The sequence below is a fragment of the Bufo gargarizans genome, chromosome 7 (assembly GCF_014858855.1).
Source record: "Bufo gargarizans isolate SCDJY-AF-19 chromosome 7, ASM1485885v1, whole genome shotgun sequence".
In the NCBI taxonomy this organism is placed as follows: domain Eukaryota; kingdom Metazoa; phylum Chordata; class Amphibia; order Anura; family Bufonidae; genus Bufo; species Bufo gargarizans.
Genome location: NC_058086.1, coordinates 79,779,753 through 80,933,185, shown reverse-complemented (window position 1 = coordinate 80,933,185; position 1,153,433 = coordinate 79,779,753). Strand labels below are relative to the sequence as shown.

The window sequence follows — 1,153,433 nt, the reverse complement described above, 5'->3', positions numbered from 1 at the left end:
ACTTAGGGTATCAATACCTGTGACCACAGACAGGGACACTATTGCTCCTGAATGAAGGGACGTGCCAGTCCCGAAACGCGTTGAGCCGGATTTATATGTACATGCAATAAAGACCTTTGAAGAGAAGCACCCGTGTGATTGGCTGCCTTTATCCGTTAAAACTCTAGAAGCGATCCAGGCTGAGGGGGTGTTCGGTTTACAGGTGTATTATGCTTTTCCTGGTAAACCGCCCCCCTTGTGAAGTGAGTAAATGAACCCACGATACCACATTATTTTAATATATGTACTGGTATCCTTTTAAACAGATTTTACCTATTGATTTGCCCAACTGTACCGCACTATATCATGAACGATACTGCAGAACACGGTCTCTCAGGCACTTGAGACGGTATGCAGTGATCCTATGTATGTGTACAATCTTTTAATATTTTGTGCAGATTTTATATATATGTATATATATGTTTTTATCCTATACATCGATATCTCTTTATACATCCCTACATCCTTTAATCCACTTCTTTGCAAATGTTACGCTGATGTAAAACCTATTACACACCTAAGTAGCTTGACACCGACCCACCACTATCGACCGACCTCTATTGTCGCCCACAAGGGTTTATTCAAGAATAGGTGAGACCTGGACGGTACTACCACCTACCAGTCCCCCTATTTTGGCATACTACCATATCCTTTACAGGCAGACACCCTTGTCGACCTGACTAAACCCGGAGCAGCCTCTAGTATCTAGCACCCAACTCCGACAAACCTGAGGCGCCTCAAGTTTTTCAGATCTAGTGGAATCCTTTCCAATAGATCCGTCTGACCCTCATACTTTCTCTATCTCTCTTATACCCACCGGTGATTTAGGCAGGGGTTTAGGTCAGTTTGTGGGGAAACTGGTGGGTCGGTTAGCGAGTCTTGGGCTGACTGGGGGGGGTCGCCATTGTCAGCATGGGGGCTGGGTCAGGGGACAGGGTCAATAGTGGGTGCAGTTTCGCCGGTATCGGTGGAAACGCAGGTCAGGGGAAGAATAGGATGGTCCCAGGCTAGACGATGGGGCAAAGTGTATGTGTGCTATGAAGACCCCTTAGGGGCCCATTTGAAGATGGAGGTAAAATAAAAAATTTGGAAAGGGGAATATGGGGAAATATTTTCATTGCTCCCCTTGGAACGTTTTAATTTAGATAGAAGTAAGAGGGATGATGGTAAAAAAGATGAGAATGAAAAGTTGCGCTATCTGTTAATTCCACGCACATTTACCAATTGGCTGCAGGCTTCCGCTATACTGGCGAGCGTCATTGGGGAAAAGATCTCCGGAATGCTGTTCCACGTTATTCTGTTATCATGATGCTATAGGTGAGGCATATCGGGTTTACGGTGGGGTTAGGTGGGTCCGCTATGAGGAACAGTTCCGACAACGCGAGGCAGTGAGGCCGGATATTAGGTGGGATCACAAGGATATTGGGCTTTGGTTAAAAGTGATGGCGCCGACTAGTATGGGGCAGCCCTTTCGTGGGAAGCTTGGGGGGTCTACACCAGGAACGTTGGCGGCAGCATCAGTGAAGGGCTTATGTTTACTTTTCAATGAGGGAAACTGCAGATTTGGGGCTAAGTGCAAGTTTAAACACGAATGTACTTAGTAATTTTGGGGGGGAGACATAAAGGCAGGGACGCAGCTGGAAAGGTTCGGACGGCACTGCGGGTGGAAAGGAAGCAAGAGTTTCGGCTGCTGCCAACTTGTTAACTAACTGTTTTAAGTGCGGTTTCCGGATTCCTTCAGTTATGCCGGCGGGGCCTCTGGTCCATAAGAATTTAAGGTCTGCACATGATCTCCCTGAAGTGGTTGCTGAAAAATTGAAGAAGGAGGTGGCGTTGGGGCGGATGGCGGGACTGTTCAGGGCGCCTCCGTTGGTCTATTTAAAAGTGTTGCCATTGGGGGTGGTGCCTAAGAAGGAGCCGAACAAGTTTCGACTCATTCACCATTTGTCGTATCCAAAAGGGACGTCGGTCAATGACTGTATAGATCCTGAGTTGTGTTCGGTGGTCTATACGTCATTTGATGCGGCTGTGAAGTGGGTAAGGCAGTGGGGCAGGGGGACAGTGTTGGCCAAGGATGACATTGAAGCGGCTTTCCACTTGCTACCGGTTCACGGGGAAAGCATGCATTTGTTGGGTTGTTTTTGGGATGGGGGTTATTATGTGGATAGGTGTCTACCTATGGGGTGTTCCCTTTCTTGCGCATATTTTGAGATGTTTAGTTTATTTCTGGAATGGGTGGTGGTTGATGTTTCGGGTTGTTCGTCGGTCATTCACTATCTGGATGATTTTTTGTCTTTAGGCCCGGCGGATTCTCGGGTTTGTTCTTTGTTACTTTATGCATTGCAGTCGTTTTTTGCGCGGTTTAGGGTGCCTCTGGCGAGTGAGAAGACGGTCGGACTGGTGACAGAGTTGTGTTTTCTAGGTATTATCATAGACACGGTAAAGATGGAGTGTAGACTTCCAGAGGACAAACAGTTGAAGGTTTGAGGTACCCGTAAATCCTCTTTTAACTCTTTCCGTAGACGTATAAAGTAATACGGCGCGGAAACACCCACCGTAGCCGCGGCCAAGCGTCTGTTAAAAATTTGACCCATCGGCATAATCTGACATGCAAAATTAAGTTTCCCCAACAAGGACTGCAAATCCCGCAACCTAATCTTTTTTTTTACTTTATAGCCGTAGAAACCTCGTTGGGGAAACTTAATTTTGCATGTCAGATTATGCCGATGGGTCAAATTTTTAACAGACGCTTGGCCGCGGCTACGGTGGGTGTTTCCGCGCCGTATTACTTTATACGTCTACGGAAAGAGTTAAAAGAGGATTTACGAGTATGGGCGGAGTTTTTACAGCAGTACAATGGTTGGATGTTGCTTATGGGTAACGTTTGTGACAATGTTGATTTTGAATTATATACTGACGCGTCGGGGGAGTTGGTTTTGGGGCTTATTTCCAGGGTCAATGGTGTGCGGGTACATGGCTGGAGACAAGGGTTGCGCAGGGTTGGATTAAGAACCTGGCTCTTTTAGAACTTTTTCCCATTGTCATGGCGGTGGTGTTGTGGGGGGAGAGAGTCGCAAAGGTGCGTTTCCATTGTGATAATCTGGGGGTGGTGCAGGCCATCAACAGCTTATTGGCATCTTCCCCTCCAGTGGTTAGGCTCTTGCAATTTTTTGTCTTGCGGTGTTTGTCGATTAATACTTGGGTGGTTGCGGAGAATGTTGCTGGGGTGTCTAGCTCTGTGGCGGATGCTCTCTTGTTCACAGTGGGAGTGGTTCCGGCTTCTAGTTCCAGAAGCGGAGGAAGAGGGGCTGGAGTTTCCGAATTGGCTTTGGGAGATCCTAGAGGAGCAGTAATGGGCTTGTTTAACCCCTTCCCGACCGCAATCCATATATATACGTGATAGCTGCACATACCCCGTGCAGCTACCACGTATATAAACGTTCTGGCAGCTCTTTAATCCAAGCACTGCAAAGCGCTTGGATTAAACCTTCTGCCCCTGCCCTGTATGCTGTCACTGTAATGCTGGCAAGGGACCAATCAGAGTGGCCCCTTGCCAGCAATCGATCCAATTGGTTAGTCTGTGCAGACTAACCAATCGGATCGCGGCAGTGAAAAAATGCCGGTTTCAGGCTCTGATCTGCGCTCTGCAGATCAGAGCCTGAAATCACAGTGTCCTCGTGCCCCCCCCCCCGATCCGTGCAGCCCCCCCGATCTGTGCAGCCCCCCCCGATCTGTGCAGCCCCCCGATCTGTGCAGAACCCCCGATCTGTGCAGCCTCAATCTGCGCCCCACCTTGTGTCCACAGTGCCCCTCCTTGAGTCCGCCCCCTCTCCGCCCCATACATTCATTCCTCCTGCTGCCCACCTCCCTCAATGCTGGCCCCCCCCCTTCCAGCGCTGCCCCCCCCCCGCTCGGTCCCCCTGCTGTGTGTGATGGCGGCGGCTCCATTCCTGAGCCGCCGCCATCAGCAGAGTGTCAGCTCTATGCTGACACTCTGCTGTAACCCCATACATGCAGCGGCATCCATGGGGTTAATAGAGGGAGGGCGCTCCCTCTCTCCACCATCGGGTCTGCTGCGCTGTTGCCACCTACAGCGTCCGCTGTTGCCACCTACAGGGCATCTGATTGTATTACACTTTGCAATGCAAGAGCATTGCGAAGTATAGTACAGCCATCAGCCCCACTGGATCTTCAAGATCCAAGATGGACTTGATAAAAAAATAAAAAATAAAATAAAAGTAAAAATAAATAAAAATGTAAAATTAAAAAAATAAATTGCCTTTTCCTATTAAAAAAAAAAATACACATATTAAGTATCACCACGTCCATAACGACAGTCTCTATAAAGATAGCGCATAGCAGACCCCGTCTGATAAACACCATAAAAAAATAAAATAAAAACTGTAAAAAAAAGCCATTTTTGTCACCTTACATCACAAAAAGTGCAACAGCAAGCGATCAAAAAAGCGTATGACCCCCAAAGTAGTACCAATCAAACCGTCACCTCGTCCCGCAAAAAATGGTACCCTATTTAAGACAATCGCCCAATAAATAAAAAAGCTATGGCTCTCAGACTATAGAGACACTAAAACATAATTTTTTTGGTTTCAGAAATGCTATTATTGTGTAAAACTTAAATAAATAAGAAAAAGTATACATATTAGGTATTGCCACGTCCGTAACGATCTTCTTTATAAAACTATCACAGGACCTAACTCCTCAGATGAACTCTGTAAAAATAAATAAATTAAAACTGTTCCAAAACAGCCAATTTTTTGGTCACCTTGCCCCATAAAGTGTAATAATGAATGATCAAAAAATCATATGTACCCAAAAATGGTACCAATAAAAACCTCAACACTTTCTGCAAAAAATGAGCCCCTGCACAAGACGATCGGCAGAAAAATAAAAAACATATGGCGTTCAGAAAACCAATCCAGCACAATCTGCCTTCCAAAAACCGTATGGCATTACTTTCCTTCTGCGCCCTGCCGTGTGCCCGTACAGCAGTTTACGACCACATGTGGGGTGTTTATGTAAACCGCGGAATCAGGGTAATAAATATTGAGTTTTGTTTGGCTGTTAACCCTCAATGTGTTAAAGAAAAAGAAATTATAAAATGGAAAATCTGCCCAAAAAGTGAAATTTAGAAATTTCATCTCCATTTTCCTTTAATTCTTGTGGAACGCCTAAAGGGTTAACAAAGTTAGTAAAATCAGTTTTGAGTAACTTGAGGGGTGTAGTTTCTACAATGGGGTCATTTATGGGGGTTTACACTATGTAAGCCCCACAAAGTGACTTCAGACCTGAACTGGTCCTTAAAAAGTGGGTTTTGGAAATTTTCTTAAAAATTGTAAGAATTGCTTCTAAACTTCTAAGGCTACTTTCACACTAGCGTTCGATCGGATCCGTTCTGAACGGATCCGCTCATATTAATGCAGACGGAGGCTCCGTTCAGAACGGATCCGTCTGCATTATATTGGCAAAAAAAAGCTAAGTGTGAAATTAGCCTGAGCGGATCCGTCCAGACTTTTACATTGAAAGTCAATGGGGGACGGATCCGTTTGAAGATTGAGCCATATTGTGGCATCTTCAAACGGATCCGTTCCCATTGACTTACATTGTAAGTCTGGACGGATCCGCACGCCTCCGCACGGCCAGGCGGACACCCGAACGCTGCAAGCAGCGTTCAGGTGTCCGCCTGCTGAGCGGAGCGGAGGCTGAACGCCGCCAGACTGATGCAATCTGAGAGGATCCACATCCATTCAGACTGCATCAGGGCTGGACGGAAGCGTTCGGGTCCGCTCGTGAGCCCCTTCAAACGGAGCTCACGAGCGGACAGCCGAACGCTAGTGTGAAACTAGCCTAAGCCTTCTAACGTCCAAAAAAATAAAATTACATTTCCAAAATTATGCCAACATAAAGTAGACACATGGGGAATGTTAAGTAATACATTTTTTATTAGGTATGACTTTGTTTTAGAAGCAGAGAAATTGAAATTTGGAAAATTGTGAACTTTTCTAAATTTTTGATAAATTTGGGATTTTTTCATAAATAAAGGTGAAATATATTGACTCAAATATATGACTATCATGAAGTACAATGTGTCACGAGAAAACAATCTCAGAATGGCGTGGATAAGTAAAAGTGTTCCAAAGCTATTACCACGTAAAGTGACGCATGTCAGATTTGTAAATTTTGACCTGGACACTGGGGCATCAATGACCCTTGGTCATGAAAGGGTTAAGGACTAGCTGAGTCCCGGTACCTGGAGGGCATATGGTAAGGCATGGGAGACTTGGGTGAGGTGGATCGATAGGTTGGAGGCAGACGGTGAAGACGGGGAGATGACATTGGTGCTTTTACTGGGGCATTTGAAGGAAGAGGGTTGGTCTGTTCCTCAGGTAAATTGTTTCATTTCAGGTTTAGCGTTTGGTTTCAAGTTGCGGGGCTTAGTTGACCAGACTACAGCCTTTTTGGTCCTTCAGGTTTTAAATGGTTGGCGTAGAGTAGGTAAGGTGGAAGATCAGAGGAGGCCTGTTTCTTTAAGTTGCTTTTGGGGATGGGAAAAAAGTTGGGCGTTGTTTGTAGTTTCGGATGGGAAGTGGTTTTATTTAGGGCTGCGTTTGCGTTAGCCTTATTTTGGTGCATTTCGATTAGGGGAATTGGTGAGTGTCAGTGTCAGCAGAGTGGGGGGGGGGGGGGGTTGAGGTGTTAAGATGTGGATTTATATGGGGACAGGGTTGTTGTTCGGATCCAGAAGTCACAAATGGATCAGGAGGGCAAGGAGCATCAGTTAGCGTTATTGTCTGTCCCTGGTTGTTTTATGTGCCCAGTTTGGTGCGTGGAGGGTTATTTAACGGGCTTAGGGAGGGATTCTGCTCCATATTTGCGGCATGAGGACGGTTCGTTTTTGTCCCGTCTTTCAATTTCTGGCAGTGTTTATAAAATGTTTAAAAGCTTTGGGGGTTGAGGGAATCGGGTATTCTGGGCACTCGTTTAGTATTGGAGCGACGCCGGAGGCTGCCAGACTGGGGGTCAGTGAGGATGTAATTGGGAGAATTGGCCGCTGGGAATCGGTTCATTTCAGGTCTTACATTAGACTTGGTCTATTATAGATATTATACATTTATTTGTTTGTGTTAGTGGTTAATACTTTTCTTTTGTTGTTTCCAGGTTCGAAAGCAGCCTTCGTGTGGATCTTGGGTCACTCCTATGTTTTTTGGGGGGCGGTTAGAGCGGATGTGCGGCCGAATGGGCGTCAGCTTGGTTTTGGTAGCGAGGTGGCTAGGGTCAGGTGGCTGGGGGTTAGAGGGATGTTGTGGGGGTCCTGCGGGAGGTGCATCGGTTTGTGCGATTGGATCGCCCTCCGGATATTTTAGTGCTTCATGTTGGGGGCAATGACCTGGGTGTGCGACCATTTAGGGAGTTGATAAGGGATGTAAAGTTTGACCTGCTTCGGGTTTGGGCGTTAATCCCAGGTCTGATAACGATATGGTCGGACATCGACCCACGCAAGGTTTGGGGGGGGGGGGGGCAAGGTCGGTTGAAGGACTCATCAAGGCTCGGGTAAAGGTAAATAAGGCGGTGGGCCAATTTATGGCTAAGAACGGGGCAATTGCGGTTCGGCATGAGGAGTTGGAAAAAGGTCTTGGTAGTTTTTGGAGAGCGGATGGGGTACATCTTAACGCTGTCGGAATTGATTTGTAGTCTCTGGGGATACAGGGCGGGATAGAAACAGCATTACGGATGTGGAGGGACACGCAGGCTTAACACCTTAAGGACCCGGCTCATTTTCACCTTAAGGACCAGGCCATTTTTGCAAATCTGACCAGTGTCACTTTAAGTGGTGATAAATTTAAAATGCTTTAACTTATCCAGGCCATTCTGAGATTGTTTTTTCGGCACATATTGTACTTCATGACACTGGTAAAATGAAGTAAAATAAATAAATTTTTATTTATAAAAAAATACCAAATTTACCAGAAATTTGTAAAAAATAGCAAATTTCCAAGTTTCTATTTCTCTACTTCTATAATACATAGTAATACCTCCAAACATATTTATTACTTTACATTCCCCATATGTCTACTTCATGTTTGTATCATTTTGGGAATAATATTTTATATTTTGGGGATGTTACAAGGCTTAGAAGTTTGGAAGCAAATCTTGAAATTGTTCTGAACTTTTCAAAAACCCAATTTTTAGGGACCAGTTCAGGTCTGAAGTCACTTTGTGAGGCTTATATAATAGAAACCACCCCTCTAGGTATTAAAAACAGATTTTACAAACTTTGTTAACCCTTTAGGTGTCCCACAAGAATTAATGGAATTTCACTTTTTTGGCATATTTTCCATTTTAATAATTTTTTTTCCAGTTACAAAGCAAGGGTTAACAGCCAAACAAGACTCAATATTTATGGCTCTGATTTTGTAGTTTACAGAAACACCCCATATGTGGTCATAAACCACTGTACGGGCACACGGCAGGGCGCAGAAGGAAAGGAATGCCATACAGTTTTTGAAAGGCAGATTTTGCTAGACAGTTTTTTTGGACACCATGTCCCATTTGAAGCCCCCCTGATGCACCCCTAGAGAAGAAACTCCACAAAAGTGACTCCATCTAAGAAACTACCCCCGTCAAGGTATTCAAAACTGATTTTACAAACGTTGTTAACCCTTTAGGTGTTCCACAACAGTTATTGGCAAATAGAGATGACATTTCAGAATTTCAATTTTTGGGCAAATTTTCCATTTTACTATTTTTTTTCCAGAAACAAAGCAAGGGTTAACAGCCAAACAAAACTCATTATTTATGGCCCTGATTCTGTAGTTTACAGAAACACCCCATATGTGGTCGTAAACCACTGTACGGGCACACGGCAGGGCGCAGAAGGAAAGGAATGCCATACGGTTTTTGGAAGGCAGATTTTGCTAGACTGTTTTTTTGGACACCATGTCCCATTTGAAGCCCCCCGATGCACCCCTAGATTAAAAACTCAAAAAAATTACCCCATTTTAGAAACTACGGGATAGGGTGGAAGTTTTGTTGGTACTAGTTTAGGGTACATATGATTTTTGGTTGCTGTATATTACACTTTTTGTGAGGCAAGGTAACAAGAAATAGCTGTTTTGGCACAGTTTTTTCTTTTTTGTTATTTACAACATTCATGTGACAGGTTAGATCATGTGGTATTTTATAGAGCAGGTTGTTACAGATGCGGCGATACCTAATATGTATACAATTTTTTTATTTATGTAAGTTTTACACAATGATTTAATTTTTGAAACAAAAAAAATATGTTTTAGTGTCTCCATAGTCTGAGAGCCATAGTTTTTTAAGTTTTTGGGCGAATATCTAAAGTACGGTCTCAATTTTTTGTGGGATGAGATGACGGATTTTTTTGGCACTATTTTGGGGTGCATATGACTTTTTGATCGCTTGCTATTACACTTTTTGTGACATAAGATGACAAAAAATGCCTTTTTTTACACTGTTTTTATTTTTATTTTTTTACGCTGTTCACCTGAGGGGTTAGGTCATGTGATATTTTTATAGAGCCGGTCGATATGGACGCGGCGATACCTAATATGTATACTTTTTATTTATGTTTTACACAATGATTTCATTTTTGAAACAAAAAAAATCATTTTTTTGTGTTTCCATAGTCTAAGAGCCATATTTTTTTCAGTTTTTGGTCGATTATCTTGGGTAGGGTATGATTTTTGTGGGATGAGATGATGGTTTGATTGGCGCTATTTTGGGGTGCATATGACTTTTTGATCGCTTGCTATTACACTTTTTGTGATGTAAGGTGACAAAAAATTGTTTATTTAGCACAGTTTTTATTTTTTATTTTTTACGGTGTTCATCTGAGGGGTTAGCTCATGTGATATTATTATAGATCTGGTCGATACGGACGCGGCGATACCCAATATGTATACCTTTTTTTTATTTATGTAAGTTTTACACAATAATATCATTTTGGAAACAAAGAAAATCATGTTATAGTGTCCCCATAGTTTTTTTATTTTTTGGGCCATTGACTCATGTAGGGGCTCATTTTTTGCAGGATGAGGTGATGGTTTGATTGGTACTATTTCGGCGTACATGCGACTCTTTTGATCACCTTTTTGGGAAGTAAGGTGGGCAAAATTTCAATTTCCTGATAGTTTTTATTTTTTTATTTTTATGGCGTTCACCATGCGGGGAAAGTAACATGACCGTTTTATAGATCAGGTGGTTACGGACGCGGTGATACCTAATATGTGTAGTGTCTTTTATTTTTTTTATTTTTATTCAGTGATAAATGTGTTTTTATTATCTTTACATTTTTTCACTTTTCAAAAGAAAAAATTGGACCCAGACCCAGTTGGTTCTTGAAGATCCAGTGGGTCTGATGTCTGTATAATACAGTACAGTACAATATATATTGTACTGTACTGTATTTTACTTACACTGAACAGATCTATGCTTTTAGGATGGGAGGGCCCCGCGGGAGGGGCTGGACTCTCATGGAGGATCTGGAATCTATGCCTGAGATGGCGTCCTGTTGCCATGGGAACCTTCCTTGTCTGCCACATCTGAGCAGACGGGGAAGGGGAAGGAGGGGAGCTCCCTCCCTCTGTCCCCCCATCTATCTGGGGGCTGCAAAGGCACAGCAGCCCCCCGATGGCAGAGGGGGGGGGGGCTCCCTGACTTAACCCTTTCCATACCGCGGTCCGTACGGCTGCAGGGATGTCAGCAGAGTGTCAGCAATGTGCTGACACTCTGGTACCACTGACCACCAATGAAAATTTAGCGGGATCGCGATACCGCCTGCCGCACCGCCCACCTCCCGCAACTGCCGCACAAACCGCCCCCCTGCACCCCGCCGTCATAAATGCATTCAGGGGTGCAGGGGGGGGTTAAAAAAAATTGACTATGGCCATTTTTCAGATACCGCAGGGATAAGAAACTACAAAAAGAACTGCAAACCGCAGGTCTGAATTGACCTGCGGTTTGCAGCGATCGCCGATATGGAGGGGGGTCACAGGACCCCCCTCGGCATTGACCCTGGGTGCCTGGCTGTGTGTAACAGCCGGCACTTAGTGCTGTCACCATGTCTGCAGATATGGTGACAGTTTAATGCCAGGACGAGTATACTCTAAGTATACGCTAAGTACCCTCCAAGGTCCTGAAGGGGTTAAGTAGGCCAAGCTGCGCATTATTGGAGGAGGGGGAGGTTCTCGAAGTTGGTAAATATTGTGGTACTTGAGGATGGCAGGGCCCCGCGGGAGGGGCTGGACTCTCATGGAGGATCTGGAATTAACGAATTAGGCGTCCATCAGTTGCTGCCTCCGAGCTGGGTTCAACGGCTGGGTGCAAGATGGAGTTGCCTGTTTTTATGTGGTTATTGGGGCTTCTAGGACCTCCCTCGTCATTGGTTAATATATGTTTTGGTTGTTATGGTATTTATGTTATGTATTTATTTAATAAAACTGCTGCTGTGGCCGATTATATCCAAACCGTGGTTGTTTGTGTTGTTTATCAACGGGGTTATGGGTTAAAAAAGACCGAAAGAGTAGCCAATACATTAGTCATGTGACATACAGTGTCCTTTTTCTGTAGAGGGTGTCTGCTGCGGACAGCGACATTACCAGCACCACATCTGCAGCATAAAGTGTGCCCTTCTAAAATTTATCTGCGACACACAGTGTAATTTTTCTCATAGACGGTGTCTACTGAGGACAGCGACATTACCAGTGCCACATATGCAGGGTTACATGTGCGCTTTATCTGTGAAATACAGGATTCTAAAATGTATCTGTGACATACAGTGTACTTTTTCCGTAGACAGTGTCTGCTGCGGACAGTTACATTACCAGCACCACATCGTCAAGTTAACATGTGCACTTTGTAAGGGTTCACTGTACTTGGGGGGGGGGGGTCATTCTCACAAGAATCGTCATCCACCGCAGCTTTCGGGGCCAAACATTGCATTTATTGGGACATTTTTCATACACGGAACAGTTCAGTTAATAATCACTGGGTGTGGTGAGGTTCCCACATACATCAAAACAAAAGCATGCTCGGCTGGGCTCTCACTACACCTGTTAGGGCTCATGCACACAACGGTATGGCTTTTTCAGTGTTTTGCGGTCCGTTTTTACGGATCCGTTGTTCCGTTTTTTGTTTCCGTTTCCTTTCCGTTTTTCCATATGCCATATACAGTATACAGTCAGGGCCGGTGCAAGGAATTTTGCCGCCCCCCCGCCCCTTATCAGATGATCTGCCCATATCATGTTCCACCCCTTTCTCAGCATTTAAATTAATAGAACTGCTATGTTTCCCTTAGGGTTAATCAAGATTCTTGTAGCTGTCTCCCTGACAGCTGCCACTGGAGAAAAGTAAGTGGCTGAAGGGGTTTTAACCCCTTCAGCCCAGTGGGAGGGGGACACGAGGGTGCCCCACTCCTAACAACTATATAGTGCCAGGAAAATGAGTTTGTTTTCTTGGCACTATAGTGCTCCTTTAACACCAGTACTGCACAGTGTCTTTTCTCTGCAGGAACAGGCTATAGACACCAGAAACACTACATTAAACTGTACTGGTTCTGGGACTATAGTGTCCTTTTAGGCTCCATTCACATATCCACACTTCCATTCCGCAAAAAAATAGAACATGTCCTATTCTTGTCCGCAATTGCGGACAAGAACAGGCATATTCTATTAGTGCTGGCAATGTGCGGTCCGCAAAATGCGGCTCCGTGTATCCGCAAAACACATTGAGGACGTGTGAATGGACCCTAAATGTGAGGTAAATTAGTTTCCAATGTAGTATTCATAACTAAATAATTAAATAATATACATATTGCATTGTCTACTTACCACCAGGACAATAAGATGATCTGGTCTCTGGCTGCAGTTTGGTTCTTGGTCTGGTTCTGGGGACTCCCTTGTCACTCTCTTCTCTCCCCCTCCCTTGTCACTTTCTTCTCCCCCCCTCCGTCCCTTGTCACTCTCTTCCCCCCCTTGTCACTCTCATTCCCCCCTCCCTTGTCACTCTCATTCTTCCCCCAACTCCCTTGTCACTCTCATCATTCCACCCCCAACTCCGTTGTCACTCTCATCATTTCCTACTCCCCTCCCTTGTCACTCTCATTCTTCCCCCCACTCCCTTGTCACTCTCATTCTTCCCCCCACTCCCTTGTCACTCTCATTCTTCCCCCCACTCCCTTGTCACTCTCATTCTTCCCCCACTCCCTTGTCACTCTCATTCTTCCCCCCACTCCCTTGTCAATCTCATCATTTCCTCCCCCCCTCCCTTGTCACTCTCTTCCCCCCCTCCCTTGTCACTCCCCCCTCCCTTGTCACTCCCCCCCTCCCTTGTCACTCTCATTCTTCCCCCCACTCTCTTGTCACTCTCATTCTTCCCCCCTCTCCCTTGTCACTCTCATTCTTCCCCCCACTCCCTTGTCACGCTCATCATTCCCCCCCCTTTCACTCTAATCCCCCCCACTCTCTTGTCACTCTAATCCCCCCCCACTCCCTTGTCACTCTCATTCCCCCCCACCCCCTTGTCAATCAGTCTCATCATTTCCTCCCCCCACTCCCTTGTCACTCTCATTCCATCCCCCCCCACCTCTAGTGTAGCGTGGCCAAGCTCTGTTCGGTCCGCGGTACGAGCATTTGTTTCCTGTACCTGGCCAGACTGAAAGGAAGTGTACATTAAGTGAGCACTTCCTGTCAGTCCGGCCGGGTACAGAAAACAAATGTTCCTGTACCGCGGACCGAACAGAGCTCGGCCACGCTACATTAGAGGCGCTTCCCTCCTGTCAGTCTCTCTCTCTGGGCAGTGCGGCAGCCGCCCGGTGCGGGAGGGGGGGGGGGGGCCGCCGTACTTTAAAAAAAACAACTTTCGGCAACGCTTTTTTTTTTTTTAAACGCACGGGGCCACCCCCTCTGCTAAATTGCGCCCTAGGCGGCTGCCTAGGTCGCCTTACAGGTGGCGCCGGCCCTGTATACAGTAATTACATAGAAAAAATTGGTCTGGGCATAACATTTTCAATAGATGGTTAAGCAAAAACGGAACGGATACAGAAGACATACGGAAGCATTTTTTGCGGACCCATTAACTTGAATGGAGCCAAGCACCGTGATTTGCAGACAAGAATAGGACATGTTTTATCTTTTCACGGTACAGAAATACTGAAACGAAATGCATACGGAGACACTTCAGTTTTTTTTGCTGAACCATTGAAATTAATGGTTCAATATATGTACCGCATACTGAACTAAAAAAACGGCCAGTATACTGAACGCAAAATACTGTCGTGTGCATGAGCCCTTAACGTGGTCCTGACTCAGCTACAGAACCCCGTTCACACAGGGAACTCATATGTGGCTTTTTCTCAGCCCATAGCTCCCCAGCCTCTCCGGCTGTAATCAGTCCCGTACCTGTATGGCGAAGTGTGGCCCAACAGTCCTCCCGACTCCGGCCTCTGCTCTGGGTCTCTGTATCTCACAGCATATCACTCCTCTGACTAACCTACTCTGAGGCACTTTATGCCAGCCTGATTACAGCAGGCCTCACCTGCGATCACCTCAGGTAGAAAGGAAAACCCATACTGGAAAGATGTAGACTGGCAACTCCCTCTACCAAGCCTAGCTACCAGTCCAAGTAAAACCCAGCCCAGAAAATGTATACAAAAATGTCTCAGCAAAGTATGCTTTGCTGAGACTACTGCCACTCTCTGGATTTTATCTGTCTCACCCATCTGAGGTACCTGAAGTGGGACAACACACCTTCCAGCACTGCTCACATTACCACAACTTCTAAAATTTGTCTATGAAATGCAGTGTACTTTTTCCGTAGATGTCGTCTGCTGCGGATAGTGACATTACCAGCGCCACATCAGCAGTGTAACGTGCACTTCTAAAATGTATCTTTTACATACAGTGTACTTTTTCCGTAGACGGTGTCTGCTGCGGACAGTGACATTACCAGCGTTACATCTGCAGTGTGACATGTGAGCTTCTAAAATGTATCTGTGACATACAGTGTACTTTTTCTGAGGACAGTGTCTGCTGCGGACGATGACATTACCAGCATCACATCTGCAGTGTAACGTGTGCGCTTCTAAAATTAATCTGTTACAGTGTACTTTTTCCATAGACGGTATCTGCTTCAGACAGTGACATTACCAGCGCCACATCTGCAGTGTAACGTGTGCACTTCTAAAATGTATCTGTGTGATACAGTGTACTTTTTCCGTAGACGGTGTCTGCTTCAGACATTGACATTACCAGCGCTACATCTGCAGTGTAAAGTATGAAATTCTAAAATTTATCTGTGACATAGTGTACTTTTTCCATAGGCAGTGTCTGCTATGGACAGTGCCATTAACAGCGCCACATCTGCAGTGTAACGTGTGCACTTCTAAAATTTATCTGTGACATACAGTGTATTTTTTCCATAGACGATGTCTGCTGCGGACAGTGACATTACCAGCGACACATCAGCAGTGTAACGTATGCAATTCTAAAATGTATCTTTGATATACAGTGTACTTTTTATGTAGACAGTGTCTGTTGTGGACAATTACATTACCAGCGCCACATCTGCAGTGTAACGTGTGCACTTCTAAAATTTATCTGTGACATACAGTGTACTTTTTCTGTAGATGGTGTCTGCTTCGCACAGTGACATTACCAGCGCCACATCAGCAGTGTAACGTGTGCTATTCTAAAATTTATCTGTGGCATGCAGTGTACTTTTTCCATAGACAGTGTCTGCTGCAGACAGTGACATTACCAGCACCACATCTGCAGTGTAATGTGTGCCCTTCTAGAATTTATCTGTGACATACAGTGTATTTTTTCTGTAGACGGTGTCTGCTGCGGACAGTGGCATTACCAGCGCTACATCTGCAGTGTAACATGTGTACTTCTAAAATGTATCTGTGACATACAGTGTACTTTTTCCATAGACAGTGTCTGCTGCGGACAGTGACATTACAAGCACCACATCTGCAGTGTAACATGTGCGATTCAAAAAAAAAAAAATCTGTGACATATAGTGTACCTTTTCCATAGACAGTGTCTGCTGCGGACAGTGACATTACCAGCGCCACATTTGCAGTGTAACGTGTGCACTTCTAAAATTTATCTGTGACATACAGTGTACTTTTTCGGTAGACAGTGTCTGCTGTGGACAGGGACATTACCAGCGCCACATCTGCAGTGTAACGTGTGTGATTCTAAAATTTATCTGTGACATACAGTGCACTTTTTCCGTAGACGGTGTGGTGCTGGTATTGTGAATTCTAAAATGTATCTGTGACATAGTGTACTTTTTCCGTAGACAGTGTCTGCTGCGGACAGTGACATTACAAGCGCCACATCTGCAGTGTAACGTGTCTACGTCTAAAATTTATCAGTGACATACAGTGTACTTTTTCCATAGACATTGTCTGGTGCGGACAGTCCCATTACCAGCGCCACATCTGCAGTGTAACATGTTCAATTCTAAAATGTATCTGTGACATACAGTGTACTTTTTCCATAGACAGTATCACAAACGTACCTACACGCCTATGGATACTGCACGTGACAAGGAGTGGTTAACTTCCGGTTAACCCTTTATAGATACAATTCGGTATACTGCCACCAGGTGTTTTAACGGCACACGAACAGACTACCGGTCACCTACCCTCATGCAGAGCAGGGAATGAACCAGGTACCGCTTGCTGACCGATTGCAATCGTTCAGCCAAGCAACAATCAAAATTAACTTTCTCACACAAAATGGTAACTTTACTCTCTTCAAGAGAGGATTCGTTAATTCCTTTGCTTAGAACACGGAAGACTTAGCTGTCAGAACTATTGGGTATGAATAAAGTCCATAATTATAAGGCCTATATAATAGTATGGACATGAGCCTAAGGGACAACCATTTTTGTCTTATTTTAAAAGACAGAGGGATTTTTTTTTCCTTTACTCTGAAATTGCTAACCTAAGGTTTACGATATATACCAAAGTGTTTACCTAGGTCTGTTTTGTGAGAAGGAGATATCCCAAGGTCTAATGAAATGTGATGGCCTAGATAAGACAATGTATTTGAATTCTGATGATTTTAGTAAATAGAAAGACTTTAATCTTTCTTTGTGATTTTTATATTAATCAATATAGGAGTAGATTGATTTTATATAATCAATTTTAATAGGTGTGCTGAATATATAGTATATATATAAGAGTATAGTCCTCATAGATATATTCAATTGTAAGATTAGAAATGAGGTATAAACTCCTCTGTCATGTTTAGAATCTGTCTCAGTGGAACACACAAATTAATTATTTCTTTCCTGGAATGGGAAAATGTGGACACAGGTGATCATGAACAAACCCTGTCTCATCCAAGAACAATGAATTGAGATAGCCATATTTATTTTGATTTAATCAAGTCTGGTCAAAAGACTTAAGGATACACAAGTTAGTTGACCAAGTATAAAACTCATTGTCTCTTTAAGATCTTCTCAAGGTTTGTCTGAAACCTTAGATTACATGTTAGTGCTATTATATGAATAAGAGAAATAAATGAATGCTTCGATTTTTTTTGTATGGAATACTAGTGCCATCTAGTGTTAGGGTAACAAAGATCTAGGGTATATTTTTCCCTAGAGGATGGTTCTATTAATTATAAAGTGAGGTCACTAGTTAATGATAAAACTTGGCCAAGCCCTTTCTAAGATAGGATAAAAAGATGGTATGGGCTGACAGAAGGGATCGATCTGACTCTCTCTCTGAACATCATCTTGACCATCTTGCCAGTCATTGGAGGCAGCCATCTTAGAACCATTGAAACTGATTTCTGCTAGCTGACATTTTGGTATAGTATAACCTTACCTATATTTTATAGGATAATTAATTAATATAATACATATCTATATATTCAATTAACCATACTTGGTATATAGTATCTGTTTTGGAATAAGATTGGGGTGTACCTGCAGCATCATCCTGAAAATTAATCCAATACAGGGAGATTAAAAATATACTAGTGAAAGCACAGTATTATCTCCAAGGAACTGAATTCAGTTCTAGACCAGTATGGTTGAAAATATATATATATATATTTATATAGATAAAAGATAAACCAGATTTGGGTTTAATCGGACGTTTGTCGGCTGAGAGAAATCAAGTATTAAATTGACTTTTAATATAAGTGAGGAGTATTATTATAAGAAGGCATAATTGTGTATATATAGATATATGTTCTCAATTATTTTTGTCTATACCACTATTTTGCATATCATTGATTGAATTTTATTACCGCCAATTTTGTTATATATATTATTTTGCACTATAAATTGTATTAATAAATTACATATATATTTTGTCTGTAACTGGGTTTTGTCTTCAATTCAACGCAGATCACGAGCTTGTTTTAGCTTGATATTTATGATAATAAGTTAGAATCTCCTTTATTACCGATTTTAATTTATTCACATAAATCATATAGACTGTCAATCGGAGACAGCATAAATATTCCGACATTAAATTGGAGGTCCCTACCGAGATCTGCTTGTAATAGAAACAAAATTTTGGGGTGCAAAATATATATTTGATAAAGTTATTGTGGTACTTGTAGTGCAACAAGTAAAAAAATGTCTGATAACAATGGCGAGGCTAGCCAAGGCATGCAGGCTGCTGCTGCAGTGGTAAAGACTGATATGCATGATAGAAAGACTCAAGAATTAATTGAATATATTGTGTTGGGTCATATGCATGACAGGTTGGATATTAAGAGAGAGTTAAAGGATTGGAGGTTTGAATTGGAAAAGAGAGCTGTAGAATATGCAGATGATATCTGGTCTGATAAATCCCGGTTTGCTGATTATCTCTGTCACATTTCCCAAGCTAAACATAAGAAAGATAAGGATTCATTAATCCTTCAATCTTGGCCTGAATTTGTATATTTAGTTATTGAAATAGCAAAGCAATTAGAAAAAGCAAAATATAAAAATGTTGAACAGGCATATGAAATTGATAAATTTCAAAAAGATTTATCTGAAATGGAAAATAAGGCGGCCATGGTTTCTGGTGAATTAGCACAATGGTCTGCTAAATTATCAGAATATAATGACAGAGACAGTCAACAGCAAGAAGTTATTAGGACTCTGGAATGGAAATTAAGTCAGGCTACTAATGAATTGTCTAAATGTCAATTGTCTATGGTGGATCTAGATGAGGAATGTAAAAAGTTGTATAAGGACAATAGAAATTTACAAACAGAGTTAGATAACCGGGATCTTGACCCTCTTCAATTCAGACAGCCTAAGGATTCTAATAGAGTGCAGGTAAAATATTCCAGGGGGGAATTAGATGCAGAAAGTAAATATGACAACCCCTTTAATGGGGAAGAATTAATGGCTCTAAGAGAACATTCTCTTCCTAAATTAAGACCGATTTCACCTCCTAGGTCCTCTAAAAGTTCAGTACAGAGATCTTATCAACCCATGATAGACACTACTAAAGTGATCAAATTTCTCAAGGAAACTGTGGGTCAATTTGCAAAAAAGGGTTCACCCTCCATAATAAGTCATTTGGAAATATATGAGGAGGCCATGAAAACTTTACATTTAGAAAAGGACATACAGAAACTTGAATTTATTACCTGGGTATTCGAACCAAAACACCGGTATTTCTTTAATTCCCTTAGAGATATGGGTAGGGATTCTTGGTCAGATGTGGTTGCAGAAATAAAAACTGAATTTGGTCCCTATAAGTCCGCTACTGCTGCAAGGAGGGCCTTATTTACCCTGAAATGTAGACATAATCAAAGTCCCAGGGAATTTTTGTCAGTCCTCAAAAATGCCTATAGTTTATCTGAAAAAGATCCCAATTTTGAAGGTAGTGAATTTATCCAGTTATTTTATGACTCTTTGCCCAATAAAATAAAATTTATTTTGGCCAGGGATTACCATCCCAGAAAGACTCTGGATTGGTTACTCACTGAGAGTACAACTCTGTACGCTGCAATACAAAATTGTGATGAGTCTCCTGACAGAAAATTTAAAAGAGCGAGTGAGGAAATAGCAGAAACTCACATAAAAAGAGATCAGGGAAAATTTGAAAGCCCTAAAAGAAGTTATGCTGATGTGTTAAAAACTCCTAGACCTTCCGAGCCAAATAAAATTCAGCCTAGGCCAGATGGGAATAAGGGTCCAAATGTTGCTGAAAAGAACCCAAACCACCAGAAGGAGTTTAGAAATAGACGGTTCCCTCCTTTTCAAAGATATCAGAATAATTATTATAGGGGATATCAACGTAGGCCAGAAAGGGCTCAAAGTGGTTCTGAGTCAGATGGTTCTGGGAGATCACAATCATATCGGTACCAAAATCAATCTCCCAAAGATTATGGGAGAAAGAGAAGTAACCTATATGATCGAATGGATCAAATCCAAGATCAGTTTGGTATGTTAATGCAACGGATGGAGGAATTGTCTAAAACAATCACTGCTAACCCTAAAAATCCTTTTTTAGGGGTAACCCCTCCTGTAGAGAATCCTCCCCAAATATAAAGGGGGAGAAGCAGGTAAGTATGTCAAATGTTGCAGAGGTTGATGACTTAAATGTATGTAAAGTGGAGCAATCTAACATAATTGTCTTTCCCTTTAAAAGGAATTTAACCCTTACAAAGCCACATGGCAAGGGGGAGGGGAAACCTGTTTGTTCTGTCTTACAGCACACAAAGTCTTCAGCTGCACAGAAGAAGACATGCGATCCTGCTCATAAAAGGAAGGAGGAGGAGTTGAGGACAAGTCTAAATGCTGAGCAGGAAAAACATTTCAATAATCATTCCAAATATCTTTGTTCCATACAAGAAATAGATAATAGATATTATATGGAAGTTGAATTATTTGATAATTTCTCGCCAATAATAGCCTTGATAGATACAGGTAGCCAAGCAACTTTATTATCTGTAAAATACTTCCAACAATTGCAGGATGTATCTTCTAACAGGTATAAGTTAAAAAGTTTTAATGCTAACCTGGTAAGTGTCTCAGGCAATGCCCTCAAGGTTTTAGGTAAAGCTTGGCTGGATTTTAAAGTAGGAAACAAAATAATTAGCCATCCTACATTGATCGTGGATATGCCCATTGATAGATTAATTATTAGCATCGATTTCCTGAAAAGATTAAGTCCAGTTATTGATTTTGTTAATAAGGTGATATGGTCTCAAGTGAGGATGCCCATTAATTATGAACAATCACAATCCTATCACAATAGGCGTAACTGCCATGTGATAGAGGAAAGGCCGGATTCCATTGAGGTACATTTCCGAAATAGCCAAGTCCCTGATGTCTCTTTCCTGCAAATCACTCCAAATTCCACTATAGGTGAACTGGAAGATAACATCATATGTGTGTCTCCTGAACGAGTAAAAGATGTATGTTTGGAAGGGGATGTTCTTACAATCCACCTACACCCAGAAACTACTGACCCTATTGGGTTTAATGGTCACGAACAATTCCTAGTGGGAATGGAAAAGGTGGATGATGAGATGTTCTTCCCAGTACAGGTGAATGACTTAGGAAGAACTAAGAGGGCTAAATTGGATTTGCGCCATGAAAACAGTTATATTAGTAGGGATCTACTAAATCAAGTGGCCAATTCTAAAGTGATTCGATATCCAAATCCACAAGATAATTGGATACATGACTTAGATAATGATTCTGATGATCATAATATAATTGCAAAATGTATATTAACCATTTCTATTGCAGGAAAATCGTCTACTCATTTATTCCTGGTGCTTGATGAACCCAGATATCCTATGTACATTGGCAACGATATTTTACATCGTTTTGCTATCCATGTGGATATAGTGAATTCCACATTGTGGACAAGATTAAAAGGGAATCCTGAAGGTTTTATGGATGAACATGAAGCACTCAAGTCATCCCAGATACTGCCTTATGCAGTCAGTGTATTAGTTCCACGAGATATAATCATCCCTCCAGGTACTAATAATTTCCTGTTACCCATTCAGGTGTCAAAAGGCCAAAAATTAAAGAATGGTGATGCATTGATATGCCTATCAAACAGAATGCAACTATTAGGTATTTCAGTAAATCATACCCCTATGGTGAATTTACAAACCTTTAAAACCCAAATAATTGTGAATAATGGTATGCCAAATGAAGTGCATTTGTCTAAAGACACTATCATTGGTATGGCATTAGATTCAGATTATTATACTTTTGGGTTTCAGAATATAATTATCGGCCTAATACCTGAATCGTATCTAACAGAAGAACAATTGGTTGAACAAACATTTTATTCTTCTCCTGAAGGATTGTTCACCATTAGTTCAGTATATCCTTTTAATCTTGAAGAAGGTACCTGTAAGGTAGAGGAATCCTCTCTTACCTTTGATCATACAATCAATGAGCAGGAAGCCCAGGAATATCATGAGTTTGCTGAAAAAGCAGGTAAGTCAAATCATGACCTCACTGACAGGTTGGAGGAAACCTATGAAATAGGTCAACCAGAAGTTTTTCCAGGGTTTATGGAAATGGTCCAGCAACAAATTTCATTAGCTGATGGATGCTCCAATGACCCAGAGCGACAACAACTAAAGGAAGTTCTCTTAGAATTCAAGGATATCTTTGCTAAAGATTCCTTTGATTGTGGTCTGACTGACATACACATTGCCAGGATCCAGACTGATCCTGAGGCACCTCCCGTTTATATCAAGCAATATCGTCTTCCACTAGCTTGTTACGACTCGCTAGCGGAAATAATCCAAAATCTCAAGGAGAGAGGTATTATAAGACCAGTGCACAGTTCTTATAACAATCCGATTCTTGGAATTCTTAAACCGAATGGTCAATGGCGTTTATGTGCTGATCTTCGTCAGCTAAATAAACGTGTATATATGTCCGGCTGGCCCGTGCCGTATATAGACCAATGCTTGGTACAAATGCAAGGCGCTAGGATCTTTACCACCTTAGATTGCGCTCAGGGATATTGGACCATCAAAGTAAGCCCTGAAGATCAATACAAATTAGCCTTTACTTTTGGTAAAGAACAGTTTGCCTGGACTAGACTACCGTTTGGGTACATAAATTCAGGTCATGAATTTGCTGTATTTTTACATAAGGCTATGCCTGATGCCACAGAAAGAGGAAATTTAACTTATGTAGATGACATTTTGATGAAAAGTACTTCATTTGACCAGCATATTCAAGAAATTAGGCATGTACGGAATCAGTTGAAAGAGGCAGGTGTGAAAAATTCTTTACAGAAAGCCCAGTGGTGTCGAACTAAGGTAAATTTCCTTGGACATGAGGTTACCTGTGAAGGCCTGAATCCCCAGAAGAAAAAGGTGGAGGCAGTTATGAAATCTAAAACGCCTACCAACATTAGTGAATTAAGATCATTTCTGGGTATGATGAATTACTCCCGTAAATTCATTGATAACTATGCTGAGATTAGTAAACCATTGCTGACATTGTTAAAGAAAGGTGTACCCTGGACATGGGGGGAGGATCAGGAACAAGCTATGTCTGAGCTTAAAAGGAGACTCACCCAAGCCCCATGTCTAGCGTATCCCGAGGGGGGTAAACCCTTTTATCTGGAAACTGGTTTTACAAATCTTAGTATTAGTGCTGTCCTATGCCAGAAACAAGATAAATTGCATAAAGTTATAGCTTATGCAAGTAAATCACTATCACCAGTAGAAATAAAGTTTAGCAACTGTGAAAAAGCTTTACTAGCCACAGTCTGGGCGCTTCAAAACTTTAGAAGTTTTGTACAGGGTGAGAAAATTATTGTTGAAACGGCCCATCAACCCCTACAATATCTACAGAGTGATAAAATTAGGGATGATAACTTGTCTAACAGCAGGATCACTGCTTGGACCTTGTCTTTACAAGGATGGCCGTGGGAAGTTCAGTATAAGCAAAATAGAAAGTGTCCAGTAGCCCAAGGACTTGCTGAACTGCATAATTGCGCTGCTAATTCTCAAACGGAAGAGCTGGTAGATGATTTTCTAGAGGAACAAAAATCTTCCCCTTACAAAGCGTATGAAGACTACTATTGCTCTCTACTCCCTTGTGCGTACATAGATGGTTGTGCTTACCACACCATTGTAGGGGACGAAAGAAAACTAGTGGCAGGAATTGGTATCACGTGAATAGATGGGTGCCCGAGTATTTCGATAGGTTATAGTATTGGTGCTAAGAGTAGCCAGGTAGCCGAATTAGCCGCTGTCTACCAAACCGTTAAAATTGCTATAGAGCACAATATAAAGGAATTCGTCATTGTTACTGATTCAAATTATGTGCGGAACAGCTTTGTAGAATATATGCCCACATGGAAGAGGAGTCATATGTTACGGTCCAATAACAAACCAGTGAAACACGCCAAGTTGTTTTGTGCCATAGATGAGCTAGTCCGACATAATGATCTAACCATTTATTGGAAAAAGACTAAAGGTCATTCCAAAACCCAAAATAAAGATAAAGAGGGTAATGACCTAGCTGATAAACTAGCTAAACAAGGAGCCATAAGTGGTGATCATGTGAATATAGATCATCTACTAGAGATGATTCCCATTGACGCTATCACTAGACAATAGGCTAAGGCCCAAACTGAAAATAGTATCGTTCAATGGAGCCAAGAATCTTCTAGTGAGGATCTGATCAAAAGCCAGAAGGAAGATGTTATATTGGGAATCTTCTATAAATATATTGAGGATCCTAATAATAATCCCATATCGGAGGATAATTTTACCCAAAAAGAAGACCTCCGATTACTTATGAAATCCAAATCCCAATTTAGTATTCAGGATGGGTTATTAATGAGAACCTCTAAAAATGGTATTCAGCAGTGGGTAGTTCCTACTACATTTAGAGGTTTAATGTTACAGCATGCCCATGATGCACCTCCAGCTGGTCATCGTGGAGAAAAGATTACATATGAGTCACTACGTGATTATGCCTACTGGCCTCATATGTTAAAGGATGTCCAAAGTTATTGTCAAGGTTGTTTGGTATGTGCGCAATTTCAACCGCAAGGTCCTAAACATCGGGCTCCACTCCAGAAGAAAGGTTTTTCATTACCATGGTCTGACATCCAAATCGATTTTATTGGTCCTGTTACCCGGTCATCCCGAGGAAATAAATACATGTTAACCGTCACTTGTGTGTTTACAAAATGGGTAGAGTGTTTACTGGCCCGCAATAACACAGCCGAGACCTGTGCATTTTTGTTGATTAACCATGTATTTTCCAGATTTGGGTTACCGTTAAGGATTGATTCAGACCGTGGATCACACTTTGTAAGTGAGGTAAAGGCGAAAATGTGGAAAATGTTGGGTGTGAAGAGAAAATTACACATTGCCTATCGTCCAGCATCTAGCGGATCCGTTGAGCGCTATAACCAGTCTATTGTCAACATCCTTAAGAAATATGTTAAGGAGTCGGGTAAAGAATGGGATATAAGGTTACCATTAGTACTCATGGCCATTAGAGATACTCCAAGTACGGCTACCCAGATGTCACCTTTTGAGCTGATGACAGGGAGAAGAATGGTACTTCCTCAACATCTGTTGTATCGCACATCAGATCATAACCTGATCAATGCAGCCACGACACATCAGTATGTGGAAGACCTTCGTAAGTATCTTCAACACGCGTTTGCTTTCGCGCAGAAGAATCTTGAGAAAGCCGCCGTAAGTAACAAAACTTATTATGATTTGAAAACTACCAAAAAGGAATATGAGGTAGGAGATAGAGTGTATCTCTATAACTTTGCCCGGGATCGGGTAAAAGAAAGAAAATTTCTCCCATCATGGAAAGGTCCGTATGATGTAATTGATAAAATATCACCTGTAGTTTATAAGGTGAAAATTAATACCAAAGATGGTTTCATCGAGAAATGGGTCCATGTAAATCAATTGCGAGTATGTCATCCAAGATCAGAACTGAGAATCATAGAAGATGACTCTGAATAAGAGAATGAATAAGGATGCGTTAATCTAATTTCTCTCAGTTCACAGATGTTCCAATTCTGGGGTTTCCATATAAAGCATTTTACATAGCAACGCTAGGGAAACTGTATATCAAAAGAAAAAATAAATAAATATATATATATACTGTATTCATACTTTCATTTTCCTTTATAGAAAAAGGACAGGCGGAACCAGACGTGATTCCTGGCGATGATGATGACAACAAAGATACAGATATCGTGCAGATGGTGTTGATTCAAGAAGGTCCAATTAAAGACGGAACTAATCATCAACCCGAATTTAAAGTCGTGTTTCAGATGTCCCGGGATTGTGAATGATGGCTAAGAAGATTATATTTCAAGAATCTTTGCGAAACTGGATCCAAGGACATTCATTGGATGAAGATACCGGATATCACCATTTTAGCTTGGGAAAGGAACCAAATTGGTACATTATGCATGAGAACAAAGTCACAGCAATAATGGCATGATTGGTGCCAAGTTTTGCATTTTTCTCACATGCTAAAACCATTGGACACAGGATCTCTGTGATAATATACTTTTCCAGGATTGACGTTATGATGCAATAAAAGACTCAGATACAATATTGATGAACATGAAAATTCTTCCGACCTTCTCCCAGTTAGGTCTTAAGGGGATCCTTGACTAACGTGGGAAGAAGGGGGGGGATTTGTCAGAACTATTGGGTATGAATAAAGTCCATAATTATAAGGCCTATATAATAGTATGGACATGAGCCTAAGGGACAACCATTTTTGTCTTATTTTAAAAGACAGAGGGATTTTTTTTTCCTTTACTCTGAAATTGCTAACCTAAGGTTTACGATATATACCAAAGTGTTTACCTAGGTCTGTTTTGTGAGAAGGAGATATCCCAAGGTCTAATGAAATGTGATGGCCTAGATAAGACAATGTATTTGAATTCTGATGATTTTAGTAAATAGAAAGACTTTAATCTTTCTTTGTGATTTTTATATTAATCAATATAGGAGTAGATTGATTTTATATAATCAATTTTAATAGGTGTGCTGAATATATAGTATATATATAAGAGTATAGTCCTCATAGATATATTCAATTGTAAGATTAGAAATGAGGTATAAACTCCTCTGTCATGTTTAGAATCTGTCTCAGTGGAACACACAAATTAATTATTTCTTTCCTGGAATGGGAAAATGTGGACACAGGTGATCATGAACAAACCCTGTCTCATCCAAGAACAATGAATTGAGATAGCCATATTTATTTTGATTTAATCAAGTCTGGTCAAAAGACTTAAGGATACACAAGTTAGTTGACCAAGTATAAAACTCATTGTCTCTTTAAGATCTTCTCAAGGTTTGTCTGAAACCTTAGATTACATGTTAGTGCTATTATATGAATAAGAGAAATAAATGAATGCTTCGATTTTTTTTGTATGGAATACTAGTGCCATCTAGTGTTAGGGTAACAAAGATCTAGGGTATATTTTTCCCTAGAGGATGGTTCTATTAATTATAAAGTGAGGTCACTAGTTAATGATAAAACTTGGCCAAGCCCTTTCTAAGATAGGATAAAAAGATGGTATGGGCTGACAGAAGGGATCGATCTGACTCTCTCTCTGAACATCATCTTGACCATCTTGCCAGTCATTGGAGGCAGCCATCTTAGAACCATTGAAACTGATTTCTGCTAGCTGACATTTTGGTATAGTATAACCTTACCTATATTTTATAGGATAATTAATTAATATAATACATATCTATATATTCAATTAACCATACTTGGTATATAGTATCTGTTTTGGAATAAGATTGGGGTGTACCTGCAGCATCATCCTGAAAATTAATCCAATACAGGGAGATTAAAAATATACTAGTGAAAGCACAGTATTATCTCCAAGGAACTGAATTCAGTTCTAGACCAGTATGGTTGAAAATATATATATATATATATATTTATATAGATAAAAGATAAACCAGATTTGGGTTTAATCGGACATTTGTCGGCTGAGAGAAATCAAGTATTAAATTGACTTTTAATATAAGTGAGGAGTATTATTATAAGAAGGCATAATTGTGTATATATAGATATATGTTCTCAATTATTTTTGTCTATACCACTATTTTGCATATCATTGATTGAATTTTATTACCGCCAATTTTGTTATATATATTATTTTGCACTATAAATTGTATTAATAAATTACATATATATTTTGTCTGTAACTGGGTTTTGTCTTCAATTCAACGCAGATCACGAGCTTGTTTTAGCTTGATATTTATGATAATAAGTTAGAATCTCCTTTATTACCGATTTTAATTTATTCACATAAATCATATAGACTGTCAATCGGAGACAGCATAAATATTCCGACATAGCAAATAAGATTTTTCAATCTTTTAATAAAAGTTAAACAGAAAAACAGTGCATATATACATTTACAGAAAAACTGACTATTAGTAATTCACAACAGTTAAAATAAAATGGATAATGGATGAAAAGTATACTTAGGTTCCTCTTTTTCAGTCCTTGAAGCCGTTATACAATCCGGTATAATATCTGGACCCTGAGTACTGACATTCAGAATGCGATACAAATCCAGGTGTTAAGGCAAGGCAGGGTTGCCATACAATACCCTGACAGCATCTAATAACAGTTCTAAAACAGGAGGTGCCAGCAATTCTGCCCACCAATGGTACGATCGAGAAGGTGTCAGCAAGGTTTATGACCTAGCTAAGGTCAGACCAGAATGTCCTTATTCTGGCTGAGTCCACAGTTATGTGGAACCACTAAATACAGCTATGACATCTAGGTATTAATGACCCTTATGATTTCACAAGTCTAACAAGACCAAACTTGACTCTGCTGGGACTGCTTAAAGCTGGCTTTTCAGCCTTCCAAGGGCACAAAAACATACTGTTTGATATCTCCGTGATCTCACTGGTCCACGGAGGTTGAATCCGGCCTTAGCCAGTGCAGAATATGCCTGCAACCAGAGATATGAAAAATGACTACCTTTGAGTCCCTCAACGGTTCAATAGGTTGCTTTCCCAGCTCTCTCTGGTTCCCTGCTGTGATTGTAGTCAAAATGTCTGGCTAATGTTATCCCAGGATCCAGTATTTTATGATGAGCCTCAGCAGGGGTGCTTTTGAAGCTCCCATCCTTATCTTTATGATGGGGAAGTGTCATTTTAAATTACTAGGAAACAGCTCCAAGCAAGGGAATATTTATTTTTTAACTCAGAATAAAGGGGGCCTCTAGGCCTGTGAGTGTGTGTGTATTTTAAAAGGAGACTCTACTTGGGGTACCCCCTTTAAGAGGTCACATGGGGAAAAGGCCACACGCGTTTTCCACTGCTACCTAACCCATCTCTTCTGCGGACTCCCCCTGTCGAGACAACCCATTAGCATTGCCGTGCTCACTTCCTTTCTTGTGTTGCAAGGTGAAGTTGTACTGCTGCAAAATTAAGCGCCACCTCAGCAGTTTTGGATTGTCACCTGCGAGACGATTTAACCAACTGAGAGGATTATGATCTGTGATCACAGTGAAACTGCGGCCATACAGATAGTGTTGTAGCTTCTGTAGTGACCATACAATTGCTAAACACTCCTTCTCTATGGTGGAATAACTTGTCTTTCTGGGAAGCAGCTTTCTGCTCAGGTACAGGATAGGATGCTCCTCTCCTACCTGGCTTATCTGACTCAGAACTGCACCCAGGCCAAAGGTAGAAGCGTCTGTCTGCACCATAAGCTTCTGGGGCCTGTAGCACAGGAGCACTGCCTAGTGCATCCTTCAAGGCCTGGAAACCTTGCTCACATTCAGGCGTCCATGACACCATTCTGGGCAGCTTCTTCTTGGTCAAGTCTGTCAGAGGCTTCGCCATGGCACTATAGTTCTGGATAAACTTTCTATAGTACCCGGCTGTTCCCAAGAAAGACATAACCTGCATCTTGGTGAGAGGGGTGGGCCATTTCAAGATGCCTTCCACCTTCTCTGTCTCAGGTCTCAGCGTGCCTCCCCCTAGGCCTTCTCCCTGCTACTCTGTGTCCTAAGTAGTGTACTTCATTCATACCCAGCTGGCACTTTCTAGGCTTTACCGTCAGTCCAGCCGCTGCAAGTTTGTCCAGCACTTGTGACAGGTGCACTAGGTGCTCCTCCCACATAGGGCTGAACACTGCGATGTCGTCTAAGTAGGCGACAGCACATCCTACTAGTCCTTCCAGCAAGTCATTCACAAGCCTCTGAAAGGTGGTATCACGCTGGACAGGATACAAGATACACAGAATACCACCAAACAAGTGTCTAGGCAAGAAACTGGGGATAAAGGTCACCTCCTGACAAATCACTACCAGCTCTCCCTAGACTTCTATGCCCACGTTCAGACCCTTAAGGTGGGAATTAACGTGTCCCCGTGCCTAGGCTGAAGATTCCCTAAAATCCCTAATATGGTGAAAAGGGGAAAGAGGCAGCCTGCTCCCTCAGGACCTGGAGGGGGCAGGCGTCTCTCTAACAGCCTAGACAGACAACCACAAGAAAAACAAAAAACAACTTATCTTGTTTCTGAGCAGGAACAGCAAATCCTTCCTTCCTTCCTCTGAGCAAGACAGAAGCTATAACCCGCACAGGACACTGGGAGTGGGCGTAATTTAAACTTATACCAACGACCCCACGCAGTGCACCTGAAGGGAGGCGGATACAGCTCAACTCCAAAACAAAAACAAAAGGCTACACACGTGCTGCTAACCTGGCAGACCTCCGCACATAACCTGAGCAGGGCATGACAGGTGGCTGGCGCATTCTTCATCCCAAACGGCATTACCGTATATTCGTATAAGCCGAAAGGGGTGATGAAGGCCGACTTCTCCTGAGCCTCCAAGGTCAGGGTAATCTTCCAATACCTCCTGCTGGTGCACTGCAAGGTGTGTCCTCCCAGATTTTCCTGTAAAAGTGTCGTGGTGAGAGGTCAGCACTTACAAAAGCTGGGATTTCTGTTGGGGCGAGACTTGTGGGTTGATGTTTAAGTCAGCTCCCAACTCTCGAGTGTCGGCCAGGAAGTCTAGCAGGGGGTCAGCCTCCTCCCTCTCAGGCAGGCTGCAGACTGGCACGACATGTGGGGCTCTCTCATGATGCTCCTTGAGCATGTTTACATGAAACGTTTTCAGTCATCTATCGCCTTCTCCAAGGCTCACAACATAATTCACCTTGTTCAGACACTTTACAATTGGGTATTGCCCCTCCCATGCTGCCTGCAGTTTGTTCTGTTGCATAGGAAACAGAACATATACCATTTGACCCTCCTGGTATATCCGCTCTCTAGCAGTGCGGTCATACCACTGTTTCTGCTTACTCTGGGCCTGCGCCATATTCTCTTTGACCATACCAACAAGTGTCTCCATTTTGTCTCGGAACCTGAGTACATAGTCTACCACAGAGAACTCAGTTCCGGTAACCTTACCGTCCCAAGACTCTCAGATAAGGTCTAGGGGGCCTCTTACTCGTCTACCATACAGGAGTTCGAAAGGCGAAAACCCGGTTGACTCCTGGGGGACTTCTCTGTAGGCAAATAGTAAGTGAGGCAGTTACCTCTCCCAGTCCTGGCCTTACGACCCCACAAACATATTTAGCATCTGTTTCAACGTCCCGTTGAAGCGCTCCCGTTTGTGGGTGGTAAGGGCTGGCCATGATATGATTCAGCTGTATTTTCCTGCAGAGTCCCTGCATCAGCTCAGACATAAACTGCAGTCCTTGGTCGCTGAGAAGTTCCGCTGGGAACCCCACTCTTGTGAAGATCCCAAGCAGGGCGTCTGCAACTTTGTCCACTCTAATGGAAGACAATGCCACTGCTTCGGGTTAGTGAGTGGCGTAATCCACCACGGTCAAGATGAATTGTTTGCCTGAACTGCTGGGGATGGCCAATGGACCAATAATGTCCACCGCCACTCTCCGGAAAGGTTCATCAATTGCAGACAAGGGATTCAGCGGAGTGCTGTGACCATCTCCAGCTTTGCCAACTCCCTGGCAGACGTCACAGGACCTACAGTAATTTGGTATGTCAGTTCCGATGCCAGGGCAGAAAAAATTCTGCATCACCCGGGATTTTGTCTTTGTTATTTCCAGGTGACTAGCTAAGGGGATCTCATGAGCCACTTGCAGTAATTGTCCCCTGAACTGCACAGGTACAATGAGCTGCCTTTTGAGTGGCCCCACCCTACTCTAACATTATTTATATTTGACCCTATAACACGTGTTGAGACGTGAAAAATCCAATTATTTACAATTGGTCAATGGACCACCAATGTCTCTCAGTTGACACGTGTCACTTTATACTAAAATTTAACGTTTATTACTTATCCATAAAATTAAGTAGAACTAGTTGGTAAGGCTGATTAGTCAGCCTGCATTTGTGGGAGGGGCGGAGGCTCTTCATATACGAGCCACAGCCTCACTCACAGGCGTGTGTTCTCAGGTGCACAGGCCGCATGTTACCTTGTCCGTCCAGGTTCAGCCACGGCTGATACTATATGTTTTTGTCTTGTTACCTGGATCGCTCAGGTGTCACGGACGGTGTACAGGAAACAAGACAAAGCAACATGCATATATGACTGAGTGAATCCAAAGCTAAGGAACCAAAAGGGAGACCCCTGCACAAGACCTGAGACTTTCCCTGGCTGCTCAGCCTATGCAAAGATCCCAGAGGTGGAAGGTTGCATATCCACGTACCTCGACTATATAACCCCTGAACACCCTACAATAGTGAGGGGACATGACCACCGGCTCCCTACACCAGACACGGAGGGAGTCAGGGTCACCTGGGATCCAGCAAACAGAAAATAACAGATAAATGTTCAGCACTTAACTTTGTAGCAGACTGGAAAACAAGATCAGCATGCACACACACTCCAGGAAGAAGTATAAGCCGCCCAGTAATGCACCATGGGGAGGAATTTAAAGGGAAGCAATCAGTCCAACTCCATGACAGCTGAGAGAGGCTAACGAGATGAGGAACTGAACAGCACAACAAAGAGAACTCAGCCACTGCAGATCACAGCTATGTCATTTGTCTTGTTACCTGGATCGCCCAGGCCGAGTTACATGTTATGTTTTACCTGGATCGCCCAGGCAGAGTTAAATGTTGTATGTCACCTGGATCGTCCAGGCCGCGTTAAATGTTGTATTTCACCTGAATCGCCCAGGCCGCGTTAAATGTTGTATGTCACCTGGATCGTCCAGGCCGCGTTAAATGTTGTATGTCACCTGGATCGTCCAGGCCACGTTAAATGTTGTATGTCACCTGGATCGTCCGGGCCGCGTTAAATGTTGTATGTCACCTGGATCGTCCGGGCCGCATTAAATGTTGTATGTCACCTGGATTGTCCGGGCCGCGTTAAATGTTGTATGTCACCTGGATCGTCCAGGCCGCGTTAAATGTTGTATGTCACCTGGATCGTCCAGGCCGCGTTAAATGTTGTATGTCACCTGGATCGTCCAGGCTGCGTTAAATGTTGTATGTCACCTGGATCGTCCAGGCCGCGTTAAATGTTGTCACCTGGATCGCCCAGGCCACGTTAAATGTTGTCACTTGGATTGTCGAGGCCACGTTAAATGTTGTATGTCACCTGGATCGCCCAGGCCACGTTAAATGTTGTATGTCACATGTAATTCTGTGGACTTTATCCTCATAGAATCCTACATAGACGATCAGGGCAGATTCATCTTTCTGCATGGTAAGCTGCATGGTCATAGCTATATTCTTGCCTTTTTTTATATACCTCCGCCTTTTTCAATGTACCCATTAACTCAGCTGATGTTTTTTTTTGAAAGGAGACCAGAATGTCGGTTAATCCTGATGGGGGACTTCAATGCGGTTATGGACCCCAACAGAGACAGATTCACACTAGATGTAGATCGAGGGAAGAATTTATGCAACTCACCGCTGCCACAGTTTTGCTCGGAGGTTGGAGTGGTGGATATATGGGAACATCTTGGCAGAGGAAAGAGAGTATACTCTTGTGTTAGCCGGGGTGGTAGAGCAATGTCTAGGATTGATTTAGCATTTACCAACGAGAGTAATTTGAGCAATATCCGGAAGATACGATATGGGGTAAGAACAGTCTCGGACCACTCACCCGTACTGGTTGAGGTTTGCACTGGGGAGAATAAGGATAACAGGGGGCTAGGATTTAAGCTGAATCCATACTGGCTTACCATTATGGATAACCCTCAGTCTATTAAACTATTAATATCCTCCTTTTGGGAGGTGAATCTCCCCTCTGCTGACATCAATATAGTATGGGATGCCCTGAAAGCATATCTGAGGGGGGTCTTTATAAGTGAGATTTCTGCAGCAAAGAGAACATTTAAGAAAAAAGAGGAGGAACTGGCCAAGGCTGCTGCAGACACAACTGAACGATTTACCAGTCAACCTTCCGAGCATAACAGGGAAGAGATGCAGAAGGCCAGCTGCTCTTTGGAGAAATATATGATAGAGAAAGCAAACCATAGAGTATTCTTTAAGGGTTTAAAATATTTTTCGGAGTCCGGACGCCCTGGTAAGCTTTTAGCCAGGATAATTACACAACAAGATAAGAAAAATCAATCTATAGTCTCGATCCGTAATACAGTGGGGGAAATTATAACAGACCCAGAAGGAATTAGGGATGCTTTTTTAAAATATTTCTCTCATATATATAGCTCCTCCCTTGGGTTGTCACCCGACCTGGCGACGAAGTTCTTGGAGAGGATTCCACTTTCTACTTTAAGTGAAGCTCAAATAGAGTATCTGGAAGAGGAGTTGTCTCTTTCGGAGCTCCAGGAGGCCCTGGGGTCTATCTCGGGGAACTCGTCGCCGGGGATGGATGGCCTTCCATACGAGGTTTACCGCAAATACAGCGATGTGATTCTTCCCCAGCTATTAGAAGTTTTTTCTCAAGCAATACAGGGAGGGGGTCTACCTTGCTCTATGATGGAAGCTCTTATCGTTCTAATTCCCAAAAAGGATAAAGACCCGATAGAAATGAGCTCCTATAGACCAATTTCCTTATTAAATACTGACGCTAAGTTACTATCAAAAGTTTTGGCTAGGAGGCTTTCGCGGGTTATATCCACCATTATCCACCCAGATCAAAATGGCTTTATGCCAAAGAGAGGCACCCACCATAATTTGCACAGGTTATTTATGAATATTCAGTCCCCGGGGTGCGGCTCCCGCTCCATCCTGTCGTTGGATGCTACTAAAGCCTTCGACAGGGTGGAGTGGATTTTTCTCTGGGAGGTGATGAAAAAAATGGGATTTGGTCCGAGATTTATGTCGATGGTGCAGTTATTATATAGCTCTCCAGCTGCTAGGATCAGGATTAATGATACGATCACTGAGAGTTTCTCCCTAGGAAGAGGCACCCGTCAAGGATGTCCTCTTTCCCCCCTTTTGTTTAACATTTATATTGAACCCCTAGCAGTTAGTATTAGGCAAGATTTGCAGGTGTCCGGCTTTGGTGTAATGGGGAAGCATGATCGTGTATCCCTCTATGCAGATGACATCTTGGTTTTTGTCCATCAAACAGAAACCACTCTTCCTCGAATAATGGATTTGGTGGGTTCCTTTTCTGCTCCATCTGGTTTGCAGATTAATTGGGAGAAGACTGTTCTCCTCCCTATAGACGAGTTGCGAGGCGACTGGGATAACCAGCTAATTATCTCCGATTTAATAAAATACCTGGGGATCTCAGTCTCTGCAAAACCTCAGGAATATCTACAACTCAATTTGATTCCCCTGCTGAAAAAGCTGAGGGCCAAAATTAAGATATGGCAAAAAATCCTGCCCGCAAGAGCGGATAGAATCTCTCTAATAAAAATGGTAGTGTTGCCCCAGGTTCTTTATGTCCTGCGCAACTCGCCTGTATGGATTACGGACAAGTATTTTAGGCTGATAGAGCGGATGCTTAATGATCTATTATGGGGGAGGAAGCGCGTGAGACTGAAGGCACTCTACTTTTCTATGCCCTATAATCAGGGAGGCCTTAACCTCCCTTATTTTAAGGGCTATTTTGTGGCCTCGCAACTTTGTTTTTTTAACGATTGGGAAAGTAGCCATTTCTGCAACAGAGTGGTGAAAGATTCAGGTTTTTCGGATTTTTTTACCATTCTGGAGTCCGATTACTTATCAAATCCACAGATTGGGTATACACCCTTTTGCAGAATGGCTATAAAGACGTGGCTGGTTATAAGGAGCTGGTGTAGAGTCAAGGCATCACTTATTTGTACTCCACTATGGCATAACTCAAAGCTCTTGGAGCTAGGGGACCCGAGTTGTTGCCAGTACTGGAGGACTAGGAACGTTCAGTACTTATATCAGGTGGTCAGTGGCGGACAAATTCTGTCCCTGACGGAGCTAAGGCAAAGAACAAACCTGGGAGAGGTGGCTTGGTATGCATATTTCCAATTGAGGTCAGCACTTTCTAGTACTTTGAATAGTCACCTTTTTTCTATAGATACTCCGCAATTTCTACATGATTTATTCTGTAAAAAAGCTGTCACGAGAATTAAAATATCACAATGTTATAGACACTTAATGAAAGAATTTTTTTTGGGTGTTCTTTCTCCAGGACAAAGATCCTGGTCTTCTTTACTTTTAGAGATAGGTCCTCCAGATTGGGAGAATATAGGGGAAAGTTTAAAATTCGTTTCACATAATTTTAATCACACTGTTGTACAATTTAATATTTTGCACAAAATATATGTGACACCTATGTGGTTATATAGGAGAGGACTTAGAGCCTCCTCTGACTGCCCACGCTGTGGCGAGCCCGAGGCAGATCATCTACATTTGTTTTGGGACTGCCCAATGGTGAGCAGCTATTGGAGATCGGTCCAAATTACCTTGGCTCGTAAACTTAATATCGTTGTCCCTCTGCTCCCCAGGATATGGGTCCTGGGAGATTTATCAGAGGTTAACTACCAGCCTATAAAACGCCAACTATTGATCAAGGTAATGTTCTTGGCCAGGCTTCTCATCTCTAGATTATGGTTTTGCTCTTCCGCTCCAGACTGCAACCACTGGTTGGGTTTGGTTGAGAAAGTGAAAAGTTATGAGAGGATTTTGTATAAACAAAGAGGATCCTATCTAAAGTGGGGCAAATTGTGGGCAGACTGGGACAGTCTAAATAATTAATCTGGGTTAATAATTTTTTTTTTTTTTTTTTTTTTTTTTTTTTTTTTATTTATTTATTTATTTTTTTTTTTTTTTTTTTCTACTGCAAGGTGGGGGGGGGGGGGTTTGGTGGGGTGGGAATGGGGATGATCCTACTAGTCCGGCTTTTTCTATATGAATTCTAAGTAGTAAAGGAGGTGATTTACATTTGGGTACTGGAGTATCTCTAGGAATGCTGGGGGATGGCGGGACCCTCCGGCATTAAATAATGGTTAAAATCTTTAATTAAACCATAGTACCGGGTCGGGTGTGGGTGGGGACCCGGGGCCCGGGATATCGGGCGGCCCGGCGACTGGGTGTGCCCTAGGACGCGTCTCTCTCTGTCAGACATGTGGCTCGACTGCAGGCAGTGATATGACATACGCTATATGGGTACCAAGAGGTGTTCTCTCAGCGGGACAGAGCCGGTTTTTGGGTAGTGTTCATGTTTACATTTTCCCTAAACACCGGTGATCACCGAGTGATACTCGAGTTGTGTCCCTTTATATATGAGACACTAAGGTGGATACATGTGAGGTACGGTTAAGTCGGGCATTAAACTCTTAATTTAACTATATGGGGACGAGGCAGTAAAATATGTAAGAGGTTCTTTTTTCATTGCGATAGAAGACTGCTGGACCCCCCATACTTGTTTTATGGAATGCTTGCAATCAAAGATTGCAGTAGGCCCGCTACGTACGGTTAATGTGAGCTCGTATGAATGGTTACATGGCTGTCAATCCTGTCAATTTTCCTACCCATGTTCGGGGGAGAGTGCGCGGGGTGCGCGCTCGCTCCCCGGTGGCCGCCCGGGCTGCGGGCCCCGGACTTTTTCCCCTGTATAGACAGCAATATGCCAAGAGGGATGCTTTATGTGTTTGCTTTGCCTTATTAGGCTGTGGATGGCGGACGTATCCCGCTTTTCCCCCAGCAAGTGAGATCTCCATTTGTATTCTTGCTGTTTCTATAAGCTTGGATACTTGTATGAAATTATTTTTGATGATGTTGTAGATCACAAATGTACGGACTGAAGGATTTTATAATATTATAATTGTAATATGGATATGATTTTTTGTATTATAAATTAATAAAATATGGAAAAAAAAAAAAAAAAATGTTGTATGTCACTTGGATCGCCCAGGCCACGTTAAATGTTGTATGTCACCTGGATCGCCCAGGCCACGTTAAATGTTGTATGTCACCTGGATCGCCCAGGCCACGTTAAATGTTGTATGTCACCTGGATCGCCCAGGCCACGTTAAATGTTGTATGTCACCTGGATCGCCCAGGCCACGTTAAATGTTGTATGTCACCTGGATCGCCCAGGTTCAGCTACTGCAGATACCATGCTATGTCATTTGTCTTGCTACCTGGATCGCCCAGGGCAAGCTAAATGTTGGGTGACAATTGGACCGTCAGGTTCAGCCGCTGCTTATACTACACTATATGTCATGTTTTGTTGTTAGAATAAGTCTCTGCCATACCCCACTCTATCGGTATATCGGGTTTACTCTACTCGCACCCAGAGCTGCGTTCACACGTCCTATACTACTACAGGTTCTTTCCAGGCCCATTTCAAGAACTGCATTCATGTCGCTGTTACATCTATGTTATGCTCTGTTCACAACCAGAGCTGCTGTTATACCAAATTTCCTGCTCAGCTTATACCCAGAGTTGTGTTCACACTTATACTGCTACACCAGGCCGTATACCCCACTCACCAAAGCCGCTTTCCATGTCTGCTGTCACATCAAGTTAATATTCCGTTCACATCCAAAGCTGCGTCCACATGTCTGCTTTTACATATTGTCCTATACTCCACTCACTACTAGAGCTGCGTTCACGTGTCTGCTTTCGCATCACGTCAATACTCGGCTCACTTTCAAATTGCATTCATACGTCTGCTTATACCATGCTTTTCATGCGCTAGCCATACTCGGAGCTGCGCCCATTCCATGTTTTTTAGGTACCACTCACATCCAAAGCTCCATTCACCCATTTGTTGTTACATCATGTTGTACTCTGCTTCCACTCAAAGCTGCATTCTCCTGTTCATTGCCACGTCATGGTTTTACTCAATAGTCTCACCGGGGCAGTCTGCACCCACCGCTCTAGTTCTTTAATCCTGGTTCATATTCACTCAGACTGGTCTCCTGTTACTTCTGGTTTGTATTCACTCAGATTGTTCTCCTGCCCCAGTTCACCAAACAGCTCCTCAGCGGAGGTCAGTCGGCCAATAGGAGTAAGTTTCCTGCTATGTTTTCACAAGCTGTTCATTTGTTTGTCACGATAAGAGACTTCTCTTAGCGAACTTGCAATGCCTCAGGTTCTTGTTTTTCTCCCATCTCTGTTTCAATTTCATGTTTACGTTTTATGGTTCGCAGTGGTTAGTGTTTTATGTATGCACGTGCTTCGGATTTCTAATGTCTATATTTTCAACGCCTGTTGGCAGTTATGTTCCGTAGGCCACCTTCTAGCCAATCCAATCATTCAAGCCTCTGCATATCCTATCAGGTCCGGCTTACGTTTTAATTACTTATCGTCACCACAACCCTCTGGCTTCGGGGGCCTCTGGTCGGGGGCCCTATGATTGACTGTTTTTCATGTTTTGTTTTGTTTTTTAGGGGTACGACATGGTTGTAGGCTGGTTAGTGTTTCAGGTTTGCTGTTGGAGGGGGTCATGGTTATGAGAGTCCCCAAGGCATTCTGGTACTGAATAGCAGATAGCTGTTGTCTGGTGAACTATTCAAGGATTTTCTTCCTATCTACATAGTTCTTTTGGCCCTCATCCCTGCATAGTCTAGGCAGTTAGGTTTCGGTCCCACGATCTCCTGAGGCTGGGGCATTGCCAGTACTCGCACTAGAACCAAAACTTTACAAGGTTCAGTTGGTTTTCATGATCCATTTCACAATGTATTCCCGGTCCTCCATTCCGCTTTGGGGCAGTATCCGCAATATTGAGCATCATGTCTCTGGCCTTGTCATCCACAAGATGGGTTGTAGGTCTCCTTCTGGCCTTGCCTCATACACCCCAAATTTTTCGCTCTAGATCCCTGACACCTTGCAGTTGGCTTGGGGATTAGTTTACACATGCCATTAGAGTTCCTTTTCTACCCTACTTGGCTTGGTTTTTGCCCACTTACAGGCCTACCCACGATCATGGCGTAGGGCACACAACAAGCCATTTATTCAGGTCAGCTAAGACACGCCTAGTTGGGTTAGGTTGTTCCCGTTGTTTCTCTCTTTATGGTTCTTCGGATATCTCTTGGCCGTAGCTATGACCACAAGTTGGTAACGCTGATTAGTCAGCCTGCATTTGTGGGAGGGGCGGAGGCTCTTCATATATGAGCCACAGCCTCACTCACAGGCGTGTGTTCTCAGGTGCCCCACCCTCCCTCCCTTATCTTCTCATTTCCACAGGGTATGCCCACTTACAGGCCTACCCACGATCATGGCTTAGGGCACACAACAAGCCATTTAGTCAGGTCAGCTAAGACACGCCTAGCTGGGTTAGGTTGTTCCCGTTGTTTCTCCTTAGGGTTCTTCGGATATCTCTTGGCCGTAGCCATGACCACAAATATAGTTAAAATTTTCAGCTATGCCTGCTCTGTCACTGGCTATCTTCCATCTGTAATTATGATCCTGTATTACAGTGAATCCACAAGAGGACAACCTTATCTTGTACTGTGTGTCTATGTATACTATTGCCACATGCATCTTCCGTATTCCATCTAGTGCACACTGTTAATTTCACAGCACGCTATCTCCTAACAGTGGCTGCACCTCTGGCGTTCACTTTATTCATATACATTAGGTTTCTTTGCTAAGCATGGCTCTCGCTGGCTAAAACACGATTTACTCTCTGCCCCCCGACATGTTTCGCCAAGTCCCTTGACGTCTTCAGGGGTATGGGCAGTGAATGTGTTGGGGGCGGGAACGGGCTTTTAAAACCTCCCTGCACGCGTCACTATTGCACTGGCTACTATGTATCTCTTTTACTTTTAAGTCCGGTTCGACAGCCAATCCCTATCCACTTCTCATCGGGCACTTCACGATTAAACCCTCCCACTTTATTCGTAACCAATACCATTCTGCTGCGCCTTACCTGCTTGCGCGCAGACTTTGTACTAATCGCATACATGATCTATCATTGCGCATGTCTGGACACATAACCTCCGGTTGCGCTCTCTCCTGCATTCAGTGCGCATGTGTCAGGTTTAGAATTTACTCATCGTCTTAGCGCATACCGGTACTTTATATTTATATATACACTTACTGCGTATTTCTCATCAACGCACCTATCTCGATGTTTAATGTTTTTTCTTCCAGATATTGTAATTTACTGCGCATACTCCATGTATCCCGATGATCCAATCCATTCTCTTTTGCACATGTCCTAGGCTACGTTGTTGAGAGATTTATTTTGAGGATTTACCTTGGTTACTTCTGTATATGACAGGACTATCACTTGAGAGATAGTTACTTATAGGACTATGCCTGCCTTCCTATAATTACCTATTTCATGGTCATTATTATGCACATTCAGATTTTACTATTTTCATAAGGATGATCATCGAGTATTTGATATGTTAGGGTCCAGTAAATTACAATATCTGGAAGAAAAAACATTAAACATCGAGATAGGTGCGTTGATGAGAAATACGCAGTAAGTGTATATATAAATATAAAGTGCCGGTATGCACTATGAAGACGATGAGTAAATTCGAAACCTGACACATGCGTACTGGCAGCAGGAGAGAGCGCAACCGGAGGTTATGTGTCCAGACATGCGCAATGATAGATCATGTATGCGATTAGTACAAAGTCTGCGCGCAAGCAGGTAAGGTGCAGCAGAATGGTATTGGTTACTAATAGAGTGGGAGGGTTTAATCGTCAAGTGCTGATGAGGAGTGGATAGGGATTGGCTGTCGAACCGGACTTAAAAGTAAAAGAGATACATAGTAGCCAGTGCAATAGTGACTCGTGCAGGGAGGTTTTAAAAGCCCGTTCCCGCCCATACCCCTGAAGACGCCAAGGGACTTAGCGAAACATGTCGGTGGGCAGAGAGTAAATCGTGTTTTAGCCAGCGAGAGCCATGCTTAGCAAAGAAACCTAATGTATGAATAAAGTGAACGCCAGAGGTGCAGCCACTGTTAGGAGATAGTGTGCTGTGAAATTAACAGTGTGCACTAGATGGAATACGGAAGAAGTATGTGGCAACAGTCAGGGGAGCACCCAGGAATTTTGTCTAGGGGGGGTCCGAAAGGCAAAAAAATGTGGCATGTGTAGTGCGCTGTGCTAATTCAATTTTTCAAAGCCCCCTTTATATTTAAAACTGCAGGGACGGGGTGTAGCGTGTTGCACTGATTCTTTTACTTAGCGATTCTAAAAGCTCTGTAGGAAAATAACAATGCGGCGCGCGAAGCCCATTATTAAAAGCCCCTCCTACATATAATAGGCCACTCCCAACAAACACTCTACAGCTGAGATTCTATAGTTGCGGCCTGTCTCTACACATCATACGGAGAAAGGGCCTGTCCTGGCTGCACTGCCTGCTTCACATTATACAATAGACAGCCGGCTGCAGCCAGGAAGCTCCTCCACTCTCCTCCATCCCCAGATCCTGCTCAAGGCCTGTGGTTCCCCCCCACCATCTGCCTGCTGCCCCCTTTGGCTGTCCTCACCCAGCTCTGAATCCTCCTTCTGCAAATGGCAGGAGGAGGACCCGGAGCATCTCCTCTCCTACATAGCGCCCCCTACCTCTTACATCCAGTGATGTCACCTTTGTTGGAGACGTTCTCTTTCCTCATCTTCTCCATTCAGACCAGACCGCCATGATGATTTTTCAGCCATCTCCCATCTCTGCAGAGATTAACAAACAGACATTAGTTTCCCACATTTCCATCATCTTCACATCTTCTGAACACCCTTTCCTGCCTCCCCCAATACTGTGCCCCCAATACTATACTGCAGAAACAGTCCCCCTGGAAATACTCCTACCACACAGATAGTGCCCCAATACTGTGCCCGCTGTGCCCCCAATACTATACTGCAGAAACAGTCCCCCTGGAAATACTGCTACCACACAGATAGTGCCTCCTTCAACAATTATTGGCACACAGTGCTCTAAAAAAATAACTGCGCCCAGACACTACTAGTATAAAGATAATGTCCCCCAAAAATTATTGTACCCCCGCTTAGTACCCGCTGTTGAGCTAATGTCCCCATAATGTATGCCAGTATAAAATACCCCTATATAGTGCCCCAGTAAATGCCCTCATAGTGCTCCTCTCCCCTTCCCCATAGTGTCGCCCATAATATGCCAGTAAAAAATGCCCCTTCTAAGTGCCACCATATGCCCCAATAGTGCTCCTTTCCCCCATAGTGTCTACCATAATGTGCCAGTAAAAAAATGCCCCCTTAGTGCCACCAGATGCAATAATGCCCCCATAATGTGCCAATAAGAATAAAGGCCCCTTTAGAGCCTCCACTTCCCCTTAGTGCCCCCAAATAATGCCCCTATAGTGCCACCAGATGCCCCATAGTGCCGTTCTCCCCTATAGTGCCCCCCATAATGTGAAAAAAAAGCCCCATAGTGTTCCTCTCCCCCATGGTGCCCCCCCAAATAATGCCCCCATAGTGCCGTTCTCCCCTTTACTGCCCCCATAGTGCCATTCTCCCCTTTAGTGCCCCCCATAGTGCCGTTCTCCCCTTTACTGCCCCCATAGTGCAGTTCTCCCCTTTACTGCCCCCCATAGTGCCGTTCTCCCCCCCATAGTGCTGTTCTCCCCTTTACTGCCCCCCATAGTGCCGTTCCCCCCTTTACTGCCCCCCATAGTGCCGTTCTCCCCTTTACTGCCCCCCCATAGTGCCGTTCTCCCCTTTACTGCCCCCCATAGTGCCGTTCTCCCCTTTACTGCCCCCCATAGTGCCGTTCTCCCCTTTACTGCCCCCCATAGTGCCATTCTCTCCTTTACTGCCCCCCATAGTGCCGTTCTCCCCTTTAGTGCCCCCATAGTGCCGTTCTCCCCTTTAGTGCCCCCATAGTGCCGTTCTCCCTTTTAGTGCCCCCATAGTTCAGTTCTCCCCTTTAGTGCCCCCATAGTGCAGTTCTCCCCTTTAGTGCCCCCATAGTACAGTTCTCCCCTTTAGTGCCCCCATAGTGCCAGCTCCCCCCTAAAAAAAACCTAAAAAATAAATAAAATACACCTATACTTACCAGCAGCGATGCGATGCAGCCTCTTCCGGCCGGTGTCCCTGCTGTGTTCTGCCCGACTCAGGCGGCGCGATGATGATGTCATCGCGCCGCCAGAGCCGGCCTCTGATAGGCTGCAGGCATAAGTGTCTGCTGCCTATCAGAAGAACAGGGGAGGGACACACCTCTCCCTCCCCTGCCACAGCACTACTACCCCCCCGGCCCCCCAACCACCACCGCTGCAGCCGCAATTGCATCCAGGGCCGCGCCGCCTGTGGTGATCGGCGGTGTGGCCCTGAAGGATTAAAAAAAAATTTGGGGACTGGTTGTCTAGGGGGGGTCCAGACCAGCTGGACCCCCCCTGTAGGTGCGCCACTGTCAACAGTATACATAGACACACAGTACAAGATAAGGTTGCCCTCTTGTGGATTCACTGTAATACACGATCATAATTACAGATGGAAGATAGCCAGTGACAGAGCAGGCATAGCTGAAAATGTTGACTATATTAGTTCTACTTAATTTTATGGATAAGTAATAAACGTTAAATTTTAGTATAAAGTGTCACGTGTCAACTGAGAGACATTGGTGGTCCATTGATCAATTATAAATAATTAGCCCCACCCTACTGTCACTGTGGAAGTGTCCTCTTTATACAGCTTCCCATTGTCCCAATACACCTTCTATTTATTTCCCTCTGCGGGAGCGTTGGCAGCTAAGCTTCTCAGCTGCTCCAAACTAGGGTCATCCTGCAGGGCCTGCCCAAAGGCGGCACTGCAAGTCTCAGCCAGCTTTCCTATGGCAAACAATGACAGCTGCTGAGGCTCTGAAGCGACTGAGGCAGAACAGGTGGACATGGACACTTCCACCTGCTCTCCCCCGATGGACTGATCCACTGCGGCCTTTGCAGCACTGTGAGTGACAGGCAAAACAGGTACAACAGTATTATCACATTCAACATTTCCATCACTTGAATTGGATAAATATACATCTGTTACCTGCAATCCCTTCCACATCTCCTGTCTTAGGAGAACTGCTCCTCCACACCCCACTTCCCACCTCTCTCTGTCCATCCCCAAGGTGATCTGGTGGTATACAACCATCCTCATACAGTACCTCAGTATGTCTAGGGGGTTCTGTTAGGATGGGTGAGTCCTGTGTGCTTTCAGGGGGCACATAGCACAAGACCAATCGTCCCAAGTTAGTGCCTAACAAAACGTTGGTAGGGCTCTCCGCAGAGACCCCAACTTCTCTTACCCCACTTCCAGCTCCCCAATCAAGAAAGACACAAGCAAGGGGAACATTGGGACTCGTCCCCCCAACTCCAGTGATTGTAAAACTTTTGCCTGAATAAGATCCTTGTTGTTCACTAGTTTGGGCCGGACTAGTGTGACCTCTGCGCCGGTTTCGCGGAAGACCGTGGTGCACAGGTTGCCCACAGTAACAGCCTGTAGGTTGTGTTGCTCTTAGCACTCCCACTCACCAACAGCATGGCTGATATGTTGCTGGCAGGCTTGCCAGGTGGTACTGACTTTTTTCTTCTCAGGACAGGCGTTGTTAAGGTGTCCTGGCTTGCAGCACGCATAGCATGTGCAGACGTCTGTAGGTGCTGGCTTGAGTCCGGCAGCTCCAGGTGCTGGTCGGTGAAAGCGTTGCTTTGCTGGGGATGAATATTTCTCTCTTCTCAAACGGGAGAAGGAATAGCGAATAAGATTTTTCTATCTTTTAATAAAAGTTAAACGGAAAAACAGTGCATATATACATTTACAGAAGAACGGACTATTCAAGATAATAATAATTCAAGGTGATAGTAATTCACGACGGTTAAAATAAAAGGGATAATGGATGAAAAGTATACTTAGGTTCCTCTGTTTCAGTCCTTGAAGCCGTTGTGCAATCCAATTGGTATAATATCAGTGGACCCTGAGCACTGACATTTAGAATACAATACAAATCCAGGTGTTAAGGCAAGGCAGGGTTGCCATACAATGCCCTGACAGCATCTTATAACAGTTCTAAAACAGGAGGTGCCAGCAATTCTGCCCACCAATGGTATGAACATGTGTGCTGGATCGAGAAAGTGTCAGCAATGTCCTTATTCTGGCTGAGCCCACAGTTCTGTGGAACCACTAAATACAGCTATGACATCTAGGTATTAATGACCCTTATGATTTTACAAGTCTAACAAGACCAAACTTGACTCTGCTGGGGCTTCTGGTTCTCCAGGACTGCTTAAAGCTGGCTTTTCAGCCTTCCAAGGACACAAGAACATACTGTTTGATATATCTGTGATCGCAATGGCACGGAGGTTGAATCCGGCCTTAGCCAGTGCAGAATATGCCTACGACCAGAGATATGAAAAATGACTACCTTTGAGTCCCTCAACGGTTCAATAGGTTGCTTTCCCAACTCTCTCTGGTTCCCTGATGTGATTGTAGTCAAAATGTCTGGCTAATGTTATCCCAGGATCCAGTATTTTATGATGAGCCTCAGCAGGGGTGCTTTTGAAGCTCCCATCCTTATCTTTATGATGGGGAAGTGTCATTTTAAATTACTAGGACACAGCTCCAAGCAAGGGAATATTTCTCTTTTAACTCAGAATAAAGAGAGCCTCTAGGCCTGTGAGTGTGTGTATTTAAAAATGGGACTCTACTTGGGGTACCCTCGTCACAGACAGTGTCTGCTGCGGACAGTGACATTACCAGCGCCACATCTACAGTGTAATGTGTGTGATTCTAAAATGTATCTGTGACATACAGTGTACTTTTTTCCGTAGACGGAGTCTGCTGCGGACAGTGACATTACCAGCGCTACGTCTGCAGTGTAACTTGTGCGCTTCAAAAATGTATCTGTGACATACAGTGTACTTTTTCTGTAGATGTTGTCTGCTGCGGACAGTGAGATTACCAGCGCCACATCAGCAGTGTAACATGTGCGCTTCTAAAATTTATCTGTGACATACAGTGTACTTTTTCCGTAGACGGTGTCTGCTGCGGACAGTGACATTACCAGCTCCACATCTGTAGTGTAACGTGTGCGATTCTAAAATTTATCTGTGACATACAGTGTACTTTTTCCGTAGACAGTGTCTGCTGCGGACAGGGACATAACAGTGCCACATCTGCAGTACGCTTTAAGAGGGACAGATCTTGTGCCCTGATTCCCAAACTCTTGAGCATCCAAAATCACAAGAAGATGACGGTGGGGAACGGCAATTACTGTTTAATGAGGTGGATGATGATGAGACACAGTTGTCAATAACTCAACAGCAGTTACTGTCTCAAGAGGTTGATGAAGAGGATGAGACACAGTTGTCAATCACTGAGGTAGTGGTTAGGTCAAAAAGTCAGTAGGATGAGCAGAGTGAAGAAGTGGAAGAGGAGGTGGTGGACGATGAAGTCACTTAGCCAACCTGGGAAGGTGGAAAGCCGATCGAGGACAGCATTACAGAGGGGAAGGGATCTGCTGCACCGCAACAGGCTGGAAAAGGCAGTGGGGTGGCAAAAGGGAGAAGGTGGGCCACACCAAACAGGCCTGCAACTGTTCCACGGAGCACCCCCTTGGGGAAATCTCCCTTGCCAAGGGGTAGCTGTTCTGCAGTATGGCGCTTTTTTGAGGAAAGTGCAGAAGACAAAAAAAATTGTAGTTTGAAACCTGTGCCATACCAAAATGAGTCGGGGCGTGAACACTAGCAACCTCACCACCACCAGCATGATCCGCCACATGGCATCCAAGCAATGTATTAAGTGGGACGAAACGCCTGGGTCCACAATCTGTGTCTGCGGGTCACACCACTGTCTCCTCTTCCCATGTGTTACGCGCTGGCCAATCCCCTGTTGAAGGAGCAGGCCAGGATGTCTCCCGCCCTGCAGCTGGACCTTCGCAAGCACCATCAGCGACCACATCCACTTCCGTGTCCCAGCACAGCCACCCACCCACAGGCCATAGCACTAAATTCACAGCTTTCCAAATTATCGGCCCTGGAAATGTTGCCCTTTAGGCTTGTGGACACTGAGGCCTTCCGCAGCCTGATGTCGGCGGCCACCCCTCGTTACACAGTCCCCAGACGCCACTATTTTTCAAGGTGCGCCATATCCGCCTTACACCAGCATGTGTCCTGTAACATCACATGTGCCCTGACCAACGCAGTTACTGGGAAGGTCCACTTAACCACGGACACATGGACAAATGCATTCGGCCAGGGACGCTACATTTCCCTGACGGCACACTGGGTGAATGTTGTGGAGGCCGGGAGTGAGTCGTACCCTGGGATGGCACAAGTGCTACCGACGCAATGGATTGAGGGCCCTAATTTTATCAGGGTGTTCGCTGCCACCTACGTTAGTGGCTCCAACCCCCACTTCTCCTCATCCGCCTCCTCCTCCACTTCCACCTCTGAATTATCCGCCTGCAGCACCAGTCAGCCATCAGTCGATAGCTGAAAGAAATGTAGCACTGCAGTGGGTAAGCAGCAACAGGCCGCGCTGAAGCTGATATGCTTAGAGGACAAACAGCACACCGCTGCAAAGCTGTGGCAGGGGATAAGAGACCAGACTGAGCTGTGGCTCTCTCCACTCAACCTAGAACCAGGCATGGGTGTGTCTGATAATGGCCATAACTTGGTGGTGGATTTGAAGCTCGGCAAGCTCACACACATCCCATGCCTAGCCCATATCTTAAACTTAGTGGTTCACAGGTTTCTCAAAGTCTACCCCAATTTGCCTGAGCTACTGGTGAAGGTGCGCCGCCTGTGTGCACATTTCCGCAAGTCATCAACAGCTTCAGCCGGTCTGTCAACACTGCAGCAGTGCTTGAAATTGCCAGCTCACCGGCTGTTGTACGACGTGAGCACACGCTGGAACTCGACGTTCCACATGTTGGCCAGACTTTGTGAGCAGTAGTGGAATACCAGCTGCAACATGGTCATCGCCTTTCCAGTCATCTTCCGCTAATCAGAAACGAGGAGTGGGCATGGATGTCTGACCTCTGTGAGGTTTTAAGAAACTTTGAGGAAGTAACACAGATGCTGAGCGGCAATAATGCTATTATCAGCTTAACCATCCCACTTCTGTGTCTACTCAAACGCTCGCTGCTCACAATTAAGGACGATGCTTTGCATGTGGAAGAGGTGGAAATGTGGGAAGACATTACACAGGGTGATAGCCAGACCACCCTCAGTTTGTTTTTTCAATGCAAATTGGACGATGAAGAGGAGGAGGAGCAGGAGATGGTTGCCTCTGCTACAGAGGGTAGTACCCATGGAAGTTTAATTCCACCTGTTCAGTGTGGGTGGGCAGAAGAAAAGGATGAGGAGATTGAGAGTGATCATGTTGTTACTCTGGCACACATGGCTGACTTCATGTTAGGCTGCCTTTCCCACGACCCGCGCGTTATACGCATTTTAGACAACAGGGATTACTGTATTCCTCTGGTGACAAGCAAAACGGTGCAATACCAGAAGATCCTTGTTGAGAAATTGGCCAACCAAGGAGGGGAGACAAGGGGAAGACACAGCAGTTCCAACAGAGGCAGAGCAACACTCTCCAAAGCCTGCGACAGTTTCATGACACCACCGTCAGCACCCACACCCTGATGCGCGGCCTAGTGTCACAAAGAGAGAAAAAAATTTGGAAGATGGTCAAGGAGTACATAGCAGGCCGTGTCAGCGTCCTCAATGATCCCTCAGTGCCTTACAACTACTGGGGGTCCAAGCTGGACATGTGGCACAAACTGACGCTCTACACCTTGGAGGTGCTGGCCTGCCCTGCCGCCAGCGTTTTGTCTGAGCAGGTATTTAGTGCTGCTGATGGCATTATAATAGATAAGCGTATCCGCCTGTCAACTGAAAATGCTCACAGGTTGATTCACCATGACTTTTCGACTCCACCAGAGGAAAGCTGATGAATATAAAGGCACTTAAAATGGGTTGTTTATAATGTACTGAATACACTGTATTCCCATGCACCCTTCCACCACAAACAGGGTATATGGTTGAATCTTCCTTTTCTCATCCTCCTTCTCCTCTTCCATGATATCAACATGCTTATTCATTGCATATAATACCCTCGCAGATATGCCCTGCGCATACAATGTTTTACAGGGTCGGCTCACCTGCAGGCACACGTATATAGGTTTTTAGAGGGTCAGCTAACCAGCAGGCCCTCACCTACAATGTTTTACAGGGTCATCTCACCAGGAGGCCCTCGTATATATTTTTTAGAAGGTCAGCTCACCAGCAAGCCCTCACCTACAATGTTTTACAGGGTCAGCTCACCAGCAGGCCCTTGCATATAACTTTTTAGAGGGTCAGCTCACCAGCAGGTCCTAGCATATAATTTTTCAGAGGGTCAATTCACCAGTAGGCCCTTGCATATAATGTTTTACAGGGTCAGCTCACCAGCAGGCCCTCACCTACAATGTTTTATAGGGTCAGCTCACCTGCAGGCCCTAACCTACAACCTTTTAGAGGGTCAGCTCACCAGAAGGCCCTCACATATAATTTTTTTTACAGGGTCAGCTCACCAGCTGGCCCTTACCTACAATCTTCGTTGGCCCTCACCTACAATCTTTTACAGGGTCAGCTCACCAGCAGGCCCACACCTAAAATCTTTTGCAGATGTGTAACAACAGGTGTATTGGAGTGTCGGTTCCTTGTAGTTTTTGGAAGCCCTTTCACTTAGTGCATAGGCTTTATGAGTGTAGGAGTCCCACTACATGGACAATTATACCACAATGTGAATGATGATCACCTTTATGTGATATACAGATTGTATCGGAGTGCCTCTTCCTTGGAATTTTTGTCAGCACTTGTACCTTATATACAAGTAAATATACAGGAAAGGCCAATGTGAGTGATTGCTGACGTCTGCCCCGGGGAGTGGCATAGTTTGAGTGCTCCTACCTCTGGAGCAGAGCCAACATATTGGTCAGGCTTGCGCTGATGGGCGGAGTAAATCTATACGGTTGTGTTCAAAATAATAGCAGTCAGACATCACTGTTTTTGGTAGAAATGATATTTCTACATGGCAAATAATTTACTATCAGGTGTAGTAGAGTAATAGAAATCCAACAGACCCAACAGTCATGCCATGCATGCTGCTGATTCTCTTTAATTCAATCACTTATTGAAAGGGACATGTTCAAAATAATAGCAGTGTGGAGTTCAATTAGTAAGGTCATACATTCTTTGAAAAACAGGTGGCAATTATTGCCCTTATTTAACCTCCCTGGCGGTATTCCCGAGCGTGACTCTGGGTTAATTTTTGCTGCCAGGAGCGGTAACCCTGAGTCAGAGTCCCCTCACCTTCTGCCGGCGATCCGGCGATGTCCTTCGCTGTGATCGCCGGCGAGAGCGCATTTTACTTCCTGGTTACGTTCCCTGCGAGCAGCAGCTGCGCATGGGAGCTGAACTGGGCGGGAAATTCTAATAAATATTAAACACAAAAAGTGACACACACACATAAAATAGGTTATACATTGTAATCTGAGAGGATTACACTGTATAACCTCAGATCTGACATTTGATGACTGTACAGTGCCCCTTGCCTGCCATTGTACTGTCATTTGTGCCTATAAAATAAAGTTATAACATGGCATCAAAAAAGCGCAACTTTACTACAAAAGCACTTTTGGACCAGTTGAGTGACAGCGACAGTGACACGGAGGTGCTCGCAGAACTGAGCGATAGGGAGTTGTGGGGAGATTTGTCGTCTGACACTGATCTGGCAAGTGACAACGGCGATGATCCTGCACCTGATCTCAGCCATGTGCGCACTTGGTGCCCTATTGACTACGGACCAGGTAGCGCCCCCAAGATTCCTGTTCACTGGATCACCTGGGATGAAGGTAGATATTGAGCGTGACAACCCTCTGGCATACCTGCAATTATTCCTCACTGAGGAGGTAATTGAAAAAATTGTCACAGAGACAAATCGCTACCAAGAGCAGCAATCCGCTACGCTGCATGCCACATTTTCCAGAAGCAGAAAGTGGAAACCTGTGACCCAAGAGGACATGTGGCAGTTTCTGGGACTCATCATTCTTCAGGGGGTGATGGGGAAACCGCTTCAGAAATGGTACTGGTGTACTGTCTTCTCTGCATAGTTTGTTAATGTGAGTGCTCATGTGTGTGCCTTCAGCACCATCTAGTGACCTTTAGCTGTAAGTGCATCTTCTGCCTTTTTAAGTTATGCATATTAATTAGGTCACCTGACTTCCTGCTCACAGTGCTTTCTGGGAAAGAGACAAGCTCCTGCTTCCTTTTTCTCCTCACCTCATGGAAGGAGCAGCTGCACATTGTGTGTCTCTTACTAAAGCATCGTCGGTAAGGGATTTATTTATGTTTTTGTATTGGTTTTGTGTACATTGTGCTGTATACTCAGTTATTGTATGTTCATTTTCCTAGTTTACCTTATCTACTGCCGGTTAATAAAAACCACAGACTACAGAAACAAGTCTCATATTATTAACTAGTAGAATGGTGATATCTGCCTGTTGAACTGCATACAGACCCCGGGGGTACATGTTGTGAGAACAGGACAGTAAACGACGACTTCTAGCGAGAGAAGCACACCTGACTACACAGAAGTCAGTTACGGTCCACGCAATATCTGCAAACGGACACCACAGCGACTTCTATACAGTCCAGTGCTGCAAGGAGATAGCCGCTTCAAGCAATGTAGACACATTTAATTGCATACTGTGACTGCTCTCTAAGCACAGCGACCGGCATTCCACAGCACAGTAGTCTCCACGCAGTTAAGTGTCTTCACCAACACCATGTCGCGTAGCACAGTATCAAGCTACAAGACAAGATCAGGGAAGGATGGTTCCACCAAATCATCTTCCGTTAGCAATGCAGCCGCCATTGCCCGCGCAAAGGCAGAAGCCGCGAAGGTCAAAGCAGCCTTTGCCGAACAAGAAATGAAGATGAAAGAAGAAAGGGCTGAGAAAGCAAAGCAACAGGTCCTCTTAGATGTAAAGCTAGAGAAACTCGCCGTAGAGAAAGAAACGGCAGCCGCCATAGCTGAAGCAGAGTTCTTGGAAGCAATGGAATACCCGAAAACCGGAAGTCACCGCAGTGTGCTTAGTCCAGAACTCGGCCAGCAAGATCCTGTACAACGCACTTCAGGGAACGTCCGTCAACACTCCAGACCAAACAGCAATGCCGATCCATTCCCTGGAACCGAAGATGTCACCTATGCCACAGAGCAATCATACCGTCTAAAAGAAAGAGTAACGCTCGGAACCCAGTCCTACAAACAAGAGAGCCCAGAGCCACGTGACAAAACTCCAGCTAACTTCCCTGCACACCAAGGAAGCCAGCTTCCAGTCCAGCCTGCAGAGCCACCTTATCCCACAAGACGGTATGACATGGGCTGGCCTAAGTCAGAGACTCCATACAGGTATGATCGCACACCACACTCTCACTGTGACCTTCCACCTCCAACCAACCTTAGTAGTAACCAAAGCACAATAGACTTTGCCAGGTTCTTTACTAAACGTGAGCTAGTTACAAAGGGACTGGCGAAGTTCAGTGATCGCCCTGAAAACTATAGAGCATGGCGGGCCTCCTTTTATAACATTACAAAAGACTTGGGTCTGTCATACAGTGAGGAGATAGACTTCCTTGTAGATCGGCTTGGAAAAGACTCTGTAGAACATGCCAAGAGAATCAGGGATATTAATATAAACTACCCAGAGATTGGCCTAAAAATGATCTGGGATAGACTTGATGAATGTTATGGTTCTGCAGAGGTCATAGAGGATGCATTGTTTAAAATAATTGACGAATTTCCTAAAATATCTAGCAAAGGATTCCAGAAACTTAGGGATTTAAGTGATCTACTGATGGAATTACAGGTTGCCAAAGCCGAAGGGGATTTACCGGGGCTTGCTTTCCTCGACACTGCCAGAGGTGTCAAGCCTATTGTATTAAAGCTTCCCCACAACCTACAGGAGAAATGGGTCTCCCACAGGTCAAGGTACAAACATACCTACAATGTGCCATTCCCTCCCTTCAGTGTGTTTGTTGACTTTGTAAGGCTAGAAGCTAATATTCGTAATGACCCTAGCTTTGATCTATCACAGTCTTGTGCCACTCCCTATGACCACAGACCACATAAAGGATCAGTGGCAGTGCACAAAACTAACATTTCACCTGCAGATTCTTACAGGCATTACAGCTCCCCCAGCTGCGAAACAGTCAAAGATCCTGCTAAGCAGTGCCCTCTACACAAGAAGCCACACCCTCTTCTGAAATGCAGAGCCTTTAGAGAAATGTCCATAGGAGATCGCAAAGCCTTCCTCAAAGAGAACCGCATTTGCTACAAGTGCTGCTCATCTACATCACATATTGCCAAAGACTGTCAGGTTAGTGTAAAATGCACAGAATGCAACAACTCAGATCACAACACGGCCCTACATCCTGGGCCTTCCCCATGGACCTCATCACAGAGTAACAGTGCCAGAGAGTATGGCGGGGAGGAAAGTACCTCTGAAGCTAACCCACCAGCAGTTACTTCACAATGCACTGAAGTCTGTAAAGGTCTTATAGGCGGCAGGTCCTGCTCAAAAATCTGCCTAACAAAAGTATACCCAAAGGGCTGCAGAGACAAAGCCATCAATGTTTACGCCATCCTAGATGACCAAAGTAATGCGTCCCTAGCCAAATCTACTTTCTTTGACATTTTCAACATCAAAGGGCCCAACAATCCTTACTCTCTAAAGACCTGTGCAGGTACTGTAGAAACAGCGGGGAGGAGAGCTAGTGGTTACCTAATTGAGTCCATAGATGGTAAAACGTGTCTTTCCTTACCAACTATTACTGAATGTAACCAAATCCCTGATAATAGACACGAGATCCCTACACCAGAGGTAGCCATACATCACCCCCATTTACAGCGTATAGCCCATCTCTTACCAAAATTCGATCCTAACGCTCAGATAATCCTACTCCTGGGAGAGATATCTTACAAGTTCATAAAACTAGAGAGCAGATTAATGGCCCACATCATGCTCCTTATGCCCAAAGGCATGACCTAGGATGGGTCATAGTAGGAGATGTCTGCTTAGGAAGCATACACAAACCAACTTCGATTAATAGCATGCTTACAAGCACATTAGATAATGGACGTCCCTCTATCTTCCAACCATGTAAAAACAACTTCCTCATAAAGGAATTGCCACATAGTACTCAACTACCTTGTTCTTTCATAGACTCTGTAGACCACGACATAGCTTGTGACAGTGACAAAGACCACTTAGGTTGCTCAGTGTTCCAAAGGACCAAGGAGGACAATCAGGTAGCAATGTCCCACGAAGACAGATTGTTTTTAGAAACCATGCAAAAGGAAATCACTAAGGATGAAACAAATAGTTGGGTAGCACCCCTTCCCTTCAGGCCTCAAAGGCAACGTTTGCCTAACAACAGAAAGCAAGTCTACAGACGTTTTGTCTCTCTAAGGCGTAGCTTCCACAAGAAACCAGAAATGAAAGACCACTTCTTTAATTTCATGAGGAAAATATTTGAGAATGGTCATGCTGAGGTAGCTCCTACCCTTAAAAACTCAGAAGAATGTTGGTATTTACCCATATTCAGGGTTTACCACCCAAAGAAACCGGGCCAAATTAGAGTAGTGTTTGACTCTAGTGCAAAATATGAAGGCGTCTCCTTAAACGACGTCCTGCTCTCAGGTCCAGATCTTAACAACAAGCTCCTAGGAGTACTGCTTCGTTTTCGCAAAGACTCTGTTGCCTTCATGGCGGACATTCAGCAGATGTTTCATTGCTTTCTCGTTAAAGAGGAACACAGAAACTTCTTAAGATTTCTTTGGTTTGTTGACAATGACCCCATAAAAGATATTGCAGAGTACCGCATGCGGGTACATATCTTTGGTAACAGCCCCTCCCCTGCAGTTGCAACTTATGGTCTTAGAGACTCTGCTCAGGAAGGCGAACTAGAATATGGGTCAGATGTCAGACAATTCGTAGAAAGAGACTTTTATGTAGATGACTGTCTAAAATCACTACCCACTGTTGAGGGTGCAATAAGTCTCCTTAAGAGAGCTCAAGAATCCAGGGCAAATCACTACTCAGAGATTTAACTCAGGAAACATTGGATTGGGATCACCCACTATCCCCTGAAAAAAGAAACCTATGGATAGAGTGGAGAAATTCCCTAAAGACTTTATCTAGCCTGAATGTTCCACGTTCTTACTCTCCTGTGCCATCCACAGAAGTAAAAACACAAAGACTTTATGTATTCTCTGATGCGTCCGTCAAAGCAATTGCCGCTGTAGCGTATCTTAAAACTATAGACAACAAAGGTCAGTGCCACACAGGGTTTGTCATGGGCAAAGCAAAACTCGCACCACTTCTCGAACATACAATACCCAGGCTAGAGCTCTGTGCCGCTGTACTAGCCGTTGAACTAGCGGAATTAATTACATCAGAGATAAACCTAGAGATTCGAGACACCGAGTTTTATACAGACAGTAAAGTGGTCCTGGGCTACATTTACAACCAATCTAGGCGTTTTTATGTTTACGTTAACAACCGAGTGTTAAGAATCAGGAGGTCCACTATCCCAAAGCAATGGCACTTTGTACCTACTGACCATAACCCAGCAGACTTAGCAACCAGGTCAGTTGCTGCCAGTCACCTTAAGGACACAGTTTGGTTCACGGGTCCTGCTTTTCTATACAACTCAGAACATTCTTCTGCCTGTGACTCATATGAGCTGTTAGATGCAGATTCTGACAAAGAAATCCGCCCCCAGGTATCTGTACTACTCACTGTAAATTCATACAATCAGCTCGGTAGCCACCGTTTCATCAGGTTTTCCACCTGGAAGTCACTTGTGCGAGCTATCACCTGCTTAGCACACGTAGCCCGTTCCTTTAAGCATGCCCCATTTGTTATGGAATGTAACTGCAAAGGTTGGCACCATTGTAAGAACGGATACTCAGTAAGTGAGCTAGAACAATCGAAAAATCTAATTATTTGTTCCATGCAACAAGAGACATTCGCTAAGGAACTCTACTGCATCAACAACAAAAAACCTGTGTCAAAAGACAGTGTGTTAGTGAAGCTCAATCCAGTCCTTGATGAGAATGGTCTGCTAAGAGTGGGAGGGCGGCTTAAAGAGGCCAAATTAGGGTTTAATGAGAAACGTCCTATCATAATACCTGGTCATCATCATTTAGCTTCCTTGCTTGTAGAGCACTACCACAGTAAGATAAAACACCAGGGCCGACTATTCACCGAAGGGGCGTTACATGCTGCTGGGCTGTGGGTCGTTGGTGTAAAAAGGTGTATTAACAAATGTATATTCAAATGTATCACTTGCCGCAAGCTACGTGGGGGTTTACAAACGCAAAAAATGGCCAATCTCCCACCCAACAGGGTTAACATGGACCCTCCATTTACAAATGTGGGCCTTGACGTGTTTGGTCCCTGGTCCGTTATCACACGTCAAACTAGAAGTAGCCACGCTAGCTCCAAGCGATGGGCGGTCATTTTCAGTTGTATGTCAATTCGAGCTGTCCACATTGAAGTTATTGAGTCTATGGACACTTCTAGCTTCATAAATGCCCTCAGGCGCTTTATTGCAATCAGAGGTCCTGTAAAACAAATCCGTTCTGACAGAGGCACAAACTTCGTTGGAGCTGCTAATGAGCTAAAGATTCTCTCCAACTTGGATAATAGCAGTGTAAAAAGATTCCTTAGTGAGCAAGGATGCACTTGGATTTTCAATTCCCCTCATTCTTCTCACATGGGAGGAGCCTGGGAAAGAATGATTGGCATAGCCCGCAGAATCTTGAACTCTATTTTCCTACAAGTGGGTAATGCTAGACTCTCTCATGAATGCCTTACAACCTTTATGGCCGAAGTCTCAGCCATTATCAATGCCAGACCCTTGGCTCCGATATCAAATGACCCAGGAGAACCAATACTGCTTACGCCTGCCTCTCTACTTACCCAAAAGACTGGTATAGTGAGTGCTGCTTCTGGAGAGTTTGGCACCAAAGATCTCTACAAACGCCAATGGAGACAAGTGCAAGGCCTTGCCGATACCTTCTGGAATAGGTGGAAGAAGCAATATCTTCCCACCTTACAGACAAGAACCAAATGGCACACAGTTAAGCCCAACCTAAAACCTGATGACATTGTTCTTGTTAAAGACTCTCAGGCTCAAAGAAATCATTGGCCTTTGGGCCTCATTACTAAGGTGTTCCCAAGTGAAGACGGACATGTCCGTAAAGTTGAGGTCAAGATTTTCAAACAAAATGAGACCAAACTGTTTATCAGACCTACTTCCGAACTAATCCTACTGTTATCTGTTGAGGACTCTAGTAGTGACATCGGCTGATGTCAAGCGGGGAGTGTACTGTCTTCTCTGCATAGTTTGTTAATGTGAGTGCTCATGTGTGTGCCTTCAGCACCATCTAGTGACCTTTAGCTGTAAGTGCATCTTCTGCCTTTTTAAGTTATGCATATTCATTAGGTCACCTGACTTCCTGCTCACAGTGCTTTCTGGGAAAGAGACAAGCTCCTGCTTCCTTTTTCTCCTCACCTCATGGAAGGAGCAGCTGCACATTGTGTGTCTCTTACTAAAGCATCGTCGGTAAGGGATTTATTTATGTTTTTGTATTGGTTTTGTGTACATTGTGCTGTATACTCAGTTATTGTACGTTCATTTTCCTAGTTTACCTTATCTACTGCCGGTTAATAAAAACCACAGACTACAGAAACAAGTCTCATATTATTAACTAGTAGAATGGTGATATCTGCCTGTTGAACTGCATACAGACCCCGGGGGTACATGTTGTGAGAACAGGACAACTGGCCATAAGTTACTGGCCACTCCATTTTTTGGCACCGTGATGTCAGAATACTGGTTTTCCCTCATCATGAAGTATTTCCACTTCACGAACAATGAAGAATTTGATGAGGCCACGCATCCTGCGCCCAAACTAAAAAAATCACCTACGTGCCAGAAAGGGACGTCAGCGTAGATGAAAGTTTGATGGCCTACAAGGGAACAAGGGACGCCTAATCTGGATACAGTACATTGCATCCAAAAGAGCGCTGTTTGGCATCAAATCCTACATGCTCTGCGAGTCATCCACTGGGTACATCTGGAATTCGGTCATTTAACCCGGTAAAGGCATGAAATTCAACCCCAGGTACAGCGGCTATGGGATGGCCACATCAATTGTCCTTACACTGCTGGAGCCATTGCTGAACCAAGAATATTGTGACCACGGACAATTTCTACACGTGTCCGGAACTGTATGAGGTTTTGCTACAAAACAAGACTGATGCATATGGTACCGTTAGGCCTAACCAACGTGACATGCCATCTATGTTTGCCAAGAAAAAACTCAAAACCGGAGAAATGGTTGCCTGGCAGAAGGGTAAGATGATGGCAATGCGATCGCGAGACAAAAAGGACGTGTGTCTCATGAGTACTGTGCACAATACGTCTACTGCCATGGTCCACACAAAAGGTGGGTAAGATGTGCTAAAGCCTCAAGTCGTTATAGACTATAATAACACCATGGGAGATGTCTACAGAGCCGATCAGGCAATGACATTTTATCCGGCTATGCGCAAACAGCAATATTAAAAGAAGATCTTCAGGCATCTTATGGAATGCATATATCCTGCACAGAGCAAAGCGTGACAAGCCTCTTGTTCATTCTGAGTTTATATGGAAGGTGGTTGAGCGGATTTTTGTCAACCACCAGACGCCATCAGTAGCTGTGAACAGACCTGGACATCGTGCTGTTGACGTTGTCAACCCAGAACGCCTGACTGGTCGTCACTTTATCGACTACATCCCGCCAACCGCAAAAAGGGCAGCACCTGTGCGTGGTTTGCTGCTTAAAGAGAGATGGCAATGGAAAGAAAGTCCAAAAAGAAACCAGGTTCCATTGTCCTGATTGTGACGTCCACCCCCTCTCTTAATTTAGCTGTCACCGATTCCTCCCCTAGTTACACTTCCCACCACTTGAACATAGATTCTGTCAAAGGGGTCGATTGAATACCTTGGATCTTCCTATATGAGTCGGATAGGGAGGACTGTGGAGATCCCACCAAGGCCTCAAACCAGGACAATCTCTCCGGTTCTCCTAGTGTCATGGCTTGTGCCAAACAATAAGATTTTATTTGACAGTACGGGAGAAAATGAGGGCCAGGTAACCCAAATTTGGCCTGAGTGTCAGGCCATGACAGGAGTTCAGTCCCCATGGACGATAGTAGGTGTTTCACAAAGGTGATCCCTTTATTCTTCCACAGAGCAAACATCTGGGAATGTGGTGTAATATACATTGGCAACTTGTATAATTTCCGGATTCCCCTCCACGCCGCCATAGTGTCTCTAATTACGGTATAATGCTTGATAGTCAGGGGGGCGTCCCGCAATCTAGTATGCATAATCGCCACCAGGTCCCAAGGGGCCACAAGTTCCTTCTCTAGTGGGGTGTTTGAAAAATGTGATGTTCCTTTGATCCAGTTCCTCAAATGCCTAAATAGTAGTGGGACATCACCTCAACTTTATTAGAATCCGAAGGCGCTATCGGTTCCTGGGGTGGGCCGCGAAGATACAGAAGCTGACTCTTATTCTCATTTACCCGGTAGCCCGTAGCCTCTCCATAATATGTCATAGTATCAAGGACCCTTCGGAGATATCTAGCTGGGGAATCCATGAATATCAATATGTCATCTGCAAAGCAGATAAGCTTAATTTCCTTCTTACCTACTGTTATTCCTTGATACGTATCTGATTGAATCAAAAAATGAACAAGTGGCTCCAATGCCAAGTTGAAGAGGAGGGGAGATAAAGGGCATCCATGCCTCGTGCCTCTACCAAGACCAAAGGTCTCTGACAAAAAACCTGGTGTGCTCACCCTCGCGTGGGGATTTCTATATAGACTATTCAAGAAGGATCTGAACGATCCTGTGAGACCAAAGGCATCAAGAGCTCGCTGAAGCCACTGCCAGTTCACATTATCGAATGCCTTCTCACCATCGACGGACAAAAAGGCAGTGCAGCCTCGGTGGTGTTGGTTATGGAATAAATAATCTTGGACTGCTAGCACCGTCCAGATATTCATCACCGAGGCACGTCCCTTTGTGAACCCTACCTGGGGTGGGCCAGTTAAATCAGGCATATAGTTCGCAAGTCGGTTCATCATCAATTTGGTCAGTATTTTTAAATCTTGGTTGATCAACGAAATCGGCCTATATGAACTAGGCGAGGGTAAATCTTTGCCCTGTTTGGGAATAAGTTTAATGTACGCCATGTTCCCAGAAGGTAATATGTCCCCGCCATTTAAACAGGAATTGAAGATGGCCACTAAGGTCGGGGTGATCTTCTTATGGAGAGCCTTAAAAAATTCTGAAGAGTAGTCACCTGGGCCTGGCACCTTCACCGTTTTGAGGGATTTGATGGTGAGTTGGACTTCCTCTTCTGTAATCCGTTTATTGAGATGTGACGGCATTTCTTCCGTAAACCTCGGAAGAGTGACTTTGGAGAGAAGATCCTCCACTCTAGAAGAATCATATTGATCCTGCATATACAGTCGTGGCCAAAAGTTTTGAGAATGACACAAATATTAGTTTTCACAAAGTTTGCTGCTAAACTGCTTTTTGATCTTTGTTTCAGTTGTTTCTGTGATGTAGTGAAATATAATTACATGCACTTCATACGTTTCAAAGGCTTTTATCGACAATTACATGACATTTATGCAAAGATTCAGTATTTGCAGTGTTGGCCCTTCTATTTCAGGACCTCTGCAATTCGAATGGGCATGCTCTCAATCAACTTCTGGGCAACTTCCTGACTGATAGCAACCCATTCTTTCATAATCACTTCTTGGAGTTTGTCAGAATTAGTGGGTTTTTGTATGTCCACCCGCCTCTTGAGGATTGACCACAAGTTCTCAATGGGATTAAGATCTGGGGAGTTTCCAGGCCATGGACCCAAAATGTCAACGTTTTGGTCCCCGAGCCACTTAGTTATCACTTTTGCCTTATGGCACGGTGCTCCATCGTGCTGGAAAATGCATTGTTCTTCACCAAACTGTTGTTGGATTGTTGGAAGAAGTTGCTGTTGGAGGGTGTTTTGGTACCATTCTTTATTCATGGCTGTGTTTTTGGGCAAAATTGTGAGTGAGCCCACTCCCTTGGATGAGAAGCAACCACACACATGAATGGTCTCAGGATGCTTTACTGTTGGCATGACACAGGACTGATGGTAGCGCTCACCTTTTCTTCTCCGGACAAGCTTTTTTCCTGATGCCCCAAACAATCGAAAAGAGGCTTCATTGGAGAATATGACTTTGGCCCAGTCCTTAGCAGTCCATTCACCATATTTTCTGCAGAAGATCTGTCCCTGATGTTTTTTCAGAGAAGTGGCTTCTTTGCTGCACTTCTTGACACCAGGCCATCTTCCAAAAGTCTTTGCCTCACTGTGCGTGCAGATGCACTCACACCTGCCTGCTGCCATTCCTGAGCAAGCTCTGCACTGGTGGCACTCCGATCCCGCAGCTGAATCCTCTTTAGGAGACGATCCTGGCGCTTGCTGGACTTTCTTGGACGCCCTGAAGCCTTCTTAACAAGAATTTAACCTCTTTCCTTGAAGTTCTTGATGATCCTATAAATTGTTGATTGAGGTGCAATCTTAGTAGCCACAATATCCTTGCCTGTGAAGCCATTTTTATGCAACGCAATGATGGCTGCACGCGTTTCTTTGCAGGTCACCATGGTTAACAATGGAAGAACAATGATTTCAAGCATCACCCTCCTTTTAACAGGTCAAGTCTGGCATTTTAACCCAATCAGCCTGACATAATGATCTCCAGCCTTGTGCTCGTCAACATTCTCACCTGAGTTAACAAGATGATTGCTGAAATGATCTCAGCAGGTACTTTAATGACAGCAATGAAATGCAGTGGAAAAGTTTTTGTGGGATTAAGCAAATTTTCATGGCAAAGAAGGATTATGCAATTCATCTGATCACTCTTCATAACATTCTGGAGTATATGCAAATTGCTATTATAAAAACTTAAGCAGCAACTTTTCCAATTTCCAATATTTATGTAATTCTCAAAACTTTTGGCCACGACTGTACAACTGAGCAAAGAATTTACTGAAACACTCCGTAATACTTTTAGGATCCATGAGTTTTTTCCCCGACTCGTCTATATTACTTTTAAAGCCTGGGCCCGGGTCATGTGATTTTGTTAGGTTAGCTAGCATCTTTCCCGCCTTGGTACCAAATTTAAATAGGTTTGACGATTTGTAATCTAGGGACAATTTAGTTTTTTGCTCCAAATAGTGAGAGTAATTATGCTGCGCCGCTACCCACCGCACCTTATTGAGGTCTGTAGGGTTCGCTAGAAAGAACGTATAGGCGCTACGAACCTCCTCCGTCGCTTGTTGAAGCTGAAGTTGTGCCTTTTTCCTTTTTGCCGTGGTGTAAGAAATTATCTGACCTCTAATGACAGCTTGTCTGTCTCCCATAATAGCGTATGGTTGTCCCTGTGATCCTTATTATTGTCTTAAAACTCCCACCACCAGCCTTTCAATCTATCGATAAAATCTTCAATGGCGATCAAATAGTGGGGGAGTCGTCATAATTAATCTGTACCCCTCGGGACACTTTCTGATACCGTTAGGGACACCGGGGCATGGTCAGAAATCACCATGTCCGAGATCTCTGTTGCCCGAACTCTCTCCATAAGTCCAGAAGAGACCAGAACGTAGTCTAATCTGGACCACGACTGATGAGCATGCGAGAAGTGAGTGAATTCCCTTTCGGTTGGATTAAAACATCTCCATACATCTACCAAGTTAGTGGCAGCTAGAAAAGGTTTAAAGGCATATCGCCCGGACACACTGGCTCGTTTTTTTTTGGTGGCCTGCCTAGTCTGCCGACTGTCTTCCTCTATATCATGGACTGCATTAAAATCTCCGGCTACCAGAATCTGGGACTTGTCCTCTTGTAAGATCGCTAACTCCAGGTCCTGAAAGAAAGAGCCCTGCGCTGAGTTAGGACCATACACATTTAGTATGGTTAACTGGCCCGCGTCGGTGTCCAGTTTTACTGTCAAGAGTCTCCCCTTCTCATCCCTAAGTAAACAGGACTTCACAATGTACCCTTTTGTGTATGAGTAAAAGCACTCCCGCCTTTCTACCGTCTCAGGGAGAACCCAATACCCGCCCCACCCAGAGGCGTTTCATACGCCAGAAATCCGCCTCATTCAGGTGCGTTTCCTGCAACAGAGCTATGTCTGCATTCATTCTTTTGAGATGTTTAAGAATCATAAGCCTTTTCTGGGGGGACCATAGTCCCTTTACGTTCCATGTGTCTAACTGCAAAACTTTAGGGGCATACAAATTGAACAGCAGTTGCATCCTGGAGGAGGCTGGTCACCTTCTAGCATCCAGTATCCCATCCCAGGGTTACATCCCAGTACTAAGGCAAGGTTCCAAAATAACAATTCCCTCCCAAACCCCCAAACATTAACATGAACATAATCCTTCGTCTCCTTAGACTGTGTCCACCAGCTTAAAGTCTGTCTGGACTTCTCTTTTCTCTTACCAAACTGGTCAGGAGAGCTGGATCTCCTAAACGAGAATCTACCATCATAAATCTCTCTCTGCACATGTTCCGTCCACAACAGATTAATTAGCGACTTTTATCCCCTCCCCGCCCAAACCACAAAAACCAGCAACACAACAATCACATCAACGGTCGGTGTTCTCGTTCCCTTCCCACCCTCCACCTTTAAAAACAACATTTCTCACCCCCTCCTTAGGTTGATTCCACAAACAAGTGGCAAAGAATCTCCACAAGAGTGGTAACCAGCCACCAGCAGAACAAAGTTTACTCCCACTCCGGGCTTGTAGCAGACGGTCGTTCTCTTCCTGGTAAACGTGGAGAGCCCCCCACAAATCTTGCATAGGACCGCTCGCCCTGATGGCTCCCGCGCGGAGAAGGGCGGCCTCGGAGCGGCGTTCTACCACCAGGACTTCCTGAGATATCTGCTTCATCTAACGCTGCATGAGCATCACTGGGTGACAGGTAAGTATCCAGTCTGCCGTCTCATCTGAAGACTCTCAAGATAGCCCGATAGATGAGGGCGAACTTGATCTTCTTATGCACCAGCTGTGTGCAGACGCTGGAAAATGCTCTCCTCTTCTTGGCCACTTCTATGGAATAGTCCCCAAAAAGTAAGACTCTGTGACCTCTCACCTTGAGCGGTTGGTTAAGTCGCCGATACTTGAGCAGGAGGGATTCCTTGTCGGCGTAGTTAAGGAATTACTATTGCCGGTCGGAGTCTCGACCTGGGGTCGTCTGTATCTGCATCTCTCACCGGGCCGATCCTGTGGGCCCTCTCCACCGCCACTGGGTCTTGAATCCCCAATGCTTGTGGCAACTCCACTGAAAAGACATGTGCTAGCTGGTGCACCGGGATGCAATTTCGGGGAGGCCAATAATCCGCAGATTGCTCCTGCGGGAGCGATTCTCCAAATCCTCCACCTTATCCCTCAGAGCCTGGTTAGAGCGCAGCACATCTCTGATCTGTGTGTGGGCCTTTTCCAGCTCATCTTCAATGACACTCACTCTTTGCTCCAATTCTTGTATGTGCGCTGAATTTTGGGCCACCTCATTCTGAAGCTGTTTCAGAGTATTGGCTATTGTTGCTTCTAATATGGCTTTTATATATGGAGCCAGTAGCTGTGCGACCGCAACGGCCATTTCTTTGCAGGGCATCTCCAGACCCTTGGAGATTGATGAGGAAAATCTGGCCGTGCGCTTCTGGGGTCATCCACATCTGGTGGGTGAGGGGGCTGGGATGAGGAGCGGGTTGCTCTCCGTCTTGCGTTGGCCATCTTGCCATTCTGTAGTGCTGCAGGCTCTCGCGGCTGAAGAGGAGATTCTGTGTGCGGGGAGCCGCTGCGCACCAGGAATCGTTCTATGAACCTCCCGGCAGCCCCAAGAGGTAAGATGTCGGGGTATTAGCATCCCGCGTCACGGCAAATCCCTGCTATATGTAGCCGGGTGGACGGAGCGCTGTCTATGTGCATCCCTACTTGTGCGCACCGGAACCGGAAGTCAGCTGTAAGACTGTTCTTTTTGGGTCTAGTGGCCGGAGACAGTTTGTCAAATGACCCTCAAACGCTGAATTCAAGCCACAGAACACTATGAAGACAGTGAAGCATGGTGGTGCAAGTGCAGTGTCCCACTACCCATGTGGGTACTGCAAAGTCGTAGTGTCATGCTTTGTATGCTTTATATAACCTGTTTTATGCTGCATTGCATCTTTATGCATAATCCCTGCCTACAGATGTGTTAGATTGCATTACACTGAGCCTACCACTAGGGGGAGACAACACATCCTATATAAATTATATATATATATATATATAGCTCAGCTCAGGCCTAGTTAGTTAGTTGACCTCAGTCTTTAGCCCTGAAGGATTTACCGGCCTCCGGCAGCCTCACTAACATGCACTGGGATAACAGGGACTAGAGTAGAAGTCCTCTACCAGTAACATAGTAACATAGTACATAAGGCCGAAACAAGACATTTGTCCATCCAGTTCGGCCTGTTATCCTAGGCAGTGGAGTTGCCACAAGCATAAAACTTATATAATTAATAGCCTGAGAGACAGACATCACACCTGTAAGCAGTGGATCTCTTGCAGTTTTACCTCTGTCCATCTTAAAGAGACTGTATTTCATGTCTGGATGTACTAGAGACTATTTAATACTTGGATGTTACCGTTACCAGGAGCAACGTTTAGTAAAAGTTATAAGTTGGATTGCACCATCCTTGTCTCAGTCTCCAATTCCTCAGTTAACACTACAGTAAATGGTTGTACCACCATAAAAGGTACTGGCGTCACAACTTCAAGGGACCTAGCCATAGGAATATTAATACAGACCATCAAGGGTACCTCAAACCACCATCTGGCCTGTGTCCCTTACACCAGAGTGTGCCCCAGAGAATTCCTGTGCCGTTCTTCTCTTCACTTACGCAGGCCTGCCCACGGACGACATAGCCGCGAGTAACCAGAACTGTCTTTACCTCGGCCCACCTAATGCTCCCACCATGACCTCACGTATAATTTCCCTGTCGGTCTGGCATACTGCACAAGCATCATGATTTGGTGATGTTTCTCATACTACGGTGTTGGGCCTATTTATCGCATACCAGGGATCATGGATCCGTTTGAATACATCAGAATACTTGAAGAGGTCATGCTGCTTTATGCTGAAGAGGAAATGCCCTTGAAATGGGTGTTCCAACAAGACGACCCCAAACACACTAGTAAACGTGCAACATCTTGGTTCCAGACCAACAAGATTGACATTATGGAGTGGCCAGCCCAATCCCCGGATCTTAATCCAAACTTGTGGAATGACATAGAAAATGCAGTTTCTGAGGCAAAACCAAGAAATAGAGAAGAACTGTGGAATGTAGTCCAATCATCCTGGGATGGAATACCTGTTCACAGGGGCCAGAAGTTGGTTGACTCCATGCAACTATCACGATCGGCGTGACTATCACATACGTGACACAGAGGGAGGGAAAGAGGAAGGCCCTGCCCAAGTGAGAGGGAAGGTGGTGACCCCTGACTCACCTTGCGGCTGGCACCTGGCTGCCCTGACGTCCCTAGACGGGTTCCTCACCCGTACGCCGATCACGTGCCTAAAACCCTGGCTTTCCCTAAGATGAGCCCTAGATAGTGAACAGGGCGGTGGGAACACTAGTCCGCACCACTAGCTCTAAAGGAAAACACCAAGGGGAGGACAGACAATACAGACTCAACATATAATCCCAGGTGGGCGACAACAGGAGACAACAAAAAGCCCAACAGGGATCCGGAGGGTAGCACTCTGGAACAACAACCAGGATTCACAGCTCCAGTGGGTCAGTATAGAAGTCCAGGCAGGAAGCTCTATAACTGGCAACTAGAGAAGTGTGAGAGGAGAATATAAGGAGGTTGGGAGTGGCAGACAAGAAACAGCTGAGGAGGAGAAGCTACGGATCCCTGAGTGAGACAAAAAGGATTGCAAGGCAAACACAGAAAACAATCACTAAGAAACAACGTGATCTTTAGACATAGAGCGCGCAGCCACCCGCTGCGACTTCCTGACCCCGGGTATAACGGAGTCAGACGTGGCTCTTGACACCCTCGTGACAGCAACACAGATGTACAGCAGTTCTCAGAAACAGTGGTTATACAACTAAATATTAGTTAAGGCCTCTTTCACACTACCGTATGGCTATTTCATTTTTTTGCGGTCCGTTTTTGTAAAGGGGGGAATATTAATCACCAATATTATGCGAATATCGATAATTAATATTCCTAAATAGGAGGAGCCGTCTAGTGATGACTCCGCCTATTTATACCTTTATATAATAATAACAATACTTTCGCTATGCTTTACACTAATCACTATACTAACTGCATGCGCCTTACTCACTACCGCTAACAAGTATACACTACACAAAGGATACAAATATAACGGTATTTAATACACCAAGCACGCAATACAGTAATTACACAACACTAAATACACAGTACTCCACTACACTACACGTTCCCAAATTCCACCCACAAACTAACTATACAATACACACATACAAGTATATTAACAATAACCCACCCGTCTGCACTGTCCCTACAGGGTATAAGGGGTTTAAACACAACAATGGCTCTGCAGGGGTTAATACCTGCAGGCCATGAAATACAGGGTTATCATTGTTTGCAGAGCATAGGCATGCTCTCCAGAACCAGGGGATGCAGGGGTTAACCAGCAGGGTTAAATGGTAGGGGGGGGTCAGGGATGTCAAGGGTTAACCAGGGGTACAGCAAGGGTTAACCAGGGGACTGGGGGTCACTCAGGGGAATCAGGGAGGGTAAAGGGTCCAAGGCAGGGAACCAGGGTTATATGCCTGGCCTGGTAGGGGTTAAGGGGTATGGTAAGGCCTGGCAGGGAAAGGGTTAATCAGGGGAGGTGGTGTGTTGGTGGGATAGGGGTGGTACAGGGATCAGGGGCACAGGCACAGACAAGGGTTAAGGCGTTGGTGGGATAGTGGGGGGGTGCTACGGGGGTGATACTTAATGTTTATGCTCGTCGTCCAGGGTGATTCTACGCTCCTCCTGAGCGCCGATTGCGCTCTCTCATGGTGGGGTAGGGGCGGCAGGGGCCCGGCCAGGATGTCCTGAGTGCAGGATGTGCTCTCAAGGTGGGGGGGTCCCGATTCTCTCCGTCTCTGTGGGAGAATATCAGGCAGGGGGGGGTCCGGTCGGCCGCCTTTTGCTGAGCGCCGGACGCGCTCTCCTCCACGTGGGGGGCCCAGACCCTCTCTGCCCCATCATCCACGTGGGCCGGCGCAGTGATATGACATCACTGCGCCGGCCCGCACATCGGGGACGCGCTGCAGACAGGCGGGAGATCCTTTGATCTCCCGCCTGTAGCTCTCGGCATTCCGGACATCGCAATGGTAATTGCGATGCCGGAATGCACATAATAGAGGGAGCGGAGGTGTCTCCTCTCTCTCTCTATTATGTTTAATTATCTCCAGCAGGGCTGCAGATAATTAGAACAAAAGGATTCAAATTCATTAGAATTTGAATCCTTTGAGGTCACCAGAATGATCGAACCTTGTCCGGTCATCCTGGCGCCTTCACTCAGATTACATCAATGTGAATGCTTGGGGCACATTCACATTGATGCATCTGGGTCCACGTAGGGGGGGGATTTATATATATATATATATATATATATATATATTATACATGTGTATGGATGCTTGGGGCACATCCATACACATGTATACATTAATCATACATCGGGGGCACATAGGTTATGAAGGGGGCACAGCCCCCTGTCATGGAACCATGAACCAGACGTACAACAAGTGATGAGTGGAAATAAGAAGGCTTTATTGAAAATAAAGCTGTAAGGCAAAAGTCCAAACGGATGGCTAAACCGAAGCAGGGTCTTGCGAAACCAGAGATCAGGAACCAGAAGGGTAGTCAGATGAAGCCAGGATCAGGAATCAGCAGGGTAGTCAGACGAAGCCAGGATCAGGAATCAGCAGGGTAGTCAGACGAAGCCAGGATCAGGAACCAGAAGCAGCAGCAGTCTTAGAAGCATGTGAGCACAGGAGGACCAAGCAAGGAACTGAAGCCACAGACCTCCTATATATATGAGCTAGGCATCCAGCTCCTCCCAGTGGGAAGGAGGAGCCGCAGGGTGGGAGGCTACAAGAAAACCCAGAAACCAAGATGGCCGCCAGCACATGTCAAACGAAGGAGAACAGCAAGGAGGTAAGACCATGACAGTACCTCCCCCTCAAGGGCCCCTCCTCCGCGGAGTAAGGAACGGTTTCTGAGGGAAGCGTGCGCGGAAGGCTCGGAGCAAGGCAGGAGCATGGACATCTGCGGAGGGAACCCAGGAACGCTCCTCTGGACCATAACCATGCCAATGGACCAAAAACTGCACCCGGCCGCGGACCAGGCGTGAGTCCAGGATATTGCTCACCTCATACTCCTCACGATTGCCCACTTGGACCGGACGAGGCCGAGGAATCGAGGAAGTGAAACGATTACACACCAGTGGCTTCAACAGGGAGACATGAAACACGTTGGAGATCCGCATGCCAGGAGGAAGCGCAAGGGCATAGGCTACCGGGTTTACCCTGCGAAGCACTCGGAAGGGACCAACAAAGCGAGGCGCCAGCTTGGGAGTGGGCACTCGAAGGTTGAGGTTGCGGGTGGACAACCATACGCGGTCTCCGACCTGGTAGGAAGGAGCGGGCGCTCGTCTGCGATCAGCCTGGAGTCTCTGGCGCTGCGCAGAGACCTCAAGGGACCTCTGGATCTGTACCCAAGAAGCACGTAGGACGGAAAGGTGATCCTCCACAGCCGGAATATCCTGGGGAGAGAATACCTCCGGTAACACGGCAGGTTGGAACCCATAATTGGCCATGAAGGGAGACGTCCCAGAGGAAGAGTTCACCGCCGTGTTCCTGGCAAACTCAGCCCAAGGCAGGAGGTCAACCCAATTGTCTTGGTGATCGGAGACATAGCAACGAAGGAATTGCTCCAAGGCCTGATTGGATCGTTCTGCGGCCCCATTGGACTGAGGGTGGTAGGCCGAGGAGAAAGAGAGATGAATCCCCAACTGGGAGCAAAAGGCGCGCCAGAACCTGGACACAAACTGACTCCCCCGATCCGACACAATCTCCTTGGGCAAACCGTGCAACCGGAAGACCTCCCTGGCAAAAATCGAGGCCAACTCTTGTGCAGAGGGTAACTTCTTGAGAGGAACACAGTGGCACATTTTGGAAAACCGATCCACTATCATGAGAATGACCGTATGGCCTCGGGATGCAGGGAGGTCCACAATGAAATCCATCCCCAGGTGTGACCATGGACGCTCCCCGGTGGCTATGGGTTGCAAAAGGCCCAACGGAAGGTGCCGAGGGGACTTACTCTGGGCACAAACGGAGCATGCCGCTACATATGCGGCGATGTCGGAACGTAGAGAAGGCCACCAGAACAGACGTGAAACAGCCCAGGACAGCTGATTCTTTCCAGGATGCCCCGCGGCCTTGGAGTTATGGTAGGTTCGCAACAACCGAGTGCGCAACTCCTCAGGCACAAAACACCTGCCGTTGGGTCTCCCAGAGGGAGCACCAGATTGAGCCGCCAAAATCTGCTCACCCAGGGGAGAGGTCAGGCTGGTGCGAATGGCGGCCAGGATCTGATTCGGAGGTATGACCGAAGTCGGAATCGACTCCTCCCCGGACAGCTCGGAGTACTGCCGTGATAAGGCATCCGCTCTGATGTTCTTGGAACCGGGTAGGTAGGAGACCACGTAATTAAAACGTGACAAGAACAGAGCCCATCTGGCCTGACGTGGTGTCAATCTCTTGGCCTCAGAGAGGTAGGTCAGATTCTTGTGGTCCGTCAGGATGAGAACCGGAACCACCGAGCCCTCGAGCAAGTGCCTCCATTCTTTAAGGGCCTGCACGATGGCCAATAACTCCCTGTCACCAATCTGATAGTTGCACTCCGCGGAAGACAGTTTCCGGGAGTAAAACCCACAAGGAAGCAGAGGACCCTCCGGTGTTCTACGCTGAGACAGGAGGGCGCCTACTCCCGTCTCAGACGCGTCCACCTCGAGGACAAACGGCAACCCAGGGTTGGGATGCGACAGAATCGGAGCCGACACAAAGGCGGACTTTAGAGCCTCAAAAGCTCGGATGGCCTCGGGCGGCCAGACCTGGGGATTACTGCCCTTCCTGGTCAGATCCGTGAGAGGCTTGGCTAGCATGGAAAAGTCCCTGATGAACTTCCGATAATAATTGGCGAAGCCCAAAAAGCGCTGCAGGGCACGAAGACCACTGGGCTGGGGCCACTGTAAGACAGCCGAAACCTTCTCAGGATCCATGGAGAACCCCTCAGCGGAAATGATGTAACCTAAGAAGGTTACCTGGGATCGGTGAAATTCGCATTTCTCAAGCTTACCGAACAGCTTGTTCTCTCGTAACCGTTGCAACACTCGTCTGACATCCAGAATGTGGGCCTCCATGGATTCAGAATATACCAAGATGTCATCCAAATAGACCACCACACACTGCTGCAACAGGTCACGGAAAACATCGTTGATGAATTCCTGGAAGACTGCGGGCGCATTGCACAACCCAAAGGGCATAACCAAGGATTCATAATGACCGGTCCTGGTGTTAAACGCGGTCTTCCACTCATCGCCCGCCTTGATCCTTACCAGGTTATATGCCGCCCTCAGGTCGAGTTTGGTAAAGACCGTGGCCCCTTTGAGGCGATCGAACAGCTCGGAAATCAAGGGTATCGGGTAAGCGTTCTTGATCGTGATGCGATTGAGACCCCTGTAATCGATGCAAGGCCTCAATTCACCGCCCTTCTTTTTCACAAAGAAAAATCCAGCCCCTGCCGGGGACGAGGATTTGCGAATGTGTCCGCGTGAAAGCGCCTCCCTCACGTACTCCTCCATGGCCTCATTCTCCGCTACCGACAGTGGATAGACTTTGCCACGAGGAGGAACGGCACCAGATTGTAACTCTATGGCACAATCGTATGGGCGGTGCGGAGGTAGGGCAACCGCACGCACCTTATCGAATACATCCCGGTACTCATCGTATTCAGGAGGCAACAGAGAGTCCGAGGAAGTACTCAGCAACTTGACAGGCCCATGGATGCAACCAGCCCCACACTGCGGTGACCACGAGAGGATCTCGGCCGATTTCCAATCGAAAGTCGGATTATGCTTCTGGAGCCAGGGGTACCCCAAGACCACCGAGTAGTGTGGAGACGAAATAACCTGGAGACAGACTGACTCTCTGTGAACGGCACCAATGGCCATCCCCACTGGAAGGGTCTCATGAGTCACGTGTGGCGGCAGAAGGGGTCTGCCGTCTATCGCCTCAAGAGCCAGTGGGGAACCTCGAGGCTGCAGAGGAATGGAATTGGCGGCAGCGAACACACTATCAATGAACAAACTACCAGCACCAGAGTCCACCAACGCCTGGGTCGTCACCGAGCCCCCGACCCAGGAGAGGACAACAGTAATCAGTGGTTTGTCAACACGGGAAACCGGGGACGAGGAGACTCCACCCAAGATCTGCCCCCGACAGGATCTCAGGTGCGAGCGTTTCCCGGACGGTTCGGGCATGCCAACCGAAAATGCCCACCGAGACCACAGTACATGCATCGGCCCTCGCGTCTCCGGAGTACCCTCTCCCCCTCGGACAGGCGAGCAAACCCCAGCTGCATGGGTTCACCCCCAGACAAGTCATCCCCAGGAGGCGTGGGAGGAGAAGGAGGCACGGGTGGGACAGCAAACGTAGGCGCCAATCTGTTAGAAGGCCTCCGCAGGCTCTCCTTAAAGGAAGGTCTCTCCCTGAGTCTGGTGTCAATCAAAATCAGGAAAGAAATAAGAGACTCGAGCTCCACTGGTAGGTCCTTAGCTGCAACCTCATCCTTCAAGGCATCCGAGAGACCATGAGAGAAAGCAGCGACCAGAGCCTCATTATTCCAGCCCACCTCTGCTGCCAGGGTACGAAACTCAATGGCGTATTCAGCTACGGATCGTGAACCCTGTCTGATGGACATAAGGAGCTTCGCAGCAGAGGCAGCACGAGCCGGCACATCAAATACCTTCCGAAGAGAAGCAACAAAACCGGAAAACTCGGCAACCACCGGATTGTTGTTCTCCCATAAAGGGCTGGCCCAGGCCAAGGCCTTGTCCGAGAGCAGCGAGATCAAAAAGCCCACCTTTGATCTCTCAGTAGGAAAGGCATGTGGCAGCAACTCGAAGTAAATGCCCACCTGGTTAAGGAAACCTCGGCACTGAGTTGGCTCTCCCCCAAAGCGCTGTGGAAGGGGGGCAGAACCGGTCATACCCCGAAACACCGCAGGCGCAGCAACAGGTGTCGGGGTAGACTCTGGCGCAACAACCGGAGCGGCAGTAGGAGCGGGCCCAGGAGCGACAACCGACCCATCGGCAACGGAAGCTAAATGAGCCGTGCGTTCAAGCAGGGTTTGCAACGCCACAGCGAACCGACCCAACAGGTGATCCTGCTGATCAAGTCTGGCAACCAGCGTAGGTAGCGAGGATGGCCCTGTACCGTCAGAATTCATGGCTTGGTCCTAATGTCATGGAACCATGAACCAGACGTACAACAAGTGATGAGTGGAAATAAGAAGGCTTTATTGAAAATAAAGCTGTAAGGCAAAAGTCCAAACGGATGGCTAAACCGAAGCAGGGTCTTGCGAAACCAGAGATCAGGAACCAGAAGGGTAGTCAGATGAAGCCAGGATCAGGAATCAGCAGGGTAGTCAGACGAAGCCAGGATCAGGAATCAGCAGGGTAGTCAGACGAAGCCAGGATCAGGAACCAGAAGCAGCAGCAGTCTTAGAAGCATGTGAGCACAGGAGGACCAAGCAAGGAACTGAAGCCACAGACCTCCTATATACAGACGTGGACAAAATTGTTGGTACCCTTTGGTCAATGAAAGAAAAAGTCACAATGGTCACAGAAATAACTTTAATCTGACAAAAGTAATAATAAATTAAAATTCTATAAATGTTAACCAATGAAAGTCAGACATTGTTTTTCAACCATGCTTCAACAGAATTATGTAAAAAAATAAACTCATGAAACAGGCATGGACAAAAATGATGGTACCCCTAGAAAACACAGAACATAATGTGACCAAAGGGACATGTTAATTCAAGGTGTGTCCACTAATTAGCATCACAGGTGTCTACAACCTTGTAATCAGCCATTGGGCCTATATATATGGCTCCAGGTAATCACTGTGTTGTTTGGTGATATGGTGTGTACCACACTCGACATGGACCAGAGGAAGCAAAGGAAAGAGCTGTCTCAAGAGATCAGAAAGAAAATTATAGACAAGCATGTTAAAGGTAAAGGCTATAAGACCATCTCCAAGCAACTAGATGTTCCTGTGAGTACAGTTGCACATATTATTCATAAGTTTAAGATCCATGGGACTGTAGCCAACCTCCCTGGACGTGGCCGCAGGAGGAAAATTGATGACAAATCTAAGAGACGGATAATCCGAATGGTAACAAAAGAGCCTAGAAAGACTTCTAAAGAGATTCAAGGTGAACTTCATGCTCAAGGAACATCAGTGTCAGATCGCACCATCCGTCGTTGTTTGAGCCAAAGTGGACTACATGGGAGACGACCAAGGAGGACACCATTGTTGAAAACGAATCATAAAAAAGCAAGACTGGAATATGCCAAACTACATGTTGACAAGCCACAAAGCTTCTGGGAGAATGTCCTGTGGACAGATGAGACAAAAATCGAAGTTTTTGCCAAGGCACATCAGCTGTATGTTCACAGACGAAAAAATGAAGCATATCAAGAAAAGAACACTGTCCCTACTGTGAAACATGGAGGAGGCTCTGTTATGTTCTGGGGCTGCTTTGCTGCGTCTGGCACAGGGTGTCTTGAATCTGTGCAGGGTACAATGAAATCTCAAGACTATCAAGGAATTCTAGAGAGAAATGTACTAGCCAGTGTCAGAAAGCTTGGTCTCAGTCGCAGGTCATGGGTCTTGCAACAGGACAATGACCCAAAACACACCGCTAAAAACACCCAAGAATGGCTAAGAGGAAAAAATTGGACTATTCTAAAGTGGCCTTCTATGAGCCCTGACCTCAATCCTATTGAGCATCTTTGGAAGGAGCTGAAACATGCAGTCTGGAAAAGGCACCCTTCAAACCGGACACAACTGGAGCAGTTTGCTCATGAGGAGTGGGCCAAAATACCTGCTGAGAGGTGCAGATGTCTCATTGACAGTTACAGGAAGCGTTTGATTGCAGTGATTGCCTCAAAAGGTTGCGCAACAAAATATTAAGTTAGGGGTACCATCATTTTTGTCCATGCCTGTTTCATGAGTTTATTTTTTTACATAATTCTGTTGAAGCATGGTTGAAAAACAATGTCTGACTTTCATTGGTTAACATTTATAGAATTTTAATTTATTATTACTTTTGTCAGATTAAAGTTATTTCTGTGACCATTGTGACTTTTTCTTTCATTGACCAAAGGGTACCAACAATTTTGTCCACGTCTGTATATGAGCTAGGCATCCAGCTCCTCCCAGTGGGAAGGAGGAGCCGCAGGGTGGGAGGCTACAAGAAAACCCAGAAACCAAGATGGCCGCCAGCACATGTCAAACGAAGGAGAACAGCAAGGAGGTAAGACCATGACACCCCCATACTATAAGAGGGCACAGATATAAGGGGGCACAAGCCCCTACATACTATAAGGGGGCACAAGCCCCTACATATATCTCACGGGGGCCACTTGTATCCCACAGGGGCCACCATGAGCCCCTGGGGATCACCATGGGCAGAAGTGCGCAGATGCTGGGCACATCTGCGCACATCATCCCATGGTGCATTGGTTAATGTATGCATATATACCATACATGCCCGCACGTGTTTGCGGGCATGCATAGATATACATGCATACGTCTCAACCCTTCCTCAACAATCCCCCTGTTGTCGGACTATACAATACGACAATATATTGGGGGAACGGGTTGAGATATTTGCCCCCCCTCAACCCCATCCTTGGTGGAAGTTCAGGAAGAACTGTAGTGCACACTGATCTTTAGGTACTTAGACATCCCTAATCCAGTTTCCTCCGACCTGCCCTTCACCGTAACCTACTCCTCCGTCCACAGGATACACAGTCTTCTTCTTGACATTCTCTCGGTTAACTGGCCTTTCTTTATCAGTCTCTTGGTGTCGGCCACCCCCACTTTGGAGTGACCACACCCCCACAGTCTCTCGGTAATTCTGCCGATCTTCAGGTATGGCCCGTCTCCAAGGAATCTGGAGTGGGTTCACCCTCGCAGTCTTTAACTGGCCTTTCTTTCGCAGTCTTTTAGTGTCGGCCAACCCCACTTTGGAGTGGCCACACCCCCACAGTCTCTCGGTCGTTCTGCCGATCTTCAGGTATGGCCCGCCTCCAAGGCATCTGGAGCGGGTTCACCCTCACAGTCTCAGTCCCAACTTTCTTCTATCCAACGTCTGTTTCCATCTTGCGGTTCTCCCGTGGACAGATTAATAGGTCTTTACAAGGCAGGTCAGAACTTAAGCGGCGATGTCACAGTATCTAAATTCTACTGCGGAGAACACCTCCGCCACACTACACCTCCAGCCCTTCCCTTAAGAACCTTACCGTTCCAGGGTTCAAGGTGGCAAATGAATGAGGCCTGTCCCTATCGTGACCTAACCTTAGCCCCATTCACACAAAATACATGTTACATCCCTCCCAACACCACCAAATCCCATTACATGTTTGTACCCATAGAGACTCATGCAACCTGGCACTCCTCTCTACCTCCAAAGACACAGGTAGGTCGTAGACCCCTGTGTCAATGGGAAACGACTATAGGATACAAATGTGTACAGTCAAATGATAGCTCACCGCAGTGCGTTGGGCGAGTTTTGGGCTGTCACACATTTGTACCTAGAGTGTCTATGGGTACACCATCGACCGACAAACAAAATCAATAAATACAATGTGCTATGGGGTTTCAGGGTAGTACAAGTTATACATCCCGAACCCTCATAGAAAACAATGTGTGTCCATACAATAATATTTGGCTACAGGAACAATGTTTGGTTATGTCCTGAGCCTCCTCCTCCGGATAGTTCTGTACAGTTCTGTCTGGTTCTGGTGTATTTTGGTCAATAAGTCCCTTGACCCTCCGACTGTAGATGACGATCACCAGAACCAGAAGAAGTTTCACTGGGTGAAACAAGTGATATGCTCTTCCACCCGAACGTCTCCAAATCTTCCTCCAGAGCCTTAAATAATGCTCCCGCTGGATTGTGGCACAGTCTTCCATCTCTAGAACACCTCTAGGCAGAGGTCGCTTGGTTGCCAAAATCCAGTGGGATTCTCTGGAGCCTCCCAAGAGTGTCAGGGGGAATAGCTGGCCTCTTCCGTGGCCTCTCCTGGGTTTTTCTTCCGCTCCATATAAAACCTATGGCAGAAGAAAATACCAGGCGCTCCCAGGGGAATTTCTCCCCTAACGGTGCAGTTAAATGTACAAAAATTCCCAGCACCAATACCTTTGACCCATGGGTAGAGAAAGGTATTGGGCTTCCCTTTGTCTCACAGGACTCCTCATTATCCCAACACTGGTGTTTGAACACCCTACCTTCAGAGGATCACATCCTCTGCTACACATCCCTCTGCACCAACAGATAAGGATGGCCACCCTACTAGGTTAGGATAACTGGAGTTCTGTGGACAAAGCACCATCTTGTTATTGATGGCACCGCATCCCTGTCCACTCATGTGTACCCAGGCTGACCTCCCCCTGTGATCCCATCTTGTGGAGGCCCGCAGAACCAACGGCATAGGCATGCCCCGGCTGCCCAGGACCCCACAACACAAGAACACAGTCCACACTCTGCTGCCAAACACTCTGCGTCCAATCCCTATCAGAGCTGTGCTACCTGCTCGGACTAGAATTAAGTGCGCAGCACAACATTACATCAATGTTGTCTGTCCGCCCCAGTCCCCAGCGCAACACAGCCCTACCGAAAACCTTGAGCACAACAGTGTTATCTGTATCGATCCGAGACCCTGGTTGCCCAGAATAATATCACATCATCCTTTGTGTGCTGCATGAAGAAGGTCCTTATGCCTTCTCCCGACCAGCAGGATTTCCCGTGTGATATTATCTGCTCGCGACCCTATACGTTCTCGATCCACAGTATAACACTGCTCCACTCCAAGGGGACACAGAATGAAACAAGACAGCAGACGGGACATTACAACACTACATAAATCACTCATAGACAAGGACCACCATCAACATCAAGAAGAACGTTACAATGGACAACAAAAACACACAACATGGATATGTACAGGGAACAAACAGTGTAACAAATAGTACAGGGGGTGTCAAATGTTGCCTAGCCTAGCTTGGCCACTCTGGCCCCTCAGCAGCTGATGATGCTGCCGAGAGGTAACCCCTTTATGGCCAAACTGACTAGACCCCGCTGCACGATTTGTTACCTGAATCCCATCACTGGACACATTGCAATTACTTGCACAAGGGCAATTCCTTGCAATGTGTCCTTTGTTCCCACACCTGAAGCACCTGATTGGGCTTTCTGTCCTGTGTGTTTTGCAGTGCTTCGCTATATGACCCAAGCCACCACACGCAAAACATTTGATGTTTGCCCGGCGTGGCTTAGGTCCGTCCACACTGCAACCGCGCTCCCTGAATTGTTCCATCTTCAGGGAGGCACTCTTCACGATATTTCTTTTCCCCAAAGTCAGGGAAAAATCTCTGTTAGTCTGGACAGGCTTGGTCTGGTGATTTGGCCTGTCACAGACTACTCTCCCCCCTTTTTGCCCTGTATAGGGCAAAGTTTTGGGCGTTTCCGACCCTGACTTTACAGGAAAAGAAAGGGCCGGCATCAACTTGGTGATGACCTGTTGCATGCCAGTCATTATCTGGGAGCTTACAGCAACCTGAGCCTTCAATTTGGCTACCGTCACATTAGTAGAGGCAGTCTGCTCCTTGAAGGCCTTGACCTCAGTATAAGACTGGGTCAACTTAGCCTCAATTTCCTCCTTCTGCTTCTGCAGCTCTACTAACTGTGACTGTATCCTAGCCACCTGCGCATCTCGGTCAACAGAAGACTGCACATTCTCCGCCAGCTGTGCCCGCAATGCCGAAACCTGGTCCGAATTACTGGCACAGCACTGGCAGTGAATGGCCGGAGGAAATGTCTCCGTTGACTGAGACACCAGCGCCACTTCCTTTGGCTTACAGATGCTAGCCTCAAACGTATGAACGAGTTTGGCTAGCATCTGAAGCCGTTTAGTGGCCTTGTTCAATACCATCCGTTTGTTCACACAAAGCTTGTCATAACTACAAGCCTGTGCCAACAAATCGGACCACAGCATTTCTGCTGACTTGTATGTGGTGGGGAGGATGGGATTGAATGTGCTGTGTCTGCTCAAGTGTTGCAGTGTGGGGAAGTCCATACTCACCGTTTGATGAGCGTCCATCTTCTCCTTGGGGCCGTACCTCTTTGTCCTAGCAGCTGCTTGGAAGAAGTCCATTTTCCCGGATCGCTTCTTCCCGACCAGCCTGACTTTGTACGCTGCTCCCACGAAGATGGCTCTCCTTCAGTGACGTATCCTCTTCTCCCTCGCAATCACTCAAGCGATGTAGTGACCGTGCAAAGCAAATAGCAAAATATTAATTCACAGAACAATTATAGATTCTCTGCAAAAGATTTTGTTTTATTTCTGGTACTGTAAGGGAAGTATCGCTTCTCCTGTCCGAATTATCGGGTCCTAGACGCTCAGACACTCCGCTGACCGCGTCTCTCCTGCCCGCTAATTCACAGTACTAGCGACCCTCAGCCTTAAGACCAAAAACAAACGCAAAATCCACGCAGTGGGCCTGGCTTGCCAATGTAAAGGGGGGAATATTAATCACCAATATTATGCGAATATCGATAATTAATATTCCTAAATAGGAGGAGCCGTCTAGTGATGACTCCGCCTATTTATACCTTTATATAATAATAACAATACTTTCGCTATGCTTTACACTAATCGCTATACTAACTGCATGCGCCTTACTCACTACCGCTAACAAGTATACACTACACAAAGGGTACAAATATAACGGTATTTAATACACCAAGCACACAATACAGTAATTACACAACACTAAATACACAGTACTCCACTACACTATACGTTCCCAAATTCCACCCACAAACTAACTATACAATACACACATACAAGTATATTAACAATAACCCACCCGTCTGCACTGTCCCTACGGGGTATAAGGGGTTTAAACACAACAATGGCTCTGCAGGGGTTAATACCTGCAGGCCATGAAATACAGGGTTATCATTGTTTGCAGAGCATAGACATGCTCTCCAGAACCAGGGGATGCAGGGGTTAACCAGCAGGGTTAAATGGTAGGGGGGTCAGGGATGTCAAGGGTTAACCAGGGGTACAGCAAGGGTTAACCAGGGGACTGGGGGTCACTCAGGGGAATCAGGGAGGGTAAAGGGTCCAAGGCAGGGAACCAGGGTTATATGCCTGGCCTGGTAGGGGTTAAGGGGTATGGTAAGGCCTGGCAGGGAAAGGGTTAATCAGGGGAGGTGGTGTGTTGGTGGGATAGGGGTGGTACAGGGATCAGGGGCACAGGCACAGACAAGGGTTAAGGCGTTGGTGGGATAGTGGGGGGGTGCTACGGGGGTGATACTTAATGTTTATGCTCGTCATCCAGGGTGATTCTACGCTCCTCCTGAGCGCCGATTGCGCTCTCTCATGGTGGGGTAGGGGCGGCAGGGGCCCGGCCATGATGTCCTGAGCGCAGGATGCGCTCTCAAGGTGGGGGGGTCCCGATTCTCTCCGTCTCTGTGGGAGAATATCAGGCAGGGGGGGGTCCGGTCGGCCGTCTTTTGCTGAGCGCCGGACGCGCTCTCCTCCACATGGGGGGCCCAGACCCTCTCTGCCCCATCATCCACGTGGGCTGCAGATAATTAGAACAAAAGGATTCAAATTCGTTAGAATTTGAATCCTTTGAGGTCACCAGAATGATCGAACCTTGTCCGGTCATCCTGGCGCCTTCACTCAGATTACATCAATGTGAATGCTTGGGGCACATTCACATTGATGCATCTGGGTCCACGTAGGGAGGGGGGGGGGGGATTTATATATATATATATATATATATATATATATATTATACATGTGTATGGATGCTTGGGGCACATCCATACACATGTATACATTAATCATACATCAGGGGGCACATAGGTTATGAAGGGGTCACAGCCCCCATACTATAAGAGGGCACAGATATAAGGGGGCACAAGCCCCTACATACTATAAGGGGGCACAAGCCCCTACATATATCTCACAGGGGCCACTTGTATCCCACAGGGGCCACCATGAGCCCCTGGGGATCACCATGGGCAGACGTGCGCAGATGCTGGGCACATCTGCGCACATCATCCCATGGTGCGTTGGTTAATGTATGCATATATACCATACATGCCCGCACGTGTTTGCGGGCATGCATGGATATACATGCATATGTCTCAACCCTTCCTTAACAGTTTTTCACTGATCTGTTGTTCAGTGTTTTTGTTTCCGTTGTGTTTCTGTTCCGTTTTTTCATATGGCATATACAGTATACAGTAATTACATAGAAAAAATTGGGTTGGGCATAATATTTTCAATAGATGGTTCCGCAAAAACGAAACGGATACGGAAGACATACGGATGCATTTCCGTATGTGTTCTTTTTTTGCGGACCCATTGACTTGAATGGAACCACGGAATGTGATTTGTGGGCAATAATAGGACATGTTCTATCTTTCAACGAAATGGAAAAACAGAATGCATACGGAGTACATTACGTCTTTTTTTGCGGAACCATTGAAATGAATGGTTCCGTATACGGAATGCAAAAAAAGGCCCGCAAAATGGAAATAAAAAATGGTAGTGTGAAAGATGCCTAAGTGATTTAAAGAAAAGCTAAATCTTCAGACATTTTTCAGTTTATATAGTGAAAGTTTGAGTTTGTAAAGAACATGTTTTTTGAACATTCAAACATTAATATTCACTTTTCTTAAAAAAAAAATTTGGAGGAAAAACACAAATTTGATATATTTTTCTTCATGTTTTGATTTGGAATAAAATGTGTAGTGTTCCCAATGCATTTGTGTGTATGAAAATAGAAGCTATTAGAAGGATTTTGAGCTTTATTCACTTTTTTAAACACACTGCTATTATTTTGAAAACAACTGTATAAATCAATGTGTGCCGATAGTGCTGCCACATGCAGAGGCAGTGTGTGCTGTTATGTTTTTGTCTGTCTGTTACTTTGTAAATAGTGTTAGCTGACAAAAGTACAGGGCTCCTGATGAGGGCCAGCAACGCGTAAACCCAGAGTCAGCAGTTTATTCAGCGAGAGGGGTGGAAACCAGTGAGGCAACAAATACCCCCACCTGTACCCTCACTATTACACAAGAGCAGCAGTGTGTATATAATTATTTAGGCATCAAACCAGTGAATTAGGGTGCCTCTCTGACTGCTCTAGTATATGGGATTGTATATGAATAGAGTAGTAATGTGATTGTCCTCACAGATTTTAATCAATTAGTTTAATAAAGTTTGCTTGTTATTTCATTTTAGCGCCAATTCAAATAACTGTGAGCTTAGATAGTAACACCTCCAAAAATAATTCTTACTTTACATCCCCCATATGTCTACTTCATGTTTGGATCATTTTGAAAATTACATTTTATTTTTTGGGACATTAGAAGGCTTAGAAGTTTAGAAGCAAATCTTAAAATTTTTAAGAAAATGTTCAAAACCCAATTTTTTCAGGCCCAGCTTAGTTATGAAGTTACTTTCTGGGTCTTACCTATTAGAAACCACCCATGAATCACCCCATTTTAGAAACTACACCCTCAAGCTATTCAATACTGACTTTACAAACGTTATTAACCATTTAGGTGCCCCACGAGAATGAAATGAAAATGGGAATGAAATTTCAAAATTTCACTTTTTTTTTGCAGGTTTTAAATTGCAATCTATTTTTTCTGCAACACACCAAGGGTTAGCAGTCAAATAAAACTCAATCTATTACACTAAATCTGGAGTTTACAGAAACACCCCATGTGTGCTCAAAAAATGATGTATGGGGGCTTCAGAGTGGAAGATACTTGGCTTTGGCTTTTGGAGAGCGGATTTAGCTGGAATGGTAATTGGGAGCTATGTCGCATATGAAGACACCCTGAGGTGGCCCTACAGTGGAAACCCCCAAAAAGTGACCCCATTCCGGAAACTACACCCCTCAATGAATATTTCAAAGTGTGTAGTAAGCACTTTGGCCCATCATTCGTTTACAGAGTTAGGAAACTCTAACGGTCACGTACACACACACACAGGGGGAGGATAGTGACCAGTAGAATGGGAGCACTATTGAATGCCTTTTCTAATTTTTCAAATGAAGAAATGGCCTCAGTAGACCAATTCTCCAAATCCGCCCCTTTCTTAGTAAGGTCGGTCAATGGTTTAGCAATTACAGAAAAATCCATAATAAATTTACGATAGTAATTGGCGAAACCTAAGAACCATTGTAAGGCCTTTAAGGATGAAGGTCTTACCCATTCCTTAATTGCTAGTACCTTACCAGGATCCATATTGAAGGTGTGAGGAGTCAGAACATGCCCTAGAAACATAATCTCCTGTACACCAAAGACACATTTCTCTTGCTTAGCGGATAGCTGATTCCCCCTCAAGACCTCTAATGCTTGTTTAACACGAGACACATGGGATTCAAAGTCAGGAGAGAATATGAAAATGTCGTCAAGATAGACAATAACAAATTCACCTAAGAACTCCCTAAGAATGTCATTCATAAAGTTTTGGAACACAGCTGGGGCATTGCTGAGTCCAAAAGGCATCACCTGATATTCAAAGTGTCCTGCCGGAGTATTGAACACCGTCTTCCATTTGTCTCCCTCCTTGATTCGGATTAGATTGTATGCCCCTTTCAGGTCAATCTTGGAAAACCAGGTTGCCCCCAGAACCTGGTTAAATAAATCCGGAATTAATGGGAGGGAGTATCTATTCTGGACAGTGATTTTATTTAATCTCCAGTAATCGATACATGGCCTAAGACCACCATCTTTTTACTTAACAAAGAAAACCCCCGCCCCTATAGGAGAGACAGGTCTAATATGCCCTTTACCAAGGCTCTCCTTAATATAATCTTCCATGGCCTTGCATTCAGGCTTAGAAAGATTATAAATTCGCCCCTTAGGAAACTTGGCCCCCTCTACTAGCTCTATATTACAATCATAAGGTCTATGGGGGGGTAGAACCTCCGGGGTTGGTGATGAGAATACATCAGAATATTGCCTAACAACAGTGGGTAAAGTATCAGACTTTACTGAGACCCCAGCCTGTACCACGGACAAGCACGAGTCACACTTAGGCCCCCATCTCACCAACTCCCCTTTGGACCAATCTATAGTGGGGTTATGTAGTCGGAGCCAAGGCAACCCTGGTACCACCTCAACTGGTAGGTTCTCCAGGACTATAAAGGAACATCTCTCTGAGTGGCACCCACCCACGGTTAGAGAAATCTCTGAGGTACATGAGCTCACCGTACCACCAATAAAAGGAGTAGCATCAATAGCCATGACATGGATAGGAGTTGGCAAAGCAAACATTTGAATACCCAATCTTACAGCGTACTCAGAGTCAATAAAGCTGGCCGCTGAGCCAAAATCAATAAAGGCCTTACCCGGCCATTTATCTACCCCCAGATGAAATCGGAATGGGTACCAAAAGCTTACATTTAGAAAAATCAGGGTGCACCTGGTCTTTAGGTTGCCTTGCCTTAGGAGACTTGACAGAGAGGACCTTCTTAGGGGACACTGGTTGATCCAATGGTCAGGATCTCCACAGTAAAAGCATTCTCCACGTCTGCGGCGAAGATTCCCTCGGGTCATGCCAACGCCTCGGTGGAGACCTCAGCGTTGTCTCTGGGATAGGCCTCTGGCTGGACCACCATCTGGGAAGAGAACTGTCCTTCCTGTTGTCTCTCTCTAACCCGTCGATCAAGTCGGACAACAAGGGTCATCGTATCCTCTAAGGTCTCTGCAAGTTGATAACTGACCAGAAGATCCTTTCAATTATCAGACAGACCTGACCTGAACTGACTATTCAGGGCTGGTTTGTTCCATCCTGAGGGGACACACCATCTTCTGAATTGGGTGTAATAATCCTCCGCAGGTAGATTGCCCTGAACCAGTGCCTATAGAGCCGTCTCGGCTACCAGAGCCCTGTCTGGTTCATCATAGAGGGTACCCAGGGGGAAAGAATCCCTCCACAGAAGTTAAATAACTGTTGCCAGCAGGTAAAGAGAACGCCCAGTCCTGGGGACCACCCTGTAGTCGGGAAATGATATGATATGCCCACGCGGGGCGCAAACAGAAGTAAAGTCTGCAACTCTCCTTAAGGACGAATGCACACAGCCGTTGTTCACGGCCATGAGCGGTCCGTGGAACCGCGGCCTGGATTCCTGCTGAGAGCAGGAGCGCACGGCGTTATTGGTTGCACAACGGCTGTGTGCATTCGGCCTAATAGAGAGAAACTTCTTCTGGTCTCCAGAAAAGGGTTCTGGGAGCTTATTCTGGGGCTCAAAATGCAGACTGGAGGCCTGAGGAGTGGAAGAACCTTGCCCTAACTCAAAAGAACTGAGTTTTTCCCTAGCTCCTGCACCATCTGCGTCAGGTTAGAGACATGGTCAGTCAGGGTCACCAGAGGATTCATTATACAGTGGTTATTGGGCCTGTTAATCTGTAACAGTCATGTACACACACACACACATGGGGGAGGATAGTGACCACTGAACCCCATCCTAACCCCTGGCCCTGCCTACTTACCTCACGAGTCCAGATAATAGGGGACAACTGGACGGCAGTTCCTAACTTAGGATACGTGTGGGAAGGACAGACAAGACAAATAACGGATAGTGAAGGGACCGGGTCAAAACCAAGAGGACAACGCAATACAGAGGGATAAGCAAACAATGGTCAGGAGAAGCCGGGGTCATAAATACTAGGAGAGTCGAGAAGTACCAAAGGAGTCCACAAAGAATAGTCAGGTGGAAGCCGAGGTCAAAATACCAGGAGGGATGCGCTGTAGATGCGGAGCAGGCAAAGGATCGTCAGGGAACAGGATCAGGTAAGTATACAAGTTATTTTTTTTTTTCCGAAAGCCCAAGGTCGTGCTCTCACCCCGTGCAACAAAATCGTGCAGCATGCCACACAAAAATCGTGCACTAGGTCACGGTATATCGCAGGCCCTCTCCGAAGAAAAGGGCCCCCCAAACCCAGCCTCATGGCTTCGATCCAGCAGAGCTCAAAGGTAACTTCGCACAGGTATTCAGTACAGTCATGGCCAAAAGTTTTGAGAATGACACAAATATTAGTTTTCACAAAGTTTGCTGCAAAACTGCTTTTAGATCTTTGTTTCGGTTGTTTCTGTGATGTAGTAAAATATAATTACACGCACTTCATACGTTTCAAAGGCTTTTATCGACAATTACATGACATTTAGGTCTCATGCACACGACAGTATTTTTTCACGGTCAGCAAAAACGGGGTCCGTAGGTCCGTGATCCGTGACCGTTTTTTCGTCCGTGGGTCTTCCTTGATTTTTGGAGGATCCACGGACATGAAAAAAAAGTCGTTTCAGTGTCCGCCTGGCTGTGCGGAGCCAAACGGATCCATCCTGAATTACAATGCAAGTCAATGGGGACGGATCCGTTTGACGTTGACAGAATATGGTGCAATTGCAAACGGATCCGTCCCCCATTGACTTTTAATTTAAAGTCAGGAGTCCCTTTATACCAGGGGTGCACAACCTGCGGCCCGCGGGCCGCATGCGGCCCCAAGAGCCATGGTTTGCGGCCCACACCCTGCTTGGCAGAAACCAGCTGATCCTGCAATCAGCTGTGTTTCTGCACAGAGCGCCGCACAGCAGATGGATCACAGGTTTTGCTCCTGCACTATAGCAGGAGCAGAAAGGGTCCCCGACTATTAGTTAAAGCGGGAAAGCCGAGGAGAAGACAGAAGCGCTTTATTAGCACTTCTGCCTTCTCCTCTATGAGCGCTCTGCAGTGTAGACCCAGGAACAGAGGAGCGCTGCCCTGGTACAAAGCCTCCGCAGCAGGCTGGCTTCCCTGTAACTGGGGCTCCTTTGGATGCTCCAGTTACAGTGGAAATAGTACAAAAAAAAGTCACTTATTGTCTCCCAAAGGTCTTTCAGTGACCTCTTGGGGACAAATTATGTGGTAAAAATATATTTAAAAAAAAAAGTTACAAAATGATTTAAAAAATTTGAAAACAAAATAAATTAAAAAATAAAATAAAAAGGAAAAAGTGCTTAATAAAAGAGAGTGTTCACTGTCCCACCACAGTTTTTTTATGAAAAAGTGCAAAATTTAAAAAAGTGAGTGTCCCCCAAGGTCTTTTTATGACCTCTTGGGAGACATATTATGTAGCAGAAATTTATTAAGTTATAAAAAAAAATTATACATAAAAGAAAAAACACCCACACCAATCAAAACCGTCACCATTACCGCCCCATTCATGTGAAACTTTTTATATTATATAGCAAAATACAGAGAACTAATTATAATAATTTATTTTGGTGTCAGTTTGCATATTTAAAGAATAAGGAGCTATAGTTTGAAAAAATATATACTTTTAAAAAACGTTTTGTATAGAGTTGAGCGGACACCTGGATGTTCGGGTTCGAGAAGTTCGGCCGAACTTCCCGGAAATGTTCGGGATCCGAACCCGATCCGAACTTCGTCCCGAACCCGAACCCCATTGAAGTCAATGGGGACCCGAACTAAAACGGCTGTAAAACAGCCCAGGAAAGGGCTAGAGGGCTGCAAAAGGCAGCAACATGTAGGTAAATCCCCTGCAAACAAATGTGGATAGGGAAATGAATTAAAATAAAAATTAAATAAATAAAAATTAACCAAAATCAATTGGAGAGAGGTCCCATAGCAGAGAATCTGGCTTCCCGTCACCCACCACTGGAACAGTCCATTCTCAGATATTTAGGCCCCGGCACCCAGGCAGAGGAGAGAGGTCCCGTAACAGACAATCTGGCTTCATGTCAGCAGAGAATCAGTCTTCATGTCATAGCAGAGAATCAGGCTTCACGTCACCCACCACTGCAACAGTCCATTTTCATAAATTTAGGCCCAGCACCCAGGCAGAGGAGAGAGGTCCCGTAACAGAGGATCTGGCTTCATGTCAGCAGAGAATCAGTCTGCATGTCATAGCAGAGAATCAGGCTTCACGTCACCCACCACTGCAACAGTCCATTGTCATATATTTAGGCCCAGCACCCAGGCAGAGGAGAGAGGTCCCGTAACAGAGAATCTGGCTTCATGTCAGCAGAGAATTAGTCTGCATGTCATAGCAGAGAATCAGGCTTCATGTCAGCCACCACTGCAACAGTCCATTGGCATATATTTAGGCCCAGCACCAAGGCAGAGGAGAGAGGTCCCGTAACAGAGAATCTGGCTTCATGTCAGCAGAGAATCAGTCTGCATGTCATAGCAGAGAATCAGGCTTCACGTCAGCCACCACTGCAACAGTCCATTGTCATATATTTAGGCCCAGCAAACAGGCAGAGGAGAGAGGTCCCGTAACAGACAATCTGGCTTCATGTCAGCAGAGAATTAGTCTGCATGTCATAGCAGAGAATCAGGCTTTATGTCAGCCACCACTGCAACAGTCCATTGGCATATATTTAGGCCCAGCACCAAGGCAGAGGAGAGAGGTCCCGTAACAGAGAATCTGGCTTCATGTCAGCAGAGAATCAGTCTGCATGTCATAGCAGAGAATCAGGCTTCACGTCAGCCACCACTGCAACAGTCCATTGGCATATATTTAGGCCCAGCACACAGGCAGAGGAGAGAGGTCCCGTAACAGACAATCTGGCTTCACGTCAGCAGAGAATTAGTCTGCATGTCATAGCAGAGAATGAGGCTTCACGTCAGCCACCACTGCAACAGTCCATTGGCATATATTTAGGCCCAGCACACAGGCAGAGGAGAGAGGTCCCGTAACAGACAATCTGGCTTCACGTCAGCAGAGAATTAGTCTGCATGTCATAGCAGAGAATGAGGCTTCACGTCAGCCACCACTGCAACAGTCCATTGGCATATATTTAGGCCCAGCACACAGGCAGAGGAGAGAGGTCCCGTAACAGACAATCTGGCTTCATGTCAGCAGAGAATCAGTCTGCATGTCATAGCAGAAAATCAGGCTTCACGTCAGCCACCACTGCAACAGTCCATTTTCATAAATTTAGGCCCAGCACCCAGGCAGAGGAGAGAGGTCCCATAACAGACAATCTGGCTTCATGTCAGCAGAGAATTAGTCTGCATGTCATAGCAGAGAATGAGGCTTCACGTCAGCCACCACTGCAACAGTCCATTGGCATATATTTAGGCCCAGCACACAGGCAGAGGAGAGAGGTCCCGTAACAGACAATCTGGCTTCATGTCAGCAGAGAATCAGTCTGCATGTCATAGCAGAAAATCAGGCTTCACGTCAGCCACCACTGCAACAGTCCATTTTCATAAATTTAGGCCCAGCACCCAGGCAGAGGAGAGAGGTCCCATAACAGACAATCTGGCTTCATGTCAGCAGAGAATTAGTCTGCATGTCATAGCAGAGAATGAGGCTTCACATCAGCCACCACTGCAACAGTCCATTGGCATATATTTAGGCCCAGCACACAGGCAGAGGAGAGAGGTCCCGAAACAGAGGATCTGGCTTCATGTCAGCAGAGAATCAGTCTTCATATCATAGCAGAGAATCAGGCTTCACGTCACCCACCACTGCAACAGTCCATTTTCATAAATTTAGGCCCAGCACCCAGGCAGAGGAGAGAGGTCCCGTAACAGACAATCTGGCTTCATGTCAGCAGAGAATTAGTCTGCATGTCATAGCAGAGAATGAGGCTTCACGTCAGCCACCACTGCAACAGTCCATTGGCATTTATTTAGGCCCAGCACACAGGCAGAGGAGAGAGGTCCCGTAACAGACAATCTGGCTTCATGTCAGCAGAGAATCAGTCTGCATGTCATAGCAGAGAATCAGGCTTCACGTCACCCAACATTGGAACAGTCCATTGGCATATATTTAGGCCCCGGCACCCAGACAGAGGAGAGGTTCATTCAACTTTGGGTAGCCTCGCAATATAATGGGAAAATGAAAATAAAAATAGGATTGAATGAGGAAGTGCCCTGGAGTCCAATAATATATGGTTAAGGGGAGGTAGTTAATGTCTAATCTGGACAAGGGACGGACAGGTCCTGTGGGATCCATGCCTGGTTCATTTTTATGAACGTCAGCTTGTCCACATTGGCTGTAGACAGGCGGCTGCGTTTGTCTGTAATGACGCCCCCTGCCGTGCTGAATACACGTTCAGACAAAACGCTGGCCGCCGGGCAGGCCAGCACCTCCAAGGCATAAAAGGCTAGCTCTGGCCACGTGGACAATTTAGAGACCCAGAAGTTGAATGGGGCCGAACCATCAGTCAGTACGTGGAGGGGTGTGCACACGTACTGTTCCACCATGTTAGTGAAATGTTGCCTCCTGCTAACACGTTGCGTATCAGGTGGTGGTGCAGTTAGCTGTGGCTTGTTGACAAAAGTTTTCCACATCTCTGCCATGCTAACCCTGCCCTCAGAGGAGCTGGCCGTGACACAGCTGCCTTGGCGACCTCTTGCTCCTCCTCTGCCTTGGCCTTGGGCTTCCACGTGTTCCCCTGTGACATTTGGGAATGCTCTCAGTAGCGCGTCTACCAACGTGCGCTTGTACTCGCACATCTTCCTATCACGCTCCAGTGCAGGAAGTAAGGTGGGCACATTGTCTTTGTAGCGTGGATCCAGCAGGGTGGCAACCCAGTAGTCCGCACAGGTTAAAATGTGGGCAACTCTGCTGTCGTTGCGCAGGCACTGCAGCATGTAGTCGCTCATGTGTGCCAGGCTGCCCAGGGGTAAGGACAAGCTGTCCTCTGTGGGAGGCGTATCGTCATTGTCCTGCCTTTCCCCCCAGCCACGCACCAGTGATGGACCCGAGCTGCGTTGGGTGCCACCCCGCTGTGACCATGCTTCATCCTCATCCTCCTCCACCTCCTCCTCATCCTCGTCCTCCTCGTCCTCCAGTAGTGGGCCCTGTCTCGCCACATTTGTACCTGGCCTCTGCTGTTGCCAAAAACCTCCCTCTGAGTCACTTCGAAGAGACTGGCCTGAAAGTGCTAAAAATGACCCCTCTTCCTCCCCCTCCTCCTCCTCCTCCTCCTCCTCCTCCTGGGCCACCTCCTCTTCCATCATCGCCCTAAGTGTTTTCTCAAGGAGACATAGAAGTGGTATTGTAACGCTGATAACGGCGTCATCGCCACTGGCCATGTTGGTGGAGTACTCGAAACAACGCAACAGGGCACACAGGTCTCGCATGGAGGCCCAGTCATTGGTGGTGAAGTGGTGCTGTTCTGTAGTGCGACTGACCCGTGCGTGCTGCAGCTGAAACTCCACTATGGCCTGCTGCTGCTCGCACAGTCTGTCCAGCATGTGCAAGGTGGAGTTCCACCTGGTGGGCACGTCGCATATGAGGCGGTGAGCGGGAAGGCCGAAGTTACGCTGTAGCGCAGACAGGCGAGCAGCAGCAGGATGTGAACGCCGGAAGCGCGAACAGACGGCCCGCACTTTATGCAGCAGCTCTGACATGTCGGGGTAGTTGTGAATGAACTTCTGCACCACCAAATTCAGCACATGCGCCAAGCAAGGGATGTGCGTCAAATTGGCTAGTCCCAGAGCTGCAACGAGATTTCGCCCATTATCACACACCACCAGGCCGGGCTTGAGGCTCACCGGCAGCAACCACTCATCGGTCTGTTGTTCTATACCCCGCCACAACTCCTGTGCGGTGTGGGGCCTGTCCCCCAAACATATGAGTTTCAGAATGGCCTGCTGACGTTTACCCCGGGCTGTGCTGAAGTTGGTGGTGAAGGTGTGTGGCTGACTGGATGAGCAGGTGGAAGAAGAGGAGGAGGAAGCCGAGAAGGAGGAGGTGGCAACAGGAGGCAAAGAATGTTGCCCTGCGATCCTTGGTGGCGGAAGGACGTGCGCTAAACAGCTCTCCGCCTGGGGCCCAGCTGCCACTACATTTACCCAGTGTGCAGTTAGGGAGATATAGCGTCCCTGGCCGTGCTTACTGGTCCACGTATCTGTGGTTAGGTGGACCTTGCTACAGATGGCGTTGCGCAGTGCACACTTGATTTTATCGGATACTTGGTTGTGCAGGGAAGGCACGGCTCTCTTGGAGAAGTAGTGGCGGCTGGGAACAACATACTGTGGGACAGCAAGCGACATGAGCTGTTTGAAGCTGTCTGTGTCCACCAGCCTAAATGACAGCATTTCATAGGCCAGTAGTTTAGAAATGCTGGCATTCAGGGCCAGGGATCGAGGGTGGCTAGGTGGGAATTTACGCTTTCTCTCAAATGTTTGTGAGATGGAGAGCTGAACGCTGCCATGTGACATGGTTGAGACGCTTGGTGACGGAGGTGGTGGTGGTGTTGGTGGTACATCCCCTGTTTGCTGGGCGGCAGGTGCCAACGTTCCTCCAGAGGCAGAGGAAGAGGCCGAGGCGGCAGCAGCAGAAGAGGTAGCAGGGGGAGCCTGAGTGACTTCCTTGGATTTAAGGTGTTTACTCCACTGCAGTTCATGCTTTGCATGCAGGTGCCTGGTCATGCAGGTTGTGCTCAGGTTCAGAACGTTAATGCCTCGCTTCAGGCTCTGATGGCACAGCGTGCAAACCACTCGGGTCTTGTCGTCAGCACATTGTTTGAAGAAGTGCCATGCCAGGGAACTCCTTGAAGCTGCCTTTGGGGTGCTCGGTCCCAGATGGCGGCGGTCAGTAGCAGGCGGAGTCTCTTGGCGGCGGGTGTTCTGCTTTTGCCCACTGCTCCCTCTTTTGCTACGCTGTTGGCTCGGTCTCACCACTGCCTCTTCCTCCGAACTGTGAAAGTCAGTGGCACGACCTTCATTCCATGTGGGGTCTAGGACCTCATCATCCCCTGCATCGTCTTCCACCCAGTCTTGATCCCTGACCTCCTGTTCAGTCTGCACACTGCAGAAAGACGCAGCAGTTGGCACCTGTGTTTCGTCATCATCAGAGACATGCTGAGGTGGTATTCCCATGTCCTCATCATCAGGAAACATAAGTGGTTGTGCGTCAGTGCATTCTAGGTCTTTCACCGCTGGGGAAGGGCTAGGTGGATGCCCTTGGGAAACCCTGCCAGCGGAGTCTTCAAACAGCATAAGAGACTGCTGCATAACTTGAGGCTGAGACAGTTTCCCTGGTATGCATGGGGGTGATGTGACAGACTGATGGGGTTGGTTTTCAGGCGCCATCTGTGCGCTTTCTGCAGAAGACTGGGTGGGAGATAATGTGAACGTGCTGGATCCACTGTCGGCCACCCAATTGACTAATGCCTGTACCTGCTCAGGCCTTACCATCCTTAGAACGGCATTGGGCCCCACCATATATTGCTGTAAATTCTGGCGGCTACTGGGACCTGAGGTAGTTGGTACACTAGAACGTGGGGATGTGGCAGAACGGCCACGTCCTCTCCCAGCACCAGAGGGTCCACTAACACCACCACGACCATGTCCACGTCCGCGTCCCTTACTAGATGTTTTCCTCGTTGTTATGGTTCACCACAACAACAAAAATATTATTTGGCCCAATGTATTGTATTCAAATTCAGCGGGATATAAATTTGAGGCCTAGTATTTAGGCGCTGGGTGACCGGTATGGATTTAGTGACAGAATTAGACTTGGAAAAGCACAGTAGCGTGTGTGTGAAGTTATTCTGAATGACCCTATGTGCACCTTGAATATTATATACCCTTTTAGGGATAGATTTCAAATAGCTCTGATATAGCAGAAACCACTAAATTATGAAATTGCTAAATTGGGAATTGTATTTCAACCCAGAACAAAATATGTGCTTTGACGGACACTAAATAACTTGCCCAGCCACAACAGGACAGCGGTAACGACAGATTTGGCGGGATATAAATTTGAGGCCTAGTATTTAGGCGCTGGGTGACCGGTATGGATTTAGTGACAGAATTAGACTTGGAAAAGCACAGTAGCGTGTGTGTGAAGTTATTCTGAATGACCCTATGTGCACCTTGAATATTATATACCCTTTTAGGGATAGATTTCAAATAGCTCTGATATAGCAGAAACCACTAAATTATGAAATTGCTAAATTGGGAATTGTATTTCAACCCAGAACAAAAAATGTGCTTTGACGGACACTAAATAACTTGCCCAGCCACAACAGGACAGCGGTAACGACAGATTTGGCGGGATATAAATTTGAGGCCTAGTATTTAGGCGCTGGGTGACCGGTATGGATTTAGTGACAGAATTAGACTTGGAAATGCACAGTAGCGTGTGTGTGAAGTTATTCTGAATGACCCTATGTGCACCTTGAATATTATATACCCTTTTAGGGATAGATTTCAAATAGCTCTGATATAGCAGAAACCACTAAATTATGAAATTGCTAAATTGGGAATTGTATTTCAACCCAGAACAAAAAATGTGCTTTGACGGACACTAAATAACTTGCCCATCCACAACAGGACAGCGGTAACGACAGATTTGGCGGGATATAAATTTGAGGCCTAGTATTTAGGCGCTGGGTGACCGGTATGGATTTAGTGACAGAATTAGACTTGGAAATGCACAGTAGCGTGTGTGTGAAGTTATTCTGAATAACCCTATGTGCACCTTGAATATTATATACCCTTTTAGGGATAGATTTCAAATAGCTCTGATATAGCAGAAACCACTAAATTATGAAATTGCTAAATTGGGAATTGTATTTCAACCCAGAACAAAAAATGTGCTTTGACGGACACTAAATAACTTGCCCATCCACAACAGGACAGCGGTAACGACAGATTTGGCGGGATATAAATTTGAGGCCTAGTATTTAGGCGCTGGGTGACCGGTATGGATTTAGTGACAGAATTAGACTTGGAAATGCACAGTAGCGTGTGTGTGAAGTTATTCTGAATAACCCTATGTGCACCTTGAATATTATATACCCTTTTAGGGATAGATTTCAAATAGCTCTGATATAGCAGAAACCACTAAATTATGAAATTGCTAAATTGGGAATTGTATTTCAACCCAGAACAAAAAATGTGCTTTGACGGACACTAAATAACTTGCCCATCCACAACAGGACAGCGGTAACGACAGATTTGGCGGGATATAAATTTGAGGCCTAGTATTTAGGCGCTGGGTGACCGGTATGGATTTAGTGACAGAATTAGACTTGGAAATGCACAGTAGCGTGTGTGTGAAGTTATTCTGAATAACCCTATGTGCACCTTGAATATTATATACCCTTTTAGGGATAGATTTCAAATAGCTCTGATATAGCAGAAACCACTAAATTATGAAATTGCTAAATTGGGAATTGTATTTCAACCCAGAACAAAAAATGTGCTTTGACGGACACTAAATAACTTGCCCAGCCACAACAGTACAGCGTTAAACGACAGATGTAGCGGGATATAAATTTGAGGCCTAGTATTTAGGCGCTGGGTGACCGGTATGGATTTAGTGACAGAATTAGACTTGGAAATGCACAGTAGCGTGTGTGTGAAGTTATTCTGAATGACCCTATGTGCACCTTGAATATTATATACCCTTTTAGGGATAGATTTCAAATAGCTCTGATATAGCAGAAACCACTAAATTATGAAATTGCTAAATTGGGAATTGTATTTCAACCCTGAACAAAAAATGTGCTTTGACGGACACTAAATAACTTGCCCATCCACAACAGGACAGCGGTAACGACAGATTTGGCGGGATATAAATTTGAGGCCTAGTATTTAGGCGCTGGGTGACCGGTATGGATTTAGTGACAGAATTAGACTGGGATATGGCCAAAAAATAACCACACTATTGCTGGTTAAATGCACTTGGTGTGACAGCTTGACCAACCACACTACTGAGGGTTAAATGAACTTGGTGACGGGCGCAGCTTGCCCCTGATGTAGTATATGGCCAAAAAATGAACAGACTATTGCTGGTTAAATGCACTTGGTGTGACAGCTTCACCCTGATGTAGGCTTTAGCCAAAAAACAACCACACCATTGAGGGTTAAATGCACTTGGTGACAGGCGCAGCTTGCCCCTGATGTAGTATATGGCCAAAAAATGAACAGACTATTGCTGGTTAAATGCACTTGGTGTGACAGCTTGACCAACCACACTACTGAGGGTTAAATGCACTTGGTGACGGGCGCAGCTTGCCCCTGATGTAGTATATGGCCAAAAAATTAACAGACTATTGCTGGTTAAATGCACTTGGTGTGACAGCTTCACCCTGATGTAGGCTTTAGCCAAAAAACAACCACACCATTGAGGGTTAAATGCACTTGGTCGCAGCTTGGATGCACTTGGTCGCAGCACCGCACAAGACACAAAATGGCCGCCGATCACCCCAGAAAAAAGTGACTGACAAACGGTCTGGGCAGCCTAAAAACAGTGAGCATTTGAATTTCAGCAGCTCAATGATGCACAGCTGCAGATCGATCGATTAATCAAGTCCTTTGGAGGAGTTAATCTGCCTAATCTCGCCCTACTGTCGCAGCCGCAACCTCTCCCTACGCTAATCAGAGCAGAGTGACGGGCGGCGCTATGTGACTCCAGCTTAAATAGAGGCTGGGTCACATGGTGCTCTGGCCAATCACAGCCATGCCAATAGTAGGCATGGCTGTGACGGCCTCTTGGGGCAAGTAGTATGACGCTTGTTGATTGGCTGCTTTGCAGCCTTTCAAAAAGCGCCAAGAAAGCGTCACAAAAGCGCCAAGAAAGCGACGAACACCGAACCAGAACCCGGACTTTTACGAAAATGTCCGGGTTCGGGTCCGTGTCACGGACACCCCAAAATTCGGTACGAGCCCGAACTATACAGTTCGAGTTCGCTCATCCCTAGTTTTGTACAGTTTCCCCCAAATAAAAATTGTTGCAAAAATGATCTTGGCAGTCCAACAAATAAGATAGTTAAAACCATTTGAACCACCACGCGCACTAAATCACAAAAAAGTGTCTGGTCATTAAGACCTTTTCGGGCCTAGTCATTCAAGCGTTAACCAATAGGCGCCTTCCCCACTAGCAAGGTAATGTGCTTACTGGTTACTGCAGGACGCCTATAACTGGATTGGCAGGAGATGATGATAACCAGTGACCTCCGTCCTCTGCAGTGAAGGAAAACGCTGATTTATAAATAGGAGGCAGGATGGAAGGAAATGTCACCACTTTTCTGGTAAAAATGATTTTTAACAAGTTCCAGCAGCATGGCCTCTGAAATAGAAAATTCACAATTACCTGCTCCACTCCGCTCTGCCTCCATCTTCCGGTTCCTGCTCTGTTTACACCTGACAGTGCATGGTCATGGTCACTTGCACGGCTCCAGTCAATGACTGGCTTCAGCAGTGACATGCTGCTTGTGACCACATCACTGCCTAAGCCAGTCATTGGCTGGAGTGGTGTATGACCATGTCCATGCACTGCCAGGTGTAAACAGTGGGGGCAGTTCGAAGGACCAGAGCGGTGGGGAGCAGGTAAGTATAACTCTTCGGTTCCAGGGGCTATGCTGCAGCACGATATTTGGGACAATTACTGGGAACAAGTGTTCATAAGGAGCGCTCATATCTTATATCTGGCCGGTATAATCGTGCAGCTGATCAGTCGATAAACAAGGAATTGCTCATTTGTCGGCTGATTTGCATATTTTATTAGGATGAAAGATGTCCGATTATCTGCAGCACGACTGTGATTTTTTTATTTGCGGCCCCTTGAAATAGAGCGATGTGACAATGCGGCCCCCAGACCAAAAAAGGTTGTGCACCCCTGCTTTATACCATCGGATCGGAGTTTTCTCCAATCCGATGGTATATTTTAACTTGAAGGGTCCCCATCACCATGGGAACGCCTCTATGTTAGAATATACTGTCGGATCTGAGTTACATTGTGAAACTCAGATCCGACAGTATATTCTAACACAGAGGCGTTCCCATCTCGTTGGTAGCCAGCCCCCCTCCCTCCCCTGTAGTTAACTCGTTGGTAGCCAGTGGGCCCCCTCCCTCCCCTGTAGTTAACTCATTTGTAGCAATTGGGCCCCCCCTCCCTCCCCTGTAGTTAACTCGTTGGTGGCCAGCCCCCCCTCCCTCCCCTGTAGTTAACTCATTGGTGGCCAGTGGGCCCCCCCTCCCTCCCCTGTAGTTAACTCGTTGGTGGCCAGTAGGCCCTCTCCCCTCCCTCCCCCTCCTAATTAAAATATCCCCCCCTATCATTGGTGGCAGTGGAGAGTACCGATCGGAGTCCCAATTTAATCGCTGGGGCTCCGATCGGTAACCATGGCAACCGGGACGCTACTGCAGTCCCGGTTGCCATGGTTACTTAGCAATTTGTAGAAGCATCATACTTACCTGCGAGCTGCGATGTCTGTGTCCAGCCGGGAGCTCCTCCTACTGGTAAGTGACAGATCATTAGGCAATGTACCGCACAGACCTGTCACTTACCAGTAGTAGGAGCTCCCGGCCGGACACAGACATCGCAGCTCGCAGGTAAGTATGATGCTTCTACAAATTGCTAAGTAACCATGGCAACCGGGACTGCAGTAGCGTCCCGGTTGCCATGGTTACGATCGGAGCCCCAGCGATTAAACTGGGACTCCGATCGGTACTCTCCACTGCCACCAATGATAGGGGGTGAGATTTTAATTAGGAGGAGGAGGGAGGGGAGAGGGCCCACTGGCTACCAACGAGTTAACTACAGGGGAGGGGGGGCCCACTGGCCACCAATGCGTTAAACAACAGGGGAGGGAGGGGGGGCTGGCCACCAACGAGTTAACTACAGGGGAGAGAGGGGGGCCCACTGGCTACAAATGAGTTAACTACAGGGGAGGGAGGGGGGGGGGGCTGGCTACCAACGAGTTAACTACAGGGGAGGGAGGGGGGGCTGGCTACCAATGAGTTAACTACAGGGGAGGGAGGGGGGGCCCACTGGCCACTAATGAGTTAACTACAGGGGAGGGGGGGGGCGGCCGCACTGGCCACCAATGAGTTAAAAACAGGGAGGGAGGGTCTGCCCCTGCTGCCTGGCAGCACCTGCCAGGCAGCAGGGGGCAGTCATGTACACAGTTCTTTTAGTATATTCTAACCTGAAGCATCCCCATCACTCTGAAAAAGCTTTTATGCAGACGGATCTTCGGATCCGTCTGTATGAAAGTAACCTACGGCCACGGATCACGGACACGGATGCCAATCTTGTGTGCATCCGTGTTCTTTCACGGACCCATTGACTTGAATGGGTCCGTGAACTGTTGTCCGTCCAAAAAATAGGACTGGTCCTATTTTTTTGACGGACAGGATACACGGATCACGGTCTCGGCTGCAAAATGGTGCATTCTCCGATTTTTCCACAGACCCATTGAAAGTCAATGGGTCCGCGAAAAAAAAAGGAAAACGGCACAACGGCCACGGATGCACACAACGGTCGTGTGCATGAGGCCTTATGCAGAGTCCGTATTTGCAGTGTTGGCCCTTCTTTTTCAGGACCTCTGCAATTCGAATGGGCATGCTCTCAACTTCTGGGCCAATTCCTGACTGATAGCAACCCGTTCTTTCATAATCACTTCTTGGAGTTTGTCAGAATTAGTGGGTTTTTCTTTGTCCACCCGCCTCTTGAGGATTGACCACAAGTTCTCAATGGGATTAAGATCTGGGGAGTTTCCAGGCCATGGACCCAAAATACCAACGTTTTGGTCCCCGAGCCACTTAGTTATCACTTTTGCCTTATGGCACGGTGCTCCATCGTGCTGGAAAATGAATTGTTCTTCACCAAACTGTTGTTGGATTGTTGGAAGAAGTTGCTGTTGGAGGGTGTTTTGGTACCATTCTTTATTCATGGCTGTATTTTTGGGAAAATTTTGAGTGAGCCCACTCCCTTGGATGAGAAGCAACCCCACACATGAATGGTCTCAGGATGCTTTACTGTTGGCATGACACAGGACTGATGGTAGCGCTCACCTTTTCTTCTCCGGACAAGCCTTTTTCCTGATGCCCCAAACAATCGGAAAGAGGCTTCATCAGAGAATATGACTTTGCCCCAGTCCTCAGCAGTCCATTCACCATATTTTTTGCAGAAGATCAATCTGTCCCTGATGTTTTTTTTTTTTTTTGAGAAGTGGCTTCTTTGCTGCCCTTCTTGACACCAGGCCATCTTCCAAAAGTCTTCGCCTCACTGTGCGTGCAGATGCGCTCACACCTGCCTGCAGCCGTTCCTGAGCAAGCTCTGCACTGGTGGCACTCCGATCCCGCAGATAAATCCTCTTTAGGAGATGATCCTGGCGCTTGCTGGACTTTCTTGGACGCCCTGAAGCCTTCTTAACAAGATTTGAACCTCTTTCCTTGAAGTTCTTGATGATCCTATAAATTGTTGATTGAGGTGCAATCTTAGTAGCCACAATATCCTTGCCTGTGAAGCCATTTTTATGCAACGCAATGATGGCTGCACGCGTTTCTTTGCAGGTCACCATGGTTAACAATGGAAGAACAATGATTTCAAGCATCACCCTCCTTTTAACAGGTCAAGTCTGCCATTTTAACCCAATCAGCCTGACATAATGATCTCCAGCCTTGTGCTCGTCAACATTCTCACCTGAGTTAACAAGACGATTACTGAAATGATCTCAGCAGGTCCTCTAATGACAGCAATGAAATGCAGTGGAAAGTTTTTTTGGGGATTAAGTTAATTTTCATTGCAAAAAAGGACTATGTAATTCATCTGATCACTCTTCATAACATTCTGGAGTATATGCAAATTGCTATTATAAAAACTTAAGCCGCAACTTTTCCAATTTCCAATATTTATGTAATTCTAAAAACTTTTGGCCACGACTGTACACCACCCATGCTCCGCTACCCAGGGTTGCTGTGTGGTTCTCCGTTCCGCTCAACAACCATGGCAAGCCACGGTTGGAGTACAGCCTGGAGCGTAGCTCTACAGGAACTGAAGAACAGATTTTTATTTATTTTATTTATTATAAAAATACTTACATTACAACTTTAAATCAAAAAGCTTAATAGCAATTCAAAACATGCATTTCATTCATTCTAAATTAAAGTATTCCACATATGAATATTCCAGATAGTACTAGCTTTCTTACCTATTCTATTTGTCACGGCCATGGTTATGGTCGTGACTCCTTGAGACCCGCATGCATTTGCCCGCGGTCTTTTCCTTGTCAATCACAGGTGAGGGCCAGTATCTTGCCTCACGTGTGGTTGCCGCTGGCAACTTGTGGTTGTTGGGCAGTGGAGCAGCCGGAGCTGGTGGCTGGGCGGCTCGCTGTCCATGCGTGCGGTGGTCTTTGGTAATGTGTGTATGTTATGCACTTTTGTATGTCTGGTGTGCACGAGGTCTTATGTTAGGTGTGCACTGTGACATTTTTCCATTCACTACCCTGCCTTGTGTCTGAAGGGTTAATTCCCTTCTGTGTGTTTGAACACTGGGCGTGTCTGTGTGGGTGTGACTACTTGGGCCTATAAAGTCTCATTGTTATCTCCAGTCTAAGGGGTACTTCAGCCATGGCTAGCTGGAGTAGCCTCCTGTGTTATATCACCTGCCAGTGGGGGCCACCCTTGTGGTCATAAGTTTTAGTTTATGTGTGAGGTTTAAGTTGATGTTTTCCTTTATTATTCTGTGCAGCTATGGATCTGAATCCCTGTGTGTGGATGTGTGTGTGCTGAGTTCTGTTTGTATTGTTGTGGACTTCAGCTTGCCTACACACGGATCCAGTCAGCAAGGCTGTGGCAGGTGGCTGGAACTAGTGCAGTTCACCTGCCATATCCATAGGCCTGTTTCTGTTCCCCTTTTTCCTGCAGCTTGGCCAGTGAGACTCCTGTTCCTCCGTGTCCAGAAGGAACAGGTCATCTTACCCTTCACTCCTAGTTCAGGGACCGGCGGAGGGTGAGTAGGGATCCGAGGTTCCTGAGCATGGGCCCTCCTACCTTCAAGGTCGGCCCATGCAGCTAGGAGTTAGGGACGGATTAGGGATGCGTTAGGAGGTGACCTGCTCCCTAATTCTCTCGTCCTGGCCGAGCAGGGGTTAACATCTTCTGGCATCGCACGGCTGAGGATTTTCCCCATCCTCAGCCGTGACACTATTTTTATCTTGCATATAAAAGAAAAACATCTCACTAAGTGCTAACAACACATTCTTTAACTTCAATGTTATAATTTTTGAAAACCAGAATGTTCCTACAATTCCATAATGCGCTTTTAATACAGTTCAGCATTATCCATAAAATCTTCTTTTTTTCCGAGTTGTTCAGATTGCACATTCCATATAATACTAGTAGTTTAGACTTTCCAGATCAAACGCATACTTGAGGATGGTTCCTATACTTTTTGTGCGTACTCACAGTTCCAGAATACGTAGAGTGTAGACTCGTCACCTGCACACTCTCTCCTAGGACATTTTCATGTTGCACATAGTCCTCGTCTGCATTGAAATTCTCTAGTAGGAACATAAGCGTGCATGCACATCCAGGCTAAGTCCTTCAACTCATTGGATAAGTAAGGCATATTACAAAGTTTCCAACATTCTAAGGATTTGTTTGATGTGAAGTTCCATATATCCACCAATTTGTTATCTATTTTCCATCAGATTTTTTTAAGGTTTTCAAGTATGTTTTTTGGGTAATCTTCCAGAGAAAATAGTTTAATAGTACTCTCAATCACTATATAGTGTTTCGGTGGGATTATCAGTACTGGTGAAGTCAGGGTTAATTTTATTCAATTTCTTCTCCGGAAGCAATGTCCAATTGTGTATCTCAGGAAAAAGGACCATGTACTTTCAGTTTTAATGGTTTTGACACATGACGAGAAGAATTGTAAATATAGAAATCTCTTGAAGTTTGGTATCCCTTTACCTCCTAACTTTTTTAAATTGTACATAGTTTCTCTTTTGACTTTTTCCATTTTAGAGTTCCATATAAAATGAAAGCACATTTTTTGTAAGTATTTCACACATTGATCTTTTGGCACAAATACTTGGCTCAGATACAGCATAATTGGGATAATCAAGGCTTTAGGAAGTTTTTTCCTTCTATGGTTAGTTTTCTTAATTCCCAGAAGTCAATTTTCTTTTGTACTTTCTCCTTTACAATTTCCCAACTTTTGGAGCCATCATTTGTTTTGTCAAATATAACCCCCAACACTTTATTTTGATTTCGGGCAAGTTCAGATCTTTCCATTCTCCCAAAACAAAGCAATCACATTTTTTCCTGTTCAACTTGAACCCAGAGGCCTGGCAGAAGAATTCAGTATTTTGCAATGCTCTCCTTATAGACGTTGTAGTAGTGCAAAATATCGTCACATCATCCATATAAGCGTTCGTTTTAACTGTTATTCCACTACCACCTGGGATTGGTACTCCTTTTATAATTTTATCTTTCCTCAAAGCAGCAAGAAGAGGCTCCAGTACACACACGAATAAGATTGGCGATAAGGGGAAACCTTGTTTTACTCCAGCATGTAGAAACACCTTGTCGGATAGAAAACCATTGATGACAATTTGACTGAAGGCTTTGTTGTAGAGTAAATTAATCTGCTTAATGGTATTATTTGGGAAGTTCATCTGTTTTAAGACAAGCCAAAGGAATTCATTCGATACGCGATCTTAAGCTTTCATGAAGTCTAACGAGAGGATCGCTAGGTCTTGTTTTCTTGTATCCTGGTATCAAATGCAGTCTTTTATTATATTTAAGTTCTCACAGACGCTTCGCCCCGGGATTCCACATGACTGGTCTTTGTGAACAACCTTGCCAATTACCTGTTTTACACGGTTAACAATGATTTTTGCTAATATTTTGTACTCGACGTTTAATAACGTTATAGGCCTCCAGTTCTCAAGGTTATCTTTCTCCCCTTTTTTATATAGTAGGATTGCTCTTCCTTTTCTTCAGGATTCTGGAAGGATATCTCCTTTCATAGCTTCTCTAAATATCTGCAAAAGGTCCTTTAACAAACCCCAGAAAGTCTCATAAAACTCTATTGGGAGTCCGTCTGACCCCAGAGATTTCCCTTTTGCGAAGCTCTTAATTGCTGTATGCATTTCCTCAGATGTTAGTTCTATCTCCAGTATTTCTTGATCCCTTTTCTCCAACTTGTTCTGCAATCCATTTAACATATCAGAGACAAAAGCGTTATCAATCTTCTTTTTACTGAAAAGTTCATGATAGAATTTTTACTGAAAAGTTCATGATAGAATTTTTGAGCTTCACACAGCATCTCCTTTTGTCCTGTTTTCCCGGCAATACTTGTCATGATGCTCTTTCGTTCCATTATTTTTTTGAAAAAGAAACGAGAACATTGTTTTCTTCCATATATTTTACCTTTGCATTGCATGGCATTTTTTATATTTTCTTTGATTTTCACTATTAGGTCATCGATTTATATTTCAGCAGTCTTTAATTTCAGATAGGTTTGTAATTTTGTATTCAGATCTTTTAACCATCTCTGTTTTTCCCTTGCTTTCTTTATGCCGACTGCTAGGAAATATTTTTTTATTTTAGTTTTAACAAACTCCCACCACAACAATATTGATGGAAATGTTGTTTTGCTCTTAGTCCATTGCTTATAGTTTTCCATGAAACTCTTCTTTACTTCTTCATCTTCTAATAGACTAATGTTTAGTCTCCACATGTCTTTCCCTTTTTCTCCTCCCGTTATTTTGACACTTGTCCAAAGCATTTTATGGTCTGAATATATGTTTGCTTCCAAGGATATTGTTGATGGTTGCAGATCACCGGAAACAAAAACATAATCTATTCTGGATTGGACAGCAGCATTCCCCCACGTATAGCCTGGGTCATCTCTGTTGATGGTTCTCCAAATGTTTATTAAATTGAAGTCAGCAATTATATCATTAAGTTGTTTTGATGTTTTATCAATTTTTCTAACAGTTGCCCCAGTCCTTTCACTTTCTTTTCTTATGCAGTTAAGATCTCCTGCAAAGATGACTGGCGTGGATCCTATAAGGAAGGCTTGTATATTTTCCAGTAGTTCTGATCTTTCCTGAACATCTGGTGATGCATAAATATTCAGAAGTTTTATTTCATTTTCATTTATTTTGACTTTGGTCATTAGCGCTCTTCCTGGTAGTATCTGTGTAAATTAAACAACTTGGCACTTCCTTCCTCTGAGCAGGATACCGACCCCAGCTGCTTTGTTTTCATTATTCCCGGACCACACAGATGGTCCAAGGGTCCAGTCTTTCCTTAATTCCTTATAATCCTGGGAATATTCTATCCCACATTCTTGTAGAAAAAAGATATCAGCCTTGATAGTCTCTAAATATGTAAATAAGGTGGCCCTCCTGGTAGGCCCCTTCAGATTTCTCACATTGAGTGAGGCAATTGAGATTGTATTCGTCATCCAATACTGCTATCAGAGTCCGATACAGCTCCCAGAAGACACGTTGTAACACTTTCTGAGTCCGAAAACTCGATGTTTGCAGGGTCTGACAGTGTAATCTCTGGCTGTATTGTTAGCTCTGAGTGGAAACCTAGTTGCACCGGTTGTCTTTTAACCGCCATTTCTTGGTCATCTTTTTCCTATTTACGTTTTTTTTGTTTGTCTGTGTCCATTAATTAAAATTCTCCAATTCTATCTTCAGCCTCCTTGATTGGAACAGAGGATCCCTCCTCCACTCCAACCATCGGCTTTGTTGAAGTCGATTCTCTTGGAGCCTCTACATGGACAATCGGTCTTTCAACTAACGCAGGTTGTTGCATCGATGGAGGGGCTTCCCCCTGCACCGCATCAGTGGTTTCCTGGGTTTCCACTACTTCCATTTTGGACCGTAAGTTGACGTTCATTTCTTCACGCTTTTGTGCTGGCGTAGCTTTTCCTGGTCCTAGAGGAGGTTGGACTCTCACTACATCTGCCCAAGTCCGGGTGACGCTCTTTAGAAGACACTTTTTATAAGAGTGACCAATTAATCCGCACAGGCTGCAGACGATGTCTTCGTCGCAATTTTTAGTCTCATGATCTTTCTTGAAACATCTTTTGCAGGTTGCGTTCGCCTGTTCACACTTTTCCGCAGTGTGCCCAAACTCCAGACACTTCCGACAAAAAACGGGCATCCCTGGGTAATAGAGTCTACCTCCAATCCAATAAGGAAGTTTGATGGGAGGTGTGAATACGCTCCTATTCCAGTTTCATCTTGTTTTAGTTTGATGAAAATTTTTTATTTTCCAGTCCATAGTTTCTCACTGTTTGTAACTTTATGTGAGTAACGTATCTGTTTGCATTGTCGCTGTAGAAAGTGGGCGATGTCATCCAGCGGTATATGAGCATTATTCATATGAATCACTAAAGGCAGTTCTTCACTTGGAAAAAGCACCACGAAGGATAATCCTTTTAGATCCTCATGCTGTAGATTGCTCTTTATTCTGTCGTAGAAATTGTAGCAGGCGAATTGTGAATCCAAGGTAAGGATGTAGCGTCCATAGGAATCTTGTAGAGCTAGAATCTCTTCCCTTTTCACCTTCAAGATCTCAATCAGTATGTGTCGGACAAAGTAGCTCAACTGGAATTTTCTCCGCAGCTCCTCATCATCCTCGATGTCTATCCAGACAGTATTTTTGATAAATTGTTCTCCAGACACAGTGTAGCGCACAGTGGCCGCATACACCATCTTGTCTCTGGGACGTCTCCTTCCAAAGCGATTCTCTGCTCGTTGTTACCGGGCTAATCCTTCCCCCTATAGCAGCAGGGGGGTGAAGCCCAGGCTATGAAACTGGGCGATCTCCCCAGGCCGAGGGCTAGGGTACCAGTGAACACCTAATGGCAGATCTCCTGTTATACAACACTTGTATAAAAGGCCGAGAAGTGAAATTAACAGGCAACCTGTGGCCAGCAGGCTGCCTGTATTTATAGTGGGGAGTGCGGGTCATGTGACGTGGCCAGCATCACATGACCGACCAGTCGAGCACCGAGTGATCAGTTCGGCGCTCAAGGCAGACCTAGGAGCAGGGAGCCTCCCAGCTAGCAGAGCCGCCCTGGGAACAAGGTCAAACACAGATCCTCTCTCCCGAAGCTAAGCAGCAGGTCTGCGGCTGATGGGAGACAGAGTGCGCCTTCGGCACCCCGTTACAGAAACACTTGGATGTAAAAAGGAAAAATAAAAAAAAAATGTCCAGAAAAAGTTGTTTTACACCAAAATTTTTCACTTTCACAAGGGGTAACAGGACAAAATGCACCACACATTTTTTTCCCATTTCCCCCCGAATACGGCAACACCTCATATATGCTCAAAAAAGGATGTATGGGCGCACAGCAGGGCTCTAGATTTAAACAGCAAAATATGGATTTTGCTGACCTGAATTGGCAGACATTGATTTTAGGAGCATTAAAAAAATTCCTGAGGTCCCCAGAAATGAATAACCCCAAGAAGTGACCCCATTTTTGAAAGAACACACCTGTACCAACATTTTAAGGGGTGGAAAGGGTACTTTTCACTAAACAGGTGTCTTACAGAAGGCAGAAACCCTTGTTAAAGCATTTCAAAGCACACATTTGTAAAAATAAAAAATTATAAGCAGACCCCAATTTTTCACTTTCACAAGGGGTTAGGGAGAAAATGCAACTCAGTATATGTTCCCCATTTTCTCCCCATTCAGAAAACACCTCATATGTGCTTGTGACCTTCACAGAAATGAATATGTACTGGTTAGTGAAAAGTGGATATGGAAGCTATGCGGACTAAATCAGAAATATAAGGTGGTAAAGTACAGGGTACATCATGGATGAAATTAAATTAATACTCCATGGATGAGTGGTAGATTTTAAAACACTTCTGCATGCACAGACCAGGTTTTTCAGGGCAGGTTTCGCAGTGGTAGATGGTGTCTTACCTTAGCCTAATTTTGTAACACACCCTGCATCTTTTATGGGTCCTTCTCTTCCTTGCTGTCTGGGGGACTTGATCTAGAAAATGTTGCCCTGGTACAACTGAAATACTGGGACCCTCCCCGGCCTGGTTTTGAAAAATTAGGGCCTTGATAACCACCTCTTGGAACTGAAGGAAAGTTCCTGTGTGGCCTGCAGATTGAAATAGCAGGTACGCATTGCATATTGCCATCTGGGCAATATGTACTGCCAGCTTTTTGTACCACACTTTCGTTTTTAGTGTGGCATTGTAGGGCTTTAGAAGTTGATCTAAAAGATCCACCCCTCCCATGTACCTGTTGTAGTACAGGATACAAACTGGTTTGGGGGTAGTGGTTGCGGTACCTCGTACAAAAGCATGGGAGCTGGCGTTAGTGTGAATGGTGGTCAGTACAAGGACGTCCCTCTTCTCCTTGTACTTAACCACCAGCATGTTCTCATGGAGGAAAGCCCTACTTTCACCCTTTCTCAGTGGTTACCCTACCAGGGATCTAGGGAGGCCTCTCTGATTTTTGCGTACTGTGCTGCAAGCCACAGTACCTCTGGCAGTTAGGGACATGAATAGGGGTATGCTGGTATAATAGTTATCCACACAGAGGTAGTAACTCTTATCCAGCAGTGTGTGCAGTAAGTCCCACACAATCTTCCCACTAACTCCTAGGATGGGGGGGATTCTGGGGGTTCTATCCGGGAATCTTTCCCTTTGTAAATTCGGAACTTGTGGGTGTACCCGGAGCTACTCTCACAAAGTTTGTATATTTTTATGCAATACATTGCCCATTTGTTAGGCAGGTACTGGTGGAATCTAATCCTCCCTTTGAAGAGTAATAGGGACTCATCTAACTTTGAACAGACGGTCAAATGTTGGGTCGTTTTGGAGTAGGCATTCTGCATTATCGTTGTAGTGTAGTAATTTCCTAATTTACTCAAATCGCTTTCGGGTCATGGTCTTACTGTAAATTGGAGTCTGGTAGAAAACGTCCGAAGTCCAATATTGTCTAACTTTATTTCACGCCCAGCACGAGTGATCATACGAGTGTATTACTGTAGTGCAGCGGCACCATGAAGCGCACGGCGTCATAGCAACCAATGACGCCGTGCGCTCCTGCTCTCAGCAGGATGCCAGGCCGGGATACCACGGACTGCTCACGGCCGTGTGCATGAGGCCTGAAATAAATATATATATATATATATATATATATACACACTCACAAATACCGCAGCAGCACAGTCAGACCACGTGTACTGGGTGCAATTCCTCACAGAGGTCGGCTTCTCCTCCACAATACGTACTTTCCAAATAACGAGGCAGCACTTCCAGCTTTCGCTGACAGGGTGAAGACCCCAAAACGTTATTCCCAGCAACGTTTCGGCCTACTCAATGAGGCCTTTGTCAAGCTTGACAATGCATGACAATATCCTGGTGGCCTTAGAAGCAGCTGATTGACATTGTATACTATAATTTAATCTACCATCCACAAGGACACCAAAATCCTTCTCTATAAGTGACTGTCCCAGTGCTACATCCCCTAGGACATATGAAGCACAGAGATTATTACTACCAAGATGCATAACTTTACATTTGTCCACATTGAACCTCATTTGCCAAGTTGATGCCCAATAGATATGTTGCTATTAATCCCGTCCTCAATATCATTAATAAATACATTTAATAATAATGGTGCCAGCACTGAACCTTGGGGTACACCACTCATAACCTGGGATCATTCTGAATAGGAATCATTGACCACAACTCTCTGGACACGGTCCTTCAGCCAGTTTTCAATCCAATTACAAACTATACTGTCCAAGCCAATAGATCCTAATTTACTTATTAAGCGTCTATGAGGGACAGTATCAAAAGCCTTTGCAAAATCCAGAAACACTGTATCCACAGCCACCCCTCTGTCCAGGCTACTACTCACTCATAAAACAAATCAAGTTAGTCTGACAACTTCTGTCCTTGGTAAACCCATGCTGGTTATCACTTATAATATTATTTATAGTCACATACTTCTGTATATAGTCCCTTAAGATTCCTTCAAACTTTTTTCCCGCAACAGAAGTTAAACTAACTGGTCTATAATTACCTGTGGAAGACCTATTTTTTTTACATGTGCACCATGTTTGCCTTGCGCCAATCACTTGGCACTGTACCAGTCCCTAGAGAATCCTTAAAAATTATAAACAGAGGCACAGCAATGACTGAACAGAGCTCTTTAAGCACTCTTGGTTGTAATCCATCTGGACCCGGAGTTTTGTTCACATTTACCTTATTTAACTTCTCTTGGACCATATCTACAGTTAGCCAATTGAGTATATCACTGGATGTACTAACAACCCCGGCGCCACAGATATCAGCTCCTTTCTCTTCTTCTGTATATACAGAGCTAAAAAACCTATTTAGGAACTCTGCCTTTTCCTTATCTTCACTGACTATCCCCCTTAACCATTATTTAGGGGACCTACCTGATCAGACCTAGGTTTTTTAGCATTTATATATTTAAAAAACTTTTGAGGATTTGTTTTGCTTTCTCTTGTTTGTTTTGTATCTTTGCTAATTTTATCTACCTTTTGCAGATTTTATTAAGCCCTTTGTAATCTTCAATTACAGCTGACCCCTCAGATTTGTATTTTTTAAATGCCCTCTTTTTTTTCTTTTATTGCTCTTATTACAGTAGCTGTAAGCCATTGGGGGTTTAATTTTAGCCATTTATACTTGTTACCTAAAGGAATACATTTTTAGTGCAATTACTCAATTTTTCACAAAAAAAGTAAATTAAAAAAACCCGCAAAAATATGCAGATATAAATAAGCACACTACTGGTCGGTGCTCTACAGCATGCACGCACACAGATTGTGCATGCATGCAAAAACTGTAGCATAAAAATTCACTACAGTGTTAAAAAAGTGAACACTGGCTAAAAATGTAACTTATATCTATTAACTAGCTTCGCTCGGGTATATTTAATCTATTTCATTTAATGTTTGTGTGTGTCGTTAAAAGATATCAACACTATCCACTATAACAGTGACATCTACAGCACCCCGCCCCTTGACAGTGACCTCTACAAGGGCCCGCCCCTTTAACAGTGGCCTTTACAGCTATCTTGCCCTTAACACTAACCTCTATAGCGGACCATCCCCCTAACTGTGACCTAGGGTGGCCAGAGATCCAGTTTTAGGCCAGACAGTCCAGCTTTCATACTCTCTGTCCTCCGTCTGGCGTAGGGCCTGGAAGGACACAAGGATGTCCTTTTGAACAGCTCACTCTCAGACAGCAGCGCTGTTCTGTCTGAGTGTGAGCTGCAGGAAGAAAGTCACCGTCCCTCCCACCCCTGCAGCTGACAGAAGTTGATTCTTAACTTTATTTTTTCAATCCCTGTTCACTAAGAAGTAGTCGAGGGGCATGGCCTAACTGGATAGGGGGCGTGGCTTAGTGTGACCTAGAAGTTAATTTTTTACTTCATTTTTTTCAATCTCTGTCGCTGAGAAGTGGGAGGGGCGTGGCCTAACTAGATCGGGGGCGTGGCCGCTTGAATAGCTCACTCTAAGACAGCAGCACTATGCTGTCTGAGTGTGAGTTGCAGGGAGAAAGTCTTCTATTGGCTGATAAGGGACATGTGACCAAGCTTCTATTGGCTAATGCATTTTTTGTGAATTTCTCAGGAATGGTATGTCCTAGAGAGCTGGTCTAAAACCTTCCAGGACACCTGATGTATCTGTGTGCCAAATTTCGTGATTGTAAATGCGACTGTGTGGATTCCTTCAGCGGACATACATACACTCTTCATATGTTAGATATATATATATATATATATTTTTTTTTATATAATGCCCTAACTACAATTTCTTCTTTTTGAACCCAAAAAAGGAAAAAATTGGCAAAAAAAATCAACACAGATGTGAAAAAAACAAAACGCTAAGAATAATCCCCAGGTGCTGATCAGGCAGGTATACACTGAACAGCACTTGACGGTCACAGCTCGCACGCGAAAAAGTGGTGCAGAGCTGGAAAAAAGTAAAAAAAAAAAGACCAAAAAAAACGCATAGACCAAATGGTATCCGTAAAAAACGGATGGGAGGGAGTGTGGGCGGTAAGGTACTGCAGGGACGGAGGGTGGTTTAGGGATCTGGAACAGCTGCAAATGAAAAAAATATAATCTGTGCAGCTATTTCAGATGTTTTTTTTTTTCTTCTTTGAGCAGGGAAGGTTTAAAATCACAGTGGTGGTGCACCACAAGTCCAAGCAAGCCACAAACAGCATAGAAAGCCACAGAACCTCTCTGCATGCAGTCACCAGCTAGAATGGCTGCATGCAGGATAGTTCAGCCCTTTCCTTTGCAGCTAATAGCACTGCCATTGGCTGGAGCATTGTTCCAGCCAAACACAGCGCTGGCAGGGGGCGCCAAACACTGGTGTCCCCTGCCTCACCTTGGAGGAGACCAGTGCTGACCAGTTCCGAGCTCAGGCAAACTAGTGGTTAATACTTTTTAATCCAGTTGTGTATTGCCTGTTAACCAAGTATGTTAAAGTGCCCTGCATTTAAAGAGTAACTAAACTTATAATGAATGTCCTAATACTTTTTGTAATATACTTTATTAATGGATTTTATAAGAGTTTTCCCTCCCTAATGCACACTTTTCCCTGCGTGCTTTAAATTCCCTTTTTTGTACACTGCTGGAGTCTCAGCGGAGTACAGAGTGTACAGTTTATGCCTCGTAAATGGGGCCGCAGCGCATGGAGTACGGACAGGAGCACACATTGCTGTTCCTGCCTGTGCTCCCCAGAGGTTTACTATATCCTAGCATAGCACATGGGTACACTGTAACCATGTGCTATGCCAGGATTAGCTGAGCAGATCGGCTCCTGCTTCACTAAACTAAGAGTACTGCAAGTCAACTTTTAGCTTAGCGAAGTGGGTACAGGCAGGAGCCCGCTCAGCTAATTCTGGCATAGCATATGGTTACAGTGTACCCATCAAAATAGGAAAACATAGTGCCAAGAACAAACAGGACCTGGTGAGATGTGAGCGGGGCACCTTGGAAATGGATAAATAAGGCTGTTACCTCTTCAGAAGGTTCTGACAAGATGGTGTCCGAAGACCACGTAGAGCGGGAAGCACCTCTTGACTCAGATGCAGACAGCTGCTCTGACTCTGCTATGGTTGCTGCCTCAGACGACTTGGCTTGTTTCTCACCTATTCCTGAAAACCCCCTCTCAGGCATTGGCTCCAGTCATGCAGGAGCTGGCAGAAATTGAGAGACATCAGGCACATTGGGCACAGGGTGGAAACCCTGGAGAGCAATCAAGCTGCCATTCTTTCCTACAATGTGGTGCTGGGAAATAACCTAGCCGAGCTGAACTCCATTAATAGTAGATAGATAGAAGACCAGGAGAACCGTAGGCGGCGGAAGAATGACTGCGAGGCATTCTGGAATCCACGCCTCATGACCATCTTGGGTGAGGAGAGTGCCTGCGGTTGTGGTCGAACGCATCCATAGAGCCCTGAGCCCTGAGGTCTGTGCCTAAACCGAATGAGCCACCTGTCACGGATGTAGTAGGGGGAGAACATTAAAAGACAACAAGAAGGAAGGGGAAAGACACTAGGCCTTACCGCTAGGGTCACACCTATAAAACCCTGCTCCTCTCGGTGGTAGAGATACCCATACACAGGAACCTAGAAAACCCTGGTGACCATCAGATGCCCTAAAGATAATGACAGGGCAGAGACCACCCATTCCTTCACTGGTGAAGGAACTAGCGTCTCAATGAGGCCTAGTAAACAACTGGGGGGGGGGGGGATATAAAACACAACAAGCGGAACACTTAACTTCAGAAAATGATGGATGAACAGGACTTCAACACGAACCACACTCCAGCTCTTCCAAGACCAAATGAAGCTATGCCAAGCAAGGAGTGATGGGAAAAGTCAGACTAAATAGGGCGAGGTAAAGGTCACATGATCCACACCTGAACAGGAGGTGTCGACATACCAGCAACACATAGACAAAGTGAAACCGAAAGAGGCTGTCAGATCACTAATGCGTAGATAATCTTTCAGACCTTCTGAGACCTGTCACAGATGTGACACCACCAAGAAATGTGTGTGGTTTGCTTAGTTACCTGGACACAGCAGCGAGAGAGCAGAGGGAGGGTCTCTTTGAAGGCAAGAGTTCTTCTGTTTCAGGACTTGGCTCCATCACCCTTAACCCCTTCATGACATATCACGTAATAGTACTATTAATAGGTGACCTGCCTCAATTAGACGTACTGTTATGTCATGTTGATCGGACGGGCACCTCAGGGGCCTGGCAGTCACTGATAGCCGTGCCCCTGCTGTATCACCTGGCATCGCTGTAAAAGCCGATTGCAGGTGGATTAACCCCTTCTATTCTGTGGTTGAGAGGACTGCCCTGCATAACGGAAAAGGGACGGATCAGTTTTGCAGCCCATAGACTTCTATTATGACGGAATGAATAATGGAATGCCTCTAAAAGCATTCCATTATGCATTCCGTCATAGAATTGCCTTATGGTCTGTGGTAACGGAATCCATAACACAATTCACCTTTAACCAACAAAGTGTGAACAAATTTCATAACCAGAAATTTGCCCATCTCTACTGTTAGCGTATTACAGTAATACACTAACAAGCAATGCATTATAATACAGATGCGTTGTAATGCATTGCAGACGGGATCAAGCCCCCAAAAGTTGAAGTCCCAGAGTCGGACAGAAATAAAGTAAAAAAAATAAAATAAATCAGTTCACAGTGGATGTGATCAGACGCTAAAACAAAAAATCTTTATTTGTTGTCATACCTTAACCCCTTAAGGACCTGCGCTGTACATGTACAGTGGGCTGCCCGATCAGCGACACTGACATCGACAGCCGGGCCCCTGCTGCATACGCTGGAATCGGTGTTTTCAGCGATGCCGGTTTATTAACACCTTGTATGCTTCGGTCAAAGCTGACAGAGGGTTTGCGAAGGGTACAGGTGCCCTCCGCATCTCCATTGGTTCCCTGTGCTGCAGTGGCGGGGACCCGATAGCAGAGAAGGCAAGCCCGATGCCTTCCATAGGCATCGGGGCTTGCCTTTTACAGAAGCCTGTGAGATCCACCCCCTAGGCTGGGTCTCACAAGCAGGCTGTCAGCATAAAAGCTGGCAGCCAATGCATTACAATACAGGTTGTGGGTGCTTCCAGTTCCAGCACTGGGACGTGAGGCGGCTGAGTGAGAAGCTCCGCTGCACCCTCTCCTCAGATCTGCATTTTAAAAGCGCACGGAGCCACCAGCAACTCCTAAACACTGTGGCTCTTTATCCCTCACCTACCTCTCCTGTATCACATGGAGAGATACTTAATGAGGAGCAGCGGGAAACCGGCAGGCGAGCAGGATAGGGCGGACAGCAGGGAAGGAAAGATGGCGCCGGAAGATAGAGCAGTCACACGTGAGTCCACAGTTCGCTCCCTGGACTTGTTCATGGGAGAAATGGAGCAGACACTTCCTGAAAACCTGGGAGCCCTGCTAAACTATAAGAGACTGGCCATTGAGGTGGCTAAGCACCTCGCCCCTGACATCAAGGATTCCCTCATTACAGTGGTCGCGGCCTTGCTCCAGGAGATACGAACTGAGGTAAAACTACACTCCTCTAAAATAGAGGAGATGGAGCAAAGAATATTAACTCTAGAAGATGAGGCTACAGGGGCCTTTAATAAGCTAAGGGAGCTAACACGGGAAAACATCATGTTGCGTGACCGCATGGAAGACCAGGAAAACAGGTGGCGTAGGAATAACTTGCGCATTTTTGGGGTTCCTGAAGCCATAAAACCTGGACGAGATCCTCAAAGCTTTAGGCTTGACAGGCCTTAAAAGAGTGGAAAGAGACCATTGTGTAGGGCCTGTTCGGGTTATAACATCAAGTCGAGCGAAATTTTGAGGGCATTCAGCACAAGGACATCTCCTCTAAAGCTACAGGGTGAAAAGCTGCTGAAATTTGTAGGCTACTTTGCAGAAGTGGCAAAGAGAAGAAGGGAATACAGCATAATATGTTCCACATTATATGCCAAAAAGATAAAGTTTCAATTGCAGTACCCAGCGACATTAAAGATACAACTGGCGGGTGAGGCGCCCTGTGTCAAATCACCAATAGAGGCGCTGAAGTTTGCAGCTGGACAAGACAAGCAATCAAGGCAAGGGACACTCGCCATCTCAGCGTCAAGAACATGACGAGATCAATATACATCGCACCGCCCAGGCGAACATGGATGAATGGAGGAGAGTTCCTGGGAAAGTACCACAAGTGGCAGATACCAAATCATCTCCGAAGAAACAAAGATCCAACCGATATGCAACGCTAGCAGTGGACTGATATGTATTGAGATTATACTATGAGGGTTGTAGTAAGAAAGTTTGCCTTGTATGCTCACCGAAATCGTAGTTGTTGGGTGAACACAATTATCCAGAAGGTTGAATAGGTTCTGTTTCAGTATAGTTAGGAAAGACACAAGAGTGGAAAGTGTAGGTTGGTTGAGCCTTAAGTCTAGAGATAGTCAGATGATGAGGAGGAGTGGAGTGTGAGAAGAGGTGTCAATCACCAAGAATCTTCTCAACATGAGAATAATGCTTACGTTTATGTTTTTGTTATTGTTTAGATTTAAAGTTCTTGAGAATAATCATTTATATAACAGCTCTCTTAGTTACAATAACCACCCCAAAAACTTAAAAGGGGTGAATGGCTTCGCCCCGCAGAAGTATAAACAGATGATCACAGCACTCTCTCGTATCCTGGCTGGTGTGGGTGCTCGTCAAGGTTTTGTTCTTTGCTCCCCACAAGAACCATACACGTCATATAAATTTAGACAGCACTCCAGTTGGTTATGATGCTCACCCGGTCATAGTGGTACACTAGAAGCAACCTTCTGGGCAGAATTAAATGCCCTTCATCAGGCTGTGAGGTGACCAAATGGGAGGCAAATGGCCGGCACGCAGAAGGCAGGTTGCGCCATATTGAATATATAATATTTTTGATTCTGCATATCACACATAATGTTTAATGCGTATAGTAATCTGGAATGCTAAGGGACTCAGTTCCCCAGAAAAACAGATGATGGTCCTTCGCCATTTGAAAAGATTGAAAGCAGACATAGTAATGCTACAGGAGACACATTTGGGAAAGAGGGAATTAAGAAGAATGCGTAAACTTTGGGTGGGCGCAGTTCATAGCTCTCCAGCCCAGGGTAGGTCTGCAGGGGTCCTCACTCTAATCATTCATAAGTCCTTCCCACATAAAGTGTTGTCCGAAGTGCCAGACGAGGAGGGCCGCTTGCTGCATTTAACCATGGACACTCCATGTGGCCTTTTGGAGGGGTTTAATATTTATGGTCCAAATAGTGACAATTTTTTATTTAGAATTGTAGACCAATACATTGATAGGAGCTGTGGTTCATTGTTGCAAAAGCAACCCTGTAAAACAAATCAGGATAATACTCTCACCCCAATAATTGAAACCACTAGATTAGTTGACACATGAAGCTACCTTCACCCAGAGGGGAGAGAATACTCCTTTCATTCACAGGCACATTCCTCGTGGTCTAGAATAGACTACATATTTGAACAACACTCCCTACTGCACAGGGTCATCTCATCTGAACTGAAAGACGTAGTTATAGCAGATAACACCCCATTGGTGCTAACGATGGCGGAATCCCATAAAAAGGGCAGTAACATTTTGTGGAGGTTCCCAGCTCACTTGGCTAAAGACGATAACTTTGCTTAACTCCTTAGAGGCTGGTGGGGGGAATATGACATGGACAACATGGGTCATAGAGAGAATATCAATTTGATCTGGGATACTGCAAAAGCTGTCTTGAGAGGTCGGATTATATCTTATGTAGCGAGGGAAGGGGGGGAGAAATGTGAAACAAATATATGCAGGCCAGTCGGGCGTTGGGAGATGCCTACGCTGAATATGTGAAGTCCCCCTCATCTATCCACCTTCAGGCGTGGAAGGAATCTCAACAAGCTTTTAACAAATGGGCGGCGGAGAAAGAGAGTTTTTTTTTAGGAAAGAGTGGGAAGCCACCCTATTCAGATATGGCAATAAATCTGGGAAATTACTGGCAGGTGTATCTAAAGAAAGACCTCTAGCCACTCATATTGGGGCTCTGGCAGATGATATAGGGAAAGTAACTACAGACCCCAGGTTATAAATATGATCTTGAGAGATTTCTACAAACAGCTATATGCAGACACCTCTGATCCTATACCACAGACCACGATACTGGATCAAATATCTCTCCCTAGGGTTTCTACCGAACAACTGGCCTATTTAAATGCTCAATTAACAGAGAGAGAAGTTTTGGAAACAATAAGGTCATTGAAAACATGTAATGCGCCAAGCCCGAATGGGCTAACAGGGGAATTTTATAAAATATTAAAGGATCAGCTGTGTTTAACTCTGCTTTGGGGGAAGGAGGACTACCACAGTCCTTCTCTCTAGCATATATCAAACTCTTGCTTAAATCGGGCAAAAACTAGCTGCACCCAGGCTCTTACAAGCCTATTTAATTGATCAATGTAGATGCAAAGCTACTGTTGAAGATTATGGCTGACAGATTGGTAACTTTTATGCCTTCCCTAATAAGTCCTGTACAGGTGAATTTTACTAAAGGCAGAGCGGCGGTGACCAATATTCGCACCGTTTTGGCAGTTCTAGATAGGGTCCAGCACTGGCCCCTTAAGGGTGAACTGCCAGCCTTCCTTACGTTGGACGCAGAAAAAGCTTTTGACAATGTTCGATGTAACTGGCTGGGGTCAGTGCTGGAGAAGATGGACGTTGAGGGCCCGTTCCGGAAATTGCTGAGTCATATCTACAATCACCCTCAGGCGAGGGTTCATGCAGGAGGTTTTCTGTCGTCCCCGTTTGAATTGCAAAAAGGTACCAGACAGGACTGCCCTCTGTCACCCCTGCTATTTAATATCGCTATAGAGCCATTATCAAGGTATCTTCATACATCTGAGATATTTAGAGGCATTAAGGTGGGGAAACAGGAAGTCAAGGTCAAGATAGTACTATTTGCAGATGATGTCATTTTATTTCTAGACGACCCGTCAGCACATATACCCAAAATATTATCTGCATTGTCAGAATTTGGATCTTACTCAGGGTATAAAGTAAACCTATCTAAATGGGAATTACTAGACCTGGGTGGCAACACCGGTAGAGGTAATTTGATACATAAGGCCAATGGCATAGCTTCCCCAAGTACATATATTAAGTATCAAGGAATCAAGATAGTTCGGTCTCCTGCTTCTTTATACAACCTGAACTATAAACCCCTATTAGAGAATATATTTTCAGACCTGAAGAGGTGGGCACAGCTCCCACTCAATCTAGTGGGAAGATGTCACCTAGTAAAAATGTCATGCTTTGCTATCCTTCTGTATCTTCTACAAACAATCCCAGTATTAGTAGTAAGCAAAGAACTTTGCTGTATTTGTGGGAGGGGAGGCTGATTACACGGCTACTTACTTGCACCTGTGAGCCCAGGCTGGCTGGTTACTAGGCTATTTATAGGCTCCTGTGGGCCTAGGCTGACGACGATTCAGCTGATTTCACTACCTGTGAGTCAGCTCTAGGATACAGCAGCATGCAGTGGAGGTTTCTTATGGCTGGGCGATGGCAGAATGTCTTAGGAGGGCGCTGGTATTCATGGTAGGATCGGAGTGGTTTGCACGGGACCAACGCTGCGGTCCATTACAATTAGCGCTCTGAGATGTAGCAGAGTCGGGCGCTAAATGGTTGAGCGATGGTTGTTAGTTGGTTCAAGCTATGCACGCTGTGTTTTGCGTATCCATGGAAAAAAAAATGTAGTATTGCACTTGATGGCACGGTGCCCACAGTGCGGTATGCGATTCGCAGTACTCTGGTTCAAAGCAGAGTTGGGTGCTATTGGTCTAGTGAATGTCCGGCTGTTTAGGGGCTCGTTGGGGGCTATTGCATATAGTTATTGGTGTAGCATGCGCCTAGAGTAAAAAAAAAAAAAAGTGTGTTTTCTGTTGCCTGTTTTACATGTGGGGGCACATCCGCAGTTAACGCCAAACATGCAAGGTGTTGGGGAATCTATATCGGTGGTCTGTATATGGGGATTCATGCAGATCAGTCTAAGCGCCCGTAATTGAGTTCTGATGCTCTTGTAGGTAAGTGTGTTTAATCTATAAACTGTATGTTATGGGCACGCATGTGTCAGCGGTTCTGTGCTAGGTTATAGGTGCACTATATGTTGATTAATTGGCGTTGCATCAGGGTTTATGTTTGTTTTCTTAGGTGGTGCTGTGGTGACCATCTAAAAAAAAAAAAAAAAAGCCTGCAGCATTATGTGGAGGTTCGTTCGCACCTGGGTAATGGCAGAAGGTGCCAGGCGAGTACTGGCATTCACGGTAGGATCGGACTTGGTTACACCATTGGTGACTTGTAGCGCTCTGGGGCGAGGGGGGTGGGGTGCTAATGGTTGAATGATCATGGTTAGGTTCATTCCCTTCAAAGCTACGTCCATGTGTCTGCATTTACAATTTTATACTCTATTTACTACTAAAGCTGTGTTCATGTGTTGCTGTTGCATCACAGTAATACCCTGTCACTTCAGATTGCATTCATACAGCTGCGTTATACCTTGCTCTTCATGCTCAGAGCTGGGCCCATACCATGTTTTAGGCACTACTCACATCCAGAGCTGCGTTCACCCACCTGTTCTTTCATCAGTTGTTCCATATTCGGCTTCCACTTAAGGCTGCATTTTCCTTTTCATTGCTACATCATGGTTACTCAGTATTTTCTCTAGGGCAGTCAGTGCACCGCTCTGATACCGTTCTCCTGATGAACATAGCTGCTTTCTTTCAGGTTTACGTTTCTTCCCTCGCTGGCGCCTGGCCCCGCCATTAGTGTCTCTTGCGCCTGGCAAAGTCCTGTCACGACTACAGGCGATTGCGAAGTCCTGTCACGTTTACTGACACGATAAGTCCTAGCACGACTACAGGCGCAGCATACGTAGCCTATCGTGACCTTAAGCTCGTCTTGTCATAGCGGTAGGCATTGTGTGTACATTATGTCTTCATTATAGGCATGCTTACTTCATCTTCAAACTCGGGCTGAGGGTGTTGGTGTCGCACCTTGTTCCGGGTACCGGTCCATCTTCCAGTGGGAGGTACAATAATAAGGCACAATACATGTAGTCTGTCACGTCTATGGACACGACAAGTCCTATCACTATTACAGGCGCAGCATACATAGTTTATCACGACCTTAAGCTTATTTCCTGTCACAACTGCTAGTATAGTGGGTACGTTTTTTGTCCTCATTGCAGGCAACATTAGCTTGTTAATTTCAACCAGCCATGTATTCGTGCTTATGGTTCCCCAGGTCTGGTGAGTCTACACATTTCACTTGATCCATTACTAGAGTTAAGCGGCATACGCCATCTTCTAACTTTTTGGGTCCTTTATAAAATAATAATAATTAAAGCGGTGGCCTGGGGAATAAGTATAGGTGAAGTATTTTGCCACCAGTAACAGTTGGTGTCCAAGCAGGGCCCTTAGCGAATGGTTGGACTTCATTTAAGCCCTTCCATCACATTCACCATTGTTGTTTCAGTCTGCAGCTCTCGGGATTCAGACCTTCTCGTAATATGTTCATATGTTGGTCAACATAGGAGTAAATCGTTTCTGATTACCGACCACTCTTTCAAAAGCATCAACTTCAGCTACCTCCAAGAACAATGTGCCATCGCACGTGACAAAGAGGTAAGGTATATTTTCACCTAGCAGAAGGTATACCTTGTCAGGTGACAATCCTGACAGGGCAATTCAAGCCATACACAAAGGCCAGTGATTACTGGGAGTTTTAATGATTTAGTTATTTACACCAGTCATATTAGCAATCATTAATAAAAGTTAAGTCTTAGTTAATTAGGTATAACAAACTGATAGCAAAGACAGGTGCACTCTGCAGTCTTACTAAACCCTCAAACTGATTTTAAAATTGAGAGATTAGTCAACATGTCCTAGGGTGTAGGACATGTCTAAGCCCGGGCACCACGCCAAGGTTTCTCAAGTAGTTGTTTGTGAGTCGGCCTCATGCTCCTGTAATTTGCCCACTGGCTCCTGGTATTGCCCATATGGCACAGGTAGGAGAGTGTTAGGTCCCGGGCTACTTGAGAAAACTTGGCGTGGTGCCCGGGCTTAGACATGTCCTACACCTAGCTAGGACATGTTGACTAATCTCTCAATTTTAAAATCAGTTTGAGGGTTTAGTAAGACCGCAGAGTGCACCTGTCTTTGCTATCATTTTGTTATATTGTTATATTGTTATATTGATTATCACATCCACATAATTGCTACCTTGTGTAGGATGTCTATTGTGGTACTTGTGGTTCGCTGCGGGCATCCTCCACCGTATGCATTTTTGCTGGGGATCGCCATTAGCAATGGCCCACAAGTGCAGGATTTGCTCATATATATATACGACTGCATGTGGGTTTGAGCACCTCCTGCTAATACCACGCCATTCTTTTGAGTTTGTATATATAGAGATTCTTGGAGGTGTATAAACTCCAATTTAAATGTGCCTGTTTTCCATCTACAGGCCACATTTAGGTGCACCTGTGAGGCCTGGGCCATATCAGCCAGTCTTGAGTGGGACTCGCAGACTCCTCCCTCCTCCCATTGCAAGCATGGTTACATGCTGGAGGTAACTGGTGAGTTGTTTGTGAGTCGGCCTCATGCTCCTGTAATTTGCCCACTGGCTCCTGGTATTGTCCATTCGGCACAGGTAGGAGAGTGTTAGGTCCCGGGCTACTTGAGAAACCTTGGCGTGGTGCCCGGGCTTAGACATGTCCTACACCCTAGGACATGTTGACTAATCTCTCAATTTTAAAATCAGTTTGAGGGTTTAGTAAGACCGCAGAGTGCACCTGCCTTTGCTATCATTTTGTTATATTGTTATATTGATTATCACATCCACATAATTGCTACCTTGTGTAGGATGTCTATTGTGGTACTTGTGGTTCGCTGCGGGCATCCTCCACTGTATGCATTTTTGCTTCGGGATGGCCATTAGCAATGGGCCACAAGTGCAGGATTTGCTCCCATATATATATATATATATATATATATATATATATATGACTGCATGTGGGTTTGAGCACCTCCTGCTAATACCACGCCATTCTTTTCAGTTTGTATATTTAGTTAATTAGGTAGGTGCAGGATTAATAGGTGTAATCTAGTCCTAATGGACATCAGTAGTAATCACATTTGCAAGCCCGTATGTGTCAGGCTGTCAGAACTATTGAGTATGAATAAAGTCCATAATTATAAGGCCTATATAAGTGTATGGACATGAGCCTAAGGGACAACCATTTTGTCTTATTTTAAGGCAGAGTGAATTCAGGATTTTTTTTTTTACTCTGAAATTGCTAACCTAAGGTTTACGATATATACCAAAGTGTTTACCTAAGTCTGTTTTGTGAGAAGATGTCGCAAGGCCTAGATAAGACAATGTATTTGAATTCTGATGATTTTAGTAAATAGAAAGACTCTAATCTTTCTTTGTGGTTTTTATATTAATCAATATAGGAGTAGATTGATTTTATATAATCAATTTTAATAGGTGTGCTGAATATATAGTATATATATATAAGAGTATAGTCCTCATAGATATATTCAATTGTAAGATTAGAAATGAGGTATAAACTCCTCTGTCATGTTTAGAATCTGTCTCAGTGGAACACACAAATTAATTATTTCTTTCCTGGAATGGAAAGATGTGGACACAGGTGATCATGAACAAACCCTGTCTCATCCAAGAACAATGAATTGAGATAGCCCTATTTATCTTGATTTAATCAAGTCTGGTCAAAAGACTTAAGGATACACAAGTTAGTTGACCAAGTATAAAACTCATTGTCTCTTCAAGATCTTCTCAAGGTTTGTCTGAAACCTTAGATTACATTTTATTGCTATTATATGAATAAGAGAAATAAATTAATGCTTCGATTTTTGTATGGAATACTAGTGCCATCTAGTGTTAGGGTAACAAAGATCTAGGGTATATTTTTTCCCTAGAGGGAGGTTCTATTAATTATAAAGTGAGGTCACTAGTTAATGATAAAACTTGGCCAAGCCCTTTCTAAGATAGGATAAAAAGATGGTATGGGCTGAGAGAAGGGGGCGATCTCTAGAGCTATCTGTCTCTCTCTCTCTCTGAACATCATCTTGACCATCTTGCCAGTCATTGGAGGCAGCCATCTTAGAACCATTGAAACTGATTTCTGCTAGCTGACATTTTGGTATAGTATAACCTTACCTATATTTTATAGGATAATTAATTAATATAATACATATCTATAGATATATTCAATTAACCATACTTTGTGTATAGTATCTGTTTTGGAATAAGATTGGGGTGTACCTGCAGCATCATCCTGAAAATTAATCCAATACAGGGAGATTAAAAATATACTAGTGAAAACACGGTATTATCTCCAAGGAACTGAATTCAGTTCTAGACCAGTATGGTTGATAATATATATATATTTATATAGATAAAAGATAAACCAGATTTCTGTTTAATCGGACATTTGTCGGCTGAGAGAAATCAAGTATTAAATTGACTTTTAATATAAGTGAGGGGTATTATTATAAGAAGGCATAATTGTGTATATATAGATATATGTTCTCAATTATTTTTGTCTTACCACTATTTTGCATATCATTGATTGAATTTTATTACCGCCAATTTTGTTATATATATTATTTTGCACTATAAATTGTATTAATAAATTACATATATATTTTGTCTGTAACTGGGTTTTGTCTTCAATTCAACGCAGATCACGAGCTTGTTTTAGCTTGATATTTATGATAATAAGTTAGAATCTCCTTTATTACCGATTTTAATTTATTCACATAAATCATATAGATTGTCAATCGGAGACAGCATAAATATTCTGACAAGGCCCCCACACATACTGTATTGTGTCCACTGGCTAGTGGCTGGTTCGGCCTGCACTCATACCGTTACAGAGTGTCATTCGCCCATATACCTTTCAGAAATAAAAATTCTATTTAAAATTTAACTGTGATCTAATCACATTAGCAAGCCCGTGTGTGTCAGCCAGGCCCACACAGACCTTACTGTGCCCACTGTCCACCACTTATATAGAGTGGCACAGTACCTTGCACGCATAATAACACTTATCTAATAAAAAATGACAGGCAGAGGCAGGCCACGCCGCAGGGGCTGTCGTGTTCGTGGTGCTGTGATTTCCACTGGCCCTGGAATTAATGCTCAGTGTTCAGAGGCCACGTACCCTGAACCCAAAAAATAGTTGACTGGCTTACACAGGACACCCAATCTTCAACAGCTTCCACTAAGAACCTTGACGCACCATCCTCCTCCAGCTCAGCTTTGGTCACCACTCTCCCGCCCGCCACCACCACCACTACCACCACAGCCACCACAGCCGCTTCACTTGATCCCTCAGAGGAGTTATTTACACATCAGTTGGATGAAATTAGTGATGCGCAACCATTATTGCCAGGGGATGTAGATAACAGAGATATGTCTCAGTCAGGCAGCATTACACACATGGACGTACAGTGTGATAATGATGATGATGATGTTGTACCCGCTGCTGCTTCCTTTGCTGAGGTGTCAGATACAAGTGAAGCGGTTAATGATGACGATGTGTCCGTGGATGCCACGTGGGTGCCTGCTCAAATCGAAGGAGGAGAAAGAAGGAGGAGACGAGTTGGAAGCAGGGGGAGGTCGTCGCAAGGAGCTAGTGGCACAGTCGGACAGCATATATCGGCACCCGGGGTCAGCCAGACAGCACGCCAATCAACACATGCTGTTGCCACCACCAGAATGCCATCATTGCAAAGCTCAGCAGTGTGGCATTTTTTGTGTGTGTCTGCCTCTGACAACAGCGATGCCATTTGTAACCTGTGCCAAAAGAAACTGAGTCGTGGGAAATCCAACACCCACCTAGGTACAACTGCTTTGCGAAGGCACATGATCGCACATCACAAACGCCTATGGGATCAACACATGATGACGAGTAGAAGCAGCACACGAGCTCAAAGCCACCATCCTCCTCCTGGTCCAGCATCTTCAGCCACTTCAACCACTGCTGTCCCCCTTGCCCCCTCTCAACCACCTGTCACTCCACCTCTCACTTTGAGCAGTTCCATCTCATCTGCCCACAGTCAGGTGTCTGTTAAGGAAATGTTTGAGCGTAAGAAGCCAATGTCACAGAGTCTCCCCCTTGCCCGGCGTCTGACAGCTGGCTTGACGGAACTCTTAGCCCGCCAGCTTTTAACATACCAGCTGGTGGAGTCTGAGGCCTTCAAAAAAATTTTGCTATTGGGACACCACAGTGGAAGGTACCCGGACAAATTTTTTTTTCTAATAAGGCAATCCCAAACCTCTACTCGGTGATTGAAAAGGAAGTCATGGCATCTCTGGCATACAGTGTTGGGGCAAGGGTCGATCTGACCACTGATGCACGATCAGGGCAGGTATATCACCTACACTGCGCATTGGGTCAACCTGCTGACGGCTGCCAAGCATGGAATGCGTGGCTCTGCAGCGGAGTTGGTGACACCACCACGACTTGCAGGCAGGCCTACTGCCACCTCCTCTACTCCTCCTACTCCATCCTCTTCCATAACCTCCTCGGCTGAGTCCTCATCTGCTGCGGTGTCTGGCTGCACATCAACTGAACCCCCCCAGCTCCCCAGGGGCTATTCCACATCCCGGATACGACAGTGTCACGCTATCTTGGGGTTGACTTGCCTGAAAGCAGAGAGCCACACCGGACAAGCACTCCTGTCCGCCCTGAATGCACAGGTGGATCAGTGGCTGACCCCGCACCAACTGGAGATCGGCAAAGTGGTGTGTGACAATGGAAGCAATTTGTTGGCGGCATTGAATTTTGGCAAGTTGTCACATGTGCCGTGCATGGCACATGTGTTAAATCTCATCGTACAACACTTTGTGTCTAAGTACCCAGGCTTACAGGACTCAAGCAGGCCAGGAAGGTGTGTGGCCATTTCAGGCGTTTCTACACGGCCATGGTGCACTTTTCAGACATTCAGCGCCGAAACAACATGCCAGTGAGGCGCTTGATTTGCGACAGCCCGACACGTTGGAATTCAACACTCCTAATGTTCGACCGCCTGCTCCAACAAGAAAAATCCGTTAACGAGTATTTGTATGACCGGGGTGCTAGGACAGCCTCTGCGGAGCTGGGAATTTTTTTGCCACGCTACTGGACGCTCATGCGCAATGCCTGTAGGCTCATGCGTCCTTTTGGAGGGGGTGACAAACCTAGTCAGTCGCACCAAAGGCACCATCAGCGACCTCATTCCATTTGTTTTCTTCCTGGAGCGTGCCCTGCAAAGAGTGCTGGATCAGGCTGTAGATGAGCGGGAAGAGGAAGAGGAAGAGTTGTGGTCACCACCAGAAACAGCCTTGTCATCATCGCTTGCCGGACCTGCGGCAACGCTGCAAGAGGAGTATGAGGAAGAGGAGTCAGAGGAGGAATGTGGCTTTGAGGAGGAGGAAGACCAACCACAGCAGGCATCCCAGGGTGCTCGTTGTTGTCACCTATCTGGGACCCATGGTCTTGTACGTGGCTGGGGGGAAGAACAGACCGTCAATGACATCAGTGAGGAGGAGGAACGGGAAATGAGTAGCTTGGCAACCAACCTTGTGCAAATGGGGTCTTTCATGCTGTCATGTCTGTTGAGGGACCCTCGTATAACAAGGATGAAGGAGAACGACCTGTACTGGGTGGCCACGCTACTAGACCCCCGGTATAAGCAGAAAGTGGCGGAAATGTTACCAAATTACCAGAAGTCAGAAAGGATGCTGCAGTTCAAAACCAAACTAAAAAATATGCTTTACACAGCTTATAAGGGGGATGTCACAGCACAACGGGAATATAACTGGGGAAGAGGTGAAAGTAATCCTCCTCCTACCACGACCACGGCGGCAAGGACAGGACGCTTTACAGATGTGTTGTTGATGGAGGACATGCAGAACTTTTTCAGTCCTACACATCGCCACAGCCCTTCGGGATCCAGCCTTAGAGAACGACTCGACCGACAGGTGGCAGACTACCTAGACTTAACTGCAGATATCGACACTCTGAGGAGCGATGAACACCTTGACTACTGGGTGTGCAGGCTTGACCTGTGGCCTGAGCTATCCCAGTTTGAGATAGAACTTCTGGCCTGCCCCGCTTCAAGTGTCCTGTCAGAAAGGACCTTCAGTGCAGCAGGAGGCATTGTCACTGACAAAAGAAGTCTCCTCGGTCAAAAAAAGTGTTGATTACCTCACCTTCATTAAGATGAATGAGGCATGGACCCCGAAGGGACTGACAGTAGGGGATACGTTTAACTAACAAAAGGCCTGATGACATGCCTTGGCCTCAAAATGGTCCCCACGCTGCTGTATTTAATGTCTGCATACCTGATGACTTTCGTGAATTCTCCGCCACCAACTAGGGTTCAAGCCGCAATATTTTAGTCACCTTTCTGCCTTGAAAACATCAATTTTTCCGGCCGCTGCTACAACAGCGGCTGCAACAATAACATTGTTTTTCAGGCAGGTGTACATGCTTCATTTTTCTGGCCTCTGGTGCTGCACTGTGGCTGCAAAAACAAAACAAAAAAATGGCACATACAAGTGTCAATTCCCCTTTCGTGATCGTTACCTTGTTGTGGTGAAGGGTCTTGCGTATCACAATGAAGCGATCATCACCTCTATGAGTGTGTTGGCAATGTTGCCACACCCCAGATGATAAGGCCGTTGCTTCATTATGATCAGACCAAAAGCGATCGGGACGGCTGGATGTTTTTTCATAGAATAAAGTCTCTTAATAGTTTATTAGAAATAATGCAGACAATGAAAAAAATCCCCAACAAATCAAGTACAAAGCTCAGAACTAAATTATTCCAGGATGTCGTAATGGTTCGTTAATTCAACAATGGTTAATCAATTCGACACACGTCCCCGGATAGGGGACGTAACAGGGATTAAACTGATAGGAATAGGACTAGTTAAGACACCACTCATATACGGTGTCACAGCACATTGCTCCGTGCACACGCAGTGCCCCAACTTGGGAGTAAGAGGACCGACCAAGCTGCTTTTTCCATCTCCCGGTTCCTAAAACCAATTCAGTTTAGTGTATCAGAGTTTGGTCTGTCACCGTGAAGGCAGTTGAAGATACCCGGTCTAAATTTATTTTTTTCCCAAAAGGCAATCCCACCCTGATATGGGATGTAACAGGGATTAAACTGATGAGAATAGTACTACAGAAAATAGCACTCATATCGGGTGTGACAGTAAATTGCACGGCGCAGACGCAGTGACTGTGGCGTGGATTCAAACAAAGTGGAGGGAGCCAGCATTTTTTTAACCATCTCCCCGTTCGAAAAATCAATTTAATAAATGGACCCCAGATTGGGGACGTAACAGGGATTAAACTGATGAGAAGAGAGAACTACAGGAAATACCACTTATATCGGGTGGGACAGTAAATTGCACGGCACAAATGCAGTGACAATGGATTCAAACAAAGGGGAGGGAGCCAGCGTTTTTTTAACCATCTCCCCATTCAAAAAATCAATTCACCTTTCCGGGACCCTTGGTGTTGTACGTGGCTGGGTGGTGGAAGAAACCCTCAATGACATCAACGGGACATGGCTAGCTTGGTATCCAACCTTGTGCAAATGGGAAGTTTGCAGTTGGGCAAATGGACTGTTTGCGGTTGTTTGCGATGCATTAAAAGTCTACTTTGGTCTGTCAATGTCTGTGAAGCGGGCGTAACCCTTACACTACCTGATCGATACAACATCATACCTGATCGTATACACACACTGGATGTTTTAAACCACGTTGTTCAAAAAAAAATTGGATTGTTAGGTGATTTATGCCCTTTATGGATTAAAATCCAACTCTGCGTCAACTATGTAATTCTCCATAGGAGTTTTGCCATGGATCCCCCTCCGGCATGCCACAGTCCAGGTGTTAGTCCCCTTGAAACAACTTTTCCATCACTATTGTGGCCAGAAAGAGTCCCTGTGGGTTTTAAAATTCGCCTGCCCATTGAAGTCTATGGCGGTTCACCAAGTTCGCCCGTTCGCGAACATTTGCGAAAATTTGTGTTTGCTGCTCGCAAATGGAAAATTTTGTGTTTGCGACATCTCTATATGGCGGCAAAAAAATGCATACTGGCATACTCCCGCAGATCCCAAACATTGATCAAGTAATTTCGACCACAAAAAAATCCTATGGATAGAGCAGTTGATAGCTTCCAAAGATAAAGAGACCCAGTCAAAAAGGTTTTTTAAGAAATGGAAGTCCTTTATTATATGATGATGTGATGACAAGGAAAGAGAACAGGTGGTCAATCCCTTTAGATATACGAGATGGTACCTAATGGAAGAGATTAGCGGTACTCTAGGGGGACTAAGGGGGGACAACACCTATGCAGACAATACTCAAAATGTTATAAGGATCTTAGTGTATGGGAGTATGTTTTCCTTTTCTTCCCCTAATGGATTGGAACTAACTCAGAGAATACAATACTATACTATATTGTGTTTGTTTCGGTTATATTACTGTATTCGAGTATCATGATATTGTGTATTGTTGCATAACCTACATCGCTTTGTAAGAAGCCATGATTGTCAGTTAATGTACTCAAGCATGTACTCTATTATTATTGTTTTGTAAGATTCATTTGGAAAAACATTTTTTGAATAAAATATCTTTGAAGAAAAAAATAAAATAAAAATACAGGTTGTATTGTAATGCATTGCAGAAGGGATCAGACCCCAGAAGTTGAAGTCCCAGAGTGGGATAAAAAAAATAAAGTGTTTTTCATAATACATTTTTTTAAAGTTTCAAGTAAAAGTAAAAACAGAAAAAAAAGAAAAACAGACATATTGGGTATTGCCGTGTGTAACGACCACCTCTATAAAAATATCACATGATTCACCCCCTCATCTGAACGCTGTAGAAAAAATGAAATTAAAACTGTGCTAAAACAAAAATAAAATTGTCACCTCATCATCATTTGTCATCATAAAAAGTGCAACACCAAGTGATCAAAAAGGCGTATGCCTCCCAAAATAGTACCGTCACCTCATCTCGCAAAATATAGGCCAGTACAGTGCCTTGCAAAACTATTCACCCCTTTACTTTTTTCGTGTTTTGGTGCCTCACAACCTGGAATTTTAACAATAAGACTCCTGCACTCCCCTTAATTGCTTCAAGTGTAGTATTTTATTGCATAGGCGGTTTTCCGTTAACATTTGAAATGTTTTTCGGCTTATAGCCTTCTTCAGAACACTGGATGAGCCGCACTGCTTACGTGCTAGTGTTTAAATAGGGACTGCTGTGGACTGAAGGATGGGGGCTCAGTGGCCCAGACAGCGCTTGGTGGATGCAGGCTGTAGCCCTGTTTTTTCGGCGCCGTCCTAGCCTCAAATCATGCAAGAGTGGCACAGGTTTTGCTCAAGAATATCCCTGTATTTAGCACCATCCATCTTTCCCTCAACTCTGACCAGTTTCCCAGTCCCGGCTGCTGAAAAATTCCCCACAGCATGTTGCTGCCACCAACATGTTTCACTGTGGGGATGGTGTTCTTTGGGTGATGTGTTGGGTTTGCGCCAGACATAGCATTTTCTTTGGCTGAAAAGTAGAGCTGTCCCGAACAATTTCCGGCGAATATCGCATGTTCGCTTTCGCCGCGGCGGGCGAACATATGTGATGTTCTGTCCGCCTCCTATACGTCATCATTGAGCAAACTTTGACCCTGTACCTCACAGTCAGCAGACACATTCCAGCCAATCAGCATACCCTCCCACCGCCCATCAAAAAGCATCCATCTTAGATTAATTCTGAAGCTGCAGTGTCACAAAGTTGTAATCGCAATGCGATTAATACAGGTTATATTAATCGCATTGCGATTACAACTTAGAGCTGGGTTCCTAATGGTTATATTGATAGAATATAATGAAGATTGAGAATATAGTGCTATATTCGTTGTCAATTCTAGCAATACAACCATTAAGAACTCAGATCTAAGTTGTAATCGCAATGCGAATAATGCAGGTTATATTAATCGCATTGCGAATTCAACTTAGAGCTAAGTTCCTAATGGTTGTATTGCTAGAATTGACAAATATAACGAATATAGCACTATATTCTCAATCTTTGTTATATACTAGCAATACAACCATTAGAAACCCAGCAGTTCTAAGGTGAATTTGCAATTCGATTAATATAACCTGCATTAATCGCATTGCGATTACAACTTTCTCAAATCCAACAGTACATTCTAGCATGGAGCCGTTCCCATGGTGATAGGGACGCTCCATGAGCACGGAAGTCGGCAGAAGCTCTAAGTTGAAATCGCAATGCGATTAATTCAAGTTCTATAAATCGCATTGCGATTTCAACTTAGAACTTCTGCCGACTTGCGTGCTCATGGAGTGTCCCCATCACCATGGGAACGACTCCATGCTAGAATGTACTGTCGGATTTGAGAAAGTTGAAATCGCAATGCGATTAATTCAAGGTCTATAAATCGCATTGCGATTTCAACTTACCACACTCTGCGTCAACGACGTAATTTTCCATGGGAGTTTTGCCATGGATCCCCCTCCGGCATGCCACAGTCCAGGTGTTAGTCCCCTTGAAACAACTTTTCCATCACTATTGTGGCCACAAAGAGTCCCTGTGGGTTTTCAAATTCGCCTTCCTATTGAAGTCTATTGCGGTTCGCCCGGTTCGCACGTTCGCGAACATTTGCAGAAATTTGCGATCGGAAAATTTTATGTTCGCAACATCACTACTGAAAAGTTCAATTTTAGTCTCATCAGACCAGAGCACCTTCCTCCATACATTTTGGAATTCTCCCACATGCCTTTTTTGCATACTCACAACGTGCCTTTTAGTTTTTTGCTCAAAGTAATGGCTTTCTTCTGGCCACTCTGCCATAAAGTCAAACTCTATGGAGCGTACGGCTTATTGTCATCCTATGTTACAGATACTACAGTGTCTGCTGTGGAACTCTGCAGCTCCTCCAGGGTTACCTTAGGTCTCTGTGCTGCCTTGCTGATTAATGCATTTCTTGACCGGTCCGTGAGTTTTGGCAGTTAAGATCTGTCAATCAACATCTTGACTATTTCAGCTTCCGGTTTTTGATGTCATCCATTGCTGCCTATTACCCCTGAGGAAGCCAGAGTACTGGCGAAACATGTCGGGGGGCAGTGTTAGGTTTTAATGTGCGGTCACCTTCCCACTGTGTGGTTGTCTCATGAGTAGTCCGGATGGATTACAGCTTCATTACTGACAGTAGTTGGCGATTATAGGAGAATTTTAAGTGTTATCCACGTCTGCACTAATAGGCAGGAGATAGGTAGCATCTATATTTGCCTGGGTGTTCTGATGACACAAATCGTACACCAGTATACATGCAATAGATGTGAAAGTAATACAATTAGTTGTCCCTGTAGCCATTAAGTGCAGACGAGGTAGGGTAATCAAATTTCCCTTTCACAATTAGGGGCAGGGATAGTGAATGTTCCCCCCCCCCCTCCCTCTTTCCCTCGTGTTTTTCCCTTTGTCCTCTTGTTTTCTCCTATGTCATTAAGCCAATGTCAACAGCAGAGGTGTGGTGGCTGTGTTTTTAATATCCTATATACTTTTCTGTTTCAATGGTCAGTACCATTGTGTTCTATGCATCCATTCAGGTTTTAATGTATATTGAATAAAAGTGATATATTAATTTGACTTGGGCCAAGGTAGTTTTTTTTTGCCTGTTTAGGCATCTGTAAATAAAGTGTATAATTAACCTTGCCCTAGTCTGGTCCTATAGGTATTTATGTTCTTTCCATTTGGTTATGATAGATTTGATTGTGCTCCTGGGGATCATCAAAGATTTGGATATTTTTATAACCTAACCCTGACTTGTACTTTTCAACAACATTGTCCCTTACTTGTTTGGAGAGTTCCTTGGTCTTCCTGGCAGGGTTTGGTTAGAGATGCCCCTTGCTTATGTGTTGCAGCCTCTGGGGATTTTCAAAAAAGGTGTGTATATGTAATGACAGATCATGTGACACTTAGATTGCACATAGGTGGACATTATTTCACTAATTATGTGACTTCTGAAGGTAATTGTTTGCACCAGAGCTTTTTATGGACGAATAAACAAAGGGGGTGAATACATATGCACATGACAATTTTCTGTTTTCTATTTCTAAACAATAGTTTTATTTATATATTTTTCTCATTTCACTTGACTAACTTAGACTATTGTGTTCTGATCATCACATAAAATTCAGATTAGCAAAACATTACTTAAGGCTGTAATGTGAAAACACAAAAAAAAAAGACAAGGGGGTGAATACTTTTGCAAGGCACTGTACATAAAACAATCGGGCAAAAAATAAAAAAAAACGATGGCTCTCAGAATATGGAGACACTAAAAGATTATTTTTTTTGTTTAAAAAATGCTTGTATTGTGTTAAAAGCAAAAAAAAAAAAAGTAGACATATAAGGTATCGCCGTGTCCGTAACAACCAGGTCTAGTAAAATATCACGTATATAAAACAAGAAAAGGGGGAGGCAGCGCCACATATGCAGTGTCACTTTGTATAGAGTGGTTTGATAAAGGTTAGGGTATGCTTACCATCTGTGGTTGTGAGGAGTCACAACCACTGTAGAGAGCCTTTCTGGTAATTTATAGTTTGCCAACCAGCACACTGGCTTGTTCCAGGCTGCAGCCACGGTCACTCTGTGGTGCCCCAGTAGATGAGGTGTACACAGTGGAAGTATCAAAAGGAAAACTGGTAAAAACCACGTGATCAAAAAGTCATATGCACTCCAAAATCTTACCAATCAAACCACCATTTCATCCCACAAAAAATGAGACCCTACCTAAGATAATCGCCCAAAAAAATAAAATAAAATTTGGCTCTCAGAATATGGAGACACTAAAACATGATTTTTTTTGTTTTAAAAATGCATGTATCGTGTCTGGAACAACCTGCTGTATAAAAATATCACATGACCTAACCCCTCAGGTAAACGCTATTTTTTGTCACCTTACATCACAAAAAGTGTAATACCAAGCGATCAAAAAGTCATATGCATCCTAAAATAGTACCAATCAAACCATCCTCTTATACTGAAAAAAATAAATGAGCTTCAACAGTCGCCCCCCCAAAAAAAACAATGGCTTTCAAAAATGCTTTATTATGTAAAACTGAAACAAACAACCAAAAACATTAGTCATATTTGGTATTGTCGCATCTGTAACAACCTGCTCTATAAAAATACCACATGATTCAACCTGTCAGATGAACATTGTAAATAATAAAAAATAAAAATGGTGCCGAAACTGCTGTTTTGCTTCACAAAAAGTGTAATATAGAGTAACCAAAAATCATATGTACCCTAAAATAGTACCAACAAAACTGCTACCTTATCCCATAGTTTCCAAAATGGGGTCTTTTTTTGGAGTTTCTACTCTAGGGGTGCATCAGGGATCCTTTAAATGTGACATGGCAGCTTAAAATTATCCCAGTGAAATCTGCCTTCCAAAAACCATATGGCGTTTCTTTCCTTCTGCGCAATGCTGTGTGCCCGTACAGAAGTTTACGACCACATATGGGGTGTTTCTGTAAATTACAGAATCAGGGCAATAAATATTGAGGTTTGTTTGGATGTTAACCTTTGCTTTGTTACTGGAAAAAATTTATTAAAATGGAAAATCTACAAAAAAAAGTGAAATTCCGAAATCTCATCTACATTTTCCTTTAATTCTTGTCGAACACCTAAAGGGTTACCAAGTTTGTAATACCTTGAGGGGGTAGTTTCTAAAATGGGGAAATTTTTTTTGGTGGTTTCTATTATGTAAGCCCCACAAAGTGACTTCAGACCTGAACTGGTCTTTAACCTCTACAGGACCGCCGCACGCAGGGATGTGTCTTTGTGGCGTCCCTGTAATTCCTCCTGGACGTGCAGGCGCGCCATCTAGCGAGACGCAAGATTTCGGTCAGAGCCAGCCCGCACATGCGCATTGCGGGCCGGCAAAAGTTAAAGAAGTATTTCGGAAGACTTCCGGTTTCAGCGCTGAGATGGAGGACGCGGAGTAAGTGAGCTCCAACCATCCCTCACCTATAAAGAGCTCCGGACGCAGCATACCGGCGTAGCAAGGGACGGGACAGTGACCCTGACCTCCCCAGAACATCCTGGCACGAGGCCCATGGATAGATACCTGCTCTGGAGCGGCAGAAAACGGGTACGGAGCGGCGCTGCACTAACAGACACCAGCGTGCCAGACAGATGGAGGGCTCGGAACCTGCGTCCCCTTGCGCGGTGGAGAGTGTCATAGATGCCCTACCAGGCACGCAGCCCGAAGACTCATCGGACTTGACCAAAATAAATTGCAAATCGCTGGCCATAGACGTAGCCATACACCTGGCGCCAGATATCAAGGAGACACTTTCTAAAACACTGGCGATGTCCCTACAGCAGCTGCATGAAACCGTGGCGCAACATGACACGTGCCTAGTGGACCTAGAGCAGCGGTGTACCTCTTTAGAAGAGGGGAACTCCAAATCCAACCTGGCCATCCAGGAGCTACAGAAACATAACATCATCTTGAGAGATCGTCTTGAGGACTTAGAGAACCGTTCCAGGCGGAATAATTTGAGACTTCTAGGCCTACCCGAGGGGGTTAAAGCGTAGGCCCTTAAAGAGATATGTCAAATCGACCTACCACGGGCCCTGGGGCTAGATGGAAAACATAAAGTGGAGCGGGCACATCGGGTCGGACCGCCGCCAGACCCACATAGTTCGCCTAACCAAGACGGCAATAACTCACTGCAGAGACCCCGTCCAGTCATCATGCGGTACCTGGACTATTGCGACAAGGAGGCGATCCTCAGAGCCTATAGAACCAGGAGAGGTACCTTGAAGATTAGGGGACAGGTCATACTGCTATTTGCGGATTATTCCGCTCAAGTTGCAAAACAAAGGAGGGAGTTCAGTGGCTTATGCTCGGCCTTGTTCCGTCGACAAGTCAAGTTTCAGTTACAGTATCCGGCCACACTGAGAGTGGCCATGCTAGATGGAACTACCGCCGTATTCTGCGACCCTTCCGCAGCGGCAGAGTCGCTGCAGGATCTATTGACCGCTGAAGACGTGCAGGATTTGGCAGACTGGGACAGTACTAAATCCAAGCGGTGGGAGAGACCAAGCAGCCCGGATGGGAAACACCTTCCCCAAAGGGAAAGGGATCGCAGAGGCAGAGAGCAGCCTCCTGGAAGGGGTCAAATGTCCCGCGTCAGTTAAGGAAATCTTGCCTGTTGTGGTTGATTGCATTGTAATGCTCTCCCATGGAAAAAGGAGGTTCTTATGATAGGCATCGTGGATAAGGGCGAAGTTATCATTACTGGTGCTAATATGTTTTAATATGTTTTGGTTATTTGCATTTAAATGATGTTAAGCAGGCCGCTAGCTTCACCCAGTAGGTGACGTACTATGATGTAATAGCACGGCAGGACATAGGAGGTGAGGGGTGGGAAGATCTTGGCAGCTCAGAAAAAAGGGAGTCCCAACAACAAAGAAAATAGTATTGAAGAGTAGGGGATTACTAACCGTTGCTGTTGACGGTCAACGTCCCAAAGTTATTATAATTGCTGGGGATTTGTTGTCATATTTTCCAGGAAGATATAGTCTAATTGAGAGTGTGAAGAGGCATAGAGCTTTTTCAATTTATATTGTACATCACCAAGGGAAACAGATACATATTCTGGAATGTGAAGGGCCTAAGGTCACCTCACAAGAGGTGAATGGTGCTGCGTCACTTGAAGAGGGCTAATCCGGATATAGCGCTACTTCAGGAGACACAACTTGCAGAGGGTGATTTTACAAGAATTAATAAATTGTGGGTAGGTAAAGTATACGGGTCGGCCTCGGTTGCCAAGAAGGCTGGGGTATTGATCCTCATTAACAAAAATTTAAATTGCCAGGTCCTGGGATCATCTTCTGATGGAGGAGGACAGTTTATCCATATCCAGATTGTAGCTCAAGATGCCCATTACAGTGTTTACAATGTATATGGCCCCAACAAAAATAACGAAAGTTTTTTAAAGACCTAGAAACCAAATTATTATCTGACCCTTGCACGAATAAAATAGTGGGGGGAGATTTCAATTCGGTGGTGAAAGATGAGGAAGATAGGCAGCGAGGTAACTCCCCAAGGGCAGCGGCAAGCAAACATGACAGAGCACTAGGTAGGCTGATGGAGGGGGAGGTCTTGGTGGATCCATGGCGCCAATTGCATCCTGACGAAAAATCCTACTCCGATTCTCACCCACAGGATTCCTGGTCGCGTGTCTATTATATATTGACCAGCTCCAATTTGATGAGAAGGGTGGAAAAGGCTGATATTGGAGACTTGGTGATATCAGATCACTCCCCAGTTTGGATACAGATAAGGGATACATACCCTAAGGGTCCCGATTATCTGTGGAGATTCCCTTCACATTTGACAGCGAGTGAAGACTTTGTCAACAAATTAATTGCATGGTGGGAGGAGTACATGGGAGACAATCAGGAGCATGCAGACTCGCCGGAGCTGTTGTGGAATGCCTCTAAAGTGGTCATACGGGGGAGGATTATGAGTTATGTTTTTGGGCTACGAAAGCAAACTCAAACACGATTTGAGCAAACTAGCCTGTTAGTAAGGAGCTCCTGCCAGGAATATAGGAAGAACCCTACCGCTGTGAATAAGCAGAAGTGGATAGATGCCAGGGGTGCTTTTGAGGCCAATGAGAAGGATCGGGAGCTGCTAAACAACGCAAATCTTTCAGAAACGTTACACAAATTTGGAAATAAATCCGGACGCCTGCTGGCCAATCTTGCAAAAGGCAGACGAGCCCCTCAGTTCATAGCTGGACTTAAGGAAGGAAAAGGGCGAAGTCACTACAGACCCTTCTAAGATAAACTCAATGCTAGGTGATTATTATGAGAAATTATACCAGGATGTCACTAGGCCTGACCTTACAGATTCCCTCTTGGAAAAGGTCAAATTACCCTGTCTCAACACAGAACAATTACAATATCTTAATGGGGAGGTTAGTCTAGAAGAACTTCAGTCAGTCATTAAAAAGTTAGGGAATGCTAAAGCGCCCGGCCCGGATGGGTATCCCGGGGAATATTATAAGGCATTGGTCAGGTATCCCCGGTCCTATTAAAATGGTATAATGATGTACTAATTGGCAAAGTGTCCCCAGATAAGGAGAATGTCTCCTATATCAAATTACTCCCCAAGCCGGGAAAAGACCCCTTATTACCAGGGTCGTATAGACCAATCTCACTTATTAATGTGGACACCAAAATACTTTCAAAGATCATTGCAGATCGTTTGGCGACCATATTACCATCACTTATTGGTAAAGAGCAGGTGGGGTTTGTGCAGGGCCGTTCAGCGGTAACCAACATCCGTACTGTATTAACGGTGCTGGTTAGGGTCTGTCACCTGGACGCTGAGAAAGCTTTTGACAATGTGAGGTGGGCATGGCTGGAGGCAGTGTTGGATAGGATGGGATTCACAGGGACTTTCAGGGTTTTCCTTTCACAATTGTACAGGCTCCCTAGAGCACGGATATATACCCGGGGTTTTTTATCCAAACCATTTCACCTCCAAAAGGGGACACGTCAGGGTTGCCCCCTATCACCCCTTTTGTTTAATCTTTCTATAGAGCCATTAGCTAGGTTTTTATGTCATTCTGATTTATATGAAGGGATAGGGATAGGCACTAGGCAACTAAAGACTGCGCTGTTCGCAGACGATATAATACTATTTATAGCTAACCCTAAAAAGCATGTTGAGCAGATTTTTCTTGCACTGAACCACTTCAGATCCTATTCAGGGTATAGATTGAATGTGTCAAAGTGCGAGTTGTTGGCCCTATCCCAGAAAGATACAGGGGGATACCAGTTGCCTAAGCATTTGAGCATAGCAAAAGCGCAAGGGAGCATCAAGTATCTGGGCATAAACATTGGCAGAGACCCGCACTCATTATATTCCCTGAACTTTTCCCCTCTTATTGCCAAGATCGTGCAAGAGCTAGATAGATGGCAGGGGCTACCTCTAAACCTGGTGGGTAGGTGTCATCTCATTAGAATGATGAGTATGTCCAAACTTCTTTATCCACTCCAGACTATCCCACTTCTCCTACGCCATGCGGATGTCCAACTGCTGGAAAGCAGGTTCATTCGCTTCATCTGGCAAGAAAAAAGGCCCAGAATATCACTGGACAAACTAAAACTTAGAAAGGAGGAGGGAGGCCTGAACTTTCCAGATATTAGAGGTTACAACCTGACGTGCATAAGTAGGCACATCTTAGACTGGGTCAATGGGACGACTCATTACTCAAACCTGGCCTTAGAGAGGGAGTTAGTATGGCCCTGGGACCTGGTGGCTTTGCTCCATGCTAAAAGACCCACTTTACCTGTGCACATCAAATCTTCTCTCGTAGTGAGGGACACGACGGTAGTATGGAAAAATCTTAGAATTCACTTTCATCTCCCGTACCAGATTTCCAAACACCTCCCTTTAAGGGGGAACCCTTCCTTTGTACCAGGCAGGGACAGCGTATTCTTTAAAGATTGGGCCCTCAAGGGGATAAATAAAGTAGGAGACTTGTTCCATGAAATTGAAGGGAGGTGGGCAACTTTGCAGGAATTAAAAGGCAAATTGGCATTGGGAAGTTCCTCATTCATGCAATATACTCAAGTAAGAAATTACTGTAGAAGCTTATCTAGTGACTTGTCAAAGGAGTGGAAACCAAATTATTTTGACTCATTCCTAAGCGTCAAGGCAAAGAGATCACTGTCAATGTCACACCAGGCGCTGAGAGACAGGTGGAGAGCTATAGACCCTAAGGGAATATTTAAGAAATGGGCCCGAAAATTGGAGGTGGCGGAGATTCACGAAATGGTCTGGTCGGGAATCGTAGCATTGCGTAAGGCCATAATAAATGAAACATGGAGGGAAACTCACGTGAAAATTTTGCACCATGCTATATATGGATTCGATCTACCTAGTTCCCCAGCCAATCCAGGGAGAATAACAGCTCGCCCCAAATGTGACACCCCCAAGTCATATTTGTATCATGGTTTATGGGCATGCTCGAAAATGAGCAAGTACTGGGAAGAGATCAGTCAGATGTTGAGCAAGATTAGCAGAATACGCACTACAGTCACGCCATCGTTGGCAATATTACACTGTGATGCTGCAAACCAAGCAGTTAACCAGGGTTCAGTGGAAAAGGGAGATGATCTATCTAACATACCATTGGTGGGCCACAGACTGATTATGGTTGCTAAAAGGTGTCTGCTTCGGCTATGGCGATCAACTGAGGTCCCTACTCGGGAAATGGTGGTAGTACAAATGCGCAACTTATTTCATTTGGAATGGTTAAAGCGCTAAATTGTAAAGAGGTGCTAGGACAGATTTTTTCAAACATGGAAACTGTTTGCTCTGACGTACAGGTCCTTCTCCAAAAATTAGCATATTGTGATAAAGTTCATTATTTTCTGTAATGTACTGATAAACATTAGACTTTCATATATTTTAGATTCATTACACACAACTGAAGTAGTTCAAGCCTTTTATTTTTTTAATATTGATGATTTTGGCATACAGCTCATGAAAACCCAAAATTCCTATGTAAAAAAATTAGCATATTTCATCCGACCAATAAAAGAAAAGTGTTTTTTAATACAAAAAAAGTCAACCTTCAAATAATTATGTTCAGTTATGCACTCAATACTTGGTCGGGAATCCTTTTGCAGAAATGACTGCTTCAATGCGGCGTGGCATGGAGGCAATCAGCCTGTGGCACTGCTGAGGTGTTATGGAGGCCCAGGATGCTTCGATAGCGGCCTTAAGCTCATCCAGAGTGTTGGGTCTTGCGTCTCTCAACTTTCTCTTCCCAATATCCCACAGATTCTCTATGGGGTTCAGGTCAGGAGAGTTGGCAGGCCAATTGAGCACAGTACTACCATGGTCAGTAAACCATTTACCAGTGGTTTTGGCACTGTGAGCAGGTGCCAGGTCGTGCTGAAAAATGAAATCTTCATCTCCATAAAGCTTTTCAGCAGATGGAAGCATGAAGTGCTCCGAAATCTCCTGATAGCTAGCTGCATTGACCCTGCCCTTGATAAAACACAGTGGACCAACACCAGCAGCTGACATGGCACCCCAGACCATCACTGACTGTGGGTACTTGACACTGGACTTCAGGCATTTTGGCATTTCCCTCTCCCCAGTCTTCCTCCAGATTTGCTTTCATCCGGAAAAAGTACTTTGGACCACTGAGCAACAGTCCAGTGCTGCTTCTCTGTAGCCCAGGTCAGACGCTTCTGCCGCTGTTTCTGGTTCAAAAGTGGCTTGACCTGGGGAATGTGGCACCTGTAGCCCATTTCCTGCACACGCCGGTGGCTCTGGATTTTTCTACTCCAGACTCAGTCCACTGCTTCCGCAGGTCCCCCAAGGTCTGGAATCTGTCCTTCTCCACAATCTTCCTCAGGGTCTGGTCACCTCTTCTCGTTGTGCAGCGTTTTCTGCCACACTTTTTCCTTCCCACAGACTTCCCACTGAGGTGCCTTGATACAGCACTCTGGGAACAGCCTATTCGTTCAGAAATATCTTTCTGTGTCTTACCCTCTTGCTTGAGGGTGTCAATGATGGCCTTCTGGACAGCAGTCAGGTTGGCAGTCTTACCCATGATTGCGGTTTTGAGTAATGAACCAGGCTGGGAGTTTTTAAAAGCCTCAGGAATCTTTTGCAGGTGTTTAGAGTTAATTAGTTGATTCAGATGATTAGGTTAATAGCTCGTTTAGAAAACCTTTTCATGATATGTGTTACGCTGAGCGCTCCGGGTCCCCTGCTGGCCGCGGAGCGCTCACAGCGTATGCCCCCAGGCAGCACTCCAGTGTCTCGGCGTGTGCGTCCTCGCTCTCTAGGGCGCGCGTGCGCCGGGACTCTTAGATTCAAAGGGCCAGTGCACCAGTGATTGGTGCCTGGTCCAAAAGGGATATTAAGGGTTAAGGTTTGTGAGAGGCAGTGCTGACTTAATTAGGCTGCACCTGTGCACTGCCCATTTATACCTTCTCCTCCCACAGCTTCCTGCCGGATCTTTGTGCCTTGTGCCTCAGAGAAAGCGTTCCACAGTGTTTGTTTGCCTTGCCTGTTGCCGAACCCGTTGCTACCGTCTACTCGCCTTAGAACCTTTGCCGCCGACTACGTCCGACTACGCTCTTGCCTTCTCCCTGTGTACCACGCCTTATCAGCTGCCAGAGAGGTCGAGTTGTTACTAGGGGACACGACCTGGTAATTACCGCCGCAGCAAATCCATCCCGCCTCGCGGCGGGGTCTGGTGAAGACCAGTAACTGCTTAGAATCGGTCCTTTAGTACAACCCGCGCCATCGCCTCTCTGGTCCAGAGGATCCACTACCTGTCCTGCCGGTACGTGACAGTAAGATCCAGCCATGGATCCCGCTGATGACAAATATGATGGAGATCCTAAGCAGTGCCGTGGGTTCTTGTCGCAGTGCTCTCTCCACCTCGAGCTTCTGTCCGACCAGTTTCCTTCTGAGCGAGCCAAGGTAGCCTTTATTCTCAGTTTGCTGTCCGGGAAGGCCCTGGCCTAGGCTACACCACTATGGGACCGCGCAGATCCTGCCACCGCTTCCGTCCAGAGCTTCTGCCTAGAGTTCCGGAATGTTTTTGAGGAGCCTGCCCGGGTTACCTCCGCAGAGACTGCCTTACTAAATTTGACCCAAGGAGGTTCTTCCGTGGGTGACTATGCCATTCAGTTCCGCACCCTGGCCTCTGAGCTGAACTGGAACAATGAAGCCCTTTGCGCCACCTTCAAGAAGGGACTTAATAGTGAAGTAAAGGACGTTCTGGCTGCACGTGAGCTTCCTTCCACTCTTAGTGACCTCATCTTGCTGGCCACTAGGATAGACAAACGTTTCGCCGAAAGACAAGAACTCCTCCTTGAAAAGGAAAAAGCTCGTCCTAGACGCTTTCCTTGTCTGGCTCCCGTTTTTCTGCGTCCACCTCAACCCGCTACTGGGCTTTCCGCCGTGGAAGCCATGCAGGTGGATCGGTCACGCCTGACTCCGCAAGAACGAAGCCGCTGCAGAAACGAGAACCTGTGTCTGTACTGTGCCAGTACCGAGCACTTCCTTAGAGATTGTCCTCTCCGTCCACCGCGTTCGGGAAACGCTCGCACCTAGTAAACGTGGGAGAGGCGTTGCTAGGTGTGGATTCTTCCTCTCCATGTCTCATCATACCCGTGCAGTTGATCATCTCTTCCAAGTCCTCTTTCTCCGCAGCCGCCTTCTTGGATTCCGGTTCAGCTGGCAACTTCATTCACGCCTCCTTGGTTGATAAGTACCGTATTCCAGTGATCCGTCTACCCAAACCGTTTTTCATCTCTACTGTTAACGGTGAGAGACTCTCTGCCACCGTACAGTTCCGTACCCAGCCTCTGCAGATGGACATCGGAATATTTCATACCGAGACTATAGAGTTCTTTGTCCTTCCCTTCTGTTCCTCCGAACTCCTCCTGGGTCTGCCGTGGCTTCAACGTCATAGTCCTGTCCTGAATTGGTCCACCGGTGAGATCCTGCGTTGGGGTTCCTCCTGTTCGGACCGCTGTCTCAAGCCTGCTCTGGTCAAACAGAATCCGCAAGTTTCTCCGCCTTCTGGGCTGCCCAAGCCATACCATTCCTTCGCGGATGTCTTCTGCAAGAAACAAGCTGAGGTCCTTCCTCATCACCGATCCTATGATTGCCCGATCGACCTGATACCCGGTTCTACTCCACCTCGGGGCAGAATTTATCCTCTCTCACCTCCTGAGACTCTTGCCATGTCCGACTATATACGTGAGAACCTACAGAGAGGATTCATAAGAAAATCTTCTTCTCCTGCTGGGGCCGGTTTTTTCTTCGTGACAAAAAAAGACGGCTCCCTCCGCCCCTGCATTGACTACAGAGGTCTTAATAAAATTACCATCAAGAACCGTTACCCTCTGCCTCTAATCTCTGAGCTATTTGATCGTCTCCGAGGGGCTAAGATCTTCACAAAATTGGACCTTCGAGGGGCCTATAATCTGATCCGTATCCGGGAAGGAGACGAATGGAAGACCGCCTTTAACACAAGGGATGGCCATTTTGAGTATTTGGTAATGCCCTTCGGCCTCTGCAACGCACCTGCTGTCTTCCAGGAATTCGTCAATGATATTTTCAGGGACTTACTTTACACCTGCGTGGTCGTATACCTGGATGATATCCTGATCTTTTCCTCCAATTTGGATCAACACAGGGTCCATGTGCAACAAGTTCTTACTCGTCTTAGGAGAAATCGCCTGTACGCTAAACTTGAAAAATGTCTTTTTGAACGGACCTCCCTGCCTTTCCTGGGATACATTATCTCAGCCCAAGGACTTCAAATGGACCCAGCCAAGCTCTCGGCGGTTCTGGATTGGCCACGCCCCTCTGGTCTCCGAGCCATACAAAGATTTCTGGGCTTTGTGAATTACTACAGGCAATTCATCCCTCACTATTCCACTCTGGTAGCTCCTATCGTGGCCCTCACAAGAAAAGGAGCTAACCCCAAATCCTGGCCTTCCCAAGCCGAGGAAGCCTTCCAGTCCCTGAAATACGCCTTTGCCTCTGCACCCGTTCTCTCTAGACCAGATTCCACCAAGCCTTTCTCTCTTGAAGTGGATGCCTCCTCAGTGGGAGCCGGAGCTGTCCTCACCCAGAAGTCTTCCCGGGGCAAGACTTCTACTTGTGGCTTCTTTTCTAAAACATTCTCTTCCGCAGAAAGAAATTACTCCATTGGGGACAGGGAACTGCTGGCTATTAAATTGGCACTGGAGGAATGGAGACATTTACTCGAGGGCGCCACACATCCTGTGTACATCTTCACGGACCACAAGAACCTGGCTTATCTCCAGTCTGCTCAGAGATTAAATCCCCGTCAGGCTCGTTGGTCTCTGTTCTTCGCCCGCTTTAATTTTGAGATCCATTTCCGTCCAGCTTGTAAGAACATTAGGGCAGATGCTCTGTCTCGCTCCTCTGATGTGGTGGGCGACGAGTTAACACCTCGATATATTATCCCTCCAGAACGCCTTATAACAGTCGCTCCCGTGGACCTGCGCCTTCTTCCTCCTGGCAAATCCTACGTACCCCCACGTCAGCGGCTGCGAATTCTCAAGTGGGGCCACGCCTCCCCTTTTGCCGGTCATTCAGGGGTGCAAAAGTCTCTCCAACTAATCTCCCAAAGGTACTGGTGGTCTTCTCTAGAGAAAGATGTCTCGGACTTCGTCCAGGCCTGTATGATTTGCGCCCGGGATAAATCGCCTCGCCAGAAACCAGCGGGTCTCCTCTTGCCTCTACCCATTCCTGAAGTTCCCTGGTCTCACATCGCCATGGACTTTATTACAGATCTTCCCTCCTCCCATGGCAAGTCCGTTATTTGGGTCGTGGTGGATCGCTTTTCCAAGATGGCTCACTTTGTACCCCTGCCCGGTCTACCCTCTGCACCCATGTTGGCCAAACAATTTTTCCAACATATCTTCCATCTCCATGGCCTTCCCAAACATATTGTCTCAGATCGTGGGGTACAATTTGTCTCCAAATTCTGGAGGGCTCTATGTGCTCAGCTCGGGATCAAATTGGACTTTTCTTCTTCGTACCATCCTCAGTCTAACGGCCAAGTAGAACGGGTGAACCAAATTTTGGGTGACTATCTGCGTCACTTTGTATCCTCACGCCATGACGACTGGGCTGATCTACTTCCCTGGGCGGAGTTCTCCTACAACTACAAACAATCCTCTGCCTCTAACAAGTCTCCTTTCTTTGTCGTTTTTGGCCGTCATCCTCTTCCACCTCTGCCGCAGTCTACCACTCCTTCTTCTGTACCTGCTGTGGACAGTCTTGTACAGGATTTTTCCTCCATCTGGCGAGAAACCCACGCTGCTCTCCTCAAGGCTTCCGCCCGTATGAAGGTTCAAGCTGACAAGAGACGCAGATCTCCTCCGGAATTTCGCCCGGGTGACAAGGTGTGGCTCTCCTCTAGGTACATCCGATTTAGGGTCCCAAGTTACAAGTTGGGCCCTCGTTTCTTGGGACCCTATAAAATCAAGAGTCGTATCAATCAAGTTTCTTATCAGCTCCATCTTCCTCCCTCCCTCCGAATCCATAACTCCTTCCATGTCTCCCTTCTTAAACCTGCTGTCTTTAACCGTTTGTCTCCCAAGCTTGTTTCTCCCACCCCTGTCGCCGGTACCTCCGATATATTCTCTGTCAAGGAGATCTTTGCGACCAAGATCTCCCGGGGAAAAAGATTTTTTTTGGTCGACTGGGAGGGCTGCGGTCCTGAGGAGAGGTCATGGGAGCCGGAGGAGAACATCCTGGACCGCAGTCTCATCCGCAAGTTCTTCGGTACCAAAAAGAGAGAGAGACCAAAGGGGGGGGGGGGGGGTACTGTTACGCTGAGCGCTCCGGGTCCCCTGCTGGCCGCGGAGCGCTCACAGCGTATGCCCCCAGGCAGCACTCCAGTGTCTCGGCGTGTGCGTCCTCGCTCTCTAGGGCGCGCGTGCGCCGGGACTCTTAGATTCAAAGGGCCAGTGCACCAGTGATTGGTGCCTGGTCCAAAAGGGATATTAAGGGTTAAGGTTTGTGAGAGGCAGTGCTGACTTAATTAGGCTGCACCTGTGCACTGCCCATTTATACCTTCTCCTCCCACAGCTTCCTGCCGGATCTTTGTGCCTTGTGCCTCAGAGAAAGCGTTCCACAGTGTTTGTTTGCCTTGCCTGTTGCCGAACCCGTTGCTACCGTCTACTCGCCTTAGAACCTTTGCCGCCTGCCCTGACCTCTGCTACGTCCGACTACGCTCTTGCCTTCTCCCTGTGTACCACGCCTTATCAGCTGCCAGAGAGGTCGAGTTGTTACTAGGGGACACGACCTGGTAGTTACCGCCGCAGCAAATCCATCCCGCCTTGCGGCGGGCTCTGGTGAAGACCAGTAACTGCTTAGAACCGGTCCTTTAGTACAACCCGCGCCATCGCCTCTCTGGTCCAGAGGATCCACTACCTGTCCTGCCGGTACGTGACAATATGCTAATTTTTTTTGATAGGAATTTGGGGTTTTCATGAGCTGTATGCCAAAATCATCAATATTAAAACAATAAAAGGCTTGAACTACTTCAGTTGTGTGTAATGAATCTAAAATATATGAAAGTCTAATGTTTATCAGTACATTACAGAAAATAATGAACTTTATCACAATATGCAAATTTTTTTTAGAAGGACCTGTATGTTCCATGCACAGAATACATAAAAATAATGAGCCCATTCAGGCTGACAGGATGGTATCTAAAGGAGGACCTGAAAGGAGATTTGTGACCATTCAAAGTATCCGGATGATGCTCAGCAGTTACTTTCAGAATCACTCGGGGACCGGTACACTGACAAGGTGTAAATACTTTCGAAGGGGGGAGGATACCCTAGTTTATATGGAGTCCTTAGAGGCGAATGGTACAATTTCTTCTCTTCCTTTTCTCTCACCATCTGCCTATGTGAAGGCACCTCTATTGGGATTATAGTTTTCCTGGAATCCTCTTAGGGCAACAAATTGCATCAGTTGGGGGAGGGAACCGGGAAGTATGCCAGTTTATGGTAAAGGACGACTAAAAGGAGGGGGGGGGGGGGGAATGAAAACGAGATTCCAAATGTGATATTTGAATTGTTCTTTCTTTCCTTTGTTTGATGTACTGCAATGCTGAATGGAAGAGAATGTAATGCTTCCTAATTGCTTGATTTATGCTATTTAATTGACATTGTATGGAATCTCACAAAACGTAATAAAAATATATTTAAAAAAAAATTAAGTATTTCGTCACCATCCTGCCAGCCAATGATAGTCGCTGGCAGGCTGGTGATTTTCAAAAAAACGAATCACAAGCCCTATAAACAGCTTATATTTATAAATATAAGGTGTTAAATGGCTGCTGGGTTTTTTCGTCGGTTGGTTCCAGCAGAGGAGCACAGTTCACAGTGAGTACACCAAACAGCACACTTAGCCCCCAGATCACCCCAATTAACCCCTTGATCGCCCCTGTCAATCACCTAGTGAAAGGGAAAAAAGTGATCAGTGAAACGTTTTTCACTAGTATTGACAGTTAGGTTTAGGATAGTTCAGGCCCCTTTGTTAGACAGTTAGCGTCAGTTAGCGCCCAGCCCACCGCAGTCACTGATTAGCGTATCGCTAATCAGCATTTGTACTTTTATAGTATCTGTAAGTGATCAGAACTGATCACAGTCAGATCTATAATAGTATTAGTGTCACCTTAGCTCGCCCTCCACCCAAAACACAGTGTTTGCCCAATCAGCGCTGCGGCGATAAAAAAATCTGTTTTGATATTTTTTATCAATCGCAGCGGCCAACGGTACTTCGCTAGCCTCCCATTTGTAAGACAGGCTTGCTTTTTTTCTTGGGTAGTCTCAGGGAATACCCCCTAAATTTAGTAGTCCAAATGGCAAATAAGGGGTATTCTTCTGAAGAGGCCTACAGGCTTCTGACCCAGTCAGATGAGGAATGGGAACCCTCATCTGACGAATCCAGCGGGTCAGAATGCGAACCTGTAGAAAGCAGTGGCAGTCTGACCCAAAGTTCGGACGAGGAGGTTGAGGTCCCTGATACCACCAGGCGTACCCGGCCCGTGTTTCTAGACCACAGGTTGCACAGGATCCGCTTCAAGGGCAGCAGAGTGGGGCTGGCGCTGTCGGATTACGTGGTGAGGCATACATCAGAAGCGCAGCCCATCCTGGACCTAGTACCAGCACTGCCGTACAACATGGTGAAGTGGCGAGCACCAGAAAGGCAGTTGAAGCTGGTACGGTGGCACGTGCAGTTGTTCCCCCGTCTGTAATTACTGGCGTCACGCAAAGGGAGGGAAAAGGGAAGGCCCTGCCCAAGGGAGAGGGAAAGGTGGTGACCCCTGACCCACCTTGCAGCTGGCACCTGACTGCCCTGACGTCCCTAGACGGGTTACTCACCCGTACGCCGATCACGTGCCTAAACCCTGGCTTTCCCTAAGATGAGCCCTAGGTAGTGAACGGGGCAGTGGGATCACTAGTCCGCACCACTGACACTAAGAGGAAAACACCAAAGAGAGGACAGACAATACAGACAAACATATAATCCCATGTGGGCGACAACAGCAGACCAAAAAGGCCCAACAGGGATCCGGAGGGTAACGTTCTGGAACAACAACCAGGGAACGCAGCAACACAGCTCCAGTGGGTCAGTATAGAAGTCCAGGCAGGAAGCTCTATATCTGGCAACCAGAGAAGTGGGAGAGGGGAATATAAGGAGGTTTGGAGTGCTGGACAAGGAACAGCTGAGGAGAAGGAGCTACGGATCCCTGAGTGAGCCAAAAAGGGTTGCAAAGCAAACCCAGAAAGCTACCATAAAGAAACAGCCCTATCTTTCTACATAGAGCGCGCAGCCAACCGCTGCGACTTCCTGACCCCGGGTATAACGGAGTCAGGCGTGGTTCTTGACACCCTCGTGACAGTACCCCCCTCTCTACGAGGTGCCTCCGGACACTCAGGACCAGGTCTCTCAGGATGAGAGGCATGAAAAGCCCGAACTAGCCTGTCGGCGTTTACCTCGGATGCAGGAACCCACATTCTTTCCTTGGGACCGTAACCTCTCTAGTGCACCAGATATTGAAGAGAGCGGCGGACCCGACGAGAATTAACAATTTTGGATATCTGAAATTCTAGCTTACCATCCACAACAACAGGAGGGGGTGGTAGCGGTGACGGTTCTAGAGGTGGAACATATTTCTTGAGTAACGACTTATGAAAGACGTTATGGATTTTAAAAGTCTGAGGTAGCTCCAGGCGAAAAGCCACGGGGTTAATGATGGCTACAATTTTGTAAGGACCAATGAACCTAGGACCCAGTTTCCAAGAGGGAACCTTTAATTTAATATTCCTAGTAGACAACCACACATAGTCATTCACTCCTAGGTCCGGACCTGGCGACCGTCTCTTATCAGCCATGCATTTGTATTTACCTCCCATATTTTTCAAGTTAGCTTGCACCTTCTGCCATACCGATGAAATAGATGACAAAAACCGTTCCTCTTCGGGAACCCCAGAAGACCCCCCCTCTTTAAAAGTACAGAATTGGGGATGAAAACTATATGCACCAAGAAATGGTGACTTGCCAGTGGATTCCTGACGACGATTATTTATGGCAAACTCAGCTAACAGTAAATATGATGACCACAACTCTTGGTTTTCAGACACAAAACATCTTAGATATGTCGCAAGGTTTTGGTTGGTACGCTCAGTCTGTTCATTCGACTGAGGATGGAAAGCAGAGGAAAATGACAAGTGTACCCCCAAACGGGAACAAAAAGCTTTCCAAAATTTAGAAATAAACTGGGTACCCCGATCCGAAACAACATCGGAAGGGACCCCGTGAAGCTTCACGATTTCACTGAATGCCTGAGCAAGTCTTAGCATTAGGTAGTGCGGGTAACGCAATGAAGTGTACCATTTTGCTAAACCTGTCCACTACTACCAAAATAACTGTTTTACCTTCAGACAAAGGTAAGTCAGTGATAAAATCCATTGACAGATGTGTCCATGGCCTATTGGTAATGACAAGTGGTAATAAAGACCCTGCAGGACGTGTGAGACTTTCGCGCGCGCACAAGTAGAACAAGAAGACACAAAATACATTACATCCTGACGCAACCTTGGCCACCAAAAACGACGAGACAATAGCTCCAAGGTTGCTTTACTACCCGGGTGCCCAGCAAGTGCCGAATTATGATGTTCCTTTAATAATTCGAAACGCAGGTTAAACGGTACAAACAATTTCTCTGAGGGGCAAGAGACCGGAGCGTCCCCCTGGGCCTCTAACACCTTCCCCTCCAGAGCAGAGTGTACCGCAGAGACAACCACTCCTCTTTGTAGAATGGGTACCGGATCACTCACATTACCCCCTCCAGGGAAACAACGAGATAATGCATCAGCCTTGGTATTTTTTGCCCCAGGACGATAGGTAATAGCAAAGTTAAACCTGGTAAAAAATAGCGACCACCTAGCTTGTCTAGGGGTGAGACGCTTAGCTGATTTGAGGTACAGAAGGTTTTTGTGGTCCGTAATCACAGTGACGGGGTGGATTGCCCCCTCTAAAAAGTGACGCCATTCATCAAACGCTAGTTTAATAGCTAATAGTTCCCTATTGCCAATATCATAGTTCTTTTCTGCTGCAGATAGTTTTTTAGAAAAGAAAGCACAAGGATGCCATTTGCCAGGAGATGGACCCTGAGACAGCACAGCCCCCACTCCCACCTCTGACGCATTGACTTCAACAATAAAAGGCTGGGAGACATCAGGTTGGACTAGTACAGGTGCCGAGGTAAACCTCTCTTTTAGAGAGGAAAAAGCTATTTTAGCAGCGTAAGACCATTTAGAAAAATCAGTCCCCTTCCTAGTCATGTCAGTAAGGGGTTTTACAATAACTGAATAATTTTTAATGAATTTCCTATAGAAATTTGCGAAGCCCAAGAACCGTTGCAGTGCTTTGAGGTTCTCAGGAAGATCCCAATCTAAAATTGCCTGGACCTTCCTAGGATCCATACGGAAACCTGAAGCAGATAATAAATAACCTAGGAATTGTATCTCCTGAACGGCGAAGACACACTTTTCAATTTTAGCATATAATTTATTCGTCCGTAGGACCTGCAGTACTTGTCTGACATGCACCTCATGTGTTTTCAGATCAGACAAATAAATTAAAATATCATCTAGGTATATTACCACAAACCTGCCGATAAGATGACTAAAAATGTCATTAACGAAATGTTGGAAGACAGCAGGAGCATTGGTCAGACCGAAAGGCATGACTAGATTTTCATAATGCCCCTCAGGGGTGTTAAAAGCTGTCTTCCACTCATCCCCCTCCTTGATACGAATCAGATTGTAGGCCCCCCTAAGATCAAGTTTGGAGAACCACCTAGTACCCGCAATCTGATTAAACAGGTCAGGAATGAGAGGAAGAGGGTATGGGTCTCGGATGGTTATCCGGTTTAATTCGTGAAAATCTAGGCAAGGATGCAGGCCTCCATCTTTCTTTTTAATGAAGAAAAACCCTGCAGCCATGGGTGAAGAAGAGGGTCTGATGTGTCCCTTAGCCAAGCTCTCGGAGATATAATCTTTCATGGCTTGTCTCTCCGGACCCGAAAGATTATATAACCTGGTCTTGGGTAATTTTGCACCGGGAATAAGGTTAACCGGGCAATCATAAGGACGGTGAGGTGGTAACTTCTGACAACCCTTTTCAGAAAAAAACGTCCTCAAAGTCCGAAACAAATGTAGGTAGAGTAGCTATGGAGGCGACTAAGCAATTGCTATTTAAGCAATTTTCTCTGCAATGCTCACTCCACTCCAATATCTCCCTGGCCTGCCAATCCACCACTGGATTGTGCGCTACCAACCAGGGAAGGCCCAGCACCACCGGAGTGGGAAGCCCCTCCAGAACATAACATGAAAGCATCTCGTTATGGTGGTCCCCTACCCGAAGGTGTAATTTATGGACAATGTGGGTGAGGTTTCTCTGAGACAGAGGAGCAGTGTTTATCCCAGCCCTAACTCATCTCTTCAATCTATCACTAAACTCTGGTGTCTTCCCCTCTGCTTTTAAACATGCTACCATTACACCCATCCTCAAAAAGGCTTCACTTGACCAATCTTCCTTGTCCAGTTATCGCCCCATATCACTTCTTCCGTATGCCTCAAAGCGACTTGAACAACATGTCCATTCAGAACTGTCCTCCCACCTCTCCTCCTGCTCCCTCTTTGACTGCCTACAATCCGGCTTCCGAACCCACCACTCGACCGAGACTGCCCTTACCAAAGTCACCAATGACCTACTGACAGCTAAAACCAAGAAACAATACTCTGTCCTCCTTCTCCTTGACCTGTCCTCTGCCTTCGACACTGTTGACCACTCCCTTCTATTGCAAACTCTCTCATCTCTTGGCATCACTGACCTGGCTCTCTCCTGGATCACATCATACCTCACAGACCGGATGTTTAGCGTCTCCCACTCCCACACCACCTCCTCGTCTCATGCCCTCTCTGTTGGTGTCCCGCAAGGCTCTGTCATAGGACCCCTGCTATTCTCAATCTACACTTTTGGCCTGGGACAGCTCATGGAGTCCCATGGCTTTCAGTATCACTCCTATACTGATGACACACAAATCTACCTCTCTGGTCCAGACATCACCACCTTACTATCAAGAATCCCACAATGTCTATCTTCTATATCATCCTTCTTCGCCTCTCGCTTTCTTAAACTTAACATGGATAAGACAGAATTCATAATCTTTCCCCCATCTTGTTCAACCCCCCCAACAGACCTATCTATCACGATCAATGGCTGCACATTATCCCCAGTCAACAAAGCCCGCTGCCTTGGAGTGACCTTAGATTCTGCCCTTTCCTTCCGACTGCACACCCAAGCCCTTTCCACCACCTGCTGCCTCCAACTCAAAAACATCTCCCGCATCCGTGCTTGCCTCTTGCAACTTTGAATCTGCGAAAATGCTCGTACATGCCCTCATTATCTCCCGCCTAGACTACTGCAACATTCTCCTCTGTGGCCTTCCATCTAGCACCCTCTCACCCCTCCAATCTATCCTCAACTCTGCTGCCCGACTAATCCACCTCTCACCTTATTACTCCTCTACCTCTCCCCTCTGCCAATCCCTTCACTGGCTCCCCATTGCCCAACGAATCCACTTCAAAGTACTAACAAACACATACAAGGCTGTCCATAACCTGTCCCCTCCCTACATCTCTGAGCTACTTTCCCGATACATCCCCACACGCACTCTCCGATCCTCACAAGACCTTCTTATTTCCTCTTATCGCCTCTTCCCACAATCGACTCCAAGATTTCTCCCGTGCATCCCCCATACTCTGGAACTCGCTACCCCAACATATCAGACTCTCACCTACAGTGGAATCCTTCAAAAGAAACCTGAAAACCCACCTCTTCAGACAAGCCTACAACTAGTTACCCTGCTGCCTCTATACCAGCATGACCAACTTAACCCGCACCTACTGTGTCCTTCTCCCATACCATGTAGATTGTAAGCCCTCACGGGCAGGGCCCTCTCTCCTTCTGTACCAGTTTGTAACTCATCTTGTTTATGATTAGTGCAATTGTCTGTGTTATGTATGTGCACCGCTTATCATATGTACAGCGCTATGGAATGAATGGTGCTTAAATAATAAATAATAATAAATAATAATTAATAGCAAAAATGGGACTAGGTCTCTGTAGCGTACAGAGAGACAATATGGGCATCTATCAAATTTACTCCTGCTCCACTGCGCCAAAAACAACAACCGCTGGCAACACAAATTGCGATGTTCGTATGGAGGAAACATATACAGTGGAGGAAATAATTATTTGACCCCTCACTGATTTTGTAAGTTTGTCCAATGACAAAGAAATGAAAAGTCTCAGAACAGTATCATTTCAATGGTAGGTTTATTGTAACAGTGGCAGATAGCACATCAAAAGGAAAATCGAAAAAATAACTTTAAATAAAAGATAGCAACTGATTTGCATTTCATTGAGTGAAATAAGTATTTGAACCCCTCCCAACCATTAAGAGTTCTGGCTCCCACAGAGTGGTTAGACACTTCTACTCAATTAGTCACCCTCATTAAGGACACCTGTCTTAACTAGTCACCTGTATAAAAGACACCTGTCCACAGAATCAATCAATCAAGCAGACTCCAAACTCTCCAACATGGGAAAGACCAAAGAGCTGTCCAAGGATGTCAGAGACAAAATTGTAGACCTGCACAAGGCTGGAATGGGCTACAAAACCATTAGCAAGAAGCTGGGAGAGAAGGTGACAACTGTTGGTGCGATTGTTCGAAAATGGAAGGAGCACAAAATGACCATCAATCGACCTCGCTCTGGGGCTCCACGCAAGATCTCACCTCGTGGGGTGTCAATGGTTCTGAGAAAGGTGAAAAAGCATCCTAGAACTACACGGGAGGAGTTAGTTAATGACCTCAAATTAGCAGGGACCACAGTCACCAAGAAAACCATTGGAAACACATTACACCGCAATGGATTAAAATCCTGCAGGGCTCGCAAGGTCCCCCTGCTCAGGAAGGCACATGTGCAGGCCCGTCTGAAGTTTGCCAATGAACACCTGAATGATTCAGAGAGTGACTGGGAGAAGGTGCTGTGGTCTGATGAGACCAAAATAGAGCTCTTTGGCATTAACTCAACTCGCTGTGTTTGGAGGAAGAAAAATGCTGCCTATGACCCCCAAAACACCGTCCCCACCGTCAAGCATGGGGGTGGAAACATTTTGCTTTGGGGGTGTTTTTCTGCTAAGGGCACAGGACAACTTATTCGCATAAACGGGAAAATGGACGGAGCCATGTATCGTGAAATCCTGAGCGACAACCTCCTTCCCTCTGCCAGGAAACTGAAAATGGGTCGTGGATGGGTGTTCCAGCACGACAATGACCCAAAACATACAGCAAAGGCAACAAAGGAGTGGCTCAAGAAGAAGCACATTAAGGTCATGGAGTGGCCTAGTCAGTCTCCGGACCTTAATCCAATCGAAAACCTATGGAGGGAGCTCAAGCTCAGAGTTGCACAGAGACAGCCTCGAAACCTTAGGGATTTAGAGATGATCTGCAAAGAGGAGTGGACCAACATTCCTCCTAAAATGTGCGCAAACTTGGTCATCAATTACAAGAAACGTTTGACCTCTGTGCTTGCAAACAAGGGTTTTTCCACCAAGTATTAAGTCTTTTTTTGTTAGAGGGTTCAAATACTTATTTCACTCAATGAAATGCAAATCAGTTGCTATCTTTTATTTAAAGTTATTTTTTCGATTTTCCTTTTGATGTGCTATCTGCCACTGTTACAATAAACCTACCATTGAAATGATACTGTTCTGAGACTTTTCATTTCTTTGTCATTGGACAAACTTACAAAATCAGTGAGGGGTCAAATAATTATTTCCTCCACTGTACCCCCGGCTGACATCCTCCACACAGCCTGGGGTTAGTAGTTTTCCGACGGTCTTTTGTTTTTGAGGAAAGAAGGACAGACATTAATGAAATGACCCCTCTCACCACAGAAAAAACAAACTCCATGCCTACCGCAAACCTCCGGAGGATGGACCTGACGAGTAGTTTCTCCTAGCTGCATAGGCTCATCTAAGTCCGTACAAACTAACTGCTGCTTGGGAGGGGTTACCAATTGCTCCGGGTCTTTCAATCTGTCCCTAAGACGTCTATCTATTCGGATAGAAAGGGACATAACCGCATCAAGGGAAAAGGGGGTCTCATACAGCGCAAGCGCATCCTTAACCCTTTCGGATAACCGAGAGCAGAACTGACTCCTGAGAGCCGGGTTGTTCCACTGGGTATCCGTAGCCCACCTACAGAACTCAGAGCAATACTCCTCTACTGGCCGCTCTCCCTGTAGGAGTCTCCGTAATTTTTATTCAGCCAGTGCGACTCGGTCAGGGTCGTTATATATGAGACCCAAGGCCCCAAAAAATTCATCCACTGACCGGAGAGCCTGGGAATCAGTGGGTAAAGAGAACGCCCAGGATTGTGGGTCCCCCTGCAGCAGGGAAATAACAACCCCCACCCGCTGTTCTTCATTACCAGAGGAGTAAGGGCGCAGCTTAAAATATAATTTACAGGCCTCACGGAATGTCACAAACTTGTCCCTTCCCCCAGAAAATCTGTCAGGGAGAGCAACCTTGGGTTCCGCAACAACCTGGTTACCTGTAGCAACCGCTGGGCTTGCGGTCAGTTGTAATTGCTGCTGTTGCTGGAGGACCGATGCCTTCAATCCTGCCACCTCCAAAGACAGGCCATGAAATTGCTTTGACAAAGCAGCAATTGGATCCATACTGGATTCTAAGTAGGTAAAAAATAATAATTTTTTTTTACCTACACAAAATAAAGGCCAGATATAATGTAATGACGAGACGTCACGCAAAGGGAGGGAAAAGGGAAGGCCCTGCCCAAGGTAGAGGGAAAGGTGGTGACCCCTGACTCACCTTGCGGCTGGCACCTGACTGCCCTGACGTCCCTAGACGGGTTCCTCACCCGTACGCCGATCACGTGCCTAAACCCTGGCTTTCCCTAAGATGAGTCCAAGGTAGTGAACGGGGCCGTGGGATCACTAGTCTGCACCACTGACACTAAGAGGAAAATACCAAGGAGAGGACAGACAATACAGACAAACATCTAATCCCAGGTGGGCGACAAAAGCAGACCAAAAAGGCCCAACAGGGATCCGGAGGGTAACGTTCTGGAACAACAACCAGGGAATGCAGCAACACAGCTCCAGTGGGTCAGTATAGAAGTCCAGGCAGGAAGCTCTATATCTGGCAACCAGAGAAGTGGGAGAGGGGAATATAAGGAGGTTTGGAGTGCTGGACAAGGAACAGCTGAGGAGAAGGAGCTACGAATCCCTGAGTGAGCCAAAAAGGGTTGCAAAGCAAACCCAGAAAGCTATCATAAAGAAACAGCCCTATCTTTCTACATAGAGCGCGCAGCCAACCGCTGCGACTTCCTGACGTTCTTGACACCCTTGTGACACCGTCGCAGCCACCGCACAGAGTAGAGCCCCTAGAGTCCCTGAGGTGCTGGCAAACCCTGATTGGCAGCCCCCAACTTCAGCCGCACCAGTAGTTCCTCCTTTCACCGCCCAATCTGGAGTTTGGGTTGGGACAGCTCAGATCGGTTCGGCACTGGGGTTTTTTGAGCTGTTCTTGGCTGCGGAGCTGTTGGACTTAGTTGTGGCAGAAACAAATCGATATGCCACTTAATTTATACCCGCCAACCCGGGAAGCTTTTATGCCCAGTCTTTCCGGTGGAAACCCGTCCAAGTTTCCAAAATTAAAACTTTTCTAGGCCTTCTCCTCAACATGGGCCTAACAAAAAAGCATTAATTGCGGTCATATTAGTCCACAAAACCAATTCATCACATGCCCATGTTCTCTGCTGCCATGTCCAGGACACGTTTTGAGACCATCCTGCATTTCCTGCACTTTAGCGACAACAGCACCTCCCGTGCCACAGGCCACCCAGCTTGACCGGCTCCACAAAATACGGCCCCTCATAGACCACTTTAACACCAAATTTGCAGATTTGTATACCCCTGAGCAAAACATCTGCGTAGACGAGTCCCTTATACATTTTACCAGGCGCCATGCCTTCATACAATACATCCCAAGCAAGCGCGCCCGGTATGGGGTCAAATTGTATAAGCTCTGTGAAAGGGCCACAGGCTATACCCACAAATTTTGGATCTATGAGGGTAAAGATCAGACCCTGGAGCCGGTCGGTTGCCCTGACTACCTGGGGAGCAGTGGGACTTGGTGTCACCCTTATTTGGCAAGGGGTACCATCTTTATGTGGACAATTTTTACACAAGTGTGCCCCTCTTCAGGCATTTGTTCCTAGAACAGATTGGCTGCTGTGGCACTGCGCAACCTAGTCACCAGAGCTTCCCCCAACGGCTTATTACCACCCGTCTTGCAAGGGGGGAGAGGGCTGCCTTGTGTAACGAAGAACTGCTTGCGGTGAAATGGAGAGACAAGCATGACGTTTACATGCTCTCCTCCATTCACGCAGACACGACAATCCAAATTGAACGAGCAACCAGTGTCATTGAAAAGCCTCTCTGTGTCCACGACTATAATTCGCTCATGGGAGGGGTGGACTTCAATGACCAGATGTTGGCTCCCCATTTACTTTCCCGCAGAACCAGACGCGGGTATAAGAAGGTGTCTGTATATTTGATTCAATTGGCTGTATATAATAGTTTTGTTCTCTACAGTAAGGCTGGGAGAACAAGATCCTTCCTCAAATTTCAGGAAGAGATCATCGAGAACCTCCTGTATCCAGGAGGTTCCGTGGCCCCAACCAACAGTGTAGTGAGCCGTCTACACGAGCGACATTTCCCCAGTGTCGTTGCCAGTACCTCAAACCAACCTCCACCCCGAAAAAAATGTCGTGTCTGTAGCAGGAGTGGAATAAGGCGTAAAACACGCTATTTCTGTCCTGACTGCCCTGACCACAATGCCCTATGCTTAGGGGAGTGTTTCCGGAAGTACCACACACAGGTACACTTAGCATAGGGATTGCATCTCACAGGACAGGTACACAGGGCTATTAGGGCCCATTCACACAGAGCTGCTGCAAACCTGGGACAAAGTGCATAATGTACTTTGCCATATCTCTGGGCGATTTGCGCTTTGCACATTGTCCCATGGGGAAGGAGAGGTTTGTCCTATAAAAGGTAAAAAAAAGCAAAACAAAAAAAAAATCACCGGTAAGCAAAAAAGTTAATGTTCTGTTTCCAAAGTTCATAAAAGTCAATGTTCTGTTCAAATGTTATTATAAAGTTAATGTTAATAAATTTATTGCGTTTCGGCCTGTTTTTTTCTTTTTTGTTTTGTTTTTTTTACCTTCTAGGTGGACCAACCGATCGACCAGCTGCAGAACTGATGTGAATTCTGACAGAAGCATTGCGCTGCTGTCAGATTACACAAAAGTCGGTGTATGCGGCGCTGCAAGACGAGATTTCTCCTCTTCAGTAAAAAATATATGTTTGCCGAGGCTTATGAGTTGAGGGGGCGGTGGTGTTCATATGCTTTGGCAAACACTTTGTATATAAAAAAAAAAAAAAAAACGGCAATGATTTATTCATCCACATCGATTGATGTGAATGGAGAAATCGGGTTTGCCAGGGCATACGAGCTAAGTGGGTATGGAAGTTGGGCGGAGCTCCTATGTCCTGGCAGATGCCTTTCCCCTCCTTTTTTTTTTTTGGCAGAGATTTTTTCAATCACATTGATCGATGCGAATGAAGAAATCTGTGCCGTTCAGTTTTTCTTTCAGCCCAGAGGCTGAACGGAAAAAAAACATCTCATTAGCTGTATGCTCAATATAAGGAGAATAGCAGAAACTCCTAATGCTGGCCATACATGTAATGATTGCGGAGACCCTCAAATGCCAGGGCAGTACGAAAAACCCCACAAATGATCCCATTTTGGAAAGACACCCTAAGGTCTTCGCTGATTGGCATAGTGAGTTCATAGAAGTTTTTATTTTTTGTCACAAGTTAGCGGAAAATGATGTTTGTTTGTTTTTTGTATTTTTTTTCTTACAAAGTCTCATATTCCACTAACTTGAGACAAAAAATAAAAACTTCCACAAACTCACAATGCCCATCACGAAATACCTTGGGGTGTCTTATTTCCAAAATGGGGTCACATGTGGGGTATTTATACTGCCCTGGCATTTTAGGGGCCCTAAAGCGTGAGAAGAAGTCTGGAATCCAAATGTCTAAAAATGCCCTCCTAAAAGGAAATTGTGCCCCTTTGCACACCTAGGCTGCAAAAAGGTGTCACAAATGTGGTATCGCCGTACTCAGGAGAAGTTGGGCAATGTGTTTTGGGGTGTCTTTTTACATATACCCATGCTGGGTGAGAGAAATATCTCTCTAAAATGACAACTTTGTATAAAAAAATTAAAAAGTTGACTTTCTCTCACCCATACTCTCACCCGTACTTCTCCTGAGTACGGCGATACCACATGTGTGACACTTTTTTGCAGCCAAGATGCGCAAAGGGGCCCAATTTCCAATGAGTACTTTCAGGATTTCACAGAGCATTTTTACGAATTTGGATTCCAAACTACTTCTCACGCATTAGGACCCCTAAAATACAAGGGCAGTATAACTACCCCACAAGTGACCCCATTTTGGAAAGAAGACACCCCAAGGTATTTTGTGATGGGCATAGTGAGTTCATGGAAGTTTTAATTTTTTGTCACAAGTTAGTGGAATATAAGACTTTGTAAGAAAAAAAAAATAATCATCATTTTCCGCTAACTTGCGACAAAAAATAAAAACTTCTATGAACTCACTATGCCCATCAGCGTATACCTTAGGGTGTCTTCTTTCCAAAATGGGGTCACTTGTGAGGTAGTTATACTGCCTTGGCATTTTAGGGGCCCTAATGCGTGAGAAGTAGTTTAAAATACAAATGTGTAAAAAATGCCCTGTGAAATCGTAAAGGTACTCTTTAGAATTTGTGTCCCTTTGCCCACCTAGGCTGCTGAAAAATGTGTCACACATGTGGTATCGCCGTACTCAGAAGAAGTAGGGCAACATGTTTTGGGGTGTATTTTTACATAAACCCATGCTGGGTGAGAGAAATATCTCTCTAAATGTCAACTTTTCCATTTTTTTTATACAAAGTTTTCATTTTAGAGAGATATTTCTCTCACCCAGCATTGGTATATGTAGAGAGACACCCCAAAACACATTGCCCAATTTCTCCTGAGTACGGCGATACCACATGTGTGAGGGCAAAATGGCACAAATTCTAAAGAGCACCTTTAGGATTTCACAGGACATTTTTTACACATTTGAATTTCAAACTACTTCTCACGCATTAGGGCCCCTAAAAAGCCAAGGCAGTATAACTACCCCACAAGTGACCCCATTTTGGAAAGAAGACACCCCAAGGTATTTCTCAAAGATGTTTATTTGTATTGCATCATGATCTTGATAAAAGACAATACAGCATCATCCAAAATACAATAAAGATCATATTACCATAAGCAACCGTTGCATACAAAGTAGTTGACACAGCCCTGTTCAGATCCATCAACATAATGCAATACCTTTTTTCCAATTTTTTCTCCCCCCCACCCCCCACCCCCCACATAAAGAATAACAATTCAAATGCGATTACCAAGGGTATACAAACATTTCTCTCTGGGCCCCCCCTGTTTTGCCACCAACGTCAACCAAATATCCTGACTCCACTATACGCCCTCCTGCACCTCCCGTCCCGTACCATCAAAGACTCAAACCTTAAGCCTCCCCAATCGTCCCCTGAGGTCCTCCTGCAAATACCAAGCAGTCAGGGTGAACGGCTTCATGATCCTCACTGTTTCAGCCCTCTCCATAAAATTAATCATGAACTTTTTCCATGTTTTGTATAGCTTTTTGCCGGCCGTTTCCTTTTTACCTGCTGCTTCCAGCCACTCCAAGTGTAGCATGTTACACAGGCGTCTAAGAAGTTCATCCTTAGATGGGACTTTGGAATCCAACCAGTTGGACAACAGACATCTTTTAGCCTCAAGCACTATCCTATGTCCCATTGCTGTGAAACCTCCATCCTGCCTATCTCCCCCCTCATTCGACTCCTCCTGTTGTCTCGCATGCAGTATTGCCCTTTGTACATCCAGTTCCCCTTGAAAATTACTGCCCTCTCTAAGAAATAATCCCACCATCTTCCAATACTCCACTAATTTTGTGCAGCTCTACAGTCCATGCAGAAGATCAGTTTTAGGCGTTGAACACCTGGGACAAGTTACCATCCTATTGGGTTTCGCACTCGTCACTGGCAAATCAAATCCATACAGGGCATGATGGACACTTTTAAAGTGGGTTTCTCTCATCGTCTCATTCCCCACTGCCTTGTGTAAGGCCGCTATACCAACTCTTACAATTGGACCAACTTCAGCCAAATCCAATTTGTTCCCCCATTTTCCAAACAATCCCTGAGAGGTTGAGTTCTCCCAAAGGCACCTCAAACTGCCATACAGGTGCGATATGGATTGTCTGTTACCAGAAATAATGAACGAATCAAATTTATTCTGATTCCACTCACCAGTCATATTGATAGCCAGACTAGCGCAATAGTGCCTAACCTGTAAATATGGGAACAAATTGGATCCTGTCAGTCCCCACCTATCTTCCAATTCACGTAAAGTCGCCCATCTATTCTCCTGAGTATGGAACAGATCCCTTACTGTCCTAATGCCCTTGATCCTCCATTCCCTAAACGACCGCTCCATCTGCCCTGGTGCAAAGGCTGGGTTGTCATGCAAAGGGAGGTGTTTCGAAATCCGATACGGAAGTTTGTATGATTTTCTAAGGTTTTTCCACGTTATTATGGAGTCTCGCAAGATTATCGAGCGCCTAGCTAAGCGGGGCAATTGAGATAACTTGGTATGCACCAAGGCCTTTAAATCCCAGGGTGCCGCTAGCTGCCTTTCCAACCTCAGATTCGAGTAGTGGGAAGTCCCATTAAACCAATCCAGGAGATGTCTACTCAGACACGCCAAATTGTAACCCCTGACATCGGGCACATTTAACCCTCAAATCTCCCTCCGTAGTTTCAACTTCCTCAGTGAGACTCTCGATTTCTTGCCATTCCAAATGAATTTCGTGAAACATCTCTCCACATTCCTCACATCCACATGCCTTTAGAGCACCGGTATGGTCTGGAGTGGATACATCAGCTTGGACATTGCTAACATTTTAATTACATGGCACCTGCCCATTAAAGATAATGGTAGTGCCTGCCATCTGGCCAGATCCTCTTTAATTTTGTGAAATAAAGGTGGATAGTTAAGCTGATAGATAGAATGCGGTGTCCGCCCAATCTTTATGCCCAAATACCTAATTTGGGATTTTATCAAGGATCCCATAACACCCCTATTTCCGCCCCCCTCAAACTTAGTCCTCTGGCTTATCGGCAGAAGTTCACCCTTTGACATATTCACTCTATACCCGGAATACTTCCCGAAACTCTCCAATGCCCTAAAAACGGTATCGATCTGCCCCTGCGGTTTGGACATAAATAATATAATGTCATCGGCGAATAAAGCCGCCTTCACTTGCGACTTCCCTACCCTTATCCCCTCAAATAGGTTAGACTTGCATAGCTCTCTAGCCAGTGGCTCCAGTGCCAGATTAAATAGCAAAGGGGATAGGGGGCATCCCTGACGAGTCCCTTTTTGTAAATTAAATGGTTTGGATAAGTGCCCCTGCGTAAAGACCCTCGCCTGTGGCCTATGGTACATCTGCGACAAGACTGTCCTAAAGGCACCTGTGATCTCCATTTTATCCAGGACCGCCTCCAGCCATGCCCACCTGACATTATCAAACGCTTTTTCGGCGTCCAATGTGAGCATGGCTGGTGACTCACCCTCCTCCGGATCATGTTGCACCCTATCCAAGACAGCCAGTACTGTTCTAATATTCGTCACCGCGGCGCGACCCCGGACGAAACCCACCTGCTCCTGTCCCACCAAAAATGGCATCACTTTGGCCAATCGGTCTGCAATGAGTTTTGACAGTATTTTTGCATCTACATTTATCAGGGAAATAGGCCTGTATGAACCCGGTAACAATGGATCCTTTTCCGGCTTGGGTAACAGTTTAATATAGGAGAGGCTAGTTCCGTCCAGGGTCGGTCCACCCGCAAACATGCTGTTATAAACCTTCACCAACACTGGCGAGACCTGGGTACATAATGCCTTATAGTATTCTCCAGTATAACTGTCCGATCCTGGAGCCTTAGAGTTACCCAACCCCTTTATCACTCCCTGTAACTCCGTCTCCGTAATTTCTGCATTTAAAGCACTCCGCTGTTCCTCGGTCATCTTAGGTAGGCCAACTTTGTCAAGGAGGGTGTCACTCAAATCCACTTTCCCCCCGTCTTTGTATAAATGCTCATAATATTCCCCTAAAATGGAGTTAATCCGAGCCGGATCATGTACGATTTTCCCTGCAGAGTTTTTCAAGCTGTTAATATACTGCGGCTGTCTCTGACCCTTCGCTAAATTGGCTAGAAGCCTCCCTGACTTATTTCCAAACTTGAATAGCTTAGCCTCAAACTCAGAGCTCCTCAATAATTCTCTCTCTTTAGCACAGTGTTCAAAGACCTGGCGTTCCTCTATCCACTTTTTCCTATTAACCTCTGTGGGGTCCTGCTTAAACGCTAAGTAGGTCAACCTAACCTTTTGGCTCGCCTGATCAAACTGCAAATGGACCTTCTTTTTAAGACCTGCCAGATACCCCATGATTCTGCCTCTCAGCACTGCCTTGGAAGCACTCCAGAAAAGGTTTGGTGTTTCCAGGTGATCCGCATTATCTGATTTATATTCCTCCCACCAAATAATCAGCTTTTCTATGAACTCCTCCCTAGCGCAGAGCTGAGAGGGGAAACGCCATATGAAATCAGGTCCCCTAGGGAAGTCATCCCTAACCAGTAATGTCACCGGCGCGTGGTCCGAGATCACAATGTCCCCTATGTCCGATAGTAGCACCCTGTGCAATAGATTGTGAGTCACCAGCAGGTAATCTATTCGCGACCAGGAATTTTGGGAGTGTGAATAGAAGGTATAACTGCTATCATCAGGATGAGTTCGTCGCCAGTCATCCACTAGTCCCCCACCAACCAATAACTGCTGCAATGCTTTGTCTTGGGAGGTCTCCCCCCCACCTTTCCGTCCACCCTCTTCCGATCTGCCGCACCATGCAGAACCGCGTTGAAATCCCCTCCTACAATTTTATTCACACACTAGCAGCCTCAATTCCAGATCCTTTAGAAAGGACGAGTTCCCCGTATTGGGACAATATACGTTGTGTATGCTATACTGCATGTTCTGCACCTGTAGTAAAATATGAGCCCATCTTCCCTGGGAGTCACTGGACTGTGCTAAAACCTGGCAATTCAACTGTTTACTAATAAGTGTCAGTACCCCTGCCTTTCGGTCGAGTGACGGGGACCCAAACACTTTGCCCACCCATAGCTTTTTCATTCTATCAAAATCCTGCTCTTCAAGATGGGTCTCTTGCAGAAGGACCACATCTGGTTTGAGTTTTTTAAGATGTCGCAAAATCATCCACCTTTTGTGAGGTGACTTCAAACCCTTAACGTTCCACGTTATTACCTTCATTTCGGTCGCGTCTTCCCTTTTACCCTTTTTTTAATTTATTTTTTTGTTTGTTTGTTTTTTTGTTTTTATACTTTTCTTTTTCCCACCCTTGTTTTCTGCTTTAATGAATCCCAATCTACCTACCGAGTCAGGGGTCCACGTCACTCACCGAGAAGGCCCAGAGAAATCCCTTGCAGACAAACAAACAAATAAACACCTGTCAGGTAACCCACAATTCTTCGTTCCTTAGAAAACGCACTCTTGACGTCACTACCTCCACACACTGTTACACTCCCCCTGTAACCACCACTAAAACTACTGCAGTAACTTCCCTTTTTTTCTGGGTTGCAGCTCCCTCCCACCATGTTAACTAAGAAAGCAATTCCAATTTCCCCGCTAGAGGCCTCCCTCCCAAAAATGCCGAACCTTCGCCCATGACTATTTATGCTATAACTAGTATCATCTACTTCAAGTATAGCAATCCACCGGTACTACTCCAACATAGACATAATACCCGATCTATACTACCAACACAACTCAGTAGACGGAACAGTCCCACCATGGCCGAGTAGTAACTCATACGTCCTCTAACAGCAAGACGGGTAACAGAAGTCATCTCCTAGGGTACGAGTCCGCTCTTCTACCCGAAAGTCTTCGCCCCCTTGCTCCGGGCTCAACACTCTCCCTTTCTCCCCCTCTTCTCCGCTCCAAGTCACTTGGATTCTCTGCACTGTAGGGACCTCTTCCTCTCCTCTGGTCTTCATCCATGGACTCCTCTGGGTTCTGTATGGAGTTAATCCACTCTTCCACTGCAATCGGGTCATGGTAGACTGTGCTGGAACCATTAGAGTGTAGTACCCTCAGCTTGGCGGGATATTGTAATTGAAACCTGCGGCCCTTCTGATGTAGTAGAGTGCATACGCGGCTAAATTCTCTCCTCTTTTTGGCGACGGCCGCAGAGTAGTCTCCAAACAGTAGTACAGCATGGCCCAGCAACTTTAATGGGCCTTTCTTAGCCCTATACGCTCTCAACAGGGCCTCCTTGTCACAATAGTCCAGGTACTTCATAATGACCTGGCGCGGTTTAGGACCCAGGCCTCTTGCCGCACCAGCCCGCTCCTGCTGCTCCTCCAATACCGGGCCTATTCTGTGTGCCCTTTCCACCTTGCAGCGCCCCTCTACTCCCAGCGCCTTCGGCAGGTCAAACTCACAAATGTCCATCAAGGCCTGCGGCTTATACTTCTCAGGTAGTCCCACCAGACGCAGGTTACTTCTTCTGGACCGGTTTTCCAGGTCCTCTACCCGGTCATATAGAACCATATTCTGTTTAGAGAGCTCGTTCAGTTTCTGGCTGCACGTTGCCGCTTCGTTTTCAGCCCTCACTACCCTCTGCTCCAGCTGCTCCAGCCTCATGTCATGCTGGGAGACCGCCTCATGAAGCTGCTGCAGGGACGCTGACAGAGTCGCGGTAAGTGTGTCCCTGATGTCTGGGGCCAAATGTCGGGCCACCTCTATGGCCAGCCGCTTATAGTCAATGTCCACGGAGGAAGTCTGTTGGACAACCTGCTCCTCCATCGTACCGCCTTCTAGCAGCACTTGTTTCAGCGGAGAGGGGGTGGCAGGGCGCGAGTCCGCCATCTTGCTGAGCGCGCCGTCTATCACTCTGCCCCGTCCTCTGGAGATCCTCCTTTTGCCGCTCCGTAGTAAGTAACGGTCCATATACTCATGGACTCTAGATGTTCAGGGACCGGGATGCGCCTGTCGCAGCCCCCTAATGCCGGTATAGTATGAGCAGGGTGTAGTATATGGTGAGAGGTCACCGGAGCTCCTTCACGCTGCCTCCTGCATCCCCAGCGCCGGAACCGGAAGTCCTCCCAAGGTATTTCATGATGGGCATAGTGAGTTCATGGAAGTTTTAATTTTTGTCATAAGTTAGTGGAATATGAGACTTTGTAAGAAAAAAAAAAAAAAAAAAAGCATAATTTTCCACTAACTTGTGACAAAAAATAAAAAGTTCTATGAACTTATCAGTGAATACCTTAGGGTGTCTACCTTCCGAAATGGGGTCATTTGTGGGGATTTTCTACTGTCTGGGCATTGTAGAACCTCAGGAAACATGACAGGTGCTCAGAAAGTCAGAGCTGCTTCAAAATGCGGAAATTCTAATTTTTGTACCATAGTTTGTAAACACTATAACTTTTACCCAAACCATTTTTTTTACCCAAACATTTTTTTTTTTATCAAAGACATGTAGAACAGTAAATTTAGAGAAAAATGTATATAGAAATATATATTTTAAAAAAAAATTACAACTGAAAGTGAAAAATGTCCTTTTTTTGGCAAAAAAATAGGTAAATTTCGATTAATAACAAAAAAAGTAAAAATGTCAGCAGCAATGAAATACGACCAAATGAAAGCTCTGTTAGTGAGAAGAAAAGGAGGTAAAATTCATTTGGGTGGTAAGTTGCATGACCGAGCAATAAACGGTGAAAGTAATGTAGTGCAGAATTGTAAAAAGTGGTCTGGTCATTAAGGGTTTTAAGCTAGGGGAGCTGAGGTGGTTAAAGATTGGGTTTTCGGAAATTTTCTTAAAAATTTTAAGATTTGCTTCTAAAGTTCTAAGCCTTCTAACGTCCCAAGAAAAGTAAATCTCATTTACAAAATGATCCAAACATGAAGTAGACATATGGAAAATGTAAAGTAATAACTAGTTTTGGTAAATTTGGTATTTTTTTATAAATAAAAATGAAATATTTTGACTCAAATTTACCACTATCATGAAGTACAATATGTGACAAGAAAACAGTCTCAGAATTGCTTGGATAAGTAAAAGCGTTTTAAAGTGACACATGTCATATTTGCAAAAAATGGCCTGGTCCTTAAGGTGAAAAATGGAAGGGTCCTGAATGGGTTAAAAGACTGGCTGGGATAGGAAGGCCCAATGAAAAAAACTACCAAAAAAGAGGGACTAGTAGAACTCAAAACCACTATTAGTGTACTCTGTTTAACTCACACTCATTCACATGAACTGGTGGAGTATAGAGAATACTCTATCATAAAGTTGAAAGTGGTATAGTTCATCCCTATTAAAACTCAGATATACCTAAATTGCATGGCTCTCTACATGGCTCTCTACATAGTACCAAAGAGAAGCTCAATATGTAAAGAGACTGCTAGAAACACTGTAGCAGTTTGCTCATTTGTTATGTTACGGCATAGGCGTGCGCACGGGATGTATCCGATGTGCCTGGGCACACCCTAATAGTCACCTCCGTGCTCACTGCCCGCCGCTGATTCCCCTGTCTGTTATGCTGCCGCCGCCCGCCACACTGTAAATTAATTTACAATACCTGGCTGTGGGTGGGCGGCGGGCGGTGGCTAGTATTCACGTAGGGGGTGGAGTCCTGGACCCACCGGAGGCAGAGAGGGAGCTGTACAGTGCATGCTCTGCGGGCCTTGCGGGGCAGGCTGAGTTGACGTGACGTGACGTAACGTCACGTCACACTGCATCTGTGTGTACCTAGCGTGCCTGCAAGGAGGTGAGGGCTAAGGGCTGAGGGCTGATAAAAAAAGAAGTATGTACCTTTGTAACCCCCTTTCCTACAGTGCTACGCCTCCTCTGTTGTCCCATGTATTACCCTGATACCCCTCAGTTATATAAAATTTCTGAGGGGTATCGGGGTACATGAGGGGTAATATAACTGAGGAGGGCTAGGCTACTATCAGACATTATACAGGGGTAATATAACTTTTCTTACCCCTCACCCCTGTATTATGTCCCTGATAGCCCTCCTCAGTTATATTACCCCTGTATAATGTACCCAGATACACCTCAGTTATATAATATAACTGAGGGGTATCAGGTTAAATTATACAGGGCAGGGTAATATGACTAAGGGGTATCAGTGTACATTATTATACAGGGTAATATAACTAAGGGGTATCAGGGGACATTATTATACAGCGGTAACATAACTGAGGAGGGCTATCAGGGGACATTATACAGGGGTAATATAACTTATATTACCCCTGTATAATGTCCTTGATAGCCCTCCTCAGTTATATTACCCCATGTATAATTTACCCTGATACCCCTCAGTTATATTACCCCCTGTATAATATCCCCCTGTATGATATCCTCCTAAGTCATATGTAATCCACAGGTCCCCCATAACAGTGTCTCATCCACAGATGCCCCCATAAGTGTGTCATCCACAGATGCCCCCATAAGTGTGTCATCCACAGATGCCCCCATAAGTGTGTCATCCACAGATGCCCCCATAAGTGTGTCATCCACAGATGCCCCCATAAGTGTGTCATCCACAGATGCCCCATAACAGTGTGTCATCCACAGATCCCCATAACAGTGTGTCATCCACAGATGCCCCATAACAGTGTGTCATCCACAGATGCCCCATAACAGTGTGTCATCCACAGATCCCCCATAACAGTGTGTCATCCACAGATCCCCCATAAGTGTGTTATCCACAGATGCCCCCATAAGTGTGTCATCCACAGATGCCCCCATAAGTGTGTCATCCACAGATGCCCCCATAAGTGTGTCATCCACAGATGCCCCCATAAGTGTGTCATCCACAGATGCCCCCATAAGTGTGTCATCCACAGATGCCCCCATAAGTGTGTCATCCACAGATCCCCCATAACAGTGTGTCATCCACAGATGCCCCATAACAGTGTGTCATCCACAGATCCCCATAACAGTGTGTCATCCACAGATGCCCCATAACAGTGTGTCATCCACAGATCCCCCATAACAGTGTGTCATCCACAGATCCCCCATAAGTGTGTTATCCACAGATGCCCCCATAAGTGTGTTATCCACAGATGCCCCCATAAGTGTGTCATCCACAGATGCCCCCATAAGTGTGTCATCCACAGATGCCCCCATAACAGTGTGTCATCCACAGATGCCCCCATAACAGTGTGTCATCCACAGATGCCCCTATAACAGTGTGTCATCCACAGATGCCCCCATAACAGTGTGTCATCCACAGATGCCCCCATAACAGTGTGTCATCCACAGATCCCCCATAACAGTGTGTCATCCACAGATCCCCCATAACAGTGTGTCATCCAAAGATCCCCCATAACAGTGTGTCATCCAAAGATCCCCCATAACAGTGTGTCATCCATAGATCCCCCATAACAGTGTGTCATCCACAGATGCCCCCATAACAGTGTGTCATCCACAGATCCCCCATAACAGTGTGTCATCCACAGATCCCCCATAACAGTCTGTCATCCACAGATCCCCCATAACACTGTGTCATCCACAGATCCCCCATAACACTGTGTCATCCACAGATCCCCCATAACACTGTGTCATCCACAGATCCCCCATAACACTGTGTCATCCACAGATCCCCCATAACAGTTCACCCGCGCACTGAGGAGAGACTGAAAGCAGGGGAAGATCCGCAGAAGCAAGCAGAGGACGGCACAGCTTCTTTTGTAAGTAAATTATTTTATTATAGTGCTGAAACTGCTTTAAACTCTAAAGAAAAGTTTTGGAGAGTGTTTCTCTCTTTCTCAGGTCTGAAGCAAAACCGAGGAAGAAAATAAAACTCTTGAAAGCTTGTCTTTTAAGTATTAGGATAGTACAATAAAAAGATATTGTGGTATTGTATGTGCCCCCCTATATATTGTTCCTAGGCGCAGAGTCAGAGCCACGACAACGCTAGGGTGAGGCCCGGCCTGTGTGTGTATGTATATAATACATATATATATATATATATATACATACACACGTGCGCGGGCGTGTGTGTTTGTGCTTTAGGGTGCACACCCTAATGCAATAGGCTGCGCACGCCTATGTGCTACGGTACTACAAGTTCTTTCCTCACACGTGCTACCTTCTTGTAGCGGAGGACATAAATCAGCCACCTATCTCTGTATCTAACTGGCTTCTAAAACAAGGTTGCTACAATTTGTTCCTGCTCTGCTATCAATCTAGGTCCTATGCTGAGGCTTGACGCGTTTCTAAAATGTCATCAGGAGCCCTCATAGACAGAACTTTAAAGAATTGTGTATAGACCAGCAGGGTAACGCCGTGTATCCGGCACTGGAGCAGCCATTTAACAGCTGCCGCAACCCAAGGTATTTTATAAATTTACAGGTCCCGCCTGTGTGCTGGCTGACCAATAGAGCGGCGGATGCCACAGGAGAGCGGAGAGCCGTCATGGCTCCTCCCCTGGCACTCACGTTGCTGTATCCCTAACAAGATCACCTGGACAAGTTAGGTAAGTCTTAATATTGTACATCAAGAAAGGATAAAAAGCAGACCTTTCAGTGTTGGCATAAAGGAGACCCAAACATTACTTGGCTATGGCATAGTTGAATGGCTAAGTAATTAATAAAGAACAACACCATAAAGAAAAACCAGGCGCGTTAGCGTCCTATTCTCTTATAACTTTGTCATGTCCAGTTGGCAGAACCTATTCTCTTATAGATTTATCATGTCCAGTTGACATGACCCTATGATAAAATATAATGTTTGATATGATAACAACATTAATCTTTAGCAAAGAATCGGCAAGACGAAAGATGTATCGCCTTGGCAAACATACAACCATGGAAATCACCAATAGCGTGGTTAATTGCCCCTGGCAGTAGCTGACTTAAGAACTGCGGTCAGCAATGGATCTCCACTGTGAACTGAACAATTAGGGTTACGCAAACTCATTTAATGTTCTGGACTGTGAAATATCTGCAACTTTGTTATCCTATTGGTAAAGGGAAGGCAGGATTTGTGGCATGGGGCCTTCGCACAGATGGTTGGGGCAATGAGGCTAAGTTAGTTTTTTCTCATGCGCAATTACCAACTGAACCACGAGCCCCAAGTATCCCCAGTTATTTCAAGTCACTCACCAATTGTTACCATATCAGAGAGTGGTGGGAAATACAAACCCTGGAAACGTATCTTAAATTGATAGGATACGCTCACCGGAATTCTTGGCTAAATGGGAAAAGGAATACATAGATTTATCTCTTCGCTTAATGACACTGCTTCTAGAAGAAGAGCGCAGTGTTTATGAGAAAAACCCCACAGCACTGCGTGATTTGATCAAGGCAGTGAACAAATTTTCCTCCAACCCTGACTTCTCCCATAAAGGCCAGTTACTCCAACAAACACTTGAACGGTTTACAGCCCAACTGAAGGAGCGTAAGCACTTTCAATTAGAGATACTGGAGATTTCAGGGAAGGACGCATATTTGATTACAGCACCAAGCAGAATAAAGCCTTGGAGTTAGAGACTGAGCCATCCTCCTTGAAAGCAGAATCAGAAACTGATTTGAGCAGTAAAAAGTTCCCCACGCAATCGATTTACCCCAACAGAGGGAGGTCGAGAGGTAGGGGCAGAGGAGCAAGAGGATCTAGATCTAGAGGCAATTTTCTAGGAACAGGCCCCCCTGTATACGACTATAGAGACAGAAAGTAATTAGACTAGCGTCAATGTGTAAATCAACACCAGACAAGACTCAAATTTTTAATTTACAGTTGCAAGAAAAAGTATGTGAACCCTTTGGAATGATATGGATTTCTGCACAAAATTGGTCATTAAATGTGATCTGATCTTCATCTAAGTCACAACAATAGACAATCACAGTCTGCTTAAACTAATAACACTCAAAGAATTAAATGTTACCATGTTTTTATTGAACACACCATGTGAACATTCACAGTGCAGGTGGAAAAAGTATGTGAACCAGACGTGCACAACGGTCAGGAATAATTCTTGACCATTCCTCTTTACAGAACTGTTTCAGTTCAGCAATATTCTTGGGATGTCTGGTGTGAATCGCTTTCTTCAGTAGAGATGTCCCAAATAGTTCGCCAGCGAACAGTTCCCCGCGAACATTGCTTGTTCATGTTCGCCGCCGCGTGCGAACATATGCGATGTTCGGTCTGCCCCCTATACATCATCATTGAGTAAACTTTGACCCTGTACCTCACAGTCAGCAGACACATTCCAGACAGTCAGCAGCAGACCCTCCCTCCCAGACGCTCACACCTCCTGGACATCATCCATTTTAGATTCATTCGGAAGCTGCATTCTCAGTGAGAGGAGGGACAGTACTGCTGCTGCTGATTCAGTAGGGAAAGCGTTAGCTAGGGCATTGTTCTGTGTCCACAGGTTCATCTGCTGTAAGGACAGCGTCCTGACAGCACCCCATAAGTCTGCTTTATTTTTTATTTATATATATATATATATATATTGCAGTTGCCTGCCCGTGTGTGAGAGGCTGCAGGCTCAGTCACAGACAGCACTGTGTGCATACCATTCATACAGGGTGTCACAGACAATACCTTGCAGTCAAAAGAAAAATTATATTTAATATTTTTCTGTGATATAATCCCAGTTGCAAGCCCGTATGTGTCAGGCCCACACAGACTGTATTGTGGCCACTGGCTAGGCCTCCACTCATACCGTTACAGGGTGTCACTCACTCAAATACCTTGCAGATAAAAAAAATTATATTTAATATTTTCAGTGATATAATCACAGTTGCAAGCCAGTGTGTGTCAGGCCCACACAGTATGTATTGTGGCCACTGGCTAGGCCTCCACTCATACCGTTACAGGGTGTCACTCACTTAAATACCTTGCAAATAAAAAAAATTCCATTTAATATTTTTCAGTGATATAATCACAGTTGCAAGCCCGTGTGTGTCAGGCCCACACAGACAGTATTGTGGCCACTGGCTAGGCCTCCACTCATACTGTTACAGGGTGTCACTCACTCAAATACCTTTCAAATAAAAAAAATTATATTTAATATTTTTCTGTGATATAATCACACTTGCAAGCCAGTGTGTGTCAGGCCCACACAGACTGTACTGTGGCCACTGGCTAGTGGCTAGGCCTGCACTCATACCGTTACAGGGTGTCACTCACTCAAATACCTTGCAAATAAAAAAAATTATATTTAATATTTTTTAGTGATATAATCACAGTTGCAAGCCAGTGTGTGTCAGGCCCACACAGACTGTATTGTGGCTAGTGGCTAGGCCACCACTCATACCGTTACAGGGTGTCACTCACTCAAATACCTTGCAAATAAAAAAAATTCCATTTAATATTTTTTTGTGATATGATCACAGTTGCAAGCCAGTGTGTGTCAGGCCCACACAGACTGTATTGTGGCCACTGGCTAGTGGCTAGGCCTCCACTCATACCGTTACAGGGTGTCACTCACTCAAATACCTTGCAAATAAAAAAATTCTATTTAATATTTTTCTGTGATATAATCACACTTGCAAGCCAGTGTGTGTCAGGCCCACACAGACTGTAATGTGGCCACTGGCTAGTCCTCCACTCATACCGTTACAGGGTGTCACTCACTCAAATACCGTGCAAATAAAAAAAAATTATATTTAATATTTTTTAGTGATATAATCACAGTTGCAAGCCAGTGTGTGTCAGGCCCACACAGACTGTATTGTGGCTAGTGGCTAGGCCACCACTCATACCGTTACAGGGTGTCACTCACTCAAATACCTTGCAAATAAAAAAAATTCCATTTAATATTTTTCTGTGATATAATCACAGTTGCAAGCCAGTGTGTGTCAGGCCCACACAGACTGCATTGTGGCCACTGGCTAGTGGCTAGGCCTCCACTCATACCGTTACAGGGTGTCACTCACTCAAATACCTTGCAAATAAAAAAAATTATATTTAATATTTTTCTGTGATATAATCACAGTTGCAAGCCAGTGTGTGTCAGGCCCACACAGACTGTACTGTGCCCACTGCCCACCACTTATATAGGGTGGCACAGTACCTTGCACGCATAGTACCACTGATCTAAAAAAATATGACAGGCAGACGCAGGCTACCCCGCAGGGGCCGTTGTGGTGCTGTGATTTTCACTGGCCTTGGAATAGTGCCCAGTGTTCAGAGGCCACGTACCCTGAACCCCAAAAATTCAGAGAAAATAGTTGACTGGCTTACACAGGACACCCAATCTTCAACAGCTTCCGCTAAGAACCTTGACGAACCATCCTCCTCCAGCTCAGCTTTGGTCACCTGCTCTCAAGTTACCACTCTCCTGCTCGCCGCCACCACCACCACTGCCACCACAGCCGCTTCACTTGATCCCTCAGAGGAGTTATTTACACATCAGTTGGATGAAATTAGTGATGCACAACCATTATTGCCAGAGGATGTAGATAACAGGGATATGTCTCAGTCAGGCAGCATTACACACATGGACGTACAGTGTGATGATGATGATGTTGTACCCGCTGCTGCTTCCTTTGCTGAGGTGTCAGATACAAGTGAAGTGGTTGATAATGACGATGTGTCCGTGGATGCCACGTGGGTGCCTGCTCGAAGAGAAGAAGAGGTTCAGAAGGGGGAGACAGAGAGAAGGGGAGTTCAGAAGGGGAGACAAGTTCAGAAGAGGAGACAGAGAGAAGGAGGAGACGAGTTGGAAGCAGGGGGAGGTCATCGCAAGGAGCTAGTGGCACAGTCAGACAGCATGTATCGGCACCCGGGGTCAGCCAGACACCACGCCAATTAACGCATGCTGTTGCCACCACCAGAATGCCGTCATTGCAAAGCTCAGCAGTGTGGCATTTTTTGTGTGTATCTGCCTCTGACAACAGCAATGCCATTTGCAACCTGTGCCAAAAAAAAAACGTGGGAAATACAACACCCACCTAGGTACAACTGCTTTAAGAAGGCACATGATCGCACATCACAAACGCCTATGGGATCAACACATGATGATGAGTAGAAGCAGCACACAAGCTCAAAGCCACCATCCTTCTCCTGGTCCAGCATCTTCAGCCACGTCAACCACTGCTGTCCCCCTTGCCCCCTCTCAACCACCCGCCACTCTGCCTCTCTCACCTTCAGCAGTTCCATCTCATCTTCCCACAGTCAGGTGTCTGTAAAGGAAATGTTTGAGCGTAAGAAGCCAATGTCACAGAGTCACCCCCTTGCCCGGCGTCTGACAGCTGGCTTGACGGAACTTTTAGCCCGCCAGCTTTTGCCATACCAGCTGGTGGAGTCTGAGGCCTTCAAAAAATTTGTCGCTATTGGGACACCACAGTGGAAGGTAACCGGACGATTTTTTTTTTTCAAAAAAGGCAATCCCAAACCTCTACTCAGTGATTGAAAAGGAAGTCATGGCATCTCTGGCATACAGTGTTGGGGCAAGGGTCGATCTGACCACTGATACCTGGTCTGCAAAGCACGGTCAGGGCAGGTATATCACCTACACTGCGCATTGGGTCAACCTGCTGACGGCTGCCAAGCATGGAATGCGTGGCTCTGCAGCGGAGTTGGTGACACCGCCACGACTTGCAGGCAGGCTTACTGCCACCTCCTCTACTCCTCCTACTCCATCCTCTTCGATAACCTCCTCGGCTGAGTCCTCATCTGCTGCGGCGTCTGGCTGCACATCAACTGAATCCCCCCAGCTCCCCAGGGGCTATTCCACATCCCGGATACGACAGTGTCACGCTGTCTTGGGTTTGACTTGCCTGAAAGCAGAGAGCCGGACCAGCACTCCTGTCCGCCCTGAATGAACAGGTGGATCAGTGTCTGACCCCGCACCAACTGGAGATCGGCAAAGTGGTGTGTGACAATGGAAGCAATTTGTTGGCAGCATTGAATTTGGGCAAGTTATTACATGTGCCGTGCATGGCACATGTGTTGAATCTCATCGTACAACGCTTTGTGTCTAAGTACCCAGGCTTACAGGACGTCCTCAAGCAGGCCAGGAAGGTGTGTCGGCATTTAAGGCGTTCCTACACGGCCATGGTGCACTTTTCAGACATTCAGCGCCGAAACATGCCAGTGAGGCGCTTGATTTGCGACAGCCCGACACGTTGGAATTCAACACTCCTAATGTTCGACCGCCTGCTCCAACAACAAAAAGCAGTCAACGAGTATTTGTATGACCGGGGTGCTAGTACAGCCTCTGCGGAGCTGAGAACTTTTTTTGCCACGTTACTGGACGCTCATGCGCAATGCCTGTAGGCTCATGCGTCCTTTTGAGGAGGTGACAAACCTAGTCAGTCGCACCGAAGGTACCATCAGCGACCTCATCCCATTTGTTTTCTTCCTGGCGCGTACCCTGCGAAGAGTGCTGGATCAGGCTGTAGATGAGCGTGAAGAGGAAGAGTTGTGGTCACCATCACCACCAGAAACAGCCTTGTCATCATCGCTTGCCAGACCTGCGGCAACTCTGGAAGAGGAGTGTGAGGAAGAGGAGTCAGAGGAGGAATGTGGCTTTGAGGAGGAGGAAGACCAACCACAGCAGGCATCCCAGGGTGCTCGTTGTTGTCACCTATCTGGGACCCGTGGTGTTGTACGTGGCTGGGGGGAAGAACAGACCGTCAATGACATCAGTGAGGATGAGGAACGGAAAATGAGTAGCTCGGCATCCAACCTTGTGCAAATGGGGTCTTTCATGCTGTCATGTCTGTTGAGGGACCCTTGTATAAAAAGGAAAAGTGAGTAAAAAGAAAGTGGAGGAAATGTTACCAAATTACCGAAAGTCAGAAAGGATGCAGCAGTTCAAAACCAAAGAAAAAAATATGCTTTACACAGCTTATAAGGGGGGAAGAGGTAAAAGTACTGTTTTAGTCACCTTTCTGCCTTGAAAACATAAATTTTTCCGGGCGCTGCTACAACAGCGGCTGCAGCAATAACATTATTTTTCAGGCATGTGTACATGCCTATTTTTTCTGGCCTCTGGTGCTGCACTGTGGCTGCAAAAAAATAAAAGAGGCACATACAAGTGTCAATTCCCCTTCGTGATCGTTACCTTGTTGTGGTGAAGGGGCTTGCGTATCACAATGAAGCGATCATCACCTCTATGAGTGTGTTGGCAATGTTGCCACACCCCAGATGATAAGGCCGTTGCTTTATTATGATCAGACCAAAAGCGATCGGCTGGATAATTTTTCACAGAAAAAACATACATTTTCTTTATTTATTTATTTTTTAAAGTTGTATGGGTTTTTAATACATAAAATAAAGAAATCATAATAAAGTTTATTAGAAATAATCCAGACAATTAAAAAAATCACCATCAATTCCAATACAAAGCAAGTACAGAGCTCAGAACTAAATTATTTCAGGATGTCGTAATGGTTCGTTAATTCGACAATGGTTAATCAATTTGACACACGTCCCCGGATAAGGGATGTAACAGGGATTAAACTGATAGGAATAGTACTAGTTAAGACACCACTCATATAGGGTGTCACAGCACATTGCTCCATGCACACGCAGTGCCCCAACTTGGGAGTAAGAGGACCGGCCAAGCTGCTTTTTCCATCTCCCGATTCCTAAAATCAATTCAGTTTGGTGTTTCAGAGTTTGGTCTGTCACTGTGAAGGCAGTCGAAGGTACCCGGCCTAAATTTTTTTTCACAAAAGGCAATCCCTGATATGGGACGTAACAGGGATTAAACTGATGAGAATAGTACTACAGAAAATACCACTCATATCGGGTGTGACAGTAAATTGCACGGCACAGAGGCAGTGACCGTCGCGTGGATTCAAACAAAGGGGAGGGAGCCAGCGTTTTTTTAACCATTTCCCCGTTCGAAAAATCACTTTAATAAATGGATCCCAGATTGGGGACCATACAGGGATTAAACTGATGAGAATAGTACTACATAAAATACCACTCATATCGGGTGTGACAGTAAATTGCACGGCACAGAGGCAGTGACCGTCGCGTGGATTCAAACAAAGGGGAGGGAGCCAGCGTTTTTTTAACCATTTCCCCGTTCGAAAAATCACTTTAATAAATGGATCCCAGATTGGGGACCATACAGGGATTAAACTGATGAGAATAGTACTACATAAAATACCACTCATATCGGGTGTGACAGTAAATTGCACGGCGCAGACGCAGTGACCGTGGCGTGAATTCAAACAAAGGGGAGGGAGCCAGCGTTTTTTTTTTAACCATCTTCCAGTTCGAAAAATCTATTTAATAAATGGATCCCAGATTGGGGACCATACAGGGATTAAACTGATGAGAAAAGTACTACAGAAAATCACTCATATCGGGTGTGACAGCAAATTGCACGGCGCAGGCGCAGTGACCGTGGCGTGGATTCAAACAAAGGGGAGGGAACCAGCGTTTTTTTTTTAACCATCTCCCCGTTCGAAAAATCAATTCAATTCACCTTTCGGGGACCCTTGGTGTTGTACGTGGCTGGGTGGAGGAAGAAACCTTCAATGACATCACCGGGACATGGCTAGCTTGGTATCCAACTTTGTGCAAATGGGAAGTTTGCGGTTGGGCAAATGGACTGTTTGCGGTTGTTTGCGCTGCATTAAAAGGGGAGTTTGGTCTGTCAATGTCTGTGAAACGGGCGTAACCCTTACACTACCTGATCGATACAACATCATACCTGGATACACACACTGGATTTTTTTAACCCCTTAAGGACACAGGGTAGGCACGGGGACAGGGTGATCCCACCATCAGGGTTCATCCCTGGGAAAAGGGCTAACTTAGGGCGGGCACAGGGAGAGAACCATCCCCAATACCCACAATAAGGTGCCCTAACCTCTGTCCATTCCCCACACCTCCCATCAATGTCATTAGTGCCCCTGGAATTTACACAATCTTATTTATTAAAAAAATTTGCACCAATTCACGGTGGTAGCTGGGCGATATCCTGTCCTGTTATATGTTATTTGGTCACCCAGTTATCATGGGGTGTTATATATTTTTGCTTTTTTAATTGAACTAATAAAAGCTACATTTTAAAAGGGTCAGTGGATATTTTTTCGGAGAAGGAGATTCCGGGCCTCTCTTCCTCTGTTACCTGTAAACTAGCCTTCAATGACTTATACACAGGCTTTAAAGACAATATAAAGTCGTGGTGGGAGATTAGGTCCCTCGAGAGCTATCTGTCACACAAGATAGTCCCCAGGGGCCTACGCATAACTATCACCCCAGCTGAACACATATCTTCCCCCAGCTTAAAAACACGCTGGGAAGAAGAACTAACCGAGAGCTCACTCAATCTTATGAAAATTCTTTTAGTGGAAGAAAAAGGCCTTTTTGACAGAACCTCTGAAAAACGTAATAATCTTAAGGAATCGACACTTAGGTTCGAAACAGACCCTGACTTTAAAAGAAGAGAAGCTTCTCTCCAAACCTCTGTGGAATGGTTCCAAAATCTCATTAAGGAACGTAAACACAGACAGTTTGTAAAAGATTTGAGTGATTTCCGAGAAAATGGGGCATACCAACTTGTAAAGAAGGGAGCCTATCCGTCTGCATCTGAGATCTGCTCCTCGGATATCGAATTCTCACAAAACGAGTCCACTGGGAAAGGAGATAAGGGTGGCAATAAAAAGGGCCCTGCATCCCTAAATAAAAAATAAAGGAATAAATGGAGGAGATGGGGAAGGGAAACAAACAACCCACGAGGTGGTGGCTGTCGGGAGACTACTATGTCCTCAGCAGCATCATCCTCATCTGGGGCATCATCTCTGTTGACGACTGCACCTACGCATCTCCCTCCCCCTATCGCCCCTACAACATCTACATTGTCTCCTTTTTTAGGACAGGGACAACCACCCTACCAACTACGGGACAGAACCAAGTAAATATTATGACCCAAAAAAGTGAAGACCTACAGATTATAAACCTCTCCATGCGGAACCTAAATCTCAGTATTGAAAAAAGGACTTTCATTTGTCCCCACAACCGAGTTCAGGATCTTCACCTGGATCAAAGATCTTGATCTATTCTGTAGGAAACTCAGAAATATTTTGATATCTCAAATCAACAATTGCATGATCGATTAGGGATACAGGACTGCGACTTAGCAGATCTTGCGATCCTAATGGACCTATGGCAGGAGGGCTCTAGAAAACCAGGAAAAGGCCCCTTCACAAAACTTTGCCCTAAAAGTACTAAAATGCCCCCACTACTTAATTATGAACACATCGATATTTTTCAACAACTGGTTACCACGGAATTAGAAAAAATAAAAATGTCCCCCTCACATCGTAGAAATCTAACTAGAGGAGAATCTGAGGCCTTGAGGACACTGGAAAAAGACGACTCCATTGTCATCAAGCCCTCTGACAAAGGGGGAAACCTGGTAATCATGAACCACGATATGTACAAAAAAATGTGTATGGATCTTTTGAGGGACAAAAGTGGATATCGAATTTTATCTGGTGACCCCACGGATCTTTATCTAACAGAACTCCAACAAATCCTAGAGACAGGATTGGAGCACAGGGTCATCGGTAAATCAGAATATCACTTTTTATTATCAAGTACACCGCAGATTGCAACCTTTTATGGACTTCCCAAGGTCCATAAAGGGACTAGTCCCTTAAAAGATCGACCCATAGTATCCAGTGTGAATTCTATCACACAAAACTGTGGACTTTATCTTGACCAGGTACTAAAAGAATTTGTGGTGTCGCTAGCGTCATACATACTGGACACCATGGACTTTCTGAAAAAAACTGAGTCCTTGGGTATTGAATCTTCCTGTTTACTAGCTAGCATTGATGTTGAGTCCCTGTATAGCAGTATCCCTCATGATAAGGGCCTTCTTGCGGTTTCATACTATCTAGGTACAAGAGGGAATCACTTTCAGGACCATAACCACTTCATCTTGACCCTACTTGACTACATTCTAAGGCCCAATTTTTTCCTGTTCAGTGGGCGGTCCTACCACCAGCTCAGGGGGATGGCCATGGGGTGCCCCTGTGCCCCCACATACGCCAATCTCTTCCTGGGTTGGTGGGAGGACAATATCGTCTTTCCGGTGGAGCGAGAAGGTAGCCTTCTGGACGAGGTACATTGACGACATCTTTGTGCTTTGGAATGGTAGTAGGTGGGAATTCACTGATTTTATAAGTGTTCTGAACATCAATGACATAGGTTTCAAATTCACGTCTGAAATACAGGAAGACTGTATCAATTTCCTTGATGTGACAATACGATGTGACAAACAGGGTGAAAAACTGGTCAGTACAATTTTCAGAAAATCAACAGCAACAAATTCAATTCTGCATTGGGGAAGCCATCACTCCATCCCACAAAAAAGAGGTATTCCCAGGGGACAATACCTGAGGATACGCAGGAACTGTTCGGGTCTAACCGACTTCCACTGGGAATCTAGAAAACTTTATAAAAGAATGACAGATAGAGGGTACCGAAAGACCACACTAAGAAATGCATTTCAGCAGGCCCTAGCAACGGACAGGGAAACGTTACTTACCCCCAAAAAACATGGGGAGGACAGTGGGGCAGAGACCCGCCTCATCTCCACATTTGACATGGCCAACACAGAAGTAAGAGCCATCTTAAATAAATATTGGCCAATCCTACAGATGGACACTAGAGTCGCCAAGAGCATTTCACCCTACTCGAGTATAACTTACCGAAGAGGCCAGAGCCTCAGAGATAGACTGGTACACAGTCATTACCTTCCCCCAGCCTTACCAGGAACATGGCTTGATCGTCGTCCCCTCGGCATGTTTAAATGCGGGACCTGTAAAATATGCCCGTTCATCTCCACAGGCAAGACCATAACATGCTCAGCCACCCAAAAGGTGTTCACCATTCGGGACTTCATAAATTGTAAAAGCAAAGGGGTAATTTATATATGTCATTGCCCCTGCCCCAAGGACTATATTGGAAAGACCTTATTTATTAATATTTTTTTCACCAATTCACGGTGGTAGCTGGGCGATATCCTGTCCTGTTATATGTTATTTGGTCACACAGTTATCATGGGGTGTTATATATTTTTGCTTTTTTAATTGAACTAATTAAAGCTACATTTTAAAAGGGTCCAACCTCTAGGCTAATACTCACTTATACGGACACTTATACTATTATATATATCTAAATCTTTTTCTCGGAACTTAAGGACACAGCCCTATTTCACCTTAAGGACGAGGCCATTTTTTGCAAATCTTACCCCGACCGTTCTGAGATTGTTTTTTCGTCACATATTGTACTTCATCACACTGCTAAAATTGGGTAAAAAAAGAAAAATTTTTTTCATAACAAAATGCCATATTTACCAAAAAATTTGATGAATTAGCAAATTTCTAAGTTTCAGTTTCTCTACTTCTGTAATACATAGTAATACCCCCAAAAATTGTGATGACTTTACATTCCCCATATGTCTACTTCATGTTTGTAGCATTTTGGGAATGATATTAATTTTTTGGAGGATGTTACAAGGCTTAGAAGTTTAAAAGCAAATTTTGAAATTTTTCTGAAATCTTCAAAATCCCACTTTTTATAGACCAGTTCAGGTTTGAAGTCACTTTGTGAGGCTTAGATAATAGAAACCTCCCAAAAATGACAGCATTCTAGAAACTACAATACCCTCAAGGTATTCAAAACTGTTTTTACAAACTTTGTTAACCCTTTAGGTCTTCCACAAGACTTCATGGCAAATTGACATAAATTTTAAGAATTTTGTTTTTTTTTGAAAATTTTCCAATATAATCAATTTTTTCCTGGAACAAAACAAGGGTTGACTGCCAAACAAAACTCAAAATGGGTTGCCCTGATTCTGTAGTTTGCAGAAACACCCCATATGTGGTCGTAAACTACTGTTTGGCCAAACGGGAGGACATAGGAGGGGAACACCATATGGGTTTTGCAAGGCAGATTTTGCAGGACTGGTTTTGTTTATGCCATGTCCCATTTCAAGCCCCCCCTTGCACCCCTAGAAAAGAAATTGCAAAAAAGTGACTCTATCTAAGAAAGTACACCCCTCAAGGTATTCAAAACTGGGTTTACAAACTTTGTTAACCCTTTAAGTGTTCCACAAGAGTTAATGGCAGATGGAGAACCAATTTAGAAATTTCAATTTTTTGGAAAATTTTCCATTTTAACCAATTTCTTCCAGCAATAAAATAAGGGTTAACAGCCAAACAAAACTCAATATGGGTTGCCGTGATTCTGTCGTTTGCAAAAACACCTCATATGTGGTTGTAAACTACTGTTGGGCCAAACGGGAGCACATAGAAAGAGGGGAACGCCATATGGGTTTGGAAGGCAGATTTTGCAGGACTGGTTTTGTTTATACCATGTCCCATTTCAAGCCCCCCCCCCCTTGCACCCCTAGAATAGAAATTCAAAAAAAGTGACTCCATCTAAGAAAGTACACCCCTCAAGGTATTCAAAACTGGGTTTACAAACTTTATTAACCCTTTAGGGACATGGTATAAACATAAGAGTTAATGGCAGATGGAGAAACAATTTAGAAATTTCTATTTTTTGGAAAATTTTCCATTTTAACCAATTTTTTCCAGCAATAAAGTAAGGGTTAACAGCCAAACAAAAATCAATACGGGTTGCCCTGATTCTGTCATTTGCAAAAAAACACCATATGTGGTCGTAAACTACTGTTTCGCCAAACGGGAGCACATAGAAAGAAGGGAATGCCATATGGGGTTTGGAAGGCAGATTTTGCAGGACTGGTTTTGTTTATACCATGTCCCGTTTCAAGCCTCCCCCTTGCACCCCTAGAATAGAAATTCCAAAAAAGTGACTCCATCTAGGAAAGTACACCCCTCAGGGTATTTAAAACTGGGTTTACAAACTTTGTTAACCCTTTAGGTGTTCCACAAGAGTTAATGGCAGATGGAAAAACAATTTTGAAATTTCTATTTTTTGGAAAATTTTCCATTTTAACCAATTTTTTCCAGCAATAAAGTAAGGGTTAACAGCCAAACAAAAATCAATATGGGTTGCCCTGATTCTGTCGTTTGCAAAAACACACCATATGTGGTCGTAAACTACTGTTTCGCCAAACGGGAGCACATAGAAAGAGGGGAACGCCATATGGGTTTTGGAAGGCAGATTTTGCAGGACTGGTTTTGTTTATACCATGTCCCATTTCAACCCCCCCCCACTTGCACCCCTAGAATAGAAATTCCAAAAAAATGACTCCATCTAAGAAAGTACACCCCTCAAGGTATTCAAAACTGGGTTTACAAACTTTGTTAACCCTTTAGGTGTTCCACAAGAGTTAATGGCAGATGGAGAACCAATTTAGGAATTTCTATTTTTTTAAAAATTTTCCATTTTAACCCTTACTTTATTACTGGAAAAAATTGGTTAACAGCCAAACAAAACTCAATATGGGTTGCCCTGATTCTGTAGTTTGCAGAAACACCCCATATGTGGTCGTAAACTACTATTTGGCTAAACGACAGGACATAGAAGAAGTGGATACCATTTGGTTTTTGGAAGGCAGATTTTGCTAGACTGGTTTATTTACACCATGTACCCTTTCAAGCCCCCTGATGCACCCCTAGAGTAGAAACTCCATAAAAGTGACCCCATCTAGGAAACTACGGGATAAGGTGGTTGTTGTTTTGGAACTATTTTAGGGGTAAATATGATTTTTGGTTGCTCTATATTACACTTTTTTGAGGCAAGGCAACAAAAAATTTAAATTCAAAAATTGTTTCTACATTAGCTATTTAGTTTTGTGGAACACCTAAAGGGTTAACAAAGTTTGTAAAGTAACTTTTGAATACCTTGAGGGGTGTAGTTTCTTAGATGGGGTCACTTTTTTTGGAGTTTCTAGTCTAGGCTACATCAGGGGGGCTTCTAATGGGACATGGTGTCAGAAAAAACTGTCCATCAAAATCTGCCTTCCAGAAACCATGTGGAATTCCCTTCGTTCTATGCCCTGCCGTGTGGCTATATAGCCATTTACGACCACATATGGGGTGTTTCTGCAAACTAAAGAATCAAGGCCATGAATATTGAGTTTTGTTTGGCTGTTAACCCTTGCTTTATTACCGGAAAAAAAAGATTCAAATGGAAATTTTGCCCAAAAGTGGGTGTTTTGGCACCGTTTTTATTTTATATTTTTAACGCTGTTCATCCGAGGGGTTCGGTCAAATGTTATTTTTATAGGGCAGATTCTTACGAATGCGGCGATACCTAATATGTCTACACTACATTATCATTTTAGGAACAAAAAATATATATTTTACTATCTCCATAGCCTGGGAGCTAAATATTTTATTTTTTTAATGGGTGACTATCAAATGTAGGGGCTAATTTTTTGCGGGATGATATGGCGGTTTTATTGGCACTTATTGGGGGGGCATATTTTCATCCGGGGGGGGGGGGGGGGGGGGTTGGGTTACATGTTACTTTTATAGAGATGATTTTTAGTCACGCGACGATGCCCAATATGTATGGCTCTCAGACTTTGGAAACAATAAGCAGGCATCCTAAAACTGAGGCCCTCCAGATGTTGTAAAACTACAATTCCCACTATGCCCTGTTGATAGCTGTAGGTTGTCTGGGCATGCTGGAAGTTATAGTTTTACAACATCTGGAGTGCCGCAGTTTGAGGATGCCTGCACTAAAACTAATATCTTTTGGGGAAAAAAAATTGTTTCTGTGTCTCCAAAGTCTGAGAGATATAGTTTTTTATGTTCTCTAGGGGACTGTTGGGGATTATAAAAATTTAGTACTCCATGGAAGTGTGATACTCCCTGAAGAAATCGATAACGCAGAGGCCCAGATGATCGGGGCAAGTGTCACATTGAGTGGTGGTGTCCTTCCGTATCCCCCTCTTGTGACACACTCTGCATCTTTTTTGGGTTCGTCCCTTCTGAAAGCTGAAACAAAAAAGTTTAGAATAAAAGTACTGCTTTTTTTTGTTTTTTTTCCCTAACTTTTCACTTCTATCCCTGCCTAACGGTGCCTCTCCCTCACTGACCCTAACCTACCTGGAGGGCGATGGGTGCAGGAGGGTGATGGATGGCGATTAGGGGGACTCAGGAGCTGGTGCTGGACGGTGCTGCAGTGTGCTTGTGCAGAACAGGAAGGGGAGGGGAGAGAGGAGCGCAGGAAGTTTGAATCTCACGCCTCTCTCCCCTGCACCAATCAGCACCCTGGACAGCAGCATTCAGCACCAGGGCCAGCACCGCCTCTCCAAATCTTCGGACTGTGATTGGTGGTGTGTAATCACGCCACCGATCGCAGTCTTTTTCCGGTTCATCGGGTACCTGGAGACCCGAATGGACCGGAAACGCAGCAAACCGCAGGTCTGAATTTTCTGTGCTCGCCGATACGGGGGGTCAAATGACCCCCCCTGGCGTTGTTACAGGATGCCGGCTGAATGATTTCAGCCAGCATCCTGTTCCGATTAACCCCCGCGGTGCCGGAATCACGATTTAAAGCCATGATGTACCGGTACGTCATGTGTCCTTAAGGACTCGGGAAACATGCCGTACCGGTACGTCATGTGTCCTTAAGGGGTTAAACAACGTTGATTTATGCCCTTTATGAATTAAAATCCAACTCTGCGTCAACTATGTAATTTTCCATGGGAGTTTTGCCATGGATCCCCCTCCGGCATGCCACAGTCCAGGTGTTAGTCCCCTTGAAACAACCTTTCCATCACTACTGTGGCTAGAAAGAGTCCCTGTGGGTTTTAAAATTCGCCTGCCTATTGAAGTCTATGGCGGTTCGTCCGGTTCGCGAACATTTGCAGAAATTCCAGTTCGCGAGTGGAAAATGTTATGTTCATGACATCTCTATTCTTCAGGTCATGCCACAGCATCTCAATCGGGTTGAGGTCAGGACTCTGATTGGGCCACTCCAGAAGGTGTATTTTTTTCTGTTTAGGCCATTCTGTTGTTGATTTACTTCTATGCTTTGGGTCATTGTCCTTTTGCAATACCCATCTTCTGTGCTTCAGCTGGTAGACAGATGGCCTTAAGTTCTCCTTCAAAATATCTTGATGAATGAATTTTTCCTTCGATGATAGCAATCCGTCCAGGCCGTGACGCAGCAAAGCAGCCCCAAACCATGATGCCCCCACCACCATACTTCACAGTTGGGATGAGGTTTTGATGTTGGTGGGCTGTGCCTCTTTTTCTCCACACATAGTGTTGTGTGTTTCTTCCAAACAACTCAACTTTGGTTTTATCTGTCCCCATAATATGTTGCCAGTACTGCTGTGGAACATCGAGGTGCTCTTGTGCAAACTGTAAACTTGCAGCAATGTTATTTTTGGACAGCAGTGGCTTCCTCTGTGGTATCCTCCCATTAAATCCATTCTTGTTTAGTGTTTTACGAATCGTAGATTCGCTAACAGGGATGTTTGCATATGCCAGAGACTTTTGTAAGTCTTTAGCTGACACTCTAGGATTCTTTTTCACCTCATTGAGCAGTCTGCGCTGTGCTCACACAGTCATCTTTACAGGACGGCCACTCCTAGGGAGAGTAGCAGCAGTGCTGAACTTTCTCCATTTATAGACAATTTGTCTTACCGTGGACTGATGAACAGCAAGGCTTTTGGAGATACTTTTATAACCCTTTCCAGCTTTATGCAAGTCAAGAATTCTTAATCGTAGGTCTTCTGAGAGCTCTTTTGTGCGAAGCATCATTCACATCAGGCAATGCTTCTTGTGAAAAGCAAACCCAGAACTGGTGTGTGTTTTTTATAAGGCAGGGCAGCTGTAACTAACACCTCCAATCTCATCTCATTGATTGGACTCCAGTTGGCTGACACCTCACTCCAATTAGCTCTCGGAGATGTAATTAGTCTAGGGGTTTACATACTTTTTCCACCTGCACTGTGAATGTTTACATGGTGTGTTCAATAAAAACATGGTAACATTTAATTCTTTGTGTGTTATTAGTCAGACAAACAAAAATGACCCAGGGTATCCCCAAGGCGGGTAAGAGACAGTGCCCACCCTGAATAGCCACAGGGGATACACCTAAAGTGTAACTCGGTAAAAGCTCCCGAGTGAAATAGCAGAAACAAATGAAAAGAGAGCTCATATTACCAAAAATATATAAATTTTATTACAATAAGTTAAAAATAACAGAAAAAAGAGAAGGGTAAATTAGTACATAAGATGCCGTGAAACAAGGTGATGGAAGCGGAGAAAAAACAGCACCACCCTGGGAGGAAGGAGCACACGGTTGTAACAAATAGAAAGATGTAATATACATGATATCTAACATGGGAGTAAGCGATCTTGGGTACAGTGCCCAGCCCATGCAAAAAGTGAATGGAGAAATGGAACCATACAGTATCAGGTAAAGCACGGTCGGCTCATGCACCCCCACTAGAAGTAGATACAAACATATAAGGATGGAAATGTGTATCATAAAGGGCAAAGTGCCGGTGGACAACAATTGACCACACAATCAGCGGGGGGCAATGGGAGACCAGAGCTTACCTGAATGAACCGTGTGCAGAGAAACCCAGGGTGGCGCTACCCTGGGTTTCTCTGCACACGGTTCATTCAGGTAAGCTCTGGTCTCCCATTGCCCCCCGCTGATTGTGTGGTCAATTGTTGTCCACCGGCACTTTGCCCTTTATGATACACATTTCCATCCTTATATGTTTGTATCTACTTCTAGTGGGGGTGCATGAGCCGACCGTGCTTTACCTGATACTGTATGGTTCCATTTCTCCATTCACTTTTTGCATGGGCTGGGCACTGTACCCAAGATCGCTTACTCCCATGTTAGATATCATGTATATTACATCTTTCTATTTGTTACAACCGTGTGCTCCTTCCTCCCAGGGTGGTGCTGTTTTTTCTCCGCTCCCATCACCTTGTTTCACGGCATCTTATGTACTAATTTACCCTTCTCTTTTTTCTGTTATTTTTAACTTATTGTAATAAAATTTATATATTTTTGGTAATATGAGCTCTCTTTTCATTTGTTTTTGTGTGTTATTAGTTTAAGCAGACTGTGATCGTCTATTGTTGTGACTTAGATGAAGATCAGATCACATTTTATGACCAATTTGTGTAGAAATCCATATCATTCCAAAGGGTTCACATACTTTTTCTTGCAACTGTATCTAAGAGACCTCTGAGCTCAGGGGAACTGGGGGTACTAAGGAAAGGTTTATCTTTTGTCCCTGTCAATACATTCAAACTCTTTGAATGGATCAAAGATCTCCATCTGTTTATGCGTAAGCTCAAAAGAAATTCTTTGCAATGCACAACAGACTTCAATGTGCTGAATTAGGCATTGATTAAGGAGATCTGGCGGATGTTCAATTACTAGATGATCTATGGGAGGAGCGGAATAGGACCCTGGGAGAGGGACCATTTACTAATCTTAGGCTCTCTTCCACTAAAAATCCACCAATAGGGGACAACACCCCCATGGACATTTTTATTAAAGTGGTCACTGATCAACTGAGATCTCTAGAGAGATACAGGTCCAGGAGGAGAAATGTTACACATGCAGTAATGGAGAGACTCATGGCTTTAGAGACTGATTCATCAATCATAATAAAACCCTCCGAAAAAGGGTGAATGTGGTCATCCTAGACCAGGCAAAATCTGAAGAAATGCGTCTCACAATTCTAAATGACCAATCCTGCTATGAACTCCTCCCAGCCAGTCTGCTTCCAACATATTGTCACATATGGGAACCGCCTTGTCACGTGACCCGGGTGCAACTGCTAAGGGTCGATCTATTTTGCACACTCAATCTCTCGCGCCCCTACACACAGGCCTCAGATTGAGCCTCAATTACACCCTGCCACAGCCTCTCATGCACCTCAACACGATGCCACCATATATGACATGATATCCCGTGCATGCTTAGTGCACCTCTGGCGCGGGCATGCTCACTGTGATGCCCATTGTGGGCATGGCATCGCTACATGTAGTGTGCATGCGCCAGCACCGGCATAAAACCAGTGACCAGGGGGCAGACCAGAAGCAAACATGCGCACTACATGTAGCGATATTATGCCCACAATGGGCATCACAGTGCACATGCCAGCAATGGCGATGCACTGCGCACACGCAGGATATCAGCCGGTCCTGGGGATGGCACAAGAGACTTGCAGGGCAGGCCAAGGAAGAGGCTGGGGAGGAGTATTGTAAAAAGAAGGCAGAGCAGTCTGAGCTCCTACACACCGAACGCCGCCCCTGGGCACTTTCGAGCCCTCATTTGAATATGGATTAAACAGCGATTTTCCTGCTGGTGAAAGTCAGAAGAAAATTACAAAGGTACCATTTGAATCATGGATAGATGTGCTAGAGAGATGTGCTAGATAGACTCTAATATTGTTATCATATCAAACATTATATTCTATCATAGGATTTTGTCAACTGGACATGATAAATCTATAAGAGAATACGACACCAACGCGCCTTTTTTCTTTATGGTTTTGTTCTTTATTAATTACTTGGTCATTCAACTATGCCATAGCAAAGTAGTGTTTGGGTCTCCTTTATGCCAACACTGAAAGGTCTGCTTTTTATCTCTTCTTGATGTACAATTTGAAGACTTACCTAACTTGTCCAGGTGATCTCGTTAGGGATACAGCGACGCGAGTTCCAGGGGAGGAGTCATGACGGCACTATTGTCAGCCGGGACCTGTAAATGTTCAAATACCTTTGGTTGCGGTGGCTGTTAAATAACTGCTCCAGTGCAGGATACGTCCCATACACGGCGTTACCCTGCTGATCTATACACAATTCTTTAAAGTTCTAACTATGAGGGCTCCTGATGAGGTTTTAGAAACGTGTCAAGCCTCAGCATAGGAACTAGATTGATTAGAAGAGCAGGAACAAATTGTAGCAACCTTGTTTTAGAAGCCAGTTAGATACAAACAGAGATATGTGGCTGATTTATGTCCTCCGCTACAACACATGTGAGGATAGAACTTGTAGTAGCATAACAAATGAGCAAACTGCTACAGTTTTCCAGCAGTCTCTTTCCTAATTGAGCTTCTCTTTGGTACTCAATCATATTGCTGCCTATCTAGAGAGCCATGCAATTTAGGTATATCTGAGTTTTAATAGGGATGAACTATACCACTTTGATCATTATCATAAATGGTTCTCTATACTTCACCAGTTCACGTGAATGAGTGGGAGTTAAACAGAGTACTTTTGGTAGTTTTTGTTATTGGGCCTTCCTATCCCAGCCCGTCTTTTAGGTCTCTTTCACACGACCGTTTTTTTTTTCCGTTTTGCGGGCCGTTTTTTGTGGTCCGTATACGGAACCGTTCATTTCAATGGTTCCGCAAAAAAAACGGAATGCACTCCGTGTGAATTCCGTTTCCGTATTTCCGTTCCGTTGAATGATAGAACAGGTCCTATTATTGGCCGCAAATCACGTTCCGTGGCTCCATTCAAGTCAATGGATCCGCAAAAAAACGGAACACATACAGAAATGCATCCGTATGCCTTCCGTATCCGTTCCGTTTTTTGCGGACCCATCTATTGAAAATGTTATGCCCAGCCCAATTTTTTCTATGAAATTACTGTATACTGTGTAAGGGATTAGGTAGCGGGGCTGTCGTCTCCTGGGTAGACAGGCACAGTTTAGCAGGCACACCGAAGAAGTTACAGTCCACACGGCAGGAACTTCGTTTAACTGACCTCAGCCAGTTTTATTGTCAGGTTGAGGTACAGAACATAAAACATAGCAAACAAAAATCCTAAGCCTGTCCGGCTCTAACTATACAGCATGAACCCTCCCTGACCAAGTGCCGGCCTAATACCAAGCACCTACACAAAATAGCAAAGTCCGTACCTCTTGAAGTGCTCTCACAGGCTCCATGCAGGTAACCTGTTCCCAGGCTGAGAGAGCTGTGTCTGCATTCTCAGCCTTATATCAGGCCAGCACACCTGAGGAGTAATTACCTGACAGCACAAAAGCCGGACTGTCCGGATGGAGTGGGGCCCACCCTTCTCTCCCCACTCCAGCAACACAGGCCCTAAGAACAGGTTTTATGCAAACCCGAATTGCACAGACCTCTCCTGAACATTTCCCTGGTTGCTTTTAAATGACAGAAGTGAGAAATCTTGGGCACACATAGACCCCATCCACTACTTCTCCAGACACTCTGTCACATATCCTCCCCCCCCCTGTTTCAGACCCGGGGCTGGAACACATCTGGACATCAGACAATGTACACGGGACAAGGCATCTGCATTTCCCATTTGGGTCCCTGGCCTGTGCTTTACGGTAAACTGGTACTCTTGCAGGGCTAAGAACCATCTTGTTACCCTCCTATTTTTTTCCTTATTCTCACACATCCATTTTAAGGGAGCATGATCCGTGACCAATTCAAAGTGACGGCCAAGCAAATAGTAGCGGAGTGCTTCCAGGGCCCATTTAATAGCGAGGCACTCTTTTTCCACAATTGCATATTTTTGCTCATGGTCATTAAGTTTCCTGCTCAGATACAGTACAGGGTGTTCCTCTCCATCCCTTACCTGGGACAGTACTGCCCCCAGTCCCACCTCAGACGCATCAGTCTGTAGGACAAACCCTTTCTTAAAATCTGGGGTTATCAGCACTGGCTGAGCGCACAGGAGGGTTTTTAAAGTCTGAAATGATTTTTCAGCCTCTTGTGACCACTTGACCATGACAGAGTCTTTCCCTTTTGTCAGGTCCGTTAATGGGGCTGCAAGGGAAGCAAAATTAGGTATAAATCGCCGGTAATAGCCTGTAATCCCCAAGAAGGCACGGACTTGCTTCTTGTTTACCGGTTGAGGCCACCTTTGTATGGCCTCGATTTTGTTTAACTGGGGCTTTACTAGGCCTCGGCCTATGATGTAACCTAGATACTTAGCATCTTCAAGACCAATGGCACATTTTTTGGGATTAGCTGTGAAGCCTGCCTCACACAGGGAATTGATAACCGCCTGCACCCTAGCTAGATGGGATTCCCAGTCTGGACTTTGGATGATGATGTCATCCAGATATGTGGCTGCGTACTGTCTGTGGGGTCTTAAAATCTTATCCATCGCCCTCTGGAAGGTTGCAGGGGCTCCATGCAAACCAAACGGCAAGACCACATAATGAAACAACCCATCAGGAGTGGCAAAGGCAGTTTTCTCTTTGGCCTCATTTGTCAGGGGAATTTGCCAGTATCCCTTGGTTAGGTCTAGAGTGGTTATATACCTGGCATTTCCGAGCCTGTCAATGAGCTCATCAACACGGGGCATTGGGTAAGCATCAAACTTAGATATGGTGTTCAACTTTCGGAAGTCATTGCAAAACCTCCAGCTGCCATCTGGTTTGGGGATCAGAACTATAGGACTGGACCACTGGCTATGGGACTCTTCAATTACCCCAAGTTCCAACATCTTCCTCACCTCTTCAGAGATAAGCCCTCTCCTGGCCTCTGGTATTCTGTAGGGCCGCAGCTTAACCCTTTTCCCTGGTTCTGTAATGATGTCATGTTTTATGACAGAGGTGCGACCTGGGATCTCTGAGAAAAAAATCCCTATTCTTAAAGAGGAATCCCTGCACTTCTACCTTTTGTGTCTTGGCCAGGGAGTCGGGAACTGTTACCTCTGGCAACAGGGGCTTCCCAGAGCACCGCTGCTCTGGTGGGAAGGAGGTGTCAGCTGCAAGTGATAGTCGATCTTTCCACAGTTTTATAAGATTAACGTGGTATATTTGCTCAGGCTTCCTCTTACCTGGTTGACGTATTTTATAGTTTACCTCATTTACTTTCTCTATCACCTCAAAGGGGCCTTGCCACTTAGCCAGGAACTTACTCTCTACTGTAGGGATCAGTACCAGAACCCGGTCACCTGGTGCAAAGGTACGTACTCTGGCACTGCGGTTATACACCCTTTGTTGTGCCCCCTGAGCCTGGGCCATATGTTCTCGCACAATAGGCATCACCGCAGATATACGGTCTTGCATTTGTACCACATGTTCTAGGACACTTCTATAGGGGGTAACTTCTTCTTCCCAAGTTTCTTTTGCTATATCTAGCAGACCCCTAGGGTGGCGACCATATAGCAACTCAAATGGGGAGTAGCCTGTAGAGGACTGAGGCACCTCACGGATGGCAAACATGAGATAAGGGAGAAGGAAATCCCAGTTTTTCCCATCTTTGTCTACCACTTTTTTAAGCATGGCTTTTAGAGTTTTATTAAATCTCTCTACCAGTCCATCAGTCTGTGGATGGTAGACAGAGGTACGCAGCTGTTTAACTTTGAACAGTTTACATAACTCCTTCATGATGCGTGACATAAAAGGGGGTACCCTGATCTGTTAGGATCTCTTTTGGTAGTCCCACGCGACTGAACATATGACGTATTACGTAAGGGTATAGCTTCCGGGTAACAAGAAGCGTAGTCCATGATTACGAGAATATGTTGGTGGGCTCGAGCAGATCTTACAAGGGGCCCCACCAGATCCATGGCTATTCTCTCAAATGGTATTTCAATGATTGGTAGAGGTACCAGGGGACTACGATAGTGTGGCCTAGGAGCCGAAATTTGGCACTCGGGGCAGGTGTCACAATAGTCTTTAACATCATTATGGACCCCAGGCCAAAAGAACCTTTGAAGGACTCTGTCTGTAGTCTTTTCAGCTCCCAAATGCCCCCCCCATAAGGTGACCATGAGCAATATCTAGTACCGTGCGTCGGTACACTTTAGGAACCACCAGTTGTTCCACCAGATCCTCTCCCCTTTTTACCACCTGGTACAACAAGTCATGTTTCACAGCCATATGCGGGAAACAAAGTCTGCCGTCCGGTTCCACCAGTTTACCATCAATAGACTTCACATTTTCCCTGGCTCTAGTAAGGGTGTGATCTTTTAATTGCTCAGCACCAAATTGCTCTTTCCGTACTGCCAGGTCTGGCAAATTGTCATTAAGTGAGTCTTCCCTCTCTAAACTGCTCTGACCCTCTTCTAACCTATCACTATGGTCAGAGACCTCAGGCTCCCCTACCATGACAGACAAGGGAAACGATTCACCATCAACAGAAGTCTCTCTTAAATACCCACACCTTTCAGTACCCGGTGGTAGGTCATCTCCTTCCTGACAGGCATTTGAAAGTTTATGTTCCCATAGCTGCCAGAAATGTGGAAAATCCCGCCCCATGATGACATCATGCATTAACTTAGGCACTAAACCAACCATAAATTTTTCTGCCCCGAATCGGGTATTTACATCTACCACAGCAGTGTGATAATTACGGGTGTCTCCATGTATGCAGGTTACCGCCATGGTTTTCGTTTGCCATTTCCTGGGGTTTACCAAATCCGTTTTTACAAGGGTGACCAGACTGCCTGAGTCCAACAAGGCACTCACATCTTTACCTTTGACCGTAATAACACACATTTGTTTCTCCCCCGCAGTATTTAGTAATGCTACACACGCAGGCTGGGCATACAGTGATAAACGGCGGTTTATATATGAGGCATCACATTGCATTGGTTCACCATACATTGGGCAATTGGCAACAACATGACCTGGCATTTGACATCTGAAACATTTTATTAAGTCCCTATTAAGTCTCTTATAGGCCACAGATCTCCCTGGCATGGCTTGCCAGCTTCTAGAGCCTGGGCCTCCAGTCTCTCCACTTGCACCCACAGATACATCGCTTCTGCCAGCCCCCTTTTCCCTTAGAACAGTCTTACCAGGTAGTCCCGGAGATCTCCGCTGCAGGGCTGGAGGGCGCTGCGGCAGACTCAGTAGCTCCTCTGCGGATGTGTACCTCTCCACCATCTCCACCATCTGGTCAGCATTCTTGGGGTCACCGTGGCTCACCCACTTGCGCAAGGTAACGGGGAGGGCCCTTAAGTACCGGTCCATCACAACCTGTTCCACCATCTGAGGGCCTGTCAGGAACTCCGGCTGCAACCACTTCTTGGTCAGGTGTATGAGGTTGTGCATTTGGGAACGTGGAGGTTTATCCATACTGTAGTCCCAGTTGTGCACACGCTGAGCACGGACCGAAAGAGTAACCCCAAGGCGTGTAAGGATCTCCTTTTTTAGCATAACATAGTCCATAGCATCCTGATTCTCCAGGTCAAAATATGCCTTTTGGGGTTCTCCTGAAAGGAAGGGGGCCAACAGTCCGGCCCACTGTGCCTTTGGCCAACCTTCTCGCTCGGCAGTCCTTTCGAAGGTGGTAAGGTAGGCCTCCACGTCATCTGCGGTTGTCATCTTTTGCAGAAAGTGACTAGCCCTTATGGAGGCATGAGGGGCCTCTGCCATCCCTGGGACCCGTCCAGCGACACTGGTCAGTTGCTGCACCACAACTGCTAAGGTCTCCCGATCTTTTCTTTGCGCCTCTTGTGCAGCCTACAGTTGGGCCGTCAGCCTGCGGCTGGTTTCCTCAAGCGCCTTTTGCTGTACTCGGGTAGCCTCCTGCTGCACTCGGGTAGCCTCCTGTTGAGATGCAACAGCTTGCAACATAGCTTTAACCACATCCTCCATTTTCCAAGAGGCAGAAAACAGTCTTTGGTGCACCGCACAAAAATGGACTCTGTCTCTTTAAATGTTCATTTTTTTTTTCTTTTTTTTTTTCTTATGCCAGAATTTGGTGTGCCCGCATCCTCCACCACATGTAAGGGATTAGGTAGCGGGGCTGTCGTCTCCTGCGTAGACAGGCACAGTTTAGCAGGCACACCGAAGAAGTTACAGTCCACACGGCAGGAACTTCGTTTAACCCCTTAGTGACCAAGCCTGTTTGGGCCTTTATGACCAAGCGTTTTTCTTCCTTTTTTCATCGTCACGTTCCAAGAGCTATAACTTTTTTATTTTTTCGTCTATATAGCTTTATGAGGGCTTGTTTTTTACGGGACAAGTTGTAGTTTTTAATGGAACCATTTTTGGGTACACATAACTTTCTGATTAACTTTTATTAACTCTTTCTGGGAGGGAGATGGGGGAAAATAGCAATACTGCCACTGCGTTTTTACATTATAAATTTTACGGCGTTCATTTTTCGGTACAAATAACATAATATCTTTATTCTCTGGGTCAGTACGATTACAGTGATACTAAATACTTACGTTTTACTACTTTCTTTCCCAATAAAACCCCTTTTATTAACCAAAAAAATGATTTTGCATTGCCACTTCACAAGACCCATAACTTTTTTTTTTCTTTTTCTATGGAGTTGTGTGAGGGCTTGATTTTTGAGGGACAACTTGTATTTTTCATTGGTATCATTTTGGAGTAAATGGCGCTTTTTGATCGCTTGTTATTACGTTTTTTTTCGGTGGAAACTAAGAATAAATTAGAAATTCTCTCTTTTTTTTTTTTTTTTTTTTTACGGCGTTCACCATAGGGGATAATTTATGTAATATTTATGTAGTCCGGGTCGTTACGGACGCGGCAATACCAAACATATGGGGGATATTTTCTTTTTGCAATTTTTTTCATTGAAAAGCGTATTTTCAATGGAAAAAAAAGCATATTTTTTTATTTTATGGAATTTTTTTTATTTAATAAATGTGTATTTATTAATTTTTTTACTACTTAAAAGTCCCACAAGGGGACTATAATATACAGTATTTTGATTGCTTTTAAAATGTAATGCATTATCTCTATAAGGCATTACATTTCAATAGCATTTCAATAGCGATGCTATTCAAACCTTGACCAGCAGGTGGCGCCAGAGAGGTACGGCCTGCTGGAAATAACTGAAGACAGGCTCGGGGCCCTCATCGGAAGTGAGGTAAGCTTCCGAACACATCAGAACCCCGCGATCTTATTTTCGGGGTGCTGATGGGAGACAGAGGGAGTCCGCTCCCTCTGTCACCACTTTACATGCAGCGGGCGCCATTGCGCCCGGCATGTAAAGGGTTAAACAGCCCGGATCGGCACTCCTGCCGGTCCGGGCTGTTAGAGCAGGGTCCCGGCTCTCATGTGAGAGCCGGGTCCGTGCTCCCCGCTGCGGCAGCCCAGCCTAAGGCTCCTTAGTGACCGCCGTAAAAACACGTATGGGTGGTCACTAAGGGGTTAACTGACCTCAGCCAGTTTTATTGTCAGGTTGAGGTACAGAACATAAAACATAGCAAACAAAAATCCTAAGCCTGTCCGGCTCTAACTATACAACATGAACCCTCCCTGACCAAGTGCCGGCCTAATACCAAGCACCTACACAAAATAGCAAAGTCCGTACCTCTTGAAGTGCTCTCACAGGCTCCATGCAGGTAACCTGTTCCCAGGCTGAGAGAGCTGTGTCTGCATTCTCAGCCTTATATCAGGCCAGCACACCTGAGGAGTAATTACCTGACAGCACAAAAGCCGGACTGTCCGGATGGAGTGGGGCCCACCCTTCTCTCCCCACTCCAGCAACACAGGCCCTAAGAACAGGTTTTATGCAAACCCGAATTGCACAGACCTCTCCTGAACATTTCCCTGGTTGCTTTTAAATGACAGAAGTGAGAAATCTTGGGCACACATAGACCCCATCCACTACTTCTCCAGACACTCTGTCACAACTGTATATGCCATACGGAAAAACGGAACGGAAAAACGGAACGGAAACACAACGGAAACGAAAAACGGAACAATGGATCCGTTTAAAACGGACCACAAAACACTGAAAAAGCCATATGGTCGTGTGAAAGAGGCCTTAATGTATGACAGCAAATAAAAGATTTTTTGTTTTTGTTTTAGCGTCCGATCACATCCACTGTAAACTGAATCAATTAGTGTGACACAAACTCATTTACTGTTCTGAAATATAAAAAAAAAAACTCCCCTGATTTATAATTTAAAAAAAAACACACATTTTAAGTATCGCTGTGTCCGTAACGACCGGCTATATAAATATATTGCATAATATACCCTGTCAGTAGGGATCAGTGAATCGACTTTGGATGAAACATCCAAAGCCCTCCGTACAGTATTAGAATGTGTTTACTCCTATGAGCCGAAGTTATTACTTTGCGAAGTCTCGTGAGACTTCGCATAATAACTTCATAAATTAATTTCTACTGTAAAAAAACATTTCCCGAACTTGGGTTCGGTTCCAAACTTGTCATATTCTTGTCTGATTTGCGGACAAGGATAGGCATTGTTACAATGGATCCGCAAGAAAAAAAAAAAAAAAACGGATACCATACGGACATCATCCACTTTTTTTTGCGGATCCACAATTTGCAGACCTCAAAACACACACGGTCATGTGAATGTGGCCTTAGGGTGCAAAATTAAGAAAGAAAGACAGAAACTGCTGCTTCTTTCACATTCGCATTTTGGCTTTCCGTTTGTAATATCCGTTCAAGGCTCTCACAAGTGGTCCAAAATAGATCAGTTTGCATTCTAATGCATTCTGAATAGAAAATAATCCACTCAGAATGCATCAGTTCAGTCTCCATTCCGCTTTGGAGACGGCCACCAAAATGCTGCTTGCAGCATTTTGGTGGCCGTCTGATGAAACTGAGCCAAACGGATCCGTCCCCATTGACACATTGTGTGCCAGGATGGATCCGTTTGGCTCAGTTTCAGTTTTCTCTAACACAATAGAAAACTGATCCGTCCTCTATTGACTTTCAATGGTGTTCAAGACAGATCCGTCTTGGCTATGTTAAAGATAATACAAATGGATCCGTTCAGAACGGATGCGGACAGTTGCATTATCTGAACAGATCCGTCCATGGCGGATCTGCACAAAACGCGAGTGTGAAAGTAGCCTTAATTTCCCAAATAGTGGCCATAGAGTCTCTTGACAAGCAATCAAAAGCATTGCATGCCCACCAAGAGCGGCTGCAGCTGAGACAGTGGTTGAAGGACCATCTTAATGTATGTCATGCTAAAGCTTACCAATATTCTAAATATCGCTTTTATGTACATGGCAATAAGGGTACTAAACTCATATCTTGACTAATCAAACAAAAGCGAGATAGCACAAATATTACCTCTATTAAACAAGCAAGCGGAAGCTCGGTTTCAAAGGCTAGAGATCTTGCTGTACCGATTCAGCATTTTTACCAGGATCTATATAACCTGAGGGAACAGGGGGCAGTCTAACGAGTCTGGATTCTTGTGCGCGAATGGATGACTTCCTCCATAAACTAAGTTTGCCGAGCCTATTTCCTGATAAGGCAGAAGTCCTCCTCATAAGACAGAGGAAGTAACCAGTATTATCAAGTCTATGCCACGCAGGAGTCCGGGCCCCGATGGCTTTCCTGTGGACTATTATAGGATATTCCTGCCCACATTGATACCTTAGCTCACAAACTGGTGTACAGTAGAGGCCTCTTTTCTGGTGCCTTTCTCATAAGCTGTCCCTATTGGATATTGTAACTATCCTGCCTACGGAGGGGAAGGATTTGGAGTACTGTGGTAGTTACAGTCCCATTTCCCTCTTAAATGTAGATGTGAAGATTTAGGCGAAGCTGTTGGCCAAGAGGCTCAGTGCTTTCCTCCCAAAGCTTGTTCTGTCAGAGTTTAGGAAGGGGAACCAGAATTCTTGTAAAATTGGTCCTTCTCGGTGTAGATGCTGATGCATTGTGGTATACCTGAACGATTCTTTCAGGCGATCATGACTCTATATACAGTGACCTGATGTAAGGGTCAGAGTTAATGGTACCCTGTCCCCTTCTTCCCTGTGAGAAATGGCACTAGGCAGGGGGGCCTTCTTTCCCCTACCCTCTTCATTCTTGTGATGGAAACACTCATAAAAGCCATCAGAAACCACCCACAGATTCAAGGATTATGTATAAATGATAAGACTTTTTACTATACTGCAGCATTCACAGATGACCTGCTCATACTGCTCACTAACCCTTCCCATGCTTTTCCCCATCTGCTGGAGCTATTTTAGCAGTTTGGAGCCCACTCTAACTTCAAAGTTACTCATACAAAGTCGGAGGACCTCAATATTTCAGATTCTCTGTGGTAGCAGGCAGCGCTACAAGCCTCCACTCCGTTCAAATTGCAGCCCTCTCACATCACCTATCTGGGGGTTAAGATCTCATCCCAAATTGGGCTAAACATATCAGAATACCTTATGTCTACTAGATGGAGAATAAAATGTATTAAAAACCTTTATCATGCCCAAGCTCTTATATGTTTTACAGATACTTCTTATTTTTATCCTCTCCTCATTTTTGTCTCACATGAGGTGCATTTTTTACATGCTTTCTTCCTCAAGAAGATGTTGAGATTAGCCTACCGCAGATTAGTATTATTGAAAGTGCATGGAGGTTTTGGTCTCCAGATCTGGTAACCTATTACAGGGCAGTTCACATTGAAAGATGCCCTTAGTAGAAAGCCACCTTCTTAGAGGAACGATCTCTGTTCTCTGCACTTTTAATAAGGAATGTGACTTGCTCGGTAACCCATCTCCTGTGATGCCAGCACACCTGATTCCCTTCCATTTGAGACCGAACGTGGTGTGCCCTGCACTAATATGGATTAGATTTCAGAGCCACACACTAGAGACCTTCCTTAGTGAGATGCCCAATCCTGATCCACAATCCCTGTTATTCACTGCCACTCGGGGCACCTTTCTGGACTCTTCTGAACTCATATCTTCTTGTAGATCACTGATAGAAATATACTGTTAACAATGTTTAACTTCACAAAACTACATAAGTAAAGCTCGGATTTGATTATTTTACATTTAAAGTACTTAGCAATGTATATATGTTTCATGTTCAGAGAAAGGCATACCTAATCAAAGAAATTCAGTCTAAGTGTTAACATGATGTTGAGCGCGCTGAAACAGGGCAAAATGACACACGTGCTGTGCATGGCACACGTCCTTAACTAAGTCATGCACTGATTCGTTGCCAAATACCCCGGGTCCAGGACGTCTTGCGGCAGGCCAGGAAAATCTCTGGCCATTTTAGAAGATCTTACACGGCCATGGCTCGCCTTGCTGACGTTCAGCGGCTACACCATTTGCCTGTCAGATGTCTAATTTGTGACTGCCTGACGCCCAGGAACTCCACCTTGTATATGCTTGATAGGCTGCTCCAGCAAAAACGTGCTGTTAACGACTAGCTGTATAAACTCTGCAGCAGGACAGCTTCTGGGGAGATTGTTTTTTTTTTCACTGCGCCAGTGGCTGCTTATACGCGACGCATGCAGACCTCTGCAGCCATTTGATGAGCTCACCAAACTGGTCAGTCGCAGCCAGGGCACCAACAGTGACATCATACCTTATGCCTTCTTTCTGGAGAGTGCATTGCGTTGTGTCATTGATCAAGCCGTCAAGGAGCATGAGCTGGAAGATGAGGGGGTCGCAATGCTGAATGAATTCCCAGGGGGGGCTACTCCATCTGAGACAAGTCAGCAGGAGTCTGAAGAGGAGTCAGAGGAGGATGATGCCTGGGGGGAGGAGGAGGAGCAAGAAGAGCAGGCTTTAAACTTTTCGGGGAATCCCTGGTGTTGTCCGTGGAGGGGGGAGGAGACCAAGGACGACATTCTCCTTGGCGATGAGCAGGAGCCAGGCCGCTCCACCGCTTCCCATTTAGTGCAAATAGGGGCCTTCATTCTCCAGTGTTTGAAGAGGGACCCCCGTATAAAAAGCATAAAGGTCAAGGACCAGTACTGGGTGGCAACGTACTTAAACCCCTGGTACAAACACAAAATGGCGGACATGTTACCAGCATCACAGAGGGTTGTCAGAATGCAGCATTTCCAGGCCTCTCTTCGAGAGATGCTGCATTCTGCTGTTGCGGGCGCTGGCAGAGGAATTTCCACCCACAGAGAAACAGTTGCGAGTAACAATCCTACAGCGCATGCAAGAAGAGGCTGGTTTGAAGATGTGTTGGTCACTTCGGATATGAGATCATTCTTGCAGACAACCCATCGACAGCAGCCCTCCGGGTCCAGCCTCAGGGAATGCCTAGACCAACAGGTGTTTGACTATATCGGGTTAATGGCCGATGTAGACGCTCTGAGAAGCGAGCAACCCCTTTACTATGGGTGTGCAGGCTTGACCTGTGGCCGGAGCTGGTACAATTTGCCATGGAACTCTTGGCTTACCCCTCGTCGAGTGTCCTGTCCGAAAGGACATTCAGCGCAGCAGGGGGGATCGTGACTGATAAGCGCACTCGCCTAGCTCACGAATAAATGAGGCATGGATCTCGGAGGAATTCAACATGCCAGCCCACACATATCTGCCACACCCAGAACAAATAATGTTCCCTGTCTTATGTAAATACAGTGGCATAAAAGGCCTTTTCTGTCCAGTGAATGCCTAATGTTTGGGAACTCGGAGGAATTCAACACTATAAGAACTATGTGTTATCTAATTTCAACTATTATCATTTGGTTTTTTTTCAAGAGGGGGGATTTTGTTAGCCATGCTTTTAATTTAATATTATATTTTTTGTTCTTTTAAACATATGTATTTGACATGTATTTGTACTGGCCTGCAGTAAAATTGATATCCAATGACCGTCTAATAAACCTCCAGCCACATAATCACTTGATATTTTCTGTACGGTGAATGAATACATTTTGGGGCCTATACTTCCGTGGCCTAAAATAAAAAATTTCTAAGCTCCAGCAGGGCACATTTTTGAAAAATTGGCCCCCGATTAAAATACATATTTGTTGTGGGAATTTTAGCCATTGATCCCCCTCTGGTATGTCACTGTCCATGTTGTGGGACGATTTGTGCACTTTTAGTAAGTATTTGGTGGCTGCAAATATGACCTGAAGGTTTTTTAGGTTCTCCTGCCATTAAAGTGAATGGGACCCGCCGCGAACTTGCGGTTCGTGAACCATCCCGGCCGATGTTCCGTCCACCACTAATGCTCAGTTGCTTGCATAGTGACAGCCAAATTGTCACTATTCGGCAGAGGGATGACTACTGGCTCTCCACCATGTTAGACCCTCTCTGCTGGTCCAAAATGGGGGCTTCTTTTACACCCGCTGAGAGGGAGGGCAAACTGAAATACTATTGAGACATACTACCATGTTTCCCCGAAAATAAGACATCCCCAAAAATAAGACTTACTTCCAGTTTTGCCTCTCGCTGTAATATAAGGCATCCCACCAAAAATAAGACCTACCCGATAATAAGCCCCCTTCGGAATATAAGGCCCGAAGCTACTGTAAGGCGTCTGACTCCTCTGGACCGTAGCGGCGGGTGCCGCCGCGCAGCTCACTGATTGGCTGCAGCGCATCCAGAGCTGTTCAGGCAGTGCAATGTCTTCTTAAATCAGAGCGCTCGCGCCGCCGCCATGACAAGCTGCCGCCTGCTGCTCGCTCTGCCCTGACGGAGTCTGGCTAACTCACAATTAGACAGTGAGTGAGTCGCACAGGGCAGGAGCCGGGCACATTGTGTGGAATCCGGCCGGCACGGACACACAGGGGTGACTGAGTTGGGGGGGGGGGGGTCTGATAAAGTGGTGTGGGATGTCTGGTGAAGGTGGGAGAGACTAAATAATCCACTGTCTGCTGGCACAGGGGAGGGGGATCACTTAAAATGACCCAGGGGGATCGGAGGGGGGAATCAAAATGGCACAGGAGGATCATCAGAAGGGGGTACTAAAATGGTAATCCCTCTCCTCTGATTCTCCTGTGCCATTTTGATTCCCCCCTCTGATCCCCCTGTGTCATGGAAAAAATAAGACATCCCTGAAAATAAGACCTAGCACATCTTTGGGAGCAAAAATTAATATGACACTGTCTTATTTTCGGGGAAACACGGTATGTAGTCAGTTGACTGCCTATTTGCGCCATGGCCCATCCTCATGCAGGTCTGACTGCGCTCATGTTCCACTGTCATGGCTGCTGCGGTGTGGGGGGTGGGGGGGGGGGCAGGAGCAGTACCAGCTCCATCAGCAGCAAAAGTCTAGAGTTGCTGAGGAGCAGTTTTTTTCACCCGCCTACTAAAGAAACTACTCACCAGCAGCAGCTAAACATAGAGCAGAACCTGTGGCATACTTGAAGTGCACCCTGCCACCCCACATCGAAGATCCCCTGGACTACTGGCTAGCCAAATTGGATTTGTGGCCGCAACTGGCCGAGTTTGCCCTGGACAAGCTTTCTTGCCCTGCCAGCAGTGTGGCATCAGAGCGGTTGTTTAGTGCAGTGGGGGCCATAGTTACCCCAAGGAGAACTCGCCTGTCCACCCAAAATGTGGATAAACTGACCTTTGTGAAGATTAATCAGGCGTGGATGAGCCAGGATTTTCAAACACCAGTGCCTGATGCATCAGACCAGATCATCCATGGTATCACACCTAAACTTTGCCAAAAGAGACCATTTTTTTTCTGACTACCTGCTTCAGCTACTATTCTGCTGCTGCCACCCTGCTGCCAGATGCTCCTACTGCCACTTACCATCTTCAGCTGGTACTGGTTTTGCCCCCCCCCCCCCCCACTCTGTCACTGGGCCACTCTGTCACTGGGCCACTCTGTGTTCTCATCATGCTGCTGCTACCTCACCACTCTGTGGTCTCCTCATGCTGCTGCCACCTCACCACTATATCATAGGGCCACTCTGTGGTCTTTTCATGCTGCTGCCACCTCACCACTCTGTTACTTGGCCACTCTGTGGTCTCCTCATGCTGCTGCCACCTCATCACTATGTCACTAGGCCAATCTGTGGTCTCCTCATGCTGCTGCCACCTCACCACTCTGTCACTGGGCCACTCTGTGGTCTCCTCATGCTGCTGCCACCTCACCACTAAGTCACTTGGCCACTCTGTGGTCTCCTCAGGCTGCTGCCACCTCAACACTCTGTGGTCTCCTCATGCTGCTGCCACCTCACGACTATGTCACTAGGCCACTCTGTGGTCTTCTCATGCTGCTGCCACCTCACCACTATGTCACTAGGTCACTCTGTTGTCTCCTCATGCTGCTGCCAGCTCACCACTATGTCACTGTTCCACTCTGTGGTCTCCTCATACTGCTGCCACCTTACCACTTTGTCGCTGTGCCACTCTGTGGACTTCTCATGCTGTTCCCACCTTCCCTACTCCAAGACTGGGTCACTATTTTGCCTTTTTGACATCATTATTTATTTGACCCTTCTTCTAAACTGTCAGAAGGCATGAAAAATGAGACTCATAATGGATCCTGTCTATGTAGAAGCTGTAAGGCCTATATGACTTGGTTCCTATTTTGCATCAGAATTGGCCTAATATCTGGTAGCCAAAAGCAGGAGTGGGTACAAAACACAGAAGACATGCAAATATTCCATTCACGTGTCATCTCTGTTTTGGATCCACTCCTGTTTTTTCTTTTTAAATAAAGATTTGTTTAAGGATTTATTTTTTTGCTAAAGTGTAGGGCAAGTGATAGGTCACAATTTTGCAATAGACTTTATTTAGCCAAAACGTTTATTTTTGACAGAAAACTGGGGCTGAAATGGCCCTTAGCAGCACTCTTCAAAAGAGCGTTGCTAAGGGCCACCCGCCTCCGATTAGAAAAGACGGGCTGTGCAGCCAGACGCTATGCTTCTGCCTCCCGTGCTTCCCTGGGAAACAGAAGGCTGGGCACAGGAGTCTTAGGCTCACTGCGCACAGTCCTTCTACTTCCAGTGGCTGATTCATGAATTATTATCACAGGGATCGCAGGTCAGTGAATGTCCAAAAGAAAAAAAAAAACACGGTGTCTGGGGGGTAGTTCCCTGCTTTTGAGGGAGTGGGAACTTTATTATTGGTTCTTGGGCTCATTAAAAATTCCGCCGGTCCTACCAGTCCACAGGGGGCAGTTAACCCCATCTGTGCTGCTGTTAGGACTAAGGGAAAACAAATTATTGTTAGAAATTAACGATTAGGAACCTGTGAGATCAGTTCTTCCCTACATCATTTTAAAAGGCATCTGTCAGCAGATTTGTACCCATGACTTTGGCTGACCTGTTACATGTACACTTGGCAGCTAAAGGCATCTGTGTTAGTCCCATATTCTCACATTGTTGAGAAAAATGTTTTTATATATGTAAATGAGCCTCTAGGAGCAACGGGGGCATTGCCATTACACCTAGAGGCCCTGCCAATCAAAGTGCAGAGGGTGCGACAGTTGCAGAGAGAGCTAAGCCTCTAGGTTTGTGGCAGTTACATTTAATTTAATAGAATATGTGCAAACACAGCACTATCACTATTTTTTATATGCTGGTTGGTCTTGTGTGTATATATATATATATATATATATATATATATGAGACTAACTTCTGTTGCTTTATGTAAAAGCTTGGTTTTGTTACTGCATTGAAGCACATAACTTGATTCCATTACTTTATGCATGCGGAGCTTGGTTCTGTTACTGTATGCATGCAGAGCCTGTTTCTGTTACCATATGCATTCATGGAGCTTGGTTCTGTTACAATATGCATGCACGTAGCTTGGTTCTGTTATGGTATCTATGCAGAGAGCTTGGTTCTGTTGACTTATGCAAATACAGAGCTTGGTATTGATTCTATCTGTTATTGTATGATGGTTCTGAGCATGGTTTTATTAGCATTTCTTAGTGCTCAGCTAGGTTCAGATATTGTATGTTAGTACTGAGCTTGGTTTTATTACTGGGTCTAAGTACTTTGGGGGTAATTTATTAAACAGAAATATGCCTATATTAGGCGTATTTCTGACACAGATTGTGGCGCAAAAATCCTTTGCAACGTAATCTGCGACTTTTCCCCACTCACACGAGATCTAAAAAAGTGGGCGGGGAAGGGGACGGGCCAGGAGGCCCGTATCATTTACCATTTCCTACACCTGGTTTAGGCGTAGAAAATGGTCTAAATGTAAGACAGCAAGGGAGCCATGTTACATTTGGAAGTGGCGTTGGACCTGCCGAAGTTTTGTAGAGGCTAGTGCCTCTTCGTAATTTTGCCGGATCCAATGCCAGCGCAGGGCTTTAAGACCATCGTCTAAAACGCCGGTCTTAATAAATGTGCCCCTTGGTTCTTCTGCCATTACTATGTTTAAAGCTTACTTCGGTTACCATATCTTACCGTATGTTATTGCTAAGCTTAGTTCTGTTAGCCTAAGTAGAAGCTTGAGATAATACACATAATGTAGTGTATACATCATATGGATATGTTGCATGGCATTACAAATTATGGTGGATTTACTTTTTTAGCAATATTACCCTAATAAAAGACTATCAATAACGTATATGCACCTCAAAATGGTGGTAACAAAAACTGACAAATTCTCATGTCATGGATGTTCCCACAATAGGTGGCAGGAGATTTGTGAGACTGGGAACACCTGGTTTGATCTAACATGTTTTCCTTTTGGATCAAATGATGTATGTGTTGTTTCTGGTGCTTGCCACAACTTCTTTCCCCAGGTGTGGCTATTGCAGTCATTTAACCTTCTCTATTTATTGTTGTTTCTCCCACTATGCTATGCGGTTTATAGCTTCTGTTAGACTTGTGGTTAGCTTGTGTTTGGTTCTCAGCTGAGTTCCTGGTTCTACCAAAGCTTAATTGAAGATTAGTGTTTCCTTTCCCTTTTGTATTTTGTTATATATATATACACAGTACAGACCAAAAGTTTGGATACACCTTCTCATTTAGACCAGTAGAATTGACTTTTGGGGGCCCACCCTACAATTGCATGCAAATATTGTTAGTTCATTGTTAGGTCTTTATGGCACAGCAATTTTTTTCACAGCATTCTAAGACACACAAGTGTAGCTGATCGAGGTGTTACTCTCATGTGTGGGAGGAAAACACCACACCGAACATAGGAGGGAAAGGGGATACCGAACACTAGGAAGATGGACACCTCCTATAGAAAACCCTAACTCCAGTCCTCACAGACTACTAGTATGAACAGGCCCTAAAGGTATGAAAGTTCATAGACCGGATACCTAGAATCTTATCTCACCCCATAGGACCCTGGAACTAATGTCAGGATTGAGTCTACCTGTTCCTCCAAAGGGAAGGACGAACAGTCTCCCTCAGGCCTAATGACAAAGGCAACACACACATACAGTACAGACCAAAAGTTTGGACACACCTTCTCATTCAAAGAGTTTTCTTTATTTTCATGACTATGAAAATTTTAGATTCACACTGAAGGCATCAAAACTATGAATTAACACATGTGGAATTATATACATAACAAAAAAGTGTGAAACAACTGAAAATATGTAATATTCTAGGTTCTTTAAAGTAGCCACCTTTTGCTTTGATTACTGCTTTGCACACTCTTGGCATTCTCTTGATAAGCTTCAAGAGGTAGTCACCTGAAATGGTCTTCCAACAGTCTTGAAGGAGTTCCCAGAGATGCTTAGCACTTGTTGGCCCTTTTGCCTTCACTCTGCGGTCCAGCTCACACCACACCATCTCGATTGGGTTCAGGTCCGGTGACTGTGGAGGCCAGGTCATCTGGCGCAGCACCCCATCACTCTCCTTCATGGTCAAATAGCCCTTACACAGCCTGGAGGTGTGTTTGGGGTCATTGTCCTGTTGAAAAATAAATGATGGTCCAACTAAATGCAAACCGGATGGAATAGCATGCCGCTGCAAGATGCTGTGATAGCCATGCTGGTTCAGTATGCCTTCAATTTTGAATAAATCCCCAACAGTGTCACCAGCAAAGCACCCCCACACAATTACACCTCCTCCTCCATGCTTCACGGTGGGAACAAGGCATGTAGAGTTCATCCGTTCACCTTTTCTTCGTCGCACAAAGACACGGTGGTTGGAACCAAAGATCTCAAATTTGGACTCATCAGACCAAAGCACAGATTTCCACTGGTCTAATGTCCATTCCTTGTGTTCTTTAGCCCAAACAAGTCTCTTCTGCTTGTTGCCTGTCCTTAGCAGTGGTTTCCTAGCAGATATTCTACCATGAAGGCCTGATTCACACAGTCTCCTCTTAACAGTTGTTCTAGAGATGTGTCTGCTGCTAGAACTCTGTGTGGCATTGACCTGGTCTCTAATCTGAGCTGCTGTTAACCTGCGATTTCTGAGGCTGGTGACTCGGATGAACTTATCCTCTGCAGCAGAGGTGACTCTTGGTCTTCCTTTCCTGGGGCGGTCCGCATATGAGCCAGTTTCTTTGTAGCGCTTGATGGTTTTTGTGACTGCACTTGGGGACACTTTCATAGTTTTCCCAATTTTTCAGACTGACTGACCTTCATTTCTTAAAGTAATGATGGCCACTCGTTTTTCTTTACTTAGAATTTGTATTATTGCAAGAAAAAAGCAGCTAACAGTCTATTCAGTAGGACTATCAGCTGTGTATCCCCCTGACTTCTCCACAGCGCAACTGATGGTTCCAACCCCATTTATAAGGCAAGAAATCCCACTTATTAAGCCTGACAGGGTACACCTGTGAAGTGAAAACCATTTCAGGCGACCACCTCTGGAAGCTCATCAAGAGAATGCCAAGAGTGTGCAAAGCAGTAATCAAAGCAAAAGGTGGCTACTTTGAAGAACCTAGAATATTTGACATACTATAGACATATTTTCAGTTGTTTCACACTTTTTTGTTATGTATATAATTCCACATGTGTTAATTCATAGTTTTGATGCCTTCAGTGTGAATCTACAATTTTGACATAACTATAGACATATTTTCAGTTATTTCCCACTTTTTTGTTATGTATATAATTCCACATGTGTTAATTCATAGTTTTGATGCCTTCAGTGTGAATCTACAATTTTCATAGTCATGAAAATAAAGAAAACTCTTTGAATGAGAAGGTGTGTCCAAACTTTTGGTCTGTACTGTATGTGTGTGTTGCCTTTGTCATTAGGCCTGAGGGAGACTGTTCGTCCTTCCCTTTGGAGGAACAGGTAGACTCAATCCTGACATTAGTTCCAGGGTCCTATGGGGTGAGATAGGATTCTAGGTATCCGGTGTATGAACTTTCATACCTTTAGGGCCTGTTCATACTGGTAGTCTGTGAGGACTGGAGTTAGGGTTTTCTATAGGAGGTGTCCATCTTCCTAGTGTTCAGTGTCCCCTTTCCCTCCTATGTTCGGTGTGGTGTTTTCCTCCCACACATGAGATTAACACCTCGATCAGCTACACTTGTGTGTCTTAGAATGCTGTGAAAAAAAGTTGCTGTGCCATAAAGACCTAACAATGAACTAACAATATTTGCATGCAATTGTAGGGTGGGCCCCCAAAAGTCAATTCTACTGGTGTGCCCCAGGGACCACAATCCGACACTGTGTGTGAATGCCTCCTTGCTAATTCCAACCTGACAGAGTCTAATAACCCAAACAGATAGCAAAAACTTCTTTACTGTAAGAACTGTGAATCTGTGGAATAGACTTCCTTGGGACGTGGTCACAGAAGGAACAGTGGACAGTTCTAAAAAGGGTTTAGAGGAATTCTTAAAAGTAAACAAGATTAATGATTATGAAAATGTATAGAAATATAAGTCTCATTTCCTTCTGAGATTCGCGTCTCCACCTATCCCTTGGTTAAACTTGATGGACTTATTTCTTTTTTCAACCATATTAACTATGTAACTATAGGGATCTGTGTCACTGCCTGCCCTGTGAGAGATCTGAGAAGATCGGATAGACTTGCAGCACGTGAGTCTATCTGACAGGTCTTTCTGTGTTTCCTTTCTGTTTGTTGTTGTGGGCTGGATCCCACCTCTCCACAGGTTCTGCTCGTTAGCTGTTTAAGCAGCTCTATTTAACCCTGCCTCTTACTGCTGACTTTGCGGTTGATATATACTTCTGGAGTTCTATACTGGTTGTTTGTGGATCCTCTACTTTCCACTCGTCTCAAGCTAAGTCCTCCTGTTTTCTACTTTGTGCGTGTGTTGCTGCTAGGTCTAAAGGAGACGCTGGTCCCTTAATGGTGGAAGATATCGGCTGTCTCATTCCCCTCTCCCTAAGTTAGGGTTTGCTAGTGTCAGCAGGGCTTAGGTTCCAGCGTATGAGTTCGCTGCTTATACTGTCAGCAGTCAGGGAGAGGCTCAGGGATTGTTAGGAGGTTACCATTCCCTCCTCCCTAGCTTTGGGGCCTAGTCTGTTTACCGGTTGTTGTTTGTTTACTTGGTGTTCCTCTTATCCCCACTTGCCGTGACACTATGTTGCTGTAACTTCAAATTATTAAGCTCACAGTTGGACCGGGATTTGAAGCTGTAATATGGAAGCTACAATGTGCCCACATTATAGCCACCTAAATTAGGCAAAAGCCAATAATCTTCAGCCTGCTTCAAATATAGCTGCAACTGCAAGTCAGTGGGTACAGTCAATGACAGAGACAAATTAGAGTTTTATTTGGTTTGAATTCATCTTATCCATTTAAAAGGGACAATAAATGTTTATTGAATGACCTATGTCTTGTACAACTTACTATTTGCATGTATTATTTACTAGCAAGCGGAAATGTAACGTCTTAAATGAGGCACTTCTGCATTAAGAAAATTCATACAAATTTTATACAGTATACGCTACATCAGTGACCTTGCAAACACACTTGGTGTATCTCATATACTTCTTTGGGACATTCAGCTGACAAAATGAAGGGAGACTGTTCTGTGATCACAACATCATCTTCAATGCGGATTCCTATGCCTCTGTATTTTTCAGGAGCTTCAGTGTCATACTCAGGAATGTAAATGCCTAATGTAAAAATAAGTAACATTATTAATTCAACATTCATTATTTAAAAGGTAAAGTTTTAAAGGGTTTCCGTCACCTGAAAAATAGGTATTAAGCTGGCTGACGTTAGCAATTGGGCTAATGCCAGCTGAACATAACTATATTAGTGCCATCTCACTGACTAAAGCCTTTATTGAGAAAAACAAACTTTGCTAATCAGCCTCTAGGAGCCGGGGGTGGGGTGTTGAACCTGCTCCTAAAGTCTCCGTTTGCCCACCTCTATTCACACCCTTCTCCTGATTGACAGGGCCAGGGCAGCGCTGCTCTCCTCCCTGCTGGCCGTGTCTGCAGTGTAAATCTCGCACTGTTCAATATTTGGCGCAGGCAGGAAGCCAGCAGCCGCCGAGCGTGCTTCCCTCACTGCGCCTGCCCGGAAAACTGAACAGCGCAGGATTTACACTGCAGACACGGCCGGCGGGAGGAGAGCAGCGCTGCCTGGCCCTGTCAATTAAGAGAAGAAGGGCGTGAAAAGAGGTAGGCAAACAGAGCCTCTAGGAGCAGGTTCAACGCCCCCCCCCCCCCCCTGCTAATTAGCATATTATAAAAGTTTGTTTTTTTCTCTCAATAAAGGCTTTAGGCAGTGAGATGGCACTAATATAGTTATGTTCAGCTGACATTAGCACATCGCTAATGTCAGCCAGCTTAATACCCATTTTTCAGGTGACAAAAACCCTTTAAAGCCCATAAATTTTGTGCATAACTAAAATACATAAGAAAAACTAACTTTGCCATCTTTGTACATACTGTAGTTCTTCCGTTTGAATCCTGATCACATCTGTACTTGATATAAATATTTAAAACAAAATAATTTAATTTCATCTAAATATACAACTATTAAATCAATACCTTTAATCGTTGGCATCCTAATAGTCATGCATACACCGAAGTTTGCTTAGGTAATGGACATATCCTCAAAAGGAAGCAAAGAGGTAGATTGCTTTAACCCCTTATGGATCGGGCTCATTCTCACTTTAAGGACCAGGCCATTTTTTTGAAAATCTGACCAGTGTGAATAACTTTAAAACACTTTTACTTATCCAGGCCATTTTGAGATAGTTTTTTTTTGTCACATATTGTACTTCATAAAAAAAAAAAAATTAAATACCAAATTTACCAAAAATTTAGAAAAATTTGCAAATTTCCAAGTTTCAATTTCTCCACTTCTATAATACATACTAAAACCTCAAAAAATAGTTATTACTTTACATCCCCCATATGTCTATTTCATGGTTCGATCATTTTGGGAATGCCATTTTATTTTTTGGGGATGTTACAAGGCTTAGAATTTTTTAAGCAAATCTTGAAATTTTTCAGAAAAAAAAAAAACAACAACACTTTTTAACCACTTCAACCCTGCTAGTTGAAACCCCCTTAATGACCAGGCCACTTTTTACACTTCTGCACTACACTACTTTCACTGTTTATTGCTCGGTCATGCAACTTACCACCCAAATGAATTTTACCTCCTTTTCTTCTCACGAATAGAGCTTTCATTTGGTGGTATTTCATTGCTGCTGACATTTTAACTTTTTTGTTATTAATCGAAATCTACATGTCTTTGATAAAAAAAAATGTTTGGGTAAAAAAAAAAATGGGTTGGGTAAAAGTTATAGCATTTACAAACTATGGTACAAAAATGTGAATTTCCGCTTTTTGAAGCAGCTCTGACTTTCTGAGCACCTGTCATGTTTCCTGAGGTTCTACAATGCCCAGATAGTACAAACACCCCACAAATGACCCCATTTCGGAAAGTAGACACCCTAAGGTATTTACTGATGGGCATAGTGAGTTCATAGAACTTTTTATTTTTTGTCACAAGTTAGCGGAAAATTATGATTATTATTTTTTTTCTTACAAAGTCTCATATTCCACTAACTTGTGACAAAAAATAAAAACTTCCATGAACTCACTATGCCCATCACAAAATACCTTGGGGTGTCTTCTTTCCAAAATGGGGTCATTTGTGGGGTAGTTATACTGCCCTGGCATTCTAGGGGCCCAGATGTGTGAGAAGAAGTTTGCAATCAAAATCTGTAAAAAATGACCGGTGAAATCCGAAAGGTGCACTTTGGAATGTGTGCCCCTTTGCCCACCTAGGCTGCAAAAAAGTGTCACACATCTGGTATCGCCGTACTCAGGAGAAGTTGGGGAATGTGTTTTGGGGTGTCATTTTACATATACCCATGCTGGGTGAGAGAAATATCTTGGCAAAAGACAACTTTTCCCATTTTTTTATACAAAGTTGGCATTTGACCAAGATATTTATCTCACCCAGCATGGGTATATGTAAAATGACACCCCAAAACACATTGCCCAACTTCTCCTGAGTACGGCAATACCAGATGTGTGACACTTTTCTGCAGCCTAGGTGGGCAAAGGGGCACACATTCCAAAGAGCACCTTTAGGATTTCACCGGCCATTTTTTACAGATTTTGATTGCAAACTACTTCGCACACATTAGGGCCTCTAAATTGCCAGGGCAGTATAACTACCCCACAAGTGACCCCATTTTGGAAAGAAGACACCCCCAGGTATTCCATGAGGGGCATGGCGAGTTCCTAGAATTTTAAATTTTTGTCACAAGTTAGTGGAATATGAGACTTTGTTAGAAAAAAAAATAATAAAAAAAAAAAATCATCATTTTCCGCTAACTTGTGACCAAAAAAAAATTCTAGGAACTCGCCATGCCCCTCACGGAATACCTTGGGGTGTCTTCTTTCCAAAATGGGGTCACTTGTGGGGTAGTTAGCCCTGGCAATTTAGGGACCCTAATGTGTGCGAAGTAGTTTGAAATCAAAATCTGTAAAAAATGGCCGGTGAAATCCTAAAGGTGCTCTTTGGAATGTGTGCCCCTTTGCCCACCTAGGCGGCAAAAAAGTGTCACACATGTGGTATCGCCGTACTCAGGAGAAGTTGGGAAATGTATTTTGGGGTGTCATTTTACATATACCCATGCTGGGTGAGAGAAATATCTTGGCAAAAGACAACTTTTCCCATTTTTTTATACAAAGTTGGCATTTGACCAAGATATTTCTCACCCAGCATGGGTATATGTAAAATGACACCACAAAACACATTTCCCAACTTCTCCTGAGTACGGCGATACCACATGTGTGACACTTTTTTGCAGCCTAGATGCGCAAAGCGGCCCAAATTCCTTTTAGGAGGGCATTTTTAGACATTTGGATCCCAGACTTCTTCTCACGCTTTCGGGCCCCTAAAATGCCAGGGCAGTATAAATACCCCACATGTGACCCCATTTTGGAAAGAAGACACCCCAAGGTATTCCGTGAGGGGCATGGCGAGTTCCTAGATTTTTTTTTTTTTTGCCCCAAGTTAGCGGAAATAGATTTTTTTTGTATTTTCTCACAAAGTCTCCCTTTCCGCTAACTTGGGACAAAAATTTCAATCTTTCATGGACTCAATATGCCCCTCACGGAATACATTGGGGTGTCTTCTTTCCGAAATGGGGTCACATGTGGGGTATTTATACTGCCCTGGCATTTTAGGGGCCCTAAAGCGTGAGAAGAAGTCAGGAATATAAATGTCAAAAAAAAATTACGCATTTGGATTCCGTAAGGGGTATGGTGAGTTAATGTGAGATTTTATTTTTTGACACAAGTTAGTGGAATATGAGACTTAGTAAGAAAAAAACAAAACAAAACAAAAAAACAATTTCCACTAACTTGGGCCAAAAAAAATGTCTGAATGGAGCCTTACAGGGGGTGATCAATGACAGGGGGGTGATCACCCCCCTGTAAGGCTCCATTCAGACGCCCGTATGTGTTTTGTGGATCCGATCCATGTATCCGTGGATTCGTAAAAATCATACGGACGTCTGAATGGAGCCTTACAGAGGGGTGATCAATGACAGGGGGGTGATCAGGAAGTCTATATGGGTGATCACCCCCTTGTCATTGATCACCCACCTGTAAGGCTCCATTCAGATGTCCGTATGTGTTTTGCGGATCCGATCCATGTATCCGTGGATCCATAAAAATCATACGGACGTCCGAATGGAGCCTTACAGGGGGGTGATCAATGACAGGGGGTGATCAATGACAGGGGGGTGATCAGGGAATCTATATGGGTGATCACCCCCCTGTCATTGATCACCCCCCTGTAAGGCTCCATTCAGACGTCCGTATGTGTTTTGCGGATCCGATCCATGTATCCGTGGATTCTTAAAAATCATACGGATGTCTGAATGGAGCCTTACAGGGGGGTGATCAATGACAGGGGGGTGATCAATGACAGGGAAGTGATCAGGAAGTCTATATGCGTGATCACCCCCTTGTCATTGATCACCCCCCCTGTAAGGCTCCATTCAGACGTCCGTATGTGTTTTGCGGATTCGATCCATGTATCCGTGGATCCGTAAAAATCATACGGACGTCTGAATGGAGCCTTACAGGGGGGTGATCAATGACAGGGGGGTGATCAATGACAGGGGGGTTATCAGGAAGTCTATATGCGTGATCACCCCCTTGTCATTGATCACCCCCCTGTAAGGCTCCATTCAGACGTCCGTATGTGTTTTGCGGATCCGATCCATGTATCCGTAAAAATCATACGGACGTCTGAATGGAGCCTTACAGGAGGGTGATCAATGACAGGGATGTGATCAGGAAGTCTATATGCGTGATCACCCCCTTGTCATTGATCACCCCCCTGTAAGGCTCCATTCAGACGTCCGTATGTGTTTTGCGGATCCGATCCATGTATCCGTAAAAATCATACCGACGTCTGAATGGAGCCTTACAGGGGGGTGATTAATGACAGGGGGGAGATCAATGACGGGGGTGATCAGGGAGTCTATATGGGGTGATCATGGGTGATCAGGGGTTCATAAGGGGTTAATAAGTGACGGGGGGGGGGGGTGTAGTGTAGTGTAGTGGTGTTTTGTGGTACTTTACACAGCTACCTGTGTCCTCTGGTGGTCGATCCAAACAAAAGAGACCACCAGAGGACCAGGCAGTAGGTATATTAGACACTGTTATCAAAGCGTCTAATATACCTGTTAGGGGTTAAAAAAATCACATCTCCAGCCTGCCAGCGAATGATCGCCGCTGGCAGGCTGGAGATCCACTCGCTTACCTTCCGATCCTGTGAACGCGTGCGCCTGTGTGCGCGCGTTCACAGGAAATCACGGCTCTTGCAAGATGACGCATATATGCGTGACTCTGCGCAGAGCTGCCACCTCCGGAACGCGAATCTGCGTTAGGCGGTCCGGAGGTGGTTAAGGACCAGTTCAGGTCTGAAGTCACTTTGTGAGGCTTACATAATAGAAACCACCCACCAGAAACTACACCCCTCAAGGTATTCAAAACTGATTTGACAAATGTCGTTAACCCTGTGTCGTCTATGTGGTCATAAACTACTGTACGGGCACACAGTAGGGCGTAGAGGGAAAGGAGCGCCGTGTGTTTTTTGGAAGGCAGATTTTGCTGGACTGGTTTATTTAAACCATGTCCCATTTGAAGCCTCCCTGATGCATCCATACCATATGGCGTTCCTTTCCATCTGCGCCTTGCCGTTTGGTCATACAGCAGTTTACGACCACATATGGGGTGTTTCTGTAAACTGCAGAATCAGGGTACTAAATATTAAGTTTTGTTTGGCTGTTAACTTTGCCCTTGCTTTGGTACTGGAAAAAATGGATAAAAATTGAAAATTTACCAAAAAATAGCTGTTTTGGCACGTTTTTTTTTTTGGACTGTGTTCATCTGGGGGGTTAGGTCATAGGGTATTTTTATACAGCAGATTCTTACAGATGCGGCAATACCAAATATGTCTACTTTTTAAAAATTTATTTCGATTTTACACTATATTATCCTATTTTAAACAAAAAAATAAACATTTTAGTATCATCATAGTCTAAAAGTTATTTTTGTTTTTAGCCGATTATCTTAGGTAGGGGCTCATTTTTTGTGGGATAAGAGGACGGTTTTATTGCCATTTTTTGGGGGGCATATGACTTTTTGATCACTTGCTATTACACTTTTTATTACACTACATGTCTACTTTTCTATTTCTTTTAGTTTTACAAAATAATATTTTTGAAAAATTTTTGTTTTGCTTTAGTGTCTCAAGTCTGAGAACCATAGTTTTTTTTCGATTGTCAGTGGCTAAATGGAATTAAAATTGGGGAAGGGGATTATAAATGTAGTACAATGCAGAGGCCCGGATGATCAGGGCATGTGTCACACTGAGTGGTGGTGTCCTTTTGTATGCCCCTCCTGTGACACACACTGAACTTTTTTTTGGACCGTCCCATCTTTCCAGTATGGGGGACCACGCCTGGAAAGTGTTGGCCAGGGACGATCTGGGCGTCTCCAGTTCCCGAGGTACTCCGGTCTGCTCTTTCCAGGTCAGAAAAGATCAGGTCCTTGAGAACTGCCACATAAAACTGCAGGAATTTCCCTGTGTTGCCAGCGCTCCGGGACATCACAAAAGAGTTGTACAAGGCAACCTGTACCAAGTAGACCGCAACTTTTTTGTACCATGCCCAGGTTTTGCGCATGGCGTTATATGGCTTGAGGACTTGATCAGAGAGATCAACTCCTCCCATATACTGATTGTAGTTGACTATACAATTGGGCTTGATGACAGTTGCCGTGGTACCTCACACAGGGACAGGGGTGATGCCGTTACCGTGAATTGTGGACAGTACAAGGACATCCCTCTTGTCATTATATCTGACCAGCAACAGGTTTCCACTGGTAAGGGCACAGGTCTCACCTGGAGGGGGTGGGGAGGGAGGCAGCATTGATTTTTCGCTCGGTCCCACAAGCGGACATGGATCTGGCGGTGAGGGACTGGAACAAGGGGATACTAGTATAAAAGTTATCCATGTACAGATGGTAAACCTTATCTAGCAGTGGGTGCATAAGGTCCCACACAAGTTTCCCACTAACACCCAGAGTGGGGGGACATTCTGGGGGTTCAATACGGGGATCTCGCCCCTCATACACACGAAGTGTACAAACACTCTCACAAAGTTTGTACAGCTTCACGCCATACCTCACCCGCTTAGAGGGAACATACTGGCAGAAAATTAGTCTCCCCTTGAAAGAAATGAGAGACTCATCAACCGCGACCTCCCTTCCAGGTACATACAAGTACAGACCAAAAGTTTGGACACACGGAATGGACATTAGACTAGTGGAAATCTGTGCTTTGGTTTGATGAGTCCAAATTTTAGATCTTTGGTTCCAACCACCGTGTCTTTGTGCGACGAAGAAAAGGTGAACGGATGAACTCTACATGCCTGGTTCCCACTGCGAAGCATGGAGGAGGAGGTGTGATGGTATGGGGGTGCTTTGCTGGTGACACTGTTGGGGATTTATTCAAAATTGAAGGCATACTGAAACAGCATGGCGACCACAGCATCTTGCAGCGGCATGCTATTCCATCCGGTTCGCGTTTAGTTGGACCATCATTTATTTTTCAACAGGACAATGACCCCAAACACACCTCCAGGCTGTGTAAGGGCTATTTGACCATGAAGGAGAGTGATGGGGTGCTGCCCCAGATGACCTGGCCTCCACAGTCACCGGACCTGAACCCAATCGAGATGGTTTGGGATGAGCTGGACCGCAGAGTGAAGGCAAAAGGGCCAACAAGTGCTAAGCATCTCTGGGAACTCCTTCAAGACTGTTGGAAGACCATTTCAGGTGACTACCTCTTGAAGCTCATCAAGAGAATCCCAAGAGTGTGCAAAGCAGTAATCAAAGCAAAAGGTGGCTACTTTGAAGAACCTAGAATATGACATATTTTCAGTTGTTTCACACTTTTTTGTTATGTATATAATTCCACATGTGTTAATTCATAGTTTTGATTCCTTCAGTGTGAATCTATAATTTTCATAGTCATGAAAATAAAGAAAACTCTTTGAATGAGAAGGTGTGTCCAAACTTTTGGTCTGTACTGTAGGCCTCCAAAAATTTGGCCCCGACAGTGATCGATGACCGGCCTGATTTTGTACAAGCGGTCATAGGCAGGCATTTCCGAATGGACTCAAACCGGGTACGTGTCATGGCCGTACTGTAAAGTGGGGTCTGGTAGAGGATGTCCCCACTCCAGTAATGCATACACAGTTTTTTTTGACTAGGCCCATGTGCAGCACGAGGCCCCAAAATTTCCTCATCTCGGCTGCATTGACTGGAGTCCAGCCACCGGACCTAGCCAAAAAGGAGCCCGGGTGTTGAGCAATGAACTGTTGGGCGTACAAGTTTGTTTTCCTCCACCATCAGATTCACAAAGTGGTCACTGAAAGAAATACTAAAATAGTCATATTCAGTGAAGCCCACTGTGGGAATCTGGATTCCTGCTTGGCCAACAAAATCAGGAATCGCAGGCTCAAAATCCTTTGGGGTACACCATGCAAGTTCACCGGTAGGGGGCTCAGGTGTACTTATCTGGTGGGCGGGAAAACTAGTATGAGCCTCAAAGCTGCTCGTACTAGTGTGGGCCACAGGGTCCCCGGCATGACGGTCCCCTTGCTAGACCTGGTGGCTCCGTCACCTTGGAGGCTCATAATCATCGCTAGATGATGAGGAGGACGCGGATGACAAGTGGAAAGTGGGGTCATCCTCGTCCTCACTGGGGCTCTCGGATTCGGAGGCAAGCAAGGCGTATGCCTCCTCGGCCAAGAACGTCCGGCGGGCCATAGGGGAGTGCCCTAAATTCCCCAAAAGTAAAAAAAAGAAAAGATTCAAACGCGCTAATCAGCGGTACGAAGCTGATCAGCGGTGGGGTGGGCGATGCACTAACAGTCACACTCAGCGCATGAAAAAAAAATAATACACTTGCGCCCCAAAAAATTTTTGGTTGGGGATGTCAAGCTGCAGCACCCCTGCGGGGTCTAGGGTCACACAGCTGACTGCTGTGGACCCCAGACACCTGATCCGGGTGCTACACCACAGTAAAAAAAACTTTTTTTTTCCCCTAACTCTCCCTCACTATCCCGCCACTGATCAGAACTACACATCAGGGCGTCCTGGTCCGTAAGAGGTTAAAGGGGTTGTGTCATTTCAGCAAATTGCATTTATTATGTAGAGAAAGTTAATACAAGGCATTTACTAATGTATTGTTATTATCCATATTGCTTCCTTTGCTGGCTGGATTTATTTTTCCATTACATTTTACACTGCTCATTTCTATAGTTACGACCACCCTGCAATCCATCAGCGCTGGTCATGATTATATATTATAGGAAAAAGCACCAGCCTATGTAAGCTCCCACAACCCTGTCCACCAGAGAGGCTGGCACTTTTTCCTATAGTGTGCAAGCACGGCCACTGCTGACAGATTGCAGGGTGGTCGTAACCAGGGAAACGATATGTATAACGTTATGGAAAAATGAATCAAGCCAGCAAAAGAAGCAATACGGATAACAGCAATACATTAGTATGTGGCCAGTGGGGTAGCTACCAGGGAAGCAGCTGCTTCGGGACCCCAGCAGTACTAGATACAGTAACAGCAGTAATAGATTGGGAAGAACTGCCTGTCATGTGATTTGCTCCTCTCATAGCCCCTCCCCCCTAGAGCGTGCAGTCCTTCCATGTTGTTTTCAGTGCATGAGGCAGAGCCAGCATCTTGAGTTCCACTCGTAGCCCCGTCCCTTAGACGAAGCCTGGCTAAGACTCTACCTAAGCATTGAGGCTGCGATGATCCATGGAGGGGAGAGGGTTTCTCTTTTGGGACCCGATAGCCATGCATACAGGTCCTTCTAAAAAAATTAGCATATTGTGATAAAGTTCATTATTTTCTGTAATGTACTGATAAACATTAGACTTTCATATATTTTAGATTCATTACACACCAACGGAAGTAGTTCAAGCCTTTTATTGTTTTAATATTGATGATTTTGGCATACAGCTCATGAAAACCCAAATTTCCTATCTCAAAAAATTAGCATATTTCATCCGACCAATAAAAGAAAAGTGTTTTTAATACAAAAAAAGTCAACCTTCAAATAATTATGTTCAGTTCTGCACTCAATACTTGGTCGGGAATCCTTTTGCAGAAATGACCGCTTCAATGCGGTGTGGCATGGAGGCAATCAGCCTGTGGCACTGCTGAGGTGTTATGGAGGCCCAGGATGCTTCGATAGCGGCCTTAAGCTCATCCAGAGTGTTGGGTCTTGCGTCTCTCAACTTTCTCTTCCCAATATCCCACAGATTCTCTATGGGGTTCAGGTCAGGAGAGTTGGAAGGCCAATTGAGCACAGTAATACCATGGTCAGTAAACCATTTACCAGTGGTTTTGGCACTGTGAGCAGGTGCCAGGTCGTGCTGAAAAATGACATCTTCATCTCCATAAAGCTTTTCAGCAGATGGAAGCATGAAGTGCTCCAAAATCTCCTGATAGCTAGCTGCATTGACCCTGCCCTTGATAAAACACAGTGGACCAACACCAGCAGCTGACATGGCACCCCAGACCATCACTGACTGTGGGTACTTGACACCGGACTTCAGGCATTTTGGCATTTCCCTCTCCCCAGTCTTCCTCCAGACTCTGGCACCTTGATTTCCGAATGACATGCAACAGTCCAGTGCTGCTTCTCTGTAGCCCAGGTCAGGCGCTTCTGCCGCTGTTTCTGGTTCAAAAGTGGCTTGACCTGGGGAATGCGGCACCTGTAGCCAATTTCCTGCACACGCCTGTACACGGTGGCTCTGGATGTTTCTACTCCAGACTCAGTCCACTGCTTCCGCAGGTCCCCCAAGGTCTGGAATCGGTCCTTCTCCACAATCTTCCTCAGAGTCCAGTCACCTCTTCTCATTGTGCAGCGTTTTCTGCCACACTTTTTCCTTCCCACAGACTTCCCACTGAGGTGCCTTGATACAACACTCTGGGAACAGCCTATTCGTTCAGAAATTTCTTTCTGTGTCTTACCCTCTTTCTTGAGGGTGTCAATGATGGCCTTCTGGACAGCAGTCAGGTTGGCAGTCTTACCCATGATTGCGGTTTTGAGTAATGAACCAGGCTGGGAGTTTTTAAAAGCCTCAGGAATCTTTTGCAGGTGTTTAGAGTTAATTAATTGATTCAGATGATTAGGTTAATAGCTCGTTTAGAGAACCTTTTCATGATATGCAAATTTTTTGAGATAGGAATTTTGGGTTTTCATGAGCTGTATGCCAAAATCATCAATATTAAAACAATAAAAGGCTTGAACTACTTCAGTTGGTGTGTAATGAATCTAAAATATATGAAAGTCTAATGTTTATCAGTACATTACAGAAAATAATGAACTTTATCACAATATGCTAATTTTTTTAGAAGGACCTGTATATATATATATATATATATATATATATATATATATATATATATAGTGTGTGTAAATATATGTGTAAATGTTTGCATATAAAACGTGTGTCTATATATACAGTATATATGAGTGTGTTTTAAATGTATGCCGCAAAATGTATTCCAGTACTGGTTCTTTCTGTACAGTAAGGGGTTGTCATAAGTATTAACCATCGACAGGATAGAGGAAAGGTATCTGATCAGTTAAGTTCCGACTGCTAGGAAGGTGAAGTCCTCAGAGTGAATGGAATGGCAGTAACATGCACGATGCCGCTCCATTCATCTGTATGGGTAGTGTACAGCGCTGACCTGCCACCTGCAATCCCATAGAGTTGAATGGAGCAGAGGGCGCTTGTGTGACCACCGTTCCATTCACTTCAGGGACTCCAACACCTCATTCTTGTGATCTCATTCTGATTTCCAGTGGTCAGATCCCCACCAATCAGACACTTATCCTCTATCTTGTGGATAGGGGATGAGATCTTAGGCCTTGTTCACATTTCCATTTTTCATAGCATGCATACGGTAGTACAGGAGGCCGGCCAAGATAGGAGGTGGGCAGAGGCTGGGATGGATCTGACAGCTGCATGCTGATCCAAACCTCTGCCCACTCCTTCCTCTCCCATCCTTCTGTATTATAGCATACAGTACATGGCAGCCTCCCTTATCCACCCAACTACTGCACTGTGTATTAATGCTTACTTTGGCACACTTACATATGCACACAAGTGGTGCCAGGATAGTCGGGTGCATGTATATGTAAGTGTGGCATAATTTGCATATATGCCATCTGTGTAGGTCCTGGGTCTCCACACAGCAGGGCACTTGACCACTGCAGCCAATAACTGTTTGCAGCAGTGATGTGTCACCAATGAAGCTTGTAAGTGGGTCATGTGCCACACAGATGACGCGTCTCAACTGCAGCCAGTTATTGATTGCAGCGGTCAAGTGTCCATCGTCAAAAAGGATGCTAAAATTTACAGTAAGTACATTTTTTGAGGATTTTACACGGTATGAGAAGGTTGCAAAGAAGTTAGTTCTAGCTACACCCCAGGATGTGGCTTGTATTCACTTTCTCTATATGAAAATTGCTACAATTTGCTGAAGTGACACAACCCTTTTAAGTGTGCTGGATGGTACAGTGTGGTATTTGTATTTTATTTATGATTGCTAGGCCATGCTTGATTTAGAGTTCTGTATATGCTGTATATGTATTTTTTGTTTATCTGTGTGTATGGGGGTGCAGTTGGCAATGTAACTTCAGAGTTAGAAGGCCTAACTTTTATTCAGTCCATAAATAGCACATCATAGCAGTTTTCTGCAAAGGTTTTTCCAGCATATAACGCAAAATAAACATCAGCTTGTTAACTGAACATAAGCTCAATAAATCGCAGCATCCAGTCAAAACTCCCACTCTAGATGAGGCTTTGTCTCTTTTACAAGTAGCAGTTCTGGTGCAACATGGCACAAAAAATGCATGCAATTCTTCCATGATTTTTTTTATGACTTTACTGAATATTAACTCTTTTCTTAATATCTATAAATCAGGCTGAGCATTAGGAAGGGATACATTAGGGTCATACTAGGGACCCTTCTGGCCTGCCCACTCCCTGCCATACCACCCGTTTCCCTCTGTGCCTGATCTAGCCCTTGTGTACGTGTTTGTTCGTCTTTCTTGCTCTATTGTCCCCAAGTGAGGGATTTGTGGTAATTTTTAATATTTTCTATTAAAGGTTATATTTTAGGTGGTCGACCTCTGTGATAAATGGAGGAATAGAAAGAAAGGGGAACATTTATTCAGTGAAGTGAAATAATTTAGTACTATTATAAGGAATTGATATATCAGGTACACATATTTCTATTATCTAACATGAGATAATCAAATCATTATGAGTTCACAATGGAAATAGCTATAAACAAAATATGGTGGTTCATGTGATACGCTGTGGAAAAGAACATATATGTAAATAGAACTGTAGGCACAATTACTAAGGGGAGGGATTGAATGGGAGGAGGGAAAACAAGATTCAGGAGTCCTCTCCCAATCAGCAAATATAAGATGTGAGACACCAAACTTGACTTTATATATATACAGTACAGACCAAAAATTTGGACACACCTTCTCATTCAAAGAGTTTTCTTTATTTTCATGGCTATGAAAATTGTAGATTCACACTGGAGGCATCAAAACTATGAATTAACACATGTGGAATTACAGGTCCTTCTAAAAAAATTAGCATATTGTGATAAAGTTCATTATTTTCTGTAATGTACTGATAAACATTAGACCTTCATATATTTTAGATTCATTACACACCAACTGAAGTAGTTCAAGCCTTTTATTGTTTTAATATTGATGATTTGGGCATACAGCTCATGAAAACCCAAAATTCCTATCTAAAAAAATTAGCATATCATGAAAAGGTTCTCTAAACGAGCTATTAACCTAATCATCTGAATCAACTAATTAACTCTAAACACCTGCAAAAGATTCCTGAGGCTTTTAAAAACTCCCAGCCTGGTTCATTACTCAAAACAGCAATCATGGGTAAGACTGCCGACCTGACTGCTGTCCAGAAGGCCATCATTGACACCCTCAAGCAAGAGGGTAAGACACAGAAAGAAATTTCTGAACGAATAGGCTGTTCCCAGAGTGCTGTATCAAGGCACCTCAGTGGGAAGTCTGTGGGAAAGAAAAAGTGTGGCAGAAAACGCTGCACAACGAGAAGAGGTGACCGGACCCTGAGGAAGATTGTGGAGAAGGACCGATTCCAGACCTTGGGGGACCTGCAGAAGCAGTGGCCTGAGTCTGGAGTAGAAACATCCAGAGCCACCGTATACAGGCGTGTGCAGGAAATGGGTTACAGGTGCCGCATTCCCCAGGTCAAGCCACTTTTGAACCAGAAACAGCGGCAGAAGCGCCTGACCTGGGCTACAGAGAAGCAGCACTGGACTGTTGCTCAGTGGTCCAAAGTACTTTTTTCGGATGAAAGCAAATTTTGCATGTCATTAGGAAATCAAGGTGCCAGAGTCTGGAGGAAGACTGGGGAGAGGGAAATGCCAAAATGCCTGAAGTCCAGTGTCAAGTACCCACAGTCAGTGATGGTCTGGGGGGCCATGTCAGCTGCTGGTGTTGGTCCACTGTGTTTTATCAAGGGCAGGGTCAATGCAGCTAGCTATCAGATGATTTTGGAGCACTTCATGCTTCCATCTGCTGAAAAGCTTTATGGAGATGAAGATTTCATTTTTTCAGCACAACCTGGCACCTGCTCACAGTGCCAAAACCACTGGTAAATGGTTTACTGACCATGGTATTACTGTGCTCAATTGGCCGGCCAACTATCCTGACCTGAACCCCATAGAGAATCTGTGGGATATTGGGAAGAGAAAGTTGAGAGACGCAAGACCCAACACTCTGGATGAGCTTAAGGCCGCTATCGAAGCATCCTGGGCCTCCATAACACCTCAGCAGTGCCACAGGCTGATTGCCTCCATGCCACGCCGCTTTGAAGCAGTCATTTCTGCAAAAGGATTCCCGACCAAGTATTGAGTGCATAACTGAACATAATTATTTGAAGGTTGACTTTTTTTGTATTAAAAACACTTTTCTTTTATTGGTCGGATGAAATATGCTAATTTTTTTAGATAGGAAATGTGGGTTTTCATAAGCTGTATGCCAAAATCATCAATATTAAAACAATAAAAGGCTTGAACTACTTAGGTTGGTGTGTAATGAATCTAAAATACAGGGAGTGCAGAATTATTAGGCAAATGAGTATTTTGACCACATCATCCTCTTTATGCATGTTGTCTTACTCCAAGCTGTATAGGCTCGAAAGCCTACTACCAATTAAGCATATTAGGTGATGTGCATCTCTGTAATGAGAAGGGGTGTGGTCTAATGACATCAACACCCTATATCAGGTGTGCATAATTATTAGGCAACTTCCTTTCCTTTGGCAAAATGGGTCAAAAGAAGGACTTGACAGGCTCAGAAAAGTCAAAAATAGTGAGATATCTTGCAGAGGGATGCAGCACTCTTAAAATTGCAAACCTTCTGAAGCGTGATCATCGAACAATCAAGCGTTTCATTCAAAATAGTCAACAGGGTCGCAAGAAGCGTGTGGAAAAACCAAGGCGCAAAATAACTGCCCATGGACTGAGAAAAGTCAAGTGTGCAGCTGCCAAGATGCCACTTGCCACCAGTTTGGCCATATTTCAGAGCTGCAACATCACTGGAGTGCCCAAAAGCACAAGGTGTGCAATACTCAGACATGGCCAAGGTAAGAAAGGCTGAAAGACGACCACCACTGAACAAGACACACAAGCTGAAACGTCAAGACTGGGCCAAGAAATATCTCAAGACTGATTTTTCTAAGGTTTTATGGACTGATGAAATGAGAGTGAGTCTTGATGGGCCAGATGGATGGGCCCGTGGCTGGATTGGTAAAGGGCAGAGAGCTCCAGTCCGACTCAGACGCCAGCAAGGTGGAGGTTGAGTACTGGTTTGGGCTGGTATCATCAAAGATGAGCTTGTGGGGCCTTTTCGGGTTGAGGATGGAGTCAAGCTCAACTCCCAGTCCTACTGCCAGTTTCTGGAAGACACCTTCTTCAAGCAGTGGTACAGGAAGAAGTCTGCATCCTTCAAGAAAAACATGATTTTCATGCAGGACAATGCTCCATCACACGTGTCCAAGTACTCCACAGCGTGGCTGGCAAGAAAGGGTATAAAAGAAGAAAATCTAATGACATAACCTCCTTGTTCACCTGATCTGAACCCCTTTGAGAACCTGTGGTCCATCATCAAATGTGAGATTTACAAGGAGGGAAAACAGTACACCTCTCTGAACAGTGTCTGGGAGGCTGTGGTTGCTGCTGCACGCAATGTTGATGGTGAACAGATCAAAACACTGACAGAATCCATGGATGGCAGGCTTTTGAGTGTCCTTGCAAAGAAAGGTGGCTATATTGGTCACTGATTTGTTTTTGTTTTGTTTTTGAATGTCAGAAATGTATATTTGTGAATGTTGAGAAGTTATATTGGTTTCACTGGTAAAAATAAATAATTGAAATGGGTATATATTTGTTTTTTGTTAAGTTGCCTAATAATTATGCACAGTAATAGTCACCTGCACACACAGATATCCCCCTAAAATAGCTAAAACTAAAAACAAACTAAAAACTACTTCCAAAAATATTCAGCTTTGATATTAATGAGTTTTTTGGGTTCATTGAGAACATGGTTGTTGTTCAATAATAAAATTAATCCTCAAAAATACAACTTGCCTAATAATTCTGCACTCCCTGTATATAAAAGTCTAATGTTTATCAGTACATTACAGAAAATAATGAACTTTATCACAATCTGCTAATTTTCTGAGAAGGACCTGTATAGACATAACAAAAAAATTGTGAAACAACTGAAAATATGTCATATTTTAGGTTCTTCAAGTAGCCACCATTTGCTTTGATTACTGCTTTGCACACTCTTGGGATTCTCTTGATGAGCTTCAAGAGGTAGTCACCTGGAATGGTCTTCCAACAGTCTTGAAGGAGTTCCCAGAGATGCTTAGCACTTGTTGGCCCTTTTGCCTTCACTCTGCGGTCCAGCTCACTCACCCCAAACCATCTCGATTGGGTTCAGGTCCGGTGACTGTGGAGGCCAGGTCATCTGGGGCAGCACCCCATCACTCTCCTTCATGGTCAAATAGCCCTTACACAGCCTGGAGGTGTGTTTGGGGTCATTGTCCTGTTGAAAAATAAATGATGGTCCAACTAAACGCAAACCGGATGGAATAGCATGCCGCTGCAAAATGCTGTGGTAGCCATGCTGGTTCAGTATGCCTTCAATTTTGAATAAATCCCCAACAGTGTCACCAGCAAAGCACCCCCACACCATCACACCTCCTCCTCCATGCTTCACGATGGGAACCAGGCATGCAGAGTCCCTCCGTTCACCTTCTCTGCGTCGCACAAAGACACGGTGGTTGGAACCAAAGATCTCAAATTTGGACTCATCAGACCAAAAGCACAGATTTCCACTGGTCTAATGTCCATTCCTTGTGTTCTTTAGCCCAAACAAGTCTCTTCTGCTTGTTGCCTGTCCTTAGCAGTGGTTTCCTAGCAGATATTCTACCATGAAGACCTGATTCACACAGTCTCCTCTTAACAGTTGTTCTAGAGATGTGTCTGCTGCTAGAACTCTGTGTGGCATTGACCTTGGTCTCTAATCTGAGCTGCTGTTAACCTGTGATTTCTGAGGCTGGTGACTCGGATGAACTTATCCTCCGCAGCAGAGGTGACTCTTAGTCTTCCTTTCCTGGGGCGGTCCGCATGTGAGCCAGTTTCTTTTTAGCGCTTGATGGTTTTTGTGACTGCACTTGGGGACACTTTCAAAGTTTTCCCAATTTTTCGGACTGACTGACCTTAATTTCTTAAAGTAATGATGGCCACTCGTTTTTCTTTACTTAGCTGCTTTTTTCTTGCCATAATACAAATTCTAACAGTCTATTCAGTAGGACTATCAGCTGTGTATCCACCCGACTTCTCCACAACGCAACTGATGGTCCCAACCCCATTTCTAAGGCAAGAAATCCCACTTATTAAACCTGACAGGGCACACCTGTGAAGTAAAAACCATTTCAGGTGACTACCTCTTGAAGTTCATCAAGAGAATGCCAAGAGTGTGCAAAGCAGTAATCAAAGCAAAAGGTGGCTACTTTGAAGAACCTAGAATATGACCTATTTACAGTTGTTTCACACTTTTTTGTTATGTATATAATTCCACATGTGTTAATTCATTTTTTTGATGCCTTCAGTGTGAATCTACAATTTTCATAGTCATGAAAATAAAGAAAACTCTTTGAATGAGGTGTGTCCAAACTTTTGGTCTGTACTGTGTGTATATATATATACAGTACAGACCAAAAGTTTGGACACAACTCATTGAAAGAGTTTTCTTTATTTTCATGACTATGAAAATTGTAGATTCACACTGAAGGCATGGTTGCGTTTTTGAGTGATCGCGGAACATACATACATACATACATACATATATTTGTCCTTCTTATATATATATATATATATATATATATATATAGAAGGACAAATATATGTATGTATGTATTTATTTATGTATGTTCCGCGATCACTCAAAAACGCAACCATCGATTTCAACTAAACTTGGTATAGACATCCTTTGCTACCTGGAAAGAAATCTTGTGGGGGTCACAGCTCTCTAGGACGTACCATTCCTGAGATCTTCCCAAAATATGACCCAATACAAGCCTGCAAGTCTTTCTCTTCATATTCCAACTGCCATACACACGGTCACATGTCCCTTATCAGCCAATAGAAGCTTGCAGGCCCTTAGTCTCCACATACACACAGCTTTACTCCAGGTTTCCATAACAACCCAGCTATTTTTCTTCACTGCTGTAAGTCAGCTTTAGGCTAGGGCTGCACGATGACAATAAGTCGCAGGACACAGAGCACAACTACACTACTACATGCATCCATCTTGGATGGATTTTTTGCGATTGTCATGTCGCAGTCGCAGTATGTCACAGTGCAACACCATAGCCTATCATTATAAAAATTGTTGCGTAACACAAACTTCAAAAAAGCTAAATTTTGCCAACTAAGAGAGGCCATAGGCCTAACTAACTGGAACAAAGTTCTCAAAAGTAAAAATACAGCCACAAAATGGGATATTTTTAAGAGCATCCTAAAATCTAATTGTGAGAGGTACATACCTTATGGGAATAAAAGGTTAAGGAACAAGAAAAAAACAATGTGGATAAATAGAACTGTAAGGAAAGCAATAAATGAAAAAAGCATTTAAATCACTAATACAGGAGGGTAGTGAGGAAGCACTGAAAAACTATAAGGAAAAAAATAGAATTTGTAAAAAACAAATAAAAGCTGCCAAACTAGAGACCGAGAGATTAATTGCCAAAGAGAGCAAAACTAACCTTAAAATGTTCTACAATTATATAAATGGTAAAAAGTATAAATCTGAAGGTGTTGGTGCTCTACAGAGTAATGAGGGGGGAGTTGCAGAGAGCGATGAGAATGACCCGGACTGGAGGAGGCCCTGCAGGATGTACAGCGTCAGCAGGGCGAGAGTCTCCCCAGTGAGGAGCAGCGGTTGCACATGCGAATGCCCCTCCTGGGACAGCATCCCCTGGATGAGTGGGTGACAGAACTCGAGAACCTGCTATGGAAGGAACTTTGGCTAGACTACGCCTACCAGGCACTCTGGTGGTACTCGATTCGGCATTCCCCCTGGATGGCTGAGCACAACAGGCCCAAGAGTGAGGATTACGATGGCCCTGGCCTGTTTTGAGGCCTATGCAGAACCAGAGTTCGGAGATGCTGGAGAGTCCCGGTTCTGGGATATCTAGGACTACAGGGAGGCTATGCATGATTGGGCTACAGTGAGAGAGGTGAGACAAGACCTGGCATCTCTAGTGACAAGGGAGTGGGAGCTGGAGCAGGATTACCAATACCTCCTCAGATCAATTCGGCCCCAATATACACTGCAGGGGAACTGGGTGGCAGTCCCAGACCTACAACCCTACAGCTGGGAAGACCGGATGGAGGTATCCCCTACTTCACTATCAGCTGCAGAGGTAAGGGACCTCCTAGACTGTTCCTGGGAGGACCCCCAGTGGGTGGGTGGAGATGGGGCCGAGGTCTCTCTGCGGCCCTTCAGGGATGCTGGGCAGCCGGCCCAGATCCACAACTACAGCCAGAGTTCTCGAGAGTAGGGACAGCTGGTCCTACTCCCCAGCGGCCAAGTATGTTATTGGGAGAGAAGACAACCGGTCTCGCTCCCCAGTGGCAGTCAGCATAACAGGGAGAGGAGATTGTAGGTCCCTCGTCCCCGAAGCAACAAGCATCACTGAGAGTGGAGACGGTCGGTCCCACTACCCAGCATCAGGCAACATTACCGGGAATCGAGACAGTCGGTCTGACTCCCCAGCGCCAGCTTACCCTCAACATAGAGTGTCATTTTATGTGTGGGGGGGGGGGGGGAACAGCTATATTGACTCTGGGGATTGCTATTGGTAATATACTCCCCTGGGTTTACAACATGGTTCTACCCACTGGAAGCTGGATCCTGGTCTTGGGTCCAGGGTGGGTGGAAGACGGCAAGATCCCAACCAAGCTGCGGCGGTTCGTAGGGTCGGCAGTGCTTACGGTGTCAAGTGGAGTGCTTGGAGTCCTCGGGAAGCACTAGGACCATCCATCAAAGGAGGTACCCAGTCGGGGTGCTTTGCTAGCTATTAAGCTATTTTTTTTCTCTACTGTATTCGCTGTAGAAAATAAACGGTCAGATGAAATGCAAAATATAAAAGTTAATTCCCCATTAAAAGTGCCCTGTAACCTCTCCTGCAAATTATCACCAATGCTGGGGCCACTTTTCGTTGGGGCCACCCGATCATCCGTAAAAATGGATCTACATTTGCTCTACACTCTCTGGACCAGGCGGGAGAGCTTAGTCAGTTTCTGGACAGCCCACTCATCTCACTACCGAAATGGCTTGACGTTCCAGTCTTCTCATCTCCTACAACTGGGCCCCCACCATGACTGAGAAGTGGACCTCAACAAGACCATCCCCAAAGTCCACAACCTCCAGGATAGGGGACTCTCTTTTCCAAAATAGTTCCGGGTCCTATGGTTTGAGAAGAACCCTTGCTATGTGACCTACAATACTTTGTATTGTGCTATATAGGAACTGGATACAGAGAACAGAGTGTGGTACTGACACGTTCAACTTTTTTTCTTCCTCCGTTGGTAGTTCTTTAATTTTAGTCTTCCGCTGTCCTCTGTGTCTCATTTCTTAATTCTCTTATCGTTGTTTAAATATGTCTGGGCCGGGGAAAGGGATTCTTTCTAGATAGCTCTCCTTCACCCCTACTAGGACCGCGAGTCTTGGTTTATTCGAATTGGGCTTACCAAGAATCGCATAGTAGATAACATTTTCCACAGTTTTGTTTAATTTTGTTTTATTTAATCTGAATTAGCCAGTTTAGATATTTGACCTTATAGGCATATTTGTCTTTCTTTGATTTAAATTATGTGTACTGTCCACATATCCTTTTGTCTCCCCCCTGAACCCCCATTGTCCTTTTTTCTCTATCTTGCTCTTTTACAGGGCCTGACTATGTCCGATATTACCTTTGTGTCAATTAATGCCAACGGGTTGAATACACCTGAGAAACGTTCCTCCATTCTCCGGCTTATGTGGTGTAAAAATGTACAAATTGCCTTCATTCAAGAGACTCATTTTCGCAGGGATGCTATACCAAAGTTTAGTTCCCCCAGATAACCAGATGCTTATCATAGCTGTTACAACGTATCAAAATCAAGAGGTGCGAGTATCCTTCTTGCTAGATCCACCCCCTGGGAATTTCTGGACACTAGTTCAGATGACACTGGCAGGCTTCTGTTTGTCAAAGGTCGTATAGGAGGTCAGGTGTACACCTTGGCTAACATATACCTTCCCAATACTAAACAATTGAGGGCCCTAACTGGAATTCTATCTAAATTAGATGGTTTTGCAGAGGGCACACTTTTGGTCGGAGGAGATCTAAATGTCGCTTTGGACCCACTTGTAGATGTTTCCAAGGGAACCTCTCATCTAGTCTATTCCTATATCCGTCGCATTAAAGGTCTTCTTCATACTTATCAGCTAGTAGATGTTTGGCGAGCAGTTAACCCAGACGCTAGGGATTTCACTTACTACTCTACGGCCAAAAATATCTATTCCAGATTGGATTATTTTTTGCTAAGACACTCTGTAGTTCCACTCATCGCCTCTTCCTCAATTGATCCTATAAAATTTTGGGATCACGCCATGCTACATGTCTCCTTGAAATACCCTCTTCCGTCTCCCAGATCTTGGCAATGGCGCCTCAATGAGTCGCTGTTGCAGGATTTGGAGGTTTCTCAAGAAATAAGCTTAGCTCTATCTCGCTATTTTGAGGAAAATCAAGTTAACAATGCCTCTCCCCTTACGGTGTGGGCTGCACACAAATGTGTGATACGGGGGGAGTTCATCAGACATGGAGCTCGGTGCAAGAAAGAGAGGGCACTGGAAATTTCTCAGATTCTGAAGGAAATTGCCGAGCTGGAGCAGGTTAATAAACGCTCCCATGCGCGATATGTTCGTTCAGTGCTTTTACTGGCCAGGGGTAAACTTAAAGACAAACTAGATATTCGTACGAAACTTATCCTCTCAAGGGGTAGAAGACATTTTTTCGAATATGGTAATAAATGTGGTAGACTGTTGGCCAGATCATTACGTGAACAAAGAGCGAGGAATTATGTCCCCCGAATTGCGCATCCACGAGGCCATGTTCTGAACAACCCTGATTCCATAACAGAGGCTTTCGCCCACTTCTATCAGAACCTATATAATCTCCCACAGTCTAACCAAACTAGCTTATCCCTAGATCTAGCCATGCGTACATACCTGACCAGATCAGGTCTACCCAAACTCCCAAGTGAGGCCCTTGAGGGTCTGAGTGGCCTGATCACTAGTGAAGAAATTTGAGAGGCACTAAAATCAATGCAGCCTAGTAAAGCACCGGGCCCAGATGGCCTTCCAGCTTCATATTATAAGAGATATCTCCCCCTTTCTACAGATCCCTCTCAAACAATGCCTTGAATAAAATAGGTTCAGGAAACCCCATCCCTAAGGATATGTCGCATGCACATATTACGGTAATCTATAAGGAGGGTAAGGACCCGACTGCCTGCACTAGTTACTGCCCTATCTCGTTACTTAATGTTGACATTAAGTTATTTGCAAAGGTATTGGCCACACGTTTAGCCCCTTTCTTGTCCGATCCTATACACACCGATCAGGTGGGTTTTATTCCTTCAAGGGAGGTGAGAGACAATACCACGAAAGTGTTGAACTTGATTCATCACGCTAAGATACAACGCTCTTCCCTTTGTCTTTTATCCACCGACGCCAAAAAGGCGTTTGACAGAGTGGGATGGCCTTGGTTACTTGCAGTGCTAAACCATGTGGGCATTGAAGGTCCGCTGTTATCATGGATACGCTCTCTTTATTCCTCATCTTCGGTGTCCACAAATGTTAATGGTGTGCTCTCGCCCCCCTTTGATATCAGGAATGGTACCCGCCAAGGGTGCCCTTTATACCCCTTAATTTTCGTTCTTACCCTAGAACCCCTACTTAGGACAATTAGGAAAAACCCTGACATCTCGGGTTTGGTAGTGGGCGATCAGGAATTCAAGATAGCGGCCTATGCTGATGATATGATGTTTATAATTACCAAACCTCGGATCACCTTTCCCAACCTAATAGCTGAATTTAAGACATTTCATAACCTTTCCAATTTGAAATGAGGCTCCTAATATATCCCTACCAAACGCCCTTCAAATGATCTGAAGGAGCTGTTTTCCAGAAATTACACCCCTCTCTTGAGTCAGATTAGGGAATGCCTTAAGAGATGGTCCAAAGGCCTATATACATGGTTTGGTCATTGTGCCATCTTTAAAATGAAAATTCCCCCGGTCTGTTTTATCTATTCCAGACTCTCCCCATCCACGTACCAGCTAGTTTGTTTAATACTGCACACCGTGACCTTTTTAAATTCATTTGGGCAGGGAGGAACCAGAGACTAAACAGATCCCTGCTGCATGTTCCGAGAAATAGGGGAGGGTTGGGGATACCTGACTTACGGAAATATTACGCTGCTTCCATGTATCAGCGGGTGGTAGACTAGTGCCCACATGCTCCATTGAACAACTCTCATCCCAGACCCCACTGGCTCTTTTACCATGGACTGATAGGAAAACTCCTTCTACAATTTCTACATACCCTATCATTGGGCCAACTTTACTTCAATTTCACAAATACCAACGCATTATCATGATCCAACACCATCCCCAATGTTCCCTGTCCTGGGACACCCTGACTTCCCGGCGAGTTGTTCCGGGGGCCCATTTGTACAATGGTGATTAAGTGGTAGATGTTGCGCGCCTTTCTTTAGAGTCTCCGGACGGTGGTTCACATACACTGAACTTACAGGGCTGTCGGACCCCTGTACCCTCGGACCATGGAGATCTACATCACTTCCTTTCCTCTATTCCCCGGGCTTTGATAGAGCTCTTACGCCATTTGAAAAAACGTGCACAGGCTCAGGAGTATACCGCCATTCTCTCTCAGAACTCTACAAAGCGCTGGTAATTCCCCAAGCGGATTTTCACCCTCCCTATACTGACAAGTGGATTCAGGATTTACAAGTTGCTATCTCCTCCGACCAATGGTCCAAACTATTTCAATTGGCCAATAAATCCTCCATTGCCAGTAAGTATCAGGAGGCCAGTTATAAAATACTATCAAGATGGTATTATGTTCCGACCCGTCTCCAGAGAATGTTTTTGACAACGTCCCCTTTGTGCTGGCATTGCATAAACATCTCAAGGCTCGTTGCTTCATATTTTCTGGCAGTGTGACAAAGTAAAAAATTCCTGGAATCAATCCATAAGACCTTGGCATCTATTTTCTCTTTTTCCGTACCAAACACGCCAGGTTTTTTCCTATTATTTCTCACGGATTTACCCCTGAGTTTACTCCGTCAGTCCTGCCTGCGCCATTTGGTCATTGCAGCTAGGTCCTGCATCCCGGTGAAACGGAAGTCTACTCCACCATCCACTGAGCTTTGGGTACAGAAAGTGGAAGAGATCCGGAGAATGGAGGACCTAACGGCGTCCTTGAAGAACAATCATAAAGCTTGGACCCTTTGGTTTGTCTTCCAGGGTTCCTTGGAATACCAATCCTTACTGGCTTGAAGTGGTCATTCCTATCATTGTCATCTGCTTAGCCCTTTTATTGTTCTCTTTTACCTTATGTGGCCGACCCTTCCCTTTTGTGGATTTGTCTCGTCATCTCCCCTGTATTTGTTCAGTCTTATTATGATTCTTCCCCTTTTTGTTCTTTTTTCAAAATTCTGGATTAAGCCCTAATGTTTTGTACTGCTCATGGAGTGGTTGTATTGCTTTCTCATGCTAATCCTTCAATATGATGGCTATCATACCTTACATATATTTAGACCTTGATGACAGGATGTTAATGTGTTACTTAGGACTTTTTGTTTGCCTGGTGCCAACATATCCATCCTGTTATATGTGGATTAACATGATGTAACTTTAATCATATTCTTGAAAACTCAAAGAATTTAAAAGTGCCCTGTCTAACCCAAGAAGTGGTACAGCGGCGTCTTAAAAAAATTAAAATAGACAAATGTGGTGCCAATATTCAAAAAGGGGCCAAAAACAGACCCTGGAAACTATAGGCCGGTAAGTTTAACATCTGTTGTGGGTAAACTGTTTGAAGGTTTTCTGAGAGATGCTATATTAGAGCATCTCAACAGAAATAAGCAAATAACGCCATATCAGCATGGCTTCGTGAGGGATCGGTCATGTCAGACTAATTTAATCAGTTTCTATGAGGAGGTAAGTTCTAGACTTGACAGCGGCGAATCAATGGATGTCGTATATCTGGACTTCTCCAAAGCATTTGACACTGTACCACATAAAAGGTTAGTATATAAAATGAGAATGCTCGGACTGGGAGAAAACATCTGTATGTGGGTAAGTAACTGGCTCAGTGATAGAAAACAGAGGGTGGTTATTAATGGTACACACTCAGATTGGGTCACTGTCACTAGTGGGGTACCTCAGGGGTCAGTATTGGGCCCTATTCTCTTCAATATATTTATTAATGATCTTGTAGAAGGCTTGCATAGTAAAGTATCAATTTTCGCAGATGACACTAAACTGTGTAAAGTAATTTACACTGATGAGGACAGTATACTACTACAGAGGGATCTGGATAGACTGGAGGCTTGGGCAGATAAGTGGCAGATGGGGTTTAACACTGATAAATGTAAAGTTATGCACATGGGAAGGAAAAATGCAAGTCAACCGTACATACTAAATGGTAAAACACTCGGTAACACTGACATGGAAAAGGATCTAGGAATTTTAATAAACAGCAAACTAAGCTGCAAAAACCAGTGTCAGGCAGCTGCTGCCAAGGCCAACAAGATAATGGGTTGCATCAGAAGGGGCATAGATTCCCGTGATAAGAACATAGTCCTACCACTTTACAAATCGCTAGTCAGACCACACATGGAGTACTGTGTACAGTTCTGGGCTCCTGTAAACAAGGCAGACATAGCAGAGCTGGAGAAGGTCCAGAGGAGGGCAACTAAAGTAATAACTGGAATGGGGCAACTACAGTACCCTGAAAGATTATCAAAATTAGAGTTATTCACTTTAGAAAAAAGACGACTGAGGGGAGATCTAATTAATATGTATAAATATATCAAGGGTCAGTACAGAGATCTATCCCATCAGCTATTTATCCCCAGGACTGTGAATGTGACTGTGACATCCTCTGCGCCTGGAGGAAAGAAGGTTTGTACACAAACATAGAAAAGGATTCTTTACGGTAAGAGCAGTGAGAATATGGAACTCTCTGCCTGAGGAGGTGGTGATGGTGAGTACAATAAAGGAATTCAAGAGGGCCATGGACGTATTTCTGGAGCTTAATAATATTACAGGCTATAGCTACTAGAGAGGGGTCTTCCTCTGGATCAACTTGCGGGATAACAGGCCGAACTGGATGGACAAATGTCTTTTTTCGGCCTTATGTACTATGTTATGTACTATGTAAATCGCCAGGACCAGACGGCATACACCCCTGTATCCTAAGAGAATTATGTAATGTTATAGCCAGACCCTTATTTCTGATATTTAAGGACCCTATACTGACAGGGAGTGTTCCACAGGATTGTAATAATATTACAGGATATAGCTACTAGGAATGGGTCATTGATCCAGGGAGTTATTCGGATTGCCTGATTGGAGTCGGGAACAATTTTTTTTCCCTTAAGTGGGGAAAATTGGCTTCTACCTCACAGTTTTTTTTTTTTGCCTTCCTCAACTTGCAGGATAACAGGATTAACTAGATAGCCAAATGTCTTTTTTTCGGCCTTATATACTATGTTACTATGACACATATCGTCATGTAGCCCTTGCCTTAAAGGGGCAAGGTGCTGTGGAGGACACTCTTAAGTTGGCACAGGCCACAATTAAAGGAGCAGCTGCTGTGGAGGTCACTGTTAATAGGGCAGGGGCCACTATTAACCGCTTGCCGCCACGCTAACGCCGAAAGGCGTCATCGCGGCGGCTCTCCCAGGTCACACTAACGCCAATAGGCGTCATCTCGCGTGAGCCGAGATTTCCTGTGAACGCGCGCACGCAGGCGCGCGCGTTCACAGGAACGGAAGGTAAGCGAGTGGATCTCCAGCCTGCCAGCGGCGATCGCTCGCTGGCAGGCTGGAGATGTGATTTTTTTAACCCCTAACAGGTATATTAGACGCTGTTTTGATAACAGCGTCTAATATACCTGCTACCTGGTCCTCTGGTGGTCCCTTTTGTTAGGATCGACCACCAGAGGACTCAGGTAGCTCACTAAAGTAGCACCAAACACCACTACACTACACCCCCCCTGTCACTTATTAACCCTTTATAAATCACTGATCAGCCCATATAGACTCCCTGATCACCCCCCCTGTCATTGATCACCCCCTGTCATTGATCACCCCCCTGTCAGACTCCATTCAGAGGTCCGTATGATTTTTACGGATCCACGGATACATGGATCGGATCCGCAAAACACATGCGGAAGTCTGAATGGAGCCTTACAGGGGGGTGATGAATGACAGAGGAGTGATCACCCATATAGACTCCCTGATCACCTCCGTCATTGATCAACCCCCTGTAAGGCTCCATTCAGACGTCCGTATGATTTTTACGGATCCACGGATACATGGATCGGATCCGCAAAACTCATACGGACGTCTGAATGGAGCCTGACAGGGGGGTGATCAATGACAAGGGGGTGATCACGCATATAGACTTCCTGATCACTTCCCTGTCATTGATCACCCCCCTGTCATTGATCACCCCCCTGTAATGCTCCATTCAGACGTCCGTATGATTTTTACGGATCCACGGATACATGGATCGGATCCGCAAAACACATACGGACGTCTGAATGGAGCCTTACAGGGGGGTGCTCAGTGACAGGGGGGGTGATCACCCCATATACACTCCCTGATCACTCCCTGTCATTGATCACCCCCCTGTAAGACTCCATTCAGACGTCCGTATGATTTTTTACGGATCCACAGATCGGATCCGCAAAACACATGCGGACGTCTGAATGGAGCCTCACAGGGGGGTGATCAATGACAGAGGGGTGATCACCCATATAGACTCCCTGATCACCTCCGTCATTGATCACCCCCCTGTAAGGCTCCATTCAGACGTCCGCATGTGTTTTGCGGATCCGATCCATGTATCCGTGGATCCGTAAAAAATCATACGGACGTCTGAATGGAGCCTTACAGGGGGGTGATCAATGACGGAGGTGATCAGGGAGTCTATATGGGTGATCACCCCTCTGTCATTGATCACCCCCTTGTAAGGCTCCATTCAGACGTCCGCATGTGTTTTGCGGATCCGATCCATGTATCAGTGGATCCGTAAAAATCATACGGACGTCTGAATGGAGCCTTACAGGGGGGTGATCAATGACTTGGGGGTGATCAATGACAGGGGGGTGATCACCCCATATAGATTCCCTGATCACCCCCTGTAAGGCTCCATTTAGACATTTTTTTGGGCACAAGTTAGCGGATATTTTTTGTTTGTTTTGGTTTTTTGTTACAAAGTCTCATATTTCCACTAACTTGTGTCAAAAAATAAAATCTCACATGAACTCACCATACCCCTCACGGAATCCAAATGCGTAAATTTTTTTAGACATTTATATTCCAGACTTCTTCTGACGCTGTAGGGCCCCTAAAATGCCAGGGCAGTATAAGTACCCCACATGTGACCCCATTCCGGAACTAAGACACCCCAAGGTATTCCATGAGGGGCATATTGAGTCCATGAAAGATTGAAATTTTTGTCCAAAGTTAGCGGAAAGGGAGACTTTGTGACAAAATACAAAAAAAATCAATTTCCGCTAACTTGTGCCAAAAAAAAAAAAGATTCTAGGAACTCGCCATGCCCCTCACGGAATACCTTAGGGTGTCTTCTTTCCAAAATGGGGTCACATGTGGGGTATTTATACTGCCCTGGCATGTTAGGGGCCCGAAAGCGTGAGAAGAAGTCTGGGATCCAAATGTCTAAAAATGCCCTCCTAAAAGGAATTTGGGCCGCTTTGCGCATCTAGGCTGCAAGAAAGTGTCACCCCTCACGGAATACCTTGGGGTGTCTTCTTTCCAAAATGGGGTCACTTGTGGGGTAGTTATACTGCCCTGGCAATTTAGGGGCCCTAATGTGTGCGAAGTAGTTTGAAATCAAAATCTGTAAAAAATGGCCGGTGAAATCCTAAAGGTGCTCTTTGGAATGTGGGCCCCTTTGCCCACCTAGGCTGCAAAAAAGTGTCACACATCTGGTATCGCCGTACTCAGGAGAAGTTGGGCAATGTGTTTTGGGGTGTCATTTTACATATACCCATGCTGGGTGAGATAAATATCTTGGTCAAATGCCAACTGTGTATAAAAAAATGGGAAAAGTTGTCTTTTGCCAAGATATTTCTCTCACTCAGCATGGGTATATGTAAAATGACACCCCAAAACACATTCCCCAACTTCTCCTGAGTACGGCGATACCAGATGTGTGTCACTTTTTTGCCGCCTAGGTGGGCAAAGGGGCACAGATTCCAAAGTGCACCTTTCGGATTTCACAGGCCATTTTTTACACATTTTGATTTCAAACTACTAACCACACATTAGGGCCCCTAGAATGCCAGGGCAGTATAACTACCCCACAAGTGACCCCATTTTGGAAAGAAGACACCCCAAGGTATTTTGTGATGGGCATAGTGAGTTCATGGAAGTTTTTATTTTTTGTCACAAGTTAGTGGAATATGAGACTTTGTAAGAAAAAAAAAATAATAATAAATCATCATTTTCCGCTAACTTGTGACAAAAAAATTAAAAGTTCTATGAACTCACTATGCCCATCAGCGAATACCTTAGGGTGTCTACTTTCCGAAATGGGGTCATTTGTGGGGTGTTTGTACTGTCTGGGCATTGTAGAACCTCAGGAAACATGACAGGTGCTCAGAAAGTCAGAGCTGCTTCAAAAAGCGGAAATTCACATTTTTGCACCATAGTTTGTAAACGCTATCACTTTTACCCAAACCATTTTTTTTTACCCAAACATTTTTTTTTAATCAAAGACAAGTAGAACAATAAATTTAGCGAAAAATTTATATATGGATGTCGTTTTTTTTGCAAAATTTTACAACTGAAAGTGAAAAATGTCATTTGTTTGCAAAAAAAATCGTTAAATTTCGATTAATAACAAAAAAAGTAAAAATGTCAGTAGCAATGAAATACCACCAAATGAAAGCTCTATTAGTGAGAAGAAAAGGAGGTAAAATTAATTTGGGTGGTAAGTTGCATGACCGAGCAATAAACCGCTAAAGTTGATGAGTGCCGATTTGTAAAAAAGGGCCTGGTCACTAGGGGGGTATAAACCTGTGGTCCTTAAGTGGTTAAAGTGGCAGGCCGATGTGGAGGTCAGTGTTAAAGGGGTGGTCCCTGTGGAGTTCACTGTTAAGGGGGCAGGGGCCACAATTAAAGGAGCAACTGCTGTAGAGGTCCCTGTTAAAGGGGGTGTTCACTGTGTAAGGTCACTGTTAAAGGGGCATTCACTGTGGAGGTCACTGTTAAGTGGGCAGGCCGCTATGGAGGTCACTGTTAAAGGTGCAGGCACTGTGTAGGTCACTGTTGAAGGGGCAGGCACTGTTAAGGTCCCTGTTAAAGGGGCGGGCACTGTGGAGGTCACTGTTAAGGGGGAGTGCACTGTGGAGGTCACTGTTAAGGGGGAGTTGTCACGGCGGACAAGCACAGGAATTTTTGACTTTGTCACACTGCCAGTAAATATGAAGCAACGAGACTTTAGATGTTTCGCAATGCCAACACAAAGGGGACGTTGTCGAAAACATTCTCTGGAGACGGGTCGGAACATAATACCATCTTGATAGTATTTTATAACTGGCCTCCTGATACTTAATGGCAATGGAGGATTTATTGGCCAATTGAAATAGTTTGGACCATTGGTCAGAGGAGATAGCAACTTGTAATCCTTACCACCCCAAAATTGATGTTTAAAAAGCAAGCAAGCAAAATTGCTCAGTCAGACTCACATCTGCAAGTAATTTCTGGACAAAGCCCTTAATCAGAAAAAAGCATATGAGAATAACATTTCTAGTTGCAAGGCCTTAGGGGAACCACTGGGTGGGTACTATTTATATTATAGAGACCAGTTCATATACATGACAACTACTGTAGGCTAGACAATGCTCCTCTGCATTTCTGGGGGGTACATTATATGTACTGGCACTATAGAGAACATTATAATACAGGGTACACTACAGGGGGCCATTATAACCACAGGAGGCACTGCATCGGGGCTTTATCATTAGTGGGGCTACTACAGGGGGCATTATAACTACTGGGGGCTCTAAAAGGGTGCCTTATAGAGGGGTCTTGTTACTGCTGGGGGCACTAATGCCCTATGGGGGCATTATTAATATTGCAGGTACTGTGAGGGTAGTATCATTGGGCACAATATGGAGGGCATTACTATTAATGGGGTCGCTATTAGGCTACTGTAGGAGGCACTATTACTTTTGAGAGCAGTCTGTGAGCTATTGGCAGGGGACTATCTGTATAGCAATATTATTTCAGCAGTATAGCATTTGTGGGCATTGGGGAGCATAGGAGGAACAGTATAGGGGGTAGCAGCAAGATGGCAATGTTGTGGCACCCGGGGGAAGGGGGGAATGATGGAAGAGTTAAGATACAAAGATGTGTTAAACTCTGCAGAGATAACATGCGGCTGAAAGAAGTTATTATTGCATTTTGATCTCCAAATGGAGAAGATGAGGAAAGAGGATTTGTACATCAGAGGAGAGAGACATCACTGGATTTAAGAGGTATGTGGTGCTATATTACCCTGTATTTTTAGTAGCGCTGTATGTAATGTCCATCCAAATATGTATTTAAAGGGAACCTGTCACCGGGATTTTGTGTATAGAGCTGAGGACATGGGTTGCTAGATGGCATCTAGCACATCCGCAATACCCAGTCCCCATAGCTCTGTGTGCTTTTATTGTGTAAACAAACCGATTTGATACATATGCAAATGAACCTGAGATGAGTCCTGTACATGAGATGAGTCAGGGACAGGACTCATCTCAGGTTAATTTGCATATGTATTAAATCATTTTTTTTACACAATAAAAGCACACAGAGCTATGGGGACTGGGTATTGCAGATGTGCTAGGGTGATCTAGCAGCCCATGTCCTCAGCTCTATACCCCAAATCCAGGTGACAGGTTCCCTTTAAGGCATCATGCACACAACCGTATTTTTGGTCTGCATCCAATACACTTTTTTGTGCATCGAATGCAGACATATTCAATTCTAAATCTGTGTGCTGTCCATGCAAATTATAGAACATGTCCTATTCTTGTCCGTATTGTGGACAAGAATAGGCATTTCTACAATAGGGCCCACAAAAATTCCAGGATGCACAGCGACCACATCCATATTTTGTGAATCCACAATTTATGGACAACAAAACAGATATGGTCGTGGAAAAGGAAAAGCTGTGTGTGGTTGTGTCCTATATGTAATTTATTGTAGCTGCATGTTCATGTAATGTATATTGCTTTGTCACCTCTGTAATAAGTAAAGTATTTTTATATACAGTTTACATAAGATGGTTGAATGTTAATCCTGGGGAGCATGAAGGAATAGAGGTTGTGCATATGATGCACAAAGTAAGTGGGTTGTATAAGAAACAAAGTTAGCCAAAAATGTTCATTCTGGAACGAGTGGCAAAAGATTTGAAGTAGAAATGTTGTGTCAGTTTATTTTTAATATTGTGTAGGGACAGGGATGATATACATTTTTCTATTATCTTTAATTGGTATACTTTATTTCTTTTTACTGGAAAACAGGGTGTAAAGAGTCTTCTTAGCCCGGAGCGAGTCTGTCTTTAGTCTTATACTCAAAATATGACCTAAGACATGATGAGGATTTTAAATAAAAAAATGCATCATCTGCAAAGGTTAAGACAGTGATCTCTTGTGAGCCAAAACAGATATTCTGAAAATCTGTAATATGTTAGGTAGGGAATAGTGCAGCCTAGCGTCCCTGCTCCAATAGGCCAACCAGCCTGACGGGCAGCAATCCAAAAGAGAGGCTGGACTCGCCACAGAAGAAGACATATCAAAGAGTAGTAGGAGACATATAAAAAAAAATCTAGAGAATAATTACAAAATAAAAGGGAGAGGGTGCTGTCCTGACATGTAACCCCAATAAAATAAAATGGAATTTCAAGTTGAGATCATTTATAGTAAAACCGGGTTGTACATCAGTTTGTAAAACTTCTGGCTGTCAATCATACAAGGGAGGGGACGGTTAGGGGGCGTGCTTACCTTAAAGTTTCCCTTCTCCCTGCGCTGCGATTGGACAGCGCTACAGCCAGGGAGAAGGCCCCAGAGAGAAGCTGATGTCTCCTGCCCATTGTTCCGTTAGTAATTAGCATATGGAGCAGGAGACAGTAAGGGGCACAGCGGGCGAATGGAGTGGCTCCCAGGAATAATAGTAAGTGCTGGGACATCTCTGGGCGCTGCTCTGTATAGCCTGCTATTTAAAGTCTGGACCCATATAAGGTAGTCTTTAACACATAATACAGGAGGCAGGTGCCGGTGTTCTGTCAGATTTCTATACCTTGCAAAAACTGTCAGAACTATTGGGTATGAATAAAGTCCATAATTATAAGACCTATATAAGAGTATGGACATGAGCCTAAGGGACAACCATTTTTGTCTTATTTTAAAAGGCAGAGTGATTTTTTTTTTCCTTTACTCTGAAATTGCTAGCCTAAGGTTTACGATATATACCAAAGTGTTTACCTAAGTCTGTTTTGTGAGAAGGAGATGTCCCAAGGCCTAGATAAGACAATGTATTCGAGTTCTGATGATTTTAGTGAATAGAAAGACTCTAATCTTTCTTTGTGGTTTTTATATTAATCAATATAGGAGTAGATTGACTTTATATTATCAATTTTAATAGGTGTGCTGAATATATAGTATATATATATATAAAAGAGTATAGTCCTCATAGATATATTCAGTTTTAAGATTAGAAACAAGGTATAAACTCCTCTGACATGTTTAAAATCTGTCTCAGTGGAACACACAAATTAATTATTTCTTTCCTGGAATGGAGAAATGTGGACACAGGTGATCATGAACAAACCCCGTCTCCTCCAAGAACAATGAATTGAGATAGCCCTATTTATCTTGATTTAATCAAGTCTGGTCAAAAGACTTAAGGATACACAAGTTAGTTGACCAAGTATAAAAGTAATTGTCTCTTCAAGATCTTCTCAAGGTTTTGTCTGAAACCTTAGATAACATTTATTGCTATTATATAAATAAGAGAAATAAATGAGTGCTTCGATTTTTGTATGGAATACTAGTGCCATCTAGTGTTAGGGTAACAAAGATCTAGGGTATATTTTTCCCTAGAGGGAGGTTCTATTAATTATAAAGTGAGGTCACTAGTTAATGATAAAACTTGGCCAAGCCCTTTCTAAGATAGGATAAAAAGATGGTATGGGCTAACAGAAAGGGAAGACATGAGAAAGAGGAGAGGAGAGAGGAGAAGTTGAGCTCTCTAGAGGGGTCTATCAGGATGAAAGCCATGGTTAGATGCGCTATGATGGACCATCCAGCTTTCCTAGGAGCAGAAGTGAGATTTCTACTAGGACTTGGTAAGAGACACAGAAAATTATATTTCATTTTATTAAGACTAATTTTATAGTGTGGGTGAAATTATACCATCTAGATTGGCGAATAAATACATTAATTAATTGATCATCTCCATATTGAGATGTAGTTTTAGGATATTGTGAGACTTTATTCTACCTGCAGAAGAATCAAAACTCATAATCTCGCAGAGCATTAAATAATTGCTTAGATATATATATATATATATATATATATATATATATATATATATATATATATGTATATACTGATAGAACATTCTTCGCCAAGCTAAGTGATGGATTCCCACAGGAAAGACTTATTTCAAGTCCTTCCCCTTTAAGGTATGGTCTAGCAAAGATCCTATATCCCTGTCATTTGTCTTAATAGTCTTACCAAAGTCATATGTGTGAAAATAGTCCAGGATGGGGCGGAAGGATACAGTTATCTCTTCTAAGTTATATCCTTGAATGGATCTGCCCATGCCTGAAGTCATGTGATGTGTAGTTGGTTAGAGGGGGGCTGAATGTATTTAGCATTCCATATTGATGTCTAGGATTAGATATGCCCGTCCTGATATCATGAGGCTTCCTCTGAACAGTAGTAATGTATATAACTTATGTTCATATTTGATATCCTAACCTAATAATAGCTTTGTTATAATGTGACAAGTTATTTCCACTCACATGTATTGTTAAGCTTGTAATGCTTTATATTAACGCTATATATATTCATTTGCATGTATCATTGTGTTTATTTACTTATATATGTTTATAACCTTGTAACCAATAAATCTGCATATTTTTATAATACCTGTGTGTTGTTGTGTAATGTAGGATTACATGTTTTATCATTATCGTCATCTCACATCAAAAAGAACTTATTTATCTGAGGAAATAGTCGGCCTCAGATGTGAATTGTATCAATTAGGTTGTCTTATGCCGTGAGTGAAGTGCTTATGCCGCTGTACAGAACACTGGTGAGACCTCACTTGGAGTATTGTGCACAGTACTGGAGGCCATATCTCCAGAAGGATATAGATACTCTAGAGAGAGTTCAGAGAAGAGCTACTAAACTGGTCCATGGATTGCAGGATAAAACTTACCAGGAAAGGTTAAAAGACCTTAATATGTATAGCTTGGAAGAAAGAAGAGACCGAGGGGATATGATAGAAACTTTTAAATATATAAAGGGAATCAACTCGGTAAAGGAGGAGAGCATATTTAAAAGAAGAAAAACTACCACAAGAGGACACAGTTTTAAATTAGAGGGGCAAAGGTTTAAAAGTAATATAAGGAAGTATTACTTTACTGAGAGGGTAGTGGATGCATGGAATAGCCTTCCTGCAGAAGTGGTAGCTGCAAATACAGTGAAGGAGTTTAAGCATGCATGGGATAGGCATAAGGCCATCCTTCATATAAGATAGGGCCGGGGCTATTCATAGGATTCAGATATATTGGGCAGACTAGATGGGCCAAATGGTTCTTATCTGCCGACACATTCTATGTTTCTATGTTTCTATGTCTACGATTCACCAGGTCATGATTTTAAGAATTTATGACAAATTCAATAAAAAAAAATAAAAAATTATGATTAATAATTTTTATGACCATAATTAATAATTCTTAATTGAATTATTACAACCCGACAAAACGCTATACTGGAATTGACGCGGCTGCACAGGAATCAACTGGAGAAGGACTTTGTGACGGTAGTAGAAAATATCCCGTCAAGCATTCCCTTCTTCCCATGAAAGAAAATCACCCAATATTCCACGAGTAGGAATATCCCTGGAATTGCTGAATAATCCACACATGAGTCAAAACTTAATGCTGGAAACACGAGACTAACTTTACTGGCACACAGAACTCACAATTTATGCAGCATAAAACTCCTCCTCTGGGCCCGGCTAGATAATTGAGTTTTAACAATACACACAGCTCAATTGTCTGCTGGCCAGAACATTTACAACTTTTAACACGTTCAGAATACACACAGCTCAATTGTCTGCTGGCCAGAACATTTACAACTTTTAACACTTTTCAGAAAAGTACTTTCCATCCCGCATACAAGCATAATTTCAACCTCCCTGTTCGGTACATGAATACATTCATTCTTGACATTTGGAACCGAACAATATAGACGTTAAAATAGCAGGGAGTGAATTAAACTGAAGCATATAGGCAATTGCATCAAAGTCCTTCACAATGGCCCCCCTTTTTCTCCCTGCTCCGGCAACTGGGTTGGACCTTTCCTGGTCCAGTAGGGTTGACGGGTTCAGAGCTTTTAGTCCGAGGTTAAATCCATTTGGCGTGACAATCCATTGGCATTCCCGTTTTGCTTGCCTGGGCGATAATGAATTGTAAAGTCATAGGGCTGTAAGGCCAAGCTCCAGCGTAGCAAACGGGCGTTGTCCCCTGAAACCCGGTTAAGCCACACCAAGGGGTTGTGATCGGTGAGGAGAGTGAACGCCCGGCCATAAAGGTAAGGTGTGAGCTTTTTGAGTGCCCACACCAAGGCCAAACACTCTTTTTCAATGGTGGCATAGCTGACCTCCCTTGGCAACAGCTTCCGACTCAGGTATGCCACCGGGTGCTCACCTCCATCCTCCCCGATCTGGCTTAGTACTGCCCCCAGTCCAAACATTGAAGCGTCCGTGTGGACAATAAATCTTTTGTTAGGATCTGGGGTAACCAACACCGGAGCATTAATCAGAGCAGTCTTTAGTGCTTGGAAAGCCACCTCGCATTCCGGGGACCACAGGACTTGTCGGGGTAGCTTCTTTTTGGTCAAGTCGGTCAGGGGTTTGGCCAGGGCACTATAGTCGGGTACAAAGCGTCTGTAATAGCCGGCTGTGCCTAAGAAAGCCATGACTTGTGTCTTGGTGTGGGGAGTGGGCCAATTGGCAACGGCCTCGATCTTAGCCGGCTCCGGCCGTTGCTTACCACATCCTACTCGGTGGCCCAAATATTGTACCTCCGCCATACCCATGTGACATTTGTCGGGTTTCAGGGTCAGCCCGGCCCCCCTGATCCTATCTAATACTACCCCTATGTGCTCTAGGTGCGCTTCCCAGGTATCGCTGTGGATGGCGATGTCATCCAGGTAAGCGCATGCAAAGCTCTGGAGACCCCCAAGTAACTGATCCACCATCCGTTGGAAGGTGGCCGGGGTGTTCTTCATCCCGAACGGCATAACCCGGAATTGGTATAGGCTGAACTGGGTGATGAAGGCCGACTTGGGTATGGCATCTTCTGCTAGGGGAATCTGCCAATATCCCTTGCATAGGTCTATTGTGGTCAGATACTTCCCTGCAGAGATACGGTCAAGCAGCTCGTCCATCCGTGGCATCGGATAGGCGGCCGTAACTGTCTCGTCGTTGAGGCGCCGGTAATCTACACAGAAGCGAGTTGTCCCATCCTTCTTTGGCACTAAGACTACCGGCGAGGCCCAAGGACTTTCTGAGGGCTCGATTACGCCTAGCCGAAGCATCTCATCTATTTCCTTCCGCATCCCTTCCCGGACTGCTTCGGGGATACGGTAAGGGGGCTGTCTCAGGGGTGCCTGTCCTGGAGTCTCTACCTTGTGTATGGCTAGGAGTGTGTATCCAGGCTCCTGAGAGAATGTGGCCTGTTTTGTTTCTAGTAAGCGAACAGCTTGAGCCCGCTCTTGCGGCTCCAGCTGTTCACCTAGCTGGACTTTCTTTATCTGGGTCATCCCTTCGATACTGCCCAATAGGTCGGGAAGGGGTAGGGTCTCTGTGTCTTCTCCTGCTGGTGCACAGATAGCGGCTACCTCCTCTGCCCGTTCCTGATAGGCCTTGAGCATGTTGATGTGAAAGGTTCGTTTCACATCTTCATCCTCGCAGCTGGCTATCGTGTAGGTCGTGTCGCATATCTGTCCTATAACTTTATAGGGGCCCTGCCAGGCGGCCTGGAGCTTATCTGTTCGGACCGGTCTTAATACCATGACCTTTTGGCCTATCTGAAAGCTCCGTTGCCTAGCCCGACGGTCATACCATACCTTCTGGCGCTGCTGGGCCGCCCGGAGGTTCTCTCGCACTGTCTGGGCTAATTCCTCCATGCGGTCCCTCAGCTCCAGGACATAAGGTACAACCGGGGTCCCCTCAATCTCTGTCTGCCCCTCCCAGTGATCCTTGATGAGATCTAAGGGCCCCCTCACCCGCCTCCCATAGAGAAGTTCGAAGGGTGAGAATCCGGTCGATTCCTGCGGCACCTCTCGGTAGGCAAAGAGAAGGTGTGGCAGGAATCGCTCCCAATCCTTGTATGCCCCCGTGAACGACGTCAACATTTGCTTTAGCGTTCCGTTGAAGCGCTCGCATAGGCCGTTAGTCTGGGGATGGTATGGGGAGCTAGTCAGGGATTTAACTCCACAGGTTTTCCATATCTGCTGGGTTACCTCGGCCATGAATTGGGTACCTTGGTCGGACAGAACCTCCTTGGGAAAGCCTACTCGGGAAAATACTTTAACTAGGGCCTCTGCTACGGTCTCAGCCTGTATGTTAGAGAGAGCTACCGCTTCGGGGTAACGGGTGGCGTAGTCTACTATGGTGAGTATATACCGCTTGCCGGAATGGCTGTCCACGGCTACCCTTGTAAACGGTTCTTCAATAATGGGCATGGAAACTAGTTTAGCCTTTGGGTGGTCTCCCTTTTTACCTATACGTTGGCATACCTCGCACGTTTGACAATACGTCCTGACGTCGTCGGATACCCCAGGCCAGAAGAAGTTCTGGGTTACCCGATACCCTGTCTTGCGTATTCCCAAATGGCCTGCCAAGGGTACGTTGTGCCCAATCCTCAATAACTCCTGCTGGTATTTCAGGGGAACTACCAGCTGGCGTTTTTGCTTAGGCCCTGGTGCATTACCCCGGGTCTCGGTGAGCCTGTACAAGCGGCCGTTCTCCCAGATAAATTGCTCCTTCTCTAATCCCCCTTGGCCCCTCCTGGCTTTCTCTCGATACTTTCTGAGGGAAGGGTCTCCGGTCACCTCCCGCCCAAAGTCCTCTGGGGTGTCCCAGGGTAGGGGTTCTACAGTAAAGGGTAGGTTGGGTTGGCTTACCTGGGTCTCAGTAGGAAGTGGATGGCTCTCGGCAGCGCGACTTTGTGCTCTGGTGGTTACTGCGTGGGCCTCCTGAGCGGGGGTAGAGGCGAACGCCGAAGTCAGGGGGCCAATGTCGTTGCCCAAGATGACTTCAGAAGGTAAGTCTTTCATGACTCCCACATGAACATTGCCAGCTCCCGCCACCCAATCTAGGTGTACCTGTGCAGTAGGGATACGGTATACTGCCCCCCCTGCCACTCTCACAGCAATTGATTTCCCCGGTTTCTCTGATGCCTTAATAAGGTGTCTTTGTTGCCCCACTGTCTCTCAATCCCCGGGCGGTTTTTCCGTTAACCATGACCAGCTGACAATGGTGTTTCCTGTTGTCCGTAATAACAGATTGTACCATGAGGGCTTCGTAAAGGGTGCCCAATGGTTCTTCCTGAACCAGTTCCGGGGGATCCCAAGCCGAGTCTGTACAATGGGCGGCTGCTGGGGGGCGGTACCCAGGTCGAGACCAATTTGACCTGGTGTTGTTGTCCATGGGGCAATTCTGCTTGTAGTGACCCAGCTGTTTGCACCGGAAGCAGCGTTGTTCATTGTCCTCCTGGATAGCGAGGGCTAGATGTCACCGGTCTGTTAGGAGGTTGGTATCTAGCGGCGGGTGGGTATGAGGGCACCGTTGGTCGTGGAGGTTGTACCCGTGGTGTGACCGGGTTCGTCTTGCGAGTATCCGCATATTCATCCGCCAACTTAGCTGCCTCTGGTAGAGTCATGGGCCGGCGATCTCTCACCCAGTCTTTGACATCCGTCTGGATGTGATCGTAAAATTGTTCCAGGAGCATTAGTTGCAAAATGTCCTCTGCGGTGGTGGCCTGGCTGCTGTTGACCCAGTTAGAGGCCGACAGGGATAACTGGCATGCCCATTCCACGTAAGAGTCTTTCGTGGTTTTGCGTGAGTCCCTGAATTTTTGTCGGTAGGACTCCGGGGTTACTGCATAACGAGCCAGGAGAACTTCTTTAACCCTGGCGTAGCTATGGATCTCCTGCTCTGGCACGGTCCGGAAAGCATCAGAAGCTTTGCCTGACAGTTTGCCTGACAATATTGCGACCCACTCTCCTCTATCTATTCGGTGCAGGTTACATTGTCGCTCAAAATCTGCCAGGTAATTATCAATTTCACAGTCTTTTTCATCAAAAGCTTTAAAAGCGCTAAACGGAATCTTCCTTGTGTCTGCTGTACTGTACTCACTGTTTGGAGAATGTGCGGCTGCTTGTTGGACTGCTGCCAGTTTTAACTGTAGCTCTGCGTCTCTTATTTGTTTAGCCTCCTCCGCTAACAGGTTCATCACTTTCAGCACCACATCCGCCGTTGGGTTCGGACCGAACCATGCTAGCTTCTCTCTCATTGCCTTGTTGTCTAGTGATTCCTCCTCCGGAATCACTGGTGTCCCCATCTCTTGTACTGCTGGCGTTGCTGCAACCAAGTTCTCCTGGTCTAGCTCCATTAATTCTGCTATAATGACCCGCTTGGTTTTGTTGCTAGCAATCCTTCCATGGACTTCCAGTAGTTCTTTCAGTGTATTTCTTTTAAGCAGGGTGTACCAGCCTTCCATTCACTGTTCCCAGTGTCTGCTTGGAATCCTGGTGTAAAGGAAAGTAGAAGGGAAAATCCCGCTGCTGCCAACCAGTTGTGACGGTAGTAGAAAATATCCCGTCAAGCATTCCCCTCTTCCCATGAAAGAAAATCACCCAATATTCCACGAGTAGGAATATCCCTGGAGTCGCTGAATAATCCACACATGAGTCAAAACGTAATGCTGGAAACACGAGACTAACTTTACTGGCACACAGAACTCACAATTTATGCAGCATAAAACTCCTCCTCTGGGCCCGGCTAGATAATTGAGTTTTAACAATACACACAGCTCAATTGACTGCTGGCCAGAACATTTACAACTTTTAACACTTTCAGAATACACACAGCTCAATTGTCTGCTGGCCAGAACATTTACAACTTAACACTTTTCAGAAAAGTACTTTCCATCCCACATACAAGCATAATTTCAACCTCCCTGTTCGGTACATGAATACATTCATTCTTGACATTTTGAACCGAACAATATAGACCTTAAAATAGCAGGGAGAGAATTAAACTGAAGCATATAGGCAATTGCATCAAAGTCCTTCACAGACTTCATGCGCGAAACCGTACACCGCGAGTGCGCACTCAGGGGTAGGGAAATCTGATGGAACATTTAGTGCAGGAAAATCTACCTACCCCTAAGTGCGCATGCACAGGTTACAGAGCACAGGGCAGCAGGGAGTGTGTGAGGTCCTATACACCCTTATAGAGCTCTATCAGGGTGAATAGGACAAGGGATTAGAAGATTATTAAATAAAAAGTGTAAAAAAAATAAAATACAAATAAATAAAAATATTAAGTATTATTCACCCAATTTCACATATAAAATATATAAACAATGAATAAATAAACATATCACATATTTCCACGTCCGAAAAGTCCAAACTATTAAAATATTTAAAAAAATCTAATGTGGTGAATGCCTGAACAGAAAAAATAAATAAAAACTGCACGATTCGCTATTTCTTAAAATGCGGAATGCACGTGGCTTTTTTGGTTTATTTTTTTCCGCGTGGTATCGAGAGGTATCGAGTATCGCAATACTTTTTTATGGCATCGAAAGCTGTATAGTTATGGCAACAGATTTGACTTAGGAGTAATCCTAAATGGCATTATTCTGTCAGTTCCCTGTTATTCATCCTTTAACTCCTATACTGGGATCTGGACTTTATTTGCAGGGGAGCCACCAGGCTGCTACCTCTTGGAGTACTTTTTGTGTGATTACCGTTGACCCACAGTGGATAGACACACCGCTGCAGGGCACCAAAAGGTCAGGCAAAACTGAGGTCAGGGACAGGCTGACCTCAGTAAACGGTCTGAGGTCAGGGCAGAGTATGGTCAATATGGAGGTCGGCAGCGGAGGGTCAGAGTACAGTAAACAAGTAGAGGTCAGCACACAGGCAGAACAGAAATACAGCACACCATGCTAGCCCTTTAAGAGCCGGAGGGCTGCGTTGGCTCACAGCTGCCGCTGTAAGAGAACCCCCTACTTACACTCTCTTGTTTAGGCCAGATTGTTGCAAGAATTTCTTTAGAAGAACAGGGGTATAAATGTTTTCAGCTGGCTCCCAAAATGTTTCTTTTGGGCCACAGCCCTTCCAATCAACTAGAAAGAGGGTTAATGCCATTAGCTTAATGACAGAAACATGGAATGAATTTGGAATACTGAAACTGGATTCATTTGCTTCAGTATTTCGAAGGGACCAATACAGTGGGGTGATAACTTGTATGAGGGTTCTTTGAGTCTGGTGTTCTTTGTGGAAAGCCAGACCTTGTCTAGAGGCAAAAATGAAGGTAAGGCCTGTGCTTGCATTCATCTGAGCAGAGGCCTGAAGTACACTGAAAATATGTTTTGGTTTCTTGCCAGATCTGGGTACTGATAGTCAGGGCCTTCTTTAATATTAATTGGACCCTGGGCAAGAATTTACTTGGGCTCCCTGGATCCCGCCTTTTCACACCCTAGCATGCAATTACGCCCTCCACCACAACACACACACACACAAAAAAATCCACACACCTCGTAGGATAGTAAACTTTAATAATGATGAGTTGCCACTAGAGGTGTTCCTTGGCAGTAATGTAAATACTGCCTTTTTTCTGAAAAGGCAGTGTTTACATTAACCACTTGCCGCACATGTAACGCCAATAGGCGTCCGGGCGGCGGCAGTCTCAGGCTCAATGATGCCTATTGGCGTCATCTTGTGAGACTCAAGATTTCCTGTGAACTGCGCGATCCTGTGAGTTCAACTACAAGTTCAACTACAGCCTGCCGGCAGCGGTCATTGGCTGGCAGGCTGTAGATTTTTAAAATAACCAATGAAAGAGGCATATCAGACACTATTTTGTAAATAGCGTCTGATATACCTGCTACCTGGTCCTCTTTTGCTTGGATCGACCACAAGAGGACACAGGCAACTCTGTAAGTAGCACCAATCACCACACACACATTACACCCCCCTGTCACTTATTAACCCCTTATCACCCCATATTAGACTCCCTGATCACCCCCCTGTCATTGATCCCCCCCCCCCCGTAAGGGTCCCTCATCACAGCCAGGTAGTTAACTACTTGTTAGGTAGTTAGTGCCCAGCCCACCGCACCGTAGTCGCTGATTAGCGTCATCGCTGTCGCTAATCAGCACTAGTACTATATAGTATCTGTAAGTGATCAATACTGATCGCAATCAGATCTATATCAGTACATTATGGTCACCTTAGGCTCTACAAAAAACGCAGTGTTAGTCCGATCAGGCCTGATCTTGTGCCCACACTTGCGTTCAGTCCGCCGCACCGCAATGACAGAATTTTTTTTTTCTGATCACTGCAAAAACACAGTAAAATCGCTGCTGCGCTATAAAAATCACTTTTGAGCTTTCTGGATCTTTATTAGCGATCGCAGCTTTACTTCGCAAGCACTCCTTTTTACTAGGCAGGTTTGCTCTTTTTTTCTGGGTAGTCTCCGAGGAATACCCCCTAAATTTTGTTAGCCCAAAATGTCAAACAAGGGGTATTCCGCTGAAGAGGCCTACAGGATTCTGGCTGTGATGGATGAAAGCGTTCGGGATGCCTAACCCGCTGAATCCAGTGGTTCAGAATATGAACCTGTAGACAGCAGTGGCACTCTAACTGCTAGTGAAGATGACGAGGTTGAGGTCCCTGCTATGGTCAGGCGTACCCGATCCCATGTCAGTGTTCTGCATACCCTGCGTGGTGAGCCTCATTTGCAGCAGAGTGGTGCTAGCGCTGATCTTTTTTATGGTGCGCCATATACCAGCAGCGCAGCACATCCTGGACCTACTACCAGCCCTGCCATATTCCCTGGTGAAGTGGCGAGCACCAGAAGGGCAGTTCAAGCTGGTACGGTGGCACATGCAGTAACTCCCCCGTCGCAGCCACCACGTTCACAGGCCCGAAGAGCCCTTAGTCTCCCAGAGGTGCTGGCAAACCCAAATTGGCACTCCCCTGCTTACGCAGCACCGAAATTGCCCCCTTTCACCGCCCAGTCTGGAGTTCGCGTGGAGACAGCTCATTTAGGATCAGCCCTTAAGTTTTTTGAGCTGTTCTTCACCGCAGATCTCTATGACTTAGTTGTGTCAGAAACCAACCGCTACGCCACACAGTTTATAACCACCAATCCGGAAAGCTTCTATGCCCAGCCTTTCCGGTGGAAACCAGTCACAGTTGCCGAATTTTAATTATTTTTGGGCCTTATCCTCAGCATGGGTCTAACTAAAAAAAATGTATTGCGGTCCTATTGGTCTAAAGACCCAATACATTACACGCGCATGTTCTCTGCTGTTATGTCCAGGGCGAGTTTTGAGGTCATCATGCGCTTTATGCATTTCACTGACAATAAAACCTGTCATCCATGAGGCCACCCTGCTTATGACCGGCTCCACAAAATTCGGCCACTCATAGACCGTTTGTCATCCAGGTTTGCAGATGTGTATACCCCCAATCAGAACATCTGCATAGACGAGTCCCTTGTACATTTTACAGGGCACCTTGGCATCAAACAGTACATCCCCACCAAGCGCGCCCGGTATGGGTTCAAACTGTATAAGCTCTGTGAAAGGGCCACAGGCTATACATATCGTTTTAGGGTCTATGAGGGAAAAGATTCAAAAGTGGAGCTGGTCGGATGTCCTGACTACCTGGGGAGCAGTGGCAAGATGGTCTGGGACTTGGTGTCACCCTTACTCCACAAGGGGTACCACTTATATGTGGACAATTTTTACACAAGCGTGGCCCTCTTTCGACACTTACATCTAGTCGGAATTCAATGCTGTGGCACTGCGCGACCTAGTCGCCGGGGATTCCCCTAATGGCTCGTTAATACCCGACTTGCACGGGAGGAGAGGGCTGCCTTGTGTGACCAAGAACTGCTCGCGGTGAAGTGGAGGGACAAGAGGGACGTTTACCTTCTGTCCACCATTCACGCAGACACGACCGTACAAACTGAAAGGGCAACTGGAGTCATTGAGAAACCCCTCTCTGTCCACGACTATAACCTTCACATGGGAGGGGTGGACTTCAATGACCAGATGTTGGCTCCCTATTTAGTGTCCCGCCGCACCAGACGCTGGTATAAGAAGGTATCTGTTTATTTTATTCAATTGGTTCTGTATAATAGTTTTGTTCTCTACAGTAAGGCTGGGAGAACGGGATCCTTCCTAAAATTCCAGGAAGAGATCATTTCGGAACTCCTGTATCCAGGAGGGTCCGTGCCCCAAGTCCCTGATGTAGTTTGCTGGCTACATGGCAGACACTTCCCGAGTGTCTATCCTGGTACCCCAACTCAGCGTTCCCCAAGAAAAAGATGTAGTGTCTGTAGCAGGGCTGGAATAAGGAGTGACACCACAATTTTTTGTCCTGACTGTCCTGACCAGCCTGCCCTATGCATAGGGTAGTGTTTCCGCAAGTACCACACACAGGTACACTATCAGTGTAGGGATCGCATGACACAGGACAGGCACACAGGGGTCTTAGGGCCCTTTCACACAGAGCTGCTACAAATCTCTCCTTTCACCTGGGACAAAGTGCATAATGTACTTTGCCACATCTCTGGGCGATTTGCGCTTTGCACATTGTCCCATGGGGAAGGGGAGATTTGTCCTCTAAAAAAATCACAGGTAAGCAAAAAAGTTTATGTTCTGTTTCAAATGTTATATAAAGTTTATAAAAGTTGATGTTAATAAATTTATTGCGTTGCTGCCTGTTTTTTTTTTTGTTTTTTTTTTACCTTCTAGGTGGACCAAGCGATCAACCACCTGCAGCACTGATGTGCATTCTGACAGAAGCATTGCGCTGCTGTCAGATCACACACAAGTCGGTGTATGCGGCGCTGCAAGACGAGATTTCTCCTCTGCAGTAAAAAAAAGATACGTTTGCAGAGGCTTATGAGCCGAGGAGGAGGCTGTGTTCCTATGCTTTGGCAAACACTTTATAAAAAATCCCAGCAATGATTTATTCATCCACATCGATTGATGTGAATGGAGAAATCTGGTTTGCCAGGGCATACGAGCTAAGTGCGTATGGATGTTGGGCGGAGCTCCTATGTCCTGGCAGACGCCTTTCCCCTCCTTTTTTTTTTTTGGGCAGAGATTTTTTCATCCACATTGATCGATGCGAATGAAGAAATCTGTGCCGTTAATTTTTTTCTTTCAGCCCAGAGGCTGAACGGAAAAAAATAATCTCATTACCTGTATGCTCAATATAAGGAGAATAGCAGAAACTCCTAATGCTGGCCATACATGTAATGATTACGGAGACCCTCAAATGCCAGGGCAGTACAAACACCCCACAAATGACCCCATTTTGGAAAGAAGACACCCCAAGGTATTCGCTGAGGGGCATATTGAGTCCATGAAAGATTGAAATTTTTGTCCCAAGTTAGCGGAAAATGAGACTTTGTGAGAAAAAAAAAAAAAAAAAACAATTTCTGCTAACTTATGTCAAAATTCTATGAACTCGCCAGGCCCCTCATTGAATACCTTGGGGTGTCTTCTTTCCAAAGTGGGGTCACATGTGGGGTATTTATACTGCCCTGGCTTTTTAGGGGCCCTAAAGCGTGAGAAAAAGTCTGGGATCCAAATGTCTAAAAATGCCCTCCTAAAAGAAATTTGGGCACCTTTGCGCATCTAGGCTGCAAAAAAGTGTCACACATGTGGTATCGCCGTACTCAGGAGAAGTTGGGGAATGTGTTTTGGGGTGTCATTTTACATATACCCATGCTGGGTGAGATAAATATCTTGGTCAAATGCCAACTTTGTATAAAAAAATGGGAAAAGTTGTCTTTTGCCAAGATATTTCTCTCACCCAGCATGGGTATATGTAAAATGACACCCCAAAACACATTCCCCAACTTCTCCTTAGTACGGCGATACCAGATGTGTGACACTTTTTTGCAGCCTAGGTGGGCAAAGGGGCATACATTCCAAAGAGCACCTTTCGGATTTCATCGGTCATTTTTTTACAGATTTTGATTGCAAACTACTTCTCACGCATATGGGCCCCTAAAATGCCAGGGCAGTATAACTACCCCACAAGTGACCCAATTTTGGAAAGAAGACACCCCAAGGTATTCCGTGAGGAGCATGGTGAGTTCCTAGAATTTTTTATTTTTTGTCACAAGTTAGCGGAAAATTATGTTTTGTTTTTTTCCCTTACATAGTCTCATATTCCACGAACTTGCGACAAAAAATAAAAAATTCTAGGAACTCGCCATGCCCCTCACGGAATACCTTGGGGTGTCTTCTTTCCAAAATGGGGTCACTTGTATAAAAAAATGGGAAAAGTTGTCTTTTGCCAAGATATTTCTCTCACCCAGCCTGGCTATATGTAAAATGACACCCCAAAACACATTCAAGAAAACCACAGAAACAAGATAATAATGCACTTATTAAAGCAGATGCAAGCACTATATATGGACTAAGTCCTCACCCTGATATGATAATGTCTGAGACACTTAGTCAATATATTTTGATCAAAACACATCTAAGCCCGCCACCAAGCGTCAAGGTGGTCTCAGGTCAGGCGGGTCCTACGCTAAACCTACCTAAGCCATTGGGCTTCTATGTTCAGGAGCGCAGACACCGCACATATGGTGTGCTGCTCCTAGTAACCTCCATGTGCATCAAGCAACCAATGGGAGGAGGAGCAAGCACAGCCATATGTACCACCTAATTAAGGCGCTCATTGGATAGAGGAGGGGGGCAAAAGTGCAGAGGAATGCTACTCCCAAGATACTAGGTGCGCATTCACACTTGAAGGTGCCACTCCCTCAAGCAAACACTACATAAACAAAAAAATCACAGAAAAAACTAAGATAAAAACATCCTGCACGATATGATACAAATTTGCGGATGTCCCTGGCCATATTATTGAAGAAAACCACAGAAACAAGATAATAATGCACTTATTAAAGCAGATGCAAGCACTATATATGGACTAAGTCCTCACCCTGATATGATAATGTCTGAGACACTTAGTCAATATATTTTGATCAAAACACATCTAAGCCCGCCACCAAGCGTCAAGGTGGTCTCAGGTCAGGCGGGTCCTACGCTAAACCTACCTAAGCCATTGGGCTTCTATGTTCAGGAGCGCAGACACCGCACATATGGTGTGCTGCTCCTAGTAACCTCCATGTGCATCAAGCAACCAATGGGAGGAGGAGCAAGCACAGCCATATGTACCACCTAATTAAGGCGCTCATTGGATAGAGGAGGGGGGCAAAAGTGCAGAGGAATGCTACTCCCAAGATACTAGGTGCGCATTCACACTTGAAGGTGCCACTCCCTCAAGCAAACACTACATAAACAAAAAAATCACAGAAAAAACTAAGATAAAAACATCCTGCACGATATGATACAAATTTGCGGATGTCCCTGGCCATATTATTGAAGAAAACCACAGAAACAAGATAATAATGCACTTATTAAAGCAGATGCAAGCACTATATATGGACTAAGTCCTCACCCTGATATGATAATGTCTGAGACACTTAGTCAATATATTTTGATCAAAACACATCTAAGCCCGCCACCAAGCGTCAAGGTGGTCTCAGGTCAGGCGGGTCCTACGCTAAACCTACCTAAGCCATTGGGCTTCTATGTTCAGGAGCGCAGACACCGCACATATGGTGTGCTGCTCCTAGTAACCTCCATGTGCATCAAGCAACCAATGGGAGGAGGAGCAAGCACAGCCATATGTACCACCTAATTAAGGCGCTCATTGGATAGAGGAGGGGGGCAAAAGTGCAGAGGAATGCTACTCCCAAGATACTAGGTGCGCATTCACACTTGAAGGTGCCACTCCCTCAAGCAAACACTACATAAACAAAAAAATCACAGAAAAAACTAAGATAAAAACATCCTGCACGATATGATACAAATTTGCGGATGTCCCTGGCCATATTATTGAAGAAAACCACAGAAACAAGATAATAATGCACTTATTAAAGCAGATGCAAGCACTATATATGGACTAAGTCCTCACCCTGATATGATAATGTCTGAGACACTTAGTCAATATATTTTGATCAAAACACATCTAAGCCCGCCACCAAGCGTCAAGGTGGTCTCAGGTCAGGCGGGTCCTACGCTAAACCTACCTAAGCCATTGGGCTTCTATGTTCAGGAGCGCAGACACCGCACATATGGTGTGCTGCTCCTAGTAACCTCCATGTGCATCAAGCAACCAATGGGAGGAGGAGCAAGCACAGCCATATGTACCACCTAATTAAGGCGCTCATTGGATAGAGGAGGGGGGCAAAAGTGCAGAGGAATGCTACTCCCAAGATACTAGGTGCGCATTCACACTTGAAGGTGCCACTCCCTCAAGCAAACACTACATAAACAAAAAAATCACAGAAAAAACTAAGATAAAAACATCCTGCACGATATGATACAAATTTGCGGATGTCCCTGGCCATATTATTGAAGAAAACCACAGAAACAAGATAATAATGCACTTATTAAAGCAGATGCAAGCACTATATATGGACTAAGTCCTCACCCTGATATGATAATGTCTGAGACACTTAGTCAATATATTTTGATCAAAACACATCTAAGCCCGCCACCAAGCGTCAAGGTGGTCTCAGGTCAGGCGGGTCCTACGCTAAACCTACCTAAGCCATTGGGCTTCTATGTTCAGGAGCGCAGACACCGCACATATGGTGTGCTGCTCCTAGTAACCTCCATGTGCATCAAGCAACCAATGGGAGGAGGAGCAAGCACAGCCATATGTACCACCTAATTAAGGCGCTCATTGGATAGAGGAGGGGGGCAAAAGTGCAGAGGAATGCTACTCCCAAGATACTAGGTGCGCATTCACACTTGAAGGTGCCACTCCCTCAAGCAAACACTACATAAACAAAAAAATCACAGAAAAAACTAAGATAAAAACATCCTGCACGATATGATACAAATTTGCGGATGTCCCTGGCCATATTATTGAAGAAAACCACAGAAACAAGATAATAATGCACTTATTAAAGCAGATGCAAGCACTATATATGGACTAAGTCCTCACCCTGATATGATAATGTCTGAGACACTTAGTCAATATATTTTGATCAAAACACATCTAAGCCCGCCACCAAGCGTCAAGGTGGTCTCAGGTCAGGCGGGTCCTACGCTAAACCTACCTAAGCCATTGGGCTTCTATGTTCAGGAGCGCAGACACCGCACATATGGTGTGCTGCTCCTAGTAACCTCCATGTGCATCAAGCAACCAATGGGAGGAGGAGCAAGCACAGCCATATGTACCACCTAATTAAGGCGCTCATTGGATAGAGGAGGGGGGCAAAAGTGCAGAGGAATGCTACTCCCAAGATACTAGGTGCGCATTCACACTTGAAGGTGCCACTCCCTCAAGCAAACACTACATAAACAAAAAAATCACAGAAAAAACTAAGATAAAAACATCCTGCACGATATGATACAAATTTGCGGATGTCCCTGGCCATATTATTGAAGAAAACCACAGAAACAAGATAATAATGCACTTATTAAAGCAGATGCAAGCACTATATATGGACTAAGTCCTCACCCTGATATGATAATGTCTGAGACACTTAGTCAATATATTTTGATCAAAACACATCTAAGCCCGCCACCAAGCGTCAAGGTGGTCTCAGGTCAGGCGGGTCCTACGCTAAACCTACCTAAGCCATTGGGCTTCTATGTTCAGGAGCGCAGACACCGCACATATGGTGTGCTGCTCCTAGTAACCTCCATGTGCATCAAGCAACCAATGGGAGGAGGAGCAAGCACAGCCATATGTACCACCTAATTAAGGCGCTCATTGGATAGAGGAGGGGGGCAAAAGTGCAGAGGAATGCTACTCCCAAGATACTAGGTGCGCATTCACACTTGAAGGTGCCACTCCCTCAAGCAAACACTACATAAACAAAAAAATCACAGAAAAAACTAAGATAAAAACATCCTGCACGATATGATACAAATTTGCGGATGTCCCTGGCCATATTATTGAAGAAAACCACAGAAACAAGATAATAATGCACTTATTAAAGCAGATGCAAGCACTATATATGGACTAAGTCCTCACCCTGATATGATAATGTCTGAGACACTTAGTCAATATATTTTGATCAAAACACATCTAAGCCCGCCACCAAGCGTCAAGGTGGTCTCAGGTCAGGCGGGTCCTACGCTAAACCTACCTAAGCCATTGGGCTTCTATGTTCAGGAGCGCAGACACCGCACATATGGTGTGCTGCTCCTAGTAACCTCCATGTGCATCAAGCAACCAATGGGAGGAGGAGCAAGCACAGCCATATGTACCACCTAATTAAGGCGCTCATTGGATAGAGGAGGGGGGCAAAAGTGCAGAGGAATGCTACTCCCAAGATACTAGGTGCGCATTCACACTTGAAGGTGCCACTCCCTCAAGCAAACACTACATAAACAAAAAAATCACAGAAAAAACTAAGATAAAAACATCCTGCACGATATGATACAAATTTGCGGATGTCCCTGGCCATATTATTGAAGAAAACCACAGAAACAAGATAATAATGCACTTATTAAAGCAGATGCAAGCACTATATATGGACTAAGTCCTCACCCTGATATGATAATGTCTGAGACACTTAGTCAATATATTTTGATCAAAACACATCTAAGCCCGCCACCAAGCGTCAAGGTGGTCTCAGGTCAGGCGGGTCCTACGCTAAACCTACCTAAGCCATTGGGCTTCTATGTTCAGGAGCGCAGACACCGCACATATGGTGTGCTGCTCCTAGTAACCTCCATGTGCATCAAGCAACCAATGGGAGGAGGAGCAAGCACAGCCATATGTACCACCTAATTAAGGCGCTCATTGGATAGAGGAGGGGGGCAAAAGTGCAGAGGAATGCTACTCCCAAGATACTAGGTGCGCATTCACACTTGAGGTGCCACTCCCTCAAGCAAACACTACATAAACAAAAAAATCACAGAAAAAACTAAGATAAAAACATCCTGCACGATATGATACAAATTTGCGGATGTCCCTGGCCATATTATTGAAGAAAACCACAGAAACAAGATAATAATGCACTTATTAAAGCAGATGCAAGCACTATATATGGACTAAGTCCTCACCCTGATATGATAATGTCTGAGACACTTAGTCAATATATTTTGATCAAAACACATCTAAGCCCGCCACCAAGCGTCAAGGTGGTCTCAGGTCAGGCGGGTCCTACGCTAAACCTACCTAAGCCATTGGGCTTCTATGTTCAGGAGCGCAGACACCGCACATATGGTGTGCTGCTCCTAGTAACCTCCATGTGCATCAAGCAACCAATGGGAGGAGGAGCAAGCACAGCCATATGTACCACCTAATTAAGGCGCTCATTGGATAGAGGAGGGGGGCAAAAGTGCAGAGGAATGCTACTCCCAAGATACTAGGTGCGCATTCACACTTGAAGGTGCCACTCCCTCAAGCAAACACTACATAAACAAAAAAATCACAGAAAAAACTAAGATAAAAACATCCTGCACGATATGATACAAATTTGCGGATGTCCCTGGCCATATTATTGAAGAAAACCACAGAAACAAGATAATAATGCACTTATTAAAGCAGATGCAAGCACTATATATGGACTAAGTCCTCACCCTGATATGATAATGTCTGAGACACTTAGTCAATATATTTTGATCAAAACACATCTAAGCCCGCCACCAAGCGTCAAGGTGGTCTCAGGTCAGGCGGGTCCTACGCTAAACCTACCTAAGCCATTGGGCTTCTATGTTCAGGAGCGCAGACACCGCACATATGGTGTGCTGCTCCTAGTAACCTCCATGTGCATCAAGCAACCAATGGGAGGAGGAGCAAGCACAGCCATATGTACCACCTAATTAAGGCGCTCATTGGATAGAGGAGGGGGGCAAAAGTGCAGAGGAATGCTACTCCCAAGATACTAGGTGCGCATTCACACTTGAAGGTGCCACTCCCTCAAGCAAACACTACATAAACAAAAAAATCACAGAAAAAACTAAGATAAAAACATCCTGCACGATATGATACAAATTTGCGGATGTCCCTGGCCATATTATTGAAGAAAACCACAGAAACAAGATAATAATGCACTTATTAAAGCAGATGCAAGCACTATATATGGACTAAGTCCTCACCCTGATATGATAATGTCTGAGACACTTAGTCAATATATTTTGATCAAAACACATCTAAGCCCGCCACCAAGCGTCAAGGTGGTCTCAGGTCAGGCGGGTCCTACGCTAAACCTACCTAAGCCATTGGGCTTCTATGTTCAGGAGCGCAGACACCGCACATATGGTGTGCTGCTCCTAGTAACCTCCATGTGCATCAAGCAACCAATGGGAGGAGGAGCAAGCACAGCCATATGTACCACCTAATTAAGGCGCTCATTGGATAGAGGAGGGGGGCAAAAGTGCAGAGGAATGCTACTCCCAAGATACTAGGTGCGCATTCACACTTGAAGGTGCCACTCCCTCAAGCAAACACTACATAAACAAAAAAATCACAGAAAAAACTAAGATAAAAACATCCTGCACGATATGATACAAATTTGCGGATGTCCCTGGCCATATTATTGAAGAAAACCACAGAAACAAGATAATAATGCACTTATTAAAGCAGATGCAAGATCCAAAACACATTCCCCAACTTCTCCCGAGTACGGCGATACCAGATGTGTGACACTTTTTTGCAGCCTAGGTGGGCAAAGGGGCACACATTCCAAAGAGCACCTTTCGGATTTCACCGGTCATTTTTTACAGATTTTGATTGCAAACTACTTCTCACGCATATGGGCCCCTAAAATGCAAGGGCAGTATAACTACCCCACAAGTGACCCCATTTTGGAAAGAAGACACCCCAAGGTATTCCGTGAGGGCCATGGCGAATTCCTAGAATTTTTTTTTTTTTGTTACAAGTTAGCGGAAAATGATGATTTTCTTTTTTTTTTTTTCCCTTACAAAGTCTCATATTCCACTAACTTGCGACAAAAAATAATTGCAAACTACTTCTCACATATATGGGCCCCTAAAATGTCAGGGCAATATAACTACCCCACAAATGAACCCATTTTGGAAAGAAGACACCCCAAGGTATTTTGTGATGGGCATAGTGAGTTCATGGAGTTCATTCATTTTCCGCTAACTTGTGACAAAAAATAAAAAGTTCTATGAACTCACTATGCCCATCAGCGAATACCTTAGGGTGTCTACTTTCCGAAATGGGGTCATTTGTGGGGGTTTTCTACTGTCTGGGCATTGTAGAACCTCAGGAAACATGACAGGTGCTCAGAAAGTCAGCGCTGCTTCAAAAAGCGGAAATTCACATTTTTGTACCATAGTTTGTAAACGCTATAACTTTTACCCAAACCATTTTTTTTTATCAACGACATGTAGAACAATAAATTTAGCGAGAAATTTATATATGGATGTTTTTTTTTGCAAAATTTTACAACTGAAAGTGAAAAATGTCATTTTTTTGCAAAAAAATTGTTAAATTTCGATTAATAACAAAAAAAGTAAAAATGTCAGCAGCAATGAAATACCACCAAATGAAAGCTCTATTAGTGAGAAGAAAAGGAGGTAAAATTCATTTGGATGGTAAGTTGCATGACCGAGCAATAAACGGTGAAAGTAGTGTAGTGCAGAAGTGTAAAAAGTGGCCTGGTCATTAAGGGGGTTTCAGCTAGGGGGGTTGAAGTGATTAATAAAGAGCAATAAAAAAATGATTTTTAGCCAAAAATTAGTAAAATACAATCATAAATAAAATTGCTTCTGAAGGCGTACATAGCCTTTACGTTCTCTTGGTCAGTGTAAATAATGACAGGATGACAGGCACCCTCCAACAGATGACTCCACTCCTCAAGGGCCAACTTGACTGCAAACAACTCCCTGTCACCAACTGAATAATTCTGTTCTGCCGTGTAGAAGGCCTTCATGAAGCATCTTGTCAGGGGTTCCTTTCTGAATGAGAACAGATCCCACTCCCATGAGGATATGTCCACCTCCAGAAAGAACTTTTTGGAGACATCTGGACTCTTCTGGGTCAGGGCAGAAATAGGGGTGGTCAGGGTGGAATAGAGATGAATGAAGAATTGGTGAAGATGAGGAACTGCTGGATAGCACTCAGGCGTGTAGGACGGTTCAGTCCAGTAAAACAGACAATTTCTCCGGATCCATCTCTATGCCATGGTTAGAGATAATGTTATCCAGGAAGAGAAGACAGCTTAAAAAAAAAAAAAGCACAATTTCAAATTTAGCATAAAGTCTGTTTTCTCTCAAATGCTGAAGAACTGTATATACATATCTCTGTGAGAAGCTAGGTTGGGTGGGAATATCAAGATGTCCAAATTGACCACTACACAGGTATAGAGGAGGTCATGAAAAACATCACTAACAAATTCTTCAAAAAACAGCTGAAGTCTTACTGGAGCCAAAGGGCATGACAAGATATTCATAGTGGTCTTCCACTCATCACCCTCTTGAACCTGGATGAGATTGTAAGAATGTCAGAGATCCAACTTTGAGGAAATTGTGGCTCCAAAGTGCCTAGCAAAGAGCATAGGAATCAGCAGTAAAGAGTACTTATTTTTCACTGTAATTTTATTCAGTGCACAGTAATTAATACATCGCCGAAGGGAGCTTTTTCTTTTCTCTCAAGGTTTTCTTTAATATAATCAAAAATGGCTTGTGTTTCTAGCAGAGATAATGGGTATAGATGGCCATGTGGAGGAGTAGTTCCTGGTATCAGGTCAATTGGACAATTATAGGGACAATGTGGAGGTAGACTCTGTTTCCTTCTAATCAAAGACACTGGTGTAGCTGGTGTATGCAGGAGGTAGGTCTTGAAGATTCTGAGGAACTGGTGGAGCTTTGGCAGGCTGAACTGATGTCAGAAAGTGAGAGTGACTGGCAGAACCCAAACGTACAATCTACCCCAAGTTCCAGTCTAAAACAGGAGTGTGCAAACAAAGCCAGGGCAATCTCAGTAGGAAAGGACTAGTGGACACAAGCAGGACATAGTATGAGATTGTTAGATCAGTGGCCTTTGACTGTCCAGACACCGTCTTGTTCACCTTCCTTGTCCTGCACAGGAGCCCAGACCCACTGCCCCTCCTCTTCCTCACCTATAATGAGTCTGGCCGCCAGGGTTTCATTCTGCTTTATCAAGCTGTAGCCTGTGCTTCTCAGTCTAGGCCCATAGGTTGCACGAGCACACATTTTAATTCTTCCCCAGCCTGTGGCTGGAGGTCCCTGGGTATTTTAGATGCCTTGAAGGGTGCCTTAGTATAGGTTCTTAGTTGGCTAGTATAACCTGTGAAGGTGTGAATTCTGATTGTCTGCCCATGTACCAAACCTCTGCCTGTTAACTGATTCTGATACTCCGCTGCCTGCCCTGACCTTAGCTTGTCTACTGTATTGACCCTCTACTGCCTACCCTGAACATGGATTGTTTTATAGATACACATAAACTGTGCCTGACCTGACCTCTGTCTGCACACTGACTACAAGTATTGCCTGATTCCTCAGTGCTTTGCACCATTGGCTCTGACCTCCATGGGTCAGCTGCCAACTACACAAGAACTATTCAAAAAGGTGTCAGCCTCTTGGAGATATCAGCCTCTAGGGATTAAAGGGAGAAAAGGGACCACCTGGATAACAGCCTTAGGATGTGCCCAAGGCAGAGTTACCACTTGAAGCTCCATAATCACAGTAAGGTACGGTATGTATTCTGGGAGTGCCATCCCATTGACAGATGTCACCACCAAGGACTTCTCAAGGTGCATGGTGGGTATGTGATATCAGGTCACCAAGGCTTAATACAGGAAGTTTCCTTCTGAGCCAGAGTCCAAAAAGGCCTGTACAGTAAACCAAGTCTCAACACAAGACAGAGTCATAGGAAGTGTTAACTTTGGAGAAAATCTGTCTTCACCCAGGGTCGCATTGCCAACCAACCCTAGGATCTATAGTTTACCGCACTGTGAGAACAAGTACGCATACAGTGTCCTTCGCTGCTGCAATACATGCATAAGTCCTTATATAATCTATGCATATGCTCCTCCTAAAAAAAAAATCTGACTTTATCCAGTTGCATAGGCTCAGGAACAGGGAGTGCAGAAGATGGAAGCATGGGGGTCTGAAAAGTAGGTGGCAGGCTAGGAACTATCCTTTCACATATTGATTAGTTGAGGTGCTCGCTGAAACAAACATTTATACGAGTAACCAGGGTAATCAGGTCATCCAAAGTAGTTAATTTTTTCATGTGACCTGACAGACCCTCCCAGAAAGCTGCCAGCAGAGCTTTGTTATTCTAAGACAATTCAGGAGCCAGGGTGCGGATCTGTGTGGCATATTGCCTGACCATAAGGTTGCCTTGGCAGAGGCCTAGAAAGGAGGAGGAAGCTTAGGTGATAGAGCCTGGTTCTTCAAAGGCCTTGTGGAAAGTAGCCAGGAATTAGTGAAGATTTTTCAGGGGGTCACTCCATTCCCAGAGAGGGGTGGCTCATGCAAGAGCATAACCAGAAAAAATGGAGAAAATAAAGGGTATCTTGGATTGGTCAGTAGGAAAATGGTGGGCCTATAGCTCAAAGTGAATGGTACAATGGTTCAGAAATTCACAATGTAGTTTAGGGTGCCTCTCATAATGTGGGGGAAGTGGGAGATGCAGACTAATGGCACCAGAAATTAGTGGAGGTCATGGTGCAGACACAGCTTGAGGTTCCGGTACAGAAGCAGTAGTGGTCAAAGCATTTAGTTAGGTTGAAATGGTATGTAGGTACTGCAGGAATTTCTCTTGATAACCCGCTGAGTAACTAATTTCTTATGTATTTTGAACAGCAGGTTCCATGACTTAAAGAGGACATTTCATCGGTCCAAACATTGTGAACTAAGTATCATGACATATACAGCGACGCCTAGGGATCTCACTGCAATTACTATTATCCCTGGGCACCGCTCCGTTCTCCCGCTATGTCCTCTGGTATGTTCGGGGACTTGGTTATAGTAGGAGGAGTCTGCCCTTGTTCTGCTGGGCGTCTCCATCTCCTAGGCTGTAGCGCTGGCCAATCGCATCACAGAGCTCACAGCCTGGGAGAAAAAACCTCCCAGGCTGTGAGCTCTGCGATGCGATTGGCCAGCGCTACAGCCTAGGAGAAGGAGACGCCCAGCAGAACAAGGTCAGACTCCGCCTACTATAACCAAGTCCCCTAAGTCTCCGCCTACTATAACCAAGTCCCCGAACATACCGGAGGACATAGCGGGACAACGGAGCGGCGCTCAGGGATAATAGTAAGTGCAGTGAGATCCCTGGGCGCCGCTGTATATGTCATGATACTTAGTTCACAATGTTTGGACCGATGAAAGGTCCTCTTTAAGAAAACAGTTATGGCAGCCAGTGTGGAACCACTACGTTAACCAATAAATTTGACTTAGGGCTAATCCTAAAACAGATATCCTGCCAGTCCCCTGGTATATATTATTCAACTCCTAAAATGGATTTGCCACATCTTCTCTTTATAGTGAACAACTGACTCCATGGTCAAACACACCAGTGCAGGGCATAAAGAGTTCAGGCAAAACCATAGCCAGGGACAGGCTTAGGTCAGGCCAGCCAGAGCACATGGTAAACGGTCCAAGGTCAGAGCAGGCAATGATGGGTAAATATGGGGGTCAGGCACAGATCAGGCAGAGGAGGGTTAGCGTCCAGTAAACAGACAACAATAGGTACATGGGCAGAACAGAGATACAGCACACCTTTGCAAGAACTTAGCAAGATAAGGAGCGTATTGATCAGGCACCTTCCTAGATGGAAAGGTGCCTTAAGTGCCCCAACGCTCATGAAGATTAGGGTGCGTGCGTGCTGGCTTTTAAAGAGCCTAAGAGCAGAGAAAGGTAAAGCTGGCAAGCAGGCCATAAACTGTGAGAAGGGACAAAGTGGACCGGTGGCAGGACCCACTGGAAAGAAGGCAGCGGGGAGCTGTTTTGGACTGCTGGTTAAGGTGACAGGTATTCCTTACTTTAAATGATTCTAATTCCTGTTTCCTGTCCAAGAGAGAAGAAAGAGTTGTCTCCAGGGGTGCTGTCATAGGGCGAAGGGGAAAATGGAACAAATACGACTATATATATATATGTAGTTAAGGCTGCCGTGCAGCCTGTATTTGTGGGAGGGGCATAGGCCCGCCCCCTGGCTACTTAGGCAGAGGAGTGCAGAGGGACGGGACGTGCAGCCAGGTACCTGTTACTTCCGGTCACGTCTGGTTCTGCACGTCCCGCTCCTTTAAGCTCGGTCTGGGTAAGTATGAGGTCGGCGTTTATACCTCTCACACGGCTCAGGTAAGCGGCGGTCCGGTGCTGGGCATCGGCAGCATGGGCGAGCGCACGCTGGTCGGGTCCTTACCCCGCTGCGGGAGCGATGTACTCACGGGGAGAGTGCCGTGGTCCCGCCTCACTTTCATCGTCATGTCGGCTTGAGGCACGTGTTGTTCCATGGCCTCAGCAGTCGTAGGTCTAGGGGTCCACCGCACTCTGCTGGGGGCGATAGCAGGAGCGCAGTCGGGAGCAGGCCTCCGCCGGCCGGTCATGTGCGGGCGTGTGTTCCGGGGGGCGGCTGCGTGTGCCGGTTGCTAGGTTGCGTGTGCCGGTCCGCCCCCGGTGACGCACACACAGTACGTGGTGACCGGGGGATCTGCGGGCATGCTTGGGAGGCACGGGATTACTGGCCAGCAGGCAGTTCCGGTGGCTATTGGGGCATGAAGTTCAGTACCACAGGATCCAACGCATTGGTCAGTTGTTGGGTTCACAAGGAATTGTTGCTTGCTGAGGCTGCCCCGTGCTGGAGCAGCAGTTGCCTGTGTCGGTGGCAGGCCTGTGGCTCCAGCAGGGGAGCTCGGCTGGTCCTGCAAAAAAAAAAAAAAAAAAAAAAGGGGCAGGGTTTTTTTTTCCCCTTACCTGTTACATTGTTGTAATGCGTCATCATATTTCAGTGGCTGTGTTCTGGTCGATATCTGACGTCTCTCACCATTCCAGGATTCCTTACTTACAAGTAGATGGCATGTCCGGAGTCCCATATGGGTTTGGTATGTGTCACGGGGGTTTGGCTGCAGGCACGGTCACACGTCTTCCATGTCATGCCGCCGCACCAGTGGCACGTGGTTCCCCTTGGCACATTCAGGTTGTCACACCCGTTTTCTGTTGCTCGTTGCTTGAAACGTTCAGGCGCTGTTCTGGGGGCCACCCCAGGTCTCAGGTCTCCCCCTGGAACGTCCAGGTTGTCATTTTGTGTGTGATACGTCAGCTTGAAGCGTTCAAGCTATGTTGCATTTGTCTATTAGTGGCAAGTGGTCCTGCTCGGAACCCTAGGTTGTCACTTGTTCATTGTAAGTCGCATGTTTATTGTGGTACGTCTGCTTGAAGCGTTCAGGCATCCTTGCGTCCGCCACTCCGGTGGCATGTGGTCCGGCCTGGAACCCCAGGCTGTCGCTCTGTTTATTGTGGTACGTCTGCCTGAAGCGTTCGGGCAATGGTACGTCCTCCACTCCGTGTCATGCCTGAACCTCCAGGGTGTCTCTTCGTTCATTGTGGGTCGCCTGTTTATTGTGGTGCATCTGCTTGAAACGTTCAGGCATCGTTGCGTCCGCCACGCCGGTGGCATGTGGTCCCGCCTGGGACCCCAGGTTGTCACCTTGTTAATCGTGGTTGTCTGCTTGAAGCGTTCAGGCATTGTTGCGTCCGGCACTCCGGTGGCATGTGGTCCTGCCTGGAGCCCCAGGCTGGTTACTTGGTTATCGTGGTACGTCTGCTGGAGGCATTCGGGCAGTAATACGTCCTCCACTCCGTGTCCTGCCTGGAGCTCCAGGGTGTCTGTCATCTTATGTGGTACGTCCGCTTGAAGCGTTCAAGTGTTATTGTGGTGGTCACTCAGGGACAGCGGGTTCCGCCTGGAACGTCCAGGGTCCATACTCGTCTCCTGTTACATGTCTGCTTGAAATGTTCAGGCGAAGTATGTCTGCCACGCCTGTGGCTCGTGGTCCTGCCTGGAACGTCCAGGTGGTCTTATTTGTCTCCTGTGGCACGTGTGCTTATAAACGTTGGTCAAATGTACGTCCGCTACCCCGGTGGCACGTGGTCATGCCTGGTACGTCCAGGTTGTCTGCCTCGTCTCTTGTTGCACGTCTGTCTGAAGCGTTCAGACAATGTCGCGTCAGCCACCTCGGTGGCATGGTGTCCTGTCTAGCACATCCACAGGGTCTCTTTCACCAGGGTGGGCACGCATCCTCCCTTAGCGGCCTGCATAACTCAGCAGCATGCCGGGGGGGGGGGGGGGTATCATCCTGGTTGGTGGCACTTCAGTCCTCAGCTTTGGCCTAAAACGTTTAGGCCATGTTGTTGTTTTTTGTTTGTTCCCTCAGGGGTAGACGGTACAGCCTGTCGCAACCAGGTTGGTAATACTCCGATGCATTTAGTTTTCATATTTGTTTTGTTTTTACGGCAGCACGTTGGGGTCTCAGTGCCTTCGGCTTCCGTTAAAAAGGCCTCCACCTCGGTCAGTGGTACGAGCCTCCAGTACGGTATCAGTACCCCCTTTTTCATCAAATTCTATAACCAGGTGAGTAGCAATTCTGGTCCGTCAGGCCGGCCTTAGTCCGGGGGCGGTCTTACTGGTAGGGGTGTAAAAGTAACAAGGGTTTTGTCCTCAGGTGATATCCAGGGCTTAATCACAACACGGTCAACATGTCCCAGGCTTCAGACATCGATGACGCCTCGTCCATCTCCGGGTCCGTGGTTTCCGGTCTGGCAGGTCATGGATCCCTAAGGAGCTGGACCATTCCGAAGCTCGTGGCAGAATTAAATAGAAGGGGCATCAGTCACCCGGCTTCGGCCAGGAAAGCCGAACTTTATAGGCTACTGGTGTCTAGCCCGGTTCCACCCAGTGAGCAGCTGGCAGTGCCTACCATACAGTCATCACTGGCTCAGTTAAATGCCACAATGGGGAGTCTGGCGGCCTCAGTGGCAGACATCCAGCACAGGGTCATGGAGCTGGAGTCCAGGGCCGCCTCCACTTCACAGGCGGTGGCACCCGTGACTGCGGTATCATGGCCAGTGGCGGGTTCCTCAGGTATGTCCTCTACCCCGCCGGCCATTGTCCCAGCTCACTTTGTGGCCGAGAACATTAGGAAAGACATACTGGCAGGCAAAGAGGTGAACCTGGCATCTATCCTCATAGCATCGCACAATGCCAACGAGCACAGAACAATTGATTGCGGGGAAGTGTCTGTGGTTATGAGGTCCAAAGATGCCCGGTTGAACCGCAAGTTATCTATACCAGAATTTGTTCTTGCATTCAGCTTGTTCCGAGACGTCATCTGCTCAGCGCAGCCGGGTAGGAGGGAGGAGCTGGACGCTTATTTGTATCAGGTCACTGATTTGGGTCACAAGTATGGGGGCTCGGCGTTTTATGACTACCACCGGTCCTTCGCGGCTAAAGCTGCAGCCTCCCTAGCACAGTTCCAGTTTATGACCAATTGGGCTGTGTTGGATATGGAGCTCTTCTGCAGGCATTTTGCTGGTCTCCGAGCCCCCACTTGTGGCGCATGTCAGTCAATTTTTCATGCGACAGAATGGTGCCCCAACGAGGCATCTGCACGTCCGGACAGAGCCCTACCGGGAACATCGGGTGTTCCCAGGGGCCCGGCCCTCATGGACAAATTCGGCAGGCCTATTGTATATCTGGGCAAGAGCCAGATATGCAATAATTTCAACTTCGGTCACTGCATGTTCAGTGGGTGCAGGGCCCTGCACGTATGAACGGTCTGCTTTCGGGCACATCCCAGGTCTACCTGTCCCAAGAAAGCTGCCAAGCAGGCATGACTGACCGACGTCAACGTGGAGCTCCTGGAGGCGCTCCTGGAAGGTCATGACGACCGGCAGTTCGTGCGTCATTTGATCTCTGGCCTGTCTCTAGGGTTCCACACGGGACTGGTGGCCCTGCCACATTCAAATTGGGAATGTGAGAACCTTCTCTCTGCCAGACAAGATCCTGAGGCGGTGCAAGCGGCATTATCCTTGGAGTTGGATAAAGGGTTCATCATCGGCCCATTCGACTCGATCCCCTTTGAAGTATGGAGGGTCAACCCGATTGGAGTGGTGGCTAAGAAAGGCTCAAATAAAAAGAGGCTGATCTACGATCTCTCGGCTCCTCGCATATCCCTAGTATCAACTCTCTCATACCATCAGAAGAGTTCAGCATGACATACTCCTCTATCGATGAGGCCATTCGGTTCATCCTCAAAGCCGGCAGGGGGGCCTGGTTGTCCAAAACTGATATTGCTGATGCCTTCAAGTTGCTCCCGATCCTCCCACAACTGTGGCAATATTATGGCATCAAATGGGCAGGCAAATACTACTTTGCCAATCGTCTTACGTTTGGCTCAAAAAGCAGCCCTTGGCTGTTTGACCGGCTGGCCCAGGCCCTGCACTGGATCCTGGTGGAACATGGCCAGGCTCCTATGTGTATCCACTACCTGGATGATTTCCTGCTGGTGGAACACCCCTCCTGTCAGCCCCCTGGGTTATCCTCCCTGCTGGAGTTGTTTTCGGCGCTGCAGGTTCCGGTCGCCGCGGGGAAGACTGTCGGTCCTTCCTCAACAATCACCTTCCTGGGGGTCATTCTGGATTCAGTGAAGTTGGAAGCAAGGCTCCCTGAGGAGAAATTACAACAGATCCGGTTGGCCATCCAGGAGGCGGCAAGATCCTGCTTCCTGACCAAATCAAGTCTCCAATCATTGCTGGGCCGGCTGAACTTTGCCATGAGGGTCATGCCCCAGGGGCGCACCTTTGTGTCCCGGCTCTTGCTGCTTCTACCATCATCCCCGGAACAGGACGGTGTCGTCCAGTTGGACCAACAAGCCATGGCAGACCTGTCCATGTGGAGCATGTTCATGTCCTCATGGAACGGCATCAGGTTATTTATTCCCCCCCGGGACCCGTCCTCGCCCACGGTTTATTCTGACGCGGCTGCATCCAAGGGCTTTGCGGCCATATTCGATAATCACTGGCTAGCCGGGGCCTGGCCGTCCCAGATTATGCTGGACGGGCATGCCCTTCGGTCTTCTCCCTTGTTGGAGATGTATCCAGTAGTGGCAGCAGCTCATGTATGGGGTCACGTTTGGGCAAATTCGAGGGTTCTATTCATTATCGATAGTCAGGACTTGGTCGACATCGTCCGCAATGGCAGAGCCAAATCCCCAAAGATCATGTCCCTTATGCGTAGGCTGGTGTGGTTGTCCATGGTACACAACTTTTGCTTTGAGTGCTCGCACATTCAGGGTTCCGAAAATACGGCTGCTGATGCGCTATCCAGGTTTAACATCGATATCTTCTTTCAGAACATGCCACTCGCGGATGGAACAGGGGCGGACGTTCCGGCATACAGCAACCTGGTGTGGGACTGACATCACTGATCAGCAGAGCGAAGGATCTGTTGCACCGGAGCTTGTCTGACAATACAATCAGGAACTACCGTATGGGCTGGAATCTGTTTAGGAAATTTGCCGACAGTCACCCACAGGGCGATGTGGATGACGTATCATTCATCATGGCCTTCATCGCACATTGCCATACCAACCTCGGACTCGCTCACAATACCATCCGCCTGTATCTAGCGGGAGTGCAACATCAGTTTACATTGGACAATCTGGCCCGGATTTCATTCTTTACATCACAAGCCATCAAGGCCACGCTCCGGGGCATTGAGAAAGCTGGAGCAAGCAGGCCGGTGGTCCGACAACCCATGTCTGGATCCTTATTTAGGCAATTGTCCCTGGCTCTGGATGGTGATCCTTTTGGGCCATTAATTAGCACTATCATCAAGGCCACCCTTTATCTAGGGTTTTACGGGTTCCTTCGTCCGGGGGAATTCACCACCTCTGTCCGCAATGGCCGTCATCTCCAGAAGCAGCACTTGTCCTGGCACCACGATCTGTTTGTGCTGAGCATTCCATCTACCATGACCTCCCAGACAGGGCCTCCAACCCTGGTGTCTTTCTACCCCTCGCACAACGCCTGGTGCCCGGTCAAGGTGCTGCATCAGTTATCTGTGGCCCTGCAGGCGGCAGCAGCGGACAGCCCCCTACTTCCCTTCAATGGAGGGCCGTTGTCCACACCTCAATTCATGTCACATGTGCGTTCTTTAGTGGCTGGTTTAGGTCACGACCCAAAGGGCATCTCAAGGCATTCTTTTCGTATTGGGGCAGCCTCGGCGGCATCCAGGCACCAGATACCCCCTCATGTCATAAGGTGCATGGGGCGCTGGAGGTCATCATGTTTCGCCAGGTACGTCCCGAACCCCCAATCCGAAATCTGTGATGCTTTCTGTTCTCTTGCCTTGTAATGATATAATAAATTATCCATGGTTCGATTGTGTCTCCTTTTTGGCCCCTTTTAGGCTTATCCTCGTTACAGGCTTCCGGCATTCACCAGCCAGAGGTTGGCACTAGCTTCTGCATCCAGGGACCGTCGCCCTGACCACAAGTAGTTAAGGCTGCCGTGCAGCCTGTATTTGTGGGAGGGGCATAGGCCCCGCCCCCTGGCTACTTAGGCGGAGGAGTGCAGAGGGACGGGACGTGCAGCCAGGTACCCCTCCCTCCCTTCCCCTTTTCATTAGCTCTTCCCTTAGGATAGGCCCCCTTTTAGGCTTATCCTCGTTACAGGCTTCCGGCATTCACCAGCCAGAGGTTGGCACTAGCTTCTGCATCCAGGGACCGTCGCCCTGACCACAAATATATATATATATATATAGGGAACGAAGAAGTAGGACTGCACTCCAAAATAGTGATAAAATCAGCAGTAGTTTATTCACCCATAATATGGCAAGTCTTGCGACGTTTCGGCTCACAAGAGCCTTCCTCAAGTATATATATACACACACACACTCACCTAAAGAATTATTAGGAACACCTGTTCTATTTCTCATTATTGTGATTATCTAGTCAACCAATCACATGGCAGTTGCTTCAATGCATGTAGGGTTGTGGTCCTGGTCAAGACAATCTCCTGAACTCCAAACTGAATATCAGAATGGGAAAGAAAGGTGGGCTACAACAGCCGAAGACCCCACCAGATACCACTCATCTCCACTACAAATAGGAAAAAGAGGCTACAATTTGCACGAGCTCACCAAAATTGGACTGTTGAAGACTGGAAAATGTTGCCTGGTCTAATGCGTCTCGATTTCTGTTGAGACATTCAAATGGTAGAGTCCGAATTTGGTGCAAACAGAATGAGAACATGTATCCATCATGCCTTGTTACAACCATGCAGGCTGGTGGTGGTGGTGTAATGGTGTGGGGGATGTTTTCTGGGCACACTTTAGGCCCCTTAGTGCCAATTGGCCATCGTTTAAATGCCATGGGCTACCTGAGCATTGTTTCTGACCATGTCCATCCCCTCATGACCACCATGAACCCATCCTCTGATGGTTACTTCCAGCAGGATAATGCACCATGTCACAAAGCTCGAATCATTTCAAATTGGTTTCTTGAACAGGACAATGAGTTCACTGTACTAAAATGGCCCCCACAGTCACCAGATCTCAACCCAATAGAGCATCTTTGGGATGTGGTGGAACGGGAGCTTCGTGCCCTGGGTGTGCATCCCTCAAATCTCCATCAACTGCAAGATGCTATCCTATCAATATGGGCCAATATTTCTAAAGAATGCTATCAGCACCTTGTTGAATCAATGCCACGTAGAATTAAGGCAGTTCTGAAGGCAAAAGGGGGTCCTACACTGTATTAGTATGGTGTTCCTAATAATTCTTAAGGCGAGTGTATATATATATATATATATATATATATATATATATATCATTAACGAGCATCTTAAATATAAGGAAGATCAAACAAAAATATGAACCTTCTACCAAAGATGGAGTATCTGGATACATTATGATGTGGTTTTTAACATATACAGTATAATTTAGAAACTAGCCCTATGAATTAAAGTGCTCTCCTCCTACTCTCCTACCTATCTATCCTTTCAGGTTTTTTTCCATTATTTTCTTTAGTATTTTCAACATCTGTTTTTCCCAGGGTGGGATATGCTTCATGTATGTACATAGATATGTGTTTTGCACTTTTTTTTTTTTTTTTTTTGTACAATGCAAAACTTTAAAGGGGGTTCTGTAGGTAGCTTTTTCTTACTGATGATCTATCTTCTGGATCAGGGTTCCTCAACTCCAGTCGTTAGGGCCCACCTGCTGTCATGTTTTCAGGATTTTCTAAGTATTGAGCAGGTGATATAATTTTATTTCAAGACACGGAGGCTCCTATTGCGTAATCTCTCTTTACTGACAACCACAACAACAAGAAAACTGTTCTGAGATTAACATATCTCCATAGCAACAGGCCCTCCCCTCTAGAGCCCCTATATAGTGTCCATGAACCAGGAAAACCTCCTCTTTCTTTGCTGCTGCCACAGATAAGTAACCAGCTCTTACTGTTTGACCTTAATGTGTCATGGAGTGAGCTTGCATTTCTGGCTCACTGTACTCCTATATTGTGGTCTGTGCTTTTATGTCCTTATTGCATACCGGCTGCTTTTGGAGATTTTTTGTTTTTTTCTTTCCCCTCAGGTCTTTCCTTTTTCCTCTCGTAGCTTTCTTTTTCCTATTTTGTGGTCAGGTGCCCCCCCTTTTTCCCTGTACCCCTTTGTTCTTACCTTCGGCGGCCATCTACCTTTTCTCTTGCCTTCTGGCCCTCCGCCACTGCGCTGTAGTCTCCAGTCCGTTCGTTCTCCACTGCGGCCGAGGTCTCGCGAGACCTCGGCCGCTATTGCGAGATTTCGGCGGCCATCTTGTTGCGCGCTTTGGCCCCTTCCGCTTCGACCTGGTTTCTTTGTGGTCAGTGGTCCCTCGTGTGCGCTCCGGTCCGGGTTAGTCAGGGTAACTTACCCTATATTAACCCCTTGTTCTCCCACTGTACCCTGCCTATCGCCCCCTGTTCCCAGGTTGCCTTTTGCCCAGGCCCTTTGTAGTATTCTCTGGTTTCTTAGACCATGTCCCACCTTCAAAGATCTCCCAGTCCTCAGGCTGAGGACTCAGATTTGGGAACCCACTCTCCCCACCTGACCCCCCCCTCCTGAGAGTAGAGGAGCTTTGTCCCTCCCACACATGTCCCAAGCGGAGGCCTTTCAGCGCTCCGTCTCGGATGCCATTCTTGCGGCCATGGGATCCTTGTCCCAGACCCTCTCTAAATCTCTTTCAGAGGCCCTAGGAGCTCAACCTTCCACATCCAGGGACCCGACCCTAGCCCTACCAGCAACAATACCGGTCATGCCTCCAGAAACCCAATGATTCGCGTGTCTTTTGCCACCCGTGATGGCGCGCGTGTTACGCGCAAACGAGTCTTACCACGCCAGGCAGAAAAGGCGCAGAACTGGAAATGTGCCAGAGCACAGCCGGTGTCTGATACTGAGTCCGAGGAGGGCTCCGAGGAGGAGGCTAGATTTGAGGACCTGGAGGTTCCGGAGGTGGACCTGTCAGGTATGTCCCCTGATCGTCCCACCCCTATCCCTCCAGGTACCGCTGCAGGAACCTCCGGTTCTGAGGCCATGTCGGTCCCATCTATCCCTTTAACGGACCCATCAGGCGAGCTGCTCTTTGACCCGGACGTCCTTCACCACCCCAGGTCTGCCGAGTGGCTCCCTATGGACCATTTGGCCCAATATCTAGAGGCTCGGGTACTCTGCCCTCTCAGCAAAGAGGCACGTAATAAATTAAGGGCGGAATCCCCCAGGCCCCTTGTAGCCAACAAGGTCTGTGAGACTTCAGTCGTTGACTCCAAGATGGCCCAATTTTTATCAAAATCTTTCTGGAATCCCCGAAGGGGCTTGGAATCAGCCCTCAAGGCGTGTTAGGACAAGCTCCTGGATGTCTTCGGCCCCTTAGCAAAAATATTTGAATTAGCCGAAACCGCTAGAGCGAAGGATGAGCTGGTGGATCCGGAGGATCCAACGCGCTATATGCATTACCGACAATGTAAACACGTCACTCTCCATCGAGAGACGTAAGGCCATATTGTTCAAAATAGAACCCAAGTTGGCTAATTTGGCACGCTCTGAGGCTGGACGGAATGCACAGGGCCTTTTATCAAGGATCTAAGCCGATTTGTGGGCGCTTTCACGGCCTTGGATAAGGCCCAATCCTCAATGAAGAGGGTGTTCCAGGGCAGGGTCTCCACCAAGGCCGCTCATTTGTCCAGGGATCCGCCTTTCAAGAGGCCAGGCAACCGGCAAATTTCTTCCCCTCCCGTGGAGCTCCAAGCCGGGGAGGGTACAGAGGTTACTCTAGCTCACGCCGACCATTTGGTAAGTGTCAGTCCTCTTCCTTTATCTCAGGTTTGTGTAGAGGGGCAGACTGACATTTTTTTTCATGCTTGGGCCAATATCACCACGGATCGTTGGGTCTTTTCCACGGTCCTCGGGTTCCACGTAGAGTTAGTGGGTTCCCTAACATAGAACATAGAACTCTCGGACCTCTGCAGGAAGGAGGCGATCAAACGTGCTACAGTTACACAGGCGGGCGTACTCAGCAACATCTTTTTGGTTTGGAAGAAGGGCGATCAATTGCGTCCTGTAATCAATCTCCATCCTTTGAACAGGTTTGTCCGCTATCGTCATTTCAACATGGAGGGCATCCACCTCCTCAGAGACCTCCTACTTCAGGGAGACTGGATGGTGAAACTCAACCTCAGGGACGCGTACCTCACTGTTCCTGTAGCGGAGTCCTCCAGAGACCTCCTTCGCTCCTGATGGAAAGGGGAGATTTGGCGTTTACCCTACCCTTCGGCCTTTCTTCAGCCCCGTGGTGCTTCACCAAACTGATGCGTCCGGCGATGGCTTGGCTCCGTAGCTGAGGAGTTCGGTTGATCATCTACCTGGACGACATCCTCCTGCTAGCACAGGACCCTGCTATCCTTCTCCAGCATCTGGACTCGACCATGTCTCTACTTTCCCGCCTGGGTTTTCTCATCAATCAGGAGAAGTCAGTCCTGATTCTGGCCCGTACCATGGAGTTCCTCGGTTTCTCTGTGGATTCCGTGACGGAGACTCTCAGTCTCCCACCAACGAAGATTTGTGCGATACAGAAGGTATTACGCAGGACGCTGACCATGCCCCGGTTTTCCCTTCAGCACCTGGCCCGAATCATCGGTCTTCTTTTTTCCTCCATACAAGTGGTGTTCCCGGCTCCGCACCATTACCAAGCTCTACAATGCCTGAAGACTGCCCATCTCCACACGGGGGCCTCTTACGCGGACCTGATCTCTTTGGATCCAAAAGGCGCTCATAGGTTAAATAAGTTAAAAGCCGAGCCTCCAAAGTGACAGGAAGAGTGGTACTGCTCACCTGTTGTTGTTGCACCTATTGTTCGGTGCAAATGAACTGGAGGTGAATAGGAGTGATTACGTCTCACTGGTTGATGCTGCCGATTCCGTCCGCGTTCCCCTTTGGCGGGGGCCAAGCCGCCGTCTGGGTCAATGAATAGGGTATATTTCCACTGGACCGGGGGTCGAGTGGAGGGGTGGACCGTAGGCGCAAAAATGTAACCAGAGTATTTTTAAAAACCAAATGTTTTTTTTTTATTATTGTTATAGTGACAACGCATTTCGGGGTTCTGCGGACCCCTTTTTCAAGTCTAAAACAACATATACACAAAATCACACACATTAGCAACACACTGGTGTGCCTCAGGTTACAGGAATGTCCGGTAAAAAGAGATAATACTGGATAAAAGGTAGTGGTAACATAACCGTCACGAGTAATGATAGTAATAAAAGTGATCACATGACCATCATGAATCATGAGGTCGTGACTGGATAAAAGGATAGATGAATACGTAAATCCAAGGCATTTAGTGCTATAAGAAGTCGATAAATAGAGATTGAGAGCTGGTGGAGAGAGCGCTGCTTCTAGCTCCTGGCACGTGTGGCGTCCGGAAGCGGAATGTTATGGTGCAAACGCTGGGTCGGCTATAAGGGGGCGGAATGGGCGGGGACAATGCCGGTCTGGGCGGGCAGCGATGGCGTGACTGCCCTGAGGGGGCGGAGCTGGTAACTAGCCCATTGATGGTGGAATAGGTGTGTACGTGGGCGGAGCCTGGCACCATGATGGGACAGCTTCTGCGAGGTTCCGGTGTGTGGATAAGGGGAGGGGGGTGGGCGGTTCTAGGTGATGCAATGGGGGCGGGGGGGCGAGAGTGCTGCATTGTAGGGGCTGGAGACATGGTGGGGACTGTGCTATATGGGGGCAATGATGCCGTGGCAGTGCTGGGAATGGTGGGGAGTTATGGATCGTGTATGCTTGGGAAGGACAGAGGGAAGGGACGTCTGGGAGTAACAGCATGAGGGGACAGTGTTGGAACGGGCGGGGTCAATGTCTCCGGTTGGAAGGTGGGGCCAAGAATGGATGCAGAAGGGCTGGGGATGTGGGTGGCTGTGTAAGGGGTGGATATGAAGAGGAGGGGTGGGGAATAAACGATGGTTGGGAGACAACATGATGAAGGGGAAAATGTGGATGGGGAAGTGGTGGGAAAGGGAATAAAGGCAGTGGAGGTGGACGGGAACAGTGTCTAGGGTCTGTGGATGGGGTTGAGATGATGCTGGGGATATGGGGGGGCGCTGAGGCTTTCGTTTGCTGGGATAGAGGTTGGGAATAAGGGGTGAAGGGAGGCTGGGGCTATCGGATGCTGAGATCGAGGTTGGGAATGAGGTGTGGAAGCAAAGGGGAGGAATAAGAATGAAACTTTGCTGGGCATGGTGTGATTGGATGAGGGGATATGGTGAATATGGATCCGAGGATAAAAGGGCATAATGGGAAAGTGGTCCAGTAGTATGTAGAATTAGAAGCATTTGTTTTCAAGGCTTTCATTGAGGCCGTAAGGTTCCAATGTTTGGAGTTTGCATATCCAAAAAATTTCTCTCCGTTGTAAAGTTCTGAACCTGTCAGAACAACCGTCGGAGATGTGTTCAATGGGCGTGATGGTTAGCTTAGTGGGGTCCTTGTCATGAGTGGCCAGGAAGTGTCTAGACCAGGGGTGCACAACCTGCGGCCCGCGGGCCGCATGCGGCACCCAGAGCCATGGTTTGCGGCCCCCGGCCTGTTGGGCAGAAACACAGCTGATCCTGCAATCAGCTGTGTTTCTGCCCAGAGCGCCGCACAGCAGATGGATCACAGGTTTTGCTCCTGCACTGTAGCAGGAGCAGAAAGGGTCCCTGGCTATTAGTGAGAGCGGGGAAGCCGAGGAGAAGACAGAAGCGCTTTATTGGCGCTTCTGCCTCCTCCTCTATGAGCACTCTGCAGTGTGGACCCAGCGATCATGTGATCTCTGGGTGTCTCGGGAACAGAGGAGCGCTGCCATGGTACAAAGCCTCCGCAGCAGGCTGGTTTCCCTGTAACTGGGGCTCCTTTGGATGCTCCAGTTACAGTGGTAATAGTACAAAAAAATTTCACTTATTGTCTCACAAAAGGTCTTTCATTGTGTGGTAAAAATATATTTAAAAAAAAAGTTAAAAAATGATTAAAAAAATGTGAACACTAAATAAATAAAATAAAAAGGAAAAAGTGCTTAATAAAAGAGTGTTCACTGTCCCACCACAGTCTTTTTATGAAAAAGTGCAAAATTTAAAAAAGGGACAGTGTGCCCCAAAGTCTTTTTATGACCTCTTGGGGGACATATTATGTAGCAGAAATATATTAAGTAAAAAAAAAAATACATAAAAGAAAAAACACCCACACCAATCAAAACCATCACCATTGCCGCCCCATTCACATGAAACTTTTCATATTATATAGCAAAACGGCCTACACAAAATAGAGAACTATATATAATAATTTATTTTGGTGTCAGTTTGCATATTTAGAGAATAAGGAGCTATAGTTTGAAAAAAAAAAAATACTTTTTAAAAACATTTTGTACAGTTTCCCCCAAATAAAAATTGTTGCAATTTGGTAGTCCAACAAATAAGATAGTTACAACCATTTGAACCAACACGCGCGCTAAATCACAAATAAGTGTTTGGTCCTTAAGGCCTTTTTGGGCCTGGTCATTCAAGCGTTAACCAATAGGCGCCTTCCCCACTAGCAAGGTAAAGTGCTTACTGGTTACTGCAGGGCCCCTATTACTGGGGGCAGGAGGCGGTAATAACCAGTGAGCGCCGGCCTCTGCAGTGAGGGAAAAGGCCGATTTATAAATAGGAGGCAGGATGGAAGGAAATGTCGCCACTTTTCTGGTAAAAATTATTTTTAACAAGTTCCTGCAGCATGGCCTCTGAAATCGAAAATTCATAAATACCTGCTCCACTCTGCTCATGTCCTCTGCACTGCCCCCGCTGCCTCCATCTTCCGGTTCCTGCTCTGTTTACACCTGTCAGTGCATGGCCATGGTCACTTGCACGGCTCCAGTCAATTACTGGCTTCAGCAGTGACACGCTGCTTGTGGCCACATCACCGCCTAAGCCAGTCATTGTCTGGAGTGGTGTATGACCATGTCCATGCACTGCCAGGTATAAACAGCAGAGGCAGTTCGAAGAACCAGAGAGGCGGGGAGCAGGTAAGTATAACTTACTGGTTTCAGGGGCTATGCTGCAGCACGATATATGGGACAATTACTGGGAACAAGTGTTCATAGGAGCGCTCATATCTTATATCTGGCCAGTATAATCGTTCAGCTTATCAGCCGATAAACAAGGAATCGCTCATTTGTCAGCTGATTTGCATATTTTATCGGGATGAAAGATGTCCGATTATCTGCAGCACGACTGTGGCAGCGATCACTCCTCCCCAGTCACTTTGCACTGGCTTGTGTAATAGGCAGATTAGCGCCGATCAACATTTTTTTATTTGTGGCCCCTTGAAATAGATCGATGTGACAATGCGGCCCCCAGACCAAAAAAGGTTGTGCACCCCTGGTCTAGACACACTTGCTTGATCTTCCATCTATGGTTGTTTAGGCGTTCTCTGAGGGTCTGGGTGGTGCGACCTACGTATTGCTGTCCGCAGGCGCATTCTAAGAGGTAGATCACAAAACTTGAGGAGCAATTCATGAGGCTTTTGATAGTGAATTCTTCTCCTGTGGTGTTACTCCTGAAGGTCGTCAAACGATTATTGATGTTATCGCAACATTTACATCGTTTATGGCTGCATTTGAAGCTCCCTTCAGGGCCCTCAGGATATGCCAGTGTTTGGTTATGATGTTCCTCAGTGTTCCATGGTTGGGATTGAAGGTGGTGATAAAAGAAGATTTGAATTTTGTCCGGTCTATCATTGTATTTTCCTTCTTTTTTGTTGTGAGGCACTCCTCTTGGCTCTGCTCGTATGCTCGCCTGAAGGCCCCTTCGATTATGCCTCTTGGGTAGTTTTTCTTCTGGAATCTAGAATGTATAGTCTGGCTTTGCGTGATAAAATAATTCGTAGATGAGCAATTCCTCCTAATCCGTTTGAACTGACTAAAAGGAATGTTCTGTTTTGTCAGTATTCTATTGAATTCAGAATACAAAACCAGGTCCAGGTATTCGATTGAGGTCCTTGAACGTGTGAAAGTAAGGCCTCTTTCACACTACCGTTTTTTTTTTCCGTTTTGCGGTCCGTTTTTTGCGTTCCGTATACGGTCCGTATACGGAACCATTCATTTCAATGGTTCCGCAAAAAAACGGAATGTGTTCCGTATGCATTCCGTTTCCGTATTTCCGTTTTTCCGTTCCGTTGAAAAGATAGAACATGTCCTATATTTGGCCGCAAATCACAGTCCGTGGCTCCATTCAAGTCAATGGGTCCGCAAAAAAAACGGAACACATACGGAAATGCATCCGTATGTCTTCCGTATCCGTTCCGTTTTTTGCGGAACCATCAATTGAAAATGTTATGCCCAGCCCAATTTTTTCTATGTAATTACTGTATACTGTATATGCCATACGGAAAAACGGAACGGAACAACGGAACGGAAACGGAACCACAACGGAAGCAAAAAACGGAACAACGGATCCGTGAAAAACAGAACGCAAAACACTGAATTCAACATACTGTAGTGTGAAAGAGGCCTAAAGCTGAGGTTCCAAGTATTGTTATTTATGTAGGACACAAATGTCTGGGCTTCTTCTTCGCTCCCCTTCCAAATAAAAATCAGGTCATCGATGTACCTTTGGTAGAGCACAATCGATTGCGTCCAGTTGTGATTGTCACTGAGAAATACCTCTTCAAATCGACCCATGTAGAGATTGGCGAAGCTTGGCGCGAATCGCGTCCCCTTTACGTTGTTTGTAGATTTTACCCTCAAACTCAAAGACATTCTGTGTCAGGATTAATCGGATTGCATCAAGGATGAATTGTTTGTGTCTTGGAGTCAGTTGGTCATCCGTTTGCAGAAAGTGGTCCGTTTCACTGAGGCCCGCTTCGTGTGGAATATTTGAATAAAGTGCCGCCACATCCAGAGTGAGCCACCTATATGATGAGTCCCAGTCTATTTCCTTCAGAAGTGAGATCAGCTGTGTTGAATCTCTTAAATGGGTTGTGTTTTTGCGCCTACGGTCCACCCCTCCACTCGACCCCCGGTCCAGTGGAAATATACCTTATTTGAGGACGGTAAGGCTTACCGAACCATTAACCTCTTCAGATCCGCCATTTCTTCTCTGCACAGAGGTTTCTCGCCTGCTTAAGGGTTCTCGGTTGTCCCGGCCACCTAGACCGCGTTTTCCCTCTACAGGGAGTGCAGAATTATTAGGCAAGTTGTATTTTTGAGGATTAATTTTATTATTGAACAACAACCATGTTCTCAATGAACCCAAAAAACTCATTAATATCAAAGCTGAATATTTTTGGAAGTAGTTTTTAGTTTGTTTTTAGTTTTAGCTATTTTAGGGGGATATCTGTGTGTGCAGGTGACTATTACTGTGCATAATTATTAGGCAACTTAACAAAAAACAAATATATACCCATTTCAATTATTTATTTTTACCAGTGAAACCAATATAACATCTCAACATTCACAAATATACATTTCTGACATTCAAAAACAAAACAAAAACAAATCAGTGACCAATATAGCCACCTTTCTTTGCAAGGACACTCAAAAGCCTGCCATCCATGGATTCTGTCAGTGTTTTGATCTGTTCACCATCAACATTGCGTGCAGCAGCAACCACAGCCTCCCAGACACTGTTCAGAGAGGTGTACTGTTTTCCCTCTTTGTAAATCTCACATTTGATGATGGACCACAGGTTCTCAATGGGGTTCAGATAAGGTGAACAAGGAGGCCATGTCATTAGATTTTCTTCTTTTATACCCTTTCTTGCCAGCCACGCTGTGGAGTACTTGGACGCGTGTGATGGAGCATTGTCCTGCATGAAAATCATGTTTTTCTTGAAGGATGCAGACTTCTTCCTGTACCACTGCTTGAAGAAGGTGTCTTCCAGAAACTGGCAGTAGGACTGGGAGTTGAGCTTGACTCCATCCTCAACCCGAAAAGGCCCCACAAGCTCATCTTTGATGATACCAGCCCAAACCAGTACTCCACCTCCACCTTGCTGGCGTCTGAGTCGGACTGGAGCTCTCTGCCCTTTACCAATCCAGCCACGGGCCCATCCATCTGGCCCATCAAGACTCACTCTCATTTCATCAGTCCATAAAACCTTAGAAAAATCAGTCTTGAGATATTTCTTGGCCCAGTCTTGACGTTTCAGCTTGTGTGTCTTGTTCAGTGGTGGTCGTCTTTCAGCCTTTCTTACCTTGGCCATGTCTCTGAGTATTGCACACCTTGTGCTTTTGGGCACTCCAGTGATGTTGCAGCTCTGAAATATGGCCAAACTGGTGGCAAGTGGCATCTTGGCAGCTGCACGCTTGACTTTTCTCAGTTCATGGGCAGTTATTTTGCGCCTTGGTTTTTCCACACGCTTCTTGCGACCCTGTTGACTATTTTGAATGAAACGCTTGATTGTTCGATGATCACGCTTCAGAAGCTTTGCAATTTTAAGAGTGCTGCATCCCTCTGCAAGATATCTCACTATTTTTGACTTTTCTGAGCCTGTCAAGTCCTTCTTTTGACCCATTTTGCCAAAGGAAAGGAAGTTGCCTAATAATTATGCACACCTGATATAGGGTGTTGATGTCATTAGACCACACCCCTTCTCATTACAGAGATGCACATCACCTAATATGCTTAATTGGTAGTAGGCTTTCGAGCCTATACAGCTTGGAGTAAGACAACATGCATAAAGAGGATGATGTGGTCAAAATACTCATTTGCCTAATAATTCTGCGCTCCCTGTACATGGGACATCTTGTCCGTTCTATCTCTGTTCTCCTCATGGCCGACTAATTCTGATCTCTCTCTGCGTCAGTTGTTGGCCAAGCTTGTTACCTTGTTCGGCCTCATCTCTTGTAAGAGAGTGTCGGACGTCCGGGCGCTAGATTATGACGCCAGATCCTTTTCTCTGGAGGGAGTTGTCTTCAACATCACTCGCTGGACCAAGACTCAGATTTGCTCTGTCACTTACCCAAGTTTCCTTGCTGTTCTGGCGATTTGCCCAGTTGCTTGCCTGCAGGAATATGAGACAAGAACTCTTCAGTATTGTTCGAGGGACTCTCCCCAATTATTTCTCTCTTTTCGTCCGCAGTTTGCTCCGGTCATGAGCACTACGTTAGCACGTTGGGTTAAGTGGGTCATGACTTTGGGAGGGGTGGATACATCCGTTTTTACAGCCCACTCTACTCGAGGTGCATCTTCCACTTCTATGGTTGTTTCGGGTGCCCGTTTGGAGGATATCATGAAGATAGCGGATTGGTTCAAGGTTTCCACTTTTAGGGAGTTCTATTTTCGTCCGCCACTACACGCTTTTTCATCGATCATTACCAGCTTTGAACCTGCAATAGGAGCCTCCATAAAATTGCATGATTTTCCTAGTCTATGACGTAAAGTCATGATTTTATGAAAGACACGGAGGCGAGTATTGCCCAACACTCTCTCTGGGCTCCCTCCCTTTTGTATAGTTGCTTTTGTTATTAAATTATGCTATGGTTATTACGGTTATCTATTGCTACTATTCGTTATATGTGTATACCTCCTTATTGACTCAGTAGAGTCTTTGACCCCAGTAGGACTATAACATCCTCTTCATGTACTTTATGTTTTCACAGGATGAGTAGCCGATCTTTCCTAGTTCTGAAGAACCTCCCGGCGGTTCAATCCCAATGTGATTCTCCGAGTTTTCCTCCTTCAGTTCGGTTGGAGTTTCCATGTTCAAGCAGATTTCTGTGTGGCATCCGCCAAGAAAGAGGAGGTTTTCCTGGTTCATGGACACTATATAGGGCCTCTAGAGGGGAGGGCCTGTTGCAAGGGAGATATGTTAATCTCAGAACAGTTTTCATTGCTGCTGTGGAAAATCATGCAATTAGTGTCAATACATCAGGATTTACCAAAGGTAAATTCTATAGGATATTCTCAAATCATGACCAGCAGTTGGGCCCTGAGGACTGGAGTTGACAAACACTGCTCTGGATATACCATCAGCATCTGATTGGTGGGGGTCCAACACCCGAGACCCCTGCCGATCAGCTGTTTGAGAAGGCAGTGGCGCTGGTAGTAGCACCACGACATTCCCATATGCTCAGTGACATCACGACTAGTATCACTGGCCTGGGAGCAGCTAAGCCCCATTAAAGTGAACGGGCCCAGTCCAGTGATATAAGTTGTGATGTCACTTGTCCTGCAGGAAACAGAGACAAGGCTGTGGCACTACTGCCTTCTCAAACAGCTGACAGGCGGGGGTCCAGCGGTTAGTTGCCACGAAAAAAACGTAATAACAAGCAATCAAAAAGTGTAATTTACTCCAAAATGATACCAATGAAAAACAAAAATTGTCTCGCAAAGATCAAGCCATTACACAACTCCTTAAAAAGAAAAAGAAAAAAGTTATGGGTCTAGGGAAGCAATGCAAAAAATGTGTTTTTCTATTGCAAAAAAAGTTGTAAAACGTAAAAAAAAATGATATGTATTTGGTATTACTGATATCTTATTTATTCCAAAAAATGACCGCTGCAAAATTTATAACGTAAAAACGCAGTGGAAGAATTGCTATTTTTCCCATCTCCCTCCCAGAAATAAAAGTTAATCAAAGTGTACCCCAAAATGGCACCATTAAAAACTACAACTTTTCCCGCAAAAAACAAGCCCTCATACAGCTATATAGACGGAACAATAATGATAAAAAAAAGGCCAAAAACAGGCTCAACAGGTCACTAAGGGGTTAAAAAGATTCCCCAAATCAAGAATTGTGATGTAATATGTACTCACCCACTTAATCCCCAACTTCTACAACTGGTCTGTTAATATTCAGGGTTTTACACTCTTTAGGACAGACAGGGCCAATAGAAAAGGCACTAGCATGTGTCCCTATGTGAGGAGCAGGGCTTTTTTTCTGGCGGAACGCCCCGAAACGGCGTTCCGCAACCTATTTTCGTCCGCCCCCCTTAGTTACTGGGCCCAGCCGGCCCGCTGCTTAGGCTGCGCCGCTGCTTACCTAAATAGTTTACAATCATGATTGCTCACCTCTCAGTCTCTGGCCCTGCAGCCTCCGGCACCTCCGGCTCTCCACTGGCTCAGGCCCGCCCAGCTCCTGCCCACCACTGACAGCGGCGGAGAGAGTGAGAGAGCCGAGGAGACTCCGATTCTACAGTGGCCCCAAACCCTGCCCCCAGGCCGACTCCATTGCAGCCTGTCTGCGACCCCAGACCCGGGACCCCCCGCCTCCGGCTCCACTGACTGGCCCGTCCAGCAGGCAGGGCAGCTGCTGGAGGCGCGGGTGGCAGTTTAGTTTTGTGGGGTGTCGGCACGAGCAGGAGGCAGAGCGGCACCAGGCAGGAAAAGGAAAAAGGTAATTTTTCATTTATTTCATTTTTAAATTAAAAAAAGATTGAATTGGCTAATTAGGGGAACAGGAACAGGGAAGGAAGGGGCCACCCATGTGTGGACTAGGGCGGCGGCGGCCACGGGCACTGGCAGCCTGGCTGTCACGACCGTCACTGGCAATGGCATGGTGGCACTAGGCAAGGCAGGCAGTGGCACTGGCACACTACTTGGGGCGGGGGGCCCCCCTTGTGCTACTGCCTGCCAGTGCCCTAGTCCACATATGGCTGGCGCAGCCAGGCCCCATCCTTCCCCCAAATAGTGTCTCCAGACCTGTCCACATGCAATTTTTATGTCTGGAGAAATTTAAAACAAAAAGTGTCCGCTAACAATCCACATTCCCTGGATGACCTCAAAGAAAACCTCACAAACACTACCCACAGCATCACTGTTGAAGAGCTGCAAGTTTTATCAGTCAACATAATCCGACTTGCCCAAGAATGCATAGACATGAACGGGGACCACTTTCAGCATCTTTTGTGACTTGTGGGTAATAAAAAAATAATAATAATCCACTTGCTCGTTCATCTTGTAATGCTATCGCTGGAGGCGAGCTACTTTTTCGTGGTCTACCCTGTATAACCCCTTTAATGATATGTGTAGGCAATTAAGGTTGCCGGGTTTGTGAGAGGGGAGGCGGGGCAGGGCCTATAGATGCCGACCTCTCCTGCTCACATTCGTCGGTTCAAACGGGATCGACATGCGTGGATCGTCACCTCAAAACGACGGGAGTTTGAGGCTGGTTCACGCACTGGGCTATTTTTCGTCGCGGCATAGGTAGGTCTCTGCAGACTGCTCGACCGACACTCTGGCTCACGTTGAGCATACTACGATTTCCTCAGGTCCACCCGGCGCAGCTGCTGCCCTCACCCTTCTCCCCATGTTTCATCTGCAGCGGTCCGGTCCATCCGGGCCGCACAACATGTGTAATGGCATCTACCCCCTCACCTGCTCTCGCCCTGCAGTCGGCACACGCACCCTCTGGCCGCCCTCACCGGCACCTCGTCGCTCCTCCAGCGCGCCATGTGTTTTGCAGCTCCCCACGCGTCGGGTCTGGTTCAGCTGGGTCTGACGTGATGGCGAGAGCGCTGGTTGGTGGCACACATATGATGGTTGGTATTGCACCTGTCTAGTGGTGCCTCATGTTGGTTCAGTGGGATCTGATAATCCGGTTTTGGGTTACTGGGGTGGTAGGGTGTTTGGGGGGAGGAAGTTGTCCAGCAGGAAAAATAAATGACATATGTTTAAAAAAAAAAAAAGCGTTTAGCCATACTTATACTTGGGTAGCAGGCTTCTGTTGGTGAGTGCAGCCTCTGTGTACTTAAGTAGTATCGGGGGTTGAGGCGAGCCACTTAGCGTTGGCGTCAGACTGTGCTTACACACGCGTGGTTCAGTGGGTTACTTTCGTTATGCAGCGTCGGCAGGGGTTGTGAGGAACGCTATTAGGTTAGGGGTGCCGCAGCAGTGATACGTTTGGTAACCTATTTGTTATTACTTGTTTAGGTTTTCAGTTTGGCCAGCTACTCTGCTGTGACACTGCCGGGGTAGGTTGCTGACATGGCCGCCAGGTGAGTTAGGCGCGATTCTCACGAATGGGCTCCCTTTTGTGCTTCTTGGGGTTGGCAGGGGTGGTTGGGCATACGGGCATGCAGCCCCACTTTTGCTAGTTCAGCGTGGTGGCGCCTACTGTCATGGCCACTGGGAGGGGATTTGGAAAAAAATAAAAAATAAAAATTTCTAGGCAGGTACTGCCAGGTCTGTCACGTCTACAGAATCGTTATAAACTCTACCACATCATCAGACTCGGAGCTTCACGCTGGCACGGCCATAGGCTCAGTGGGATTAAGTCCTCCTTAACGTTGTCCACTTCCTGAGTCGGTAAACGGTCAGGCCGACAGACCTGGCAGCCTTGTGGATACGACCGTGGGCGCCCTTGCTCTTAGGCACGGGTGCAGTAGCTCCTTCGTGGTGCACGTCTGAGGCTGACGTGGCCTGTGGTTGATTTGTAGGTGTTGGTATGGTCACTTGAGTCTGTATTTTACTTTAGTAGGGAGATGTCTCAGGCGTTTCTTCCTGAAGGTTCTTAGTCCTCTCGGGACAGCGGGGAGCAGCAGTCCGAGCGGATAGCGGAGTTACCAATGAGGTTGTGGACTGTCCCTAAACTGACGGCTGAGTTGTCTAGGAGGGGAATTCTATTCCCAGCTTCCGCGAGGAAGGCAGAACTCTACCGCCTTCTGTCAACACACCCAGTGGCTCCTAGCCAGGATGACGTGTCCCTTAGCACCATCCTCACATCACTCAATCAGCTACATGCGGCTGTCAACACGATGGGTTCGTCTATGTCAGACATGCAGGCTAGGCTGGAGACTATCGAGGCTAGTCCTGCGGTGTTCCGCATAGGAGTGCAGACATCATCAGTTGCCGGCTCGTCACTCTCCGGTGCTCCTGGTGGGTCCGGTCTTTTTCACATGGTAGCAGCGTCCCATTTCTTATCCGCTAATATCCGACAGGATTCGGCTGGACACAGTACGCATGCAAGCTAGTCTCCCACTAGATAAGGGTTAGATAGGTTGTACATAGGTGGGCACGAGTGAGGGTGGCGACCAGAGCGGATCTTCAGTCCCTCTTAGGCATGCTCAACTTTGCCATGCGCATCATCCCCCAGGGCAGGTCCTTCATTTTGAGACTCCTAGCATTGCTCCCCCAGGCCAGCACGCAGGACGACATGGTGACTCTCGGTCCGGAGGCCATGGCAGATCTCTAAATGTATAGGTTTTTAACTAAGTGGAACGGAGTGTCACTCTTTGTTCCGGTGATCTCGGACCAGTCTCCTGTAGTCCACACTGATGCCTCGTCATCAGTCGGCTTTGCCGCACTGCATGGCGATCATTGGTTTGCTAGTGCATGGCCAATAGAGGTCGCATCAATCCCGGGATTCGCCTATTGTTCCTCTTTGTTCGAGGTGTATCCTATTGTAGGGGCAGCGGTTGTATGGGGCGAGCAGTGGAAGAATCGGACGGTGCTGTTCCTGACTGACAACGCGGCAGTTGTGGACATCATCATGAAAGGCAGGTCTTATTCCACACAGATTATGTCGTTTGTAAGGGGGTTCGTTTGGCTGTCTCTGATGCATGAGTTTCGTTTTGTTTGTAGGCATATTAGTGGACACCGTAATGTCGCAGCGGATGCTCTGTCCCGACTTAATTTTCAACTTTTCTTTCAGGTTTGTTTGGGGGCAGATCAGTTGCCAACGCCAACTCCTCACCAGTCCCAGTTGCGGTTGGACTAGTCTCCCATCTCGCTGTAGCTAGGAGGCTGATGGCCACGTCCCTGTCTACTAATACCTTGAGGGCTTACAAGACGGCTTGGCGCCTCTTCCTAAAATATAAGAACACCTACCCGGCCACAGGGCAGGGGCCTATTACTCACCTATTGGGGTTTGTCGGGTTTTGCCACTCTCAACTGAATCTGGCCTATAGCACTATTAAATTGTACCTGGCAGGTGTTCAACACCATTGGTATATGCTGTGTCCGGACCTTCCATCGCTCTTCTCAGCCCACCCTATCAAAGCAACGTTGAAGGGTCTAAGGAAGATGTCCGTTAAGAAACGGCATACTCATCAGCCGTTCACTGGTGATATGTTTAGGTCTGTGGCTGACAAATGACAGGATAAACCATTCGGGCAGCAGCTCAGTGCTCTACTAGAGTCAGCCATGTACCTGGCCTTCTATGGGTTCCTCAGGCCAGGCGAGCTTACGGGCGCCAACATGCCTGCTAAATTCCTGCGCAAGGATCAGCTCCGCCGGCACAGCTCCATATACGTTCTTACCTTGGCCTCGTCCAAGACGTCTCGGCCGGGGGGAATCGGTAGAGGTCAGGTACTTCCCCTCTGCCAATAGGTGGTGTCCGGTACGGGTGTTAAACGCATGGTTGCTTATGGTCGGGTCCGAGCCTGCAGATTCCCCGTTGCTCAAGCTAGGGGCTGCACCTTTGTCTACTGCATCTTTTCTCAGGTTCATCCGTATTTTGTTAGCCGATTCAGGTATTGATCCTATGTCGATCACGGGGCACTCCTTCCGCATCCGTGCGGCGGCTGAGCCTCCATGCATAAGGTGCCCGTACACGTCATCAAACGATTGGGACGCTGGAGTTCCTCCTGCTACATTGGTTACATCCCAGATCCCCAATGTGAGATGTCGCTGGCTTTTCAAAATGTGGTTTTGTAGTGCTGTGTTAAATAAAGTCTTTTCAATTTCTAGGCATTGCATCTTTTGGCCCCTTTAGGCTACCCTTCGACAGTAGTTCTGGCATTACCCTGCTGCTCTTTAGGTAGGGGTGGGGTGAGTAGGGATAGTTAGGGTAGCATCTCACCATGAGTCGATCCGAGCACAAGTGTAGGCAATTAAGGTTGCCGGGTTTGTGAGAGGGGAGGAGAGCATAGCCTATTTATGCCGACCTCTCTTGCTCACACTCGTCAGTTCGAGCGCTTCGGCCCTCCCAGGTACCCACCCTTCTTCTCAGGTACTCCATATTGGTGTAGCCCTCTTTAGGCTACCCTTCGACAGCAGTTCTGGCATAACCCTGCTGCTCTTTAGGTACGGGAGGGGTGAGTAGGGTTAGTTAGGGTAACTTCTCACCATGAGCCGATCCGAGCACAAATCAATATTTTCATTCTTTTATCAGTTACCAAGTGAGATAAACTTTAAAAGCATGACAGACTTTAAAACAAAATCAGATCAAACAAGGCGGCCCTTTATTTATTCTAAATAACTTATTTTTACCTGGTTCTATAGTCACCACCATGCCTGGCCGGAGTGGCATAGATCGGGACACATCAGGAGTATCATGCACATCCATACCTAGGTAGTGTCCAACATGGTGTGGGCAGTACTTACGTGCAGCCTGTAAATAGAAAAACACATTCAATCAAATGTTTATATTAAATTACGCTGTTCATTTTTTTTTTTTAAAGATAGAGTCACCAGTTAATTCACTGTTAAACCAGGCACAATGCCTTAAGGTACTTTCACACTAGCGTTATTTGAATCCAGCGGGCAGTTTCGTCGCCAGAACTGCCCGACGGACCCGAAAAAACGTGTGAAAACGGATTACATTTGAATCCTGATCAGGATTCTGATCACAATGAAAAAATGCATTGGAAAAAACAGATCCGCCATTTATGGACTTTAACACGCAAAAGCCGGATCCGGTTTGACGGAACACAATGCAAGTCAATAGGAAAAATGCCGGATCCGGCGTTTAGTCAAAGAGTTCCGGATTTTTGGATGCATCATGAATGCTCTACATTTAGAATGCATGGGGATAAAACTGATCAGTTCTTTTCCGGATTTGAGCCCCTAGGACGGAACTCAGAACTGGAAAAAAAATAAAACGCTAGTGTGAAAGTACCCTAACCTTTCATTTAGCCATTTGATGCTTCATTCTAGAGAAAAAGTACTTTTAATACATATACAAATGAGCAGTCTGCACCCTTATCCCTATTGCTTCCTCTGCCCTTCCTTTCCTTTTTGATTGACAGGGCCATGCAGGATGATTATGCAGGCACCTGGCCCTGTCAATTGAGATGGAGAGGGAGGGACTGGCAGAGGAAATAGGAGAAGCAAACGTGCACAGAGTGGCTTGGGCTCATCTTCGGTGCACTTGACTACTCATTTGAATTTGGATTAAATGCACTTTTCTACAGAATGAAGAAACTGATTGCTACGTGACAGGTTTCATTACCTTCAGCTGACCTAACCCGACAAGGCATTTCACCAGATATAATGGTGAAATTCCTGGTGACAGGCTAAAGGAGCAATAAAAATAAAAAAGCACACACAAAAAAATAAACACTCAACAATAGGGACCATAATATCCTTTTTTTAATTGCACTAATTTTATCCAGTATTACAATTGCAGAGCAATGAAAACCAGTGTATTCTTCTCTCAGGCTGAAGTCATGTTTTCTCCCCCTCCCTCTCTGATACTACTGCATGTGAGCCAGGAAGTTTAGGAGGAGGGAGCTGGGTTTAGGCTGTTTAATTTTTGTCTACAGAATGAGCGTGGCCATTGTTGGAATAAATCTCCTAGCTACCTATAATAGAAAATAAATTTGGTAATAGTGCCAGCCATCAAAGCAGCTGTAGTATAAAAATTGAATAAGCCATAGTACCAAGTAGTGCTTACACAGCTAATTGGTGCTTGATTACAGCTCTAAGGGGATAGTCACTAGACAGCTGAATAGTTACTATGTATATATATATATATATATATATATATATACACACACACACACACACACACACAGTGATTTGAATGTTTCTTGACACCCTAAAACTAATAGTGCTGCTTTTAGTCTGAGCCTTATTGTGTGCCCATAGATCAGTTTACAACCACATATGAGGAGTTTCTGCAAACTTCAGAATATAATAAAATATATTCATGTTTGATTTGCTGTTTTAAAAGCAGAGAAATAGAAATTTTGAAAATTGCTATTTTTTTCTAAATGTTTGGTAAATTTGGGATTATTTAATAAATAAAGGTGAAATATATAAAGTCAAATTTACCACTGTTATGAAGTACGAGATGCACGAGAAAACAATCTCAGAATAGCTTGGATAAGTAAAAGCGTTCCAAAGTTATTACCACATAAAGTAACATGTCACAATTGCAAAATTAGGCCTGGTCAGGAAGGGGGCGAATGGCCCGGTCTGGAAGTGGTTAAGGTTACATTCACACAACAATACAAAACAGACATGCCACAGGCATTTTAAAATGGCCGTCACACATCTGTTTTAAGAACAATGGCAATGGTAGTCTACGGGGTCATTCACACATTTTTTGACGGCTAGTGAATGACCGATATCATAAAATAGAACATGTCAGCCACCATTCAATTCAAAGGGACCGTTTTTAAAATCAGTTTCTCAGAAAATGAAAAAATTACATAAAAAACAGACCGTCATGTGAATGTAGTCTAACATATCCTCCTCAATTTTTAACAGAACATATAATACCCTTAGAAATCTCCCATTATCGTGTTAGCATACATAGATATACAAATTATCATAGGAGTATATTGCACCAACAAGAGCTCATAGGAATTACAATGTATAGTGTATATTGCACAACAAGCGCTGCTCATCCACTTCGTTATAGTCTCGATCTGCCAGCTAAGTGAGGATGTAGCCATTTCCTTTTCTCTAATGTTGAGATGATACTCACTTGCACATAATGAACCTCCACTGCAGCCCCCCATGTGGGAAAAACTGTGCGAATGTCTGGAATACTGCTCACTGACTAGAGCATGACAAGTCAAGTATAACACTAAAGCTACATGTGGGATATTTCTAAAAACAATATTAGGGTAATAAATGCAGGATTTTAGTTCTATGTTATCATCTGCTGTGTTCCAAATATGGATTCAAATTGAAAATCAGAAAAAAGAGACTTGTGGTTCCAGCACTGTGATGTAGAGACGAGACGAGAGTATGGTGCTGGAACAAGACACAGGCCGAGAAACTTTTCCTCACTGAACCAGCCTATAGTAGCACCGGGACGACCACCTATCGGGACACTTGGCATGCGGATGATCCGCACACATACAAACTGCTAGCAATTGAGGTGGTAAAGCAGCCTCGTCACTGACATCCAAAAGTGTCTGTAAACCATTTTTTACACTTCCCTATGACACTTACAGTCAGAGGTAACCCAGCACTCCTTGTGCCTGGAGGAAGCAGAGCAGTGCATTAGCACGATGGAGGATGACTCTGCGAAATTGCAAGACTAATTAGCAATAATAACTGCTGAAAACAAACGTATTCTACAGAAACTGGACGAGCTGGAAAACTGTTCCAGATGCAACAACCTCTGCACGGTAGGGATCCTGGAGGCAGTTAGACCAGGAGACTTCTGATAACTATGTGAAGAGGATTTCTCAGTGGCGCTAGGCCTGTGACATAGCTGCAGAGTTGAAAGAGCACATACAGTGGGCCCTGACCCCAACCTTTCTTCAGCCCTCTCTGCTTTAAACACTACACAAGAAAAGCATAGGCACCCCAGGGAAATCATCATGCGTTTCTTGAACAACAATGACAAGCAGTAGATCCTTAGGGCATTCAGAGGGGCCAGGATCTTGCTTTTTGAGGATTACTTGATGGAGGTAGCACAGAAGAGACACGCCTTTAGTACCATACTGTATTAGGGCTAATTCACCAAAAAAACATTTAAACTGACCTATCCGGCTACTATTAGAGTGTTCTTGCCAGACAGCACCACCCAGATTTTTACATCCTCCGAAATGGCCAAAAGACCTTACAACGCTTCTTATCCGACCACTGAGCTTCTCCAGCAAAACAATGATTTTTACTGTTGGAACCAGATGACTGTCCAATCAAGTCTATTAGTCTGGGGGTTTCCCAGACGCCTTCAAGATCATCTGACCGCAGTCCTCCGAAGACTCAATGACAACTAGAGAAGAGTCAGCACCATTCCACAGAAGGCTGAGTGCAGTGACTTTTCTTTTGATTTCCTTTTTTCCTGGACTATTTGTTTCAGTATCTTAGTTTGGATTCTGTCCTGTGATGGGGCTGATCCTGTTGACATCCCTGAAGCGAAAAGAGCTACCTTATTAATGGTTTCTGGGAGGGAGTTATTATGTTCTTATCCTGAAAGAAAGTGGGGTCCTATTGCCTGCACTATTGGATCATGGGTCTTTTTTTTTTTACCCCGTGATGGGTCTGTTTTGCTTTGCAGATTTTATCTAAACCTTTGTTATTACTACCACAGGTGTGAAGATACCTTTCAATGACACACCATGGGATTGTGCTATTAGTTAGATCTACTTTTCTAAATGTCAGGTAAGGAAAAGTGGATGCACTGTTTAAGGGGGGGGGGGGAGTTCAAATGTCTCTTGACAGGCATGTACTACCAGAATCCTATGCCTCTTGAAGGGTTGGATTGTTACTATTTAACGGCTTCACTTCTCTATTGATAGATCCAACATAAAAATAGTATCCTGGAACGTTAAACGACTCAATTCACCTGCCAAGAGGTCCATGGTTCTCAAAGGACTTTACCCTCATGTGGTACCACTCCAAGAAACCCATTTACCATCTGCTGACGTTCAAATTTTGGGTGGAACAAGTCTATGGAATATCTTCAGACAGTAATAATTGAGGGTTAATTATGTTAACACATAAAAACGTCTCTTTTTCCCTGATTGATTTATGTTGTGATCTCAGGGAGGGTAGATGGATACAGGTCAGATTCCAACATAAGGGTGAAAAATTAAATGTCTTTAATCTATGGTCCTAATGAAGTCATCTACTAACTGATGAGTTTCCTAATAAGATAGTAGGTGGAGATTCGAACACTGTTCTTTCTCCAGGGAGGACAGGAGAAGCTCTTCAGACATGATTTTGCATATCAGATGTAGTGACAAGCGCATAGTATCTGTACCTGGTAATTTCCACTTACAGGATGCTTGGTGGACTTTCCACCCTAGTAACAGAACATTTATGCACCTTTCTCATGCCCATTCCAGCTGGTCCCATATCAATTACCTCTTTATACACAAATCTCTAGCCAGTCATTTCAGACCACTCCCCAATCCCACTCACCATTCATGATATTGTCCCCAAACAGTCATATAGTGGAGTTTCCGAACTTCTGTTGCAGATGATGAAATGTTTAGAGTCCTGCTTAAGGGATGGTGGCTTGAATATGTAGGAGATAATGCTGCCCATTAGGAAAACACTTCCCTTTTTTTAGCCACTGAAAAAATGGCACTTAGAGGAAGATTGAAATCCTATGTCACCTCCAGAAAAGCACCACACAAGGCATACAAGCATTCTGTTCAGGATCCTACACTTGATAATAAAATAGGTGAGTCGGGGCAAAACATGTATTCGACCTTTGGTTAGAATGGAGGGAACGCTTTTATAGGACTGCCCTGGAGGGCAAACTCCTTCAGTTTAGTAACAAATACGGCAAACTTCTGGCAAGACTGGCCAAAGGCAAAAGACCAGAGCCCTGTCTGGTTCATCATAGAGGGTACCCAGGTTTTGAAAGAACCCCTCCACAGAAGTTAAACTGGCGCCAGCAGGTAAAGAGAACGCCCAGTCCTGGGGATCACCCTGTAGTCGGGAAATGATAATGCCCACACGCTGACTCTCGGGGGCCAGAGGACACGGGGCGCCAACGGAAGTAAAGTCTGCAACTCTCCTTATAAGAGAGAAACTTCTTCCGGTCTCCAGAAAAGGGTTCTGGGAGCTAAATCTGGGGCTCAAAATGCGGACTGGAGGCCTGATGAGTGGAAGAACCTTGCCCTAACTCAAAAGAACTGAGTTTTTCCCCTAGCTCCTGCACCATCTGCGTCAGATTAGAGACATGGTCAGTCAGGGTCACCAGAGGATTCATTATACAGTGGTTATTGGGCCTGTTAATCTGTAACGGTCACGTACACACAGACACAGGGGAGAGGATAGTGACCACAGCACTCCACCCTCACCCCTGGCCCTGCCTACTTGCCTCACGAGTCCTGATGACAGGTGACAACTGGACGGCAGTCCCTAACTTAGGATACGTGCGGGAAGGACAGCCAAGACAAATAACAGTTTTTCAGTTAAGAAGTTATAGCGAAATCTGTTCAACTGGTTCAAACGGAGGTTCCATCAGGACTGAGAGGACAGAGTTTAAATCCCAGGGTGGAATGATGAAACGGAAGGCGTGTAAACATCTCGTAGCCCCCTTTAAAAATGCTTGATTAGTTTTACATCCAGAAAAGCATTTAAAGCTGAAACCTATACTTTGAGCGTTGCAAGTCGGAGACCTTTATCCAACCCTGCCTGTAAATAACTTAAAATTTGTGGAATGTCTGGAGAAAGGTGATTATTTGAAAAGGACGGGAAAGCGTTCCAGATTTTAAAATAAATTCTAGATGTTATAGGCTTTCGACTCAACATCATCGTGGAAATTACTACATCCGACAAACCTTTTCGTCTTAAGGCAAAGCGTTCAGCCTCCAGGTCGTTAGGTTGAGTTGGTGTATTTTAGGATGAAATACCGGACCCTGGTAGAGAAGGTCCGGGGTTGATGGAAAAGTCCAAAATATCCCTGCAGACAGACTGAGTAGAAGGGGGAACCAAGACCTTCTTGGCCAAAATGGAGCAATGAATATTATCTGAGCCCCTTTCTTCCTCTACCTTCATTAGAACTCTTGGAATCAAACTGAAGGGAGGAAAAGCATAAAGAAGAGTCTTTAGGGATAGTGCATCTACCCATAACGGCTTGTCTCGTCGGGAGCAATATTTTTGGGTCTGCCTTTTGTCCTTTGTGGAAAACAGATCTAGATCCGGACCTACCCACTTTCCGCAGAGCTGCTGAAATATCGGATAATTCAGGGACCACTTCCTTCAAAGTCCGGCGGCTGAGGAAGTCGGCTATTGCATTGTTCACTCCTTCACATGAACTGCTGTCAAGGATATAAGATTATTTTCCGCCAAAAGAAAAATGTGTTGAGACACTGCCCCTAGGGAATGGCTTCTGGTCCCTCCTGTCAGTTCAGGTAAGCTACTGCCGTGGTATTGTCTGACAACACTTTTATATGTTTTGGAGATGAGGGTGTGTGAAGGGAGACAATGACTGTAGATGGCTGAGAGTTCTCTCAGATTAGAGGAAGCATCTAACATATCTTTGCCCCATCTGCCCTGAACTACTTTTCCTCCTGAGTGACCGCCCCATCCTAAACTGCTGGCGTCTGTGGTCACAATCATCTGTTTTTCCTGGCGCCAACAGACCCTGTTTGCAAGTTCTTTTCTATTCTCCACCACATCAAAGATTCATTGACGGAATTGGGAATGAGAACACGTTTTTCTAGAGCGCAATTAGTTCCATCCCAGGAGGAAAGCTTGAAGGATCCTTGTATAACTCTGAGCCCATCTGACCGTTGGGATTGTTGCCATCAGAAGACCTAGGATGGTCATGATATTCTTTATGGAGGAAGCCCTTTGGCTTCAGAACGGAGAGATTTTCCGAAGTAGACTGTTCCATTTTTCTAGAAGTAAAAAAGACATTGGCAGATGAGAGTCTAGGAGTACCTCTAGGAAGAGCTTCCTCTGATCTGGAGACAGGTCTTATTTTGGAAATGTATAATCCACCCCAAGGTGGTAAAGCATTCTTGCACTTGGGAAAGGTGGGATCGTAGAACTTCCTTTGAGGGTGAAGCAATCAGGAAGCCGTCCAAATATGGCATAATTAGAATCTCCTTTATTTTGTGACCTCTGACATGATTTTTGAAAATACTCTTGGAGCCGAGGAGAGTCCAAATGGCAGGGCTCCAAACTGAAAAAAGCGTAACTGATCCCCCTATGAAGACAGCAATTCACAGAACTGGAGGAATTTTCAGGATTAAAAAGGAATCCTCTCCCTCTGCCCCTGGATGGCTGCCACTTCCCAGATCCCTCTTTCTTCCTCTGGTCCAGTCTCGTTTTTTTCTCGTTTCAAAAGGATCGTCTTTGATGAAAATAAGAACTCTCAAGAGGATATCCTTTTTTCTTATCCGAGGCCTTGTCCAGAATGTCATCTAAGGTTGAGCCAAATAATCTATCTCCTTCACAGGAAATTGAGCACAGGCGATTTTTTTAACTTGCATCACCCGACCATCTATGAAGCAAAATAGCTCTACGGGCCGCATTTGATATTCCAGAAGACCTGGTGGCTCATGCACACAAACTTATTTTCTTTCCGCTTCCGTTCCGTTTTTTTGGGGGACCGTATGAGGAACCATTCACTTCAATGGGGCTGTAGAAAATACAGAAGTTACTCCGTGTGTATTCCGTTTCCGTTTGTCTGCATGGCCGTTGCGCAGAAATGTGGTGCATGTCCTATTATTGTATGCAAATCACCGTTCGAGACCCAAGTCAATGGGTCTGCAATAAATATGGAACGCACATGAAACACATCCGTATGTCATCTGTATTTTGCGAATCCATACTTTAGAAATGCTATGCTCAGCCCAGATTGCTCATGTGTTTGGTGATTAATAGGTTACTGTTTCTGTATACAATCTGCAAAAAACGGATCACATATGGAAACCATACAGATACGTTTTGTGCAATAAAGGAACAGAAGAGGACCGTAATCATAGAGAAAAAAATCCTCAGATACGGAACAACGGATCAGTGAAAAACGGACCGCAAAACAACAACGGTCGTGTGCATGAGCCCTAAGTCTGCAGATGCATCTGCTAAGAAATTTGACGCTTTTTTTTTTTTAAGTAGGCAAGGGGGCTAAGATCTTCTCCTTGGGGGTACCTGCTGCTAAGTGTTCTAACTGATTGAGCCAGACGGATAACGTTCTGGCCGTGCAGGTAGACGCAATACTGGGACGCAACATAGACGTATTTGTTTCCCAAGCTTTTTTCAATAAACTTTCACATTTTTTGTCCATAGGATCTCTCAAGAGACCCATATCTTCGAACGGGAGAGAGTTTAATTTTTTTCAGAAATGTGGGCTACTGGGGCATCAATTTTTGGTGTTTTGTCTCACAGATTAGACTCAGACTCCACAAAGGGATATTTCCTTTTAAAATAATTTGTTACAGCTGTTCTTTTTTCGGGATCTCTCCACTCCTTGGATATCAGGGACTTGATATTGTTATGGATGGGGAAGATCATTTTCCTTCTTCCCCCCAACCACTGGAACATTTGATCCTGGACAGAGTGGGTTTCTTTGACCTCTTCTATGTCCATAGTGGCCATTATGGTCTTTAGAAGACCTTCTGTCTCCTCAGGGAGAAACAATGGTTTACCAGAAGCAGAGTCTAGGTCAGATACTAGTTCCCCTTCATCCAGATCAAAAGCCATATCAGAAGCAAAGGATCTATGAGACATGGATGGGCGTGGGGATTGTAGCATAATTCTGCAGTCCACCGCCGCAATAACCTCTTCCTTAATCATAGCTCTGATGGTGTCAAGGAAGGATGATGACTCCTGTGTAACCACATTTTCAGTGCATTTTGGGCATGATTTTTTTTTTGGGGGGGAGGAAAATGGGGGGGAGGAAAAGGTCTTCCTGCACATTTTTTGAGCCTTGAGTCTCCACCGGCTGGCTTAGGTGTCATGGTCTCTCTGCCCGAAAAAGATTAAATAAAAAACGTATAGGTCCAGGAAAAAATAAAGACCATCACCTACACAAGGGGTGGATATTTGGATAAAACACCACTGCCACCATGTGATAAGGAATGGAATCTCGCCTGGTCACGTCACCATGTCAGATCCTGCGCGTTTTCCCCTTATCTGGGAATATCGTGAGCCCGGGGAAGCCTGCACGCAGGGATTACTCCTAGGAACGGGTAAGGAAGGTGATGCATCCCCGGAGTTCCCATTCCCTGATCCGCCCCCCCACCTTGTGGGGAAGAGGATTCAAGGCTGGATGATAAAGACATAATTCCTGGCACTCCAGGAGAGGCTTCCGCGCATACCCGAGGACAGGAAACGACTGAATAAGTAAGGGTAAGAGGCCTTTTTAAATCATGTGCTTCTGCATTGTTTACTGTCATGGGGGCGGGGACACCCTGTGAGTGCCATTGTGGAGGCGCCGGGGAAAAATCACATTGTTTGCGGATGATGTCCTTTTATTTTTTAACAAAAAATAGTTGTGGAATCGCACTCACCAGATCTTGAGGTCGTCCGGTATGCAACAGCCTACCTGGAGTCCAAGATTCATCAGGGCTCCTGCGTAACAAGTCCCAAAAAAGAAGATGGAGGCAGCATGTCCGGTATAAAAAAACCTTTAATGGGAACAGCCAAGTGAACAAACGTGCAACAGGTTGTGACGTTTCGGCTGATCCACAGCCTTTATCAAACACAATGTGAAATCTAAAAGTACCTGTTGAACCACTTCAACCCCGCTAGCTAAAACCCCCTTAATGACCAGGCCACTTTTTACTTCAAATTGTTTTTTATTGTTTCATAGCAATATGAAAAATACACTGAAAGTCAATAAAAGATTCGCATTGACAAAGTCTTGTACACATCAGCATACTTAGATAACAGCCAATACAATAGGGATACAAATATTGAATGTATCGTTATATCGCATTGTCAGGTAAAACACAACATAACCTGAGAAAAAACCCTTATCAAAGGGTAAATAGGGGGGAGGGGTATAGGATGTATGGGGGGGGGGGGGAAAGCAGAGGGAAGGTAGGTATAGGTATAGGTATAATTAGTCTTAGTATCACATTCACTCTATCATTCAAAACTATTGCCAGAAGACAACGCCACAATCTCTCTAGGGAGGGTGCTATCTTAGTCAACAAACCCTCTGAATTTTTTCTATGGGCTCCATATTTCCGAAAAGTGTTGAGGCGTTCTGGCATCCCAATGGGCTATTTGTTGTAACCTATAAATTTGGTCACATTTCAAATACCAATGTTGTAACGGTGGGGGTTCGGATTTCCTCCAATATACCGCCACAAGAATACGAGCAGCAGCCAATAGTATTTTGCATAAGATGTGAGTCACTTTTGATTTTGTACCCTCTATTTCTCCCATTAAACTAAAAAGACATAATTTGGGTGACGCCCTAACTGTTACTCTGCTTATGTTGGATAAAACCCTACAAACCTCTTGACAATAATTTTGTATTTAAGAACACGACCACCAGATATGGCTCTGAGTACCTATAGCGAGGTCACATCTCCAGAAAATCAAGCTGACTTCTGGGAACATAGTGTTTAAACGTTGTGGTGTATAATACCAATGTGTAAGAACCTTATAGCTGTTTTCTTGCAGCTTTACACATCTAGAGACTTTTCCTGGAGCTGATAATACCTTTGGTAATTCCCCTTTATCAAACTTTATAGCTAACTCCTCCTCCCATTTATCGATGTATCTGCATCTATTTGTATTAGTGAAGGAATTAATTGAGGTATATAACTGGGAAATCTTCTTTTTAGGTTCCAGCTTTTGCAACGCCATTTTCTCAAATTTAGTGTGTTCCGTGCCCCATATAGAAGCTCTAGTCAGTCCTTTGAAGATGTGGTAACAGTGTGCTATTTGGAATAAAGTACAATTTTTCAAGGCAGGATGTGACTTCAATTCTGACATTGATGTCAAGTCAGCATCTGGACACAGGGACATTATCGGTGTCTCATTATTTTTATCCTCTTCCTTAACCGTATTCCAAAAACATAAACTGGACTGACACATAACGTCCCTTACTTGCATCAGTAAAGCATAGTTAGGCATCAATTTCAGTAGCATATTCATATTACACCACCGTGCTATTGTGTGCTTAGTCATCGAGCTATGTGTTTTTAATAATTTGTTAACCTTCTTTAGATCAAGGAATAGTAAGGATCGTAACGGGAGATTCGACATTGCCTCCTCTACCCTAATGTCTAGTCGACCAGGAGTAGGACGAAGCCAATCCAGGCTTCTGGTACAGAGAATGGCTTTATAATAAGTGTGAACATCCGGTACTCCCATTCCTCCTCTCGTGGGATGCCGCATTACATACGCCGAGGGCATTCTTGCTTTCTTTCCTCCCCACAAAAACTTAAGGAAAATCTTCTGGACTTTTTTAAAGAAAACTAAAGGGATAGGGATTGGTAGGGCTTGCAAATAATACAACACTTTTGGAAGGAGTATTGATTTTATCAGGGATTTGCGGCCAAACCAAGAGACAAATGGGATATCCCAGCTACTGATTAATTCTTCTAATTGCTGAGGAATAGGTTGAAAGTTTTCACTATATAGTCTATCAAACTCAGGGGTAAGTTCTATTCCTAGAAAAGTTATCGCCCTTGACGTCCATTGGAAGGACGTGATGGGTTGCAGAATAGCCTGTCCACTTGTTGGCAAGGATACATTTAAAACTGTTGACTTCGAAAAGTTAACAGAGAAGTTTGAAACTTCATGAAATTTATCCAGGACAGACATAATCACTGGGAACGCATTTTTTGGGTTTGTGACTATAAGTAGGACGTCATCTGCGAATGCAGCGGTTGAATGAACTGTCTTCCCTACGGACTTCCCATGTATCTCCGTGTTCTGTCGAAAAGCCTGTAGCAAAGTTTCTATTGTCAGTATGAACAATAGAGGGGACAAGGAGCAACCTTGCCGGGTACTGTTGTTATTTTGAAGGGGCGGGAGAGAGAGAGTTCCGTTCACCAGGACTTTTGCTGTTGGATTTCTATACATTGCCATAACACCATCAATAAATGATTGAGGTATGCCAAATCTAGCCAGTGTCATGGACATGAATTGCCAATCCACTCTGTCAAATGCCTTTTCGGCATCCATACTCAGCAAAACCAGAGGTAAAAAGGTACTTTTTGCACTCCTGCACTACACTACTTTCACCGTTTATTGCTCGGTCATGCAACTTACCACCCAAATTAATTTTACCTCCTTTTCTTCTCACTAATAGAGCTTTCATTTGGTGGTATTTCATTGCTGCTGACATTTTTACTTTTTTTGTTATTAATCGAAATGTAACGATTTTTTTGCAAAAAAATTACATTTTTCACTTTCAGTTGTAAAATTTTCCATATATAAATTTTTCGCTAAATTTATTGTTCTACATGTCTTTGATAAAAAAAAAAATGGTTTGGGTAAAAGTTATAGCGTTTACAAACTATGGTACAAAAATGTGAATTTCCGCTTTTTGAAACAGCTCTGACTTTCTGAGCACCTGTCATGTTTCCTGAGGTTCTACAATGCCCAGACAGTACAAACACCCCACAAATGACCCCATTTCGGAAAGTAGACACCCTAAGGTATTCACTGATGGGCATAGTGAGTTCATAGAACTTTTTATTTTTTGTCACAAGTTAGCGGAAAATTATGATTTATTTTTTATTTTATTTTTTTCTTACAAAGTCTCATATTCCACTAACTTGTGACAAAAAATAAAAAATTCTAGGAACTCGCCATGCCCCTCACAGAATACCCAGAGGTGTCTTCTTTCCAAAATGGGGTCACTTGTGGGGTAGTTATACTGCCCTGGCAATTTAGGGGCCCTAATGTGTGGTAAGTAGTTTGAAATCAAAATCTGTAAAAAATGGCTGGTGAAATCCTAAAGGTGCTCTTTGGAATGTGAGCCCCTTTGCCCACCTAGGCTGCAAAAAAGTGTCACACATCTGGTATTGCCGTACTCAGGAGAAGTTGGGGAATGTGTTTTGGGGTGTCATTTTACATATACCCATGCTGGGTGAGAGAAATATCTTGGCAAAACACAACTTTTCCCATTTTTTTATACAAAGTTGGCCTTTGACCAAGATATTTATCTCACCCAGCATGGGTATATGTAAAATGACACCCCAAAACACATTCCCCAACTTCTCCTGAGTACGGCGATACCACATGCGTGACACTTTTTTGCAGCCTAGATGCGCAAAGCGGCCCAAATTCCTTTTAGGAGGGCATTTTTAGACATTTGGATCCCAAACTTCTTCTCAGGCTTTCGGGCCCCTAAAAATCCAGGGCAGTATAAATACCCCACTTGTGGGGTAGTTATACTGCCCTGGCATTCTAGGGGCCCTAATGTGTGGTAAGTAGTTTGAAATCACATGTGAGTATTTATACTGCACTGGCATTTTAGGGGCCCAAAAGCGTGAGTAGAAGTCTGGAATATAAATGTCTAAAAAATGTTATGCATTTGGATTCCGTGAGGGATATGATGAGTTCATGTGAGATTTTATTTTTTGACGCAAGTTAGTAGAATATGAGACTTAGTAAGAAAAAACAAAAACAAAAAAAAAACAATTTCCGCTAACTTGGGCCAAAAAAAATGTCTGAATGGAGCCTTACATGGGGGTGATCAATGACAGGGGGGTGATCAGGGAGTCTATATGGAGTGATCACCCCCCTGTCATTGATCACCCCCCTGTAAGGCTCCATTCAGACGTCCGTATGCGTTTTGCGGATCCGATCCATGTATCTGTGGATCCGTAAAAATCATACGGACGTCTGAATGGAGCCTTACAGGGGGGTGATCAATGACAGGGGGGTGATCAGGAAGTCTATATGGGTGATCACCCCCTTGTCATTGATCACCCCCCTGTAAGGCTCCATTCAGACGTTCGTATGTGTTTTGCGGATCCGATCCATGTATCTGTGGATCCGTAAAAATCATACGGATGTCTGAATGGAGCCTTACAGGGGGGTGATCAATGACAGGGGGGTGATCAGGAAGTCTATATGCGTGATCACCCCCTTGTCATTGATCACCCCCCTGTAAGGCTCCATTCAGACGTCCGTATGTGTTTTGCGGATCCGATCCATGTATCCATAAAAATCATATGGACGTCTGAATGGAGCCTGACAGGGGGGTGATCAATGACGGGGGGGGGGGGGGGGGTGATCAGGGAGTCTATATGAAGTGATCAGGGGTTCATAAGGGGTGCGCGTTCACAGGAACTCTCGGGTATCGCGAGATGACGCGCCGATGTGTCGTTGAGCGCACAGCTGCCGCCTCCGGACCGCAGATCTGCGTTAGGCGGTCCAGAGGCGGTAAAATACACAGGATCACACAGGAGTGGCCAATAACACAGTGAATAAGGTGCTGATGTCATCAAAGATGCGTCCTCCAGTGCTCCTACATGGTGTCTCAGTATACACCCACCATAGGTATAAGATCCATTACCCCTCATACCTTCAGGGCACACATGTTCCTCGGCGTTCCTAGGCCGCCAGCGCGCATGTCAGGGAAGGAGGAGTTACGTCACTACCTGACTAACCCGAGATCACCTGATCGCGAGCGACTCCGCCCTGGCAATCATCGCGTCATCGCAAACATCCCATGTCATGTGCGCCGTTGCCAGGGATGCCTATGAGCCGGTCCGCCCACCTCCACGTGATGAGAGCGATCGCCTCACATCCCCACGTCATCAGTCGGATCCTAGATCAAGCGGTGCAGTAGTCAGAACTCACCGCCAACCACACTACATCATCTGGCACAATCGGGGACCATCCGGAGAGGTGCAGGCAGAGGCTCCCAACCTCCATGTCTCCAGCCAAAACCCGGCCTAGGTGATGTCATGGCCCCGCCTCTCTATTGTCTAACCAGCCCCGTGTTGCCAGAGATGCATCCAGGATCCAACACCGCCCACAACAGTGACGTGTAGCGGGAGACACCCACATTCACAGCAGGGGTGCAGGCAGGAGCGAGCCCAATAATCTATCAGTGTGCCATGATCCAGTGTGGGTTGGAAAGTAGTGTAAATATGAATTAATAAAAAACAAAGTACAATTAAAAAACACTATACAGAGAACCAGTTCAAAGGTCACTCGGAGCAATTACACATTTGTCACTGAGAAGTCTACATTCATTCCAAATGGCTGGAGTGCTCTCATCTCAAAGATCCATTTAAGCTCTTTTTTACGTAGAATCCGATCCTTGTCCCCCCCACGTCTCAGAGGGCCGACAGAATCAATGATTCTAAACCTGAGTTGGTTGACCAAGTGTCCACGTTCCAGGAAATGCTTCGCCACCGGCTTGTCAATCTGGGCCCTGCAAATATTGCTCTTATGGGAGTTAATACACTCCCTGGCTTCCATTGTGGTTTCCCCTATGTAAATAAGGCCACATGGGCACGTGATTAAGAAATTTTTAATCTTATAGGGCTTGCCACTATAAGGATGGGCAAAGGTATCTCCCTTTAACATGTTGCCGCAGTTGCAACAACCAAGGCAGGGAAAGCATCCCAACTTCCTTGGTGCCAGATACCTTTGCCCATCCCCATGTGGCTCACCAACCTCGGTTCTCACCAATTTATCACGTAGGTTGGCCCCTCTCTTGTATGCCATCATAAGGAAGCCCACAAATTCGTCTATCATGGGTAACCCTTTCTGCAAAATGTGCCATTCTTTGCGTATAATACGCGCTATGTCACCACTGTTGGTTCCATACGTTGAAACAAACGGAATCCGTTTATGGTCCCTCTCCTTCTTTCCCTGGAACGTGGACTGCCGGTCAACCTCCCCCACCTTTTGAGAGATCCTCTCCACCAATCGTCGTGGATATCCCCTCTCTAGGAACTTCCTCCCCATTTCATCCACCCTTGTCCCAAATAGCTCGTCCCCTGGGACAAGGGTGGATGAAATGGGGAGGAAGTTCCTAGAGAGGGGATATCAACGACGATTGGTGGAGAGGATCTCTCAAAAGGTGGGGGAGGTTGACCGGGAGTCCACGTTCCAGGGAAAGAAGAAGGAGAGGGACCATAAACGGATCCCGTTTGTTTCAACGTATGGAACCAACAGTGGTGACATAGCGCGTATTATACGCAAAGAATGGCACATTTTGCAGAAAGGGTTACCCATGATAGACGAATTTGTGGGCTTCCCTATGATGGCATACAAGAGAGGGGCCAACCTACGTGATAAATTGGTGAGAACCGAGGTTGGTGAGCCACATGGGGATGGGCAAAGGTATCTGGCACCAAGGAAGTTGGGATGCTTTCCCTGCCTTGGTTGTTGCAACTGCGGCAACATGTTAAAGGGAGATAACCTGCACCTCTCCGGACGGTCCCCGATTGTGCCAGATGATGTAGTGTGGTTGGCGGTGAGTTCTGACTACCGCACCGCTTGATCTAGGATCCGACTGCTGACGCTGATGACGTGGGGATGTGAGGCGATCGCTCTCATCACGTGGAGGTGGGCGGACCGGCTCATAGGCGTCCCTGGCAACGGCGCACATGACATGGGATGTTTGCGATGACGCGATGATCGCCAGGGCGGAGTCGCTCGCGATCAGGTGATCTCGGGTTAGTCAGGTAGTGACGTAACTCCTCCTTCCCTGACATGCGCGCTGGCGGCCTAGGAACGCCGAGGAACATGTGTGCCCTGAAGGTATGTGGGGTAATGGATCTTATACCTATGGTGGGTGTATACTGAGACACCATGTAGGAGCACTGGAGGACGCATCTTTGATGACATCAGCACCTTATTCACTGTGTTATTGGCCACTCCTGTGTGAGTGGGTGTGTTTTAATGTATTTAAACAGGTACTTTTAGATTTCACATTGTGTTTGATAAAGGCTGTGGATCAGCCGAAACGTCACAACCTGTTGCACGTTTGTTCACTTGGCGGTTCCCATTAAAGGGTTTTTTATACCGGACATGCTGCCTCCATCTTCTTTCTTGGGACTTTTATTTTTTAACAACATTCAGAAGGACCTTGAACAGAAGCTTGGCAGAGGATTGAGGTCAGTCCCCTCACATATCACATGGGAAAACCCCTTCTAGTTTATATACTCTGAATTATCCCCCAATTTTCCAGAAGATTAAGCATGGGCTTTTAGCTTGGTGCAATCTTCCTCTTTCATTTTTGGGTAGAAGTAATTTAATTAAAATGATCTCTTTATCACGACTGCTATACCAACTTCAAATGATTCCATTATTGCTGAAACACAAGGATATACGAGGCCTCAATCAAGCTTTTACCCAATTCATTTGGGCCAATAAACACCAGAGAATTGCATTGGAGAAGGTCATGCTTACTAAATGGGTAGGATATATACATTTTTCTAACATTAGGGGCTATAATATTGTTTGCCTGTTGTGGCATCTACTAGACTGGCTTCACTCCTCTTCTTTTGATTCTTGTCTTTAACTGGATCAGGCCTTGATGGCACTATGAAATTTTCACATTTGAAAGACATTGGAAAACAATTTCAACTGCCTTTTTTGTTCTCTAAATATTTACCCTTTTGGGGGCATCCTGAATTTCCCCAGGCCAAGGATGAGGTTCTCCTTCCAATTTTTTTTAACTATATAAAGGTATTGTGACCCCCTCTGCAGTTAATAAATGTGGCCTGTAAATGTTGGTACTTCTTTGCACAGTTAGACTGAGTTCACGTTTTAGTTATTTGATCAGTTATGTCCATCTGTTAGTGTGAGCCAAAACTACCGTATTTTTCGCCCTATAAGAAGCACCAGTCCACTTAGTTTTTAGAGGAGGACAATAGGAAAAAAGACTTCCCCCATTAGACTTCATTAGACACCTCCAATCAGACCCCAATGTTAATCAGACCTCAGCTCACAGCCCCAATCAGACTCCCAATGTTAATAAGACCCTCAATCAGACCTCAGATCAAACCCCCATGCCTCAGATCAACAGCCTCATGAATGCAGCCTGGAGCCCCCAGCCTCATGTATGCAGCCCCAGCCTCATGTATGTAGCCTGCAGACCCCAGCCTCATGTATGCAGCCCCCAGCCTCAGATCAGAAAAAAAAAAAGAATCCACTTACCTCTCCTGCTGCGGACCCCACGACTATTCACCTTCGGCGCTCCTCCTGCCGCCGGCTGTGCTGTGACCCGACACACACAGCGACAGCCACTGCACAGCCGACAGCCAAGGACCAGGAAAAGGTGAGTACAGAGCCTTCACCGCTTCCTGGTCCTCCGGTACTAATGAGCACTTCCATAATGGAAGCGATCATTAGTATTGACCCAATAAGACGCAGGGACATTTTCCCCCCACTTTGGGGTAAATAAATACAGTAGGTGTGAGTCAAAAAGACAGAACAGGTGCAGATCTTTCCATTATACCTAATCTCCGAGTAGGCTTCACTACATGTTTTGGCTCACAATAACTGATGGAAATAACAGACCAAATAACTGAAGTCTGAACTGAGCCTTAACGGCTTCCAGATTCTAAACACACTGTTCCTCCAATATTTACAACTCTCTTATTTTGCCAAAAGAGACTCACAATGATAATTAATGAGATGGTCAATAACTGTTTTGATGACATCATGAACAGACCGGGATATTGTCACTCTATTTCATCTTCGAAAATGCCTGTTGACAACCCACCCCTCCTTGCTATTTAAGAGATGGTCCAAAATATTGGAGTGGCGAGAACTGAAAGGATGCTACTTTTAAAATCATTCATGGTGCGATATATGGCTTCAATCCCCAGGTCATCCACATAGGTTGACCGAATGTCCGAGATGCAAATCTCCCTCTTCTGATATGTGGCACAGACTCTGGACCACATGACCGATGTACAGTGACGTCATGTGGCCTAGGAAGAGGCTTCTCACAGATTGCCAAGCCTCTTCAAACAGCTGATCCTGGTTGTCGGACCCCCGCCGATCTGATATTGATGACCTATCCTGAAGATGTAATCAATAATAATTACTGGATAGAGCCTTTAAGATAAGATATAAGTGAGGTAAATTAACATTTGGAGTTACAGTGGATAAAAATACACAGAGGCAAAATCAATAACAAAATACTGATAGGGGACTGTTATAAGCCACCTAATATTACAAACTATGTTACTATGTAATTATTTTGTGAGCTTAAAAACAGAAAAACTAATATTGGAAAATTGCATATTTTGTTACATTTTCATAAAAATTAGATTTTTTCTTTAGAAATAAAAAATACGTTGAGCAAAATGTATCACTAACAAGTTAAAAGATCTCAGAATTGCTTGGATAAGTAAAAGTATTCCAAAGGTATTACCACATAAAGTAATATGTGTCAGATAAAAAAAATGTGCCTGGAGGCAAAAATAAGCTTCATCTTTAAACCCTTAAGGACCCTTGGATTTTCCATTTTTGCGTTTTCGTTTTTCACTCCCCGCCTTCCCATATTCCTAAGGCTACTTTCACACTTGCGTTCGGAGCGGATCCGTCTGATGTCTGCACAGACGGATCCGCTCCTATAATGCAGACGATGGTATCCGTTCAGAACGGATCTGTTTGCATTATATTTCAGAAAAATTTCTAAGTGTGAAAATTAGTCAGACTGATCCGTCCAGAATTGACATTGAAAGTCAATAGGGGAAACACTTACGAAGGGCTCCTGGCAAGTTACCTTAGCTGAAACCTCTATTAAAATCTTGCATAGAACATACATGGTTCCAGCCAGGTTACACCTTATGTACCCAGAGGTTTCCCAGAAATGTTTTAGGGGATGTGATGCGGACGGCACGATGCTACACATTTAGTGGACCTGTCCAGTGGTGAGGCGCTTCTGGGATCAGATTTGCTCACTGATTGCTACCACCCTTAGTTGTAGATATCTGGCTACGATTTCTCAGTGTTTATTAGGCGACAAGCCTTCCGGGTTAACCATGGCTAATTTCAAGCTATCACAACTTATTTTACTAGCAGCAAGAATTCATGTCGCTTTTAAGTGGCGCACACCTTTACTTAACAAACAAGCAGTAATAGACAGGGTCAACAAACTGCTCCTCTGTGAAAGACTCATTGCAATCAGGACAGATACGGTCGCTGTCTTTGAAAAGGTCTGGGACCCTTGGTTATCATCCACTTTCTCTGTGGACCTCAGATATACCTTCACACTGTAATGCTTCTATTTACTATTGTATGGCATCTCATTGTACCTTATCTCTGATACTGATTGATCCGAGTTGTTTATTTTTATTTTTTTTTATTTATTATTAGATTTCCTCTGATAATACATATGGATAATGATCTGTGATGCAGTATTATTCTGTAATGTATCTTTGTACTGTAATTTTTCCTACCTAAAATAAAAGATTTTTGAGACGAAAGTCAATGGAGGACGGATCCGTTTGAAATTGAGCCATATTGTGTCAACTTCAAACGGATCCGTCCCCGTTGACTTACATTGTAAGTCTGGACGAATCAGTTTGCCTCCGCACGGCCAGGCGGACACCCGAACGCTGCAAGCGTTACGGTTGCATACCAAGTAGTAGGGAGTGGGAAAAAAATTCCAAATGGGGTAAAATTAGGGGAAAAACGCAATTTTGCTAAAGTTTTTTTTACATTGTACACTATGCGGTAAATTTGACCTGTTATCTTCATTCTCCAGGTCAGTATGGTTCCAACGATATCACACTTGTATAATTTTTCTTGCGTTTTAATACTGAAAAAAATTAAAACCTTTGAGGAAATATTTTTTTTCATAACCATATTCTAACCCCTATAACTCTTTTGTAGCTATGTGTACGGGGCTGTGTGAGGGCTCATTTTTTGTGGGACAATCTGTTCTTCTCAGTGATACCAATTTTAAGTGTGTGTGACTTTTTCATCACTTTTCATAAAAAAGTTATTGGGTAGTTGAAGTGATAAAAAATGGCAAATTGGCTGTTTACATTTTTTCTCCGCTATGCCATTTGCCATTTAAGGAAAGGGGGGTGATTTGAACTTTTAGGTTTTTTATTTAATTTTTTATATTTGTAAAAACTTTTTTTTAAGTCACCTTGGGTGACAATAACTGGCAATCATTTGATTGCCCATAGTATTCAGTGATGTCTAAATAGCCATCATTGAAGACTTCATTTGCACCATTTGCTGCCACCTAGTGTTGTGGAAATTTTATTAGGATGTGTATTTGATATAATCTGTATTGTCATCATGTCTCTCAGTATCAGGGTAAACCATTGGAGTGGATATCTTCCCGTGTATGTCCTGTCACAGCTGCTGGGCGCAGGGGTCTCCATCGGCGAATGGTCCATGTGCTAAGCACTGGGCTGTGGGCCGGAGGAGACTGATGTGTTCAGCAGAGCAGTGTTTTGTTGGCTCATGTATTGCTGCCGGCTAGGGCCCCCACGCAAGACGCAGATTTATTGGCTTGGCGTGGATGCATTTGTTAAGAGAACAATATAAACGAAAGGAACGTGCGTTTGTTGTCTCTAGTGCGCCTGATCAGCCGCTGGAGATAATGACGTTGTCCTGTAAATAAACCTGCATGTGGATCATAGTAACTTTATCTGGGATTGATCACTGAGCAAGGCTGGATAAAGTTCGCTCCAGTGGTAATGTTAGATTATTGCATACATGTGTTTGTTAGCTGGCTATGTTATTCTAAATGCTTGTCTTCCTATCTCATCACTTCCTGTAAGTCATCACTTCCTGTATCCTTGTCTTTGGCCAGCCCCTTTTACACCTTTTGTTTAGTCAATAAAGGACGGAGACTGTGCAAGGAGGGAAGGAGTTGCTCAGAATTGAATCAAGATGGTAACAACTGGGTCTGTCTCTTACTGCAGCTGATGGAGAATGCATTTACCTTTTTCCTTACACAAACTTTGATGCGAGCTGATTGCAACCATTACATTTGTCTACAACACTAGTGGCCTGTATTGATATATACATCTAATTGACTCTAAAGCCTGCTTGACGTTTAAGTCAATTAGCGCAAGGTAACAGGTTCCCCGATCTCAGCCGGAGAAATCTGTTACCGGACAGGAAGCGTGCGACTTCCGGTTTCGGTCTGCGCAGATGCCGTGGTCACATTTGACCATGGCATCTGAAGTGTAAGATGTATGCGATCAGCCTTATGGCTGATCGCATACATGTGCTGCAGGTCTCTGCTTTTTAAAATAGCATGTGCTACGTCATGGGTCCTTAAAGGGTTGACACCCTTCCTGGCATCCACCGTACATGTACAGTCCACTCTGCAAGGAGTTCCTACCTCTCGCTGTACATATACAGTCATGTGAAAAAATTAGGACACCCTTTGAAAGCATGTGGTTTTTTGTAACATTTTTAATAAAAGGTTATTTCATCTCCGTTTCAACAATACAGAGAGATTAAAGTAATCCAACTAAACAAAGAAAACTGAAGAAAAGTCTTTTCAAGATCTTCTGTAAATGTCATTCTACAAAAATGCCTATTCTAACTGAGGAAAAAGATAGGACACCCTCACATGTATTCCCTCTTAAATTGGCTCAGATCTCACACAGGTATATCACACCAGGTGCACATAATTAGTAGATCGTTACTCTGCATGTTGAATGAGGCTTGCCCTATTTAAACCTCAGACATTTAGTTTGGTGTGCTCCTGACTGTTGAAGTGAGAGTGAGCACCATGGTGAGAGCAAAAGAGCTGTCAGAGGACTTCAGAAAAAAGATTGTAGCAGCCTATGAGTCTGGGAAGGGATTTAAAAAGATCTCAAAAGATTTTGAAATCAGCCATTCCACTGTCCGGAAGATAGTCTACAAGTGGAGGGCTTTCAAAACAACTGCCAACATGCCCAGGACTGGTCGCCCCAGCAAGTTCACCCCAAGAGCAGACCGCAAGATGCTAAAAGAGGTCTCCAAAAACCCTAAAGTGTCATCTCGAGAACTACAGCAGGCTCTGGCTACTGTTGATGTAGAAGTACATGCCTCTACAATCAGAAAGAGACTGTACAAGTTTAACTTGCATGGGAGGTGTGCAAGGAGGAAACCTTTGCTTTCCAAGAGAAACATCGAGGCCAGACTGACATTTGCCAGAGATAAAGTTGACAAAGACCAGGACTTCTGGAATAATGTTCTTTGGACAGATGAGTCCAAAATTGAATTATTTGGACACAACAGCAGAGGACATGTTTGGCGTAAACCAAACACAGCATTCCAAGAAAAGAACCTCATACCAACTGTGAAGCATGGAGGTGGAAGTGTCATGGTTTGGGGCTGCTTTGCTGCAGCAGGACCTGGTCAGCTCACCATCATAGAATCCACGATGAATTCTACTGTGTATCAGAAGGTGCTTGAAGAACATGTGAGACCATCAGTTAGAAAATTAAAGCTGAAGCGGAACTGGACCATGCAACATGACAATGACCCAAAACATACTAGTAAATCAACCAAAGATTGGCTGAAAAAGAAGAAATGGAGAGTCCTGGAATGGCCAAGTCAAAGTCCAGATTTGAATCCCATTGAGATGCTGTGGGATGACTTGAAAAGTACGCTGTATGTGCAAGAAACCCCTCAAACATCTCACAGCTGAAAAAGTTCTGCATTGAGGAGTGGGGTAAAATTTCCTCAGACCGATGTCGAAGACTGGTAGATGGCTACAAGAACCGTCTCACTGCAGTTATTTCAGCCAAAGGAGGTAACACTCGCTATTAGGGGCAAGGGTGTCCTATCTTTTTCCTCAGTTAGAATAGGCATTTTTGTAGAATGACATTTACAGAAGATCTTGAAAAGACTTTTCTTCAGTTTTCTTTGTTTAGTCGGATTACTTTAATCTCTCTGTATTGTTGAAACGGAGATGAAATAACCTTTTATTAAAAATGTTACAAAAAACCACATGCTTTCAAAGGGTGTCCTAATTTTTTCACATGACTGTATAGTGCAGTGATCGTGCAGGCACAGGAGCTGTGCTTGATTGATCTGGGCCCCTGCTGTAACTGCTGATATCTCCAATGGCAGCCGTTTAAACTGATTAGACATAGTGGTTCTTTATCCTGCTTTCCAAAAAGTATTAGTATCAATGATAATGGCAACTCATCTCACATAAAATAAGCCCTCACCCAGCTCTTTTGAGAGAAAAAAAAATGTATGGTACTCAGAAAATAGTTGTACTGGTATTCCAGAGGCTGTTTGAAGGCAACAAAGTGCCCATAAACTAAGCCATCATAATCTGTGCCACAAAACCCAAAAGATGGTCTTTCCGTTCTGAACCCTGCAGCATATGTCCACATTTATGGCACCTCAGAGTCTCTTCAAATGGTGCCCAAAAACAATTCCAGCAAAATCTGCCCTCCAAAAGCTACATGGTGCTCCTTCTCTTCTGAGACCTGCCATGTGCTTTAGGCCCCATGCACACGGCCGTGTTTCACAGCCGTGTGCGGGCCGTGGAACCGTGGCCTGGATCCCTCCTGAGAGCAGGAGCGCACGGCGTCACTGGTTGCTATGACGCCGTGCGCTCCCTGCTGCCGCCGCAATACAGTAATACACTGGTATGATCTATACCAGTGTATTACTGTACTGTGCCGGCAGCAGGGAGCGCACGGCGTCATAGCAACCAGTGACGCCATGCGCTCCTGCTCTCAGGAGGGATCCAGGCCGCGGTTCCACGGCCCGCAAACGGCTGTGAAACACGGCCGTGTGCATGGGGCCTTACAGTAGTTTAGTACCACATGTGGAATGTTTCTGTAAACTGCAGAATTAGGGTAATAAATATCGAGGTTCATTTTGCTGTTACCCCTTGTTGTGTTATAGGGGAAAAAATTTATCAATTTGAAAATAGTACCCCCAAAATTCAATGAATGGTCTATATGTAACAGTGATTTCCTGGCCTGAATGCTGCTTTTGACAGGAACTTGCTGCAATATAATGACTTATAATGCTGTGTGCTCCTGCCTGATCTCTGCTGTAATGAATTATACTCACATGGAGCCCTCAGTACAGTTCATTAAAGTGGAGGTTCGGCAGGAACACACAGCATTATGAATCATTATAATGTTGTGAGTCCTTGCCACTGTCACGAGGGTGTCAAGAGCCACGTCTGACTCCGTTATACCCGGGGTCAGGAAGTCGCAGCGGGTGGCTACGCGCTCTATGTCTAAAGATCACGCTGTTTCTTAATGATAGTTTTCTGTGTTTGCCTTACTATACTTTTTGTCTCACTCAGGGATCCGTAGCTTCTTCTCCTCAGCTGTTTCTTGTCTGTCACTCCCAATCTCCTTATATTCTCCTCTCTCACTTCTCTGGTTGCCAGATATAGAGCTTCCTGCCTGGACTTCTATACTGACCCACTGGAGCTGTGAACTCTGGTTGTTGTTCCAGAGTGTTAACCTCCGGATCCCTGTTGGGCTTTTTGTTGTCGCCCACCTGGGATTATATGTTTGTCTGTATTGTCTGTCCTCCCCTTCGTGTTTTCCTTTAGAGTTAGTGGTGCGGACTAGTGTTCCCACCGCCCTATTCACTATCTAGGGCTCATCTTAGGGAAAGCCAGGGTTTTAGGCACGCGATCGGCGTACGGGTGAGGAACCCGTCTAGGGACGTCAGGGCAGTCAGGTGCCAGCCGCAAGGTGAGTCAGGGGTCACCACCTTTCCCTCTCCCTTAGACAGAGCCTTCCCTTTTCCCTCCCTTTGTATCATGTATGTGATAGGCACGCCGGTTGTGATAGTCACAAGAGCAGCGTGAAGGTTGGGAAATAATGCTCACTCACAGACTGTTTCCTGGAATGATCATGCTTGTTTGAAACTAGCCTAAGCTTGTATAGCTACTGGTCCAGAAAGGAAACTTTGGAAGCTTGTTATGCAGAGTAAGTATTCTTATTCAGCCTGTCTAGGATGTAGAGTGTTTCTCTAATAAAGTATATTATAAAACTTATTAAGGCTACTTTCACATTAGCTCCGCTTGTGAGTTCCGTTTGAAGGCTCTCACAAGCTGCCCTGAACGCATCTGTACTGCCCTAATGCATTCTGAGTGGATGCGGATCCGCTCAGAATGCATCAGTCTTGCACCGTTTGTCCTCCGCTCCGCTCAGCAGGCGGACACCCAAACTCTTCTATATCTCCCTCCATGGAGTAAGCACTGTCTACCAACTCGTTAAGAGTGGCAGTGAGTCCCACCATTTAGTAAGGAAACGTTCAATTCAGTGAGCAAACCCTCACTAGAAGCTCCTGGGATCTCAGACATAATGAATGATCTAGATCTGAATTTGGTGTATGCTCTAGATTTGAGGAGATGAAGGTAGCAATGCAGCTAAGGCCTGTAAGCTGTCGTCAGCGTGAGGTAAATGAGTATATGTCAAACTGCACCCTATTGCATTGGAGATAGGTCCAAGAGAGGCAGTTGTGGTTAGGATGCTGGCCAATAAAGTGACAAGTAGTAAGGGATCAGAGGTGAGCGGAGCTTTACTCATTGCTGGAGACTGTCCCAGTGTGTCTTATGCTATGCTGAAGCCATACAGCACTATTTTAAGAGGTTTCAGTCACTGGAAAAAACTTGGTAAGTTTCAAGGAGATCTTTTTAATTTTCCAGAGGCATCTCTGCTAATAACTAAGGCTATTTTCACACCTGCGTTAGGTGCGGATCCGTCTGGTATCAGCACAGACGGATCCGCACCTATAATGCAAACGCTTGCATTTTTCTGTAAAAAAAAAAGTCTAAGTCAAAACAGATACGTCCTGACTTACAATGAAAGTCAATGGGGGATGGATCCGTTTTCAATTGCACCATATTGTGCGAGTGTAAAAACGGATCCGTCCCCATTGACTTACATTGTAAGTCAGGACGAATCCGTTTGGCTCCGCATTACTAGGCGGACACCAAAACGCTGCAAGCAGCATTTTAATGACTGCATCCAGAGCGGAATGGAGGCAGAACGGAGCCAAACTGATGCATTCTGAACGGATCCTTATCCATTCAGAATGCATTGGGGCTGAACTGATCCGTTTTGAACCATTTGTGAGAACTTTGAAACGGATCTCACAAATGGAATTCAAAACGTCAGTGTGAAAGTAGCCTAAGAATTGCAATGCTACTGTGATCAAGGCTTTTAAATCCTTAAGAACACAGCCATATTTCACCTTCAGGACCAGGCCTTTTTTTTTTAAAATCTGACCAGTGTCACTTTATGTGGTGTTAACTTTAAAACGCTTTGACTTATCCAGGCCATTCTGGGATTGTTTTTTCCTCACATATTGTACTTCATGACACTGGTAAAATGGAGCAAAAAAAATAAATCATTTTTATATATAAAAAAAATACCAAATTTACCAAAATAGTTATTACTTTACATTCCCCATATGTCTACTTCATGTTTGGATCATTTGGGGAATTACATTTTATATTTTGGGGATGTTACAAGGCTTAGAAGCAAATCTTGAAATTTTTCAGAAATTTTCAAAAACCCACTTTTCAAGGACCAGTTCATATCTGAAGTCACTTTGTGAGGCTTACATAATAGAAACCAACCAAAAATGACCCCATTCTAGAAACTACACCCCTCAAGGTATTCAAAACTGATTTTACAAACTTTGTTAACCCTTTAGGTGTTCCACAAGAATTAATGGAATATAGAGATACAATTTGAAAATGTCACTTTTTTGGCAGATTTTCCATTTTTATAATTTTCTTCCACTAACAAAGCAAGGGTTAACAGCCAAACCAAACTCAACATTTATGGCTCTGATTCTGTAGTTTACAGAAACACCCCATATGTGGCACACGGCAGGGCGCAGAAGGAAAGGAATGCCATGCAGGTTTTGGAAGGCAGATTTTGCTGGACTGGTTTTTTGACACCATGTCCCATTTGAAGCCCCCCTGATGCACCGCTAGAGTAGAAACTCCAAAAAAGTGACACCCATTTTAGAAACTACGGGATAGGGTGGCAGTTTTGTTGGTACTATTTTAGGTTGCTCTATATTACACTTTTTGTGAGGCAAGGTAACAAGAAATAGCTATTTTGGCACGATTTTTATTTTTTGTTATTTACAACATTCATCTGACAGGATAGATCATGTGGTATTTTTATAGAGCAGGTTGTCACGGATGCGGCGATACCTAATATGTATACTTTTTTATTTATTTATGTAAGTTTTACACAATGATTTCATTTTAAAAAAACTAAAAACATGTTTTCATAGTCTGGGAGCCATAGTTTTTTCAGTTTTTGGGCGATTATCTTGGGTAGGGTAGGATTTGTGGCATGAGATGATGGTTTGATTGGCACTATTTTGGGGTGCCAAAATCGCTTGCTATTACACTTTTTGTGATGTAAGGTGACAAAAAAAATGTATTATTTTGCACAGTTTTTATTTTTTACGGTGTTAACCTGAGGGGTTAGTTCATGTAATATTTGTATAGAGCCGGTCGATACGGACGCGGCGATCCCTAATATGTATACTTTTTTTTATTTATAAAAAACTTCTGTATGGCATTATAAATAACTTTTGTATTGGAATGCATTGGCTGTATGAGTAATATAGTGTGTATTACTCATAGAGCTTCCGGCCTGTGAGATCCAGGGGACTGGATCTCACAGACTCGTCACAGGAAGGCATTGCGCTGCCTTCCATGCCATTGAGTCCCCCCTACAGCCGCCCGCCACACCATGTAAAAGCCGCAAACCGCAGGTCTGATTTGACCTGCGGTTCGCGGCGATCGCTGACACGGGGGGATCACGGGACCCCCCCGCGCATTGACTCAAGGTGCCTGCTCAATGATTTGAGCAGGCACCTTGTTCCGATGACCGATCCGGTGATCACAAATACACAGGACGTACAGGTACACCCTGTGTCTTTAAGTACCGGGACATCAGGGCGTACCTGTACGCTGTGTCCAGAAGAGGTTAATAGCCGGAATTTAATTCTAGATGAATAAACATAATAGCAAAGAGTCTTTAAATTCTTTACAATATGGCATGTACAATTTTGGAGGCAATTTTTTGTTTATGATTGCATTTTTATAAATTTTTGGCTAAAAGTCATATTTTCAATTCAATGTTAAAAATATTGAGCCATTTTGTCACAAAGGGTTAACTGTTTTTCTAACTGTGTGATTGGTACTTTTAAATTGTGCCGGTCATCTAACAAACCTCACTGTAAACTATTGAGACGTCATAAACACTTACTTAAAGGGGTTTTGCCACTTCAGCAAATAACATGAATTATGTAGAGAAAGTTTCCATGGTTATGACCACCCTGCAGTCCAGCAGAATGGCTGTGCTTGTACACTATAGAATAAAGTACCAGCTTATGTGAGCTCCCACAGTGTGCAAGCATGAGCACCACTGCTGGATTACAGGGTGGTTGTAACCCTAGGGGGACCAGATGGGGACTGTGACACAGGACAGATAAGCAGCAATTCAGGACACACAGACACAATACATCCCCATAATGCATCCTGGTTTCCTCCTCTCTGCCCTGAAGACAATCGAGGAGTAATTCAATTATCTCTCAGGACAAATGGAAATCGCCCTTATACACGTGGGGACAACAGGACAGAAATCACTATTCAAATATACAATGTCACAACCATTACAGTAAACATAGACATTTAACATATCCCCAGATAGCTCAGGTCTGAGTGCATATTATTAGGTGAATGGCACTCGGAATACACAAATACAGGAGAATCGCCATGGAGCCAAAGTCTTTCACATAGTCTGTGGCGGGGACTCGATGGTTACCATGGCAGCCCTAAGCCATTCCAAGACTTGGGGTCTGTCATGTATGGAAGCCTAAGAGGCCCAGCCACCAGTATAAGACACTAACAGTTCAATACAGCACAATACAAAAATGGGGGGAATGCTGACAGTTTAACACCGCAGTCTGCGATGTACGAGCGAGCGGGGGAGGGACTGGGAGGAGGAGCTGGGGCCAGCAATTGCGGCGGGGAGGTGCAGTCACTGTACTATAGCCCCGCCCTGCCGCTCCAGTGCTCCACAAATATAAAATGTCTTATTCAAGTAAAAGTGATTACACATGCCCCCTCACTCCTATTAGTTCCGTACACCCTAACAGGTTCAGTAGAATGCCGGAAGGAAGGCCAGGCGGGCGGCAGCGTAACTCCCTGATATCGCGTGCCTGCGCCGCCTACTTTATGAATGAAGCAGGCGCCGCAGGCAAGTGACGTCAGTGAGTGACGCGCCGGCCGTCTGGCCTGCCGGCATTCTGCTGAAGCTGTTAGGATGTACGGTACTAATAGGAGTGAGGGGGCATGTGTAATCACTTTTAATTGAATAAGACATTTTATACTTGTATACTGGAGCGGCGGCAGCGATCTGTGGATAACATCCGTGGATGGCACAATTAAGGGGTGGGGGGTCTGTGGATGGCACTGTTATGGGCTGGGGGGGTCTGTTGATGGCACTGTTATGGGGTGGGGGGTCTGTGGATGGTACATATATAACAGTGCCATCCACAGATCCCCCCTGTAACAGTGCCAGCCACAGATCCCCCCCTGCAACAGTGTCCGTCATCCACAGATCCCCCCATAACAGTGTTCGTCATCCACAGATCCCCCCATAACCGTGTCCGTCATCCACAGATCCCCCCATAACAGTGTCTGTCATCCACAGATCACCCCATAAAAGTGTCCGTCATCCACAGATCCCTCGTAACAGTGTCTGTCATCCACAGATCCCCCCATAACAGTGTCCGTCATCCACAGATCCCCCCATAACAGTGTCCGTCATCCACAGATCCCCCATAACAGTGTCCGTCATCCACAGATCCCCCCATAACAGTGTCCGTCATCTACAGATCCCCCATAACAGTGTCCGTCATCCACAGATCCCCCATAACAGTGTCCTTCATCCACAGATCCCCCCATAACAGTGTTCGTCATCCACAGATCCCCCCATAACAGTGTCCGTCATCCACAGATCACCCCATAAAAGTGTCCGTCATCCACAGATCCCCCGTAACAGTGTCTGTCATCCACAGATCCCCCTGTAACAGTGTCCGTCATCCACAGATCCGCCCGTAACAGTGTCCGTCATCCACAGATCCCCCCATAACAGTGTCCGTCATCCACAGATCCCCCCATAACAGTGTCCGTCATCCACAGATCCCCCCATAACAGTGTCCGTCATCCACAGATCCCCCATAACAGTGTCCTTCATCCACAGATCCCCCCATAACAGTGTCCGTCATCCACAGATCCCCCCATAAGACTGTCCGTCATCCACAGATCCCCCCATAACAGTGTCCGTCATCCACAGATCCCCCATAACAGTGTCCTTCATCCACAGATCCCCCCATAACAGTGTCCGTCATCCACAGATCCCCCCATAACAGTGTCCGTCATCCACAGATCCCCCCATAACAGTGTCCGTCATCCACAGATCCCCCCATAACAGTGTCCGTCATCCACAGATCCCCCCATAACAGTGTCCGTCATCCACAGATCCCCCCATAAGACTGTCCTTCATCCACAGATCCCCCCATAACAGTGTCCGTCATCCACAGATCCCCAGTAATAGTGCCATCCACAGACCACCATTAGTTCCAAACCCACCAAAAGCACATCTTTTGGTTAAAACATTTTTTTTTCTTATTTTCCTCCCCAAAAACCTTATGGGCCGGTGCGTCTTATAGGGCGAAAAATACGGTATATACAGAAAAAATTGCTCCATATTTTTAATAAAGACCAATTGAAAAAATGCAATGTAGCTTAAAATGAGTGAATCATTTAAAAAAAAAATGCCCCCAAAGGTGTACAAAGCCTCTAATGAAAATGCTTACTTTTGTGGTATTAGGAACTCTTATCCATTCACTCTATAGGTATTTTCAGCAGTTCATCCAAAGCTAGGTGTTTTTATAAACAACATAACTGTGACAATTTCTATAGGCTGACAATTTACAGAAGAACTAATGAATCGCTGGATTTATTCTGTCAACCTAACTTTTCTTCACTTTCAGTAACTATATGATGGTTTCCTGCAAAACATTTTATTCAGAGCTAGATTTGGTAAAAAAAACTGCAGAACTGGCAATTTCTACAAACCCGTGTTAACCTTACTATAGAAGTAATGAACTGCTGTGTACGTTTTATTCCCTTTTTAGACTTTTCCTTTAGGGTACTTTCAGACTTGCATTCTTTGATTCCGGCAGGCAGTTCCGTTGCCTGAACTGCCTGCTTGATGAGGCAAACTGTATGAAAACGGATGTCAATTTTTCTGACTGATCAGGCATTTTTCATAATTAGGCTATTTTCACACTGGTGTTTTGGCTTTCCGTTTGCAAGATCCATTCAGGGCTCTCACAAGCGGTCCAAAACGGATCAGTTTTGCCCTAATGCATTCTGAATGGAAAAGGATCCACTCAGAATGCATCAGTTTGCCTCCGTTATGTCTCCATTCCGCTCTAGAGACGGACACCAAAACGCTGCTGACGAAACTGAGCCAAAAGGATCCATTCTCACACACAATGTAAGACAATGGGGACTGATCCGTTTTGTATGACAGAATCTGGCACAATAGAAAATGGACCCATCCTCTATTGACTTTCAATGGTATTCAAGACGGATCCGTCTTGGCTATGTTAAAGATAATTAAACGGATCCGTTCTGAACAGATGCAGACGGTTGTATAATCTGAACGGGTCCGTCCATGACGGATCCGCACAAAGTGCGAGTGTGAAAGTAGCCTTATCAGGATCCTGATCAGTCAGAAAAATGCCTGATTAGTCAGAAAAATGCATTGCAATACCGGATCCGTTTTTCCGGTGTCATCCGTCAATGCGGCAATTTGAATGCTGCATCCGGTACTAATACATTCCTATGGGAAAAAAAATGCCGGCATTCAGGCAAGTTTTTTTGGCCGGAGATAAAACCGCAGCATGCTGTGGTATTATCTCCTTCCTGAAAAGTCAAAAAGACTGAACTGCTCTCCATTCAGAATGCATTAGGATAAAACGGATCAGTTCTTTTTTGGTATAGAGCCCCAGGACGGAACTCTATGCCGGAAAAGAAAAACGCTAGTGTGAAAGTACCCTTACTCTCACTGGTCTTTTCTTTTAAACTAATTCATTCTTCTCTCCAGCTGTTAATGTTCATATATCATAAAAAGCTCTGTATCCCTTCCTCCCAGTTCTGCTCCTCAGCTACTCACTCACTTAGGGCTCTTTCACACAAGCGTTTCCCTTGCTGGAATCATGCTCCATGTGAGAGAGGGATTGTGTGGCCTGGACTACAGAAGCGCAGGGAATTATCATGGTTGACAATGCTGTGTACTTGTCACGGATGATGTTGCAGATAGCTAGTTATGAATAAACGTCCGACTGGCTTGATCCCCAACTAAGGAGCATATAGGTGACCCCTATAAAACCCTAAGAGCTCACCCTGACTGCTAAGCACATACAAGGGTCTCAGAGGTAGAAGATTGCATGCCCATGTACCTAGACTGTGTGACACCTGAAAACCCTATAATAGTGAGGGGAGACAACCACCGGCTCTCTGCACTTCATACGGAGGGAGTCAGGGTCATCTAGAATCAAGCCAGCAAGGAAACACAATACATGAAAGGACTTATCTGAACAAGCAGCAGCATAAGTCTCCAGCAGTGAACACTTCAATCCAGGAAGTAGTATAAACTGCAAAGTGAGGCAGTATGGGAGGGAATATAAAGGAAAGAGGATTAGTCTAAATAAGTGACACCTGGGAGAAGGAAATGAGATGAGAAAGTGAAACCAAAACAAAGAACATCATGCAAGAGGTAGAAAAGGACGTCTGTCAGACCTTCTCACAGAAGTGGCGGTGACAGTACTTCTGCATGGCCTTTCTGTAATGGAGTCGTACTGACAGCTTTATGTCTGTATGATTCTGTTACAGACAGGTCAGACAGAGGCACACAGCACTTCAATCATTATAATGCCATGCGCTTCTAAGTCCAGAACACCGATCCCTCTCTCACACGGAGCATCATTCCCGCAAGAGACACGATCGTGTGAAAGAGCCCCAAGGGTGCTGCCATATGTTCAGTTTTTTAAGTCGTTTTTGAAGCCAAAACTAGGAGTGGATTCAAAAAAAGAAGTTGTATCTGTTCTTTAAGGGTTTGTCCGCTTTATACTATTGATGACCTATCCTAAGAAAAGGTCATCCATATCAGATCAGCAGGAGTCCCACTCCTGGCACCCCTGCGATCCACTGTTTGAAGAGAAGGCAGTGCTCGTACAATTTCTGCCTTCTCTGCTCTGTTTACCTGTTTGCTGCAACAACTGCAGTGGTGAGCAGGTGTAATTACAGGTATGGCATCCCCATTCACTTCTATGGGACGGCTCTGAACTAGTCACTTGAACTAATGGGGCTGTCCCATAGAAGTTAACCTCTTAAGGACACAGGGCATAAAGGTACGCCCTGATGTCCTGGACCTGCGGTTTGCTGTGTTTACGAGAGTTGTGGAGGGTGGTCGGCGGTGCCATCGAGTCCCCGTGCGGCTGAAATGGGGACCCCTGATGGCATGGAAGGCAGCGCGATGCCTTCCTTAGGCATCGACGCTGCCTTCCGGTGAAAAGCCTGTGAGATCCAGCCCCCTGGATCTCACAGGCAGGAAGCTGTATGAGTAATAACCAGCTGTATGAGTAATAACCACTGTATTACTCATTCAGCCAATGCATTCCAATACATAAGTATTGGAATGCATTGTAAAGGGAATCAGACCCCCAAAAGTTGACGTTCCAAAGTGGGGAAAAAAATAAAGTGAAAAAGTCCCCCCCCCAAAATTTTTTAAAAGTTTCAAGCAAAAAATAAACCAAAACTTAATTTCCCCCAAATAAAGTAAAAAAAAAATTGGGAAAAATATATATCAGGTATCGCCGCGTCCCCTCAGATGAACACCGTAAAAAATAAAAAATATAAACTGTGCTAAATAAACAATTTTTTTGTCACCTTACATCACTAAAAGTACAACAGCAAGCGATCAAAAAGGCATATGCCCACCAAAATAGTGTCAATCTAACCGTCACCTCATCCTGCAAAAAATGAGCCCCTACCTAAGACAATCATCCAAAAAATAAAAAAAACTATGACTCAGAATATGGAGACACTAAAACATAATTTGTTGTTTTAAAAAAGGGGTTATTGTGTAAAACTTAAAGGGGTTGTCCGGGTTCAGAGCTGAACCCGGACATCCCTCCATTTTCACCCAGGCAGCCCCCCTGACAGGAGCATCGGAGCAGTTAATGCTCCGATGCTCTTCTTTGCCCTGCGCTAAATCGCGCAGGGCAAAAGCATTTTTAGGAGTTCCGATGACGTACCGAGGCTCTCCATGGGGCTGCCAGGAACCCCGGTGACGTCACCGGCACTGATGGGCGGGACTTAGCTCTGCCCTAGCCAGTAAAACGGCTAGGGCAGAGCTAAAGCCCGCCCCTCAGAGCCGGTGACGTCACCGAACACACTGCCGGGCGGAAGTTACCGCCCGGCAGTGTGTTATTGTAAACAAAAGAGCCCGTGCCCTGTGTGGTTTAGCGCAGGGCACGGGAGCGCATCGGAGCATGAGATGCTCCGATGCTGCCGGGGTGAAAATAAGGGTATGTCCGGGTTCAGCTCTGAACCCGGACAACTCCTTTAAGTAAATTTAAAAAAGTATACATATTAGATATTGCTGCATCCGTAATAACATGCTCTATAAAAATATCACATAACCTAACCCCCTCAGGTGAACACTATGAAAAAATACAATAAAAAGGTGCAAAAAAAGCAATTTTTTTGTCACCTTACATCACAAAAAGTGTAAGAGCAAGCGATCAAAGAGCCATATGCACCCCAAAATAGTGCCAATCAAACCATCATCTCATCCGGCAAAAATCATACCCTACCCAAGATAATCGCCCAAAAACTTAAAAAACACTATGCCTCTCAGATTATGGAGCAACTAAAACATGATTTATTTATATTTTTTATTAAATCATTGTGTAAAACTTACATAAATAAATAAAAAGTATACATATTAGGTATCGCCGCCTCCGTAATAACCTGCTCTATAAAAATATCACATGACCTAACCCCTCAGGTGAATACTGTAAAAAATAAAAAAAATAAACGGTGTAAAAAAAAAAGCAATTTTTTGTCACCTTACATCACAAAAAGTGTAATTGCAAGCGATCAAAAAGTCACACGCACCGCAAAATAGTGCCAATCAAACAGTCATCTCATCCCGCAAAAATCATACCCTACCCAAGATAATCGCCCAAAAACTGAAAAAACTATGGCTCTCAGACTATGCAGACACTAAAACATGATTTTTTTTGTTTTAAAATGAAATCATTGTGTAAAACTTAGTAGTAGTAACAGAGTAGTAACACTGAGGACGGCGTCATCAGCGCTGGCCATGTTGGTAGAGTACTTGAAACAGTGCAACACGCCACACACATGCCACATGGAAGCCCACTCGCTGGTGGTGAAGTGGGGCTGTTCCAAAGAGCGACTCACCCATGCGTGCTACAGCTGAAACTCCACTATCGCCTGCTGCTGCTCGCACCCACCTTGGTACATTGCATATGAGGCGGTGAGCGGGAAGGCAGAAGTTACGCTGCAGCGAGCAGCAGCAGGGTGAGAATGCCAAAAGGACGCACAAACGTCCCTCACTTTCTACAGCAGCTCTGACATATTGCCAAACTATTTTCCGCCTCGAGCCCAGCCGCCACTACATTTACCCAGTGGGCAGTTAGGGCGATATAATGTCCTTGCTTACTGGTCCATGTATCGCTGGTTATGTGGATCTTGCCACTAATGGCGTTGCGCAGCGCACACTTCTTTTTCCACCACTTGTTCATGCAGAGCAGGGACAGCCCACCTGGAAAAGTAGTAGCGGCTGGGAATCACATGCCATTAGACAGCCTCTGTCATTAAAGGGCTCGCTTGCCCGCTCCTTCCTCAGTGCGCCTGCAACGAATGAAGACCAATACGGCGCAGGCGCAGGATTTTATGGGCAGAGAGGGCCAGCGAGAGGAGGAGAGCGCTCGCTGGCCCTGTCAATCAAGTGGAGGAGTGGGCGTTTTTTTGGACCGAGGATGCGGCGGCTACCAGCAATTAACCACCCAACTTGCTGGTAGTGAAGAAATTTGCATATCACAAAAGTACTATTTTTTAACAATTTAAAGAACAGACAGAAGTAAGAGGGGTATATATGGACTCTGCGTACATTAGCAATTATATTAAGTACAATACTTAAAATTGCTGTTGGGGGGGGGGGTGACAGAAGCCCTTTAAATTTATAAAACTCTCCATCTCATTCCGATGGAATGGCAGCAATTCAAAGGCCAGGAACTTTGGAATGCTGGCATTTAGGGCAAGGGCTTGTGGGTGGGTACTTCCTCTTTCTCTCCAGTGTTTGGGGGATGGACAGTTGAACACTTCCATGGAACAGTGTGGATATGCTCGATGACAATGGTGGTGGTGTTGCTGTCACATGCTCACTTTGAGGGCTGCCAGATGGCCCTCCAAAAGGGGAGGAAGAGGCCGAGACTGCAGCAGAAGAGGGAGCAGGAGGAGCCTCAGATCTTTTGTGGTTTTTCTTGTGTCCACTCCACCTCAGCTCATGCTTTGCAGTTACTGTAGATGCCTGGTTATGCAGGTGTTGCTCAGATTTAGAACATTTATGCCTCGCATCAGCACTGATTGCACAGCGTGCAAACCACTCGTGTCTTGTCAGCACATTATCTGAAGAACTGCCATGTCAGGGAGCTCCTTTGAACTGGCTTTGATGTGCTCTGTCCCTTGGCACGTTGGGCTGTAGCAAGCTTATTGGGTACAGGCTGGCCACTCTTTTTTGGCATAGGCATGTTGTTGTGATGCATGTTATGTACTTGGGTTCATGCATTGGGGAGGTTGTACCCTTCCTCCATGATCATTTTTGCTGTTTTGGTAGGTTGTTTTAAGGGATCGGCAGGTTTCTGTTGTCCATTATCTTTTTATATTCTCTCTTTAGAGCATTTTTTCTCCACAGGTGTGGTGGAGTGATATGGCTTAATGTTGGCAGCCAGTAAGTGGGGGTTGATTTGACAGTCCCTGATATCATGCGCATAGTGTTGTTCAGTTGGGTGTCTATTTTTTGTATATGTGGGCTGTTATGCCATATTGGGGCGCAGTATTCAGCAGCAGAGAATACAAGACCCAGAGCCGAGAAACGCAGAGTGGAGGCCGATGCTCCCCAGGTTGTTCCACAGAGCTTTTGAATGATATTGTTTCTTGTTTTTAGCTTCTCAGCTGTTTTTGTTTGGTGTTCTATTTAGGGTGACACCTAGGTATTTAGATGTTTGGTTGTGCTTTAGGGAGATGTTTTCAAATTGTCTATTAAAGGGGTTCTGCACTTTGTTTAAACTGATTATCTATCAAGTGAACGGAGCTTAGCCGCACCCAGCCCAGTTGATACTAGTCATGACATCACTGGGCCAGGGGTAAACAGTGAGAAGGCTGTGGCACTGCTGGAGCGCCACTGCCTTCTCAAACAGCTGATCAGCGGGGGTCCCGGGTGTCGGACCCCCGCCGGTCAGATGCTGATGATCTATCCAGAGGATAAATCATCAGTTTAAACAAACTTTAGAACCCCTTTAAGTTCTCTATTAGCTAATGTATTATTAAGTTGGAAACAGGTTACTTCCGTTTTAGTGGCATTTGGTTGGAGTCTCCATTTTTTTTAAAATATTCTTCCAGCACTTTTAGGTCGGCAGTTTGGATTTCTTCTGTCACTTCCATTGAGGTGCTTCTTGTTGCCAGTCGTCGGCGTACCCAAACTTCCTCGATCTAGTTTGAGGTATATCTGTGATGTACAGGATAAAGAGTAGTGGTGCAAGCACTGACCCTTGTGGTAGTCCGTTCTTTAGCTTAATTTTGGAGCTGGTGTTCCCATGATTACTTGAAATGTGTGATCATTGAGCATGTTGTCTATTAGGTGGGATAGTGATTTGCAGGGGATTACACAGAGAAATGTAAGTATCATCCCTTCTCTCCATACTGTATCACTGTATCGCGTTATTGAGGCTGTATAGAAGCTTGTCTGCTATCTTGGGACCACCCCGGGATGCTTGTCGTTGCCTCTGGGCAGCCTGGCACACATGAGCGACTGCATGCTGCAGTGCCTGTGCAACAACTGCCAAGTTGCCCTCATTCTTACCAGTGCTGATTACTGGGTGGCCACTCTGCTGGATCCCTGCTACAAGGACAACGTTCCGTCCTTACTTGCGTCACTGGAGCGAGATCGGAAGATGCGCGGAAGATAAACTACTGATGGAGTTCCCACCTGTCAGCAGGGGCTCAGTGGAAGCAGGAGGCGAAGGAGCAAGTCACCAACGCAGCTGGGGCACTGTCACCACCTCAGAAGGGAGGGTTAACATGGCCAAAATGTGGAAAAGCTTTGTCAGCATGCCACAACATCCAGCACCACCATCTGCCATGGACCGTCTTAGCAGGAGGTAGCGTTTCAGCAACACGGTGGAAGAGTACACGTGCATATGTCTGCACGTACTGACTGATGGGTCTGCCCCATTTCTTCTAGGTCTCCAAATTGGGCACATTGCCTGAACTTTTTCTTTAATTTAACATCTTTATTAATATACAAAACAGATACACAAAGGAAATTCAAACTAAGCGTAATTAATACAGTTTTCCCCCTAGCCCCCCACCCCCCCGTGATGCGTCCTCCCCCTCCTCCCCCCCCCCCCCCTCCTAGAAAAAGAAGAGAGAGAAGGGGAGAAGGAGAAAGGGGAAGAAGAGAGAGAGAAAAAAATCTTAATCCATTTCTCTAGTACATCTCTCTGCTTATAAAGAATCCGTTCATAGTTTTTAACCTTATTAACCAGATTTATCCAATTGTTTACCTCTGGAGTATGGCATGCAAACCAGTTCCGACTAATCTGAATTCTGGCCAATAATAGTATTCTACCTAAGAAAATCTTTTGATATTTATGGCTACTTAGTGACGAAAGATCGTTCAGTAGAAACAATTGTGGCTCAAGAGGAATCCGTATTTTTAATTTGTGGGTAAGGAGATTATTAATACCATTCCAGTAATCTCCAAGTTCTGGGCATGCCCAGATCATGTGCAGATAATCCGCACCTACAGTATTACATCGAGGGCACTTGGAGGTATCCCTTAATCCACACATATTGAACTGTATTAGAACATGATTAAAGTTGTGAGATAATAAATCAGGGTTAGTAAAAATGCTTCCCCACCCTACCATTTTTGTATATTTGGGCAATCCATATCCCAGGCCCTTTGTCCCGGCGATTGTGTCTCACCAAAACGTGACTTAAGTAATAATTTATATATATTTGAAATCTTCATTTTTAGTGATATCTTCCCTAACCACTCATTTAACGGAGAAGTATTATCTATTTCTAACAGTGATTTATCATTCAAACTAAAAAGTGACGACCGAAGCTGAAAATACCTAAACCAGGAAAGGTTCGCTATGTTATGTGATAATTCCACAAATGACTTAATCTCTATATTCTTAACCTGTGTAATATAAAGAATCCCATTCTTTTGCCAGAATTGATCCATTGCTATACCCTCTAGGGTCTGTAAGTGAATATTGTGCCGAAGAGGCTAAATGTAAGTGATCCCTTTACCCCCAACAATACTCTAGTGGTAGCCCACATTTTCAGTAGTAATTTTCTAGTGTCTTTGTGGCCCCGGTCTCTATTAATCAGTAGCCTGGATTCCAGAAGCGTAAATATGTTATTATGTGAGGAGCTTCTCATTAAACTACTTAAAAATGTACTATTTTGCCATTCATAGCACGTCCACAACTGAGCAGCAATGAAATAGCCTTTGAAGCAAGGAATATTTAAACCCCCCTGCTCCAGAGGTTTATATAGATATTCCAATTTGAGTCTCACGCGTTTTCTTCCCCAGACTAGGTCATTCATTATTCTTTCCATAAGTTTAAAATATTTATCCTCTATCCAGATAGGTATATTCCTAAGACCATAGAGGAATTGGGGTAGAATCACCATCTTGACCAGTGAAACTCAGTCAGCTCTAGATAGAGGGAGTCTCAACCAAATCCCAATTTTGGCCCTAGTTTTCGTTATCAATGGGATCAGATTGAGTTGTACAAAGTTTTCAACCTTGGGAGATATCATCATACCCAAGTATTGTAAAGTGTCAACGACATCTAGCTGGGTTATCGAAGACTCCTTTTGGGACACCGGATCTATTGGCATCAGAATTGTCTTCGACCAGTTTATATCTAGGCCTGATACCTCACCAAATAGTTTAACCATGCGGATAATTATTGGGACAGTTATTTCTGTATTATCTATAAAGAAGAGGACATTGTCTGTGTATAAGGAAATACGATCCTCCACGCCTAGTATTCCAAATCCTTTAATTTGAGCGTCCTGCCTAATAGCCAGAGCCAAAGGCTCAATATAAATATCAAATAGAAGTGGTGATAGTGGGCAGCCCTGGCGAGTACCTCTATTTAAATCAAAACTGGTAGTAAGGCTCCCATTGAGACTCAACTTAGCCGTGGGGGATCTATACAATAATTTAATCATATTTATGAATCTCTCCCCAAAGCCCATCCTGGCCAAGACCCTCCACAGGAATCGCCACTCCACCCTGTCAAAGGCCTTAGAGGCATCCAATGACAGGATGGAGCGAGCGCACCCCCCAGGAGCCTGTACATTAGCAAAGAGCCGATGAAGATTATGATGAGTACCCTTGTTTGGAATGAAACCGTTCTGGTCTGGATGGACAATGGAGGAGATGACCCCAGAGAGTCTTGTGGCCAAAATCCTTGCCAGGAGCTTTAAGTCCACGTTCAACAATGAGATCGGTCTGTAGGATCCCAAATCTGTGGGGTCCTTACCTTTTTTTGGAATTAGTATTATTACAGCTTCCGTCATTGAAACCGGCAGGATCCCCTCCTCCACTGATTCAGCAGACCCCCAACAATTTGGGGAAAATAACCTCCTTTATTTACATTTAAAATTCATATGGGAGTCTGTCTGAAACAGGGGTGGACTTACCCGAGCATAGTTTGATTGCCCCTTCAAGCTCCTGAATTGAGAGGTCAGCCTCAAGTACATTCTTTTGAGCTGAGGTAATAGTAGGAAAAACAATACCATCAAGATAGGCTTCCATCATTTCATCCGTAGTCCTACAATAGGCTCTATAAAGTTCTGCGAAGTAATCAAGGAAAACTTTATAGAGTTTTGTCCACCAACTATCCTCACATTAGCCAGTCGGATATTATCTATATTTTTCTTGGATTCCTGGCTCGAGATCACTTAGGATAGAAGTTTCCCTGGTCGCCCCGTTTCAGTAAAATATTTTTGACCCTTAAAGAATAAGCTTTGTTGGGCCTTCGCCAGCAAAAAGTTGGAGTATGCTTGTGTAGTCTTCTGCACAGTTTCCCTGTTTTCCTCTGTCCTATTTATATAGAAGGATAGTGTAGCTGAGGAGGCTTGTTCTTTTAAGTTTTCCTCATTTTTCCCATACTCCTCTCTCAGGTTGGCGATATTACTGAGCATTATTCCCCTCACATAGGCCTTGAAAGTGTGCCATACTACTTGGATTTTAGCTGAACTATAATTAGCATCCCAGAATTGGTTAATATCCTTTTGTATTATTTCATGAATCTTTATTACTGATAACCAATAGGGGTTAAGTCTAAATGGAGACCTCCCTATTTGTTTATCATAGGTCAGGCAGAGTTCGAGGAGTAGGGGTAGATGGTCCGAGAATGACCTAGTCTCATACTTCATTTGTTTTACATATTGCATATATTTTTTATTAATCAGGGCATGGTCTATTCTGGACATGGATCTACCTAATTTACTAATGCATGAGAAAACCCTTCTCCCCTGTCCCAGACTTCCCCAAACATCCTCGAACCCGGCCTCCAAGCAGAAACGTGCCATGGGGGACCTCTGAACAGGGGCATCTCCCTTGACACCCATAGAGACCCTGTCTACCGCAGGGTTGATAACGCAGTTGAAGTCTCCCATAATCAATGTAGGACATTATGGCCATTTATCCATAAATTTTAGCCGAGAATTAGGTACTAAGAAAGAAAATTGAGGTGAAATATAGACAAAGGCTAGAATACACATCTTCCCCGCCAGCTTACAATATAGGAAGACAAATCTCCCCTGGTGGTCAACAGAGGATGCCTTGCACATAACATTTTTCCTCCTTCAGGGGATTTAGTAGCCGGTTTCTGACCAGAAAGGTCCACAGAACGCCTGCTAGCCTTAGGTGCCATTCCTTTTTTTTTTTTGTTTCCTTCTTTCTCTCCTCTATTTTATTTTCCTCACCAGCCACCACCCTCTCTCTCCCTTTGACCAGTTTTATCGCAGGATACCTCAATTCCTATGGGTACGGTATCCCATATAGTATAGGTTGAAACTGCATTAATGTCCTTTAATTAACTGGTTAGAAGGTTAGCTGGTTAGAAGATAAATTGATTACTTAGTTAGATAATGGGGTGAGTAGTAAAGGAACAGTCTCACTGGTCTTCACTTTCAAATTGTAGAGAAGCCCAGCTGGAGAAAGACGAGGGGGCACACTCAGGAGGATCGCCAAGCTGCAGGAGAGCCGAAGGATCGGACAGAAGACTGGAAAGGAACAGCCACCCACCCAGGCTACGATGGCACCGTGGAGCACAGAGGTCGCAGCAGCAGAAACCGTCCAGAGGAAGCAGAGTATCACCCTAGGACACCGGCAGGCACCGGTAGGCGCTAAGGGACTCAGGAGACGTCGGGAAGCAGGCACGGACCCAGGTAGAATCCCCGACCCCTCCAACCACACTTTCCGCCCCCCGGCCAGGAAGGGAGAAGCAGGAAGACACAGCTAGCCGCCGATCAATCCTGGTCCAAATCAGGGAGACAGAAGGAGTGAGCAGAAACACAAACACCGCACGATCGAGTCCGCGGTCCAGACGAGGAAGCAGGAGGCAAGAGGAGGAAGGAGACACACCACGAGCAGCGGACAGCGAGGTAGCCGAGCGGTGGGGAGAGGGCGACGTCCTTACGTCATCACGAGTTCGCCTTGACCTTTACGCCTTGCACATGCTGGCCTGCCCAGCGGCAAGTGTATTGTCCGAACGTGTGTTTAGCACGGCAAGGGGGGGTGATCACGGACAGGCGCATCCGCCTGTCCACAGCCAACGTGCACAAGCTCACATTCATTAAAATGAACCAGGCATAGATCCCACAGGACTTGGGCAGTTTAGAGAGGTATTCCGGCCACACTCAGCCATTGTTATACTCCAGTGCACTTTGTGCATTCTCTTTGCTATTTTCCAATGTTTTGGGGCCTCCACAAAGAAACAAAAAATGTAAGAAAAAAAAAGAAAATAAGAAGTTTTTTTAAAAAATTGTTTTCTATCTTCTCTGCCTCCTCCCCCACTCGGACCTCCACCTCCTGGCTCAAGATTATCATGTCTTATATTGGCAGAGTAGAGAAGTATAACGGCCGCACCCAGCCATTGTTATACTTCAGCGCACTTTGTGCGTTCTCTTAGCTATTTCGCAATGTATTGGGGCCCCCACAAACCCCCCCCCCCCCAAAAAAAAAATTCTGGAAAAAATAATTGTTTGATATTTATTCCGCCTACACTGCCATGTCCGCCTCCTCATCCACTCAGACCTCCACCTCCTGGCTCAAGATTATTATTTCTTATATTGGCAGAATGGAGAAGTATACCGGCCGCACCCCAAAAATGGCTAGACTTTCGGTTCCGGCGCCAGCATGAGCGGCAGCGTGTAGTAGCAGCTCCATGCCAGAAGCAAGTTCTAAACGGCTCCCTTCATCTTTCCAGCTACAGGATTAACTCTGTAGTTGGTCCCAAGCGCTCTGACTCCGGATCCTCGGTCTATGGACCGGTATCTGATTCCCATGGGGAGCAAAGCAAAGAAAAACCCGGCGAAAGCTGACAAGCAAGCGGATCCTAAGATGTCGGCCCCGCCAGATGAAGGCGAGGGAGAGCGATCTCCGAACCATCTACCAGAGGACGCTGGGGATCTCCTAAATGAAGCTAGTGGGACATCTATCGACTACAAACACCTAGCACTGGAAATTGCCACCCGTATAATACCGGATCTCCAAGAGGCCCTCTCCTCCACCGTGGCGCAGTCCCTGGGGACGCTACAAGCTGAGATCAAACAGCACTCAGCCCGCCTGGAGGAGCTGGAAACCAGGTTGGAAGCGCTGGAAACAGACAACGTGATAATAAAAAATCACTTGACCCAAGCGGTAGACGAAAACGCTAGGTTGTGGGCAAAAATAGACGACCTGGAGAATAGGTCGAGAAGAAGCAACTTGCGTATAGTGGGGGTGCCGGAGCATATCCCAGCAAAGGAACTTATATCCTTATGTGAGCTTGAACTTCCCAGAGCCTTAGGGCTTATGTCCTGTAAAGTGGAAAGAGCACACAGAGTGGGCAGGGAGATCCCTCCAGAAACAGCCGCTAGACCACCTAAATCGCAGGTTCGACCCGACCGCAATACAAGACCCAGACAGGTCATTGTCAAGTATCTTGACTACTCAGACAAAGCGGCGCTGCTTAGAGCTTACAAGCAAAAAGGCAATGGGGTATCGCTTAGAGGGCAGCGCATTCTATTGTTTGGGGACTTCTCGGCCGAGGTTACAAAGAGAAGGAAATTATTCTCCCCGATCTGCACGGTACTTTATAAGAAACAAATCCGCTTCGCTTTACTGTACCCAGCTGTTCTACGGGTCACATTGCCGGATGGCTCGACAGCTACATTCGATAATCCGGATGAGGCGAGAATGCAGCTAAGGGAGTCTTTAGCTCTGGATAGATGCTCTTTACCTGCCCTGGAATACTCGGAGGCCCCAACATCTCCAAAACCACACAGGCCACCCAGGAGGATGGTATCAGGAAAGGAGCCATTTTCTGCTTCCCGCCGAAATGAGCCCCCGGGCAGTTCAAGTGGAGACAACCAAGATTGGGACCTTATTGCAGACTGACAGTATGCAGAAACTTCGTCAGAAGTTTGGAAAGATAACAGTTTGCAGCGTCCCTGAGCAAACTAGGTGACGCCTATCCTATCCTATGGTTCCTGGGTTATCAATGCCAGGTGCCATTAAAGTTCACTTCATGATGAAGTTACTGAGGAACTGTAAGTGATTATCTGTGCGCAGATTACAGTCTACTGAGTTAATCTTGCAGGGCCTATCTTCCGCTTCTTCTTACATTTATTTTCGTTTTTATATGTACTGTCAGCTTGAGCCTAGGATATCAATGTGTGTAATTTGCTTCTAGGCGAATATGCTTTGTCATATATTGATTCCATGCTAACTGCTTTGCTGGAAAAAAGTGGAGTCAAGATATGTGATATAATGTTATATGTTTTAACTGTATGGGATGGATTCATCTTAGACAGCATGTTTAAGTTTAGGGTAGGGGTATTGTTCTGGGGAAGGGGGGGGGGGGGTGGGATAAGGGTGGTGTCTGCTTCGGATTCACATGTTTCTCTAAAGTATACGTAGCCTTATTTCCTAATGGCTAGTGCACTAAAAATTGTATCCTGGAACATAAAAGGGTTGAGATCACCGGGTAAACGCATGATGGTTCTGAGGCATCTCAAAAGATTAGGAGCGGACATAGCGCTTTTACAAGAGACGCATCTGGCAGCTCAGGATTTCTGTCGCATGAGGAAGCTGTGGGTGGGGGAGGTATATGGGTCGGAGGCCAAAGAGAAAAAGGCAGGGGTCCTCACTTTATTGAAAAAAGGCTTACCATATACAGTACTAGACCATGAGCAGGATGAGAGAGGGCGAGTGTCACACCTGCATCTTACTTCAGTGAAGGGAGACTTAAGCGTCTATAATATATATGGGCCAAATGAATCGGATACAGCATTTTTTGATGCTCTGAAACAAAGATTATCTAAAGACCCGGTAACACTAAGAGTGGTAGGTGGAGATATGAACACCGTAGTTAACCAAGTAGAAGATAGGAAAAGAGATCTAAGCTTGCCCAGTAGGAGAGGAGGGGAAGATGTATACTTAGCATGACTTCTGGCTGATACGAATCTTGTAGATACCTGGCGCCTGGCCCACCCGGAAGGAAGAGAGTTCACTTTTTTTTCTGCAGCCCATAAGTCATGGTCGCGTATCGACTACATCTTGGCTGACAGGGACTCCATGGGGCGTTTCACAGAATCAAGAATCGAAGATATGGTGATCTCTGATCATGCACCTGTCACGATTCTATTCCAAGATGGAATACCGAGAGGAACGGATTTTCTGTGGAGGTTCCCAACGTGCTTAGTGAAAGATGAGAATTTCTGTGACATGCTCCATGGCTGGTGGCTGGAATATCTGCAGGATAATAAGGAGACCTTGGACCCCCAGCTGTTGTGGGATGCGGGAAAGGCGGTGATCAGGGGAAAGGTCATGGCGTATATGTATAGGAAAAAGCGCACAATTAGAACAAAACTAATGCAATTCAGTGATGAATTGAGATCAGCGTACTCTGCTTTTCAGCGCAATCCCAATCCAATCTTGCAGCAAAAATGGCGTAAAGCAAAACAGATGTATGAGTCATGGCTTCTCCAATGGGAACAGTTAACGCAGATTCGGAAACAAAGCGGGTAAGCTTCTAGCTAGATTAGCTGCGGGACAGAGGGGGCAGACTCCCATACATAGTCTTATAGATAGCGCAGGCAAAGTATGTACACATCCCAAGCATAAATGGGATTCTACAGGATTTCTACGCCAAACTATATGATACTCCAGGGTGCCAAAATAGAGGAGTTCAGGAATGGCTAGGAGAAGTCAGGCTTTCAAAAATAACGGAGGAGGATAGGTCCATGCACCGGGCCCAGACGGGTTCACGGGAGAATTTTATCGCCTATTAGCCCCGGACATAGCCCCCACTCTTTCGAACATTTTCACAGGTTATATGCAGGGGAAAACGATTCTGACATATACAAATACGGCCCATATCAAAGTACTGCCAAAACCAGGCAAAGACCCCACCCTGGCTTCCTCATATCGTCCAATCTCGCTCATTAATGTGGATCTGAAGTTAGCATCAAAGATCCTGGCGGATAGGCTTGCATCTATACTTCCTAAACTGATTTCCCCTAGTCAGGTGGGATTTGTTCAAGGCAGGTCAGGGGTCACTAATATTCGCAAGGTGTTAGGGATCCTAGATGAGATAAAAATGCATCCAGGGGCGCATCCATCCCCAGCAATGGTAGCAATAGATGCTGAAAAAGCTTTCGATAACGTTGACTGGGGATGGATGGGCAGCGTGATGGAAAGCATGGGAATAACTGGTCCTTTTCGTCAATATTTAAATGCCTTGTATAGTGGCCCGAAAGCCAGAATCCACACTCTGGGTTTTGTTTCTCCTCCCTTTGCCTTGCGTAAAGGAACTAGGCAGGGGTGTCCGTTATCCCCCCTGCTATTTAACCTAGCCATCGAGCCGCTCTCACGGAAATTAGCTCAGACCAATGACATAGAAGGTGTAAAAATTGGGAATATCACTATAAAACATGCCCTTTTCGCTGATGACCTTTTATTATTCTTAGAAAATCCCAAGAGGGATCTGAAGCGAGTTTTCCAGCTCTTGGAAGACTTTGGAACAGTTTCGGGCTATAAGGCCAACCCTACAAAGTCTGAGCTTCTCTTCTTATATAATCGCCCTAAAGATACTCCTTCTTTCCAGCTAGATGTTCCCATTAGTATAGCCAATACATCAATAAAATACCTGGGAATTCACATAGGAAGACGGCCGGAATCTCTGTATTTATTAAATTATCCTCCTCTTGTTAAATCTATTCTGGCAGACTTAGATAGATGGAAAAAGTTCCCGTTGTCATTGGGGGGGAGATGTCAGCTACTAAAAAAGGTCAGTATCCCGAAGGTACTCTATCATCTGCAGAATATCCCTCTTTTGCTTAAACATTTAGATATGAACAAGCTAGAATCAGCTTTTAGATCCTTTTTATGGGGAGGTAGGAGGCCCAGAATAGCTTTACGTAAGCTTCAATTACCAAAACAAAAAGGTGGGCTGTCATTTCCATGTCTTCGGCTATATAACCTGGCAGGATTACTGAGGCATTGTATTGACTGGATCTTTGATACTAGCTATTATTCCAATTGTAAACTGGAGTCTCAGTTGGTCCGGCCCTGGTCTTTGGGAGCGCTGCTTCATGCTAGGTTGGCTGACATCCCTCCCCTAATTAAAAGCAGTCTCATGGTTCGGGATACCATAGCTACCTGGAAGGAGGTTTGTAAAGTCCTTAAATTGCCCTTCTTGCTCTCCAAGCTCATGCCTATTTGGGGACATCCGGAATTTGTGGCAGGAGTGGAATCGAAACACTTTGGAGAGTGGAGAGCAAAGGGAATAAAAAGAATGGGGGATATCTGGAATGGCCAGGAAGGGCGACTTAACTCCCTTTTGGAAATTGAGAACAAGTATGGGCTTGCTCACTCCCAACATATGTTTGCATATATGTAAATTGTAAGTTTCCTTAAACATAGAACCCAATCCCCAGCGGCAATAATGCTTCCTAATATCTTGGACAGGCTATTGGGTCAGGGAAAAGTTAAAAAATTCCTTTCAGATTTATATATGGAACTTAGGGAAATTAGGCAAAAACCGTTGTCGGATACTGTTTTTGCACACTGGAAAAAAGATTTCCCTCTTATATCGGTGGAAAGTGTAATTATACCAGGTTTAGAAAAGATCAAGAGATCAACTTGGAATTAAGGCTGGAGAGAAACACACTTTAGGATAGTACATAAAGCCATCTATGGCTTTAATTGTGCTGGGAAAAACCCAGACCAATCTAGAATTATCGCTTGTCCAAAATGTCACCTTAGGGGGTCGGACATGATTCATGGGCTCTGGTCCTGTCCAAACTCCATCCAATTTTGGAAGATGGTCAAACACCATATCAAGGCACATCTGAAAATAACGATTCCAATCACACCAGAATATATTATTTTTCACTCATCCACGGATCGTAACCTCTTTGCTCCAGTAGTCCACATAGCAATTTTGGCAGCAAAGCGTTGTTTTCTAAGAAACTGGCTACAACCTCAGGTTCCGACAGCTTCTGAGATATTCATACAAATCAAGAGGTGCTTTGATATGGAAAGAGTGGAGGTGGAGCAGGCTGGAGGGTCATTAATCAGCTCGTTCTTTAAAAAATGGAAGGGTTTCATGTCAACAGTGTACTCGGACGCAGAATTGAAAACCCTTATGAAACCTTTCCTGAGCTCAGAGTGGTATCTAAAGAATAAGATAGCAGGTCTATTGGGGAAGTTACTGGTCGATTAGGATGATTATTTTACTTGTGTTGAAGGAGGGGCACCACATTGTTTAGGGGGGGAGGGGGGAAGGGGTAAAAGTTGGAAAATTAAGATGACCAAGGTGAGGTAACAGTAGGACAACTCTATTCATACGACGGGTTTTATTAATAATGGATGGTAACGGTATTGTGTACATTCTCATGTATGTGCGTGCCATGCTATTGTTTATGTGAACCTTTGAAACTTAGTAACATCAATGGATGCATTATGTATGTACCGAAATCCATAACATGTATATGTACTACTAAACATAATTGATCAATAAAAATTTATATAAAAAAAAAAAAGAAAAATGGCTAAAAGGTCACACACAGAATTGACAGACACATAAAAAAAAAAAAAACTGTGTCTGCTTCCTCCCTGGTCTCTTCCACCTACACCCCCACATCCACCTCCTCCTCCTCTACTCGGACCTCCACCTCCTGGCTCAAGATTATTATTTGTTTATATTGGCAGAGTAGAGAAGTATACTGGCCACACCCCAAAAAATTGCTATATCACTCACACAGACAAAAAACTAAATTTAAAGAACCCCCCCACAAAAACAGTTTTGGCTTCCTCCTCCGCCTCTTCCACCTACACGTCTACAGCCTCCTCAATTTCCTACTCCACTTGGACTTCCGCCTCCTGGTTCAAGATTATTTTTTATTTTTATTTATTTTATAATTTCCCTATCCACATTTGTTTACAGGGCAACTTTACTGCTCTTACACCCATGGTGGATCCTTTTGCAGCCGTCTAGCGCTTTCTATTACTTATTTACAGCCCCAAATATTGGGTCCGCATTGACTTCAATGGGGTTTGTTGTTCATGGTCAAGTTTGGAACCCGGACCGAACTTTGAAACAAAGTTCAGCTGAACCTGAACATCCATCATTCCGCTCATCATTAATCATCACAGAATTTTATTGGATAGCGGGAAAAAAGCAAAAACATCAATAATATGCATGTCATGGATAACTTTTTTAATTATGTGAATTCAGAGCAGTTTCTGTGCAAAAATATCTTTGTACAAAGTGAAAACAAACCTACTTTGAAAAGTCGACTGTCATTGCAACTTTTCTGCACAATGCCTAGGTTCCTGAGTTCGGTTCCCAGTTGAGTCAACATATGACTATAGAGGTTCTCCAGGCTTGTGCCTGGGGTGCAAAGATTAAGGCAAGACTTTTGCACTTCCAGTACAGACTGATACAATTCTTCTTGTACAGCAGAAAACCTTTAGAATAAAAAAAAAAGGAGGAAAAAAGTTTGTATAGTGAATAAGATTTTACATACAAAAGAAGACCAAATTTAATTTCTCTGCAAAACAGTATGTGTAAAGAGTAACTGGGATTTTTTTTTTATATATATAAATGAATGATACAAGTGAATATTAGAGAAACATTGCAATACATGTTATTAAAGAAAGGCGCTTCTCCTCTTATCAGGCTCTACCCCCCCCCCCCCCTCAATGAAGGCTCAAATTGCATAGAAGTCTATGGAAAGGGGAGAAGGAATGGGCTGCTGAAGACCGGCAGAGACAGAGATGCTGCTGCTATTTTGTATGGGATTTACTGTCTAACTTCACTTCTGAATTTGCATTTAAACTGCTCAGTACTGCTGAGTAGTCACTTCAATTACTGATGCTGCTTCTGAAGGTGTGCTACAGAGAGTTAAGAAGTAGGATCCCCCTGTTTAGCCATGTCCTGTGCATGGCAGACATGATACCAGCTAGTCTCCAGTCACCAGCTCAAAAAAAAATTACATATTACATAACAAAAAATTAATAAAATTTTTGGGATGCAAACCATAAAATTGACAAAAATAGTGTAATTCCTCATGTGTACCCATGTTAGCTTATTCAGAAAAATTAACTGAAACGACAGTTGCACATTAAAATAGGGCTGATTATTTTAGCAATCGAGTATTCTACCGATTATTTTTATGATTAATCAAGTACTCTAATAAGAAAAAATGAATTAATAGACTGTTTTCCTTTATAAAAACTCATCAGACCCCCTGCCATCATTTCCCAACACCCTTTGTTCCCCCTGTGCGTCAGTTCCCCCTAGTGCCATCAGCTCCACTATCCCCCAGTGCCATCAGCTCCTCCCCGTAGCGTCAGCTCTGTTCCCCAAGTGCCTTCAGCACTCCCCCAGTGCCATCAGCTGCCCCCGTAAGTGCCATCAGCTTGCCCCCCTAAGTGCCATCCCCTTGTCTCCCTAAGTGCCATCAGCTTGCCCCCCAGTGCTAGTACTTACCTTTCCTGTAGGGGTACCGCTCCACGCTGCACTGCCATCCTGACATCACAAGGCGTCATGTCCTGACGATGTGTCAGGGCTGAAAGTGCAGCGTGGTACGGGCCGGCGGGTGACCACAGAGCAGAAAGTAATAGCAAGTGCTTCACTCCCTGCTCCTTGGTCACATGACACAAATGAATCCTCAATGCAAAAAAATTTGCATTGAGGATTTTTTTTTTTGTCTAATTACTCGATTCAATTGAGTCATCGTTTCAGCCCTACTTTAAAGTATAACTGAACGCATAGGTGCAGATTTATCTTTAACCCCTTCACGTCCAGTGTACATGTACAGCACTCTGATCTGGAGAGTGCAGGAGTTGAGCCCACTCAATCAGTGTCATGGGTCCGGCTGTTCCTGACAGCTGAGCCCCTGCTGTATACGCCGGCATTGATAAATCCACTAATGCCGGAGCATTAACCCCTTGCATGCCATGGTCAGATTTATGGGGGAGGGGGCTCCCTCTCGGTCCCCATCAGGTCCTCGTGCTGCAGTGACGGGGAGCCAATGTCTTCTATGGCAGCCTAATGCCTTTCACAGGCATTGGAGCCTGCCAGCTATGGATGCCTGTGAGACCCAGCCTCTAGGCTGGGTCTCATAATCGTTATGTCAATGTATTACACTGATAATGCATTACAATACATCATGTTGTAATGCACGGATGTTCTGTGGTTAGGCTTTTTACGGGTTGATAGGCCATTGTCCACAGGGGACCCAGCATAAACAATTGGAGAAGAAATTACCTTCACTATACTTAACCACTGGATATTTTGTTATACCACAACCAGACTTCAACCTTCAGCAACACAAGGTCCAGGACACAGTCAAAGGATACAGCATCAGCAAAACCAGCTTGGCAGTGACAGTACCAGGTATCCTCTACTGACATGGTAATACCACTCCTTTAAGTACTTTAACCACCTCCCGTCAGCCCATTGAATATAAACGTCCGGGAGGTGGTTCTCTATCTCTGAATGGACGTTTTAAAACATCCGTTCAGAGATCGCAGCTGAACGCTAATCGTGCAGCTGCTGATCAGGTTGCCTGCTGTCAGTGGCAGGAGGTCAACCATTAGAGAAGGCAGGGGCAGCTCTATGCGCTTCCTGTTCCGGCCGGGCGGTCATGTGACGGGAGAGTGCAGGAGCTGTCAGGTCATTTACAGACATCCATCAGCCATGCACTGAGGCTGTACAGGGCTGTATTCTGCTGTACAGCCTCTCTGGGGGGTGCATTTCTCCTGTAACTTGGGCTACTATGTCAGTCCCAGTTACAGTAGAAATGAACAGTGGAAAAAAAAAAAAAAGTGAAGTAAATGTACCCCAGAGGTCTTGTATGACCTTATGGGGGACGCAAAGTGTAAAATAAAAAATAAAGTGTTAAAAAAAATAAAAAAACAGTTTCACATGTAAAAAATTCCCAATGTAAGGAATAAAAAAAAAAAATGTTAAAAATAGAAAAAATAAAAATAAAATAGACATATTTGGTATTTCCGCGTCCGTGACGGTCGGCTCTATACATATATCACATGATCGACCCAGTCTGATAAACACATAAAAAAAAAACAACTGTCAAAAAAAGCCATTTTTGTCACCTTACATCACAAAAAGTGCAACACCAAGTGATCAAAAAGGCGTATGTCCCACAAAATGGTACCAATAAAACCGTCACCTCATCCCCGCAAAAAATAAGCCCCTACATAAGAAAATCGCTTAAAAATTAAAAAATAATATAGCTTTCAGAACACGGAGACACTAAAACATATTTTGTGGGGTTTCAAAAATGCTATTGTGTTATAGTGAAAAAAAACGTATAAATATTAGGTATCGCCGCGTCCATAACAACCAAGTCTATAAAAATATCACATGACCTCGGGTGAACACCGGGTAAGCCCCTACATAAGAAAATCGCTTAAAAATTAAAAAATAATATAGCTTTCAGAACACGGAGACACTAAAACATATTTTTTTGGGTTTCAAACCGTAAAAAATAAATAAAAAAAACTGTCAAAAAAAGCAATTTTTGTCACCTTACATAACAAAAAGCGCAACACCAAGTGATCAAACATGCATATGCCCCGCAAAATAGTACCAATAAAAAATGCTATTATTGTGTAAAACTTAAATAAATAAGAAAAAGTACACATATTAGGTATCGCCACGTCCGTAACGATCTTCTCTATAAAAATTTCACTTGACCGAACCCCTCAGGTGAACGCTGTAAAAATAGATAAATAAAAACTGTGCTAAAACAACCAATCTTTTGGTCACCTTGCCCCATAAAGTGTTATAATGAATGATCAAAAAATCATATGTACCCAAAAATAGTACCAATAAAACTGGCACCTTATCCCGTAGTTTACAAAAGTTTCTACTGAAAGGGTGCATCAGGGGGGCTTTAAATGGGACATGGCATCTAAAAACCATGTGGCGCTCCTTTTCTTCTGCGCTCTGCCGTGTGGCCATACAGCAGTTTATGACCACATGTGGGGTGTTTCTATAAACTGCAGAATGTGGGTAATAAATATTGAGTTTTGTTTGGCTGTTAACCATCGATGTGTTAAAGAAAAAATTGGATTAAAATGGAAAATCTGCCAAAAAAGTGAAATTTAAAAATGTGATCTCCATTTTCCTTTAATACTTGTGGAACGCCTAAAGGGTTAACAAAGTTTGTATAAATCGGTTTTAAATAACTTAAGGGGTGTAGTTTCTACAATGGGGTCATTTATGGGGGCTCTACTATGTAGGCCCCACAAATTGACTTCAGACCTGAACTGATTCTTAAAAAGTGGGTTTTGGCAATTTTCTTAAACATAATAAGAATTGCTTCTAAACTTCTACGCCTTCTAACATCCACAAAAAAATAAAATGACATTTCCAAAATAATGCCAACATAAAGTAGGCATATGGGGAATGTGAAGTAATAAATATTTTATGAGGTATCACTTTCTGTTTTAAAAGCAGAGAAATTTTAATTTCGAAAAATTGCTAATTTTTCAAAGTTTTTGGTAAATTTGGGATTTTTTCATAAATAAAGGTGAAATATATTGACTCAAATTTATGACTAGCATGAAGTACAATGAGTCTCGAGAAAACAATCTCTGAATTACTTCGATAAGTAAAAGCGTCCCAAAGTTATTACCACAAAGTGAGATATGTCAGATTTGCAAAATTAGGCCTGTTCAGAAAGGGTGAATCTCAGCCTGAAGAAACGTTAAATATGAAAATAATAAATACTTTAATAGAACTCAATAACGGGGTATAGATAAAATCAGGCATACAGGAAATCAGAGATGCGGAGAGGGATCAGGTAATAGTCCATCCAGCACTCTGAGAGCCTGACTAGTAACCTGTGTATAGGGCCAGCATCCAGTGTTGGAGCACACTGATTGACGTATAGCCTCTATCCACAGGATATTTTATGAACGCGCCACTCGGTCCAGGTACTGGCACTATTGATCTAATCCACTTATCATTTGCACTTGCTCAAGTATTTTAGCAGTGTCGTGGATAGTCAATGCAGTTAAAGCAGCTCTTATGGGTCTTGGTGCACCCTAACACTGCTACCCTAATGAACAGATGATGCGTCTACTTTAGTGGGCTCACATACAGGCAGTTCTTGTGACACGATTATCACTTGATGAAACTACCCTATTTAGTGAGCATTAGATGACACAGCACTCGCTCTACACGTTTCAACATGACGATTCTATCTCATGTATCATCAGGAGCAAGATTACTTCATTACAGTGTCAGATAAAGCGAGGCTACTGCACTGTGATGTGCATGCATCGGCGCTGTGATGGCCGTGTACGGCCAACTACACGCCGGATATAAATAATCTAAGACCCACCCCCCGAGAGTGAGTGCCGGCTCTGGTCTTTAATCAGGGACAGAGGCGCGTCCTCTGAAACGCTCCCTGACAGGACCGCGAGGAGGAGCACAACTATGCTCAATTATATGGGGGAATATTCAAATGCGGTTTAAATTGTCAAATGACCACACTTAGACTAATAGATCAGACGAGAATCTCCGTGTGAGAAGTACCATCCATAATTGCTTGGATGGTTAACACAGACAGCATATAGATTAAGATGAGCAACTATAATACGAGCCACCATTTCACAGGACATGCGAGATGGTAGCATCAATCAATAGACACTCTAGATGAATGCCACCCAAAATCACTGTGGCAAAATAATGAACCACGTATTCACACCCATTGTATCTTAAATAAAGCAGGCAAACAAAACTGCCTCATTTAATCCTTTGGGATGTACTGTGTCCAGTTTACAAATCCATTCGTTCTCTTTGCGGAGCAATGGCACATCAATGTCCCCTCCACGAATGGATGTCACAATGTGCTGGATCCCTTGGACCTTCAGCCCATCTGGGTTGCCCTCATGGTAATCACATACGTGGCATGCCACAGATGTATCACGCTTGTTTTTTATGTCCAATAGATGTTCACCAATACGTCTCTGTAGTTTGCGACTGGTCTTACCCACATACTGTACACCACATTGGCAAGTCAAAAGATACACCACTCCCACTGATGTACATCTAAGGAAGGATCTGATGGAAAAATCTTTCCTTAGTCACTTGGCTAGTAAATTATGCCCCCTTCATTATGTTATCACAAATGATGCATGTACCACATGGGAAGGTGCCAGTAAGTGTGTTTTTGAGCCATGTCTCAGATGTTGGATGTGAGTAGGTACTATGGACCAGACGATCACGTATGTTAGAACTGCGGCGGAATGTGATGGGGGGACGGTCTAACACTAACTCGCCAATATCTGGGACAGACTGCAATATGGGCCAATGTTTCTGAAGGATGTCACGTACACGTTTCTCTGCTTTATCATACGTTGCTATAATCCGTGGAAAATTCTGGCCCTGCGGTCTCCGTTTGGGAATCAGTAATTGGTCACGGCTAACACTCAGAGTGATGGTATGCTCTTTTGAGTGTTTGCTCAGGGTATCACCTGCGCTTAAACCGTGTCCTTAAGTAATTAGCAGCCATCTTGAAATCCCTCATTTCTGAGCAGATTCTCCTGGCTCTCAGGTACTGGCCTTTGGGAATGCCACTCCCAAGAGCCAGGGGATGGCCACTGTCCCACCTCAGTAGGCTGTTAGTGGTGGTCTGCTTACAAAATAAATTTGTCATGATCTTCCTATCTGTCCCTACAGCAACAGTCAAGTCCAGAAACATAATGGTCCACTCATTAATCTCAGACATAAAAAATAATCCTAGCTGATTGTTGTTAAGTTCAGCTACAAATTTGGTGAACCCATCCTTGGTCCCCTTTCACAGTATAAACACGTTGTCGATATATCTGATCCAGATTATTATCAACGACGTGTACTGCTCCATGGTGTCACTGAAGACTACCTCTTTTTCCCACCAGCCAAAAAAGCGTTGTGTCGATTAAGGTGTGCACCCCTCTGTTGAAGGAAGGCCCGTACAGCTAAACAACCAGTGTTGTGTGGAATGAAGCTGTACAGGGCCTCCACATCTAGGCTCGCAAGCCAAGTATCTTCATCACAATGGATACCCTCCAGGTGCTGTAAGACATCCATAGTGTCACGTGCAAAAAATGGTAAACTTGCCACAAAGGGCCTCAGTATCACGTCAATGTAGGTACTAACATTGGCCGTGAGACTGCCAATACCCGAGACTATGGGCCTGCCTTTCATTGGAGTGCTCTGCTTGTGAAGCTTAGGTAAGCTGTAGAACACAGCCCGAACCGGAAACGTAGGTAGCAGAAAGTCCAGTTCGGCTTTATTAATAAGCTTGTCCCTTAGGGCTTTATTGAGAAGTTCAGATAGCTGTTTCCTAAAAATGGGAGTCGGATCCGACGGGAGGCATCTATATGTGGTGGTATCTTGTAAAATTCTGAGGCACATCTCACAATATGTTTCCTGATCCATGATGACAATATTGCCCCCTTTATCTGAGGGTTTGATGACTATATTAGAACAAGCGTGATACATCTGTGGCACGCCACGTATGTTGTTACCAAGGGGGCAACCCAGATGTGCTGAAGGTCCAAGGGATCGAGCACATTGTGACATCCATTCACGGAGGGGACATTGATGTGTCATTGCTCCGCAAAGAGACCGAATGGATTTTCAAACTGGACACAGTACACACCAAAGGATTAAATGAGGCAGCTTGGTTTGCCTGCTTTATTTAAGAAACAATGGGTGTGAATACGTGGTTCATTATTTTGCCACAGTGATTTTGGGTGGCATTCATCTAGAGTGTCTATTGATTGATGCTACCATCTCGCATGTCCTGCGGAATGGTGGCTCGTATTATAGTTACTCATCTTAATCTATATGCTGTCTGTGTTAACCATCCAAGCAATTATGGATGGTACTTCTCACACGGAGATTCTCGTCTGATCTATTAGTCTAAGTGTGGTCATTTGACAATTTAAACCGCATTTGAATATTCCCCCATATAATTGAGCATAGTTGTGCTCCTCCTCGCGGTCCTGTCAGGGAGCGTTTCAGAGGACGCGCCTCCGTCCCTGATTAAAGACCAGAGCCGGCACTCACTCTCGGGGGGTGGGTCTTAGATTATTTATATCCGGCGTGTAGTTGGCCGTACACGGCCATCACAGCGCCGATGCATGCACATCACAGTGCAGTAGCCTCGCTTTATCTGACACTGTAATGAAGTAATCTTGCTCCTGATGATACATGAGATAGAATCGTCATGTTGAAACGCGTAGAGCGAGTGCTGTGTCATCTAATGCTCACTAAATAGGGTAGTTTCATCAAGTGATAATCGTGTCACAAGTACTGCCTGTATATGAGCCCACTAAAGTAGACGCATCATCTGTTCATTAGGGTAGCAGTGTTAGGGTGCACCAAGACCCATAAGAGCTGCTTTAACTGCATTGACTATCCACGACACTGCAAAAAAACTTGAGCAAGTGCAAATGATAAGTGGATTAGATCAATAGTGCCAGTACCTGGACCGAGTGGCGCGTTCATTAAATATCCTGTGGATAGAGGCTATACGTCAATCAGTGTGCTCCAACACTGGATGCTGGCCCTATACACAGGTTACTAGTCAGGCTCTTAGAGTGCTGGATGGACTATTACCTGATCCCTCTATGCATCTCAAATTTTCTGTATGCCTGATTTTATCTATACCCCGTTATTGAGTTCTATTAAAGTATTTATTATTTTCATATTTAACGTTCCTTCAGGCTGAGATTCATATTTTCTATTGAACGTGAACCGCCAATATTACCCCTCATTGTGTATTGACTGGTCAGAAAGGGGGCAAATGGCCCAGATGTGAAGTGGTTAAATAACTATTTTCTGTGCACTAAGAAGTGACACTTGGATTATTTACTAATGGGAGCTTTATTTCTTACTATTTTAATGTAATGTCAATAAAAGTTAAAGGGAGTCTGTCAGCACATTTACCACTTTTTAACAGTTCCCAAAGCGCTGTAGCCACAACAAAGATGATTAATACGGTACCTTTATATGCTTTTGTGGACTTGTAAAACTGCCAAAAATGAACTTTGATGCATATGTAAATGAGGGCTCGCAAGTGCCCAGGGGCGGCGTCCACCGCGTTGGTGCCCAGGAAGCTCTGCCTCTTCAACTCTTATCCCCGCCCAGCCTCTTCCTCTACCCGCCCATCTGTTTTCTCTCCCCCTCAGCGAGATCCTGCGTGCCGACTTCCTTGGCCCGGGGCATGCGCACTGCGATGCCCATTGCTGGCATGGCATCGCAGTAGCTTATGCGTATGCGTCGGCTAATGGATCATACAGATAAATGTACCTCTCTTGGCTCTCTGTGTCTGCAGTGACAGCTGCTAGCTCGGCTTTCCTCCTCTTCTCCTGCGCCGATAGACTGCCTTCTTTTTTGCAGTTTTCTCGCCAGTAGCCGGCGCATGCGCATAAGCTGCTGCGATGCCGTACCAGCAATGGGCATCGTAGTGCGCATGCCCCGGCCAAGGAAGTCAGTGCACAGGCGCGGGATCTCGCTGAGGGGGAGAGAAAACAGATGGGTGGGCAGAGGAAGAGGCTGGGCGGGGATAAGAGCCGAAGAGGCATAGCTGCATGGGCACCAACCCGGTGGGCGCCACCCCTGGGCACTTGCAAGCCCTCATTTACATATGCATCAAAGTTCGTTTTTGGCAGTTTTACAAGTCCACAAAAGCATATAAAGGTACAGTTTTAATCATCTGTGTTGCAGCTACAGCGCTATGGGAACTGTTAAAAAGGGGTAAATGTGCTGACAGACTCCCTTCAAGTTTTATATCTCCCCTATTACTGTATACTCCTGGATTTGCATTGGTGTTTTAAGATCTGATTCCAATTTTCTGTAGGCCCAATTCCAGGCAGTGAAATTAGAATATATAATTGTGTAATAGAGCAGTTTACAAACACATATGGGGTATTTCTGTAAACTTCAGAATCAGGATAATAAATATTGAGGGTTGTTTTGCTGATAATCCATTTTTTCTGCAGCACAGCAAGGGTTAACAGAAAATCTGCAAAAAATAAATAAATTACATTTTGACATTTCCCCTCCATTTTCCTTTAATTCTTGTGGAACACCTCAAGGGTTAAAAAAGTTTGTGACATCAGTTTTAAATAATTTGAGGGGTGCAGTTTGTAAAATTGGGTCATTCATATATGGTTTCTATTATGTAAGCCCCTCAAAATCACTTTATAACTAAATTGGTGCTTAAAAAATGGTTTTGGAAATTTTCTTGAAAAATTGCTTAAAAAAATTATAAGCCTTCTAACTCCTTACAAAATAAAATGACATGTCCAACATATAATAGACATATGGGGAATGTTGACTGATAACTATTTTATGAGGTATTACTATCTGTCTTAAGGTAGAGAAATTCAAATTTAGAAAAATGAGAATTTTTCCAAATTTTCTGCAAAATGTGTCACCAGAAAACAATCTCAGAATCAGTTAAGTACCCATTCCAAAGTTATTACCACATCAAGTGACACATGTCAGATTTGCAAAATAGGCCTGGGCAGGAGGGTGAAAACTGGCCTGTGGTAGAAGGGGTTAATATAATAAATAAATATCCATGACACACATATGAGATATATAGATACACACATATAGATATGTACAAAATACATTATATTGAAAAAAAAGCATTCATTGTAAAGGTAGACAATCCCAGTCTTGAATGATGTTCAGTAGTCATACAGTACAGAAAGTACACAATTATTGGCAATATGCCATTAAATAATAGAACGACAGTGTAGCATAGAACAAAACTTAAAGGGGTTGTCCAAGTTATATTTATTGATGACTTATCCTCAGGATAGGTCATCAATATCAGATTGGCGGGGGTCCAACACCCGGCACCCCCGCAGATCAACTGTTTGAAGAGGAGGCGCGGGCCGTGCCAGCACTGCCTCCTCTTCACTGTTTACCTTCTCGCAGTTGAATCTGCAGCGGTGAGCAGGTGTAATTACACCTAACCGTAATACAAGTGTATAGGAGCGATCCGTCTCAATAAATGGGACGGTTAGGTGTAATTACATCTGCAACGGCGAGAAGGTAAACAGTGAAGAGGAGGCAGCACTGACACCGTGCGCGCCTCCTCTTCAAACAGCTGATTGGCGGGGGTGCCGGGTGTCTGACCCCCGCCGATCTGATATTGATGACCTATCCTGAGGATAGGTCATCAATAAATATAACTCGGACAACCCCTTTCAAAAGAGAATACTTCTCTTCTGATAAACCTCATAATACAAGCTTTAGAAGAATGAGTTTACATCACTCTCCATATAACAATGGAAATAAAAATATAGTTGGAAGTATTTAAAAAAAAAGAGACATTTCTATCTATCCATCAAAGCTTGAAAAGATTGAGGAAAGGGATCCACCTGACATTTATTAACCATATATTGTTTTAAATATATCAAATAGCCTATTCCCACAGATGACACAACTGAAATCGCAAGAGTTTTATCTGTGGGAATAGGCTATGTATATTCAGGCCTAAACGAAAAACTCATAAAGGGACCCCCTGTTTGAAAAAACAAAATCAGCCCCAGTTTGGTGACATCACAAATATGTATTAAACATTCGACAAGGTAAGTATATTTATAAAGATACTATATAGAATCAACCTGAAATTCTATACAGGGTCAGATATAAAGGGGTTGTCCCACAATAAATATTCTACAGTTTTCAAACCAGCACATGGATCTAAATTATTTTGTAATTGAAGGTAATTAAAAATGTAACATAGCCACTTGCAGGTTTTTTTCCTTCTAATTTCTTTGTCCTGCTCACTTAAAGGGAACCTGTCACCAGGATTTTGTGTATAGAGCTGAGGACATGGGTTGCTAGATGGCCGCTAACACATCCGCAATACCCAGTCCCCATAGCTCTGTGTGCTTTTATTGTGTAAAAAAAAAAGATGTTATACATATGCAAATTAATCTGAGATGAGTCCTGTACGTGAGATGAGTAAGGGGCAGGACTCCTCTCAGGTTAATTTGCATATGTATCAAATCTTTTTTTGGACACAATTAAAGCACACAGAGCTATGGGGACTGGGTATTGGGGATGGGCTAGCGGCCATCTAGCAACCCATGTCCTCAGCTCTATACACAATCCAGGTGACAGGTTCCCTTTAAATGGCCAAACATGCTCAATTTCATCCTTCAACTGCCTCATGAGTTGTGATGGGGGGAGGAGGGGTATGGACATGCCCCCTTAGCTGCAGCAGAAAAGACACTCCCCTTGAGTTGTCAGCTTGATATAAATCTTGAAGACCAATGAACGAGGAGATCAATTTGAGATACAGGGCTGGTTTTAGCTTTCTTAGAAAGAAAATGTGCTATGTGATATCTTGATTTTCACTTTTTTACATTAGTCATGGGATACCCCTTTAACCCCTTAGGGACGCATGACGTACCGATACGGCATGTTTCCCGAGCCCTTAAGGACCCATGACGTACTGGTACATCATCAGTTTAAAATGAGATTGTGGCGCTGTTGGGTTTAATCCGAACAGGATGCCGGCTGAAAATCATTCATGTGACCCCCCCCCCGTATTGGCGATCGCAGCAAACCGCAGGTCAGACCTGCGGTTTGCTGCGCTTCCTGCCGATTCTGATCTCTGCGGTCTCTGACCGCGGGGATCAAACTTAAAAATGCCACAAATAAAGTTTTATTCACCACCCCTGAATGATTTATGTGGGCGGGTGGTGCAGGGGCGGTGTTGCAGGCGGTGCGGGAGGCGGGCGGTGCAGCAGGCGGGATCGCGATCCCCCACCCGCCTCCCTTTGAATAATCGGTGGCCAGTGGGTATACCAGAGAGTCAGCACATTGCTGACACCCTGGTATAAACGGCTGACATCTGTGATGCAATGTCAGCTGTTTAACCCTTTCCATACCGCGGTCCGTACAGACCGCTGTATGGAAAAGGTTAACAGCTCAGAGAGCTCCCTCCCTATCCCATCGGGGGGCTGCTGTGCCTTTGCAGCCCCCCGATGGAGAGGGAGAGAGCCCCCAGACAGCCCCCCTCCTTACCCTTCTCCGTCTGCGAAGTTGTGGTCACAACTGAGCAGACAGGGAAGGTTCCCAAGGCAACAGGACGCCTTCTCAGGCATCCTGCTGTCCATGGTGCTGAACAGATCTGTGCTAAATGCATAGATCTGTTCAGACAAAGTGTAAGTAAAATACAGTACAGTACACTATATAGTGTACTGTACTGTATTATACAGACATCAGACCCACTGGATCTTCAAGAACCAAGTGGGTCTGGGTCAAAAAAATGTAAAAAAAAAGTGAAAAAAGTTAAGATAAAAAAAACACATTTATCACTGAATAAAAATTAAAAAAATAAAACACACTACACATATTAGGTATCGCCGCGTCCGTAACGACCTGATCTATAAAATTGTCATGTTACTTCCCCCGCACTGTGAACGCCATAAAAATAAAAAATAAAAACTATGAGGAAATTGAAATTTTGCCCAACTTACTTCCCAAAAAAGGTAATTAAAAGGGATCAAAAAAGTCGCATGTACGCCAAAATAGTACTAATCAAACAGTCATCTCATCCCGCAAAAATCCTACCCTACCCAAGATATTCACACAAAAACTGAAAAAACTATGGCTATGGAAACACTAAAACATGATTTATTTTGTTTCAAAAATCAAATCATTGTGTAAAACTTACATAAATAAAAAAATGGTATACATATTAGGTATCGCCGCGTCCGTGACAACCTGCTCTATAAAATTACCACATGATCTAACCTGTCAGATGAATGTTGTAAATAACAAAAAACAAAAAGCGTGCCAAAAAAGCTATTTCTTGTTACCTTGCCGCACAAAAAGTGTAATATAGAGCAACCAAAAACCATATGTACCCTAAACTAGTACCAACAAAACTGCCACCCTATCCCGTAGTTTCTAAAATAGGGTCACTTTTTTGGAGTTTCCACTCTAGGGGTGCATCAGGGGGGGCTTCAAATGGGACATGGTGTAAAAAAAAAACAGTCCAGCAAAATCTGCCTTCCAAAAACCGTATGGCATTCCTTTCCTTCTGCGCCCTGCCGTGTGCCCGTAAAGCGGTTTACGACCACATATGGGGTGTTTCTGTAAACTAAAGAATCAGGGCCTTAAATTTTGAGTTTTGTTTGGCTGTTAACCCTTGCTTTGTAACTGGAAAAAAAATATTAAAATGGAAAATCTGCCAAAAAAGTGAAAGTTTGAAATTGTATCTCTATTTTCAATTAAATCTTCTGCAACACCTAAAGGGTTAACATAGTTTGTAAAATCAGTTTTGAATACCTTGAGGGGTGTAGTTTCTTAGATGGGGTCACTTTTATGGAGTTTCTACTCTAGGGGTGCATCAGGGGGGCTTCAAATGGGACATGATGTCAAAAAAACAGTCCAGCAAAATCTGGCTTCCAAAAACCATACGGCGCACCTTTCCCTCTACGCACTACTGTGTGCACGTACAGCAGTTTACGGCCACATATGGGGCGTTTCTGTAAACGGCAGAGTCAGAGCAATAAAGATACAGTCTTGTTTGGCTGTTAACCCTTGCTTTGTTAGTGGAAAAAATGGGTTAAAAAAATTAAATTCTCAAATTTCATCCCCATTTGCTAATAACTCTTGTGCAACACCTAAAGGGTAAACTAAGTTTGTAAAATCTGTCATTTTTGGGTAGTTTCTATTAAGTAAGCCTCGCAAAGTGACATCAGACCTGTAGTTGTCCCTAAAAATTGGGTTTTTGTAAATTTCTGATAAAAAGATTTGCTTCTAAACTTCTAAGCCTTGTAACATCCCCAAAAAATAAAATTCCCAAAATAATTCATACATGAAGTAGACATATGGGGAATGTAAAGTCATCACAAATTTTGGGGGTATTACTATGTATTACAGAAGTAGAGAAACTGAAACTTTGAAATTTGCACATTTTTCCAAATTTTTGGTAAATTCGTGTTTTTTTATTTCTTATGCAAGAAAAAATATATTTTTTTTACTTCATTTTACCAGTGTCATAAAGTACAATATGTGACGAAAAAACAGTCTCAGAATGGCCTGGATAAGTCAAAGTGTTTTAAAGTTATCAGCACTTAAGGTGACACTGGTCAGATTTGCAAAAAATGGTCCTTAAGGTGAAATAGGGCTGAGTCCTTAAGGGGTTAAGAAGTATTGCCTAGTCATGAAGGAAAGAATATGGCATATAACAAAACTAAGCACACATATCTATACAATAATAAAGTATACTTTACTGTGCTAAAAAACTTTTTTTTTTTTTCACTTTACATCACTAAAAGTGCAACACCAAGCGATCAAAATGGCCCATGCACCCCAAAATAGTAACAATATAACAGTCACCTCACCCCCGAAAAAATGAGCCCCTACCTAAGACAATCACCCAAAAAATAAAAAAAAATATGGCTCTCAGACTATGGAGAAACTAAAACATGATTTTTTTGTTTCAAAAATGCTTTTATTGTGTTAAATGTAAAAAAATAAAAAGTAAACATATTAGGTATCGCTGCGTCCGTAACAACCTACTCTATAAAAATACCACATGAACTAACCCCTCAGGTAAACACTGTAACATAGTACATAAGGCCGAAAAAAGACATTTGTCCATCCAGTTCGGCCTGTTATCCTGCAAGTTGATCCAGAGGAAGGCAAAAAAAAAAAACCCTGTGAGGTAGAAGCCAATTTTCCCCACTTTAGGGGAATAAAAAATTCCTTCCAGACTCCAATCAGGCAATCAGAATAACTCCCTGGATCAACGACCCCTCTCTAGTAGCTATAGCCTGTAATATTATTAAGCTTCAGAAATACATCCAGGCCCCTCTTGAATTCCTTTATCGTACTTACCATCACCACCTCCTCAGGCAGAGAGTTCCATAGTCTCACTGCTCTTACCGTAAAGAATCCTTTTCTATGTTTGTGTACAAACCTTCTTTCCTCCAGACGCAGAGGTTGTCCCCTCGTCACAGTCACAGTCACAGTCCTGGGGATAAACAGCTGATGGGATAGATCTCTGTACTGACCCCCGATATATTTATACATATTAATTAGATCTCCCCTCAGTCGTCTTTTTTTCTAAAGTGAATAGCCCTAATTTTAATAATCTTTCAGGGTACTGTAGTTGCCCCATTCCAGTTATTAATTTAGATGCCCTCCTCTGGACCTTCTCCAGCTCTGCTATGTCTGCCTTGTTTACAGGAGCCCAGAACTGTACATAGTACTCCATGTGTGGTCTGACTAGCGATTTGTAAAGTGGTAGGACTATGTTCTTATCACGGGAATCTATGCCCCTTCTGATGCAACCCATTATCTTATTGGCCTTGGCAGCAGCTGCCTGACACTGGTTTTTGCAGCTTAGTTTGCTGTTTATTAAAATTCCTAGATCCTTTTCCATGTCAGTTACCAAGTGTTTTACCATTTAGTATGTACAGGTGACTTGCATTTTTCCTTCCCATGTGCATAACTTTACATTTATCGGTGTTAAACCTCATCTGCCACTTATCTGCCCAAGCTTCCAATCTAACCAGATCCCTCTGTAGTAGTATACTGTCCTCATCAGTGTAAATTACTTTACACAGTTTAGTGTCATCTGCGAAAATTGATATTTTACTATGCAAGCCTTCTACAAGATCATTAATAAATATATTGAAGAGAATAGGGCCCAATACTGACCCCTGAGGTACCCCACTAGTGACAGTGACCCAATCTGAGTGTGTACCGTTAATAACCACCCTCTGTTTTCTATCACTGAGCCAGTTACTTACCCACATACAGACGTTTTCTCCCAGTCCGAGCATTCTCATTTTATATACTAACCTTTTATGCGGTACAGTGTCAAATGCTTTGGAGAAGTCCAGATATACGACATCCATTGATTCGCCGCTGTCAAGTCTAGAACTTACCTCCTCATAGAAACTGATTAAATTAGTTTGACATGACCGATCCCTCACAAAGCCATGCTGATATGGCGTTATTTGCTTATTTCCGTTGAGATGCTCTAATATAGCATCTCTCAGAAAACCTTGAAACAGTTTACCCACAACAGATGTTAAACTTACCGGCCTAAAGTGTGTAAAAGAAAAAAAGCCACCTTATATCACAAAAAGTATATATTCCAATCAAACTGTCATCTCATACCGAATAAAATGAGCTTCTACATAAGACAGTCGCAAAAAAAAAAAAAAAATATGGCTTTCAGAATATGGAGACACTAAAAAATCTTTTTTTCAAAAATGCTCTATTATGTAAAACTGAAAAAAATAGTTATATTTGGTATTGTCACGTTCGTAACAACCTGCTTTATAAAAAATACCGGGGGGGGGGGGGGAATCACAGAATGAACATACGACCCTGTTCACGGGATTATAGTAGAATTAGGTCAAATTCACAAACGGGTATCACAGAAAGAACCATTTAATTCTAAAGCTTCACTTTTAATATTTATATTTAAAATTAAAGACCCATAATGTATAAGAAATAGATATAAACAAGAAAAAGAAATAAAGCAAAAATAAATCTATCCCACTTGACTGCTTGGATGTAGGCAATCAAGTGAATGATAGGGGGCAATGTCCCTAGTGGATTCCCCTACAATTATGGCCCTGCCTGAAAACGGAATGGCCGCCCCGATAGGGGCGATCCCGTATCTCGTACCTCCTATAGTGCCCTAGAGGACCCTGATACAGGTGACCGATGATAGTGATCCTATGGGGAGACCAGTACTAGTCTACAGGTGTGCCAAAAATAAGAAATGCTTTATTTATACAAATAACACCCCAACCCCCATAAGGTGAAGGTAAAAATGACAAAGACAATGTGTGATTGTGATATGGTTGTAAAAAGCGTCCCTACGCGTTTCGCCCTGTTAATATTGGGCTCCTCAGGGGACAAAAGCCAAAATACCACACGGGGTGTATAACATAAAATATCAAGGACAGCAAGACAGCCACGAAAACAATATTAATCACGTGACTACAGTATAATTAAATATAGTATGATAAACTGGTCACTGAATTGTGATTAATTATTGGAGAAAAAGACATACAAAAATCCAGTTGTACAGTAGGGCAAAGGTATGCCAGGCGGTGCAACTGGAGGGTGATGAAATATAACTGATCACACGATAGTGAACCAAAAGTCACCATATAGACACATGTCCTATCATGTGTTAATAATATTGATGGACAATTGTGTAAGTATAGCAGGTGATAGCAGTCTATTCAACTATAGTTATAGTTGACAAGTTAAATATAATGATACTAGAAGGTCTATTAGCATGTCACAATGCTCTATTATAAGTATACATAGAGCCGGAGTGGTCAGATATCTTGATATATAGGGATTACTCTATCCCCTCTGGCTGTACTAACAATCAGACCCCTGTGTTGATCTTATGGCGGCATATTCGAGCTGTAACAGATCAACAGACTATTATCCAGTGACAAAGCATATAGAGACTTGCGTGTCTAGGAGATGATAGAGGTATTCTCCACTTATCTTTGGCCCACTCCGGTAGGTACAGATGTCCTGATACTGGGAGGCTGCAGAGGATGGTGCCGCGAAGTCTTGGCGTGACCTCTCGCCTGGATGAAGACGCGGCCGCACCTGGGGAGCGGCGTCTGTGTTTAAATCAGTACCACTTCCGGGTATGACGCGCGGACACGTGATCGCATGACGGCGGTCACGTGACTTGCCGTGACGTCATGGAGGCAAGGCCCGCATACTGCCTCGATAGCTAGGGGGAGGCGGCTTAAGCGATGCACATAGCAAATCGCTGAGTTGTTAAAGCTTATAGCCTACAGGATGTTGGTATGTGGAGCCCTATGTATAGGTATCATTCCATAGGGTCACAGAAGGGCCATAAGTGTATATGTCAATTTAATTAACTATTACATATGATTAAAATCATGCAGAATATTGTATCAATTCTATAGGGGACACCCATAAAGTGTGATATAGATAAAAGTATGATGCAATGATTAATCTAATTTATGTGCCGGTGAATATACAAGAGGTAGATGAGGTTGTCAGGTTATAGTGTAAAGTTTAGTGATCATCACCTATGTCTAAATCATATTATATAGTTGGCTGGTCCTCCATAATATAGTCAGGGACTGTCGTTCAGATTAATGGATCCAAAATAATAAATAAGCGGTATTGGGATAGGAATAGAGACGATTATTCTCTCTATGATATATTGGTATAATACCACTGGTTTACAGATTACCAGTATAAGGATATCTACATATTAGATTTTTTGACCTCTTCATAAAAAGCACGCAAAATCGATGTGTTCGTTCAGTCCAGCCGGTGTGGTTGTATTAAGTCTGAAAATCCATTTAGATTCTTTTTGTTTTAGGAGTTTATCTATGTCTCCTTTTCTGGTTGTGAGTTTTAATACCTCGATCACTGAGAATCGGACATCTTCAGGATTCCCGGCGTGGTTAGTCCAAACATGACGAGAAATTGGTTTATCACGTCTTTTACGGATATCTCCAATATGTTCCAAGACTCTTACTTTAAATGATCTCTTTGTTTTCCCTATATATTTAAGGCCACAGGGACATGTGGCCATGTATATAACACCCATAGTGTTGCAGTTGGCGAAGCTACGGACGTGAAATGTTTTCTCGTTCGAGCTGTTCTGAAATGTATTGCCTGGAGATAGAAAGCTGCAGGCTTTACATTTCCCGCATCTAAAGGTGCCCACTTGTCTATTTGTAAGCCATGTATTTGTTACTGGGGGGTCCAAATGACTATGCACCAGAGTGTCCCCTATACTGCGTCCTCGTCTAAATGTGATAGACGGGTTTTCTGGCAGGACGTCTGTCAAGTCTGGGTCTGTTTTGATTAAAGACCAATAGCGACTCAGAATGTCCCGAACCTGTTGGGACTCAGAGTCAAACGTACCAATGATTCTGATCGGTCCTGGAGTGTTTGTTATTGCTTTTTTGGGGGTTTGTAGGAGGGAGGGGCGATCCCTTGATTTAGCCCAGTTCCAAGCCTCATAAAGGCAATGGTCGGGGTACCCCCTTTCTTTAAAACGATGGAATAGTTTTGAGGATTCCCTCACAAAAGTCTCCGGGTCCGAACAATTACGTCGCACCCTCAAGAATTGACCTTTGGGGATACCTTTTTTGAGGGACCTCGGGTGGAAACTCTCCCACCGGAGAAGACTGTTGGTGGAGGTCTTTTTTCTGAACAGTGTTGTTTTAATGTAATTATTTGTGTCCCTTTCGAGGGTCACATCTAGAAACGTGATTCGACTATGATGTATTTCTGACGTGAAAAATAGTCCTATCTGATTAGAATTCAGTGTATTCATAAATAGATGAAATTCCTGTTCAGTTCCAGACCATAGAAGTAGGATATCGTCTATGAATCTGGACCAAAGAGATATATGTTTAGTCCACTGATTCATAGCTTCAGAGAAGACTATCACGTCTTCCCACCAGCCCAGGAGCAAGTTTGCATATGTCGGTGCACACGGGCTACCCATAGCGGTGCCCCTGAGCTGGTGGTAGAGGCGACCATCGAATGTAAAATAATTATGTGTTAGAACAAACTTAAGTAGTTCGAGAACAAAGTTATTGTGATGAACCATGTTAGTAGATCGAGTGTCCAAAAAATATTTTGCTGATAACAGACCTTTATCGTGAGGGATCGATGTGTAGAGTGCCTCTACATCAATCGAAGCGAACCAGGTGTATGGTTCCAGGGAAATGCCTTCTAATCTTTTAAGCAAGTCGGTGGTATCGCGAAGATAGGAGGGTAGAGCGGATACAAATGGTCGTAGGATGTAATCGATGTAGGTCCCTACATGTTGGGTGAGGCTCTCAATACCAGAGACAATAGGACGTCCCTTCAGTGGAACTGTTCCCTTATGGATTTTCGGAAGTCCATAAAAGGTCGCAATTTTTGGGTTAGTTGGTAGTAAAAATTCGGATTCTTTTTTGTCTATACATTTATTAAGAAGGCCCCATTGTATGATTTCAGTCAGTTCGGCTAGATAGGTTGGTGTGGGGTCACTTTTCAAGCGTTCGTAACTATTTGTGTCTGATACGAGGGTATAGCACATGTCCCTATATTGTTGGAGGGAAAGGATAACAATGTTTCCCCCCTTATCTGATGGTTTCACAACAATGTTACTATTTTTATTGAGATTTTGTAGTGCTATCATTTCAGAATAAGTATAGTTTTTATGTATATTTTTTTCTTCAAGTTTGTGTAAATCACGTGTTACTGATCTCAAAAAGGTTTCAATATTAGCATCGTTGAGGGTTTTGGGTGGCATTTTAGTGCTTCTGTTTTTGAGAGACGTGAACGGGCCTTGTCCAATGGGGCGTTCATTTTCATCTAGTAACTCTGTGAGATTGTTCAAACTGTCTAGATCTTCCCTATTGATCCCCAATTCTAGGCATCTTTTTTGATCTGTTGTGGCGAAGATTTTGTGCCAACGAAGTTTTCTAGTGAAAAGATTTAGATCTTTGATCCAGTTGAAGCAATTGTAACGTGTAGTTGGAACAAAGGTCAAGCCCCTTCTTAGAATAGATATTTCGTCTCTGGATAATGTAATATCTGAGAGGTTAATAATTGACATGTCAGATGAAGTACAGCTTATTTCTTGTTTAGTTGATGAGGTAGAGGGCGATCCCTCAATCCATAAATGTTTCCCTGTGGTGGGCCTAAAAAAGGCAGGGAGTTGGACGTTGGCATACCAGAGTGTGTAGAGGGCCCCAATACACAGCCATCTGAAGTATATTCCTGCCTTCTGTCGTCTCGTGTTCTGTCTCCTCTCTCTTCCATATTTTGTGACTCCCATTGTCTCTGATATTGAGAGCCTGTCGATTGTTCCCCCCTGCCGGTAGGTCTGGATCCCAAATATCTGCTCCGTCCCCTCCTGCGACCTCTCCCTCTCCAATTTGTTCTTGGGTGGGTGTAAGTCTGACGATATGTGGTAGACTCTGGATCAGAACTCTCTGCCTCTGAGGCAGATGTGTCAGTAATGAAACCCCTTTGATCTGTTCTTATGTTCGTGTAAGCTGTGTTGCTTCTAAATTCTGTAAGGTCTTTAGTAAATTGGCGGTGTTTCCTTTCTACCAGATTATTTCTAAACTTTTCGATGTTGTTTTGAAGTTCAAGTTCTTTTTTGGGGAATTCAGTATGATCTTTGAATTTTAGAGCTTGGTCAGTTAGGTTTTTTTTACGTTTCTCTAGTTGTTCAATATTAGTTTTTTCTTGATCTAATAGTAAACGCATGAACCTGACTGAGCTTGCTGTTGCTTCAGCCTCCCATTTCACCAGTAGTTCAGCGTTACTGATGCGTGCGGCTGGGCGTATGAAAATACGAAGGCCCCTTGGTACAATTGAGTTTTTAATATAGTTGTCTAGTGATTGAATCTCCCACCAGGTTTTAATATACTCTTTATGGGTCTCGTATAGATCTTTAAAGGCAGTTTTAATGGATGGAGTCGCTATTGAAGGTAAACTCAGTTCCTTCTCTGAAAAAATCTCTGTAGCTTCTAAAAGCCATCTATCTTCATTATTTTGCGTGCTAAGAAAGCCGGCCATATCAAGTCAAGAATTGATAATAGATATAGGTTTGGGTTAAAATTCGTTTCTCAAGATGGGAATCACAGAATGAACATACGACCCTGTTCACGGGATTATAGTAGAATTAGGTCAAATTCACAAACGGGTATCACAGAAAGAACCATTTAATTCTAAAGCTTCACTTTTAATATTTATATTTAAAATTAAAGACCCATAATGTATAAGAAATAGATATAAACAAGAAAAAGAAATAAAGCAAAAATAAATCTATCCCACTTGACTGCTTGGATGTAGGCAATCAAGTGAATGATAGGGGGCAATGTCCCTAGTGGATTCCCCTACAATTATGGCCCTGCCTGAAAACGGAATGGCCGCCCCGATAGGGGCGATCCCGTATCTCGTACCTCCTATAGTGCCCTAGAGGACCCTGATACAGGTGACCGATGATAGTGATCCTATGGGGAGACCAGTACTAGTCTACAGGTGTGCCAAAAATAAGAAATGCTTTATTTATACAAATAACACCCCAACCCCCATAAGGTGAAGGTAAAAATGACAAAGACAATGTGTGATTGTGATATGGTTGTAAAAAGCGTCCCTACGCGTTTCGCCCTGTTAATATTGGGCTCCTCAGGGGACAAAAGCCAAAATACCACACGGGGTGTATAACATAAAATATCAAGGACAGCAAGACAGCCACGAAAACAATATTAATCACGTGACTACAGTATAATTAAATATAGTATGATAAACTGGTCACTGAATTGTGATTAATTATTGGAGAAAAAGACATACAAAAATCCAGTTGTACAGTAGGGCAAAGGTATGCCAGGCGGTGCAACTGGAGGGTGATGAAATATAACTGATCACACGATAGTGAACCAAAAGTCACCATATAGACACATGTCCTATCATGTGTTAATAATATTGATGGACAATTGTGTAAGTATAGCAGGTGATAGCAGTCTATTCAACTATAGTTATAGTTGACAAGTTAAATATAATGATACTAGAAGGTCTATTAGCATGTCACAATGCTCTATTATAAGTATACATAGAGCCGGAGTGGTCAGATATCTTGATATATAGGGATTACTCTATCCCCTCTGGCTGTACTAACAATCAGACCCCTGTGTTGATCTTATGGCGGCATATTCGAGCTGTAACAGATCAACAGACTATTATCCAGTGACAAAGCATATAGAGACTTGCGTGTCTAGGAGATGATAGAGGTATTCTCCACTTATCTTTGGCCCACTCCGGTAGGTACAGATGTCCTGATACTGGGAGGCTGCAGAGGATGGTGCCGCGAAGTCTTGGCGTGACCGCTCGCCTGGATGAAGACGCGGCCGCACCTGGGGAGCGGCGTCTGTGTTTAAATCAGTACCACTTCCGGGTATGACGCGCGGACACGTGATCGCATGACGGCGGTCACGTGACTTGCCGTGACGTCATGGAGGCAAGGCCCGCATACTGCCTCGATAGCTAGGGGGAGGCGGCTTAAGCGATGCACATAGCAAATCGCTGAGTTGTTAAAGCTTATAGCCTACAGGATGTTGGTATGTGGAGCCCTATGTATAGGTATCATTCCATAGGGTCACAGAAGGGCCATAAGTGTATATGTCAATTTAATTAACTATTACATATGATTAAAATCATGCAGAATATTGTATCAATTCTATAGGGGACACCCATAAAGTGTGATATAGATAAAAGTATGATGCAATGATTAATCTAATTTATATGCCGGTGAATATACAAGAGGTAGATGAGGTTGTCAGGTTATAGTGTAAAGTTTAGTGATCATCACCTATGTCTAAATCATATTATATAGTTGGCTGGTCCTCCATAATATAGTCAGGGACTGTCGTTCAGATTAATGGAGGAGGGGACGGAGGAGGGGACGGAGCAGATATTTGGGATACAGACCTACCGGCAGGGGGGAACAATCGACAGGCTCTCAATATCAGAGACAATGGGAGTCACAAAATATGGAAGAGAGAGGAGACAGAACACGAGACGACAGAAGGCAGGAATATACTTCAGATGGCTGTGTATTGGGGCCCTCTACACACTCTGGTATGCCAACATCCAACTCCCTGCCTTTTTTAGGCCCACCACAGGGAAACATTTATGGATTGAGGGATCGCCCTCTACCTCATCAACTAAACAAGAAATAAGCTGTACTTCATCTGACATGTCAATTATTAACCTCTCAGATATTACATTATCCAGAGACGAAATATCTATTCTAAGAAGGGGCTTGACCTTTGTTCCAACTACACGTTACAATTGCTTCAACTGGATCAAAGATCTAAATCTTTTCACTAGAAAACTTCGTTGGCACAAAATCTTCGCCACAACAGATCAAAAAAGATGCCTAGAATTGGGGATCAATAGGGAAGATCTAGACAGTTTGAACAATCTCACAGAGTTACTAGATGAAAATGAACCCCATTGGACAAGGCCCGTTCACGTCTCTCAAAAACAGAAGCACTAAAATGCCACCCAAAACCCTCAACGATGCTAATATTGAAACCTTTTTGAGATCAGTAACACGTGATTTACACAAACTTGAAGAAAAAAATATACATAAAAACTATACTTATTCTGAAATGATAGCACTACAAAATCTCAATAAAAATAGTAACATTGTTGTGAAACCATCAGATAAGGGGGGAAACATTGTTATCCTTTCCCTCCAACAATATAGGGACATGTGCTATACCCTCGTATCAGACACAAATAGTTACGAACGCTTGAAAAGTGACCCCACACCAACCTATCTAGCCGAACTGACTGAAATCATACAATGGGGCCTTCTTAATAAATGTATAGACAAAAAAAATCCGAATTTTTACTACCAACTAACCCAAAAATTGCGACCTTTTATGGACTTCCGAAAATCCATAAGGGAACAGTTCCACTGAAGGGACGTCCTATTGTCTCTGGTATTGAGAGCCTCACCCAACATGTAGGGACCTACATCGATTACATCCTACGACCATTTGTATCCGCTCTACCCTCCTATCTTCGCGATACCACCGACTTGCTTAAAAGATTAGAAGGCATTTCCCTGGAACCATACACCTGGTTCGCTTCGATTGATGTAGAGGCACTCTACACATCGATCCCTCACGATAAAGGTCTGTTATCAGCAAAATATTTTTTGGACACTCGATCTACTAACATGGTTCATCACAATAACTTTGTTCTCGAACTACTTAAGTTTGTTCTAACACATAATTATTTTACATTCGATGGTCGCCTCTACCACCAGCTCAGGGGCACCGCTATGGGTAGCCCGTGTGCACCGACATATGCAAACTTGCTCCTGGGCTGGTGGGAAGACGTGATAGTCTTCTCTGAAGCTATGAATCAGTGGACTAAACATATATCTCTTTGGTCCAGATTCATAGACGATATCCTACTTCTATGGTCTGGAACTGAACAGGAATTTCATCTATTTATGAATACACTGAATTCTAATCAGATAGGACTATTTTTCACGTCAGAAATACATCATAGTCGAATCACGTTTCTAGATGTGACCCTCGAAAGGGACACAAATAATTACATTAAAACAACACTGTTCAGAAAAAAGACCTCCACCAACAGTCTTCTCCGGTGGGAGAGTTTCCACCCGAGGTCCCTCAAAAAAGGTATCCCCAAAGGTCAATTCTTGAGGGTGCGACGTAATTGTTCGGACCCGGAGACTTTTGTGAGGGAATCCTCAAAACTATTCCATCGTTTTAAAGAAAGGGGGTACCCCGACCATTGCCTTTATGAGGCTTGGAACTGGGCTAAATCAAGGGATCGCCCCTCCCTCCTACAAACCCCCAAAAAAGCAATAACAAACACTCCAGGACCGATCAGAATCATTGGTACGTTTGACTCTGAGTCCCAACAGGTTCGGGACATTCTGAGTCGCTATTGGTCTTTAATCAAAACAGACCCAGACTTGACAGACGTCCTGCCAGAAAACCCGTCTATCACATTTAGACGAGGACGCAGTATAGGGGACACTCTGGTGCATAGTCATTTGGACCCCCAGTAACAAATACATGGCTTACAAATAGACAAGTGGGCACCTTTAGATGCGGGAAATGTAAAGCCTGCAGCTTTCTATCTCCAGGCAATACATTTCAGAACAGCTCGAACGAGAAAACATTTCACGTCCGTAGCTTCGCCAACTGCAACACTATGGGTGTTATATACATGGCCACATGTCCCTGTGGCCTTAAATATATAGGGAAAACAAAGAGATCATTTAAAGTAAGAGTCTTGGAACATATTGGAGATATCCGTAAAAGACGTGATAAACCAATTTCTCGTCATGTTTGGACTAACCACGCCGGGAATCCTGAAGATGTCCGATTCTCAGTGATCGAGGTATTAAAACTCACAACCAGAAAAGGAGACATAGATAAACTCCTAAAACAAAAAGAATCTAAATGGATTTTCAGACTTAATACAACCACACCGGCTGGACTGAACGAACACATCGATTTTGCGTGCTTTTTATGAAGAGGTCAAAAAATCAAATATGTAGATATCCTAATACTGGTAATCTGTAAACCAGTGGTATTATACCAATATATCATAGAGAGAATAATCGTCTCTATTCCTATCCCAATACCGCTTATTTATTATTTTGGATCCATTAATCTGAACGACAGTCCCTGACTATATTATGGAGGACCAGCCAACTATATAATATGATTTAGACATAGGTGATGATCACTAAACTTTACACTATAACCTGACAACCTCATCTACCTCTTGTATATTCACCGGCATATAAATTAGATTAATCATTGCATCATACTTTTATCTATATCACACTTTATGGGTGTCCCCTATAGAATTGATACAATATTCTGCATGATTTTAATCATATGTAATAGTTAATTAAATTGACATATACACTTATGGCCCTTCTGTGACCCTATGGAATGATACCTATACATAGGGCTCCACATACCAACATCCTGTAGGCTATAAGCTTTAACAACTCAGCGATTTGCTATGTGCATCGCTTAAGCCGCCTCCCCCTAGCTATCGAGGCAGTATGCGGGCCTTGCCTCCATGACGTCACGGCAAGTCACGTGACCGCCGTCATGCGATCACGTGTCCGCGCGTCATACCCGGAAGTGGTACTGATTTAAACACAGACGCCGCTCCCCAGGTGCGGCCGCGTCTTCATCCAGGCGAGCGGTCACGCCAAGACTTCGCGGCACCATCCTCTGCAGCCTCCCAGTATCAGGACATCTGTACCTACCGGAGTGGGCCAAAGATAAGTGGAGAATACCTCTATCATCTCCTAGACACGCAAGTCTCTATATGCTTTGTCACTGGATAATAGTCTGTTGATCTGTTACAGCTCGAATATGCCGCCATAAGATCAACACAGGGGTCTGATTGTTAGTACAGCCAGAGGGGATAGAGTAATCCCTATATATCAAGATATCTGACCACTCCGGCTCTATGTATACTTATAATAGAGCATTGTGACATGCTAATAGACCTTCTAGTATCATTATATTTAACTTGTCAACTATAACTATAGTTGAATAGACTGCTATCACCTGCTATACTTACACAATTGTCCATCAATATTATTAACACATGATAGGACATGTGTCTATATGGTGACTTTTGGTTCACTATCGTGTGATCAGTTATATTTCATCACCCTCCAGTTGCACCGCCTGGCATACCTTTGCCCTACTGTACAACTGGATTTTTGTATGTCTTTTTCTCCAATAATTAATCACAATTCAGTGACCAGTTTATCATACTATATTTAATTATACTGTAGTCACGTGATTAATATTGTTTTCGTGGCTGTCTTGCTGTCCTTGATATTTTATGTTATACACCCCGTGTGGTATTTTGGCTTTTGTCCCCTGAGGAGCCCAATATTAACAGGGCGAAACGCGTAGGGACGCTTTTTACAACCATATCACAATCACACATTGTCTTTGTCATTTTTACCTTCACCTTATGGGGGTTGGGGTGTTATTTGTATAAATAAAGCATTTCTTATTTTTGGCACACCTGTAGACTAGTACTGGTCTCCCCATAGGATCACTATCATCGGTCACCTGTATCAGGGTCCTCTAGGGCACTATAGGAGGTACGAGATACGGGATCGCCCCTATCGGGGCGGCCATTCCGTTTTCAGGCAGGGCCATAATTGTAGGGGAATCCACTAGGGACATTGCCCCCTATCATTCACTTGATTGCCTACATCCAAGCAGTCAAGTGGGATAGATTTATTTTTGCTTTATTTCTTTTTCTTGTTTATATCTATTTCTTATACATTATGGGTCTTTAATTTTAAATATAAATATTAAAAGTGAAGCTTTAGAATTAAATGGTTCTTTCTGTGATACCCGTTTGTGAATTTGACCTAATTCTACTATAATCCCGTGAACAGGGTCGTATGTTCATTCTGTGATTCCCATCTTGAGAAACGAATTTTAACCCAAACCTATATCTATTATCAATTCTTGACTTGATATGGCCGGCTTTCTTAGCACGCAAAATAATGAAGATAGATGGCTTTTAGAAGCTACAGAGATTTTTTCAGAGAAGGAACTGAGTTTACCTTCAATAGCGACTCCATCCATTAAAACTGCCTTTAAAGATCTATACGAGACCCATAAAGAGTATATTAAAACCTGGTGGGAGATTCAATCACTAGACAACTATATTAAAAACTCAATTGTACCAAGGGGCCTTCGTATTTTCATACGCCCAGCCGCACGCATCAGTAACGGTGAACTACTGGTGAAATGGGAGGCTGAAGCAACAGCAAGCTCAGTCAGGTTCATGCGTTTACTATTAGATCAAGAAAAAACTAATATTGAACAACTAGAGAAACGTAAAAAAAAACTAACTGACCAAGCTCTAAAATTCAAAGATCATACTGAATTCCCCAAAAAAGAACTTGAACTTCAAAACAACATCGAAAAGTTTAGAAATAATCTGGTAGAAAGGAAACACCGCCAATTTACTAAAGACCTTACAGAATTTAGAAGCAACACAGCTTACACGAACATAAGAACAGATCAAAGGGGTTTCATTACTGACACATCTGCCTCAGAGGCAGAGAGTTCTGATCCAGAGTCTACCACATATCGTCAGACTTACACCCACCCAAGAACAAATTGGAGAGGGAGAGGTCGCAGGAGGGGACGGAGCAGATATTTGGGATCCAGACCTACCGGCAGGGGGGAACAATCGACAGGCTCTCAATATCAGAGACAATGGGAGTCACAAAATATGGAAGAGAGAGGAGACAGAACACGAGACGACAGAAGGCAGGAATATACTTCAGATGGCTGTGTATTGGGGCCCTCTACACACTCTGGTATGCCAACGTCCAACTCCCTGCCTTTTTTAGGCCCACCACAGGGAAACATTTATGGATTGAGGGATCGCCCTCTACCTCATCAACTAAACAAGAAATAAGCTGTACTTCATCTGACATGTCAATTATTAACCTCTCAGATATTACATTATCCAGAGACGAAATATCTATTCTAAGAAGGGGCTTGACCTTTGTTCCAACTACATGTTACAATTGCTTCAACTGGATCAAAGATCTAAATCTTTTCACTAGAAAACTTCGTTGGCACAAAATCTTCGCCACAACAGATCAAAAAAGATGCCTAGAATTGGGGATCAATAGGGAAGATCTAGACAGTTTGAACAATCTCACAGAGTTACTAGATGAAAATGAACGCCCCATTGGACAAGGCCCGTTCACGTCTCTCAAAAACAGAAGCACTAAAATGCCACCCAAAACCCTCAACGATGCTAATATTGAAACCTTTTTGAGATCAGTAACACGTGATTTACACAAACTTGAAGAAAAAAATATACATAAAAACTATACTTATTCTGAAATGATAGCACTACAAAATCTCAATAAAAATAGTAACATTGTTGTGAAACCATCAGATAAGGGGGGAAACATTGTTATCCTTTCCCTCCAACAATATAGGGACATGTGCTATACCCTCGTATCAGACACAAATAGTTACGAACGCTTGAAAAGTGACCCCACACCAACCTATCTAGCCGAACTGACTGAAATCATACAATGGGGCCTTCTTAATAAATGTATAGACAAAAAAGAATCCGAATTTTTACTACCAACTAACCCAAAAATTGCGACCTTTTATGGACTTCCGAAAATCCATAAGGGAACAGTTCCACTGAAGGGACGTCCTATTGTCTCTGGTATTGAGAGCCTCACCCAACATGTAGGGACCTACATCGATTACATCCTACGACCATTTGTATCCGCTCTACCCTCCTATCTTCGCGATACCACCGACTTGCTTAAAAGATTAGAAGGCATTTCCCTGGAACCATACACCTGGTTCGCTTCGATTGATGTAGAGGCACTCTACACATCGATCCCTCACGATAAAGGTCTGTTATCAGCAAAATATTTTTTGGACACTCGATCTACTAACATGGTTCATCACAATAACTTTGTTCTCGAACTACTTAAGTTTGTTCTAACACATAATTATTTTACATTCGATGGTCGCCTCTACCACCAGCTCAGGGGCACCGCTATGGGTAGCCCGTGTGCACCGACATATGCAAACTTGCTCCTGGGCTGGTGGGAAGACGTGATAGTCTTCTCTGAAGCTATGAATCAGTGGACTAAACATATATCTCTTTGGTCCAGATTCATAGACGATATCCTACTTCTATGGTCTGGAACTGAACAGGAATTTCATCTATTTATGAATACACTGAATTCTAATCAGATAGGACTATTTTTCACGTCAGAAATACATCATAGTCGAATCACGTTTCTAGATGTGACCCTCGAAAGGGACACAAATAATTACATTAAAACAACACTGTTCAGAAAAAAGACCTCCACCAACAGTCTTCTCCGGTGGGAGAGTTTCCACCCGAGGTCCCTCAAAAAAGGTATCCCCAAAGGTCAATTCTTGAGGGTGCGACGTAATTGTTCGGACCCGGAGACTTTTGTGAGGGAATCCTCAAAACTATTCCATCGTTTTAAAGAAAGGGGGTACCCCGACCATTGCCTTTATGAGGCTTGGAACTGGGCTAAATCAAGGGATCGCCCCTCCCTCCTACAAACCCCCAAAAAAGCAATAACGAACACTCCAGGACCGATCAGAATCATTGGTACGTTTGACTCTGAGTCCCAACAGGTTCGGGACATTCTGAGTCGCTATTGGTCTTTAATCAAAACAGACCCAGACTTGACAGACGTCCTGCCAGAAAACCCGTCTATCACATTTAGACGAGGACGCAGTATAGGGGACACTCTGGTGCATAGTCATTTTGACCCCCCAGTAACAAATACATGGCTTACAAATAGACAAGTGGGCACCTTTAGATGCGGGAAATGTAAAGCCTGCAGCTTTCTATCTCCAGGCAATACATTTCAGAACAGCTCGAACGAGAAAACATTTCACGTCCGTAGCTTCGCCAACTGCAACACTATGGGTGTTATATACATGGCCACATGTCCCTGTGGCCTTAAATATATAGGGAAAACAAAGAGATCATTTAAAGTAAGAGTCTTGGAACATATTGGAGATATCCGTAAAAGACGTGATAAACCAATTTCTCGTCATGTTTGGACTAACCACGCCGGGAATCCTGAAGATGTCCGATTCTCAGTGATCGAGGTATTAAAACTCACAACCAGAAAAGGAGACATAGATAAACTCCTAAAACAAAAAGAATCTAAATGGATTTTCAGACTTAATACAACCACACCGGCTGGACTGAACGAACACATCGATTTTGCGTGCTTTTTATGAAGAGGTCAAAAAATCAAATATATAGATATCCTAATACTGGTAATCTGTAAACCAGTGGTATTATACCAATATATCATAGAGAGAATAATCGTCTCTATTCCTATCCCAATACCGCTTATTTATTATTTTGGATCCATTAATCTGAACGACAGTCCCTGACTATATTATGGAGGACCAGCCAACTGTATAATATGATTTAGACATAGGTGATGATCACTAAACTTTACACTATAACCTGACAACCTCATCTACCTCTTGTATATTCACCGGCATATAAATTAGATTAATCATTGCATCATACCTTTATCTATATCACACCTTATGGGTGTCCCCTATAGAATTGATACAATATTCTGCATGATTTTAATTATATGTAATAGTTAATTAAATTGACATATACACTTATGGCCCTTCCGTGACCCTATGGAATGATACCTATACATAGGGCTCCACATACCAACATCCTGTAGGCTATAAGCTTCAACAACTCAGCGATTTGCTATGTGCATCGCTTAAGCCGCCTCCCCCTAGCTATCGAGGCAGTATGCGGGCCTTGCCTCCATGACGTCACGGCAAGCCACGTGACCGCCGTCATGCGATCACGTGTCCGCGCGTCATACCCGGAAGTGGTACTGATTTAAGCACAGACGCCGCTCCCCAGGTGCGGCCGCGTCTTCATCCAGGCGAGCGGTCACGCCAAAACTTCGCGGCACCATCCTCTGCAGCCTCCCAGTATCAGGACATCTGTACCTACCGGAGTGGGCCAAAGATAAGTGGAGAAAACCTCTATCATCTCCTAGACACGCAAGTCTCTATATGCTTTGTCACTGGATAATAGTCTGTTGATCTGTTACAGCTCGAATATGCCGCCATAAGATCAATACAGGGGTCTGATTGTTAGTACAGCCAGAGGGGATAGAGTAATCCCTATATATCAAGATATCTGACCACTCCGGCTCTATGTATACTTATAATAGAGCATTGTGACATGCTAATAGACCTTCTAATATCATTATATTTAACTTGTCAACTAGAACTATAGTTGAATAGACCGCTATCACCTGCTATACTTACACAATTGTCCATCAATACTATTAACACATGATGGGACATGTGTCTATATGGTGACTTTTGGTTCACTATCGTGTGATCAGTTATATTTCATCACCCTCCAGTTGCACCGCCTGGCATACCTTTGCCCTACTGTACAACTGGAGTTTTGTATGTCTTTTTCTCCAATAATTAATCACAATTCAGTGACCAGTTTATCATACTATATTTAATTATACTGTAGTCACGTGATTAATATTGTTTTCGTGGCTGTCTTGCTGTCCTTGATATTTTATGTGATACACCCCGTGTGTTATTTTGGCTTTTGTCCCCTGAGGAGCCCAATATTAACAGGGCGAAACGCGTAGGGACGCTTTTTACAACCATATTACAATCACACATTGTCTTTGTCATTTTTACCTTCACCTTATGGGGGTTGGGGTGTTATTTGTATAAATAAAGCATTTCTTATTTTTGGCACACCTGTAGACTAGTACTGGTCTCCCCATAGGATCACTATCATCGGTCACCTGTATCAGGGTCCTCTAGGGCACTATAGGAGGTACGAGATACGGGATCGCCCCTATCGGGGCGGCCATTCCGTTTTCAGGCAGGGCCATAATTGTAGGGGAATCCACTAGGGACATTGCCCCCTATCATTCACTTGATTGCCTACATCCAAGCAGTCAAGTGGGATAGATTTATTTTTGCTTTATTTCTTTTTCTTGTTTATATCTATTTCTTATACATTATGGGTCTTTAATTTTAAATATAAATATTAAAAGTGAAGCTTTAGAATTAAATGGTTCTTTCTGTGATACCCCTTATAAAAAATACCACATGATCACAGTGCCAAAACAGCTATTTTTTGTTCCCTTCTCTCACAAAAAGTGTAATATAGAGCAACCAAAAATCATATGTACCCTAAAACAGTACCAACCAAACTGCCACCTTATCCCATAGTTTCCAAAATGGGTTAATTTTTTTGGAAGTTTCTACTCTAGGGGTGCATCAGGGGGTCTTCAAATGTGACATGGCAACTTAAAATTATACCAGTAAAATCTTCTCTCCAAAAACCATATGGCGTTCCTTTCCTTCTGCTCCCTGCCGTGTGCCTGTACAGCAGTTTGCTACCACATATGGGGTGTTTCTTTCTGTATTTACAGAATCAGGGCAATAAATATAGAGTTTTGTTTGGCTGTTAACCCTTTTTTGTTACTAGAAAAAATGGATTAAAATGGAAAATCTGCCAAACAAATGAAATTCTGAAATTTCATCTACATTTTCCTTAAAATTTTGTGGAACACCTAAAGGGTTACCAAAGTTAGTAATATCAGTTTTAATTACCTTGAGGGGCGTATTTTCTAAAATGGGGTCACTTTTTGGGGAGTTTCTACTCTAGGGGTGCATTAGGAGTCTTCAAATGTGACATGGCAACTTCAAATTATCCCATTGAATTCTGCCTTCAAAAAACCATATGGCGTTCCATTCTTTCTGCGCCCTGCCGTGTGTCTATACAGCAGTATCACGATCGGCGTAACTGTCACATACGTGACACAGAGGGAGGGAAAGAGGAAGGCCCTGCCCAAGTGAGAGGGAAGGTGGTGACCCCTGACTCACCTTGCGGCTGGCACCTGGCTGCCCTGACGTCCCTAGACGGGTTCCTCACCCGTACACCGATCACGTGCCTAAAACCCTGGCTTTCCCTAAGATGAGCCCTAGATAGTGAACAGGGCGGTGGGAACACTAGTCCGCACCACTAGCTCTAAAGGAAAACACCAAGGGGAGGACAGACAATACAAACTAAACATATAATCCCAGGTGGGTGGCAACAGGAGACAACAAAAAGCCCAACAGGGATCCGGAGGGTAGCTCTCTGGAACAACAACCAGGATTCACAGCTCCAGTGGGTCAGTATAGATGTCCAGGCAGGAAGCTCTGTAACTGGCAACTAGAGAGGCGTGGGAGGAGAATATAAGGAGGTTGGGAGTGACAGACAAGAAACAGCTGAGGAGGAGAAGCTACGGATCCCTGAGTGAGACAAAAAGGATTGCAAGGCAAACACAGAAAACAATCACAAAGAAACAACGTGATCTTTAGACATAGAGCGCGCAGCCACCCGCTGCGACTTCCTGACCCCGGGTATAACGGAGTCAGACGTGGCTCTTGACACCCTCGTGACAAGCAGTTTACGACCACATATGGGGTGTTTCTATAAACTACAGAATTAGGGCAATAAATATTTAGTTTTGTTTGGCTGTTAACCCTAGCTTTGTTATTGAAAAAAAAAATGGATTGAAATTTTTTGGGGATATTTCATTTACATTTTCTTTTAATTCTTGTCGAACACCTAACAGGTTAACAAAGTCTGCAATACTTTGAAGGGGTAGTTTCGAAAATGGGGCCATTTATGGGTGGTTTTTATTATGCAAGTCTCACAAAGTTCAGACCTGAACTGGTCCTTAAAAAGTGGGTTTTGGAAATTTTATGAAAAATTTCAAGATTTGCTTCTCAACTTCTAATGTTCCCCAAAAAAAAAAAAAAAAATGTAATTTACAAAATGATCCAAACATGAAGTAAACATATGGGGAATGTAAAGTAATAACTATTTTAGGAAGTATCACTATCTGTTTTAAAAGCAGAGACATTGCAACTTTAAAATTTGCTAATTTAAAAAAAAAAAGGCAAATTTTTATATTTTTTTTAATAAATGAAAATAAAATATTTTGACTCAAATTCACGACTGTCATGAAGTACAATATGTGATGAGAAAAAAATCTCAGAATGGCTTGGATAAGTAAAAGAGTTTTAAAGTTATCACCACACGTCAGAATTGCAAAAAATTGCCTGGTCCTTAAGGTGAAAAATGGCAGGGTCCTGAAGAGGTTAATCAATTCAAATGAAGGCACTAAAAGTATTTTAGTCTACAAATCCATCTACATTCAAATTCCCTTTTTTCTAAAACAGGCCACCTATTTGACTGCTCCAGAATTCCAAAATGAGTGGATTTGTAATGATGGTATCAAATGTGACGAGATATGGGAGTGTCTTGGTTGGAATTTATGGAGTAGATATGTTGGGATATTCTTGGAGCATTTTCCCAACATAAAGTAAAGGACATGGACATCTGGCAACATATATTACTCCCTGTTGTCGATCAATTAATGAACTGACGCATAAACTCTGCTATCAACAGGACTAGTGAATTGTTTTGTAGTCTGCATAAAACGTCAACTTACAATGGCCACATTTATGAGAACCTGTCATCGTGTTAGGCAGCCATGATGTTGATATCTGTGTGTGTGTCTGTTGGGTATGAACATCTCTTTAAGGTCAGAATCCCCTAACAAGCTTTTCATCAACTGTATCTTGAATGCCTGGGCATCATAAGTACCACCACATCTGATGGTGATATCTAAAGACTTTACAAGATATTTTTTTGCCTTTCTGCTCTCCTTGTTTCTGATAGAGAAGGATGTATATTATTTAAGGGAAATATAGCATCACACACACACACACACACATATATTTACAGAACTGTTCATTCCTGTTAATTGCCCACTTGTTACAAGAGGTGAAAGCTGCATTTACATGCAGCAAACACCTTCATTGTATAGGGGCAAGAGATTACTAGTATGTATCGATATACTAGGTGTGTGTGTATGTTCCGCGATCACTCAAAAATGCAACCATCGATTTCAACAAAACGTCGTATACACATCCCTTGCTACCTGGAAAGAAATCTTGTGAGCGTCTCAGCTCTCTAGGACATACTGTTAGTGAGATATTCACAAAAAATGACCTACATTAGCCAATACAAGCCTGCAAGTCTTTCTCTTCATATCTCAACTGCCATACACACAGTTACATGTCCCTTATCAGCCAATAGAAGCTCGCAGGCCCTTAGTCTCCACATACACACAGTTTTACTCTAGGTTTCCATAACAAACCAGCCATTTTTCTTCACTGCTGTAGGTCAGCTTTAGGCTAGGACTACATAACAACAATAAGATGCACAACTACACTGCTACATGTGTCGCATGACAATAATGACGCACCAATGTCGCTAGACAATTTTTATAATGATAGTCTATTATGTTGCACTGCAACATGTGACATGTTGCGACTACGACTCGACAGTCACAGAAAAATCTATCTTGGATTGATTTTTGCGACTGTCATGTCGCAGTATGTTGCATGTCGCAGTGCAACACCATAGACTATCATAATATAAATTGTTAAGACAAAATGTCTCACGACACGTCATCGTGTAGCCCTAGCATTAAAGGGGAAGGGAACTGTGGAGGTCACTGTTAAAGGGGCGGCACTGTGGAGGTCACTGTTAAAGGGGCGAGTGCTTTGGACATCACTGTTAAAGTAGAAGGGCGCTGTGGAGGTCACTATTAAAAGGGGCAGGGTGCTGTTGGGGTCACTGTTAAAGGGGCAGGCACTGTGGAGGTCACTGTTAAAGAGGCGGGCACTGTTGAAGGTCACTGTTAAAGGTCACTGTTATAGAGACGGGCACTGTGGACGTCACTGTTAACTCCTTAAGGACAGCAATATTTCACCTTAAGAACCAGGCCATTTTTTGCAAATCTGACCAGTGTCACTTTAAGTGGTGATAACTTTAAAACGCTTTGACTTATCCAGGTCATTCTGAGATTGTTTTTTTCGTCACATATTGTACTTCATGACACTGGTAAACTGAAGTAAATAAATAAGCAAAATTCCAAGTTTTAATTTCTTTACTTCTATAATACATAGTAATACCTCCAAAAATAGTTATTACTTTACATTCCCCATATGTCTACTTCATGTTTGGATCATTTTAAGAATGATATTTTTGTTTTTGGGGAAGTTACAAGGCTTAGAAATTTAGAAGCAAATCTTGAAATTTTTCAGAAATTTTCAAAAACCCAATTTTTAGGGACCAGTTCAGGTCTGAAGTCACTTTGTGAGGCTTACATAATAGAAACCACCCAAAAATGACCCCATTCTAGAAACTACACCCCTCAAGGTATTCAAAACTGATTTTACAAACTTTGTTAACTCTTTAGGTGTTGCACAAGAGTTATTGGCAAATGGAGATGAAATTTGAGAATTTAGATTTTTGGGGAAATTTTCCATTTTAATCCATTTTTTCCAGTAACAAAGCAAGGGTTAACAGCCAAAAAAAAGTGCTATATTTATTGCCCCGATTCTGTAGTTTGCAGAAACACACCATATTTGGCCGTTAACTACTGTAGGGGCACACAGTAGGGCGTAGAGGGAAAGGTGCGCCGTATGGTTTTTGGAAGGCAGATTTTGCTGGACTGGTTTATTTACACCATGTCCCATTCAAAGGCCCCATGATGCACCCCTAGAGTAGAAACTCCATAAAACTGACCCCATTTTGGAAACTACGGGATAAGGTGGCAGTTTTGTTGGGACTATTTTTAGGGTACATATGATTTTTGGTTTATCTATATTACATTTTTGTGAGGCAAGGTTACCAAAAATAGAAATTCAGAAATGTCATCTCCTTTTGTCATAAACTGGTGAGGAACACCTAAAGGGTTAATAAAGTTTGTAAAATCAGTTTTAAATACCTTGAGGAGTGTAGTTTCATAGATGGGGTGGCTTTTATGAAGTTTCTACTCTAGGGGTGCATCAGTGGGGGTTCAAATGGGACATGGTGCCCAAAAAAAGGCTATCAAAATCTGCTTTTCAGAAACCATACGGTGTTCCTTTCCTTCTGTGCCCTGCCGTTTGGTCATACAGCAGTTTACGACCACATATGTGGTGTTTCTGTAAACTGCAGAATCAGGGTAATAAATATTAAGTTTTGTTTGGCTGTTAACCCTTGCTTTGTTATTGGAAAAAAAAAGATTAAAAAGGAAAATTTGCCAAAAAAAAGCTGTTTTGGCACCGTTTTTATTTTATTTTATTGACCGTGTTCATCTGAGGGGTTAGGTCATGGGGTATTTTTATAGAGCAGATTCTTACAGACGCAGCGATACCTAATATGTCTACTTTTTTTTATTTATTTTAGTTTTACAAAATAATATTTTTGAAACAAAAAAGTTTTGTTTTAGTGTCTCAAGTCTGAGAACCATAGTTTTATATCAGATTGTCAGTGGCTAAATTGGGATATAAATTTAGTACTCCATGGAAGTGTGGTACTCCCTGAAGCAACCAATAATGCAGAGGCCCGGATGATCGGGGCACGTGTCACACTGAGTAGTGGTGTCCTTCTGCATCCCCCTCCTGTGACACACTCTGCACTTTTTTGGGGTTCGTCCCTTCTTTCCAGTAAGGGGGAACCACACCCGGAAAGTGTTGGCCAGGGACGATCCGGGTGCCTCCAGTTCCCGAGGTACTCCGGCCTCCTCTTTCCCAGTCAGAAAAGATCAGGGCCTTGAGGACTACCTCATAGAACTGAAGGAATATCGCTGTTTTGCCAGAGCTCCGGGACAGCACAAAAAAGTTGTACAAGGCAACCTGTACCAAGTAGACTGCAACTTTTTTGTACCATGGCCGGGTTTTGCGCATGGCGTTATATTGCTTGAGGACTTGATCAGAGAGATCAACTCCTCCCATATACCGATTGTAGTTGACAATACAATCGGGCCGCGGTACCTGGCACAGGGACAGGGGTGATGCCATTACCATGAATTATGGACAATACAAGGACATCCCTCTTGTCCTTATTTCGGACCAGCAACAGGTTTCCACTGGTAAGGGCACGGGTCGCACCCGTGGGCATAGGTACCTGGAGGGGGTGGGTAGGGAGGCTGTATAGATTTTTCCGATCTGGCGGCGAGGGACTGGAACAAGGGGACACTAGTATAAAAGATATCCATGTACAGTTGGTAACCCATATCTAGCAGTGGGTGCATAAGGTCCCACACGAGTTTCCTGCTGACACCCAAAGTGGGGGGACATTCTGGGGATTCAATACGGGAATCTCGCCCCTCATACACACAAAACTTGTTAGTGTACCCTGAGGTACTCTCACAAAGTTTGTACAGCTTCACGCCATACCTCGCCCGCTTAAAGGGAACATACTGGCGGAAAAGGAGTCTCCCCTTGAAGCAATGTGAGACTCATCAATGCGACAAATTTGGGCTCAAAGTGATTGATGAACCGCCTGATTTTGTACATAGGCAGGATCACCTTGGGGGGGGACATGCTGCATTATCTGAATAATGCAGGCATTTCTGGAGCGTGTCATGGCCGTACTATAAAGAGGGGTCTGGTAGAGGACGTCCTCACTCCAGTAATGCCCGACACTAGATTTCTTGACTAGGCCAATGTGCAGCATGAGGCCCCAAAATGTCCTCATCTTGGCTGCACTGACCGGAGTCCAGCCACCGGGTCTAGCCAAAAAGAAGCCCGGGTGTTGAGCAACAAATTGTTGGGCGTACAGGTTTGTTTGCTCCACAAATAGATATACAAAGTGGTCACTCAAAAAAAGACTAAAGTAGTCATATTCAGTGAAGCCCACTGTGGATTCCTGGTTGGCCTACAAAATCAGGAATCACGGGCTCAAAACGCTCTGGCGTATTCCAGACAAGTTCACCGCCAGGGGGCTCCGGTGGACTTAACTGGTGGTCCGGAAAACTAGTACGAGCCCCAGAGCTGCTCGTACTAGGGTGGGCCACAGGGCCCCTAGCATGGCGGTCATCTTGCTCCGCCTGGCGGCGTCTCCACCGCCTTGGGGACTCATCATCATCGCTAGATGAGGAGGACGCGGATGACAAAAGGAAAGTGGAGTCATCCTCGTCCTCACTGGGCGTATGCCTCCTCGGCCGAGAACATCCGGCGGGCCATAGGGGAGTGTGTGCGTGCGTGTGTTTGTGCGTGATAAACTTTATTTGGTGGGCGTGTGTGTGGGGGCATGGGTAAAAAATGATGAAATTAAATTCAAAATCGCTGATCATCCATCCGAAGTTGATCAGCGGTGGGGTTTGCGATGAGTTAACAGTGGCCGGACGCTAGGAGTGCCAGTCAGCGTTCGCACTAAAAAATATAAAATAAACAGCTTGCGCTCCAAAAAAAATTGTGGGGGGGAAGGGCAGGGGGTATAAGCTGCAGCACGGGTCTAGGGTCACACAGCTGTGCTGTGTGTCATGCATTTTCATAAGTGTACAGTCTTATCTGAAGATATAGTTTGAATATCAATGCTCATTGCCTAAGTGTAAAGACAGACTGAACCAAAGTCTAAAATATTTCAGTAGGATTGAAAAAGGCCTAAATGAGGTTATGCTGAGTTCAGTTTGGGTAAAATGTTTGTAGCGGACATATAGTGTATTGTCTCTTAAAATTATTGTGAGCAGATGTGGTGTATCTGTTAATACTATAATGGGTCCTACAGACATGTATTTGTGAGAGACAACCATTTGAATAGCAATGTATTATTTTACTTCCTTACAAGAGAATTAAGGAAGTAAATGCCTTAGGAGAAACATTTGGTGTTCATTGTCCAATTCATGTATGCATGATTATATTGCATATATTTCTGTGTGGTATATTTAGATTTGCAACATATCTTAACCAATAATTTATATAGTATGTCATCTATGTGTAACAGTGTGTCGATATATATATATATATATATATATATATATTTAGAATATATATTTTATGCCGTATATATTTCACTGAGTGGATATAACCTTAGAAGGTTTAGAAAGTATTGAAGTTATCATTCTACTAATTGGGTTTCATGAGGAGAGCTGAATATTATTACTCATCCATGTAGACGAGTTAAATATGTGAACCCGGGTGCCAAATAAAAGGCCCGTAGAGGATAGTGACTCCAACATGTCAGGAAGAAATCCTTAATACTGATGTATATTGGAGAGGTTAAAAGGTCATGTGAACGTATTATTAGGTATTTAGAATTAATGTTTGAAATTGTTATGTGGTAAAACAGTGCCATCTAGAGGTGGATGGATAATAGTATGTCATTCTCACCAGCATTTCGCGGGTTAAAATTACATCTCTATTATCTGCATACGAATACACCCACCTTGTCCGATTGGAGATCCCTAATCTAGAAGGGGATGAGTTATTAGATATCATGGGGTATAAAGTATGCATGTAAAAGGTTAGACAGGGTCTGCTTTTCAACTGAAACAACTGCAACTAACAACTTACTTCAACAACAAAAATAAACTTGGATCAATTTTTGTCTACTGGAAGAGTTTTGAGAACTGATCACACCCAAAACCCTGTTCATCCTTGACCCGGTAACGTATATTTGTATTTACTGATTGTGGTATTAATAAGATATTCCTCTCGACATATAGTCAAGAGTCCCCATACTGAGGGAATATATAGTGCTAAACACCTCCCTAATGCTAGTGGGTGCTGTGAAACTCAATGTTAAAAGGGGCGGGCAGCTGTGAAGGTCACAGTTAAGGGGATGGGGTGCTCGGAGGTCCCATTTTAAAGTGGCGGAGCACTGTGGGGGACCAGTGTTAAGGGGTGGGGGACTGTGGAGTTCACTGTTAAAGGGGTGGGGTGCTGTAGAGGTCACTATTATGGGGGATACTGTCGATATCTTTTAACGACACACACACAAACATTAAATGAAATATACCCATGCAAAGTTGGGTCCTTCTGCTAGTATACAGTAAAGACCAAAAGATTGGACACACCTTTTCATTCAAAGAGTTTTCTTTATTTTCATAACTATGAAAATTGTAGATTCACACTGAAGGCATCAAAACTATGAATTAACACATGTGGAATTATATACATAACAAAAAAGTGTGAAACAACTGAAAATATGTCATATTCTAGGTTCTTCAAAGTAGCCACCTTTTGCTTTGATTACTGCTTTGCACACTCTTGGCATTCTCTTGATGAGCTTCAAGAGGTAGTCACCTGAAATGGTCTTCCAACAGTCTTGAAGGAGTTCCCAGAGATGCTTAGCACTTGTCGACCCTTTTGCCTTCACTCTGCGGTCCAGCTCACCCCAAACCATCTCGATTGGGTTCAGGTCCGGTGACTGTGGAGGCCAGGTCATCTGGCACAGCACCCCATCACTCTGCTTCATGGTCAAATAGCCCTTACACAGCCTGGAGGTGTGTTTGGGGTCATTGTCCTGTTGAAAAATAAATGATGGTCCAACTAAACGCAAACCGGATGGAATAGCATGTCGCTGCAAGATGCTGTGGTAGCCATGCTGGTTCAGTATGGCTTCAATTTTGAATAAATCCCCAACAGTGTCACCAGCAAAGCACCCCCACACCATCACACCTCCTCCATGCTTCACGGTGGGAACCAGGCATGTAGAGTCCATCCGTTCACCTTTTCTGCGTCGCACAAAGACACAGTGGTTGGAACCAAAGATCTCAAATTTTGACTCATCAGACCAAAGCACAGATTTCCACTGGTCTAATGTCCATTCCTTGTGTTCTTTAGCCCAAACAAGTCGCTTCTGCTTTCCTAGCAGATATTCTACCATGAAGGCCTGATTCACACAGTCTCCTTGGTCTTCCTTTCCTGGAGCGGTCCGCATGTGAGCCAGTTTCTTTGTAGCGCTTGATGGTTTTTGTGACTGCACTTGGGGACACTTTCAAAGTTTTCCCAATTTTTCAGACTGACTGACCTTCATTTCTTAAAGTAATGATGGCCACTCGTTTTTCTTTACTTAGCTGTTTTTTTCTTGCCTTAATACAAATTCTAACAGTCTATTCAGTAGGACTATCAGCTGTGTATCCACCTGACTTCTACACAACGCAACTGATGGTCCCAACCCCATTTATAAGGCAAGAAATCCCACTTATTAAACCTGACAGGGCACACCTGTGAAGTTAAAACCATTTCAGGTGACTACCTCTTGAAGCTCATCAAGAGAATGCCAAGAGTGTGCAAAGCAGTAATCAAAGCAAAAGGTGGCTACTTTGAAGAACCTAGAATGACATATTTTCAGTTGTTTCACACTTTTTTGTTATGTATATAATTCCACATGTGTTAATTCGTAGTTTTGATGCCTTAAGTGTGAATCTACAAGGTGTGTCCAAACGTTTGGTCTGTACTGTATATATATATAGATATATATATATATATATATATATATACATACACACACCCTTTAAGAAACGAAAGGGAAAATTAAATATCTGAATTCCCCAGCAAGTAATGGGTGAGGGGGGCCTATGTTTTAGGCTATAACCAGAACATGGCCGTCATCTTGAAATCTGCCATATTGGATCAAGGGCAAATTTTTCTAGTGGAAAGATGGTCCTGTAGCATATAAAAGAAGAATTTTAAATTTCAAGAAGATTAAATGTGATTCTGAAAATCCAGGAAATTAAGAAGAAAATAGAGGTATGGAAAAGACTGTATATGTCGATGGCAGGAAGTATTTAATTGGTTAGGAGGTGTGCATTACCTGCCCTGAATTATATTCTGTGAAATACACCAGTGATAATCCCGAAAAGATATTCTAAAATAACAGCCAGTTTACTAACGGATTTAATATGGCGAGGAAAAAAGACGAGGATAAAAGGTACAGATACTGAGTATCCAGGAGAAGGAGGGTGGACTATCTGTACCAGATTTGGAACTTTATTTTAGTTCAGGGATTATAAAAAATATGATAAAATGGAGTAATACACAAAGTTATAAGAATATAATAGCAGGGATAAATAAAAGACTGGAAAAATGTAATATCTTTCAAGTTATGGAAACGGGTATTCTGGCCCAACAGGGATGTAAATATATACCTTTAATTCTGTTGGGGGCTAAAAGTTGGGAGACGGTAAAAGAATTATGGTCCCAAACCGGGTTCTATGTAGACACCATAATATGGGACAATAGTAGCCTCACAGAATTAAAGTTAATTGAACAGAAAACCTGGTGGAAATACTGTATATACAAATTAGGTCAGGTATGGGAGGAGGGGGGATATAATATCTTATGAAGAGTTAAAAAGGAAATACCAACTGAAAAACATAGGGTCGAGGTTCTATTATTTACAACTAAAACATGCACTGTATAAGACGATAGGGAAAGGCACACAAATAACTACTTTACCTCAGCCTTTAAAAAATATTACTAAGTTAACACCTGGCAAGAAATTGGTTTCAAGAACATACCAATGGTTGTTGTACCAAAAGAACAACAGAAGAGCAGTTGACAATCTGACGCATAAATGGCAGGGTGCTCTGGACACCTTGCGGGAAAACTTTGAGGATTCAGCTATACAGGCAAAGAACAGGGTTTCAAGGAATTTCTCTTATAGAATAACCCAATTTAATATATTGTATCATATTTACTACTCTCCCAAGAAGTTAATGCAGTGTTATAGAACTAAAGTTTTCACCTGTCAAAAACGTGGGGAGATAGAAGTGGACAATACAAATGCTTTATTATCTTATTTCTGTGATTTTCTTCAATAATATGGCCAGGCATATCTGCACATTTGTATATCATACCGTGCAGGATGTTTTATCTTAGTTTTTTCTGTTATTTTTTTGTCTATGTAGTATTTGCTTGAGGGAGTGGCACCTTCAAGTGTAAATATTCACCTATTTTATCTTGGGAGTAGCATTCCTCTGCACTTTTGCCCTTCCTATCCAATAGAGCGGCTTGATTAGGTGGTACATATGGGTGTGCTTGCTCCTCCTCCCATTGGTTGCTTGATACACATGGAGGTGACTAGGAGCAGCACATTATATGTGCGGCGTCTGCACTCCTGAACATAGAAGCCCAATGGCGTAGGTAGGATTAGCGTAGGACCCGCCTGACCTGAGACCACCTTGGCGCTTGGTAGGCGGGCTCAGATGTGTTTTGATCAAAATATATTGGCTAAGTGTCTCAGATATTATCATATCAGAGTGAGGACTTTGTCCATATATAATGCTTGCATCTACTTTACTAAGTGCTTTATTATCTTATTTCTGTGATTTCCTGTGAGAGAGAGGGGAGTTATATTCTCTTCTTTTTTTTTCTCAGCAACCGATAAGTCAGGGGTAGGGGGGAATATTTATATGTAATGTATCAATATAATAATGTAAGAATAAGATGATTTTCTCAGTAATCGATTACCGCAATCAGATTTGCAATATCTCTTGTGGTTCAAAAGTTATCAACACAAAGTTGCAACAACAACTGGGAACATTCCCTGTGACTCTTAACAATTATTTGATGTGTTCAATGTGTTATTCGTGGTGCTAAACACAGAGTTTTAAACTTTCTGTGTGGATAACTTTTGAACCACAAGAGATATTGCAAATCTGACAATTGATTTCTGAGAAAATTCGGATCTTCTTTGATATGCTACAAGACCCCTTTCCACTTGGGAAAACGTTGCCCTTGATCCAATAAGGCGGCATTCGAGATGGCGGCCATGTTCTGGACACAGCCTAAAAGATAGGCCCCCTCAACTATTACTTGCTAGGGTAATTCAGATATTTCATAAAAAAAGGGTGACTCACCGTGTGTGTGTGTGTGTGTGTGTGTGTGTGTGTGTGTGTATATATATATATATATATATATATATATATATGTATATATATATTGTGGTAAGGTTAACAGAAAAGTGTATGGTAAAGTCCTGGAAGGGGTGTATATCCCACCCAGCTTAAAATGGTCTCAGCAATGTGTAGGTTGCTGAGACAGTTTTGTTAAGTTTATGGGCTGGATTTTATTGGACTGGGAGAAGGTAGGATTGGTAGAGGGACCTCCCAAGTCCACCCCATTCCAGGACAGGTTTTCCCCTAGCCTGAGGGATCCCAGCTGAAGCCAGCTGGGATCATCAAGGGGAAATAAAGCACAGTCCATGCTGCCAGTCTGGGGAGAGTAATGCCTGGAGAAAGTCTGTGAAGCTGGCTGCGCTGCTGGCTAGAGAAACTGAATTCTCTGTGTGAACTGTGTTCAAGAGGTGAGTTAGGATCCTTACTGTATTAGCCAGGGCCCAGATGGGCAGGTGTTTATTTTAGTTTGGTTTATGTTTTCTGGTGTTGGACTTTCACCTTACCCAGTAAATTATAACTGGGGTGCCTGTATTGCCGAAGTGTGATAAATAAAGCAGCATTTGGACTTTAACCCTGTGGTCTGCAAGAGAATCTGTCATCGCCGCCCAACCTGAGAGTTTAACCCCTTACAATTGGTGTCGGATGCGGGCAGGCGTACCTGCTAAAAAAGGCAACAGTCGGTTGCTAAGGGCAACGGTGTGACAGTTAATGATTTAATGTCCTGGGTGAAAGCTGCTGCAGCTTTGCAAAGTTCACCAAATACCATGGAGGAAATGATGAAGATGTTTTTACAGGCCAATCTGGAGGAAAGGAAAAGACATGCTGAGGATAAAAAGAGACACGAAGAAGCCTTACGTGTCCAACAACAGGCTAATGCACAGCAACAACAGGCATGGCACAGCAGCAGGAAACTAATCGTTTGTTGATGGAGCATATTGCTGCAATAAGAGAGACTGCTGTAACTCCAGCCCCACAAGTGGGGGTAAGCCCCCCCAGAGACTTTGAATGTGAGGAGGGTTGTGCAGCGGGCCTTGCAAAGACTGACACTTGATGACGATATCGAGGCCTACCTGACCGTATTTGACAGGGTGGCGGAAAGAGAAAGGCTGCCAATAGCAGAGTGGACAGAGGTCCTTGCGCCTTTTTTGTCCGTCGAACCACAAAAGGCCTACTATGACCTTAGGGAGCAGGATGTCCGGGACTATGTCAAATTAAAAATGGAGATCCTGGCTTGTTTGGGCGTTACACCGGCAGTTCGTGCCCGGAGGGTCCATACGTGGAGCTACACCGTGGACAAGCCTGCTCGATCTCAGATGTTTGACCTCCTCCATCTTGTACGGAATTGGCTGGAACCTGAGTCTTCTACACTGGACCAGATCGTGGAGAAAGTAGTGGTGGATTACTACTTCAGAGCCCTCCCGGCGGAGCTACAACGGTGGGTCGGACATGAAGACCCCAAAACTGCGGATCAGCTCGTGAACATGGTGGAAAGGTTCCTGTCGACTGTGGACTACCTCCGTGATGTCCCTACCACACCAACACCTCCCTGGAGTGCTCGACCTGTGTCATCTGTGGGTAAGAGAGTTCCGGCTGTTGGGGGTGTGTGGAAGGGTGCAAGAGGGAATAAGGCTCTAGAGGTTGGGCGTGGGCATAAGACTGAGTCTCCCGGGCAGTCCGGACCCGGAGAGGTTTTCTCACCTAGAAGACCTGGGGCGACCCAGTGCTGGAGGTGCCTTGAGTGGGGACACATTGCTGCCTATTGCCCTCTGACCTCAGAGCCCATGGAGTATGCCGGGAGCCGGAGACAGTCGCTGTATGCGGTGCCAGTGTGTGCGGCCTCCCCAGAACTAGAGACTGAGCCACAGATGTGTACCCTGGTGATAAATGACTGCTCCATCAGGGCTCTGTTGGACTCCGGTAGTCTGGTCACCTTAGTGCATGCCAGCTTTGTGGCTGGTAATTATGTGCCAGACAAAGGAGTAAGTGTGCTGTGCATCCATGGGGATGCAAAATCATACCCGGTGGATTGCATTAAGCTGGAGAGACTGGCTGGGACTGTATCCTATGAAGTCAGGGTCGTAAAAAGACTTATGCATGATATGATATTGGGCCGGGATTCCCCTTGTTTTGGAAGTTGTGGGAGAAGAGAAACATTCCGGCAGAATCTGTGCCGTCTCCTTTAAATAATCATTGCTATGAGGGGCCCATTGAATCCAATTGTTTAATGGAAAAGACCATTGAAAATAATGGTGCCGATAAGGTGCAAAATGATGATGTCATGGTAACTGAAATGTCTGATGAAAATGTGGGGTTATGTGACGTACCTGATAATGACACTTTTCCATTGCAGGTGTTAGCTGGTGAAGATGAAGCTTCCCCAACTGGGGAAAATGTGTTGGACTTAGGGGTGTCTTGGGGTAACTTTGGTACAGAGCAATTGAGAGACCCCACTCATGAGTGCTCACGGAAATGTTACCGTGATAGATGGTGTACCACAGGTACCAGAAGCTGACCAAAAATTTCCGCATTTTTCCATTAATGGAAACCTGCTGCATCGAGTTAATAAATGCAACAATGATATTGTGGAGCAGCTTCTGGTGCACTTGGGGGGTCATTTGGGTGTTAACAAAACATAGGAGAGGGTACTACAAAGGTTTTTCTGGCCTGAAATATACAAGGAAGTGGAAATATACTGCGAGTCCTGCCCAACCTGCCAGATAAGTGCCCCAACCTCACATTTCCAGAGTCCCTTGGTGCCTCTTCCCATCATTGAGGTACCTTTTGAAAGAATTGCCATGGACTTGGTGGGTCCCATTATTAAATCAGCTAGGGGGCACCAGTATATCTTGGTTGTGTTGGACTATGCCACATGATACCCGGAAGCGGTACCCTTGCGAAACATGGCGTCCAAAAATATTGCCCGGGAATTATTTTTCATGTTCTCCCGCACGGGGATCCCTAAAAAAATTCTCACGGACCAGGGTACCAAGGACCCCCTTTAAGTCGAAGGTCATGAAAGAGTTGTGCAAGTTGTTCAAAATCACCCAGATACGTACAGTACAGATCAAAAGTTTGGACACACCTTCTCATTCAAAAAGTTTTCTTTATTTTCATGACTATGAAGATTGTAGATTCACACTGAAGGCATCAAAACTACGAATTAACACATGTGGAATTATATACATAACAAAAAAAAGGGTGAAACAACAGAAAATATGTAATATTCTAGGTTCTTCAAAGTAGCCACCTTTTGCTTTGATTACTGCTTTGCACACTCTTGATGAGCTTCAAGAGGTAGTCACCTGAAATTGTCTTCCAACAGTCTTGAAGGCGTTCCCAGAGATGCTTAGCACTTGTTGGCCCTTTAGCCTTCACTCTGCGGTCCAGCTCACCCCAAACCATCTCGATTGGGTTCAGGTCCGGTGACTGTGGAGGCCAGGTCATCTGGCACAGCACCCCATCACTCTCCTTCATGGTCAAATAGCCCTTACACAGCCCGGAGGTGTGTTTGGGGTCATTGTCCTGTTGAAAAATAAATGATGGTCCAACTAAACGCAAACCGGATGGAATAGCATGCCGCTGCAAGATGCTGTGGTAGCCATGCTGGTTCAGTATGCCTTCAATTTTGAATAAATCCCCAACAGTGTCACCAGAAAAGCACCCCCACACCATCACACCTTTTCCTCCATGCTTCACAGTGGGAACCAGGCATGTAGAGTCCATCCGTTCACCTTTTCTGCATAGCACAAAGAAACGGTGGTTGGAACCAAAGATCTCAAATTTGGACTCATCAGACCAAATCACAGATTTCCACTGGTCTAATGTTCATTCCTTGTGTTCTTTAGCCCAAACAAGTCTCTTCTGCTTGTTGCCTTCTCCTTAGCAGTGGTTTCCTAGCAGATATTCTACCATGAAGGCCTGATTCACACAGTCTCCTCTTAACAGTTGTTCTAGAGATGTGTCTGCTGCTAGAACTCTGTGTGGTATTGACCTGGTCTCTAATCTGAGCTGCTGTTATCCTGCGATTTCTGAGGCTGGTGACTCGGATGAACTTATCCTCCGCAGCAGAGGTGACTCTTGGTCTTCCTTTCCTGGGGCGGTCCGCATGTGAGCCAGTTTCTTTGTAGCGCTTGATGGTTTTTGTGACTGCACTTGGGGACACTTTCAAAGTTTTCCCAATTTTCGGACTGACTGACCTTCATTTCCTAAAGTAATGATGGCCACTCGTTTTTCTTTACTTAGCTGCTTTTTTCTTGCCATAATACAAATTCTAACAGTCTATTCAGTAGGACTATCAGCTGTGTATCCACCTGACTTTTCCACAAGGCAACTGATGGTCCCAACCCCATTTCTAAGGCAAGAAATCCCACTTATTAAACCTGACAGGGCACACCTGTGAAGTGAAAACCATTTCAGATGACTACCTCTTGAAGCTCAACAAGAGAATGCCAAGAGTGTGCAAAGCAGTAATCAAAGCAAAAGGTGGCTACTTTGAAGAACCTAGAATATGACATATTTTCAGTTGTTTCACACTTTTTTGTTATGTATATAATTCCACATGTGTTAATTCATAGTTTTGATGAATTCAATGTGAATCTACAATTTTCATAGTCATAAAAATAAAGAAAACTCTTTGAATGAGAAGGTGTGTCCAAACTTTTGGTCTGTACTGTACCTCGGTGTACCACCCACAGACAGATGGGTTGGTCGAGAGGTTTAACAAGACGCTGAAACAGATGTTAAAAAAAGTAGTAGAAAAGGATGGTCGGGACTAGGACTGCTTCTTGCCATACCTTATGTTCTCTGTTAGGGAGGTGCCTCAGGCTTCTACAGGGTTCTCACGATTTGAGTTACTATATGGCCATCACCCGAGGGGTTTACTTGATGTCGCTAAAGAAACCTGGGAGGCTGAGGCTACTCCCTATAAGAGCGTCATTGAACATGTGGCTGACATGCAAGACAGGATAGCGACAGTGATGCCCATTGTTAAAGAACATCTGCAAAGAGCCCAAGAGGCTCAAAGCAGAATTTATAACAGGTCTGCCAAGGTAAGGGACCTACTAATCCCGGGGACAGGGTCCTGATTCTATTTGCCACTTTAGAAAGTAAGTTTCTGGCAAAGTGGCAGGGTCCTTACGAGGTTATGGAAAAAAAGGGCGAGGTGAACTATAAGGTGCACCAACCAGGAAGGATAAAACACTACCAGATTTACCACGTAAATCTGATCAAGCCATGGAAAGATCGGGAGTCATTGGTGGCCGCACAGTCCATGAGTAATTAGGTCACCACCAATTCCTCCGGTAAAAATTAGTGAGGCATTGTCAGTACCCCAGAAACAAGAAGTAAAGGAGTTTCTACAGAAAAATAGAGTAAGGTTTTCTGACCTACCAGGCCGTACCCACCTGATAGAACATTCCGTGAGAACTGAACCCCACAGTAAGGTGAATCTAAAGCCCTACAGGATACCAGAAGCACGCAGAAAAGTGGTATCCTCTGAGGTCAGGCGCATGCTTGAGTTAGGGGTCATTGAGGAATCTACCATTGAGTGGTCAAGCCCTATTGTCTTAATCCCGAAGCCTAATGGGACTTGGAGATTTTGTAATGATTTCCAGAAGCCAAATGAGGTATCAAAATTCAATGCGTACCCCAAGCCCAGAGTAGATTAACTAATCGAGAGGCATCACGACCCTTGACCTTACAAAAGGGTATTGACAGATACTGTTATCAGATGATGCAAAAGAAAAGCATTCTCCACTCCAGAGGGCAGGGGCGTAACTAGAAGTGACTGGGCCCCACAGCAAATATTTGTAAGGGCCCCCCCAGCGCGCTTCGCATCTCCCTCCTCCTGTGTAAACCCCACTCCTTTGGCACAGTGTAGCGGTATACTGTATATTGTGGGGCACAGTGTAGCGGTATACTGTATATTGTGGGGCATAGTGTAGAGGGGTATATTGTGGGGCACAGTGTAGAGGCATACTGTATATTGTGGGGCACAGTGTAGAGGTATACTGTATATTGTGGGGCACAGTGTAGCGGTATACTGTATATTGTGGGGCACAGTGTAGAGGGGTATATTGTGGGGCACAGTGTAGAGGCATACTGTATATTGTGGGGCACAGTGTAGAGGTATACTGTATATTGTGGGGCACAGTGTAGCAGTATACTGTACATTGTGGGGCACAGTGTAGCAGTATACTGTACATTGTGGGGCACAGTGTAGCGGTATACTGTATATTGTGGGGCACAGTGTAGAGGTATACTGTATATTGTGGGGCACAGTGTAGCAGTATACTGTACATTGTGGGGCACAATATAGAGGTGTACTGTATATTGTGGGGCACAGTGTATGCTATGTGTGTATAACATAAACATATTTTATATGAACACTTACAGTTACTTGGCTTTGCCCTTGGGGATCTCGGACGCCACTTCCACACTTTGGCTGGGGGTTCGGCAGAGCTGATGTTGTGTTTTATCCTAATGAGAAAGATTTTATAATAAGGATTTGGAGAAGGGGCAGAGGGATAGCAGAGCAGGGAGAGGCTGGTGCTGCTACTAGGGGGCTCATACCAAGGGGGAGTAATAAAGCCCACCATAATGCCCCCCCCCCCCCCAGTAGTAATAATTCTCCTTATAATGTGACCGTGCAAAAATACCCCCTTGTAATGCCCCCAGTAGAGCTAATGTCCCCATAGTGCCCCCATAATGTGCCAGTATAAAATACCCCTAGATAGTGCCCACAGTAAATTCCCTCATAGTGCTCCTCTCCCCCCTTCCTGCTAGTGCCCCCCATAATGTACCAGTATAAAATGCCCCATATATAGTGCCCCAGTAGATGCCCCTCAGTGTCCGGCCTCTGATAGGCTGCCGGCCTAGTGTCCCCCATAATGCCCCCCAATAATGTGCCAGTAAGTGTCCCCATAGATGCCCCCCCATCATGTGCCAGTATCAAGTGCCTCTCCCCCCCCACATGTCCCAGTATCATAGTGCCATCTCCCCCCATGTGCCAGTATCAAGTGCCTCTCTCCTTCCCACCCCCCATGTGCCAGTATCATAGTGCCAAACCCCCCCATGTGCCAGTATCAAGTGCCTCTCTGTTCCCCCCCATGTCCCATTATCATAGTGCCATCTCCCCCCAAAAAAGTGCCAGTATTAAGTGCCTCTCCCCCCCCATGTGCCAGTATCATAGTGCCAACCCCCCCCCACACACACACACGCCAGTATCAAGTGCCTCTCTCCTCCCCCCATGTCCCAGTATCATAGTGCCAACTGCCATCTCCCCCCCCCCACAAAAAAGTGCCAATATCAAGTGCCTCTCTCCCTCCCCCTCCCCATGTGCCAGTATCAGGTTCCTCTCCCCCCCCCCCATGTGCCAGTATCAAGTGCCAACCCCCCCTCTCCCCTCCAGGTGCCAGTATGAGGTGCCTCTCCCCCCCCCATGTCCCAGTATCATAGTGCCATCTCCCCCCCCACAAAAAAAGTGCCAGTATCAAGTGCCTCTCTCCCTCCCCCCCCACCCCATATGCCAGTATCAGGTGCCAACCCCTTTCCCCCCCCCATGTGCCAGTATGAGGTGCCTCTTCCCCCCCCATGTGCCAGTATCAGGTGCCAACCCCCCCTCCCCCCCCCAGGTGCCAGTATCAGGTGCCACTCCCCCCCCCATATGCCAGTATCAGGTGCCACTCTCCCTCCCCCCCATATGCCAGTATCAGGTGCCACTCTCCCTCCCCCCTATGCCAGTATCAGGTGCCACTCTCCCTCCCCCCCCATGCCAGTATCAGGTGCCAACCCCTCTCCCCCCCATGTGCCAGTATCAGGTGCCTCTTCCCCCCCATGTGCCAGTATCAGGTGCCAACCCCCCTCCCCCCCAGGTGCCAGTATCAGGTGCCAACCCCCCCCCCCATGTGCCAGTATCAGGTGCCACTGCCAGTATCAGGTGCCTCCCGCTCCCCCATGGCAGTAACAGTCGGGTATTAAAAAAATAATAATAAACACTTCTACTTACCTCCATGTCAGCGATGCGATGCAGCCTCTTCCTGTGTCCCGCCTTGTATTGTGTCCCGCCCTGTATGTCCTTATATAGAGTCAATGCTTGCATTTCAGAAAAGCTTCTGCTGGGATTCGAACCCACGACCTTCTGCTTCAGAGGCAAAGCAGCTAACCACTAGACCATACCAGCTGCCTTGCTGCTGACTGAAAAAAATATGAGACTTCTACTGTTATAGCTGGCTCACATCTATACACATGACAGCTACTCATATATAGAGATATAGCAGAGCTGAATGTGCTGAGACAGCTGTCATATACAGATATAGCAGTATCTCAGATATATCTCTATATGATAGCTGTTCCAGCACACTCAGCTCTGCTATATCTCTATATATGATAGCTGCCCCAGCAAACCCAGCTCTGCTACATCTATATATCTCTAAGTATTGCTATACAGTAGATAGATATATAGAGATATAGGAGAGCTGAGTGTGCTGGGGCAGCTGTCATGTGTATAGATGTAGCAGAGCTGGGTGTGTTTGGGCATCTGTCATGTGTATAGATGTAGTAGAGCTGGGTTTGCTGGGGCAGTGGTCATATATAGAGATATAGCAGAGCTGATTGTGCTGGGACAGCTGTCATATAGAGATATAGCAGTGCTGGGTGTGTTGGGGGCAGCTGTCATGTGTATAGATGTAGCAGACCTGACTGTGTTTCGGCAGCTGTCATGTGTATAGATGTAGTAGAGCTGGGTTTCCTGGGGCAGCTGTCATATATAGAGATATAGCAGAGCTGAGTGTGTTGGGGGCAGCTGTCATGTGTATAGATGTAGCAGAGCTGGGTGTGTTTGGGCATCTGTCATGTGTATAGATGTAGTAGAGCTGGGTTTGCTGGGGCAGCGGTCATATATAGAGATATAGCACAGCTGAGTGTGCAGGGACAGCTGTCATATAGAGATATAGCAGTGCTGGGTGTGTTGGGGGCAGCTGTCATGTGTATATATGTAGCAGAGCTGGCTGTGTTTCGGTAGATGTCATGTGTATAGATGTAGTAGAGCTGGGTTTGCTGGGGCAGCTGTCATATATAGAGATATAGCAGATCTGAGTGTGCAGGGACAGCTGTCATATAGAGATATAGCAGTGCTAGGTGTGTTTGGGCAGCTGTCATGTGTATAGATGTACACTTAGCCAGCTATAACAGTAGAAGTCTCATATTTTTTCAATGAGTTGTAATAACCATAAACCCTGAGAAGTGTGCAATGGGTCTAGAGGAAGCAAAATATCTGGGCTACATTATTGGTAAAGGGCTGGTTAAACCCCAGATCAATAAAGTAGAGGCGATACAAGACTGGCCTAGGCCCTTAACGAAGAAACAAGTCAGGGCCTTCCTTGGCATGACAGGGTACTACCGCCGCTTTGTACCGAATTTTGCCTCGATGGCAGCACCATTGACTGACTTAACGAAAGGCCCTAAGTCAGTAATGGTGAATAGGAGCCTAAAGTCCGCTCTCTGTCAAAAGCCGATGCTCATTTCCCAGGATTTCAGAAAAGAGTTTCTGGTCCAGACTGATGCATCTGAGACAGGCTTGGTAGCGGTCCTGTCACAGGTGATACATGGGGAGGAGCACCCAGTGATGTACCTAAGTAGGAAGTTGATCCCAGCAGAGAAAAATTATGCCATAGTGGAACGAGAGTATCTAGCCATTAAATGGGCTCTGGAGTCACTTAAATATTACCTGCTGGGTAGGAAATTTCTGTTGGTAACAGATCACACTCCTTTAACTTGGATGAAATAAAACAGGGAGAAAAACACAAGAGTGACCAGGTGGTTTCTCTCCCTGCACAATTTTAATTTCAAGGTTGAACACAGGCCGGGGAAATTACAGGGGAATGCAGATGCTTTGTCCATGATACACTGCTTGTTGGCTAAAAATATCCAGAACTCTGGTCTGGAGAAGGGGGGGGGGGGGGATATGTGGTAAGGTGAACAGAAAAGTGTATAGTAAAGTCCTGGAAGGGGTGTATATCCCACCCAGCTTCCTCAACTGGGTGAGGTAAATAAAATCCAGAAGGCTAAAATGGTATCAGCAATGTGTAGGTTGCTGAGACAGTTTTGTTAAGTTTATGGGCTGGATTTTATTGGACTGGGAGAAGGTAGGATTGGTAGAGGGACCTCCCCAGTCCACCCCATTCCAGGACAGGTTTTCCCCTAGCCTGAGGGATCCAAGCTGAAGCCAGCCGGGATCATCAAGGGAAAATAAAGCACAGTCCAGGCTGTCAGTCTGGGGAGAGGAATGCCTGGAGAAAGCCTGGGAAGCTGGCTGCCCTGCTGGCTAGAGAAGCTGAATTCTCTGTGTGAACTGTGTTCAAGAGGTGAGTTAGGAACTTCACTGTATTAGCCAGGGCCCAGACGGGCAGGTGTTTATTTTAGTTTGGTTTATGTTTTGTGGTGCTGGACCTTCACCTTACCCAGTGAATTATAACTGGGGTGCCTGTATTGCCAGAGTGTGATGAATAAAGCAGCATTTGGACTTTAACCCTGTGGTCTGCAAGAGAATCTGTCATCGCCGCCCAACCTGAGAGTTTAACCCCTTACTATATATATATATATATATATATATACACACTGTATATATATATATATAGTGGCAATACGGACAGTGATGTGTACGGTGAAGCCCTAGAAGGGGTGTATATCTCATCTAGGTGAGAAAAGTAAAGTCCAGGAAGATTGTGCTGTCTTCAGCAAACCTAGTTGCTGAAAGTATTTTCTTTATTTATTCAGGGCTAGATCTTATTAGATTGGGATGGTAGGTTTGGCAGTGGGACCTCCCAATCCACCCCCTCATTCAAGGGCATGTTTTCCTTTTACTTGAGGTGATCGCAGGTGAGGCCTGCTGTAATCAGGCCTGACATAAAGCACCTCCCAGTGTGTCAGTCTGGGGAGAGAAAGAGTGTTTGTGAAGCAGAGTCCTGTTGAGGCTCTGCGTATGTGGTCTCAGCTAGCAAGGCTGAGAGGCCACAAGGCTAGGGTATATCCTGAAGTTTGGGGGACGCAGTGACACCTGCGGAAAGTAGGTCACTAGGTCAGAGTCGGGAGGACTACTGGACCACAAACTCCCAAAAAGGTACTGGAATTGCCACAGCCTGGAGGCTGATGGATTGATGTTGGCTGAGGGAAGCCGCATATGATGTTCATGTGTGAAATGTGCTCTACGAGTGAGGTAGGGACGTATTTTTTTTAGGTAGTGCCTAGACAGGCAGGAGTTTATTTGTGTTTTAAGTGTTGGCGGTTTGGACATGAAAATTCGTTGTCTGGCGAGATATCTGATAGTGTGACCCTCTGAAAAGACACGATCCCTTACAATATATACACACATACTTCATTTTTCTCAACAATGCGGGCACATATGAAGATTGGACAACAAAGATGTCTTCAACTGCCAAGTGCACATGCAACAGTTGAGCTAGTTTCATAGGTACAAATCTGCTGACAGATGCTCTTTAATATATAGTAAATTCTATATTTATTTTTTCTGTGTACACCATATTAGACAGATAGATATACACAGTGGCATTCAAAAGTTTGGCCAAGATTACTGTTCATCTTTTACATTTTCAAAATAACAAAAAAGGAAAACTTTAGGAACCCTGCATTGTTAGTACCTAGAAGCAGCCCCTTTGACAAGTATCACAGCTGGTAAATGCTTTGCAGCCAGCCAAGAGTGTTTCAACTGTTTGAAGGATTTTCATCCATTCTTCCCTGCAAAAGTCTTTGTCATGGCACTGTGTGGGTGGATAATTCCACACCGACCACAAGAGGGAAGGGATAAGGTACTAGGCCTGGAATTAGGGAAATGGGAAAAGGTCACCACCTAGTGAAGTATGAACAGACCTTGATGGTAAGAATGTTCATACGCTGAAACCTCAAATAAGTCTCCAGATTCTGGTTAGTGCATTCAGTCTGTCTGTTCAACTGAGAATGAAAGGCCGAAGAGAAGGACAATTGTACCCCCAGACGAGTAAGGAACACCTTCCAGAATTTGGGAAAAAAAAGGAGTCCCCCATCAGACACCACAACAGAAGGAATACCATGTAATTTCACAAGGTTATCAACAAACACTTGTGCCAGGGTTTTAGCATTAGGTAGACCTGGCAATGCTATAAAGTGCGCCATCCTACTAAAGCGATCAACAACCACAAAATCAGAGTTTTTCCTGAAGGAATTAGGAAATCCGTGATAAAATCCATGGATATGGAGTCCAAGGTTGGGACGGATGGGCAATGGAAGTAAAGATCAGGAAGGCCGTGTATGTGTCACCTTAGCACGTGCACAAGTACTGCAAGCAGACACATAGTCCTCAACACACTTATGCAACCCTGGCCTCCAGAATCTATGAGAGATGAGATCGACAGTGGATCTGCTCCCAGGGTGTCCTGTGAGAACCATACAGTGATGTTCCTCGAACACCTTGTGAAGTAAATCAAAAGGAACAAACATCTTCCCTGGAGGACAAGAATCCGGTGCATTTCCCTGGGCCTCCAACACCTCTGCCTCAAGGTCAGGATATAGGGCGGATATAACTACCCCCTCAGACAATATTGGACCCGGATCTTCCGAATCACCCCCTTCCCCAGGAAAGCTACGCGACAAAGCATCAGCTTTGACGTTCTTAACCCCAGGGCGATAGGCGACGATGAAATTAAATCTGGTAAAAAAACAAAACATCTGGCCTGCCTTGGGTTCAGTCATTTAGCCGACTCCAGGTAAGCCAGATTTTTGTGATTAGTAAGCACAGTAATAGGATGAATTGCTCCTTCCAACCAATGACGCCACACCTCAAAAGCCAACTTAATGGCCAGCAACTCTCTATTACCTACATCATAATTTCTTTCTGCAGCTGAGAGTTTCTTAGAGAAGAATGCACATGGGTGCCATTTACTAGGTGAAGGACCCTGTGACAAGACTGCTCCTACTCCTAGCTCGAATGCGTCAACTTCCGCAATGAATGTCTGAGACACATGCGGTTGCACCAGTACAGGAGCAGAGGCAAAACATTCCTTCACCGCAGAAAAAGCTTGTAAGGCCGCATCGGACCAGACTGAGACATCTGAACCTTTCCTAGTCATGTCCGATAAATGTTTAACCACAGTCGAGTAGTTCAATATGAATTTTACGGTAGTAGTTGGTGAACCCAAAAACCGCATACGCGCTTTCAGATTATCGGGTCTATCCCAGTCCAACACAGCATGGACCTTCTCTGGATCCATACGATAACCTGAAGATGAGAGTTGGTAACCCAGGAATTGCACTTCCTGAACTGCAAATACACACTTCTACATCTTAGCAATTTATTCTCTCTTAGGATCTGCAACACCTCTCTCACGTGATCCCGATGAGTCTCCATATCTGGCGAATAAATTCCTTGGAACCAACAATCAGATTAAACAAGTCAGGAATCAAAGGGGGTATGGATCACGGACCGTAATCCGATTGAGTCCAGACATGGTCTAAGAGTTCTGTCTTTCTTCTTTCCAAAAAAAATCCTGCTGCCACTGGGGACTTGGAAGGTCTAATATACTCTCGCATGGCCGTTCTTTCGGGTTCAGAAAGGTTATATAACCTAGATTTGGGCAACTTTTCTTTGGGAATAAAATTGATAGGACAATCATATTCCTGGTCTTGGGGTAAACCCTGGCAACCACTCTCAGAAAATACATCAGAAAAATCAGAAATGAAAGAGGGAACAGCTTTAGTGGTCAAAAAAGAAAGACATTTATTAAGACAGTTGTGCATGCAATAATCACTCCAATCGAGAATATGTCTCGCTTGCCAGTCAATGGTAGGATTATGCTTGTTCAACCATGGTAAACCCAGAACCACCGGAGCAGGCAGACCCTCTAGTACAAAACATGAAATGGATTCCTGATGAAAATCAGCCACTCTTAAAAGGATGTTCTGCACCACCTGTGACAAACAGGTGGTGAGGAGTCTATTGCAAACAACGAAATATTTTTTCTAATGCACTTGTCGTCAACCCATGCAAATGGATGAACTGACCATCAACAAGTTTAACCCCTGTCCAACTGTCAATAAACACCTCAATTCCCACAGTTTTGGACTCTAGCGCCACCTCGGCAGACAGGAGAAATCGGGTATTACCAGAAAATGACAAAAAGTAAATTCTCTGACTCCCCACCCACACCACGTAAGGACAAACATTAACAAAATGTCCCCTTTTTCCACAGAAAAACCATACTCCCTTCTCAGACCCAGGGATAGCTCCCCCTAACTTTATAAGTTTGTCACCAGGCATAAACTCAGGAGTCTCTCCCCCCAAGGTGTCAGAGGAAGCCACAACATTATATGATAGTTTAACCTGAGAGTGAGGGACCTTAGATCTCTCTCTCATTCATCTATCCATATGTACAGCAAGGGACATTGCCGCTTCCAATGACTCTAGCAAGTGCAGCCATTGGATCCATAGCCTTACTGACACAAACAAAAAATTTATGGTATTAAGCGGTTGATAATGTCATGGTGCGGTGTGGGTGGATAACTCCACACCGGCCACAAGAGGGAAGGGAAAAGGTACTAGGCCTGGAAACTAGGGAAAGGGGAAAAGGTCACCACCTAGTGAATCCCTAAACTGAGCCCTGACTACTATAAGTATGAACAGACCTTGATGGTAGGAATGTTCATACGCTGGAACCTGGGGCCCTATCTGACCCTAAAGGGCCCTGGAGATAGTGTCAGGACAAGAGATGACCTGCTCCTTCCCAGCTGAAGGAACAGGAGACTCCCTCAGGCTTAATACCAAAAGGTAGGGGAAGACCACAAACAAATAAGGAAAAAGACACAACTCTGAGACCAGAGGTGTGGTCATACCCAACAACAACACAGGAAGTGAAAGCCTGAGAGGCTGTCAGATCACATAACATGCAGCCAGTCTCTTAGCTATTCAGACCCCTGTCACAGGAGAAACCGTGACAGTCTTCCAGTTCTTTGAGATTCAAGGGCAGTCTTGCATGCACTGCTTTTTGAGGTCTATGAACAGAATTTCAATGATGTTTAGATCAGGGGACTGTGAGGGTCAAGTTAAAACCTTCAACTTGCACCTTTTGAGGTAGTCTATTGTCGATTTTGAGATGTGTTTAGGAACATAATTCATTTGTAGAAGCCATCCTCTATTGAACATCATCTTTTTTTTTTTTTACAGCTGGTGTTATGTTTGCTTCCAGAATTACCTGTGAAATGATCCCTGTACAACTGACACCAACACAACCTCAAAGCAGGATTGATCCACACCCATGCTTAATGGTTGGAGAGTTGTTCCTTTCACCTAATTCTGTGCCCTTTTATCTCCAAACCTTTGCTCGATGTGGCCAAAGAGTTCTATTTTGACCTCACTGGTCCACAGGACTTGTTTTCAAAATAAATCAGGCTTGTTTAAACGTTCTTCTGAAAACTTCTGATGCTGAATTTTGTGGCGAGGATGCGGGAAAGGATTTCTTCTCATTAGTCTTCCATGAATGCCATATTTGTGCAGGTGCCACTAAACAGTAGAACAATGTTCCACAACTCCAGAGTCTGCTAATCTTCCAGAAGGTATTTTGCAGTCATTCCTTTCTAGCAATCCTGAAAGCAGCTGTCTCTGAAATTTTTCTTGGTCTCCCAGACCTTCTATGTTCCTGTTAACTGCTATTTCTTAATTACAATTTGAACTGAAAAAAATTAAAATGGGGAAAAAAACCTCCCAAAGTCAATTTTTTTATTATAGATTTTTAATATGCCTTCAATAAATCTTGTTGGCGCACAACTCAGGGGACACAATTGCATTTTAACATCTCAGTGACATAATTAGTTTTAGCCTTAAGGACCAATAATATTTTTCCCCTTTGTGTTTCAGCAGTTATAACTTTAAAAAATTTTCTTCTAAATTTTTATTTTTATTTTGTGGAATTAGTTGTAAGTTTTTTTAGGAACCATTTTGGGGTGTATACAGGTCCTTCTCAAAAAATTAGCATATTGTGATAAAGTTCATTATTTTCTGTAATGTACTGATAAACATTAGACTTTCATATATTTTAGATTCATTACACACCAACTGAAGTAGTTCAAGCCTTTTATTGTTTTAATATTGATGATTTTGGCATACAGCTCATGAAAACCCCAAATTCCTATCTAAAAAAATTAGCATATCATGAAAAGGTTCTCTAAACGAGCTATTAAACTAATCATCTGAATCAACTAATTAACTCTAAACACCTGCAAAAGATTCCTGAGGCTTTTAAAAACTCCCAGCCTGGTTCATTACTCAAAACCGCAATCATGGGTAAGACTGCCGACCTGACTGCTGTCCAGAAGGCCATCATTGACACCCTCAAGCAAGAGGGTAAGACACAGAAAGAAATTTCTGAATGAATAGGCTGTTCCCAGAGTGCTGTATCAAGGCACCTCAGTGGGAAGTCTGTGGGAAGGAAAAAGTGTGGCAGAAAACGCTGCACAACGAGAAGAGGTGACCGGACCCTGAGGAAGATTGTGGAGAAGGACCGATTCCAGACCTTGGGGGACCTGTGGAAGCAGTGGACTGAGTCTGGAGTAGAAACATCCAGAGCCACCGTGTGCAGGCGTGTGCAGGAAATGGGCTACAGGTGCCGCATTCCCCAGATCAAGCCACTTTTGAACCAGAAACAGCGGCAGAAGCGCCTGACCTGGGCTACAGAGAAGCAGCACTGGACTGTTGCATGTCATTCGGAAATCAAGGTGCCAGAGTCTGGAGGAAGACTGGGGAGAGGGAAATGCCAAAATGCCTGAAGTCCAGTGTCAAGTACCCACAGTCAGTGATGGTCTGGGGTGCCATGTCAGCTGCTGGTGTTGGTCCACTGTGTTTTATCAAGGGCAGAGTCAATGCAGCTAGCTATCAGGAGATTTTGGAGCACTTCATGCTTCCATCTGCTGAAAAGCTTTATGGAGATGAAGATTTCATTTTTCAGCACGACCTGGCACCTGCTCACAGTGCCAAAACCACTGGTAAATGGTTTACTGACCATGGTATTACTGTGCTCAATTGGCCTGCCAACTCTCCTGATCTGAACCCCATAGAGAATCTGTGGGATATTGGGAAGAGAAAGTTGAGAGACGCAAGACCCAACACTCTGGATGAGCTTAAGGCCGCTATCAAAGCATCCTGGGCCTCCATAACACCTCAGCAGTGCCACAGGCTGATTGCCTCCATGCCACGCCGCATTGAAGCGGTCATTTCTGCAAAAGGATTCCTGACCAAGTATTGAGTGCATAACTGAACATAATTATTTGAAGATTGACTTTTTTTGTATTAAAAACACTTTTCTTTTATTGGTCGGATGAAATATGCTAATTTTTAGAGATAGGAAATTTGGGTTTTCATGAGCTGTATGCCAAAATCATCAATATTAACACAATAAAAGGCTTGAACTACTTCAGTTGGTGTGTAATGAATCTAAAATATATGAAAGTCTAATGTTTATCAGTACATTACAGAAAATAATGAACTTTATCACAATATGCTAATTTTTTTAGAAGGACCTGTATATAGTTTAGTAAATAAAGAAAAAAAAAATTTGATATTATTTTGTGGAATTTATTTATGGCGTTCACGGTGTGGTAAAAATAACATAATTCTATTATATGGGTCACTACAACAATGATAATGCCACATTTCTATATATATATTGTTTGTGACTATTTTTCCTTTCCTCAGTGTCAGGCTGTCAGCTCTGCAACTGCTCCGCCTACTCCTCCAGACTAAAGGGGAGAGGGCAGCTGCTTTAGATGTTCATATCTCTGGTTTGGTAGCAGCTAGAGATATGGGAAGATATTATTGTCAGAAATCGGGATACAATGAATGTAGCGGACAAAGATAGTAAAAACAGATTTTACCAGTGATTATTTCCGACTCAGTTTCTAACAGTGATATCTCCTGCTTATCTTGGGCTAATGCTGTCCTTTTGGTCCTGTATGAAAGCCTGGAATGCCAGCTTTCAAACAAGTCCAGGTCCATGTTACCAATCAGAACATACCAGCAGCTAAATCAGCCTCCTTCCACTTAACTATATACCATATGTATAATTGTTTCCCTAGAATAAAGCTAAGGTTCTTTTCATACTGAGATAGAGTGACATTTAGCATATGTGCCAAAAAGGCTCCTGACACATACATTAAAGACCTCATTTATCCCATGAAGACCTTTTTGCCCTCTGTTCGGGTAATATACGTCATGGTCATTTTTTTTAGCTGGATGATGTAGCACAGAAGACTGTGCTTCCAGACCTGGAACAGCTCCCCCAATGTGGCAATTGGGGAGCTGTTTGTTGGTTGTGAAAGGCTGGAGCCTGCTGGGGGCAGCACTACACTGCATTATACTGAATCTGAATAAAATTATTTTGAAAAAAATAAAATTAAATATAGAAAAATCTCCCATTTCCCCAGAATAAAAATATAAACAATGAAAAAAATAAAAATCATAGGCATCGCCACATCAGAAATGCCTGTATTATTCACATTTATCCCATACTGCGAACAGCGTAAAGGAAACAAAAATCAAAATGTAAGACTTGTCATTTTTTTTGTAATTTTACCTCCCACAAAAATTAAATAACAAGTGATTAAAAAGTCATATGCAATCCAAAATGGCATCAATAAAAAAAACTAAAGATCGGGAAAATCGGGATCGGGAAAAAAATGAGCCTTCACAAGGCTATGTAGACATAACTATAAAAAAGTTATGGGGGTCAGAATATGGTGATTTTTTTCAGTATTAAAACACAACAAAACTATATAAATGTGCTATCATTGTAATCATAATGACCCCAGAGATTGAAGGGCATGGGTCAATTTGACCACATAGAAATGCCATAAAACCAAAATCCATAAAACTGTGACCCATAAAACTACATTGTATGCAACAGTAAATTATGTTGCTAGATGGTACAACTTTTGGCTCTGAGAAGGGAGGGAGTAAAAAAAAATATGTATAAATGGAAAGTCTCAGTATCAGGAAGGGGTTAACAGAAAGCTGATGAGGCATCTGATCTGTTGGCTCAACTTTAAATGCATTCACATGTGCAGTGTGAGCAGACAATGACTGACTAGCGATATGCCCCCAATGTCCAAGATGGGACAACTCTTTAATGATATTAATACAAGGGAGGCACATGAAGGTTCAAAAATTAATAACACCATGTGTCTCAAATTAAGGGTGCATTCACACAACCGTATGTATTTTGCGGTCCGCAAAACATATGGACGATATCCGTGTGACATCCGTGTTGCTTCAATTTTTTGCGGACCCATACCTAGTCTAGTTCGCAAAATAGACAATCTTTTTTGCAGGGCTGCGGTAAGAACATTGTGTGCTGGCTGCATTGTTTGTGGCCTCATTGAAATGAAAGGATGCAGAGAAAAACATGATCTTATGAATGGGGCCTACTAGTAATAGTTACCTCATCATGTACCTCATATAATAGCAACATGGGGTTAATGATGGTGTCACTTACTATTTATGTTAGCCACATGGAATCCCAACTTAATAATGCCATGTGCCTCACATTAAGGGTCCATTCACACATCCGTATGTGTTTTGCGGATCCGCAAAACACGGAGACCGACAATGTGCGTTCCGCATTTTGTGGACCGCACATCGCCGGCACTATATTAGAAAATGCCTAATCTTGTCCGCAATTGCAGACAAGAATAGGACATGTTCTATTTTTTTCGGGAACGGAATTGCGGACCCGGAAGTGTGGGTCTATATTTCCGGATCAGGACAGCACATCGTGTGGACCCATAGAAATGAATGGGTCCACAATTCAGTTCCGCAAAATGCGGAACAGATTTATGGACGTGTGAATGGAGCCAAATAGTAACCCCATCAACTACCTCCGCACATAATGGACAACATGAGGTTAAAGTGAGGTACATGACGGGGTGACTTACTATTAATGTGAGGCAAACAGAGGTCCAAATTCATGAAACCAAGTGTCTCACGAACGTGCCTTTTTTTGCGGTCCGCAAAAAACAGATGCCACCCGTGTGCCTTCCGCAATTTGCGGAACGGAACAGGAGGCACATTATAGAAATGCCTATTCTTGTCTGGAAAACGGACAAGAATAGGACATGCATCATAATTTTTGTGGGGCCACGGAATGGAGCAACAGATGCGGACAGCACACAGAGTGCTGTCCGCATTATTTGCGGACCCATTGAAATGAATAATTCCATATACGTAATCAAAATACGGGCCGTATACGGAACGCAAAAAACGTTTGTATGCATAAGCCCTAACAGCAATTAACCCTATGTTGTCCATTCTGTGAGGAGTGCAATTGATACTTTGCCACAAAAAAATAAATAAAAATGTTGCGTGACAACATGAGGTTAATGTGTGGATATTTTTTTTTTTTTTTTTTTGTGTGGTATTGAATGGTATCGAGTATTGCAATACTTTTTCTTGGTATCGAAATCAAATGAAAAGTTTGGTATGATGACATCTCTGTCAGCCTGCTTTATTGACTCCAGGGATCTGTCCTCTCCCAGATAGAGGATACAATTGCAGCTCTGCCCAGCACACTGGTTCCACTATAACAAAAACAAAACAAAAAAAACTGTGGAAGCCTGGGGCCTGTTGTATATGTATGCACAGTGTAGCTGAAGAAAGTGAAAGTAACTGGTGCTGTTACATCATACTGCATTGTATAGTGAAGCAATCGCTGGGTTGCTGAACTACTAATCTCTCATTAAAAACCACTTACCGCTAAGCTAACGCCGAAAGGCGTCATCTCCGCGGCGCTCCCAGGCTACGCTAACGCCGATTGGCGTCATCTCGCGTGAGCCGAGATTTCCTGTGAACGCGCGCACACAGGCGCGCGCGCTCACAGGAACGGAAGGTAAGCGAGTGGATCTCCAGCCTGCCAGCGGCGATCGCTCGCTGGCAGGCTGGAGATCCGAATTTTTTAACCCCTAACAGGTATATTAGACGCTGTTTTCATAACAGCGTCTAATATACCTCCTACCTGGTCCTCTGGTGGTCCCTTTTGTTAGGATCGACCACCAGAGGACTCAGGTAGGTCAGTACAGTCGCACCAAACACCACACTACACTACACTACACCCCCCGTCACTTATTAACCCCTTATAAACCCCTGATCACCCATGATCACCCCATATAAACTCCCTGATCACCCCCCTGTCATTGATCACCGCCCTGTCATTGATCACCCCCCTGTCAGGCTCCGTTCAGACGTCCGTATGATTTTTACGGATCCACGGATACATGGATCGGATCCGCAAAAAGCATACGGACGTCTGAATGGAGCCTTACAGGGGGGTGATCAATGACAGGCGGGTGATCACCCATATACACTCCCTGATCACCCCCCTGTCATTGATAACCCCCCTGTAAGGCTCCATTCAGACGTCAGCATGCGTTTTGTGGATCCGATCCATGTATCCATGGATCCGTAAAAAATCATGCGGATGTCTGAATGGAGCCTTACAGGGGGGGTGATCAGTGACAGGGGGGTGATCACCCTGATTACCCTGATCACCCCCTGTCATTGATAACCCCCCTGTAAGGCTCCATTCAGACGTCCGCATGCGTTTTGTGGATCCGATCCATGTATCCATGGATCCGTAAAAAATCATACGGACGTCTGAATGGAGCCTTACAGGGGGGTGATCAATGACAGGCGGGTGATCACCCATATACACTCCCTGATCACCCCCTGTCATTGATCACCCCCCTGTCATTGATCACTCCCCTGTAAGGCTCCATTCAGACGTCCGCATGATTTTTACGGATCCATGGATACATGGATCGGATCCGCAAAACACATGCGGACGTCTGAATGGAGCCTTACAGGGGGTGATCAATGACAGGCGGGTGATCACCCATATACACTCCCTGATCACCCCCTGTCATTGATAACCCCCCTGTAAGGCTCCATTCAGACGTCAGCATGCGTTTTGTGGATCCGATCCATGTATCCATGGATCCGTAAAAAATCATGCGGATGTCTGAATGGAGCCTTACAGGGGGGGTGATCAGTGACAGGGGGGTGATTACCCTGATCACCCCCTGTCATTGATAACCCCTCTGTAAGGCTCCATTCAGACGTCCGCATGCGTTTTGTGGATCCGATCCATGTATCCATGGATCCGTAAAAAATCATGCGGATGTCTGAATGGAGCCTTACAGGGGGGGTGATCAGTGACAGGGGGGTGATTACCCTGATCACCCCCTGTCATTGATAACCCCCCTGTAAGGCTCCATTCAGACGTCCGCATGCGTTTTGTGGATCCGATCCATGGATCCGTAAAAAATCATGCGGATGTCTGAATGGAGCCTTACAGGGGGGGTGATCAGTGACAGGGGGGTGATCACCCTGATTACCCTGATCACCCCCTGTCATTGATAACCCCCCTGTAAGGCTCCATTCAGACGTCCGCATGCGTTTTGTGGATCCGATACATGTATCCATGGATCCGTAAAAAATCATGCGGATGTCTGAATGGAGCCTTACAGGGGGGGTGATCAGTGACAGGGGGGTGATTACCCTGATCACCCCCTGTCATTGATAACCCCCCTGTAAGGCTCCATTCAGACGTCCGCATGCGTTTTGTGGATCCGATACATGTATCCATGGATCCGTAAAAAATCATGCGGATGTCTGAATGGAGCCTTACAGGGGGGGTGATCAGTGACAGGGGGGTGATTACCCTGATCACCCCCTGTCATTGATAACCCCCCTGTAAGGCTCCATTCAGACGTCCGCATGCGTTTTGTGGATCCGATACATGTATCCATGGATCCGTAAAAAATCATGCGGATGTCTGAATGGAGCCTTACAGGGGGGGTGATCAGTGACAGGGGGGTGATCACCCTGATTACCCTGATCACCCCCTGTCATTGATAACCCCCCTGTAAGGCTCCATTCAGACGTCCGCATGCGTTCTGTGGATCCGATCCATGTATCCATGGATCCGTAAAAAATCATGCGGATGTCTGAATGGAGCCTTACAGGGGGGGTGATCAATGACAGGGGGGTGATCAGGGAGTCTATATGGGTGATCACCCCCCTGTCATTGATCACCCCCCCCCCCCCCCCCCCTGGTAAGGCTCCATTCAGACATTTTTTTTGGCACAAGTTAGCGGAAATTTTTTGTTTGTTTTTGTTTTTTCTTACAAAGTCTCATATTCCACTAACTTGTGTCAAAAAATAAAATCTCACATGGACGCACCATACCCCTCACGGAATCCAAATGCGTAAACATTTTTAGACATTTATATTCCAGACTTCTTCTCACGCTTTAGGGCCCCTAAAAAGCCAGGGCAGTATAAATACCCCACATGTGACCCCATTTCGGAAAGAAGACACCCCAAGGTATTCCGTGAGGGGCATATTGAGTCCATGAAAGATTGAAATTTTTGTCCTAAGTTAGCGGAAAGTGAGACTTTGTGAGAAAAAAACAAAAAAAAAAATCAATATCCGCTAACTTATGCAAAAAAAAAAAAAATTCTAGGAACTTGCCAGGCCCCTCATTGAATACCTTGGGGTGTCTTCTTTCCAAAGTGGGGTCACATGTGGGGTATTTATACTGCCCTGGCTTTTTAGGGGCCCGAAAGTGTGAGAAGAAGTCTGGGATCCAAATGTCTAAAAATGCCCTCCTAAAAGGAATTTGGGCCCCTTTGCGCATCTAGGCTGCAAAAAAGTGTCACACATGTGGTATCGCCGTACTCAGGAGAAGTTGGGGAATGTGTTTTGGGGTGTCATTTTACATATACCCATGCTGGGTGAGAGAAATATCTTGGTCAAATGCCAACTTTGTATAAAAAAAATGGGAAAAGTTGTCTTTTGCCAAGATATTTCTCTCACCCAGCATGGGAATATGTAAAATGACACCCCAAAACACATTCCCCAACTTCTCCTGAGTACGGCGATACCAGATGTGTGACACTTTTTTGCAGCCAAGGTGGGCAAAGGGGCACATATTCCAAAGTGCACCTTTCGGATTTCCCCGGCCATTTTTTACACATTTTGATTGCAAGGTACTTCTTACACATTTGGGCCCCTAAATTGCCAGGGCAGTATAACTACGCCACAAGTGACCCCATTTTGGAAAGAAGACACCCCAAGGTATTCCGTGAGGGGCACGGCGAGTTCCTAGAATGTTTTATTTTTTGTCACAAGTTAGCGGAAAATGATGATTTTTCTTTTTTTTTCTTTTTTCCTTACAAAGTCTCATATTCCACTAACTTGCGACAAAAAATAAAAAATTCTAGGAACTCGCCATGCCCCTCACGGAATACCTTGGGGTGTCTTCTTTCCAAAATGGGGTCACTTGTGGCGTAGTTATACTGTCCTGGCAATTTAGGGGCCCAAATGTGTGAGAAGTACTTTGCAATCAAAATCTGTAAAAAATGCCCTGCAAAATCCGAAAGGTGCACTTTGGAATATGTGCCCCTTTGCCCACCTTGGCAGCAAAAAAGTGTGACACATGTGGTATCGCCGTACTCAGGAGAAGTTGGGGAATGTGTTTTGGGGTGTCATTTTACATATACCCATGCTGGGTGAGAAAAATATCTTGGTCAAATGCCAACTTTGTATAAAAAAATGGGAAAAGTTGTCTTTTGCCAAGATATTTCTCTCACCCAGCATGGGTATATGTAAAATGACACCCCAAAACACATTCCCCAACTTCTCCTGAGTACGGCGATACCAGATGTGTGACACTTTTTTGATGCCAAGGTGGGCAAAGGGGCACATATTCCAAAGTGCACCTTTCAGATTTCACCGGTCATTTTTTTTACAGATTTTGATTGCAAAGTACTTCTCACACATTTGGGCCCCTAAATTGCCAGGGCAGTATAACTATGCCACAAGTGACCCCATTTTGGAAAGAAGACACCCCAAGGTATTCCGTGAGGGGCATGGCGAGTTCCTAGAATTTTTTATTTTTTGTCGCAAGTTAGTGGAATATGAGACTTTGTAAGGAAAAAAGAAAAAAAAAGAAAAATCATCATTTTCCGCTAACTTGTGACAAAAAATAAAACATTCTAGGAACTCGCCGTGCCCCTCACGGAATACCTTGGGGTGTCTTCTTTCCAAAATGGGGTCACTTGTGGCGTAGTTATACTGCCCTGGCAATTTAGGGGCCCAAATGTGTGAGAAGTACCTTGCAATCAAAATGTGTAAAAAATGGCCTGCAAAATCTGAAAGGTGCACTTTGGAATATGTGCCCCTTTGCCCACCTTGGCAGCAAAAAAGTGTGACACATCTGGTATCGCCGTACTCAGGAGAAGTTGGGGAATGTGTTTTGGGGTGTCATTTTACATATACCCATGCTGGGTGAGAGAAATATCTTGGCAAAAGACAACTTTTCCCATTTTTTTATACAAAGTTGGCATTTGACCAAGATATTTTTCTCACCCAGCATGGGTATATGTAAAATGACACCCCAAAACACATTCCCCAACTTCTCCTGAGTACGGCGATACCAGATGTGTCACACTTTTTTGCTGCCAAGGTGGGCAAAGGGGCACATATTCCAAAGTGCACCTTTCGGATTTCACCGGTCATTTTTTACACATTTTGATTGCAAAGTTCTTCTCACACATATGGGCCCCTAAATTGCCAGGGCAGTATAACTACCCCACAAGTGACCCCATTTTGGAAAGAAGACACCCCAAGGTATTCCGTGAGGGGCATGGCAAGTTTTTAGAATTTTTTATTTTTTGTCGCAAGTTAGTGGAATATGAGACTTTGTAAGAAAAAATAAAAAAAATAAAATCATCATCATTTTCCGCTAACTTGTGACAAAAAATAAAAAGTTCTATGAACTCACTATGCCCATCAGCGAATACCTTAGGGTGTCTACTTTCCGAAATGGGGTCATTTGTGGGGGTTTTCTACTGTTTGGGCATTGTAGAACCTCAGGAATCATGACAGGTGCTCAGAAAGTCAGAGCTGTTTCAAAAAGCGGAAATTCACATTTTTGTACCATAGTTTGTAAATGCTATAACTTTTACCCAAACCATTTTTTTTTTGCCCAAACATTTTTTTTTTATCAAAGACATGTAGAACAATAAATTTGGCAAAAAATGTATATATGGATGTCGTTTTTTTTGCAAAATTTTACAGCTGAAAGTGAAAAATGTCATTTTTTTGCAAAAAAATCGTTAAATTTTGATTAATAACAAAAAAAGTAAAAATGTCAGCGGCAATGAAATACCACCAAATGAAAGCTCTATTAGTGAGAAGAAAAGGAGGTAAAATTCATTTGGGTGGTAAGTTGCATGACCGAGCAATAAACCGCTAAAGTTGTGGAGTGCCGATTTGTAAAAAAGGGCCTGGTCACTAGGGGGGTATAAACCTGTGGTCCTTAAGTGGTTAAGAGGTTCTGTATCTCAGTTAGGCTACATGCACACGACCGTATGGGTTTTGCGGTCCGCAAATTGCGGATCTGCAAAATAAAACGGATGATGTTCCGTGTGGCATCTGTTTTTTTTTGCGGATCCATTGCAATAATGCCTATCCTTGTCCGCAAACTAGAAAAAAATAGGACATGCACTTTTTTTTTTGCGGGGCAATAGAACGGACATACTGATGTGGACAGCACACGGAAATGAATTGGTCCGCATCCTATCCGCAAAAAAAACCTGGAACAAACACAGAAACAAAAGTTTCTGTGCATTAGGACTTATCCAGCAATCCTGCTCTAAACTTCAATGTATAATTCAGTGTGGGGAGGGAATGACGTCACAGCACTAATGGTGCCTTTACATGGGACAACAATCTAGCAGATTGTCGGGAAGGAAGCGTTCCTTCCCGACAATCTGCTGATTGCTAGCGGAGGAGACCAATGCATTTACATGCACCAATCTCCTCCAGCTTCTCCAGAGTATGTGGAGGAGAGATTGCCAATCCCATCGTTCTACCCCATACTGTCTCGTTTCCGAGCTGCAGACCGTGTTCACACAGCACGATCTGCCACTGCTAAACAATGATCTTTTGTGCTGCACAAAAGATAAAATTACCTAATGAAAACGCGTTTTGCTCATTCATCGGGTAATCAGCAATGCATTTACACCTGCAGAACACAGCTAACAAGAGTTCCTAGTAACACTGGTTAGGGATGATATGTTCATTTGTCTGCCAGTGTAAAGGTCCCTTAAGAATGTTGGGAGCCTCCTGCGAGGCTGCTTGGAGGAGACTCTTTCAGAGGAGTCGGGCACTTTACATGAGTAGCCCATGCCACACGCACTCCAATTAGCATGCTAATCTTTCTTTTCTTTATAATTGTATTTGGACATTTTATTTTTTATTATTGTATTTGGACATTTTATTTACACATGAAAAATATTTTAAATATGACATGGGTCACTTTAAGTAGTAACAACTTTTCTAAGAGTCCAGGTGATATGTAAAATAGTTGCCTGTCTCTAGGTGAAGTTGTCATGTTGTGAATAAAGTTAACTGTAAAAAATTTACAAACAAGATATACAGAGAAGATATGGAGAACAATGTTAGATGTGTTTCTACACTGAAAGACATGGTGAGATGCCGCTGCAGGCAGTATTGCTGTATATAGTGTATACATATGTTCTGCATCTCAATAAACTGCTATTAACCTGTTAGCTATCTGGACAGTAAACTGAATGGCAATGGTCACATGACACGATTGAGGGTCACATGACTGACACCATCTTTTACAAGACTACAATGGGTTGTAACATTTTTATTTTCTTTAGAGAGAACACTGTGCGTATAAAATAAAGGTCTGCAAGCAACATTTTTAACAAATCTATATTATAAAACTGTATAACTGCCTATTCACTAAACAAATAAATGTAATCAGTAAAACTGGAATAACTCTTTAATGATTAATATTTGAAGTCTGTCAACTTTATGATTGCATCATTTTTTAAACATACTTTTATTTTTGGAGAGGTTAAAAGACTTATAAGTAGAGTTAAGAGGACACCTGAATGTTCGGGTTCGGCCGAACTTCGGAAAAAAAATTGAGTTCGGTACCCGAACTTGACCCCAAACCCTATTTAAGTCAATGGGGAGCTGAACTTTGGAGCACTAAAATGGCTGTAAAAATGTCATGGAAAGGGTCGGAGGGCTGCAAATGGCATCAAAATGTGGTTAAGTGCATGACAAGTGCTCTGCAAACAAATGTGGATAGGGAAATGACTTTAAATAACATAAAATATGTAAAAATAAAAAATAATAATCTTGATCTAGGAGGACGCGGTCCATATGGAGTAGGAGGTAGAGGAGGTAGTGGACGTAGCGGTGTAGGTGGAAGCGGTGGTGGGGGAGGACGAGGTAGCCAACACAAGTTTTTGGTTTTAATTTTATTTTTTTAAATTAGGGTACACTCCAAAAGAGTGTGAAATAACCAAAATACAAGAATGAACAATTGCGCTGCAGTATCACAATGGCTGGATAGTGCCGGTGTACATGTCTATTCTGCACAAGGCACGGACAAGTCTTATGGGATCCATGCCTGGTTCATTTAATGAACGTGAGCTTGTCCACATTGGCTGTGGACAGGAGGCTGCGCTTGTCTGTGATGACGCCCCCTGCTGTGCTAAACACACGTTCAGATAATACACTGGCGGCAGGGCAGCCAGCACCTCCAAGGCGTAAAGGGCAAGCTCAGGCCATGTGCCCAATTTGGAGACCCAGAAGTTGAAGGGGGCAGACCCGTCATTCAGTACGTGTAGGCGTGTGCACACATACTGCTCCACCATGTTGGTGAAATGGTAACTCCTGCTAAGACGTTCCATATCAGCTGGTGGTGCTGGTTGTTGTGGCATGCTGACACATAGCTCCACATTTCGGCCATGCTAACCCTGCCATCTGAGGTGCTGGTGGTGCCCCAGCTGCGTTGGCGACCTCTTCCTCGTCCTTCACCTTGTGCTTCCACTGTGCCCCTGCTGTCAGGTGGGAATGCCACCAGCAGCGCATCTACCAGCGTGCGCTTGTACTCGCGCATCTTACGATCACGCTCCAGTGACGGAATTAAGGACGGTACGTTGTCCTTGCAATGGGGATCCAGTAGCGTGGCCACCCAGTAATCAGCACAAGTTAGAATGTGGGCAACTCGGCGGTCGTTGCGGAGACACTGCAGCATGTAATCGCTCATGTGTGCCAGGCAACGAAAAGCTGTCCTCTGTGGGAGGTGTATCGTCTGCGTCCTCTGTATCCCCCTAGCCACGCACCAGTGATGGCCATGAGCTGGTCTGGGTGCCACCCTGCTGTAAACATAGTTCCTCCTCCTCGTCATCCTCCAGAACTGTGCACCTGGTGTTTGTGGGTGCAGGAACCCACTCTTGAAGCCACTTGGGAATGACTGGCTGGAAACCCTATGAAATGATCCCTCTTCCTCCTCCTGTGCCACATCCTCTTCCATCATCGCCAGGAGTGTTTTTTCAAGGAGGCATAGAAGTGGGATAGTAATGCTGAGAACGGCGTTATCGGCACTGGCCATGTTGGTGGAGTACTCGAAACAGTGCAAGGAACATAGGTCTCGCAAGGAGGCCCAGTCATCGCCAAGCGACTAACCAGTGCGTGCTGCAGCTGAAACTCCACTATCGCCTGCTGCTGCTCGCACAGTCTGGCCAGCATGTGCAAGGTGGAGTTCCACCTTGTGGGCACGTCGCATATAAAGCGGTGAGTGGGAAGGCCGAAGTTATGCTGCAGCGCTGACAGGCGAGCAGCAGCAGGGTGAGAACGCTGAAAGCGTGCACAGACAGCCCGCACTTTATGCAGCAGCTCTGACATATCGGGGTAATTTTTAAGGAATCTCTGCACCACCAAATTCAGCACATACACCAGGCAAGGGATGTGCGTCAAACCGGCTAGTCCCAGAGCTGCTACGAGATTTCGCCCATTATCGCACACCACCAGGCCGGGCTTGAGGCTGACTGGCACAAACCACTCATCAGTCTGTTGTTCAAGGCCCGTCCACAGCTCCTGCGCGGTGTGGGGTTTGTCCCCCTAACAGATAAGTTTTAAAACTGCCTGCTGTCATTTACCACTGGCTGTGCTTAAGTTGGTGGTGAAGGTGTTACGCTGACCGGATGAGCAGCTGGTAGAGGACGAGGAGGCAGAGTAGGAGAAGGAAGCAACAGGAGGCAAACTGAAGCGCCCTGCAATCCTCGGTGGTGGAAGGACATGCACCAAACTGCTATCCGCCTCAGGCCCAGCTGCCACTGCATTTACCCAGTGTGCTGTTAGGGTGATATAACGTCCCTGACCGTGCATACTGATCCACGTATCAGTAGTGAGATGCACCTTGCCACAGATAATGTTGCGCAATGCACACCTGATTTTGTCCTCTACTTGGTTGTGCAGGGAAGAGATGGCTCTCCTGGAAAGGTAGTGGCGGCTAGGCACGACGTACTGTGGAACAGCCACCGCTATAAGGCTTTTTAAACAATCTGTCTCCACCAGACTGAATGACAGCTTTTCAAAGGTCAGTAATTTAGAAATGCTGGCATTCAGGGCTAGGGATCGCGGGTGGGTAGGTGGGTACTTCCTCTTCCTCTCCAGCGTTTGGGAGAGGGAGAGCTGAACGCTTCCTTGGGACATTGTGGAGATGCTTGGTGACCCAGGTGTTGGTGTTGCTGGCAGATCCTCTGTTTGCGGGGTGGCAGGTGGCACTGTCACTCCAGAGGTGGATGAAGAGGCCGAGACTGCAGCAGAAGAGGAAGCAGGAGGAGCCAAAACCTTTCTTGGTTTTTGAGGTGTCTACTCCACTGCAGCTCGTGCTTTGCACTTAAATGCCTGGTCAAGCAGGTTGTGCTCAGGTTGAGAACGTTTATGACTCACTTCAGGCTCTGATTGCACAGCATGCAAACCACTCGTGTCTTGTCGTCAGCACATTGTCTGAAGAACTGCCACGCCAAGGAACTCCTTGGAGCTGGCTTTGGTGTGCTCGGTCCCTTGCTGCGGTGGGCAGTAGCAGGCGTACTGTCTAGAGGACAGCCGCTCCGCTTTTGCACCCTGCTCCCTCTTCAGCTGTGCTGGTGGCTCTGTGCGACCACTGGCTCTTCCTCCGAACTACATAGGTCGCTCGCATGACCTTGATTCCATGTGGGGTCGAGGACCTCATCGTCCTCCACATCATCTTCCACCCAGTCTTCACCCCTGCCTTCCTTGTCGGTCTGCACACTTTCGAAAGCCCCAGCAGTTGGCACCTGTGTTTCGTCATCATCTGAGACGTGCTGCAATGGTCTTCCCATGTACTCATCTTGAAAGATAAGTGGTTGGGCATCGGTGCACTCAATCTCTTCCACTTCTGGGGCAGGGCTAGGTGGATGGCCCTGGGAAACCCTTCTTACAGAGTCATAAAAAAGCAGAAGAGACTGCTGCATGACTTGGGGCTCAGACCGCTTGGTTGATTTGCAAGGGGGTGAGGTGAAAGACTGATAGACATCGGCTGCAGGTGCCAACTATGGTCTTTCAGCATAGTTGGAGAGACAATGGTGGGAGACAATGTGAAGGAACTGGATCCACTGTCAGCAACCCAATCTACAATCGCCTGTACTTGTTCAGGCCTCACCAGTCGTAAAGCCGCATTAGGCCCGACCAAATACCGCTGCAGGTTCTGTCGCCTACTCTCACCTGAGGAAGGGTTTTCACTTGTGCGTGTAGCTGGCACAGATCGACCATGTCCTCTCCCTGCAACAGGAGCTCCACCAGCATCACCATGACCTGGGCCAAGTCCCTTATTTGACACACTCCTCATATTTCTTGAATTTAGGATCTTGCCCTAAATGGATGTTTAATTAATAGTAGAATAGAATGACAGTATGTAAAGGGTGTATCTTACACGGCCTGAACCAGACTAGGCCTCAATTAAAGATTTGTTTGCCCAAAATGGCTGTATTTCAAATACCTGAATCAAACCCCTGTATGTAAAGGGTGTATCTCACACGCCCTGAACCAGACTAGGCCTCAATTAAAGATTTGTTTGCCCAAAATCGCTGTATTTCAAATACCTGAATCAAACCCCTGTATGTAAAGGGTGTATCTCACACGCCCTGAACCAGACTAGGCCTCAATTAAAGATTTGTTTGCCCAAAATCGCTGTATTTCAAATACCTGAATCAAACCCCTGTATTTAAAGGGTGTATCTCACACGGCCTGCCACACAGTAGGGCTCAATTAAAGATTTGTGCACCAAATGGCGGTATTTCAAATATCTTAATATAACCCAAATGTATAAAGGGTGTATCTCACAATGACATATGCAGCAAAGGCTGCCAAATGAACTTTTTTTTGCCCAAACGGGTGTTTGTTTAATAACTGAATATGGCAGCAGTATATAAACCTGGAATTTCAAACGTCAAGATGCTGCAAGACCTGAAATATTGTGTATTTTGCCCCCAAAAGGGTGTTTTATTAATGAAAGAATATAAGCCCTGTATATACAGGGTGTATCTCACATGGCCTGACCCACAGTAGGCCTGAATTAAAGATTTGTGCACCAAATGGCGGTATTTCAAATATCTGAATATAACCCAAATGTATAAAGGGTGTATCTGTCACGGATGAGAGTGGGGGAAACCCTCAACCGTGCAATGTCAATAGGATAAGGGTAGCTGCTAGGCCAGGACGACAGAATCAGGGAGCAGATCACCTCCTAGCGCATCCCTAATTCTGACTCTGACCAGTGGCGTCGCCAGGGGGGGGCCAGAGGGGGCCACGGCCCCCCCTACATCAAGCTGTGCCCCCCCATGTGCCCCCCCAACTAAAATGTCTCCCATTCATTGTTGGTGTATGCTGCGCTGCTGTGCACTGTGTAGGCACTAGGCAGCCGCAGCCCTACCGGACATCATCTTCACATCTCTTCTGATGATCTGAGTCACCGACTCGGTGCAGTTGCGGTCTCACTCTCGGGTCTCCACCCACCGCCGCCGCGCGGCGTCCCCGGCTCCGCCCACAGCTCCGCCCCGGCCACGCCCCCAGCTCCGCCCCCGACTCCAGGACCTGACCAGATTCATTCATCTACTGGCAGCAGCTGCTTAAAGTCATATATTTTTTTTTTTCAACTTAAATTCCTTATAATGCGATATATTAATATATAGGGCTCTTACTCATTTTGGTTGGGTCGTTTCTTCAAAAAACAGACTTTTATAATATGTAAATGAGCTCTCTACCAGGCAAGTAAGGCAGTTACTTGCTGGTAGCAGCCGCATCCTCCTTTCAAAAAGACGCCCCCTTCGCATGTTGGTTGACAGGGCCAGCGAACGCGCTCGTCTTCTGGCTGGCCCTGTCTGCGTTCAAAATCTGGTGCCTGCGCCGTACTGGTCTTCAGTCGGCGCAGGTGCACTGAGGGGACGACGCTCGCTCGGCCGCTCCATCCTCAATGCGCCTGCGCCGATGACGTTACATCTACACTCGGCGCAGGCGCACTGAGGAAGGAGCGGCCGAGCGAGCGTCCTCCTCTCAGTGCGCCTGCGCCGACTGAAGACTGGTACAGCGTAGGCGCCAGATTTTAAACGCAGACAGGGCCAGCCCAGCCAGAAGACTAGCACGTTCGCTGGCCCTGTCAATCAACATGAGGAGGGGGCGTCTTTATGAAAGGAGGATGCGGCCGCCCTACCTGCTGGTAGAGAGCTCATTTACATATTATAAAAGTCCGTTTTTTTAAGAAACTACCCAACCAAAATGAGTAAGAGCACTATAATATATCGCATTATAAGGAATTTAAGTTGGCAAAAAAAAAAAAATGACTTTAGTGGGGTGACAGAAGCCCTTTAAGCCAGCCAGGCCCAGACTAGAGAACAGACAGTGTGTGGCGTGGCGTGGCGTGGCTTTACCCTACCGATACCGATACCGAACAGACTGGACTGAGCCTGACCTAGTGGAGACGGTGTGTAGCAGGTTAACTTAATAATAATAAGGTACAACTTACAAGTAGTGACTGAGTGGACTGACCTAGGCCTCTTTCACACTTGCGTTTGTCCGGATCCGGCGTGTACTCTACTTGCCGGAATTACACGCCGGATTCGGAAAAACGCAAGTGAACTGAAAGCATTTGAAGACGGATCTGTCTTCAAAATGCGTTCAGTGTTACTTTGGCACCCAGGACGCTATTAAAGTCCTGGTTGCCATAGTAGGAGCGGGGAGCGGTATACTTACAGTCCGCGCGGCTCCCAGGGCGCTCCAGAGTGACGTCAGAGCGCCCCATGCGCATGGATGACGTGCCATGCGATCACGTGATCCATGTGCGTGGGGCGCCCTGACGTCACTCTGGAGCGCCCTGGGAGCCGCACGGACGGTAAGTATACCGCTCCCCCGCTCTCCACTACACTTTACCATGGCTGCCAGGACTTTAGCGTCCCGGCAGCCATTGTAACCATTCAGAAAAAGCTAAACGTCGGATCCGGCAATGCGCCGAAACGACGTTTAGCTTAAGGCCGGATCCGGATTAATGCCTTTCAATGGGCATTAATTCCGGATCCGGCCTTGCGGCAAGTCTGCAGGATTTTTGGCCGGAGAAAAAAGCGCAGCATGCTGCGGTATTTTCTCCGGCCAAAAAACGTTCTGGTCCGGAACTGAAGACTTCCTGATGCATCCTGAACGGATTTCTTTCCATTCAGAATGCATTAGGATAAAACTGATCAGGAGTCTTCCGGCATAGAGCCCCGACGACGGAACTCTATGCCGGATCCGGACAACGCAAGTGTGAAAGAGCCCTAAGTCTCTTTCTATTCTAACTAGAGAGATTAGATCTGACTGAGTCTGAGAGGAGAGCTGGCTTGCGGCTGCCCCAGAATCTTCCTGATTTAAAAGTTAAAGGGGTTCTGCACTTTAATTTAACTGATGATCTATACTCTGGATAGATCATCAGCTTCTGATCGGCGGGGGTCAGACACCCGGGACCCCCGCCGATCAGCTGCTTGAGAAGGCACCGGCGCTCCAGTAGCGCCGCGGCCTTCTCACTGTTTACCGCCAGCCCACTGACGTCACGACTAGTATCAACTAGCGTGGACGCAGCTAAGCTCCATTCAAGGGACAGAGCTTAGCCGCGCTCAGGCTAGTTGATACTAGTTGTGATGTCAGTCAGTGAGAAGGCCGCGGTGCTGCTCGAGCGCGGCTGCCTTCTCAAACAGCTGATCGGCGGGGGTACCGGGTGTCTGACCCCTGCCGATCAGAAGCTGAAGATCTATCCAGAGTATAGATCATCTCAGTTAAATGAACGTGCAGAACCCCTTTAAAGTTACTGTCAGTGCAGCCTGGATGATTACAGTGTTCACTTCACCGTTTAGAGAAATCATGTTCAAATGTGAGCGGTGGGAGGGTGATCTGTGGTCTGTGGATGTCATTACACTGGTATACGGGGGGGGGGGGGGGATCTGTGGATGATACTCTTATAGTGTTATAGGGAGGGGGATCGGGGGGTCTGTGGATGTCATGAGTCATTACACTGTTATAGGGGGGGGGGGGGGGTCTGTGGATGATACTCTTAGGCTACTTTCACACTAGCGTTCATGGGTCCGTTCGTGAGCTCCGTTTGAAGGGGCTCACGAGCGGACCCAAACGCCTCCGTCCAGCCCTGATGCAGTCTGAATGGACGCGGATCCGCTCAGACTGCATCAGTCTGGCGGCGTTCAGCCTCCGCTCCGCTCGCCTCCGCACGGACAGGCGGACAGCTGAACGCTGCTTGCAGTGTTCGGGTGTCCGCCTGGCCGTGCGGAGGCGAGCGGATCCGTTCAGACTTACAATGTAAGTCAATGGGAACGGATCCGCTTGAAGATGTCACCATATGGCTCAATCTTCAAGCGGATCCGTCCCCCATTGACTTTACATTGAAAGTCTGAACAGATCCGCTCAGGCTGCTTTCACACTTAGCTTTTATATGCCAATATAATGCAGACGGATCCGTTCTGAACGGAGCCTCCGTCTGCATTAATATGATCGGATCCGTTCAGAACGGATCCGATCAAGCGCAAGTGTGAAAGTAGCCTTATAGTGTTATAGGGAGGGGGATCGGGGGTCTTTGGATGTCATGAGTCATTACACTGTTATGGGGGGGAGGGATCTGTGGATGATACCCTTATAGTGTTATAGGGAGGGGAATCGGGGGTCTTTGGATGTCATGACACTGTTACGGGGGGGGGGGGGGGGAATCTGTAGATGACACTGTTATAGGGGGGGGGGGGGAGATCTGTAAATGACAGTTATGGGGGGGGGGGGGATCTGTGCCACTCTGTGGATGACACTGTTAGACTCCCTTCAGACGTCCATAGCAGCGGCAATGTGCGGGTCCGCATTTTTTTTCGGGAACGGAATTGTGGACCCGGAAGTGCGGGACCGCCTTTCCGTATCCGGCAGCACGTCGTGCTGCCCTATAGAAATTAATGGGTCCGCAATTCCGTTACGCAAATTTCGGATGTGTGAATGGGGCCTTATAGGAAGAGGGATCCCGATATGACACTGATATGGGGTGGATCTGTGGATGACACATAGCATGAGATGCTATAAACGGTATGTGTCATCCACAGATCCCCCTCCATAAGTGTCATCCACAGATCCCCAGGCAGCTAGGAGATGTTGAAATCTGAGTGATTGGGGTTTTTCTTCCCTATTGCGGTTTTAGGTATTGGGTAAAGTATCGCAGCATTTCTAAGCGCACTTGTGTAAATGTATCGTTGTTATAGCTGCCCCCCTACTTTTGTCCTGGCCCCCAGTGTGCCCCCCCAAAATTTGAAAGCTAGAGACGCCACTGACTCTGACTCATAACCGTATGAAACAAACCCAGATGGTAGGAGGGCTCATAATCCGTAACCTAGGGTCCCTACTAGCCCTCAGTAAATCCCTGGACTAGGAGCAGGGTAAGACGACCTGTTCCTCCTAGACACGGACGAACAGGAGTCTCACTGGCCAAGGAGCAAGGAGAGGGGAAACATATACATATGGATATGGCAGGTGAGTTAAACCAGTACTACACCTACCTGCCACAGACACGCTGACTAGAACCCGTGCACAAGTACTGATGTCCACACAAACACTAAGGACACAGCACACACCACACACCACAAAACACACAGGTACCCAGGACACCCATAGCTGCAATAAATATAAAGAGCATAAAAACATCATCTTAACATCATACATATATTTTTTATGACCACAAGGGTGGCCCTCACTGGATAGATGGCATATGAGACCAGGAGGATGACTCCAGCATAAAGCATGGCTGGAGTACCCCTCAGCTACAGGCATCCAGCAGGAGCAAAATAGCCCAAGCAGCCAAACCCACATACTAGGAAAGGAGTTAACCCTTCCAACACCAGACAAGGTAAGTGTCACTTAAAGGGGAAATGCACACACAACTAAATCCTGTGCAAACCAAACATGGAAAGCGAACACATACAAACACACGTTGCTAGATGCAACCGCATGCCTCGACAGCGAGCTGCCTGGCAACCAGCTCAGGCTGCTACACTGCTAACAACATCATGTTGCCAGCGGCAACCACACGTGAGACAACATACTAAGGCCTAGCTCACACGAACGTATGGCTTTTATAGTTTTTTGCGGTCCGTTTTTCACGTATCCGTTGTTCCGTTTTTGAGTTCCGTTGTGTTTCCGTTTCCTTTCCGTGTGCCATGTACAGTATACAGTAATTACATAGAAAAAATTGGGCTTGGCATAACATTTTCAATAGATGGTTCAGAAAAAATGGAACAGATACGGAAGACATACGGATGCATTTCCGTATGTGTTCTGTTTTTTTTTGCGGACCCATTGACTTGAATGGAGCCACGGAACATGATTTGCGGACAAATATAGGACATGTTCTATCTTTCAACGGAACGGAAAAATGGAAATACGGAAACGGAATGCATATGGAGTACATTCCGTTTTTCTTGCGGAACCATTGAAATGAATGGTTCCGTATACAGAACACAAAAAAAACGGCCCGTACACTCGCAAAAAAACTGTTCGTGTGAACTAGGCCTAACTGTCCTCACCTGTGGTAGACAACAAGCAGACCGCTGACAACTGCATGCGACACAAAGAGTCATGACCAAACACATAGTCGTGACAGCATCTCACAATGACATATGCAGCAAAGGCTGCCAAATAAACTTGTTTATTAACTGAATATGAATTTGTTGGCCTAAAATGGCTGTATTTCAAATACCTGAATAGAACCCCTGTATTTATAGGGTGTATCTCACATGCCCTGATCCACACTGGGACGCTATCAAAGAATTGTACCCAAAATGGCTTTATTTCAAATAACTGAATAGAAAGACAGTATGTAAAGGCGGTATCTCACAATGACATCTGCAGCAAAGGCAGCCAACACATTTTTTTTTGGCCCAAACAGGGGTTTGTTTAATAACTGAATTTGACAGCCCTATATAACCCTGGAATTTCACACGTGCTGAAAGACCTGAAAAATAGTGGAATCTGGCAAAAAAAAAAATGTGTTTTTAAAAATCAAGAAAACGATGGCTGTATTTCTAGCTTAAATTGCACACTGACTAATACCAGATGCTGTATATTGCCAAAAAAGTGTTTTTTTGGTAACAGAATATGAAAGCTGTATATATTAAACTTGAATTTAACACTTGCAGATCTGGAAAATAGTGTTTTTTGGCAAAAAAGTGTGGTTTTAAAAACCCAGAAAATGATGGTTGTATTTCTAGCTTAAATTGCACACTGACTAAGCCTGCAAATGCAGCAAATGTTGTAAATTGCCCAAAAATTTGGGATTTTCAATGTCCCAAAAGCTCAGATGCAGTGCTAGTGCACTGAGCTTGCATAAAATGTCCGCCGCCGCCGCCCACCTAACTGACTTATTAAAGTAATTTTGTTTTTGGTCACTGGGCTCAGGGCAGGGTAAACACATTGTGCCCTGCACCCACAAAACACAATGTATGTAGATCGCTCAGTTAGATTCAGATTTTGAGCAAAGATTCAGTCCTATTCTCTCCCTGAAATCACCAGCAGCATCCTCTCCCTACACTAAGCACAGCACAGTGATGTGCAGCGCTACATGACTCCAGCTTATATAGAGGCTGGGTCACATGCTACACTGGCCAATCACAGCCATGCCAGTGATGGCTTCTAAGGTCATTTAACCGCTTGCTGATTGGCTGCTCTGCAGCCTTTCAGAAAGCACCAAGAAAGCGCCGAACACCGAACCCGAACTTTTACTGAAATGTTCGGGGTCCAAAAATCCTAAAGTTCGGGTTCGTTCAACCCTACTCTCCATTCAAAATGCATTAGGATAAAACTGATCAGTTCTTTTCCGGTATAGAGCCCCTAGGACGGAACTCTATGCTGGAAAAGAAAAACACTAGTGTGAAAGTACCCTTACTCTCACTGGTCTTTTCTTTTAAACAAATTACTTCTTCTCTCCAGCTCTTAATGTTCATATATCATTAACAGCTCTGTATCCCTTCCTCCCACTTCTGCTCCTCAGCTACTCACCCACTTAGGGCTCTTTCACACGAGCGTGTCCCTTACTGGAATCATGCTCCATGTGAGAGAGGGATTGTGTGGCCTGGACTACAGAAGCGCAGGGAATTATCATGGTTGACAATGCTGTGTACTTCTGCATGGCCTTTCTGTAATGGAGTCATACTGACAGCTTTATGTCAGTATGATTCTGTTACAGACAGGTCAGACAGAGGCACACAGCACTTCAATCATTATAATGCCATGCGCTTCTAGGTCCAGAACACCGATCCCTATCTCACGCGGAGCACCATTCCCGCAAGAGACACGCTCGTGTGAAATAGCCCCAAGGGTGCTGCCACATGTTCAGTTTTTAAAGTAGTTTTTGAAGCCAAAATTAGGAGTCGATTCAAAAAGATAAATTGTATCTGTTCTTAAGGGGTTTGTCCGCTTTTTACTATTGATGACCTATCCTAAGAAAAGGTCACCCATATCAGATCAGCGGGGGTCCCACTCCCGACACCCCTGCGATCTGCTGTTTAAAGAGAAGGCAGTGCTCATACAATTTCTGCCTTCTCTGCTGTTTACCTGTTTGCTACAACAACTGCAGTGGAGAGCAGGTGTAATTACAGGTATGGCATCCCCATTAACTTCTATGGGACGGCTCTGTACTAGTCACTTGAACAAATGGCGCTGTCCCATAGAAGTTATTGGGGATGCCATACTTGTAATTACACCTCAACACTGCAGTTGCTGCGGGGAGCAGGTAAACAGAGCAGAGAAGGAAGTGCTCATACTAGTCGCTGCAGAATGGCAGGGTGCTGGGAGTCGGACAACAATGATCTGATATTGATGACCTATCCTGAGGATAGATCATCAATAGTGAAAACTCCTTTAATATTTACTCTCCCTTTATGGTTCACACCTCATTTTGTCTTGAAAAAAGTGAATAAAGTGAAAGTGTGGCAGCACCCCCGTTTCCTAGTCAAGATTCAACTCAATTTAAATCAATGTGAGCTGTGCTGGCATGACAATCTCAGTCCACAATAAAATTGACAGAGCTATCTGCTTCCAGCGCAGGAACTATTGCTAAACAGCTGATTGACAGCGGTGAGGGGATTCGGACAACCCCCTTAAGGAGTCAAGAAGCATCTGAAACGCATTTCTGTCTTGCTGCTATGTGGAGTAAATTTTAATGTTTAAAGTTTTGATTACTTCTTAATAGAGTTTTTCAGACTCCTGATATTGATGACCTATCCTTAGATTGGTGTTGGGGCAGGGTGTCAGAGCTTAACCAATTAGATGCTAGGGTACTAGCACTGTGAATGGAACAGGAAGCACAGCTTAGCTCAAAGGGTAATGGTCAAGTTTGGTTACTGCAGCTCAGCTCCTATTCACGTCAATGGGAGCTGAAGTGCAGTAACGCAGGATTGCCACTACAATTTGAATGGAGCTGTGCTAGTCCTAGTGCCAGAGGCTGCAGAGAACTGCTGATCATTGAGGGTGTGTTGTTCAAATCCTCACCGATCGTATATATATATGATCTATCCGAAGATAGGTTATCAATATCAGGACCCTGGGGACCCCCTTGAACTCTATGCTGGATCAAGACTACAGACACAAGCTTGGAGTAGGATTAGAGAATAAAATTAGAGACAGCTGTCACATGTAAAGGCATCCTTGGCAGATCATCACTTTTTGATTAGCGAACTCGGACAGCACTGTTTGGGTTTGTACCGAACATTACGATGTCGGGTACCCAAACATGGACATTGGCACGAAAGTGACTTACAAACCACTCAGCTCAAAGCGCTGCCTTACCGCTTGACGAAACTGAGCCAAACTGATCTGACACAATTGTAAACTGATCCATCTCCCATTGACTTTCAGTGGGGTTCATGACGGATATATCTTGGCTATGTTACAGATAATACAAAAGGATACGTTCATGACGGATGCATGCGGGTGTATTATTGTAACGGATCCGTTTTTGCAGATCCGTGACGGATCTGCCCAAAATGTGAGTGTGAAAGCAGCCTTACCCTGATTCTTCAGTTTTCAGAAATATCCCATATGTGATTAATGGAAGAAAAAGCTTCCAAAAATTGTTGTGCTATTTCTTCCAAGTTCAGCAATACCCCATATATAGTTGTACAGCGCACCATTTGGCTTTTGAAATGCAGATTTTACTGGAATGGGTCTGGGCTCCATGTCAAACTTACAACAACCCTAGTGGAAGTCTCAAGAAATAACCAAATTTTTAATACTACTGTCACAGTCCCTCTCATGAAAGAGGTGAGATCTGAGAGACTGGCGGCATGTGAAGGTATCTGACAGTCTCTCTGTTTTCATCTTACAGTGTTGTTTGGTAATGACCACACCTCTTGTCAGGTGCAGCTTGTGGTCATTACTGAGGCTCTATTAACCACCTCCCGACCGCTGTACGTGTATATGCGTCCGGGAGGTGGTTGCTTTATTCCTCCTGGACGCATATACGCGTCTTCTCGCGAGACGCGAGATTTCCTGTGAACGCGCGCGCACAGGCGCGCGCGCTCACAGGAACGGAAGGTAAGCGAGTGGATCTCCAGCCTGCCAGCGGCGATCGCTCGCTGGCAGGCTGGAGATCCGAATTTTTTAACCCCTAACAAGTATATTAGACGCTGTTTTCATAACAGCGTCTAATATACCTCCTACCTGGTCCTCTGGTGGTCCCTTTTGTTAGGATCGACCACCAGAGGACTCAGGTAGGTCAGTACAGTCGCACCAAACACCACACTACACTACACTACACCCCACCCCCCCCGGTCACTTATTAACCCCTTATAGACCCCTGATCACCCATGATCACCCCATATAAACTCCCTGATCACCCCCCTGTCATTGATCACCGCCCTGTCATTGATCACCCCCCTGTCAGGCTCCGTTCAGACATCCGTATGATTTTTACGGATACATGGATCGGATCCGCAAAAAGCATACGGACGTCTGAATGGAGCCTTACAGGGGGGTGATCAATGACAGGCGGGTGATCACCCATATACACTCCCTGATCACCCCCTGTCATTGATCACCCCCCTGTCATTGATCACCCCCCTGTAAGGCTCCATTCAGACGTCCGCATGATTTTTACGGATCCGATCCATGTATCCATGGATCCGTAAAAATCATGCGGACGTCTGAATGGAGCCTTACAGGGGGGGTGATCAGTGACAGGGTGGTGATCACCCTGATCACCCCCTGTCATTGATAACCCCCCTGTAAGGCTCCATTCAGACGTCCGCATGCGTTTTGTGGATCCGATCCATGTATCCATGGATCCGTAAAAAATCATGCGGATGTCTGAATGGAGCCTTACAGGGGGGGTGATCAGTGACAGGGGGGTGATCACCCTGATCATCCCCTGTCATTGATAACCCCCCTGTAAGGCTCCATTCAGACGTCCGCATGCGTTTTGTGGATCCGATCCATGGATCCGTAAAAAATCATGCGGATGTCTGAATGGAACCTTACAGGGGGGTGATCATTGACAGGGGGATGATCACCCTGATCATCCCCTGTCATTGATAACCCCCCTGTAAGGCTCCATTCAGACGTCCGCATGCGTTTTGTGGATCCGATCCATGTATCCATGGATCCGTAAAAAATCATGCGGATGTCTGAATGGAGCCTTACAGGGGGGGTGATCAGTGACAGGGGGGTGATCACCCTGATCACCCCCTGTCATTGATAACCCCCCTGTAAGGCTCCATTCAGACGTCCGCGTGCGTTTTGTGGATCCGATCCATGTATCCATGTATCCGTAAAAAATCATGCGGACGTCTGAATGGAGCCTTACAGGGGGTGTGATCAGTGACAGGGGGGTGATCACCCTGATCACCCCCTGTCATTGATAACCCCCCTGTAAGGCTCCATTCAGACGTCCGCATCCGTTTTGTGGATCCGATCCATGTATCCATGGATCCGTAAAAATCATGCGGATGTCTGAATGGAGCCTTACAGGGGGGTGATCAATGACAGGGGGGTGATCAGGGAGTCTATATGGGTGATCACCCCCCTGTCATTGATCACCCCCCCCCCTGGACGCACCATACCCCTCACGGAATCCAAATGCGTAAACATTTTTAGACATTTATATTCCAGACTTCTTCTCACGCTTTAGGGCCCCTAAAAAGCCAGGGCAGTATAAATACCCCACATGTGACCCCATTTCGGAAAGAAGACACCCCAAGGTATTCCGTGAGGGGCATATTGAGTCCATGAAAGATTGAAATTTTTGTCCTAAGTTAGCGGAAAGTGAGACTTTGTGAGAAAAAAACAAAAAAAAAAATCAATATCCGCTAACTTATGCAAAAAAAAAAAAATTCTAGGAACTCGCCATGCCCCTCATTGAATACCTTGGGGTGTCTTCTTTCCAAAGTGGGGTCACATATACTGCCCTGGCTTTTTAGGGGCCCGAAAGTGTGAGAAGAAGTCTGGGATCCAAATGTCTAAAAATGCCCTCCTAAAAGGAATTTGGGCCCCTTTGCGCATCTAGGCTGCAAAAAAGTGTCACACATGTGGTATCGCCGTACTCAGGAGAAGTTGGGGAATGTGTTTTGGGGTGTCATTTTACATATACCCATGCTGGGTGAGAAAAATATCTTGGTCAAATGCCAACTTTGTATAAAAAAATGGGAAAAGTTGTCTTTTGCCAAGATATTTCTCTCACCCAGCATTGGTATATGTAAAATGACCCCCCAAAACACATTGCCCAACTTCTCCTCTCCTTATTTTTTGTCACAATTTAGCGGAAAATGATGATTTTTCTTTCTTTTTTCCTTACAAAGTCTCATATTCCACTAACTTGCGACAAAAAATAAAAAATTCTAGGAACTCGCCATGCCCCTCACGGAATACCTTGGGGTGTCTTCTTTCCAAAATGGGGTCACTTGTGGGGTAGTTATACTGCCCTGGCAATTTAGGGGCCCAAATGTGTGAGAAGAACTTTGCAATCAAAATGTGTAAAAAATGCCCTGCAAAATCCGAAAGGTGCACTTTGGAATATGTGCCCCTTTGCCCACCTTGGCAGCAAAAAAGTGTGACACATCTGGTATCGCCGTACTCAGGAGAAGTTGGGCAATGTGTTTTGGGGTGTCATTTTACATATACCCATGCTGGGTGAGAAAAATATCTTGGTCAAATGCCAACTTTGTATAAAAAAATGGGAAAAGTTGTCTTTTGCCAAGATATTTCTCTCACCCAGCATGGGTATATGTAAAATGACACCCCAAATCACATTCCCCAACTTCTCCTGAGTACGGCGATACCAGATGTGTGACACTTTTTTGATGCCAAGGTGGGCAAAGGGGCGCATATTCCAAAGTGCACCTTTCGGATTTCACAGGTCATTTTTTACAGATTTTGATTGCAAGGTACTTCTCACACATATGGGCCCCTAAATTGCCAGGGCAGTATAACTACGCCACAAGTGACCCCATTTTGGAAAGAAGACACCCCAAGGTATTCCGTGAGGGGCATGGCGAGTTCCTAGAATTTTTTATTTTTTGTTGCAAGTTAGTGGAATATGAGACTTTGTAAGGAAAAAAGAGAAAAAAAAAAAATCATCATTTTCCGCTAACTTGTGACAAAAAATAAAAAATTCTAGGAACTCGCCGTGCCCCTCACGGAATACCTTGGGGTGTCTTCTTTCCAAAATGGGGTCACTTGTGGCGTAGTTATACTGCCCTGGCAATTTAGGGGCCCAAATGTGTGAGAAGTACCTTGCAATCAAAATGTGTAAAAAATGGCCTGCAAAATCTGAAAGGTGCACTTTGGAATATGTGCCCCTTTGCCCACCTTGGCTGCAAAAAAGTGTGACACATCTGGTATCGCCGTACTCAGGAGAAGTTGGGGAATGTGTTTTGGGGTGTCATTTTACATATACCCATGCTGGATGAGAGAAATATCTTGGCAAAAGACAACTTTTCCCATTTTTTTATACAAAGTTGGCATTTGACCAAGATATTTTTCTCACCCAGCATGGGTATATGTAAAATGACACCCCAAAACACATTTCCCAACTTCTCCTGAGTACGGCGATACCAGATGTGTCACACTTTTTTGCTGCCAAGGTGGGCAAAGGGGCGCATATTCCAAAGTGCACCTTTTGGATTTCACCGGTCATTTTTTACACATTTTGATTGCAAAGTTCTTCTCACACATTTGGGCCCCTAAATTGCCAGGGCAGTATAACTACCCCACAAGTGACCCCATTTTGGAAAGAAGACACCCCAAGGTATTCTGTGAGGGGCATGGTGAGTTCTTATAATTTTTTTTTTTTTGTCGCAAGTTAGTGGAATATGAGACTTTGTAAGAAAAAATAAAAAAAATAAAATCATCATCATTTTCCGCTAACTTGTGACAAAAAATAAAAAGTTCTATGAACTCACTATGCCCATCAGCGAATACCTTAGGGTGTCTACTTTCCGAAATGGGGTCATTTGTGGGGTTTTTCTACTGTTTGGGCATTGTAGAACCTCAGGAAACATGACAGGTGCTCAGAAAGTCAGAGCTGTTTCAAAAAGCGGAAATTCACATTTTTGTACCATAGTTTGTAAATGCTATAACTTTTACCCAAACCATTTTTTTTTTTGCCCAAACATTTTTTTTTTATCAAAGACATGTAGAACAATAAATTTGGTGAAAAATTTATATATGGATGTCGTTTTTTTTGCAAAATTTTACAGCTGAAATTGAAAAATGTCATTTTTTTGCAAAAAAATCGTTACTTTTTGATTAATAACAAAAAAAGTAAAAATGCCAGCAGCAATGAAATACCACCAAATGAAAGCTCTATTATATTAATGATAAGAAAAGGAGGTAAAATTCATTTGTATGGTAAGTTGCATGACCGAGCGATAAACGGTGAAAGGAGTGTAGTGCCGAAGTGTAAAAAGTGCTCTGGTCATGAAGGGGGTTTCACCTAGCGGGGCTGAAGTGGTTAAGTTCTGACTCACACTGCTTACCATGCGGTTGATTATTTCCTGCTGGAGTTGGTTGAGCTGGTGTGTTGTTCCTTTGGATCTCCTGCTCCTCCATTCTTCTTTAAGCGAAGTGCATTTAGTTTGTTGCATTTTGTTGTTCGTTTGTGTGTTTTGTTGTCTAGGCCTTAGGGTCAGGCTGGTTCTTTCATCTGGGGAGGAACCAGAAGTCTCATTCCCTGCCACCACTACTAGGGGCTTCCAGGGCTAAGGTTCCAGTGTATGAGTATTTCCACCATCAGGCTCTACTCATACTGGCAGGAGTCAGGGAGAGGTCTAGGAATTCCTAGGAGGTCACCATCCCTCTCCCTTAGAGAAGGAATATACCGGAGTCTAGGCCTCAAAGCTGTGTGATCTTGTGTTATCCCCTTCCCCAATAGTAGTAAACATTATCAACCACCCAAAACACTTAATTTTGTTTGTGTCAGTGCAGCGATGGATACCATTTCTGCACTGGTTGATCATATGCAGGGACTATCTTTGGAGGTGGCTGACCTCCGCACGGCCGTCTCGCAGTATCAGAGACCACAGGCAGCAGCGGGAACCTGGCCTGCCCTGAAACTAATGTAGGTTTTCCAGGGGAAGTGACAACTTTATTTGGTTCAGGGAGTCGTGCAAACTATATTTTAGACTACGTTCTAACTCTTCTGGGGACGAGAGTCAAAGAGTGGGGATTATTATTTCGTTACTGAAAGGTGACGCTCAGTCTTGGGCTTTTTCTTTGCCGACCAGATCACAATCCCTCCGGTCAACAGATGAATTTTTCAGAGCTCTGGGGCTCATCTACGATGACCCAGATCGGGTTTCCCTGGCCGAGACTAAGTTGCGTGGCTTATGGCAGGGAGAGCGTTCTGCAGAGTCCTATTGCTCTGAATTTAGGAGATGGACAACTGATATTGAGTAGAATGACCCAGCCCTCTGCAGTCAATACTGTCAAGGGTTATCCGAGAACCTGAAGGACGCCTTGGCATTTCACAAATATCCAGAGTCATTGGAGGCAGCCATGTGTCTGGCTGTACGTATTGATAGACACCTGAGGGAGAGATCTAAGGTCCCTCTCGCTCGGGACGTACTATCATATGGGAAAGCGGCCTCTTCTGACACTTTGGGTAGAGAGGCACTTGAGCTCATGTCTGATGATCAGCCAATGCAGTTAGGGGAAGTCACTCCTCGAACTGGTGATAAAAAACTTTAGGGTTAAGAAAAGACTCAGCTTTTTCTGTGGTAAAGGGGGACATTTTGTTAACCTATGTCCTTATGTTAAACAGCAAGGTAGAAAAGAGAGAAAGAAAACTAATGTGTTTAGTCCTCTCCTCGCTCTTGGTAGTGTGGGTGGGGAATCTGAGAATGTACTTTTGTCATTTACTGGTATTACCCAATTTCTCCTGCCTGCCAAGGTGGTGCTAGACTCCAAAACTGTGGAAATATTATTTCAGATTTTTCTGATGTACTCTCTGAAAATGGAGACCAGGGGTTACCTCCACATCGGGAGTATGATTGCCCCATCAACTTTATTCCTGGAGCTAGGTTGCCCAAGTCTCGGTTGTACAATCTTTCTGAATCCGAAAGGAGTAGCCATGCGAGAATATATCACTGAGAGTTAGGCTAAAGATCATATTAGAACATCCAAATCACAAGTGGCTGCAGGGTTCTTCTTTTTTTTTTTTTAAATAGAGAAAAAAAGCACATGGGCGCCATTTGCTAGGAGAAGGACCCTGCAACGAGACTGCTCCAACCCCTACCTCGGATGCGGCAACTTTCACAATGAATGGCTGTGACACATCAGGTTGCACCAGTATAGGAGCAGAAGCAAAACATTCCTTTACCACTGAAAAGGCATGTAATGCCTCATCAGACCAGACTGAGAAATCCGCACCTTTCTTAGTCATATCTGTTAATGGTTTAACAACCGTCGAGTAATTCAAGATACATTTACAGTAGTAGTTGGTGAACCCCAAAAATCGCATGAGCACTTTCAGATTTTCAGGTCGATCCGAGTCCAAAAAAGTACGGAACTCTTAGGACATGTTTGGACTTCTGTGAGCTTAATCGCATTACTGTCCTGGATAGCTATCCCATTCCTTTGATCCCAGATTTGTTCAATTAGATTGTTGTGCCAAGGTGTTCTCTTAGTTGGATTTGAGGGGGCATGTCATCTGGTAAGGATCAAGGAGGGGGACAAATGGATAATGTATTTAATACCCCTGAAGGTCATTTTGAGAATTTAGTCATGCTTTTTGAGTTGACCAATGCTCCTGCTGTTTTTCAACATTTCATCAATGACATCTTTCATCATCTGGTGGGCAGGTCTGTGGTGGTGTATCTGGATTATAATTTAATTTATTCCCCTGACATGGAGACGCATCAGGATCACGTGAGACAGGTCTTACAGATCCTAAGGGATAATAAATTGTATGCTAAGATGGAAAAGTGTGTATTTGCGGTTCAGGAAGTGCAATTCCTGGTTTACCTACTCTCATCTTCAGGTTTTCGTATGGATCCGGAAAAAGTATCTGGAAAAAGTCCGTGCTGTGTTGGACTGGGATCAACCTGAAAATCTGAAAGCGCTCATGTGATTTTTGGGGTTCACCAACTACTACTGTAAATGTATCTTGAATTACTCAACGGTTGTTAAACCATTAACAGATATGACTAAGCAAGGTGCGGATTTCTCAGTCTGGTCTGATGAGGCATTACATGTCTTTTCAGTGGTAAAGGAATGTTTTGCTTCTGCTCCTATACTGGTGCAACCTGATGTGTCACAGCCATTCATTGTGAAAGTTGCCGCATCCGAGGTAGGAGTTGGAGCAGTCTCGTCGCAGGGTCCTTCTCCTAGCAAATGGCGCCCATGTGCTTTTTTTTCTCTATTTCAAAAAATAAATAAAAAATCTCTACTGCTGAAAGAAATTATGATGTAGGTAATAGAGAGTTGCTGGCCATTAAGTTGGCTCTTGAGGAATGGTGTAATTGGTTGGAAGGAGTGATTCATCCCATTATGGTAATTACTGATCACAAAAATCTGGTTTATCTGTAGTCAGCTAAACATCTGAACCCAACGCAGGCCAGATGGTCGTTGTTTTTTTTACCAGATTTCATTTTGTTGTCACCTATCTGAGGGGGGGGGGGGGAGCCATTCGGAGGATGATATTAGCTGATGGGGTGGTTGTGTCCACCCTTTATCCTGAACTTGAGGCAGAGGTGTTGGAGGCTCAGGGAGATGCACCTGATACTTGTCCTCCAGGGAAGTTGTTTGTTCCTTATGAGCTTTGGCACAAGGTGTTTGAAGAACATTGCGGGGCACCCTGGGAGCAGATTCACGGTTGATCTTATTTTCCAGAGATTTTGCTGGCCAGGGTTGCGTAAATGTATTGAGGGCTATGCGTCAGCTTGAGAGACTTGTGCGCATGCCAAGGTAACAGATACTCGCCTTCAGGAGATGGCCACTGAGAAAGAGGTCGGAATACCTCGAAACGCATCTGGCTACCTGACATCATCCTTGAGACTACCCACCAATACCCACGCCTTCACAAAGGAAATTTTGATTGCCACACAACCAGAAGAAATCAGTGCGATCAACTTAACATACGAAAGAAACATCAGCTGACCGGCATACAAGAAACCACGTGTCAGATCACGTGAGACGCCGAATCAGCTCCACAAAGCGCGCAACACACAGCGTGAGTAAGCAGGTCAGACACTGGAGACCTACACCGCCTGACGCCGCACTCACGCACAGCAGAGATTGGACCGCTATTTGCTGTGTAGGACGCCACCGACAATAGCAAACACTAGACTTTGAACACTTAACAATACCCCCTCTGCCGGCATATACCATCTGCTCTGCTAACAAGCGTGTTATTACCCAATATGAACAAGTGACATTGGATTAACCCACCGACTATTTCTACTATTTATTGGACCATTATTTTACTCTTATACCTATTTTATACTCTCATTTTATTTTTATAAGTATATTTTTTCACCTATTTTCATAATTTTTTCACCTATCATCCTTATTCTTTATATATATATATATATATATATATATATATATATATATTTATTTATTTTTTCCACCATCACGCATAACCACTCCATGGATATTTACCTAAACTAACATATGTCTGAATATCTCTTAGATATATGATTTAAATAGATCAACCATCAGAAGCCATCCCTTACTCGCCTTTATATTTGTATTTAATCAACCAACCAACCATCACCATTTTAATTGCCAATTTTAATGAATAATCTAATGACCTTATCACCTATCTTTTATTAATTAACTACTAATAAAATATCCTATTAAACCAGATATAGAGTGCCTGCCTATTTTTTTTTACTTATTCTATTTCCTAATTTACTAGTGGTTGGGTAAACTACTCTAGACAGAGCACCACCCCAGGGTGAGATCTGGGAGAGCCACTATTACCTTCTTGTTCAAACCCTTTTATCACAGATTTGACTAATTCCTCAGGGAAAACTGTGATTCTGGTGGTTGTTGATCACTTCAGCAAGATGTCGCACCTTAGCATTATCAGGTTTACCTAATGCTAACACTCTCGCACAAGTGTTTGTTGATAACATCGTGAAACTACATGGTATCCCCTCTGATATGGTGTCTGATAGGGGGACTCAGTTTGTTTCCAGATTCTGGAAGGCGTTCTGTACTTGCCTGGGCGTCCAATTGTCCAGAATTCTGGTATACCGGAAGAGGAAATATTTTCCTCTTCGTTGCCATCAATTTGGCAGAAAATTCAAAACAATAAAAAATAAATGGCCAAAAAGTATAAACGTATGGCTGACAAGAGACGTATGAGTGGTTCGGACCTGAGAGTGGGTATTTCTGTGTGGCTGTCCACAAGAAACATTAAGTTGAAGGTACCTTCTTGGAAGTTGGGGCCAAGGTTTATTGGTAGGGATGAGCGAACCCAAACTGTATAGTTCGGGTTCGTACTGAATTTTGGGGTGTCCGTGACACGGACCCGAACCCGGACATTTTCGTAAAAGTCTGGGTTCGGGTTCGGTGTTCGTCGCTTTCTTGGCGCTTTTTGAAAGGCTGCAAAGCAGCCAATCAACAAGCGTCATACTACTTGCCCCAAGAGGCCGTCACAGCCATGCCTACTATTGGCATGGCTGTGATTGGCCAGAGCACCATGTAACCCAGCCTCTATTTAAGCTGGAGTCACATAGCGCCGCCCGTCACTCTGCTCTGATTAGCGTAGGGAGAGGTTGCAGCTGCGACAGTAGGGCGAGATTAGGCTGATTAACTCCTCCAAAAGACTCCATCCATTGATCGATCTGCAGCTGTGGATGATTGAACTGCTGCTATTGAATTGCTCACAGTTTTTAGGCTGCCCAGAGCGTTTTTCAGTCACTTTTTTCTGGGGTGATCGGCGGCCATTTTATGTCTTGTGTTGCGCCAGCACAAGCTGCCACCAAGTGCATTTAACCCTCAATGGTGTGGTTGTTTTTTGGCTAAAGCCTACATCAGGGTCAAGCTGTCACACCAAGTGCATTTAACCAGCAATAGTCTGTTTATTTTTTGGCCATATACTACATCAGGGGCAAGCTGTCACAAAGTGCATTTAACCCTCAATGGTGTGGTTGTTTTTTGGCTAAATCCTATATCAGGGTGAAGCTGTCACACCAAGTGCATTTAAACATCAATAGTCAGTTTATTTTTTGGCCATATACTACATCAGGGGCAAGCTGCGCCTGTCACCAAGTGCATTTAACCCTCAGTAGTGTGGTTGGTCAAGCTGTCACACCAAGTGCATTTAACCAGCAATAGTGTGATTATTTTTTGGCCATATCCCAGTCTAATTCTGTCAGTAAACGTATACCTGTCACCCAGCGCCTAAATACTAGGCCTCAAATTTATATCCTGCTAAATCTGTAGTTACTGGTGTGGCTGGTCAAGTTATTTAGTGTCCGTCAAAGCACAGTTTCTGTTCTGGGTTGAAATACAATTCCCAATTTAGCAATTTCCTAATTTAGTGGTTTCTGCTGTATCAGAGCTATTTTAAATCTATCCCTAAAAGGGTATATAATATTCAAGGTGCACATAGGGTCATTCTGAATAACTTCACACAAGCTACTGTGCATTTCCAAGTCTAATTCTGTCAGTAAATCTATACCTGTCACCCAGAGCCTAAATACTAGGCCTCAAATTTATATTCAGCTAAATCTGTCGTTACTGCTGTACTGTTGTGGCTGGGCAAGTTATTTAGTGTCCGTCAAAGCACATTTTTTGTTCTGGGTTGAAATACAATTTAGCAATTTCCTAATTTAGTGGTTTCTGCTGTATCAGGCCTACTTTAAATTCATCCCTAAAAGGGTATATCAGATTCAAGGTGCACATAGGGTCATTCTGAATAACTTCACACACACGATACTGTGCATTTCCAAGTCTAATTCTGTCAGTAAATCTATAACTGTCACCCAGCGCCTAAATACTAGGCCTCAAATTTATATCCAGCTAAATCTGTCGTTACTGCTGTACTGTTGTGGCTGGTCAAGTTATTTAGTGTCCGTCAAAGCACATTTTTTGTTCTGGGTTGAAATACAATTCCCAATTTAGCAATTTCCTAATTTAGTGGTTTCTGCTGTATCAGAGCTATTTTAAATCTATCCCTAAAAGGGTATATCAGATTCAAGGTGCACATAGGGTCATTCTGAATAACTGCACACACACGCTACTGTGCATTTCCAAGTCTAATTCTGTCAGTAAACCTATACCTGTTACCCAGCGCCTAAATACTAGGCCTCAAATTTATATCCAGCTAAATCTGTTGTTACTGCTGTACTGTTGTGGCTGGGCAAGTTATTTAGTGTCCGTCAAAGCACATTTTCTGTTCTGGGTTGAAATACAATTCCCAATTTAGCAATTTCCTAATTTAGTGGTTTCTGCTGTATCAGGCCTACTTTAAATACATCCCTAAAAGGGTATATCAGAATCAAGGTGCTGATAGGGTCATTCTCAATAACTTCACACACACGCTACTGTGCATATCCCAGTCTAATTCTGTCTGTAAAACATATACCTGTCACCCAGCGCCTAAATACTAGGCCTCAAATTTATATCCTGCTAAATCTGTCGTTACTGCTGTACTGTTGTGGCTGGGCAAGTTATTTAGTGTCCGTCAAAGCACAGTTTTTGTTCTGGGTTGAAATACAATTCCCAATTTAGCAATTTCCTAATTTAGTGGTTTCTGCTGTATCAGAGCTATTTTAAATCTATCCCTAAAAGGGTATATAATATTCAAGGTGCACATAGGGTCATTCTGAATAACTTCACACACACGCTACTGTGCATATCCCAGTCTAATTCTGTCCGTAAAACGTATACCGGTCACCCAGCGCCTAAATACTAGGCCTCAAATTCATAGTCAGCTAAATCTGTGGTTACTGCTGTGCCTGTATTAGTGTAATACGGTACCTAAATAGATAGCCAGATAGTGTCAGGTGTCTGTAAAAAAAGGCCTGAATTTGAATTCAATACATTGGGCCAAATAATATTTTTGTTGTTGTGGTGAACGATAACAATAAGGAAAACATCTAGTAAGGGACGCGGACGTGGACATGGTCGTGGTGGTGTTAGTGGACCCTCTGGTGCTGGGAGAGGAGGTGGCCGTTCTGCCACATCCACACGTCCTAGTGTACCAACTACCTCAGGTCCCAGTAGCCGCCAGAATTTACAGCGATATATGGTGGGGCCCAATGCCGTTCTAAGGATTGTAAGGCCTGAGCAGGTACAGGCATTAGTCAATTGGGTGGCCGACAGTGGATCCAGCACGTTCACATTATCTCCCACCCAGTCTTCTGCAGAAAGCGAACAGATGGCGCCTGAAAACCAACCCCATCAGTCTGTCACATCACCCCCATGCATATCAGGGAAACTGAGCCTCAAGTTATGCAGCAGTCTCTTATGCTGTTTGAAGACTCTGCTGGCAGGGTTTCCCAAGGGCATCCACCTAGCCCTTCCCCAGCGGTGGAAGACATAGAATGCACTGACGCACAACCACTTATGTTTCCTGATGATGAGGACATGGGAATACCACCTCAGCAAGTCTCTGATGATGACGAAACACAGGTGCCAACTGCTGCGTCTTTCTGCAGTGTGCAGACTGAACAGGAGGTCAGGGATCAAGACTGGGTGGAAGACGATGCAGGGGACGATGAGGTCCTAGACCCCACATGGAATAAAGGTCGTGCCACTGACTTTCACAGTTCGGAGGAAGAGGCAGTGGTGAGACCGAGCCAACAGCGTAGCAAAAGAGGGAGCAGTGGGCAAAAGCAGAACACCTGCCGCCAAGAAACATAGAAACATAGAATGTGTCGGCAGATAAGAACCATTTGGCCCATCTAGTCTGCCCAATATATCTGAATCCTATGAATAGCCCCGGCCCTATCTTATATGAAGGATGGCCTTATGCCTATCCCATGCATGCTTAAACTCCTTCACTGTATTTGCAGCTACCACTTCTGCAGGAAGGCTATTCCATGCATCCACTACCCTCTCAGTAAAGTAATACTTCCTTATATTACTTTTAAACCTTTGCCCCTCTAATTTAAAACTGTGTCCTCTTGTGGTAGTTTTTCTTCTTTTAAATATGCTCTCCTCCTTTACCGAGTTGATTCCCTTTATGTATTTAAAAGTTTCTATCATATCCCCTCGGTCTCTTCTTTCTTCCAAGCTATACATATTAAGGTCTTTTAACCTTTCCTGGTAAGTTTTATCCTGCAATCCATGGACCAGTTTAGTAGCTCTTCTCTGAACTCTCTCTAGAGTATCTATATCCTTCTGGAGATATGGCCTCCAGTACTGCGCACAATACTCCAAGTGAGGTCTCACCAGTGTTCTGTACAGCGGCATAAGCACTTCACTCTTTCTACTGCTTATACCTCTCCCTATACATCCAAGCATTCTGCTTGCATTTCGTGCTGCTTTATTACATTGTCTTCCCACCTTTAAGTCTTCTGAAATAATTACTCCTAAATCCCTTTCCTCAGATACTGAGGTCAGGACTGTGTCGAATATTCTATATTCTGCCCTTGGGTTTTTACGCCCCAGGTGCATTATCTTGCACTTATCCACATTAAATTTCAGTTGCCAGAGTTCTGACCATTCTTCTAGTTTTCCTAAGTCCTTTTCCATTTGGCGTTTCCCTCCAGGAACATCAACCCTGTTACATATCTCCGCCTGCTACTGACCGCCGCCATCTGGGACCGAGCACCCCAAAGGCAGCTTCAAGGAGTTCCCTGGCATGGCACTTCTTCAAACAATGTGCTGACGACAAGACCTGAGTGGTTTGCACGCTGTGCCATCAGAGCCTGAAGCAAGGCATTAACGTTCTGAACCTTAGCACAACCTGCACGACCAGGCACCTGCATGCAAAGCATGAACTGCAGTGGAGTAAACACCTTAAAAACAAGGAAGTCACTCAGGCTCCCCCTGCTACCTCTTCTGCTGCTGCCGCCTCGGCCTCTTCTGCTGCTGCCGCCTCGGCCTCTTCCTCCGCCTCTGGAGGAACGTTGGCACCTGCCACCCAGCAAACAGGGGATGTACCACCAACACCACCACCACCACCTCCGTCACCAAGCATCTCAACCATGTCACACGGCAGCGTTCAGCTCTCCATCTCACAAACATTTGAGAGAAAGCGTAAATTCCCACTAGCCACCCTCGATCCCTGGCCCTGAATGCCAGCATTTCTAAACTACTGGCCTATGAAATGCTGTCATTTAGGCTGGTGGACACAGACAGCTTTAAACAGCTCATGTCGCTTGCTGTCCCACAGTATGTTGTTCCCAGCCGCCACTACTTCTCCAAGAGAGCCGTGCCTTCCCTGCACAACCAAGTATCCGATAAAATCAAGTGTGCACTGCGCAACGCCATCTGTAGCAAGGTCCACCTAACCACAGATACGTGGACCAGTAAGCACGGCCAGGGACGCTATATAAATGTAGTGGCAGCTGGGCCCCAGGCAGAGAGCTGTTTGGCGCACGTCCTTCCGCCGCCAAGGATCGCAGGGCAACATTCTTTGCCTCCTGTTGCCACCTCCTCCTTCTCGGCTTCCTCCTCCTCTTCTTCCACCTGCTCATCCAGTCAGCCACACACCTTCACCACCAACTTCAGCACAGCCCGGGGTAAACGTCAGCAGGCCATTCTGAAACTCATATGTTTGGGGGACAGGCCCCACACCGCACAGGAGTTGTGGCGTGGTATAGAACAACAGACCGACGAGTGGTTGCTGCCAGTGAGCCTCAAGTCCGGCCTGGTGGTGTGCGATAATGGGCGAAATCTCGTTGCAGCTCTGGGACTAGCCGGTTTGACGCACATCCCTTGCCTGGCGCATGTGCTGAATTTGGTGGTGCAGAAGTTCATTCACAACTACCCCGACATGTCAGAGCTGCTGCATAAAGTGCGGGCCGTCTGTTCGCGCTTCCGGCGTTCACATCCTGCCGCTGCTCGCCTGTCTGCGCTACAGCGTAACTTCGGCCTTCCCGCTCACCGCCTCATATGCGACGTGCCCACCAGGTGGAACTCCACCTTGCACATGCTGGACAGACTGTGCGAGCAGCAGCAGGCCATAGTGGAGTTTCAGCTGCAGCACGCACGGGTCAGTCGCACTGCGGAACAGCACCACTTCACCACCAATGACTGGGCCTCCATGCGAGACCTGTGTGCCCTGTTGCGCTGTTTCGAGTACTCCACCAACATGGCCAGTGGCGATGACGCCGTTATCAGCGTTACAATACCACTTCTATGTCTCCTTGAGAAAACACTTAGGGCGATGATGGAAGAGGAGGTGGCCCAGGAGGAGGAGGAGGAAGAGGGGTCATTTTTAGCACTTTCAGGCCAGTCTCTTCGAAGTGACTCAGAGGAAGGTTTTTTGCAACAGCAGAGGCCAGGTACAAATGTGGCCAGCCAGGGCCCACTACTGGAGGACGAGGATGAGGAGGAGGTGGAGGAGGATGAGGATGAAGCATGGTCACAGCGGGGTGGCACCCAACGCAGCTCGGGTCCATCACTGGTGCGTGGCTGGGGGGAAAGGCAGGACGATGACGATACGCCTCCCACAGAGGACAGCTTGTCCTTTCCCCTGGGCAGCCTGGCACACATGAGCGACTACATGCTGCAGTGCCTGCGCAACGACAGCAGAGTTGCCCACATTTTAACGTGTGCGGACTACTGGGTTGCCACCCTGCTGGATCCACGGTACAAAGATAATGTGCCCACCTTACTTCCTGCACTGGAGCGTGATAGGAAGATGCGCGAGTACAAGCGCACGTTGGTAGACGCGCTACTGAGAGCATTCCCAAATGTCACAGGGGAACAAGTGGAAGCCCAAGGCCAAGGCAGAGGAGGAGCAAGAGGTCGCCAAGGCAGCTGTGTCACGGCCAGCTCCTCTGAGGGCAGGGTTAGCATGGCAGAGATGTGGAAAAGTTTTGTCAACACGCCACAGCTAACTGCACCACCACCTGATACGCAACGTGTTAGCAGGAGGCAACATTTCACTAACATGGTGGAACAGTACGTGTGCACACCCCTCCACGTACTGACTGATAGTTCGGCCCCATTCAACTTCTGGGTCTCTAAATTTTCCACGTGGCCAGAGCTAGCCTTTTATGCCTTGGAGGTGCTGGCCTGCCCGGCGGCCAGCGTTTTGTCTGAACGTGTATTCAGCACGGAGGGGGCGTCATTACAGACAAACGCAGCCGCCTGTCTAAAGCCAATGTGGACAAGCTGACCTTCATAAAAATGAACCAGGCATGGATCCCACAGGACCTGTCCATCCCTTGTGCAGATTAGACATTAACTACCTCCCCTTAACCATATATTATTGTACTCCAGGGCACTTCCTCATTCAATCCTATTTTTATTTTACCATTATATTGCGAGGCTACCCAAAGTTGAATGAACCTCTTCTCTGTCTGGGTCCCGGGGCCTAAATATATGCCAATGGACTGTTCCAATGTTGGGTGACGTGAAGCCTGATTCTCTGCTATGACATGCAGACTAATTCTCTGCTGACATGAAGCCAGATTCTCTGTTACGGGACCTCTCTCCTCTGCCTGGGTGCTGGGCCTAAATATCTGACAATGGACTGTTGCAGTGGTGGCTGACGTGAAGCCTGATTCTCTGCTATGACATGCAGACTAATTCTCTGCTGACATGAAGACAGATTCTCTGTTACGGGACCTCTCTCCTCTGCCTGGGTGCTGGGCCTAAATATATGCCAATGGACTGTTGCAGTGGTGGCTGACGTAAAGCCTGATTCTCTGCTATGACATGCAGACTGATTCTCTGCTGACATGAAGACAGATTCTCTGTTACGGGACCTCTCTCCTCTGCCTGGGTGCTGGGCCTAAATATATGACAATGGACTGTTGCACTGGTGGCTGACGTGAAGCCAGATTCTCTGCTATGGGACCTCTCTCCAATTGATATTGGTTAATTTTTATTTATTTTATTTTTATTCATTTCCCTGTCCACATTTGTTTGCATGGGATTTACCTACATGTTGCTGCCTTTTGCAGCCCTCTAGCCCTTTCCTGGGCTGTTTTACAGCCTTTTTAGTGCCGAAAAGTTCGGGTCCCCATTGACTTCAATGGGGTTCGGGTTCGGGACGAAGTTCGGATCGGGTTCGGATCCCGAACCCGAACATTCCCGGGAAGTTCGGCTGAACTTCTCGAACCCGAACATCCAGGTGTCCGCTCAACTCTATTTATTGGGCCATATAAAATATCTGCCATTATTAATCCGGTTGCTTTTCGTCTTGAACTTCCGCAGACTTTAAAAATTCATAATGTTTTTCACAAATCATTGCTGGAAAGATATGTCGAACCTGCTGAACAGTCCTCCTGCTCCTGTCTTGGTGGACGGTAATCTTGAATTTCAGATTGGCAGGATAGTGAACTCACAAATTTTCCGTAGATCTTTCCAGTATCTCATGCACTGGAAAGGTTACGGTCCAGAGGAAAGAATGTGGGTTCCTGCGACCGACGTTAATGCCAGTCGCCTTGTGAAGAACTTTCACAGGGCGCATCCTGATAAAGTTGGCCCTTGGTGTCCAGAGGTCACCAGTAGAGGGGGGGTACTGTCATGGTCCCTCCCATGACAGAGGTAAGAAGATCTGAGAGACTAGCGGCACGTGAGGGTATCTTGTAGTCATTACTGGGGCTCTAATAAGTTCTGACTCACACTGCCTACCATGCGGTTGATATTTCTTGCTGGAGTTGGTTGAGCTGGTGTGTTGTTCTTTTGGATCTCCTGCTCCTCCATTCTTCTTTACGATAAGTGCATGTTTTTGCATTTTGATATTCGCTTGTGTGTGTTGTTGTCTAGGCCTCAGGGAGACGCTGGTTCCTTCATCTGGGGAGGAATCAGAAGTCTCATTCCCTGCCACCACTCCTAGGGACATCCAGGGTCTCCAGGGCTAAGGTTCTGGAGAATGAGTATTTCCACCTTCAGGATCTACTCATACTGGAAGGAGTCAGGTAGAGGTCTAGGGATTCCTAGGAGGTCACCATCCCTCTCCCTTAGCTTTGAGGCCTAGAATCAGGTCTATTCCTATCTGGTGTTACCCCCTCCCCATTACCCGTGACAACTGCACCTTCCAAGGTATTCAGTTAGGGTTGTAGTGATTGTTTTAAATCCACAGATTTTTCACAAAACATATTACAAATGACATTTTTTCCAATAATAAGTTAATTTAGCCTAAAAAATTTGAAGGAAAAAAAGCACTACATAATCAGTTATGCATTTCTCCCGAGTATGGAAATACCCAAATGTCATAAACCAGGCATCCTCAAACTGCGGCCCTCAAACTGTTGTAAAACTACAACTCCCACAATGCCCTGCTGTAGGCTGATACCTGTAGGCTGTTCGGGCATGCTGGGAGTTGTAGTTTTGCAACAGCTGGAGGGCCGCAGTTTGAGGATGCCTGTCATAAACTGCTGTTTGGTAACACGGCAGGGCTTCAAATGGAAAGAGTGCATTTAGATTTTGGATCATGGGATTTGCTAAAAAGAGCAAAAGGGGTAATTTTTTCACTGGAAAAGTTCTCTTTTTATTTGTATCATCTTGGGGTATATTTGACTTTTTGACTGCTTCTTATTAAATTTTTGGGATGTAGACAAAAATTGCAGTTCGGTTTTTTTCTTTTTTTTTAGCTTCTATTGGGTTCACTGTGAGGTATAAATATGAAAACCATATTGTTAAGGTTGATACAATTACTTTGATATCAAATATATACATACATATATATATATATATATATATATATATATACACAGTACAGACCAAAAGTTTGGACACACCTTCTCATTCAAAGAGTTTTCTTTATTTTCATGACTATGAAAATTGTAGATTCACACTGAAGGCATCAAAACTATGAATTAACACATGTGGAATTATATACATAACAAAAAAGTGTGAAACAGAAAATATGTCATATTCTAGGTTCTTTAATGTAGCCACCTTTTGCTTTGACTACTGCTTTGCACACTCTTGGCATTCTCTTGATGAGCTTCAAGAGGTAGTCACCTGAAATGGATTTCACTTCACAGGTGTGCCCTGTCAGGTTTAATAAGTGGGATTTCTTGCCTTATAAATGGGGTTGGGACCATCATTTGCCTTGTGGAGAAGTCAGGTGGATACACAGCTGATAGTCCTACTGAATAGACTGTTAGAATTTGTATTCTGGCAAGAAAAAAGCAGCTAAGTAAAGAAAAACGAGTGGCAAGCATTACTTTAAGAAATGAAGGTCAGTCAGTCTGAAAAATTGGGAAAACTTTGAAAGTGTCCCCAAGTGCAGTCACAAAAACCATCAAGCGCTACAAAGAAACTGGCTCACATGCGGACCGCCCCAGGAAAGGAAGACCAAGAGTCACCTCTGCTGCGGAGGATAAGTTCATCCGAGTCACCAGCCTCAGAAATTGCAGGTTAACAGCAGCTCAGATTAGAGACCGGGTCAATGCCACACAGAGTTCTAGCAGCAGACACATCTCTAGAACAACTGTTAAGAGGAGACTGTGTGAATCAGGCCTTCATGGAAGAATATCTGCTAGGAAACCACTGCTAAGGACAAGCAACAAGCAGAAGAGACTTGTTTGGGCTAAAGAACACAAGGAATGGACATTAGACCAGTGGAAATCTGTGCTTTGGTCTGATGAGTCCAAATTTGAGATCTTTGGTTCCAACCACCGTGTCTTTGTGCGACGCAGAAAAGGTGAACGGATGGACTCTACATGCCTGGTTACCACCGTGAAGCATGGAGGAGGCGGTGTGATGGTGTAGGAGTGCTTTGCTGGTGACACTGTTGGGGATTTATTCAAAATTGAAGGCATACTGAACCAGCATGGCTACCACAGCATGCTATTCCATCCGGTTTGCGTTTAGTTGGACCATCATTGATTTTTCAACAGGACAATGACCCCAAACACACCTCCAGGCTGTGTAAGGGCTATTTGACCATGAAGGAGAGTGATGGGGTGCTGCGCCAGATGACCTGGCCTCCACAGTCACTGGACCTGAACTCAATCGAGATGGTTTGGGGTGAGCTGGACCGCAGAGTGAAGGGAAAAGGGCCAACAAGTGCTAAGCATCTCTGGGAACTCCTTCAAGACTGTTGGAAGACCATTTCAGGTGACTACCTCTTGAAGCTCATCAATAGAATGCCAAGAGTGTGCAAAGCAGTAATCAAAGCAAAAGGTGGCTACTTTGAAGAACCTAGAATATTAAATATTTTCAGTTGTTTCACGCTTTTTTGTTATGTATACAATTCCACATGTGTTAATTCAGTTTTTGATGCCTTCAGGTGAATCTACAATTTTCATAGTCATGAAAATAAAGAAAACTCTTTGAATAAGAAGGTGTGTCCAAACTTTTGGTCTGTACTGTGTATATATATATATATATATACACACACACACACGACCATAAGACGCACCTAGGTTTTAGAGGAGGAAAATGTTTTTCATCAGACCTCAGCTCAGACCCCCAAATGTTAATCAGACCTCAGAACAGATCCCCAATGTTAATAAGACCCTCATTCAGACCTCAGATTGGACCTCCAATGTTAATAAGACCCCCAATCATATCTCAGATCAGACCCCTAATGTTATATAGGACCCCAAATCAGACCCACAATGTTTCTAAAACCTCCAGTCAGACCTCTGTTCAGAAGCAGATGACCACAGACACATAAATCTCATTGTCCTATTCATCATTGATTATCCTAGCTAAAGGAGGGGTTTGTAATGTCTAAACATTGAGCAGAATGCTTTCCATGAGAACTGGTCACATTCACACTAATCAATGAATGAGAAAACACTTGAGGGCAAAGCCTCTATATGTTAATATGTGGCGAGGTGGTTGAGAACTGTTTAGCATATACATTTCCATATACTAAGGTTAACAAAATAAGGTATATTAGACAGATGTTATTCGATACGATATGTAGAAATGGTGGGAAAGTCATGTGGGAAAAGTTACAGCACATATGTGCCGGTATTTAGTAAATAACCAAAAGGGCCGTGTCACGGGTAGTACGGGGAAGGACAGACAACCAAAGGGAACCTCAACAAAACAACAGACTAGGCCCCAAACCTAGGGAACAAAGAGCTCACCTCCTAGCAATCCCTGATTCTTTCCCTAGGCTGCTAACAACATGTGCAAATCTCAAAAGGTAGAAAAGCACATGCACAGGAACCTGAGACTGCTGAAACACTGCACCAAACCCTCAGCTTAGGGAACAGAGAAAGAGGCAACCAGCTCCTTCCAAACTAAAAGCGTCTCCCTGAGGCCTAGTCAGAACAGAAACGACCGGAAAAGGACTTAGCATGAGTAGCAACTGGAACAGGAAAACCACCACTCAAGCAGAGCAATCCACAGAAGAACTATCAGCCGCAGGGAAACAAGTGAGAGGCAGACCATATAAAGAGCCACCTGGCTGATAATGAGCAGCATCTGCAAAGGGGTGGAAACCTGTCAGCAACAATAAAAACAAGAGAGATCTGTCAGATAGACTCCTGAGTCTTCCGTCTATTTGAACTTCTAAGATCTCTCCCAGGATCGGCGGTGACAGTCAGAGGTAATGCAGCCATTCATGAAAATCTGGATATACGGGGAGACCATGGATATGGACATTGGAGCCTCATTTGAGTAACACACTAACACTATTTTGTCTAGAGCAATCCCTTCTGCAGCTACTTAATCAAGAAGCTGAAGCTGGCCACAGGGCTCTTTCTTGAAACCTAGGTGGACCTTGCAGGCTATAAGTGCAGCTAAGTAGCAGTTTATTATCATGGTTTAAGTCTTACTTAGCTAAATAACACCAGTTAGTGCTTATTGTCTAAAATTCTATATTGTGTTTGTTGTATTTGCCAGTTATTGTTTAGTGCTTTTATAATGATATTCTGATTCATTGTTGCTTATGTCTGATATAATACCTTTTCTATTTTCATTATTTTCCATATTATTGTTATTCATTAAATGTTATTTTACATACTGTCTGTTTGTGATTTTTGAGTTGCAAATCCTAAAAGATCCTAAAGAACCTTAAGGAGTGATGCTAAAGTTTCACACTTCCTAATACTGTAACTTAACTCTTCGTCTCAACGCCACCACTCTTGCTCCTCCTGCTGCGTTGTGACCTGACGTTGCACAGTGTAAGTTCACAGAGCACACTGGTGTTCACACTCTCTGCGCATGTCACAGAACAGCATGCGGCTGACAAAGACCAGGAAGCAGAGCCTGCAATGGGAGCGCTGCATTCACTGATCCCCTGTCCCTCCTGTACTGATAAGCGCTTTGATAATGCAAGCGCTCATTAGCATTCGACCCATAAGACACAAGAAAAATACTGTATATATTTTTAATGTTTTACTACTTTTGCATCATAAAATAACTTTGCAATTAAAAATCTGTTGCTTTTGTTATTTTGCATCACCATATACTAACACCCATAATATTTTCAGTTTTCGGGGCAGGCATGTGTTGTCTTGTTTTTTGGTGGAAAGGGCTGCATTTTTTGTTGGTACCATACTGCGATAGATTTTTTTATTGCTTTTTATACCATTTAATGAGATGTGAGGTACCAAGTTTTTTTTTTCTATGGTGTTCATTGTGTGAGAAAAGTAACATGATTCTTTAATAGATCAGGTAGTAACAGACATGGCAATACCAATTCAATTATGTGTACTTTATACATACTGTATATGAGTGGATAAGGAAAAAGGGATTTTTTTTACTTGAAATTCTTTTTTCTTTGTAGGACCTCCTGCTGCTATAGCAAACATTAGAACCTCCAATCGTGTTGAGGAAGTCCCCTTACTCTATTAACCACCTAGATGCTGCGGTCGCTACAGACAATGGCATGGAAGGGCTTAAACAGTCAGGATCTGCACTAGATCTGATCTTGCACGTCACGGCAATTATATGACATGATATGGGAATGTACTACTTGCCATGCCGTACATTTACAGCATGGTTGCAGGAAGGGGTTAATGGCAAAATACATATGTTTTAGCTGCATGGTGACTTGAAATTAGGATGTCATCCACACATATTGGAAACAGATGTGATTCACATATTCACTGTTGCTGGGCAGAATCCAATCCCTATATGGACATAAGGCTAATGTAAACATATTCTCCCTCTAGACTGGTTGAAATTGATAGGAATAGCTCACTCCTATGTGATCAAGGGATAGGTGCTCTAGTCCTATACACTGTTTAACCCTTACAGGAAAGAAGTTTTATAAAAATGTTTGGAATATGATAGGCAGATCACCACTGTATATTGTATTAAATGGTCATAAACATTTATTTGTAAAATAGTTAAAAACACAATCAAATATAAAACCATACATATAGTAGCCTATGCCTCAGAAAGGGATGGACGTCTAGGATAGCTGATAGAGCCAACCAGAGATATATTAATCCTCTCCAGAGTAAGTTCATTCAGTGTTCTTTGAGAGAATACTCTAGTGGTTCAAAGATCTATATTAGACTTGTGTGTTGCACAGTATTAGAAAAAAGGGGCACGTCTCATGTGAATAAGAATCCACTTATTATCACACAATTGTAAGCAAACGATCTTCTTGTGTGGTTACACCTTTTGAGATGGGTCCTCAGTTTGTGTATAATGCAGATTATATAATTAAGAAAGTCCGCACTCGGTTTCAACAGATAGTTGTATGTTTGGTATATAAAAGCGATATCACACTTGTAGATAATTCTTACCTTCTCTTCTTTTCAGATTTTTTGCTCAATTACATACCCGACATCGATTCCCTATTCTGATACTATGTTCGTTATCCTAGCACGCTCGCTGGTATGCACCCTGGCGTGTAACGTGGTTTGCAGGAGGATCTCAACGTGTGTCTCGTAGCAAGGTATCGCGGGAGTTGATGCCGTAAGTCTGTTAAGAATATTTGTGGTATTTGGAGCGCTCCAGTTGTTCAAATATTTGGTTGGACTATGCAGTCATCTGTGTAGAGGCCTCTTCTTACTGTTGATTCAATGGGAGTAAGTAGCTTTCAAGCCAGACGCGTTTCGGGGACCTCTTTCCCCTTCCTCAGTGGCAGCTCTGCTCCCATTCTTTAAGCTATTTATAGACCGCCTGGATTGACAAAAAAAACTAGTTGGGATTGATCATCTTAGGATTCGGCTTCTTTTCTATAGTATGCGATTTGCACTGTGAATCTCCATTGGTGGCAGGCATGTAGACCTACTCATCATGTATGGACTGGCATTCTACTGTGATACAGATTTGTATATACTATGATCTATGAATAATCCTAAACATAGAAATGTCCCTTCCCCTCCCCTTTCCTTCCCCCTCCCTTCCCAATTTTTTCCACCACACAATCATGTACCTTTTCTACAAGCCGTATAGGGTATTCGTTTTTATTTTTATTTTATTGTGTATCACTTATCATTTTATTATCAATTGTCCATTATTTTATTCTCTTTGTGTAATAATTAGAATTGTTTATGTAATTGGACGACCAAATCCATATAAAGCAAATAGAATTAGCCTTATGTACAGATGGACATTTCTTTTTTTCCCTTTTCTGAATTATAGCAATGTGATATAGCTTTTCTTTTTATTGGGCAACAAATACTAGCTGTGATACATATTATATGTGAAAAACACACAAGTAGCCAAAAAACGCAACAAAACCGCATGCAAATCGCATACTATGAAAAAGAAGCCAAATCCTAAGATGATCAATCCCAACTAGTTTTTTAGTCAATCCAGGCGGTCTATAAATAGATAGCTTAAAGAATGGGAGCAGAGCTGCCACTGAGGAAGGGGAAAGAGGTCCCCGAAACGCGTCTGGCTTGAAAGCTACTTACTCCCATTGAATCAACAGTAAGAAGAGGCCTCTACACAGACTGCATAGTCCAACCAAATATTTGAACAACTGGAGCGCTCCAAATACCACAAATATTCTTAACAGACTTACGGCATCAACTCCCGCGATACCTTGCTATGAGACACACGTTGAGATCCTCCTGCAAACTACGTGACACGCCGGCGTGCGTACCAGCGAGCGTGCTAGGATAACGAACATAGTAGCGGAATAGGGAATCAGCGTTGGGTATGTAATTGAGCCCAAAAAAATCTAAAAGAAGAGAAGGTAAGAATTATCTACCTACCTACATCAAGTGTGATATCGCTTTTATATACCAAACATATAACTATCTGTTGAAACCGAGTGCGGACTTTCTTAATTATATAATCTGGATTATACACAAACGAGGACCCATCTCAAAAGGTGTAACCACACAAGATCATTTGCTTACAATTGTGTGATAATAAGTGGATTCTTATTCACATGAGACGTGCTCCTTTTTTCTAATACTGTGCAACACACAAGTCTAATATAGATCTTTGAACCACTAGAGTATCTTCTCAAAGAACACTGAATGAACTTACTCTGGAGAGGATTAATATATCTCTGGTTGGCTCTATCAGCTATCCTAGACGTCCATCCCTTTCTGAGGCATAGGCTACTATATGTATGGTTTTTTTTTTTATTGTGTTTTTTTTTACTATTTTACAAATAGATGTTTATGACCATTTAATACAATATACAGTGGTTATCTGCCTACCATTAATACATTCAAAACACATATTCTCCCTCTAGTATGATGTCACCCAGCATACCTGTCCTTCTATTTTAACCCTTCAGTCAGTTTGTGGGGATAAACGGGGTTTAACCAGTTACTACATAGAGAAATGGATTTTCTTTTGTATTACTTTCTTATTGAATTGAAAGACAAAGAAATAAACCACTCAATACTCACTTGCCATTCACAGGCCACGTACGGGTAATGTCACTGACATAACAGGATGCTTCACAGCCACCATCCAACAGAACCATCTCCCCAGACTAACAAATAAATAAGAGAGTTTATAATGTTTAAAAATGTCATCAGTGATATCAGAGATACAATGCTGTCTATACATAAGGAGATTGTATAACAAAAAATAGTGCTGAATAATTTGAGCAACTATTCACACTTTGTAATACTGTATAAGATGTTAAAATATTGTCTCATTAAGAGGCTATGTAGAACTATACAGTGCAGTGGTCTCAGGTTACAATATTTTCAACATACAATGTTGTTTCCTGGACCATTATAACTTGAAACCACTATCAACATATAATTCCACAGACACTGCTGATCTCTTTCCTAAAACACGTATATTACTGAAAAGTGTCTCCGCACAGTGCAGCAGACAGCCATCATATCCTGCCAATACATTCACACAGCAACTTGTACACTATCTTGAAAGTGATTAGACACACGTGGACAAAATTGTTGGTACCCTTCCGTTAAACCGTTCGCTACCAGCGCTGCACAAGTAAGGGCAAACGTGGGTCCGCTCGTGTGTGCAGCGGGTGTCAAACAACAGAGACCCACGGCTAATGACTGTGACCAGCAATATTGACTATCGCGGTCATTACAGCCTTTAGATGCCGTGATATAGGGAGATCACGGTATCTAAAGGGTGAAAAAAAACGGCTTCTTATCGGGATCCTCTGCAGCCAATAAAGATGCTGATTTTGTAGGCTTAAATACGAGCTTCAAAAATATAAACATCATGGTCATCACCGCATGTGAAAACAACCGTACTATTATTTTTTTTTTTATATTCTTCAAATGCAGCGAATGGCGTAAAGAAAAAAAAGGGTCAAAATGGCCAATTTGCCATTTTTTCATTACTTCTCTTACCCAAAAATAGTAAATGTGATCAAAAAGTCACAAATACACTCCAAAATAGTATAAAAAAAAACTACAGATTGTACTGCAAATAATGAGCCCCCACACAGCTCAGTAGATATAACTATAAAAAGTTATGGGGGAACATGGGAACAAATGCTGTAAAACATTGGAGGAATTGCGTTTTTTTTTTTTTTTTCAATTCCACACGATTTGGATATTTTTTTCCACTTCCCACTACATTGTATACCATATTAAATGGTGGCATTAGAAAGTAGAACTTGTATGAGGGCTTATTTTTTTGAAGGACATCTATGTAAACGGAAAAATAAAAAAGTTATAGCTCATGGAAGATAGGGAAGAAAAATGAAACAGCAAAAACTAAAAAAACATCCGGTATCCTAAGGGTTAACGGAAGAAAATCCCACAATGATCACTGAAATAACCTGAAACTGACAAAAGTAATTATAAAATTAACTGAAAATAAGCTGCCGAATAGCAGATATAGATTTTTTTATTATAATGAAACTGGCCTGAACAAAAATGATGGTACCCTAAGGCCCCATGCACACGGCCGTGTTTCACAGCCGTGTGCGGGCCGTGGAACCGCGGCCTGGATCCCTCCTGAGAGCAGGAGCGCACGGCGTCACTGGTTGCTATGACGCCGTGCGCTCCCTGCTGCCGCCGCAATACAGTGACACACTGGTATGATCTATACCAGTGTATTACTGTACTGTGCCGGCAGCAGGGAGCGCACGGCGTCATAGCAACCAGTGACGCCGTGCGCTCCTGCTCTCAGGAGGGATCCAGGCCGCGGTTCCACGGCCCGCACACGGCTGTGAAACACGGCCGTGTGCATGGGGCCTTAACTTAATATTTTACAGCACAACCTTTTGATGCAATCGCTGTATATTGTATTTTGGCCCACTTCTCATGTGCAAACTGCTCCAGAGGTCTCAGGTTTGAAGGGGGCCTTCTCCAGGCGACATGTTTCAGCTCCTTCCACAGATGTTCAATAGGATTTATTTTATTTAAAAAAATGTTTTTATTGCTATTTTAAAAGGTACATCATAACATCAATAAGTACAACATGTACAATGTTTAATAGGATTCATAGGGCTCATAGAAGGCCACTTCAGAATAGTCCAATGCTTAGCTCTCAGCCATTCTTGGACATTTTTAGCTGTATGTTTTGGGTCATTATCCTGTTGGTGAATCCATGATCTGTGTCTGAGACCAAGCTTTCTGCAACTGGGCAGCACATTTCTCTCTAGAATGCTAGTCTTGAAATTGCATTGTACCCTGCACAGATTCAAGACAACCTGTGCCAGATGCAGCAAAGCAGCCCCAAAACATAAATCAAGCCTCCTCCATGTTTCACAGTAGATACAAAGTTCTTTTCTTTGCACGCTTCATTTTTTCATCTGTGAAAATAGAGCTGATGCGACTTGCCAAAAAATATCCAGTTTTGTCCATCTGTCCAAAGGACGTTCTCCCAGAAGCTTTGTGGCTAGATAATATGCAAATTCCAGTCTCACATTTTTAGGATTTGCTTTCAACAGTGGTTTCCTCCTTGGTCATCTATTACATCTACTTTGACTAAGACAGTGACGGACGGTGCTGACACTGAATTACCTTGATCTCTAATCTCTTGGATTGTTGTTCTAGGCTCTTTGGTTACGATTTGTATTATCTGTCTCTTCAATTTTTCATCAATTTTCCTCATGCGGTCACATCCAGGGAAGTTGGCTACAGTCCTGTAGGCCTTAAAATTCTGAATAATATGTGCAACTCCAGTAACAGGAACATCAAGCTGTTTGGAGATGGTCTTTACCTTTATATATAGCGTTTACCTTTAACATGTTTGTCTATAATTTTCTTTCTAATGTCCTTAGACAACTCTCTACCTAGCTTTTTTTTTGGTCCATGTTCAATGTGGTACACACTATAATACTAAACAGAACAGTGACTACTTTTCAGCCTTTAAATGGGCAGACTGACTGATTACCAGATTGAAGACACCTGTGAGGCTAATTAAAGGACACACCTTAGTTTAACACTTCCCTATAGTCAAATTATTTTCAGTCTTTTTTTTATTATTATTAGTCTGTTGAACCTCAATTCAAAAGCAATGTTATTATTTATTTTTTATTATAACTTTTGTCAGTTTCTAGTTATTTTAGTGACCATTGTGTGTTTTTCTTTCTTTAACGGAGAGGTACCAACAATTTTGTCCACGTGTGTATAAAATTTAGTTGCTCACAGTCCTGAATATGCAGGAACTTCCGTAAGACAATAACGAGATAGTTGAGATGTTCCGAGTGGAAACTAGATTGAATTTATTTAACAACTGCCGAGAAATGGGTTGTCCCAGCGGGTTGAGGCGGTTCCCAAGGAGGGCTTTTTGTATGAATTTACCATCAAGAACTTTTTTTTTTTTTTTTTTTTTTTTTTTTATATATTTTATTTATAGTGCAAAAAAAACATATCCACATAACATTTATAATATTATAAAGTCTAAGATCATCCCCGGCCCACCCCATCTATTCCCCCCCCCCCCCCCTCCCAACCTTGCAGGAGGAAAAAAAAAAAAAAAAAAAAAAAAAAAAAAAAAGGTACATATGCATGCATACACATATACACACACATACATACGTGCATATACATATATACACATGCACATACACATACATACACACATAAAAAAAAAAAAAAAAAAAAAAAATATATATAAAAAAAAAAAAAATAAAAAATAAATGAAATCCAAATTAATTAACCATATCCCAGTCTTCCCACAGTTTACCCCATTTTAAATAGGATCCTCTTTGTTTATACAGAATCCTCTCATAGCTTTTCACTTTCTCTACCAAGGCCAGCCAATTGCTGCAATCTGGAGCGGAGGAACTAAACCATAACCTGGAAACAAGAAGCCTGGCCAAGAACATAACCTTAATCAATAATTTACGTTTTATGGGCTGATAATTAACCTCCGATAAGTCTCCCAAGACCCATATCCTGGGAGACAGAGGAACAGCAATGTTGAGTTTACGAGCCAGAGTGGTCTGGACCGATCTCCAATAGCTGCCCACCATTGGGCAGTCCCAAAACAGGTGTAAGTGGTCTGCCTCGGAATCGCCACAGCGTGGGCAATCGGAGGAGGCTCTAAGTCCTCTTCTATATAACCACATAGGTGTCACATATATTTTGTGCAAAATGTTAAATTGTACAACAGTGTGATTAAAATTGTGTGAAACATATTTTAAACTTTCCCCTATGTTCTCCCAATCTGGGGGACCCACCTCTAAAAGTAACGAAGACCAGGACTTCTGTCCTGGTGAAAGAAGACCCAAAAAAAAATGTTTCATTAAGTGTCTATAGCAATGTGATATTTTAATTTTCGTGACGGGTTTCTTAATAATTAAATCGTGTAAAAATTCAGGAGTATCTATAAGAAAAAGGTGACTATTCAAAGTACTAGAAAGTGCAGACCTCAATTGAAAATATGCGTACCAGGCCACCTCACTCAGATTAGCCCTTTGCCCCAATTCCATCGAGGACAGAATTTGTCCACCACTAACCACCTGATGTAAGTACTCAACATTCCTAGTCCTCCAATACTGGCAGCAATTCAAGTCCCTTAAATTCAAAAGCTTTGGATTATGCCATAGTGGGGTACATATAAGTGATGCCTTAACTCCACACCAGCTCCTAATAACCCGCCAGGTCTTTATAGCCATTCTGCAGAAAAGTGTATGCCCGGTCTGTATATTTGATAAATAGTCGGACTCCAATACAGTAAGGAAATCCGTAAAACCTGAGTCTTTCACCACTTTACTGCAAAAGCTGCTATTTTCCCAGTCCTTAAAAAGGCACAGTTGAGAGGCCATAAAGTAACCCCTAAAATAGGGGAGATTAAGGCCTCCCTGGTTATAAGGCATGGAGAAATAAAGCGCCTTCAATCTAACACGCTTCCTCCCCCATAATAGATCGTTAAGCATCCGCTCTATCAATCTAAAATACTTATCTGCGATCCATACAGGTGAGTTGCGCAGGACATAAAGAACCTGGGGAAGTACTACCATTTTTATTAGAGAAATTCTATCAGCTCTTGTATGCAGAATTTTTTGCCATATCTTGATTTTAGCCCTCAACTTTATCAGCAGGGGAATCAAGTTAAGTTGTAGATATTCCTGAGGTTTGGCAGAAACTGAAATCCCCAGGTACTTTATTGATTCAGAGACTGTTAACTGGTTATCCCAATCGCCTCGCAGCTCGTCTATAGGGAGGAGAACAGTCTTCTCCCAATTGATCTCCAGGCCAGACGGAGCAGAGAAAGAACCAACCAAATTCATTATACGAGGGAGAGTGGTTTCTGTTTGATGAAGAAAAACCAAGATATCATCTGCGTAAAGAGATACACGGTCATACTTCCCCATTATACCGAAGCCGGCCACCTGCAGATCCTGCCTTATACTGGCTGCTAAAGGTTCAATATAAATATTGAACAAAAGAGGGGAGAGAGGACATCCTTGACGGGTGCCTCTTCCTAAGGTGAAGCTCTCTGTAATCGTGTCGTTAATCCTGATCCTAGCAGCTGGGGAGCTATATAATAACTGAACCATCGCCATAAATCTAGGGCCAAAGCCCATTTTTTTCATCACCTCCCAGAGAAAAGTCCACTCCACCCTGTCGAAGGCTTTGGTGGCATCCAACGACAGGATGGAGCGGGCGCCGCACCCCGGGGACTGAATATTCATAAATAGCCTGTGCAGGTTGTGATGGGTACCCCTTTTGGGCATAAAACCATTTTGGTCTGGGTGGATAATAGTGGATATGACCCGTGAAAGCCTCCTAGCCAAAACTTTGGATAATAACTTAGCGTCTGTGTTTAGTAGCGAAATTGGTCTATAAGAGCTCATTTCTATCGGGTCCTTGTCCTTTTTAGGAATTAAAACGATAAGAGCCTCCATCATAGTACATGGTAAGCTCCCTGCCTGTGTTGCCTGGGAGAAGACCTCTAACAGCTGAGGGAAAATCACATCGCTGTACTTGCGGTAGACCTCATATGGAAGACCATCCATACCTGGTACCATCAAGAACTTTGATAAGTATGCACTTTAATTAAAGGTCCATCATCATGGGGTCAGTAATATTTGTGCTTCTATAAAGCAATAATTTTGGCTTTTGGAATAGTCTAGTGATGAACCTATTGAAAATATAACACACTCGTCTATCCCCCACTGACATCAAATGTGTCACAATTATTAACCTTTCAGGACACAACCCATTTTAAAATTTTCATTTTTTCCTTCCAAGAGAATTTTTCTTCGGCTTATAGTCATATGAGAACTTGTTTTTTGCAGGACATGTACTTTTTAATGCCACTATTTTACCAGTTTGTATTGGAAAACAGGAAAATGACAATGCTGTGTAAGGCTTTTAAAATTTTGTTTTTACAATGTTCACTGTGCGCTAAAAATTATATGACCACCTGTTATGTTTTACTACTTTTACAAAAAATGTAAACCTTTGTAAAAACCTTTTTTCTCTTTGCATCGCCATGTTCTGCGCATAAGACGACTGGGCGTATAAGATGACCCCCAACTTTTCTAGTTAAAATATAGGGTTTGGGCTATACTCGCCGTATAAGACTACCCCTCCAACGCTATTTACTTTGGCATCAAGATCTGCAGGTAATTGTTGCGCAATTTTCGTCTTTTGCCTCAATACCATACTATGCCTTTCCAAGAATCTAGTACACCAGGATGCAGTGGCCTTAAATCTGTTGCTGTGATCTGGGTTAGATTTGGCTCACTGAAGTGCAAACAAACGTATTTTATTTTGTGTCACTACATAACCGTTTTGGCGATGCTCATTCACCATGTCTGGTACAAGTCTTTCGAGTTCTGGCCAATGTGGGGTGCCTCTTCTTAATGCACACTTACCCCATGGCATACTCTAATACTTTTTTATTTGCTTTCCAGTCCCAAACCATCTTTTCTGTTACTCCATATTGTCTTGCAGCAGCGCAGTTATTATGTTCCATGGCAAAGTTTACAACTTTAAGTTTGAAACTGGCTTCATATTTCTTTCTTCTTGCTGGTAGAGCCAGGTATGTACTGGTGCAGTACTGTATGAACCGGTACAGATACTGGTGCTGTACTATATGTACAGATACTGGTGCTGTACTATATGTACAGATACTGGTGCTGTACTGTATTCACCACCACATGTATCTGCTCCCCAGATAGACTCTGTTTTTTCACCACAGATAAGATGCACACCAAACTTCATTAGAGATCCGCCAACATTAGAATTGGCTGAAGTGCAGATGCTCCTGCTCCCCCCCTGCCTTCCCTCAGAATCACCAATCCAACCCAGTATACAATAACCAGCCAATCACAGCAAGCGATGTACTGGTATTTTCTGTGCACACTGCCTACAAAGCCTGCTTGGAATGGGTGGGTCAGCTCTCCCTGCCTGCCCAGCCCTCCCTGTCTTCAAGACGATCTGAGCGGTAGTGCGCAATGTGATACTGCCGGCATGAGAAAACCACTGAGAGCAGGAAGAGGGGGCTGCTTCAGGAGCGGCTGGCCGGGATGCAGCGCACGGTGGCTAAGCTAGAGGGCGCCTATCCCTGAAGCTGGAGAAGGACAGCTTCTCCAGTCGGCTAGGAAGTAAGTTTCAGCATGCCGTATACCGGCATATAAGAGGAAACCCGGCGTATAAGACGACCCCCGACTTTTGAGAAGATTTTCATGTGTTAAAAAGTAGTATTATGCGCAAGAAAATACAGTAAATATAAAAAAACATCTAACATCCATTATTTTACAACTATTTTCTTTCAAGAATATGTTAATTTTCCCTTTTATAAATCCATATATTAAAAATTATTCTACGTCACACACATCGCATATGTGGTTCAGATTTAGACCACAACTACTTATTCATTAATGAAAAGATCAAGTGCATAGGGCTACCAATACCAAGTAGGTTAGATTCTGTCTTTCATATACTGTACAAGGTTTTAAACTTTAAGTCAATCAATTAAGCTTCCACAACTGACATTTCAGCATCATCAGCAGAGCATGTCCATTTAATTCACAGATCGATCACGTGAAACTCGATTCCAATCTTGATATAGACAAACCCACGCATCATCCAATAGGATAAAGACAATAAAGGGGTGTGGAGTATTGGTGGTCCACAGTTTTCGATACCTTCTGGTGCAATAACACGACCTCAAGTAGTTGGAGACAATTCTTTTTATTTACAAATATGTGACAACGCGTTTCGGAGTAGACAAACACACCTTTTTCAAGTCTAAAAAATAGTAATTAGATGTCATAGAAATAAAATCGAGACTAGTAATGGCTGAAGGAACAAGTACGACATATGATAATAGTAATGGTAGTGACAATAGCGAAAATGTCCAGTTTAGGATAAAAATTGAAGTAAAATCATGTGTTTAAAATACATCATAGATGAGGTTAAAGCTCTAAAAACATAAAGACATTATGCTGGCTTAAAGTAGTGATGATGATTAATAGATGTGTGTGTGTATATATATATATATATATATATATATATATATATATGCATGCATATGCTGATTGTGGTGGCAGTTCATGATGAAAGATTATATGATTGAATTGGCTGGACATAAGGGGGAGAATATCAGGATGACAAATGGATATGAGCCACCCATTTTCATATGCTGGGTGGTGGATCCCATGAATGAAAATGTGTAAAAACATAGAAATGTAGAATATAAAAATCAATCTGTAGATACATGCATGCACGAATCTGTGCATGAACATAAATATATACATACCCATACATGCACTCATATAAACATACAGGAATGCATGTACAATCATGTGCACTCCTGTGTAAATGCCCATAAACAAGTGAAGCACTGCATATGGAGAAACTGTGATTATTATCAGGACTGGCAGTTAGATGGTTAATAATTGCAAAGTGTAAAAAGTGATCAAAAAGTCATACACACCCCAGAATTGTATCAATGAAAATTTCAGATCGCCCCACCCAAAAAATGAGCCCCCATACAGCTCTGTACACATAATTACAAAAACGATATAGGGGTCAAAACATGGCGACAAAAAAATATAAAAGATTTTTTTCCCCACTTTTAAATATTTTTATCACTACCAAAACGCAAGAAAAACTATACATATAGGGTATCTCCGCATTCGTACTGACCTGTAGAATAAAAGTAACCGGCCAGTTGTATCGTACATTGAGCGTCATAAATAAATAAAAAAGTAAAACTGTGGTGGAATAGCTTTTTTTTTGCTCACTTCCCACTACATCATATGCAATATTAAATAGTGGCATTGGAAAGTACAATTGTCCCGCAGAAATCAAGCCCTCATATGGCTATGTGAACAGACAAATAAAAAGGTTATGGCTCTGGGAAGGCAGGGAGCACAAAAGGAAAGCGCAATAAAAATTAAATAAAAAAACTCAGTGGCTGAAAGGGTTAAAGTACGTTTTAGTTTTTATTTGTCCCTCCTCCACAAAAATGGTTACATCTAGAAAGTTAACGTATTCCAAAATTTTGATTCGGTTTCGATACCATAAAAAACTATTGCGATACTGGATACCATTCAATACCACCATAAAACACCAAAAAAGCCACGTGCATTCCGCATTTTATGGAACGTCCGGCTCATAATCGAACAGTCCGATCCTATTTGTTGGGGTGACAAGGTGACTAAAAAATGGTGATTTTTTTTCTGTTCTGGAGTTCACCGCATAGGAGATTTTTTTATATTTTAATAGTTTGGACTTTTCGGACGTGGCAATATGTAATATGTTTATTTATTGTTTATATATTGTATATGCAAAATTGGGAAAGGGGGTGATTTATACTTAAAGGGAACCTGTCACCAGGATTTTGTGTATAGAGCTGAGGACATGGGTTGCTAAATGGCCGCTAGCACATCCGCATTACCCAGTCCCCATAGCTCTGTGTGCTTATATTGTGTAAAAAAAAACGATTTGATAGATATGACTCATCTCAGGGACAGGGACTCATCTCAGGTTCATTTGCATATGTATCAAATCGGGTTTTTTACACAATAAAAGCACACAGAGCTATGGGGACTGGATATTGCGGACGTGCTAGCGGCCATCTAGCAATCTATGTCCTCAGCTCTATACCCAAAATACCAGTGACAGGTTCCCTTTAATATTTTGGTGTTACTTTTAAACTTTTTATTTCATAACTTTTTCCCCCCTTAGGGGCTAGAACCTGGGATCTTTTAATCCCTTGTCCTATTCACCCTAATAGAGATCTATTAGGATGAATAGGGCGTCACACTCTCCCTGCTTCCATGTGCATAGTGAACACAGCAGCAGGGAGCTTACTATGGCAGCCAGGGCTTTAGTAGCATCCTGGCTGCCATGGTAACCAATTGGAACCCCAGGATTACACTGCTGGGGCTCTGATCAGAAGCTGCCACTGCCACCAATGAAATGGAGGGGACCATGTGGCCACTGCCAACAGCGATTTTAAGACTGGTGAGAAGGGGGAGGGCGCACTGCGCCACCAGTGGTTTTAATACTGGGGAGGGGGGCGCACTGCGCCACTAGTGATAGTTAACCTTCAATACAGGAGGCGGTGCTGGCAGAATTACATAGCCGGCACCCTGCCTCTGACAGGGAGCTGCGATCAGCGGCAGTTAACCCCTCAGGTGCTGCACCTGATGGGCTAACTGCGGCTGATCGCAGCGTCCTGTCACAGAGGCAGAGTGCCGGCTATGTGATTCTGCCGCCTCCTGTATTTGTATTAGAAGTCAACTTTCGATGGTGGCGCAGTGCGCCCGTCCCTCCTCCTCCCGTCTCTCCTCATTGGCAGTGGCAGCACAGGGGGAGGGAGAGACTGCTTCCTTCTCCCCTGTGATGCTGACGGAACTTGGAGCGCTCCAAGCTTTGTGATACTAGACTGCACAGCAGCGCAGCCCAGTATCGAAAAAATTGAAATCCCGGTATCGTATCAAAACCGGTACAAAAGTATCGATTGGATATCGAAATTTCAATACCAGAAACAACCCTATTTCCCACATACCTCCCGTCCGTTCCTAAGGGTTTTTGAAAGCTCCTCTTGCAGTCATTCAGTAGAAATCTTCCTGGTCTTGTGATAATCAGGTGCACTGCTTGATAAAGTACAGTTAGGGTACTGCCACACAATGCAGTGAAAACTAAGTGCGATGGACTGCATGCAGTTACTGTATCAATAAAGACAAATTCAAAAAGAAGTTAAAGGCATTTTCAAGGCTTTTATACTGATGACCTATCTGATCGGTGAGGGTCCGACAAATAGGACCCCCATGGATCATCTGTCTGAGAGGGCATCGGCGCTCGCAGTAACGCTGCAGCCTTCTCTCAGCTTACCAAGAACAGTGCTGTACATTGTACATCAGCTGTGCTTAGTATTGCAGCTGAGCCCCATTAACTACAATGAGGTTGAGCTGTGCCTAGGCCATATAACTAATGAACGTGAAGTTATATGGCTTAGGCTAAGCTGTCAGAAAGCCACAGCGCTACTTCTCAAACATTTTGACCCCACTAATCAGATACTGATGACTTATCAATAGGTCATCAGTACAAAAGTCTTGAAAACCCCTTTTTAAAGAATTTAGCCAGTTTAGTATCCTAATTACGTATTGGTGTTCTGCACAGCAAACATAATCTTAATTTCATCAATTGTAAATGGCTAAATTTTTTAAGGGCGCTACGGCTTTTATGATACAGTTTGAAGCCAAAATCAAGTGTACCTCATTAAAAGGAGAAAAAGTATTTAGGGCAGATACAACTTTCCTTTTTTATAATCCACACGGTTTGGGCTTCAAATAGTGCCTAAAAAAAATCTAATTGTGTGGAAACACCCCATTGTGCAGCTGTTCCGTGCATTGGGAACCGCAATTGAATGGGTCTGTGGTCTGTCCTCACCACAAAAAAATATGACATGTCATATTTATTTGTGGTGCGGAACAACAGAAAGAAACACCACGGAAGCACTCCGTAGTGCTTCCGGTGTTCCAGTCCCTGACTCCGTTCAGTATCTCCGGAATTGAGTACCTATTCAAGGGAATGGGTCAGCATCCGTGATGCGTGGTGCACACGGCTAGCGGCCATGGATTGCAGACCCGCCGTTTGCGGGCCGCAATGCGGCCACGGCCGACCAACAGCCGTGTGCATGAGGCCTAAGGCTACTGGAACAGGGTGAGATTTTTCTCAGGTTATCAGATGCAGTTTAGAAGCTAAAACCAGGTCTATAGAGACAGTGTAAAGGGTAGATTCTACGTCTTCTATTTTTGAAACAAATAACTGGTTTAAGTTTCAAAACTGCATCTGAAAATCTGATAATGTATGCATGTTAGCTGATACAGTAACTGCATGACAACTGCAAATGTGCTGTTGGGGCAGCATCCTTAAAGAGGTTGTCCAGTACTTCTTTCTTCACAAAACAGCACCACATCTGTCCACAGGTTCTATGTGATATTACAGCTCAGCCCCATTCACTTCAAGGGAGCAGAGCTGCAATACCAGGCACAACCTTTGGACAGGTGTGGTGCTGTTTCTGGAATGAAACAGCCATGGTTTTCTAATCCTGGACAACCCATTTAACTGTGCGATAGGCCCCTTTCACACGGGCGAGAATTCCGCGCGGGTGCAATGCTTGAGGTGAACGCATTGCACCCGCACTGAATCTGGACCCATTCACTTCAATGGGGCTGTGTAGATGAGCTGTGATTTTCACGCATCACTTGTGGCTTGTGTGAAAATCGCAGCATGCTCTATGTTGTGCGTTTTTCATGCAATGCAGGCCCCATAGAAATGAATGAGGCTACGTGAAAATCGCGATTTTCACGCATGGTTGCTAGGAGATGATAGGGATGAGCACCCCCCCCCCCCCCCCGGACCCCAGTCTGTTCACTGTATTATTTTCCCTTATAACATTGTTTATAAGGGAAAATAATAGCATTCTTAATACAGAATGCTTAGTAAGGGTACTTTCACACTAGCGTTTTTCTTTTCTGGCATAGAGTTCCGTCCTAGGGGCTCAATACCAGAAAAGAACTGATCAGTTTTATCCCCATGCATTCTGAATGGAGAGCAATCCGTTGAGCATGCATCAGGATGTCTTCAGTTCAGTCTTTTTGACTGTTCAGCATGAAGATAATACCGCAGCATGCTGTGGTTTTATCACTGGCCAAAAAAACTGAACCCTTGCCTGAATGCCGGATCCGCCATTTTTCTCCATAGGAATGTATTAGTGCCGGATCCGGCACTAATGAGGCGAGTTATGTTTATTATTTTTTAACCCTCAATGGACATTTTACTTCCAGGTTCGGGTATGGGTACCACATTGAGTTTTTTCTCTGAACATCGGAACGCAATCGCAGACAAAACTGACTGCATTTGCGTGCCTACTTGCGTTGGTTTCCCGCAATGCACCCTGAACGCATACGGTCCTCACCCGCGACGCCCGTGTGAAAGAGGTCTTAATGTACATAATTTTACCTGTACAGATTTTGATCCCCTAGAAGTACATAATGAAGATTCCTATTGAATGACTGCATCAAAGCACTTGAAAAACCTGAGACTGCAGAATGGACTGTATACTGGGAAATTATATAACTTCATTACGCTAATTTTGTTGCAGAAAATATTCTGTGACTGTAAATCAGCTCCATTTATTTGAATGAGGTTATTTCGGTGGGAAGTACCAGGTAAATTGAATGGATTTTCAGCTGCAGAAAACTTTTTTGAAAAAACTGAGCCATATGTGAAGGCACCCTTATACCCCTTAAAGAGGATCTGTCATCCAAAAATGCAATGCAATCTAAATGCACCATGTTATAGAGCAGGAAAAGCTGAGCAGATTGCTATATAGTTTGGTAAGCAAAGATTCAGTACAACCAGTAATTTGTACATTTATATATATGTTTTTTTCCACTTCCTGTGGATACCTATCAATACAGGAGGGAGGGGTTATCAGTGACTGACCGCATTGTGTTTATAAGTGTACATAGAGATAGTTGTCAGTCACTGTAAACCCCTTCCCTCCTGTACAAATAGCACTTCACAGGGCTGCAGATATAAATGTAAAAATTACAAGTTTTATTGTATTGTTTCCCACAAAAATATATATCAATCTGCTCAGCTCTTCCTGCCTGCAGATAGCATTGCATTTTTTTGATGATAGGTTCAGTTTAAATGGGAATGTAACATCAGAAACAGATCTATTGTTTAAATCAAGCATTTGTTAATTAATCATATTTTAAGAATTTTTACTGGTGTTTAAATAATGTTGCATGTCATTACCTATACAAAGGTAATCCCAAAACTTTGCAGTTTTCAGGCTGGAAACCGCTTCAGAATATGCTGACACCTTCTGTACTCTAGAAATCATTTCTAACCGCCAGTTATCTAAACTGTATGGCCACCTTAAAAGGTTCTCCAATCCCATAATCATTGTTATCTGTACTTAGTAACACAATTTTTTGTGATTTTGCGGTCGAAATAATGTGCAAGTCACTCTGCAACTCTATTCAGTTAATTGTCTACACTGCTACACAGCGATCTTTGGTCACACAGTGATCTCCATACAGCCCCAGCCTGAGGCCTCATGCACACGACCGTTGTGTGCATCCGTGGCCGTTGTGCCGTTTTCCGTTTTTTTTCACGGACCCATTGACTTTCAATGGGTCCGTGGAAAAATCGGAAAATGCACCGTTTGGCAGCCGCATCCGTGAGCCGTGTTTCCTGGCCGTGAAAAAAATATGACCTGTCCTATTTTTTTCACGGCCAACGGTTCACGGGCCCATTCAAGTCAATGGGTCCGTGAAAGAACACGGATGCACACAAGATTGGCATCCGTGTCCGTGATCCGTGGCCGTAGGTTTTAGTTTCATACAGACGGATCCGAAGATCCGTCTGCATAAAAGCTTTTTCAGAGCTGAGTTTTCACTTCGTGAAAACTCCGATCCGACAGTATATTCTAACACAGAGGCGTTCCCATGGTGATGGGACGCTTCTAGTTAGAATACACTGTACAAGACTGCCCCCTGCTGCCTGGCAGCACCCGATCTCTTACAGGGGGATATGATAGTACAATTAACCCCATCAGGTGCGGCACCTGAAGGGGTTAATTGTACTATCATATCCCCCTGTAAGAGATCAGGGCTGCCAGGCAGCAGGGGGCAGACCCCCCCCTCCCCAGTTTGAATATCATTGTGCGGCCCCCCCCTCCCCTGTTGTTAACTCGTTGGTGGCCAGTGTGCGCACCCCCCTCCCTCCCTCTATTGTTTTAATACATTGGGGCCAGTGTGCGCGCGCCCCCCAACCCCCCCCCCCCTCCCTCCCTCTATTGTTTTAATACATTGGGGCCAGTGTGCGCACCCCCCCAACCCCCCCCCTCCCTCCCTCCCTCTATTGTAATAATAGCATTGGGGCCAGTGTGCGCACCCCCTCCCCCCCCCCCCCCCCCGATCATCGGTGGCAGCGGAGTAGAAGATTTTCATACTTACCTGGCTGCTGGCTGCTGCGATGTCTGCGTCCGGCCGGGAGCTCCTCCTACTGGTAAGTGACAGCAATGCACCGCACAGACCTGTCACTTACCAGTAGGAGGAGCTCCTGGCCGGACACAGAGATCGCAGCAGCCAGCAGCCAGGTAAGTATGAATCTTCTACTCCGCTGGCACCGATGATCGGGGGGGGGGGGGGGGGGGCACAATGGCCCCAATGCTATTATTACAATAGAGGGAGGGAGGGGGGGGGGGGGTTGGGGGGGCGCGCACACTGGCCCCAATGCTATTATTACAATAGAGGGAGGGAGGGGGGGGGGGTTGGGGGGGCGCGCACACTGGCCCCAATGCTATTATTACAATAGAGGGAGGGAGGGGGTTGCGCACACTGGCCACCAACGAGTTAACAACAGGGGAGGGGGGGCCCACTGGCCACCAATGAGTTAAAAACAGGGGGGGGGGGGGGTCTGCCCCCTGCTGCCTGGCAGCACCTGCCAGGCAGCAGGGGACAGTCATGTACACAGTTTTTTTGTATATTCTAACCTGAAGCGTCTCCATCACCATGGGAACGCCTCTGTGTTAGAATATACTGTCGGAAATGAGTTTCACGATGTAGCTCATATCCGACAGTATATTCTAACATAGAGGCGTTCCCATGGTGATGGGGACGCTACAAGTTAAAATATACCATCGGATTGGAGAAAACTCCAATCCGATGGTATAACAGAACTCCAGACTTTACATTGAAAGTCAATGGGGACGGATCCGTTTGAAATGGCACCATATTGTGTCAACATCAAACGGATCCGTCCCCATTGACTTGCATTGTAATTCAGGACGGATCCGTTTGGCTCCGCACGGCCAGGCGGACACCAAAATGACTTTTTTTTCCTGTCCGTGGATCCTCCAAAAATCAAGGAAGACCCACGGACGGAAAAACGGTCACGGATCACGGACCCACGGACCCCGTTTTTGCGGGCCGTGAAAAAAAACTGTCGTGTGCATGAGGCCTAAGGCTGCTTTAATACAGTTGGTGTTTGATCAGTGATTTCCATCAGTGATTGTGAGCCAAAACCAGGTGTGGAGGCTACACAGAGATAAGGTATCATGGAAAGATCTGCACCTATTCTACGTTATCAACCCACTCCTGGTTTTGTCTCACCATCAGTGAAATTGCTGATAAAACACTGGCTGTTTGAAAGCAGCCTAAATGCCTCTTTACACTGCCTGATGTTCAGGCAGATTATTGTATGAATACTGGTTAGCGATAATCTGATGGTGCAAAGGTGCTACCAATTAGGATAGTTGGTGCGGATACCTAAATCATCGTTTGCTGACAGCAGATTGCTGTTTAGACAGCACTCTACTAGGGCAAACAATGATTCTGTATGGGGACAAGCGATGGTTGTAACCTGTAAGCCTGTGGCTCCTCCCCATACCACAGAGGGGATTGCTACATGTAAATGCAGGAGTCATCTCCACTGACTGAGCATGCAAATGTCAGGAAGGAATGCTTCCTTCCAGACAATCGTCTGCTCCATCGAGTGGTGTAAAGGGGTCTTAAGTCTCACTAAACTATTTTTGTTAAAACATAATCATTGTTTTTCCACATTTTTGTGGGATTTTATTTTAATATTTATAATTTAAAAAAGTAGTGCGTGGCAGAAAATGTGTCAAAGGGTGCATTCACATGACCGTATAAATGGATCATCATCTGTTCCGCAATTTAGCGGAACGGGTGCAGACCCATTTCAATGGGGCCGAAAAAGATGCGGACAGCACTCTGTTCTGCGGCATAACTGTGGACAAGAATTGGCATTCTTTATATAAAGCCAGCCATGTGCGGTCTGAAAATTGCAGAACGCACACTCCCGGTATGCATGTTTTGCGGACCGCACAATACTGTGAATGCACCCTAAAGTGGATGGAGAACAAAAATCCTAAACAACATGATATAAAAGCAAAGAAATTAGTCATAGAATACTGAACAAGACTGATACATACCTTGACTATCTGATTATTATTCACATAGTGCAGTGTATTAGCTCTGTTTCCTCCAGCAACCACTGGTGGGTAAGCAAGAATTTCAGCACCTCGGGATCGGCACTCAAAATCAAACTGTTAAGGAATTAAATACAGTTATATTAATGGATATTTTGCGGTCTCATAATTACTGTTCTTGTTGCAAATGTAAGACTCTTAAAAGGGTTGGACAGTATTTTTTATATTGATGGCCTATGCTCTACATAGGCCGTCTATATCAGATCAAAGGGGGGTCACCCTGAAAACCCTTCGAACAGCTGTTTCGTTGCAGCTACAGTGCGGAAAGTAGGCATCTGAGAATGGTTGAGCATAAACAATCAATATAAAAATCCTGGAGAGCCTCTTTAAAGCTCAGGGAGCTCACATGATACAACATGGCAAGCCATGTTTTACAGTTGTCTTTATACTCCTGTAAAACAGAGACTGAGAAGGAATGTGAAAGGAGTTGTTCCATTAGGAAATGCTTGTCCATATGTCCTATTACCGCAAAGCAAAATTTAAACTAATGAGACCTCTCATATTAGCAAGACTTAAAGGGACACTTTGTCAGAAAGGGGTATTCTTTTTTAAACTCCGTATTCATAGAATTTTTTTTAAAAAATGTTGGGCTGTTTCTCCTTATTTCAACAGTACTATACTATTGTAAATATACATAGGTAACACTAGTGACGTAACTAGAAAAGGCTGGGACCCACAGCAATTTTTTTAATACCTCCCCCTCCATACCAAGCAACTTCCTCACAAACCCCCTCATGCAGCTAGTAAAGACTGCCCATGCTTGCCAGAGAACCCTCCACCCACTCTGTGGTTATGTCTCTTTAGTGCCACCTTCACAGCAGAATGCCCCCTTAATGACCCCACACATGAAATGCTCACACACAGTAGTTATGGCCCCTTAGTGCCCCTACACATTAGAATGTTCCATTAAAGACCCAACAGTAGTTATGTCCCTTTATTGCTCCCTTCACAGTTAAATGACCCCTTAGTGCTCCTACAAAGTAAAATGTCATTAGTGCCCTCACATAGTAGTTAACCCCCTCTTGGTGTCCCCACACAGTAGTTATGCTCCGTTAGTGACCCAACATAGTAGTTATCCCACACTGGTGCCCATACACAGTAGATATGACTCTTTAGTACATATCCAGTGAAGCAGACTGTGGTATAAATAAGATTTTTAAAAAGTGCTGCTGTGTAGGATAGTGAGAGGTTGGGAAATGATCCTTGGCCCTCGTACTTTTCTACTCATCCCAACAGGTGGGATGCTGTCACTGTATCATAACTGCTTGATGAGCACGGCTGCGTAATAAAGTCCAGGACTTGCCTGAGTACACACAGTAAATCTAAGGATGAGTGAATCAGTTTGGACTGAATCGAGTTGGTTGGAACTTTGCCAGTCAGACCCCTTTTTTTTCTTTCTTTGCAGTTTGTACTGGGAGGTATGGCGGCCTCCTCAGTCATGCACTCCTGACCAGCTTGTCTGCCCTATAGGCTGATTTGAATTAGTGTGAGTGTATAGCTTGGCCTGCTCCCCCTCACTCACTGAAGCCATTTGGCACCAGGAGTGAGATAGTTTGTGGACTCTCACTGCAGTCTTTGGTGGCCATTTGGCGCCGGGAGTGTTGTGGAGTGGGCCGGCATGCATGTTGGTACCTGCACTCATTGGATACAGTGGAGGCCATTTTGGCACCCAAAATGACAGTTATTGAAGCAGACCCAGCATGCATGTGGAACCTACACTCCCTGTAGTGTATGGTAGCGGTCATGTCACTAAGGCCTCATGCACACGACCGTTGTGTGCATCCGTGGCCGTTGTGCCGTTTTCCGTTTTTTTTCGCGGACCCATTGACTTTCAATGGGTCCGTGGAAAAATCGGAAAATGCACCGTTTTGCAGCCGAGGCCGTGATCCGTGTATCCTGTCCGTCAAAAAAATATGACCTGTCCTATTTTTTTGACGGACAACGGTTCACGGACCCATTCAAGTCAATGGGTCCGTGAAAGAACACGGATGCACACAAGATTGGCATCCGTGTCCGTGATCCGTGGCCGTAGGTTGCTTTCATACAGACGGATCCGAAGATCCGTCTGCATAAAAGCTTTTTCTGATCTAAGTTTTCACTTCGTGGTGATGGGGACACTGCAAACTTTGTATAAGACTGCCCCCTGCTGCCTGGCAGCACCCGATCTCTTACAGGGGGATATGATAGCACAATTAACCCCTTCAGGTGCGGCACCTAAAGGGGTTAATTGTACTATCATATTCCCCTGTAAGAGATCAGGGCTGCCAGGCAACAGGGGGCAGACCCCCCCCCCCTCCCCAGTTTGAATATCGTTGGTGGCACAGTGTGCGCCCACCATCGCCCCCCCCCCTCCCTCTATTGTAATAAATCGTTGGTGGCACAGTGTGCCCCCACCATCGCCCCCCCCCCTCCCTCTATTGTATTTAATCGTTGGTGGCACAGTGTGCCCCCACCATCGCCCCCCCTCCCTCCCTCTATTGTATTAAATCGTTGGTGGCACAGTGTGCCAACCACCATCGGCCCCCCTCCCTCCCTCTATTGTATTAAATCGTTGGTGGCACAGTGTGCCAACCACCATCGCCCCCCCCCCCTCCCTCTATAGCAGTAACATTGGTGGCAGTGTGCGGTCTCAACAGTAGAAGATTCATACTTACCTGCTTGCTGCTGCGATGTCTGTGAACGGCCGGGAGCTCCTCCTACTGGTAAGTGACAGTTCTTTAGCAATGCGCCGCACAGACCTTTCACTTACCAGTAGAAGGAGCTCCCGGCCGGACACAGACATCGCAGCAGCAAGCAGGTAAGTATGAATCTTCTACTGTTGTACTATTGCTAAGTAACCATGGCAACCAGGGCTGCAGTAGCGTCCTGGTTGCCATGGTTACCGATCGGAGCCCCAGCGATTAAACTGGGACTCCGATCGGAACTCCGCTGCCACCAATGATGTGGGGGGGGGGGGGAATGGGAGACCGCACACTGCCACCAATGTTACTGCTATAGAGGGAGGGGGGGGGCGATGGTGGTTGGCACACTGTGCCACCAACGATTTAATACAATAGAGGGAGGGGGGGGGGCAATGGTGGTTGGCACACTGTGCCACCAACGATTTAATACAATAGAGGGAGGGAGGGGGGCCGATGGTGGTTGGCACACTGTGCCACCAACGATTTAATACAATAGAGGGAGGGAGGGGGGGCCGATGGTGGTTGGCACACTGTGCCACCAACGATATTCAAACTGGGGAGGGGGGGAGGGCTGCCCCCTGCTGCCTGGCAGCCCTGATCTCTTACAGGGGAATATGATAGTACAATTAACCCCTTTAGGTGCCGCACCTAAAGGGGTTAATTGTGCTATCATATCCCCCTGTAAGAGATCGGGTGCTGCCAGGCAGCAGGGGGCAGTCTTGTACAAAGTTTGTAGTGTATTCTAACCTGAAGCGTCCCCATCACCATGGGAACGCCTCTGTGTTAGAATATACTGTCGGATCTGAGGTTCACGAAGTAGCTCATATCCGACAGTATATTCTAACATAGAGGCGTTCCCATGGTGATGGGGACGCTTCAAGTTAAAATATACCATCGGATTGGAGAAAACTCCAATCTGATGGTATAAAAGAACTCCAGACTTTACATTGAAAGTCAATGGGGACGGATCCGTTTGAAATGGCACCATATTGTGTCAACATCAAACGGATCCGTCCCCATTGACTTGCATTGTAATTCAGGACGGATCCGTTTGGCTCCGCACGGCCAGGCGGACACCAAAACGACTTTTTTTTCATGTCCGTGGATCCTCCAAAAATCAAGGAAGACCCACGGACGAAAAAACGGTCACGGATCACGGACCCACGGACCCCGTTTTTGCGGACCGTGAAAAAAAACTGTCGTGTGCATGAGGCCTTAACAGGTAGAATTTAGTGTTAGGAACCCGTCTAAAAGAGATCGCCTTGATGCGCGGCAGACGGGCTCAAATAATTTTGTACAAAACGATTTGCCAAGCATCTCTCACTTATAGTGTAGCACTTGTAATTATTATGCAATTTTGTACTTTATATTGCAGTGAGTTGTCGCATTGCTTTTTTTGTCTTTTAGCGTTGTTCCCTGCCATAGCAATGTGCTTCTGCGGTTTGGGATGTGCTAACTGACCCCCTTTCCATCTTTAGGATTAGTAAGCCTGGGCCATTGTTTAGTTTACTGCTGGTGCAAGGGAAAGATGTTATTTGTAAGTAAAATAGTAGAACTGTTTGACAGCTGTATTGTTCTCTTGATAGGCCTAGTTAAAGATGCCTATAAAAGAGCACTGCACGTATTAGTGCAATAAGTGATGCTCTAACAGAGTCACTCATCCTCCTTCCTTAGGGTACTTTCACACTTCGGTTGCCGGAACTGCCTGCTGGATCCGGAAATCCGTATACAAATGGATAGCATTTGTTTCCGGATTCGGCTGAGGATGCGTCTGACAAATGCATTGAAATACCGGATCCGTCTCTCTCTGATGTCATCCGGTATTTATGTTTTTCACATTTTTAAAGGTCTGCACATGCGCAGACTGGGAAACCGGATCCGTTTTCCAGACCACTTGGTAATCTGTAATTAATACATTTCAATGGAAATCAATGCCAAGTGTTCCGTAATTTTGGACTGAGAAAATACATCAGCATGCTGTGATAATTTCTCTGTTCAAAAACAGTACAGTGACTGAACTGAAGACATCCTGATGCATACTGAACAGATTGCTCTCCATTCAGAATGCATTAGGATAAAACTGATCAGTTTTTTACCGGTATTGAGCCCCTAGGAGGGAACTCCAGAAAAGTTTAACGCAATTGTGAAAGTAAACTTATATTAGGTATTAAAATTAACTAAAAACAACCAAAGGGACCTGTCAAGGGAAGCATACTTACCTACTCTCCAACCGTTGGCTCCAGCTTTGTATCTCTGCTGTGCTTTAGTCCCCACATGTAAACGTCCAGCACAGATGAAGGCTGACTGGCTACAACTCTGATGTGCCTCCAAGTGGCACATCACTGCAGTCTCTTGCCACATTGGGGACACTTCACTGCTGTGGCCAGTCATTGCCTCCAGCGGTGCATGTGATCCCCATCCTTGCCGGAAGTTTACATGTGGGGACTAAGGTGGACCTATGGAGCCAGAACCTATCAACAAATGAAGCTGAACAAACCTTTTAATGGCATCAAAACCTACTAATTTTGTCTGCATTAGCCAAACATTTAGTGTGTATGATATGTGTCTCAACTCTCCCACTAAATTACAGATGTTGGGGGAAAGAAGGCTCAAGCTGTTGGATTTCAATAAAGAACCTTTGTACTTAGGGAAGAAAAGGCCCTTTTTAGAAGTATCTGGCTGCGACTTACTCCTCTCTCAGAGCACATGCATATGGGAGAAATAGTAGCTAGGAGTCAACAGCAATATAACGTTAATGGCCAGAAAGATGGCTTCAATAACTGTTGGCCAAATGCTCATTAAACAAACAGATATCTCCCCTCAATACACCTACATACCCTGTTAAGGAAAGCAAAGCTGCTACAAGACACATCTGGTGGTGGCTTAGGCTAATTTCACACTCGCGTTTGGTGCGGATCTGTTCAGATAATATAACCGTCTGCATCCGTTCAGAACGGATCCGTTTGTATTATCTTTAACATAGCCAAGATGGATCAGTCTTGAACACTATTGAAAGTCAAAGGAGGACGGATCAGTTTTCTATTGTGCCAGTGTCATAGACTTACATTGCGTGTCAGAACGGATCCGTTTGGCTCAGTTTCGTCATTCCAAAGCGGAATGGAGAGGGAACGGAGGCAAACTGATGCATTCTGAGCGGATCCTTTTCCATTCAGAATGCATTAGGGCCAGTCCCCATTGACTTACATTGTGTGTCAGAACGGATCCGTTTGGCTCAGTTTCGTCATTCCAAAGCGGAATGGAGAGGGAACGGAGGCAAACTGATGCACTCTGAGCGGATCCTTTTCCATTCAGAATGCATTAGGGCAAAACTGATACATTTTGGACAGCTGAGAGCCCTGAACGGATCTCACAAACAAAAAGCCAAAACGCCAGTGTGAAAGTAGCCTTAGTCTTGGAAGAACACAATGATCAAGCATTGAAACCCAATGTGCCTGATCCTTCTCTGCACTAATATCATCTGTTGGGGGAAAGTTTAGAACTCCTAATACATTGTAAATGATTGGAGAGCTTAGTCAACAATAGTTTATCATGTATTAGGGCCTTAAGAGTATTCCTGAATAACAAAGAAAAGTGATCCCATTATAGACAGTAACCTGTTCCGTTAAAATTAATTTTTCCAATAAAACCATATAGTAAGGCTGGTTAAGCAGATCCAACAGGGTGTTCCCAGATCAGCTTAAATGCTTATGTGAAACAGGCCTTAGTATTTTTGGTAATTAGGCTGCTTTCACACTAGCGTTCGGGTGTCCGCTCGTGAACTCCGTTTGAAGGGGCTCACGAGCGGACCCGAACGCAGCCGTCCAGCCCTGATGCAGTCTGAATGGAGCGGATCCGCTCAGACTGCATCAGTCTGGCGGCATTCAGCCTCCGCTCCGCTCGCCTCCGCACGGACAGGCGGACAGCTGAACGCTGCTTGCAGCGTTCGGGTGTCCGCCTGGCCGTGCGGAGGCGTACGGATCCGTCCAGACTTACAATGTAAGTCAATGGGGACGGATCCGTTTGAAGATGCCACAATATGGCTCAATCTTCAAGCCGATCCGTCCCCCATTGACTTTACATTGAAAGTCTGGACGGATCCGTCCGAGGCCATTTTCACACTTAGCTTTTTTTTGCCATTTTAATGCAGACGGATCCGTTCTGAACGGAGCCTCCGTCTGCATTAATATGATCGGATCCGTTCAGAACGGATCCGATCGAACGCTAGTGTGAAAGTAGCCTTACTTACATACAATAGATAAAGTAATCAGAATCTTCTGTAATGTACTTGCTCAGAATAGAATATAAAAAATAATATTGAAATATATTCAGTCTTTTCAGGGTTTCTCACCTTGGCATATATTAAAGCTTCGTCCACTGGAGCCTTACACCAATGCATAGTCTCTATGAAAGCCTGAAGGAAAAATGTCAGGAAAGAATGTAACAAGGCATACAACATAAATATATCCACCAAAACTAGTACTTGATAATAAATCATATGTAGATCTCAAAGCACTTGCATGTGTCTCTTCTAATGTTTTCTGTTGCAGTTACTTCTACACACCAATCATGGATTTGGGCTTTTTTTTGTGTTAAAGGTCTATTCTGGTTAGTAAAATTCATCCTCTATCTACAGCAGGCATGGCCAACCTGCGGCTCTCCAGCTGTTGTAAAACTACAGCTCCCACCATGCCCTGCTGTAGGCTGCTAGCTGTAGGCAGTCTGGGCATGCTGGGAGTTGTAGTTTTGCAACAGCTGGAGAGCCTCAGGTTGGCCATCCCTGATCTACAGCATAGGATATAACTGTTAAATTGTTTGGATCTGACAGCTGGGACCAACACACAAGAACGGGGGCTCTGTGCCCCATATAAATAGAGCGACTGGTTGAGCATGCACACGTTTCCTCTATTCTTTTTGTATGGGACTTTTGGAGAGAGCCAAGCACTGTACTCAACCAGACTCAGACTGGCCCACATGGGAACAGGTGAATGCACCAGTGGGCCCCTGTGCAAGGTAGGCCCTTAGTCTTTCACCCCCTGCACAAGTGGTTTATGGTAAAGTAGACTGACTACACTACATATAGTGTACAGCATGTCAACCAGGCTATGTCATATAAAAATTGGTTAATACTTTATTTTGCAAACTATCCACTTTAATATTATAGATGCATCCGATGGCTGAGATGACTTCTAGGTACATAGGCAGGGTATCTAGCTTCCTTCCTCTTTACTTAGAGACCTGTCTTTTCAATGTCATTGCAGGGACCCCTATAATTTGTCATCTTGTACAGTCTTGCTGCTGCTTCAATACAGTAGCTATACATTGGACACTCAGAATACATTTTACTGGTGGGCCCTAGGCTATCTCCAGCAGTCCCAAAGAAAATGAACGGAGGAGCAGCATGCATGCTTAACCAGTCTCATTGGTCCCCCCACCAATTTGTTATCCTCTATCCCTTCATTTCATAGAAGCCAGTCACCTGTTGAATATCACTTTAAAGGGTACCTGTCACAAAGAAAATGCAGTGTAATCTGCCAGCAGCAAGAAATAGAGCAAGCGCAGCTGAGCAGAACTGTTTTATGGGAAAAGAGTCAAGGAAATGTGTCACCAGAAATTTTATCTGCCAGTTAAAATCAGATTGTAACACATATACTTTTTTTCTAATTTTTTTATTTTCTGATTGTAGATTTTTAATTCTATTTCCTGAACATGGCTATGGGGGCGGCCACCTTGCCTGAGCTGTTCTTAACAGCATTTGGAAAGTTGCTTTGCGGCAGCCCCATGGGCAATAACACATCTATGGTCTATTCAGACCCTAAATTCCCTGTAGGGGTCCCTAACTGAAAATAAAAATATTTCTTTATTAGTTATTATTTTAAAATAAATAAACCAAACAACTATACAAAACTATTAAAATTATCAGTGTCTGATGGAGGGTACAATTGGAGTGTATGAATATATTTGCCTTTGTCACATGTAGCCACTATGGAGTGCAGTGCCTCCCATTCATTTGTATGGGGTATAGCTGCACTTGCAAGCCTCTGCTAATACTTTGTTTGTGCATTCATACAATGTGATGGCAGATTGAGCGATCCTATTAAGATCCTTTTATCGTTCGGCCTTTATATTCAGGCTGGACAACAGTGAAACAATGTTGCTAGGTTTGTGTGTACTTTTGAAGCTGCCACTAGTCTGCTCAATTCACTTGTCTCTAGGCTACACTCTACACTTTTGTGCTACTGACTGCTCTATTTCATCCATAGAAGTCACTGTTCGCGCTAAACCGCTCATGTGGCATGCTCAATTCCATTCCTCAATGTCTGGTGCTGTCTCTGCAGCGTACTCTTTTATTACTAGTCCCTAACCTTTCAGGCACTGTTTAAAATACAGGACGTTATACCACCCCTCCCGACATGTTTCGCCACGCTCGGTGGCTTCGTCAGGGGATGTGGGGTATGTGGAATATACCCCACATCCCCTGACGAAGCCACCGAGCGTGGCGAAACATGTCGGGAGGGGTGGTATGACGTCCTGTATTTTAAACAGTGCCTGAAAGGTTAGAGACTAGTAATAAAAGAGTACGCTGCAGAGACAGCACCAGACATTGAGGAGTGGAATTGAGCATGCCACATGAGCGGTTTAGCACGAACAGTGACTTCTATGGATGAAATAGAGCAGTCAGTAGCACAAAAGTGTAGAGTGTAGCCTAGAGACAAGTGAATTGAGCAGACTAGTGGCAGCTTCAAAAGTACACACAAACCTAGCAACATTGTTTCACTGTTGTCCAGCCTGAATATAAAGGCCGAACGATAAAAGGATCTTAATAGGAGCGCTCAATCTGCCATCACATTGTATGAATGCACAAACAAAGTATTAGTAGAGGCTTGTAAGTGCAGCTATACCCCATACAAATGAATGGGAGGCACTGCACTCCACAGTGGCTACATGTGACAAAGGCAAATACATTCATACACTCCAATTGTACCCTCCATCAGACACTGATAATTTTAATAGTTTTCTATAATTGTTTGGTTTATTTATTTTAAAATAATAACTAATAAAGAAATATTTTTATTTTCAGTTAGGGACCCCTACAGGGAATTTAGGGTCTGAATAGACCATAGATGTGTTATTACTAATAATATCCCGAGGGTTCCTAAAAGGGACTTTATTTAATAACCCATGGGCAATAGACACAATTGTCAGGAGCTGATCTGCAGGGGTCCCGGGTGTCGGACGCCCACAATCACATACTGATGACCCATCCAGAGTACCAGCAAACCTAAAGTTTGCAATAAAAAAAAAAAAATAAAAAAAAATATATATATATATATATATATATATATATATATATACACAGGAAAAATGGCGGCACTGGAACACAATCAAAGAAAAAGAGGGTGCACGTCTCCAGGGGAATAGGCTTCTTACCCCAATTTGTAATCCAGAAAAGTAGGCGGCACTCCAAGAAAGATGAAAAAGTGAACTTTATTCACCCAGGTGGTGCAAGGAACCGAAACGTTGCACCACCTGGGTGAATAAAGTTCACTTTTTCATCTTTCTTGGAGTGCCGCCTACTTTTCTGGATTATATATATATATATATATATATATATATATATATATAATGAAAGGGGTTGTCTTACTTCAGCAAATGTCTAGTTTCCAATTAAAATAAGAAAAACTTTTATGATTAAATGCCATTTGCTGCAATCCAGCAGCAGTGGCTGTGCTTGCACACGATAGGAAAAAATGCCTAACTACCTGGTGACCGGTACGGTGGTAGTGGTCGAGGGGGTATATAGGCATGCATATGCAGCAGCTCATGTCCCAGCCACCTCTTATCTGCGCTGCAAGCAGTGTGTAATGCGATGGAAAAATGAATCAAGCCAGCAAAGGAGGCAATATGTATTACATGATAAAAGTAATTTATTGAAGTGAGGCAACCCCTTTAAATGGAATGTGTAATTAGAAAATGGCACACAGATGTAGCAGGCAATGCAACCACAATCGTGTTATCCTACTAACATAGCATGCCATCTTGATTACTTTAGCATCTGCTATACCTGTATTCTTTAAATAAAGTTTTTAAGTTAGACATAGTAGGGAGAATTTATCATGAGGGTAATATTTGAAGTCAAATTTGGTTGAGTGTGTGTTGACTTTGTTTGGCTCATCTTTAAACCTAACACTTTTGCCTAGAATTGCTACTCTAGTTTTCTGCACCACTCACTCCTGGAATGACTTCTTTTTTTTTAAACCAAATCATCCATCTGGAATGAAACTTATTAATATTGCAAGTCGTGATTTATTTTTTAATTAAAAAAAGTGAATCAAGGGGTTTTCTGAGATGAATTATATGGCTGACCTATCCTCAGGATCATCAGTATCTGATTGGTGGGGGTCCTACACCTGGGTCCTCCAGCAGCTGCAGCTTACCAAGCTCAGCCACATTCACTTGTATGGGCTGAACTGCGCCTAGGCCACGTGACCGATAAACTTGTCGTCACTAGCCTAGGAAAAGCTGAGAGAGTGAAATACCAAGCATAACCGCTATACAATGTATAGTGCTGTGCTTGGTGAGCTGTGAGAAGGCTGCGGTGCTCACAGGAGCACTGGTGCCTTCTCAAACAGCTGATTAGTGGGGTTCCTGGGTGTTGGATCCCCACCAAACCTGTCCATCCCTAGTAATCAGTATAAAAATGTCGGAAAGCCCCTTTAACCCCTTTGTGCCACAGTCAGGGCAGGAAGGGGTTAATTCACAGACTGCAGGGTGAAATTTAATTTTAAAGCCAGCAGGGGGTGCACTTACATTACACTGTCCTGACCTTTACACCTTTGTCTTGTCAGAACAACTGGATGTCATCTCTATTCTGTAATACATGCTGCATTAAACTTGGCACTGAAGCATCCTCAAACTGGACTACATAGATCATTCTTATTTCACCTCCACTGGAAACCTATGGATCAAGCCCACGCTCTCGTCTCACTGACCTCACTATATCTCTTTATGATCTTCAACTCAAGAACACTCAGTTTGTGAGATACTAGTAAATATTTTTGACTAAACAAATAAAATATTACAGCAAAAACTTTAAAGAGATTGTGCTATGCTTAGATATTGGTGGCTTATCCTCAGGATAGATATTCAATATTAGATCAGCGGGGGTGTGACAAACGACACCACCGCCAATCGCCGGTTTGAAGCAGTGGCAATCACGTGAGCAGAGTGTCCTCTAGATAGCGAAGATGTCAACAGTGAAGACGACTCAGTGGCAACCTCTTTAGACTGCTGATCGGCAGGGGTGGCAGGTAATGGACCCCTGCTGATTTGATATCGATAACCTCTCCTGAAGATAACCCCTTTACCTTTCCTAAGGTTAAGCATGCAAATCATGTATAGATGGGTTATCACGCCAGCTCTTAACTTAAATTTCTTAACTCATCGTGTTATCTTGAGACAAAAGCCACTGAAAAGCAATTGAATGTGTTTGCTTAGATTAGATAACACAACTCAGTGTTAACTCTACTCCATCCGCAAATCCAAGTCAACCGATTTGCGATTTAGTATGAGTTCACACCTAGGATCTAAACGTGTTGTTCACTCTGATCTGTGCAAGATTCAGGATACAAAGCTTCTCTGTATACCCAAGTTATCACATTGCCAAAATACACAATCAGCTGATTTACTTTCAGTATGCCATACCAGAACAGCATATTACCTAAACCCAGATCAGATAGATTTTTAAAGATCTTTGCAGATTTTTAGAAAGACTCACAGAGGCTGTAAAGGAGGTATTCAAAGAAAAAAATTTAAAGGGATTGTGTCATCAGAAAATGACCTATTGTTTTAATCACTGTTTTTAAATAATTTTTTGGTAATGTTATTTTCAATTTTCCAAGTCATTATCTCTATTTAAAGAAAATCCCCAAATTCCTGCAGCTTTCACACTGGTTACTAAGCCTAATAATAGGCGCCACTTCTTGGTCTGTGCAGATCACTTTACTGCAGTTATCCGCTTATCTGTTATTAGTGATGAGCGGCATAGACAATATCCGAATTCGCGATACTTTGCAAGGTTTTGGGCGAATATTCGCCATAAATTCTCAAATTCGCTATCTCCAGTCATTGTTTACTTGATTGTGAAAATAAGCAATGTAATATATTCGTGATAAATTTACGATTAGAATATTCAACACTATTCACGAATACGAATATATAGCACTATATTCTAAATATTCGCAAATTCTCGAAGTGGTGATATTCGCGCTCAACACTATCTGTCAATCTAATCCTGTCTGTAATGATATCACCTCTGTGTATAGATAATACAGAATCTACCATTCAAAATAGGTGATTGTCAAAGCTTATCTATTCTTTCCTTGTACAATGACCTCTTCACAGGTCACAGAGGATGTCTAGCAAACTCCCTCATAGAAGTCAATGAGGTTATCTCCTGACGATTGAGTCTATGGCCCATAGGGCTGCCATAAAGCAAGCTTCTTAATGTTTTCTAATTGCTGTTAAGAATAGCTCAGGCAAGATGCCAGCCCCTAAAATCAAGTTCAGGAAATAGAATAAATAAATCTGTAAAATAAAAACGGATTATAAAAAGGGTTATGTGCCGCTATCTGTTTTACCTGGCAGACAATATTTTTGGTGACACGTTTTCTTCAAGTCCACAAAGCAATCAGCCATGCTGCACAGGCAAACATCTCAGAAATAAAAAATAGCAGCAAGGACAAGAATAAAACATAAAATGGACAAACACAAATGTAATGCAAATTAACCCCCTAATAATCACATTAATATTGGAGAAACCTTCCGGAAAATGTCACTTTGTTATTGTAGATCAAATTGCGTCTGAATAAAATATAGGTAGTGTACAACTCAGGTGACTGAAGTGTATTTTAACCCCTTAGTGACATAACTAATTTTAGCCTTAAGGACCAGTAACATTTTTCCTCCTCTGTGTTCCAACAGTCATAACTTTTTAATTTTTTCTTTAATTTAGCTATATGTATATACCTTGAATTTTCAAAGGGGTTATCCAATATCATGTGCCAGGCTCATCACCGGAAACATACTTACCTGGGTCTCCACTTCCTGCACCACTGCTGCTGCTTCTCCCCGTGCACGGATGAAAACATCCAGTGGGGAGGGGGGCATATACTTACCTGGGTCTCTGCTCCCTGCGCCGCTCCTGACCCCGCAATGAAACCAAACAGCTCCTGTGATCTTGGTGCGAGGGAGCCATTCTGTCCCTGGGGATACTACACTCCCAGAAAATTAACTGCTCGGATACCATTGTCACAACTGACGGCATCTGAGGCGTTACATTTCTGCAATCAGCGATAACTCTGCCTTCTGGTGTGTAAAAACAGTAGACACCCAGCGGCTATGGCGTCCGTTTATCTCCTAGGCAGGTGCTATCTGTAGACACCCAACATCCGTTGCAAATTTATGGTGGGTGGTCAAGAAGAGGTTAAAGGGGTTTTCTGAAAATTGCATATTAGTAACATAGTTTGTAAGGATAAAAAATACATTTTCCTCCTGTTAGCAGACAAAAATGTATTCCTTACTCCAATCAGGAAGTCAGAATAACTCCCTGGATCAACAACCTCTCCAGAATTCTAGTAACTATAACCTGTAATATTATTACACACCAGAAATACATCCAGGCCCCTCTAACTCTTTTAGTGAATTCACCATCACCACCTCCTCAGACAGAGAGTTCCATAGTCTCACTGCTCTTACCGTAAATAATCCTCTTCTATGTTTGTGTACAAACATACGCAGAGGATGTCCCCTTGTCATAGTCACAGTCCTGGGGATAAATAGATGATGGGATAGATCTCTGTACTGACCCCTGATATAATTATACGTAGTTATTAGATCACCCCTCACCCATCTTTTTTAGAGTGTGAATAACCCTAAGGCTCCATTCATACGTCCGCAAATGTGGTCCGCATCTGTTCCGCAATTGTGCGGAACGGGTGCGGACCCATTCATTCTCTATAGGGATGGAATGGATGCGGAGAGGATCCGTAATACACTACGGACATCCATTCATACACTAAGAGTCTATTCACACATTAGTATTTTTCCTTTCCAGATATTTGTTCAGTTTTTTGTGGATCTGTTTCAGCAAAAACCTTAAGTTTTTATCAAATACACATCCGCATTTAAGAAAAGATGTTGCTAGGGTACCAAAAAAAAAAATTTTATAAATCAGAGGTCCATTTTATTGTGCTTTTGGTGTCGTACAGAACTGTGTGAGAAAACTTTGCTTGGCTGGCATTGATTTCTACCAACAGTCAGGTCCATAAATATTGGGACATCAACACAATTCTTACATTTTTGGCTCTATACACCACCACGATGGATTTGAAATGAAAGGAAGAAGATGTGCTTTAACTGCAGATAGTCAGCTTTAATTTGAGGGTATTTACATCCAAATCAGGTGAACGGTGTTGGAATTACAACAGTTTGCAAATGTGCCTCCCACTTGTTAAGGGACCAAAAGTAATGGGACAATTGGCTTCTCAGCTGTTCCATGGCCAGGTGTGTGTTATTCCCTCATTATCCCAATTACAATGAGCAGATAAAAGGCCCAGAGGTCATTTCAAGTGTGCTATTTGCATTTGGACTGTTGCTGTCAACGCTCAAGAGGAGATCCAAAGAGCTGTCACAATCAGTGAAGCAAGCCATCATTAGGCTTAAAAAAATAAACAAACCAGATCAGAGAGATAGAAAAAACATTAGGCGTGGCCAAAACAACTGTTTGGAACATTCTTAAAAAGAAGGAACGCACTAGTGAGCTCAGCAACACCAAAAACCCAGAAGACAACCGAAAACAACTGTGGTGAATGACCGAAGAATTATTTCCCTGGTGAAGAAAACACCCTTCACAACAGTTGGCCAGATCAAGAACACTCTCCAGGAGGTAGGTGTATGTGTGTCAAAGTCAACAATCAAGAGAAGACTTCACCAGAGTGAATACAGAGGGTTCACCACAAGATGTAAACCATTGATGAGCCTCAAAAACAGGAAGGCCAGATTAGAGTTTGCCAAACAACATCTAAAAAAGTCTTCACAGTTCTGGAACAACATCCTATGGACAGATGAGACCAAGATCAACTTGTACCAGACTGATGGGAAGAGAAGAGTATGGAGAAGGAAAGGAACTGCTCATGATCCTAAGCATACCACCTTATCAGTGAAGCATGGTGGTGGTATTGTCATGGCGTGGGCATGCATGGCTGCCAATGGAACTGGTTCTCTTGTATTTATTGATGATGTGACTGCTGACAAAAGCAGCAGGATGAATTCTTAAGTGTTTCGGGCAATATTATCTGCTCATATTCAGCCAAATGCTACAGAACTCATTGGACGGCACTTCACAGTGCAGATGGACAATGACCCAAAGCATACTGCAAAAGCAACCAAAGAGGGAAAGAAGTGGAATGTTTTTCAATGGCCAAGTCAATCACCTGACCTGAATCCGATTAAGCATGCATTTCACTTGCTGAAGACAAAACTGAAGGGAAAATGCCCCAAGAACAAGCAGGAACGGAAGACAGTTGCAGTAGAGGCCTGGCAGAGCATCACCAGGGATGAAACCAAGCATCTGGTGATGTCTATGCGTTCCAGACTTCAGGCTGTAATTGACTGCAAAGGATTTGCAACCAAGTATTAAAAAGAGAAAGTTTGATTTATGATTATTTTTATGTCCCATTACTATTGGTCCCTTAACAAGTGGGAGGCACAGAAGCAAACTGTTGTCAATCCTACACCGTTCACCTGATTTGGATGTAAATAAAAACTCAAAGGAAAATTTGATAGATAATAATAGTATAAGTGTCCGTGAAAGTGAATATTAGCCTAGAGGACACTTTTAAAATGTAGCTTTTATTAGTTCAATTTAAAAAGCAAAAAGTATCACCCTATGATAACTGGGTTACCAAAAAACATATATATCAGGACAGGATATCGCCCAGCTACCACCATGAATTGGTGCAAAAAATAAATAAGATTTAAGTAGTGCAAATTCCAAGGGCACTAATGACATTTATGAGAGGTGTGGGACATGGGGAAAGGTTAGGGCACTTATTATGGGTACTGGGGATGGTTCTCTCCCTGTATCTGGCCCTGTACCTTGGGAATTTTTACACATACAGGGAGTGCAGAATTATTAGGCAAATTAGTATTTTTGACCACATCATCCTCTTTATGCATGTTGTCTTACTCCAAGCTGTATAGGCTCGAAAGCCTACTACCAATTAAGCATATTAGGTGATGTGCATCTCTGTAATGAGAAGGGGTGTGGTCTAATGACATCAACAACCTATATCAGGTGTGCATAATTATTAGGCAACTTCCTTTCCTTTGGCAAAATGGGTCAAAAGAAGGACTTGACAGGCTCAGAAAAGTCAAAAATAGTGAGATATCTTGCAGAGGGATGCAGCACTCTTAAAATTGCAAAGCTTCTGAAGCGTGATCATCGAACAATCAAGCGTTTCATTCAAAATAGTCAACAGTGTCGCAAGAAGCGTGTGGAAAAACCAAGGCGCAAAATAACTGCCCATGAACTGAGAAAAGTCAAGCGTGCAGCTGCCAAGATGCCACTTGCCACCAGTTTGGCCATATTTAAGAGCTGCAACATCACTGGAGTGCCCAAAAGCACAAGGTGTGCAATACTCAGAGACATGGCCAAGGTAAGAAAGGCTGAAAGACGACCACCACTGAACAAGACACACAAGCTGAAACGTCAAGACTGGGCCAAGAAATATCTCAAGACTGATTTTTCTAAGGTTTTATGGACTGATGAAATGAGAGTGAGTCTTGATGGGCCAGATGGATTGGTAAAGGGCAGAGAGCTCCAGTCCGACTCAGACGCCAGCAAGGTGGAGGTGGAGTACTGGTTTGGGCTGGTATCATCAAAGATGAGCTTGTGGGGCCTTTTTGGGTTGAGGATGGAGTCAAGCTCAACTCCCAGTCCTACTGCCAGTTTCTGGAAGACACCTTCTTCAAGCAGTGGTACAGGAAGAAGTCTGCATCCTTCAAGAAAAACATGATTTTCATGCAGGACAATGCTCCATCACACGCGTCCAAGTATTCCACAGCGTGGCTGGCAAGAAAGGGTATAAAAGAAGAAAATCTAATGACATGGCCTCCTTGTTCACCTGATCTGAACCCCATTGAGAACCTGTGGTCCATCATCAAATGTGAGATTTACAAGGAGGGAAAACAGTACACCTCTCTGAACAGTGTCTGGGAGGCTGTGGTTGCTGCTGCACGCAATGTTGATGGTGAACAGATCAAAACACTGACAGAATCCATGGATGGCAGGCTTTTGAGTGTCCTTGCAAAGAAAGGTGGCTATATTGGTCACTGATTTGTTTTTGTTTTGTTTTTGAATGTCAGAAATGTATATTTGTGAATGTTGAGATGTTATATTGGTTTCACTGGTAAAAATAAATAATTGAAATGGGTATATATTTGTTTTTTGTTAAGTTGCCTAATAATTATGCACAGTAATAGTCACCTGCACACACAGATATCCCCCTAAAATAGCTAAAACTAAAAACAAACTAAAAACTACTTCCAAAAATATTCAGCTTTGATATTAATGAGTTTTTTGGGTTCATTGAGAACATGGTTGTTGTTCAATAATAAAATTAATCCTCAAAAATACAACTTGCCTAATAATTCTGCACTCCCTGTATGCTGATGTTGATTTTAACCCCGATGCGTTTCCCCACTACGGTTCATCAGGGGGTCGGTTAAAGGATGATAGTTGTTATGAATAACATCATGGATCAAAGCAGGATAAATAGATAGATAAAAAGTGTAAATACTATGTCCTGGATGATACCGTGAGGCAGGCCATACTTGGGGCAGGATAACTCACACAGACTCTCTTATCAATGAAGAGGGATGCCACCTGAAACTAAATAAATAAATCGTTGGTATTTACTTACTGGATCGCCCATCTCTTGGCGTCCATAGGTGAAGAAACTTACTGGTGATATGCTGCAATAGTGTCCGGACTGCCACTTGCCGTGTTTGGTAAGGCAGTGGGGCTTCCCTGTGCAGGCTTGATTTAAATGAGTGCACGAGCGCGCGTTTACACCTCCAGGAGCCGAATGTCCGGTGTGTGGAACGTACGCCGTCCGCAACATCCGGTGTCCTGGAACGCAAGCATCGTTTCCGGTCTGCTGGACCGCAGACGTCATTTCCGGTTTAGCGATGCTGCGGCATTCCAGCTTCTCCCCGGGTAGTTACGGTGTAGGGGAAGTGCATAGAGGTATTGCACCAATTGCCCCCTGAAGTTAACTTATTAAGGCGCTAGTTAGCACAGGGAAGAGGAAAGGGGGGGGGGGGGGGTTATTAGTCTCTTATCAGTCTCATTAGTCAGCCATATATTTTAATAGGCTAGATAGTACAATCCGAATGGCATAATAAAATTGCTGTTCATATATGCTATATTCGGAATTGCCTAATGGTTTATGTACTTTCTCCCCCAGGACACCCAGATTTGATCATGCCCCAAAACTTTTTCAAAAATGATAAAAACAGGACATAATTTGTTCGCAGTTGTAGCTCTTCTGATCAGGGGATGCATGGTTACGGTAATTGATTATAGTCATCACCTAATGAGAACATTAGAATTTATTAGATAAAATTAGATATTGAAACTCGGGTTAAGCATGATCTAACTAAAACGCTTTTTGATATAGTTTTTTGAGTACTTTGTGTACTCATGACCAGTTAGGACTGTATTTAGTTACTCAAGGAATGTAGAGGGAAGCGTGGAGAACAGAGATTCCAGGACTGCAATACCTCCCACTTTAATATCCGTATTCCGTCACTAGGGGGCATGATTATTTTACAGAAAACAGGTAAAGGTAAGCCTTTCATTAAGGCCAGAGGGGGCTTGTGAGTGGCACCTATAGATCCATTCCGCTTCCCTCCGCAGTATCTTATTGTTCCAGTTTTCTTTTCTCTGGGATATTGGGACAAGTTCCAGTGCCGAAAATCTAAGTGCACGAGGGTCCCCTGCATGATATTCATGTATGTGACTCGCCACTGGTGTGATTTTGTTGTTTTTGACATCATTAACATGTTCCCCCTCCCTTTTCCTTAGCTCCCTGAACGTTTTTCCAATATAGTCTTTGGGGCATGGGCACGGGCAGATATAAATTACCCCTTTGCTTTTACAGTTTATAAAATCCCAAATGGTGAACACCCTTTGGGTGGCTGAGCATGTTACGGTCTTGCCTGTGGAGATGAACTCGCATATTTTACAGGTCCCGCACTCAAACATGCCTAGGGGACGACGATCAAGCCCTGTTCCTGGTGTAGCTGGGGGTAGGTAGTGACTGTGTACCAGTCTATCCCTGAGGCTGGATGTAAATACCCTCAAATTAAAGCTGACAGTCTGCAGTTAAAGCACATCTTCTTTATTTCATTTCAAATCTATTGTGGTGGTGTATAGAGCCACAAATGTTAGAATTGTGTTGATGTCCCAATATTTATGAACCTGACTGTATTCTCAGCAATCATCATGGCAGAAGACCTTCTGAATGAAGTAGTATTTCAATGGATTCTTTCCCAGCGATTTAGTCGGCAGTCTGCGATGCTAGGCGAAGAACCGGGGAGGAAGAGGAGACGGCAGTGGGTTCATCCGATTGTTGCTCAACGCCTTAAAGGAAAGTTCCATACCTTGCATAAAGAGCTGCGCCGTGACCCCGTGAAGTTTAAAAGCTATTGCCGGATGTCCATGGAAGCATTCGATCATCTGCTGGTCTGTCTTCATCCGGACCTGAATTTCATGGACACCAGGATGAGGTGCTGCATATCAGCTGAGCAAAGATTGATTGTCACCTTGAGGTAAGTGAATTTAATCTTTTTAAATACTATATATTGAATATATAACTTATGAAAAAGAATATAAAAACTTTTTTTTTTTTTTTAGATTCCTTGCTACAGGAAACTCGTTTGCTTTGTTGCATTAGTTCTCCTTGGGTTTCTCCTTGGGATCTCAACAATCTCTGGGAGAGATTAGGAACTCGAAAGAGAATGAGGACCCTTGAAATAGGCTTGCGAGCTGAGGTATTTTGTAAAAGCCTAATTTATTTAAAAATTTGGTGTAAATACCTTCTAATACATCATTTCTAATTACGTCTTATCAATTAAAATAATAATTTTAAACTGACATTTAAAAATACTTGTTGTCCAGGTTCACAGCTGAAGGCGTTCATGTCCCATTTATCTTAGATTTTTAAGGCGAGTTCATCCAAACCACAAAGAATACAATCTATGCAGACAAGGTAATGTTGCCCGTGCACTGGGTAACACAAATTGCGGTCCCAAATGCATGGAACTACTGCACAAGGCCGCGTGCATGAGCCCTCAGACTACAATAATTTCAATTATTTAGTATTTTTTTTTTTATATTGGTGAAATACATAGATAATAGCTCATCAATATCAAATGCAGTATGTTCCGGCGGGAGAACAGCCAGCCGAATCTGTGCAGAAGCTATACTACTGTGCTGCTAGATTTCGACTCCAGCCCCATTCACCAATGGGAATTGGCCGGAGTGAATGGGGCTAGCTTCAGAATGGATCCAAAAGTCTGATCCCTCGCCAGAAGAGCCAGACGGACTCTGCTGCCTCCAGTGTGGAAGCATACCAATCTTAAAAAAAAAAAAAAAGACAATATTTTTAAGGTGCAATACTTTTATTTATTTTCCAATAAAAAAATAAATGTTGGTATATATAATTCCCTTGTAAAAGGGCCAGGGGTCTGAATTATTGGTGGGTCTGTTCGGTGCAACTGTGAACTTGGAGTCTCTACATTGAGATTTCTATCGCGCACATTCTCTATTTTCTGAGCCTCCATAATTGGTTCTTCCGGACTGGCGTATAAGATTAATACCATGGCCATTGCAGAAAGGCAACGTGATTGCCGTTCACCAGGCACAGGAGCTAAATAGGGCACCTGACTTTTTAATACCCTTTCCTCATTGGTATCAGACCAATTCCGATTTAGATATTCGAGAACCCGAGCATCAATCAGGCCTCGAATATCTAATTCGGAATCGGACGCTGGTCTGCGCCGTTGTCTACCTGATGAACGGCAACCATGCTCTTCCGTAACCAGGGTACTTTCTGCGATGGCTTCATTGTCAGGTGGCCGCATAATCTCCGGTTCCATTGGCTCTTCAACATTCTCAGAATCTTCGGGTGGAGCTTAAGACGCCTCAGAATGTGAAGCTTCACCGGTAGCCTCTGGATTTCTTTCCATTGGTTCGGAGGAAAGATTGTCCACAGTGCTGTTGAATAAAATGTATGAATTAAAATTATTTATAATGTTTACTTTACATTAAAAAAAAAAATTATGAAAAATAAACTTACCTCCTTAGTTACATAACTGGTTTAAGGAATTGGAGCGGTTTAGTGTAAAGGTATGTTTTACATTACATTTTTATAAACAATCTTCAAAAATTTCACGATCACTCAAATGTACACCATCTTTATTATTCAAGGACATAAGCCCCACTCACGAACCTTATGTCTGAATCTATACTTAAAAATTACACATTATATCTTAAAATGTATATACTCACCAATTTTTTTTCTCTTTTAGCGATGTTCACCAATTCTTGGGCAATTTCTTCCCATGACCGGTCCTTCATGACACGGTCATGGTAGGCATCTTTGCGGGTGTCGCATAGGCATGGCCATTCTTGAATGAGGACGATCAATCTCTCAACTTCGAAAGCAGACATTTTCCTGCAGACAGTACACAACTACACTACTTTCCAGGGTTCTGAAGCACATGTCACAGGGGGCATGTCTTTTTTTTTCTTCTATTTCCTGTAAACGGATCCGCAATTGCGGATCTATTGACTACAAGAGGGACGGCCATACTGGACTTAGTATTAACCAATAGGCCGGACAGAACAACAGACGTGCAGGTTGGGGGACACCTGGGAAATAGTGACCACAAAGTAATAACCTTCCAATTATCATTCAAAAGAGCGTTTCTACAGGGAGGAACAAAAATACCAAACTTCAAAAAAGCTAAATTTAGCCAACTAAGAGAGGTCATAGGCCAAACTAACTGGGACAAAGTCCTCAAAAATAAAAATACAGCCACAAAATGGGATATCTTTAAAAACATCCTAAAATCTCATTGTGAGAGGTACATACCGTATGGTAATAAAAGGTTAAGGAATAAAAAGAAACCAATGTGGATAAATAGAACTGTAACAAAAGCAATAAATGACAAAAAGAAAGCATATCATTCACTGAAACAGGAGGGGAGCACGGAAGCACTGAAAAACTATAAGGAAAAAAATAGAACATGTAAAAAACAAATAAAAGCGGCCAAACTAGAGACCGAGAGATTAATTGCCAAAGAGAGTAAAACTAACCCTAAAATATTCTTCAATTATATAAATGTTAAAAAGTATAAATCTGAAGGTGTCGGCCCTTTAAAGAGTAATGAGGGGGAAGTCGCAGAGAGCGATGAGGAGAAAGCAAAGCTGTTAAATATTTTTTTCTCCAATGTATTCACTGAGGAAAATAAATTGTCAGATGACATGCAGAATGCAAAAATAAATTCCCCATTAAAAGTGTCCTGTCTGACCCAGGAAGAAGTACATCAGCGACTTAAAAAGATTAAAATAGACAAATCGCCAGGACCGGATGACATACACCCCCGTATCCTAAAGGAATTAAGTAATGTCATAGCCAGACCCTTATTTCTGATATTTGCAGACTCTATACTGACAGGGAATGTCCCACAGGATTGGCGCATGGCATATGTGGTGCCAATATTCAAAAAGGGGCCAAAAACAGACCCTGGAAACTATAGGCCGGTAAGTTTAACATCTGTTGTGGGTAAACTGTTTCAAGGTTTTCTGAGAGATGCTATATTAGAGCATCTCAACAGAAATAAGCAAATAACGCCATATCAGCATGGCTTCGTGAGGGATCGGTCATGTCAGACTAATTTAATCAGTTTCTATGAGGAGGTAAGTTCTAGACTTGACAGCGGCGAATCAATGGATGTCGTATATCTGGACTTCTCCAAAGCATTTGACACTGTACCACATAAAAGGTTAGTATATAAAATGAGAATGCTCGGACTGGGAGAAAACATCTGTATGTGGGTAAGTAACTGGCTCAGTGATAGAAAACAGAGGGTGGTTATTAACGGTACACACTCAGATTGGGTCACTGTCACTAGTGGGGTACCTCAGGGGTCAGTATTGGGCCCTATTCTCTTCAATATATTTATTAATGATCTTGTAGAAGGCTTGCATAGTAAAGTATCAATTTTCGCAGATGACACTAAACTGTGTAAAGTAATTTACACTGATGAGGACAGTATACTACTACAGAGGGATCTGGATAGACTGGAGGCTTGGGCAGATAAGTGGCAGATGGGGTTTAACACTGATAAATGTAAAGTTATGCACATGGGAAGGAAAAATGCAAGTCAACCGTACATACTAAATGGTAAAACACTCGGTAACACTGACATGGAAAAGGATCTAGGAATTTTAATAAACAGCAAACTAAGCTGCAAAAACCAGTGTCAGGCAGCTGCTGCCAAGGCCAACAAGATAATGGGTTGCATCAGAAGGGGCATAGATTCCCGTGATAAGAACATAGTCCTACCACTTTACAAATCGCTAGTCAGACCACACATGGAGTACTGTGTACAGTTCTGGGCTCCTGTAAACAAGGCAGACATAGCAGAGCTGGAGAAGGTCCAGAGGAGGGCAACTAAAGTAATAACTGGAATGGGGCAACTACAGTACCCTGAAAGATTATCAAAATTAGAGTTATTCACTTTAGAAAAAAGACGACTGAGGGGAGATCTAATTAATATGTATAAATATATCAAGGGTCAGTACAGAGATCTATCCCATCAGCTATTTATCCCCAGGACTGTGACTGTGACGAGGGGACATCCTCTGCGCCTGGAGGAAAGAAGGTTTGTACACAAACATAGAAAAGGATTCTTTACGGTAAGAGCAGTGAGAATATGGAACTCTCTGCCTGAGGAGGTGGTGATGGTGAGTACAATAAAGGAATTCAAGAGGGGCCTGGACGTATTTCTGGAGCTTAATAATATTACAGGCTATAGCTACTAGAGAGGGGTCTTCCTCTGGATCAACTTGCGGGATAACAGGCCGAACTGGATGGACAAATGTCTTTTTTCGGCCTTATGTACTATGTTACTATGTTACAATGGGACGATAGAACGTATTTTGCCGACAATAGTAGGACAAGGTATATTTTATTTGCGGATCCGCATAATGGAACAGAATGACGGATTTTGACAGCACAATGAGCGCTGTCCGCATTTTTTGTGGGGCCATTGAAATGAATAGGTCTGCATAACGTTCCGCAAATTTGCGGAACGGATGCAGAGTATGTCACACAAATGTGTGAATGGACCCTAATTTTGATAATTTTTCTTGGTATTGTAGTCCACCAATTCCAGTTATTACTTTAGTTGCACTTTTCTAAACCCTCTCCAGCTCTGCTATGTATGCCTTGTTGACAGGAGCCCAGAACTGTACACAGTACTCCATGTGTGGTCTGACTAGTGATTTGTAAAGTGGTAGGACTATGTTCTCATCACAGGCATCTATGCCACTTTTGATGCAACCAATTATTTTACTGGCCTTGGCAGCAGCTTCCTGACACTGGTTTAGTTTGCGGCCCTGTAAAATTCCTAAGTCCTTTTCAATGTCAGTGTTAGGCCTCATGCACACGACCGTTTTTTTTAAGGTCCGCAAAAACGGGGTCCGTAGGTCCATGATCCGTGACCGTTTTTTCGTCCGTGGGTCTTCCTTGTTTTTTGGAGGATCCACGGACATGAAAAATGAAAAAAAATCTAAGTCAAGTTTGCTATTGAAATGATAGGAAAAAACGGACACGGATCACGGACACGGATGACAATCTTGTGTGCATCCGTGATTTTTCACGGACCCATTGACTTTAATGGATCCGTGAACCGTTGGCCGTGAAAAAAATAGGACAGGTCCTATTTTTTTCACGGCCAGGAAACACGGATCACGGATGCGGCTGCCAAACGGTGCATTTTCCGTTTTTTCCACGGACCCATTGAAAGTCAATGGGTCCGTGAAAAAAAAACAGAAAACGGCACAACGGCCACGGATGCACACAACGGTCGTGTGCATGAGGCCTTACCCAGAGTTTTACCATTTAGTATGTACTGGTGACTTGCATTATTCCTTCCCATGTGCATAACCTTACATTTATCAGTGTTAAACCTCATATGCTACTTCTCTGCCCAAGCCTCCAATGTATCCAGATCCCTCTGTAGCAGTATACTGTCTTCTTCCGTGTTCATTACTTTTCACAGTTTAGTGTCTGCAAAAATTGATATTTTATTGTGCAAGCCTTCTACAAGAAAATTAATAAATATATTGAAGAGGATAGGGCCCAATACTGACCCCTGTGGTTCCCCACTAGTGACAGTGACGCAATCTGAGTGTGTACCATTAATAACCACCCTCTGTTTTCTATCACTGAGCCAGTTACTTACCCACATACACACATTCAGTCCAAGCATCATCTGAAGAATGGGTTAATCCCCGAAACGTGTTGAATTTTGGAATAAAGAAACACAATTTTAAAGGATCATTGTTGTCTGGTGTAGAAAATTCCTCTCTTTGGAGTTCCAAAACTCCAGCTCCACGACGATAATCCTGCACTGGCAGCCATCAGCACATTCAAATGATCCTTACATGCGAGTATAGCGGGTTGTAACTGGTCACAACCACACAGGGTGAGAGCAATATCTTAGCTCTACGACTGCAATACTTGCTTTTTGTCTTTACCGTACTACTTATGTAGCGCTCTTTGCTGTTTATTTAGTGTTACTGGGGCTGCTGAACAGAAGGCTTTTTCAGCACTTGGCGTTTCTCTGTTATATGTGAAAAGCATTGATTGGCAGAGCTTATTTCTCATTCCCACTGATGCGACTTCTACCAACAGACTCTTCCAATAATGAGGAGACACTGATTTACTGAGTTTGTGTTTAACTGTCCCAGCCACAAGGAGTAGGGCAGCTTCTTATCGGTTTCTGAACAGGTTAGCTCTTGCCCTCTCTTTACATAACTCACTGGTCAGATGGCTCTGTAGCAGCATAATTTTAGTTGTCAGAACTCAGGCCCTTATTTGGAAGTAAGGCTACTTTCACACTAGCGTTCGTCGGTCCGCTCGTGAGCTCCGTTTGAAGGGGCTCACAAGCGGACCCGAACGCTTCCGTCCAGCACTAATGCATTCTGAGTGGACGCGGATCCGCTCAGAATGCATCAGTCTGGCAGCGTTCAGCCTCCGCTCCGCTCAGCAGGCGGACACTTGAACGCTGCTTGCAGCGTTCGGGTGTCCGCCTGGCCGTGCGGATCCGTCCAGACTTACAATGTAAGTCAATGGGGACGGATCCGTTTGAAGATGACACACTATGGCTCAATCTTCAAACGGATCCGTCCCCCATTGACTTTACATTGAAAGTCTGGACGGATCCGTCTGAGGCTACTTTCACACTTAGAAATATTTTAACAATATAATGCAGACGGATCCGTACTGAACGGAGCCACCGTCTGCATTATATGAGCGGATCCGTCTGAGACGGATCCGCTCTGAACGCAAGTGTGAAAGTAGCCTAAATTGGTCAGACAGGGAAGCCATGGGAAATTTCAGCTTCCCTGCTCTATTCTTTTTGAAAAAGGTATATACAGGTTTGGTCACGAATAACAGAAATGTTTGCCTTGTGTGGTTTGCACAGGAAAATGGAAGAATGACGTACTTACCCATTACAGAATATGCTGTAATCGGTTTCAACCAGCGGCTATGCAAAGCCCATTTTATGTTCATGAATCAAATCATTTTTATTGAAAATTTTTAAGAAAGCAAAATCAGGGTTCACAATCACCTTATGCCAGTACCACCATCCAAATACGATTCTATCATAGAGCTCACAACTGACAAAAATGACTCTTGCAAATACACACAAAATTCAATCATGAGTACAAGAAATGGCAAATAAGATACCCCCCCCATAATCTACTAAGAACACTAATCATAACAATGTTCCCTAGACTAACATGTTAACACCCCTCCCCCCCCACCCCCCCCCCCCCCCAATTGAAAGGAGTACTACACCTTCTATCCTAGTTTATAGCACTAGATGAGTGTGAGACAACCATTCGTTCCACAGCTTATCAAACTTCTGAGGACAGCCACGCTTAACAAACACGCTCTTCTCCAATATCAACATGTCATTCACCTTCCTTTCAAACTCTGCAATCTCTGGCGGACTCCCCTGGATCCATCTCTGCGCCACCAGTTTCCTGGCCACATATAACAGTCTACCCACCGCCACCTTAACTAACTCACTTCCCCCGATCTCAGCCACATATCCCAGCACACACACCTTAGGATCTTTTTGCAAACTCAGCCCCAGCTTACGGTTAATATTATTCAACACCTCATCCCAATAGCTACTTATTACAGAGCACGACCACAGCATATGCACCAGATCCGCTCCTTCCTCCATACATTTCGGACACCTATCATCAGTCCTGACCCCGATTTTTCGTAAAAATACTGGTGTTTTATAAACTCTGTGGATGATAAAGAGTTGTGATAATTTCGCCTGCTCACTCAGAGACACACTGTGAACTGCATCTAAAATAGCATCCCACTGATCCTTCGAAACTGCACCCAAATCACCCTCCCACTTCAACATCCGCGACCGAGGGAACCCATCCAGAAACGTATCCAGTAATAACGTATACACCTGTGAAATCAGTCCTCTCCTCCCACCTTTTGAAAGAATAAGCTTCTGCACCACATCCGTTTTGGCTACGACACCCTTTCCTTACCGTGACATCATAAGCGTGCCTCAATTGCAAATACTGGTAAAACCATCTCTTTGGGACATTAAACTCTTGCTGTATTTCCTGAAAGGATTTGAATACCGTGCCTTCAAGTAATTGACCTATCCTCATCACCTCCCGAGACTCCCAGTTCTTGAGACCCGACAGTGACGTGAATTCTGGCAATAGATTATTATCCCATATTGGGGAAAGCTCACCAACACCCCCCACACCTCTAAGTTGCTTCACCGTCGCCCACACTTTCTTCATAAGATCAATAATTAGGACCCTATCTCTCCCCCCATGCATTCCCGCCCCCTCTAATATACACATAAGGTCCCGACTACCCACCCAATGTTGCAATATTATCCCCGTCACATCCAAGGCCTGAAAATCAATCCAGCCCTTAAAGTGCTGGCACTGAGACGCCAGGAAATAAATCCAGGCATTCGGGACTGACAAACCACCCTCCGTCTTAGGGTACTGCAACGTCTCTAATTTGATCCTTGCTTGGCCATACTTCCAAACAAGATCTCTAAATATGGAATGAATTTTCCTAAACCTATCCCAAGGGATCCATACAGGAGCATTATTAAGAACATAAAGCAGCTGCGGCATCATAACCATTTTTAAAAGGTTCACTCTACCCACTACCGACAAAAAGAGCTTACACCAAGTTCTCACCTTAAGCCTGAAAGCCACAAGCAGGGGGGTTAGATTAAGATCTTCAAAGTCCAACAGTCTAGGCGTTATGTACAGCCCTAAATATTTAAACTTATTAACCCAGGGAATTCTATCATCCACTCGCACATCCGGCACAACCTGTCCATCCACAGGCATCAAAGCAGATTTTTGCCAATTGATCCTAAGACCGGAGAAACTCCCAAATCTATCTATTAGTGACATGGCACTGTCCAAAGATGACCCAGTATCACCCAAAAAAAGCAAGGTATCATCGGCATATAGAGCCACCTTATTCTGGAATTCACCATATCTAAACCCCACAATATGAGGAGACAGGCGAATTAAAGCTGCTAGTGACTCAATGGCCAGTGCAAACAGTAAGGGCGACAATGGGCATCCCTGCCTGGTACCTCTAGCCAAATTAAAACTGTCCGACAATCCTCCATTAGCTCTAATGCGGGCTCTGGGACAGGAATACAAAACCTGTACCCAAACCCCATAGCTCTCAAAACACCCCACAGGTAAGTCCACTCTACACTATCAAATGCCTTAGCGGCATCTAAAGAAAGCAGAGCCCTATCTACACAGTTGTCCGCCGGGACATTCAGACCAGCATACAACCTCCTGATGTTAATAGCCGTCGACTTCCCAGGCATAAAGCCCGTCTGGTCAGAATGTACAATAGTCAGAATCACCCTGGACAACCTGTTCGCCAGCACCTTAGCCAGGAGCTTCACATCAGCCGTGAGAAGTGAAATCGGCCTATATGATTCTGGAAATTTGGGATCTTTCCCAGGTTTGGGAAGTACTACAATTATAGCCTCCTGCATCGAGAATGGTAGCGAACCTGTCTCCAGTGAGAATTCCAGCACCTTAAGTAATTCCGGAAGGAGCACCCCCTGCAGCTTCTTATATACCTCCACAGGCAATCCATCTGCCCCCGGGGCCTTACCATTCGCCATACCTCCCAGTGCTGCCTCCAGCTCCTCCAGTGAAATCGGCTCTTCCAGTCTCTCTCTATCCTCATCCGACAGAACCGGCAACTGAGCCCCCTCTAAAAAGACGTTCAACGCATCCCCAGAACTAGGGACAGTAGATTTATACAGTGACACATAAAAACCTTTTAATATATCCAAAATTCCCTTGGTGTCTTGCCTACCGTTCCCATTTCCATCCCTCAGTTCCTGTATACAGGAGGATCCCCTTTGGGCCTGAGAGACGACCGACAGCAGATGCCCAACCTTCTCACCCTCTTCAAAGGATCTATGGCGGTAAAAACTACGCTTCCGCTCCGCAGCCTGAATTAAGTGACACCTCAACTGTTCCTGGGCAACCGCCAGCGCCTCACTATTAGCCAAGGAGGGCACCCTGCTAAACACCCTTTCAGCTTCTGCCGCTTGTAAATGTACCTTAACATCTGCTTCCCTAGACTTGGTTTTATGCTTACAAATCTCTTTAATTAACACTCCCCTCAGGAACATAGAAACATAGAATGTGTCGGCAGATAAGAACCATTTGGCCCATCTAGTCTGCCCAATATATCTGAATCCTATGAATAGCCCCGGCCCTATCATATATGAAGGATGGCCTTATGCCTATCCCATGCATGCTTAAACTCCTTCACTGTATTTGCAGCTACCACTTCTGCAGGAAGGCTATTCCATGCATCCACTACCCTCTCAGTAAAGTAATACTTCCTTATATTACTTTTAAACCTTTGCCCCTCTAATTTAAAACTGTGTCCTCTTGTGGTAGTTTTTCTTCTTTTAAATATGCTCTCCTCCTTTACCGAGTTGATTCCCTTTATGTATTTAAAAGTTTCTATCATATCCCCTCGGTCTCTTCTTTCTTCCAAGCTATACATATTAAGGTCTTTTAACCTTTCCTGGTAAGTTTTATCCTGCAATCCATGGACCAGTTTAGTAGCTCTTCTCTGAACTCTCTCTAGAGTATCTATATCCTTCTGGAGATATGGCCTCCAGTACTGCGCACAATACTCCAAGTGAGGTCTCACCAGTGTTCTGTACAGCGGCATAAGCACTTCACTCTTTCTACTGCTTATACCTCTCCCTATACATCCAAGCATTCTGCTTGCATTTCGTGCTGCTTTATTACATTGTCTTCCCACCTTTAAGTCTTCTGAAATAATTACTCCTAAATCCCTTTCCTCAGATACTGAGGTCAGGACTGTGTCGAATATTCTATATTCTGCCCTTGGGTTTTTACGCCCCAGGTGCATTATCTTGCACTTATCCACATTAAATTTCAGTTGCCAGAGTTCTGACCATTCTTCTAGTTTTCCTAAGTCCTTTTCCATTTGGCGTTTCCCTCCAGGAACATCAACCCTGTTACATATCTTTGTGTCATCAGCAAAAAGACAAACCTTACCATCGAGGCCTTTTGCAATATCACTTATGAAGATATTAAACAAAATTGGTCCCAGTACAGATCCCTGTGGAATCCCACTGGTAACATGACCTTGTTTTGAATGTTCTCCATTGACTACAACCCTCTGTTGTCTGTCCCTCAGCCACTGCCTAATCCACTCAACAATATTGGAGTTCATGCTCAATGACTGCAGTTTATTGATAAGTCTTCTATGTGGGACAGTGTCAAAAGCCTTACTAAAATCCAGATAAGCGATGTCTACTGCACCTCCACCGTCTATTATTTTAGTCACCCAGTCAAAAAAATCTATAAGATTTGTTTGACATGATCTCCCTGAAGTAAACCCATGCTGTTTTTCATCTTGCAATCCATGGGATTTTAGATGTTCCACAATCCTATCCTTTAATAGGGTTTCCATTAATTTGCCTACTATTGATGTCAGACTCACTGGTCTATAGTTGCTCGATTCCTCCCTACTACCTTTCTTGTGAATGGGCACGACATTTGCCAATTTCCAATCTTCCGGGACGACTCCTGTTACTAATGATTGGTTAAATAAATCTGTTAACGGTTTTGCCAGCTCACCACTAAGCTCTTTTAATAATTTTGGGTGTATCTCATCAGGCCCCTGTGATTTATTTGTCTTCACTTTAGACAGCAAACTTAGAACATCTTCCTCTGTAAAGACACATGCATCAAACGATGTATTAGTCATCCTTTCTAGTGGAGGTCCTTCTCCTTCTTTTTCTTTTGTAAAAACTGAACAGAAGTATTCATTAAGGCAGTCGGCTAGCCCTTTATTCTCTTCTACATACCTTCCGTCCTTTGTTTTTAATTTAGTTATTCCTTGTTTTAATTTCCTTTTTTCATTTATATATCTGAAGAATGTCTTATCCCCTTTTTTCATAGACTGAGCTAGTTTTTCTTCTGCCTGCGCTTTAGAAGTTCTTATAACTTGCTTGGCCTCTTTCTGCCTAATCTTGTAGATTTCCTTATCTTCATTGCTCTGGTTTTTTTTATAATTACAAAATGCTAGCTTTTTATTTTTAATGATTTGGGCCACTTCTGCCGAGTACCACAGTGGTCTCTTCCTTTTTTTGCTTTTACTGACAAGTCTAATTGAATTTTCTGTTGCCTTTAATAATGCACCTTTTAAGTAGTCCCATTTCTCCTGGACTTCATGTAATCCGTTCCAGTCTGATAAGGACTCATTTATGACTAATTTCATTTTTGAAAAGTCTGTTTTTCTAAAATCTAAAACTTTTGTTTTTGTGTGGTGGGACTCTTTCACAGTTCTTATATTAAACCACACTGACTGGTGATCACTAGATCCCAAGGTTTCGCCTACAATGACATCATATACCGAATCCCCATTTGTGAATATCAAATCCAAAATGGCCTCCCTCCGGATTGGCTCCTCAACCATTTGTTGTAGGGATAACCCCAGTAGGGAATTTAGAATATCTGTACTCCTGGTAGAACTTGCTATTTTGGTTTTCCAGTTTATATCTGGAAGATTGAAATCTCCCATAATGATAACTTCTCCTTTCATTGTCATTTTAGCTATTTCTTCAACTAGTAGATCATCTAGTTCTTTAACTTGATCAGGTGGTCTATATATCACACCTACACGAGTTACTGCATGATTAGCAAACTGCAACGTAACCCAAACTGACTCTATGTTGGCTTCACCAACTTGTATTAGGTTAGATTTAATGCTATCTTTCACATACAGGGCCACTCCTCCTCCTTTCTTGCCTTCTCTGTCTCTTCTGTATAAAGAGCATCCCAGACACCATGAATTGAGGCCGTCCCTACATTAATAGCAAAATATTCTCTAAGCGCCATAGAAGCTTCAGATAAATCACCCAATACATTAAGCCAATGCGGATTGCACACATTCCACAACCTCGGTCCCTGTCCAAGCTCCCCCAAGCACAGGTCAATTTGTACCAGGGAGTGGTCAGACAACGACCGGGGATGATAGACAACCCCCCGGACCAGAGGCAACATACAATCATTAACCAGCGCCAAATCAATACGTGACAGTGAATGATGCGTAGCAGAACGACACGAATATTCGCGCCTATTGGGGTTGCGTACTCTCCACACATCCACCAAACCGACTTCAGTCATAATATTTCTCAAGGCCGCACTACCAGGCGATCCGCCCCCACCTTCCAACCGACATCTATCCATCGAGTCATCTGGCGTGCAGTTAAAGTCCCCCACTAGTAGCCATGGCAACCCAGGGAAGTCCGCCACAAACGACATAATTGCCCTTAATAAAGGGGAAGCGAATGGAGGTGGCACATAAACCGCCACTAATACCACCTGGATCCCATCAATCTTACACACAATACAGACAAACCTGCCCTCACCATCCACACATTGCTGCACATGTTCATACCTGATACTCTTATGCACTAAAACACTCACCCCCCTGGAATGTGAAGAATGCGTCGCATGAACCACCTGGCCCACCCAATTCTTGCTCAACCATTGTACAGTATCCCTAGTCAAATGCGTTTCTTGCAAGCAGAGAATAGCTGGCTGAAATCGCCCCAAATAATGAAAGACACTTTGCCGTTTTTTCGCATCAGCCAAACCTCTCACATTCCAGCTCAAAACTTTAATCCCCTGTGTCATGGCAAACCATACCGACATATCTGCTACACACACCCCGCTCACATCTCATCCACACATACAGACGTGGACAAAATTGTTGGTACCCTTTGGTCAATGAAAGAAAAAGTCACAATGGTCACAGAAATAACTTTAATCTGACAAAAGTAATAATAAATTAAAATTCTATAAATGTTAACCAATGAAAGTCAGACATTGTTTTTCAACCATGCTTCAACAGAATTATGTAAAAAAATAAACTCATGAAACAGGCATGGACAAAAATGATGGTACCCCTAGAAAACACAGAACATAATGTGACCAAAGGGACATGTTAATTCAAGGTGTGTCCACTAATTAGCATCACAGGTGTCTACAACCTTGTAATCAGCCATTGGGCCTATATATATGGCTCCAGGTAATCACTGTGTTGTTTGGTGATATGGTGTGTACCACACTCGACATGGACCAGAGGAAGCAAAGGAAAGAGCTGTCTCAAGAGATCAGAAAGAAAATTATAGACAAGCATGTTAAAGGTAAAGGCTATAAGACCATCTCCAAGCAACTAGATGTTCCTGTGAGTACAGTTGCACATATTATTCATAAGTTTAAGATCCATGGGACTGTAGCCAACCTCCCTGGACGTGGCCGCAGGAGGAAAATTGATGACAAATCTAAGAGACGGATAATCCGAATGGTAACAAAAGAGCCTAGAAAGACTTCTAAAGAGATTCAAGGTGAACTTCATGCTCAAGGAACATCAATGTCAGATCGCACCATCCGTCGTTGTTTGAGCCAAAGTGGACTACATGGGAGACGACCAAGGAGGACACCATTGTTGAAAACGAATCATAAAAAAGCAAGACTGGAATATGCCAAACTACATGTTGACAAGCCACAAAGCTTCTGGGAGAATGTCCTGTGGACAGATGAGACAAAAATCGAAGTTTTTGCCAAGGCACATCAGCTGTATGTTCACAGACGAAAAAATGAAGCATATCAAGAAAAGAACACTGTCCCTACAGTGAAACATGGAGGAGGCTCTGTTATGTTCTGGGGCTGCTTTGCTGCGTCTGGCACAGGGTGTCTTGAATCTGTGCAGGGTACAATGAAATCTCAAGACTATCAAGGAATTCTAGAGAGAAATGTACTAGCCAGTGTCAGAAAGCTTGGTCTCAGTCGCAGGTCATGGGTCTTGCAACAGGACAATGACCCAAAACACACCGCTAAAAACACCCAAGAATGGCTAAGAGGAAAAAATTGGACTATTCTAAAGTGGCCTTCTATGAGCCCTGACCTCAATCCTATTGAGCATCTTTGGAAGGAGCTGAAACATGCAGTCTGGAAAAGGCACCCTTCAAACCGGACACAACTGGAGCAGTTTGCTCATGAGGAGTGGGCCAAAATACCTGCTGAGAGGTGCAGATGTCTCATTGACAGTTACAGGAAGCGTTTGATTGCAGTGATTGCCTCAAAAGGTTGCGCAACAAAATATTAAGTTAGGGGTACCATCATTTTTGTCCATGCCTGTTTCATGAGTTTATTTTTTTACATAATTCTGTTGAAGCATGGTTGAAAAACAATGTCTGACTTTCATTGGTTAACATTTATAGAATTTTAATTTATTATTACTTTTGTCAGAATAAAGTTATTTCTGTGACCATTGTGACTTTTTCTTTCATTGACCAAAGGGTACCAACAATTTTGTCCACGTCTGTATATACCACCCATCATCATACTCCTATCTAACTTACTACTCCCCCCCCCCCCACCTCCCCCCCACCCCCCCTATTCGTTATCAGGTTACCGGAACTGGGGAACTCAGTCCCCCCTTCATCACCCCCCATTCCTAACACGGGGCACACATAGAGCAAGTCGCCCCCTAACTTATTACAATCATAACATAACACAACACCTTTTCTCTGGTAGAGAAACCTCCCCACATCTGAGAAAAACATCATACATTTTTAACCACCTACTCCCTCCTCAGGATCTACCATACGGTAGCATTGCATAACACACTTCATAACTGGTGCAACATCAAAGCAACCTTAAAGTGCAAACACATATTAACATCAAGCATAAGAAACCATATCTCAGCCTTCTTCAAGTGTCCAGGGCCCCACTCCTCAATTGCCGCTCGTGGACGTCCAGCCACTGTACCGCTTCCTCCGGATCCTCAAAAAATCTGGTGGATCCCAACGCCACCACACGCAGTTTAGCAGGGAACAGCATAGCGTACTGGACTTGTAATCCTCTCAGCCTTTTCTTTATGTCCATAAATCTACTTCTTCTCCGCTGCACTTCGTTGGAATAATCCGGGAATATGGACACTTTAACCCCATTCAGGACCATCTCCACATTGTCCCTAGACTGCCGCAAAATAGTGTCCCGGTCCTTGAAATGCAAAATCTTCGCCAATATCGGGCGAGGGGGCCTGCCGGGCGGCAGCGGCCGCATGGGCACTCTGTGCGCCCGCTCCACCGCATATAAGGAAGAGAGGCCTTTCTCATGAAACAGTTGGTGCAGCCATTTTTCCACGAATTCTGTGGCGTTATCGCCTTCCGCCTTTTCCGGCACCCCCACAATCCGCAGGTTATTCCTTCTGGACCTGTTCTCCAGATCATCCGTTTTGGCATATAAAGCAGCAATGTCCTTAGCAGTCGTTTTCGCCGCCATTTGCAACGGCTGTACTACATCTTCAATCGTGGACACCCTTTTCTCCAATTCAGAGGTGCGCTCAGAAATCTTGTGAAGGTCATGCCTAATTATAGACACATCCGATCTCAGGCTGCCAACTTGCACTGTGAGCACCTTCAGGGTACTGTTACAGCTGGCCACAGCAGCCATGATATCTTTCAAGGTGGGCTCCTCACTGGACGCGGCCTTAGGGCCTACTTTACTTTTAACTGCGCCTGCAGGAGTCAGCGGCGGCAAGTTCACCGCATCCAGGGCCTCACTATCAAGGGATCCGTCCTCCAGATCAGACGAGGTATGTATGTCTGCCTCCTTTCCCTCAGCCCAATCGCCCGCTCTGGTATCGGCACGAGCATACTTGCTCAATTTAGCAGCCACGCTCTGGCTCATCGTCAGCTGCGCCGTCTCCTCTCTTCCATCAGCGCCATCTTGGCCCACCTCCAGTCCGTCGGACTTCGGCACCTTGCTCGACTTCCTCGGCATATCGGAGCCCACACAATCACCGCCGCACTCTCCGGTCACTTTCCTCCCACCAGGGTACACAGGATTAGTAATCCGCCGGGTGCTACCACACATTAAGTCAGGATACCGACAGGAGCTATGAGCGGTGCGACCTACTCCATGCGCTCTCAGGCCACGCCCCCCCCATTTTATGTTCATGAACACCTTCTGCAACACCACGTGCTTGATATTCCAGAAATTAATTTCAATTTGCAATATCAGTTTGAGCACTGCCTGAGGATTTGTTTCAAAGACTCCACCCTTCAGGTAACTGCACATGTAAAAAAGTCACACACCATTAGGTCTGCTGACTTTCAAGGTTTATTTTCTTCTGTGAATGCCATATGAACTCACCACAAGGACATGTGTGACGTATTGCAAGCTGCCAAACAACATTCACAATCATGATCTGTTAAAGGGAATCTGTCAGCTCCAAAACAGCCCCAAACTAGAGTAAGTGGTGACAAGTCCAGTTATGCAAGTTTTATATTCACACTTGTTTGCATTCCAACGTTTTGCTCGACAAACCAGCATTAAAGTGCATTGAGAGGACTACTGAGATCATGCACATAATGGAGAGGATTCTAAAAGTAGTCCTCTAAATGTCGGTCTGTCAGAGCACAGCATTGTATTGCAAGTGAGTATGAAGATAAAAATTACATAAACGGACAGCTTCACTTACACTATACACCGCTTACTCTTGTTTGGGGGCTGTTTTAAAGCTGACAGATTCCCTTTAACTGTGCATAGAAATCAATGAACATGTCCATGTACATGGAGGTGTTCACATTTTTATCAAATAATACAGATACACACTATCTGCATACCTATAGCAGCACACCAGACTGCAATTTTTTGTTATTATGAAGTGTCCGTTGGTGCACAGGCGTTCCCACGGTCCTCTTTATTGTCACGTGACTGCTCCTTTAGTGTTTTCAGCTCTTCTGGTCCCTCATCATCTTCTTTTCTTCCTCTCTCCATGCAGTAGATGGCGCATCATCCCTGACTTCACCGACTCCTGCTGGCCTTCCCGGGTCCCGATGCTTATACATTACTGAGCATGTGCCAGGACCGCCGGCCGTCTTCTGAGTGTACAGGCTACTATGTGAAGCCTGTACTTGGTGCAGTTGTGTGCACAGGCGTTACCACGGTCCTCTTTATTGTCACGTGACTGCTCCTTTAGTGTTTTCAGCTCTTCTGGTCCATCACCATCTTCTTTTCTTCCTCTCTCCATGCAGTAGATACTATATGAAGCCTGTGCTGACTCATGCACAGCGTGATGTAAGCACTGTGTATGAGTGACAGCATAGCAATCAGCCACAGAGGCTGATCGCTATGCTGTGGATGGCAATGGGGGGTACTGGACGGCACATGTGAGTCACTGAATGGCACTTTGGGGGCAATAGATGGCACATGGGGATCACTGGATGACACTTGGGAGGCAATGAATGGCACATGGGGATCACTTTCTGTTGGGACAGTGAGCAGTTTCCCAGTCACCAGGATTTACCTACAAAAGACGTATTTTTTCGTGAGAATTATCACCTGACGAACTATTCCCATTTTTTCGAATTGGATCCGATCCTCTGAGAAGAGGTAGGATCACAGGAATCGTTTAACACTACACCGCTGCTAAGCCGAGGAGTCACGCGAGACATCACAGTAGAGACTCCATACCATGTGGGACGCCGCGTAGGGTAAGAACGGCAGGAGGATCGAGTGTAAGATCCAGCAGGTGATGACGTGGTAATAAATATCCTTCACGATTAGTACTACCTAGCTATCTGATTGAGCTAGCGAGACAGATCCTGGATATTGTGTGGAGCTATCACGGCCTTGAGCACGGAGTCCTGCCATCCGACGTAGGTGAAACTTCGTATTGAGCTAGAGACAAGGACTTCGATCGTTTACAAGTAGAGTCGCACTGCGATTTTTTTCACAATTTTTTTATGATCATCTGCATTGCGATTTTTGGGCGATCATTTGCATTGCGATTTATTCATTAGCGTTCGCATTGCGATCCGTTTGCGACTATTTGCGAGTAGAGTCGCATTGGGATCCTATTGATTCATTTAAGGTCCAGACTCATCTAATACATCATTTTATTGTATGGTTTTATTATTGTGATGTAATTTTATGTGTTGGCACATCATATTAAATACTTAATATTTGATTTATACATATGGTACCTACTGCCATTTTCCTAAATTTGGAGTGCCCCTCATTATCTATTGCTAATACAGGCTTTAGTGGCGAGTGCAAAAAGTGCATGAACATATGTTTTTCTTGTTTAAACCTTTCACTACCGAGCCACTTTTTACCTTAAATCCCAGGCTGATTTTTGCAAATCTGACATACGTCACTTTATGTGGTAATATCTTTGGAACACTTTTACTTATCCAAGCCATTCTGAGATTATTTTTTTTTGTAAAGCATTGCACTTCTTGACAGTGGTAAATTTGAGTTGATATATTTCACCTTTATTTATGAAAGAATCCAAAATGTACCCAAAATTTTGAAAAATTCACAATTTATAAATTTGAATTTCTCTACTTTTAAGACAGATAGTAATACCTCATAAAAAAAAAAATATCAGTGAACATTCCCCATATGTCTGCTTTATGTTGGCATAATTTCACAAATGTCATTTAATTTTATTGTTTTGAATGTTAGAAGGCTTAGAATTTTAGAAGCCATTTTTTTTACTTTTCAACAAAATTTCTAAAACCATTTTTTTAGCACCAATTTAGTTATAAAGTGATTTTGATGAGTTTACGTGATGGAAACCACCCATAAATGACCCCATTTTGGAAACTACACCCCTCAAATATTCAAAACTGATGTTACAAACTTTGTTAACCCTTGAGGTGTTCCACAAAAATTAAAGGAAAATGGAGATGAAATTTCAAAATGGTTTCTTGCAACGCAGCAAGGATTAACAGCAAAATAAACCTCAATGTACAGTGCATTACTCTGATTCTGCAGTTTACAGAAATACCATGTGGTGGTAAACTGCTCTAAGGGCAAGTGGCAGTGGTCAGAAGGAAAGGAGAGCCATATGGATTTTGGAGGCAGATTCTCCTAGAATGGTTTTTAGGCACCGTTTTGTATTTGAAGAGACTCTGACGTACCCCTACAGTGAAAACCCTCAAAAAGTGATCCCATTTTGTAAACTACACCCCTTAAAGAATATATTAAGTTGTGCACTGAGCACTTTGACCACCTAAGCACTTTATGGAATTTAGAATTGGCTGTGGAAATGAAGTTTAATTTCTTCCAATAAAATGTTGCTTTAGCCCCAAATGTTTCCTTTTCACAGGGGGTAACAGGAGAAAAAGCACCCCATAATTTGTTATCCATATTCTCCTGAATATGGCAACACCCCATATGTAGTGGTAAACTGCTATCGGGTCACATGGCAGGACGGAAGGAGCACCATATGGCTTTTGCAGCGCAGATTTTGATGGAATGGTTTACGGGTGCTTTTTATTTATTTATTTTTTTACTTGAAACTTTTAATTTTTTTTACTTTATTTTTTTGTCCCCCATTGGGACATCAACTTTTGGGGGTCTGATCCCCTGTACAATGCATTATAATACATCTCTATTGTAATGCATTGGCTGTAAGTGTATTATACACTGTAATACACTTCAACCTGCTTGCCTGTGAGATCCAGGGGGCTGGATCTCACAGGCTTACAGGGAAGGCAGCCACTATGCCTAAGGAAGGCATCGGGCTGCCGTCCCAGCCATTGGGTCCCAGTCCCAGCAGCACGGGGACCGAATGGGAGCTCCCTCCCTGCATGGACAGCGCACGTGCCAGGGTCAGCGCTGACTGCAGCACATTTAGGGTTAATGTACAGACATCTGTGTTTTCACCGATGCCGGTGCATACAGCAGCAGTCTGGATATCAGTGACTGCCGGACCCCTGCAGCTGATCGGGCGGGAGCAGCTCCAACACCAGCCAGATCAGCCCACCATAGTACTGCGGCACTGGTATTTTAGACACAGTACCCAGCGCCGTACATATACGGCTCTGGTACTGTACAGCTTAAAGATAGATATTGACATAAATTAAAAAGGACATCACCAAAAAGTCTTTAAAAACATGACTTAAACAATAGGTCATTTTCTGATGGCACATTTCCTTGAACGCTTACACAAATGACACTCGGTATGGCTTCAGGTTAAATGATATAATATTTGTGTCATTTTCCTCAGACTTCATATAATCCTCTTATGGATGTCTGTAACCACAGGTGTCTAAACACATGGTTGTCTATATGTTTTTCTTTTTTGCACTGGCCTAGGAGTCTTTGCTATGCCACTCCTGCACCAATACAGCTTTTTCCTGGAAAAAAAAGAGAACCAGAAATTGACCAGAAAATACTGTCTCTCTTTGAATTATCCTGTGTGCACATAGGCTTCCACTATAGCAATTCTTGTCGAATATGACAATCTTGGACACTCTCATGCACAACACAACTTCTCTCAGAAAAGAGGACCACTTAGCTGGCAAGAACCACCCGATTTATTTCTTAAGCTGCATCTGTAAAATGAAAGCTGATCACTTATTGGTTGCCATGAGCATTAAAGCCAGATTTTGATGAATGAGGCCTGATAAGCATTACACTGCACAATCCACACAGGGGAAACAGGGTTTTGCCTTTCCTTGCCCATGCTGTATTAGGAAAGGGTTATTTATGCAATTCCATAACATACTGTACAAGAAAACTTTAAATCAAAATAGTTGGATAGCAAGTACTACGTTATTAAAGAAGTAAACATTTTAAAGGTAATTTATTGTCTTATAGCAGAATTAAAAGGGTTTTCAGATATTTTTATACTGATCGGTGACAGTTCAAAACCCCCGCCGATCAGCTTTTATGAGATGGCCCTGGCACTATTGCTCCATCAAGCACATCACCGTACATTGCACAGTGGCTGTGCTTGGTACCACGCCCAGACAGATTCACTTGAATGGAGCCAAGCTGCTCCTAGGCCATGTGACATGTGAACGTGTCATAACTCGGCCTAGGAAAAGCAGAGAAGGCTGTGGCGCTCACAAGAGCCCCACTGCCTTCTTTAACCGCTGATTGGCAGGGGTCCCATTTGTCAAACCCCCACCGATAAGATACTGATGACCTGTCCAGAGGACAGGTCATCAGTATAAAAATCTCAGGAAAACCATTTAACCTTGACAGGAGTCCTAGGAGAGACAGTCCTGCCTTCCCCATCCGAATGACAGCTTTCCCGATGCACACTGTACATAGAAAGTTGTTAATCACAGTGTGTAGGCACGGAAAACAGGCCTCTTAATGTTTCACATAGGAGTCCCGTTAGGATGAATGCCTCATTCACACATCAGTGTTTTGGTCAGTGATTTTGAGCCAAAACCAGGTGCGGCTCTAAACACAGAACAGGAGCAGATCTTTCACTTGTACCTTATGTCTGTGGAGGCTCCAATTGTAGGCTTTACTCCGCTTTAGATTTTTTTTTTTATGATCCCTTCACATTGATGAACAACAAAACACTTATTCATTGCATAATATGATTGTATATGCGGTCGCCAAAATCATGAATGCGATGGCATTAGCATCCTTCACTGATGAGCATATGACTGTTGGAAAAGGAGGAATGCTTACTTCCTGATAATCATCTGCTGAATCTATCACTGTAAAGGGACCTTTACTTAGAAATCCTTCTAAAAAAATTATAAACATATACACCAAAGAGCTCAGTTTCTCACCCTATATCATATTCTGCCCTGAAACAGGACAGCATAAATCTCCTGACACATACGCTTTAAAGGGGTTCTCCAGGATTTTTATATTAATGCTGGAGCTATTTGGCTTAATCCACTGTGTAGTGGACAGATCTGGTTACTACGACACTGCTCTCATTCAAGTGAATGGGTGCAGAGCTGCAGTATCTAGCTTTGCCACAACACAGAGCTACTGCAGAACAGCTATTCGACAGGGGTTATGGGAGTTGGACCCTACCAATTTGATATTAACAACTTATCCTAAAGATAGGCCGTGAATATAAAAATTCCAGAGAACCCATTAAAAAGGTACCTAGCAAACGATACCAGTCCATCAACAAAATTAAGGACATTTCTGCATTTAATCACACTACAAAACATCTTAAATATGTTTAAAAGGTTGTCTAAAGTTCCATACATGAGAAGAAATATGTCCTGCTTTTTTCATAAGCTTAATTTCAGCTTCAGACTTTATTAAACGAAGATTCTGTGTGAGGAGCCGTGTAGACTTGATCCTATTTTTGACCTTGGAGTTTGACTCTAGTAGAGGCTGTATGTAGTTAGAGTGTAAAGAATGATGAGATGGTTTCACATAGTCATACCATAATGTCAGCTTTTCATCTGAAATCAGATAAAATTGAAAAAAAAGTAATTTATAAACTGTAGCAACTTTACGTATAGAAATATTCTTATTCATTTTATTATGCTTATTTTAAATTCAATTTTAACCCCTTATTGGCACAGCCTATTTAGCAATTTAGGATGTACTATTCCCCCATCTGAAACAATGGGGGCATGTCGTTAGGATATGCCCCCATTGTCTGATAGGTGCGGGTCCCACACCGAGAACGGAGTGGGGAAGGTGGTGGCCGGAGGACACCAGGTTTCACTGGGACCGACCACCACCAAGCACTCTCCCCATAGTACTGTACAGAAACGTACAGCGCTTGCGGACCCGTATCTATCAAACAGTGGGGCATATCCTAGTGATATGCCACTATTTTCTGAGATGGGAAAACCCCTTTAAGTCTGATATGTCGTTTTATATGGTAATAACTTTGAAATACTTTTACTAATACTGATTCAGATTGGCCCAGATTTATTAATGCGTCTGTGCATACAGGGAGTGCAGAATTATTAGGCAAATGAGTATTTTGACCACATCATCCTCTTTATGCATGTTGTCTTACTCCAAGCTGTATAGGCTCGAAAGCCTACTACCAATTAAGCATATTAGGTGATGTGCATCTCTGTAATGAGAAGGGGTTTGGTCTAATGACATCAACACCCTATATCCGGTGTGCATAATTATTAGGCAACTTCCTTTCCTTTGGCAAAATGGGTCAAAAGAAGGACTTGACAGGCTCAGAAAAGTCAAAAATAGTGAGATATCTTGCAGAGGGATGCAGCACTCTTAAAATTGCAAAGCTTCTGAAGCGTGATCATCGAACAATCAAGTGTTTCATTCAAAATAGTCAACAGTGTCGCAAGAAGCGTGTGGAAAAACCAAGGCGCAAAATAACTGCCCATGAACTGAGAAAAGTCAAGCGTGCAGCTGCCAAGATGCCACTTGCCACCAGTTTGGCCATATTTCAGAGCTGCAACATCACTGGAGTGCCCAAAAGCACAAGGTGTGCAATACTCAAAGACATGGCCAAGGTAAGAAAGGCTGAAAGACGACCACTACTGAACAAGACACACAAGCTGAAACGTCAAGACTGGGCCAAGAAATATCTCAAGACTGATTTTTCAAAGGTTTTATGGACTGATGAAATGAGAGTGAGTCTTGATGGGCCAGATGGATTGGCCCGTGGCTGGATTGGTAAAGGGCAGAGAGCTCCAGTCCGACTCAGACGCCAGCAAGGTGGAGGTGGAGTACTGGTTTGGGCTGGTATCATCAAAGATGAGCTTGTGGGGCCTTTTCGGGTTGAGGATGGAGTCAAGCTCAACACCCAGTCCTACTGGCAGTTTCTGGAAGACACCTTCTTCAAGCAGTGGTACAGGAAGAAGTCTGCATCCTTCAAGAAAAACATGATTTTCATGCAGGACAATGCTCCATCACACACGTCCAAGTACTCCACAGCGTGGCTGGCAAGAAAGGGTATAAAAGAAGAAAATCTAATGACATGGCCTCCTTGTTCACCTGATCTGAACCCCGTTGAGAACCTGTGGTCCATCATCAAATGTGAGATTTACAAGGAGGGAAAACAGTACACCTCTCTGAACAGTGTTTGGGAGGCTGTGGTTGCTGCTGCACGCAATGTTGATGGTGAACAGATCAAAACACTGACAGAATCCATGGATGGCAGGCTTTTGAGTGTCCTTGCAAAGAAAGGGGCTATATTGGTCACTGATTTGTTTTTGTTTTGTTTTTGAATGTCAGAAATGTATATTTGTGAATGTTGAGATGTTATATTGGTTTCACTGGTAAAAATAAATAATTGAAATGGGTATATATTTGTTTTTTGTTAAGTTGTCTAATAATTATGCACAGTAATAGTCACCTGCACACACAGATATCCCCCTAAAATAGCTAAAACTAAAAACAAACTAAAAACTACTTCCAAAAATATTCAGTTTTGATATTAATGAGTTTTTTGGGTTCATTGAGAACATGGTTGTTGTTCAATAATAAAATTAATCCTCAAAAATACAACTTGCCTAATAATTCTGCACTCCCTGTAGAATCTGTCTAAAATGTGGTGCAAAATGGCACAATTTGAGTTTCCACAATTTTCATTTCTTTTGAAAAGAGGTGTAGCTTATTAGGAAAGATGGGACTTCAGTAGAATGGGGCATGGCCTAAGATGCAATGTTTTGTGGCCACAATTTTGGTGCAAAACTCTGTCTCAAAGTAAGCCAACCAATAGCTAGTATAGTTTTAGAAAAAGTGTTTAGCCCTGCACCAAGTTTACATCATCTATACATTTAGTAAATCAGACACATTGCACGTAATGTTAGTGGTAAAATATAGTCTATATGCAACGTGTTTATAAAAAACAAAAACAAAAATGGAGATTTATAATTAAAAAAAATATAAAAAATTTGAAATGTTCAAAATTAGAATTTCTATGCTTTTAAGAATGTCATACACTACACATAAATGGTTCATAATATAACATTTACCATATGACTACTTGAAGTGGCTATGTTTTTTCCTGTACAGCAGCATTTACTATTATGCTGCTGAACAGGAAAAGAAGTAGCTACATGCAGTCAGGACCCAGGTGGAAGAGCGCACAGTCTGCAAGAGTGCAGCGGAGACATGGCATCAGCAGTGCAGTGCAAGACACGGGTTAGTACTATGTGAAACATCTTCCTTCCACAGGTTAGTAACAAGTCCAGATTAGAAGAAATGTCCAGAGAAACACTTTAAAGAGTTTTTCTGAGATTTTTTTTTTTTTACTGATGACTGATGATAGGTCATCAGTATCTGATCGTTAAGGGTCTCATACCTGGGACCCCAGATGATCGGCTGTTTAAGAAGGCAGTGGCGCTCGCAGTAGTGCTGCAACCTTCTCCAGCTTGGAGCTGAGCTGCGATACCAAGCACAGCCGATATACGATGTATGGTGCTGTGCATGGTGAGCTAAGAAAAGGCTGTTGCGAGCACCTGTGCCTTCTCAAACAGCGATCAGATACTGATGAACTATCCTTTGGTAAAAACCTCTTAGAAAAAACTTTCAAATGACAATTTTGCTGAATGTCAATCTACTTAGCATCTCTTGCTCTATTACAGGTTGCCTATGGCTTGAACACAGTGCTCAAAAAAACGATTTGATACATATGCAAATTAACCTGAGATGAATCAGAGCTTGAAAATATGACTCTTCTCTGGTCACACAAGTAAGATATGACTCTTATGTTATTTGCATATGTATCAAATCGTTGTTTTCCACAATAAAAGCACAGAGAGCTATGGGGACTGGGTATCGCGGATGTGCTAGTGGCCATCCAGCAACCCATGTCCTCAGCTCTGTACACAAAATCCCGGTGACAGGTTCCCTTTAAGGACCAGGCAATTTTTTCGGCAAATCTGACCAGTTTCACTTTATGTGTGAATAACTTTAAACCGCTTTTACTTATCCAGGCCATTCTGAGATTGTTTTTCCGTCACATATTGTACTTCATGACATTGGTAAAATGGGAGTAAAAAAATAAATCATTTTTATTTATAAAAAAAATACTAAATTTACAAAAAATTTGGAAAAATTAGCAAATTTCCAAGTTTCAATTCCTCTACTTCTATAATACATAGTAATACCTCAAAAAATAGTTATTACTTTACATTCCCCATATGTCTACTTCATGTTTGGATCATTTTGGGAATGCCATTTTATTTTTTGGGGATGTTACAAGGCTTAGAAGTTTAGAAACAAATCTTGAAATTTTTCATAAATGTTTATAAACAAACTTTTTAAGGACCAGTTCAGGTCTGAAGTCCCTTTGTGAGGCTTACATAATATAAACCACCCAAAAATGACCCCAACTACACCCCTCAAGGTATTAAAAACGGATTTTACAAACGTCGTTAACCCTTTAGTTGTTCCACAAGAGTTAATGGCAAATGGAGATAAAATTTCAGAATTTCGATTTTTGGGCAAATTTTTCATTTTAATCCATTTTTCCCCCAGTAAAAAAGCAAGGGTTAAAAGCCAAACAAAACTCAATATTTATTGCCCTGATTCTGTAGTTTGCAGAAACACCCCATATGTGGTCATAAACTACTATATGGGCACACGGTAAGGCGTAGAGGGAAAGGAGCGCCGTGTGGTTTTGTTTGGGAAAGCAGAATTTGTTAGACTGGTTAATTTACACCATTTCCTATTTGAAGCCTCCCTGATACACCCCTAGAATAGAAACTCCATAAAAGTGACCCCGTCTAAGAAACTACACCCCTCAAGGTATGCAACAGTTATGTTTTATTGTTGCCATTTACAGACACACACACAGATATCAACATCATGGCTGCCTAACACGATGACAGGTTCTCATAAATGTGGCCATTGTAAGTTGCCGTTTTATGCAGACTACAAAACAATTCACTAATCCTGTTGATAGTAGAGTTTATGAAATGCGTCAGTCATTAATTGTTCGACAACAGGGAGTAATATATGTTGCCAGATATCCATGTCCTTTACTTTATGTTATGTAAGCTTTGGGGTCTTTAAGCTCCGCGAGACAAGTGCGAAAAACCGTGTCAGTAAAGCAAAGGGTCTTTATTGGTGACCAAACAAAACAAAATAAAGCTTTTTTTCCAGCATCCAAACTGTCACAACAAAAGTCCTGCTTGTTTCCAGCATAAATTAGGAAAACAGTCTTTCTTCAGAAAAACAACCAAAAGAAAGGCACATACGTTTTTAGTAGAGGTCCTTCAGACCTTCCCTGCAGACACAGCTTCCCTTCCAAACTACTCAAAAGTCCTCTCTGAGCAGCTAGCAGACTTCCATCTTATCCTCACAGGTGCACTCTCCCAACCCACACCCTCCAGCATCACTTCCTGCTTTAATGGGTGGTTGTCTGTGAGATCTTAACCCCTTGTGCGCTGGCTTCCAGGGTTTAGGAGTGGAGGCTTCATCCCACCCAAATAACACTTTGGAGCCTCCAAAATTCCAGGCCCCAAACTCCTTTACTAAGATAGAGAAGACTGCGAGCCAGTCCTCTCTGAATTAGCGCCTGCCTGGAACTTTTCACCCACTTTTGGGTGACCCCCTGAACCTTCTACTTCTATTTAAATGGACCATAGTCCAAACAATGGTGCCGTATAGCACCCGTCCAGGACCCACCCCCGGTGTCCTGTACATATCCCCCCCCCCCTCTGCCTCAACGCGGAGGTGTTGGAGGCAACAGTAGACACCATACAATGGACTCGGGAGAGGGCATCGGCATTCTGATGCTGTCTCCCGGGTCTGTGCTCTACCATGAAATTGAACTCCTGGAGAGAAAGGAACCACCTTGTTACCCTGGCATTGGTGTGTTTATTCTGTCTCATCCAGGTAAGCGGAGCATGGTCTGACACCAAGCGGAACTTTCTGCCCAGGAGGAAATATCGCAGGGAGTCTAGAGCCCACTTGATGGCCAGACACTCCCGCTCTACCACCGCATAGTTTCTTTCAGCTGCCGTCAGCTTCCTACTAAGAAAGACCACAGGGTGCTCCTCCCCATTGATTTCCTGAGACAGGACCGCTCCTAACCCTTTGCTTGAAGCATCTGTCTGTACTACAAAATCTTTTGAAAAATCTGGAGCTACAAGCACCGGATCTTGGCACAAAGCTGTCTTAAGCATTTGAAAAGCCGTCTCGGCCTCGGCGCTCCACTTTATCATCACTGACTTTCTGCCTCTGGTCAGGTCGGTCAGTGGTGCAGCAACAGTGGCAAAGTTGGGGACAAACCTCCTATAATAGCCAACTATGCCCAAAAACGCTCTGACCTGCTTCTTGGTTAGGGGACGGGGCCAGTCCTGTATGGCCTCCACCTTACTCATTTGGGGCTTCACCAGCCCTCTACCCACAATATACCCTAGGTATTTTACTTCCTCCATCCCAATGGCACACTTCTCGGGGTTGATGGTGAACCCTGCTCTTCTTAAGGAGTCTACGACTGCCTGAACCCGGGGAAGGTGGGACTCCCAATCAGTGCTGAAGATGACTATGTCATCTAGGTAGACAGAAGCGTACCGTTGGTGTGGACGCAGAGTTTTGTCCATGGCCCTTTGGAACGTGGCCGGGGCTGAGTGTAGACCAAATGGCATCCTCTTATATTGGAAGTGGCCATCTGGGGTAGAGAAGGCTGTCTTCTCCCTGGCTTCCTTAGTCAGGGGAATCTGCCAGTACCCTTTTGTGAGGTCTAGCGTGGTAATGTACCTGGCAGGCCCCAACCTTTCAATTAGCTCATCTACTCGTGGCATGGGATATGCGTCGAACTTGGAGACTTCATTAAGCTTTCTGAAGTCGTTGCAGAAGCGGAGGGCGCCGTTGGGCTTGGGTACCAACACAATTGGACTTGACCATTCGCTCTGCGACTCCTCAATGACTCCAAGCTCGAACATTCTTCTAACCTCTTCGGACACTGCCACCCTATGAGCTTCTGGGATACGGTAAGGCTTTAACCTGACTTTTACCTTGGGCTCGGTCACAATGTCATGCTCGATGACGTTGGTGCGACCGGGCAACTCTGAAAACATATCTCTATTTTTTTGTAGAAACTCTTTTGTTTGCTGGGTTTGAGGTCTAGTCAGGGTAGAAGCAACCTGCACCAAGTCGATCCCTGCATGGTCCCCTGACTGTACCCCTACTACCGCTGACACTTGTTCTCTGTCTCTCCAGGGTTTCAACAAATTGATGTGATAGATCTGGTATGGTTTTCTTTTCCCTGGCTGGTGTACCTTGTAGTCCACCTCACCGAATTTCTCTACTACCTCAAATGGGCCCTGCCATTTGGCCAAGAATTTGCTCTCTACCGTGGGTATTAGAACAGCCACCCGGTCTCCTACTTGGAACTGTCTAATTTTAGCCGACCTGTTATACACTTTTCTTTGGGCATCCTGGGCCTTCTGCATGTGCTCCTTCACCAGTGGCATCACCTTAGCCACCCTTTCTCGCATTTGAGAGATATGTTCTACCACCGTTTTGTGTGGTGAGGACTCACTTTCCCATGTCTCTTTTACCAGATCGAGTAACCCCCGGGGCCTTCGTCCATACACTAATTCAAATGGCGAAAAACCTGTGGATGCTTGTGGGACCTCCCGGATAGCAAATAACAGGGCAGGGAGTAACATATCCCAATCCTTCCCATCTTTCTGGACTACTCTTCTCAACATGGACTTTAGGGTTTTATTAAATCTTTCGACTAGGCCATCGGTCTGTGGGTGGTAAACCGACGTCCGCAACTGCTTAATTTGGAACAATTTGCATAAGTCCGCCATTACCTTTGACATAAAAGGGGTACCCTGGTCTGTCAGGATCTCTTTGGGGAACCCAGTTCGTGAGAACATTTGAAACAACTCCCTGGCGATGGCCTTAGAGGAGGCTTTCCTCAAAGGGACAGCTTCTGGATACCTAGTTGCGTAGTCTAGGATGACCAATATATATTGGTGGCCCCGTGCCGACTTTACCAGGGGTCCCACCAGATCCATAGCGATCCGTTCAAACGGGACTTCGATAATCGGCAAGGGCACCAGAGGGTTTCTATAGTGTGGCGCTGGGGCGGTTAACTGGCAAATGGGACAAGACGCACAGTATCTTTTAACCTCGGCCTTCAACCCTGGCCAGTAAAACCGGTCGTTTATCCTGGCCTCTGTTTTCTCCGCCCCCAGGTGTCCTCCCAGTGCATCGTTGTGGGCTAGATCGAGGAGCATCCGCCTATACGGTTGGGGAACCAGCAACTGCTCTATAGTTTCCCCTCGGCTCTCAGCCACTCGATACAGTAAGTCCCCCTTCAACGCAAAGTGAGGGAACCTCTGATCTGCATCTGGCATTTGTGGGACCCCATCAACAACCGAAACCTGCTCTCGAGCATTGACCAAGGCAGGGTCCCGTAATTGGGCGGTACCAAATGCACCTCTGGACACGTCTAGATCTGGATGTACTGGCCTTGAGGATGTTTCCCCTTCATCCTCCTCAACTGGGGAGAGCTCCTCGTCATCCTCCCCCAGCATGACTTGTAATGGGAAGACCTCCCCCCTCTCAGAGATCAACCCGGGTTTAAGACCTGGGTCAGGGGCATTATCCTCCACATCAGCATTCCCTGCGACTTCATTATCAATGGTAGGTATTTCTATATCAGAGGGGTGTATTTCAGCTCCGGACCCCTCGGACCCTGTCCCTTCCAGGCCATTTGCACCTCGTTCCATAGTTCCAGAAATAGTGGACAGTCCCGCCCCACTATGATGTCATGAATTAAACTGTTTACCACCCCGACCTCCTGTGTAACTGAGGCACGGCCATAAGAGACAGTCACCGGAACCAAGGGGTACTCCTTGGTATCCCCATGAATGCATACCACCCGAAGAGTTTTAGTCACTGGTCTAAGCCTCCCAAGTACCCTGGCATGTACTAATGTTACCATGCTACCGGAGTCCAGGAGGGCCCTGGCAGGAAGGTGGTTCACCCACACTTCACACTCCATAGGCTCCTCCTGCAGTGGGCATTGTGCCCGGGTATGCCCCCAGGACAGACATCGCCAACATTGTATGTCTCCCATCTTTGGTACAGGAACCGACCTCCGTGGTTCTAGGGCAGATGGTGTAAACCTGCGGACGCCAACATCTGGCAAGGCTTCTCTCCTCAGGTTGGTGGCTGGTCTGGGTGTCCTTGGCGTGGGTTCTCGACGCTTGGCAGGCCTAAGCAGGTCCTCCACCACGGTATACCGTTCAACCAGCTCGATCAGCTGGTCAGCATTAGTAGGGTTTCCATGGCTTACCCAGCGCTGTAGGTCATCCTGTAGGGACCGTAGGTACCGGTCCATCACCACTCGTTCCACCATTTGTGGACCTGACAACTTTTCTGGCTGCAGCCATTTTTTAACTAACTGAATTAGTTCATGCATCTGGGACCTGGGTGGTTGGTCTGATTTGTACCGCCAGCGATGCACCCTCTGGGCCCGGACAGCTGTGGTCACTCCCAGGCGGGCCAGGATTTCAGCTTTTAGACGTTCATAGTCTTTGATGTGCTCAGCTGGGAGGTCAAAGTAGGCCTTTTGCGGGTCACCAGTGAGAAAAGGCGATATAATGCCGGCCCATTGGTCCCGGGGCCACGCTTCTCTCTGCTATCCTTTCAAAGGTGGTAAGAAAGGCTTCCACGTCATCGCTGGGTGTTAGTTTCTGCAAAAAATGGCTGGCTCTAACAGACACTGGGTTGCTAACGGCAACGACCGCTTGCGCTTGTCCCTGAGCCAGCTGCTGTACGGCCTCCTGCAAGGCAGCCACCTGTGCTTGAGTGGACTCCCGCTGGGCCGTAAGCTGGGCGGATAGCAGCCGTGTATTTTCCTGCTGCGCAGCTATAGCCTGTGCCAGGGCCTGCTGCTGCTGAGCCATTGCTTCCTCATGGCGACGGTTTGACTCTGCTGACGCTTGCTGCTGGGCCACAGTGGCTTGCTGCTGGGTCACAGTGGCTTGTGCCAAAGCCTTAACGACCTCCTCCATGCCTTTGTCTGCTGTTTGTAACGCCTGGGCTGACTTTACCCACGACATGCCATAAGTATACTGTCTCTTTAAATGTCAGTTTTAAACGTTTTTTTTGCGCCTGCAAATGCACTTTGCCCGCATCCTCCACCAGTTGTAAGCTTTGGGGGTCTTTAAGCTCCGCGAGACAAGTGCGAAAAACCGTGTCAGTAAAGCAAAGGGTCTTTATTGGTGACCAAACAAAACAAAATAAAGCTTTTTTCCAGCATCCAAACAGTCACAACAAAAGTCCTGCTTGTTTCCAGCATAAATTAGGAAAACAGTTTTTTCTTCAGAAAAACAACCAAAAGAAAGGCACATACGTTTTTAGTAGAGGTCCTTCAGACCTTCCCTGCAGACACAGCTTCCCTTCCAAACTACTCAAAAGTCCTCTCTGAGCAGCTAGCAGACTTCCATCTTATCCTCACAGGTGCACTCTCCCAACCCACACCCTCCAGCATCACTTCCTGCTTTAATGGGTGGTTGTCTGTGAGATCTTAACCCCTTGTGCGCTGGCTTCCAGGGTTTAGGAGTGGAGGCTTCATCCCACCCAAATAACACTTTGGAGCCTCCAAAATTCCAGGCCCCAAACTCCTTTACTAAGATAGAGAAGACTGCGAGCCAGTCCTCTCTGAATTAGCGCCTGCCTGGAACTTTTCACCCACTTTTGGGTGACCCCCTGAACCTTCTACTTCTATTTAAATGGACCATAGTCCAAACAGTGGTGCCGTATAGCACCCGTCCAGGACCCACCCCCGGTGTCCTGTACAGTTAGGAAAATGATCCAAGAATATCCCAACATATCTACTCCATAAATTCCAACCAAGACACTCCCATATCTCGTCACATGAGATACCATCACTATAAACCCACTCAGTTTGGAACTCTAGGGCAGTCAAATAGGTGGCCTGTTTCATAAAAAAGGGAATTTGAATGCAAATAGATTTGTAGACAAAATACTTTTAGTGCCTTCATTTGAATTGATTAACCCCTTCAGGACCCTGCCATTTAAGGACCAGGCAATTTTTAGCAAATCTGACATGTCACTTTATGTGGTGATAACTTTAAAACGCTTTTACTTATACAAGCCATTCTGAGATTGTTTTCTCGTCACATATTGTACTTCATGACAGTGGTGAATTTGAGTCAAAATATTTCATTTATTAAAAAATACCAAATTTAACAAAAATTTTGAAAAATTAGCAAATTTAAAAATTTCTCAGCTTTTAAAACAGATAGGGATACCTCCTAAAATAGTTATTAGTTTATATTCCCCATATGTCTACTTCATGTTTGGATCATTTTGTAAATTAATTTTTTTTTTTTTGGAACGTTAGAAGGCTTAGAAGTTTAGAAGCAAATCTTGCAATTTTTCTGAAAATTTCCAAAACCCACTTTTTAAGGACAAGTTCAGGTCTGAAGTCACTTTGTGAGGCTTACATAATAGAAACCACCCATAAATGGCCCCATTTTAGAAACTACCCCCCCCCCCCCTCAAGGTATTACAAACTTTGTTAACCCTTCAGGTGTTCGACAAGAGTTATTGGCAAATTGAGATGAAATTTAAGAATTTAAATTTTTGGGCATATATTAAATTTTAATACATTTTTTACAGTAACAAAGCAAGGGTTAACAGCCAAACAAAATTCAAAATTTATTGCCCTGATTCTGTAGTTTGCAGAAACACCCTATATGTGTAAGATCCTCACCTGCTTTGCACTCCAGGGGAACCAAGAGGGGTCCTCGTGGAGTTGCGGGACAGGTTATGCGTGTCTCTGATGCACCAGCGCTGACCCCTTTGCGAGCCAGTGCGGAGATGCGTTCGCGTGGACATCGGAGGGGAGGACCGTCGGAGTCCCGGGGACAGAGTGGCCAGGCGAGTGACAAGACGCCGCGGCCAGGGTTGTCTCCTGTGACTTCCGTTTCCGCATCTGGGTCCACGCGCTCGCATACTCGCGCTGACTCAATCATGCGTCCGTGCGTACGCACGAGGGCAGGTTCGCAAAGGGATACACGGTCGCGAGTACGCGCTTCTTATGCACTTCGTCGACCAGTGGCGCATATTATACTGACTCACAAGAGCAAAGTGGATTAGGGAGCCAGCCATGGGTTAATCAACTTGTGATTGCCTTAGGCCTTGTACTCAGGTGCAGGGCAATTTGTTCACCTATGGTAGTGGACACTTGGCACCCTGGGATTGGTCAGCAGGCATTTAAAAGGAGGTCTCTCAGGGTGATCAGTGCCCACTGTTATTTTCCCTCAACCAGGTATAGGTCACAACTCCTAGTGACTGAAGACTGCCAGGAACTTTGTCCTTACAGCGGACCCAAGATCTAGAGTGACTCGACTGCCAAGTGCACAGCATCATTCAGCACTGGTTGGGACTATTCCTGGAATCTCCTTGCCTGGTTTTTTGTTATTATTCCTTGTTACCAGCAAATGTCCTGGACGTTTATGTTTCTGGTGAATAAACACCTTTTTGCTTTCATCACTGGTCTGTTTGTTGGTGCCTTGCATTACAATATGTGATCGTAAACTACTGTACGGGCACACAGTAGGTAGTAGAGGCAAAGGAGCGCCGTGTGGTTTTTGGAAGGCAGATTTTTCTGGACTGGTTTATTTACACCATGTCCAATTTAAAGACCCCCTGATACACCCCTAGAGTAGAAACGCCATAAAAGTGACCCCATTTTGGAAACTAAAGGATAAGGTCGCAGTTTTGTTGGGACTATTTTTAGGGTACATATGATTTTTGGTTGCCTCACATTTTTGTGATGCAAGATTACCAAAAATAGAAATTCTGAAATTGTATCTTCATTTGCCATAAACTGTTGAGGAACACCTAAAGGGTTAATAAAGTTTGTAAAATCAGTTTTAAATACCTTGAGGGGTGTAGTTTCTTAGATGGGGTCACTTTTATGGAGTTTCTATTCTAGTGGTGTAAATAAACCAGTCCAACAAAATCTGCCTTCCCAAAACCACACGGCGTTCCTTTCACTCTAGGCCCTACCGTGTGCCCGTATAGTAGTTTATGACCACATATGGGGTGTTTCTGTAAACTGCAGAATCAGGGTAATAAATATTAAGTTTTGTTTGGCTGTTAACCCTTGCTTTGTTACTGGAAAAAACTGATTAAAATTTGCCAAAAAATTGCTGTACCGTTTTTATTAATTTTTTTTGACCATGATCATCTGAGAGGTTAGGTCATGGGATATTTTTATAGAGCAGATTCTTACGGACATGGCAATACCCAATATGTCTACATTTTTTAAATGTATTTAGGTTTTATACTATATTATTCTTTTTTAACAAAAAAATAAAACATTTTCGGATCTCCATAGTCTAAAAGTCATTTTTTTTTTTTTTTTAGCCGATTATCTTAGGTAGGGGCTCATTTTTTGCAGGATGAGAGGACGGTTTTATTAGCACTATTTTAGGGGGCATATGAATTTTTTTGATCGCTTGCTATTACACTTTTTGTGATGTATGGTGACCAAAAAAATACCTTTTTTTGCACCGTTTTTATATATTCTTTTGACCATGTTCATCTGAGGGGTTAGGTCATGGGGTATTTTTCTAGAGCAGATTCTTACGGACGTGGTGATTTTAGTTTTATCATATAATATTTTTGACGGTTGGTTTAGGGATTACCACACTTCCATGGAGTACTAAATTTATAAACCCCTTCCCCAATTTTAAATCCGTTTTAACCACTAACAATCGGGGAAAAAAAACTATGGTTCTCAGACTTAAGACACTAAAACAAAAACTTTTTTATGTTTTTGTTTTAGTGTCTTAAATCTGAGAACCCAATTTTTTTTTCTTTCGGTTGTCAGTGGTTAAAACGGAATTAAAATTGGGGAAGGGGATTATAAATTTAGTACTCAATGGAAGTGTGGTAATCCCTAAACCAACCGTCAATGCAGAGGCCCGGATGATCGGGGCGCGTGTCACACTAGTGGTGGTGTCCTTCCGTATCCCCCTCCTGTGACACACTCTGCACTTTTTTTTTATGACCGTCCCTTCTATTCAATATAGGGGACCACACCTGGAAAGTGTTGACCAGGGACAGTCCGGTCGCCTCCAGTTCCCGAGGTACTCCGGCCTGCTCTTTCCCAGTCAGAAAAGATCAGGGCCTTGAGGACTGCCTCATAGAACTGCAGGAATTTCCCTGTGTTGCTAGTGCTCCGGGACAGCACAAAAGAGTTGTACAAGGCAACCTGTACCAAGTAGACTTTTTTATACCATGCCCAGGTTTTGCGCATGGTGTTATATGGCTTGAGGACTTGATCAGAGAGATCAATTCCTCCCACATACCGATTGTAGTCGACGATACAATCGGGCTTGAGGACCGTTGCCGCGCTGCCTCGCACAGGGACAGGGGGGATGCCGTTACAGTGAATTGTGGACAGTACGAGGACATCCCTCTTGTCCTTATATCTGACCAGCAACAGGTTTCCACTGGTAAGGGCACAGGTCTCACCCCTGGGGATAGGTACCTGGAGGGGGTGGGTAGGGAGGCTGCGTTGATTTTTCCGCACGGTCCCCACAAGCGGATGTGGATATGGCGGCGAGGGACTGGAACAAGGGGATACTAGTACAAACCAGATTCCAAAAAAGTTGGGACACTAAACAAATTGTGAATAAAAACTGAATCCAATGATGTGGAGATGGCAAATGTCAATATTTTATTTGTAATAGAACGTAGATGACAGATCAAACGTTTAATCCGAGTAAATGTGTCATTTTAAAGGAAAAATACATTGATTCAAATTTTCACGGTGTCAACAAATCCCCAAAAAGTTGGGACAAGTAGCAATAAGAGGCTGGAAAAAGTAAATTTGAGCATAACGAAGAGCTGGAAGACCAATTAACACTAATTAAGTCAATTGGCAACATGATTGGGTATAAAAAGAGCTTCTCAAAGTGGCAGTGTCTCTCAGAAGCCAAGATGGGTAGAGGATCACCAATTCCCACAATGTTGCGCAGAAAGATAGTGAAGCAATATCAGAAAGGTGTTACCCAGCGAAAAATTGCAAAGACTTTGCATCTATCATCATCAACTGTGCATAACATCATCCGAAGATTCAGAGAATCTGGAACAATCTCTGTGCGTAAGGGTCAAGGCCGTAAAACCATACTGGATGCTCGTGATCTCCTGGCCCTTAAACGACACTGCACCACAAACAGGAATGCTACTGTAAAGGAAATCACAGAATGGGCTCAGGAATACTTCCAGAAACCATTGTCAGTGAACACAATCCACCGTGCTATTCGCCGTTCGCCGAAACTCTACAGTGCAAAGAAGAAGCCATTTCTAAGCAAGATCCACAAGCTCAGGCGTTTTCACTGGGCCAGGGATCATTTAAAATGGAGTGTGGCAAAATGGAAGACTGTTCTGTGGTCAGACGAGTCACGATTCAAAGTTATTTTTGGAAATCTGGGACGCCATGTCATCCGGACCAAAGAGGACAAGGACACCCCAAGTTATCAACGCTCAGTTCAGAAGCCTGCTTCTCTGATCGTATGGGGTTGCATGAGTGTGTGTGGCAGGGACAGCTTGCATGTCTGGAAAGGCACCATCAATGCAGAAAAATATATTCAGGTTCTAGAACAACATATGCTCCCATCCAGACGTCATCTCTTTCAGGAAAGACCCTGCATTTTTCAACAAGATAATGCCAGACCACATTCTGCATCAATCACAACATCATGGCTGCGTAGGAGAATGATCCGGGTACTGAAATGGCCAGTCTGCAGTCCAGATCTTTCACCTATAGAGAACATTTGGCGCATCATAAAGAGGAAGGTGCAACAGAGAAGGCCCAAGACGATCGAACAGTTAGAGGCCTGTATTAGACAAGAATGGGAGAGCATTCCTATTTCTAAACTTGAGAAACTGGTCTCCTCAGTCCCCAGACATCTGTTGAGTGTTGTAAGAAGAAGGGGAGATGCCACACAGTGGTGAAAATGGCCTTGTCCCAACTTTTTGGGGATTTGTTGACACCATGAAATTCTGATTTAACATATTTTTCCCTTAAACTTTTTTCAGTTTAAACTTTTGTTCCGTGATTTATGTTCTATTCTGAATAAAATATTAGAAGTTGGCACCTCCACATCATTGCATTCAGTTTTTATTCACGATTTGTATAGTGTCCCAACTTTTTGGGAATCCAGTTTGTATAAAAGTTATCCACAGGGGCGTGTCCTGACTATGGCAGCGTGTGTTAATTTGTATTGCAGTATCTCATTCTTCCTGTTTGGCTTTACCTTGCTCTATACCCTCGTCCTATTCATTATCTATATTCTATTTATTTATCATTATTTATATAGGTATTTATTTGTTTTCCTTATTTCTCTCTTTTTCTCCCTTCCCTCTTATATTTAGGTTATGATGGGAGTAACTGCTGCAATATAGCTATTACTATTGTTCGGGTCAAGGACCTTTGTGATGCAGGCTAATCTCTGCTCCATGGTTAAAGGACCTTCCTGGTGCATGGCACGGCCATCACGTGACCCGCCGTGTCATGGGGCGGTACTATGTGCACTGCCACTCGATTGGCCACCAGGCAGCCTGGCACACACACCCTTTTCTAACCAGTGATGTCATCAAGGGCAGACGCAGCAGTCTGCAAATCCAACTTTGATTGAACACAGGTGAGCTAGGCGTTTTAAATACAGACACATTGCAGGTTGAGCCACATCCCCCAGAAGAAGGCATCCTAGCCGAAACGCACGGCGGGCTACGTGGCTCTCCTGAGTTTGGACTGTCTTTATCATATGGGTATGTAATGCTACAGTGTGAGGTTCCTCTTTGCTTTGTTAGCTAATGGTTCTGCAGCATAATTCAGCTATGTCTTTTTTAGTGCAGGAATTGATCCGTGTTTGTTTCTGATACTTTGATTGTAGCTATCTAGATATAGTCACTCAGTTTATTGATTTCTAGGATGCATATATTTGTATGTGCGTGTCCTTGCATTGCTCCACTTTTGGGGCACTAGTAGCTATTTACATCTGCCACTGAGGCGACAGGCACATGCACATGCACGTTCATGTATCCTTATGCGACTCTGTTTCTACTCTTCATAATAGATAATAATATACACACTTGCACTTTTTGGCTGAGTTTAAGGCACTAGTCCCTCTCCCCACGTGGGGTTGGCTCTGTACGTTTTACACATGTATGTCCTGATTTGATGCACTGGCAGTGGAGATACATGTGTATATATCAGCATCAATTGTGGATATTTGTGATATATGTAGAGAACCTCTCTGTATGTGAAACAGGTCCTATATATGTGTGTATATATATATATATATATATATATATATATATATTGCAAGCTTTGAGATATGCACTTGCACTTTTTCTAGCTACTTGTGAACCTTAGCTGAGGTATAGCTGAGTGTTGACCTCATTGCCCCCTTCTTTGTATGTAATCATGTTATGTCCCCTCAGGTGTAGTCCACCTTTTTTTATGATGTGATATATCACCTAATTAATTATGGATTTTTTACGTATTGTTTAATAAAGTATATGTACATTTTTTCTACTATACCCGTCTAGTCTAGTCTCAGTTTATCCTTTGTTCGTGTATGCTTGTGTACACTGAGTGGGTTTCTCACTATACAGGTCCTTCTAAATTAGCATATTGTGATAAAGTTCATTATTTTCTGTGAAGTACTGATAAACATTAGACTTTCATATATTTTAGATTCATTACACACCAACTGAAGTAGTTCAAGCCTTTTATTGTTTTAATATTGATGATTTTGGCATACAGCTCATGAAAACCCAAAATTCCTATCTAAAAAAATTAGCATATCATGAAAAGGTTCTCTAAACGAGCTATTAACCTAATCATCTGAATCAACTAATTAACTCTAAAACACCTGCAAAATATTCCTGAGGCTTTTAAAAACTCCCAGCCTGGTTCATTACTCAAAACCGCAATCATGGGTAATACTGCCGACCTGACTGCTGTCCAGAAGGCCATCATTGACACCCTCAAGCAAGAGGGTAAGACACAGAAAGAAATTTCTGAACGTATAGGCTGTTCCCAGAGTGCTGCATCAAGGCACCTCAGTGGGAAGTCTGTGGGAAGGAAAAAGTGTGGCAGAAAACGCTGCACAACGAGAAGAGGTGACCGGAGCCTGAGGAAGATTGTGGAGAAGGACCGATTCCAGACCTTGGGGGACCTGCGGAAGCAGTGGACTGAGTCTGGAGTAGAAACATCCAGAGCCACCGTGTACAGGCGTGTGCAGGAAATGGGCTACAGGTGCTGCATTCCCCAGGTCAAGCCACTTTTGAACCAGAAACAGGGGCAGAAGCGCCTGACCTGGGCTACAGAGAAGCAGCACTGGACTGTTGCTCAGTGGTCCAAAGTACTTTTTTCGGATGAAAGCAAATTTTGCATGTCATTCGGAAATCAAGGTGCCAGAGTCTGGAGGAAGACTGGGGTGAGGGAAATGCCAAAATGCCTGAAGTCCAGTGTCAAGAACCCACAGTCAATGATGGTCTGGGGTGCCATGTCAGCTGCTGGTGTTGGTCCACTGTGTTTTATCAAGGGCAGGGTCAATGCAGCTAGCTATCAGGAGATTTTGGAGCACTTCATGCTTCCATCTGCTGAAAAGCTTTATGGAGATGAAGATGTCATTTTTCAGCACGACCTGGTACCTGCTCACAGTGCCAAAACCACTGGTAAATGGTTTACTGACCATGGTATTACTGTGCTCAATTGGCCTGCCAACTCTCCTGACCTGAACCCCATAGAGAATCTGTGGGATATTGGGAAGAGAAAGTTGAGAGACGCAAGACCCAACACTCTGGATGAGCTTAAGGCCGCTATCGAAGCATCCTGGGCCTCCATAACACCTCAGCAGTGCCACAGGCTGATTGCCTCCATGCCACGCCGCATTGAAGCAGTCATTTCTGCAATAGGATTCCCGACCAAGTATTGAGTGCATAACTGAACATAATTATTTGAAGGTTGACTTTTTTTGTATTAAAAACACTTTTCTTTTATTGGTCTGATGAAATATGCAAATTTTTTTAGATAGGAAATTTGGGTTTTCATGAGCTGTATAACAAAATCATCGATATTAAAACAATAAAAGTCTTGAACTACTTCAGTTGGTGTGTAATAAATCTAAAATATATGAAAGTCTAATGTTTATCAGTACATTACAGAAAATAATGAACTTTATCACAATATGCTAATTTTTTTAGAAGGACCTGTATAGGGTACTTTCCATCAAATAGGATCACTATAAGTGAACAGAAATCTGTGTTTTCTGTGACTGTTGTTTTCTAACTCTTCAAGCCATACCCATGGTACCACTGAGGAAGGGGTAACAGACCCTGAAACGCGTTTGGTGCCAAGACCCCCCGAATGGATACTGAGAATTTACGCTGAAGCACTACAGAGACCCGAAATACACCCCGATTAACCCAAGACCCGACGCGCATTCAAATAGGACTATAGCTGGAGTGCAACACGTGCCCCTACAGACAAAGTCCAGCGCGAAAAGAGGGGATCCTGCATACTCATCAAGCGCTGGCTCTTATATCTATGGAGCGGCGCCTAAGAGTCACGGGAACGGGACAAGTGCAATAAAGGTCTGAATAGGACAAACAAGTGTAGCAGCACAGAAGTGGAGATTTCCTAGGACACAGCCAATCACAGCAGAACAGTTGTCATGGAACCATGAACCAGACGTACAACAAGAGATAAGTGGAAAATAAGAAGGTTTTATTGAAGAGCAAGCCGTAAGCAAAGTCCGAACGGATGGCTAAACCGAAGCAGGGTCTTGCGGAGACAGAGGTCAGGAACCAGAAGGGTAGTCAGACGAAGCCAGGAACAGGAACCAACAGGGTAGTCAGACGAAGCCGGAATCAGGAACCAACGGGGTAGTCAGACGAAGCCGGAATCAGGAACCAACGGGGTAGTCAGACGAGGCCAGGATCAGGAACCAGAAGCAGCAGCAGTCTTGGAAGCATGTGAACACAGGAGGACCAAGCAAGGAACTGAAGCCACAGACCTCCTATATATATGAGCTGGGCATCCAGCTCCTCCCAGTGGGAAGGAGGAGCCGCAGGGTGGGAGGCTACAAGAAAACCCAGAAACCAAGATGGCCGCCAGCACATGTCAAACGAAGGGAACAGCAAGGAGGTAAGACCATGACAGTACCTCCCCCTCAAGGGCCCCTCCTCCGCGGAGTAAGGAACGGTTTCCGAGGGAAGCGTGCGTGGAAGGCTCGGAGCAAAGCAGGAGCATGGACATCTGCGGAGGGAACCCAGGAACGCTCCTCTGGACCATAACCACGCCAATGGACCAAAAACTGCACCCGGCCGCGGACCAGGCGTGAGTCCAGGATATTGCTCACCTCATACTCCTCACGATTGCCCACTTGGACCGGACGAGGCCGAGGAATCGAGGAAGTGAAACGATTACACACCAGTGGCTTCAACAGGGAGACATGAAACACGTTGGAGATCCGCATGCCAGGAGGAAGCGCAAGGGCATAGGCTACCGGGTTTACCCTGCGAAGCACTCGGAAGGGACCAACAAAGCGAGGCGCCAGCTTGGGAGTGGGCACTCGAAGGTTGAGGTTGCGGGTGGACAACCATACGCGGTCTCCGACCTGGTAGGAAGGAGCGGGCGCTCGTCTGCGATCAGCCTGGAGTTTCTGGCGCTGCGCAGAGACCTCAAGGGACCTCTGGATCTGTACCCAAGAAGCACGTAGGACGGAAAGGTGATCCTCCACAGCCGGAATATCCTGGGGAGAGAATACCTCCGGTAACACGGCAGGTTGGAACCCATAATTGGCCATGAAGGGAGACGTCCCAGAGGAAGAGTTCACCGCCGTGTTCCTGGCAAACTCAGCCCAAGGCAGGAGGTCAACCCAATTGTCTTGGTGATCGGAGACATAGCAACGAAGGAATTGCTCCAAGGCCTGATTGGATCGTTCTGCGGCCCCATTGGACTGAGGGTGGTAGGCCGAGGAGAAAGAGAGATGAATCCCCAACTGGGAGCAAAAGGCGCGCCAGAACCTGGACACAAACTGACTCCCCCGATCCGACACAATCTCCTTGGGCAAACCGTGCAACCGGAAGACCTCCCTGGCAAAAATCGAGGCCAACTCTTGTGCAGAGGGTAACTTCTTGAGAGGAACACAGTGGCACATTTTGGAAAACCGATCCACTATCATGAGAATGACCGTATGGCCTCGGGATGCAGGGAGGTCCACAATGAAATCCATCCCCAGGTGTGACCATGGACGCTCCCCGGTGGCTATGGGTTGCAAAAGGCCCAACGGAAGGTGCCGAGGGGACTTACTCTGGGCACAAACGGAGCATGCCGCTACATATGCGGCGATGTCGGAACGTAGAGAAGGCCACCAGAACAGACGTGAAACCGCCCAGGACAGCTGATTCTTTCCAGGGTGCCCCGCGGCCTTGGAGTTATGGTAGGTTCGCAACAACCGAGTGCGCAACTCCTCAGGCACAAAACATCTGCCGTTGGGTCTCCCAGAGGGAGCACCAGATTGAGCCGCCAAAATCTGCTCACCCAGAGGAGAAGTCAGGCTGGTGCGAATAGCGGCCAGGATCTGATTCGGGGGTATGACCGTAGTCGGAATCGACTCCTCCCCGGACAGCTCGGAGTACTGCCGTGATAAGGCATCCGCTCTGATGTTCTTGGAGCCGGGTAGGTAGGAGACCACGTAATTAAAACGTGACAAGAACAGAGCCCATCTGGCCTGACGTGGTGTCAATCTCTTGGCCTCAGAGAGGTAGGTCAGATTCTTGTGGTCCGTCAGGATGAGAACCGGAACCACCGAGCCCTCGAGCAAGTGCCTCCATTCTTTAAGGGCCTGCACGATGGCCAATAACTCCCTGTCACCAATCTGATAGTTGCACTCCGCGGAAGACAGTTTCCGGGAGTAAAACCCACAAGGAAGCAGAGGACCCTCTGGTGTTCTACGCTGAGACAGGAGGGCGCCTACTCCCATCTCAGACGCGTCCACCTCGAGGACAAAAGGCAACCCAGGGTTGGGATGCGACAGAATCGGAGCCGACACAAAGGCGGACTTTAGAGCCTCAAAAGCTCGGATGGCCTCGAGCGGCCAGACCTGAGGATTACTGCCCTTCCTGGTCAGATCCGTGAGAGGCTTGGCTAGCATGGAAAAGTCCCTGATGAACTTCCGATAATAATTGGCGAAGCCCAAAAAGCGCTGCAGGGCACGAAGCCCACTGGGCTGGGGCCACTGTAAGACAGCCGAAACCTTCTCAGGATCCATGGAGAACCCCTCAGCGGAAATGATGTAACCTAAGAAGGTTACCTGGGATCGGTGAAATTCGCATTTCTCAAGCTTACCGAACAGCTTGTTCTCTCGTAAGCGTTGCAACACTCGTCTGACATCCAGAATGTGGGCCTCCATGGATGCAGAATATACCAAGATGTCATCCAAATAGACCACCACACACTGCTGCAACAGGTCACGGAAAACATCGTTGATGAATTCCTGGAAGACTGCGGGCGCATTGCACAACCCAAAGGGCATAACCAAGGATTCATAATGACCGGTCCTGGTGTTAAACGCGGTCTTCCACTCATCGCCCGCCTTGATCCTTACCAGGTTATATGCCGCCCTCAGGTCGAGTTTGGTAAAGACCGTGGCCCCTTTGAGGCGATCGAACAGCTCGGAAATCAAGGGTATCGGGTAAGCGTTCTTGATCGTGATGCGATTGAGACCCCTGTAATCGATGCAAGGCCTCAACTCGCCGCCCTTCTTTTTCACAAAGAAAAATCCAGCCCCTGCCGGGGACGAGGATTTGCGAATGTGTCCGCGTGAAAGCGCCTCCCTCACGTACTCCTCCATGGCCTCATTCTCCGCTACCGACAGTGGATAGACTTTGCCACGAGGAGGAACGGCACCGGATTGTAACTCTATGGCACAATCGTATGGGCGGTGTGGAGGTAGGGCAACCGCGCGCACCTTATCGAATACATCCCGGTACTCTTCGTATTCAGGAGGCAACAGAGAGTCCGAGGAAGTACACAGCAACTTGACAGGCCCATGGATGCAACTAGCCCCACACTGCGGTGACCACGAGAGGATCTCGACCGATCTCCAATCGAAAGTCGGATTATGCTTCTGGAGCCAGGGGTACCCCAAGACCACCGAGTAGTGTGGAGACGAAATAACCTGGAGACAGACCGACTCTCTGTGAACGGCACCAATGGCTATCCCCACTGGAAGGGTCTCATGAGTCACGTGTGGCGGCAGAAGGGGTCTGCCGTCTATCGCCTCAAGAGCCAGTGGGGAACCTCGAGGCTGCAGAGGAATGGAATTGGCGGCAACGAACACTCTATCAATGAACAAACCACCAGCACCAGAGTCCACCAACGCCTGGGTCGTCACCGAGCCCCCGACCCAGGAGAGGACAACCGTGATCAGTGGTTTGTCAACACGGGAAACCGGGGACGAGGAGACTCCACCCAAGATCTGCCCCCGACAGGACCTCAGGTGCGAGCGTTCTCCCGGACGGTTCGGACATGCCAACCGAAAATGCCCACCGAGACCACAGTACATGCATCGGCCCTCGCGTCTCCGGAGTACCCTCTCCCCCTCAGACAGGCGAGCAAACCCCCGCTGCATGGGTTCACCCCCAGACAAGTCATCCCCAGGAGGCGTGGGAGGAGAGGGAGGCACGGGTGGGACAGCAAACGTAGGCGCCAATCTGTTAGGAGACCTCCGCAGGCTCTCCTTAAAGGAAGGTCTCTCCCTGAGTCTGGTGTCAATCAAAATCAGGAAAGAAATAAGAGACTCGAGCTCCACTGGTAGGTCCTTAGCTGCAACCTCATCCTTCAAGGCATCCGAGAGACCATGAGAGAAAGCAGCGACCAGAGCCTCATTATTCCAGCCCACCTCTGCTGCCAGGGTACGAAACTCAATGGCGTATTCAGCTACGGATCGTGAACCCTGTCTGATGGACATAAGGAGCTTCGCAGCAGAGGCAGCACGAGCCGGCACATCGAATACCTTCCGAAGAGAAGCAACAAAACCGGAAAACTCGGCAACCACCGGATTGTTGTTCTCCCATAAAGGGCTGGCCCAGGCCAAGGCCTTGTCCGAGAGCAGCGAGATCAAGAAGCCCACCCTTGATCTCTCAGTAGGAAAGGCATGTGGCAGCAACTCGAAGTAAATGCCCACCTGGTTAAGGAAACCTCGGCACTGAGTTGGCTCTCCCCCAAAGCGCTGTGGAAGGGGGGCAGAACCGGTCATACCCTGAAACACCACAGGCGCAGCAACAGGTGTCAGGGTAGACTCTGGCGCAACAACCGGAGCGGCAGTAGGAGCGGGACCCAGGAGCGACAACCGACCCATCGGCAACGGAAGCTAAATGAGCCGTGCGTTCAAGCAGGGTTTGCAACGCCACAGCGAACCGACCCAACAGGTGATCCTGCTGATCAAGTCTGGCAACCAGCGTAGGTAGCGAGGGTGGCCCTGTACCGTCAGAATTCATGGCTTGGTCCTAATGTCATGGAACCATGAACCAGACGTACAACAAGAGATAAGTGGAAAATAAGAAGGTTTTATTGAAGAGCAAGCCGTAAGCAAAGTCCGAACGGATGGCTAAACCGAAGCAGGGTCTTGCGGAGACAGAGGTCAGGAACCAGAAGGGTAGTCAGACGAAGCCAGGAACAGGAACCAACGGGGTAGTCAGACGAAGCCGGAATCAGGAACCAACGGGGTAGTCAGACGAAGCCGGAATCAGGAACCAACGGGGTAGTCAGACGAGGCCAGGATCAGGAACCAGAAGCAGCAGCAGTCTTGGAAGCATGTGAACACAGGAGGACCAAGCAAGGAACTGAAGCCACAGACCTCCTATATATATGAGCTGGGCATCCAGCTCCTCCCAGTGGGAAGGAGGAGCCGCAGGGTGGGAGGCTACAAGAAAACCCAGAAACCAAGATGGCCGCCAGCACATGTCAAACGAAGGGAACAGCAAGGAGGTAAGACCATGACAACAGTGAGTACAGCGGGACGCCGCACTAATAAATCACTGCATTGAACAGCTGTGTTTCAACTTTGATTCCATTGGAAAAAGATCCTAACTGTGGGGCTGATATACTCCAGGGGACAGTCCCTCTACAACCCAATTGTATTGACTGAAAAATATTTAGTAGGAGGACTTCCTTTGCCGAACCCTTAGGGGATTACTGTTGTTTTTTAAGAATATATTTTTATATTTTTAGACTTATATATACAGATTTTTATGGTATTTGTATGTGTATTATATTTATTTGTTCGTAAAGTATATATACATTGTATTAATAAATTGTGTGGTTACATATATTGAGAGAGTGCTCAATATTTTCGCAACTATTTAATTATCTTATTAGAGGAAGGGTGAGACGTCTGTACTGAGAGCACCTCCACTGTGGACTGCACCAATCCTGTGTGTCAGTTACTTTATATTTATATCTGCAACAAGGTACAATTGAAGGTACTTTGTCCACACTATACCGAGTGCTCCTTGATATACATAGTAGAGAAAGGGCATAATTTTTCGATAGATGGGAATCTGATTTGCAGAACCGGTTCACAGATGCGGAGGAAGAAAAGATGTGTACGCTCTCCCATTGAATCTCACTGGCGTCACAGGTCAAAGAAAATAACTACAAAATTCTCTCAAGATGGTACTATTGTCCTAATAAATTACATCAGATGTTCCCTACGGTGTCAGAAAAGTGCTGTAGATGCAAGAATGATAGGGGCTCCTTGTTGCATATATGAAGTTGTCCGAAACTCTACTCGTTCTGGGAACGAATCTTGCAGATTTATGCCAAATACTCAAACAGGACGATCCCTAACACTCCACAACTTACCCTGCTATCCCCGATTCCTGGTTCTCTTGCCCAGGTCAATACAGGGGTTCTGCGACATTTCCTGTTAGCTGCGAGGATGGTTATCCCCAGACATTGGAAGTCCAGTTCTCCACCCACATTGCTTGAATGGACAAGATAGCTAAGATTTATATTGCGTATGGAAGAGTTGATAGCAAATGAGCGAGCAAGAAAGAGCTGAATCTTTTGCAGGTAGCTGTGACCCCTTATTTCAGTTTTTGGACTCACCGAAGTTTAACTTACACGATAGGAGTATAATGAGTTTTGGAAACACACAAGATCTCTCACAGTATTTTTAGGTCAGGTCTATTTATATTAACATCTTTGAATGTTGTCCTTCCTTCCACCCCCCTACTTCCTTACGTTCCCTCTGTTCCTCCCATGTTAGTGTCTTACTAAATGGTGATAATTTCCCATGAGATAAACTTATAGCCACAAAAAATATATTGAGATTGACAATCGGTTACATAGACCATAATGCTTTCAGGTTTATTGTTAACATGGATACAATGTTACAAGAAAGTCTATATCTGTATTCATTTATTGACGATTGTATACGCTCTTTATGTGTGTTGTTGATAACAACTATTCTCATTGTTACTTTATGCACTGGACCTTGAGAGGTTCTAATGTAATATGCATTCACATCAAATGTCACTTTTCACTTTTTCTGAAAATGGTGATTTCAATAAAATCAGAGTAAACATAAAAGTGATCCACGTACAGGTGGTAACCCTTATCTAGCACTAGGTGCATAAGGTCTCACACAAGTTTACCGCCAACACCCAGAGTGGGGGGACATTTTGGGGGTTCAATACGGGAATCTTGTCCCTCGTACACACGAAACTTCGCCCGCTTAGAGGGAACATACTGGCGGAAAAGGAGTCTCCCCTTGAAAGCAATGAGAGACTCATTAACCGCGACCTCTCTATCAGGCACATAGGCCTCCAAACTGTTGTGCATTTTCATACGTATACAATATTATCTAATGACATTATAACCAAAATGAATGCTCATTGCCTTTAAGAGGAAATCAGCTTGAACCAAAGTTCTATTATGTGGCTGAAGAGGCCAAGATGAGTTCATGGCAAATTCAGTTTGTATAAAAAAAGAAAATAATTGTGAACATGAACGGACATTGTATTTAAAAGTTAGTGCTAAAGATATGGGTTTATATATGGTGAGTAAACTAGCTTCCTCAGACATGTCTGAAGGGAACAAGGTTGTTTCATGGATAAGCCATGACGAGATAAGGATTCATATCCTTGAGGCACACCTGCTGTATGAGGTTCAATTAATATATTCATAATGAGATTATATATATCTCTGTATGGTATATTTAGTTTACAACATATTTTAACCAATAATCCATATAATGTGTTATCTATGTGTAACAATGTATCGATTTATATATATGCTATACCATGTATATATGATTTAGAATATATTCTGTAGGTAATACAGAGGGATTGAAGTAAGTTTCTGTCAATTGGATTTCTGAGAAGAGTTAACATATTTCAAAAAGATAGGATAAGACAGTGACTCCAAGTCCAGGATATAGGTAATAAAAAGTGTCAGGCAAAGACCTTCTTAATGATGTATATTAAAAAGGTCAAGAAGGTCATGTGAATGCATTATTAGATATTTAGCTTAAAAGTTGCAATGTTTATCTGCAGTATCACAGTGCCATCTGGAGGCAGATGGACAATATTATATCATTTTATTATTTGTTTTATGCCATATTAGGAGTTAATATGACATCATGGTGTTATTAGCATGCCAATACACCCACCTTACCTGATTGGAAATCACTAATCTAAAGGGGATGATTCTTAGATAAGGGGGGGAGGGGATAATTACTTGTGTGCGGAGCAGCAAGGGAGATCCATCTATTCAATCAAAAAGAAATCTTTACCAGAAGAAACTTTATATAGTGTTAGGCGCCTCCATAATGCTGATTATTCTCTTAGCAAAGATGCATATTGTTAATGGAAGATCAGACATTATTTGAAAAGAGGACTAAAACCCTTTTAAAGTTACTTTCCATAGTCTGATTGCCGAGCTGAATATTTTATCATATTAATATCATATATTTTTGATTGGTCAAAGGAAAACAGAGTCAAGGGATAAGTTATTTTCCTGTATATCCGTGTTTTATTTGTTATAGCCTGTTTGATAAACAGAAGATCCTAAGTTTCTCTTGTTATATGAGTTTATTTTTTGGGGATGCTACAAGGCTTAGAAGTTTAGAAGCAAATTTTGAAATTTTTCAGAAACCTCCCAAAAATGACCCCATTCTAGAAACTACACCCCTCAAGGTATTCAAAACAGTTTTTTCAAACTTTATTAACCCTTTAGGTCTTCCACAAGAGTTAATGGCAGATTGAGAAACAATTTCAAAATTGCAATTTTTCAGAAAAGTTTCCAATATAATAATTTTTTTCCAGGAGTAAAACAAGGGTAACTGCCAAACAACACTCAAAATGGGTTGCCCTGATTATGTAGTTTGCAGAAACACCCCATATGTGGTCGTAAACTACTGTTTGGCCGAACAGGAGCACATAGAAGGAGGGGAACACCATATGGGTTTTGGAAGGCAGATTTTGCAGGACTGGTTTTGTTTATACCATGTCCCAGTTGCACCCCTAGAATATAAATTTCAAAAAAGTGACTCCATCTAAGAAAGTACACCCATCAAGGTATTCAAAACTGGGTTTACAAACTTTGTTAACCCTTTAGGTGTTCCACAAGAGTTAATGGCAGATGGAGAAACAATTTTGAAATTTCTATTTTTTGGAAAATTTTCCATTTTAACCCTTACTTTATTACTGGAAAAAATGGGTTAACAGCCAAAAATGGGTTGCCCTGATTCTGTAGTTTGCAGAAACACCCCATATGTGGTCGTAAACTACTATTTGGCTAAACGGCAGGACATAGAAGAAGGGGAATGTCAAATGGTTTTTGGAAGGCAGATTTTGCTGGACTGGTTTATTTACACCATGTACCCTTTCAAGCCCCCTGATGCACCCCTAGAGTAGAAACTCCATCAAAGTGACCCCATCTAGGAAACTACGGGATAAGGTGGTTGTTGTTTTTGAGCTATTTTAGGGGTAAATATGATTTTTGGTTGCTCTATATTACTCTTTTTTGAGACAATGTAACAAAAAAATTAAATTCTAAAATTGTTTCTACATTCGCTATTTAGTTTTGTGGAACACCTAAAGGGTTAACATAGTTTGTAAAGTAACTTTCGAATACCTTGAGGGGGTGTAGTTTCTTAGATGGGGTCACTTTTTTGGAGTTTCTAGTCTAGGCTACATCAGGGGGGGCTTCTAATGGGACATGGTGTCCACAAAAAAACTGTCCATCAAAATCTGCCTTCCAGAAACCGTATGGAGTTCCCTTCGTTCTATGCCCTGCCGTGCAGCTATATAGCCATTTACGACCACATATGGGGTGTTTCTGCAAACTACAGAATGGGTGCAGGAGGGTGATGGATGCCGATTTTAGGGGGACTCAGGAGCTGGTGCTGGACGATGCTGCCGGGTGCTCGTGCAGAACAGGAAGAGGAGGGGAGAGAGGAGCGCAGGAAGTTTGAATCTCGCACCTCTCTCCCCTGGACAGCAGTGTTCAGCACCAGGGCCAGCACCGCCTCTCCAAATCTTCGGACTTCAATTGGTGGTGTATAATTACGCCACCGATCGCAGTCTTTTTCCGGTTCATCGGGTCACAGGACACCCGAATGGACCGGAAACTCAGAAAACCGCAGGTCTGAATTGACCTGCGGTTTTCTGCGATCGCCGAAACCCTCCGTCCACTAACCATTTCAGCCGCCCATCGCGTCCCTCCAGCCTGCCCCGCTCCTGTTGATTGACATGAAACTTCTCAGTATCTCGTACCAATTCGCCGCTCCTGTTGATTGACATGAAACTTCTCAGTATCTCGTACCAATTCGCCGCTCCTGTTGATTGACGTGAAACTTCTCAGTATCTCGTACCAATTCACGCGCCTGCGCCGTGTGCTTCTGTATTCTCCCGGCGCCGGCTTCCTCACTGCGCCTGAGCCAACTACGTTACAGTGAGGAAGCCGGCACCAGGAGAGCGGCATTTACTCACTACGCCTGCGCCGAATACAGAAGCGCACGGCGCAGGCGCGGGAATTGGTACGAGATACTGAGAAGTTTCATGTGAATCAACAGGAGCGGGGCAGGCTGGAGGGACGCGATGGGCGGCTGAAATGGTTAGTGGACGGAGCCCTCTAGGTGCTAATGACGCCCACATAGCACCTAGGGGCTCATTAGCATATCTATAAAAGTATGTTTTTAAGGTGAACGGCAGCAGACAGATGATAAGTAAGAACACTGTTATGGACTGCTGACACTAGCGCATCGCTAGTGTCAGTCAGCTAAATAGGACCAAATCTGGTGGTAGAAACCCTTTAATAGGGACCTGTGAAAAACATTATGGATCTTTCAAGTTTGAGGAAGATCAAGACGGAAGGCAACGGGATTGATGACGGACAAGATCTTGTAAGGCACAATAAACTTAGAAACCAACTTCCAGGAGGGAACCTTCAGTTTGATATTCTTTGTAGACAACCACACCAGATCACCCACATTCAGGTCGGGACCAGGCAGACGTCTCTTATCCGCCACACGCTTATATCTCTCACTCATCCTCTTCAGATTACCCTGAATCGATAGCAAAAACAGGTATATCCTTTTCCAAAGTGCATACCTGGAAACCATGCGTTATTGCATAATTGATTATTAATGAGATTGACAGCTGCGCCATTATCTACAAAAATCTCACAAACAATGTTCTTGCTGTCTTGCGCCACCCTGGCACGTAGTAGAAAACGGGAACTATAAGTAAATGGCAAACCTTCAATTTCCGCGTCAACCTGGCCAATAGTAGCAAATAGAAAGTTTTTAGAGGGTTTTTTTCTTTTTCTTTTATTACCCTCAGAAAACTCCATGAATCTCCTAGAGGTGCAAACATTTGCCAAATGATTTATACCCCCACAACAGAAACAAACCCTCCTCTGAGAGCTGAATCCTCTACTATCAGAGGCAAGCAAACCCAGCTGCATGGCCTCCTCCTCAGAGGGGATTGAGACCAACTAAGACCCCTGCGCACTGAATCAGACAGCCCCACTGTCCTTGGACTGAATATGACAGGAAGGAGTAGTCTCCACTCTCTCTCTAAGACGCCTGTCAATACGAACAGCTAGAGACATGGCAGATTCTAACGAGGCTGGTCTCTAATGAAAAGCAAATGCATCTTTCAATCTTTCCGAAAGACCATGGCAAAATTGACTTCGGAGTGCAGCATCATTCCAAGCAGTATCAGCTGCCCATCTCCGAAATTCTGAACAATATATCTCTGCGGACTGTTTACCCTGGCATAAAAGGTGCAGTTTAGATTCAGCCAGAGCAATACGATCTGGGTCATCATATATCTGCCCGAGGGCTACAAAAAATTCATCCACCGATCGATGATGACCCCCACCCTCTGCTCCTCATCACCAGAGAAATGGGGAAGTAGGCAAAAATGGAGTTTGCAAGCCTCTCTAAAGCGAACAAAATTCTCACTACCCCCGGAGAACGTATCCAGAAGCGAGATCTTAGGCTCAGGACAAACTCCATTAACGCCAGCAGAACCGGTCACCTGAAACTGAGACACAGTTTTACGGAGATCTGCTACCTCCAGCAAAAGATCCTGCATGCAGTCAATCAAGGCTGAAACCGGATCCATGCTTAAGACGGTTTATAATGTCACAGATAGTGTTGCAGAAAGCTGGAACTTATAAATAAACATCCGACTGGCTTGATCCCAAACTAAGGAGCATATGGATGAGCCCTATAAAACCCCTAGAGCTCTCCCTGACTGCTATGCCCATGAAAAGGTCTTTATGGTAGACGATTGCATGTCCACATACCTGATACTATGTGACACCTGAAAACCCTATAATAGTGAGGGGACACGACCACTGGCTCCCTGCACTTAATACGGATGGAGTCAGGGTCATCTAGAATCAAGCCAGCAAGGAAACACAGATAAAGGAAACAGACGTATCTGAGGAATCAGCAGAAGCAGCCTCCAGCAGTGAACACAATCCAGGAAGAAATATAAACCAAAGTGAGGCAGTATGGGAGGGAATATAAAGGGAGAGAATTAGTGTAAATAGGTGACAGCTGGGAGAAGGAAAGGAGATGACAAAGTGGAACCACAACAAAGAACTTCATGCAGGTAGAGATCTAACAGACCTTCTCACAGAAGTGGCGGGGACAGTACAATGTTGAACAGTCCTGACATGTTGGCCTAGGACATTGTTTAACAATTCAAGGATTCTGTCCCTCTCAATCTAAAACAAGTGGAGATACAGTAACTGCTACGTTGACAACAAGGAGGTATCGCACAATCACCCACATGACTTGATCCAATTTTTGAGGTTTCATGTGGCTACAAAAAAACATTGTTTTCATTGTAGCTTTGATGTACCTCTGTTGTGGATATGAGACTGAAAGATCTGGAGCCATTAGATGCGGGACTACTCCCCACTTATCTATAGTTCACATTCCTTAGCTATGCTAATTGCGCAGAAGTGAAATTTTATTTTTGTATAATGACCAATGGAACAACGCCACAAGCTTTAGGGGGGAATCTCCCTCTGATGTACATATATACTGCTTAACTTCCTTAATAAATAAGAGACTTTTGCTTTGATCCTTAAAGAGGTGCCACTGTGCATCCAAAACAGTTGGCGTCCAACGTGGGGCAAGGGTGAAATCGTTCAGACTGAGCAGCCGCATGAAATCATCCACTGGTGGGTCGAATGTATACGATGGAGAAGACTGCACAGCTCCGGGAAAAGTAAGAAAACTAGTCATCTTACCTAATATCCCTTCTGTGCCTCGGCTCTGTGCAGTGGGTGTGACGGCTGTCCATCTGGACACCAGATTACATAAGCCCTTGTACCAAGAACCTGGTCAAATTGTATTATCAACCGTCTGTGGTTTGACACGGACTTCAGAGGAAATGGTATATGGTTACACGTGTTCCAACTTTAGACAGTTGATGACTTAAAATTAAACTCATCCTGCCAGCAATAGACTATTGTCACGCTGGTAGGAGTGTTCCTATTGGTGTTATGTATCTGACACACCGATAAAGAGAAACATATTAGTGGATGGAGTATAGGTTGTTGTAATAATATTTTAGAAAAAGAGATAGGACTCATGACGTATGTGCCAGAATTGTAAAACAAGGACTAAAAATAGCCATTGCAGAGGCAGGCTGGCATGTCATTGGAGTATAAGCGAAGTCCCTCTCCAGATGAAGAGAACAGGTTATCAGTATGTAGCTGCTATCCTCTAGCTTCAAGGAGTTCGAAAAATTTTCAGATTGAATGTACATGCAAAGATAACTTAGAGAGATTGACAGTACAGTGCAGCGTTAGAGGCTGGGAGCAGTGTACAGAGTTTTCGGTGTAGTGAAGAGTTAAAAACGAAATGAAGATAACGGGTTCACCCAGGAGGAAGGTTAAATGAGGAGGAATGGAAGACAAAATGGTCACAAATGCGACCTAAAATTGCTAAATGGCGACAAGACTTTGTAGTCTTGTCGCCATTTGCACCTAGACCTGCCGCTTTCACATTAAACTGACATGGCACGCGCTGCTGTCAGCGCGTGCCATGTTCTCCTCAACAGCACAGGGTAGAACAAGGCAGTCCCTCCCCCTTGCACCGCTGCCACCAATAGGCTGATAACAGGGAGGAGGGGAGGGGCTGTGTATGGGATATGTCCGGCACCCGCAGCCTGCATTTGTATTAAGCATAAACTATATTCATTGGTGGCGCAGTGCACCGAACCCCCAACCCCAGTATTATAAATCAGAATCATTAGTGGTGCAGTGCGCCCCCAACCCCCCATCCCTCAAATATTATCATTGGTGGCAGTTCCGATCGGAGCCCCAGCAGTGTATTGCGGGGCTCTGATCGGTTAACATGGCAGCCAGGACGCTATTAAAACAAGAAGAATTCTTGCATTAATACCGTCTTCTCCAGTGATTTCGAGCCAAGGCAGAAACCTTCTCTTTCTCTACTAAAAATTCCTTTTTGGGGGATTGGACATCCCAGCGACAATCTGCGGCTGCAGTCCTGGTAAAAAATACCTTATTTCTACTAAGTCTACAGTAGAGTTGTGCCTATTTAAGCACAACCCTACAAGGTTAGTGTGGATATTTCTCACTGTACGTATTTGTTTGTTTAAACAATACTACCCTATTGTGCGCTCCCTTTTTCTCCTTTTTTCCCTCATTTGGAGGGGAATCTAGATTTGTCCTTGACATAAGGCTATTGAAGTCCTGGCTGCCATAGTCAGCTCCTTGCTGCTGTGTGCACAGAGCACAGGGCAGCAGGGACAGTATAAGAAAAAAAAAAAAAAAGGTATTAAACGAAAAAAATAAAAATAAAAGGTAAAACACCCCAAAATATTACGTTTAAATCACCCCCTTGCCCAATTTTACATATAAAATAAACAATAAAAAAAATGTACACATCGCCACGCCCAAAAAAGTGCGAACTATTAAAATATTTAAAAATATCTCCTTTGTGGTGAATGCAGTAACAGAAGAAAAACGTGCAATATGCAATTTTTTTGTCACCTTGTCCCGACAAAAATTAGGACTGTTCTATTATGGTCCAGACGTTCGATAAAATCTGGAATGCATGCAGCTTTTTTAGTGTGTAACTTTTTTCACATGGTATCGAGTATCGCAATACTTTTTTATGGTATCAAAATAGAGTAAAAATTTTGGTATCGTGACAACCCTAGGTAAGACATGTGTGATTTTTTTTTTTTTTTTATTATACTGCAATTATATGTATTTTAAATTTGGCGATTTTAAATTTTTTCAGGTTAGGAGCCAATGGCTCCTTGACATTTTTTTTTGTCTGGAGCCCTGGAACAAAGTGCTGACAAATAAAAAAGGAATGCTTCATGATAACAACATACTAAAGGATGCAAAAGCATAGTATAGAACAGCCAGAGAAATCAAGAAATTAGGCTGGTTAGAAATATATGATGAAAAGACAAATGATTACTTTTAAATGCCGCCAACACAGCACCATAAAATGGCGTCAGAGGACTCTGCCGTGCTTCATTAGGCACGACCCCAACCATATAATCAGCCCCCTCATTCTCCGGAGGGGTGGATCTGTGGAGTATGTCATTGCCAAAATCTCACAGGGAGGAATTTCTGTTACAGCTGCGGAGCGGCAAAACCACGCCCCAGGCCAACCTCCTTATACCCGATTATCACACAGGATGGCACACCTTATGTACCAGCTTCCTGTCAGTCAGCCATATGAACTAATCCCACTTCCTGTACGGCAGCCATTTTAACTAATCCCTCTTCCTGTCTGGCAGCCATGTTAACTAGTCCCACTTCCTCTCTGGCGGCCATCTTAACTACTGGCATCTTCATCAATGGGGAAGAGAAACAACTGGAAGACAAGGCTGAAGAAGTAGGGGCTCCCGCAAACACTACATATGAGGTTAGACAATTACAGGCCTCCCAGAACCCCTCTCAACCAGGTCCCTCAGGACAGTTAGTTATCCCACCTGAAATAACTGTGACTTTAAAAGCGGGACAGGGCTCATCGACTCAGTCGACACCCAGGGCATACCACGATACACCGTACTCTTCATTTGTAAATGAACCAAAGCATACTCCCCTCTGGCCACTTCAAAGGCCAAAATATGTTACATGGAAACCAGCCCTAGTGAAGATCAAAGTGAGAGATGGATTCAGGCCAGTCATGGAACAGAATCGATACATGGAGTATAAAGGGTTAGAGGAAACCATAGAATCAGGAGACCATTTCACTAGGCAATTGGGAAAATGCGCCAGAGGAAGACTGACTAATCAAGCAAACACAATACAAGATATATGTCACGAGGGTGTCAAGAGCCACGTCTGACTCAGTTATACCCGGGGACAGGAAGTCGCAGTGGGTGTCTAAAAATCACGCTGTTACTTACTGGTAGCTTTCTGTGTTTGCCTTGCAATCCTTTTTGTCTCACTCAGGGATCCCTAGCTTCTTCTGCTCAGCTGTTTCTTGTCAGGCACTCCCAACCTCTTTATATTCCCCTCTCCCACTTCTCTGGTTGCTGGATATAGAGCTTCCTGCCTGGACTTCTATACTGACCCTCTGGAGCTGTGTAGCTGTTATTCCTGGTTGTCATACCAGAGCATTACCCTCCGCTGTTGTCGCCCACCTGGAATTATATGTTTTGTCAGTATTGTCTGTCCTATCCCTGGTGTTTCCCTTTAATGTTAGTTGTGCGGACTAGTGTTCCCACCGCCCTATTTACTACTTAGGGCTCATCTTAAGGAAAGCCAGGGTTTATGCACGTGATCTGCGTACGGGTGAAAAACCCGTCTAGGGACATCAGGGCAGTCAGGTGCCAGCCTCAAGGCGAGTTAGGGGTCACCATCTTTCCCCCACCCTTGGACAGGGCCTTCCCTTTTCCCTCCCTTTGCGTCACGTATGTGATCGGCACGCTGGTCGTGATAATATACCCAAGAGAAAGGTGATTCAGTTGAGAAATTCTTCCACGTCTAAACGTGATGTTCCATGATCTGGGATTACCAGCATGGGAGAAGTCACATCAATAAGTTTGGACACGAGCCTTTGTACAGGGACTGAGAGAGCCTATCAGAAAACAACTGCTGATGACAAGACCTAAATACCGCACCTTGGAGCCATAATTCCTGTACCAAGTGGCAAAGGGGATTGAGCATAACTGTCATCTCCAGAAGCCCAAGGCTGCCATAATGGCCTTTCAAACGGTGCAAGACCCCAACAGAGGATTGCAACTTATTTCACAGTGATAGACCTGGCAAATGCATTTTTAAGCATACCCCTAGATGTGGACAGTCAATACCTTTTTGCTTTCACCCATGCTAGTATTCAATATACCAGGATAGTCATACCACAAGGGGCCCAGAATAGCCTTTAATGTTCTCCCAAGCTATGACACAAGTTTTGGAACCATGGAAGATGGAACATCCCTTGGTTGTGCTCCTACAGTAATTGGATGATCTCCTCCTCTGTGTACCCACCACAGAGCTCTGTAACAAGGCCTCCATCTCTCTTCTTCAGTTTATCTACAATAATGGATGTAAAGCCTCAAAACTAAAACTTCAACTAAGGCAAGAGAAGGTTATCTATTTGGGGCATTGTATCTCTCACCAAGCAAAACACCTTACCGAGGACCGATAAGCTGTTATTCAAGCCCTAAAATTACCTACCTGACTACAATACGCCTTTCAGACTTTATGTGATGAGAGACAAGGCCACGCCACAGGAGTCCTTACACAAGAACATGGGGGCAGACAAAGACCTTTTGGTTAATACTCTGCAAGACAAGACCCAGTTGCAAGATGAAATCCATCATGCATAAGAGCTGTGTTTGCAGTGCATCTTCTCCTGGATAAAACCTCAGAACTTGTACTGACCTACCACCTGAAGATACTGGCTCTGCATTATATCACTGCCATACTACAGCAGACTCAACCCAAACACCTGTCCACAGCCAGACATCTGCGCCTCCAGTGCTCGCTTCTCATTCTTGATAACGTTTCTCTTTCCTGTTGTGCCGTTTTTAATCCCGACACTCTCCTTCCTCTTCCAAAGGGGGGATGAAGAAAAAGTTGAAACTGAAGATTATGCAGGTATGCACGTGGAAGATGAAGTTTCTGACTTACCACATGACTGCCTTGCACTTATGAGCCAAGAGACATCTGGGTTTGACTCAGTTACAAATCCTTACAGGATGCAGAAATAACTCTCTTTGTGGATGGCTCCAGGTTTGCAGAAAAGACGGTTTCACATGGATATGGCAGTGACCACCTTCAAAGAAGTGCTGCTGGACCAGCCCAGGAGGCTGAGTTGAAGGCTCTGCCGGCCACCTGTAACATGGTTCCATTTGAAAGGCTAGAGACTTCATAACAGTAAATAAAACGCCTGTCAGACATCACAAGGCAGTAGCCCTTTTCTTGGAAGCTCTGCTGCTACCTCAAGCGGTAGCAATCATCAAAGTAAAAGCCCACACCAGGGCAGAGACGCCAAAAGCAAAAGGAAATAATTTGGCAGATCTGGCACGAAAGAGAGCGGCTCAGGACTCTGAAGCGCATACAGAAGAAGTTGTTGATCTTATAATGACACAAGGAGAGAAGGAGGAAACTGAAGAGAACAAGGATGAAACTGAATAAGACAAGAATATAGACTCCTAGGCTTGAGATTTTATCATTACTCTACAGAAACAAGCTCCAAAAGGAAAACAAGAATGGATAAAGAAGGGAGCGGTGATGACAGAAAAAGGAGTCTACATGAAGAACAAGAAGCCCTGCTTGCCCAGAACCATGTATCCAATGGCAAAGTGGGCTCATGGAACCACACATCCATACAAGACTAAGATGAACAACTTGGTGGCATCATATTACTTTGCTCCAGGATTTTCCGAGGCATCTACACAATATACTCGTAGATGTCTTGCGTGTATATAACCTACATAGACAAAAGCCAGACCGCTGGTATTCATTGATTCTTTATTACAAAAAACATTATAATTTAATAACATACATGATTAAAAGAGAAACAGTGCAGGAGATAAAAAAGCAACATCACTGGAGGAGACATACAGTGGACATAGTCCCCAACATCACTGTATGTCTCCTCCAGTTATGTTGCTTTTTTATCTCCTGCACTGTTTCTCTTTTAATCATGTATGTTAATAAATTATAATGTTTTTTGTAATAAAGAATCAATGAATACCAGCGGTCTGGCATTTGACTATGTAGGTTATGTATTTAATGTATTGCCAAAGGTTGGTTTACGTTTGAATAAGTAATTATTCTATGGTTGTAGGTATATATTTTTCGGTTGGTATGTCTTGCGTGTGCACGGTGTAATACGGGAGAAATGGCAATCTCCACCGCCAAGGAACTCCTGAATAAAATAGTCTGCCGGTTTGGCCTACCAAGGACAATTGAAAGTAACAGAGGACCAGCCTTCACAGCCAATTTTACCAAAAAGGTATGGACACAGTTGGGGACAGAATTAACTTGGCATATCCTGCATCCCTCACAAAGCAGCAGAAAGGTCGAAAGAACGGCACGTTGAAGCAGAAAATTCTGAAAGCTGCCGAGGACACTGGGAAACCCTGGACAGAAAGCCTGGCCCTAGCTCTTTTCAGCGTGAGACACACACCAAGAGGACCCCAGAAACTCAGTCCATATCAGAAATTGTTGGCAGCGTCCCTAGGTTGGGGCTATGTGCCAGAAACAGAAGTGTTTCTGGAAATAATAATAAAGAAACGTTTCTGTTTCTGCATAATAACTCTCCATGAGGTTCCAGGGATACTCATTAAGAAGATCTACATCCGTGGCTGAACACCAACCTTTTTGGAAATGAAAATTATTCCCATCACGTCTACAGTAGGGTTGTGCCTATCATTTGCACAACCCTTTAAGGCGAGCCTTCCTTTGGAGTACCTTTTTTTATCTTTACATACGGTATTTACCCTATGGTGCGCCTTTCTTTGTTTATTTAGTAAAACAACGCCTGAGAACGTAGATATGTTATTGAGTTATGTAAACAAAAATATATTCTCAAGTCTTTCCCTCTCTCCCAGATCCAGAAGCGTGTCCAGGCCAACATACCATACAGCCAGGTGACTGGGTGCTTGTGAAAAAGTTCAGCACAAAAACACCTCTTGAACCAAGGCTTGATTGTCACTATGAAGGTGCTAACTACAGATACCCCAGTCAAGGTGCAAGGGAAGCCAACATGGATCCATGCCTCCCACTGCAAGAAAGCCCAGGACCCAGAGGATGGGACCAGATCTTGCTAAGATATCCTTTTTCTGAGTTTAAGGGGGATGGGGGAGCAGACACAGCAGATTCCAACTGTGGTTTTCTATCAAGGTGAATCTGGAACTGTTAAATATGATTTCTGCAGTGTAGTGGACTGCGGTACTGAAGACAAACAAGATGCTTGGCTCTGGTCTGACAAGTATATCTGTGTTTAAAGCAGGCTTAATTCGACTGTGGAACAAAAGAAATGGCGCACCATAGGGTAATATAGTCTTAAATGAAAAATAAGTAGTATGTCCAAAAAAGGAGGCTCATCTGGTAGAGTTGTGCTAGATTAGGCACAACTCTAATGTAGACATGTATCAGGTTGGTAAAAAGCCCTTCACGGTGGATGGTATGCAGCCCGGGAAAAATACTTCTGCTCAGAGATGCCTGAAATCCCTCAGAAAGCCAGTAATTAAGTAGAAAATAGGAATGTCCCACGGTGCAAAAACCACCCAGTGGTTAGATTAAGGGTTCTTTTTTGTTAGAGCAAGCGGTACAACGCGTTTCCTATTTTCTACTGAAGTATATCTGTGTGACAGGAAAATAACCATATTATGGTAAATATGCAGTCTATAGATATGAACATGGAAATTGCGGACATTTGGGACTAGTGGGGTGGTACACTAGCCCAAATAGTTGAGAGTTTAATCCAAATGAGGCAGTTACTAAGTAAAAGTGAAAAGAGGAAGAGAAAAAGGTAACCCCACAAATGAACTGTAAGACTAGTGAGCGTAATCCTCTTTTTCTGTCTATCCATGATCCAATTGTAATGCAAGGCACCAACAAACAGACCAGTGATGAAAGCAAAAAGGTGTTTATTCACCAGAAACATAAACGTCCAGGACGCTTGCTGGTAACAAGGAATAATAACAAAAAACCAGGCAAGGAGATTCCAGGAATAGTCCCAACCAGTGCTGAATGATGCTGTGCACTTGGCAGTCGAGTCACTCCAGATCTTGGGTCCGCTGTAAGGACAAAGTTCCTGGCAGTCTTCAGTCACTAGGAGTTGTGACCTATACCTGGTTGAGGGAAAATAACAGTGGGCACTGATCACCCTGAGAGACCTCCTTTTAAATGCCTGCTGACCAATCCCAGGGTGCCAAGTGTCCACTACCATAGGTGAACAAATTGCCCTGCACCTGAGGACAAGGCATAAGGCAATCACAAGTTGATTAACCCATGGCTGGCTCCCTAATCCACTTTGCTCTTGTGAGTCAGTATAATATGCGCCACTGGTCGACGAAGTGCATAAGAAGCGCGTACTCGCGACCGTGTATCCCTTTGCGAACCTGCCCTCGTGCGTACGCACGGACGCATGATTGACTCAGCGCGAGTATGCGAGCGCGTGGACCCAGATGCGGAAACGGAAGTCGCAGGAGACACCGGAGACAACCCTGGCCGCGGCGTCTTGTCACTCGCCTGGCCACTCTGTACCCGGGACTCCGACGGTCCTCCCCTCCGATGTCCACGCGAACGCATCTCCGCACTGGCTCGCAAAGGGGTCAGCGCTGGTGCATCAGAGACACGCATAACCTGTCCCGCAACTCCACGAGGACCCCTCTTGGTTCCCCTGGAGTGCAAAGCAGGTGAGGATCTTACATTACCCCCCCCTCGAGGAGGCGGCTCTGAAGACTCCAAGCAAGCTTTCCCCGGATTATCCCGGTGAAAGGCTGCCACCAACTCATCCGCATGCACCTGGCGAGCAGGTATCCAACATCTCTCCTTTGGACCAAAACCCTTCCAGTCCACCAAGTATTGAAGAGACCTTTGGACAAAACGAGAGTCCAAAATTCTGTTCACTTCGAACTCCGGTACCCCTTGGACCTCCAGCGGGGATGGGGTCTGAATGAAGGGAGCGGAGTCGGCTGTCGATTTGAGAAGTGAAACATGAAAGGTGTTCACTCCTCGGATCGACGGTGGAAGAGCAACCTTGTATGTAACTCGGTTGATCTTTTGTGTCACTGGGTATGGGCCAATGAATCGAGGACCCAACTTGGAAGATGGCTGACGCAGCGGAATGTTCCGGGTGGAGACCCACACCTGATCTCCCACCTTAAACTTTTGCTCTACGGTGCGATGACGATCAGCAAATTTCTTCTGTTGCGCCACCGCACTGCGGAGATTCCGCTGGGCCGACGACCAAATGGGACGGTGAGTCAGTGGAGGGTCCGGCCAAAGAAGAGAGTCTTGGATCCCTGCCCCCCACGCACCTGAACGGAGACATCTTAGTGGAAGCATGCTCAGAGTTATTATAAGCCACCTCCGCAAAGGGTAGATACGCTGCCCATTCCTCCTGGCAGTCTGACACGAAGCACCGGAGATATTGCTCCAGGGTCTGGTTAGTCCTTTCCATCTGACCGTTGGTCTCTGGGTGAAAACCAGAAGAAAAAGACAAATTAATACCCAATCGGGAGCAGAAAGAACGCCTGAAGCGGGAGATGAATTGCACTCCTCTGTCTGAAACAATGTCATCCGGCGCTCCGTGTAATCGAAAGACATGATTCAAGAACAGATCTGCCAATTCTCTGGCCGAGGGCAATCCAGGGAGTGGGATAAAATGGGCCATTTTACTAAAACGGTCCACCACTACCCAGATTACCGTACTTCCAGAGGACCTTGGCAAATCTGTGATGAAATCCATGGAAATGTGAGTCCATGGAGCCTGGGGAATAGGCAGTGGGAGTAAAGTCCCAGAAGGGGCAGACCGGGACGGTTTACATCTGGCGCAAACAGTACATGCCTGGATATAGGCCTTAACATCCACGGACATGTTGGGCCACCACACGTGACGTTTAACAGGGGGCAAGTGTTTTTTTAACACCCAAATGCCCGGCAGACTGAGTCATGAAGCTGTCGGATGACCTCCAATCGAAGGTTAATGGGTACGAACCATCGACCCTCGGGTTTGTCAGGTGGACTCTCTGCCTGTGAGGGCTCAAGAAGAGAGGACAAGTCCTCCATTACTTCTGCGGCCCCCAGGGCAGCAAGAAAACATTTAGTTGGGAGAATGGTTTCTGGCTCAGAGTCCAGGACGGAAGCAGCCTCAGGGAAGCAGCGGGACAGGGCATCTGCCTTCACGTTTTTGGAACCTGGTTTATAAGTGAGGCGGAAATTGAAGCGGGTGAAAAACAATGCCCACCTGGCTTGTCGGGAGTTGTGTCTTTTGGCACTCTCTAGATACTCCAAATTTTTGTGGTCAGTGTAAACCGTGATGGGATGTTCTGCACCCTCTAGCCAATGTCTCCACTCTTGAAAAGCCAATCTTACTCCCAGAAGCTCTCTATTGCCGATATCATAATTACACTCGGCTGGAGAGAGCTTCCGAGAGAAGAAGGCACAGGGATGTAACCTCTTGGGGTCCCCAGAATACTGTGAGAGAACTGCCCCTACACCGACCTCTGAGGCATCGACCTCGAGAACAAAAGGTCTGGAGGTGTCTGGATGAGTAAGAATTGGTGCCGTGCAAAAGGCCTGTTTCAGCGTCTCGAAGGCTCTGACTGCCTCTCTCGTCCACTTAGAAGGATTAGCTCCCTTCTTAGTGAGGTTGGTGAGAGGTACTACTATCGCAGAAAAATTCTTAATAAACTTGCGGTAGAAGTTGGCAAAGCCTAAGAAACGCTGCAACCCCTTAAGATCCTTAGGTTGAGGCCAATCCAAGACAGCAGAAAGTTTGGATGGGTCCATAGCCAATCCCTTTTCTGAGATAATGTACCCCAGGAAAGGCAACTCCTTCACCTCAAACAGACACTTCTCAAGTTTGGCATAGATGCGGTTCTCCCTCAGCTTCTGGAAAACCTGACACACGTGTCTCCGATGAGAGACCAGATCCGAGGAGTAGATTAGTATGTCATCTAGATAGACAACAACACATCTATCCAAGAAATCTCTGAGAACATCGTTGATGAACTCCTGGAAGACCGCGGGAGCATTACAGAGACCGAAAGGCATCACGAGATACTCGTAATGCCCGTCTCTGGTATTAAATGCGGTCTTCCATTCGTCACCCTCTCTAATGCGAACTAAATTATAAGCACCCCTTAAAATCGAGTTTGGTGAAGACTCGGGCCCCTGCCACCTGAGAAAACAGATCATCAATCAGAGGCAGTGGATACCGATTCTTCACCGTAATCCGATTAAGGGCACGATAATCGATGCAAGGTCTCAAGCCTCCATCCTTCTTCTCCACAAAGAAGAATCCAGCTCCAGCAGGGGAAGTGGATGGACGAATGAAATTCTTCTCAAGGTTCTCTTTAATATACTCCCGCTGAGCCTGAACCTCAGGCCCAGTGAGATTATAAAGATGCCCTCGTGGTGGCATGGTGCCTGGCAACAGGTCTACAGGACAATCATATGACCTGTGGGGAGGTAATACATCAGCCCCCTGAGGACTGAACACATCTCGGAAACTATGATACTGCTGTGGTAAAGTACTTAATACTTCCATGGAGGCTAGTGACAGGTCGGGACGAATGCACTTAGTAAGGCATTCCGTACTCCACTGACAGATAAGACCCGAGCGCCAGTCCACTACTGGATTATGGAGCCTTAAACAAGGGAGACCCAAAATCACGGGAGTGGATGGCATGTCAAGGACAAAAAGGCTTAAGGTCTCCCGATGATCAGCCCCCACCGTTACCTGTATTCCCGGAGTCATCCACACTGCACGACTGTGACGAAACCAACCTCGCCACAGTGTTTTGGAGGGGGCTGGTTGCTAGCCTCTTGCCTCAGGATTATGGCCCATAGTAACTTTTAAACCCCTGAACCTATTCCAGGGAATTTTGGATAGGTTTGTCCCCCAAGTTATACTGTTTAAATTGATGTAAGTTATATGTATGGACAATGTAACCTCACAAAGTTATAACAACTTATAATAAGTGTAACTTGTCAGCTTGGGAGGAATATGCTGGGTGTGGTTCTATTGTCCCATTGTGTGTTTAAATGGTGTATCTGTCCTGTTGTCTCCACATGTGTATTGGTGATCTCCCCTTTGTCCTGAGAGATAATTGGATTGTCTTTGGTCGTCTCCCAGGCAGAGAGGAGGAAACCATGATGCATTATGGGGATATGTTGTATCTGTTCTGTGTCGCAGTCTCCCTTCTGGTCCTCTAGGGGGCGGGAACGATTGGTTGATGTATTTACATTGTGTGTGTTGTGAATTACTGATTGGTTGGATTTCAAAACCCTGTGGGCAGTACTATGTTTGGTTTGTATCAATAAAAGAGGCTGTACTTGAAGTACAGTCAGATCACTGCTGACCCTCAAGACAGAGCCTTGTCTCGTTATTGGGGGGATTCCCTGTATGCTGTTAGAGACTAATTGCCAGGAGTGTAAGCTGATTGGATCCTTTTCCTGTTCGTCTGCTGACAGCTAGTTGTGAGGTTCCAGTTTGGAGTGCTATTTTGTATCCAGTTCGGGAGGTTGGTGTTCTGCAGTAGCTGTGCCTGTCTCTCGGAAAGGGGCATATCGCCTAAACGGATTTTAACCCCTTGTCTGCTGAAACGGTCCGTTACATTGGTGGCAAGCGGCGGGATCGTTCCTACAGCCAGAAGGACAGCTACAGGAGACACCATTTCTTTGGATTCTACAATTTAAGGGCAACGCATGTCCCAGTACAGCGACCCTAAAAGCACCAGGATGGAACCAGCAGTGTTATACGAGGAGGAGGACCCGGACTGGAGGGATGCTGACAGAAAGGAAGTCTGGTATGATGCCCTGGAAGATACCCAGCGGCGGCGAGGTGAGAGTCTCCCCAGTTATGAGCAGCGGCTACAAAAGCGTGTGGCGATGCGGATGGGTCTCTTGGGAGAGCAGCCCCTGGATGACTGGGTAACAGAGCTCCAGAACCTGGTATGTAAGGAGCTTTGGCTAGAGGACGCTTACCAGGCCCTAAGGTGGCATGTCATTCAACATTCCCCCTGGATGGCTGAGCACGACAGACCCGAGGGTGAGGATTATGATGGACCTGGGTTACTATGGGATGCCTTGGAGGAGGACATTGATCTTGGCAGCACGGAGGAGTCTAGGTTTTGGGACATCTACGACTACCGGATGGGCATTCATGATTATGCTGACGAAAGGGAGGTGAGCAAAGACATGATCCACCTGGTAACAAGGGAGTGGGAGCTGGAGCAGACCTACCAACACCTGCTCAGCTCTGTTCATCCCCAACCTACTCGACAAGTAGAGCCAGATCTGCCCTCCTACAACTGGGAAGATTTGCCGGCGATACCCCCTGCTTCCCTACCAACTCCCAAAGTAGGGAACTTCATTGACTGGGTCTGGGAAGACGTCCCGACGGCAGGTAGAGATGGGACCGAAGTCTCTCCACCGGCCCTACAGGGATGCTGGGTAGCCGGCCCAGATCCCCAACCACAGGGGGACAGCACCCCTAACTTCGATGGTGCAGATGGGACCGCGGTCTCTGCACCAGGCCTACCAGGATACTGGACGGCCGGTTCAGATCCCCCACCAACCCTGCAGGAATGCCTGGAGGAGGAGGTAAGCGATTCCTCCTCTCCACAGCCGATCTGCAACAAGGTCCTGGGGATAGGATTTCCTGATCCCATCCCAGCGGAAGAGCTGGCCTCTGGGCAGAGCGCAGTCGGCCTCTGCCCTCCCCTATCCTCTTCTCCAGAGCCGGACTTCCCACAGGCTACCCCAGCGGAAGAGCTGGCCTCTGGGCAGAGCGCAGTCGGCCTCTGCCCTCCCCTATCCTCTTCTTCAGAGCCGGACTTCCCACAGGCTACCCCAGCGGAAGAGCTGGCCTCTGGGCAGAGCGCAGTCGGCCTCTGCCCTCCCCTATCCTCTTCTTCAGAGCCGGACTCCCCACAAGCGATCCCAGCGGAAGAGCTGGCATCTGGGCAGAGCGCAGTCGGCCTCTGCCCACCAAGTACCTACAGCTCCAAGCTGGAGAACCACAAGGCAGCAAGGAGTCGCAGATGCTCACTCAACAGCTGGGGACATACGGAACAGAGCCAGGCCCCAAAATTCAACAGGTCCAGTATGGGGTTGTGGTTGGACTGCCAGACTAACTCAGGTACTGACCGTGAGGTCAGGTATCTGGTTAGTCTTCCCTGGAAGGGGGAGATGTGTGACGAAACCAACCTCGCCACAGTGTTTTGGAGGGGGCTGGTTGCTAGCCTCTTGCCTCAGGATTATGGCCCATAGTAACTTTTAAACCCCTGAACCTATTCCAGGGAATTTTGGATAGGTTTGTCCCCCAAGTTATACTGTTTAAATTGATGTAAGTTATATGTATGGACAATGTAACCTCACAAAGTTATAACAACTTATAATAAGTGTAACTTGTCAGCTTGGGAGGAATATGCTGGGTGTGGTTCTATTGTCCCATTGTGTGTTTAAATGGTGTATCTGTTCTGTTGTCTCCACATGTGTATTGGTGATCTCCCCTTTGTCCTGAGAGATAATTGGATTGTCTTTGGTCGTCTCCCAGGCAGAGAGGAGGAAACCATGATGCATTATGGGGATATGTTGTATCTGTTCTGTGTCGCAGTCTCCCTTCTGGTCCTCTAGGGGGCGGGAACGATTGGTTGATGTATTTACATTGTGTGTGTTGTGAATTACTGATTGGTTGGATTTCAAAACCCTGTGGGCAGTACTATGTTTGGTTTGTATCAATAAAAGAGGCTGTACTTGAAGTACAGTCAGATCACTGCTGACCCTCAAGACAGAGCCTTGTCTCGTTATTGGGGGGATTCCCTGTATGCTGTTAGAGACTGATTGCCAGGAGTGTAAGCTGATTGGATCCTTTTCCTGTTCGTCTGCTGACAGCTAGTTGTGAGGTTCCAGTTTGGAGTGCTATTTTGTATCCAGTTCGGGAGGTTGGTGTTCTGCAGTAGCTGTGCCTGTCTCTCGGAAAGGGGCATATCGCCTAAACGGATTTTAACCCCTTGTCTGCTGAAACGGTCCGTTACAACGACCATCTTGAAGAGGGGAACCATCAATCGCGGTCACTGACATGGTGGTTTTCGGCTGGATCAACGGGATGCCAAGTCGACGAACCAAGGTTGAGTCCACAAAATTCCCAGCGGCCCCAGAATCGATTAGTGCTGAAAACTCATGGACCTTGTTTTGCCACCGTAAGGATATGGATACCATCACCCGGCTTGGAGGAGGGATAATAGCACCTAGGGGGTTTGCCTCTATGCCCCCTAGGTTCATTCGTTTCCCGCCGGCAGGAGGGGACAGGTTTTAACGAGGTGTCCAGACTTCCCGCAAAATAGGCACAGGCCTTTCTGTTGGCGACGAGCTCGTTCTGCCTGTGTGAGATGGGAGGATCCAACCTCCATTGGCTCTTCGGCCGATTTTAGAGGCCCTGGATGTGGTCGAGAGGATGAAAACCGAGACGACCGTTCCACTCGCCTCTCACGGATTCGCCTGTCGGCATCGATTGCCTGAGAGATAGCCATTTCCAACGAGAAGGGGGTAGGCAAGGCCAAAAGAAGAACCCGGACCGCATCCGAAAGTCCCAAACGGAAGCGATGGCGTAGGGCTGCGTCGCCCCAGGTGGTGAAAGCTGCCCATCGCCTGAATTCTGCAGCGTATTCTTCAGCTGGGCGGCGGCCTTGTTGAATATGCTCAAGATTGGTCTCTGCGGTGCGAGTACGATCCGGATCATCGTAAATCACAGCCATAGCCTCGAAGAAGGCATCCACTGACGAAAAAGCTGTATGGTCTTGAGGCAAGTTAAATGCCCAACGTTGGGGGTCTCCACGTAGCAGTGACATTACAATCCCAATTTTCTGCCTGAGAGTGCCAGAAGCCATCGGTCGTAACTGGAAATAAAGGAGACAGGAGTCCCTGAAGTTTAAGAACTCCTGTCGCTCTCCTGTGAAGGGGTCAGGCAGAGGGATCTTAGGTTCTGTTTGATGCCTTGCGATAGTGACGGGTAGTGCTGAGGCTCCCTGGATAAGCTGCTGAACCTCCTCCATCACAGTTGTCAGTTGCTCTTGGATTTGCGCTGCAGCGGCTGCTGGTATATTTGGGCGTCGTTGGAACAGCAGGTTAACGGCTCCCGTTAATTCATTCAGCTGCTGCTGGATCTTGTCCATGGCAACTGTTAGTTGGGCCCACTGTTCTGTAATGCAAGGCACCAACAAACAGACCAGTGATGAAAGCAAAAAGGTGTTTATTCACCAGAAACATAAACATCCAGGACACTTGCTGGTAACAAGGAATAATAACAAAAGACCAGGCAAGGAGATTCCAGGAATAGTCCCAACCAGTGCTGAATGATGCTGTGCACTTGGCAGTCGAGTCACTCCAGATCTTGGGTCCGCTGTAAAGGACAAAGTTCCTGGCAGTCTTCAGTCACTAGGAGTTGTGACCTATACCTGGTTGAGGGAAAATAACAGTGGGCACTGATCACCCTGAGAGACCTCCTTTTAAATGCCTGCTGACCAATCCCAGGGTGCCAAGTGTCCACTACCATAGGTGAAAAAAATGCCCTGCACCTGAGGACAAGGCCTAAGGCAATCACAAGTTGATTAACCCATGGCTGGCTCCCTAATCCACTTTGCTCTTGTGAGTCAGTATAATATGCGCCACTGGTCGACGAAGTGCATAAGAAGCGCGTACTCGCGACCGTGTATCCCTTTGCGAACCTGCCCTCGTGCGTACGCACGGACGCATGATTGACTCAGCGCGAGTATGCGAGCGCGTGGACCCAGATGCGGAAACGGAAGTCGCAGGAGACACCGGAGACAACCCTGGCCGCGGCGTCTTGTCACTCGCCTGGCCACTCTGTCCCCGGGACTCCGACGGTCCTCCCCTCCGATGTCCACGCGAACGTATCTCCGCACTGGCTCGCAAAGGGGTCAGCGCTGGTGCATCAGAGACACGAATAACCTGTCCCGCAACTCCACGAGGACCCCTCTTGGTTCCCCTGGAGTGCAAAGCAGGTGAGGATCTTACAGGGTGTTTATGAGATCGGAAAACTCCTTTAAATCCGTGTTCATGCGCAGCAGCGCATAGAGGAAAAGGGGCCGTACACAGGACAGTTGTCAGGTAAAAAGAGGAGGGGAAAGGATGGGGCTTACTCAAATTAGAGCCTTCTTAACTCAGATTTAATGCCCACATGGGAACATAACGCAAGAGTATTGCTAGTCTGTATCGGTGATGTCATCAGCAGAAGACTTATAGGGCCATCCCCGCCCCTCTTAAGCACACTCTGCCCAATTCCCAAGGACACCAGTTTGACTGGTGAAACATGTCGGGGGGCAGCGATTTTAATAGAGCGAGTGCACATAGGAAATAATGGAGCAATTAAAGAGGACCTTTCACCTAGATAGCTATAATCTAATTATTATCATACCTTACAGTGCGACCCCCGCTGATGTCTTTGCACTTGTATCTCTCCTGGGCACGGTTATCTTCTCCCAGCCTGCGAGCGCATCCAATCAGAGCGCTCCGCTCTTAGCCAGAGAGAAGGAGCTCAGTTATCCAGGTGAAAGGTCCTCTTTAAGACATAGAAAATTATCATAGCGTAGGGACTGAAAGGCAATGAGCCGCAAACTAGTGCACAGTAACCGGCTCCCTGCCCTCTAGATAGTGAAAGTAAACGGTGAGTAAAACAGTATTTAAAAGATATAAGGATACAAAGCAAGCATGTGACACAGCTGATGGATATTTTAAGTAATGGATTCAATAAATGTTGTGTTTTAATAATTGGCACATGAAACAAATAGGCATTATTTGTCTTATGGATCATGTTATCCTGGAAGACCCAGCTACGTACCATCTTCAATGCTCTTACTGAGGGAAAAAGGTTGTTGGCTAAAATCTTGCGATACATGGCTCCATTCATCTCCCCTTCAATATGGTGCAAAAAAGTATGATGCTTCCACCCCCATGCTTCACAATTAGGACATTGTTCTTTGGGTTGTACTCGTCCTTCTTTTTCCTCCAAACCCGGCGACTGGAGTTGATAACAAAAAGTTATATTTTGGTCTCATCTGACCACATAACCTTCTCCCATGCCTCCTCTGGATCATCCAGATGGCCATTGGCCAACTTCAAAAAGGCCTGAAAATGTGCTGGTGCAAGCAGGAGGACCTTGCGTGCCCTGCAGGATTTTAATCCATTAAGGCATAGTGTGTTACTAATGGTAATCTTTGAGACTGTGGTCCCAGCTCTCTTCAGGTCAGTGACCAGGTTCTCCTGTTTAGCCCCAGACCGAGGAAGGTTATGTTTCTTCCATTATTTTTTATTATTGCACCAACGGTTGTTGCCTTGTCACCGACCTGGTTGCCTCTTGTACTGTAGCCCATCCCAGCCTTGTGCAGGAGTACAATTTTGCTCTTTGGTCTGGCCATGGTGGAGAGGTTGGAGTGTGATTGAGTATGTGGACAAGTGTCCATTATATAGGTAACGAGTTCAAACAGGTGCAATTAATAAAGGTTATGAGTGCAGAGTTGGAGGGCTTCTTAAAGGGAACCTGTCACCAGTTTTATGGTGTCCTAACTAAGGGCAACATAAATAAGTGACTGATTCGCTTAGCAAAATGCTGGGTCACTTTCTTTAATTGACCCAGTCAATCTGCCAACATCTTGTATTGAAAAGCTCCAGCTGATCATGATGAGTCATGAATATTCATGAGCTCCTGACTCTCCCCGCCCACCTGCTGCTGAATGACAGTTTGTTTCCATATGAATCAGCAGGAGGTGGGCAGGGGAGTGGCTATAGCTCTGAATTAAATATACGCTAGACTTAATGACATCACGCCGGACTTGAATCAGCTCATTAGCACACGGCATCTTTGTGTGTATATTATGAGGTAACCATCTGTCACACCAGTAAGTGAATACATCTAAGGTACTTTTTAGTAGTTAATGATTGTATATAATTAGTTAGATTATAATCAAATATCCACATGACAGGTTCCCTTTAAAGAAAAGTTAACAGGCCTGTGAGAGCCAGAATTCTTGCTGGTTGGTAGGTGATCAAAAACTTATTTCATGCAATACAATGCAAATTAATTATTTAAAAAACATACAATGTGATTTTCTGGATTTTTTTTAATTTTATTCTGTCTCTCACAGTTGAAGTGTACCTATGATAAATATTACAGACCTCTCCATTCTTTGTAGGTGGGAAAACGTACAAAATCGCCAGTGTATCATATACTTAATTTTCCCCAGTGTATTTACCTGCCACCTTTTCAAATGATCACTCTTAAAATCCAAATAGCTGATCACATCTATATTATTAAAAAAGATTTTTGTCTCTATTTTACTTCCTTTTCTAAACAATTGTAAATCTAAAAACTAAATCTGTTTTACTAATGTGTTCTGTAAATGTGAGGCCCAATTATTATAAAAAAAAAAAAAAAAACTATTGAAGCATTCCTTCTATGCATCTTGTCAGATTCCTATATTATAATTTTTATCATCAATAAAATGCTATAAAATTGTATACGGGAGACATTTCATATTATTCTGTACACATAATTTTTCAAATGCCCCCATATATAAACTGTAAACAATCCACTATGAATTGTTGCTGTTTCTGTCATAAGTGGGTGCTGATTTTTATCTCCCACTAGTTTTACTCCTCGATTCTGGGAAATATTTGAATAGAGTACCGCTACATCTAACGTCAACCTTTACATATTTTTATGCCATTCTATTACTTTTAATAAAACCAAAATCAGGTAAATATGCTGTTAACTCCTTCAGGACTAACCCTTAAAGGGGTTGTCCGGGCTCAGAGCTAAACCCGGACATACCTCAATTTTCACCAAGGAAGCCCCCTGACTTGAGCATCGGAGCAGTTCAAGCACCGACGCTCTCCTTTGCCAGACATTTTCAAGAGTTCCAGTGATGAACCAGGCTCTCCATGGGGCTGCCTGGAAGCCCGATGATGTCACCGGCACTAAAGCACGCCCATCAGAGCCGGTGACGTCACCGAACACACTGCCGGGCGGAAGCTTCCGCCCGGCAGTGTGTTATTGTAAACAAAAGAGCACTTGTCCTGGGCGAACTAGCGCAGGGCAAAGTAGAGCATCGGAGCATGAACTGCTCAGATGCTCAAGTCAAGGGGGCTGCCGGGTTGAAAATGGAGGTATGTCTGGGTTCAGCGCTGAACCCGGACAACCCCTTTAAGGACAAAGATATATATGGTAATAACTTTGCAACGCTTTTACTGATCCAACCAATTCTGAGAATGTTAAACTTCATGTTAGTGGCAAATTTGAGTCGAGAAGTTTTCCTTTTATTAAAAAATAAAGAAAATATCAAATATTTACCACTTTTAAATTTAAAGACGGATAGTGACACTTTGTTTAATAGTTATTACTTAACATTACCAGATGTCTACTTTATGTGGGCATCATTTTGAAAATGTAATTTTTTTAGGACGTCAGAAAAAAGTAAAAACTTTAGAAAAAACTTTAGAAGAAAATTTTAAAACCCATTTTTTAAAAGGACAAATTCAGTTTTGAAACTACACCTATCAAATTTTTCTAAACGGATCTTCGAAAATGTGTTAAATGTGAATTTAAGGAAAATAATTTTACTAATTTTCAATTTCAAACCAATTTTCCTGTAAAACAGCAAGGGTTTACCAAACAACCCTCAACATTTACTACCCTGATTCTGCATTTTACAGAAACACCCCATATGTGGTTGTAAACTGCTGTGTGGCCACACCAGAGGGCTCAGAAGGGAAGCAGCACCACATGGCTTTTGATGGGCAGATTTTTCTGGAAAAATTTTCTGGGCCTATGTCGCATTTGAAGACCACCTGATGCACCACTACAGTGGAAACCCCCAAAAAGTGACCGCATGTTGGAAACTAAACCCTCAAGGAATATTTTTAAAGGGGGAAGTGAGCACTTTATTCATAGAAAAAATAAACACTTGGCCGTGAAAATGAAAAATGACATATTTTAAAAGAAAATTACACCTCCATAAGACAGGGCAAATACAGGTATATATAGCAATTAATTACCTTATCAAGTGGAGTCCTGAACAAGTAAATGCATAAGTGAGTGTAAAGGTATACCAATATGCAATAGTCATGAGATACTTAACTACTTAAGGACACAGCCATATTTCACCTTAAGGACCAGACCATTTTTTGCAAATCTGACCAGTGTCACTTTATGTGGTGATAACTTTAAAACGCTTTGACTTATCCAGGCCATTCTGAGATAGTTTTTTCGTCACATATTGTACTTCATGACACTGGTAAAATCAAGTAAAAAAAAAACAAAAACATTTTTATTTATAAAAATAAAATAAATTTCCAAGTTTCAATCTCTTGAATACATAGTAATACCTCAAAAAAGAGGTATTACTTTACATTCCCCATATGTCTACTTCATGTTTGGATCATTTTGGGAATGACATTTTAGTTTTTGGGGACGTTACAAGGCTTAGAAGTTTAGAAGCAAATCTTGAAATTTTTCAGAAATAAAAAAAAAATAAAAAATTTTTAGGGACCAGTTCAGGTCTGAAGTCACTGTGAGGCTTACATAATAGAAACCGCCAAAAAATGACCCGATTCTAGAAATTACACCCCTCAAGGTATTAAAAACTGACTTTACAAACGTTGTTTACCCTTTAGGTGTTCCATGGCAAATAGAGATAAAATTTAAAAATTTAGATTTTTTGGCAAATTTACTACCGTATTTTTCGCCCCATAAGACGCACTTTTTCTTCCCCCAAAATGGGGGAGAAATGCCCCTGCGTCTTATGGGGCGAATGCTGCCACTATTATATCGCAAGCTGCGATGTATGAGCAGAGCGGGGACTCGGGGAGGGACTGGGAGGAGCTGGGGGCCGGCAATAGCGGCGGGGCGGTGCAGTCAGTGTAGTATAGCACCGCCCCGCCGCTCCAGTATGCTAATATAAGATCTCATATTGTAGTAATAGTTATTAAACTTGCCCCCCAACTGCTATTACTACCTTACCTCCTAATCGCTGCTGTAGAATTCAGGCCAGGCGGGCGGGCGGCAGCGTAACTCGTGTCACGTGCCTGCGCCGCCTACTCTATGAATAAAGTAGGCGGCGCAGGCAAGTGACGTCAGTGAGACGCGCCGGCCGTCCTGCCTGCCTGATTTCTACAGCAGCGATTAGGATGAAAGGTAGTAATAGGAGTTGGGGGCATGTTTAATATCTATTAATTCAATATGACAACTTATATTTTGTGCGGCGGCGGTGGGCGGGCGGGAGGAGGGGGGGTGGGGGGCGGTTCGGATTGCGATCTGTGGATGGCACTGTTACAGGGGGGGGGGATCTGTGAATGGCACTGTTATGGGCAGGGGGGGTCTGTGCATGGCACTGTTATGGGCTGGGGGGTCTGTGGATGGCACATATATAACAGTGCCACCCACAGACCCCCTCCAGCCCATAACAGTGCCATCCACAGATCCCCCCTGTAACAGTGCCATCCACAGATCCCCCCTGTAACAGTGCCATCCACAGATCCCCCCTGTAACAGTGTCAGCCACAGACCCCCCCCTGTAACAGTGCAAGCCACAGATCCCCCCATAACAGTGTCAGTTATCCACAGATCCCCCCATAACAGTGTCCGTCATCCACAGATCCCCCCATAACAGTGTCAGTCATCCACAGATCCCCCCCATTACAGTGTCCGTCATCCACAGATCCCCCCATAACAGTGTCAGTCATCCACAGATCCCCCCAATTACAGTGTCCGTCATCCACAGACCACCATTAGTTCCAAACCCACCAAACACACAGCACACCTTTTGGTTAAAAATATATTTTTTTATTATTTTCCTCCCCAAAAACCTAGGTGCGTCTTATGGGCCGGTGCGTCTTATAGAGCGAAAAATACGGTATTTTAGGTTAGATTTGTGGTATTTTTATAGAGCAGGTTATTACGGACGTGGCAATACCTAATATGTCTACTTTTTTATTTATTTATGTACGTTTTACACAATTATTTCATTTTTTTTAAACCAAAAAATCATGTTTTAGTGTGTCCGTAGTCCAAGAGCCATAGTTTTTTGAGTTTTTGGGTGATTATCTTGGGTAGGGTAGGATTTATGCGGGATGAGATGACGGATTGATTGGCACTATTTTGGGGTGCGTATAACTTTTTGATTGCTTGCTATTACACTTTTTGTGATGTAATGTGACACAAAAATTGCTTTTTTTACACTTTTTTTTTAACTATATTCACCCAAGGGGTTAGGTTATGTGATATTTTTATAGAGCAGGTTATTACGGATGCGGCAATACCTAATATGTGTAGTGCATTTTCTTTTTATTCAGTGATAAATGTTTTTATTTTTACTTTTTTTCCCCTTTTTTCATTTTTTTGACCCAAAACCACTTGGTTCTTGAAGATCCAGTGGGTCTGATGTCTGTATAATACACATAGTGTACTGTACTGTATTTCCACTTTACAAAGTCTGATCAGACTTCTGCCTTTAGAAGTCTAATCAGCACCATGGACAGCAGGCAGCCTGTGAAGGCGTCAGGTTGCAATGGTAACCATCATTTTCTGCCATAACAGAGCAGCAGGTGATGGGGGGGAGGGGGGCTGCCTCCCTCTCCCATTGGGGCCTGAAAAGGCACAGCAGCCCCTGATGGGAAAGGGAGGGAGCTCCCTCCCTGTTAACTCCTTCCATACAGCGATCCCTACGGACCGCGGCATGGAAGGGGTTAAACGGCCATCCTGAAAATGAGAGGGGCTGGTTGGAATGATCGTGCGCCTGCCCGCACGCCTTCCTGCACAGTCCTCCGCCAGATAATAATAAGGGCTGCAGTGGGGGAGGTTTACATTTACATCATTTTGAAGTTTATGATCTCTGCGGTCACGGACCGTGGGGATCAGAAACTTCCGAAAGTGCTGCAAACCGCAGGTCTAAATTGACCTGCGGTTTGCTGCGATCGCCGACATGGGGGGGTCACATGACCCTCGTGGGCATTGACCCAAGGTGCCTGCTCAATTATTTGAGCAGGCACCCAGTTCTGATCACCGCCGCCGGTGATCGGAACTACTCAGGACGTACTGGTACGCCCTGTGTCCTTAAGTACCAGGACATCAGGGGGTACTTGTACGCCCTATTTACGGAAGAGGTTAATAATGTCAAAGAAAAAATAAACAGGCAATTCTAACGCAGTAAACAAAGCCACATTGTCGGCACTGTGTTCAACAAATAGAAAAACATGAGAACGAATGGTAAACCACATATATGCATGCGCAGATGTCAATACATGTGAATTATAATTACAGTTGTACTTAAATCCACGCTGTAAAGTGACTATAGCGGTTTCAACAAAAATGATAATTGATCTGAATTAGTATGATACATATAATGCTGGATGCGTTAGTAAATACAGTGTACAGTCGTGGCCAAAAGTTGAGAATTACATAAATATTGGAAATTGGAAAAGTTGCTGCTTAGGTTTTTATAATAGCAATTTGCATATACTCCAGAATGTTATGAAGAGTGATCAAATGAATTGCATAGTCCTTATTTGCCATGAAAATTTACTTAATCCCCCAAAAAACTTTCCACTGCATTTCATTGCTGTCATTAAAGGACCTGCTGAGATCATTTCAGTAATCGTCTTGTTAACTCAGGTGAGAATGCTGACGAGCACAAAGCTGGAGATCATTATGTCAGGCTGATTGGGTTAAAATGGCAGACTTGACCTGTTAAAAGGAGGGTGGTGCTTGAAATCATTGTTCTTCCATTGTTAACCATGGTGACCTGCAAAGAAACGCGTGCAGCCATCATTGCGTTGCATAAAAATGGCTTCACAGGCAAGGATATTGTGGCTACTAAGATTGCACCTCAATCAAAAATTTATAGAATCATCAAGAACTTCAAGGAAAGAGGTTCAATTCTTGTTAAGAAGGCTTCAGGGCGTCCAAGAAAGTCCAGCAAGCGCCAGGATCGTCTCCTAAAGAGGATTCAGCTGCGGGATCGGAGTGCCACCAGTGCAGAGCTTGCTCAGGAATGGCTGCAGGCAGGTGTGAGCGGATCTGCACGCACAGTGAGGCGAAGACTTTTGGAAGATGGCCTGGTGTCAAGAAGGGCAGGAAAGAAGCCACTGCTCTCCAAAAAAACATCAGGGACAAATTGATCTTCTGCAGAAAATACAGTGAATGGACTGCTGAGGACTGGGGCAAAGTCATATTCTCCGATGAAGCCTCTTTCCGATTGTTTGGGGCATCAGGAAAAAGGCTTGTCCGGAGAAGAAAAGGTGAGCGCTACCATCAGTCCTGTGTCATGCCAACAGTAAAGCATCCTGAGACCATACATGTGTGGGGTTGCTTCTCATCCAAGGGAGTGGGCTCACTCACAATTTTGCCCAAAAACACAGCCATGAATAAAGAATGGTACCAAAACACCCTCCAACAGCAACTTCTTCCAACAATCCAACAACAGTTTGGTGAAGAACAATGTATTTTCTAGCACGATGGAGCACCAAAAGTGATAGCAAAAGTGATAACCAAGTGGCTCAGGGACCAAAACGTTGACATTTTGAGTCCATGGCCTGGAAACTCCCTAGATCTTAATCCCATTGAGAACTTGTGGTCAATCCTCAAGAGGCGGGTGGACAAACAAAAACCCACTAATTCTGACAAACTCCAAGAAGTGATTATGAAAGAATGGGTTGCTATCAGTCAGGAATTGGCCCAGAAGTTGATTGAGAGCACGCCCAGTCGAATTGCCGAGGTCCTGAAAAAGAAGGGCCAACACTGCAAATACTGACTCTTTGCATAAATGTCATGTAATTGTCGATAAAAGCCTTTGAAACGTATGATGTGCGTGTAATTTTATTTCACTACATAACAGAAACAACTGAAACAAAGATCTAAAAGCAGTTTAGCAGCAAACTTTGTGAAAACTAATATTTTTGTCATTCTCAAAACTTTTGACCACGACTGTACATGCAAAATAACTGTCACAGCGCGGTGTGGGTAGTAAACTCCACACCGAACACAAGAGGGAAGGGAAAAAGGTACTAGGCCTGGAAACTAGATAAAAGGGAAAGGTCACCACCTAGTGAATCCCTAAACCGAGCCCGGCCTACCATCAGTATGAACTGATGGTAGGAATGTTCATACGCAGGTACCTAGAGCCCTCTCTGACCCTAAAGGGCCCTGGAAAGTGTCAGGACAAAAGACCTGTTCCTTCCAGAAGGAACAGGAGACTCCCTCAGTCCTAATACCAAAAGATAGGGGAATATAACAAACAAGAAATAGGGCAACACTTAACTTTGAATTACACGGACGAAAGCTATGTAACAAAGCTTCAGCCTTGACGTTCTTAACCCCAGGGCGATAGGTAACGATTAAATTAAATCTGGTTTAAAAAAAAAAAGACCAGCCTGTCTTGGGTCCAGTCGTTTAGCCGATTCCAGGAAAGCCACATTTTTGCACCTTCAAACCAATGATGCCACTCTTCAAAAGCCAACTTAATGGCCAGCATCTCTCTATTACCCACGTAATCATTCCTTTTTTGCAGCTGAGTTTCTTTGAGAAGAATGCACATTGGTGCCATTTACTAGGTGAAGGACCCTGCAACAAGATTGCTCCTACCCCTACCTCGGATGCGTCAACTACCACAATGAATGGCTGTGACACATCCGGTTGCACTAGTATAGGAGCAGAAGCAAAACATTCCTTCACCGCAGAAAAAGCTTGTAATGCCGCATCAGACCAGACAGACATTCAAACCTTTCCTAGTCATGTCCGTTAAAGGTTTAACCACAGTTGAGTAGTTCAAAATTAATTAACTGTAGTAGTTGGTGAGCCCCAAAAACGTATAAGCGCTTTCAGATTTTCAGGTCGATCCCAGTCCAACACAGCACGGACCTTCTCTGGATCCATACGAAAACCTGAAGATAAAAGTAGGTAACCTAGGAATTGCACTTCCTGAACTGCAAATACACACTTCTCCATCTTAGCATACAATTTATTCTCTCTTAGGATCTGTAACACCTGTCTCACGTGATCCTAATGAGTCTCTATATCTGGAGTAAATTAATATTTCATCCCAGTGGCGTAGCGTGGGTTGCCAGCACCCGGGGCAAGCCAAGTACTGCGCCCCCCCAACCTGTGACCACGCCCCTTTTCACAAATAATGCAGTAGATGCCATCTGCAGTCCTACTTAACACTACAGATAACACAGGGATAACTCTCTGAGTACAGATAATGTAGTAGATGGGTGTGAGGCCCCAGAATTCAGAACACACATAGTGTGACCTAAAGTCTGGGGCCAGGCTTCGGCAGTGTGGGACAAATTCTATTTCCAGCCCCCAAAAAAGATATTTGGATAGACATAACATACATTGCTATGAAATATACAGGAGAATACAGCACCAGACCTGTTACATCCAGTGACATCTCCTGTGATGTAGACTTTCCTCAGCATCTTCATTCGGAGATAGGACCGCCATGATACCTTCTTTCAACCGTGACTCGTCTCTGAAGAGTTTCACAGAAATTTTTTGGGATTTCTCACTTGCCCTCTGTACAATTATATATACTGGCCCCTATGTATTATTATTTCCTCCTCTGTATTATTATTATGAATATTATAATGGCCCCCTCTGTAGTATTATAGTAATAATTATGCCCCCCTTCAGCCCCTCCAGTATACAGTCCCATGTAAGATACAACCTTCCCCCTGCCTTCAGCCCCTCCAGCATATAGTCCAGTTTAAGGTACATCACTCTCCTGCCTTCAGCACCTCCAGCATACAGTCCCATGTAAGATACATCACTCCCCGCCTTCAGCCCCTCCAACATACAGTCCTATGTAAATAATATCACACTCCATCTCTTTGCCGTCTGCCTTCAGCCCCTCCAGCATACAGTCCCATGTAAAATACACCACTCCCCCTGCCTTCCAGCCCTTCTTGCAAACAGTCCTATGTAAAATGCATCACTACCCCTGCCTTTAGCCCCTCCAGCATACAGCCCATGTAAATAATATCACCCTCCCTCTCTTCACCGCTTGCCTTCAGCCCCTACAGCGTACAGTCCCATAAGATACATCACTCCCCCTGCCTTCCAGCCCTTCTTGCAAACAGTCCCATGTAAACTTCACCACTCTTCCTGCCTTTAGGTCCTCCAGCATACAGTCCCATGTAAATAATATCACTCCCACTACCCTTTCTTCAGACCCCTCTAACATACAGTCTCCAGTACAATGATTATTCCAACTCTCTTCAGCCCCTGCAAAAAGCCCCCCCGCCCCCCCCCCCCCCCCCCCCAAGTAAAAATAACAGTCATTATTCCCCTCCACATACTGACCTGCAGCCTCCTCTCTCCAACATCCTGTTCGGTAGACTTTCCCTGCACATCTTTAGCCCCACCCCTTTGCCTCTTCCCCTGACATCATACCTCCTAGGATAAACTCCATTCTAGACACTACAGTTACTCTACTGCCTCATAGGCTTCAGGCCTATGGAGGGGACGGGAGAGGGCAGAAGCCATAGGCCCTCATTGAAGTGCTTGCTGCCTGGCAACCCCTGCAATTTTGCGCCCCCCATGCTACGCCACTGTGTCATCCATATACACAACAAGAAACCTCCCCACTAAATGAGGAAAGAGATCATTAACAAAATGCTGGAAAACGGCAGGAGCATTCGTTAACCCAAACGGCATGACCAGACTCTCAAAATAACCCTCTGGGGTATTAAACTCTGTATATTATTCATCACCTTCCTTGATCCTGAGCAGATTATATGCCCCCCTTAGGTCCAACCAGGAGAACACCTTGGCACCAACAATCTGGTTAAACAAGTGAGGAATCAAAGGAAGGGGGTATGGATCACGGACAGTAATACGATTGAGCTCACGGAAGTGCAGACATGGCCTAAGAGTTCAGTCTCTCTTCTTTACAAAGAAAAACCCTGCTGCCACTGGGGACTTGGAAGGTCTAATATGTCCCTTAGCCAAACTTTAGGCAATATACTCTCACATGGCTGCTCTTTCGGGTTCGGAAAGGTAACCTAGATTTGGGCAACTTCGCTCCGGGAATAAGATTGACAGAACAATTTTATTCCCGGTGTGGGGGTAAACCCTGGCAACCACTCTCAGAAAATACATTAGAAAAATCAGAAATAAAAGAGGGAACAGCTTAAGTGGTCAAGACAGAAAGAGATGTATTAAGACAGTTGTGCATGCAATAATCACTACAATCGAGAAGTCAATGGTGGGATTATGTTTGCTCAACCATGGTAAACCCAGAACCAACGGAGCAGATAAACCATCCAGCACAAAACATGAAATGGATTCCTGATGAAAATCACCCACTCTTAAACGGATGTCCTGCACCATCCATGACAAACATTTTTGAGTAAGTGGTGTGGAGTCTATTTCAAACACCGAAATATTTTTCTATAATGCACTTGTGATCAACACATGCAAACGGATGAACTGACCATCAACTAGGTTAACCTGTGCCCCACTGTCAATAAACACCTCAATTCTCACAGTTTTGGATTCTAGTGCCACCTCGGCAGATTTGAGAAATCGGGTACTACCAGTAAATTACAAAAGTAAATTCTCTGACTCCCCACCCGCACCACCAAGAGTAAGATGGGAATTAAACGTTTATTTTTTTCTCACTTTGACGCTAAACATAAGAACAAACATTAACAAAATGTGTCCTTTTTCCACAAAAAAAAAAAGATTCTTATGACAAACTCTTGTAGGCAGGCCCAGGGGTAGCTCCCACTAACTGCATAGGTTCGTCACCAGGCATAAAACTCAGGACTTGTCGGAGGAAGCCGCCATGTTATATGATAGTTCGTCCTGAGAGTGAGGGACCTTAGACGTCTATCCATACGTACAGCAGGGGACATAGCCGCTTCCAATGACTCAGGATTTTCGTGAAAGGCCAATGCGTTCTTTAGCCTCTCGGATAATCCCTGACAGAATTGGCTACAGAGAACTGGATCACTCCACTCCGTATCCGTAGCCCCTCTCCTAAATTCAAAGCAATAGATCTCCGCAGAAACCTCTCTCTTCCGCAAACCATGTAACTTGGTCTCGGCCAGGGAGATCTGATCCGGGTCATTGTAAATAAGACATAGCGCTCAGAAAAATTAATCTACCGACCGGAGGAACTGTGATCGAGTCGGTAGAGAAAAAGCCCAAGACTGAGCGTCCCCTTTAAGCAATGGCGTGATAATACCCACTCTTTGATTCTCATCTCAAGATGAGAGTGGACGTAACTTAAAGTACAATTTACACGACTCTCTGAGCCAAATGAAATTATCGCTTGCCCCGAAAAATCTGTTCGGAAGTGCAACCTTAGGTTCCGGACAGGTCTGGTCTCTACTACTGGCACCAGCAGCCTGTGATCCCTGGATCTGCTTGCGGAGGTCAGCTGCCTCTATAGACAGACCCTGCAATTGTCTAGCCAGTGCAGCGACTGGAGCCTTAGCCTCAGTGACACAAACAAAAAATGACGGTTTGTGGCGGTTGATAATGCCACACCGAACACAAGAGGAAAGGGAAAAGGTGCTAAGGCTCAAAACTAGAGAAAGGTCACCACCTAGTGAATCCCTAAACCGAGCCCTGACTACTATCAGTATGTAGTACAGATGAGAAAAAAAGGAAAATTAGAGTGTGACAATCAAACAGATTACCCCCTCTAGAAATTTATCTATAAGAGGATCATGAATGAAGGGTACATAAGGGCGCCAGAGGTCGGACGGAAATTGGAGGAAAAAAGTTTTTTTATATGTTGTATGCTATGAAAGATTAAGCAGAAGGACGTGGAAGAGGGGGATATAGCAGGCTGCCAGTGTAGGTTGGTGTGAAGTATAGGCACTATCACAATTAGTAGAATAGAGAGCAGGAAAAAATATATACAACCATAACCACCGGAAAAGAAGGTGTCCGGCGCCACGCACCCCTAAATGTATAGTAGTAGCTGATGGAAGCTGTTATACTGTAAATGGAGCTCGCTAATAATAGATAAAATAGAGAACAACTATACAGATATAGATGTATACAAATGTATACAAAAAAATACATGAACAGACACAAAGGTGTAGGATACACACCCTAGATGGAGGGTCTGATAATGATTCCTCCGTGAAATTGCTTCAAATAGCAATAAACTCCACAATATATTCAAACTTACTTCACCAGGGAGGAATCCAATAGGATAAAGCTCAAGACACCTACTGGATATTCCCCTCTCGCCTGGATCGCAAGTAGAATGATAGGATGAAGCAGCAGGTCCACACTGAGATCTTCTTGTAACTTCCTTTATTCAAAAAGCAGGCAATAGGTGAGCGCAACGCGTTTCGGGGTCTATTAAACACCCCTTCTTCAGGAGCAGCAGTGTATACAATGTTACAATTGCTGTCTATATATAGGGATAAATATGGCAGACAAACACATCCACGCTTGTAAGGGAGCATCACTTCCGGTTCCTATGTGGACCGGAAGTGATGGTGCGTTCCACGGTGGAACGCATTTATGCAGATAAACACATAATAATAGACAAAGAGGGCAGGTATGTACCTTGTATAATGAGTGATTGGGAGGAGATGGGAGAGTGTCTTTACAAGGAGAGGATCAGATCTATTTTTGGCTGCTCTCCGACCCCATTTCCGGTTTCGGACTGAACCGGAAGTGCCCGTGCGTTCCACAGTGGAACGCACTCGATGATGTTATTCAATGGGCTGTCCTGTGGGGCGTTCCGATATGTGTTTTGTTCGTGCTGTCAGCAATGTTGATTTGGGACCTGGTTGACAGCATCTTAAAAGATCTTGTAGCCATATTAGATAAGGAATATTGGTATTATTATTCTCATTATTATTGTAAGGGGGAAAGAGAGGGGGAGGAGCTCAGGATCATATGATAAATACAGGGCTGTGCATAATTACATGATAAAAATAGAAACTAAACTATTCTTAAGGAAAGGTAGGACAAATGTATATATAGAAGGAAACAAGTTTTAGAAGACTATAAATAAAAATAAAAAATATAATAATAATAATAATAATAATAATAATGATAGAGAAAATAAAATAGAGAATAAAAAATGTATATATATAAAAAAGATGATAAAATTCCGTAGAAAATGTCACTAAAAAACCGCATCCAAAAAATGCGCATATAAAATTCAACATATATGCATAGGACATACAAATATATATATTCCCAGAGAGCCGAAGAAGTCATTAAATGGATATGTAAATACATATGGAAATATTAATATAAATATGTAAAAATATATATGTTAAAAAACATATATATAAAAAAATGTGTGAAATATATATATATATATATAAAAAAAATATAATAAATAGGTAAATAAATAAACATATATATACATATATACATACACACACATAACTATGGGTGGGTTAATAATTTGTATATTCGAGGGCTTCGTTTAGGCCAAAGGGAACCAGCGTATTAAATTTGTATATCCAGAACATTTCTTTTCGAGCCAACTGTTGAAATGAATAGGGGACCCATTCAACAGGGGTGACTTTCGCAAGGGAGGGATCACTGTTGTGGTGTTCGAAGAAATGTCTGGAAACGCTGTGAGTCAGAACTTTGCGATGGATATTTGAGCGATGCTCGTTCATTCTTTCTCTAAGGGTTTGGGTGGTTCTCCCAATATATAACAGATTGCAAGGGCATGTAAGCAGATAGATTATATTCCGAGATCCACAGCTCATAAAGTGCCTCAACGTAATGACCTCACCAGAATGTGGGACATTGATGGTTTTAGTCTTATCCTTAATCATTCCACAGCATTTGCATTTCTTTATTTTGCAACTAAAGGCCCCTTTTTCTGATGGGTTTGTTGGTTTTGTGGCCTTTCCCATTTCTGTAATTTTGGGGCAAGAAGGTGCAACTATGTTTTTCAGGGTTTGGGCCCTTCTGAATGTTAGGCCTGGCACTGGGGGAAGTATATGTTTTAAAATAGGGTCCCTTTGTAATATGCCCCAATGTTTTTCATAATTTGCCGGATTGCAACATGTCTCACATTAAATCTTGTAATCAGATTAAACTGAGTCTTGTTCTCGGTGTTAGTGTTTTTATTTTTATTTATTTTGGGTTGGAGGGTGTCGATTTGGCAAAGTGACAGAGATCTTTTCTCAGATTCTTTGGGTAACCTTTTTCAGCAAACCTTTGACATAAGGAGTTTAGTTGTTGCTTTAGGGTCTGGTTGTCAGAGCAATTCCTCCTCAACCTCTTCATCTGGCTAAATGGTATGTTGTTCTTCCATTTTGGGTGGTGGCAGCTTTTATAGTTAAGGTAGCTGTTCGCGTCCACCTGTTTAAAGTGAGATTTAGTGATGATCTTATTGTTTTTTATGCTCAAATGAATATCCAAGAAGATAGCTTCTCGGGGGTTGTGCTCCAGGCTAAACCCAGGCCCCATTGGTTTGCATTTAGAATTTTTACAAAGGATACTAGCTCTTCAACATCCCCTTCCCATATAAAAATAATGTCATCGATATATCTCTGGTAATAACGGATTTTCGGGTGAGACAATAGACCATGGTGTTCCTCAAAGAGGCCCATAAAAAGGTTTGCGTATGATGGGGCAAACTTCGTCCCCATCGCGGTCCCTTTTTTCTGAATGTAATACACCTCATTAAAAGTAAAAAAATTATGATTTAAAATAAATTCAATGGCATCCAGTAAGAATTCTTTTTGCTGTTCTGGCATGGACGAATCCTTCCCCAAAAAATGTCTAACAGCTGTAAGTCCCAGATCGTGTTGGATATTGCTATACAGGGAATTTACGTCTAAAGTGACAAAATTATAGTTACTCTTCCATTTGACAGGACTTATTGAGTTGATCAGGTGGGTTGTATCTCTCAAATAGGAGGGTAACTGTGTTACATATTTCTGGAGGAATGTATCTACGTATGCTGATAAATTGGTTGTGAGGGAGTCGATACCTAAAATGATCGGTCTTCCTGGTGGGTTATGAAGGGTTTTATGTATCTTTGGTAAAAAATAAAATTTAGCTACAGTAGGATGGGCTGGGGATAAAAATTGTTTTTCTTTTTATCAATGATACCTACAGAAAAGGCCATCTCTACCATTTTGGTGAGTGACTTTTTGAACAAAGTTGTAGGGTCATCGTCCAAAGTTCTATAGTAATCCTGGTCAGATAAGATTCTCTTAGATTCGGCTACATAATATTCATGGTCCATTACCACAATACCGCCCCCCTTGTCGGCATTCTTTATTATTATGTCCTTATTCTTCTTCAAATTCCCAAGGGCTTTTCTTTCCCTAGGGTTTAAATTTTTGGTAGTATTTTTCTCTAGTGAGGAGAGGGTTTTAAATTCATCTAGCACTATATTATAATAGCTCTCTAAATGGGGTCCTCGGCTCTCAATAGGATAGAATGTTGACTTCATCTTTAGGTGAGATGGTAAGGGTACCTGGAGGTCTATTTGTTGGGTAGACACTGGCCCAGATTCTTGTAGTGGGCTCTCTTGTGTGGGTGCACGATTCGTCTTCAAAGCAGTGTTGTTTGTTGGAGTGGATTGGCTGGTCAGATCCTTCATATAAAAATGTCTTTTAAGGGTAAGCCTACATATATATTGATTCAGATCTACAAATAGTTCGAAGGGATCTGGTTCATTGGACGGACAAAATGAAAGACCCTTACCAAGCAAATCTATTTCATCGTTTGTGAGAGTATAGTTTGAGATGTTGAAGATCCCCTTTTGTGTTTCTCTGTTAATTGGACCGTTCTCAGGTGATTCCTTTGTGACGGTATTACTTACTTTCCTATCGGACTCTTCTGAGATTTTGATTTTTTCTTTGTGGGGCCGTCTAGATTTTCCTCCTCGAGTTCCCCTATATCTTTTTTTGTTATTTTTTTGGAGTGTGATAGAGGAGTGAAAAAGTGGGTTATCTTTATGTTCTTTGTTGGATTCTCTACTGTGGACTCCTTTGGACTCAAAAAGGGGGTCAGGAGTTGCAGACTGGACAGGACCCTCCTGGTCGGGGGTGTGGAATTTTGTGGGGTACTTAATGGGGATAGTAGTCCTAAAAAAGGACTCTCTGGGAGGCTTGGTGGTAAAGCTAAAAAAGGATCTGAATGGGTGGAGGAGTTAGAATAGGTAGAAATGTTGAATGATCCACTAGGGGATGTAGCTTGTATCTTGATGACCTGGTCATCAGGTGATGAAACTGGTTGTCCAGTTATTGAAACAGGTTGTGCAGTTGATTTAGGTGTGGAGTATATAGAGATGTTTTCCAAGGCTGTGAGTGATGGGGGTGGACTAGTATTAGGATTTTTAAAGGTTTGTTTTAAAGTGTCGTTAGTTCCAGGGGGGGATAGTGATGAGGGACAAAATACTGCCCCCTCTGGTTTCTCGTATGGGGCGGTTGGACAGGATTGTATATTTGATCTGACTGATTTGGTTGCTAGTACAGCCTGAGCGTAACTGTTTTTATTGGTCTCTATAGGGGTCTTATTCCTCCAGGGGTTCCCGAATTTTGTATTATAGAAAGTCCTGGTTTGTTGTCTCAATCTAGTATTGTTTTCACGAGGTGGTGGAGGGGACCATCTTTCCATCCTATTCTCATTCCCATGTGATGTTGACCCATACATATCCCCACTTGGGGCCAGGAGGGGCTTATTCCTTTGGTTATACGGTTTCCGTTCCCATGTTCTGATATGGTCTAGTCTAAAATCTCCTATGTCCCTCAAAAGTTTCCTTGATTTGGACCTAACCTCATTGTATTCAAACCGTCTAAACGTCTCCTGTTTGAGGAGGTCCAATGTAGTACTAGATGTTTTAGATAATAAAAACTTGAGTTTCTTAGCTAATTGTACAGCAATGGACCTCCTTTTGCAAATTAACAGCTTCAGAAAATTAGTAGAACAAACATCACTGATACGTAGCCATTCGTTTTTAAAATCAATGTCCTGCATAAATGTAGGTTTAAGAGATGGTCTCAGGCCCCTTGGTATCAGTCCAAGGTTGATATAATAAGATAAAAAGAGCCAATCTATCTCTTAAACCTACATTTATGCAGGACATTGATTTTAAAAACGAATGGCTACGTATCAGTGATGTTTGTTTTACTAATTTTCTGAAGCTGTTAATTTGCAAAAGGAGGAGCCCACTACAAGAATCTGGGCCAGTGTCTACCCAACAAATAGACCTCCAGGTACCCTTACCATCTCACCTAAAGATGAAGTCAACATTCTATCCTATTGAGAGCCGAGGACCCCATTTAGAGAGCTATTATAATATAGTGCTAGATGAATTTAAAACCCTCTCCTCACTAGAGAAAAATACTACCAAAAATTTAAACCCTAGGGAAAGAAAAGCCCTTGGGAATTTGAAGAAGAATAAGGACATAATAATAAAGAATGCCGACAAGGGGGGCGGTATTGTGGTAATGGACCATGAATATTATGTAGCCGAATCTAAGAGAATCTTATCTGACCAGGATTACTATAGAACTTTGGACGATGACCCTACAACTTTGTTCAAAAAGTCACTCACCAAAATGGTAGAGATGGCCTTTTCTGTAGGTATCATTGATAAAAAAGAAAAACAATTTTTATCCCCAGCCCATCCTACTGTAGCTAAATTTTATTTTTTACCAAAGATACATAAAACCCTTCATAACCCACCAGGAAGACCGATCATTTCAGGTATCGACTCCCTCACAACCAATTTATCAGCATACGTAGATACATTCCTCCAGAAATATGTAACACAGTTACCCTCCTATTTGAGAGATACAACCCACCTGATCAACTCAATAAGTCCTGTCAAATGGAAGAGTAACTATAATTTTGTCACTTTAGACGTAAATTCCCTGTATAGCAATATCCAACACGATCTGGGACTTACAGCTGTTAGACATTTTTTGGGGAAGGATTCGTCCATGCCAGAACAGCAAAAAGAATTCTTACTGGATGCCATTGAATTTATTTTAAATCATAATTTTTTTACTTTTAATGAGGTGTATTACATTCAGAAAAAAGGGACCGCGATGGGGATGAAGTTTGCCCCATCATACGCAAACCTTTTTATGGGCCTCTTTGAGGAACACCATGGTCTATTGTCTCACCCGAAAATCCGTTATTACCAGAGATATATCGATGACATTATTTTTATATGGGAAGGGGATGTTGAAGAGCTAGTATCCTTTGTAAAAATTCTAAATGCAAACCAATGGGGCCTTGGGTTTAGCCTGGAGCACAACCCCCGAGAAGCTATCTTCTTGGATATTCATTTGAGCATAAAAAACAATAAGATCATCACTAAAACTCACTTTAAACAGGTGGACGCGAACAGCTACCTTAACTATAAAAGCTGCCACCACCCAAAATGGAAGAACAACATGCCATTTAGCCAGATGAAGAGGTTGAGGAGGAATTGCTCTGACAACCAGACCCTAAAGCAACAACTAAACTCCTTATGTCAAAGGTTTGCTGAAAAAGGTTACCCAAAGAATCTGAGAAAAGATCTCTGTCACTTCGCCAAATCGACACCCTCCAACCCAAAATAAATAAAAATAAAAACACTAACACCGAGAACAAGACTCAGTTTAATCTGATTACAAGATTTAATGTGAGACATGTTGCAATCCGGCAAATTATGAAAAAACATTGGGGCATATTACAAAGGGACCCTATTTTAAAACATATACTTCCCCCAGTGCCAGGCCTAACATTCAGAAGGGCCCAAACCCTGAAAAACATAGTTGCACCTTCTTGCCCCAAAATTACAGAAATGGGAAAGGCCACAAAACCAACAAACCCATCAGAAAAAGGGGCCTTTAGTTGCAAAATAAAGAAATGCAAATGCTGTGGAATGATTAAGGATAAGACTAAAACCATCAATGTCCCACATTCTGGTGAGGTCATTACGTTGAGGCACTTTATGAGCTGTGGATCTCGGAATATAATCTATCTGCTTACATGCCCTTGCAATCTGTTATATATTGGGAGAACCACCCAAACCCTTAGAGAAAGAATGAACGAGCATCGCTCAAATATCCATCGCAAAGTTCTGACTCACAGCATTTCCAGACATTTCTTCGAACACCACAACAGTGATCCCTCCCTTGCGAAAGTCACCCCTGTTGAATGGGTCCCCTATTCATTTCAACAGTTGGCTCGAAAAGAAATGTTCTGGATATACAAATTTAATACGCTGGTTCCCTTTGGCCTAAACGAAGCCCTCGAATATACAAATTATTAACCCACCCATAGTTATGTGTGTATGTGTGTGTATGTATATATATATATATATATATATATATAAATATATAGATATATATATATATATGTTTATTTACCTATTTATTATATTTTTTTATATATATATATATTTCACACATTTTTTTATATATATGTTTTTTAACATATATATTTTTACATATTTATATTAATATTTCCATATGTATTTACATATCCATTTAATGACTTCTTCGGCTCTCTGGGAATATATATATTTGTATGTCCTATGCATATATGTTGAATTTTATATGCGCATTTTTTGGATGCGGTTTTTTAGTGACATTTTCTACGGAATTTTATCATCTTTTTTATATATATACATTTTTTATTCTTTATTTTATTTTCTCTATCATTATTATTATTATTATATTTTTTATTTTTATTTATAGTCTTCTAAAACTTTTTTCCTTCTATATATACATTTGTCCTACCTTTCCTTAAGAATAGTTTAGTTTCTATTTTTATCATGTAATTATGCACAGCCCTGTATTTATCATATGATCCTGAGCTCCTCCCCCTCTCTTTCCCCCTTACAATAATAATGAGAATAATAATACCAATATTCCTTATCTAATATGGCTACAAGATCTTTTAAGATGCTGTCAACCAGGTCCCAAATCAACATTGCTGACAGCACGAACAAAACACATATCGGAACGCCCCACAGGACAGCCCATTGAATAACATCATCGGGTGCGTTCCACTGTGGAACGCACGGGCACTTCCGGTTCAGTCCGAAACCGGAAATGGGGTCGGAGAGCAGCCAAAAATAGATCTGATCCTCTACTTGTAAAGACACTCTCCCATCTCCTCCCAATCACTCATTATACAAGGTACATACCTGCCCTCTTTGTCTATTATTATGTGTTTATCTGCATAAATGCGTTCCACCGTGGAACGCACCATCACTTCCGGTCCACATAGGAACCGGAAGTGATGCTCCCTTACAAGCGTGGATGTGTTTGTCTGAAATATTTATCCCTATATATAGACAGCGATTGTAACATTGTATACACTGCTGCTCCTGAAGAAGGGGTGTTTAATAGACCCCGAAACGCGTTGAGCTCACCTATTGCCTGCTTTTTGAATAAAGGAAGTTACAAGAAGATCTCAGTGTGGACCTGCTGCTTCATCCTATCATTCTACTTGCGATCCAGGCGAGGGGGGAATATCCAGTAGGTGTCTTGAGCTTTATCCTATTGGATTCCTCCCTGGTGAAGTAAGTTTGAATATATTGTGGAGTTTATTGCTATTTGAAGCAATTTCACAGAGGAATCATTATCAGACCCTCCATCTAGGGTGTGTATCCTACACCTTTGTGTCTGTTCATGTATTTTTTTGTATACATTTGTATACATCTATATCTGTATAGTTGTTCTCTATTTTATCTATTATTAGCGAGCTCCATTTACAGTATAACAGCTTCCATCAGCTACTACTATACATTTAGGGGTGCGTGGCGCCGGACACCTTCTTTTCCGGTGGTTATGGTTGTATATATTTTTTCCTGCTCTCTATTCTACTATCAGTATGAACAGACCTCGATGGCAGGAATGTTCATACGCAGGAACCTAGAGCCCTATTTGACCCTAAAGGGTACTAGAAATTGTGTCAGGACAAAAGATGACCTGTTCCTTCCCATTTGAAGGAACAGGAGACTCGCTCTGACCTAATACCAAAAGATAAGGGAATACAACAAACAAGAAATAGGGAAAAGACACTGAACTCCGAAATATGCAGACGAGTAAAAATTCAGAGGAGAATCAAACACCAACACTTCCACAACCAGAAAGGAGCTATCAACCGCATAGCATGATGGGTGAGACCAGACTAAATAGAGGAGTTGGAATGACCACTTAAGCTACACCTGAGACAAGTGGTGTGGTCATAACCAGCAACAACACAGAAACAAGTGAAACCAAAGAGGCTGTTAGATCACATAACATGCAGCCAGTCTCTTAGATTTTCTGACCCCTGTCACGGGAGAGACTGTGACAATAACAGCAGAGTAAAAATATGCCCGATATGAGAACTTTATATGCTTTTTCAGCTGTGAAACCTTATATAAACAGGGGTCTTTCCAAATCAACTGAATTTACCACAGGTGTACTCCAGTCAAGTAGTAGAAACATCTTAAAGATTATCCAGAGAAATAGGAGGCCCCTAGTTACATTTAAACTGTAATTGTGAAGGTTCTAAATACCTATGTCAATGCAAAATTTTAGTCTTCTCTTTTTAATAAATTAGCAAACATTTCTAAAAATCGTTATCCCCTTTTCATTATGAAGTATTATGGGCAGATTAATGGGGGGAAAATAAGGTTTTTTTTTTCCTTTATTTTAGTACAAGGCGGCAACATAAAATGAGAGAAAAGTTAAATAGTCTGAAGACTTTCCAAATGCCCAGTATTACAAAGCACCTCTGATGTGTGCCTTATCAATATTAAAGGGTCAGGATAGTACCATATTCACCAAGATCCGTGCAAAGGGGTAGATGTGAAGGGCTTCAATGGCTTCGTACAATATTATCTGAGAATCCATATTTTTGCAGAATGGAAAATGCAAAACCCCAACAATTTCTGTCAAAAGTCTTCTCCCCATCTAGGATAAGGAGTAAAGAAGGCCTTTGCAGAGACTCAACCTTCAGAATTAATTTAATAATTTGGAGTGTGCCATCAGGGTCCTTTCAATCAGCACCTGAATATTGTGGCATATTAAGGTGAGGACATTAAGAAGACAGTAGCATATGGTAGCACAGTTTAGAAGTGATTTGGGCCTAAATTTGAGGAAAATAGAAAAGCTGGCCACAGGTTCCAGTCGGGCAAAAGAAGACCCAAGGGCTAGCCTGGAGTAATACAGAAATTCCTTTATTAATCCAACAAATAATGGAACAAAAAAAACAAACATCCTCAGACACAGTTGGATGTGCATAATAAATCGCGGAGAAAAGATACAAAACATCCTGCACAATATGATAGTAAATATGCGGATGTGCATGGCTACATTTATAAAATCACTGAAAATAATGCACTAAAACAATAGATGCAAACATAATATATGGAATAAGCCCTCACTCTAATAATAAAATCAATAGGTAAAATAGGTAGCTTTAGAGTAGGATCTGCCTGACTGAGGCCACTGTAGCGTGGGTAGGTGGGCACAGATGTATTTTAATCAAAATATATTGGCTGAGTCTTAGATTTTATTATTAGAGTGAGGGCTTAATATTTGCATCTTTTGTTTTAGTGCATTATTTTCCATGACTTTAACCCCTTAAAGCCCAGCGCTGTAAATGTATGGCGCGGGTGCAGGAGCCTTGCCCCTGCCCAATCCCCGGCAGGGGTCTGGCAGTCATCGATAGCCGGACCCTTGCTGTATGCGCCGGTATTGGTGAAATCACAGATGCCGGCGCATTAAACACTGAACGTCCGCGGTCATCGCTGACCGCAGCACGTGCAGACTTCAGACATGTGTGCGCTGCTGTGACAGGGACCCGATGGCCGGGAAAGCAGCCCGATGCCTTCATTAGGCATCATGGCTGCCTTCCGGAAGAGCCTCACAGTCAAGCAGGCTGTAAGTGTAATACACTTACAGTCAAAGCATCTGTTGAGGGAAGTGTTGGATTTAAATATATATGTATATATGCCCTTACATATATGCATGTATATTGGCCCTTTTGCATGGGCCGGTCCAGGTGGTATGGGTGTATACATGGAGATGTATGTTTGCCCCCTTGTCAGCATACATCTCTATGTATAATATATCCATATGCAGGTGGGCTCATTAATGCCCATTTATGCCCCAGTATTATATTGTGTATATATACATGCAGGTAGATGTGTCCCAAACATCTATATGGATGTATATACCTCCCAGTATATGGTATGTATATACATGTATACCTAAGTGCCCCCAGGTTGGGTGGCTATATATGATGTGGGAGTGTGTGATGTTATGGTGTAGCAGCTGGGGGGGATGCATTTACACATTGGGCAGGAAGTCCTTTGTTTCAGATCAAGCATTCCGTCACACGCCCACGATGATGTCATCACCCTCCTGTTGAAGGAGGAGGGGGGGCTGCTTTTGGGGTATATTAGCTCAAGCAGGAGAAAGGGGCGGCCTCTTGCATCTGGACTACAATAAGGCTGGGTTCACACTTGAGCGTTGCGCAAACGCGCGTTTTACGCGCGTTTTTGACGCGCATTTTTATGCGCGTTTTTGTAATAGTAAACGCGCGTTTGACGCGCGTTTGTGTGATTCACTACAGTGTCCTATGGCCACAAACGCCCCAAAAGTCGCTCATGTACTTTTTGGAGCGTCGGGCGTTTTACAGCGCGATCGTACGCGCTGTAAAACGCCCAAGTGTGAACCATTCCCATAGGGAATCATTGGTTTCTCCTTGTTGAGCGTTTTACAGCGCGTAGGAACGCGCTGTAAAACGCTCAGGTGTGAACCCAGCCTTAGAGACACATGGGAACAGCTGCCTGAAGGAAGAGAGGCCACATGCCCCTGGAGATGGCCGAGTACCAACCATCCCCTAACCCCTGGCTGCTGACCTCATGCCTCAGCATTAATCCCTGATGAGCCTGTACCCTGGAGGCAGCCCCAGTTACCCCTGTAGCGGCCCTGTAATCCTACCCCTTCACTGCGGCCTGCTTACCCCCAGCAGCAGCTGATTGTGTCTTTGCCTCCCATAGGGATAGCTTAGAGCCAGGTTGGGTTGGGCTGCTAAGGAATGTATGTAAGTGTATTGTATAGCTAGAGTGTGGGGTGGAATTGGGAATTGTAAATTGTCTAGTGTAAATAGCTTTGGATTGTGGTGTGTGCGTCTATATGTATATATATATTTATAACCATGGATCTATAAATATATATAGATATAACGTATAATTAAACTTGTATTGTTGTACCTAACCATTAACCCCTTCACTACATGCTGCCCTGCAAGTCCCTGCAGAGCATAAACACCCTTTCCTGAGTTACCCCTTGCCCCGCCTTGCCCAGAACTCTGTGTTCCTTGGCCTGCATGTATTTACTCCTGCAGTGCCACAATTGTGTTTACCCCTTACTTATATTTGTGTGTATGGAATTGTATTATTGTAATTGTAGTTAGATTCTGGGGAGGATTTGGGACTGTGTTAGTGTAGTTAGAACCGTATTAGTGTGTTGTTATAGTGTGCTTACTTTTATTGCTGTGTGCTGCTATAAATATATATATCTATTCCATTGATATAGATATATATAATTATAAGCAAATATTAGACTGTTACGTATAGTGTGTTAATAAATACATTTTATTTAAGCACAGTGTGTAGTCTTTTGTTGTAGTAGGTGCCGCAGCAATAGCCGTAGTGTAGTTCAGTGAAGTGTATAGGTAACAGAGGTAGTTAGCTAGTTAACATAGTTAACCTAGATAGGTATCTATATTTTATGATTTAGGCATAAATAGGCAGAGTCATCACTAGACTACTCGCGCCTATTTATGAATATTAATTATCGATATTTGCAAATATTGGTGACTAATATTCCCCTTTAACAGCATCACAATACAGAAGTATTGTGATGCATTGTAAAGGGGATCAGACCCCCAAAAGTTGAAGTCAAAGAGTGGGGGGGGAGTGTAAATTATTATTTTTTATTTACCCCAAAAATATAAAGTTTCAAGGAAAAAAAAACTACAATTTTGGGAAAATAAGACATTAGGTATCGCCACGTGTGTGTATAGATCAGCTCTATAAAAATATCAAGTGACCTAACTGTCGAAAAAATAACAACTGTGCTAAAAAAAAAAAAGAAAAATATTTTTTTGTCACCTTACATCAGAAAAAGTGTAATACCAAGTGATCAAAAAGTCATACACACCCCAAAATAGTACCAACTAAACTGTCACTTCATCCTGCAAAAAAAAAAAAAAAGAGCCCCTACATAAGACAATCCTGCAAGACTGCATCAGTCTGGCGGCGTTCAGCCTCCGCTCCGCTCGCCTCCGCACGGACAGGCGGACAGCTGAACGCTGCTTGCAGCGTTCAGCTGTCCGCCTGGCCGTGCGGAGGCGAGCGGATCCGTTCAGACTTACAATGTAAGTCAATAGGAACGGATCCGCTTGAAGAGGTCACCATATGGCTCAATCTTCAAGCGGATCCGTCCCCCCTTGACTTTACATTGAAAGTCTGAACGGATCCGCTCAGGCATCTTGCGCACTTAGAAAATATTCTACGTTATTAATGCAGACGGATCCGTACTGAACGGAGCCTCCGTCTGCATTAATATGATCGGATCCGTTCAGAACGGATCCGATCAAGCGCAAGTGTGAAAGGAGCCTTATGTATTGCCACATGCATAACGACCTGCTCTATAAAAATATCACATGACCTACCCCCTCAGGTGAACACCGTAAAAAAAAAAAAAAAAGAACTGTCAAAAAAGCCATTTTTTGTCACCTTAGGCTACTTTCACACTAGCGTTCGGGTGTCCGCTTGTGAGCTCCGTTTGAAGGGGCTCACAAGCGGCCCCGAACGCTTTCGTCCAGCCCTAATGAATTCTGAGTGGACGCGGATCCGCTCAGAATGCATCAGTCTGGCAGCGTTCAGCCTCCGCTCAGCAGGCGGACACCTGAACGCTGCAAGCAGCGTTCGGGTGTCCGCCTGGCCGTGCGGAGGCAAGCGGATCCGTCCAGACTTACAATGTAAGTCAATGGGGACGGATCTGTTTGAATATGACACACTATGGCTCAATCTTCAAACGGATCCGTCCCCCATTGACTTTCAATGTAAAGTCTGGACAGATCCGTCTGAGGCTACTTTGACACTTAGAAATTATTTAACAATATAATGCAGACGGATCCGTTCTGAACGGAGCCACCGTCTGCATTATATGAGCGGATCCGTCTCAGACGGATCCGCTCTGAACGCAAGTGTGAAAGTAGCCTTACATCACAAAAAGTTTAATACCAAGCGATCAAAAAGTTATCTACATCCCAATATAGTAACAATCAAACTGTCATCTCATCCCGCAAAAAATGAGATCCTACCTAAGACAATTGCCCAAAACAAACAAAACTATTGCTCTCAGAATATGGAGACACTGAAACATGTTTTTTTTTTGTTTCAAAAATGCTGTTATTGTGTAAAACATAAATAAATAAAAATATACATATAAAAGGGACCCCCATGGATGGGAATACCCCTTTAATGACTCAAATACCTTAAAGTAGTAGGTGGAATAAGAACAGTAAGATCCCAAGGGAACTAGTTAGTTGTCCGGAATAATGAAAAAATATTAAAATATTAGTGCAATGAGAGTTTGACAGGAGCGATCACAAACTCAGAGACAGGCACAGCAAGAAAAAGTGCAGCAGCTAAATAGGCAGTTTACAGTTGTGTTCAATTATTCAACCCCCAATGCTGTAAAGGGTTTAAGGCCTCTTTCACACTTGCGTTGTCCGGATCCGGCGTGTACTCCACTTGCCGGAATTACACGCCGGATCCGGAAAAACGCAAGTGTACTGAAAGCATTTGAAGACGGATGCTTTCAGTGTTACTATGGCACCCAGGACGCTATTAAAGTCCTGGTTGCCATAGTAGGAGCGGGGGAGCGTAATACTTACAGTCCGCGCGGCTCCCGGGGCGCTCCAGAATGACGTCAGAGCGCCCCATGCGCATGGATGACGTGCCATGCGATCACGTGATCCATGCGCTTGGGGCGCCCTGACGTCACTCTGGAGCGCCCCGGGAGCCGCACGGACGGTAAGTATGCTGCTCCCCCGCTCCCCACTACACTTTACCATGGCTGCCGGGACTTTAGCGTCCCGGCAGCCATGGTAACCATTTAGAAAAAGCTAAACGTCGGATCCTTTTAATGGGCATTCATTCCGGATCCGGCCTTGCGACAAGTCTTCAGGATTTTTGGCCGGAGCAAAAAGCGCAGCATGCTGCGGTATTTTCTCTGGCCGAAAAACGTTCCGTTACTGAAGACATCCTGATGCATCCTGAACGGATTTCACTCCATTCAGAATGCATTAGGATAAAACTGATCAGGATTCTTCCGGCATAGAGCCCCGACGACGGAACTCTATGCCGGAAGAAAAGAACGCAAGTGTGAAAGAGCCCTTAGGGAATTTAGTGTACATTTGTAATTGTGTTCAGAATGAAATCTTGCAAGGACTTTTTAAAGAACCAAATGCAACTAAAATGACATCAATTGTTTTTGTAATACAGTATTAAATGTTTTTTTTGTGATTTCTTCATTGACACAATTATTCAACCCCTTAAAGACTACCACTCTTAAGAACAGAGGTTCATTCAAGTGTTTTCGATCAGGTATTGAAAACACCAGTGGATATCAAGCAGCAGCAATCAAGCATAATAAGCACCAATTAGGCAGATTTAAAAGGACTGTGACACTCAGCTCCTTCTAGACATTTACTGGTGTGTTTACAAACATGGTGAAGTCAAAAGAATGGTCCAGGAAGACAAGAGAATAGGTGATTTCTCTTCACAGGAAGGGCAATGGCTATAAGAAGATTGCAAAGTTGTTAAACATACCAAGAGACACCATAGGAAGCATCATTCACAAATTCAAGGCAAAGGGCACTGTTGAAACGCTACCTGGTCGTGGCAGAAAGAAGATGCTGACTTCAACTGCTGTGTGCTACCTGAAGTGCAAAGTGGAGAAAAGTCCCCGTGTGACTGCTGAGGAACTGAAAAAAGATTTGTCAGATGTGGGTACTGAAGTTTCAGCTCAGACAATAAGGCGCACACTGCATAATGAAGGCCTCCATGCCAGAACTCCCAGGCGCACCCCCTTGCTGTCTCCAAAGAATAAGAAGAGTCGAATTCAGTACCAGGAGATATTGGATGAAAATGTGATGCAGTCGGTCACAAACTTGAGGCTTGGGAGACGTTGGACCTTTCAACAGGACAATGATCCCAAGCATTCCTCTAAGTCCACTAGAGCATGATTGCAGATTAAAGGCTGGAACATTTTGAAGTGGCCATTAGGGCTGCAACGATTAATCGATGTAATCGATTATATTCGATAACTGGATTCGTTGTCGACGAATCCAGTTATCGAATAATCGCCGATTCGTTGCTATGCGGGCGGGCGGTCGCTGCATCTTTATTTTACCTTTTTACAATGACGCTCCTGTAACAGCCAGGCAGAGCGGACGGCGGCGTAACGTCACTCACTCACGTGACACGCCTGCTCCGCCTCCTTTATTCATGAGGTGGGCGGAGCAGGTGCGTCACGTGAGTGAGTGACGTTACGCCGCCGTCCGCTCTGCCTGGCTGTTACAGGAGCGTCATTGTAAAAAGGTAAAATAAAGATGCAGACGTGATTAGTCCGACTTATAAGCATCGGGGCCGGGGCTGTCATGGGGAGGGGGGAGGATCTGTCTATGGCACTGCTATGGGGAGGGGGGTCTGTGTATAGCACTGCTATGGGGAGGATCTGTCTATGGCACTGCTATGGGGAGGGGGGTCTGTGTATAGCACTGCTATGGGGAGGAGGGGGGTCTGTGTATGGCACTGCTATGGGGAGGAGGGGGGGGTCTGTGTATGGCACTGCTATGGGAAGGGGGATCTGTGCACTGTTATGAGGAAAGGGATCTGTGCACTGTTATGCCCATAACAGTGCACATATCCCCCTCTCCATAACAGCGCCACTCACAGATCCCCCTCTCCATAACTGCGCCACCCACAGATCCCTCTCCATAACAGCGCCATCCACAGATCCCCCTCTCCATAACTGCGCCACCCACAGATCCCCCTCTCCATAACTGCGCCACCCACAGATCCCCCTCTCCATAACAGCGCCGCCCACAGATCCCCCTCTCCATAACTGCGCCACCCACAGATCCCCCTCTCCATAACTGTGCCGCCCACAGATCCCCCTCTCCATAACTGCGCCGCCCACAGATCCCCCTCTCCATAACTACGCCGTCCACAGATCCCCCTCTCCATAACTGCGCCGCCCACAGATCCCCCTCTCCATAACTGCGCCGCCCACAGATCCCCCTCTCCATAACTGCGCCGCCCACAGATCCCCCTCTCCATAACTGCGCCGTCCACAGATCCCCCTCTCCATAACTGCGCCGTCCACAGATCCCCCTCTCCATAACTGCGCCGTCCACAGATCCCCCATAATAGTGTCGTCCACAGATCCCCCATAATAGTGTCGTCCACAATTTGTTTTAATATGGCCTTTGAACATATTTTTTCAAGTAAGATCATATAAACCTCTCTGTTTTGTAATTTTGTCGTTTTTGCCGATTAATCGTAGAAATTAATCGGCAACTAATCGATTATTCAAATAATCGTTAGCTGCAGCCCTAGTGGCCATCACAGTCACCAGACTTAAATCTGATTGAGAACCTCTGGTGGGACTTAAAGAAAGCAGTTGCAGCGCGCAAGCCTACGGATGTGACTGAACTGGAGGCTTTTATCCATGAAGAATGGGCGAAGATACCCGTAGCTGCAAGACACTTGTGTCAAGCTATGCTTCACGTTTAAAAGCGGTTATAACTGGAAAAGGATGGGGTACTAAGTACTAAGATTGAATGTCACTTGGGGGTTAAATAAAACTGATAATGATGTGAGCACAGAAAAGACATTTGTGGTTATTTCATTATAAATGTTATGTTATATTTGTCTGACTTACAAGTGCCTCTTTGATTTAATTGTAAACAAGATGACTGAAATGATCAAAATCAATGTCAAACTGGCCAAAACACTCAATTTCAGTGGGGGTTGAATAATTTTGAACACAACTGTATATCTCAGTCTAAGTACTTTATTCACAACCATACAGGTCAGTACTCTGTAATATTCTCCATGATCCTGAGGCTGCTTCTGAGTAAAATAAAAGTTAAGAAGCAGAATCTCATCTATTTTTTGTGTGCAGTGGATGGGAGCTTATCTCCACCCACCAGATCTGGGAGCACTGCAAACTAGATATTCAGCATGCACAGGAGAAATCTGCTAAGAAATGCCAGATACAGTCATATAGTGGCCTGAAATAGTTTGGCAAAGTAACATATTACAAAATTATTGCTAGGTAGTCGAAAATCCAGGGGTCTCCTGCCCTTACTGTCTTTTGAGAATGTATCCAAAAACATTTTCCCTTCCAGTAAGAAATTAACTAAATTCCCTATGTAGGCACTCCAATTGCCTGCAAAGCTACTATTCACCAAAAATTGGATATCTTAACATGCCTCTTCTCTAAGCTATTTAAAAGATATGGTGACTAAACACTTAGAGGACCTTTCACTAGAATAAAAAATCTAAACTAACTATACAGACATGTAGAGCGGCGCCCAGGGATCTCCCTGCACTTACTGTTATACCTGGGCGCTGCTCCGTTCTCCCGGTATAGCCTCCGATATCTTCATATGGTAGGCTCCACCCAGTGGAACCTGTCGGCGTCTCTTTCTCCCATGCTGTAGCGCTGCGATCTATTGTGCTCTGTGGTGTAAAACGTATATACAGTGCTGCCTATAATTATTAATACTCTTGGTAAATTTTGACTTAAAGTTAATTTTACTCAACCAGCAAGTAATTTCTGGACGGGAAATGAGATAGGTGTCTCCAAAAAGATAATAAGACGATGTACAAGAGGCATTATTGTGGAAAAAAAACATTTCTCAGCTTTTATTTACATTTGAGCAAAAAGTGTCAAGTCTAAAATGAGTCATACCCTTCTCAATAATCAATAGAAAAGCCTTTATTGGTTATTACAGCAATCAAACGCTTCTTATAATTGCAGTCCGGATTTTTGTATGTCTCCACAGGTATTTTTGCCCATTCATCTTTAGCAATGAGCTCCAAATCTTTCAGGTTGGAGGGTCTTCTTGCCATCACCCTGATCTTTAGCTCCCTCCACAGACTCTTGTACATCGTCTGATTATCTTTTGGGAGACACCTATGTCATTTCCCGTCAAAAAAAGGTAACTAAGTCAAAATTTTTGGGGTATGAATAATTATGGGCAGCACTGTATATGTGAGTTGACCATTTTTGAACATTTCTTTTATGTTATATTATATGGATGGGTGTGTTGGTATCCATTCCTGGATGCTTTTCCTCTGTTCCTACCTCTCCCTTACCACTTCTCCAATTTATACCTTGTTAATGAGTTATGAATGCATTGCTGATGTATTTCTCATGTATTTTATTGTAACTCAAAATGTTATTGAAAATAATAAACAAACTGTTTTTTTTTTGCTATATTCTGATGCAAATTCATTTTTAGTACATTCCTGTATATAATTGTGCGAGGGCTCTTTTTTGCAGGACGATCTTTAGTTTCTAGTGATTCCAGTCATATACATGACGTTTTGACCATTTTTTATTCCTATCTTTTATAGAGGCAAAAGTAACCAATATACCCTGCCTGTCCCAAAAAAAGTTGCTACCCCAAAAAAAGCCTTTAGCTTTGATTACGGCATGCTGTGGCATTATTTCGATAAGCTTCTGCAATGTCACAAAATTTATTTCCATCCAGTGTTTTCACCAAGATCTTGCATTGATGATGGTAGAGTCTGAATGCTGTGCAAAGCACATACCAAAGATTCTCAATGGGGTTAAGGTCTGGACTCTGTGGTGGCCAATCCATGTGCGAACATGCTCCCTGAACCACTCTTTCACAATTTGAGCACGATGAATCATGGCATTGTCATCTTGGAATATGCCCGTGCCATCAGGGAATAAAAAATCTATTGATGGAATAACCTGGTCATTCAGTATGTTCAGGTAGTCAGCTGACCTCATTCTTGGAGCACATACTGTTGCTGAACCTAGACCTGACCAACTGCAGCAACCCCAGATCAAAGCACTGCCCCCACAGGCTTGAACAGAAGGCACTAGGCATGATGGGTACATCACTTCATCTGCCTCTCTTCTTACCCTGATGCGCCCATCACTCTGGAACAGGGTAAATCTGGACTCAGACCACATGATCTACTTCCATTGCTCCAGAGTCCAATCTTTATGCTCCCTAGCAAATTGAAGCCTTTTTTCTGGTTTGCCTCACTGATTAGTGGTTTTGTTACGGCTACGCAGCTGTTCAGTCCCAATCCCTTGAGTTCCCAGAGCACATAGCGGCTCAGTGACAGAGCTGGAGGACGCTGAGCACATTCCTTCACTACCCGGCAGAGCAGAGTGTAATCGGACACCTTTCCAGCCCCTCTCTCCCAAGTCTGCACTGCAAACAGAGCATGCGCGGCTCTGTTTCAGAAGAAGCAGCACAAGGCAATAAAGAACAGCCGGCCGTGCGCGTTCATGAAAGAAAGGAGAGGCCAGCCACTGGATCGATGTGGTTACTCTGCACATGCGCAGCCCCTGCATTCGGCAGACGAGAGGTGGCCGTAACTAGGGGAGACACATGACAACACAGAGGTAGGAGGGAAGGATTGTATCAAAAAGGGAGGGAATTATCTATAAAGAATAAATCAAGGCAACTGGGCGTACTGTAGATTTCTTGAAAACGTTTTACTCGTTCTTCCAACGAGCTTTCTCAATTCTGAGCGACTGTACAAAATTCTGGGAACAAATATGTAACTGAATCCACATCTGGTAATTATACCCAGCATTGGGTCAAAGGTGTTGATCCCATTATCCTAATTGGAGTCAGTAGGTGATAAAAACTTCCAAGAAAAAGGTGTCAAGACAGCATTGTATGTGGCAGACAACACCTTTTTCTGGGAAGTCTTTATCACCTACTGACTCCAATTAGGATAATGGAATCAACACCTTTGACCCAATGCTGGGTATAATTACCAGATGTGGATTCAGTTACATATTTATTCCCAGAATTTTGTACAATCACTCAGAATTGAGAAAGCTCGTTGGAAGAACGAGTGAAACGTTTTCAAGAAATCTACAGTACGTCCAGTTGCCTTGATTTATTCTTTACAGATATATACCATGACCTGGATAAATGAGAACCTTCACAGACAAGGGAGGGAATTGGCTAATACATTATATTTACAAAAATGATCACTGTTATATTATTAGCAGATTAAACAGTGATCATTGAGATAATACCACTTTAAGGATTTTTTCCCCGACACATTTCGAATACAATGGGTCCCCACTATCCTTCCAGTTTTTAATAATGCGTTGGACAGTTCTTAACCCAATTTTAGTAGTTTCTGCAACCTCCTTGGATGTTTTGTCTCTGCTTGATGCATGCCAATGATTTGACCCTTCTCAAAAAGGCTAACATCTTTTTAACAACCACGAGATGAGCCTTTCGACATGGTTGTTTAAGAAATGAGAAGCAACTCATTGTACCAGTTTGGGTTAAATAACTTATTGCCAGCTGAAAGATAATCACCCATGCAGTAATTATCCAATAGGAGGCTCATACATATTTGCTTAGGCTACTTTCACACTTGCGGCAGCCTGATCCGGCGGGCAGTTCCGTCGTCTGAACTGCCAGCCAAATCCGCCGATTTGCATGTGACTGAAAGCATTTGTGAGACGGATCCGGATGCGGAGCCGTCTCACAAATGCATTACAGGAACGGATCCGTCTCTCCGCTTGTGATGCGGACAGACGGATCAGTCTTGTATTTTTTTTTTTTTTTTACATTTTTACCGGTCTGCGCACGCCGGATCCAGCATTCAGGCAAGTCTTCTGGTTTTTTTTTTCGCCGGAGATAAAACCGTAGCATTCTATGGTTTTATCTTTTGCCTGATCAGTCAAAACGACTGAACTGAAGACATCCTGAATGGATTACTCTCCATTCAGAATGCATGGGGATATGCCTGATCAGTTCTTTTCCAGTATAGAGCCCGTGACGGAACTCTATTCCGAAAAATAAAAACGCTAGTGTGAAAGTACCCTTAGTTAAATCCAGATGGCAATTTATTTTTTTGGACAGGCAGTGTATGTAGATTCAACTGTTCTGTTTCTGGGGCGTTCCTCTCCTCTCTAATTGACACTACTAAAATCTCTAATCTCTGGTCACACGTTGTAGGTCGACTTCCAAATTTTTCTATTTATTTTCTTTTAAATACCTAAAATAACATGTCCTGATAAAAATAAACATCTGCATGTCATATAGCATACATCAAAATATAAAAAATAAAAATATATGTTATTCCCACACAATTAGAAATTATTCCACCTCATATACAGGGCAATTATGTATGACTACACTAGTTCCCTTATCTTAAAAAGATCACATATCAATTCCCGTAGAAACTTACTATGTATATGGCAAAAGAAATAGGCACTATGATGCATGTCTGAACTCCATTATAGGAAACTGAAGACCTACTTCAGCTAAATACAGTTACCGTATTCCACCTAGTAAACCCTCATCCACCGGATTCTCCCTAATATCCTAGAGCATGCTGCAAAGAAGACTTTCTACATAGCCACAATGAAAAAAACTGCAATCAAGCCATACTCACGGCTCTCATGTCCCATTCCATATTGAGACCTGCGGGTTGTAACGTGTTTAGCTAAAAAAAAATCCATTGCGCTTCTTTTTTATTTATTTGTTTTACTGGATCCCTTATAATTCTTATGCACTTGTTCCACTCCCATAAATTTCAAAATCAACAGATTTTTCTGATGTGCTCTTTTACAATGTGCCGAGACGCGAGTCTCTTTTTTATATTATTTAATATGTTCCCCCACTCTTACTTTTAATTTCCTAAGTGTTCTTCCCACATACTATAACTTGCAGGGGCATTCTAAAACCTAGATAACCCCTGCAGTTTCACATGATAGATTCCCTTTTACTTTTTTCTCCTTATGATTAGATGTAGCCGTCACTTCCTTTCTTATTCGGTTGAATCTGTCCTCTTTGGGGGGGCGGAGCCTGGACTGAGAGCATGGTGGACGTGTGTTAGCTCACTCCACCACACTAGGCCCGTGCATAGCTCATACCTTGGCTGTAACAGCTACCAGAATGGTCAAATCCGGCAAGGATAAAGCCAAAGACCCGAGAGAACCCGCAAAACCAGAGTTGAAGAGTGCCGACATGGAGAAGTTTCTCAGTAAAGCGGCCGCCTCAGCGGGAGACCGCGCGCGCAAGATGGGGCCTGAGCGCCGGAGAGACCAATCACTTGAATCGGATGCAGGCAGCGTGTCTAACTCCACGGTGGCTAGCGGTAATGGGGCGCAAGACCGTATCACAAAGCGGTTTCTCAAGCAAGCGCTGTCCCACGCTATAACCCCGGTGATGAAAGAACTGGCAGATATAAAAGGTGACCTGAAACAGATTGGGCACAGGGTCGAGGCCTTAGAACATAATCAAGCCGACATGGTGGCCTTCAGCTCTCACCTGGAGAAACGTACTGCCTTACAGGCTGAATCTATTAACACGGCCTTCACCCTCTTGGAAGACCAAGAGAATCGCAGCCGAAGGAGGAATGTTAGGATCCGAGGAGTCGCTGAAGCTGTCCTACCTGACCAGATACTGGTCGTGGTCTCCTCCATTTTTTCGGACCTCCTGGGGGAGGACAGAGCGGCTACGATAGTAGTCGAAAGAGCCCACAGGGCCCTGAGACCGGTGCCTAAACCGAACGACCCCCCCAGGGACATTGTGTGCGGTTTGTTAAATTATCTGGACACTGTGGCTTTGCTTAAGGAGGCCAGGAGCCGCACTGATTTGCAACATGGCGGAGAACGGATCCAGCTATCCCAAGACATCTCGCCGGCTACCCTCAACAAGAGGAGATTGCTACGTCTTCTAACAGACCACCTTAAGGCCAACAACATCATGTACAGGTGGCTGTTTCCGTTTGGCCTGGCTTTTTCCAGCAATGGCCGGAGGTGCATAATCAAGAACCCGACGACTTGCCAGCTGCTTGGCTCATCCTCCAGATCGCGCCTATTGAGATACCTTCTTGGCTCCAGATCGATACTTCGGAGGATTTGCTGCCAGATTTACCTGACCCGGGATCCTGGTCGCAGCCGAAAAAGAAGAAATCCACCAGCCGGGACATTGCTAACACGTGAAAGGTCTCAACATAGGCTAGCACTATAGGTGCTGGTATGGCGCATTATGTGGCCTCCAGTTTGTAGTCGCTTGTTTTCTGCGACGAGATTGTTTGCTTGTAGCGGGTCTTACTTGTTTGATCGATGCAGTAATGTGATGGGGAGTTCTGACCCATCATGAAAGATTGCTTTAAACGAGAGTAGAATCGCAGGGCAGGCAGTAATTGTATGAGCAATGGCTCCACCACACCACCCTGTGCTTCCATCTCGGGTACGATATATGTTACATGGCCTACACATGTTATTTATCTACTTGCAAAGTGTTTGATTTAAAGTTTGACTGAGCCTGTGAGGCACGGGCCTGATGGACCTCTTCCAGGCCCATATGTTGTTCCCAGTTCTGCTTCGTCTGGTTACCCCCACTCCCAGACGAGGCCTAGGTATTGGAGTGAATTTCCATTTGTGGGCTTGCTTCTATTTCCCTTTGTCATTTTACTTACACTCCATACTACCATTCAGTTTTGGTAGTTCACTGATGTGGATCTTATGTTTCTGTACCCCTCCCTTGTCCTCGTCTCCCTTGGCTTTTCCGTCCTTCTCTCTCCTTCCCCCTTTTCCCTCCCCCACTCTCACCGCAGCATAGGGTTGTGTGTCGCAGGGTTGGGCTCTAGAAACCTAACACTATGACTCAAGTAATCTGTACTTCTTTTAATGTTAGAGGCATGAATACACCGCAGATGCGCTCACAAGTTTGTAGATTGTTACGTCAGTCCAAAACGGACATATGCTTTTTACAGGAAACTCATTTTAAGGTGGGCCGTATTCCCTGCATGACGAAACTTCACTTTAAAATGTGGTTCCATAGCACCTTTGAGAAGTCATCAAGAGGAGTGAGCATTGCTATTGCAAACACCATACCCTTTTCACATATCTTGACGCAGGCGGACCCGGAAGGGCGATTCTTGTTTGTGAAAGGCAGGGTCAGATATTGTTACCCTAGTGAATTTAGATGCCCCCAATAGGGGTCAAGGGCTCTGGCTCAAGAAGACATTGTCCAAACTTGATACCTTTGCTGAAGGGTCAGAATTGTGGGAGGGGACATTAACTTAGCCCTGTCGCCAGCGCTAGATACTTCATCTGGTTTGTCCAGTCATTCTCAACGCTCTCTGGGAGGTGTCTATGGTAGGCTGAAGAGAACTGGCCTAGTGGATGTTTGGAGGCCATTTCACCCCACGGCTAAGGACTTTACGTTCTTCTCGGCTGTACATGGCACCTTCCAGAGACTTGATTATATGTTTGTTTCTGAACAGCACCTAGAGCTAGTACGTTCTGCTAATATAGGCCCGGTGACTGTTTCTGATCATGCACCGATATCGGTCTCTATATGTCTTACTGGCCTTTCTGCAAGGGCGAAAACCTGGCGCTTAAACTAAACCCTTCTAGATAGGGATGCTGATTGTAAGACATTACTTCAAAAACTCACATTGTTTTTTTCAAGAGAATTCCCCGGAAGACACCTCTATGATGACAGTTTGGGAGACGCACAAAGCTGTAATCCGGGGTGAGCTCATCTCCCTAGGTTGTAAGATCAAACGTGATAGGCAAAAACAACTGCAATCCTTATTATCCCAGATCACTAGCTTAGAATCCCTTCGTAAGTGGGCACAGACCTTGCGGGTTCAGGAGGATCTCACGCTCTTGAGGGGTCAGTTAAAAGACTTGCTTAATGTGCAGTCAGCAAAGGCGTATCAGTACGCTAAGGTGAAAATGTATGCTCACGGAGATAGGGGCTCGAAATATAGGTCTCGTCTCATTAAACAGCGCACGTATATCCAGGGGATAAAGAACTCGGCTGGTGACAGAGTGATTAAAACAGCGGAGATAGCGGCGGCCTTTAAAGATTTCTATGCTCAGCTTTATAATCTGGTGGGTAGTGAATCGGTGACGGGGGATGAGAGGATTAAAATGATGGATGACTTTCTAAACTCGCTACATCTCCCAACTATTAAGGCTAGTGATTGTGATTCACTCCTTTAGCCCATCACGGAAAAGGAACTCAGGGTAATCATAAATTCCATGCCATTAGGGAAAAGTCCGGGTCCAGACGGATTTCCTATAGGCTACTATAAGAAGTTCCTCCCTGTGCTCCTTCCTCATATGACTAAATGGTGTGGCTCATTGCTAGCGGGGGGCTCTCTGCATCCCCAGTCCCTTGAAGCTATTATAACCATACTGCCAAAAGAAGGTAAGGACTTGGAGCAATGTGGAAGCTATAGGCCGATATCCTTACTGAATGTCGACGTCAAGGTATGGGCAAAAGTTCTAGCTTCCAGATTGAGCCGACTCCTGCCCGAATTAATACATCCTGAACAGGCTGGCTTTGTTTCGGGGCGGGAAGGCAACCACAACTCATGTAGAATCTTATCAGCCATGGCATATGCTAAAAAGTGTTCTCAACCCCTAGCGTTCCTTAGTGTTGATGCTGAAAAAGCATTTGACCGGGTGGACTGGGCATTTATGCGGAGAGCCCTCGGCCGCTTTGGCATACCTACAGCGTTTATTCAGGCGATCATGTCACTATATTCTTCACCGGGGGCCAGAGTGAGGGTGAACGGCACTCTTTCAGCGGCGTTCTCCATTACTAATGGAACCCGCCAGGGGTGTCCGTTGTCGCCTTCGCTCTTCATACTGGTGATGGAGACGTTAATCCAGGCAATTCGGGAACATCCTAATATTCAGGGATTGAAGTTACCGGACCCATTGTCCCAACAGCTCACTGCTGCCTTTGCGGACGATCTGTTGATCTTCGTCACCAATCCTTTGGAAGCATTCCCGCATCTGTTAGACGTATTTGATAAGTTTGGTGTGGTTTCTAATTTTAAAGTGAATTGCACTAAATCTGAAGCCATGAATGTTTCGGCTCATCCCTCAGTAGTTACCAAACTTCAGGGTCTTACCCCCTTTAAGTGGCAACCGTCATACCTTACTTGTCTAGGAATCAAAATTCCCCGGGAACTTGGTAATGCTTACAAATTTAACTTTCCTCCTATGGTGACTAAGCTTCAAAGCCAGCTGGCATCCCTGGCGGTCCCATATATCTCTTAGATGGGTCGTAAAAATCTTCTTAAGACCTTTATCATGCCCCAACTATTATACGTCTTACAGATGCTCCCTATCTTTATTCCCAAGAGTTTCTTTCAGCAAATTAAGTCCTCCTTTTCGAAGTTCCTATGGAATAAGAAAAGATCAAGATTACCCTATGCTAGATTGTCTATGAGGAAGGAGCATGGCGGATTCGGGCTTCCAGACCCATATGTGTATTACAAGGCAATAATTATGAGAAGGTGGCTCCAACTCAACTTAAAAAATCAGCACATTTACGGAGTGGACATGGATCTCATCTCTGTTACCTCTCCTCAATTAGCAGGTCTCTGGGGTCTGAAGATGACTATACCTCCTTTCACTGTTCCATTCATTGACCTGCGATCCCTGTGATAATAATTCATGTAGCAGCCGGCGGAAGTAGAAGCACTGTGCGCAGTGAGCCGGCTGCTACATGAATTATTATCACAGGGATCGCAGGACAGTGAATGTAACGGAGCATTAGATTGCATAGAAAGGGGGGAATATAAATGTAATTTTAACTCCTAAGACTCCTGTGCCCAGCCTTCTGTCTCCCAGGGAAGCACGAGTCAGAAGCACAGGCCGTCTTTTCTAATGCCACTGCCACCAATAATTATAATACTTGGGGGGGGGGGGGGAGCGGCTTTTGTTCCGGTTGTAGAAATAGATCCAGAGAAGACAGATGCAACCGAATAAGAAAGGAACTGAGAGTTACAAAAAAAGTAAAAGGGAATCTATCTTGTAAAACGGTAGGGGTTATCTATGTTTTAGAATGCCCCTGCAAGTTACAGTATGTGGGAAGAACACTTGGAAAGTAAAAGTAAGAGTGGGGGAACATAATAAAATATAAAATAATATAAAAAAGGGACTCGAGACTCATAGCGTCTCGGCAGGTCTCAATATCGAATGGGATATGAGAGCTGTGAATATGGCGTGATTGCTGTTTTTTTTCATTGTGGCCATGTAGAAAGTCTTCTTTGCAGCATGTTCTAGGATATTAGGGAGAATCCGGTGGAGGAGGGTTTACTAGGTGGAATACAGTAGCTGTATTTAGCTGCAGTAGGTCTTCAGTTTCCTAGGATGCAGTTCAGACATGCATCATAGTGCATATTTCTTTTGCCATATAGTTAGCAAGTTTCTACGGGAATTGATGTGATATTTTTAACATAAGGGAACTAGTGTAGCCATACATAATTGCACTGTATATGAGGTGGTATCATTTTTAATTGTGTGGGAATAAGGAATATTTGTATAATTTTTTTTAAAAATATTTTGATGTATGCTATATGACATGCAGATGTTTATTTTTACCAGGATATGTTATTTTAGGTATTTAAAAGAATAGAAATTTAAATTTGGAAAATCGACATAACGGAAGTAACACAGAGACTTACTACATGTGACCAGAGATTAGAGGTTTTTTAGTAGTGTCAATTAGAGAGGAGAGGAATGCCTCAGAAAAAGCGGACAGCGAAACCCGGGTCGGGCAAATAGATTTTATATGTGATGTGAACAAGTGTCGCTCTTGTAAGAAAAATAAAATACGTAGTGTTTGTCGTGTTCCTTTTAAAGGATAAAAGAGCTGTGATTGCTGGTGGATATTGAGACGAAGAGCTGGTATTGTTTGTAATCGAGATAAAATCGTCTTGTGGAAGTGTTGCTATGTGTGAACTGTTTCTTACTGATGAAGTTCAAACACAAACCCTGAATTGCAGTTTATTTTGGTTAAGAAAGGAGAAGAGACCTTCTCCTGTTTGGGACTGCTGCTGATTGTGCCGCTTGGAAGACTACACAAAATATCCTACCCTTACAGTCACTGTACAAGATAAAAAAATTTGTATTTTAATAGTTTAGGCATTTTTGGACATAGGATCCATGATGTATTTTTATATGCAACATGGGGGGGTGTTCACGTGAAGCTTTAATTTGTTATAAATATATTTATAAATATATATATATATATATATATATATATAATTTTTTTTTTTACTTTAAAGGCTTGCATCAGCTAGAATTTACTGTACATCTATTGGTATCACAAAGTTCAGAATCTTAGCTTTCAAATAACACCAGGCTCAATATTCAGGTGAAATATTCTCTTCGCAGTACAGCCGTTATTGAATCTAAGGGGTTAGAACATTTTCTTAATGTTATTGTATGGGAGAGGAAAAGTGGCCTGTCTGATTGTTCTATTTGGGGGTGTCTTTTTTGTACTAAAGAGATGAGAAGATGATCAGTTGCACATGTAATCATCTCCTACACCTAATCAGGATATTTGTTGACTGTGACTGAAATGTTTACTGGCATCTGGATCATGGAGATTTGATAGACATAAATAAAATGCATATGCACTGTACATCTGTAACGCATTTTAGGAGGTGTTGATGTCTGAGGCTTTGGTTAAATCAGACTTTTAACTGCAAACATTAATGTACTGTCACAAAATGTTGGTTTTGAAGCAAAATTACATGAAAGTACCAATGACTGTAAATTGTTGGGTGGCTTTTTCACAACGTCCAGGCGTCTAGTTTCTAAAAATATATGGGTATTGAGGTAAAATATGATATTCTTTCTTTAATATTTCAAGTTTTATATGTGTATGTCAAACATGTTAAAAATGTACTGATAACAAAAGGTACAATCAGGGTGAAAATTAAATTTCTGTTTGAAATTCCATAAATCATAGTATTGTATAGCTGTCCTTAGGCTAGAAATACACATGCAATGTTTGCACTAAATCCTTAAAGGGGTTCTGCAGTTTGTTTAAACTGATGATCTATCCTCTGGATAAATCATCATCTGACTGGTGGGGGTCCTACACCCGAGACCCTCGCCGATCAGCAGTTTGAGAAGGCAGCTGCGCTGCTGCCTTCTCATTGTTTATCGCTAGCCAACTAGTATCAACTGGCCTGGACGGGACTAAGCTCTATTCAAGTGAATGGAGCTTAGCCGCACCCAGGCCAGTTGATACTAGTCGTGACGTCACTAGACCAGCGGTAAACAGTGAGAAGGGCGCGGCACTTCTGGAGCGCCGCTGCCTTTCCAAACAGCTGATCGCCAGGGGTCCCAGATTTCGGACCCCTGCCGGTCAGATGCTGATCTAACCAGAGGATAGATCATCAGTTTAAACAAACTGCAGAACCCCTTTATTTCACATTCCCCATTCCTTTAGAATGTACCTCCTGGCTTAAGAACTGCGTTAAAAAACTGCACCAAACAATCCATGAAAACTGCATTTGTGAATCCAGTCTGATGCTATATGCTAAATATGCAGCCAAAAATACGTTAAAGATCAGTAGTGTAATTAGAAGCTGAAAACAGGTCTTTTTTGGGTTGCATAAACTCCAAATACACTACAGATAGGCCCTTTACTTAATGTGCTTTACCACTTTCCTATTGACTTATATGGAAAACCTTCAGCAAATCAGCCACTTCACAAATGTTTTTCAAACCAACTGGTGCATCATGTGCCCATGGTAGTGTTTTACTTACATTTAAGTCAATGGGAAGTTTTTCATGCTATTTTGAATGTGGACTATGAAGCGGAAACGTTTACATTCCACAGCAGAAACACCAGCTGACTTTGCTCATGTGAACATTGTCTTCAAAAATGTATCAGTAGGCTAAGTCAGAAATTAGATAGAAGTTAGTTCTTTATATTTTGCGATCCTTTATTCATGACTGACTCAAAAAACAGCAATGGATTTTAAAATAAAAAAAAACCTTGTGCAGGAATCCAGAACACAGCTGTTTTAGTTTTAGGACTCTTCAATACCACAGATCATAACAGAGTCGAACCTCTGTAACCCAACTTACTGTTGCAGAGAAGGGTGCACCAAACCCCAGTTCTTGTCGCAGCAAGAGAATAATTGGAATGGACTGATGTTCTCTATAGAAATGAGCGGTGCGTAGGAAACAGTCTGGACCTCCTAACTGATGACAGTTCAATAAAGTAAATATGAGTTAATTGTGGGCAGAACACTTTAACCACCTCAGCTCCCCTAGCTTAAACCCCCTTAATGACCAGAACACTTTTTACAATTCTGCACTACACTACTTTCACGGTTTATTGCTCGGTCATACAACTTAACACCCAAATGAATTGTACCTCCTTTTCTTCTCACTAATAGAGCTTTCATTTGGTGGTATTTCATTGCTGCTGACATTTTAACTTTTTTTTATATAAAAATTGACCGAAATTTTTAAAAAAAAAAAATAAAAAGACATTTTTCACTTTCTATTGTAAAATTTTTCAAATAAAACGACATTTCTATATAAATTTCTCTCTAAATTTATTGTTCTACATGTCTTTGATTAAAAAAAAATGCAATAAGTATAAATGTATTGGTTTGGGTAAAAGTTATAGTGTTTACAAACTATGGTGCAAAAATGTGAATTTCCGCATTTTGAAGCAGCTCTGACTTTCTGAGCACCTGTCATGTTTCCTGAGGTTCTACAATGCCCAGACAGTAGAAACACCCCACAAATGACCCCATTTCGGAAAGTAGACACCCTAAGGTATTCGCTGATGGGCATAGTGAGTTCATGGAAGTTTTTATTTTTTGTCACAAGTTAGCGGAAAATGATATATATTTTTTTTCTTACAAAGTCTCATATTCCACTAACTTGTGACAAAAATTTTGTCAAGAGTGTGCAAAGCAGTAATCAAAGCAAAAGGTGGCTACTTTGAAGAACCTAGAATATGACATATTTTCAGTTGTTTCAAGCTTTTTTGTTATGTATATAATTCCACATGTGTTAACTCATAGTTTTGATGCCTTCAGTGTGAATCTACAATTTTCATAGTTATGAAAATAAAGAAAACTCTTTGATTGAGAAGGTGTGTCCAAACTTTTGGTCTGTAGAATGTACTGTATATCAGACGCTGTTAACAAAACAGCGTCTGGTATACCTTTCAAGGGTAAAAAAAAAAAAAAAATCGCATCTACAGCCTGCCAGCGAATGATCGCCACTGGCAGGCTGTAGATCAACTCGTTTACCTTCCGCTCCTGTGAGCGCGCGTTCACAGGAAATCTTGCGTCTCGCGAGATGACGCGCCGATGCGTCAACAAGGAATAACTCGGCCGCCCGCAGGACGCATCCTTGCGTTAGGCGGTTCGGAAGCTGGTGAAAGAGGATCTGTCATCTTTACGGACATGTCGATTTTAGAAAATACTTTTATTTGCCATGAAAAAACTATTCTGGAGCATCTTTGCTCCACATGCTCTACCCTCGGTTATTCTTAGGAATTTATGAAAAAAATTGATGACTGGGCTTTCTTGTTGGGGGATGTGTCTGACTGTGGAAAGGCATGCCCCCTAAACAAGAGGAATGATATTGCCCAGTTGTCAATGTATTCATAAATATTCAGAAGTAATAACTGAGGAATGCTAGACAACATCAAATTATAATAATAAAAATGCTTCAGAATTATTTGATGGGGAATATTAGCTAAAACGAGCAAGTCAAGGAAAATGACAGGTCCTCTTTAATAGAAAATAATAATGGGAAGTTTAACACAGCATTCTGCTTGCCGAGCTAAAACATTGCCTTTATGTTTTTAAAAAAAAAAATATTAGTTTAAAAATGTTAAATGCACATACCAAATAGCCTGGGTAATACATGTTTAAATTCTTCTATTGGATATGCTTGGTCTACGCCAGTCAGTGCAACTGCTCCATCTGGACCAGAGCGAGGTCCATCCCATAATTCCCGTCCAGAGTCTCTGCGTGGGACAAAGAGCGTGGCTATGTGAGATGGCATTGGATGCCCTGGGCTGCTTTGTAAAAGAAGGATGCTATCTGGCTCCAAGAATCCACACAAGTAGAGAAAGTCGTTGTTCTGATGAAAAGGAAATGGAATGTCATTTGACATGAACATTGTAGCACTTGATAAGAACACTGCAGCATGATCTGTTTCAAGGCCCAAAGCTTGAGATTCTTTCTGTATATTAGACATCAGCTTGTGACGACGAAGGGCATACTCTGTCTGTGTCAATCCTGGGGTGACCTCCCCTGAAAAGAAAAATACACAAGTTATTTTCACCAATTTTAGTGTTTGCTAGGCTTTGCTCTCACTTTGCATTTTGATTATTTTTCCCCCCACATTTCATGCAGGTTTATTCATGTATAGACTACCAATAAAGTCAATACTGTGGGTATATTCACATATACCACACATTTTTTCTAAGTTTATACAGTACATGTGTTAATTTGTGACTTTTTTTGTTGTTGTAGACTCTTAACGATATTGTCTTATTATGGTTCTTAACTGTTAATCTTAAGCCTTGGTCACACTGTGTTTGAAAGTGTGCCGTAAATTCCTGAGACATATATTGGTGCACAATGCCTCTGCAAACCTTTAATTTTATTTTGTACTTGTATAACATAGCCAAATATGCACTTTAATACAAAGATAAATAAAAGTATATTCTACGGTTTCCTTTTTTTTTTAAACAGCAGTTAATAGACAACATATACAACTGTATAACACACAGTTGTATTTGCCATGGGTTGGAGGTATACTACTGATAGTAATCCTGCTGTATACATCTCATGTACACAGTAAACTTTATATACAGCTCACAGCATCTGCAGAATTACCGTACTATATTTTTAGGTGCGGTTTTACTACTAAAAACTGTGCAACAATCTGATGGCAGCTGCCAGCATTCTTTGAGAGTTCAGGTTGAGTCAAAAGTCCTGGTAGTGCAGTATTCCAGAAACATATGTACGGTGTTTTTTGAATTTCTGTGGTAACATCTGTGATCTTATTGGGTTAATGGGGGTACCCAAAATTCTAAATAGTCTGCAACTATTATAATGAAAGATATTTTAAACCTGTATATATTTGAGGATTATATATTTATATATTTTTCAACTTTTCCAGCAGATTTACAACAGAAGTTGCTACTATTTTTTAACCTATGCGTGAGGCAGTAATGTCTTTATGGTGAACATCTAGCAGCTTATTGTCAGCTTCAAAAAAAACACACCACTAGATATTTTTTCTTGTTCTAGTCTGTTTGTTTGGCAACATTAACTATTCACTATTAAATATACGCGGGACTCAATGACATCACGCCGGACTCGAATCAGCTCATTAGCATGCGGCATCTTTGTGTGTATATTATGAGGTAACCATCTGTCACACCAGTGAGTACATCTAAGGTACTTTTTAGTAGTTAATGATTGTATATAATTAGTTAGATTATAATCAAATATCCACATGACAGGTTCCCTTTAACCCCTTAAGGACTGTTTCCCCGAGTCCTTAAGGACACAGGACGTACCGGTACATCCTAACTTTAAATATGCATTCCGGCGCCCCAGGGGTTAATCTGAACAGGATGCCGGCTGAAATCATTCAGCCGGCATCCTGTCACAACGCCAGGGGGGGGTCATGTGACCCCCCGTGTCGGCGATCGCAGCAAACCGCAGGTCAATTCAGACCTGCGGTTTGCTACGCCAAAAGCAGTTTCTGATCAGAAACTTTAGAGTTCCTAATATCAAGATTTTTCACCGGCCCTGCACGATTTGATGCCGGCAGGTGGTGCAGGGGGGGTGTCGCAGGCGGTAAGTGCGTTGCGGGCGGCAGGCGGGATCGCGATCCCCCGCCCGCCTCCCCTTGAAAATTCGTTGGCTTCTACCAGGGTGCCAGCACATTGCTGACACCCTGGTATAAACGACTGACATCTGCGCAGATGTCAGCCGTTTAACCCTTTCCATACCGCGTTCCGTACGGACCGCTGTATGGAAAAGGTTAACTGTCATCGGTCAGGGAGCTTCCTCCCTCTCCATCGGGGGGCTACTGTGCCTTTGCAAGGCTCCCATGGCAACAGGACGCCTGCTCAGGCGTCCTGCTGTCCATGGTGCTGAACAGATCTATGCTAAAAGCATAGATCTGTTCAGTGCAAGTAAAATACAGTACAGAACCCTATATAGGGTTCTGTACTGTATTATGCAGACATCAGACCCACTGGATCTTCAAGAACCAAGTGGGTCTGGGTAAAAAAAAAAATGCAAAAAAAAGTGAAAAAAGTTAAGATAAAAAAAAAAAAACATTGATCACTGAATAAAATTTTAAAAAATAAAATACACTACACATATTAGGTATCGCCGCGTCCGTAACAACCTGATATATAAAACGGTCATGTTACTTTCCCTGCATGGTGAACGGCATAAAAATAAAAAAATTAAAACTATGAGAAAATTGAAATTTTGCCCACCTTACTTCCCAAAAAAGGTAATAAAAGTGATAAAAAAAGTTGCATGTACGCCAAAATAGTACCAATCAAACCGTCATCTCATCCCGCAAAAAATGAGATCCTACTCAAGATAATCGCCCAAAAACTGAAAAAACTATGGCTCAGACTATGGAGACACAAACATTGTTTTGGTTTTAAAAATGAAGTTATTGTATAAAACTTACATAAATAAAAAAAATGGTATACATATTAGGTATCGCCGCGTCCGTGACAACCTGCTCTATAAAATTACCACATGATCTAACCTGTCAGATGAATGTTGTAAATAACAAAAAAAAAGGGCTAAAAAAGTTTTTTCTTGTTACCTTGCCGCACAAAAAGTGTAATATAGAGCAACCAAAAATCATATGTACCCTAAACTAGTACCAACAAAACTGCCATCCTATCCCGTAGTTTCTAAAATGGGGTAACTTTTTTGGAGTTTCTACTCCAGGGGGGCTTCAAATGGGAAATGGTGTCAAAAAAACAGTCCAGCAAAATCTGCCTTCCAAAAACCGTATGGCATTCCTTTCCTTCTGCGCCCTGCCGTGTTCCCATACAGCGGTTTACGGCCACATATGGGGTGTTTCTGTAAACTACAGAATCAGGGCCATAAATTATGAGTTTTGTTTGGCTGTTAACCCTTGTTTTGTGACTGGAAAAAAAATATTAAAATGGAAAATCTGCAAAAAAAAGTGAAATTTTGAAATTGTATCTCTATTTTCCATTAAATCTTATGCAACACCTAAAGGGTTAACAAAGTTTGTAAAATCAGTTTTGAATACCTTGAGGGGTGTAGTTTCTTAGATGGGGTCACTTCTATGGAGTTTCTACTCTAGGTGTGCATCAGGGGGCTTCAAATGGGACATGGTGTCCAAAAAACTGTCCAGCAAAATCTGGCTTGCAAAAGCCATACAGCGCACCTTTCACTCTACGACCCGCTGTGTGGCCGTACAGTAGTTTACGGCCACATATGGGGTGTTTCTGTAAACGGCAGTCAGGGCAATAAAGATACAGTCTTGTTTGGCTGTTAACCCTTGCTTTGTTAGTGGAAAAAATGGGTTAAAATGGAAAATTAGGCAAAAAAAATGAAATTCGCAAATTTCATCCCCATTTGCAACACCTAAAGGGTTAACGAAGTTTGTAAAATCAGTTTTTGTATATTCTTTATTTTGAGATTTTCAATAAAGAAAAAACAATAACAAACATATACAGTTCGTAGAGTACAATTATGTTATACAACACAGTTGGAGTATTTGAGTGGACCATTCCCATACAGGTAGACGAGAGGTGATTCAAATGAATTAGACATATATTGAACAAGTATCAGATCACAATATAGGCTTTATGAATATCCTGTTAGGAAAAAAAAATTGGGTTCAAGGTATATTAACCTTCGGTTAATGAAGTTGAGTACAAATCTACAACTGTGGTCCCACAGTTTCGGCTGAACTGTCAGGTAACAAAGGAGAAAAAAACTGTCTCAAGACATAATAACAGTACAACAGAGTGGCCCGAGTTGTGTCTATAGAACAAGGATGTATGCCAGTATATAGAAAAGAGATAGCTAAGTTCGTAGTTAAGCAACCAAATACACCCATGAATGAAATTCGTTAGGATACCTTTATCTTATGCTAGGGCATCAAATGAGAGAATGTTAATAGTAGTAGTAGTAGTCAGGTCATACCAGTGTCGGTAACTTTGAAGGGGGAGTAAGGGAGAGGTGGAGGACCAATCCTCTATCTAAGACCTAGGACTAACACACAATCTACAGGCACCGTAAGTAAGGGGGATCTTCAACCTATTTTTAAGTCCCATAAAAGTTCAACCATGGTTGCCAGATTTTTAGAAAAGCCTACCTGTTGCCTCTATCCCAACCTGCCATTTCTTCCATGAGGCAAATTTGGTGAATTTTGTTCAGCCATTCTTTAATGGAAGGGGGTTCAGGGCATTTCCATTTGGTTGGAATAACGTATTTAGCTGCCGAGATCATATGAGTGGCCAGTTTTCTACTAGAGGGTCTGAAATCACTCTGCGGCAACCAAAGCAGAACGAGTGTAGGGGACAGTGAAATGTGAGAGCTGCAGACTTTATTTATAGTACTTTCAACCTCTGTCCAGAACATTGAAATACTTCTACAGGACCACCAAATGTGGGAGATGGAGCCCCGATCCTCCTGGCTGTCACGTACCGGCAGGACAGGTAGTGGATCCTCTGGACCAGAGAGGCGATGGCGCGGGTTGTACTAAAGGACCGGTTCTAAGCAGTTACTGGTCTTCACCAGAGCCCGCCGCAAGGCGGGATGGATTTGCTGCGGCGGTAACTACCAGGTCGTGTCCCCTAGTAACAACTCGACCTCTCTGGCAGCTGATAAGGCGTGGTACACAGGGAGAAGGCAAGAGCGTAGTCGGACGTAGCAGAGGTCAGTGCAGGCGGCAAAGGTTCTAAGGCGAGTAGACGGTAGCAACGGGTTCGGCAACAGGCAAGGCAAACAAACACTGTGGAACGCTTTCTCTGAGGCACAAGGCACACAAACACTGTGGAACGCTTTCTCTGAGGCACAAGGCACAAAGATCCGGCAGGAAGCTGTGGGAGGAGAAGGTATAAATGGGCAGTGCACAGGTGCAGCCTAATTAAGTCAGCACTGCCTCTCACAAACCTTAACCCTTAATATCCCTTTTGGACCAGGCACCAATCACTAGTGCACTGGCCCTTTGAATCTAAGAGTCCCGGCGCACGCGCGCCCTAGAGAGCGAGGACGCACACGCCGAGACACTGGAGTGCTGCCTGGGGGTATACGCTGTGAGCGCTCCGCGGCCAGCAGGGGACCCGGAGCGCTCAGCGTAACACTGGCATCTCCAGCACTTGTCCGTGGGGGAAAGATGGGCTCTGTATAGGAAGTCAGGAGTTTTATACCATCTTGATAGTATTTTAAAGGAGTTTTCCTGAAAGCGTATGCATCTTGAGAATCCATGAGATTGTCTTAGTATTATTCTAACCTCCTCCTCTGACAAAGAAATCTGCAATTCTCTCTCCCATGCTCGTAGATAGGTAGGCTTCGCCCCTGAGGAATCTAGTAACAGTTGGGAGTATAATTTTGAGAGAATTTTAGGGGGAGTATTGGGATGTAGGGTATAATTTTCGAGCCAAGTTGGATCCTTCTGGGACTTTGTATGTAATTTCTTATATTTTTTACAACAGAGCTCAATATCCAGTTCTACTAACACAGATCTTAGATGACTGGGTACATGGCTTTGGATCAATTTTAGGAACTCGGGAAGGTCTGGGGTGTTGATTAGGTCCGAAATCCTAAGGTCAGTCAGGTAAAACCATGCTTTATGGAAGTCATTCTTATCTGAATTCAGGAAGAAGGGGAGGACAGCTAGGGGGGCGATGGGTGATAATTTGGAGGTAGACAATGACAAGGCCTAGTTTTTTTTTACAATACTGAAACATGCAGCGCGTTAAGGCACTAAGGGGAGCTTTCCTCTTTTTCCAGTTCAATATGTAGGGACTTATTATGGGGTTTAGCCAGTTCAATCCACCTTTCTAGCTGTATAGCATGGAGGTAAGACTGTAGGTCAGGTAGAGATAATCCACCATTATTCCTTTTCCTAATCAGTAGAGAATAGGCTAAGCGTGGTTTTTTGTTGGACCAAAGAAAGTTACTGAATAAGATTTGGATGTCCGAGAGATATTTGTTTGACAGGGGGATTGGTAGGCATCTCAGGATATATAGGAACTGAGGTAGGACATAAGTGGACAAGAGGTTTTTCTTACCCAGCCACGAAAGGAAAGGGAGTTTAATTGAAGTTAGGAAGGTTTTAATTTTGCTTAATAAAGGGGCATAATTAAGTCTAAATAAGTGAAGTGGATTTGCTGGTATCATAATACCTAGGTGCTTAATAGCCTCTTTAGGCCATTGGAAAGAGGTGCGTGCTTTGACCTCTGAGATATGTTTTTCCAAGGCTGTTATGTTAAGTATTTCAGATTTGTCGTAGTTGACCTTGAAATTAGAAACTTCGCCAAAATCTGAAAATAATTTAATCACTTCCGGGATAGCGTCCTTTGGATTTGTTATTAAGAGAAGCAGGTCATCCGCAAAGGCTGCCAGCGAGTGGATTGTGCTGTTCACTTCAAGGCCCTTGATAGTCTCAGAATCTCTTAACTTGCATAGCAACATCTCAAGAGATAGTATGAATAATGCTGGAGAGAGGGGGCAGCCCTGCCTTGTCCTATTAGAGATAGAGAAAGGAGGAGAGAGAGATCCATTAATGAGGACTCTAGCAGAGGGACGTGAGTAGAGTGAGAATATGGCTGAGATAAAGGAGCTCGGGAAGACGAAATGATGCAGCGCACTTTTCATAAAAACCCAGTTAACCCTATCAAATGCTTTTTCAGCATCAGTACCTAATAGCGTTAAGGGGATCCCATGTTTTTTTGCGTAATATATGGCGTGTAAGACTCTGCTAACATTGTTTTTGCCTTCACGGCCTTTAACAAATCCTGCTTGTTCTTCACCAATTAACTTGGGTAGCAACTTCGCTATTCTTTGACTGAGGAGCTTGGCCCACAATTTGACATCTACGTTAAGCAGGGAGATTGGTCTGTAGCTGCTACATTTAGTAGGGTCTTTCCTCTCCTTAGGGATGACAGTTATGTGGGCAATGAGTGATTGTGGTGGAAGGGGATGTCCTTTTAAGACGAAATTACATAATTCAACTAATTGTGGGACTAGAGTGTTTTTAAATTTTTTATAATATACTATGGGTAGTCCATCAGGGCCTGGGCATTTTCCTGAGGGGATACTCGCCAACACCTCAAGCACTTCTGTTTCTGTAACTGGGGAAAGTAGCATGTCTTTGTCAATGTCTCCCAGGGTCGGGACTTTAACTGTTTCCAAGAAAGTGTTAATCTTGGTGATAGTTTGGTGTGGATCATTGGGTGCCAGATTATAGAGAGAAGAGTAAAAACTGGCGAATTCTTCTGCTATTGCAGGGGTATTGGTGAGCTGGAGGCCCTTATCTGATTTGATGTTGGAGATAAAAGCTTTCTCTCTTTGACCCTTAATCATCTGGAAGAGGAGTTTGGAGCCCCTATCTCCATGGATATAAAACTTATATTTGGTTGATCTGAGGGCCTTAGCCGATTTAATATTTAATAGGTCCTTCAACTGACTCCTCAGTCTAAGAATGTCCTCATAGTTCGTATCAGAGGGGCTACTTTTATTAATGCTTTCCATGGCGGAGATTTGAGCTAGAATGGAGTCAATCTCAGCTGATCTTTGCTTACGCACCCAGGATCCGAGAGAGATAAGCTCCCCTCTGATAAACGCCTTATGGGCCTCCCACATCATTGTCTTACTCATAGAAGGGGTGTCGTTTAATTCAAAAAAGGTTTTGAGTTTCTCTTCTAATTTACCTCTATCCTTTTCATTTTCCAGAAGGGTTTCGTTGAGTCTCCATGACCACTCCCTGGGGGGGAAGACCTTTTAACTGGATCACCAGAGAGACCGGGCCATGATCAGATATAGTGATCTGTCCAATAGTGGAGGATTTAAGTCTCTCCAAAACATGATTGGAGATGAACAGGTAGTCTAGACGCTGATAGGATCTATGGACAGCTGAGTAAAAAGTATAGTCCCTGTCCCTAGGGTGAGCCAGCCTCCAGGCATCTGATATTTGGTGTGTGGAAAGTGCCTTCCGAAGTTTACGCTTTTGTGCAGCTGAAAATTTGGGGGTACAGGAAGTGGAGTCCATGGGGTGGTCAAGTACTAAGTTTAAATCTCCTCCCAGGATCAGGATTCCTTCTCTAAAATCTTCCAGGGAGCCCAACATCTTAATTAGCCAAGGAATTTGATTAGTGTTAGGGGCCTAAACATTAACTAAAGTCAGCTTATGACCAAAAAGCGTTCCTTTCAGGAACAAGTATCTGCTTTCAGGGTCTATGTAGTGCGCCTGAGTTTTGAAGGGGACATTGGAACCTATTCCGATGGATACGCCTCTAGAGGCCGAAGAGTGAGTACTATGAAACCATTTCGTATAGTGTCTGGAAGTGAGAGTAGGTACGTGGTTGTGTCTGAAATGTGTCTCTTGCAAGAACAGTAGGTCTGCCCCCTCTCTCCTGAGCATCTGGAAGACCTGACTTCTCTTTTGGGGAGTATTAAGCCCGTTTACATTAAGAGTAATTGCCTTCAAAGGATCCATATGAAATGGGTAGTTGCAGAGCACCGAAGGGGGATACATCCTTGTGAGATAAATGTTATAGGACACCGAACCCGTCTTGAGAAACTATTTACAGGACAGAAAAATACAGAGATGAGCATGATAATACTCGGGTAAAACATACCACAGAAGTGACCTCCTGCGAAGGGGAAAACACAGAGAGATAAAGGAAAGGGAACTACCAAATGTAAAGAGGCGGAAGAAATAAAATTATCTAATTATAAAAGGAGGGAAGAAAGTATAGGGGTTGGAGTGAGGAAGGAGTACCTTGAAAGACACACAGCCTGTGTGAGCCCCTCAGCACTGGCTTGTGGGACACTCTGGGAGGAGGGGAGGGAACCAGTAAAAATCATACACTTGCATACTTAGGGTTATCCCCTCCTCTCCTGCCAGCGTCATAGCTGTGGGTACCCACACATTCAATAGCTGTAATGTTACATCACTTTCATGGGTTTTCCAAACAAAAATTGTGTGATTAGGAGTAAAGCAGATGAACATTCATCAAATTAAATTAAAATAAAATAAATTAAGTATAAACAAGCACCTAATGACATATATACTCCCTTGACAGAGGGAGGAAATGAAAGGACTTGGCACTCCACCATCGCCCTCCTGCATAAAACAAAGCAGACCTTTAGATTAGGAGATAAAGAGGGTCAAATAGGGCCTGATAACACTTAGTTTCGGACTGTTACCTAATAAGGGAGGTGTCATCATTCCTCAAATCGGTATAAAAGGTCTATATCGAGTAGGAGGTATGAAGGGGTTAAGGAGGCGATGGTGGGAGTGAGAGTCACAAATGCCCACAAAGATTATAGCAGCAAAGTTTCATAACAATGTGGATTACAACCTATAAGTCCAGGGAACCTGGCTAATAAGGCTACTTTCACACTAGCGTTCGATCGGATCCGTTCTGAACGGATCCGCTCATATTAATGCAGACGGTGGCTCCGTTCAGTACGGATCCGTCTGCATTATAATTTAGAAAAATTTTCTAAGTGTGAAAGTAGCCTGAGCGGATCCGTTCAGACTTTACATTGAAAGTCAATGGGGGACGGATCCGCTTGAAGATTGAGCCATATGGTGTCATCTTCAAGCGGATCCGTCCCCATTGACTTACATTGTAAGTCGGAACGGATCCACTCGCCTCCGCACGGCCAGGCGGACACCCGAATGCTGCTTGCAGCGTTCCGGTGTCCGCTCACTAAGCGGAGCGGAGGCTGAGGGCTGGCAGACGGATGCATTCTCAGTGGATCCGCCTCCACTGAGAATGCATTAGGGCCAGACGGCTGCGTTCAGGGCCGCTTGTGAGCCCCTTCAAACGGAGCTCACGAGCGGACACCTGAACGCAGGTGTGAAAGTAGCCTAACCCATTATTGAAAAAGATTCAACACTTATAACTCATTATTGGCATTTAACCTCAAATAGAGAGAAGTAATTCAGAACAGAATGTGAGACCGTCCTCAGGTATCCTGAAGTTCTGCTTGGCACTTCTTAGCCAGAGTGTATTTGAACTTCTTGACAACACGCCAGTCTTCAGATATGGGCAAGGGTGGCATCTTCATATCTCCATCTATAGGCATCCACGAGGGGATAACTAGGGGATCAATCTGCAAAGCGTCCCACATTTTGGAAAGTTCGTCCGGATGTCGGATAACCACTTGCTTCCCATTGATAGTGGCACATAGACCAAACGGAAAGAGCCAGCGCAGGGGGTGCCTTCTCTCCCTTAGGAGATCCGTAAGTGGCTTTAACCGCTTGCCGCCACGCTAACGCCGAAAGGCGTCATCGCGGCGGCTCTCCCAGGTCACACTAACGCCAATAGGCGTCATCTCGCGTGAGCCGAGATTTCCTGTGAACGCGCGCACGCAGGCGCGCGCGTTCACAGGAACAGAAGGTAAGCGAGTGGATCTCCAGCCTGCCAGCGGCGATCGCTCGCTGGCAGGCTGGAGATGTGATTTTTTTAACCCCTAACAGGTATATTAGACGCTGTTTTGATAACAGCGTCTAATATACCTGCTACCTGGTCCTCTGGTGGTCCCTTTTGTTAGGATCGACCACCAGAGGACTCAGGTAGCTCACTAAAGTAGCACCAAACACCACTACACTACACTACACCCCCCCTGTCACTTATTAACCCTTTATAAACCACTGATCAGCCCATATAGACTCCCTGATCACCACCCCTGTCATTGATCACCCCCCTGTAAGGCTCCATTCAGAGGTCCGTATGATTTTTACGGATCCACGGATACATGGATCGGATCCGCAAAACGCATACGGACGTCTGAATGGAGCCTTACAGGGGGGTGATCAATGACAAGGGGGTGATCACGCATATAGACTTCCTGATCACTTCCCTGTCATTGATCACCCCCCTGTCATTGATCACTCCCCTGTAAGACTCCATTCAGACGTCCGTATGATTTTTACGGATCCACTGATACATGGATCGGATCCGCAAAACACATGCGGACGTCTGAATGGAGCCTTACAGGGGGGTGATGAATGACAGAGGAGTGATCACCCATATAGACTCCCTGATCACCTCCGTCATTGATCACCCCCCTGTAAGGCTCCATTCAGACGTCCGTATGATTTTTACGGATCCACGGATCGGATCCGCAAAACGCATACGGACGTCTGAATGGAGCCTTACAGGGGGGTGATCAATGACAAGGGGGTGATCACGCATATAGACTTCCTGATCACTTCCCTGTCATTGATCACCCCCCTGTACTGCTCCATTCAGACGTCCGTATGATTTTTACGGATCCACTGATGAATGGATCGGATCCGCAAAACACATGCGGACGTCTGAATGGAGCCTTACAGGGGGGTGATGAATGACAGAGGGGTGATCACCCATATAGACTCCCTGATCACCTCCGTCATTGATCACCCCCCTGTAAGGCTCCATTCAGACGTCCGTATGATTTTTACGGATCCACTGATACATGGATCGGATCCGCAAAACACATGCGGACGTCTGAATGGAGCCTTACAGGGGGGTGATCAATGACAGAGGGGTGATCACCCATATAGACTTCCTGATCACCTCCGTCATTAATCACCCCCCTGTAAGGCTCCATTCAGACGTCCGCATGTGTTTTGCGGATCCGATCCATGTATCCGTGGATCCGTAAAAAATCATACAGACGTCTAAATGGAGCCTTACAGGGGGGTGATCAATCACGGAGGTGATCAGGGAGTCTATATGGGTGATCACCCCTCTGTCATTGATCACCCCCCTGGAAGGCTCCATTCAGACGTCCGCATGTGTTTTGCGGATCCGATCCATGTATCCGTGGATCCGTAAAAAATCATACGGACGTCTGAATGGAGCCTTACAGGGGGGTGATCAATGATGGAGGTGATCAGGGAGTCTATTTGGGTGATCACCCCTCTGTCATTGATCACCCCCTTGTAAGGCTCCATTCAGACGTCCGCATGTGTTTTGCGGATCCGATCCATGTATCAGTGGATCCGTAAAAATCATACGGACGTCTGAATGGAGCCTTACAGGGGGGTGATCAATGACAGGGGGGTGATCACCCCATATAGATTCCCTGATCACCCCCCTGTCATTGATCACCCCCTGTAAGGCTCCATTTAGACATTTTTTTGGGCACAAGTTAGCGGAAATTTTTTGTTTATTTTGTTTTTTTCTTACAAAGTCTCATATTCCACTAACTTGTGTCAAAAAATAAAATCTTACATGAACTCACCATACCCCTCACGGAATCCAAATGCGTAAATTTTTTTAGACATTTATATTCCAGACTTCTTCTGACGCTGTAGGGCCCCTAAAATGCCAGGGCAGTATAAGTACCCCACATGTGACCCCATTCCGGAACGAAGACACCCCAAGGTATTCCATGAGGGGCATATTGAGTCCATGAAAGATTGAAATTTTTGTCCAAAGTTAGCGGAAAGGGAGACTTTGTGACAAAATACAAAAAAAATCTATTTCCGCTAACTTGTGCCAAAAAAAAAAAAAAATAGGAACTCGCCATGCCCCTCACGGAATACCTTAGGGTGTCGTCTTTCCAAAATGGGGTCACATGTGGGGTATTTATACTGCCCTGGCATGTTAGGGGCCCGAAAGCGTGAGAACAAGTCTGGGATCCAAATGTCTAAAAATGCCCTCCTAAAAGGAATTTGGGCCGCTTTGCGCATCTAGGCTGCAAAAAAGTGTCACACATGTGGTATCGCCGTACTCAGGAGAAGTTGGGGAATGTGTTTTGGGGTCTCATTTTACATATACCCATGCTGGGTGAGAAAAATATCTTGGTCAGATGCCAACTTTGTATAAAAAAATGGGAAAAGTTGTCTTTTGCCGAGATATTTCTCTCACCCAGCATGGGTATATGTAAAATGACACCCCAAAACACATTCCCCAACCTCTCCTGAGTACGGCGATACCAGATGTGTGTCACTTTTTTGCCGCCTAGGTGGGCAAAGGGGCACACATTCCAAAGAGCACCTTTCAGATTTCACAGGCCATTTTTACGCATTTTGATTTCAAACTAATTACCACACATTAGGGCCCCTAGAATGCCAGGGCAGTATAACTACCCCACAAGTGACCCCATTTTGGAAAGAAGACACCCCAAGATATTCCGTGAGGGGCATGGCGAGTTCCTAGAATTTTTTATTTTTTGTCACAAGTTAGCGGAAAATGATGATTTTTTTTTATATATTTTTTCCTTACAAAGTCTCATATTCCACTAACTTGTGACAAAAAATAAAAAATTCCAGGAACTCGCCATGCCCCTCACAGAATACCTTGGGGTGTCTTCTTTCCAAAATGGGGTCACTTGTGGGGTAGTTATACTGCCCTGGCAATTTAGGGGCCCTAATGTGTGCGAAGTAGTTTGAAATCAAAATCTGTAAAAAATGGCCGGTGAAATCCTAAAGGTGCTCTTTGGAATGTGGGCCCCTTTGCCCACCTAGGCTGCAAAAAAGTGTCACACATCTGGTATCGCCGTACTCAGGAGAAGTTGGGCAATGTGTTTTGGGGTGTCATTTTACATATACCCATGCTGGGTGATATAAATATCTTGGTCAAATGCCAACTGTGTATAAAAAAATGGGAAAAGTTGTCTTTTGCCAAGATATTTCTCTCACCCAGCATGGGTATATGTAAAATGACACCCCAAAACACATTCCCCAACTTCTCCTGAGTACGGCGATACCAGATGTGTGTCACTTTTTTGCCGCCTAGGTGGGCAAAGGGGCACATATTCCAAAGTGCACCTTTCGGATTTCACAGGCCATTTTTTACACATTTTGATTTCAAACTACTAACCACACATTAGGGCCCCTAGAATGCCAGGGCAGTATAACTACCCCACAAGTGACCCCATTTTGGAAAGAAGACACCCCAAGGTATTTCGTGATGGGCATAGTGAGTTCATGGAAGTTTTTATTTTTTGTCACAAGTTAGTGGAATATGAGACTTTGTAAGAAAAAAAATAAAAATAATAATAAATCATCATTTTCCGCTAACTTGTGACAAAAAATTAAAAGTTCTATGAACTCACTATGCCCATCAGCGAATACCTTAGGGTGTCTACTTTCCGAAATGGGGTCATTTGTGGGGTGTTTGTACTGTCTGGGCATTGTAGAACCTCAGGAAACATGACAGGTGCTCAGAAAGTCAGAGCTGCTTCAAAAAGCGGAAATTCACATTTTTGTACCATAGTTTGTAAACGCTATAACTTTTACCCAAACCATTTTTTTTTTTTACCCAAACCATTTTTTTTTTATCAAAGACATGTAGAACAATAAATTTAGCGAAAAATTTATATATGGATGTCGTTTTTTTTGCAAAATTTTACAACTGAAAGTGAAAAATGTAATTTTTTGCAAAAAAATCGTTAAATTTCGATTAATAACAAAAAAAGTAAAAATGTCAGCAGCAATGAAATACCACCAAATGAAAGCTCTATTAGTGAGAAGAAAAGGAGGTAAAATTAATTTGGGTGGTAAGTTGCATGACCGAGCAATAAACCGCTAAAGTTGTGGAGTGCCGATTTGTAAAAAAGGGCCTGGTCACTAGGGGGGTATAAACCTGTGGTCCTTAAGTGGTTAATTGCCTCCGCTTGGCTAAGGTACTAGCTGCAAGGTCTTGAAAGAGCTGGATTTTGCCGCCCTCAAGTGTAATGTCCCCTTTATGTCTGGCGGTGGTTAAGATGGCGGCTGTGTCCACAAAGTTTAGCAAGCCGCAGATGATATCGCGTGGCGGGGCATCTGGCGCCGGTATGGGCCTGAGGGCCCTGTGGGCTCTCTCTACGATTATTTTCTCTGCCCTTTCTTGGCCCAATAATATGGCGAAGATCTGACTGACCTTATCTGGAATGTCCTCTCTTTGCACGCTTTCCAGTACGCCTCTAATGCGGACGTTCTTTCTACGGCTCCTGTTCTCCTGGTCTTCCAGGTGCAGGAAAGCGGAGTTCATTTGTTCACGGATCTCCGTAACTTTAGTTTGTAGCGCCCGGCTGTGCTTAGTTAAAGCTGCCTGAGAATCCTCTAAGGCTGCCACTCTGTATCCCGTTTGCTTAAACTCTGATTTAATAGCAGTTAGTTCTTTCAAAACAGGTTCAAAAGCCAGGGCTAGGGACTCCTTGAGAAAGGCTCTAGTAATTGGTATCGAGCCCAGTTCACTGTGTGTCTCCGACACAGTATAGGAACCTTCGTCATCAGAGTCCTCTGTATAGTTCATCGCGGCGGCAGCTTCCTGCGCCATCTTGGATCTAGCAGCCAGTGAGGACAGTTCCTATTTTTTGGTAAAATAGGTATTTTTTTAATGCAAAAAAATTTACTTTTTTGACCCAATTTTAGCATTGTCATGAAGTACAATATGTGACAAAAAAACAATCTCAGAATGGCCTGGATAAGTCAAAGTGTTTTAAAGTTATCACCACTTAAAGTGACACTGGTCAGATTTGCAAAAAATGGCCTGGTCCTTAAGGTGAAAAAAGGCTGTGTCCTTAAGGGGTTAAACCCCCTTAATGACCAGACCACTTTTTAAAATTCTGCACTCCACTACTTTCACGGTTTATTGCTCGGTCATACAATTTACCACCCAAATGAATTTTACCTCCTTTTCTTCTCACTAATAGAGCTTTCATTTGGTGGTATTTCATTGCTGCTGACATTTTAACCTTTTTTGTTATTAATCAAAATTGACCGAAATTTTTGCAAAAAAATGACATTTTTCACTTTCAGTTGTAAAATTTTTCAAATAAAACTACATTTCTATATTAATTTTTCTCTAAATGTATTGTTCTACATGTGTTTGATGGAAAAAAAATGCAATAAGTGTATATTTATTGGATTGGGTAAAAGTTATAGTGTTTACAAACTATGGTGCAAAAATGTGAATTTCCGCATTTTGAAGCAGCTCTGACTTTGAGCACCTGTCATGTTTCCTGAGGTTCTACAATACCCAGACAGTAGAAACACCCCACACATGACCCCATTTCGGAAAGTAGACACCCTAAGGTATTCGCTGATGGGCATAGTGTGTTCATGGGAGTTTTTATTTTTTGTCACAAGTTAGCGGGAAATTATTTTTATTTTCATTTTTTTCTTACAAAAGTCTCATATTCCACTAACTTGTGACAAAAAATAAAATTTTACACATGTGGGGTATAACATTTTTCACATGTGGGGTATTTATACTGCCCTTGCATTTTAGGGGCCCTAAAGCGTGAGACGTAGTTTGGAATCCAAATGCGTAAAAATGCCCTGTGAAATCCTGAAAGTACTCATTGGAATATGGGCCCCTTTGTGCATCTTGGCTGCAAAAAAGTGTCACACGTGTGGTATCGCCGTACTCAGGAGAAGTAGGGCAATGTGTTTTGGGGTGTCTTTTAACATATACCCATGCTGGGTGAGAGAAATATCTCTGCAAAAGACACATTTTCCTATTTTTTTTTATACAAAGTTGTCATTTGACAGAGATATTTCTCTCACCCAGCATAAGTATATGTAAAAATACACCCCAAAACACATTGCCCAACTTCTCCTGAGTACGGCAATACCACATTCCAAATTCCAATGAGTACCTTTTAGGAGGGCATTTTTAGGCATTTGGATTCCAGACTTCTTCTCACGCTTTAGGGCCCCTAAAATGCCAGGGCAGTATAAATACCCCACGTGACCCCATTTTGGAAAGAAGACACCCCAAGGCATGGCGAGTTCATAGAAAAAAAAATTTGTGCACAAGTTAGTCTACTTTCCGAAATGGGGTCATTTGTGGGGTATTTTTACTGCCCTGGCATTTTAGGGGCCCTACAGGGTGAGAAGAAGTCTGGAAAATAAATGTCTAAAAATTTTTACGCATTTGGATTCCATGAGGGGTATGGTGAGTTCATGTGAGACTTAATTTGTAACAAGTTAGTGGAATATGAGACTTTGTAAAAAATCAATTTCCACAAAGCTGTGCCCCCCCCCCCAAAAAAAATCTTCTATGAACTCGCCATGCCCCTCAAAAGTGATATAGCGCCGCAGCGATTTTACGGTGTTTTTGCAGTGATCAGAAAAAAATATATTTCTGTCACTGCGGTGGGACAGACTGAACAAAAGTGTGCGCACAAGATCAGGCCTGATCGGGCGAACACTGCGTTTTTTGTAGAGCTTATAGAACATGTCCTATTCTTGTCCGCAATTGCGGACAAGAAAATGCATTTTCTATATTATTCTGGCAATGTGCGGATCCGCAAAATGCAGAAAGCACATTGCCGATGTCCTTGTTTTGCGGATCCGGGGTGTCCGTGTTTTGCAAATCTGCGGATCCTTGGATCCGCAAAACACATACGGACGTCTGAATTGGAGGCTTACAGTGGGGGTGATCAGGGAGTCTATATGGGGTGATCACTCCCCTGTAAGGCTCCATTCAGATGTCTGTATGTATTTTGCGGATCCGAGGATGTGCAAAACACATACAGACGTCTGAATGGAGCCTTACAGGGGGGTGATCAATGACAGGGGTGTGATCAGGGAATCCATATGGGGTGATCAGGGGTTAATAAGTGACCGGGGGGGGGGGGGTGTAGTGTAGTGGTGTTTGGTGCTACTTACAGAGCTGCCTGTGTCCTCTGGTGGTCGATCCAAGCAAAAGGGACCACCAGAGGACCAGGTAGCAGGTATATCAGACGCTGTTAACAAAACAGCGTCTGATATACCTTTCAAGGGTTAAAAAAAAATAATCGCATCTACAGCCTGCCAGGCTGTAGATGCACTCGTTTACCTCCGGATCCTGTGTGCGCGCGTTCAAAGGAAATCTCGCCTCTCGCGAGATGACGCACCGGCGCGTCCAAGAGGAATAACAGGGCCACCGCCAGGACGCAATCCTGCGTGCGACGGTCCTGAGGTGGTTAATATGGACAGAAGAATCACCAATTAATCATGAACAAGGGTTACCTGTAAGATGACATTATAGAGGTTTGAGCCTATGCCAGGTAATTCTAGTTCCAGGCAGGCACAATACTGTATGTCCTTTAAGTTATCTAAAGCGCCTACATAGCTAAGATTGAGCCTGTTGTTCGACCAATTTATGTACCCTATATCTCCTATAATAGTCGATAGGATGCGCTTGCTCGAAGACTTAGTAACCATTGATAGATTCCAATTCAAATTAACGGCATAATTATGCGGGGTCTGTAAAAACTAAAATTACTGGGCATGGCCTGGAGCTTGAGGAAGATGGATGCTTAACCTCAGAGCTCCTGCATACCGCAGCTACATAAGAGACCCTGGAGGTCTATTGTGCACTAATAGGGAACCCTATTTACCCTTTACCCCACCACAACTGCATCTGCCACATCGGGCTCTGGTTCAGAATCGCAGGGATTGTTGATGGCTGCCCCGCCACTTCTGAGAGATTTCAGATGTGATAAATCTCTCATCGCTGGCAGTGGTTTTCCACCCGCAATATCAATCTCCACCACTCAGCCGTAGGCACAGACTTGGTTCCACATGTAATCAGGTCAGCGCTTCTACTCCATTATGCCACCAAACCACCAGCCCAGGGCTAACTAAGCAGTTTTCTACCCTGCTGCCTTCCAGTTCTGACTGGTCTGCACCACCAGAGGACCATTTCCCTCACAGGTATAGATTTCCGTCCACATCTGTGGGATGACGCCTTAGATTCCATCTCAGAAGCCTCTTCATTGGTGGAACATCCCAGACCTTCCAAATCCCTCCCTAAATAGATATAACAATTGCCTACAAAAGTATTTAAGACGCTTGATTTAGAGGTACATGAGATCTGTAAGGCTGAGATTTTTCAGGAGTTTTTGGAAGAGGCTCAAGATAATTTGTGTAAACATGTACAAAAGCTGCCCATGTATCTGCTTTGAAGGAAGCGGTCATCTGGAGGACCACAATAATAGGGGAAGACAAAATAATTTTAGGTTGCAGGGGCAACTGGAGGAGGAAATAAGAAACAACTGAAATCTGTTCTGGTGTCCCTTTTCAATACTATGCTTGATGACACTTCCCCGAGAGTCATTAAATAGGATAGGGCCCACAGTGCCCTGCAACATAAGGGAACCTCTGCTATGCCTCATGATATTATCTACAGAGTGCATGACTTTGAGTTGTATGCGGCTATTATGTCCAAAGCTGCACAATGCGCTCTATTGAGTATGCAGGCTCTTCCCTGCAGATCTATCTGGATTTATCCTGGTCCACACTAGAAGAAAGATGAGCGTTCCGCCCACTCCTGCCTCTCTTGAGAGTTAAGAAAATACCATACGGCTGGGGATTCTGGTCCTCCCTTATTGCTATATAGAAAGGTAGATCTGTACAACTGAAAACCATTGAAGATCTCACTGCCTTTTGTTCTGCACTGGACATTAATTACACCTCCAGAGCTTGTAGATTGGGACTTACCATCTGTATCCTTGGAATCTTCAACCCTATGGCAAGTGGTTCAACAGAAGCGGAAACATCCTTCATTTCGTATGCTCTCCAGCAATTTGTGACCAACCTACTTTGTATATTAATTATTTGCTAAGGACTGTAGTCCTAGGGCAGGAGTTATCGTTGTCAAGTTTTCTCCTTTTTTTTGAGACTAGCAGGGTTCTTAACCCCATAGGGACACAGCCTTATTTCACCTTAAGGACCAGGCCATTTTTTTGCAAATCTGACCAGTGTCCCTTTTTAGTGCTGATTACTTTAAAACGCTTTAACTTATCTAGGCCATTCTGAGATTGTTTTTCGTCACATATTGTACTTCATGACACTGGTAAAATAAAGCAAAATAAAATAATTTTTTTGCACAAAAAATTACCTAATTTACCAAAAAGTTTAAGTTTCTCTACTTCTGCAATACATAGTAATACCCCCCAAAATTGTGATGACTTTACATTCCCCATACGTCTACTTCATGTTTGATTTATTTTGGGAATAATATTTTATTTTTTGGGGATGTTACAAGGCTTAGAAGTTTAGAAGCAAATCTTGAAATTTTTCAGAAATTTACAAAAACTCAATTTTTAGGGACCAGTTCAGGTGTGAAGTCACTTTGCGAGGCTTACATAATAGAAACCACCCAAAAATTACCCCATCTAAGAAACTACACCACTCAAGGTATTCAAAACTGATTTATTGGCAAATGGGGATGTAATTTGAGAATTTCATTTTTTTGCCTAATTTTTCATTTTTTTGCCACATTTTTCATTTTAACCCATTTTTTCCACTAAAAGCAAGGGTTAACAGTCAAACAAGACTATATCTTTATTGCCCTGACTCTGCCGTTTACAGAAACACCCAATATGTGGCCGTAAACTACTGTACGGCCACACAGCGGGGCGTAGAGTGAAAGGTGCACCGTTTGGTTTTTGGAAGGCTGATTTTTATGGACTGGTTTATTTACACCATGTCCCATTTGAAGCCCCCTGATGCACCCCTAGAGCAGAAACTCCCTAAAAGTGACCCCATCTAAGAAACTACACCCCTCAAGGTATTCAAAACTGATTTTACATACGTCATTACCCTTTAGGTGTTGCACAAAAGTTATGGGCAAATGGGGATGAAATTTGAGAATTTCATTTTTTTGGTCTAATTTTCCATTTTAACCCATTTTTCACACTAACAAAGCAAGGGTTAACAGCCAAACAAGACTGCATCTTTATTGCCTTGACTCTGCCGTTTACAGAAACACCCAATATGTGGCCGTAAACTACTGTACGGCCACACAGTTGGGAGTAGAGTGAAAGGTGCGCCGTTTGGTTTTTGGAAAGCTGATTTTTATGGACCAGTTTATTTACACAGTGTCCTGTTTCAACCCCCCTGATGCACCCCTGGAGTAGAAACTCCCTAAAAGTTACCCCGTTTTGGAAACTACGGGATAATGTGGCATTTTTTGGGTAAATATGATTTTTGGTTGCTCCATATTACATTCTTGTGAGGCAAGGTTACCAAAAATTGAAATTCTGAAATTACATCTCCATTTGCCATTAACTGTTGAGGAACACCTAAAGGGTTAATAAAGTTTGTATAATCAGTTTTGAATACCTTGAGGGGTGTAGTTTCTTAGATGGGGTCACTTTTAGGGAGTTTTTACTCTAGGGGGGCATCAGGTGGGCTTCAAAAGGGACATGGTGTCAATAAAAAAGGCCATCAAAATCGGCCTTCCAGAAACCATGTCGGTCCTTTCCTTTTGCGGCCTCCCATTTACTGATACAGCAGTTTACGACCACAAATGTGGCGTTTCTGTAAACTGCAGTACCAGGGTAATAAATTTTAACTTTTGTTTGGTTGTTAACCCTTGTTTTGTTACCGGAAAAAATAGATTGAAATGGAAAAGTGCCAAAAATAGCGGTTTTGGCACTTTTTTTTTTTTTTTAACCGTGTTAATCTGGGGGGTTAGGTCATGGGATATTTTTATAGAGAAGATTCTTACGGACGCGGCGATACCTAAAGTCTATTGACTATAAGTTTTTGACTATATTATCCTTTTTGATACAAAAAATAATTTTTGTATCTCTAAAGTCTAAGTGTCTTTTTTTTATTTAATTGTATTCTATTATCTATGTGGGGGCTCATTTTTTGCGGGATGAGACAACTGTTTTATTGGCACTATTTTGGGGGCTATATGACTATCGCTTGCTATTAAACTTTTTGTTATATAAGGTGACAAAAAAAAATTCTTTATATTTATATTTTTTTTTCTGGATCGTGTTAATCTGGGGGGTTAGGTCATGGGGTAGTTTTAAAGAGGAGATTATTACCGACACGGCGATACCTAATATGTCTACTTTTAATAAATTATTTTAGTTTTTTTGGGTGTCAAGTCTGAGAAACAGTTTTTTTTTATCCGATGTCAGTGCTAAATTGGGATACAAATTTAGTACTCCATGGAAGTGTCATACTCCCTGAAGCAACCATCAATGCAGAGGCCCGGATGATCGGGGCACGTGTCGCACTGAGTAGTGGTGTCCTTCCGTATCCCCATCATGCGACACACTCCACTTTTTTGGGGGTTTTGGGTTCGTCCCTTTTTTCCAGTATGGGGGACCACACCTGGAAAGTGTTGGCCAGGGACGATCCGGGCGCCTGCAGTTCCCGAGGTACTCCGGCCTGCTCTTTCCCGGTCCGAAAAGATCAGGGCCTTGAGGACTGCCTCATAGAACTGGATATAATGGCCGATGGGATAGAGAAGGCGCTCATAGGGTAAGTAAATTCAACAAATCAAATCTCTAATAAAAGAAATGGTTTGCTCACCTATTGCAGTTGCATCAATTGGATGCAACTGCAATGGAGATCGAGTGTAAATAAGAGATGGTTGGTGCAGCCAAGATTCGTCCTAACACCTTGGGCAAGAGCCACCTTGCCACTAGGGTAATGGAAATGAAGAGAAGTACACTGAACCTTAAGTGGAGCGTGTGGACTGCTGGGGGCGCACGAAACAACCGATCAAAGACAGTGTTTTGGTTTCAGTAATGTTCCATTTATTCGTAAGACAACGTGTTTCGGGGTGCTAAAGTCCCCTTTATCAAGTCTAAAAGAGAGGTTAGTTAAGAAAGGAGAAACATATATTTGGAAAGGTAAATTTTGTACTTCCCTATGGTAATTCTGTATGACAAACAGAAAACGTAGATAAATAAAATAGATAAATAAATACAAAAATAAATAGGTATGGATAAATATAGCTGTAAATATAGAAACTATAGTATATACTAATAAAAATGGTAAATCTCACAAAAGTACACAAAAGGGAGAAGATTATTCTGCCTTCATCCTTTCTAAATAGTCTTCAGTTCTCTCCCCGGGCGCTACACCTAACCACGCCCCCATATGAACTCGCCGCCCACCAACTCAGGCCGACACACGCTCTCTCTCCAGCTCAGATCCTCACAAGCCAGCGGCATCTCCGCCCCTTCACCACGCAATGCAGCCCTGTTCCATGTACTCAATTTTCACCATCCCCGGCTCCCCCTGACCACACCTCCATATGAGCTCCCTGCCCGGATAAGTCCTCCTTTTCACCGCCCCCCCCCCCCCAGGCTCCGTTCGTGTTCCCCCAACCACACACCCCCATGGAGGCCACTCCCATCGACCCGGCCAGCCCCTCCCACCCACTCCCCTTTTTCTTCAGCAACGCGGGCACTGAAGAGGTCAGCGTCTCACACGCGCCTCTCCAGACGAGCAGTGGAACTCTCCTAGCCTTCCTGGCCCAGGTAAGATGCCGCCAAGGCTGAAAGACTATGCCTTTTTATAACCACTCCTAGAAAGCCACAGTAGTAACACCCTCTGTTGGCCAATAGATAATACACCCCTTAACATCCTGCTAGTGGACACATCACACTTGCCAAACCACATCCGATAGTGCTTTTTCAGCCATATGCCCCCTTTATTGATTTCAGTTACTATTATCCTACAGTATTGTGGCTAATACAACATAAAGCCCATTTTTATAACAGAGATTTTATTATAAATACAGCAGCATAGATACAACATTGTTTTAATTCCGTATTGATCTTATCGTCCATGACTTAATATTATTAATTTATTTCTACATATACTTTTAATCTTCTCCCTTTTGTGTACTTTTGTGAGATTTACCATTTTTATCAGTATATACTATAGTTTCTATATTTACAGCTATATTTATCCATACCTATTTACTTTTGTATTTATTTATCTATTTTATTTATCTACGTTTTCTGTTTGTCATACAGAATTACCATAGGGAAGTACAAAATTTACGTTTCCAAATATATGTTTCTCCTTTCTTACCTAACCTCTCTTTTAGACTTGATAAAGGGGACTTTAGCACCCCGAAACGCGTTGTCTTACGAATAAATGGAACATTACTGAAACCAAAACACTGTCTTTGATCGGTTGTTTCGTGCGCCCCCAGCAGTCCACACGCTCCACTTAAGGTTCAGCGTACTTCTCTTCATAGAACTGGAGGAATGTCCCTGAGTTGCCAGCGTTTCAGGATAGTACAAAAAAAGAGTTGTACATGGCAACCTGTACCAAGTAGACCACAACTTTTTTGTACCATGCCTGGGTTTTGTGCATGGCGTTATATGGCTTGAGGACTTGATCCAAGAGATCAACTCCTCCCATATACCGATTGTAGTCGACGATACAATCGGGCTTGAGGACCGTTGCCGCGGTACCTCGCACAGGGACAGGGGTGATGCCGTTACCATGAATTGTGGACAGCATAACGACATCCCTCTTGTCCTTATACCTGACCAGCAACAGGTTTCCAGTGGTAAGGGCACGGCTCTCACCTCTGGGGGATAGGTACCTGGAGGGGGTGGGCAGGGAGGCCGTGTTGATTTTTCCGCACGGTCCAATAAGCGGACGTGGATCTGGCGGCAAGGGACTGGAACAAGGGGATACTGGTATAAAAAGTTATCCATGTAAAGGTGGTAACCCTTATCCAGCAGTGGGTACATAAGGTCCCACACAAGTTTCCCAGTAACACCCAGAGTGGGGGGACATTCTGGGGGTAGAATCCGGGAATCTCGCCCCTCGTATACACGAAATTTGTAAGTGTACCCTGAGGTACTCTCACAAATTTTGTATAGCTTCACGTCATTTGAATTTGGCCCTAAAGTGATTGATGACCGGCCGTATCTTATACAGACTGTCATGGGCAGGATCACCTCGGGAGGGGAAGGTGGGGGGGGGGGGGGGGACATGCTGCATTATCGGAATATTGCAGACATTTCCGGATGGCCTCAAACCTCAAAATTGTTTTAAACTTTCTTCATAACCAAGAGCCTCTATGCCCCTTATCAGTTTAGTCACTCTCCTTTGTACTCTTTCTGGCTCCAGGGTATCCTTTCTATGGACTGGTGCCCAGAACGGAACTGCATATTTCAGATGAGGCCACGCCAATGCTTTGTAAAGTGGTATTATATCCCTGCCCCGAGAGTCCATGCCTTGTTTAATGCATGACAATATCTTGGTCGCCTTAGAAGCAACTGATTGACATTGTATGCTGTTATTTAATCTACGATCTACAAGGACACCCAAATCCTTCTCTATAAGTGACTCTTTCAGTATTATATCTCCTAGGACATATGAAGCACAGAGATTATTACTACCAAGATGCATAACTTTACATTTATCCACATTCAACCTCATTTACCAACTTGATGCCCAATCACTCAGAGTGTTCAAGTCAGCTTGTATTTTATGGACATCTTCCATAGACTGCACAGTACTACATAGCTTAGTGTAATCTTCAAAAATAGAAATGGTGCTATTAATCCCATCCTCGATATCATTAATAAATAAATTTAATAATAGTAGACCCAGCAATAAACCTTGGGATACACCACTCATAACCCGGGACCATTCTGAATAGGAATCATTGACCACAACTCTCTGGACACGGTCCTTCAGCCAGTTTTCAATCCAATTACAAGATATACTTTCCAAACCTATAGGCTTCATTTTACCTAATAAATGTCTATGAGGGACAGTATAAAAAGCCTTAGCAAAATCCATAAACACTACTCTCTGTCCAGGCTTCTACTCCCCTCCTTATAAAAACGAATCAGGTTAGGCTAGTTTCACACTAGCGGCAGGGGACTCCGGCAGCATGTTCCGGCGGGTGAACAGCCTGTCGGATCCGTCCTGCCGCTAGTTCACGTGTGCCTCCAGACTGCCGCTCCGTCCCCATTGACTATAATTGGGGCGGGAGAGGAGATCCGGCGGCAGCACAGCAGCGCACGCAGAGAGGCAGTCGGACTAAAAGTACTGCATGCACGTGAACTAGTGGCAGGACGGATCCGACAAGCTGTTCACCCGCAGGAACAGCCTGCTGCTAGTGTGAAAATACCCTTAGTCTGACAACTTCTGTCCTTGGTAAACCCATGTTAGTCATCACTTATGATATTATTTACAGTCACATACTCCTGTATATAGTCCATTAAGAGTCATTCAAACATTTTTCCCACAACAGAAGTTAAAAATGGTACCACATGGTAGGGTGTGCACTTCCAGTCACATGACTCCGAAACCAGAAGTGCATTTCCGCATATAAAATCAAGACTATATATGGCTGAAATCTAAATATACATGTAAAAAAGAGAAGAAGTGGGGATTAGGAGTAAACAATAATAAAAAGAGAGTATTATTCCAAACCAAAAACATTGACATCAGAATTATAGTGGCGTTGTCGGCAATGTCTGCTGGTCACATGACCGGAAGTTCGGATATGCAATCCAGCTGTGGGACGCATAGGTGCCAGAGTTGCGCCGGAGCTCACTAAAATTAGGGTGGAGTAGTCAGCAATGTCTTCCGGTCATGTGATCATAAATTCGAATGTGCGTTCTACCTGTGGAATAAGTGGCCGAGTTAATCCTAATTTTATTATTGAAGAGACAAGTGAAGAAATATATGAAGATACCCTCTGATTCGAAGGGAAGTCTGTACCTGCAGATATAAAATATGTTTACACATCAATATAGTATCACAAGAGCTCCCGGTCAAGTGATACTGGAAGTTCCATATGCGTTCCAATCATGGAGCGCATCCAAGCCGTACTGCAGCCAAGGGTGAGAACAAAAGGGGGGAGGGGATTGAAACATAGGGTAAGCTCACACACATGCCTAAAGACTATACAGACCTAGAATAGAATAGAATAGAATAGAGGAAATGAATATCCCTAGAAATCGTACAGGTCGCATATAAAAAAACAGATGAATAAATAAATAGCCTGTAATAGATAAATAAGCACGTATTTTTGGCCTGATCCTAATATACACTAAAATTATTTTTTAGATTATAATCCATAAGATAAAACAATGTATAAAAATAATATATAAAATAAAAAGTCCACCTAAACTATAGAGGCGAATGTATTTGCAGCGAATGTTAGTAGAACTAGGCAGGAAACATATGTTCCCATTTTCATAGGCCAGTAAGCACACAAATGTTTTTATTTTTACTATATTGTTATTTTAATAATGGCTATGTTCTAAAGTCTCATTTAAACCAAAAGAAGAGAGGGTATTAAACCTATGAATCCAATAGATCTTCCTTTTGCAGAGTTGGGAATAGGACAGACACATCATCAATTGGGGTCAATTTCAAAGCCGCAAAGCTGCCCTCATGAACTTTCGAAAAATGTTTCGATACACCAAGTTTTAAATACAGTCGTTGAATGTTGGAGCGGTGTTGATTCAATCGTTCTCTAACTGTCTGGACAATAAAACATGATTTTTTTTTTTCGTTTCAAAAATGAAATCTTTGTGTAAAACTTAAATGAACACAAAAAATTGTATACATATTAGGTATCGCCACGTCCGAGACAACCTGCTCTATAAAAATACCACATGATCTAACCTGTCAGATGAATGTTGTAAATAACAAAAAAAAACTGTGCCATATCAGCTCTTTCTTGTTACCTTGCCTCACAAAAAGTGTAATATAGAGCAACCAAAAATCATATGTACCCTAAACTAGTACCAACAAAACTTCCACACTATCCCGTAGTTTCTAAAATGGGGCTCACTTTTTTTGAGTTTCTACTCTAGGGGTGCATCAGGGGGGATTCAGATGGGAAATGGTGTATATAAAAAAAAAAAAAAAAAAAAAAAAAAAAAACAGTCCAGCAAAATCTGCCTTCCAAAAACCGTATGGCATTCCTTTCCTTCTGCGCCCTGCCGTGAGGCCATACAGTAGTTTACGAGCACATATGGGGTGTTTCTGTTAACTACAGAATCAGGGCCAAAAATAGAGTTTTCTTTGGCTGTTAAACCTTGCTTTGTAAAAGTAAAAAAGAATATTAAAATGGAAAATCTGCCAAAAAAGTGAAATTTTGAAATTGTATCTCTATTTTCCATTAATTCTTGTGGAACACCTAAAGGGTTAACAAAGTTTGTAAAATCAGTTTTGAATACCTTGAGGGGTTTAGTTTCTAGAATGGAGTCATTTTTGGGTGGTTTCTATTATGTAAGGCTCGCAAAGTGACTTCAGACCTGAACTGGTCCCTAAAAATTGGGTTTTTGAAAATTTCTGAAAAATTTCAAGATTTGCTTCTAAACTTCTAAGCCTTGTAACATCCACAAAAAATAAATTATTATTCCAAAAATGATCCAAACATGAAGTAGTCATATGGGGAATGTAAAGTAATAACAATTTTTTTAGGTATTACTGTGTATTTTAGAAGTAGAGAAACTGAAACTTGGACATTTGCAATTATTTACAAATTTTTGCAAAATCTGGTATTTTTTTTATAAATAAAAATGATTTTTTTTTTTTTTACTTCATTTTACCAGTGTCATGAAGTACAATATCTGACGAAAAAACTATCTCAGAATGGCCTGGATAAGTCAAAGCTTTTTAAAGTTATTACAACTTAAAGTGACACTGGTCAGATTTGCAAAAAAAAGGCCTGGTCCTTAAGGTGAAATAAGGCTGTGTCCTTAAGGAGTTAAGGAACCAAAAGTAATGGGACATAATAATAATCATAAATCAAACTTTCACTTTTTAATACTTGGTTGCAAATCCTTTGCAGTCAATTACAGCCTGAAGTCTGGAACGCATAGACATCACCAGACGCTGGTTTTCATCCCTGGTGATGCTCTGCCAGGCCTCTACTGCAACTGTCTTCAGTTCCTGCTTGTTCTTAGGGCATTTTCCCTTAAGTTTTGTCTTCAGCAAGAGAAATGCATGCTCAATGGGATTCATGGACTTGGCCATTGCATAACATTCCACTACTTTCCCTTTAACTCTTTTGTTGCTTTTGCAGTATGCTTTGGGTTATTGTCCAGCTGCACTGTGAAGCGCCGTCCAATGAGTTCTGAAGCTGTTGCCTGAATATGAGCAGATAATATTGCCCAAAACATTTCATAATTCATCCTGCTGCTTTTGTCAGCAGTTGACTTTGACACACATACACCTACCTCCTGGAAAGTGTTCTTAGTCTGGCCAACTGATGTGAAGGGCGCTTTCTTCACCAGGAAAAAAATTCTTCGGTCATCCACCACAGTTGTTTTCCATGGTCTTCCGGGTCTTTTGGTGTTGCTGAGCTCCCAGTTCCTTCTTTTTAAGAATGTTCCAAACAGTTGTTTTGGCCACACCTAATGTTTTTGCCATCTCTCTGTTTTGTTTTCTCAGCCTAATGATGGCTTGCTTCACTGATAGTGACAGCTCTTTGGATCTCATCTTGAGCGTTTGCAGCAACAGATTCTAAATGCAAATAGCACACTTGAAATTAACTCTGGACCTTTTATCTGCTCATTGTAATTGGGATAATAAGGGAATAACACACACCTGGCCATGGAACAGATGAGAAGCCAATTGTCCCATTACTTTTGGTTCCTTAACAAGTGGGAGGACCATATGCAAACTGTTGCAATTCCTACACTGTTCATCTGATTTGGATGTAAATACCCTCAAATTAAAGCTGACAGTCTGAAGTTAAAGCACATCTTGGTTGTTTTATTTCAAATCCATTGTGGTGGTGTATAGAGCCAAAAATGTTACAACTGTGTCGATGTCCCAATATTTATAGACCCGACTGTATATCACATACCTTGTATTACAACTAATTTGGCGTTTAAGCTCAATGGATTCACCTGTCTTACGAATGGTGATTATATTGACATCATTCGAAATACTGAGGCAGCACATGCAACGTTTGGAACCGCAGCGGAAGGAACCCTTTGGTGGTGTGGTAGGATTCCAGTTAGGGAAACCGGGGTTGGAGGTAGTGGGTTTGGGACAAGAGGGGGCTATCATACTTTTCAAAGTGTATGCCAATCTAAAAGTGATATTTGGTTTAATAGGGAGGACTTTTCCCATAACCGGATCCCGGTGAAGAATAGACCAATGCCTCTGGAGAATCGATCCAATTGAACTACTTTTGTAGTGTGTGGTCAATATATGTTGATAAGTTTGAGGTTAATAAATCAACTTCTGAAATAATCGGACGACCAGTTAGATTAATGAGGGTTTTATGCATTTTTGGCATCTATGGGATCACCTGATAGCTTAATATAATGCTCTCTTTTTTTATTATTGTTTACAGCTAATCCCCACTTCTTCTCTTTTTTACATGTATATTTAGATTTTAGCCATATATAGTCTTGATTTTATATGCGAAAATGCACTTCCGGTTCCGGAGTCATGTGACCGGAAGTGCAGACCCCACCATGTGGTACAATTTTTCTATGTAATGGCTGCAGTGTGTATATATACCCCTGTAAGTCTGTTACTTTTATGTCTTCATTACTGACATCTTCTTTATGTCTTGCTCCTTAATAAAGAACTACCTTGCTTCATATTGAGAGTCCACCGGGTCATCTATATTGAGGATGTCAAGGAGTTTACCATTCTACATGCGATCTCGGCGATGGAGAGTTTGGGATCAAGTATTTTGAGTTTATCTTGCGCCACCCTCCCTGGTGTAACACACACAGTGTGTGTATATATTCTAATGTGACCTAATCTTACGGACACTTGCTTGATTTTATTGGTAGTGTTTTAATTTGCCTATGTTTTAACTTCTTAAGATATATCCTTTTAAGTACTCACCTACTGGATCCCCTTATAAGGGTTTGTAACATTTCACCTTGGGATTCTATGGTCCCTACCTTGAAACCCTACAGCTAGACTTTTGATTGCTCTAGCTTTTCATTTCCTGCCTTTCTGTATCTTGTTTTGGTGCTCCACTATTATCCCTTTTTTTTTCCTTTCAAGTTTCGTCCACTACGGCCTGCTAGTCAGACCGTTGCTTGGTGTGAGCAGCCTCACCATTTCATTCTTTGATCTTTCAGTTTTCGCTTTGACATCCTCTGGCGCCCCCCCCCCCCCCCCCTTCACCCACCCTTCCATTTCTCCAATTTCCCCCATCCCCTTTCCTAAAAACCTTCCCCCCCTCTACCCTTTTTTTGACGCTTCTTTTTTTTTTCTCTTTATCTCTTGCTTTGTGGTTGAGGCAGAAACATGACCCCAGTCAATGTCTGGGACGTTCAAATCTCCCAATATGACCACTGTACCAGCCTGTGCAGCCTGCTCTATTTGGTTATACAGTTGAGCTTCTATCTCCTCTGTTATGTTATGGGGTCTATAGATTACACCATATTTTACAATATTATTTTTTCAGTGTTTATATCCCTTTGAAATTCCACCCATAAGGTTTTAACATCCTCATCAACCGCACCCACAATTGCGTCTTTCACACTTGTCTTCAGATCACTCCTCACATACAGGTACACACCACCGCCTTTTCTATTGACCTGGTCTTTCCTAAATAGTGCAAAAGCCTCAATATTAACAGCCCAGTCATGCGGTCCAACCATGACTCAGCCACACCAACTACATCTATGTGTTCTTCTAGTACCATAGCCTCCAGTTCTCCGATTTTGCTAGCTAGACTTCTGGCATTTGTGAAAATACATTTAAAATTACTATTACCTGTGAAGTAAATACCCGGGATTTTTTGGTAACTTTTTGGTTGATGTTTGTATGTAACACGTTACCAGCAGCTCTATGCGGTTTTTGGGATTCACCAACTACCGTAAATTTATTTTGAACCACTCAATTATGGTCAAACCTTTGATGGACACGACTAAGAAAGGTTTGGATGCCTCAATCTGGTCTGATGAGGCATTACAAGCCTTTTCTGCGGTGAAGGAGCATCCAAGGTGGGGGTAGGAGCATTTTTGTCACAGGGTCCTTCACCTAGTAACTGGCATCAATGTGCTTTCTTCTCTAAGAAACTCTCGGCCGCAGAAAGGAATTATGACGTGGGTAATAGAGAGTTGCTGGCCATTAAGTTGGCTTTTGAGGAATGGCGTTATTGCTTGGAAGGAGCTATTCATCCTATTACTGTAGTTACTGACCACAAAAGTCTGGCTTATCTGGAGTCGGCAAAACGACTGAACCCTAAGCAGGCCAGATGGTCATTGTTTTTCACAAGATTTGATTTAATCGTCACCTATCGCCCTGGGGTTAAGAACGTCAAGGCTGATGCTTTGTCATGAAGCTTCCCGGGGGGTGAATGGATTCGGAAGACCCTGGTCCGATGTTGTCTGAATGGGTAGTCATATCTGCCCTATATACACTCACCTAAAGAATTATTAGGAACACCTGTTCTATTTCTCATTAATGCGATTATCTAGTCAACCAATCACATGGCAGTTGCTTCAATGCATGTAGGGTTGTGGTCCTGGTCAAGACAATCTCCTGAATGTCAGAATGGGAAAGAAAGGTGATTTAAGCAATTTTGAGCGTGGCATGGTTGTTGGGGCCAGACGAGCCGGTCTGAGTATTTCACAATCTGCTCAGTTACTGGGATTTTCACGCACAAGCATTTCTAGGGTTTACAAAGAATGGTGTGAAAAGGGAAAAACATCCAGTATGCGGCAGTCCTGTGGGTGAAAATGCCTTGTTGATGCTAGAGGTCAGAGGAGAATAGGACGACTGATTCAAGCTGATAGAAGAGCAACGTTGACTGAAATAACCAGTCGTTACAACCAAGGAATGCAGCAAAGCATTTGTGAAGCCACCACACGCAGAACCTTGAGGCGGAGGGGCTACAACAGCAGAAGACCCCCACCGGGTACCACTTATCCCCACTACAAAAAGAGGCTACAATTTGCACGAGCTCACCAAAATTGGACTGTTGAAGACTGGAAAAATGTTGCCTGGTCTGATGAGTCTCAATTTCTGTTGAGACATTCAAATAGTAGAGTCCGAATTTGGCATAAACAGAATGAGAACATGTATCCATCATGCCTTGTTATCACTGTGCAGACTGGTGGTGGTGATGTAATGGTGTGGGGGAGGTTTTCTGGGCACACTTTAGGCCCCTTAGTGCCAATTGGCCATCGTTTAAATGCCACGGGCTACCTGACCATTGTTTCTGACCATGTCCATCCCTTCATGACCACCATGTACCCATCCTCTGATGGCTACTTCCAGCAGGATAATGCACCATGTCACAAAGCTTGATTCATTTCAAATTGGTTTCTTGAACATGACAATGAGTTCACTGTACTAAAATGGCCCCCACAGTCACCAGATCTCAACCCAATAGAGCATCTTTGGAATGTGGTATAACGGGAGCTTCGTGCCCTGGATGTGCATCCCTCAAATCTCCATCAACTGCAAGATGCTATCCTATCAATATGGGCCAACATTTCTAAAGAATGCTATCAGTACCTTGTTGAATCAGTGCCACGTAGAATTAAGGCAGTTCTGAATGCAAAAGGGGGTCCAACACCGTATTAGTATGGTGCTCCTAATAATTCTTTAGGTGAGTGTATGTACCGGATTCCTGTCTTCCGGGGAAGTTGTTTGTTCTTTCTAAATTACGTCACAAGGTGTTCGAGGAGCAGATCCACTGTATCTCAACTCTCGAACATTCTAGTGGCCCAGGTTGCGTAAGAGTGTTGAGGACTTTGTGTCTGCTTGTAGTACTTGTGCACGTGCTAACGTGACACATACTCAGCCTTCCGGATTTTAACTTCCGTTGCCCATCCCGTCCAGACCTTGGACTCATTTGTCCAGAGATTTTATCAGAGATTTTAATAATTCTTCAGGAAAAACTGTGATTGCGGTGGTTGTTGATCACTTTAGTAAGATGGCGCACTATATAGCATTGCCAGGTCTACCTAATGCTAAAACTCTTGCACAAGTGTTTGTCGATAACATTGTGAAATTACATGGTATTCCTTCTGAAGTAGTGTCTGATAGGGGGACTCAGTTTGTTTCCAAATTCTGGTAGGCATTCTGTACTCGTCATGGGGTACAATGGTCCTTCTCTTCGTTCTTTCATCCGCAGTCGAACGGACAGACTGAACGCACTAACCAGAATCTGGCGACTTATTTGAGATGTTTTGTCTTGGAGAACCAGGAGGAGTGGTCTTCATTTTTGTCTTTAGCCGAATTTGCCATAAATAACCGTAGACAGGAGTCCACTAATGAGTCGCCGTTTTTTGGGGTATATGGGTTCCACCCACAATTTGGCACATTTTCTGGTACGGAAACTTCTGGTATACCGGAAGAGGAACGATTTTCCTCTTTGTCATGTATTTGGCGGAAATTTCAAAATAATTTTAAAAAAATTAATAAATGCCCAATAAGTATAAACGTATTGCTGACAAGAGACGTATAAATGGTCCGGACCTGAGAGTGGGTGATTCTGTATGGCTGTGCACAAGAAATATTCAGTTGAAAGTACCCTCTTGGAAGTTGGGTCCAAGGTTAATCGGTCCATACAAAATCATTGCCATTGTTAACCCGGTTGCCTTTTGTCTTTAACTCCCTCAGGCTTTGAAGGTTTATAATGTGTTCCATGAGTCGTTGCTGAAGAGATATGTCGAACCTGTTGAACTGTCCTCCTTGACTCCCGCGCCTGTCATGGTGGGGGGTAATCTAGAATTTCAAATAGCCAGGACAGTGGACTCCTGAATTATCCGTAGATCCCTCCAGTATCTTGTCCACTGGAAGGGTTACGGACCAGAGGAGAGTATGTGGGTTCCAGCAGCCGACATTCATGCTAATCGTCTTGTGAAAGCTTTTCACAGGGCTCATCCAGATAAAGATGGTCCTGGGTGTCCAGAGGCCACCCATAGAAGGAGGTGGTACTGTCATGGTCCCGCCTTTGAAAGGGACTATAAGATCGAGGAGACTGGCTGCACGTGATTGACAGTCTCTTTGGTTTCATATTGTGTTGTTGCTGGGGATGACTACACCTCTTGTCTCAGGTGTAGATTAAGTGGCCATCTCTTCTCTATTTAGTCTGGTCTCACCCATCATGCCATGCAGTTGATAGCTCCTTGTTTGTTGAAGTCCTGGTGTTGGTTCTATCCAAGTTCCTGCTCGTCTGCATACTTTTGGAAGTAAAGTTTGTCTTCTTTGTTGTATCCCCTCCCCCCCGCCTGCTGATAATCGGCCTGAGGGGGTCTCCTATTCCTTCATCTGGGAAGGAACAGACCATCAGTGTCTTGACACTATCTGCAGGGCACTGTTAGGTTGAGATTGGGCTAAGGTTCCTGCGTATGAACATTCCTACCATCAAGGTCTGTTTATACTGATAGCAGTAGGGATCAACCAATATTTTTTTAGAGCCGATACCGATAACCTCTGAACTTTCAGGCCAATAGCCGATAACTTATACCGATATTCTGTGCATTTTCATTTATGAAAAAAAAATTCTATTATGGTGTTCACCACATAAGAAATTTAAATTTTTTAATTTTAATAGTTTGGACTTTTCAGACGTGGCAATATGTGATATGTTTATTTATTAATTGTTTATATATTTTATATGTAAAATTGGGAAAGGGTGTGATTTATACTTAATATTTGCGTTTTTTTTTTTTACTTTAATAACTATTTTCCCCCTCAGGGGCTAGAACGTGGGATCTTTTAATCCCTTGTCCTATTCACCGTAATAGAAATCTATGAGGATGATTAGGACTTCACACTCTCCCTGCTGCCCTCTGCATAGTACACACAGCAGCAGGGAGCTTACCATGGCAGCCAGGGCTTCAGTACTTCAGTAGCGTCCTGCCTGCCATGGTATCCGATCGGAGCCCCAGGATTACACTGCTGGTACTCCGATTAGAAGCTGCCACTGCCACCAATGAAGAGGTGGGAAGGGGACCCTGTGGCCACTGCCACTAATTATTTTAACACTGGGGGGGTGGGGCTACCTGTGCCACCAATGATTTTAATACTGGGGGGGGTGGGGGTGGCACAGTGCGCCACCAATGATTTTAATATTGGGGGTGGGGGGCGCACTGCACCACCAATGTTTTTAATGCTGAGGAGTGGGGGAGGGCGCAGTGCACCCACAATGTTTTTAATAATCACTGCGCAACCAATGATAATTAACGTTTAATACAGGACAGGAGGTGGGTGTGTCTGCACAGAATCACATAGCCGGCACCCTACCACTGACAGGGAGCTGCGATCAGCGGCAGCAGTTAATCCCTCAGGTTTGGCACCTGAGGAGTTAACTGACGCTGATCGCAGTTTTCTGTCATATAGGCTGGGCACCGCCTCCTATATTTGTATTAGACGTTAATCATCATTGGTGGCGCAGTGCGCCCGCCGCTCTTTGGTTGGTGGCAGCAGCACAGGGGGGAGAGAGAAAGTGACTCCTTCACCCCTGTGCTGCTGAGGGAACATGAGCGCGCTGACAGCAGTGCACTCATGTTTTGTGATAGAGCGCTAGATGCATTATTGGCAAGGTTAGATGCGGATACCGATAACTTTGAAAATCATGAATATCGGCAGATAATATTGGTAACTCCGATAATCTACATACAGTACAGATGTTGTTGGACGCAGACATGGGTCCCATATTTTGGTCAGACCATGCTCCGAAAACCATACTACTTCAAAGGATCTGCTAATTTCACTTGTCAATGGCACTGAATTATTCCTTCCTAAAGACACCTCATATCAGGAGGGGACTCCAGGCTCACTTGGGAAACTATTTTATAGACAAAATCGGGCTCTGTATATTATCCTCTGACATTGTGGGGGGCAAATAACGTGAAACTAGCCTTAGAGAATGATTCTATTTCACGTCAGTCAGGATATGGTATTCTTGTAGTGATTAATGTGGTAATAGCACCATCTAGCCTATGTTAAATTGTATTGCACCTTGTTTTTCTTGTTTCAAAGACTTCTGTATTGTGGGTGGTGCAAAGCATTGTGGGAGTGTAAAGTATTCTGGGAAAGAGAAGTCTCCAGGACACATAACAGAGCTGTCATCCTGCATATCTCCTTAAATTACACCATCCTGGTAAAATCATATCTGGTGAGAGATCTATCTTTGTTTCCGGGACATTATGTTATGCAGAGCTGTTCATCTAGTTTCATTGTTACTCAGGGTAGTTGTTATAGCTGTTAGACATACAGTCTTATGTTAGGCAGCCATTTTACCATGTGATTCAGTGTTAATATAATGTTATAGGAGAAGTATATCTATAATTAATACTTATACATGCTATTTGTATTCTTGTAGTTTTACCAATCTTCAAATACTCCTGTTTTGCCAATAAACAAGTTAGACTACAAAGAAGACCGTAATGGTTGTTTGGAAGACAGCAATGGTTTATGCTGAACGTCAGACTGCACACGGTGTGAAAGTGTATGAAGACTGAACAGGTAAATTGCAAGACCTAGAGCACTAGTGCTTATTGCAGAGATCCTCTCATAGTTTAATATGACAAACTGTAAAAGTCAGGGCACGCCTTAGGGACTTGGCTCTACACAGGTTGGAAAAACTTTTACTATCTACTAGACAACACTACTATGAGAGGAATAACAAAAATGCATAAGAGTATTTAGGTATACTGAGAGGAGGGTATGATGTAATAGGGCATTTGAAAGAGAAGGTAAGAGGGACACAGGTACTGCGTCTCTTCTCTTATAACTCCCTGTAACTTGCTCCACATCCCACCTCTCTCCAGATGTCCCTAGTCGTCCCTATATAACGGCGATGACTGCCCAGCTTCGTCAGGGAGACTAAAGACCAAGAATACACTCATACTAATGCCACAATACGTCCTGACGCATTTCAATGGCCAGCAGTCAAATCATCAGGGGACAGGTATATTTAAAAGGTAATAACCAAGAGTAACCAAATACTCAATACAACCCTAGTACATACTGGGCTAGTAAATCAGCAATTGTAACCAAATACTCAATAAAGCCCTAGTAAACCCTTGGCTAATAAAACAGAAATTGGAAATAAAAAGTCAGAGGTGATCAATTGCTGCATCAATCAATACTTAGCTCTCCATGCGCTTATGTCCATGGCTCAAGCATGCTTCACATCCTGCATGCGGCAGTGACAGTGTAGGTGTCCGTACTGGCTGGTTTTAAACCCGTGCGGACTAATTAAAGGACCGCCCCTCCTACCATTTGAGCAATCATATGATTGATCGTGTGACGAACCACATGAACAAACTAGTTACATGACCGGCACTACATACAGTGGAGGCCCACATACGACCCCTAAAAAAAGTGGCTCAGGCACGTCTCGCAGGGTAATGTCGTAAATGGGTGGTAGTAGGGAGGAAGGAATAGGACAAACACGCCCCCCCGACTCCACCCTCCACAAGTAAACACATTGTGTTGCACTAATTAAAAGGCTTAAATTAAAAGTTTAGCTGGTGGCGCAACTAGGATATTCAAAGGGGCAGTTCACAGTCAATACACTGGTAAGGTATATTCAGTTAGGCTCACATGAGGAAAGTATATATACTCATGAGGAAAAAAAATAATAATAATATATATATATATATATATATATATATATATTTATATACACACACACACACATACACACACATCTCTCAATTAGCCAAACAAAAAAGGAACCATAGGTCAATTGTACAGTTAGCCTATGTGTATATCGCATCAATCAAAAGGAATCAAATATTCAGCTATGTGTCTACAACACATGGCCACTGGGAAGAGGGTGGGTTTGGGGCATACTATGGCTGAGGGTATTAGCATTATTTCTATATGAATTGTAAGCAGAGATGGGGTATCATTTTAATTTTAACAGCCAAACAATAACTGCTCATTTAAACCTGTGGGTTGAACCGTTTTTAATTCAAATATCCACCATGTCTCACTTTACAATATCTTCTTATCCCAGTGGCCTCCTCTTATTGATAGAGGAACTACCTCTATACCCATAAATCTCATTCCTGAGTAGTCACCATCATGACTCAATTCAATATGTTTGGCAGGGGAGTGTCCCTACCATGCCGCATGTCACCCAGGTGTTCACCGATTCATCTTCAGAATTCCCGCGTCGCTTTTCCCACATATTCCAAACCACAAAGGCAAGTTGCTTTATAGATAACTCCTTTTGAGCGGCAATTGATGAAACGCCTAAGGCTTCATTCATACGACCGCAAAACACTGATGGCGTCCTTGTGTGTTCTGCAATTTGCGGAATGGCGCCGACAGCCATTAAGATAACTGCCTATTCTTGTCCACAAAACGGAAAAGAATAGGAAAGTTTTTTGTTGTTTTTTTGCGGACCATGGAATGGAGTGCTGTCCGTATCTTTTGCGGCCCCATTGTAGTGAATGGGTTCGCATCCAAGCCGCAAATACTGCGGCTCGTATGCGGATCAAAACAACGGTTGTGTGCATGTCACACTTAGACCCTAATTTTAATTTTCACATATGTAGTTACTAATAACATGATATTCCAGAATCAGTTACTATTAGACTGACTTACCCCCAAATTTTATAAGATTCAGCCCTTAACATTCAGTCTGCATAAAACTGCAATTTCACTATTCAGTTAAGATGGCAGCCACTGCCCTCACCCTGAGGCTAATCCCGCCTGCCCTCACTAGCCAGTAACAATAGCCCCCCCAAAAATGTCAGTAACCAGAGCCCTCCCCCCTAAAGGGTTAATCTCCTGCAGCACAAAGGGGTCCCCTTACCACATGTTGCTTCCATTTATACACTGAGCAGATGGCAGATCTCCCTTCGCTGTTGTGCGCTGCTTCAAATCTACATCTCCAGCTCTGCTAAGTGAGGGAGCGTCTGCCAAGCGCAGGGACAGGGAGAAGTGCACACAGCCCAGGACTGTTATCAGCTGCTGGGGAGGACCTGGCTTTAATCATTTACTTACAGTCTCTGGCTGTCAGTAATCTGACCTTGCATACAGCGTGCTTCTGCGTCCTCCAACACATAGACGACCCTGCATAGCAACACTATTTTAAGCACAGGTAAAAGTAGGCAGTACAGGGAACAAAACTGTGGAATTAAGGGGTTATTGAATACACAGTGAAAAGTTGAAATAGGGCCACCAAGGTGATATTAATCACCATAATCCAATACTCCCAAAAAAAAAAAAAAAAAAACAACAGTTATTCTTTAACCCTTTCATGACCAAGGGTCATTGATGCCCCAGTGTCCAGGTCAAAATTTACAAATCTGACATGCGTCACTTTATGTGGTAATAGCTTTGGAACACTTTTACTTATCCACTCCATTCTGAGATTGTTTTCTCGTGACACATTGTACTTCATGATAGTTATATATTTGAGTCAATATATTTCACCTTTATTTATGAAAAAATACCAAATGTACCAAAAATTTGGAAAAATTCACAATTTACCAAATTTAAATTTCTCTGCTTCTAAAACATAAAGTCATACCTAATAAAATATTTATTACTTAACATACCCCATATGTCTACTTTATGTTAACATAATTTTGGAAATGTCATTTTATTTTTTTAGGACGTTAGAAGGATTAGAAGTTTAGAAGCAATTCTTACAATTTTTTTGAAAATTTCCCAAACCCACTTTTTAAGGACCAGTTCAGGTAGAAGTCACTTTGAAGGGCTTACATAGTCGAAACCCCCATAAATGACCCCATTGTAGAAGCTACACCCATCAAGTTACTCAAAACTGATTTTACAAACTTTGTTAACCCTTTAAGCGTTCCACAAGAATTAAAGGAAAATGGAGATGAAATTTCTAAATTTCACTTTTTTGGCAGATTTTCCATTTTATAATTTTTTTTTTCCTTTAACACATTGAGGGTTAACAGCCAAACAAAACTCAATATTTATTACCCTGATTCCGCGGTTTACATAAACACCACACATGTGGTTGTAAACTACTGTACGGGCACACGGCAGGGTGCAGAAGGAAAGGAATGCCATACGGTTTTTGGAAGGCAGATTGTGCTGGACTGGTTTTCTGAACGCCATATGTTTTTTATTTTTCTGCTGATCGTCTTGTGCAGGGGCTCGTTTTTTGCAGAATGTATTGAGGTTTTTATTGGTAACATTTTTGGGTACATAGGATTTTTTGATCATTCATTATTACACTTTATGGAACAGTTTTCATTTATTTACATTTACAGCGTTCATCTGAGGAGTTAGGTCATGTGATAGTTTTATAGAGAAGATTGTTACGGACGTGGCAATACCTAATATGTATACTTTTTCTTATTTATTTAAGTTTTACACAATAATAGCATTTCTGAAACCAAGAAAATTATGTTTTAGTGTCTCTATAGTCAGAGCCATAGCTTTTAGATTTTTTGGGCGATTGTCTTAAATAGGGCATCATTTTTTGCAGGACGAGGTGACGGTTTGATTGGTACTATTTTGGGGGTCATACACCTTTTTGATCGCTTGCTGTTGCACTTTTTGTGATGTAAGGTGACAAAAATGGCTTTTTTTTTTACACCGTTTTTATTTTATTTTTTTATGGGGTTTATCGGACAGGGTCTATCATGTGATATCTTTATAGAGACGGTCATTACGGACGCGGTGATACCTAATATGTGTATTTTTTTTTTTTTTATTAGGAAAAGGCAATTTTATTTTTTTTTACATTTTTTTTAAATTTATTTTTACTTTTATTTTTTTTTATATTTTTTTCACATTGTTTTTATCAAGTCCCTCTTGAAGATCCAGTGGGGCTGATGGCTGTAGTATACTTTGTAATGCTCTTGCATTGCAAAGTGTAATACATTGAGATGCCCTGTAGGTGGCAACAGCGGACACTTTTGCAAAGCGTCCAGTTGCCAGGGCAACGATCGGGGCTGCCATCGCAGCGCAGCACGGCATCTATGGGGTTACAGCAGAGTGTCAGCATAAAGCTGACACTCTGATGATGGCGGCGGCTCAGGAATGGAGCCGCCGCCATTAAACACAGCAGGGGGCAGACCGAGCGTGGGGCAGCGCTGGAAGGGGGGGATGGAAATTGTCACGGCCAGCAGGAGGAATGGAGGGGGCGGACTCAAGGAGGGGGCACTGTGGACACAAGATGCTGCACAGATGGAGTGGGCACAGATGGGGCTGCACAAATCAGGGAGCAGCCTGCACAGATCGGGGGGGAGGGGGCACGAGGACACTGCGATTTCAGGCTCTGATCTGCAGAGCGTAGATCAGAGCCTGAAACCGACATTTTTTCACTGCCGCGATACGATTGGTTAGTCTGTTCAGACTAACCAATCGGATCGATTGCCAGCAAGGGGCCACTCTGATTGGTCCCTTGCCAGCATTACTGCAGTGTATGCTGTCCGTGACAGCATACAGGGCAGGGGCAGAAGCTTTAATCCAAGCGCTTTGCAGCGCTTGGATTAAAGAGCTGCCAGAACGTATATATACGTGGTAGCTGCACGGGGTATGTGCAGCTATCACTTATATATACAGATTGCGGTTGGGAAGGGGTTAAAATCCCTAATTACTTTTTACAGAGTAATTTCTCTGATCACTGGTGCCATACCTCCCTTCGCTACCCGGGGGTAAATTTTATTACTGCAGATGCATTTCATTATACTCACAATGTCCCACCTTTACTAACAAAAGAGAATGTTGGATAGGTAGACTTCATTTCTACGTTCCCTATATATCTGCCATCAAAATGACTACATTGCTCAAGTTATTTTATCTGAGACCCTCCCTATCCCAATCCCACAAAGAGTTCTAAAACTTTGTCAAACACATATTTTTCGATTTGGGCAGGAAAAGATATAGAATATCACGTTCTGTTTTATTATCCTCAAAGTCTGATGGTAGCCTAGCAGTTTCACATGTGGTTAAATACTTTTGGGCTGCTCAACTTTGCCGGGTCCCAGGGTGGTAGTCTCTGTTGGCATAAACTAGTATGGCATTGAGCAGCCAATACATCAGTATGTATCACATATCGTGAAAACCAATATAAAATACTAATGTTTTGGTATCATGAGCCTCATATTTTACATAGGTTGAACCCAGATATATTTTTGGGCTTTGTACTTTAATTCATACATTTTGGAGAGGGGTGCAGAGACTTATATTTGGTATAGACCTACCTATGGAACCTCTTAGTTAGCTACTTAATGTTTTACCAGTGCAGGTAGGTAGGCCCTCCCTTAAAGATTATGGACACTTTGTGAACTAAAAGTCAATAACCCCATATCTTACAGTAATGCAGCACATAATAAAATTACACTTGTTTGTTTAATGGATGGTATCAGTTTTGCTTCACATGCTCTGAGAAATGCTCCGATATGATTTTTAGTTCACTGTTGTCATCTCCTGTGAGGCTCTATGGGCGTTCCTGTTGATTTCACATGCACCAGCACAAACTCTGCTCCACAGACCCGCCCGAATATCCTGTAACATAGCTCATAGCCGCACAGCTAGCAGCCACTTCCAAAAAGACTCCTTCATGCTAAAGTTTGTAATCAGCAGATCTATTTATCACTTTCCATTCTCTAAAAAGTCCATTATTTGTAGACAGCAATAGATATTTCTGCTGATAACGTTAGTGCAGCGATCTACAGTCAGAACCATGGCGTTACAAGCCTGACATAGATCTAATTACTGACAGCGCTCACTACATGCACTCTCTTCTGAACACAGTATTGTGTGCAGCCCGCACAGTGAACTGTCACTTTTCTCACATAGATTAGTACAGTGTGACAACACACAATACTATGTACACATTAGGGCTGCACGATATATTGAAAAAAAAAGTTGAATCGCAATAATCGGCAAATGCGATATGGCGATTTGGCCCACCCGAAAATGGAGCGATTATATATGAAGGGGCCCCGCGCACATAACTGGCTTTTTGTGTAAAGTATTTTACTACTGTGTGAAACAAGCTCTCTCCGGCTCCTATTGATAAAATGGCCAGCCTCTGTACTCACTTTCACGATGAATGCACTGCAGCGAGTGGGCTGGCCGGCGCGTGACTGACGTCACTTAGTAACGCCCCTGCTTCCTGAAGTGGGAGGAGCGTTACTAAGTGACGTCACGCGCCGGCCGGCCAGCTCGCTGCCGTGCATTCATAGTACTGTGAAAGTGAGTACAGAGGCTGGCCATTTTATCAATAGGAGAGAGCTTGTTTCACAAAGTAGTAAAATACTTTACACACAAAGCCAGTTATGTGCACAGTTTAGGACACATGAGGGGACACATTCTACCATGAAGGCCTGATTCACACAGTTGTTCTAGAGATGTGTCTGCTGCTAGAACTCTCTGTGGCATTGACCTGGTCTCTAATCTGAGCTGCTGTTAACCTGCGAGATGGTATGGGGTGAACTTATCCTCCGCAGCAGCGGTGACTCTTGGTCTTCCTTTCCTGGGGCGGTCCGCATGTGAGCCAGTTTCTTTGTAGCGCTTGATGGTTTTTGTGACTGCACTTGGGGACACTTTCAAAGTTTTCCCAATTTTTCGAACTGACTGACCTTCTCTTCTTAAAGTAATGATGGCCACTCGTTTTTCTTTACTTAGAATTTGTATTATGGCAAGAAAAAAGCAGCTAACAGTCTATTCAGTAGGACTATCAGCTGTGTATCCACCTGACTTCACAACACAACTGATGGTCCCAACCCCATTTATAAGGCAAGAAATCCCACTTATTAAACCTGACAGGGCACACCTGTGAAGGGAAAACCATTTCAGGTGACTACCTCTTGAAGCTCATCAAGAGAATGCCAAGAGTGTGCAAAGCAGTAATCAAAGCAAAAGGTGGCTACTTTGAAGAACCTAGAATATGACATATTTTCAGTTGTTTCACAATTTTTTGTTATGTATATAATTCCACATGTGTTAATTCATAGTTTTGATGCCTTCAGTGTGAATCTACAATTTTCATAGTCATGAAAATAAAGAAAACTCTTTGAATGAGAAGGTGTGTCCAAACTTTTGGTCTGTACTGTAAGTACACAGTGGGGGAGATTTATCCAAACTAGTGTAAAGGAAAACTGGCTTAGGCGACTTTCACATTAGCGGCAGCTTTCTCCAGCAGGCTGTTCCAGCGGGTGAACAAACTGCCGGATGTGTGCTGCAGTTAGCGCACAGTGCCAGTCTGCTCCGGCCCCATTCTCTATAATGGGGACGGGCCGGTGGTCCGGCCGCAGCACGGCAAACATGCCTAGAGGCGGCCAGAATAAAACTACAACATGTCCACACTCTCTTTACTTTCAATAGATTTTTATTGTCAAAGTATTTGCTCAAAATACAAAGATACATTTGCCAGACATTACAATGAAATTTAAGCAAATAACTCCATATTTTCTTTAAGGAGAAAAGAAAAGAAAATCAGTGCAAACAATTGCCATATTAGAGAACATATCCAATTCAAATGAATCAATAAAGTAAATAATACAAATCAAAACAAAATCAGAGTCGTGTCTTCCAATCACATTAAAATACATGTGCACGCTAAATACATCATAATTCAGCTTACGCCATCAGGGTTTGGCTGATCAGAACCTTATCAACATTACATCCCCTTGTAAAAGACTAACACAGCCCCAGTCTCTCTGGTACCGCAGGGCCCAGACCCCTCCAGGATTCCCATGCCCGAATGCGACGAGTCACTTAGTAGGCCTGATGTGCTAGCATATACTCATAAGATCTTGTTGTATCTACCATTCCGATAATCTCCTGAATATCGAGGACGTTATCACTTTTCCAATTTCTTGTGATTGCTAGTTTGGTAGCAATCAATAAATGGATTACAATGACCCTGTATTTGGATGGGAATTTGTCTAAGTCTATAAGAAGTAAAGCTAGAGCTGGGTCCGGAGAAATCTGATTACCCACAATCCCAGAGATCCTGGTAAATACCTGCATCCAAAGAGCATAAATCCCCAGGCAGGACCACAGAATGTGTAACAATGTCCCCTTACAACTACACCCCCTCCAACATGGCACACTCACGTTGGGGAAAATCGTGTGTAGCCTAACTGGGGTAAAGTACCATCTAAGTGTAGTTTTGATGCAAGCCTCCAGGTGTGAGGAGCATTTAAGGGTTGAGATTTTGTTTGCAGCTTTCCGTTGTGCTAGAGTGAATATCTGCTTCAAATCAGCCTCCCAAGCCAGGAGTGGAGCCGTTGTGAGAAACTTGTCCTTGTCCCCTAAGTACATATATAGGAATCTAATTCCGGAATATACTGAATTTGCTGCAGACCATCTGATTAACAGCTGAATATGACCTCTAAGACTAAAGGCCGGGTTATTCCCTAATATAGGTCTTATTTTAAGATGGGAAAAGACTTCTTTAGGGGGTATATTAAAAGGTTTGCATGAAAGTGTCAAACGATTTTAAGGCTGATCCTGACACAAGATCTGCTACCGTTCCGATCCAGCTGTCTCTCCATCGTCTCAGGTTGAAGTCCGTAGCTAAGCATTGGAGAGATTCGATTGGGGTAAAATGTGCCAATGATATCAGTGTGGATGTACCTTTATCATGATATGTTTTCCATAAAGCCAGGGAGGTTGAGACATAATATGCAGGTTGAATGCCCAAATAGCTTTCATGTAGTGCGGCCATGAGGAGGGCCCGCAAGTTACGTCCCGGGGTTTGTGACTGCTCAATGTGCACCCAATGTTTCTCCTCATCTCCCTTCCACCACTCCTTAAGTTGGTTAATTCTAGAAGCTAAGAAATAATCATAAATATTGGGCAATCCGAATCCCCCCGATCTTTTATGTCTATACATAATACTTCTCGCTATTCTCGGCCTAGTCTTAGTCCAAATGAAGCCATTTAACATTTTGTTGACTGAGTTAAAAAAAGGACACCGGAACTGGAATGGGGATAGTACGGAACAGATATAATAACTTTGGGAGTGTGTGTTGTTGAAACGCTGCGATACGTCCCAGCCAGGATAACTGATTTGGCCATATGGTTAAGTTGGTTGGAGTGACTGTAGAAGAGGTGGAAAGTTTGTTTTATATAACTCTTGGGGAGTGGCTGTTACCTTAAAACCCAAATATTGAACCGTAGACTCCTGCCAATCTAAAGCAAATTCTCTTTTCATTTGAGATAGTATTGTATCTGAGATCCCTAGTGGGAGGACCTGGGATTTACTTTCATTTATTTTGTAGTATGAAAGGGCTCCATAAGAACGTATGATATTCATAACTTTCATCAATGACACCCTAGGGTTTGTTAATGATAAAATTATGTCATCCGCGTACATGGATAAACAGTGCTGCCTGTCCCCAATACCAACTCCTGCCATCTCTGTCTCTTGACGGATTGCCTGAGCCAAGGGCTCCAGGGATGATATGAATATCAGTGGCGATAAGGGGTAACCCTGCCTCGTGCTATTAGACAGTGCAAACGGATCAGACAACACTCCATTAGCCAATACACGGGCCGAAGGGCTAGAGTACAGAACCCGAATGGCTTGCAATATGGGCTCCGGGAAAACCATTTTATGGAGTACCGAGAAGACAAACGACCAGTTAACGCGGTCGAAAGCCTTCTCGGCATCTAATGTGACCAGTACCGTCGGTGTTCTCGTACGGTTCACAAAGTCAATTAGATTCAAGATTCTCCTGGCATTGTCTGTAATCTGACGCCCTTTCACAAACCCTACTTGATCTGGGGCTATTAGGGTGGGGATAATATCCGCCAAGTGGGCCGCTAAAATCTTTGCAAAAATTTTCAGATCCGTATTAAGTAAGGAGATAGGGTGGAAGTTTTGTGGGACTGAAGATTCCTTCCCTGGCTTGGGAAAAGTAACAATAACCGCCTCTAGCATTTCTTTAGGCATTTTCCCGGTTGTCATGGCACGAGACAGGGCCGCATGTAAATGAGGAAGTAGATTTTCAGCAAATAACCTATAATACGAGTTTGGGAGACCATCTGGTCCTGGGCTTTTGTTATGTGGCAGACCTTTAATTACATTGGAGATCTCCTCTCGCGAGATAGGATCAGAGAGGGAGGCTCTATGGATGTAATCTAAGGAGGGAATTGCCAAGAAGTTCAAAAAATTATCAATATCATCTGGGGAGGCGGGGGATGAAACCTGATTCATCCTTTAAGTTATACAGTTGCGAGTAATAAGACATACATCTGTTAGCTATGGCTTTTGAGTCATACAATTTGTATGACTTAGAGAAATCCCATAAAAAAGCTATTTTTGATTTTAAGGATCTTGCTTTTACCCTGCTTGCCAACAATTTCCCTGCCTTATTAGCCTGCAAATAATATCTGTCCTTTGTCCTTTTGAGCGAAAGCTCATAGGAATACAAGTAACTTTCTCTGAGTTGAAGTCTAAGGAGTCTGAGCTTATCAGAGAGTTCAACAGAGGGAGGGGACTTATTTTGTGCTTCCATAGATTGGATTTGTGCTATGAGGTCGGTCTGGTGTTTCTCTCTCAATTTCTTATGTCAATTTCTTCAGTAATATGCCCCTAATGTACGCCTTAAGGGCCGTCCATACTCTAGTGGGGTCCGGTCCCGAGTTAGCATTAAATTTAAAGTACTCTTCTAGCACAGCAGATACCTCCAGATGATATTTGTTGTTAGCTCATATGAATTCATTAGCCCTCCACAAGGGATTCGGAGGGGAAATGAATTCTTCTGCCAATTCTACAGATACTGGGGCATGATCCGACCAAGTAATTGTCCCTACGGAGGAACCTTTGGACGCCGCCAAGGAGGTTCTGTCAACTAAGATAAAATCAATGCGGGAGTAGGATTTATATGCAGGCGAATAGTAGGAAAAATCCTTCTCCGATGCATGGTGAATATGCCATATATCAAACAAGGAGTTAGCCAATAGTGACGGCGCAAGAGAGGCAGGGCTTATTCTTGCGACAGAGGAGGAGTCTTGGTGCGGATCAAGAACCATGTTGAAGTCCCCACAAATTATAACTCTGCCTTCTTTCAAGGACTGTACTTTTTGAATACTCTATTCAGAAACCGCAGGGGCCGAAATTCGGGGCATATACTCCCACCAGTGTGTAAGGTATATTATTGATATAGCATACATGTATAATGTAGCGACCCCCTTCATCTACCACATTTTTTTTTCTCTTTATGTGCAACCAAATTTTTAATCACTAACAGCACACCACGTTTTTTACTCAAACCATGGGATTGGATTATCGTCGGGAAAGATGGGTGTCTCAACCTCCCTTCATCTGCTGCAACGATGTGTGTTTCTTGTGCACAAAATACATCACATTTAGTCGAGAGAGCTTCCCTCCACATCATCCGCCTCTTAAATGGGCTGTTTAAGCCTCGGACATTTAAGGAGACTAGCTTAAGCTCCATCTTGGTAAGTAGAAATGTGCCAATGAGAAGACGCTCTGATAATGTGGAGGGAACCGTACAACATCAATTGCAAAATATTCAGCTGTAATGTGAAAAAGTGACACGATCTAAAAAAAAAAAAAAAAAAAAAAAAAAAAGATAATAGTAAAAAGGTATAAACAATAACATTGTGAACCAAAACTTGCAGCCCAAATAATGGGGCAGGAATGAAATAGCACAAGGGTTAAAACTCAAAACCCCTTGCGATTCTTTTTGGGGGAGAACAGTCATGCCTACCACCTGGAGAATTCAAACAGGTAGAACATGTCCCCGCTCCTGCTGAAAGCAGGGTATGTGAAGAACCTCTCAGCGATGTTTCTTCTGTCAACGACTTTCAACTCTGTGCCACTCTCCTTCATCTGGTAAACGCTGATGTTGATTTACCGGAGGGACATCATCCACTGTAATGTTCCAATTGGCTAGCACAACTTTCCCTTTTTTCTACCGAGCGTATAACTGTTAGCACTCCGTTTTTCTGGACCAGCAGCTTTACCCCACCAGTATAAAATGGAGTGTGATCGCAGCGCCATAGTGATGGGCGCAAGCATGCGACGTAGCTGAAGGGTTGCTATGGATAAATCCGCAAATGGGTTCACCTGTTGGTACGGATCCGGTAAGGTATCAATTTTCCTTGCTGCCATCAGGGTTTCCTCTTTAATATGGAAAAAATGGATACGCGCTAAAACGTGCCGAGGTGTGTCATCAGGTAGGTGTTTCGGTTTTGCAATTCTGTGTGCCCGATCTATAATGAAATCTTGCTCGGAGCTATTAGGCAGGAGAATTGTGATCAGCCTTTTAATAGAAGCCTGTAAATCCATTGCTGGAACTGACTCCGGTACACCCCGCAATTTCAGATTTTTCCAGCGGGAGCAGTCCTCTAAATCTGCCACTTTCGCCTTAAGGTATGCGATTTCCTCAGACTGGACATCATGCAAGTCTATGAGACTGTTGTGTGACTCTGCAAATTCGCCCATCTTATGTTCGACATGCTGGACTCTAATTTTCAGATTGGTAACGTCCAGTTGAAGAGGTTTTAGCAGCTGTGACATACGAGAGGTGACCGAGTGATTAAAGGCTAAAAACATGTCTGTCTAAGTAAAACACTGGACGCCGGCCTGTCATCCGTTGGGAACTTGTGAAGCACCTCCTTAAGGGTCCCAGTACAATGGAGGCCCTGGGTTTCGCTGGTCTCATGGACCGATGCAGCTGGGTCCTGTAGCCTCGGCCTCTGCTTTGCCGGGCTCGTAGTAGGGGATCTCAGCCCCGCACAGCTGCTTGAAGCAGGCATGTCTTGCCCCGATCCAACCCCTGTAGCGATAATCGCCATGTTCTCACACGCTCCGGTGTGCTGAGGTGAACCCCGAGGGCTCTGGTGAGTCGGGCTTCCATCATCCGATGGTCTTGTCTGAAGAAAAACTCCAATTTCCCTTGCTTCTTAATGCCTCTTTTCCCTCTAGTCATCATCAGGGATGTATCCGGTACCAATCGGCACTGATGTTGACACTGTCTGTGGAGAACTTGGTGAAGGTTCTGCTTAATTGAGACACTTTGCTGGAGCAGGAGCTCTGGTTTCAAGCGGCCATACTCCTCGGCTTCCCTGCCACGCCCCCATGTCCACACTCTCAAACATTTTATTCCCCCTGTGATCGCAATGTTTTCAGCTCATTCACAGAGCTTTGTTTTCAACCTATGGGCTGAAATGGTGTATCAGAGCTCCAGACTAAAAGAAATACCTAGTAGCCATTGGCTCCTGAACTGAAAAATTTAGGAGCCAAATGAAATCTTTAGTCGCCAAATCGAAACCGAATAAAAATTTTGGTATCGCGACAACGCTACGCCGATCAGATTGGCGTAGGGTTGTTTCAATACCAAAATTTTGATTTGCTTTCGTCACCATAAAAAAGTATTGCGATACTCAATACCACTCGAAAAAAAAAAAAAAAAAAAAGCCGCTTGCATTTTGCATTTTATGAAGTCCTATCCTATTTTTTGGTGTGACAAGGTGACTAAAAAATGGTGAATCGCATGTTTATTTATTTATTTCTAGTACGGCGCTTACCACATAAGAGATATTTTTTGAATCATTTTATAGTTTGGACATTTCGGACGCAGCGCTATGTAATATGTTTATTTATTGTTTATATATTTTATATGTAAAATTGGGAAAGGGGGAATTTAAACTTAATATTTTAGGGTACTTTTACACTAGCGTTTTTCTTTTCCGGTATAGAGTTCCGTCACAGGGGCTCTATACCGGAAAAGAACTGATCAGTTTTAACCTAATGCATTCTGAATGGAGAGCATTCCGTTGAGGATGCATCAGGATGTCTTCAGTTCAGTCATTTTGAGTGATCAGGCAAAAGACAAAACCGCACAATGCTAGGGTTTTATCTCCGGCGAAGACTTGCCTGCATTTTTCCCCATAGGAATGTATTCGTGCCGGATCCGGCATTCAAAATATCGGAATGTCAGACCGGTAAAAACGTGTAAAAAAGATACTACAAGACGGATCAGTCTGTTCGCATGACAAGCGGAGAGACAGATCCTCTTTCTTGCAATGCATTTGGGAGACGGATCCGTATCCAGATGAGTCTCACAAATACTTTCAGTCACATCTAGATTGGCTAATCCGGCAGGCAGTTCTGACGACGGAACTGCTTGCCGGACCATGTGATGAGCTCAGTGACGTCACCACAGGTCCTTTGACAGGTCCTGAAGAAAGAACAGGAGACCGGCAGCTACGCGATCAATTGGAGGAGGGGAGTTAATTTTTATTTTATTTTTTTAACCCTCATTGGCACTGCGCCACCAATGTTTATTATACTGGGGTGTTGGGGGCAGGGCTGTGGAGTCTGAGTCAATTTTGGGTACTTGGAGTCTGAGTCGGCAAAAAATGAGCCAACTCCGACTAGATTTAAATTGGAATAAAAAATAAATAAAGTTTAAAATGTCCCAATTCACAAAAAGTTATAATTAATTACCATATTTTGTCGCCCTATAAAAACGCACCTAGATTTTTGAGGAGGAAAATAAGAAAAAAAATATTTTGAACCAAAAGGTGTGCAGTTTGTGAGTTTTGAACTAATGGTGGTCTGTGGATGACACTAATATGGGGGATCTGTGGATGGCACTGTTATGGGGGGATCATTGTGGGGGCATCTGTGTATTGCACTTATGGGGGCACCTGCGGATGACACATATATAAGCATCTTATCTTATGTGTCATCCACAGATCCCCCCCCCATAACAGTGTCCCTGTGTAGTGAATGGGGGCCAGCATCTGTTTCTGTAATGGCAGCGGGGCCCGATGCCTGCTTCATTCATAAAGTGGGCGGAGCAGGCGCGTAACGTAGTGAGCTACACTACGAGCGCCCACCCGGCCTCCTGACTTACAAGAAGTTAGTAGTAAGTAGTACAGCGCTAGATTTAAGATGATTGGAATACTTCAACAATACCCACAAGTTAGATATGAGTACCGTATACTACAGTGAGCGGGGCCCGATGTAGTAGAATACAGTGACTGCAGCGGGCCCCGCTGCCATTACAGAAACAGATGCCGACCCCCGGCCCCTCCTCCCTCTCAGCCTATTCACCGGACGGTCGCAGCTTTAGGCCCATAAGACGCACTGCTATTTTTCCCCAACTTTTGCGAAAAAAACGGTACATCTCTACTGTAAGAAAAAAGGCAGTGAGTCACGTAACCGCAAAACAAACACGTTAAGTGACCATGAAGAAGCATGCTTTTCACATGCTTCACTATATGGCATGCAACGCACAGTTAAGGAGCGGCAATACTTATACTTTCCATTGTGTTGTGTTCCGCTGTTACAGGAAACGCAACGCCCATGTTTAACCTAGCCTCTCACCGATAACTGATTAAGTAAATATGTTTTTTGCAGGACTAGAGACACTTGTATAAGTGACAGGAATGGATAGTCAATAGTTCAAGACTGAAGCTGTAAACCATTTAAAAAACTGCTGTCATTCAGCTAAGGCTATAAAAAGTTGTAAACTTGTAGGATTCTACTAGGGAAATCATGTTTTAAAATAAATGCCTCTTCCCCTGCCCCTTCCTGGATCCTCCCACTGCCCTATCTTCAGCAGAGGATCAGCACACAAAGGAGAAGGCAGCAGCTTCCTAGCCAGTAGTTCTGTGGTAATGACATGTATGTTGCCTTTCTTTCCTTCAAGGAATGTATAAAATACATTTGCATATTAAATACAGAGGAGTCGGAAGTACCAAAAACTGAGGAGTCGGAGCATTTATCTACCGACTTCACAGTCCTGGCTTGGTGGGGGGGCGCACTGCGCTACCATTGTTTATTATACTGGGGTGTTGGGGGGGGGGGGCACACTGCACCACTAATGAAGATAACTGACCTGTTAATACAAATACAGGAGGCGGGTGCCGGAATCAAATAGCCGGCACCCAACCTCTATGACAGGGAGCTGCGATCCGCTACAGTTAACCCCTCAGGTGTGGTACCTGAGGGGTTAACTGAAGCGGATCGCAGCTCCCCGTCATAGAAATCGGGTGCCGGCTATTTGATTCCGGCACCCGCCTCCTGTATTTGTATTAATAGGTCAGGTATCTTCATTGGTGGCGCAGTGGCCACAGCCTCTCCCCTCCTCCTCCCGTCTCTCTACTCATTGGCGGCAGCAGCACAGGGGGGAGGGAGAGACTCCTTCTCCACTGCGCTGCTGAGAAGAACATCGGCGGAGGGGCAGAGAACTATCATCTCGTGTACCCTGCCTCTGTATTCAACTGCAGAGCTGTGGCGCCGGGTCTAGTCGCAAATGGTGACAAGACTAAAAAGTCTTGCCATTTGTAAATTCTAAGTCACATTGGCAACCATTTTGGTCGCCATTTGGAGCCCTGTGTATTACGCTTTTTGTGAGGCAAGGTAATAATGGCTGTTTTGGCACAGTTTTTATTTTTTGTCTTTGACAATGTTCTCATGACAGGGAAGATCATGTGATCCACCCCATAAGCTACGCCCCATAAGCCCCCCCCCCGCTGTCTGTGGCCGGCCGGCGCTCCGCCTACTGGTAAGTGATTGTCACTTACCAGTAAGAAGGGTGGCGGCCGGCTCAGATCTGAAAAAGCTGTTATGCAGACGGATCCGCACTGAACGGATACCATCGTGTGCATTCATAGGTGCGGATCAGTCTGTGCAGATACCAGACGGATCCGCACCTAGCGCAGGTGTGAAAGTATCCCAAGATAATGCTTGTTCTAGAATTTGTGTAGGGTATTTTTTCTCTTTGAATCTCTCCTTTAATAGTCAGGCTTCTTCTTGAAATTGTGGGTCTTTGGTGCAGTTTCGTTTTATACGACGAAACTGTCCGAATGGTACATTCATTAACCAGTTTGGTAGATGGCAACTGGAATAGAGTATGTATCCATTTCCAGCCGTCGGTTTTTGGAAGGTTCTACAAATGTATCTATTTTCTTTTTTGGTGATACTTAAGTCCAGAAATTCTGTCTCTTTTTTGTTGATACCAGCTGTAAAAGTCAAATTATATGAGTTCTTATTCAGTTAAGAGATAAATTACTGTAGTGCATCTTCATTACCTTTCCAGAAAAGGATGACGTCATCGATGTATCTACGCTAGAGCACCAGGTTGCCATACCTCCCCCTCCCCACCCCTTTTGGGGTCAATGTAAGAATTTTCCCAATGTGCCAAAAATAAATTTGCATAACTGGGGGCATATCTGGTGCCCATGGCAGTTCCCGTTATCTGGAGGTAATAGTCCTTCTCAAAATAAAAGTAATTATGTTCTAATATGTGTCTGACCCCTTCTATTATGAACTCCATTTGTTCTTGTTTAAGATATTCTTAATTTTCCCAATTGTGTTCTAAGAGCCTTAATGCCTTGGTCATGATTTATTACCGTTGTAAGAGAATGTCTGGAGTGGTAGTGGATGGAAGATACGTGCCACCGGGGGTCGTGGCCACGGTGGAGTAAGAGCAGGGTGGACGGGTTTTGGTTGTTGGCGTCAGCCTACACTGATCCTGGCAGGTTGGTTATCTCTGGCCTTAGTTGGGTAGGGTTAATCCTTCACTATGCTCGCTGGGTGTGGTCTGCCTGCTAACCCCAGGGCTGTGAATATAGGTTTGATGCTCACTGACTGTGGGGCTGATGAAGTGTGGTCTCCTGTCTTACTGCAGGAAGCTGTACGGGAGGCTGATCGCACAGTCGGGCTGAGCTCTGTAGTCCGCTCGTCTAACAAAGACTGCCCAATTGCTGCAGGCTCAGCGAAGGACCAAAAGAAGGGATCCTGTGGTCGGAGCCAATCCCTTGTCCAGGCCGACACGTGGCCTGTCTAACTTGCACGAACTTAGACAAACCCGCCCCACGAAAAGGTGTAGTACTGATCACGGATGTGAGAGACTGTGTGAACAGGCACCAAGACGCCTGCAGCGTTTGGGGCTCCGTTGTGGGAGGTGGGGTTTATGGACATTGCTGTTGTGTTAATTGCACAGTTTTGATGTGATGCACTGGAGTGAATAAAAGAGCACGGTTTGGACACAAAGCCTGTCTCCTGAGCATCTATATTGCCACTGCTACCATCTGCCTACCAGAGCAAACCCCCACACCGTATACAAAGATTGTATATCCAATGTTGATAGGATTCCAATCCTGGTCTATGGTTAATTCTTCTAGAATCTTTATGATTTGTGTAGTATCTTTCAACTATGACTCTGTTTTTCTAACTAGGGGTTGAAGCCACAAATCAATATATTTTGAAAGGTTTGCAGTCAAAAGATCCGATGCCGGACACTATGGGGCGTCCTGGAGGGTTCACCAGGTCTTTATGCACCTTGGGTAGGCAATAAAGAACCGGAAGTCTGCCAGGTGTTCCCATGATGAATTACAGTTTTGTTAGGATTCCCAACTGTAACCCCTTGTTGCTATATTTAAGCAATTTAAATATAGACAGTCGGATCTCCTTTTAGTTTTTTATATGTAGTAGCATCAGATAATTGTCTTAGACATTCCTTATATTTTATAGCATCTAAAATGACTATTGTGCCCCCCTTATCTGCGGGGCGAATCGTTACATTCTCTTTATCTTGTAGTTCTCTTACAGCTAGTATTTCCTTTTTAAATAAGTTATTCCTGTGAGATATTTTTTCTTTCAATTTTCTTGGATATGTCTCCACATATTTCTGAAAACTAGACAACTCTGGTCCTATTTCATTTCTGGGGAATCTCTTTGATTTGTTTCTTAAGTTTGTATGTGGAAATTCATCAATTATTTGTGTATGTGGACTTACTGGGTTTTTCTAAGAAATATTTCTTTAGACAGATGTTTTTTATAAATTTTTGAATACCAATATATGTATCAAATGTATTAAGTTTCGAGGATGGAGCAAATTTAAGTCCATTGTTAAGTATTGACATTTGTGCTTGTGTAGGAGTTATACTACTTAAATTTATAATATTCTTCTGTTCTATATTTAATATTCCCTTCTGTGATCCCTGTGTCTTCTTCCTTCCTCGCCGTGTTTTCTTAGTTCTCTTTGTTCTTCCGAATAGTGTTGTTTGTGTATCGGTGTTGTGGTTTGTTGTTCCATGTATCTTGGTGTTCGTGGGTATCTTTGTTAATACTTATTTTCTATTTGTCCAATTTGTGCACTGTTGCATCTTAAATTGTATCAGTGTTTCGGTGGAGTCTTTTTGTGTGCTGGTGATTGTGATCGTCTGTGTCTTCTTCATGCTGGACGGTGTAGGGGGAGGGTTCGGTCTAAAAAAGGTTGTTCTGTGAAATTCTCATATCGGTTTCTCACTGGTATGTTATACCTTGAGTTTATCTCCAGAAGTCATATCTGTGAGATTTCTATTTGCTGGTTTTATCTCAGTGGATTTATGTACTTCTTGTGTTTGAGATTTTTCCGGTTTTTAAGTTTTTGACTTTTTTAGAAATGATATCCTGTTCTGTCTTATCTAAACTTTTGCATATTTTTTTCTTGCCAGCTATTATATATTTCATCTTCCGTTAAATGTTCCATATTGGATTTAATTTTATTTTATTTTTTCTGATGTTACTGCTAAAATTTGTGTTCTCCTCTTTATAATCAATTCAATTAGTGCCCGTGATTGTGAGTTTAAAAGACTATCCCATTCTTGGTTAAACTCCTCAGTCCACAGATCTTTTGCTGGTGTTTTTGTCAGTTGTAATCCTTTTGGTATCATATTTTGGCTTAAATATTGTCTCAAAGATCAAATTTCCCAGTATTGTCTTAGTTGCTTTAACCCCTTAAGGACTCAGCCCTATTTCACCTTAAGGACTTGGCCATTTTTTGCAAATCTGACCAGTGTCACTTTAAATGCTCATAACTTTAAAACGCTTCGACTAATCCAGGCCATTCTGAGATTGTTTTTTCGTCACATATTGTACTTCATGACACTGGTAAAATGAAGTCAAAAAAATTTTGCATAAAAAAATACCTAATTTACCAATAAAATTGAAAAATTGGCAAATTTCAAAGTTTCAATTTCTCTACTTCTGTAATACATAGTAATACCCCCAAAAATTGTGATGACTTTACATTCCCCATATGTCTACTTCAGGTTTGAATTATTTTGGGAATGATATTTTATTTTTTGGGGATGTTACAAGGTTTAGAACTTTAGAAGCAAATATTGAAATTTTTCAGAAATTTACAAAAACCCAATTTTTAGGGACCACTGCAGCTCTGAAGTCACTTTGCGAGGCTTACATAATAGAAACCACCCAAAAATGACCCCATTCTATAAACTACACCCCTTAAGGTATTCAAAACTGATTTTACAAACTTTGTTAACCCTTTAGGTGTTGCACAAGAGTTATTGGCAAATAGGGATGAAATTTGAGAATTTAATTTTTTTGCCTAATTTTCCATTTTAACCCATTTTTTCCACTAACAAAGCAAGGGTTAACAGCCAAACAAGACTGTATCTTTATTGCCCTGACTCTGCCGTTTACAGAAACACCCCATATGTGGGCGTAAACTACTGTACGGCCACACAGCAGGGCGTAGAATGAAAGGTGCGCCGTTTGGTTTTTGGAAGCCAGATTTTGCTGGACTGGTTTTTTGACACCATGTCCCATTTGAAGCCCCCTGATGCACCCCTAGAGTAGAAACTCCCTAAAAGTGACCCCATCTAAGAAACTACACCCCTCAAGGTATTCACATTTTTTTAACCCTTTAGGTGTTGCACAAGATTTAATGGAAAATAGAGATACAATTTCAAAATTTCACTTTTTTGGCAGATTTTCCATTTTAATATCTTTTTTCAAGTACAAAGCAAGGGTTAACAGCCAAACAAAACTCATTATTTATGGCCCTGATTCTGTAGTTTACAGAAACACCCCATATGTGGTCATAAACAGCTGTACGGGCACACAGCAGGGCGCAGAAGGAAAGGAATGCCATACGGTTTTTGGAAGGCAGATTTTGCTGGACTGGTTTTTTTGACACCATGTCCCATTTGAAGCCCCCCCTGATGCACCCCTAGAGTAGAAACTCCAAAAAAGTGACCCCATTTTAGAAACTACGGGATAAGGTGGCAGTTTTGTTGGTACTAGTTTAGGGTACATATGATTTTTGGTTGCTCTATATTACACTTTTTGTGCAGCAAGGTAACAAGAAATAGCTTTTTTGGCACCGTTTTTTTTTTGTTATTTACAACATTCATCTGAAAGGTTAGATTATGTGGTAATTTTATAGAGCAGGTTGTCACGGACGCGGCGATACCTAATATGTATACTTTTTTATTTATTTCTGTTTTACACAATGATTTCAGTTTTAAAACAAAAAAAGTTTTAGTGTCTCCATAGTCTAAGAGCCATAGTTTTTTCAGTTTTTTGGCGATTATCTTTTGTAGGGTTTCATTTTTTGCGGGATGAGATGGCTGTTTTATTGGCACTATTTTGGGGTGCATATGACTTTTTGATCGCATGCTATTGCACTTTTTGTGATGCAAGATGACAAAAAATTGCTTTTTTTAAACCTATTTTTTTTTATTTTTTTACGGTGGTCTTTTTGGGAAGTAAGGTGGGCAAAATTAAAATTTTCTCATTTTCTGCCTCCCGCAACCCCCCCCCCCCCCGCACCTCCCACCAGGCTAAAATCATGCAGGGGTGCAGGGGGGGGGGTGATACCTATATATTTGAGCCACACTAAAGTTTCTGATCGCCACGGTCAGGGACCACGGCGATCAGAAACAGCAGAAATCGCAACAAACCGCAGGTCTGAATTGACCTGCGGTTTGCTGCGATCGCCGATACGGGGGGGGGGGGGGGGGGGGGTGTCATATGACCCCCCCAGGCGTTGTGACAGGATGCCGGCTGAATGATTTCAGCCGGCATCCTGTGTGGATTAACCCCTGGGGCGCCACAATCTCAATTTAAACTCATGACGTACCGGTACGTCATGGGTCCCTAAGGGGTTAATAGTAAATTTTCTAGTTCCTTAAAAAAATCTTAGATACAGACTTCTCTCTTATTTGTGACATTTCTGTCCACTCTAAGGCCGAATGCACACGGCCGTGAGCAGTCCGTGGAACCACGGGCTGGATTCCTGCTGAGAGCAGGAGCGCACGGCGTCATTGGTTGCTATGACGCTGTGCGCTCCCTGCTGCCGCCACAGTACAGTAATACACTGGTATAGATCATACTAGTGTATTATTGTATTGCGGCGGCAGCAGGAAGCGCACAGCATCATAGCAACCAATGACGCCGTGCGCTCCTGCTCTCAGCAGGAATCCAGCCTGTGGTTCCACGGACTGCTCACGGCCGTTGAAAACAGCCGTGTGCATTCGGCCTAAGACATCGTGAAACTACTGACCTTCTATTTGAACTACAACTGTGAAAGAAAGATATATATATATATATATATATATATATATATATTCTCAAGCAGAGCCCTTGTAGCACACAGTGGATTTGATGCTGGAGTAGGGTTACCACCCCTGTCATTAGTCTATAAGCGGCACTAGTCTGATGAAGGCACGGATGTGCCGAAACGTCACTGACCTCGCCGTAGCAACTACCATTCTGTACAAAATAAAACAAAAATTGCACCTTATACAATTTTCTTGGCTGGAGTCTTTGTATCTACTATCTATATATATATATATATATATATATATATATATATATATATATATATATATCTATATCTATATCTATATATATCTATATATATATATATATATATATATATATATATCTCTCTCTCTCTCTCTCTCTCTCACTCACAATTTCCAAACATCTCTAGAAATGATACAATTAATGTATATGGAAATTTTCCCCTTTTCATCTTTTTTAAATATGACCAGCACACAATAATGTATACATTTCTCATAAGTTCTATATGGGTCTGTTGGTTTTATCATTAATTTTTTGGGTGTAATGAACAAGATTATACATACTAAACTGTATGATAGATAAAATCTCATGTAGCAGAAAACAGCATGAAAAGAATAAGTTTTATGTATATATGGACATTTTCCCTCTTTTTTTGAACTATAGTAATGTAATAGAGATTTTTTTCTTTATTGGGCAACAAATACCAGTTGTGATACATATTATATGCAAAAAAAAAGGCATAAGCAGACAAAACAAAAACGCAATAGAACCGCATGCATATCGCATACCATGAAAAAAGAAGCCAAATCCGAAGATGACTAATCCGAACCAGTTCTTTCGGATAATCCAGGCGGTCTAAAAATGGAAAGCCTAAAGAATGAGAGGAGAGCTGCCACTGAGGAAGGGGAAAGAGGTCCCCGGAACGCACTTGGCGTGTAAGCTATTTACTCCCATTTAACCGCCTCTGGACCGCCTAACGCAGGATCGCGGTCCGGAGGCGGCTGTCTCAGGCAGAGTCACGCATCTATGCGTCATCTCGCGAGACGCGAGATTACGCTCACAGTTGGCCCTCGATGCGCAAAAGTTAGAGGAGTATTTCGTCATCAGCCTGCCAGCCAATGATCGTGGCTGGCAGGCTAATGATTTAAAAAAGAAATAAACGAATTAGAAGCCATATAACACCTTATATTTATAAATATAATGTGTTAAATGGCTTCTCTGCTGGTCCTTTTCGTCGGTTGGTTCCAGCAGAGGAGCAGACATCACAGTGAGTACACACCAAACACCACACATAGCCCCAGATCACCCCCCATCACCCCAATTAACCACTTGATCGCCCCTGTCAATCACCTAGTGAAAGGGAAAAAAGTGATCAGTGTAAACTATCACATTTTTTTTCACTGGTATTGACTGTTAGGTTTAGGATAGTTTAGACCCCTTGGTTAGGCAGTTAGTGATCGTTTAGCGCCCAGCCCACCGCACCGCAGCACTGATGTGCATTCTGACAGAAGCATTGCGCTGGTGTATACGGCGCTGCAAGACGAGATTTCTCCTCTGCAGTAAAATATACGTTTGCCGAGACATATGAGCTGAGGGGGCAGCGGGATTCATATGCTTTGGCAAACACTTTGTATATAAAAAAAATAAAAAAAATAAAAATCCCGGCAATGATTTATTCATCCACATCGATTGATGTGAATGGAGAAATCGGGTTTACCAGGGCATATGACCTAAGTGGGTTTGGATGTTGTGCGGAGCTCCTATGTCCTGGCAGACGCCTTTCCCCTCTTTTTTTTGGCACAGATTTTTTCATCCACATTGATCGATGCGAATGAAGAAATCTGTGCCGTTCATTTTTTCTTTTAGCCCAGAGGCTGAACGGAAAAATAATAATCTCATTACTCGTATGCTCAATATAAGGAGAATAGCAGAAACTCCTATTGCTGGCCATACATGTAATGATTGCGGAGACCCTCAAATGCCAGGGCAGTACAAACACCCCACAAATGACCCCATTTTGGAAAGAAGACACCCCAAGGTATTCGCTGAGGGGCATACTGAGTCCATGAAAGATTGAAATTTTTGTCCCAAATCAGCGGAAAGGAAGACTTTGTGAGAAAAAATAAATAAATAAAATAAAAATTTCCGCTAACTTGTGCCCAAAAAAATAAATTTCTATGAACTCGCCATGCCCCTCATTGAATACCTTGGGGTGTCTTCTTTCCAAAATGGGGTCACATGTGGGGTATTTATACTGCCCTGGCATTTTAGGGGCCCTAAAGCGTGAGAAGAAGTCTGGGATCCAAATGTCAAAAAATGCCCTCCTAAAAGGAATTTGGGCCCCTTTGCGCATCTAGGCTGCAAAAAAGTGTCACACATGTGGTATCGCCGTACTCAGGAGAAGTTGGGCAATGTGTTTTGGGGTGTCATTTTACATATACCCATGCTGGGAGAGAGAAATATCTTGGCAAAAGACAACTTTTCCCATTTTTTTATACAAAATTGGCATTTGACCGAGATATTTATCTCACCCAGCATGGGTATATGTAAAATGACACCCCAAAACACATTGCACAACTTCTCCTGAGTATGGCGATACCACATTTGTGACACTTTTGCAGCCTAGGTGGGGAAAAGGGGCCCACATTCCAAAGAGCACCTTTAGGATTTCACAGGGCATTTTTTACACATTTTGATTTCAAACTACTTCTCACACATTAGGGCCCCTAAAATGCCAGGGCCGTATAACTACCCCACAAGTGACCCCATTTTGGAAAGAAGACACCCCAAGGTATTTCGTGATGGGCATAGTGAGTTAATGGAAGTTTTTATTTTTTTGTCACAAGTTAGTGAAATATGAGACTTTGTAAGAAAAATATAAATAAAATAATAATTATCATTTTCTTGTGACAAAAAATAAAAAAAGTTCTATGAACTCACTATGCCCATCAGCGAATACCTTAGGGTGTCTACTTTCTGAAATGGGGTCATTTGTGGGGTTTTTCTACTATTTGGCATTCTAGAAACTCAGGAAACATGACAGGTGCTCAGAAAGTCAAAGCTGCTTCAAAAAGCGGAAATTCACATTTTTGCACCATAGTTTGTAAACACTATGGCCCCTTTCACACAGGAGAGTATTCCGCGCGGGTGCGATGCGTGAGTTGAACGCATTGCACCCGCAGTGAATCCTGACCCATTCATTTCTATGGGGCTGTTCACATGAGAAGTGATTTTCACGCATCACATACAGACGTGGACAAAATTGTTGGTACCCTTTGGTCAATGAAAGAAAAAGTCACAATGGTCACAGAAATAACTTTAATCTGACAAAAGTAATAATAAATTAAAATTCTATAAATGTTAACCAATGAAAGTCAGACATTGTTTTTCAACCATGCTTCAACAGAATTATGTAAAAAAATAAACTCATGAAACAGGCATGGACAAAAATGATGGTACCCCTAGAAAACACAGAACATAATGTGACCAAAGGGACATGTTAATTCAAGGTGTGTCCACTAATTAGCATCACAGGTGTCTACAACCTTGTAATCAGCCATTGGGCCTATATATATGGCTCCAGGTAATCACTGTGTTGTTTGGTGATATGGTGTGTACCACACTCGACATGGACCAGAGGAAGCAAAGGAAAGAGCTGTCTCAAGAGATCAGAAAGAAAATTATAGACAAGCATGTTAAAGGTAAAGGCTATAAGACCATCTCCAAGCAACTAGATGTTCCTGTGAGTACAGTTGCACATATTATTCATAAGTTTAAGATCCATGGGACTGTAGCCAACCTCCCTGGACGTGGCCGCAGGAGGAAAATTGATGACAAATCTAAGAGACGGATAATCCGAATGGTAACAAAAGAGCCTAGAAAGACTTCTAAAGAGATTCAAGGTGAACTTCATGCTCAAGGAACATCAGTGTCAGATCGCACCATCCGTCGTTGTTTGAGCCAAAGTGGACTACATGGGAGACGACCAAGGAGGACACCATTGTTGAAAACGAATCATAAAAAAGCAAGACTGGAATATGCCAAACTACATGTTGACAAGCCACAAAGCTTCTGGGAGAATGTCCTGTGGACAGATGAGACAAAAATCGAAGTTTTTGCCAAGGCACATCAGCTGTATGTTCACAGACGAAAAAATGAAGCATATCAAGAAAAGAACACTGTCCCTACTGTGAAACATGGAGGAGGCTCTGTTATGTTCTGGGGCTGCTTTGCTGCGTCTGGCACAGGGTGTCTTGAATCTGTGCAGGGTACAATGAAATCTCAAGACTATCAAGGAATTCTAGAGAGAAATGTACTAGCCAGTGTCAGAAAGCTTGGTCTCAGTCGCAGGTCATGGGTCTTGCAACAGGACAATGACCCAAAACACACCGCTAAAAACACCCAAGAATGGCTAAGAGGAAAAAATTGGACTATTCTAAAGTGGCCTTCTATGAGCCCTGACCTCAATCCTATTGAGCATCTTTGGAAGGAGCTGAAACATGCAGTCTGGAAAAGGCACCCTTCAAACCGGACACAACTGGAGCAGTTTGCTCATGAGGAGTGGGCCAAAATACCTGCTGAGAGGTGCAGATGTCTCATTGACAGTTACAGGAAGCGTTTGATTGCAGTGATTGCCTCAAAAGGTTGCGCAACAAAATATTAAGTTAGGGGTACCATCATTTTTGTCCATGCCTGTTTCAGGAGTTTATTTTTTTACATAATTCTGTTGAAGCATGGTTGAAAAACAATGTCTGACTTTCATTGGTTAACATTTATAGAATTTTAATTTATTATTACTTTTGTCAGATTAAAGTTATTTCTGTGACCATTGTGACTTTTTCTTTCATTGACCAAAGGGTACCAACAATTTTGTCCACGTCTGTATGTGTTGCGTGAAAATCGCAGCTTGCTCCTCTTTGAGCGTTGCGGTGCGATAATCCACGCAATGCAGGCCCCATAGAAGTGAATGGGGTTGCGTGAAAATCGCAAGCATCCGCAAGCAAGTGCGGATGCGGTGCGATTTTCACGCATGGGTTCTAGGTGACAGTCTATTCACTGTATTATTTTCCCTTATAACATGGTTATAAGGGAAAATAATAGCATTCTGACTACAGAATGCATAGTATAATAGTGCTGGTATAATAGTGCTCACCTTATCCTCTTGATCGCGTAGTTCCCGGTCTGTTCTTTACTAGCTGTGGGCTAAAGGACCTGTGGTGATGTCAGATCACATGCTCCATCACCATGGTGGTGGACTATGTGATTGGAGCATGTGATCTGACATCACCACAGGTCATTTAGCCCAAAGTTAGTAAAGAACACACCGGGAACTACGCGATCAAGAGGATAAGGTGAGTTAACTTTTTTATTTTTTTTAACCCTTCCAGCACTATTATACTATGCATTCTGTAGTCAGAATGCTATTATTTTCCCTTATAACCATGTTATAAGGGAAAATAATACAATCTTCAGAACATCAATCCCAAGCCCGAACTTCTGTGAAGAAGTTCGGGTTTGGGTACCAAACATGCGCGAATTGTCTCACGCGAGTGCAAAACGCATTACAATGATTTGCACTCGCGCGGAAAAATCGTGCATTTTCCCGCAACGCACCCGCCTCTTATCCGGGCAAAAAACATGACGCCCGTGTGAAAGAGGCCTATAACTTTTACCCAAACCATTTATTTTTTTTACATCAAAGACATGTAGAACAATAAATTTAATGAAAAATTTATATATAGATGTCATTTTTTTTTTTTGCAAGTGAAAGTGAAACATTTCATTTTTTTGCAAACATTTCAGTAAATTTCGATTAATAAAAAAAAAAGTAAAAATGTCAACAGCAATGAAATACCACCAAATGAAAGCTCTATTAGTGAGAAGAAAAGGAGGTAAAATTCATTTGGGTGGTAAGTTGCATGACCGAGCAATAAACGGTGAAAGTAGTGTAGTGCAGAATTGTAAAAAGTGGTCTGGTCATTAAGGGGGTTTAAAGGAAACCTGTCACCGGGATTTTGTGTATAGAGCTGAGGACATGGGTTGCTAGATGGCCACTAGCACATCCGCAATACCCAGTCCCCATAGCTCTGTGTGCGCTTTTATTATGTCAAAAAACTGTTTTGATATGTAATTTGATACGTATGCAAATTAACCAGAGATGAATCCAGTATGTGAGATGAGTCAGGGACAGGACTCGTCTCAGGTTAATTTGCATATCTATGAAATCATTTTTTTAACACAATAAAAGCACACAGAGCTATGGGGACTGAGTATTGCGGATGTGCTAGCGGCCATCTAGCAACCCTTGTCCTCAGCTCTATACACAAAATCCCGGTGACCGGTTCCCTTTAAGCTAGGGGAGCTGATGTGATTAACTAACAGTAAGAAGAGGCCTCTACACGGATGACTGTACAGTCGTGGCCAAAAGTTTTGAGAATTACATAAATATTGGAAATTGGAAAAGTTGCTGCTTAAGTTTTTATAATGGCAATTTGCATATACTCCAGAATGTTATGAAGAGTGAGCAGATGAATTGCATAGTCCTTCTTTGCCATGAAAATTAACTTAATCCCAAAAAAAACTTTCCACTGCATTTCATTGCTGTCATTAAAGGACCTGCTGAGATCATTTCAGTAATCGTCTTGTTAACTCAGGTGAGAATGTTGACGAGCACAAGGCTGGAGATCATTATGTCAGGCTGATTGGGTTAAAATGGCAGACTTGACCTGTTAAAAGGAGGATGATGCTTGAAATCATTGTTCTTCCATTGTTAACCATGGTGACCTGCAAAGAAACGCATGCAGCCATCATTGCGTTGCATAAAAATGGCTTCACAGGCAAGGATATTGTGGCACCTAAATCAACAATTTATAGGATCATCAAGAACTTCAAGGAAAGAGGTTCAATTCTTGTTAAGAAGGCTTCAGGGCGTCCAAGGAAGTCCAGCAAGTGCCAGGATCTTCTCCTAAAGAGGATTCAGCTGCGGGATCGGAGTGCCACCAGTGCAGAGCTTGCTCAGGAATGGCAGCAGGCAGGTGTGAGCGCATCTGCACGCACAGTGAGGCGAAGACTTTTGGAAGATGGCCTGGTGTCAAGAAGGGCAGCAAAGAAGCCACTTCTCTTTAAAAAAAATAACATCAGGGACAGATTGATCTTTTGCAGAAAATATGGTGAATGGACTGCTGAGGACTGGGGCAAAGTCATATTCTCCGATGAAGCCTCTTTCCGATTGTTTGGGGAATCAGGAAAAAGGCTTGTCCGGAGAAGAAAAGGTGAGCGCTACCATCAGTCCTGAGTCATGCCAACAGTAAAGCATCCTGAGACCATTCATGTGTGGGGTTGCTTCTCATCCAAGGGAGTGGGCTCACTCACAATTTTGCCCAAAAACACAGCCATGAATAAAGAATGGTACAAAAACACCCTCCAACAGCAACTTCTTCCAACAATCCAACAACAGTTTGGTGAAGAACAATGCATTTTCCAGCACGATGGAGCACCGTGCCATAAGGCAAAAGTGATAACTAAGTGGCTCGGGGACCAAAACGCTGACATTTTGGGTCCATGGCCAACACTGCAAATACTCACTCTTTGCATAAATGTCATGTAATTGTCGATAAAAGCCTTTGAAACGTATGAAGTGCGTGTAATTATATTTCACTACATCACAGAAACAACTGAAACAAATATCTAAAAGCAGTTTAGCAGCAAACTTTGTGAAAACTAATATTTGTGTCATTCTCAAAACTTTTGGCCACGACTGTACAGTCCAACTGAATTATCTAAAACAACCGAAGCGCTCCAAATATCGCAAATATTTTCAACAGACTAACGGCATCAACTCACATGAGAACCTGCTACGAGACACACGCTAAGATCCTGCTGCTAATCACGTGACACGCCGGCGGACACAACAGCGAAACAGGGAAACAACGCTGGGTATGTAATTAAGCCACAACTCGAAAACAAGAGAAGGTAAGAGATTTCTACCTACACTAAGTGTTAGGCCGCTTCTACATACTAAGCATGCGGCTACTTGTTGAAACATAGTCCAGGACCTTTTTTACTTTAGGAGTTGGACTATATACAAACTGAGGAGTCATTAAAAAAAGGCGCAATAACACAAGAGGATTAACAGTTTGAAACCGTGTTATATGAATTGAATCTTTCTATACACCAAGGATATTCATGGGAGATGCGACTATTTTTTACTACTGCGCAGTATACACAGTCCCATACAAACATTTGAACGACTAAAGTTTACTTGTTTCCTTCCAAGGAACATTAAGTGCAGTCACCTTTGAGAGGATTTGAATATCTCTAGTCTACTATACAACTGTGAAGTACATATTCATCCAGAATTAATCAGCTGCTCAAAATATTTAGTCAGTTACATGTTTTAGACGTTTTTTCCATTGAGGCATAGGTTGTCATATGTATAGTTTTTATTCTATTTTGATTTTATACATTTTTTATATTTTATAGTTATGAATAAATGTTTAATGATCATTTAATACAAGAATACAGTAGTGGTCTGCCCATTAATACTAACAACACATTCAAAACACACATTTAAAGTGCCAGTCCATATTTAAAATATTCTTTTATCTCTATTTTATTACTGAAATAAATGAACTTTGCACGATATTCTAATTTTTCGAGTTTCACCTGCAAATATCTAAATCTGTGATGGCTAACCTCTGGCACTCCAGCTGTGGTAAAACTACAACTCCCAAGATGTACACTTGTTTCGCTGTTCTGAGAACTCCATAGAAATTAATGGAGCATGCTGGGAGTCATAGTTTCACCACAGCTGGAGTTGCGGAGGTTAGCCATCACTGGTCTAAATAAAACAAAGGGATCCGCTTGTGTGAAAGAGCCCTTAGTGTGCTGGTGATGACTGAGTAGAGGGGGAGTGACTGGACTGTATATCATCATGCAGCCAATAAAAAACATCAAGACTCATGAACAAGCACAAACTCACAGCAGAAAAGCTAGGGCTTGTGGTTTTGTGAGGGAAGATCAGGTGCCATGACACTGTGTGTTGCAGGCTCACACAAGAGCTAGAATAATGTATTGCAAGGTAAATTGAAGCTCTGGTTATATACCGTATATGGGATCTGGTTGGTAACAGCTTGCAGTTTTTCAAAAATTAAGTTACTTTACCAGAATACCCCTTTAATAACATAACGGATACCACTTATTTGTTAAACAAAGAACTTTAATGGATAGCTATAACAAAAAGTATGGCAGAAGTGCATACGATTATTTTAGAAGACACTCCCTTGTTTTTTGTGTTGTATTTGATCAGTCATAACTAGGGCTGCACGATATGGGAATTTTGTGCGATTGCGATTAGGGCCCTAAAAATTGAGAAACGATATGCAATGCGATATCTGCATTACTGAAAAAGTACAAAATACAAAACTTGCCATTTTCTTAATAGCACTGCACAGAACAGATAAATAGAAGAACATTTGTTCATTAAAATAACGACTTGCCTCCAGCCCCTCCTCCCTCCCCGCACTGTAACTGATGCATCGCCGGCCGCGCTGTGCAGCATAGTGGCCGGCGATACATCGGTGTCAGCCACGTAAAAAGTCAACCATCGCTTTATAAGACGCACTGTCATTTTCCCCCCACTTTTGGGGGGGGAGTTTGTCTTATAAAGCGGAAAATATGGTAATACAATAGCAGCATTTGTGGGTCGGCCAATTGGCGATTTCGATATAGCGATTTATTGCGATTGCTTTGGCGATATATTGTGCAGGCCTAGTCATAACATACATTTTTATGTATACCCATGCAATAATACTCAAGCTATAATACTTTATGAATAAATTCCCCCAAAAATTACCAACTTACCTTTCTTTAAGAGATGTGCATGGGTAAAATAACTTGGTTGTCCAAGATACCTTTGTGGCAAGTTCAAAGAGAGCTGTTCTGTTCTTGTAGAAAATCTTTGCACCAAACAATTAGCACAAGCTATGAGAAAGAAAATAACGTACAAAGTGTGAGTCATCCATAGGCATATTCTATAGTAACAATCTACACTAAAAGTACCTGTAGAAAGCAAGGCTTTCACAATTTACTGTGAATTCAAATCAAAACAGGTTTTTATGAATATCAAAAGACATGGCAATCTAGCAAGCAGGAGTTTGTAATGATGAATTCACTAAAGGTAAAGAGGGACCTAGATGTATTCCTGGAGTGTAATAATATTACATTTTCGAGTTATTCGATTTCTGGAGAAGAGTCGTTGATCTAGGGAAGTAGTGTTGATCACGAATATTCTAATTGCTAATTTTTATCGCGAATATCGGCACTTCAAGAATTAGCAAATATTTAAAATATAGCGATATATATATTTGCAGTTTTGTATATTCAAGTTTTTTTTTTTAAATCAGTACACATGATCCCTCCCTGCTTTCTAGCTTGTGGGCCTATGAGAAGGCTGCAATAACTGACATTAGGAGCAGTGTTGATTGCGAAATTTAGTAATGCAAATTCTTCAATTCTGCAATCAAGAAAATAATGACTGGAGATAACGAATATCACAAATTTGAATATTGCCCCTGCCGCGCATCACTACTAGGGAGTTATTCTGATTTCCTTACTGGAGTTGGAAAGGATCCCCCTAAAATGAGGAAAATTGGTTTCTACCTCATGAGGGTTTTTATGCCTTCCTCTGGATAAACTTTGCAGAATAACAGGCTGGACTGGATAAATGTGTATTTTCAGCCTATTTTACTATGTTAGGAAGAGAAAATACATGCCACAGTACATACTAAACAGGAAAACACTGGATAAAACTGACATGGAAAACGACTTAAGAATTTTAGTTGACAGTAAACTTAAAAGGGGTTGACTTACTTCAGCAAGTGGCATTTATTATGTAGAGAAAGTTAATACAAGGCACTCACAAATTTTCCATATTGCTTCCTTGGCTGGCAAGACTAATTTTTTCATCACATTATACACTTCTCGTTTCCATGGTTACCACCACCCCGCTATCCAGCACCGGTCGCCGTGCCTGCACACTATAGAAAAAAGCAATGGCCTTTTTGGAGGCCCGAACCATAACAGCGCATATAGGCCAGTGTTTTTTTTCTATAGTGTGCAAGCACAGCCACCAATGCTGGGTTGCAGGGTGTTAATTTCTTTAAGAAAGTTGATAGCAATGCAGGGCTCCAGATGGCGACCATAGCGACTTAGAATTTACAAATGGCAACAAGACTTTTTAGTCTAGTCGCCACTTGTGACTAGACCCGCCGCCGCAGGTCTGCAGTTAACCACTTCAGCCCCGCTAGGTGAAACCCCCTTCATGACCAGGCCACTTTTTACACTTCGGCACTACACTCCTTTCACCGTTTATCGCTCGGTCATGCAACTTACCACCCAAATGAATTTTACCTCCTTTTCTTCTCACTAATGGAGCTTTCATTTGGTGGTATTTTATTGCTGCTGAAATTTTTACTTTTTTTGTTATTAATCAAAATGTAACGATTTTTTTGCAAAAAAATGACATTTTTCACTTTCAGCTGTGAAATTTTGCAAAAAAAACGACATCCATATATAAATTTTTCGCTAAATTTATAGTTCTACATGTCTTTGATAAAAAAAAATGTTTGGGCAAAAAAAAAATGGTTTGGGTAAAAGTTATAGCATTTACAAACTATGGTACAAAAATGTGAATTTCCGCTTTTTGAAACGGCTCTGATTTTCTGAGCACCTGTCATGTTTCCTGAGGTTCTACAATGCCCAGACAGTAGAAAAACCCCACAAATGACCCCATTTCGGAAAGTAGACACCCTAAGGTATTCGCTGATGGGCATAGTGAGTTCATAGAACTTTTTATTTTTTGTCACAAGTTAGCGGAAAATGATGATGATTTTTTTTTTTTTTTTTTTTTTTCTTACAAAGTCTCATATTCCACTAACTTGCGACAAAAAATAAAAAATTCTAGGAACTCACCATGCCCCTCACGGAATACCTTGGGGTGTCTTCTTTCCAAAATGGGGTCACTTGTGGGGTAGTTATACTGCCCTGGCAATTTAGGGGCCCAAATGTGTGAGAAGAACTTTGCAATCAAAATGTGTAAGAAATGACTGGTGAAATCCGAAAGGTGCACTTTGGAATATGCGCCCCTTTGCCCACCTTGGCTGCAAAAAAGTGTCACACATGTGGTATCGCCGTACTCAGGAGAAGTTGGGGAATGTGTTTTGGGGTGTCATTTTACATATACCCATGCTGGGTGAGAGAAATATCTTGGCAAAAGACAACTTTTCCCATTTTTTTATACAAAGTTGGCATTTGACCAAGATATTTTTCTCACCCAGCATGGGTATATGTAAAATGACACCCCAAAACACATTGCCCAACTTCTCCTGAGTACGGCGATACCAGATGTGTCACACTTTTTTGCTGCCAAGGTGGGCAAAGGGGCACATATTCCAAAGTGCACCTTTCGGATTTTGCAGGGCATTTTTTACACATTTTGATTGCAAAGTTCTTCTCACACATTTGGGCCCCTAAATTGCCAGGGCAGTATAACTACCCCACAAGTGACCCCATTTTGGAAAGAAGACACCCCAAGGTATTCCGTGAGGGGCATGGCGAGTTCCTAGAATTTTTTATTTTTTGTCGCAAGTTAGTGGAATATGAGACTTTGTAAGGAAAAAAGAAAAAAAAAGAAAAATCATCATTTTCCGCTAAATTGTGACAAAAAATAAAAAATTCTAGGAACTCGCCGTGCCCCCCACGGAATACCTTGGGGTGTCTTCTTTCCAAAATGGGGTCACTTGTGGCATAGTTATACTGCCCTGGCAATTTAGGGGCCCAAATGTGTAAGAAGTACCTTGAAATCAAAATGTGTAAAAAATGGCCTGCGAAATCCGAAAGGTGCCCCTTTGCCCACCTTGGCTGCAAAAAAGTGTGACACATCTGGTATCGCCGTACTCAGGAGAAGTTGGGGAATGTGTTTTGGGGTGTCATTTTACATATACCCATGCTGGGTGAGAGAAATATCTTGGCAAAAGACAACTTTTCCCATTTTTTTTATACAAAGTTGGCATTTGACCAAGATATTTTTCTCACCCAGCATGGGTATATGTAAAATGACACCCCAAAACACATTCCCCAACTTCTCCTGAGTACGGCGATACCACATGTGTGACACTTTTTTGCAGCCTAGATGCGCAAAGGGGCCCAAATTCCTTTTAGGAGGGCATTTTTAGACATTTGGATCCCAGACTTCTTCTCACACTTTCGGGCCCCTAAAAAGCCAGGGCAGTATAAAAACCCCACATGTGACCCCACTTTGGAAAGAAGACACCCCAAGGTATTCAATGAGGGGCATGGCGAGTTCCTAGAATATTTTTTTTTTTTGCATAAGTTAGCGGATATTGATTTTTTTTTGTTTTTTTTCTCACAAAGTCTCACTTTCCGCTAACTTAGGACAAAAATTTCAATCTTTCATGGACTCAATATGCCCCTCACGGAATACCTTGGGGTGTCTTCTTTCCGAAATGGGGTCACATGTGGGGTATTTATACTGCCCTGGCTTTTTAGGGGCCCTAAAGCGTGAGAAGAAGTCTGGAATATAAATGTCTAAAAATGTTTACGCATTTGGATTCCGTGAGGGGTATGGTGCGTCCATGTGAGATTTTATTTTTTGGCACAAGTTAGTGGAATATGAGACTTTGTAAGAAAAAACAAAAACAAACAAAAAATGTCCGCTAACTTGTGCCAAAAAAAATGGCTGAATGGAGCCTTACCAGGGGGGGAGTGATCAATGACAGGGGGGTGATCAATGACAGGGGGGTGATCACCCATATAGACTCCCTGATCACCCCCCTGTCATTGATCACCCCCCCTGTAAGGCTCCATTCAGACATCCGCATGATTTGTTACGGCTCCATGGATCCATGGATCGGATCCACAGAACGCATGCGGACGTCTGAATGGAGCCTTACAGGGGGGTTATCAATGACAGGGGGTGATCAGGGTAATCAGGGTGATCACCCCCCCTGTAAGGCTCCATTCAGACGTCCGCATGATTTTTTACGGATCCATGGATCCATGGATCGGATCCACAAAACGCATGCGGACGTCTGAATGGAGCCTTACAGGGGGGTTATCAATGACAGGGGGTGATCAGGGTGATCACCCCCCTGTCACTGATCACCCCCCCTGTAAGGCTCCATTCAGACATCCGCATGATTTTTTACGGATCCATGGATACATGGATCGGATCCACAGAACGCATGCGGACGTCTGAATGGAGCCTTACAGGGGGGTTATCAATGACAGGGGGTGATCAGGGTAATCAGGGTGATCACCCCCCTGTCACTGATCACCCCCCCTGTAAGGCTCCATTCAGACGTCCGCATGATTTTTTACGGATCCATGGATACATGGATCGGATCCGTAAAAATCATGCGGACGTCTGAATGGAGCCTGACAGGGGGGTGATCAATGACAGGGGGGTGATCAATGACAGGGGGTGATCAGGGAGTGTATATGGGTGATCACCCACCTGTCATTGATCACCCCCCTGTAAGGCTCCATTCAGACGTCCGCATGATTTTTACGGATCCATGGATCGGATCCGTAAAAATCATGCGGACGTCTGAATGGAGCCTTACAGGGGGGTGATCAATGACAGGGGGTGATCAGGGAGTGTATATGGGTGATCACCCGCCTGTCATTGATCACCCCCCTGTAAGGCTCCATTCAGACGTCCGCATGATTTTTACGGATCCATGGATACATGGATCGGATCCGTAAAAATCATGCGGACGTCTGAATGGAGCCTTACAGGGGGGTGATCAATGACAGGGGGGTGATCAATGACAGGGGGGTGATCAGGGAGTGTATATGGGTGATCACCCGCCTGTCATTGATCACCCCCCTGTAAGGCTCCATTCAGACATCCGCATGATTTTTACGGATCCATGGATACATGGATCGGATCCGTAAAAATCATGCGGACGTCTGAATGGAGCCTGACAGGGCGGTGATCAATGACAGGGGGTGATCAGGGAGTGTATATGGGTGATCACCCGCCTGTCATTGATCACCCCCCTGTAAGGCTCCATTCAGACGTCCGCATGATTTTTACGGATCCATGGATACATGGATCGGATCCGTAAAAATCATGCGGACGTCTGAACGGAGCCTGACAGGGGGGTGATCAATGACAGGGCGGTGATCAATGACAGGGGGGTGATCAGGGAGTTTATATGGGGTGATCAGGGGTTTATAAGGGGTTAATAAGTGACGGGGGGGTGGGGGGGGGGTGTAGTGTAGTGTAGTGTGGTGTTTGGTGGGACTGTACTGACCTACCTGAGTCCTCTGGTGGTCGATCCTAACAAAAGGGACCACCAGAGGACCAGGTAGGAGGTATATTAGACGCTGTTATGAAAACAGCGTCTAATATACCTGTTAGGGGTTAAAAAATTCGGATCTCCAGCCTGCCAGCGAGCGATCGCCGCTGGCAGGCTGGAGATCCACTCGCTTACCTTCCGTTCCTGTGAGCGCGCGCGCCTGTGTGCGCGCGTTCACAGGAAATCTCGGCTCTCGCGGGAGGACGCGTATATGCGTCCACCCAGAAGAGCAGGGCCGCCGGCAGGACGCAATCCTGCGTACGGCGGTCCTGTAGTGGTTAAATACAGCGGAGCGGCACAGGAGCTGATAGTTCTCTGTCCTGCCGCCGATGTTCTTCTCAGCAGCGCAGTGAAGGAGTCTCTCCCTCCCCCCTGTGCTGCTGCTTCCACCAATAAGAAGAGAGATGGGTGGAGGAGGGGAGGGGCTGCGGCCACTGCGCCACCAATGAAGATAACTGACCTGTTAATACAAATACAGGAGGCGGGCGCCGGAATCAAATAGCCGGCACCTGACCTCTATGACTGGGAGCTGCGATCAGTGGCAGTGGAGTTAACCCTTCAGGTGCGGTACCTGAGGGGTTAACTGCCGCTGATCGCAGCTCCCTGTCATAGAGGTCGGGTGCCGGCTATTTGATTCCGGCACCCGTCTCCTGTATTTGTATTAACAGGTCAGTTATCTTCATTGGTGGCGCAGTGGCCACAGCCCCTCCCCTCCACCACACATCTCTCTTCTTATTGGTGGAAGCAGCAGCACAGGGGGGAGGGAGAGACTCCTTCACTGCGCTGCTGAGAAGAACATCGGCGGCAGGACAGAGAACTATCAGCTCCTGTGCCCCGCCGCTGTATTTAACTGCAGACCTGCGGCGGCGGGTCTAGTCACAAATGGCGACAAGACTAAAAAGTCTTGTCGCCATTTGTAAATTCTAAGTCGCATTGGCGACCATTTTGGTCACCATCTGGAGCCCTGCATTATGTGTACAGGATCTGTGGTGATGTCACAGTCATGTGATCAGCCACATGTGTGGGTGGAGTAAAGCAAACTCTGGGTATGAAGGTTCCTTAGTGGAGCATGTGTACCATATAAAGCAGGGCTATGTAAGCATTGTAAGGGGTTACACTCTCAGGCTGGGCGGCGATGACAGATTCTCTTGCAGACCACAGGGTTAAAGTCCAAATGCTGCTTAATTTATCACACTCCGGCAATACAGGCACCCCAGTTATAATTCACTGGGTAAGCTGAAGGTCCAGCACCACAAAACATAAACCAAACTGAAATAAACCCCTGCCCGTCTGGGCCCTGGCTAATACAGTAAGGATCCTAGCTCACCTATTGAACACAGGTCACACAGAGCACTCGGCTTCTCTAGCCAGCAGGGCAGCCAGCTTCCCAGGCTTTCTCCAGGCATTCCTCTCCCCAGACTGACAGCCTGGACTGTGCTTTATTTCCCCTTGATGATCCCGGCTGGCTTCAGCTTGGATCCCTCAGTCTAGGGGGGAAACCTGTCCTGGATTTTATTTACCTCACCCAGTTGAGGAAGCTGGGTGGGATATACACCCCTTCCAGGACTTTACCATACACTTTTATGTTCACCTTACCACATCACGTTGTGCAGTTTTCTGTGTGGCAAAGCTGTGTATGCAGTCAGCACCATGTGATCACTCATCCTCATTCAGTATACTTATTTTCAGACAGCAGGTCATGATTAGACACCACAATCTGTCGCTTGCAAAGAATATTTTTTTAATATGTTAAAATATTTGAATTACCTGATGAATGAGTATTTGCTCGTTCATCGGCCATCAGCGGCACGGGCAGATGTAGCAGACGAGGGTCAAGAGGGAAGAGCTCCCTCCCGTCATTTGACTGCTCATTAGAAGAGGAGACCACTGCTATTATTGCAGTCGTCTCCTCAATATAGGGGTGAATGATCGCTAATGCACACTTGTCCCTATACATTCTCGTTGTTTGCCGTCAGCGGAGCGCTTATTAGACAACACAATCTGCCGCCGGCAATCAATGACGATTTTTAGTTAACATGTCTAAAGATCCCGAATACCCAATGACTGATGATTGTTCATTGGGTAATCGGCAGCAGTATTTCTCTTCCAGATGATCGCGAATGAGCATCACTACAAACACTTGTTAGTGATCATATTAACTAGTTTTTATATTTCTGGTTGTGCACCCACAATACCGCTTTGTTATGATAATCTGACAGTGTAATAGAGCCTTTAAAGGGACACTGACCGGCCCAATAAGCATATTTAGGTACATATATGACAGTATAGTGTATTAAAAATATTCTAAGTATCCCCCCTGTCCACCTTATAAATACAGTAAACTGAAGTTTTATAACCTGGTTGAAACGTCTTCAATCTGCCCAAGGGGTGGCGTTTTATCTACACTTGCGCCCAGCCAGTCTCGCCACAACTGCCATTTGGAAGCGCCGCCCAGCTCATCAATATTCATTTCGCTGGGCGGCTGCTACTGTCCCCGACTTCACAAGATCCGGCGCATGCCCAATACAATCCTATGGGCATCGGCCTCCGTCTCATCTTCAGCATGCATCTTGTGAAGTCGGGGACAGTAGTAGGCGCCCAGCGAAGTGAATATTGATGAGCTGGGCGGCGCTTCAAAACAGCAGTTGGGGCGAGGCTGGCTGGGCGCAAGTGGAAATGAAACGCCGCCCCTTGGGCAGATGGAAGACGCTTCAACCAGGTTATAAAACTTCAGTTTACTGTATTTATAAGGTGGACAGGGGGGATACTTAGATGTTTTTAATACACTTTAGAAGACCTGTACTGTCATATATATACCTAAATATGCTTATTGGGCCTGTCAGTGTCCCTTTAAACTGCGAGATGATTGCTAAAGAGCGTTCATATGAACACTCGTTAGCGATCATTGGCCAAAATACCAGCTTGTGTAACATAGGATATATATACCGTATTTTCGACCGATAAGACGCACTTTTTTCACCCCAAAGTGGGGAAAAATACCCCTGCGTCTGATGGGGCAAATACTAACGAGCGCTTCCATTATGAAAGCGATTATTAGTACCGGAGGACGAGAAAGAGGTGAAGGCTCTGTAGTCACCGCTTCCTGGTTCTCAACTGTTAGCTGTGAAGGCTGCGCATAGTGTGAGGGCGCTCCGTGACCTCACGCTGTGCGCGCCAGTTCACAGCACAGCCGACAGCTGGAGGAAGAGTATCGCGATGTGAAGAGCGGCGGTTTCCAGGAGCAGGAGAGGTAAGTGGGTTTTTTATTTTGTGATCTGAAGCTGAATTATAACCGAGGGTTGCTCACATATAGATGGGGGCTGAGTACATGAGAAGGGGCTGTTCATATATGGCTGGGGGCTGATATGAAGCATGGGTCTCATCTTAGGTCTGATTGGGGGGTCTTCTTTATATGGGGCTCTGATCTGAGGTCTGATTGGGGGTCATATCTGAGATCTTATTAACATTGGGGATCTGATTGGGGCTGTGAGCTGAGGTCTGATTAACTACTTAAGGACACAGCCTTATTTCACCTTAAAGGGGTTGTCACAGTTATGGAAAAAAAAATATAGCACTGAAAATCTGATCTATAACTGAGCTAAGCAAGTTTTATGCAAAAAAAAAAAAATATATATATTTCCTTATTTCCCTGGTTCTTTTCTGGCCCTTTGTTTACATGCAATAAAAACAATCTCTGCCCCTCCCCCTGCACTGCTAAGGAAGTGAATACAAGAGCTGCCCTGAGTGACATGTCTGCCTGCTGGAAGACTTTGCAGCATGTTGTATGTGTAGTACTACAAGGCCAAGCTGTATAATGACACTGCTAAGGGAGTGAATACAAGAGCTGCCCTGAGTGCTGGGAGAATCAACAGCAACTTGCATTTGTAAAACTACATGTCCCACCTGTATAATGACACTGCTAATACACACAGGATCTTCCCCCTACCTTCTTGTGCAATGCTCTCTCTAATATGTCAGCTTCAGTGCCCAGCATTGTCTACTCACTGCCTGCAGAGCTGTGCAGCTGAAGGGGATAAGAATCCTAGCAAAGAGTAGACGGCAGTGAAGGGGGGCGTGGTCAGCACAGTGACGTCTCATTTACAGGCTTGTAAACAACCTTTATCAGAGCAGGGAGAGAAGCTGACATAACAGGTCATGTGACCCATAGAGAAATCTGAGAAACCAGCCACTGGAGATAAAGTGAGTTAATTGGAAAGCTGTTCCATTTGCTTAGTTAGGAACATAGAAAAAACAAAAAAATAACTCGGATAACCCCTTTAGAGGACCAGGCCATTTTTTGCAAATATGACCAGTGTCACTTTAAGTAGTGATAACTTTAAAACGCTTTGACTTATCCAGGCCATTATGAGATAGATTTTTCGTCACATATTGTACTTCATGACACTGGTAAAATGAAGTAAAAAAAATATATATATTTTTTATTTATAAAAAATACCAAATTTACCAAAAATTTGTAACAAATTGAAAATTTCCAAGTTTCAATTTCTCTACTTCTACTAATACATAGTAATACCTCAAAAATAGTTATTACTTTACATTCCCCAGATGTATACTTCATGTTTGGATCATTTTGGGAAGGATATTTTATTTTTGGGGGATGTTACAATGCTTCGAAGTTTAGAAGCAAATCTTGACATTTTTCAGACAGACATTTTCAAAAATCCAATTTTTAGGGACCAGTTCAAGTCTGAAGTTGTGAGGCTTACAAAATAGAAACCATCCAAAAATGACCCCATTGTAGAAACTAAACCCCTCAAGGTATTCAAAACTGATTTTACAAACGTTAACCATTTAGTTAACCACAAGAGTTAATGGCAAATGGAGATAAAATTTCAGAATTTAGATTTTTTTGGCTAATTTTCCATTTTATGTTTACTTCACTTTATTATTTTCAAAAGTATCTAACTCGCGCAATGAGCACACGAGCTTCAAACAGCAGAATATCAATATATCAATAAAGGATCACGCAGGATCCACATTGTCAGTGGCAATCACTGTATACAAATGAAGAAAGTAAGCAGACAACACAGGAAAAGTGCAGAGAATAATCTCAAACAAGCAGCATTGTACATACCATACATCAAATTAGAAATCTATCACCCCACCACTAAGGACGCTAAAAAAGTAATCTCACATATAACATTTATGAAAAATAAACCAAACCGTTAGAGCCCAGGAAAAGAAAGCAAAAAAGACCCATAAATGGGAAGTAATCTATATATGATATATAGGTTAGGAAAAGGCAAGTGTAAGAGAAAGGAATATAGAAGCGTGCTGCAAAACTATTAATCCCCGAGTCTCGTCCCCTCCTCTGTATTACTGAGTTCTCCCAGTAGCCTTGAAAAATCAGAAGAATGGACAAAATCCACCAAAGAATTCCACCTACTATAGAAAAAAACTCTCCATACCCTGTGAAAGTGCTGTAAGTTCTTCCATTCTTAAATATCTGAGTTCGGACGCCCATGCACAGAGAGGGAGCATCCACTTTTTTCCACTGTCGCGGAATTACCATGCGTGCTACTACCAGAAAGAACCGCAACGGGTTTTTCTTTAGACTAGCTATCGAGCCTGGGATAAGCGATAGAAGAGCAATCTTAGGAGAGTTGGGAACTGTTTTACCCGTGAATTTGTTACAGATGAGGAACACCTGGTCCCAAATTTTTTTTTATTATTGGACACTCCCACCATATGTGCAACATCGAGCCTACCTCCGAATTACATCTCCAGCATAGGTTAGAGACATTCGGGAACATCTTGCTTAGAGTCGAGGGGCAGTAATACCATCTGGCTAGGATCTTAAAGTTCTTTTCCTTCGCGTGAGCAGCTATAGACAATCCATGAGAGAGTGTACACACCTTAAGGACATCCTCCAATGAAAAGGTCAGCTGTAGATCAGACTCCCACTTTTTAAAGAACGGGGCTAAATCAGGACTGCTACAGTCCATTAGAACCCAATACAATTGTGATATGAGCTTGTAATGAACATCAGGCTTCACATAGATGTTGTCAAAAGCTGTTAAATCAGGACATGACCCTCGGTCGAATAAGCTGTGTATGAAAGAAAGATCTTATCTGGACATATGCAAGCCACGTGGAGCCATCCCGTCTATCATCAGGTACAAGGGAGTCATAATTTTCTAAGTGTTTCTGTGCCATAGCATCCCAGACCCTAGGACATTGGGATTTGTGCCAAATCAAAAGATTAGATGCCTTTCCCCCTATCAGAAAATCAGGGTCAAGACATGATTGGGGTCATAGGACCTTTTTTGTGCGAAATCTGAAATTTCGAAGTCCAATAATCCCAACAGGCCAAGCAAGGCGTGTCTTGCCAAGAAAGGCCAACCCTCCTGGGCTGGGTGGTTGGTAACCTATGGTGCCGCTGATAAATCTACTGGTGACAGCTCCCTCTCCATCTTAATCCAAAGTTTCGGGGAGTTTCTATCCGACCAGTTTATGATCCTCATCAGTAATGCTGCTGCATGATATACCCTAAGATCTGGTAGACCCAACCCTCCCTTATCTCTATGTTTAGCCAAATAACCAAAACCACAGAGCCAATCCTAACTCTACCTGAATTCCAAATGAATCGAGTAATAGCCCTCTGAAGAACCACAAAATACCCCCTTGGTACACTTATTGGGACAGTTTGACAAAGATACAGAAGTCTCGGAAGAATGTCCATCTTAACGACCCCAAGCCTTCCAAACCACGAGATGTGCTTCAAAGAGAATTTCTGTAAATCTTCCAATACCTTCTTCTGTAAGGGTAGGTAATTAAGAGGGTAGAGTAGGTGGAGCTGCCTTGGGATTTGTAATCCTAAATATGTTATACTAACGTTCTGCCATTGAAAGAGAAAATTGCTTTGAGTTTGGGAAGCTACATCTGACGGGAGTGAAATATTGAGCATCTCACTTTTAGTGGGATTCATTTTAAAGTTACTCAGTAAGGCCTCTTTCACACTTGCGTTGTCCGGATCCGGCGTGTACTCCACTTGCTGGAATTACACGCTGGATCCGGAAAAATGCAAGGGTACTGAAAGCATTTGAAGACGGATCCGTCTTCAAAATGCGTTCAGTGTTACTATGGCAGCCAGGACGCTATTAAAGTCCTGGTTGCCATAGTAGTAGCGGGGGAGCAGTATATTTACCGTCCGTGCGGCTCCCGGGGCGCTCCAGAATGACGTCATCAGAGCGCCACATGCGCATGGATGACGTGCCATGCGATCACATCATCTATGCGCGAGGGGCGCCCTGACGTCACTCTGGAGCGCCCCGGGAGCCGCATGGACGGTAAGTATGCTGCTCCCCCGCTCCCCACTACACTTTACCATGGCTGCCAGAACTTTAGCGTCCCAGCAGCCATGGTAACCATTCAGAAAAAGCTAAACGTCGGATCCGGCAATGCGCCGAAACGACGTTTAGCTTAAGGCCGGATCCAGATCAATGCCTTTCAATGGGCATTAATTCCGGATTCCGGCCTTGCGGCAAGTGTTCAGGATTTTGGGCCGGAGCAAAAAGCGCAGCATGCTGAGGTATTTTCTCCAGCCAAAAAACATTCCGGTCCTGAACTGAAGACATCCTGAACGGATTTCTCTCCATTCAGAATGCATTAGGATAAAACTGATCAGGGTTCTTCCGGCATAGAGCCCCGACGACGGAACTCTATGCCGGAAGAAAAGAACGCAGGTGTGAAAGAGCCCTAAGCCAAATTTCTGTAGAATAGATGGAACAGCAACGTGAGGATTTGAAATATACATGAGGAGGTCGTCAGCATAAAGGGCCAATTTATGGTGCGCGTTCCCCAATTGTATGCCTTTAATATCCGGGTTAGCTCGTAAGGCATTAGCCAGATGTTCCATGACTATCACATACAATAAGGGAGAGAGCGGGCACCCTTGCAGAGTCCCATTTTTTATGTTAAAAGAGGAAGCCAATATGCCATTGGTTCTCACTCTGGCAGTGGGATTCGTATATAAAGCACCAATTTTCCCTATTACCGTGGGGCCTAAACCAATCTGTTTCATCGCCGCAATCATAAATCCCCAATTAACTCTGTCAAACGCTGTTTCTGCGTCGACTGAGAAGAGACAAAGAGGATCCCCCCTGCTTTTAGCTCTAGAGATGAGGTTAATCGTGCGGATAGTATTATCCCTGGCTTCTCTACCGGGTACAAACCCTACTTGATCACCATGGATAACACTAGGGAGTATTCTATTAAGACAATTCGCTATGAGTTTAGAATATATTTTGATGTCACAATTGATCAGGGATATGGGACGATAGTTAGTGCAAACTTTTGGGTCTTTATTAGGCTTCGGGATTACGACTATATGGGCCTCCAGGGACTGTTTAAGAAAGGGACACGAAGAAGAGATGCTATTGAATACTCTTAAGAGAAAAGGTAATAACAGCTCTTTAAAGTCCTTAAAAAAGGGTGCAGTAAAACCATCTGGACCTGGACCTGGGCTTCCCCCCCCCCCTCCTTTAGCGATTTCAGAACTTCTCCTATCTCATATTCTGTTAAATCTCCTTCAATTTCTGTTCCCTTATCTATGGGTATCGTGGGAAGAGCCGTATCTTCCATATATGCATTTATTCGGTCAACAAACGCCTCTTCATGTATGTCCGCAAATTGTCCCCGAATGTTATATAGACCCTCGTAGTATACTTTGAAGGTTTCCGCAATTTGTCTTGGATGATGCACTAGAGCACCACTAGCATCCAATATATTTGGAATAAAGCTAGCTTGTTGTCGAGGGTGTATATAACGCGCTAGCGTCTTCCCGGGTTTATTGGAATGTACAAAAAGGTAGCTGCGAAACCGTTCAGTGTTCCTAAAGACAGAGTCTGAGAGTAACTTTTTAAGCTGATCTCTAGCTGACGTGAGTTCAGAAAAAACGTGTGGATCCAGTGATTGCTTGTGCGACTGCTCAAGATTAGCTATCTGCAGTAAAAGTTGTCGAATCTTTGCTCCCTTCTCTCTTTTGAGTCTGGCACCATGGCTTACCTAAACACCACGCAACACACATTTCAACGCTTCCCACTGTAGGGGGAGGGCCGCGTCGTCTAGTGAGTGATTCTCAAAATAAATGGTCGTAGATTCTAAATCATCTCTACATACACTATTCCTCAAAAGGGTCTCATTTAACCTCCATGTCCATTCTTTAGCTACCAGGCCCGGCAGTTCTAGAGATAAAAATATTGGTGCATGATCTGACCAAAGTGGGGTGCCTATGTGTGAGCAATGAGAAAGGAACAATGCATGGTGGGAGATCAGGAATCTATCTAATCTGCTGTAGGTTTGGTGCGCCGGGGAAAAGTAAGTGAAATCTTTGTCCTTAGGATGAAGTATCCTCCAAACATCTACTAATTGTCTGGCATGTAGCAGATGTTTGGATCTATTGATTATTGACCAGGGAACCGAAGTTCTACCCGAGGAGGAGTCCATTACGGGCTCCATGATCATGTGGAAATCACCACCCAGCAGCACCAATCCCTCAGCAAAGGTGTCTAACTTAGTAAGAATACCTGATAGAGCTCTGCTTTGTCTGGTATTTGGCAGGTAGAGATTCCCAATGGTGTACACTCTCTCATGGATTCGCAGCTTCAGGAACAGGAACCGACCCAGAGGATCCAATTGCGACTCTAGAAAGGTATAAGGTAGTGATTTATGGAGAGCAATTGAGACGCCCTTAGATTTAGAATCCGGATTAGTACTATGAGCCCAGAAAGTATAATGTTTTGACAGGATTTTTGGAACTTGTTCCCTTTTGAAATGTGTTTCCTGCAACAGCAGAATTTGCACCCTCTCCCTGTGCATGCCGTATAAAACCCCTGAGCGCTTCTCCGGGGTGTTGAAACTTCGAACGTTTAGAGAGGCCAATTTCACGTTAGGCGGGCCCGCCATTTTGAGAAACTCAAATTATGCACTGAACTATGCTCAAGAACGCTGTAGTGGGGGATAGTCAAGGGTTCGCACAAACCACCCCAAGAGTACCCTGCGTCTTGAGGTCCGGCAATCACCGACTATCAGGACAGGGAGGTAGAAGAAGAGGGGAGAGAAGGAAAAAGGAAAGAGAAAGAAAGGGGTAAGTTGCAATATCAAGTAACTGTCCCAAGTAGAGGGACCGACTCGTCCTATACCTGATAGAACGAGGGTTACAGTAGAAGACGGACTTCCAGTGACGGAACAAGGAAGCCGCCACAAGTCTGAAGAGCCCTGAGAGCCATGACTAACAGGTGAACATGAAAACATTCTTATACAACTTTCATCATTTAGCGAAGCATTGCCTTAATACTAAGCTTCAGATAAAATAAACTTTGTAAACCTAAGGAGAAATATAGGAAAGTTAGCCATACACATGAAAGTAACACAATTGGAGAAAAGAAAGCATAAGTGCACTTTCAATCCCCCCAAATAATCACTTGTTTCTGAGATTGTCCCTGGAACAACATGATAGACGATTACTTATAAAACTCAGCCTCAGGTTCACGTTGGCTGCTGAGGATGCACCCTTCCTGAAGTTGCTCTTCTCATATACCCGCTTGTGGACCGAGATGGCAGAGCTGGAATGACCTGCCAGTCAGGTAGATGGATTGGTGGCAGGTTCAATGCAGACAGTAACATGTCAAGGTCGTCGGGATCCCGCAGTTCCACACGGTGACCATTCTTACGGACCACCGGTTGAAATGGAAACCCCCAAGAATATGGAATATCCTTTGACCTCAAGAGGTCTAGTAAGGGTTTAAGTGCCCTCCTTTGGGCTAAGGTGTTCCTGGATAAGTCCTGGAGTATCATCAGAGTGGCCCAGTCGAAATCAATTGTAGAAAGGTTGCACGCCTTTTTCATTATAGCTGCCTTTACCGAATAATAGTGGAGACGACAGATCACATCTCTGGGCCTAGAGGGGTCTGAGCTGATGGGGGCTAAAGCTCTGTGCGCTCTGTCCATTTCCAACCGGTCTGTGACAGGTTCCCCCAGGATGGTGCTAAAGAGTCCCTGTAATGTAGATATCAAGTCCTCCGTCTTGGTGGCCTCAGGGAGTCCTCTAATCCTGATCTTATTCCATCTATTACGGTTTTCAATATCATCATGGAGACGGTAAAGGTGACAAATGTGACGATCTCTAACTTGCCCTTGATTCATAAGCTCATCCACCTGAGCAGCTGTGTGATCATGCAGGGACGCCACTTCCTTCAACTTCTCTTCAATAGCTTTCACATTAGATTTGATCGTGGACAACTCTTGCTTGTATGAGTTTTCTAGTCGCTCCACATACTTTTCCATTTCTTGCTTAGTGGGAAGGAGTTTAATATATTCCCCTATGTCCCAGCTTTCACCTGAGTTCCCTCCCTCTGCCATTTCTACTTTACCAGGGGATTGTGCTGCAGCGTAGCAGTGCTGGGGAGATGGGGCTGCGTCCTAAGATGGCTAATGCCTCGTGGTGCCGCCTCGCAGATGATCTTGCTTGGACCGGAGCGAGTCAGGCGAGCATCTTGCCTCGATGCGACTATGGGTCTGATATTGGGACCCCTGAGAGCTCGGCAGTACCTCTGCTTCCAAGGAGTTGCTCCGGTGGACCGGCGTGAAGGGAGCCGCGTTCGGGTTGCGGCCTGTTTTGTCACCAGCCGGCTCCGCTGCAAAATACTTCAGCAGTCCGCTCTTTTCTCTGGGGGATCTTGATGAGGGATCACCCGCTAGTGAACCTTTGCGTGTGCGCACCATAAGAGCTGTTTCGGGTGCATTAGGAGGTAAATAGCTCTCGGTTACTCAGACCTGTGGCGGGAGCTCCACACTCGTGCATCCTCACACCGCCATAGTCAGGCCACGCCCCCCTGGCTAATTTTCCATTTTAATCCATTTTTTTTCTAGTAACAAGCAAGGTTTAACAGCCAAAAAAATTCTATATTTATGGCACCGATTCTGTCGTTTGCAGAAACACCCCATATGTGGCCATAAACTACTGTACGGGCACACAGTAGGGGGTAGAGAGAAAGATGCGCCGTATGGTTTTTGGAAGGCAGATTTTTCTGGACTGGTTTATTTACACCATGTCCCATTTGAAGCCCCCCTGATGCACCCCTAGAGTAAACTCCATAAAAGTGACCCCATTTTGGAAACTACGGGATAAGGTGGCAGTTTTGTTGGGACTATTTTTAGGGTACATATGATTTTTGGTTTATCTATATTACATTTTTGTGCGGCAAGGTTACCAGAAATAGAAATTCTGAAATGTTATCTCCATTTGCCAATAACTCTGTAAACTACAGAATCCGGGTAATAAATATTGAGTTTTGTTTGGATGTTAACCCTTGCTTTGCTACTGGAAAAAATTGATTCAAATGGAAATTTGCCCAAAAATTTAAATTCAGAAATTTCATCTCCATATGCCAATAACTCTTGTGGAACACCTAAAGGGTTAACGACGTTTGTAAAATAAGTTTTGAATACCTTGAGGGGTGTAGTTTCTTAGATGGGGGTCACTTTTATGGAGTTTCTACACTAGGGGTGCTTCAAATGGAACATGGTGTGAAAAAAAACAGTCCAGCAAAATCAGCCTTCCAAAAACCGTATGGCATTCCTTTCCTTCTGCGCCCTGCCGTGTGCCCGTAGAGTAGTTTACAACCACATATGGGGTGTTTCTGTAAACTGCAGTATGAGGGTAATAAATATTACGTTTTGTTTGGCTGTTAACCCTTGCTTTGTTATTGGAAAAATATTAAAATTGAAAATTTACCAAGACAGCTTTTTTGGCACAGTTTTAATTTTTATTTTTTACAGTGTTCATCTGAGGGGTTGGAGGGAATTTTTATAGAGCAGATTCTTACGGACGCGGCGAAACCTAATATGTCCACTTTTTTTATTTTATTTATGTTTTACACTATATTATCTTTTTATAAACAAAAAAAAAACATTTAGTATTTCCATAGTCATTTATTTTTTTAGCCGATTATCTTATGTAGGGGCTCATTTTTTGCGGGACGAGAGGATGGTTTTATTGGCACTATTTTGGGGGGCATATGACTTTTTGATCGCTTGCTATTACAATTTTTGTGATGTAAGGTGACAAAAAAAAAACATTTGTTTTCCACTTTTTTTTTTTTACCATGTTCATCTTTTTATAGAGCAGATTCTTACGGACGCGCCGATACCTAATATGTCAACTTTTAGGGTTTAGTGTCTCAAGTCTGAGAACCAGTTTTTAATCCGATTGTCAGTGGCTAAATTGGGGTATAAATTTTGTACTCCATGCAAGTGTGGTACTCCCTGAAGTGCAGAGGCCTGGATGATCGGTGCACGTCTCACATTGAGTAGTGGTGTCCTTCCGTATCCCCATCCTGTGAAACTCTCTGCACTTTTTTAGGGTCCGTCCCTTCTTTCCAGTATGGGGGACCATGGCACTATCACCAATCAGGATCGCAGGATGGCGATTGGTGGTGTATTATCACACCACCGATCAACATCCTGTTCCGTGTTATCGGGTCCGCAGAGACCCGAATAACCCAGAAATGCAGCAAACCGCAGGTCTGAATTGACCTGCGGTTTGCTGCGATCGCCTACATGGGGGATGGGGGGGGGGGGGGTCACAGGCCTCCCGGTGCATTTAGCCAAGGTGCCTGTTCAATGATTTGAGCAGGCACCAGGTTCCGAGCGGCGGTGATCGGAAATACATAGGACGTACCGGTATGCCCTGTGTCCATAAGGATCGGGAAATCAGGGCGTACCGTACAGGTTAACATTAGGGGTCTGATTGCTGATCTGAGGTCTAATGAAAAATATTTTTTTCTTATTGTCCTACTCTAAAACCTAGGTACGTCTTATGGGCCGGTGTCTTATAGGGCGAAAAATACGGTACTACATTGTGTGTAGTGAAAAAAGAGTAATAATCACTAATGGTGCATTTTCACAGCCTGAGAACTGGGCAGATTACCTGGAACTAGAAATGCTGTACATATGTGGTATCGCCAGATTGATACGGACCTGTAGAATTAAAATCACAAGTCAGTTTTACCGTGTAGTGAACGACGTAAAAAAATAAAATAAAACCTATGAAAATGGCAAAATTGTAAAAAAAAACATTTCAATTTCACCACCATTATAATTTTTTTCCCCACTTCGCCCTAAAGGAATATGATGGTGTTGGAAAGTACAAATTGTCTAACAAATAACAAAACTTCATAAGGATACTTACTATGATGCCGTGCGTGTTGGGCCGCCCGTGAGACTACTGTCCCGTAATCGTTTTTAGTAACCTACCATGCTGTGGCCCAGTCACGGACCGTATGTCTAAGAGGGCATAAGGTCGTGTGCATGAACCCCTAATTCTATTTTTTATTTTTTTTGTGAGGAGGGGGGTGTTAGAGTGGTAAAAATATTTATATATTTTTAATAGTGAAGTCCTTTTTTTATGTTTATTTTTTTTATATAAAACATTGGGATGGTGGGGGGTGATTTGAACTTTAATCCCAACCTCTGCCAGTATTCTGTACTATAGCTTGCAGTACATGGCAGCCTCCCCTCTATTCCGGCAGCCTCCCTATTATGGCACAGATAAGCACACACCCAATGCCAGCCCTGGACCATCCTGGCATCACCTGTGGTGTGTGCATATATGAGTGCCAAATAAACCAGTTGTAGATGGCAGAGCAGGGAGGGGAGGCTGCCATGTACTGCATGCTTTATTACAGAAGGCTGCTCTCACATCACAGCCTGACCTCTCGTGTATCTCCAAGTCACTGCTCGCACACATCCCACCAACCCCTGCCGTGCCATCCATCGTCAACTGCTCGCACAGTCGGTATCCAACACTGCTCAGCCAGTATCTCGAAGTCAGTGCAATCCATCCTCCGCTGCTCACATAGGCTGTGCTGTATGAGATATGGTCTCTCTCTCTCTCTCAAAGAGAGGACTTCCCTGCATGACAGAAACTGGACAGATCCATTTTGTAGCCCATAGACTTCTGTTATGACAGAATGAATAATGGAATGTTTCTAAAGGGATTGTGCTGCAGCGTAGCAGTGCTGGGAAGATGGGGCTGCGTCCCAAGATGGCGACTGCCTCGTGGTGCCGCCTCGCAGATGATCTTGCTTGGACCGGAGCGAGTCAGGTGAGCGTCTTGCCTCGATGCGACTATGGGTCTGATATCGGGACCCCTGAGAGCTCGGCAGTACCTCTGCTTCCAAGGAGTTGCTTCGGTGCACCGGCGTGAAGGGAGCCGCGTTCGGGTTGCGGCCTGTTTTGTCACCAGCTGGCTCCGCTGCAAAATACTTCAGCAGTCCGCTCTTCTCCGGGGGATCTTGATGAGGGATCACCCGCTTGTGACCCTTTGCGTGTGCGCACCATAAGAGCTGTTTCGGGTGCATTAGGAGGTAAATAGCTCTCGGTTTCTCAGACCTGTGGCGGGAGCTCCAGACTCGTGCGTCCTCACACCGCCATAGTCAGGCCACGCCCCCCTGGCTAATTTTCCATTTTAATCCATTTTCTTTCTAGTAACAAAGCAAGGTTTAACAGCCAAAAAAATGCTATATTGACCTGCGGTTTGCTGCGATCGCCTACATGGGGGATGGGGGGGGGGGTGTCACAGGCCTCCCGATGCATTTAGCCAAGGTGCCTGTTCAATGATTTGAGCAGGCACCAGGTTCCGAGCGGCGGTGATCGGAAATACATAGGACGTACCGGTACGCCCTGTGTCCATAAGGATCGGGAAATCAGGGCGTACCGTACAGGTTAACATTGGGGGTCTGATTGCTGATCTGAGGTCTAATGAAAAATATTTTTTTCTTATTGTCCTACTCTAAAACCTAGGTACGTCTTATGGACCGCTGTGTCTTATAGGGCGAAAAATACGGTACTACATTGTGTGTCGTGAAAAGAGTAATAATCACTAATGGTGCATTTTCACAGCCTGAGAATTGGGCAGATTACCTGGAACTAGAAATGCTGTACATATGTGGTATCGCCAGATTGATACGGACCTGTAGAATTAAAATCACAAGTCAGTTTTACCGTGTAGTGAACGACGTAAAAAAATAAAATAAAACCTATGAAAATGGCAAAATTGTAAAAAAAAAAATCTCATACAGCACATAGGCTGTGCTGTATGAGATATGGTCTCTCTCAAAGAGAGGACTTCCCTGCATGACAGAAACTGGACAGATCCATTTTGTAGCCCATAGACTTCTATTATGACAGAATGAATAATGGAATGCTTCTAAAGGCATTCCGTCATAGAATTGCGTTATGGTCCGTGGTAACAGAATCCATAACGCAATTCCGCTTTTCATCTCTACTAATGACAGCACTGGCGGTTGTGTTAGTACCTTGCAGGGATGTGTTTTACAGCCCCAAATAAGGGGGGAACTAACTCTCCTTAGGGAGAGAGCACCTCAATCAGTGTGAGGAGACTTATAGGCCATACATGCTCCTCGAATTCTGGGAGGGAAGAAATTCAAATAAGCTCTTAACAAGCTTTGCCTCAAATGCCACCAGATGTAAGGCAGCTATCCTATAAGTCAGCTCTTAAAATAAGCCTTGAGACATGATTTGGATATGAAATAAGCCAGCAACTCATCTGCAGACAGCTGTTTCGGGGCGATTGCCCCTCATCAGTGCAGAGCAGAGAGTACTGGCTTAACTGGGTAGGAGGCCTGTGTCCAAGCAAGGGGGAACCTAACTCTCCTTAGGGATAGAGCACCTTAATAAACAGCCCCCAATAGACATGGCAGGACTAATAATTAAAGTGCAGACGCTTCGGATGTGTATTAGGAGCTGTAAAACACATCGCAGGTCGGGGCTGTCATTAGCTGGGAGAGCATGAGGAGTTACAGAAAACCTGTCAGATGACAGATTCTCTGTAAACTAAACTCACTGAGAGCAGCCTGCTGTGCATAAAAAGCACAGCAGGCTGTAGAACAAAAAAATGAAAGATAAATACAACTAATGGGGGAAATGATTTTCTCCACAAAATAAATAAATTAGCGTAAAAAAAAAATATTTGCGTTTACAAAAGGTGTCCATAGCCTTTAATGAGTATCCGACTGTTGGCTTCCCCTCACCCTATGTAAACCCACCTCGCCAAAATCTCATGAATACTCTAACCTGGAAAATCATAATCTGTTTGGCCCAGAATTCATTCAGAAGGTAAAAATAACATATAGAACATGCAAATAATTTGCTGAACTGAAAAGAACCAGTCAAATTAAAAAGCACTTTCAGGCAGAGGGTTGCTCTGAAAGGTCTGGATTCAGACGCAAACAAATCAGGGACAACCCCTAAAAATACCACTTAGACCTGAAGTCTGCAAGAAAATGAGCTTCAAGAAAACCTAGTCCTAACTATCTCACAAAACCCAGTCTTTAGATAGTGTCCGCGATTTGCCGGTTGTGTGACTGCACCCTTTCTTTTCAGTCATAAAGCCAGGCGGGTCCATTAGACCAGTCCTAAATGTAAAGGTGTTAAATTTTTTAAACAAAAGAAACTCTGTATGGAAAGTATAACAGACTCAGACCAAGTTCAAACTTCAGTTATTTCCATCAGTTTTTGTGAGCCAAAACCAGTAGTGAAACTTAGGCCTCATGCACACGACCGTTCCGTTTTTTGCGGTACACAAACCGCGGATCCGCAAAAAACGGAAGCCGTCCGTGTGCCTTTCGCAATTTGCGGAACGAAAGGCCATCAATATAATGCCCATTATTGTCCGCAAAGCGCGGACAAGACTAGGACACGTTATATTTTTTTAGCGGGGCAGCAGAACAGAGCAACGGATGCGGACAGCACACGGGAGTGCTGTCCGCATCTTTTACGGCCCCATTGAAGTGAATAGGTCCGCATCAGAGCCGTCAAAACGGCGGCTCGGATACGGACCCAAACAACAGTCGTGTGCATGAGGCCTTACTCAGAGATAATATATAATGGAAAGTTGTGCTCCTGTTCTTTTTGACCCGTACCTGGTTTTCGAAGACAAAAAAGTTCTCTCTTCCAAAAAGAAATTAATCTAATAAAAACTCACCTGCCTCCTCCAATTCAAATGGAATAGAATGATTTATCATTAAAAAGTCATGGTGTTTGACCTCTCCTGGCCTATTACACCTTCAGCCATGTAATGAAGGGTCTAATCTCTCATCTATGACTAACAAGAATAACTTGCATGATCTATTTAGAGGATCTGTTAGTTTTCAATGTGGATCCAAACTCTTCATTGGTCAAAAAAGAAAAACTCCTGCAGCTGTTGCAGAAGCAGGATTCTGCGTAAAAATGGAAAACAATATACCGTATTTTTCGCCGTATAAGACGCACTTTTTCTTCCCCCAAAATGGGGGAGAAATGCCCCTGCGTCTTATACGGCGAATGCAGTCAGTTTTACATCGCTGGCAGCGATGTAAAGAGAGCGAGGACTCGGGGAGGGACTGGGAGGAGGAGCTGGGGCCGGCAATAGCGGCGGGGCGGTGCAGTCACTGTACTATAGCCCCGCCCCGCCGCTCCTGTATACTAATAAAATATGTCATATTCAATGAATGGTTATTAAATATGCCCCTTTATGCCTAATAGTACCTTAAATCCTAAGCTCATCCGTACAATGCAGGCCGGGCGGGCGGCAGCGTAACTCCCTGATGTCACGTGCCTGCGCCGCCTACTTTATGAATGAAGCAGGCGGCGCAGGCAAGTGACGTCAGTGAGTGACGCGCCGCGCCGGCCGCCCGGCCTGCCGGCATTGTACTGAAGCGCTTAGGATTTAAGGTACTTTTAGGAATAAAGAGGCATATTTAATAACTATTAATTGAATAAGACATATTATATTAGTATACAGGAGCGGCGGGGGATCTGTGGATGGCACAGTTATGGGCTGGGAGGGTCTGTGGATGACACATGTATAACAGTGCCATCCACAGATCCCCCCCTGTAACAGTGCCAGCCACAGATCCCCCTGTAACAGTGAAAGCCACAGATCCCCCCATAACAGTGTCTGTCATCCACAGTTCCCCCCTAACAGTGTCCGTCATCCACAGTTCCCCCCATAACAGTGTCCGTCATCCACAGATCCCCCCATAAGTGTCCGTCATCCACAGATCCCCCCATAACAGTGTCAGTCATTCACAGATCCCCCCATAACAGTGTCCGTCATCTACAGATCCCCCCATAACAGTGTCCGTCATCCACAGATCCCCCATAACAGTGTCCGTCATCCACAGATCCCCCCATAACAGTGTCCGTCATCCACAGATCCCCAGTAATAGTGCCATCCACAGACCACCTAGTTCCAAACCCACCAAACCCACAGCACACCTTTTGGTTCAAAATATTTTTTTTCTTATTTTCCTCCCCAAAAACCTAGGTGCGTCTTATACGCCGGTGCGTCTTATACGGCGAAAAATACGGTACAAGCTCATACACACTTGTTAAGTTTCCTAGGTTCTACAATGGATACCAAATCTTTCACCATAGGGGTCCCATTAGAGCAGGGGTGGGGAACTTCCACATACGGCCCACGGGATCAATTCATGTGGCCCCTAGGCCCCCTGCCAGAGCATATACCGTATTTTTCGGCGTATAAGACGCACCTAGGTTTTTGGGGAGGAAAATAAGAAAAAAAAAATTTTTTAACCAAAAGGTGTGCTGTGTGTTTGGTGGGTTTGGAACTAATGGTGGTCTGTGGATGACGGACACTGTTATAGGGGGGGGATCTGTGGATGACGGACACTGTTATGGGGGGGGGGGATCTGTGGATGACGGACACTGTTATAGGGGGGGGGGGCACTGTTATGGGGGATCTGTGGATGACGGACACTGTTAGGGGGGATCTGTGGATGACGGACACTGTTATGGGGGGGATCTGTGGCTTGCACTGTTACAGGGGGGGGGGGGATCTGTGGATGGCACTGTTACAGGGGGGGGGGGGGGGGGGTTCTGTGGATGGCACTGTTATACATGTGTCATCCACAGACCCTCCCAGCCCATAACTGTGCCATCCACAGATCCCCCGCCGCTCCAGTATACTAATATAATATGTCTTATTCAATTAATAGTTATTAAATATGCCTCTTTATTCCTAATAGTACCTTAAATCCTAAGCGCTTCAGTACAATGCCGGCAGGCCGGGCGGGCGGCGCGTCACTCACTGACGTCACTTGCCTGAGCCACCTGCTTCATTCATAAAGTAGGTTTTTGGGGAGGAAAATAAGAAAAATAATATTTTTAACCAAAAGGTGTGCTGTGTGTTTGGTGGGTTTGGAACTAATGGTGGTCTGTGGATGACGGACACTGTTATAGGGGGGATCTGTTATAGGGGGGGATCTGTGGATGACGGACACTGTTATGGGGGGGGGATCTGTGGATGACGGACACTGTTATAGGGGGGGGGGGATCTGTGGATGACGGACACTGTTATAGGGGGGGGGATCTGTGGATGACGGACACTGTCATGGGGGGGGGATCTGTGGATGACGGACACTTATGGGGGATCTGTGGATGACGGACACTGTTATGGGGGATCTGTGGATGACGGACACTGTTATGGGGGATCTGTGGATGACGGACACTGTTATGGGGGATCTGTGGATGACGGACACTGTTATGGGGGATCTGTGGATGACGGACACTGTTATGGGGGATCTGTGGATGACGGACACTGTTATGGGGGATCTGTGGATGACGGACACTGTTATGGGGGATCTGTGGATGACGGACACTGTTATGGGGGGGGGATCTGTGGCTTGCACTGTTACAGGGGGATCTGTGGCTGGCACTGTTACAGGGGGGGGGGGATCTGTGGCTGGCACTGTTACAGGGGGGGGGGGGGATCTGTGGATGGCACTGTTATACATGTGTCATCCACAGACCCTCCCAGCCCATAACTGTGCCATCCACAGATCCCCCGCCGCTCCAGTATACTAATATAATATGTCTTATTCAATTAATAGTTATTAAATATGCCTCTTTATTCCTAATAGTACCTTAAATCCTAAGCGCTTCAGTACAATGCCGGCAGGCCGGGCGGGCGGGCGGCGCGTCACTCACTGACGTCACTTGCCTGAGCCACCTGCTTCATTCATAAAGTATGCGGCGCAGGCACGTGACATCAGGGAGTTACGCTGCCGCCCGCCCGGCCTGCATTCTACTGAAGCGCTTAGGATTTAAGGTACTATTAGGCATAAAGGGGCATATTTAATAACCATTAATTGAATGACATATTATATTAGTATACCGGAGCGGCGGGGCTATAGTACAGTAGTACAGTGACTGCACCGCCCCGCCGTTATTGCCGGCCCCAGCTCCTCCTCCCAGTCCCTCCCCGAGTCCCCGCTCGCTTTACATCGCAGCTTGCCCCTAAGTCAATTATATGTTTGATCAAATATACAGTGGATATAAAAGTCTACATACTCTGTTAAAATATCAGGTTTCTGTGATAAATCACTTCAGAACTTTTTCCACCTTTGATGTGACCTATAAACTGTACAACTCAATTGAAAAACAAACTGAAATCTTTTAGGTAGGTAGAGGGAAGAAAAAATATAAAAATAAAATAATATGGTTGCACAAGTGTGCACACCTTTAAACTAATACTTTGTTGAAGCACCTTTTAATTTTATTACAGCACTCAGTCTTTTTGGGTATGAGTATATCAGCATGGCACATTTTGACTTGGCAAGATTTGCCCACTTTTCTTTGCAAAAACACCCCAAATCTCTCAGATTGCGAGGACATCTCCTCTGCACAGCCCTCTTCAGATCAACCCACAAATTTTCAATCAGATTCAGGTCTGGGCTTTGGCTGGGCCATTCCAAAACTATAATCTTCTTCTGGTGAAGTCATTCCTTTGTTGATTTGGATGTATGTTTTGGGTCGTTGTCGTGCTGAAAGATGAAGTTCTTCTTCATGTTCAGATTTCTAGCAGAAACCTGAAGGTTTTGTGCCAATATTGACTAGTATTTGGAACTGTTCATAATTCCCTCTAGCTTAACTAAGGCCCCAGGTTCCAGCTGAAGAAAAACAACCCCAAAGCATGATGCTGCCAACAACATGCTTCACTGTGGGCATGGTGTTCTTTTGGTGATGTGAAGTGTTTTTGCGCCAAACATATCTTTTGGAATTATAGCCAAAAAGTTCAAACTTGGTTTCATCAGACCATAACCTCTTTTGCCACATGCTTTTGGGAGACTTCAGATGTGTTTTTGCAAAATGTAGCCTGGCTTGTATGTTTTTCTTCGTAAGAAAAGGCTTTAGTCTTTCAACTCTACCCAATAGACCAAACATATGAAGAATATGAGAGATTGTTGTCACATGTACCACACAGCCAGTACTTGCCAGATATGCCTACCGCTCCTTTAATGTTGCTGTAGGCCTCTTGGTAGCCTCCCAGACCAGTTTTCTTCTCGTCTTTTAATACATTTGGGAGGGACGTCCAGTTCTTGGCAATGTTACATGGTATATCTAATGCCTTGGAAATTCTTTTGTACCCTTCTCCTGACTGATACCTTTTAACAATGAGATCCCTCTGATGCTTTGGAAGCTCTCTGTGGACCATAGCTTTTGCTGTGGGATGCGACTAAGAAAATTTGAGGAAAGACCAACTAGAGCAGCTGAACATTATTTGAGGTTAATCATGATGGCAGGTGTATGCTAACTGCTATTTAACATGATTTTGAATGTGATTGCTTAATTCTGCTACATCCCCAGTTATAAGAGGGTGTGCACCACACTAATGCAACCATATTATTTTAGGTTTTTCTTTTTTGTTTTTGTTTTTACATCACAGAAACCTGACATTTTAACAGGGGTGTGTAGTCTTTTTATATCCACTGTAGCTGTCAAATTTTTAAGTTGAGAATTTTGCATGGCCCCGCGAATGATGTAACTGTAAAGGGGGAATATTAATCACCAATATTTATGCCAATATCAGTCATTAATTTTCATAAATAGGAGGAGCCGTCTATTGATGACTCCGCTTATTTATACCTTTATATAAAGAATATACAATACTTTCACTATACTTTGCCTTACACTAATCACCAAACTAACTATCTCTAATAATCACACGTTACACAGATAGTTGATATAAAACACAGTATTTATTAATACCTAGTACACTAAGCACGCAATGCACTAACAATACAGCACAAAATAAACAGCGCTAAAATACACTACACGGTTCCCAAATTCCACAAGCAATCTAACTATATAATACACACACATACACAAGACATCAACAACCCACCCACCTGGTTCTATTAACTGTCCCTATGGGGTACGACGAGGGTTAATAATGGCGCTGCTGGAATGTATACAAGCCACAGACTCAGAATGCAAGGGTTAATACCCTACCGGTGTTAGGGGTAAGGAGAGGAGGTGTATATGGGTTGCACAGCAATACAATTGTGTCAGAGGAATCAGGGGCACAGCAATGCAAGGGTAAATCAGGGGTTATCAGAGGCACAGCAATTCAATGTAATCAGGGGAGTAGGGGTCTAGATATATAAGGGTTAAACAGGGGGGGGGATCGTTGGTGGGATAGCAGTAGGGGATCAGGGGTTAAGGGTTAATAGATTGTTGGTGGGATAGGGGTTAATACAGGGGGTGATACTTAAGGTATAGTTGCCCGTTCGTCCAGGGGTTTGACCTTTTGTCCAGAAGTAGTCTACTTGTGGGGGGCGGAATAGCTCTTCTTTTCTAATGCAGGGACCGCCGGATATTTATGTCCGGCGGCCTGCACTGCCGCACTGCCCACATCGTGGCGTGCGCCACCATTGGAGAAACGTGGGCAAGCGCAGTGAGATGACGTCACTGCGCCAGCCCGCGCGTCCCCGAACGCGTACGTCGGGGCCGTGCTATATGCTAACAGGCGGGAGAAGCCTTTGATCTCCCGCCTGTAGAATTTAGCATTCCAGACAGCGCGATAGTAATCGCGCTGCCGGAATGCGCATAATAGAAGGTGGGGAGGCTTCTCCCTTCCTTCTATCGTGCATAATTATCTCCAGCAGCTGCAGCTAACCAGCAGCGGTCATTCTGAGGCAATCAACCAGATTGCATCTGTGTGAATGCTTGGGGTACATTCACACCGATGCACCTGATTTCAGGCATATGGGGGGGATATGTTATACTATAAGGCACAGATGATATATATATCTCACAGAAGGGGGTACAGATTCTAAGGGGGAACAGTCTAAAGCGGACACAGTTATATATTAAAGGGAGCAAGGGACTTATAAAGGAGGCACATATTTCCCACAGGGGCCACCATGGGCAGACGTGCGCAGATGCAGAGTACATCTGCGCACATCATCCCATGATATGGTGGTTAATGTATGCATATATACCATGCATGCATGTGTTTGCATGCATGGATATATATGCATACGTCTTAACCCTTCCTCAACAGTAAAAAATATCCAAATGGCCGTCGGCAGCAAAAAGGTTACCCACCCCTGCATTAGAAATACGGTCAAAAGTGATAGTATCAGTGGAACACAGCAAAAGAAACCACATGTCTAAAATAAAATAGCCAGTTTAAGGTAGGATATGCCACCAGTGTCCGATAGCAGCAGGTCCCACCTCTGGGACCCACACCTACCTCTAGAATGGAGTCCACAAATTGAACAAGAGTGGACGCTCATTCATGGCCACTCTCTATTCATTTCTATGGGAGTAATTTCTCACTTGGCTATTTTTGGAACCAGTCTGTGTGACGGGTTCCAAACAGTTCTAAAGTGAGGAAAATTGGCTTCTACCTCACAGTTTTTTTTTTGCCTTCTTCTGGATCAACTCAGCCTTATGAAATATGTTATAAACTATGTTATGTTGAAGGATGAAACCATCATCACAGTGAGTCGGACAAAGAAATGAGGGGGAAAAAAAGAAATAAAAAATATACACAGATATATTTTATTTTTTTTACTCACCGGCTATACTAAATTTTGAATGATATGAATTACAAAAGTATTCAGATCAAGGTGCTGGTTTGAAAACTGTAGAATATTTTTAGCGGGACAACTCCTTTGACTAACTGATGATTATAATTAGAGCAAGTGAAAATGTACTTATTAGGCCTCATGCACACGGCCGTTGTTTCGGTCCGCATCTGAGCCGCAGTTTTGCCGGCTCGGATGCGGACCCATTCACTACAACAGGGCCGCAAAAGATGCGGACAGCACACCGTGTGCTGTTCGCATCCATTGCTCCGTTCCATGATGCGCAAAAAAAATATAACATGTCCTATTCTTGTCCGTGCTGTAGGCAGTTATATTAAAGGCTGTCCGTGCCGTTCCGCAAAACACACAACGGTCGTCAGCAAGAGTCCTTAATTTGAGGATAACTATGGTAGTATATGACAAGCTACCTACCTTGATGTGGATTATGTGAACCTGTGCGATGATCTATGGTTGGTTGCCTTGATGACTGAAAGGGGATATCTGACACTAACAAATACTTCCCCATATGCCAGGCCACTCACACCGATTATACTTATGCACCGCCGCTTCTCCCCATGCACGGATGAAAACATCCGGTGTCGAGGGGACAGCCTAGCATCGGGCGTGAAGCTAAAAAGGCTTGTACCCGTCACCGGCTGCCAGTGGCTTCTCCCCCTACCTCGTTGTCATCTGTGCATGGGGAGAAGCAGCAGCTGTGTGGGGACCAGGAGCAGTGCAGGGAGCGAGGTAAGTAGAATCAATGTGAGCTAAAAATCTTTTTTTAAATTGGTCTTTATTACAAATTTGAAACCCTTTTTTCTGTGCTGAGATGTTCTAATAGGGGGATCTGAATTTTATCTCTGTGGCTTAAATAAGTGTTTATGACTGCTTACGAAATTAGATAAGGGTTATTAGATGACCAGGAAAAAGTGAACGTAAAAAGTACAATTTACACAGCTAGACAGTTAACCTTTGTGACAGAACAGTTCAATATTTTTAATAGAGACCAATTGAAAAAATTATCTTTAGTAGAGTTGAGCGGACACCTGGATGTTCGGGTTCGACGGGTTTGGCCGAACTTCACAAAAAAGTTTTGAGTTCCGAACTTTGGAGCACCAAAATGGTTGTAAAAAAAAAAGTCATGGTAAGGGCTAGAGGGTTGCAAATTAGGGCTGCAGCTAACCATTATTTGAATAATCGATTAGTTGTCGATAATTTCATCGATTAGTCAGGAAAAAACACCAAAATGACAAAAAAAAAAAAAGGGGGTTTATATGATTTTACTTGAAAAATTATGTTCAAAATCCATATTAAGACAAATTTAGGTGTTACAAAATTATACAAATTTTGCATTATAATGTAAAAAAAGACAACATGTCCACATGGTCAGGGCCGAGGCTAGCTCTCTTCTTACACGCTATGTTGCCTGTAGCAGAGAAGAGGCGTTCCGATGGATGTGGATAGACAAGTATGATCTTGCAAGTTTAACTGTTATGAGGGGGGATCTGTGGATGGCCCCCTGTTATGAGGGGGGGGGGGGATCTGTGGATGGCCCCCTGTTATGAGGGGGGGGATCTGTGGATGGCCCCCTGTTATGAGGGGGGGGATCTGTGGATGGCCCCCTGTTATGAGGGGGGGATCTGAGGATGGCCCCCTGTTATGAGGGGGGGATCTGTGGATGGCCCCCTGTTATGAGGGGGGATCTGTGGATGGCCCCCTGTTATGAGGGGGGATCTGTGGATGGCCCCCTGTTATGAGGGGGGATCTGTGGATGGCCCCCTGTTATGAGGGGGGATCTGTGGATGGCCCCCTGTTATGAGGGGAGATCTGTGAATGGCCCCCTGATATGAGGGGGGATCTGTGGATGGCACACTGTTATGAAGGGGATCTGTGGATGGCACACTGTTATGAAGGGGATCTGTGGATGGCACACTGTTATGAAGGGGATCTGTGGATGGCACACTGTTATGAAGGGGATCTGTGGATGGCACACTGTTATGAAGGGGATCTGTGGATGGCACACTGTTATGAAGGGGATCTGTGGATGGCACACTGTTATGAAGGGGATCTGTGGATGGCACACTGTTATGAAGGGGATCTGTGGATGGCACACTGTTATGAAGGGGATCTGTGGATGGCACACTGTTATGAAGGGGATCTGTGGATGGCACACTGTTATGAAGGGGATCTGTGGATGGCACACTTATGAAGGGGATCTGTGGATGGCACTGTTATGGGGAGGGGGGTCTGTGGATGACACTATATAGTAAAGGTGGGCGGTATAGGCGATATAAATTTGTGCCACGATATGGATTTTGGGCATATCGCCGGACTGCGATATGACCACGAAGCGGCATTTCCGATCAGAGTCCCAGCAGTGTAATGCTGGAGCTCCAATCGGTTACCATGGCAGCCAGGACGCTACTGAAGTCCTGGCTTCCATGGTATGTCAGTGAGCAGCATTATACTCACGTGTGCTGTGGCCGCCGGGGGTTCCTTCTTCTCATAGGTCTGTGCGGCGCATTGCTAATGCTATAAGCATTAGCAATGCGCCACACAGACAGAAGAAGCAGTGCCCGGCGGCTATGGCTGCCATTGTAACCGATCGGAGCCCCAGCATTACACTGCTGGGACTCCAATTGGAACTGCTGCTGCCACCAATGATGTGGGGGGGGGCACACCCCCTGCCACCAATGATCAATACTGGGAAGGGAGGGGGGGGCGCACTGCCCACTATGATTGGGGGGGGGGGGGGGAGGGGGACCCTGTGGCCACTGCCACAAATGATTAATACTGTGGAGGGAGGGGGGGGTGGGTTTGAGTTACCAGAGGGAGTGGATAAGAGGGAGAGGCTGGGGGGCGGATCAGAGGCTAGGGGGGCGGATCAGAGGCTGGGGGGGCGGATCAGAGGCTGGGGGGTGCGGATCAGAGGCTGGGGGGCGCGGATCAGAGGCTGGGGGGCGCGGATCAGAGGCTGGGGGGCATGGTCAGCTCCCTGCTGTTGTGTGCACAAAGTACAGGGCAGCAGGGAGAGTGTAAAATTCTATTCACCCTAATAGAGCTCTATTAGGGTGAATATGACAAGGGTTCTAGCCCTTAAAGGGGGCTAATTTATTTTTTTACTTTTTATTTAAAAACTAAGTTGAACCCCCCCCCAATATAGAAAACAATATATTGCAATATATATCGCACATGCTTAAAATTAAATCGCAATATAGATTTTAGGCCATATTGCCCACCCCTACTATAAAGCATCTTATGCTATGTGTGTCATCCACAGATCTCCCCCATAACAGTGTCTCCCGAGTCGCAATACACTGGCCACCGCCGCTCACAGCAATATCTAAAAAGTATTCTGTAACCGTTACCCTGTAGTAACTTTTACTTAAACTTTAAAATCAGTGCTATGAATTGATCTTTAATACCTTTAAAAAAAAAAAAATACAATGAAGCTCCGGTAACAGGCAGAGCAGGCGGCGGCGTAACGTCACTCGCGTTACACCGCCACCCGGTCTGCCTGTTACCGGAGCTTCATTGTAAGGCAAAATAAAGATGCGCTGGAGGGGGTTATACCGCACATAAAAAATAGTTTGATAAATTCTGGCTAGAGTTTGAATCCTTCCGTGAAGGACTAGTCATATCAGTGGGAGACTTCAACATGACCCTTAACCCACGTGTAGATTCCTCTACAGGTAAATCAGCAATCCCAAGTAGATCCTTGACGTCCATAAAAAGATACTTACATAAAAGCGCACTGGTGTGGAAAGCTCTTAACCCAAAAGAAAAAGACTATACTCATTTCTCAGCCCCACACAAATCTTATCAAAGATTAGACTACATCTTCCTCCCCACTAACATCCTTCACCTCTGAACAGAAACTAAAATAGGTCCTCTTATACACTCTGACCATGCACCAGTGTTCCTCACTTTCAAACCTCCTAGCTCTTCACCTAAATACTTTAACTGGCGTCTGAACGAAACATTACTTAGCTCCACAGGCATACATTCAGCGATAAGCAAAAAAATGATGATTACACTTACCGGTAATCGGATTTTCCTGACCCCACGACAGCACCACTGAGAGATGGCTCCGCCTCCATGGACAGGAAACCTGTAGCATAAAAGAGGTGGAGCCACTCTCCCACCTCAGTGGGTTTACAGAGCATGAGAGGGACTTCCCTTTAGGTTAACACAATATATGTCTTTTTTTTAGTTTTTTGCATCACACCACGTGAATTTTTTTTCACCAACCACCACCTTAGGGAGGAAATTAGACGGGTGCTGTCATGGGGTCAGGAAAATCCGATTACCGGTAAGTGTAATCATCATTTTTCCCCTCCCCCACGACAGCACCACTGAGAGAGATTACGTAGAATTCAAGGGAGGGTGACCACTTCTAACACCTTAGTACCAAAAAGGAGGTCAGAAACAGAGTCGAGTTGAAGCCTATAGTGCTTATAGAAGCCCATGTGGCCGCCCTGCAGATGTGGTCAATAGAGACGTTAGACCTCTCTGCCCAGGAGGTAGACATTGCCCTAGTAGAGTGGGCCTTCAGGGACAGTGGAGGAGAAAGACCAGAACAAGAGTAGGCTAGGGAAATAAGCTCTCGTATCCACCTAGCAATAGTACTTTTGGAGGAAGTATTACCTTTTCGAGCCCCAACGTATAACACTAACAAGGAAGAGGATTTTCTCCAATCCTTTGATCTCTCCAGGTATTGGATCAGGCACCTTCTTGCATCCAATAAGTGCCATCTATCTTCTTCCTCAGTTTTAGGGTCTGGAAAAAAGACTGGCAAGACAATTTCCTGCAACCTGTCAGTCTTAGAAGGTACCTTGGGGATGAACTTTGGATCTGGTCTGAGAATTACTCTATCCTCACGTATGGAAATAAACGGGGAGTTGATAGACAGTGCCTGAAGCTCGCTAACTCTGCGGGCTGAAGTTAACGCTTTTAACATAACTAACTTCAATGTAAGATTCTTAATAGAACACTCCACAATGGGCTCAAAGGGGGAACTGGTCAAAGCTTTTAAGACTAGGTTCAAATCCCAGGGGGGAAACCTGGGGCCCCTAACGGTTGCAACCCTATCAACTGCCTTAAAGAACCTGACTATCCAGGGATCCATGGCCAGACTTCTGCCACTTAAGCCTGAGAGGGCCGAAACCTGAATTTTCAGAGTGCTTTTGGCCAATCCTAAGGACAGACCCCTTTGCAAGAATTCTAAGACCTGTCTGGTGGAAATCCTCTCAGGCCAAACATCGGTGTCCAGACCTGAAAAGGAAAGGAATCTCTTCCATATTCTTGCATAAATAGTATTAGTTACCCTCTTCCTGCTACTAAGAATGGTGGAGGTCAAGGCTTCCGAGAAGCCTTTTCTAATCAGGTGCACCCTCTCAATCTCCATGCCGTAAGGTGTAAGGATCCTATTTCTGGATGTATTACTGGGCCCTGCCTCAGGAGGTCCGGAATGTCGGGAAGAACCCATGGTTCCGCTATCGACATGGATCTGAGTAGAGAGAAAAAGGCTCTCCTTGGCCAAAAGGGGGTGATGACTATCATGTCTGACCTCTCTTCCCTTATCTTCCTGAGAACTCTGGGTAGGAGCTGAAGGGGAGGAAAGGCATATCCCAGATGGAATCTCCATTCCAGGAGGAAGGCATCCACCCCATATGGGGATTCGCAGGGACTGAGGGAGCAAACTCTTTCTACCTGCCTGTTCTCTCTGGTGGCAAATAGATCTATCTCTGGTACATCCCATAGATCCACAATCTTTGCAAATATGGACGGGATCAGGGACCAATCCCCCTGCTTTAAACGATGACGGCTTAGGAAGTCGGCCTGGACATTTTCTTTCCCCCTTATATGTAGGGCGGATATGTGGGTTAATTTCTCCTCGAATTCCGAGAATATTATCTCTGCCTCCTTCATTAAAGATGGGGATCTGGTACCTCCCTGGCGGTTCAGATACGATACTACTGTTCTGTTGTCCGACATGACTCTGACATGCTGGTGCTGGAGTTCTGGAAGGGCTGTCCGTAAAGCTAACAATACTGCCCTCAATTCTTTCCTGTTGGACGAGAATTGTCTCTGCAACGGGGACCAGATTCCCTGCCTCAACTGACCTTGGAAATGTGCACCCCATCCCCAAGGGCTGGCGTCTGTAGTGATTACTACTGGATTGGGGTAATTCCACGGAATGCCCTGGTCTAAGTTTTCTACCTCCAACCACCAACTGAGGGAGATCAGAGTCCTTTGGCTGAGACATATCTGAGAGTCTAATGTTATCTCTTTTTGTTTTGTCCAATTCAAAATTTCCCACTGTAACATCCTTGAATGAAATTGAACCCAATGGACTGCTGGAATACAGGCCGTCATTAACCCTAGCAATGACATTGCTTTTCGGACTGACATCCTCGGGTTCTCCTGGGCCCTCCGGGCTTCGCTCTGGATTTTTCCTATCTTCTCTGCTGGAAGAAAAGTCTTTTGTTGTACAGAGTCCAACCGAAGTCCCAGGAATATCTGACTTGTGCTGGGTTCCAACCTGGATTTTTTGGAATTGATCATCCAACCCAGATGCTCCAGGATTCGAATCACTGTTTGTACCGATTTCTGGCATGTTTCCTGTGATTTTGCAATAATCAAGAGGTCGTCCAGATAAGGTAGGAACAAGATATCCTCCTTTCGAATGAAGGACGCTACCTCCGCCATCACCTTGGTAAAGGTTCTCAGAGCTGCAGATAGGCCGAAGGGCATAGCCTGAAACTGAAGGTGTCTGATACTGCTGCCCTCTGTAACCGCTACCTTTAGAAATTTCTGAAAAAAAAGGATGCATTGGGATATGTAGATATGCATTTTTTAGATCCACCACCGCCATGAAGCAACCCTGGAAAACTAAATGAGTCGCAGATTTTATGGTCTCCATCTTGAACTTTTTTATCACTAGGTATTTGTTCAAATGCTTCAAATTTATAATTGTTCGGTAGGATCCATTCGGCTTTTTGACCAAGAACCGAGTAGAGTAGAAACCCACTCCCTGCTCTGCCCTTGGTACCGGGACTAACACACTTTTCTTTAACAGTTGATCTACCTCTTTTGACAACTTTTTGGATTCTTTTGTCACCACGAACCTCTGAGGACAACGACCCCGGAACTGCAGCCTTAAGCCCTCTGTTACAATGTTGTTCACCCACTCTCCTGCGACCTCTCTCCAGGCGGAGGGAAAGAACCTTAGTCTCCCTCCTACCTGAAGTCTGGCGTCATTTTTTCGAAAGTTTGTCCTTCTGAGAGGAGGAGGAACCTCCAAAACATGAAACCTCTACCTCCTGACCCCCTGGGCCTGGGAAACTGATCTCTATCTCCCGGCTGTCTTCTTCCCTGAGATCTGGGGACATTCTGAAAGGGACGTCTGTAAGGCCTAAACTGTGAAAAAGAAGATTCCTGAGGCATTCTCTTTTTCCTATCTGCTGCCTTATCTAACAGGGCATCTAGTTCTGGTCAGAATAAAAACTGTCCCTGACAGGGAATGCTACATAAACGTTGCTTAGAGGCTATGTCGCCCCCCTTCCAGTTCTTAAGCCAAAGGGCCCTACGGGCGGAATTAGAGGTGGAAGCAGACCTGGCTGCTAGTCGAACTGCCTCCACAGAGGCATCTGACAGGAAATCCACGGCTTTCTGTAAGGTCGGCAGAGAATTTAAAATCTGATCTCTAGGGCATTTATCCCTTAACTGACCTTCCAACCTTTCTAGCCATAAGGCTAAGGATCTAGCTGTAACTTTTGCTGTTATTTTGGGCCTAAAGGAGGCAGTGGATGCTTCCCAAGTATTCCTGAGGCAAGAGAATATCTTCTTGTCCAGCGGGTCCTTCAAAAATCCCATATCGTCGAACGGCAATGAAGATTTTCTAGACACTTTAGAAATGGCCACGTCCAACTTTGGCGCCTTAACCCATGAAGTAGAAGCCTCTTCCTCGAAGGGGTATTTCCTTTTAAAATTTTTACTAACGAAGGCCTTCTTGTCAGGCTTCTTCCACTCTCTATCAGGGCCGATACGCTCTTATGTAAGGGAAAACATCTTTTTTTCTCGTAATCCCTCAAAGACTGCATCCGCCACGGACCTATCTTCCCTGACGTCCTCCAGCTCTAACGTGGCTCTAATTGTTTTTAACAATTTTTCCGTATCGGACACTGGAAACAGGAATTTCTTCTCTTGTTCCTCCTCCGCGAAGGATGAATCCTCTGACCTGTCATCCCCATCATCCTCGCTAATAGACTCTGGCTCTGAATCCGTTCTATCTACCAATCTCTTTGATTTCTTTGATGTTTTAAGGGATTCCTTAACCTCTGCCTTAATGAGACTTCTAATGTCCCTCATAAAAGGATAGGAGGTGGACAAGGGGCATCTACACAATGCGCATTCCTTATTCTTTTTCTTGGATGTGGCTTTCTTAGCTGCCATCTACAAACCAATAATAGAAACAAGGGGACACATCAGTGATTTCGTAAAAGCTCAGTGTCTTACCCCATCAGAAGCATGTCTTATACCGGCTGCTTTTCTGATTCCGTCTCCTCTGGTCTTTTTTCCTCCTCCATAATATCCCTGGAGGTATAGAGGATACAAGAAATCAATATGCCACAGGGAACAGCACCTCTCCTCTGACAGTTCCGCATGTTCCCTGGGAGCGCCCTCTAGATGCAGCAATCCTTCTCACCGTACTCTGCAAAGAAAAAAGACTGTGGCAAAACCTGGCCGTCCCAAGTCCAAAATGAGAGCACAGCCGCCTCTGTTCTGCGTCCTCCTGCTGTGTTCCGGTTGCTGGAACGCATAAGGCATATTATATTTCCGGCCCTAAACCGGAAGTCGTCAGTGGAACGCACGTCTTAACTGATGTCATTCCTGCGACTTCCGGTTTGGCGCTCCGACACGCTCCACTGCCCGGCATCCGCCCGCAGTCCTCGCTGGGTGCGCGTCAGGGATGTCCGCCCTCTGGCATGTTTCCCCTCGCCGCCCTACATCGCGGCAACATCCGGGCCTCTCCTTTGAGGGACCGGTGTCTTCAGCCTTAGGAGCAGCAGCTGGCCTGGACCAACTCCCGTCCCTCAGATGGTACACCTGGTAAGGCTGGCGTGACCCATGGATCTCTAGGCTTTCCTAGGATTTCCAGGCCATGGGTCCCTGTAAGAAAAAAACGCTACACGTCTCCTGCTCCAGGGACAGGAAACCTCACTGAGGTGGGAGAGTGGCTCCACCTTTTTTATGCTACAGGTTTCCTGTCCATGGAGGCGGAGCCATCTCTCAGTGGTGCTGTCGTGGGGGAGGGGAAAACTAAAAGATTACTTCATAATCAATCATCAAGGTGAGACATCTCCACAATTTGTGTGGGAAGCACACAAAGCGCTAGTCAGGGGAGAGTTCATTTCAAACAAAAAAAGACAAATTAACTACTCTACAAGATCTCTAAGCTGGAATGCTCCCACAAACGTCTTAAAAAAAGTTACATTTTAGACAAACTTAATATAGCTAGAGAGGAGTTGAAGACTCATCTTAATGCCCAATCAGCAAAACTATACCTAGCATTGAAACAAAAATTCTTCACTCATGGCAACAGATCATCCAAATTCATGCTAGCGTTATTACGCCAACAAAAATGCAAATCAAGAATTGTGAATATTAAGACATGTGGAGAGCATCTACATAGAGATGACACTTCTATCGCTCAGGCTTTCCATGACTTCTACTCTATAATATTAATGCAGCAGAGACTGACAAGACCACACAGGAAAAGAACAAACTCACTTCTGATTTCCTGAAAAAACTAAAACTACGCAGATCAAAAACTCAGATTATGCGCCCCAATATCTGATAAAGAGGTCATGGATACCCTGAAAGCAATTGCCAAAGGGAAGTCCCCAGGCCCAGGTGGCATCCCAACCATATAATACGTGACTTTCAAAGATATACTTGTCCCCCATATGGTCCAAGTTTATAATGCAACACTAGAGGGAACACCTTTTGCCCCCCAAACTCCGAGTGCCCATATTACGCCGATTCCCAAACCCCAAAAAGACCAAACACTCTGCTCTAGTTACAGACAAATTTCTTTATTGAATCTAGATCTTAAAATCTATGCTAGAATCCTCTCGGCCAGAACGAAACCCTGGCTTCAAGATTTAATTCACCCACACCAAACAGGTTTTGTCCTAGGCAGAGAAGGAAAAGAGGGTATGTACAAATTCATAAATGCTATCACTCTTGCCAAATGCAGTAAAACACCTATTCTACTGCTCGGGACAATTGCTGAAAAGGCTTTTGATAGAGTGGCTTGGCCCTTTATCACGAGTACCCTGCAAGAATTTGGATTTCCAAATGCATTCATTAAAGCAATCTTTTCAATGTACGCTTCTCTTTGCGCCTATATAAAAATGAATGACACTCTGTCCCGGGCAGTACACATCAATAATGGAACTAGGCAAGGCTGTCCATTAACCCCTTTATTATTTATTCTATCAATGGAACCCTTGTTACAATCTATAAGGCAAAACCCCAGTATTAAAAGGTCTAAGTTGCCGTGACCTGGAGATAAAACAAGCTGCTTATGCAGACGATCTTTTGATGGTGGTATCAAATCCCAAACAAGCCTTTCCCCATATAATTGACACCCTAGACAGGTATAGGGAAATATCACATTTTAAAATTAATATCTCGAAGTCACAAGCGATGGGCATATTTTATTCCCATAAAGCTCTCAAATACCTAGAGAAAGGCTCCCCTTTTCAATGGACCAAAAGTTCCCTGAAATTTTGGGGTGTTAATATCCCTCTGGACCTCAACAAGTTATTTAGCCTAAATTTCTCTCCACTTCTAAAATCCATACCAAATATGCTATGTTCTTGTATACCCACCTTTATATCATGGCTAGGACGTAAAAATATGTTCAACACCCTAATCCTACTTAAACTTATCTACCTCATACACATGCTCCCAATCAAACTTCCGAAACATTTCCTAAAAACTATCAAGAAAATAAGCTCCAATTACATCTGGAGCAATACAAAACCAAGGATCTCCCATAAAATTCTCCAACTACCTACAACCAAGGGAGGGATTGGTCTTCCTTCTTTAGATATCTGTCCCTATGTTAACCCTTTATAGCTCCTCAGCCCGGAGATGTGTCTTGATGGTAGACACACTCCGTCCACGTACCTATGCTGTCTATCCTTATGACGCCCTCGGTATACTATCCCAAATAGATAGCCGGGTAATAGTATGTATGATAGATATCAGTTGTACAATCACGTGTCCCGACGCGTTTCCCCCCTTCCTCTCATTGAAGGGGTTCATCAGGGGACAAAAACAAAAGTCAATCAAACACATAAAGTGTTCAACAGATATCCATGAAGATGGATCATTGGACTGGAGGTTACAACCCAAAACAAAATCACTCAAAATATACGAAAAATTCCGCACAAGGTTGCATTAGTAAAAACCAACTCTCAAACCGTGTTAGATACACTTATCTGGTCCACAGGATACGGATCCAAGGCTGCGGTCCTGGGTGAACGTCTAGGAAGGGACTCCAGGGGGCAAAATATGTTGTAGCTCCAATTTGTGATATGTTCCAACCTTCCCTAAATAGCCAGATGGGGCCGTCCTAATTGAGAAAGGACCAATCAAGGGTGCTGGTGTCTATCACATGCTCCTGCTGTGGGGAGTGGCCAGTCAAGTTAAAGTAATCTTGTTAAGCATCCTCCTAAATTCGGAGGTCAAAAACCGCTTAAAAATATCCCCCCCTCTCGTATAGTACATGACAGCACAGGCTCAAACAATAATGGTAATAACCCTACGATTGCTGTCTATATCATAGTCCGGCTGTCCAGATGGTGGTGGAACGCACGCCGACGGGTAAAATGGCCGTGCGTTCCACCCTCAGCCAATGGCGCCAGGTCCTCCGTCACGTGTCGCGATCCAACTATCAGAAAACCGGTGGAACGCATGCCGATAGATAAAATGGCCGTGCGTTCCACCATCAGCCAACCGCCACACGTCCTCAGTCGTGCGTCGCCGGAAGTAGGTAGATGGAGCGCACGTCACACAGAGATGACCGTGCGCTCCATCCACAGCCAATGGGGGACCTCCGCCGCATAATCCAGCGGGGACATACAGATGACAGTTACGTACCCACCCCTTTTCCCCTGGCCTTACATAAATACAGTACCAGTATCCATTTATTTTACATGATACCGGTCATAGGTTTGTGGATAGATCATAGGAGTATCCAGGGGACGGTTCTCAATTAACCCTTATGTTTCAAGATGAGGGGGAGGGGCCCACGTAGTCGAGATAAGGGGGAGGGGCCAAGGTGCATAACTAGATTACGGCCTGGAATTATTGATGAAATAAATCCAATAACCGATCGCTTTAACCGCAAACTGGTGCCAACTGCACCTATCACGTACTGGCGGCTTCACAATTTAACAGGGCATCCTTATTGGTAGGCTACCATATGTTATATAAAGGTGTATTGTCAGTCAATGCCATGTGAATGACGCAAAACAGATGCTCGATTGGATGTAAGTTGGGTAATAGATACAAATCACCCCTAAGATAAATATGCATGTGACACTTTATGTGTCGATAATGAATTCTATCCACTAAAGTAGGATCGAGTGTATGGGAGTATGACGAGCGTTTCCAACGTCACCCGTGTGGCCCCAAAATTATGGGACTACAAAAAACATGTAAAGATAAGTTTTTCATTCAGACCTCCAGGGGACTGGGACCGCAACCGATGAATCCATTCGGCTTCCTTCTGTAGGATTTTGCGGTCCCAGTCTCCTCTCCTGGGGGATGGTCTTATGATTTCCAACGCCGCAAATTTGAGTGATTTAGGATCCCCCCTATGGCATTCCCAGATGTGGTTAGCTACCGGGGTTTCTTTTCGCTTTTTAATATCATTGACATGCTCAAGAATACGTCTACGAAATTCTCTAAAAGTTTTTCCCACATAGTCGAGAGGACATGTGCACTGCGCCAAATAGATCACACCTTTACTCCTACAATTACAAAAATCTCTGATGACATAGTTAATTCCAGTTGCCGAGCAGATGTTAATTTTTGTGTTATTGATATAACCGCAGGCCATGCATGCCCCACATCGAAACATTCCCATTGGCTTGCGATCCAGCCATGTGCCCTCAGGGGTTGGTCGTACGTAATGACTATGTACCAAGCGATCCCGTAGGCTTCTGCCCCGCCTAAAAGTGATGCTTGGGCGTGTGGGGAGCACATCTGCAACACCTGGATCCATGAGGAGGATAGGCCAGTATTTTGTGATGATTTCTCTGACCTCCTTGTTCATGGTGTCATAGGTGGAGATAATCCTCATGATGTCACCATCTTTGCCATTCAGATCCCTTGGTACCAATAGTGTCCGATCCCTGGAGACCGCACTCTGGAAGGCCTCCCGGAGTACGTTCTGTGGGTAACCCCTAGTTTTAAAACGTTGAAATTGAAAGATTACCCGCTAACTCACCACATTTCCATAACCTTTCCGGCCCTGAAATGGAGGCTTTGCGGGTGCTTGAAAGAGACACGTCAATAATAATCAAACCGGCGGATAAGGGCGGAAATTTAGTTATTATGGGGTATATAGAGTATAAACACATGTGTGAGCGCCTATTGAATGATCATAGTTGTTATCGAGTACTACCATCAGACCCCACAGATACCTTTTTGAAGGAACTGGAGAACATCTTGAAGGATGGCCTTTCTAGAAAGGTCTTATCGGATGTGGAGTACCGCTTTTTGTTGCCGAGCACACCCCAGATTGCCACCTTTTATGGCTTACCTAAAATCCACAAGGGCACCTCTCCACTGAAGGGTCGCCCGATTGTGTCTGGGGTGGGCTCGGTGACACAAAATAGTGGCATTTACATCGACCATGTACTTAAGGGTTTTGTGTCTGCTCTGCCTTCATACACCCGTGACACCATGGATTTTTTACGAAAGATTGAGTCCATCACCATCGAAACATCTTGCTCATTGGCTAGCATAGATGTAGAATCTCTATACAGTTGTATCCCTCATGACAGGGGTCTGATGGCGGTATCTGATTTCCTTAGGACTAGGGCTGTCTCGCATAGATCACACAATGACTTTGTGTTGACGCTTTTGGAATTTGTTCTGACGCACAATTTTTTTCTTTTCGATACGCGTGTCTTCCACCAGCTCAGGGGGACAGCGATGGGGAGTTCATGTGCCCCGGCGTATGCCAATCTCTTCCTGGGCTGGTGGGAGGATAGGGTGGTTTTTCCAGACACACAGACCTGGTGGGTGGATAAGATCACATTGTGGACAAGATACATCGACGATGTGTTTATAATATGGAACGGGAACGATGAGGAATTTGCTTTATTCGTAAAGGCGCTTAACACCAACGATTTAGGTCTCTCGTTCACATCAGAGTTCCACCGTGAGTCTCTCACCTTTTTGGATATTAGGATCACTAGAAAAGGTGATAGACTGGTCACTTCCACTTTTAGAAAAGACACCGCCACCAACAGCCTCCTCCACTGGGAGAGTCATCACCCCATGAGCCTTAAAAGGGGTATCCCACGAGGGCAATACCTACGTATGAAAAGAAACTGCTCTAATCATGACAGCTTTTTTCAAGAATCAAGAAAATTACAAGAACGTTTTAAAACTAGGGGTTACCCACAGAACGTACTCCGGGAGGCCTTCCAGAGTGCGGTCTCCAGGGATCGTGATACACTATTGGTACCAAGGGATCTGAATGGCAAAGATGGTGACATCATGAGGATTATCTCCACCTATGACACCATGAATAAGGAGGTCAGAGAAATCATCACAAAATACTGGCCTATCCTCCTCATGGATCCAGGTGTTGCAGATGTGCTCCCCACACGCCCAAGCATCACTTTTAGGCGGGGCAGAAGCCTACGGGATCGCTTGGTACATAGTCATTACGTACGACCAACCCCTGAGGGCACATGGCTGGATCGCAAGCCAATGGGAATGTTTCGATGTGGGGCATGCATGGCCTGCGGTTATATCAATAACACAAAAATTAACATCTGCTCGGCAACTGGAATTAACTATGTCATCAGAGATTTTTGTAATTGTAGGAGTAAAGGTGTGATCTATTTGGCGCAGTGCACATGTCCTCTCGACTATGTGGGAAAAACTTTTAGAGAATTTCGTAGACGTATTCTTGAGCATGTCAATGATATTAAAAAGCGAAAAGAAACCCCGGTAGTTAACCACATCTGGGAATGCCATAGGGGGGATCCTAAATCACTCAAATTTGCGGCGTTGGAAATCATAAGACCATCCCCCAGGAGAGGAGACTGGGACCGCAAAATCCTACAGAAGGAAGCCGAATGGATTCATCGGTTGCGGTCCCAGTCCCCTGGAGGTCTGAATGAAAAACTTATCTTTACATGTTTTTTGTAGTCCCATAATTTGGGGCCACACGGGTGACGTTGGAAACGCTCGTCATACTCCCATACACTCGATCCTACTTTAGTGGATAGAATTCATTATCGACACAAAGTGTCACATACATATTTATCTTAGGGGTGACTTGTATCTATTACCCAACTTACATCTAATTGAGCATCTGCTTTTGCGTCATTCACATGGCATTGACTGACAATACACCTTTATATAATATATGGTAGCCTACCAATAAGGATGCCCTGTTAAATTGTGAAGCGGCTAGTACGTGATAGGTGCAGTTGGCACCAGTTTGCGGTTAAAGCGATTGGTTATTGGATTTATTTCATTAATAAGTCCAGGCCGTAATCTAGTTATGCACCTTGGCCCCTCCCCCTTATCTCGACTACGTGGGCCCCTCCCCCTCATCTTGAAACATAAGGGTTAATTGAGAACCGTCCCCTGGATACTCCTATGATCTATCCACAAACCTATGACCGGTATCATGTAAAATAAATGGATACTGGTACTGTATTTATGTAAGGCCAGGGGAAAAGGGGTGGGTACGTAACTGTCATCTGTATGTCCCCGCTGGATTATGCGGCGGAGGTCCCCCATTGGCTGTGGATGGAGCGCACGGTCATCTCTGTGTGACGTGCGCTCCATCTACCTACTTCCGGCGACGCACGACTGAGGACGTGTGGCGGTTGGCTGATGGTGGAACGCACGGCCATTTTATCTATCGGCATGCGTTCCACCGGTTTTCTGATAGTTGGATCGCGACACGTGACGGAGGACCTGGCGCCATTGGCTGAGGGTGGAACGCACGGCCATTTTACCCGTCGGCGTGCGTTCCACCACCATCTGGACAGCCGGACTATGATATAGACAGCAATCGTAGGGTTATTACCATTATTGTTTGAGCCTGTGCTGTCATGTACTATACGAGAGGGGGGGATATTTTAAGCGGATATTTGACCTCCGAATTTAGGAGGATGCTTAACAAGATTACTTTAACTTGACTGGCCACTCCCCACAGCAGGAGCATGTGATAGACACCAGCACCCTTGATTGGTCCTTTCTCAATTAGGACGGCCCCATCTGGCTATTTAGGGAAGGTTGGAACATATCACAAATTGGAGCTACAACATATTTTGCCCCCTGGAGGCCCTTCCTAGACGTTCACCCAGGACCGCAGCCTTGGATCCGTATCCAGTGGACCAGATAAGTGTATCTAACACGGTTTGAGAGTTGGTTTTTACTAATGCAACCTTGTGCGGAGTTTTCCTATATTTTGAGTGATTTGTTTTGGGTTGTAACCTCCAGTTCAATGATCCATCTTCATGGATATCTGTTGAACACTTTATGTGTTTGATTGACTATTGTTTTTGTCCCCTGATGAACCCCTTCAATGAGAGGAAGGGGGGAAACGCGTCGGGACACGTGATTGTACAACTGATATCTATCATACATACTATTACCCGGCTATCTATTTGGGATAGTATACCGAGGGCGTCATAAGGATAGACAGCATAGGTACGTGGACGGAGTGTGTCTACCATCAAGACACATCTCCGGGCTGAGGAGCTATAAAGGGTTAACATAGGGACAGTTAGTGTTATGGCACGGGTTGCCCTGATGCGTTCCCCCCCCTTTCTCCCTCTCACATTGATCCGCGTGTTCTATCCGGCTCTTTTTTTGTGTAAACTGTACTGTGTTTTTGTTGCATTATTTGTCCCTTTTTCAGGGAAATTGCATTTTTAATTGACCAAAATAAAGGTTAAATTTTAGGTAGTCGTACCTCAGTGATATTGATTAGTTTTCACAAGTCCACAAAATACTCCCACTATAAATAAAGACAACATTCTAGTCAATGCCACATTATCCATCTGGAAAGCAAAACCTCTGAGAGACGCTTGCTCAAAATTTCACAATCGGCGAAGGCTATACAACCTTACCAACACAAATACGTAATAGTAATATAGCTCCAGAAGACCTTTTAGATTCAGACGGAGGCATTTTAAACCTACAAACTATGAGGGAAAAACCTCAACTTAATAGTCTTCAACACAACATTATATCAAAATCCAAATTAGAGAATCCTCATGGTTTGAAAAACGAATATCTCAGTCACAGACATAGGGTTATATACCGGTATCACTATATACCACGGTATTAAAAAAAACCGGCGATATGGCAATATCGCTGTTTCCTAAATACCACAGTATTTTGTGACGTCGTAGAAGCGGTCATGTGCGTTGACCACTTCTAAATATGCAGCCGCCCGCCCCAGCATGAACCGATACGGGACATTTGCAGAGGACTTGTACTCGTGCAAATGTCCCCGATACCTGCTGGCCGCTTGCTGCGGCGCTCTCAGCAGTTCGGCTAGCGTGGGGGAGGGAAGGAATGCTGTGACTCGCATTCCCGGCACCCGACCTCTGAGATGACGCTGTGATCCACGCAATTAACCCCTCAGGTGATCACAGCGTCCTCTCAGAGGTCGGGTGTCGGGAATGTTCTTAAAGGGAACCTGTCACCAGTTTTATGGTGTCCTAACTAAGGGCGACATAAATAAGTGATTGATTTGCTTATCAAAATGCTGGGTCACTTTCTTTAATTGACCAGGTCAATCTGCCAACATCTTGTATTGAAAAGCTCCAGCTGATAATGATGAGTCATGAATATTCATGAGCTCCTGACTCTCCCCGCCCACCTGCTGCTGAGTGACAGTTTGTTACCATAGGAATCAGCAGCAGGTGGGCAGGGGAGTGGCTATAGCTCTGAATTAAATATACGCTGGACTCGATGACCTCACGCCGGACTCGAAACAGCTCATTAGTATGTGGCATGCAGCATCTTTGTGTGTATATTATGAGGTAACCATCTATCACACCAGTAAGTGAATACATCTTAGGTGCCTTTTAGTAGTTAATGATTGTATATAATTAGTTAGATTATAATCAAATATCCACATGAAAGGATCCCTTTAAGTCCCTGCATTGGTTGCAGTGGGCAGTGCGCCCTACCCCCCCCCCTCCCTCCCCAGTATTAACCACTTACCATTACGCTAACGCCGAAAGGCGTCATCTCTGCAGCGCTCCCAGGCTACGCTAACGCCGATTGGCGTCATCTCGCGTGAGCCGAGATTTCCTGTGAACGCGCGCACACAGGAGCGCGCGTTCACAGGAACGCATAGTGCACAAGTTCATCTGCAGCCTGCCGGCCGCGATCATTGGCTGGCAGACTGTAGATTTTTGAATCGTCCAATGAAATGGTTATGTCAGACGCTATTTTGAAAACAGCGTCTGATATAACTGCTGCCTGGTCCTCTGGTGGTCCCTTTCGCTTGGATCGACCACCAGAGGACACAGGCAGCTCAGTAAGTAGCACCAAACACCACACTACACATTAGATATTACCCTGTCATTTATTAACCCCTTATTTAGCACCTGATCACCCATATTAGACTCCCTGATCACCCCCTTGTCCACCCCCCTGTAAGGGTCCCTCATCCCTGCCAGGTAGTTAGCTACTTGCTAGGTAGTTTAGCGCCCACCGTACCGCAGTCACCGATTAGTCGCTGATTAGCGTCATCGCTGTCGCTAATCAGCACTAGTACTATATAGTATCTGTAAGTGATCAATACTGATCGCAATCAGATCTATATAAGTACATTAGGGTCACCTTAGGTTCTACAAAAAACGCAGTGTTCGCCCAATCAGGCCTGATCTTGTGCGCACACTTGCGTTCAGTCCGCCCCGCCGCAGTGACAGAATTTTTTTTTTCTGATCACTGCAAAAACACAGTAAAATCGCTGCGGCGCTATAAAGATCACTTTTGAGCTTTTTGGATCTTTATTAGCGATCGCAGCTTTACTTCGCAAGCACTCCCTTTTACTAAGCAGGTTTGATCTTGAACCCAAAATGTCAAACAAGGGGTATTCCGCTGAAGAGACCTACAGGATTCTGGCCATGATGGATGAAAGCGATGGGGACGCCTCATCCGCTGAATCCAGTGGTTCAGAATATGAACCTGTAGACAGCAGTGGCACTCTAACGGCTAGTGAGGATGACGAGGTAGAGGTCCCTGCTACGGCCAGACGTACCCGATCCCATGTCAGGGTTCTGCATACCCTGCATGATGATCCTCATTTGCAGCAGAGTGGTGCTAGCACTGATCTTGTTTATGGTGCAGCATACACCAGCAGCGCAGCACAGCCTGGACCTTCTACCAGCACTGCCGTATTCCCTGGTGAAGTGGCGAGCACCAGAAGGGCAGTTCCAGCTGGTACGGTGGCACGTGCAATAACTCCCCTGTCGCAGCCACCGCGTTCACAGGCCCGTAGAACCCTTAGTCTCCCAGAGGTGCTGGCAAATCCTAATTGGCAATCCCCTGATTCCACCGCACCCGTATTGCCCCCTTTCACCGCCCAGTCTGGAGTTCGCGTGGAGACGGCTCATTTAGGATCGGCCCTTCAGTTTTTTGAGCTGTTCTTCACCGCGGATCTCTATGACCTAGTTGTGGCAGAAACCAACCGATACACCACACAGTTTATTACCGCCAATCCGGAAAGCTTCTATGCCCAGCCTTTCCGGTGGAAACCAGTCACCGTTTCCGAGTTTAAATTTTTTTTGGGCCTTCTCCTCAGCATGGGTCTAACTAAAAAAAATGTATTGCGGTCATATTGGTCTAAAGACCCAATACATTTCATGCCCATGTTCTCTGCTGCAATGTCTAGGGCACGTTTTGAGGCCATCATGTGCTTTATGCATTTTACGGACAATAGCACCTGTCATCCAAGAGGCCACCCTGCTTATGACCGGCTCCATAAAATTCGGCCCCTCATAGACCATTTGTCATCCAGATTTGCAGATGCGTATACCCCTAATCAAAACATCTGCATAGACGAGTCCCTAGTACATTTTACCGGGCGCCTTGGCATAAAACAGTACATCCCCAGCAAGCGCGCCCGGTATGGGGTCAAGCTGTATAAGCTCTGTGAAAGGGCCACAGGCTATACATATCGTTTTAGGGTCTATGAGGGAAAAGACTCAAAACTGGAGCCGGTCGGATGTCCTGACTACCTGGGGAGCAGTGGCAAGATTGTCTGGGACTTGGTGTCACCCTTACTCCACAAGGGGTACCACTTATACGTGGACAATTTTTACTCAAGCGTGGCCCTCTTTCGGCACTTACATCTAGTCGGAATTCAATGCTGTGGCACCGCGCGACCTAGTCGCCGGGGCTTCCCCCAACGGCTCGTTAGTACCCGACTTGCACGGGGGGAGAGGGCTGCCTTGTGTGACCAAGAACTGCTCGCGGTGAAGTGGAGGGACAAGAGGGACGTTTACCTTCTGTCCACCATTCACGCAGACACGACTGTCCAAATTGAACGAGCAACTGGAGTCATTGTGAAACCCCTCTCTGTCCACGACTATAACCTTCACATGGGAGGGGTGGACTTCAATGACCAGATGTTGGCTCCCTATTTAGTTTCCCGCAGAACCAGACGCTGGTATAAGAAGGTGTCTGTTTATTTGATCCAATTGGCGATGTACAATAGTTTTGTTCTCTACAGTAAGGCTGGGAGAACAGGATCCTTCCTAAAATTCCAGGAAGAGATCATTTCGGAAATCCTGTATCCAGGAGGGTCCGTGCCCCAAGGCCCTGATGTAGTGAGCCGGCTACATGGCAGACACTTCCCGTCTGTCTATCCTGGTACCCCAACTCAACGTTCCACAAGAAAAAGATGTCGTGTCTGTAGCAGGGGTGGAATAAGGCGTGACACCACCTTTTTTTGTCCTGACCAGCCTGCCCTATGCATAGGGGAGTGTTTCCGCAAGTTCCACACCAAGGTACACTATTAGCATAGGGATTGCGTACACAGGACAGGCACACAGGGGTCTTAGGGCCCTTTCACACAGAGTTGCCACAAACCTCTCCTTTCACCTGGGACAAAGTGCATAATGTACTTCGCCGCATCTCTGGGCGATTTGCGCTTTGCACATTGTCCCATGGGGAAGGAGAGGTTTGTTCAATAAAGGTAAAAAAAAAAAAAAAAAATACAAAAAAAAAAAATCACCGGTAAGCAAAAAAGTTATTGTTCCGTTTCAAAAGTTTATAAAAGTTAATGTTAATAAATTTATTGCGTTGCGGCCTGTTTTTTTTTTACCTTCTAGGTGGACCAAGCGATCAAGCAGCTGCAGCACTGATGTGCATTCTGACAGAAGCATTGCGCTGCTGTCAGATTACACAAAAGTCAGTGTATGCGGCGCTGCAAGACGAGATTTCTCCTCTGCAGTAACAGATACGTTTGCCAAGGCATACGAGCTGAGGAGGAGGCAGCGTTCCTATGCTTTGGCAAACACTTTGTATATATAAAAAAATATAAAAAATCCCGGCAATGATTTATTCATCCACATCGATTGATGTGAATGGAGAAATCGGGTTTGCCAGGGCATACGAGCTAAGTGGGTATGGATGTTGGGCGGAACTCCTATGTCCTGGCAGACGCCTTTCCCCTCCTTTTTTTTTTGGGCAGAGATTTTTTCATCCACATTGATCGATGCGAATGAAGAAATCTGTGCCGTTCATTTTTTTCTTTCAGCCCAGAGGCTGAACGGGAAAAAAAAATCTCATTACCTGTATGCTCAAATAAGGAGAATAGCAGAAACTCCTAATGCTGGCCATACATGTAATGATTGCGGAGACCCTCAAATGCCAGGGCAGTACAAACACCCCACAACTGACCCCATTTTGGAAAGAAGACACCCCAAGGTATTCGCTGAGGGGCATATTGAGTCCATGAAAGTTTTACATTTTTGACCCAAGTTAGCGGAAATTGAGACTTTGTGAGAAAAAAAAATAAAAAATAAAAAATCGATTTCCGCTAACTTATGCCAAAAATGTTTTTTTCTATGAACTCGCCATGCCCCTCATTGAATACCTTGGGGTGTCTTCTTTCCAAAATGGGGTCACATGTGGGGTATTTATACTGCCCTGGCTTTTTAGGGGCCCTAAAGCGTGAGAAGAAGTCTGGGATCCAAATGTCTAAAAATGCCCTCCTAAAAGGAATTTGGGCACCTTTGCGCATCTAGGCTGCAAAAAAGTCACACATGCGGTATCGCCGAACTCAGGAGAAGTTGGGGAATGTGTTTTGGGGTGTCATTTTACATATACCCATGCTGGGTGAGATAAATATCTTGGTCAAATGCCAACTTTGTATAAAAAAAATGGGAAATGTTGTCTTTTGCCAAGATATTTCTCTCACCCAGCATGGGTATATGTAAAATGACACCCCAAAACACATTCCCCAACTTCTCCTGAGTACGGCGATACCAGATGTGTGACACTTTTTTGCAGCCTAGGTGGGCAAAGGGGCACACATTCCAAAGAGCACCTTTAGGATTTCACCAGCCATTTTTTTACAGATTTTGATTTCAAACTACTTCTCACGCATATGGTCCCCTAAATTGCCAGGGCAGTATAACTACCCCACAAGTGGCCCCATTTTGGAAAGAAGACACCCCAAGGTATTTCGTGAGGGGCATGGCGAGTTCCTAGAATTTTTTATTTTTTGTCACAAGTTAGCGGAAAATGATGATTTTTTTTATTTTGATTTTTTTCCTTACAAAGTCTCATATTCCACTAACTTGCGACAAAAAATAAAAAATTCTAGGAACTCGCCATCCCCCTCATGGAATACCTTGGGGTGTCTTCTTTCCAAAATGGGGTCACTTGTGGGGTAGTTATACTGCCCTGGCAATTTAGGGGACCATATGCGTGAGAAGTAGTTTGAAATCAAAATCTGTAAAAAATGGCTGGTGAAATCCTAAAGGTGCTCTTTGGAATGTGTGCCCCTTTGCCCACCTAGGCTGCAAAAAAGTGTCACACATCTGGTATCGCCGTACTCAGGAGAAGTTGGGGAATGTGTTTTGGGGTGTCATTTTACATATACCCATGCTGGGTGAGAGAAATATCTTGGCAAAAGACAACATTTTCCATTTTTTTATACAAAGTTGGCATTTGACCAAGAAATTTATCTCACCCAGCATGGGTATATGTAAAATGACACCCCAAAACACATTCCCCAACTTCTCCCGAGTACGGCGATACCAGATGTGTGACACTTTTTTGCAGCCTAGGTGGGCAAAGGGGCACACATACCAAAGAGCACCTTTCGGATTTCGCAGGCCATTTTTTACAGATTTTGATTTCACACTACTTCTCACGCATATGGTCCCCTAAATTGCCAGGGCAGTATAACTACCCCACAAGTGACCCCATTTTGGAAAGAAGGCACCCCAAGGTATTTCGTGAGGGGCATGGCGAGTTCCTAGAATTTTTAATTTTTTGTCACAAGTTAGTGGAATATGAGACTTTGTAAGAAAAAAATAAAATAAAAAAAAAATCATCATTTTCCGCTAACTTGTGACAAAAAATAAAAACTTCTATGAGCTCACTATGCCCATCAGCGAATACCTTAGGGTGTCTACTTTCCGAAATGGGGTCATTTGTGGGGTTTTTCTACTGTTTGGGCATTGTAGAACCTCAGGAAACATGACAGGTGCTCAGAAAGTCAGAGCTGTTTCAAAAAGCGGAAATTCAAATGTTTGTACCATAGTTTGTAAACGCTATAACTTTTACCCAAACCATTTTTTTTTTACCCAAACATTTTTTTTTTATCAAAGACATGTAGAACAATAAATTTAGCGAAAAATTTATATATGGATGTCGTTTTTTTTGCAAAATTTTACAACTGAAAGTGAAAAATGTCATTTTTTTTGCAAAAAAATCGTTAAATTTCAATTAATAACAAAAAAAGTAAAAATGTCAGCAGCAATGAAATACCACCAAATGAAAGCTCTATTAGTGAGAAGAAAAGGAGGTAAAATTCATTTGGGTGGTAAGTTGCATGACTGAGCAATAAACTGCTAAAGTTGTGGAGTGCCGATTTGTAAAAAAAAGGGCCTGGTCACTACGGGGGTATAAACCTGTGGTCCTTAAGTGGTTAATCATTGGTGGCAGTGGGCAGTTCCGATCGGAGTCCGAGCAGTGTAATGCTGGGGCTCCAATCGGTTACCATGGTAGCCAGGACGCTACTGAAGCCCTGGCTGCCATGGTATGTTAGTGAGCAGCATTATACTCACGTGCGCTGTGGCCGCCGGGCTCTCCTTCTCATAGATCTGTGCGGCGCATTGCTAATGCTATAAGCATTAGCAATGCGCCGCACAGACAGAAGAAGGAGTGCCTGGCAGCCTCCAATGATTAATACTGGGGAGGGGGGGGACCACTGCCACCAATGATTAATACAATTAACGTCTCCTTGTGGCTGCCCCCATACAGTATAACGTCTCCTTGTAGCTGCCCCCATACAGTATAATGTCTCCTTGTGGCTGCCCCATACAGTATAATGTCTCCTTGTGGCTGCCCCCATACAGCAGGGCTTGACAAATTTCCTTGGAATCTAGGAGCCAGCTAAAAAAGTTAGGAGCCAGGCGGAGCCACGTCATAAAGCCCCTAGTAGGTGCCCCCATAGTGCCCCCCCTCCACTTCTCCATAGAGCCCCCCAATAATGCTGTATACCATGTTACATATACCGCCGTTCCGTCCCCCATTGACTATAATGGGGGTGGAGCTCTGGCGCAGCACGGCAGCTCGCAGGGAGAGGCCGCCAGACTAAAAAAGTTGGACATGCAGTACGGCGGCCATCAAGAGAATGCCAAGAGTGTGCAAAGCAGTAATCAAAGCAAAAGGTGGCTACTTTGAAGAACCTAGAATATGACATATTTTCAGTTGTTTCACACTTTTTTGTTATGTATATAATTCCACATGTGTTAATTCATAGTTTTGATGCCTTCAGTGTGGATCTACAATTTTCATAGTCAAGAAAATAAAGAAAACTCTTTGAATGAGAAGGTGTGTCCAAACATTTGATCTGTACTGTACATCTCCTTGAGAAGCCAATTTGATCCTAAAGGGTTAATTCAAACTGTAATCTAAACTCTGTCCTGTCACTTCTCTTATCTCTCTGCTCCTATCCCTTAATCTTATCATTGCTGCAAAAGCATCAGCCTCAGTGTAAACTGACTCACTGACTGAGTCTGACTCACGGTTCTTTTAACTCAAAGAATCGAATTAGTCAGTCACTAACTAAGTCGGATCTTTAGATTCTTTTAACCTGCGACTCATTCAATTCTTTCTTAGACTCCCTGTACTGTGTGACTCAGACTCAGAGCTGAAGCCAGCTTCCACTCTAGGATCAGAGTACACTCCTCCCGCGTCCCTCCCCTCCCTGCTGCCAGCGTCTCTGCTATTGTGTGCTGTGACGGAGCTGTTTCAAACGGTGCTGCCTCCGGACAGAACGGCAGCTCCGCCCCCATCGCCCAGGAACCTTTGAAAACGGGCTGACAAATACCCAAGCGCCAGGACTAAATTCCTAGTCGCCATGGCGACCTGGGATTTGTCCAGCCCTGCCATACAGTGCAACGTCTCCTTGTGGCTGCCCCCATACAGTGCAACGTCTCCTTGTGGCTGCCCCCATACAGTGCAACGTCTCCTTGTGGCCCCAAGTGTTTTTTTTCTTCTAAATGGGCATTTATCGCGATATATATCGTCATCACAATAAATTTCTTAATATCGTGGGAATATTTTTGATCTCATCCAACCCTACACAGACACCGAAAAAACGTATACACACGATTTGTAAGAATCTACTTAAAAATGAAACCCTGAGCTCCGTTTACTTAAACATCAAATTCACAAGTGAAGATGCCAAAGCTACATTACCATCACCAAAATTAGCCTCAAGATGCTTCAATATTCAGGAAAACACATATAAAGTAATATAAGTAAAATACTGGGCACTCTTCAAATATATGTACCTCACAATTTATTAAATGACATTGCATGGGCAGACAATTCATAAAACACACTTATTATTACATATATAAAAAACTGTATAAAATCTGGGTAGGTTGTGAAAAATAAAGAGCCTTAATATATAATAGCCTCCAAACGATGTAAGTGGGAAAGACTTAATGTGGATGTCCGTTCAGCTTTAGTTGGAATGCAGTCTATATTGCAGGTATATAGAACCCACAGTAGATGTATCCTCCAAGCAACAAGACGATAGTACAGCTGGTGAATTACACTGTAAGACTAATAGTACCACATCGGATCTGTGTTGGAGATGTCTCAAAGAGAGGGGCACCTTCTTGCATATCTGGTGGACATGTCCACTTGTACAGTCCTTTTGGCTTCAGGTCCTTGAAAACATCAACCACATCCTAGGGTTGGGCGATATACCGGTATCACGATATACCGCGGTATTAAAAAAACGGCGATATGGCGATATCGCCGTTTCCTAAATACCGCGGTATTTTGTGACGTCAAAGAGGTCAGCGCACATTGTGCGCTGACCTCTTCTAAACGTGCGTCCGCCCGCTTGCCCATTTTTCCCGCTTCTAACAACTCGCCTTCAAGAACTGACTGATCACTTACCACCCGCCCCTGCACCTGGCATAGCGCTGGGTAACATAACATTACTTCCTCTCGCTCCTGGCCTGCCTCCTTCTTGCTCCGCCTCCCTTAGTGCCGGGCGCCGGCTCTATTGTATATGTGGCGATCCCCTGTGTGAGTACTGTCTCTGGAGAGACTTTTCCTGCGGCTGCCTCACTAGTGCGTTCTGTCTGATGACAAAGTTATAAACGTACTACTTCCTGCAGCAGCCGCCCCGGCTCTCCCTCCTCCTCGCTCCCATAAGACCTTATTATAACGCCCCCTTGTGGCCCCCCATACAGTGCAACGCCTCCTTGTGGCCCCCCATACAGTGCAACGCCTCCTTGTGGCCCCCCATACAGTATAACGTCTCCTTGTGCCCCCCCCATACAGTATAACGTCTCCTTGTGTTTTTTTCTTTTAAACGGGTATTTATCGCGATATATATCGTTATCGCGATAAATTTTATAATATCGTTATCGTCTGAATATTTTTGATATCGTCAAACCCTACCACATCCTAGATAAAAAAAGATAATATGAGGATCACCAGTTGTCCAGAAGTTTCCCTGTTAAACATTATTCCAAATTCACTGAACCTATCGGAAAATAATCTCTTAAGAACTCTTATAGCGGCAGCTAGGCTTCTCATAGCCTCAAATTGGAAAGCACAAGGCCCTCTGTCTATCACGCATTGGATAAATAGAGTAACTTCTATTTCTAGACTAGAAGAACTATCCCATTGGGAATTGAGATCACATTATAAATAAGAAAATCTGGTCCCCGTGGATCAACTGGAGATCCTCAAAACTCTAGACAAGAGGGCCCCCCGCATCTTCTATTCCAGAACTCTATACACGCCTGTTATCTGTAAACGGAACCAGTTCAACTTTTAGCGCCACTTTTTCTCATATACATTAGTAACACACAACTCACCTGAACCTTAAGATGGTACTACTTACTTACCCCCTCACCACTTTCTATCCTGTTTTTTATATATTGTTTATTTGGTTTTAGTCACTTTCATATAGACTAAGGTCATTACAGAGCTAGAGATGATGAGTGGAAGTCTCTTCCTCCCTGTCCCTCTTGACCTCCCTCTTAAGTGATGTTCTTTAGAAGATTTTTGTTGAGCTCTTACTTGGAGGTGGAGGTCAGTAGGGTTCCAAGGGTTTGGAGATGTTTAGTTTAAAGGATTCAAAGCATCATATAACATTATTGATACTTTCAAAACATCTTTACTTGAATGTGTATAAAGCTTAAGTAAATATTGCTATTGTTTCCTCTCTTCTTCATAAATCCACTCAAAGAGTTTTCTCTCTCATTGAGGGCGTACAAGTCTCCACTCGCTTAGCAATTGTAAATTCTCACTCTATGTGATTCTGTACTAATGTATTTGACCTTGATGCTTCTTTGAATTGTTGTCATTATTGTAACCTCCTTTTATTGAAAATCAATAAAAATATATTTTGAAAAGAAAATAAAGATGCGCTTATTTAAAGTAAACTGCCGCCCGCATAGCAACGAATCGGCGATAATTCGATAATGGCATTCATCGACAACGAATCCCGTTATTGAATATTATCGATAAAGTCGATTAATCGTTGCAGCCCTACTGCAAATGGCAGCAAAATGTGGTTAAGAGCACGGCAAGTGCTCTGCAAACAAATATGGATAGGGAAATGACTTAAAATAACATAAAAATAATAATCTTGATCTAGTAGGAGGAGGTCCAAACGGAGTAGGAGGTTGAGGAGGCGTTGGATGTGGCAGCGTATGTGGTAGCCAACACAGTTTTTTGGTTATGTTTTTTATTTTATTTGTTTAAATTTGGGTAGACCCCAAAACATTGGGAAATATAAACTGTGATAACCCCCTCCAGCCATGCTAAACTAACGTTCAGACAATACACTGGCTGCAGGGCACTCCAGTACCTGCAAGGCGTAAAGGGACAGCCCAGGCCATGTGCCCAATTTGGAGACCAAGAAGTTGAAGGGGGTAGACCCATCGTCAGTAAATGTAGGCATGTGCACACATACCGCTCAACCATGTCACATGTCCCAGTGACGTCCACGATCCAATTGGATATCTTCTCTATCAACTTTCGATGTTCTTTTCTACGTCTACCATGTTGATCACGGTTAGCGGTGAATCAGGGTTCCACGCTAGAGAAGGAGCGTGAGAAAGGGATGCCACATCCAAGTGTGGTCAATGGCTGCAATGTGATAGAGTTGAAATGTGGGACAAGTTATGAAAGGAGGTGGCGTGCATCAATTAAAAGACAAATTTTAGAAATGTAAGACCCTGTCACCTATGCAGAGCAGGGGTTTTTCATTGGAAAAAATTGGATAATGTCACCCACCAATGGTACAGACGATTCTGACCCTGTCAACTATGCAGAGCTGGAGTTTATTCACGGCAAAACGGTGTTCATGTCACCCACCAATTGAACAGACGATTTTACAAAAATTAGGTATAGGTCACCTATGCAGAGCAGGGGTTTGTATACAGCAAAAATGGTAAAATGTCACCCAAGAATGTAACAGACACTTTTGCACCCTGCTCATTCTTTTTCTGTGCTTGTGCATCTGTGCTGCCACTTCCATTTCCTCCGAACTAGACAGGTCACTCGCATGACCTTGATTTCATGTGGGGGTCTAGTAACTCATCATCTTCCACCACTATGCAGAAAGCCGCAGCAGTTGGAAACTGTGTTTTGTCATCATCAGAGACGTGCTGCGGTGGTCTTCCAATGTCCTCATCCTGAAACATATGTGGTTGGGCATCAGTACACTCAACCTCTTCCACATCTGGTTTAGGGCTATGTGGATGGCCCACAGAAACCCTGCCAGCAGAATCATCAAAAGGCATAAGAGACTGCTGCATGACTTGGGGCTCAGACTGCTTGCCTGATTTGCAAGGGGGCGAGTTGAAAGACAGATGGCCATGGGCTGTAGGTGCCAACTGTGATCTTTCAGCAGGGTACTAGGTGGGATACAATGCAAAGGAACTGTAAGCACTGTCAGCCCCCCAATCTACTATGGTCTGTACAGTCGTGGCCAAAAGTTTTGAGAATGACACAAATATTAGTTTTCACAAAGTTTGCTGCTAAACTGCTTTTAGATCTTTATTTCAGTCGTTTCTGTGATCTAGTGAAATATAATTGAAACGTATGAAGTGTGTGTAAAGGCTTTTATCGACAATTACATGACATTTATGCAAAGAGTCAGTATTTGCAATGTTGGCTCTTCTTTTTCAGGACCTCTGCAATTTGATTAGGCATGCTCTCAATCAACTTCTGGGCGAATTCCTGACCGATCGCAACCCATTCTTTCATAATCACTTCTTGGAGTTTGTCAGAATTAGTGGGTTTTTGTTTGTCCACCCGCCTCTTGAGGATTGACCACAAGTTCTCAATGGGATTAAGATCTGGGGAGTTTCCAGGCCATGGACCCAAAATGTCAACGTTTTGGTCCCCGAGCCACTTAGTTATCACTTTTGCCTTATGGCACGGTGCTCCATCGTGCTAGAAAATGCATTGTTCTTCACCAAACTGTTGTTGGATTGTTGGAAGAAGTTGCTGTTGGAGGGTGTTTTGGTACCATTCTTTATTCATGGCAGTTTTTTTGGGCAAAATTTTGAGTGAGCCCACTCCCTTGGATGAGAAGCAACCCCACACATGAATGGTCTCAGGATGATTTACTGTTGGCATGATACAAAACTGATGGTAGCGCTCACCTTTTCTTCTCCGGACAAGCCTTTTTCCTGATGCCCCAAACAATCGGAAAGAGGCTTCATCGGAGAATATGACTTTGCCCCAGTCCTCAGCAGTCCATTCACCATATTTTCTGCAGAAGATCAATCTAGCGCTGATGGGTTTTTTTTGGAGAGAAGTGGCTTCTTTGCTGCACTTCTTGACACCAGGCCATCTTCCAAAAGTCTGCGCCTCACTGTGCGTGCAGATGCGCTCACCCCTGCCCGCTGCCATTCCTGAGCAAGCTCTGCACTGGTGGCACTCCGATCCCGCAGCTGAATCCTCTTTAGGAGACGATCCTGGCGCTTGCTGGACTTTCTTGGACGCCCTGAAGCCTTCTTACCAAGAATTGAACCTCTTTCCTTGAAGTTCCTGATGATCCTATAAATTGTTGATTGAGGTGCAATCTTAGTAGCCACAATATCCTTGCCTGTGAAGCCATTTTTATGCAACGCAATGATGGCTGCACGCGTTTCTTTGCAGGTCACCATGGTTAACAATTAAAGAACAATGATTTCAAGCATCATCCTCCTTTTAACAGGTCAAGTCTGCCATTTTAACCCAATCAGCCTGACATAATGATCTCCAGCCTTGTGGTCGTCAACATTCTCACCTGAGTTAACAAGACGATTACTGAAATGATGTCAGCAGGACCTTTAATGACAGCAATGAAATGCAGTGGAAAGTTTTTGTGGTATTCAGTTAATTTTCATGGCAAAGAAGGACTATGCAATTCATCTGATCACTCTTCATAACATTCTGGAGTATATGCAAATTGCCATTATAAAAACTTAAGCAGCATCTTTTACAATTTCCAATATTTTGGCCACGACTGTATATGTAATTTTTTTAGTAAATAAATTCTATGAATCCATTCACAATGTCATGCTCTTCCAGAGGTTTTTGTAAAGGTACTTTCACACGTCCGCTTTTCTTTTCCAGCATAGAGCTCCGTCACAGGGGCTCTATATCGGAAAATAACTGATCAGGCATATCCCCATGCATTCTGAATAGAGAGTAATACGTTCAGGATGCATCAGGATCTCTTCAGTTCAGTCGTTGTGACTGATCAGGCAAAAGATAAAACCGTACCATGCTACGGTTTTATTTCCGGCAAAAAAAATTGAAGACTTCCCTAAATGCCGGATCCGTCATTTTTTCCCCATAGGAATGTATTAGTTCAAAATACCAGAATGCCGGATCCATCCTTCCGACCTGCGCAGACTGGTAAAAATGTGAAAAAAAGATACAAGACGGATCCGTCTGTCCGCATGAAAAGCGGACACACAGATCTGCTCTTGCAATGCATTTGTAAGACTGATCCGCATCTGTATCCGTCTCACAAATGCTTTCAGTCACATGGAGATCTCCGGCGGGCAGTTCCAACGACGGAACTGCTCGCCAGATCACAGTGCCGCAAGTGTGAAAGTAGCCTAAGGTTATTGGGCAGTTTCTCTGCCTACAAGATATTATCACAGATGCTTGGTTTACTTTTGCAGTTCTCAAAAATGAATTTGACTCAGCAGAGATCACATGCCTCTTCTTCACAGCAAAAATGTTATAACATGAGCAAAGATGAGAAAAAGACCTTAACCCTAACTTCTACAAACCTATGAATGCAGAATCAACCTAATCAAACTAATATGAAAAGTTGTTATTCTAAAAATCTTCATCTACTTGCATATTATAAGTTATTCCAGCAAGAATTAGTCTTCATGTAGAAAACTATGATTTAAATCAAATTGACCCTGAGAATCAGGGTAACATATTGAGGTTTGTTTTCCTGTTAACACTTGCTGTATTATGCAAAAAAAAAAAGTGGATTAAAATTTAAACTCCATTTTGCTTTACTTCCTGTGGAATACCTAAAGGGTTAAAGTTTATTTAATTAGTTATGAATACATTTTAGGGGTGTTATTTCTAAATTAGATGATTTTTGGGTCCTTCCCTTTCTGACCAACCCCCATGTATATATACACATCGGCAGTCGGGTATTTAAAGATGGCAACCGCTCGCGGCAGACACCAAGGCTAATGTATGTGATCGACGATAACATTGATTGCACACATTTAACCTCTTACATGTCGTGGTCAAATGTGACCATTGGCTCTGGACGCTAAAAGAATCTGAAACCTGCACTCCTGGCCATGCACCGGCTACCCTTAGTGGGGATCTGGGGAGCCGGATGGTGTGTGCAGAAGCCTCCATCTTCTTAAAGGGGTATTCCCATCACATACAATTGGGGCATATTGCTAGGATATGCCCCCATTGTCCGATAGGTGCGGGTCCCAACGGAGCGGGGAGAGCTGTGGCTGGAGGACCACGGATGGAGAGGAGTCTATGGGAGTGGCAATCTAATGATTGCTCGTTCAAGTTCCCTGGGAGAACTATTAAAAAGTATATCTATATCTCTATATATATTCTATATCTCTATATCTATATCTCTATATATATAGATATATATATAAAAATATTTTTTTTTAAAAAATCTAATCTCCCCCTTTCCCCAAAATAAAAATACACAAATAAAATAAACATCATAAGCACTGCCAAGCACAAAAATGTCCATAAGTCGCTATTTGTTTTGTCAAAGGTGAATTCCCACCTGTGACAATGGGGGCATATCACTAGAAAATGATCGTCTTACCAGAAAAAAAAACTCAAAATGATAAATTCTACATTTCTTCCATCGTTTCACCTCCCAACAAACTGAATAAAAAGTGATTAAAGAATCATACACACTCCAAAATGGTATTAACAAAAAACAAATACAGATCAATCTGCAAAAAATGTGTCTTCATAAAGCTTCATGGCAGCGGGCTTTCTCACTGTGCCTGCGCCGAATGCTGAACGGAACGGCGCAGGCGCAAGATTTACACGGCAGACGGGGCCAGCAAGGGAACCAATGCTGGCCTGGCCCTGTCAAACAGAAGCGCCAGGAAATGAGATGGGCGAACGGAGCCTCCAGGAGCAGGTGCAATGCCCCCCCTGCTCCTAAAGACTCATTTGCATATAATAAAAGTTAAAATTACATAAAAACGTGGGCATACTTAAAAGAAATGCAGTTAAATTTAGGGCTGCAGTTAACGATTATTTGAATAATCGATTAGTTGTCGGGAAAAAAAATACCAAAATTACAAAACAAAGGTTTATATGATTTTATTTGAAAAATTATGTTCAAAGGCCATATTAAAACAAATTGTGGCTGGCGCTGTTATGGGGAGGGGGGATCCACAGACCCCCCTGCCCATAACAGTGCCAGCCACAGACCCCCCTCCCCATAACAGTGCCAGCCACAGACCCCCCTCCCCATAACAGTGCCAGCCACAGACCCCCCCCCCTCCCCATAACAGTGCCAGCCACAGATCCACAGTCAGGACGCTACTGAAGCCCATGGCAGCCAGGACGCTACTGAAGCCCTGGCTTCCATGGTAACATCCCTGATGCTGTGTGCACAGAGCAGGGACAGTGTGAAGTCATATTCACCCTGATCTCTATCAAGGTGAATAGGACAAGGGATGAAAAAAATCCCAGGTTCTAGCCCCTAAGGGGGAAACAGTTATTAAATAAAAAGTGTAAAAATAAATAAAGTAAAAATAAAAAAAACACCAAAATATGAAGTATAAGTCACCCCCTTTTCCCAATTTCACATATAAAATGTATAAATAATAAACATATTGCCACGTCAGAAAAGTCCAAACTATAAAAATCTATATATATAAAAAAAAAAATCTATGCGGTGAAAGCCGGAACATAAAAAATAAATAAATGCGCGATTCGCCATTTTTTAAAATGCGGAATGCACGTGGCTTTTTTGGTTTATTTTTTTCGCGTGGTATCGAATGGTATCGAGTATCGCAATACTTTTTCATGGTATCGAAACCAAATAAAAAATTTGGTATCGCAACAACTCTACTCCCCATAACAGTGAACAGTGCCATGCACAGATCCCCCCTCCCCCATAACAGTGCCATGCACAGATCCCCCCTCCCCCATAACAGTGCCATGCACAGATCCCCCTTCCCCCATAACAGTGCCATGCACAGATCCCCCCTCCCCCATAACAGTGCCATGCACAGATCCCCCCTCCCCCATAACAGTGCCATGCACAGATCCCCCCTCCCCCATAACAGTGCCATGCACAGATCCCCCCTCCCCCATAACAGTGCCATGCACAGATCCCCCCTCCCCCATAACAGTGCCATGCACAGATCCCCCCTCCCCCATAACAGTGCCATGCACAGATCCCCCCTCCCCCATAACAGTGCCATGCACAGATCCCCCCTCCCCCATAACAGTGCCATGCACAGATCCCCCCTCCCCCATAACAGTGCCATGCACAGATCCCCCCTCCCCCATAACAGTGCCATGCACAGATCCCCCTCCCCCATAACAGTGCCATACACAGATCCCCCTCCCCCATAACAGTGCCATACACAGATCCCCCTCCCCCATAACAGTGCCATACACAGATCCCCCCTCCCCATAACAGTGCCATACACAGATCCCCCTCCCCCATAACAGTGCCATACACAGATCCCCCTCCCCCATAACAGTGCCATACACAGATCCCCCTCCCCCATAACAGTGCCATACACAGATCCCCTCCCCCATAACAGTGCCATACACAGATCCCCCTCCCCCATTACAGTGCCATACACAGCTCCCCCTCTCCCATTACAGTGCCATACACAGATCCCCCTCCCCATTACAGTGCCATACACAGATCCCCCTCCCCATTACAGCGCCATACACAGATCCCCCTCCCCATAACAGCCCCAGCCCAGCTGCTCACAGCAGACTATTCTGGCAGTAACTTTTACTCAGCGCATCTTTATTACCTTACAATGAAGCTCAGGTAACAGGCAGAGCGGGCGGCGGCGTAACATCACTCACTCACGTGACACACCTGCTCTGTCCACTATCAGAACTCCGGAAAGGCCTTAAAAAGGGGTTATCTGGTTACCAATCCTGATTAATTATCTTTAGGACAGGTCATATATTAGATCAGCGGGGGTCCGACACCCTACTTCTACCTTACAGCAGCAAAGTGGAAGGCTAGTTCCACACTAGTGTTAGGCATCTCTGGCAGGGAGCAGCTTGCAGGAGATGTCTGGATCCGGTGTTCTGCCAAATCTCTATACCTTGCGAAAAGTCTATACCGGAAGTGACGCGGCCGCAGAGGAATCAGCTGGAGGAGGGTGTGCGTGGCGCTCCGCACATCCACTGGCTTAGGAAGCAATCGTTGCAGAGCAAAATGTTGCATCAGATCTCCCTACCCCTGAGTGCGGACAAATCAGTTACAGTTCTTCCTGATTTGATCTGATGATTTGTGCGCGCACTCAAGGGTAGGGACATCTGATGCAACATTTTGCGCTGCAAAATCTCTGTACCCCTAAGTGCACACGTGCGGTGCACGAAGTACTTCTATCGCAGCGCTGCAACGATTCTTTCCTAAGCCAGTGGATGTGCGCTTGCGCAGCGCACACCCTCCTCCAGCTGATTCCTGCGCGGCCACGTCACTTCCGGTATAGACTTTTCGCAAGGTATAGAGATATGGCAGAACACCGACACTGCCGAATGCTAGGCGACACCCACCGGTCCCATTCATTATAATTGGGAGTGGCAGAGATCTGGCCGCAGAGTGAATGGGGCAGGGAACAGCCAGATGAGAAACAGGCCTAGTACCTGCTTCTACAGCTGTAGGTAAACAGTGAAGAGACTGCTCCCGCAGGTGAAGTTGGTCTGCGGGGGTGATGGGAATCAGACCCCCGCCAGACTGATATTGATCACCTATCGTGAGCACAAGTCATCAATATCAGAAACCAGACAACCCCTTCAAAGGGTTAACTGGGAACTGTAAAATGAAAGTTACCATGAAAATAAGGCTACTTTCACATTAGCGTTTTTTTCGGATTCATCATGCATCTGGAAAACCGCTTCCGTTACAATAATACAACCGCATGCATTCGTCATGAACAGATCCGGTTGGATTAAATCTTCTAAAGCCAAGAAGGATCTGTCATGAACACTATTGAAAGTCAATGGAGGACAGATCCGTTTTCTATTGTGCCAGTGAAAACTGATCCGTCCCTACTGACTTACATTGTGCCAGGACGGTCCGTTTGGGTGTCCGCCTCCAGAGCGGAATGGAGACTGATCGGAGGCAAACTGATGCATTCTGAGTGGATCCTTTTCCATTCAGAATGTAAACTGATCTGTTTTGGACCGCTGAGAGCCGTGAACGGCTCTCACAAACGGAAAGCCAAAAACTCTGTGTGAAAGTAGACTGACTAAAGAAATACAGGAACATATTTTTTTTTTTTTTCCTTTGACACAGGAAAAAAGTCCTATTTGTCTGGACAGTTGGACAGGCATAAAAAAGCTACTCATCGAGTCTAACTTTGTTGGCAAAAAAAAACTGCTAAAAAACTGTGTGAACGATCCCTTTATCACTGCTCGACTCTTCTGTGCGTCAGTTTCGAACCCCGAAACTGTCCGCATTGTGTGAACGCGCTCCAAACAGAAGTACCAGAGGAAAGCTACCTGACAGAAACGTGCGGGCAGCGCGCCACATGGCTGCTCGGCTTCGGAACAGCTTCTCGTCCCGCGTCCTCCCCGCCGCACCACGTGGGCCTAGCTCGGCCGCGCACTGATGACATCAGCACAGGAAGGGAACCCTGCCAGTAACCTAGCGCTGGGAACGGGAGTAGTATACTTTTTATCGTTAAGGAATGAAACAGTCAATGACTGCTCTGAAGAGAAGCGCCTCTAGATAGGAACTAGTGGTCAACAAGTCACAAAATACGTTCGCAGTTTATCAATTATAACGTAAAGTTCTCTTTCTATGTAAGGATTTGCATTATGCACCCTGTAGCGTATACTGTCATGGCGCCTGAAAGCCAGGTTGCGACCGGGCGTGGTCGACGCTTAACCACGCCCTCCTCAGTTTCCTCCTGCTTCTAGCTCTTTCCAGCAGCCTTCCGGTCTATGCGGTTTCCACAGTGAACGCGTCTCTGCGAGCCATGGATCCACGGAAGTTACAGGAGCTGCGGGAGTTTGTCCTCTTGTGTCAGAGTAATCCGGCCGTGCTGCATCGCTCAGAGCTCGACTTCTTCACACGCTGGCTGCAGAGGTGAGCCTAGGCTCCGTACAGGTTATTATGGTGGAACTGTCAGAGGAGGTGACATGGCTCCTGCTCTGTGACTGTCACCCTCCCTGGCAGTGTATGTCTGGTGACCCTTTCTACAGAATGCCCTACATTTAGTAACACCCAGAGGCCCATGAACCACCAGCCCAGTTGGCATTTCCGTCAGGAGACTAGTGCTAGTACTTTATTTTTACCCGCACAATAATTTTTTCTTTATGACGCTGAGATTTTTCTGTTAGTTTTTTACACCCTGCCTTCCCGGAGGCATACATTTGTTCTTTCAAATGGCACCACTTATAGTTGTGGTGGGAAGTAAGAAACAAAAACACAAATGGGGTAGAATTGGATTAAAAAACTAAATTCCACTGTAGTTTTACGGGTTTTATTTTTATGACATTCCCTGACCTGTTAAAAGTGTTGTCCAGCCATGTATATTCTCCCCCCCCCCCCTCCCCCGCAATCAGCTGAGATCCTGGTCTTTACACTAGACAACCTCTCCTGCAGCAGCGTATTGTAATTAGAAGTACTCGCTCCATTCACGTGAATGGAGAAAGTACTTGTATTACACTTCACTTCTGAGACGACAAGCAGTGTAATAAACAGGAAGCCACACTTACATGGATCACCTCCTCTTCAAACAGCTGATCAGCAGGGATGCCGAGTGCTTGACTCCTGTCCTGTCGATCAGATACTGCAGACCTATCCTGACGATAGGTGATCAATATATCTAGCCAGCCTACCCCTTAACCTCTTCAGGACACAGGTCGTACAGGTACGCCCTCATGTCCTGGTACTTAAGGACACAGGGCTTACCTGCACGCCCTGTATATTTCTGATCACCGCCTGATCGGAAGCCGGTGCCTGCTCAAATCATTGAGCAGGCACCTCGGCTAAATGGCCCCCATATCTGCGATCAATTCAGACCTACGGTTTGCGGCTTTTCTAAGTTGTGGCAGCGGCGGGCGGTGCCATCGGGTCCCCATGGGACTTCCTGAGACATCTGCGCTGCCTTACTGTGATGTGCCTATGAGATTCAGCCCCCTAGATCTTACAGGCCCCCGGAAGCTGTATGAGTAATACACACTGTATTACTCATACAGCCAATGCATTCCAATACAGAAGTATTGGAATGCATTGTAAAGGATTAGACCCCCAAAAGTTCAAGTCCAAAAGTGGGACAAAAAATTCAGTGAAAAAAAGTTGAAAAAAATAAAAGTTTTCCACCCAAAAAATTAAGTTTCAAGTAAAAATAAACCAAAACATAATTTTCCCCAAATAAAAATAAATAAAATAAATAGGGCAAAAAAAGTATACATATTTGGTATCGCCGCGTCCGTATCGACTGGCTCTATAAACGTATTACATGACCTAACCCCTCAGATGAACACCGTAAAAAATAAAAACTGTGCTAAATAAACTATTTTTTGTCACCAGCAAGCGATCAAAAAGGCGTTTGCCCACCAAAATAGTACCAATCTAACCGTCACCTCATCCCGCAAAAAATGAGCCCCTACCTGAGACAATCGCCCAAAAAATAAAAATAAAAATATGGCTCAGAATATGGCGACACTAAAACATAAAAAAAAAAAAAAAGCTGTTATTGTGTAAAAATTACATAAATAAAAAAAGTATACATATTTGGTATCGCCGCGTCCGTATCGACTGGCTCTATAAAAATTTCACATATCACATGACCTAACCCCTGAGATGAACACCGTAAAAAATAAAAACTGTGATAAATAAACAATTTTTTTGTCACCTTACATCACAAAAAGTGTAATAGCATGCGATCAAAAAGTCATATGCACCCCAAAATAGTGCCAATCAAACTGTCATCTCATCCCGCAAAAATGAGAACCTACCTAAGATAATCGCCCAAAAACTGAAAAAAACTATGGCTCTCAGACTATGGAGACACTAAAACATTTAATTTATTTTTTTCAAAAATGATATTATTGTGTAAAACTTACATAAAAAAAAATAAGTATATATATATAATATTGGGTATTGCCACGTCCGTGACAACCTGGTCTATAAAAATACCACATGATCTAACCTGTCAGATGAATGTTGTAAATAGCAAAAAATAAAAACTGTGCCAAAACAGCTATTTCTTCTGATCTTGCCTCACAAAAAGTGTAATATAGAACAACCAAAAATCATTGTAACCTAAACTAGTACCAACAAAACTACCACCCTATCCCGTAGTTTCTAAAATGGGGTCACTTTTTTGGAGTTTCTACTCTAGGGGTGCATCAGAGGGGGCTTCAAATGGGACATGGTGTCAAAAAACAAACAGTCCAGCAAAATCTGCCTTCCAAAAACCGTATGGCATTCCTTTCCTTCTGCGCCCTGCCGTGTGCCTGTACAACAGTTTATGACCACATATGGGGTGTTTATGTGAACTACAGAATCGGGGCCATAATTCTTGAGTCTGGTTTGGCGGTTAACCCTTGCTTTGTAACTGGAAAAAAAAAATGGAAAATCTGCCAAAAAAGTGAAATTATGAAATTGTATCTCTATTTTCCATTAAATCTTGTGGAACACCTAAAGGGTTAACAAAGTTTGTAAAATCAGTTTTGAATACCTTGAGGGGTGTAGTTTCATTTTTGGGTGGTTTCTATTATGTAAGCCTCGCAGAGTGACTTCAGACCTGAACTGGTCCTTAAAAATTGGGTTTTTGAAAATTTCTGAAAGATTTCTAGATTTGCTTCTAAACTTCTAAGCCTTGTAACATCCCCAAAAAATAAAATATCATTCCCAAAATGATCCAAACATGAAGTAGACATGGGGAATGTAAAGTAATAACTATTTTTGGAGGTATTACTATGTGTTATAGAAGTAGAGAAATTTAAACTTGGAAATTTGTGTCATGAAGTGCAATATGTGACGAAAAAATCTCATGGCTACTTTCACACTTGTGTTCAGAGTGGATCCGTCCGAGATGGATCCGCTCATATAATGCAGATGGTGGATCCGTTCAGAACGGATCCGTCTGCATTATATTGTAAAAAAAATTGTGTCAAAGTAGCCTCAGACGGATCCGTCCAGACTTTACATTGAAAGTCAATGGGGGACGGATCCGTTTGAAAATTGAGCCATATTGTGTCATATTCAAACGGATCCGTCTCCATTGACTTACATTGTAACGCAAGCAGCGTTCAGGTGTCCGCCTGCTGAGCGGAGGCCAAACATTGCCAGACTGATGCACTCTGAGCGGATCCGCATCCACTCAGAATGCATTAGTGCTGGACGGAAGCGTTCGGGGCTGCTTGTGAGAGCCTTTAAACGGAACTCACAAGCGGAGCCCCGAACGCTAGTGTGAAAGTAGCCTCAGAATGGCCTGGATAATTCAATGCGTTTGCAAAAAATTGCCTGGTCCTCAAGGTAAAATAAGGCTGTGTCCTTAAGGAGTTAAAGGGATTCTGTCACCAAGTTTTGGGGCTATAGAGATGCGGACATTCACGGCTAGATCGCCGCTAGCAAGTCCGCAATATACACACAGCCCTATAGGACAGTTATATTGCGGACATGCTAGCTGCAATCTAGCCGTGCATGTCCGTATCTCTATAGCCTAAAACTTGGTGACAGAATCTCTTTAATAGGGCTGCAACGATTAATCGGTGTAATTGATAACTGAATTCGTTGCCGACAAATCCAGTTATCAAATAATCGTCCAATTCGTTGCTATGCGGGCGGGCGGTTTACTTTAAGTCACTGCATCTTTATTTTACCTTACAATGACGTTCCAGTAACGGGCAGAGCGGACGGCGGCGTAACATCACTCACTCATGTGACGGAGGGTCATTGTAAGGTAAAATAAAGATGCAGTGATTAGTCCGCTGTGAGCAGCGGGGCGGGGCTGTTATGGGGAGGGGGATCCGTCTATGGCACTGCTATGGGGAAAGGGATCTGTGCACTGTTATGCCCATAACGGTGCACAGATCCCCCTGCCCATAACGGTGCACAGATCCCCCTGCCCATAACGGTGCACAGATCCCCCTGCCCATAACGGTGCACAGATCCCCCCTGCCCATAACGGTGCACAGATCCCCCCCTGCCCATAACGGTGCACAGATCCCCCCCTGCCCATAACGGTGCACAGATCCCCCCCTGCCCATAACGGTGCACAGATCCCCCCCTGCCCATAACGGTGCACAGATCCCCCCCTGCCCATAACGGTGCACAGATCCCCCCCCTGCCCATAACGGTGCACAGATCCCCCCCTGCCCATAACGGTGCACAGATCCCCCCCTGCCCATAACGGTGCACAGATCCCCCCCCTGCCCATAACGGTGCACAGATCCCCCCCCCTGCCCATAACGGTGCACAGATCCCCCCCCCTCCCCATAACGGTGCACAGATCCCCCCCCCTCCCCATAACGGTGCACAGATCCCCCCCCCTCCCCATAACGGTGCACAGATCCCCCCCCCTCCCCATAACGGTGCACAGATCCCCCCCCCTCCCCATAACGGTGCACAGATTCCCCCCCCCTCCCCATAACGGTGCACAGATTCTTCCCCCCCCCTCCCCCCCCCCCCCCCCCTCCCCATAACGGTGCACAGATCCCCCCCCCCTCCCCATAACGGTGCACAGATCCCCCCCCCCTCCCCATAACGGTGCACAGATCCCCCCCCCCCTCCCCATAACGGTGACACAGATCCCCCCCCCCCTCCCCATAACGGTGCACAGATCCCCCCCCCCTCCCCATAACGGTGCACAGATCCCCCCCCCCTCCCCATAACGGTGCACAGATCCCCCCCCCCCCTCCCATAACGGTGCACAGATCCCCCCCCCCCCCCCTCCCATAACGGTGCACAGATCCCCCCCCCCCCCCCTCCCCATAACGGTGCACAGATCCCCCCCCCCCCTCCCCATAACGGTGCACAGATCCCCCCCCCCCCTCCCCATAACGGTGCACAGATCCCCCCCCCCCCTCCCCATAACGGTGCACAGATCCCCCCCCCCCTCCCCATAACGGTGCACAGATCCCCCCCCCCTCCCCATAACGGTGCACAGATCCCCCCCCCCTCCCCATAACGGTGCACAGATCCCCCCCCCTCCCCATAACGGTGCACAGATCCCCCCCTCCCCTCCCCATAACGGTGCACAGATCCCCCCCTCCCCCTCCCCATAACGGTGCACAGATCCCTCCCCCCTCCCCATAACGGTGCACAGATCCCCCCCCCCCTCCCCATAACGGTGCACAGATCCCTCCCCCCTCCCCATAACGGTGCACAGATCCCCCCCCCCTCCCCATAACGGTGCACAGATCCCCCCCCCCTCCCCATAACGGTGCACAGATCCCCCCCCCTCCCCATAACGGTGCACAGATCCCCCCCCCTCCCCATAACGGTGCACAGATCCCCCCCCCTCCCCATAACGGTGCACAGATCCCCCCCCTTCCCATAACGGTGCACAGATCCCCCCCTCCCCATAACGGTGCACAGACCCCCCCCTCCTGGTGCCACGCCCTATTTCATCTTCTGGACTGAATTTTTTGCAAATCTGACCAGTGTCACTTTAAGTGCTGATAACTTTAAAACGCTTTGACTTATCCAGGCCATTCTGGGATAGTTTTTTCGTCACATATTGTACTTCATGACACCAGTAAAATGAAGTAACAAAAATTCATTTTTATTTAGAAAAAAATACCAAATTTAGCAAAAATTAGTAAAAAAAAAAATATGCAAATTTCCAAGTTAAAATTTCTCTACTTCTATAATACATAGTAATACCTAAAAAAAAAAAAATAGTTATTACTTTACATTCCCCAGATGTCCCCTTCATGTTTGGATCATTTTTGGAAGGATATGTTTTTGGGGGGGATGTTACAATGCTTCGAAGTTTAGAAGCAAATCTTGAAATTTTTCAGAAATTTTCAAAAACCCAATTTTCAGGGACCAGTTCAGGTCTGAAGTCACTTTGTGAGGCATAGGCCTCATGCACATGGCCGTGTTTCTGCGTCCGAGAGCGGACCATGTAAACCCCGCCGGGATTCCTGCTGACAGCAGGAGTGCACGGCGTCATTGGTTGCTATGACGCCGTGCGCTTCATGCAGCCGCTGCTCTACAGTGATACACTAGTATAGCGTCGTGGTTGCCATGGTTACCGATCGGAGCCCCAGCGATTAAACTGGGACTCCGATTGGAACTCTCCGCTGCCACCAATGATGGGGAGGAGGGGCCGCACTGGCCACCAATGAATTTAATACAGGGGAGGGAGGGGGGGGGGCCACACTGGCCACCACTGAATTTAATACAGGGGAGGGAGGGGGGGGGCCACACTGGCCACCACTGAATTTAATACAGGGGAGGGAGGGGGGGGGCCACACTGGCCACCACTGAATTTAATACAGGGGAGGGAGGGGGACCACAATGGCCACCACTGAATTTAATACAGGGGAAGGAGGGGGGGCCACACTGGCCACCAATGAATTTAAAACTGGGGAGGGAGGGGGGTCTGCCCCCTGCTGCCTGGCAGCACCTGATCTCTTACAGGGGACTATGATATGCACAATTAACCCCTCGGGTGCGGCACCTGAGGGGTTAATTGTGCGGATCACAGCCCCCTGTAAGAGATCGGATGCTGTCAGGCAGCAGGGGGCAGTCATGTGCACAGTTCATAGTATATTCTAACTTGAAGCGTCCCCATCACTATGGGAACGCCTCTGTGTTAGAATATACTGTCGGATCTGAGTTTTCACGATGTGAAAACTCAGCTCTGAAAAAGCTGTATGCAGACGGATCTGCGGATCAGTCTGTGCTAAAGTAGCCTACGGATCACGGACGCGGATGGCAATCTTGTGTGCCTCCGTGTTTTTTCACGGACCTATTGACTTGAATGGGTCCGTGAACCGTTGTCCGTCAAAAAAATAGGACAGGTCCTATTTTTTTGACGGACAGGAAACGCGGATAACGGACGCGGATGACAAATGGTGCATTTTCCGAGTTTTCAACGGACCCATTCAGAGTCAATGGGTCCGCAGAAAATCACGGAAAACGCAACAACAGACACGGATGCACACAACGGTCGTGTGCATAAGGCCTAATACTGTGTGTATTACTCATACAGCTTCCGGCCTGTGAGATCCAGGGGGCTGGATCTCACAGGCTCGTCACCGGAAGTCAGCGCGATGCCTTCCTTAGACATCGCACTGCCTTCCATGCCATCAGGTCCCCAGTACAGCCGCATGGGGACCCGATGGTACCGCCACCCGTCGCTGCCGCACCCGGTAAAAGCCGCAAACTGCAGGTCTGAGGCGATCGCCGACACGGGGGACTCACGGGTCACTCACGGGTCCACCCTGGTGTTGTGATAGGATGCATGCTGAATGATTTCAGTGGACATCCTGTTCCAATTAACCCCCGCCGCTACCAAATCGCGTTTTAAAGTTAGGATGTACCGGTACGCCATAAGTCCCTAAGGGGTTGGAAACCTTCTGTAGTCTGGAATACTATTGCAATATGTTGCTGTTGGGCTTTTAGATCTGGCGACAATACAAGGTAGGGTTGCTATCTGGCAGAGACATATTTTTGAAAACTCTCGCTTTATGTGGGTGAGCAAATTCCAGCTGAAAATGCCCATTGGAAGCCCTGTCATGAGAGGCTGCATATGTGGCTACAGGGTGTTCTATCACTATTAGGGGTAACCAGGGTGGATAATGCTTTTTGAGGAAAATATATTGCCATCCAAAGGTTATTCCATCATGAAATAAAGATTCGTTTTTTAATTATGTAGAATAAGGCTGTACGTGGACTCCTATATTGTTGAATGGATTAGGCAGTGGAGGCAGTGGCTGAGGGACAGACCACAGAGGGTTGTAGTCAATGGAGTATATTCATACCATGGTCTTGTCACCAGTGGGGTACCTCAGGGATCTTTTCTGGGACCCATATTGTTAAATATCTTTATCAGCAAAATTGCAGAAGGCCTCAATGGTAAGGTGTGTCTTTTTGCTGATGACACAAAGATTTGTAACAGGGTTGATGTTCCTGGAGGGATACACCAAATGGAAAAGGATTTAGGAAAACTAGAGGAATGGTCAAAAATCTGGCAACTAAACTTTAATGTTGATAAGTGCAAAATAATGCACCTGGGACATAAAAACCCAAGAGCAGAATATAAAATCAGTGATACAGTCCTAACCTCAGTATCTGAGGAAAGGGATTTAGTGGTCATGATTTCTGAGGACTTTGTAATGGGGATCCAGCAGGGTGGCAACCCAGTAGTCCGCACACGTTAAAATGTGGGCAACTCTGCTGTCATTACGCAGGCACTGCAGCATGTAGTCGCTCATGTGTGCCAGGCTGCCCAGAGGTAAGGACAAACTGTCCTCTGTGGGAGGCGTAGTGTCATCTTTCTCCGTTTCCCCCCAGCCTCGCACCAGTGATGGGCCCAGCTGCGTTGGGTGCCACCCCGCTGTGAACATGCTTCATCCTCATCCTCCTCGTCCTCTAGTAGTGGACCCTGGCTGGCCACATTTGTACCTGGCCTCTGCTGTTGCAAAAAACCTCCCTCTGAGTCACTTCTAATAGACTGGCCTGAAAGTGCTAAAAATGACTCCTCTTCCATCATCGCCCTAAAGGCTGTTTCACACGAGCGGATGCCGTGCGTGACATCCACTGCGTGAATGACAGCCAAGACCCGATGCTGACAGCAGAATCACGGAGCATTAACATGATTGATAATGCTCTGTGCCTCTCTGTAACCTCTACTATGAAATCACAGTGACAACTTTATCTTACTGATTTTGTAGTAAAGAGGTCACAGAGAGGCACAGAGCATTATCAATCATGTTAATGCTCCGTGATTCTGTTGTCCGCATCGGGTCTTGGCTGTCATTCACGCAGCGGATGTCAAGCACGGCATCCGCTCGTGTGAAACAGCCCTAAGTGTTTTCTCAAGGAGACATAGAAGTGGTATTGTAATGCTGATAACGGTGTCATCGCCACTGGCCATGTTGGTGGAGTACTCGAAACAGCGCAACAGGGCACACAGGTCTCGCATGGAGGCCCAGTCATTGGTGAAGTGGTGCTGTTCCGCAGTGCGACTGACCCGTGCGTGCTGCAGCTGAAACTCCACTATGGCCTGCTGTTGCTCGCACAGTCTGTCCAGCATGTGCAAGGTGGAGTTCCACCTGGTGGGCACGTCGCATATGAGGCGGGGAGGCCTAAGTTACGTTATAGCGCAGACAGTCGAGCAGCGGCAGGATGTGAACGCCAGAAGCGCACACTTGATTTTTATCGGATACTTGGTTGTGCAGGGAAGGCATGGCTCTCTTGGAGAAGTAGTGGCGGCTGGGAACAACATACTGTGGGACAGCAAGCGACTTGAGCTGTTTGAAGCTGTCTGTGTCCACCAGCCTGAATGACAGCATTTCATAGGCCAGTAGTTTAGAAATGCTGGCATTCGAGGGTGGCTAGGTGGGAATCTACACTTTCTCTCAAATGTTTGTGAGATGGAGAGCTGAACGCTGCCGTGTGACATGGTGGAGATGCTTGGTGACGAGGTGTTGGTGGTAAATCCTCTGTTTGCTGGGCGGCAGGTGCCAATGTTCCTCCCGAGGCGGAGGAAGAGGCCGAGGCAGCAGCAGAAGAGGTAGCAGGGGGAGCCTGAGGGAGTTCCTTGTTTTTAAGGTGTTTACGCCACTACAGTTCATGCTTTGCATGCAGATGCCTGGTCATGCAGGTTGTGCTAAGGTTCAGAACGTTAATGCCTCGCTGCAGGCTCTGATGGCACAGCGTGCAAACCACTCGGGTCTTGTCGTCAGCACATTGTTTGAAGAACTGCCACGCCAGGGAACTCCTTGAAGCTGCCTTTGGGGTGCTCAGTCCCAGGTGGCGGTGGCCATTAGCAGGCAAACTCTCTTGGCGGCGGGTGTTCTGTTTTTGCTCCCTGCTCCCTGCTCCCCTCTTTTGCTACGCTGTTGGCTTGGTCTCACCACTGCCTCTTCCTCTGAAAGTCAGTGGCACGACCTTCATTCCATGTGGGCTCTAGGACCTCATCGTCCCCTGCATCGTCTTCCACCCTGTCTTCATTCCTGACCTCCTGTTCAGTCTGCACACTGCAGAAAGACGTAGCAGTTGGCACCTGTTTCGTCATCTCCATAGACGTGCTGAGGTGGTATTCCCATGTCCTCATCATCAGGAAACATAAGTGGTTGCGCGTCAGTGCATTCTATGTCTTCCTCCGCTGGGGAAGGGCTGCCAGCAGAGTCTTCAAACAACATAAGAGACTGCTGTATAACTTGAGGCTCAGACAGTTTCCCTGGTATGCATGGGGGTAATGTGGACAGACTGATGGGCTTGATTTTCAGGCGCCATCTGTGCGCTTTCTGCGGAAGACTGGGTGGAAGATAATGTTGTGAACGTGCTGGATCCACTGTCTGCCACCCAATTGACTAATGCCTGTATCTGCTCAGGCCTTACCATCCTTAGAACGGCATTGGGCCCCCACCAAATATCGCTGTAAATTCTGGTGGGTACTGGGACATGAGGTAGTTGGTTCACTAGGACATGTGGCTGTGGCTGAACGGCCACGTCATCTCCCAGCACCAGAGGGTCCACTAACACCACCACGACCATGTCCGCGTCCCTTACTAGATGTTTTCCTCATTGTTAGGGTCCATTCACACGTCCTGTTTTTTTTCATCCTGAAAAACGGTCCGTTTTTTGCGGATCCGTTGTTCCTGAAAATGTTTCCGTATGTCATCCGTATGTCATCCGTTTTTTGCGGATCCGCAAAAAACGGAAACATGTATACATTTCAATAATCAAATAAAGTTGTTTGGATTTCTTTGAAAAAAAATTGGGAAAAAAAAAAAAAAAAAGATTTGTTATGTGTTTCCAGGAACGGAATCCGCAAAAAACGAATGACATCCGAATGTCATCCGTTTTTTGCGGATCCATTGACTTTGTATTGTACCAGGATCCGATTTTTCAGGACAAGAATAGGACATGTTTTATATTTAAACGGACATGCGGAACGGAACAACGGAAACGGACAGCACACATTGTGCTGTCCGATTTTTTCCAGGACCCATTGAAAATGAATGGGTCCAGATCTGGTCCTGATCTGTTCCTGAAAAAACGGAACAGATCAGGAAAGAAAAAACGGACGTGTGAATGGACCCTTACCGTTCACCACAATAAGAAAAAAAATATTAATGTATTGAATTCTAATTCAGGCTTTTTTTACAGGCACCTAACACTATTTGGCTATTTATTTATGTACCGTATTGCACTAATACAGGCACAGCAGTAACCACTGATTTAGGGAATATTAATTGTAGGCCTAGTATTTAGGCCCTGGATGAAAGGTATCCTTTTACGGACAGAATTACATTTGGAGATTCACAGTAGCGTGTGAAAAAATATATAGGATTATGCTTTGAGCACTTGTATTTTAACACTTATTGTAATTGTAATATACACTTTAACGGAAAGAAATACACTTGGAGATGCACGGTAGCGTGTGAAGTTGAGGTTGACCCTATCAGCACTTGTATTTACACCTTCAGTGTAATATACCCTTTTACGGACAGAAATGCACTGAGATGCACAATAGTTCGTGCAAATTTAAAGGATTATGCTTTCAGCAATTGTAATTTAACACTTTGTGTAATATACCCTTTTACGGAAAAAAATACACTTGGAGATGCACGCTGAGTGTAATATACCCTTTCACGGACAGATTTACACTTGGCCTGCAACAGCAGAAACCACAGATTTAGGGTATTGCTATTTTGGCAATTGATTTTCAACCAAGAACAAAAACTATGGTTTGACGGACACTATAAAACTTGTCCTGCCACAGCTGGAACACCAGATTTAGGGTATTGCTATTTTTGCAAGTGAATTTCACCCCTCAATAAAATATTGAAAATTCTATCCTGAGTTTCTAGGGGTGACAATAAGCACAGCCAAGCCACTGATGTAGGATATAGTAAAAAAAAAAAAAAAAAATATTGATGCTTAAATGGACTTGGTGGCAGATGGCCGTCACAAGACACAAAATGGCCGCCGAGCACCCCAGAAAAAAGTGACAGAAAAACGCTCTGGGCAGCGTATGAACAGTGAGCAATTAACTAGCAGAAGTTGAATGATTCACAGCTGTAGATCGATCACTTCATTAAGTGTTTTTGCTAAGTTAATCCCTGCCTAATCTCGCCCTAACAGCAGCTGCATCCTCTCCCTACACTAATCGGAGCAGAGTGACGTGCGATGCTACGTGACTCCAGCTTAAATAGAGGCTGGGTCACATGCTGCACTGGCCAATCACAGCCATGCCAATAGTAGGTATGGCTGTGATGGCCTCTTGGGGCAAGTAGTATGACGCTTGTTGATTGGCTGCTTTGCAGGCTTTCAAAATGCACCATAGAAATCGCCGAACAACGAACCCGAATTTTTAAGTAAATGTCCGTGTCACGAACACCCCAAAATTCGGTACAAACCCGAACTATACAGTTCGGGTTCGCTCATCCCTAACATGAACAGAGTTGAGAAAAATACCTTAACCCTAACTTCTACAAACCTATGAATAAAGAATCATTCTAATCCAACTAATATGAAAAGTTGTTATTCTAAAAATCTTCATCTACTTGCATATTTATTATAAGTTATACCAGCAAGAATTAGTCTTTATGTAGAAAACTATGATTTAAAGGGAACCTGTCACCGGGATTTTGTGTATAGAGCTGAGGACATGGGTTGCTAGATGGCCGCTAGCACATCCGCAATACCCAGTCTCCATAGCTCTGTGTGCTTTTATTGTGTAAAAAAAAACAACGATTTGATACATATGCAAATTAACCTGAGATGAGTCCTGTCCCTGACTCATCCCACATACAGGACTCATCTCAGGTTAATTTGCATAAGTATCAAATCGGGTTTTTTTACACAATAAAAGCACACAGAGCTATGGAGACTGGGTATTGCGGATGTGCTAGCGGCCATCTAGCAACCCATGTCCTCAGCTCTATACACAAAATCCCGGTGACAGTTCCCTTTAAATCAAGCCTTACTGACTAGTGATTTAAATCAAATCCACCCTGGGGGAAACTGTCTGCCATATGCAGTGGCTCCCCTGATCATCACACAAGCAGTTGGGTGAGTGTTTTCCTCCACAGCAGTCAGGATTTCAGCGTTCACCGCGAGGCCTCCATACTTGAACCTGACTGTCAGAAGATCCACAGCAGAATCTAGATTCATTGCAAAAGATGATATGGTTCCACTCCATAGCAGTCCAGGTTCACAAAAGCACTGCAAACTAAGTGTTCTGCCTCTCCAATCTAAGCATTGAAAGTGTGATCTCTGTAACTTACAGTTCTGCTGAGATAGCGGTAACCATCAATCTTAGGTGAATTGGCTGACAGTGACTCGATCCAAATGACACCCTGTAGATCGTGAAGAAGTTTATTCCAAACTGTGCAGATCATACACCAATGAACAAATGGATAGGTCAAAAAATCATGCTGTGAGCAGCTAACAGAGCAAGTAGCTGAGATGAGGGGAGAAGCCAGAATGAAGAAGAGGGGAGGAGATGAGAGAGAGCAGAAGCTAGGGGAAGAGAGAAGGGACACACATAATGAAAAGGCAAACCATGCATGTGTAACATGATGCTCCCCGTCGAAATCTATGATTTCTAATAACATTTATAACAATAACAACCTTGTTCAAGTCCATTAAATATAGATGTTTTTCTACTGGAACACCTGCAACAAAGAGAACAAAGGAACATAAACAAGAAAACAATACTACAATACTTCTAGACAAGCTCTTGAAGTGGAACGGTAGGAAGTAGATAGTTCCGTGAGTCCATCTTCAGAGGGGAAGGCAGCAACAGCCCCCGTCCTTCTTGCCTCCTTTTGTATCAACCTGGTGTGAGGAGTTAATCTTCCTGTTTAGGCAGAAGCAGTACTAGCTCGTTTATGGGTCTGAAGTGGTGTCTAGCAGAACCTTCTTTTATTACCTGGATTTCTGCTTTCCGTACCTTGCCATCGTTACTTGGAATAGTCTTTGTGATAGGCCAATTATTACGATGAACGTCCTTATCCTTGAGGAGAACAATGTCTCCAACTTGCAGGTTGGGTTTGTCTACTTGCTATTTTCTGCGACTTTGAAGGTTGCAAAGGTACTCAATCTTCCAACAGCTCCAAAATGCATTAGCAAGATGTTGAACACGTTTCCATTGATGTTTGTAAACATTGGTAAAATCAAAGTCCTGAGGAGGAATACTAGCTATTCCTATCTTTTTGAGTTAGAAGGGTAGATGGAGTTAGGAATACTGGAGATTTTGAGTCCGTGGAAACAGGAACCAAAGGTCTAGCATTGATTATGGCAGACACCTTCGGCAAGGAAAGTGACCAAGACTTCATGGGTAAGCTGGGATTTGTGATCCAGCAGCATAGAGTCCCAGATTTTTCTCGAAACTCCGATCATGCGTTCTCAAGCACCTCCCATGTGAGAAGAGTGAGGCTGGTTGAATTCCCACTTACACTTGTTGGAATTTTAACCACCTCAGCTCCCTTAGCTTAAACCCCCTTAATGACCAGACCACTTTTACAATTCTGTACTACACTACTTTCACGGTTTATTGCTCGGTCATACAACTTACCACCCAAATGGATTTTACCTCCTTTTCTTATCACTAATGGAGCTTTCATTTGGTGGTATTTCATTGCTGCTAACATTTTAACTTTTTTTGATATTAATTGAAATTGACCTAAATTTTTGCAAAAAAAAAAAAGAAATTTTTCACTTTCTGTTGTAAAATGTTTCAAATAAAACTACATCTCTATATACATTTTTCTCTAAATGTATTGTTCTACATGTCTTTGATAAAAAAAAATGCATTAAGGGGGGGGGGCGTGGCTAGCGGCGCATGGAGACAGACGGCACCTTCAAGCCGACATACTCTGCGTACAAGAAACGCACTTATTGCCCGTCGATGTACCTAGATTAAAGCACAAAAATTTCCTTCATATATTCTCAGCACCCGCAGTTGGAAGGAAAAAAAGGGGGTATCCATTGCATTTAAAGATTCTATTGCATTTCAAATGGAGACGGTTGAGGTGGATAGCGGTGGGAGATTTGTCATTGTGATCGGCCTTATTAACAATGTCCAATACACAATTGTCTCTTTATATGCACCTAATCGGCGCCCCTCTTTCTGTAATTCTCTTCTGCGCAAAGTGTCTAAAGTTCAGAAAGGACACCTCATTGTGTTGGGAGACTTTAACACGGTGCTGTGGCCTTCCATGGACTCTACCTCCTTAACTGATGCTAGGGAACCCTCGGTGATAGCTAAGCTTGCTCAATCACATGATCTATATGACACCTGGCGGATCCAGCACCTCACTGAGCGTGATTTCACCTTTTTTTCTGCTGCCCATAGGGTGTATACTAGGATTGATTACTTTTTGGTCAGCAGGCAATTACTGCCCTGTGTGGCCTCCTCAAATATCTATACCATTACTTGGTCTGACCATGCACCCATTGCAATTGAAATAACAGAACAATATGCTACTGCACATCACTCCATATGGAGGCTTAATAACTTTATACTGCAGAGTCCGCATTACTCACCTCAAACCATCGAGTGTTTGCACAATTATTATAAGGAGAAGGACACTGGTGACATCTCTGATGGTATTTTGTGGTGTGCAATGAAAGCGACTCTCAGGGGTATTTTATTAAACGATCTTCCTGTGATAAAAAATGCAGAACTCTGTTGTTACTCCAGTTGCAATCTAGGCTAGCTGATCTGTATCGCTTAAATAAATCTTCCTACTTGCCCCATAGGGCAGCAGGAATAACGTTAATTCAATCTCGCTTGCATGAACTTAATTTTTACCAGTACGACTTGATGCTACGGAAGCTTAAGCTCCAACATTACTGGCAAGGTAATAAAGGGGGGGGCATTACTTGCTAAACAATTGAAGTCGCGTGGTGCCAAAAATATAATTTCTTATCTATCATGCTCTGATGGGTCTAGGGTGTTTGATCCGCAAGGCATTGCTGATGAGTTTGCTAAACACTATGCCTCACTATACAACCTTTCAGATGACGCATCCACACCTCAACCTTCTTTACCCTCTTTACAAGCGTTTTTAAGCCATCTCAATTTGCCCTCATTGACAGATAGTCAGAAACTAGACGCATCCTCTGTTTTTCTCTCCGGAGGAAATTTCTGCAGCAATCAAAACCCTAAAAGTTGGCAAATTGCCCGGCCTGGACGGTCTCGCCAATGAATTTTACAAAGCCCATAAAGACCTTCTAGTTCCTTACTTAACTAGGCTATTTAATGATGCTGCGTCCTCAGGTTCATTACCTGAAGAAATGCTAAGTGCATTGATAGTCACTCTGCCAAAACCTGGGAAATCCCCAGATGTTTCCCTTTCATTTTAGGCCAATATCTCTCCTTAACATGGACCTAAAAATCTACGATAAGGTGATTGCGACCCGTTTGACAAATGTTCTCCCAATGTTAATTGACGCTGATCAAGTTGGATTTCTCAAGGACCGGCAGACGGTACATGCAGATTCTTGAATATTATGTCAGTGGTGGCTGAAGGTCGAGTGCCTTCTCTGCTTCTATCATTGGACGCTGAGAAGGCGTTCGACCGGATCCACTGGGGCTATCTTGAGGCAGTGTTGGGCAAATTTGGTTTTCCCCCAAGGCTTCTGTCTTCCATTTTAGCGTTATACTCTAAACCCTCGGCCAGAGTATATTCCTCAGGAGCCCTCTCCACACCTTTTATGATTACTAATGGCACTAGGCAGGGGTGTCCCCTTTCTCCCCTCCTATTTGGTCTGTTGATGGAACCTCTAGCTCATCGAATCAGGTTGTCCCCAAATATTAAGTGTATCATTATTGGCGAAACGGAGCATAAAATAGGTCTCTTTCCGGACGACGTCATTATTTCAGTTATAGACCCCCTTATCCTCCTTAGTAGCTGTTTCAGATATCATCGATCAATTTAGTCGGGTGAGCTACTATAAAATTAACTCTCACAAATCGCTTATGCTAGGAATGTGGATCTCGTCAGATACTAAAGGTGCCATCTCAGCTGAGTTCCCTTTCAAATGGGCCGAAGGTAGTATTCCTTACATAGGTATCACCCTCATGTTCCCCCTTAGTAACCTCCAGTCAGTTAACTATAATGCTATCATCACTCAAATTAAAAATGACATTTTGGCTTACTCGCAATGCCCTTGGGTGGGCCGAATTGCAGCGACCAAAATGTTCCTTTTGCCTAAGATTCTGTACTTATCTAGGAATCTGCCTGTCATTGTGCCACACAGATATATTGCCTCGCTTCAAGCCCTTATATTGCAATTTATATGGAAAAAACAGAGGGTGAGAGTGGCGGCAGATATCCTATACAGGCCTGTTAAGCTGGGGGGGCTGGGATGTCCGTGCCTTTTTACCTATTACCAAGCTACGGTGCTCGACCAACTCAAAAGCTGGTGGATTAATGACACCGCGAAAAAATGGGTACATATGGAATCTAGCTTAACTCGTGCACCCTCATTGCAGCATTTACTTTGGCAAGGAATACTCCAAAACGCCTCCTCGATCTCCATCTGTCACTATTCAGGCTGGAATGTCCATGTGGACCAAATGTCCCCTTATACCGAAATTTCTTCTTTTTAGGATTATAGATGCTCCGTTGTCAGCTTTCAATGCCTGCTTGCCGGAAACTGACTTCTCACAATGGGAATCTAAAGGGATCCTTTCAGTGTCTTGAATTTTATCTAATATCATTCACAGAATTAAGAGAGTGGTATCAAATCCAGTGGTCTGATTTTTTATAAATATCTTAAATTACGTCACCTTCTAGCATCTAAGAACATTACGCATCCCTCTAAACCCTCTGTGTTTGCTGTATCTTTCCAGAACCCACTGATATGGAAAGGAGGTATTTCTGAAGCTTATAGGGGGCTACAGCTTTCGGTTACTATATCAAAATTCTCGTTCCAGATCAAATGGGAGAAAGACCTAAATAAAACTTTCACGGCAGCACAATGGGCCTTCGTATTCTCCCTCAGTTCTAGAACCTCGAAATGTGTCAACCACCTAGAAGCCTCAAGAAAACTCCTTTTATAGGTGGTATTACACCCCTTATCGTCTATCCATTATATACCCAACTACCTCGAATGTTTGTTGGAGGTGCCTGGCAGCTTACTGCACATCTGGTGGACCTGTCCCACTGTTCACCGTTTCTGGTCCAACATATTGTCACTTGTGGATGCTGTAATTGGGGTGGCACTCCCATTCTCCCCGGAAATAGCTTTGCTCTCCTTGGGGCTGGAATGTTTAAGTATAGCAGACCTAACTATTGCTTTTCATATACGAACGGTAACGAGAGTTGCAATAGCTAAGAGGTGGAAGAGCAGGGAACTCCCAGCTATACCAGAAATAATTGCTATAGTCCACTATAATTATGGCATGGAACTACTGATTGCGAAAAAGCTATGCCGGTTGTCTTGTGTCAGCGTCAGGTGGCAAAAATGGGCATCTTAAATATCCAGAAACTATCCTTCTTTACCAAATCTGCAATTGTAGGAGATCGATATTTAATTTCTACTAATTGATTTTAAATGTGGCAGAGTTTTAATTACTGTTTGTTGGCCGTCTCTTTACGGCCTTGTTTCTTCTTATATGAATGTAAACTTCTCATCCAATGTCTTCTATTTTAGGAGTCTGTACCATGATGCGCAAATTATATTGTATTTCATTGTACTGTGACACTATGGAAGATGTTGTATGCTCTGATTTTGTAATTAAAAATTTGAGTAAAAAAATGCAAGTGTATATTTATTGGTTTGGGTAAAAGTTATAGTGTTTACAAACTATGGTACAAAAATGTGAATTTCTGCATTTTGAAGCAGCTCTGACTTTCTGAGCACCTGTCATGTTTCCTGAGGTTCTACAATGCCCAGACTGTAGAAACACCCCACAAAAGACCCCATTTCGGAAAGTAGACACCCGAAGGTATTCGCTGATGGGCATAATGAGTTAATAGAAGTTTTTATCTCGCCATACCCCTCACGGAATTCCTTGGGGTGTCTTTTTTTTCCAAAATGGGGTCACATGTGGAATCCAAATGCGTAAAAATGCCCTGTGAAATCCTGAAAGTACTCATTGGAATTTGGGCCCCTTTGCGCATCTTGGCTGCAAAAAGTGTCACACATGTGGTATCGCTGTACTCAGGAGAAGTAGGGCAATGTGTTTTGGGGTGTGTTTTTACATATACCCATGCTGGGTGAGAGAAATATCTCTCTAAAAGACAACTTTTCCCTTTTTTTTTTTTTTTTAAATATATAAATAAGTTTTACATCACAAAAAGTGTAATAGCAAGCGATCAAAAAGTCATATGCACCCCAAAATAGTGCCAATCTAACCATCACCTGATCCCACACAAAATGAGACCCTACCTAAGATAATCGCCCACAAACTGAAAAAACTATGGCACTCGGACTATGGAGACACTAAGGGTACTTTCACACTTGCGGCAGACTGATCCGGCAAGCAGTTCCGCCACCGGAATTGTCCGCTGGATCTGACAAAACGCACACCGCCGCACATTTTTTACGTAACGGATCCATCGTTCCGTCGAGGACCATAAAAGCCGCATCTGTCGTTCAGTTTCATTCCGTCGTCAATTTTCGCTGGATCCGTCGTTAAAGCGGATCCGTCTATTCCGTTTTCTTCCGTTTTTTAAGACGGAAAGACGGATCCGGCATTCAAATTTAGAGATAAGATGCTATCTGTTAAAGCAAATACTACAACTGGCTATAAAAGAAAACCGAAGGTCACTTACCACTACAAGTTCCTTCAGCAGATTGCAAAGATGATGCCGGACCATATTTGTTTCGGATTTCGGGCTCTAATTCTGGTTTCACGCTGGAGAAGACGTCTTCGAGCCAGATTGCGTAGAAAGCGTTGCTATTGGGTGCATCCAATAACCTCTGCAAGAGTAAGAAGGGGAGTTTTTGAAACTGTTTCCTGAATTGAGGGATTATCCTGAAAAATTCTTTAACTACTTACGGATGACGGTAGAAAGTTTTGATGATCTTTTACGTGTGTCACCTCACATTCAAAGACAAGACACCACTTTCCACAGCTGTTTCCCCAGCAGAACGCCTATTGTTGACCATAAGGTAAAGTACATACTTTATTACACATTGTACCAATATTTGGTCAAAATTTTTAAAAGCTGCTGTTTGGTAGTGTTAAGCCCTAATATTTTTAAGCAAAATTTGCTTAGTTTTTCTGGGATCACTGTACAAAGTGTCAAATTTTGGCCCCAATTGATGCTCATCATTATTATTTTTAATTGTACATCTTGTTTCGAAAAGTTTTAATCAATATACTCATCATTAAAAATGTAGAATGAACTGTGATGAATATTGTTCGCCATGGAGAACAAACCTTTATCGTTGAATTTTATAAAAAATTATATTGGCCACAGAAAAAATCTTGAGCAAACTAATATATGTAGGGGTGCAATACAATTGCGTCAGATTGAGTTACCTTGTATATTATGTTGTTTGGAAAACTTTTTAATACCCTTATTTATTTTTTTCTTTTACATTTTAGGTTTTTTGCAAGTGGAGAAAGTTTCAGCTCACTCCATTTTCAATTTCGCCTTGGGATATCAACTGTCTCAATAATTGTCAAGGAGACATGCTGTGTTTTGTGGGAATAACTGCATGATGAATTCATCCCACATCCAACTTGACAGCATTTGGACAGAAATATCAGAAAGATTTTTGTCAGTTTCCCAACTGCATAGGTGCGGTAGACGGGAAACATATTCGTATTATCAAGCCCCACGGAACCGGATCAGAGTTTTTCAATTGCAAGAAATATTTTTCCATAGTACTAATGGTCATCGCAGATGCTCAATATCGTTTTGTTGCCGTCGACGTAGGGGCCTATGGACACGCCAACGATTCCATGGTATTTAAAAATTCTAATATGGGCCGTAGTCTATATAACGGACAATTCGATTTTCCTCTCCCTCAACCACTGCCAGGTACTGATGGCCCACCCATGCCGTTTGTATTGGTTGGTGATGAGGCCTTCCAAATGTGTGGAAATCTAATTAAACCATATTCCAGCCGCGGATTAGATTTAAAAAACGCACATACAACTACCGCTTGACCAGGGCTCGAAGAATGGTTGAATGCACATTTGGAATTTTTGTTGCAAAATGGAGGATTTTCACTAAACCAATTCAGATGAAGGTTGAATCGGTCGACGAGGTTGTAAAGTCTGCTGTGGTGTTACACAACTACCTCCTTCAAAAAGAACCACTCAATTTGGAACACACATACTTGTGTCGCTCCACTGGCGCTGGTAGATTTAATCAGGCCTGTTATGGACATTGAGGTTAAATCTACCCACTCTATAGGAGCGACAATTAGTTGTGTTGCTACGCCGGTGCTGGGAGATTTTGTCTGGCCTATTATACACCTGGCTTTCTCACAATCTTCCAACGCTGGAGGAGCGACTATTAGTTGTTGCTACGCCAGTGCTGGGAGATAGGTATTTTTAATTTTAATAAAATTTATATCTTTATTAAAAAAAATATTAAACAGTCCTTGGATTTTTTTTAAAAACAAATAAGATTTATTATAAATAACAATAAAATAATCACAAATTAAGGAAGGTATGGTGGGAAGTGATTGGTTTGGGTCCACTCTGTCCTGTTCTTCTGCCACTGTGGACAACAAAGTGCGTGTTGGTGCAAGTGGCACAGGGGGAGTATGAAGAGTGGATTGGGCAGGAAAAGGAGCAACAGTAGAGGGAGTGGTGAAAGAGGTAGGAGCATAGTAAGAAGGAGGAGAAGAAAAGTGTTGAGAAAAGAGCTCGGGGGTTTGGGATGGGGGTGGGTTGTGGGGAGGGGGAGGGGCAGGGTGGGAATGCTGAGCCTGTTGTGGCTGTAAAGTTGGATAGGTGTGGGATGGGGGATAGGTGAGGGATGGGGGAATGGTTGTGGGGCAGTGTGCCAGTTGCCACAAAATACTGTCCATCTGTCTTCTGGCCTCATACTGCTGGTCGGGTGATAAGCGTTCCAGCGCAGGTAACAACGATACAATATAGTGATGCATCGGACTCATTTGTGTCGTCAACACCGCCCCCTCCTGAAGATGGTCCTCCACAGATGCAACCCTATTTGTGATCCCCACCAAGGACTCATACATAAGCCTTGTGAGGTCTTCGTAGTCAGCCTGGCAGCTCCTACCTGACCTCTGGCGACGCATGAGGGCCTCAAAAAGTGGAGCCATCGTTGACATTGTTGCATCGCCAGAGGGCACAAGTAGGGGAACAGTTTGGGAAACCTGGTGTTCCTGACCAGCAGTAGGAGCAGGATGAGAGGGACCCGCGGCGACTTGCTCTTCAGGGACCGCCTCCTGAGGAACTTCGGACGCAAGAGTGCTGCTTGATGTTCTGTGAAGCAAAGAAGAAAAAAATATTTAGCATTTTTTTATGGATGGGAGAAACAGTGGAATAGAGGTGAGCAAACAGACTTCAGAAGCTACATAGGAGGTTACATTCCAAAAAATAGAGAAACATACTGTAGATAGAGGCCATGAATTCTCAAGGAAGTGTCTATGTACAGTATAGCCTTCTTTCTTTTTTTTTTTTTTTTTTTTTTTTTTAAAGCAACTTCGAATGAAAAATTGGAAGCATACATTGCTCTTCTCTACTCCACTAAATACAATGTGGATGTCCAAGACAAAGTGCCAAATGAGTCTGTCTGGGCCATACACCTAGTTTGAAATTTTATTTTTTTGGAGACGCCTTATATCTTACCTTTTGCATCTCAAGGGTCCTTCGTAGTAACCCCATGGCGGCAGAATAGTGGTATTCACGTCTTGAGGTTCCTCCCGACCCACTCGGGCGCCGAAGTTCCTCATGTAGCCTTCTTGTAGCGGTCCCTGATTGAGCGCCACCGAACCATGATCGTATCTCCTAGAAAGAAAGAAATCAAATAAGGATGTATATTAAAAAAAAATCTGTGGTTTAATCAAAGTTGGTTTACAATTTACTTGAAACAGCCACAACAATAAAAAAAATATTTTATAAAAAAACTTAAGTGGTTATAAAAAAAAATATATATTTTTTGCACTTTTTTTTTGCATGTCTGCTCTCTACAAAAAATTTATACTTACGGCATTGGCCCTGTTGCCTTTCTCGGAGGTCATCCCAGTTGGGCAGAATGGCCGCACATATCTCGTTCCAGAGGAGCGTGTTAGATGATGGTCTGCATGGCGGCGGTCGGTGTGGTCCCACAACGGTGTACGCTCCTCCACCATATGGATGAGGAGGTCATTGTCGATATAAAATCGTTCAACGTCCTCCTCATGCCTTCTGGTGGAGGTTTGGGAACCCTAAAAGAAGAAAAAAAATATAGAATAAAAATTAATATTCAATACATTTCTATTTAATAAAAACCATAACTTTACAATACTCACACGACCGCCGCATGCTCCACGGCGTCTTCTGGAAGATCGTTGATGACCTCTCACTGGCAACAGGACGAGATGGCAAAAAAATTTTACACATACACATTTTCCTCCACCCCCAACTTCCTCCTCCCCTGTTCCTATGGCTCTGGGTTGACCGGGAAAACTCTCCTCCATAGATTCTGACTGATAAACAAAAAAAAATAAAAATTCATTAATAGAATAATAACACAATATACAGTTTGGAATGCTAAGGAACTTTACATACCACATCCTGGAGGTGTCGATATCGGGGAGGAGAGCTCCCGGCCTCGCTGGTAGATGAAGATGTGGCTATAAAAAATTAATTTAAAAAAAATTGAATATTTGAACTTTTTGACAGGTGGTCATATTGTTGAACCAAAACATACTACTCCTAACATGCACTGTGTAGTTATATTACCTGCAACCCCTGTGCTACAGTACATAGGGGTATGCAGTTAATATAAGTACATAGTGGATGCTAGGAGCAGCAGCAGACAGGACTACTACTCCTAACATACACTGTGTATTGACAGCTACTATGTACTTATAGTTCCTATGTATAAGTACATAGGAGCTGTTTATATGATTTATTTATTTTTTTTCTGTCAGAAAATAGGAAAAAAAAACACATATACTCACTTTCTCTGGCTTGCACCCGACTCCCTCGCAGGCAGGCTCCAGACAGAATGGCGCGAAACTTACTCCTCCATCCGACGCAGGCGCAGACAGGATATCTGGATTAGTCATCGCGTCGTTCCCCGGAACATTTTAAGTCGGATCCGTCCTTAATACAATTCAATGGGAATTAAGGACTGATCCGGCGTTACGGCAAATGCTACGGCTTTTGAGACTGAGAAGAAAATTATGCATGCTACGGTTTTTCATTTCGACGGAAACGTCGAAATGACTGAAGAGGAGCAATCCTGATGCATCCTGAAGGACGGACTCTCCATTCAGAATGCATGGGGATAAAACTGATCAGTTCTTTTCTGGATTTGAGACCCTAGGACGGAACTCAACGCCGCAAAAGAAAAACGTGTGAAAGTACCCTAAAACATTATTTATTTATTTATTTATTTTTTGTTTAAAAAATGAAATCATTGTGTAAAACTTACATAAATAAAAAAAATTGTATACATATTGGGTGTCGCCGCGTCAGTGACAACCTGCTCTATAAAAATACCACATGATCTAACCGGTCAGATGGAAAAAAAAAAAAAACTGCCAAAAAAGCTATTTCTTGTTACCTTGCCTCACAAAGTGTAATATAGAGCAACCAAAAATCATATATACCCTAAACTAGTACCAACAAAACTTCCACCCTATCCCGTAGTTTCTAAAATGGGGTCACTTTTCTGGAGTTTCTACTCTAGGGGTGCATCAGGGGGGCTTCAAATGGGACATGGTGTCCAAAAAAACAGTATAGCAAAATCTGCCTTTCAAAAACCGTATGGCATTCCTTTTCTTCTGCGTCCTACCGTGTGCCAGTACAGTGGTTTACAACCACATAATGGGGTGTTTTTGTAAACTACAGAATCAGAGCCATAAATATTGAGTTTTGTTTGGCTGTTAACCCTTGCTTTGTAACTGGAAAAAAATTATTAAAATGGAAAATCTGCCCAAAAAGTGAAATTTTTTAATTGTATCTCTATTTTCCATTAATTCTTGTGGAACACCTAAAGGGTTAACAAAGTTTGTAAAATCAGTTTTGACTACCTTGAGGGGTATAGTTTTTAGAATGGGGTCATTTTTGGGTGGTTTCTATTATGTAAGCCTCACAAAGTGACTTCAGACCTGAACTGGTCCTTGAAAAGTGGGTTTTTGAAAATGTCTTACGGTAATTTCTAGATTTGCTTCTAAACTTCTAAGCCTTGTAACATCCCCACAAAATAAAATGCCATTCCCAAAATGATCCAAACATGAAGTAGACATATGGGAAATGTAAAGTAATAACTCTTTTTGTAGGTATTACTATGTATTATAGAAGTAGAGAAATTGAAACTTGCAAATTTTTTCACATTTTTGGTAAATTTGGTATTTTATTATAAATAAAATTTTTATTTTTTTACTTCATTTTACCAGTGCCATGAAGTACAATATGTGCCAAAAAAAAAAATTATCTCAGAATTGCTTGGTTAAGTCAAAGCGTTTTAAAGTTATCACCACATAAAGTGACACTGGTCAGATTTGCAAAAAATGGCCTGGTCCTTAAGGTGAAAATGAGCTCGGTCCTTAAGGGGTTAAAGGTGAATTTCCAGCCTCTAATTTTCAGGTTTGTCATCAAACATGGTGAGACCCGTCCTAGTGAGTTCTCTGCGAAGGATGTACTTGGCAAACTGCGACATGTCTGGGTTTTCAGACTTTGGGTATACAATTGCAGGCGGAACAAAATTAGTTGCAGTAGCTGGTACATTGATGTTGAGTGACTTGGGAATATAAGATGCTGCTGAGGCGTTTAACACTGGAGCTGGTGTACGGTCCAAAGGTGTTTTGGCTTGTAGCCGCATAATAGTGGATTGGTTAGTGTGGTAGTCATTTCTATTCGTACCCGTTTCTGCCACTTGAGAAGGTATAATAAATATAGAGACAACCTTGGTTGAGTTCTTTGGCTGCTATGACAGAGTGATGGAGTTTTGATGAGGTCTGTGATGACACTGATGCATAAGATATAACAGAGTGATGGCTACTGACACTTTTTTTATTGTCACTTACAGCCTGCTCTAAGACTCTTAGTCTTGCCATGTCTTTGGCGTGCTCACATTGTTTTTCTAAGACTTCAATTTCTGCTCTCTTCTTTGCAGCCTCAGCTTTCTTCTTTTCAGCCTCAGCTTCCATTTCTGCTTTCTTCTGTGCAGCCTCAGCTTCCATTTCCGCTTTCTTCTGTGCGAAAACTGCCTGGATTTTAGAAGCTTCTGCATCAGCGCGGGCTTTGATTAGTCGTTGGCTGAGAGTAGATGATGTTGGTCTTCAGGATTTGGAAGATCGTGTGGAGCACTTAGAAGTTGTGGAGAGATGGGATCTAGATTCATGGAGATGTGTGATTTTTTTTTACATATGTTTTTGTCCTTGTTTGTATTACTAGATCGTCTCTTTCAAGATTGAGCTCATTCAATTCCTGTAATTCTTTTAAGGAATTTTCTGTGTTTTACCTCTTTAAGAGACCAGCATATTTAGCAGACAGTCTTTGGTAGTTCTCATAAGCAGCATTCAACTGCTTAAAGGGGTTGTCCAGGTTCAGAGCTGAACCTGGACATCCCTCCATTTTCACCCCGGCAGCCCCCCTGACATGAGCATCGGAGCAGTTCATGCTCCGATGCTCTCCTTTGCCCTGCGCTAAATCGCGCAGGGCAAAGGCATTTTTCTGAGTTCCGGTGACATACCGGGCTCTCTATGGGGCTGACAGGCAGCCCGGTGACGTCACCGGCACTGATGGGCGGGATTTGGCTCTGCCCTAGCCAGTAAAACGGCTAGGGCAGAGCTAAAGCCCGCCCCTCAGAGCCAGTGACGTCACCGAACACACTGCTGGGCGGAAGTTACCGCCCGGCAGTGTGTTATTGAAAACACAAGAGCCTGTGCCCTGCGCGATCTAGCGCAGGGCACGGGAGCGCATCGGAGCATGAGATGCTCAGGAGGGCTGCTGGGGTGAAAATAAGGGTATGTCCGGGTTCAGCTCTGATCCCAGACAACCCCTTTAACAGCGCCCTCTAGGTGCAATACCTTATAAGTTGGTTGAGACAGAGCTGACATGCATTCAATAGTTTTAGACCATGAGTGGCTGATGTTCTGCAGCAGTTCTTCTTTGTCAGCCTCATAGTTCTCTTGGACTTTCCAGGTTGGCTTCACTAAACGTTTTTTGTTTTATGTGGCCTTGAGGATCTGACTCCTGATCTGTTGGAAGTTCAGGTTCTTTCTGTGTATTAGTTTCCTCAGATTGTACATTGCCCTGCTGGTGCATTGTGGTGGCAAGCAGAGGGTTAAATCACAAGGTGTGTGTTTGCATAGAAATGTATCAATCTTCTGGCTCTAGGAGAGGGTTTCCTGTGTAGTTATATTACCTGCAACCCCTGTGCTACAGTACATAGGGGTATGCAGTTAATATAAGTACATAGTGGATGCTAGGAGCAGCAGCACACAGGACTACTACTCCTAAAAATGTTTTTGAGTGTGTCGTAGATCCATGTCTAGCTGTCAGCGAACCTGCTAAGGCTACTTTCACACTAGCGCTTGATCGGATCCGTTCTGAACGGATCCGATCATATTAATGCAGACGGAGGCTCCGTTCAGTACGGATCCGTCTGCATTAATAACTTAGAAAATTTTCTAAGTGCGCAAGATGCCTGAGCGGATCCGTTCAGACTTTCAATGTAAAGTCAATGGGGGACGGATCCGCTTGAAGATTGAGCCATATGGTGACCTCTTCAAGCGGATCCGTTCCCATTGACTTACATTGTAAGTCTGAACGGATCCGCTCGGCCAGGCGGACAGCTGAACGCTGCAAGCAGCGTTCAGCTGTCCGCCTGTCCGTGCGGAGGCGAGCGGAGCGGAGGCTGAACGCCGCCAGACTGATGCAGTCTGAGCGGATCCGCTCCATTCAGACTGCATCAGGGCTGGACGGAGGCGTTCAAACGGAGCTCACGAGCGGACCGACGAACGCTAGTGTGAAACTAGCCTAAGGCTAAGAAGTACACTACCCAAAAGTAGTGACGACAGAATGTCTGATCAGACATTTACATACCTGCCTGACACATTGCTGCATACTGAGGTTTACAGCAGTTTGACATTTCTATTTGGGTGCTCTATTTTTATTTTTATCAATGAGTGTGTGTATAATAAATCCATAAACACGCTTTTATTTATCTAGGCCATTCTGAGATTGTGTTTTTTTTTCCTGTCACATATTGTACTTCATGACGGTGGCAAAATTGAGTCAAAATATTTCATTTTTATTTAAAAAAAAAAAATACCAAATGTACCAAAAATTGGGAAAAATTTCAATTTCTCTACTTTTATAATAATAAAAAGAAAACGCCATCATTGTGCGTCAAAAATTATTTTGTTTATTTTAGAAGCGGCGTCGAAATGTAACGTTTTCGCCAGGACGGCCTTTATCAAACTAATGCCGCTGTCTGGAAATGCGCCAATGTACGCTGCGCTTGTTCAGATAGTGGTGTGTATCCACACGCCTGAATCGGGATGCGCATCCCCATTCAGGCGTGTGGGTACACACCACTATCTGAACAAGCGCAGCGTACATTGGCGCATTTCCAGACAGCGGCATGCACCCTGCTGGAGTTTTCTTTTTATTATTGCATGGGGTGTGAACCTGACTCCAAGCAGAAGCTTCCAGAGTGCCAGGAGGTTGACATCTCTACTTTTATAATAGTAATACCTCCAAAAACAGTTATTACTTTACATTCCCCATTTTTTGGGGGGGAAGTTTCAAGGCTTAGAAGTTTAGAAGCAACATTTTTAAGAGTACGCACTACATTTCCCCACGTACATGTACGTGATTTTGCGGGAATAAACCTCTGAACATATGCACTATTAGCTCACATAGACATTATAGAGTGGGATGTGGCAGATCCGTTTGTAACGTGATATTTTTTCCTCCGCATGGGAAATTCCCTGCTTGCTATAGCATTGCCCAGTAAAATTGTCTTTCTGTCTAGGACGATCAGCTGATCACTTTTACTTTATTTGCCTCATCAGATGACCTTACCCATTTAATAATACTTTGTCATTTATAAATTCAACTTATTAAATAATGTTACTTTTATTTTCAGTATGGGGGCATCGATCCCATCTCCACCTCCCAAAGAATCGCCTATGGAACCCAATCCGGTAACGTGCCTTTTTTACTGTTGTGTGTGTGTGTGTGTGTGTGTGGTGTTTTTTGTTTTTATTTTTATTTTTTTATTGTTGTTTAGGCCAGGGATGCCCAGCATGCGGCTCTCCAGCTGTTGCAAAACAGCTGGAGGGCCGCAGGTTGGGCATCCCTGGCCTAGGCTAATCGTTTTCCAGCTGCCTGTAGACTTTAAACTTCTGAGCGGTCAGCATATAATCTAATGCTGTGTCCGCTCCCCTTAGAGAAGGTAGGGATATCTTTTTACTGTCACTGCTTTTATGTCACTGTATATATAGCACCCACTGAGAGCTTTATGTACAGATAACGCATTAAGGCCTTAGTCACACGTCCGCAATTTTCCTTACGGTCAGTTTTTTTTGCGGATCCGTGTTTCCGTAAAAACCTTCAGTTTTTTACAAAAGTGCATCCACATCCATTCCGTGATTCCGTGTTTCCGCAGAAATAAAAAAGAGAAGGAGGACATTTGGTGTCTTTCCGCATGTCATCCGTTTTTTTGCGGACGCATTGAGTACAATGGGTCCGCGGACCGCATTTGCGGGCAAAAGTAGGACATGCTTCCGTGATGCGGTTCCGCAAAAAAAATGAAGTGCTGATGCGGACAGCAATTACTCCCCCATTGAAATGAATGGATCCGCATCTGTTCCGCAAAATTGCGGAACAGATGCGGAAGGAAAATTGCGGACGTGTGAATGGAGCCTAAAAGGTCTTTCCTAGATTTTTATCTGATTGGTTGGGGGACGAAACCCGGCACCCACACCGATCAACTGTTTTGAGAAGGCAGCAGCTCTTCTGTGAGCGCAGCGGTCTTCTTACAGTTTACCAAGCACAGTGCTGTACATTGTATAGCGGCTGTGCTTGGTATTGCAGCTCATCCCCATTCACTTGCTCTTATGCCACGTGATCGATGAACATGTCGTCACTCGCCCTAGGAATAGCTGAGAGAAGGCAGCCGTGCTCTTGCCTTCTCTAATAGCTGATCGGCGAAGGTCCCAGTTGTCGGATCCCCACTCCAAAATCCATATGGTGCTCCTTCCCTTCTGAGACCTGCCACATGCCCATACTACAGTTTATGACCACATATAGGGTATTTCTATAAACTGCAGAATCCGGGTAATAAATGTTGAGGTTTGTTTGGCTGTCATCCCTTAATGTGTTACAGGAAAAATTGATTCAAATGAAAAATCTTTAAAACTACCTAAAGGTTTAGCAAGTTTTGAATAATTTTGAGGTGTATAAATTCCATTTATGGATTGTTTCTGATATATAAGCCTCTCAAAGTGATTTCATAACTGAATTGGACCTTCAAAAAAAGGTTTTGAAATTTTTCTTGAAATTCAAATTGTTTCTAAAATTGTAAGCCATCTGTCTTTAACCAGCTCAGCACCCCTAGCTTAAACCCCCTTAATGACCAGATCACTTTACAATTCTGCACTAAACTATTTTCACGGTTTAATGCTCGTTCATACAACTTACCACCCAAATGAATTTTACCTCCTTTTCTTCTCACTAATAGAGCTTTCATTTGGTGGTATTTCATTGCTGCTGACATCCTTTTTTTGTTAATCGAAAAAAAAAAAAAAAAAAATATTTTTTTTTCGCAAAAGAATGAAATTTTTCAGTTGTAAAATTTTTCAAATAAAACTACATTTCTATATAAATTTTTCCATAGCTGCCCATTAACCCCTGAAGAAGCCAGAATACTGGCGAAACATGTCGGGGGGGGGGGGCAGTGTTAGTTTTTAATCGCTGTGCACCAGCTGTGCAATTTTTTTTTTTTTTTTTTTTTTTTTTTTTTTTTTTTAATACCAAGTTGTCATTTTAGAGGGATATTTGTCACCCAGCATGGGTATATGTAAAATGACACCCCAAGACACATGATACCATATATGTGACACTTTTTTTTGCAGCCTAGGTGGGCAAAGGGGCCCACATTCCAAAGAGCACCTTTAGGATTTCACAGGGCATTTTTTTACACATTTTGTATTTCAAACTACTTCTCGCGCATTAGGGCCCCTAAAATGCTGGGGCAGTATAAATACCCCACAAGTGACCCCGTTTTGGAAAGAAGACACTTCAAGGTATTCCGTGAGGGGCATGGCGAGTTCCTAGAAGAATTATTATTATTATTATTAATAAATATATATAAATATATATATATATATATATATATATATATATATATATTTTATATTTATATATTTTTTTTTTTTCTCTCAGTCTCCTTTCCGCTAACTTGGGACAAAAAGTTCAATCTTTCATGGACTCAATATGCCCCTCAGCGAATACCTTGGGGTGTCTTCTTTCCAAAATGTGGTCATTTGTGGGGTATTTGTACTGCCCTGGCATTTGAGGGTCTCCGTAATCATTACATGTATGGCCAGCATTAGGAGTTTGCTATTCTCCTTATATTGAGCATACGGGTAATGAGATTATTTTTTTTTTTCGTTCAGCCTTTGGGCTGAAAGAGAAAAAATGAACGGCACGTGGATGAAAAAATCTCTGCCATAAAAAAAAAAAAAAAAAGAGGGGAAAGACGTCTGCCAGGACATAGGAGCTCCGCCCAACATCCAAACCCACTCAGCTCGTATGCCCTGGCAAACCCGATTTCTCCATTCACATCAATCAATGTGGATGAATAAATCATTGCCGGGATTTTTTTATTCATAATTTTTTTATATATACAAAGTGTTTGCCAAAGCATATGAACACCGCCCCTCAGCTCGTAAGCCTCGGCAAACATATCTTTTTTACTGCAGAGGAGAAATCTCGTCTTGCAGCGCTGCATACACAGACTTTTGTGTAATCTGACAGCAGCGCAATGCTTCTGTCAGAATGCACATCAGTGCTGCATTTGGTTCATCGGTTGGTCCACCTAGAAGGTAAAAAAAATAAAATAAAACTGTCCGCAACGTAATACATTTATTAACATTAACTTTATTGAACTTTTGGAACAGAACATTAACTTTTTTGCTTACCGGTGATTTTAATTTTTGTTTTTGCTTTTTTTACTTTTATAGGACAAACCTCTCCTTCCTCATGGGACAATGTGCAAAGCGCAAATCGCCCAGAGATGCGGCGAAGTACATTATGCACTTTGTCCCAGGTGAAAGGAGAGGTTTGCAGCAGCTGTGAGTGAAAGGGCCCTAAGAGCCCTGTGTGCCTGTCCTCTGTACGCAATCCCTATGCTAATAGTGTACCTGTGTGTGTGGTACTTCCGGAAACACTCCCCTAAGCATAGGGCAGGGTGGTCAGGACAGAAATAGCGGGTGTCACGTCTTATTCCACTCCTACTACAGACACAACATCTTTTTCAGGGTGGCGCTTGGGTTGAGGTACCAGCAACGACATTGGGGAAATGTCGCTCGTGTAGACGGCTCACTACACTGGTGGATGGGGCCACTGAACCTCCTGGATACAGGAGGTTCTCGATGATCTCTTCCTGAAATTTGAGGAAGGATTCTGTTCTCCCAGCCTTACTGTAGAGAACAAAACTATTGTACATAGCCAATTGAATTAAATATGCAGACACCTTATACCAGCATCTGGTGCGGCGGGACACTAAATAAGGAGCCAACATCTGGTCATTGAAGTCCACCCCTCCCATGTGCAAATTATAGTCGTGGACCGAGAGGGGCTTTTCAATGACACTGGTTGCTCGTTCAATTTGTATTGTCGTGTCTGCATGAATGGATGAGAGCATGTAAACGTCACAATTGTCTCTCCATTTCACCGCGAGCAGTTCTTCATTACACAAGGCAGCCCTCTCCCCCCTTGCAAGACGGGTGGTAACGAGCCGTTGGGGGAAGCCCCGGCGACTAGGTCGCGCTGTGCCACAGCAGCCAATCTGTTCTATAAACAAATGCCTGAAGAGGGTCACACTTGTGTAAAATTGTCCACATAAAGATGGTACCCCTTGCCAAATAAGGGTGACGCCAAGTCCCACACCGTCTTCCCACTGCTCCCCAAGTAGTCGGGGCAATCGACCAGCTCCAGGGTCTGATCTTTACCCTCATAGACACGAAATTTGTGCGTATAGCCTGTAGCCCTTTCACAGAGCTTATACAATTTGACCCCATACCGGGCGTGCTTGCTTGGGATGTATTGTTTGAAGCAAAGGCGCCGGGTAAAATGTATAAGGGACTCGTCTATGCAGATGTTTTGCTCAGGGGTATAGAAATCTGCAAATTTGGTGTTACGGTGGTCTATGAGGGGCCGGATTTTGTGGAGCCAGTCAAAAGCTGGGTGGCCTCTGGGACGAGAGGTGCTGTTGTCACTAAAGTGCAGGAAACGCAGGATGGTCTCAAATCGTGTCCTGAACATGGAAGTAGAGAACATGGGCATGTGATGAATTGGGTTTGTGGACCAATATGACCGCAACTCATGCTTTTTTGTCAGGCCCATGTTGAGGAGAAGGCCTAGAAAAGTTTTAAATTCGGAAACTCCACTGGAAAGACTGGGCATAAAAGCTTCCCGGGTTGGCGGCTAGAAAATTGAGTGGCATACCGATTTGTTTCTGCCACGACTAAGTCCAAGAGCTCCGCTTTCAAGAACAGCTCAAAAAACCCCATTGCCGATCTGATCGGAGCTGTCTCAACCCAAACTCCAGACTGGTGCGGCTGAAGTTGGGGGCTGCCAATCAGGGTTTGCCAGCACCTCAGGGACTCTAGGGGCTCTTTGGGCCTCTCTGTGCGGTGGCTGCGACGGGGTAACTATTGCACGTGCCACCGTACCAGCTTCAACTGCCCTTCTGGTGCTCACCACTTCATCATTTTCTGCGGCAGTGCTGGTACTAGGTCCAGGATGGGCTGCGCTGCTGGTGTTTGCCTCACCACGTAATCCGACAGCGCCAGCCCCACTCTCCTGCCCTTGAAGCGGATCCTGCGCAACCTGTGGTCTAGCAACACTGGGCTGGGTACGCCTGGTGGTATCAGGGACCTCAACCTCATCAGCCGAACTTTGGGTCAGACTGCCACTTCTTTCTACAGGTTCGTATTCTGACCCGCTGGATTCGTCAGATGAGGGTTCCCATTCCTCATCCGACTGGGTCAGAAGCCTGTAGGCCTCTTCAGAAGAATAATTTCTAAATTTAGGGGGTATTCCCTGAGACTACCCAAGAAAAAAAGCAAGCCTGGCTTACAAATAGGAGGCTAGCGAAGTACCGGAAGCAGCTGCGATTGATAAAAAATAGCCGCAGCGCTTGTAAAGTGATTGTGCGGTGATAAAAAATTAATAAAAAATGTCACTGCGGCGGGGTGGGCGTGGGTGACACTAATCAGGCCTGATCGGGCAAACACTGCGTTTTGGGTGGAGGGCGAGCTAAGGTGACACTAATACTATTTTAGATCTGACTGTGATCAGTTCTGATCACTTACAGATACTATAAAAGTACCAATGCTGATTAGCAATACGCGAATCAGTGAGTGCGGTGGGCTGGGCACTAACCGACGCTAACTACCTAACAAAGGAGCCTAAACTAACCTAAAACCTAACCGTCAATACTAGTGGAGAAAAAAGTGACAGTTTACACTGATCACTTTTTTTCCCTTTCACTAGTGATTTGACAGGGATGATCAAGGGGTTAATTGGGGTGATGGGGGGGGGGTGATCTGGGGCAAAATGTGTGGTGTTTGTGCACTTACAGTGATCTGCCAGAAATGTCAGCAGGGACAAAGTAGCCTGCTCACACACCAGGCAAGACTCTGCACAAAGAAGCAAATCATCAACATATTGTAACAGCACCACAGTCTGAGGAGGTTCCCAGTTAACTAAGGCCTCTTTCACACTTGCGTTGTCCGGATCCGGCGTGTACTCCACTTGCTGGAATTACACGCCGGATCCGGAAAAACGCAAGTGTACTGAAAGCATTTGAAGACTGATCCGTCTTCAAAATGCTTTCATTGTTACTATGGCAGCCAGGATGCTATTAAAGTCCTGGTTGCCATAGTAGGAGCGGGGGAGCGGTATACTTACAGTCCGCGTGGCTCCCGGGGCACTCCAGAATGACGTCAGAGCGCCCCATGCGCATGGATGACGTGCCATGCGATCACGTGATCCATGCGCTTGGTGCGCCCTGACGTCACTCTGGAGTGCCCCGGGAGCCGCACGGACGGTAAGTATGCTGCTCCCTGCTACACTTTACCATGGCTGTCAGGACTTTAGCGTCCCGGCAGCCATGGTAACCATTGAGAAAAAGCTAAACGTCGCATCCGGCAATTCGCCGAAACGACGTTTAGCTTAAGGCCGGATCCGGATCAATGCCTTTCAATGGGCATTCATTCCGGATCCGGCCTTGCGGCAAGTGTTCAGGATTTTTGGCCGGAGCAAAAAGCGCAGCATGCTGCAGTATTTTCTCCGGCCAAAAAACGTTCCGTTCCGGAACTGAAGACATCCTGATGCATCCTGAACGGATTTGACTCCATTCAGAATGCATTAGGATAAAACTGATCAGGATTCTTCCGGCATAGAGCCCCGACGACGGAACTCTATGCCGGAAGAAAAGAACGCAAGTGTGAAAGAGCCCTAATATAGACTGCAGGGCTTGGGTGTACAGAGTGGGTGTACTCTGTGGTAACACTGTTCAGGTATATCGATTGCCCTTAAATGTAAATTTTAAACAAGTACTGGCAATCTGGGTATAAGGGAACACTGGAGAAGGCATTAGCTAGATCAATAAGAGTGAAACATTTAGAATTGTGCGGTACTTGTGAAAACCAAGTGTGAGGGTTTGGCACGATGGGGGTCTGAAGGACAGTCACCTTGTTCAGCAGTCAGTCTGTCTTAGGCTACATGCACACGACCGTGCCGTTTTTTGTGTTCCGGCCATTGATACAACTGCCTATTCTTGTCAGTTTTGCAAGAATAGGACATGTTATATATATATATTTTTTTGGGGGGGGGCTGCAGAACGGAGTAACGGATGCGGACAGCACACGGAGTGCTGTCCGCATCTTTTGGGGCCCCATTGAAGTGACTGGGTCTGCATCCGAGCCGCCAAAATGCTGGCTCGGATGCGAACCCAAACAACGGCCGTGTGCATGAGGCCGTAGTCCTGTCTTTGTGTCATAGTACAGTCGCCTTTTATACACTACAGATTTTCCATCCTTCTTTACACACCTGTTCTGCCACTGTAGACCATGTAACAACTACTTCCTCACATTTAATCTTTCCCAGACAAGCTTACCTGGGGCTTCCTCCCTAACTCAGGGTGCCACCGTACTAGTACTTCTAGGGTTAAGATTTCCATATTTCATACCTGCCTTTTCCAACACTTTATCAACATTCTTCAAACCTTCTTTACCTCATATATTCTCCACCAATTGTTTGGCCGACTTGTATTCCTTAGGTACACTCCCTGAGTTCCCCATTTCAATAGCTATTAGCCTAGAATTACATCATCAGAAAACTATATAAATTCAGACTGTCAGTACTTCCTCACTACACCCTGTATACTAAACAAAACAAGATTCCCCCAGCACAAGTTTTTACCACTACAATATATATATATATATATATATATATATATATATATATATATATATATATATATATATATATATAATTTTTTTTTTTTTTTTTCCTCTCTCTCAATAAGAGCTACATTAATGCAGATACCCCAGCACAAGACCAAAGCTTTCCTAGTCTATTCCAACATCCATGTCTCATTACCCAGCAATCAAAGGAATCATGAGGTTCTTACCTACAAAACAGGCTTGACTGTGAGTAGACTTTTATAACTTCCCCTCAACCTCGAAGGCTGATTTTCAGACAACAGGAGAGACAGATGATTGTAAGAATAAGCGTCCTACCTTTTACAGCGCTGTTTGTGATCTGTGCATCCATATCCAAGCCTCCGCGTGGTTCCGATGCCTCGGGGAAGAGTCCACTAGTCGAGCCCCATGTTTGGGCGCCAAGAATTGTTAGGGCAATCGTCCCTTCTCTATGATTGCCGGGGTCCAAATTAAACTGCCGAATTTTATGTGCACACAGCTAAAACTGGTACAGACACAATGGCTGGATCAAGTAATCTAATTCAATGACGAGCATACAATATATAGGCTAAAATGAAACAATCATATGAGGAACATGACATTTGCGGTTACAAGATATGTAATAAGACCATACGTTTGTTTCCATTCCTCTCTGGCTCCCCCCCACACACACATTTCCTGAGGCTTAAAGTGATACCTCTGTTAAACAGGAAACTGTGTGGGGGGGGGGGGTGCTATCACACACTTAATAATAATATTATTATTATCTGCATATAACCTTTTTTTCCTGTTTAACCCTGTAAGCGCCATTCAATACACCAGGGCTCCACAAATCCCAGGCTCCAGGTCGCCATGGATGGCGACCAGGAATTTAGTCCTGGCGCTTGGGTATTTGTCAGCCCGTTTTCAAAGGTGCCCGGGCGATGGGTGCGGAGCTGCCGTTCTGTCCGGAGGCAGCACCGTTTGAAAGAGCTCAGTCACAGCACACAATAGCAGAGACGCTGGCAGCAGGGAGGGGAGGGACGCGGGAGGAGTGTACTCTGATCCTAGAGTGGAAGCTGGCTTCTGCCAGCCCCTCCCCTCCCTGCCCACCAACCAATCAGAGCTGAGGCAAGGCAGGCACTAGCAGCTCTGAGTCTGAGTCACACAGTACAGGGAGTCTAAGAAAGAATCGAATGAGTCACAGGTTAAAAGAATCTAAAGATCCGACTCGGTGACTAATTCGATTCTTTGAGTTAAAAGAACCGTGTGTCAGACTCTAGAACAGTTTACTGTCGGCTGATGCTTTTGTTGCAGCAGTGATAAGATAAGGTTACTTTCACACTTGTGGCAGGACGGATCCGTCCTTCCGCTGTTTTGCCGGACCACTGCTCCATCCCCATTGACTATAATGGGGGCGGAGCTCCGGCGCAGCACGGCAGTGCATGGTGAAAGGCCGCCGGACTAAAAGTACTGAATGTCCAACTTTTTAGTCCGGCGGCCTCTCACCGCGAACTGCCGTGCTGCGCCGGAGCTCCACCCCCTTCCCCATTATAGTCAATAGGGTCCGGGGATGGAGCGGCGGTATATGTAACATGGTATACAGCATTATTGGGGGGGGCTCTATGGAAAAGTGGGGGAGGGGGAGCACTATGGGGGCACCTACTAGGGGCTTTATGACGCGGCTCCGCCTGGCTCCTAACTTTTTTAGCTGGCTCCTAGATTCCAAGGAAATTTGTCAAGCCCTGCAATACGCTGACCTCCATCTCCCACAGTGCCATGTCGGCATTCTGTATTTTTCCACCAAGACCCTTTGTATTCAGAGACAAAATGGATTCCCATCTCTCACAATATCAAATGTCTACTTTTATTTTTCTTTTGTTTCAGTTTTACATAAAGCATTTTTGAAACCAAAAAAAAAGTTTGTCTCAATTTTCTGAAAGCCAAATTATTTTAATTTTTGGGCCAATTTTCTTATGTAGGGGCTCAGGTTCTGAAGTATTAGGTGATGGCTTGTTTAGTACTATTTTGGGGGTATATACTACTTTTTGATTGTTTGGTATTACACTTTTTGTGATGTATGGTGAAAAAAAAAAATTGATTTTTTTGGACAGTTTTTATTTATTTTTTATGGTGTTCATCTGACAGGGTAAATCATGTGATATTTTTATGGAGCATGTTGTTACGGATGTGGCAAAACCTAATTTTGTTTTCTTATATTTATTTTAGTTTTACACAATAAAAGCATTTTTGAAAGAGAAACCTATCATATTTTTATGTCTCCATTTTCAATTGTCTTAGGGTCTCATTTTTTGCAGGATGAGATGACTTTTTGATTGGTACCATTTTGGGGCACATATGATGGCTTGATGTTAGAATGAAATAAAAATAAAAACTTTTTGGCATGACTTTTTGATCGCTTGGTATTACACTTTTTGCACAGTTTTATTATTTTTTACGGTGTTCACCAGACGGGTTAGCTCATGTGATATTTTTATAGAGCAGGTTGTTATGGATGCAGCAATACCTAATATGTATTGAAATAAAAATGTTTTGGCGTCTCCATTTTCTGAAAGCCATATTTTTATTTATTTTTTTGTGATTGTCTTATGAGATGGCTGTTTGGTATTTTTCGGTATTTGATCGCTTGGTATTACACTTTTTGCTATGCAAGGTGACAAAAAAATGGCAATTTTTTTTATTTTTTACAGTATTGACCAGACAGGGTGGATCATGTGATATTTTTATAGAGCAGGCTGTTACGGATGCGACGATACCTGTCTTGTTTTATTTTTTTTCTATTTACAATTTTATGTCTTTTTATTGGGAAAGTTTTTTTTTTTTAAATTAACTTCAAACTTTAATTTATTTTTATTTTTTTTATTTACTTCCCCCCCCCGCTCCCCACCCCACTGTGGGACTTTAACATTACAGGGTCTGATCCCTGTTTCAATGTATTGTACTCCATTGTAATATTTGTACTCCAGTGTAATATTTCCATAATATATGGCTCAGATCGGCATTTTCTGCCTGGCATTTCTAACACTCACTCTTTTTTTTTCTTTATATATTTTAGCGAGGAAGGTGGGGGAGTAATATAGGTGATGGACAATTTTGTATTGAATCAATCTATATTTCTGAGAGATTGATACCTTCTTAATATTTTTATATACTATACCCCAATCCAGGGAGTTTCCACCAGTTCATCTACCCAGCTTCCCTCGCTTTTATATATTGTTATTTCGCCGAGGGAATCCCAAAGCCTGTGATATATTTGGGAGAATGTGAGTTTTGTACCCTTAAATTTAAAACAAAAGTCCAAAAAGGAGTTTGCCTTAATCCTCAGAAGGTGTTTATCCTGGGTGTTCATAAATGCATGTCTAATTTGAGCATATCTATACCTATCTATAAATGTAGATTTTGTGCCTTTAAGTTATCTGAGATGATATTGCTGTACGATAAAATGTGGGTTAATCGTTTTAATACCGCGTGAGTTCCAATATTCGTAATCGGAAATTAACTTTTCTTTTAAATTAGGATTGTGCCCAAGAGGGGTGAAATGAGTAGAGTGTGCTAATATCTTTTTAGTTTTGTTTCAAACCTTATTTAGCATGTCACTAATTAGACACTGTCTTTTCTTTTCCTGGATAACTAGTCTCTAGAAAGGGAAAATTATCCCCATACGGCCCCTGAGAGTCCTTTGACAAAAGCCTTAACAAAAAGGCAGGATAGTGGTGCTATATGTCTTATGCTGGCCCCCCTCATGGCCCTATGTGTCAAAGCACACATGCCCTATAACAGTGTACTCCACAGATCCACCCCATAACGGCGCCCTCCACAGATCCACCCCATAACGGCGCCCCCTCCACAGTAGAGTTGTTGCGATATCAAATTTTTGATTCGGTTTCGATGCCATGAAAAAGTATTGCGATACTCGATACCATTCGATACCACGCGAAAAAAATAAACCAAAAAAGCCACGTGCATTCCGCATTTTTAAAAATGGCGACTCGCGCAGTTTTTTTTTTTTTTTCTGTTCTGGCATTCACCACCTAGATTTTTTATTTTATTATATTTTAATAGTTTGGACTTTTCTGACGTGGCGATATGTAATATGTTTATTATTTATATATTTTATATGTGAAATTGGGAAAAGGGAGTGATTTAGATTTCATATTTTGTTTTTTGTTTTTTACTTTTTATTTAAGAACTATTTCCCCCCTTAGGGGCTTAGAACCTGGGATCTTTTATCCCTTGTCCTATTCAGCCTGATAGATCTCTATCAGGGTGAATAGGACTTCACACTGTCCCTGTTGCTCTCTGCTTTATGCACACAGCATCAGGGATGTTACCATGGCAACCAGGGCTTCTGTAGCGTCTTGGCTGCCATGGTAACCGATCGGAGCCCCAGGCTTACACAGCTGGGGCTCCGATCAGAAGCTGCCACTGTTGGGGAGGGGAGAGGACCCTGTGGCCACTGCCACCAATTATTTTAATACTGGGGGGTGGAGAGGGGCCGGCGCACTGTGCCACCATTGATTTTAATGTAATGGGGGGTTGAGGGGGGGAGGCACACACTGCACCACCAATCATAATTACCCCTTTATACAGGAGGCTGGTACTGGCAGATCAGCGGCCGTTAACCCCTTAGGTGCCGCACCTGAGAAGTTAACTGCCGCTGATCGCAGCTCCCTGTCAGGGGCAGGGTGCCAGCAATGCGATTTCTGCTGCTGATATATGCTGCTGATTACTATCGGAGCGATGGGAGGAGACATCGGCTTCACTAGTGGGCATTCCTTCTCCCTGGCTGTAGCGCTGTCCAATCGCAGGGAGAAGGAACGCCCACTAGTAAAGCTGATGTCTCCTCCCATCGCTCCAATAGTAATCAGCAGCAGGAGAGGAGACCGTAATGGGGCACTGCGGGCGAACGGAGCGGCGCCCAGGAATAATGGTGAGTGCTGGGCGCCGCTCTGTGTGGGGATAGTCCTATCATTGGTGGCACAATGCGCCTGCCCCTCCTCCGCCCCTCTGTCCTCATTGGTGGCGCAGTGCGCCCGCCCCTCCTCCGCCCCTCTCTTCTCATTGCCGCCCCTCTCTTCTCATTGCCGCCCCTCTCTTCTCATTGCCGCCCCTCTCCTCTCATTGCCGCCCCTCTCCTCTCATTGCCGCCCCTCTCTTCTCATTGCCGCCCCTCTCTTCTCATTGCCGCCCCTCTCTTCTCATTGCCGCCCCTCTCTTCTCATTGCCGCCCCTCTCTTCTCATTGCCGCCCCTCTCTTCTCATTGGTGGCAGCGGCAGCAGCCCAGTATTGAAAAAACGGAAATCCCGGTATAACGATACCGGGACAAAAGTATCGATTGGGTATCGAAATTTCGATACCAGCAACAACCCTACTCGGCAGATCCACCCCTATAACGGCGCGCCCTCGGCAGATCCACCCCTATAACGGCGCGCCCTCGGCAGATCCACCCCTATAACGGCGCGCCCTCGGCAGATCCACCCCTATAACGGCGCGCCCTCGGCAGATCCACCCCTATAACGGCGCGCCCTCGGCAGATCCACCCCTATAACGGCGCGCCCTCGGCAGATCCACCCCTATAACGGCGCGCCCTCGGCAGATCCACCCCTATAACGGCGCGCCCTCGGCAGATCCACCCCTATAACGGCGCGCCCTCGGCAGATCCACCCCTATAACGGCGCGCCCTCGGCAGATCCACCCCCATAACTATGTCATACCCAGCCACGTCAGCGGTTCATATGGGAAAATCCAAGCAAATAGACCTCTAGCACAATTCCCTTTAAAATATTGCATTGCATATCGTTATCGCAATTTTTATCGCAAAATTCCCATATCGTGCAGCCCTAATGCCCAGATAACGTATGGAGTTGGTGGGTTCAAGTGGCCTAATGCCAAGAGGGCCGCCAGGGGGTGATCGAACCATGGGGAAGAATTCAGATTTGTCCCAGTTTACTTTATATCCAGATAACAAACCGTATTTTTCCAGGATGTTCATAACTGAAGGTAGTGCCTTCCATCCCGGTTTCAGAAAGGCCAAAATGTCAGCCGCATAGAGACTGATTTTATCTTCCCCTTCTCTCCCTCCAAAACCAATGATCTTATTGCACTGTCGAATTCTACATGCGGGAGGTTCTAAAGCCAGGGCGAAGATTAGAGATGACAGGGGGCAGCCCTGCCTAGTGCCCCATTGTAAGGGGAACTGTGCTGAGTCGATCCCATTTATCTTAACTCTGGTGGTAGGTCCGGAGTAAAGCAGCTGCACCCGTTTGACAATGTGTCCACCTAAAATCATTCTGTCCATAGTTCTCCACAGGAAGGGTCACTGCACCCGACCAGGAAGGTCGTTGTTGTATCAAATCGTTGTTGTTTTTTACACAGTAAAAGCACACAGAGCTTTGGGGACTGGGTATTGCGGATGTGCTAGCGGCCATCTAGCAACCCATGTCCTCAGCTCTATACCTAAAATCCCGGTGACAGGTTCCCTTTAATATAGTTTAGTGTTTTATAAAAGCTGATTTGATTTTTATATGGTTGTCGGTTAGTGAGCCGAATGGTAATCTGATATGTTTTATGGGGGTTTGAGTCTTTTGACTGGCAATTACAGATGCAAGCATGCTACCTGATTTGCCTTTTTCAAAAAAGGCTTGCTGCCCCGCAAATAATGACTTATGTTGCGCTTTTTCGTATAAAAAAGCCTGATATTTCTTCTTGGCCTCAATCAGTAGCTGTCGTATATTTTATCTGTTTACCCAAATCCGCCTCCAAGCTCCCAACCCTCTAAGCCAGTTTCTTCTCAGTACTAGCAAATTCTGCCCTTTATCTATTTATTCTCGTACAGTATGACCCTCGTATCATGGCTTTAAGGGAGTCCCAGACATAGTGCACATGTGTGGATCCGTAGTTCTGTACCCAGAACTCTAGACTATAATTTCCAATTTTTACTTGTTCTACGACCAGATGAATCCAGTGTGGATTTAGCTTAAAAGGTTTTCTACTACCATAAAGCTCTAGGTCTGCTGTAGTCAGCAACACTGGGGTATGTTTGGAGATACCATGTGGCTCATACTTCATTTTTTTTAATCCTTTCCAAGAACTCCGACATTGCCAGGGCTAAGTCTATTCTAGACATTGCCCTGCATGATCTGCTAAAGCAGGAGAAGGCGTTTTTTTTTTTTTGCCATATAGATGCCGCCAAACATCCGTTAGGCCCATTTCCTGGCAGATCCTGCGGAGCGTCATAGCCTGACCCATAAGGCTCCCCCCACCACTGAAAATGGAGACTCTATCCCCGTCATCCATCACTAAAATAAGCAGTTTTTGGACCCGGATCCATGAGGAACTACCCAGACGACATAAGGTTAAACTGGACCGTTGCTTCAAGCAGGCAATATTGAGTGTTCTTCCCCCCTGGCGATTTGACGTCTCACCAGATAAGAGTCTGTTCGGAGGGCTTTATGGCCGCTAAGGCCCTGATAGTTAAATATTGGGGCACGAGAAATAGCCCTAGTTTTTCTGAGTGGTTGACTCTGGATACTATTAACGTCCATGGGAAGACTGCAAGAAAATCAAAGGGTTAGGCGTTAGGAATGGCTGGCTCCTCCGTTTTTAAATCCCTGATCATCTGGAATAATGTCAGTTGAAATAAAAGCGTTAATAAAGGATTAGTCTGACCTCGCAACAGTGAATTTGGGGGTTAGGCGGTATTTAGGGAATATGGTACTATTATGCGGTAACTTAGAGTTAAATTGTCATGAGCTTGTTTTAAATTATGTATAATTACTCTTCGTTACTCGCAAACTGTTTGTTGTATTTTGATATTTTTTACAATTTTGGTAAAGAAAACAATAAAAATAATAAAATGTAAAAAGACCATCAGTGTAATACACTGCTAGTTTGCCTATGAGACACAGCCTGGGGGCTGGGCCTCATAGGCCTCCGTAGCTGCCTGCCACCAAAGCCTTTGACAGGCTTAGGGTTGCCATGGCAACATTCGGGTCCCCATCACCGCAGAGCGGTCATGGCTAACCACAGCATATGATGGATTAATCCACCGGTATTGGTGTTACCGCAGATACTGGTGGATGCAGAAGGGTCCGGCTGATCGTGGCACCGCATGTAGGGGAAGAGAAGGACCGCAGGACGAGAATGCTCATCCTGGGGCGTCAAGTATCTGAAATTTAGGTCAAGCATTCTCGTCCTGGGTCCTTAAGGGGTTAATCAAACTGGAATGGCAATCGTGTTGATGTGAACAAAGTCTCATTCATTTCCCTTTTTGCTCCCTTTTGAGCTGTCTGAAAAGACTCCTATCTCACTACCTATCTCCCTTACATTTTCTTTTTGTGGGTAACCTTACTGTACAAATTTTTCTGTCAAAATCTCTTCTTGATGTTCCTCATCAGTATTGCAAATTCTCCTGACAAATTGTCTCTTTGGAATCCCTTTGATAATTATCATGACTTATTCCTTTCAAGCTGTTTTGAATGATGATGGTATGTTCTTCTTTAACAAGTTGAGCATCTAAAATAATGTATGTTCCCGATATGTTTAAAAAAGAATTGGAGTCTTTCAACCAACCTACGCACAATCTTTTGTAAATAGGAGTCAACAAAACACAGGGTGGCCCACGAAAAAGTACCCCACCTCCAGTGATGTTATGACAGGAAGCAAGTGTTTTGTTTTTTATTACCCAGAAGTCGCAAAAGATGCTGAAAGTAGTCCCTGTTCAGGTTTATGCATCTTTGGGCACATCGGGTTATGTTGGCTGATGCCTGCAGGTATTCAGCAGTGATGCTGCGGATAGTGTTTGTGAGGTTTTCCTTGAGTTTATCCAGGGGATGTGGATTGTTAATGGACACTTTTTTTTTTTGTTTTTAATTTCCCCACACATTAACCGCCTCCGGACCGCCTAACGCAGATGTGCGGTCCGGAGGCGGCAGCGCTGCGCACAGTCACGCAAATACGCGTCATCTCGCGAGACGCGAGATGACGCGCTATGCCGGCCCGCGCATGCGCAGTTTGGGCCGGCATTTCGTCAAGGAGTAAATCGTCATCCGCTTGCCAGCCAATGATTGCGGCTGGCAAGCTGATGATTTTTAAAAAATCCAATCAGAGTGCCAGATAGCAGATCATATTTGTAAATATGATCTGTTATATGGTTGCCTGCTCCTCTGCTGGTTCTTTTCGTCGGTTGGATCCAGCAGAGGAGCAGGCTACACAGTGAGTACACCAACACTACACACTTAGCCCCAGATCACCCCCCTGAACCCCAATTAACCCTTTCATCACCCCTTTGTCAATCACTAGTGAAAGGAAAAAAGTGATCAGTGCAAACTGTCACTTTTTTTTTTTTTTCACTGGTATTGACCGTTAGGTTTTAGGTATAGTTTAGGCCCCTTGGTTAGGTAGTTTAGGGATCAGTTAGCGCCCAGTCCACCGCACCGCAGTCCGTTATTCGCTGATTAGCGTATCGCTAATCAGCATTTGTACTTTTATAGTATCTGGAAGTGATCAAAACTGATCACGGTCAGATCTATAATTGTATTAGTGTCACTTTAGTTCGCCCTCCACCCAAAATGCAGTGTTTGCCCGATCAGGCCTGATCGGTCGCCCACACGTGCGTTCACCCACGCCCGCCCCACCGCAGTGACAAAAAAAATTTTTTTTTTGATCACTGCACAATCACTTTACACGCACTGCGGCGATAAAAAAAAAATCAGTTTTTTGATATTTTTTATCAACCGCAGCGGCCTCCGGTACTTCGCTAGCCTCCACTTTGTAAGACAGGCTTGCTTTTTTTTCTTGGGTAGTCTCAGGGAATACCCCTAAATTTAGTTGCCCAAAATGTCAAACAGGGGGTATTCTTCTGAAGAGGCCTACAGGCTTCTGACCCAGTCGGATGAGGAATGGGAACCCTCATCTGATGAATCCAGCGGGTCAGAATACGAACCTGTAGAAAGCAGTGGCTCTCTGACCCAAAGTTCGGACGAGGAGGCTGAGGTCCCTGATAGCACCAGGCATACCCGGCCCCGTTTCGCTAGACCGCAGGTTGCGCAGGATCCGCTTCAAGAGCAGCAGAGTGGGGCTGGTGCTGTCGGATTACGTGGTGAGGCATACACCAGCAGCCCAGCCCTCCCTGGACCTAGTACCAGCACTGCCGTACAACCTGGTGAAGTAGCGAGCACCAGAAGGGCGGTTGAAGCTGGTACGGTGGCACGTGCAGTAGTGACCCCATCGCAGCCACCGCAAAGACGTGACCATAGAGCCCCTAGAATCCCTGAGGTGCTGGCAAACCCTGATTGGCAGTCCCCAACTTCAGCCGCACCTGTAGTTCCCCCTTTCACCGCCCAGTCTGGAGTTCGGGTTGAGACAGCTCAGATCGGTTCAGCCCTGGGATTTTTTTAGCTGTTCTCGACTGCGGAGCTCTTAGACATAGTTGTGGCCAAAACAAACAGGTATGCCACACAATTTATAACCGCTAACCCGGGAAGCTTTTATGCCCAGCCTTTCCGGTGGAAACCAGTCCAAGTTTCTGAAATTAAAACTTTTCTGGGCCTCCTCCTCAACATGGGTCTAACTAAAAAGCATGAATTGCGGTCATATTGGTCCACGAACCCAATTCATCACATGCCCATGTTCTCTGCTGCTATGTCCAGGGCACGTTTTGAGGCCATCCTGCGTTTCCTGCACTTTAGCGACAACACCGCCTCCTGTCCCAGAGGCCACCCTGCTTTTGACCAGCTCCACAAAATTCGGCCCCTCATAGACCATTTCAGCCTTAAATTTGCAGATTTGTATACCCCAGATCAAAACATCTGCGTAGACGAGTCCCTGATACATTTTACCGGGCGCCTTGGCTTCAAACAATACATCCGAAGCAAGCGCGCCCGGTATGGGGTCAAATTGTATAAGCTCTGTGAAAGGGCCACAGGCTATACCCACAAATTTCGGATCTATGAGGGAAAAGATCAGACCCTGGAGCCGGTCGGTTGCCCTGACTACCTGGGGAGCAGTGGGAAGACAGTTTGGGACTTGGTGTCACCCTTATTCGTCAAGGGGTACCATCTTTATGTGGACAATTTTTACACAAGTGTGGCCCTCTTTAGGCATTTGTTTCTAGAACGGATTGGCGCCTTTAGTTCGCGCGGGCTTCCCCCAACGGCTCGTTACCACCCGTCTTGCAAGGGGGCAGAGGGCCGCACTGTGTAACGAAGAACTGCTCGCGGTGAAATGGAGAGACAAGCGTGACGTTTACATGCTCTCCTCCATTCACGCAGACACGACAATACAAATTGAGCGAGCAACCCGTGTCATTGAAAAGCCCCTCTCAGTCCACGACTATAATTTGCTCATGGGAGGGGTGGACTTCAATGACCAGATGTTGTCTCCGTATTTAGTTTCCCGCAGAACCAGACGCTGGTATAAGAAGGTGTCTGTATATTTAATTCAATTGGCTCTGTATAATAGTTTTGTTCTCTACAGTAAGGCTGGGAGAACTGGATCCTTCCTCAAATTTCAGGAAGAGATCATCGAGAACCTCCTGTACCCAGGAGATTCCGTGGCCCCATCCACCAGTGTAGTTAGCCGTCTACACGAGCGACATTTCCCCAATGTCGTTCCTGGTACCTCAACCCAACAGTCACCCCGAAAAAGATGTTGTGTCTGTAGCAGGAGTGGAATAAGGCGTGACGCCCGCTATTTCTGTTTACTGACTGTCCTGACCACCCTGCCCTATGCTTTGGAGAGTGTTTCCGGAAGTACCACTCACAGGTACACTATTAGCATAGGGATCATCTCACCAGGACAGGCACACAGGGCTATTAGGGCCCATTCACTCACACAGCTGCTGCAAACGTCTCCTTTCACCTGGGACAAAGTGCATAACGCACTTCGCCACATCTTTGGGCGATTTGCGCTTTGCACATTGACCCATGGGGAAGGAGAGGTTTGTTCTATAAAGGTAAAAAAAAAAAAACTGTAAGCAAAAAGGTTAATGTTCAGTTAAAAAAGTTAAAGTTTATATATTCTGTTCCAAAGTTAATAAAATTATTGCGTTGCGGCCTGGTTTTTTTTTTTTTTTTTACCTTCCAGGTGGACCAACCGATCGACCTAGCTGCAGCACTGATGTGCATTCTGACAGAAGCATTGCGCTACTGTCAGATTACACGCTAGTTGGTGTATGCGGCGCTGCAAGACGAGATTTCTACTCTGCAGTAACAGATACGTTTGCCAAGGCATACGAGCTGAGGAGGAGGCGGCGTTCCTATGCTTTGGCAAACACTTTGTATATATATATATATATATATATATATATATATATATATATATATATATATATATATATATATATATATATATATATATATATATATATATATATATATAAAAAATAAATCCCGGCAATGATTTATTCATCCACATCGATTGATGTGAATGGAGAAATCTGGTTTGCCAGGGCATACGAGCTAAGTGGGTATGGATGTTGGGCGGAGCTCCTATGTCCTGGCAGACGCCTTTCCCCTCTTTTTTTTTTTTGGGCAGAGATTTTTTCATCCACATTGATCGATGCGAATGAAGAAATCTGTGCCGTTCAATTTTTTTTCTTTCAGCCCAGAGGCTGAACGGAAAAAAAAAATCTCATTACCTGTGCTCAATATAAGGAGAATAGCAGAAACTCCTAATGCTGGCCATACATGTAATGATTGCGGAGACCCTCAAATGCCAGGGCAGTAAAAACACCCCACAACTGACCCCATTTTGGAAAGAAAACACCCCAAGGTATTTGCTGAGGGGCATATTGAGTCCATGAAAGATTTAAATTTTTGTCCTAAGTTAGCGGAAAGTGAGACTTTGTGAGAAAAAACAACAAAAAAAATCTATTTCCGCTAACTTATGCGAAAAAAAAAAATTCTATGAACTTGCCAGGCCCCTCATTGGATACCTTGGGGGGTCTTCTTTCCAAAGTGGGGTCACATGTGGGGTATTTATACTGCCCTGGCTTTTTAGGGGCCCTAAAGCGTGAGAAGAAGTCTGGGATCCAAATGTCTAAAAATGCCCTCCTAAAAGGAATTTGGGCACCTTTGCGCATCTAGGCTGCAAAAAAGTGTCACACATGTGGTATCGCCGTACTCAGGAGAAGTAGGGGAATGTGTTTTGGGGTGTCATTTTACATATACCCATGCTGGGTGAGATAAACATCTTGGTCAAATGCCAACTTTGTATAAAAAAAAATTGGAAAAGTTGTCTTTTGACAGGATATTTCTCTCACCCAGCATGGGTATATGTAAAATGACACCAACTTCCCCAACTTCTCCTGAGTACGGCGATACCAGATGTGTGACACTTTTTTGCAGCCAAGGTGGGCAAAGGGGCACATATTCCAAAGTGCACCTTTCGGATTTCGCTGGTAATTTTTTACACATTTTGATTGCAAAGTACTTCTCACACATTTGGGCCCCTAAATTGCCAGGGCAGTATAACTACGCCACAAGTGACCCCATTTTGGAAAGAAGACACCCCAAGGTATTCCGTGAGGGGCATGGCGAGTTCCTAGAATTTTTTATGTTTTGTCGCAAGTTAGTGGAATATGAGACTTTGTAAGGAAAAAAGAGAAAAAAAAAAATCATCATTTTCCGCTAACCTGTGACAAAAAAATAAAAAGTTCTATGAACTCACTATGCCCATCAGCGAATACCTTAGGGTGTCTACTTTCCGAAATGGGGTCATTTGTGGGGTTTTTCTACTGTTTGGGCATTGTAGAACCTCAGGAAACATGACAGGTGCTCAGAAAGTCAGAGCTGTTTCAAAAAGCGGAAATTCACAAAAAAATCGTTACATTTTGATTAATAACAAAAAATGTAAAAATGTCAGCAGCAATAAAATACCACCAAAAGAAAGCTCTATTAGTGAGAAGAAAAGGAGGTAAAATTCATTTGGGTGGTAAGTTGCATGACCGAGCGATAAACGGTGAAAGGAGTGTAGTGCCGAAGTGTAAAAAGTGCTCTGGTCATGAAGGGGGTTTCAGCTAGCGGGGTTGAAGTGGTTAAAATCGCATGTGAAAAAGTCTGAGGAACGTGGTGGCCATAACCACTTGCTCAATTTGCTCCTCCGTTCATAAACCCATGCCAGAGAGCGCGGTGTGGCATATTTCCCCATCTTGTTGGAAAAAGCAGGACATTTCTTTTTCTTCTGCAGCATTAATGTTGAAGAGCTGCAAGCAGTATCCTCCAACATACAGTAATCTGACTTGCCCAAAGATGCAGATATGTGAATGGGCGCCACTTTCAGCATCTTTTGGGACTTGTGGATAATAAATAAATAAAAATCCCCTTACTCCTTCATCTTGTCATACTATCACTGGAGACGGGCTACCTTTTCGCGGGCCAACCTGTAGAAAGGTCTTGTAGAAGAGAATTAACTCCCTTGGACAAGTCTTTTAACCAGGAGTAAGTGCCTTTATTTCCTGCTCCCATACTTTATTATTAATTTTCACAGTTTTAACTGTTAACCACCATTCTACTTTAATTTACCCTTTTGCAACCATTTAACTTAATTGTACATATTTTACACTTTCAGGATGATCCTGTGAAAGAGAACAGTATCCCCCCTCAAAAGACCGAAAGTGAGGAAAGTGATTTGGGTAAACCCTCATTTACTTACTGTTCTCCATTACTTCATTATTTATTTGTAATTGGCATACACAGTGCAATGCACATTAAGATGAGTTCTCCTGACATTACATGATCCAACCCATGGATGTCAAACCATTAAGTGTAGTAGTGCATGCACAGTCGCTTCTCCAGAAGCAAAGCCTTTGCCGCAACTGAGATGAGCATTGTAAGGGCTGGCTGAGGTGTCCCGGGCAAGTTGTCTGTCTGTCAATCAAGAGACCAGGGGAGCTTTATCTGCAGATGGGACTGTCCTTCACAAGTATCGAACTTAAGATGAAAAGGTTGATTCTCTCATCTCGGGTCCCAGCATCAGTAATCTCTTGCATTATTCCTGTGTTCCAAGGACTGCAGCACCGCTCCATTCATCTGAATGGGAGTCTGCTGCAGTGCCTGAATTGCCCAGTGGCCTTCAGTCGCTCCTTTATTCTCAGGATTGACGGGGATTCTAGTGGTCAAACTCCACTGATCATAAAGTGACGACATATACAAATTATGTGCCATGTAATTTATTTGAAACGCTCAAATTCAGCATGAGCGGTTCAGCTATATTTAACCCTTTCGCTCCCAGGGGTTATTGGACAAAATAATAAAGTATTACTAAACACTCAATTCTACAGTGTAGTTTTGTTTTTTAATAAAAATATGCAAAAATTGCAGCTCCTAAAAAAACATGTACTGACCTCATACATGGCAACTATTTTTAGGTCTACGTGCACATATATAAAATCACAAGAGTTGAAAAGGCCGAAAATCTGGCCTTAAGCTGGAAATTAAAAAAAAAGTATCGACCTGTAAATTGCAGTTATTACACACACCTTAAAAAGTCAGCACAACCCTAATCACAGTATATTTTTTGAAAGCTCACAACTTGATAATTGCAGTTGTGCTGACTCTGTTGACTGCCTTGTCTGCTTTCACATGGCTTTGTGGCGAACAAGAATAAAAAAAAAACCTGAAAGCTATCTTGGGAGTCTGGCTATCAGTTACTGCCGGCCACCTGTGGAGATCGTAGTGGCACATCTCCCGTGACCTCGCCATCATGTTAAATTACATATGTGATTGTATACATGTACATAAGATGTTGGGAAGAGGTTAATATCTTTCTGTAGTAAAAAAAAAGTACAAATGATCAACTAATCACTCCAAAAGGTGGAATATGGCTAACCTATAGGAGCTGTAATGAAGCACTGTACGGAGCCAGGAGTCAGGAAATCCAAATGTATACTTAATCAGTCTTATTTTGATTTTCTATTTTGATTTTCATTATATTTCAATTTGGACTTCTTTTTTGTATTTTGTATTTTAATTTGGATTTCTGTTGCTGGACTCCAACCTAGTAGAGAAAAATCTGTTAAAAACAATATATTTTATTAAAGAGGACCTTTCACCACTCCTGACATTCCTGTTGTAATAGCTTCATGCAGGGTGGATTTGATTTAAATCAAAGCGATTTAAATCACAATTTAAATCACTAGTCAGTAAGGCTTGATTTAACTCAGTTTTTTACATAAAGATTCATATTTGGACAATTTTTCTGTTGTACTTAGGAAGGAGAAAAATAATCATTACCTTAATAACAATTTAAATAGGATTTATTCAACTGAAACAATAACATTACAGCATGTTATTTGCTTAAACATCCATGTTTGTTAACTAATTTGGCTAAAGAAAATATATATATTTTAAGAAACTTAGACTGTCAGCCCAGCCTACACAAGAAAGCTTAATAATGTCCTCTGTAGCTCACATCGTCATCTTCATCTTTGTTCATAATCTGAAAAATTAAAACAAGCTTTCCAGCTTTATCGGGACCCAAACGATTTCTCAATTTAGAATGAACGAGTCCAAAGGAAGAGAATATTCTTTCAACGCCCGCAGAAGAAGCTACTGCTGTTAAAAGTGAAATCATTGCTTGAACAGTCTCTAAATCCAAGTGCTTAAGTGACTTCCACCATCTTACAAAAACCTCTGGAAGAGCATGACATTGTGAATGGATTAATGGAATTTAACAAAAAAATAAACCTATACAGCCTTATTCTACATAATTAAAAATTAATCTTTATTTTATAATGAAATAACCTTTGGATGGTAATATATTTTCCTCAAAAAGCATTTTATATAAAAAAAAAAATTTTTAATTTATTTTTTATTTTTTTTATTTTATCATTGATTTTTATCCACACTGGCTTCATGCATTCCCCATGTAATAACAATTCTGGAGGATCTATTCTTATGTCTGTTTTGTTGTGCCCTTCCTTTATTATTTCTATTAGAAGTTATGAATGAATTGCTATTTGTCTTCAATAAGGGTACAGAGGGGAGGTAACCAGTTTGGGGAGGGGGGGGGGGTGTACCTGCACAGACTCAATCTATCTAATCAGTGCTGCCTTTTTTTAGACTGTGCAGGTACACCCCCTCAACTTGTTACCTCCCCACTGTACCCTTGCTGAAGGCTAATAGCAATTAATTCCTAACGACTAGTGCAAATAATAAAGCAGGCATCCTCAAACTGTGGCCCTCCAGCTGTTGCAAAACTACAACTTCCAGCATGCCCGATCAGCCCACAGAAGGGCATTGTGGGAGTTGTAGTTTTACAACAGCTGGAGGGCCGCAGTTTGAGGATGCCTGTAATAAAGGAATGGCAGACATCAGGAGTGGTGAAAGGTCCTCTTTAATCCATCTTTAAAAACACAATGTGCATATCCTGAAGAAAATAAACAGCTTACGCTTTTCTGGTCTATATAAAGGCCCTTAGTTGAAACGTGTTAGTACATGAATACGAGCAAAATATAGGAAAGAGCAATAAAAAAAAAATCTGGAGTGGAATACAAATTAATAAAATAATAATTTCAGTATGTGAATTTGGATCGTATGGATCTGTTGTATTCAGAGTCAGTTTTTCTGGTTAATAAAATTCTTCTCCAATAACTACGCCCCAAGACTAATAACTTGTAAGATTCAAACATGCCCCTTGTGTACATTTTGGGGTACTTTCACAATAGCGTTTTTGTTTTCCGGTATTGTGTTCCGTCAAAGGGGCTCAATACCTGAAAAAAAAAGTGAGTTTTATCCTAATGCATTCTGAATCTAAAGCATTCCGTTCAGGATGCATCAGTTCAGTCCCTTTTACGTTTTTTGGATGGAGAAAATACTGCAGCATGCTGCAGTTTTCTCTCCGGTCAAAAATACTGAACACATGCCGGATACGGCAATAATTTGCATTGAGGTGTATTGGTGCCGGATCCGGCATTGTATTCCAGCAAAACAGACCCGGCTTTCCGGTCTGTGTATGCGCAGACCTTTAAAAATGCTAAAAAAAAATAAAAAAAATAAAATTTGAGCGGATCCGTTTTTCCGGATGACACCGGAGAGACTGATCGAATCCGCATCCGTCTGACAAATGCAATCAGTTTGCGCCCAGATTGCCCAGTCTGCCTGCCGGAATCCTCTGCCGCAAGTGTGAAAGTACCCTTAGAAATGTCTAGACCAGGGGTCATCAACCTCCGGCCTGCCAGCTGTTGTGAAACTACAACTCCCAGCATGTTCCATTCACTTCTATGAGAGTTCTGAGAACTGTTAAGCAAGTGTGCATGCTGGGAGTCAGAAAGTTGCTGACCCCTGGTCTAGACTCTGGTACTGAATAAACTGGGTGATGTGGCTCAGTGTATGTTAAACCACCCTATGTTACGACTACTGCAGCCCTCGTACTGTAGTTAGATCATGTAAAATACATATCTTCTATTAGGTTTCATGTGTGACCGCCCTGAACATTGTAGGCTTAGGTCAAGCCCAAGACAGTTAGTTCTGTTAGTGTTAGGGACCCATTTGCAGAAGCCACCTTGACGTCTGGTAGATGGGCCCGACACACGTTTGATCAAAGATATACGCAAATAGCTTCTATTTTTTCATTTATTGTAGGTATAATACCACTTTAATTTAGTATAATCCCTATTATCTAGTTTTATTGTTTGTATATGAAATGTTGTGCTGCCTGTTTTTGTTTGCTTCCTGCATGCTTGCTTTATGGATGTGCACCTGCGACTATGAATGTGCTAGTCTAAATTTTCTTGTAACAGCTATGACAGGTCAGAAGTGAAGTACAGCTGTTTTTAGCCACTTTCCCTATGTTTTTAGAACACCCACAAAATAGCTGGATTCCTGAAACTGACTTAGGGCCCTTTCACACCTGCGTTCTTGTCTTCCGGCATAGAGTTCCGTCGTCGGGGCTCTATGCCGGAAGAATCCTGATCAGTTTTATCCTAATGCATTCTGAATGGAGAGAAATCCGTTCAGGATGCATCAGGATGTCTTCAGTTCCGGAACGGAACATTTTTTGGCCGGAGAAAATACCGCAGCATGCTGCGCTTTCTGCTCCGGCCAAAAATCCTGAAGACTTGCCGCAAGGCCGGATCCGGAATTAATGCCCATTGAAAGGCATTGATCCGGATCCGGCCTTAAGCTAAACGTCGTTTCGGAGCATTGCCGGATCCGACGTTTAGCTTTTTTAGAGTGGTTACCATGGCTGCCGGGACGCTAAAGTCCTGGCAGCCATGGTAAAGTGTAGCGGGAAGCGGGGGAGCAGCATACTTACCGTCCGCGTGGCTCCCGGGGCGCTCCAGAGTGACGTCAGGGCGCCCCATGCGCATGGATGACGTGATTCTGGAGCGCCCCGGGTGCCGCGCGGACTGTAAGTATGCCGCTCCCCCGCTCCTACTATGGCAACCAGGACTTTAATAGCGTCCTGGCTGCCATAGTAACACTGAAAGCATTTTGAAGACGGATCCGTCTTCAAAAGCTTTCAGTACACTTGCGTGCGTGGATCCGGACAACACAAGTGTGAAAGAGGCCTTAGCAGGCACAAAAACAGCTTTGCCCAGTCGCAGACTATTGGTAAATGCATCTTGCAATTAAACGACAGTCACAATTTACTGCGAAATGAAGACAAAACCAATTTTGATCAATCAGGGTTTATCTATTTTTATAAACTTTGCTAATATGCAGGGGTCGAGTGGAAACGCATGGGAACGGCGTTCCTGCACTTTTTTCATGGCAGGAACGCCGTTCCCTTTCAGCCTCAAGCCAGGAGAACACGGCTGAATCAGATTCACAGGGGGAGACGGAGCGCACTGTGCAGGGCAGGTTAAGGGAGGAGGGGCGGCTTCAGTTGAGAGGAAGCTGTCTGTGCGGTGCCGCTGCCTGCGACGCCTCTCATGGCGCCCCGCCCCCTAATGACCTCATCATCTCCTTCACTACGAGATCATTTAGAATGTCTTTTAGAAAAGTTTGTCCTGGGATTCGAACTCACGACCTCTACACATCAGAGGAAGGCATTTACCCTCACAGCCATGAAAGCTGTCTAGGTAGTTGCTTAAAAAAAAAAAATATAAGACTTCTACTTATACCTAGTGTACTGATATCTAGTGTACAACCATACACATGACAGCTGCCCACAGTGTATGGATGTAGTAGAGCTGGGTGTGTTGGGGCAGCTGTCATGTGTATGGTTGTATACTAGGTATCAGTACACTAGGTATAAGTAGAAGTCTTAGTTTTTTTTTTTTAAGCAACTACCTCAACAGCTTTTATGGCTGTGAGGGTAAATGCCTTGCCTGTAATGTGTAGAGGTCATGAGTTCGAATCCCAGGACAAACTTTTCTAAAAGTGTTTTTTTTTTTTTTTTCTGATACTTCTACTGATACCTAGTGTACTGATATCTAGTGTACAACCATACACATGACAGCTGCCCCAACACACCCAGCTCTGCTACATCCATACACAGTGGGCAAAGTTACCTACAGTAGAAGTCTTATATATATTTTTTTTTAAGTAACAAGCTAGACAGCTTTCATAGCTGTGAGGGCATATGCCTTGCTTCTGCTGTGTAGAGGTCATGAGATCGAATCCCAGGATAAACTTTTCTAAAAGTGTTATTTTTTTTATTTTTTTTTTAGTCCGCAGCGACACAAATTACAGCATGCTAGATTTTCAGTGCTTTTTTATTTTTTGGAGGGGGGGGGGGGGGGGTTGCAGTGGATCTTGGGTGAGTTCCCACACTTTTTTTCCCAGGACTTGACCCCTGCTAATATGTATTCCACTCCAGATTTTTGTTTTTTCCGGGGGAAGTTCTTCCTGTCATCTGTATTTTGCAGGTGCCCATGTACTCGTGCTACAACTAAAGGCTGCATATTGTGGTTTATAAAGATGGATTAATTTTCAGTTTTTTAACTGCTTTTTATTTCTACTATGGCTACTTTCACACTTGCTTTTTTGCTTTATAGGGATCAATAAAAATGCTTCTGTTACGGATAATACAACCGTCTGCATCCGTTCAGAACGGATCCGTTTGTATTATCTTTAACATAGCCATGATGGATCCGTCATGAACACAATTAAAACTCAGTGGGGGATGGATCCCTTTTCTATTGTCAGAGAAAACGGATCCGTCCCCTTGCATTGTGGGTCATGCCGGGTGCGTTTTGCTCTGCATCCTACAGTATAAATGAACAAAAGGGAGGAGGGTGCGCTCACCTGGATAATGAAGGAAGCACGGAGCATGCTGGGAACAAAGTGTGGAAGTAATAAAAAAGTGGCAGCTTATATTGGAAATAGTGCATTAAAAACCAAACAGGGTATTCATGTCTACGTGTTTCAGATCATGTAGTGCTGATCCTTACTAATGACAGATAAGAAGTAAACTGGCATGGATTTATATATTCTCACCAAAGAAATCAAAAGAAAACAGGTGATCCCAATTAAACCAAGTCACACCTTCATGCAAATAAAAAACGCAATGTTTCAGGGTTTGAATAAAACCAAAAGCAAACAAATCTACAACCATTGTAGTACATAGTCAGTGTAGAATAAGATCATGCCTACGGATTGAGACCTTTAGGGACACGTGAATCCATACAAAAAATCCGAAAGGATTCCCTGTTTAGCAGTTTCCTTCTGTTGTCACCTCTCTTTGCTGGAGGGTTAACTCTTTCCAGACCCTGCACATGCATGCCTGTGATATCGCCTCCATGAACAGCCACATAATGTAAACTGACCGCATGTATGGCCTAGAAGTCTCCTCACACTGATTAAGGTGCTCTCTCCCTAAGGAGAGTTAGTTCCCCCTTGCTCGGATACAGGCCTCTCACCTAGTTAAGCCAATACTCTCTGCTCTGCACTGATGAGGGGCAATCGCCCTGAAACGCCTGTCTGCAGATGAGGCTGGCTTATTTAATATCTAAGTCCTGTCTCAAGGCTTATTTTAAGAGCTGAACATTGACTTATAGGATAGCTGCCTTACATCTGGTGGCTTTAGAGGCAGAACTTGTTAAGAGTTCATTTGCATCCCTTCCCTCCCAGAATTCCAGAGGCACATGTATGGCTTGTGATATTGCCTCCATGAACAGCTGCATAATCTAAACTGACCACATGTATGGCCTAGAAGTCTCTTCACATTGATTACGGTGCTCTCTCTCTAAGGAGAGTTAGTTCCCCCCTTGAACTGACTGCAGATACCTTCCTCACCTTGGAATGTGGAATATCAGAAATGTGCCTGCAGATCCTGTTTTTTAGGCTGTTTGTGGTACAACCTACTTTTTGGAGGCGACACAGAGAGCATGTAATACAATAAACTACAAAACTAGTGTTGCAGTTAGTGTTTTAACTGAAACGCCTTTTTGGTTGGCAACAGAAGCAGTATGACACCCTATGCTGATTGTTTTGCAGCAAGTGCAAACACGATGACCACATTTGAAGGTGGTGTTTCAACCAAGTGGGTTGATCCCGTTTCACATCAGAAAAAAAGGAAAGACTCACTTTTTGTGCCAATGTAGGTGCCCGACAGGCTACACATTTGAGGCTGGCACTAGCAATACCAGCCCACTGCTCATCACAGCTGAGGACAGGTGGATGCTTTCTAATTATTTGACAGATGCATGGATATTCCTGGCTGTAGCTGGTAGAGAAAACCGGAACTGGTGAATCAATATTTTTCTTGGACTTATCCACAGGGAAGACTACGTCGGATCGGGATTTACTGAGGGCAAATTCTCTGGCTGACTTTAAATCATGGCCGGAGTATTTGCGCTCTGATAGGCGGCTGGTAATTAAATCCATCTCCCTGCGACAGACTGTATCATTGGAACAATTACGTCTCGCTTGGATAAAATGACATTTACGTATGTTCTAAATGACATGGCGAGGATGGCAGGATGTCGCAAAGAGTGTGGTATTGCCTGCCGTATCCTTCCGAAAAGTGTGGGTGACCACAATAGATCTCTCTGAGGATCCAGTTAGTTGCAGGTCAAGGAAGGAAATGGTGGAAGCATTGTTATTCAAAGTAAACTTTAAATTACTAAATTAAAAACTACAGCTGTTTTACAGGCCTTTCATGATTTCACCTGGAAGCCGGAATTTGTCTGGATCACAGCTGGTGTTACTGCTTTATATACTGTGATTCCACATGATTTAGCTATAACATACATCACTCAAATGGTTTCTTAATATTTATTCAGAGTTCTCTTCTAGTTTCCGGGATTATATTTGTCAGGTTGTTCTTTTCCTGTTGCAACACAATGTATTCATGTTCAACCATCGTTATTTTTTGCAACTTACCGGTGTTTCGATGGGGGCTAAATGTTCGCCTTCTATAGTAACATAAGGCTGAAAAGAGACATTTGTTCATCCAGTTCGGCTCGTTATCCTGCAAGTTGATCCAGAGGAAGGAAAAAACAAAACCGTGAGGTAGAAGCCAATTTTCCCCACTTAAGGGGGAAAAAAATTCCCTCCTGACTCTAATCCGGCAATCAGAATAACTCCCTGCATCAACGACCCCTCTCTAGTAGCTATAGACTGTAATATTACACTCCAGAAATACATCCAGGCCCCTCTTGAATTCCTTTATTGTACTCACCATCACCACCTCCTCAGGCAGAGAGTTCCATAGTCTCACTGCTCTTACCGTAAAGAATCCTCTTCTATGTTTGTGTACAAACCTTCTTTCCTCCAGACGCAGAGGATGTCCCCTTGTCACAGTCCTGGGGATAAATAGATGATGGGATAGCTCTCTGTACTGTCCTATGATATATTTATACATAGTAATTAGATCTCCCCTCAATCATCTTTTTTCTAAAGTGAATAATCCTAATGTTGATAATCTTTCAGGATATTGTAGTTGCCCCATTCCAGTTATTACTATTAGTTGCCCTCCTCTGAACCCTCTCCAGCTCTGCTATGTCTGCCTTGTTCACAGGAGCCCAGAACTGTACACAATACTCCATGTGTGGTCTGTCTAGCGATTTGTAAAGTGGTAGGATTATGTTCTCATCACGGGCATCTATGCCCCTTTTGATGCAACCCATTATCTTATTGGCCTTGGCAGGAGCTGCCTGACACTGGCTTTTACTGCTTAGTTTGCTGTTTATAAAAATTTCTAGGTCCTTTTGCATGTCAATGTTACTGAGTATTTTACCCTTTAGTATGTATGGGCGATTTGCATTATTCCTTCCCATGTGCATAACCTTACATTTGTCAGTGTTAAACCTCATCTGCCACTTCTCCTTCCAAGCCTCTAATCTATCCAGATCCACCTGTAGCAGTATACTGTCCACTTCAGTGTTAATTACTTTACACAGTTTAGTGTCATCTGCAAAAATTAATATATTACTGTGCAAGCCTTCTACAAGATTATTAAAGGGATTCTGTCACCTGGATTTTAGTGACAGAGCTTTTAACATCATCACATCAGTCTGCTCGTTTTGTATTAAAATAAACTAGTATTACTACCCTAAGGGTTGTCATTTGTCTAGAAAATCGCTTTTTATTAATATGGTAGTTACCTGAGTAAGGTGCCCAAGGGGCTGTCCCTCCGGCCGTTGGAGCCCAGATGCGCCCCTTCTCCTGGAGCCCAGCACCGCCCCACTGCTGATTTATTCACTCATTGCCGGCTGGCACTTGTGCAGTGCGTCCTGTGAGGCCGATTCCAGGCGCTGACATGTGTATCCACGGAATGTGTTCGCTGAGCCATAAGCTTGCGCATGGAATTGGCTGCACATGCACCAGCCGGCAATGAGGAGTGAATAAATTAGCAGTGGGGGCGGTGCTGGGCTCCAGGAGAAGGGGCGCGTCTGGGCTTCAACGGCCGGAGGGACAGCCCCTTGGGCTCCTTACTCAGGTAATAACCATATTAATAAAAGCGATTTTCTAGACAAATGACAACACTTAGAGTAGTAATACTGGTATATTTTAATACAAAACGAGCAGACTGATGTGGTGATGTTAAAAGCTCTGTCATTAAAATCCAGGTGACAGAATCCCTTTAATAAATATATTGAAGAGAATAGGGCCCAATTCTGACCCCCGAGGTACTCCACTAATGGCAGTGACCCAATCTGACTGTGTACCCTCGGTTTTCTATCATTGAGCCAGTTACTTACCCACATACAGATGTTTTCTCCCAGTCCGAGCATTCTCATTTTATATACTAGCCTTTTATGTGGTACAGTGTCAAATGCTTTGGAGAAGTCCAGATATACGACATCCATTGATTTGCCGTTGTCAAGTCTAGAACTTACCTCCTCATAGAAACTGATAAATTAGTTTGACATGACCGATCCCTCATGAAGCCATGCTGATATTATGTTTGCTTGTTTTCATTGAGATCCTCTAAGATAGCCTCTCTTAGAAAACTTTCAAACAGTTTACCCACAACAGATGTTAAACTTACAGGCCTATAATTTCCGGGGTCTGTTTTTGCACCCTTTTTGAATATTGGCACCACATTTGCTATGTGCCAATCCTGTGGAACACTCCCTGTTAGTATAGAGTCTGTAAATATCAGAAATAAGGGGCTGGCTATGACATTACTTAATTCTCTTATGGAATAGGATATGGGGTGTATGCCATCTGGTCCTGGCGATTTTATCTATTTTTAATCTTTTTAAGTCGCTGTTGTACTTCTTTCTGGGTCAAACAGGTCACTTTTAATAGGGAATTTACTTTTACATTCTGCATTTTATCTGACAGTTTATTTTACTCGGTGAATACAATGGAGAATACAAACGTCGCTCTCTGCAACTTCCCCCTCATTGCTCTGTAGGGGGCCAACACCTTCAGATTTATACTTTTTACCATTTATATAATTGAAAAACATTTTATGGTTAGTTTTTCTCTCTTTGACAATTAATCTCTCGGTCTCTAGTTTTACAGCTTTTTTTTTATTTTTTTTTACATATTCAATTTTTTTCAGTGCTTCCTCGCTACCCTCCTGTTTTAGTGATTTAAATACGTTCTGTCATTTATTGCTTTCTTTACAGTTCTATTTATCCACATTGGTTTCTTCTTGTTCCTTAACCCTTTATTCCTATAAGGTATGTACCTCTCATAATTAGATTTCAGGATGCTTTTAAGAATATCCCATTTTGTGGGGGGTATCTTTATTTTTGAGGACTTTGTCCCAGTTAGTTTGGCCTATGGCCTCTCTTAGTTGGCTAAATTTAGCTTTTTTGAAGTTTGGTATTTTTGTTCCTCCTTTTTAAACACTAGTTTGAAGGATAATTGGAAGGTTATTACTTTATGGTCACTATTTCCCAGGTGTCCCCCAACCTGCACATCTGTTCTGTCAGGTCTATTGGTTAATACTAAGTCTAGTATGGCCATCCCTCTAGTCAGGTCCTAAACCAGTTAGGTGAGGTAATTGTCTTTGATTATTGGCAAAAACCTGTTTTCCTTTATGAGATGTACAGCTTTCAGTTTCCCAGTCTATATCTAGGTACTTAAAGTCCCCCATAATAACCACCTCATTATGATTTGCTGCCTCCTCTACCTCGTTTAGTAGTAGATTTTCTGTGGACTTTAGTATATTAGGTGGTTTATAATAAACTCCTATTAGTAATTTTATTATTATTTTTGCCTCCATGTATTTCAACCCACAGTGACTCCACATGTTCATGTCCCTCACTTATATCTTCTCTGACTGTGGGCTTTCGACAGGACTTTACATAAAGGCAGACCCCTCCCCCTCTCCGCTTTTGACGATCCTTTCTAAACAGACTTTAACCTTGTACACTGACTGCCAACTATAGCCAACATTTATATGGTGGGAGCATCGCTATCTATTTTCATCTAGTAATCCTTTTGAGGCTTTCTTGGAGTGTGGTATGGTCGTTAAATCGATAACCTGCTGTTTGTATTTGAGGGCGATCGGGCTGCCATGCCGCTCCTCGGTTACCTCAATAACAATACATGTAATTTAAAGTTTACTTTGAATAGCGATGTTTCTACCATTCCCTTTCTTGACCTGCAACCCTTTTCGGAAGTATGCGGCAGGCAATACCACACTCTTTATGACATCCTGCCATCCTCGCCATGTCATTCAGAACATACCTAATGGTGAATTTTTCCGAGCGAGATGTAATTGTTCCAATGATGCAGCCTGTCGCAGGGAGATGAATTTAATTGCCAGCCGCCTAGCCGAGCGCAGCTTCTCCGGCCATGTTTTAAAGTCGGCCAGAGAATTTGCCCTCAGTAAATCCCGATCCAACGTAGTCTTCCCTGTGAATAAGTCCCAGAAAAATATTGATTCACCAGTTCCGGTTTTCTCTACCAGCTACAGCCAGGAATATCCATGCATCTGTCAAATAATTAGAAAGCATCCACCTGTCCTCAGCTGTGATGAGCAGTGGGCTGGTATTGCTAGTGCCAGCCTCAAATGTGTAGCCTGTCGGGCACCTACATTGGCACAAAAAGTGAGTCTTTCCTTTTTTTCTGATGTGAAACGGGATCAACCCACTTGGTTGAAACACAACCTTCAAATGTGGTCATCGTGTTTGCACTTGCTGCAAAACAATAAGCATAGGGTGTCATACTGCTTCTGTTGCCAACCAAAAGGTATTTCAGTTAAAACACTTTAACTGCAACACTAGTTTTGTCGTTTATTTTATTTCATGCTCTCTGTGTAGCCTCCAATACGCAGGTTGTACCACAAACAGCCTAAAAACCAGGATCTACAGGCACATTTCTGATATTCCACATTCCAAGGTGAGGAACCTGTCTGCGTTCAGTTTACATTATGTGGCTGTTCATGGAGGCGATATCACAGGCATGCATGTGCAGGGTCTGGAAAGAGTTAACCCTCCAGCAAAGAGAGGTGACCACAGAAGGAAATTGCTAAACAGGAAATCCTTTCGGATTTTTTTTTATGGATTCACGTGTCCCTAAAGGTCTCAATCGTAGGCATGATCTTATTCTACACTGACTATGTACTACAATGGTTGTAGATTTGTTTGCCTTTGGTTTTATTCAAACACTGAAACATTGTGTTTTTTATTTGCATGAAGGTGTGACTTGGTTTAATTGGGATCACCTGTTTTTTTTTTGTTTTATTTGGTGAGACAATATATAAATCCATGCCAGCACACTTCTTCTGTCATTAGTAAGGATCAGCACTACATGATCCAAAACGCGTAGACATGAATACCCTATTTGGCGGCTACTTGCTGGTAGCAGCCGCATCCTCCTTTCATAAAGACGCCCCCTTATGTTGATTGACAGGACCATCCTCAATGCGCCGGTGACGTTGCATCTACACCCGGTGAGGATGGAGCGGCCGAGCGAGCGTCCTCCTCTCAGTGCGCCTGCGCCGACTGAAGACCGGTCCAGCGCAAGCGCCAGATTTTGAACGCAGACAGGGCCAGCCAGAAGACTAGTGCGTTCGCTGGCCCTGTCAATCCACATGAGGAGGGGGCGTCTTTATGAAAGGAGGATGCGTCTTTATGAAAGGAGGATGCGGCTTTATGAAAGGAGGATGCGGCTGCTACCAGCAAGTAGCCGCCCTACTTGCTGCTATACAGGTAATTTAAATATTATAAAAGTCCGTTTTTTGAATTAACTACTGAACCAAAATGAGTAATAGCATTATATATTAATATATCACAGTATAAGGATTATAAGAAGCCCCAAAAAAATATAGACTTTAGTGGGGTGACAGAAGCCCTTTAAGTTCTGTTTTGTCCCCATTGACAATGAATGGTGACAAAAAGGATGCATTTTTCGCTGGTATTGAGATCCTCTGCTGGATCTCAATACTGGAAAAGAGAAACTCTATTGTGAAACTAGCCTATATTGGCATCTGCTGGAGTTGCACTTCTGCGTTATTTGGATTAGTATGTTATTGGTGATAGTTAATATGTATATATTCATTTTGTTCTAGAAATTGATAATGAAGGCGTGATTGCTCCAGATGATGAAGACCCTCAAGAAATGGGAAATGATGACGTAGAGGTGACAATATTGTATTTCTTGTAATTATGCCAACTGTGTACACTGATCATGACGGGCATGCTTAGTGTATAGTGTTCCTGTTGTGTTTTTTTTTTTTTTTTTTTTTTTTTTTTTTTTTAGGTTACAGAAGAAATGATGAACCAGGCAAATGAAAAGAAGATGGAAGCAATAAACGCTTTGGGAGATGGTAATTATATATTTATTTTTTGCTTAGTATTGGTTTCTTTACTTATAGCTACGGTCAATCGCAGTCCTTAGTCTTAAACCAATGAGTGATTGGCTGCAGTGTGTAAACAAGCAGCGGCAACAGATTTTTAATTGCATCTGTCAACTAGTGTAATTACAGCCTGTACTGATCTTTAACACATAAAGCCGTACTTGAATTATTCGCCCGGAATTGTATGGACAAGGCTGCTGCGATGAGCCCACTCCATACAAAGCGGATGCTGGCTATATAATACAGAAGACACCTGGCCACAATAACTGGGAACAGCGATCGATCCGAACCCTGTTATTTAACCCCCCGCTCTGCTGGATCTAGTTATTTCTAACAATGCATAGCTTGTGGTAAATGTCACTGTACATGAAAACCTTGGTAACAGTGACTGCAATATTATTATATTCCAGCCAAACTGTAAAAAACAATCGGGTCAGTAGGGCAAAAACACAGAATTTTCTTTTTTATTAGGGTTAATTTCCCATGGTTGAGCGCTGCACTTCAGGACATAGACTGGGAGTAACTATTGTCACATAATGACACTTATGCTAAATGGGAGTGCTTTAAATCTACTTTGTGTAAGTATATTGTTAAATACATTCCTAGAGGAAACAAGTTCAAGTGAATGGCTTACAAATCGTGTAAAAAGGGCAGTAAATGACACAGAGGGCCTTTAGTATTTTATAATCTGAGGAGTCAGCTGTAGCCTTTAACCCCTTAAGGACTCAGCCCTATTTCACCTTAAAGGGAACCTGTCACAGGGATTTTGTATATAGAGCTGAGGACATGGGTTGCTAGATGGCCGCTAGCACATCCGCAATACCCAGTCCCCATAGCTCTGTGTGCTTTTATCGTGTAAAAAAAACAATTTGATACATATGCAAATTAACCTGAGATGAGTCCTGTCCCATCTCAGGTTAATTTGCATATGTATCAAATCGGTGTTTATACACAATAAAAGCACACAGAGCTGTGGGGACTAGGTATTGCGGATGTGCTAGCGGCCATCTAGCAACCCATGGCCTCAGTTCTATACACAAAATCCCGGTGACAGGTTCCCTTTAAGGACTTGGCCATTTTTTGCAAATCTGACCAGTGTCCCTTTTAAGTGCTCATAACTTTAAAACGCTTTGACTTACCTAGGCCGTTCTGAGATTGTTTTTTTTCGGCACATATTGTACTTCATGACACATATATTACTATGACACAGGTATTACTATGTATTATAGAAGTAGAGAAATAGAAACTTGGAAACTTTTTTACTTCATTTTACCAGTGTCATGAAGTACAATATGTGACAAAAAAAAACAATCTCAGAATGGCCTGGATAAGTGAAAGCGTTTTAAAGTTATTACCACTTAGTGACACTGGTCAGATTTGCAAAAAATGGCCAAGTCCGTAAGGTGAAATAGGGCCGAGTCCTTAAGAGGTTAAAGGGGGTTAGTCACTTCAGCAATTGGCATTTTTCATGTAGAGAAAGTTAATACAATCCACTTACTAATGTATTGTTATTATCCAGCCTTTGCTGGCTGGATTCATTTTTCATCACATTATACACTGCTTGTTTCCATGGTTACTACCACCCTGTTATCCATCATTAGTGCTTGTACTTGCACACTATTTGAAAATGTGCCGGCCGGGACCGTGGGAACTCACAGGCTGGTGCTTTTTTCTTTTTTTATAGTGTGGAAGCACAGTCACTGCTGATGGATTGCAGGCAGTGATGGCCAGTGTTCGCCCACGAACTCTTGCGGGCTGCCATCTTAACTCGCCAGTCCGGCAATGCACAGGTAAGTCCTTGCCTGTGCCTGTGTTGCGAGCCAGTCTGAAGCAAATGCAGTCACCGGGAGAAGGCAGTTCCGAGAACAGGCCGATGAAGCCCCCCGTCGGCTGTTCTCAGAACTGCCTGCTCCCGGTGTCCGCATTTTGTCTCAGACCGGCTCGCGGCACAGGTAAGGGCTTACCTGTGCATCGCCGGACTTGTGCATTAAGATGGCAACCCGCATGTGTTTTCGGGCGAACACGGTGAACTGGCCATCACTGATTGCTGGTTGGTGGTAACCATGGAATCAAGCAGTGTATAATCACGTAAAAATTACTCCAGCCAGCAAAGGAAGCAATATGGATAATCTCAATAACTTAGTAAGTGCTTGATATTAACTTTCTCTACATAATAAATGCTATTTTCCCCTCCCCCACGACAGCACCACTGAGAGATGGCTCCGCCTCCATGGACAGGAAACCTGTAGCATAAAAAAGGTGGAGCCACTCTCCCACCTCAGTGAGGTTTCCTGTCCCTGGAGCAGGAGATGTGTAGCTGTTTTTTCTTACAGGGACCCATGGCTTGGAAAGCCTAGAGAGCCAGGGGTCACGCCAGCCTAACCGGGTATGCCACCTGAGGGACGGGGGTTGGTCCGGGCCAGCTGCCGATCCTAAGGCTGAAGACACCGGTCCCTCAAAGGAGAGGCCCGGATGTTGCCGTGATGCAGGGTGGCGGGGGGGAAACGTGCCAGAGGGCGGCCATACCTGACGCGCACTCAGCGAGGACTGCGGGCGGATGCCGGTGCAGTGGAGCGCGTCGGAGCGCCAAACCGGAAGTCGCAGGAATGACGTCAGTTAAGACTTCCGGTTCAGGCCGGAAAATATAATGTGCCTTATGCGTTCCAGCACCCGGAACACAGTCGGAGGAGAACGCGGAGGCGGCTGTGCTCTCATTTGGGGCTTTGGACGGCCAGGTTTTTGCCAGTCTCTCTTTTCAGAAGGACGGTGAGAGAGGATTGCTGCATCTAGAGGGCGCTCCCAGGGAACATGTGGAACTCTCAGAGGAGAGGTGCTGTTGCCTGTGGCATATTGATTTCTTTTATCCTCTATACCTCCAGGGATATCATGGAGGAGGAGAAAAGACCGGAGGAAACGGAATCAGAAAAGCAGCCGGTATAAGAGATGCTTCTGATGGGGTAAGACACAGAGCTTTTAGGAAATCACTGATGTGTCCCCTTGTTTCTATTATTGGTTTGTAGATGGCAGCTAAGAAAGCCACATCCAAGAAAAAGAATAAGGAATGCGCATTGTGTAGATGCCCCTTGTCCACTTCCTATAGCAAGAAGTTGTGCCAGGATTGTATTGAGAAAACCCTGGCGGAGGAATCCCCTAATTTTATGAGGGACATTAGAAGTCTCATTAAGGCAGAGGTTAAAGAGTCCCTTAAAACGTCAAAGAAATCAAAGAGATCGGCAGATAGAACGGATTCAGAGCCAGAGTCTATTAGCGAGGATGATAGGGACGACAGGTCAGAGGATTCATCCTTCGCGGAGGAAGAACAAGAGAAGAAATTCCTGTTTCCAGTTTCCGATACGGAAAAGTTGTTAAAAACAATTAGAGCTACGTTAGAGCTGGAGGACGTCAGGGAAGATAGGTCCGTGGCTGACGCAATCTTTGAGGGATTACGTGAAAAGAAGAGAAGATTTTTTCCCTTATATAAGAGCGTATCGGCCCTGATAGAAAGGGAATGGAAGAAGCCTGACAAGAAGGCCTTCGTTAGTAAAAATTTCAAAAGAAAATACCCCTTTGAGGAGGAGGCTACTACTTCATGGGATAAGGCACCAAAATTGGATGTGGCCATTTCTAAAGTTTCTAGAAGATCTTCATTGCCGTTCGACGATATGGGTTTTTTGAAGGACCCTCTAGACAAAAAGATAGACTCTTGCCTCAGGAATACTTGGGAAGCATCTACTGCCTCCTTTAGGCCCAATATAGCAGCAACCGTTACAGCGAGATCCTTAGCCTTATGGCTAGAAAGGTTGGAAGGTCAGTTAAGGGATAAGTGCCCTAGAGATCAGATCTTAAATTCTCTGCCGACCTTACAGAAAGCTGTGGATTTTCTGTCAGATGTCTCTGTGGAGGCAGTTCGACTAGCAGCCAGGTCTGCTTCCACCTCCAATTCCGCCCGTAGAGCCCTTTGGCTTAAGAACTGGAAGGGGGGCGACATAGCCTCTAAACAACAATTATGTAGCATTCCCTGTCAGGGACAGTTCTTATTCGGACTAGAATTAGATGCCCTGTTAGAGAAGGCAGCAGATAGGAAAAAGAGAATGCCTCAGGAATCTTCTTTTTCACAGTTTAGGCCTTACAAACGTCCCTTTCAGAATGTCCCCAGATCTCAGGGAAGAAGACAGCCGGGAGATAGAGATCAGTTTCCCAGGCCCAGGGGGTCAGGAGGTAGAGGTTTCATGTTTGGAGGTTCCTCCTCCTCTCAGAAGGACAAACTTTCGAAAAAATGACGCCAGACTACAGGTAGGAGGAAGGCTAAGGTTCTTTCCCTCTGCCTGGAGAGAGGTCGCAGGAGAGTGGGTAACCAACATTGTAACGGAGGGCTTAAGGCTGCAGTTCCGGGGTCATTGTCCTTAGAGGTTCGTGGTGACAAGAGAATCCAGAAAGTAGGTAGGAGGTAGATCAACTGTTAGGGAAAAGTGTGTTAGTTCCGGTACCAAGGGCAGAGCAGGGAGTAGGTTTTCTACTCTACTCTGTTCTTGGTCAAAAAGCCGGACAGATCCTACCGAACGATTATAAATTTGAAACATTTGAACAAATACCTAGTGATAAAAAAGTTCAAGATGGAGACCATAAAATCTGCGACTCATTTAGTTTTTCGGGGTTGCTTCATGGCGGTGGTGGATCTAAAAGATGCATATCTACATATCCCGATGCATCCTCTTTTTCAGAAATTCCTAAGGGTAGCGGTTACAGAGGGCAACGGTATCAGACACCTTCAGTTTCAGGCTATGCCCTTCGGCCTATCTACAGCTCCGAGAACCTTTACCAAGGTGATGGCGGAGGTAGCGTCCTTCATTAGAAAGGAGGATATCTTGTTCCTACCTTATCTAGACGACCTCTTGATTATTGCAAAATTACAGGAAACATGTCATAAATCGGTCCAAACAGTGATTCGGATCCTGGAGCATCTGGGTTGGATGATCAATTTAAAAAAATCCAGGTTGGAACCCAGCACAAGCCAGATATTTCTGGGGCTTCGGTTGGACTCTGTGCGACAAAAGACTTTTCTTCCAGCAGAGAAGATAGTAAAAATCCAGAACGAAGCCCGGAGGGCCCAGGAGAACCCGAGGATGTCAGTCCGGAAAGCAATGTCATTGCTAGGGTTTGCCTGTCATTGCCTGTATTCCAGCTGTCCGCTGGGCTCAATTTCATTCAAGGATATTACAGTGGGAAATTTTGAATTGGACAAAACAAAAAGAGATAACCTTAGACTCTCAGATATGTCTCAGCCAAAGGACTCTGATCTCCCTCAATTGGTGGTTGGAGGTAGGAAACTTAGACCAGGGTATCCCGTGGAATTACCCCGATCAGTTAGTAATCACTACAGACGCCAGCCCTTGAGGATAGGGTGCACATTTCCGAGGTCAGTTGAGGCAGGGAATCTGGTCCCCGTTGCAGAGACAGTTCTCGTCCAACAGGAAGGAATTGAGGGCAGTATTGTTAGCTTTACGGACAGCCCTTCCAGAACTCCAGCACCAGCATGTCAGAGTAATGTCGGACAACAGAACAGTAGTATCGTACCTGAACCGCCAGGGAGGTACCAGATCCCCATCTTTAATGAAGGAGGCAGAGATGATATTCTCGGAGTTCGAGGAGAAATTAACCCACATATCCGCTAAACACATAAGGGGGAAAGAAAATGTCCAGGCCGACTTCCTAAGCCGTCATCGTTTAAAGCGGGGGGAGTGGTCCCTAGACCCATCTATATTTGCAAAAATTGTGGATCTATGGGGTGTACCGGAAATAGATCTATTTGCCACCAGAGAGAACAGGCAGGTAAAGAGATTTTGCTTCCTCAGTCCCTGCGAATCCCCATATGGGGTGGATGCCTTCCTCCTGGAATGGAGATTCCATCTGGGATATGCCTTTCCTCCCCTTCAGCTCCTGCCCAGAGTTCTCAGAAAGATGAGGGAAGAAAGGTCAGACATGATAGTCATCGCCCCCTTTTGGCCAAGGAGAGCCTGGTTCTCTCTACTCAGATCCATGTCGATAGCGGCACCGTGGGTTCTTCCCGACATTCTGAACCTCCTGAGGCAGGGTCCAGTAATGCATCCAGAAATGGGACCCTTACATCTTACGGCATGGAGATTGAGAGGGTGCACCTGATTAGGAAAGGCTTCTCGGAAGCCCTGACCTCCACCATTCTTAGTAGCAGAAAGAAGGTGACTAATACTATTTATGCGAGAATATGGAAGAGATTCCTTTCCTTTTCAGGTCTGGACACCGATGTTTGGCCTGAGAGGATTTCCACCAGAAAGGTCTTAGAATTTTTGCAAAGGGGTCTGTCCTTAGGATTGGCCAAAAGCATTCTGAAAGTTCAGGTTTCGGCCCTCTCAGGCTTAAGTGGTAGAAGTCTGGCCATGGATCCCTGGATAGTCAGGTTCTTTAAGGCAGTTGATAGGGTTGCACCTGTTAGGGGCCCCAGTTTTCCCCCCTGGGACTTAAACCTAGTCTTAAAAGCTTTGACCAGTCCCCCCTTTGAGCCCATTGAGGAGTGTTCTATTAAAAATCTTACATTGAAGTTGGTTATGTTAATAGCATTAACTTCAGCACGTAGAGTTAGCGAGCTTCAGGCACTGTCTATCAACTCCCCGTTTATGTCCATACGTGAGGATAGAGTAATTCTTAGACCAGATCCAAAGTTCATCCCCAAGGTACCTTCTAAGACTAACAGGTTGCAGGAAATCGTCTTGCCAGTCTTTTTTCCAGACCCAAAATCTGAGGAAGAAGATAGATGGCACTTATTGGATGCAAGAAGGTGCCTGATCCAGTACCTGGAGAGATCAAAGGATTGGAGAAAATCCTCTTCCTTGTTAGTGTTATACGCTGGGGCTCGAAAAGGTAATACTGCCTCCAAAAGTACCATCGCTAGGTGGATACGAGAGCTTATTTCCCTAGCCTACTCTTGTTCTGGTCTTTCTCCTCCACTGTCCCTGAAGGCTCACTCTACTAGGGCAATGTCTACCTCCTGGGCAGAGAGGTCTAACGTCTCTATTGACCAGATCTGCAGGGCGGCCACGTGGGCTTCTCCCTCTACCTTCTATAAGCACTATAGACTTCAGCTCGACTCTGTTTCTGACCTCCTTTTTGGTACTAAGGTGTTAGAAGTGGTCACCCTCCCTTGAATTCTACGTAATCTCTCTGTGGTGCTGTCGTGGGGTTGGGGAAAAATGATGATTACACTTACCGGTAATCGGATTTTCCTGACCCCACGACAGCACCCGTCTAATTCCCTCCCTAAGGTGGTGGTTGGTGAAAAAATTCACGTGGTGTGATGCAAAAAAAAAAAAAAACGTATATATTGTGTTAACCTAAAGGGGAGTCCCTCTCATGCTCTGTAAACCCACTGAGGTGGGAGAGTGGCTCCACCTTTTTTATGCTACAGGTTTCCTGTCCATGGAGGTGGAGCCATCTCTCAGTGGTGCTGTCGTGGGGTCAGGAAAATCCGATTACCGGTAGGTGTAATCATCATTTTCTGAAGTGACAAAACCCTTTGAGGTGAAAACTCTGTCCTGAAAGGGTTAAATATATATATTATTATTATTATAATAATTATTATTATAATTTTTCAATTGGGGGTCATTCACTTTGGGGTCTTAGGTGAGGTCTGATGTGAGGTCTTATTGGGGTCTTATTAACATTGGGGGGTCTGATTTGGGCTGTCAGCTGAGGTCTGATTGCTGGACTGACCTTAGGTCTAATGAAAATTATAATTTATTTTTATTTTATTGTTCTCCTCTAAAACGTAGGTGCGTTTTTATAGGGTGAAAAATACGGTAATCATTTCAGCATAGCCCTGGGCTTTAGATCGTTATAGTAACACTCTACAGGTACACCCTTTGAACCTAATGCCCTGCAGAAGAGTATGCCCTTGTACAATATAATTTACATCAGAAGTATGGGAGATGTTTTTTCTTTTATGCTTTGGCCTACCTAGTCAATATTAGGTGTGTCAACAGAGCTTGTTATATACACATTGGATAATTGTGCAACCATATATTATGTGTGCCATCTATTACTCCTTGTTTTGCACATTCTAATATGCGCTATCCCTCTTAATACTTCTCTGATCGATTCTCTGCATGTTAATATCATTTTGCAATCTGGTTTTTATTGTCCCTCCTTTTTATGGTATTGGTTATCTGAGGCAATTGATATGTGCCTATGTGTCACACTGCTACGTGATTTAAATGTGCAGTCAGTCGGTTTATGTCAAGATAGGCTACTGAAGCACAGATGGGGTGGAACTATACCCTGTAATATATTGTAGATTTTTATTAGTGGTAACAATTGTGCACCCTCTAAGTCTGGGGCGCAAATGGCAATTTGGGTTTGCGGGTTTATTTCAGTGTATTACTTGCAACATTCATTGCTACCACTGACAACTGTGTGTTTAACACATCCTTCCCAACCTTTTTAATTGAGGGATAAAATAAATAAAGACTTTTGTTTTTATTTTAGTGTCCCCAATTTACAGTAATTACTGGTATAAAGTTTCATTAACAAATGCTGTATCACAGGGGTCGGCAACCTTTTTTTGTACGGAGTAGGGATCAACCGATTATCGGTTTTACCTATATTATGGGCTGATATTCAGGATTTTGAAAGTTATCGGTATCGCCATCTCTATTTTGTCAATAACTAATCGGGAACAAGGATCTCGCTGCTCTCAGCGCAATTTGTATTCCCTCAGCAGCACAGCGGAGTAGGAAGCAGTGTCTCCATACCCCCCCTTAACCGCTACTGCCGCTGCCACCAATAAGAGGAGGAGAGGGGCTGTGGCCACTGCACCACCAATGATGTTGACTGACTCTTCCATTCAAATTCAACAGGAGGCGGGAGCTGGTTGCAGAATCACATAGCCGTCTCCCGACCTCTATGAGCGGTAGCTGCGATCTGGGTTAGTTAACTCCTCCGCGTCTGAGGGGTTAACTGCCACGGATCGCAGCTACCGCTCATAGATGTCGGGAGCCGGCTATGTGATTCTGCAGCCAGCTCCCGCCTCCTTTATATGAAATAATGGGAGAGTTATCTTTATTGGTGGCACAGTGCCCCCCCCCCCCCCCCCCCATCCCCAGTATTAAAAACATTGGTGGCGCAGTGCGCCCCACCCCCCCAACCAAGCCCCCCAGTATTAATCTTTGGTTGCAGTGGTCACAGGGTCCCCTCTCCCCTCCTCATTGGTGGTGCAGTGGCAGCTTCTGATCGGAGCCTTAGCAGTGTAATCCTGGAGCTCCGATCGGTTACCATGCCGATTTAAAAAAAAATAATAATAATTAAAATCAAATCTGAAGCGCTCGGTGTGCAGAGCCATACATAAAGTAATATAACACAAATATGTGACATAAGCCAGGTATTTACTAGCTATGCCCCAAAATTCTCAACAACACTGTCTGAAATACATCGGTACCCCATATACAGGTGTCTCCCACAGAGCTGCACCAATCACACTTGGAGTAGTCAGTTAGCTTGTTCCCGATTTCCCCCCCCCCCCCCCTCCCCCAGAAATCATTTTCAGGCTCATCACTCCTTCCACCAATTCCCAAAAGTAGCCAGAAAGCTGGTTTCCTTTCATAACCAGCCTCCCCTATCCCCTCAGCAATCTTGTTTAGGCTCCCCAACCTCCCCCTCCCTCAATCTGATCACAGTGCTCATTCCCCCATCTCCCTAAACTCACAATCCTGCCCCCCCCCCCCCCCCCTCCCAATCTGGTCACATGTTTGTTCTCCCATCTGACCAAGCTTGCCTTCCTCCCACTACTTTGAAATCTGGCCATATGCTCATTCCCCCATCTTCCAATCTCACCTCTCTCCCCCCCCCCCTCCCCAATCTGGTGACAATATAATCTCCCCAAGTTTACCTTCCTGCCCCCAGTCCCAATCAGGTCACATGCTAATTTTGCAATCTCCCCACCCCCAATCTGTTCACACACAAACTCCCAATACATTTAAATTCCTCTGGCAGCAGTGAGGTACAGTAGCGGACAGCCAGTAGCGTAGCAGAGTGCCAGTCTCTGCAGTTCAGAGGTACAGCGCGGCAGCAGGGCATCCAACAACTGAAATGTCTTGCAGTCATTCGGTGACAGCTGGCATGCCAGCCACAGGTTGCCGACCCCTTCTCTATCAGTTGTAATAGGGAATAGCTCAGAGTTGCCGAAAAAGAAGGCAGACCTTTTGGGTTGTCAGCCACAGTTATCCCCATGTTATCACACAAGAAGTTATGGATCTGTTGCTAAAAGCCCTTGAAAAGGGAATCATGCACACGTATTCTTGTTTTAGACTACCCCATTCACCTTTTAGAATATAGAATTTTTGCACAAGTGGTCAAAATTTTCCTTTTTTTTTTTTTAGTTTTGTTTTTAAATTGGAAAACTGCCATAGAGAGTTTGGTAAATGTGTCCTAATGTGTAACCATAAGCTCCTATGCTCTTTAGTGATGGCTGCCAAAGAGCACAGTTTTCTGCTAACACTTCTGTTAGTCAGTTCATGTTCTAGTGTAAACTCTGCCACTGGGATGTCCACAGTCTAGTGTAAATCACTGTTACTACCTGCTGATTGGATGCTGTGATCGCAACATCCTCACTGCTGGATAGCAACAGCACCTTTTTTCCAGATAAGTAATAATTATTTTGTTATTTTAGCACATCACCTTCTGTTCCCCACATTTTTAAATGTCCCAGTCAACCTGTTTAACACCTTAAGGACCGAGCTCCTTTTCACCTTAAGGACCAGGCCTTTTTTTGCAAATCTGACCAGTGTCACTTTATGTGGTGATGACTTTAAAACGCTTTGACTTATCCAGGCCATTCTGAGACTGTTTTTTCGGCATATATTGTACTTCATGACACTGGTAAAATGAAGTTAAAAAAAAAAAAAAAAAAAAAAAAAAAATTCACGTTTCAATTTCTCTACTTCTATAATACATAGTAATACCTCCAAACATAGTTATTACTTTACATTCCCCATATGTCTACTTTATGTTTGCATCATTTTGGGAATGATATTTTCTATTTTGGGGATGTTACAAGGCTTCTAAGCTTGGAAGCAAATCTTGAAATTGTTCTGAACTTTTCAAAAACCCAATTTTTAGGGACCCGTTCAGGTCTGAAGTCACTTGAGGAGGCTTAGGCTACTTTCACACTAGCGTTCGATCGGATCCGTTCTGAACGGATCCGATCGTAATAATGCAGACGGAGGCTCCGTTCAGAACGGATCCGTCTGCATTATATTAGCAAAAAAAAAGCTAAGTGTGAAAATAGCCTCGGACGGATCCGTCCAGACTTTCAATGTAAAGTCAATGGGGGACGGATCCGCCTGAAGATTGAGCCATATTGTGGCATCTTCAAACGGATCCGTCCCCATTGACTTACATTGTAAGTCTGGACGGATCCGCACGCCTCCGCACGGCCAGGCGGACACCCGAACGCAGCAAGCAGCGTTCAGCTGTCCGCCTGTCCGTGCGGAGGCGAGCGGAGGCTGAACGCCGCCAGACTGATGCAGTCTGAGCGGATCCGCTCCATTCAGACTGCATCAGGGCTGGACGGCTGCGTTCGGGTCCGCTCGTGAGCTCCTTCAAACGGAGCTCTCGAGCGGACCAGCGAACGCTAGTGTGAAAGGAGCCTTATCTAATAGAAACCACCCAAAAATGACACCATTCTAGAAACTACACCCCTCAAGGTATTCAAAACTGATTTTACAAACTTTGTTAACCCTATAGGTGTTCCACAAGAATTAATGGAAAATAGAGATACAATTTCAAAATTTCACTTTTTTGGCAGATTTTCCATTTTAATAATTTTTTTCCAGTTACAAAGCAAGGGTTAACAGCCAAACAAGACTCAATATTTATGGCTCTGATTCTGTAGTTTACAGAAACACCCCATTTGACAGTTTTTTTTTGGACACCATGTCCCATTTGAAGCCCCCCTGATGCACCCCTAGAGTAGAAACTCCAAAAAAGTGACCCCATTTTAGAAACTACGGAATAGGGTGGAAGTTTTTTTGGTACTAGTTTAAGGTACATATGATTTTGGTTGCTCTATATTACACTTTTTGTGAGGCAAGGTAACAAGAAATAGCTTTTTTGGCACCGTTTTTTTTTTTTTGTTATTTACAACATTCATCTGACAGGTTAGATCATGTGGTATTTATATAGAGCAGGTTGTCATGGGCGCGACGATACCTAATATGTATACAATTTTTTTATTTATGTAAGTTTTACACAATGATTTCATTTTTGAAACAAAAAAAATCATGTTATAGTGTTTCCATAGTCTAAGAGCCATAGTTTTTTCAGTTTTTGGGCGATTATCTTGGGTAGGGTATAATTTTTGGAGATGACTGTTTGGCGCTATTTTGGGGTGCATATGACTTTTTGATAGCTTGCTATTCCACTTTTTGTGATGTAAGGTGACAAAAATTATTTAGCACTTTTTTTTTTTACTGTGTTCATCTGAGGGGTTAGCTCATGTGATATTATTAGAGCTGGTCGATACGGACGCGGCGATACCTAATATATATACTTAATTTATGTAAGTTTTACACACAAATATCATTTTTGAAACAAAAAAAAAAAATCTTGTTATAGTGTCCCCATAGTTTTTTTTTATTTTTTTGGGCCATTGTCTCATGTAGGGGCTCATTTTTTGCGGGATGAGGTAACTGTTTTTTTTTTTTTTTTCACTTTTTTTTTGCATTTTTGGAATCCAGACCCACTTGGTTCTTGAAGATCCAGTGGGTCTGATGTCTGTATAGTACAGTACACTATATAGGGTACGGTACTGTATTTTACTTACACTGTCTGAACAGATCTATGACTTTAGCATAGATCTGTTCAGGACCATGGACAGCAGGACGCCTGAGAAGGCGTCCTGTTGCCCTGGGAACCTTCCCCGTCTGCCACAACTGAGCAGACGGGGAAGAAGGGGAGCTCCCCCCCCCCCCCCCCCCCCCCATCCATCAGGGGGCTGCAAAGGCACAGCAGCCCCCCGATGGCAGAGGGAGTGAGCTCCCTGACTTAACCCTTTCCATACCGCGGTCCGTACAGACCACGGTATGGAAAGGGTGAAACTGCTGACATCACAGCAATGTCAGCCGTTTATACCAGAGTGTCAGCAATGTGCTGACACTCTGGTACCACTGACCACCAATGAATATTCAGCGGGAGGCAGGCGGGGGATCGCCACTGTCAGCACCGCCCACAACCCGCCCCCCGCTGACATAAAAGCATTCAGGGGTGCAGGGGGGTTAATAAAATTAGACTTTGGCCATTTTAAAGTTTCTGATCCCTGCGGTCATGGACCGCAGGGATCAGAAACTACAGAAAGCGCTGCAAACCGCAGGTCTGAATTGACCTGCGGTTTGCAGCAATCGCCGATACGGGGGGTCACAGGACCCCCCCTCGGCATTGACCCTGGGTGCCTGGCTGTGTGTAACAGCCGGCACTCAGCGCTGTCACCTTGTCTGCAGACATGGTGACCGTTTAATGCCAGGACGAGTATACTCATCCAAGCTCCTGAACGTGTTAAATAAATATACGTGTGTTCTCTAAAATGTAGACATTTTGTACAGACCATACCTTGGTGGCTTACTTGATATGGAATTCTGCATATCATTTTTTTTTATTTTTTCCAGGTGAACTCCAGAAAGCCATTGATTTATTTACAGACGCTATTAAACTTAACCCACAAATTGCTATTTTATATGCAAAACGAGCAAGGTGAGACAAAAAAAATATGGTATCTTTAACAATGTTTTTATTATTAATTTTGTGTTTTTTACCTTTCTAACTTTTTTTTTTTTTTACTTGTATGTGTTGGGGTAGATTTTTCATTGAAATGAACATAAGAGTAATTCATGGAAAGTAAGAGATTTTAGGCTGAATTCACACGTCCGTGGAACACGGTCCGTGAGATACCAGAATGTCATCCTGCTTAGTGCAGGTCAGGAGTGCACAGCTTCATTGGTTGCTATGACGCCGGCACAAAGCCTTAGCGAGCAGTTAAAATAGCTATTTTTGTTATGATTGGAGATTGCCTCCTACTATACTGTGTGCTCCAGAAGCAAATGGCACTAGTAATGCACTAAACAGACTTGACGTGAGCTAGATAGTCTCTGCTTGGTCCACTTACTCTAGAGGGATTTCTTTTAGGCCGAATGCAAACGGGCGTACAACACAGACTTGAGCTGTCCGTGGTATCCCGGCTTGGCATCCAGCTGACAGCAGGAGCGCACGGCGTCACTGGTTACTATGACGCCATGCGCTTCATGCCGCCGCTTGCACTACAGTAATACACTAGTATTGATCATACGAGTGTATTACTGAAGTGCAGCTAGCGGCATGAAGTGCATGGCGTCATAGCAACCAATGACGCCGTGCGCTCCTGTTGTCAGCAGAATGCGAGGCCGGGATACCACGGACAGCTCACGGCCGTGTGCATTGGGCCTTATTAATAAACCCTTTCCATTTGACTTTCTATGTATAAAAATTGACATTCGCAGCCATTAGGTGTTTTTACCTTGTAAAACATAGATATAATAAATAATTTGTTTTAGCAGTGGTCTATATTACTTTTCCATTTAACCGTTCCCAACCACCGTTCTATTAAGGTGCAGTGGGAAGTGGCTTCCCAACCTGTGCTGCTCCTGGAATGTTTTAAATATAGATTCATAAAGAATGCAGAGATTTTAATCATGTGCTGGAGATTTCCCCATTTCTACAAAACTACAAGTTTACATATGCTGCAAAAGCCATAAGGTAGTCTTTCCCTTTTAAACCCTGCAGTGTACCCAAACAGCAGTTTATGTCCACATTTGTCATTTCAGTAGCCAGTAAAACCCGCCTAACAATTTGAAGGGTATGTGTGTCTCAGATGGCATGAGTTGTGCACTGAAATTGTCTGTGGAAAACGTTCAGTTCTCTTTAATTTCTGCAAACGTCTGACATCACTCTCTGGTAAAAAAATGCCCCGCCATCTCTCTGGTAAAAAAATGCCCCGCCATCTCTCTGGTAAAAAAAATGCCCCACCATCTCTCTGGTAAAAAAATGCCCCGCCATCTCTCTGGTAAAAAAATGCCCCACCATCTCTGTTATGTTCCAATAGAAGTCTATGGGGCTATACACTACCTCTGCATGCTTCTAATTGCATTATGGACTGTTCTAGAAGAGAATACTTCTGAATTATGGTGCAATATAAAACCATATGGCGGCACAAAGAGTGTACTTGAGAATTTACAAAGCAAGAATTTACCATTCCCCCTTCTGCTTTCTCTATACAGATAAATTCCCCGACATCTCTCCGTTAGGGCTCATCTACATGAATGTGTGTTGGCCGTTCCATGCATTGGGGACCGTAATTTGTGGTCCCCTATGTGCGGGCAACATCCGTGCAGCTGCCGCAGACGGCTCCCAGACCCATTCACTTGAATGGATCAGTGATCAGTCCGTTCTAGTAGTGCAAGCACGACTTTTTTGCAATGCGTAGGCACGGCCAGAAACCCCACAGAAGCACTCTGAGGAGCTTCCGTGGGGTTTCGCTCAGTGCACCGCATCTCCCGGATTGCAGACCCATTGAAGTGAATGGGTCCATGATGCGGGGCGCACAGACGACAGATGTAGCTGAGCTCTATATAAAGAGGTTCAGGGAAGAGAGGTGTAGCAGAGCTGATTCCCCAGCAGGGGGAGGGGCCTCACAGACACTGCAGGATGCCAGACTGTGAGTCATACTTTTCACATGAACGAGCACACAGGACTCAGCTCTCAGTGTGATGTCATAAGGAGGCGTGGCCGCCTTCACTCTAGCTACCTAAGCCCGCCCAGCCTTATCTGCAGAAAAGCAGGAAGTTACCAGCAGAGTGACTGCAGCTCAGGCTGATTTAGCAAAGTGGGAAAACCCCTTTAATACCTTCAAGGGAGGAGATGCCAAATTTGGCTTCACTTCTTGGTGTTTCCATTTACTATTTCACCCAGAGTATATACAGTTGTCAGCACAAATGGGGTATTTTATCAAACTGGTGTAAAGGAGAACTGGCTTAGTTTTCCATAGCAACAAACCATAGTCCACCTTTCTTTTCTGACAGTTCCTTTGGAAAATGAAAGGTGTAATCTGTTTGCTATGGGTAAAAAACTGCATAAATCGCTACATTGGGCCTCGAATTTGCATGATGCTCTCTTACTCCTGAGTACTGTTGAGCGAACATTGTACGCCACTGTTGGCTTTAGTTTTAATAACCTGTTTGAGATTAGGAAATCACCATTGCATGCTTCTACTTAAATGCCCTATTTTTATAATATAATATCACTGCAGCGGGAACTTTTTAAATTTTTCATAAATTTCACCCAAAAGCAAAAAATCTCCATTTCATTGGTAAAAACACCTGTATGCACTAATTGGCTGTCTAGTAGAACCTCTCTACAGAACAGTACAGTACTTCATGTGCTGTACTGCTCACCGCCTTGGCGGTTACCAGCTTTGTTTAGTGTTATGGCTTTTACTAATTTTTATTTTATTTATTTAATAATTATTGACTCGTTACAATTGTCATGGTAGAATTCATGGTTTGAATATTCCAAATTGTAAGCTGGCCATACACATTATTCCTTTGTCAGTCGAACCCACCAAGAATAACTGGTTCGACTGACACACCGTGTATGGGAATCTCACAATTCGCCTCAGACATGATGTCAGGGGAGACGGGGATTGGGTTACATGACTATTTTCACCCAATCCTTTTATTCTCCCGGGTGATAAGCCTCCTGCAGAAATCTCTATCAGCTTTCTTTGTTCTCCGTATAGAATACCCGTACACGTTTGGCTATTGAATGTCTATGGGCAGCCTTAAAATTCCCTCTAGGGGTAGGGAGATGTGTGCAATGAACAATCTTTCTGCCAGAAGAAGTAAAAACCCTGGGGGTTACCCTTTACACTCTCAACCAATAAAACAAAGGATCAATTCCAGCTTCTGACGTATAAAATAGTTTGTTCTTTATTTGGCTTCCAAAATTTAACATCCAACATACATCACATGGAGAGACACAAGGTAATTGTGACGCGTTTCGGTCTATAGTATTGAGCCCTTCATTGTCTTGATGAAGGGCTCAATACTATAGCCCGAAACGCGTCACAATTACCTTGCGTCTCTCAATGTGATGTATGTTGGATCTTAAATTTTGGAAGCCAAATAAAGAACAAACTATTTTATACGTCAGAAGCTGGAATTGATCCTTTGTTTTCTGGATATTCTAAATGTGGCTGGGTTCAAGCCTTATCTTCCGTGCTTCACAAGGGTGATCAGAGGTGAGAGCTGCAACTTTCTTCTGTTTCTCTTACTCTCAACCAATAGCATTGTGACAGTCAGGTCCATAAATATTGGGACATTGACACAATTCTAACATTTTTGGCTCTATACATCACCACAATGGATTTAAAATTAAACAAACAAGATGTGCTTTAACTGCAGAATGTCATATTTAATTTGAGGGTATTTGCATCCAAATCAGGTGAACGGTGTAGGAATTACAAGAGTTTGCATATGTGCCTCCCACTTGTTAAGGGACCAAAAGTAATGGGACAACTCGCTTCTCAGCTATTCCATGGCCAGGTGTGTGTTATTCCCTCATTATACCAATTACAATGAGCAGATAAAAGGTCCAGAGTTATTTCAAGTGTGCTATTTGCAGTTGGAATCTATTAGGCATGGCCAAAACAACTGTTTGGAACATCCTTAAAAAGAAGGAATGCATCGGTGAGCTCAGCAACACCAAAAGACCTGGAAGACCACAGAAAACAACTGTGGTGGATGACCAAAGAATTCATTCCCTGGTGAAGAAAACACCCTTCACAACAGTTGGGCAGATCAAAAACACTCCCCAGGAGGTAGGTGTATGTGTGTCAGTCAACGATCAAGAGAAGACTTCACCAGAGTGAATACAGAGGGTTCACCACAAGATGTAAACCATTGGTGAGCCTCAAAAACAGGAAGGCCAGATTAGAGTTTGCCAAACGACATCTAAAAAAGCCTCCACAGTTCTGGAACAACATCCTATGGACAGATGAGACAAAGATCAACTTGTACCAGAGTGATGGAATGAGACGAGTATGGAGAAGGAAAGGAACTGCTCATGATCCTAAGCATACCACGTCATCAGTGAAGCGTGGTGGTAGTGTCATGGTGTGGGCATGTATGGCTGCCAATGGAACTGATTCTCTTGTATTTATTGATGCTGTGACTCCTGACAAAAGCAGGAGGAAGAATTCTGAAGTGTTCCGGGCAATATCTGCTCGTATTCAGCTAAATGCTTCAGAACTCATTGGACGGCGCTTCACAGTGCAGATGGACAATGACCCAAAGCATACTGCAAAAGCAACCAAAGAGTTTTTTACGGGGAAAAAAGTGAATCCGATTGAGCATGCATTTTACTTGCCGAAGACAAAACTGAAGGGAAAATGCCCCAAGAACAAGCAGGAACTGAAGACAGTTGCAGTAGAGGCCTGGCAGAGCATCACCAGGGATGAAACCCAGCGTCTGGTGTTGTCTGTGTGTTCCAGACTTCAGGCTGTAATTGATTGCAAAGGATTTACAACCAAGTATTAAAAAGTGAAAGTTTGACTTATGATAATTATTCTGTCCCTTAACAAGTGGGAGGCACATATGCAAACTGTTGTAATTCCTACACCGTTCACCTGATTTGGATGTAAATACCCTCAAATTAAGGCTGACAGTCTGCAGTTAAAGCACATGTTTGTTTCATTTTAAATCCATTGTGGTGGTGTATAGAGCCAAAAATGTTAGAATTGTCAGTGTCCCAATATTTTTGGACCTGACTGTATGCTGAACCTATATTGTCTGCGCAGTATTCCATCTGGAAGCAATACATGTAAAGCGTGGAAAGTTGAGGGTGCCTTTCTCTGAATAAAGGCCCCTGCACACGGCCGTGTTTCACAGCCGCGTGCGGGCCGTGGAACCGCGGCCTGGATCCCTCCCGAGAGCAGGAGCGCACGGCGTCACTGGTTGCTATGACGCCGTGCGCTCCCTGCTGCCGGCACAGATCATACCAGTGTATTACTGTATTGCGGCGGCAGCAGGGAGCGCACGGCGTCATAGCAACCAGTGACGCCGTGCGCTCCTGCTCTCAGGAGGGATCCAGGCCGCGGTTCCACGGCCCGCACACGGCTGTGAAACACGGCCGTGTGCAGGGGCCTTAAATGAGGGACCTATGTAACCCTTTCATGTTTGTGTGTGTGTGTGTGTATATAAGATGTATACAGTATAGGTATATTATAATAGAATATAAAATTTAAATTTTTACTAAATAGCAATGCATAAGGAATATAGAAAAGCATTGAAATTGTTTAATCAATGCTACTATATGACATTGTTGTCCTTGAACAAATTTAACTTGTCACTTGAAGGTCACTGTGTGTATATATTTATAGTCTTTATCTATTTGTATCTGTATTTAGAAATGTGAAATGAAAGAATAAAAAAATAGATGAGCAGCACACTACTCCAGTAGGTGCAATTCCTTGAAAAGGACCACGGACTTGATCCAATTAGGTATATGTAGAAAAAGAATCCAAGGCAGCACACAAGTATCCGTGAAAAGCAAAAGGGTATTTTATTCACCCATGTGTGAACAGCAACGTTTCAGCTCTCTCAAGGCCATAATGCTCAGTGCAAAATCAGGTGCTTATAAAGCATACAAAATTAATACAATGTGATTACATAATTACCTTCCAATTAATACATAAACAATAAAAAATGGTGAATCTCTATTATACATGATCATAATATAAAAAGTATAGCCATACAATACAAATTATCAAAAAAAGTGCCAAGTGTAATAAATAAGATCAACAATACATACAGTTAGTGCATAAACATCATCAATTAATAATCTCTTGCAGGTGCCCATGATTGTGTTCCCCGCGCATGCGCAGTGTCGTGTTCCGGACGCCGAGTTAGTCCTGCGGTCTTCAGAGACTTATGAGATATCCACAAGTAAATGAATTTTTTAATTAACACAATCATGGGCACCTGCAAGAGATTATTAGTTGATGATGTTTATGCACTATAACTGTATGTATTGTTGATCTTATTTATTACACTTGGCACTTTTTTTGATAATTTGTATTGTATGGCTATACTTTTTATGTTATGATCATGTATAATCGAGATTCACCATTTTTTATTGTTGTACTAATTGGAATGTAATTATGTAATCACATGGTATTAATTTTGTATGCTTTATAAGCACCTGATTTTGCATTGAGCATTATGGCTTGACAAAGGCTCTATAGAGAGAGCTGAAACGTTGCTGTTCGCATATGTATTTAGAAATGGCTATGTAGATACATGTATAGACATAGATGCATCTTTCTATATTTCCTTTCTCTTTTAGTGTTTATGTGAAACTACAAAAGCCTAATGCAGCAATCCGTGACTGTGATAAAGCTATTGCCATCAACCCGGACTCGGCTCAGCCGTACAAGTGGAGAGGAAAAGCACACAGGTAATTTATTTATTTCCATCTATATGTTTAGTGTCATATAACCATGTAAGTGATGGTAAAGGAGCCTTGTCTTCCAGAATTAGGATAGCTAGACAATGTACATCTGTTTCCTCAGAAATTTTTTGTGAATCAAAGGAGACATCCTCTTGTAAAAAGCAAGAAAATCATAGGGTGTGTGTTTAGTGTATTGAATATACAACAATTGACAAATTATGCAATTTAAAGGGTTAGGCTCCTTTCACATCACCGTTTCTCCTTTCCGTTCTCCTGCTCCGTTGACGGATTCTGCAGATAACGGAGCCTAAAGAACTCAGACTATAATGGGGTCCGTTCGGTGTTTGCTCAGAATATGATTCTGAGCGGACACCGAACGGACCCCATTATAGTCTATGGGGTCTTTTAGGCTCCATTACACTCAGTTAGGTCTCAGTTATCTGCAGAATCCGTCCTTTCCGGATTCTGTAGGAGGAACAGTGATGTGAAAGGAGCCCAAGTTTCTAAATGTCACAGAGCTACAGTACAGATTTTGTATTTCTTTTTTACAGAGCACAGTCAACATCATTGTGAAACCCCCTAGCGATTGGCTGTAATCTGGAAGATTCTATGTAATTTATAGATTCGCAAGGACCTCCAGAGCGTGAGGCAACCTTTGTAACTAATGAGGATCCTGAACTTAGACTCCTTATCTTTATAAACTTAGTGACTTTTAGCATGATTAACTATAAATCCAGGCATTATGCATAGTAGGGTTGATGCAGTATGCCTTGTTTAATAGGGTTGATCTTGCTGACAGGTGCTCTTTAACATTATACACTACCGAAACATGGGGAAAAAAAAGAACACCTGGAAAACTTTGTGATTGATCTGAGATTGACAAAGTATGAACTGCTAGTAGTCATTGATCACACAACTAAGGTGATGCACTCTTTATTTTTGGTTCTGCAACACGGTATATGTTAAGACAGGGCCACAACTGGATGGCATCTCCCCTTTCCGACATACAGGCTGCCACTCTGGCGTCATAAGATGCTGGATATCCTCATTTGTTATGTCATTCCAAGCTCATTCAACTTTGAGCCATAGTTCAGTCATCCTGGTTGTTGGCTGCTGTTCATGCTGGATCCATCGCCCCATCCAGTTCCAGACATTCTCCATGAGGTAGAGGCAACCAGGAGAGCTGCTGGATACCCTGAAGAGCTGAATATACAGGAGGCGGGAGCTGGCTGCAGAATCACATAGCCTCTATGACAAGTAGCTGCGATCTGCGGTAGTTAACCTCTCAGGTGCCGCGGATCGCAGCTAATGCTCATAGAGGTCGGGAGCCGGCTATGTGATTCTGCTGCCAGCTCCCGCCTCCTGTATATGAATTAACCGCCTCCGGACTGCCTAACGCAATATCGCGGCCCGGAGGCGGCTGTCTCGGGCTGAGTGACGCATCTATGCGTCATCTCGCGAGACTTCCTTCTCGCACACAGGCGCGCGCATTCACAGGATTGGAAGGTGAGCGAGTGAATCTACAACCTGCCAGCGGCGATCGTTTTTTTTTTTTTTTTTTTTTTTTAACCCCTAACAGGTATATTAGACGCTGTTTTGATAACAGCGTCTAATATACCTGCTACCTGGTCCTCATGTGGTCCTTTTTGCTTGGGTCGACCACCAGAGGACACAGGCAGCTCAGTAATAAGTAGCACCAATCACCACATTACACTACATACACCCCCCCCCTCTGTCACTTATTAACCCCCTGATCACCCCCCTGTCATTGATCACCCCCCTGTAAGGCTCCATTCAGAGGTCTGTATGTGTTTTGCGGATCCGATCCATGGATCCGCAAAACACATATGGACCTCTGAATGGAGCCTTGCAGGGGGTGATCAATGACAGGGGGGTCATCGGGGAGTCTATATGGGGTGATCACCCCCCTGTAAGGCTCCATTCAGATGTCCGTATGTGTTTTGCGGATCCGCAAAACACATACAGACGTCTGAATGGAGCCTTACAGGGGGGTTATCAATGACAGGGTGGTGATCACTCCATATAGGCTCCCTGATCACCCCCCTGTAAGGCTCCATTTAGACTTTTTTTCTATGAACTCGCCATGCCCTTCATTGAATACATTGGGGTGTCTTCTTTCCAAAATGGGGTCACATGTGGGGTATTTATACTGCCCTGGCATTTTAGGGGCCCTAAAGTGTGAGAAGTAGTTTGAAATCAAAATGTGTTAAAAAAAAAATGCCCTGTGAAATCCTAAAGGTGCTCTTTGGAATGTGGGCCCCTTTGCCCACCCTAGGCTGCAAAAAATTGTCACACGTGGTATCGCCGTACTCAGGAGAAGTTGGGCAATGTGTTTTGGTGTGTCATTTTACATATACCCATGCTGGGTGAGGTAAATATCTGTCAAATGCCAACTTTGTATAAAAAAAAGGGAAAAGTTGTCTTTTGCCGAGATATTTCTCTCACCCAGCATGGGTATATGTAAAATGACACCCCAAAACACATTGCCCAACTTCTCCTGAGTACGGCGATACCACATGTGTGCCACTTTTTTGCAGCCTAGGGTGGGCAAAGGGGCCCACATTCCAAAGAGCACCTTTAGGATTTCACAGGGCAATTTTTTACGCATTTTAATTTCAAACTACTTCTCACACATTAGGGCCCCTAAAATGCCAGGGCAGTATAACTACCCCACAAGTGACCCCATTTTGGAAAGAAGACACCCCAAGGTATTTCGTGCTGGGCATGGTGAGTTCATGGAAGTTTTTTATTTTTTTGTCACAAGTTAGTGGAATATGAGACCTCATTTTCCGCTAACTTGTGACAAAAAATAAAAACTTCCATGAACTCGCTATGCCCATCGGCGAATACCTTCTACTTTCCGAAATGGGGTCATTTGTGTTTTTTTTTTTTTTTTTTTTACTGTCTGGGCATTGTAGAACCTCAGGAAACTTCACATTTTTGTACCATAGTTTGTAAACGCTATAACTTTTACCCAAACCATTTTTTTTTTTACCCAAACATTTTTTTTATATCAAAGACATGTAGAACAATTTAGAGAAAAATGTATATATAGATGTCGTTTTTATTTTGAAAAATTTTACAACCGAAAGTGAAAAATTTCATCTTGTTGCAAAAATTTCGGTAAATTTTGATTAATAACAAAAAAGTAAAAATGTCAGCAGCAATGAAATACCACCAAATGAAAGCTCTATTAGTGAGAATAAAAGGAGGTAAAATTCATTTGGGTGGTAAGTTGCATGACCGAGCAATAAACAGTGAAAGTAGTGTAGTGCAGAATTGGTCATGAAGGGTGTTTAAGCTAGGGGAGCTGAGGTGGTTAATGAGAGGTAGCTTCATTGGTGGCGCAGTGCATTCCCCACCCTACCCGGTATTAATCATTGGTGGCGCCCCGTCGTCGTCGTCGTCGTCCCCCGTCCCCCCCAAGCCTCCCTAGTATTAATCATGTGTGGTGTAGTACGGAACACAATTGCAGACACACTCAGTGTGTGAGTGTGAGCCTTCTGTTCTGGACTTGCAGGAGAGCATGGCATTATAATAATTTATAATGCCATGTGCCTTTGCCCGACCATACTTGTACAGAATCATTGTGACATAAGCTATCTGTATGATCCTGTACCAGTAAGGTCAAGCAGAGGCACATGGCATTATAAATTATGATGAAGCCATGTGCTCCTGCAAGACGAGCAGTGTCCAGAACGGAGGATGATGTTCGCACCTCTTGTGAAACAGCATTAAGACACCAATCTAGGCACTTTGAATTTTAAACTCGCCAGGAGTACCCTTATTGTAAATAAATCACAGGAGAGATCTCTGTACTGACCCCAGATATATTTGACCTCTTCCGGACACAGGTACTCCTTATGTCCTGGTACCGCCGGTGATCGGAACCCCGTGCCTGCTCAAATCATTAGGCAGGCACCTGGGACAAATGCGCCGGAACCCCTGATTGTTAGGAGGGAGCTTCTGATTGTTAGGAGGGCGGGCCGGCGGGAGTTTCAAATGATAGCAGCGCTCCTCTCCTCCTTTTGTGTCCGGAGCCCGAGGAGAGAGGAGCGCTGCTGCTGCACGTGTGATCTAAACCAGCATCTGTGCCCCAGCACACATCCTTGCCCCCAGGACCTGTGCCACCCCCTTCTTTTATCAGCAGGTAATTAGGGAAAGGTTGGGCTAGGCAGGGATATAAAAGGGAAAGTTAGTGGTAAAAAAAAGTTTGATTGCATCACCCTAAGTAGGGTATCTGGGGTCCACAGCACAGCTGTGTGAACCTAGACCCCCCAGGGGTGCTGCCCCCCCCCCTTCCCCCCACAACTTTTATGGGGCGCAGGCATTAAAAAAAAAAAAAAATTGTGCATATGCTGACTGTTAGCGTCCGGCCACTGTTAGCGCACCGCACACCCCACCGCTGATCAACTTCGGACGGTTGATCAGTGGTTTTGATTTATTTATTTTTAACTTTATTTTCACATTTTTCCCCCTTTTTTTTGTTTGTTTTTTTTTTTTCTTCTGTTAGTTTTAGGGATAAAGCATGCGAACCCCCCCCCCCCCCCCCCCCCCCCCCCACACACACACACACACACACACACACACACACACACACACACCAAATAAAGATTTACACACACGCACATGCACACGCAGAAACACACTCTCCTATGGCCCGCTGGACGTTCTCGGCCGAGGAGGCATACGCCCAGCTTGCCTCCGACTCAGAGAGCCCCAGTGAAGACGAGGATGACCCCACTTTCCTGTTGTCATCCGCGTCCTCCTCATCTAGTGATGATGATGAGCCCCCAAGGCGGCGGAGATGGCGCCAGGCGGAGCAAGGGGACCGCCATGCTAGGAGCCCTGTGAACCACCCTAGTACGAGCAGCTCTGGGGCTCGTACTAGTTTTCTGGCCCACCAGTTAAATCCACCGGAGCACCCTGCCGGTGAACTTGTAGGTCAATCAGGAATCCAGATTTCCACAGTGGGCTACACTGAATATCACTTTTTTTTTTGTCATTTTTTCAGTGACCAACTGGTAAATCTAATGGTGGAGCAGACGAACCTGTATGCCCAACAGTTCGTTGCTCAACACCCGGGCTACTTTTTGGCTAGGCCCTGTGGCTTGACGCCGGTCAGTGCAGCCGAGATCAGGACATTTTGGGGCCTTGTGCTGCATATAGGCCTGGTCAAGAAACCTAGTGTTCAGGCATTACTGGAGTGGGTATGTCCTCTACCAGGCCCCACTTTACAGTACGGCCATGACACGCTCCCGGTTTGAGGCCATCCAGAAATGTCTGCATTATTCAGATAATGCAGAATGTCCCCCTCCAAGGTGGTCCTGCCTATGACAGTCTGTATAAGATACGGCCTGTCATCAATCATTTTGGGGCCAAATTTGTACAGGCCTATGTACCTGGAAGGGAGGTCACGGTTGATCAGTCTCTCATTGCGTTCAAGGGGAGACTTATTTTCCGCCAGTATGTTCCCTCAAAGCGGGCGAGTTATGGCGTGAAGCTGTACAAACTTTGTGAGAGTACCTCAGGATACACTTACAAGTTTCGTGTGTACGAGGGTCGAGATTCCCGTATTCAACCCCCAGAATGTTCCCCCCCACTCTGGGTGTTAGCGGGAAACTTGTGTGGGACCTTATGTACCCACTGCTGGATAAGGGTTACCTCCTTTACGTGGATAACTCTTTATACTAGTATCCCCTTGTTCCAGTCCCTCGCCGCCAGATCCACGTCCGCTTGTGGGACCGTGCAGAAAAATCAACGCGGCCTCCCTGCCCACCCCCTCCAGGTACGTATCCCCAGGGGTGAGGCTCGTGCCCTTACCACTGGAAACCTGTTGCTGGTCAGATATAAGGACAAGAGCGATGTCCTTGTACTGTCCACAATTCATGGTAACAGCATCACCCCTGTCCCTGTGCGAGGTACCGCGGCAACAGTCCTCAAGCCCAATTGTATCGTCGACTACAATCTGTATATGGGAGGAGTTGATCTCTCTGGTCAAGTCCTCAAGCCATATAACGCCATGCGCAAAACCCGGGCATGGTACAAAAAAGTTGCGGTCTACTTGGTGCAGGTTGCCATGTACAACTCTTTTGTGCTGTCCCGGAGCGCTAGCAACACAGGGACATTCCTTCAGTTCTATGAGACAGTCCTCAAGGCCCTGATCTTTTCAGACCGGGAAAGAGCAGGCCGGAGTACCTCGGGAACTGGTGAGTGTGTCGCAGGAGGGGGATACGGAAGGACACCACTACTCAGTGCGACACGTGCCCCGATCATCCGGGCGTTTGCATTGACTGTTGCTTCAGGGAGTATTACACTTCCGTGGAGTACTAAATCTATATCCCAATTTAGCCACTTACTATCTGATAAAAAAAAAAAAAAAAAAAATGGTTCTCAGACTTGAGAATTTTAAAAAACTAAAATAATTTTAAAAAAGTATACAAATTAGGTATCGCTGCGTCGGTAATAATCTCCTCTATTAAAATTCCCCATGACCTAACCCCCCAGATTAACACGGGCCCAAAAAAACTGTGCAAAAAAATAACTTTTTTTATTACCTGACATAACAAAATTTTTAATAGCAAGCGATCAAAAAGTCATATAGCCCTCAAAATAGTGCCAATAAAACAGTCTTCTCATCCTGCAAAAAAATGAGCCCCTACATAAGATAATCGGCTAAAAAACAAACAAAAAAAGACTCTTGGACTTTAGAGATACATAAACTTTTTTTGTATCAAAAAGGATAATGTAGTCTAAAACCTAAATTGTAAAAAAAGTAGACTTATTAGGTATCGCCGCGTCCCTAAGAATCTCCTCTATAAAAAAAATACCCCATGACCTAACCCCCCCAAATTAACACGTTAAAAAAAAAAAAAAAAACTGTGCCAAAACAGCTATTTTTGGCACTTTTACATAGAAACATAGAATGTGTCGGCAGATAAGAACCATTTGGCCCATCTAGTCTGCCCAATATATCTGAATCCTATGAATAGCCGCTGGCCCTATCTTATATGAAGGATGGCCTTATGCCTATCCCATGCATGCTTAAACTCCTTCACTGTATTTGCCGCTACCACTTCTGCAGGAAGGCTATTCCATGCATCCACTACTCTCTCAGTAAAGTAATACTTCCTGATATTACTTTTAAACCTTTGCCCCTCTAATTTAAAACTGTGTCCTCTTGTGGTAGTTTTTCTTCTTTTAAATATGCTCTCCTCCTTTACCGAGTTGATTTCCATTTCAATCTGTTTTTTTTTCCGGTAACAAAGCAAGGGTTAAAAACCAAACAAAACGTATTTATTACCCTGATACTGCAGTTTACAGAAACGCCACATTTGTGGTCATAAACTGCTGTATCACTAAAAAGCAGGGCGCAAAAGGAAAGGACGGATATGGTTTCTGGATGGCCTTTTTTTATTGACATCATGTCATTCCCTTTTGAAGCCCCCCCTGATGCCTCCCTACAGTAAAAACTCCCTAAAAGTGACCCCATCTAAGAAACAACCCCTCAAGGTATTCTAAACAACCTTTATTAACCCTTTAGGTGTTCCTCAACAGTTAATGGCAAATGGAGATTAAATTTCTGAATTTCAATTTTTGGTAACCTTACCTCACAAAAATGTAATATAGAGCAACCAAAAATCATATGTACCCTAAAAATAATCCCAACAAAGCCGCCACATTATCCCGTAGTTTCCAAAATGTTGTCACTTTTAGGGAGTTTCTAATCCAGGGGTGCGTAGGGGGGGTTGAAACAGGACAATGTGTAAATAAACCGGTCCATAAAAAAGCCCTCCAAAAACCAAACTGTGCTCCTTTCCCTCTACGCCCCGCTGTTTGGCCACAAAGTAGTGTACGGCCACATATGGGGTGTTTCTGCAAACGGCAGAGTCGGGGCAATAAAGACACAGTCTTGTTTGGCTGTTAAGCCTTGCTTTGTTAGTGGGAAAAAATGGGTTACAATAGAAGATGTGGGAAAAAAATGAAATTTTCAAATTTCATCCCCATTTGCCAATACCTCTTCTGCAACACCTAAAGGGTTAACAAAGTTTGTAAAATCAGTTTTGAATACCTTGAGGGGTGCAGTTTCTAGAATGGGGTCATTTTTGGGTGGTTTCTATTATATAAGCCTCACAAAGTGACTTCAGACCTGAACTGGTCCCTAAAAATTTGGTTTTTGAACATTTCAAGATTTGCTTCCAAACTTCTAAGCCTTGTAACATCCCCAAAATATAATTCCCAAAATGATCCAAACATGAAGTAGACATATGGGGAATGTAAAGTAATAACTTTTTTTGTAGGTATTACTCTGTATTATAGAAGTAGAGAAATTGAAACTTGGAAATTAGCAATTTTATTCAAATTTTGGTAAATTTTGGGTATTTTTTTACAAATAAAAATGAAAAATTTTTTAACTTCATTTTTACCAGTCTCATGAAGTACAATATGTGACGAAAAAACTCTCTCAGAATGGCCTGGATAAGTCAAAGCGTTTTTTTAAAGTGACACTGGTCAGATTTGCAAAAAATGGCCTAGTCCTTAACGTAAATCAAGGCTGTGTCCTTAAGGAGTTATATATAGTTATTAGCTCTCCCCTCGGTCGTCTTTTTTTTTTTAAAAGTGAATAACTAAGATTTTGATAGTCTTTCTGGGTACTGTAGTCCACCAGTTATTACTTTAGTTGCCTTTCTCTGAAGCCTCTCTAGCACTGCTATGTCTTTCAGTACTGCTCCTAACCGTGCCCAGCTAGTTTATAGCTCCTCCTACCCAGCTAGTTAAATAGACTCTCCACTATTTCTGCCCCTGTTGCTGCTTTGACATGTCCATGACTATATCACAGGAAGTATGAGCTGCATGGACATGTGACCACAGCCAAGAAAAGAATATAGGAACAAAAAAGGTAAAAGGGATACTTAACAAAATTACAGCTACATGATTATTTTAAAGCTCTATCAGGGTGAATAGGACAAGGGATTAAAGATCGTTATTTATAACTTTTACCCAAACCATTTTTTTTTTTTTTATTAAAGACATGTAGAACAATAAATTTAGCGAAAATTTTATATATGGATGTCGTTTTTTTGGGCAAAATTTTACAACTGAAATTGAAAACTGTCTTTGCAAAAAAAAATCATTAAATTTCGATTAACAAAAAATGTCAGCAGCAATGAAATACCACCAAATGAAAGCTCTATTAGTGAGAAGAAAAGGAGGTAAAATTCATTTGGGTGGTAAGTTGTATGACCGAGCAATAAACGGTGAAAGTAGTGTAGTGCAGAAGTGTAAAAAGTGGCCTGGTCATTAAGGGGGTTTCAGCTAGGGGGGTTCAAGTGGTTAAATATGTCAGGCTTGACTTCATTTTCTCCTCTCTCCTTTGTAGATGCCTTTTCAGGAGATATTTGACCCTCTCGCATTTGGGGCCTGGAGGAATTACAATTGCATTCCTTTTTTTTTCATTGTATGTGCCACTTTCCCTAGATCTTTTTTTGGGGGTAGACAATAGAATTCCAAGATAGGCTACTTTCACACTAGCGTTTCACGGATCCATTTGAAGGGCATTTCAAATGGATCCGTCAATAAACTGACTAAACGGAGCCAAACTGAAGCCATTCAGACGGATCCGTTTATATGGATCTGTCTGTAACATTGGTTTCCGTTTTGTCATCCGTTTAGCGGATCCGTTTTGGAATGAAAAGCATTTCTAGGTTCCATCTTCATGTATTCAGATCTATAGGGTTGTAATGCTCCTATATTTCTCCAGGGCTATCTTGTTGAAGTTCCAAAGCTGGTCCGACTTTGATAATGGACCACACCTTTCGGACTCTTGTACACAACTACATGCTCTTAAAGATGTATAGTGTTCGTTAGCGGGCCATATGTCCCTGATCGTCATTGATCGTGCTTACGGGAGTACAGAGCATCATGATGCTGACCATGTTGGGCTATTGTCCCACACTCATATGATCTACCGTATTTTTCGCCGTATAAGACGCACTTTTTCCCCCCCAAAAGTGGGGGGGAAATAGCAGTGCGTCTTATACGGCGAATGTAGCCGATTTTGCTTAGTTTTCAATGATACACCCGCCGCGATGCCGTGCGGCGGGTATATCAGCTGTGAGGGAGGAGGGGCTGGGGGCGGCATCTGCATTTATAATGACAGCGGGGCCCGTGCAGTGACTGTATTCTACTACACGGGCCCCGCTTACTGTACAATCATATCCCTAATACCGTAGTTAATTGTTGTGTGCACTGCATGTAAAAGCATAATGAGCGATGATGAGCGCTATTACTTACAATTAGAAGCGCTTGCCGTTCGGAGCAGGGAGGAGGGAGGAGGCAGGAGGCAGGCCGGGAGGACGGGCGCTGGCAGTGTGAGTCATACGTCACGCGCCTGCGCCGCCTGCTTCATGAATGAAGCAGGCGGCGTGGGCGCATGACGGATGACTCACACTGCCAGCGCCCGTCCTCCCGGCCTGCCTCCTGCCTCCTCCCTCCTCCCTGCTCCGAACGGCAAGCGCTTCTAATTGTAAGTAATAGCGCTCATCATCGCTCATTATGCTTTTACATGCAGTGCACACAACAATTAACTACGGTATTAGGGATATGATTGTACAGTAAGCGGGGCCCGTGTAGTAGAATACAGTCACTGCACGGGCCCCGCTGTCATTATAAATGCAGATGCGACCCCCACCCCCATTATAAAAGCAAATGCGACCCCCACACTTATGGAGGGGATCTGTGGATGACACATAGCATAAGATGCTATATATGTGTCATCCACAGATCCCCACCATAACTGTCATACAAAGATCCTCATAACAGCGCCATCCAGAGAGGATCCCCTATAAGTGTCACCCACAGATCCCCCATAACAGTGCGTCATCCACAGATCCCCATAACAGTGCATCACCCACAGACCACAATTAGTTCAAAATATTTTTTTTCTTATTTTCCTCCCCAAAAACCTAGGTGCGTCTTATACGCCGGTGCGTCTTATACGGCGAAAAATACGGTATTAGTGCAAGACTATATCCCCACGGGCAGCTCAACTTGCACAGGATGATTGTACACTATAATGCTGTGTACTCTCGTGCGCATGTCAATGCCTCTACGGGACATATGGCCCGCTCACGGACCTTATGTCTCTTGGGGCATACAGTCGTGTGCAAGAGGCCTTAAAGGGGTTTTCTCATCTCATACAATGGGGGCATACCACTTTAAGATATGCTTACATTGTCTTATAGGTGCAGGTCCCACGGCTGGTACCCTCACATATATTGAGAACGAAGCCAAGAAAGTAGATTAGGTCGCACTGCGCTGCCATCCTCCATTCCTTTCTATGGGAGAGGTGGGGATTAGCGCTTGGTGGTGGACATACCATGGGAAATTTCTTATCCTACAGCAACAGTGCTCCCCGCTCCGTTCTCGATATAGGTGCGGGTCCTACCCAATGTTACCCACACCCATCAGACAATGGGGGCATGTTCAAGTGAAAGCCCCCCATTGTCTATGTGAATACCCCTTTAAAAACTGTATGTCCCTTGCGTGTCCCTTGTGGTAATCGCACTAGTTATATTAGCGTCATCGGGAAATCATTAATCGTTAAAATCACTATTTATTAATGAATTCCTGATGATGACAGTGGCGTCTCTAGCTTTCAAATTTTGGGGGGGGGGGGGGGGGCACACTGGGGGCCAGGACAAAAGTAGAGGGGGGCAGCTATAACAACGATACATGTACACAAGTACGCCTAGAAATGCTGGGATACTTTACACAATACCTACAACCGCAACAGGGAAGAAAAGTCCAGCTGTCTGTGGATGACACTTTTATAGAGAGGGGGATCTGTGGATGACACTGCTATGGGGGGGGATCTGTGGATGACGCATACCGTGTATAGCATCTTATGCTATATGTGTCATCCACAGATCCACCCCATGACAGTGTCATCCCCATTTCCCCCTCCATAAGTGTCATCCACAGATCTCCCTCCCCGCCTATCACAGGAGTGTACATTTGACATTTCTAAACCGTAATCCATATCCTGCAGTAACTTAAACTTTAAATCAGGAATAAGCGGCCGCTCATCTCTACTAGTACCTTAACCTAACACCACTCGGCTAACTTCGGTAACTGGGCCAGGCTACAGCCTACAGGTCCTGCCTGTTAGTTGTTATCGAGCGAGTGCTGATTTCTGCAGGTCAGAGGATACGGATTACAGTTTAGAAGAAATGTACACTACTGTTAGCGGTCCAGACCAGTGGCGGATCCAGAGCCTGGTCTCGGGAGGGGCACTTCCAGATTATTTTCTGTCCGCCGCCACAGAACAAGGGTGTTTATAGAACAGACTACACAGTGTAGAGGTATACTGTATATTGTGTGGCACAGTGTAGAGGTATACTGTGTGGCACAGTGTAGAGGTATACTGTGTGGCACAGTGTAGAGGTATACTGTGTGGCACAGTGTAGAGGTATACTGTGTGGCACAGTGTAGAGGTATACTGTGTGGCACAGTGTAGAGGTATACTGTGTGGCACAGTGTAGAGGTATACTGTGTGGCACAGTGTAGAGGTATACTGTGTGGCACAGTGTAGAGGTATACTGTGTGGCACAGTGTAGAGGTATACTGTGTGGCACAGTGTAGAGGTATACTGTGTGGCACAGTGTAGAGGTATACTGTGTGGCACAGTGTAGAGGTATACTGTGTGGCACAGCGTAGGCTATATGTCTATAACATAAACATATTTCACATGAACACTTAGTTACTTGGCTTGGCCCTTGGGGGTCTCGGTCGCCACTTCCACACTTGGCCGGGGGCTCGGCGGAGCAGATGTTGTGTTTTATCCTAATGAGAGAGATTTCATAATAAGGATTTGGAGAAGGGGCAGAGGGATAGCAGAGCAGGGAGAGGCCGGTGCTGCTACTAGGGAGCTCATACCATGGGGAGTAATAAAGCCCACCATTATGCCCCCCAGTAGAAATAATTCTCCTTATGTGACAGTGCAAAAAATACCCCCTTATGCACACAGTTGAGCTAATGTCCCCCATAATGTGCCAGTATAAAATACCCCTATATAGTGCCCCCAGTAAATGCCCCCATAGTGCTCCTCTCCCCCTTCCTCATAGTGCCCCCCATAATGTACCAGTATAAAATGCCCCAGTAGATGCCCTCAGTGTCCCCCATAATTTTGCAAGTATAAATTACCCCTTCTTAGTGCCCCCGTAGATGACTCCATAGTACTCCTCTCCCCCCTTCACCATAGTACCCACCATAATGTGTCCCAGTATAAAATGCTACTGTACAGAGCCCCCCCATATAAAACACCCCTTCTTTGTGTTGCCTCAGTAGATGCCTCTATAGTGCCCACCAATAATTTGCCAGTAATAAGCCCCCCATTACGTGCCAGTAATGGGACCCCCATTACGTGCCAGTAATGAGCCCCCCATTACGTGCCAGTAATGGGACCCCCATTACGTGCCAGTAATGGGACCCCCATTACGTGCCAGTAATGGGACCCCCATTACGTGCCAGTAATGGGACCCCCATTACGTGCCAGTAATGGGACCCCCCATTACGTGCCAGTAATGGGACCCCCCCATTACGTGCCAGTAATGGGACCCCCCCCATTACGTGCCAGTAATGGGACCCCCCCCCATTACGTGCCAGTAATGGGACCCCCCCCATTACGTGCCAGTAATGGGACCCCCCCCATTACGTGCCAGTAATGGGACCCCCCCCATTACGTGCCAGTAATGGGACCCCCCCCATTACGTGCCAGTAATGGGACCCCCCCCCATTACGTGCCAGTAATGGGACCCCCCCCCCATTACGTGCCAGTAATGGGACCCCCCCCCCCATTACGTGCCAGTAATGGGACCCCCCCCCCATTACGTGCCAGTAATGGGACCCCCCCCCCATTACGTGCCAGTAATGGGACCCCCCCCCCATTACGTGCCAGTAATGGGACCCCCCCCCCATTACGTGCCAGTAATGGGACCCCCCCCCATTACGTGCCAGTAATGGGACCCCCCCCCATTACGTGCCAGTAATGGGACCCCCCCCCATTACGTGCCAGTAATGGGACCCCCCCCATTACGTGCCAGTAATGGGACCCCCCCCCATTACGTGCCAGTAATGGGACCCCCCCCCATTACGTGCCAGTAATGGGACCCCCCCCCATTACGTGCCAGTAATGGGACCCCCCCATTACGTGCCAGTATGGGACCCCCCCCATTACGTGCCAGTAATGGGATCCCCCCCATTACGTGCCAGTAATGGGACCCCCCCCATTACGTGCCAGTAATGGGACCCCCCCCATTACGTGCCAGTAATGGGATCCCCCCCATTACGTGCCAGTAATGGGACCCCCCCCATTACGTGCCAGTAATGGGACCCCCCCCATTACGTGCCAGTAATGGGACCCCCCCGCCCCATTACGTGCCAGTAATGGGACCCCCCCGCCCCATTACGTGCCAGTAATGGGACCCCCCCCCCCCATTACGTGCCAGTAATGGGACCCCCCCCCCCATTACGTGCCAGTAATGGGACGACCCCCCCCCCCCCCCCATTACGTGCCAGTAATGGGACGACCCCCCCCCCCCCATTACGTGCCAGTAATGGGACCCCCCCCCCATTACGTGCCAGTAATGGGACCCCCCCCCACAATTACGTGCCAGTAATGGGACACCCCCCCCCCCCCCCCCCCAGCGATGACATCATCGCGCCGCCTGCACTGGCCTCTGATAGGCTGCAGGCACTAGGCCTGCAGCCTATCAGAGCAAGGGGAAGGGACACGCCTCTCCCTCCCCTGCACCGCCGCTGGCATAGGCAGAGTACTAAGGAGATGAGCGCAATGGAAGCGCTCATCTCCCTGTGCCCGGCGGGGGCGGGCACAGCATGATGTAGGGGGGGGGGGGCGTGGCCCGCCCCCCCCCCCCCCCCCCCCCCGGCGACGCCACTGGATGCTGATGGACCGTGACTCCCACAAGGGCTCATTATGAAAGGGCATAAGATTGAACAATGAACAGGCATTTGCTTATTCATGTGCCAATCATAGGGTCTACGATCAATAAGGAGCCAAAAGATAGCTCATTATTGATGGTCAGGTTTTAATGGATCTTACGACATTGGCACTAATGCTGTTTTGATATACAAACTACCAAGGGTGTTGTAATAAACGCACAGTAGTGAGACTAGAGTAGTTTTGATTTTAACACAGATGTAGTGCCAAGGTTACCCTGTACAGGACAATAAAAACACAGACACAGTGCAGTAAACTATAATAAAAAAATATATATTTTTAATACAGTAAATAAATATAAACAATTTTTTTTTTTTTTTTTTTTAATACATTTTCAAAACTGTGAGGGGAGGTGGACTGTCGTGGATTCAATGCTCTGGGGCTGACAATGGTAGCCCCCCTGTCCTGGCGATCCACTGAGGTGAAACTACGGGCCACAGGAAAGAATGCAGGGCGTAATTGCGGGGTGTGGATGGAGGTTGAAAAGAAGTAGGAGGAAAATACGGGGCAGGAGAAGAAAAAGAAGCAGAAGGAAACACATGCTTGGTTGGGGGCGGTGTATGATTTCCCATGACCCGTTCTCTAGCATGATCTTAAACTCATGCAACTGCTCGGGCGTCATTGAGTCCATTAAATGATCATGCTTAGCCCATAATGGTAGTTTGGGCTGCGTTGAAACGCCGACTCCGCCCCCTCCCAGCGGCGAATCAAGTCGGCACCAAACTCCATCTGATGTTGGGCAAAACCTTCTAGAGCGTCGGAAACGACCTCTACAAGGTTTGCATAATCGGCTCGATTTGGCCTACCGGATCTCTGCCCGCTCACCAGGGCTCTAAAATTTTGACGAAAACCTAAGAGCCTCTGTTGAGCGTAGGGACCCGGTAGGGGACCCGGATTATCCTGAGCCGATGCATGAGGGACAGGAGGGCTGGCGCTGGCAATCTGTTCCGGTTCAGCCTCAGGAGGTTGGTCAGGCTCCCGAGTGCTGCTGGCACTTCTGTAGGAAAAAAAAAAAGGAACGTTAGGAATTGTTCTTTAAATAAAACATCCATGTTCTATGCTATGTCTACCGTATACCATAGGGGGCTGGCCAAAACAGGGGAGCCAAACGCTACCCTGTCTCACACAGCCCCTTACACTCAGATGGAGAGAACAGTTGTCCATCTGACTGTAGGGGGCTGGCCAAAACAGGGGAGCCAAACGCTACCCTATCTCAGACAGCCCCTTTACAATTTATTTTTTAAACAGTTGTTATAAATATTTACCTTTTTGGTGCCATCGCCTTTCGTAGGATGTAGGTGGTCCCTGAGGTTCCTCTGGAGCCACTCGGGGCCTGAACCGCCTTGTTATAATCCCTCCTGAAGCGGTCCCGGATAGATCGCCAACGCGTTATAACCAGTTTGACTATCGTAAAAAACAATAAAAACTAAAATCAGCATGATGAAAGGAAAAGAACAATATTTTAATGTATTAAAATACATATTGTTTTACTTACCATATTTCTCCTGAGCCGCCACATTTAGAGCCCCCCAGGTCTCGAAAATTTCAGCACAGATGTCCCTCCAGAGCCGCTGGGTACGACGATAATCAGCGTGGTGGCGGTCGGAGTGGTCCCATAATGCTGTACGCGCCTCCACCAGTTGGATAAGGAGCAGGTTATCGATGGTCGGAACCCCGAACTCCTGATCTTCCCTGGTGGAGCCTACGGAACCCTGGAAAAAAAGGAAATACAAAATTTTATGTAAATCCTAATATCGAATGCAAATTAAAACTACTTAATTCAAGACTTACACATCTACGACCGCCACGCTCCTTCCCGCGGACTCTGGAGGTGACTGGGGGATCCTCGCTGGCGGCTCTAGGTGCAGATTGCTAAAACAAATATTTTTTTTTTTAGAAGACTGTACTTAAAATATAGATATATATAGAGATATATATATATATATATATATATATATATATATATATATATATATATATATATATATATATATATATATATATATATATATATATATATATATATATATCTATCTAATATTTCTTGACAGCCCCGATCCGGGCTTGGTCCACCTCCCCTGGACGCTGGCGATTCGGCAGGTGAGCCGGCCACTTCGGGAGAGCTCTCCGCAGATGAAGAAATCTATAATAAGAGCACATACTGATTATTTTTTTAATTTTTTTTTTAATGCTTACCTTTTTTAAATATAGATCTGGGCATGCCCACCGCAGATGTTTCTTTAAGTTTCATTTTTTTTTTTTTTTTTTTTGGGAACGACCCTAATAATAAAATTATTTAAAAAAACGAATCCGACAGGAGCCATAACCCCCCCCCCCCCCTTCCCAAGTGCCATAAACACACCCAGTGCCAGCAGCCCCCCACAATGACATCAGGCCCCCAGTTCCAAACAACCTTCCCACAGTGCCCTCAGCCCCCCCCCCCCCATGCCAGCAGCCCCTGCAGTGCCAGCAGCAAACACAGTTCCAGCCACAAACACCCCTGCAGTGCCATCAGCAACCACAGTTCCAGCCACAAACACCCCCGCAGTGCCAGAAGCACCGCACAGTTCCAGCCACAAAAACCCCTGCAGTGCCAGAAGCACCGCACAGTTCCAGCCACAAAAACCCCTGCAGTGCCAGAAGCACCGCACAGTTCCAACCACAAAAACCCCTGCAGTGCCAGCTACAAAAACCCCTGCAGTGCCAGCAGACCCCACAGTTCCAGCCACAAAAACCCCTGCAGTGCCAGAAGCACCGCACAGTTCCAGCCACAAACATCATTGCAGTGCCAGCAGACCCCCCCTCCCCCAGTTCCAGCCCCACACGCCCCCCCCCCCCCCCGTGCCAGAAGCCCCCCATAAAGGCAGCCCCCACCACCAGTGCCAGCGGCCCCCACTGTTCCAGGCACACACACCCCTTCCCAAGTGCCAGCAGCCCCCCCACCCTAGAAATAGAGAGATAGATGGATGGTAAAAAAAAGAAAGAGAGAAAAACAGACAAAACTTCATATACTTACCAGTCTCACCAAGTCGATAATCCATAATGGCCGACGATGAGGGGGAGGGACAGGAAGTTACTGGGCATGCGCAGAGACGTGAACAGTTTCTAACGCATCCGTGTCAAAGCCGAGCCAGGACAGACGGATCCGTCCCCATTGACTTCCATTGTAAGTCTGGACGGATCTGTTTTGGCTCCGCACGGCCAGGCAGACACCAAAACGCTGCAAGCTGCGTTCGGGTGTCCGCCTGCTGAGCGGAACGGAGGCCGAACGGTGCCATACTGATGCATTCTGAGCGGATCCTTATCCACTCAGAATGCATTGGGGCAGTACGGATCCGTTCGGGGCCGCTTGTGAGAGCCTTTAAACGGAACTCACAAGCGGAGCCCCGAACGCAAGTGTGAAAGTAGCCTTAGTCAGTCAGATAGCAGCTTGTTATTGTGGTACAGTTCCATAATGTAAAGAGGCAACAAATGCTGACTGCCATTCCCTGCGCTAACTCTATGTGACGTTCTCTGGAACCCAAAGGAACATTACGATTAGAAATTGGTCATTCTTTCTTGGTATCCAGGGCTGCTCCTAATGTTTTTGAGGGTCACCAGCAGGCCATCAATGATAATTTTTAAAGGGTGTGACGCCCTCCTTTATGTGTAATAAAGGGTGCATTGTAGTGCCTGTTCCTTGTCATTTTTGGCAGCCCTTTCACTTAGTGCATAGGCTTTATGAGTGTAGGAGTCCCACTACCTGAACTATTTTAGCACCATGTGAATGAGGCCCTCCTTTATGTGACATAGAGGCTGTATCTCTTCTTCCTTGTAATTTTTGGCAGCACTTACACTGTTCATACAATTGAATCTACAGGAAAGAATGTTTCCTAACAGTTTTTCATCTAAAAGTTTTTTTTGTTTTTTTTTTGAGGTGGGGTTTTGTCAGTTTTTTTTTCCTCAGTCTGTTAAAGTGGCGTTCAACTTGGACAACATGGTTCCCAGCAGCGACATTGGTGTCCAAGATGCATTCAGACATGGTCCCCCTGCTGATCGATTTCAGAGGTGTTTCCATCACTTTCAGACCTTTTCCTATGGTCCAGGCACCCTCCCCTCATCCGAGGAGGGGGTGCCTGGTTGTCTCCTATTGACTTCCATTATACTCGGGTGCTCGGCCAAACGCACGCATATCGCAATGCGTTCGGATCAAACACCCGAACACTTTGGTGCTCGCTCATCACTAGTATGTACTGGTTGCCCGTAGCAACCAATCAGATTCACCCTTTCATTTTTGATAGCTCCTCTGGAAAAATGAAAGGTGGAATCTGGTTGCTTTGGTAACTAAGCCAGTTCTACTTTACACCAGTTTAATAAATGACCCCAAATGTGTGTGTAGTTAAGATAGATAGGAGATGGAGATACAGATAAGCCGACAGGTAGAATAACATTAGATATATAGAGAGAGAGATACCCCTGAGGAAGCCAGGTTACTGGCGAAACATGTCGGTGGGGGGGGGGGGGGGGGGGGGCAGGTTTAGGTCTTAGTGTTGTTCTCCTGTCTTCAGCTTACTAAATCAGCAATTTAAGTAGAAACAATTCAGATCCTCCAGTGAGTCAGTGACTCAACTGATTACTGGTGAAAGGCTGTTAGTAATGGTGGTGGGGAGAGTGCACATCCCCACTCTAGGCAATAATAATAAAAACTACAATATCCAGTGTGAATTCAGGGAGTAGATATTTTAAAACACTTTATTTTTTGCTCACAAACTTTTTTTTTTTTTTTATACTAATGAAAGTTATATTTTATTTTGGTAAAATCTGGGTCAAGTTAGGTAATAAGCCCCTCGGGGCAAATTGTTGGTTCTATTTAGATACCTTTACCCAAATTGGGGCTTATTTTGGCATTGGCCGGTATATTGCGGACCCACTGTTTTGCAAGCCACAATATGGGCACAGACTGGCTTTGGTCGTGTGCATGTGGCATAAATCACTGATGAAGTGACACCTGAGGTGCTGTTGACTCTATGGTATCCCAGTTGGCCAGGGGTGTCATGTGACCGCTCCTCTGTAGATTGCTGTGATTCATGCTGGGATTTTAAATTTTTTACATTGCAGCTGCTCTACCCACACAGCCTCTCATCAATGGGAACATGCTATGCTGAATACATTAGAAAAATTATATATGCACAATATATCTCTCATAATACAAATACCTCTTGGCTTTAGTAATTGTCAGGGTCACTTTCTTTTTTTTTTTTTTTTTTCCTGTAGTGACCAACCCCTTTAGTTATTGTTTGTATCATAATAGGTAGGCATGCTGTGTAAATCACATGGTAGAAACACCCCAAAAATTCATTTTGATTTTAGGTTTTAATGCAATAAGGACACCAATTGAGTGAATGCTTTAGCAAGGCACTATATGTATACCCTTGAAGACTATCTTTTAGTATTACTGATTTTCATGTATTTAGGACTAATAAACACTTATCATAAGCTTTATTAAACCTATTGCAGCCTTCCATGGCTTCTATATACCACACCATATAAAAGTTGCTGAAAGCTGTTCCGTAATAAATTCCTCGAAGTAGCCATTTGATGTCATATTTCTCTGACACCCCCTGACCTCTAAGGATACTTTGATATAGGTGTGTTGCCAGGGAAGCAAGCTCTCTGTGGTGGCCCACATTTCCCAGACTGAACACTGCTTGTGACATCATTATGATTTATCCGATGCTGTAAGTCCTTGTCTGACTGCAGAGCTAATGTACTGCACTCACATAATGCTGTGAGTACATTAGTGTTTCCCATGTCAAACATGCTTGTGTGAAACTAGCCTAAACTGGTATATGCCCACGTTGGTAGTAAACTCCAAAGTGAACAGCACTCCAAGCATTAAGTTGGTTGGTTCCTGTCTTCTGTATTGTGTAGGGGTCCATTACAACATTTCTTTGAGATATGCTATTTAAATTCACAATTGTATATTCAACTAAAATATTTATTGTACAACTTTTTTTCTGTAGGCTTCTGGGGCACTGGGAAGAAGCTGCACATGATTTGGCAATGGCTTGTAAATTAGATTATGATGAAGAAGCAAGTGCTATGCTTAAGGAAGTGCAACCTCGTGTAAGTAGTATGTGTTATAATACATGGCCCAAACTATATGAACATCCAAACATAATGGGGGACATTTATCATATCAGATACATCAGTTTTGTGGCAAGTCTTAGGGCTCTTTCACACCTGCGTTCTTTTCTTCCGGCATAGAGTTCCGTCGTCGGGGCTCTATGCCGGAAGAATCCTGATCAGTTTTATCCTAATGCATTCTGAATGGAGAGAAATCCGTTCAGGATGCATCAGGATGTCTTCAGTTCAGGACCGGAACGTTTTTTGGCCGGAGAAAATACCGCAGCATGCTGCTCTTTTTGCTCCGGCCAAAAATCCTGAACACTTGCCGCAAGGCCGGAATTTAATGCCCATTGAAAGGCATTGATCCGGATCCGGCCTTAAGCTAAACGTCGTTTCGACGCATTGCCGGATCCGACGTTTAGCTTTTTCTGAATGGTTACCATGGCTGCCGGGCAGCATGGTAAAGTGTAGTGGGGAGTGGTATACTTACCGTCCGTGCGGCTCCTCGGGGCGCTCTGACGTCATTCTGGAGCGCCCCGGGAGCCGCACGGACTGTAAGTATACTGCTCCCCACTACTACTATGGCAACCAGCTAGTGTGAAAGTAGCCTAAGTGGTATAATTAGGGAACTGATCTGTCCCTGTTAAAGCCCTAAGGGGTTTATATCCTGGCCCTGATTGGGTCTACACATGGAGCACTTGCCCTGATAAGGGTGACCCCCATTCAGGACCTGTCCCTCAAATAGAATGCCCTAAGAACGCAATCAGGGCAATATAAATTGGGCACTGAAATGGCATAGTTGTGGAAAATTTGCAGTTTTCAGTCTGCATATTAAATTCTGTAAAGCATCTGTGCGGTAAAAGTGCTCACCATACTCCTAGATTAATACTTAGATGGGTGAAGTATCCAAAACTTTGGGGTTTACCTTTACCTCTATTGCTCTGCAAACTTGACATGGCTCCCAATAACCACTCCAGCAAAATCTGTGCTCCAAAGCCAGATACGTTCCTTCCCTTCTGAGCCATGCAATGTGCCCAGGCAGCAGGTAACAGCCACATATGTTATTTCCATACCGGGACGAACCCAGATAGGAATTGATGGGGTATGTTTGGTGGCACACACTGATTATTAGTCATTGAAATGGTGTAATTGTTAAAATTTGCTGTTTTCAATATACACCTTTCAGTTTGCATTAACTTTAGAAAAACACCTTTGAGGTCTAAATGCTCTCCACTCCTCTAGATGAATTCCTTGAGGGGTGTAGTTTCCAAAAGGGTTTCAGCTGTTATAGTACCTCAAGGGTTCTGTAAATGCAAAATGGGACCTGTAAGAGCCATTCTAGCAAAATCTGTGCTCCTAAAGCCAAATTGCCAGTGCGTCACTTCTGAGCCCTGGCGCTTGAATAGGCAGCAGATTGGGGTCACCGGTGGGGTATTGCCATAACAATTTATGGAGTGTTTGGCTTCAGTGCAACAAGCTTGTCGCACCATATTTGCCAATGAAATCACATATGTGAAAAAATTGCAGTTGTCACTGCACCATCTACTGTGCCTTTTCTTTGGAATATCACCTGTAGGGTCAAAATGCTCACTAGACCCCTAGAGAGTTGCAAGATGTTTTTTTGGGGGATGTTTCTTACGTTCTTGTACCTCAAGGCATCTGTAAACCTGGAATGATAAAAAATGGCTGGCTCACAGTAATTTGCATTTAATTTTTCTAGTACATATACATAAAGTTAATTTTGTATAAGGTCTCTTTAAATGCAGAGCTCTCGCATGTAAAAAATAAAAATACAAAATAGCAGCTTCCTTACAGTTTCTTCACTCTGGGCGTGTGGTTTATAGTACCGTTAGTTTTATGCTCTGTTGTCTGTTATTCAGTGATAGGCCTATGACACACTCTGTTGACTTGTTTAAATGTATCCACGTTCATAGACAGATCGCTACAACAGTCTACACGTCTCCCAGCGCATGCGTACTCAACCTGCTTATAGAAGTCTTTTCTTTGGTACTGATAAGCCTCTGTCCACACCACCTGTTCAGTGGCTGCCAACCAGACGCGTTTTGGAACTATACTGTTCCTTCCTCAGTGGTATTGAAAAAATAATGCATGAATTCTAGGACCCAACCTTCAGATTTTTTAACTAGTTTAGGTAAAAACTAATATCTCGACCGGATCATCATTTGGGAAACTTTCTTATACATCAACTGGTAGATTCATAAACCTTAGTTCGCATTATGTGTTTTCCTCCTTTGTCATAATAAAAGATATGATTTTCCCTATATTCTTCTCTATCAACATTATAAAGACAAACTATAGGCCGGTAAGTTTAACATCTGTTGTGGGTAAGGCTACTTTCACACACTCATTTTGTGCGGATCAGTTCAGATAATACAACCGTCTGCATCTGTTCAGAACGGATCCGGTTGTATTATCTTTAACCCTTTAACCACTTCAACCCCGCTAGCTAAAACCCCCTTAATGACCAGGCCACTTTTTACACTTCTGCACTACACTACTTTCACCGTTTATCGCTCGGTCATGCAACTTACCACCCAAATGAATTTTACCTCCTTTTCTTCTCACTAATAGAGCTTTCATTTGGTGGTATTTTATTGCTGCTGACATTTTTACTTTTTTTGTTATTAATCAAAATGCAACGATTTTTTTGCAAAAAAAATGACTTTTCACTTTCAGCTGTAAAATTTTGCAAAAAAAACGACATCCATATATAAATTTTTTGCCAAATTTATTTTTCTACATGTCTTTGATAAAAAAAATAAAAATGTTTGGGCAAAAAAAAAAAAAATGGTTTGGGTAAAAGTTATAGCGTTTACACACTATGGTACAAAAATGTGAATTTCCGCTTTTTGAAACAGCTCTGACTTTCTGAGCACCTGTCATGATTCCTGAGATTCTACAATGCCCAAACAGTAGAAAAACCCCACAAATGACCCCGTTTCGGAAAGTAGACACCCTAAGGTATTCGCTGATGGGCATAGTGAGTTCATAGAACTTTTTATTTTTTGTCACAAGTTAGCGGAAAATGATGATGATTTTTATTTTTTTATTTTTTCCTTACAAAGTCTCATATTCCACTAACTTGCGACAAAAAATAAAAAATTCTAGGAACTCGCCATGCCCCTCACGGAATACCTTGGGGTGTCTTCTTTCCAAAATGGGGTCACTTGTGGCGTCGTTATACTGCCCTGGCAATTTAGGGGCCCAAATGTGTGAGAAGTACTTTGCAATCAAAATGTGTAAAAAATGGCCTGCGAAATCCGAAAGGTGCACTTTGGAATATGTGCCCCTTTGCCCACCTTGGCTGCAAAAAAGTGTCACACATCTGGTATCGCTGTACTCAGGAGAAGTTGGGGAATGTGTTTTGGGGTGTCATTTTACATATACCCATGCTGGGTGAGAGAAATATCTTGGCAAAAGACAACTTTTCCCTTTTTTTTTACAAAGTTGGCATTTGACCAAGATATTTATCTCACCCAGCATGAGTATATGTAAAATGACACCCCAAAACACATTCCCCAGCTTCTCCTGAGTACGGCGATACCAGATGTGTGACACTTTTGCGCATCTAGGCTGCAAAAGTGCCCAAATTCCTTTTAGGAGGGCATTTTTAGACATTTGGATCCCAGACTTCTTCTCACGCTTTAGGGCCCCTAAAAAGCCAGGGCAGTATAAATACCCCACATTTGACCCCACTTTGGAAAGAAGACACCCCAAGGTATTCAATGAGGGGCATGGCGAGTTCATAGAAATGTATTTTTTTGGCATAAGTTAGCGGAAATTGATTTTTTTTTTTTTTTTTTTTTTTCTCAGTGTCTCGCTTTCTGCTAACTTAGAACAAAAATTTAAATCTTTCATGGACTCAATATGCCCCTCAGCGAATACCTTGGGGTGTCTTCTTTCCAAAATGGGGTCAGTTGTGGGGTGTTTGTACTGCCCTGGCATTTGAGGGTCTCCGCAATCATTACATGTATGGCCAACATTAGGAGTTTCTGCTATTCTCCTTATATTGAGCACAGGTAATGAGATTATTTTTTTCCGTTCAGCCTCTGGGCTGAAAGAAAAAAATTAACGGCACAGATTTCTTCATTCGCATCGATCAGTGTGGATGAAAAAATCTCTGCCAAAAAAAAAAAAAGAGGGGAAAGGCGTCTGCCCAACATCCGCCCAACATCCATACCCACTTAGCTCGTATGCCCTGGCAAACCAGATTTCTCCATTCACATCAATCGATGTGGATGAATAAACCATTGCCGGGATTTTTTTACATACAAAGTGTTTGCCAAAGCATAGGAACGCCGCCTCCTTCTCAGCTCGTATGCCTCGGCAAACGTATATGTTACTGCAGAGTAGAAATCTCGTCTTGCAGCGCCGCATACACCGACTAGCGTGTAATCTGACAGTAGCGCAATGCTTCTGTCAGAATGCACATCAGTGCTGCAGCTAGTCGATCGGTTGGTCCACCTGGAAGGTAAAAAAAGAAGAAAAAAAAAAGGCCGCAACGCAATAATTTTATTAACTTTGGAACAGAACATATAAACTTTAACTTTTTGAACTAAACATTAACCTTTTTGCTTACAGTTTTTTTTTTTTTTTGTTTTTTTTTGTTTTTTTTTTACTTTTTATAGAACAAACCTCTCCTTCCCCATGGGTCAATGTGCAAAGCGCAAATCGCCCAAAGATGTGGCGAAGTGCGTTATGCACTTTGTCCCAGGTGAAAGGAGACGTTTGCAGCAGCTGTGTGAGTGTATGGGCCCTAATAGCCCTGTGTGCCTGTCCTGGTGAGATGATCCCTATGCTAGGTGTACCTGTGTGTGGTACTTCCGGAAACACTCCCCTAAGCATAGGGCAGGGTGGTCAGGACAGAAATAGCGGGTGTCACGCCTTATTCCACTCCTGCTACAGACACGACATCTTTTTCAGGGTGACGGTTGGGTTGAGGTACCAGCTACGACATTGGGGAAATGTCGCTCGTGTAGACGGCTAACTACACTGGTGGATGGGGCCACGGAACCTCATGGGTACAGGAGGTTCTCGATGATCTCTTCCTGAAATTTGAGGAAGGATCGTGTTCTCCCAGCCTTACTGTAGAGAACAAAACTATTATACAGAGCCAATTGAATTAAATATACAGACACCTTCTTATACCAGCATCTGGTTCTGCGGGAAACTAAATACGGAGACAACATCTGGTCATTGAAGTCCACCCCTCCCATGTGAAGGTTATAGTCGTGGACTGAGAGGGGCTTTTCAATGACAATTTTGTGGAGCCGGTCAAAAGCAGGGTGGCCTCTGGGACGGGAGGTGCTGTTATCACTAAAGTGCAGGAAACGCAGGATGGTCTCAAATCGTGTCCTGGACATAGCAGCAGAGAACATGGGCATGTGATGAATTGGGTTCGTGGACCAATATGACCGCAATTCATGCTTTTTAGTTAGACCCATGTTGAGGAGAAGGCCCAAAGAAAATGTTATTTCGGAAACTTGGACTGGTTTCCACCAGAAAGGCTGGGCATAAAAGCTTCCCGGGTTAGCAGTTATAAATTGTGTGGCATACCGATTTGTTTCTGACACAACTAAGTCTAAGGGCTCCGCAGTCAAGAACAGCTAAAAAAAATCCCAGGGCCGAACCGATGTGAGCTGTCTCAACCCGAACTCCAGACTGGGCGGTGAAAGGGGGAACTACAGGTGCGGCTGAAGTTGGGGACTGCCAATCATGGTTTGCCAGCACCTCAGGGATTCTAGGGGCTCTACGGGCACGTCTTTGCGGTGGCTGCGACGGGGCCACTACTGCACGTGCCACCGTACCAGCTTCAACTGCCCTTCTGGTGCTCGCTACTTCACCATGTTCTACAGCAGTGCTGGTACTAGGTCCAGGAAGGGCTGCGCTGCTGGTGTATGCCTCACCACGTAATCCGACAGCACCAGCCCCACTCTGCTGCTCTTGAAGCGGATCCTGCACAACCTGCGGTCTAGCGACACGGGGCCGGGTACGCTTGGTGCTATCAGGGACCTCAGCCTCCTCGTCCGAACTTTGGGTCAGAGAGCCACTGCTTTCTACAGGTTCTTATTCTGACCCGCTAGATTCATCAGATGAGGGTTCCCATTCCTCATCCGACTGGGTCAGAAGCCTATAGGCCTCTTCAGAAGAATACCCCCTGTTTGACATTTGGGCAACTAAATTTAGGGGTTTTCCCTGAGACTACCCAAGAAAAAAAAGCAAGCCTGTCTTACAAATGGGAGGCTAGCGAAGTACCGGAGGCCGCTGCAGTTGATAAAAAAATATCAAAACTGATTTTTTTTTATCGCCGCAGCGTGTGTAAAGTGAATGTGCAGTGATCAAAAAAATATATTTTTTGTCACTGCGGTGGGGCCGGCATGGGTGAACTGCGTTTTGGGTGGAGGGTGAACTAAAGTGACACTAATACAATTATAGATCTGACCGTGATCAGTTTTGATCACTTCCAGATACTATAAAAGTACAAACGCTGATTAGCGATACGCTAATCAGCGAATAACGGACTGCGGTGCGGTGGGCTGGGCGCTAACTGATCCCTAAACTACCTAACCAAGGGGCCTAAACTATACCTAAAACCTAACGGTCAATACCAGTGAAAAAAAAGTGACAGTTTGCACTGATCACTTTTTTCCTTTCACTAGTGATTGACAGGGGCGATCAAAGGGTTAATTGGGGTTCAGGGGGGTGATCTGGGGCTAGTATGTGGTGTTGGTGTACTGTGTAGCCTGCTCCTCTGCTGGATCCAACCGACGAAAAGGACCAGCAGAGGTGCAGGCCAGCCATATAACAGATCATATTTACAAATATGATCTGCTATCTGGCACTCCGATTGGTTTTTTTAAAAATCAGCAACCTGCCAGCCGCGATCATTGGCTGGCAGGTTGCTGACGAAATACTCCTTGACGAAATGCCGGCCCGCAATGCGCATGCGCGGGCCGGCTGTGACCGAAATCTCGCGTCTCGCGAGATGCCGCGCGGATGTGTCCAGGAGGAATAAATCAACCACCTCCCGGACGCATCCGTGCGTACAGCGGTCGGGAGGTGGTTAATGACCAAGGGTCATTGATGCCCCAGTGTCCAGGTCAAAATTTACAAATCTGACATGAGTCACTTTATGTGGTAATAGCTTTGGAACACTTTTACGTATCCACGCCATCCTGAGATTGTTTTCTCGTGACACATTGTACTTCATGATAGTCATATATTTGAGTCAATATATTTCACCTTTATTTATGAAAAAATCCAAAAATTTGGAAACATTCACAATTTTCCAAATTTCTATTTCTCTGCTTCTAAAATACAAAGTCATACCTAATAAACTATTTATTACTTAACATTCCCCATATGTCTACTTTATGTTGGCATCATTTTGGAAATGTCATTTTATTTTTTTAGGACATTAGAAGGCTTAGAAGTTTAGAAGCAATTCTTACAATTTTTAAGATTTCCAAAACTTCCACTTTTTAAGGACCAGTTGAAGTCTGAAGTCACTTTGTGGGGCTTACATAGTGGAAACCCCCATAAATAACACCATTGTAGAAACTACACCCCTGAAGTTACTCAAAACTGATTTTACAAACTTTGTTAACCCTTTAGGCATTCCACAAGAATTAAAGGAAAATGGAGATGAAATTTCTAAATTTAACTTTTTTGGCAGATTTTCCATTTTATATATTTTTTTTTTTCTTTAACACATTGAGAGTTAACAGCCAAACAAAACTCAATATTTATTACCCTGATTCCGCGGTTTACATAAACACCCCACATGTGGTCGTAAACTGCTGTACGGGCACACGGCAGGGCGCAGAAGGAAAGGAATGCCATACGGTTTTTGGAAGGTAGATTGTGCTGGATTGGTTTTCTGAACGCCATATGTTTTTTATTTTTCTGCCGATTGTCTTGTGCAGGGCCTCATTTTCTGCAGAAAGTGTTGAGGTTTTTATTGGTACCATTTTTGGGTACATAGGATTTTTTGATCATTCATTATTACACTTTATGGGGCAAGGTGACCCAAAAATTGGCTGTTTTGGAACAGTTTTCATTTATTTATTTTTACAGCGTTCATCTGAGGAGTTGGGTCATGTAATAGTTTTATAGAGAAGATCGTTACGGACGTGGCAATACCTAATATGTATACTTTTTCTTATTTATTTAAGTGTTACACAATAATAGCATTTCTGAAACCCAAAAAAATAGCTTTTTTATTTTTTGGGCGATTGTCATAAATAGGGTATCATTTTTTGCGGGGCGAGGTGACGGTTTGATTGGTACTATTTTGGGGGTTATAAGCCTTTTTGATCGCTTGCTGTTGCACTTTTTGTGATGTAAGGTGACAAAAATAGCTTTTTTGGCACAGTTTTTTTAATCTTATTTTTATGGTGTTTATCGGACGGGGTCTATCATGTGATATATTTATAGAGACGGTCGTTACGGACGCGGTGACACCTAATATGTGTGTTTTATTTTATTTTTTTATAGGAAAAGGCAATTTCATTGTTTTTTATTTACATTTTTATTTATTTATTTTTACTTTTATTATTTTCACTTTTTTTTTTATCAGTTCCCTCTTGGATCTTGAAGATCCAGTGGGGCTTATAGTTGTACTATACTTTGCAATGCTCTTGCGTTCCAAAGTATAATACTTCCAGATTGCCTGTAGGTGGCAGCACTGGACGCCTTTGCCATGGCAACCATCGAGTGGTGCAATCTCAGCGTTGCAGCCCCGATGGTGGAGAGGGGGAGCTCCCTCCCTCTGTTAACCCCATGGATGCCGCAACCACGGCATCTATGGGGTTACAGGAGAGTGTCAGCATAGAGCTGACACTCTCTGCTGATGGCGGTTCAGTAATGGAGCCGCCGCCATCACACACAGAAGGGGGATCGGGGGCAGCGCTGGAAAGGGGGGGGGGGGGGGTCGGGGGGTACTGACTACAATATTGAGGGAGGCTGGGGCAGGAGGGGCGGCTAGAAAATTAATGCATGGGGCGGGGAGGGGGCGGACCGCATGCCATCAGGGCAGGAGATGAGCGCAGGAGGGGCACAGATCGGGTGGGGGGAACAGAGGGGCACCAAGGGCTTGGAGGGGCACAGATCGGGCGGCATGAGGAACATTATCTGCTTTCAGGATCTGCACAGACTAACCAATCGGATCGATTGCCGGCAAGGGGCCACTCTGGTCCTTCTCCGTCATTACTGCACTATATGCTGTCCGTGACAGCATACAGGGCAGAGGCAGAAGCTTTAATCCAAAAGCTTTAATCTTGGATTAAAGAGCTACCAGAACGTTTATATACGTGGTAGCTGCACGGGGTATGTGCAGCTATCGCGTATATATACAGATTGCGGTCGGGAAGGGGTTAACATAGCCAAGACGGTGCCGTCTTGAACACCATTGAAAGTCAATGGGGGACAGATCCGTTTTCTATTGTGCCTCTCAGTGCGCCTGCGCCGACTGAATACAGTTAAGGTGCAGGCGCGAGATCTTGATAGCAGACAGGGCCAGCAGAGGACGATCCCATTCCCTGGCCCTGTGAATCAACATGCGGAGGGGGCGTCTTTAGGATCGGAGGATGCCGCTGCTACCAGCAAGTAGCCGCCCTACTTGCTGGTAGCAAGGTAATTTGCATATTTTAAAAGCACGTTTTTAACACAATCTACTGGACCAAAATGATTAATTAGATTAGTATCGCAGTATAGGGATTTTAAGTAAACAAAAAAAAAATATAAGGGTTTAGTGGGGTGACAGAAGCACTTTAATCAGTTTCTATGAGGAGGTAAGTTCTAGACTTGACAGCAGCGAATCAATGGATGTCGTGTATCTGGACTTCTCCAAAGCATTTGACACTGTACCACATAAAAGGTTAGTATATAAAATGAGAATGCTCGGACTGGGAGAAAACGTCTGTAAGTGGGTAAGTAACTGGCTCAATGATAGAAAACAGAGGGTGGTTATTAACGGTACATACTCAGATTGGGTCACTGTCACTAGTGGAGTACCTCAGGGGGCATATTTATTAATGATCTTGTAGAAGGCTTGCACAGTAAAGTATCAATTTTCGCAGATGGCACTAAACTGTGTAAAGTAATTTACACTGATGAGGACAGTATACTACTACAGAGGGATCTGGACAGATTGGAGGCTTGGGCAGATAAGGTTTAACACTGACAAATGTAAGGTTATGCACATGGGAAGGAATAATGCAAGTCACCCGTACTTATTAAATGGTAAAACACTGGGTAACAATGACATGGAAAAGGATCTAGAAATTTTTATGAACAGCAAACTAAGCAGTGAAAACCAGTGTCAGGCAGCTGCTGCCAAGGCCAATAAGATAATGGGTTGCATCAAAAGAGCAAGAGAACATAGTCCTGCCACTTTACAAATCACTAGTCAGACCACACATGGAGTACTGTGTACAGTTCTGGGCTCCTGTGATCAAGGCAGACATAGCAGAGCTGGAGAGGGTCCAGAGGAGGGCAACTGAAATGGGGAGACTACAGTACCCTGAAAGATTATCAACATTAGGGTTATTCGCTTTAGAAAAAAGACGACTGAGGGGATATCTAATTACTATGTATAAATATATCAGGGGTCAGTATTGTAACGGATCTCCTAGCACCCCGACCGGGTACCTCCGTCGATAGATGCTCCTAGTGCTTTCCGAGGACTCCAAGCACTCCACTTGACACCGTACGCCCTACAGACCCCACGAACCGCCGCAGCTTGGTTGGGGTCTCACCGTCCTCCACCCACGCTGGACCTACGACAAGGCTCCAGGCTCCAGTGGGTGAACCTCTCCTACAGCCAGAGAGCAGGAACAGCTCTTACAAGAGCTAGTAGTTATGCCAGGGGAGTATAGCAAATCTTCAGCGTATAGCAATCCCCCAGTTTGATCAGTTATCCAAACACCAGTCTCAGCATGATGAAGGATAAAACAGGAACACTTTATTGAGGGCTACCCGCCCGTATTTATGCAGGTCCCCATCTGGTGGCCACGCCCTTAGGGGACCAGAATGGAGACTGCGACACAGGACAGATATGCAGAAATTCAGGATACACAGACACAACACATCCCCACAATGCATCATGGTTTCCTCCTCTCTGCCTGACGACACCCGAGGAGCAATCCAATTATGTCTCAGGACAAAGGGAAAACACCAATACACACGTGGAGACAACAGGACAGGAATCACCACCCAAACACACAATGGCACACCCTCCCAGCAAACACAGACATTTAACATATCCCCAGATAGCTCAAGTCTGAGTGCATATCATTAGGTGAATGGCACTCAGAATACACGAATACAATAATATTAGCTATCTGGGTGCCCTCACATAACATACAATTTAACCGAACGCATAATAACATAAAACACAATTCCAAAGACAGATTTAAGCTGTGCGGCCGGCCTGTTTTCTTTAAAGTTAGTATGGGCCATAATCCTGAGGCAAGAGGCTAGCAACCAGCCCCCTCCAAAACACCGTGGCGAGGTTGGTTTCGTCACAAGTATATATATATATATATATATATATAATCTATCTATATATATATCTATCTATCCCATCAGCTATTTATCCCCAGGACTATAACTGCGACAAGGGGACATCCTCTGCGTCTGGAGGAAAGGTTTGTACACAAACATAGAAGAGGATTCTTTACGGTAAGAGCAGTGAGACTATGGAACTCTCTGCTCCTCTCTGAGGAGGTGGTGATGGTGAGTACAATAAAGGAATTCAAGAGGGGTCTGGATGTATTTCTGGAGTGTAATAAAATTGCTGGATATAGCTACTACAGAGGGGTCATTGATCCAGGGAGTTATTCTGATTGCCTGATTGGAGTTGGGAAGACATTTTTATTTTTTTTCCTCTTAAGTGGGGAAAATTGGCTTTTAACTCACAGGTTTTTTTTTTTTTTTTTTGTTTTTTTGCCTTCCTCTGGATCTACCTGCAGGATAAAAGGCCGAACTGGATGGACAGGTCTTTTTTGGCCTTATATACCATGTTACAGAGAAACATTAATATCAAAAGATAATAAAATTATCACAAAATAAATGAAAAAAATTAAAATAAGACTTGAAACCTAAATAAGCAAGTTGTATATTTTTTTAAATATATTTTTTATTCATTTTGCGATCATTTTATTATACTTAGGTGTTCATGTTTCTCTGTCTTTATAATGTTGATGGAGAAGAATATAGGGAAAATCATATCTATTATTAATAATAATAATAATATTATAACAAAGCAAGAAAACGCATATTGCGAACTAATGTTTATGAATCTAGCAGTTGATGCGAATAGTAACTATAATAAAGTTTCCTAAATGATGATCCAGTCCAGATATTAGTTTTTACCTAAACTAGTTTAAAAATCTGAAGGTTGGGTCCTAGAATTCATGCATTATTTTTTCTATTCAACTAAGGAAGGAACTGTATCGTTCCGAAACGCATCTGGTTGGCAGCCACTGAACAGGCAGTGTGGACAGAGGCATTTCTTTGCCTTGGTACTGATAAAACTTCTGTAAGCTGTAGGCGTCCCAGCAGGTCGAGTACACATGCGTTGGGAGACACGCAGCAAGGAATTGCACAACTGAAGTAACATCTTAATAGACAAGCCGCAGAGAAAGCGGCAGACCGGTCACAACAGTGAGTAATACATTGGCAAAATCAGTTACGGACTGACTGAATGTATGACTAAGGCCTCTTTCACACTTGCGTTGTCCGGATCCGGCATGTACTCCACTTGCCGGAATTACACGCCGGATCCGGAAAAATGCTTTCAGTGTTACTATGGCAGCCAGGACGCTATTAAAGTCCTGGTTGCCATAGTAGTAGTGGGGAGCGGTATACTTAGTCCGCCCGGCTCCCGGGGCGCTCCAGAATGACGTCAGAGCGTCCCATGCGCATGGATGAAGTGCAATGAGATCATGTCATCCATGCGCTTGGGGCGCCCTGACGTCACTCTGGAGCGCCCCGGGAGCTGCACGGACAGTAAGTATACTGCTCCCCCGCTCCCCACTACACTTTATCATGGCTGCCAGGACTTTAGCGTCCCGGCAGCCATGGTAACCATTCAGAAAAAGCTAAACGTCGGATCCGGCAATGCGCCAAAACGACGTTTAACTTAAGTCCGGATCAATGCCTTTCAATGGGCATTCATTCCGGATCCGGCCTTGCGGCAAGTCTTCAGGATTTTTGGCCGGAGCAAAAAGCGCAGCATGCTGCGGTATTTTCTCAGGCCAAAAAACGTTCCGGTCCCGAACTGAAGACCTCCTGATGCATCCTGAACGGATTTCTCTCCATTCAGAATGCATTAGGATAATCCTGATCAGGATTCTTCTGGCATAGAGCCCCGATGACGGAACTCTATGCCGGAAGAAAAGAACGCAGGTGTGAAAGAGCCCTAACAAAGTACCTGTACACATGGCAACAACTAACCGCAGACTGTTGTAGCAATCTGTCTATGAACATGGATACATTTAAACAAGTCAACAGTGTGTCATAGGCATATCACTGAATAACACAGACAACAGAGCATAAAACCAATGGTACTATAAACCACACGCCCAGAACTAAGAAACTATAAGGAAGCTGCTATTTAGTATTTTTTACATGCGAGAGCTCTGCATTTAAAGGGACCGTACACAAAATGAACTTTTATTTATAGATATTATGTGAATGTGAAGTTCATGTATTTTGATTTCATGATATGTACTAGCTAAATTAAATGCAAATTACCGTGACCCAGACACTTTTTTTGTTTGGGTTTATATTTGCACTGAGGGGTGGACAGTGGGCTGGGCTCCTGAATACCTGGTTAGCGTCCCCCAAATTGTTCAAACCTGGAATGATGTCTGAAAAATATCCCACCAAAAAGGACACCCACAAGATGCCCTTCATGTCTGGCACATCTGTGCCATTTTTTCCCCCTGATCTACTTTCAACAAACCGCTCTTCTTGGAAGAGCATATTATGATGAAGTTGTTATTCTCTATACATAAATATTATCTGCAAAGGTTCTATTAAAAATGGACAAATTACATTAGCATTTTTGCTCTAACTGTATTGTATTGTGCCATGGTAAGTATACGGTGGGCTGTTTTGTGATTAGTTATGAAACCTAATCCCGAATGGTAAACAAATCGTAATTCCAAAAAGACACAAAAGAATGAATGACAACACAAAAACAAACTTGTGTTTTCTAGGTGGGTGGTCATATCAGTGATTGATAGCTGTAACATTAACAGCTACTACATGGAAAACTGTTGGTCAACGAGTAGGACAGCCAGAAAGTCTGCACTGTAAATATAATCTGGCGTGGTCACTAGAGATCTGGACTACCTGCCATAAATATACAGCAAGCGGCCTGTAACCAGTTAATAAACATCCGATCGCACTATATAGAGCTTCTGGATTTGAATACTGTATAAATCTGAATCTGATTGAAATATACTGATCAACACCATGCATTGCTGGTGTAAAGCTCCCATCAGGCTATGCTCACATTGCCAAAAATATGCTGGGTATTTGATCACGTTAAACACGCGTTTTATGCTATGTCTTATATGCATTCCAAGCACGACTAAAACCCTTTCCATTGATTTCAGTTGGAGTACGTACCATAGTCCATTTATTGAAATCTGCATTTATAAATATTTCTGGCCGAGTAGTAAGCCACAACTATATTTCTAAATATGTCACACAGCTACTAAAACACTGTTTGGATTGTTGGCTTACATTAGGAGTTCCTTTTGGTTTCAATGCATCACAAATGTGTTTGGTGAGGTTTAGCACAACTAGTGTGTGTGTTTATGAAGATTACATAGCTCTATGCTTAATTTTATGTATCTGTTTTAAAGGACATAGATAAATAGCCAAATCCATTAATTTGATGTTCCAGACTAGGCACTGCAGCAAAACCAGACATTGATAACCACTCTGTCAGGTTAAGAGATTTGAGGAAATGAATAGCCTTTACTCATGACTTGCATATCATTTATCTCCTGACTGGAGGTTTCTCTTTAAGGAAGCCATACACTTTAGATAGCTGTAGGCTGACAGCTATTCCTCCCGATTCCACATGCATGCTCAGTTCAGCATATAGTCCTAATGGGAAAAGAGAAATAAGCTGCTGCCAGCCAACACCCACTGTATCTTCTGAGACAGGAAAGGACCAGGCATGTTGGTTTAAACTCCCCAAATCCACCCCAACCGACATCTGCTTTTGAAACCCTAACATCTGCACTAAAGAGGCAGAATGCCCCAATGCAAATTAGATGGACGTCTATTCCCCATAAAAATCATCATTATGAGCCGATGTTTAATTGTTTAAGGATCTGCATGTGGTCTGCAATCTCTTATTTCTATAGTTGGCCATATTGTATACAGTGCTAATGTTTTTAAACATATTTAATGGAAAAACTAAAATGTTCACTTAGGCCCAGAAAATTGTAGAACACAAACGAAAATATGAACGTAAGCGTCAAGAAAAGGAAATTAATGAACGCAAGGAGCGACTGAAAAAAGCCAAAGAGGAACATGAAAGGGCACAGAGGGTGAGTGTTTTAGTGTATTAAGCTATTTAATCACATACTACAATTGCAAGAGAAAGTAAGTGGGTTCTTTTGAAATTCTGAGGAGTTCCACGAGACAAAAATGGATGATAGTACAAATATACAATTTTGTTTGGAGGAAAAAGAACACTGCACACCAACGCCAAAATCCCAGCTCAACAGTGAAACATGCTGAAGGGAGGAGCAGTGAAATTGTGTCAAAGTTTTACAGCAAAATGTAAGGGCAACAGTCCATGACCTCAGATGGTAGATGATGCAAAAAGACTAAAGGCTAGATTTATCATTTGCTCAAGTCAGAATAATGGAGTGAAAAAGTCGTAAAAGTTTGCGACTTTTATTGGCCCTGCACTATGCTCGCCAGTTTTCTGAAAGTGGGCGTGTTTTCTTATGTAAATGAATCGCTAGACAGATTTACTATTGCTACAATTTAACCCCTTAAGGACTCAGCCCCATTTTACCTTAAGGACTTGGCCATTTTTTGCTAATCTGACCAGTGTCACTTTAAGTGCTGATAACTTTAAAACGCTTTTACTTACCGAAGCCGTTCTGAGATTGTTTTTTCGTCACATATTGTACTTCATGACACTGCTAAATTTAACATAAAAAAACACCAAATTTACCAAAAATTGGGAAAAAAATAGCAAATTTCCAATTTCTCTACCTCTATAATACATAGTAATACCTCAAAAAATAGTTATTACTTTACATTCCCCATATGTCTACTTCATGTTTGAATCATTTTGGGAATAATTTTTGGGAATGTTACAAGGCTTAGAAGTTTAGAAGCAAATCTTGAAATTTTTCAGACATTTTCAAAAAACCCAATTTTTATGGACCAGTTCAGGTCACTTTGCGAGGCTTACATAATAGAAACCATCCAAAAATGACCCCATTCTATAAACTACACCCCTCAAGGTATTCAAAACTGATTTTACAAACTTTTTTAACCCTTTAGGTATTCCACAAGAATTAATGGAAAATAGAGATCCAATTTCAAAATTTCACTTTTTGGGCAGATTTTCCATTTTAATTTTTTTTCCAGTTACTAAGCAAGGGTTAACAGCCAAACCAAACTCAATATTTATGGCCCTGATTCTCTAGTTTATAGAAACACCCCATATGTGGTCGTAAACCACTGTACGGGCACACAGCAGGGCGCAGAAGGAAAGGAATGCCATAGGTTTTTGGAAGGCAGGTTTTCTTGGACTGTTTTTTTTGACACCCATGTCCCATTTTGAAGCCCCCTGATGCACCCCTAGAGTAGAAACTCCCTAAAAGTGACCCAATCTAAGAAACTACACCCCTCAAGGTATTCAAAACAGATTTTACAAACGTCGTTAACCCTTTAGGTGTTCCTCAAGAGTTATTGGCAAATGGAGATTAAATTTCGGAATTTAAATTTTTTGCCAAATTTTCCTTTTTTAATCCATTTTTCCCACTAACAAAGCAAAGGTTAAAAGCCAAACCAAACTCAATATTTATGGCCCTGATTCTGTAGTTTACAGAAACACCCCATATGTGGTCGTAAACAGCTGTACGGGCACACGGCAGGGCGCAGAAGGACAGGAATGCCATGCGGTTTTTGGAAGGCAGATTTTGCTGGACTGTTTTTGACAGCATGTCCCATTTTAAGCCCCCACCCCCCCAAGAGTAGAAACTCCAAAAAAGTGGCCCCATTTTAGAAACTACAGGGATAGGATGGCAGTATTGTTGGTACTAGTTTAGGGTACATATGATTTTTGGTTGCTCTATATTGCACTTTTTGTGAGGCAGGATAATAAGAAATAGCTGTTTTGGCACAGTTTTTATTTTTTTATTTACAACATTCATCTGACCGGTTAGATCATGTGATATTTTTATAGACCAGTTTGTCACGAATGCGGTGATACCTAATATGTATACTTTTTATTTTTTATTTTTATTTATGTAAGTTTTACACAATGATTTCATTTTTGAAGCAAAAGAAAGTCATGTTTTAGTGTTTCCATAGTCAGAGCCATAATTTTTTCAGTTTTGGGGCGATTATCTTGGGTAGGGTATGATTTTAGCGGGATGAGATGACCGTTTTATTGGCTCTATTTTGGGGTGCATGTGACTTTTTGATCCCTTGCTATTACACTTTTTGTGATGTAGGGCTACAAAAAATGGTTTATTTAGCACAGTTTTTATTTAAAATTTTTTACCGTGTTCATCTGAGGGGTTAGGTCATGTGATATTTTTATAGAGCCGGGTGATACGGACGTGGCGATACCTAATATCTATACTTTTTTATTTTTTATTTATGCAAGTTTTACACTTTAATATTTTTGAAACAAAAATAAATAAATCGTGTTTTAGTGTCTCCATATTCTGATACATTTTTTTCCTTTTTTTTGGGGCGATTATCTTAGGTAAAAAGCTGCAAACCGCAAGTCTGAATTGACCTGTGGTTTGCAGCGATCGCTGACACCGGGGGCCACGGGACCCCCTGAGGCATTTAGTCGAGGTGCTTGCTCAATGATTTGAGCAGGCACCTCGTTCCGATCACCGCCCGCCGGGCAGCTGTGATCGGAACAACTCATGACGTATCGGTACGTCATGGGTCCTTAAGGACTCGAAATCCATGCCGTACCGGTACGTCATGGGTCCCTAAGGGGTTAAAAAGTCTAAAAAAAAAATGTGAAAAATAACTCCAGTGAGGACCATGCTTATCTTATGCAACTTTTTAATAGAACATGCAACTTTTTCGTAAAAAGACGTACGACTTTTGTAAAGCCGCTTACTGACGGATAAACTGCTACCGTCAAACCACATTTAGTGCAGTCTTAAAGGGCCGATCATATATCTGACTTAGCTAAAACTGACTTTATCCATATGTGAAAGTGGAGTGAGCTGTCAGAGTAATGATAAATCTGGACCTCAAGCATTCAAGAAAATCAAAGAAAGAATGATTGATTAAAAAAGATGATTTCTGTTTTGCAATAGCAAAGTCAGAATCCAGACCATAAAGGAGTTGTGCAGGCCATATATATTGATGACCTATCATCAGGATTGGTCATCAATATCAGATTGGTTGGGATCCAGTACCTGGCACCCCCTGCCGATCAGCTGTTTGAAGAGGAGGCCGTGCTCCATGCGAACTCTGCTTTCTGTTCATTACACTACACTATGCGTCGGCATAGTATAATTACAAGTACTTGTCATTATGGTACACCACTGAAACTTCCAAGACTATGGGCAATGAAGAGGAAATAGAGCTCTCATAGAGCTTTGCTTCCTCCTCTTCAAATAGCTGATCGGCTGGGGTGCCTGGTGTCAGACCCCTGCTGATCAGGTATTGATAACCTATCCTACGATGATAGTTTGTCAATATATATTGCCTGCATTATCAGTTTTACCCTATAGAGATGCTGTGGCATGATCTTAAGGGTACTTTCACACTTGCGGCAGAGGATTCCGGCAGGCAGTTCCGTCGCCGGTGTCGTCCGGAAAAACTGATCCAGCATTTTTTTTTATTTTTGCACTTTTTCTTTCTGTCTGAGCATGCGCAGACCGCAATGCCAGATCCCAGAACACTCGGGGCTGGATTCGGCATTAATGCATTTCAATGGGAAAAATTGTCGGATCCAGAATTCCGTCAAGTGTTCCGGAATTTTGGACTGAGATAAAATTGCAACATGCTACATACCGTAGCATGTTGCAGTTTTATCTCAGTCCAAAATTTATCTCCGTCCTGAAAAGGCAAAAGGACTGAACTGAATCATCCTGATGCATCCTGAACGGATTTCTCTCCATTCAGAATGCATTAGGATAAAACTGATCAGTTCTTTTCCGGTTTTGGGCCCCTAGGACGGAACTCTGTGCCGGAAAAGAATAACGCTAGTGTGAAAGTACCTTAACTGTGCTGTGCACACAAGGAATCTCTGAAATGTTGCTGAACTGAAACACATATACACAAAGGAATGGTCCAAAATCCCTACTCTGTAGATGTTTACTAAATGTGCTCAATAAAATACATCAACTGTGTTATTAGTTTAGCACAATCAGACTGTATTTTATTTATTTCAATTATTGATATCTCTGCATATCAATGCAGAAATCTAGCTAATTCCATAGGGTTCACATATTTTTTCTTACAACTGTATGAGTCCCTTCAGAGTGCCATACAGTACACATTGGGGGATTTCATTATGTCCTGTACTCTAGAATTCTGCCTACAAAATGTTGCAAAATAGAGATTTCCTATTTTGTGAATTTGTGTTCAATAATTTTGCAAGGTTTTGTATTTTTACACCACTTACTCCAGTTTTGAAAGTTAATGTGGTTTTCTATGTTATTTAGTTTTACTCCCGATTTATCAACTGAGGTTTTTTTTAAAAGTCACAAAAAAAAACAACTTACGTGGCATAAAAAGTGGAGCAATAGCCTAAGACAGGGGTGTTGGGTTTAAAGGGGTTCTCTGGCAATGTTATCAACATGGCCTCCAGCAACCCATCCTAGAATGTGACTAGAACGGGTTTCCTTCACTACCACAACTTGCTTGGGGGTGATGAGAGCAAGGCCTTGCTGTACTGTGCATCAGCACTGCAATAATTTCACATTGGTGAGATGTGCTATCAGGATTTTTAGTCTGACAGCATATCTTATGTACGGTTGCTCCATTACGATCTATTGTAGTGATGGCGTTCCTGAGCGCTGGAGGGGCATGATGCTTCGGTGCGATAAGAAGCACCAGTAAGCATCAGTCGGCGCAGAGGCAGAAGATCCGGCTACGCTCACGTGACCGCCACTTCTGGTTTCAAAGTGAGAGCAAGAGCCCTAGAGAGGACGTTTTAGCTAGTCTTCCTACTATTAAAAAGGCGGTATATTTTTTTAGAGGATGCATCTGCGGACGCTATTGGATTGTCCGCCCGGGCGGCAGGACTAGCTAACTCCGCTTGCAGGGCCCTATAGCTGAAAAATTGGAAGGGTGACTTACAGTCTAAGAAAAGACTATGTGCAGTACCTTGTGAGGGAGAGTATCTATTCGGATCAGCTCTGGATGACCTTTTAGATAAGACTGCTGACAAGAAGAAAACATTTCTTACACAGGGCGCCTTTTTTTCCAGGGAAAGGTCCAACCGATCCTTTCACACATTCCGTTCCTTTCGGAGTAACAGAGAAAATACAAAGGAAGATAAGTATCTTACAAACTAAGATCCCGAAGAGAAGGCGCAAGAGTTTATTTCTTCAACAAACAGGCCAGAGGAGAGAAAAAGTCGTAACGGCAATGATGCCATGGACCATGTAGGAAAACACTTTTTGCCTGCATGGACCCAGATTTGCAGCAGCCCTTGGATTCTGGACACATTGAGAGGGGTTAAAGCTGTAATTTCGTTTAAGTCCTCCTTCAAGGTTTGTGATTACGGAAGCAGCGCAAAAAGATGGAGGGGCAATCACGTCAAAAGTGCAGTCATTAGTAGAAAAGAAGGTCCTAGTGGCAGTCCCAAAGCGTCAAGAAGGAGAAGGGTTTTATTCCTCTATTTTTGGTTAAAAAAAAAAAAGCTAAGAATGGAGACTATCAACTCAATGATAAATCTACACTTCCCAGGATGCTTCATGGCGGTTCTGGACTTGAAGGACGCCTATCTCCATGTTCCAATTCATCAGGACTATCAGAAATACCTGAATTTTGCAGTTCAGATGGAAGGGGTATTAAAATACTGGCAGTTCCAGGCACTCCTATTTGATTTAGCCATGTCCCCCAGGGTCTTCACCAAAGTGATAGCAGAAATGTCAGCTCACATCCGGGAAAAGGACATATTATTTATACCTTCTCTCGATGACTTTTTGATTGTGGCAGAAACAGAGAGCCTGCAAGTTGGCAGTCTTGTAAGTAATCCGCCTCTTGAGGAAGCTGGGTTGGATTCTCAATGACAGGAAGTCAAAGGCAAGACCTATTTAACGTCAACAGTTCCTGGGCCTAATCTTGGACTCCAGAAGTGTTTTTTGACAGAAGAGAAGATAGCCGGTATACAACAGAAAATTCAAAACTTAATAGATCATCCCCGGATCACTCTAAGAAAAGGTATGTGGATCTTGGGGAGCTTGACTTCCTGCATCCCAGCCGTCACTTGGGCACAGTTCCATACAAGGGAGGTGCAGTGAGAGATTCTAGAGACTTGGCAGAAAGTGAGTTTGCCTTTAGCTATGAAATTCACAATATCCTCCCAGACCTTACTCGACCTAAGGTGGTGGTTGAGGACAGACCATTTAAATCAAGGTCTTCCTTGGCTAAAGAACAAGATTGTTTGTCTGACAACAGACGCAAGTCCGTGGGGCTGGGGGGCCCACATTCAGAAGTTATCCTTTCAGGGACGTTGGAAGGGAAGCTTAATAAAGGCTTCCTCCACCATGAAGGAGCTCAAGGCGGTGAAAAAAAGCAATCCGGGAGGCTCTTCCACTATGTGTAGGCAAGGATCTAAGCATTATGTCTGACAATACAACAGTTGTTTCCTACATAAATAAGCAGGGGGGGACCAGGTGTCAGGACCTAATACTAGTTCTAAGTTACATCCTCCAGATGGTAGAGGGCAAATGCAGGTCTATCTCAGCAGTCCACATCAGGGGGAAGGAAAATATTCAGGCTGACTGAGTCGCCATCAGATTTCCCAGGGAGAGTGGTGTCTGGACCAGAACGTGTTCACCCAGATATCGCAAAGCTGGGGTCTCCCACATGTAGACCTGTTTGCCTCGGCTCAGGGCAAAAAAGTGGAGAGTCGTCGTGTCCCCCCCCCTCCTGTCTCCCGATGGATCCCCCTGTGGGCTGGATGCTTTCCTCCACAGGTGGGATTTTCCTCTGGCCTATGTCTTCCCTCTTTTCCCTCTGATTCCCCGAGTGCTGAGGAAAATGAGGGAAGACCCGGCAAGGGTGATTCTAATCGCCCCATTTTGGCCGAAGAGAACATGGTTTACAAGTTATCGCTCTCAGATCCTTCAGTGCTCCCAGAAACTCCAGGATCTTTTTTTTCAGGGGCCGATTTTCCATTCGCAGGTGGACAACCTTCACCTGACTGCATGGAACTTGAGAGGCAGTTGTTGAGGAGTAAGGGATTTACTGACAATCTAACGAAGGCCCTTTTAGTTAGCAGAAAAATAATAACTCGGTCTATTTATGCCAGAACCTGGCTAAAGTTTTTATCTTTCGCAAGTCTTCAGTCTAAAAACCTTCCAGGCTCTTCTCCCTTAAATAAGGTACTAGAGTTCCTTCAGAAGGGGCTAGAAATGGGCCTGTCTCCAAGCTCTCTGAAAGTCCAGGTGTCTGCCTTGTCGGCCATCTTTAACGAACTCTTAGCGTCTAATTCTTGGGTTATGCGTTTCTTTAAAGCCGTTTCCAGGTCTTCCCTTAATGTTTCCCAGAGAATAGCTACTTGGGACTTAAATTCGGTTCTGCAGGCCCTTACAGCCCCTCCATTTGAGCCTATTCATCAGATTAATTTCTTTCTCTAAAGCTATGTTTATTAGTGGCCTTGAATTCTGCACGTAGAGTCTCCGAGATCCAGGCAATTTTCATAAATCTCCCGTACACAACTATCCTTCAGGACAGAGTCATTTTAAAACCTGACCCGGCTTTCTTACCTAAAGTAGCTACTAAATTCCATAGATCACAAGAAATTATTCTTCCTTCCTTTTATGAAAACAGGGAGAAAATTTTACATTGCCTGGATGTCAGAAGATGTCTCATTCAGTACCAGTACCTGAATGAGATTAGGGAGTGGAGGAAATCTTCCTCGCTTTTTGTTCTTTCAGGGAAAAAACAAAGAAGATAGGCAAGATGGATTAAGTCAGCAATTACTCTGGCATACTCTTCCTCAGGGAAAGAACCTCCTGAGGGTCTGCGTGCACACTCCACAAGGGCGGTATCTACGTCATGGGCTGAAAGAGCTGCGGTCTCTATCGAGGACATCTGTAAAGCGGCAGTTTGGTCTTCTCCTTCTACCTTCTTTAACCACTACCAGTTACAATTGAACTATCCTTCTGATTTATTCTTTGGAGCTTCGGTGCTTTCTGCTGTCATCCCACCCTAGTTTTCCTTGACTATCTCTCTCTCGTGGTGATGTCGTGGGTGAGAGGTAAAATTAAAATTACTTATTGGTAATTGGATTTTCCTGAACCCACGGCAGCAGGATCCCTCCCTTCTTGGCTGGTGGAGTGTTTTCACGGGTGTTGGGGGGCGGAGTTCCTCAAATCCGTGGGAATGTCATACTGAGGGCAGAGAGGAGTCTCTGCCTTTTTGTGCCACCGGTTTTTCCTGTCTGGGGGCGGATCCATCCTCTCTCGTGGTGCTGTCGTGGGTTCAGGAAAATATAATTGCCCGTAAGTAATTTAAATTTTCCATTATTGAGATCCGTCATAGGGTCTCAATACCGGGAAAAAACGTTTCCGCTTTGTCCCCATTCATTGTCAACAGAACGGAATGCTCCAAAAAGCATTCAGTTCTGTTCTCATACCGGAGAGCAAACGGCAGCATGCTGCCGTTTGCTTTCCGTCATGACCCACAAATCAAGTCAATGAGGACGGATCAGTTTTCTCTGACACAATAGAAAACGGATCCGTCCGCCATTGACTTTCAATGGAGATCATGACTGATCCGTCTTGGGTATGTTAAAGATAATACAACCGGATCCGTTCGTAACTGATACAGATGGTTGTATTATCAGTAACGGAAGCGTTTTTGCTTAACCCTGCTGGATCCAGCAAAAACGCTAGTGTGAAAGTAGACTAAATTGAAAACTGCATCCTGAATGCATGTCAGAACTGCAGTGTGCCAGCACCCTAAATGACATTGGTAATGTCTCATTATTCAAGGGCTTTTAAAAGCATTTAGTGTTCAGTAGTCCTGGTTTTGGGGGGTACTTTCTCTCCTTGGGAAGAGTGCCTTAATTGGCGGGAGAAGACTTATAGGCTGGGTTCACACGGGCGTGTCTGGATTAGGTCCGGATGCGTCTCGGTGTATTGTGGCAAACCCGCGCGATTAGGTACACAATTGCAGTCAGTTTTGACTGCGATTGCGTTCCGATGTTCAGTTTTTATCACGCGGGTGCAATAAGTTTTGCACTCGCGTGATAAAAAACAGACTGTGGTACCCAGACCCGAACTTCTTCACAGAAGTTCAGGTTTGGGTTAGTTGTAGTTTAGATTGTATTATTTTCCCTTATAACATAGTTATAAGGGAAAATAATAGCATTCTGAATACAGAATGCTTAGTAGGGTATCAATTGAGGGTTAAAAAAATTAACTCACCTTCTCCTCTTGATCTCGTAGTTCCCGGTCTCTTCTGATGAGCTGCCGGCTAAAGGACCTGTGGTGACGTCAGATCACATGCTCCAATCACATGGTCCATCACCATTTTTTTTATTTTTTTTAACCCTCAATTTATCACCTACTAAGCATTCTGTATCCAGAATGCTATTATTTTCCCTTATAACCATGTTATAAGGGAAAATAATACAGTGAATAGACTGTCACCTAGCAACCATGCGTGAAAATCGCACCGCATCCGCACTTGCTTGCGGATGCTTGCGATTTTCACTCAGCCCCATTCACTTCTATAGGGACTGCGTTGCGTTATAAACGCACAATATAGAGCATGCTGTGATTTTCACGCAACGCATAAGTGATGCGTGAAAATCACAGGTCATATGCACAGCCCCATAAAAATGAATGGGTCCAGATTCAGTGCGGGTGCAATACGTTCACCTACCTCATTGCACCCGCGCGGAAATCTCGCCCGTGTGAACTCAGCCTTATAGGCTATACATGCTTTTCTGGAATTCTGGGAAGAAAGGGGTATGCAAATTGTCTCGCCAAGATCTGCCTCTAATGCCACCAGATGTTTTAAAATGTATATTTTTTTACACTCTTGCTACATGACTGTTACAAAGGGGAGTAGTTTCTGGAAAGATGCATGGCTTAGATATGACATTGTGCACAGAAATATGCACCAAAAAGTTGCCTCTGGCATAAAGTAAACTTGCTAAATTAATGGTTTATACTAAGGGATTAATATATGTAAGACTTTGAAAAGAGTAGTGTTTTGACAGTGGAGTAGACTTGAAAAGTAGAGTGACAAATATATGAAGTATTATTACTGTCACCTGTTGATGTTATGGGACTCCTAGATTAATGACCTATCCTGAGGATTGGTCAATATCTGAACAGTGGGGCCTGATCACTTCCTCTAATGAGCGGCACAACCACTGGGATTCTGCTGCTTCAAACAGTAGACACCCGGGGCTAATGTCTGCGATCGACATGAACCGTTCAAATTCCGTAGTGGCTGGGGCAGAACTGCTCTCCCACATGGAAGCCATTTGTTCTATGTGGTAGCCTGGAGCATTAGTAACAATCTAGGTTAACACAGTAATACCCTGTGGCAGGGCCCCATAGCAATGTATTGTATCTCTACAAGACTACAAGGGTAATTCGTTACTGTCTGTGGGAGAGGTTGTGGGCGTAAATGGTTTCTTCTCATGGGGATTGGTGAAGCCATTTGTTCTGTGCGATAGCCTTGAACATTAGGAAGACTCTAAGGCTACCACATCAATACATTCCTATGATTGATCCATAGGAATGTATGAATCTTTCATAGATTGCAGTAGTAATTATTTGCTGTCTATGGTAGAAGCGATCTAATGATCATAAGTTCGTAAGTCCCCTTTAAAAAATAGTTTATAAAAATTCAATCACCCTCTCCCCCCATATTAAAACAAACAAAAATTAAAGATTCTTTGCACCACCACACCCCAAAATATCAAAACTATTGAAAAGTACGGTAAATTTAGTCATCCCTTGCATTGAAAGCTGTGACGGGAAAAAATATCTAAATGGCGTATTTGCTATTTTTCTTCTCTTCACCTCTAAATAAAGTCACACACACTTCAAAATATTAATAAAACCTACAGACCAGCCTGCAAAAAATGAGCCCACACACAGCTCTATAGACATAACTATAAAAAAAAAGTTAGGGGGTCAGAATATGGCTATGCAAATAAAAATCAATTTTTTCCAAAGGTTTTTATTTTAAGTATTAACACTAGTAAAGGTGATCGCTATGACTGTGTGCAGCCTTCATTGCTACACATGATTGTAACAGGGATACAATGAGAGTCTGCTCCCCTGTGATTGCTATTTGTATACTGTATACTTCTGTATGAAGAATAAAGGAGGTATGGTTGTACAAAGTCATGAGTGACTTGTATTGTCTCTACTCATTGATACGATTCAGCATTAGGATTACAATTCGGCATCAGTATCTGCATGTGTTACTGATGATGGATGCCCTAAAACAAATCTCTGAAACTGATTGTCAGCTCAGAACAGGAACATTGGTAACATGGCTGCCTCCATAATCCTATTAATAAAATAAATATATATACCTAAACATTCTTTTGTGTGCTAACCCCCCCCCCCCCCCCCCCCCTCAAAAAAAATTGTTTGCTTTGCTTACTTGTTTGTATAGCGTGGCTCGCATTTTATGCCTTTTTTATTTCTGTTTAAAAATAAAAAAAATTTCCCTTAATATTTAAACAGGAAGAAGAGGCAAGGCATCAAGCTGGAGCACAGTTTGGAGGTTTCCCAGGTATGCTAGTCTATCTTCAGTGCCAAGGGTTTGTTCACACACAGTTGAAAATCCACTTCCGCAGTTTACACCCCCAGATATGGCATGCTCCTTTTTTTTCCTGACATGTAGAGAACCGCTGGAAACAGAATGCCACTCATTCCCAATTAAATCAATTAAAGGCTGTTCTGAAGTGGTTTTTGACGCATATTCCAGTACATCACAATTGGTGCCAATAAAGCTGTGTGAATGTGGACTATTTTCAGTAGATTTGTAACTTCCTGTATTGATAAATGTACAGAAAGATAGTGTGTGGCCCACAGAATTCTTTAAAATTTTGACTATAGGGGCTATAGTGAATGGTTTACAATTTATGTACAGTGCTTTGGAATATGTTGCTAATTTAAAAACGATGGTAATTAAAGGGTTTGTCTGGTCACTGATATTGATGTGACCTATTATCGGATCAGTGTTGTATTAGCGCTGCATTCTTTCAAATATAGTTTTTTATTACGTTTTTCTTAGTGTATAGTACACTTAAAACATAAAGGTAGATTTATAGGCAAACATTAATCAATTACTGTATAACAAGGTAGAGTTCTACATTGAGCCTTAGGTTTTTATTTATTAGCATTAAGTCAGTGGCTTGTTTAAAGGTATTAGCACAAACTCAATCTTAATCTTAAACTTTAGAGTTTTAAAGTTTTTTCTCCTCGGCTTCAGGAGGGGGTTGGGTGAATAAACTGTTTTGTTATAATGAAAATAGAAGGAGGTGTCTCAGGTGTTTAACCCCTTAGGGACTTCGGACGTACCGGTACACCATGTTTGCAGAGTCCTTAAGTACCTTGGATGTACCGGCATCCTGTCACAACGCCGAGGGGGTCATGACCACACCCCCCCCCCCCCCCGCATCGGCTAATGACATAAACCGCAGGTCAATTAAGACCTGCGGTTTTACCTTATCCGGCGGGCGGCGGTGCCATCTGGTCCCCATGTGGCTGTAGGGGGGACCCGATGATATGGAAGGCAGCGCAATGCCTTCCTGTGACGTGCCTGTGAGATCGAGCCCTCTGGATCTCACAGGCCGGAAACTGTATGAGTAATACACACAGTATTACTCATTCAGCTAATGCATTCCAATACAGAAATATTAGAATGCATTGTAAAGGGGATTAGACCCCCAAAAGTTCAAGTCCCAAAGTGGGACAAAAAATAAAGTGAAAAAATAAAGTTTTCCCCCCAAAAAAATAAGTTTCAAGTAAAAATAAACAAAAACGCAATTTTCCCCAAATATAGTTAAAGAAAATTGGTAGAAAATGGGGGGAGGGGGAGTATACATATTAGGTATTACCGTGTCCGTATCGACCGGCTCTATAAATATCACATGACCGAACACCTCAGATAAACACGGTAAAAAATAAAAACTGTGCTACATAAACCAATTTTTTTTTTGTCACCTTGCATCACAAAAAGTACAACAGCAAGCGATCAAAAAGGCGTTTGCCCACTAAAATAGTACCACTCTAACAGTCTCCTCATCCCGCAAAAATTGAGCCCCTACCTGAGACAATTGCCCAAAAAATAAAATAAAAACTATGGCTCAGAATATGGAGACACTAAAACATCATTTTTTTTTTTGTTTTAAAAAAGCTGTTATTGTGTAAAACTTACATAAATAAAAAAGTATACATATTAGGTATTGCCGTGTCCGTATCGACCGGCTCTATAAAAATATCACATAACCTAACCCCTGAGATGAACACCGTAAAAAAATAAAAACTGTGCTAAATAAACCATTTTTTGTCACCTTACATCACAAAAAGTGTAATAGCAAGCTATCAAAAAGTCATATGCACCCCAAAATAGTGCCAAAAAGTCATCTCATCCCGCAAAAATCATACCCTACCCATGGTAATAGGCCAAAAATTGAAAAAATTATGGCTCTGACTATGGAAACACTAATGTGTAAAACTTACATAAATAAAAGAAAATAATACATATTGGGTATCGCAGCGTCCGTGACAACCTGGTCTATAAAAATATCACATGATCTAACCTGTCAGACGAATGTTGTAAATAACAAAAAATAAAAACTGTGCCAAAACAGCCATTTCTTGTTACCTTGCCTCACAAAAAAGTATAATATAGAGCAACCAAAAATCATATGTACCCTAAACTAGTACGAGCAATACTGCCACCCTATCCCGTAGTTTCTAAAATGGGGTCACTTTTTGGGAGTTTCTACTCTAGGGGTGCATCAGGGGGGCTTCAAATGGGACATGGTGTAAAAAAAAACCAGTCCAGCAAAACCTGCTTTCCAAAAACCGTATGGCACTCCTTTCTTTCTGCACCCTGCCGTGTGCCTGTACAGCGGTTTACGACCACATATGGGGTGTTATTTGCGAGTTATTACGCAATAGGCATGGTTACGCAGCTGTACCTATAAAAAGACTGTTGCATAAGTAATTGCGTTTTGGCACCTCTACCCTAACTGCAGTGAATCTAATATATAAAACTGAGTTGTATGTCCGCTAAAAGAATCTGCACCATCGCATTTACAATCGAGAAATTTGGCACACAGATACATCAGGTGTCTGGGAAGGTTTTAGACTAGGTCTCAGCTCTCTAGCACGTACCGTTCCTGAGACATTTCCCAAAAATGAAAATATGGCACCATCACATGACCTACATTAGCCAATAGAAGCCTGCAGGTCTTCCTCCTCATATCCCAACAGCCATACACACATACATGACCCTTATCACCCAATAGAAGCTTGCAGGCCCTTAGTCTCCACATGCACACAGTTTTAGACCAGGTTTCCATAAAAACCCAGCCATTTTTCTTCCCTGCTGTAGGCCAGCTTTAAAGGGTCAGGGCGCTGTAGAGGTCACAGTTAAGGGGATGGTCCGCTGTGGCGGTCAGTGTTCAGGTGCGGATTGCTGTAGAGGCCACTGTTAAGGTGGCATGGTGTTGTGGAAATCACTGTTAAGGAGATGGGGTACTGTGGAGGTCTCTGTTAAGGGTTTAGGGAACAGTGGAGGTCACAGTTAAGGGGGACGGTCCACTATGGAGGTCAATGTTAATGGGGCGGGTTATTGTGGAAATCACTTAATGAGACTGGGTATTGTGGAGGTCACAATTAAAGGGCCGGCCGCTGTGGAGGTCACTGTTAAAGGGGTGGGCGCTGTGGTGGTTACTGTTAAGGGGGCGGGGCGACTTGGGAGGTCACTATTAAAAGGGCAGCTGCTGTGGAGGTCACTGTTAAGGGGGCGGATTATTGTGGAAATCACTGTTAAGGAAACGGGGTACTGTGGAGTTTACTAATAAAGGGGCGGTCCCTGTTAAAGATGAGAGCGCTGTGGATGTTACTGTTAAGGAGGCAGGCACTGTGGCGGTCACTGTTAAGGGAGGAGGGTACTGTGGAGGCCACTATTAAAGGGCCAGCCGGAGTATTGTGAGGTCACTGTTAAGAGAGCTGTTACTGTGGCAGTCGCTGTTAAGGGGGCCGGGAATGGTGAAGGTCACAGTTAAGGGGACTGTAACCTATGGTCAGTGTTAAGGGGCCGGTGCTGTATAAGTTACTGTTAAAGGGGTGGGCCCCATGTGGAGGTCACTGGCAAGAGGATGGGTTGCTGTGAAGGTCAAAGTTACGGGGGTGTGCTGCTGTGGAGGGCCCATTTTAAGGTTGGGCACTGTGGTTGGGTAAGGGGTGGGGGGGGCTGTGGAGGTCACTGTTAAGGGGGTGGTGTACTGTAGATGTCACTGCTATAGGGGATAATGTCTATCTTTTAATAACACACACAAACCTTAAATTAAATAGATGACATATACCCGTGTAAAGCCGGGGCCTTCTGGTAGTGTAATGATGAAGACAAAGTAGGTATTTGGTTAGCACATTACTTGAGTAAACTATTTATGTTGGGTCCACAGTGAATATCATACTTGACAGCATCTGCATGACCAAAATAGGGAAATTTAAGATTTCCCCGGGAACACCCTAACAAGGTGGGTTTTACACAAAAATACTACTCCTTTTGTCCTGGCATAGTCTGTACTATTGCCACATATGGAACATTCAGAAGACATGTTATCTAACCTGTTCTGCAAAAAACAAGACAAAATGCCCATAGTAACCAGTTACAGTAGTTTGAACGGGGTTTCCGATACATAGATATTGATGGCCTATCCTCATGAAAGGTCATCAATATTGGATCAGTGGTGGTCCAAGACCTACATCCAGCTGTTTCAGTCAGGCACTAAAAACTATGCATTGTGTAGAAACAGAAGCACAAGGTTCTGACCAGTGATGGCCAGTTCGCAGTGTTCGCCCGTGAACCGGTTTTGAGTGGACTGAGAACGGGATTCCTTTTGTGTCCATCTTCGCTGGCGATAGTGGTGCGATATCTAATGTCCTCAGGAAGGCATCGAGGAATGCCTGATACGAGGGAATTTGCATCGCCCCCGATGATGGCATACAGAAGGAGTGTTTGTATACGGGACAGACTAGTCAAATCCTATGTGGGCGGAGCTAGGACAGAAAAACTGACTTTATTGTAACCTAGGAAAACTGGTAATTTTCCATGTCTATAATGTTGTAACTGCAGTGGGATCATGAAAGGTGATGTATTTACCCATCTATATAGTGGGAAAACCTTCAAGATTAGGGAATACTACACCTGTAGATCCAGAGACGTAGTCTACATGATACAGTGCCCCTGTAGCTACATTTATGTGGGAGAAACCACTATGGAGCTCAGGGAGCAAATAAATAAACACAAGAGTACCATTAGGAAGGCCATGATAGAAAAACCAGTAGCGAAACACTTCATTGACTGACTGCGGGCACTCCATTAACTAGCTCTGTTTTCGTGCAATAGATTCTGTGGGGCCACTGAGGGGAGGTGATAAAAATAAATTACTCAGGAGGAAGGAATTGAAATGGATCCATACTTTGAGATCGCTACAGCCCTATCGGCTGAATTTAGAGTTTTTAATGTAGCCAGTATTGATTAGGTTGGTGGATGATCCTAATCAGTGTTTTTGAGATATTCTATAGGGGGCCGAGGTCCCACCCATGCTAGGGTCCTTTTTTTTTTTTTTTTTTAAATGGTCAGATTTGACTATATCATGCATCACCATTTAATATATCCATGCACACAGACGATACACCTGTTGCCTGGTGCAGTGTAATATGTTCTATACAGTGCTCAATCTGTATGATAATAGTATAAGATGACAGTTGTTTACACTGCATTTATGGTTTGATCAGTATCCACTGTGATACGATGTGGATATTAAGCATTTATGTTGTCCCAGAGTGTTTCAGTTGTGGCCATAAATTATGGTTGCTTCATACGTGGTCCCTACTCACTGACACGGCTGCATCCCCTAGGTAACGCGACGCCTAGCTCAATGTCTGAGCGGGCGGAGTCTCTATGATGCTGTCGTCAGCTGTTTCTGATGTCGGCTATCGCGGGATTTCGCTCAGGGCACGCGTGTGTGACATGACGCAGGCGAGTCTGTTTTAACCCCTTAGGGACACAGCCTTATTTCACCTTAAGGACCAGGCTATTTTTTTACAAATCTGACCAGTGTCACTTTAAGTGCAGATAACTTTAAAACGCTTTGACTTATCCAGGCCATTCTGAGATAGTTGTTTTTTTTTTTTGTCACATATTGTACTTCATGACACTGGTAAAATGAAGTAAAAAAAAATATTTTTTTGCACAAAAAAATACCTAATTTACCCAAAATTTTGAAAAATTAGCAAACTGCAAAGTTTCAGTTTCTCTACTTCTGTAATACATAGTAATACCCCCAAAAATTGTGATGACTTTGCATTCCCCATATGTCTACTTCCTGTTTTTGATTTATTTTGGGAATTATATTTATTTGTTTGGGGATGTTACAAGGCTTAGAAGTTTAGAAGCAAATCTTGAAATTTTTCATAAATTTACAAAAACCCAATTTTTAGGGACCAGTTCAGGTCTGAAGTCACTTTGCGAGGCTTACATAATAGAAACCACCCAAAAATGACCCCATCTAAGAAACTTCACCCCTCAAGGTATTCAAAACTGATTTTACATACGTTGTTAACCCTTTAGGTGCTGCACAAGAGTAATTGGCAAATGGGGATGAAATTAGAGAATTTCATATTTTTTTTGCCTAATTTTCCATTTTAGCCCATTTTTTCCACTAACAAAGCAAGGGTTAACCGCCAAACAAGACTATCTTTATTGCCCTGACTCTGCCGTTTACAGAAACATACAATATGTGGCCATAAACTACTGTACGGCCACACAGCGGGGCGTAGAGTGAAAGGTGCGCCGTTTGGTTTTTGGAGGGCTGATTTTTATGGACCGGTTTATTTACACAGTGTCCTGTTTCAACCCCCCGATGCACCCCTGGAGTAGAAACTCCCTAAAAGTGACCCCATTTTGGAAACTACGGGATAAGGTGGCATTTTTTGGGGGACTATTTTTAGAGTACATATGATTTTTGGTTGCTCTATATTACATTTTTGTGAGGCAAGGTTACCAAAAATTTAAATTCTGAAATTTCATCTCCATTTGCCATTAACGGTTGAGGAACACCTAAAGGGTTAATTAAGTTTGTATAATCAGTTTTTAATACCTTGAGGGGTGTAGTTTCTTAGATGGGGTCACTTTTAGGGAGTTTTTACTCTAGGGGGGAATCAGGGGGGCTTCAAAAGGGACATGGTGTCAATAAAAAAGGCCATCAAAATCGGCCTTCCAGAAACAATGTCGGTCCTTTCCTTTTGCGGCCTCCCTTTACTGATACAGCAGTTTACGACCACAAATGTGGCGTTTCTGTAAACTGCAGTATCAGCCTAATAAATATTAACTTTTGTTTAGTTGTTAACCCTTGTTTTGTTACCGGAAAAAACGGATCGAAATGGAAAAGTGGCAAAGATAGCTGTTTTGGCACTGTTTTTTTTTTTTTTTTGCCCATGTTAATCTGTGGGGTTAAGTCATGGGATATTTTTATAGAGGAGATTCTTACGGACGCGGCAATACCTAATAAGTCTACTTTTTTTTTTTTTTTACAATTATTTAGTTTTTTGACTATTATCCTTTTTGATAAAAACAATTTTTTTGTATCTCTAAAATCTAAGTGTCATTTTTTTTAAATCAGATTATCTTATGTGGGTGCTCATTTTTTGCGGGATGAGACTACGGTTTTATTGGCAGTATTTTGGGGGCCATATGATCGCTTGCTATTAAACTTTTTATTATGTAAGGTGACACAAAAACTTTTTTTGCACCTTATTTTTTTTTTTTTCTGGACAGTGTTAATCTGGGGGGTTAGGTCATGGGGTATTTTTATAGAGGAGATTATTACCGATGCGGCGATACCTAATATGTCGACTTTTAATAAATTATTTTAGTTTTTTGGGGTGTCTCAAGTCTGAGAACCAGTTTTTTTTATCAGATGTCAGTGCTGAATTGGGATATAAATTTACTACTCCATGGAAGTGTGATACTTCCTGAAGCAACCAATAATGCAGAGGCCCGGATGATCGGGGCAAGTGTCACATTGAGTTGTGGTGTCCTTCCGTATCCCCCTCCTGTGACACACTCTGCACCTTTTTTGGGTTCGTCCCTTCTTTCCAGTATGGGGGACCACACCTGGAAAGTGTTGGCCAGGGACGATCCGGGCGCCTACAGTTCCCGAGGTACTCCGGCCTGATCTTTCCCGGTCCGAAAAGATCAAGGCCTTGAGGACTGCCTCATAGAACTGGAGGAATGTCCCTGTTTTGCCAGCGCTCCGGGACAGCACAAAAGAGTTGTACATGGCAACCTGTACCAAGTAGACCGCAACTTTTTTGTACCATGCCCGGGTTTTGCGCATGGCGTTATATGGCTTGAGGACTTGATCAGAGAGATCAACTCCTCCCATATACCGATTGTAGTCGACGATACATTCGTGCTTGAGGACCGTTGCCGTGGTACCTCACACAGGGACAGGGGTGATGCCGTTACCATGAATTGTGGACAGCATAAGGACATCCCTCTTGTCCTTATACCTGACCAGCAATAGGTTTCCAGTGGTAAGGGCACGGGTCTCACTTCTGGGGATAGGTACCTGGAGGGGGAGGGCAGGGAGGCCGCGTTGATTTTTCCGCACGGTCCCACAAGCGGACGTGGATCTGGCGGCAAGGGACTGGAACAAGGGGATACTGGTATAAAAGTTATCCACGTACAGGTGGTAACCCTTATCCAGCAGTGGGTGCATAAGGTCCTACACAAGTTTCCCGGTAACACCCAGAGTGGGGAGACATTCTGGGGGTTGAATCCGGGAATCTCGCCCCTCGTATATACGAAATTTGTAAGTGTACCCTGAGGTACTCGCTCACAAATTTTGTATAGCTTCACGCCATACCTCGCCCACTTGGAGGGCACATACTGGCGGAAATTGAGTCTCCCCTTGAACGCAATGAGAGACTCCTCAACCGCGACCTCCCTTCCAGGTACATAGGCCTCCATGAATTTGGCCCCAAAGTGATCGATGACCGGCCGTATCTTATACAGACGGTCATGGGCAGGATCACCTCGGGGGGACATGCTCCATTATCGGAATAATGCAGACATTTCCGGATGGCCTCAAACCGGGAGCGTGTCATGGCCGTACTGTAAAGTGGGGTCTGGTATAGGACGTCCCCACTCCAGTACAGCCTGACACTGGGTTTCTTGACCAGGCCCATATGCAGCACGAGGCCCCAAAATGTCCTCATTTCGGGTTCACTGACCGGCGTCCAGCCACCGGGCCTGGCCAAAAAGAAGCCCGGGTGTTGAGCAACGAACTGTTGGGCGTACAGGTCCGTCTGCTCCACCATCAGATTTACCAGTGGGTCACTGAAAAAATGACAAAAAGTCATATTCAGTGTAGTCCACTGTGGAAATCTGGATTCCTGATTGGCCTACAAAATCAGGAATCACAGGCTCGTATCGCTCTGGGCTACACCAGACTAGTTCACCCGCAGGGTTCTCTGGTGGATTTAACTGGTGGGCCGGGAAACCAGTACGAGCCCCAGAGCTGCTCGTACTAGGCTGGGCCACAGGGTCCCTAACATGGCGGTCCCCTTGCTCCGCCTGATGGCGTCTCCGCCTCCTTGGGGGCTCATCATCATCGCTAGATGTGAAAATAGGTCATCAATATCAGATCGGTTTCTATACCCGGCACCTCTGCCAATCAGCTGTATGAAGGGAAGGTGTGCACACTGCGTGCATGCCGTCTCCCTTCTCTCGTCCTGCTCGCCATAGACATATGGCAGCAGTGAGTAGAAAGAGAGAATGGAGAAAGCATGCTTGCACTGCGCAACCCATCCCTTCATACAGCTGATCGTTGGGGTTGCTGGGTGTCAGACCTCTGCCGATCTGATATTGATGACTTACCGTCATCAATATTAAAAGACCAGAGAACCCCTTTGATAATAGCTCAAAAACACTTATTTAAGCCACATTCTTATTTGAGCTATGAGTCAGAGATGAGGAGGCACCAGTGGAACACTGTAAAAACACTGAGCATGCTACTAGAGAATCTCAATGCTATTTAAAGCTTTGAGCACATTTCTCTGTACAAAGCCCAATTGAAAAAATTATTTTTAGCGCAAAATAAGTACAATGCAACAATAAAATTAAAAAAATGCCCCTAAAGGTGTCCATAGACTTTAAGTGGATGCAACTAAGAACAAATAGGTGTGAACACAGTCCAAGAATTAACACAAGAGAATCGCGCAGGCTCAGGTGAGCAGTGTCTGTATACTTGACATTACTTTGCAATAGCAATGGAGGATAGCCATCTTGGCACAAGGACAGAATCCAGAGGAAACTAGCAAGCTCCAATAAGCTGGATTTGCAGTTTAGATGTTTTATATTTGCATTAGCAATATAGGATAGCTGAGTTTACAAATGGAATAGCAGAATTGATGCATAATAGCAAAATGAAAAAGCAACCTCTTACATGCAGCACAGGATAACCAACTGGAAACATAAAATGCTTACACTGGAGAAGTTGAACTGAATTGGTCAGAAACAGATGTAGCAGACTGGCTGGCATCAGAAAGAAACTTGACCAGGAACGCACATAGCTTAGCTAGGAGTGGAAGATGGCCAATCAAGCTGTCATCAGGAACAGACTTTACCAGGAAAAACTCCATTAGGAACAAACTTGACCAGGAACCCACATGGTTTGGTGGCAGAAGACCAGTCAGGCTGCCTCCAGGAACATTCAAGACAGACAACAGGCCAACACACAGGATAGAACAGTAATACTAAGGCAGTGAATAAAACTAACAGCAAGCCATATATAACAGGAGCCTATTAACATATTAAAAACAGCCTAGCAGCTAGTAGCCTTAGTTCTATTATATCTGTATACTCATAACTACCGTTGAGTGAATCAAAGCCAAACTATTTGACTTCGATCGGAAATTCAGGAAAAATGAGATTTGCTGTGAAGCTGAATTTCCTCACGCTTCATCGTAACGAATCTATTTTTCCTGAAATGGCAGTAAAACCTCCTCTATTTGCTCACTCAGAGGTCATATTGGCCATCTTGATTGATGATACCGCACAAAATCTCACACGGGGGGACGTGTGATGTTACCATGCCAGCGAGCTGGCCCGGCGCAGTGACAGCAGTAACCCTGGCCAGTGTGAGGATGCCTTCACGTCACCGCTCGTTACTTTCCATCGTCTCTTCAATCAAGATGGCTGCAATAGCCTCTCCGTGAGCAAATGGATAGTATGTATTTTATTTTATTTTTTTAACCAGATTAACCCTGAAAGGCATTAATTGTAGCATCAGATGTCACGGTCAGTGATGAACATGACATCTGAGGGGTTCAATGACGTGGGGCAGCGTGATCGCCGTTCCCCATCGTTTCGCCTGCTACATACAAAGGAATGCACTTCGTGACTAATTGAATTTCTTTGTGAAATTCAGCTAAGCAGCTGCATCAAATTTTTCATAACTACTCATAACTAGAGTAGAGCGGACACCTGGATGTTTGGGTTTGGCCGGGACCCGAACTTGACCACGAACCCCATTGAACCCCAACTTTTTAGCACTAAAATGGCTGTAAAAATGTCATGGAAAGGGCTAGAGGGCTGCAAATGGCATCAAAATTTGGTTAAGAGCATGGCAAGTGCTCTGCAAACAAATGTGCATAGGGAAATTAGTTTAAATAACATAAAATACGTAAAAATAAAAAATCTTGATCTAGGAGGAAGAGGTCCATGTGGAGTAGGAGGTTGAGGAGGCTGTGGATGTGGCGGTGTAGGTGGAAACCTACACTGCTTTTTGGTTTTAAATTTTATTTGTATTTTTTTTAATTAGGGTATACCCCAAAACATTGGGAAATATAACCTGTGATAACCCCCTCTAGTCGTGCTAAACACACTTTCAGACAATACACTGGCTGCAGGGCAGGCCAGCACCTGCAAGACCTAAAGGGCAAGCTCAGGCCATGTGCCCAATTTGGAGACCCAGAAGTTGCAGGGGCTGACCGTGTAGGCGTGTGCACAGTTACTGCCCCACCATGTTGCACATCCTTGTGATGTTCACGATCCAATTTGATATCTGCTCTATCAACTTTCAATGTTCTTTTATGCGCTTAGCATGGTGATGACGGGTGGCAGGGAATCAGGGTTCCACACCGGAGAGGGAGCGTGAGAAAGAGAGACCACATCCAAGGGAGGATTAATTTTTTAAAATTTTAAATTATAGAGCGGAATTATGGGACTAATTTTTAAAGCGTAAAAGTGGGCCAACTTTTTAAATTATAAGCATTGAATGAAAGGATGTGGCGCGCATTAATTAATGAATTTATTAAATTTTATTTCCTGTCAGCTATACGGAGCAGGGGTTTCTATCCGGCAAAATTTGAAAAATGTCACCTGACAATGTAATTGACTATTTTTATTTATTTATGTTCCTGTCACCTATGTAGAGGTGCCCCAGTGACATCCACCATCCAATTGGATATCTTTTCTATCAACTTTCAATGTTCTTTTCTGAGCCTACCATGTTGATCACGGCGAATCAGGGTTCCACGCCGGAGAGGGAGTGTGAGAAAGAGACCAAATTTAAGGGAGATAAATTTATTTAAAAAAATTGGGATCGAGCAGAAATGTGGGAAAAGCTGTTAAAGTGCAAATGTGGGACAAATTACAGAAGCCCAAATGTGGGCCACAAGAGTAAAGCGGAAATATGGGACAAATTATTGAAGTGCAAATGTGGTACAACTTGTCAAAGGAGGTGGTTTTTGAAATTTTATTCCCTGTCACCTATGCAGAGCAGGAGTTTATTCACGTCTAAAATTGTATAATGTCAACCCAAGAATGTAACAGAAAAATTACAGAAATGTATTAACCTGTCTACTTTGTACTTAAAAATAGTTTCTCACCCGAAAATGTAAAAGAAAAATGTATTGAAATTTATTAAGCTGTCAACTAGGTAGAGGAGGGGTACATCACACCCAAAAATTGGTGAATTTCACCCGAAAATGTAACTGACAAAGTAGTGAAATGACATAAAATACTTACAAATAAAAATTTTAAAAAAATTGATTTAGGAGGTGGAGTTCCATATGGAGTAGGAGTTTGAGTAGGCAGTGGAAGCAGCGGTGGAGGAGGACGAGGTAGCCAACACAGGTTTTTTGTTTTAATTTAATTTTTTTAAATTAGGGTACACTCCAAAAGAGTGTCAAATATCCAAAATACAACAATGAGCAGTTGCGCTGCAGTATAACAATGGCTGGTTAGTGCCGGTATACATGTCTATTCTGCACAAGGTACGAACAAGTCCTGTGGGATCCATGCCTGGTTCATTTTAATGAAGGTGAGCTTGTCCACATTGGCTGTGGACAGGCGGCTGCGCTTGTCTATGACGCCCCCTGCCGTGCTAAACACACGCTCAGATAATACACTGGCTACAGGGCAGGCCAGCACCTCCAAGGCGTAAAGGGCAAGCTCAGGCCATGTGCCCAATTTGGAGACCCAGAAGTTGAAGGGGGCAGACCAGTCATTCAGTATGTGTAGGTGTGTGCACACATTCTGCTCCACCATGTTGGTGAAATGCTGCCTCCTGCTAAGACGTTCCATATCAGCTGATGGTGCTGGTTGTTGTGGCATGCTGACAAAGCTTTTCCACACTTCGGCCATGCTAACCCTGCCTTCTGAGGTGCTGGCGGTGCCCCAGCTGCGTTGGCGACCTCTTTCTCGTCCTCTGCCTTCACCTTGTGCTTCCACTGTGCCCCTGCTGTCAGGTGGGAATGCCACCAGCAACGCGTCTACTAGCGTGAGCTTGTACTCTCGCATCTTCCGATCACGATCCAGTGAGGGAATTAAGGACGGTACGTTGTCCTTGTAACGGGGATCCAACAGCGTGGCCACTTGGTAATCAGCACAAGTTAGAATGTGGGCAACTCAGCGGTCATTGCGGAGACCCTGCAGCATGTAATCGCTCATGTGTGCCAGGCTGCCCAGAGGCAACGAAAAGCTCTCCTCTGTGGTAGCTGTATAGTCTGTGTCCTCTGTATCCCCCCAGCCACGCACCAGTGATGGCCATGAGCTGGTCTGGGTGCCACCCTGCTGTGAACATGGTTCCTCCTCATCCTTCACCTTGTCATCCTCCAGAACTGTGCCATGGCTGAACAATTGTGTACCTGGCGTTTGTGGGTGCAGGAACCCACCCTCAGAGCCACTTGTGAATGACTGACTGTCCGGAAACCCTACAAAATTATCCCTCTTCCTCCTCGTCATTCTCCTGTGCCACATCCTCTTCCATCATCGCCAGCAGCGTTTTTTTCAAGGAGGCATAGAAGTGGGATAGTTACGCTGAGAACGGCGTTATCGGCACTGGCCATGTTGGTGGAGTACTCGAAACAGCGCAACAAGGAACACAGGTCTCGCATGGAGGCCCAGTCATTGGTGGTGAAGTGGTGCTGTTCTGCCGAGCGACTCACCCGTGTGTGCTGCAGCTGAAACTCCACTATAGCCTGCTGCTGCTCGCACAGTCTGGCCAGCATGTGCAAGGTGGAGTTCCACCTTGTGGGCATGTCGCATATGAGGCGGTGAGTGTGAAGGCCGAATTTACTCTGCAGCGCTGACAGGCGAGCAGCAGCAGGGTGAGAGCGGCAAAAGCGCACACAGACATCCCGCACTTTATGCAGCAGCTCTGACATATCGGGGTAATTTTTAAGGCATCTCTGCACCACCAAATGTAGCACATGCGCCAGGCAAGCGTTGTGCGTCAAACCGGCTAGTCCCAGAGCTGCTACGAGATTTCACCTATTATCGCACACCACCAGGCCGGGCTTGAAGCTGACTGGCACCAACCACTCATTGGTCTGTTGTTCAAGGCCCGTCCACAGCCCTGCGCGGTGTGGGGTTTGTCCCCCAAACAGATAAGTTTTATAACTGCCTGCTGTTTACCCCTGGCTGTGCTGAAGTTGGTGGTGAAGTTGTTACACTGACCTGATGAGGAAGCCGAGTAGGAAGCAACAGGAGGCAAACTGAAGCGCCCTGCATTCCTCAGTGGTGGAAGGACATGTGCCAAACTGCTATCTGCCTCAGGCACAGCTGCCACTGCATTTACCCAGTGTTCTTTTATGGAGATATAACGTCCCTGACTGTGCTTACTGGTCCACATATCCGTAGTGAGGTGCACCTTGGCACAGATGGCGTAGCGCAGTGCACACCTGATTTTGTCCCCTACTTGGTTGTGCAGGGAAGGGATGGCTTGCCTGTAAAAGTAGTGGCGGCTGGGCAAGACTTACTGGGACAGCCGCAAGGCCTGTTTGGCACCTCCATAAGGCTTTTAAAACTCTCCGTCTCCACCAGACGAAATGACAGCATTTCAAAGGCCTGTAATTTAGAAATGCTTGCATTCAGGGCTAGGGATCGTGGGTGGGTAGGAGGGTACTTCCTCTTCCTCTCCAATGTTTGGGAGATGGAGAGCTGAACGCTTCCGTGGGACAATGTGGAGATGCTTGGTGACCCAGGTAGTGGTGTTGCTGGAAGATCCTCTGTTTGCAGGTTGGCAGGTGGCACTGTCACTCCAGAGGTGGATGAAGAGGCAGAGACGGAAGCAGGAGGAGCCAGAGACCTTTCTTGGTTTTTGAGGTGTCTACTCCACTGTAGCTCGTGCTTAGAACTTAAATGCCTGGTCATGCAGGTTGAGAACGTTTATGCCTCGCTTCAGGCTCTGATTGCACAGCGTGCAAACCACTTGTCTTGTTGTCAGCACATTGTCTGAAGAACTGCCACGCCAGGGAACTCCTTGGAGTTGGCTTTGGTGTGATCGGTCCCTTGCTGCGGTGGGCAGTAGCAGGCGTACTGTTTAGAGGACAGCCGCTCCACTTTTGCACCCTGCTCCCTCTTCTGCTGTGCTGGTGGCTCTGTCGACCACCGCCTCTTCCTCCGAACTACATAGGTCACTCGCATGACCTAGATTCCATGTGGGGTCGAGGACCTCATCGCCCTCCACATCATCTTCCACCCAGTCTTCACCCCTGCCCTCCTTGTCGGTCTGCACACTTTCGAAAGCCACAGCAGTTGGCACCTGTGTTTCGTCATCATCCGAGACATGCTGTAATGGTCCTCCCATGTACTAAGTGGTTGGGCATCGGTGCACTCAATCTCTTCCACTTCTGGGGCAGGGCTAGGTGGACGGCCCTGGGAAACCCTGCTAACAGTCATCAAAAAGCAGAAGAGACTGCTGCATGACTTGGGGCTCAGACTGCTTGGCTGATTTGCAAGGGGGTGAGGTGAAAGACTGATGGACATGGGCTGCAGGTAGGGGTGGGCGGTATAGGCGATATGCAATATAAATTTGTGCCACGATATGGATTTTATGCATATCGCCTATATCGCCGAACTGCGATATGACCATGGAGCGGCATCGGATCGGTTACCATGGCAGTCAGGACGCTACTGAAGTCCTGGCTGCCATGGTATGTCAGTGAGTAGCATTATACTCACGTGCGAGGTGGCCGCCGGGCGCTCCTTCTCTCTGTGCGGCGCATTAGTAAATGCCCTCAGGTGAACGTCTAAACCCCCAGCCATGACTAGATAAGCCCAGTGCGCCACAGCTTCCCCGGCTCCTGCCGCTCACTGCTCTCCCGACAGCCCTTGAGGCAACCAATGTACTTTGCGAAAGAGTTGCTGGGAAACGTAGTCCCTTCCAGTCTGTGTCGTCCTGCTCTGCCCTCACTGCTGGACTAGCTTTGTTTGCAGAGGGCTTGGCAGGAGTGAAGCGCAGCCGGGTATTTAATATTTGTTTGAGTCGTTGGCACCCGGGTGACTGCTGCAGCGCTGGACGTGCATGTAATGGCCGAAGGAGAAACAGTGCGACTTTTTCTTGTTTCATGGCTCTGGACGCACGTTTCTGACTTTGTCGCTGAAGTTTTAGCTTGTTGCTGCGCTGCAGAGTTGTAGTGATGTTGCTATGTAGCGCTGTGTGTGCTGTGGACATATTACTGTGTACCAGCTGAGATACATGCAGCACATACAAATGTCTCATGTGGTATGTGTCGCACAATTGTCGCAGCTGTGGGACATATTAGTAAAACAAAATCTGTGCTGCCTCTTCATTTCTGACAAATGTCCCAATGTTTTCTGAGTGGGATGCACATAGTAAAACCTTATGGCAATGTCAGCAGGGTCCTCCAGGAGGGGAGGCCTTGTGTGATGTCCGCATGGGCTGTACTAGGACATATGGACTATGGTTGTCCTAAGTGGACGTTCCCTTTTAAACCTGCTTATGTGTCACAATCTTGTCAATTATAACTTCTGATGTGTGGCGTTGGAAATCTGTGGTAACCGATCGGAGCCCCAGGATTACACTGCTGGGGCTCCAATCAGAAGCTGCCACTGTCACCAATGATGTGGGGGGGAAGGGGGACTCTGCCACCAATGATCAATACTGGGGAGGGAGGGGGGGACCCTGTGGCCACTGCCACCAATGATTAATACTGGGGACGGGGGGTGGGTTTGAGTTACCAGAGGGGGCTGATAAGAGGGAGAGGCTGGGGGGGGGGCTACATCAGAGCTGGGGGAGCACATGAGAGGCTGGGGGGCGGATCAGAGGCTGGGGGGGCACATGAGAGGCTGGCTGCCATGGTCAGCTCCCTGCTGTTGTGTGCACAAAGCACAGGGCAGCAGGGAGAGTGTAACGTCCTATTCACCCTAATAGAGCTCTATTAGGGTGAATATGACAAGGGTTCTAGCTCTTAAGGGGGCTAATAGTTATTAAATAAAAAAGTAAAAAAAAAAAAAAAAAAGTTTAAACCCCCCCAAATATAGAAAACAATATATCGTGATATATATCGCATATCACACATGCTTAAAAATATATGGCAATATAAATTTTAGGCCATATCGCCCACCCCTAGCTGCAGGTGCCAACTCTGATCTTTCAGCAGGAGACTGGGTAGGAGACTATGTGAAGGAACTGGAGCCATTGTCAGCAACCTAATCTACTATCGCCTGTACTTGTTCAGGAATCACCATTCGTAGAGCCGCATTAGCCCCGACGAAATACCGCTGCAGGTTCTGTCGCCTATTGACACCTGAGGAAGGGGTTTCACGTGTGTGTGTGTGTGTGTGTGTGTGTAGCTGGCACAGATAGACCACGTCCTCTCCCTGCAACAGGAGCTCCACCAGCAGAACCACGACCTGGGCCATGTCCCTTATTTGACGCTCTCCTCATATGTCTCGAATTTAGGATCTTGCCCTAAATGGGTGTTTAATAGTAGAATAGAACGACATTATGTACAAGGTGTATCTCACACGCCCTGAACCAGACTAGGCCTCAATTCAGTGCCGTAGAATTTATTTATTTTTTCCTGTGGGGGGGGTTCAGCTTTCTCAAATTTTAAGACTTTATCTAGCAGACACACCAGGGTTTGAAAAAATATATACCAGCCATATCATTCCTAAACCAATCCTTTACCTTGAGCAATACCGATTTAGTTGTTTGACACCATATGGAAAAAACATGTTTTAAAAAGACTCGTAATTTGTACCTACCCACTCCAGTCTGGAGTGACAGTCTATGGCACGCATGACACATCACATGCTAGCTTACTCTTGTAATTTCCATAAGGAATTGCGTTTCTTTATTGTTGAGGAGACTAGAGTGTGAGAGACTAGAAAAAAAATACATCAAAACATGCAGCCTGCACAATAAGTGATGTGGACCAGCATGGTGGTGGCCAGTTCCCTCAATTCATAAGAGTCTGGGGGCTGGACTAAATATATGAATTGACACTGTCTGTAGCCGGGGGTGGGGGTGGGCTTTGAATCTTTTTGATTTTCTTTTTTAACTTTTACTTACACTAGTGCTCCAGAGTCTGTCTCTCTGTCTCTCTCCCTCTCCCTCTCCCTCTCCCTCTATCTCTATCTTCTAATCTTCTGAGATCTCCAGGCTCTGTGCTCTGTCAGCCGCTGCCCAGGCGTAGCAGGCAGGAAGCTGGCTGGGGTCCAGACGTACGACATGCGTAGGCGGAGCCTGAAGGCAGCATGCATGCCATGTGATCATCAGCGTCATCCCTGCCTGGCTGCCCTGTGTGTGTCTGTAAGTTACTTGTGCCACCGGTACCTGCCCCCCCTGCGCTGACCGGCCCCGCCCTGCAGCCTCCATCACCTCTCTGTGTGCCGCACTGCCCGCGCCGTTATTGCAGGCAGCGGCACGGGCCTTTCTCTGGCAGATTAGGAGGACAGACACTCTGGGGGGAGTTTGAACCCCCCCCTATCACCCCCCTTATCTACCCCTCTGTCTCAATTTAATTTGTTTGCCCAAAATGGCTGTGTTTAAAATCCTTGAATAGAACTCTATATACAGGGTGTATCTAAAACGCCCTGACCCACACTAGGCCGCAATTAAAGATTTGTGCACAAAATGGCTGTATTTCAAATATCTGAATATAACCTAAATATATAAAGGGTGTGTCTCACAATGACATCTGCAGCAAAGGCTGCCCAATTATTTTTTTTTGCCCAAACGGGTGTTTGTTTAATAACTGAATATGACAGCAGTATATAACCTTGGAATTTCAAACGTCTTGATGCTGCAAGGGCAGAACAATTGTGTATTTTGCTATAAAAAGGGTGTTTTATTAATAGAAGAATATAAGCCCTGTATATCTCACACGCCCTGAACCAAACTAGTCCGCAATTAAAGATTTGTGTATAAAATGGCGCTATTTCAAATATCTGAATATAACCCAAATATATAAAGGGTGTATCTCACAATGACATATGAATTTCACACGTGCTGATGCTGCAAGGACTGTAAAATGCTGTATTTTGGCCAAAAACTGTGTTTTTAAATACCCAGAAAATGATGGCTGTATTTCTAGCTTAAATTACACACTGACTAATCCAGATGTTGTATATGGCCAAAAGTGTTTTTTTTAACTAACAGAATATGAAAGCTGTATATACCGTTTGAATTTCACACGTCCAGATGCAGCTAGGGATGTAAAATTGTGTATTTTGCACAAAAAGGGTGTTTTAAAAAAAAATAATGAAAATTATGGCTGTATTTCTAGCTAAAATTGCACACGGACTAATCCTGCAAATGCAGCAGATGTTGTATATTTTTTATATAACCAGATTAGAATGTCACAAAAGCTCAGATACAGTGCTGGTGCACTGAGCTTGCATAAAATGGCTGCTAAGATAGGTTTTTGAGGATGAAAATAAGAAAAAAAATATTTTGAACCAAAAGGTGGGCTTTGAACTAATGGTAGCCTGTGAATGTCACTGTTATGGAGGGGGGGGGGGGGGGGGTCTGTGGCTGGCACTGTTATGGTGGCGTCTGTGGCTCTCACTGTTATGGGGGCGTCTGTGGCTGGCACTGTTATGGGGGCGTCTGTGGCTGGCACTGTTATGGGGGTACCTGAGATTGTGACTTTGGGGTTTCATAAGCTATAAGCCATAATCATCCAAATTATAACAAATAAAGGCTTGAAATATCTCGCTTTGCATGTAATGAGTCTCTCGTATGTTAGTTTCACCTTTAAAGTTGCATTACTGAAATAAACTTTGCACAATATTCTAATTTTCGAGTTTCACCTGCATATATAAAGAACAAATAATGAGGCAGCACTCCAAAGAAGGTGAGGGTGATGGACACGTTTATTACCCCAGTCGACTGGGGTAATAAACGGGTCCATCACCCTCACCTTCTTTGGAGTGCTGCCTCATTATTTGTTCTTTGGACATTGCCTGTGGATGCCTGTGGACATTGCCTGGAATCCAGGAGGGATTGCACCCAATTTCACTTTTAAAGAGTGTGCGGCTGTTTTTTGTAATTTTTTTATTTTATTATATTTTTTACTGATTTCAAGTCTGTTACTTTATAATAAATTCATATTTCACCTTTTATTATAGAGGGATTTCCAGGTGGGATGCCAGGTATGGCAGGAGGATTCCCTGGTGGCATGGCTGGAATGCCAGGAGTGAGTGAAATTCTCTCTGACCCAGAAGTGTTGACGGCTATGCAGGTAGGTGCTATATTGAGAGTGGCTTCATTCATGTAACAGGGCCAGGTACGATGACTATGCAAGAACTTGACTTGGTCAATCAAGAAGGAAAGGAAGGGGCTGGCAATTAAAGCAAGAGGAGCATGAGTGCACAGAGTGGCACAGGTCCGCCCACAGTGTACCTAAAGGGAACCTGTCATGTGGATATTTGATTATAATCTAACTAATTATATACAATCATTAACTACTAAAAAGTACCTTAGATGTATTCACTTACTGGTGTGACAGATGGTTACCTCATAATATACACACAAAGATGCCTCATGCCGTATGCTAATGAGCTGATTCGAGTCCGGCGTGATGTCATGGAGTCTAGCGTATATTTAATTCAGAGCTATAGCCACTCCCCTGCCCACCTGCTGCTGATTCCTATGGAAACAAACTGTCATTCAGCAGCAGGTGGGCGGGGAGAGTCAGGCGCTCATGAATATTCATGACTCATCATTATCAGCTGGAGCTTTTCAATACAAGATGTTGGCAGATTGACTGGGTCAATTAACCCCTTCACGCAACATCACGTACATGTACGTGGGGGAATGTGGTGCCTCACCGCATCCCCACGTGCATGTACGTGATCGGCTTTCACTGTCAGCGCAGGGACCGAAGCGCTGAAGATTCAGTGAAGCCGGCGTGCTGGGATTGCTAGGCAACCAGAGAATCCGGAAGGAGTTGTATTAGACCCCTGACCCGCCCACGATCGCTGTGATTGGTCCAATACTGCAGAGGGACCAATCGCAGCGCATCAGGGCAGGTAAGGGGGGGTTAGGGAGGGACTGTGTGCCTCTCCTTCTCTGATCGTCCCAATTCCTGTCAGGGAAGCGATCAGAGAAGGAGAGGGTGACAATATACTGTACCTATGACATGTATACTAGTCATGGAGCACTGCTACTTAGCGCTCCATGACTAGTATACTCCTCATCGCATTTAACTGTCACCATGTCTGCAGACATGGTGACAGCGCTGAGTGCCGGCTGTTACACACAGCCAGGCACTCAGGCTCAATGCCGAGGGGGGTCCTGTGACCCCCCATATCGGCGATCGGGTAGTTTCGGCACCCCCCCCTATGGGCGATCGCTCAATGTAGTTTCTGATCCCTGCGGTCCCTGACCGCAGGGATCAGAAACCTAAAAATTGCCCCAAATCGATTTTTTTAAACCCCCCTGCACCCCTGAATTCATTTATGTGGCGGGGGGCGGTTTGTGGGCGGTGCGGCAGTTGCGGGAGGCGGGCGGTGCGGCAGGCGGGATCGCGATCCCCCGCCCGCCTCCCATTATAATCATCGTTGGCGTCTAGTGGGTTATACCAGGGTGCCAGCACATTGCTGGCACCCTGGTATAAACGGCTGACATCGGTGATGCGATGTCAGCCGTTTAACCCTTTCCATACCGCGGTCCGTACGGACCGCGGTATGGAAAAGGTTAACAGCTCAGGGAGCTCCCTCCCTCTCCCATCGGAGGGCTGCTGTACCTTTGCAGCCCCCCGATGGAGAGGGAGAGAGCCCCCAGAGCCCCGTCCTTACCCTTCCCCGTCTGCGCAGTTCTGACCATAACTGAGCAGACGGGAGAGGTTCCCATGGCAACAGGACGCCTCTCAGGCGTCCTGCTGTCCATGGTGCTGAACAGATCTGTGCTGAAAGCATAGATCTGTTCAGTGTAAGTAAAATATAGTACAGTGCAATATATATTGTACTGTAGTGTATTATACAGACATCAGACCCACTGGATCTTCAAGAACCAAGTGGGTCTGGGTCAAAAAAAAAGTAAAAAAGAAAAGTAAAAATCGAAAAATACATTTATCACTGATTAAACATGAGAAAAATTAAATTCCCTACACATGTTTGGTATCGCCGCGTCCGTAGCGACCTGATCTATAAAACGGTCATGTTACTTTTCCAGAACGGTGAACGCCATAAAAAATAAAAAACTATGATGAAATTGAAATTTTGCCCACCTTACTTCCCCAAAAAAGATAATAAAAGTGATCAAAAAAGTCGCATGTACTCCAAAATTGTAACAATCAAACCGTCATCTCATCCCGCAAAAAATGAGACCCTACTTAAGATAATCGCCCAAAAACTGTAAATACTATGGCTCTTAGACTATGGAAACACTAAAACATCATTTTTTTTGTTTCAAAAATAAAATCATTGTGTAAAACTTATATAAATAAAAAAAAGTATACATATTAGGTATTGTCGCGTCCGTATCGACCGGCTCTATAAAAATATCACATGACCTAACCCCTCAGGTGACCACCGTAAAAAAATAAAAATAAAAACGGTGTAGAAAAAGCAATTTTTTGTCATCTTACGTCACAAAAAGTGTAATGGCAAGCGATCAAAAAGTCATATGCACCCCAACATAGTGCCAATCAAACCGTCATCTCATCTCGCAAAAAATGAGACCCTACTTAAGATAATCGTCCCAAAACTGTAAAAACTATGGCTCTTAGACTATGGAGAAACAAAAAAAATTTTTTTGTTTTAAAAATGAAATCATTGTGTAAAACTTACATAAATAAAAAAAATTGTATACATATTAGGTATTGCCGCGTCCGTGACAACCTGCTCTATAAAATTACCACATGATCTAACCTGTCAGATGAATGTTGTAAATAACAATAAAAAAAAAAGATGCCAAAAAAGCTATTTCTTGTTACCTTGCCGCACAAAAAGTGTAATATAGAGCAACCAAAAATCATATGTACCCTAAACTAGTACCAACAAAACTGCCACCCTATCCCGTAGTTTCTAAAATGGGGTCACTTTTTGTGAGTTTCTACTCTAGGAGTGCATCAGGGGGGCTTCAAATGGGACATGGTGTCATAAAAACTGTCCAGCAAAATCTGGCTTCCAAAAACCATACGGCGCACCTTTCACTCTACGCCCCGCTGTGTGGCCGTACAGTAGTTTACGGCCACATATGGGGCGTTTCTGTAAACAGCAGAATCAGGGCGATAAAGATACAGTCTTGTTTGGCTGTTAACCCTTGCTTTGTTAGTGGAAAAAATGGGTTAAAATTGAAAATTAGGCAAAAAATGAAATTCTCAAATTTCATCCCCATTTGCCAATAACTCTTGTGCAACACCTAAAGGGTTAACGAAGTTTGTAAAAATCAGTTTTGAATGCCTTGAGGGGTGTACTTTCTTAGATGGGGTCACTTTTAGGGAGTTTCTACTCTAGGGGTGCATCAGGGGGCTTCAAATGGCACATGGTGTAAATAAACCAGTCCAGCAAAACCTGCCTTCCAAAAACCATACGGCGCACCTTTCACTCTACACACCGCTGTGTGGCCGTACAGTAGTTTACGGCCACATATGGGGTGTTTCTGTAAACGGCAGAGTCAGGGCAATAAAGATACAGTCTTGTTTGGATGTTAACCCTTGCTTTGTTAGTGGAAAAAATTGGTTAAAATTGAAAATTAGGCAAAAAAATGAAATTCTCAAATTTCATCCCCATTTGCCAATAACTCTTGTGCAACACCTAAAGGGTTAACAAAGTATGTAAAATCAGTTTTGAATACCTTGAGGGGTGTAGTTTATAGAATAGGGTCATTTTTGGGTGGTTTCTATTATGTAAGCCTCGCAAAGTGACTTCAGACCTGTAGTGGTCCCTAAAAATTGGATTTCTGAAAAATTTCAAGATTTGCTTCTAAACTTCTAAGCCTTGTAACATCCCCAAAAAATAAAATATCATTCCCAAAATAATTCAAACATGAAGTACACATATGGGGAATGTAAAGTCATCACAATTTTTGGGGGTATTACTATGTATTACAGAAGTAGAGAAACTGAAACTTTGAAATTTGCTAATTTTTCCAAATTTTTGTTAAATTTGGTATTTTTTTATGCAAAAAAAATTAATTTTGGGACTTAATTTTTCCAGTGTCATGAAGTACAATATGTGACAGAAAAACAATCTCAGAACGGCCTGGATAAGTAAAAGCGTTTTAAAGTTATCAGCACTTAAAGTGACACTGGTCAGATTTGCAAAAAATGACCTGGTCCTTAAGGTGAAATAAGGCTGTGTCTTGAAGGGGTTAAAGAAAGTGACCCAGCATTTTTCTAAGAGAATCAGTCACTTATTTATGTTGCCCTTAGTTAGGACACCATAAAACTGGTGACAGGTTCCCTTTAACTGCTTATTTGGGATTGGATTAAAAGTTATTTTTCTCCAGAATGAAGCAACAGATTGCTAACTGTTGGGTCTTTTAAAGGTGGTCCCTGCTCAGTAGCTGAGCAGACACGATAGCGACTGGGTTACTGCCATTCTACAGAGCAGACTCCCAATGGCAGAGTCCGTGAGGGGGTTTTGGTTTCTACATTTTTCTACCAAGTCCTAAAACTTTTAAATTATCCATTCGCAAACCCACTGTGATCTAAAAATGATATGACAACCTTATTTTGTGGATCAGTACAATTATGGTGATTCTTACTACTTAAAAAAAAAAAAAAAAAGTACTTTTTGAAAATAATAATTTTCATTGCATCTCCATATTCTGACACCCATAACTTATTTTTATACATTTCCATATTGGTACCATTATGGAGGGCAAGAAGACCAGCAAATGGCATATTATGCTTTTTTTTTTTTCTTTTGCTCAGCATTGACCACACAAGAAAAATATTATTATATTTTAATTGTTCGGACATGGGGATACTTACTATGTTTATTTTTTTTAACTGTTTATTCTTTTATGTAAAATTGGGAAAGGTGATGAATTGAATTTTCAATATAATTTTTTATTCCCTTTTGGGACTTGAACATGTAATCTTCTGATTGCTTGTACCATATACTGCTATAGAATACCATTGCATCTATGGGATTTTTACGGGCTTTCTGTCACGCCGTGTCCTGGGCACAGCTTTGCAGGCAGTTTACTATGATGGTCCTGGGAGCCTTCACAAGGTCACAGAATATGATAGCAATGGATCGGAGGACAGAGGGAGCCCCGACATTGACTGCAGTGTCTGAGGGGCTTAAATGACCTCGATGGGAGTTGGCTCCAATCCCAGTCATTGTGACTTGGTGTCTGCTTTATTATAAACCGGCACTCGCCACATATGGCGCCAGCTCAGTTTGTGAGCCAGTTCTATACATTGCAAATGACCTACAAGTCATTTCGGATTGTGTACCAAATCTGGTCCAGTGCTGCTTTCTTGCCCTAAGGCTAGAATTGGTCACAGTCAGGCCCTGAGAGCTGAGAGCTTTCTTTCATTAACCCCTTAAGGACACAGGGCGTACAGGTACGCCCTTGTGCCCCGGTACTTAAGGACACAGGTACGCCCTGTGTATTTTCGATCACCGCCGCGTAGCCGGCGGCGATCGGAACCCCGTGCCTGCTCAAATCATTGAGCAGGCACTTGGGGCAAATGCGTCGGTGACCCCCCCCCCCCCCCCCCCCCCATGTATGCGATCGCAGAAAACCGCAGGTCAATTCAGACCTGCGTTTCCGGGTTATTCGGGTCTCTGAAGACCCGATAACCCGGAACAGGATGGTGATGGTGGTGTGATTTCACTCCACCAATCACCATCCAGAGATCCTGAGTGGTGATGGAGACATCACCACTCAGGATCGCTTTCTGATTGGTCTGTGGGCGGTCCGGCGGCAGATTCAAAAGAGGCAGGCGCTCCTCTCCTCCTCCTTTTGTGTTCCGGAGCCGGAGGAGAGAGGAGCTGCCTGCACGTGTCTGCCACCGCTGCCTGCACCCCCCCCCCCCCCCCCCCCCCCTCCCCCCATCAGGTACATAGGGAAAGTTTGGGTTAGGCAGGAAAAAAAAAGGGAAAGGTAGTTTTTTTTTGAACTTTTATTGCATCACCCCAGTTAGGGTGTGATGCAAAAAGTCATATAGCAAGCGATCAAAAAGTCATATAGCCCCCAAAATAGTGCCAATAAAACCGTCGTCTCATCCCGCAAAAAAAATGAGCCCCCCACATAAGATAATCGGATAGAGATACCAAAAAATTTGTTAGGGTATCAAAAAGGATAATATAGTCTAAAACCTAAATAATTGTAAAAAAAAAAAAAAGTTGACTTATTAGGTATCGCCGCGTCCGTAAGAATCTCCTCCATAAAAATACCTCATGACCCAACCCCCCCAGATTAATACGGTCCAAAAAAATAAAATAAAATAGGTGCAAAAAAATAATTTTTGTCACCTTACATAACAAAAAGTTTAATAGCAAGCGATCAAAAAGTCATATAGCCCCCAAAATAGTGCCAATAAAACCGTCCGCTTATCCCGCAAAAAATGAGCCCCCACATAAGATAATTGGATAAAATTAAATAAAAAAAATGACACTTAGACTTTAGAGAGACCCAAAAAAAATTTGTATCAAAAAGGATAATATAGTCAAAAACCTAAATAATTGTAAAAAAAAAGTAGACTTATTAGATATTGCCGCGTCCGTAAGAATCTCCTCTATAACAATATCCCATGACCTAACTACCCAGATTAACACGGTTAATAAAAAAGTGCCAAAACCGCTATTTTTGGCACTTTTCCATTTCAGTCTGTTTTTTCCGGTAACAAAACAAGGGTTAACAACCAAACAAAAGTTAAAATTTATTACCCTGATACTGCATTTTACAGAAACGCCACATTTGTGGTCGTAAACTGCTGTATCAGTAAAAGGGAGGCCGTAAAAGGAAAGGACCGACATGGTTTCTGGAAGGCCGATTTTGATGGCCTTTTTTATTGACACCATATCCCTTTTGAAGCCCCCCTAGAGTAAAAACTCCCTAAAAGTGACCCCATCTCAGAAACTAAACCCCTCAAGGTATTCAAAACGGATTATACAAACTTTATTAACCCTTTAGGTGTTCTTCAACAGTTAATGGCAAATGGAGATGAAATATCAGAATTTCAATTTTTGGTAACCTTGCCTCACAAAAATGTAATATAGAGCAACCAAAAATCATATTTACCCTAAAAATACTCCCCAAAAAAATGCCACCTTATCCCGTAGTTTCCAAAATGGGGTCACTTTTAGGGAGTTTTGACTCCAGGGGTGCATCAGGGGGCTTCAAATGGGACATGGTGTAAATAAACCAGTCCATAAAAATCAGCCTTCCAAAAACCATACGGCGCACCTTTCACTCTACGCCCCGCTGTGTGGCCGTACAGTAGTTTGCAGCCACATATTGGGTGTTTCTGTAAACGGCAGAGTCAGGGTAATAAAGATAGTCTTGTTTGGCTATTAACCCTTGCTTTGTTAGTAGAAAAAAAATGGGTAAAAATGAAATATTGGACAAAAAAATGAAATTCTCAAATTTCATCCCCATTTGCCAGTAACTCTTGTGCAACACCTAAAGGGTTAACAACGTATGTAAAATCAGTTTTGAATACCTTGAGGGGTGTAGTTTCTTAGATGGGGTCATTTTTGGGTGGTTGCTATTATGTAAGCCTCGCAAAGCGACTTCAGACCTGAACTGGTCCCTAAAAATTTAAAACTTCTAAGCCTTATAACATCCCCAAAAAATAAAATATCATTCCCAAAATAATTCAAACATGTAGTAGACATATGGGGAATGTAAAGTCATCACAATTTTTTGGGGTATTACTATGTATTACAGAAGTAGAGAAACTGAAACTTTGAAATTTGCTAATCTTTCCAAATTTTTGTTAAATTAGGTATTTTTTGGTGCAAAAAAAATAATTTTTTTGACTTAATTTTACCAGTGTCATGAAGTACAATATGTGACGAAAAAACAATGTCAGAACGGCCTGGATAAGTCAAAGCGTTTTAAAGTTATCAGCACTTAGTGACACTGGTCAGATTTGCAAAAAATTGCCTGGTCCTAAGGTGTAATAAGGCGGTGTCCTTAAGGGGTTAAAGGGGTTGTCTCACGTCAACAAATACCATTTATTATGTAGAGGAAGTTAATAATACAAGGCACTTTCTAAAGTATTGTTATTATCCATATTGCTTCCTTTGCTGGCTGGATTCATTTTTCAATCACATTGTTTCCATGGTTAAGACTAGGGATGAGTGGTTCCAAGTTACCACTTGGAACCGAACCAGAGTTCGGGAATTTTATTTTTTTTTTACAGTACAAATTAATCTATGGAGTTATTGCGCGGTCTCACGAGACTTCACAAAGCAATAACTGTGGCTCATCGGAGCCAATACAGTCTAATACTGAACTGAGCTCCTGCTCCTTACAGTATTAGAACAAAGTTTCATCTGAAGTCAATTCGCTCATCCCTAGTTATTACCACCTTACAATCCATCAGTGGTGGTCGTGCTTGCACACTATAAGAAAATGAGCCGGCCTTTCTGGTGGCCCGGAACTTGGGACCGCACATAGGCTAGAGCTTTTTTCTATTGCGTACAAGCACGGCCACCACTGATGGATTGCAGGGTAGTCGTAACCATGGAAATGAACAATGTATAATGTGACAGAAAAATGAATCCAGGAAGCAATATGAATATTGACAATATATTACTAAGTGCCTTGTATTACCTTTCTGTACGTGATAAATGCAATTTGCTTAAGTGACCCAAACCCTTTAAATCCCCCCTCCCACTAATTACAAAGAGATGGTGATCCTACCCAAGTCTAAGGGCTCATGCACACGACCGTTGTTTTTGCGGACACTGGCCATGTGTGTTCCTCATTTTGTGGAACAGAATGTCTGGCCCTCTGTAGAACTGTTCGATCCTTAAACAGGACATGTTCTATTTGTTTGCGGGACCGCGGAATGAACATACGGATAACAGGCGGCACACTGTCTTTTGCGCCTCTATTGAAGTGAACGGATCCACATCCAACTCGGGGAAAAAATGCAGATCTGATGCAGATAAAAAAAAAAACGCGATTGTGTGCATGAGGCCTAAATAGCAGAGCTAAAAACAGATCTCGAGTCAGTGGAATATTTCAGGATTTAATTTTTATATAAGGGTAGTCAAATAGAATGTTTTATATTAAAACCTGGTTTAAATGTTTTCAGATGATACAAAGCTTTTCATTATGTGATCAATAATAGTAAAAAAATAATTGTTATATTGTTTTTTCCTCCCCTCCAAACAGGACCCAGAGGTGATGGCTGCATTTCAAGATGTAGCCCAAAACCCAGCCAACATATCAAAATATCAGAGCAACCCAAAAGTGATGAATTTGATAAGCAAACTATCTAGTAAATTTGGAGGAAGCGCATAGCTTACAGGAGATGTTCAAACATTGTGTTGAAGAATCATAATATTATCATGAACAGTTTCATGTTCTGATGACTGTTGTCCTCTAATCTTTTCCTCCTTTTGAAATGGCATAAATATTGTCTTATAGCCAACACCTGTTGAAACATATATTACTTTCTTAAATGGATTAATAAATTTCAGAGACAACTAATTCTGCCTGTTTTTTTTTTTTTTTTTCCTACATTAACTTTCCTTCAATAACTGGACATTTTGACAATAAAAAAAAGCCATTCCTCGTAGCAATATCCGTTTTGCCGTATAATTAAACAATAAAATGTAAATATTTTGTTGGTCTACTCTTATAAACTAGTAGATGGCCAGTCCCAGGACTGTGACATGCATACACTTAAGGGCAGAGTTCTTGTCCTAGAACAATGACTGCAATTTATATATACAGTCAGGTCCATAAATATTGGGACATCGACGCAATTCTAACATTTTTGGCTCTATACACAACCACAATGGATTTGAAATGGAACGAACAAGATGTGCTTTAACTGCAGACTGTCAGCTTTAATTTGAGGGTATTTACATCCAAATCAGGTGAACGGTGTAGGAATTACAACAGTTTGCATATGTGCCTCCCACTTGTTAAGTAACCAAAAGTAATGGGACAGAATAATCATAAATCAAACTTTCACTTTTTAATACTTGGTTGCAAATCCTTTCTAGTCAATTGCAGCCTGAAGTCTGGAACGCATAGACATCACCAGACGCTGGGTTTCATCCCTGTTGATGCTCTGCCAGGCCTCTACTGCAACTGTCTTCAATTCCTGCTTGTTCTTGGAGCATTTTCCCTTCAGTTTTGTCTTCAGCAAGTGAAATTCATGCTCAATTGTATTCAAGTCAGGTAATTGACTTGGCCATTGCATAACTTTCCACTTCTTTCCCTTAAAAAACTCTTTGGTTGCTCTTACAGTATTCTTTGGGTCATTGTCCATCTGCACTGTGAAGCGCCGTTCAATGAGTTCTGAAGCATTTGGCTGAATATGAGCAGATAATATTGCCCAAAAGACTTCAGAATTCATCCTGCTGCTTTTGTCAGCAGTCACATCATCAATAAATACAAGAGAACCAGTTCCATTGGCAGCCATACATGCCCATGCCATGCCACTACCACCACCACGCTTCACTGATGAGGTGGTATGCTTAGGAACATGAGCAGTTCCTTTCCTTCTCCATACTCTTCTCATCCCATCACTCTGGTACAAGTTGATCTTGGTCTCATCTGTCCATAGGATGTTGTTCCAGAACTGTGAAGGCTTTTTTTAGATGTTGTTTGGCAAACTCTAATCTGGCCTTCCTGTTTTTGAGGCTCAAGAATGGTTTATGTCTTGTGGTGAACCCTCTGTATTCACTCTGGTGAAGTCTTCTCTTGATTGTTGACTTAGACACACATACAACTACCTCCTGGAGAGTGTTCTTGATCTGGCCAACTGTTGTGAAGCGTGTTTTCTTCACCGGGGAAATAAATCTTCAGTCATCCACCACAGTTGTTTTCCGTGGTCTTTCGGGTCTTTTGATGTTGCTGAGCTCACCGGTGCGTTCCTTCTTTTTAAGAATGTTCCAAACAGTTGTTTTGGCTATGCCTAATGTTTTTGCTATCTCTCTGATGGTTTTTTTTTTGTCAGCCTAATGATGGCTTGCTTCACTGATAGTGACAGCTCTTTTGGATCTCATCTTGAGAGTTGACAGCAACAGATTCAAAATGCAAATGGCACACTTGAAATGAACTCTGGACCTTTTATCTGCTCATTGTAATTGGGATAATGAGGGAATAACACACACCTGGCCATGTTACAGCTGAGAAGTCAATTGTCCCATTACTTTTGGTCCCTTAACAAGTGGGAGGCACATATGCAAACTGCTGTAATTCCTACACCGTTCACCTGATTTTGATGTTAATACCCTCAAATTAAAGCTGACAGTCAGCAGTTAAAGCACATCTTGTTCGTTTCATTTCAAATCCATTGTGGTGGTGTATAGAGCCAAAATTTTTAGAATTGTCGATGTCCCAATATTTATGGACCTGACTGTATATCCATCCATGCTCACCAAAATTACTTAGGAATAATAGTGCACTGGGACTGGATGATGTATCCTTCTCCACCCTTCCCCCTCCCCAGCATTTTAATGGATGAGCTGAATTCAGCAGGAGCCGCTCGGCACTGGGCCACTTACGAGAGACAAGCATCCTCTCCCCTCCTGCTTAGGCAGCAGGAACCACTTAGCACAGGAGCCACTAAAGCATAGAATCCCTTGTGCTTGCTAGCAGCCACATCAAATTGTACATTCCTATACAGCATTTCAATGTGGGCAATGAATGGAGTAGGAACCATTGCGCACAGAAGTCGGTGAGCACCCCTATTGCATCTTGGCTTCATACCGTACACATCATGCTGTACATCCCTGTATAGGTCTTCGATGTGGAGACTGAATGCATCAGGAGCAGCTAGCTACAGGTTGGTGAAGCAGAAGCAGCGGAACCAAAGGCATATGTTAATGTCGTGGCGGACACTCTCCACTACACAGCATAGTGGAGTGAGTTTGGATGAGACTGCTTCCTTCCACCCACTTGGTACAACCCACGTCACATTGTATATTTGTCTACAGAGTTTCTATGTGGGTGCTGACTGTGAGTGTAGCAGGAGCTGCTCTTTGCTGCACTGGTGAGTGGGTGGTGTGGCATCGTTCCCCATCAACCCCCCAGCTGGTGAGTGCTTGCCACAGTGTTCTATCCTGTATAAACAAGATAGTGTCAGGTCTTCCTGTATTGGCCAACATACGTAAATGCATTAGCGTATTATTTAGTCATCCATCAGGAAATCTTTTCAGATAGCAGATTCCACGTTATATTATATCTCAAAAGTTAATACTTCTGTTTGAAATTCACTTATCCCATCCCCCTAATCTGGCATGGTATACAACTATTCCACAAATCTGGATGCACAGCCATAGATGTGTCAAAGAAATCTTACTTTATTCTATTATTTCAGTTTATTTCACCCCGATCTGCCTGACAGACAAGTCCACCCGATGTCTCCAGATCTACACTACTAAGGCTGTGAACAAGGTCCTGGTGGACCAAAACGTTGGCTAGTGTTATAACATTCTATCTTGGGATGGACAATAAAATGAACTTTTTCTGATTTACTTTCAATACGAGTGCTGTGGTCTTTACCTATATCTACATTGATTATTACCACTGAGCACCGGAAACTATGAGGAGTGCCATCCACTATATATTATTGAGGCTCACAAGGGGCCTACCTTACTAAAGAAGACCCAGGCCGAGGTCGGCTCTCCCTCCTCTTATGGTAGCCTGGGCTCAGGTGCCAACAGTGGGTGACCACTAAAAGCATCCCCCTGCGGCTGTCCGGGAGGACTTCATGCATGGAGGGAGTGATGGCAGCCGGAGCAATGCTGAGATATGCTCCCTCCGGCTGGCGAAGTGTGACGTCAGGCGCTGGGGGCGGGCCGGATGTTGGGACGTCACTTCCGTGCACGGCAGGTCACACGATCATGAAAGACCCCAGTATCTGCATAATGGCGTCTGGACAACATGCATTTATCCCCATGGATGAATACTGCATACTTGGTAGATGGGTGCGGTGTGAACATGCCGAGCTTTGGACCAGAGCCTGCACCAAACCAGGAAGTTGTGAGTAGCCTGGTATTAGGCCACTAGTGTATTGACGTGTTTGTTTCAAAAGCATTTATTGGATTTTTGCATATTGACAAGAAAATTAATTACATAGGTAATTGACTAAATAAGTAACATAAAACAAGTATGTCTCTTGGTGGTATACATGGGAAATATCACATTAATCAATGTACTCTTAGAGGAAGAGCATGGAGAGGAGGTATATCATTCCCGCACATCCGTGTGGGATTCTATATGGTCAAAGGGAAATACTATAGCGTATATCTGGTGAATGGGAGGAAGATAACCAAGGTTCCCACACCCTCTCAAATGTGTCAGTGCAGATAGCTGACAGCTTCTCAAATAATATAATTTTATTGATCCTGTCTAAAACAGCTTTAAAGGACAATGAATCAGAACGCCATTTAAAGGCAATGTGGATCCTAGCTGCCAGAAGAATGAATTGGGGAAGTTTGAATCTGGCATAAGGTAGCCAGTGAGGTTTGTTTCCCAGGAGACAGAAGGGTAATGTCATGGGGTAGTTGCAATTCAGTACTGATATTAGGTTAGTTACCTTGACCCAAAATCGTTTAACCACAGGACATGACCACCACGTATGCAGCATGGACCCCACCTCATCGCAGCCTCTAAAGCACAGTGGGGATACCTCTGGATATATACTATGAGTACTTTTATAGAGGTATCGGCCAATGTGACTTGCCAAGAACCCTTCGTAAGGGTTATGGAGCGTTCAGACCATTTGGAGGATGTGAAATCCTCCTCCCATGCTCTCATATAGGGTAATTTATAACCTTCAGGGACCGAGTTGAGGGCCTCATACATTCTGGATAACAAACCCTGTCTATACAGCAAATAGGTAATTGAGCGCTCAAATGGTGTTAGCGCTACAGATCGGTCAGATGGAAGCAGTGATTTAAAAAAGGAAAATATTTGATTCATGGTGAGGTATTCCCTAGTAGGAGAGAACCTCTCTTTGAAATCTGTAGTGGAAATCAATTTGCTTCTAGTCAGGAATTTAAGTAGTGAACATAAATTATTGATCGACCACCAATCCAGATTGTGAGGCTGGGTTCCTGACAGGAAAGCAGGGTTTCCCATCAGGTGTTTCAACAGTGAAGGTTTAGACTGGAGTGCGAATTTGAATCTGACCGATCTCCAAAGCAGTACCTAATAGTGTGATAATACGGAGTTAGTACGTATAACCTGAGGAATGGGAGAAGCTGACCATATCAATGCTTTCCAGGTATAAGGTTTAAGGTTGATGAGTTCTAGCCCGATCCAGAGAGGGTGCTCATGCAAATCAAGATGGGTCAGGAACATCTGGGCCAATCTAGCTGCTTTGTAGTATTTCACAAAATCAGGAACTGATAAACCCCCCTGAGATCTATGTCTGCATATGGTCGTTCTGGAAATACGATGTCGTTTGTTCGCCCATATAAACCTCAACACATCGCCTTGTATGGATCTAAGATCCCGTATAGGGATTGGTATTGGTAGGGCCCTAAATAAATAGAGTAGTCTAGGGAGAATCACCATTTTGATTGTTTATTCTACCCACCCAAGATGTCTGCAAGGTATGCCATGACACTAAGTCTTGTCGTACCTTGCGGTAAAGAGGTAAGTCATTTATCTTGTAAACGGAGTCAAGACTATTTGGCAGCTGGATCCTTGGTAGGAGATGTGTTGAGGTTTGTATTGAAAGGGAAAACTGTGCAGCAGTACCGACCTAGTTGAGGCAGGTGTGTTGCACAGAAGCAGTTCGGATTTGGCATGGTTGATTGATAGGCCCGATGCTTTAGTGAAAGCTTCTAGAAGTCCTAAGAGGGAGGGAGATAATGGGGTTGTGATAGATAATAGTAGATCATCTGCAAACAGACTTATTTGTACTCTGATCCCCCGATTGAGTATCCCTTAATGTCAGCATGGGTTCTAATGTGAATTGCTAGGGGTTCTATAGCGAGGGCGAATAATGCTGGGGAGAGAGGACACCCTTCCCTGGTACCTCTTCTGATGGGGATAGGGGAGGGCTTCGTGGTGGGGAGTTTAAGGGGCCCTTAATACCCATTGTTGAAAAGACTTTGTAGAGATAGGTCCAGGTGACGGTAGCAAAAGCTTTTTCAATGTCAAGGGCTAGCAGTGCTAATGGGACTTTTTATTGGAGGATTGTATAACGTTTAGAATCTTCCTAATATTATCAGGGGCTTCCCTTCTTGGTATGGACCCGACCTGGTCCTTATGAATGAGGGATGGGAGGAATTTATTGAGCCTATTAGCTAATATGGAGGTAAAAATTTTATTGTCAATGTTTAGCAGTGAAATTGGCCTGTAATTAGATGGAAGTAAAGGGTCTCTATTGGGTTTAGGGATTTGTTACGTGGGGTGAAGGTGCAAATTTTTTATAATATAATGCAGAGTAACCATCTGGACCTGGGGCTTTACCTAATTTCAGGGAGTTGATAGCATGGGTCACCTCCTCAGCTGTGATAGGGTTACCTAGATCAGACTGGGCTTCGTATTGACGTGTTTAATCCTGGGTTGGCTGACCTTTCTCTCCCTTGAATGTTTCAGGTAGAAAATTATTCTTCCTAAACTCCCCCAAAAAATATGAAATGTAGAATATGTTATAAGCGCTTATCCAGTGCCAGAATTAAGCCCTTATGTAAAGGATGTACTTTTAATGTTGTAAAGGGAGAATACGCTAGTTTTCTTGAAGACATCAGGATTCCAATTAAGAAAGAAGTTCAGTCAGCACTTGCTTTCCATGAGCCCGGCCCCTCTAAAAATCCTCCTCCTGTTATCTGCGATAGCCATAATCTGGTTTCTGACTCTGATATGAAAAAAGTATGCTTCTTCTGATAAAGTTAACAAAAATACAAGTTTTTTTGTTTAATCCAGATGACATTGGTGAGCTCATAAAAGCTATTGGAGCTACTATTCAGATAGAGGTTCCTAAAAAATAAATAATCAGTACAAGGTGTAGCAGCAGCTTGTGTAGTCAGGACACTCAAAATGTGTGTTTAGACCAGTTAGAAGTTCATCTAATTAACAAAACCCCTAGAGATGCAATATTAGAAAGTGTACGTTACTCAAAATGGCAACTAGTTTTCTAGAAGATGCCTTGGTCGAGACGGTCATACTTTCTGCACGTACAGTAGTGTTATCTAATATGACTAGACCTGTTTTGTGACTTAAATCTTGGGCAGGAAACGATGTAAAAATAGGTTTATCTCCCTACCCTTTCATGGCCAGTATGTATTCGGACCTGACTTGGATAAAATCCTAGAGATTGCCATTGGCTGTAAAAAAGGTTTTCCGGAGGGCACAGTTGGATCCAGGAGACAATTTTTTGTTGCTGTCCGTACCAATCAGAGCAGAAAAAGGACAAAGGTAAAACAGGAATGGGGGGGGGGGGGAGTAAAGAAATAAATGTACTTTTCAACCCCAACAGGGGTGAAGCTTCTTCCTCCACTTCAAAATAATGATGCCATCCAGGTAGCTCCTTTCTGAACACCTGGGAGCAAGTAACATCAAACTCTTGGACCCTAAATATAATTGAGCACGCTGTAGTTTTTGTCTGGCCGCCTCTCGGCATGTTTTCCAATGGCCCGCTCCCGTTATTGTGAATGGGGCCGGAGTGGACTTCCGGTGGCATGGTGGGCTAGTGTTAGCACGGAGCCTGCAGGCTGTTCCCCTACTGGAACAGCCCGCCGGACCCTACTCCCACAAGTTTGAAAGTAGCCTTAGAGTCTCCCCCTTCCCAAAAATTCACTATAACTTATCTCCCTCCCTCTAAACAAAATACCTTAAACAAATGCATAAGAGACTTGTTAAAATTAGGGGCAATAGAACCGGTTTCAAAGAATCAGGAAGGCCAGGGCCATTACTCTCGCCTGTTCCTCATAAAAATAAAAAAATAAGAGGAGATGTACAATACTATCATAAACTTAAAACCCCTAAACAAACACATTTATGATCAATGATTCAAAATGGAAACACTAAGAACAACAGGGAAATTGATAAAAAGACAAGCGGTAATAGCCTCCATTGATCTAAGGTAGGGGTGCACAACGTTTTGTGGATTGGGGGCCACATTGTCAGCCTGAACCAATGTAAAATAAAATTTAAAGGGATATTAACTACTGAAATACTCTGACAAACTGTACATAAAGTATATCACATTAATGTCTAGTTACAGTTCCAGGACTCCCACCTAATGGGAGAATACATAGTACAGTCCCCAACCATCTGGTAACAGACATGTATCACATGTGGCCCCTGGGCCACAGGTTGTGCACCCCTGATCTAAGGGATGGGTATTATGTCCCTATCAACAAAAGTTCAAGGAAATTTCTGAGGTTTGCGATTTAGATAGGGTGTCACATCTAACATTACCAGTTTCAATGTCTTTCCTTCGGGATCTCCTCACCAAGAATTTTTACTAAAATCATGGTGGATGTTGTGGCAGCACTCAGACGGGAGGCAATCATTGTCATCCCATATCTGGACAACCTTCAGGTATTGGCGGACAACCAAAATCAACTTTTATGTCATCTGCAGATGGTCTTGACCCATCTTCAGTCCCTGGGATGAATCATTAACTGGGAAAAATCCAGTTTAACACCAAACAGCCGAAAGACCCTCCTAGGGATTTTACTTGATTCCTACTCCCAGAGGTCATTTCTTCCACCCCACAAGTAACAACATTTACAGTCCCAGGTAAAGTCCAGGAAAATAACTTTCTGTTCTATCCGGGCAGCCATAAAAACACTAAGCAGCCTTTTGTCATGTATCCCTGCTGTGACCTGGGCCCAATTTAAACGGCTTATCCTAACCAAATGTCATAAACAACACTGGACAGACATATCCTACTAAACTAGAAGCTAAAGGATCCTCTAAAATGGTGGCTCTTAAAAAGCAACCGGGAGGAAGGAGCTCATTGGAACCCAGAAATTCTCTCAATTACGACAGATGCCAGCATTCAGGGCTGGGGGGTCCTGACACAGCAAAGATCTTACCAGGACAAGATGGCCCCTCATTATTAGTGTTGATCGCGAATATTCTAATCGCAAATGTTTATCGCGAATATCGGCACTTCAAGAATTTGCGACGATGTAGAATGTAGTGCTATATATTCGTAATCGCGAATATTTTATTTTATTTTTTCAGTAACATCCCTTCTTGCTTGTGGGCCAATGAGAAGGCTGCAATATCTTTGTCAGAGCTGAGTAACATCACTAGCAACCAATTGTAAAGTTGCCTACTCCTTTACTATATAAGAAACTCCCCAACAGCCATTTTCTGCATTTTTTATTTTTTTTGCAGTTCTGAGAGAGAGAGAGAGAGAGAGAGAGAGAGCGCAGTGACATTGATGTGCTCTGTGCTTTCATCTGGATCCTATTCCTTATCCAATTACATTAGATAGTTAGTTTGCTCATATACTTTATATAATACAGATAGTTAGTGGGAGATAGTCAGTGTAGGTTAGATAGTGATATAGTGTAGCTGATTCCAGTACAGGGTGTTAGATAGTCTGATAGGACTTAATGTTTCTCTGCTGTCCATACATACATGCTACATCCATAGTGCTGTGATGTCACAACAATACTTAGTGCACCAATCAGTAATATCTACTCAGACCTGATAAAATGTGAAGTTGCATGTATTGCGCAAAAAATATGCTCATCATTAGTGCCGATTTGCACAATCTCGGAAATAACTGGAGATCGCGAATATTATGCTAAAAATTCACAAAAACGAATATTGCCTATGCCACTCATCACTACTCATTATGAGACAGGAGACCTCAAATTTCAGAGAACTTCAAACAATTTGGGAAGTCCTGAAAGTAACAGCAGATATAACGAAAAAACGTAATATTCTGATACATTCGGACAATTCAACAGCACTGTCCTTCATACAACATCAGGGAGCAATGAGACATACTCTGCTGCAAAATCTTTTAGACAAAATATTTTTGTGGGCAGAAAAAAATATAATCTCAATCTCCACAGTACATCTGAAGGGATCCTTAAATGAGAAAGCGGATTATCTAATCCATCATAACCTAGATCCTGGGGAATGGTCATTATGTCCAGAAGTATTTCAGATGATAACGGAGCAATTGGGGCAGTCCCCCAATGGATCTCTTCGCCTCTCAGAAAAATTGCCAAATAGATGTGTTCTTTTCCATCATCTCCAGGGTCTCTCTAGCAGAAGTGGATGTCTTCAATCAGGATTGGACATCTCATCTATTATATGCCCTCTCTCCCATTCCATTGATTCCCAGGGTCCTTCAAAAATTTTGGAGAGAAAAGTGTACATTGATCCTAGTGGCCCCCTTCTGTCCCATAAGGACTTGGTTCGCCCTATTGAAATCACTCAGCCTAGAGGATCCCATTCTCCTCCCTCTGAGGTCGGACCTTCTGTCTCAGGGACCCATTTGCATCCCGATTTTAAAATCCTGAATATTTCAGCTTGGATTCTCAGGAATCAATCCTATTAAAATTAGGGTTATTTGAAAAAACCCTACTACTTAGTAGAAAATCAACAAAGCATACTTTGAGATCTGGAAAAAAAAAAAAATCTTCCTGGTGTGGGGAGAGATTTGATCAGTTTTAAGGCCTCTTGCACACTAACGTTTTTTTTTTCCCGTTTGCGTTGCGTTTTTTGCGTTCCGTATATGGACCATATACCGGAACCATTAATTTCAATGGATCCACCCAAAAAAACGGAAGGTACTCCATATGCCTCCTGTTTCCATATTTCTGTTTTTACGCTCCGTTTAAAGATATAACATGTCGTAATATTGTCCGCATAACGGGCAAGGATAGCACTGTTCTATCAGATGCCAGCAGTTTTGTTCCGCAAAGAACTGCACACGGACGTCAGGACCCCCCCCCTGGGCATTGACCCTGGGTGCCTGCTGATTGATTTCAGCAGGCACCAGGTTCCGATCACCGCCGGCCGAGCGGCGGTGATTGGAAATACATAGGACGTATCGGTACGCCCTATGTCCGGAACAGGTTAATAATGTTTCAAAGTAAGCACATCATATATAAATGGTATCACAGTAGCGGATAAAGAAAAACTAAATTGGCACAACAAAATACTTGTCCAACACAGCTTAATCAGCATTATTGTATATAAGATACATATAATATTCTATATAGAAGTACAATACTTAGACCACGTTTTGAAGGACCCTCCAGAGTGGTGATGGAGGTATGACAGTGTCCTCTCATACATAAATGTGGAGTTAATGTGATTCAGTATATCAGAAATTGATGAGGTAACTGTGCTTTTCCAGTTGTTTGTGATTACCAATTTTGTTGCCAAAAACAAGTTTGCCAGCACCCCTCTATATCTGCTGGGTATTGTATCAATATCTAAATATAATAGAGCCAAAGATGGGGAAGGGGCTATTGTATGTCCCACCAAATCAGAGGCGATAGAGAAGACTTCTTGCCAGAGTCTATCAAGTATTGGGCAAGCCCCTAAGATGTGCATTAGGATGACTTTACCACCACAATTCTTCCAGCATCGATGGAAAACTCCCGGGAACGTGTAGTACAGTCTGTCAGGCATATAATACCACTATAATGTTTTTTTTTTGATACAGTGCCTTGCAAAAGTATTCACCCACCTTAGCTTTTTTCATATTTTGTTACATTCCAGCCTTAAATTCAATGTTTTGTTAATCTGAATTGTATGTGATGGATCAGAACAAATGGATCAGAACACAATAGTCTAAGTTGGTGAAGTGAAATGAGAAAAATATATAAATACAACTATTGTTTAGAAATAGAAAATTGGCATGTGTGTATGTATTCACCGCCTTTGTTAGCCCATAAAAAGCTCTGGTACAACCAGTTACCTTCAGAAGTCACATAAATAGTGAAATTATGTTTACTTGTGTGCAATCTAAGTGTCACATGATCTGTCGTTACAAATACCTTTTTTGAAAGGCCCCACTGGCTGCAACACATAAGCAAGAGGCATCACTAACCAAACACTGCCATGAAGACCAAGGAACTCTCCAAACAAGTAAGGGACAATGTTGTTGAGAAGTACAAGTCAGAGTTAGGTTATAAAAAAAAAAATATCCAAATCTTTGATGATCCCCAGGAGCACCATCAAATCCAAATGGAAAGAACATGGCACAACAGCAAACCTGCCAAGAGACTGCCGCCCACCAAAACTCACGGACCGGGCAAGGAGGGCATTAATCAGAGTGGTGGCACAGAGCCCTAAGGTAACCATGGAGGAGCTGCAGAGTTCCACAGCAGACACTGGAGTATCTGTACATAGGACAACAATAAGCTGTACGCTCCATAGATTTGGGCTTTATGGCAGAGTGGCCAGAAGAAAGCCATTACTTTCAGCTAAAAACAAAAAGGCACGTTGTGATCTTGCGAAAAAGGCATGTGGGAGACTCCAAAAATGTATGAAGGAAGGTGCTCTGGTCTATTGAGACTAAAAGGAGCAGACCCAACACATCACATCACCCGAAGAACACAGCAGCCGCGACTGGGAAACTGGTCAGAGTTGGGGCAAAGATGGATGGTGCTAAATACAGGGATATTCTTGAGCAAAACCTTTCCCACTCTGTGCATGATTTGATGCTAGAACGGATGTTCACCTTCCAGCAGAACAATGACCCCAAGCACACTGCTAAAGCAACACTTCATTGGTTTAAGGGGAAACATGTAAATGAGTGGGAATGGCCTAGTCAAAGCCCAGATCTCAATCCAATAGAAAATCTGTGGTCAGACTTAAAGATTGCTATTCACAAGCGCAAACCATCCAACTTGAAGGAGCTGGAGCAATTTTGCAAGGAGGAATGGGCAACAATCCCAGTGGCAATATGTGGCGACCTCAAAGAGACTTATCCAAAGCGACTTGGAGCGGTGATTGACGCAAAAGGTGACTTTAGGGGAATAAATAGTTATGCACATTGACTTTTTCAGTTATTTTGTCCTATTTGTTGTTTGCTTCACAATAAAAAAAAAAATGCCTCCATAAGCTTTCCGTTTGTAAAGTACGGATACAGGCACACTTGTTTTTTCTTTCCTGCCCAGATGTAGTTATTCAACAACTGAGATGCTTTGAGAAAAAATTACCTAGAAACTAAGATGGGGATAATTTTGAAAATATACAGCAATTTAGGTATCGGCAAAATCTGAAGGGCAGCAATCCTGCCTATCCAAGAGATCTCTTTTAAGTTCATAGATGAGTGATCAGGTTTCAGAATATCTAACAACGGGGTATAATTGGATTTGTATAGTACCCTTGTGGAACAAGTGAGTTTAAATCCCAGGTAATCTATCCGTTGGTTCTGCCAATCTAGGGAAAAGTTAGATTGAAGGTAGTTTTCCTCTAATAGTGGGAGATTGAGAGGCAATATCTGGGACTTTTTTCTCATTAAAAGGTTTCTGCACTTTGTTTAAACTGATGATCTATCCTCTGGATAGATCATCAGCAGCTGATCGGCTGGGGTCCGACACCCGGGACCCCCGTCGATCAGCTGTTTGAGAAGGCATCTGCACTTCAGCAGCGCTGCGGCCTTCTCAATGTTTACCGCCGGCCCAGTGACGTCACGACTAGTATCAATTTGCCTAGGCGGGGCTAAGCTCCATTCAAGTGAACAGAGCTTAGCCCTGCCCAGGCCATTAATACTAGTCGTGACGTCACTGGGCCAGCGGTAAACAGTGAGAAGGCCGCGGCGCTGCTGGAGCACCGCTGCCTTCTCAAACAGCTGATTGGCAGGGGTCCTGGGTGTCAGCCCCCCGCCGATCAGATGCTGATTATCTATCCAGAGGATAGATCATCAGTTTAAACAGAGTGCAGAACCCCTTTAAGCTTATAGAAGGAAAGTTCCCTAAAGGATTTAATAAGAGCCATGGCTTTACTCAAAGACACTGTGGTAGACTTTGCACCTTTCAGAGAACTGATGGCTTGTGGATAGTACCAAGCCATAATTACTTCTCAAAAAAGGCAGTACCAGCCCTGCACACGTCTGTTGAATAGAAGGTGGGCCAGTCCTTGAGCCTGTCTGTGTCTGCTAAAGTTCATGGCAGCGCTGACGTGTGGAACTGTAACTACGGTCAAGCACTATATATGTCCTTTACAGCCCACTGAGTAAATGTGGTTCCTGCCCAGCCATACCAGCAACTTGGCCAGGTGACGGCACTGCCACCTCAACGTTCTCAAGCTGTGGGTCCTGCGCCAATGTCCTCCTCTGCCTCAGCCTTCACTGCAGGCACAATTTGGAGTGCTCCTCCAGCATACCACATGTGCAGGGCACGGTGGTGTCGCACTTTTCTGCACCTAATTTGCCTGGGTGAACGGAGTCACACAGGGGAGGAACTGCTCCATGTCCTCCATCAAGAAATCAAATTCTAGCAGTCTCCTTGCCAACTGAAAATCGGTACCATGGTCACCAACAACAGGAAGAGCATCAAGGAGGGCTGAGACATGCTCCCTGCATGGCGCATGTGTTTAATCTGGTTGTAAAGCGGTTCTTGAAGTCTTCCACCTATCTGCAAGACATTCTGAAAATGGGCAGGAAACTGTGCATGCACTTCAGCTACTGTTACACTGCAAAGCACACCTTCTTGAGCTGCAAAAGCAGATTAGTGTTCCTTAACGTCTCCTCATATGCAATGTTTTCCCTTTCATCCTCCATGACGGCATACCATGAGAGATGACCCGCCTCCAACCAGGTAGGGACAGGAAGTATAAATTTGACTCTCCTCCGGCTCCTCCTCAGTGTCTTCCTGTCCCTCCAGGTAGGAGATAGGTTTTCCCTTATGGTCGCCGATCATGAAGAAAGAAGAGGATTAACATGTGAGGAGGCAGCAGAGTCCGGACCCTAGTTGGGGAAAACGGGCTCTGAAAGACCTGTCTCTTACCTGCTGCTAGCGCGGGCAGACAGGTCCACGTGGGGCTGGACACTCAGGGAGTCCCTCCGGTCGGTTGCTAAACTCCACATTGCGATCCGGCATGGCCGGCGCTCACAGTGTCGTCACCGGAAGTGGACGCGCTCCATGCGTTCCCCGAAGCGTTCCACAGGCTTACTTCCGGTATGGGGCCTGAGAGCACTTCCGGGCGGTGGATCGCATGCCGGCGGCGGCGGAAGATTCAAAATCGCGCAGGATTATGACGGAGATCGTCCTCTGATCTGAGGTCTTAAGGTAAAGCTAGTTAAGGGGGAACAGTGAGGCTCTTGTTACCCTAAAATCATGCTGGATCCAGGTGAAATTATGGAGACCACTCAGGGATCCGTACCAGTGAGTAATGTCACCAGGACAAGGGTAAAGGCAGTATATTCTGTTAAGTTAACCCTTATGTATTTTCTTTCTTTCTGTATGTGTGCAGAGTGAGAAAGAGAGTGCTCAGAAAGCAAAATCTAGTCAGAGGGCAAAAGAAGAACTTAAAAACACAATTGGGGAAGAAATCAGGGCTGCTATGTCAGATACCTCATTAATCCCTTCCTGCTCCAAACAGGCGCAGGGACCAGCGACAAAAACGTCTGATTCAGAATTAGAGGGGGATTCAGAATCAGGTGAACTCGGGTCTGAAGATTCTGGTTCGGATTCAGAATTTAAAAACTATCTCTTTTCATCTGAGGATACCAGAGAGTTAATTAAGGCAGTTAGAGCCACTATGGATCTTTCTGACGAAAAAATCTGTAGATCAGTCCATGACGAGATGTTCAGTGGATTTGAGCAGAGATCTAACCGAGGCTTTCCGGTACATAAAAACATGCACGATCTAATTAAAAGAGAATGGAGATCCCCGGATAGGAAACTATTCATTCCTAAGACAATAAGGCGACTGCTTCCCTTTTCTAGTGAAGATGAAGCTCTTTTAACTACCTGTCCTAAGATAGACGTTTCCCTATCTAAATTAATGAAGGGTCCAAACGCCTTACCATTTGAAGACATGGGATCGTTAAGGGACCCCATGGATAAAAAGACGGATCAGACCCTCAAAAAGACATGGGAAGCTTGTGCGGCCCTGTTTAAACCGAACCTAGCTGCAACTTCAGTATCCAGATCACGAAAGAAATGGCTCACGCAGTTAGAATCCTTACTGAAAATCGGAAATACATATGGTGATCTTAAAGATTCCTTTCCGCTCTTGATTAAAGCTGTGGATTTCCTATCAGATTCCACTGCGGAATCTGTCAGGATAGCTGCAAAGGCATCTGGGTTAGCGGTCATGGCAAGAAGGTCCCTCTGGTTAAAGTCTTGGTCAGGTGAGGTCAGTTCAAAATTAAAGTTATGTACCTTGCCTTTTCATGGTAATTTGTTGTTTGGAGAAGATTTAGAGTCCATCCTAGAAAAGGCTTCTGATTCAAAGAAGACCTTTCCCAGAGATTCCGGGAAAAGGAAATTTCCCTTTCGGAGGGTTAAAAAAGGGACCCCCTTTCAAGCAAAGAAAACGAACAGGGATTCAGGCTGGTCAAGGGGAAGAAACCAGAAGAGTAGAGGGTACCTGTTTTCTACAAAGAATACGGAACCGTCAAAGCAACGCCAGTGCTCAGGTAGGAGGGAGACTAAGTTTTTTTTCTAGACTATTGAGAAAAGATTACAACAAACCCTTGGGTCTTAAATACAATATCAGAAGGCTACAAAATAGTTTTCCGTCTTCCTCCTCCCTCAAATATTTTCAGGGTAACTCCCATTCAAAAAACAGCTGTTCTCCAAACAAATCTGGAAGAAGGGATTCGGAAGCTACTGGCTCAAAAAGCCATAATTCCGGTTCCCTATTCTCAAAAAGGTCAGGGATATTATTCAACCGTTTTTCTAGTAAAAAAAACAGACGGGAAATTTCGGTTAATAATAAACCAAAAAAACTTAAACAAGTTCATACAGTACAACAAATTCAAAATGGAAACAATAAGATCAACCGTGAATCTGCTGAAAAAGGGAGACTTCTTAGCCTCCCTAGACTTAAGAGACGCATACTACCATATTCCGGTATGCAAGCAGTCCCAAAAATTCCTGCGGATAGCGGTTTATTTGGGGAAAGATCTGCTCCACTTTCAGTTCCAGGTATTACCCTTTGGGATAACCTCGGCCCCCAGGGTCTTCACAAAGGTGATGCTGGAGCTGGTGGCCCACTTGAGAAGGAGGAACATCCTGATTATTCCGTATCTAGACGACCTACTGATAGTAGGCGAGTCAAAACAGTCACTGGAGAACAATCTCTTAGTGACCTGCCAGACGCTGTATCTAGCAGGATGGCTAATAAATTGGGAAAAATCAAAGCCAGTCCCGTCCCAGGAAATAATTTTCTTGGGTCTCTCCCTGGACACCACTCGTCAGAGGACATCTCTTACAGAGCAAAAAGTCTCTGGAGTGGTAGAAAAGGTCTCAAGGTTTCAGAGTCTTCCATCTTGTTCGATACGAGAGGCTATGAGACTACAAGGGACCTTGACTTCTTGCATCCCTGCAGTGAAGTGGGCTCGGTTCCACTCTCGAACTCTACAACAGTGGATATTAGCCTGCTGGGACAGAAACCAAAGTTCATTGGAACAAACACTTCTGATTCCCTTTACGGTAAACCAGAGTCTTCTGTGGTGGAAACAAGTAAGCCACCTATGCCAGGGAATTCCATGGAATTCGGAGGAACAGGTGCTGGTCCTTGGGGGTGGGGAGCGCATTACTCTCATCACTATTTCCAAGGGGCCTGGGCAGACCACCAGAAGACTTTGTCCTCAAACCAAAAGGAATTGATGGCAGTTTGGGAGACTATAAAAGTGGCGAGTCAATACATAGAAGGAAAAGATGTCCAAATAAGATCAGACAACACAACAGTGGTAGCGTATTTAAACCATCAGGGTGGAACAAGAAGCCAATGTCTGAGCCAAATAACAGAAAAGATTTTTTCCTGGGCAGAAGAAAATATAAGATCCCTTTCAGCAGTCCATTTAAAAGGAAGCTTAAATGTAAAAGCAGACTTCCTAAGCAGGGTCCAAATATGTCGAACAGAATGGAGTTTGAAGGAAGAAGTTTTTCTCCAAATAACCCAAAAGTGGGGGGTTTCCCAAATAGACCTCTTTGCATCAGCCACAAACGCAAAAGTAGGTCGTTTCTTTTCCCTCAATCCAAGAGACAAAAGCGAAGGCATAGATGCCTTTTCAATAAAATGGAATTTCCATCTAGCTTATGCCTCCCCCCCCCCCCTTGCAACTAATGTCTCGAGTGATAAAGAAGATAAGGCAAGACAGGGCTGTTGTTATTTTGATAGCCCCCTTATGGCCCAAAAAATCATGGTTTCCTCTTTTGAAGATCATGTCCATCCAAAGTCCATGGATCCTTCCTTGGGATCAGGACTTGTTGTCGCAGGGTCCACTTCTCCATCCCGAGGTGGAAAAACTGCATTTGGCAGCTTGGAACCTGAAAGGTTGATCTTAAAAGCTAAAGGCCTGACAGATCCTGTCATTAATACTATGTCGGCTAGTAGAAAGACAACCTCAAAGATCTATAATAAAGTTTGGAGAGCCTTTAATACCTGGTGTATAAAAGATAAAGTATCCCCTGAAAAATTTTCAGTCCTTTCAGTTCTAGGTTTCTTACAATCTGGGCTGGAGAAAGGTCTTCGTCCCAATACTCTGAGGGTTCACGTATCGGCCCTTAGTGCAGTTTTTTGATGAAAAAATTGCCAATCATTCTTGGGTTGTCAGATTCCTTAAAGGGGCAGATAGACTGAGACTGTCATTGAAAGCTATGACTCCCCCCTGGGATCTTAATGTAGTCTTATCGGGCTTAATAGAAAGCCCCTTTGAACCCTTATCATCTGTCTCTGTAAAATATATAACACTAAAAACCCTGTTCTTAGTAGCAATTACATCAGCCCGCAGGGTTAGTGAAATCCAGGCCCTGAAAATTAATGAACCTTTCTGTGTTATTTCTTCAGATAAAATTACGTTTAAATTGGATAACTCCTTCCTTCCCAAAGTTGTGTCTAATTTCCACAGGCAAGAAGAAATATTGGTTCCCTCGTTTTGTGACAACCCGAAAACAGAAGGGGAGGAGAGGTTTCATAAATTGGATGTGCGGAGAGCAGTGCTTATATATTTAGAGGCCACGAAGGCTTTCAGAAAGACGGACTCCTTGTTTGTTCAGTTTCTTGGCACAAATAAAGGGCAGAGAGCGACAAAAAATACTATTTCCAGATGGATTAGAACAGCGATCTCAGATTCGTATAAAGCGCTAGGGAAATCACCTCCTGAAGCCTTTACAGCCCATTCTACGAGATCAGTTTCTGCCTCTTGGGCAGAGAGGGCTAACGCTTCACTAGAGCAAATCTGTGGGGCTGCCACTTGGTCTAGCCCAAATACTTTTATCAAACATTACAGAATCCATGTTAAGGCAGGTCAAGATCTAGCCTTTGGGAGGAAAGTCCTTCAGGCTATAATCCCCCCCTAGGTTGTTAATATGTTATATCTCATGGTATGCTGTCATGGAGGATGAAAGGGAAAAACCAAATTACGTACCGGTAATTCTCTTTTCATGAATCCTCCATGACGGCATAGGGGTTTCCCACCCAAAAAAAAATATATATACAGTCATGTGAAAAAATTAGGACACCCTTTGAAAGCATGTGTTTTTTTGTAACATTTTTAATAAAAGGTTATTTCATCTCCGTTTCAACAATACAGAGAGATTAAAGTAATCCAACTAAACAAAGAAAACTGAAGAAAAGTCTTTTCAAGATCTTCTGTAAATGTCATTCTACAAAAATGCCTATTCTAACTGAGGAAAAAGATAGGACACCCTTGCCCCTAATAGCGAGTGTTGCCTCCTTTGGCTGAAATAACTGCAGTGAGACGGTTCTTGTAGCCATCTACCAGTCTTCGACATCGGTCTGAGGAAATTTTACCCCACTCCTCAATGCAGAAATTTTTCAGCTGTGAGATGTTTGAGGGGTTTCTTGCACGTACAGCCCTTTTCAAGTCACCCCACAGCATCTCAATGGGATTCAAATCTGGACTTTGACTTGACCATTCCAGGACTCTCCATTTCTTCTTTTTCAGCCAATCTTTGGTTGATTTACTAGTATGTTTTGGGTCATTGTCATGTTGCATGGTCCAGTTCCGCTTCAGCTTTAATTTTCTAACTGATGGTCTCACATGTTCTTCAAGCACCTTCTGATACACAGTAGAATTCATCGTGGATTCTATGATGGTGAGCTGACCAGGTCCTGCTGCAGCAAAGCAGCCCCAAACCATGACACTTCCACCTCCATGCTTCACAGTTGGTATGAGGTTCTTTTCTTGGAATGCTGTGTTTGGTTTACGCCAAACATGTCCTCTGCTGTTGTGTCCAAATAATTCCATTTTGGACTCATCTGTCCAAAGAACATTATTCCAGAAGTCCTGGTCTTTGTCAACTTTATCTCTGGCAAATGTCAGTCTGGCCTCGATGTTTCTCTTGGAAAGCAAAGGTTTCCTCCTTGCACACCTCCCATGCAAGTTAAACTTGTACAGTCTCTTTCTGATTGTAGAGGCATGTACTTCTACATCAACAGTAGCCAGAGCCTGCTGTAGTTCTCGAGATGACACTTTAGGGTTTTTGGAGACCTCTTTTAGCATCTTGCGGTCTGCTCTTGGGGTGAACTTGCTGGGGCGACCAGTCCTGGGCATGTTGGCAGTTGTTTTGAAAGCCCTCCACTTGTAGACTATCTTCCGGACAGTGGAATGGCTGATTTCAAAATCTTTTGAGATCTTTTTAAATCCCTTCCCAGACTCATAGGCTGCTACAATCTTTTTTCTGAAGTCCTCTGACAGCTCTTTTGCTCTCACCATGGTGCTCACTCTCACTTCAACAGTCAGGAGCACACCAAACTAAATGTCTGAGGTTTAAATAGGGCAAGCCTCATTCAACATGCAGAGTAACGATCTACTAATTATGTGCACCTGGTGTGATATACCTGTGTGAGATCTGAGCCAATTTAAGAGGGAATACATGTGAGGGTGTCCTATCTTTTTCCTCAGTTAGAATAGGCATTTTTGTAGAATGACATTTACAGAAGATCTTGAAAAGACTTTTCTTCAGTTTTCTTTGTTTAGTTGGATTACTTTAATCTCTCTGTATTGTTGAAACGGAGATGAAATAACCTTTTATTAAAAATGTTACAAAAAACCACATGCTTTCAAAGGGTGTCCTAATTTTTTCACATGACTGTATATAAAATAAATATTAACCACCTCCCGTCCGCCCATAGGATATAAACGTCCTATGGGTGGATCTCTATTTCTGAATGGACGTTTTAAAACGTTTGTTCAGAAACTGCAGCTGCACGCTAATCGTGCAGCTGCTGATCGGGTTGCCCGCTGTCAGTGACAGCAGGGCAACCCAGAGAGAAGGCAGGGACAGTGCCCAGGTGTCCCTGCCTTCTAGATCGCTGCATACACAGCGCTCACCGAGCGCTGTGTATGCAGAGCAGGAAGCGCTATGCGCTTCCTGTTCCGGCCCGGCGGTCATGTGACCGCCGGGACCGGAGAGTGCAGGAGCTGTGTGAGGTCTTTCACAGACCTCGATCAGCCCTGCACTGAGGCTGTACAGCACTGTAAGCCTCTCTGGGGGGTGTATTTTTCCTGTAACTGGGGCTACTATGTCAGCCCCAGTTACAGGAGAAATCAACAGTGAAAAAGAAAAAGTGTATGTCCCCCAGAGGTCTTGTATGACCTTATGGGGGACGAAAAGTGTAAAATAAAAAAATAAATAAAGGGTTGAAAAAATAAAATAAAAAAAAGTTTCACATGTAAAAAAAAAAAAGTCCCCAAGTAAGGAATAAAAAAAAAAAATGTTAAAAATAGAAATAATAAAATAGACATATTTGGTAAAAACCAGCTCTATAAAAATATCACATGAGCTAACCCCTCAGGTGAACACCGTAAAAAACAAAACAAAAAAAAAACTGTCAAAACAAGCAATTTTTGTCACCTTACATCACAAAAGGTGCAACACCAAGTGATCAAAAATGCGTATGTCCCACAAAATGGTACCAATAAAACAGTCACCTCATCCCGCAAAAAATGAGCCCCTACATAAGAAAATCTCTCAATAAAAAAACTATAGCTCTCAGAACATGGACACATTAAAACATAATTTTTTGTTTCAAAAATGCTATTATTGCGTAAAACTTTAATAAATGAGAAAAAGTATACATATTAGGTATCGCCACGTCCGTAACAATCTGCTCTATAAAAATGGCACTTGACTGAACCCCTCAGGTGAACGCTGTAAAAATAAATAAATATAAACTGTGCTAAAACAACCAATTTTTTGGTCACCTTGCCCCATAAAGTGTTATAATGAATGATCAAAAAATCATATGTACCCAAAAATAGTACTAATAAAACTGGCACCTTATCCCTTAGTTTCCAAAATGGGGTCACTTCTTAGGAGTTTCTACTGTAAGGGTGCATCAGGGGGCTTCAAATGGGACATGGCATCTAAAAACCATGTGGAGTTCCCTTTCTTCTGCGCCCTGCCGTGTGCCCATACAGCAGTTTATGACCACATGTGGGGTGTTTCTGTAAACCGCAGAATCTGGGTAATAAATATTGAGTTTTGTTTGGCTGTTAACCATCGATGTGTTAAAGAAAAAATTTGATTAAAATGGAAAATCTGCCAAAAAAGTGAAATTTAAAAATTTGATCTCCATTTTCCTTTAATTCTTGTGAAATGCCTAAAGGGTTAACAAAGTTTGTAAAATCGGTTTTGAATACCTTGAGGGGTGTAGTTTCTACAATGGGGTTATTTATGGGGGTATCCACTATGTAAGCCCCACAAAGTGACTTCAGACCTGAACTGGTCCTTAAAAAGTGGGTTTTGGCAAGTTTTTGAAGAATTGCTTCTAAACTTCTAAGCCTTCTAACGTCCTAAAAAAATAAAATGGCATTTCCAAAATGATTCCAACATAAAGTAGACATATGGGGAATGTTAAGTAATAAATATTTTATGAGGTATCACTTTCTGTTTTAAAAGCAGAGAAATTGAAATTTTGAAAAATTTTGGGATAAATTTGGGATTTTTTCATAAATAAAGGTGAAATATTTTGACTCAAATTTATGACTATCATGAAGTACAATGTGTCACGAGAAAACAATCTCAGAATGACTTGGATAAATAAAGGTGTTCCAAAGTTATTACCACATAAAGTGAGATATGTCAGTTTTGCAAAATTAGGCCTGGTCAGGAAGGGGGCAAATGGCCCAGATGGGAAGTGGTTAAAAATATATATAATGTATATACGTTCATAAGAATATGATAGGCCTACACATAGGTGATGGTGTGTGTGATGGTGCGCAAAAAAAAATAAAAATAATAATAGTAATAAAAAGGTATAAATGGAAAAAAGATTCGAAAGAACACTCTCTAGGCTGTCGATCCAGAAAGACACTGAGGAGGAGCCGGAGGAGAGTCAAATTTATACTTCCTGTCCCTACCTGGTTGGAGGCGGGTCATCTCTCATGGTATGCCGTCATGGAGGATTCATGAAAAGAGAATTACCGGTACGTAATTTGGTTTTCCACCTATTGGAACTCCACTCTCCACATGTTGGACCAATTATCGGAGCAGAGGAAGGCAGTAAATGATTTCTTGATGATGCAGGCAGACAGGAGCATTCCCCTGTGTAACTTTGATTTTATAGTGGAAAGAAAGGAAAAAAAAAATCTTAAAAGTAGAGGTGAAGGTATATATTAGGGACGTGTATTCGGCGCCAGAGGGTGGGGAGAACACCAAGTGGATAAAGCAGGATGGAAGATGAACACGGTTAAGGAGTGTAACGGATCACCTGGCACCCCGACTGAGTACCTCCGTTGCTGGATGCTCCTAGCGGTTTCCTGAGGTCTCCAAGCACTCTGGCAGACACCACAATCACCGAACCGAAGCAGCATAGAAATCCTCATCAAGCATATGAATGCTGTAGACAGTTGAATAGGAAACCATACGAGTAGGTTTACGCTCCTAGCAGTCAAACTGGGACAGCATGCAATAAATCCTCCCCCAAGAATGAGACGACACTTCACCTTGAGGGTAAAAACAGGAACTTCCTTTATTTTAACACAAGCATTGATTTATACACATCTTCCAACAAGGTACCACCCACAGGCTCTGCAAAAACAGCCACTCATATGTATCTACAGTATTTAAACCTTCCCAGCAATTGTACACAAAATCCCCTTCCCTCTATCTGTAACGCAATAAACAAAACACAATGAGCATTGTCTGAGATGTAATTAACCAACACAATAAGCATTGTCTCAGACGCAATCCACAAAATACAATTACCAAACGTAATGGACTAACTTGAACCCTGGCATGCACATATACAATTTAACCGAACACATAATAACATACATAGTATTTAAGACAGCCTGAATGCAATCTGCTACACAGTCTTAAAGGGGCATTGTTCCTAAAAGTCTTAACATGGCCATTAAAGGGCCAGTAGCAGCAATATAAAATACCACATGCCCAAATATTGCATTCAAACGTACCAAATCACCAGGGGCCATAGTCAGCAGGTAGGAGGCGGGCAGCCAGGCCTCTCCAATGCCCAGTGGCGAGGCGGGTTCCGCCACAAGGAGTTTTTACATGGGTAAATTGACTGGTATTTTCTCTCTATTTATCAAAATATGAACATAATTCCACGTGGTTTGAGATCATCTCTCAAACCCACATTCCTTAGTGATTTGGACTTTTCAATTGACTGTCTGAATCTCAGTGACAACTGTTCAAAAGAATATAAGAAAATACAACAAAATGCAGCTCTATCTGCTCCTATCTTGCTCTAACTATAAACATTTTTTTGCACTTTTCTGGAAAAAACAAAACCTCCTTCTCACCCCTAGATTACAAAAGCAAAACTCTACATATATGGGAACGGAAAGACAATAAAGTGACCCCTAGCCGGAACACTCACAAAATAACAACACACAACCATCCATTGGAAACAGGTCATCTTCCACATGCCACACCACAATCTAGGGAACCTAACACCTACGCACAGGTTGCAAAAAGGCCCTTCAAAGGTAGAACCGTATTCAAACAATATCACAACTGCACCATTAGAGCCCCATCGGGCACAGTTGCCTCTTCCCATATCTCCACGGCCAAAAGAAATTCCCAGTCAAAGCCAAAAACCATGGCTGATCACCATATACCTACCATGAACATTCCCTCTGGGGCACCCAATGACCCTACAGCTCAGAAACCCCTACCGATAAAAGATGTCATTGTACAACGCACCTAGTGAACAGTCCAGTATTACAGACATCAGAAGCACCAGTCCTGGGCAGAACACACCTAGGATAGATAAGGGCTAAACCCTATTTTTATGCAAGGCAACAACATTGGAACTCACTAGCCCCCAGGCAGAAGATCAAAACAATTCCATTTGCAAAACCCCTATGACTATACACAAATTACCTATGTCCAACACATCTGGAACATTAAATAAAACCCCCTACAGATCCATTAACGACTATTCCTCAAATACTCAACACAGCTATTTTGGTTTGTCAATCTAATGACTCTCTGAACAACATAAAGAAAAAAAAAAGAAAAAACGCTGCAACAGCACTCTGCAAACCAAATAAAGTACAATAATGCCATAGTAATAGAAAATATTCTGGTGCTAATGCTAAGCTTATTTTTTTAAATTGAGATTCTTGGCAAATACATTTTGTACAAAATTATTTGGGCCCGTCTGCCACACGTCAAGATGATCTCTCCATTTAGTCTTGCACCCCTGACCAGCCTGTCTGCCCCATAGGCTGATTTTAATTAGTGTAAGTATAAAGCTGTACCCTGGTCTCCCTGGAAGACATTTGGCACCAGGAGAGGTATAGAGTGGGCTCGGCATGCATGTTAAAACCTGCATCCCCTGAATTTAATGGAAGTCATTTTGGCACCAAAAATTATAAAAAGCAGAGTGGATAGCATGCAAGTGGAACCTGCACTCCCTGACTTTTATAGTTGTTATGGCACATAACAGGTAGCATTTAGTGATAGGTTCCTGTCTTACAGAGATCGCCTTGGCGTGTGGCAGACAGACCCAAATAATTTTGTACAAAATGTATTTGCCAAGAATATCAATTTTACAAATTAAGCTTAGCATTAGCACCAGACTATTTTCTATTACTATGGCATTATTGTCTTTATTGTAGACTTGGTCCACGATTCAACTTCTAAGCCCCGTGCTCTCATCACCGAATTTACCATTACCATGCACATCCCGAAATGTGCACTCAATGAAAATCACACACTTTTACTCCCCAATAACTCCTACAAGAAAAATACACATCTCCGACACAGAGGATGCAGGGGAGTGAGACACAAGAAAAAAAACTAAACCCCAAAAAGCAATAGAAAGCAATTCACAGACATTACAAAAAGATGAAAAAACACCGGACAAATTGACCCTTCTCAGTAAAGCCCTCTCTTTCTACCCAACTAATAAACCAGATTGATTTGAACTCTTTGTAAACCTTAATCAATTTATACAGAAATTGACCATCAAACGCTGCTTTGCTTGAAAATCCCTTCATCAACCAGAGGTCAGTGGATCTCCTCCCCTTTCTTCCTCCACTGTAGAGATTTTATGCTCTGAATCTAAACCTATTCCCTCTAATGTTAAGATAAGTCATCTTTCTATCCACTGGAGAGTAGGGGTCCACACCTTGAATGTTTTTATAATATGGTTTTGGATGATTTGAAAGAACAGTTTGGTAACCTTTTCATAAAATCTAAGGGAACATCTAATAGGAATAACCTCACTGGTGGGGAACAATTGGCCCTAAAGAATCTTATGAGTAACAAAGATATAGTAATAAAAAGTGCGTCATAATGGGAGCGGGCTATTATCTAGCAGAATCACAGAGGATATTATCCGATCAAGGGTGCTATAAAATCATAAAAGAGGACCCAACAAAGGCGTTCAAAAAATCACTTTCCGAGCTAATAGATGTAGGGTATGGACAAGGCATCATTGATAAAAAAAAAAAAAGAGCCTATTTCAAAATTCCACATCCATCCGTCCCCCGTTTTTTTTCCGTTTTTATTACAAAAAATCCATAAATCTCTTAATAAACCCCCCGGAAGACCCATCATTTCCGGGATAGGCTGCTTAACTTCCAACCTGTCAGAATATGTGGACAGTTTCCTACAGAACTATGTTCCTTCACTTCCTCCTTCTTAAGGGACACCTCATCTTATCCAGCTACTCTAACCACTTACTTGGGAAAACACTTGACGTTTCATCACTATACAGCAATATCAGACATGACTTTGGTATTAAAGCCAATTCGCATACCCTTATCAACGATTCAGCTATGCCTAAACCTCAGAGAGAATTTATCCTCCAAGCCATTGATTTCATATTTCAACACAACTATTTCACTTTCAATGACACCTTCTATATTCAGACTAATGGAACTGCAATGGGAACCAAATTTGTGCCAACATACGCCAACCTCTTTATAGGCACCTTTGAAGAGAAATTCAGACTACTAGCACACTTAAAAATCAAATTCTACCGCCGATATATCGACGATATAATTTTTATTTGGCAAGGAGTGGTAGACAAACTTATTTTTACTAGTTAAATCCTTTAACTCCAATGATTGGAACCTTTCCTTTACTCTTGAATAGAACCCATTTGAAATAGTGTTTTTGGATTTACACCTCACCATCCACAACAAGAAAATTTTCCACTAAGACACATTTCTAATCCGTGGATGCCAATAGTTATCTAGATTATAACAGCTGCCATCATCAAAAATGGAAACGTAACATCCCAAACAGCCAAATGAAACGAATCAGGAGAAACTGCTCAGATAATTAAACAATGAGGAGCCAAATATATCTTCTAAAGAATAGATTTAAATAGAAGGGATACCCAAAAAACTTTTCGAGGAATCCTCTAAAATAATTTTTCTAATCTCACAGAAAGAAAGCCTACTACAACGCGATACATATAAAAAGAAATCTGAAGAACAAGAGCTACAAACACACACCCGCCAACTGAGAGATATAATTCTCAACATACCCACATTAGGAACTCTCTCACATAAAATTCTTAATAAAGGACCCCATCCTAGGCAAAATTATCCCGAAAGCTCCGACCATTATCTTCCATAGAGCCAAGACCTTGAGAGACCTAATAGCCCCCTCCTGTACGAAACTTAATATTTCCAATAAGCAGATCAGTTCACAGAAAGATACAGGGGCCTACAAATGCGGAATAAGTAGGTGTAAATGCTGCACCATCATTACACATAACACTAGAGAAATCCTAGTTCCTCAAAACTGAGAAACTATTAGTACCTGCCATAGAATGGATTGCGGTACAAGTAATGCGGTATACTTATTACAATGCCCTTGCAAATTACTCTACGTAGGATGCACTACTCAGACATTAAGAGAAAGAATGAATGAGCACTGGTCAAACATAACCAATAAAATAATGACCCACAGCATAGTGACTTTTCATTATGCCATAATGGAGATCCTACCCCCTTACAAGTCACTCCGATAGAATGGTCCCCACAATCTTACCAACAGTTGTGTATCAAGGAAATGTTTTGGATATTCAGTTTGAATACTTTGACACCGTTTGGTCTAAACGAGGCACTATATACATGTTTACATTCTCCTTTCTCTGTAGGCGCCCCAATACGTTCCCATAGTACCATGATCGATTTTTTACTTATCTATTTATTTACTTAATCATGATTGCTTCATGAGTCTATTTATTTATTTGGTTATTTATAAGTTTATATATTTTTTTAACCCCTTAAGGGCCCATGACGTACATGTAAATCATCTCTGGACGTGACTTAAGGACCAGAGAAGTACATTTACGTCATGGTGATCGAGCGGGTGCAGGAGCTGCACCCGCCAGATCAGCGGCAGGGGTCCGGCAGTCACTGATAGCCGGACCCCTGCTGCATGTGCCGGAATCTGTGAAATCACCTATGACGACACATTTAACCCCTGCACAGCTGCGGTCAAAGCTGACCGCGGCACATGCAATGTCCGTGCAGGGAGAAAGAAGCCATCGGGTCCCCGTGCTGCTGTGACGGGGACCCGATGGCATGGAAGACAGCACAATGCCTTCCTTAGGCATCGTGGCTGCCTTCCGGGAGAGCCGGCGAGATCCAGCCCCCTGGATCTCACAGGCAGGAAGGCTGTACGTGTGTTTAAGTGTGTCATACATTGAAGTATTGTCATGCATTGTAAAGGGGATCAGACCCCTAAAAGTTGAAGTCCAGAGTGGGACAAAAAATAAAATGAAAAAAGTTACAAAAATAAAGTTTTCACAAATTTTTTAAAAAGTTTCAAATATCCTTCTGCCAAAATAAAGGGAAATGAAAAGAAAAATAGAAAAAAAAGAAAAGTAAACATATTAGGTATCGCGGCTTCAGTATCGACCGGCTCTATAAAAATATCACATGACCTAACCCCTCAGATGAACACCGTCAAAAAACAATTTTTTGGTCACCTTACATCAAAAAGGCGTATACTCCCCAAAATAGTACCAATCTAACCATCACCTCATCCCGCAAAAAATGAGCCCCTAACTAAGACAGTCGCCCAAAAAAAAAAAAAAAAAAATTACGGCTCAGAATATGGAGACACTAAAACATCATTTTTTGTTTAAAAAATGCTGTTATTGTGTAAAACTAAAGTAAATAAAAAAATTATATGTATTAGGTATTGCTGCGTCCAAAACAACCTATAAAAATACCACATGACCTAACCCCTCAGATGGCCAACATAACAAAAATATATAAAAACGGTGTCAAAAAAGCAATTTTTTTTGTCTTCTTACATCACAAAAAGTGTAATAGCAAGAGATCAAAAATTCATATGCACCCCAAATATATATGTCATCTCATCCCGCAAAAATCATACCCTACCTAAGACAATCGCCTGAAAAATAGACAATCGCCCGAAAAATAAAAAAAGCTATGGCTCTCAAATTATGGAGATATTAAAACATTATTTTTTTGTTTAAAAAATGAAATCATTGTGTAAAACTTACATAAGGTATCGCCGCGTCCGTAATAACCTGCTCTATAAAAATATCACATGACCTAACACGTCAGGTGAATACCGTAAAAAAAAAAAATCGGTGTCAAAAAAGAAATTTTTTTGTCGCTTTACATCACAAAAAGTCTAAAAGCAATTGATCAAAAAGTCATATGCACCCTATAATAGTACCAATCAAACCTTCATCTTATCCCCCCAAAAATTAGCCCCTACACAAGACAGTTGCCTAAAAAATAAATAAAACTACGGCTTTCAGAATGTGGACACTAAGACACTAAAAAATTTTTTTTTTTTAAATGCTTTGTTATGTAAAATTGAAACAACCCAAAAAAGTTGTCATATTTGGTATTGTCGCGTCTGTAACAACCTGCTCTATAAAAATACCACATGATCTAACCTGTCAGATGAATGTTGTAAATAAAACACAAATAAAACGATGCCAAAACAGCTATTTCTTGTTACCTTGCCTCACAAAAAGTGTAATATAGAGCAACCAAAAATCATATGTACCCTAAAATAGTACCAACAAAACTGCCACCTTATCTTGTAGTTTCCAAAATGGGGTCAGTTTTTGGGAGTTTCTACTCTAGGGGTGCAAGGGGGGGGGGGCTTCAAATGGGACATGGTGTCAAAAAACCAGTCCAGCAAAGTCTGCCTTCCAAAAACCGAATAGTGTTTCCTTTCCTTCTGTGCAATGCCGTGTGCCCATACAGTAGTTTCCCACCACATATGGTGTGTTTTTGTAAACTACAGAATCAGGGCCATAAATATTGAGTTTTGTGTGGCTGTTAGCCCTTGCTTTGTAACTGGAAAAAAATGAATTCAAATTGAAAATCTGCCAAAAAGTGAAATTCTGAAATTTCATCTATATTTTCAATTAATTCTTGTGAAACACCTAAAGGGTTAACAAAGTTTGTAAAATCAGTTTTGTATACCTTGCGGGGTGCCATTTCTAAAATGGTGTCACTTTTTTGGAGTTTCTACTCTAGGGGTGCATCAAGGGGTCTTCAATTTTGACATGGCAGCTTAAAATTATCCCAGTGAGGGGGGCGTGGTTCGGCAGCCAGAGCTAATGGCCACTTGATAGTGAAGCTCCCACACCCAGCAACAAAAAACAGCAGCCCAGGCTCCACCATTTCCCTTGTCCCTGCCTGGCTCTCATGCATCAGTATCCCCACAGCAGCAGATACCGGGGATATCTCCTACTCCACCAGACATAGAGAGTCTGGACATTATGAGAGCCTCCCCGCACCACCTCGAGCTACATGGAAGGGAAGCAGCACAAAGTGCTCCACCACTCACAACCACCTCCGGACAGCTGGGACAACAGCGATTCAGCCAACTCACCCACGCGGCAGGCGCCATCTTTGTTCTCCTTCTGCAGCCCACAGAAACAGAGATCCTCAGGCAACTCCACGGTGGTGAATGGACATAGAGTCTCCCCAAATGTGTATTCAGCAGCTCCTAGCCTAGCTCATTTTCAGACCCCTAGCTTCAGGGACATTACTTAAAGAAATGTTAATTGAAGTCAGCAAATCCCTGCACGCAGATCTACAATCATAGATCTCCCCTATCCAAACCACCATTCAAAGCCTCCTCCCCAGAGTGTACCATATTGAAAATAAAATGGGATAGTTCGCTTCCTCACATAATAATCTAGCGGATGCACACTCAGAGCTCTCTGAAGAGCTGGAGAGGGTTAAGGCTAAGCTTAATGATCTGGAGGACAGATCCCACAGGAACCATATCAAGTTCAGGGGTATACCTGAGGATGTCCTTAATGGGGACATCAAGCAATATATCTGCTCATTGTTCCAAGCCCTGGGACCGTCTCTTACCGCTAACGACTTGGTCATCCACAGGGTCCCAAGATCCAGCCATCTTTCAACCTCCATCCCGAGAGACGTTTTGGCGAGAGTTCACTACTATCACTATCACGTAAAGGAACAGATACTGGAAGCATCCAGAAAGAAAGGGCCTTTTGCCTGCCCCCCATAACTCTATTAAATTGTTCGCTGATTTATCAGCAGTTACATTTAAACAACGCCGTCAGCTAGCCCTGGTAACATTGGCGCTGAGAGATCATAAAATCGCGTACCGCTGGGGATTCCCGGTGAAGCTACTAATCAACAAAGATGGCTTCTGGCACACCATTAGCTCGGTGGAAGCAGGCAAATCCCTTATCTCATCATGGAACATTGACATTGCTGAGCACCAAAAAGAGAAGTCTCCGGACCCCCATCCTCTAACTGAAGAATGGCGCAGAGTGGAATCCGGAAGGGGCACCAAGCATTGAAGCCTGTCTAGAAACTTCACTTCACAGGGATGTTTACAGCTGATGCTCTCAGGGGTTTAGAACTTGACTGCTCCTAACTCCTTTAGAGTGGACTTTACCCCCACAAAAATGCATCAGTTTTTAGTACTGCTCAGAGTATTTTGGCATTTATTTCACTTTTGCTTTGGTTTGTTTTCTTATGTTTAATATGTTTTTCAGTTTTCCTCTACCTACTCTCTGCTGCTGTCACGGCCATGGCCATGACCGTGACTCCTCAACCGCAGGCGGTTGCCTGCGGTTTGTTTTTGGTGTTCTATCACAGGTGAGGGCCGCTGGTGTGTGGTCTCACTTGTGGTTTCTGCAGAGCAGCCTGAGCGGTGCTGGGCAGGTTGCTGCATGGCATGCGGTTGCACCTAGCAACCTTTCTGTTAGGTGTGTGTGTGTGTGTGTACAATTGGTTTTATGTGTGGTGTGCACTAACCCTTCCCTTCACTGTGGTTGTCCGTGGCAACGTTTGGTCGTTGTTGTACATGTGGTGGCAGTGTCCCGGCCTTCGGGCTGACTCCCAGGACATGAGTGCCACCCATGTCGTTGCCTGCGGCAACAGCCACAGTGTGTGTTAGTGAGTTGGACACTTTTCCTTTAATGTGTGTTTCCCTCCTCTGGTGCTGGAAGGGTTAACTCCCTTCCCAGTGTGTGTGTGTGTCACTGGGTGTGTCCGACTTTGGGGTGTGGCTTCTTGGCCTATAAAGCCTCACTGTTTTCCCAGGACAGGAGGCTGCTCCAGCAAAGCATGGCTGAAACATTGCAATGCTTTTTGCACACAAAAAATTGGCACGTTTGGTACCCAGACCCGAACCCGGACTTCTTAACAGAAGTTCGGGTTTGGGTTAGGTGTTGTGTAGATTTTATTATTTTCCCTTATAACATGGTTATAAGGGAAAATAATAGCATTCTTAATACAGAATGCATAGTACAATAGGGCTGGAGGGGTTACATTTTTTTTTTTTTAACTCACCTTAATCCACTTGATCGCGCAGCCCGGCTTCTCTTCTATCTTTTTCTTTGAGGAATAGGACCTTTGATGACGTCACTGCGCTCATCACATGGTCCATTACATGATATTTTACCATCGTGATGGATCATGTGACGGACCATGTGATGAGCGCAGTGAAGTCATCAAAGGTCCTTTTCCTGTGCACAGCAAAGAAGAAGACAGAAGAGAAGCCGGGCTGCGCGATCAAGTGGATTAAGGTGAGTTATATTATTATTATTATTTTTTTAACCCCTCCAGCCCTATTGTACTATGCATTCTGTATTAAGAATGCTATTATTTTCCCTTATAAACATGTTATAAGGGAAAATAATAATGATCGGGTCCCCATCCCGATCATCTCCTAGCAACCATGCGTGATAATCGCACAACATCCGCACTTGCTTGCGGATGCTTGCGATTTTCACGCAGCCCCATTCACTTCTATGGGGCCTGCATTGCGTGAAAAATTCAGTGTGGGTGCAATGCTTTCACGTCAAGCATTGCACCCGCGCAGAAAACTTGTGTGAAAGGGGCCTTAATTTGAAGGTATTTACATCCAAATCAGGTGAACAGTGTAGGAATTAAAACTGTTTGCATATGTGCCTCCCACTTGTTAACCACCTCCCGACCGCTGTACGCACGGATGCGTCCGGGAGGTGGTTGATTTACTCCTCCTGGACGCATCCATGCGTCATCTCGCGATAGCCGAGATTTCCTGTAAACGCGCACTCACAGGTGCGCGCGCTCACAGGAACGGAAAGTAAGCGAGTGGATCTCCAGCCTGCCAGCGGCGATCGCTCGCTGGCAGGCTGGAGATGTGATTTTTTTAACCCCTAACAGGTATATTAGACGCTGTTTTGATAACAGCGTCTAATATACCTGCTACCTGGTCCTCTGGTGGTCCCTTTTGTTAGGATCGACCACCAGAGGACACAGGTAGCTGTGTAAAGTAGCACCAAACACCACACTACACTGCCCCCCCCTGTCACTTATTAACCCTTTATGAACCACTGATCACCCCATATAGACTCCCTGATCACCCCCCTGTCATTGATCACCCTCCTGTAAGGCTCCATTCAGAGGTCCGTATGATTTTTACGGATCCACGGATACATGGATCGGATCCGCAAAACGCATACGGGCGTCTGAATGGAGCCTTACAGGGGGGTGATCAATGACAAGGGGGTGATCACGCATATAGACTTCCTGATCACTTCCCTGTCATTGATCACCCCCCTGTCATTGATCACCCCCCTGTAAGGCTCCATTCAGACGTCCGTATGATTTTTACGGATACATGGATCGGATCCGCAAAACACATACGGACGTCTGAATGGAGCCTTACAGGGGGGTGCTCAATGACAAGGGGGTGATCACGCATATAGACTTCCTGATCACTTCCCTGTCATTGATCACCCCCCTGTCATTGATCACCCCCCTGTAAGGCTCCATTCAGACGTCCGTATGATTTTTACGGATCCACTGATACATGGATCGGATCCGCAAAACGCATACGGACGTCTGAATGGAGCCTTACAGGGGGGTGATCAATGACAAGGGGGTGATCACGCATATAGACTTCCTGATCACTTCCCTGTCATTGATCACCCCCCTGTAAGGCTCTATTCAGACGTCCGTATGATTTTTACGGATCCACTGATACATGGATCGGATCCGCAAAACGCATACGGACGTCTGAATGGAGCCTTACAGGGGGGTGATCAATGACAAGGGGGTGATAACGCATATAGACTTCCTGATCACTTCCCTGTCATTGATCACCCCCCTGTCATTGATCACCCCCCTGTAAGGCTCCATTCAGACGTCCGTATGATTTTTACGGATCCACTGATACATGGATCGGATCCGCAAAACACATACGGACGTCTGAATGGAGCCTTACAGGGGGGTGATCAATGACAGAGGGGTGATCACCCATATAGACTCCCTGATCACCCCCGTCATTGATCACCCCCCTGTAAGGCTCCATTCAGACGTCCGTATGATTTTTACGGATCCACTGATACATGGATCTGATCCGCAAAACACATACGGACGTCTGAATGGAGCCTTACAGGGGGGTGCTCAATGACAGGGGGGTAATCAAGGAGTCTATATGGGTGATAACCCCTCTGTCATTGATCACCCCCCTGTAAGGCTCCATTCAGACGTCCGTATGTGTTTTGCGGATCCGATCCATGTATCAGTGGATCCGTAAAAATCATACAGACTTCTGAATGGAGCCTTACAGGGGGGTGATCAGGAAGTCTATATGCGTGATCACCCCCTTGTCATTGATCACCCCCCTGTAAGGCTCCATTCAGACGTCCGTATGCGTTTTGCGGATCCGATCCATGTATCAGTGGATCCGTAAAAATCATACAGACTTCTGAATGGAGCCTTACAAGGGGGTGATCAATGACAGGGGGTGATCAGGGAGTCTATATGGGTGATCACCCCCCTGTCATTGATCACCCCCCCTGTAAGGCTCCATTCAGACATTTTTTTGGCCCAAGTTAGCGGAAATTGTTTTTTTTTTTTGTTTTTTTTCTTACAAAGTCTCATATTCCACTAACTTGTGTCAAAAAATAAAATCTCACATGAACTCACCATATCCCTCACGGAATCCAAATGCGTAACATTTTTTAGACATTTATATTCCAGACTTCTTCTCACGCTTTAGGGCCCCTAAAATGCCAGGGCAGTATAAATACCCCACATATGACCCCATTTCGGAAAGAAGACACCCCAAGGTATTCCGTGAGGGGCATATTGAGTCCATGAAAGATTTACATTTTTGTCCCAAGTTAGCGGAAAGGGAGACTTTGTGAGAAAAAAAATAAATAAATAAAAATTCCGCTAACTTGTGCCCAAAAAAAAAAGTTTCTATGAACTCGCCATGCCCCTCATTGAATACCTTGGGGTGTCTTCTTTCCAAAATGGGGTCACATGTGGGGTATTTATACTGCCCTGGCTTTTTAGGGGCCCTAAAGCGTGAGAAGAAGTCTGGGATCCAAATGTCTAAAAATGCCTTCCTAAAAGGAATTTGGGCCCCTTTGCGCATCTAGGCTGCAAAAAAGTGTCACACATGTGGTATCGCCGTACTCAGGAGAAGTTGGGGAATGTGTTTTGGGGTGTCATTTTACATATACCCATGCTGGGTGAGAAAAATATCTTGGTCAAATGCCAACTTTGTATAAAAAAATTGGAAAAGTTGTCTTTTGCCAAGATATTTCTCTCACCCAGCATGGTTATATGTAAAATGAAACCCCAAAACACATTCCCCAACTTCTCCTGAGTATGGTGATACCAGATGTGTGACACTTTTTTGCAGCCAAGGTGGGCAAAGGGGCACATATTCCAAAGTGCATCTTTCGGATTTCGCAGGCCATTTTTTACACATTTTGATTGCCAAGTACTTCTCACACATTTGGGCCCCTAGAATGCCAGGGCAGTATAACTACCCCACAAGTGACCCCATTTTGGAAAGAAGACACCCCAAGGTATTCCATGAGGGGCATGGCGAGTTCCTAGAATTTTTTATTTTTTGTCGCAAGTGGAATATGAGACTTTGTAAGAAAAATAAATAAATGATCATTTTCCGCTAACTTGTGACAAAAAATAAAAAGTTCTATGAACTCACTATGCCCATCAGCGAATACCTTAGGGTGTCTACTTTCCGAAATGGGGTCATTTGTGGGGTTTTTCTACTGTTTGGGCATTGTAGAACCTCAGGAAACATGACAGGTGCTCAGAAAGTCAGAGCTGCTTCAAAAAGCGGAAATTCACATTTTTGTACCATAGTTTGTAAACGCTATAACTTTTACCCAAACATTTTTTTTATCAAAGACATGTAGAACAATAAATTTAGCGAAAAATTTATATATGGATGTCGTGTTTTTTGCAAAATTTTACAGCTGAAAGTGAAAAATGTCATTTTTTTGCAAAAAAAATGTTAAATTTTGATTAATAACAAAAAAAGTAAAAATGTCAGCAGCTGTCACGACCGCTATCCCAGCAGCAGTCGTGTCGTACCAGACGGAGGGGAAGGGGGACCCTTATCTATGGATGGGAGATAGAACGGCCACCCCTGACTAACCCTAAGCTGGCACCTGTCTGCCCTGATACCCTAGACGGGGTGTGAACCCGTGCAGCGAGCAGGATGCCTAAACCCTCAGTCACCCTAGCAAGACTAGACTGGGGAAAGGCAGATGGGAGCACTAGTCACCATCACTCATGTCTAGGAGAACAACAGGGGAAGACAGCAACAAAACAATCTATAACAGAGAATAGACTTATCCAGTCACGAGCAGAGAAGGTGATACCAATAACGACAGTCCACGCCAGACAAGAGCTCCACAGCAATACCGTCAAACGATCTCCTTCAAAGGTCAGAATAACACTGGAAGTAAGGACTATATCTGGCAATGACTGCAAGTGAAACTGAAACTAATATAGTAGCTGGGAGTGGCAGACAGGACTCACCTGAGAAGGATGCCTACAAACTCCCAGTCAGGACAAAAAGGTTCACAAGGCAAAACCCGGATGACATACCCTGAACCACAGAGCAAACTCACAAGCTATCGTGAGTAGCAAGTCGCTGCGACCTTCTCCTCCCAGACCTGTCTGGATCAGTCACAGTCGTGACAGCAGCAATGAAATACCACCAAATGAAAGCTCTATTAGTGAGAAGAAAAGGAGGTCAAATTCATTTGGGTGGTAAGTTGCATGACCGAGCGATAAACGGTGAAAGTAGTGTAGTGCAGAAGTGTAAAAAGTGGCCTGGTCATTATTTCAGCTAGCGGGGTTGAAGTGGTTAAGGAACCAAAAGTAATGGGACAATTGGCTTCTCAGCTGTTCCAGGCCAGGTGTGTGTTATTTCTTCATTATCCCAATTACAATGAGCAGATAAAAAGTCCAGAGTTAATTTCAAGTGTGCGCTTTGCATTTGGAATCTGTTTCTGTCAACTCTCAAGATGAGATCCAAAGAGCTGTCACTATCAGTGAAGCAAGCCATCATTAGGCTGAAAAAACAAAGCAAACCCATCAGAGATATAGCAAAAACATTAGGCGTGGCCAAAACAACTGTTTGGAACATTCTTAAAAAGAAGGAACACCAAAAGACCTGGAAGACCACGGAAAACAACTCTGATAGATGACCGAAGAATTATTTCCCTGGTGAAGAAAACACCCTTCACAACAGTTGGCCAGATCAAGAAAACTCTCCAGGAGGTAGATGTATGTGTGTCAAAGTCAACAATCAAGAGAAGACTTCACCAGAGTGAATGCAGAGGGTTCACCACAAGATGTAAACCATTGGTGAGCCTCAAAAACAGGAAGGCCAGATTAGAGTTTACCAAATGACATCTAAAAAAGCCTTCACAGTCCTAGAACAACATCCTATGGACAGATGAGACCAAGATCAACTTATACCAGAGTGATGGGAAGAGAAGAGTATGTAGAAGGAAAGGAACTGCTCATGATCCTAAGCATACCAGCTCATCAGTGAAGCATGGCGGTGGTAGTGTCATGGTGTGGGAATGTATGGCTGCCAATGGAATTGGTTTTCTTGTATTTATTGATGATGTGACTGCTGACAAAAGCAGCAGTCTGAATTCTGAAGTGTTTCGGGCAATATTATCTGCTCATATTCAGCCAAATGCTTCAGAACTCATTGGACAGCGCTTCACAGTGCAGATGTACAATGACTCAAAGCATACTGCAAAAGCAACCAAAGAGTTTTTAAGGGAAAGAAGTGGAATGTTATGCAATAGCCAAGTCAATCACCTGACCTGAATCCGATTGAGCATGCATTTCACTTGCTGAAAACAAAACAAAAAGGAAAAAGATCACATAGATTGGGTCTGGCCAGACCAGCAGATGCAGAATGGGGGAACACAAGACCGAGACAAGCTATTGCGAAGTATTTAAAATACACCGCCAAAGAGGCGATTTTGAAGAAATAAAAGGAGGCTCAACATCCGATTGTGCTGAGAGGCGCAAAAATATTCCTTTTTAGTGATTATTCGATGGAGGTCACTAAGCGTAGAAGAGCCTTCTCACAAATATGCTCTATCTTGGTCAGAAAGAAAATCAAGTTTGCGCTGCTGTTTCCTGCCACGCTGAGGATGTTTCGCCAAGATGGATGCATTGACACCTACCTCAATCCGAAGGAGGCTATGGGAGCACTTGAAGAAAACAAAGAGGAAGAATCAAGGCAAGGAAGAGAAAGAAAATTGTCGGAAGTTAATCATAATCACAGGAAAGAGAGACTTTCGGATCCTCAGTATCAAAGAAAATCGACGACTTTTATGGAGCCCATAGACAACTTCCAAGGGTGAAGAGAGGAGATCCTGAGAACTTTTGTCTTGTATGGTGGGTCACCAGATAACAGTTATAGGTAGGTTGCAATACCGAGTCTTATTGGATTTGTTATATAAGGAAGAGGGGGGGGGGGAGGGGAATGAGTTTATGATCCTGATTCAGTAGGGAGGGGTAGAGAATGGTTTAAGTATAAGTTACAAGAATGACATGATGCAAAGGGCTTTAGGGATAGGAGATTTTCTCGATTTATTGCTGTGAGTAGATAGGGATACGGAATTGCGATAGTTCTGGACGATGCACGAAAAAGAGAAGTCAATACGATGAGACTGATATTGTTTATAGTTGTTTGTTGTGTTCATGAAGGGGGAGGGGAGGGAGGGGGGGGGGGTCCAAGTTGGGGAATGTTTGTACTGCTGCTTACTGCTAACTTATACTTTCTTCACAGAGAAGGACGGTCTGGATTTTCTCCCGGTGTGTCTCTAGTAATGGCTTCTAGTAAAGTATTGTTTGACCTTGCTTTGGAGCCTCTGGCCTTGTACCTCTTGAAGTTGGATGTATATGAAGGGATCAAGGTGGGGAAGGAAGTTTTGAAGCTTGCGTGTTTTGCAGAGGACCTGCTGATTTTTATGAAATCACCAAGCAATCATCTGAAAGCTATTTTGGAGTTATTTCATAACTATGGAGGGGTAACGGGCTACAAAGTAAATGTGACCAAAAGTCAACTGTTATTTTTAGGAGATAGAAATGCACAAGTCGAATCCCAAATAGGGGTAGAGATACGTAAAAATTATATTACACATCTGGGGGTTAAAATAGGTAGAACAGCTTCCTCAATCTACTCCATAAACTATCCTCCACTTATAAAGTCATCAAAGAACTTAATACATGGAAAGACCTGCCATTGTCCCTGATGGGGAGAGCCTGTTTGATTAAAATGATCAGTTTTCCTAAAATGTTATATCCGTTACAGACGATTCCCCTGCTTCTCAAACATGCAGATGTTGGAAAATTGCAATTGGCGTTTGTGAAATTCCTCTGGAATAAGAAGAGGCCCTGTATAGCCTACAGGAAACTATGTTTAATGAAATGGGAGGGAGGATTAAATATGCCTGACATTAGGTCATATAACCTGGCGGCCCTATTCCATCATGTAAGGGACTGGATATGGAAAACTGATCATTTTTTGGCAGGTAGGGTGGAGAGGGAACTGGTGACGCCGTGGGACTTAGCGGCCCTTATTCACACTAGAATTAAGGATCTACCCAGAGAGGTGAAGCAATTTGTTCTTCTCAGAGATACTATAATGGCATGGAAAGCAATCAGGAAACTATACAAACTTCTGATCTATTTGTCGCCTCATATGCCCCTGTGGTCCTTACCGGCTTTTCCGCAAGGGCGAGAAAATAAGATGTATAAACAATGGAAGGAGAAAAACATTTGCACGCTGAATGACATACTAGTAGGTTCCAATCAGACACTGATGTCTTGGAAGCATTTTGCAAGCAAATACCAGCTGGAAATCTCGCATCTGTTGCCATTCTATCAGCTTTCTGCGTATTGCAAAGCCCAATCAACTTCCTTGGGGGAAGCTGATAGACTGACTTGGTTTGCAGCTCTTTTGGGGGGAGGTGGGGCTGCAGTTTCATTAGCTGACACATATAGACGTTTGAGGGAAACTAGTTTTATAGGCCTAGCGAAAAATGTCTTTTCCCACTGGGAACGAGATGTGGAGGGGGAAGATTTAACCCTGAAAATGAGGGAAGGGATGAAGTATATTAGAAAAGCAATTCATAACGAGCAGTGGCGAGAATCACAATTTAGGATCCTGCATAAAGCTACATATGCATACAATCTTTCATATTCTAATGCCCCAGCACACTATCTTAGGTAGTGTCCTAAATGCTCGCAACCTAAAGCAGATCTTTTGCATGGTCTTTGGAGTTGCCAACGCATTAAGCCATTGTGGGATGACATAATATCTTTGATTAAAGAGATATGGGAGGTAGAGGTGAACGCAGACCCCCAACAGTGCATATTTAAATATATTCCAGTGGGCCAGGATATCTCACAAGGAAAGGGGGTAGATATGTTTAAGTTTTTGACTGTAAGATTGTCTAATGATGTGAATTAATGACATAAAAAGATGTATGTGAAAGTATCTGATATAGATAATGGTTATATATTCCATGTTTTATATCTTCTGTAATATGCAACGATATGCTTTATACATCTGAATAAAGAAAGTTATAAAAATAAAAAAAACTGAAGGGAAAATGCCCAAAGAACAAGCAAGAATTGAAGTCAGTTGCAGTAGGTGCCTGGCAGAGCATCACCAGGGATGAAACCCAGCGTCTGGTGATGCCTATACGTTCCAGACTTCAGACTGTAATTGATTGTAAAGGATTTGCAACCAAGTATTAAAAAGTGAAAGTTTAATTTATGATTATTATTATATTATTGAAAAATGAAAATTTGTGTTTACTATATTTTAACTGTTGCTGTCAACAAATGAAAAATATGCAACTGTACTTAAACTGTAATGTTTTATATTCATTACTCTAATTATGATGCATAAATGTGGCATAACAACAATAAAAAAAAAAAATAAAAAAAAAAAACACTCAGAGGGCAAAAGTAAGGATCCCGTATATAAAATCTTCTTTAGATGGTTCCAAAATCATGGATCTGCAAAGTATTGCGGACAGCTTTATGGAGTACTACTCCTCCCTTTATAACTTGAACCCTCAGACGAACCCCTCTCAAAATTCTCTAGTTGACATCAATTCATTTCTTACTAAGCTCCATCTCCCGACATTACCCGAGTAACAAGCAGAATCATTGTGGAATCCGTTTACTGAAGTCGAACTTCAAACGATGATTAATTCCCTCCCCTTGCAGAAAGCCCCAGGACCCTGACAGTCTATGAAATTGTTACTACAAATCTTTCCAAACAATCCTTCTCCCCCACTTACGGGATGTTCTTCAGAAAGGGTTTGAAACTGGTAGCTTCCCAGCAGAAATGCTATCTGCAGTCATAGTGCAAGGTAAAACACCAGACTCCCAACAAAATTTTAGACCCATTTCTTTACTGAACACAGATTTAAAAATCTATGACAAAGCTTTAGCTAATAGACTTGCTCCCATCCTACCGACCTTGATAAATTGTGATCAATCAGGCTTCATTCAAGTTAGACAAATCATAGGGAACACCAGGAGAGTCATGAATATTGTAGACCACATAGAGTGGTTAGGCCTGGAAGCTGTTCTGGTAACCCTAGACGCGAAAAAGGCTTTTGACCGCATTAACTGGTCTTTTGCATTTTATGTACTTCAGATAATGGGAATCTGTGGCCCTTCCCTATGAGTGGTTATAGCCTTATACTGCAACCCTTCAGCCCGGGTATATGTTAACAATACTTTATCATCTTAGTTTTCGATCACTAATGGCACTCGGCATGGTTGTCCCCTCTCCACGCTCATATTTATCATGTCCATAGAACCCCTAGCACAAGCGATCCGACTCTCTGAACGTATTAGAGGAATTGACATAGGGGGGAGAACCCACAAACTCTCATTGTATGCAGATGACATCATTTTGACCTTATGATCCCCAGAACAATCTCTACCAGCTGTCATGGAGGTTATTCGCCAATTTGGAGAACTTTCCTACTATAAAATTAATGAGCAGAAATCTCAAGCCCTCCCTATTCATGTTAAGGCTACGTCTTTGTCAAGGTTACAATCCAGTTTTAACCTAGACTGGCAACTTGGACAGGTCAAATATTTAGGTGCTAAAGTTACGAAAACATTTAAACAGCTATACGGCAGCAACTATATCCCTCTGCTTAAAGAAGTAGAAACGGACCTAGCCCAATACAGCAAACACAAAATATCTTGGGTAGGCTGGGTTGCGATCTTTCAGATGTTAACCCTCCCCAAGATTTTATATAAGTTTAGAACTGTACCTATACTTATACTACAAGCTTTCTTTAACAATATTAACAGATTACTACATAGGTTTATCTGGATCCCCAGGAAACCTCGGATTGCACACAAAATAATGACAAAACACAAAAAAGCAGGAGGCTTGGCACTACCCAATATACATGACTATCACATTGCTACCCACATGAGCTTTATGAAAGAATGGTGGAAAGGAGATTTACAACACCATTGGCTGTACATTGAATCGGCTATCTCTCCACACCATAATCTAAAAGCTTTGCTTATGGCCATGTTAGATCCTACCTTTCCCACAAAAGATCCCCCTAACTTCATTCACACCTCAATAATGGTATGGAGGACTTTTCATTCCAAAACTTCTAGAGTAGCATTCTCTCTTTATTCATATGCCCCATTAGAAACCCTGACATTTTTCATTCCCGACCTTGAAGTTAATGACTGGGTGAATAGCGGCCTAACACATGTCTCACAACTCTTTGAAATGTTTACCTCTCTCCATGACCTCATAAAGACTTCTATAAATATCTTAAGATGAGACATTTCCACCAGTGTTAAGACTCCCTAAAAGTAACTGCATGCAAAGAAATACTAGACCTTTGGGATAATAAAAGTCCCCCGGGGAGGGGCCTAAGACCCATCTATAACTTGATGGACTCCAAACAGAAATTCACCAAATCAACTCCCTTCCTCTCATGGGAAAAATAATTGGGTAAACAGTTCCCGGATCTTATTTGGGCATCATCTCTCGCTTTTACAGCGTCCTCATTTACCTGTGTTTCTCTCTTTGAATTGGCTATTAAGACGATGCTCAGATGGTACCTCACACCAGATATATTAAGTCACATCTGCCCGGGGACTACCAACCTGTGTTGGAGGGGCTGTGGAGGTAGAGGTACCCTTCCCCACATTTTATGGTCGTACCCGAAACTTAAAGGATTATGGGCGGCTAGTTTCACCCTCCTATCGTCTATCACGGGAATTCAGACGACTCCTTCCCCAGAATTGGCCTTACTATTCCATAACATTATGGAATTCCCAGTAAACGCCCGCATAATCATAGCTCACATTCTGTTGTATACTAAACTGGTCATCACGAGGTATTGGAAATCCCCAACGATCCCTCAGTTGAGGGAAGTACTGGATCTAGTTAACTCTTCCTGCACATATGAAAAAATGATTGCCTACATGAATTACACCTACCCACGTTTTGAAAAATCGTGGAAATCCTGGTTATCGTCCACTCATGCAGACATACCTAGCCAATAAACCCTAATTGTGTTCTAGCTTGGAGGTCGCTAAGAGTACTTGGTATATATGTTGTAAGTTTTCCCTCATGTTTTCTTCCATGAATAAACATACTATATTTGACTATTTTTAATCGAATGTAACTCATTGTACTTGGCCTACGCTGTTATTCTACTACATATGTACTTGATCCATGTGAGTTTATTCACATTGTGATGTTTATGGAACCCATGTTCTGTTCTTTGAAGAGTCAAAAATTCCAATAAAAACAATTGTCGTAAAATTATCCCAGTGAAATCTGCTTTCCAAAAACCACATGGCATTCCTTTCCTCTTGTGCAATGCCGTGTGCCCGTACAGCAGTTTACAACCACATATGGGGTGTTTATGTCAAATACAGAATCAGGGCAATAAATGTTGAGTTTTGTTTGGCTGTTAACCCTTGCTTTGTTAGTGGCAAAAAATTGATTAAATGGAAAATCTGCCCAAAAAGTTAAATTCTAAAATTTCATCTCCATTTTCCATGAATTCTTGTGGAACACCTAAAGGGTTAACAAAGTTTGTAAAACAGTTCTGAATACCTTGAGGGTGTAGTTTCTATAATGGGGTCATTTTTGGGTGGTTTCTATTATGTAAGCCTCACAAAGTGACTTCAGACCTGAACTGGTCCTTAAAAAGTGGGTTTTGGTAATTTTCTGAAAAGATTTGCTTCTAAACTTCTAAGCCTTCTAACGTCCCCCAAAAAATAAAATGGCATTCACAAAATGATCCAAACATGTAGTAGACATGGGAAACGTAAAGTAATAACTATTTTTGGAGTTATTTTTGGTTATTACTATCTATTATAAAAGTAGAGAAATTGAAATTTGTTTTTTTTTTGTAAATTTGTTTTTTTTATATAATTGTTTATTTTATTAAATTTTATCAATGAAAAAGTGATACAGGCACAATGTCACATTGCACATCAGTGAAAAGTAATACAGGTACAATGTAAATTTGTTATTTTTTTATAAGTAAAAATAATTTTTGGGGACTCAATTTTACCATTGTCATGAAGTACAATATGTGACGAGAAAACATTCTCAGAATGGCCTGGATAAGTAAAAGCGTTTTAAAGTTATAACCGCATAAGGTGACACATGTTAGAGTTGGGAAAAAATGGCCTGGTCCTTAAGGTGAAATATGGCAGGGTCCTTACCCTTTTCTTGTATAAGTATACTCTTATACATATTTATTGATTAGACTCTTGTGTGTGTGTATATACAGTGGCGGAAATAATTATTTGACCCCTCACTGATTTTGTAAGTTTGTCCAATGACAAAGAAATGAAAAGTCTCAGAACAGTATCATTTCAATGGTAGGTTTATTGTAACAGTGGCAGATAGCACATCAAAAGGAAAATCGAAAAAATAACTTTAAATAAAAGATAGCAACTGATTTGCATTTCATTGAGTGAAATAAGTATTTGAACCCCTACCAACCATTAAGAGTTCTGGCTCCCACAGAGTGGTTAGACACCTACTCAATTAGTCACCCTCATTAAGGACACCTGTCTTAACTAGTCACCTGTATAAAAGACACCTGTCCACAGAATCAATCAATCAAGCAGACTCCAAACTCTCCAACATGGGAAAGACCAAAGAGCTGTCCAAGGATGTCAGAGACAAAATTGTAGACCTGCACAAGGCTGGAATGGGCTACAAAACCATTAGCAAGAAGCTGGGAGAGAAGGTGACAACTGTTGGTGCGATTGTTCGAAAATGGAAGGAGCACAAAATGACCATCAATCGACCTCGCTCTGGGGCTCCACGCAAGATCTCACCTCGTGGGGTGTCAATGGTTCTGAGAAAGGTGAAAAAGCATCCTAGAACTACACGGGAGGAGTTAGTTAATGACCTCAAATTAGCAGGGACCACAGTCACCAAGAAAACCATTGGAAACACATTACACCGCAATGGATTAAAATCCTGCAGGGCTCGCAAGGTCCCCCTGCTCAGGAAGGCACATGTGCAGGCCCGTCTGAAGTTTGCCAATGAACACCTGAATTATTCAGAGAGTGACTGGGAGAAGGTGCTGTGGTCTGATGAGACCAAAATAGAGCTCTTTGGCATTAACTCAACTCGCTGTGTTTGGAGGAAGAAAAATGCTGCCTATGACCCCCAAAACACCGTCCCCACCGTCAAGCATGGGGGTGGAAACATTTTGCTTTGGGGGTGTTTTTCTGCTAAGGGCACAGGACAACTTATTCGCATAAACGGGAAAATGGACGGAGCCATGTATCGTGAAATCCTGAGCGACAACCTCCTTCCCTCTGCCAGGAAACTGAAAATGGGTCGTGGATGGGTGTTCCAGCACGACAATGACCCAAAACATACAGCAAAGGCAACAAAGGAGTGGCTCAAGAAGAAGCACATTAAGGTCATGGAGTGGCCTAGTCAGTCTCCGGACCTTAATCCAATCGAAAACCTATGGAGGGAGCTCAAGCTCAGAGTTGCACAGAGACAGCCTCGAAACCTTAGGGATTTAGAGATGATCTGCAAAGAGGAGTGGACCAACATTCCTCCTAAAATGTGCGCAAACTTGGTCATCAATTACAAGAAACGTTTGACCTCTGTGCTTGCAAACAAGGGTTTTTCCACCAAGTATTAAGTCTTTTTTTGTTAGAGGGTTCAAATACTTATTTCACTCAATGAAATGCAAATCAGTTGCTATCTTTTATTTAAAGTTATTTTTTCGATTTTCCTTTTGATGTGCTATCTGCCACTGTTACAATAAACCTACCATTGAAATGATACTGTTCTGAGACTTTTCATTTCTTTGTCATTGGACAAACTTACAAAATCAGTGAGGGGTCAAATAATTATTTCCTCCACTGTATATATATATATATATATATATATATATATATATGTATATATATATATATATATATATATATATATATACAGGGAGTGCAGAATTATTAGGCAAATGAGTATTTTGACCACATCATCCTCTTTATGCATGTTGTCTTACTCCAAGCTGTATAGGCTCGAAAGCCTACTACAAATTAAGCATATTAGGTGATGTGCATCTCTGTAATGAGAAGGGGTGTGATCTAATGACATCAACACCCTATATCAGGTGTGCATAATTATTAGGCAACTTCCTTTCCTTTGGCAAAATGGGTCAAAAGAAGGACTTGACAGGCTCAGAAAAGTCAAAAATAGTGAGATAACTTGCAGAGGGATGCAGCACTCTTAAAATTGCAAAGCTTCTGAAGCGTGATCATCGAACAATCAAGCGTTTCATTCAAAATAGTCAACAGGGTCACAAGAAGCGTGTGGAAAAACCAAGGCGCAAAATAACTGCCCATGAACTGAGAAAAGTCAAGCGTGCAGCTGCCAAGATGCCACTTGCCACCAGTTTGGCCATATTTCAGAGCTGCAACATCACTGGAGTGCCCAAAAGCACAAGGTGTGCAATACTCAGAGACATGGCCAAGGTAAGAAAGGCTGAAAGACGACCACCACTGAACAAGACACACAAGCTGAAACGTCAAGACTGAGCCAAGAAATATCTCAAGACTGATTTTTCTAAGGTTTTATGGACTGAAGAAATGAGAGTGAGTCTTGATGGGCCAGATGGATGGGCCCGTGGCTGGATTGGTAAAGGGCAGAGAGCTCCAGTCCGACTCAGACGCCAGCAAGGTGGAGGTGGAGTACTGGTTTGGGCTGGTATCATCAAAGATGAGCTTGTGGGGCCTTTTCGGGTTGAGGATGGAGTCAAGCTCAACTCCCAGTCCTACTGCCAGTTTCTGGAAGACACCTTCTTCAAGCAGTGGTACAGGAAGAAGTCTGCATCCTTCAAGAAAAACATGATTTTCATGCAGGACAATGCTCCATCACACGCGTCCAAGTACTCCACAGCGTGGCTGGCAAGAAAGGGTATAAAATAAGAAAATCTAATGACATGGCCTCCTTGTTCACCTGATCTGAACCCCATTGAGAACCTGTGGTCCATCATCAAATGTGAGATTTACAAGGAGGGAAAACAGTACACCTCTCTGAACAGTGTCTGGGAGGCTGTGGTTGCTGCTGCACGCAATGTTGATGGTGAACAGATCAAAACACTGACAGAATCCATGGATGGCAGGCTTTTGAGTGTCCTTGCACAGAAAGGTGGCTATATTGGTCACTGATTTGTTTTTGTTTTGTTTTTGAATGTCAGAAATGTATATTTGTGAATGTTGAGATGTTATATTGGTTTCACTGGTAAAAATAAATAATTGAAATGGGTATATATTTGTTTTTTGTTAAGTTGCCTAATAATTATGCACAGTAATAGTCACCTGCACACACAGATATCCCCCTAAAATAGCTAAAACTAAAAACAAAAGAAAAACTACTTCCAAAAATATTCAGCTTTGATATTAATGAGTTTTTTGGGTTCATTGAGAACATGGTTGTTGTTCAATAATAAAATTAATCCTCAAAAATACAACTTGCCTAATAATTCTGCACTCCCTGTATATATATATATATATATATTATTTACATATATTGGATATGTACCCTTATTATATATTTTATCCTGCCTTAATATATTTGATCCTGCTTTGATATACCCATTAGATATATATCTACACATATTTTAATAATTTCTTCTTCTATATATATGTATGTTCCTAGGAGGGTTGTACCATAGATATGCGTCTGATTGGTAACACTTTTTTATATAGATAATGGTATTAGAATTTCTCTGTATAAATATCCCCCTTAACTTTTTTCTGCCTACTTCCTCCTATTAGAACCATATAGCATCTTTGAGTTCTACAGTGGAACGCATGTCTGACCTGCTACCGCCCTGTGCGCTACACGCACATTGTGACCCGGAAGTAGGACCGCCACCTCCACTTGCCTGTCCTCCTGTGCAGGAAGCGGCAGCCCGTTCAGTGCCACAGCCTCTACATAACCTTGCCACCTAAACTAGAACCACTCTCTCTTCCTCCCCACACCTATATATTTTTATTTCTATTCACCTTCAATTATATACTTTATTATAGTTCCTTAGCAGGTTAATGCATGCGTTCCACAGTGGAACACAAAAACCGGAAGTGACACACTATATGATGTCACTTCCGTTTTTTTAATTCCCACTTTTTCCCCTGTGAATATTCCTAATAATGGTATAAAAGTGTGTGTTATATGTATGCTTGTATACACTGGATTTGTATCACTCCTGAAGAAGTGGGCTTCAACGCAGACCCACGAAACGCTTTCAGTGCCATGTGTTTTACTGAATAAAGGAAAATTGACTAGATGCTGGATGTCCGGCTGCAATCATTCCTACCATTCTACAAGCGAACCCGGCCAGGGGGGCTCTGTCTGGAGGTGTCTTGAGCTTTACCCAACAGACATCCCCCCAGTGACTTGAGTTATACCCATATTATCCGTATATAACTTTTATTCAGAAATGTTTTACGAATGTAAGCAATTAAATATTTTATGATCTTAATATTTTACATTTTATATAATATTTCACTTTTTTCTACCACTTATTCTGCTTCTGTTTTACCTATTTTGACATAAGAGTGGCGCCATCATAGTGGGTCACAACTCTACGGCATCTCAGCAGTGTTCTAAGGCCCCTTTTTTTTGAGACTCCATGTTTCACGCCTAGTCGTTTGTCCACTTAACTTTGATGTTAGCCAGGGGCAGCTCATGCGTGACACCTGCTGTTTGCTCAGGCCCTTTGAGGAGACCACTTTATTTGTCAGTCGGCAGGAATACGGGATGAACAACGTCATTCCACTGCTTTATGTCCTGGAACAGAATGCTGCTAAATTTGGCTGGCCAGGGAACAGGAGACGTGGGGCCTACATCTCACGGCCACATGAGCCCTGTGGGGGCTGAACTGGAGGAGGAGGACATTCACGTACAAGCAATGTATACAGAAATGGGTGATTTTTCTGCACAAGTGACAGGAGAGGAGGAGCTAGAGTATAATGAGGAAGACCAGGCAGATGACACAGACACACTGTGACAATATGCATGTCACCACCAGACATCGGAGAAGCTCTGACAGATGCCTTTCAGAACCTCCTCCTTGAGCTTCCTTTGTTTTGCTTTCAGTTCCTCATCTCGTTAGCCTCTCTCAGCTGTCATGTAGTTGTACTGATTGCATCCCTTTAAATTCCTCCCCATAGTGCATCACTGTGCGGTTTATAGTTATTCCTGGAGTGTGTGTGCATGCTGATCCTACTTCCCAGTCTTCTACAAGTTAAGTGTTGTGCATTCAATTGTGATTTTCTGTTTGCTGGATCCCAGGTGACCCTGACTCCCTCCCTCCCCTCACTATTATAGGGTGTTCAGGTGTTATACAGTTGAGGTACGAGGCTATACGATCATCTATCTTTGGGATTTTCACATAGGCTGAGCAGTCAGGGAGAGTGCCAGGTCTGATGCAGGGGTCTCCCTTTTTGTTCCTTAGTTTTGGATCCAGTGAGTCGTATATTCATTTTGTGTTGTCTTGTTTCCTGTATACCTTCCGTGACATTATAAACCACCAAAACCGTCTCAAGCATGGATCCGGTTTCACTTTTGACGGAACGCTTCCAGGGTCTTTCATTGGAGGTAGCTGATCTCCGTAAGACTCTTTCTCAGTTTCAAGTTACTGGTTCAGCTTGCGTTCATGGAGTTTGTTCTGAGCCTAAGATCTCGCTCCCGGATACGTTCTCCGGGGGTAGTGAAAATTTTGTGCGTTTTAGAGAGGCTTGCAAACTCCATTTTCGCCTTCTTCCCCATTCCTCTGGTGATGAGGAACGGAGGGTGGGGATCATTATATCGCTGCTCAGGGGTAACGCTCAGTCGTGGGCCTTTTCGCTGCCGGTGGGGGCACGGCCCCTCCGTTCAGTGGATGAATTCTTTTAATCCCTGGGTCAGATATATGATGATCCGGATCGTATTGCTTTGGCTGAGTCTAGACCACGTCTGTTATGCCAGGGTAAACAATCCGCAGAGATATACTGCTCAGAATTTTGGAGATGGGCAGCTGATACTGGTTGGAATGATGCTGTCAATTTTGCCATGGTCTTTCAGAGGGATTGAAAGATGCATTTGCCTTTCATGAGAGGCCTACTTCTTTGGACTCTGCTATGTCTCGGGCCGATCGTATTGACAGGCGTCTTAGAGAGAGAGGAGAGATCACTCCTTCCTGTCATACTCAATCCCAGGACAGTGCAGCGGTCTCTTTCTGTGCGCAGGGGTCTCAGTCGCTGTCAACCCCTTCTGAGCAGGAGCCCATGCAGCTGGGGTTCATTGCCTCTGACAATAGAAGATTCAGCCCGTATGGGAAGGTTTGTTTTTGTTGTGGCGGTATAAATCATTTGGCAAATGTTTGTCCCTCTAGGAGATTCAGGCAGTTTTTTGGGAGTAATAAAGAAACAAAAAGGGAAAAATCCTTTAAAAATGTTCCATCTGTTACCATTGGCAGGGTTGAGGCGGAAATTGAAGGTTTTCAGTTTGCTTGTAGTTCCCGTTTTGTCCTGCCTGCCAGGGTGGCGCTAGAGAGCAAGAACATTTTTTGTGAGATTTTTGTAGATAGTGGAGCAGCTGTCAATCTCATTGATAATCAATCTTTGTTAAGAAAAAAGATGGTTCTTAAAGACCTTGTTTGGATTTCAGGGAGCTGAACAGTATCACAATTCGTGACCCTTATCCGCTTCCTCTGATCCCGGACCTGTTTAACCAGATTGTTGGAGCTAAAGTTTTTTCCAAATTAGATCTAAGAGGGGCATACAACCTGGTCAGGGTCAGAGAATGAGACGAATGGAAGACGGCCTTCAATACCCCTGAGGGCCATTTTGAGAATTTGGTTATGCCTTTTGGTTTGATGAATGCTCCAGCCGTTTTTCAGCATTTTGTGAACAGCATTTTTTATCATTTAATGGGGAAATTTGTATTAGTGTATTTGGATGACATTTTGATTTTTTCTCCTGATTTCAAAACTCATAAGGAACACTTACGTCAGGTCTTGCTCATCCTGCGGGAGAATAAATTGTACACGAAACTGGAAAAATGTGTGTTTGCGGTTCCAGAAATTCAATTTCTGGGGTTTCTTCTCTCCGCTTCTGGTTTTCGCATGGACCCCGAGAATGTCCGCGCTGTGCTTGAGTGGGAGCTTCTTGAGAATCAGAAGGCGCTGATGCGTTTATTTTGAATTATTCCTCTGTTGTTAAACCACTCACTGATATGACCAGAAAGGGGGTAGATTTTTCTTCCTGGTCGGTAGAGGCACGTAAGGCCTTTTCTAATATCAAGGAGAGTTTTGCTTCCGCTCCCATCTTGGTACAACCTGATATTTCTCTACCCTTCATAGTTGAGGTTGATGCTTCTGAGGTGGGTGTGGGTGCGGTATTGTCTCAGGGTTCCTCTCCTGCCAAATGGCGACCGTGTGCCCTTTTCTCGAAGAAACTCTCCTCCGCAGAGAGAAATTACGATGTGGGAGATAGGGAGTTGTTGGCCATCAAGTTGGCTTTTGAGGAATGGCGCCATTAGTTAGAGGGAGCCAGACACCCTATTTCCGTGTTTACTGACCATAAAAATCTGGCCTACTTGGAGTCAGCCAAGCGTCTGAACCCGAGACAGGCCAGATGGTCTTTGTTCTTTTCAAGGTTTCATTTTGTTGTCACGTTCCGCCCTGGGGTTAAGAATGTGAAGGCAGATGCCCTGTCGCGTAGTTTTCCGGGAGGTGGGAATTTTGAAGACCCGGGTTCCATTTTGGCTGAAGGTGTGGTAGTCTCTGCTCTTTATCCTGAATTGGAGGCAGAGGTGCAGGTAGCCCAGTCAGAGGCTCCTGATCTTTGTCCTCCTGGGAGGTTGTTTGTGCCTCTCGCTTTAAGACACAAGATTTTTAAGGAACACCACGATACGGTCCTTGCTGGGCACCCGGGGGCAAGAGCCACAGTGGATCTCATCGCTCGGAGATTCTGGTGGCCTGCGCTTCGTAAGTCGGTTGAGGGTTTTGTGGCAGCCTGCGAGACCTGCGCTCGTGCTAAAGTCCCTCATTCACGACCATCAGGTCCTCTCCTTCCCTTACCCATTCCTTCCCGTCCTTGGACACATCTGTCCATGGACTTCATAACGGACTTGCCTCGTTCCTCGGGGAAGACTGTGATTCTGGTGGTGGTGGACCGTTTTAGCAAAATTGTGCATTTCATCCCTTTTCCTGGCTTTCCCAATGCTAAGACGCTGGCGCAGGCATTTATTGATCACATTGTCAAATTGCATGGTATTCCTTCAGACATAGTCTCTGATAGGGGCACGCAGTTTGTTTCCAGATTCTGGAAGGCTTTCTGTTCTCGCTTGGGGGTTCGGTTGTCATTCTCTTCTGCTTTCCACCCGCAGTCGATTGGCCAGACAGAGCGCGTCAATCAGAATCTGGAGACATATCTGCACTGTTTTGTGGTGGAGAATCAGGAGGATTGGTGTTCTTTTTTGTCCCTTGCTGAGTTTGCTTTAAATAACCGTCATCAGGAGTCCTCTGATAAGTCACAATTTTTTGGTGCATATGGGTTTCATCCGCAGTTTGGGACATTCTCGGGAGTGAGGACAGATTCTCCTCGTCTTTGTCATCTATTTGGCAAAAGATTCAGGATAATCTAAAGAGCATGAGTGAGAGATATAAGCGTGTGGCGGATAAGAGACGTGTGCCTGGTCCGGACCTGAATGTTGGTGATCTGGTGTGGTTGTCTACTAAGAATATCAAATTGAAGGTTCCCTCCTGGAAGTTGGGTCCTAGGTTTATTGAGCCTTACAAAATCTTGTCTGTCATCAATCCTGTTGCCTACCGTCTTGATCTTCCTCAGACTTGGAAGATCCATAATGTTTTTCATAAGTCCTTATTAAAACCTTATGTCCAACCCATTGTACCCTCGTCTTTGCCTCCTCCTCCGATTATGGTTGATAGTAATCTTGAATTTCAGGTCTCTAGGATTGTGGATTCTCGTGTTGTCCGCGGTTCTCTCCAGTACCTCGTTAATTGGGAGGGTTATGGTCCTGAGGAGAGGATGTGGGTCCCAGTGACGGACATTAAGGCCACTCGTCTCATCAGGTCTTTCCATAGGTCTCATCCTGAGAAGGTGGGCTCTGAGTGTCCGGAGTCCACTCGTAGAAGGAGGGGTACTGTCACCACCAGACATCTGAGAAGCTCTGACAGATGCCTTTCAGAACCTCCTCCTTGAGCTTCCTTTGTTTTGCTTTCAGTTCCTCATCTCGTTAGCCTCTCTCAGCTGTCATGTAGTTGTACTGATTGCATCCCTTTAAATTCCTCCCCATAGTGCATCACTGTGCGGTTTATAGTTATTCCTGGAGTGTGTGTGCATGCTGATCCTACTTCCCAGTCTTCTACAAGATAAGTGTTGTGCATTCATTTGTGATTTTCTGTTTGCTGGATCCCAGGTGACCCTGACTCCCTCCGTATCTAGTGTAGGGAGCCGGTGTTCGTGTCCCCTCACTATTATAGGGTGTTCAGGTGTTATACAGTCGAGGTACGAGGATATGCGATCATCTACCATTGGGATTTTTGCATAGGCTGAGCAGTCAGGGAGAGTGCCAGGTCTGATGCAGGGGTCTCCCTTTTTGTTCCTTAGTTTTGGATCCAGTGAGTCGTATATTCATTTTGTGTTGTCTTGTTTCCTGTACACCTTCCGTGACAATGCAGTGGATATGGAGGCAGGGAGTCCATCCGAGTCCCTTGCGCAACTGGCCCAATGCATGCTCAGTTGCTTGAGTATTCACAGCCAAATTCTCACAATTCAGCAGAGGGGTTACTACTGTCTCTCCACCATGTTAGACCCTCGATACCGATCCAAAATGGGGGCCTTTTTTCCACCTGCAGAGGGAGGATAAACGGAACTACTATCAAGACATCCTATGCAGTCAGTTGGCTGCTGCCTATGTGCGCCATTGCCTATCCTCACAAAGCTCTGACTGGGGGGCCCTCTGTGCTCACATTTCACTGCCATTACTGCTGGAGGGGGGTGGGGGGCAGGAGCAGTACCAGCTCCATCAGCAGCAACTTAAGTCTAGAGTCTCTGATAAGCACTTTTCTTCACCTGCCTAGTGAAGAAACCACCCACCAGCAGCAGCAAGACATGGAGAAGAACCTGAACCAGCAGGTGGTGGCATACTTGGACTGCACCCTGCCACCCCACATCAAAGATCCCTTGGACTACTGGGCAGCCAAACATGATTTGTGGCTGCAACTGGAAGAGTTTGCCCTGGCCAAGCGGCAGAGGGCATAGTTATCCTAAGGAGAACTCGCCTTTCCACCCAAAATGTGCAGAGACTGACTTTTGTGAAAATGAATCGGGCACGTATCAGCCTGGATTTCCACACACCAGTGCCTGATGCATCAGACTAGATAATTCTCATTGCCACACCCAAACTTTGTCAAGAAAGACTAGTTTCTTCTGGCCAACAGCTTCAGCCACTATTCGGATGCTGCCACCCACCTGATGCCACACACCTGCTGCCATGTGCTCCTACTGCCACACACCATTTTGTGCTGTTACCCCACTGCTTTTCCCCCCACCTCCCCACTCTGTAACTGGGCCACTGTGTTGACTCCTCATGCTGTTGCCACCTCACCACTGTGTTCACTCCTCATGCTGTTGCCACCTCACCACTCTGTCACTGGGCCACTGTGTTGACTTCTCATGCTGTTGCCACCCATTTCACTCTGTGACTGGGCCACTGTGTTGACTCCTCAAGAGGTTGCCACCTCACCACTTTGACGGGGCCACTATTGTCCCTGTTTGGCCTTGTTGACATCACCATTTACCTGATCTGTCAGAAGGACAGAAAAATGAAAAACACAACGGATCTTGTCTTTGGAGCAGCCGTAAAGCCTGGATCATACGGTCCCTATTTTACATCAGAATATGCTCATGATTTGGAAGCCAAATGCAGGAGTGGGTACAAAACACAGAAGAAATGAAAACTTTCCAATCACGCGTCATCTCTGTTTTCAATGCACTCCTGTTTTTTTTGGGCCTCAGCAATTCTGATGGATTACCATGTGGAGGTGCATGATCAAAAGACAGGATCCATTTTTTGGGGGGTTATTCTTATGTGGGATGACGAAAAGGACAAAATAAACAGTGATGTCAAAACAAACTTACTGCTGACACCCTCTCCACTCTACTTGTATCAGCATGTAACAGAACAGTTTATGTAGAAATAAGTGTGTAATCAGCTGATGACGGTGTAAAAGGAGTGGACTCTTTTACTTTACAGTAGTATATTGGGCCACTGCACAGTTCTTTATACCTGGCGCTAACATTGACTTGTAAGTAAGTCACACTTAAAGGGATTCTGTCACCTCCCCTAAGCCAAAAAACGATTTTAAAGCAGCCATGAAGCACAGCTTACCTGGATTAGGCTGTGCTCTTTTATCTTGCAATCCGTCCAGCAGTTACTGCAAAAAACGACTTTTATTGATATGCAAATGTGTCCTGAAGGTGCCCAGAGGGGCGTTTTGTTCTTCTTAGAGAGCCCAGTACCGCCCCTCTTACAGTGCCCAGCCCGCCTTCCTTGCACTGTCTAACCACCCCCAGCCTGCCACAGCCTCTCCTCCCTCTCCCTCACGCCGAACGAACTCTCGCACAGGCGCAGTACCCACTGAGGGCTGCGCCTGTGCGATCAGCAGGAGACTGAGGGCAGGAGCTTCATCCTCGTCACTTGGCATGCGCCGAGCCCAGTGACGTCCGATGCTCGCTCTTCCCTGCTGACTGAGAGAATAGGGCCCAATACTGACCCCTGAGGTACCCCACTAGTGACAGTGACCCAATCTGAGTGTGTACCGTTAATAACCACCCTCTGTTTTCTATCACTGAGCCAGTTATTTACCCACATACAGATGTTTTCTCCCAGTCCGAGCATTCTCATTTTATATACTAACCTTTTATGTGGTACAGTGTCAAATGCTTTGGAGAAGTCCAGATATACAACATCCATTGATTCGCCGCTGTCAAGTCTAGAACTTACCTCCTCATAGAAACTGATTAAATTAGTCTGACATGACCGATCCCTCACGAATCACAGAGAAACCGTTAATTCTAAAACATGACTTTTAATATATTCAATTAAAATATTTTGACCCTTTTAATACAAAAATAAACAATAAACAGAAATTAAAGCATAAGCTACAGATCACTTGTTTCCAATGTGGCAGGAAAACAAGTGAACAATCTATAGGGACAATCACCCTAGTGTTGCCCTTAAATGTTAAGGCCCTGCCTATGAACGGAATGGCCACCCTGATAAGGGCGATCCCGTATCTCGTGCCTCCTATATTACCCTAGAAGGCCCTGATGCGGGTGGCGGGTTAAACTAGTCCTAAGCGAAGGCTGTTGCTGATCTACAGGTCTACCAAAAACAAAAAAGGGTTAATTATATTAGAAGAACACCCAAAACCCATATCATGGGAGTAGAAATAAGAAAATCCATAAAGGAACTAATCCGTTGAAAGGACGTCCCATTGTCTCTGGTATTGACAACCTTACTCAACATGTAGGCACCTACATTGACCACATTTTACGTCCTTTTGTATCTGCTCTACCGTCTCATCTCCGTGATACCACCGATCTACTAAAGAGACTAGAGGGCGTTAGTCTGGAGCCCAACACCTGGTTCGCCTCGATCGATGTAGAGGCACTCTACACATCAATCCCCCATAACAAGGGTCTAACAGCGGCAAAATATTTTCTAGACACCCGGTCCACCAACATGATTCACCATAATAATTTTGTTTTGGAACTATTAAAGTTCGTTCTCACACACAATTATTTTGTGTTTGAGGATCGCCTTTACCACCAGCTCAGGGGCACCGCTATGGGCAGCCCCTGTGCGCCGACATATGCTAATTTGCTCCTGGGCTGGTGGGAAGACGTGATCGTCTTTTCTGAAACCATGAATGAGTGGACCAAATTTATATCTCTTTGGTCCAGATTCATTGACGATATTCTGCTTCTATGGTCTGGAACGGAACAACAATTTCATTCATTCATGGACATATTGAACTCTAACCAGATAGGGCTCTATTTTACGTCAGAAATTCATCATGACCAAATAACTTTCTTAGACGTAACCCTTGACCGAGATATTGATAATTACATCAAAACCACTCTCTTTAGAAAAAAGACTTCAACCAATAGCCTTCTTCGATGGGAAAGTTTTCATCCTAGATCCCTCAAAAGGGGAATTCCCAAAGGCCAGTTCCTAAGGGTACGACGGAACTGTTCGGATCAGGAGACTTTTATGAGGGAGTCCATGAAATTATTCCATCGTTTTAAAGAAAGGGGCTACCCTAATCAATGTCTCTATGAGGCCTGGAACTGGGCCAAATCAAGGGATCGTTCCTCTCTTTTACAAACGTCTAAAAAGGAAATGACGAGCACTCCAGGGCCAATCCGAATAATTGGTACCTACGACTCTGAATCCCAACAGGTCCGTGACATTCTAACTCGATATTGGTCCCTAATCAAAACAGATCCAGACCTGATGGGAGTCCTACCTGAAAATCCGTCTATTACATTTAGACGAGGCCGCAGCATAGGGGATACGTTGGTCCATAGCCACTTTGATCCCCCGACATCAAACACGTGGCTAATGAATAGACAAATGGGCACGTTTAGATGTGGTAGATGTAAAGCGTGCAATTTTCTATCCCCAGGTAATACGTTTCAAAACAGCTCTGAGGATAGAACATTCCACGTCTATGGATTTGCCAATTGCAACACCATGGGTGTAATATATATGGCCACGTGTACCTGTGGCCTTAAATATATAGGCAAGACGAAAAGATCTTTCAAAATAAGGGTCCTGGAGCACATTGGGGATATTCGTAAGAAACGTGACAAACCACTTGCCCGCCATGTTTTAACTAAACATGCTGGTTCTGTTGAGGCAGTTCGATTCGCTGTAATCGAGGTACTAAAACCTACAACCAGAAAAGGGGACATAGACAAGCTCTTAAAACAAAAAGAGTCCGACTGGACTTAATGAACATATCGACTTTGCGTGCTTTTTATGAGTTGACCATCAATATCTCTGATTAATGGTAATTGTTATACCAGTGGTATTACGCCAGTTAAATATATGGAGATTATTTTTCTCTATACTCATCAATATCTGATAACTCAATTAATTGACTTGTTGACCTGACAAACTAATAAGCTCCAGGCTTTTTAAATAAAAAAAAGAACTAGCTCACTATATATTGTGAATAAGATTAAATTGGCCATTAATATGCCCTATAATATGTAACATTATAACCTGCCCTAAGCTCAGCCATGATATCTAATTTGTCTGGATGCTCACCCCTATATATGCTTTAGTTTATCAGCACGTCATTACAGAAACATCTGACTACCTCAAGACGGCGATCATAGCATTATCTTAGAGCAGCCGCCTCAGATGAGCGGCTAAGAGATAACAGGGGCCCGGTATCCAGGACGCCACTATAAGTCACATGACCGCAACATGCGGTCACGTGATCTGACGTCACACCCGGAAGCTGGGCTTAAATAGCGCAGCTGGCGTCTCTCCAGTCGCGGCCGCGTCTCCATCTAGACAGCGGTCAGGCCGGGACATCTTAGCCTTAGCACCTACAGTCTCCTACCTGTGTGGACATCCTCCAGAGTGACTGAACAGTATTGGCAACCATACCTATCTGGATACGCAAGTACCTCTGTACCACCAGAGATTAGACACTGCATACCTTTAGTTCTACTGCACTATATATATATATATTCTCTCCACAGAGATTGTTGCGGCTATTGTGTGCTGATTTTCTACCTTACAGCATCTTGATTTCTATACACCCTCGAAGTGGGAGGGCGTGTTATGACGATTTGGTAGTAATTTGATGATTGGATCAATATTGCCATCTCTATAATGCTTTTTCTTCGTATAGCTGGAGCCTGATATACCAAGACCAAATTAGTATCCTATATTAAGGACTAGGGGTCTTATATTTATATATATACATCTAGATATAATCGGTGACCGAAAGTTTAAGCTACACTTATCGTGGTCACATATATGTATTTTTGTTGTTTTTGATCGACTATTTATCTGTGGTGTTGGACACTCTGTATTTCTCTGGTTTTTGGTCCCCTGAGGAGCACCAATATCAACTGGGCGAAACGCGTCGGGACGTTTTCACAGTCATGCTATAACTATATACTGCTTTTTCTTATTTCTACTCCCATGATATGGGTTTTGGGTGTTCTTCTAATATAATTAACCCTTTTTTGTTTTTGGTAGACCTGTAGATCAGCAACAGCCTTCGCTTAGGACTAGTTTAACCCGCCACCCGCATCAGGGCCTTCTAGGGTAATATAGGAGGCACGAGATACGGGATCGCCCTTATCAGGGCGGCCATTCCGTTCATAGGCAGGGCCTTAACATTTAAGGGCAACACTAGGGTGATTGTCCCTATAGATTGTTCACTTGTTTTCCTGCCACATTGGAAACAAGTGATCTGTAGCTTATGCTTTAATTTCTGTTTATTGTTTATTTTTGTATTAAAAGGGTCAAAATATTTTAATTGAATATATTAAAAGTCATGTTTTAGAATTAACGGTTTCTCTGTGATACCCCTGTATGTATGACCTAATTCTATTATAATCCCGTGAACAGGGTTATGTTCATTCTGTGAATTCCTCGATCCCTCACGAAGCCATGCTGATACGGCGTTATTTGCTTATTTCTGTTGAGATGCTCTAATATAGCATCTCTCAGAAAACCTTCAAACAGTTTACCCACAACAGATGTTAAACTTACCGGCCTATAGTTTCCAGGCTCTGTTTTTGGCCCCTTTTTGAATATTGGCACCACATATGCCATGCGCCAATCCTGTGGGACATTCCCTGTCAGTATAGAGTCTGCAAATATCAGAAATAAGGGTCTGGCTATGACATTACTTAATTCCTTTAGGATACGGGGGTGTATGTCATCCGGTCCTGGCGATTTGTCTATTTTAATCTTTTTAAGTCGCTGATGTACTTCTTCCTGGGTCAGACAGGACACTTTTAATGGGGAATTTATTTTTGCATTCTGCATGTCATCTGACAATTTATTTTCCTCAGTGAATACATTGGAGAAAAAAATATTTAACAGCTTTGCTTTCTCCTCATCGCTCTCTGCGACTTCCCCCTCATTACTCTTTAACCTCTTAAGGACATAGGGCGTACAGGTACGCCCTTGTGCCCTGGTACTTAAGGACACAGGGCGTACATGTACGCCCTGTGTATTTCTGATCACTGCCGTGCGGCTGGCAGTGATCGGAACGCGGTGCCTGCTCAAATCATTGAGCAGGCACCTAGGCTAAATGCGCGGGGGGGTCCCGTGACCCCCACATGTCGGCGATCGCGGCAAACCGCAGGTCAATTCAGACCTGCGGTTTGCTGCGATTTCTGCAGTTTCTGATCCCCGCGGTCCCTGACCGCGGGGATCAGAAACTTTAGGATTCCAAAAATGTTGCTGCATCCCTCCCCCCTGCACCCCTGAGTTATTTGAGCACGGTGGGAGGTGCAGGGGGAGGGTTGCGGGCGGTGCGGGCGGTGCGGGAGGCGGGCGGTGCGGTAGGCGGGATCGCGATCCCCCGCCCGCCTCCCCTTGAATAATCGTTGGTTTCTAGTGGGTATACCAGGGTGCCAGCACATTGCTGGCACCCTGGTATAAACGGCTGACATCGGTGATGCGATGTCAGCCGTTTAACCCTTTCCATACCGCGGTCCGTACGGACCGCTGTATGGAAAAGGTTAACAGCGCAGGGAGCTCCCTCCCTCTCCCATCGGGGGGCTGCTGTGCCTTTGCAGCTCCCCGAATGGAGAGGGAGAGAGCTCCCAGGCAGCCCCCCCAGAGCCCCGTCCTTACCCTTCCCCGTCTGCGCAGTTCTGACCATAACTGAGCAGACGGGGAAGGTTCCCATGGCAACAGGACGCCTTCTCAGGCATCCTGCTGTCCATGGTGCTGAACAGATCTGTGCTGAAAGGCATAGATCTGTTCAGACAAAGTGTAAAATACAGTAAAGTACTATATATTGTACTGTACTGTATTATACAGACATCAGACCCACTGGATCTTCAAGAACCAAGTGGGTCTGGGTCAAAAAGAAAGTGAAAAAAAGTGAAAATAAAGTAAAAATCAAAAAACACATTTATCACTGATTAAAAATAAAAAAAATTAAATTCCCTACACATGTTTGGTATCGCCGCGTCCGTAACGACCTGATCTATAAAACGGTCATGTTACTTTACCCAAACGGTGAACGCCATAAAAATAAAAAATTAAAAACTATGATGAAATTGAAATTTTGCCCACCTTACTTCCCAAAAAAGTTAATAAAAGTGATCAAAAAAGTTGTATGTACTCCAAAATTGTAACAATCAAACCGTCATCTCATCCCGCAAAAATCATACCCTACCCAAGATAATCGCCCCAAAACTGAAAAAACTATGGCTCTTAGACTATGGAAACACTAAAACATGATTTTTTTTGTTTCAAAAATGAAATCATTGTGTAAAACTTACATAAATAAAAAAAAGTATACATATTAGGTATCGCCGCGTCCGTATCGACCGGCTCTATAAAAATATCACATGACCTAACCCCTCAGGTGACCACCGTAAAAAAAAAAAAAAAAAAACGGTGTAAAAAAAGCTATTTTTTGTCATCTTACTTCACAAAAAGTGTAACAGCAAGCGATCAAAAAGTCATATGCACCCCAAAATAGTGCCAATAAAACCATAATCTCATCCCGCAAAAAATGAGACCCTACTTGAGATAATCGCCCAAAAACTGAAAAAACTATGGCTCTTAGACTATGGAGACACTAAAACTTTTTTTTGTTTTAAAAATTAATTCATTGTGTAAAACTTACATAAATAAAAAAAATTGTATACATATTAGGTATCGCCGCGTCCGTGACAACCTGCTCTATAAAATTACCACATGATCTAACCTGTCAGATGAATGTTGTAAATAACAAAAAAAAAAAAGGTGCCAAAAAAGCTATTTCTTGTTACCTTGCCGCACAAAAAGTGTAATATAGAGCAACCAAAAATCATATGTACCCTAAACTAGTACCAACAAAACTGCCACCTTATCCCGTAGTTTCTAAAATCGGGTCACTTTTTTGGAGTTTCTACTCTAGGGGTGCATCAGGGGGGCTTCAAATGGGACATGGTGTCAATAAAACCAGTCCAGCAAAATCTGCCTTCCAAAAAACGTATGGCATTCCTTTCCTTCTGCGCCCTGCCGTGTGCCTGTACAGCAGTTTACGACCACATATGGGGTGTTTCTGTAAACTACAGAATCAGGGCCATAAATAATGAGTTTTGTTTTGCTGTTAACCCTTGCTTTGTAACTGGAAAAAAAATATTAAAATGGAAAATCTGCCAAAAAAGTTAAATTTTTAAATTGTATCTCTATTTTCCATTAAATCTTGTGCAACACCTAAAGGGTTAACAAACTTTGTAACTTCAGTTTTGAATACCTTGAGGGGTGTAGTTTCTTAGATGGGGTCACTTTTATGGAGTTTCTACTCTAGGGTTGCATCAGGGGGCTTCAAATGGGACATGGTGTAAAAAAAACAGTCCAGCAAAATCTGCCTTCCAAAAGACGTATGGCATTCCTTTCCTTCTGCGCCCTGCCGTGTGCCCGTACAGCAGTTTACGACCACATATTGGGGGTTTCTGTAAACTACAGAATCAGGGCCATAAATAATGAGTTTTGTTTTGCTGTTAACCCTTGCTTTGTAACTGGAAAAAAAATATTAAAATGGAAAATCTGCCAAAAAAGTTAAATTTTTAAATTGTATCTCTATTTTCCATTAAATCTTGTGCAACACCTAAAGGGTTAACAAACTTTGTAAAATCAGTTTTGAATACCTTGAGGGGTGTAGTTTCTTAGATGGGGTCACTTTTATGGAGTTTCTACTCTAGGGTTGCATCAGGGGGGCTTCAAATGGGACATGGTGTCAAAAAAACTGTCCAGCAAAACCTGCCTTCCAAAAACCATATGGCGCACCTTTCACTCTACGCCCCGCTGTGTGGCCGTACAGTAGTTTACGGCCACATATGGGGTGTTTCTGTAAACTGCAGAGTCAGGGCAATAAAGATACAGTCTTGTTTGGCTGTTAACCCTTGCTTTTTTAGTGGAAAAAAATTGGTTAAAATGGAAAATTAGGCAAAAAAATGAAATTCTCAAATTTCATCCCCATTTGCCAATAACTCTTGTGCAACACCTAAAGGGTTAATGAAGTTTGTAAAATCAGTTTTGAATACCTTGAGGGGTGTAGTTTCTTAGATGGGGTTACTTTTATGGAGTTTCTACTCTAGGGGTGCATCAGGGGGCTTCAAATGGGACATGGTGTCAAAAAAACAGTCCAGCAAAACCTGCCTTCCAAAAACCATATGGCGCACCTTTCACTCTACGCCCCGCTGTGTGGCCGTACAGTAGTTTACGGCCACATATGGGGTGTTTCTGTAAACGGCAGAGTCAGGGCAATAAAGATACAGTCTTGTTTGGCTGTTAACCCTTGCTTTGTTAGTGGAAAAAATGGGTTAAAATGGAAAATTAGCCAAAAAAATGAAATTCTCAAATTTCATCCCCATTTGCCAATAACTCTTGTGCAACACCTAAAGGGTTAATGAAGTTTGTAAAATCAGTTTTGAATACCTTGAGGGGTGTAGTTTATAGAATGGGGTCATTTTTGGGTGGTTTCTATTATGTAAGCCTCGCAAAGTGACTTCAGAGCTGTAGTGGTCCCTAAAAATTTGGTTTTTGTAAATTTCTGAAAAATTTCAAGATTTGCTTCTAAACTTCTAAGCCTTGTAACATCCCCAAAAAATAAAATATCATTCCCAAAATAATTCAAACATGAAGTAGACATATGGGGAATGTAAAGGCATCACAATTTTTAGGGGTATTACTATGTATTACAGAAGTAGAGAAACTGAAACTTTGAAATTTACAAATTTTTCCAAATTTTTGTTAAATTATGTATTTTTTGGTGCAAAAAAAATATTTTTTTTTACTTCATTTTACCAGTGTCATGAAGTACAATATGTGACAAAAAAACAATCTCAGAACGGCCTGGATAAGTCAAAGCGTTTTAAAGTTATCAGCACTTAAAGTGACTCTGGTCAGATTTGCAAAAAATGGCCTGGTCCTAAGGTGTAAAAAGGCTGTGTCCTTAAGGGGTTAAAGGGCCGACACCTTCAGATTTATACTTTTTAACATTTATATAATTGAAGAACATTTTAGGGTTAGTTTTACTCTCTTTGGCAATTAATCTCTCGGTCTCTAGTTTGGCCGCTTTTATTTGTTTTTTACATGTTCTATTTTTTTCCCTTATAGTTTTTCAGTGCTTCCGTGCTCCCCTCCTGTTTCAGTGAATGATATGCTTTCTTATTGTCATTTATTGCTTTCTTAACAGTTCTATTTATCCACATTGGTTTCTTTTTGTTCCTTAACCTTTTATTACCATCTGGTATGTACCTCTCACAATGAGATTTTAGGATGTTTTTAAAGATATCCCATTTTGTGGCTGTATTTTTATTTTTGAGGACTTTGTCCCAGTTAGTTTGGCCTATGACCTCTCTTAGTTGGCTAAATTTAGCTTTTTTGAAGTTTGGTATTTTTGTTCCTCCCTGTAGAAACGCTCTTTTGAATGATAATTGGAAGGTTATTACTTTGTGGTCACTATTTCCCAGGTGTCCCCCAACCTGCACGTCTGTTGTTCTGTCCGGCCTATTGGTTAATACTAAGTCCAGTATGGCCGTCCCTCTAGTCGGGTCCTGAACCAGTTGGGAGAGGTAATTGTCTTTGGTTATTGCCAAGAACCTGTTTCCTTTATGAGATATACAAGTTTCAGTTTTCCAGTCTATATCTGGGTAGTTGAAGTCCCCCATAATAACCACCTCATTATGGTTTGCCGCCTCGTCTATCTCATTTAGTAATAGATTTTCTGTGGACTCTGGTATATTAGGTGGTTTATAGTAAACTCCTATTAGTAATTTATTGTTGTTTTTAGCTCCATGTATCTCTACCCACACTGACTCCACATGTTCATGTCCCTCACTTATATCTTCGCGGAGTGTGGGCTTTAGACCGGACTTTACATAAAGGCAGACCCCTCCCCCTCTCCGGTTTTGACGATCCTTTCTAAACAGACTGTAACCTTGTACATTAACCGCCCAGTCATAGCTATCATCCAGCCATGTCTCAGTTATTCCCACTATGTCATAGTTCTCCTCACACATCACTAATTCCAGTTCACCAGTTTTATTAGTCAGACTTCTGGCATTAGTATACATACACACCATATGACGTCACTTCCGTATTTTAATTCCCACTTCCCCTGTGAAGATCCTGTGTGTATCAGCAGTGTCATTGTACAGCAGGCAGACATGTCACTCAGGGCAGCACTTATATTCACTCCCTTTGCAGAGCAGGGGAAGGGACTGAGATTGTTGTTATTGCAGGTAAAAAAAGGGCCAGAAGAGAACCAGGGAAATGAGGAAATATATATTTTTTTTACCTAAAACTTGCTTAGCTCAGTCTTATATTGCTGCCCATAAGATTTACAGTGCATTTTTTTTTTTTTCATAACACGGACAACCTCTTTAATAAATAATAAGGTTACGTGGTCCAAAAATTCCTGCACATTATCACGTAAAAACAGGATTTTATAGCTGTAATAAATTGAAGCAAAATGATGTTCCAGTAATGGAACATTATATCTTTACAAATTCAATGCATTTGGATACCTAGTATTCAAATGAAAATTCCAGAAGGCTTCCTTTTCTAAAACTTTTTGTTTAATATCACCTCCACCTGGAGATCTAAAGATTTTATCTATTGCAAAGGCTTTGATAGTATTTAAGGATCTATGGACAGTGGTAAAGTGCTTTGCAACGTTAGTTATGTTGACTTGGGTGGGGATTTGTATGTAATTCAAGTTTTCCAAGATTCTTAAATTTCCTGGAAGTACTACCCACGTACAACAAATCACACCATGTGCATAGGTCTATATACACCACACATTCAATATTGCAATTGATGTACTGTTTAACAAAAAAAGTTGACTTACGTTTAGAATTCTGGAATTGTTTAATAGACATCACAAACGTAACAAGTTTTGCAAGGGTGTGAACTGCACCTATAAGACCCTGTATAATTTAACCAGGTCCTTTGTCCCCGACTAGAAGAGGAAATAGGAGATAGTAGGTTGCCTAAAGTGTGTGATTTCCTAGATACAATCCTCCAACCATTTGTCCTCTTCAAATTATACCAGTAAAAATTTAATTTATTTGGATAGGTACATTTAATGAGGTGACTACATGCACCATTGCTGTTTGGTACAATGGTCAGCAGATGACACACTAACAATAACTGGAAAATAGGTTAGTTCAAGAGCAGCACAACAAGCGGCTTGTAGAAAGCAAAAATGGTGGTCATGCAGTAGCTGGGCAGGGGATCACAGATCCAACGCGATCCAAAGACATATGGAGGAAGTAGGGAGCCACAGCAGCATATCCACAAAATCTTCTTTATTTAAATAGACACCTCACAACAGGGCATAAAAATTGTAGCAACGTTTCGGCTACGAATAGCCTTTATCAAGCATATTTTACAACTAAAATCACAGCATATAAATCCCATATACTGGGCCCACCCACAATGCTAAACAACCAATGGACCGTGATATCATAGGTCACACCTACCTAGTGTAAGGTCACTATCACATTAAATCAAATTAAACAGCTGGTACAGGTTATAACAATTGTACTCACAAGTTCACCTGTGTGGGGTTACGGCGTGTGAACACCCACGATGGAATTGGCGTCTCACAATCAGCGATGCGCATGTCCGCAGACGTCATCGACACGTTGATTCTCCCCTTTTTTAAATTGTGCCAGGTTGCGCAGTGTATCTACAGCGCATGTTGGGGCTTTGATCCATAAACGTCCTGCACGCTGTTTATTTACAGTAGCGGTGCGAGCGTTTCTTATTGGTGGCCCTGTTGCCTCCCTAGGCATACGTCAGCCTGGTGCGTCACAAGGAGGTGCGGCTTCGTGACGTAAGCCGCCCGCCCCTTGATGACGCCCATGGACCTGCGCTGACTCTGCATCGGGACGCTGACTGCCATACAAGCCATATACACGCGCAGTGATGCTTCGCACGTGCCGCTGTGTGATGACGTCTGTGGACATGCACATCTCTGATTGTGAGACGCCAATTCCATTGTGGGTGTTCACACGCTGTAACCCCACACAGGTGAACTTGTGAGTACAATTGTTATAACCTGTACCAGCTGTGTAATTTGATTTAATGTGATAGTGACCTTACGCTAGGTAGGTGTGACCTATAATATCACGGTCCATTGGTTGTTTAGCATTGTGGGTGGGCCCAGTATATGGGATTTATATGCTGTGATTTTAGTTGTAAAATATGCTTGATAAAGGCTATTCGTAGCTGAAACGTTGCTACAATTTTTATGCCCTGTTGTGAGGTGTCTATTTGAATAAAGAAGATTTTGTGGATATGCTGCTGTGGCTCCCTACTTCCCACACTAACAATAACTGTCACCGCCAGATCTCTGAGAAGTTCTGACAGACGTTCTTCAGTACCTCCTGCATGATGTTCTTTTGTTTTGCTTTCACTTTGACATCTCTCCTCCCTCTCCCAGCTGTCATCTATTAGCAGTGATTGCCTCCCTATATATCTCCTCCCATACTGCCTCACTTTGCGGTTTATACAACTTCCTGGATTGTGCTCTCAGCTAGATGCAGCAACTGCTGGTTCATCAGATAAGTCCTTTCCTTTGTTTGTGTTTTCCTGTTGGCTTGATTCTAGGTGACCCTGACTCCCTCCGTATTAAGTGCAGGGAGCTGGTGGTCATGTCCCCTCACTATTGTAGGGTTTTCAGGTGTCATACAGTCTAGGTACAAGGGCATACAGATTTATATCATAAAGATATTTGCATGGGCTGAGCAGTAAGGGAGAGTTCTAGGGTTTTAATAGGGCTCACCCATATGTTCCTTAGTTTGGATCAAGCCAGTCAGATCCTTATTTGTAACGTCTAGTTTTCTGCTACACCATCCGTGACAATAACAGGAGCTGACCAAAACTATTCCCCCCTCATTCTACACCCAATTCTACAAAGTTATTGACCTTGACCCCTCCACTTCTCACTTTTTTCTAATTTACTGTTGTCTAAACCTGCGGTGTGTCTTATATAGCGAAACATACGTTAACTGATCTCTGGTAGAACTGACACAAACTGATCGTAGGGCTGAAATAAGGCTGAAAAAAGACATCTGTACATCCAGTTCAACCTAGAACAGAGGTAGAAGCCAATTTTCCTCACTTTAGGGGAAAAAAATTCCTTTTCACAATCCTGTTGACCAGGGGCGGACTGACCATTCATCACTTGGGCATGGACTGAGGGCCCGCGGCCACTAGGGGGCCTGCTCACTCCTGTAGCCAGAGGTCGCAAAAACTTATCAGTGGCGTACTAAGGGGGGGGGGGGGGGGGCGTGCCGGCTCTTACTGGGGTGCCAGAAGCAATGAGCGCTTCTATCAACACATATGGAAGTGCTCATTGCTGGAGCGCAGGGAGCTGGGTCCTGCCACTCACTGTTCAGCTCCCCAGCGCTCCGCCCCTCCTTCAGGCCGGCGGCGCTCTGAATGGTAGAGCAGGAAGACTTCTCCCTTCTCCACCATTCAGCCTGCCGGCATGGATCGCGCTTCTGACCTGTGTGGGCGGAGCCTGCAGCCCGGGAGTCTGCATAAGCTCTGTGCACACAGTGCTGCAGAGCGATCTGTGCCTGCAGGGGAGAGAGGACTATGAGCTTCAGGAGCAGGATAAGGTAAGTAGTTACTGTGTTTTTTTGGTGTTTTTTTTTATAACACAGAGGGGCACAATGGTCATTGCTAATATAAAGGGGGCACAATGGGCATTTCTACTCTGGAGGGGGCATAATGGGCATTGCTAATGTGAAGGGGGCACAATGGGCATTTCTACTCTAGAGGGGGCACAATGGCATTGCTAATGTGAAGGGGGCACAATGGACATTTCTACTATGGAGGGGGCACAGAGGGCATTGCTAATGTGAAGGGAACACAATGGGCATTTCTACTATGGAGGGGGCACAGTGCACAGAGGGCATTACTACTATGAAGGGGGCACAGAGGGCATTATTACTGTGAAGGGGGCACAATGGGCATTACTAGCACAGAGGGCATTACTACTATTAAGGGGGCACAATGGGAATTTCTACAATGGAGGGGGCACAGAGAGCATTATTACTGTGAAGGGTGCACAATAAGCATTATTAATGTGAAGGTGGACAATGGGCATTACTACTATTAAGGGGCATTATTACTGTGAAGGAGGCACAATGGGGATTATTACTGTGAAGGGGCACAGATAGGGCATTACTACTGTGAAAGGGCCACAGAGAGGGCATAACTACTGTGAGAGGGGCACAATGAGGGCATAACAACTGTTAGGGGGCACAATGTGGGCATAACTACTGTTATGGGGCACACATCTGTGCAAAACTACTGTGAGGGGGTACGATTTTTTTTTAAGTATTGGGGGGGGGGGGCAGAGAAAGGACCTGCCCCAGGAGCCAAACAAGCTAGGCACGCCACTGCTTTTACTAAATAATACATTTTACTCCCTGGAAAAAGTCCCCCCACATTCATCAGCACAATGAGTGCTGCGAATGGCATGGGCAGCGCAGCGATGCTGCCTGTGCCCTAAATAAACAATAACAAAGCTCCTTACAGCAAGGAGCTTTGTTATTGGTTGGGTATTGGTCATACAAGTTGGGTCAGGCAGGGGAAGCCGGTGAGAGCAGGAAGGAGGAGGGGCTGGCTCCCAGTAGTGAATGTATTAAGGAGAGAGGGGCACACTGCCCAAGGACCCTGGGGAGCCCCAAACTCATGACCCTGGGCATCTGACCCCCCCCCCCCCAGCCGTGTTGTTGTGGCAGTGAAAAGCCTGCCTATCAGTCTTCAAGTAAGTGATTCCCCCCTCCCACAATCATAGTTCTGTCCAGTCACCCCACTAGTAACCCTGCTGCCCCCTCCTACCGTCACCCCACTAGTGACCCTGCTCCCTCCTCCACCTGTCACCCCACTAGTGACCCTGCTCCCCTCTCCACCTGTTACCACACTAGTGACTCTGTCCCCCCTCCCCCCTCCTCCTGTCACCCCACTAGTGACCCTGCTACCTCCTCCTGACACCCCACTAGTGACCCTGCTTGCCCCTCTTCCTGTCACCCCACTAGTGACCCTGCTCCCCCCTCCTCCTGTTCCCCCTCCTGTCACCTCACTAGTGACCCTGTCTACCCCTTCTTCTGTCCTCCCCTAGTGACCCTGCTCCCCCTCCTCCTGTCACCCCACTAGTAACCCTGGTCCCCTCCACTTGTGACCCTGTGTGTTCCTGCTTGGAGAGGAGCCTGGCTGGAGTGTGGGGAGGCCCAGCTGTGTGTTTGTCCCTGTGTGTATGTGTTTATGTCTCTCTCCCTGTGTGTATGTGTGTGTCAGTCCCTGTGTGTATGTGTGTGTCAGTCCCTGTGTGTATGTGTGTGTCTGTCCCTGTGTGTATGTGTGTGTCTGTCCCTGTGTGTGTGCGTCTGTCCCTGTGTGTGTCACCATCACCATGCCCACAGTGTTCCTAATTCTTGATGCAGCTGCATCAGGACATTCTGTGCAAGACAAGAAGAAGAAGATGGAAGAGGAGGCAGCGCCGCCAGCATGGAGTCCGTGGGAGAGACACAGGGAGGCATACTAAGGACATAGGTAACACAACCACAATATCAGGACTAGTGTTATCTGTGTTTTTACATAGGACTGCAGGTAACACAACCACATTATCAGGACTAGTGTTATCTGTGTTTTTACATAGGACTGCAGGCAACACTACCATATTATCAGGACTAGTGTTATCTGTGTTTTTACATAGGACTGCAGGTAAGGCTACTTTCACACTTGCGTTTGGGGTTCCGCTTGTGAGATCCGTTTGAAGGCTCTCACAAGCGGCCCTGAACGGATCCGTACATCCCCAAAGCATTCTGCATGGATGCAGATCCATTCAGAATGCATCAGTTTGGCTCCGTTCTGCCTCCATTCCGCTCAGGAGGCGGACACCCAAACGCTGTTTGCAGCGTTTTGGTGTCCGCCTGGCCGTGCAGAGCCAAATGGATCCGTCCTGACTTACAATGCAAGTCAATGTGGACGTATCTGTTTGACGTTGACACAATATGGTGCAATTGCAAATGGATCCTTCACCCATTGACTTTTAATGTAAAGTCAGGAGTCCCTATTAATATACCATTGGATCAGAGTTTTCTCCAATCCGATGGTATATTTTAACTTGAAGCGTCCCCATCACCATGGGAATGCCTCTATGTTACAATATACCATTCTGAAAACTCAGATCCGACAGTATATTCTAACACAGAGGCGTTCCCATAGTCAGCTGTCTAAAATCAATACAAATAAGTCACAGGGGCCTGATGGGATACACCCAAAGCTATTAAAAGAGCTCAGCGGTGAACTAGCAAAACCATTAACAGATTTATTTAACCAATCACTGGCAACAGGAGTCGTCCCAGAAGATTGGAAATGAGCAAATGTTGTGCCGATTCACAAGAAAGGTAGTAGGGAGGAATTGGGCAACTATAGGCCAGTAAGCCTGACATCAATAGTGGGGAAATTAATGGAAACCATACTTAAAGGGAACCTGTCGCCGGGATTTTGTGTATAGAGCTGAGGACATAGGTTGCTAGATGGCCGCTAGCACATCCGCAATATCCAGTCCCCATAGCTCTGTGTGCTTTTATTGTGTAAAAAAAACGATTTGATACATAGGCAAATTAACCTGAGATGAGTCCTGTAAGTGAGATGAGTCAGGGACAGGACTCATCTCAGGTTAATTTGCATATGTATCAAATCGTTTTTTTACACAATAAAAGCACACAGAGCTATGGGGACTGGGTATTGCGGATGTGCTAGCTGCCAGGGGCGTAGCTAAAAGCTCATGGGCCCTGGTGTAAGAATTCAGCTTGGGCCCCCCTTCCCTCGGTGCTTGTTGGCAAGGGGAAGGGGAGCACGTAGCCTTCCTGCTGCCTGAGGCAAACATTGAAAGGGCACCCGCTCATGCCAAATTCTTAACCTAACCCGTTCCCTCCAGCATGAGGTGTAAATTAACCAGTATACACTTTAATAATGCCAGTGTCTTATGTGGCACAAGGGTCTTTGGGGCCCCTCAGGCTCCTGGGCCCGGTAGCGACTGCTACCTCTGCACCCCCTATAGCTACGCCCCTGCTAGCTGCCATCTAGCAACCCATGTCCTCAGCTCTATACACAAAATCCCGGTGACAGGTTCCCTTTAAGGAGAGGATTGTGGAACATCTAAAATCCCATGGATTGAAAGATGAAAAACAGCATGGGTTTACTTCAGGGAGATCATGTCAAACTAATCTTATTGATTTTTTTGATTGGGTGACTAAAACAATAGATGGTGGAGGTGCAGTAGACATCGCTTATCTAGACTTCAGTAAGGCTTTCGATACTGTCCCACACAGAAGGCTTATCAATAAATTGCAGTCTTTGGGCTTGGACTCCCATATTGTTGAATGGATTAGGCAGTGGCTGAGGGTTGTAGTCAATGGAGTATATGCAGACCAAGGTCTTGTTACTAGTGGGGTACCTCAGGGATCTGTTCTGGGAACCATATTGTTTAATATCTTTATCAGCGAAATTGCAGAAGGCCTCGATGGTAAGGTGTGTCTTTTTGCTGATGACACAACAATTTGTAACAGGGTTGATGTTCCTGGAGGGATGCACCAAATGGAAAAGGATTTAGGAAAACTAGAGGAATGGTCAAAAATCTGGCAACTAAAATTTTATGTGGATAAATGCAAAATAATGCACCTGGGGCGTAAAAACCCAAGAGCAGAATATAAAATCAGTGATACAGTCCTAACCTCAGTATCTGAGGAAAGGGATTTAGGGGTCATTATTTCAGAAGACTTAAAGGTAGGCAGACAATGTCATAGAGCAGCAGAAAATGCTAGCAGAATGCTTGGGTGTATAGGGAGAGGCATTACTAGTAGAAAGAGGGAGGTGCTCATGCCGCTCTACAGAGCACTAGTGAGACCTCATTTGGAGTATTGTGCTCAGTACTGGAGACCATATCTCCAGAAGGATATTGATACTTTGGAGAGAGTTCAGAGAAGAGCTACTAAACTGGTACATGGATTGCAGGATAAAACTTACCAGGAAATATTAAAGGACCTTAACATGTATAGCTTGGAAGAAAGACGAGACAGAGGGGATATAATAGAAACTTTTAAATACATAAAGGGAATCAACAAGGTAAAAGAGGAGAGAATATTTAAAAGAAGAAAAACTGCCACAAGAGGACATAGTTTTAAATTAGCAGGGCAAAGGTTTAAAAGTAATATCAGGAAGTATTACTTTACTGAGCGAGTAGTGAATGCATGGAATAGCCTTCCTGCAGAAGTGGTAGCTGCAAATACAGTGAAGGAGTTTAAGCATGCATGGGATAGGCATAAGGCCATCCTTTATATAAGATAGGGCCAGGAGCTATCCATAGTACTTAGTATATTGGGCAGACTAGATGGGCCAAATGGTTCTTATCTGCCGACATATTCTATGTTTCTATGGGGATGCTTCAAGTTAGAATATACTAAAAACTGTGTACATAACTGCCCTCTGCTGCCTGGCACCACCTGATCTCTTACAGGGGGCTGAGATCCGCACAATTAACCCCTCAGGTGCGGCACCTGAGGGGTTAATTGTGCGGATCTCAGCCCCCTGATAGAGTGCTGCCAGGCAGCAGGGGCCAGACCCCCCTCCCTCCCCAGTATTAGCATTGGTGGCCAGTGCGGCCCCCCCCTCCCTCCCCAGTATTAGCATTAGAGGCCAGTGCGGCCCCCCTCCCTCCCCCGAATTAGCATTGGTGGCCAGTGCTGCCCCCCCCTCCCCAGTATTAGCATTGGTGGCCAGTGCAGCCGCCCCCTCCCTCCCCAGTATTAGTATTAGAATTGGTGGCAGTGGCCACAGGCTAACAACCCCCCTCCCCCATCATTGGTGGCAGCGGAGCGGCATTTCCGATCGGAGTCCCAGTTATCGCTGGGGCTCCGATCAGTTACCATGGCAGCCAGGACGCTACTGCAGTGGTTACTTAGCTTATACTTACCTGCGCTGTCTGCTCGGCAGCTGGCGCTCCTCCTACTGGTAAGTAACAGGTCTGTGCGGTGCATCGCACAGACCTGTCACTTACCAGTAGGAGGAGCGTCGGCCGGCCACAGACAGCGCAGACTCCGATCGGAAATGCTGCTCCGCTGCCACCAATGATGGGGGGAGGGGGGTTGTTAGCCTGTGGCCACTGCCACCAATGCTAATACTGGGGAGGTAGGGATGGGGGGGCCGCACTGGCCACCAATGCTAATACTGGGGAGGGAGGGAGGGGCCGCACTGGCCACCAATGCTAATACTGGGGAGGGAGGGAGGGGGGGCAGCACTGGCCACCAATGCTAATACTGGGGAGGGAGGGGGGGCCGCACTGGCCACCAATGCTAAAACTGGGGAGGGAGTGAGGGCGGGGCCGCACTGGCCACCAATGCTAATACTGGGGAGGGAGGGGGGGCGCACTGGCCACCAATGCTAATACTGGGGAGGGAGGGGGGCCGCACTGGCCACCAATGCTAATACTGGGAAGGGAGGGAGGGGGGCCGCACTGGCCACCAATGCTTTTTACTGGGGAGGGAGGGAGTGGGCGGGCTGCACTGGCCACCAATGCTTTTTACTGGGGAGGGAGGGGGGCACCCGATCAGTGCGGCACCTGAAGGGTTAATTGTGCGATCACAGCCCCATGTAAAAGATCGGGTGATGCCAGGCAGCAGGGGGCAGTTATGTACATAGTTCTTAGTATATTCTAACTTAAAGCGTCCCCATCACCATGGGAACGCTTCTGTGTTAGAATATACTGTCGGATCTGAGTTTTCACGATCTTGAAAACTCAGATCTGAAAAAGCTGTTATGCAGACGGATCCGTTCTGAATGGATGCCATTGTTTGCATTATAGGTGAGGATCCGTCTGTGCAGATACCAGACGGATCCGCACCGAACGCAAGTGTGAAAGTAGCTTAACACTACTACATTATCAACACTAGTGTTATCTGTGTTGTTACATAGGACTGCATGGGACATCTACTATATTATCTGTACTCAGAGAGTTATCACTGTATGGGGGGCCCACTGAGACTTTATCGCCCACATGAGCCTGGAGCCGACGCGGCGCGATATGTGGGTGGGGCTGTGTGTGTATGGCTTTAGGGTGGGCGGAGACACAGGGGCCCCATAATCTCATATTGCCCGGGGGCCTCATGAGTTGTCAGCTGTTGACCAATAAACAAGTTAGACTACAGAAAACAGTCCTCTTATTTGGAAGACAGGAATGGTTTATACTGAATGTCAGACTGCACACTGTTCAGCCATCAAAAGGCACACAATGTCCACTAGCCGTGCATCATCATACAGGACCAAGTCACAAGAAAGCTGCTCTAGCATATCCTCAATAATAGAAAAGGCTGCTTTCGCATGTGCAGAAGCTGAAGCAGCAAAAGTAAGGTTTCCTTTGCCGTGCAAGAGATGCAACTAAAGCTAAAGCAAGCAGATCAAGAAACAGAAAGAGCATGCGTGCAAGCATCAATAGAAACAGAAAGAGCATGCATGCAAGCGTCAATGGAAAAAGAGAGAGCATTACTAGAAGAAGAGAGAATACACTGTCAAGTGTCAATGGAAGAAGAGAGAGTACGCCATCAAGCATTAATGGAGGAGAGAGTACTCCTGCAAGTGTCACTGGAAAAACTCACCGCAGAGAAAGAAGCGGCAGCCGCAGTAGCCAAAGCAGAGTTCCTAGAAGCCTTGGATTTCCCCGAATCCGAGAAACACAGCCAAGTACTTGGGACAGACCTAGATGAACAAGATCCAGCACAGCGCGTTTCAGAATATGTCCATCAGCATCCCAAAACAGATGACAACTATGATCCAGTATGCTTGTAGACTTTGTTACTCAACAGGCAAGGATCAAAAACGATCCCAGTTCTGACTTTACATTGTCATGTCCCACTACCCCTGGTGTCAAACCTCATAAAACACCAGTGGCAGTCCACAAAACTAACATTGCCTCCACAGGTTCTCCTTACAGGTCGTCTAAGTCTTCTCAAGAAGAGAACATACCCAAAGATCTTACCAAAGAATGCCCCCTGCACAAGAAACCACATTCTCTATTAAAATGCAGAGCCTTCAGGGAGAAGTCTTTAGAGGACTGCAAAGAATTCCTCAAAGAAAACATCTGCTTCAGGTGATGCACTATGACATCACACTTTGCCAGGATTTGTAAGGTCAGTGTGACATGCACAGAATGCGGTAGCACAGAACACAACACAGCTTTTCACCCTGGACCACCCTCTCGGGTATCATCCCAAGCAGAGGAGCATGACGGAAAGCAGATTAACACCGACATAGATACCCAAGTAGTCACTTGTCGTTTCAATCGTTTTTATTTCCATTTTCAATTAACAAATAGGTACAGAATCCGGGGGTTACCCGAAGCTTTTACATTGTTTAAGACATATTACAAACAGTCCTTCGGGGAAACATAGAAGCACAAAATCAACAAAAGAAACACAATTACATAAAACTATTGCCTGATAAATAGCTGTGTTACACATCAAAGAGGTGTGTCTGCCTATGCCAGTTCTAGAACAGATCCCAAAATCGAGGACTACCTAGCATTCCACGTCCACAGTATAACCTATCCAGTTTTACTTAGTGGGAGAGGGTAAGTTACGGGGAGAAGCATAAGGGGGACCAAGCCCAGGAGGCCCAGAGCGACAGAAATTTGGCAAAGCCACCTTTCCCCAACAAGAAAATCTTCTCATATGTATATGTATTATTAAGAGCGTTGATTAAGTCACTAAGAGGCAGTACATCTGGAGTTTTCCATCTCCTCAGCAACACCTGTATTGCTGTGATACAAAATAAACCAAGAAACTGCCTGTAAGAGGATGGCAGGAGATCGACTCCTACGAATAACAATACCAGTTGTGGATTCCAATTAATCTTAATGGGGAGTGTTTGGGTCGCGACATGTTGACCAGTAACTTTGTATAATAGGACATTGCCATAACACATGGTGTAAAGTTCCCCTGCATCCGCACCCCCTCCAACAACAGTTAGTGACCAATGCATACATACGCGCCAACCTGTCAGGGGTATAATACCATCTGAGAACCGTCTTCAGCACCGGCTCGACATGAGATATACACGTCAAATGTTTGTGTATCATGCTGATAGCGCATGTCCATTCTGCATCTGAAAACAGTTGACCCAGATCTGTCTCCCAAGCCATCATTGGGTGGGAGCGCTTAAACTGGGACGGGTGTAAGATTGCATTGTACAAAGGCTTTAGTCCCTTTGAATTACCTGTGATATACACTCTCGCTAGCCTATCCATTTTAACCCCTGTGGGGCGTAGACCCTGGATTAGGTGCCTGATCTGAAGGTATTTATAAAAGTCCCTCACTGAGAGAGAGAATTTCTCACACAGAGAGTGAAACATTTGCAGTGTTCCTTGCTCAGTGAATGGAGTTCGATCGCCAGGATCACAGGTCAGAATGAGGCAGGAGAGACTGGATCAGTGAGAAGGGGATAGATGCAAGAGTGGGGGATTCATCTGCCTCCGCCAACTCATGGTACTTAGACCAAGCGGCAAGAGATGCTTGAACAGTTGGGATAAGACCTTGTGGCAGAGGGACGTTCCAAAAAGTAAGGTGCAGTAACTCTGATAAGGAGTATCCATTAGTTAAATGTTCCTCTAAATGTACCCATGGTATGTCCAAAGATTGCCTAACCCAACCCCTCAACATAGAAACCAACGTCGATATATAGTATAATTTCAGATACGGCAAGGCTAAGCCGCCCTTAAGTAACTCTCTGGTAATGATAGCGCGGGCAATCCTCGGGTGCTTATTTCCCCAGGTGTACTTAGAGAGTAAAGCATGCGCTCTGGAAGAAAACCTTTCTGGAAGGCATATGGGCAGGGTGCGATATAAGTAAAGAAACTTTGGGAGGGTGAACATTTTAAATGAGGCTATCCTGCCAAGCCATGAGCATCATATTTAGCGTATTCCGCAAGTTTCTTTTCTGTGGATTGGAGGAGCGAGTTATATTTTAAGGTATAAAGGTGAGACATTGATGCAGTCATATTTGTGCCTAGGTATTTGATACTTTGAAGCTGCCAGTCGAAAAGCTGATCCCTCTGAAGGTTTGCCACCACATTCTCTGGGATATTAATCAGTAGTGCTTGTGTTTTAGCAGAGTTCAGATAGTAATACGAAAGTTCCCCATAGCGGGAAATTTGGTCCATCACCGCCGCTAAGGATTGTTCTGGGTTTATAAGAAATAGAAATGCGTTGTCTGCGTATAAAGAGATTGTATGTGACCACCCTCCTATTACTACCCCAGAAATAGCTGTGTCCTGTCTAATCGCTTGAGCCAATGGTTCCATAGCTATAATAAATATAAGGGGCGACAGGGGGCAACCTTGCCTGGTTGTAAGGGCAAACGAGTCCGAAAGGGCCCCATTAACAAAAGTCCTAGCAGTTGGATTGCTGTATAAAGCCCCAATAGCAGTAAGAATAGGACCGTTAAAGGGGTTATCCAAGTTATTTTTTTGTTCTTTCTATGCTCCTAACTAAGCAAATGGAACAGCTTTTCAATTAACTCACTTTATCTGCAGTGGCTGGTTTCTCAGATTTCACTGAGGGTCACATGACCTGTGATGTCAGCTTCTCTCCCTGCTCTGATAAAGGTCGTTTACAAGCCTGTAAACGAGACGTCACTGTGCTGGCCACGCCTCCCCTTCACTGCCGTCTCCTCTCTCTACTAAGATTCTTAACCCCTTCAGCTGCACATACTGGCAAGCTGCAGCAGTGACAATTCTGGGCACAGGATCTGACAGACTAGAGAGAGCATTGCACAAGAAGGTAGGGGGAAGATCCTGTGTGTATTAGCAGTGTCATTATACAGGTGGGACTTGTAGTTCTACACTTACAAGTTGCTGTTGATTCTCCCAGCACTCAGGGCAGCTTTTGTACCCACTCCTTTAGCAGTGTCATTATACAGCTTGGACTTGTAGTCCTACACATACAACATGCTGCATAGTCTCCCAGCAGGCAGACATGTCACTCAGGGCAGTGTCACGGACAGTGTTGCAGAAGATACAAATAAAGATCCGACTGACTTGATCCCAAACTAAGGAACATAAGGCTGAGCCCTATAAAAGCCCTAGAGCTCCCCCTGACTGCTCAGCCCATGCAAAGATCTTTATGATAGAAAATAGAATGCCCTTGTGCCTAGACTGTGTGACACCTGAAAACCCTATAATAGTGAGGGGACACGACCACTGGCTCCCTACACTTAATACGGAGGGAGTCAGGGTCACCTAGGATCAAGCCAACAGGAAAACATAAATAAAGGAACAGACATATCTGAGGAACCAGGCAGTTGCAGCATCTAGCAGTGAGCACAATCCAGGAAGTTGTATAAACCGCAAAGTGATGCAGTATGGGAGGGGATATAAAGGGATGCAATCAGTGCAACTAGATAACAGCTGAGAGAGGGAAATGAGATGACAAAACGAAATCAAAACAAAAGAACCTCAAGCAAGAGGTACTGAAGAACATCTGTCAGAGCTTCTCAGATTTCTGGCGGTGACAGTACCCCTCCTTCTACGAGTGGATTCTGGACACTCAGAGCCCACCTTCTCAGGATGGGACCTATGGAAAGCCCTGATGAGATGAGTGGCCTTAATGTCGGCCACTGGGACCCACATCCTCTCCTCGGGACCATAACCCTCCCAATGAACGAGGTACTGGAGAGAACCACGGATAATGCGAGAATCCACAATCCTAGAGACCTGAAATTCAAGATTACCATCAACCACAATCAGAGGAGGAGGCAAAGAGGAGGGTACAGTGGGTTTGACATAAGGTTTTAACAGGGACTTGTGAAAAACATTATGGATCTTCCAAGTCTGGGGAAGATCAAGACGAAAGGCAACGAGATTGATGATGGACAGAATCTTGTAAGGCCCAATAAACTTAGGACCCAACTTCCAGGAGGGAACCTTGATATTCGTAGTAGACAACCACACCAGATCACCCACATTCAGGTCCGGACCAGGCACACGTCTCCTATCCACCACACAATTATATCTCTCACTCATCCACTTCAGATTACCCTGAATCTTTTGCCAAATAAATGACAGACGAGGAAAATCTATCCTCATCAGGTAAACCAGAAGACCCCTCTCCAGAGAATGTCCCAAACTGCGGATGAAACCCATATGCACCAAAAAATGGTGACTTATCCAAGGACTCCTGGCGACGGTTATTTAAAGCAAACTCAGCAAGGGACAAAAAAGAACACCGATCCTCCTGATTCTCAGTCACAAAACAGCGCAGATATGTCTCCAGATTCTGATTGACGCGCTCTGTCTGGCCAGTCGACTGCGGGTGAAAAGCAGAAGAGAACGACAACCAAACCCCCAAGCGAGAACAGAAGGCCTTCCAGAATCTGGAAACAAACTGCGTGCCTCTATCCGAGACTATGTCTGAAGGAATGCCATGCAGTTTGACAATGTGATCAACAAATGCCTGCACCAGCGTTTTAGCACTGGGTATCCCAGGAAAAGGAATAAAAGGAGCCATTTTGCTAATACAGTCTACCACTACCAAAATCACAGTCTTCCCTGAGGAACGAGGCAGGTCATGGACAGATGTGTCCAAGGACGGGAGGGAATGGGTAACGGGAGGAGAGGACCCGATGGCCGTGAATGAGGGACCTTGGCACAAGCGCAGGTCTCGCAGGCTGCCACAAAACCCTCAACCGTCTTACGAAGAGCCGGCCACCAGAATCTCAGAGCAATGAGATCCACTGTGGCTCTGCTCCCCGGGTGCCCAGAAAGGACAGTATTGTGATGCTCCTTAAAAACCTTGGGTCGTAAAGCGACAGGCACAAACAACCTCCCAGAAGGACAAAGATCAGGAGCCTCTGCCTGGGCTACCTGAACCTCTGCTTCTAAATCAGGGTAAAGAGCAGAGACGACCACCCCTTCAGCCAAAATGGGACCCGGGTCTTCAAAGTTCCCCCCTCCCGGAAAACAACGTGACAGGCATCAGCCTTCACATTTTTAACCCCAGGGCGGAACGTGACAACAACATTTTGTTGTCAAAAATTAGATAGGCCAGATTCTTATGGTCGGTAAACACGGTAATAGGGTGTCTGGCTCCCTCTAGCCAATGGCGTCATTCCTCAAAAGCTTATTTGATGGCCAACAACTCCCTAACTCCCACATCGTAATTTCTCTTTGCGTAGGAGAGTTTCTTTGAGAAAAAGGCACACAAAGGCACACGGTTGCCATTTGGCAGGAGAGGGACTCTGAGGCAAGATTGCACCCACACCCACCTCAGAAGCGTCCACCTCAACAATGAAAGGTAGAGAGACATCAGGTTGTACCAAGATGGGAGCGGAAGCAAAACTCTCTTTGATACTAGAAAAGGCCTTACGCGCATCTAGCGACCAGGAGGAAAAATCCACCCCCTTTCTAGTCATATCAGTGAGTGGCTTAACAACAGAGGAATAAGTGTTAAGGCTGGCCGCAGGCTAGCCTGGATTTGTGGGAGGGACCAGTACCTGTTTAAGCGGTCCGCATCCCACAGGCAGCACGTCGACATTCGGACGTCTCTACTTCCGGGTGTGACGTCATCATCAAGTGTCCCGCCACGAGTTGGAGCTCCGAGACGCCGGGTGGTGCCTTCGTTTCAGCCTGCAGCTGCCGGTCTATTCAAGTCTAGCTATTTCGGATCGCTGGTTTGTTCAGGGAGATTGGTAATGTGAGGGAGGGTAGGAGGTTGCGTGGATAGGGGCAAGTGTGCCGGAGGATCGCTTCTCCTCATTGCAATCAGGCACATGTGTTTCAAGTCTTGGCACCAGGGGGCAGCATTGCTTTGTGGTTATAGCTCATTGCCTGCTCAGTACCTACAGCTCATTCTGTATGTCAAGTTCACACTTGGGGGCTGCAAGTTACCTGGGCACAGCATGATTGGGCTCTAGTGGCTGGGTCCTGGTGCCAACTGTGTTATTTGCTTGCTAAGGTCTGGTTCTGCATACGTTGTTCACTCCTGACATACACTACATGCATACCTTAGACACGTAGTTCTGCACATGAGGTAGATTTGACGTAAAAAAAAAAAATATATATATATATATATATAATTAAATAAATAAATAAACAATTGGGGGCGGGGAAAAAAAAAATTAAATAAACAAGAAAAAAAAAAAATTTAAATAAAATAAATAAATTAAAAAAAAAACAAAACATTTTTTACCAACGTAAGGTGGAAACCGTTTTCCACCAAGCTGCATACATACATCACTAGCATAGGTACATTTGCTAGTACAGCCACACTCTCGCACAACAGTCAGAGACTCTTCACATCATCTCGTAGTGTAGTGTCATACGTCATACGGTCTGTTTTCCACAAATCCTATACTTACATACATCACCTACCACGTCTGTAGGTTCGTTAGCCCGCAGTGTTCGTTTTTAATGAATCTGCCACGTCACAGATTCTGACATACTCGGGCTCGTCTCATACGTCAGTGGAAACGACTATCATACTCCCTGTCAGCCTCGTCGGCTTCTCGTCAAATGTTCCACGCTGTTGGGGGGAGGTTGGTTTCTGTCACCTTGTCTGTCGGCTTATGGGCAGCAGGTCGTAGGGTTAACAGGTTTTTTTTTTGTTTTTTTTTTGTTTTTTTTCTCTCTCTCCCTTTCTCCGTTGTTGTTGTTGTGTGGTTTCAGTCGTCATGTCTCAGCCTTCAGATATTGAAGAGTTTGTGTCCTTGCCTCCGTCTCCAAGAGGGTCCGAACACGGCAGCACTCCATCCCTCAGGGCTTGGACTGTGCCTAGGTTGACGGCTGAATTGCTCAGGAGAGGGATTCCGTTTGCGGCTACAGCCAGAAAGGCGGAATTATTTAGACTGCTCTTTCCCGCTACACCACAAGCCAGGCCGGCTGCTTCCGGCGACAATACCACCATCACCAATTCCTTGGTACAGATCCACTCGGTGTTAAACACACTCACTAGTTCCATCCAGGATTTACAAGCCCGGATGGAAGTAATGGAACAGCGTCGCGACCCCCCCCCCCCAGCAGTTGGGCCAGCTGGTGGCGCGGCACCTCCGGCTGTGGTCACAGGTACCGTGCCTACTCTACTTTCAACAGCCAACCTGTCACAGGGCGGGGGAGTGCCTTCTGTGGCGCCGGTGTATTTCGTCAGGCCCAGCATTAAGAAGGACATCCTAGAGGGCAAGGATGTCAACTTGGCATCCTTGTTAATTACGTCCCACGACGTTACAGAAAACAAGTCCTTCGGCTGTAGCGAGTTGTCAGTAGTACTCAAGGCCAAAGACCCCAGGCTCAGTCGCAAGCTGACCCTGGCTGAGTTCGTCCTGGCTTTCAGCCTATTCAGAGACGTTGTGTGTTCTGCCAGCCCCAACAGGAGAGAAGAGTTGGACATTTACCTCTACAGGGTGGTAGATTTGGCGCACAAGTACGGGGGCACAGCGTTCTACGATTATCATAGGTCCTTCTTGGCCAAAGCGGCAGCCATTTGGGCCCAGTTCCAGGTAGTCACGGACTGGAGCAATATTGACATGGTGTTTTTTTCTAGGCACTTCGCCAGTTTGAAGTCCCCGGTGTGCGCCACATGTCAGTCTCCTGCTCATACTACCGCCTGGTGCCCATTGGCTGACCTCACTGCTGCCCCCAGTACCTTCAGAGGTGGGATCAACCCAGCCAGCAGTCAACCCAGTTTGACAAGCTGGGGAGACCCATTCATTACTTGGGGAAAGCCCAGCTCTGCAACAACTTTAACTATGCTGTCTGCAATTTCAGCCAGTGCAGGCTCCTGCACATCTGTGCCACATGTTTTAGGGCACATCCGGTCACAGTCTGCACCGGGAAGCCGGCATGACTGAGCCGGGTGAATGTCGAGGTACTAGACCAGCTGCTGTGGCTTCATCCGGTTCAGTCGTTCCGCGCTTTTCTGGTGGAAGGATTTTCACGGGGGTTCCACACTGGGCTCATCGCCTTACCACAGCAGACTCATGAATGCCCCAACCTGCAGTCGGCTTCTAGACATCCTGATCTGGTGGATCTGCTGTTGGCAAGTGAGCTGGAGAAGGGCTTCATAATTGGTCCTTTCCAGTCCTCTCCTTTTTTCACATGGAGGGTGAGCCCGGTAGGGGTGGTACAGGGGAAATACTCCAATAAATTTCGTTGATTTATGACTTGTCTGCTCCACATTCTTCTCACGTTCCTAGTCTCAACTCATTGATTCCGTCTGAGGAATTTTCATTGAAGTACACTTCCGTGGACCAGGCTATCCAGGTCATTCTACAGACAGGCAGGGGTGCTTGGCTGTCCAAAGCAGATGTCTCTGATGCGTTCAAACTGCTGCCCATTAGCCCATCTCTCTGGCAGTGGCATGGCATCAAATGGAGAGATGCTTACTATTTCGCCACCAAGTTGACGTTTGGTTCCAAGAGCAGCCCCAGTCTGTTTGACAAGTTAGCGCAGGCTCTGGAATGGATTTTGTTGGAAGTACGGGGTTGCCAGAATGTCATTCACTACCTGGATGATTTTCTGTTGATAGAAGATCCCTCACGGGCTCCTGTTGACTTGCAGGTTCTCTTGCGGGTTTTCAAGGAGTTAGACATTCCGGTGGCTGCCCACAAGACAGAAGGGCCTGCGCAGGTTGTCACGTTCTTGGGGATCTCCCTGGATTCACGCGACATGTCGGCCAGTCTGCCACAAGACAAACTCGACCGGATCAAGGCAGGCGTACGTTCCCTGCTCACGTCTCAGGTTTGCACCAAGAGAGAGTTGCAGTCTCTCTTGGGCATGTTAAACTTTGCCATGAGGATCATTCCTCAGGGTAGATCTTTCATTTCTAGATTGTTAGTCTTACTCCAACAGACCAGCGATTTGGACGCATCAGTGCACCTCAATGCCAATGCCCGAGCAGATCTGTTCATGTGGGACAGATTTCTCAGCGGGTGGAATGGCATTTCCATGTTCATTCCAAGGGCCACTTCTGATTCTCCACACGTATTTTCAGACGCAGCTGCCTCCATAGGTTTCGCGGCCATATTTGGCTCACATTGGTTCGCCGGCTCATGGCCCACGCATGTACTACAGATGCCGGGGTTTTCTCAGACGTCGGCATTGTTCGAGATCTACCCTATAGTAGCAGCTGCTATAGTTTGGGGGCACAGGTGGTCGGGTCACACGGTGGTTTTCCACACTGACAACATGGCGACTGCAGAGATCATCAACAAGGGTAGATCCAAATCGTTACTCATCATGTCCTTCATGCGTAGGTTGACCTGGATAGCCCTGGAACAGGGGTTTCACTTTCATGCCCTGTTTTTGGACGGGGTCAGCAATGTTGCAGCTGATGCTTTATCTCGTTTTGATTTTTCACGCTTTTTCTTACAGAACCCAGAAGCAGACTCAGTGGGCACCCCGGTACCGGACTGGCGGCTGCTGGTCTTGGACTAGACTCTCTGATGGTGGTCGCCAGTTCACTCATTACAAAGTCTTTGTCGACCAGTACATTGAAGTCATACCGCCGAGCGTGGGTAGTTTTCTTAGACTTCCAGTTGGCATATCCCAGGGGTGACACTGGTCAGGTCAAGTATATGGTGGCTTTTGTGTCTTATTGTCACTCGGTGTTGGCTTTATCCTACAACACCATCAGGCTATATTTGGCTGGGGTGCAGCATTTTTTGGCACTTCAAGAGCCAGACAGACCCTCTATATTTTCAGCTCACCCAATCAAGGCCATCCTCAGAGGCATTCAGAAAAGTCAGGGCACGGTCAAGTCGGTCCGTCGACCAATTACGGGGGACACGTTTCGTAGCCTGTCGGAAGTCCTCGCATTGTCGCCGTTCGGAGTCCTTCCCAGTCTGGTGATAAAGGCAGCCATGTACTTGGCGTTTTATGGGTTTTTAAGACCAGGTGAAGTGACACAGGCCAGACAAGGGGCGGTGGCGCTCCGCAAGGGAGATTTAGTCAGGACAGGCAGTAACTTTCATTTGCAGTTGCCTCACAGCAAAACAAGGCAGGTAGGTCCCGGCCATGTAGTCAAGTTTTTCCAGACCACATATGCATGGTGTCCAGTGGCAGTCCTGGACAACCTCCTGCTGGCCCTTAGTCTTCACAGCCCCACCGACCCGTTACTTCCATTCCCTGTTGGTCCACTGACGTCCAGCCAGTTCATCAAACACATTCGCATCCTGTTGACTAGTGTAGGATTGAATCCGGCTCAATTCTCGGGGCATTCTTTCCGCATCGGTGCGGCATCCGCAGCGTCCAAGCACGGAGTTCCTGCGCACATCATTAAACACTTAGGGCGCTGGCGCTCGGGGTGCTTTGTACGGTATATCCCGGAGCCACTAGCAGAGCTGGTCCAAGCATTCAGCACATTGGCGGAATAGCACGTCAGACCATCCTTCCCTCACTGGTGGGTTTTTGCCCCCTTTTTCAGGCATACCGACCTAGTGAGGCCAAGGCACACCTCAGGCCAGTTAGGCAGGGGGGTGGTGGTTGGGCATCCTCCACTCGCCAGGTCCTGACCACAAGTGTTAAGGCTGGCCGCAGGCTAGCCTGGATTTGTGGGAGGGACCAGTACCTGTTTAAGCGGTCCGCATCCCACAGGCAGCACGTCGACATTCGGACGTCCCCTGCCCACCCATTCCCATTCTTCATTCAGTCATTCAACCATCACTTTCAGAGTATGCCCCCTTTTTCAGGCATACCGACCTAGTGAGGCCAAGGCACACCTCAGGCCAGTTAGGCAGGGGGGTGGTGGTTGGGCATCCTCCACTCGCCAGGTCCTGACCACAATTCAAAATTAACTTCCTGTAATAATTGGCAAAACCCAAAAAGCGCATCAGCACCTTCTGATTCTCAGGAAGCTCCCAATCAAGCACCGCGCGGACCTTCTCAGGGTCCATGCGAAAACCAGAAGCGGAGAGAAGAAAACCCAGAAGTTGAATTTCTGGAACCGCAACCACACATTTTTCCAGTTTAGCGTACAATTTATTCTCTCGCAGAATGAGCAAGACCTGACGTAGGTGGTCCCTATGAGTTTTGAAATCAGGAGAAAAAAATCAAAATGTCATCTAGATACACTAGTAGAAATTTCCACATTACATGATAAAAAATGCTGTTCACAAAATGTTGAAAGACGGCTGGAGCATTCATCAAACCAAAGGGCATAACCAAATTCTCAAAATGGCCCTCAGGAGTATTGAAGGCCGTCTTTCATTCATCCCCTTCCCTGACCCTGACCAGGTTGTATGCCGCCCCTCTCAAATCTAACTTAGAAAAAACTTTAGCCCCAACAATCTGGTTAAACAGGTCTGGGATCATAGGAAGCGGATAAGGGTAACGAATTGTGATACTGTTCAGCTCCCTGAAATCCAGACATGGTCTTAAAGAACTATCTTTTTTCTTAACAAAAAAAAAACCAGCAGCAACAGGTGACTTCGAGGGTCGGATGTGTCCCTTTCTTAGGCTCTCAGAGATATACGTAGGCATAGTGACCCTTTCAGGTTGGGAGAGATTGTATAAACGAGATTAATAGGGCAATCATACTTCCAGTGAGGGGGCAGCTCCTGGACACCACTCTCTGAAAACACATCCGAAAATTTAGAGAGAAAAGATGGTAGAGTCTTGGTAGAAACCTCTGAAAGAGACCCTGAGAGGCAATTCTCTCTGCAAAAGTCACTCCAATCATTTATTTTCCTTGCTTGCCAATCAATGGTGGGATTATGCTTAGTGAGCCAGGGTAGCCCCAACACTAGAGGCATAGGTAATCCGCTTAGGACGAAACATGAGCATCACCCACAGTAAAACGGATATTGTGAACTATGCCCTTTAACGATTTTTGAGAAAGTGGAGCGGAATCGATAGCAAAAACAGGTATATCTTTTCCCAAAGTGTATACCTGGAAACCATGTGTTATAGCAAACTGATTATCAATGAGATTGACAGCTGCTCCGCTATCTACAAAAATCTCACAAAAAATGTTCTTGCTCGTTAGCGCCACCCTGGCAGGTAGGACAAAACGGGAACTACAAGCAAATGGAAAAACTTCAATTTCCGCATCAACCTTGCCAATGGTAACAGATGGAAAGTTTTTAGAGGATTTTTTTCTTTTAGTTTCTTTATTACCCTCAAATTTCTCCCTGAATCTTCTAGAGGGGCAAAAATTTGCCAAATGATTTATACCTCCACAACAGAAACAAACCCTGCCCTGAGAGCTGAATCTTCTACTATCAGAGGCAAGCAAACCCATCTGCATGGTTTCCTGCTATGGGGAAATTGAGAGAGACTGAGACCCCTGCGCACTTGATGAGACCGCCCCACTGTCATTGGACTGAATATGACAGGAAGGAGTGATCTCTTCTCTCTCTCTAAGACGCCTTTCAATACGAACAGACTGAAACATGGCAGACTGCAAAGAGGCAGGTCTCTCATGAAAGGCAAATGCATCTTTCAATCCCTCCGAAAGACCATCGTAAAATTTACTTCGGAGTGCAGCATCATTCCAACCAGTATCAGCTGCCCATCTCTGAAATTCTGAACAGTATATCTCAGCGGACTGTTTACCCTGGCATAAAAGACGCAGTTTAGATTCAGCCAGAGCAATACGATCCGGGTCATCATATATCTGACCCAGGGCTGCAAAAAATTCATCCACCGATCGGAGGGGCCGTGCCCCCACCGGCATCGAGAAGGCCCAAGACTGAGCGTTATCCCTGAGCAGCGAAATGATGATCCCCACCCTCTGCTCCTCATCACCAGAGGAATGGGGAAGTAGGCGAAAATGGAGTTTGCAAGCCTCTCTAAACCAAACAAAATTCTCACTACCCCCGGAGAACGGCTCCGGAAGCGAGATCTTAGAACAAACTCCATGAACGCAAGCTGAACCGGTCACCTGAAACTGAGATACAGTTTTACGGAGATCTGCTACCTCCAGAGAAAGACCCTGCATGCGTTCAGTCAAGAGTAAAACCGAATCCATGCTTAAGACGGTTTTGGCGGTTTATAATGTCACGGATGGTGTTGCAGAAAACTAGAAGATACAAATAAAAATCCGACTGACTTGATCCCAAACTAAGGAACATAAGGGTGAGCCCTATAAAAGCCCTAGAGCTCTCCCTGACTGCTTAGCGCATGCAAAGATCTTTATGATAGAAAATCACATGCCCTCGTGCCTAGACTATGTGACACCTGAAAAACCCTATAATAGTGAGGGCACACGACCACCGGCTCCCTACACTTAATACGGAATCAGGGTCACCTAGGATCAAGCCAACAGGAAAACACAAATAAAGGAACAGACTTAACTGAGGAACCAGGCAGTTGCAGCATCTAGCAGTGAGCACAATCCAGGAAGTTGTATAAACCGCAAAGTGATGCAGTATGGGAGGGGATATAAAGGGATGCAATCAGTGCAACTAGATGACAGCAGAGAGAGGGAAACGAGATGACAAAACGAAACCAAAACAAAAGAACCTTAAGTAAGAGGTACTGAAGAACGTCTGTCAGAGCTTCTCAGATATCTGGCGGTGACAGGCAGCTCTTGTAGCCACTTCCTTAGCAGTGTCATTATACAGCTGGGACTTGTAGTCCTACACATACAACATGCTTCAGAGTCTCCCAGCAGGCAGACATGTCACTCAGGGCAGCTCTTGTATCTACTCCCTTAGCAGAGCAGGGGGAGGGGCAGAGATAGTTTTTATTGCATGCAAACAAAGGGCCAGAAAAGAACCAGGGAAATAATATTGATATATATATAATATATATATATAATATATATATATATATATAATAATATATATATATATATTTTTTATTTTTTTTTTGCATAAAACTTGCTTAGCTTAGTTATATATTGCTGCCCATCTGATTTTCAGTGCTATATTTTTTTTTTTTTCATAACTCAACCCCTTTAAATCCCAACCTCCGGAGCACCGAGAAGGCCTTCACGTGATGTAACACCCCCAACAGACTAGTATTAAAATAAGTCTGCCGAGACGGGACAAAGCCATCCTGATCTAAATGTATTATAGAAGGGAGGATTTTTGCCAATCTAATAGCTAATAATTTAGCATAGATTTTCACATCCTGATTTAGGAGGGAAATGGGCCTGAAGTTCTGGGGTCTGTCAGGAGGTATCCCAGGCTTTATGAGCGTGATAATAAGGGCTTGCAGATTCTCAGACGGTAAGTCCCCAGAATCCATAGCTGCCTGGCAAAAGTTTTTCAGGTAAGGTCTTAACAAGGTCTTAAAATGTTTAAATTAATGATTTGCAAACCCATCTGGTCCAGGGGCCTTCCTCCGTTGAAACAGAAGAGTTGAGAGTCTGAAGTTGGGTACTATTTAACTTAGATAGGTAGATGTAGGGAGTTCAGATAGGAGTCAACCATGTCTCCCAGTTCTGTCAGGGTAGGATGGGATTTTTTTTTATTATAGAGGTAATAATAGTACGTTTGAAACCCATTTGCTATATCTAGAGGGGAATAAAGCTTCTCCTGAGAGGTAGGATGTATAAGGTGTGGAATGCGGCTTTTAATGTGACGGGCTTTAAAGTATAACTGTCATATATACATTTTTTTGGGAGTATTGGATTGTGGTGATTAATATCACCTTGGTGGCCCTATTTCAACTTTTCACTGTGTACTCAATACCCCCTTAATTCCACAGTTTTGTTCCCTATACTGCCTACTTTTACCTGTGCTTAAAATCAGGTTGCTATGCATGGTCCGTCTATGTGTTGAAGGACGGAGGACACAGAAGTATGCAGCGTGCAAGGTCAGATTACAGACAGCCAGGGACTGTAAGTAAATGATTAAAGCCAGGTCCTCCCCAGAAGCTGATAACAGTGCCTGGGCTGTGTGCACTTTTGCCTGTCCCTGCGCTTGGCAGACGCTCCCTCACTCAGCAGACCAGGACAATGCAGAGCTGAATCAGCGCAGACCAGGGAAGGGATATCTACTGTCTGCTCAGTGTATAAATGAAAGCAACATGTGGTAATAGGACCCCTTTGTGCTGCAGGAGATTAACCCTTTAGGGGGAGGGCTCTGGTTACTGACACTTTTGGGGGCTATTGTTACGGGCTAGTGAGGGCAGGCGGGATTAGCCTCAGGGTGAGGGCAGTGGCGGCCATCTTAACTGAATAGTGAAATTTACAGTTTTATGCAGACTGGTTGCTAAGGGCTGAATCTTATTAAATATGGGGTAAGTCTGTCTAATAGTAACTGATTCTGGAATATCATGTTATTAGTAACTACATATATGAAAATAGAAATTAGGGTCTAAGTGTGACAGTTATCCTTTAAATTTAGCGGCTAAAAGCTTTCCAGCTTTATTATCCTGGGAGTAATATCTAGCTTTGGATTTCCGCAACATTTTTTCGTAAGAAAAAAGCATATAGCTTCTTAAATCCTGTCTAAGACGTCTAAGTTCCTCTGCCAGTGAGGGAGTGGGGTTCATTTTATTCCTGGACTCTGCGTGTTGTATCTGAGACAAAAGGGCTGACATTTCCGCCTCCATCCGTTTCTTATGTATCGCACCCTGTTGAATGAATGACCCTCGAATGCAAGCTTTGTGTGCATTCCATAGAACAACCGGGTCCGTATAGGAAGATTCATTAAGCTTGAAAAAGTCTCTTACGTCCGATTGTAGGACTGCTCCTCCACAAGTACACCTGAGGAGAGTTGACGGTTTCCGAAATAACCAATGTTATAGTGGCATGGTCTGACCATTTGATCGTTTCTAGGGAGGAGTGGAGGAGTCTCTAGCGTAAGGGAGAAGCGTCCTGTCTACAAGAAACATGCCGATTCTAGAATACATATTGTGTACTCCAGAATGAAAGTTATAGTCTCTAGCAGACGCATGGTGGATGCGCCATACATCATAGAGCTCCTCCTTCCAGAAATTAGAGGCCAGGGAAGGATTATTTCTCAGTGGTGTGGATGATGTATCCATTGATGGATCAACTGTCAGGTTAAAATCTCCACAGATTACTACTTTCCCTTGCTGCTTCTTGCGGACTAACTTCATTAATTTTCTGAAAAAGGGTAATTGGCCTTGGTTAGGGGCATATAGGGACACAATCGCTAAGATTTCGGTATTCAAAGTTCAAATTAGTATAAGAAATTGACCCTGAGGGTCCGCATAGTCAGCAATGTGAGAAAAGGCCACCGAGTTTTTAATAGCAAGCATGACCCCCCTGGACTTGGATTGGAAATGAGACTGGTAGATATAGCCCTGATCAAAAGTTTAAGACCACTTGAAAAATGGCAAAAATCATATTTTACATCGTTGGATCTTAACAAGGTTCCAAGTAGAGCTTCATCATGCAACAAGAAGAAATGAGAGTGAGACAAAACATTTTTTGAGCATTCAATTAATTGAAAATAACGATTAAACTGAAACAGGCTGTTTTTCAGCTGATCAAAATTTTAGGACCACATGCCTTTAAAAGGTCAAATCTGTGCAAAGATGTGGATTAATTGTCATTTTCTGTCAGATAGTCACACGTTGTGATGGCAAAGGCAAAAAAACTCTCCATTTTTGAACATGGACGGGTTGTTGAACTGCATAAGCAGGGTCTCTCACAGCGCGCCATCGCTGCTGAGGTGGGATGCAGTAAGACAGTCATTTGGAATTTCTTAAATGATCCTGAGGGTTACGGAACAAAAAAGTCAAGTGGAAGACCCAAAAAAATGTCATTAGCACTGAGTCGGAGGATCCAATTGGCTGTCCGTCAAGACACTGGACGATCCTCAACCCAAATTAAGGCCCTTACTGGGGCTGACTGCAGCCCCATAACCATCAGACGGCATCTGAGACTGAAAGGCTTCAAAAACAAAAAACTTCTTAAAAGACCTTGTCTCCTTGAATGCCACAGAACTGCTCGTTTGGACTTTGAAAGAGAGCACAAAACATGGGACATTCAAAGGTGGAAGAAAGTTTTATTCTCTGATGAGAAAAAATGTAACCTTGATGGTCCTGATGGTTTCCAGCGTTACTGGCATGACAAGCAGATCCCACCTGACATGTTTTCTACACGCCACAGTGGAGGGGGCGCCATAATGGTGTGGGGTGCTTTTTCCTTCAGTGGAACAATGGAGCTTCAGGAAGTGCAGGGACATCAAACGGCTGCTGGCTATGTCCAGATGTTGCAGAGAGCATTCCTCATGACTGAGGGTCCTCGTCTGTGTGGTAACGACTGGGTTTTTCAACAGGACAATGCTACAGTACACAATGCCCACAGGACAAGGGACTTCTTCCAGGAGAATAGCATCACTCTTTTGGCCCATCCTGCATGTTCTCCTGATCTAAATCCAATTGAGAACCTTTGGGGATGGATGGCAAGGGAAGTTTACAAAAATGGACAACAGTTCCAGACAGTAGATGGCCTTCGTACAGCCATCTTCAACACTTGGAGAAATGTTCCCACTAACCTCATGGAAACGCTTGCATCAAGCATGCCGAAACCAATTTTGGAAGTGATAAACAATAACGGCAGAGCTACTCATTGCTGAGTTCATGTTTGTAAGTTGGATTTCTGTTTTAGGGGGGTTTCGTTTTTTTTGGGAGGTGTGGTCCTAAACTTTTGATCAGCTGAAAAACAGTCTGTTTCAGTTTATTCGTTGTTTTCATTAAATTAAATGCTCAAAAAATGCTTTGTCTCACTCCTATTTCTTACAAAACTTTTGATCAAGACTGTGGGTAATGCACATGTCGCAATCGAAAGCCATCTCGCTGCAGCAAGTGTGTCTCCTGCACACTTAGCACATCGCAGTTCAATCCCTTAGCCTCTCTCCACAAATATGTCCTCCGCATTGGGCTGTTCAATCTGTTAGCATTTAAGCTAGCAAATGTTATCACCATAGTATATCAGAATAAAAAGCATTTTATAACCAGCTTTTAGAATTGTAAGAGTACGGTATGGAACGACTCCCAGCGAGGGCGTCCATATCTCCAAGGCATAGGCAGCATAAGGATGTATAGGCAATAAATAGGTATCAACACACATATCCTCCTGAAAAAGTGAGAGGAAAATAAAACAGTAACTCACAATAACAGAAACAGAACGTTCCAGGCCCGTTAGGGCACGTTCTGATAAAATGGCAGGGCAAAAAGTCTTGTCTGTAACCTAAAAGCAAAACAGATTAAGGAAAATACCCATCAAATCATACGACACCTGAAAGTGGGGTGAACCCACTAAAAGCTATAGGATTCAGCGTACTCTTGACCAGTCCTTGGGAACTTTGGCTGGGGCACAGCGTTGGTCATCTCCGGGGACGGTGATAGGAATGTTCCATGTAGTCACTTCTCACTGTACAGGGATCTGTAAAGGACTCACAGGAGGGAAGTCCTGCTAAAAAATCTGCCTTCTCAAAGTTTACCCGATCAGTCAACAAGTTAAGGCGATCACTATATATGCAATCGTAGATAAAGCAACCGGTCTTTAGCTAAATCCACCTTCTTCACACCTTCAACATTGTGGGGCCCAGTTCTCCCTACTCCTTAACCCCTTAAGGACACGACCATATTTCACCTTAAGGACCAGACAATTTTTTGCAAATCTGACCAGTGTCACTTTATGTGGTGATAACTTTAAAACGCTTTGACTTATTCAGGCCATTCTGAGATTTTTTTTTCGTCACATATTTTACTTCATGACACTGGTAAAATTGAGTAAAACAAATTCATTTTTATTTATAAAAAAAGTTTCCATTTCTCTACTTCTATAATACATAGTAATACCTCCAAAAATTGTTATTACTTTACATTCCCCATATGTCTACTTCATGTTTGGAATATTTTGGGAATGATATTTTATTTTTGGGGGATGTAACAAGGCTTAGAAGTTTAGAAGTAAATCTTGAAATTTTTCTGAAATTTTCAAAAACCCACTTTCAGTTCAGATCTGAAGTCACTTTGTGAAGCTTACATAATAAAGACCAAGGTATTCAAAACAGATTGTACAAACTATGTTAACCCTTTAGGTGTTCCACAAGAATTAATAGAAAATAGAGATACAATTTCAAAATTTCACTTTTTTGGCAGATTTTCCATTTTTATATTTTTTTTCCAGTTACAAAGCAAGGGTTAACAGCCAAACAAAACTCAATATTTATGGCCCTGATTCTGTAGTTTACAGAAACACCCCATATGTGGTGGTAAACTGCTGTACGGGCAGACGGCAGGGCGCAGAAGGAAAGGAATGCCATGCGGTTTTTGGAAGGCAGATTTTGCTGGACTGTTTTTTTTGACACCAGGTCCCATTGGAAGCCCCCCTGATGCACCCCTAGAATAGAAACTCCAAAAAAAGACCCCATTTTAGAAACTACAGGATAGGGTGGCAGTTTTGTTGGTACTAGTTTAGGGCACATATGATTTTTGGTTGCTCTATATTACACTTTTTATGAGGCAAGGTAACAAAAATGGCTGTTTTGGCACAGATTTTTTTGTTATTTATAATATTCAACTGACAGCTTAGATCATGTGGTATTTTTTATAGAACATGTTGTCACAGACGCGGCGATACCTAATAAGTATACAATTTTTTTTATTTATGTAAGTTTTACACAATGATTTCATTTTTGAAACCAAAAAAATCATGTTGTAGTGTTTCCATAGTCTGAGAGCCATAGTTTTTTAAGTTTTTGGGCGATTAACTTGGGTAGGGTATGATTTTTGTATGATGAGATGACGGTTTGATTGGCACTATTTTGGGGTGCGTATGACTTTATGATCGCTTGCTATTACACTTCTTGTGATGTAAGGTGACAAAAAATGGCTTTTTTTACACAGTTTCATTTTTTCTTTTTTTACGATATTCACCTGAGGGGTGAGGTCATGTGATATTTTTATAAGCATGTTATTACAAACGCGGCGATACCTAATATGTATACTTTTCTTTTTATTTATGTAAGTTTTGCATATAATATATTTTTTAAACAACAAAAAAAATCATGTTTTAGTGTCTCCATAGTCTGAGAGCAATAGTTTGTTCAGTTTTTGGGTGATTATCTTAGGTAGGGTCTAATTTTTTGAGGGATCAGATGACAGTTTGATTGGCGCTATTTTGGAGTGCATATGACTTTTTGATCGCTTGCTATTACACTTTTTGTGATGTAAGGTGACAAAAAATGGCTTTTTTTACACTTTTTTTTTTAACGGTGTCCACCTGAGGGGTTAAGTCATGTGATATTTTTATAGAGCAGGTTATTACAGACGCAGCGATACCTAATATGTATACTTTTTTAAATGTAATCAAGTTTTACACAATAACAGTTTTTTTAAAACAAAAAAAATTATGTTTTAGTGTCTCCATATCCTGAGCCATGGTTATTTTTTTTTTTAGCGATTGTCTTAGGTAGGGGCTCATTTTTTGTGGGATGAGGTGATGGTTAGATTGGTACTATTTTGGTGGGCATACACCTTTTTGATCGCTTACTGTTGTACTTTTTGTGATGTAAGGTGACAAAAAAATGGATTATTTAGCACAGTTTTTATTATTTATTTCTGAGGGGTTAGGTCATGTAATATGTTTATAGAGCCGGTCGATATGGACGCGATGATACCTAATACATTTTTTGCCAATTTTTTTTTAACTTTATTGGGGGGAAATTAAGTTTTTTCTTTTTTTTTTACTTGAAACTAAATATTTTGGGGGAATTATTATATTTTTTTTAACTTTATTTTTTTTGCCCACTTTGGGACTTCAACTTTTGGGTTCTCATCCCCTTTACAATGCATTGTAATACTTCTGTATTGGAATGCATTGGCTATATGAGTAATACAGTGTGTATTAAACATACAGCTTCCGGCCTGTGAGATCCAGGGGGCTGGATCTCACAGGCTCATCACCGGAAGGCAGCGCCAATGCCTAAGGAAGGCATTGTGCTGCCTTCCATGCTATTGGGTCCCCCCTACAGCTGCACGGGGACCTGATGGCACCGCCGCCGCAACCTCCAGTAAAAGCCGCAAACCGCAGGTCTGAATTGACCTGCAGTTTACAGCGATCGCCGACACGGGGGGTTCACGGAACCCCCCCGCGCATTTACCCAAAGTGCCTGCTCAAATATTTGAGCAGGCACCTTGTTCCGATCACTGTTAGACTACAGAAAACAGTCCTCTTATTTGGAAGACAGGAATGGTTTATTCTGAATATCAGACTGCACACTGTGTGAACGTGTATGAAGACAGAACATATTCTATTTTTTCCTTTATGAGATCTACAGGTTTCATGCTCAAAATAAAGATAGATCAGTTTTTTAAAATGCAAACTGATGCTAACTGAGCATAACTGATGCACAAAATAAAGGATCCTTTTTTCTTTTTCTCCTCTTCTTACAGATCAGAAGAACAAAAAGCTAAACAAGGATAAAAGCTAAAACCCAGCCTTCGCTTTAGGATTAGATAAACTTCAAGGTCTCAAAGTTTCAGCTGTTCTACAAATTGAGAAAAATATATGTTAGGGGTATGGTTTGAGTCGTCTGCCTGAGATGTCACTCACAGTAAAGTTTGGACAAGAACATTGTAATAATAAAACAAAAAAACAAACAAAAAAAAAGCTAGTAAGAAGGGATAAAATTCTTGGTCAGGCTGGTTAGGGGTATAGATATTCATCAAAGGGATAGGATAATCTCTGATAAGCAATGTCAAATATACGAACCACCCCCAATATCAATATATTGATCCTGTATTGAATATGGCAGGCATGTGGCTGTTATTGTGCCAAGCAGTCCTTAGTGGGATAAAGTGGCCTTGTTTCCAATTTTTTTCATGTACAGTATCTCACAAAAGTGAGTACACCTCTCAAATTTTTTGTAAATATTTTATTCTATCTTTTCATGGGACAACACTGAAGAAATTACATTTTGATACAATGTAAAGTAGTCAGTGTATAGCTTACAGATGTAGCTGGGGTAACACACACTCAACTCAAATTTCTTAACCCATCGCGTTATCTTGAAACAAAGGCCATTGAAAAAGCAATTTTAACGCATTTAGTTGCATTTAGTTTAGATAACATGTCTCATAAAGCATGTGTGTTAACCCTGCTACATCCATATATAACAGTGTAAATTTGGTGTGCCCTCAAAATAACAACACACAGCCATTGATGTCTAAACTGCTGGCAACAAAAATGAGTACACCCCTAAGTGAAAATGCCCAAATTGCGCCCAGTTAGCCATTTTCCCTCCCTGGTGTCATGTGACTCGTTAATGTTACAAGGGCTCAGGTGTGAATGGGGAGCAGGTGTGTTAAATTTGGTGTTATCGCTCTCTCATACTGATCACTGGAAGTTCAACATGGCACCTCATGGCAAAGAACTCTCTGAGGATCTGAAAAAAATAATTGTTGCTCTACAAAAAGATGGGCTATAAGAAGATTGCCAACACCCTGAAACTGAGCTGCAGTACGGCGGCCAAGACCATACAGCAGTTTAACAAGACAGGTTCTGCTCAGAACAGGCCTCGCTATGGTCGACCAAAGAAGTTAAGTGCACATGCTCAGTGCCATAGCCAGAGGTTGTCTTTTCAAAATAGACGTATGGGTGCTGAAGCATTGCTGCAGAGGTTAAAGGGATGGGGGATCAGCCTGTCAGTGCTCATACGCCGCATACTGCATCACATTGGTCTGCATGTATGTTGTCCCAGAAGGAAGCCTCTTTTAAAGATGATGCACAAGAACGGCCGCAGTTTGCTGAAGACAAGCAGATTAAGGACATGGATTAGTGGAACCATGTCCTGTGGTCTGATGAAACCAAGATAAACTTATTTGGCTCAGATAATGTCAAGCATGTGTCACGGCAACCAGGTGAGCAGTACAAACACAACTGTAACTAACTGTTTAAGAGGGGCACACCTGCATCTAATAATCACATGGAGCTACAGCCAATACGTTAAATACTATTTATTTGCACCAAATAATAACAAATTAAAACAGGTGAGGTACCTCAATAATACTATACAATATAATATACAATGTGTTAACTTAAAAGCATAAAAAATGCTGCACTATCTGTAGGGGCTGGATGTTATATATAATAGGAATTCCCTAATTATAAGTTGCAGTGCCTTAAGAGATCGTGGTTATACGGTTTTGTATGAAGTCTTTGATACAAATTCCAATGCGCAAAATTGGTTCGATGCGCAATGTCTACTGATAGTGAATAAGTAGCAACTTTGACTGGTAGTTTTACGGTTAAGTATACAGTCTCGTTCCTTTAGTTGGTTACCTTCACAGCATATATCGGATAGTGTGCTGTTAAGTATTCCTGTGTGTATGCACACTACTCACTGTTCTGGAGCGATGGAGTGACCGATCCCTCGTGCTAAGCGTGGCGTTCCACGTGTTGTAGCATAGGTGATTTCAATTGCGGCCGCTCTTGTAGATGATTAAACAGAATGCCGCAACAAGGAAAAACTGTCCGTTTAGACGCCGGGGTCTGAATAGTTAAGACCCACTAGGATCTTCAGCGTTACTTAGTGTCTATTGATCTAGACACAGCAGGACTTAGATTTCTTCCTGTCGGCTGTAGGGAAGCGCTTCCAAAGCTTCAAATATGTTGCGCAGATTATATGCTGCGGTTTTTTTCTTACTCGAGACTTGTGTACACCAGACGCGTTTCGGAGTTGGCAGTGACTCCTTCCTCAGTGGTCAAGTCTCGTCTGTTGAATAGGGGTTTATATAGGGCTAAATCCATCTGCTCATTATGGCTTGTTTCGTCATCACAGAGTGAAATGGAAAATCTGGATATAGGTTTCCTGGTTATTTGCCCTTTGATCCTCTTATTGCATATATGTAAGTATATCAAATTTACTAAATATAACAAACACGTGTATAAAAATATATATATATATATATATATATATATATATATATAACAATTTGTAAAATAAAATAAACGTATTGGCTGAAAAAACTGGCTTTCATATAGATGTATTTACAAATATATTGATATGACTTGGTAATATGCAGCGACTTACTCATATAGAGTTGTGTACAGATCGTGTCTGCTATATATATGTTAAATCGTCATTACGTATATCTCTTGATGCGGTTTACTATTCTTTATATTTGATATTATATGTCTCTCCATCTAATGCGGTTTTTATGCATTTTGTCCACATGAATATAATGTTTAATCTCCATATAGTTATATATAGAGATGAAATCAAAGCCAAAGGAATAGATACCGCAATTCAAGATTATGGTTAAAGAATAGAAAAATATTAAAATGATAAAAATGGTAAAACTTAAAACTTGTTATAAAATGACTTGCAAACATATATAGTATATGCAATATAAATTCCAATACTATATTGTACACAGTTACTTTATGGATCGTGCATTACTTATAAATATTAGTTCTCCTTTCTATATGTCTGTCAGTCCGATTCCAATCATTGTTGTGTTAAACTTTTTGACCCATGGGGAAGGAGAGGTTTGTTCTATAAAGGTAAAAAAAAAAAACACATCAGTAAGCAAAAAGGTTAATGTTTAGTTCAAAAAGTTAAAGTTTATATGTTCTGTTCCAAAGTTAATAAAATTATTGCGTTGCGGCCTGGTTTTTTCTTTTTTTTTTTTACCTTCCAGGTGAATCAACCGATCGACTAGCTGCAGCACTGATGTGCATTCTGACAGAAGCATTGCGCTGCTGTCAGATTACACGCAAGTCGGTGTATACACTTTGTATATAAAAATAAATAAATCGATTGATGTGAATGGAGAAATCTGGTTTGCCAGGGCATACGAGCTAAGTGGGTATGGATGTTGGGCGGAGCTCCTATGTCCTGGCAGACGCCTTTCCCCTCCTTTTTTTTTTGGGCAGAAATTTTTTTCATCCACATTGATCGATGCGAATGAAGAAATCTGTGCCGTTCATTTTTTTCTTTCAGCCCAGAGGCTGAACGGAAAAAAAAAATCTCATTACCTGTATGCTCAATATAAGGAGAATAGCAGAAACTCCTAATGCTGGTCATACATGTAATGATTACGGAGACCCTCAAAAGCCAGGGCAGTACAAACACCCCACAACTGACCCCATTTTGGAAAGAAGACACCCCAAGGTATTCGCTGAGGGGCATATTGAGTCCATGAAAGATTTAAATTTTTGTCCCAAGTTAGCGGAAAGTGAGACTTTGTGAGAAAAAACAAAAAAAATCAATTTCCGCGAACTTATGCCAAAAAACAAAATTCTATGAACTCGCCAGGCCCCTCATTGAATACCTTGGGGTGTCTTCTTTCCAAAGTGGGGTCACATGTGGGGTATTTATACTGCCCTGGCTTTTTAGGGGCCCTAAAGCGTGAGAAGAAGTCTGGGATCCAAATGTCTAAAAATGCCCTCCTAAAAGGAATGTGGGCCCCTTTGCGCATCTAGGCTGCAAAAAAGTGTCACACATGTGGTATTGCCGTACTCAGGAGAAGTTGGGCAATGTGTTTTGGGGTGTCATTTTAGATATACCCATGCTGGGTGAGAAAAATATCTTGGTCAAATGCCAACTTTGTATAAAAAAATTGGAAAAGTTGTCTTTTGCCAAGATATTTCTCTCACCCAGAAAACACAAAACACATTCCCCAACTTCTCCTGAGTACGGCGATACCAGATGTGTGACACTTTATTGCAGCCTAGGTGGGCAAAGGGGCACACATTCCAAAGAGCACCTTTCGGATTTCGCAGGCCATTTTTTACACATTTTGATTGCAAACTACTTCTCACACATATGGGCCCCATAATTGCCAGGGCAGTATAACTACGCCACAAGTGACCCCATTTTGGAAAGAAGACACCCCAAGGTATTTCGTGAGGGGCATGGCGAGTTCCTAGAATTTTTTATTTTTTGTCGCAAGTTAGTGGAATATGAGACTTTGTAAGGAAAAAATAAAAAATCATCATTTTCCGCTAACTTGTGACAAAAAATAAAAAATTCTAGGAACTTGCCATGTCCCTCATGGAATACCTTGGGGAGTCTTCTTTCCAAAATGGGGTCACTTGTGGCGTAGTTATACTGCCCTGGCAATTTAGGGGCCCAAATGTGTGAGAAGTACTTTGCAATCAAAATGTGTAAAAAATGGCCTGCGAAATCCGAAAGGTGCACTTTGGAATATGTGCCCCTTTGCCCACCTTGACTGCAAAAAAGTGTCACACATGTGGTATCGCCGTACTCAGGAGAAGTTGGGGAATGTGTTTTGGGGTGTCATTTTACATATACCCATGCTGGGTGAGATAAATATCTTGGTCAAATGCCAACTTTGTATATAAAAAATGGGAAAAGTTGTCTTTTGCCAAGATATTTCTCTCACCCAGCATGGGTATATGTAAAATGACACCCCAAAACACATTCCCCAACTTCTCCTGAGTACGGCGATACCAGATGTGTGACCCTTTTTTGCAGCCTAGGTGGGCAAAGGTCTGGGCATTGTAGAACCTCAGGAAACATGACAGGTGCTCAGAAAGTCAGAGCTGCTTCAAAAATTCGGAAATTCACATTTTTGAACCATAGTTTGTAAACGCTATAACTTTTACCCAAACCATTTTTTTTTTTTTGCCCAAACATTTTTTTTAATTTAGCGAAAAATTTATATATGGATGTCATTTTTTTGCAAAATTTTACAGCTAAAAGTGAAAAATGTCATTTTTTTGCAAAGAAATCGTTAAATTTCGATTAATAACAAAAAAAGTAAAAATGTCAGCAGCAATGAAATACCACCAAATGAAAGCTCTATTAGTGAGAAGAAAAGGAGGTAAAATTCATTTGGGTGGTAAGTTGCATGACCGAGCAATAAACGGTGAAAGTAGTGTAGTGCAGAAGTGTAAAAAGTGGCCTGGTCATTAAGGGGGTTTCAGCTAGGGGGGCTGAAGTGGTTAAAGATTATATTCATGTGGACAAAACGCATAAAAACCGCATTAGATGGAGAGACATATAATATCAAATACAAAGAATAGTAAACCGCATCAAGAGATATACGTAATGACGATTTAACATACATATAGCAGACACGATCTGTACACAACTCTATATGAGTAAGTCGCTGCATATTATCAAGTCATATCAATATATTTGTAAATACATCTATATGAAAGCCAGTTTTTTCAGCCAATACGTTTATTTTATTTTACAAATTGTTATATATATATATTTTTATACACATGTTTGTTATATTTAGTAAATTTGATATACTTACATATATGCAATAAGAGGATCAAAGGGCAAATAACCAGGAAACCTATATTCAGATTTTCCGTTTCACTCTGTGATGACGAAACAAGCCATAATGAACAGATGGATTTAGCCCTATATAAACCCCCATTCAACAGACGAGACTTGACCACTGAGGAAGGAGTCACTGCCAACTCCGAAACGCGTCTGGTGTACACAAGTCTCGAGTAAGAAAAAAACCGCAGCATATAATCTGCGCAACATATTTGAAGCTTTGGAAGCGATTCCCTACAGCCGACAGGAAGAAATCTAAGTCCTGCTGTGTCTAGATCAATAGACACTAAGTAACGCCGAAGATCCTAGTGGGTCTTAACTATTCAGACCCCGGCGTCTAAACGGACAGTTTTTCCTTGTTGCGGCATTCTGTTTAATCATCTACAAGAGCGGCCGCAATTGAAATCACCTATGCTACAACACGTGGGACGCCACTCTTAGCACGAGGGATTGGTCACTCCATCGCTCCAGAACAGTGAGTAGTGTGCATACACACAGGAATACTTAACAGCACACTATCCGATATATGCTGTGAAGGTAACCAACTAAAGGAACGAGACTGTATACTTAACCGTAAAACTACCAGTCAAAGTTGCTACTTATTCACTATCAGTAGAGACATTGCGCATCAAACTAATTTTGCGCATTGGAATTTGTATCAAAGACTTCATACAAAACTGTATAACCACGATCTCTTACGGCACTGCAACTTAGGGAATTCCTATTATATATAACATCCAGCCCCTACAGATAGTACAGCATTTTTTATGCTTTTAAGTTAACACATTGTATATTATATTGTATAGTATTATTGAGGTACCTCACCTGTTTTAATTTGTTATTATTTGGTGCAAATAAATAGTATTTAACGTATTGGCTGTAGCTCCATGTGATTATTAGATGCAGGTGTGCCCCTCTTAAACAGTTAGTTACTTATATATCTTAGAAGATTGGGGATATCTTTTAGAGGGAGCACCCATTCCACTATAATTGAAGGGTGAGCCAATCCAAATCTTTTAACTATACAAACACAACTGTGTCTTGCCTACAGTCAAGCATGGTTATGGAGTGTCATGGTATGGGGCTGCATGAGTGCTATGGGGTGCTACAGTTCATTGAGGGAACCATAAATCCAAAAAACATGTACTGTGACATACTTAAACAAAGCATGAACCCCTCCCTTCGGGAACTGGGCCGCAGGGCAGTATTCCAACATGATAACTAGAGATGAGCGAGTCGAAGTTGAAATCGATCCGAATTTCGCACCAAATCCAAATTTCCTCACGCTTCGTGGTAACAAATCAAATTTTTTCCTAAAACGGCTGCTGCACATGTTAGGACATGGAGCAAGGAACTCTGGGAAAGAGACATTTCCCACAATGCCATGAATGCAGCCAATCAGCAGCCAGCCAGCCCCCTATGATGTCACAGCCCTATAAATAGCCTCAGCCATCTTGGATTCAGCCATTTTTTAGTGTAGTTAGTGCAGGGAGTGACGCAGCAAGTCCTAGGGACAATGGTAGAAAAGACTTTAAAACTATTATTTTGCTGTATAGAAGTTCTGGGACAGGATAGGGAGGAATTATTCCACAGTAGTGAAGCAGAACAGGGTTCAGTAGGGGAGTTTGCAACCTGGGTAATAAGAACAACCCTATTGCACCTTGCTGCACTGACTGGGAATCCAAATTGCCATTATACAGCTCTGTAATTCCAGCAAACCATTCTTGTTATTGGGGTGCAAGTGCTGTTTGATACAGCCATTAACAGGGTTTATTACAAGGAAATATTTCTATGTCTTATTTGCCCTTGTGCAGTGCAGTTATATGTTCTAAAGCATTTTTGGGGCTTCTATTAGTGTGAACAAAGGGCTTATTAGCCGTTGTGTGGTGAAATGAGAAGATTACAGCCCTTTTTGACGTGTATTAGTGGGAAAAAATATATATTTGCCATTCAGCGGTGCAGTTATATGTTCTAAAGCCTTTTGTGGCGTGTATTAGTGGCAAAAAATATATATAATTTGCTGTTCAGTGGTGCAGTTATATGTTCTAAAGCCTTCTTTGGCGTGTGTTAGTGGAAAAAAGGGCTTATTAGCTGTTATGTGGTGAAGTGCGAAAATTACAGACTTTTTTGGGGTGCTTTAACCCCTTAGAGACGCATGGCGTACCGGTACGGCATGTTTTCCGAGTCCTTAAGGACCCATGACGTACTGGTACGTCATGACTTTAAAATAAGATTGCGGCGCCCCGGGGGTTAATCCGAACAGGATGCCGGCTGAAATCATTCAGCCGGCATCCTGTCATAACATCGGAGGGGGGGGTCATGTGACTCTGACCGCGGGGATCAAACTTTAAAATGCCCCAAATGAAGTTTTATTAACCCCCCCTGCACCCCTGAATGATATTATGTTGGCGGGTGGTGCAGGGGGGGTGTCGCAGGCGGTGTGGGTGGTGCGGGAGGTGGGCTGTGCGGCAGGCAGGATCGTGATTCCCCGCCCGCCTCCCCTTGAATAATCGTTGGTGGACAGTGGTTATACCAGGGTGTCAGCACATTGCTGACACCCTGGTATAAACGGCTGACATCGGTGATGCGATGTCAGCCTTTTAACCCTTTCCAAAGGGTTAACAGCTCAGGGAGCACCCTCCCTCTCCCATCGGAGGGCTGCTGTGCCCTTGCAGCCCCTCGATGGAGAGGGAGAGAGCCCCCAGACAGCCCCCCGACAGCCCCGTTCTTCCCCTTCCCCGTCTGCGCAGTTGTGGCTACACTGAGGAGGGTTCCCATGGCAACAGGACGCCTTCTCAGGCATGGTGCTGAATAGATCTATGCTAAAGGCATAGATCTGTTCAGACAAAGAGTATGTAAAATACAGTACAGTACCCTATATAGTGTACTGTACTGTATTATACAGACATCAGACCCACTGGATCTTCAAGAACCAAGTGGGTCTGGGTCAAAAAAATGTAAAAAAAAAGTGAAAAAGTTAAGATAAAAAAACACATTTATCACTGAATAAAAATAAAATAAAAAAAATACACTACACATATTAGGTATCGCCGCGTCGGTAACGACCTGATCTATAAAACGGTCATGTTACTTTCCCCGCACGGTGAACGCCATAAAAATAAAAAAATTTAAAGTATGAGAAAATTAAAAGTTTGCCCACCTTACTTCCCAAAAAAGGTAATAAAAGTGATAAAAAAGTCGCATCTGCTCTATAAAATTACCACATGATCTAACCTGTCAGATGAATGTTATAAATAACCAAAAAATAAACGTGCCAAAAAAGCTATTTCTTGTTACCTTGCCGCACAAAAAGTGTAATATAGAGCAACCAAAAATCATATGTACCCTAAACTAGTACCAAAAAAACTGCCACCCTATCCCGTAGTTTCTAAAATGGGGTCACTTTTTGGGAGTTTCTACTCTAGAGGTGCATCAGGGGGGCTTCAAATGGGACATGGTGTAAAAAAAAAACAGTCCAGCAAAATCTGCCTTCTAAAAACCGTATGACATTTTTTTCCTTCTGCGCCCTGCCGTGTGCCCGTACAGCAGTTTACGACCACATATGGGGTGTAACTGGAAAAAAATATTAAAATGGAAAATCTGCCAAAAAAGTGAAATTTTGAAATTGTATCTCTATTTTCCATTAAATCTTGTGCAACACCTAAAGGGTTAACAAAGTTTGTGAAATCAGTTTTGAATACCTTGAGGGGTGTAGTTTCTTAGATGGGGTTATTTATGGAGTTTCTACTCTAGTGGTGCATCAGGGGGGCTTCAAATGGGACATGGTGTAAAAAAACCAGTCCAGCAAAAACATGCTTCCAAAAACCATATGGCGCATCTTTCCCTCTACGCCCCGATGTGTGGCCGCACAGTAGTTTACGGCCACATATGGGGTGTTTCAGGGCAATAAAGATACAGTCTTGTTTGGCTGTTAACCCTTGCTTTGTTAGTGGATAAAATGGGTTAAAATGGAAAATTAGGCAAAAAAATGAAATTCTCAAATTTCATCCCCATTTGCCAATAACTCTTGTGCAACACCTAAAGGGTTAACGAAGTTTGTAAAATCAGTTTTGAATACCTTGAGGGATGTAGTTTATAGAATGGGGTCATTTTTGGGCGGTTTCTATCATTTAAGCCTCACAAAGTGACTTCAGACTTGTAGCGGTCCCTAAAAATTGGGTTTTGTAAATTTCTGAAAAATTTCAAGATTTGCTTCTAAACTTCTAAGCCTTGAAACATCCCCAAAAAATAAAATATCATTCCTAAAATAATTCAAAAATGAAGTAGACATATGGGGAATGTAAAGTCATTGCAATTTTGGGGGGTAGTACTATGTATTACAGAAGTAGAGAAACTGAAACTTTGAAATTTGCTAAATTTTTATTTTATTTTACCAGTGTCATGAAGTATTATATGTGACGAAAAAACAATCTCAGAATGGCCTGGATAAGTCAAAGTGTTTTAAAGTTATCAGCACTTAAAGGGACTCTGGTCAGATTTGCAAAAAATGGCCAAGTCCTTAAGGTGAAATAGGGCTGAGTCCTTAAGGGGTTAATTTCCTTTTTATTTTATCTAACAGTATGTCAGACAGAGAAGTGACAGGCCCTGCACAGGGGAGTGGCAGAGGCCTAAATGTTTCTGGTGCAAGGCAGCAGGAGTCGCAGCAAGAGGCCTGAGCTCCCGGGTCATCATATATCTTCTATATGAAAGAATCTTCATATAAAAGAGAGGATAAAAAAATATATATAAAAATTATATTATCCTTCAGGCGGACATAAAAAAGTTCTTTTTATCAAGTATCTTAATTTGATTTGTGCAAGCAGTGAGACAAAGGAACAATTGTATATGCAAAAATATATATAAATCGCAAATAGGCCAGCACTACTCACTGTTGTTGCAGAAATTCCAATATGTGGTGGTGCCCGTAGCATTAAATCCTGGTCTAAGGATTCCCGTAATAGCCAAAAAATAAGTAAAATAAGCCACGGCACTCCAAATGGATCCAATTAACTTCTTTATTACACCTTGTGCAGCAACGTTTCAACCAAACGGTCTTTATCAAGCTCCCAATACACAGATAACATAGTGAACATTAAATACACTCCCATGGCCTCGCATTGGTTACTGCTAAGCCCTACCCATTAACCCCCTCATTACTTTCTGGAATCTTATACACAATAACATCACCATTATCCCTCCCTTATGACATACTTTTGCCTGCCATACCGCCATGCTGTAGGAGACTCTGTGCCAAATGCCAACGCCGGGGACAAAGGAGAAGAAGCAGTGAGAGTCACACGATCAAAGAGGCCACCGACGGGAACCAGATATCCCAGGAAATTAATGAAGAACTGGACAGTACTTTGGTGGTAAATATTTCCTCCTATGAACTATCTAGGGACGGAATATCGCTCCTGAACAGGTGGTTATCTTTCAGTCCAGAGGCGGAGATTGACTGGTTCCAGGTAGAGATGGACCTGCACAATTTTTTCAGGTGCATTAAACTGAAGGTACACTTCAGTGAAACTGTGCGCACAGGTAATATGAATTAAGGAAATTCTCTCGCTTAAAAGTGTGGGTCTTTTTCTTAAAAGTGACTTCCAACCGCCAATATACAATAGAGCTATTGAGACCTTTGTCTCTCTTGTCAGATTAGAGATTGAAAAACTTAAGAGATCAAAAATGGGTCTGAATATCACTAATCTGACAAAGGGTGAGAAAGCGGCACTAAAGTCATTGAAAAACAGGAGGGAAATTACTATCAAAAGGGCGGACAAGGGAGGAGCCACTGTGGTGATGGATACTGAGAGGTATAAAATTGAGGTGATGAGGCAAGTGAATGAGAAGGAAGTCTATAAACCTCTAAGTCAAGATCCAAAATGGACCATTATGCGCAAGATCAGGTTACTAGCGGATAATGCATTCGCGAATGACCTGATTGATGCCAATTTACATACTTATCTCGTACCACAGAACCCGGTGACTCCTCTCTTGTATATACCCTCCCGAAGATACATAAAGGGTTGATAGACCCGCCAGGACGCCCTATAGTGTCGGGCATGGGATCAGTCTTCTCTAATGCAGCAACATTTCTCGACAAAATCCTAAGATCTTATGCAATGGAGGCTAGATCCTATGTGAGGGACACTACAGATTTTTTGTTAAAAATTGAGGCACTGGAATTTCAAGAGGGAGATTTATTGGTTTAATTTGATGTAACTAGCCTCTATACCAGTATTGATCACGAACTAGGATTAGAGGCAGTTAAATGGGCCCTAGAGAGATCAGACTTTGGGTCTGATACAAAGTCCTTTTTAATCTCCCTACTTGAAATTCTACTGTATCATAATAATTTTTTGTTTGAGGATGTGTTTTACGAGCAATGTCGGGGCACCTCGATGGGGTCCAACGTGGCCCCGACATATGCAAAAATTTAAATGTCAAAAATGGAGGAGACATCTATATACCCATCCACCTTCTACAGCAATGTGAGGGGGTGGATGCGGTATACAGGGAGTGCAGAATTATTAGGCAAATGAGTATTTTGACCACATCATCCTCTTTATGCATGTTGTCTTACTCCAAGCTGTATAGGCTCGAAAGCCTACTACCAATTAAGCATATTAGGTGATGTGCATCTCTGTAATGAGAAGGGGTGTGGTCTAATGACATCAACAACCTATATCAGGTGTGCATAATTATTAGGCACATCCTTTGGCAAAATGGGTCAAAAGAAGGACTTGACAGGCTCAGAAAAGTCAAAAATAGTGAGATATCTTGCAGAGGGATGCAGCACTCTTAAAATTGCAAAGCTTCTGAAGCGTGATCATCGAACAATCAAGCGTTTCATTCAAAATAGTCAACAGGGTCGCAAGAAGCGTGTGGAAAAACCAAGGCGCAAAATAACTGCCCATGAACTGAGAAAAGTCAAGCGTGCAGCTGCCAAGATGCCACTTGCCACCAGTTTGGCCATATTTAAGAGCTGCAACATCACTGGAGTGCCCAAAAGCACAAGGTGTGCAATACTCAGAGACATGGCCAAGGTAAGAAAGGCTGAAAGACGACCACCACTGAACAAGACACACAAGCTGAAACGTCAAGACTGGGCCAAGAAATATCTCAAGACTGATTTTTCTAAGGTTTTATGGACTGATGAAATAAGAGTGAGTCTTGATGGGCCAGATGGATGGGCCCGTGGCTGGATTGGTAAAGGGCAGAGAGCTCCAGTCCGACTCAGACACCAGCAAGGTGGAGGTGGAGTACTGGTTTGGGCTGGTATCATCAAAGATGAGCTTGTGGGGCCTTTTCGGGTTGAGGATGGAGTCAAGCTCAACTCCCAGTCCTACTGCCAGTTTCTGGAAGACACCTTCTTCAAGCAGTGGTACAGGAAGAAGTCTGCATCCTTCAAGAAAAACATGATTTTCATGCAGGACAATGCTCCATCACACGCGTCCAAGTACTCCACAGCGTGGCTGGCAAGAAAGGGTATAAAATAAGAAAATCTAATGACATGGCCTCCTTGTTCACCTGATCTGAACCCCATTGAGAACCTGTGGTCCATCATCAAATGTGAGATTTACAAGGAGGGAAAACAGTACACCTCTCTGAACAGTGTCTGGGAGGCTGTGGTTGCTGCTGCACGCAATGTTGATGGTGAACAGATCAAAACACTGACAGAATCCATGGATGGCAGGCTTTTGAGTGTCCTTGCAAAGAAAGGTGGCTATATTGGTCACTGATTTGTTTTTGTTTTGTTTTTGAATGTCAGAAATGTATATTTGTGAATGTTGAGATGTTATATTGGTTTCACTGGTAAAAATAATTAATTGAAATGGGTATATATTTGTTTTTTGTTAAGTTGCCTAATAATTATGCACAGTAATAGTCACCTGCACACACAGATATCCCCCTAAAATAGCTAAAACTAAAAACAAACTAAAAACTACTTCCAAAAATATTCAGCTTTGATATTAATGAGTTTTTGGGGTTCATTGAGAACATGGTTGTTGTTCAATAATAAAATTAATCCTCAAAAATACAACTTGCCTAATAATTCTGCGCTCCCTGTATAGATGATATTTTCCTAATATGGAATGGTACGGAGGCGAAATTACATGATTTTCATGAATATATTAATCAGTTACATGATCAGTTAAAATTTACAAAAGTGTACTCAGCGGAATCTCTACAATTCCTGGATACGTTGGTTTATGTGAGGGAAGGTAAATTGGAAACCGACCTTTTGTCACTACCAGTGCTTTGAGACGTTCTCACAGCTCTGTTTCTCCACCCCTGTGATGATGTCACTACTAGAGCTTGGAGGAGTTCCCTCTGCCCTGTTTCTCCGCCCCTGTGATGAGGTCTTTACTTTCGGTTTCCTTCCTCCCAGCTGTCTCTCCTGTGTTTGATTTCGCTGCCTTTAAATCACCCCTCCTCCTTTGTAGAGGTGCGGATTATACTTTTCATTTGAGCTGTTTCTCTCGCTTGAGTAGCTTCACCTGTGTGATATCTTTTCACTGGACCTGTGTTCTGCTGAAGCAAGTACTTTGGATATTGTCTGCTGACTTTGGATCTGTTTTCACTGCAGCCGCAGCTCCGTCAGATAAGTGTTCAGACATTGTGTGTTTCTGTTTCTTTGCTGACTGGATCCGAGGCGACCCCGGTTCCGTCCATATACTGAGCATGGCACCGGTGGCCGTGCCCCTTCCACTATTGTAGGGGTTTCAGTGGTCATCAGCCTGAGGTACGCGGGCATGTCTCGATCCACCATATGGATCCGGACATGTGCATAGCAGCTTAGGGAGAGCTTTTAGGGTCTGACAGGGGTCACTCTTTATCCTCCCTAGTTTGGGTCTGGTCAGTTGCTATTTACTGTGTGTTGCTCACTTACAGCCGTGACATTATAATCCGCCAAACCGTCCTTTTTTCACATGGATCCGCTTTCTGACCTGGTTGACCGCATGCAGGGTCTTTCTTTGGAGGTAGCGGATCTCCGTTAATCTATGACTCAGCTTCAAGCATTGGGCTTTGCTCCGGCCCATAGAGTCTGTTGCGAGCCAAAGGTCTCACTTCCGGAAACGTTCTCCGGGGGCAGTGAGAATTCTGTTCGTTTCAGAGAGGCAGGCAAACTCCATTTTTGCTTGTGTCCCCATTCCTCTGGTAATGAGGAACAGAGGGTGAGGATTGTCATCTCCCTGCTCAGGGGTAATGCTCAGACTTGGGCTTTTTCGTTGCCATCGGGGGATCCCTCCCTTCGATCCGTGGAAAGATTTTTTGTGGCCCTGGGGCAGATATATGATGACCCGGATCGTGTTGCTCTGGCCGAATCTAACTTACGTTTTTTATGCCAGAACAAACTGTCTGCGGAGCTTTATTGTTCTGAATTTCGGAGATGGGCAGCTGATTCAGGTTGGAATGATGCTGCACTTCGGAGTCAGTTCTCTTCTGGTCTCTCAGAGAGATTGAAAGATGCGTTTGCTTTCCATGAGAGACCAACGTCCTTAGAGTCTGCCATGTCATTGGCGGTACGCCTTGACAGGCGTCTAAGAGAAAGAAACGAGACCTCTCTGTCCAGTAATTTTCAGTCTAGGGGCAGTGGTGCGGACTCATTCAGTGTGCAGGGGCCTCATCCTCTCTCGGTTCCCTCTGTGGAGGAGCCCATGTAGCTAGGTCGACTTGGCCCTGATAAAAGAGGATTTAGTCCTCAGAGAATGGTGTGTTTTTGTTGTGGGGGCATAGGTCATTTAGCAAATGTTTGTCCGTCTAGGAAATTCTTGAACTGTACTAAGAGTTATAATAAGAGAAAAACCTCAAAAAATAAATCATGAAACTCTGCTTCATCTGCTACTTTGGGCAAAGTTGATGTAGGAATTGATACTTTTCCTCTGACCTGCAGTTCCCGTTTTCTCCTTTCTGCCAGGGTAGCGCTAGGGAGCAAAGTCATTTCTTGTGAAATTTTTGTCGATAGTGGAGCGGCCGTCAATCTTATTGATACTCAATTTGTAGCCATGCATGGTTTTCAGGTTTGCACATTAGAAAAGGATATACCTGTTTTTGCTATTGACTCTGCTCCACTCTCACAGAGATCCCTGAAGGGCATTGTTCACAATATCCGGTTAGCGGTAGGTGACACTCATGTGGAGGATATATCTTGTTTTGTCCTTAACGGATTGCCTTCTCCTCTAGTTTTGGGGTTACCCTGGCTCACTAGACATAACCCCACTATTGATTGGCAAGGAAGGCAAATAAATGAGTGGAGTGAGTTTTGTAGAGAGAATTGTCTCACAGCGATTTTTGCAGAGGTGTCTACTAAAACGGTGCCATCATTTCTCTCAGATTTCTCGGACGTGTTTTCCGAGAGCGGTGTTCAGGAGCTACCTCCTCACCGGGAGTTTGACTGTCCCATTAACCTCATTCCCGGCGCCAAGCTGCCATAAGCACGCCTCTACAACCTCTCACAACCGGAAAGAATCGCAATGCAAACTTATATCTCTGAGAGTCTCGATAAGGGGCATATTCGTCCCTCAAAATCACCTGTTGCCGCTGGGTTCTTTTTTGTTAAAAAGAAAGATGGCTCTCTGAGACCTTGCCTAGATTTTAGGGAGCTGAACCGTATCACGATTCGCGATCCCTATCCCCTTCCTCTGATCCCGGACCTCTTCAACCAAATTGTTGGGGCCAAAGTTTTTTCCAAATTGGATTTGAGAGGCGCGTACAACCTGGTCAGGGTCAGAGAGGGGGATGAATGGAAAACGGCCTTTAATACCCCTAACGGGCATTTTGAGAATCTCGTTATGCCTTTCGGCCTGATGAATGCTCCGGCCGTCTTTCAGCATTTTGTTAACAGTCTTTTCTACCATTTAATGTGGAAATTTGTATTGGTGTATCTTGATGATATTTTAATTTTTTCCCCTGATGTTCAGACCCATCAGGATCATCTTTTTCAGGTTCTGCGGATTCTGCGAGAGAATAAATTGTACGCCAAGCTGGAGAAATTTGTTTTTATGGTATCGAAGATTCAATTTCTGGGTTTTCTCCTCTTTGCTTCTGGTTTTCGCATGGATCCGGAGAAGGTCCGTGCTGTGCTGGAGTGGGAGCTTCCTGAGAATCAGAAGGCATTGATGCGCTTTCTGGGTTTTGCGAACTATTACAGAAAGTTCATTTTGAATTATTCCTCTGTTGTCAAACCCCTCACTGACATGACAAAAAAGGGGGCGGATTTTTCCTCTTGGTCGGAGGAGGCACTTGCAGCTTTTTCTAAGATTAAAGAGAGTTTTGCGTCTGCTCCCGTCTTGGTGCATCTCGATGTTTCCTTACCTTTCATCGTTGAGGTGGATGCTTCCGAGGTGGGTGTGGGTGCGGTTTTGTCCCAGGGCCCTTCTCCTGCCAAGTGGCGACCCTGTGCCTTTTTCTCTAAAAGACTCTCCCCGGCAGAGAGAAACTATGATGTGGGAGATAGAGAGTTGTTGGCCATCAAGTTGGCTTTCGAGGAATGGCGCCATTGGTTGGAGGGGGCCAGGCACCCTGTCGCTGTTTTTACCGACCATAAGAATCTGGCGTACTTGGAGTCGGCCAGGCGTATGAATCCGAGACAGGCCAGATGGTCTCTGTTCTTCTCCAGATTCAATTTTGTTGTTACATTCCGCCCTGGGATCAAAAATGTGAAGGCTGATGCTCTCTCTTGCTGTTTTCCGGGAGGAGGAAACTCTGAGGACCCGGGTCCCATTTTGGCGGAGGGGATGGTTGTTTCTGTTCTGTATTCTAATTTGGAGGCCGAGGTTCAGGCTGCCCAGACTGAGGTACCTGCCCGTTGTCCTCCTGGGAAGTTGTTTGTGCCTCCTGAGTTACGTCACAAACTCTTCAAGGAGCATCATGATACTGTTCTTGCTTCTCACCCCGGGAGTAGAGCCACGGTAGATCTCATTGCTCTGAGATTTTGGTGGCCGGCTCTTCATAAGTCGGTGGAGGGTTTTGTGGCTGCTTGTGAGACGTGCGCTCGCGCTAAGGTCCCTCGTTCACGGCCTTCAGGTCCCCTTCTCCCGTTACCCATACCTTCCCGTCCTTGGACACACCTCTCCATGGACTTTATCACGGATCTTCCTCGTTCCTCAGGGAAGTCGGTGATCCTGGTGGTGGTGGACCGTTTTAGCAAGATGGCTCATTTCGTACCCTTCCCTGGTTTACCCAGTGCTAAAACGTTGGCGCAAGCTTTTGTCGACCATATTGTTAAATTGCATGGCATTCCCTCGGATATTGTTTCCGATAGAGGCACGCAGTTTGTGTCCAGATTCTGGAAGGCCTTCTGTTCTCGCCTGGGGGTTCGGCTGTCCTTCTCTTCTGCTTTTCACCCGCAGTCGAATGGTCAGACTGAACGCGTCAACCAGAATCTGGAGACATATTTGCGCTGTTTTGTGGCAGAGAACCAGGAGGATTGGTGTTCATTTCTCCCTCTTGCTGAGTTTGCTCTGAACAACCGTCGTCAGGAATCTTCTGATAAGTCACCATTCTTTGGTGCATATGGGTTCCATCCGCAGTTTGGGACATTCTCGGGAGGGGCTCCCTCTGGTTTGCCTGAGGAGGAGAGATTTTCCTCGTCTTTGTCTACCATTTGGCAAAAGATTCAGAGTAATCTTAGAAAGATGAGTGAGAAATATAAGCGTGTGGCTGATAAGAGACGTGTGCCTGGTCCGGACCTGAATGTGGGTGATCTGGTGTGGTTGTCTACAAGAAATATTAAACTGAAGGTTCCCTCCTGGAAATTGGGTCCCAAGTTTATCGGGCCTTATAAAATCTTGTCAGTCATCAATCCTGTTGCCTTCCGTCTTGATCTTCCACGGGTTTGGAAGATACATAATGTATTTCACAGGGCTCTTTTAAAACCATATGTCCAGCCCACGGTACCCTCCTCTTTGCCTCCTCCTCCGATTTTGGTTGATGGCAATCTGGAGTTTGAGGTTTCCAGAATTGTGGACTCTCGCATTGTCCGCGGTTCTCTTCAGTACCTCGTTCATTGGAAGGGTTATGGTCCTGAGGAGAGGATGTGGGTTCCGGTGTCGGACATTAAAGCCACTCGCCTCATCAGGGCATTTCATAGGGCTCATCCTGAGAAGGTGGGTCCTGGGTGTCCGGAGTCCACCCGTAGAGGGGGGGGGGTACTGTCACTACCAGAGCTTTGAGACGTTCTCACAGCTCTGTTTCTCCACCCCTGTGATGATGTCACTACTAGAGCTTGGAGGAGTTCCCTCTGCCCTGTTTCTCCGCCCCTGTGATGAGGTCTTTACTTTCGGTTTCCTTCCTCCCAGCTGTCTCTCCTGTGTTTGATTTTGCTGCCTTTAAATCACCCCTCCTCCTTTGTAGAGGTGCGGATTATACTTTTCATTTGAGCTGTATCTCTCGCTTGTAGTAGCTTCACCTGTGTGATATCTTTTCACTGGATCTGTGTTCTGCTGAAGCAAGTACTTCGGATATTGTCTGCTGACTTTGGATCTGTTTTCACGGCAGCCGCAGCTCCGTCAGATAAGTGTTCAGACATTGTGTATTTCTGTTTCTTTGCTGACTGGATCCGAGGCGACCCCGGTTCCGTCCATATACTGAGCAGGGCACCGGTGGCTGTGCCCCTTCCACTATTGTAGGGGTTTCAGTGGTCATCAGCCTGAGGTACGCGGGCATGTCTCGATCCACCATATGGATCCGGACATGTGCATAGCAGCTTAGGGAGAGCTTTTAGGGTCTGACAGGGGTCACCCTTTATCCTCCCTAGTTTGGGTCCGGTCAGTTGCTATTTACTGTGTGTTGCTCACTTACAGCCGTGACACCTTTTTATTAAACCAACGAATAGGAATAGCATGCTATGCTTTGATAGTGCACATCCTAGGAGGTCGGTGGAATCCTTACCTTTTAGCCAATTTCTACGGGCAAGAAGAATAGTGTCAGAAGAAAATTTGGTAGATGATAGATTGAAAAAAATGGGACAAAGATTTAGGGATAGGAAATATCCCAAAAATCTGGTAGATCGACATCTAGAAAAAGCTAGGAACAGTGATCGACAGCAACTACTAACCACAACAACAAAGAGGGAGGAACAAAAGGCAAGCAGGATCCCATTTGTGTCAACATACACAAAAATGAGCAATCGCATTTCTGGTATATTGAAGCATATTTGGCATATACTGACACATTCCTTCCCAGAGGGAATTGAATTCCAATCCCCCCACTGATGTCATATAAAAGGCCTAGAAATCTTAAGGATAGTCTGACATCAGCAGATGTTAAAATTAAGCCCTGTAAAAACAGAATAAATCAGCATAGGTATACAATACGTAAGCTACTAGCTAAAAAAGAGAGTCAGCAAAACCAGGAGTGTAAAGATGAGGCTGAGTTACCGGTACCTGAACACTTTTGGAGACATAGACATAATGTCTCTCAATTGAGATATAGGATAATTGATAGTGTACCTATTTTGAGGAGGGGTGGAGATAGGGAAAAGCTGTTAAAAAAGAAGGAGTTGAGATGGATCTATGAGCTGGAGACCATGGAGCCAAAGGGCCTGAATAGGGAATTTAAGGTTGGCTCCCTTTTCTGAACCCTTGATCGGGATGTGCGTTAATATAACCTAAACATTAGGCTAAGTAGCCGTGTTTTTTTATATATTTTTACATATGTATGATATTTAAACCTGTTAAAGATGGGTGAAGCACCTCTTTAAAGTGTCACATATGACGTAGGCAGTATTCTTGTTAGAATAAACTCCATTACAAAATGGCGATGGTAACCAAATGTTTACATTAGTTCACATTCCAAAGTGGTACTCACTGCGCAGATGTTGAAGTGTTATCTCTGTTTCTCTTATCACTTTTTCCTTTTTGACCAATGAAACAATGTTTTAGCCTCAGAGAGGACTGCCCTCTTCTGAAGATTCATAAACGCTTAGTCCATGTAATAAAGTTAGAGATTGCTTTGACCAACTTCTGTGTCAGTGTCCAGTCTCTCAGCCACGCGTGGATATTAACCCCTGGGGGGGGTACATTGATCTGGAACACCAGAGTGTATCTAAAATGCCCTAATTTAGGGTGTTTTTAACAAATGGCACCCCAGATGGGACTCTGAGCGAATGTAGCATCAGACAGCTGACAAGACGGGCCCCTGAGCTTGACGAACGGCAGAGGAGAGAGGATTGCAACCTCAAAGAAAGGTGAGAAAACTTTTTATCTCATCTGCCTTTCTGCTAGTTACTTCGTCATGCTCACATAGCTCAGTCTGCTGTGAGGTGGTACCGATGTAAGTATAGTAGTCGGCTGTAATGCTGAAAGCTTGGAGTCTATTGAACCAATAGTCTGAAATCATAGATCACTCTGGTGTGTATATGTTTTGTGTGTGTATGTGATTTATGTGAGGAGTGAATTGAGCACAGACGGTAAAACCACAGACAAAGGGAGGGAACAGTAACCTCCTGGTTGGGAAGGGGGCGCTATAGCGCCGAGGTGTGGGACAAGGAACTCCGGCTGACCTGACCAGGAAGATGCGTAGAGCCGTATGATCTCTTGATCTGATGGAAGACTGCGGAGACTACCTGACCTGACCCTAGGAAGATGGTAGAACCTCTCATGACCTTTTGATCAAGGGAAAGACTGCGGTGATATTCTCTACCTGACCTGACCCCAGGAAGATGCGACGGAGCCCGCCTGACCCCTGGTTTTGGGGAAGACGTGCGGGGAGTCCCGGCTGACTAGTCAGACGTGATAGTCAGATTTGAGCCAACCAGAGGGGGGGGGGGGTGAATCCTTTGTCTGCGGAAGAAAGGGCTTAAGGTGCTGATCACTCCTCTGTTTTGTGTGTGTGTCAGTCTGAAATACTGTTGTTTTGATATCGGTCAGTCCCAGCATTATGAAGGAGAAAATACAGCCCCTAGCTAGTAGTGAGGGAAGAATTGAAAGTTAAAATGTGAAAAAGAATGTTAGAGAAAGTGTAGACTCGGACAGAGGTCGCCCCTGGCAACAGGGATGAAGATCTGTAAAAATCTGTGAAGTTAGAGCTTACAGACTGTGGGCATCAGAACTCCCGTGATTTTGAGGGGGGAGTTGTCAGGATGTTAATTGATGGCATTAACAAGAAAGAAAGAAAGTGCCCCAGTGTCTGCAATCAGAACGGCGCTTGTGTTAAATGTTCCGAAACGAACCGGTTAAGTTTGTTACCCTAATAAAATGTGTGTGTTTAACTAGGGAATATCCTAGAGATTACAGCAGTAAAAGATGGTCAGTTAATGGATAGGTGTTGTATCCAGTGTGAGCTACAGAGACTCACTACCCCCACCTCAACAGAAACATTCCTGAGATAAGAGGATCAGACGAAGGAAAAAGGGGGGAGGGAATGAGGGAATGATGCAGAGTCAGTGATGTGTAATATATTATACAAGACAAAGAATTGTTCAATAATTTTCTTTCTTCTTTCTTCTTTCCCAAGCAGTGTACTGTGGGAATCCAGCTTTTAACAAAATGACTGTATGATAACATGTATATTCTCTTACAGCGACAGACCATCAGCAATTCTGGGTGTGGTGTGGCTATCTGTGTCTAGGAAAGCTGTGTTTGTCTGTGCTGCAAGTTTTGGGATGAAACAATGTGGGTTGGAAGACAAATGATTCAGTGGAATGTGAATGGGTCTGGCTTTGAGTTGTGATTGAGGCGAATATGTGTGAAGACTGATGGAGATTTTCAGCAGAGTTGTGAATGCAATTCAGTTTTTATGTATGAGGGCGTGGTTATGAGCCGTTTGTGAAAATTAGTACATGAAAATGTATATGAATGCGTATGGAGTACGATATTTGTTTTGTTTTTTTAATAATATGCGCATTGAGGATTTTATTTTATTTTTCTTGGAAGTTTTTGGGTTTTTATTGGTGCCAACAGCATTGATCAAGCTGTACATTTTTATTTATTTATTTATTTTATTTTTAAATTGAAGTCAATGAAAAGTTTCTTATGGGCCCTTTGTGTGTTCATGTCTGTATTGTCCGATCTGTTTGTTTCAATGTTTGAAGTTACGTTAAGTGTTGTGCTAAACATCAGAGCTCTGTTCTGATGGGCAGCTGCCACATTACTGATGGACAAAAGGAGAACCATAGCGTCCGACTGAAGGGGGTGGACTTAGATGACTCAGAGCGGAGGGAGGAGGATAGGGGTGGGCGTTACAGACAACGACAGCCCTTGTGCCCATCCCCTAGTTATAAGACACTCCCATGGAAGATGAGAAGTCCTGTTTTGTTTTCCAGTCTATTAATTCTGCGATAGGAAAAGTTGGATACTTCTGTAAGCCAAAATGCAGAGTAACATCAAGCGGCATTGGGTGGTTCAGTGGTGCCGACCATAGGTAGTGTTCCTTTGGCATTGCTTCATCCCTGATGTCAAACGCCTCATTGAAGTGAGGTAAAAGTAAGTCTGCCACCCTATGGTGGGCCTGCAGAGTCTGTGGGACCCAGATCCCAGAAGAGAGAGTGTTGTGCTGTGTGTGGTACTCCTCGTCCACACCACACGAGAGGATTGTATTCTATGTTGACCATGCCCGGATCACTGTCCGTCCCCACAGACACCCATGTTTTTTGTAATAAGGGGAAAACAGACAGGTGAGGGGGGGAGTTAGATCAAGATTAAGAAACAGGAAATCCAGTATCTGCTCTATCTTTAAACATTTTTAGCAGATTCAGTCTGGCCCAAGGATATCCCTCACTCTGGGTGATAAAGAAGTAGTCCCGTTTTTGATTGATACTGGAGCAGCCAAGACAGTTGTGCACAGCAAACATGGCCTCCCCTGATTTACTCTCCAAGGACACCAGCCTTTGGGTAGAAGTGGATGGGAAAGTAGTACGCTCACTTTTTTTCAACAGAAACCATCCATATTAGATTTGCCCCTAACCAAGATGCGCTTGCCCGTTTGCTGGTCATTGGTAACGCCCCTTGTTGTCTCCTAGGTGCAGATTTGTTTGCAAAAGTACATGCTGGTATCTCACGTCAGGAGGACGGCACTGTGAAGCTTACAGGTGCCCTCCACGACCAAGAACTTTGTTTGTTGGCCATTAGTGATAAAATTCTCTGGTCCATGTTTGTATCAGTACTCCCAGAAGCTGAGAAAAGCAAACCACTCACCATTGGATGGTACATGACCTACATGCCGTTAATGAAGCCACAGTTTCTAACACTCACATCGTGCCCAATGCACACACACACCTTGTCGGCTCAGGTTCCCATTACCCCTACTCACTCCACTGTGATTGATTTGTCCTTTAGTCCCTACCGCCTCACAGATGAGGTGGTAGATGTTTTTTGTGCCTAGAACTGGCAATTTTGTGCTCCCCCACACTGGGCCTATCATATTATTACATTTAGATTGTATTGTTAATGAAGTGAGTGGCCATGACTCAGCTGTCCTCACCCAACTGCATGGCCAGCAATAACGCCCCATAGTATAATATTCAGTCAGACTTGATCCTGTGGCCAGAGGTGCCCCTTTCTGCATCAGAGCTGTAGTAGTTGTACTAGCTATGCTTGATGAAAGCTCTGAGATAGTTCTGAACCACAAAGTGATGCTGATATTACATCTATCCTCATGAACGTACAATCCAAATGATTGTTTTGTTGCCCATTATTGTTCCATTTTGTTGCCTCAATGTTGCTCTCCAAAGGTGTAATACTTTGGACCCAGCCACCCTGTTGCCTCTGGACCAAGGGGGGAGGGAAGAGTTAGGGCACCGCACTTTAAACTTTTCTTTCAGATTCAAAGGAAGAGGCTCCTGACTGTTTGCAGATGATGTCACAAGAGGTAGTGGGATTTGGTAAATCAGTCATTAGGTAATCTAGATCATGTGCTCTTTGTGGATGGATCGAGGTATGGCAGGTACTACACAGGTTGGGCAGTGGTGATTAAACGTGAACTACCACACTTGTCTGCTCAGAAGTGGAGCTAAAAGACTCTGAAGATGGCTTGCAGATATGCAGATGGGAAAACAGCCACCATTTACACTGATTCCAGGTGTGCTTTGGGATAGCCCATGACTATGGGCCCATATGGAAAGCCAGAGACTCCTTAATCGCTTCAGGTAAACCCATCGAAAATGGGGAAGCAGTGAGGTCTCTGATGGAAGCCCTCGTGTCACTAACATGAGGGGTGATGGCAACGAAAGGCCACTGTAAACAGATGCAGAGGAGGCAAAGGGGAAAGCCACGGCAGATCAGGCGGCAAAGATGGCTGCCAAATTACCTAAGCAGACCCCTGTCTTAAGTGGCCACAGTTCAGGTCCCTGAAATAATTCCTCCTGTCTCCCGAAAGTTCTTAAGACCTTACAGAACCCTGGGGAAGGAGGAAAGGGACTGGTGGATGAAAAAGGGGGGACGACAAATAAGAAGGGCAACTTTACCTTCCCAGGTCCCTCTACTCCACGATGGCACAGGCAACCCATGGAGTGATGCACCAAACAAAAACTGCTATGTGTGATTTAGTACGTAGCATATGGTACGCACCAGGGTTCAGCACTGTAACAGTCAGACATACTTAAGGATAAATGGTTTGTGCCCAGAACAACATGGGCAAGGTGGTTAAGGTACCCAAGAAACACGTCTTGCTTTTTGTATCTGTTTCAACGTTTGCAGACTACCTTCAAATATCCAAGGTGGGCATGTATGAGTATGTATTGATATGTGATGACTTGTTTTCAGGATGGCCAAAACCGTACCCAAAGAAGTAAAGAAGATTATGGCTGAAGTTGTGTGCAAGTATGGGGTACCTTAGATCATTGAAAGTGACACAGGTGTTCACTTCACAGGTGAAGTGATGCAGGAGATGACGAAGGTTTTGGGTGTAGGACAGGCCTTACATGCTTCGTACCATCCACAAAGCAGCAGTAGAGTAGGGAAAAGGAACTGAACGGGACACTAAGTTAAAGATTTAAAGTCTTAATAGAGTACCTGCTGGTAGCCCTCTTTTAGTAAGGTATACGCCTAACCGTGAGACAGGCCTTTGTCACTATAAGGTCCTTTTTGGGTCAGCCCCTAGAATAGGATTTTAATTCCCACAGCAGCTCCAGATGCAACATGGTTGTCTGACAGATTATGTGATCAGTTTTGTATAAGCATTTGACTAAAGTACATTTTCGAGTTTTTGCTTCACTTCCAGGTTTTGATAAAATACCAGGAACCCACCCACTTGTGTCTGGAGATTGGGTGGTAGGAAAAGACACGTTAGAAAAGTCCCAAAACCCTGGTTTGATGGTCCATTCCGAGTGTTGTTGTACCACAAGCACAGTGAAGCTCAAAGAAAAGCATAATTGGATTGATTTCAAGGAAGTGTTGAGACTGGTTTTCCCTTGTGTGACTGTTGATCATGACTCAAAAGAATATGGAAAATTGTATGAAAACTTCGATCCAGAAAATCAGGAGCACTGGTGACCTCTAGTCCCCCCATATAATGTCAACGCCAGTTAGGGAAAGATCATCTGACTTCCCCTTGCTCAAATCCAGTGTCACGGGAGGCTGTTCGCTAGGTATGGCTTGTCGTGGAAGCTGGTGAAGAGGAGGCGGAGCATTGGGACAGATGTTTAGGTTTAGGGAGAGAATGAAATTCAAGGGGGGACTGTTAAAGATGGGTGAATTTTATTCTATATTTTGTAAATCTAGGATTGTAATGAGTTAACTTTTTCTACTTCCGAGTGCCCACCCACCCCCCTCTTTGTTTCAAGACTGGAAAGGAGAGAGAGGGGGGGCAAAGAGCTGTGCTGTGGGAAGTGTCTGATTTCTCATCTTTTACATGTGTTCCATAGAGTGTCAGGCATTGCCTTATGCATGAACAGGTGGAATGCGTAAGCCAATCATATGGCTTGATGATATGTATATATTATTCACTGCCTATAGAGAAGCACCTCTTTAAAGTGTCACATATGACGTAGGCAGTATTCTTGTTAGAATAAACTCCATTACAAAATGGCGATGGTAACCAGATGTTTACATTAGTTCACATTCCAAAGTGGTACTCACTGCGCAGATGTTGAAGTGTTATCTCTGTTTCTCTTATCACTTTTTCCTTTTTGACCAATGAAACAATGTTTTAGCCTCAGAGAGGACTGCCCTCTTCTGAAGATTCATAAACGCTTAGTCCATGTAATAAAGTTAGAGATTGCTTTGACCAACTTCTGTGTCAGTGTCCAGTCTCTCAGCCACGCGTGGATATTAACCCCTGGGGGGGGGGGTACATTGATCTGGAACACCAGAGTGTATCTAAAATGCCCTAATTTAGGGTGATTTTAACAAACCCTCAATTTTTCTTGCATTTCCATTTTTTATGTAATCAGTTTATTTATTTATTTTCCCTTGACCCTAGATGGAACAAGCACGCATGCTGTGGGAGAACCGTTTTTTGGGCCTTCAAATGATGACTTTAAAAGAAAGATCTATAGCTAAACAGCGGAGTAAGAGAACCTATTACGTAAGTCTCTTGATGGTGATGTGTGACTGCTGAGGTCTGCACCAGATACAATACATATAGTGCATGGAGACTGTAATCATAGGGATCTTTCTCTTGATATCCTTTATATTTTGGGAATATGATTAAAGTTAATAGAGTGAAATGGTGCTGGAGCTGAATAATGATATAGAGGAACTAACCACAAATGTTAGGAGGATGTGGGAGAGTGAGGGGGACCTATGCAGAAAAAGGAGGGTGATCCCACACACTCCCTTTTGAACTCCCCTGTTGAATGAATGTCAGTATAGGACTGGATGAGCTTGTGGACTGAGGGCTCATTACCCCTGGAACGCTTGCTCTATACACCAGCCACTGGATGAATGGTGGTGGAGCTGCTAAAACAGCCTTTTTGAATAAACACCATGCACCATTCACTGTATGGCTCTATTAAAATTAAGCTGTGATGAATGTACCCCTAAAAAAGGATGTCATGATGAATCTTATGGTTGCAGGCCCTTCATTGTAGTATCTTGTGAATGTCATTTTTTAAAATATTAATTTCCTTTTATGGTGTGCACCAGGCAGCCTACATCACATAATCGAGAGACTCCGCCTAGAAGTGGGCTTAATATCTGACATCACTGAGCTTTAGCGTCCTGTGGCATGGTAACGGAAGGGTAGATAGACCGATGTGTGATCAGGTGACATTACGGCAATGGAGCGACAGAGTCATGTGATTCGGAATAAGGGCATAACCTGGCGGAAGTGCGCATAGAAGGGCAGAAGTGACGATGTCGCGCATGCACAGATTGAACCTAGGAACGCTGAGGATTCACTGATCAGCGCGCGAACATTGGAATACACCTGAGTGAAGGGGGCCGGACGGAGTCACCTACAGCATGGCGGTATGGCAGGCAAAAGTATGTCATAAGGGAGGGATAATGGTGATGTTATTGTGTATAAGATTCCAGAAAGTAATGAGGGGGTTAATGGGTAGGGCTTAGCAGTAACCAATGCGAGGCCATGGGAGTGTATTTAATGTTCACTATGTTATCTGTGTATTGGGAGCTTGATAAAGACCGTTTGGTTGAAACATTGCTGCACAAGGTGTAATAAAGAAGTTAATTGGATCCATTTGGAGTGCCGTGGCTTATTCTACTTATTTTTTTGCAAAAATATATAATCGTTTATTTTAAAAACCAAGAATATAAAAACAATACAACTGCAAAACAAATGATGACGTTACAAAGTAACACCCAAAATGTACCACACGGTGGTGCTAATACACCCCTATCTGATCAGCACAGTATGATTTAATGATTTATGACAACCAGTGTCATACTTTTAACAAACGGACTCATATACCAAGAGAAACTTAGGATCTTCTCTTATCAAACAGGCTATAACAATAAAACACGGATTTACAGGAAAATAACTGTTATCCCTTGACTCTGTTTTCCTATGACCAATCAAAAATATATGATATTAATATGATAAAATATTCAGCTCAGCAATCAGACTAAGGAAAATAACTTTCCAAGGGTTTAGTCCTCTTTTGAAATAATGTCAGATCTTCCATTAACAATATGCATCTTTGCTAAGAGAATAATCAGCATTATGGAGGCACCTAAGACTATATATTTCCACAGTATGGGAACTCTTGGCTATATACCGAGATAAATATCTTATTAATATCATGAGTAGTAGACAAAATATACATTACCGGGTCAAAGGTAGACAGAGTTCAGATGGGACCAGTTCTGAAGAACTTTCCTAGTAATCCAAAAAGAATAATCCAAGTTTCTTCTGATAAAGTTTTTTCTTTTTGATTGAATGAATGGATCAATGATATATGGATTTTTTTCCCTCTCTCTCACTCTCCCTTGCTACCCCGCACACACGTAATTATTTCCCCCCTTATCTAAGAATCATCCCCTTTAGATTAGGGATTCCCAATCAGGTAAGGTGGGTGTTCTTGCATGCTAATAACACCATGATGTCATATCAACTCCTAATATGGTATAGAGAAAATAATGAAATAATATAATATTGTCCATCTGCCTCCAGATGGCACTGCAGTATTGTAAATGAACATCACAACTTTAATCATTAAAATTAAAGATCTAATAACATGTTCTCGTGACCTTCTTGACCTATTTAAATATAAATCATTGAGGAAGGTTTTTTCTTGACACTTTTAATTACCTATATCCCAGACTTGTTGGAGTAGACTGTCTTCTCCTATCTTTTTCAAATATAGGTTGACTTGATGAAAATGGCTTTGATGCTTGGCATCGGAACGTGTACATTTCACTTATCTACATCTATGAATAACTATTGTTTTGAAATGGCATTTACTCTTCCCAGAAATCCAATTAACATAAACTTACTTGTTTCTATACCTTCTACAATCCCCTCTAAATGGTAAATACATGGTATGACATATATATAAATCGATACATTGTTACACATAGATAATACATTATATGAATTATTGATTAACATATGTTGTAAACTGAATATACCATGCAGAGATATATATAATATAATTATGAATATATAAATTTAATCTCATATAGCAGGTGTGCCTCAATGATATGAGTCCTTATCAAGTGACCTTGTTCCCTCCGGACAGACATGTCTTAGGGAGTTGACTTACTCCTTACAGATGGTCCCATATCTTTAGCAATAACTTTTAAACACAATGTCCGTTTATGTTCACAATTAATTTTTTATAAATTGAACTTGCCATGAACTCATGCCATGAACTCATCTTGGCTTCCTCAGCCACATAATAGAACTTTGGTTCAGGCTGATTTTATTCTTAAAGGCAATGAGATGAGCACACATTTTGATCATAATGTCATTAGATAATATTGTATACGTATGAAAATGCACAACAGGGTGGTGTCTTGACCAGCAACCCAGCGGTTCTTGAATGTTTGACTCTGTCATCCACTTCGTCCCAAGTGACATCAGACACACCCAGCCAAGAGTAGGTGGGTTCGTCAGATGCAACCTTTAGTTGGAATGGTCCAGGAGCAGGCCCTGTGTCCTCACATGTCCTCAACCTGCCTCTGTCATTTTCTGTTCCCTCAGCCAGACAAGTATTATATGCTGTAGGTTCCGCTCCACTATACAATGAGGACAGCCTACTAGAGGACAGTCAGCAGCTACTGCCCAGCCAAGATGTGGTGGAGACATCCGCCACTTTCTTAGGTAGGCAGGCAAGTAGTGATGAGAAGAGTGGTGTGGGAGCTGGTGTTGCAAGCGGTGAGGCTCCTGACCCAGAGAACGTTGAGGAGAATATTAGTGACGATAGCTGATTGCACTTGGGAGCCAGGTGAATTAGGGGCTTCATCATCATCGGGAGAAGAGGGTGGCAGCTTGCCTGTGAGGCAGCAGTGGAGCCAGCAAGTCACTAGTGTAGTCGGGAGTCAGCAGGGTGGCAGCAGTGGGAGGTCGGGAGCCAAACATGCCCGGGGTAGACCACCCACTTTGCAGGAGCCTATCTGCTCGGAAAGTAGTGGTGCAGGGGTTCACGGAAGCAGCGGCGGTAGCAGTCAGTCAGTGCGGAGTGTTAGGGGTAAAATCACCTACTCAGCTGTGTGGCAGTTTTTGTTAAGCCGCCGGAGGAGGTGAATATGGCCATTTGTAGAATCTGTGGGCAGAAGGTAAAGCGTGGCCAGGGTGCCAATGTTGGCACCACGGCCCTGCGTCAACATATGCAGTGTCACCATAAAGTGGCCTGGGAGAACCGTGGCTCAGATGTGGAGGTCCAGCCTGCCGCAGCAACCTCTGCATCACCCAGTGGCACGCATCTGATTTCAGGCAGTCAAGGTTCCACCACCTCAGCCGAAGGGAGCTGTCTGTCCTTCCCATCATCTGCTGCTCCTGATGCTCCTGCTCCTCCTCCTAGTCAGTCATCCCATCAGCTATTTATCACCAAAGCGATTTCCAAGAGACAATAGCTGAATGTGCTTCTGGCCAAGTTGCTGGTGTTGCAGTCCCTCCCTTTTCAAGTGGTAGACTCTGTACCTTTCAGAGAACTGATGGCTTGTGCTGAGCCGAGGTGGAGAGTCCCAAGCCGTCATTTCTTTGCCAAAAAGGCAGTACCAGCCCTGTCAACATATGTAGAACAGAAGGTGGGCCAGTCCTTGAGCCTGTTGGTGTCTGCTAAAGTGAATGGCAGCGCCGACGTGTGAAGCTGTAACTATGGTCAGGGACAATGCATGACTTGGCCAGGCGACGCCGCTTCCGCATCCACGTTGTTGCGCCCTTGGTCCTGCGACAATGTCCGCCTCCTCATCCTCCACCGTGTCCTCAGCCTCCACTGCAGGGACAATTAACAGTGCCCCTCCAGCATACCACATGTGCAGGGCACGGCGGTGTCACGCTATTCTGCACCTCGTTTGCCTGGGCGAACAAAGTCACACAGGGGAGGAACTGCTGTGTCCTTCATGAAGAAATCGAATCCTGTCTTTCTCTGTGACAACTCAACATCGAAACCATGGTGACTGACAACAGGAAGAACATTGTGTCGCTGCTGCGTTAAGGAGGGTTGATGGCACATGTGTTCAGTCTGGTTGTCAAGCAGTTTCTGAAGTCTTTCGCCCATCTGCAAGACATCCTAAAAATGGCCAAGAAACTTTGCATGCACTTCAGCCACTCGTATACTGCAAAGCACACCCTCCTTGAACTGCAGCGGCAGAACGGCATCCCCCTAGCTGGGCTGATGTGCAACGTTTCCACCCGTTGGAATTCCACCCTCCATATGTTGGACCGACTATACGAACAGAGATAGGCCATAAACGATTTCTTGATGGTCCAAGCGGACAGGAGTACCCCCATGTGTAACTTCGATGTCAGCCAGTGGCAGCTCATTCATTACACATGCCGTTTGCTCAGGCCCTTTGAGGAGGCCACGTTATTTGTCAGTTGCCAGGACTATGGGATGAACAACATCATTCCACTGCTTCAGATGCTGATAAATTTGGCTGGTCAGGGAACTGGAGACGTGGCGCCTTGATCTCATGGCCACCTGAGCCCTGTAGGGGCTGAACTGGAGGAGGAGAAGAACATTGGAGCACAAGCAATGTATAGTGAAATGGATGGTTTTTATACACAGGTGACAGGAGACGAGGAGCAGGAGCAGCCAGAGGAGCTACAGGGCGATGAGGAAGACGAGGCAGAGGACCCAGACACACCGCGGCAGTATGCAGTGAAGATGGAGGCAGGGATTCCCTCCGAGTCACTTGCACAAATGGCCTGATACATGCTCACTTGCTTGCGTAGTGACAGCTGAATTGTCACCATTCGGCAGAGGGATGACTTCTGGCTCTCCGCCTGGTTGCTCCCTCGTTACCGGTCCAAAATGGGGGCCTTTTTTACATCCGCTGAGAGGGTTTACAAACTGAACTACTATAGAAACATCCTATGTAGTGTGGGGATGTGCTCGTGGTAGGCTACGGTAGCGGCGGCAGTATTGAGGCAATCATAGACAGTCTTTGTGATACACTGTGAATTTATTCACACCAAAGGATAACAGGCAATGTGCAGACCACACAGGTGCATATCCACATAGTGCATAGAACAAAAGTCCTTCCATAGAAAATAAACAGCAGGTTTGAGTCACCTTGTTTTGGACAAACCACAGAAGTTCTGCAGGCTTCTAGGCTACCTGCCTTTGTCTCCCTCAGGCCAGAGCCCCTTCAGCTTGTAGCACCACAGGTCCCAGGGCTATCCTTCAATGTGTGCTGCGCCCAGACTCTCCTTCACCAGCACTGACTGTCTGTGGAAATCTCCAGCACAGCAAGACACACCCCACCCCCATCATCAGCAGGCTGGGTTCTTTAAAGGCCCAGCTCCACCAAAAACCTGGACTGGCCGTGGGGAACAGGCACCCCCCCAGCTCTTTACCTGTTCCCAGTAAGAACCGGCCCGGACACGCTGCGCCAGCAGCATTCGCCGCTGTAACCGCAATGATCCGGTTCTTACTCCACCGAGGCCAGGACCTCTGGTGGCACGTATTGTCCGTCCATTATTATTCCGGGGACTCTCCTACATATCCCCCCCTTTGTTCACCCCTGAGGGCTTGAACATACTGTTCAAGTCTGAGGGGGTGAACACATGCACAGCAGTGTACCCGGGACAGGGCATCTGCGTTCCCCTGTAAGCGGCCGGCCCTGTGCTCAACAGTGAACTTAAAGTTCTGGAGGGACAAAAACCACCTGGTAACCCGAGCGCTCCCCTCCTTAGCCCGACTCATCCACTGGAGAGGGGAGTGGTCGGTCACCAGATGGAACCTTCTCCCCAGAAGGTAATATCTGAGAGACTCGAGTGCCCACTTGATGGTGAGGCACTCTCTCTCCACAATGCTATACCGGGTTTCTGCTGGGATAAGCTTGCGGCTTAGAAAAACCACGGGGTGCTCTTCCCTGTTGAGCTCCTGGGAAAGCACAGCCCCTAGTCCTACTCCCGAGGCATCTGTTTGAACTACAAACTCCCTCTTGAAGTCGGGCGTCACCAGAAACGGGGACTCACATAGGGCCGACTTCAAACGGGAGAACGCCTCCTCCTCCTGCTCCCCCCAGCGAACCATCACCGACTTTCTACCCTTCAAGAGGCCGGTTAACGGGGCTGCCAAGGTGGCAAAATGGGGAATGAACCTCATGTAGTACCCAATCAGGCCCAAAAATGACCGTACTTGCTTGGACATACGAGGCCTGGGCCAATTCCGGATTGCTTCAACTTTATTACTTGGGGCCTAATGACTCCACGTCCAATCACATACCCCAAATAGCGAGCTTCTCTAGTCCCACCGAGCATTTTTTTGGGTTGGCAGTCAACCCCGCCTTCCTTAGAGAATCTATCACTGCCTGAAGTTTTGACAAATGACCCTCCCAGTCCGGGCTAAACACGACTATATCATCCAGATACGTGGAGGTATACTGGTGATGGGGCTTGAGGACGACATCCATCAGACGCTGGAACGTAGCCGGAGCGCCACGCAACCCAAAAGGCAACACCCTATACTGAAAAAGCCCATCCGGGGTGACAAAGGCCGTCTTCTCTTTTGCCGCCTCCGTCAGAGGTACCTGCCAGTAGCCCTTCGTGAGATCTAGGATCGAAAAATACCGGGCTTTTCAACTCGTCTACCCGAGGCATGGGATAGGCGTAAAATTTTGATACCTCATTTAATCTCCTAAAATCATTACAGAACCGCAATGAACCATCCGGTTTGGGAATAAGGACAATCGGGCTAGCCCACTCGCTCTTTGACTCTTCTATGACCCCTAGACGTATCGATCTTACCTCCTGCGAAATGGCCTGTCGCCGAGCCTCCGGTACCCGGTATGGTCTTAGGCGGACTTTCACCTGGGGCTCGGTGACAATGTCATGCTCGATCAAGGTGGTACGTCCAGGAAGGTCAGAGAATACGTCCCTATTCCGACTAACGAATTCTCTCACCTCTTGTGCTTGTTTGTTCGACAGTCCATCCCCTATCGTCACCCCAGCGGCGTTCTCCGGAACACCTGGTGACCCCGGGTCACTCCCTGCCGTCCCGACAGAGGGCGGGCTGTCTCCAAACAAATTCTCTCTGTCTCTCCAAGGTTTTAGTAGATTCACATGATATACCTGTTCGGGCTTCCGCCGCCCTGGCTGGTATATCCTGTAATCAACTGGCCCACTTTCTCCTTAACTTCATAGGATCCTTGCCACCGGACCAAGAATTTACTCTCGACCGTGGGCACGAGTACAAGAACTCGGTCACCCGGGTGAAATGTCCTTACCCGAGCGGATCGGTTATATACCCGACTCTGGGCCAGTTGTGCCGCTTCCATGTGCTCACGGACGATCGGCAACACGACCCCTATTCGGTCCTGCATTTTTCCTATGTGCTCTATCACACTTTTATGAGGCGTAGGCTGTTGCTCCCATGCCTCCTTAGCGATATCCAGTAGCCCACGGGGATGTCGCCCATATAACAACTCAAAGGCGAGAACCCTGTGGACGCCTGGGGCACTTCCCGTACCGCAAACAAAACATAGGGCAACAGTAAGTCCCAATCTCTCCCGTCCTTAGCCACGACTCTTTTTAGCATGGACTTCAGGGTCTTATTAAACCGTTCTACTAACCCATCGGTTTGGGGATGGTAGACGGACGTGTGCAGGTGTTTAATATTTAATAGCTTGCACAATTCCTTTGTTATTTTGGACATAAAGGGTGTCCCCTGGTCTGTCAGAATCTCCTTTGGTATCCCCACCCGGGCAAACATACTCATGAGCTCTTTAGCTATTACCTTGGCCGACGTATGGCGCAATGGGACCGCCTCCGGATAGCGAGTGGCATAGTCTAACACTACCAGGATGTGTTGGTGACCTCGGGCTGACTTAATAATGGGGCCTACCAGATCCATGGCGATTCTTTCGAAGGGCACCTCTATAATGGGCATAGGTACCAGTGGACTGCGATACTGAGGTTGGGGGCTAGTCACCTGACACACTGGACAGGACTGACAGAACCTCCGGACTTCCTCATATATCCCAGGCCAATAGAACGGTTGTAGAATTCGCTCCAGCGTTTTCTTTACCCCCAGATGACCACCCAACACATGCGCATGCGCTAAATCCAAGACCATTCGCCGGTAAAGGCTGGGGCACCACCAGTTGTTCCACCACCTCCTGCCTCACCTTGTCTACCCTATATAACAGGTCCTGGTTATAGGCCAGGTGAGGAAATACGGTATCGGCGCCGGGACGCTGGGCAACACCATTAATCACCGACACACCTTCTCTAGCCCAACGTTGAATCCTGGAGCTGTGCGGTCCCGAAGGTTTCTCGCGGTACCTCCAGATCCAGGATGGACGAACTTTCTACTGTCTATTGCGGCATAAGGGAGCCGTCTCCCCACCCCGACAACATGTGGTACCTCCTTTCCACACACCGCCAGGGTAACCTTAGTGGTGGGATACTCCCGGCGATCCCCATGTATACAGACAATGGTAAGGGTTCACCTTTCTGGGAGTTTTTCCGTTACCAGCGACTCATGGACCAGAGTAACCAGGCTCCCAGAGTCCAGCAGGGCCTGCACGGAGTGTCCATTAACAACGACATCACACACCGGAGGGGTGTCCGCCGCCAGCAGGGGGTCAGCTATATACACCGGTTGGGCATAAAAAGAGGACCGACGAGCGAACCTGCAGTCCATGGGTTCGGATGCCCTAGGGCAGTTGGATGCCACATGTCCCCAGTCCTGACAATGCCAACATCTGATCCTCGCAGCCTCCCTCCTCCCCAGGGTATTCCTCCCATGGACTGGAGATCCACTCCCCTCCTTATGAGGTGGGATCCCTTTTTCAGGATCCCGGGTCGGCAACGGGGGCTGACGTGACTTCGGTAGTACCGCTGAGTCCGCTAATCAGTTGTTCCAGGTTGCCTGTATCGCCTTGTCCCACCCAGCGCTGTATGGCTCTCGGGAGGGTACGCACGAACCTGTCGACCACGACCCTTTCAACCATCTGAGAAGTGCTCAATATTTCAGGCTGAAGCCATTTTTTTACTAGGGGAAGTAAGTCATGTGACCGGGCGGGTCGGGACCCGGCAAACACCCATTGATACACCCTGTGCGCTCGCACATAGGTGTTTACCCCCAACCTGGCCAACACCTCACCTTTTAGCCTCTCATAGTCCTTGGCCTCATCGCTGCTGAGGTCAAAATAGGCCTTTTGTGCGTCCCCCACCAGAAAAGGCGCCACCACCTCGTCCACTCTTCCAATGGCAGCCTCTCTTGCTCCACGGTTCTTTCGAACACCATCAGAAATGCCTCTATATCATCTCCCGGACCCATTTTCCTCAGGGCGGATCGGACTTTGTCCCTGGCGGTAGACACAGTCGGGGTTGTCGCGGTTGAAACTCCTTGCAAGGATGTTCGCACCGACTCTTGCATGGCTACCAGCTGCTGCATTAGGAGATTGTTTGTTTGCTGCTGTGCACACATAGCCTCCTCATGTCTTTTTTGCTGTAGCTCATTACTTTCCCTCTGAGCCTGCAATGCCTGTTGCTGCTGTACATTACTCTAAATCAGGTGCTTAATGGCCTCCTCCATCTTGTCAGGAACCATAAAACTTGCAGGCCTGATATATGACGTGCAGTCCAACACAACTTTTTCCTCAGGCCTGCTTCACTGCAGGAATGCCCGCTCCAAGCCACCAATTGTGGGGATGTGCTCGTGGTAGGCTACGGTAGCGGCGGCAGTATTGAGGCAATCATAGACAGTCTTTGTGATACACTGTGAATTTATTCACACCAAAGGCATAACAGGCAATGTGCAGACCACACAGGTGCATATCCACATAGTGCATAGAACAAAAGTCCTTCCATAGAAAATAAACAGCAGGTTTGAGTCACCTTGTTTTGGACAGACCACAGAAGTTCTTCAGGCTTCTAGGCTACCTGCCTTTGTCTCCCTCAGGCCAGAGCCCCTTCGGCTCGTAGCACCACAGGTCCCAGGGCTATCCTTCAATGTGTGCTGCGCCCAGACTCTCCTTCACCAGCACTGACTGTCTGTGGAAATCTCCAGCACAGCAAGACACACCCCACCCCCATCATCAGCAGGCTGGGTTCTTTAAAGGCCCAGCTCCACCAAAAATCTGGACTGGCCGTGGGGAACAGGGCACCCCCCCAGCTCTTTACCTGTTCCCAGTAAGAACCGGCCCGGACACGCTGCGCCAGCAGCATTCGCCGCTGTAACCGCAATGATCCGGTTCTTACTCCACCGAGGCCAGGACCTCTGGTGGCACGTATCGTCCATCCATTATTATTCCGGGGACTCTCCTACAGTAGTCAGTTGGCCGCTGCCTATCTGCATCATCGTCCATCCTCTCACAGGTCTGACCGGGGGGGGGGGCCCTCTGTGCCCACATTCCTCTTCCATGGCTGCTGTGGCAGGGTGGGGGGGTAAGGAGCAGGTCCAGCTCCAGTAGCAGCAACTTGAGTGTAGAGTTGCTGATGAGCAGCTTTCCTCACCCGCCAAGTAAATAAACTACTCACCAGTAGTAGCAGCAGCAGCTAGACCTGGAGCAGGACCTGATCTAGCAGGTGATGGCATACTTGGAGAACACCCTACCACCCCACATTGAAGATACGCTGGAATACTGGGCAGCCAAACTGGATTTGTGGCTGCAACTGTCAGTTTGCCCTAGAAAAGCTGTGCTACCCGGCCAGTAGTGTGGCATCAGAGCGAGTGTTTAGTGCAGCAGGGGCCATAATACCCCAAGAAGAACTCGCCTGTCCACCCAAAATGTGGAGAGACTGACCTTCATCAATCTAAATCAGGCATGAATCAGCCAGAATCCTTGCCACTCTGTGTTCTCCTGATGCTACTGCCACCTCCACTGTCGGGCATATTTATATTTGCACATTAAGGTCTGACAATATTAGAACCAAAATGGAGATTCACATTACTTTTCAGAGGCCAAACTCTCTGTTGGAATAAGCTAGAAAAGGTCAGGATAAGTTTAACTGGTACGGAAAGTCACTGGCATGCAATGTATATTGTTTTAAAAGTTATTGCCAACAGATGTGGTATCTTAAAGAATATAATGGGTCTCACATAAACTGTCTTAGGTACCGGGGTCAAGAGAGGTTATTGCTTAAGACACTGGTATGCAGCGTTATTCCATATAATCACCAGTATAAAGTATATATTCTTGTGTGATTGCATATAATTTTATATACACTGCTCAAAATAATAAAGGGAACACAAAAATAACACATCCTAGATCTGAATTAATTAAACATTCTTCTGAAATACTTTGCTCTTTACATAGTTGAATGTGCTGACAACAAAATCACACAAAAATTAAAAAATGCAAATTAATTTTTTCAAACCATGGATGTCTGGATTTGTCACACTAAAAATTAAAGTGGAAAAACACACTACAGGCTGATCCAACTTTGATGTAATGTCCTTAAAACAAGTGAAAATGAGGCTCAGTAGTGTGTGTGGCCTCCACGTGCCTGTATGACCTCCCTACAATGCCTGTGCATGCTCCTGATGAAGTGGCGGACAGTCTCCTGAGGGATCTCCTCCCAGACCTGGACTAAAGCATCTTCCAACTCCTGGACAGTCTGTGGTGCAACGTGACGTTGGTGGATAGAGCGAGACATGATGTCCCAGATGTGCTCAATTGAATTCAGGTCTGGGGAACGGGCGGGCCAGTCTATTGCATCAATGCCTTTGTCTTGCAGGAACTGCTGACACACTCCAGCCACATGAGGTCTAGCATTGTCTTGCATTAGGACAAACCCAGGGCCAACCGCACCAGCATATGGTCTCACAAGGGGTCTTAGGCTCTCATCTCGGTACCTAATGGCAGTCAGACTACCTCTGGCGAGCACATGGAGGGCTCTGCGGCCCTCCAAAGAAATGCCACCCCACACCATTACTGACCCAATGCCAAACTGGTCATGCTGGAGGATGTTGCACGCAGCAGAACGTTCTCCACGGCGTCTCCAGACTCTGTCACGTCTGTCATGTGCTCAGTGTGAACCTGCTTTCATCTGTGAAGAGCACAGGGCGCCAGTGGCGAATTTGCCAATCTTGGTGTTCTCTGGCAAATGCCAAACGTCCTGCACGGTGTTGGGCTGGAAGCACAACCCCCACCTGTGGACGTTGGGCCCTCATATCACCCTCATGGAGTCTGTTTCTGACCGTTTGAGCAGACACATGCACATTTGTGGCCTGGTTGAGGTCAGTTTGCAGGGCTCTGGCAGTGCTCCTCCTGTTCCTCCTTGCAGAAAGGCGGAGGTAGCGTTCCTGATGCTGGGTTGTTGCCCTCCTACGGCCTCCTCCACGTCTCCTGATGTACTGGCCTGTCTCCTGGTAGCGCCTCCATGCTCTGGACACTACGCTGACAGACACAGCAAACCTTCTTGCCACAGCTTGCATTGATGTGCCATCCTGGATAAGCTGCACTACTGAGCCACTTGTATGGGTTCTAGACTCCGTCTCATGCTACCACTAGAGTGAAAGCACCGCCAGCATTCAAAAGTGACCAAAACATCAGCCAGGAAGCATAGGAACTGAGAAGTGGTCTGTGGTCACCACCTGCAGAACCACTCCTTTATTGGGGGTGTCTTGCTAATTGCCTATAATTTCCACCTGTTGTCTATCCCATTTGCACAACAGCATGTGAAATTGATTGTCACTCAGTGTTGCTTCCTAAGTGGACACTTTGATTTCACAGAAGTGTGATTGACTTGGAGTTACATTGTGTTGTTTAAGTGTTCCCTTTATTTTTTTGAGCAATGTATTTTAACCAATGATATATATAATGTTTGTATATTCATATCCAGTTATTGATAATGTATCATTGTATCCATATATATATATATATATATATATATATATATATTATGCCACATATGTATCAATGAGAGTATATTCTGTAGAAGCATATAAGCTGGTTTTCTACTAAGAGGATCTTCTTTTAGAGAAGAGCTCAGTTATCTTAGATGGCAATTAATCAGTCATTTGGATGGCTAAAATACACAAACTGGGTAAAACTTTCTAAGGACCATTGTACTCTTATATGCCCTGTAAATTCAAGGATTAGGGAAACTTCTAATACCGCCAGTCGGTCTGAGCAAAGTGTCAGAAACAGTACCTCCTTGGTTGATGTAATGGGGAAAGGTTACGAAAGTCATGTGAACAGGTTATATATGTGTGCATTTGGCATTCCTGAACATTTAAATTTCATATATGATACAACAGTGCCATCAAGTGGTAGATGGGCAGAAGTTTCTATGGAATGTCAATGACATCATCCCCATGATTAACATACGTCACACCCACCTTATCTAATTGGAAATCCCTAATCTAAGAGGGGATGGACATAGATAAGGATTAGAATATCTGATCCAGTTTTGGAGATCAGGGGGACATCACTTCACACGTCAGGAATGTACCACAGGATGTCACAGATCACAGAACATCTTCACCACTGCCAGTCCTAAGAAAAAGCTTCAACACCCTAAGGAATTCTTCCAGGGACACACCCGAGACTTGCAAAAAGGAAACTGACAGATCTAAATGTTGGAAAGCTGGGTCCCTTCTAAAAGCTCTTTATCCCAAAGCCAGGGGTAATGTATAATTTATTTCATTTGCAGTAATTATAAATCGCTCCAATTGGCATATAGTTGAGACCCCATTGTTAGTGGGTCAATAGTGTTAAAACAGTAATTTTATGGGAAATTTTAATGAATGTGCACATCATTAGAATTCCTGTAATATTTCTAGAGTGGGATCTCTGATCGGATTTTATTATCCGTAGTTAGGCCAACGGGCGTATTTATAAGGTTTCTCTTACTGCTATATTATTTGATTAGGCATAAGGGACTTTCCACAGATTCATTTCTATTGTTTCTTCATTGCATTATAATGTTTTGATAACCAGTACACTAATCAGTAATAATTTGATTTAAAAAAAAAGTTGCATTGTATTGTACTCGGTGTAGTAAATTAAGTGAGCCTGGCGTAAATGGTGGAGCACCAACTTGTGGTCAATTTTGATATTGTCCTTGCATTAATTTGTATGCCATTTTTACTGCATTTATTTGTAATAAATTATATTTTATATAATTAATTGCACCCTGTTTCATTAGCTGCACAAATTGACTTTAGATCCCATCAATAAAAGAACTGGCGTTTATATGTCCGCCAATACAATTTTTCATTTTTCATATTTCATATAAATATGAAATCATAATTTTTATGATTTCATATCTTATATGAAATAAATACTTGACACCACACTATGTTGCTTTGCCACTCTGTGGTCTCCTTATGCTGCTGCTGCCACCTCCATACTATGTCACCTTGCCCCTCTGTGGCCTCCTGATGCTGCTGCCACCTACACAATCTGTCATTGTGGCACACTGTGGTCTCCTTATGCTGCTGCTGCCACCTCCACAGTGTCATTGTGCCATCCTGTGGCCTCCTCCTGATGCTGCTGCTTCCACCACCTCTACACTCTGTCATTGTGCCACTCTGTGGCCTCCTGATGCTGCTGCCACCTCCACTCTGTCATTGTGCCACCCTTGGCCTTCTCCTGACGCTGCTGCTGCTGCTAACTCCACACTCTGTCATTGTGCCACTTTGTGGCCTCCTGATGCTGCTGCCACCTCCACACTGTCATTGTGCCTCTCTATGGCCTCCTCTTGATGCTGCTACTGCCGCCACTCTGTCATTGGGCCACTCTGTGGTCTCCTCATGCTGCCTCCACCTCACCACTATGTCATAGGGTCACTCTGTGGACTTATCATGCTGTTCCCACCCTCCCCACTCCATGACTAGGCCTCTATTTTGCCTTTCGGCCTGGCTGACATCATCATTTATTTGACCCTTCTTCTAATCTGTCAGAAGGAAGGAAAAATGCGACGCACAACGGATCCGGTCTATGTAACAGCTGTAAGGCCTGCATGACATTTTGCATCAAAATCGGCTTATGATTTGGTCGCCAAAAGCAGGAATGGGTACAAAACACAGAAGACATGCAAATATTCTATTCACGTGTCATCTCTGTTTTAGATCCAATACAGTTGTTTTTTTGGCTTTAGCAATACTGATTTATTACTGACTAAATGCTGACCGAGTAAATGAGTAAATGCGGATGCTCCACAGACAGGATCCGTTTTTTGTGGGTTATTGTTCTGACAGATTAGAGGAAGGGCAAAATAATCAGTGACATCAACACAAACTTACTGCTGACACCCACTTCACTCTGTCGGGGAGGGGGGCTCTACTTGTATAAGCGTTTAATAGAACAGGTTCTGTAGACATCTATGCAGAATCAGTTGATGATGGTGTAAAAGGAGTGCACTTCTTCTTGACTCTAACATTGACCTGTACGGCTGAGTTCACACTTGAGTTATTTGGTCAGTTTTGGCCCCGTAACTGCCCAAATAAGTGAAGTGTGCAGTGATTCTAAGAGCGATGCCTGTCACCTACATGTCATACTGACTCACAGTATTGTTTCACTACCACAACAGACTCCATATCTGTGTTACTGCAATGCACAGTGTTCTACACCACTATAAAGGCTCTCTGTAGCCAGGAATAGGCAGTTTTTTTTAACTCAATTTGCACTAATAAATTCGGATCGAACCAAAATAAAAAAATTTATTTGGCGAACCGGCCGAATTTTTAAGAAATTCACGCATCTCTAATGATAATGAGTTAAAATTCAAATATTTAGAGAGGGCTCACCAGCTGCTCAATCCTCTAAAGCAGGGGTGCACAACCTTTTCTGGTTGGGGGCCACATTGTCAGCCTAAACCAATTCCAAGGGCCGAAAAAAAAACTTAGAGGTACTACCAACGGAAATACTATATTTTTGGCATATTGAACATAGAGTATATATCATAAATGTCTAGTTACACTTCTAGTACTCCCATCTAATGGGAAAATACATGAAAGATACATGTGAGCAGCCACAAAACATAGAAATACATATTGTTACCAGATGGTTGGGGGCCGCACAGAATGGTATCGAGGGCCGCATGTGGCCCCTGGGCCGCAGGTTGTGCACCCCTGCTCTAAAGTGATTGAAAAAATGAAATAGAGTAGTAGGGCACACCACCACTTGATACCACACAGAGAATTGGTATATAAAACTCATGGGATTAATTACAATACGCGTTTCAGAGTGAACTACAACTCCTTCTTCAACCACTGAAGAAGGAGTTGTAGTTCACTCCGAAACGTGTATGGTAATTAATCCCATGAGATAAAAGCACAGGATCGGAGGATAAAAAGCGCTTCAAGAAAGGGATCGGTGACGTCTCGTTTTGTTACAAAGAAAAGCTGGATACCTGCTGCCCTTTGCTGAGATCTTTTCCCCTGGTGAAAACTAATCCTGCGGACTTGAAACAAACCGCACTGAAGGTATTTGTTACCAGGTGATCTCCAGAACAGCACAGCTACATACGACCACCGAGGATCCCGAAAGTTTGTTCACCATCACCGCAGCAAGTTAAACCGCACCGTACCACAGCCTTTAAAGACCTTCACTATACGTGGGACGCCACGAGTGATAAAACAAAACCGGTATCACCTGAAACAGTGAGTAAAATAATTCCGGTTTATGTCTGCAAATAGGCAGCGATATTACAGCGGCACTATTGCGATTCTGGCAAGCGGTAATTAAAACCACACAAGATTTAAGTGACTATCCTCTAAACCAGTGTTTCCCAACCAGTGTGCCTCCAGGTGTTGCAAAACTACAACTCCCAGCATGCCTGGACAGCCTTTGGCTGTGCGGGCATGCTGAGAGTTGTAGTTTTGCAACAGCTGGAGGCACACTGGTTGGGAAACACTGCTCTAAACAACCTTACCCCTGCCAGAGACATTGTACGGGTTAATTAACCCTTAGGAGAGACTGCTTCTTATAATATTTATATAATAAATTCACCATTGGATGATATATGTTTTAAGGATTTTATAGCAACAATTTTAAGCATTTTAGTGTGTTTAATAATATTATATGTTACAACGATCAGGAATAAACACTTTTTATATACCAATTCTCCGTGTGGTATCAAGTGGTGGTGTGCCCTACTACTCTATTTCATTTTTTCTAATGATAATGACCCCAAACACACCTCCAAGACAACCACTGCCCTGCTAAAGAAACAGAGGGTAAAGGTGCTGGACTGGCCTAGCATGTCTCTAGACCTAAACCCTATTGAGCATCTCTGGGGCATTTTCAAACAGAAAGTGGAGGAGCGCAAGATCTCTAACATCAACCAGCTTTGTGATGTTGTCATGAAGGGGTGTAAGAGGATTTCAGTGGCAATCTGTGGAGCTCTAGTGAACTCCATGCCCAAGAGATTTAAGGCAGTGCTGGAAAATAATGGTGGCCACACAAAATATTGACACTTTGGGCAGAATTTGGCCATTTTCACTTAGGGGTATACAAACTTTTTTTTTACCAGCGATTTATGTATTAATGGCTGTCTGTTGAGTTATTTTGAGGGCACATCAACTTATATAACTGCATCGTTATACAAGCTTTATACTGACTACTTTATATAGTATCAAAGTGTCATATCTTCAGTGTTAACCCATGAAAAGATATAATAAAAATATTTACAAAAATGTGAGTTGCGTACTCACTTTTGCAAGATACTGTATATTTGCCTTTTTTTAACCATTATTTTATTGACAAAAATACTTATACATAAAGTAAAATACATATACATAAAACCATATGTCATAGGAGTAATATACTAGAGTACAAAATACATATTGAAAGAGAATACAGAAAAATTACTTCTTACAGTAGGAATAGCTTCTGAAATATAAAGTCTTATGGAGAGATAACGAAAAGGAACATACACAAAAGCTAACCCAACAATTGTCATGCATGTGTGTCACTGACAGAGATATACGTAAAGGAATATGAGTTGGTTCTCACTATGCATTCAATTAGAATCCACACCACAGCAAAGATTAACCATCTATCTTCCATTTTTTTTATAAAAAATTACCCATTTTCTCAGTTTCAAGAAAAACGCAATTAGGTTGTGCCCTACTAGTGCATCTCAATAAATTTAGAATATCATCAAAATGTTAATTTATTTCAGCAGTTCGTTTTAAAAAATTCAACTTGTATAGATTAATTACATACAGAGTGATCTGTTTCAAGCGTTTACAACTAACAACTAATGATAACCCAAAAGTCAGTATCTTAGAAAAATATAATATTGTGAAAAGGTTCTATATTGTAAGACTTATGGTGTCACACTCTATTCAGCTAATCAACAAATAACACCTGCAAAGGTTTCCTAAGCCTTTAAATAATCCCTCAGTCTGGTTCAGTAGTCTACACAATCATGGGGAAGACTGCTGACTTGACAGTTGTTCAGAAGTCATTGACACCCTCCACAAGAAGGGTAAGCCACAAAAGATCACTGCCAAAGAAGTTGGCTGTTCACAGAGTGCTGTATCAAAGCATATTAATAGTATATTGATGGAAAGTTGAGTGGAAGGAAAAGTGTTGTAGAAAAAGTTGCATAAGCAGGGATAATGCAGCCTTGAAAGGATTGTCAAGAAAAGGGCTTTTCAAGAATTTGGTGGAGATTCACAAGGAGTGGACTACAGTTGGAGTCAGTGCTTCAAAAGCCACCATACACAGATGTATCCAGGACATGGGCCTACGACTTTTGCATTCCTTGTGTCAACCCACTCATGACACAGACACATCATTCAAAACGAGAAAAAAAAAAACTGGACTGTTGCTCAGTGGTCCAAAGTCCTGTTTATAGATGAAGGTAAATTTAGCATTTAATTTGGAGATCAAGATCCCAGAGTCTGGAGGAAGAATGGAGAGGCACAAAATCCAGGCTGCTTGAGGTCCAGTGTGAAGTTTCCAGTCAGTAATGGTTTGGGGAGCCATATCATCTGCTGGTGTTGGTCCACAGTGTTATATCAAGTCCAAAGTCATCACAGCCATCAACCAGGAAATTGTAGAGCACTTTATGCTTCCCTCTGTTGACAAGCTTTTTAGAAATGATAATTTAATTTTATAGCAGGACTTGGCACCTGCCCACACTACCAAAAGCACAGTACCTGGTTTAATAACCACAGTATCACTGTGTTTGATTGCCCAACATAAACCTCATAGAGAATTTATGGAGTATTGTCAAGAGGAAGATGAGCTGAAAGCTGCTATCAAAGCAACCTGGACTTCCATAAAACACCTTAGCAGTGCATGATTGCCTCCATGCCATACCACATTGATTCAGTAATTCGTGCAAAATGTGCCCTGACTAAGTACTGAGTGAATATACAGTACATAATTTTCAGTAGCCAACATTTCTGTATTAAAACTTGTATAATTGGTTTCATATAATATTCTATTTTTGGGGGTTTTATTAGCTATAAGCCATAATCATCAACATAAAAAAAAAAAGAATGAAATAGATCACTCTGTGTGTAATTAATCTATATAATGAGATTTACTTTTTGAATTGAAATACTTAAATACAGTAAATTAACTTTTTGATTAAGATTAAGGAGAGCCTAAACGGGTTGTAGGACCGTCTATAAAGGAATTTCCTTGATACTTCGAGATGGGTAGCACATCTAGAAGCTCTGGTATTCACAGAATAAAGAAAAGCCCATTGCTCACTATTACACAGTCGAGTCACATTTTTGTGACCACTTCCTACTTTCGACTACGGCATGACATAGTTCAGGAAGGAAGTCGTGAGCTTGCTTGGTGGGTATATAATATGTATTTCTGAATACATATCCCTCGTTGCTGTCATGGGTAAAAGGGGCAATTTATCAGAGTTGCAAAAAGTGATGATTATTGGCTTTTGGGCCAAGGGTGGCAGTATTTCTGAAACTGCGCAGTTAGTGAACTGTTTGCATGCTGTTGTGGTGAAATAGTGGAGTGGACAAATAGCACAACTATGAATAAGTGACATGGAAGCTCAGGAGCACCATGTGCTATTGACGTCAAAGGTGAGTGTCAGTTTTGAAGGTGCGTGTGGGCGGACCATTACGCAACAGTAGAGCAGCTCCCCACTAATATGAACCATGGGGCTACCAGATGTGTGTCTAAAGCAAAGTTTAGAAAACCCTACTGTGTATGGTACTCCGAAGCAGACAGATGCTAACAAAGTTGTATTGGCAGAAAAGGCTTGAATTTTTGCCGCAGTATCATAACCCACTTCAAGTTTCAATCTAATGTACGCTTTACTCGAACCAAGAGCATGAAACAAATCCATAAGAAAAATATAAGAAACGAAAATGTGATTGAATTTGTGTTCAAAATTTGAGTGAACCTGTGACTTTTGTCACAAATTTAAGTGCTGAATATCCCCTTATCTGCAACATTCTACGTAAACATTTCCCAGTCATAGGTTTTAATGAGGGCTGGGGAGATATTGCAGAGGCAGGCATTAAATGCATAGCAAAGAAAGCACCGACTATTGGATAAAAAGTAAGTCACAACTTATTTTCATAGAACACTAATTGTGAACCAGTTTGGCTGACTACAAAGGGCAAATTTAACCCCTTAAGGACACAGCCTTTTTACACCTTAGGACCAGGCCATTTTTTGCAAATCTGACCAGTGTCACTTTAAGTGCTGATAACTTTAAAACGCTTTGACTTATCCAGGCCGTTCTGACATTGTTTTTTCGTCACATATTGTACTTCATGACACTAGTAAAATTAAGTCAAAAAAATATTTTTTTTTGCACCAAGAAATACCAAATTTATCAAAAATTTTGAAAAATTAGCAAATTTCAAAGTTTCAGTTTCTCTACTTCTGTAATACATAGTAATACCCCCAAAAATTGTGATGACTTTACATTCCCCATATGTCTACTTCATGTGTGAATTATTTTGGGAATGATATTTTATTTTTTGGGGATGTTATATGGCTTAGAAGTTTAGGAGCAAATCTTGAAATTTTTCTGAAATTTACAAAAACTAAATTTTTAGGGACCATTTCAGGTCTAAAGTCGCTTTGCGAGGCTTACATAATAGAAACCACCCAAAAATGACCCCATCTAAGAAACTACACCCCTCAAGGTATTCAAAAGTGATTTTACATATGTTGTTAACCCTTTAGGTGTTGCACAAGAGTTATTGGCAAATGGGGATGAAATTTGAGAATTTCATTTTTCTGTCTAATATTTCATTTTTACCCATTTTTTCCACTAACAAAGCAAGGGTTAACAGCCAAACAAGACTGTATCTTTATTGCCCTGACTCTGCAGTTTACAGAAACACCCAATATGTGGCCGCAAACTACTGTACGGCCACACAGCGGGGCGTAGAGTGAAAGGTGCGCCGTATGGTTTTTGGAGGGCTGATTTTTATGGACTGGTTTATTTACACCATGTCCCATTTGAAGCCCCCTGATGCACCCCTGGAGTAGAAACTCCCTAAAAGTGACCCCATCTAAGAAACTACACCCCTCAAGGTATTCAAAACTGGTTTTACATACGTCGTTAACCCTTTAGGTGTTGCACAAGAGTTATTGGCAAATGGGGATGAAATTAGAAAATTTCTTTTTTTGCCTTATTTTCCATTTTAACCCATGTTTTCCACTAACAAATCAAGGGTTAACAGCCAAACAAGACTGTATCTTTATTGCCCTGACTCTGCCGTTTACAGAAACACCCAATATGTGGCCGCAAACTACTGTACGGCCACACAGCGGGGCGTAGAGTGAAAGGTGCGCCGTGTGGTTTTTGGAGGGCTGATTTTTATGGACTGGTTTATTTACACCATGTCCCATTTGAAGCCCCCTGATGCACCCCTGGAGTAGAAACTCCCTAAAAGTGACCCCATCTAAGAAACTACACCCCTCAAGGTATTCAAAACTGGTTTTACATACGTCGTTAACCCTTTAGATGTTGCACAAGAGTTATTGGCAAATGGGGATGAAATTTGAAAATTTCATTTTTTTGCCTTATTTTCCATTTTAACCCATGTTTTCCACTAACAAAGCAAGGGTTAACAGCCAAACAAGACTGTATCTTTATTACCCTGACTCTGCCGTTTACAGAAACACCCAATATGTGGCCGTACACTACTGTACGGCCACACAGCGGGGCGTAGAGTGAAAGGTGCGCCGTATGGTTTTTGGAGGGCTGATTTTTATGGACTGGTTTATTTACACCATGTCCCATTTGAAGCCCCCTGATGCACCCCTGGAGTAGAAACTCCCTAAAAGTGACCCCATCTAAGAAACTACACCCCTCAAGGTATTCAAAACTGGTTTTACATACGTCGTTAACCCTTTAGGTGTTGCACAAGAGTTATTGGCAAATGGGGATGAAATTGGAAAATTTCATTTTTTTGCCTTAGAAACTCCCTAAAAGTGACCCCATTTTGGAAACTACGGGATAAGGTGGCATTTTTTGGGGGAGTATTCTTAGGGCAAATATAATTTTTGGTTGCTCTATATTACATTTTTGTGAGGCAAGGTTACCAAAAATTGAAATTCTGATATTTCATCTCCATTTGCCATTAACTGTTGAGGAACACCTAAAGGGTTAATAAAGTTTGTATAATCATTTTTGAATACCTTGAGGGGTGTAGTTTCTTAGATGGGGTCAATTTTAGGGAGTTTTTACTCTAGGGGGGCATCAGGGGGGCTTCAAAAGGGATATGGTGTCAATAAAAAAGGCCATCAAAATCGGCCTTCCAGAAACCATGTCGGTCCTTTCCTTTTGCGGCCTCCCTTTTACGGATACAGCAGTTTACGACCACAAATGTGGCGTTTCTGTAAACTGCAGTATCAGGGTAATAAATTTGAACTTTTGTTTGGTTGTTAACCCTTGTTTTGTTACCGGAAAAAACGGACTGAAATGGAAAAGTGCCAAAAATAGCGGTTTTGGCACCGTTTTCTTTTTTTTTTTTTAACCGTGTTAATCTGGGTAGTTAGGTCATGGGATATTGTTATAGAGGAGATTCTTACGGACGCGGCAATATCTAATAAATATTTTTTTTACAATTATTTAGGTTTTAGACTATATTATCCTTTTTGATACCCTAAAAAAAATTTTGTATCTCTAAAGTCTAAGAGTCATTTTCTATTTTTTTTTTTACCTGATTATCTTATGTGGGGGCTCAATTTTTGCGGGATGAGATGACGGTTTTATTGGCACTAGTTTGGGGGCTATATGACTTTTTGATCGCTTGCTATTAAACTTTTTATTATGTAAGGTGACAAAAAAAACTTTTTTTGCACCTTTTTTTTTTCTTCTGGACCGTGTTAATCTGGGGGGTTAGGTCATGGGGCATTTTTATAGAGGAGATTATTACCGACGCGGCAATACCTATGTCTACTTTTAATAAATTATTTTAGTTTTTTTGGGTGTCTCAAGTCTGAGAACCATTTTTTTTTATCCGATGTCAGTGCTAAATTGGGATATAAATTTAGTACTCCATGGAAGTGTGATACTCCCTGAAGCAACCGTCAATGCAGAGGCCCGGATGATCGGGGCATGTGTCGCACTGAGTAGTCGTGTCCTTCCGTATCCCCCTCCTGCGACACACTCTGCACTTTTTTTGGGTTCGTCCCTTCTTTCCAGTATGGGGGACCACACCTTGAAAGTGTTGGCCAGGGACGATCCGGGCGCCTACAGTTCCCGAGGTACTCCGGCCTGCTCTTTCCCGGTCCGAAAAGATCAGGGCCTTGAGGACTGCCTCATAGAACTGGAGGAATGTCCCTGTGCTGCCAGCGCTTCGGGATGTACAAAAGAGTTGTACATGGCAACCTGTACCAAGTAGACCGCAACTTTTTTGTACCATGCCCGGGTTTTGCGCATGGCGTTATATGGCTTGAGGACTTGATCCGAGAGATCAACTCCTCCCATATACCGATTGTAGGCGACGATACAATCGGGCTTGAGGACCGTTGCCGCGGTACCTCGCACAGGGACAGGGGTGATGCCGTTACCATGAATTGTGGACAGCATAAGGACATCCCTCTTGTCCTTATACCTGACCAGCAACAGGTTTCCAGTGGTAAGGGCACGGGTCTCACCCCTGGGGATAGGTACCTGGAGGGGGTGGGCAGGGAGGCCGCGTTGATTTTTCCGCACGGTCCCACAAGCGGACGTGGATCTGGCGGCAAGGGACTGGAACAAGGGGATACTGGTATAAAAGTTATCCACGTACAAGTGGTAACCCTTATCCAGCAGTGGGTGCATAAGGTCCCACACAAGTTTCCCAGTAACACCCAGAGTGGGGGGACATTCTGGGGGTTGAATCCGGGAATCTCGCCCCTCGTATACACGAAATTTGTAAGTGTACCCTGAGGTACTCTCACAAATTTTGTATAGCTTCACGCCATACCTCGCCCGCTTGGAAGGCACATACTGGCGGAAAATGAGTCTCCCCTTGAACGCAATGAGAGACTCATCAACCACGACCTCCCTTCCAGGTACATAGGCCTCCATGAATTTGGCCCCAAAGTGATTGATGACCGGCCGTATCTTGTACAGACGGTCATGGGCAGGATCACCTCGGGGTGGACATGCTGCATTATCGGAATAATGCAGACATTTCCGGATGGCCTCAAACCGGGAGCGTGTCATAACCGTACTGTAAAGTGGGGTCTGATATAGGACGTCCCCACTCCAGTACAGCCTGGCACTGGGTTTCTTGACCAGGCCCATATGCAGCACGAGGCCCCAAAATGTCCTCATTTCGGCTGCACTGACCGGCGTCCAGCCACCGGGCCTGGCCAAAAAGGAGCCCGGGTGTTGAGCGACGAACTGTTGGGCATACAGATTCGTCTGCTCCACCATCAGATTTACCAGTGGGTCACTGAAAAAATGACAAAAAAAGTCATATTCAGTGTAGCCCACTGTGGAAATCTGGGTTCCTGATTGGCCTACGAAATCGGGAATCACGGGCTCGTATCGCTCTGGGCTACACCAGACAAGTTCACCGGCAGGGTGCTCCGGTGGATTTAACTGGTGGGCCGGGAAACCAGTACGAGCCCCAGAGCTGCTCGTACTAGTGTGGGCCACAGGGTCCCTAACATGGCGGTCCCCTTGCTCCGCCTGGCGGCGTCTCCGCCGCCTTGGGGGCTCATCATCATCGCTAGATGATGAGGAGGATGCGGATGACAACAGGAATGTGGGGTCATCCTCATCCTCACTGGGACTCTTGGACTCGGAGGCAAGCTGGGCGTATGCGGGCCATAGGGGAGTGTGTGTCTGCGTGTATATGTGCGTGTGTGTAACTCTTTATTTGGTGTGCGTGTGTGAGGGGGCACGGGTGTTCACGAACTCACCCTAAAACTAACAGAAAAAATAAATAAACTAACTAAAAAAAGGGAAAAAAATGTGGGGAAAAAAAATTCAAAACTGCTGATCAACCGTCCGAAGTTGATCAGCGGTGGGGTGTGCGATGCGCTAACAGTGGCCGGACGCTAAGTGCCGGCCACAGTCAGCGAACTCAAAAAAAAAAAAAAAAAAAACACCCCAAAAAAGGTGTGGGGGGGGGGGGGGGGCAAGTGGCAGCACCCCTGGGGGGTCTAGGGTCACACAGCTGTGCTGTGGACCCCAGACACCCTAACTGGGGTGATGCAATAAAAGTTCAAAAAAACTACCTTTCCCTTTTTTTTTCCCTGCCTAAACCAAACTTTCCCTAGCTGTCCCTATGTACCTGATGGGGTGCTGGGGGCAGAGATCGGGTCCTGGGGAGGCACAGATCGGGTGCAGGCAGCGGTGCAGCGGTGGCAGCAGACACGTGCAGGCAGCTCCTCTCTCCTCCGGCTCTGGAACACAAAAGGAGGAGGAGAGGGGCGCCTGCCTCTTTTGAATCTGCCGCCGGACCGCCCACAGACCAATCAGAAAGCGATCCTGAGTGGTGATGTCACCATCACCACTCAGGATCGCTGGATGGTGATTGGTGGAGTGAAATCACACCACCATCACCATCCTGTTCCGGGTTATCGGGTCTTCAGAGACCCGAATAACCCGGAAACGCTGAAAACCGCAGGTCTGAATTGACCTGCGGTTTTCTGCGATCGCATACATGGGGGGGTCACCGGACCCCCCGACGCATTTGCCCCAAGTGCCTGCTCAATGATTTGAGCAGGCACGGGGTTCCGATCGCCGCCGGCCGCGCGGCGGTGATTGAAAACGCACAGGGCGTACATGTACGCCCTGTGTCCTTAAGTACCAGGGCACAAGGGCGTACCTGTACGCCCTGTGTCCTTAAGGGGTTAAAAGTGGAAGCAAAAAGTGTATTTGCTGTTCTCATATGTCAGTTAGTAAAAACATTGTATCCACATCGAATTGCAGTACACATGAACCTCGACAATATATCAATTGCAATACAGAATATGTTGTGTATGTCATCATTGCGCGTTGCAATATGTGGGATGTACTATGAACCATCTCAAGGTGAGAATTCGTAAACACTTGAGTGATGTCCCACATATTTCAACGCCAAATGTTTCAGCAGCCACCTCACACTTTGCGATAATTCATAAAGGCGATACCTCTGCGTTTTTTGTGCAGGGTATTGAAAGAGTTACCACACCAATTAGAGGGGGAGATCGCAGACAGAAACTTTTTAGTAGAGAGTCTGTGAAGGTACTCATTTATCTAGGTCATGGTATATCTGTAAAGAATAAATCAATGCAACTGGACGTACTGTAGATTTCATGAAAACGTTTCACTCGTTCTTCCAACGAGCTTTCTCAATTCTGAGTGACTGTACAAGAATTCTCTGGGAATAAATATGTAACTGAATCAACATCTGGTAATTATACTCAGCATGGGGTCAGAGGTCATTATAACCAGCATGGGGTCAAAGGTGTCAAACACCGGCTGATAAAAATGTAAAGGCTGATACACTTTCCCGTTCTTTCAACCCAGCGGATCAGATTGAAGAACCTCAACATATCATAGAACCATCTTGTCTGGTTTCTGTGGCGCCAGTCTGTGTGAGAGATATTTCTCCGAGGAAGATATTTGTTCCGCAGGCCAAGAGGAGGAAAATTATTTCTTGGGGACATTGCTCCAAGTATGCTGGTCAACCTGGGGTGCGTAAGACCCTTGATTTGCTGTCCCGTCACTATTGGTGGCCGACCCTACCCAAAGATGTCCGGGAGTTTGTGTCTGCCTTTACCTCCTGTGCCCACAACAAGGCTTCCCGAACCAAACCCACGGGCTTGGTACTACCGTTACCCATTCCTGAACTCCCCTGGCAGCACATCGCTATGGACTTTATCACAGATCTCCTATCCTTGCCTGGCAGTTCCATAATCTGGGTAGTGGTAGACAGATTTTCCAAGATGGCCCATTTTATTCCACTTCCTAGATTGCCTTCTGCTAATCGATTGGCCTGTCTGTTTATAGAACACATGTTCCACCTTCATGGTCTAACTCTGCACATTGTGTCTGATTGCGGGGTACAATTCACTTCCAAATTCTGGCGAGTGCTCTGTGGGCTACTTGAGGTCAAGTTGGATTTCTCTTCTAGTTACCATCCTCAGTCTAATGGCAAAGTTGAACGAATTAACCAGATCTTGGAGAACTACCGTTGTCTCTGCTCAGCATTATGACTGGGTTCGGCTTCCGCCTTGGGCTGAATTCTCTTACAGCTGCCATTCCGGGGAATCTATGGGCTCTTCTCCCTTCTATATATAGTGTATGGACTTCATCCCCGTGCTCCTTTACCCCTGTCTGCATCTTCTGAGGTACCAGCTGCTAATTCTTTGTTCAGAGACTTCATCAGCATCTGAAGACAGACTAAGGACTCTATCTCTCAGGCAGTTACCCGTATGAAGAAGAATGCAGATACCAGACGTAGACTACCTCCTCAGTTCTCTCCTGGTGACAAAGTCTGGGTTTCCTTCTGGAACATCCGCATGAAGGTACCCTGTTACAAATTTGCTTCCTGGTTTCTAGGCCCGTTTGAGATCCTACAGCGCATCAATCTGGTTTCCTACAAACTCTGGTTGCCTCCTACCCTCCGGATTCCAAACTCTTTCCACGTATCTCTCCTGAAACCATTGGTCCTCAACTCCTTTTCCAGGTAGTTGGTGGCAAGAGATACTTCCTTGTAGACTGGAAGAATTATGGTCCTGGAATGTTCCTGGAAGGCGGAGGAAAATGTACATGCTCCGAATCTTCTCAAAATATATTTTCAGCACTTCAGGACCAAGAAGAAGGGGCATGAGAGGGGGGGGGATACTGTAACAATGGCAGTTGGCAGCCGCCAGCGTGCAGCGCATCCTGCTATGTACCTCAGTCGAACTGCACACAAGGCTCCTCCTCTCCGCTGCAGGCTCCGGACCTGCTTTCCTGCACTGTGAAAGGCGGCAACAGCTTCAGTTGCACCTTGTAGGAGCCGCATGCATCCTGTTTCTTTAAGGGTTCGTGCACGCCCCTGATTCCGCCTTCTCTCCAATCCCATCCAGGCACCACCTTTATAAGGGTGCTTCCCCCTTCCTGTGAAGCCTGAGCAATATTGTAGTTTTCTACAGCGAAGGTTCCAGCTCGTTGTTCCTGTGTTGTTATTCTGCTTCCGACCTTAGCCTGTATCCTGACCTCGTCTCTGCCTGATGATCCTGTACCTCGCTGCTCTAAAGTGTATGATTCGGATTGTCAACCATGCCTCTGTCTGCTGTTCAGCTTTATACACCGGCTGCACCTGAGCTCCAGCTCTGCTTAATCACCAACTCAACTCTGCTTCATCTGACTCTGCTGCTGCCCTTCTTCCATCCAGCTACAGCTTGCTTCAGCTGCCTGTATCCCCAGTGCTTGCACCGGGGCGTTTTGGCCTGCTCGGCCAGCTGCCACGTAACTGGGACCATTCTTGCGGTAGCAACCTGGTGTCTCCCTGCAGCTTAGACCAGCTTCCGCATCCTGGAGCGGGATAAAGGGTGAAGACCAGGGGAACACTTAGATTCCGTTCCCAAGTTTGGCCCAAAGCCAAACCGGTAAGTGGCACAGCGGATCCACACCTGTTGGAGCATTACACATAGCACCAACACAGATGCCTTTCAGCTGCCAAGCGCGCATGCAACAGCTCAGACAGTTTTATAGGTACAAATCTGCTGATAGATACCCTGTAATATTTGTCTTAAAACATGCTGTGACAATAGTAAATGCTTTTTAACAATTATCTTAATACCCGGTTATAAGTTTTCATATAAATTTAACCCCAAGATTCCGAGCTGGGTCCACTATTGCAAACCGGATTCCCAAAAACTTGGGACACTAAACAAATTGTGAATAAAAACTGAATACAATGATGTGGAGATGGCAAATGTCAATTTTTTATTTGTAATAGAACGTAGATGACAGATCAAACGTTCAATCCGAGTAAATGTATCATTTTAAAGGAAAAATACGTTGATTCAAATTTTCACGGTGTCAACAAATCCCCAAAAAGTTGGGACAAGTAGCAATAAGAGGCTGGAAAAAGTAAATTTGAGCATAACGAAGAGCTGGAAGACCAATTAACACTTATTAGATCAATTGGCAACATGATTGGGTATAAAAAGAACTTCTCAGAGTGGCAGTGTCTCTCAGAAGCCAAGATGGGTAGAGGATCACCAAACACACCTCCAGGCTATGTAAGGGCTATTTGACCATATAGGAGAGTGATGGGGTGCTGCGCCAGATGACCTGCCCTCCACAGTCACCAGACCTGAACCCAATCGAGATGGTTTGGGGTGAGCTGGACCGCAGAGTGAAGCCAACAAGTGCTAAGCATCTCTGGGAACTCCTTCAAGACTGTTGGAAGACCATTTCAGGTGGCTACCTCTTGAAGCTCATCAAGAGAATGCCAAGAGTGTGCAAAGCAGTAATCAAAGCAAAAGGTGGCTACTTTGAAGAACCTAGATTATGACATATTTTCTGTTGTTTCACACTTTTTTTGTTATGTATAGAATTCCACATGTGTTAATTCATAGTTTTGATGCCTTCAGTGTCAATCTACAATTTTCATAGTCATGAAAATACAGAAAACTCTTTGAATGAGAAGGTGTGTCCGAACGTTTGGTCTGTACTGTATGTATATGTGGAGAGGGAAGTGGTATAATTGTGCATGTGTGTGTATATATATATATATATATATATATATGTATGTCTAGTATTTTAATATATATATATATATATATATATATTGGTGTTTAAAAGCCAAGTGGGATATGTGTATATATATATATATATATATATATATAGAGGGAAGTGTATTAAATATTCCCTAGATTTTTCTAGATTCTATTCTATCAACTCTTATCAACAGTTCATCCCCCATGTTTAGAGAAAAACTTGTGCTGATAGCCTGTAGGATAACAGCTGATCAGTATCTAGTCCTCTTTTGTTCAGGACCTAAACAATAGGATGGTCTCATTTGCTGGTTACCTCAGGACAAAGAGATTGCAGACTCTCTGGCACCGTTTGTCAGGGGACTTTCTAACCAGAGACATCATGAACCTGTTTCCACACCCCTGCCCCATGGCTAAACTCATTCCCCCTACTTCCAGCATTTTGGGACTAGGGGGGAGGACTCTTGGGATTTGAGAATAAAGAAAGGCACACTTGGTAGAGGACACAGAAGTGGAGTGCATGCAGCCTCATGGATGAGGGAGCCATCCCCAGGAAAATGAGCAAGCAGGGATCTCTCCTGGGACGAGCGTAACTCCCTAGAGACGAGCACTGGCTAAGTATCATTAACCCCTATTGCACTGTCCTGCAGGTCCTTTACCCCTGCTAACCCCTTCTGCCCATTTCCTTAACCGCTGCAATCCCTGCACCCCAGTTCTCCTGCATTCCCTGTGTGCAGCCCCAGCATACCCTTGCTGGGCTGCATTTACCCTTGATATCCTGGTCCCCTGCAATAGCCCCAATACCCCTGACCCAGGTAACCCTGGGTTTACCCCTTTATATCCATAATACAGCCCCGCTTTAACCCTTGCATTGCTGGGATGTATTGACCCTGTATTCCCTGAACCTGTACTCATGGCTACATACCCTTTCTACCCCGTAGGGACAGTGAGTAGCCAGGCGGGTGGGTTGCTGCTAATGAATGTATGTAAGTGTATTGTATAGATAGTGTGTGGGGTTGAATTGGAATTGTGTATTGTCTAGTGTAGTCAGGTTTGTATTGTGTTTATTGTAATAATCTTACTGTACTGTGATGTGTGCGTCTATATGTATTGTTCTATAGATATATATAGATATAGCGTATTAGTAGACTATTGTGTAATAAATATTTTCAGGGCACAGTGTCTGGTCCATTATTATAGTACAGTAAGGCGCAGGCAGTTGACTTTCAGCGCAGTGTGCAGGCAAGGCGAGGGTGTATATGATATATTATATTAAGGGAATAAATAGGCGGGGTCACAGTAGATGACTCACCTCTATTTAGGAATATGAATTATTGGTATTGACATAAATATTGGTAATTAATATTCCCCCTTAACATTGGCGAGCTAGGCCCACTGTTGAGATTTGGTGTCTGTGTTTGGCCTTGGTGTGGGAAATCACTTATTCTGTGAATTATCGGGCAAGAGAGACGCGCTCAGTGGTTTCTGAGCATCCAGTACCGGATAATTCGGACAGATAAGCGCGATTCGCCCTACAGAGCTAGGCACAGACCAAAATCTATAAGAGAATCTAATTCTTTCTGATTGTTTTGAGGTGTACTAATATCATGTCAATTGCTTTGCACGAACGCTGAAAAAACGCTCAAGTGTTGCAAAGGAAGAAGGAGTCATAGTCACGGTCACTGGAGGAGATCCATCGCTGTTGGAGCTGAACAGTCGTCCGGCTGGTTGGAAGAAGGCGTTCCTGGTACTAGAGGACCTTCTCCATGCAGCAAAAAAGGACACAAAAGGACAAGGAAGGACAGCTCCAGAGAAGATGGCCTATCAACAAACCGTGAGTATGGACTTCCCTACACTGCTACACTTGACCAAAAATAGCACCTTCAACCCCATCATCCCCACCACTTACAAGTCAGCAGAAATGCTGTGGTCCGATTTGTTAGCACAGGCTTGTAGTTATGACAAGCTATGTGTTAACAAACGGACGGTGTTGAATAAGTCCACCAAACGGCTTCAGATGCTAGCCAAACTTGTGCATACATTTGAGGTTAGCATCTGCAAGCCAAAGGAAGTTGCGTTGGTGTCTCGGTCAACGGAGACAATTCCTCTGACCATTCACTGCCAGTGCTGTGCCAGTAATTCGGACCAAGTCTTCATGTCATAGCAGAGAATCATGCTTCACGTCACCCACCACTGTAACAGTCCATTGTCAGATATTTAGGCCCCGGCACCCAGGCAGAGGAGAGAGGTCCCATAACAGAGATTCAGGCTTCATGTCAGCAGAGAATCACTCTTCATGTCATAGCAGAGAATCATGCTTCGCATCACCCACCACTGTAACAGTCCATTGTCAGATATTTAGGCCCTAGCACCCAGGCAGAGGAGAGAGGTCCCATAACAGAGATTCAGGCTTCATGTCATAGCAGAGAATCAGTCTTCATGTCATAGCAGAGAATCATGCTTCACGTCACCCACCACTGTAACAGTCCATTGTCAGATATTTAGGCCCCGGCACCCAGGCAGAGGAGAGAGGTCCCATAACAGAGATTCAGGCTTCATGTCAGCAGAGAATCACTCTTCATGTCATAGCAGAGAATCATGCTTCGCATCACCCACCACTGTAACAGTCCATTGTCAGATATTTAGGCCCTGGCACCCAGGCAGAGGAGAGAGGTCCCATAACAGAGATTCAGGCTTCATGTCATAGCAGAGAATCAGTCTTCATGTCATAGCAGAGAATCATGCTTCACGTCACCCACCACTGTAACAGTCCATTGTCAGATATTTAGGCCCTGGCACCCAGGCAGAGGAGAGAGGTCCCATAACAGAGAATCTGGCTTCATTTCAGCAGAGAATCAGTCTTCATGTCATAGCAGAGAATCAGGCTTCACGTCACCCAACACTGGAACAGTCCATTGTCAGAAATTTAGGCCCTGGCACCCAGGCAGAGGAGAGAGGTCCCATAACAGAGATTCAGGCTTCATGTCAGCAGAGAATCAGTCTTCATGTCATAGCAGAGAATCAGGCTTCACGTCACCCAACACTGGAACAGTCCATTGTCAGATATTTAGGCCCTGGCTCCCAGGCAGAGGAGAGAGGTCCCATAACAGAGATTCAGGCTTCATGTCAGCAGAGAATCAGTCTTCATGTCATAGCAGAGAATCATGCTTCATGTCACCCACCACTGTAACAGTCCATTGTCAGATATTTAGGCCCCGGCACCCAGGCAGAGGAGAGAGGTCCCATAACAGAGATTCAGGCTTCATGTCAGCAGAGAATCAGTCTTCATGTCATAGCAGAGAATCGTGCTTCACGTCACCCACCACTGTAACAGTCCATTGTCAGATATTTAGGCCCCGGCACCCAGGCAGAGGAGAGAGGTCCCATAACAGAGAATCTGGCTTCATGTCAGCAGAGAATCAGTCTTCATGTCATAGCAGAGAATCATGCTTCGCATCACCCACCACTGTAACAGTCCATTGTCAGATATTTAGGCCCTGGCACCCAGGCAGAGGAGAGAGGTCCCATAACAGAGATTCAGGCTTAATGTCAGCAGAGAATCAGTCTTCATGTCATAGCAGAGAATCATGCTTCACGTCACCCACCACTGTAACAGTCCATTGTCAGATATTTAGGCCCCGGCACCCAGGCAGAGGAGAGAGGTCCCATAACAGAGATTCAGGCTTAATGTCAGCAGAGAATCAGTCTTCATGTCATAGCAGAGAATCATGCTTCACGTCACCCACCACTGTAACAGTCCATTGTCAGATATTTAGGCCCCGGCACCCAAGCAGAGGAGAGAGGTCCCATAACAGAGATTCAGGCTTCATGTCAGCAGAGAATCAGTCTTCATGTCATAGCAGAGAATCAGTCTTCATGTCATAGCAGAGAATCATGCTTCGCATCACCCACCACTGTAACAGTCCATTGTCAGATATTTAGGCCCTGGCACCCAGGCAGAGGAGGGACTTCCCATAACAGAGATTCAGGCTTCATGTCAGCGGAGAATCAGTCTTCATGTCATAGCAGAGAATCATGCTTCACGTCACCCACCACTGTAACAGTCCATTGTCAGATATTTAGGCCCCGGCACCCAGGCAGAGGAGAGAGGTCCCATAACAGAGAATCTGGCTTCATGTCAGCAGAGAATCAGTCTTCATGTCATAGCAGAGAATCATGCTTCGCATCACCCACCACTGTAACAGTCCATTGTCAGATATTTAGGCCCTGGCACCCAGGCAGAGGAGAGAGGTCCCATAACAGAGATTCAGGCTTCATGTCAGAAGAGAATCAGTCTTCATGTCATAGCAGAGAATCATGCTTCACGTCACCCACCACTGTAACAGTCCATTGTCAGATATTTAGGCCCCGGCACCCAGGCAGAGGAGAGAGGTCCCATAACAGAGATTCAGGCTTAATGTCAGCAGAGAATCAGTCTTCATGTCATAGCAGAGAATCATGCTTCACGTCACCCACCACTGTAACAGTCCATTGTCAGATATTTAGGCCCCGGCACCCAAGCAGAGGAGAGAGGTCCCATAACAGAGATTCAGGCTTCATGTCAGCAGAGAATCAGTCTTCATGTCATAGCAGAGAATCAGTCTTCATGTCATAGCAGAGAATCATGCTTCGCATCACCCACCACTGTAACAGTCCATTGTCAGATATTTAGGCCCTGGCACCCAGGCAGAGGAGGGACTTCCCATAACAGAGATTCAGGCTTCATGTCAGCGGAGAATCAGTCTTCATGTCATAGCAGAGAATCATGCTTCACGTCACCCACCACTGTAACAGTCCATTGTCAGATATTTAGGCCCCGGTGCCCAGGCAGAGGAGAGAGGTCCCATAACAGAGATTCAGGCTTCATGTCAGCAGAGAATGAGTCTTCATGTCATAGCAGAGAATCATGCTTCACGTCACCCACCACTGTAACAGTCCATTGTCAGATATTTAGGCCCTGGCACCCAGGCAGAGGAGAGAGCTCCCATAACAGAGAATCTGGCTTCATGTCAGCAGAGAATCAGTCTTCATGTCATAGCAGAGAACCAGGCTTCACGTCACCCAACACTGGAACAGGCCACTGTCAGATATTTTTAGGCCCCGGCACCCAGACAGAGGAGAGGTTCATTCAACTTTGGGTTGCCCCGCAATATAATGGTAAAATGAAAATAAAAATAGGATTGAATGAGGAAGTGCCCTGGAGTACAATAATATATGGTTAAGGGGAGGTAGTTAATGTCTAATCTGCACAAGGGATGGACAGTTCCTGTGGGATCCATGCCTGGTTCATCTTTATGAACGTCAGCTTGTCCACATTGGCTGTAGACAGGCGGCTGCGTTTGTCTGTAATGACGCCCCCTGCCGTGCTGAATACACGTTCAGACAAAACGCTGGCCACCGGGCAGGCCAGCACATCCAAGGCATCAAAGACTAGCTCTGGCCACGTGGGCAATTTAGAGACCCAGAAGTTGAATGGGACCGAACCATCAGTCAGTACGTGGAGGGGTGTGCACACGTACTGTTCCACCATGTTAGTGAAATGTTGCCTCCTGCTAACACGTTGCGTATCAGCTGGCTGTGACACAGCTGCATTGGCGACGTCTTGCTCCTCCTCTGCCTTCGCCTTGGGCTTCCACTTGTTCCCCTGTGACATTTGGGAATGCTCTAAGTAGCGCGTCTACCAACGTGTGCTTGTACTCGCGCATCTTCCTATCACGCTCCAGTGAAGGAAGTAAGGTGGGCACATTGTCTTTGTACCGTGGATCAAGCAGGGTGGCAACCCAGTAGTCCGCACACGTTAAAATGTGGGCAACTCTGCTGTCGTTGCGCAGGCACTGCAGCATATAGTCGCTCATGTGTGCCAGGCTGCCCAGAGGTAAGGAAAAGCTGTCCTCTGTGGGAGGCGTATCGTCATCGTCCTGCGTTTCCCCCCAGCCACGCACCAGTGATGGGTCCGAGCTGCGTTGGGTGCCACCCCGCTGTGACCATGCTTCATCCTCATCCTCCTCCACCTCCTCCTCATCCTCATCCTCCAGTAGTTTGCCCTGGCTGGCCACATTTGTACCTGACCTCTGCTGTTGCAAAAAACCTCCCTCTGAGTCACTTCTAAGAGACTGGCCTGAAAGTGCTAAAAATGATCCCTCTGCCTCCTCCTCCTGGGCCACCTTCTCTTCCATCATCGCCCTAAGTGTTTTCTCAAGGAGACATAGAAATGGTATTGTAACGCTGATAACGGCGTCATCGCCATTGGCCATGTTGGTGGAGTACTCGAAACAGCGCAACAGGGCACAGAGGTCTCGCATGGAGCCCCAGTCATTGGTGGTGAAGTGGTGCTGTTCCGCAGTGCGACTGACCCGTGCGTGCTGCAGCTGAAACTCCACTATGGCCTGCTGCTGCTCGCACAGTCTGTCCAGCATGTGCAAGGTGGAGTTCCACCTGGTGGGTACGTCGCATATGAGGCGGTGAGCGGGAAGGCCGAAGTTACGCTGTAGCGCAGACAGGTGAGCAGCGGCAGGATGTGAACGCCCGAAGCGCGAACAGACGGCCCGCACTTTATGCAGCAGCTCTGACATGTCGGGGTAGTTGTGAATGAACTTCTGCACCACCAAATTCAGCACATGCGCCAGGCAAGGGATGTGCGTCAAACCGGCTAGTCCAAGAGCTGCAATGAGATTTCGCCCATTATCGCACACCACCAGGCTGGGCTTGAGGCTCACCGGCAGCAACCACTCATCGGTCTGTTGTTCTATACCCCGCCACAACTCCTGTTGTGCAGGGAAGGCACGGCTCTCTTGGAGAAGTAGTGCTGGCTGGGAACAACATACTGTGGGACAGCAAACAACATGAGCTGTTTGAAGCTATCTGTGTCCACCAGCCTAAATGACAGCATTTCATAGGCCAGTAGTTTAGAAATGCTGGCATTCAGGGCCAGGGATTGAGGGTGGCTAGGTGGGAATTTACGCTTTCTCTTAAATGTTTGTGAGATGAAGAGCTGAACGCTGGCGTGTGACATGGTTGAGATGCTTGGTGACGGAGGTGGTGGTGTTGGTGGTACATCCTCTGTTTGCTGGTGGCAGCAGCAGAAGAGGCCGAGGCGGCAGCAGCAGAAGAGGTAGCAGGGGGAGCCTGAGTGACTTCCTTGTTTTTAAGGTGTTTACTCCACTGCAGTTCATGCTTTGCATGCAGGTGCCTGGTCATGCAGGTTGTGCTCAGGTTCAGAACGTTAATGCCTCGCTTCAGGCTCTGATGGCACAGCGTGCAAACCACTCGGGTCTTGTCGTCAGCACATTGTTTGAAGAAGTGCCATGCCAGGGAACTCCTTGAAGCTGCCTTTGGGGTGCTCGGTCCCAGATGGCGGCGGTCAGTAGCAGGCGGAGTCTCTTGGCGGCGGGTGTTCTGCTTTTGCCCACTGCTCCCTCTTTTGCTACGCTGTGGGCTCGGTCTCACCACTGCCTCTTCCTCCGAACTGTGAAAGTCAGTGGCACGACCTTCATTCCATGTGGGGTCTAGGACCTCATCGTCCCCTGCATCGTCTTCCACCCAGTCTTGATCCCTGACCTCCTGTTCAGTCTGCACACTGTAGAAAGACGCAGCAGTTGGCACCTGTGTTTCGTCATCATCAGAGACGTGCTGAGGTGGTATTCCCATGTCCTCATCATCAGGAAACATAAGTGGTTGTGCGTCAGTGCATTCTATGTCTTAAACCGCTGGGGAAGGGCTAGGTGGATGCCCTTGGGAAACCCTGCCAGCGGAGTCTTCAAACAGCATAAGAGACTGCTGCATAACTTGAGGCTCAGACAGTTTCCCTGGTATGCATGGGGGTGATGTGACAGACTGATGGGCTTGGTTTTCAGGCGCCATGTGTGCGCTTTCTGCAGAAGACTGGGTGGGAGATAATGTGAACGTGCTGGATCCACTGTCGACCACCCAATTGACTAATGCCTGTACCTGCTCAGGCCTTACCATCCTTAGAACGGCATTGGGCCCCACCAAATATCGCTGTAAATTATGGCGGCTACTGGGACCTGAGGTAGTTGGTACACTAGGACGTGTGGCTGTGGCAGAACGGCCACGTCCTCTCCCAGCACCAGAGGGTCCACTAACACCACCACGACCATGTCCGCGTCCGCGTCCCTTACTAGATGTTTTCCTCATTGTTACCGTTCACCACAATAAGAAAAATATTATTTGGCCCAATGTATTGAATTCAAATTCAGGCCTTTTTTTACAGACACCTAACACTATCTGGCTATCTATTTAGGTACCGTATTACACTAATAAAGGCACAGCAGTAACGACAGATTTAGCTGAATATAAATTTGAGGCTTATTATTTAGGCGCTGGGTGACAGGTATACGTTTACAGACAGAATTAGACTTGGAATTGCACAGTAGCGTGTGTGTGAAGTTATTAAGAATGACCCTATCAGCACCTTGAATCTAATATACCCTTTTAGGGATAGAATTAAAGTAGGCCTGATACAGCAGAAACCACTAATTTAGAGAATTGCTAAGTTGGAGATTGTATTTCAACCCAGAACAAAAACTGTGCTTTGACGGACCCAAAATAACTTGACCAGCCTCAGCAATAACCACAGATTTAGATGAATATAAATTTGAGGCCTATTATTTAGCCGCTGGGTGACAGGTATACGTTTACAGACAGAATTAGACTTGGAATTGCACAGTAGCGTGTGTGTGAAGTTATTGAGAATGACCCTATCAGCACCTTGAATCTAATATACCCTTTTAATGAATAGATTTAAAGTATCCCTGATACAGCAGAAACCACTAATTTAGGAAATTGATAAGTTGGGAATTGTATTTCAACCCTGAACAAAAATATATCCTTTGCCAGACAGCAGGCAGTATTACAATTGGCTGGCCACAGCTGAAACACCAGATTTAGGGTACTGCTATTTTGGCAATTGTATTTTACCCCTCAATAAAATAGCAAGCACAGCCAAGCCCCTGATGTAGGATATAGCCAAAAAATAACCACACTATTGATGGTTAAATGCACTTGGCGACAGCTTGCCCCTGATGTAGGATATAGCCAAAATATAACCACACTATTGATGGTTAAATGCACTTGGTGACAGCTTGCCCCTGATGTAGGATATAGCCAAAAAATAACCACACTATTGATGGTTAAATGCACTTGGTGACAGCTTGCCCCTGATTTAGGATATAGCGAAAAAATAACCACACTATTGATGGTTAAATGCACTTGGTGACAGCTTGCCCCTGATGTAGGATATAGCCAAAAAATAACCACACTATTGATGGTTAAATGGACTTGGTGACAGCATACCCCTGATGTAGGGTATAGCCAAAAAATAACCACACTATTGATGGTTTAATGCACTTGGTGACAGCTTGCCCCTGATGTAGGATATAGCCAAAAAATAACCACACTATTGGTGGTTAAATGCACTTGGTGACAGCTTGCCCCTGATATAGGATATAGACAAAAAATAACCACACTATTGATGGTTAAATGCACTTGGTGACAGCTTGCCCCTGATGTAGGATATAGCCAAAAAATAACCACACTATTGATGGTTAAATGCACTTGGTGACAGCTTGCCCCTGATGTAGGCTATAGCCAAAAAATAACCACACTATTGATGGTTAAATGCACTTGGTGACAGCTTGCCCCTGATGTAGGATATAGCCAAAAAAAAACCACACTATTGATGGTTAAATGTACTTGGTGGCAGCTTGTGCTGGCGCACCACAAGACACAAAATGGCCGCCGATCACCCCAGAAAAAAGTGACAGAAAAACGCTCTGGGCAGCCTAAAAACAGTGAGCAATTGAATAGCAGCAGTTCAATGATCCACAGCTGTAGATCGATCACTGACTTAAGTGTTTTGGAGGAGTTAATCACTGCCTAATATCGCCCTAACAGTCGCAGCTGCAACCTCTCCCTACACTGTTCAGAGCAGAGTGACGTGCAGCGCAACGTGACTCCAGCTTAAATAGAGGCTGGGTCACATGCTGCACTGGCCAATCACAGCCATGCCAATAGTAGGCATGGCTGTGATGGCCTCTTGGGGCAAGTAGTATGACGTTTGTTGATTGGCTGCTTTGCAGCCTTTCAAAAAGCGCCAAGAAAGCGACACCCAAAGATTCAGTACGAACCCGAACTATACAGTTCGGGTTCGCTCATCCCTACCCCTGTACTATTTGTTGCACCGTCTATTCCCCGTGTATGTCCATGTTGTGTGTTTGTTATCTGTTTGTATGTTTTTTATGTGTACGGCAGAGGTCCTTGTCTATGAATGTGTCTCACCCTGCTGCTTGTTGTAGGTTACATTCCCCGCTGTGAGTCTAGTCGCTGCTGTTTCGATTAATTCTTGTGTCCCCTTGGAGTGGAACAGTGTTATACTGTGGCTCGGGAAAGTATAGTTTCGCGAGCAGATAATTTCACACGGTAAGAACTGCTGGTCGGGAGAAGGCGTTCCGGATTAAAGGACCTTCTCCATGCAGCACACAAAGGATGGTGTGATATTATTCTGGGCAACCAGGGTCACAGATCGATACAGATAACACTGTTGTGCTCAAGGTTTTCGGTGGGGCTGTGTTATACTGGGGACTTGGGCAGACAGGCAACATTGGTGTCATGTTGCGCTGTGCACTTAATTCTGGTCCGATCAGGTGGCACAGCTCTGATTGGGATTGGGCGCAGGGTAAATGGCAGCGGAGTGTGGACTGTGTTGTGGAGTCCTGAAGAGTCTAGGCAGGACTTATGCTATGAATTCTGCTGGCCTCCACAAAACAGGATGACAGGGGGAAATCAGCTTGAGTACACATGAGTGGACAGGGATACAGTGCCATCAATTACTAGATGGTGCTTCATCCACAGCTCCCCTCGGATATCCTAACTTAGTAAGGTACCCATCCTGATCTGTTGGTGCAGAGGGATGGGGAGACGCGGTAGGGGGTTCTCACACCAGTGTTGGGATAACAAGGGCTCCTGTGAGATGGAGGTCATCCTAATACCTTTCTCTACTCATGGATCAAAGGCATTGGTGCTGGGTAGGACAAGTAACTGCACCGTGAGGGGAAACCCCCCAAGAGTGCCTGGTATTTTCTTCTATTCCAGGTGTTTGCTACAGAGCAGAGGAAAAATACCCAGATGACTGCTTTCTGCCCTGACTTTCTTGTGAGGCTCCAGAGGATCCCACTGGATTTTGGCAGTTTAGCCTTACTGTACAGGAGACAGAGATCTGTGCCACAATCCAGCGGGAGCATTCTCATTGCGCTGGAGAAAGATTTGATTGTGTTCAGGTGGAAGAGCGATTACAGTACGGTTTCTTCCGGTTCTGGTCAACATCATCCACTTGGGACTGTGTCTAATGTACTGGAGGGTCAAGAGACTTGCAGACCGATCAAACCAGAACTTCACAAACTCAACCGCAGGAGGCTCAGGACTTAATCTCACCAGTCCTGGAGCCAAAAATCCAAGAGACATGACAGTTCGTGTTGTCGGGCATATTTATATCTGCACATTAAGGTCTGACAATATTAGAACCAAAATGGAGATTCACATTACCTTTAAGAGGCCAAACTCTCTGTTGGAATAAGCCAGAGGAATTCATAATAGTCACTGGCATACAATGTATGTTGTTTTAAAAGTTATTGCCAACAGATATGGTATCTTAGAGAATGTAATGGGTCTCACATAAACTGTCTCAACTACTGGGGTCAAGAGAGGTTATTGCTTAAAACACTGGTTTCTCTAAACATGTCTGTCTGAGAAACAATGGGTGTTTCATGGCTAAACCATGATCTGATAAGAGACGTCCATAAAACACATCTGGTGTGGAATAGATATCTATTCATCTATTTTTATATATATATATATATATATATATATATATATATATATTCCTGTGTGCATTTATTTAGCGTTTGGACTTGTTAATGATTCATATATATTATGCAATATTGATGTATTATAACCAAACATTGTTAATATATCTTTATATTATATGTATCTCACTGAGGGAATATATTCTAGAAGATATAGAGAGTGTAAGTTGTATTTTCCTAAATCTGATTCAGAGGAGCTGATGTTATTTCAGACATCATTACTCAATAGCTGAGACAATTAGGTGTATACAAACCAGGGCAAGAGTTAAAAGATGATGGTTCTCTTATCTGACCATAAATAAGATGGTCTGTTAACTGTCAAGATGGATCCATGATGTCTGGGAAAGTGATTCTAAAGTGTCACAGAATAATCCCTCCTAATTGATTTAAGTTGGTATTATAAAGCCATACATATATGTTAATTCTTAAAATTGCTATATGATACAACAGTGCCATCAAGTGGTAGATGGGCGGAAGTTTCTCAGGAATGCCAATAAAATGACATCATCCCCATGATTACCATACGTCACACTCACCTTATCTAATTGGAAATCCCTAATCCAAGAGGGGATGGACATAGATAAGGATTAGAATATCTGATCCAGTTTTTGGGGAAAGAGGGGGCACTTGAGACAAACATCACTTGGGACTTCTTCAGAGAGATTCAAGGCACTTGGGAGTTCTTCAGGTTCAGCATCACTTCACACATCAGGAACATACCACAGGACGGGATAGATCTAAATCTTGGAAAGCTAGGTCCCTTCTAAAAGCTCTTTATCCCAAAGCAAGGGGTAATGTATAATCTATTTTATTTGCAGTAATTATAAATCGCTCCAATTGGCATATAGTTGAGACCCCATTATTAGTGGGTCAATAGTGTTAAAACAATAATTTTATGGGAAATTTTAATGAACGTGCACATCATTAGAATTCCTGTAATATTGCTATCAGAGTGGAATCTCTGATCGGATTTTATTATCCGTAGTTAGGCCAACGGGCGTATTTATAAGGTGTCTCTTACTGCCATATTCTCTGATTGAGCATAAGGGATTTTCCACAGATTCATTTCTATTGTTTTTTTTGTTGTTGCATTATAATATTTTGATAACCAGTATATTAATCGGTAATAATTTGATAAAAGGAAAAAGTAGTATTGTATTGTACTTGGTGTAGTAAATTAAGTAAGCCTGTAAACGGTGGAGCACCATCTTATGGTCAATTTTGATATCATCTTTGTATTCATTTGTATGCCATTTTTACTGCTTGTATTTATAATAAATTATATTTTGTATATAATTAATTGCACCCTGTTTCATTAGCTGCACAAATTAACTTTAGATCTCATCAATAAAAGAACTGGCGTTTATATGTCCGCCAATTAAAAATTTCATTTTTCATATTTCATAAAAATATGAAATCATAATTTTTATGATTTCATATCTTATATGAAATAAATACCCGACATATTTTGGAGGCACTGCTGAGATTGATTGAGATATTTCTATAACCAATTTGTGCAATTAGTGAAAATATTCTTTAATCCTTATTGTTGTTGTTATTGATTATTGATCAGAATCATGAGTGTAACAGGCAGCGACCCAGGTAATTGCCAGGTTTTAGCAGATAGAGATTATCTTTTCTGGGTCAGATGGACTAAGGTTATCAATTATATTTATTCCTGTTTGAAGGTTGATAAAAATATAGATGAATGGACTAATGAGCTGCAGGCAAGAGCCTTTGAAGAACGTTGTGATGTATGGAAGTTAGGTGGCATGGTTGATAGATACCTGACCTATATGGATTTGGCAAATGATAATTCCAAGAGGGACCAACACCTCTTATGTGCATTGCCACCTGTTTTGTATGCATTGTTGGCAGTCAGTACTCTCTAAAGCTAGTTATGAGTCTATAATGGGTACAAAAATATATGTATCCAAAATGGAATCAGAACTAAAATCTGCAGAAGCGAAGATCAAAGACTTAGAGTACAACCTTAGTCTCAGCCTTGATGCATACCAAAAGGCAAAAAATGATTTAGAGGATTTATATCTCCAGTATTCCAAAATTAAACAGACAGATGAATCAGCCCATAATATAGTCAATGCTGAAAGGGATCCATCTAACACTGTGAGATCTCCTGACCCTCCATTTCTATACTCCCCAATATCCAGACATGTCATCACATGCTTTTAAAGCAGACCCCATCCAAAACACTCAGCAACCTGAAAATGTTGGCATGATTAAACAGGAGGCATTAACCCAATTGAATCGGGCATTCCAAACTGTAACCACCTTACTAGGTGCAGATATCACGGAAGCCCCTAGAAGTGTCTCTCCTCATATTCCCCTAGATAAACATGTTAGGGTTAAACATGTGCAATATAAGTTTCATGAAAGTTGTGAAAGTGCATGTGAGTCTGACGGTGATGTGGGGAAGCGTGTGACTTATTCCTTGCCACAGAGTCACAGGCGACCAACATATGCTGAGGTGGTTTCTAGGAAGAAAGATTTCCAATATTTAGAAAAGGATCAGAGCTCCTCCAGCATAATTAAGTTTTTAAATACTACAGTATCCAAAATTTCCAAGAAAGGTTCTTCTCAGATAGCCAATCACTTAGAACTGTATGAATCCACTATGGATTCTTTAAAGTTATACTCTGATGCTGACCGGATTAGGTTCCTTCCATGGGCATTTGATGATAGATATTGTCATTACTTTACATCCTTTAAGGAGAGAGGAGTACAAGATTGGCCAAGTGTTTTGCATGAGGTTAAAATGGAATTCGGTCCATACCGAACCACTACTGCTGCAAAACGGGACATATATAGCCTTACGTGTAGACCCAATCAGAGTCCCCGTGAATTCCTCTCTGTCCTCAAAAATGCCTATGGGTTGGCATATAGATCCCCAAATTGGGAATCTGAAGAATTCAAGCAGTTATTCTATGATGCTATGCCAACCCAGATCAAACTTAACTTAGCCAGAGATCTGGATATTGATGCTCCCTTGGATAGGTTGGTGACGGCTGCCACCACGCTGTATAATATCAGTGAGTGCCATACAACAGGTGAGAGAAGGTTTAAAAATTCCCCAGAGCAAAAGGTAGCTGAAGCTAAGGTAAACCCTAGCTTGGGATTTGAAAGCCAGCCACGAAGGTTCCCTCAGTCTACAGGACCTTCTCAACAAGCCCAGCAACAACAGGTAGGACCGCCCAAACAGACCAAACCCCAAAATAATAATGGATCAGAGGGGAATAGTTCAGGTAATGGGAAGTCTAACTACCGTCCCTATTACAATATCGGTCCCCAGGGATATAGGCCCTATAACAAGAGAGGTTATCAGGGTTATAGACGTTGGGATAATAGGCCCAGACAACAGAGGGAAGATAGGCAGGAATCTTCAAATTCACCCAGGAGTAGGTCACCTACCAATAACCAGGGTGCCCAGCAAAGCCAAAATGTGCCCAGACCAAACAGGTTTGATCAGCTGGTAGAGCAAGTGGCCCAGCTGAGCAATATGGTAAGTAAGTTGTCCTAGTTATCCCCAGAAAAACAGCCTAATCCTTTTTTAGGGGCAACTGCCGGTACCAGCAATTTAACATCATAAAGCAGATTGGGCCGGGTCAGAACCCAGGCCACTGTAAGGATATTAAGTTGATTGTGGTAGAATCTGATGTGATTCCTAATTCTATATTTCCTTGCAGTACCCCTGACCCTGAAATTAGGGCCAGGGGGGAAATGTCTAATATGTCATTTGTCTTGCAGTCTAATGATGTCAATTTATATGACCAGATGTCTGTTCCAGTGTGTAATCCCATCGTTCCAGCATCTAGCCATGAGCCAGCTGTGATTTGTGATGTCACACAGCTTGTCCCAAAGGGGGGGGGGGGGCTAACGCTGCTCCTCCAGCTTGTCCTGGGAGACTCAGGAATGCAGAGGTCACGGAGCTGCAGAGAGGTCAACCTCTCAGACAGCAGATGGGTAAACATCCTAACTTTCTCTGTGATTTGTTGCAGGTGGATGGCCGATACTTTGTGGATATATATCTACAAAATGAACTTATCGGACCAATCAAAGGATTAATAGATACTGGATCACAAGCCACCATTTTATCTTACACCTATTTCAAACAAGTTTCAGATTTAACATCAAAGAAGCCACGATTAAGGTCATTTGATGGCTCTTTGATAAGTGTAGGTGGAAATGCCTTACAGGTAAAAGGAACATCCTGGTTGACATTTAAGATTGGCAAGAAGACAATTAGACATCCCACATTGATTGTGGATCTTCCATATGATCGGATGATCATAGGAATCGATTTATTAAAAAGATTGAGTCCCATAGTTGATTTCATTAATGAAGCAGTATGGACTCAGGTGTAAGGCACCCATTGCCTATGAATACTCTTGCAACACACAAGCACAACGCAGTTGTCATGTGATTGAAGAGAAATCTAACTCTATTGAAGTGCATTTCCGGAACAATCAAATACCGAAGGTCACAATCCTGAAGAATGGTAAGCCCGAGGAAGATGTCAATGGTGCCGCTCACACCATTACCATCCAGAGGGACAAAATCAAAAAGGTAACTCTGGATGATGATATATTAACCATTTCTCTTGAAAGGGGGAATCAAGAAGTCTTGGACCTGACCAGGCACATTCAATCGATGGTACGGATTGAAAAGGTCAATGACAATTTATTGATTCCCGTACAGGTAAACAATTTAGCCCGTGTGAAATATGCCAAGTTGGATCTGAAATCCGAAGCAAGTTACATAAGCCTAGGACTCTTAAAACAGATCACCAATCCCTAAAATGATTAAAAGTTCCTCTCCACAGGACCAATGGGTTCATGATCTGGATGGAGATTTCCAGAGTCATAATGTTGTTGCAAAATGTGTTTTATCTATCTCCATAAGAAGTAAAACTACGGAGCACGTTTTCATCGTGATAAATGAACCACGGTATCAAATGTATATAGGTAATGACCTTCTGCACCGATTTGCCATACAGATTGACATGGTAAATAACACCTTATGGTCCGGATTGCCGGGAAACCCAGAGGGGTTCCAGGATGAAGAACAAGCCTTACGATGGGGACAACAGATGCCCTATGCCGTAAGTATCATGGTTGCTAAGACAGTTGAAATTCCTGAAGGATGAAAACCATTTCTTCTCCCCATTAAAGTAAAGAAGGGACAGAAGCTGAAGAACGCAGACGCGTTAATCTGTTTATCCAACAGAATGCAGCAACTCAGCCTAAAGGTAAAACCTACTCTACTGATAAATATCCATCAGGATCCGTTACATATGGTGATTCATAACATGGTTCCCCATAGTATATCCCTACAAAAAGACACCGTAATTGGTTTAGCTATGGATTCGGAATACTACACATTTGGATTCCAAAATGATGTTATTGGAATAATTCCTGATGAATACCTGACAGAGGAACAAACAGTGGAACAACATTTTTCCTCAACCCCTGAGGGGTTATTTAACATCCATTCTGTTTATCCTTTCAGCTCTGAAGAAGGTACATGCCACATCGAAGAGTCATCATTGGTTTTCAACCATGAGATCGATGAAAAAGAGTATGAATCATACCAGCAAGAGAAGGATAAGGTACGCTACACCCAGAACGATTTAACTAGTGAGCTTGAAGAAGCTTACGAGTTAAGTCAGCCTGAGATTTTCCCAGAATTTCAGGAGCGGGTGGAAGAACAAATCTCCATGGCTGACGCATGCTCCGACGAGTCGAAGCGTCAGCGGCTAAAGGAGCTCTTCGCAGAGTTCCAGGAGATGTTCGCCAAGGATTCTTATGACTGTGGGGAAACAGACCTACACGTTACAAGAATCCAGACAGATCCCGATGCACCCCCTGTTTTTGTCAAACAATACCGACTTCCGCTGGCGGCTTACGAGTCACTATCGGAAATCGTCAAGAACTTGGAGGAGAGGGGTATCATCCGTCCAGTACACAGTTCATTCAATCATCCGATACTTGGAGTCCTCAAACCTAACGGTCAATTTTGTCTCTGCTCAGACCTAAGACAGTTGAACAAACGTGTTTATATGTCCGGATGGCCCGTGCCATATATTGACCAATGTTTGGCACAAATACAAGGATCCGAAATCTTCACTGCCCTTGACTGTGCACAAGGATATTGGACGATTAAGGTGGATGAAAGGGATCAGCGCAAGCTGGCCTTTACATTTGGCAAACAACAGTATGTGTGGACCCGATTGCCCTTCGGGTACATAAATGCGGGCCATGAGTTTGCAGTGTTCATGCATAAGGCAATGCCTGATGCCGCTGAACGAGGTACCTTATCCTATGTGGATGACATCCTGATCAAAAGTACAACTTTTGAGGAACATATTCAGGAATTGAGGCATGTACTAACCCAGCTGAGGAAAGCAGGTGTAAAACTTTCTTTGCAGAAGGCTCAATGGTGTCGGACCAAGGTTAATTTCCTAGGTCATGAAGTCACTGCGGATGGAATTAACCCACAGAAAAAGAAGGTGGAAGCAGTGACCAAGACAAAATCTCCTACAAATCTCAAGGAAGTTGAGATCATTCCTGGGTATGATGAACTACTCACGTAAGTTCATAGATAATTATGCCGAAATTACAAAACCTCTTTTACAGTTGCTAAAGAAAGGAGTAAAATGGGAATGGAGCGAGCGTCATGAGCAAGCTGTAACTGAGCTCAAGGCCAAACTTATCCAGGCTCCATGCCTTGCTTATCCAGAAGGGGGAAAACCTTTCTTCGTGGAAACAGGTTTCACTGACAAAAGCATAAGTGCAGTTCTTTTCCAAAAACGGGAAAACCGAAACAAGATCATCGCATATGCCAGCAAATCTTTGTCATCAGTTGAGGTAAAATTCTATAATTATTGTCAACTGTGTGGGCTTTGCAATATTTTAGGAGTTTTATCCAAGGCGAAAGGATCATTGTGGAGACCGCACACCAGCCGCTGCAATACTTGCAGAGTGATCGTATAAGAGATGGAAACTTGTCAAACAGCAGGATAACCGCCTGGACAATGTCCTTATCGGGATGGCCATTGGAGATCAGGTACAAACAAAATAATAAGAACCCAGTTGCTCAGGGATTAGCAGAACTCCATGACTGTACCAATACGGAACGTAAAGGTGAGACAACGGAAAATGATTTCCTGGAGGAACAATCATCATCACCATATAAATCTTATGAAGAGGAGTACTGCAAATCGTTACCATGTGTGTACGTAGACGGCTGTTCCTTCCATGCCGATGAAGGATCCGAACGTACATTGGTTGCAGGTATTGGAGTCGTATGGAATAATACATTCCTAGGATGTATCCGTTGGATACAAAATTGGTTCCAAAAGCAGCCAGGTTGCAGAACTTACTGCTGTGTACAAAGCCATACAAATGGCTATCGAATATGATGTTAAGGAGTTTGTAATCATCACAGATTCTGATTATATTCGTAACAGCTTTGTGGAATACTTTCCCGGATGGAAAAGATCTGACATGATGAGAAGCAATAACAAGCCAGTAAAGCATGGTAAGATGTTTTGTAAAATTGATGAGATGGTTACCGCCCACACTCTTACCGTTTATTGGAAGAAGGTAAGAGGTCATTCAAAATATCCAGGCATGGATTTAAGAGGGGAATGACCTAGCAGATTCCCTTGCCAAGCAAGCAGCCATTGATGGAGAAATCTTTGACGTTGATGACCTCATGGGAACTATCCAAGTGGATGCTATGACAAGGAGTCAGGCCCAAAAGGGACCTGAAGCCAATGTGGCTCAGTGGAGCCAAGATTCCCCTAGTGAGGATCTCATTGCAAGCCAAAAGGGGGATCAAATTATTGGTCTCTTTTATAAGCACATTGAGGATCCACACAACTGTCCCATGACCACAGAAGACTGTGTGGGTAAGGAGGAGTTACGAATTTTGATGAAAGGTAAGTCCCAATTCTCATTACAGGATGGATTGCTGATAAGAACCTCGAAGAACGGTATCACGCAATGGGTAGTACCTGCAGCATACCGAGGTCTGATGTTGCAACATGCACATGATGCCCCAACAGCTGGTCATCGAGGTGAGAAAATAACGTACGAGTTACTACGGGACTACGCTTACTGGCCGCATATGTTACAAGATGTGCGAACATATTGTCAGGGATGTCTAATCTGCCCTCAATTCCAGCCACAAGGACCCACTCATCGGGCACCGCTGATGAAAAGGGGGATGTCCATGCCATGGTCAGATATCCAAATTGACTTCATTGGACCAGCAACAACCTCATCAAAAGGCAACAAATATATGTTAACCGTAACTTGTCTGTTCACCAAATGGGTGGAATGCTTGCCGTGCAAAACATGCAGTTCAAGCGTATGTGCATCTCTGCTCATTAACCACGTATTTTCTAGATTTGGTCTTCCCCAGCGCATCGAATCCGATCGTGGAAGTCACTTCACCAGTGAGGTGATGACAAAGATGTGGGAAATCCTGGGGGTAAAGAGGAAGCTACACATAGCTTATCGACCAGCCTCTAGTGGTGGAGTAGAACGTTATAACCAGTCCATTGTGAACATCCTTAAAAAGTTTGTCAATGAATCTGGTAAGGCCTGGGATGTCAAGTTGCCTTTGGTGCTTATGGCCATCAGAGCCACCCCAAGCTCAGCAACTAAGCTTTCTCCCTTCGAGATGATCACGGGAAGGAAGATGGTGTTACCCCAGCATTTACTTTATAGGACAACAGACCATAACTTGATCAATGCTACAACATCGCATCAGTATGTGGAAAATTTACGCAAGCACCTCCGGCATGCTTTTGCGTTCGCACAGAAGAATATAGAGAAAGCCGCAGTGAGTGCTAAGACATACTACAATCTGAAGACTACACAAAAGGAGTATCAAATTTCCGATCGGGTATATCTCTATAACTTCGCTCGGGATCAAGTGAAGGAGAGAAAATTCCTGCCTTCCTGGAAAGGTCCCTATGTCATCACTGACAAATTATCTCCAGTGGTCTACAAGATCAAAATCCCTAAGGGGGATGAGTTTATTGAAAAATGGGTGCACATTAATCAGCTACGTGTTTGTCACCCTAGTGCACGACTTCGAGAGATTGAAGGAGCTGGATGAAAAGAGGTGAAGAGACTTTACGGTTCCAGCTAAAGACGGAAATAAGGATTGGTATCGTATGAACTAAAAAGTGTTATCTGTTATTGTACATCTTTAACTCATACTAACCCATCCTGATGTATGTTTCCTCTGTAACAAAATGTCTCCTAACTCACCTCTGAAACCAGAACTTACTCTGTCCAAGAAAAGAACTTATGCCAATCAGAGGTATATGGTATTAGTAACTCTTTTCTTGCAGGATAAAGTTGAAAAGTGTATGTACTCATATGTGTCATACAATATTTTATAGGCGTAAGATGTCAATAAAGATGATTGCCATTATCTACATCGTCCTGATCTTGGGGAAGGAGTTCCATGCTGAGCCGATTGCTGTGCCAGGTCCTTCGTCCGGGATCATGCTACAAGATACGGCGGGGTTCATCTTGACGAACAAGAGGATATTATCCCAGAAGATCTACATCAGCCTGGATCCACGCATTTTCATCGAAAGGCAATTCAACATGTCCGAAATCCAGTCACCGGAAATCCAAGCCTGGTACCAGATGCACATCTGATACTCCCAAGAACGGATTACCCAAATCCTGGAGCAAACAAGAAAACCCTTAACCAGAGAGCAATTCTCTACAAGCCAAAGACCAAAGCGATTTATTTCTGCGATCGTAGCCGCCATAATCTTTAGCGTAGTGGGCACTGTTATTGCCACAAGTGTAACAGTCGCCAACTCCATCTCCATCAAGACATTAGAGCTCGAGATCAGTTCACTAAAAAGTAACTTGATGAGCATTCATGCGGAGATGGAAAAGCAGAAACAACATTTATCAGATTTATATACCGTAATACAAGATACTGTTGTTACCACAAATTTGCATTCAAAGTTACTGGACCATTCAATAAACCTTCATCAGAGTAACGAACAGTTTAAACAAGAACTTATATTATTAAAAGAACGTATTGATTTCCAAACTCAGGTTTACCACGATGAAGTGCAAAGTGGGATGCAAGACCTGAGGGAAGGACATATTCCCCTTTACTTCGTATCATACGATATAGTCCGTAGAATGCTACAAAATATTAGCGGAAATAAAATAGAAGATATCCAGCTGAATTTAGCATTCAACATGGGGATTGCGATACCGTTATATGTTGATCCCGTAAAAATGGAGATCTGTTTTCTATTATCAATTCCCGTTGTCACTAGGGACAATATATTTCAGATGAAAAAAATTCATAATGTAGGCACCTGGAAAGACAACATTCATGTTAGGATTCAAACTCCTGACATCGTGGCATACCAGCCATGGAAGCCGGAATGGTTGTCTGTCCCTATTCTGGACAATTGTGTAACATTCCGGGACAACAATTTTCAATGCGAAGGTGATCCTTTTAATTATGACGCAACCAATGCGTTATGCGGTATCGAATATGAGAAACATGGATCAGAGAAATGCCAAGTGACCCTGTCAAAGATTGAGGAGGAACAGGTGAATGCAGTTTTGATAAAAGATAAATGGCTTGTTAGCACACGCTTGCTAGATTTGACTGTATTTTCAAATGACCACGTAATGGTGAAAGTCATCGCCCTACCTTCGCATGTATCCATTATAAAAGTACCACGTAATTCCAGGATTATGATAGGGAATCGTACACTATATCCTGTGGACATAGAGGATGTTGAAGGAGAAGTGGAAAGTATTGATGCCTTCTAAAATCAGGAGATCGCCATAAATCCAGATTTAAAATTTTTGCTAGATAATAAACCTAGTCATACAGTTCGTATGATCATCCGGAAGGATAATGTCACCATGGACACATTTCAGTATTCACCAACGGACAATGAGATCTTGTATCCCTCCATTTTGGCATGGGGGGGAAATTATGTATGGAGTGTATTGTTTATTGTCATCCTGGGGTGGTTGAGTATGTTGACTATCCAAATGATACGTTGGATAAGATTTATAAAAAAAACTGTGGCCAAGCTATGGTTAAAACATCACAAGCAAAGCCTACGCTCAGTGAATCACGAAGAAAATATATGAAAAGCCCTTTATTACATTCCAAATGCATTCACATTTTATGGAATATTTTGGAATGAAGGGGGATTTGTCGGGCATATTTATATCTGCACATTAAGGTCTGACAATATTAGAACCAAAATGGAGATTCACATTACCTTTAAGAGGCCAAACTCTCTGTTGGAATAAGCCAAGAGGATCATGATAGTCACTGGCATACAATGTATATTGTTTTAAAAGTTATTGCCAACAGATAGTGGTATCTTAGACAATGTAATGGGTCTCACATAAACTGTCTTAACTACCGGGGTCAAGAGAGGTTATTGCTTAAAACACTGGTTTCTCTAAACATGTCTGTCTGAGGAAACAATGGGTGTTTCATGGCTAAACCATGATCTGATAAGAGACGTCCATAAAACACATCTGGTGTGGAATAGATATCTATTCATATTTATATATATATATATATATATATTAATATATATTCCTGTGTGCATTTATTTAGTGTTTGGACTTGTTAATGATTCATATATATTATGCAATATTGATGTATTATAACCAAACATTATTAATGTATCTTTATATTAGCGTGTATCTCACTGAGGGAATATATTCTAGAGGATATAGAGAGCGTAAGTTGTATTTTCCTAAATCTGATTCAGAGGAGCTGATGTTATTTCAGACATCATTACTCAATAGCTGAGACAATTAGGTGTATACAAACCAGGGCAAGAGTTAAAAGATGATGGTTCTCTTATCTGACCATAAATAAGATGGTCTGTTAACTGTCAAGATGGATCCATGATGTCTGGGAAAGTGATTCTAAAGTGTCACAGAATAATCCCTCCTAATTGATTTAAGTTGGGAGAGGCCAAAGGTTAAGTGGTATTATAAAGCCATACATATATGTTAATTCTTAAAATTGCTATATGATACAACAGTGCCATCAAGTGGTAGATGGGCGGAAGTTTCTCAGGAATGCCAATAAAATGACATCATCCCCATGATTACCATACGTCACACCCACCTTATCTAATTGGAAATCCCTAATCCAAGAGGGGATGGACATAGATAAGGATTAGAATATCTGATCCAGTTTTTGGGGAAAGAGGGGGCACTTGAGACAAACATCACTTGGGACTTCTTCAGAGAGATTCAAGGCACTCGGGAGTTCTTCAGATTCAGCATCACTTCACACATCAGGAACATACCACAGGACGGGATAGATCTAAATCTTGGAAAGCTGGGTCCCTTCTAAAAGCTCTTTATCCCAAAGCAAGGGGTAATATATAATCTATTTTATTTGCAGTAATTATAAATCGCTCCAATTGGCATATAGTTGAGACCCCATTATTAGTGGGTCGATAGTGTTAAAACAATAATTTTATGGGAAATTTTAATGAACGTGCACATCATTAGAATTCCTGTAATATTGCTATCAGAGTGGAATCTCTGATCGGATTTTATTATCCATAGTTAGGCCAACGGGCGTATTTATAAGGTGTCTCTTACTGCCATATTCTCTGATTGAGCATAAGGGATTTTCCACAGATTCATTTCTATAGTTTTTTTTGTTGTTGCATTATAATATTTTGATAACCAGTATATTAATCGGTAATAATTTGATAAAAGGAAAAAGTAGTATTGTATTGTACTTGGTTTTGTAAATTAAGTGAGCCTGTAAACGGTGGAGCACCATCTTATGGTCAATTTTGATATCATCTTTGTATTCATTTGTATGCCATTTTTACTGCTTGTATTTATAATAAATTATATTTTGTATAATTAATTGCACCCTGTTTCATTAGCTGCACAAATGAACTTTAGATCTCATCAATAAAAGAACTGGCGTTCATATGTCCGCCAATTACATTTTTCATTTTTCATATTTCATAAAAATATGAAATCATAATTTTTATGATTTCATATCTTATATGAAATAAATACCCGACAGTGTGGGGGTCCAGGATGAAAAATCTCAAATTATCCTGATACCCCATGGAGTAGAAAATTTTCTTATGAGGTTTTGGAATGTAAATATGTCATCCTGAGACCTCATAGTATTGTTTACAAATGTCCTTGGGTTTAGGTGGGTTGGGGAGGGGAACTGTGTATGTGTTTTGTGTGAATGGGGACAAGAGTTGGGCACACTAGGGACAGGCCCCCTCTGTTCGCCATTTGCCACCTTGAACCCAGGAACAGTGACGTTCATAAGGGAAGGACTGGATGGGTAGTGTGGCAGAGTTATTTGCTGCAGGTAGAATTTAGATACCATGACATCACCTCACTTACTGAAAAATCTGAACCTGCCTTGTAAAGACCTACTCATCTGTCCATGGGAGAACCGCACTCATCCTTCAATCAAGACGGAACAAGGGATGTCGGACAAAAGTCTTGCTTAAAGAAAGTTGGCGCAGATGGAAAATTGAGACTGTGAGGGTGAACCCGCTCCAGGTTCCTTGGGGATGGACAACACCTAAAGATCGGCATTAATACCAAGAGACTGTGGGGGTGTGGTCACTCCAAACTCATTGGAGGTGGCCGACACCGGAAGATGGTTCCCTGAAAGAAAGGCCTGTTCTGTGAGGGTCAAGCCGCTCTGGAAGTCAGGAAAAGATGACAGTAGGAGGGGCTTATATCGGAAGATGGAAGCAAAAGACGTCCAGAAAGTTCTTGCGAAAAGAAGAAGATGACGGTATATCCTGTGGATGGGGGAGTCTGGTTACGGTGAAGAGCAAGTCGGCAGAAGTAGGTCGGGATAGGTGATGTCTATGTACAAACCGGATTCCAAAAAAGTTGGGACACTAAACAAATTGTGAATAAAAACTGAATGCAATGATGTGGAGATGGCAAATGTCAATATTTTATTTGTAATAGAACGTAGATGACAGATCAAACGTTTAATCCGAGTAAATGTATCATTTTAAAGGAAAATCACGTTGATTCAAATTTTCACGGTGTCAACAAATCCCAAAAAAGTTGGGACAAGTAGCAATAAGAGGCTGGAAAAAGTAAATTTGAGCATAACGAAGAGCTGGAAGACCAATTAACACTAATTAGATCAATTGGCAACATGATTGGGTATAAAAAGAGCTTCTCAGAGTGGCAGTGTCTCTCAGAAGCCAAGATGGGTAGAGGATTCCCACAATGTTGTGCAGAAAGATAGTGGAGCAATATCAGAAAGGTGTTACCCAGCGAAAAATTGCAAAGACTTTGCATCTATCATCATCAACTGTGCATAACATCATCCGAAGATTCCGAGAATCTGGAACAATCTCTGTGCGTAAGGGTCAAGGCCGTAAAACCATACTGGATGCCGTGATCTCCGGGCCCTTAAACGACACTGCACCACAAACAGGAATGCTACTGTAAAGGAAATCACAGAATGGGCTCAGGAATACTTCCAGAAACCATTGTCAGTGAACACAATCCACCGTGCCATCCACCGTTGCCAGCTAAAACTCTACAGTGCAAAGAAGAAGCCATTTCTAAGCAAGATCCACAAGCTCAGGCGTTTTCACTGGGCCAGGGATCATTTAAAATGGAGTGTGGCAAAATGGAAGACTGTTCTGTGGTCAGACGAGTCACGATTCAAAGTTCTTTTTGGAAATCTGGGACGCCATGTCATCCAGACCAAAGAAGACAAGGACAACCCAAGTTGTTATCAACGCTCAGTTCACAAGCCTGCATCTCTGATGGTATGGGGTTGCATGAGTGCGTGTGGCATGGGCAGCTTGCATGTCTGGAAAGGCACCATCAATGCAGAAAAATATATTCAGGTTCTAGAACAATATACTGTATGCTCCCATCCAGACGTCATCTCTTTCAGGGAAGACCCTGCATTTTTCAACAAGATAATGCCAGACCACATTCTGCATCAATCACAACATCATGGCTGCGTAGGAGAAGGATCCGGGTACTGAAGTGGCCAGTCTGCAGTCCAGATCTTTCACCTATAGAGAACATTTGGCGCATCATAAAGAGGAAGGTGCAACAAAGAAGGCCCAAGACGATTGAACAGTTAGAGGCCTGTATTAGACAAGAATGGGAGACCATTCCTATTTCTAAACTTGAGAAACTGGTCTCCTCGGTCTCCAGACGTCTGTTGAGTGTTGTAAGAAGAAGGGGAGATGCCACACAGTGGTGAAAATGGCCTTGTCCCAACTTTTTGGGGATTTGTTGACACCATGAAATTCTGATTCAACATATTTTTCCCTTAAAATGGTACATTTTCTCAGCTTAAACTTTTGTTCCGTGATTTATGTTCTATTCTGAATAAAATATTAGAAGTTGGCACCTCCACATCATTGCATTCAGTTTTTATTCACGATTTGTATAGTGTCCCAACTTTTTTGGAATCCGGTTTGTACCTAAGGACCAAAGTGTACTCCAGTTCTTCCTGAACTGTTACCAACTGAGTGGGGTAAAGGGGGCAAATACATCCTAACCCTTCCCTCAAGTTATTGCCGTGTAATTCGACAACACGGGGATTGTAGAGGGAAGTCAGGTGGGCGTATGTATATGGATATATATATATATATATATATATATATATATGTATCTGCCCCTTCTTTGATATGTGTATATATGTATATACCTGTTTATGGGCTCCTTTATATGGCCAATAGGGATATATTTTCTGTATGGCCGTGTATATATTGGCCCTGTATGACAAGTGGGGACATACATGTCCCCTGTATGTGATGCCCCAGGTATATGCGAGTGTATGTGTATATATAGATATGTGTGTATGTATTTGCACGCATGTCTATGTATATACACTTATGTCAGCATGACAGTATGTAGGTGGGCTTATTGCTGCCTATTCATACCACCGGTTTTGTATGTATGTATGTGTATATGTTTAACTGCTTCCTGACCGCCTAACGCAGGGATGCGACCTGGCGGCGGTCGATTCATTCCTCCTTGACGCGCCGGTGCGTCATCTCGCATGCGCATCGCGGGCCGGCAAAAGTTCGAGGGGGGGTTACATCATCAGCCTGCCAGCCAATGATCATTGATAAAAAAAAAAACGAATCACAAGCCAGTTAACACTTTCAATGTATAAATATAAGGTGTTAAATGGCTTCTCTGCTCCTCTGCTGGGCCTTTTCGTCGGTTGGTCTCAGCAGAGAAGCACAGTTCACAGTGACACTTCACTTAGCCCCAGATCACCCCCCAGCACGCCAATTAACCCCTTGATCACACCTTGATCGCCCCTGTCAATCACCTAGTGAAAGGGAAAAAAGTGATCAGTGTAAACTGTCACTTTTTTTTTCACTGGTATTGACTGTTAGGTTTTAGGACCCTTGGTTAGGTAGTTAGCGATCGTTTAGCGCCCAGCCCACCACACCGCAGTCACTGATTCACACTCATTTGCACTTTTATAGTATCTGTAAGTGATCAAAACTGATCACAGTCAGATCTATAATAGTATTAGTGTCACCTTAGTTTGCCCTCCACCCAAAACGCAGTGTTTGCCCGATCAGGCCTGATCGGTTGCCCACACGTGCGTTCACCCACGCCTGTCCCGCCGCAGTGACAAAAAAATTATTATTTTTTTATCACTGCACAATCACTTTGCAAGCGCTACGGTGATAAAAAAGACAGTTTTGATATTTTTTATCAATCGCAGCGGCATCCGGTACTTCGCTAGCCTCCCATTTGTAAGACAGGCTTGCTTTTTTTCTTGTATAGTCTCAGGGAATACCCCAAAAATGTAGTTGACCAAATGGCAAACAAGGGGTATTCTTCTGAAGAGGCCTACAGGCTTCTGACCCAGTCGGATGAGGAATGGGAACCCTCATCTGACGAATCTAGCGGGTCAGAATATGAACCTGTAGAAAGCAGTGGCAGTCTGACCCAAAGTTCGGACGAGGAGGTTGAGGTCCCTGATAGCACCAGGCGTACCCGGCCCCGTGTTGCTAGACCACAGGTTGCGCAGGATCCGCTTCAAGGGCAGCAGAGTGGGGCTGGCGCTGTCGGATTACGTGGGGAGGCATACACCAGCAGCGCAGCCCATCCTGGACCTAGTACCAGCACTTCCGTACAACATGGTGAAGTGGCGAGCACCAGAAGGGCAGTTGAAGCTGGTACGGTGGCACGCGCAATAGTTACCCCGTCGCAGCCACCGCACAGACAGGCCCGTAGACCCCCTAGAGTCCCCGAGGTGCTGGCAAACCCTAATTGGCAGTCCCCAACTTCAGCTGCACCATTAGTTCCCCCTTTCACCGCCCAGTCGGGAGTTCGGGTTGAGACAGCTGAGATCGGTTCGGCCCTGGGATTTTTTGAGCTGTTCTTGACTGCGGAGCTCTTGGACTTAGTCGTGGCAGAAACAAATCGGTATGCCACACAATTTATAGCTGCCAACCCGGGAATCTTTTATGCCCAGTCTTTCCGGTGGAAATCCGTCCAAGTTTCCGAAATTAAATTTTTTCTAGGCCTTCTCCTCAACATGGGTCTAACCAAAAAGCATGAATTGCGGTCATATTGGTCCACGAACCCAATTCATCACATGCCCATGTTCTCTGCTGCTATGTCCAAGACACGATTTGAGACCATCCTGCGTTTCCTGCACTTTAGTGATAACAGCACCTCCACCCAGCTTTTGACCGGCTCCACAAAATTCAGCCCCTCATAGACCACTTCAACACCAGATTTGTATACCCCTGAGCAAAACATCTGCGTAGACAAGTCCCTTATACATTTTACCGGACGCTTTGGCTTCAAACAATACATCCCAAGCAAGCGCGCCCGGTATGGGGTCAAATTGAATAAGCTCTGTGAAAGGGCCACAGGCTATACCCACAAATTTCGGATCTATGAGGGTAAAGATCAGACCCTGGCGCCGGTCGGTTGCCATGACTACCTGGGGAGCAGTGGGAAGACAGTCTGGGACTTGGTGTCACCCTTATTTGGCAAGGGGTACCATCTTTATGTGGACAATTTTTACACAAGTGTGCCCCTCTTCAGGCATTTGTTCCTTGAACAGATTGGCTGCTGTAGCACAGCATGACCTAGTCACCGGGGCTTCCCCCAACGGCTTGTTACCACCCATCTTGCAAGGGGGGAAGTAACGAAGAACTGCCTTGTGTAACGAAGAACTGCTCGCGGTGAAATGGAGAGACAAGCGTGACGTTTACATGCTCTCCTCCATTCACGCAGACACGACAATCCAAATAGAACGAGCAACCAGTGTCATTGAAAAGACCCTCTCAGTCCACGACTATAACCTTCACATGGGAGGGGTGGACTTCAATGACCAGATGTTTACTCCTTATTTAGTTTCCCGACGCACCAGACGCTGGTATAAGAAGCTGTCTGTATATTTGATTCAATTGGCTGCATATAATAGTTTTGTTCTCTAAAGTAAGGCTGGGAGAACAGGATCCTTCCTCAAATTTCAGGAAGAGATCATCGAGAACCTCCGTGGCCCCATCCACCAGTGTAGTGAGCCGTCTACAATGTCGTTGCTGGAACCTCAACCCAACCGTCACTCCGAAAAGTCACTCCAAAAAAGATGTTGTGTCTGTAGCAGGAGTGGAATAAGGCGTGACACCCGCTATTTCTGTCCTGACTGCCCTGACCACCCTGCCCTATGCTTAGGGGAGTGTTTCCGGAAGTACCACACACAGGTACACTTAGCATAGGGATTGCATCTCACAGGACAGGCACACAGGGCTATTAGGGCCCTTTCACTCACTGCTGCTGCAAACCTCTCCTTTCACCTGGGACTAAGTGCATAATGTACTTCGCCACATCTTTGGGCGATTTGCGCTTTGCACATTGTCCCATGGGAAAGGAGAGGTTTGTCCTATAAAGGTGAAAAAAAAAAAATCACCGGTAAGCAAAAAAGTTAACGTTCTGTTCAAAAAGTTAAATAAAGTTTATATGTTCCGTTCAAATGCTATTATAAAGTTAATAAATGTATTGCGTTGCGGCCTGTTTTCTTCTTTTTTTTTTTTTTACCTTTTACCAACCGATGCAGCACTGATGTGCATTCTGACAGAAGCATTGCGCTGCTGTCAGATTACACAAATTCGGTGTATGCGGTGCTGCAAGACGAGATTTCTCCTCTGCAGTAAAAGATATGTTTGCCGAGGCATATGAGCCGAGGCATATGAGCTGAGGAGGTGGCGGTTTTCATATGCTTTGGCAAACACTTTGTATAAAAAATCAAAAAAATCCCGGCAACGATTTATTCATCCACATCGATTGATGTGAATGGAGAAATCGGGGCCATTTCATTTTTTCTTTCAGCCCAGAGGCTGAACGGAAAAAAAAATCTCATTACCCGTATGCTCAATATAAGGAGAATAGCAGAAACTCCTAATGCTGGCCATACATGTAATGATTGCGGAGACCCTCAAATGCCAGCGCAGTACAAACACCCCACAAATTACCCTATTTTGGAAAGAAGACACCCAAGGTATTCGCTGAGGGGCATATTGATTCCATGAAAGATTGAAATTTGTGTCCCAAGTTAGCGGAAAGGGAGACTTTGTGATAAAAAAACAAAAAAAAAAACAATTTCCGCTAACTTGTGCCCAAAAAATAAAATAAAAAATTCTATGAACTCGCCATGCCCCTCATTAAATATCTTGGAGTGTCTTCTTTCCAAAATGGGGTCACATGTGGGGTATTTATACTGCCCTGGCATTTTAGGAACACTAATGCGTGAGAAGAATTCTGGGATCCAAATGTCTAAAAATGCCCTCCTAAAAGGAATTTGGGCAAAAAAGTGTCACACATGTGGTATCGCCGTACTCAGGAGAAGTTGGGGAATGTGTTTTAGGGTGTCATTTTACATATACCCATGCTGGGTGAGTTAAATATCTCGGCAAAAGACAACTTTTACAATTTTTTTATACAAAGTTGGCATTTGACTGAGATATTTATCTCACCCAGCATGGGTATATGTAAAATGACACCCCAAAACACATTCCCCAACTTCTCCTGAGTATGTCGATACCACATGTGTGACACTTTTTTGCAGCCTACGTGGGTAAAGGGGCCCACATTCCAAAGAGCACCTTTCGGATTTCACAGGCCATTTTTACAGGTTTTGACTTTAAACTACTTTGCACGCATTTGGGCCCCTAAAATGCCAGGGCAGTATAACTACCCCATTTTGGAAAGAAGACACCCCAAGGTATTTCATGATGGGCATAGTGAGTTCATGGAAGTTTTTATTTTTTGTCATAAGTTAGTGGAATATGAGACTTTGTAAGAAAAAAAAAAAAAAGAATCATCATTTTCTGCTAACTTGTGACAAAAAATAATAAGTTCTATGAACTCACTATGCCCATCAGCGAATACCTTAGGGTGTCTACTTTCCGAAATGGGGTTATTTGTGGGGGTTTTCTACTGTATGGACATTGTAGAACCTCCGGAAACATGACATGTGTTAAGAAAGTCAGAGTTGCTTTAAAAAGCGGAAATTCACATTTTTGTACCATAGTTTGTAAACGCTATAACTTTTACCCAAACCATTTTTTTTTTACCCAAACATTTTTTTTTTATCAAAGACATGTAGAACAATAAATTTAGAGAAAAATTTATATAGAGATATCGTATTGTCGATTGATAACAAAAAAAGAAAAAATGTGATCAGCAATGAAATACCACCAAATGAAAGCTCTATTAGTGAGAAGAAAAGGAGGTAAAATTCATTTGGGTGGTAAGTTGTATGACCGAGCAATAAATGGTGAATGTAGTGCAGAATAGTAAAAAGTGGTCTGGTCATTAAGGGTGTTTAAGCTAGGGGAGCTGAGGTGGTTATATATGTGCCCCAAGCATCTTTGGATATATATATATACATATATATATAAATATACTACAAGAGGTAGTCACCTGAAATGGTTTTCACTTCACAGGTGTGCCCTGTCAGGTTTAATAAGTGGGATTTCTTGCCTTTTAAATGGGGTTGGGACCATCAGTTGCGCTGTGGAGAAGTCAGGTGGATACACAGCTGAAAGTCCTACTGAATAGACTGTTAGCATTTGTATTATGGCAAGAAAAAAGCAGCTAAGTAAAGAAAAACAAGTGGCCATCATTACTTTAACCCCTTAAGGACTCAGCCATATTTCACCTTAAGGACTTTGCCATTTTTTGCAAATCTGACCAGTGTCACTTTAAGTGCTGATAACTTTAAAACACTTTGACTTATCCAGGACATTCTGAGATTGTTTTTTCGTCACATATTGTACTTCATGACACTGGTAAAATGAAGTAAAATTATTATTTTTTTGCATAATAAAATACCTAATTTACCCAAAATTTTGAAAAATTGGCAAATTTCAAAGTTTCAGTTTCTCTACTTCTGTAATACATAGTAATACCCCCAAAAATTCTGATGACTTAACATTCCCCATATGTCTACTTCATGTTTGAATTATTTTGGGTATTCTATTTTATTTTTTAGGGATGTTACAAGGCTTAGAAGTTTAGAAGCAAATCTTGAAATTTTTCTGAAATTTAAAAAAAAACAATTTTTAGGAACCACTACAGGTCTGAAGTCACTTTGCGACTCTTACATAATAGAAACCGCCCAAAAATGACCCTATTCTATAAGAGTTATTGGCAAACAAGAGTTATTATTTACAAGAGTTATTGGCAAATGGGGATGAAATTTGAGAATTTCATTTTTTTGCCTAATTTTCCATTTTAACCCATTTTTTCCACTAACAAAGCAAGGGTTAACAGCCAAACAAGACTGTATATTTATTGCCCTGACTCTGCCGTTTACAGAAACACCCCATATGCGGCCGTAAACTACTGTACGGGCATAAAGGGAAAGGTGCGCCGTATGGTTTTTGAAAGCCAGATTTTGCTAGACTGTTTTTTTGACACTATGTCCCATTTGAAGCCCCCCTGATGTACCCCTAGAGTAGAAACGCCATAAAAGTGACCCTATCTAAGAAACTACACTCCTCAAGGTATTCAAAACGGATTTTACAAACTTTGTTAACCGTTTAGGTGTTGCACAAGATTTAATGGAAAATAGAGATACAATTACAAAATTTCACTTTTTTGGCAGATTTTCCATTTTAATATTTTTTTTCCAGTTACAAAGCAAGGTTTAGCAGCCAAACAAAACTCATTATTTATGGCCCTGATTCTGTAGTTTACAGAAACACCCCATATGTGGTCGTAAACTGCTGTACGGGCACACGGCAGGGCGCAGAAGGAAAGGAATGCGTACGGTTTTTGGAAGGCAGATTTTGCTGGACTGGTTTTTTTGACACCATGTCCCATTTGAAGCCCCCCTGATGCACCCCTAGAGTAGAAACTCCAAAAAAGTGACCCCATTTTAGAAACTACGGGATAGGGTGGCAGTATTGTTGGTACTAGTTTAGGGTACATATGATTTTTGGTTGCTCTATATTACACTTTTTGTGCGGCAAGGTAACAAGAAATAGCATTTTTGGCACTTTTTTTTTTGCTATTTACAACATTCATCTGACAGGTTAGATCATGTGGTAATTTTATAGAGCAGGTTGTCACGGACGCGGCGATACCTAATATGTATACCATTTTTTTTATTTAAGTAAGTTCTATACAATGACTTTATTTTTAAAACCAAAACAATGTTTTAGTGTCTCCATAGCCTAAGAGCCATAGTTTTTTTCAGTTTTTGGGTGATTATCTTGCGGGATGAGATGATGGTTTGATTGGTACTATTATGGCGTACATGCAACTTTTTTGATCACTTTTATTACCTTTTTTGGGAAGTAAGGTGGGCAAAATTTCAATTTTCTCATAGTTTTTATTTTTATGGCGTTCACCGTGCGGGGAAAGTAACATGACCGTTTTATAGATCAGGTCGTTACGGACGCGGCGATACCTAATATGTGTAGTGTATTTTTAAAATTTTTATTCAGTGATAAAAAATAAATCTTTACTTTTTTCACTTTTTTCTTACATTTTTGGACCCAGACCTACTTGGTTCTTGAAGATCCAGTGGGTCTGATGTCTGTATAATACAGTACAGTAAACTATATAGTGTACTGTACTGTATTTTACTTACACTTTGTCTGAACAGATCTATGCCTTTAGCATAGATCTGTTCAGCACCATGGACAGCAGGATGCCTGAGAAGGCGTCCTGTTGCCATGGGAACCTTCCCCGTCTGCTCAGTTGTGGCCACAACTTTGCAGACGGGGAAGGGTAAGGAGGGGGGCTCCCTACCTCTGTGACCCCATCCTGTCTGGTGGCTGCAAAGGCACAGCAGCCCCCCAATGGGAGAGGGAGGGAGCCCCCTGACCCTGACAGTTAACCTTTTCCGTACCACGGGCCGTACGGACCGCGGTATGGAAAGGGTTAAACGGCTGACATCTGCACAGATGTCAGCCGTTTATACCAAAGTGTCAGCAATGTGCTGACACTCTGGTATAACCACTGTACAGCAACGAATTTTCAAGAGGAGGCAGGCGGGGGATTGCGAACTCGCTTGCCGCACCGCCCGCCTCCCGCAACGCCCCCACCGCCTACAACCCCCCACTGCACCACCCGCCGGCATAAAATCATGCAGGAGTACAGGGGCGGGGGGGGGTGCAAAATCTTTATTTTAGGCACACTAAAGTTTCTGATCCCCGCGGTCCCTGATCAGAAACTGCAGAAAGCGCAGCAAACCGCAGGTCTGAATTGACCTGCAGTTTGCTGCGATCGCCGACACGGGGGGTCACATGACCCCCCCCCCGGCGTTGTGACAGGATGCCGGCTGAATGATTTCAGCCGGCATCCTGTTCGGATTAACCCCCGGGGCGCCGCAATCGCTATTTAAACTTAGGACATACCTTAAGGACTCGGGAAATAGGGCGTACCGGTACGCCCTAAGTCCTTAAGGGGTTAAGAAATGAAGGTCAGTCAGTCCGAAAAACCGAGAAACCACTGCTAAGGACAGGCAACAAGCAGAAGAGACTTGTTTGGGCTAAAGAACACAAGGAATGGACATTAGACCAGTGGAAATCTGTGCTTTGGTCTGTCTGATGAGTCCAAATTTGAGATCTTTGGTTCCAACCACCGTGTCTTTGTGCGACGCAGAAAAGGTGAACGGATGGACTCTACATGCCTGGTTCCCACCATGAAGCATGGAGGAGGAGGTGTGATGGTGTGGGAGTGCTTTTCTGGTGACACTGTTGGGGATTTATTCAAAATTAAAGGCAGACTGAACCAGCATGGCTACCACAGCATCTTGCAGCGGCATGCTATTCCATCCGGTTTGCGTTTAGTTGGACCATCATTTATTTTTCAACAGGACAATGACCCCAAACAAACCTCCAAGCTGTGTAAGGGCTATTTGACCATGAAGGAGAGTGATGGGGTGCTGCGCCAGATGACCTGGCCTCCACAGTCACCAGACCTGAACCCAATCGAGATGGTTTGGGGTGAGCTGGACCGCAGAGTGAAGGCAAAAGGGCCAACAAGTGCTAAGCATCTCTGGGAACTCCTTCAAGACTGTTGGAAGACCATTTCAGGTGACTACCTCTTGAAGCTCATCAAGAGAATGCCAAGAGTGTGCAAAGCAGTAGTCAAAGCAAAAGGTGGCTACTTTGAAGAACCTAGCATATGACATAAATTCCGTTGTTTCACACTTTTTTGTTATGTATAGAATTCCACATGTGTTAATTCATAATTTTGATGCCTTCAGTGTGAATCTACAATTTTCATAGTCATGAAAATAAAGAAAACTCTTTGAATGAGAAGGTGTGTCCAAACTTTTGGTCTGTACTCTCTATATATATGGATACATATATATTGGCGTTGAAAGTGGGATATGTATATATATGTAGAGGGAATTGTATTAAATATTCCCTAGATTCAATTCCCTATCAACTCTTATCAACAGTTCATCCCCCATGTGTAGAGAAAAACTTGTGCTGATAGCCTGTAGGATAACAGCTGATCAGTATCTAGTCCTCTTTTGTTCAGGACCTAAACAGTAGAATGGTCTCGTTTGCTGGTCACCTTAGGACAAAGAGTTTGCAGACTCTCTGGCACCGTTTGTCAGGGGGCTTTCTAACCAGAGACATCATGAACCTGTTTCCACACCACTGCCCCATGGCTAAACTCCACCCCCCTACTTCCAGCATTTTTGGACTAGGGGGGAGGACTCTTGGGATTTGAGGATAAAGAGAGGCACACTTGGTAGAGGGGACAGAAGTGGAGTGCATGCAGCCTCATGGATGAGGGAGAGTCATCCCCAGGAAAATGAGCAAGCAGGGATCTCTCCTGGGACGAGCGTAACTCCCTAGAGATGAGCACTGGCTAAGTATCATTAACCCCTATTGCACTGTCCTGCAGGTCCTTTACCCCTGCTAACCCCTTCTGCCCGTGTCCTTAACCCCTGCAATCCCTGCACCCCAGTTCTCCTGCATTCCCTGTGTGCAGCCCCAGCATACTCTTGCTGGGCTGTATTTACCCTTGATATCCTGTTTCCCTGCAATAGCCCCAATACCCCTGAACCAGGTAACCCTGGGTTTACCCCTTTATGTCCATCATCCCCTGCACTGTGATTATCCCTACATTGCAGTGATTGTGTGGTTTACAGCCCCGCTTTAACCCTTGCATTGCTGGGCTGTATTGACCCTGTATTCCCTGAACCTGCACTCATGGCCACATACCCTTTCTACCCCGTAGGGACAGTGAGTAGCCAGGTGGGTGGGTTGCTGCTAATGAATGTATGTAAGTTATTGTATAGCTAGTGTGTGGGGTTGAATTGGAATTGTGTATTGTCTAGTGTAGTTAGATTTGTATTGTGTTTATTGCAATAATCTTACTGTACTGTGTACATTTCAGGGCACAGTGTCTGGTCCATTATTATAGTACAGTAAGGCGCAGGCAGCAGCGTGCAGGCAAGGCGAGGGTGCATATGATATATTATATTAAGGGAATAAATAGGCGGGGTCACAGTAGACGACTCACGCCTATTTAGGAATATTAATTATTAGTATTGACATAAATATTGGTAATTAATATTCCCCCTTAACAGTTGTCTCAAAAAGATATTCCAATACCATTAACACATAATTAGAGATGAGCGTGAATCAAAGTTGATGAAGTGGAATTCGATCCGAATTTCAGGAAAAATTTGATTCTATACGAAGCCGAATTTCCTCGCGCTTCATGGTAACGAATTGCATTTTTCCCTAAAATGGCTGCTGCACATGTGCGGACATGGAGAAAGTAACTCTGGGAAGGCGGGATCACCCATAATGCCATGCATGCAGCCAATCAGCAGCCAGCCAGCCCTGTGATGTCACAGCCCTATAAATAGCGTCAGCAATCTTAGATTCTGCCATTTACCAGCATATTTAGTGCAGGGAGAGATGTCTGCAGGCGCTAGGGACAGTGATAGCAAAGACTTAATTGTGGTGAAAAAATGATTTATAAGTGCATTGAAAGGATAGGGAGGAACATTTACACAGCATTTGTGTAGAACAGGGTTCAGTAGGGGAGGTTACAGACTGGGTAATAGGAAAAATCCTATTATACCTTGACTGGGGAACCAAATTTCCATTATAAAGCTCTGTAATTCCAGCAAACCGTTCTTGTTATTGGGGTGTGTGGCGGGCGCCTCCCGCCAGGGCCCTTTAAGAAGGGTAGAAAAAGGTTGGTTGGTTTGTCGTAACGCCAGTTGCATTTCAGCAACAGGGGACAGAGTCTCCTTAAGGAGATGGTGTTGGTGGTACCCAGTGTAGGAATGCCAGAGTGGTGTAAGGGTAGCCAATAATGTCCCTGTAGATGTGGCTGTGCATGTGTCATGGTGCTCCTACCTGGATATGCTGGCCCCCAGGCGTTGGCTATGCAGGAATGAAAAGTGGGTTATGGATGAAGGGGATGATTAAATTCAGTCCAGACCTTGGATAACGTTGAACAGCAACTTTACGTGAATAAACTTTTATCAGAAAAATCTTCCAACTTTATCTTGGTCACCAGCAGGTTTTGGATTGAATTCTGGCAGGTGAACACATTCGGCTCTGCTACATCTGTTACTCTTTGGCACTGCTGTGCTATCAGGATTAAATAGAAACGTTTCCTTTCTATATCAGTCTTTATCTTTATCTGTATCTTGATCCAGGGAATCTTTCTTCCTGGCTTGTGAGACTTGTAGATTGGGCCTCTATGCCCAGCAGAGCTTAGGGGTGCTCTTGCTGGCCTTTGCAGGGCTCGTCCAGCAGGAATGAGGGTCTGCTACCTTCCACTCGGAGAAGATATATTGAACTGCTCCTCACTAACTAAACTCCTCCCTCTCTAGAGAGGGCTAGAATGGACAGAAGATTCCATTCCAGGCAAACTAACTCTGCCATGCATGACGCCATCTGCTGGTGAACAAGGCACATTACATGTTAACATAGCAACACAGGGAAAAGAATATGCACATTATACAGGACCTAGGAATAAATACACATGCAGACAATAAATCAACCTTAAGAGATAGTAGAGGGGCATGGAAGGTGGTAATGCCACTCTAAGGCATTACATTCCCCAGCACTTAAGAACCAAGCCACCCTTAGCTTGTGCTTAGAGTAAATATAAATACCTATATAAATATGCTCTCCGGGTACCTGAAATAATACCAAGTGCTGCATGAAAATATGGACATACAAAGAGTGACATATAAGATGGTTACATCTAGGCTCCTGACTGAGTAGGGTGTCTTTTACCGGTTCTCCCTCTCGCAGCGAACCAACCAAATACTTGTACTTCACTTTAAGTACTCACACTGCACTAAGCACTCAACACTCCACGACTTAGTAGTATACGGAGCAAGGGGGTGTCATTTACTGTAATCCCTCCACATAGCATGATACGTCTGCAAATAGAAAGGTGGCTTCAACCTGTATTCCCTTCCTGGCACCAAGGTCTGAAAATGCTTTACGCTTTGTCACCTTGATGGCTGACCAGGTAGCTACACACAATTTTCCTTAAGGCAGTACACAAGGTCTTAGGACATAAATAACCTTGGCTAAGCACAAGGTCCTGAAACACATAACAATTAGGAGGATGAGGCCGTGCTCTCTAATCTCTCCATACACATAATAGCAGTGGGTTACCCTTCACAGTGTTAGATCTGCTTGTGACCTTTACCACTTGGTTCCCGCTGTGTAGCGATTGTCTATATAACACAAGGTGAGAATAAGAACCATTAGTATTTTAACGTCATCAGAGGCAGTCCATAATGAGCAATGGGGATGTTAGACTTGCTTGTGACGTATATTAATATCCTCAGAAGCAGTCCATAATAACTAAGCAATAAAGTGCTGACTATATGGTTAACTGCATAATTACACCAAAGTCCGTAGAAAAAGTGCATAGAAGATCACATTGCGGCTCTTACAAGAGAATACTCACAACGGGCCAAAGTACTTGAACATTGCTGAAACAGAAAGATTAGTGCAGATCACAATAAGGCTACATGCACACGACCGTATTTTGTTTCAGTGTCCGATACGTTTTTTTTGCTGATAGGATGCGGACACATTCATTTCAATGGGTCCGCAAAAAACACGGACAGCACACCGTGTGCTGTCCGCATCAGTATGTCCGTTCCGTTGCTCCGCTCCGCTAAAAAAATAGTGCATATCCTATTTTTTTCTAGTTTACGGACAAGGATAGGCATTATTACAATGGATCCGCAAAAAAAAAACGGATCCGCAAAAAAAACAGATGCCATACGTAACATCATCCATTTTTTTTGCGGCCCGCAAAACACATACGGTCGTGTGCCTGTAGCCTAAGGCACATTTTTTTAACGCAAGTAAACAGTGCAAAAATAAAATCACATTGCAGTCTCTTTCTTCAATGCTTGAAGGTAAAGTACACTGAACTGGAACTTTAAGTGCAACAAAGTCCTTTGTAATACATGGGAAATAATAAATTGTAATCCAAATGAGGTAATAGTTGTTAGCCACATGGATAATAACGGTATAGCAGCACAGGTCATGAGAACAGTTTAGAAAAGGAGCTCTCAAATAACCTGAAAAGGGGGAAAATAGGAATTTTGGCACCGTTAGGCATGATCAAGAGATATTTTTGGTAACTGGGGGGAGTCCTTACTAACATGGCGATCCAGGTGAGGGCTAAACAGGGCAACAGAAACAAACATGGGCAAACAAGTTCTCACCCTTCAGTCTCCATTCATGTTGTGGCTCCAGTAGTCCAATGGATGGTTTTCTCACAACATGGGGTCACTTACAGGAAGGGATGGAAGTCTTCCTGGGTCCCATAGTTGAGGGCGCAAAAGTCCTTCTTTAAGCTGCGTGACATCCTCATCGCAGTCACTGTTAGCTCTGGTGCTCTCAGCAGCTGTAACTCCGGCAGAAACTTCATCTGCAATCTCCTGGTGGCATTCTGTGGCAGAACCTGGAACTACAGGACCACCCTCCTCTGGAGGATCCTCTGTAAGCCTTGGTCTTCTCCTGGTAGGTAACAGATGCCCAGGACAGCAGTAAAGAATAAACCCTTGGTCTTTTATAGCAAGGAGCTCCGCATTCGGTGGTGGTTCCAGAGTGCATGGAGCGGTATCAGTGGACTCCTTAACAGTAGATAGGTGACTTTTAGTGATTGGTGAATATGTTAGCGCCATACCAGGTGTGCTATCTTCAGCAGGCAGTTGAGATGAAGTTTTGGCGTTTTCGTAGGCTTCATGCAATTCCCTTTCTCTGCGCTCCTTTTCTTCCACTATTTCTTTATATGTTTCTATGTGTTTTCTTCTTTCTGATAAGTCACCTTCTCCACTAAGCATCCTCTCCATCTTTTTCCTTTCTTCCTCTTTCTTTATTAAGTCCTGTAATGCACTCGTCCTGTGGGCCTTCCATCGGGCAGGGTAATTCTGCCATGTGACATCCTCCTCGCTATTGCTGCTGCCGAACTCCATCAGAGTTTTTTCCTGCCTTCTGTAGTCCACTCTGGCAGCTGTGACAGAGCGCCACTGCCCTCCTATGGTGTAAATTGGAATTGACCAGGTGGTCACACTTTTAACCTGGGCCGCAATCTTTTGCTCCATAGGAGAGGTTGCTTCTGCCATCATACAAGGGTCCAATACCTCCGGAGAGTTAGCGGCTGGAAGGTAATTTTCTTCGCTAAGCGGCCTTATACACAGTTCTGGGTTGACTTCCTTCAGTAGTGGCTCTGCCTTCCATGGCAGCTGGTATTCCAACACGGTAGTGATGAATACAAATGAGGTATTTGACGTACTTCCCAGATGTTGGGAGTGCAGGTAGTCCAGGTGACAGGTTCCCTTTAAGTAGATTGGAGTGGCTTGAGGTGGCAGGACCGCTCGGGCTTAATAACAATAAGTGATGGATAATGGAGGATCATCATGGCCCTGGATAATGTTGCTCGGTCTTTGCTCGGGGGTAAAATGCAAAGCTGTTTTCTGTATTATCCCACAGGGCCATGATCCTCCATCACTTATTGTTATTAACCCCTCCCTTGACAGCCCGCCCAGCCCCATTTAGCTGTGTGTTCTGCTTTGGAAAAAAAAGTTTAGGCCATGAAGGGGTTAATTAACTGTTGGAGGGGGTGGGGGGTGTTATTATTGTGCATATTGTGTTTGGGATCCATTTAACAAGTTTGACCAGTTGGGTTTGAGAGTGGTTGTCCACAGATCCCCATAAAAATGTGTCATCCACAGATCCCCCATAAAAGTGTGTCATCCACAGATCCCCCATAAAAGTGTGTCATCCACAGATCCCCCATAATAGTGTGTCATCCACAGATCCCCCATAAAAGTGTGTCATCCACAGGTCCCCCATAACAGTGTGTCATCCACAGATCCCCCATAACAGTGTGTCATCCACAGGTCCCGCATAATAGTGTGTCACCCACAGATCCCCCATAATAGTGTGTCACCCACAGATCCCCCATAACAGTGTGTCATCCACAGATCCCCTATAACAGTGTCATCCACAGATCCCCCATAACAGTGTGTCATCCACAAGTCCCCCATAACAGTGTGTCATCCACAGATTCCCCCCATAACAGTGTGTCATCCACCGATCCCTCATAACAGTGCGTCATCCACAGATCCCCCATAACAGTGTGTCATCCACAGGTCCCCCATAAAATTGCGTCATCCACAGGTCCCCCATAAAAGTGTGTCATCCACAGGTCACCCATAACAGTGTGTCATCCACAGGTCCCCCATAACAGTGTGTCATCCACAGTTCCCCCATAACAGTGTGTCACCCACAGATCCCCCATAATAGTGTGTCACCCACAGATCCCCCATAATAGTGTGTCACCCACAGATCCCCATAATAGTGTGTCACCCACAGATCCCCTATAACAGTGTGTCATCCACAGATCCCCCATAACAGCGTGTCCTCTATAGATCCCCCATAACAGTGTGTCATCCACAGGTCCCCCATAACAGTGCGCCATCCACAGATCCCCCATAACAGTGCGTCATCCACAGATCCCCCATAACAGTGCGCCTGCGCAATGAGGAAGAGAGAGAAAGGAGGGGAAAGAATCCGCAAAAGCAAGCAGAGGAGGACGGCACAGCAGACGACTGAGTAGCTTCTTTTGTAAGTAAATTGCGTTATTATAAATCCAGTTTAATGTCTGTTTTTATCTTTTATTATATTCTGGATTTTGGTTAAAGGGACAGTAAAAAAAGTTTTTTTTTGTTATGTATGATGCCTTTTGATAATAAATAAATGTAAATGTAGTGGTGCTATAATGTGGCATCCCTGCATACATCTTATTTATATATACCTATTAAATTTTTTTTCAGTAGTATGATTAAGCGGTGAAAATTATTAGTGCCCCCCACCTTTTTGACTGTGGTATCTTATGTGCCCCCCCCCCCCCTATATATTGTTTCTAGAGTCACTACTGACCTGACTGACTGATTGCAATTTGTACTCAGTGCAGTTAGTCGATCAGTCACATTCACAAACACTGACATCATACACTTTCATGCAGCACCCGGTCATACCTCTGGGTCCGGCGGCCGCTGCCACTGTAAAACAGCAGTGGTGGTACATCCGCTGCGCTATGACGTCACTATGACGTTGTAAAAAAATAATAAAATTGGGGGTGGGTCCTTGGGGGTGGAGGGGGGCCGGGAGTCGGAGTCAGGACAGATTCTAAAGGGGCAGGGTAGGAGGGGGGGGGCCCAGGCCTTGAGCTGTGTAAAGGGCCCCAAAATTTCTGATGGCAACCTTGCCCCTTTCCAAAAAGCAGACACAATTGGGCAGTCCCACCATACATGTCTATAAGTACCTATGAGACCACAATTTCTCCAGCAGTATGGGGGATTGAACTTATGAATGTGAGCTGGTGTGAAATACCATCTCAATGAAATTTTAAACGCAGTCTTCCATTATGAAGCACTTTTAGATATTTGTTTCACTATAGGGAAGGCTGAGAACAAATCCTCTGTATTGTGTGTTACTTTTAAATCTTCTTCCCATTTAAGTACAAAAGAAGGTTTTCACTGTCACCGTGGGCATTATACGGGTGCTAAAAAAAAAGGCGATCCCTTTTATGGAATTGCTGGTTGAAGAAACGAATTCTTGAGTTTGCATGGGAAACTCAAGTGAATGGATATGAGCGGCTAGTTATGCTTTCAAAGGAGAGCATTACTGTGCCATCAAATAGGAGTTGAATTTTAGAGATGCCTGCTATTACCCAGTTGGTTAATTGCAAATCAGGAATCATAGCATTTAAGTAATGCAAAAGGAGGTTCCTTACTGAAGTTTTGGTTTGGTGTAAGATCGGAAGGTTTTCCAAGCTGTAACTGAAGCTTTTATATGAAGTAGTGGGTGGTGAGCCCTTGGATTGTTTTGAGGATCTAAGTTAAAGTATGAGAGGAGTGGGTGATGCTAACCTTTTCAATTCCACCCATCTTTTGTTGCTGTTGTCCAATTCATCTGCGCAAGTATGCACACCCAATAGTATTTCCTAAGATCTGGAATATTCATTCCCCCTTTTGCCCAAGGTCTAGTCATCGTAGAAAACCGGACCCTAGGTCTTCTACCAGCCCAGACAAAGTCAGGGAGTATTTTTTGAAGGGACCCAAAGAAAGAGGCTGGTACAGGGAACACTACAGTGCGGAAAATATACAATATGACTGGAAGCATCATCATTTTAACAACCGCCACTCTGCATGCCCAGGACAACAGAGGCTGTGAAAATTTGCCAGTCATATTAGATATCTTTGACAATAGCGGGGTGTAATTTGCTGAGTACATATCTTTGCTAGAGTTGGTTAATGTGATCCCCAAATATGTGAAGCCTTTATCCTGCCAATTAAAAGGATATTGGGAGACAAGTTTTGCCCTTACTGGGGATCTATTCCGACCGTAAAGGCCTGTGTTTTGGTCAAATTGAGCTTATAATATGATACATATTGAAACATGTCGATAACCCTTTGCACACATAGAAACATACATAGAAACATAGAATGTGTCGGCAGATAAGAACCATTTGGCCCATCTAGTCTGCCCAATATATCTGAATCCTATGAATAGCCCCGGCCCTATCTTATATGAAGGATGGCCTTATGCCTATCCCATGCATGCTTAAACTCCTTCACTGTATTTGCAGCTACCACTTCTGCAGGAAGGCTATTCCATGCATCCACTACCCTCTCAGTAAAGTAATACTTCCTTATATTACTTTTAAACCTTTGCCCCTCTAATTTAAAACTGTGTCCTCTTGTGGTAGTTTTTCTTCTTTTAAATATGCTCTCCTCCTTTACCGAGTTGATTCCCTTTATGTATTTAAAAGTTTCTATCATATCCCCTCGGTCTCTTCTTTCTTCCAAGCTATACATATTAAGGTCTTTTAACCTTTCCTGGTAAGTTTTATCCTGCAATCCATGGACCAGTTTAGTAGCTCTTCTCTGAACTCTCTCTAGAGTATCTATATCCTTCTGGAGATATGGCCTCCAGTACTGCGCACAATACTCCAAGTGAGGTCTCACCAGTGTTCTGTACAGCGGCATAAGCACTTCACTCTTTCTACTGCTTATACCTCTCCCTATACATCCAAGCATTCTGCTTGCATTTCGTGCTGCTTTATTACATTGTCTTCCCACCTTTAAGTCTTCTGAAATAATTACTCCTAAATCCCTTTCCTCAGATACTGAGGTCAGGACTGTGTCGAATATTCTATATTCTGCCCTTGGGTTTTTACGCCCCAGGTGCATTATCTTGCACTTATCCACATTAAATTTCAGTTGCCAGAGTTCTGACCATTCTTCTAGTTTTCCTAAGTCCTTTTCCATTTGGCGTTTCCCTCCAGGAACATCAACCCTGTTACATATCTTTGTGTCATCAGCAAAAAGACAAACCTTACCCACCTGGCAGGGATGTCTCCAGATGGGACAGTGAAAGTATGACGTCGTCAGCATATAATTCGAAGGTATGTGTGAAGTACCCTTGTCTAAAATGCCTGAAATATAGGGGATTGCCTGACCATCTCTGCGAAAGGCTCCATACTAAAGTGAATATTATGGGAGACAATGGACATCCCTGTTTAGTTCCATTGGATATTGTAAAGCGGTCTGACAAGAAGCCCGAGGAGAATACCCTGGCTGATGGCGAGGAATACAGGGCTAGTATGGCAGATTTGATAAATCCCTGAAACCAGAACTTGTCCAATGTGGCCGAGAGATATCCCCAATATACCAGATCGAATGCCTTCTCTGTGTCCAACGCCAGAAACAAAGAAGGCGTCCGCGTGCGCTCATCCACTTGAACCAAATTGATGAACCTTCTTGTCTCCCCGCCACAAATCCGACCTGATCCAGATGAATCAGAAGTGGGATATATTTTAATAAACGTGTTGCAATAATTTATCCGTAGATTTTTCTGAGTTTAATAGAAATATGGGGCGGAAATGTATTGCTGGGGTTGTCCGGTCTTTGCCTGGTTTGGGGAGAGTAATTACTTGGGCCATGAGCATCTCCTCATGAAATTTACTTTCTGCAGCAGCTTTGTTAAAAGCCGCTGCTAGATGTGGTGCTAGTATAGGGGAAACGTGCTTATAGTAGGCATTAGTAAATCCATCTGGATCCAGGGCTTTATTTAACGGTAAGAATTTGATAGCTGAATGAATTTCCTCCCCCGTAATAGGGAGTGATAGGGCTTGAACCTGTTCCGATGATAGGTGGGGTAAATGGACAGCGTCCAGAAAGGAATTGATTGCTTCCCTGGATGGCTGTGGGGTTTGCTATCTCCTTGTAAGTTATAAAGGGACTCGTAGAATTGTTTGAATTGATCTACTATTAGTCTGGGGTCTGTAATTTTGTGTCCTTGTTCAACTAGCAGATAACCAATGCGAGATGAAGCAGTGGATTGCTTAAGCCATGTGGCTAAAAATGCCCCTGCTTTATTGCTATGTACATAACATTGCAGCTTAAATCTTTTAAGGAAATATTCATGTTGGGACAACAAAATCGTTTGAAGACGCCTTCTAAGATCCCTAAAGGTTATGAAATGAAACGCGCTTACAGAGGCTTTGTTTAAGGTTTCTATATTTTGAATAGAGGAGAGTATGTCAGTGATCTCTTGGTTGCGTTTATTTTTCATCTGTGCACAACACTGAATGAGTGTACCTCTCATGACAGCCTTGTGCGCATTCCACAGAATCTGGGGATCTATATCAGGAGTGTTATTAACTTCAAAGTATGAAATTAGTGCCGACCCCAGTTTATCTCTATAGTCCGGGTGGCTAAGTAAAGAGTCGTTCAAACGCCAATGAGATGGGAGGGGCGCCAAAATTTTTTATGATAAAGTGATAGAGATGGGAGCATGATCAGACCATCTGATCAGGGGCATAACGATCGCGGTCGCAAAGGGTTTGGCCCAGCGGGGGGATGGGGCCCGCTGGGCTCACATGTAATGGGAGGACTCTGACAGGGTCCGGCATGAAGTACAGTGACAATGCCGAGCGCCTCGTAAGAGCACTCTTCAAACATGTATATTATGCGCCCCCGACACACAGGCAAGTGGGGGGGGGGGGGGGGGCAGCATGCATACTCACCCGGCAGTTCTTGTCACTGCCGGGCTCTCATCTTCAGAGTGTAGCAGGGAGCTCTCTCCTCTCTCTGCTTCAATTTTCTTCTGAGCTCTGGCGCTCATCAGGGAAGAAGATATGTGGGGTTTTTTTGTGTGATTTTTTAAGCTGCAGACTGGAGGCAAAAGGGGGGCCACAACAAGAGTGAGGGGGCACAAAAGTGGTCATCTAATCTGCCATAACTACTTTGAGGGGGCATTTAATCTGGCATAACTACTGTGAGGGGGCACATATGTGGGCATAACTATTGTGAGGGGGCATATATGTGGGCACACCTACTATGAGGGGGCACATAACTGGGCATATCTATTGTGAGGGGGCGCATAATCTGTCATAACTACTGTGAGGGGGCACATAACTGGGTATAACTACTGTGAGGGGGCACATATCTGGCCATAACCACCTTGAGGGGGCACATATCTGGCCATAACCACTGAGGGGGCACATATCTGGCCATAACCACTGTGAGAGGGCACATATCTGAGCATTACTACTGTGAGGGGGCACATATCTGAGCATTACTACTGTGAGGGGGCACATATCTGGGCATATCTACTGTAAGAGGGGCACATATTTGGCATATCTACTGTGAGGGGGCACATATCTGGCAATTACCATGTCACAACCAGACAGCTGAGAAGCTCTGACAGAAGCCTTTCAGAACCTCCCCCTTGAGTTTCTTTGTTGTGATGTTCAGTTCCTCATCTCGATAGCCTCTCTCAGCTGTCATGTAGTTGGACTGATTGCTTCCCTTTAAATTCCTCCCCATAATGCATTACTGGGCGGCTTATACTACTTCCTGGAGTGTGTGTGCATGCTGATCTTGTTTTCCAGTCTGCTACTAAGTTAAGTGCTGAACATTTATCTGTTATTTTCTGTTTGCTGGATCCCAGGTGACCCTGACTCCCTCCGTGTCTGGTGTAGGGAGGCGGTGGTCGTGTCCCCTCACTATTGTAGGGTGTTCAGGGGTTATATAGTCGAGGTACGTGGATATGCAACCATCCACCTCTGGGATCTTTGCATAGGCTGAGCAGCCAGGGAAAGTCTCAGGTCTTGTGCAGGGGTCTCCCTTTTGGTTCCTTAGCTTTGGATCCAGTGAGTCATATATGCATGTTGCTTTGTCTTGTTTCCTGTACACCGTCCGTGACAAACCACTGTTAGGGGGCACATATCTGGCCATAACTACTGTGAGAGGCCATATATCTGGGCATTACTACTGTGAGGGGGCACATATCTGAGCATTACTACTGCTAGGGGGCATATATCTGGGCATATCTACTGTGAGAGGGGCACATATCTGGGCATAACTACTGTGAGGGGGCACAAAAGTGGGCATAACTACTGTGGCAGGAACAAAGGTGGGCATAACTGCTGTGAGGGGCCACAAGGAGCACATAACTATTGTGAAGGGGCCACAAGGTGGGCTTCATTACTGTGAGGGGCCACAATGTGGGCATTAGTACTGTGTGGTAGAGCTTAGGGGAAATGTCCTAGATTACCCTGCTATACATTGGCATGGCTCAGTCTTACAGGCCACCACAGCGCCCCCTGCTGGTAATTTCACAGGAGCAGTCCCCATCCCTTCCTTATGTGATTATTTATTTCTGGATCTAGTGGACATCACCCCCACACCAGCGACTCACCCAGATTTTTATTAGGACTGGGTGAGTGTAGCCATGCATTGGGCTTAGTGTAAAAAAATAATAATTGCTGCCTCTTTGTATAAATTGGGAAGCGGGGGGCCCAATTCAAAGTTTGCACCGGGGCCCATAACACTTTAGTTACGCCACTGCATGTGATAGTTTTAATATCAGAAGAAACTACGTGGAGTAATGATGTCTTGTTTACCAGAAAGAAGTCGATTTGAGAATAAGAGTTATGGAGAGGGGAGAAAAAGGTGTAATCCCTTTAACTGCCATGCTGACAGCACCACACATCATAATATCCCTCTTCTATTAGAGATTTTGCGACTGAGGAGAGATGCCTCCCAGGAGCAGTAGTGTCTAGTTGACTATCCAGAATGGAGTTAAAATCCCCCCCCACCACCAGTATCCCTTTGCTCACCGACTCTATCTTGGGATGGAGTGATCTGCTGGGAACGAGATTGATGCCTGTTCGCAAAGTACACGTTAAAAAGTGTATATGTAACATTATTGATATCACAAATCACCCGTAGATAGCGACCATGCGGGTCCACTATGGTATGAAGTGAAAAGCCTACTGAGTTTTTGATCGCTATGGCCACTCCTTTACATTTGGTTTGGCATGATGATGTAAAAATGTGAAGGAACATCTTATTAGTAAATTTGGGTGGCTTACTTTTTTGGAAGTGATTTTCCTGCAAAAACAGTATCTCGCAGCGGAGATTCCTAGCTTCCCTTGAAACCATACTATGCTTGAAGAAGCTATTGAGACCCTTCACATTTAAAGATGCAAAGGATATTACCATTTCAAGGATGTGAAACAAGCAATCCCTTCACGCCGCCTTCGAGCAGCCCTACCCAACAACTTCAAGTTTAGCAAAGGAGATGCATATCTATTTGTACTTGATAGTTGAAAAGGAACAGAAAAAAAAACAACTGTTAAAATAAACTGTAAATGAAAGCCAACTTGTATAGCTCGTCAGCCTCTGGAATGAACTGAGACAGAATCGTAGCATCTAAGGGGGAGAATATCAGTCCCACATTGATGTTTGGTATGATGTAAACTAAGAACCTGAAAAATAGTATCACAAGCCCAGGCCTTGGGGCCCATTAGGACCAGTCCTCAACCCGGCCTTTTTATAACAGGAACTGTTGTCCAGTCAGCCTTAATTGAAGATGTTGGGTGCCGATGAGAACATTGAGGTGATGCTCTTCCCTCCTGTAGGTTCCACTTCTCCATAATCTTTGCGCCCTCTGTCACTGAAGAAATAATAGTGGTGGTACCGTTTCGCATGACAACAAGCTTAACTGGGAATCCCCAGCTTTATTTGATGTTATGTTTAGGGATGAGCGAACTCGAACTGTATAGTTCGGGTTCGTACCGAATTTTGGGGTGTCCGTGACACGGACCCGAACCCGGACATTTTCGTAAAAGTCCGGGTTCGGGTTCGGTGTTCGTCGCTTTCTTCGCGCTTTTGTGACGCTTTCTTGGCGCTTTTTGAAAGGCTGCAAAGCAGCCAATCAACAAGCGTCATACTACTTGCCCCAAGAGGCCATCACAGCCATGCCTACTATTGGCATGGCTGTGATTGGCCAGAGCACCATGTGACCCAGCCTCTATTTAAGCTGGAGTCACATAGCGCCGCCCGTCACTCTGCTCTGATTAGCGTAGGGAGAGGTTGCGGCTGCGACAGTAGGGCGAGATTAGGCAGATTAACTCCTCCAAAGGACTTGATTAACTGATCGATCTGCAGCTGTGGATCATTGAGCTGCTGATCCTCAATTGCTCACTGTTTTTAGGCTGCACAGACCGTTTGTCAGTCTCATTTTTCTGGGGTGATCGGCGGCCATTTTGTGTCTTGTGGTGCGCCAGCACAAGCTGCGACCAAGTGCATTTAACCCTCAATGGTGTGGTTGTTTTTTGGCTAAAGCCTACATCAGGGTGAAGCTGTCACACCAAGTGCATTTAACCAGCAATAGTCTGTTCATTTTTTGGCCATATACAAAATCAGGGGCAAGCTGCGCCTGTCACCAAGTGCATTTAACCCTCAATGGTGTGGTTGTTTTTTGGCTAAAGCCTACATCAGGGTGAAGCTGTCACACCAAGTGCATTTAACCAGCAATAGTCTGTTCATTTTTTGGCCATATACAAAATCAGGGGCAAGCTGCGCCTGTCACCAAGTGCATTTAACCCTCAATGGTGTGGTTGTTTTTTGGCTAAAGCCTACATCAGGGTGAAGCTGTCACACCAAGTGCATTTAACCAGCAATAGTCTGTTCATTTTTTGGCCATATACAAAATCAGGGGCAAGCTGCGCCTGTCACCAAGTGCATTTAACCCTCAATGGTGTGGTTGTTTTTTGGCTAAAGCCTACATCAGGGTGAAGCTGTCACACCAAGTGCATTTAACCAGCAATAGTCTGTTCATTTTTTGGCCATATCCCAGTCTAATTCTGTCACTAAATCCATACCGGTCACCCAGCGCCTAAATACTAGGCCTCAAATTTATATCCAGCTAAATCTGTCCCTAGTGCTGTAGCTGGGCGAGTTATTTAGTGTCCGTTCAAGCACATTTCTTGTTCTGGGTTGAAATACAATTCCCAATTTAGCAATTTCATAATTTAGTGGTTCCTGCTATATCAGAGCTATTTGAAATCTATCCCAAAAAGGGTATATAATATTGAAGGTGCACATTGGGTCATTCAGAATAACTTCACACACACCCGCTACTGTGTATTTCCAAGTCTAATTCTGTCACTAAACCCATACCTGTCACCCAGCGCCTAAATACTAGGCCTCAAATTTAAATCCCTCTAAATCTCTCGTTACCCACCGCTGTACTGTTGTTGCTGGGCAAGATATTTAGTGTCCGTCAAAGCACATTTTTTGTTCTGGGTTGAAGTACAATTCCCAATTTAGCAATTTCATAATTTAGTGGTTTCTGCTATATCAGAGCTATTTGAAATCTATCCCTAAAAGGGTATATAATATTGAAGGTGCACATAGGGTCATTCAGAATAACTTCACACACACGCTTCTGTGCATTTCCAAGTCTAATTCTGTCACTAAATCCATACCGGTGACCCAGCGCCTAAATACTAGGCCTCAAATTTAAATCCCTCTAAATCTCTCGTTACCCACCACTGTACTGTTGTTGCTGGGCAAGATATTTAGTGTCCGTCAAAGCACATTTTTTGTTCTGGGTTGAAGTACAATTCCCAATTTAGCAATTTCATAATTTAGTGGTTTCTGCTATATCAGAGCTATTTGAAATCTATCCCTAAAAGGGTATATAATATTGAAGGTGCACATTGGGTCATTCAGAATAACTTCACACACACCCGCTACTGTGTATTTCCAAGTCTAATTCTGTCACTAAACCCATACCTGTCACCCAGCGCCTAAATACTAGGCCTCAAATTTAAATCCCTCTAAATCTCTCGTTACCCACCGCTGTACTGTTGTTGCTGGGCAAGATATTTAGTGTCCGTCAAAGCACATTTTTTGTTCTGGGTTGAAGTACAATTCCCAATTTAGCAATTTCATAATTTAGTGGTTTCTGCTATATCAGAGCTATTTGAAATCTATCCCTAAAAGGGTATATAATATTGAAGGTGCACATAGGGTCATTCAGAATAACTTCACACACACGCTTCTGTGCATTTCCAAGTCTAATTCTGTCACTAAATCCATACCGGTGACCCAGCGCCTAAATACTAGGCCTCAAATTTAAATCCCTCTAAATCTCTCGTTACCCACCACTGTACTGTTGTTGCTGGGCAAGATATTTAGTGTCCGTCAAAGCACATTTTTTGTTCTGGGTTGAAGTACAATTCCCAATTTAGCAATTTCATAATTTAGTGGTTTCTGCTATATCAGAGCTATTTGAAATCTATCCCTAAAAGGGTATATAATATTGAAGGTGCACATAGGGTCATTCAGAATAACTTCACACACACGCTTCTGTGCATTTCCAAGTCTAATTCTGTCACTAAATCCATACCGGTGACCCAGCGCCTAAATACTAGGCCTCAAATTTAAATCCCTCTAAATCTCTCGTTACCCACCGCTGTACTGTTGTTGCTGGGCAAGATATTTAGTGTCCGTCAAAGCACATTTTTTGTTCTGGGTTGAAGTACAATTCCCAATTTAGCAATTTCATAATTTAGTGGTTTCTGCTATATCAGAGCTATTTGAAATCTATCCCTAAAAGGGTATATAATATTGAAGGTGCACATAGGGTCATTCAGAATAACTTCACACACACGCTTCTGTGCATTTCCAAGTCTAATTCTGTCACTAAATCCATACCGGTGACCCAGCGCCTAAATACTAGGCCTCAAATTTAAATCCCTCTAAATCTCTCGTTACCCACCACTGTACTGTTGTTGCTGGGCAAGATATTTAGTGTCCGTCAAAGCACATTTTTTGTTCTGGGTTGAAGTACAATTCCCAATTTAGCAATTTCATAATTTAGTGGTTTCTGCTATATCAGAGCTATTTGAAATCTATCCCTAAAAGGGTATATAATATTGAAGGTGCACATTGGGTCATTCAGAATAACTTCACACACACCCGCTACTGTGTATTTCCAAGTCTAATTCTGTCACTAAACCCATACCTGTCACCCAGCGCCTAAATACTAGGCCTCAAATTTAAATCCCTCTAAATCTCTCGTTACCCACCGCTGTACTGTTGTTGCTGGGCAAGATATTTAGTGTCCGTCAAAGCACATTTTTTGTTCTGGGTTGAAGTACAATTCCCAATTTAGCAATTTCATAATTTAGTGGTTTCTGCTATATCAGAGCTATTTGAAATCTATCCCTAAAAGGGTATATAATATTGAAGGTGCACATAGGGTCATTCAGAATAACTTCACACACACGCTTCTGTGCATTTCCAAGTCTAATTCTGTCACTAAATCCATACCGGTGACCCAGCGCCTAAATACTAGGCCTCAAATTTAAATCCCTCTAAATCTCTCGTTACCCACCACTGTACTGTTGTTGCTGGGCAAGATATTTAGTGTCCGTCAAAGCACATTTTTTGTTCTGGGTTGAAGTACAATTCCCAATTTAGCAATTTCATAATTTAGTGGTTTCTGCTATATCAGAGCTATTTGAAATCTATCCCTAAAAGGGTATATAATATTGAAGGTGCACATTGGGTCATTCAGAATAACTTCACACACACCCGCTACTGTGTATTTCCAAGTCTAATTCTGTCACTAAACCCATACCTGTCACCCAGCGCCTAAATACTAGGCCTCAAATTTAAATCCCTCTAAATCTCTCGTTACCCACCGCTGTACTGTTGTTGCTGGGCAAGATATTTAGTGTCCGTCAAAGCACATTTTTTGTTCTGGGTTGAAGTACAATTCCCAATTTAGCAATTTCATAATTTAGTGGTTTCTGCTATATCAGAGCTATTTGAAATCTATCCCTAAAAGGGTATATAATATTGAAGGTGCACATAGGGTCATTCAGAATAACTTCACACACACGCTTCTGTGCATTTCCAAGTCTAATTCTGTCACTAAATCCATACCGGTGACCCAGCGCCTAAATACTAGGCCTCAAATTTAAATCCCTCTAAATCTCTCGTTACCCACCACTGTACTGTTGTTGCTGGGCAAGATATTTAGTGTCCGTCAAAGCACATTTTTTGTTCTGGGTTGAAGTACAATTCCCAATTTAGCAATTTCATAATTTAGTGGTTTCTGCTATATCAGAGCTATTTGAAATCTATCCCTAAAAGGGTATATAATATTGAAGGTGCACATAGGGTCATTCAGAATAACTTCACACACACGCTTCTGTGCATTTCCAAGTCTAATTCTGTCACTAAATCCATACCGGTGACCCAGCGCCTAAATACTAGGCCTCAAATTTAAATCCCTCTAAATCTCTCGTTACCCACCGCTGTACTGTTGTTGCTGGGCAAGATATTTAGTGTCCGTCAAAGCACATTTTTTGTTCTGGGTTGAAGTACAATTCCCAATTTAGCAATTTCATAATTTAGTGGTTTCTGCTATATCAGAGCTATTTGAAATCTATCCCTAAAAGGGTATATAATATTGAAGGTGCACATAGGGTCATTCAGAATAACTTCACACACACGCTTCTGTGCATTTCCAAGTCTAATTCTGTCACTAAATCCATACCGGTGACCCAGCGCCTAAATACTAGGCCTCAAATTTAAATCCCTCTAAATCTCTCGTTACCCACCGCTGTACTGTTGTTGCTGGGCAAGATATTTAGTGTCCGTCAAAGCACATTTTTTGTTCTGGGTTGAAGTACAATTCCCAATTTAGCAATTTCATAATTTAGTGGTTCCTGCTATATCAGAGCTATTTGAAATCTATCCCAAAAAGGGTATATAATATTGAAGGTGCACATTGGGTCATTCAGAATAACTTCACACACACCCGCTACTGTGTATTTCCAAGTCTAATTCTGTCACTAAACCCATACCTGTCACCCAGCGCCTAAATACTAGGCCTCAAATTTAAATCCCTCTAAATCTCTCGTTACCGCTGTACTGTTGTAGCTGGGAAAGTTATTTAGTGCCCGTCAAAGCACATTTTTTGTTCTGGGTTGAAGTACAATTCCCAATTTAGCAATTTCATAATTTAGTGGTTCCTGCTATATCAGAGCTATTTGAAATCTATCCCAAAAAGGGTATATAATATTCAAGGTGCACATTGGGTCATTCAGAATAACTTCACACACACGCTTCTGTGCATTTCCAAGTCTAATTCTGTCACTAAATCCATACCGGTCACCCAGCGCCTAAATACTAGGCCTCAAATTTATATCCCGCTGAATTTGAATACAATACATTGGGCCAAATAATATATTTGTTGTTGTGGTGAACCATAACAATGAGAAAAACATCTAGTAAGGGACGCGGACGTGGACATGGTCGTGGTGGTGTTAGTGGACCCTCTGGTGCTGGGAGAGGACGTGGCCGTTCTGCCACATCCACACGTCCTAGTGTACCAACTACCTCAGGTCCCAGTAGCCGCCAGAATTTACAGCGATATATGGTGGGGCCCAATGCCGTTCTAAGGATGGTAAGGCCTGAGCAGGTACAGGCATTAGTCAATTGGGTGGCCGACAGTGGATCCAGCACGTTCACATTATCTCCCACCCAGTCTTCTGCAGAAAGCGCACAGATGGCGCCTGAAAACCAACCCCATCAGTCTGTCACATCACCCCCATGCATACCAGGGAAACTGTCTCAGCCTCAAGTTATGCAGCAGTCTCTTATGCTGTTTGAAGACTCCGCTGGCAGGGTTTCCCAAGGGCATCCACCTAGCCCTTCCCCAGCGGTGAAAGACATAGAATGCACTGACGCACAACCACTTATGTTTCCTGATGATGAGGACATGGGAATACCACCTCAGCATGTCTCTGATGATGACGAAACACAGGTGCCAACTGCTGCGTCTTTCTGCAGTGTGCAGACTGAACAGGAGGTCAGGGATCAAGACTGGGTGGAAGACGATGCAGGGGACGATGAGGTCCTAGACCCCACATGGAATGAAGGTCGTGCCACTGACTTTCACAGTTCGGAGGAAGAGGCAGTGGTGAGACCGAGCCAACAGCGTAGCAAAAGAGGGAGCAGTGGGCAAAAGCAGAACACCCGCCGCCAAGAGACTCCGCCTGCTACTGACCGCCGCCATCTGGGACCGAGCACCCCAAAGGCAGCTTCAAGGAGTTCCCTGGCATGGCACTTCTTCAAACAATGTGCTGACGACAAGACCCGAGTGGTTTGCACGCTGTGCCATCAGAGCCTGAAGCGAGGCATTAACGTTCTGAACCTGAGCACAACCTGCATGACCAGGCACCTGCATGCAAAGCATGAACTGCAGTGGAGTAAACACCTTAAAACCAAGGAAGTCACTCAGGCTCCCCCTGCTACCTCTTCTGCTGCTGCCGCCTCGGCCTATTCTGCTGCTGCCGCCTCGGCCTCTTCCTCCGCCTCTGGAGGAACGTTGGCACCTGCCGCCCAGCAAACAGGGGATGTACCACCAACACCACCACCACCACCTCCGTCACCAAGCGTCTCAACCATGTCACACGCCAGCGTTCAGCTCTCCATCTCACAAACATTTGATAGAAAGCGTAAATTCCCACCTAGCCACCCTCGATCCCTGGCCCTGAATGCCAGCATTTCTAAACTACTGGCCTATGAAATGCTGTCATTTAGGCTGGTGGACACAGACAGCTTCAAACAGCTCATGTCGCTTGCTGTCCCACAGTATGTTGTTCCCAGCCGGCACTACTTCTCCAAGAGAGCCGTGCCTTCCCTGCACAACCAAGTATCCGATAAAATCAAGTGTGCACTGCGCAACGCCATCTGTAGCAAGGTCCACCTAACCACAGATACGTGGACCAGTAAGCACGGCCAGGGACGCTATATCTCCCTAACTGCACACTGGGTAAATGTAGTGGCAGCTGGGCCCCAGGCGGAGAGCTGTTTGGCGCACGTCCTGCCGCCGCCAAGGATCGCAGGGCAACATTCTTTGCCTCCTGTTGCCACCTCCTCCTTCTCGGCTTCCTCCTCCTCTTCTTCCACCTGCTCATCCAGTCAGCCACACACCTTCACCACCAACTTCAGCACAGCCCGGGGTAAACGTCAGCAGGCCATTCTGAAACTCATATGTTTGGGGGACAGGCCCCACACCGCACAGGAGTTGTGGCGGGGTATTGAACAACAGACCGACGAGTGGTTGCTGCCGGTGAGCCTCAAGCCCGGCCTGGTGGTGTGTGATAATGGGCGAAATCTCGTTGCAGCTCTGGGACTAGCCAATTTGACGCACATCCCTTGCTTGGCGCATGTGCTGAATTTGGTGGTGCAGAAGTTCATTCACAACTACCCCGACATGTCAGAGCTGCTGCATAAAGTGCGGGCCGTCTGTTCGCGCTTCCGGCGTTCACATCCTGCCGCTGCTCGCCTGTCTGCGCTACAGCGTAACTTCGGCCTTCCCGCTCACCGCCTCATATGCGACGTGCCCACCAGGTGGAACTCCACCTTGCACATGCTGGACAGACTGTGCGAGCAGCAGCAGGCCATAGTGGAGTTTCAGCTGCAGCACGCACGGGTCAGTCGCACTACAGAACAGCACCACTTCACCACCAATGACTGGGCCTCCATGCGAGACCTGTGTGCCCTGTTGCGCTGTTTCGAGTACTCCACCAACATGGCCAGTGGCGATGACACCGTTATCAGCGTTACAATACCACTTCTATGTCTCCTTGAGAAAACACTTAGGGCGATGATGGAACAGGAGGTGGCCCAGGAGGAGGAGGAGGAGGATGAGGAAGAGGGGTCATTTTTAGCACTTTCAGGCCAGTCTCTTCGAAGTGACTCAGAGGGAGGTTTTTTGCAACAGCAGAGGCCAGGTACAAATGTGGCCAGCCAGGGCCCACTACTGGAGGACGAGGAGGACGAGGATGAGGAGGAGGTGGAGGAGGATGAGGATGAAGCATGGTCACAGCGGGGTGGCACCCAACGCAGCTCGGGTCCATCACTGGTGCGTGGCTGGGGGGAAAGGCAGGACGATGACGATACGCCTCCCACAGAGGACAGCTTGTCCTTACCCCTGGGCAGCCTGGCACACATGAGCGACTACATGCTGCAGTGCCTGCGCAACGACAGCAGAGTTGCCCACATTTTAACCTGTGCGGACTACTGGGTTGCCACCCTGCTGGATCCACGCTACAAAGACAATGTGCCCACCTTACTTCCTGCACTGGAGCGTGATAGGAAGATGCGCGAGTACAAGCGCACGTTGGTAGACGCGCTACTGAGAGCATTCCCAAATGTCACAGGGGAACAAGTGGAAGCCCAAGGCCAAGGCAGAGGAGGAGCAAGAGGTCGCCAAGGCAGCTGTGTCACGGCCAGCTCCTCTGAGGGCAGGGTTAGCATGGCAGAGATGTGGAAAACTTTTGTCAACACGCCACAGCTAACTGCACCACCACCTGATACGCAACGTGTTAGCAGGAGGCAACATTTCACTAACATGGTGGAACAGTACGTGTGCACACCCCTCCACGTACTGACTGATGGTTCGGCCCCATTCAACTTCTGGGTCTCTAAATTGTCCACGTGGCCAGAGCTAGCCTTTTATGCCTTGGAGGTGCTGGCCTGCCCGGCAGCCAGCGTTTTGTCTGAACGTGTATTCAGCACGGCAGGGGGCGTCATTACAGACAAACGCAGCCGCCTGTCTACAGCCAATGTGGACAAGCTGACGTTCATAAAAATGAACCAGGCATGGATCCCACAGGACCTGTCCGTCCCTTGTCCAGATTAGACATTAACTACCTCCCCATAACCATATATTATTGGACTCCAGGGCACTTCCTCATTCAATCCTATTTTTATTTTCATTTTACCATTATATTGCGATGCTACCCAAAGTTGAATGAACCTCTCCTCTGCCTGTGTGCTAGGCCTAAATATATGCCAATGGACTGTTGCAGTGGTGGCTGACATGAAGCCTGATTCTCTGCTATGACATGCAGACTAATTCTCTGCTGACATGAAGCCAGATTGTCTGTTACGGGACCTCTCTCCTCTGCCTGGGTGCTGGGCCTAAATTTATGACAATGGACTGTTGCAGTGGTGGCTGACGTGAAGCCTGATTCTCTGCTATGACATGCAGACTGATTCTCTGCTGACATGAAGCCAGATCGTCTGTTACGGGACCTCTCTGCTCTGCCTGTGTGCTAGGCCTAAATATATGCCAATGGACTGTTGCAGTGGTGGGTGACGTGAAGCCTCATTCTCTGCTATGACATGCAGACTGATTCTCTGCTGACATGAAGCCAGATTGTCTGTTACGGGACCTCTCTGCTCTGCCTGTGTGCTAGGCCTAAATATATGCCAATGGACTGTTGCAGTGGTGGGTGACGTGAAGCCTCATTCTCTGCTATGACATGCAGACTGATTCTCTGCTGTCATGAAGCCAGATTGTCTGTTACGGGACCTCTCTGCTCTGCCTGTGTGCTAGGCCTAAATATATGCCAATGGACTGTTGCAGTGGTGGGTGACGTGAAGCCTCATTCTCTGCTATGACATGCAGACTGATTCTCTGCTGACATGAAGCCAGATTGTCTGTTACGGGACCTCTCTGCTCTGCCTGTGTGCTAGGCCTAAATATATGCCAATGGACTGTTGCAGTGGTGGGTGACGTGAAGCCTCATTCTCTGCTATGACATGCAGACTGATTCTCTGCTGTCATGAAGCCAGATTGTCTGTTACGGGACCTCTCTGCTCTGCCTGTGTGCTAGGCCTAAATATATGCCAATGGACTGTTGCAGTGGTGGGTGACGTGAAGCCTCATTCTCTGCTATGACATGCAGACTAATTCTCTGCTGACATGAAGACAGATTCTCTGTTACGGGACCTCTCTCCTCTGCCTGTGTGTGTGCTGGGCCTAAATATATGCCAATGGACTGTTGCAGTGGTGGCTGACGTGAAGCCTCATTCTCTGCTATGACATGCAGACTGATTCTCTGCTGACATGAAGCCAGATTCTCTGTTACGGGACCTCTCTCCTCTGCCTGTGTGCTAGGCCTAAATATATGCCAATGGACTGTTGCAGTGGTGGCTGACGTGAAGCCTCATTCTCTGCTATGACATGCAGACTAATTCTCTGCTGACATGAAGACAGATTCTCTGTTACGGGACCTCTCTCCTCTGCCTGGGTGCCGGGGCCTAAATATCTGAGAATGGACTGTTCCAGTGGTGGGTGACGGGAAGCCAGATTCTCTGCTATGGAACCTCTCTCCAATTGATTTTGGTTAATTTTTATTTATTTAATTTTTATTTTAATTAATTTCCCTATCCACATTTGTTTGCAGGGGATTTACCTACATGTTGCTGCCTTTTGCAGCCCTCTAGCCCTTTCCTGGGCTGTTTTACAGCCGTTTTAGTGCCGAAAAGTTCGGGTCCCCATTGACTTCAATGGGGTTCGGGTTCGGGACGAAGTTCGGATCGGGTTCGGATCCCGAACCCGAACATTTCCGGGATGTTCGGCCGAACTTCTCGAACCCGAACATCCAGGTGTTCGCTCAACTCTAGTTATGTTCCCTTAGCAGTTTGGTGACAGGTAGGAAGTCTCTGCAGTCGTGCAGCGTAGCCACTGATAAGCCCGGAAACAAGGAAAGTGCAGTATAAGGCGGTGCGAATGAGCCGTATTTGCGAGCCTCAAACAGAATATGTTCTTTGATGTGATAGAAATGTACCCTGACACTAAGGTATCTCGTGGGGCATTTTCTGGAGCTGCTTTGTATTTGGAACTTCTGTGTGCCTTCTGTGTTCAGAATAAGATCCATTGGTGTCAGATTTGGCACAAGTGTTTTGAAGAGACACTTAAGATAGTCCATAAGTTCAGGAGTGGAGACCTCCTCAGGGATGCCCCTGATTTTGATGTTGTTAAGTCTGGACCTGTCTTCAGCATCTGTAGCTTTAGCCTTGAGACATTCAACATCTTCCTCAAAGGCATTGTGCGCATCCACCAGCTCATTATGGGCAGTAGAGAACTAATACATTTTACGTTCCAGATGATCTGTACATTCCCCTATGGCGAGACGCTAGATTGGAGTTTACAGATGAGGGATTTGGTCGGCCCCTGATGGATCCACAGCCTCAAAGAAATCTGTCAGCTTATGTGGTGCAGCTGATTTAGTTCTTCTTTTGGTCCTCTTGGACCTTTATGGTTTGCTGCAGACCCCCTTATTGAGTGAGTTCTGTTATATCTGCGGCGCATGGGGGGGGGGGGTATAAGGAGCGCAGCAGAATGGGTTTTGTGTGCCCTTAACTGTGGCTGCTGTGAGGTGTGTGTCCGATATGGCCGCTGTGGCGGGAGAATTTGCCTCAGATTATTTAACACTGCTGAACCCCTCTACACTGTTGGGAGAGGGGTGCTGCCCAGCGCTACTGAGTCCATTTCTATTAATAATGAGGAGCAGGAGAAGCAAGCAATGTGACTCTCTTTACTCAACCCAACCGCCTCACCTTAAGAAGTGCTGCTTCAGGGCTCCACTGAGTGATGGAGCGACTGAAGGCGCGTGCTGACAGAAAAGCGCTGCTGCTTGTATAAGTGCGTGGGTATGTCGTTCCCGGGTGAAGTCTGCTGCTGCAGGGTACTGATGAGACCCACTCAGAGGTTGTGTGTTAATTTCAGGTACGGTGAGCCGCGGTAAAACATCGGTGGCTAAAGGAGCTGAGGATCAAGTGTCCATCTTCCTCCACAATCTTCCAACTTTATCTTGGTCACCAGCAGGTTTTGGCTTGAATTCTTGCAGGCAAACACATTCAGTTCTGCTACATCTGTTACTCTTTGGCCCTGCTGTACTATCAGGATTAAATAGAAACTTTTCCTTTCTGCTGAATATAGTTTTCCGTAGTCTGACTCAGTCTTTATCTTTATCTGTATCTTTATCTTTGTCCTGGGAATCTTTCTTCCTAGCTTGTGAGGCTTGTAGATTGGGCCTCTATGCCCAGCAGAGCTCAGGGGTGCTCTGGCTGGCCTTTGCAGGGCCAGTCCACCAGGGACGAGGCCCTTCTGCCTCCCGCTAGGAGACGAGACTCTGAACTGCTCCTTTCTAACTAAACTCCTCCCTCTCTCCTCCCTCTCCAGGCAAACTAACTCCAGATTACGTCTTATTTGCCCTTCTGCAGTGCAGTTATATGTTGTGAAGCCCTTTTTGCCATGTATTAGTGGCAAAATAAAATTATATTCCCTCACCGCGAGAAGTATTATATGCCATAAGCTCGGCTCCGCTTTTCAGAGAGGAAGAGCTACTAGAGGGCAGTCAGCAGCTAATGCCCAGTCAAGATCTGGAGGAGACATCCACCGCTTCCTCCAATAGGCGGGCAAGTAGTGATGAGGAGAGTGGCATGGGAGCTGGTGTTGCGAGCGGTCAGGCTCATGACCAGAGCCGGTTGAGGAGGATATCAGTAATGTGCAGACAATACTCAATGATGTAGCTGATCGCACTTGGGAGCCATCATCATCGGGAGAAGAAGGTGGCAACTTGCCCATGAGCCAGCAAGTCGCTAGTGTGGGCGGGAGTCAGCAGGGTGGCAGCAGTGGCAGGTTGGTAGCCAAACGTTCCCAGGGTAAACCACCTGCTTCACGGGAGCCTGCTTGCCCGGGAAGTAGCAGTGCAGGGGTTTAAGGAGGCAGCTGCGGTAGCAGTCAGTCAGTGCATATTGTTGGGGGTAAAATCACCTACTCGGTGGTGTGACAGTTTTTTTGTTAAGCCCCCGTAGGAGGTGAACATGGCCACATGTAGAATCCGTGGGCAGAAGTTGAAGCGTGGCCAGGGTGCCAATTTTGGCACCACTGCCCTGCATCAACATATGCAGCGTCGCTATAAAGTGCCCTGGGAGAACCGTGGCTCCAAGAGGCGGGATTAAACCTGCCACAGATACCGCTACATCACCCAGTGGCACACACCCGGTTTTAGGCAGTCAAGGCTCCACCACCTCAGCTGAAGGGAGATGTCTGCCCTTCTCATCATCTGCTGGTCCTGATGCTCCTGCTCCTCCCCCTCCTCATCACTCATTCTGTCAGCAATCGATCACCGAAGCAATTGCCAAGAGACAATAATATGCGTGCAAGCATCCAACTGCGCAGAAGCTTAACATGCTCCTGTACAATTTTCTGGTGTTGCAGTCCCTCCCTTGACAAGTGGTGGACTCTGCACCTTTCAGAGAACTAATGGTTTGTGCCGAGCCGAAGTGGAGAATCCCAAGCTGTCATTTCTTTGCCAAAAAGGCAGTACCAGCCCTGCACAGACATGTAAGGTGGGCCAGTCCTTGAGCCTGTCAATGTCTGCCAAAGTGCACGGCAGTGCCCACTCGGTCAATGTGGTTCCTGCACAGCCACACCAGCAACTTGGCCAGGTGTTGCCACTTCCGCCTCCACGCCGTTGGTCCAGCGACAATGTCCGCCTCTGCCACCTCATCCTCTACAGTGTCCTCAGCCTCCACTGCAGGTACAATTCACAGTGCCCCTCCAGCATACCACATGTACAGGGCACGGCGGTGTCACACTGTTCTGCACATTGTTTGCTGGAGCAAACCGAGTCACAAAGGGGAGGAACTGCTCCATGTCCTTTAGCAAGAAATCGAATCCTGGCTTTCTCCACGACAACTGAAAATCGGAACCAGGGTGACCGACAATGGGAAGAACATTGTGTTGGTGCTGCATCAAGGAGGGCTAAGCCATGGGACCTGCATGGCACACGTGTTCAATCTGGTTGTTAAGCGGAGGAGAGAGGAGGCAGGCCGGGAGGACGGACGCTGGCAGCGCGAGTCAATACATAATGCGCCCACGCCGCCTGCTTCATTCATAAAGTGGGTGGTGCAGGCGCGTGACGTAGTGACTCACACTGCCAGCGCCAGTCCTCCTGGCCTGCCTCCTCCCTCCTCTCTGCTACGAGCGCTTGTAAGTATACAGGCGCTGATTACCCTGAAATTTTAAATATTAACAATGTCTACAATTATAGATAAAATTATATAGAGAGGTAGAATACAGTCACTGCACGTGCCCCGCTGTCATTATAAAAGCAGATGCTGGCCCCCAGCTCCTCCTCCCTCTCAGTTGATACATTGAAAATTCTGAAAAATGCAGCATTTGCCCCATAAGACGCACTGCTATTTTCCCCCACTTTTTTTTTGGGGGGGGGGGGGGGGTGCGTCTTATAGATGAAAAATACGGTAATACAGATTTAAATACAGGAAATTGCAACGTACGCATTTGTATACACTCACGAATAACTAGATTTGCATCGGAGGACAGAACAGTCATCATCTAATAATTTTTGATTAAATAGAATATACAGGGCAGTCTTGAGTAATACTATGGACCCCCTTATCAGCCATCATAATAGTAAGATCATAATTTTGTTTTAAGGAGGATATAGTGAGTGTTTTACCTTGTGTCCTTAAATGAAAACCTATGCCCTGGTTAGATTCATTATTACAGCCCCTAGAGTGGAGAATTGTGCAGAAAGTAGCAAATTAAGTTTAACACTGATAAATATAAGGTTATGCACATGGGAAGGAATAATGCAAGTCACAGTACATACATACTGGGTAAAACTGACATGGAAAAGGACTCAGGAATTTTAGTTGTCCATAAAATATAGCAACCAGTGTCAGGCAGCCGCTATCAAGGCCAATAAGATTATCGGGTGCATCAAA

The 1,153,433-nt window shown here is 44.2% G+C and overlaps 3 protein-coding genes across 9 annotated transcripts; 2 read left to right on the top strand and 1 right to left on the bottom strand.

Annotated features, from left to right (window-relative positions):
• Positions 1-216,648: 216,648 nt before the first annotated feature.
• Positions 216,649-765,151, bottom strand: XPNPEP3 (X-prolyl aminopeptidase 3). Of its 7 annotated transcripts, XM_044302132.1 has the most exons (13): positions 765,011-765,101; positions 718,782-718,831; positions 716,788-716,837; positions 712,385-712,501; positions 697,315-697,434; positions 627,173-627,583; positions 530,685-530,887; positions 494,019-494,081; positions 486,933-487,046; positions 469,451-469,536; positions 354,959-355,142; positions 303,226-303,346; positions 216,649-217,003 (listed from the first exon to the last, which is right to left on the bottom strand). In XM_044302132.1, exons 2-13 carry the CDS (start codon positions 718,802-718,804, stop codon positions 216,837-216,839), a joined length of 1,659 nt encoding a protein of 552 aa, XP_044158067.1. In that variant the 5' UTR covers positions 718,805-718,831; positions 765,011-765,101; the 3' UTR covers positions 216,649-216,836. The 7 variants fall into 7 exon arrangements, with proteins under 7 accessions (XP_044158067.1, XP_044158066.1, XP_044158068.1 ...); XM_044302131.1 differs by lacking the exon at positions 716,788-716,837 and having other exon boundaries at positions 765,011-765,151; XM_044302133.1 differs by lacking the exon at positions 716,788-716,837 and having other exon boundaries at positions 303,340-303,346; positions 765,011-765,151.
• A 202-nt stretch (positions 765,152-765,353) lies between these two features.
• Positions 765,354-930,449, top strand: ST13 (ST13 Hsp70 interacting protein). The gene is made up of 12 exons (XM_044302140.1): positions 765,354-765,599; positions 794,906-794,963; positions 817,045-817,108; positions 831,340-831,410; positions 831,531-831,597; positions 845,313-845,397; positions 852,079-852,189; positions 873,226-873,328; positions 888,811-888,927; positions 900,496-900,544; positions 920,948-921,060; positions 930,132-930,449. The coding sequence occupies exons 1-12, from the start codon at positions 765,490-765,492 to the stop codon at positions 930,258-930,260; spliced, it is 1,077 nt and encodes a 358-aa protein (XP_044158075.1). The 5' UTR covers positions 765,354-765,489; the 3' UTR covers positions 930,261-930,449.
• On the top strand, positions 834,436-835,907 carry LOC122943966. Its single transcript, XM_044302139.1, has 2 exons — positions 834,436-834,561; positions 834,648-835,907. The coding sequence occupies exons 1-2, from the start codon at positions 834,436-834,438 to the stop codon at positions 835,905-835,907; spliced, it is 1,386 nt and encodes a 461-aa protein (XP_044158074.1).
• Positions 930,450-1,153,433: the final 222,984 nt, after the last annotated feature.

Bases quoted from the DNA above. Each gene is read 5' to 3' on its own strand.
- XPNPEP3 (XM_044302131.1), bottom strand. From the start codon at position 765,126: ATGTCATCAGTGCGCGGCCGAGCTAGGCCCACGTGGTGCGGCGGGGAG. The intron at 712,502-718,781 runs GTAATCTGCCCA...ATACCTTTCTAG, and splicing joins TACAGCATTTCTAGTTCCAG to AGTCGCAATTGGATCCTCTG. The intron at 217,004-303,225 runs GTAAAAATAAGT...TTTTTACATTAG, and splicing joins GGTGGTGACTATAGAACCAG to GCATTTACATTCCTGAGTAT.
- ST13 (XM_044302140.1), top strand. From the start codon at position 765,490: ATGGATCCACGGAAGTTACAGGAGCTGCGGGAGTTTGTCCTCTTGTGT. The intron at 888,928-900,495 runs GTGAGTGTTTTA...ATATTTAAACAG, and splicing joins AACATGAAAGGGCACAGAGG to GAAGAAGAGGCAAGGCATCA. The intron at 921,061-930,131 runs GTAGGTGCTATA...CCCTCCAAACAG, and splicing joins AAGTGTTGACGGCTATGCAG to GACCCAGAGGTGATGGCTGC.
- LOC122943966 (XM_044302139.1), top strand. From the start codon at position 834,436: ATGTGGAACTCTCAGAGGAGAGGTGCTGTTGCCTGTGGCATATTGATT. The intron at 834,562-834,647 runs GTATAAGAGATG...ATTGGTTTGTAG, and splicing joins CGGAATCAGAAAAGCAGCCG to ATGGCAGCTAAGAAAGCCAC.